Source organism: Diabrotica virgifera, chromosome 6 (genome assembly GCF_917563875.1).
Source record: "Diabrotica virgifera virgifera chromosome 6, PGI_DIABVI_V3a".
NCBI lineage: Eukaryota > Metazoa > Arthropoda > Insecta > Coleoptera > Chrysomelidae > Diabrotica > Diabrotica virgifera.
Genome location: NC_065448.1, coordinates 48995922 through 50083265, shown reverse-complemented (window position 1 = coordinate 50083265; position 1087344 = coordinate 48995922). Strand labels below are relative to the sequence as shown.

Genomic DNA, 1087344 nt, shown 5'->3' with positions numbered 1-1087344 from the left:
AGTTTAAGCTGTTAGGCGATATGTACAAAAAGTAAAAGTTTATATAAGATTGAAATTGTATTTGCGTAGTGATAAAAAATAGTGTTTGTCAGTTTGTCAAATGTAATATCTAAGGCTTAAAGAATACAATAAAACGAACTATATAGTCGTAAAAGTACCTACTCATTAATTTATTTTGAAAACATGAGGTTGGTCAAGAGCAATCAAACAATTATTACACATTAAAAAAATACCTCTAATACAAAGCATGATACTATAAATAACAAGATAATATATTGCACATCCGGATGTCGTGACGTAACTGGAGACCGGCAAGTTCGTAATGGTTCGTAATCATTCGTAATGTCCGATTACTTTGAATTGTTCGCGGTTGTATTTTATATTTTATCTTTGACAGTTATTTTTACTGGAATCTCGACACTAAATTCTTTTCGAATACATTGAAGTTTAATGTTATTTTGCTAATTGAATAATTTCATCACATAATGCATACAAATCCTATTTAACTTTAACAATAATTCAAATTTAACTTCCGGTCTCCAGTTACGTAATCAATGCGCGAACTCGGACGTATTTGAGCTACGGGAAAATACTATCTCTTTATTTATAGTATCATGATACAAAGTATAGAAATACTTGAATAAATGCTAATATACAGGCTGTTATAACAAAAAAAAATAAGCGATCGATAATGGCCGTTTACAGTAAATTAAAAGAAAATATGATTGATTTAAAAATTATGGCCTTCTATGGAAAGTTTTCGTTATCATTGGGTTTTAAAGTGTTTTTCACTCAATTACAACCTTGTAGAGCACCGGTTCAAGTTAAACGTTGTTATTTGTATTTTTTATAACTCTTTAGTAAGCTTTGTCCATCAAATTGTACAATTTTCCATGACAATAAAATATATTTCTATTATAAGTTGTCTATTTGTTAGACCCAAGTATTGATTATTAATACAAAAGATTAATATGATCAATATTAATCTCACAATCTTCTTTCTGCTGTGCCTATCCGTAACGAATGTTGGCGATCATCATGGTAATCTTCACTTTATCTGCAGCAATGCCAAAAAGCTGCACAGATGTTGTGTTCAATTGCATTCCTATCTTAACCGTACTGCAATCCCAGTGTGAATTTCATGTTAGACGTAACATAAGGTACTCGCCAGTCATAAGAAGCAGATTGGAAAGGCACTTAAATGGACAGGTTGGTGAATACCAGGGAGGATTCAAAAAAGGCAGATCCACCATAGATCAAATATTTGTATTGAAAATGATTCAGGGCAGTACTTTCGAGCAACAGTTAAACCTAAAGTTCTGAGGTTCTTTAACCAGGTTGTTCTTCTTCTTCTTATACCTCGCTTTCCAAATATTTTTCCTTGTAGAATGGCTTCTAGGAGGGCATATCTGGATCCATGGTGGTTAGTACCTCCCGGTTCTTACCCATTATTTTAAGGACCTCCTCAGTTGTGGCCCGATCAGTCCATGGGCTTTTAAGAATTCTCCGATATAGCCACATCTCAAATGCTTCCAATTTTTGGCACATATCTTCGTTCAAGGTCCATGATTCAACAATCGACCCATAGAAGTTGTCAAACAAATAAAATATCTGGGAATCATTATTGATAATTTATTAACATTAAAAACGGTTTATTGGTTACAGTTAATTTATTTAAACTTTATTACGGAAATTACCGTAATAATAATAATGTTTATTCATAATAAATATAACAATATACATAAAATAATAAATTATAAAATCTTAATGAGACTAAAAACATATCAAAGTGTATAGTTCATAAGAATATACATAGGAAGCCACAAGGAAATAAACCTGCATGTAGCTATAGCCCAAAGTAATTCCTTTTGTTTATCCAAATCTTCACTAGCCAAACCCCTTTGTGTTAAGTTTCAGCAGTTTCTCCTTTTCCTACATTTAAAATATCTGGTGTTAGTGGTGTTTGTTCCTAAAAATAAATACATCAATAAAAACTCTACATTGTGTACCATAAAAAATCATACAAGAATATTTTAATATTATTTAAGAACAGTTGCCATAATAAGACACAACAAAAAGGTATTAAGCAAAATAGAGCTGAAACAGGAAGTTGCTATGTTTGGTCTAATATATAAATTAATTTAAAACAAAATATATGGAGTGCACATAGTTGAATCAACATGACATTCTGAAGGTAGACAACAATACTGCCGTGCTAAGCCCAAAGGCGGTAACTGATTTTTTATCGAAAATGAGATTGTTGTATTTCTACGTAGGTTATAGGTATTTAGAATATTTTTACCAAGTCCTTAGAGTTGTATAACTATTATAATGGGTATCTAGAATATATTTACAAAGTCTTTGGAGTTGTAGAAGCATTATAATATAATGAAACCTACCTAGAAATACAAAAATGTCATTTTCGATACAAAATCAGTTACCGCCTTTGGGCTTAGCACCGCAGAATACCTACAAATATGCCTCCAATTTTCACTACCTAGGCTCAATAATAAATGCAGCAGTAATAAGTGTTTTTATGCATGTATGTATACACCGTTCTTAGGCGTCAACGCCCTTCGGTAGGGATCTATGGAGGAGTATCACCAAGCCGGAAGCCCTTATCCCTTCCCGTACCGCTCCTCCATAGGCCGATCAGACGCCAGTTTATTCCAGACCAAGCCGTAGACTCTATTGAGTTTTATACTACGGCGTTGGCCTTTTATAAATTTCATGACCTAGCTGAGGCTCGAACCAGCGACCGCAAATCGCAAATCCACTAAACTAGTCGATCGACTGAGCCCCAGCTAACTGGACCGTCAAGACCGACGGTCTTTTTTATGCATACAAAAACTTAATGAAAATTAAGTTACTGAATCGTGAGTCTAATACAAAACGGTAATTAGACCAGTGGTCACATATGGATGTGAAACTTGGACCCTCTCAAAGACTGATGAAAATCAACTGAGAATACATACTTGAGCGCAAAATACTAAGGAAGATATTTGGTCCAACACATTACAGCGATGGTTCATAGAGAATTAAAATGAAACACGAGCTGTATAACTAATGCAGAGTACATATATTGTTAGATTTGTAAAATCTCAAAGACTAAACTGGCTTGATCACTTAGAGAAAAAATGCCAGATAATCGAGCTATGAAAGTAATCCAAAGATGGAAGCCCCAAAGAAATAGGCCAAGAGGAGGCCCTATAAAAGATAGATAGATGACATAGAGGGAGATCTTAACACCATGCACATCAGATAGTGTCGAAGGAGTATCTGACAGGGTAGCACAAAACCACAAAAGGTTGTAGCGCTATTAGAAGAAGAAAATTTGAGGACAGTACATGGTCGAGAGAAGTCTCAGCATTATTTTCTTCACTTTTATTTCTTTTATCAGCTATTTCCTTGCGTTCTAGATCAACATTTATTTTTCTTGCCTGGCTTTGGTACACTATGTTTTGGTTTGGAATCCAATCTTCATTATTTAGATCCTCTAAAGTGGCTGGCTTTCCTAATAATTAGGTTTGAATTATTACATATTTATCATTATTTGAAGACATTTAAAAACCTTATTAATTAAATTACATTAAACTTACCACTTGTACAATATTCACTGCATACTCTTTCATATTTTAATTTTAGATCTGTTCTTCTTTTTTGGCTTTTATCCATCGTTCCCGTTCCCGACTTAGCCCCGTATTCATAGTCGGTACTCAAGTATGAGTCGATGCTTAAGGTCGACCTTGAAAAAATTTGTATACAAATTTGTATAAGAATTTGTTCAAGGTCGACCTTAAGCATCGACTCAGACTTGAGTACCGACTATGAATACGGGCCTTAGTTATTGTTGTTAGGATATATGATTTATGATTTGGATTTGATTTATTTCTTAGAATATATGAATATAAAATAGAAGCATAGAGTTATATATTAGCATAGAGAGAGTGTCATTCAGAGCGAAGTGACGACACCATCTTTTTTATTTGGATTAGTGCTGTTTCACTCTTACGCATAGTAAAGCTGCTACAGTTATCCTCCTCTTCCGTGCCTATATTCACACTGAATGTCATCATAGATTTTCGATACAATGTGTTAGAAAGAGATGCAGCAAACCAGTCCATGAGATCCTGTCGCCAGGAAGCGCGGAAGGTAGGCTCCCTCTATGTTAATATATACCTCTATGAATAGAAGGTGATGTTTATTTATATTTACGGACCGTGATAGTGTGACGTCAAAACGTCAAAAATTTTCCAAACACGCTGTGTCTAGGGTATACGCTAACGTGTACGCAAATAAAAAAGTTAGGTAGAATGGGTAGAATTAAAGGTCATAACAAATATTTTTCTATCAAACAAACACTAAACATATCAAAATAGCGTGTATCAAAATATACAGTCACTGCCCACGCTAAATAGTCACTAGCTTGATGAAGTTTAACTTCTTTATTTGCGTACATTTTAGCGTGTACCTAGACACAACGTGTTAGGAAAACTTTTTTTGACGTTTTGACGTCACGCACGACTATCGCGCTCTATTACTGTCAATTGTCAAATTGGTGTCAAAGTTCGAGATTTTAGCGACTTGGCAACGTTGGTTAAAGCTTCTCGTTTTTGAGTTTGTTGAAGTTTCGGTTTCGAGGTTTGAGATTGAGAAATGGTATGAGCTTTCGTAACGTTCGGTTGTGTGACAGTTCAGTGTGGAAGTGATAATTCAAAAAAAACGCAGGCGGCAAAAACAAAATAGGAACTACATAATAGAGGTAACTAACAAATTTCCTATCTGTTGAATTCCTAAATTTCCTGTACTTTCTTTGAATAAAATAAATTATACATTATCTAGTTAGGTAAAAAAGAGACAGCTTTGCATTACACGGTTAATTATGGGGGATACTACCGGGAAGGCTAACCCCCCCGGTGATGAGGAGATGTTAGATAATATAGAAAACACTGAAAAGAATAGTAGTTTAAATAATACACCATTACTTGATAGCAATGCTAATTCAATCACTAATAATAACAATGAAATAAAAAAAGGAAAAAAACATTTCTATTATCAGTACACTGATACCGGTCCCTTTGAGGTATTTATGGAGTCAAAAGGCGATAACGTCGGTAATTATAGTTTTTTGAAATTAGCAAAATACATAAATGACAAAAAAATCGAGAATGTACTTAAACTTAGCAAAAAAGGAAAAAACCGAATTAGCGTTGCTTTCAAGAAATGGGAGGATGCTAATAAATTTGTTTTAAATGACGTGGTCAGAAATGATGGATATGAATTGTTTATTCCGGCAAATAACGTAACATGTAGGGGAGTCGTTAATAATGTAGATACTAGTATATCGGATGCAGATCTAATCAAATTTTCGGGATTGGCTTCGGCCAACATTAAAGTACTAGAAATAAGACGATTTAAACGGAAGTCTAAATATGACACGGAGAAATATATTGATACAGAAACGGTCGCATTTACCTTTTCGGGAAAAGTAATCCCGAAGGAAGTGAATATATATGGGATCCCTTTTAGGGTAAAACCATACATGATACCAGTGGTTCAATGTTATCGGTGTTTTCTTTTTGGACACACAAAAAATCTTTGTAGAGGGGGAGAAAAATGCAAAAACTGCGCGGAAAAAATACATGAAGGGGATTGTTCGATGAAATGTTTACATTGTAATAGCAGCTTTCATATAAGTACCTATGAGGAGTGTCCAGAGTATGTGAGACAGCGGAATATTAAGGCTGTCATGTCTCTGGACAATCTTTCATACTACGAGGCATGCGAGAGATTTCCTTATGTTTCTACTAGAAAATCGCAAGAGAATAATATATTCAGAATGAGCCAGGAGGAATTCCCAACATTACATAAAACTCAAACAAATAATTTAGAGACAATTCCCATCAATATGCGATGGATAGAAAATGTAAAGAGTAACCCTGAACACCTGTTTAGTAGAAAAATTGAGAATAACTCAAACAAAAATAAAAGAAAGGCTAATGAAACAAATAAGACATACAATAAAGAAGTACACAATCAATATTTATTATCTCCAAATGGGAGAAGCGAAGAGAGAGCTCGTGCAGTAAACAATGAGACTCCTGGATGTTCCCGTACAGAGCAACTAGAGAGGGACACAGAAAAAACACTGAATGCGATATTAAAAAAACTAGATTGGAAACATAAGGAACATATAATCAATTACTTGAACCAGCTATTTATACATGAAAGCTCATCGAATCAAAAGTTGCTAGATTTAGATGGATATCAAGAATCCACTTATTATCCAATGGAACATAAAAAGTTTAAGCAGTAACTATAACAGTCTGAAATATTTCATAAGCGAACATAGACCCAAATTAATTCTATTAAATGAAACTTGGCTAAAAAATAATCATCACTTCTATCTAAGAGGATATGAAATACATAGGTTGGATCGAGGGGATGGTTATGGTGGCCTAGCTACTGTGGTTCATAATAGTCTGGATCACAAAATAGTATATAGGTATAATAATAATGTTAGTAAAATTCAAATTTTAGCAATAAAAATAATAGATTGGGACATTACAGTTATTAACATTTATATCCATCCTAGGGCAAAAATAAATTTAAATAGTTGGGTTGGACGCATAAATAAAATCAGGGGAAATAAAATTTTAATGGGGGATATGAATGCACATAATGCACTTTGGGGAAGTCAAGTGTCTGTTAATGTTAATGGAAGAATAATTGCTGAATCCTTAGAGGATTTGGATCTAGTTTGCTGCAATGATGGGAGACCCACGCGGATTACCCTACCTGGACAGAATGCCTCAGCGGTAGACCTAACACTAATTTCCTCGGAAATTGCAAATATATGCCAATGGGATGTGTTAGAGGATTCTGGAGGCAGTGATCATTTTCCAACTTCTTGCAAAATCGCAATTGTAAATGAAAATATAGTAACACAAAAAAGTCATAAAAGAAATACAAAGAATGTCAATTGGGAGAATTATGCTTCAAAAATGGAAGACTTGATGAAGAATGGGTGTGAAGACTATAATTCATTTACACAAATTATGGAAATGGTGAGTGATGAGGAAATACCTCTCTTGAAAACAGAAAAATCTATAAGAAAAAAGAAAAGCCCTCCCTGGTGGGATAAGGAATGCTCTAATTTAATAAAAACAAGAAAAGAAAAAATTAAAAAATATAAGGAAGAAGCAAGCAATGAAAATTATATTGAAATCAAAAAAATATTTGCATACAGTAAAAAAATATTTAAAACAAAAAAAAGAAATAGCTTCAAAAGCTTTTGCAATGGATTGACAAGGGACACTCCTCTATCTGAAATATGGCGAACAGTTAAGCTATTCTCCACATATCAAAATGCTGTAATCCCTGCTAAACTTCCCAACAAAAACATAGCTCAGAACATATTAAATAATTTGGCAATTGACATAACAGATCCTGAGTTCACGGTTACCCTAACTAACGAGGATGTGGAGGACATTTCAAGGCAAGAAATAATAAGTGCCATAAATAAAAAGGATAAGGCTACTGGCTTAGATCTTGTAACATATAGCATGATAAACAGACTTCCCCTGGTGGCGCTAGATGCATTGTCAAAAATATTTAATCAAATAGTTAAAAGAAACACAGGTTTTCCACAAGAATGGAAAAACACCCTTGTCATTCCCTTTTTAAAACCCAATAGAGACCCTTTATGTGAGGATAATTATAGAAACATAGCTCTAGAGTCATGTGTAGGCAAAATTTTGCAAAATATAATTAAATTAAGAATAGAACAAATAACGGAAAAAAAATCGATACAAGCCCTAAGCAGTTAGGTTTCAGAAGAAACAAAGGGTGCAACGATAACTTAGCTTTAACAATTAATTATATTAGAACTGGATTTAGTAAAAATTTAAATACAATTGGAATTTTTTTGGATATCAGTAGGGCATATGATACAGTCAATATATATTTGCTATATAAATACTTATTAAAGTATGACATCCCAATAACTTATGCAAACTTGATCTTGCAATTTTTGCTCAACAGAAATATCTACGTTAAAGACAAATCAAATAATATATTAGGCCCAATGCAAGCATCCACTGGATTGCCTCAAGGGTCTCCACTCAGTCCAATATTATTTAATCTCTATACTAGATCCCTACATGATTTAATAAACCATGAGATGGAGTGTTTTCAATATGCAGATGATTTTGTAATTCTGGTGCAAGGATCTGATATATACAAGCTAATTAATTCCTTAAATACCCATATAATAAATTTACAGGAGTGGTTTGAGAAACACAACTTTAAAATTTCAGCACACAAATCAAAAGCAATAATATTTAGAAAAAGAAGTCAGGCTTATAACTTCCCACATTTGATATATCAAAATATGGAAATTCCATGGAAAAATGAAATAAAGTATCTGGGATTTCATTTACAGTACAATTTGAATATGACAATTCAAATTAACGACATGATAACTAAAGCAAACAAAGGAATAAATGTCATGAGAGCAATTTGTGGTACAAAATGGGGAGCTGACCCGAACATTCTTTTGAGTTTATACAAAGGAATAGTTAGATCTCATTTAGATTACGCAGCCAATCTTTTAAACCCCTGCAGTAAAAGTTTGATGATGAGGTTGGAACAAGTACAGAATGTTGCCTTGAGAATCGTAACGGGTTGTCTACGTTCTACACCCATCTTAATATTGCAAGCAGAATGTTCAGTAACAACGTTACAAGTTAGAAGGGAGATACTAGCACATAAATATATACTCAAACAAATGCCGGAAAAAAACAATATCATAGTAAAGAGTCTAAATAAGCTAAACGAAGCAATAAATGCAAACAATAGATTCTGGAGGAACAAGGTCATACTAGATTACTCACTAGCATATACAAATATACTCAAAAAAACAAAAAACATAATTAGATATAAAATCAATCCGATATATGAGGTAGAAAGAAAAACTCTTCTATACCCCATTACAATTAAAAGTCTAGAATTTGAAAAATATGAAATTGAATCGAACGAAAGGTTCATAGCTAAATATGGTGGAATATATAATAATCATACCCACGTATATACAGATGGATCAATAGACCCACAAACAAATCAATCGGGATTTGGAATTTACATCCCAAGCATCAATTATAAATATTCGTCACGACTCCATAACTACACACAAATCTGCACAACTGAAATAATAGCGGTATACAAAGCCATGTCGGTATGTATTGAAAAGGAAATCATGAAAGCAGTGATCTTTGTAGATTCAAAAAGTGCCTTATCCAAAATATCTAGTCACAAATGGGACCAAATGGATTATGTAACTATAATGACCAAAAAACTACTGGTAGATGCAAATAATATGGGATTTTCAATAGGATTAGAATGGGTACCGGGACATCAGGGGATTAAAGGCAACGAGGTGGCAGATAGCTTGGCCAATATTGGGAGAGAATTAAGAGTACCATATGATGTAAAAAACATCAGCACAGATATCTTTTGTGTTACAAAAAAGAACATCTTGACTCAATTTTACAATAACTGGTATTCCCAAATTAAAGGTAAATATCCGGACTATTATGGACTGCAGGATAGTTTCCCTATAAAACCTTGGTATAACAAATGTGGATATTTGGGTAGGAACAATATTACTAACCTTAATCGTTTACGAAGTGGACATTGCAAAACTCCTTGTTATCTCCACAAAATAGGCAAAACGGAAACACCGATATGCGAATGCGGTACTATGGGAACATTGGTACACATCATCTTTGAGTGCCCCATAAATAAACATAAAGATATGGATTTGTATCTAGAACTAATAAAAGCTGGAATAGACAGTCCAATATCTTTACAGAGCATTTTATATAAACCCTCGAATAAAGTTATTAAGATAATCAATAAATTTATCAAATTTTTTCAAGTAGATCTATAGAATTTTCAAAAAATAATAATAATAACAATAACAATAAATAAATACTTCAGAAAATACAGGGAATCTCCTAAAATGTCAAAAATTATATTGGTATCCTTAAAATCCTTAATCCTAACCGAAGGTAGCCAGCCCTAAACCTATGTGAAAATGTTTGGAAGCTACCCCCAAACGAGAAAAGTCTTAAGTTAACCTTAAATGTTGTAACACTTTCTTCTTCTTCTTCTTCCTTTATTGGGTTATATCCCTCGGGATAATTCGCCCAGCTTACACCAGGGAAATACTCTTGTCTTGCTCTGGGCAGTCGAATATTTCCAAATATATATGTTAAAGCCTCAATTTTTTTTTTAAATATATATTAGCAGGAACATCTTCGTATAGGGCCAGACAGTCCCTACAGGAAAGGCAATATTATACCATAAGGGTTAAGACTTTTATCATTTGGAGGTCCAATATCTTTTTATATCTTTATCTTCTTAATTTTTTTAATTCAAATTTGGGAATTGATTAATTTATAAATTAAGTTTGGCTAAGTTAAGGAATTTAAGGATCAGATTAATCCTACGTGGATTAAGGTTGGACATAAGTAGGCAAATTTCAATGGGAGTAGGGATATTTGTCTTGGCTAATTCTTTATATAGGTCAAAATTGGGTGACATATTTATAGGGCACTCAAAAATCAGATGATTTAAGGACCCAACTCGGCCACAGTCACAATATGGGTCATCTTTTACTCCTATCCTGAATAGGTGAACTGGAGTAGCACAATGACCTGTCCTCATTCTAATAATGGTGGTTATATGTCTTCTGTCTTGGTATGCAAAATTGTGGTACCAGGGGAGTTATCTATCTGACCTACAATTTTAGAGTAAAATGAATTATTTCGATTTTTCCCCTGCCATTCTTGCTTTCACCGATTCCAGATGGAATGCTTGATGTCTGGTAGAAAGTTGGAATAGTGAAGAGTGATATCAGCAGCTACATTTAAGGTTCTACCTATATTAGCTAGTTTATCAGCCACCATGTTCCCTTTAATATTCGAGTGTCCTGGAATCCATGCCAGACTAATATTAACGTTATTTTCTTTCGCTTCAGTGATGCCTCTCTTGGTCATGAACGATGAATGTTCTGTTTCCATAGAATAGGTTGATCTGCCTATTTTCTGTAAGGCACTTTTAGAGTCCGAGCAGATGATTGCTTGTTTAATCCCATTTTTCAAAATAATTTGGAGGGCATGATTAATTGCGACAATCTCAGCCGTACATATTTGGGTATACTTAGGTAGTTTACTGGTATAAGAATAGTTGATCTCTCGGCTAAAGACACCAAAGCCTGCTGATCCTTCATCATCAACCGAGCCGTCCGTGAAGAATTTGGTGTGACTAGGTTTATTTAGAATTATTTTTTGGAGTTGAACTGAGGCAAGTTCATCTGAACGATTAGATTGGATATTTATGATTGGAATTGTTGATAATTGATGGTCTAGTTCAAAGTTATGGCATGGGTATAAGTCACTTAAATATAAGTTGGGATAAGTACTTTTAAATTTGTTTTTTAAAAGCACTAGAAATGGAATACTTCTGTTTTTCCAATGATTTTGGTTCCTTTGAATTGCCAAGTCTAACAGGTCGAGAGCGGAAATAATTGGGTTGCCAATTAACATTAAATTTTTTAATATAAATTTAGAGCTAAGCCATTCCCATCTAGATTTAAGCGAGATCTGACCACTTTCACTTAAGAGAGCATGAATAGGGGTAGATTTCATGCATCCAGTTATAATTCGGATACTTTTGTATTTTAGTTTCTCCAATCTTTTAATTAAGGAAGTTGGACAATCGAAAATTACCTGGCAGCCATAGTCCAGATGGCTCTGAATCAGACCATTGTGTACAATTTGTAAGGTTTTTGGATCACTTCCCCAATAAGTCCCACAAAGAGCTCTCATCACATTCAGGCCACGATTTACTTTTAGTTCTATTGAGTTTACATATGAATTCCACTTTAATTTTTTTTGAATATTTACCCCCAGGTATTTGACTGAATCCACCCAACCAATATTCTGGTTACAAAATATTACGTTAGGGGGAGAGATTTTCGTGTTTCCTTTTGTAAATAATATTGCAGAAGATTTGTTCTTAGACAGATTTAAATTGTGGTCTAGCAACCATGATTCCATCTGAATCAATAATTTATTTACATTAATTACCAATTCATTAATATCACTCCCTCTAATCAGAAGAACCAAATCGTCTGCATACTGAATTAGTTTGCATGAAGAGGGGATTAAATTATACAGGGAAAGACAATATAGGTTGAAGAGGATAGGGCTTAATGGGGAACCTTGGGGTAGTCCCAGACTTGATTTTCTTGGGCCATGGGTTTGTCCCAGTTTGTCTTTGACAAATAGCTCTCTATCATTTAGAAGGCAGAAAATCAAATTAGCCAGTTGGGTTGGAATGTTATACTTTAATAATTTGGAATACAAGAGTGATATATTGACATTATCATAAGCAGAAGAGATATCTAGAAATATGCCAACAGTGTATTGATTTTGAGCGAAGCCTATTTGAATTGTTGAGGTGAGGTATGTAAGGCATTCCGTACAACCTCTACCCCTTCTAAATCCTAGTTGTAGTGGATTAAAAATCTTATTATGTTCCACAATCCACTCTATTCTATTCTTTATAAGAGTTTCGAGCATTTTGCCTACACATGAAGAAAGAGCTATTGGTCTAAAGTTTAACGGATTATTACAATCTTTATCTATTTTGATTATAGGTAAAATTACTGATTGTTTCCACTGAACAGGAACTATACCCGTTCTAAGACTTTCATTGAAAAGTTGAATTAATAACAAAGATCCAACAACGGGAAGATTTTTTAACATTGAGTAGGAAATCTGATCCAAACCAGGAGCCGAGTCAGATTTAATTGAGAGGGAGTTCTGATACTCGTCGAGAGCAAATGGCGGTTCTAGGGCTTGAGGAGATCTAACCAATACTTTATTGACAGCAGAAAGGGGGGTTAAGCAACATAGAATTTCGTGGGATATAGGAGTAGAGGGCAATTGTGTATATATTGAAGGTTTCGAAGCCGATACCTTATTAATTTTCTCCCACACAACTTTTAGAGGAGTGTTTCTATTTAATTTACTGCAAAATAGTCTGAAACTATTTTTACGTTTTGATTTTAGGAATTTTCTTGATTTGGCTATATTCTTTTTAGCCTCGATATAGTTTTCCATTGAGGGGATATTTTTAAATTTTTTTAAGGCAGACACTCTCGCAGAGACGACTTCAGCACATGAGTCATCCCACCATGGAATGTGGTATTTGGAATTATTAGGAGGGTGAAGCCAAGGTATTGTTTCATCAGCTACCGATGATATGGAGTTAGTAAAAAATTCGTAATCTTCCCTGGGAGAAGCTAAGAAAATGCTGTTTAAATTGTTATGATAAGTAGACCAATCAGCTTTCTTTAGATTTCTTCTTTTACATGAATGCGGGGGAGATTGAGGACATACACCTATCTGACATATTATGGGGAAGTGGTCACTAGTTCCAGTATCTGAAATAGTGGACCACTTGCCCACACTGGCTGCCACATCGACTGATGCCATTGTTAGATCTACTACCGACTTACTGCCTCCTGGGGCCACCAGTCTAGTTGGGGACCCATCATTGAGAAATACTAGCTCAAGTTCCTCCAAAGAATCAAAAATAATCCTACCATTGTGACTGTCTCTAGAACTACCCCATGCCTTATGATTACAATTTAGATCACCCATGATTAAAAATGGCTTATTAAGTAATTTAACAAGGGAAAACCAGTTGGATTTGGAGATAGAGTTGTCTTGTGGACAGTATATATTAAGAATATTCAAATTAAAGTTAGGGAGAAATGTGAGTTGGAATTGGACATCATGATTGAAGCCTGGATTGGCAATTTGAATTTCCCTATAATCAATATTATTTTTGATAAGAGTAATTAATCCGCCATAGCCATCCTCTCGATCTTTTCTGATTATTTGATACCCTCTACATCTTATAACATGTTGGTTTGAGAGCCAAGATTCGCTAATAAGGATTATATCTGGGTTAAGGTTTTTTATAAGGATTTTTAGATTGTCAGAATTAGTGTTATACGAACGTATATTCCACTGAATAATAGTTATCGGAGTGTTAGGATTCATTATAAAGAGTATGTTTGCTAGACCAAGGAGTCAAAAGATCTCGAATCCTCAGGCTCGAGATCCTCTATTCCCCTCCGACCCTGGTTTACATTTGTATTGAAAGGTGATACACTTTTGTTTATGCTAGTCTTTAGATCTGCCATATTGTAAGGAATGGAGTATGATTTTGAGTTTATTAAGTCCCCAATGAAGGTCATGACGAGCTCCCTGTGAGATTGGTTCAGCATAGACATGGCCTGATTGAAATCCAAATGAAGTTGGGATAAAGATTGTGAGTTAGTGATTTGAGAATCAGAGTGAGCAGGATTGAATTTTGAAGTCGAAGGCTCATTTATTCTTCTACCTGATGGATTAATAAGTAGTCTTTGGTGGGAGATTTTATCATAACCTGTATTTTCTTGTATTGAAGGTCTTCTTCTTTTTGGTGGAGATTGAGTGACTTGACTAAAAGGTTTTGAATATTGAGCTGAGGCTGCAGACCTCCTCTCTTGTGGTAAGATGCCATTAGAATTATTCTGATCGCTATGTAAGGGGGGGGGGGGAAATCGTTTATGTTTAAAGATGAAATATTATGGATCCTAGGAACCTGCTGACTTGCCTCATAGAAAGATAGATTAGAAAAGGACATTAGATCCTTAATATCTTTTTGTCTGACTCTCTCTCTACAATTACGACTATTTGATTCATGGTCAGAAGATTTGCAGAAAATGCAATATTTTGTACACGTATTAGATGAAGAATCCTCATGAGAAGTTCCGCATCTAGCACATTTCTTTTTTCCTCTACATTGGTTCGTAGAATGGCCATAAAGTAAGCAATTTCCACATTGAAGAACAGGGCTGATGAATGGTGTGACCCTCATTGGTAGTTGATATATGGAAATTTCTTTAGGAATAGTTTTTCCTGAAAAAGTTATGCTAATAGTTCCCGTGGAGACAAATTCAACCTTTGAATCCACTTGTACTCTCCGGTTCATTCGCTTTACACTTAATATCTTACATAAAGCCAAGGTGGTTTCTGATGCCTCCTTTATTTCTTCCTCTGTGAATCTTTTATTAACTCCCCTTACTATACCCCTACAAGAAATCTGATGAAATGGAATGAACACGTCATACCCTAGGGCTTCCCAATCTTTCCTCACAACGAAATCGTTGGCTGCTTTTCTAGTGGCAAATAATACCCCTATCCTGTTTTTACCTTTTCTACTGATTTTCGTGATGTCTTTAATTTTTAAAACAGAAATAGATTTAGCTATACTTAACACGTGGTAATCTCCAATATTTTTATCCTGACCCTGGACAAATACTTCATAAGGACCTATGTCGGTCTCCGAAAATAGTATTTGTTTTTTTCCTTTAAGACTTTTCTGAATAATTGGAGGTTGAGATTGACATTCATGTTGGTTGATTTTATTAGGAGGGTCAGGTGGTGGAGGAGGATCGGGAGGAACTTCTTCCTCCATCTTATGCGGCAGATTGACGAATTTAAAATCTATGCCAGTCGATGCAAATTAGAAATTAACAGGGAAATATAGATAGTTTTGGCCCTTACCCTTTGGATGAGTCGTCCGTTCACCTCGAACGATAATCACAGATTTGTCTTTTTTAAGTTTTCTTCCAAAAAATCAAATGTCAAACACAACAAAATTCACAACAGATATTCACTGCGAAAAGAAGCCGAGGCTGTTCATCCCAGCGGACCTCGACTTCTTATCAACGATAAATAAAAAATTAACAAGAATTAACAACTGTTTTCACACTAAATTAGGTTTGATGAGGTTTTTTTAGCAAAAATTAAAAACTGTCAACTGTGACGTTTTCAAAAATCCTCATCTCTCGTTGTAACACTTTTCCCCCTCTATCTACAGAAAATGAAAAACAAGAAGAAGGACAAGGACCACATAGCTTAGACAATTAGGGAATCCAACGATCTGTCAAACTATTCCAATATGTCTGGCGATTGGCATGCAATACATTGAAGGCATATGATAGTATAGTGTTATTTTAGTATTTTAAAGTAATTTTCGTATTTTATGTCCATGTAAGTATTGCTAAATACTTCTGTGACATAGTAACAAATATTGCTTACGTCAATAAACTTTAATAAGTAGTTAAAAAGTTTTAACTAAGTAATTTGGAAGATTGAAGAAAGCTAGGTTAACAAATTTTATGTTTTATAAGTTTAATAAAAAATAATATTGAGCATCCCTAAAATAGATTTTAGGTAAAATCATCGGGGTAATATATATTTTATTATTTTAGGTACTTAGTAATACCACATTGTATCTTAAATTTGAAATTTTAATTTAAATAAAGTATCCAATAAAATCGCTTGTGTGCAGTGTTGCCAGAGAAATTTTTGTAAATGCACCGGAATGACTGGAATAGTGACACAAATTACTAAACCAACACATTTTGTACAAAAACTTAAAAAAACGTCGTTTAATATTATTTGAAGCAAATTTCTTATGTCACAAAATTTTAGGTTTTTACTTTAGGAGACTTTAGTATCAAAAGTTTGGTTGTTAATTGTATCAAATTGGTACAATTTTAACAACTCTGGCAACGCTGAATTGCCTGCCATACGTCCTGTCATTAAAAATCACGTGGTTTGGATTGCCTAATTGTCTAAGCCACATAGGACCAAAAAAAAAATAGATCTGAAGTTGACAGGACACCTGGTTGTGCATTGCCTTGAGCAAGACGCGCATAACCAATAACATGTACTGGGTAAATGATTAAAAAAAAATCGAAACCCAAAAAAAAAAGGAAGAAGAAGAAGAGATTGAGAAATGAACAAATTAACAAATGAACTTGGTTTGAGTTGAGTATATTGATTGAGTTGAAATTTAAATAGCAAAAGGTTAATGAAATGGAGGTAAAACAAGAAGTTGGTGAGGAGACGTATAAAATAGAAATAGATACTGACGTGAATAATGCCCTTCTGGATAGCTTTAAAATTGAAATAAAGGAAGAACCCAAAAGGGAAAGTATACATGATACATGTGATTCTGAAGACTTGAAGAAAATTCCCTTGAAGATTGAAATGAGCCAAGATGAACATAAACTTCTTTTATTGGAACAAAAACAAACAAATGAAAAAGGTAAGTAAACCATAATGGTACTTTTTTATAGCATAGCATCAGAGTCGGGGCTCTTCTTCTTTTGGTATCGTAACCCTGGATGGGTCGTTGCCTGTTTGGCTATGTCGCCCCATTCAGATCTTTCTTGTGCCCTTCTCCTCCATTGTCTTATATTCATTGTTTTCAGGTCATCATCCAACCATCTCGTTTTGGGCCTACTTTTCTTTCGCTTTCCTACCGACTTCCATTGTAATATTTTCTTTTTGTTGTTTTCGTATGATCTTGTCTCTGGACATTTCCCAGCCATATATCGACGCCGCCAAGCCAAAACGGCATAAACGCCAAAATGACCACTTTTTAGTTAGCTGCACTAAAAAATAGGATTTTAATTTTCGCACCAGACAGTCAACACGGAATAACCGCAGAAAAAGTGAAATAGGTGTAATATAGGTTTAAAATTTTTATAAACGCCAGTCTAGTCAGGCACGTGAACACCGACGTGAACACCGATTGACATAATCGCCAGTGCCCGTAAGATTATCATTGTGTACATTTCGGTCCAGTAATAATAGTAAAGGTATGTATTTTTACGATTTTTATGGATAAGTAACATGGTATTATCTACCTTTGCAATATTTTCAATTTGTATTGATATTTGAAGCGTAAACACACTGAATTTCTTTAAAAACTATGAAGCATTTATGCCAAAACCACATATTTACATCGTGGTTGACACAAATGCCATTCCTCAATGGTATTCTTATGCAGGTTTTTTATTTAAAAATTGCGCAAATAAAAAGTTTATTTTAAAATATTCTATTGTAACTTTGTACTAGTGTGATGAACAATTCATTTTGTATTACAGCATAGAGTTCAAATCAATTTTATATAGCTAAAAATGGCGATCGATTTTTGGCGTTTATGCCATTTTTTTGTTGCACATGAATAGCAGAAGTAAAAAAATAATGGCCTTACTAAATGAAAATAAAACATATACCGAATCAGTACAAAATGATATACTGACAATAATCCCCCTATATTTCCCTTAGAGGTTTATGACATTTATAATGCCAACATTGCAGAAGCTTTTAGCAATGACATTATCATCTTTGAGGAACCACCAGACGTTGCAGTAGAAGAAGAAATATTTAGTCACGATCTCACATCATGTTTCAACTTAGCAGCAGATAATGGTTTGGATGCCGGTATAAGTAGTGATCAAAATAAGGAAAATACAAGCAATCAAATCAATACGGATGTTGAACCAAATATTGACAGTGATTATGAATTAGAATCCACTACTTATTATTAGATATCCACTTTTAAGTATTTTATATTTACTTTTAAGTATTTCATCCTAGCACCAAAACATGTTTAAAGAATTTAAGGTTTTGTTTTTAACTTAGAATGTATTTTTGATTAATAAAAAATAAACCCTATCAAAAATCTTCGTAATTTCATCATTTTTCTTGTTGGCATAAACGACAATTTTTGATTTTCGTTTCTTTTTTCATTAATGGCATATATTCCTTTTAAGCGCCATATTGACTAACCTTACAATGATGCGATCGACACAAACGCCAGAGGTAAGTTTGGCATATTCACCAATGTTATATCGTGATTGGACATAAGCGCCATTTTATAGTTTTTAATTTATTTCAGACAGTATTTTCAGCCACATTAATGTTCACAATATATTAAAATTTGAAAAAAAAATCCCCAATTTTTTTGAATCACTGTGCAGATAACCAGAATTGGTAAAAATAAAAATAATCAGTTTTTTGTGTTTCCTGAAAAATCAAGTTAATGTCGTTTATGCCGTTTAGGCTTGACAGCGTCGATATGAATGGGTTAAAACAAAAGTGGTGTAAGTCATATTCTTGAAATGATGTATTTAATAGTGATGTTGATTATAGTTCTGTACCGTGGAGGTAAACAGTCATAACTCCACTTTTTGCTGAAATGGAGTTAATACCACGCTCTTGTTGTCAGATTTTCATAGCATATTGTGGCAAAAAATCGTACATCCGGCGTTATTAGTTGCCTAGATAAGGCGTTTAGAAACAATAGAAACTCCATTAGTCAGTTGAGGTAAACAGTAGTATATCCATAGCTACTGCATAAATACGTGCGTATATTAGATAGTATGCTTTCGTATGCGGTAGTGTTAAACAATCGTAGCTCCATTTTTATATTAAATGGTATTTTGAGGGTGTTAAAACGGGATAATGAAAAACAAGAGTTCTTTTTTGTTCCAAACATTGTGATTTCTTTTTTGCATTTTTAAATACGGAATATATTGTAATATCATGTATATATGATCATATTGTAATTTTTGTCTTAATTTATGTATATTAGGTTTTTGCTACTTCAAAATAAAGATCTATTATATCTATTATATACTATTTTTGTAATCACTTACGATTTTTATTTTGCATATTACCTGTTTAAAGACATAGAGGTAAAAAGTCGTAACTCCCATTATTATACATCAGGTAAATAATTTCTTAACAATACTAATACCCAGTAATAGATTTGCATTTACATATTATAATATACCAATAATGTTGAATTTGACGTAATGGAAATAATTTTTTTTTTATAGTTTATTGACTAGTCTGTATGTTTTGCGCTTTCTTGCAAATGTATACATTGTGGATATACGACTGTTTACCTCCACGGTATAGAGTTACTTTCAAGTATTGGTTACAAATCGTTACTTTTGTATAAAGTAATCAGTTACAGTATTCGTTACTTTGATTACTTTTGTATTTGAGTGCTGGTAATCATATCGAGAATCGCATTTCTTAGTACAGTGGAACCTCGATAAGTCGGCCCCCGATAACTCGGAAGTCCGGCTAACCCGGACCGATTTTTATCAGACAAACATTTCATCAATAAAATGTATGTAATATAATATTTGAGAGATAATGGGTATTTGTGTAATTTGAACTATATATACTATATACGATAGTAAAAATGACTCATGGCACACGATGTTCATTGTCGTGTTATCGGAAACAACAGGGACCTGTAGTAAAAAAGACTAAAAGACTATTAAAAAATTATTTTTTAAACAATGGTCTTAGTCTTCACTGCTATTAAATAACATAACATCGTTGCGATTGAGACCGTATTGTGTGTAGTACAGTCGTATTGTTCGCTTCTGTTCTGTAATCGTTTGTAAATATATTCAGATTTTTGTGTTTGCGTGTTGTTTGTTTACGTAATGGCAACAAAACGTAAAAATGTTGTAGTGGCAATGGAAAAGAAACTAGAAGCATTAGGTAGAATAATTGATAAAGGCGTAATTGATACGTAATTCAGATGTGTACTGTGCATATATATTTCATGTTATTTCAATTATAACGGAGTTTATCTGTAAGTATACCGTATTTTATTAATTTTTACCATCTTCTCCGGCCAACCCGGATTTTCGATAACCCGGATCGGCCGCGGTCCCGATTAATCCGAGTTAACGAGGTTCCACTGTACATATTTTGTATTACTTAGTATTAGTAATATAGTCTGATTACTATGATTACTTTTGTATTTGAGTACGGGTAATGGCGGTAATCATATCAAGAATCGCATTTCTCAGTACATATTTTGTATTTGTATTAGTAGGTATATAAGATTCGATATAACAACAACCTTCACCAATCTGTAAGGGATAAAAATGGTTTGATATGTAAAATATGAGATGGTTGAATGCTTGAATATATAAAATTTATTATGTTAATAAAAAAAAATGAAAAAATTTTTTTTAAAAGAAACGCTTTTCTTTAGTTAGGAGTGACTAAAATTAAAAATTATAATATATATAACAGCCCTACAGGCCTTAGAGGCCCTTGGCTTCAATAGTCTTGACTAATTTCTTCCACTTTTTGCGGTCCTGTACTTGTCCTCTCCAGTCTCTTGTACCCATTTCTTCTAGGTCAGTCCGGACGGCAGCAAACCACTTCCTTCGTGGTCTCCCTCTTCTTTTCTTCCCTTGTTCTCCTGCTGATAAAACTCTTAGGACGTTTCTTTCTTGTGGCATTCGTAAAACATGGCCCAACCATCTAACTCTCTGTGCCTTGATTTTCTGAGTTATTTTAGGTTTCTTATACATCTCCATTAGCTCCTGGTTTGTTCTTCTGCGCCATTCCCCGTTATTCTCCTTTATACCACCAAAAACTTTTCTCAATATTTTTCTCTCCCAAATCTCTAGCTTTTTTTCTACTTTCTGGTTCATTGTCCAAGTTTCACGTGCATACAGCACCGCTGGTCTCACTATTGCTTCATACGCTCGGATCTTGGCTGCCCTGGACACGTTTTTTGCCTTCAACAGTGCGTTTAATGAACCTACTGCTTTGCTACCTTTTAACAACCGTTTATCTATCTCTCTCTCTTCGTCTCCTCTATTTGTAACTGTGACTCCAAGGTACTCAAATTCAGTTACCTTCTCAAATTTATAATCTTTGTCATTTGTCCTTAGAGTAATCCACTTATTTTCTTCAGCATTTTCTCCTATCATTTCCATATACTTGGTTTTTCCTTGGTTTATAGTCAGGCCATAGTTTTTTGCTTCTTCTTCAAATTGCTTGAACATTTTTTGAAGTTCTATTCTTGAACGCGTCAGAAACACCAAGTCATCTGCAAAACCTATACACTGTTGTCTTCTGTTAAGAATCGTGCCGCTTGTCTGGATATTGGCTGGATATTAAAAATTATAATTAAAAAAATAATCAACAAAGATAATTATACAAAAATCAACTGAAAAGCAAAAAATAAAAAAAAATTAAAAAAATCATAACACATTCGTCAAAGAAAAGTGTGGCGCGTCTTCATCGAATAAACGGTTTTTGCCCCACGCTTTTCTTTAACAAATGTGTTAGATTTTTCAATTTTTTTTTATTTTTTGCTTTTCAGTTGATTTTTTTATAATTATCTTTTTTGATTATTTTTTTAATTATAATTTTTTAATTTTAGACACTCGTAACTAAAGAAAAGAGTTTCTTAAAAAAATTTTTCATATTTTTACTTTTTAGTCTTACACTTTTCAAACATTAGAATATATCGTCATGTTTATTAAAATATGTATAAAACATATATGATGTACTAACATGAACAGTAGTCGGAATCGGCAAAAAATTTGAAACTTTATTGTTTATTTATGAAGCCTAACGTAAACAATTAACGTAAAAAGTGAAATTATGTATAGTTCATATCATTAGCTACAATCGGTAAAAGTTTCAAGTTTCTACATTGTAAAAAACTAGAGAATTTAAGCATTTTCCATTAATCGTTTTTTATCTAAACAATTAATAAACATAAAAAAAAAATTTTTATTGACTATTCGTGTATTGTTCCCGTTAATGCATGTCTGCAAATTTTCACTTATTTGTATTGGAGAAAAGGCATTAACGTGTAAAGATTTGACGCAAAATATTGAACTAAATAAAAGCGTTTAAAAATGATAAAAAACAAAACATGACTTATTTATAAATTCTACTAAACTTTTTTCGGCCCGTGCAGATATCTATGTATGTATTAGGATTTTAGATCTAGATTTAGAAAAACATCATACCTAGGCCACATACTGAGAAACAATACGTACCAATATGTTCAACTATTAGTGAAAGGAAAGATCAAGAGAAAGAGAGGCATATGAAGGAGAAGACTATTGTGACTAAGAATCATCTGACAATGAACAGGGTTAAATTTTGAACAGCTAATGAGACAGACAACATTTGCAACATATTGTAGTAGCCAACATCCATTGAGGAGAAGGCACTTTAAGAGGAATAATATAATGAAACAATAAAATAAATAAAAACAATATCATGCATGTAAAATTAAAGGTTTTGATTAGGTACCTATAGTGTAGAAACATTATCATTTCCACATCTTTTCCAGCCTAAAGTGGTCGTTTTCTATTACAAAATCATATTGGTTTTGATCTTTTCATAAGCTTGATTATAGCAGAAAAAATTCTTTCGACATTGGCTGACGAATGCTGAATACAAAGCTGGTTAAACACAAAAGGTGTTAGTTAGTTTTGAACATTTGTATTCCATCTCCTAATTTTAAATTTTGAAGATCTATCGAAAACGGTACAGATTCATCTGAAAAGGATTTAATTTCTTCTGTACCCTTTAACCAAATTTGGATATAAAATTGTTATTTCGGATATTGAAGCAATTAATTTTGATAAAGAGAAAATTTTTTGATGTTCTTTAATTATCTCGAAACACTAAGATTTCAGTAAGTATAAAATAATGAAGTTAAAAAGAGCAAAATAAGTTACATTCTGCTGTTTTAAGATTTTTAAATATACCTAATTTTTATTTAGTTTGTAAGTAGTTCAGGTACATTAGTCCCAAAATCTTAAGGTCAGCATAAAATTTTCTGCTGAACATCTAGGGCAAGGGTGACTACTGTGTCCTCTGTATACCGATAACACTCATCGTCACTAGTGGAATACCGGTCCGATTCTGATATCAACCGTATGTAGATACAATACTCAAATAGGTACTCGCTCTGATACGATTGGTACGAAGTAATCAAAGTAACGGTTTGCCTCTTCGTTTAGTAATAGTTACTTTTGGTAGATAGAATTAATTCATCCACAAAGTTTACACAATTCTTACAAAAAAAAAATGTATAAATCTTATCGAACTAGTCAAAATTTTAGTACAATAGAGTACAATATATAGTAAAAGTACACATGATTAAAATAAAACAGTGATTACAATAAAATAAATAAGAAATAAAAGTTACAAATAAAAATTGAGAACTATTGTTGCAAAAATGTTAAAAATTTAAAAACCCATCATTACTGTAGAATGTGTTGTCCATTAAAAATGAATACACGGTTTGGCGAAAACCTTTATGTGACGAATTACTGAGAGTTAATATATTGACTATTTTATTGTAACATTTTATTCCAATATATTCAGGTGCATGTTGGGATACACCTAATCTAGAAAAAGGTTGTCGAAAATTTGATTTACCTCTAGTTATCATGTGAGTGAATGTCCTCATTTCTGTCAAACTTGAGCTTGTTTTCCTCAATGTGCAATATTAATTGGAAAATTAAAAGGCTAGGTAGTGTTAAAATATTCTTGAATATTCTTAAAATTACTTCTTAAATAGTGGCTTGCAACTATCCGAAAATGGAACGCCATACATACTTCTTAAAACTTTCTTTTGAGCTATAAATGCCCGTTCAAAATGAGATGAGCAACCCCAAAATATTAACGCAAAAAGTATTGATTTATTTTAATAACTTTATATAATAAATTGTTCTTACAATTTGTTCTATCGATTTATGCGGTTACTTTTAATAAAATTATTTTTTACCTCTGAAAAGGAGTGGCATCTACGTCCAGGCCACTCCAGGGTCTAAGCGCAAGTTGGCATCCAGTCACTTTTGTTTCTGAAAGCATCTTATAAGTACTCACCAATTTTCTTGAAAACCGATGTAGGTTCAAAGAAATCGGAGGTGAAACCCTTTAGTGACTACACTACATGCAATGTTTAACCCCTTAATGTACAAATTAATATTGAAATTTCTGTCAAGAAATGATCGAATTTTTTTAAAGTGAAAAGTTGTGTTTGTTTATCTATAATTAAACTGAAAAAAAGTATTTTCAGTGTTGTAGCACCTTTACTTTACCTGGGGATGAGGCGAGTGATAATTCATATTTTCTTCATATTATACAAATACATAATCTATATAAAATCTCTATATCTAAGGCATAAAATAGATCTAAGAATAAAAAAACACGATTCACTTCAGACTGCTTTAAATGTACTAACGCTTTGTATAAAAAACAAAATACTGAAAATTCTACAAAATTCAATTCGTGTCGATTGTCAATGGTTCGGACTGCAAGTTATTAGAAAATAAATCTCATTTTACAATGCCTTAACACTGGCTGGACAATAAAAAAAGGTATCTATGTAACGCTGTTTAGTACACTAACGCTTCGAATACAAACAGAATTTGAACAATTCAACTAAATTCAATGTATCAATATTGTAAATTAGTGCAGTCACTGAAGGTGGATATGAGCTATTACCTCCGATTTCGTTGAACCTCCATCGATTTGCATGAAAATTGGTGAGTGGTTAGAAGATATCTCAAGAAACAAAGGTGACATGGTGCCAACTTGCGCTTTTACCCTTGGGGTGGATGCCACCCCTCCTCGGGGTGAAATTATTTTATTAAAAATAACCCCACAATTGATAGAGGGACAAATTATAAGCAAAATTTGTTATATAAATTTATTAAAATAAATCAAAACTTTTTGAGTTATTAAAGATCAAAGATTTTAATTTTTCGTGAGAAAAATGTATGTTTTTAACCGATTTTTCATAAATAACTCAAAAACTATAAGTTTTTGCAAAAAAGTTATTATTAAAATTGAGGCTAATAAAAAATCAAATAAACTCCTTACTAGAAAAACCTTTCAATGTTAACTAAAAGTGAGTTATAGGTAATTGAATGTATATTTCTTTCGTCGAGTACCCAAATCTAAGTATTCAAGCTTAAATACCGGGAAAATGGTGCATTTTATAACATAAACTAATTAAACATTTGTCAAAGTTCATAGAAATATCTATCAAATAAGCCCTCGAACAAGTTGATAGCATTAAAATTTATGCACCAAAAATGTTTCAAAATGTATCTTAAAAATTTTTCCAAAAAATGTTATTGTTTTTTTGCAAATAACTCCGTTAATTTTTAAGATATAAGGTTCAACTAAAAACTAATTAAAAGTTTATTCCAAGAGCTATTAAAAAACGTCAAAATTAGTCTTTTAAACCTCTTACTTTTTTAAAATTACAAGGTTAAATGACCCCGGTTAGCATCTAAACATTCCGTATATGTATTTGGACCATAGGAGTTTTCTATTGGTTCGTTGCAGCACGCGGTAATATTTTAACCAATAGACGGCGAGGTTCCAGATGCATATACGGAATGTCAGTCGGGCCCAAATTCATATACGGAATGTTAAATATCGTACACCGAAAAAGATAAGTTTTTTTAGAGTCTTTTAAAAGGAGATTGATTTTAAAATACTTGTTACTGTATTATAAAATAAAAATAAAACAATTATAGTATTTCGAATGTTATTTGGTGCGAAATTCATATGCGGAATGTTAATTATTCGTAGACCAAAAAATGGGACTTTTTATTAATCAGTTAAAGGAGACTGATTTTAGAATACCTATTTTATTAATGTATTATTAAAGAAAAATAAAACAATGATTAGGTACCTATTTGGTGCGAAATTCATAAATGGGAGGGTATAGATTTGAGAGACATATTTCTTTATTTGACTAAGGTTTCGCTTTCTCAGAATTTTTAATGACTTGCACGTGTTTCATTCACAGTCATTTGTTTCGAGTTTCTGTCATGAGTCACATAATATAATATGTACGACATACGTTATTGGTATATACAATAATACAAAACAAAAACGTATGACGTAGATATATTAATATTATGTGACACATGACAGAAGCTCGAAACAAATGACAATCGATGAAAAGCCCTATATATCAATTATGATGTCACTACCTGTATCATAATGAACTTTATTATGATACAGATTTCCATTAAGATACAGATTTTTAACTAATAGGGCTTTTCATCGATTGTCATTTGTTTCGAGCTTCTGTCATATGTTTTATAATCTTTGTAATATAATAAATATACACGGATTATACGACATATGACAGAAGCTCGAAACAACTGACTGTGAATGAAAAGCCCTATAGAATCGCGATATGACATTCGCGATAAAGGTGGCACACGCGCAGTAACCAATGGCGAGTCAAATACATACGCTTTGACAGTTCTCAATATGTAAACAAACTGTCAGACTGACAAACTACTTAATTTGTTTGCGTTACAAAATTAATAAATTTGAATATATTTTTTTTGTGAATGATCATAGAACAAAAATCGTGTATACAACTTGCATTTAATTATCATTATGACGCTCGTACTCTATACGAAACTCGTTTCGTATCCTTTATACTCGCTTCATAATGACCATCATTAAATGCTCGTTGCATAATATACTATTAAAAACCAGTCTCATTTTAACTGGGTTTAATAAAAATCGTCTTTTTGTTCTACGGCTAAATATTCGTAGAACAAAAAGACGATTTTTATTAAACCCAGTTAAAATGAGACTGGTTTTTAATAGTATATTATGCAACGAGCATTTAATGATGGTCATTATGAAGCGAGTATAAAGGATACGAAACGAGTTTCGTATAGAGTACGAGCGTCATAATGATAATTAAATGCAAGTTGTATACACGATTTTTGTTCTATGATCATTCACAAAAAAAATATATTCAAATTTATTAATTTTGTAACGCAAACAAATTAAGTAGTTTGTCAGTCTGACAGTTTGTTTACATATTGAGAACTGTCAAAGCGTATGTATTTGACTCGCCATTGGTTACTGCGCGTGTGCCACCTTTATCGCGAATGTCATATCGCGATTCTATAGGGCTTTTCATTCACAGTCAGTTGTTTCGAGCTTCTGTCATATGTCGTATAATCCGTGTATATTTATTATATTACAAAGATTATAAAACATATGACAGAAGCTCGAAACAAATGACAATCGATGAAAAGCCCTATTAGTTAAAAATCTGTATCTTAATGGAAATCTATATCATAATAAAGTTCATTATGATACAGGTAGTGACATCATAATTGATATATAGGGCTTTTCATCGATTGTCATTTGTTTCGAGCTTCTGTCATGTGTCACATAATATTAATATATCTACGTCATACGTTTTTGTTTTGTATTATTGTATATACCAATAACGTATGTCGTACATATTAATATTATGTGACACATGACAGAAACTAGAAACAAATGACTGTGAATGAAACACGTGCAAGTCATTAAAAATTCTGAGAAAGCGAAACCTTAGTCAAATAAAGAAATATGTCTCTCAAATCTATACCCTCCCATTTATGAATTTCGCACCAAATAGGTACCTAATCATTGTTTTATTTTTCTTTAATAATACATTAATAAAATAGGTATTCTAAAATCAGTCTCCTTTAACTGATTAATAAAAAGTCCCATTTTTTGGTCTACGAATAATTAACATTCCGCATATGAATTTCGCACCAAATAACATTCGAAATACTATAATTGTTTTATTTTTATTTAATAATACAGTAACAAGTATTTTAAAATCAATCTCCTTTTAAAAGACTCTAAAAAAACTTATCTTTTTCGGTGTACGATATTTAACATTCCGTATATGAATTTACGGGGTTGAAGCATGGACACTGACAGAATCGCTTTTAAAAAACCTAGAAGCATTTGAAATGTGGGTCTACCGCCGTATTCTGAAGATCAGTTGGGTAGAAAGAGTCACAAACGAAAGGGTTTTGCAACGTTTGAATAAAAGTTGCGAAGTAGTGAACACGGTTAAAAGGCGCAAATTGGAATACTTTGGTCATATAATGCGTCACCCAGAAAAATATGACATACTTCACCTTGTCATGCAAGGTAAAATAATGGGAAAAAGAAGTGTGGGCCGCCGTACAACTTCTTGGCTTAAAAACCTACGCCAATGGTTTGGGAAAACTAGCACTGAACTATTTCGTGCGGCTGTAAATAAGACAATGATTGTTAATATGCTGCGCAACATGAGAGCCAACGATTGACAAGCGGTCTCGGCACCTTAAGAAGAAGATATGAATTTGGGACCGACTGACATTTCGTATATGCATCTGGAACCTCGCCGTCTATTGGTTAAAATATTACCGCGTGCTGCAACGAACCAATAGAAAACTCCTATGGTCCAAATACATATACGGAATGTTTAGATGCCCCCGGTTACATGGTTCTCGCAGCAAAATTGAAATATTAAACGTTTCTATCTCGGTTATTTTTTACTCTACGGAAATAGTAAAATGGATAAAGTATTTGGAACAGAAAAAACTAAAATTTAGTTATATATGATTTTTTACGTAGGTATATTGAGTATTTTTGGAGTTATTATCAAAAGAAAATGAAAAGTACGATAATTTAAAAAATTCTGATTTTTTTAAATTCTTTTTTTTTTCAAAAATATGCATTCTAAACCGGTCAAAATTGTTGAAATCATTAACTATGTTAACCTAAAGAAATTCTTGTGATCATTACTACAAATTTTAATTTTTGTGGAAACGGGGTATGTTTTATTTTTCACTTTTTCGTAAAAAAATCTAAAGGGTTCTCTTATTTTCCTCATAACTTGCTTAATAATGATGCTATTAACTTCTACTGGAGCTCATTTGATAGGTATTCCGAAGTACTTTGACAAGTACTTACCAAGTATATTATATAAAATGCATCGGTTTCCCGTTATGTAAGCTTGAATACTTAGATTTGAGTACTCGTCGAAAAAAATATACATTCAATTACAGTCGAACCCGCTTATTAGAATACCGGTAGTTTAGTTCTTTAAGTTGGGAGTGTATTAAATTTTTTATTATCTTTAATTTTGGTAATAATAGCTTTTTTACAAAAGGTTATAGTTTTTGAGTAATACGTGAAAAACAGCTTTAAAACAAGCATTTTTTTAAGAAAAAATAAAATCTTCGATATTTAATAACTCAAAAAGTATTGATTTATGTTAATAACTTTATATAAGAAATTTTGCTTAGAAATTGCCCCTCTATCGATATCTGGTATTATTTTTAATAAAAATAATTTCACCCCCGAGAAGGGGTGGCATCCACCCCCAGGGTAAAAGCGCAAGTTGGCATCATGTCACCTTTGTTCCTTGAAGTATCTTCTAACTACTCACCAATTTTCATGAAAATCTATTAAGGTTCAACGAAATCGGAGGTGAAAACCTTCAGTGACTCCACTAAATGGTTCTTACTGCAAGTTATTAGATAAATAAATATCATTTTACAATGACAACCGTCTTGACAATAAAAATGTATGTAAAAGTATGTAAAAGAAGAGAAAGAAATGTAGAAAAGATTTTACCACTATTTAGATATTTATAGGCTTTTATACAAATACCAACTTCGAAAGTGCTTGAAAAATTGAAAGATTAAAATTGAATGGTCGCTCGTGTCAGAGTCGAGCGCGTACATTAAGGGGTTAATGATAGGTAATTACTTATAATAGAAATTTTATTGTAGGGTTTCCACAGGAGGTGAACACATTGGAAATTATGAAAACGATACATGTACATTCAAACGATAAGAAACAACCTATGAGTAGACCAGCTGAAGAAAAAACATTAAAATGTGAAATTTGTGCTAAGCAATTTGCTAAAAAAGGGTATTTAAATGCGCATATGAAAATTCACTCTGGGGAAAAACCGTACCAGTGCGAAATTTGTTGTAAGAAGTTTGGTACGGCACAACATTTGAAACGTCATACAGCAACGCACACAGGGGATAAACCGTACAAGTGTGAAATCTGTTTAAAGCAATTTATTCAAGCAAGTAATTTGAAAACACATTTGATATCGCACACTCAAGAAAGGCCTTTTAAGTGCGAAATTTGTTATAAGAAGTTTGGTACGGCACAACATTTGAAACAGCATATAGCAAGGCACACTGGAGAAAAACCTCACAAGTGTGAAATTTGTTTAAAGCAGTTTATTTCAATAAGTCATTTGAAAGTACATTTGAGAGTGCACACTGGAGAAAAACCTCACAAGTGTGAAATTTGTTCTAATCAGTTTTCCCAGTCAAGATCTTTGAAACGACATATAAAATTGCATACTGGAGAAAAACCTCACAAGTGTGAAATTTGTTCTAATCAGTTTTCCCAGTCAAGATCTTTGAAACGACATATAAAATTGAATACTGGAGAAAAACCTCACAAGTGTGAAATTTGTTTAAAGCAGTTTATTTCAACAAGTCATTTGAAAGTACATTTGAGAGTGCACACTGGGGAAAAGCCTCATAAATGTGAAATTTGTTTTAAGCAATTTAGTATAGCTAATGATTTGAAAATACATTTGAGAGTTCACACTGGAGAAAAACCTCATCAGTGTGAAATTTGTTCTAAGCAGTTTTCCCAGTCAATTGCTTTGAAACGACATATAAAATTGCATACTGGAGAAAAACCTTACAAGTGCGAAATTTGTTTTAAGAAGTTTCGTACGGCACAACATTTGAAACTTCATATTATAGTTGTGCACACTGGAGAAAAACCGCACAAGTGTGAAATTTGTTTAAAGCAGTTTACTACAATAAGTCATTTGAAAGTACATTTGAGAGTACACACTGGAGACAAACCTTACAAGTGTGAAATTTGTCTTAAACAGTTTTCTCAACAAGGTCACATGAATCAACATATGACATTGCATACTGGAGAAAAACCGCACACGTGTGAAATTTGTTTAAAGCAGTTTACTACAACAGGTAATTTGAAAGTACATTTGAGAGTACACACTGGAGACAAACCTTACAAGTGTGAAATTTGTCTTAAACAGTTTTCTCAACAAGGTCACATGAATCAACATATGACATTGCATACTGGAGAAAAACCTCATAAGTGTGAAATTTGTTCTAAGCAGTTTTCCCAGTCAAGTGCTTTGAAACTACATATAAAATTGCATACTGGAGAAAAACCTTACAAGTGCGAAATTTGTTTTAAGCAGTTTTCACAAAAAGGTCAATTGAAAACACATTTGATGACACACTCGAAAAGCGCCTTAGCGTGAAATTTTTTTAAGCAGTTTAGTACGACATAATTTATTTGAAGTCATTTGAGAATGCACACTGGGATAAAATCCGTATCTTCGGTGAATCATTTTTCTCAAGCAGACATTCTGAAATAACGTAAGAAATTACATATTGAAGAAATATTTTAATGTGTGAAATTTGATTGGAAATGGAATGTAACTGGATATATGCAAGTTTACTCTGAAGAGAGGGATATAAACTAGTTCGCCTCTAAACATGCATTTAATATAGGATAATGTTGCTTCCGGAAAAAAGGAAAAGGGGCAGACCGAAAACTACCTGGATAACTGGAATCCCAAAAACAATGTCTGAGAGAGATTTACGACCAGGAGATTGGACAGATCGATGCGGCCGGAAAATAGGAACCAGAAGGCGCAGGACGTTACAAACCGGTGTTATCATCATCATCCAGCCTCAAAAGCCCGCTGCTAAACATAGGCCTTTTCTCATGTTTTCAACCCCGTCTATCTTGCGGTGTTAATTATTAATTTTGCTTCAACCTGTTTAAAAAATTGTTACAATATCATCATAAATAAAAAAGTTATTTAAAATCAAAAATATTGTCTTATTTTAGCTGTCTTGTATCCACGATTTTTTATCCATGGCCATTTACATTCTTTAGTTTCCCTCTATGCAGAATAGAAATTGCTAGATCAGTCTTTAATAGAATGCGCAAACTCTTTTGCAATCGTGATATCAGTATAAAGTTACGAATACGAATGCTGCGGTGTTATGTCTTTTTCACCCTGTTATATGGAGTTGAGGCTTGTACACGAAAACAGTCGACACACAACACGCAAGTACTCCAAACTTTAGGCAAAAGATGCGAAATTATAAATGAGACAAAAACTAGAAAGATGGAATACTTGGGGAGCATTATGAGGAGTGAAAAGTCCGAACTTTTAAGAAATATCACGCAGGGCAAAAGAAGTGTGGGAAGAAGACAAATATCGTGTCTTCGCAATCTACGCGAATGGTTCGGGTGTAGTTCGATTGAACTTTTTAGGCGCGCTGCTAACAAAGTCGCAGTGGCCATGATGATTTCCAATCTCCGCTAGGAGTGGCACGTGAAGAAGTTTCCCTCTCATCGACAGAAAAACTTGGTTGTGATCGGAGGATATGTCTGCTCCTGGTATTTGCAATTATAAGTTCCTCATTGATACAGAAATCAACTAGCCTATCGCAATGTCTTGTTCACGTGAACAAGGCGAACTCGTGGGGAAAACAAAAGCCTTAACTGGGTAAGGGAGCACTGCCCAGCGGGACGAAAAGAACTTCCCAACTCGTGGGACGGAAATGGAAACAGAAGAAACAATAAACAACCTAACGGACATATCTGACGACGCAAACTCCGAGGAAACGGCAATAGAAACGAGAACAGACGCAGAGAAAGTATTAGACGACCAAAGCGGTAATGAAGAAGCGGAGGTCTTAATATTATAGGTTACTCAAGAAGAAAATGATATGGAAAGTGAAGAATTAACGTTGATGAGAGAGAATGTGGAAGAAATGTATAAAATATCACAAACATTGCTAGACATGACGAAAGAATACGGAACTACAAAGGTGGAAATAAAGAAAATGATTCAGAAGATGTACAAGACAACAAAGCGAATGCATGGCACTATGCAGTCATATAAAGAAAAACCCAGTAATCAAGCACCAGTGAAGAAGACAGAAATGGGGACGCAAGCGAATGAATGGGACATCTAAAAAGATATGGACTTAAGAAGAAAGAGAATTGAGGGAGAAATTATTGCCACCCTAGAAAAAGGGATGACAAAGGATGAATTTATAAGATATGCTGGAGAAGAATGGCCTGAAACGGCATACAGAATAACCAAAATAGTAGAAAGAAGAGAAATAGCACCAACTGGGGACAAAGATATAATAATAACAGTAGACAAGGAGAAAGGTGACATAGACAACTACACCACGCAATGGGTTCAAGGCCATACCGGTCTGGACAGAATAATAAGGGAGTGCAAAAGCAGTACGGACTATGTCCTTAGTACATCTGAAGCAAGGAGAGGAAGAAGCAAGTTAAATACGAAGGTGGCATATGCGACATTGATCGAGGAGGGTGAGGCAGAGAGTTTTGACGCGGCAATAGATTTAGCTGAAGCCATAAAAGAAGTTAAAGCGATAGAGAACAAAAACCAAAATTTGTTCTGCATAATTGGACAAGGTATGGCATGGGAGAACTACAGAAAGGCCCTGGAATGTTCCCTAAAGGATATGGGGACGACCATTACGGACATCTTGGATATTAGTGCACCCTATGTAACGCACAGCTGAATCTTGTTTGTGCGTCACAGTGTTGCCATGCCATTTCTTTCATAATTTCAATCAATGTTAAATGTACCTACAAGAATAATAGAATAAGAACGTTTACTTCTCCGTCATTATACTAGGGACAATGACAAATGAGGTGTCAAATGAAAGCTTATACTCCAAGGATAGTACTAAAGGTCAGAAATTAGACCTAGATTGTCTGTCCCTCAAAAAATAAGCGTTATATTGGGGATTTCTAATGTCAACATTAAAAGTTGCACGATTTTTTTTTTCTATAAAACATTTTGATCTAAAACTTACCAGAAAACTTCTTTGTACTCTCTACTTTCAAATAAACGTGATTAAGAAGCTATATTTTAAACTTCGTCACACAACTTTTGCGATTAAACTTTGCAATGCACAAATCCGCACCTTTTTCTTTGAAAAATTCATAACCTTTATCATGATAAGAATAAAAACTTGAAGCAGGTACCTTTGTCTTCAGAAATGTTAGAGCTATATACTGTAAAAATTTCAGAAAAAAATATTAAAATGGAACAGAGTTGTAGCGAGGTAAACGCAAAAAACGTGATTTCATTTTTTTTTTATTTTTAGGTTAAAATTGCGATTTTGACAATGTTCCCCCACATACAATTCAAAATAAACCTCATTTTCGTTTTCAGCACCCTCGAAAATATAAAGTATGAATAAAATTAGCCATTCACCCCTCCGTGGTCAGTATCTCGAAAACTAAGCGCTTTTTTGAGGGTGTCCCGCTCGTGTATATCACAAAAAATTGTAACGTGATAGTATGAAAAAATAGAGGATACGGCAACGGTGTTACAAGTGATGGTCGGATCCAATGCCAAAATCTACACAGACATATTAGGGTGCACTAATATCCAAGATGTCCGACCATTAATATGGTGGTCCCATATCTAAAAGGAAAGACAGAATGGGGAAACATCTTAATAAAACGCGGTGACACAACATACGCACAACTTGTACAACAAGTAAGAAATAACGTTGATGTTACAAATTGCGGAGTAGAAATTAAAACTCTAAAGGAAACGGCGAAGGGAGATCTTAAATTGGAAATAAGAGGAGAAATAAATAAAATAAAAGACTTAACTAAAGAGATAGCACGCAAAACGGGACTAGAAGTTAATTCGAAACTCCCGGACAAAACGCTGATCATATACGACGTAGATAAAACTATGGATGACGAAGAGGTCATTGGAGCATTGAAGGATCACTTGGGGCAGAGAGAAGGAGATACAGTAACAATTCTGGAGAGAAAGGCGGGATATAGCGGGGGCAAACAGTAATAATTACGGCAAACGTAAAATTAGCCCAAACCCTAATAAATAAGAAGTGAGTCAGAATAGGGTTGGCCACAAGCAAAATTGAGGCGCCCAAATATAGGCCAAAGAGGTGTTATGCTTGCCTACATTTTGGACACACAAGAAGTACATGCAAAGAAAGAAAAGGGGGAGACAAGTGCCTAACTGCTGGAAAGAAGGTAACGATGCGAAAAACTGCCAATATACACCCACTGCGGAATATGTAACAGCGAAGGGAACGGACACAAACGACTGTCCTGAGCACAGGAAATTTTTTAACGAAGATAGAACAGCCACAGCACAAAGTGGGGGGGGGGGTAGTCAGCCAATAAATTCAATCCAACAATAGCATAAGCAAACCTGGGGAGATGTAGGTCGGCACATGGCATACTCACGTTAAGAGGGGAAGAAACGGGAGCGGATCTAGTAATAGTAATCGAGCCCAATAAAAGATTACAGCTAAAGGGAGATGGATTGTAGACAAGAAGCAAGATGTAGCAATCTATATTAGATACAGAGAAATAGGAATAAGAACATGCTTAAGGAAGGAGGGATTTGTGGTCCTGGACCTTGGAATGTTCGTCCTGGTGGCGACCTACATCTCTTCTAATATCATACTCATGGAATACAAGATAGTAGTTGACGACATAGCTAGTCATGCGATAGGGAAAAGAGACTGATTATTACGGGTGACATATATGCTAAATCTGTGGTATGGGGAGCACCACAAAATGATCACAGAGGCGACATGTGGAACGAGATAATACAAGCAATGAACCTCTCGGCCCTTAATAACGGCAAACCAACCTTTGTTAGAGGAGAAAGTCAGACTCACATAGATGTCACGCTAGCGACTGCGACGATGAGGAGGAAAACGGCTGAATTGGATGTTCTGGAAGGGGAAATATTTACCCACCATAGACACATTCTATTTAAGATGAGAGAGAACGTAAAGAAAACTAACGATGGCAGAAGAACGAAACACATCGATAAACAGAAGCTAAAGGAAGAAATCAGAGCAATGGAAGAATATCCCAACAATTATGAAGAGGGATACGAAAAAATAAAAGAGCTGGCCAGAAGGTGTTGCCCAGAGGGTGGAAGAATAAGCAGCCGCCCATATTGGTGGACAGACAACATAGAAGGAATAAGAAGGGGATATATCGAACTGAGAAGAAAAGTCACTAGAGATAAAAAGAAGAACCAACTGGTGGAGGAAGAGATAGAGCGATTGAAAATTTTAAAGAAAGAACTCTCAAAGGAAATCAACAATGAAACGAAAAGGTGCTGGAAATGTGCGATAACCTCGAGAATGACATCTGGGGTGATGCATATAAGATAGTGACAAAAAATCTAAAAGGAAGTAGTATCCACAAAATCGAAGAGAGATAGCAGAAGAGCTATTCCCACAGAGAGAGATTATAGAATTCACAAATTGGCATGTAGAAACGCCGGCAGAAGACTTCACTATGGAGGAGTTGATGGAGCCAGGGAAAGCACCTGGACCCGACAGAGTTCTATCAGAAATTGTTAAAATAATCATAGAGGAAAAAGCTCCATGGGTAAAAGATATCATGAATGACCTCCTCAGAAAGAAAAAATTCCCAGAGGCATGGAAAACGGTAAACCTCTTACTTATTCCCAAACCTGGGAAAGAACTTGGGGAACCGGGAGCTTTCAGACCGATATGCCAATTAAACACGATGGGCAAGGTCTTTGAGATACTTATTAAAGACGAGATTAGAAAAACAAGTAATGAAGAAAGGGGGATTGTCTGAACGCCAATATGGGTTTGGGAAAGGGAAGTCCACGCAATTAACTGCCACATGTAGGAGCAGGTGGTTGGTGGCCTTCTTTCTGGACATAAAAAATGCCTTCAACTGTGCAAGCTGGAGAGTAATAACTGGAATACTGGAGAATTTGGAAATATCCCCATACCTACAAAATATAGTGAAGGAATACTTCTCAAGTAGAAATATTAACATAGCGAGGGGAGATGTTATGCTGACATCGGCGGGGTGCCACAGGGCTCGGTATTAGGACCGTTGCTCTGGAACATCCTCTACAATGACATACTAGAAGAAGATCTAGGAGAAGGGACACAGGCTATAGCTTACGCGGATGGCCTGGTCGTTCTAGTAGAGCACAACGAAAACAGGCTCATAGTGAACACGGCGAATGCTGCACTGGAAAGGGTGAAAATGTGGCTGAATGATCGAGAGGTGACACTTGCTACGCACAAAACGGAAGCCTTGATATTAAAAGGACCTAGAGACAAAGAGCACATCTCCTTCACCCTCGAAGGTGAAAGAATAACGCCGACCGAAAAGGTTAGATACTTGGGAGTGATGCTGGACAGTAAGCAGATATTTGGCGAACGTGTCAAATATGCTGCACATAAGGCAGAACAGAGAGCAACAGCATTGGCAATAATCATGCCTAATATATAAGGCCCAGGTACGGGGAAAAGAGGGATCCTAATGGAAGTGGTACACTTCACAACCCTATGGCCCGGTACTTTATGTCTCGATTAACAGCCCGTTAGTTAACGGAGGTTTAATCGGGACCTCATTAGGGTCTCTTGCGTTATAATAAATGCAGTTATAATTATTATTATACTTATTTATAATTATAATAATACTTGTAATTTGTAATTGCATTTATTACAACGCAAGAGACCCTAATGAGGTCTCGATTAAACCTCCGTTAACTAACGGGCTGTTAATCGAGACATGAAGTACCGGGCCTATATGCGGCACCGGTGTGGCATCAAGTAATAAACAAAAAAAAGTACAAAAACATGTTAGAGAAAGCCCAAAGAAAAGCCCTATTAAGGGTCGTGTGCGCCTACAAAACGACCTCGACGGTGGCCCTACAAGTTATAGCTGGGGTATCACCAATACACCTGCAGGTAAAAGAGAGAGCCAAAACATACGGCAAGACTGACGAGGAGAAGACAGAAGAAAGGAAAGAAACCATTACAAAGTGGCAAGAAGAGTAGGAAAGCGAGCGGAGGGCTGCATGGACAAGGACTCTGATCCCTGACGTGGAGGAGTGGGTGAAGTGCAAATATAAAAGTACGAACTACTTCTTCATGCAATTCCTTACAGGACACGGATCGTTTAGAGCATACTTTGAGAGGATAAACAAGGCAATAGATGATAGTTGCGTAGATTGTGGAGTAAGCGACACAGCAGAACACTGCGTGTTTGAATGCAGAAAGTTTAATGACAAAAGAGCGGAGCTATATCCAAAAGTAGGCACTTAGGGCAAACAATTTTATGGCCATAGTGACAAGGGGGGAAAGGGAGTTGTAAAGAAGTGATAGAGGCTGTGACAAAAATCATTAAAAGAAAAGAGATTGTAGAAAGAGAGAGACAACAGGGGTAAACAAAAGCGATATAAGCAACAGATAGAAAAAGAAAAGAGTAGAAAAAGGGAGGCTGCGCGCGCGAGAGAACGGTCTGGAAAGACGTGCCACGCGCGTAAGCGGAGAGTGGGTTTAGTTGGTAGGCTTTGTAACACGGATGCATCCGGTGGCAAGGCCCCGGAGGGGAACTGCGTTCGGATGTACTCCGTTTACTCTGAATCCAACACACGCCAGGTACGATTCGCCTGGTACGGTCTTTAGAAGATTCCCACTCTCACACACAAAAAAAAGTCTATCGCAATGTTCATTCCTCTCCCTGAGTCCATATTGCTCCACACAATTCTTCACTTCTTGGCCCACTTTAGCGTTTAAATAGCTGATTATACTATTTATATCATGCCTTTTAATTAGCTTTAAGACATTGCAAAGGCTATAGCGGGATAAGATGGTCAAAATTGCACCAGGCTCGATTCAGTTTTGGGTTTAGCCATTTGAAAATATATAATTGAAAACTCACTCAGCCAAATTTTCAAGTCCCTAGGTGCACCGGGGGGTCCGCTATGGAAAAAAACGTGTTTTTTTGAAAACATTTTTTTCCAGACGCTATAGTGCTGCAAAAAATCTGAAAAAATTAATGAATACGTATCTTAATAACACAAAGCTGCTTGATTTTTTTCAGATTTTTATCTTCAAAATTGAGTGCAGGAAAAATTTTTGAAATTTTCAAAAAATTTTTAGGTTATGTTGTAAATTTTTCGCCAACTTTAAAATATTGTTATTTTATGTATTTTTTTTCCATTCTTTCGAATGGCATAGGCATCATTATCATTTTCGACGTGGAAAATACCTAAAAATCGAAAAAACTGTTTTTTTGGCATTTTCTGAAGTTTTTGACTCATAAACTCAACAACGTACAGCTAAATTAATCATCATTTACATTTTTATATGTATTGTTACATTTACAAAAAAATCAGCTATTAGAACTTATTTTTTTTTCCTACAGCATGCTCAAAAACCCCGTTTTCGGCGTTTTTACTAAATAGCATCAGAAATCAGTAAAAAAAAAATAATTCTTTTAACGTTTAAAGAATTAAAATTTTGTTGTTGTCGATGGAATGTAATACAATTATTACTTAAATAAATTATTTTTTTGTTTTGCACGATTGTTTGAATTTCATATATAATAATATCGTCCCATTAAGGGTACACTGCCATAGGCTTATAAAAAAAATCAATAAAATAAGTTTTTTAACGTTTTAACGTTTAAAAAATAAATTTTTTGTAGTATCCGATAGAAAATGTTGCCACTTTATAAAAATGCTTGTTGCGGTTGTGATTTTCAAAGCGCGCTAAGGTTAAGAAAGCTCGGCACTTTGGTGCCGTACGCAAGGAAGCGCTTCTAGCCACGTTTTTGGAAAAAACTCAGGATAAACCAGTCCTCAAGTACCCGCCGTCGAAGCCACTAACTACTTACGTAATAAAACTATTTTTAAAATAATAAAATAAGAAAATCTACGGTTTTGATTAAAAAATAAAAAAAATAAATGAAAAAAAAATTTATTAAACGTTAATGAGGAATTATTATTTAAATAAATAATTATTAAATTATTTGAATTACTTAATTGATTGAGTTTAAAGGGATTAATAAATTAATTATTAAAGTTACTACACAATCATGAAATTACAAAATTCAAATTAATATACAGCATGGTGCAAAGAAAGGAATAAAGTCGTTATTTCGTAAACTGGCAACTTTTGGAAAAATACCGAAACGGGTCGAGTGTGATACGAGTGACGTCATCCATCTGGGCGTGATGACGTAATCGATGATTTTTTTAAATGAGAATATGGGTCGTGTGGCAACTCATTTCAAAGGATATTCAGATATATTATTTATACAGGGTGACCAAAAAAAATTGAATTAAATTAATTGACATAAAAAGAAGAATTTAAGTAATGTATTTACTTCAAAATATATTTTACCTCTATTAGAACACAGAAGAAAATTTTTGAGATATAAACATTGCTTTTCACTTAAATTCAATGTTCAAGCCAGCTCCTGCTAGCCACCTGCCTCTTGGAAGTTTGAACATTTTATTTAAGCGAAAAGCAATGTTTATTTTTCGAATAAATATTTTTTTCCGTTTTCTGAAAGTAAAATATATTTTGAATTAAATAAATTACATACATTATTTTTTTTTGTAAATTAATTTATTTAAAAAAAATTTGGTCACTCTGTATATATAAATAATAAGGGTAATGTTTCCATTGTTTTCAATCAGGTGGGATGTAGAGTAATATTTTTGATGTTATTTTATGTGCTATTAGATTGAAAACTTAGTCCTTTCTAATAATGGTAATGTTTATACTACTGAATAGAGAATTGAAAAACCTTTCGAATAACCAAATTATAGTAAAGTCCCAGTGATTGGCTGTGTACCATAGTTAAAAAACTTACACAGAAATAAAAAACTTCGGTTTGTATAATGGTATAAAATTCTATTACAAAACTTTTAAAAAAGTCATCCAAGTAGATTATAGAAAAACATCAGAACATTTTCTATCTAGTCAGATCATCTTCAGTGACATTCTGTTTAGTTACTAAAACTATAGCCCGCTAGTTCATATATTATTATGTAGTCTTCAAAATTACATAATTATTTATTAAAACTTCCCATATAAATAGTTAATCATAAAAATGCCAAAGGAAATAGCTTCAGAACAACATTAAAATTATACTTTTGAAATGCGGCACAATGTCGATATTAATGGATTTTACTAAAGCTCAAAAGCAGCATGGCTTTCCTGCTCGAAAAACTGAAGGGGTACTTGTCACAACGAGTTCGAAGTCAAGACAGAATTCGGTCTGTGTGACTCGTCTTGACTTGTCATTCCAAAAGTATAATTTTAATAAAAAAATTTATTTTAATAAAATTATGTAATTTTAAAGACTATATATCAACTAGTGGGCTAGTTTCAATTACTACACAGAATGTCACTGAAGATGATTTGACTAGATCGAAAACATTCTGGATGTTCTTGGATGCTTTTTTTAAAAGTTTTTTAATAAAATTTTATACCATTATACAAACCAAAGTTCTTTGCTACTATGGTTTTTCATATAACCGTAATTCTCATTAAAAAAATTCATGGATTACGTCATCGCGCCCGGATGGATGACGTCATTACTAGTATCATATATATGCCAAAAAATCACAATTAAAAAATCGGCCTCTTTCGGGATTTTTCCTTAGAGTCGACAGTTTAATAAATAACGAATTTATTCCATTCCTTTGCATCATACTGTATATTAATTTGAATTTGAATTTTGTAATTTCATGAGTACTTAGTAACTTATTAATAATTAATTTATTAATCCCTTTAAACACTGCACTCTTTAGGTTGCACTATTTAAGCAATTAAATAATTCAAATACTTTAGTGATATATTTATATAATAATTCCTCATTAACGTTTAATAACACGATTTTTATTACGTAAGTAGTTAGTGACTTCGACGGCAGTACTTGAGGAGTGTTTTTTTTTGTATCGAACACCACAAACATTTTATTTTTTAAACGTTAAAAACATTAATTTATTGATTTTTTTATAAGCATATGGCAGGATACCCTTAATGGGACGATATTATTATATATGAAATTCAAATAATCGTGCAAATAAATCACTTATTTAAGTATTAATTGTATTACATTCTATCGATAACAACAAACTTTTAATTTTTTAAACGTTGAAAAAATTAATTTTTGACTGATTTTTGAGGCTATTTAGTAAAAAAAAATAAGTTTCATTAGATGATTTTGATGGTAAAGATAAAAATACATAAAAAAGGTAAATTATGATTAATGTAGCTGTATGTTGTTGAGGTTATGAGTCAAAAATTTCAGAAAAAACAGTTTTTTTCGATTTTTAGGTATTTTCCACGTCGAAAATGATAATGATGCCTAGGCCATTCGAAAGAAGGGAAAAAACTTCACAAAATAACAATATTTTAAAGTTGGCGAAAAATTTCCAATATAACCTAAGATTTTTTTGAAAATTTCAAAAAATTTTCCTGTGCTTAATTTTGAAGCTAAAAATCTGAAAAGAAATCAGGCTGCTTTGTATTGTTAAGATACGCCTTCATTAATTTTTTCAGATTTTTTGCAGTAATACTGCGTCTAAAAATAATTTTTTTCAAAAAAACACGTTTTTTTCCAAAGCACCTAGCTCCTGGGGATCCTGTTATTTTTTAATCAAAACGAAACCGTAGATTTTCTTATTTTATTATTTTAAAAATATTTTTATTACGTAAGTAGTTAGTGGCTTCGACGGTGGGTACTTCAGAACTGGTTTATCCTGAGTTTTATTCCAAAAACGTGGCTAGAAGCGCTTCCTTGCGTACGGCACCAAAGTGCCGAGCTTTTTTTAACCTTAGCGCGGTTTGAAAATCACAACCGCAACAAGCATTTTTATAAAGGGGCAACATTTTCTATCGAATACTACAAAAATTTTATTTTTTAAACGTTAAAACGTTAAAAAAATTAATCTATTGATTTTTTTATAAGCCTATGGCAGGGTACCCTTAATGGGACGATAGTATTATATATGAAATTCAAACAATCGTGCAAAACAAAAAAATAATTTATTTAAGTATTAGTTGTATTACATTCTATCGAGAACAACAAAATTTTAATTTTTTAAACGTTCAAAGAATTATTTTTTTTTACTGATTTCTGAGGCTATTTAGTAAAAACGCCGAAAAACGGGGTTTTTGAGCATGCTGTAGGAAAAAAATAAGTTCTAATAGCTGATTTTGATTGTAAATGTAACAGTACATATAAAAATGTAAATAATGATTAATGTAGCTGTATGTTGTTGAGTTTATGAGTCAAAAACTTCAGAAAATGCCAAAAAAACAGTTTTTTTTTCGATTTTTAGGTATTTTCCACGTCGAAAATGATAATGATGCCTATGCCATTCGAAAGAATGGAAAAAAATACATAAAATAACAATATTTTAAAGTTGGCGAAAAATTTACAACATAACCTAAAATTTTTTTGAAAATTTCAAAAAATTTTCCTGCGCTCAATTTTGAAGACAAAAATCTGAAAAAAATCAGGCAGCTTTGTGTTATTAAGATACGTATTCATAAATTTTTTCAGATTTTTTGCAGCAATACAGCGTCTGGAAAAAAAATGTTTTCGAAAAAACACATTTTTTTCCATAGCGGACCCCCCGGTGCACCTAGGGACTTGAAAATTTGGCTGAGTGAGTTTTCAATTATACATTTTCGAATGGCTGAACCCAAAACTGAATCGAGCCTGGTGCAATTTTGACCATCTTATCCCGCTATAGCCTTTGTTCATAGATGGCATCTATGGTATCTTGATCCTTGTCTTCATTGGGTGCATATACTTGATTTATATTTATTTTACGTTGTAAATATTAATTGAGAAACAAGTCGTTGTCTGTGGTCGTTTGCATTCAGCTCCTACGTAAGTAGTGCAGCCGATATGTGAAACAATTGTGCATTTAATGATAGAAGTATATAATTTGGACCACATATACTGCACATATAAAGGTTCAAATTTAGATATGAGGCCATCTCAGATTTTGCCTTTTACAAAAATGGCGGGGATTCAAAATGGCGACTAAACATATGTGACTAATAGCACGATAACTTTTGAACGAGACTTCAGATTTCAACCAAATTTGGCATATAGGTTATTTTACCAGAATTTGTGTTTTTACTGTTTTTTTTTTATATAAAAATATGTTGTTTTTTTTTCAATTCTTTCACCCTGTATATATAAATTTTTCAAAAAGGTAATATCGCCATTGAAAAGAGTAAATATATTTTTTAGGAAATATTTTGAACTTTTCAGTTGTGTTAATTACCATTTAATAAATGCATAACGTATGTTCACATGTACCCATGGGCGGCAGATTCATTTTGAATGCCCGCCATTTTTGTAAAAGACTAAATCTGAGATGGCCTCATATCTAAATTTGAATCTTTGTATGTGTAGTATGTGTGGTCCAAATTATAAGATTCTACCTTTAAATGCACAATAATTCTTATATTATTATTTGCACGAATCTGTCGCACATAGGTACCTACACGTGAAGATACGTTATGCATTTATTAAATGGTAATTAATGTAACTAAAGATTTAAAAATATTTTTACGCTCTTTTCAACGCCGGTATTACCTTTTTGAAAAATTAGCATATACAGGGTGAAAGAATTGAAAGAGAAACAGTATATTTTTACATAAAAAAAAAAAACAGTAAAAACACAAATTCTGGTAAACCGATTTATCCGGTTTAACACCTCGATATTATTCATCAAAAAAAGAACCCATATACCAATTTTGGTTGAAATCTGTTATCTCGTTCAAAAGTTATCGTGCTATTAGTTACGCCGGGCTCAAACGACTCGTGTACTTGGCGAATAATCGTTACTTGTGTTACTTACTATGTCTTTTGGGAGGGTTACTAGTACAATTCTTTGTCAATGAATAGTAGTAAATGTATTAACATTATTATTATTAGTGTTTGACAAATAGTACAATAATTGTACTAGTAACCTCCTCACAGCATTGACAGTATACACAAGTGACGATTATTCGCCAAGTACCTATACGAGTCGTTTGAGTCCGGCCTTGTAAAAGGAACAAAAACTGAGATGGGCTCGTATCTAAATTTGAACCTCTATATGTGTAGTATATGTGGTTAGGGCTTACAATACCGGAATGCCGGACGATTTTTGTCCGGTATTCGATACCGGTATTTATAATAAAAATACCGGTATTTCGGTATTAGCTTAATTTATAAAAAGTGAATTGATGCACAATAAGCTTTCTTCTAAAATATTTTTTTGTTATTACAAGAAATTATTTTTGAAGATGAACAACAATTATCATTGTAAAAAATATTTATTAAACACGTTTATTACACATACAAATCAAGTATAGCGTTTTCTAAAAGAGTGAATGTCGTTAATTTAAGGCGAAGGGTTATATCAGTTTCTACAACCAAATTATTATTAAATCTCGTCTATACAAATACAGAAAATGAGTTAATATAAAGATTCTTAAATTTTTAAAATAAGACTAGGTACTTTATTTTATAAATGAGCCGTAAGATTATCAATCAGAATTGTTTTTACATTTTTAGGTATACATATTTTCATTTTTTTGTGTATTGTGGTGTAGAAATTAGGCTCACTTATTTTCTGAATTATTTATAATAATTGAAAATATATTGTTGTGATCTTATTTATTTATATGTGATGATATTCTTATATGTAATTTAATTTAATTAATGCATTAATGATAATCTAATTAATCAACCAGATCACATACCAATATGTTTTCAATCTCAGGGCGAATTATAAAATTACTTACTTACTTTCGTGACTTCTAAGTATTTCTCAGTGGTTCCTAATCGGGATAGGTAAAAAAATAAAATAATACACACATATGGATTACAATTATAAATCAAAATTTTGTTTATTTTATATAAATGGCAATCACTGCTTAATATTTGTTAGATCTTATATTTATTTAACACAAACATTTAAAAATGGGAATCTTATTTCCTTTTGGTTTCCAATTTAAAATTTTTATTAATAATGAACTATTAGGATTTATTAGCAACAAATTGATTTAAGTTTGATGAAAATCTTCTGATATTATCGATTATGTTCTTCAATTTTTAATGTGGTATTTAATACAAAAACCCATACATTCATGTCCTGACAAATGAGACTGACCTTTATCTGGTGAGCTGCGAATGTCCTCACACAAGACCCGTTTCCTCCTACCCTTGGTTGCGATAAAAACTCGTCCTGGCCTCCAGTAATGTTCTCCTTTGAAATCTACCTCGTATAGCTCTCGTTCCTGCTTTTCTCGTGATGCCGTGTTCTACCTTTTTCGAACCACTTCAATCAGCTACCGGGACACTCTTTGCTCAAGGAGATTCTTTTCTCTCAACTCGGCCTACCTCTCGTTCCGATGGGTACTCAACACTCACGGAACTACACCGGCTTTTTCACTCCTCGTACACACCGTCTACCACTCGACTTCACCTGTCGACTCCTCAAAACATTCTCCTCTATCCTTCTCATTCATTCCCCTACTTTCTAAATATCCCTTCCAGATTCAAAAATCAACATTCCACCACAAATTTTAATTCGCCGTATTCCTCAATACCAACTTTTAATCTTTCTAAATATGTTTAATGGATTTCAAGAAAAAATAATCATTTCCCAATTTAAACTTACTTTCTACTTTTTACAAAACTTAATGACCTATTATCTATTTCACTGAGTCTTATTTAGCGCAGGCTAATGATCGAATCTTCCGCGAACTCTATAATGGTCCGCGTCACTCAAACTTGTTTATCTTAGGCGCATTGTTACCGAGTTTCGTACACTTCTTCGAATCACTTTCTTAAAAACTAAATATAATAATTTGTTGTATACAGGTTGTTCTAAATTTACATGCCCGTGGTTGAGAAAATTGAAGATCTTTTATATTAATTTGAATTTTGCTTATAATTATAAATTTTTAATTCTCCTATCAAATAGAAATATAACAATATATAGCAGTCTAAATACATCTACATTCTGTGACATATTAAATATGTCACAGAAGTTAATGGTAGGGGAGCCCAAGCGGGGATTTTTGCAGTTACTCGAGCGCGTCAGATAATCATATGGGGAGATACCTGGTACCCTGCAGATGTATCTCTACCATATATTGGCTCTTAACACAGAGAAGTTCGTTAAGGGGGTCCGAAAAAAAAATCTATCCTTAAAAAAACTAGAAATTGTCAGATTAAGGTAAGGTAAGTTAAGTACATGCAAAAGAGTGTATATTTCAAAAACTTGACGATTTGAGCCGGGCGTAAGGAAATGGGCGAGTCCCAAAGTTTCACAAGAAAAAAGCGAATATTTCGCGAAATTAACGACAGATCGAAAAACCAAAAAATTTGTGCTCAATATTTTTTAAAAATCTATCGAATGATACCAAATACGACTTCCCACGGAGAGCAGTGGGGTGTAAATTTAATATTTTAAATACGAATGCCGCGATATTTCGCGAAATGAACATCAGATCGTAAAACTGTAAAATACACTTATTTAATATTTTTGAAAATTCTATCGAATTGCACCAAACACAATCCCCCACGGAGGTGGGGTGGGGAGTTACTTTAAAATCTTAAATAGGAGCCCCCATTTTTTATTGCAGATTTGGATTCCATACGAAAAAATAAGTAACTTTTATTCGAAACGTTTTTTCGAATTATGCATAGATGGCGTTATAATCGGAAAAAACAATGTTAGAAATGGAAAATTAAATTAAAAAATGGTAAGCGCCCACTGAAATGGAAAACTTTACTTAACTTTTTTTGGTTTTAGGACCTACTCTTCACCACCCAATAGATTCCCATAACGCTCGAGTGACTGCACATTTAGCATACTTTGCTCCCCTACCATAATCTTTGTACCAATATATTTTAAAGTTAAATTAATTTACAAATAGCAAATTTCAGTTTCATAAAATCAAATATATAGTTTTTCTATTTCCACATTTTTTGTACCTATCTATCTATTCCTACTCTCTATGTAATATTATAAACAACATCTACTCATTTGAAAACAAAATTTAATAGGTTTCATAGTACATATTTAATGACAAGTCGATAAAAGAACTGAGGATAGTATAAATATAACGTGTATATTTTTTATTCCTAATACCGGTTTTAATACCGGCATCCCGGTATTTGAAATTTTAAATACCAAATACCGGTATTGAGATTTTGACTCGGTATTGTAAGCCCTATATGTGGTCCAAATTATATGCTTCTACCATTAAATGCACAATAATTCTTATAATATTTGCATGAATCTGCCGCATATAGGTACATGTGAAGATACGTTTTGCATTTATTAAATGGTAATTAACATAACTAAAAAGTTCAAAATATTTCCTAAAAAATATTTTTACGCTCTTTTTAATGGCCGTATTAACTTTTTGAAAAATTAATACATACAGGGTGAAAGAATTGAAAAAAAAAACAACATATTTTTACATAAAAACCAGGAAAAACACAACTTCTGGTAAACCTATTCTTCCGGTTCAAGACCTCGATCTTATACATCAATTTTTGAACCTTTATATGTGTAGTATATGTGGTCCAAATTATATGCTTCTATCATTAAATGCATAATTCTTATAATGTTGAATCTTGTACAGCCCAAAGTTCTGTGTGCAAGTTGCGACCTATAAATGGCTGAGTTCTTGCGAGAGACGTGAAATCGACAGCCACAGATTCTCCTTCACACTCTCACGGACAGCGGAAATGTTTGGTTGGTTGTTTACTCAATGAGTGGACACAAATCTATCAACCACACTGTGAATATCACTTGATATGGTGACCTTAAAATGGACGAAGCCAGAGGAGCGTTGCCCAAACGGAACACCTATTTTGATAAAAAAAATTTATCATTTGCTTGTCTAGAGACCTCGGGCACGTTAGGAAAATGGTGCCCCATCAACCGCTATATTGTTTGAATAGAAAAAGAATATAGATAGATATGCAAAGTTTCAGCTTTATTTTTATTCTTTTAGATTTCATAAATTTGGTTACATAATTTGAGGACCTCACCGTCTTGTTTATTGTTATTCTTATCTTATTGTTATTGTTATTAAATTTTTGTAGATCGTTTTTGAACACACCTATGATGTTGAAAGGAGGCTATAATTAGTTTACCTTAGCTTAGTACCATCTCTTTATTTCAGTACATAAATTACCTCTCAACAGCAATTGAACTAATTTTTCTTCGTTATTGATATTTTATGGACTTACGGTCTTTAAATATTTAATCTTATTGATATAGTAGTCATGTTGTGACTGGCTGATTGACATAGAGTCCATGCCATAAAAACAAAAACAAAAAAAAGATTACATAAATTCCATAAATTGTTTACATTAGATATTATGCATTATCAATGAATAATTAAAATAATACACAGAAAGTAATTAGCATCCACGATTAGTCTTTATAAGTACCTATCTATGCTGATTGAAGAGGCACCCTTCTAGATTTGAGTTGAGCAAAATCGTTAATCACATCTTCAAAATATTATATGTTTCAAGCATATCAAATTCTATCGACCTTACCGACAAACTGTTTAATCTCCCTTGAAGCATTGAACTTTTTAATTCATTTTTTATTCGTTTTACTTTGGAGAAGGAGCGTTCCCCACTGCAGTTTTTTACCATCAGGCTTAAAAAGATTCTCAGTGCCATTTCTATGTATGTTAGGGAAGATGTCTTCAATTTTGATCTCTTTTAAAATATGCTATATTTCTATATATAACACTATTAGTTCCTTCATTTTTACTTTGATTGAAAATAACCAATTGGGTTATCATGTAGTAATCGAGTAGAGACTAGGGGGCCCCAATCGATCGTGGTTCCCTGGGCACGTACCCAGTGGAGAAGTAGGGCTTGTTTGCATGTATTGTACGCTATGTCCATCCAAGAGGTTGTTGCAAAACCGACTGAATAAATATTAACTATCAAAGTCCGGAACACCCTGAATAACAGATTGTGAATAAGTCTTAAGGCGGGTTGACATTACTAGTGAATAACGAACGTGGCTCACGCTTACGTAGTTGGCCTGTGCTACACGACTAATATAAACAGATGTTCGTGCAGCACGATTGTCTCACGAATGGTCTACGCCTCGCCATGATAGATACATGTTAAATATTTCACGCCCTAAAGACAGTCGTAGAGAGTTTGTATTTGATTAAGCATAATGTGCTTTTACCCTCAAAAAGGAGCGTCTGAATGAACTGGAGACCGTTATATGTTAGATTTGTAGAATTGTACGAAAGTGATCCTGTACTTTGGAACGATTATGACGCACGAAACACAGCAGTAGAAAGAATTGTTGCTCAGCTTGAAATTGAAAATTTTATAGCAAAACGTACTAGAGAAATATGTACCTACTAGAGAAATAACAGCTATTATTTCGCAGGTTGTAATAGTAGCCTCTAATACAAATGATGATGCCATGTCCACTACTAACACATAAAACTCTCGTGCCCAATGTAAACACAAAAACGTTTCTCACGAAACGTTTTGCACAGAAGCGTAGATAACACTTGTTTTTAGTGTGAACCACGTTTGTTATTCACTAGTAATGTAAACCCGCCTTTACATATCTTTTTAAACCATTATATTTGCGATTTGACTCTCTGTGTATAAACTAGGAGAACCCTGGATGTCATCGAAATAAAAATTGACCATGCGATGTTTAATGATATATAATTGTTGATAATAGACATTTTATTTTAGGGTTTCCACAAGAGATGAACACATTGGAAATTATGAAAAGAGTCCATGTACATTCAAATGATAAGAAACAACCTATAAGTAGGCCAGCTGAAGAAAAAACATTAAAATGTGAAATTTGTGCTAAGCAATTTGCTAAAAAAAACTATTTAAATGCACATATGAAAATTCACACTGGGGAAAAACCATACAAGTGTGAAATTTGTTTTAAGCAATTTATTCAAGCAAGTACGTTGAAAAGACATTTGAGTGTTCACACTGGAGTAAAACCATACCCATGTGAAATTTGTTCCAAATCATTTTCTCATCTACATACTCTTAAAGCGCATATCAAAGTACACAGTGGGGAAAAACCATACCAATGTGAAGTTTGTTCGAAATCATTTTCACGTCTAAATAATTTTAAAGTACATAATAGAATACACACTGGAGAAAAACCATACCAATGTGACATTTGCTCTGTCTCTTTTACCATTAATAGTCTTTTGAAACGTCATATGAAAATACATACTGGAGAAAAACCTTACAAGTGTGAAATTTGTTTTAAACAGTTTTCTCAACAAGGTCACATGAATCAACATATGACATGGCATACTGGAGAAAAAGGTTACAAGTGTGAAATTTGTTTTAAGCTGTTTTCTCAGTCAAGTGCTTTGAAACTACATACAAGATTGCATACTGGAGAAAAACCTTACAAGTGTGAAATTTGTTTGAAGAAGTTTGCCCGAAAACGTCATTTAACTGAACACATGAAAGTTCACACTGGGGAAAAGCCTCATAAATGTGAAATTTGTTTTAAACAATTTAGTACAGCACGTGACTTAAAAAGACATTTGAAAGTACACACTGGAGAAAAACCTTACAGGTGTGAAATTTGTTTTAAGCAATTTTTTCAAGCAAGTGATTTGAAAAAACATTTGAGAGTGCACACTGGAGAAAAACCTTACAAGTGTGAAATTTGTTTTAAACAATTCAGCCATGCATATCATTTGAAAACACATGTGAGAGTGCACTCTGGGGAAAAACCTCATAAATGTGAAATTTGTTTTAAGCCGTTTAGTACAACATCCCTTTTGAAAATCCATTTGAGAGTACACACTGGAGAAAAACCGTACAAGTGTGAAATTTGTTTTAAACAGTTTTCTCAACAAGGTCACATGAATCAACATATGACATGGCATACTGGAGAAAAAGGTTACAAGTGTGAAATTTGTTTTAAGCTGTTTTCTCAGTCAAGTGCTTTGAAACTACATACAAGATTGCATACTGGAGAAAAACCTCACAAGTGTGAAATTTGTTTTAAGCAATTTTCACAAAAAGGTCAATTGAAAACACATTTGATGACACACTCGAAAAGCACCTTACAAGTGTGAAATTTGTTTTAAGCTGTTTTCTCATTCAAGTGCTTTGAAACTACATATAAGATTGCATACTGGGGAAAAACCTCACAAGTGTGAAACTTATTTCAAGCAGTTTTCACAAAAAGGTCAATTGAAGACATACTCGAAAAGCGTCTTACAAGTGTGAAATTTATTTTAAACAGTTTAGTACAGCAGTTTATTTGAAAAATAATTTGAGAAAAATGGAAAAAAACCGTATCTTAGGTGAAGCAGACATGCTGAAATAATGTAAGACATTACATATTGAGAGCATATTTTAATGTGTGAAATTTGATTGGAAATGGAATTTAACTGGATATATGCAAGTTTACACTGAAGAAAGGGTTAGAAACTATAATAATTATTGTTTTCTGTATAATGGATAAGTCGAATAAAAAAGCAATGTCTGAGAGAGATCTATGACCAGGAGATTCGACAGGTCGACGCGGCTGGAAAATAGGGACCGGAAGGAGCAGTACGCTAAAACCAGTGTTATCATCATCATCCAGTCTCAAAAGTCCACTGCTTCACATAGACCTTTTCCTCATGTTTTCATCCCCGTCTGTCTTGCGGTGTCAATTATTCATTTTGCTTCCACCTGTGGAAAAAATTGTTACAATAGGATCATCAATAAAACAGTTATTTAAAATAAAAAATATTGTCTTGTTTTAGCCACCTTGTATCCACGATTTTTTTTATCTGGGGCCATTTACATTCTTTAGTTTCCCTCTCATCGACAGAATAACTTGGTTGTGATCGGAGGATATTGCATTGATCACACATTGATTGCACAGAAATCAACTAGTCTTTTACGTATCTTTTTAAACCATTATAATATTTGATATTTTACTTTCTGTGTATAAACTAAGAGAACCCCTGATGTCGTTGAAATAAAAGTTTACCATGCGATGTTTAATGATATACAGTGTGTCCACGGATGAGGTGCCCAAGAGAAAAATATTTTTATTTTCAATTTTAGCGAAAAATGTCATTCTGGATAAAAAGTTTTGCTTGCTCTAAAATTCCATAAAACGAAATAAAATTATAAGTTTTTCAAGTCATGCTTAATTTTGTAGCCAATTTTACGTAAATCCCTATACATTTTTGCACTAAGTTCGACATCGTAACAATAATCTAGTGTTGCTGACCTACAATGTAGTTTAGTAACTGTCAACTCCGATATAGTTATTTTCCTATTTATTTAGCGTATGGCACCTGACACATTTACATATATTTTGTATAAGACAATACATAGGTTCACAAACGCACATCTAACTTATTTACATAGTCTATGGACTCTGGAGTCGCCATCAGGAAATCCTCTGACCTGCCATGATATAATCTTGTGGGACACTGTTCTGTGATGTGATAGATGGTTTGTGGTTGTCCACAGTCACAGAGTGGGGATGGTCGTTTACCCCATTTGTGCATCATGTAACCACATCTGCCGTATTGGGTTCTGATTCGGTTCAGCATAGACCATGTGTTGCGTGGTAAGTCAAAGCCTGGTGGTTTTTGTGTGATGCAGGGTAAGTTGCTATTTTGTTGTTCCATCCATTCTCGAGTCCATGTTGTCGTTAAATTGAACTCACCCTCCACAGTAACCTTTGCTGTTTTTATTGGTGGTCGTCTGGAGCGTAGACGGTTACCGCTGGCGGCATCTATATCTTGATGGATTGGCAGGTTCTCGTTATCTACTACCTTTCTGTACTCACTAGTGAGTGCGTGTATGCGTCATAGTTTGGGTGGTGGAATGTGGCTCAGTACTGGGAGCCATTGCGTAGGGGTAGATTTGATAACTCCAGCAATCATTCTCATTGTATTATTCAATTGGACATCTACTTTGTGTATATGTGGGCTGTTAAGCCATGCTGAAGAGCAGTATTCCGCATTTGAGAAGACTAGGCCCAAGGCAGATGATCGCAAGGTGGAAGCCGATGCTCCCCATGTTGTGCCGCACAGCTTCTGGATGATGTTGTTTCTGGATTTAAGTTTTTCCGCTGTTTTTGTCAGATGTTGCTTGAATGATAGGGTTCTGTCAAGAGTCACTCCAAGGTACTTTGGTGTTTTATTGTAGGCGAGTGTGGTGTTTTCAAACTGAATATTGAGTATTCTTCCTGCAAGCTTGTTATTTAGGTGGAAACTGGAAACCTCTGTTTTCGTAGCGTTTGGTTTTAGCCTCCATTTACGGAAATATTTTCCCACTATGTGTAAGTCCGCCATGAGGATTTCTTCTGTTTCTTCAAATGACTTGCACCTTGTTGCAAGGACCCAGTCATCGGCGTAACCAAACTTTCTTGATCTGGTTTCTGGTATAACAGAGATGTTATGCTAAAGAGAAGAGGAGCCAGGACAGATCCCTGAGGCAGTCCATTCTTCAATTTCCTTGGGGTGCTGATGTCAGATCCCATGACCACGTGAATCGTTCTGTCGGCTAGCATGCTGTTGATTATTCGAGCGGTGGATTTACAGGGGATTGTACGGAGGAGCTTGTATATCATGCCTTCTCTCCAGACTGTATCGTAGGCCGCTGTTAGGTCTATGAATGCGGCTGCAGTTTTAAGTTTTCGCTGGAACCCTGCCTCGATAAATGTGGTAAGTGAAAGAACCTGATCTGCGCAGCTTCTTTTGGGTCGGAAACCTGCCTGATCAACCGGTATTGTTTCAAGCAGCTTTGTGCTAATTCTATTGTAGATAAGGCGCTCTAGAAGCTTAAACGTAACCGATAGTAGGGCTATTGGTCTGTAATTCTTAGGGTTGTTATCATTTGGTTTCCCTGGTTTTAATATGGCAATGACCTTCGAGCGTTTGAGTTCCTGTGGTATGATACCGGTCTTCATAATGTCCGTGAAAAAGTGGGCTATCCATTCTCTCGCATATTTGCTGCAGTTAATTAAGAATTCGGGATGAATATTGTCAAAACCTGAGGCTTTACCTGGCTTTACATCCTTGAGAGCAATAGTGACTTCTTCGGAAGTGAAAGGGCGGGAGTATTCGGTGTCTGTATATTGGAATTTTAAAGTTTTGAGCTCTCGTTTTACCTTGGTTGTATGTGGCTTGTCTTTCGGTGCTCTAGATGTTGATACCAGATGTGAGGCAATAGTGTTTGGGTTAATTGTTCTTTTGTTCCTTGTTATAGGAGTTCCGCTTCCTAATTTTCTTAATAGTGTCAATGTTTGCCTGCTTGATGTTTGAAAATTAAGACTTTCTACAGTTTCGGTCCATTTTTGTTGTCTCGCCGCATCTAGGCTATGGAGCAGTTCATCTGCTATTTCTTGATCGCCACTTTCAAGGAAATTTTGGTACAGTTCACTATTATGGGACCAACCGGGAATGTATTCTTTTCGATAGCCTCTTGGTATATGCTTTTTGGCCGTGCTTATTACGGCTCCAGCGAATCTTTTGTAATTTCTGCCGGTAGGGGGTATCAATCCTAGAGTCTTGTCCAGTTCTGTAGAAAACCTACTCCACTTAGCTTTCTTCGGATTCCACCGTGGGCGAGGGATGGATGTGATTATAGGAATTTGGGTTCCTGCATCTATGATTACTGGGCGGTGTTGACTGTGTGGAAAGTCGTCCATTACTTTTCGTGAGACTGATAGAGGTTGCCCGCTCCTATTAGTAGAGACAAAACATAAATCAGGGTTGTACCCCTTTTTCCATGCTGCTGACATAAATGTAGGTCGGTCTTTAGCATCAAACTTAAGTAAGAGATGTTCGTCCTCCGCCCATTTTACTAGTGCGTTCCCATTATTATTGCATTGTTTATATTTCCACTGTTCATGGTGACTGTTGTAGTCCTCCACGTATATTGACGGGTGAGAATGACTTGAGCTGGCCAGGATATAGCTGGTGGTTTGTAGGTGTTAGTGACGGTGATGCTTCCAATTTTTACAACAATATTATGAATTTCATCCTTAGTACACGTGGAAACAAGGACGGCGTTTTCTACGTTTTGTTTAACGTACGTTGCTGTGCCATATGATCGATGGTACGTGGCACCCAGTAGTTCGAAGCCAGGTATTTTCCCCCTTTTTCGCAGTTGTTCTTCCGTTTCGCAGTGTGTTTCCTGTAAAGCGACCAGATCGATGTCGTTATCTTTTAAAAATTTTGATAAGTACTGGCTCTTTGAATAGCTTATGCCTTCTACATTTAAGTGACAAATTCGGATCATCGGTCCGAGTTTTCTAGTCGTTGGGTCCTGAGAAGGACCTTGTGTATTTTTGGTAATTTGCCTTTTGATAACGTTTATCGGCATTGTAATGTGTATCTGATCAGGAGATCCTAAGATTATCTGACCGCCAGTTATTTTCCTAACTAGTGCGGAAAGTGATACTTTCACGCACGAAACTGCCGTTGACCCGAATAACGCGATAGCGAAGTTCGGGCAAGCAGTCGAGTGCTGGGAAGACACTTTCCGCATGAGTTAGGAACAATATTTTTTCTAAGGCCATACGTTTGGAAAAAAGCCACAAAAAATAGAGATATCAATTTTTATTTAAAGTGAAAATACTCAAATTAATTCTTTGACAAGGTGGTCAAAACCAAACTTTCAATATAATGGGTTAGGAAGCGTTCAAGTATTACGTAACGCGATTTTTGACCCCCCTACGTAACGCACTCTTATGGGAGTTAATGTATTGCGTAACGCAATTTTTGAAGATTTTTGACCCCCCCCCCACCTGCGTTACGTAATACTTGAACGGTCCCTTACCACGACGACGATATTGGTTTCCATGACGACGATATTGGTTTCCATGACGACGATTCAAAACCATTGTAATTTTCTACTGATCTGACTTTTAAATATATGTAAAAATAATTTTATTTCGTCGAATTATCAGTAGTAATTGCACAAAAGCTCTGAAATTCTATATTAATTTCAGAGGTCGAGTGCAATTTGTTGCGATTATTTCATGAATAAAACTGTTCAAAACCAAAATTTTATTGTAATTTATTTATGTAAGTACCATTAAACACACAGTTTTTATAAATATTTGACGATTGAAAGTCATCACTTTTATAATTTTTAAAACATTAATTGTCATTAATGTGAATGTATTTTTTCGTAGCAACGAAGGGCATCTGACGTAATATACTTAACGACGGGAGATTATCAAAAATTATCGATTTAATTCAGATTTCTGTAGCTTTCTATTGGTCAGAATCTCCTATGAATGAAATAATCGCGCTAATTTCATTAAAACATGAACACAATAAGATAAATTTCAAATAAAGTAGTAAATAATATCTAAATATTAGTTTATTGCATGTATTATAATATATTGCCATATTACAAGGTATTTTACTTTACCGCACGCCGTGCGGGAAAATTTACTTTTACGCACGCCGTGCGGGAAAGTGCAACTTTCGGAAACGAAATGCGTGCGTGAAAGTGGCTCTTTTAGCACGGCCGTAGAAAAAATAATTTGCGAATTGTCATTTTTTTTTCGACATAATTTTTTATTTAATAAACTAGCTGACCCGGCGAACTTCGTACCGTTAGAAATAAATAAATAATTTGTCAAAGTTTAATAAATAAAAATTAACAGAAAAACAAAAAAGTATTTAAAAATATGTAATACAAAAGTATAAATTTAATTCATTCTAATCAACCTTTTTTGCGGTGCGTAAATATAAAACAATGGCAGTTTTTAAATGCGCGATTAATTTTCCATGTACGAGACATGGACACTCATAAGTTTATTCCGAAAACTCACAAAAACTTGCAATTATAAACGTTACTACTACGCTCGATATTTACATTAACAAAATAATGTTTATTGAACAAGGGTGCGTCCATAGTGCACGCTGGTTTCCGACAATGCCAAGTTTACCACTAGGCCACTGCAAGCAAAAGGGGGCCGCAGCGTTTTGTAAAAGAAGACTTTTGGTAAAAAAATTGAATTTTAATTTTTCCAAAATTAATTAATAATTACCGCTACTATAAATCGAGTACACTACTTTTGTATATAAACAATACAATCTAATTAAAATAAGCAAAATCCATATTAAAAATAAATATTAACGCTTGCCAGTCTATAGGAGGCTACAGATTGCAGGTGGAATGTGGAAAGTTCCAGGAATGTATCTGAAACTCATTCGTGAAAAACAGTTAAGTAACAACATTATTTCTGAATATGGACAAGGTTTTGGTCATTCTACTATGCATGATGACATTTAATGCATCTGGAGAAAGATCATTCAGCATGTTGACAAAAAAATTAAAAACTACTTTAGGAACTCAACTTCTGACAAAGATTCTAGATTGTCTAGTTTGGCTAGTTTTGTTTCAAATGCTGAGTTTTTTCAAGCCTTAGACTTTAAAAATTTGGTTAAAGATTTTGCAGCCAAAAAAGCTAGAAGAGTGAGTGTTTAAATATGAGATTTATTACCAGTATGGAGTGGAGTGAGTGTAAATGTTAATTACTAATCCAACTTTATCCAAATTAAGACATGACACTGACGTTTTTTCTCTCTCTCTCTCTTCTATGGCGCTACAGACCAAGTCGGGCCCTGCATCCGCCTATAAGTATCTCTGTCTCTGGCTGCTCTTCTCCAGTTATCCACCCTCAATATCTCTTTAACAATTACAGACCCATAAGCATTGTTTCTACATTCGGGAAAGTGATTGAAAAGGTGATCAAACAACAATTATATTCTTATTTTGAGTCTAAAAGTTATTTTAGCAACTCGCAATATGGATTCAGAAGTGCTCGTTCTACTACAAACGCGGTATATAATATTGTGAGCGAGGTGATTGAGGGGCTTGAGCGTGGCAATCGCATAGCAATTTCACATGACATTTTGCTCCACAAATTAAACTATTATGGAATCAGAGGTATCCCTCTTAAGCTTATCTCTTGTTACCTATGTGGTAGACACCAGGCTGTAGTGTCTAAAGGTTATCTCTCCGATTTTCGACCCGTAAAACATGGAGTCCCACAAGGTTCGGTCTTGGGACCTCTTTTATTCATTATATATGTCAACGATTTGCCTCATTTCATATCTCCGTACAAATCAGTACAATTTGCGGATGATACGACATACATAATATCAGGTAATAAAAATGAGGATTTAAAAATGGCTTACGAGGAAGTCTCTGATAAATCTAGCACATGGTTTGATGCGAACAAACTAAAACGCAGGACTTGATTATATCTGCAAGTGGTTTACATGACGATCCAGATGACAAAGACACTGCTAAACTATTAGGAATAACCATAGACAATCGATTGAACTGGTCGGCTCATATTTCACAAGTAAAGGGGAAGCTGTCTAGTAGGGTGCATCGAAAAAATAAAATTTGGAAATATTATATCTAATAGCGTGAAAAAGTTGCTAGTGTTATTTTTCAGCATATTAGTATTTTCTACCCCCTCCCCTCCCCCAACGACCTTGAATTTTACTAAATGTCTGATTTTTAAGGAAATTTCAATTTATATCATTTTGAATAAAATATGAGCTAAGTCGATCTAAGATCAATTAAAGAAAACTAAAAATGTTGTCAATTACAAATTTAAACGATATTTAAAGTTTTATTTGTTTTTTCAGTCTCCCGAGCCCCTTTGAAATGTCCCGCTTCGTGTGTCCGTGCGTGTGATTTTCGCTTATGTTTGGTGCGGTGCGTTACTTTGTTATTATTGTTGTTTGTAAATTAAAGATTTTTAAAATAGATAAACCAGGATCATGGGAAATAAAATCAAGATGTGCTGTGGACCGCCCCATTTTTTGGCAACCAATAAATATACCTGAAAATGTTTTACCGAAATACAAACAAGCGATGAAGTTTTGTGGTTGCAAGAGGATAAAAAACTTAGCAAGAAAGAGCCAGAATTTTCTGGTATTGCCGAACACGTTGCAATTAAATTGGATGAAATATGGAAAAAGGCTTTAATTCCAATAATTTAACATACTAGGGTGGTCCGATAAGTACTTAGCCTCTCCGCCATATGGCGCCATTGTCCCAAGAGAAATGTACCATCGTGTAATACATTCTTGTAGACGGCCTATGGAAAAATATCAGCCAAATCCGACTTGTAGTTTTGTTTTGACCGCGTGTATAAGCGGGCGTGTTTGGGGATTTTAGAAAAATGACAAAAGAGCAATATCAGTCGGTGATTCGACTCTTCTTTTTAGATGGGAAATCCCGCAGCCAAATCAAAAAGTGCTTGAATTCTGTAAACGGCAACTCTTCTCCTTATATGCAAACCATCAAAAATTGGTTTAACGAGTTTCAACGTGGTGTTTCGTCGGTTTTTGATAAGTCACTCCCAGTTGCCCCGAAAACGGCTACCACTGAGGATGACGTGAAAGAAGTCCACGATCTCGTATTGGTGTACCGCGAACTGAAGCTTCGTGAGATAGCTGAGACAATAGGCATCTCAAAAGATGTCGTTGATCATATCCTGCATAAAATTTTGGGCATAAAAAAGCTGTCGGCGCGATGGCTGCCGCATGAACAATAAACGCAACCATGAGACCACTTCAGAGCAGTGTCTTATGCTGTTTAAGCGTAATCCAAATGAGTTTCTATGTTGCTTCGTAACCGTCGACTAAAAATGGTTCCACTGATATACACCAGAGACCAAGGAACAGTCGTTACAGTGGACGTCACCCCGTGAACGTGCTCCGAGGAGGGCGAACACTGTCCAATCGGCCGGAAAATAGATGGCCACCATTTTCTGAGATTCACAATGTGTGATCTATATCCACTTCCTGGAAAAGGGCAAAATGATCTCAGGGCTTTACTATGCCGCACAATGGACCCGATACCACGCTGAATTTCAGAAGAAAACAGTCCCAATTGTGGAAGAAAAAAACTCTTCCACCAAGACAACGTCCGGCTCACACCTCCGCCATCGCCATCGATAAATTGGTCGAATTGGGCTACAAACTGCTGTTCCATCCAACATTTTCTCCAGATTTGGGCCTGTGCGACTTCTTTGTGTTTCCAAATTTAAAAAAGTCACTCGCCGGACAGAAATTTAAATCGAATAAGGAGTTCATCACCGCCACGGCAGCCTACTTTGCAGACCTCGAGAAAAGGTATTCTTCAGACGGGTTAAAGAAGGTGGAGCATCGCTGGTTCAAGTGTATGGAGCTAAAAGGAGACTACGTTCAGAAATCAATCGCCACTTTTCCAAAATTTCCGTTTTTCTTTTGAAGGCTAAGGACTTATCGGACCGCCCACGTACAAGAATTATTCAGCTTTTAAAAGCCTATCATGACAAATATAAATATGAAAGTTATGAAACCATTTAAGAACAAGCAAAACCCGCATAACAATTTCATGTTCTTAGTAGATTCATAGAACATACTTTTCAGAAAAAGTATATACTTAGAATATGCGTAATTACCATTGAGAATGTGCAGAGCATATACTGAGTATATACTACATTACAGTACTTAAACGTTCTATGTATATACTTAGAATGTACTACCGCACTTCTTTTCAGTATATACCAAGAACATACTTTTTAGAAAATTCTAAGGAGGTGCTATAAACCTTCTATTTATATACTTAGAATGTACTATCGCACATATTTTTAGTATATGGGAAGAATATTCCAAGGAAGTGCTATATACCTTCTAGTTATATACTTAGAATGTACTATCGCACATATTTTTAGTATATGGGAAGAATATTCCAAGGCAGTGCTATATACCTTCTATGTATATACTTAGAATGTACTATCGCACATATTTTTAGTATATGGGAAGAATATTCCAAAGATGGAAGTATTTCTCAGAAGGTATGTTTTCAACATCACCCAATCTCACGGAATGGGACGTTTCGGCGTCGCCGTTTCGGCGTGGCCATTTCGGCGTGGCCGTTTGGGCGTAGAGCCGTTTCGGCGTAGGCCGTTTCGGCGTAGGCCGTTTCGGCGTCGGCCATTTCGGCGCCTGCCGGTTCGGCGCCCGCCGATTCGGCGCCCGCCGATTCGGCGCCCGCCGATTCGGCGCCGGCTGATTCGGCGACAGATACTTTGGCAAAGTGAGAGAGAAAAAAAATAGTTGTTAATGTATGATAGTCTGAAATTTTCTTTAACAAAAAATGTAGAGTCAGGAGAACAATTTTCGACATTTTAATTTTAGAAGATGTAAAATAATACCCGAAAGTTAGGTTTGGACCGAAGGGTTAGGTCTTCCTCCTTTGAAAATTGTACTGTATAATATATAATATATATAATATATTAATTTTTTAATTAATTATGTGCAATTAAATAGCTTACATTTACAAAAGTTGGAAAAAATAACATTTAATATATTTTTTTAGTGTGGTATAGATATAAATCAAGAGCCTCTTAAATTTCTAAAAAAGTAACGTAGGTATAATCTAATGTCTTACTAATAGACTCCAATGTAGGTATTTAGTCAACTAAAATAAAATCTCTGACGCCGAAATGGCCGACGCCGAAACGGCCTACGCCGAAACGGCTCTACGCCCAAACGGCCACGCCGAAATGGCCACGCCGAAACGGCGACGCCGAAATGTCCTAGACCCCCCAATCTCATCCTGGGTTCTACTAATATTATTTACATATTCTAATTGCATATGAGAATGTAGTTATTACATTCTACAATATTACGTAAAAAGTAAGTATAAAATATATAAACTTTAGTTATGTTATATAGGTACCTATGTATAATAAATATTATATGGGTAAGTAGTCTATATATAAAATATAAGTAATATATTTAGTTATTATGTGCACATCAAAATAAAAATGCTGCTTATATAATTATATAATAGCCAAATATATATAATATGTATGTAAATTACTAAAATTTATAGGTATCTATATACATTATACATACTTTTACTTACTAGGTATTTAGGAAATATTGAAGTACCAATATGAAGTTATTATTTTCAAGCTGCTTTTTATGTTCTTAAAAATGTTTTAGTCCTTGTAGCTAGAAATATTTCGTCTTCGCTTCGTCCTAACAGCGTAACCATAAATGCCTACCTGTACTCGGAAACTATTTTCATATTTTGCCCTTTTGTTACCTACCCCCTTCCCTTGTGCAGGTATAAAATATGCAATGCAAGGGGTCAGAATGACAATGAATAGCCGTTTCCGGATTCCAGAAAATTATAGGTAAAAAAAAACTCAAATCAAAATGGTATTATATTCATTTCAATTGAAAACGAAACGAGAATTTCTCATTTTTCTTCAATAGAATTAAGTTTTAAACTTTTTTACCATACAATTAAAACGGTTAAAAAAAATGAATTAGATAGTTCAGTAGTACCTACCAAAATACCTAAAATTTATTAATTATTCTTAACGCGAAGTTGATAATCTATAGGCTAACATTATTCTTCTTCCTATAGGTACATACAGTATATTCTTTTTAAGATATTTTAAAAGTATATACAAGTATGTGTTAAGCATATACTTTTGCATATACTTACGCATATAATAAGAATATTCGATTAAGGTATATTCTAAGAATAAACTTTTACGAACATTCCGAGATACTACGTACACGAATGTGCTCAGTATATTCGGTGCAAGAATATTCTTCGAAGCACATGCAAAGAACATGAAATTTAGAATGTTTTTTATGGTACATGCTATGCTTGTACTACGCATATACTAAAAAGGATATACTTCGACGAATGTTGGTAGGATATGCTTAGAACGTGATGCGAACATCATTGTTATGTGGGAACAGTGAATTTTACAAAAATAAAATTCAATGCTTTAAGAACAAAAGTAAAACTACACGTTACGATCTTGCAGCATGCAAATGTGACACTGATTAATTGTCTTTGTAGCAAATCTCAAAAAGTGCCTCTGGATGAGCGAGAATTTCTATTAGATCAAAGAGGTGCCAGAAAAATGGTAATAAGCTCGATTGATAGGGAAAACAAAAACAAATATAATCAGAGAGAACAACGGTAAAAGAAGAAAGTTACCGACGCAAAGACAAAACTTTAGCTCAAGTAAAAAACAGTACCAAGTTTTATGGTCAATCGATCGTGGAAGAACACATAACATTTGTGCATGAGCCAGGGTGCAAATATTTCGGATATGGGTATCCGCTGTCTGGTATATCAGAAAGTATCAAATCCAGCTATTGCATGTGACGAAACAGACGTAAATACTGGCGTTAAGGGTGATATAATACGGCTGTTAGGAGAACATCTTTAAAAACCGCTTCAGTGGTTTGTATGTCTGCGACATTCAAATGATCTACCCCTTGGACATCAAAAGAAGTTTGCCAGTGACCAAATCAAAAAACGTGAGGGTCTTCAAACTTTCTCCTATAAAAATTTTGATTCAAACCACTACTTTGAGTTAATTAACTAACAAGAATATCACCTTACAGAACCACCTCTATTCATATTCTCTAGATTTTCGAGTGACAATCTGCAAGATTTTATTAAGAATCTCAACTTAGACCCTTTTAACATTGAGATTGAGAAATATCACTGCCACAAACAATAGAACGATGTGTCAAGCTTGTGACACAAGCTTCTCTATCAGTTTGTGGAGCGTATTCGAGAAAAATTGATTCCAGAAAAACTATGCCTCACTTTAATGCTAAATCGGAAAACATCTTCGAATAGAATGCTTTTACCATATTTTTTTGTAATATTTATATACCTAATTTTGTACTTTGCTTTATATTTATTTTAGTATTAAAAAACTTTAGTGACGTCAGAGAGACGGATAAGTTAGGCTAATTTGTTATAAAAAGAATGTTTTAGTATATTTTTCTTAAGTAAAATTTTTTTAATTGCCTTGTGAAACCAGAAAATATTTTCCAATTTAAACCGAATTTATTTATTCAAGTTCTATAAGGCATTACATTTCCCTCACAAAAGAAATTCTCATATTAATGTATTTTTTCTAATTTTTAGTTGCCGTGGGGGGCAGAAAATATTTTTTTGTTTCAACGCAATTTTACTAAAATACTAAATAGTGTGTTAGGCAACTTTTGTGAGCTATTAAATGTTCGTTTCGAAATAAAATTTTTTTTCGTCTGTTAACATTTTTTCAAAATTTTTAACTGTCTTGGGGGAGCGAGGGGGGCAGAAGATATTTTCCAATTTCGAAAAAATTTTATCAAAATACTTAACAGTTGATTGGGCAACTTTTGTGAGGTATTACTTTTCCATCGCAAAAAAAATTTTTTTCGTCTGGTAACATTTTTTCAAAATTTTTAACTGTCTTGGGGGGGCAGAAGATATTTTCCAATTTCGAAAAATTTTTACCAAAATACTTAACAGTTGATTGGGCAACTTTTGTGAGGTATTACTTTTCTATCGCAAAAAAAAAAATTTTTTCGGCTTTTTCGATGCACCCTACTGTCTAGTTCATTGTTTCCTATTCGTCAACTAGCAAGTAGCAAGGGTTGTCAACTTTGAGACATTGAAAGTGACATATTTTTCTTTATTTCACTCACACCTAAGCTATGGATTAATCTTATGGGGCAATTCAACAAATGCTCTTCAAATTTTCAGGATGCAAAAGAAAGCTATCCGGATTTTAGCAGGGGTTAGTTATCTGGAACATTGCCGACCTCTCTTCATCAAATTAAAAATTATGCCGCTACCTACTCTGTTGATATATCAAGTTCTGACTGAAATTCACAGAAAAAGGTCCCATTTAACAAAGCAGTCTGATGTTCACGTTCACAATACGCGAAACTCTCACTATTTACGAACAAATCGCTCTAGATTACGTGTTTCAGATAAAAATTGTCTTAATTATAACTACTACAATATTTTACCAAAAGATATTAAACAGCTAAGCTGTAACAGTTTTAAAAAAGTCATAAAAAGGTATCTGTTGAAACATTGCTTTTATTGCTCGGAAGAATATATGGCTCATTGCAGAACATCTACTGAAATGCTTACCGTGACACAAAATATTTTTTGTTAATCTATATTCTTGTCTTATATATAAAAATCAATTGCTGTGCGTTAGTCTCGCTAAAACTCGAGAATGGCTGGACCGATTTGGCTAATTTTGATGTTGAATTTTTTGTGGAAGTTCAGGGAAGGTTTATACGGTTTTATATTGTCATTTTAGTAGCCACCAAAATTTTTACAGCTATATGTATAAAATGCTATTTTACAGTGTTTGTTGCCATACTCCTCCGAAACGACTTTACCGATTTTTATGAATTTTTGCAAGTATACTCGACCGGACTGGGAATAGGTTATTATCTATATTTCATACCCGTGCGTCTTAAGGGGGGTTGCCCCCCTGATAGTTATTTCTATTTTTTCGGACAATCTCTTTTTTTTTAATTTTATATTATGTGGAACGTAAAGATACATACAACTCTAAATTTTCACTTTTCTATCACTAACTGTTATTTTTTAATGGCCATTTAAATATTTTACATCTATATAAACAAAAGAAAGTCGTGACAGTTACCAACACATAACTCGAGAACGACTGAATAGATTTTTATGAAATTTTCCACGTATATTCGACCGGACCGAGAATAGGTTGTTGTGTATTTTTCATATTCGTACGTCTTAACGGGGGCTGCCCCCCTAATATATTTTTTTATCTTTTTGGTCAAACTGTTTTTTCTTAATTTTGTGTGATGTGGAAGGCAAAGGTAAATACAACCCTAAATTTTCACTTTTCTATCTTCGACCGTTATTTTTTAATAGCCATCTAAAGTTTTGCATCTTCTTATATATAAAAATCAATTGCTGTGCGTTAGTCTCGCTAAAACTCGAGAATGGCTGGACCGATTTGGCTAATTTTGATGTTGAATTTTTTGTGGAAGTTCAGGGAAGGTTTATACGGTTTTATATTGTCATTTTAGTAGCCACCAAAATTTTTACAGCTATATGTATAAAATGCTCTTATTACAGTGTTTGTTGCCATACTCCTCCGAAATGACTTTACCGATTTTTATGAAGTTTGGTAGTTATGTTTGGTCTGACTGGGAGTAGGTTTATATCTATATTTCATACCTCTACGTCATAAGGGGGTTACGTATGACGTCATAACTCTCAGAATAATGATGTGAAAAACACGAAATTAAGTAAGTGTACTCCTTGCTATTCCGAACAGATCCGTACTAAAATTTTTTCTCTAGCGGAATCGGTGTCCAAAATACAATATCTTAAGCCGTAGAAATATTCTGAGGACAGAAGAAGAACGAGCAACAAATTTCATCGAAGAAAAGTCCAGCTGTTTAACTTTTGGACTTAAATTGGGCAAAATATGAATTTCTTAATTTTTCGAAACTTTCAAAAAATATCTCTACCGGACTTTTCTGACGAACGGCAAGCAGGAGAAAAGTTCTGAGCACACGAAAAGAACAAGCAGCAAATTATAAAATTTTATTTAATTTTAATTAATTTTGTTTCATTTTATTTAATTTTATTTAATTTAAGTATTTTATTTATTTTCGTTTATTTTATTTTATTTCATTTTATTAAATTTTAATTATTTTTATTAGATTCTGTTTATTCTTTTTTTAAATTTATTTATTATTTTTATTTAAGTTTATTCAGTTTTATTTATTTTTATTAACTTTTATTCAATTTTATGAAATTTTGTTTCATTTTATTTAATGATTTTTAATTTTATTTTATTTTGATTAATCAACACCTATATTGTTGGACAACCCCGAACCCAATTATAAATACAGGGTTGTTTTGAATGTAAATAAAATAAAGCTGTTATATTCATTATAAGATAAACAAATTTAAGGTTGCAACTGTTGCACTGCAAACTTTATTTTGTTACTTCTAACTAAACTTTATTACTTCAAACATCCTGTGTAATTCATTAAAAATAATAATAAAAACTCATTCACATCGAGCATGTTTTGTTTATTAATTACGAATTCCTTTTGTTTATTTTAAGTTTATTGTTTACAAAAGTTTGTTTTTATCTATTGAGGCAGAACGAAGTCTGCCGGGTCAGCTAGTTTGTGATACATATTTATAAGTTGTGTTTTTTATTTCTGTTTTATATACCTTGTGATTTTATATACCTTGTAAATTTTATATTCCTTGTAATTTTGACTTGCTACAAACAATTTTTTTGTAAAGTAGTTAAATAAATCTATCTATCTATCTATCTTCCTTGGTCTTCCTACTGGCCGACGTCGCACCATTTTTTTTTGTTTTATGGCATAGACTTGGGTGTCAATTAGCCAGTCACAACTTTTTTGTTTTCTATTCATACATAAAGAAGGCAATGAGGTCCTTAGAGTTCCATAGCAAACTCTTCCACAGCTCTCTACTCAGTTCAAAAGCTGCAGGTGGCCGCTATGGACTATCCAAGTTGCTCACCACATTTCTCCATTATACATCTTCTTCTTCTTTTTTCATATGTACATAATATATCAAATTAACGATTAATAAATTTAGAGGTTAATTTTAGTTTCACAGATAAATTTCATTAAACAATCATATATATTTTTGCTATTCAGAGACAATAGATAGGGTATATTAAAAGGTGGAAAAACATTACATTTTATTAAATCTTCGATTAAATTATAGGTGTATCGAATGTATTTTGTGCACTGAAAGAAAGAGGGATTCAAATCACCCACCTTCTGACATTCAGTACAAAGACTTGAATCAAAAACTTTAATTCTTGCTAGATGTAGAGGGAAACATGCATGTCCAAACTTCATTCTGATTAATGTTGTTATATATCTTAGAGGTGCTACATAATTGTTAAACCAACATATATTTGGAACAGAAGGTTGAATCAGTGAATACTGAGATTTGGATTGTTTACAAAGATCTCGCCATGATTGGCTCCATTGATTTTTAACTCGATGCTTAATAGTGTTATAGTCGGTTCGCTAAACTCAGACGCAACTTGCTAGATATTTTAGTCGGTAATTTTTTTGTTTTTTTGTCAATTTTGCAAAAATTGGCAAAATTACTGACTATTTAGTAATTATTAACTATTTAGTAATTATTTTTTGCCAATTTTACTAAAATTGGCAAAATTACCGACTAAAATATCTAGCCAGCTGCGTCTGAGTTTAGCGAACAGACTATAACTAAATCAGATGTGCAAAACATACGATCATTTGAAGTACCATACTCAATAGCTTTTTTAGCCAAACTATCAACATAAATAACAAAAAACAGATTTCAAATCCCTTAACATACATAATAAATTCATGTCTTAATTTAGGCATTTTTCCAGATATATTAAAAATTGGAACTATTAAACCACTATTCAAATCTGGCGAAGAAACATATTGTCAAAATTATAGGCCTATAACCCTAATCTCAAATATAGGCAAAATATTCGAAAAAATAATTAAAATAAGACTCACATTTTTTTTAAAAAATTTAATATACTATCTGAATGTCAATATGGGTTTCAAGAGGGAAAATCAACCGAAGATGCAATCTGTGCTCTAACAGCTAACATCTACAAAGCTCTTGATAATGCAAAACCATCTCTTTGTATATTTGTAGATTTAGCAAAGGCATTTGATACAGTTTCACATAAAATACTGCTAAATAAACTTCAAAAATATGGTATAAGAGGACTTGCATATAACATCCTAGAAAGTTATCTACTAAATAGACAACAACATGTTTCTATAGATGGAGAAATCAGTAAAGGAAGAATTATATCTTACGGAGTACCACAGGGAACAGTCTTGGGACCAATTCTCTTCAATATTTATATCAATGATCTATTCAGACTGAATGTAACAGGTAAAATCATAAGTTTTGCAGATGACACAGCTATTTTCTATGATGCAAATACATGGAATAATTTAAAACAAAAAGCTGAAACAGATTTTGCTACAATTCAGAAATGGTTTCAGTTTAATAAACTTACCTTAAATATAGAAAAAACAAAATATATACCATTTACATCATATGTTAATAACCTCCCAAATCTTGGCTCATTAAAAATTGATGCAAAAAATGAAATTCCACATACATACGAGATTAAATATCTAGGTATAATAATTGATAAACATTTACGATGGAACACCCAATCAAATAATATAGTAAATAAATTAAGAGGACTCTTATCAAGATTTAAATTTTTAAAACAATTTTTAGGAATAACTCATTTGCGAATTCTTTATTATGCACTTATACAATCTCAACTTACATATGGCCTTGTAGGATGGGGTGGAAAACGCAATAATTACTTACATTCTATAAATATTATTCAGAAATGGCTAATTAGAATTATATACGGGAAAAATTTAACATATTCTAGTGAGCTGTTATATAACGAAAGTAAATTTTTAAATGTACGTAAATTATTCTGTTATAAAGCCCTTATACATATACATGAAAAAAAGATAATATTAAATTTTAATAGTCATGCCCACCAAACTAGATATATAAAACATAATACAATTCTACCAAAATGTAATAAATCCATCCTTCAAAGATATGTTGGTTACATAGGGCCCAAATTGTACAATTTGCTACCGGATAATTTAAAACAATTTAAAAATTATAAAAAACATAGATATAAATATGAAATTAAACAATGGATTGGGAACAAATCAACAAAATTCTGCGAAGAAATTATCAATGGACAATAATTGTAATAAATAAACTTAAATAAGAAATAAAAAATTATATCGAAAATAAAAATTGTATCTAAATAGATTTTTATTATCAACTGCGACATTTCTTGAATTATTGATGGCCACATTTATATCACAAATTGTATTAAAATTATTATATTTTTATTTTTTCTTGATTAATATTAGAGTTTTTAGTATTTTTATAAATTTTCATATAACTGTATACATTTGTTAAATATTTTTTGTGTTTATTTATATTTGTAAATTAGTATATTATATTTTTAAGTCTCACGCACAAGGGGTGCTACTTTTGTATATATATTAGTAATATATATACAGGGTAGCTCAACTTCAGTGAGTTATTTAGGTAGTACTCATTATGCTTTTTATTTTTTTTTGTAATTCTTTATTGTTATTCCTAAATAAACATCATTATTATTATTATTATTCATTATGCGTTAGTCCTATATGAACCTTAACCCATAAAAAGTTCATTCTTCTTTTATTTTTATGAATTTAAAAAAGGATTTTCTTAATTAGTAGAATATAAATATTTGAATTGTTATTGGGAAAATCTATAGTTTGAATAGCAAGAAGAACAGAGATTGAATCGGAAATAATTGTTGCAGATATATCTTCAGATTCTTTAAAATATTGCAGGGCCTCATAAATTGCTATGGCTTCAGCACTGAAGATAGAAAAATCATGGCTTAAAAACATTTTTTCTGTTTTAGTAGCAGGTATGTAAAAGGCACATCCAGTGCCAACTAACGTCTTAGATGCATCTGTATATATATTTACAGAGTCTGGCCAATTATCTAATAATGTTCTTAAGATGTTAGAGCTAATATCACTGTTTTCATGGTAACTTGGTTTTACTAGTTTAACTGTATGTAAAAAATAATGAATATCTTCAAGTCCAAAGCTATCAATCACAGTCAAAATTTGACAGATCTCGAAAAGCCTCGCAAAGTGGAGGCGAGTTCTTTAGTTTCCAGTATTTATTAGTTAAATCCGCTACATTCAGCTTGTTAACATTTAGGTAAAGACCGATATTTAGGTAACGAATTTTCATTAAAAATTTCTGGCTAAGATATTTCCTTCTATAATTGAGTGGAATTTCTAAAGAAGCTTCTACATGTAAAGCTTTATTTGGAGTTGATTTCATAGCTCCCAAACAGATAGACGTCCCACCATAGTGCCGGTAAGTGTTTTACTAGGTATTCTGTCGTTATCCATTCTTATAAGTCCTGATCAGGCAATCTTTATATTTTTGCATAATTTGCTATAAAGCGTTCTTTGTAATATTGGTATGGTGTACCTCGTGGTTGAACCTTATTCTCCATATACCATTGCCGTAAATGAGTCCCAGTATCTTTCTTTCCAAAGTATTGTTGTATTCTTAATATTTTTATTTTTCAGTACCGTAGCCTATTACTGCTACAGTTCACGTTATTTTGCTTGTTCTTTTACTTATAATGTCTTCTTAATTCACCTTTTTTTTTGTTGTGACCTGTACTTTTCCCCCCGAATGAAACAATCTTATTTAATTTTAACAATTAACTGCAATATTAATTTATAATATAATAATTTTAGCAATATTAATAATTTTACAAATATAGGTACTGTTTGCTAACTTTTTGAATTATATATTTTCTATAATAGTATATTCTTTCACGGTTTTTGCTGTAAATTTTAAAGTACCGCTTGGATTGACATGACATTTGGCATACGCATAGCTAACATGTCAAATAAAAAAAGCGATATGGTGCCGATGTGTGCTTTTGCCCTGGGGGTGACTTTCACCCCATCTCGGGGGTGAAAAAATATATGTCCAAGATAAGTCCTGAAATGGATAAACTGACTAATTTTAAGTAACTTTTGTTCCATAGAGTTTTTTCGCCAAATCAATACTTTTCGAGTTATTTGCAAGTGAATATCTTCATTTTTCAACAAAATAACCACGTTTTTAGGCGGTTTTTCGCAAATAACTCAAAACGTAAGCATTTTGTCGAAAAAAATATTCTTAGCAAAACTATAGCCTATAAAAAATGAAAAAAATGGTGTGTATATTAGGTCTATATACCCTGCAAAAGCAGAGTTATAGCTAATGAAAAATAGGTTCATATTCGAAAAATTCCAAATAAAATAATTCTATGTGAAATATCCCAATAATGAAGCATTCTTGGGGAAAACACGTTACAACTTTTTTAAAGTGTTTAAAAAAAGCTTTATTTCTGTTTCTATAAAAAAATTTTCTAGCACCAAATGTAAGCAAGTTACGCTCAAAATAAAGTTGGTTCCTTTTGTTTTGGCAAAAAAAAATCAAGAATATCACTCCCAACTAGCAACTTAAATGAAATTAATCGTTACCGCTTCACAAGAATGTACCTATGTAATTTATTTAGATTAAAACTTATTTATATATTTATAAATCTATTTTAAATTAAATAAATTACATCATACATTCTTCTTTTTTTATCAAATAATTTAATTAAAATAACTTTTTTTGCCACCCATTACAACAATTATATTAATGTTTATATTACTGAATAGAGAATTGAATAACCTTTCAAATAAGCTAGCACATGACCCCTAGTCTCATTAAAAAAATCATTTATTACGTCATCACTCCCAGATGGATGACGTCACTAGTATGATATATGCCAAAAAATTACAATTTCAAAATAAAAATTGACCTGTTTCGGGATTTTTCCTTAAAGGCGGCAGCTTGTGAAATTACGAATTTATTCCTTTCATTTGCACCATACTGTATGTGTGAAATTAATTTTTTTATGTTGAACCCATCACCATCCCATGATAAAATTTTTATGTTATTAACAACTGTACTATGTATTTGAAGGAATATTAAGAAAATTTTAAATTATGTACTTTTTGGAAAAAAACTTAATCAAAATATTTTTTTTTTTGAGAAAAACTTTATTAAACACTTAAAATCTCTTAATAAAATCCAATAATCTCAGAGGTCTTGAAAACATGTCATTAACCGTCCAGCGAACAGGAGAAGTAAAATTACACAACACATGGGTGAGACCTATGAGGACCAAAATGAATAATTTCGAAAAAAAAAATAAAAATGAAATAAATTTTTCTAGACTACTTTTATGCATTGTATATTTCTATAATAGTAGCATAAAATAGCAATATTATAATTTACTATTCTAACTGGGAAACAAGCCATAATTTGTTGACTCTTAAAAGGGCCGCTATTGAAAACTTGTTATTCGGGATTTTGAATTGGCTCCTTGTTGAAACCAACCGAAAATTCGTGGCAATCAGTGGCGGCTCGTGGCTTTAGGGACAGGGTCGGCAAGGTTTTTTCTCCTCAGATAGGTATGCCATCTAATTAAAAGGCTTCCATTTCATAGAAGATTTTTGGTTTTTGTTTTTTTTTATTTTTTTTTTGTAAACCTGTTTATAAATTAACTCTAGTCTATGTTGTTTCGAAGTAGCAAAATGGGTTATAACGTCATTGTAAAATTTATTATTGTTTTGGAGAGGTTTTAAAAGTTTTTTTCTATTGACATTTGAGACAAGTTTGACATTCTCTCTTGTTTCATGGTGTTTCGACAATACGTTTTGACTTTTTTGAGACAAGAGAAATCCCGTTCATTTGAGGCAAAATTTGCCCACATTTGAGCACAATAATTTATTAAATTCGGGAACAGTTGGTTGTACCTAATGAATTGCAGTATATAAAATTAAACATATTTTGTAACTTATCCCACCTTCCGAAAATATTTAGATCAGCATATAAAACTGTTAATCCATTTTCTTATTTTATTTGAATAAAGAATGATGGATAATTTTTAATGAACTTGTCTAATAGATATTTTGAAAATTCCTTGTAAATAATAATTGAGTTATCCTTCCGCTCAAAAAGGTCCGAAACATTGTTTAAATAACGTCAATGCGTTTAAGTAATGTCAAAAAATTAAGAAAAACTTCGATTTTTTCTTCGTTTTTTGATTTTAACTTTCAAAGTATTCACTTCTGAGAAAAGTTACACTGACATAAAAGTTGGGTAACTAAATTTCCTACAATATAGGATTGGTTAAAAAATTTTAAAAAGTGTCATCCTTGTTGCAATACAGCAATAATTATTGCGAAAAAAACATAAAAAATAAGTACTCGCATTTTACGTTTTTCAACCATTTATGCTAACACTTACGACCTTCATATTTTAACCAGAAAACCTTTATGATATAATAAAACAATACTGTAAATTTCATTAAGATCGATTCAAAACATTTTGCAAAATAAATTTTGCAATCTAGCTTTTGCAAAAAAAAATTAATTTTTTCAAAATGTTGCAGTACTGACAATAAAGCAGATAGCAAGTTGAATTTTTTTACATATAGAAGAAAGGTACCTACAGTATTCTTCTATACGTAAAAATAAATTCAACTTGCTGTCTGCTTTATTTTCAGTTCTGCAACATTTCGAAAAAATTAATTTTTTTGCGAAAGCTGGATTGCAAAATCTATTGATAAAATTCACAGTATTTTTTTATTATATAATATAGTTTTTCTGGGTAAAATTATGAAGGTCTTAAGTGTAGCATAAACGGTTGAAAAACGTAAAATGCGAATACTTGTTTTTTATGATTTTTTCGCATTTATTGCTATTTTGCAACAAGGGTGACAATTTTTAAAAATTTTAGCTAATCCTTTATTGTAGAAAATTTAATTACGCAACTTTTATGTCAGTGCAACTTTTCTCGAAAATGAATACTTTTAAAGTTATAATCAAAAAATGAAGAAAACAATCGAATTTTTCCTTTATTTTTTAACATTTTGATTATTTAAACAATGTTCCGGACCTTTTTGAGTGGGAGGATAATTCAAATATTATTATATGAGTTATTTTCAAGCAATTTCTGCAAACAAATATGAGTCACCTCTCAACGTCCAAATTAAATCTCAACGTCCAAGTACGTGTTTTGTTGCCGTTTGCAGCTCACCGCTGTGCTCGGCAGATTGTTTTTCTGCCGTACTTGTCATTCAAATAAATACGGGGAATGTATAATTGGTTGCCTATCGGCTAATATTCCATAGCGTCTTATTACAAGCAAATGCTCAACTGTCAAATTCACACAATCGCAGTCGGGTGTATGGCTGGCTAGGATCCTTAATTTGAAAAGTCTCTTACGCACAGCGCACATGGATCACTTAATGTATCAGATCGTTCGAATTCTTTTAAAAACAACGAATAAAATTTAGTCTGTATTATCTCACAGATATTTTTTTATTTCACAGAAACGAATATCATCAACTCTGATTAACTTATATATTTAAAAAATCTATAATGTGTCCATAAATGTGTGGGTCGGCACTGCCGACCCTGACTAGCCGCCACTGGTGGCAATGGTGTTAATATTAATATGTTGTATTTTGATGGAAGTCAAAACGCCAATAAAATCATTTTTCAAGTTAAATTGTGGCTAGTTGAAGAGTAAATTACATAAATGCCACAAAGAAATAGCAGATACAATATCAGAACAGTAATAGCGATATAATTACAGTATTTAAGATTTCTAATTTTTTTAACTGATTTTTTTAAATCATATTTTTCTTTTTTTTTCAAAAATATGCATTACTTATGCTAAAATAAAGAAATTCTTATAATGATTACAATAAATTTTAATTTTTGTGTAAATGGCGTATATTGTATTTTTCACTTTTTCCTAAAAAAATCCAAAAGGCTCTCTTCTTTTATCATAAGTGCTTAATTTTGATGCTATCAACTTCTTCTGGAGCTTATTTGATAGGTATTCCCCAGTATCTTGACAAGTGTGTAGTAAGTATATTTTATAAAACACATGGTTTTTTCGTTATTTAAGCTGAATACTTAGATTTAAGTACTCGCCGAAAAAATATAGATTCAATTACTTATAATTCAGTCTAAATTAATAATAATAGGTTTTTCAAGTATATAGGTAAGGAGTTTATTCAATTTTTTGTTAGCTTCAATATCGGTAATGATATGTACCTAACTCTTTTGTGAAAACTTATTTTTTTTTGCGTTATTTGTGAAAAACAGCTTTATATTATGCTGTTTTTTCAAGAAAAATTAAAATCTTTGAGTTTTATTAACTCAAAAAGTATTGATTTATTTTAATAACTTTATATAATAAATTTTACTTACAAATTGTCCTTCTATCGATTTATGGGGTTACTTTTAGTAAAATAATTTTAACCTCCGAGAACGGGTGGCATCCACCTCCAGGGTAAAAGCGCAAGTTGGCATCCTGTCACTTTTGTTTCTTGAAGTATCTTCTAAGTACTCACCAATTTTCATGAAAACCGATGTAGGTTCAAAGAAATCTGAGGTGAAAACCTTCAGTGACTGCACTAAATGCGATGTTTAATGATAGGTACCTAATTACTTATAATAGAAATTTTATTGTAGGGTTTCCACAAGAAGTGAACACATTGGAAATTATGAAAACGATACATGTACATTCAAACGATAAGAAACAACCCATGAGTAGACCAGCTGAAGAAAAAACATTAAAATGTGAAATTTGTGCTAAGCAATTTGCTAAAAAAAGCTATTTAAATGCACATATGAAAATTCACTCTGGGGAAAAACCATACAAGTGTGAAATTTGTTCTAAGCAATTTAGTGAAGCAGGAAGGTTAAAAAGGCATTTGAGAGTACACACTGGAGAAAAGCCTTATAAGTGTGAAATTTGTTTTAAGCAGTTCACTGATGCAAGTAATTTGAAAAAACATTCGATGGTGCACACCGGAGAAAAACGTTATAAGTGCCAAATTTGTTTTAAGCGGTACAGTGAGGCAAGTAATTTGAAACTACATTTAAGAACGCACACTGGGGAAAAACCTCACAAGTGTGAAATTTGTTTGAAGCACTTTTCTCAGTCAAGTGCTTTGAAACTACATACAAGATTGCATACTGGAGAAAAACCTCACAAGTGTGAAATTTGTTTGAAACAGTTTTCTCAGTCAAGTGCTTTGATACTACATACAAGATTGCACACTGGAGAAAAGCCTTACAAGTGCGAAATTTGTTTTAAGCAGTTTTCACAAAAAGGTCAATTGAAAACACATTTGAAGACACACTCGAGAAACGTCTTACAAGTGTGAAATTTGTTTTAAGCAATTTAGTACAACAATTTATTTGAAAAGTCATGTGAGAATGCACTATGGAAAAAACTGTATCTTTTTTTTGAAAAACCGAGCAATTTTCTCAAGCAGGCATACTGAAAGAATGTAAGACAATACATATTGAAAAAATAACTTGATATATGCAAGTTTACACTGAAGCCCTGATATGCAAATATCAAGACCTTTTCATAAAAAATGGTCTGGTAGATTTACTTTCTTTTTGTTTTACATTTATTTTGCTCCAAATGTTTATTACTTGTGAATAAATATTTTTTTCTATAAGAGTTTTCTTACATTTTATTATATTTCGCAAACACTATTAGTAGTATTCATATTTAAACTAAAAAAGACCTATTAAGAAGTGGCAAAATTTTTAAATGGTAATCTTAGTGTCATTATTAAATTAGATCCTGAGTTAATTAGTACCCTGATGTAAGCACCAATAACATCTGTAGATTTAGAAAGGTCATTTTTTTTAAATATAAATACATATCTGACAAAAAACATAATTTTTTGGTAGACGATCTAGAAAAACATCTTGTTGTAAAGTATAACAATTAATATATGTACGTTATTGTTATTAATTTGACCTAGTCAAGTCAACTTATACGTTAAAATACGTATACTTAATATAGGTACGTTACAATACGTTAAAAAGTTCTATCATATCTATTAAATGTCATACTTGGGGTTCTTCTTCTTCTTCTTCTTAACTCAGGCGAGAATCGTTAGTCTCTGGCACTTGGTCATAAGACCTTTGTACCAAACCCTGTTCTTCTCCTTAAACTTTAATAAGTCCTGTGGCCTCAACGAAGGCCAACAGTTTTCTTATTGGTAGTTTTAAGATCTCTTCTGGTTCAAACCTCATTTGACCAGTGAAGTTCTGCCTTACATCATCTAGCACACTGCAATAGCATAGTATGTGTATGGCAGTTTCTTCTTCCATTTCGCACTTTCTGCACCATGGTTCATTCACCTTACCTAGTTTGTATAGGTGATTTCTTAAACGACAATGTCCAGTCACCATTTCAGTGACCGTTTTGATCTCTCGTTTATTGAGGTTCATCAAACTGTTCGAGAGTTTTTTATCAATATTCTTGATTATTTTTTTAGTCTGGATTTGCCCTTGAGTGGTTCTCCATTTATTTTGATGATTCTTTATCAGCCATTTCTGAACCTCGTTTTTCATAGCATCTTTAGTGATGCCACAGAAAGGTTCTGGGCCTTCAAAAGTTTTTTTCGAGCCTTGTTTCGCTAACATATCTGCTCGTTCGTTCCCATGCACCCCTTCATGACCCGGCACCCATATTAAAGACACTTTGTTGTCTTTTGCCAGGTTATTGAGGAGAGCTTTGCAGTTTCTCACCAGTTTTGATTTGGTGAGAGGGTTCTTTACAGCCAGAATAGCCGATTGGCTATCCGTGTAAATGTTGATTCTCTTAGCTTTAGGGTCCTCATCAATTATTTCATCAATGCAGGCCACCAAAGCAAAAACTTCAGCCTGGAACACCGTTGTATGTTGACCTAGGCTGTAAGATTTATTATAGTTACATGTTTGCCCAAAGACTCCTGATCCAGTACCATGGGCAGTTTTAGATCCATCAGTGAACCATATTAAGTCTCCATTAATGTTTGGGACTTTTTGTTCTCTAGATGGTATAATTGTGTTAATCTTCTCAGTGAAGATTAGTTCTGGTGTCATCATATCTAAGTTCATCATAAAGATGTATTCCTCAAGTATAGTCCCAGTAATGTTTGTGTGGCTATTCAATACATAATTTGGCCTCCAAGTATTGTTTGCTTTGAGCCTCAGGATGGTCATAAAGGCTACCGCCGAAATTTACAATTCCAGCGGAGGGAGACCTGTGATAGCCTCTAATGAAGCCGTTCCTGTACTATTCAAGGCTCCTGTTATATTTAGAAGCGCTTGTCTTTGTAGGGTGGTGAGAGTGGTCACACAAGATTGCAAAGCCGTCTTTCTCCACCAGAGTACTGACCCATAAGTAACTGTCGGTCGTATCACTGATGTGTACAACCAACATATCACCTTTGGTTTCAATCCCCAGGTTTTACCTACAACTCGTCTGCAGTTCCAGAAAAGTCGCTTAGCCCTATTGGTTATATTGGTAATATGAGTATTCCAATTGAGTTTCGAATCCAGGGTTACCCCTAGATACTTAACCTCATTGGTTCTTTCCAGTACCTCTCCAAATAATTTCAGCTCACTCAGTCCAGTAAGCTTCCTCTTATTTGTAAAGGCTACCAGTTTAGTTTTAGAAGGGTTCACGGAGAGGTTCTCTTTCAGACACCAGTTCTCTATGTAGTGAAGGGCATATCGCATCTGATACGCAACAGTGCTGGGAAATTTTCCCCTAGTTACTATCACGATATCATCTGCGAAACCCTGGACCCAGATTCCTTGGGCGCTTAGCCCATGAATCAGATCATCGACAACTATGTTCCATAATGACGGTGACAATACACCGCCTTGAGGGCATCCCTTAGTTGCCCTCAGATTTATGGTATCTTCATGCGTATCTGTGGATATTATTCTGCTCTGAAGCATCTGAATAATCCACTTGCATGTTGTGTTGTTGATTTTCTTCCTCACCAGTGCGCTTTGTATAGACTCGATTGAGGTATTATCAAATGCACCTTCTATATCTAAAAATGCAGCAAGGGCGACTTCTTTCTGATGCAGACTCCTTTCGAGTTCCGACACTAGATTGTGCAGGGCGGCTTCACCTGATTTCCCTGCCTGATACGCCCATTGCCGTTGGTGCAGTGGATTTTCATTTAAATTGTTTTTCTTGATGTGTTCGTTCAAGATTTTTTCCATGGTTTTTAACATGAATGAGGTCAGACTTATAGGCCTGTAGGATTTTGCTAAGGTGTAATCTGTTTTTCCTGGTTTGGGAATAAACGCCACCCTTGCCCTTCTCCAAGCTTTGGGAATGTATCCCAGAGCATGGCTAGCTCTAAATATTGTGATCAGGGGACCCATGATTATTTCCAGACCCTCCTGGAGAAGCTTAGGAAATATACCATCCGGTCCCGCAGTTTTATAAGGTTCAAAAGTTTCAATAGCCCATCTGACCTTGTGAGAACCAAAGATCTCGTCAGAGGTCAGCCAGTCCCTTTTGGTTGGGCTATTGTTTGCTTGATGATTGTTATTAGCAGTCAATTGCGTCGACCCTGGAAAGTGAACACTTAAAAGATGCTCTACAGCCTCCTTCTCTGTGTCCGTATACTTCCCATTGGGCAATTTCATTGACTTGGGTTTGTTAATGTTATCTCTTTTGAGGATTCTGTTAACCCTGGCGCTTTCAGGTACACTTTCAATGTTTTCACAGAATTCTCTCCAGGATCTTTCCTTAGCGGATTGGATTTTCTTATTATAGGTTTTCAGTTTAGCCTTATATGCTTCCCAATCACCTGATTTCTTCGCCCTATTGAAGAGCCGTCTTGTTTCTCTTTTGAGATCAGACAGCTCCTTATTCCACCAAGTTACTTGCCTGGGAGGGCGACTTTCTTTTAACGGGCAGTTTTCCTCATATGAGACGACTATTGCATGCTGCAACCAGTCTACTGCCATCTCAACCTCAACATTGTTTTTTGGCCTTTTAGGATAATTCCGTACCCTTGTTCCAAGATCCCTCTTAAAGGATTCCCAATCGGTCACCTTAGGGTCTCTATAGAACCTTGGTTCCGGTTTGACTGAGTTTATCTCAAAGCATATGTATGCATGATCCGATAAGGATAACGCATCCGACACATGCCAGTCAGATATTATGTTCCCAATCCCCATAGAGCATAGGCTTAGGTCGATTAGTGATTCTGCTCTTGATGTCCTGAAGGTGGGCTTATTACCCCTGTTCAGAAGATCAAGTTCAGTAGTGCAAAGGTACTCAAAAAGTAACTTACCTCTATTGTTTGTATCTCTGCTTCCCCAAATGATGTGGTGGGCGTTGGAGTCGACTCCAATGATAAGTTCTGTATGCTTATCATTGGTGTATTCTAGAAGGTTCTCTATGTTAGTCCCTGGAAGTTGTTCTTTACTGTCAATAGGAAGGTAAAGAGACGCAACAATCAACTCTGTAACCAACCCATTGCAATTCAGTTTAATTCTGGCAGCTGTCATGTCTCCCGTACAGAGCTCCATAACTGGTACCAGGTTAAGGTCAGATCTACAAAATATACAAGTTCTGATTTTATTGTCAGGTACTCCCAAAATTAGTTCCAATCCCTTAACATTTAATCCCCGTATCTTACCTTCATTTATCCACGGTTCTTGAATAAGCACCATATCAATGTTTTTCTCAGCTACTTCCTGGCACAAAAGTGCCGAAGCTGTTTTTTTGTGCTGCAAATTGATCTGTATGATCTTAATGTTGCAGTTTATTCATTTTTGGGGTCTCTAACAGGCCCTCTTGTAATTTCTTCCACCTGCATAGATTCCCCTTCGGCCTCCTGCAGTTCGGAAGTAATCGTTGCAGGTTTTGGTTCCCCAATGTTCCCAGCCTGTCTTGCTTTACCCTCTTCCAACGGTATAATACTTGCTCGCTGTAGAAGGTAATAAGGCTTCCATTGAAGCCTTTCGAGCTGTGCCTCTGACTCCTTATCAATTCGGAGACTCACATGCAGTCCTCCGTCAGTTGCTGGTTTGGAACTCAGAATTGCCCAACGACTGGTCCTTAGTTCAGGATTTTGTTTTTCAATTCGTGCCAGTGGCACTTTCAGATCCTCATTTTTAGTCTCTGGAAGGTACATCAGTACACGCTTCGATTTTGGGAGTTCCTCAGCCTTAACGACCTTCCACTCCGTATTTTCTTCCAAGAAATCCTTTGTGATCTTAAAGGACTCCTCGTCAGCACATATCAACCCATAGTATCCATCCATGAGCCGATTACCTTCGTAACGAGGTGCGCAAGGAACCTCATCGATAAGTTTAATTAGGGCCTCTTTTATTGCCCCAACGTCTTTTTCCGTTACAGATATGTCTGGGTATTCTTTGGGAATTATTGCCGTCTTTATTCCCGTAAGAGCTGCTTTGTAGTTGCTGCTGAGCTTTTTGAAAGAGGCAGCAGCAGTTCTGCTCTTTTTTATTAATTTCTCCTCAGGAGTGCTTCTATCAGACACAGTCCGCTTGACAGCTTGTGTGATTTCGGCATTTCCAGGAGTTTTATTTTGAGGTCTAGGAGGTAATTTGACCTTAGAAGTGTCAATTCCCTGTTCTCTCATTTTCCGAAGCTTTCTTCTCTGTGCCCCAGATATTTTTGGCCGAGAAACCTCATCCTCAGCATCTTTTAAATGAGTCCGCATTGCGTCCTCAGTATTTTTATTACCCGATGTGATGGGATTATTTTCTTCCAGATTCTGCCGAACAGTCTCAGTGGAAGTTTGATTGTTTGTTGGGTTCTCCTGCGAGACCCCTAGGGTTAAATCTTTTAAATTTTTCCATGGTTCCATATTGATCCCACGAGTATGGGAGAAATAAACTGTCCATACCAGCAGCGCTCCCTGTGCCGGTACAAGGCCTTAAATGAAAGGGGGTGTGGCCTGGTTCCCCCAGTCGACCGTTTGAGACAGTTCAATTTAGACACACAACTGCCATGCAGGCCTGGGCACGGTACAATTACACCTTTACCTTGTGTGTTGGGGGTGTAGGTTTAGTGGGAAAAAGGATGAAGGGGGGATAGCATTTTCTGGTTGTACTCGGAGTGTAGGATAGATACAGCTGGTAGATAATATCGGGTCGGTTGACTATATATTGGCGATGTGAACAGTGCCGTAGAATGGAGATGTGGCAGTGAAGACCAGAGGGTCTTCTACTTAAATTTACGCCAGGGGAGTGGTACAACCAGACATGGGTGGGTTAACTTAGGGCGGGCTACTTCTTGGTCGCTGAAGCAGTTCATACATTCCTAGTCTCTCGAGTACCTAGGAAAGATTCCCAAATACTCCAGAGAGCTAAGTCGTGACAGGAACCGGTCTGGCGAGGTTGTTTCACATCCTTTCATACTTACCATGCATTAGGCCTTGCCCGTTTATAGGGGATGCCTTCTTTCATCGGAGAGCTACTTATTAGGGAGATCCCATGCATTCGTACACACATACTTGATCCACTTTCTGCGCCAGACTACGGCCCTATCTGAACAGTCAGCTTAAGCCCCCGAACCAACGTCAAGGTCGTGAAGCCCCTATCGGGGGATACTTGGGGTTGTTTTAGTGATTGCCTTTAAATGAAAAACAAAAAAAATGAATCGTAATTAACTACTTATGTGTAAACAAGCGAAAGTTTGCTTTTTAAAATGAGGATGGCACAGTATTAAACATAAATATTGATTTTTCTCAAAAGTCTAATATTGCCAATTAGGACGTTTTTACTTAGCAGGGCAGTATTAGTTCTTTCATTTTTACTTTGATTAATTTAGATAACCAATTGGGTTATCATTTAGTAATCGAGTAGAGACTTCTTCTTGTAGTGTATATCCGTTTCGGATGTTGGCGACCATCATGGCAATCTGTACTTTGCACACTGCTGCTCTAAAAAGATTTGTGGTTGTTGTGTTGAATCATGTGCGTAGATTCTTCAGCCAGGAAATACTTCGCCTTCCTGGTCCGCGTTTTCCCTCCACTTTTCCTTGCAAGATTAGTTGCAATAGTCCATATCTTTCGCCGTTCCTCATGCTGTGACCGAGGTATTCGATTTTGGCTGCTTTTATTGTGGTTAACAGCTCTTTGTCTTTTTGCATTCTCAGCAAAACACCCTCATTAGTAACGTGGTCGGTATAAGATACCTTCAGGATTCGACGATAAAGCCACATCTCGAAAGCCTCAATTTTTTTGCAGGTGTCTTCTGTGAGAGTCCACGACTCAACTCCGTACAACAGTATAGGAAAGATATAACATCGTAGTAACCTGACTTTTATGGGCATTGATAAATCATGACATTTGAATAACTAGTCATTTTTTAAAATGCAGATCTTTCTTTCTCTATCCTACATTTAATTTCTACGGAATGGTCCCAGTTTTCATTGACGTTCGTACCAAGGTAGATGTATGTTTTTACTCGTTCTATTTGTTGACCGCTCACACTGATTTGTCCAAATTGCTGTTCCTTCTTAGAGATCATCACACAAGTTTGTTTTCTTAGTGTTTAGTGAAAGTCCGTATCTCTGGCTGACTTCTGTGATTCTGTTCATTAACTCCTGGAGAGCTTCAGAACTGTCAGCAAATACCACCGTGTCGTCTGCGTATCTTATGTTATTGAAACATTCTAGTAGAGACTAGGGGTCTCTAATCGATCGTGGGCCCCTGGGCACGTACCCAGTGGAGAAGAAGGGCTTATACCTACGCTATGTTCATCCAAGAGGTTGTTGCAAAACATACTGGATAAACATTAACTATCAAAGTTCGGAAGACCTTGAACAGATTGTAAATAAGTCTTTTACCTATCTTTTTAAACCATTATATTTGAGATTTGACTCTCTATGTATAAACTAGGAGAACCCTGGATGTCATCGAAATAAAAATTGACCATGCCGACACCCCCATCGAACAAGGTTGTAACTCATTTTTAGCGATTTTACAGGAGAGGCAAAAAACGAAAACATGAATTTTTAAAAATTTGTAGCGAAATGATTAGACTCTTTTACACTAATGTTATATGATATTTAGAACATAATAAGGAATTACTGTGAGATATATGTTTTGTAACAGGGGCGTCATTTGACTGAAAATGACTGAAATTTACAAAAAATACATCAATTTTCATCATTACATCACATATAATGTATTGTATATATATGCTTACCCCCCTCCCCAATCAAAATTTCAAATGACGCCCCTGTTTTGTAATTTTATTAACTATTGAAAATCTTGAGTTTGAAAATCTTGCATACTGGAGAAAAAAGTTACAAGTGTGAAATTTGTTTGAAGCAGTTTGCTCGAAAATTTTGTTTGACTGAACACATGAAAGTTCACACTGGGGAAAAGCCTCATAAATGTGAAATTTGTTTTAAGCAGTTTTCTCGGTCAAGTGCTTTGAAACTACATATAAAATTGCATACTGGAGAAAAATCTCACAAGTGTGAAATTTGTTTTAAGCGGTTTACTCGAAAAGGTCATTTAACTGAACACATGAAAGCTCACACTGGAGAAAAGCCTCATAAATGTGAAATTTGTTTTAAGCAGTTTTCTCAGTCAAGTGCTTTGAAACTACATATAACATTGCATACTGGAGAAAAACCTTACAAGTGTGAAATTTGTTTCAAGCAGTTTTCACAAAAAGGTCAATTGAAAAAACATTTGATAACACACTCGAAAAGCGTCTTACAAGTGTGAAATTTGTTTTGATCAGCCTAGTACAACAATTTATTTGAAGTCATTTGAGAATGCACCCTTAAAAGAACCGGATCTTGGATAAAGTAATTTTTTCAAACAGACATACTGAAATAATGTATGACATTACATACATATATATTGAAAAAATAATAACTGGATATATGCAAGTTTACACTGAAGCCCTGATATACAAATATCAAGCCCTCTTTTCATATAAAATGGCCTGCTAGATTTACTTTAATTTTTTTTAGTTTACATTTATTTTGCTCCAAATGTTTATTACTTGTGAATAAATATTTTTTCTACAAGACTTTTTTATATTTTTCATTATTTTGTGCAAATCCTTCAGATAGATCTTACTCTCGAGGTAGACCGCATACTGTTGGTAACGCCGTAAAATTTTAATTGCCATTCATATTTAAACTAAAAAAGCCCTATCTAAAAAATTAAAATGTATTTCTAAATAACTTTAACACCCATACCTCGCTATACGTCCGCTCTATATACGGCATTTCGCTACATATAACGCAATGTTCAATTTCGGCACGGTTTCGATTTACGGCATAAAATGTTTCGCTATAACGGCCCCATGTGATTCTCGAGCAAACGCAAACTCGGTGCACACTCTTTTCTGTTTCCACTTATGCATAATTTGAAAATAAAATAAGATGAGGCCGCGTCAAAGGAATATCTCAGCATTTTAAAGGGAATTATTGAAAAAGGTGGTTATAAACCTGAACAAGTGTTTAATGTTGACAAACAGGACTTTATTGGAAGCAAATGCTTGATCGCACGTACATTTCAAAAACCGAACAATCTGCGCCTGGTTATAAATGGTCTAAAGAACGATTAACTTTGCTACTTGGTGCAAATGCCACTGATGATTTTAAGCTAAAACCACTTCTAAAATATTTTTCCGAAAATTCAAGACCTATTACAGGACTAAATAAAAACCATTTACCCGTCGTTATAATATGGAGATCCAACAAGAAAGCTTGAAGTTTGTAGATTATTTTTGGTTTTTGGAACCTATTATTATTTTATATAGCAGTGTATGTGCTTTTTTTCGGTGCCGCCCAAAATCCCGACGGCCAACACACCGACACGCCAGAATCCCGACAGACCAAAATCCCGACATGCAACAATCTTCGCATAAGTAAAAATTCCGACCACTACATTTTGTTTAGTAACAAAAATTAAAAAACAGATGGCCATAAACAAAAAACAAGAACTATGTTAAAAAGAAACTTATCTGGCCTGTCGGGATTTTGGCCTGTCGGGATTCTAGCGTGTCGGGATTTTGGCCATCGGGATTTTGGGGTAGACCCGCTTTTTTGTATGTATTTTTGATTTAAATAAAATAAACAGATAAAATGCATTTTTAACGACAAACCATGTCACATATTTAACAAATTTGTATGAATTTGTATTGGAATAATTGATTCGTTATATGGAATTTCGCTTTGCGGCCATGTTTCGCAGAACTTATCTAGACAGTAAAGCGAGGTATGGGTGTACATTATTATTACTTAGTTAAAAATAAATATTAATCTATTAAACGGGTTGTAAATAAGTTTTTTACGTATATTTTTAAACCATTATATTTGCCATTTTACTTTCTGTGTATAAACTAAGAAAACCCTGGATGTCATTGAAATAAAAATTGACCATGCGATGTTTAATGATAGGTAATTGCTTATAATAGACATTTTATTTTAGGGCTTCCACAAGAGGTGAACACATTAGAAATTATGAAAAGGGTCCATGTACATTCAAATGATAAGAAACAACCTATGAGTAGGCCAGCTGAAGAAAAAACAATAAAATGTGAAATTTGTGCTAAAAAATTTGCTAAAAGAAACTATTTAAATGTACATAATATGAAAATTCACTCTGGGGAAAGACCACACAAGTGTGAAATTTGTTCTAAGCAATTTAGTGAAGCAGGAGGGTTAAAAAGGCATTTGAGAGTACACACTGGAGAAAAGCCTTACAAGTGTGAAATTTGTTTTAAGCAGTTTTCTCAACAAGGTCACGTGAATGAACATATGACGTTGCATACTCGAGAAAAAAGTTACAAGTGTGAAATTTGTTTGAAACAGTTTACTCGAAAATTTTGTTTAACTACACACATGAAAGTTCACACTGGGGAAAAGCCTCATAAATGTGAACTTTGTTTTAAGCAATTTGGTATAGCAAAGGATTTGAAAAGGCATTTGAGAGTACACACTGGAGAAAAGCCTTACAAGTGTGAAATTTGTCTTAAACAGTTTTCTCAACAAGGTCACATGAATGAACATATGACATTGCATACTGGAGAAAAAGTTTACAATTGTGAAATTTGTTTGAAACAGTTTGCTCGAAAATTTTGTTTAACTTCACACATGAAAGTTCACACTGGGGAAAAGCCTCATAAATGTGAAATTTGTTTCAAGCCATTTAATACGGCGTCCCTTTTGAAAATACATTTGAGAGTACACACTGGAGAAAAACCTTACAAGTGTGAAATTTGTTTTAAACAGTTTTCTCAACAAGGTCACATGAATCAACATATGATATTGCATACTGGAGAAAAAGGTTACAAGTGTGAAATTTGTTTTAAGCAGTTTACTCAAGCAGGTACTTTGAAAACACATTTGAGAGTGCACACTGGAGAAAAACCTTACAAGTGTGACATTTGTTTTAAGCAGTTTTCTCAGTCAAGTGCTTTGAAACTACATGTAAGATTGCATACTGGAGAAAAACTTTACAAATGCGAAATGTGTCTCAAGCAATTTTTACGAAAAGATCAGTTGAAGACACATTTGATGAAACACACTCAAGAAGCGCCTTAGTGTAAAATTTGTTTTAAGCACTTTAGTATAAGTTATTTTAAGTCATTTGAGAGTGCCATCTGAAAAAAACTTATTTTAGGTGAAGCAATTTTCACAAGCAGATCTGCTGAAATAATGTGAGATATTACATAGGTATTGAAAAAATATTTTAAGCTGTGAAATAGAAGTATGATTGGAATTTAATTGGGTATATGCAAGTTTACACTAAAGAAAGGGTTAGAAACTAGTTCGTCTATATAGGTAAATTGATCTATACAGGGTGAGTCATGAGGAACTGTACATACTCCTACCTCGTATAGAGGCTCCTATGGGGAATAACAAATGACCATTAAAAAGTGTCTGCTCCCATTGTTTAATAATATACAGGGCGAGTTTCGCATTTTGACAGAAATTTGTATTCGTCATAATTTTTGAACGGTCAGATCGATGTGTCTCTTATTTTGGCCAATCGTTACACTATTACCACCTAATCAACTAATTTATTCAAACAAAAAAAAAGCAGGTCCGGCTTTAAAAAAATTAGTTCGTTTGGCTCTTAGAAAAAATTTCACCCTGTATACGCTTTTTGAAAACTCTAATATGAATTTTACAAATTAGACAAATAGGCAATTAAAATGGCATATTTATTTTTTTCCGCACACGAATACTTAATTTTTTATAAAAAAAATCAAATTTCACTATGAATGAAAAGTTTCGTAAAGTGAACCATATATTTAAAAAAAAATAACTTTTATTACAAAAATTAATTTTTTTTGCACAAATAAGTAATTTATGTTACCATCCAATCAACTGATTTATTCAAACTAGAGAAAAATCAGGTCCGGATTAAAAAAATTAGTTCGTTTTGGTCTTAGAAAAAATTTCACCCTGTATACGCTTTTTGAAAACTCTAATATGAATTTTACAAATAAGACAAATAGGCAATTAAAATGGCATATTTATTTTTTCCCCACACGATAACTTAATTTTTTATTAAAAAATCAAATTTGTCAAAATCGGAATTTTAACCTAAAAATGAAAAAAAAAAAAATGAACTCACGGTTTAACTCGCTACAGCTCTGTTACATTTTAATATTTTTTTCTGAAATTTTTACAGCACATACATCTTACCATTGTGAAGACTATGAAAATTGTTGTAGACTTTCAGTCTTCTTCTTGTAAATGTTGCAAACTTGTAAATCGCAAAAATTAGGTGGAAAAATTTAAAATTTATCAATTTGATCACGTCTATGTTAAACTATAGAGTCCAAAAGAAGTGTTATGGGAAGTTTTAGATCTAGACGTGTTATAGAAAAAAAATGGTAAAACTTTTAATTGTAAGAAAAACGTTGTTTTTGTAAATTAATTTTTGTAAAAAAAGGTAATTTTTTTAAATCTATGCAAAAACTTTGCCAAACTTTTTATGCATAGTCAAATTTGATTTTTTAATAAAAAAATAAGTAATCGTGTGGGGAAAAAAGAAATATGCCATTTTAATGGCCTATTTGTCTTATTTGTAAAATTCATATTAGAGTTTTCAAAAAACGTGTACAAGGTGAAATTTTTTCAAAGACCCAAACAAACTAATTTTTTAAATCCGGGCCTGATTTTTTTCTAGTTTGAATAAATCAGTTGATTAGGTGATAACATAAATTAAATATTTGTTCAAAAAAAATTTTCATTTTTGTAATAAAAGTTATTTTTTTTAATCTATGGTTCACTTTACCAAACTTTTAATTATTCATAGTCAAATTTGATTTTTTTTTTTATAAAAAATTAAGTAATCTTGTGGAGAAAAAAATAAATATGCCATTTTAATTGCCTATTTGTCTAATTTGTAAAAATCATATTAGAGTTTTCAAAAAGCGTATACAGGGTGAAATTTTTTCTAAGACCAAAACGAACTTATTTTTTAAACCCGGACCTGATTTTTTTCTTGTTTGAATAAATCAGTTGATTGGTGGTAACATAAATTAAATATTTGTTAAAAAAAATTAATTTTGGTAATAAAAGTTAATTTTGTTAAATCTATGGTTCACTTTACCAAACTTTTAATTCATAATCAAATTTGATATTTTATAAAAAATTAAGCAATCGTGTGCGGAAAAAAATAAATATGTTATTTTAATTGCCTATTTGTTTAGTTTGTAAAATTCATATTATAGTTTTCAAAAAGCTTATACAGGGCGAAATTTTTTCTAAGACCCAAACGAACTAATTTTTTTAAAGCCGGACCTGATTTTTTTCTAGTTTGAATAAATCAGTTGATTAGGTGGCAATAGTGTAACGATTGACCAAAATAAGAGACACATCGATCTGACCGTTCAAAAATTATGACGAATACAATTTTCTGTCAAAATGCGAAACTCGCCCTGTATATTATTAAACAATGGGAGCAGACACTTTTTAATGGTCATTTGTTATTCCCCATAGGAGCCTCTATACGAGGTAGGAGTATGTACAGTTCCTCATGACTCACCCTGTATAAATAAAAATTAATGTTTGTATGTATGTATGTATGTATGTTCCTTATAGACTCGCAAACTATTAGTCTAAGATCCGATATAAGGTCGAACTGCACCGATCTGTTTAATGGAAAAAAATTATTTTATATGTAAATTAGTATGATAAACATTATAAAAAACAAGGGGTGCCTAATGTAATCCTGTTCTAACTATAATTAAATAATAATTAAAAAATGACTTTTTTCTATAAATTTGACAGACGTGTTTAACAAAAAAAATTAACACTATCGGAAGTGCAAAGCCTATGGGATATGTAAACATAGGGGTGCCTATTTTTATCCTGTTCAACGATTAGGTTACCAGGTCTAAACAGGTGTCTAGTGTCTAGTTCATAGGTATTTGCACCTACTTGTTTAATCCATCAACCAAACCTAAAAATAAGCACTCTTTAATTGCAAATACGATGATATAGGGTTGCCTGTAAAAAGCCTGTTCTAAATGAGGGTTGCCTAATTTTTAAAATTTTTCAGCGTCTACTTATGGATAATTGAACATATGTAAAACTTCGTTATTACTAATTTTACGAAAAAAAGTCATTCTTTATAAAAAGTTCTGCATGATGTAAATCTTATGATTCAACCATCAGATATCAAATTTTGTCAATCTTATATTATTTTTCTTATTTTTATGCCAAAAAATGTTAATTTCGGTTCGGTCAAGAGTGACTTTGGCCTTAATTTTTCACAAATCGAAAATTGTTATTATGAAAAGGTATTAATAATCAAAAAATATGTTTTAGTGTGCAAAAAATTTGCAAATTTTCCTGAAATTAGATTCCATACTTCATTTTCATTTTGCGAAAATTGTTCAATTGTTCATAAAGAGCTTTGAATTGTCTAAAACCTAAGATGCAGTTATCATAAATTTTATAAACTTTATACGAGGTATATCAAAAAATTATAAATTTCGCTCCGGAGACAAGTTATTCAGCATTAAAAATATGTTGCAATATAGAAGTATATCCTTATAATTGGAATATTCTGAAATATAAAGGTATAAAAAAAACTCTTAAGCGAAACTCATTGGCAAAATGGGCAAAATTGGCAAATAACGAAAATCACTGCCAAAAACTCGCAATATGTATATGTATATATAATTACAAGTACTATGAAATATCCAATAATTTGGAAATTTATTTATATTAGATTATTTTAAAAAACTGTAGGCATTAAATATTTAAATATATTATATATTATTCATTATAAATGCAGCATTTAAATGTCGTTATAAATTGCAATCAGAAAGCAACAAAAAGTTACTTGAAACTTTTATCTTTTTCAAGGATGTAAATAAAAATGAACAATGGGAGTTATCGAAAATTTCAAATTAAAAAATAAAAAATAATTACTAAAAATATTTTATTCAGTACAAGAATTTTATTATTCTAAACCTTAAGTTATGGACCATGGACGTTAAATGTGGAGACAATGAGAAGACTTAACGCCTTTGAAATGTGAACCTATAGATGAATTTATGAGGGTTTCCTGGGTAGATAGAGTTACGAACAATGAAGTACTGAGACGAATAGTAATCCGGTCAACTTAGACATCAAAATAGTTGGCAAATAACAAAAATTGCCGGAGAGCCAAATTTTGGTGGAGAATTAGAGTTTACCATAACAAATAAAATTTCAAATGTCCCCTTCGATCCCATGTGTGCAACAAAAGTTATTCGAGGTCAAAGGTCAAAATTTGACATTTTTTGGATTTTTCTCGAAAACCGTAAGTGTTATCAAAAAAAAAACATCAAACCAAAGTTGTAGATCTTAACATTCTCTACAAAAATAGTCCTTACAATTTTTTTCCCAAGAGTTACCATTCCTGAGATATCGCGATTTTAAAAGTTACTTTATACATTTTATGCACGTATAAGCCACGTATATGCATAATGTGGCACTTAAGACAAGTATAAATGCCTATTTGTGTCTCTTTTATATAATATATTACACTATTATGAAAATATTTCTTCAAAAGATAATCAGTCCCAACTGAATTTCCTCTATCCACGTGGCCTTGAAAAACATTTGGCTATACCATTGTTTAAAAAAAGAACAGATTGTCTATTGTAAACAATGGCTACAGTATTGTCCGTCTTGGTAGGTCTTGTTCATATTATTTGTTTCTTTTAGTGCTAAAGGTTCAGTTCAAGTGAATATAAGTGCTTATTACAAGCGTCTACCATTTAGCAGACTTTACGGGCTTACAGTGACAGTGGTATTTGACGGCTACAGCGACTCGACAAAGAATATTAAAGCTGCAGAACAACGTCGTCGAACTACAAAAACATTATCGGGTCCCGAGATTATCTTTGATGAAAATAAATAACAGTTTCAGCGAATCAACAACAATTATTCGCTAGCATTAATAATAAATCTCGTTTCATTTCCATGTTTACTGACAAATCAACAGCTGCGAATATTGAAGTGAAACAAGCTAAAAATGACGTAGATATCCTTACAATTGAGACAGCAATTGAAAAATTTATGGCAACAAACACAACAATTGTAGTTGGTGAAGATGTTGATTTGTTAGTACTGCTTACTGCAAGGACTTTATCGGCTTATCCCAAATGCCAAAAGTACATTTTATTTGTACATGCGATAACCGGCTGCGACACTACGTCAGCAATGTACAGAAGGGGCAAAATGTCAGTACTTAAATTATTCGAAAAAAAAAGATTTTACTGACTGCTGTAAAGTTTTTACAGAACTTGATTCCACACCTCAAACAATAATTACGGAAGGAATTCTCTTTCTTCTTGCGGTTTATGGAGCTCCAAAAAAATTAGTTGTCTTGATAAATACCGATACTTAACTTTTGTAAAAAATACGCGAAACAAGAAACAAGTACAACTAGCATGTCTTCCTCCAACATCAGCATCTGCTTTTCAACATTTGTATCGAGTATATTATCAAGTTCATGGCTGAACTGAATCCAGAAAACTGGGGTTGGAAATTAATAGATAATACTCTGGAACCGATTAAAACCTTACTCCCACCTGCTCCAGAAAAACTCCTTAACACTATTTTTTGCAATTGCAAAAAAGGTTGCATCGCCAAATGTGGATGTAAAAAAGTCGGGTTGCTGTGTTCTCTAGCGTGTAGGTACCAACTGCCAAGGTCAGTCTTGCTCAAATGTTCAGTTTAGTACAACAGAGGAAGACTCCTGTGATTTTAATGAAGAGACCAATGACCCAGTCATATTTGAACGATATTTGAACATCCAGCAAGAGGAAGAGGAAGAAGATGAAATCGCAGAAGACTTGACTGTTGAAGTAGACTTTCAAGAATATGAATCTGATTAAAATATCTAAAGAAATCAAAACAATAGTTAACCTAATAATCAATAGCAATATCAATGATCAATATCAATAATAAGGTAATATCTAGAACTTGACCGGTATTGTTTCCTTAAATTATCCTAAAATTGTCAAAACGGTTAGTGGAGTAGGCCTACAGGGGAAACCAAGGTAAAAAAAAACGCGCCGAGTACACTACCTCACAGGTGGTGTGAAAACGTGTGCATATCATGTATATTGTGACTCTTAGAATCGTGATATCTCAGGAATGGCAACTCTTAGGAAAAAAATAGTAAGGACTATTTTTGTAGAGAATTTAAAGATCTACAACTTTGGTTTTAGGTTCTTTTTTGATAAAACTTACCGTTTTCGAAAAAAAATTAAAAAATCTCAAATTTTGACCTTTGACCCCGAATAACTTTTGGTGCACACATGGGATCGATGGGGACTTTTAATACTTTATTTGTTATGGTATGCCCTAGCTCTGCACCAACATTTGGCTTTCCGGCAATTTTTGTTATTTCAAATATCTATATAGACCGGGTTATAGTTAAAGAGAAGGAAGTTGAACTTACAATTAAAGAAAGAAAGCTACAGTATCTCGGATATGTGATGCGGGGCGAGACGTAAGGCAATCTCCAACTCGTAAGGCAAGGAAAGATAGATGGCAGAAGAAGCATCGGTAGAAGACGAATTTAATGGCTGGAGAACCTGAGAGAATGGTTTGGATGCAACTCAAAACAACTAATTAGAGTTACTGCCTCAAAAATTAAAATAGCTGTGATGATTGCCAACCTCCGTAGCGGAGATGGCACCTGTAGGAGAAGAAACCATAAGTATAAAAAATATGCTTTAGTTTACACTACTAGGTGTAAACAAGTATATAGACAAGGCGGAAACGGAGGGTTCGTTGGAAAAAATATTCCCATGAGATTCTTTTGCATATTACATTCATGAGACACCCCATAATAAGGTTCACCCTTGCGAAAAGAGGTCCAAATTTTTTTTAATCTTTCAAAAATTAATATTTTTGAATATGCACACTGGGATAAAATCCGTATCTTCGGTGAATCATTTTTCTCAAGCAGACATTCTGAAACAACGTAAGAAATTACATAGTGAACAAATATTTTAATGTGTTAAATTTGATTGGAAATGGAATGTAACTGGATATATGCAAGTTTACTCTGAAGAGAGGGATATAAACTACTTCACCTCTATACATGTATTTAATATAGAATAATGTCGCTTGTGGAAAAAAGGAAAAGGGGCAGACCGAAAACTACCTGGATAACTGGAATCCCAAAAACAATGTCTGAGGGAGATTTACGACCAGGAGATTGGACAGATCGATGCGGCCGGAAAATAGGAACCAGAAGGCGCAGGACGTTACAAACCGTTGTTATCATCATCATTTAGCCTCAAAAGTCCACTGCTGAATATAGGCCTTTTCCTCATGTTTCCAACCCCGTCTATCTTGCGGTGTTAATTATTAATTCTGCTTCCACCTGTTCAAAAAATTGTTACAATAGGATCATAAATAAAAAAGTTGTTTAAAATAAAAAATATTGCCTTGTTTTAACCGCCTTGTATCTACGAGTTTTTTTATCTGGGGCCAGTTACATTTTTTAGTTTCACTCTCATCGACAGAGTAACTTGGTTGTGGTCGGAGGATATTGCATTGATACAGAAATTAACTAGTTTTTTACGTATTGTAACAAAAACGAGCGTTCGGGTATTTATTTACGACTTTATTATTTATTTATACAAGTTTACTTTACAAACTTTAGCTTAAGACTAAACTGTATTTACAAATATGCCCGTATTTATACCCAGTTGTTATTCTGGAACAATCGACGCCCATCTCTAGCTATCAGCGCGTTCCGCCTACCGGTCGTATGTTCGAGAAGTTCCTCCTCCTTTCCGCCGAGGCCTAGATCATTCGATGACGTCATTCTCGAGGTGTTTACTGTTATACGGCGGTCGGCCAAGATTTCTCTTTTGTTACACTGCTCCCCTCTTAAGATCTGAGCGTCCCGATCAGCAACTCTAGATGAAGGCCCAGGATGGCGGAATCTACCATAGGCGTAACCAGGATGATCCTAAGGGGGGGGGGTTACAACTACCTGAAAGGGGGGGGTTACAACTACTGGAAGGTCTCTGAGGGCTATGGTGTTAAGTGTATAGAGCTCAAAGTACATCCCAATGGGGGGGGTTATAACCCCCAAAACCCCCCCCTGGTTACGCCTATGGAATCTACACGACTCTCCAGCTCTGCATACACCCTTCAAGAAGAAATAGCAGTCTACTGTCTTTGAAGGGTATGAGATCTTCGGGTTCATGCAACACACAGTAATTCGTACGCCAGTTTCTCTGAAGATTACTTCAAGCATGCTTCTCACAATCTTCCAATCCAGATTTTCTACTGCATGGCCTATTTTTGGTATAGCCAAATCTTTGATGTCATAATTACACACGATTTTCTTCAAATTAGTTAGAGCACGCCATATGTTCTCGTAGCTTGGCGTGTCCGTATAAGACTTCCTGGTCACTATATACAGCAAAGATCGAGGACCATCTTCCAATCGCAATACTCTTCCAATTTTAGGTTGTTGATTCCTTAACTCGTCCAGGCGGCCGAACTTTCTATTGAATACGGACGAGATTCCTTTAGTCATCTCGAGGTCTTGGGCAACACAGTGGGCTAGAGAGACGTTTTCTGGAACACCAAACAGATCTTGCTGAACTTCTGTGGTCACGCCGAATCTAGCACTCTTTCTTTCTGCGTAATTTGACATAAATTCCTTAAAACTTGGCTGTGGTGCATCTTTTATCTCCTGTTGGAGGACTCGGGCTTCCTCTGCTTCATTTGAGCCAGCATATGGTGCAAGACGATTTATGTGAATAACTTTTGGTTTACCGTTTGGTAACTTCTTAATTCTGTATATTACGTCATTTATTTTGCAGTTTAGGACACAGGCCTCCTCATGATTCCCATTGTCTTTGCAGTTTAGGACACAGGCCTCGACGACGTTGTGGATTATAAAGCCAGACAAGATCACCTACTTCGAAGCTTTCATTCTTGCAGCGAGAATCATATTGATCTTTCATTCTGTCACTGGCTATCTGGATGTGTTGTCGGGCAAGTTCATGAATGTTGTTCATTCCTAACTTCAGGCGGTCTACGTATTCTTCGCCTGCAACATATTCCTCGGAAGGTCTGCAGCCAAACTCTAGGTCGCAGGGCAAACGAACTTCACGACCCAACATCAGGCAGGTTGGTGTTTGACCTGTAGTTTCATTCACGGTCGAGCGGTAGGCCATCAGGAATAAATGAATGTGTTGGTCCCAATCTCGCTGATGTTCAGATACAACTTTGGACAAGTGTTTACCCATCGTTCGGTTCATCCTCTCGACCATTCCATCTGATTGAGGATGCAGGGGTGTTGTTCTGGTCTTATTGGCACCAATCAATTTACAAACGTTTTGGAAAAGAGCTGACTCAAAGTTTCGCCCTTGGTCGGAGTGGATCTCCAAGGGAACACCAAATCGGCTGAAGAATTCTTTAACAAGTACCTCTGCAACGGTAGCAGCTTCTTGATTCGGTAATGCATAGGCCTCGGTCCATTTCGTAAAATAATCCATGGCTACCAGAATGTATTTATTTCCAGCATCGGTTTCTGGAAATGGACCTGCAATGTCGATTGCTACTCTTTCCATAGGACTTCCAACATTGTACTGTCTCATGGGTGCTCTCTTTTTACCAACTGGACCATTACCGGATGCACACAGTTCACATTTCCGGCACCATCTTCTTACATCATCTTTACAGTTCACCCAATAGAACCGTTCTCGAACCTTTTGCAGAGTCTTCGTAATACCAAAGTGTCCACCTGATGTACCGTCATGCAACTGACGCAATACTTCTGACACTTTACTTTTAGGTACAATCAACTGCAGCTTAGATTCTGTACCATCATCGTTCTCAAAGGTTCTGTACAGAAGATCATCTTTTAGTACCAGGCAATTCCATTGGCTCCAGTAGGCCTTGACTTCTGGACTACATGCACTAATGTTCTGCCAACTAGGTCTCTCACCTTGCTGCATCCAATCCAATACTCTTTTTATACATGGATCATCTTCTTGGGCGTGTTGTAGCTGTTGGGGCTGCCATTGTTCATTAACTACGGTAGTTCGTCTCACAGGGCAACGCTGTTCCTCTACTTTAAGCCGGTGATTACAACTTTCACCGCATGGCCGTATCGAGGAAGCATCTGTATTTGAACGAACTCTTCCAGCCCTCTTCACGCGTCTCTTCGGCATCGTGTCACGAATCACCCTCCGTACCATTTCCACCAAACGTTCATCTTTTCTCTTATCGCCTTTTTCCACGGCTATTACTCGATTGTTTCGTGAAGCTTGGCTAGCTGCTTCGTGTTCCAAGGCAATAGCAAGTGCTTCATCTAAAACTTTCGGCCTTGCTAGTCGTAAAGCTTTCTGTAGTTCATTATCTTTCAGCCCATTGACGAAGGTATCTACTGCAATTTCTTCCAAAACGCTGTCTGGCACCTCTGGATAAGCCAACCGCACCACACGAGCCACATCTGCTTCAAATTCTTGCAGATTCTCACTTGCTCGTTGACTTCTACTTCGCAGTTGTGCTTTGTATACTTGTTGTAGATGGGCATCTCCATAGCGTTTTTCTAGACGAGTGAACAAGGTCTGGTAACAATTTTCTTGACCCTTAGGAATTGATCTTAATATATCTGCAGCATCACCTCGCAAAGCAGCAGTCAAGGAAACAGCCTTTTCCTGTTCGGTCCAATGATTGGCGGTCGCAATAGCTTCAAATTGTCTAAGATATATGGACCAAGAGGACTTTCCATCGAATGGTGGTAATTTGAATCTCATATTATGCGACGTTTCGTCTCTCGGTAGTTCATCTTTCACTACAGGATCTAACGCTGCTGCATTAACTGATGGTTGTACTTTTGTATCGGTTATCATGCTCTCTAGTTGTTTGATGTTTTCTTCTACGGTCTCTACACTTTTCTGCATCTTATCGAATGTTCTAGAAACTTCTTCAAATTTCTCGTCATTCTGTCTACAAACGTCTTTAATTACTTGAGAAACACTTTCAAATTTCTCGTCGCTTTTTCTAGAAGTTTCATCGATCTTTTGAGAAACACTTTCAAATTTCTCGTTGTTCTGTCTACTAACTTCTTCAAGTTTCTCGTTGCTTCTTCTAGAAGTTTCATCGATCGTTTCAGAAACAGTTTTTAATTTCGATAAGATTACTTGTTCTGCTGACTGGAAGTGGAACGTCTTTGGGTCTTCTCCGTTCTTCGTGAGGACATCCTCGAGTCGTGCTTGTAGGACTATCTTGAGCCCACTGCTGTCCAGATCCCGTTCCTCTAGCTGTTCACGGAGCTGTTTTACTGTAAGTTCTTGTAGCAACATCTTTGGTCGGCACACACGTACTTTCCAAAATGTCTTTTAACAGTCTTTCCGAATACCGAACAATCAACGCACTTTAACTATTCCCGACGAATAAAGTCCAAAAGTCTTTTAAAGTCTTTCCGAATACCGAACAATTAACGCACTCCGGTTATTCCCGACGAATAAAATTCAAAAGTCTTTTAAAGTCTCTCTGTAATTCACTTATTTATATCGCACTAAGTTAACCGAACACCGACACCAACTGTAACAAAACTATTGTAATTACTTATAATTACAATAAAACTAGCGGTTCGTATTTATTTACGACTTTATTATTTATTTATACAAGTTTACTTTACAACTTTAGCTTAAGACTAAACTGTATTTACAAATATGCCCGTATTTATACCCAGTTGTTATTCTGGAACAATCGACGCCCATCTCTAGCTATCAGCGCGTTCCGCCTACCGGTCGTATGTTCGAGAAGTTCCTCCTCCTTTCCGCCGAGGCCTAGATCATTCGATGACGTCATTCTCGAGGTGTTTACTGTTATACGGCGGTCGGCCAAGATTTCTCTTTTGTTACAGTATCTTTTTAAACCATTATATTTGCCATTTGACTTTCATTGTATAAGCTAAGAGAATCCTGGATCTCCACATCCAGAGTAAAAGCGCAAGTTGGCATCCTCTTACTTTTGTTTCTTGAAATATCTTCTAAGTACTCACCATTTTTCATGAAAACCGATGGATGTTCAAAGAAATCGGAGGTGAAAACCTTCACTGACTGCACTACATGCGATGTTTAATGATAGGTAATTGCTTATAATAGACATTTTATTTTAGAATTTCCACAAGAGATTGGAAATTATGAAAACGATTCATGTACATTCAAATGATAAGAAGCAACCTATGTGTCAATTTGCTGAAGAAAAAACATTAAAATGTGAAATTTGTGCTAAAAAATTTGCTAAAAAAAACTATTTAAAGGTACATATGAAAATTCACTCTGGAGAAAAACCTCACAAGTGTGAAATTTATTTGAAGCAGTTTGCTCGAAAATTTTGTTTAACTGCACACATAAAAGTTCACACTGGGGAAAAGCCTCATAAATGTGAAATTTGTTGCAAGCTGTTTAGTACAGCATCCCTTTTGAAAATACATTTGAGAGTACACATTGGAGAAAAACCATACAAGTGTGAAATTTGTCTTAAACAGTTTTCCCAACAAGGTCACATGAATCAACATATGACATTGCATACTGGAAAAAAAGGTTACAAGTGTGAAATTTGTTTTAAGCAGTTTTCTCAGTCAAGTGCTTTGAAACTACATACAGGGTGAGTCATGAGGAACTGTACATACTCCTACCTCGTATAGAGGCTCCTATGGGGAATAACAAATGACCATTAAAAAGTGTCTGCTCCCATTGTTTAATAATATACAGGACGAGTTTCGCATTTTGACAGAAATTTGTATTCGTCACCATTTTTGAACGGTCAGATCGATGTGTCTCTTATTTTGGTCAATCGTTACACTATTACCACCTAATCAACTGATTTATTCAAACTAGAAAAAAATCAGGTCTGGCTTTAAAAAATTAGTTCTTAACTCAAATATGAATTTTAACTATTTAGAATGGGAAATAAGCCACAATATTATTAAAAAATGATTTTTATTAACGTTTCGACGCCCAAATCGGGTGCCGTTGTCAAAATACAAAATACTATTAATATAAACAAAAATGTTGTTGCTTAGTAAAAAAATTCTTCTAATAATTTATTTAATTTGACTCATTTATATCGGTAATTCAGATACCTACATATGATACATTTTAAAGTAGAAGACTTTAAAATGATATTGCCAATATTTATGAGTTGCAGTCCTGGGACGACTTTACTGAAAGATAGTTCATTCGATTACATGAAATCAACCCCAACTCAAGAATATCCGTCACAAAAAAAATTCATAGCATGTGATCTGCCTTTAAAAAGACAACCACATGCAACGGTGACATTAAAATTCTCGCGTTAGAGATCTCATAGTAAATCACGAGGGAAAACCAGGAAAAACCTCGTGATACTAAATACAGTAAAGTCGTCCCAGGAACGCAACTCATAAATATTGGCAATATCATTTTAAAGTCTTCTACTTTAAAATGTATCATATGTAGGTATCTGAATTACCGATATAAATGAGTCAAATTAAATAAATTATTAGAAGAATTTTTTTACTAAGCAACAACATTTTTGTTTATATTAATAGTATTTTGTATTTTGACAACGGCACCCGATTTGGGCGTCGAAACGTTAATAAAAATCATTTTTTAATAATATTGTGGCTTATTTCCCATTCTAAATAGTTAAAATTGTAAAAATGCCACAAGAAAATAGCTTCAGAACAACAAATATGAATTTTACAAATTAGACAAATAGGCAATTAAAATGGCATATTTATTTTTTCCCCACACGATTACTTAATTTTTTATAAAAAAATCAAATTTGACTATGAATAATTATTAAAAGTTTGGTAAAGTGAACCATAGATTTAAAAAAATTAACTTTTATTACAAAAATTAATTTTTTTTAACAAATATGTAATTTATGTTACCACCCAATCAACTGATTTATTCAAACTAGAAAAAAATCAGGCCCGGATTTAAAAAATTAGTTCGTTTTGGTCTTAGAGAAAATTTCACCCTGTATACGCTTTTTGAAAACTCTAATATGAATTTTACAAATTAGACAAATAAGCAATTAAAATGGCATATTTATTTTTTCCCCACACGATTACTTCATTTTTTATAAAAAGATCAAATTTGACTATGAATAATAATTAAAAGTTTGGTAAAGTGAACCATAGATTTAAAAAAAATAACTTTTATTACAAAAATCAATGTTTTTTTGAACAAATATTTAATTTATGTTACCACCCAATCAACTGATTTATTCAAACTAGAAAAAAATCAGCCCTTGATTAAAAAAAAATAGTTCGTTTTGGTCTTAGAAAAAATTTTACCCTGTATACGCTTTTTGAAAACTCTGATATGAATTTTACAAATTAGACAAATAGGCAATTAAAATGGCATATTTATTTTTATTCCCCACACGAATACTTAATTTTTTATTAAAAAATCAAATTTGTCAAAATCGGAATTTTAACCTAAAAATGAAAAAAAAATGAAATCACGGTTTAACTCACTACAACTCTGTTCCATTTTAATATTTTTTTTTGAAAGTTTTACAGCACATATCTCTTATCATTGTGAAGACTATGAAAACTGTTGTAGACTTTCAAGTCTTCTTCTCGTAAAAGTTATGAATTTTTAAAAATAAAAGGTGCAGATTCGTGAATTGCAAAGATAAATCGCAAAAATTAAGTGAAAAAATTTAAAATTTATCTATTTGATCACGTCTATGTTAAACTATAGAGTCCAAAGAGAAGTGTTATGAGGAGTTTTAGATCTAGACGTGTTAATAGAAAAAAAATGGTGAAACTTTAAATTTTAAGAAAAACGTTGTTTAATTTTTTTTTATTTTTATGGTTTTATTCACTATTTTTTTTATAACACGTCTAGATCTAAAACTCCCCAGAGCACTTCTCTTTGGACTCTATAGTTTAACATAGACCTGAACAAATAGATAAATTTTAAACTTTTTCACTTAATATTTGCGATTTAACTTTGCAATTCACGAATCTGCACCTTTTATTTTTAAAAATTCATAACTTTTACGAGAAGAAGACGGAACGTCTACAACAATTTTCATAGTCTTCACAATGGTAAGAGATATGTGCTGTAAAAATTTCAAAAAAAAAAAAATTAAATGGAACATAGTTGTAGCGAGTTAAACCGTGATTTAATTTTTTTTTTCATTTTTAGGTTAAAATTCCGATTTTGACAAATTTAATTTTTTAATAAAAAATTAAGTAATTGGGTGGGGAAAAAATAAATAAGCCATTTTAATTGCTCATTTGTCTAATTTGTAAAATTCATATTAGAGTATTCAAAAAGCGTATACAGGGTGAAATTTTTTTTAAGACCCAAACGAACTAATTTTTTAAAGCCGGGCCTGATTTTTTTCTAGTTTGAATAAATCAATTGATTGGGTGGTAACATAAATTAAATATTTGTTCAAAAAAAATTAATTTTTGTAATAAAAGTTAATTTTTTTAAATCTATGGTTCACTTTACCAAACTTTAAATTCATAGTCAAATTTGATTTTTTTATAAAAAATTAAGTAATCGTGTGCGGAAAAAAATAAATATGCCATTTTAATTGCCTATTTGTCTAATTTGTAAAATTCATATTAGAGTTTTCAAAAAGCGTATACAGGGTGAAATTTTTTCTAAGACCCAAACGAACTAATTTTTTAAAGACGGATCTGATTTTTTTCTTGTTTGAATAGATCAATTGATTAGGTGGTAAAAGTGTAACGATTGACCAAAATAAGAGACACATCGATCTGACCGTTCAAAAATTATGACGAATACAACTTTCTGTCAAAATGCGAAACTCGCTCTGTATATTATTAAACAATGGGAGCAGACACTTTTTAATGGTCATTTGTTATTCCCCATAGGCGACTCTATACGAGGTAGGAGTATGTACAGTTGCTCATGACTCACCCTGTATAAGATTGCATACTGGAGAAAAGCCTTACAAGTGCGAAATTTGTTTCAATCAGTTTTCACAAAAATGTCAATTGAAAACACATTTGATGACACACTCGAAAACGTCTTACAAGTGTGAAATTTAATACAACAATGTATATGAAAATTCATGTGAGAATGTACTCTGGAAGAAATAACGTAAGAAATTGCACATTGAAGAAATATTTTAAGGTGTGAAATTTGATTGGAAGTGGAATGTAACTGGATATATCACTGGCTTGGCTATAACAACTCACTAAGTGAAAATTTACATGTTATGAGATCTTTACATATTTTAATAAGGCCCGGTTTTTTCACCTGCGGATAACTAAATAACTAGTTATTGGGAAGTTTATCTGACAGATTAACATAAATATGTAAAGATCTCAAAACATGTAAATTTTGACTTGTGAGTTATTGCACCAAACCCACGATATGTATAAGTTTATTCTGGAGAAAGGGTTATAAGCTAGTTCGCCTCTATAGCTGAACCACAGAATAGAAAACAAGCAGAAGGCCCACTCTCGGATGCCGCCTTTGATGTTTGCGAGTACGCGCCCGCCATTTGTATTGAGGAAAAGCACAGGTTCGGATTGAGAAATTTGTGACAAGCTACGACAGAACCGTAATTTAAATATTCAGACCTTAATTTAGTAAATTTGAAATAATTTCATGTGTATTCTTCAAGTAAAAGTAGGACATGAAATATTGTATATTATTATGTCTATGGTTGCCGTAAACAAATTTAATTTGAATCAATTTTGGTTAATTTTTCTATTCCTGGATAAACATATAATTGAAATGTACTGAATTAAAATATAATAAATAATACAATAAAACATTTTGTTATCCCGTTAATAAACAACTGATAATTGAATTTATTAATTGAGTGGAAAATTAGTATAAATAAAAATGACAAATGACATTCATAAATTGTTTATTTTAATTTTAAATTTTCACATAATTAGGTAATAAATAAATACAAATAGCCCATTAAATGAACGGGAAATTCGGCGATACCGTGTAATTTTCAGGCGCAACTCCGAATTGCATGAAAATTTGGATTTAGGTTCTCTCCACTTCAAAGTTGAAATTGTGCCGTTGGTTGCTTTAACTTGGGGGGTGACAGTCACCCCTTCTAGGGGGTGAAAAAACATGTTCAAGATAAGACAGGAAATGGATAAATTGACTGATTTTAAGCAACTTTTGTGCTATAGAGTTTTTAATCACCAAAAAATTTAGCACTTTTCGGGAAAACCCCATTTAAACTTGTTTAAAAATGTTTATAAAAAGCTTTGTTTTAATTGTTAACAAAAGTTTTAGCATTAAAAATAAGCGAGTTACGCTCAAAATAAAGTTGGTCCTCTTTTTTTTTGTAAAAAATCATGAAAATCTCGCCGTGTTTAGCTCCCCAAATGAAATTATTCGCTACCGCTTTACAAACAATTTACTTACCTATCTATTTTTTATATGATCTGTCAGTCTCACCGGTTTAAAGTGTTTATTTTTGAAAGGGTTATAATTGAGAAAGCTGGAATGGGTCACTAATCACGAGTGTATGCAAATTTTGAACAGCCATATCTTAACCAATTTTTGTCTTACGGAGAAACAAAATGAAACTATCATATTTATAATAGCAAAACCTACATTTTTTTACTCTTTAAGATTTTTCTTATCACTAATACTTTTTAAGTTATTTTGAAAAAATGAAATTTTTCAAAAATTTTTAGAAATTTTTTTTAATATAAAACCAAATGTTTTCAAAAATAAGCACTTCAAACCAATCAAACTTACAGATCATATAAACAATACACACACAGTTAAAATAGATGGTAAAGCCAAACCATTAATTTCATTTAGGGTGCTAAATAGAGGGAGGTTTTCACGATTTTTTTACAAAAAAAAGGGGCCAACTTTTTTTTTTCAGTGTAACTCGTTTAGTTTTGATGCTGTTAACTTTTGTAAAAAACAAATAATAAGCTTTTTTTCGATACTTAAAAAATGTTAATAAGGTTTTCCCGAAAAACGCTTCTTTCTTCGGTGATTTCTCGTTGAATTATTCGATTTGAAATTAGACGAATAAGAACGTATTTTTCATGAGCTATAACTTTGCTCCTACTCAATTTGTAGACTTTACTGGTACACCATTTTTTTCGTTTTTTTATAGGCTACATTTTTGCTAAAAATATTTTTTTCGATATAATATTTACTTTTTGAGTTATTTGGGAAAAACGGTTTGAAAACGTAGTTTTTTTGTCGAAAAATCAACATTTTAAATCACGAATAACTCGAAAAGTATTGACTTACGTAAAAAATCTTTATAGAACGAAATGTGCTTAAAATAAGTCAATTTATCCATTTCCGGACTTATTTTAAACACGCGTTTTTCACTCCCCGAGAAGGGGTAAATGTCACCCCCTAAGTAAAAGCAACCAACGGTACAAATTCAACTTTGAAGTGAAGGGTAAGTAGAACCTAAATCCAAATTTTCATGCAATTCGGAGTTGCCCCTGGAAATTGCACTCCCAAGCGGTCATTTATTGGGCATACGACACTCGACAGAAGCTCGAAACAAATGAGAATCGTTGAAAAGCCCTATTGCAAGTTTTTTTACTATTTTAGAAGTAAAGTGAATATAAGTGGAAAAAAGGGGTGGACGCATATTATGTGCTGTTAAAAATTGTAAAAAGACCCGTTTGAAATGTAATGAAAGTTTTTTACTTTTTCTATGGATCCAGAAAGGTGAGAAAATTAACAATTATAATAAAATCACAATAAAAATGAACTAGAAATAAACAAACCAAGACACGTTGAATGTTACGAGGAGCACTCCCGAATCATTATTTGGGATTTACAATGTATGTACATTGTAAATCATGTTTTGGGAGTGCTCCTTGTAACATTCAATGTATTTTGGTTGGTTTATTTCTAGTGGATCTTTATTGTGATTTTAGTATATAGTATTCAGATCTTCGAAGTTGAAATATATATTTAAAACTTATAATTTATATAATATATCTTATAATTTAAGAATTACAGCAGTAAACTTCAATCTAATAATAATTATTTGATAATTCAACTTAAATTGCCATCTCCATTATATTCAGTATTCCTTGTCTTTCGGAAAACCGAAAAAAGACAAATTGCAATTATATGCTTTGCTGTCGCAATTTATTGCTGCACATACTAGATGTGACTTGCCCATTTTGCCTAAAATTAGATAAACAATTTATAATTATTATTAAAAATATAAATATTAATAATAATTATATTATATTATTAATAATATATGTACTTATATAATATATTTATTTATGTATAGCACACGATAACTCCACAATAACAACAAACACAAATTAATAACAGTGAATACGCAATACACGCTACCACTGAACTTTCCAATGCACACGAGGTGAAATTCCACTGAACAGCACTGCTTCCTCTCAACAAATGGCCGATTCCTCAGACGCAAACGAGTTGCGCGTACTTCTCCCGCCAAAGAGAGTGGGCCTTCTGCTTGTTCTTTATTCTGTGGCTGAACTAATATAGGATAATATAAAGGAAAAGATTCCTCTCATTGGCTGTATACCATAATAAAAACTTACTAATGAAGTAAAAACCTCACATGTAGGTAGGTGGTATATAATTTATTAAAATTTTTTTTCTAAAAATGATCCAAGATAGATAAAATCACAAACGTTTTCGGACCAATCAGTCCATCATCAGGTGGTAGAAACCTAAAATAAGCAAACCACTGTATTAAAAAAGCCAAGATGAAATTTGACTGTCTGAAAGTTAGGAAAATTACAACATGTGGTTACTTACTTCAGATCCAAAGTAGTTGGATTTATGTAGCTAGTTCCAACTACTTTGGATCTGAAGTAAGTAACCACATGTTGTAATTTTCCTAACTTTCAGACAGTCAAATTTCATCTTGGCTTTTTTAATACAGTGGTTTGCTTATTTTAGGTTTCTACCACCTGATGATGGACTGATTGGTCCGAAAACGTTTGTGATTTTATCCATCTTGGATCATTTTTAGAAAAAAATTTTTAATAAATTATATACCACCTACCTACATGTGAGGTTTTTACTTCATTAGTAAGTAATATAGGATAATGTTTCTTCTGGAAAGAAGGAAAAGAGGCAGACCGAAAACTACCTGGAATAACTGGAATCCCAAAAACAATGTCTGAGAGAGAGAGATCTACGACCAGGAGATTAAACAGATCGATGCGGCTGGAAAATAGGAACCGGAAGGCACAGGACGCTACAAACCGGTGTTATCATCATTATTCAAGGGCGGATCCAGGGAGAGGGCCATAGGGCCATGGCCCCCTCCTAGAATTTAAAAAAATATAAATTTAAATATTTGCAATTCAATAATGTTTTTAATTTTAAACACATATAATATGTACAAAACAGGGGATAAATATGTTTTCTGGACTAGTTTTATAAATCAAAATGGTAGATAATTTTACAAAGTTCTTATTGTTAGAACGACCTAGGCAGCAATCAAAATCGTATCAGTTTCCATATTCTATACACACAAAGAATAAAAAAAGAAATGAAGCGTTACTTGGATCACCAGAACTTAGAACAAAGGAGTTGATTGGTGTTTTCGCACAGTCAAAAGGGATTGTTTTACAAGTATTGCGTTTTATTTTTCTAATGAAAAATATGGTCAAAATAAAGGGATGACAGCCCAAAGCCTTGTCACAAAACGTTTAATATCTTTCGCCAAACTCATGGGCAAAGAGGAGCCATGCAAACCCATGAAAAAACATCATACCACAAGGAGTGCGTCGAGGTTGAGGTGGATTTTCTATAAAGTTATCGCAACCCACAAAAGTCAGTCATTAACCAGATAGACTCTCAAAGGTCTAAACAGATACAAGAAAATAAAGAAAGACTACGACCAATAATAGAGTCTATAGTGTTCTTAGGTCGACAAAATATTCGTCTAAGAGGCCATCGTGATGATGGCCTTCTGCTTCTGGACGAAGATGCTGGACAGAGCAATGAGGAGTCCAGGGGCAATTGTCAAGGTTTAAAATCGCATCAGGAGATAAGACTCTTAAAGGGACGATTCCGAACAAGACCGCAAACTGCAAACCTCAGCGACAGACCTACTGGTTCATATGGTTTCTTATGAGCTGTATGTCGAGTAGAGCGGTACTGTCGCCACCGCACGCAGAACGTCGCTACCGTAGACCGCAGTACTGCACCAGAACCAGTAGTGTCGCCGACCGCAGAGCGACAACACGTATTTTTGCTGTTTCCAAATTGACTGAAAAGTGAAACGAATTGAATTTCTTTTGAAAATGAGTATTTCAAATGAATAAGAAGAGCAATTAATTAATTGTTTAACAAGATATTCAGTTATTTACGGCGCAAGCTTCCTTCAAATTGTTTATTTTTAAATAGAGATTTAGTTGACTTCCTTTTTCTTTTATAATGCAAAAGTAAAAGATCGCCGTCATCTTCTTCTTCCATTAAAAGATATAACATTAATTCATCGTTGTTCATTGCGTCTGACATCCTACTTATACGATTTTTAATATTACTTATGCTATACTCTATTCCACGAATATACGACTGTGTTGGATTATTTCGACAACGAATATTTTATTGTGCAAAATATGAAGAACGAAAATAAATTGCAAATTACATTGCTGTTTATTGGAATAATTATTAGAGCCATTTACTTTCGTACTTCTTATGTTGCACACTGAAATATTGGTTGTCGCGATAATCCAAAACAGTCGTATGTTGGTGGAATGAACCATATTATAAATTCCCATCGTGCAATGCTGTTGTCGATATTATGTAGATGAAGTGCAGTTCTGCTCGGAATTGGTCTGACCGCAGACGACACTGTCGCTGCAGTCTGCGGTTTGCGGTCTGCAGTATGCAGCCACTTTCGGAATCGTACCTTAAACGATACGCTGTGTCTAGGTACACGCTAACGTGTACGCAAATAAAAAAGTTAGGTACACGCTTAAACGTCATCGAGTCAGTGACGTCATTATTTAGCGTGTACTATGACTGGGTTTTTTGGTACACGCTAATTTGAGCCGCGTGTATGCTGTGGTATTAATAAGTATAGATATCTGTAAGTATCGCGAGTGTCAGAGTGTGGTTAGAATTTGTCTAATCGCGTTATGTTTACATTTTAATATTGATTTGTAAAGAGTTTCCTTATTTTTTACTTGTTTAGTGTTTTTTTTTAATTAACTATATGGAGTGTGGACAATTATTTAGTTCTTTTAATGAGTTTAACAACATTCTAAAACAGTATGAAAAAGATAAGAGACAAAAATTCATGATTAACGGTAGCAGAAGTAATAAGATAAAATATACGGGGCGATTAATTAGTGTGATAAAGCTCAGTAGATCCGCTATATAGTAATAGATAGCAATAAAAGTTGGTATCAAAAATTTTAGCAAACTTTGAGCTTCATATTACAAAATTACTAAAATTAGTTAGAATGTTACAGGGCGTTCGATAATATACTGGCGGACCAAACTTATGTTTTTTAAATGGAACACCCTATATTTTATTTTATGTTCGAAATCTTCTTAACTTCCATATCACAAAATTATAAAGGTTTATTATATTAAAAAAAAAGACTAAGTTTTCACTCTAATGGCATATAACATATCCCACCAGAATGAAAACAATGGGAACCTTCTCTGGTTACACCTCCGAGGCTTCTACAATTTGCAAGCCATACGGATGCTGAGACTAAGGAAGATGAGGGAATTCTACAATTTACAATTCACGTCACATCTGCTCAGCGCGGTAAAGTTCCAACGAGACTGGTTCCCTTCATACTCCACACAGAGTAAATGTAAATCAAAAATGAATAACCATTTTCAATTTCGTTGCAAAACGAAAATACAGCCGAACCATATTCCAGTCCAATCAGAGAGTGCTGCAAGCACCTCTACCGGTTTCGAAACTTATTAGTCTCTCATCAGGAGGCACATATGCTGCTCTCCCTGATCCAACCAAAACAAACCCCAGCGTGCAGTCCCGAATCGCAACGAACGAAATGGCATAGATGCCCTAGCGGCAACTGCTAGCAAAAGACTAAGTTTTCACTCTAATGGCATATAACATATCCCACCAGAATGAAAACAATGGGAACCTTCTCTGGTTACACCTCCGAGGCTTCTACAATTTGCAAGCCATACGGATGCTGAGACTAAGGAAGATGAGGGAATTCTACAATTTACAATTCACGTCACATCTGCTCAGCGCGGTAAAGTTCCAACGAGACTGGTTCCCTTCATACTCCACGTATGAACTTTGCCGCGCTTCCAACTTCCAACTCGTTGGAACTTTACCGCGCTGAGCAGATGTGACGTGAATTGTAAATTGTAGAATTCCCTCATCTTCCTTAGTCTCAGCATCCGTATGGCTTGCAAATTGTAGAAGCCTCGGAGGTGTAACCAGAGAAGGTTCCCATTGTTTTCATTCTGGTGGGATATGTTATATGCCATTAGAGTGAAAACTTAGTCTTTTGCTAGCAGTTGCCGCTAGGGCATCTATGCCATTTCGTTCGTTGCGATTCGGGACTGCACGCTGGGGTTTGTTTTGGTTGGATCAGGGAGAGCAGCATATGTGCCTCCTGATGAGAGACTAATAAGTTTCGAAACCGGTAGAGGTGCTTGCAGCACTCTCTGATTGGACTGGAATATGGTTCGGCTGTATTTTCGTTTTGCAACGAAATTGAAAATGGTTATTCATTTTTGATTTACATTTACTCTGTGTGGAGTATGAAGGGAACCAGTCTCGTTGGAACTTTACCGCGCTGAGCAGATGTGACGTGAATTGTAAATTGTAGAATTCCCTCATCTTCCTTAGTCTCAGCATCCGTATGGCTTGCAAATTGTAGAAGCCTCGGAGGTGTAACCAGAGAAGGTTCCCATTGTTTTCATTCTGGTGGGATATGTTATATGCCATTAGAGTGAAAACTTAGTCTTTTGCTAGCAGTTGCCGCTAGGGCATCTATGCCATTTCGTTCGTTGCGATTCGGGACTGCACGCTGGGGTTTGTTTTGGTTGGATCAGGGAGAGCAGCATATGTGCCTCCTGATGAGAGACTAATAAGTTTCGAAACCGGTAGAGGTGCTTGCAGCACTCTCTGATTGGACTGGAATATGGTTCGGCTGTATTTTCGTTTTGCAACGAAATTGAAAATGGTTATTCATTTTTGATTTACATTTACTCTGTGTGGAGTATGAAGGGAACCAGTCTCGTTGGAACTTTACCGCGCTGAGCAGATGTGACGTGAATTGTAAATTGTAGAATTCCCTCATCTTCCTTAGTCTCAGCATCCGTATGGCTTGCAAATTGTAGAAGCCTCGGAGGTGTAACCAGAGAAGGTTCCCATTGTTTTCATTCTGGTGGGATATGTTATATGCCATTAGAGTGAAAACTTAGTCTTTTGCTAGCAGTTGCCGCTAGGGCATCTATGCCATTTCGTTCGTTGCGATTCGGGACTGCACGCTGGGGTTTGTTTTGGTTGGATCAGGGAGAGCAGCATATGTGCCTCCTGATGAGAGACTAATAAGTTTCGAAACCGGTAGAGGTGCTTGCAGCACTCTCTGATTGGACTGGAATATGGTTCGGCTGTATTTTCGTTTTGCAACGAAATTGAAAATGGTTATTCATTTTTGATTTACATTTACTCTGTGTGGAGTATGAAGGGAACCAGTCTCGTTGGAACTTTACCGCGCTGAGCAGATGTGACGTGAATTGTAAATTGTAGAATTCCCTCATCTTCCTTAGTCTCAGCATCCGTATGGCTTGCAAATTGTAGAAGCCTCGGAGGTGTAACCAGAGAAGGTTCCCATTGTTTTCATTCTGGTGGGATATGTTATATGCCATTAGAGTGAAAACTTAGTCTTTTGCTAGCAGTTGCCGCTAGGGCATCTATGCCATTTCGTTCGTTGCGATTCGGGACTGCACGCTGGGGTTTGTTTTGGTTGGATCAGGGAGAGCAGCATATGTGCCTCCTGATGAGAGACTAATAAGTTTCGAAACCGGTAGAGGTGCTTGCAGCACTCTCTGATTGGACTGGAATATGGTTCGGCTGTATTTTCGTTTTGCAACGAAATTGAAAATGGTTATTCATTTTTGATTTACATTTACTCTGTGTGGAGTATGAAGGGAACCAGTCTCGTTGGAACTTTACCGCGCTGAGCAGATGTGACGTGAATTGTAAATTGTAGAATTCCCTCATCTTCCTTAGTCTCAGCATCCGTATGGCTTGCAAATTGTAGAAGCCTCGGAGGTGTAACCAGAGAAGGTTCCCATTGTTTTCATTCTGGTGGGATATGTTATATGCCATTAGAGTGAAAACTTAGTCTTTTGCTAGCAGTTGCCGCTAGGGCATCTATGCCATTTCGTTCGTTGCGATTCGGGACTGCACGCTGGGGTTTGTTTTGGTTGGATCAGGGAGAGCAGCATATGTGCCTCCTGATGAGAGACTAATAAGTTTCGAAACCGGTAGAGGTGCTTGCAGCACTCTCTGATTGGACTGGAATATGGTTCGGCTGTATTTTCGTTTTGCAACGAAATTGAAAATGGTTATTCATTTTTGATTTACATTTACTCTGTGTGGAGTATGAAGGGAACCAGTCTCGTTGGAACTTTACCGCGCTGAGCAGATGTGACGTGAATTGTAAATTGTAGAATTCCCTCATCTTCCTTAGTCTCAGCATCCGTATGGCTTGCAAATTGTAGAAGCCTCGGAGGTGTAACCAGAGAAGGTTCCCATTGTTTTCATTCTGGTGGGATATGTTATATGCCATTAGAGTGAAAACTTAGTCTTTTGCTAGCAGTTGCCGCTAGGGCATCTATGCCATTTCGTTCGTTGCGATTCGGGACTGCACGCTGGGGTTTGTTTTGGTTGGATCAGGGAGAGCAGCATATGTGCCTCCTGATGAGAGACTAATAAGTTTCGAAACCGGTAGAGGTGCTTGCAGCACTCTCTGATTGGACTGGAATATGGTTCGGCTGTATTTTCGTTTTGCAACGAAATTGAAAATGGTTATTCATTTTTGATTTACATTTACTCTGTGTGGAGTATGAAGGGAACCAGTCTCGTTGGAACTTTACCGCGCTGAGCAGATGTGACGTGAATTGTAAATTGTAGAATTCCCTCATCTTCCTTAGTCTCAGCATCCGTATGGCTTGCAAATTGTAGAAGCCTCGGAGGTGTAACCAGAGAAGGTTCCCATTGTTTTCATTCTGGTGGGATATGTTATATGCCATTAGAGTGAAAACTTAGTCTTTTGCTAGCAGTTGCCGCTAGGGCATCTATGCCATTTCGTTCGTTGCGATTCGGGACTGCACGCTGGGGTTTGTTTTGGTTGGATCAGGGAGAGCAGCATATGTGCCTCCTGATGAGAGACTAATAAGTTTCGAAACCGGTAGAGGTGCTTGCAGCACTCTCTGATTGGACTGGAATATGGTTCGGCTGTATTTTCGTTTTGCAACGAAATTGAAAATGGTTATTCATTTTTGATTTACATTTACTCTGTGTGGAGTATGAAGGGAACCAGTCTCGTTGGAACTTTACCGCGCTGAGCAGATGTGACGTGAATTGTAAATTGTAGAATTCCCTCATCTTCCTTAGTCTCAGCATCCGTATGGCTTGCAAATTGTAGAAGCCTCGGAGGTGTAACCAGAGAAGGTTCCCATTGTTTTCATTCTGGTGGGATATGTTATATGCCATTAGAGTGAAAACTTAGTCTTTTGCTAGCAGTTGCCGCTAGGGCATCTATGCCATTTCGTTCGTTGCGATTCGGGACTGCACGCTGGGGTTTGTTTTGGTTGGATCAGGGAGAGCAGCATATGTGCCTCCTGATGAGAGACTAATAAGTTTCGAAACCGGTAGAGGTGCTTGCAGCACTCTCTGATTGGACTGGAATATGGTTCGGCTGTATTTTCGTTTTGCAACGAAATTGAAAATGGTTATTCATTTTTGATTTACATTTACTCTGTGTGGAGTATGAAGGGAACCAGTCTCGTTGGAACTTTACCGCGCTGAGCAGATGTGACGTGAATTGTAAATTGTAGAATTCCCTCATCTTCCTTAGTCTCAGCATCCGTATGGCTTGCAAATTGTAGAAGCCTCGGAGGTGTAACCAGAGAAGGTTCCCATTGTTTTCATTCTGGTGGGATATGTTATATGCCATTAGAGTGAAAACTTAGTCTTTTGCTAGCAGTTGCCGCTAGGGCATCTATGCCATTTCGTTCGTTGCGATTCGCGACTGCACGCTGGGGTTTGTTTTGGTTGGATCAGGGAGAGCAGCATATGTGCCTCCTGATGAGAGACTAATAAGTTTCGAAACCGGTAGAGGTGCTTGCAGCACTCTCTGATTGGACTGGAATATGGTTCGGCTGTATTTTCGTTTTGCAACGAAATTGAAAATGGTTATTCATTTTTGGTTTATTATATTATACAGGGTATTTACAAAGTTATAACAAATTTTCTATGAAAATCGTAACAAGTTCAACTCCCTGTATAAATCAAAATAAACACCAATGTAAACTGGTATAATTAACTTACGTACTATAAAAATTATTTTAGCAGTATTTTGTATACAGAGAGAGTCTGTAATTTGGAATAAATTCAATATCTCAAATACTAATTTTTTTTTTTTTTCGAAAAATGCTCAGACCCGTCGATTAGTATTTCAAATTGTCATAAATTTTTATTCCGTACCACTTACACGATAATAAAAAATATCAAATAATAATTGAATTTAATTATTTCAATTCAGCAAAAACTCATAATGTTGCCCTCAATTATTGTCAAATTGTCAATGGGCAACGTTATGAGCATTTGCTGAATTGAAATAATTAAATTCAATTATTATTTGATTCGCTGTGTCTAGGTACACGCTAACGTGTACGCAAATAAAAAAGTTAGGTACACGCTTAAACGTCATCGAGTCAGTGACGTCATTATTTAGCGTGTACTATGACTGGGTTTTTTGGTACACGCTAATTTGAGCCGCGTGTATGCTGTGGTATTAATAAGTATAGATATCTGTAAGTATCGCGAGTGTCAGAGTGTGGTTAGAATTTGTCTAATCGCGTTATGTTTACATTTTAATATTGATTTGTAAAGAGTTTCCTTATTTTTTACTTGTTTAGTGTTTTTTTTAATTAACTATATGGAGTGTGGACAATTATTTAGTTCTTTTAATGAGTTTAACAACATTCTAAAACAGTATGAAAAAGATAAGAGACAAAAATTCATGATTAACGGTAGCAGAAGTAATAAGATAAAATATACGGGGCGATTAATTAGTGTGATAAAGCTCAGTAGATCCGCTATATAGTAATAGATAGCAATAAAAGTTGGTATCAAAAATTTTAGCAAACTTTGAGCTTCATATTACAAAATTACTAAAATTAGTTAGAATGTTACAGGGCGTTCGATAATATACTGGCGGACCAAACTTATGTTTTTTAAATGGAACACCCTATATTTTATTTTATGTTCGAAATCTTCTTAACTTCCATATCACAAAATTATAAAGGTTTATTATATTATACAGGGTATTTACAAAGTTATAACAAATTTTCTATGAAAATCGTAACAAGTTCAACTCCCTGTATAAATAAAAATAAACACCAATGTAAACTGGTATAATTAACTTACGTACTATAAAAATTATTTTAGCAGTATTTTGTATACAGAGAGAGTCTGTAATTTGGAATAAATTCAATATCTCAAATACTAATTTTTTTTTTTCGAAAAATGCTCAGACCCGTCGATTAGTATTTCAAATTGTCATAAATTTTTATTCCGTACCACTTACACGATAATAAAAAATATCAAATAATAATTGAATTTAATTATTTCAATTCAGCAAAAACTCATAATGTTGCCCTCAATTATTGTCAAATTGTCAATGGGCAACGTTATGAGCATTTGCTGAATTGAAATAATTAAATTCAATTATTATTTGATTACTTGTTTTTCATAAGTTCGTTATTTTTTACTATCTTATAAATGGTAGGGAATAAAAATTTGAAATTTTGCAGTTGTGTATAACTTTACACACCCTATCAAAATAGCTATCAAAATGACAGTGTTGCCATTTAAGAAAATCAACGATGATGTCAAATCTCTAAATTGGGACACCCTGTATACATTATTATTGTATGTCAAAAATGACAATTTGAAATACTAATCGACGGGTCTGAGCATTTTTCAAAAAAATAATTAGTATTTGAGATATTGAATTTATTCCAAATTACAGACTCTCTCTGTCATGTTAACTAATATTTATTTTGCTAACCTGAATATTATATACTTTTATATGCATATTGTTTTATTACAATTAAGTTTGAAACATCTGAATAGTTTTGCTTCCCTTCCCTTCCCTTCCCTTAATAAAAATATTTTCTATCAAACAAACACTAAAAATATCAAAATAGCGTGTACCAAAATATACAGTCACCGCGCACGCTAAATAATGACGTCACTGGCTTGATGAAGTTTAATTCGCGTGTACCTAACTTTTTTATTTGCGTACACGTTAGCGTGTACCTAGACACAGCGTAAACGATACCTATCCGCAGCAACATACATTAGTAACACCAGTCAAAATAAATTGATAACATGTTGTGGTGAAGAAATAATTGAACAAATAATGAATCCGGTTCAAAGTGCAAATTATTACTCTGTGATATTTGACGAAACGCCGACATTTGAAATACATACACAATAGCAACATTCGTGAAAACTTTTGTCAAGTTCATTGACGCTAATGAGAACATAAAACCAAAAACCAATTAGTGAATATCAAGAAAGAGGGGAAGAACATGGCCTGACAGGATAAGCATTGGGAAAAATAGTATTAAACTTGTTGAAAGAACTGTACTTGGATCCGAAGAAATTGGTACTGACTTTAATAATACTTTAATAACGATAACTTTTGAATATCTTTATGGAACTCAAAAGTGTGTGAAAAATGCCATAAAACTCACCATTGTAACCCTAAATTTTAAAAATTTCCCCCCTCCCCAAAAAAGTTCATGGTCCCTCCCGAAGATCGGTTGTGGATCCGCCCTTGTCATTATTCAGCGTCAAAAGTCCACTGCTGAATATAGGCCTTTTCCTTATGTTTCCAACCCCCTCTATCTTGCGGTGTTAATTATTAATTTTGCTTCAACCTTTTTAAAAAATTGTTACAATAAGATCATAAATAAAAAAGTTATTCAAAATCAAAAACATTGTCTTGTTTGAGCCGCCTTGTACCCACGGTTTCTTTTATCTGGGGCCATTTACATTCTTTAGTTTCACTCTCATCGACAGAGTAACTTGATTGTGATCGGAGGATATTGCATTGATACAGAAATTAACTAGTTTTTTACGTATCTTTTTAAACCATTATACACTCACCGGCACAAAATTCCGCCACCCAAAATTTTTGATTAAGTTTGACAATTTATAACTTGATTATTTGTGCTCCGATTTTCAAGATTCTTGCACCATTTTGTAGGTACATGTATTGATATCGTTTGGTATGATTCCGGTAACAAAAAAAATTTACTTGAATACAGGGGTGAATGGAAACGTTGTATTTTCTCCTAACTTTAAAACATTCTGTGGAAAAATGGAAAAGCTGATTTTGTTTCATACTCCTGTCATATTATCTCGGAGGCATCACTAAAATTTTGTTTTTTGAATTATCCGAATATCTCTTTTTTGTAAGAGCTGTACCATTTTTTGTAAATAAAAACACTTATTGACTCATAAAATAGAGGTTGGATTGATAATATTAGAGTAGCCCGCATGCAGCCCAGACCTCAATCCTATTGAGTATTTATGGGATGAATTAAAAAAGCTATTCGCCGTCATCCTAGGCCTCCAGAAAATTTGGTACATTTATGGCCCTCGTAGAGAGATATCGGGCTATTCCCCAGGTAAGGATAACACATCTTTATTTGATGCCAAACAGATTGCGAACAGTCGTTGCTGCAAGAGGTGGACATACCCGCAATTGAATTTTTTTGTTGTTAATTTTGTTTTGTTAATTTTAGCGCGTTTGATATTTTTAATTAAAAAACCTTTAAAGCAGTGTTTTTATTTACAGCTCTTACAAGAAAATAGATATTCGGATAATTCAAAAAACAAAACCTTAGTGATACCTCCAGGATAGTACAAAGGAAGTATAAAACAAAATCAGCCCATCAGATGCAAGAATCTTGAAAATCGGAATACAAATAATAAAGTTATAGGTTGTCAAACTTAATCAAAAATTTTGGGTGGCGGATTTTGTGCCGGTGAGTGTATTTTTTGCGATTTGACTTTCTGTGTATAAACAAAGACAACCCTGGATGTCGATGAAATAAAAATTGATCATGCGAGATTTATTGATTATCATAGACATTTTATTATAGGGTTTCCACAAGAGATGAACACATTGGAAATGATGAAAACGATATATGTACCGGGTGTCCCAATAAGAATGGCTCTCGGCAATATCTCAGGAACCGTTTATAGTAGGTACAGCTTTGGGGAAAAAATTTTATAACAAAAGTTGCCACGGGAAGAGCCTGGAAATTATTTTCATAATTGTAAGTCCACCGCTAGAGGGCGTAACTGAATATAGAAAATTTAAAAATAAAATTTTTACAAAATTTGCCTTATGAATGGGCACTAAAAATTTGATCATCGTATTCTTCATAAAATTCTGCGCATATTTCATTTTACAAGTTTAAGTCTACCTTTGCAAATAAGAGGTGGGAGTGAGTGGGAACCTTGTTATGAAAAAATGGCTGTAAGTCCGGTTCTGCTAAATAGATTTTTGCAAACTTGGTCTCGTTGAAAACAGCTCTTTTTCGTTAATGTAATAGTTTTCAGAAATTTTTTTCAGAAATCTAGGTTTCTTTGCAAAATATTAAATACAAGTATGCATTTTTAATCCTGTATTACAAAATTAGACCAAATTAGCAACAGAATATCGAAAACCGCATGTCGATATGTTTTTTCTATCTCGAGATATTTTAAGAAACGTGTAAATTTTAAACATGACTGATGCTGTCACCAGTAAACGAAGTTCCGGAAATCAAAGTGGCAGCAAGTAGTGTGCTGTGGGAAAAAATAGAGCATAGCACTTGCGGAGTGCCGACAGAAGTGAATACTTCTTATAGATTCGATTATATTCGGTTCGATTCAATTCGATTACATTCGATTAGATTTAATTTTATTTAATATATGTCTTATGCCTACAATTTAATACATATACATAATATATACCTAATTTAATACATAATATATACTAGTGATTTGACATGTTAATTTTAGGATTAATACATATAAAGTTACATAAAGCTGTAAATTATTTTTCTTAATAAAGTAACCAATATTTTTTTCAATTTGGCGAAAAATTTAATTACTCATGACGTATAGTAAATACTTCGTGTAAATTTGAATCGTAAATAATGCATGGAAGAGTTCGTTTATTATTAAATAGGTACTCCCGTTAAAGGGGAGGGGTAGGGCCCTTATACAAAAGTAACCTTTTTAAAGTTGTTAATACATGTGTTTGTCAAACGTAGCAGAGTTTAAAAATCTCACAATCGCCATAAAACCTCATGTTGATTGTAAGATTTTCAAACTCTTTGCTACGTTTGATAAATCATACATATTGTGTATTAAATTGGGTATAGATTTTAAATTATAGGCATAATTGGTAAATTATAGGCATAATTGGTATACATATATATTCTTAAATAAAATTAAATCTAATTGAATGGAATCGAACCGAATATAATCGAATCCAGTGGCGACCGTGACTTTTTCTAAAGTGTTACCAAAACCAGATGTAAAAAAATCTTATTTAAAAAAATATTTTGAACCTCCCAAGTATAAGTTTTTGTTTTCAATCCTGTGGGATAAAATTAAACAAATCACTATTCCCAAATTATATGTATGATGTATGTAATTATGTCTATGTAACAGGTATAACAATAAACAAACTAAACATATTCTACCATAAAATTAACATAAAAAAATGAACAAGTAGAAAAAAGAACAGATGTTGAAAACTATTGTTTATATTTTAATTCTTCCATTTTCAATAATATCATTTTTTTCTTTAAAATAATATATAAAAAAATATACAAGTAGAATGACTTTTCAAGTAGTTGATCAATTACGCAATACGTAGCAACACTCTTCCATGTTTAAATGCACGCACACTGTAATCTGTAATAGGTACTAAACCAACGTTTTACTTTTACCAATTTTCAAAATGTAAAAAATACTGATATGCACCGCGTGCCCGCGCGCCGTCTCTAGACCCGTCGGTCCTTCAAAATTTTCAGAGCTAGTCCCGAGCGATAGAGGTTTCTCCTGCGTTACCGTTACCAGTGCCAGTATTGGTAACGGCATATGATAACATGTCATGGATTCACATATCTCGCCAATATTTTCGTGCGTCTAGTTGGGTATTTACTGAATTAGGTACTATTAACAAGTATTTCTGTTGGTAAAAAATATAAATGGAATTAAAAATGAATACCCATTTTCAATTTCGTTGCAAAACGAAAACACAGCCGAACCATATTCTAGTCCAATCAGAGAGTGCTGCAAGCACCCCTACCGGTTTCGAAACTTATTAGTCTCTCATCAGGAGGCACATATGCTGCTCTCCCTGATCCAACCAAAACAAACCCCAGCGTGCAGTCCCGGATTGCAACGAACGAAATGGCATAGATGCCCTAGCGGCAACTGCTAGCTATAAAACAACATATCTACATCCCACCAGAATGAAAACAATGGGAACCTTCTCTGGTTACACCTCCGAGGCTTCTACAATTTGCAAGCCATACGGATGCTGAGACTAAGGAAGATGAGGAAATTCTACAATTTACAATTCACGTCCCATCTGCTCAGCGCGGTAAAGTTCCAACGAGAATGGTTCCCTTCATACTCCACACAGAGTAAATGTAAATAAAAAATAAATACCCATTTTCAATTTCGTTGCAAAACGAAAACACAGCCGAACCATATTCTATGTTGTTTTATATGCCATTAGAGTGAAAACTTAGTCTTATAAATGGAATTATTTCGTAGTAGTCATAAAATATTTATTTGCAAGATTTGTAACTGTTACCAATGGTAACAGTGGTTACATGGACGCTTCGCCACTGATCGAATCTATAGGAAATATTCACTGCTGTCGGCACTCCGCAAGTGCTACGCTCTAATTTTTTTCCATAGCACCCTACTTGCCTCCATTTTGATTTCCTGAACTTCGTTTACCGGTAACAGTATCAGTTATGTTTCTACTTTATACGTTTCGTAAGATATCTCGAGATAGAAAAAAGGTATCGACATGCGGTTTTCGCTATGCTGTTGCTAATTTGGTCTAATTTTGTAATATAGGATTAAAAATGCATACTTGTATTTTTTAATATTTTCCAAAGAAAACTAGATTTCTGAAAAAAAAATAAATAGCGCCTCCTAGCTGGTATATTACTTTTACTAAGAATATAAGCTTATTATTATAAGCTTATTATAGTATTATATTCTTATTAGGCTGTTTCGAAATTATAACTCTTACATGGACAAAAAAGAGCTGTTTTCAACGAGACCAAGTTTGCAAAAATCGATTTAGCAGAACCGGACTTAAAGCCATTTTTTCATAAGAAGGTTCCCACTCACCCCCACCTCTTATTTGCAAAGGCAGACTTAAACTTGTGAAATCAAATATGCGCAGAATTTTATGAAGAATACGATGATCTAATTTCCAGTGCCCTTTCATTAGGCAAATTTTGTAAAATTTTAATTTTTAAATTTTTGTTATTTAGTTACGCCCTCTAGCGGTGGGCTTATTATGAAAATTATGAAAATAATTTCCAGGCTTTTCCGAGGCAACTTTTGTTATAAATTTTTTTTCCCAAAGCTGTAGTATAAACGGTTCCTGAGATATGGCCGAGAGCCATTCTTATTGGGACACCCGGTAGATTCAAACGATAAGAAACAAAGTATGAGTAGACCAGCTGAAGTACTCTAGTCGCAACATAGGGGTTAAGGGGGTCCCGTGGGCACTTTTAGATCGCCGCTATTTGATGGTGGTATTTTAGGTTTTTTGGGTCGCTAAATGCAATGGAAGTGGTCTGGAAGCCCAAATGTGGTGCGTTTAATTGTTATTAACAAATTATGGTAAAATTGGGTATTTTCAGGAATTATAAGAAGCCCTGTAAATAAATTGATAGTGTTACGGTCTTCTTTGGTGTATTTTTGGTCGCTGAATCGAATGCGACTAGTCGCGATTACTCAAAATATGTTTTGTTAATATTTTGTTCATATTTTGTTAATAACAAAATAATTGTTTATTCGCCGAAAAGCTCGAAATGCGTTATCTACAGCAAGTTTGTAGTCTTTTTCATAGTATTTTTATACGCTAAATCGATTGCCACTAGTCGTGGTAGCTTAAACCACGTTCCGACTTTGATATTAATAAATTATTGCAAAAATAACGGTTTAATAGTACGTTCACTCACGGTTTTTGCTCTAAATTTTAAAAAACCACTTGGATTGACATGAAATTTGGCATACACGTAGCTAATAACATGTCAAACAAAACAAGTGATATTGTGCCGATGTCTACTTTTACCCTGGGGGTGAGTTTCACCCCCTTTCGGGGGTGAAAAAAGAAACCTTTAAAATAATCCGATTATGATTATGAAACCGAGCTTTTTTTTATTTTTTAAAACAAGGACAGAAATAATTATTTTATTCCATAAGTGCCTTCCACCCTATATAACATTTATGGATCACGGTCGAAGGCCGACATAATCAACCAAAAAAGATGTCTTTATGGTTCTTTTCATGAGCATTTTTCAGTGCGTCACAAATGATAGAAAAAAGGTATAAGTCCGTGATAATACACATTTATGACATTTATTCTAACATGACATTATAGTTAAATCTAACAGTTGTCACATTTTATTTGCAATAAACGGCCGGAGTGTTACGTCACGGCGAACTGCGGCTATCTTCAGTGTTATGATCACTTTCCAAACAAATAATAGGTTTGTTCTAGCATCAGTTTCAAACGGTTTGAAACCATCAGAGGGGATAGCACTGATGACTGTATTATACGCTGTGAGCTCGTACGTAGAGGGGATATTTACAAATTCGCGAGCGCCAGTAGTGGCATGTCTGTAAACGTTTACCGGAAATTTGACATAAATGTCAAAGTGATTAATTTACAATTAAAATTAAAAACATTAATTATAAAAAATATTAGTTGGTCAAAGCTGTGGTATATATTTTTACCTTAAATATAATTACGTTTTAAATGCTGAATTTAAGTTTTTTTAATGTTGCGTAATATGTAATTATAAATTAATCTGCGCCATCTACACGATAATTGTGAAAGTATCCGAAGTAAGAAATTCATATTTTATCAATAGAACGTCAACATGATTAGCAAAATCTTAAAAAAATCGATTAGAATTTAATTACTTTTTTGCGTTGTAAATATTAAGCGATAACAATTAAATAATAAATTTAAAAATTACCGGTGAAAGTTGAATTAGTAATCCGCCAGGAGCGACACCAGCGAAGCTCAGAGCGCATATTCTCTCACTGACCAACTGTTTGCTTGATGGGTTTCTGAATAGTCTGACTGTTTGCTAGAACAAACCTATTGTAAACATGTTGAAAAGATAGGGTTTACCGAATCTCAAGACTTTTTAATTAGTATAAAGTTAAAATTTTACAATATTCGAAAAACTAACAACATTTTTTGTTGCCATAATCTAAAAATCAAATAAATTCTAAAGTTACTTTACCCACACATACCTACATTTTATTGCTATTTATATAAAACATCATGTTTTATTATTTACACAACCTTGTAAAATTGTTGTAGTAACTATAACAATACTTACAAATTGCAAAAAACGGAAATATTTTCTGTAAAAACTGAAAAAATAATAAAAAATACAAATTTGCCACACTAAACAACGTTTGTTTGATAAGGTTTTTAAAAAATCTGACATATAGGTCAATAAAAATTGACACTTCTACGTCATCACTCCGGCCGTCCATTTGGCATAAAAACAAATCAATTGTGTTTATTTCATTTATAAAATTATTTTCTTTGATTTGTATAGTCTTATAAATTGTACAGATTATATTCGTAATATTATCATATAATTACGATATAATTCTTTTTTTGATTGTGGCGCCATCTATCGAATAACTAAAATGAATGTTCTAAATGTCTGTAATCACAGACGTGCCTTTTTTCTGTCACATACAATTTAATGCGTAGAAAGAAATCGAAAAACTGTGACGCACTGAAAGATGCTCATTCTTGAAATGAATGTGGAAGGAAGGATTATCTGGGGTACCTACTTAGAAATGAGACACGCCATGTTCTGTTCAATATTAACGACTATTTTATTTCAATACGTCACATAGGCAACTTACAATACAATACAATATGTTTACATTGGTTATCAACCGATGGCGCTACATGTATTAAAATACTTATTTTTTAATACATCTCAACACCCCCACTTATCAAAAAATCTAAACCTTCAAACCTAAACCTTGCCTAAATTTAGAATTTTTAACATTCTTCAACCCTTTAGTAAGGATGTCAGCCAACATTTCATCAGTACATAAATACTTCAATTCAACAACATTGTTCTGTTAAGTAAGTAAAAGGGTTCTTGCACTTTCTCAGGTTTATTGAACTCAATACAATACAGTCAGTAGAAGAGATGAGATCTGCCATCGGCCATCCGCGTTGACGTATTAGTGCCTTACTTCACAACTTACAGGGTTGCCAGATTGTGCCGATAGTACATCTCCCTCTTTACAAAAACAAATTTTCATGAAATTAAATAATCTTTCAGATAAGCTGGCCGTCGAGATATCCTTTTCGGACGAGACGAATCCTGTTCCATATTAGAACAGTTATTTTCTGTATTTGGAACTGTTAGCACAATATTGTTATCATTACACAACTCACTGTTTCCCGCACAATCCTTCCGACTAGCACAATCTTCCCACCTACCTTCTTTACTATTAAAATTAGAATCAGAAGTGGGCAGAGGCAGTGCTGGAGTAAATTCAGGTTCAAAGTAGTATGGTGCTGGAATGAGGTCATGACGGTTTCGTCTGTAATTTCCAGACTTGGTTTTTACTATATAAGATCTTGGTTCGTTTAAAATGGATGAAATTTTTCCGTACAACCTCAAATCAATTACCCAAACACTGTCTCCTATAGATAAATCTGACAAAGTCCTGGCCCTATGTCTTTTATTAAACTGGAAGGCTGATTTTTCTTTCGCTCTATTCTCTCTTTCTACCACCGAATCAGTATTAACGGGATTATTTAACAATTCTGGAATTACGGGTAAGGGAGATCTCAATTTACGATTCATTAGTAGTTCGGAAGGCGAAAATCCACATTCAAGGGGTGTGGTACGATAAGCTAATAAAGCTAGACTAAGGTCTTCATTTTTCTTAAGGAGATTTTTTGCTATTTTAACTGCAGCCTCTATGCATCCATTGGATTGAGGGAAATAAGGGCTACTAGTAATATGTCTGAAATCATATTGAGAAGCAAATATTCTAAATTGAGTACTGAATTGAGGCCCATTATCTGAACGCACTATCTCTGGAATCCCATACCGACTAAAAAGTTCTTTAAGTTTGGATATTATTACCAATTCAGTCATAGTGGTTAATTTAAATATTTCAAAGAAACGGGAATAATAGTCAGTAACAATTAAGTACCAGCAGTTATGTTTAAAAAGGTCCAAAGAAACTTTCTGCCATGGGCGCTCAGGAAAAGGATCCCTTATAAGGGGCTCTACCGGATTTGTTCTATGTTCTATACATATAGGACAATTTCTAACTAAATTTTCGATCTGAGTGGATAGACCCAACCACCATATTGAAGCTTTTGCTCTCGCTCTACATTTTACAATCCCTAAATGACCTTGGTGGAGATATTCTAAACACCGAAATTGTAGACATCTAGGGATAAATAATCGGGAATTTCTCAATAATAGATTATCGCTAAAAGACAACTCCAACCTATAATTATAATAAGGCTTTAAGCATTCCTCTAATTTATTTTGTTCAGGCCAACCCGACGTACAATATTCTCTTAATTTTAAACAAATGGGATCTTTTCTCTGTTCTTCCTTAATTTCTTCAATAAAATACGGCTTTACTTGAACCGAACTAACTATAAGATGAACATGAGCTTCTACTTCGCTTGCTAATTCGTCTTCAATTGGGTCACTGCTATTCTCATCGAACCGACGTGAAAGAGCATCCGCTACAACCAGCTCTTTGCCTGGAGTATAATGAACCTCATAATCATATCTCATCAATCTAATTCTGAGTCTTTGCAAGCGAGGTGTGAGCTCATCGATCGGTTTTGATTTTAGTACTTGGACCAACGGTTTGTGGTCAGTCTCTAAAACAATCAGTATCCCAGTGATATATTCTTGAAACTTATCAGCAGCCCATGTCAGAGCTAGGGCTTCCCGCTCTATTTGGGCATATCTTTTTTCAGTGGAAGAAAGCAAACGAGAAGCATAGGCAACAATTTCCTTTTTACTCTCATTAAACTGAATCAAACATGCTCCCAATCCAAATGATGAGGCATCCGCTGAAACTGCTATCTGTTTGGTAGGGTCAAAGTAAGCTAAACATGGACTTTTTTGTAGTAATTCCTTAACTCTTACAAAGGCTTGTTTCTGCGGACTGTCCCAGATAAATGTGACACTCTTTTTCAGTAATGACGTAAGGGGCTCTAGGATTTCAGAGCGATTAGGTATAAATCTACATGAAAAATTTATCATACCTAAAAACTGTAGTAATTCTGTTTTATTAGTCGGTTCTGGAAAGTTAACAAATGCTGAAATCCTTTCAGGTGCAATTGACACTCCTTCATTTGAGATTTCGTGACCTAAATACTGGAGTTTTTGAACAGCAATCACACATTTATCTTTATTTAGAGCTATACCTTCAGCTTGTATTCTGGATAATACTTCATCCAGAATTTTGTTGTGTTCTTCTAGTGTTGGAGCATGGATTAAGATATCATCTATGTGACTAATTACACCGTCCAAACCAGCTAATATTTTGTTTAACAATATAGAAAAATATTCGGGGGCACAAGTGATACCGAAGGGAACTCGAGTGAATAGATACCTACCGAAGGGAGTTATGAATGTGGTAAGGGATTGAGACTCTGGGTCTAAACGAATCTGATAAAATCCAGAAGAAGTATCAAGTTTTGAGAAATATTTACTATCTTTTATTCTGGCTAAAATACTTTCAACTTTGTTTATAGGAAAATATGAACGAAGAACAGATTTGTTTAAATGGGTATAATCCATACAGAGTCGAACTTTTTGGCCTTTTTGGACCACAACAATGGGACTGACCCACTCTGTAGGATAATCAACAGGTTCAATTATTTTTAGATTTAATAATCTATCAATTTCTTCTTTTAACGGTTGGAGTAATGGAATAGGAACTGTTCTAGGGACTGATTGTACATAGGGTTTAATGTTGTCTTTTAATTTAATTTCCATTTCTGTTTTAAATGTACCTATATCATTAAATATTGTTGAAAATTTTCTGAAAACTGCCTCTGGATTAAATACATTATTTATATTTTCATGAAATTGTAGAAGTTTTAAGTCTATTATTGATTTCCTTCCTAAAATAGGTTTAGATAAATTTTGTATAACAAACATTTGAGTTTTTGAAATGTCATTATTATGACAGAGGGTAACAGGAAGAGTTCCTACTACCTCCAATTTAATGCCAGATGGACCAGTAACTTTTTGATAAGGCTTACATAAAGTTTTTAATATCTCTTTAGGCATCAGAGAACTAGGAATACATGAAACATCTGCTCCAGAGTCAATTAAAAATTCAAATTTTGTCTGCAGCTCAAACACAAGCACAGAAATCAGCCACTCTCGAGCCTCAATATTATTAATATAAACAGAGCCGACAAAATTCAAATTATTACCCTCTGAATTTATCATAAAATTATCAATTTCTACAGTACTAACCTTATTTTCCCTTTGACCTTTACCAGATAAACAAACTGATGCCCAGTGCCCAAACTTTTTGCACTTATTACACTGAGACCTTCTAGCAGGACCTACCTCCCTAGAGTGAGATTGCTGACCACAAAACATACACGTGTCTCCCTGGAAATTCTTTCTTCTGATGTTGTCTGCCTTCTGAAATGATCCAGTGACATTGCCTCGTTCTCTATTTTGGACACCCACTTTTGCTACTTCTTGAGTTGGATGATAACGGTTTTCATTACGCAATTCCCGAGTCTGATTTGCCTGCATTTCTGCTTGTTTTGCAGCAATAATACAATCTTTCAAAGTCAGAGTACCTTGTAGTTGCAAACGTTCGCTAGTTTTTGTATCTGACATTCCTACCACTATGCGATCCCTAATTAGCTCTTCCTTAAGGGTGCCGTAGTCACAATATTCTGCCAACGAATGTAAACTGGTAATAAAGTGTTCTATAGCTTCTCCTGGTTGTTGAATTCGGGAGTTAAACTTAAACCGTTCGAATATTACGTTGCGACGGGGAATAAAGTGATTTTCAAAACTCTGTAACATCTCCGAATACGTAGCTGGAATTTTCGGAAACTGTAGAACGATTTCTTCGGCCTCATCTCCCATTATATACATAAGAATGTCAATTTTGTCTTTCTCTGGCTTCTGATCTTGTCCCGACACGCTCATGAAACGCTGGAACCTCTTGCGCCACTGGGGCCACATATTTGGCTGTGAAAACGTAAATTTCTCCGGTGGATTTACCTGAACAGGCATGTTAATTGTCGTTGAGCCGCTACTAACGTCTAAATCTGTATTTGCCATTGCCATTTTGCTTTGTGTATGATTTCAACACAACGTACATAACCTAGACACTACACATGGAAAAGTTAAACTTCACTAATCATTTTTCTCTCTCTTCACTTGAAATATTAAGTTAATCTGGAAAAGTGCACCAGCTGCCACCATGTTCTGTTAAGTAAGTAAAAGGGTTCTTGCACTTTCTCAGGTTTATTGAACTCAATACAATACAGTCAGTAGTCAGTAGAAGAGATGAGATCTGCCATCGGCCATCCGCGTTGACGTATTAGCAGTGTTCCCAAACGAAAAAAAATAAAATCGGTAAAATGCTGTCAAAAATTCGTTAGATTGTGGAGCCAAATCGTTAGATTTGATTATTAGCTTTGTTCGCACAGTCCATGACTGGTTTTTGACTCATGCGCATGCGCAGTTCCGTTTTCAAGCGCTTGAAAACGGAACTGCGCATGCGCTTCAGTCAGAAACCAATCATGGACTGTCTCCACGAACAAAGCTAATAATAAGTGCGTTCGCGGGTGCCTGTCGGCGACAAATTAGCAGCAAAACGCATGCGCACTTTAAAATGATATAAATAATATCGTTAATAGATAAATATACAAGGTATATTTACCTATTATAATTTAATAATTAGTTATTAATATTAATTAAAAGTAAATATACCTTGTTTATTTATCTCTTAACGATATTATTTATATTAAATGAGGTTAGAAATTGTCGGCGACAATTTGTCAACTGTACCCGCGAACGCACCTAATATTTAATGATGCTGAAAATGAGAAGTTGGCATTGCTGGCTTGTTGACAACTTGACAAGTAACAGTAATGAAGTGGGAAAATACAAGATTACTCTGTTGCCAGATTTTCTTTTAGTGCATATTCGTTTTGTCATGTTCATTTCACGCTAGTAAAAATTGTTTGTGTCTTATTTCTTCTCAGATTTAGGAATAAGTAAAATTTTTTATCTGAATATAAAATTCGTTAGAATTTCAATCCATTTCGTTAGATCGGTAGAAAAGGGGCGAAATCGTTAGATCTAACGAATTTTCGTTAGGTTTGGGAACACTGCGTATTAGTGCCTTACTTCACAACTTACAGGGTTGCCAGATTGTGCCGATAGTACAAACATTATTTTGAACAGCCTCTCTGATAAAATGGTGACGGATGTCAATATGTTTTGTTTTTTCATGGAATACTGGATTCATACATAACTTCTGAGCCCCTTGATTGTCATTATACAAAACAACTGATTCCAGTGTTCCTTGAATTTCCGACAACAAATTTCTCAAATAAATGGCTTCCTTAGTAGCCTCCCCTAAAGCTACATACTCTGCTTCAGTGCTAGAAAGAGCCACTGATTTCTGTTTAACACTCTTCCAAGAAATTGCACCACCCGAAAGTTTAAAAGCAAAACCTGTGTAAGATATTCTATCTAACTTATTTGAGGCCCAATCAGCATCAACAAACCCTGTTAAATCTAAATCATCTCTTTTTTTGTACAAAAAATAGGAGTTCCAAGCTCTACAATAACAAAGTATTTATAAGTACGTTTTCAACAATATTTTGTTCTGAAGCTATTTCCTTGCGGCATTTTTATAATCAAATATTTTCAATGATTGAATACAAGAATTATTTTGTATTTTGATAACGACTCCCGACTTGGGTGCCGAAACGTTAATAAAATCATTTTTTGGTAAAATTGTGGCTTATTTCCCATTGAAAATAGTTGATTAGATAAAGTTTCATAGTTAACACCAAATTTTCAAGTACCTACCCATTTAAGTACATTCAAGTACATACACATTTATAAAAATATTTGTGAATTTAAAAATACTTACATTGATTCGTCTTTTGGAAAACGGAAAAAACTATAGCTGCAATTTAATACCGTGTTTTTACAGTTGATCGCTGCACAGATTGAATTCGAACTGCCTTTCTTCTTGTCCATATCCATAATTATTATTACACAATGCACAAAAACAAAATCACCGAACAGAACAACACAAAATCAAAGTAACCCCGAGACAAGCGTGATCTGACAACAACAATCACAAATTGATCGTGTCAGCAGCGGACCTGTGGACCGAAAAAATGGCCGCCGGCCGTGCGCAAACCAGATGCGCGAACTCCACAGATCACTTAACTCTCTTTAGATGTTTCACGCAGGTATCTCAAGGTCATACTAAACTAAATGTCATTTTTAGTAATGATACGTTTTTTGAGATGTCGCCATGCACCTGGAGTGAAGATTTCTTCTATATCACTGAGTCAGTGTCATTATAATTTGTCAATTGTCAGTATGCCTTTATGTTTATGTCAGTAAATTTTAATGTTTATCTGATTGTTAGCAATAATAAAAAATCCTGATTTAGATAAAATTGATTCAAATACAGTTTTTGAAACAAAACGAATGTGATTTGAAGATCCCTAGGAAGATCCAATTCCTAGCTTACATTTGCATGGTGAGTTCAACAAGTATTTGTTATTAGAGAACAAGTAACACAGTTAGTGGTGTAGGGAAGCAAATGAATGTAACACCAAGTAAGTAACCCCTACTGGAAATATATAATTAATAAACATTATTTTACGTGAAATGAATCATGGTTATTATCAAATAAATTGTAATAATTTTTTGTTTTAGTTGAAAGTCCTTCAACAAGTAGAGATGCACACATGTTTCAATCATTTGAGATACCCTTTTGTAGAAGTATTTGGAACTCAATTTGGAAGATAACTATTAATAATTTCATTTCTAAAGATACGATTTGTAAAAAAGTATATACGAAGTGGTTTTGCTGGTATTAAATAAATAAATAAAAATACGTTGTCATGTCTTATTTTTTCCCAAATGGTATTTTGTATATTTGAAATTAAAAATAATTTGCATATTTTAAAACAAAATTTTTTTTTTCAACTATACAAATATTTTAACCTAACATTTTCTTCAAACCAAAATTACATTTTGAAATTCCTGCTTGGAGTAGTTCCGATACAAGCGGCATGGAGCGCTGTTTTTCATAGTTAACCAAAGCGTTATCGTGGAACATCTAGAGGAGGTAGGTGATCTGTGGCGAACTCTTCCCGCGAGTCGACTGTGCCTTCGGGCCTTCGGGTTGTTCGGTGTCAATCTTAGAGTATGGAAAATTTTTTACCCTCTCCCTGGAGTGACCGCAACGAGAACGAAACTGAATCCAAAACCAAGTTAGAACCAAACACGAGTGCCAGTGGCGTATCGCGTAGGCCAGAAGAAACTATATAAAACTACATAATTAAATAATATTGCTCGTAGGTTTAGTTCAATTTTCTATTTTTATTAATTACACAATATTATGCATGGCTTACATAGAAAGATTGAAACAAATAACAGTATTTTAGTATGTTGAACTTTTATACCCACTCAAAATAAAACAGGATTAGGAATTAGGGGATGTGACGAAAGCAAACTTTTTGAATTATTGATTTATGATAGATATCTTTATTTCACATAGGTCGCAAAATTTCGGCTCCAATACTATATTTAAATAGGATTTATTTTTTCGAATTCCGAGAAAAAAGTTACAGGGGTGAAAAACTAAGAGACAATTTAGTGTGATTTTTATTTTCAAAGATCTCATTCAAAAGAAACTTTTTATTTATTTTGAGGGACTTTTAGCCCTCGGTAATAATTTAGTCTTTCATTCTGCGTTTAAATTTTTCAAAAGTATTACTTTTTTCAGTATAGGGCTTTTCATTCACAGTCATTTGTTTCGAGCTTCTGTCATGTGTTACATAATATTAATATATTTACGTCATACGTTATTGGTATATAACAATGATACAAACTAGAGACGTATGACGTAGATATATTAATATTATGTGACACATGACAGAAGCTCAAAACAAATGGCAATCGATGAAAAGCCCTATAGGGCTTTTCATTCACAGTCATTTGTTTCGAGCTTCTGTCGTGTGTTACATAATATTAATATATCTACGTCATACGTTATTGGTATATAACAATGATACAAACTAGAGACGTATGACGTAGATATATTAATATTATGTGACACATGACAGAAGCTCGAAACAAATGGCAATCGATGAAAAGCCCTATAGGGCTTTTTATTCACAGTCATTTGTTTCGAGCTTCTGTCATGTGTCACATAATATTAATAAATCTACGACATACTTTATTGGTATATAACAATAATACAAACCAAAGACGTATGACGTAGATATATTAATATTATGTGACACATGACAGAAGCTCGAAACAAATGACAATCTATGAGAAGCCCTATTGGAAAAAAATGAACACCATGTCAGTGGTAATATTTTCCAAATTGAATATTCGCTATCTTTGTCGTACAACGCACTCAGTCGAACAGAATGTGCTGACAAGACAGCGGCAATTTTAGATATTTGACACGGCTTTAGGAATAATAATAACGTTTGATCCAAAATTATTGTCACCATAGGTGGCTGTCAACGACAGAGATAGATATATACAGTGCATGTCTGTTCTTAATTCAGATATACTACTTTCCAGTTTACGTCAACTTTGCAGTGCACGTCAACTTAACAAGAAAAGTTAGGTTATGTAGAGATGTTGGTGGTGGACATATACAGCATCCTGTTTGATTTTATTTATTATTGTTACTTATAATTGTGTTAATTCTTTTTATTTTAGATTAAAGTTGTGTGTTAAAGGCTTTGACTGATTTTTTATGTTTTATAACGTTAATCAAAATTAATTGATAAAAATTCAGATTAAAACAAGACATACGTAATTTTTTGCATGGCTAGCTTTGATCCAATAATTGTGTATCGCTCGTTATCTTGAGTTGTTTATTAAATAATATTGATAGTGTATTGGCTAAATAATTTAAGACGTGACATTAATAAAAAGTTATTTATTGTTTATTATTTATGGAAGATCCCAAGCAGAGACTACACCAGGATATATATTGTGATATAAGCATTTTGTTGTTAAAGATATTCAAAATTTATCTAAGCGTTCCATAGTAACAATATATTAAAAAAATCACTTTTCCTCTTTTCTCGATTAAGTATTATCTTTTATGGCATAGTATATAAATTATTATAATCACTGAATACATAGTTAGTGAAAAATTATCATATTAATTAATTGAATTAATAATTAAAGCGATGATACAAGTAACAGTTATCCAAGAACATTCAAAAGTCATCTCAAGTTAATGGTGACAATGTCATTGTCAAGTAATGTTTATGTACGTATCCATACCAGTGAAAACTTTACTACATATAATTTGCCGTGTAAAAAAAGAAAAAGTAGAGATAGCCGTAAAATATTTGCGCCTGTGCTCTTAAATAATTTTTTTACATATAAACAAAATAAAATCAAGCAATAAAATGTTTAACAACAAAAAAAGTCAATAATATGTAATAACAATATATGCTATTAATTCCATTTTCGAAGTTGCCACAATATATTTTATAATTTCATTTATTTCGTACCGTTTCGTACCTACACCACTGGTAAAATGGTGATTTTTTAGGTTACTTTTAATTTTACACGTAAATTTTTCTCATTTTGTAACTTAACCATGTAATTTTAATTATGTAATAAGGTACATTGAAGTGTTAATTTTCAAATTATTAACCATTTAAGAGGCAATATCTAAGAATATAGGAGTATTTATTGAATTTTCATCTACGCACACATAACAGAAATATTTATTTACCTGTAAAATGTAATTCGCACTTATTTCCTGCTGCTGTCGCTTTTACAACCGTAAGCCGAACACATCACCACTATAAAGAGTTAAAAAAATTTCTAGTTTTCACTCAGAAATCGCACAAAAATCACTAATAAAACAAGTGATGTCAAATCTCAATGAGAACCAACCGTATTAAAATAAGGATTCACTTTCGTTCGAAAAACAGATTGCGTGTTAGATCTCCAGAGAGAGAAAAAATTTTCCATGCTCTAAGGTGTCAATTTAACGACTATTTTATTTCAATACGTCACATAGGCAACTTACAATACAATACAATATGTTTACATTGGTAATCAACCGATGGCGCTACATGTATTAAAATACTTATTTTTTGATACATCTCCACAGGGAGAAAGATTATTTGGTGATTTTTCTAGTGACTATCTTAGGTGTGAATCTGTCTTTTTAGTTTATTCCTTCTAGTTTAAAAACAAAGCATAAAAAGCATTCAACAAAAGTAGTGTTCGCGCAGTACAAATCGAGCATACCCAGAGTAAGTTCGGGATTAGTTTCCAATGCGCAGGCGTCAACGTAAACTTACATGCTCAGGATTTTTCGCTCCGCGAACAATTTTCGGATTCGCAATGTAATGACGGGTTGCATACATTAAGGTTAGAGAAGGAAGCCTTTTGTTGTCTCTTTCTTATTTCGAAATGTCAAAAAAATGCAAATGCAACAAATTTGTATTTCAACAAAGAGAAAGAGAATAAAGGCAACAGGCAAACGATTAACTTTCTATTCAATAATTCAATGCCTTTCTTAGAAGGTAGAAATTTGATTAGAGTCTTTCTTTATTATTTCCACAATATAATGTGGTTATTTCCACTCTGAAATCCAGCTTACATTCTTGTAGAGAGTAAAAGATTGTTGATATTTAGATATAAAAATTACCTTTAACTTCATGGGGGTTGAACATTATCTGAAGGAAGGAATAATTTAGTAAAACAATCATTTCCAATTTTGATATCTATGTATTGAATTTAATAGGTTGTGGCATTGTGTTGTGGTTTGTTACACCACAAAAATAATGAAATATAACAAGACACAAGAAATAGTTTCAGAATAAGTTTGATGTATTGTTTATGTTTCATTATATTCAATAAGAGACTAATTTAACTCATAAATTAAACTGAAAAATAAACCACAAGAATATGTAGATACTTATAAGCTCATTTAGATAGAAGAAATTAAGTAAAAACAGAGTACAATTTATTGTAATACATACTACCGTAATAGATAATTATCGAATATCGAATGAAAATAATACTAGAAAAGGTACCTACTTATTTATAAACATACGAAATGGAAAACATTGACAAAAACAACTAAAAAAGCTTTAATATAAAAAATATTAAAATTTGTTTGAAGAATATTTAAATGATACAACACTTCCAAAACTTTAAAAACCAGAATCTACATCTACAAGCTGTTTAACAAAACAATATTTTAGGTTAAGAATTGGAGGGAGTAAGAACAGAATGTCAAGAAATTCTTCCCAAATATTTTGTGCGCCTGTGCGAACTTAAAATCCGAAACAAAATCCTCGAACGTCGAGAGGGTATTCCGGACACGTTCAGGATCTTTTTCCTGTACTGCGCGAACACCGAATTAAAAATCCGGAGGGTGTTCAGAGGGAAAGATTTGGACTCCGCGAACGCCCAATTTTGTAATGCGCAGGCGTTCTCCCTCTGGGTATACCCAGGACGTACTGCGCGATCAAAGCTAAAGAAAAGACAAAAATGATTTTTGACAGTTCATTCAACAGTTGACACTTGACAGCTGACGACATGGCTTTTTGATAATCAAGTTGATTGAGTTTTGTCCAATAATAAATATTCAGAATTCATATTCGATATTGAACAGAATTATTTTATCACCCAGTAGACCGCACGAATTTATTTATTTTATATTCACGCACGTAGATTAATTAGTTTAGATACAAATTGGTCAATTATCAACAATATAATTTGGAAATGTCACGAAACTGCTGACAAAAGTAGAATTATTTACCTTAATTAGATATACAAATCACGGGGGACTAGCGTCACCTATGACCCAATTTAAGCTTCTATAAAACTAGGCTCTTGGGCCTAGAAAGAGAGTTCTCATTCAGTCTTCAGCTAATCGCGTATCATTTATCAGTTACAGTGTTCGGCGGTTCTCCCGGGATTGAAATATATCCTTGTGTTCGTCTATATCAATAAACGTATTTATCGCTACTCACGTCTTTTACATCCTACGTAATTACACAAGTTTTGAGTTTGAGACAGTAGATAGTTTGAGTTTAAGTTTAAAGTTGAAATTGAAATAGCGAAAGGTTAATGAAATGGAGGTAAAACAAGAAGTTGGTGAGGAGACGTATAAAATAGAAATAGATACTGAAGTGAATAATGCTCTTCTGGATAGCTGTAAAATTGAAATAAAGGAAGAACCCAAAAGGGAAAGTATACATGATACATGTGGTTATGAAGACTTGAAGAAAACTCCCATGAAGATTGAAATAGGACAAGATGAACATACACAAACAAATGAAAAAGGTAAGCAAACCATAATGGTACTTATTTTATAACATAATATCAGATTCGGTGCTTATCTTTTGGTATCATAACCCTGAATGGGTCTTTGTCTGTATGGCTATGTTCCTCCATTCAGATCTCTCTTGTGCCCTTCTCCTCCATTGTCTTATATTCATTGTTTTCAGGTCATCCAACCATCTCGTTCTGGGCCTTCTTTTCTTTCACCTTCCTACCGACTTCCATTGTAATATTTTCTTTTTGTTGTTTTCGTATCATCTTGTCTCTGGACATGTCCCAACCATAAATAAATGGGTTCAAACTAAAGGGGTGTACTTAAGTCATATTTTTCAAATGATGTAAGCCTTGATTTATAATCTTGATATCGCACCATTAATCCGATAATCCTGTCTTGTCATCATATTCTATTTGACTCAGTGCGTTGTATCACAAAGATAGTTAATGTTCAATCTGGAGCAGGGACATGGTGTCCATTTTTGTCAAATCTTGAAAAAACTAATAAATATTTTAAAAAAATTTAAACTCAGAATGAAAGACTAAATTATTATCGAGGGCAGAAAGTCCCTTATATGTATATATAATGTTCTTGAACTCCTAAGTGGAGCATAGAGCTTCAGTGAAAACGCACCATTGGGTTCTATTTTGCGCTAGGGCCTTCACCTCATTCCAAGACTTTCCTTGACTTCTTATCTCGTCCATGATGGATCTTCTCCAAGTTTGTGTGGGGCGACCTCTTTTTCTCTTTCCTTGGGGATTCCACTCTAGGGCAGTTTTTGCAATACTGGAACTATCTTTTCGGAGTGTGTGACCTATCCACCCCCACTTTCTGGATTTTATTTCATTTTCTACCCTCTTTTGTTGGGCCAGGTGTAGCAGATCTTTGTTTCTGATGGTGTTTGGCCAGAAAATACAGACAATTCTTCGTAGGTGGAAAGTCCCTTAGAATAAATAAAAAATTTCTTTTGAATGAAATATTTGAAATTAAAAATCACAATACATTTTCTCTTAGTTATTCACCCCTATAACTTATTTAAAATAAACATTACAGAAGTTTTCAGGGACTTTCGGCACTCGGTAAGAACGTAATCTTTCATTCTGCGTTTAAATTTTTCAAATATACTTATTAGTTTCCTCAGGATTTGAAAAAAATGAATCTTATTTAAATAGCGTTACAGCCGAAACTATGTACCTACCCATCCCCTTAACATCAATGTCCAATTTACATATACAATTACATGTACAATTTCCATTGTACTTGTTTGATTTTGAGGATGATAGCCCGACCAAAGAATACAAAACTTTACGAAAACCTCCAAAAAAATAAAGGAAGGATGAAAATTTGGGAGTATGTAGTTGAAACTGTTTATTATTAAATAAGAAAAAGTTTACAATTCTACATCCCCTCCATTTTACAAAAAATTTCCTTCCATTTTTGTAAAATGGAGGGGAATACCTCCTTCTCGGTGGTGAAAAGCAGAGTTGTAGCTAATGAAAAGTAGGTTCTTTTTTGTCAAATTCCAAATTGAATATTTCAACGTGAAAAAACCAAAAAAACTAAGCACTCTTCGGGGAAAACTCATTACAACTTTTTTAAAGCGTTTAAAAAAAGGTTTATTTTTGTTTTTTTTTAATTTCTAACATTAAAAGTAAGTGAGTTACGCTCAAAATATTGTTGGTCCTTTCTATTTTGTGAAAATCGCCCTTTAATTAGCATCCCAAATAAAATTAATCATTACCGCTTCACAAGTTACTTTGCTTATGTATTCTTTATATGATCTGTAAGTTTCATCGGTTCAAAGTGCTTCTTTTTGAAAAGGCTGTAGTTAAAATTTCTTGAATGGGTTACTATGGGCCATTCCACGAACATACGCCTGTTTTGGATTACTTGGACAACGAATATTTTACTGTGCAAAATAAGAAGAACGAAAGTAAATTGCAAATTACATTGTTGTTTATTGGAATTTAATTATTAGCGCCATTTACTTTTGTACTTCTTATGTTGCACAGTAAAATATTCGTTGTCGAAGTAATCCAAAACAGGCGTATGTTTTTTGAAAAACTTATTTTGAAAAAAATTTGTAATTTTTTTCAAAATTATAAAAAAAAATTATTTCAAAACCAATTTTTTTCTAAAAGGGGTACATACTTTGAACCGATGAAACTTATAGATCATATAAACAATATATATCTACGTAAAGTAACCTGTGAAGCGGTAATAATTAATTTTATGTGGATGCTAATTAGGGGGTGATTTTTGTGATTATTTTTACCAAAATATAAAAGGGACTAACAATATTTTGAGAATTTTGAGAACTCATTTACTTTTAATGGTAGAAGCTTTTTTAAGAAAACAAAAATGAACATTTTTTTAAACACTTTAAAAAAGTTTTAATGAGTTTTCACCGAAATATTCGATTATTATTTCACGTTATTTCACGTTGAAATATTTGATTTGAAATTTGACGAGGAAGAACTTACTTTTCATTAGTCCGGTTTTTGCTGAGTCTACAGACGTAGACTTCATGCATACACCATTTTTTTTCACTTTTTTATAAGCTATATTTGTGCTAAGAATATTTTTTCGATGAAATACTTACTTTTTGAGTTCATATTTTCGAAAAACCGTCCAAAAACATGTTTTTCTTTGTTAAAAATGAACATATTCACTCACAAATAACTCAAAAAGTATTTACTTAGTGAAAAAACTGTATAGAACAAAATTCGCATAGAATTAGTGATTTTGTCCAATTCAGGACTTATTTTGAATATATATTTTCACCCCCGAGAAGGGGGTATTCCCCTCCATTTTACAAAAATCTTGTATGTAGATGGGATAAGATATTACAGAATATGACAAAAATTCTGGGATGTAGAATTGTAAACTTTCTCTTATACAGGGTGTTTGGTAAAGAATGGGCCATAGCTTAACCTTAGATTCCTGAGCTTAAAATAGGTCGATTTAAGCTAACTTACCTTAGTATGTAAGTTGATAGTAACCGAAATACAGGGTGTCAAATTTATTTTATTTATACTTGAATATTTCCTGACAGGTATGGGATAATAACACGACATTTGGTAAGCGGGGGTTTTTTGGGACCCGAAATCTAAATTCGCCAGCAAAAATGATGTATTGTCCAGAGGGCCGCCACATACGCCTTTCAGCGCTCATTTAATAGGCTCAATTTTTTTTGTTACTCACTCTATATACTTTTTTAATGAGAACTTTTATTCCCTTGATATTTCTACTTAAAAAAAGGTATACTAGATTGATCTCGCTAAACTCAACCATTTTCGAGATAAACGCATTTTAAGTCTGCGAGGCACCATCATTTTTTGCATAATATCATTGTAGTTACACCCGAAAAATAACTTAAAACCTTAAAAGTTTCCAAAAATGTATCGCAAATTTCTTTAAATGGAATTTGCGATGCAATGACATAAATATGAGAACCACAATTATTATGGTTTTAAGTTATTTTTCGGGTGTAACTACAATGATATGCAGGAAATTATGGTGCCTCGCAGACTTAAAATCCGTTTATCTCGAAAACGGTTGAGTTTAGCGAGATCAATCTAGTATACCTTTTTTAAGTAAAAATATTAAGAGAATAAAATTTTTCATTCAAAAAGTATATAAAGTGAGTAACAAAAAACATTGAACCTATTAAATGAGCGTTGAAAGGCGTATGTGGCGCCTCCTGGACAATACATCATTTTTGGTGGCGAATTTAGATTTCTTGTCCCAAAAAACCCCCGCTTACCAAATTTCGTGTTATTATCCCATACCTGTCAGGAAATATTTAAAAATAAATAAAATAAAAGTTTAACTTTGACACCCTGTATTTCGGTTACTATCAACTTTCATACTAAGGTAAGTTAGCTTAAATCGACCTATTTTAAGCTCAGAAATCTAAGGTTAAGCTATGGCCCATTCTTTACCAAACACCCTGTATAAAAATAGACAATTTCAACTACCTATTCCCAAATTTTCATCCTTTCTTTATTTTTTTTTTTGGTCAGATTGTTCTTTGATCAGGCTATGAAGCTTGTATAGCAAAGGGGCATATTATGAGGTGGTTCTAACAAGGTTACAATATAAAAGTGGAACTGTATCTTACATGTTAAAATCTATTAATAAAATCCAACAATCTCAGAGGTCTTGAAAACATATCATTAACCGTCCAGGGAACAAGAGAAATAAAGTTACACAACACATGGCTGAGACATATGAGGACCAAAATGAAAAATTTCGAAAAAAAAAATGAAATAAACTCTCCTAAACTACTTATGAATTGTATATTTCTATAATAATCAATATAATTTACTATTCTAACTGGGAAATAAGTCGCAATTTACCTTGAAAAATGATTTTACTGACGTTGACTCTTAAAGGGTCGCTGTTGAAAACTATTGTTATGCGCGATATTGAATTGGCTCCTTGTTGAACCCAACCAATAATTAGTGCCAATGAACATGTTGATATTAATATTTTGATAACAATGCACGAAGTGGAAGTCAAAACGTCAATAATAGTATATTAAGTATGGAGAACGGTAAGGGTTTTATACCGATCGAAGACAATTGTTTGGAGGAGGAGCGGAGTGACGACTCCAATTATTGTCTGAGATCGGTTACCCTTAACGTTCGACATGCTTATAACGTTTTTTGCACGATTGATACCATTATAAATTATAAAATTAAACATTTTCGTCATATTGACTAGTTTCATTCATTTTATCAAGATAGATACTTTGGTTGTTAGGTAGTAACTAGGGTGCATAACAACAATGGAGAATTGAGTTTTTATTTAGTTGTCAATAATTTTAAGTACAATTTTGATTATTATAAATTAAAATATGAGCGAAAGTGAATTTGAAGAAATTGAACGGGTTTGGTAAGAAGGGTGTTCCGCAATTATTCCCGAAAAATCCAAAATCCGTTATCAAAATACCTACCAAAGTTTTAAAAAATGGTGCGAAGGCAAGAATTTAAGAATCGAAGAAAAGACTCTATTGGCATATTTCGTTCAAAGACATATGCAGTTGAAAGCTCCTGGAAGCCTCTGGGCAGAATATTCAATGATTAAATCCACCGTTTTTCTTTATGATGGCATTGATATTTCCAAGTGTTCAACTTTGATCGCGTATTTGAAGAGAAAAATTAACAAATTGTACCATAAGTTTCAATATTAATAAATAATTCGTTAGTTTTCTTTATTCTTTCAAAAAATAAATTAAAATTAAGAGTGAAACGAGTAAGCGATGGACTACCCAGCCAATTGAAATAATATTTGAAAATATTACCCCAACTAACCAAGATAGCCATCGTTACACCCTTAGCTTAGCTCAGTCACTCAGGTGTGTGTTCGTCTTGTCCTAACCTTAGATATGAACTATGAAAATTGGAATGGAAGCAAACAAAACAACAATATTTAACTAATCATGTTTATTGTTCATAAAGAAACAATGGCTTTTGGTATTCGGCTCGATGGTAACTTCTTGATGTCGTATGGTACTGCTGCTGGTTCTGCAACGGGCTCTGGGGTTCTAAAAGCTGTACTCCACCAGGCCTACAGGTGTTGGTCGTTGCAGTGTAGTTGTTGGGGTTGCAGTATGGATGCCATGTCCTCGTTGTTCTATCGCCGGCGATTTGAGGGTTGTTGAAACTCCCGGAGGGAGAACGGTGATCTTATTCCAAAAACTAGAAGAGTAAACACATATCAACGATCAAGAAGAAAACCAAATTGTACCTTTGCCAAATAGTATTCAGAAATAGTAATTGGCAATGGTAAATTAGATCGAATTTAGATGAGGAGAATAGTTAAAATTTTAATTACTAAACGTGCATATATGTAAATTAAAAAAAAATAATATTCAAAACTAAAATATCAGAACACATGGTCTGACATTGAAAGTTAGGTTAGATAAAAAAACATTAGAAAAACTGTAAGATGTAGAAATGTAATTAATATGATAAGAACTCACCCCAAGAGAAATGATATGGAAATAGATAGGGCCTTATGGGCTCATCTCTTTAAATAGATTTATTTTCCCCTTCCATTTGGATTTTGTGTCAGCGGGTAGGGATGACGGATGAAGTGACACTGTCATTGAAAACGACATTTGAAACGACGACCAAGTACTATGAAGTAGCAGGTATGTTCAGTATTGAAATACAGATATTTAGAGAGTATATACAGGGTGCGTTCAGTATGATGATTTAAATGAAAAGAGATATACTAAATAGAAGATAATAAAAGAGGGTATTAAAAAAGGATAATCAAAGAGAATAATCAAAGAGGATAATAAAAGAGGGCGCCAACCGATTTTTAAAGGGGGAAATGGGTAAACCAAATAGAAGAAGATAATTATTAATGAAATATTAAAGGAAATAAGGTAAAATAATTATTTAAAAATAAAATATCAAAGATGTGACGTTTGTAACGTTACAAGAGATTTTTTAACTCGACGGTAAGTGAATTACTTACCGTCGAGTTGCTAGTAAATGTCACCTACTGACGTAAAATCTGTCACGGTAAACAGTCAAAAATGATCAATCGTGCAAAAAATCATTTTTCAAGTTAAATTGTGGCTTATTATTTCCCAGTTAGAAGAGTAAATTACATAAATTCCACAAAGAAATATCTTCAGAACGGTAATAGCAATATAATTACAGTAGTTAAGATTTCTTAGAAATAAACTGATTTTTTTAAATAATATTTTTCTTCTTTTTTTTTTAAATATGCATTGTAAATAAAGAAAATCTTATAATGATTACAATAAATTTTAATTTTTGTGTAAATAGCGTATATTGTATTTTTCACTTTTTCCTAAAAAATTCCAAGTCTCCCTTATTTTCATTATAACTTTCTTAATTTTGATGCTATCAACTTCTTCTGGAGCTTATTTGATAGGTATTCCTCAGTACCTTGACAAGTGTGTAGTAGGTATATTTGATAAAATACATGGTTTTCCCGTTATGTAAGCTTGAATACTTAGATTTGAGTAGTCTCCAAAAAAATATACATTCAATAGGGAACTTGCATAAAATTTTAAATTCGAAAAAAATGTAATAAATCACAAAGAACATAATTTAAAACATGTATCAAAGATAAAAAAGTTATTTTTGTGTTCCATTTGGCCCCTAAAGACGATTATAAATTCAAATTAAAGCAGCTAGCACAAAACGCGTAGTGACGTCATATGATTATATTTACATTCTGCACCTACAAAGTAAACAAAGTATATAATTTTAAATTAGACATTATAAACGTCAGTAGAAAATACGTTTGATCGTTTGTACTATTTGAAAACCATAGAAAACTTGTACTTTTACAAAATGGCACTAAACAACACTTAGAGTGTTTTCTTTTATTTTCCATAGTAAACCTTCTTTCCTTTTCTTCAAAAACTGTATCAAACTCCAATCTCAACAAACTGGTATATATTATTACAGTGACATACGATAAATGTCATCAGAATATAAATTTTCCCTTATGAGCTGGCCAAATACCCAAGTAGGTGGAGGCCAATAAACTAAAGAAGAAGAAGAATATGCCTAAATATAACCATAAAGTTAAACTATGTGACGTCACAGGTCGTTTGAACTTTTTTTTAGAGAAGGTTTTAAATTTGTACTTCTAAGTCATCATGAGTTTTTAAAGCGTGATATTTTAGAAATCTCATTTTTAAACAAAGCTGAACATTATTATGTAATACAAAAAATGTACAAGTTCCCTATTACCTATAATTCACTTTGAATTAGTTATAATAGGTTTTTCAAGTAGGTAGGTAAGGAGTTTATTCAATGTTTTGTTAGCTTCAATATTGGTAATGCTAACTCTTTTGTGAAAACTAAATAGTTTTTGTGTAATTTATAAAAACCTCTTTTAATAATGCCTTTTTTTTTCAAGAAAAATTAAAATCTTTGATCTTTATTAACTCAAAAAGTATTGATCTATTTTAATAACTATATACACTCACCGGTACGAAAAACGGGCACCCCAAAAATGGGTCATCACCCCAAAAATGATGTCTCGTATCTCCTAAACCTGTTGTCCGATTTAAATAATTTTTTAACATGTTATAGCCTTGTTCTTTAACAATATCGCTGTAACAATATTGTTACTAGACAGGTAAATTTTCATTGTATACCAGGTGTACCAATCAAACTGGGTTTTTTTTCTCAATTTTTACAACACCCTGTGGAATATTCTAGCCTTTATAAAATATTGAAATTAAAACCCAACTGTAGCACCAGGCTTTCTTAACATTCTGTTTTTTTTATTTATTTGCTTATGTTGGATAATAAAAAAGTTAGTGACTTTAACAACTAGCCATGTTCTTTATCAATACAGGGTGTTTCTAAATGAGTGCGGCAAACTTTGAGGGGTAATTTTGCATAAAAAAATAATGACCGTTTGCTTGATAAACCTATGTCCTCAACTGCTTCGTTTCCGAGATACGGGATGTTGAATTTTTTCTTACAAACTAACGATTTATTTATTGCTCTAAAACCGGTTGAGATATGCAAATGAAATTTGATAGGTTTTACGAGGTTGCGCATTTTTTGACATACAATTAAAAATTTTATATTCACCATTTGCGTGCATATGGGTCATATTATCCGCATGCACGCCAATGGTAAATATAAAATTTTTAATTGTATGTCAAAAAAAAATATGAAAAAGGTTTTTAAGAAACGCTTTTCTTTAATTACGAGTGACTAAAATTAAAAATAATAAAAAAAATCAACCAAAAAGCAAAAAAATTAAAAAAATTTAAAAAGTCCACATTCGTTAAAGAAAAACGTGGGAGAAAACCGTTTATTCGATGAAGACGCGCCCCACGCTTTTCTTTAACGAATATGTTAGACTTTTTCAATTTTTTTTTATTTTTTTGCTTTTTGTTTGATTTTTTTTGTATATTATTTTTAATTTTAGTCACTCGTAATTAAAGGAAAGCGTTTCGTAAAATTTTTTTTTCATATTTTTTATTTTTCACTTTTTAGCCTTACATTTTTCAAATATTAAAATATATCGTCATGTTTAGTAAAACGCTGTGTCTACGTACACGCTAGCGTGTACGCAAATAAAAAAAGTTGGTACACGCGAATTAAACTTCATCAAGCCAGTGACGTCATTATTTAGCGTGCACAGTGACTTTATATTTTGGTGCACGCTATTTTGGTATGGTATGTTTTACATTTGTTAACAAAATAAATATTTAGTTGACATGTACAAAATATACTGTTAAAATAATTTTTATACGTAAGTTAATTATACCAGTTTATAAACCAATGCTGTTGTGTTTATTTCCATTTATACAGGGAGTTGAACTTATTACTATTTTCATAGAAAATTGGTTATAACTTTGTAAATACCCTATATTATAACATAATAAACCTTTATATTTTTTGATGAGAAAGTTAAGAAGATTTCGAACATAAAATATAGGATGTTCCATTAAAAAATATATAAGTTTGGTCTGCCACTATGTTATCGAACGCCCTGTAACATTCTAACTAATTTTGTAATATTATTAAGCTCAAAGTTTGTTACAATTTTTGTTACTAATTTTTATTGCTATATTTATATTACTATAGCGGATCTACTAAGCTTTATCAAACAAAGCAATCGCCCTGTATATTTTATCTTAATATTTCTACTACCCTTAATCACGAATTTTTGTCTCTTTATCTTTTTCATACTGTTTTAAAATAAAACTCATTAAAAGAACTAAATAATTGTCCACATTCCATAGTTAATTAAAAAAAAACACTAAACAAATAAAAAATAAGAAAACTCTTTATAGTAAAAACAACGCGATTAGACAAATTCTAATACTCTGACTCTCTGATACTCGTGGTATATACAAGTACTTATCAAGTTAGCGTGTATGCAAAAAACCAGTAACAGTGCACGCTAAATAGTGACGGCACTGACTTGATGACGTTTCGCGTGTACGTAACTTTTTTATTTGCGTACACGTTAGCGTGTACCTAGACACAGCGTTATTAAAATATGTATATGTATAAAACATAATATGTACATGTATTATGATGTACAAACATGAAAAGTAGTCGAAATCGGCAAAAAGGCAACACATTTTAATTGTTTATTTATGAAGCATAACGTAAACAATTAAGGTACTAGTACACTTTAGAAGACCAAAAATAATCATTTTTTTCAAGAATTTTTTTCTCATGACCTTTATTAAAAATGAACTTAAAACTTTTTACATATTAATACTCTCACTCTTAGAGAGTACAAAAAATATATCTTTTTTCATTTATGCACGTGCACTAATTTTATAGAGGGCGCAAAAGTCGAGGCCTCGAAAAATGATGGCGGACAGTTAATCTCGGGATTGGAATATCTGCAACAAAAAAATCGTACTGCATTTGAAAAAGAAAGGTTTCTTACGTGACAATTTACCACAATTTGACCAAAAAATAAAAAAATAAATATTTTTTTCTACGACCGTTTAATAGTATGCTCATTACTCACTGTTTTTGAATAGATAATAACACCCATTACTTTACCCGTGAGTAATAGTTCATTACTCACGGGCTGAAGTTACTCACGGGTTATTACTCACGGGATGAAGTTAGATTGAAGTGGTGCATGGCACTTTTAATATACCTACTTATTGTTAGCAAATAAAATTACTTAAATTTGTTTATATAAAATAATCATTGATATTTATATAAACAATTAACTTCGAAAAATGTTTAAAGGATTATTAACTATAACAATGGTTATAGTAGTATATTTTTTACGTTTAAATTTCAACATGTGACATTTAAAGATTGACGTTATATTAAAAGGTAAACAAAGTGTACTAATTCCGTAAAAGAGTGTACGCATATGAAATTTATATCAATGAATTCTGTTTTACTTACCGTTGATTGTAAAATAGATTTTCATTGGGAGCGAACGTTCTTTTTCATGTAATTGCCTTAAAATATGTCTTATTTTTAAAAGCCACCGACATTACGATGACACTAATGGCATTTCTATGATTCTAACAGTGTTGCCATAGTTATATAAAATATGTTTTCTTATGAAAAATAAAATCTTTGGATTTTAAATAATGTTAGTAGTTGATAATTATATTTTTCTACTAATCCAAATAAAAAGATCGTAGAAAAAGTATAGTATTCTACTCGCATGTAATGGCTATTACTCACTCTGATGAATTACGACACTCGCCTACGGCTCGTGTCGCGAACTTCATCATCGTGAGTAATAGCCATCATTACATGCTCGTTGAATAATATACTATTTAACCACGAAAAACTGAAGAAAAACGGACGATTTTTTCACAGAATTTTTTGAAATTTCCGTATAATCTTATTTTTTCGGAATTTTTCACTAACGGTGGTAAATTGTCACGTAAGAGACCTTCCTTTTTCAAATGACGTACGATTTTTTTGTTTCAGAGATCGTAATCCTGAGATTAACTGTTCGCCATCGGAACTACATTCGAGGCTTCGACTTTGGCGCCCTCTATAATATTAGTGTACGTGCATAAATGAAAAAAGATATTTATTTTGTATTCTCTAAGAGTTAGATATTAATATGTAGAAAGTTTTATGTTCATTTTTAATAAGAGTTCTGAGAAAAAAAATCTTGAAAAAAATGCTTATTTTTGGTCTTCTAAAGTGTACTAGTACCTTAACGTAAAAAGTGAAATTATGTATAATTAGCTACAATCTGTAAAAGTTTTAAGTTTCTTCATTGTAAAAAACAAGAGAATTTATGCATTTTCCATTAAAATCGTTTTTTTTATTTAAACAATTACTAAACATAAAAAAATGTTTGTTAACTATTCGTGTATTGTTCCCGAGAATGCATATGTCTGCAAATTTTCATTCATTTGCATTGAAGATAAGGCAGTCAAATTAACGTCTAAAGATTTGATACAAACTATTGAACTAAATAAAAGCGTTTAAAAATGCGCAATAACTACCTTTTAAAACCTACCAAATTTCATTTGCATATCTCAACTGGTTTTAGAGCAATAAATAAATCGTTAGTTTGTAAGAAAAAATTCAACATCCCGTTTCTCGGAAACGAAGCAGTTGCGGACATAGGTTTATCAAGCAAACGGTCATTATTTTTTCATGCAAAATTACCTATTACATGCAAAATTACTATTTCACGCATATTACCTATTTCATGCAAAATTACCCATCAAAGTTTGCCGCACTTATTTAGAAACACCCTGTATTGATAAAGAACATGGGCTAGTTGTTAAAATCCCCAACATAAGCGAATAAATAAAAAACAGAATGTTAAGAAAGCCTGGTGCTATAGTTGGGTTTTAATTTCAATATTTTATAAAGGCTAGAATATTCCACAGAGTGTTGTAAAAATTGAGAAAAAAACCCAGTTTGGTTGGTACACCCGATATAAAATGAAAATTTATCTGTCTAGCAACAATATTTTTATAGCGATATTTTTAAAGAATAAGGCTATAAAAATGTTGCAAAAATTACTTAAATCGGACAACAGGTTTAGGAGATAAGACATCAAAAGTGACTCATTTTTTGAGGTGTCCGTGTTTCGTGCCGGTGAGTGTATAATAAATTGTGCTTACAACTTGTCCTTCTATCGATTTAGGGGGTTACTTTTAATAAAATAATTTTTACCTCCGAGAAGGGGTGGCATCCACCTCCAGGGTAAACGCGCAAGTTGGCATCCTGTCACTTAAGGAGGTTCAAAGAAATCGGAGGTGAAAACTTTAAGTGACTGCACTACATGCGATGTTTAATGATAGGTAATTATTACTTATAGAAATTTTATTGTAGGATTTCCACAAGAGGTGAACACATTGGAAATTATAAAAACGATACATGTACATTCAAACGATAAGAAACAACCTATGAATAGACCAGCTGAAGGGAAAACATTAAAATGTGAAATTTGTGCTAAGCAATTTGCTAAAAAAGGGTATTTAAATGAACATATGAAAATTCACTCTGGGGAAAAACCTCACAACTGTGAAATTTGTTCTAAGCAATTTATTCAAGCAGGAAGGTTAAAAAGGCATTTGAGAATACACACTGGAGAAAAACCTTACAAGTGTAAAATTTGTTTTCAACAGTTCAGTGATACAAGTAATTTGAAAAAACATTCGATGGTGCACACCGGAGAAAAACGTTATAAGTGCCAAATTTGTTTTAAGCTGTTCAGTGAGGGAAGTACTTTGAAAAAACATTTAAGAGTGCACACTGGGGAAAAACCTCACAAGTGTGAAATTTGTTTGAAGCCCTTTTCTCAGTCATGTGCTTTGAAACTACATATAAGATTGCATACTGGAGAAAAACCTCACAAGTGTGAAATTTGTTTTAGGCAGTTTTCACAAAAAGGTCAATTGAAAACACATTTGAAGACACACTCTAGAAGCGTCCTAAGTACTCAAGTGTGAAATTTGTTTTAAGCAGTTTAGTACAACAATTTATTTGAAAAGTCATGTGAGAATGCACTCTGGAAAAAACTGTATCTTAGGTGGAGCAATTTGATCAAGCAGACATGCTGAAATAATGTAAGACAATACATATTAAAAAATAAAGATGAAGTAGTTTTCAATCCTAATAGCAAAATTAATAATATTGAAAATATTAAAAATATTACTAAAAGATTTTTAAATTGAAAACTTATTGGTACATTTCCCTGGTGACACCTCCAAGGCTTCTACAATTTGCAAGCCAAATGGATGCTGCAGTGAAGACAAAGGGAAGGAATTCTACACTATGCAATTCACATCCCCCGTCTGCAGCTTGGTAAAGTTCCAACGGAAAATGCACCTGGTTATTCTTCGGAATAATACGACTATAAAATAAAAATCTATACCATTTTTATTCAGTTGCAATGCGAAGGCAAAACAATCTTACTTTTCAATTAGAATACGGAGCGCAGTCCAGTCCTCTGAATCGCGATTTTCGGCTCTTATTGGAGCCTCATCGGAAAGAACGTAGGCACTGTTCTCCATACCCTAACTGACTAGCGCCGAGAGTTTTTCCCACCTATTGCAACCGAAATGAAGGTTTTAGGTGACTAGCGTCATCTGGCAATTGAAAGATGAAGTAGTTTTCAATCCTAATAGCAAAATTAATAATATTGAAAATATTAAAAATATTACTAAAAGATTTTTAAATTAAAAACTTATTGGTACATTTCCCTGGTGACACCTCCAAGGCTTCTACAATTTGCAAGCCTTCATTTCGGTTGCAATGGGTGGGAAAAACTCTCGGCGCTAGTCAGTTAGGGTATGGAGAACAGTGCCTACGTTCTTTCCGATGAGGCTCCAATAAGAGCCGAAAATCGCGATTCAGAGGACTGGACTGCGCTCCGTATTCTAATTGAAAAGTAAGATTGTTTTGCCTTCGCATTGCAACTGAATAAAAATGGTATAGATTTTTATTTTATAGTCGTATTATTCCGAAGAATAACCAGGTGCATTTTCCGTTGGAACTTTACCAAGCTGCAGACGGGGGATGTGAATTGCATAGTGTAGAATTCCTTCCCTTTGTCTTCACTGCAGCATCCATTTGGCTTGCAAATTGTAGAAGCCTTGGAGGTGTCACCAGGGAAATGTACCAATAAGTTTTCAATTTAAAAATCTTTTAGTAATATTTTTAATATTTTCAATATTATTAATTTTGCTATTAGGATTGAAAACTACTTCATCTTTCAATTGCCAGATGACGCTGGTCACCTAATACCTTCACTTCGGTTGCAATGGGTGGGAAAAACTCTCGGCGCTAGTCAGTTATGGTATGGAGAACAGTGCCTACGTTCTTTCCGATGAGGCTCCAATAAGAGCCGAAAATCGCGATTCAGAGGACTGGACTGCGCTCCGTATTCTAATTGAAAAGTAAAATTGTTTTGACTTCGCATTGCAACTGAATAAAAATGGTATACATTTTTATTAAAAAATAACTGGATGTATGCAAGTTTACACTGAAGCCCTGATATGCAAATATCAAGACCTCTTCTCATAAAAAATGGCCTGGTAGATTTACTTTCTTTTTATTTTACATTTATTTTACTCCAAATGTTTATTACTTCTGAATAAATATTTTTGTCTACAAGAGTTTTTTTACATTTTATTATAGTTCGCAAATACTATTAGTACATAATATTCATATTTAAACTAAAAAATACCTATTAAGAAGTGGCAAAAATTTTAAATGGTAATCTTAGTGTCATTATTAAATTAGATCCTGAGTTAATTAGTACCCTGATGTAAGCACCAATAACATCTGTAGATGTAGAAAGGTCATTTTTTTTAAATACAAATACATATCTGACAAAAAACATAATTTTTTGGTAGACGATCTAGAAAAACATCTTGTTGTAAAGTACAACAATTAATATATGTACGTTATTGTTATTAATTTGACCTAGTCAAGTCAACTTATACGTTACAATACGTTAAAATACGTATACTTTATATACGTTACAATACGTTAAAAAGTCCTATCATATCTATTAAATGTCATACTTGGGGTCGTTTTAGTGGGGCCTTTAAATGAAAAACGAAAAAAATTAATCGTAATTAACTACTTATGTGTAAAAAAGCGAAAGCTTGCTTTTTAAAATGAGGATGGCACAGTATTAAACATAAATATTGATTTTTCTCAAAAGTCTAATATTGCCAATTAGGACGTTTTTACTTAGCAGGGCAGTATTAGTTCTTTCTTTTTTACTTTGATTAATTTAGATAACCAATTGGGATATCATTTAGTAATCGAGTAGAGACTTCTTCTTGTAGTGCCTATCCGTTTCGGATGCTGGCGACCATCATGGCAATCTTTACTTTGCACACTGCTGCTCCAAAAAGATTTGTGGTTGTTGTGTTGAACCACGTACGTAGATTCTTCAGCCAGGAAATACTTCGCCTTCCTGGTCCGCGTTTTCTCTCCACTTTTCCTTGCAAAATGAGTTGCAGTAGTCCATATCTTTCGCTGTTTCTCATGATGTGACCGAGGTATTCGATTTTGGCTGCTTTTATTGTGGTTAACAGCTCTTTGTCTTTTTGCATTCTCAGCAAGACACCCTCATTAGTAACGTGGTCGGTATAAGATACCTTAAGAATTCGACGATAAAGCCACATCTCGAAAGCCTCAATTTTCTTGCAGGTGTCGTCTGTGAGAGTCCACGACTCAACTCCGTACAACAGTATAGGAAAGATATAACATCGTAGTAACCTGACTTTTATGGGCATTGATAAATCATGACATTTGAATAACTTATGCCCGGTTGCACCAACATATCTTAAGCTTAAGTCGAGAATATCATAAGAATTATTATAATATAGTTATAATATATTACAATAAGAATACCATAATATAATAATACATATAATTGATAATAAGGTAAGAATTTAAAATTATGGTGCAACGTAAGCGATACTCAAGGAGGCCCTATCTATAAGTAGAGCTTAGCTAAGCTGGAGCTTAAGATCTGTTGGTGCAACCAGGCATTAGTCATTTTTTAAAATGCAGATCTTTCTTTCTCTATCCTACATTTAATTTCTACGGAATGGTCCCAGTTTTCATTGACGTTCGTACCAAGGTAGATGTATGTTTTTACTCTTTCTATTTGTTGACCGCTCACACTGATTTGTCCAAATTGCTGTTCCTTCTTAGAGATCATCACACAAGTTTGTTTTCTTAGTGTTTAGTGAAAGTCCGTATCTCTGGCTGACTTCTGTGATTCTGTTCATTAACTCCTGGAGGGCTTAGAACTGTCAGCAAATACCACCGTGTCGTCTGCGTATCTTATGTTATTTATACTGTTACGCGATTGACCCTACTATTTTATTTATTTATATCTTTAGGCACTAAGTTTAATTTAAATAAAGGAAGACTTACTTATGTTATTTTATTTACATCACTTATTTATTTTAATAATTACAAATAACACCAACTAACACATCTAATTTATTTACAAACTCAAATTTATGATTTAATTAACTAAACATAATAATTACGATAACTAATAAATACATTTCACTAAATCCGATTCGAATACAATTATATCACGCGTCGCGGCTCGTTCATTGACTGACTGGCCTGTGCTCGAATTCCTGTTCTTAAATACTCTGACAGCGGTCGTCTCGAATCGCCGTGGAAGGTCTGGCCTTTACTCGTAACGCCGAGAAGATTCAAGAATAACTAGGCCGGGTTGTGAGGCGTCACATTGCCCCCTCCTTAAAAGATGGTTCCTCCTGGAACCTTGTCGGGACTGGAACTGGATGCTGGTATCTGCAACTGGACCCTCTTTTACAACTCCCAGTTGTATAAAAGTGACAGGGGACGGTCTTCTCTCCGCACCAGTAACTATGCGGATTGCAACAGACTAACACCTGAACCTCGGTGTCTTGGAAAATTTCTTCTACCATATTTCGGATAACTCGCCAGTCTAATTGGCTGCATTCTAACTTTGGCATGACTAACTTTTGCACGTCGGACTCCAACACGTGCTCTCTCAATTGAATTAATGCATCCCATACATCTTGGTAGGTAGGTTGGTCACGGACAGTGTCTTTTGTTACCAGATAGAATAGGTAACGTGATGCATCTTGGAGTTTCAATGCTTTGCCAGGAGCTGGCAGTTGGCATTGAAGTTCTGCAACTCGACCAAACTTCCTTCGGAAGGCGGATGCCAACCCTCGTGCGTCTTTGGTACTGGCCGGGATGGTATGGGCCAGCGAATAGTCATCGGGAAGTGCGAGAAGATCTCGCTTTTCTTCAGTGGTAACACTATGTCTTGCTTTACCGGTACCTCCGTAGGCACCCATGAACTCTTCAAAGGTAAGGTCAGGTATTCCTCGAATTTGGTTGACTTCCACTTCTTCATCTACGTCGTGGTCTCCCTCGTACGGCGCCAACCGGTTATGGTGGACTATCATCGGCTTTCCCCTAGGAATCTTGCTTATTCGGTAGATAACGTCATTGATTTTCTTGACAATGAGGTACGGACCTTCCCAGAACTGCTGCAACTTGGGAGAACAACCTGTTCGCTTCTTTGGATTATAAAGCCAGACTTTGTCGTGCTCCTTGAAACATCCCTTCTCGGCTTGGGTATCGTATCGTTTCTTCATTCGGTCGCTAGCGATCTGAAGATTAGAACGGACCAACTCATGTATATCGTCCATTCTTCTTCGTAATTCATTCACGTAATCCTCACCAGCAACATCTTCTCCAGGTCGACATCCAAACTCTAGATCACAGGGTAGACGCATCTCACGTCCAAAGAGGACTTTTGTTGGTGTTTGCCCAGTTGATTCATTAACAGCAGATCTATAGGCCATTGCGAAGAACGGAAGGTACTGGTCCCAGTCTCGTTGATGATTGGACACCATCTTTGTCAAATACTTGCCGACTGTCCTATTCATACGCTCCACCATTCCATCCGATTGCGGGTGCTAGGCCGTGGTCCTTGTCTTCTTCATGCCTAGTTTATCACAGATTCCTTGAAATAGATCGCTCTCAAAGTTCCTTCCTTGGTCACTATGGATCTCCAGAGGTACTCCAAATCGGCTGATGCAGTCTTTGATTAACACATCTGCAATAGTGGCGGCCTTCTGGTCTGGAATTGTGTAGATCTCCACCCACTTCGTGAAGTAATCCATTACCACCAACATGTATTTGCATCCATTGTCACTTTCTGGAAATGGCCCGGCAATATCCAAAGCTATTCTTTCAAACGGACTTCCAACATTGTACTGTCTCATAGGAGCCTTTCTTTTCTGGTAGGGCCCGTTACTCGTAGCACAGGTAGTACATTTCTTACACCAGTCCTTCACATCGTCGGAACTATTCATCCAATAAAATCGTTCCCGAATTCTCTGAAGGGTCTTCTTTACACCAAAATGCCCTCCTGATGGACTGTCGTGTAACTGACGAAGTACTTCGGCTACTCTGCTCTTTGTAATCACCAACTGTGTTCTCCTCACCGAACCATCATCATTTTCTATTACTCGTTTAAGCAAGCTGTCTTCCAAGATAAATGAGTCCCACTGGGCCCAATACGTCTTAACTACTGAGCCTAGGCTTGATATTTCTTGCCAAGATGGTCGACGATTTTCTTCTTTCCATTTTCGAATCTTCTGTAAAACTGGATCTTTTTCTTGTTCTTCCTTGATCTTGGTAGGCGTCCACTCGTCGTTGACCACTGTTGTTCTTAGTACTGCTGCTTCATTTGACTCTGTTTTGTTGCGATGGGAACATTCTGCTGGACACGGTCTTCTAGATAGAGAATCAGCGTTCCTGTGGCTAACTCCGGCCCGATGCTCGATCTTGAAATCATATTCTTGAAGTCGTTCAATCCATCTGGCTATCTGACCCTCTGGATTCTTAAACTGCATTAACCATTTAAGGGCGGCATGGTCGGTTCGGATTAGAAACTTCCTTCCGTAGAGGTATTGATAGAAGTGTTCCACTGATTTTACTACTGCTAGAAGTTCTCTTCTCGTGACGCAATAATTTCGTTCAGGTTTTGAAAGCACTTTACTAAAATATCCAAGGACTCGTTCCTGTCCTCCTTGGATCTGCGACAGCACTCCTCCAATTCCCACATTGCTTGCATCCGTATCTAAGATGAACTCTCCTTCTGGCAGTGGATACCCTAATATTGGCGCTGTAATTAAATGCCTCTTCAAAGTTTCAAAGGCCGTTTGGCAGTCTCCATCCCAGCAATAATCCCTTGCTTCCTCTGTAAGTCGCGTTAATGGCTTAGCGATATCTGCAAACTTCTTAATGAATCTCCGGTAGTAAGTACATAGTCCCAGAAAACTTCTCACTTGATGTTTATCAGTTGGTTCCGGCCATTCCTTAATGGAGTCGATTTTTCCTTTGTCCACGGCCACTCCTTCTTTGCTGACTATATGGCCTAGATAATTGACTTTACTTTGAAATAGCTGGCATTTCTTGGGGTTTAACATTAACTGGGCAGCTTTAAGTCGATTAAAAACGTCTTCTAAATTCTTCAGGTGGTCTTCAAACGTCTCTCCCAAAACGATTATGTCGTCTAAATACACCAGGCACGTTTTCCAAGATAACCCTCTCAACACATTTTCCATAAGCCTCTCAAATGTCGCAGGAGCGTTACAGAGTCCAAACGGCATAACGTTGAATTCCCATAATCCAGATCCTGTCGTAAAGGCCGTCTTCTCTTTGTCCACTGGATCCATTTCTACCTGCCAATATCCAGACTTCAAGTCCAACGTAGAAAACAATTTACTTCCAGCCAATGTGTCCAACGTGTCGTCGATCCGAGGCAGAGGATAACTATCTTTCTTGGTAACATTGTTCAACAAACGGTAGTCCACACAGAACCTCGTAGTTCCATCTTTCTTCTTGACCAGGACCACCGGAGAGACCCATGGGCTCGTAGAAGTTTCTATCACCCCGTGTTTCTTCATTTCTTGAACAATCCTTTCAGCTTCCTCTCTCTTCGCCTGTGGTAATCGTCGAGCTGTTTGACGAATTGGCCTAGCGGTACCAGTGTCAATTTTATGTTTGACAACTGTCGTTCTTCCTGTCTTTCCTCCTTCTGGTACGAATATGTCACGATATTGCCTAAGAAATTCCCTTAATTTCCTTTTTTCCATTTGATTTAGAGATTGGCCTGCAACTGCAACCATTTGGTCGAACTTGTCGTTGGAATTATCTGATGTTGTCGTCTGACGGATTATGGACGTCACGGGTACACAAGTTCCTACTTTTGTCTCCTTCTTGATGGTCACCGGGTAGTCATTGACATTAATCAATCTCACGGGAATTTCTTTAGCAGAATTAACCAATTCCTTTCCAATTATGATTCCTCGGCCAACCTCCTCGTCGTGGTTCCATGGCTCCATCATAACAGGTGTTCCTTCTTCTACAATTCCCTGTAGCCGCGCTACGATGATCGTTTCACTCCTCGCAGGCACAACTGTATCTTCTCTAATAGCTGCTAGCATAGTGCTGTCATCATGTGGATGAAGAAATACCTCCTCGTTGCCAACTTTTATTACCCTGTTCTTAAAATCCAATTGAAATCCACGCAAATTCATTACGTCCATTCCTAATATAACATCTTCTTCGATGTCTGCAACTATGACAGTATGGACGAACTTTTCTGCTCCAATCCCCAATTGTATCTGGATTTCTCCGTGGATGTTGGCATTTTCACCTGTGGCAGTCCGCAGTCGCAACCTCGTTGGTAAGAGTTTCTTACGACTGTTTATAACTGACGGTCGTATAATGGTCCTGGTCGCTCCGGTATCCACCAACAATGTATACTTTTTACCATTTATTTCTCCATCTACATATACATTATCTTCACGACATTTCAAAGAAGCTATTAGTATTAGATGGTCTTTAGAGGAGTTCTGAGTCGAGGCTGCCCCCCTAGGGTCTGTGCGTTCTCTTATTTCCTGCTGGCGAGTTTCTTGATTTGCGTTCTTCCTTAAACTCCGTGCGTACCCCTTTTCACCACAATTGCAGCAATTCATGGTCTTCGTTTTCTTCGATGTAAAACCTTTCACCATATTTACCAGCTGGTCAAGTTTGTCTTCATCCTCTTCTTCTTTCACAGTTCGAACTGCACTGTACTCACCAGAGGCCTGCGTAGCTGATTCGAACTCGAGGGCCGCGGACAATACATCGACCAGCGTCTTGTGACGAGCTAATCGCAGTGTTCTCTGCATTTCAACATCACGAAGACCATCCATAAATGTTTGAACAGCCAATATTTCCATCATGTCTTCGGGAGCTGTTGGATATGCATATCGTACCAACCTGGCAATATCTAGCTCATATTCTTGAAGAGCTTCATCTTTCTTTTGTCGTCGGTTTTTAAGCCGCGCCTGATAGACATACTCCAAATGTTCGTGCCCATAACGCATGTTTAGTCTCTTCATGAGTTGTTCAAAATCATTCGTCTCCTCTACAGCTATGGTCTGGAGTACATCCAAAGCCTCTCCTCGAAGAGAAATAACCAGATTTACAGCTTTGTCTTTTTCAGACCATCCGTTCGCTCTTGAAACTGTTTCAAACTGTTTCTTATAACTGTTCCATGACGACTTTCCGTCGAAATTTGGCACCTTAACACGAGCATGACCTACACTCCCTTTAACTATCGACCGTGGCTCCAATTTGTATTTGGTTTCATCATCTTTAATATCTGTTAAGATGGGTTCCATCCCTTTGTCTACTTTTTCCGTTTCCTCCATTTTCTTTTCTATTTCCTTGATCTTTTCTTCAAAAGTAGATTTTATGGACGATATCTTGTCGTCAAAATCCGAAGTGACCCTAGAGATCTCGTTAGCCATTTTGCTGTCAAGGGATGAAATATCACCCGAAACTTTCTTCTCTAACGATGCAATGTCTGTCGAAACTTTCAAAACATCCGAGGAAACTTGGGAAATTTCACTAGAAACCTTTTTCTCTAACGATGTAATGTCTGTCGAAACTTGGAAGATTTCACTAGAAACTTTGTTCTCTAACGATGTAATGTCTGTCGAAACTTTGTTCTCTAACGATGTAATGTCTGTCGATACTTGGGAGATTTCACTAGAAACTTTGTTCTCTAACGATGTAATGTCTGTCGAAACTTTGTTCTCTAGCGATGTAATGTCTGTCGAAACCTTCGAAATCGACGAGATCACAGCAGCATGCTTGTCTTCAAACAAATAGGTTTCTGGATCTTTACCCTCTTCCTGAAGAGCGTTCTTTAGACGTTCGACCAGATCAGCCTTTTTCCCAGTAGAACTCGGATCCCTTTCTTCCAATTCAAGTCTCAGGTTTGCAATTTTTAGCTTACACAAGGTAGACATGATCACACACTTTATTTATTACGATTTATATTTTATTTATTTTTTAAGTATCCCACTTCTGACACCATTTTGTTACGCGATTGACTCTACTATTTTATTTATTTATATCTTTAGGCACTAAGTTTAATTTAAATAAAGGAAAACTTACTTATATTATTTTATTTACATCACTTATTTATTTTAATAATTACAAATAACACCAACTAACATCTAATTTATTTACAAACTCAAATTTATGATTTAATTAACTAAACATAATAATTACGATAACTAATAAATACATTTCACTAAATCCGATTCGAATACAATTATATCACGCGTCGCGGCTCGTTCATTGACTGACTGGCCTGTGCTCGAATTTCTGTTCTTAAATACTCTGACAGCGGTCGTCTCGAATCGCCGTGAAAGGTCTGGCCTTTACTCGTAACGCCGAGAAGATTCAAGAATAACTAGGCCGGGTTGTGAGGCGTCACAATATATTCTAGTAGAGACTAGGGGTCTCTAATCGATCGTGGGTCCCTGGGCACGTACCCAGTGGAGAAGAAGGGCTTATACCTACGCTATGTCTATCCAAGAGGTTGTTGCAAAACATACTGAATAAATATTAACTATCAAAGTTCGGAAGACCTTGAACATATTGTAAATAAGTCTTTTACCTATCTTTTTAAACCATTATATTTGAGATTTGATTCTCTATGTATAAACTAGGAGAACCCTGGATGTCATCGAAATAAAAATTGACCATGCCGACACCCCCATCGAACAAGGTTGTAACTCATTTTTAGCGATTTTACAGGAGAGGCAAAAAACGAAAACATGAATTTTTAAAAATTTGTAGCGAAATGATTAGACTCTTTTACACTAATGTTATATGATATGTAGATCATAATAAGGAATTATTGTGAGATGTATGTTTTGTAACAGGGGCGTCATTTGACGGTCGGGGGGCATTTGCCCACCCCCTGACTCGGGGGGCATTTGCCCACCCCCTTACTCGGGGGGCATTTCATCATTACATCACATATGTATTGTATATACAGGGTGTCCCCGAAAATAGTGCGTTCGTTAAAGGTATAGGTAGAAGGAACAATGTAGAGCACAAAGTCTTATAACATTTTTTTTTCTAAATTCAGCCGTTTGACCAAAAAACGAAAATACATTTTGATATGAAAATTGAGTCTGGCAACAACGCACAATTTAAAAATCTGAAGGTAGAAAAATAGTATCTAGGTTTGTAGGTCAGTTAGTGGTATTCTCCTTTTCATGACCATTTTTCAGTGCGTCACAAATTATAGAAAAAAAGGTAAGTCCGTGATAATACACATTTATGACATTTATTCTAACATGACATTTTAGTTACATCTGACAGTTGTCACATTTTATTTTCAATTTGGAATAAAAACAAATCAATTGTGTCTATTGCATTTATAAAATGGTATTTTCTTTGATTTGTATAGTCTTATAAATTGTACAGATTATATTGATAATATTATTATTTTATTTAATAAATAATTCTTTTTGATTATGGCGCCATCTATCGACAACTAGAATAACTAGAATAAATGTTATAAATGTCTGTAATCAGCGACGTGCGTTTTTTTCTGTCACATACAATTTAATGCATTAGAGAGAAATCGAAAAACTGTTAAGCACTGAAAAATGGTCATGAAAAGGACTGTAGGTAAAATAATGTAAATATCAACCAAACCAATATCCATTTCCGCAGGGATGGTCGTCCCCTCACATCAAACAAACCAAAAATTTGACGTTGGCTATTTCGTGTAATTCATAGATAAGAGTTGCAGGTACGTACCTATATAGGTGTCAACAACCCCAAAAATCACACTAATTGTAAGTAAACAAGGGGTTGAATTAGGTTAAATTTCCAGTTATAAACAAGGTCTTCTTCGCCACGTTGCCAGGTCATTAAAATTTATGAAAATAAAAATTCCCTTATATGGCGAACAATGTAATTTTTTTCTTGGAAACGGTTAACTTTAGAAAAAAAATGTTATAGGACTTTTTTGTTCTAAATTGTGCATTATATCCATACCTTCAAGGAAGGCACTATTTTCGGGGACACCCTGTATAATGCTTGCCCCCCTCCCCAATCAAAATTTCAAATGACGCCCCTGTTTTGTAATTTTATTAACTATTGAAAATCTTGAGTTTGATTGAGATACAACTTTGAGATTAAACATGAGTATTCGTAGAAAAAGGTTGTAACTCGCCTAACAACCATTTTACACTCTCAGTGTTAATTATTTTTCCCGTTTATTCCCAACTATTAAAAGGTTGTATATTATATTGAGTTATTTTCAATATAGCTAGGATTACTTATTTTTTATATTTTATATAAGTAGATTTGCAATATACTTATGGTATATATAAACAAAATATCAACTCACAATTTACACAATTTTAATTTGAAATTATAAATTTTACAATAAGAATAATATTTCATCACTATGAAAAAAACATGGTATAAACTATCTCAATTTTTTCGCATTTTTATTGCGTATCTGTAAATATTTAATTTTAAACCATTTTACTTTATTACTTTACTCTTTTACTATTAATACCTACTTACTTCAGAATAATTAACATGTGTGTCCTTAAATAGGTTAAAATTTAGAATTTGCTTCAGATTTATTTCAGTTACGGATTTGGATTTGCCTGATGCTTTGACATATCGTATCCAGGGCCGCCGCTAAGGTATTGGCCACCCGTGTGCAACTTAATATTTGCCGCCCTCTTCCAATCATAGGCGCCCATACACACGGGCAGGGGGGGCCGTGCGGGCCGGGCTTTTCGGGAAAGAACAAACATTAAATTTATATTACATAAACGTATTTTTGTCAAAATTATTGGATAATTTTGAGAGATAAATCGGAAACAACATATTTATTAATAAAATAATTCACATATTGGGTAATTAATAGTTTAACAGAAAATATGTGTGTCTGCGACAGCGGTCTATATGGAATGTGCATAATACACATTTCGCACAGTCAGGGTATGCTATTAACAAGAACATTGAAAGAGATTAGAAACGTGGGAACATAATATATACTGTAACCGACACCCAAAATTACAAATTAAATGAATCATTTATAATACTGCAAAGAAAATCATATCAGCAAAAAATCCGATCTCTGACCGATAATCACTAATGAGCCATTCGTCTTTGAGAACTGGCACTAAAGATAAAGTGTAAAATCTGTGAATATATTTGTTTTCTATAATATTAAGTTTTGTGTACACCGAATAGAACCATCTTCATAAGCAGAAATAAATTCATATTGAAAAATAATTTTTTAAATTTATTGAACATAGTCAAATTTTAGTTTGCAAAAGTATTTTTTAGTAAGTAGATTATTTTTAAAGTGTACATTATGATGAACACAACAATTTTATTTAAATGAAAAACAGGTGATCTTTCATGACGAATGAGTGTTATATACAGGGTGTCCCAAAAGTAGCGAAAAGGTCGAATAATTCGCGAAATGAACATCGGATCGAAAAACTGAAAAATATGTGTTAAATATTTCTCAAAAATCTATGCGATGACACTAAACAAGTCCACCACTTCAACCTCTGGGTGTGGAGCGGGCGGTAACTTTAAAATCTTAAATGGAACCCCTAATTTTTGTTGCAGATTTGGATTTTCTTTGTAAAAATAAGCAAATTTTATTCGAGCCATTTTGCGAATTGTGGATAGATAGCGCTATAATCGAAAAAAAAACTATATATCGTGATACCATAGCAGAATTATAGAAACGGTGTAATATCTCGAGAAATATACTTCGAAATGAAAAACTAAAAAACATGCGTTTAATATTTTTCAAAAATCTATAGAATGACATCAAACAGGATTTTTCATTCCACACTCTGGAGGTGGGGTGAGAGTTAACTTTAAAATCTTAAATAGGAACCCCCGTTTTTTATTGCAGATTGAGTTTCCTCCTCAAAAAATAAGTAACATTTATTCGAAACTTTTTTTAGAATTGTTGACGGATGGCGCTATAATCGAAAAATGCGATTTATTTGCGCCATCTATCAACAATTCTAAAAATGTTTGGAATATATGTGATTTATTTTTCATAAGGATTCTAAATCTGCAAAAATAAAGTGGGCTCCTTTTTAAGATTTTAAAGTAAAAACTTGGTTCGACACATACTCATGGTTAGTCTACACGCCAAAGTTGAAGGTAGGGCTTTGCAAGCATTGTATTCTTTTCAAACGGGTTTTAAAGAGAGGCGCAACTTTTGTGGTACCCATGACATTTCCATTTAAAAACTTGGTCTAGTATTTAAATGTATGAATAGTTTCTCACAACAGGGTTCAAACTAGGTTTTTTAGGTGGTTTAAACTACAGTAGACTCCTTCTATAACGAGAACTGAAATGGTGGACTAATTATCTCGTTATAAGCGGATTTCGTTATATCAAACAACAATAATAATGAAATGTTTTGATGCCTCTTACGTAGTTTATTAGATGTCGATGGTCAACCTGAACAGTGAACAATGAGACTTCGCCGTCATAAATTGTAAATTTCCTATAATATTCAATATCGGTCGATAAACAGCCAGAAGTTTATTACAGGTGGCCGAGTTTATTACAGCACTGGCCTCGATATTAAGACAGATGTTGGGCATTTCTATGTACAGGCAGTTGGGGCATCTATTTATTTATGACCATTACAACGCTAAAAACAGGTAAAGACACGTATTCTTCGATTTCAATTTTCCTCGTTGTAACCAAATATGCCTCGTTATAAAGCGTTATAGTTCAATAGGAATTTCATGGGACACCTAATGTACCTCGTTATAAGCGAAACCTCGTTATACCCGTGTTCGTTATAGAGAGAGTCTACTGTATATATTGTCATCCGAAATATACAAAATGTAATGTGCAGCATCTTCACGTTTGGCCCCCCCCCTAAAAATTTTTATATGGGCGCCCTTGCTTCCAATTTCAACACTTTAGAAAAATGTACCTTATACTAGTATTTAAAGAAATGAGCAGAAGTAATGTGTTGAGTAAATGTTTTGTTACTTTGAAAAGTCGACTTCATTGTCTTTACAAAGATACGCTAATTGTATCTGAACGTATGCTGTCCTTCCGGTGAGTACCGATTCCACAAGGATATAAACTATCTTCACCTATTATTTTTAATAAATGAAATGTTTGTCTGTCTGTTCTCTTCTCCCTCTTTTTCTCTTCCTGTTCTCTTTATTTCTTCCTCCCTCTTGGTTTGCTGTTTCTCTCTTCCTTCCCTCTTTTTCCTCTTATCTTCTCTGTCTTTCCATTGCTTTTGATTGCACTGGTTCTAGATCCGATTTATTTCTTGTCTTCCACTTCTCGCCTCCAGCTTTTCTCCCCTCGAGTTTCGTCCCTTCCTCTTTTGTTTTCTCTTTCGCCGCCGCTGCTCTCTCTTCCGCCTTTATTGTTTTCTTTTTTTGTCCCATTTTTCTTCCCACGAGTTGGTGCTGATCGGTTCAGTGGGGCAGTGCGCCCTTGCCCCTCCAAGGCTATGTTCCACTCGGGTTCGTTATCTCCCTTAGGAATCGCTTGTAACCCACTATGTTACCCCTAGGCCATCACCCCTTCGGCATGATGGTGTTACACCTTGAGGTTGGGGTGGCGGTATATTAGGATGATACATAGCCGTCATCCCTATGCATATCCGTTTGTTTTAAGTGGTTTCCTCCACTGGTTTCAGATGTTTTCTCCTCGGGTATAGGTTTGGGTATCGGGACGTGTACCTATGATGGGTAGGGGTGGGTGTCGTATGATAGTTTGGAGTATTAACTATCACACTGGGACAGGTTAGGAGCTCGGCTAGAGGAGAGCGGACAGCTGCTCCAATTTGTTGCCTTTTACGATGAGCAGGGGAAGCTGTGGAGGTATTCTACTTGAGCGGCCCGCCTCCACACAGGGACGAGAAAATATCTAAAAGTCCGAAAGCCGCCAGCCGCTTTGAATGAAAAGTATTCCCGGAACTGCTTTATGACCATACTTGCAAAAGGGCAGTGTATACAATAAATAATATTTTCTGATAATTTTGTTTAGATTAGGATGAAAAAAAGAACTATAAAAAATGATAAATGAAACTCATTTTAGTATTATCAGGTAATAATAATAATAGTTTACAGAATTATCTGAATCATTACTATTTAATTATTTGAATTTATTTTTGTTTTAAAATAGCTATTTGTATAACAAGGGAGGAAAGTGTAACTTTTCCTCCCGAGAATGAAGTTTACTGCCCGACGCGTAGCGGAGGGCAGTAATCATTCAAGGGAGGAAAAGGCACTTTACTCCCATGTTATACATATGGTTTTTCCACCTTCCTCAAATAACAAGTAATTTTGTCATTTTTACTTAATTTATTTATGTAACTAACCAACAAAATTTATTAGAACTAAAACAACAAGTAGGTACAATATAACTGTCAGCTGTCAAATATAAGTCAAATTATTAATGTAAACATTGTTAAATCAAAATAACAATTTACTGTTTTTTACCATTCTGCAAAATATAGGATGTTTTATAAATAAACGTTAAAATGTATAGATACTCCGTAATAGAAAATAGATATTATACAGGGCGTCAGTAAGTTATATTTCATGAATGAAATATTATGACGTCACTTTTACTTTTCCTCCCTAGGGAGGAAAAATATTTTCCTCCCTAGGGAGGAAAAGTACAACTTTGCTCCCTACAATCAGGTCCGGAAAAGTATACTTTCGGTAGAGGTAGGTGGAAAAAGTATTATCATCAGTGGTCTGCTTTTGGCCGCCTCTATTGTTGTCCGCCCGTGTGCGATGCTTAGCACACATGGTAGCGGCGGCCATGATCGTATCATGGTTATCCATTGGTGTGGAGCATATTTATACGACTTATGCTTTTTTCCGTTTTTCTATAAGGGCATGCATTGAATTACTCTCCTTTTGTGAATGTGCTATTTCAAAAAATATATGTGTAATGTTAATATTACACTTTTTCACTACAGCATAAACAATTTTATATTTATTTTGTCCACCGCAACTATCAAAAAGTCCGTAAATCCTTTTTTACTTTTATTTCGATAAATTGACTTATGAGATGCATCATATGTTTGAATACTTTATAAATTGAACATACGTGCAACAAAGTTGTAACTCATTTAAAATTCTTGTTAATCGTCAAGTCTAAAGAAAGTAAATATTTAACATAGGGAGTATCTAGTGTTACTGCCCTTTCCACGCAAAAATGGCACACGTGAGTTAAAATACAACTTTTTTCAATGGAGTATTAGCCAAACTATTGAGAATTAAACTATGTCATTTACATTGGGTGTGCCCAATTTTTTGCTGAATTCGCCTGTGTTGAAATCTGAAAAAGGTCTAACTAAGTTACAACCTTGTTCGATAGGGGTGTCGATGCGATGTTTCGTGATATTATGTAATTATTGATAATAGACATTTTATTTTAGGGTTTCGACAAGAGATGAACACATTAGAAATTATGAAAACGATACACATAGATTCAAATGATAAGAAACAACCTATAAGTAGGCCAGCTGAAGAAAAAACATTAAAATGTGAAATTTGTTTTAAGCGGTTTACTAAAAAAGGTCATTTAACTGTACACATGAAAGTTCACACTGGAGAAAAGCCTCATAAATGTAAAATTTGTTTTAAACAGTTTAGTGCAGATAATTTGAAAAAACATTTGAGAGTACACACTGGAGAAAAACCTTACAAGTGTGAGATTTGTCTTAAACAGTTTTCTCAACAAGGTAACATGAATCAACATATGACATTGCATACTGGGGAAAAACCTCACAAGTGTGAAATTTGTTTGAAGCAGTTTGCTCTAAAAAGTTATTTAACTGAACACATGAAAGTTCACACTGGGGAAAAGCCTCATAAATGTGAAATTTGTTTCAAGCCGTTTAGTTCAGCATGCCTTTTGAAAATCCATTTGAGAGTACACACTGGAGAAAAACCTTACAAGTGTGAAATTTGTCTTAAACAGTTTTCTCAACAAGGTCACATGAATCAACATATGATATTGCACACTGGAGAAAAAGCTTATAAGTGTGAAATTTGTTTTAAGCGGTTTACTCGAAAAGGTCATTTAACTGAACACATAAAAGCTCACACTGGAGAAAACTCTCATAAATGTGAAATTTGTCTTAAGCAATTTAGTACAGCAGGTAATTTGAAAATACACTTGAGACTGCACACTATAGAAAAACCTTACAGGTGCGAAATTTGTTTTAAGCAGTTTGCTCGAAAATTTTGTTTAACTGTACACATGAAAGTTCACACTGGGGAAAAGCCTCATAAATGTGAAATTTGTTTCAAGCCGTTTAGTACAGCACATGACTTGAAAAGACATTTGAGAGTACACACTGGAGAAAAACCTTATAAGTGTGAAATTTGCTTTAAGCAGTTCACTGATGCAAGTAATTTGAAAAAACATTCGATGGTGCATACCGGAGAAAAACGTTATAAGTGCCAAATTTGTTTTAAGCGGTACGGTGGTGCAAGTTATTTGAAACTACATTTAGGAACGCACACTGGGGAAAAACCTCACAAGTGTGAAATTTGTTTGAAGCAGTTTGCTCTAAAAAGTTATTTAACTGAACACATGAAAGTTCACACTGGGGAAAAGCCTCATAAATGTGAAATTTGTTTCAAGCCGTTTAGTACAGCACATGACTTGAAAAGACATTTGAGAGTACACACTGGAGAAAAACCTTATAAGTGTGAAATTTGTTTTAAGCAGTTCACTGATGCAAGTAATTTGAAAAAACATTCGATGGTGCACATCGGAGAAAAACGTTATAAGTGCCAAATTTGTTTTAAGCGGTACAGTGAGGCAAGTTATTTGAAACTACATTTAGGAACGCACACTGGGGAAAAACCTCACAAGTGTGAAATTTGTTTAAGCCGTTTAGTAAAGCATTCCATTTGAAAGTCCATTTGAGAGTACACACTGGAGAAAAACTTTACAAGTGTGAAATTTGTCTTAAACAGTTTTCTCAACAAGGTCAATTGAAAACACATTTGAAGACACACTCGAAAAGCGTCTTACAAGTGTGAAATTTGTTTCAAGCAGTTTTCACAAAAAGGTCAATTGAAAACACATTTGAAGACACACTCGAGAAGCGTCTTACAAGTGTGAAATATGTTTTGAGCAGTTACAAAAATTTATTTGAAAAGTCACGTGAGAATGCACTCTGGAAACAAATCGTATTTTAAGTGAAGCAATTTTCTCAAGCGACATACTGAAATAATGTAAGAAATTACATAGGTATTGAAAAAATAACTGGATATATACAAGTTTACACTGAAGCTCTGATTTGCAAATATCAACCCCTCTTTTCATGTAAAATGGCCTGGTAGATTTACTTTTATTTTGTTTTACATTTATTTTGCTCCAAATGCTTATTACTTGTGAATAAATATTTTGTTCTACAAGAGTTTTCTTACGTTTCATTATCTTGTGCAAATCCTTCAGATAGATCTCACCCCCGAGGTAAACCGCATACTATTAGTAGCGCCGTAAAATTTTAATTGCCATTCATATTTAAACTAAAAAAGCCCTATCTGAAAAATTAATATTTCTAAATATCTTATACATTATCAATACTTAGTTAAAAAGTCCCATCTATTAAATGTCAAACTCGGAGTTGTTTTACTGATTGCCTGTAAGTGGCTGCGTTCACCAGAAATAATCGGTTTAAGTTTCAAGTAAACAGCTATGTTGCAGCGCTTCAAAACTACGTTTAGTCTGGTGAATGGTATTTTTCCGTTTGACACTTTCCTTTCATAGTTGGTTTTTTTTGTGTTCCCACGGGGGCCTGATTCTAATTCATTTCGACAGTCGCAATTTCATTTCGACACCGCCATGACAGCCGGAGAGTATAGCGATTCTTGGGGATATTAACCTTATCATGTTGAGACTGCTCAGAATTTGGGTTGGCGCTTCGGTTTCTTGGATTTTGTTGATAGTCTGGGAAAATTATCGAAAAAATACCATTTTTGGGAAAAATTATTTACCAGCTATTTTATTGCTAAAATCGAATCTTAAGATTGCATATATTAGTAATATGGGGTATGACAAGTCCGCAGAAAGTGTGTTATTTTATTTATAAACAAATTAGCACTCCTAAATCTTCTTTTTTTTTTCAATTAGTGGTCTGTAACTCCTATAATTTTTCCTTTGAGCCAAAAACACTCAAATAAAAATTCACCGTAATTTAGTTCTGCACAAAGTTATTTTTTTTCCGATTTCCTTCAACAAAAATTTTACTCAGAAAATCCGAGTTTTCCCAAAAAATCTGCCATTTTCAATTAAAATTTTAGGGAAGTACCTAATTATTTATCAATAATTAAATAATTGAAGACATGAAAGATTTATTATAGTAGATTATACAGAGGGGCTAAATTATGGAATAAATTCATTTCTTTAAAACGGACGATTTTGGAGCAAAATCCCGAAAGAGGTCGATTGTTATTTTTAAATTACAATTTTTTGGCATATATTTCATACTAGTGACGTCATCCATCTGAGCGTGATGACGTAATCGATAATTTTGTTAATGGGAATAGGGGTCGTGTGGTAGGTCATTTGAAAGGGCGTTTAATTCTCTATTCAGTAATATAAACATTAATATCATTAGGTATTTATACAGGGTTGCCAAAAAAAATTTTGAATTAAATTAATTGGCGCAACAAGAAGAATGTATGTAATTTATTTAACTCAAAATACATTGTACTGCTGTCAGAAAATAGAAAAAAAGGTTTATTTCACAAATAAACATTTCTTTTCGCTTAAATTAAATCACAAACAGCCTCCCTCCTACCTATTGGCAGTTTGAACTTTTAATTTAAGCTAAAAGCAATGTTTATTTGCAAAATAAACATTTTTTTCTATTTTCTGACAGCAATAGAATGTATTTTGAGTTAAATAAATTACATGCATTCTTCTTCTTGCGTCAATTAATTTAATTCAAAATTTTTTTTGGCCTCCCTGTATAAATAATGATATTAATGTTTATAATACTGAATAGAGCATTGAACGCCTTTGTAAATGAGCTACAACACGAACCCATATTCCTATTTAAAAAAATAATTACGTCATCACGCTCGGATGGATGACGTCACTAGTTTGAAATATATGCCAAGAAATTTAATTTAAAAATAAAAATCGACCTGTTTTGGGATTTTTCTCTAAAATCGTCCATTTTAGAGAAAATGAATTTATTCCATAATTTAGCCCCTCTCTGTATATCAGGAGACCGGCGACAATCTAACCAATAGTTTAACAATAATTAAAATGTTAATTAAAAAATTTCGGTCGAAATAATAACCAGAAAGATTATGATACACCAGAATAACTATGATTTTCATATAAAAAAGCACTATACCTATTCAACGTACCTTACAGGATTGAAATTGGACCATTTGAGCGGTCTCAGGAATGTTATAAAGAAACAATTTTTTGGCTTATAAACAAATAGAACCCCTCAGAAAATATTAGATTAAATTAAATTAAGTTAACGCTGTTGAAAAGAGCACGGCTTCTGTGTCCTTTTCGAAGAAAAACAAATTGAATTGCAAGGAGTGATTCCAGGTATAACCGGTCAAATTTGACCGGCATTTGCGACAGAGTTATAAACAACAGGATTTTAATCTTTGAACCATTAGATACCTTTTAATTCCGGTCCTCTTTGTACATACAAATTTTCATATCTTCAAGACACTCATAACAAAAAAGATTTATGTCACTGTCACCAAATTATTTAATTATTGATAAATAATTACTTCCCTCAAATTTTAGTTGAAAATTAAAGATTTTGTTTGGAAAACCCGAATTTTCCGAAGAATAAATTATCAATGTGCAGAATTAAATTACTGTCAATTTTTATGTGAGTGTTTTGGTTTAAAGTTAAAATTTTCGGAGTTATAGAGCAATAATAAAAAAATAGCTATTTGTATAACAAGGGAGGAAAGTGCTACTTTTCCTCCCGAGAATGAAGTTTACTGCCCGACGCGTAGCGGAGGGCAGTAATCATTCAAGGGAGGAAAAGGCACTTTACTCCCATGTTATACATATGGTTTTTCCACCTTCCTCAAATAACAAGTCATTCTTTTATTTTTACTTAATATATTTATGTAACTAACCAACAAAATTTATTAGAACTAAAACCAACAAGTAGGTACATTATAACTGTCAACTGTCAAATATAAGTCAAATTATTAATGTAAACATTGTTAAATCAGAATAACAATTTACTGTTTTTTACCATTCTGCAAAATACAGATGGGTGTTTTTAAACAAACTTTAAAATCTATATACTTACGTAATAGAAAATAGATATTGTACAGGGCGTCAATAAAGTTATATTTCATGAATGAAATACCATGACGTCACTTTTACTTTTCCTCCCTAGGGAGGAAAAATATTTTCCTCCCTAGGGAGGAAAAGTACAACTTTGCTCCCTACAATCAGGTCCGGAAAAGTATACTTTCGGTAGAGGTAGGTGGAAAAAAATATTTCGGAGTGCTAATTTGTTTATAAACAAAATAGCACACTTTCTGTGGACTTTGCACAGCTATATTACTAATATAGGAAATCTTAAGATTTGATTTCAGCATGTCCAGCAATAAAATAGCTGGTAATTAATTTTCCTTGTTTTTTACTAATTTTCCCAGATTATTACCTCACATCTTTCATCGAGTTATGATTCATGTTGTGGACATTCTCAATTATTATATTTCTAATTTAATACTATTCTATCTAATTCCTCAAAACAAGCAAATTTCAATTAAACCCAGCTATATTATAATACCTTTTGATTTAGTTTTCCTTGCAAGAAATAAACAAAACACATCTAAACTAAACCTAACCTCGCTTTTGGCCATTCATTCGTCTCCGTCATAGCCGTGTCAAATAATTTCGACAGTCGCCATATTGAAAGCGACTTGTTTTTGGTCGAAATTTGATTTAGAATCAGGGCCCAACCTAAAACGAGATTCGTTGTTTTTGTTGATTTATTAACTTATCGTTCAACGATAAATTAGACGTATCTTAAACAAATTTAATTCAAAAATAATTATTATACTACCTTTATTGATGTTTGATAATGAAATGAACAAGAAATAATTTTTGGTGCTGCTGGCTGTGCTGGACCTGGCAGAGCAGAACCATTGGATGACCCACCATAAATAAATAATAATTATCACGTTAATATGAATTATGTTGAAAATATTGTTCCTTAATACACAGATTTACAATTTCGTGAGCGTATACTCGAGAGCGTATCTCCTAAGTTTCAATTACTTTATAATTAAAACCATTGTAAAATAAATATTTTCAAATAATCGCGCCATTACAATATATTTCTTAAACACGTTGAATATTGAAGCGATACAAATACTACGTTCAATAAAATGGCGACCGCTTCGTCAACACGTTGAAGTTTAGCCTAAATTTGACATGACGTTCACCCGAAAAATCTTAAACAGTTTCAGAGCCCTGACGTAGCGCACTGGTCTGGTGAACGCACCCAATGAAGAAAAAATTAATCGTAATTAACTACTTTGCGTAAAAAAGCAAAACTCTGCTTTTTAAAATGAGGATGGCACAGTATTGAACACAAATATTGCTTTTTCTCAAAAGCCTAATATTGCTAGTTAGGACGTTTTTACTTAGCAAGTAATTACATTATACTATTAGTTCCCTAAGGGAACTAAACTAGACTAAGGGAGTAAACCCTAACAGAAAATCCTGGTCCTCCTGGTAGGGGGTTAGGGCGTAGGGCCTGCTCCTCTACACCTGTAAAAAACTAACTGCAAAAAATTCTAAAATCCAGCCTCGGAATACGGACGGAAAAAAACGAAGACGACGTAGCAAACGAACAAGGACTCTGAATATAAACACATGGAATATCCAAGGGTGGAGAACTAAGTCGGAAGAAGTCATGGCTGAAGTAAAGAAAAAAAAATCAGATATCACAGTTCTCACCGAAACAAAGAAAAAAGGCCAAGGAAGTGAAGATATAGGAGGTTTTATCCATATTTATAGTGGAGTAGAAAATGACAAGAGAGCACAAGCAGGGGTATCAATATTGATAAAAAAAGACTTACAAGGAAACCTGAAAAGCTGGGAACAGATCAATGAGAGAATTATTAGAGTATCTATTACGTGGAAAGGGCACGACCTCGAAATCATTGGAATATATGCTTCGTCAGAAAATGCATCAAAAACAGCTAAACAAATATTCTACGAGACCTTATCAGAACTTATAGAAAATATAAATAGCCGCAAAGAAATTGTGCTGTTGGGAGATTTTAATGCTTGGAGAGAAAAAAAATAAATGACAAAGTTGTGGGAAAATACGGTGATGCTAAAACAAATGAAAATGGGGAACATTTAATCGAATTCTGCGAACAGCACTCTCTGAAAATTCTAAACGGATTCTGCCAACATAAAAAAATACATAAGTATACCTGGGTCCAACCAACGAGAAATACCAAGTCAATTATAGATTATGTTATCACCAAACAAGAAACACACATACAAGTTGAAGACGTAAGAGTATTAAGAGGACCGGAGTGTGGAACTGACCACTATATGGTAAGATCAAAATGCTTTCTACAGTATCGACCGCGACTACTACATCAAAATGACAACCAGCCAGCTCAATCAAAATCACTCGAGACGGATCTACGTAAATACAATATTGATGCACTGCAAAACGACTCAACATCATTTTTATATAAGCTGCGGCTTAGCCAAAAATTGTCGAACCTGACCTACTCAGAATACCTATAACGAGATATTAAATAAAATCAATGAAGCAGCTTATGAAGCGCTCGGTACAGTGGAAAGGAACAAAAATAATACTCCATTGTGGTGGACAGATGACATTGCTAATGCAGTACATAACAAGAAATAAGCGTATCAAAAATGGCTGCAAACAAATGACCCAGATGATAGACGAACGTATGCAAGATCAAACAGAGAAGTAAAAAATCTAGTAACGAAACCAAAAAATAATTCCTGGGAAAGTAAGTGCGAAGAGCTCAACAAATATATAGGGTCAACAAGATCAAGAGAAGCATGGAAAATGATAAAAATCTGAGAACAAACAGAAAAGAATCAACTTTTGACTGAAACAAGACCGCAATTCACGAACATCAGTACAACAACATATGAAGTAGAATACGATGAAATAACAGTACAGGAAGTCAAGAGTGCAATACGAACTCTAAAAAAATCGAAAGTCATGCGGACCACAAGGAATACCGAACGAATTACTAAAACATAGCCCACAAGTATTACGATAATTACTTGCGTATGTTTTCATCTTATTCTATAAAGGTCATGATTTACCACATGAGTGGACAAAAGCACATATTAACAATATATACAAAAAAGGAGATAGAAAAAATTGTTCAAACTACAGGGGGCTTAGTGTCATAAACTCACTCTCAAGACTCTATGGAAAAATAATAAAAAATAAAATTTGATAAAGAGATGACAGATGTAGAAGAACAAAATGGCTTTCGTGCAGGCAGATCCTGTATGGACAGCATATTTTCTCTAAAGCAAGTTATTGAGAAAAGATTAGCCCACAACCTTTCCACCCATATAGTTTGTATTGATCTGACAAAGGCATACGACAGTATACCACTTTCAATGCTCTGGATAGCAATAGAAAAACAAGGAATAAGCAAAAGAAATATACAACAGCTTTACAAAAATATGACGGTAAACATTAAAACTGGAAACAAATTAACGAGATAAATTCCTATTAGTAAGGGCCTAAAGCAAGGCTGCTGCATAGCACCTACACTCTTTAAAATATATTTAAATGAGGCACTCTCACTGTGGAGAAGAAAGTGTTGCAATATGGGCATCCCAATTGATGACGATAGATTGTACACAATACACTTCGCTGACGACCAAGCCATTCTAGCTGAAGACGAGAGTGATATAGACTATATGCTCAGAAAACTGGAAGAGGAGTACACTAAGTGGGGCCTTACAATTAATATACAAAAAACCGAGTACTTAGTTGTAAGAGTACGAGTAAGGAGAAACACCAGAACGCCTACAAATTGAAATGGGAACTATAAATCCAACAGAAGTCTTCAAATACTCAGGAGTCCAAATATCTTCAAAAGCAGGGAGTAACGACGAAATACATTCCAGGATTGGCCAAGCAAGATCAGCCACCAGACAGCTACACGGACTTTTGTGGAGTAATAAAATAACAAAAGAAAATAAAAGAAGAATGTATAAAACAATAATAGAAAGTATTGGGTTGTACGGCGCTGAACTCTGGGAAATCAACCAAAGAAACAAGTCAAAAATCAAGGCGATGGAAATGAACTATTGGAGACGATGTTGCCGACTCACTAGACTTGATAGGGTGAGAAACGAAGATATTAGGAGACAAATGGAAATCGATCTAGATATAATAGACACAATCGAAGCCAAAAGACTTAACTGGTATGGACACCTTCAGAGAATGCCTGAAAATAGATGGCCGAAAAAAATAGAAAAATGGACTCCATCCACAAGAAGAAAACGAGGTAGACCAAGACGATCCTGGAGAGAAGATGTCGAAGATGCAATGACCGCCAGAGACTTAAAAACTGAAGATTGCTTCGACAGAAATCGCTGGAAATTAGGATGCGAGAAGCGGCGACAGCTGTAGAAGACTCGCTTATTATATATTATACTATTAGTTCCTTCTACAGTACAGTATATTAGTATATACTGTCGTGATTTGCCCAAATGTGTGTTTATAACATTTATTTTAAATTTCTCTCGTTAGAAATATTAGAGGAATTAAATAGGTCAAATAAATTATTAAATCTTTGAATGATCTGAGTAGTTCCAACAACTTCAAGAGGCCACATATTAAAACGAATGTAGAAGGTTAAAGCAGCAGTAACTGGGCTACTACGTCAGCTAGTCAAACGTTCAAGATTGAAAGTATGCAGAAGCGCTCTGAGTTCTGCGACTATTCGGTTGAAGTTGTCAGCGCAGAAAAACTGCGTGACTTCTTTAAGGTCGCAGAGTTTCATTACTAAGGGTACCGCCATCCAACATTTTACTGTCATCTCAAAAAACTCAACTTTCTACTATCAAAAATCCGTAAGTCATTCTAAGTAAAGACAAAATTAACATTTTCAATTTCTAAGGAAAAAAGGATAATTACAGTCGAGTCCCCGAGTCTTTACCCGTGCGTCATCATTTAAAGCATACGTAATAAGTCGGAAATTTACTAAACGCAACAGTAGTAAAAGTGGGTATTATTACGATCACGGGTTATAGTATAAAATTTGACGTTATCAAATAAATGGAATGTCAAATTTAAATTTTGCTTTAAAATTTTGGTGCATAATTACAGCTACATTTTTGAAGTAGCTTAATAAATTCTTTTATTATCATTGATTAATAAATAAATAAACAATTTTTGCAACAAGAATTCGAGTGTTAAAAGTTGGTGTGTACACAAGTTGATTTGCGCTCTGGTGAAAAAAGTTGTTTTAGTACGGAAGTAAACATTGGTTTTTGGTGAAATTTTCACAAAGTGTGTGGTGAATTCAACATTTCAACTGTAAGTCATCTTTTTGTTAATTTGATGCACGTAAGAGAGGAGATTTGCAATAATATTATACAGAACAATATTTTTTTAAGTTACAAATACAACAAACATTGAATATAACAAAAACGTGTATAATTAAACATTAATGAATATTTAATTACTGAAAGCCATAAATAAATTAGCAAACAGAAGTACGGCCAAATATTCAGCGACGTTGCCGGCGTGTGCAAAATATCTGAGACCTTACCAAAACGTAATTAAAAATAAGAAGATAATAATAATAATAATTACTATTAGACACAGGTTACATTTTCCTATTTTTTGTGTATATTATAAGCTTTAAGTGAACTAAAAATATATATTTCTCGCATTATATTGATAAAGATTTTCAGTCTAGAAAACAAACAACAAGACAAATAGATGAACAACGAAGAAAATAAAAAAGAAGGAAAAAGACACAAACCGGAGCACGACAGCTCGATTGAAGAAGACAAAGAAGAGCAACATAAAAGCAAAAAAGCTCCAGACACGCGCATAAAAAAAGTAAGTACAATATTAACGGACATGGAGGAGATTAAGATATTGCTGAGCCAGATGAGGCAAGAAATTAAAGAAGATATCCTGGAAAGCAAAACAGAGATTAAAGATGAAATCAAGGATATGAAAAACGAACTGGAAGATATTAAGCAGAAGCTTAAGCAAAACAAAGCAGAAACAGAAAATTTAAAAAGAGAAGTAGAAAAAAAAAGAACAAAAATGGGAGAAAGAAAACGAAGAACTCAAAAAAGCGTTAACACTCATGGAGAATAGATTAGAGAAGATCGATAAAGAAAAAATACGCAATAAATTAATCATAACAGGAATTCAGGTAGATCTGGAAGATGAAGTTAGACTAAGAGAAAACATACAAAAAATGATGGAAACAGAGCTGCAACTGAAAATAGAAGTTAAAAGTGCGTTTAAGATAGGATACAAGAAATGTATAATAGAAACGAAGAGCTGGGAAGACAAACAGAAAATACTGCAAGAAAAAGGTAAACAAATACACAGGAGACTAGAGAAATATACATAGATGCAGCGCTGACGTTCAAGGAAGCAAATATACAAAAAGAAATCAGAGACATAGCAAAACAACAGAGAAGCAAAGGAGCAAAAGTAAAAATCAGATACCAGAAATTAGAAATAAATGACAAAGTGCTAAAATGGAATGCAAGAGAAAATAAACTTATAGAAATTGAAAATGTCCCAAAAAACTAGACAAAAGAGAATGGATGGATGAAAAGGAAACAGACAATGCAAACGAAGAGGTAAATGAGTCACGGTATATTCAAAATAATAAGAAAAATACAAAAAAAAGGAAGAGAATTAAAAAAATGACAAAAAAAATTGGAACATGGAACGTCAGGACACTGCTAGAAGAAGGAAAAATGGAAGAGCTAGCGACACAGTTGAAACAATACAATATAGATATTGCAGGAATTCAAGAAACCAGGGGGAAGGGACATGGAAAAATCGAAAAAGAAAATTATACAGTATGGTATGCTGGAGAAGAAAAACAAGGATATGGAGGAACTGCTTTTATTGTGTTAGGGGAAATGAGGCATAAAGTTATGGAATTTAAACCCATAAGTCAAAGATTATCATACATAAGAGTAAACAGCAAACCGAACAAGTTGTCCATAGTAAATGTCTATGCACCCACAGAAAACAGTGATGACTTAATAAAACAACAGTTCTATGAAACACTAGAAGAAAATGTCGAAAAAATCCCGGGAGAAGATATACTAATTATTATAGGCGATTTCAACGCACAAATAGGTAAAGAAAAATGCTTTAGGGAGGTTGCAGGGGAAAACTCATTACATAGCACAACAAACAATAATGGAGAAAGATTATGTAATTTAGCAGCGGCATTAAACATGGACATAAGTAGCACGAGATATAAACACAAAAACATACACAAGATAACATGGATGAGACCAGGCAGTCTGGAGGGGAATCAAATAGACCATGTACTTATTAAAAAGTCACACAAACAGTCGATAAATGACGTGAGATCTCACAGAGGGGCAAACATCGATTCGGACCATATGCTAGTGATTGCAAAATGTAAAATAAAAACAACAAAGAATGAAAGACGAAAAGCACAGGGAAGATGGGACGTAGATAAATTGAAAGATAAAGGAGTAAAAAGAAGATTTGTAAAAGAAGTAAATGTAGAGATGCAGTTCAAGGAGGAACAAGAAATGGAGGAGCAGTGGAAAAAAATCAAACAAGGAATAAACACTGCAGCAGAGAAAGTAGTTGGAAAAATGCAAAAAGAAAGAAGAAACAATTGGTTTGACGAAGAGTGCAAACTAGCAGTGGACGAAAAGAATAAAACAAGATTGAAATGGCTAAGCACAGGTAAAGAAGAGGAACGAGAAAAACACCAAGATCAAAGGAAAAAGACAAAGAAATTGTTTAAATCAAAGAAAAATAAAAAAGTAGACGAAATTATGAACGAGATCGAAACAGAAAATAAGAGACACAATTCAAAACCACTGTACCAATACTTAAAGCTAGGTAGTAGAAAACGGACAGCTAATGTAGCCATAGAAGCAGAAACATGGCAGAAGTATTTCGAAGAAATGTATCAAGAAACGGATGTAGAAGAAGAAAGAGAAACAATAATGAACCCGGAACAAGGTGAAGAAGAAGAATTGACCTATACAGAAGTAAAAGATACAATATGCAAACTGAAAAACGGGAAAACAGCGGGAGACGACGGAATATGTGCAGAACTTATAAAATAGGGGGGTGAAGCACTATACAGAAAGATTTATGAACTAATACAGAATATATGGAATAAGGAAACAATGCCCGAAGAATGGAAGAAAGGAATTATTGTGACAATCCCAAAACAAGGAGACCACAGGATATGTAAAAACTACCGAGCAATTAATTTACTGAATGTAACATATAAAGTACTGACTGGTATAATTAGAGACAGACTAACAATATACACAGAACAAAGCATAGGAGACTACCAGTACGGTTTCAGAAAAGGAAGATCCACGATAGATGCTATCCATACACTAAAACAAGCGATAGAGAAAACATACGAGTACGACGGAGAAGCACATATACTTTTTCTAGACTTTAAACAGGCTTTTGACAAACTAAGTAGAAGAAAAATGATCCAAGACTTACAAGAGAGCAAAATACCAAATAAAATTATAAGAATGATAGAAATGACAATGCGAGATTCCCAAGCAACAATAGACACCGGAAGAGAGAGAACAGAAATAATAAAAATTAAAAATGGAGTAAGACAAGGAGATGCGCTCTCAACTGTACTATTTATTCTATCATTAGATAAGATAATAAAAAAGTTGTCAAACGCAGGAACTATAAATAAAAATACAGTACAAATAATTGGATATGCGGACGATATAACCATAGTAGCAACAGATAAAAAGGCATTATAGAAAACGAATCCAAACTAAGAGGACTGGAAATAAATGAAAATAAAACAAAATACATGAATGTAAGTAAAAAAAAGAAGACGCAACTGACAGAAATGACAATAGACGCACACAGCTTCGAAGAGGTTGAAACATTCAAATATTTGGGAGTATTAGTCAACAGAAGAAATGAAAGTGTAGATATGAAAAGAAGAATTCAAGCAGGAAACAAAGCATTCTACAGAAATAAAAAAATTTTCAAAGATAAGAAGATAAGCCGAAATACAAAAATGAAAATCTACAAAACGACCATAAGACCAATAGTGCTATATGCTTTGGAGACATTCACATTAACAGCAAGAGAAGAAGAGCAGCTGAAAGTTTTTGAGAGAAAAATTATGAGAAAAATTCTGGGACCAAAGAGGGAAAACGAAGAGGATGCAAGGCAATGGATGAACCACGAAATACAAGAATGGATGGGTCAAGAGAACATAGTAAGAGCAACAAAAGCACAGAGAATTAGATGGTATTGACACATAATGAGAAGAGAGAAGAACAATCCGTTAAGAGTTATAACCGAATGGATACCACCAGGTACAAGAACCAGAGGCAGGCCTAAACTCAGATGGAGACAACAAGTGGAAGAAGACTTAAGAAGTATGGAAATTAGAAATATAGGAAGCAAAATCAGAGAGAGAGAAGAATGGAGAAAGGTAGTGGAAACAGCGAAGTCACACCAACAATTGTAAAACCAAAGTCAGAATGGGATGATCCCCCACAAAAAGGATCTTCAAGTGAAAACAGCTTCAGCTTCCTCGGGAGCGTACAGCTTGTATATATATAATTTTTCTGTTCGTTTACTGTTCGTATACTATAAAAAAACTTCAAAATGCAAAAGTTTGACAAAATAGCAGCAAAAAATTCAACAAACTGACAGCCACAAAAGTAAACAAACCAAAACGTCAGAAATTGTACTTATGTGAAAACATCCCCAATCGTCTTTCTTTGTACCTATCTCTTTTCAATGCACTGAGTCTAGATCGATCATAAAAATAACATGTGTTTTTACTTAATAACAGGCGGCAGCTGGTTTGTCATTATTTTCATGCGTGGAAGAGAATGATGCTAGATAAAAAGTATGTGTTTTATCTCGCCAGGTATTAATGACGCACTGGTAAAGACTCGCGGACTAAACTGTACCTACTCTTATCTGATTTTAGTCTTTTTTAGTGGTACTCGGTACAATAGAAAGTTCCACGTCAAATTCTGTTTACAAAATTTACAAAAACTAGCCGGTAGAAAAACCAATATATTGTTTCCTTTTTTTCTGGGAATGTCCTTACCCGAACGCGATACACTAATTACAAAAAACACTTTCTATATCTAAGGCTTAATACACTGAGCGACACAAAAAATGGCCACCCCACAAAATGGGTAATTTTTGATGTTGTGCATTTTCTAAATCTGTTGTCCGATTTAAGTGATTTTTTTAACATTTTATAGCCTTATTCTTTAACAATGTCGTTGTAATAAAATTATTGCTAGACAGGTAAATGATCATTGTATACCGGGTGTACCAATCAAACTGTGTTTTATTCTCAAAGTTCACCACACCCTGTGTAATATTCTAGCATTTATAAAATATTGAAATAAAACCCAACTATAGCCGCAGGTTTTCTTAACATTCTGTTTTTTGATTCATTCGCTTACGTTGGATAATAAAAAAGTTAGGTACTTTAACAACTAGCCATGTTCTTCATTAATACAGGCTGTTTCTAAATAAGTGCGACAAACTTTAAGGGGCAAATTTGCATACAAAAATAATGGCCGTTTGCTTTATAAACACATGTCGGCAAATGCTTCGTTTCCGAGATACTGGATGTTGAATTATTTTCTTACAAACTGACGATTTATTTATTGCTCTAAAACCGGTTGAGATATGAAAATTAAATTTGGTAGGTTTTAAGATACAGTTATTGCACATTTTTTGACATGCAATTAAGGATTTTATATTCGCCATTGGTGCGCATACGGTTAATATGACGGGTAATATTACCCGCATGCACGCCAATGGTGAATATAAAATTCTTAGTTGTATGTCAAAAAATGTACAATAACTGTATCTTAAAACCTACCAAATTTAATTTTCATATCTCAACCGGTTTTAGAGCAATAAATAAATCGTCAGTTTGTAAGAAAATAATTCAACATTCATTATCTCGGAAACGAAGCATTTGCCGACATGTGTTTATAAAGCAAACTGCCATTATTTTTTTATGCAAATTTGCCCCTTAAAGTTTGTCGCACTTATTTAGAAACACCCTGTATTAATGAAGAACATGGCTAGTTGTTAAAGTATCTAACTTTTTTATTATCCAACATAAGCGAATGAATCAAAAAACAGAATGTTAAGAAAACCTGCGGCTATAGTTATGTTTTAATTTCAATATTTTATAAATGCTAGAATATTACACAGGGTGTGGTGAACTTTGTAAGACACAGTTTGATTGGTACACCCGGTATACAATGATCATTTACCTGTCTAGCAATAATTTTATTACAGCGACATTGTTAAAGAATAAGGCTATAACATGTTAAAAAAATCACTTAAATCGGACAACAGATTTAGAAAATTCACGACATCAAAAATTACACATTTTGTGGGGTGGCCATTTTTTGTGCCGCTCAGTGTAGTACAATATAAAGGGTTTTGCGATTTCTGTTGGTCGGTGAATTGATTTTTGACTTAAAGGTAGAGGGGAGCAAAGTATGCTAAATGTGCAGTCACTCGAGCGCTTTGGGGACCCATAGGCATAACCAGGATGATCCTAAGGGGGGGGGGGGTTACAGCTACTGGAAGGTCTCTGAGGGCTATGGTGTTAAGCGTATAGAGCTCAAAGTACATCCCAATGGGAGGGGTTATAACCCCCAAACCCCCCCCTGGTTACGCCTATGCTGGGGACCTATTGGGTTGTGAAGAGTAGGTCCTAAAACCAAAAAAAGTTAAGTTGAGTTTTCTATTTGAGTGGGGACTTGTCCATTTTTAATTTAATTTTCCATTTCCAACAATCTTTTTTTAGATTATAGCGCCATCTATCCATAATTCGAAAAAATATCTCGAATAAAAGTTACTTATTTTACGTAAGGAATCCAAATCTGCAATAAAAAATGGGGTCTTCCATTTGAGATTTTAAAGTAACCCCCTACCCCACCTCCGTGGGAGGCTGTTTGGTGCCATTCGATAGATTTTTCAAAAAAATTGAATAGGTGTATTTTTCAGTTTTTCGATCTGATGTTCATTTCGTGAAATATCGCGGGATTCGTATTTAAAATATTAAATTTACCCCCCACCCCTCACCGTGGGAAGTCGTGTTTGGTATCATTCGATAGATTTTGAAAAATATTAAGTACGTATTTTTTAGTTTTTTTGATCTGTCATTCATTTCGCGAAATATTCGCTTTTTTATTGTGAAACTTTGGGACTCATCCATTTCCTTACGCCCCGCTCAAATCGTTAGATTTTTTAAATATACACTGTTTTACCTGTACTTAAATTAACTTATCTTAATCTGACGATTTCGAGGTTTTCTAAGGATAGATTTTTTTTGCCCACCCCCCCTTAACGAACTCCCCTGCATTAAGAACCAATATATGGTAGAGGTACATTTTCAGGTTACAAGGTTTCTCCCCATGTAATAATCTGACGCGCTCGAGTAACTGCAAAAATCCCCGCTTGGGCTCCCCTACCATAATATTTTCTGTTTTATTTATGAGAAATATGAAACCTTAATAATACATACATATAACAGTATTAGTTCCTTCATTTTTACTTTGATTAATTTAGATAATCAATTGGATTATCATTTAGTAATCGAGTAGAGACTAGGGGTTCCCAATCGATCGTGGGTCCCTGGGCACGTACCCAGTGGAGAAAAAGGGCTTATACCTACGCTATGTCCATCCAATCCATCCAAGAGGTTGTTGCAAAACAGACTGAATAAATATTAACTATCAAAGTTCGGAAGACCTTGAACAGATTGTAAATAAGTCTTTTACGTGTCTTTTTAAACCATTATATTTGCGATTTGACTCTCTGTGTATAAACTAGGAGAACCCTGGATGTCATCGAAATAAAAATTGACCATGCAATGTTTAATGATATATAATAATTGTGATAATAGACTTTTTGTTTTAGGGTTTCCAAAAGAGATGAACACATTGGAAGTTATGAAAACGATACACATAGATTCAAATTATAAGAAACAACCTATAAGTAGACCAGCTGAAGAAAAAATATTAAAATGTGAAATTTGTGCTAAGCAATTTGCTAATAAAAGCTATTTAACTGTACATATGAAAATTCACTCTGCGGAAAAACCTCACAAGTGTGAAATTTGTTTGAAGCAGTTTGCTCGAAAATTTTATTTAACTGCACACATGAAAGTTCACACTGGGAAAAAGCCTCATAAATGTGAAATTTGTTTTAAGCAATTTGGTACAGCACATGATTTGAAAAGACATTTGAGAGTACACAATGAAGAAAAACCATACAAGTGTGAAATTTGTTTTAAGCAGTTTTGTGTGTCAAATGCTTTGAAACTACATATAAGATTGCATACTGGAGAAAAACCTCACGAGTGTGAAATTTGTTCGAAACAGTTTGCTCGAAAATTTTGTTTAACTGAACACATGAAAGTTCACACTGGGGAAAAGCCTCATAAATGTGAAATTTGTTTCAAGCCATTTAATACGGCGTCCCTTTTGAAAATACATTTGAGAGTACACACTGGAGAAAAACCTTACAAATGTGAAATTTGTTTTAAACAGTTTTCTCAACAAGGTCACATGAATCAACATATGATATTGCATACTGGAGAAAAAGGTTACAAGTGTGAAATTTGTTTTAAGCAGTTTACTCAAGCAGGTACTTTGAAAACACATTTGAGAGTGCACACTGGAGAAAAACCTTACAAGTGTGAAATTTGTTTTAAACAGTTTTCTCAACAAGGTCACATGAATCAACATATGATATTGCATACTGGAAAAAAAGGTTACAAGTGTGAAATTTGTTTTAAGCAGTTTACTCATAAAGGTAATTTAACTAAACACATGAAAGTTCACACTGGGGAAAAGCCTCATAAATGTGAAATTTGTTTTAAGCAGTTTTCTCAGTCAAGTGCTTTGAAACTACATATAAGATTGCATACTGGAGAAAAACCTTACAAGTGTGAAATTTGTTTTAAGCAGTTTTGTATGTCAAATGCTTTGAAACTACATATAAGATTGCATACTGGAGAAAAACCTCACGAGTGTGAAATTTGTTCGAAACAGTTTGCTCGAAAATTTTGTTTAACTGAACACATGAAAGTTCACACTGGGGAAAAGCCTCATAAATGTGAAATTTGTTTCAAGCCATTTAGTACGGCATCCCTTTTGAAAATACATTTGAGAGTACACACTGGAGAAAAACCTCACAAGTGTGAAATTTGTTTTAAGCAGTTTTCTCAGTCAAGTGCTTTGAAACTACATATAAGATTGCATGCTGGAGAAAAACCTCACAAGTGTGAAATTTGTTTCAAGCAGTTTTCACAAAAAGGTCATTTGAAAAAACATTTGATGACACACTCGAGAAGCACCTTACAAGTGTGAAATTTGTTTTAAGCAGTTTAGTAAAAGTTATTTGAAAAAACATTTTAGAGTGCACTCTGGAAAAAAACTCCGTATCTTAGGTGAAGCATTTTTCTGAAGCTGACATTCTGAAATAACCTGAGGAATTACATATTAAAGAAATATTTTAAGGTGTGAAATTTTATCGGAAATGGAATTTAACTGGATATATGCAACTTTACACTGACGAAAGGGTTAGAAACTATTTCGCTTCTTTACGTGAATTTAATATAGGACCATTTTGCTTCTACCTGTTAAAAAAATTGTTACAATAGTATCATAAATAATAAAAGTTATTTAAAATCAAAACTGGTTATTATTCCAATGCCGGCATTCGTTATGCACATTTTTGTATTGTAACATATAGGTATAGTCTAAGAGCTAGAGCCGAAAAATCATCGTCATAAGTAATACCTATGGAGTTTGGCATGTGAAATGTGTATTGTATATTGATAATTATGACCCCTTTCAGGCTGACACCTCAGTGGATACAGGAAGTAGCAATAAGGGATGAAAGGGGAAAGTTGGTGTAGTCCTTAAAGGTTTTCACCTCCTATTTTATTAAACCTCCATCGATTTCCATGAAAATTGGTGACTAGTTGGAGCATACCCCAAGAGATGAAAATGATTTGGTGCCATTTTGCACTTTTACCCTGGGGATGGATACCCCCCATTCTCGGGGGTAAAAACTATTTTATTAGAAGAACCCCACAAATCGATAGAGGGACAAATTATAAGTAAAATTTGTTATATCATGTTATTACAATAAGTCGATACTTTTTGAGTTATTACAGATCAAAGATTTGTCTGTGTAAGAGCACATGCGTGAAGTTACGGATGATAAAAAGAACATATTATTAATTGTATGTCACCGTTGATTGAAATATTGATACTCCAATACCTCAATCAACGATATGTTACTAAAATATTATTTTTATATTATTTCGATATTATAAATTAAGCAAAAGTGTATTCGAATGTGTCAAATGTACCCATTATTGGACACCCCCAGTTTCTGGACGTATTTAGTTTATATTGATAGAAAAAATTCAATTAAATATCGAAATAAACTGCTCGTCAAAAGTTAGGGATATAGAAAAATTTGCTGAATTTTTATAGTAGATTTTTTCGTGAACGGATTCCGCTAATTTTTTTTTTATTATTTTAGACTTTTCTTTAGTATTTACACAGTTATGCAAAGGTTTACCCAAACTTTTTTTTGTACTTATACCGGGTGGAAGAAAATAAATGTTTTTCTTATGTTAAGTTTGAGACGCCCTGTAGGGAGGAAGAGGTACAAACGGGAGTATATATCGAAATCGTATTGTAGTCTTATGTTTTGTGAACATTTTGTTTTTGAATGTCCCTGATATCTTTAGAAATAAAAAAAATAGACGGTTTTGTAATTTAACATGCGTTTTAACCGAAACAAAAGTTTGAGACACCTTGTAGGGAGAAAAAGGCACAAAGGTGAGTATACCTCGATATTTTGTTGTAGTCTCATATTTTGTGAATATTTTATTTTTTTAATTTCTCTGATGATATCTTTAATAACAAAGAAACTAGACGATATTACTCTTTAATATGTGTTTTAACTGACGACATGCGTCACATCACACATGTGAAACATAGAAAAACATATTGAGTAATACCATCTAGTTTCTTTGTTATTAAAGGTATCAGAGAAATTAAAAAAATAAAATATTCAAAATATATGAGACTACAACATAATATCGGGGTATACTCACCTTTGTCCCTTTTTCTCCCTACAAGGTGTCTCAAACTTTTGTTTCGGTTAAAACACATGTTAAATTACAAAACCGTCAATTTTTTTTGTTTCTAAAGATATCAGGGACATTTAACTACAGCATGTTCACAAAACATAAGACTACAATATTATTCTGATGTATACTCACATTTGTACCTCGTTCTCCCTACAGGGTGTCTCAAACTTAACACAACACAAACATATTTTTTTCTTCCACCCGGTATAAGTACAAAAAATAAGTTTGAGTAAACTTTTGCACAACTGTGTAAATACTAAGGAAAAGGCTAAAATAAAAAAATGGCGGAATCCGTCTGTTCGCGAAAAAATCAACTATGAAAATCAGCATAATTTTCTATATCCCTAACTTTTGACGAGCAGTTTAATATAAAAATAATCTTTTTCTATGGATGCTATACAATGTGCAACTTCTCTCACTACTTACATATATTCAAAACGAACAATTTCTCAGGATGTGAGAAAAGTCGGCCATTGCAGTGAGAAATATTTTTTCTCACGGGTTCCATACGTAGAATCGCGGTTTCCATGGTAACATGCACAATACAAACATAAATATGTTTGTCAAAAAAAATGTGTCAAATCAAAACTTACCAGGAATTACTTTTCAAAACTGTTCAAATATAACTGGTAACGATAATTTGAAATAAATAAAAGTTTATAAATATTAAGAATATTAAATGACTTGTTTGTGAGACCTGTTTGTAAACACACGTTTTATAATTTACGGTCGATTTAATGATTTAAACAAATTACCGCCAAATAAAAGCCTTTTAATAGCTAAGTTTTACTAGTGCAGTGACATAAAATACCAAGAACAGCAACTGTGAGTAAATTTTTAATATTAACTGCATCCAGACGATTTTTGTTAGGCTGATTGAGGTTAGATACCAAATCCACACGACTGAAAAGTAATTAGCTAGTAAAAACTCACCTAGAGAAATAACGAATTTTTAACAACAAAAGGCAGGGTCAGCCTGAGAAAAATGCTTTGGACAATAATTATATTTAACAAAATAACTTAGCAAATTTGAATATTTTAAATAAAATGTCACAACCAACATTTACAAATCAATCTTCATCCACCAACACTCACCCAGATAATAATTTAAATAATATGAATACAGTACAACCTGCCATATCCGGACCTTCCCATATCTGGACGGTTCTGCCGTCCGCATCTACCGAGAAGGCTGTTGGACAACGCACCCTCTCATCCCGACCCAAAAGAACTAAAAGATGGCGAAATAAAGTGTCTTTTTTGCCACCAAATGTGACATCCCTCTGTCAGCCTATGGATCAAAGTATTATAGAATCTATAAAAGGTGTCTATCGACGAAAGTTATTGACGGCGTTGATTACTGGAATGTATGAAGGAGAAAACGTTTCAAAGACTATAAAATAAGTGTTCTTGATATCCGGATTTTTTCATATCCGGATCGGTCTGTCGCCACATTGATCCGGATATGACAAGTTTTACTGTACCTCCAACGCATCTTATGCAAGCACTGTCTCAAAAAATATCTACCCTAACAAGGACCAGGCACTTATCTTCGGCTCCATTCAGGGAGCAAAACTTCAAGATTATCTTCTCCAATTGAGTCCTCTAATAAAACCAATAAACATCATTTTCTGTAGCAGAATTTCACACAACAGAATATGACATGTGTTTATCTAACCAATAAATCACTGGTTGATGAGTTTTTAACTAATCATGGTCAAATTGTTGTCAATAATGAAGTCATAAAAGCAAGACGTCTAATTTCACCAGCAGACAGACTAGTATTATCGAATGTAAGCCCAACGATCCCACACGAATCTCTTGTAACCTTACTGGAAAATATTGGGTTAAAATTGGTTTCTCCAATAAACTTTCTTAGAATAGGTGCATCAAATCCAGAATACCAACACATACTCAGCTTCAGAAGACAGGTGTATATCGCTCCTTCCCCAGATATTACCGTACCCGAATTCTTAGAAATAACACACGATAATCTATCATATCATATCTTTTTAGCTCTAGACAGTCAACGCTGCTTCACCTGCAAACTATACAATATTAACCCACATTCCAAACAATCATCACAACCCACACATAATGTTCCAATCTCGTCAATATCTCAACCTGAAGAGACATCTCCTAATGACTTAAATTCCCACACAATAAATAATATTCTACCCGAAAGTTCCTCAGTAGTAGAAAATTGTGCAAAAGTCGCCCATACTGCTTTAATCACATCCAATCTGGTAACAAATCCAGATCACACTGCTCAACTCAACAAAATATCTCAACCTTGGACAAAACTACTAATTCAACAACTTCATCCGCAACAAAACGAACAGTTGAAGCTATGTCTCCAGCCACTCCAGAAGAACAAATGCCACCCAATACTTCTACCTTCTCTCTTCTCCAAACAGTCGTTCAGAAAAAAAAACCCAAATCTAATACATCAGATCAAGAAATAGAACTTACTGAATCCATTATAAACTATATCGACTCCCATTCTCCTCCCTCCATAATCAACAGCCATCAGCTTAAACAGCTCCTAGAAAATACATACGGATCGAAGGATGTTCTTAGTATTGCTGAAGACTTCACAGAAGAGATTCCAAAACTAATAGATATGTTAGAAGAACTTCATCCCCACGCAAACACTAAGAAGCTAAAAACTCGTGTCACAAGGCTAAAAAACAAATTATTATGTCAGGGATGTTATATATTGGTTTTAAATAATTTTGTCTTTCTGCTTTCTGTTCTGTAAACTTTGCGTTAACAAGAGCGGCTTGTCCGTGGGTGTGTAATAATTAAAGTGAAATAAAACAAAGATTTGTTAGATATTGAGAATCTTTGGTATTAATTAGGTAATATTTTTTATTTTTACGTTACGTAAATTTCGGTAAGTAGGTATCCAAGTAATAAAAAATATAGTTCTGGTAGGAAACATAATAATAAATAGCATATTATATTGTGAGGAGGTAAACGACGAGAATTTTGAACATTTGAAGTGATTTTACAAAATTATTATTCTCGTCCGTATTCTCAAAAAAAAACGGCGCCTTGCAGGAAGAAAAAAGGAAAGATAGATTTTTGTATCACAAATTGAACGAGGAATTCCTAATTTATTTTTTATTTGAAATATCTCAGTTGCATACTTTTTTTTTAATTCAGACCATTGCCCGTATTCGCGCCAATGGTAGATAAAAAATTCTTAATTTTATGTAAAAAAATGGGCAATAATTATCTCTTAAAACCCATCAAATTTCATTTGCATATCTCAACCGGTAGTCTCAATCGTCAGTTTGTAAGACAAAATTTTAACAGCCTATATTTCGGAAATGAAATACTTTCATAGAAACTCAGTGCCGATTTAGGGTACTTGCGGCCCTAGGCCAAATTACCCCGAGCGGCCCCCGAGAACTTCACGATTATTTAATCAAAGCATAAAGCACATTTCATATTAATACAAAACGTTTATTTTAATTTTATTTTTTAAAAATGGTACAAACATACAAGGCATAACAAAAATGAATAAGAATGCCACTAACGTTCTATTTGAATACGGTACACAAATAGGTTGAAATGTATTCACTAATTAAATAATCTTGGTTTGCAAATTTGGCTGACTAAAACCCCAAAACAGATCTGACAACAATTTCTATACTTATAGAAATTTCTAAAAAGAAAATGTATAGAAAGATTTATACAGGGTGTCCCGAAAAGAATGGTCATAAATTATACCACACATTCTGGGGTCAAAAATAGTTCGGTTGAACCTAACTTACCTTAGTACAAATGCGCTCATAAAAAAAGTTACAGCCCTCCGAAGTTACAAAATGAAAATCGATTTTTTTCAATATATCGAAAACTCTCAGAGATTTTTTATTGAAAACGGGCATGTATCATTCTTATGGCAGGACCACCTTAAAACAAAATTATAGTGAAATTTGTCCACCCCATAAAAAATTTATGGGGATTTTGTTCCCTTAAACCCCCCCAAACTTTTGTGTACGTTCCAATTAATTCATTATTGTGGTACCATTAGTTGAACACAATGTTTTTAAAACTTTTTTACCTCTTAGTATTTTTTCAATAAGCCAGTTTTTATCGAGATGCGGCTTCTTTTTTACTATATTCACATAAAAAATTTATGGGGGTTTTGTTCCTTTAAACCCCCCAAATGTTTGTGTACGTTCCAATTAAGCTATTATTGTGGTACCATTAGTTAAACACAGTGTTTTTAAAACTTTTTTGCCTCTTATTCTTTTTTTGATAAGTCAACTTTTATCGAGATATAGCTTCTTTTTCAAAATATACCAAAAAATTTAGGTTATAAATAAATTTTCAGATTATTAACAGGTGTCTATAATCATACTTAACCATATACAAATATGTGGTGGATACGACAAATATTCAAAATATCTCGATAAACACTGGCTTATCAAAAAAGTACTAAGAGGCAAGAAAGTTTTAAAAATATTGTGTTTAACTAATGGTGCCACAATCATAATTTAATTGGAACGTACATAAAAGTTTGCTTAAGGGGGGGGGGGGGGTTAAGGGAACAAAACCCCCGTAAAATTTTTATGGGGTGCACAAATTTCACTATAATTTTTTTTAAGATGTTGTTGCCATAAAAATTCCTCGTGTCAATTTTCAATAAAAAACCTCTAGGAGTTTTCGATATATTAAAAAAAAATCGATTTTCATTTTGTAATTTCAAAGGGCTGTAACTTTTTTTGTGTGCACTATTGTATATAGGTAAGTGAGGTTCAATCAACCTATTTTTGACCCCAGAATCTGTGGTATAATTTATGACCAATCTTTTCGGGACACCCTGTATATTTATAGAAGCCTTTGAGATGTGGGTTTTTCGAAGGATGCCGAAGATCTCTTGGATAGAGCATGTGACCAACAACGAGGTCGAGGTGCTGAGAAGAATGGGACTGATAGAGAACTCCTAAATATTGTAAAAAACAGAAAAACGAGTTATCTAGGACATATTTACAGATGAGAAAGATATAACTTTTTACGATTCATAATGGAATGGAAAGTGGAAGGAAGAAGAGGTCCAGGAAGAAAAAAATGTTCCTGGCTGAAGAACGTAAGAGACTGGGCAGGCATGGAAATACATTCGATAATAAGAACCGCTCAAGATAGAGAGCAATTTGCTGTAGTTATAGCTAACCTTCAGTAATTGAGAAGCACCTTAAGAAGAAGATAGAAAATATTATTTAATTCAAAATGTTAGCTCTCTCTCTCTCCTGTCGTTTCCCCATTACTGAGGATCGTGATTTCTTCCAATATTCCTAACAATGTTTCTCCATGCTCTAAGAGCTTCGCAGAATGAGTCTCCAGCTGAATGCTTTATTTGGTCAGACCATCTAGTTGGTGATCGTCCTCTTGATCTTCTCCCCGGAACGTTTCCAGAAACAATTAATCTCTCCAAACCGTCGTCACCTCTGCGAACCACGTGACCAAAGAATTGCAGAATTCGTTGCAGACATATTGTGGACAGCCTTTTTTTTAATATTGAGTTGGTTTAGAATGGAAACGTTTGTCCTATGAGCTGTCCACACAGCAAATGTTAGCACACAGCAGTTATTTGTAAAATTATTAATATTGCCAAAATTATTATGTTTTAAATTAGTGTTGCAGTTAATTGTTAAAATTAAATATCATTTGTTTCATTCGGAGGGAAAAGTACAGATGACAACAAATTTTGTTACAAAAGACTAAAAAAAGCCGAGTTGAACAGACATTATAAGTATGAAAACAAGCAAAATAATGTGAACTGTACTAGTAATAGGCTACGGTCCTGAATAATAAAAATATTAAGAATACAACAAATAAACTTCTAGATCATTCAATTTTCACATTATTCTCTTATACTGAAAAAGGTCAATGTCATGTTATTAATTTGGATAAAGCTGGATTAGTGATTAACATTAACACTAACTCCACTCCATACCCATATTCATAATAAATCTCATATCTAATTTTAAACACTCACTTTTCTAGCTTTTTTAATCAAAATCTTTAATCAAATTGCTAAAGTCCCTGGCTTAAAATAGCTCAGCATTTGAAACAAAACTAGCCAAACTAGACAATCTAGAATCGAATAGTTTTTGATTCTTTTCAACATGTTGAATGATTTTTCTCCAGATGCATTAGATGTCATCATGCATAGTAGAATGAGCAAAACCATGAACCGTGTCCATATTCGGAAACAATGTTGTTAACTGTTTTTCATGAATGAGTTTCAGATACTCCAAAAGTGTATTCCTCGGAGGCTTTGTAATCTTGTTATCATGAGGTTCTCTTTCATCATCAAATTTACCTTCAACAAAGCCTTTGAACTGTACGCACTCTTCTCCAAAGTCACCATCTATGTCGATTCGATATTTTTTAGATGAAATAGAAACTTTTCCCCTGATTTCTTTATTAAGACTGAAATAAACTTCGGACCTTTCATTCAATTCTGAATAAAGCCTCTCAATTACAACACTGAATGTATTAATCTTTAAGTCTTTTTTGCTATTAAAGTGGGGTTCAGTGGGTTCATCTTTTTTTGTCTCCGCCAAGGAGAGCTTTTTTTTCGGGCGTCTTTTTATTTCAAGAATATAGGTTTCATTTTTAGACAACAATTTCCCTCTTTTTTAATAGGAATTAAAGTTGTGTCTCAGACTAAATGTGTCCTCCTAAAAAAGTTTTTTTACAAAACGCTGCGGCCCCCTTTCGCTTGCAGCCCTAGGCCGCGACCTAGTCGGCCTAGTGGTAAATCCGGCACTGTAGAAACTATCATTATTTTTTCATGTAGATCATAAATAATTTTGTAGTAATTATTTAGAAACACCCTGCATATTACTAAAGATTTAAGCAGTTTTCACTGTATTGTCTTAAATGGACTGCATATTCTATTATCCATTTTGAAAGCTACTTTGATATTCTTGTAGACTGCTTTTACTGCTCTTATTAATATTCGTGGAACTTCGACGTCTCCCACTGCTTCCCATAGTTTGGATCTAAGTATCGAATCATAGTCCTACTCATTGAAATAAGTAATAAAAAATTAATGAATGGTTTTTAATTTAATTTAGATGATTGTAAGCCAGTGGCTTTAACATGAATGAAAAAAATAAAGGTGTACCAGCTCGCGTTTGCAAAGAATATCGTCGATTTGGAGCTGCCGCTATATCTGGAGCACAATCAACATCTTTTTTGGTATTGTACATTATACACATTTTGTTCTGCTTGTTGACAATGTGAATATATCTTTATCTTTTATCTCGCTCTTTCGTCGTTTGAAATTCCTTATGTTTTGTCATATTTTGGATCAGTTATAAATAATAACTAGTGTATTATTTTTTAAATAAATATATTTTTACATAGTTCTTTATAGTGAAATTTTGATTTTTTTGCCTTTTCTGCTATTTTCTTATATTTGCAGTAAATTTCTAGATATATTCTTGTATGAGAGGGCGCCAAATTTTATTTTGCCCGGGGCGCTCAAAACTCTAGAACCGGCCCTGCCTGGAAGTATTTGAGTATGCAAAACCTGAGGACCGGTAACTATGTTAGGATCCTGTTACCTGAGACCTTGAACAATGAAAATCTGAATCTTGCCGGAAGGTGCGATGGTCTTGTTACCCCCTCCCTCCCCCATATGTTACGGGCCGATAAAAAGCGATTTTTCGCAAAGAAAAACATTTGTTGTATTTTTTGGGTCATTCTAAGCAAAAATGTTCTTACAAGTTTTTTCGTAAAATGCATAGTATGGTGGCTCCTAACTTCTGAGCCACCTTAGATAATTAAGGGTTGGTTACCCCCCGACCATAAGGGTTGATGTAGTAAATAACTCTCACAGTTAATACATTTATTTATACGTTGCAGTATTTAACGGTAAGTAGCTGGTGGTATAATATTTGATTAATGCGATGTTACCCGCTGGAATCTCAACTACCAATTGAATAATCTTTTCTCCGTGAAAGTATAATTAAAAGTCGATTGTCGTGTTTATTGTTTTGATATAAACAAAAGTGAGAGTGATATCAAAACTGCTGAATGTACTAGATTATAAATAACATATACTAATTATTATTGCAACCTGACCTTGTATCAAAACCGCATGCATTGATGTGGTAATTTAGGTCAATCTTATTTATTAAAAGCAAACATATTTGTTTTTACCAAGGGCATTTAATTATTAAAGAATTTGTCTTAATAAGATGTTTACTGAGATGCAGTGTATCCCAATACATCTTCCTTTCCTTCAAAAAATTTTCTGACTACGGAAAAGGAAGAAAAAAATAGTACCACCAATTGCTTACTGCGTTTTACTAAGTACAATATATACATTTTTTTCCTATAAATAATAATTAAATACAAAAAATAAAAGTGAAAATGTTCGTTATCAACATTGTTCCCGTTCCACTTGTCACTCACGGTGTTCTCGGATTGTAAGCATATAATCTATTCTTATGTATTTCCCTGATTTTATTGTTTTCCAATCTGATCTTACAATTAACATTATTTACCTCTGTTATTGTGAAGGGGCCTACATAAAGACTATCAAACTTACCATTCTCTTCCCTTTTTACCAGGACTAGGTCTCCTATTTTAAAGTGTTGTGGTGTTGCTTTGCGCTTGTTATTTTCTTGTCGCTCTTTTTTGTGTTTTAGTAAGAAGGTTCTAGCTCTCCCGTGTGCGCTTTGTAGTTTGTAGCGTAACTCATTGTAGTAAGCTTCTATATTGTAACATGGTTGAATTTCCTGTGTAAGGTCTTCTGGTAGGTTAACCTTCCTGCCATATAACAGTTCAAACGGTGTGTAACCATGATACGCGTTAGGGGTTGTATTGTAGCAGTATGTGAACATCCTGCAACACACATCCCAATTTTCTCTGTCTTCGTCTATGAATGCTCTTACGTACTCGTTTAATGTTCTGTGTAGTTTTTCGCAACTTCCAATGGACTGTGGATGGTATGCCGTTGAGAAGTTGTGCTCTATTTTTAGTAGCTTTGTTAGTTCCTGCATTACTTCATTTTTATATTCTGTGCCTTGGTCTGTTCTTATTTGCTTCATGAGTCCGTATGTTGGTATGAAATGATCAAAAATTCCTCGGGCTATTGTCTCTGCTTCTTTATTGCACACGGGTATACTGACCGCGTATTTCGTAAGCTCACATAACATTGTTATACAGTATCTATTACTTTCGTTATTTTTAGTGAATGGACCTATCGTATCTATGTATACTATGTCCCATGGTTTGGAAGAAGTGTCCGATATCACGAATTCCTCGACATGTGTTCTTTTTGGTTTGTTAATTTGACATTTATGACATTGTTTAACGTACCTATTTTCTTACGTCTTTTTCCAAATTTGTCCATCTAAATCTTGCTTTTAGCTTCTTTATGAGTCTGTTATTTCCTACGTGTCCTCCAAACATCGGATGATTATGATATTCTTCTATTAATCTGTGTTTTTCTTTGTCATCTTCTATTGTTTCTGGTACTTCACATATGTATATTTCTACATTCTTCAATATTTTGTTTCCTTGTTTAATAAATTCCTCAATTGTGCACACTTTAAAAATAATATCGTTTACGTATATTTTTACTTTACGTACTGCATTCTCTACCGCCAGCTTATCAAGCTGTGCCAACATTTGGTTTAAATCAAAATGATTGAATCCTGTGGCTATGCTCTTGCTGCACTTTATTTTGTTTTTGACCCTAATGCTCAGTCTTGGTGAGATTAGTTCTGCTCCAAAAGACAAAATTGGTAGTCTATGCGCCTATAAATCATTTAGTATCTTTCTTACTGTCTGTTTGGGAGCTTCTGGTTGTAGTGCGAGTTCACTTTCTGCCTTCGTTTGCCTTGCTTCCTTCTTCTTTTCTCTTGCTTGAGCTCGTGTTATAGCTAATATATGGGTATTGTCTATGTATAGGTTCTTTAGTTGATGTAATGTTATTCTTGAAAGGCTGTCTGCGTAGTTATTTTTCCCTGTTATATACTCTATTTCGAAATCGTATTCCTCCAAATCTAATCTGATTCTTGTAAGTTTCGAAGTTGGTTCTTTCATTGCGAATAAATGTGTTAGTGGCTTATGATCCGTTTTTACTAAAAATGTTGGTGCTTCATATAAATAACATTTGAAATGATTGATTCCCCAATGAATCGCTAGTAATTCCTTAACGATTATAGGTTTATTACATTCTCCTTTATTGAAACTTCTTGATGCGTATGCTATTGGTAGGTCTATTCCGTTATAATCCTGACTTAAAATTGCTGAACAACTCTCGTTGGATGCGTCTGTTGTTAGGATGAATTGTTTATTGAAATCCGGATATTTTAGGATCGGTGGCTTCATCAGAGATGATTTAAGCTTATTGAATGCTTTTTCACATTCTTCTGACCAAAAAAATTCTACTCCTTTTCTTGATAATCTGTTGAGTGGTCTGCATATTTCAGCAAAATTTTGAATAAAACGTCTATAATAGTTACAAAATGCTACGAATCTTTTTGTTTCTTCCGCTGTCTTAGGTGTCGGGTATTGTTCAATCGTTGCATATTTCGCTTTGTCTGGTGATACTCCTTCCTGAGAAAGATCATGTCCTAAATATGTTACTTCTCTTCTAAAAAATTGACATTTTCCTGGGTTAAGTTTCAAATTGAATTTTCGACATGTCTCGAATGTCTTTTTCAGGTTGTTTAGGTGATGTTTTTCGGATATTCCTATTACTACTATATCGTCCATGTAAAGAAATGCTTTGTCTGGTGTTAATCCCGAAAATGCTATTGACATCATCCTTGAAAAGCTATTTGGGCTTACATTTAATCCAAAAGGTAATCTGGTAAATTGAAATGCTCCATTTTCTGCGCTAAACGATGTGTATTTTCTCGATGATTTTTCTAATGGTATCTGGTGAAAACCTGACATTAAGTCTATAACTGAAAACCATTTTGCTCTTCCTAGTTGATCTAGTATCGAGTCCATCCTTGGTAAAGGAAATTTGTCTGTGACTATTTTCTTGTTCAGTTGTCTAAAATCTATGCATGATCTCCATGCTTTATTTCTATCTATCGCCTTTTTCGGTACCAGCACTACTGGGCTGTTGTATTCTGATGTAGACGGTTCTATTATTCCTTGGTCTCTCAGTTTTTGTACTTGTCGGTTTAATTCCTCTGTTTGTGCATGAGGTGTCCTATAGTTTTTAATGTATACCGGAGTTTGGTCTTTAACTCTCGTTTCTGCTCGTAGAAGTTGTTACATGTTAGCATGTCATGCCTTAGGGCGAATATATCTGAATATACTTCACATAAAGATACTAACTTATCGCGTATGTATTCTGGAATGTCTAACTTCAATGATTCCCGTAATTCATTTTTCCTATCCTTGCTGTCGTTGATCAGTCTATATATGTTGAATAATTTAATGTCTAATGTTTTGATTGCGTTTGTCTCTACTTTTACTGTTTCGTAGGTTGTGTTCAAAATTTTGATGTACGGATTATTACTTGAAATAATTGCTCTCGCTATGAATATTCCTGGTTGTATTTCATTCTTCGTTTGAAAAATTTTTACGACTCTGTAAATTTCACATCTCGGCGGTATTACTATCGTGTCATTATCTATATTATCAAAAATGTTTGTACTAATGTAACAATCGTTGTCCTCTTTAATGTGCATTTTAAGGTTAGCGTAGTCTAGTATGCATTGAAAGTTTGAAATAAAGTCTCTCCCAATGATTCCGTCGGTTGGAATAGGAAAGCTAGGTTCCACTAACTGAAAGATATGCTCAAATCGAGATCCTTTTACTTCTAGCGTTGTTTCAACTTCTCCCATTGTTTGTAATTCTCCTTTAGTTACTCCTTTTATTTTCGCTTTTGTGTTTGGTTTCACGTGTTCCTTCATAAAATCTTGTGAACATTTCAGTATTGAAATATCAGCTCCTGTGTCTATGATAAAGGTATTTGTGTTTTCTAGGATTCCTGTTTTCATTCGTACAAAATTCGTTAGGTTTAAATCGAAGTTGTAAATATTATATTCCACTTCTGACTGTGTACTTTCCTTGTTTCGTTCATTCAAAACCCCAACTGCTGGTTTTCTGGTTCCTCTTGGCTGTCCGCTAACTCAAGTAGCCTTACGTTTCTGTTACGTCCTCCTCTCTGGTTCCCTCTGTATGTTTGGTTGTTAAATTGTTAAACTGTTGCTTCTCCTTCGTTCCGTTGTCCGAAGTTATTTCTTCTTCCTCTATCTTATTTGTTATGGTATCCTCTTCGGTATTGCTGCTGTCCTCTCCTATTGTCATAGTTCGTCCTATAATTGAATACTCTTCCCTGTGTGTTGTCCTCTGTCGTATCAATCGATAGAAATTTGGATACTACTTCCTGCGGTGTTGTGAAATGACCTGCCTCCAGTACTAACTTAGCTCTATCCGTATTAACGTTTCGTTTCATTGTTGCTACGACTGTTTCCGTTGTGTATTTTTTCGCTAGCTCCAATGGCATTCCTTCCGCTATGTATGCTACCTTCAACTGTTCCGCTAATTCCTCTACTTCGGTTGCGTACACTGCTGAATCTTTGTTTCCTTGCCTTTTCTTTGCTAACTTGTCTATTATCATTATCGTTTTCGGATTGTCGCCTCTTAATTCCTTCTTCAGTGCCGCTGCTATAAGTGGGATCGTATCCTCTGTGGTTATCAGGTTTCTAGCCTTATTAGTCAATCTTGTTTTTATTAATGTTATCGCTGTTTCTTCATGTCCTTCTGCTATTTTTCCAAGTAACTCTAATACGTCCAAAAATGGTTGTAGTTTCCCTGCGCTTCCATCAAACTCGTTGGGCAATACCTTGCTTGCAATATTCAAAAATTCGTTGATTGTTAGAGCCATGTTTAATATTTTTATATCTTGTTTTATGTCGCTTTTTCCCTCTTTTATTTCCTCGTCAATTTTTTCCTCTATCTCCTCGTCACTTTTTTCCTCTTCTACTTATAATAATAATAATAATAATAAATTGCCTTTATTTAGTCTGTAAAAATTTACAAACACGAGATACATGAGGCGAAGTCTAGCTAGAGCTACTCCACTTAACCTCAAGTTTACAATGTTAGTTTGAAATAATTAGAATGTAAGGTAATTTATAATTCGACATAAAAATAATAATATAATACTGAAATGATAGAAATAGTCATGTGGCAACTAGAAAAATAATATAAATAAAATAATTTGTGATGTTATGTGATAAATGATAAGAATGATAAATAAAAACAAAAATAATGGTAACAATAACGACAACAATATACTATATAATAATAATAACGTTACTGCGATTGTAGTAAAAATTTCTTATAATGCTGCTTCATGAATTCAAGAGATTTACCTCTTAAATTTATTGTTAAACTGTTAAACACTAAAACAGCATTGTAAGTAAACGATCTCTGGAAAATAGCTAGTCTATATCTTGGCAGCATAAGACTATGAGGATATCTCAGATCCAGATTATGAGCCTCTCCACGAAATACTAATTTGTTCCTTAAATAGATAGGATTTGACGACGAAATAATTCGATATATCAAAGAGGCGAGGTGATATTTGTATAAATTATCTAAGGTTAACCATTTAAGTTCTTTTATTTTGCATGATACACGATCGTATTTTCTTATGCCAAAGACAAATCTGCAACAATTATTTTGAATTTTTTGCAACCTTAGTTTCGTAACTTGATCTAAGCAAGGATAAAATACCAAGAGCCCATAATTAAGAATTGACATTACCATAGTTTCACAAAGTAACTTACGCAATTTAAAGTTTAAAATACCTTTACTTCTATACAGTTGACGCATAACTAAATAGCACTTTTTTACTAAAAGGGTGACATGCTCTTGAAATCGTAGCGTACAGTCATATATGACTCCTAAGTTCCTGCAACTATTAACATGTTTTAGAGGTTCATTTTTTATAATTAGTTTTAAGTTATCCTGAACAGTGGCTTTATAATTTTTTGAACAATATAACAAAGAGTTACATTTTTTTGCATTTAGTTTAAGATTATGTCTAGTCGAATAAGTACAAATAGATTCCAAATCCTGATTTATTTTTTGTGACGCTTGATTAACAGAGTTAGGTTCAAAAGAGAAATAAAGTTGTGTGTCGTCTCCAAAAGAGTGCAACTTCAAATTATTTAAAGATTTATACAGGTCGGAAATATATATTGAAAAAAGAAGAGGACCAAGAACCGAACCTTGTGGCACCCCTGAAGTGACAGATGCAAATTCTGATGAATTATTATCGATTATGACCTTTTGATAACGATTTACCAAATAAAATTTGAAAAACTGTAAGGAGGTATCATCAAATCCAAAATATTTCAATTTAGCACACAGAAGAGCGTGATCAATAGTGTCAAAGGCTTTAGAAAAATCAAGCAAGATGACTGAGGTTGCTTTTCCTTCATCAAATGATCGAAGTATATTATCTGTTAAGTCAAGAAGCAGGGTCGTTGTACTAAACTCTTTTCTAAAGCCTGATTGTATACACGTAACTACATTATTTTTAAAAATATAATCGTATATCTGTTTATAAATAACCTTTTCTAAAATTTTTGACAGTCCCGGTAGAATGCTTATTGGGCGAAGATCATTAAGTGATTCAGGTTTATTTAATTTGGGTAGTGGTTTTACCAAAGCGTATTTCCAAATGTCTGGAAAATAACCTACCTCCAAACAACAGTTTATAATGTGCGTAATATAAGGAGCAGTAATGGAAAGGGAGAGTTGTAGCATTTTTGCAGAAATATTATCACATCCAACAGCGTCCGATTTTAACCCTAATATTAATGATTTAATTTCATCAATAGTGGCCATTTTAAACGAGAAAATAATATCTGGGTTGAAAATATTTGACTGATACCATTGGGTTGTCTCAGGACAACAATTTACAGGGCTAAAAACAGATGTAAAATAATTATTTATAGAGATAGGGTCTTTAAGTTCCTGAGGGATCTCTATAACTGGTTTATTCACAATTTTGAATATCCTCATCGTTTTCCAAAGATCTTTTTTATTCGAAGAAGAAGACCGATAATTTAAATAACCACTCTTCTCCAGACGGACTGCGTTAGTAACCGCGTTTCGAAGGTCTTTATAGTAACTATAGTCTAAGACGTTTCTAGTTTTCTTATATTTGGCTAAAGCAGCATTACGAGTTTTCATCATATTCTGTATTGTGGGTGTTAGCCACGGAGCAGGTGGTTTTGTAATTCTTGATTCAACATAGGGAGCATGTTTGTCAAACAGCGAAACTAACATGTCATTGAAAATTCGAACTTTATTATCTATAAAATTTTCGTACAGTATATTATCCCATGACATTTTTTCCAGATCTGCGTTAAAACAAGATATTGAAAAGTTTTTGTAATTTCTATATATCTTTAAAAAGTTCGTTTTGTAATTAATATCTAAATCAAATTCACAGTACACTGCTCTATGGTCAGATAGTTCATGATCTAAAACGCCTGAATGTCTAATGAGTTCACTTTTATTTGTATAAATAACATCAAGCAATGTTTGTGAACTGTTAGTTATGCGCGTAGGTTCCGCTACTAATTGAACAAAATTATAAGACTGAAAACAGTAATTTATTTGATTATCTACTAGCTGATCAACATTGATATCACCAGTTAAAATAATATTATTAAATTGAGGTACTATGTGAGAAAGGGTATCATCACAATACTGTATAAAATTTAGCATCCTGCACGCCTCAGTTCTATATATAACACCGACTAACAATGTTGTTTTCTGTATTTTCACAGAAATCCACATTTGTTCGATACCTAATGGACAAGGAAAGTCAGCAAGTTCAGACTTTGAAATTATTGAATCACGTACATAAACAGCGATTCCACCACCTCTTGAACCACGGTCTTTACGAATTATTTTAAAACCCGGAATGTATACACTCTGATCTGAGATATCCGAAGTCAACCAAGTTTCGGACAGGCAAACAATATCAAAGTTGTGATCATTTACTAGATCAAGGAAAACGTTAAATTTTGGAAACAAAGAACGTGTATTAAAATGAGCTAATTTTAGCTTTTTGTTAGACATACTGAATTCTAGTTTTAAGTTGCTCAATTTTACCTAGTAAATAACCACAAACTGAACTGTTTGCAACATGAGCTGTATCTAAATTAAGTTTGTATCTTAAGTTTAACGTTTTACAATTATTACAACACATAGTCTGACTGGTACAATCTTTCATTTAATGAGATTCAGAACATTTCGGGCATACTAAATTACTAAGACAATTTTTTTTCTGGTGACCGGCTTTACAACATTGAAAACATTTTACAATATTGACGTGTTCACTAACATAACATTTGAGCCAGCCTATATACAGAAAACCTCTTTCTATTACCGCTTTGTATAAAGCTGGTGAAACCTCCAACACGACGTTGAAACGGTCCTTAAACTTAACTTTTGTTACTATTTTTATATCATCTTCATTTACGTTGAGATCATTTAAAGTAATAAGGTCTTGCAAAAAACTTGTTGTTTCCAGAGAGGCTGCATTTACGCCACGAATCATTAATCTCGGATTTAATTTCTTTGGTTCAGTAACAGAATAAGTATTTCCTAATTGTTTGGTAAGGCACTCTTTTAATTTTTCTAAAGATGTTGCGTTGCTACAGTTAATCAAAACTCCATTTTTTACCAACTTAGTACTATCGACAGTAGCTTTTGTAGAAGAAAGGTTAATTTTCGATTTAATATCGCTATCTACCTGTACGTTAGTAATATTTTGGTTCGTTGACCTTACAAGCAAAACAGAATCACATCCAGTTTTGTTTATTTTCAAGGCACCCGAGTAACTTTTTGCTGGCCTATCACTAATTGGCAAAAATGAACTGGTAGAATTAGAAGGTTGTACTTGAAAATCGTCACTTACCGGCGTTTTTGATTTAAGCAGATTATTTGTGTATTCCAATTCAGAAACGTACTTATTTAAAACTTCCTTTTCTCGTGACAGACATTCAATCTCCTTCTCCAACACAATTTTTTCACATGATAACTTATCACACATTGGAGCAGAACCATGCCCTTTATTAACGGAACAATTACGACAATAGAACGAGTTTTTATCGACAAATACAACTTTCGAAATTGCATCAAAACACTTGACGTGCACAACAACATCACAGGTATTACCCAAACATTTAATGTCACTTGTTGAAGTAAATTTAGCACAAAATTTACATTTGTCAGGAGGTTCATTGCTCGAACCGCCTGCCATCGTGGTCGACGATCGAATCCTTCTTCGACGCTTTGTTCTTCCTCTATTTCCTTGTCGATTGGTTGGTGTATTGAACTTGGAACTACTGTTCTTAAGTTTACAGCTTGAAATGAGCGTATAACCTTGTCTCTGATTCTTCCAAAATATTTGTTGCACGCTTCTCTTTGTTTCTCTGATAGAGCTTCCCAATTTTTCTTCGTTAAGTGTGTGAATTTGTTATACAATTTAATTAACTGTGTCGTTACTTCTTCTTGTATATCCTTAGATTTAGGTACTTTCTTCTTCAAGACCCTTCTACTTTGTCTTACTACTTCTTGCGTAATCTCCTCAACTATTTTGACGAAGTCTTCCCAAGTAACTTTGTTGCTACTCATTTATTCATAATTTCCCTTATTTCTGTACCCGTAACGAACGCATAAATTTGACAGTCTTACGAGGTATAGTAATATATATATATATATATATATATATATATATATATATATATATATATATATATATATATATATATATATATATATATATATATTGTTATATTTCTATTTGATATAAAAATTAAAATTTGATAATTATAAACAAAATTCACTTTAATATAAAATATTTTTAATTTTCTCAACCTCGGGCATATAAATTTAGAACAACCTGTATACAACAAATTGTTATATTTAATTTTAAGAAGTGATTAGAATAAGCGTACGAAACTCGGAACAATGTGCTTAGATAAACAAAGTGAATGACGCGTACCATTATCGTTCTTCTCGGAAGGTCGATCATTAGCCTATGCTAAATAAAACTCAGTGAAATAGATGATAGTTCATTATCGTTTTTCGCGGAAGGTTTCGATCATTAGCCTATGCTAAATAAGACTCATTTGAAAGAGAGAATAGGTCATTAAAATTTGTAAATAGTTAGAAAGTATTTTAGAATGGGAATTAAATATTTTCTTTTGAAATCCATTAAGCATATTTAGAAAGATTAAAAATTGGTTTTGAGGAATATTACGAATGAGAGTTGGTGGTGGAAGATTGATTTGTGAATCTGGAAGGGATATTTAGAAAGTAGGGGAATGGATGAGAAAGTGAGATCAGAATGTTTTGAGCTGTCGAGAAGTGAAGTCGAGTAGTAGACGGTAGTGTACGGAGAGTGAGAAAGCCGGTAGTTCCGTGAGTGTGGAGTATCTATCGTGGAACGAGAAGTAGGCCAGGTCGAGAGTAAAAGAACCTCCTTGAGCCAAGAGTGTCCCGGTAGCTGATAGCAGTTTCGAAAAAGGTAGAACACAGCATCACGACAAAAGCAGGAACGAGAGCTATTCGAGCTAGTTTTTCGAAGGAGAACATTACTGGAAGCCAGGACGAGGTTTGATCGCAGCCAAGGATAGCAGGAAACGGGTCTTGTGTGAGGACATTTTCAGTTCACCAGGAAAAGGTCAGTCTCATTTGTTTGGACATGAATGTATGGGTTTTTCGTATTAAATTCCACATAAAAAATTGAATAACATAATCAATAATATCAGAAAAGCTTCATCAAAGTTAAATAGAGTTGTTCCTAATAACTCCTAATAGTTAAATGTTAATAAAAACTTTCAATTGAAAACCAAAAGGAAATAAGATTCCCATTTGTAAATGTTATGTTTAAGAATAATAAGAAATAGCAAATATTAAGCATTGATTGCCTTTTAAATAAAATAAAAAATATTTTGAGTATAATTGTAACCCATATGTGTATTTTTTTTACTCTTTTCTTTTCTATCCCGATTAGGAACCATTAAGAAATATTTGAAGCCACGAAAGTAAGTAATTAATTTATAATTCGCCCTGAGATTGAAAACATATTGATATGTGATCTGGTTAATTAATTAGATTAGTATTAATACATTGATTAAATTAAGTGACATATAAGAATATTATCTCATATCAATAATCAAGATCACATCAATATATATATATATATATGTGTGTATATAAAATATTATGTCAAAAATAGTAAAAATATAGTAAATTGTAATAAAAAAATCATTATATCAATCAATATAAATCACCGTAAAAATCAGTAGATAATCAAATTAATGGATAAAAAGTCAGTACGATAAAAATATGCTAGTAAATATATAAAAATCAAATAAAAATCAATATCAAATAAAAATGTATCATTACGTCCTATAAATAACCATAATATTTGTAAAAAAAAATTCCTTATAATACCAATAAGGTAATTAAAATAAACTAGGTAGATAAAAATAGGTAAAACTTAGATTATGTATCTTAAATTACGATTATATTACGTTATTGTATGGTTATACGAATCAGGAGTAATATCGTGGAAATACCATAAGTATAGCTAATATGGACTTACCACTTTTACACGTCTGTGTTCGTATCACCCAAAAGTCCTCGCTGCACGTTCCATAGCATTGTCCGTTTTCCATTGTCCACACGAAGTTCCATATGGTAGTTCCGTCTCCATACCATTCCATTCAGCTCCATGTCAGGCCTGATGTCTCCATCCTTTTCTGCATACCACACTGTTTCCTAGGGTGGTCGAGGTGCAAGATCCTCAGCCATAGACGCTTTTCTTTCCATTTCTCGTTCCAGGTTACCAGTCCTGTGTTCTTCCCTGGTCTTGGATCGCCATATGGTGGCTCCTAACTTCTGAGCCACCTTAGATAATTAAGGGTTGGTTACCCCCCGACCATAAGGGTTGATGTAGTAAATAACTCTCACAGTTAATACATTTATTTATACGTTGGAGTATTTAACGGTAAGTAGCTGGTGGTATAATATTTGATTAATGCGATGTTACCCGCTGGAATCTCAACTACCAATTGAATAATCTTTTCTCCGTGAAAGTATAATTAAAAGTCGATTGTCGTGTTTATTGTTTTGATATAAACAAAAGTGAGAGTGATATCAAAACTGCTGAATGGACCAGATTATAAATAACATATACTAATTATTATTGCAACATGACCTTGTATCAAAACCGCATGCATTGATGTGGTAATTTAGGTCAATCGTATTTATTAAAAACAAACATATTTGTTTTTACCAAGGGCATTTAATTATTATAGAATTTGTCTTAATAAGATGTTTACTGAGATCCAGTGTATCCCAATACAATAGTTTTCGATATAAACGCGGTTAAACTTTAAAAAAATCGAAAAATTGCAATTTTTGAACCCGAAAACTTTTGATTAAAAAATAAATAGTGCGGCAGATTCGTGCAAATATTATAAGAATTGCACATTTAATGATACAAGCTTATAATTTGGTCCACATATACTGCACATATAAAGGTTCAAATTTAGATATGAGGCCATCTCAGATTTTGCCTTTTACAAAAATGGCGGTCATTCAAAATTGGCGACTATACATATATGACTAATAGCACGATATCTTTTGAATGAAAAGTTCGATTTCAACCAAATTTGATACGTAGGTTAGTTTTGTGATTTACAATATCGATGTCGTGAACTGGAAGAATCGGTTTACCAGAAGTTGTGTTTTTCCTGGTTTTTTATGTAAAACTATTTTATATTATGTAAATAATTTATTTTCAATTTTTTCACCCTGTATATATTAATTTTTCAAAATGGTAATACCACCTTTGAAAAGAGCGTAATAATATGTTTTAGGAAATATTTTGAACTTTTTAGTTATGTTAATTATAATTACCATTTAATAAATGCATAACGTATCTTCACATGTACCTATGTGTGGCAGATTCGTGCAAATATTATAAGAATTACTATACATTTAATGGTAGAGTCATATAATTTGGACCACATATACTACACATACAAAAGTTCAAATTTAGATATGAGGCCATCTCAGATTTTGCCTTTTACAAAAATGGCGAGCATTCAAAATGGCGGCTATACATATGTGACTAATAGCACGATAACTTTTGAACGAAAAGTCCGAGTTCAGCCAAATTTGGTACCAAGTTTCTTTTTTTTATGAATAAGATCGAGGTTTTCAACTGGAAGAATCGGTTTACCAGAAGTTGTGTTTTTACTGTTTTTGTATGTAAAAATATTTTGTTGTGTATTCAATTCTTTCACGCTGTATATATTAATTTTTCAAAAAGGTAATACCGCCATTGAAAATAGTGTAAAAATATTTTTTAGGAAAGATTCTGAACTTCTAGTTATGTTAATTACCATTTAATAAATGCATAACGTATCTTCACATGTAACTATCTGCGGTAGATTCATTTTGAATGCCCGCCATTTTTGTAGAAGACGAAATCTTAGATGGCCTCACATCTAAATTTGAATCTTTGTATGTGTAGTGTGTCTGGTCCAAATTATATGCTTTTACCATTAAATGTACAATAATTCTTATATTATTTGCACGAATGTGCCGCACATAGTTTCATAGGTACATGTTAACAGTGGCGTAGCTGACATTCCCGCAGGGCCCGCAAGGCGGGGGCCCCGACGTTAGGAGGGGCCCCTTAAAGCCTTCAAGCTTAATACTTCTACTTACTTTCTAGATAAACTTAAAATAAATAAAATAAAATATAAATTCAAAAATAGATATTTACAATTATAATAATAATAATTCAATATAAAATAAATAAATAAAAATAATAATTCAATAAATAATTCATTAAATTAAAAAAAATACTACCAACTCTCTTCTGAAAATAGAGGGACTGTCTTTATAACTTAGAAGGGAGTTGATGGTACCAAAAATATTTTATGTTTATTTAAATTTGTTAAATGTAATTAATAGATTATGGCAAATTAGTTAATAAATTGTAAAAATAGATTTAGTAATTTAGTAAAAAATGTAAAAATATAAAAAATATCTGTAATACCATCAGGAAAAACGACCTGGATTAGTCACTAGAGGCCAGGTCATATGTAAAAACAATAAGTAAATAATAAAAAAATAAATACTTACTTTCTTTAAATTGGGAACCAAAACATATTTTGTTGTTTTTATTCAATAATTCTTGATACCACTCAAGATATTTCAATACACGATCAGCTGAGGTTTATTTTCCGGTATATAAAAATAAGTTGCGATGAAAATAATTTACCTTCCAAAGCAGAAGTTGTTGAAAGTGTTTTGGGATTTATTCACATATTAGACCAACTCGCAGAAAGTCTTGTAAATTAAATTTTAAAATTTATACAATCAAAGCACCTTTCCATACACAACTGCAGAGGAAAGAGTTATGATGGGACTATGGGACGTTATGAGTGGTGTATATTCAGGCATACAAAGGTGCACAACTGACATTGAAAAAACAGCTTCCTATGTTCATTGTGCATCCCATAATCTGAACCTAGTGTTGAATGATGCCTTTGATGGTGTACAGGAGTTGTTTTTTAGGATATACCTAATTAAACGATTATGTTTTTTAGCGCAAGTATTAAAAGATGGTATGTACTATGTACTATTATGACTTTGGATTCATCCCGTTTGCCAACACTTAAACGGTGAATCTCGGTGGTCATCCAGACATGATGCTGTTAGTCTGTTAGGGCTTTGCGTCGAACTTTCCGACAAGTAATGAAATCTTTAACGAAAATTTCATTGCTATCTAAAAAACGATGAAAAATTACAAGCTAATGCATTATTAGAGCATATGAATAATTTTGAATTTCTCGTTAATATTACTATTCAATTTAAAATACTTAACTTTATTAATCTAACATCAAGACTTTTGCAATCTGAAATGGCAGAGTTAACGGTCGCCCTTCAACTTTTTCAAAAACCTCGTGATAATCCTCGAGAAATGAGAAATCCGTTTTCCGAAACTTTAGCAAAAGCAGCAGGAATAGCAGAATAGTGTGGTATTACACCAAAATTTAAAAATAAACGAATAAAACGTATAAAAAATTTTACGATGAACTCAGCTGAGACGAAAAAATAACTTATAGCAAAAACAGTTTTGAAGTTAATGTTTTTAATGTACCCCCCCATCTTAACTTATTTATTTTTAGCACATAATCAAAACGGTCGGCCAGGTCGATTTTCAAAATAATCGTAGTATATTATAGCATCAATGTTTCGAACTTAACGCGATCCCTCTGCAGGTGACAGTCATAACCTTGATTTTTTGAAATGGGAAAGTAGGTACATCATGTGACACCTCTTTTAAAAGCTTTTCAAATACTGATTACAAAAATGTATAATACTTGCGCAAAATTTCCGTCCAATGCTTTTTAAATGCATTAATTTTTTTAATCCTGAGAAAACTAATAGGAATTTTTGAAAAATTTAAACGCAGAATAAAATATTACATTATTATCGAGGGCTGTAAGTCCCTAAAAACTATAATGTTTATTTTAATAAGTTACAGGGGTGAAAACGAAAGAAAATTTAGTATGATTTTTATTTCAAATCACTCAAAAGAAACTTTTTGTTTATTCTAAGGCAGCGGTTCCCAACCTGGGGTACGCGTACCCCTTGGGGTACGCAACGACCTGGTTGGGGGTACGCCGAAAATATTTGGTAATGGCGGACTTTATGTGTTTGTCGTACGTTACGTGATAAATCATTACGTGATTTTATGTTCAGTTTACTTTTTACTTGCTTATTGTGCGTGTTAGTTTTTGACTGATTTTTAAACGATTTAACTGTAATCAAGAAGATGGAAAAGTGGTTAAAAACTGGATCGTTTAAAACAAATCAGACTGATACGGCAAGTCAGGTGCTTAGCAAGCTTAGTACGTCCCGGGACTCACCAGCAGAACATTCTTCTTGTGTGAGTACCAGTGATAGTAAACCTCAGAAATCTAGTACTAGTACTGGAACTTCCTCAAAGAAACGAAAATATTCAAATGAGTACTTGAAATATGGCTTTTCGTTTACTGGAGAGGAGGAAAGTAAAAACCCACTATGTGTTGTTTGTGGAGAAGTTTTAGGTAATGGTAGCATGAAACCTTCCTTACTTTTGCGCCACCTTGAATCCAAACACGCCCAGCACAAAAATAAAGAAATTACCTATTTTGAACGACTTTCAAAAAATTATGGGAAAGATGGCGTGGTTTCTTCTTATTTCGCATCAGTTAATAGAGATAATGAAAATGCTGTGGAAACCTCTTTCAAAATTAGCTACCATATTGCAAAAAGTGGTAAAAACCACACAATAGGTGAGGATTTGATAGCCCCTTGTATAAAAGGTGCTGTTCAGTGTATGTTGGGTGAGGACTTTGGTCGTAAGGTGAACTCCATCCCGCTGTAAAACAACACAGTTTCACGACGAATTCAAGACATTTCTAAGTACATTGAAGAAAAAGTGGTTCAGCAATTAAAAGACAGTGATTTTTTTTCCATCCAAGTTGATGAAAGTACGGACATTGCTGCCCTAGCAATCTTACTTGTTAATGCAAGGTGTGTAAATCCCGACAAGGAGTTTGAAGAAAATATGTTGCTGTGCCATGCATTAACTGAGCGTACTACAGGGGAAGATGTGTTCAATGTGATTTATAACTACTTCTGTGAAAAAGAAATAGACTGGGGTAAATTGTGTGGTATATGCACTGACGGAGGAAAATCAATGTCTGGCATATATATATCGGTCTTCAAGGGCGCGTAAAAGAAGTGGCCCCCCACGTAGCATGGAGCCATTGTTGCATCCACAGACAGAGTCTTGCAGCCAAAAAGTTGCCGTCTTCTTTGAATGATGTTCTCAATGAAGCAGTCAAAGTAGTCAATTTTGTTAAAGCCAATGCAACAAACTCCAGACTGTTCAAAGTGCTTTGTGAAGGTATGGGTGGCATTCACTCCACGTTGCTTTTGCACAAGGAAGTAAGGTGGCTATCTCGCGGGAAGGTTCTTACAAGACTTTTTGAGCTCAGACATGAACTGCAAGTATTTTTTGAAGAGCATCCTTTTTATTTAGCCTCCAAGTTTCATGATAGTGACTGGCTTCAAAAGCTTGCTTATTTAGCTGACATTTTTTCTCAGATCAATAAACTCAACTTAGAGTTACAGAACAGCTCAATTAGAGTATTCAAAATTGCTGACAAAATTTAATTCATGCTGAAGAAAATTGATTTTTGGAAAACCTGTATTCAAAACAATCATGCTGAAGTTTTTGGTACGCTTCATGATTTCTTGAGTGACAATAATCTGCCCATATCTGACAAAGTGAAACATCAAATTGTGACACATTTGACAAACCTGAAGGACTCTTTTAGAAAGTATTTTCCTAAACGAGGTGACGGAGAGAACTGGATTGCAGATCCTTTCAATGAAGAAAACGTCAAGACTGCTACATTGACCGTTCATGAGATGGAAAAGCTCCTAGAACTTTTAAGTGACTCCTCCTTGAAATCCGAGTTCAAGAAGAAACCCCTTGGACAATTCTGGGTGAGCATTAGGGATGAATATGGACCCTTAGCCACAAAAGCCCTTCTGGTTTTACTTCCTTTTACAAACACAGAACTAGTTGAGAGATCGTTCTCTTCCTATGATTTCATTAAGAATAATTATAGGAATAAGCTAAATGCAAGTCCTGATTTAAGAGTGTATTTATCAACCTTTGATATTGATTTCAAAATATTATGTGCAACAAAACAGGCCCAAGGGTCACACTAAAACAGTTTTGACTTGTTTTAAGAATAATTTTGATTTCTTTTTTTTTTTCAATAAACTTATTTGCTAATTCTAGTAGATTTTTGTGATAAGAAATATTGTACTTACTTTGTTATTATTTTTTACAGTTGGTATTTAGAATTTACTAAGTTTACTAGAAACATATATAGGCCTAATTTTGGAACAATAACTTTATTGTCAAATAAAAGATAAAAAAAAAACTCTTGTGTAAATATTTACTTTCCATGATTAATGTTCTTGCAACTTTTTTTTCTGGGGGGTACAATTTTAAATAAATTTATCTCAAGGGGTACGGCAGTGAAAAAAGGTTGGGAACCGCTGTTCTAAGGGACTGTCGACACTCGGTAATAATGTAATCTTTCATTCTGCGTTTAAATTTTAAAAAAATACTCATTAGTTTTCTCAGTATTCGAAAAAAATGAATGTATTTAAACAGCATTTGACCGAAATTTTGGCCAAGTATTATACATTTTTGTAATCAGTATTTCAAAAGCTTTTAAATGAGGTGTCACATGATGTACTTTCCCATTAAAAAAAATCAAAGTTATGCCTGTCACTTGAAGAGGGATCGCGTAAAGTTCGAAACTTTGATGCTATAATATATTATGATTATTTTCAAAATCGACCTGTCCGAGCGTGTTTGTCGGATTAAGATACATGTATCGGTTTTCATGTCTATTCCCAAAAAATCTAAGTATTAATACTAACTGATGAAGGCCAAATATAGTCATTTACACATTTTAGTGTTATACTGATATTAGTTGTCGTTATGTTTATAATACGGCGACCCACAAAAATTTTCGCGGGGGGCCCCTCAATCTTCCGCTACGCCACTGCATGTTAAGATACGTTATGCATTTATTAATTGATAATAAGCATATTTAAAGAGTTCAAAATATTTCCTAACATATATTTTTACGCTCTTTTCAACGCCGGTATTAACTTTTTGAAAAGTTAATATATACAGGGTGAAAGAATTGGTAAAAGAACAACATGTTTTTATATAAAAATCAGGAAAAACACAACTTCTTGTAAATTGATTCTTCCGGTTCAAGACATGGGTCTTACACATAAAAAAATAATCTATATACCAAATTAGTTGAAATCGGGCTTTTCGTTCAAAAGTTATCGTGCTATGTCACATATGTATAGTCGCCATTTTGCATGCACGCCATTTTTGTAAAAGATAAAATCTGAGATAACGTTTTATTTAAAGGGCCTAGCCGAGTAAGATGGTGAAAAGTGCCCCCAACCCAATCTAAATTCCATATAGGCCACTTTTTAGCACATATAGAAGAACTCACTTTCTGAAATTTTTAGCCCCCTAGGTGGTCACATGACCCCCCTAGAGCCTAATTAGGCTTTTTATGTTTTTATTTTTTATCTCAGCCGCATTAAGAGCTAGCCAAAAACTTTATTTAAAAAAGTTGTAAGTTTTAAAAAGATCCATGTGAAAAAATTTATTTTTTTTTTTTTGGCGGGAAATTCGAATTTTTAGAACAATTTTAAACTTTTAAATAAATCTGAAAAAAAACTAAGACACCCGTTTTTACGAAAATTAATTATAATGTGTATTTTTGCACAATCTTTCACCCTGAATTTTTTCAGATTTTTAAAATTGGTGAAACGTACCTTTAAAAATAAAAAACCGCATTTTTTCGGTTTTTTTTTTCGTTTTTTTGATACAATTTTATACATAGTTTTCAAAAAATTTAACACCGTCACTAGAATAGGTAAAAAACTGAAAAATGATTGGGATTTGCTTCATAAAAATTTTTTGTAACGCCATCCATTTTCAAGATACAGGGCGTTGAAGAAAACAAAATTTTACATATTTTTTACGATTTTGCCGAAACTACTGGCAACATTGTAATAAAACTTGGCGGGTTTTAAGAGGTAGTTATTGTGCATGTTTTGACATACAACTAAGGATTTAATATTCATCATTGGCGCGCATAGGGGTAATAATCTGAACTTTTCAAAGAAAAAAAGATAGTACGCCACTGACATATTTCAAATTAACAATCATTTTTGAATTCCTCGTTCAATTTGCAATAAAAAATCGATCTTCTCATTTTTCATACGACGCGTTGTTTTGCTGCAAAAAATAAAATATCTTAACGCTTCCAAAGTATTCGAATTAATTTTGATAATGGATGTATGAGTTTATTATTGTATGTATGTAGATGTAGAAACTACTAAAGGTTCGAATACTTTATAAGGGTTAAGATCTTTTATTTTTTGAATAAAAATGGCGCGTCGTATAAAAAAATAAGAAGATACATTTTTTGTCACAAATTGAACGAGAAATTAAAAAACGATTGTTAATTTGAAATATGTCAGTGGCGTACTATCTTTATTCTTTAAAAAGTTCAGACCATTACCCCTATGCGAGCCAATGATGAATATCAAATCATTAATTATGTCAAAATATGCACAATAACCAGCTCTTAAATCCCGCTAAGTTTTATTACAATGTTGCCAGTAGTTTCAGCAAAATCGTAAAAAATGTGTAAAATTTTGTTTTCTTCAACGCCCTGTATTTTGAAAATGGATGGCTTTACAAAAAATTTTTATTAAGCAAACCCCAAATATTTTTCAGTTTTTTACCTATTCTAGTAACAGTGTTACCTTTTTTGAAAAATATGTATAAAATTGTTTCAAAACACGAAAAAAAAACTGAAAAAATGCGGTTTTTTATTTTTAAAGGTACGTTTCACCAATTTTAAAAATCTGAAAAAATTCAGGGTGAAATATTGTGCAAAAATACACATTATAATTAATTTTCGTAAAAACGAGTGTCTTAGTTTTTTTTTCAGAGTCATTTAAAAGTTTAAAATTGTTCTAAAAATTCGAATTTCCCGCCAAAAAATAAAAAAAAATTTTTTCTTATAGATCTTTTTGGAACTTACAACTTTTTTTAATAAAGTTTTTGGCTAGCTCTTGATGCGCCTGAGATAAAAAATAAAAACATAAAAAGCCTAATTAGGCTCTAGGGGGGTCACGTGACCACCTAGGGGGCTAAAAGTTTCAGAAAGTGAGTTCCTCTATATGTGCTAAAAATTGGCCTATATGGAATTTAAATCGAGCTGGGGGCACTTTTCACCATCTTACCCGGCTAGGCCCTTTGAACCTTGATGTGTGTAGTATATGTGGTCCAAATTATATGCTTCTACCATAAATGCACAATAATTCTTATAATGTTTGCACGAATTTGCCACAGATAGGTACATGTGAAGATACGTTATGCATTTATTAAATGGTAATTAACATAACTAAAAAGTTCAAAATATTTTCTACAAAATATTTTTACGCTCTTTTCAATTGCTGTATTACCTTTTTGAAAAATTAATATATATAGAGGGAAAAAATTGAAAAAAAAAAACATATTTTTACATAAACAACCAGTAAAAACATAGAAATCTGGTAAACCGATTCTTCCGGTTCACCACATCCCTCTTGTAAATCAAAAAATAAACCTATATACAAAATTTGGTTGATATCGGACGTTTCGTTTAAAAGTTATGGTACTATTAAACACATAAGTATAGCCGCCATTTTGAACGCCCGCCATTTTTGTAAAAGGCAAAATCTGAGATGGCCTAATATCTAAATTTGAACCTTTATATGTGTAGTATACCTATGTGGTTCAAATTATATGCTTGTATCATTAAATGTGCAATTGTTTGACATATCAGCCGCACTAAAAATAGTAATTCTGCTTGCAGCATTTGAAAGTTCAAGTCAAATTATACCGGTTTTGATTATTTGCATTGCTAAAAATTATTATTTTTATTTTTAAACAAAGCTATAAACAAACAGTGTTTGAGCGTTTTGTCGCATGTCCGCATCGCGCCAAGGAAGTCCTACCTGGTCGGTTCCGTTCGGTTTTAATCCTTGGTGCGGTGCGGACATGCGACAAAACGCTCAAACACTGTTTGTTCATAGCTTTGTTTACCCATAAAAAATTAATTTCTAGCAATGCAAATAATCAAAACCGGTATAATTTGACTTAAACGTTCAAATGCTGCAAGCAGAACTGCTATTTTATTTTTTAATCAAAAGTTTTTTTTATTTACATAAAGCCGCATGGGGTGTAGCGATGGATCGCCTCCACGTGATGCACCCTGGGTAACGCCAAATGATCCATCCTCCCAATCCTAAGGTGTAACACCATCGTGCCGACGGGATGCATGGTACAGGGAGTAAAGTGTATCTGAAGCGATTCCCTAGAGAGATGGCGAACTCTAGGGGAATATAGCCTTGGTGCGGTAAGGGCGCACTGCCGTACTCGACATTTATTTCGACCCTACTCGTGGGAACAATCGTGGAACCAAAGAGAAACATTAAACAAGCGGAGAGGGACTCAGAAATGGGCGACCTCTCCGAAGAAACAAGAATGGAAGCTGCGGGAGCAGCAGACCATATAGAACACACGGACAAGGGAGCTGTGGAAACAGCAGACCATGCCGAGGAGAGAGGTATGGAAGCTGACCAGCTAGAGACAAGACTCGAGAAACTAAGTCTCGGGGCAAAAAAGCTATCTGGGGCTCAAAGACGGAGGCTTAAGAAAGCCGAAAAAATAGCTGCTGAGACGTGGGTTAAAGAAAACCCACATAAGACCAAAGGCCAAAAGGGGAAAAGTGACCAGACCACGGGAGTGAAAACGACCCGGTCTGACAGCTCGAACCCAACAAAAAACCCCGAGGCCAAAAGACCGAAGGGAATTACGAAACAAGCAGCTAACAACGCGACCAGGAGCGGTAATACGCAGACTGGCACAGTTGCTAGCGCTGAAGAGGTAAGGGGCGGTAAAACGCAGACTGGCACTTACGGCGAAGTGACAGACAAACTGAGGATGGCGGTGGTAGACAGACGTCATCCTGAGGTAAAACTGAACCAGGAACAAGCAGAACTGGTTCGAACAAAACTGGAAGAGGCAGTGGATAAGGCACCCGGCGGGAGGGAGTTCCTAAGAACTACATTCAGCGCGGGGATTCTGTGGATCCACTGCGCGAATGAACCTACCAAATCTTGGCTGGAGGGGACGGTACGAGAGCTTCGGGATCTCTGGGAGTCGGCGGATTTGAAGTTGATCGAATCCAAGGATTTGAGGAGACCGATTGTGCTTGTGCACGTGCCTGAGACCGGCATAAGCGAAAAAGTGTTCAGGAGTCGCTTGGGCAAGCAGAATGCAGGGCTCAATACGACAGACTGGACACTGAAAAGCCAGAAGGTCGAGGGGCAAGGAGAAATCCTTGCGTACTCGATCGACAAGGTCTCCCTTAGGGCTTTGAAGCAGACCCAACTCAAGGCCTTTTATAGGATGGGAAGGGTAGCATTCAAGATCGTGCGGGAGACAGATGGAGATGACAAAGGTGAGAGTGATCCAAGCCAACCTTCAACACAGTAAGGCAGCTTCGGCAGAACTTGCTGTGGCGATGGAAAGTTTTGATGTTGCTCTCATCTAAGAACCCTGGGTAAACCAGGGTAAAATAAAAGGTCTCTCAGGGATAAGTGGAGAACTGATTTACAGTAGATCCGCTGAAGTACCAAGAACCTGAATAGCTACAAGCAACATTAAGGTACTGCCGTTAACTAATTTCTGTTCTAGGGATCTAACAGCAGTAAAACTAAAAGTTACAGAGGGAGGTAGAATGAAGGAGATAATACTCGGATCAGCCTATCTGCCCTATGATGATCCTAACCCACCACCACCAAGGGAATTGGAGGAACTGATGAGAGACTGCAGAGGCAAAGGATCACAGATAATCATTGGTTGTGACTCCAACTCGCATCACATCAGCTGGGGGAGCACCGGAAACAACGAAAGAGGTGAGCACTTACTACAATTTATTATGGAATATAATTTAGACATACTAAATGTAGGCAACAAACCTACCTTTGTGACTGCTAATAGGAAGGAGGTTATCGATATAACGATGGCGACTGCATTTGCAAGCAGCATCGTTAGGAACTGGCATGTGTCTGATGAGGCGAGTTTCTCAGACCACAGACACATATACTTTGAAATAACGGGCTATGAGCACGAAACAGAGACTTATCGAAACCCCAGGAAAACTGATTGGGAAGCGTATCAAGAAGACCTGACATATAGTTTTCGTGGGGCTATAAAGAGGATAAGGAACACAATAGAGCTAGATATGGCTACTGAACAATTTCAGGATATAGTCATAGAAGCATATAAAGATAACTGTCCCGTAACAGCGAGAAGCTCCAACAGGAAAGTGCCCTGGTGGAACAATGAACTTGCTAAAAGAAGGAGAGATGCGAGAAAAGAATTCAATTCTGCCAAGAGATCAGGCGAGTGGAGCGAATATCGCAAAGCTCTGACTGAATATAACAAGGCTCTAAGGAAAGCCAAAAGAGAATCATGGAGGAAGCACTGCGAGGAGATAGAACAGACTGCAGTAGTGGCTAGACTCCAAAAGGTTCTCTCGAAAGAACCTAAGAGCAATATCGCCACGCTCCAAATGGAGTCAGGCGATCACACACAGACCAGTGAAGAGACGCTAAGGGAACTCTTCAATTTTCACTTCCCTGGGTCAGTCACCAGAATGATGACACCAGAAGTTCTACAGCAAGAAGGACCAGTTACCATGAAATATGGAAATAGGGGAAGCTGGAAAGCTGCAAAAGAGATGGTGACACCAGACAAAATAAAATGGACAGTAAGTTCATTTAAACCATATAAATCACCGGGAACGGACGAGATTTATCCTATACTTTTGCAAAAAGGTACAGAAGCAATGTACAAGCAAATGTGTACAATACTTCGTGCAAGTATTGCGCTGGGGTATGTACCAGTTGCTTGGAGGTCGACAAGGGTAGCATTCATACCTAAGCCTGGTAAGGGTGGACGTATGACTGCAAAGTCCCTTAGACCAATAAGTCTGATGTCCTTTGTACTAAAGACATTGGAAAAACTGGTAGATAGACATATTAGGGATGGAATATTGGTTGAAAGACCAATAGAACAAGACCAATATGCATATAGGCCAGGTGTAGCAACAGAAACAGCACTGCACCATCTAGTACGGAGGGTGGAGTATGTTCTGGAAAACAAAGAGGTGATGTTGGGAGCCTTTCTCGACATAGAGGGAGCCTTCAACAACACCTCATTCGATGTAATCACAAAGGCCATCCGGCTGAAAGGAGTGGATGAAATAAGCTGCAGGTGGATAGAATGCATGCTTAAAAGCCGCGTGGTATATTCGACACTGATGGGCGAGACCATGTCAGCACGGGTTGCCAGAGGATGCCCACAGGAAGGTGTATTATCTCCGTTAGTGTGGAATCTGGTTATGGACGGACTGATTGGAACGCTCAATAGGAAAAAATATAATGTCCTCCTGGGCTATGCAGATAATTTTGTCATTCTGGCACAGGGTAAGTTCAATACAACTGTCAGGGATAACATGCAACAGGCCCTGAATGTAGTATCAAAATGGACAAGTGAGGTAGGATTGTCCGTAAGCCCTCACAAATCCAAAATAGTAGCCTTCACCAGAAGGACAAAATTAGAGGGAATAGGACCTGTGAATCTCATGGGGATCTACCTAAAGGTGGAGAGGGAGGTAAAATATCTCGGAGTCATAATAGACTTAAGGCTTACCTGGAATCAACACCTGGAACGAATAACTAAAAGAGCGATGGCCACTTTAATGGTGACCAGACGCACACATGCATACATGGCAGAACATGGGGACTTAACCGAACATGATATATTGGATATACAACATGGTGGTAAAGCCCACAATAACGTATGCAGCATTGGCCGGGTGGCCAAAGGTGCAACAGAGAAATGCTATAGAGAAGTTAGGCAAGATACAAAGGCTTGTCTGTCTCAGCATAACAGGAGCAATGAGAGGCACACCAACTGCAGCAATGGAAGCCTTACTAGACCTTCCTCCCTTACACATCACAGTGAAGGGCGAGGCAAGGATGGAGTTACATAGACTGCAGGGTAATCAAAGCAAAATTTCAGTGGGCAAAGGACACTGCAGCATCAAAGATATATGCGGGGATCCGATATGGGAGATCATAACAGACCATTGTATCCCAAAATATAAAATGGAAATACCTTTCCAGGTGGAAATACACTCGAAAGGTATGGGAAGATCCTGGCAGACATCTGAAGTATGAGGGCCACACCTGGTATACAGATGGGTCCAAGACAGAAGATGGTTCGGGATCAGGAGTATATAGTGAGGATAGGTACTATATCGGTTCCATCCCACTAGGAGAATATACCTCTGTATTTCAGGCGGAGGTATATGCAATCCTGCACTGTGCACGGATAAACAGATTGAGGACTTATACAGCGCCGCGCCAGCACGTTGTAGCGCCTGTGTGCAAAAAATTTAATGGCGCCCAAAATGAACAATTTATTTATTATTGTAACCAAAAAATAAATAAATAAAAATTGTTACATATGCAACAGGAAAATAATAAAAGTAAATTAAAATAATTAAGTAAAAATAATTCTTTGGCATAACAGCAGGAAAACATGAAATACTTAGCCTATGTATTTTATAAAAAATTAACGTTTCGCGTCTTTAATTCGAAAAATCTGTTTATAATATGGTATATATCAATTTGATTTAATACTGACGACTCTATAGAGATGGTAGATAAATTTATCCACCACCCTTGACTGATGGTCGATCTTAAATAATTTTTTAAGTTTCAGGTTTATAAAAAGATCACTCAGCAGTGGCGCAGTGGCATCAGATATGGGCAAAGTGAGCAGAATGCGAAGAACTATTGTTAAATTTGGCTAAACTGCAGTAAATTCGTTTAAAATATAAATTTAAAATTATAAAAACATTATTTAATTCTTTTAACAAAGGCTGAAGCTGTATAATTTCTTCAATTAAATCGTCTCCCCCTATATCTAGATAATCATTAAATCTCATTATATACAAACTACACAAAAGTTTTAATTGTGAGTGTTCTGTACTGTCGTTTAAATTATATATACATTTGAAAGAATCAACAGGATTTTCCAATATGGAAAATCTTTCTTCTTCTTCTTCTTCTTCTTCTTCTTGTAATAGGACTATGTCCTGTTTCTTCTGTTACAGTCTTTGCTGCGATCCGGAGCTCCAACTCTCGTACCATCGTTTTTTGGGTCTTCCTATGGGTCGCTTGGTGTTGGGCTTCTTTGTTTTCGCCCAATGCGCCATACGTTCAGGGTCCATCCGATCTACGTGGTCCCTCCACATGCGTCGTCGCGCTCTTGTCCATCTCACTACGTCCTGAACGCCTAGCTCTCTCAATGTGTCTTCGTTTCGTACTCTATCTCTGAGTGTGATACCTCTTATGGATCTTAGGGTTTTCATCTCTGTTGTTCTCATTATCTGTTTGGTCTTTGTTGTCTCGGCCCTTGTCTCAGCTGCGTATGTCAGTACGGGTCTAACACATGTCTTATAAATGCGGACTTTGCTTTCGGTGCTCATATATTTATTCCGCCAGATTATATCCCTCAGGAAACCAGATATTCTCGCTGCTTTCATTGCCTGCTGTTTTGATTCTTGCCGCAGATGCCTGTCGCTATATCTTTCTACCGAAATTAATGCTTGGTTGAGAACAGAGAACACAATAAAGAAATAAACTTTTTATGACATTTTAGGATGCAAAATCGGTTCGTCTTTATGTCGTAATCGAACTGTTTGCTTTTATTCCGACGTGTCGAACTGTGTGTCTTGTTGAAAACTGGTCTCCACATCCAGTTTCTCTGCAGTTTCATTTGCTGTAGTAATAACATCATTAAATTTGCGATCTATCCGAAAATAGAGCAAGAATTGTTTTAAGAGCGTAGGCGCAAAATTTCTCTTCAGTGTGTTTTAATGAATTAATTTTTTTCGAATTCTGAGAAAACTAATAAGAATTTTTATAATATTTAAACGCAGAATGCAAGATTACATAATTACCGAGTGCAGAAAGTTCCTTAGAATAACCAAAAAGTTTGAGATATTTAAAATTAAAAATCACACTAATTTTTTTTACCCCTGTAACCTAATAAAATAAATATTATAGAAGTTTTCAGGGACTTTCGGCCCTCGGTAATAATGCAATCTTTCATTCTAGGTTTAAATTTTTCAAAAACACCTATTAGTTTTCTCAGAATTTGAAAAAAAATAAATGAATTTAAAACACATTGGCGCGAAATTTTGCCCCTACGTCCTTAACTCTTGTAAATCATTTAAGGTAGGCTGCATATATTATTCATTATTTTTGATTGTAAAATTTTGCTAACGAAGTTAACTTTCATCAGAACTTCATACCACACCTATATGTGGACTGAGCATATGAATGTAAATGTTGATATTTTGTCTCCTAAATATCTAGCTTGGTATTTTGAATTAAGATCAAATTTATCCGAATGTGAATTATCACATAAAGCATCACACATTTCTATCAATCTTTTTTGCAATGGCTTTAAAGCATAAATTCTGCTGGACCGGTGGCTGCATGTCTTTACAGGATTTTCCTTGTTTATTCAGATTGTATAAATCAATACGTAATTTACCTACCTTTGCAGTTGAGATATGCAAGGTCGTTAAACGGGTAAGTGTTGTTTTGACCTGCGTAAAATTTTTTTAACAACTCTAGCGGCGCCCCTAATTGCTGGCGCCTATGTGCGCCGCACACATTGCACACATGGACGGCGCGGCCCTGGACTTATACTAATAAGAGAATCAATATCTGTTCAGACAGCCAAGCGGTCTTGAGGGCTTTAAAGAACCCAAGGATAACCTCAAGGCTTGTATGGGAATGCCGCGAAGAACTTGACACCCTGGCGGAACATAATGAGGTAAAACTCATTTGGGTGCCTGGACATCAAGGGATCGCTGGTAATGAAAAAGCTGACGAACTTGCTAGACGAGGATCGGCAACAAGATACTTAAGTCCAGAACCGGCACTGAGAGTGCCCAAAAGCACAATCAGAGACCGATTAAGAGGCTGGATACGAAGACAGCACAAAGAATACTGGGAAGAAATTCCCACGCAAAAGCATGCGAAGAGATTTATACCTCAAACATGCGCAAAAAGAGCTGAAGAACTGTTCAAAATGAACAGGAATCAGCTCAAAATCACTACAGGTTTCTTAACTGGACACTTTCCAGTAAAAGGACATCTACACACGATAGGACTATATAACGGAGATCTCAGCTGCAGACTATGCAATAGAGAGACCGAGACAGTCAGACATTTATTGTGCGATTGCGAGGCGCTGGATCGTAAGAGACAAGCAATATATGGAGACTGCAAACCAAGTCCGACAGTGTATGGCACTAACCCAATGGACCTTTACAGGCTAGTAAAGGGCACTGCTATATTGGATTGGGCGTCATGAGAACAAATGGAAGAAAGCACAATAAGCTGAAAAGCTGCAGTGCCACCGGGGTGCATGCACGGACGGCTTCCAGGGAAAAACAAGCCGCATCAACCATGGAAGGTTATTAGCGGATGTTGAACAATTACAATATAATTATTACATTGTATGAAATAAATTTATATCTTTAAGATAATTAATTGCACTGGATAAATTATAATTTGATATATTCTTCAGCTGACTTGGTTCGAGTAAAGTGGACATTCTGTAAGAATGTGCTGGACTGTTTTTTGAAGCGTCAGTGAAAATCTTAATATAGTCGTCATATTTTGTTAGAATTTCTTGATAGAAGTGATTAATGAGGATGGGACTTGTGTCGTTTTTTGGGTGGGAATTGGTATGGTAGGAGAAACATTCGAAATGATTAGTCTTGTGGCAGGACTAATTAAACGTCTTATTTCGACTACGGTATTGTTGATGGATAACGATGTGTGTGATTTTAGTAATGTATTGACGACTTCAGTATTTGCAAGATAGATACAAATTCTGTTGTTAGAGATGCGGGATGCAAATAATACATTTTTGGGTTGTACTAGATTTCCTATTGCAATAATATATTCGTGTATTTTGACTTCATTTAGAGCAGATAGAACAACGGCTTGGTTTTTTGTTGGGTATTTAAATGAGGTTACAGTATTGGAATATGAAATTGGTTGATTATTATTAGAATAATTAAGTCCAACAGAATCTTCATCCATTTTTATATATGTTACAGTTCAAGTTGATTATCCAGTTGGAGTTGATTATCCAGTTTTAGTAAAAGTTGATTCGAAATATAAAATGAAGATTTTTATTTAACATTTACTAGTAAAAGTAGACTACAACTAGTTATAGTATACTCTTCCCAATGCCATTTAGTAAAAGTTGATTCACACAAACAACCGATTCTAGAAATAAATATTACTGTATATTATGTCCAAATCGTGATATTTATAGTCCAGTCTGTATCGTCGCCCCCGTTAGGTAAATTATTCCAGTTCGATTCTTTTGCACAAACTTACTCAAAAAGAGGTCCTTATAACGACTCCACTGGGTGTCAGGTGGTACCGTAATCGAAAAATTGTTTAAACAATTTTTTTTAAACAAATTCACAAAAAAAAATTCACTTCGGACATTTTTTTTACATCATTTTTGTCATTTATAGCAAAAGAGGTCTTTTGTGATTTTTCTGTAAAATTTATTGTTCTCGAGTTATAGGCGATTTAAAATTTGAAAAATGCGAAAATAACCTTTTTGAAGGCTTAATAACTCAGTTAAAAATTATTATTATGAAAGTCAGAAAGCCACCAAATCAAATTTTAACGACCCCCTACAAGGTACTGAAGAAATATTTGTCATTATTGTATTACTAAGCTGTTATTTTTAATTATTAACAATGAGCGCTAGGAACGTATTGAGGCGGCTATCAATGTGAGTGTGACTGAGATGCACCATTGGACGGTCGGAATGGAGGATCTTACTCGCACTCACATTGACGGCCGCCTCAATAAGCTTTTCGCGCTCATTGTTGATAATTAAAAATAACAGCTTAGTAATAAAATAATGACAAACATTTTTTCAGGATCTTGTAGGGGGGCTTTAAATTTTGATTAGGTGAGTTTCTGACTTTCATAATAATAGTTTTTAATCGAGTTATTAAGCCTTAAAAATGGTCATTTCGCATTTTTCAAATTTTAAATCGCGTATAACTCGAAAACTATAAATTTTAGAGAAAAATCATAAGAGACCTTTTTTGCTCCAAATAACCAAAATAATCTAAAAAAATTTGTCCGGAGTGAAATACTTGGTTATTTATAAAACAGTTCGTGAAGTATTCGTGAAGATTATAAAAATCGGCCAAGCCGTTTCGGAGTAGTATGGTAACTAACACTGTTAGAGGATAATTTGATGTATATAGAAGTAACTGCCAATTAAATAATAAAAGTGGCTAACTTTGAACCTAATTAACATAGACAAAAAGTTTTTTCTGAAAATTCTTATAAAAATACCAGCTTTTGAAATCCTAAAGTAGATTTACTCTATAGTCAATATTAACAAAGTTATTCAAATTGTTTAGAAGCCAAAAATGACTTTATTTTACTAAACTTTTTTCGGAGTGATAAAACGACTTTTTAATGATTTTTTTCAATACTTTAAAAACATAACTATTATTCTTGCATGTGGTTTCCACAGAATTGCTATGTCATTATTATTTTCTGAACAATAACATTGCGAAAAAAAGCTCTTTGCGATAAACAAATTGAATAAAATTTAAACTAATTGACGAATCGTCTTAAAAATTTTTATGTATTGTATGGAATGTTTGACTCAACTTTTCGTGCAATATGAAAGTCTTAAGGCCATTTTCGCAAAAGTTATAGCACATTTTTTATTTTTGAAATTTTAGTCTTATTTTGCACTTTCTGAAACAAAAAATGATCGAACCAAAATTCAAAAGGTGCCATTTTAAACCTTGGCTCATCTACAAAAAGAAGAATATTATAAATAAGATATTTAATTACCCTATTTTTACCTGTAGCGATTTAAATGAAAGAACTGCCATTTTTGACCCTTATTTGTTAATAACTAAGTTTCTCGTCCGAACTGTGACGGGCATTTTTGTATTTATAATGTATTAGGTATATAGTACTCAAAAAATGCATTTGCAACCTGGCTGCTCAAGTGTCCCGACAAAAACCTTATTTCTTTGGACTAGTTGTCAAAACCAGAAAACTGGTTGCAATCAAACAGAAACAATTTACCTAAAAATCGTGCTGTTGCCAGGGGGGACAACGGCCTCCTTTATTTAGATGGATTTTTTTATGTATTTTGACCCGTAGAACACGAATTCTGTGAGTAACTGTTCGTCCGGATGTCGATAAGATTGTTATCGATTGTTATAAGATTGTAACAAAAAACTTGCAACATATTACAAAAAAGCGATATTTTGTAAAACAAAACATTTTTCCGCAAATCGCCAGGAAATTTTGACATTCCTGTCAAAATTTCTTGAAGAAAAAGTCAGGACTTCCTTACTGTAAGGAAATGTCATTTCCTTACTGTAAGGAAATGATATTTCCGTACAGTTGTTAGTGTTCTACATAAATGATAAAAAGTTTGACAATTCAACCTCAATACGTTTCCATAGTAACCCAAGTAATTTTATTAGGAATTTCAAAGCACCATTTATTTGGGAATAAAATTATCGCGTTTTTTTAAATCAATCAATATCTGTCGAATTTTAAACGATTTGCGGAAAAATAGTATGTTTACCTCGTAGGAAAAGCCACATTCCTGGACTCTGTGTTGCTAAGTCTCGGCTTGCGCCTCGACTTAGCAATCTTCACAGTCGTCCAGGAATGTTAAGCTTTTCCTACCCGGTAAACAATGTACTATTTCTGTATTTTTTTGATCATTCTAGGTAAAACATGTTATTAAATTTTTTTGGTAGGATGCATAGTTTTCGATATAAACGCGGTTGAACTTGAAAAAAAAAACGAAAAATTGCAAGTTTTGAACCCGAATAATATGACTTTTGATTAAAAAGTAAAATAGCAATTTTGCTTGCAGCATTTGAAAGTTCAAGTCAAATTATACCGATTTTGATTATTTACATTGCTAAAAATTAATTTCTTTATTGTTAAACAAAGCTATAAACACATAATGCATAGTGATACTTTAAAAACGAATTTTTTTTAACAACTGTGTTTGTGTTGAAAAATGTAGTTTTGAGAAAAACTCGTTTAAAGTTTTGACAACTTCGTTTAGTCTCCTTGTTTGTCTGTCAAATCGTAAAGTAATGACGACCGGAATATATTTTTGAATCGCGGAGTAATCTACAAAAGAGAAGGGGAACAGTTGTTCCTCACTACACTCAAGCTTCCTGGCGGGAAACCGCGGCAAAGCGAGTCGAAGGTAGGAATATTCAACATGCTGTATCTCTGGTAATTTTACACCGATCAATCTGAAAATTTCAGAGAGTATTCTTGAAGTTATGCAATTTCATTCACAATAATAAAAATAATTGATGGATTCGACCGTTACTTGATGAAAGTTCATTTTATCTAACAATAAAACACTGAAAACGTTTGTTTTCTATACTTCTACAAAATTTATTATAACTATGTGACTACAGCTGTTTCGGCAGAGTGCCTTTCTCAAGTGATATAGTTTATGTTTTATTCGTTCTCTGGATTAACTCTTTATAGAAGTTAAGACTAATTTTAATAGTTTTATTTTAATTAAAATACAAATGTATTGTTACAAACTTATCCGTCCTTCAAACGTAATAATATCTTATATAAGTCAATAGTCAAAAGGAACTCTTCTTCTTTTTTATAATCTTGTTTAGGGTAGGTAATACAACATCCCCCCTCAAGATGATACATCTTCAACATAACTACTGATTAATCTTCACGATAGCGTAAAGGTCTGACAACCGCTCTCCCAGAGCGCGTTGTATTCTTACTCTGCTCAATATTAAATGGTCCATCAGTTTTCGTTGGCGTTGGAAGTCGTACAGGCCTTTTGGGTTGAGTTGGGTGACTTTCCACTTCCTGACTACCTTTCTCAATGTTTGTTGGTCTTTGGGATGTTAGTTGTTGAGTAGTCGGTGTAGTTTCTGGAGTCGAATTTGTTTGTTGAATCCCTGGCAGTTGTTTCAATACTCCATCGGGGATACTGCTTAGATATGGAGCAGGGATCAGATGAAAACGGTTTCTCCTTATGGTGCTTATGGCGGTCTTAACTATGTATGATCTTGGATTAACTTCGTTAATAATTTCACCATGTCGTTTCAGGTCTGTGATCCATACAAAATCACCAATTTGAAGTCGACTCAAATTCTTCGGTCCATGTTTTCCATCATATAATTTTTTATATTTCGAGCGGTACTTCCTCTCCGCGCTTACTAGCTTCTTTGATGATTTAAATTCAGCTAATGCGATTGATGGTAGATTATCTCTCAATTTTCTTCCAAACATCATTTCGGATGGACTGAATCCGTTCTCTAGTGGTGTGTTTCGATAGGACAGAAGTGCCATCTCTATGTTGTTCTTATTCTTCTTTATTAAGGTTTTTGCGACTTTTACAGCAGCTTCTGCTGCGCCATTTGCTTGGTGGAATTGTGGGCTACTTCTCGATGTAGAGAACCCCCATTCTCTTGCAAACTGTTGGAACTCTGATGTTTCAACAGCATGAAATTGTGTTTCAGTGTCGGAACAAACCAACTGTGGTATACCATATCTTGCAAATATTGTTTTGCAGATGTTTATTACTTCCTGTGATCTCATGTTCTGAACAGGAAGTACTTCAAAAAATCTGGAATAGTTATCAGTTACGACGATAAACCATTTTCCTTCAGTTTTAAAAAGGTCCATTGATATCACTTGCCATGGATAATCTGGAAATTTAGCTGGCAATAAAGGTTCATGATGGTTTGTCGAGTTTTGAATACAGATAGGACAAGATCTTACTTTGGCTTCTATCTCTTGAGAAATTCCTGGCCACCACATCGTTCCCAGAGCACGACGACGAGTTTTAGTTATTCCAAAGTGGCCAGCGTGCAATTTTTCCAACATCATTGCCCTGAGCTCACATGGAATGATCATACGGTTTCCTCTAAGAAGGATACCATCCACAACTGATAGTTCATGACGTACTGGGTAGTATGGTTTAATATCACCTGATAATGCAGACTTGTGAGGCCAGTCTCCCATTATGTAGTTCTTCAGTTGATTACAGGTTTGATCATTGCTTTGTGAGTTAGCAACTCGTGTTACATCGTCAGATGTGTGAATACCTGCAAGAGTGACTCCATGAATGAAGGCATCGATTTCTTCTTCTAATTCTTTGTCATCTTCTGAAGGTATGGGTTTACGGGATAAAGTATCAGCAATATATAAATTTTTCCCTGGGGTATATACAATATTGTAGTCATAACGCATCATGCGCATTCTAAACCTTTGAAGTCTTGGGGACAGATCATCGAGATGCTTAGTTTTAAATATTTGTATAAGTGGCTTGTGATCGGTCTCTGTGGTATATTGTTTTCCTATCAGAAAACTCTTTAGTCGATGGCTTGCCCAGGTCAGAGCTAGTGCTTCTCTTTCTCTCGAGCAGTTCTCTTAGGCGGTCATCGTGTTCCTCTTTTGTGTTTCCCCAAACCAGCACATCATCCATATGAACTAGAGTATTTTTTGCTCCTTCAAGGACTCGTGACATTCTTTTCTGGAATTCCTCTGGTGACGATGTAATGCCGAAAGGTAATTTCTGGAATTTAAATCTTCCAAATGGGGTTAAAAAGGTTGTGTAGTCTCTTGATTCTTCGGCTAAATTAAGTTGCCAGAATCCATGATTTGCATCAAGTTTGCTAAAGTATTTAGCCCCTCTAATCTCTGCAAGTTGTAGCTCTACTACGGGAATTGGGTGAAACTGACGTTTGACACTTTTATTTAATCTTGACAGATCGACACAGATACGGACCCCTTTTCCTCCTTTCTTTATGTTTACTACCATTGGGGCACACCATTCGGTCGCATGATCTACAGGAACAATGACACCATTTCTCTGCATTTTTTCCAAAGCTTCCTTTACTTGGTCTCTCAATGGAACTGGAACAGTTCTTGGTACAGAAATAGCATATGGTTCAGCATTTTCCTTTATTTCAATTTTGTATTCACCCTCCATATTACCTAGTCCTTGGAATAATGAGGAGTATTCTACGACCCAATTGGTCTCAGTGCTTATAGAATAAATTCTTTTTACTAAATATAAGCCTTGGCATGCTTTCCTACTCAACAATGGGACATCAATCTCTTCAGAGATAAATACATTTTCTGTAATTTCCCTATTTTTATATTTTAGTTTTAATTTTACTGTACCTAGTATTTTGAATCTTTCTTGCTTTTTTGCACTAAATACTTTATTCGAAGATTCATTTAGAGGTAGTTCATTTATTACATTACTCAGCACTTGGACAGGTACCATTGTTACATCAGCAGCAGTATCCAGTTTGAATGTGATAGGTTCAAGCATTCTCTCTTTGCAGCTTACTTGTAGTTTTTGTGTCCACACATTCCTGTCATCACTCGCTTTAATTTCATGTACATAAGAGTTTTCGTCACTATCAGGCTCTGAATCTTGCTGAATGGCATGTACATTTTTATTTTTGGACTTTTTATTTTTATAACACATCTTGCTGTAGTGTCCTTCATTTTTGCATGTACCACATTTAGCATTTTTTGCAGGACAGTTTGCTAATTTATCATGCCAATCATATCCACATCTAGGGCATTTTTTCGTTTTCTCACCTTTACTTGACTGTTGGCAATTTTGGGGCTTCTGTGATTTTTTGTAAGTTGATTGTTCTCTTATAGCAGAAACATTTGGTTCATTTAGGTTTTGTTTTTGACGGATCAGCTCTTCATGTTGTCTTAGACAGGTTACAGCTTTTTCGAGAGTAAGTGCAGCATCAAGTTGCAGTTTGTCACTTATGCTTATATCTCTCATTCCGATAATCAACACTAATAAAACCATATCATTGTTTAAAGTCCCCCAATCACATGTTTTTGATAGACTATGTAAGTCAGTAATAAATTTCTCTGCAGTATCACTCCCTTGCTTATGATTTAGGAATTTGGCCCTTTCATAGATAATATTTCTACGGGGTATAAAATAATCTTCAAATTGTTTTAATGTCTCATCATATGTAGTTGGAACTGGTGAAAATGATGAGAATATTTCTTCAGCTCTTACCCCCATATTATAAATTAACACATCAATTTGTTTTCCATCAGATGCTTTATCAAGGTCACACCCTCGTCGAAATCGTTGAAAACGGTTTTTCCATTGTGCCCAATCACTTGGATGGAAATTAAATGATTCGGGAGGTGATAAAGTGAGGTTTATCGACGGTGATTCTTGAACTGGAGCGTTATCAGGCATTTTTTTTCCCAATTGATGCTTAACTGTGCTGTTTTCGTACTTTGTATTTTTGTACTAACCAACCTCTAAATTTTCCGAGTTTTCTCATCCGTATTTTTATAAATCAGCTGCCACCATGTTTTATTCGTTCTCTGGATTAACTCTTTATAGAAGTTAAGACTAATTTTAATAGTTTTATTTTAATTAAAATACAAATGTATTGTTACAAACTTATCCGTCCTTCAAACGTAATAATATTTTATATAAGTCAATAGTCAAAAGGAACTCTTCTTCTTTTTTATAATCTTGTTTAAGGTAGGTAATACAACAGTTTACAATGTGTTTGCCTTTTTAAGTCTTTAACTGAAGAGGTTGAGGAGTGGGGAGCTGTTTGTCTCGAGTTGGTCATTCAGAATTACATCTGTATTTTTCAGTTTATTAATTTTCATAGATTCTAAAAAAGATAGCTTAAGGCCTTTATTTTGAATATGCAGAATTTAAAACTCTTCGTTGAAAGAATGATTATGATCTAGAAGGTGAAGTGCGTATGTAGAAGTGTCTGTTTTTCTATTGTTGAAAGCCCTTTTGTGTTCTGCTATCCGTTTGTCAAAAGTTCTGCCAGTTTGACCGATGTACGTTTTCGGACAGTCACCACAAGTTAGTTTGTACACACCACTCTGTAGTTTCTTTCTCTTTCGGCTTTTATTGTTCTTAATATATTTGCTTAAGTTGTTGTTAGTTCTGAAAGCTGGTGTTATTCCTTTCTTTTTTATGTATCTGGCTATTTTTGTTGTTATCTTGCCAGTATATGTAAGAGAGCAGAAGGTACTGGGTTCTTTCTGTGGTGGTGGATACACTAATTTCAGGGCTTTCTTATGGAGTTTTTGGTTTAAAATTTTGTTAACTGTTTGTTCGTTATAGCCGTTGTTTACTGCTATTTGTTTAATGATGTTTAGTTCTATCTCGAAGTTATTTTTTGTCATGGGAATTTCTGTCAGTCTATGTATCATGCTATGGTAGGCTGCTAATTTGTGTTGTGTAGAATGGGATGATGAATTGTGTATAGTTGTGTCAGTATGGGTAGGTTTATGATATACGGAGAACTCACGTTTGTTGTGTAGTCTGGTATTATTACAGAATACACTAAATTTTCACCTAAATTCACAGTAAAAAATACACTAGAACTAGTTAATAAAATACAACATTTTCAATTGCCCAACAACTCCAGACTAATTTCATTTGACGTAAAAAATATTTTTCCTAGTGTTCCTCCAACAGAAACTTCTGTTTTAGTTAAAAATCTTTTAAACCATAATAGTACAAATCCGATCATTGCATCTGAAATTTTACACCTTCTTGAAATTTGCATAAATCAAGACTATTTTGAATTCAATAATCAAATATACACAAACAACAGTGCAGGGCTTATTATGGGTAATCCTCTATTGCTCTCAGATATATTTATGAACCAACTTGAATCAACAATTTCTAAACATCCCGTATTTAAACAATTCTTATATTGGTGGAGATACGTGGATGATATACTAGTATACTTTACAGGAACTAACAGATAACTTGACCAATTTCTATCATACATTAATTCATTCATAGTAATATTAAGTTTACAATAGAAACAGAACACAATAACTCCATAAACTTTCTAGATGTAACGATTACCAGACTACACAACAAACATGAGTTCTCCGTATATCATAAACCTACCCATACTGACACAACTATACACAATTCATCATCCCATCCTACACAACACAAATTAGCAGCCTACCATAGCATGAGACATAGACTGACAGAAATTCCCACGACAAAAAATAACTTCGAGATAGAACTAAACATCATTAAACAAATAGCAGTAAACAACGGCTATAACGAACAAACAGTTAACAAAATTTTAAACCAAAAACTCCATAAGAAAGCCCTGAAATTAGTGTATCCACCACAGAAAGAACCCAGTACCTTCTGCTCTCTTACATATACTGGCAAGATAACAACAAAAATAGCCAGATACATAAAAAAGAAAGGAAAAACACCAGCTTTCAGAACTAACAACAACTTAAGCAAATATATTAAGAACAATAAAAGCCGAAAGAGAAAGCAACTACAGAGTGGTGTGTACAAACTAACTTGTGGTGACTGTCCGAAAACGTACATCGGTCAAACTGGCAGAACTTTTGACAAACGGATAGCAGAACACAAAATGCTTCCAACAATAGAAAAACAGACACTTCTACATACGCACTTCACCTTCTAGATCATAATCATTCTTTCAACGAAGAGTTTCAAATTCTGCATATTCAAAATAAAGGCCTTAAGCTATCTTTTTTTAGAATCTATGGAAATTAATAAACTGAAAAATACAGATGTAATTCTGAATGACCAACTCGAGACAAACAGCTCCCCACTCCTCAACCTCTTCAGTTAAAGATTTAAAAAGGCAAACACATTGTAAACTATATCACTTGAGAAAGGCACTCTGCCGAAACAGCTGTAGTCACATAGTTGTAATAAATTTTGTGGAAGTATAGAAAACAAACGTTTTCAGTGTTTTATTGTTAGAATAATAAAAATATTGAACATTTCAAACCACACACCCCCCTTAAATAAACTCTGTATGCTTCTTAAAAATTTGTTCCTTTTTAAGTAAAATTATTTAAATTTTTGGTTTATAAATGCTTATAAACTTTCTGGGGACATTGTGAGGTATCTGGGGAGGTCCTGGGGAGGACATACCCTAGGACGGTCCTGGCTGATAGAGGAGAGTAGCGTATGTCTGTTTAACGTACAACGCACAAATGACTAAGAATAAGAAATCATGCCTGGAACGTCCAGGATATCCGTTTTCATACAATTTCAATTTTTCACGTTATATTTCTGAACTCTCGCTAAATATAAACTGCATAACGAGCAGAGCAAAAACACACATGTAAGAAATTAAACAGTGCCATAATTCTCGATGTTTATGTTTTTTTAATCTTTATATCATTTCCGTTTAACTGGTTAAAGTTGTAATATATGAAGCCGTCTAGACTTTCCGTATTTACTTGGTTTTGTTTTGCGAATGTTTATTTTTACTCTGTAAATAAGATTAGTCACGAAAGTTTTCAATGAAATGCAAAACGAGGATCTTTTGAAATGATAGAAAGTACATTCCATGTCAAATCACTCAGGCAAAATCTTTTGGATCCCCGATTTTTCTGAAACTTGATGTATCAAGTCTGTGGGACGTAAAAATAAGATATTTAAGGTCAAAAATCTTCTTCTTCTTCTTTTTTTTTCTCAAAATGTTACTTTATTCGATTTTACAGTGATTTGGTGTTTATTTAAACAAATTTGTATTTTCTGTCGTAAAGTATCAATACAAAACATAATATTTTAATAGAAGGGACTCAAAAATGTCATTATACGTCATTATAACAAGTTATTTTGATTCAAAACAAGTTTTTGATCAAATTTTATAGTGTAGAAAACGTTACAATACCGTTTTTTACATTATCCTCCATTCTCACAATACATAATAATCGATTTGACTGAAAATTTGCCCACAGATAGCCAAAATATAGGACTTTAAGTGGTTAGAAGGATTTGAATTATATTACAATACCAAAAAAGTTACACGCAATAATATAAGACTCAAAAGTATATTAGTCCAGTTGGGATAGCATTTGACCTTGCATGCCGAGCTGCCCAAGGTTTTATTTTTATAATCTTTAGGGGGGTCAATAGTAGTTTAAATTTAAAATCGCGAATGAATTCCACCGTTACGTTAGCCGCCATCTAGATTTTAAAGGAGAACCGTTTTTGCTCAATATCTCCGCCATCTTTAACTTTTCGACAAAACTGGTAGGAACTGAAATTGTTCCGAATAAATTGTATTTACAAATATTACAATTTGTTTTTAACAATTTTTGTCGTGAGGTAGGTATTTTCCAAGTTAATTGTACTTACAGTAGATGCTTATATTTTTGACTATTATATTGCATGTAACTTTTTTGGCATTGTAATATAATTCAAATCCTTCTAAACACTTACTTAAAGTACTATGTATTTTTACGTTTTCTACACTATAAAATTTGATCAAAATCTTGTTTTGAATCAAACTAACTTGTTATAATGCAGTATAATAACATTTTTGAGTCCCTTCTATTATGTTTTTTATTGATACTTTACGATAGAAAATGCAAAGGGTACCCCCCGTTAAGATAGGCAAAATGCCCTCACTCTCAGAATTCAATTTTTTTTAATTTTTTTACGTTCTATGCAATTAAAAATGAGATAACGCGGATTTTTAGCTCGCCACCCCCCTTACCCCTCCCCCACAGCCAAAAAAGTAGATTTTTAGATTTAATTTTTTTTAGTTGGGTTGCAATTGATTTAAAAATTTCAAAAAATTCATACATATATCTGAGACATCTACAAAACATGTCCATTTTTTTTGGACCTGTAGGTCGAGTGTACATATCCTCAAATTTTTTTTTAACTTTTTAAAGCTCATAATTTTTCTTGGAGGGGGCTGCAGGTCCAATTTTTTGCATTTTGTGTATTTTATCAAAAGCTATCTCCATGATTTTTTTTTAGATTTTTCCATCACCTGCGCCATCTTGAAAAATCCGGAAAACTGTTTATTTAGGGGGTTTTTGGGGATTTTCTCCATTTTATAGACTGCAATATAGATCAACTCAAAATTTTGTTAATAGATTCTGCATAAATTGAAATAACTGAGTATTTTAGGACTACCAAAAATTGGGCGAAACACTTTTAAACCCCCCAAAAACCATGTTTTTTTTAAGTTATATAAGGGTTTTTCGGGCTTAACGATATTTTTTGAGATCGATACAACCTAATATTTTTTTCATTTTTTTACGTTATATGTGATTAAAAATAAGACATTTTTAGCCCACCACTTCCTCTCCCTGCCCCCACAAAAACGTCAATTCTTTTATTTTTTTATTTAATTAAAGTTTTGTAAGGGTTTTTGCGGGTCTAATCATATTTTTTGAGGTCGATACAGCCTGAATATTTTTTTTTTATTTTTTTACGTTCTATGTGACTAAAAAAAATTAGGACCCACCGCAAGTTTAGCCCACTTCACCTATTACGCCTCCCCCACAGTCAAAAACGTAAATTTTTCGATTTTATTTTTTTTTAAGTTGGCTTTGCAAATAAATCGCAAATGTTGTTCTAAAGCTATTTCTTTGTGGGATTTTTGTAATTAACTATTCTAAATGGGAAATAAGCCTCATTTTAACTAAAAATGGTTTTATTTTCCATCTGTAATGCGTTAGAGAGAATTCGATAATCTGTGACGCACTAAAAAAAGGGTTTATAGCGATCTATATAAATAAGTCAGATTAAATTAAATTATTAGATATTTTTAAGATAAGATTTTTTACCAAGCAACATTTTTGTTGAATTTATTAATATTTGGTATTTTGACAAAGACGTCCGTGGTGGACGTCGAAACGTTAATAAAATCATTTTTTTAGTTAAATTGTGGCTTATTTCCCATTTAGAATAGTTAATAATTATTAAATTATAAATTTCAAAAGGTACATTTTAATATATCATACTTCTTGTAGTTTTGTGAATCAAAACATTTTGTTTTTTGTTCATTAGTTTCTATTTAGTAGGTACCCTAATATTACCTTACATTATACATATTCTAATTATTCAAACATGTGCGTGTACCATCTACATAACCTATATTATGTATCTCTGCCTACAATGTCATTTTGCTTCACGTTTACTGCCACATAAAACACCATAAAAAGAATGAGGAAAATATTACCAAAGAATATATAGCTCCGTATAAGTATATTCATACAGTATTCGGAGAGTTATATTCGTTGGTATTACACTTAACAGTTCTAAAGTCTTCATCGCTGTCTTCATCTATTACAGGTATAACATCTGTATTGTCAAAGAGTTTTGCAAGATATTCTGCTGGCTTGATGATTATTGTAGAATATCTTCCATGCCATAAATATTATATTATGGCAGCTACATGCGAACAACAGAACAGCCTATGGTTATGTTGCCGTTTGCGCAACTCGCATCCAAAAGATATATACAAGACATAGATATCTATCGTTTAATGTTTTCCAAACCATCTACATTTGGCTCATAATGCAAATAGTCCACGATGTATGCTTGTCCCCGTTAGGTAAATTATTCCGATTCGCTTTTTTCCACAAACTTACTTAAAAACAGGTCCTTTAAACAAATTCATAAGGTGCCGCTGTACCGCGGTCGGAAAATTGTTTAAACAATAATTTTTTAAACGAATTCAAAAAATCAATTTTTCCACTTCGGACAAATCTGTTTTAGATTCTCTGGATCAACCTGATCAAAAAAGGTCTCCTGTGATCTTGCTCTAAAATTGACTGTTGTCGAGTTACACGCGATTTAAAATTTGAAAAACACGAAAATGGTCATTTTCAAGGCTTAATAACTCGATTAAAAATTATTATTAGGAAAGTCAGAAAGTGACCAAATCAAAGTTTAAAGCCCCCCTACAAGAGCCTGAAGAAATTTTTGTCATTATTTTATTACTAACTATTAATTTTAATAATCAAAAATGAGTGCTAAGCGCGTATTGAGGCGACCGTCCGCGAGAGAGATGTACAATTCATTGGAAGTTTTAAAAAAATATCGATAAAACAAGTATCGATCGAAGTCAAAGCTACGTTTTAAAAAAATAAAAAAGGAATTTTGAGGTATTACGTGTACACTTGTCCTACGGGTCTATAAAAAATAGATATGTTTTGTAGAAACCTCATAAAATTTTTAAATTAATTGCAACTTAACTAAATAAAAAAAATAGAAGAATTGACGTTTTTTTGGAGGCAGGGAGAGAGGGTAGTGGGCTAAAAATGCGATGAGTCTTATTTTTTAATCACATATAAGCTAAAAAAATGAAAAAAAAATATTTAGGCTGTCTCGATCTCACAAAATATCATTAAGTCTACAAAAACCCTTATATAACTTAAACAAAACATGGTTTTTTGGGGGTTTAATCGTGTTTTGCCCAATTTTTGATAGTCCTAAAATACTCTTTTATTTCAAATTATACATAATCTATTAACAAAACCTTGAGTTGATCTATGTTGCAGTTTATAAAATGGAGAAAATCCCCAAAAACCCCCTAAAAAAAAAGTTTACCGGATTTTTCAAGATGGCGGAGGTGACGGAAAAATCTAAAAAAAATCATAGAGATATTTTTTGATAAAATACACGAAATTCAAAAAAATTGGACCTGCAGCCCCCTCCAAGAAAAAGTTATAAGCTTTAAAAAAGTTAAAAAAAAATTTGAGGTTATGTACACTCGACCTACAGGTCCATAAAAAATGGACATGTTTTGTAGATGTCTCAGATATATGTGTGAATTTTTTGAAATTTTTAAATCAATTGCAACCCAACTAAAAAAAATCTACTTTTTTGGCTGTGGGGAGGGGCAAGGGGGGGGGGTGGCGAGCTAAAAATCCGCGTTATCTCATTTTTTAATTGCATAGAACGTAAAAAAATTTAAAAAATTGAATTCTGGGAGTAAGGGCATTTTGCCTATCTTAACGGGTTTAAATAAATACACAATCTCTGTAAAATCGCTTAAAATAAAATTTTGAAAAAGAAAGAAGAAGAAGAAGACAATTCGACCTTAAATGTTGTATTTCTACATCCCGCAGATGCTCTTCTTCTTCTTCTTAGCCTTCTATCGTCCACGTTTGGACATAGGCCTCTCCCAACTCCTTCCATCGGTCTCTATCCTGAGCAACATATTTCCAATTCGTTCCGGCTACTCTTTTAATATCATCAACCCATCTCATCTGTGGTCTTCCTCTCGGTCGTTTACTTTGGTAAGGTCTCCAATGTTGTATCCAACGTTGCATTCCAACGTTGGTCTTTTTGTCTAGCAGTGTGGCCTGCGAAGCTCTTTTAAAGTTTGACAACTTTTGTTGTTATGTCCTCGACTTTTGTTTTTGATCTTACCCAGTCGTTCCTCTTTTTATCTGACAGTCGCAGACCTAACATTGCTCTTTCCATAGCTCTGCCTTTTGTGGCTAGTTTATTCATATTTGCCTTGGTTAGGGTCCAGGTTTGACATCCATATGTCATGATAGGAAGAATGCACTGGTTGAACACTTTGGTCCTCAAATATTGAGGTATTTTGCGGTTCTTATGTATCCAACCAAGTTTTCCAAATCCTGCCCATGCTAGTCTTGCTCTCGGTAGTCATTTGGCCTAGGTAGATATATTCCTGGACTTTTTCTATCTCACTGCCATTTATAGTTATACGTCTGGGGTCATCTGTGTTTGTCATTATTTTTGTTTTCTTCATGTTCATTTTCAGGCCGACGTATTGGGAGCTGCCTGCGAGTTCCTCCACCATAATTTGCAGTTCCTCGAATGAGGTCGTTATAATCACAATGTCGTCAGTGAATCTGTGGTGGTTTAGCTTCTTGCGCCATTAACGTTAATGCCATAGGTTGACCAATTTGTCGTTTTGAAGACGTCTTCTAGTGCTAATTTAAAAAGCTTTGGCGATATTACGTCTCCTTGTCTCACGCCTCTCTTAATAAGGATGGGATTTGTATTTTCGTCTAGTTGTACTATCATAGTTGCATTTTCATATATGTTATGTATGAGTTTTCTATATCTCGAATCTATTCTACAATTATTGATAGCTTGTTCTATGGACCACATCTCGATACTATCAAACGCCTTTTCATAGTCTACGAAGGCAAGAAATACGGGTAGTTGGTATTCATTTGCCTTCTCTACCAATGTTCTCATTGTCAGCAGATGGTCTGATGTACTATATCCTTTGCGGAAGCCAGCATGTTCCACTGGTTGGTAATTGTCCATTTTGTAGGTCAACCGGTTGTTAATAATTCTCATAAATAGTTTGTATACTTGACTGAGCAACGACATCGGTCTATAATTCTGTAGGTCACATTTGTCTCCTTTTTTGTGTAAAAGTATTACTAGACTTTCGTTCCAGTCTTTAGAGATCTTGCAGTTATGGAGACATTTATTAAATAGCTTTGTTAGTATAGGGATTGTTACTGTTTTGCTTGTTTTCAAGAGCTCGGCAATTATACAGTCCTGTCCTGGAGCTTTATTGTTTTTTAGTTCTTTTAAAGCTCTTTCTATTTCGAATCCCTTTATATTTAGTAGTACTTCTGATCCCACTTTTTTTATTTTCCTTGTGACGTTCCCCTTTGTTGATTCATTAGGCTGGCTTTGCGAGCTGTACAAGCTTTTGTAGAAGTCTTCGACTATTTTTGTTATTTTATATTTGTCCTTCTCTTCCTTACTATTGGCGTCTTTAATTTTGATGATTTTTTGAACACCCAGTGCGGGTCTTAAACATTTTAAGCCTCTGTTGTTTTCAATGACTCGCTCTATTAAGTTCTCGTTCCATTTTTGTAAGTCTCGTTTTAGTTCTTTTCTAATTGTTTTATTAAGGTCTATGTATTCTTGAGTATGGCGTTTGTTTTGCTTTAGTACTTGTCTTCTTTCCGTCATTGGTTGTTTAGTTTCGTTGCTTATTTTGTCTTCTTTCGTCCTTGTTTTCTTTGCGACCTGTAGTCCGGCTTCGAGAAGGTTCTTATTGATGTTTTTGTTAATTTCGTCAATTTCATCTTGATTATGTGAAGGATCATATTCGAACTTATCCGCTAAGACCTCTCGGAATTGCTCTTCAGTTGTTTTTACTTTAACGGCATCTATTCGTGTTGTTTTTTTAAATATTCTTTTTCTCTCTTCTTTCATGTTAATATTTATTTTTCTCTAACTATACGATGGTCACTACCCGTTGTTACGTTGTTGATTGTTGTTACGTCTTCAAATATTCTTTTGTTGTTAGAGAGAAAATAGTCTATTTCATTTTTGGTGGTTCCGTTAGCTGCAACCCATGTCCACTTTCTGTTAGGTTTCTTTTTGTAGAAGGTATTCATAACATACATGTTTTTTGAAGATATTCTTCTTTAGCGGCGAATCGATTGAGGGTAAAATTTGATTGATCCCCGCGCATGCGCACACCGACAGTATGGTATTAGTGGTTATACGGGCTCTGATTGGGTGTTGAAATTTTGAAATGATCTGTCAATAATTGTTCAATATGGAGGTTATCGGTAAACAAAAATATTGTATAATATTAGTTTTTATTGATGTGTGGACAGAAATAAAATCAAATTTATAATTATAGTGACTTTTTAAATAGTTTTGAAAAGCCGCAGGTACGTAATTCTAAATGTTTCAGTTGGAAATACCTAATACAGTCGAACCCGTTTATTAGAATACCGGTTAAAGGAATATTACGGTTTAAGGAATAGAAATTTGTGGTCCCAAAACGTTTATACTGGGTTTATATGATCGGTTATTAGAATATCCCTGTTATAGGAATACTTTTTCTTGGCACGTCGGCTATTCCAATAAGCGGGTTCGACTGTAGTTTCAATACCTATCTATTTGGAAAATGTAAACAAAATAATGTAGTTACCTATTAGTAGGCAATGCTTTAATTTACATAATCTGATTACGAACAAACATTTTCTTACTCTATATTTTGTTGTATTTTATTTCGACAAAAATCAAACTAATAATTTTATTAAATTCATATAAATTTATGGTGTAAACGTTTAGTTTGTGTATATTCCCACATGACGTACACGCGAATGTGGTCTAGTTTGAAATGCCGTCAGCTTTCGTACGGCGCGGTAGACGTGAAGTGGGTTCGAGCCCCAAGCAAGTTATTATTTTTTTATTTTTTTTTTATAGATTTTATGATTGTAAGTATATCATTATATAATTTTTGAAGATATTCTTCTTTTTTGAAAGTGGTAGATAAGAAAGTTAGTTTGATTTTTAAATAAAATAAGTACAAATAACCTTTTAAGTATATTGACTTCGTTTAAATTACCTATAATATAATAGAAGAATATCTTCTTACGTGCGTATAAAGTACACACACATTCTTTTTTGTTCCAGTAATTCCATAAGTTTTTCTCCCCTTGTGTTTCTTGTGCCGAATCCAAAGTTTCGAATCTGGTTTTCAGAGTCTTCAATCTTATTTCCAATGTTGGCGTTAAAATCTCCCATTATTATTATTTTGGATTCTCTGTTGGTGTCTATAGCTTTTTTAAGATCTTCGTAAAAAGTATTTATTTCTTCATCAGTTGCTTTTTCAGTTGGAGCATAAACTTGCACAATCTTTAATTTGGTTTTTGGATTTAGTTTTAAAATCATGTATGTAACCCTGTCTAAGATGCTGTCAATTATTTGAATTTGTGATTTTCTCTTCTTGTTGATTAAGAAACCTACTCCGCCGTATGTATAGTCTTCATTGCCTTTATAATAGAGTCTGTTGCCTGAATGTAAGTCCACATACCCTTCACCTCTTTTTTAACTTCTGATAGTCCCATTATATCCCAATTCATATTCCCCAATTCCTCTTCTAGTTCGTAGAGTTTTTCGTCTTTTGCCATGGAACGGATGTTGTACGTTGCTATATGGAGTTGTTTGTTGTTCTTCTTTTTCAATGTCGACTTGCCTCCCCCAGACTCCTCGAGGCAGACCGTTATTTCGGTGTGGGACTGTGGAATAAACTTCCTACCCACCTGGGGTATCTTCCGTATATCTGTTGAAACCGACATTTTTGATTTTTGGAGGTTTTGGCCATAACCCACCACGCTGATCAGACGGGTTGATGGGTGGGGGGGGGATATTAGGGAAGGAATTTGGGGTTTGGATAGGATAATACTGGGGTTGGGGCCTGGTTACCTCTAAGTAGGAAATGGAGGAAAAACCAGGAGCACGCGTGGGTAGGGGCGCTAAATCCCTGAAGTAAGTCTACTCTCTATCGGGATCATAGAGGGGTACCTACCCGCTACCGCAGATGCTATGTACCAATCTTCAGACAAATCGGAGATCCAAAAGTTTTTTTATCCAAAATTTTGAACTGGAATCACCTAAAAAGAGAACACAAATTCCGAGTAGCGATGGACGGGATGGATCAGATAGGTGTAGCTTAGAAGTTGGATGTTTTCGCAGTTAACTTAAATTTCAAAAATTTCTTATAACCCGATCAAAGAACAGTTTGACCCCAAAAAATAAAGGAAGGACGAAAATTGGGGAATAGGTAGTTGAAATTGTCTATTGTTATATAAGAAAAAGTTTACAATTTTACATCCCCTCCATTTTACAAAAATTGAGGGGAATACCTCCCTCTCGAAGGTGAAAAAAGTACATTCAAAATAAGACCGGAATTGGATAAAATGACTGATTATAAACAACTTTTATTCTATAGTTTTCGAGTTATTTGTGAGTGAATATGTTCATGTTTAACAAAATAAAACATGTTTTTGGACGGTTTTTCGGAGATAACTCAAAAAGTAAGTATTTTAGCGAAAAAAATATTCTTAATAATAATATAGCCAATAAAAAATTGAAAAAAGTTTTGTATACATGAGGTCTGCAGACCCCGTAGAAGCAGAGTTGTAGCTAATAAAAAGTAGGTTCTTCTTCGTCATATTCCAAATCGAATATTTCAATTTGAAATAACTCAAAAACGGAGCACTTTTCGGAGAAAATTAATTTTAACTTTCTTAAAGTGTTTAAAAAAAGGTTTATTCTTGTTTTCTAAAAAAACTTGTAACATTAAAAGTAAGTGAGTTACGCTCAAAATATTGTTGGTCCCTTTTATTTTTTTGGTAAAAAAATCGCGAAAATCACCCCCTAATTAGCATCACAAATGAATTTTATCATTACCACTTCACAAGTTACTTTGTCTATGTATTATTTATACGATATGTAAGTTTCATCTGTTCAAAGTACTTCTTTTTGAAGAAGCTGTAGTTAAAATGGCTTGAACGAGTAGCTAATCACGAGTTTAAGCAAATTTTGAACAGCCATAGCGTAACCAATTTTTGTCTAACAAGAAAACAAAAATTCAGAAATATTCACAAAAGCAAAACGTACATTTTATTACTCTTTGAGATTTTTAGTATTACTAATAATTTTTAAGTTAATTCCATAAACAATTCCGATTTTTGTCAAAATAAAAAAATGCTTTATTTTAAACCCAATTTTTTTCAAAACTGAGCACTTTGAAAGAATGAAACTTATAGATAATATAAACAATACATAAGTAAAGTAACTTGTGAAGCGGTAATGATTAATTTTATTTGAGAAGCTAATTAGGGGGTGATTTTCGCCATTTTTTTACCAAAAAATAAAAGCGACCAAAAATATTTTCAGTGTAACTAACTTACTTTTAATGTTAGAAGTTTTTTTAAAAAACAAAAATAAACCTTTTTTTAAACACTTTAAAAAAGTTGTAATGAATTTTCCTCGAAAAGTGCTCCGTTTTTTGAAAAACCGTCCAAAAACATGTTTTTTTTTGTTAAAAATGTACATATTCACTTGCCAATAACTCGAAAAGTATTGACTTAGTAAAAAAACTCTATAGAACAAAAGTTGCTTAGAATTAGTCATTTTATCCAATTCCGGACTTATTTTGAACGTATATTTTTTCACCCCCGAGAAAATATTTTTCACCCCGTATTTTCCAATTTTTGTAAAATGGAGGGGATGTAGAATTGTAAACTTTTTCTTATACAGGGTGTCCAGAAACTCTACCGACAAACGAAGACAGGAGATTTCTCAGGTAATTTTAAGTCAATTTAACCCAATTCACCTAGTCCGAAAATGATTCCTAAGGGAGCTAGAGCTCATGTAATTAGTTTTTCTTAAATATCCCCAGAACGCTTCTATTTAGAAAAACGAAAATTGGTATGCTTCTTTACTTTCATGAAATGTATCGATTCCATCTATTGCGAATTTCTAGTACCGGTCATAGGCGTCCGTTTTGGGTAGGGCAACGGTTATTTTATCGCCTAACTTTTTTGTCTTTAATTTTTAAGCATGTTTGACTCTGAATTATTAAATTGTGAGGTATTCTAGTACTAAAAAGTACTCCTACTTTAAGTCGATAGGATACACCGTTTTCTAGAAAAATCGATTTCAAAATTTTTCTTTCTTTGAATTTCAAAAAAAAGATTAAAAAAAAACTATTTAGAAAGATGAAAACTGGTACATTTATTTATATTCCAGAGATTAATCGATTTCATTAATGGTGAATTTCTAGTACCGGTCATAGGCGTCCGTTTTGGGTAGGTCAACAGTTATTTTATAGCATAACTTTATTGCCTTTAATTTTTAAGTATTTTTGACACTAGATTACTCAATTATGAGATATTCGAGTACTAAAAGTTAGTCTTGCTTTAAGTTGGTAAAGTACATCGTTTTTTTAAATTTTTTTCAATTTTTTTTTTTCAAATTCCCAAAACTAAAAACTTTTAAATCGATTTTTCTAGTAAACGGTGTGTCCTACCGACTTAAATTAAGAGCATCTTTTAGTACTAGAATACCTCACAATTTAATAATCCAGTATCAAAAATGCTTAAAAGTTGAAGACAAAAAGTTATGCGATAAAATAACCGTTGCCCTACCCGAAACGGACGCCTATGACCGGTACTAGAAATTCGCAATAGGTGGAATCGATTCATTTCTGGAAAGTCAATATGTATACCAATTTTCGTTTTTCTAAATAGAAGCGTTCTGGAGATATTTAAGAAAAACTAATTACATGGCGCCATCTTCAAAGAGCTCTAGCCACAGTATATAAAGGTTCCATGGAACCTCTATATACTGTGCTCTAGCTCCCTTAGGAAGCATTTTCGGACTAGGTGAATTGGGTTAAATTGTCTTAAAATTACCTGAAAAATCTCCTGTTTTCGTTTGTCTGTAGGGTTTCTGGACACCCCTGTATAATAATAGACAATTTCAACTACCTATTCCCAAATTTTCATCCTTCCTTTATTTTTTTGGAGGTTTTCGTAAAATTTTGTGTTCCCTGATCGGGCTATTAGGTATTAAGTATAATTTTTGTAAATTAACCACAGATGCATTTGGACTTATTTTATTTAGTGCAGCCGATATGTGAAACAATTGTGCATTTAATGATAGAAGCGTATAATTTGGACCACATATTCGACACATATAAAGGTTCAAATTTACATACGAGACCATCTCAGATTTTGTCTTTTACAAAAATGGCGCGCATTCAAAATGGCGACTATACATATGTGACTAATAATAGCACGATAACTTTTGAACGAAACGTCAGATTTCAACCAAATTTCGTATATAGGTTCTGTTTTTCTGTACAATATCTAGGTCTTAAACCGGAAGAATCGGTTTACCAGAAGATGTATTTTTCCTGATTTTTTATGTAAAAATATGTTGTTTTTTTTTTTCAATTCTTTCACCTTGTACATATTAATTTTTCAAAAAGGTAATACCGCCATTGAAAAGAGCGTAAAAATATTTTTTAGGAAATATTTTGAACTTTTTTGTTATGTTAATAATTATCGTTTAATAAATGCATAACGTATCTTCATATGTACCTATGTGTGGCAGATTCGTGCAAATATTATAATAATTATTGTGCATTTAATGGTAGAAGCATATAATTTGGACCACATATACTAAACATATAAAGGTTCAAATTTAGATATAAGACCATCTCAGATTTTGCCTTTTTCAAAAATTACGGGCTTTCAAAATGGCGACTATACATATGTGGCTAATAGCCCGATAACTTTCCGTTCAAAAGTTATCGTGCTATTAGTCACATATGTATCGTCGCCATTTTGAATACCCGCCATTTTTGTAAAAGGTAAAATTTAAGATGGCCTCATAACTAATTTTGAACCTTTGTATGTGTAGTATTATATGTGGTCCAAATTATATGCTTCTATCATTAAATGCACAATTCTTATAATATTTGCACGAATCTGCCGCACTAATTGACGTTTTAGCTTTGCCTGGCTGAGAAATCTATCTAAAAATAGATTTTCGGAAACAGTGTTTTCGGGAAATAAAACTGATTATTTTGTTTATTTGCACCATTTGATAGAAGCATTAAGGCCGGCGCCCGCTTATACGGAACGGACAGCGACGATCGGCATTTTATTATTTGCGTGTATTCAAATGGCTCAGCGCGATGTGCTACGATTCCGTAAAGGAGGCGCTGAGCCATTTGAATACACGAAAATATTAAAATGCCGATCGTCGCGGTCCGTTCCGTAGCGGGCTGTTCCGTATAAGTGGGCGCCGGTCTTTATTCAACTCGATTTTCTCTGCTCTACCGTCTCAGATCTCTTATCGTGGGCGCCCATACCCATGGGAAGGGGGGCCGTGGCCCGCCTAGCTTTTCAGGTGCTGTAAACTATATATGGTTATCCAAAGTATACAAAATATAATGTGCAACATGTTGACGTCTGCCCCCCCCCCTGAAAATTTTTATATGGGCGCCCGTGAAGAAGTAGGCCCGGACACTGCTGTTGTGGATCCTTCCATCACAATTAGCTGTTTAGCAGGGACTCAGATACCACCTCGTACATCGATTCATTAGTTTCCTTGTTTCCTCCACCAATTCCTTCTAAATCGACTCAACCAACGTTTTTCGTTTCTCCAAAACAACTAAATCCGTTCCCAACAGTTAAACTAAGATACTTTTTGGGTGTGAGAAATATTCTAGTCTCATCTGAGAACATTGATGGATCTCCATTGTTCCAACGTCCAGTTCAGATGATCCTGTGCGAAACGCACGCATGCTTGACGATGAGCTGCAGTAAGATTTTTAAGTTTTTAGTTTTTAACCAATTATAGATCCTCCAGGAGTCAGATTATTTTCCTCCAGTCTTCGTCTTTAATTAGTAGCGTAGAAGAACTGTAGTGTTTGTTCTGTCCCTATTTTGTAATATCTTGTGGAAACATATTCTGTAAATTATTTTATCTATCATATTATGTATAAGTTTTTAGTTTGTGAAAATTGTTATTATAGATAGCAGTAGATACGTGAAGGGTTTAAAGTGTGCGTAAAGTAACAAAGTATTGTTTTTACCCAATTTTGAAAAAATGTGAAAACTTTGAATTATCCACGTCCTTCTCTCCGTCCTGTCTGTCTGTCTGTCTGTGAACACAACTCCTCCGTCATTATACCAGGTAAAATGACAAATGAGGTGTCAAATGAAAGCTTATAATCTAAGGATGGTACTAAAAGTGAGAAATTGGACCTAGGCTGTCTGTCCGTCTGTCTATCCGACCGCGAATATAACTTCTCCGTCATTATATCAGGTAGAATGACAAATGAGGTATTAAATGAAAGCTTATAATGCAAGGATTGTATTAAAGGTCAGAAATTTGACCTAGGCTGTCTATCCGTCTGTCCGTCCGAATATAACTCATCCGTCATTATACCAGGTAGAATGGCAAATGAGGTGTCAAATAAAAGCTTATAATCCAAGGATGGTACTAAAGGTGGGAAATTTGACCTAGGCTGTCTGTCCGTCCGACCGCGAATATAACTCATCCGTCATTATACCAGTTAGAAAGACAAATGAGGTGTCGAAAGATAGATTTTCGGAAACAGTGTTTTCGGGAAATAAAACTGATTATTTTGTTTATTTGCACCATTTGATAGAAGCATTAAGGCCGGCGCCCGCTTATACGGAACGGACAGCGACGATCGGCATTTTATTATTTGCGTGTATTCAAATGGCTCAGCGCGATGTACTACGATTCCGGAAAGGAGGCGCTGAGCCATTTGAATACACGCAAATATTAAAATGCCGATCGTCGCGGTCCGTTCCGTAGCGGGCTGTTCCGTATAAGTGGGCGCCGGTCTTTATTCAACTCGATTTTCTCTGCTCTACCGTCTCAGATCTCTTATCGTGGGCGCCCATACCCATGGGAACGGGGGGCCGTGGCCCCCCTAGCTTTTCAGGTGCTGTAAACTATATATGGTTATCCAAAGTATACAAAATATAATGTGCAACATGTTGACGTCTGCCCCCCCCCCCTGAAAATTTTTATATGGGCGCCCGTGAAGAAGTAGGCCCGGACACTGCTGTTGTGGATCCTTCCATCACAATTAGCTGTTTAGCAGGGACTCAGATACCACCTCGTACATCGAGTCATTAGTTTCCTTGTTTCCTCCACCAATTCCTTCTAAATCGACTCAACCAACGTTTTTCGTTTCTCCAAAACAACTAAATCCGTTCCCAACAGTTAAACTAAGATACTTTTTGGGTGTGAGAAATATTCTAGTCTCATCTGAGAACATTGATGGATCTCCATTGTTCCAACGTCCAGTTCAGATGATCCTGTGCGAAACGCACGCATGCTTGACGATGAGCTGCAGTAAGATTTTTAAGTTTTTAGTTTTTAACCAATTATAGATACTCCAGGAGTCAGATTATTTTCCTCCAGTCTTCGTCTTTAATTAGTAGAGTAGAAGAACTGTAGTGTTTGTTCTGTCCCTATTTTGTAATATCTTGTGGAAACATATTCTGTAAATTATTTTATCTATCATATTATGTATAAGTTTTTAGTTTGTGAAAATTGTTATTATAGATAGCAGTAGGTACGTGAAGGGTTTAAAGTGTGCGTAAAGTAACAAAGTATTGTTTTTACCCAATTTTGAAAAAATGTGAAAACTTTGAATTATCCACGTCCTTCTCTCCGTCCGTCTGTCTGTCTGTCTGTCTGTCTGTCTGTCTGTCTGTGAACACAACTCCTCCGTCATTATACCAGGTAAAATGACAAATGAGGTGTCAAATGAAAGCTTATAATCTAAGGATGGTACTAAAAGTGAGAAATTGGACCTAGGCTGTCTGTCCGTCTGTCTATCCGACCGCGAATATAACTTCTCCGTCATTATATCAGGTAGAATGACAAATGAGGTATTAAATGAAAGCTTATAATGCAAGGATTGTATTAAAGGTCAGAAATTTGACCTAGGCTGTCTGTCCGTCTGTCCGTCCGAATATAACTCATCCGTCATTATACCAGGTAGAATGGCAAATGAGGTGTCAAATAAAAGCTTATAATCCAAGGATGGTACTAAAGGTGGGAAATTTGACCTAGGCTGTCTGTCCGTCCGACCGCGAATATAACTCATCCGTCATTATACCAGTTAGAAAGACAAATGAGGTGTCGAATGAAAGCCTATAATTTAAGGATGATACTAAATGTGAGAAATATCGACCTTCGGTCCTACGTTCGATTACTTTGGGTGAAAAGCTAGGACTTACCAAGTCCAATTGTTTTAAATGGGATTTACTTTTTCGCACTGTTTTTTGGCACACTTTCATATATAATCAAATATCCTTAACATTCGCGTTGTCATGGTGATTACATGTGAGCAATAAATTACAACAAAAGTTTTGACAGTTTTGCGGTTTGAAAGAAGTTTGAATTTTTAAATGCCAAATTTCTAAAAATTGTAGAATAGTATTCCATTGACGAAGAGTTGCAGTTTTTTATTTGTTTATCGTAGATAAAATATTGTATGAAACTGTGCGTGAAGTACTTTTTGCGAACTTACGCCATGTATAGGACTCGCTCTGCTCGTGCTCTAAACATCGCGTGCGTGTGCAAAAAGCATACTTCACGAACTGTTTCATAAATAACTATTATATGTTCTAAACTGTATTTTTGTAAATTACTGTAATTATTAATTTGTACTAACGAATAAAATTTCAATTTTATTCTATGGATATATTATTCGTCGAGGAGATCAAAATATGAAAACAATTTGTAACAAGCTTTATTGTTTACAAATTGAATATTACCCGTATATCTTTTCAATATGGAAACATTGCGAGCAACTCACATATTTCCTTTCTGTATTTTATTGAAAACCTTCGTGACGAATCTAATTTACTGAGGGAAATAAATATTTGCAAAACAAAACGTGTACGGAAACGGAAAGTCTAGACGGTTTTATACAGGGTGAGGCAGATAACAGGTCTATTAGAAATATCTCGAGAACCAAAGGCAACAGAATCATGAACATTTAAATGAAAGGGTTTTGAAGAGTGATCTATTTATTGAAAATATTTTCATCTATTTGCTACTTCCGGTTATACCGGAAGTTGCTTATAACTTCGTTTTTTAAATGGGACACCCTGTATATTTTTACACATTTGGATTCTCCTCGATGTCTTCTTTCTTAAAATATGAGATTTTTTAATGTTCTACATTCTACAGGGTATTTTAAAAGATAATTATTTTTTTTGTTAATATCGTAGCAACATTCACACCCTGTAGAATTGTAGTAGTTAGTAGTTTGACATTAAACACTCTACTTACGTTGAAATGATTTTTAATATACTCTACTATTGTTGAGAATTATTAGTAGGGGAGACTGTTGTACCTAGAGCCACTTTTTTTAAATTTTCGTCTAGAAAAAAAGTGGATATTTTTTTCAGGGATTTTACGTATTTGATAAATTCTATACATATTTGTCCAATATAGGAAGAGATTAGATAAAAAAATACAAAAAAATAAAGTGCATATTTAAACAAAAATGACAGGCTTACATGGCGGCCCAAGGTGCACGAGGTCATGTACCTTGAGACAAGCCTCCTGTACCTTGGGCCGCCAGTAAAAAAAGAGAACAAAACTGAAAGTTGTAACGGTTTGAGTTGGCCCCATATTTTCCATTTCACGATCGGTTACATATAGGAGCCCAAAAAATCTTGATCTGAAAATTTTTCGCTGTCTAAGGGATATATTCCAGAAGCTCTAAAGCCGCTAATAATATCGCTGGGGGTGAATGCTCCAGGATAAGCTTTTCCAATGACTTCGGCCACTGAGTAGATATCAAAGGTTTTTCCACCATTACTAAACAACCAAGAATCACCTCCTTGGCTATAAAAGGTTTTGAGGGGCCCATATACTGTCAAATCAAGTGGTTGAAGTTTGTTCGAAGTGTAAGGAGGAAAGGTAATCATTAAAGTTCCCGCATTGGATGCTTTTTCTACTGCTTCGATAGACAGGTGAGATTCGTGATTATCTAAAAATAATATCACTCGTTCGTCCTTTGAACACTTGACATGCTGGATGAAGTGGTCCAGAAATTTCAGAAACAGTTGATCATTTGACCACCCTGAGGCCGTTGCAACTCCGACGGTTCCTGGAGGAGCCCCAAAAATTATTCTATCTTTCAAAAACACCCTAGGAAAAATCAACATAGGTGGGATGTATTTTCCTGTAGCACTTATCGCTGCTACTCTCGGCCGATGTAGCACTACCAAGTTGTTTAATTCCTTTGAAAGCAACTATTTTTGACTGCGATTGAACAGTGCTTACACCGGTCTTATCTAAGTTCCAAATTCTGTTAGGAGGAATTACTCTAAATCGACTGTGGACGGTTTTGATGTTGTCAAAAATTTTTTTGACATTGACCCTGTTGAAAATGGTTGACCTACTGAGACTTGTTGCTTCGGGTTTTCGAATTGACAATACGTCCTTATGCCTTTTCAAAAAGCCTCTCATCCACTCTTGACCGGCAATTTTTTTGTGTGCCAAGAATCTGGAAATTTCTTATTATTGGCGACAGCATATTTGTAAGCTAGCTGTCTTACGCCTTTCTTAGATAAACCGTACTGCATTAAAGCAATCTTTTTTATATATTCAACTAAGCAAGTTTCCTCTGTCAGTAAACACTTGGCGTACAGCATAATTTACAGAATAGTGATATTCTCCTCCTTCTGGTTCTTGAAATTTTCTGGCCTCTCTAGCAAGTGTAGCACGGCTAATCTTAAAAACTTTGGAAGCCTGTCTACAGCTAATACGTTTTGTTGGATCCTCATGGAATATAGACTCCAAAGCCCCCTTTAACAATTCAGGATTAATCGCTTCTCGCTTTTTTCCAGTCTTGCTACGTGGCATAATAAGAGGTTATATCCTGCAAGTAAAAAAAAACGAAATAAATACCTAGCTATAATTTAAATTTTAAAAAACATTAATGTCCGACTGGTGTATTATTTAATAAATAATGACATGATTTGACGTGAGTTAAAAACGCAAGTTTCACCAAACTATTTAATTATCTATACGAAAACCAAAGGCTCGTGTACCTTCGGCCATGGGTCGTGTACCTTGGGCCATGGCCCAAGGTACAGGATGTGTTTCTGGCCCAAGGTACAAGAGGGTACACTTTTTTAGAAAAACAAATTTCTAACTTAGAGGTTATGTTTAAAACAAACAACAACAATAAATAAATACTTACCAGTAAACTGTTGATATAACTATACACTCAAATTATTAAAAACACAATCTTGTATTACAATACTGGCACTCAAATTTTTCAAAAATATTTACTTTTAAGTCTCAAAACTAACTTTTGTTGCGCAAAACCTCAGTTTGCCGCGGATTTACACCAGACTAAAATTTTGACGTAGCGGCAACCATAAGCAAATGATTTAGTTTGTTCTGGTGTTAGTACTTGGAGACACTGGTTTTAAATTTGAAGTGACCCAAGGTACAACGGCCTAAAGGTACAACAGTCTCCCCTATTGGCTCCGTGCGTCTCCCCTCTACTTACAGACACGCTGTCAGTTTTTGTAAGGACGTTTTAACATTGAGTCTTATGGGATTATTTTGTTAAACTTGAATATTTTATTTTGTAGTTATAATAACCGAATACAATTGTTAGAATTCATTAGTTATTAATTTATACTGTAATTTATAGTGCAACAAAAATATTTTCTTTTTCGTTAATAAAGATTTATAGATATAAACTGCGATAGTGAGGTTATGTATACAAAATCAAACTGATAATCAATATTGGAAAGTGAAGAATTTATATCAGGGTAAGTGCGTTTTTATTTTCTGTTTATATTAATACATAATATCACTAGCGTGACACGGCATTTTTTTAAATGTCTCATTTAAACATACACAAAGCGTCCTTATAAAATTTTGCTTTGACACTTTATTAACGCTCGGAGCGAATAGCTAAATTTTTAATTATTGTATACAGGGCTGGTCGAAACTCGGAATGACTATTTTCTGAGTTTTCTTAAATGGAATAACCTGTATTTTAGTATTGTAATGAAATGATATTTTATGGTACTTTTTTATTTCTTAAACATTGCCTATGCCTAACTGCTTCACTTTGTGCTTAATTGTTAATCGCACCAACCATCTTACGCCCGGTTTCATAATCAACTTAAAGTGAACATTAACTAAAGTTCACTTTAACGTTGACATTTACCCATATGAATTGCATTGACAAGGGTACCAACTTAAAACTTAAAGTCCACTTTAACTGATTATGAAACCGGGCGTTAACTACGTACGTATTTTGATGGCTCAACCATTATTGATAATTGTAAGGATTATTATATGTGATTATGATTGAATATTTTCACGGCCAACCGAATAAAATTTTACGTATTTTTTGTTGCAATAAATGTTTGGTTTGAATCACCAATAACTCACAAATTAAAGCAGTTAGATATAGGGAATGCTTAAGAAATAAAGAAGTACCATAAAATATCATTTCATTACAATACTAAAATACAGGATGTTCCATTTAAGAAAACTCATAAAATATTCATTCTGAGTTTCGACCAACCCTGTACCTATACTAAAATTTAAAATTTAGCTATAGTAATAATTCCTAACAATAGAATACTGTATTAAAAATCATTTGAACGTAAGTAGAGTTTTTGATACTCTTGATACTCTTTCTTGAGTTGCTACGAAATGAATAAAAAACGTAATTATCTCTTAAAATACCTGATATAACATTACAAAACCTCATATTTTAAGAAAGAAGACATCGAGGAGAATCAAAAAAATGTAAAAATATACAGGTTGTCCCATTAAGAAAAACGAAGTTATAAGCAACTTCCGGTAGACTTTTCCGATGTGTCTTCAGTGACTGCACTATATTAGACGTTTCCGGAACAAGTTAATTGTTGCATACATTTTATTCATCTTGTATATTTTTAGGATATTTTGGGTTATGAAAGTTTAAAGATTTAAGAAAGTTTAGCACATTTTAGATAAAAGTTCAGTCAATAACCTTTTGGACTTTGTACATTTACGTTGATTTATATATAATTCGATCAAGTTATAAAAAGGAACTCTCAATGTATAAGAAAGGCACTTTAATCAACTAACAAAAGAGGCAGAGTACTATTAATCTTGAAAGAAGCGTTAGTGATGTAATAAAGTCGCGATGATAATAACGATAGTAAAGAGCACGTCCTCTGACTTTTTGTCTATCATACACTTTCACTCACAAGTAGTGACTAGTAAGACTACAAAAAGTATGGAATAATAACTCATTAATTATTAACAGTTAGTACTTCTTCTTAGTTAGTAGTTCTTCTTCTTCTTCTTTTTGTATAGACATGACTCTGTCTTTTTTTTTTCAATGTTTCTCCAGTAAGTTGTCGTTCCATCGTTTTTGTGGTCTTCCCACTGATCCAGGCCCGGACTGGCCCGCCGGCCCACCGGCCCCCGGGCCGGTGCCTTTTGCCTTGGTTACTATCTATCCATTAGAAAAATTAAACACTGAAATTTTTTTTAACTGATACACAAATATGATGCAGCTACCATTCTCATAAAAAATGTTTCTACTTGCTTGTGATTTCGCCGTTTGGCATCAGAAACCTACATAATGAAGCCAGTGGGTACAACAAAATACCAGATATCAGATAAACGAATAACGTAGGCTATTTGGGCGCCTTTCGTGGGTATCAATATTCGCTCCGAGGACGCGCAGCGCCCTCGAAGACCATTTTTACGATTCGAGCGCCTTTCGTAGGTATCAATGTCCGCTGTTTCTGTTATAATAAATTGCTTAGATGCGACGCACGGCGCCCTCGAAGACCATTTTTACGATTCGGGCGCCTTTGTGGGTATCAATATCTGCTCCGAGGACGCGCGGTGCCCTCGAAGACAATTATTACGATTCGGGCGCCTTTCGTGGGTATCAATATCCGCTCCGAGGACGCGCGGCGCCTCGAAGACCATTTTTACGATTCGGGTGCCTTTCGTGGGTATCAACGTCCACTGTTTCTATTATAATAAATTGCTTAGATGCAACGCATGGCGCCCTCGAAGACTATTTCTACGATTTGAGCGCCTTTTGTGGGTATCAATTTCCGCTCCCAGTTCTCTTAGGGACGTCTCTCTGGTCCCCAGTATCTCCATGTCTTCCCTCAATTTAGAAATAATTGCTAGTAGTCTCTTGTTCCCGTCGATTTCCGTCACCATTTTCTCTACAGGACCATGAAAATAGTCTGACGGTTTTCCCGGTTCTCTTCCTTCTGACCCGTCCTTGTAATCGTGCTCATAGTACTAAGTTGGAGGTACTTCATCTTTTCTGGTCTGTATGTACCTCCTCCACATACTCCCAGTTCCTGTTTTTCCTTGTCAGGTAGTGGAACCTTTCACTCTCACCGAATCCATGACCACTACTAAGTCGCATGTAGGTTTATTCTATCTTCCCGGTTTGGCGACCGTATAGTGATCTTCTTCACATTCGACTTATTTTTTTAAAGCCTCTTTCTCCTGAGTAATTGAGGACCGTTTTTCACTAAGTTTTTCGGGGAAGAACTCTTCGAAGCCGATCTGTGTGGACACTCCTGCCGTTTCCTTAGTCGTTCCTTCCTCACCGGTTTTCTCTACTATTCTATTTCGTTTCTCAACGCTGTCGAGGGCGACTTGTCTGAAAGTGTTTTCCATGTCTTTGGTGACTATCTGTAAGTTTTTTACCTCATTCTTGATCTCGACCTTCGTGTTTGTATGGTCGGACATTAGTTTCATTAAATTATTTGTAACTCTAGTAAGTTTCTCCATTGTTCTTAGCATGACCGTTATGTCGGAGCTCTCCTCCTTCTCTCTAGGTCTTTTCTTCCCAAGTGAGGAGCTCCTTTGCATGGTTGTATTTTCTGGGAGATCTGTCTTGGTCAGGTCCCTACCACTGACCAGAGATCTTCGAGCAGATCCCCTTCTTCCGAAGATCATAGTCTCTTTCTTCCTCTTTCCCTGTTCGCTTAGAATGTTTCCTTTGTTCCCTTTACTAGAATGAACACCTTATCATCTCATTCATAGCTTGTTAAAGCTGCACCACCACCGGTGACACGCTCCATTCTCACTTCGTTTTGTTTTATTTTTTCCTAAGAGATTAAATACTTATCCATATAGTTCCCGCGATTAGGATATAATTATACTGTCCGGCAAGGCAGTGAGCTCTTGCCCTCGCTAAGGCTTGAATTACAAAGGACTTTCGCCAGTTCTCCGAGGGCTCCGTTTGCGAGCGACTGACATTAGGCCATTCACTGCTCAGGTACGGATCACCTGAAACTGTGTGATTACGGCTTTTTTTATCGAGGTTTTCTGTTGAACACCAATGATCATGATTTTTGATCAATGTTTTCGAACCAGTAGATTCTTCTGTAGAACCAGCTGAAAAATTACTCACACCTTTCGAAAATTTGTTTGGAGTCTTCAGAGAGTACCAAAGAGTCTAACGGAATAAAAAGGAAACTGGGAAACTGAAGCTATATTTTTGTGGCATCTTACTATAATTTACTATTGTCAATAAAAATGGTAAATTACTTTATGGTTTTAAATTAATATTAAACTTAAAAAAATTCACAAGTAATAGTAATTTACTTTACGTGTAGGCCTGAATCCCGCGTACCAAAAAAAGTTGACTAATAGCAAGCTGAAAATTTGTTAATAGGTTAACAGTGTCTAATTGGACAAACTTTGATGTACTTGTGTTTGGGAACCCTGGAACAGGGGAAGTTTTAATTATGCAACAGGTTAAAAATTTGGAACGTCAGACTACGAAAACGTCCCATGTATTTTGTCGAATAGAACTTCCAATTGATTTGTTGCCCTTTCATTAAACTCTCATGCAAAAATCAGACTGCTATTTATCACCAACATAATTTCTGTCATTTAACATGTTCTACGTGTCGGACTTATTAAAATGCCCAGTTGGTAATAAATATCAGTCTTATTTTTGCATGAGAGCTTAATGTGTGGGTAACAAATCAATTGGAAGTTCTATCCGACAAAATACATTTGACAGTTTTCGTAGTCTGACGTTTCAAATTTTTAACCTGTTCCACAATTAAAACTTCACCTATTCCAGTATTCCCATACATCAAAGTTTGTCCGACTAGACACCGTAAAACTATTAACAAATTTTCAGCTTGCTATTATACAACTTTTTTTGGTACGCGGGATCCAGGCCTAATGCACTAGGATTTCGAAAAAGTTTGATGCAAAAGCTTAGAAGGGGGGTCTGGCGCCTTTTTTAGAATTTGGGTTGGCGCCTTTTTTAGGAGCCAGTCCGGCCCTGCACTGATCGTCTTCCAATTGGGGAATCGTCTCTCACCATCCTTACTACTCTATTTGTTGTCATTCGGCTTATGTGGTCATTCCATTCTACTCTTCCGTTTCTTACCCAGTTATTAATGTTCTTCACCTTGCATCTCCGTCGTATATCTGTACTTCTAGCTCTGTCTCATATTGCCTTACCAACGATTTTTCGAAGTTTTCATCTCTCTACTTTGTCCTCTCTGCGTCAGGTCTTGTTTCTGCAGCGTATGATATTATTGGTCTGATGACTGTTTTGTAAATTCTGCCTCTCATTTCTATTCCGGTATTTTTATTTTTCCATAGTGTGTCATTCAGGTAACCTGCGGCTCTGTTTGCTCTAAGCACTTGATCTTCCACTTCTGATTCAAGCTTTCCGTAGTTAAATAGCCTAGCCAGTAGGTCGGGCCGAAAAAGGGCAAAAAAAATTTTTTTGTGAAATTTTAAACGGGCTAGTAAAATAAAGTTGTGTATGGTAGTCCTAATACTGTGTACCAAACATAGGCCGAATTATAATATTTTTGACCGGGCCCCCGGGGGCCTAAAAAAAATTATTTTTTTTGCTTTATTTTTGGGGCGGGCTAGTGTCCAAAATATTAATATCGATGCTACTATCTCATTAAGAAATTTTCATCATGATCATGAAAATTTAACCAGCCCCCAGGACTAAAAATATAAAAGAGGTGTAAACAATTCATATGTATTTACTATTTTTGCGCTGTGAACTGTGCTGCTCTTTGCTTGAATCAATATTCGGCACGAAAGGTTGTTACATTGAACTATTATGAACATATTTAACATTATTTTGTATATTATTATTTATTTAACCCAGAACTCATTACGATGAGGTAGCTGCATGGCGAGTTCCTCCTGCCCACTATGAGATGTACGTAATCTTCTGCATTTAATTGATTTAGGGATTTGGGATACTATGAAAACGCAATTTTTATACCAGCCTTCCTATATTTTAAAATTTTTTTGACAGCAACCTCTCTAATAAGTTAACGTGAATCTGTTAACATACAAATTTGAATGACTTCCGGGTGTGCAAATTAGGCATTGTCTTGAATAACTTTATTGATAGTTGATCAGACATTACTCGGAATATCTCTCGAGGCCTGTATTAATTTCCATAGATGCCTGGCACCATATTTTAATCTTGGCTAAGTTTTTATCTCAGACCTCATACGAGAATATACTTGTCTTGTAATACAAACTCAGCTAAAATCTTTAAGCTTTCACAAAGGATCAGTTGTAGCTACATAAACTCTAATGCGGTTCGCTGTTATGAACCAACGTGTTTGTGCCATCCTGGACTTCTCTCTGCCAAACTTTGAAAACATATTCCATCTCAAATTATTATTATTATAATAATTGGAGAAAACTATATATGTATAGTTTGAATAAATACTGTTGATCTGGACTTAGATCATTTTCGTTTACAAGAGGCAGGATAGCTTCTATGGGTTTAAATTTTAGTAACAGGCATTTTTTCGCAATTGGGAAGAGGCGATACAATCAGCTCAGAATATGAATAGGGACCTTTTGTGTGCGCATCTAGTTTTTGCAGAAAATATCGCAAGGCAAGTTCAGTAGCGTGCAACGGGCATACATTCCGCTGTAATGGTTTATGCACTCGCCTTTCTATAATTCCAATGATTCCACCTTCCAGCCGTATTGACATTTGTACCATAACATCCCATAACACTTAAACTGCTTATATCTATATTATGACTTTGTAAATAATAATAGATATTCCTTCGACAATATCTATGACACGAGAATGGCTAAGAGCTAAGTACCCAAAATATAAATTACCGGGTCCTTCGATTAAAGCTATATGGTCTTCAGTTTTCATAATTCGCCTCGCGTTTCCGAAGACCATGGTTTGATATTTTCTTTCATCACAGTATAGCCCTTTAATTGACTTGTTTAAATGTTGAATGGCTTGTTTAAATTTTTATTCTCGCGCTGGAGTTGCCGTCTGTTTTCCTTAACTCCTCTCCGAATTTTATTTTTGTCGATGACCAGCGTTGTATTATCTTTGAAAATTTTAGTTTAGATCTTCTAAAACGGCATTTAAAAGCTTAAGTATTTTTTCCTGTCGACTGTATTATCTTTCTTTCGCTTAACAGTATAATATGACAACAGAAGCTTTTTTAATGGCCCCTAGCATTTTTTTTAACAAAATAAAAATTCTTTAAGGTCCGGGGGGCCCGGTTAATTACTTTTTAAACCGGCCCAAATTTGGTATAGGATTATATAAATACTAGTCACAACTTTTGGCAACTAGCCGTATGGAAAAAGTAGAAAAAAAATTTTTCGGCCCGGCCTACTAGCCAGCTCTGCTTAGCCAGCTCTGCCTAGCCAGCTCCAATTTATATCTAACTGAATTTGCTGTTATAACCATACATTTTGTCTTTTTTGGGGAAATTAGCAAGTTAAATTTTCTGGCGGTTATATTAAATTGGTGCCGCATACGTTGTAAATCATCTTCACTTTGAGAAATTAGTATTGCATCGTCTGCATAGCAGATTATTTTTAGTTGTTTTTCACCCATTTGGTATCCTTTTTTAGTTCTTACTTTTTTATTATTTTATCCATGATCAGGTTGAATAATAAAGAACTCAGGGAATCTTCCTGTCTTATTCCATTGCCAGCTTCAATTGGGTCAGTTAGTTCATCTTCTAATTTTTCTTTTAGTGTGTTGTTCTGGTAGATATTTTCGATCGTTTTAATTATTGCTAGAGGTATCTCTTTTAACCCTTTGACGACTGTCGGTATGCTGAGATGACCACCTTTATAAACATTTCTTTTAAACTATCCAGCGGCTATACTGTCATACCAGCGTGTAAAATTGGTTGCCTATACTATATTCTAAGTATCTACCAGTTTAGAATCGATTTTATTGAATAACATTGACTGGATAACATAATTAGTCAAGCAAATATTTGAAGCGGACGTTCAGAGTTGACAGAGCGACATATTTTAATTGTTTATTTGTTTATTCGATTATAATTAATTAGAAAATATTGCGGGTAAGTGATATTTTTGAAGTCTGTTTCACACTAAGTACTGTTATTTGCATGAATACATTTCAATTTTCTTTGTAGGTCACTGTCTTTTACGTGGTATTCTGGCACGACCACAGGGCACTTGCTATATGAATTCTGAAAATATGCAAAACCAAAAGTGGAGCTTCAGACATTTGGAAAGTATGTCCCAAAACGAGGTTGACGCCTTATTAGATGAAATTCCAAGTGACCAGGAGTCAATTGTCTCTGGTATTGAAAGCGTTTTGGGAGATGAATTGGATATTGATGAATTTCAGCGACCAAATAATGAGGATGCCTTTGATATTGGAAATATGGACATAGTGTTTGAAGATCAAATTAACAATCAAGATGAAACAACCAATACTCCAAATAACCAAGAATCGGAATCGGATAGTGAAGACGATGTACCGCTAGCAGTACGGCTAGCAAAGCGAAATAACTCTATATTTTGGACCCAAAATGAAAGTTATGTAACACAAACAAATCAATTCACTGAAACTACAGGCCCAAACATTCCAAATTCTGCAGAGAGCCCCACAGATGTATTTTTGGAACTATTTCCTGAGGATCTAATTCATCTAATTGTTTTTCAAACCAATTTATATCACGTTCAAAAACACGGCGGAGGAAATGGATTTACACCTACCACAGAAGAAGAAGTCAAAACATTTCTTGGGGTAAATTTATTAATGGGTATAAAGAAAATGCCCAGTTACAGAGATTATTGGTCGTCACGTGATGAATTACGAGACCCTTTCATCAGTTCTGCTATGTCACGTAAGAGATTCGCTTGGTTACTAGGCAATTTACATCTGGTTGATAATACAGTGCAGCCAAAAAAACTGATCCCGGATTTGACAAACTTTACAAAGTGCGTCCTCTACTGGCAAAACTCCAGGAAAACGTTTCTTGCAGCACTGAATCCACATGAGTTTCAAGCGATTGATGAGTCTATGATACGATTCAAAGGTCGAAGCAGTATCCGACAGTACATGCCCAATAAATCTATAAAACGTGGCTACAAAGTATGGGTTAGAGCAGATTCAAGCGGATTCATGTGCGAGTTCCAGATATATACCGGTAAAGTGGGAAATTCCATCGAAAAAAACTTAGGACAACGAGTCGTACAGGATCTAACAAGGGTCTTAGTAAATAAACACCACCGAGTGTTCTTTGACAACTATTTCAACTCTATTGATCTTCAGAGATCTTTATTGTCGGACGGAATTTACGGGAGTGGAACCGTTCAAAAAAATAGAAAGGATTTACCAGAGTTCAAAACCGACAAACTAATGAATCGAGGAGATTCTGATTACCGTATTTCAACAGATGGACTATCTGCGTTGAAATGGATGGATCGCAGAAGTGTGATTCTTTTAGCAAATCACCAAAATCCAGCAACAAACGAAGTTGTAAAGAGAAGACAAAAAGACGCTACTCTGAATGAGGTTTCATGTCCACAAATGGTAGTGCTCTACAACTCACATATGGGATATGTTGACAAATTTGACATGCTGAAAAGTCTTTATGAGGTGAATCGTAAATCACACAAGTGGTGGCATAGAATATTTTTTTATTTTGTGGATACTTGCGTCGTAAACGCATTCATTCTATTTCAACTTAGAAGCCAATCCAAAAGTATGTCTTTGAAAGAATTCCGACTCTCTGTGATTAGAGGCCTCATTGGAGCTCCAGAACAACTTAAAAGAGGAAGACCATCAGCAGAAAAACCTGTGAGTAAATTTAAAAGGCATATTCCCTTGGAACTGCGCCATTCAAAGTCTGCTCATATGCCCCAAAGAACTACTTCTTTGAGATGTGCCAACTGCAGCACCACAGCAAATGTTAGCAGAACACAGTGGAAATGTTCATCTTGCAATGTTGGACTTTGTCTCAAACACGACAAAAATTGTTTTGCAACGTTCCATGCAAAACAATAGGAAGAAAGAAGTGCTACCTGGTTTTTATTTCTCATTAGTTTTTTGTTACGCTATGTTACTACTGGTATCATGAGAATACCACATCCTGCAGGATATACTTCAGGATCAGCATTGTTTATATTGACTGAATTTGTTTCAAGAATATACTAAAATAAATAAATTTCACAAAAATCTTGTTTTTTTTAACTTAATAAAAATTGGGCTTCAAAGGGTTAAGTATAACAAATGGATAAAGTATTTTAATTTGACCCTGTCAAATTCTTTCTTAAGGTCCACAAAACATAAATATGCCTGTTTTTTTTGTATTCTAATGATTTCTCTTGAACTTGCCTCATTATAAATATAGCGTCGGTGCATGATCTTCCCGACCTAAAACCTTGTTGTTCTTCTGCTAATGTTATAATTTCATTCAGTTTGTTTGTTATCACTTTGGTTGTTAATTTTAATGTTGTGTTTAATAAGTTACTTAATTCTTTTGTAATTCTCTGGGTTTCATTTGACTCATTTTTAAAGAGAAGTATTAGGATGCTGGACTTCCATTCTTGTGGTATTCTGTTTTATTCTATTATTTTTTTGTATTATCTTTAATAGTTGTTTAGTCAGATCTTGTCCTCCATACATTAAGAGTTCGTTCGATATTCATTCCTCTCCTGGAGATTTTCTATTTTTTAATTTTCTGAATGCTCCTTTACCTCTCCCTCCTCGATGTTTATTTTTTTGTTTGTCGTAACTTCAGGTGTTGGTTGTTCATAATCGTCGGAAATAGAGATCGGAAGTAGTCTGCCCATGTTTCCTTCTGAATATATTTCGTTTTTATTAAATCGTTCATCTCTTTTCTTTGTTCTCTGACCATTCTCCATACTTTTTTGTGTTCCGTAGAAGTCGTGTTCCATCTGTTTTGAGAAAATTTTCGTTTCCGATTAGTTTGTAGTAGTTTTATGCCTTTTGTTTTTTGTTCTGTATTGTAAAATGGCTTTCTTCTTTTCTTCGCACTTTATTTTCACTTCGTCTCTAAACCATGAGGTTTTCTTTTTTAATATGTTAGTATTCGTTACTTTCCTCTCTTCAAGTGATTCTGTTGTTGCGTTGATTATAGTATCTTTGAGTTTTAGCTAGCTTTCCTCGATGTTATCGCTTTCTAATATTTCATTCTTATCAAGATATTTTTTTCTATATAAGTATTCCGTTTATTCCGTATTTTGCCCTTCGACTATGATTCTTGTTAGTGTTGATTCTGCTCTCTTGGGTGTGAAGTATTTCATGATGATAAATTAATACAAGTTAGTACATGTTTGGAGATATTTTTATTTGTTTGCTTCTAGGTTATGCACCCATTTAGCCATTCAACAATATAAATTAACCCATTAAGGACGGATTTGTTTTCAAGAAACAAAGAGAACTTGAGTTGCAAAAAAGCAAAGCTAGTCCTCATGAGTAGTATCGCAATGTATTATAAACTAAACAAAATAAATCGAAAGGTCAAATAAACTTCATTACAAAGTAAAACTGTGGCTTAATCTCAACTAAAATAGTAAATTTCATTAAGATGCCACAAGAAAATAGCTTCAAAACAATATTAAGAAAGTACTTTTATTTTGGCGTGTCGATTTCCACTTCGGAAATCATCAACTGAAAATCGACACATAAAAATAAATGTATTTTAAACCGAAGTTGTGGTTAATTCCGATTAAAGATAGTAAATAAATCAAGTTATTTCAGTGAGTCGACTAGAAAAGTACAGTAGTTGGGAATATAAAAACACAGCTAAGGAATAGAGAGTTACACCTATAACCAGTAACAACTTTAGTACGTTCTTTAAAGGTAAAATATTGCAAAACCTCTAAATTTTAAAGAACCGCTTGGATTGACATGAAATTTGGCATACACGTAGCTAACAAGTCAAAAAAAAAAGTGATATTGTGCCGATGTGTGCTTTTGCCCTAGGGGTGAGTTTCACCCCCTTTTGAGGGTTTTTTCACCAAGTTAATACTTTTCGAGTTATTTGCGAGTGAATAATGTTAATTTTTCAACAAAATAACCACGTTTTCAGACGGTTTTTCGCAAATAACTCAAAAAGTAAGTATGTGGTCGAAAAAAATCCTTATCAAAAATATAGCACGTAAAAAAGTGAAAAACACGGTTTATACAGTGTGTCCACGGTTAGGGTGCCCAAGAGAAAAAACTTTTTTATTTTCAATTTTAGCGAAAAATGTCATTCTTGATAAAAAGTTTTGCTTGTTGTAAAACCCTATAAAACGAAAGAAAATTCAAGTTTTTCCAATCCTGCTTAATTTTGTAGCCAATTTTATGTAAATCCCTATAAATTTTTGCACTAAGTTCGAAATCGTAACAATAATCTAGTGTTTCCAAGCCACAATGTCTTAGTAACTGTCAACTCCGATAAATAATTTGCCAATTGTCATTTTTTTCGACATTGTTAAGCGTTCAATAAAGAATTTATCTTCTGATAAATTTCATTATTAAAATTATTGGATTAATAATTATTTAATTAATACATAAATTGATGATTCAAGGAGAGCGACAAAGTCTGGCTTCATAATCCAGAGAAGCAAAAGGGTTGTTCTCCCAAGTTATTTCGAACTTAGTGCAAAAATTTATGGGGATTTACATAAAATTGGCTATAAAATTAAGCAGGATTTGAAAAACTTGAATTTTATTTCATTTTATGGGGTTTTAGAACAAGCAAAACTTTTTATCAAGAATGACATTTTTCGCTAAAATTGAAAATAAAAAAGTTTTTCCTCTTGGGCACCCCATCCGTGGACACACTGTATATTAGGTCACTATACCTAGTAGAAGCAGAGTTATAGCTAATGAAAAATAGGTTCATATTCGTGACATTCCAAATCGAACTTTTTTAATGTGTTAGTATTCATTACTTTCCTGTCTTCAAGTGATTCTGTTGTTGCGTTGATTATGGTATCTTTGAGTTTTAGCCAGCTTTCCTCGATGTTATCGCTTTCTAATATATCATTCTCATCAAGATATTTTTTTCTATATAAGTATTCCGTTTATTCCGTATTTTGCCCTTCGACTATGATTTCTGTTACTGTTGATGCTGCTCTCTTGGGTGTGAAGTATTTCATGATGATAAATTAATACAAGTTAGTACATGTTTGGAGATATTTTTATTTGTTTGCTTCTAGGTTATGCACCCATTTAGCCATTCAACAATATACATTAACCCATTAAGGTCGGATTTGTTTTCACGAAACAAAGAGAACTTCGAGTTTCAAAAAAGCAAAGCTAGTCCTCATGAGTATTGCAATGTATTATAAACTAAACAAAATAAATCGAAAGCTCAAATAAACTTCATTACAAAGTAAAATTGTGGCTTAATCTCAACTAAAATAGTAAATTGCATTAAGATGCCACAAGAAAATAGCTTCAAAACAATATTAAGAAAGTACTTTTATTTTGGCGTGTCGATTTCCACTTCGGATATCATCAACTGAAAATCGACACATAAAAATAAATGTATTTTAAACCGAAGTTGTGATTAATTCCGATTAAAGATAGTAAATAAATTAAGTTATTTCAGTGAGTCAACTAGAAAAGTACAGTAGTTGGGAATATAAAAACACAGCTAAGGAATAGAGAGTTACACCTATAAAAACAGTAATGGTCCAAGAGCTGTGAGACATTTTTGAGTAGGTATTTTAGGCAACCTGAAAATTTTTCAGGTGACTCTTCCATGATAGCCTAATACAAAAATTCCGGTCTGGCTGGAGGGTAGCGGTTATTTTCCCCAAAAATCCCCCCCAAAATTAAACAAAAGGGTAAAAATTGTTATTACAAAAAATATCATTGAAGTGACTTTAAAGTAAAATTAAATATTCAAATATAAATAAAATAAACAGGCCAGGCGATTTGAGGGCGATTTTAACTCTGCAAGATACTTGCATGGGCGCCCCAGGATTATTTTCAGGGGATGCATCTGAACTTCAGAAGATTTCATCTGAATCTGTACATACTATTAACGAGTATAAAATATACAACTATACATGCATAGCTATGTACATTCCTTCCGGACAGGGAGGTGCAATTGTTATTTTGACAGGGTATTTTTTAATATTAAAAATAAATATTCTAAAAAAACAGGTTTTTTTTGGTGAAATTTTTCAACTGCCTGGTGATCAAACAAATTACGCGTGCATATAGATGAAAAGCGCTATAGGTAAGAAGCAGTGTGAGAAAGAGCGTATACCGATAGCTGTTTGCGTCCTCTGTTGTAGCTGAGCGAATCCGTCCGCTCGAGAAAAATCACGTGACCTGGCGATATCCATGTTGTTGTTCCTCGAAACATTAGAGTAATTATTATATATTATAGTTTTTTAAGTAGCTTTTTCTTAATTAAAGAAAAATAATACGTACTATACCATACATTTTGCAAATATGATAGAAAAAACAAATTTATTATTATAAATATATAGGTAGAAAAGTATAAAACTATAAACTAAATTAATTCTGTGTCCGAATCTTGTACTTCTTATTCAAACTCCTCATCTGAGCTTAAATATTCATTCTCTTCTTCTTCGTCACACTCCCCTCGAGACTCAGATTTAACAGTATTCGATAACTCCACATCTCAATAACGGCAAGTCTTTCTTCAGATGCGCCCGTGATTGTCCAGGCTCTGACTCCGTATAAAAGGACGAAGAATACGTAGCAACTCAACTAATTAATCACTAATTAATTTTCAATGAATTCTAAATACATATTACAACTATTTACAGATCATGTAGAAGAGGAATCTGAGTCTCGAGTGGAGTCTGACGAAGAAGAAGAAAATGAACATTTAAGCTCAGATGAGGAGTTTGAAGAAGAAGTACAAGATTCGGACACAGAATTAATTTAGTTTATAGTTTTATACTTTTCTACCTATATATTTATAATAATAAATTTGTCTTTTTCTATCATATTTGCAAAATCTATTGTATATTACGTATTATTTTTCTTTAATTAAGAAAAAGTTACTTAAAAAACTATAATATATAATAATTACTCTAACGTTTCGAGGAACAACAACATGGATATCGCCAGGTCACGTGATTTTTCTCGAGCGAACGGACTCGCTCAGCTACAACAGAGGACGCAAACAGCTATCGGTATACGCTCTTTCTCACACTGCTGCTTACCTATAGCGCTTTTTCATTTATATGCACGCATAATTTGTTTGATCAAATGGCAATTGGAAAATTTCACCAAAAAAACCTGTCTTTTTTAGAATATTTATTTTTAAAATTAAAAATACCCTGTCAAAATAACAATTGCACCTCCCTGTCCGGAAGGAATGTACATATCTATGCATGTATAGTTGTATATTTTATACTCGTTAATAGTATGTACAGATTCAAATGAAATCTTCTGAAGTTCAGATGCACCCCCTGAAAATATTCCTGGGGCGCCAATGCAAGTATCTTGCAGAGTTAAAATCGCCCTTAAATCGCCTGGGCTGTTTATATTCTTTATATTTGAATATTTAAATTTACTTTCAAGTCATATCAATGATATTTTTTGTAATAACAATTTTTACCCTTCTTTTAACTTTGGGGGGGATTTTTGGGGAAAATAACCGCTACCCTCCAGCCAGACCGGCATTTTTGTATTAGGCTATCATAGAAGAGTCACCTGAAAAATTTTCAGGTTGCCTAAAATACCTACTCAAAAATGTCTCACAGCTCTTATACTATAACAACTTTAGTACGTTCTTTAAAGGTAAAATATTGCAAAACCTCTAAATTTTAAATAACCGCTTGGATTGACATGAAATTTGACATACACATTATTACACATAGCTTATATAAGTCAAAGAAAAAAAGTGATAGTGTGCCGATGTGTGCTTTTGCCCTAGGGGTGAGTTTCACCCCCTTTTGGGGGTTTTTTCAACAAGTTAATACTTTTAGAGTTATTTGCAAGTGAATAATGTTAATTTTTCAACAAAATAATCACGTTTTCAGACGGTTTTTCGCAAATAACTCAAAAAGTAAGTATTTGGTCGAAAAAAATCCTTATCAAAAATATAGCACGTAAAAAAGTGAAAAACACGGTTTTTTTATATTAGGTCACTATACCTAGTAGAAGCAGAGTTATAGCTAATAAAAAATAGGTTCATATTCGTGAAATTCCAAATCGAACTTTTTTAATGTGTTAGTATTCATTACTTTCCTGTGTTCAAGTGATTCTGTTGTTGCGTTGATTATGGTATCTTTGAGTTTTAGCCAGCTTTCCTCGATGTTATCGCTTTCTAATATATCATTCTCATCAAGATATTTTTTTCTATATAAGTATTCCGTTTATTCCGTATTTTGCCCTTCGACTATGATTTCTGTTACTATTGATGCTGCTCTCTTGGGTGTGAAGTATTTCATGATGATAAATTAATACAAGTTAGTACATGTTTGGAGATATTTTTATTTGTTTGCTTCTAGGTTATGCACCCATTTAGCCATTCAACAATATACATTAACCCATTAAGGACGGATTTGTTTTCACGAAACAAAGAGAACTTGAGTTTCAAAAAAGCAAAGCTAGTCCTCATGAGTATTGCAATGTATTATAAACTAAACAAAATAAATCGAAAGCTCAAATAAACTTCATTACAAAGTAAAATTGTGGCTTAATCTCAACTAAAATAGTAAATTGCATTAAGAAGCCACAAGCAAATAGCTTCAAAACAATATTAAGAAAGTACTTTTATTTTGGCGTGTCGATTTCCACTTCGGAAATCATCAACTGAAAATCGACACATAAAAATAAATGTATTTTAAACCGAAGTTGTGATTAATTCCTATTAAAGATAGTAAATAAATTAAGTTATTTCAGTGAGTCGACTAGAAAAGTACAGTAGTTGGGAATATAAAAAAACACAGCTAAGGAATAGAGAGTTACACCTATAAACAGTAACAACTTTAGTACGTTCTTTAAAGGTAAAATATTGCAAAACCTCTAAATTTTAAAGAACCGCTTGGATTGACATGAAATTTGGCATACACATAGCTAATAAGTCAAAGAAAAAAAGTGATATTGTGCCGATGTGTGCTTTTGCCCTAGGGGTGAGTTTCACCCCCTTTTGGGGGTTTTTTCACCAAGTTAATTCTTTTCGAGTTATTTGCGAGTGAATATGTTAATTTTTCAACAAAATAACCACGTTTCCATACTGTTTTTCGCAAATAACTCAAAAAGTAAGTATTTGGTCGAAAAAAAATTCTTATCAAAAATATAGCACGTAAAAAAGTGAAAAACATGGTTTATATATTAGGTCACTATACCTAGTAGAAGCAGAGTTATAGCTAATGAAAAATAGGTTCATATTCGTCAAATTCCAAATCGAATATTTTAACGTGCCATAACCAAAAAACGAAGCACTTTTTTGTAGAAAACTCATTTTAACTTTTTTTAAAGTGTTTAAAGAATGCTTATTTTTCTTTTAAAAAAAATTGTAGCATCAGAAGTAAACAAGTTACGCTCAAAATAAAGTTGGTCCCTTTTTTTGGTAAGAAATCGTGAAAATCACCCCCTAATTAGCATTTCAAATGAACTTAATTGTTACCACTTCACAAGTTTTTTACTCGCGTATGTATTGATCATATGATCTGTAAGTTTCATCGGTTCAGAGTTCTTATTTTTGAAAGAGCTGTAGTTAAAAGGGCTTGAACGAGTCACTTATCACGAGTGTATGTAAATTTAGAAGCACCCAATCTTAACCAATTTTTGTCTTACAGAAAAACAAAAAAATACAAAATGTTCAGAAAAGTAAAGCCGACTGTTTTTATTGTTTAGAATTTTTGGTATCTCTAACAATTTTTAAGTTATTTTGAAAAAAGCATTTTTTTCAAAATTAAAATTTTTAAAAATTTTACTTTAAAACCAATTTTTTTTAAAATAAGCACTTTGAATCGATGAAACTTACAGATCATATAAACACAACATAAGTAAAGTAACTTGCGAAGCGGTAACGATTAATTTCATTTAAGTTGCTAATTGGTGGGTGATCTTCCTGATTTTTTTGCCAAAACAAAAGGGACCAACTTTATTTTGAGCGTAACTTGCTTACATTTGATGCTAGAAATTTTTTTATAAAAAGAGAAATAAAGCTTTTTTTAAACACTTTAAAAAAGTTGTAATGTGTTTTTTTCCCAAGGATGCTTCATTATTTGGATATTTCACATTGAATTATTCTATTTGGATTTTTTCGAATATGAACCTATTTTTCATTAGCTTTTTTTCGTTTAACCGTTTTTTCACTTTTTTATAGGCTATAGTTTTGCTAAGAATATTTTTTTTTTCGACTAAATGCTTACGTTTTGAGTTATTTGCGAAAAACCGTCTAAAAACATGGTTATGTTGTTGAAAAGTGAACATATTCACTTGCAAATAACTCGAAAAGTATTGATTTGGTGAACCTCTATAGAACAAAAGTTGCTTAAAATTAGTCAGTTTATCCATTTCGGGACTTATCTTGGACATATATTTTTTCACCCCCGAGATAAGGTGAAACTCACCCCCGGGGCAAAAGCACACATCGGCACCATATCACTTTTTTTCTTTGACATGTTAGCTATGCGTATGTCAAATTTCATATCAATCCAAGCGGTGCTTTAAAATTTACAGCAAAAACCGTGAAAGAATGTACTATGTAGCTTGAAAGGAAAGTTTACGTGAGTGTTAATTATAGACAGCGGCAGTTAACCTTCATGTTTTCCTTATAACGTCTGAAAATAAACGCACCATTTACCCTCTTATGATTTTGATGAAGAACCGTGCCGTTTGTACTAAGTTTTATTTATCTTACAGTTCTCCTTCCCTTCCCCTTCCTAAAGTTAACATTACTAACAATGTTTATCATCAATTTATTTATAAATAGATTTATACGACTTTCTACTCGTGGTTAATATTCATAAGTGTGTCGGTAACATTCCATTATGCTCCCTCTTCTATTTTGGGATGCGAACTTTTGATTGCGAGTGTATGCGTCTTGGTTGAGTTCTGATTGTAGTTGACCCGTATAGTCTAGGAGCAGGCTGGGTCATCGTGGCCTCTTCCATTCTGATGGGTCCTTCTTTTTCTTTTTCAGATGCAAATCTACTAATGGATGTTAGCGATCACATTTTCCATTAATTCACTGTTTCTTGCCATGTGTATGCAGAGGCGGCTTTACCTATTGCGCAGGATGTGCGGTGCACACGGGCGCCGGGATATTGGGGGCGCCGATCGCCAAAGAGCGGGTCCTTTACTTTGTTTCAACATAAAATATGCTTTAAAACGATTAATGAAAAATTACATTGGCACTGAAGCGCGATTTATAGATTGCCGCCCGCCCGACTGTCCGTCCAACGGACGAACGGCGATCTTTTGATTCGTTTGAAGACATACCGACAATTTCTCCGAAATCTGTTGTGGAACCTATATAAAGGTCAAATTGCTTGGGACTTGTCGGGCATTTTCAAAGGCGTTTGTACAGGTGTCGCGGGATAATTTTGCGAAATAAGCTTTGACGGAATGGGTTAAGTATTTTATTTAAGTTAACATGTAAATATAAAGTAAAGCATTTCATTAAAATTATTTAAAAGGAAAATTTTCTTTTATTACTACCACAATTTACCGAAAATGCGAAGAAAAATTTGCGCCCAATCAGTTTGGATTTGTGAACGCTGTTGGTAAGAGGGAGGCTTTATTTAGCGTGTAGGTGTTGTTTCAGAAATGTAGAGATGTCAGCTATGATGTTTTTGCATGCCAGATTGACTACAAGAAGGCTTTCGATAGAGTCAGGCATGAACAAATGATGGACGTGCTGAAGAGGAAAGGGATTGACGGAAGAGACCTGAAAATAATAGCTAACCTGTATTGGTCAATCAGCAGTGCTCCGAATAAATGGAGAATATACAGATCAGGTCAAAATCTTACGGGGAGTGAGACAGAGATGCATAATTTCACCGCTGATGTTCAATCTGTTCTCAAAGCACATTTTTGAAGAGTCTCTAAACTCTAAAAGATATTGATGAAGGCATCTCAATAAAAATGGAATCAAGCTCAGTAACCTGCGGTATACAGATGATACAATAGTGTTTTCCAATACCATAGAAGGGCTGCAAAACTTAATGAACAAAATAACGGAAACAAGTAGAACATATGGACTAGATATAAACACCAGCAAATCCAAGCTAATGATCATCACCAAGCAAAACATACCTGGAGAAAATCTGTATGTGAACCAAATGAGAATTGAACGTGTCCCACAATACAACTACTTGAGTCATGGGACAATACTCAAGAGATTAGATGTCGCATCGGAAAGGAAAGAAGTGCATTCTTGACTATGAGCTCTGTGTTCAAGAGCCATGACCTCACCCTAAAAACAAAAATAAGGCTCCTTAAATGTTACGTGTACTCAGTGCGTTTATACGGAGGCGTGTCTATTGAAAGTAGAACTCTATCGAAACTTCAGGCTTACAAGCTATGGTTGTACAGAAGGATCCTGAAGATACCATGGACAGACAAATTCACCAATGAAGAAGTACTACGGAGGATGAACACAACAACAGATTTAGTCAACATCATGAAAGCCCATAAGCTGCAGTACTTGGGACATATAATGAGAAATCGAGGCAGATACGAGCTACTCCAATGCATTTTACAGGGTAAAATTGAAGGGAAAAGGGCCCCAGGACGAAGAAGAATATCCTCTGGCTTGCTAACCTAAGAGCATGGTATAGAAAGACACAACTATTCCGTATAGCAACCAACAAAGTCATCATAGCCAGAATGATCGCCAACGTTCGGAACGGACAGGTACTCTAAGAAGAAGACTACCACAATTATTGCGACTTTCAGCGGAGTCAGAGCTCCTCAAAAATTTTCCATATTAACAATTTGTTGTTGGTTTTTTAAGTAATACTGAAAATACGTAATATGTATTTCATCATTTTATCAACCTCAACCAATTTTCAACCTTACCTCATAGATAAAAAGTTCATTTTTAATTAAATATTTTTAACATATTTGGGTAGGTTGTTCTGACATCGTGAATATCTATTGGCTCCCGACATCATTTAATATTGCACTATTTGCATCTGGATTTTTGTTTACATTATAAGAGTACCTAATACCCTCTGAACAAGTATACTACATAGGTAGGTTACCTATTCAACTATTCCATTTTGACTGAGCGTCTACCAAAGGGCGCCAGGGCATCGACTGCACACGGGCGCTACATGGGCTAGAGCCGCCTCTGTGTATCAGAGATTAGAAATATGCTTTATTGTCATGAACAATTGTACAATTTTATCGACAAAGCTTACAAAAAGTCAAGAAAACAAAACAATAACAATTCAATTTACTAAAATTACATAAATCGTCAGTATAATTAAAATAATAATAATAATAATAATAATGAAGAAGAGTAACAACCGAAAATCCGACAATGCCCTTTTTGAGACTGCTGAGAAAGCCTTCTATCGAAAACTCAATTCCACCGTAGAAAATCTCGATAAGTCTTACCCAAGCCAAGAAGAAATTCATGAGTTTTGGGGAAATCAACTTTCCACACCAACTGCTCTTAACAACAATGCTGGATGGATAGAAGATACGACACAGAACTGCCAACACTACACTACTACTCTCTACGAACCCTTCACCCCCAAAGAGCTTCATATCTGGAAATCTCCTGGACCAGACGGAGTTCAAAACTTCTGGCTTAAGAAGTTTTGGAGTGTTCATGATTGCTTATCAACACTAATTAATAATGTTATTTCTAATCCGCAGGAAACACCATTATTTCTAACTCAGGAAACCACTTATTTAATACCGAAGGATCAAAATAACACACAAGATCCAGCCAAATACCGCCCAATTACTTGTCTTCCAACTTTGTGTAAATTGGTCACATGTCACATTCTGTGTAGCCCGGCGTATCTACCAACATTGTGCTCTGAACAATATCATAGAGCCTCAACAGAAAGGATGCGCTAAGGGTTCCATGGGTTGCAAAGAACAACTCATCATCGACTCAGTCATTTCTAACCAGGCATATTCCAAAATGAGGAATCTTTTTACTGCCTTCATTGATTACAAGAAGGCCTTTGATTCAGTGCCGCATGAATGGCTTATAGATATATTGAGAATATATAAAGTCGATAATATAGTGACCTTTTTACAGCATATAATGACAGAGTGGAAGACTAGAATGCACCTTCAAATACCTGGTAAAAATAACATCGAAACTGAAAATATCGCAATCAGCCGGGGCCTGTTCTAAGGAGATTCCTTAAGTCCATTGTGGTTCTGTCTAGCTATGAACCCACTATCTCAGCTATTGAACTCCACTGACTCAGGTTTTAGCATCAAAAATAACAACAATGTGGTGGTAAAGCTTAATCATCTGTTGTATATAGATGATTTGAAATTAATGGCTTCCACTCGAAATCAACTAGATGCGATGCTAAGAACTTTCAAATGACATTAGTATGCACTTCGGACTAGACAAGTGCCGTGTTTTAAATATAATCAGAGGAAAAGTACAGCCCCGAGGATTCGATATGCAAAATGGCCAGAATATCGAGGTCATGGGTGAAATCGATATGTATAAATATCTTGGAGTAAAGCAAGCGCGGAAAATTGACCATAGGCAAATGAAAACTGAGATAACTGCGGAGTTTATACAAAGGGTAAAACAGCTTCTTCGTTCACACCTTAACAGTAGAAATTTGTTTAAGGCACTAAACACCTACGCATGTTCCGAGCTTAGCTATTCGTTTGGCATCGTTAAGTGGACAAAAACGGACATAGAGAATCTTCGCGAAAAGTAAGAACACACAACACACCTCACAAAGGCACAAAAACACCATCCTAAAAGTGCAGTAGAAAGAACGACATTACCACGGAATCTAAGAGGAAGGGGACTTATGCATATAGGTGAGCAATTAGATAAACAAATTGCTAATTTAAGAACTTATTTTCAGATGCAAGCGGAGACATCTACTCTATATCGCGCTATCTGCGCAGTAGATGACAAAACACCGATCAAACTGAGGGAACCAGAAATGCGCATAAACCACCTCACTAAAGACAAAAAAATGCGCACCTGGATGGGTAAACCTCTGCACGGGCGACATCCCAATGGGGTCAGCCAAGACTATGTCGACAATACAGCGTCGAACTATTGGTTGATATCAGGAAAGATGTTCCCTAAAACGGAGGGTTCATTACTGGCCATTCAGGATCAGGTTATACCAACCAGAAATTACCTGAAATATATCGTCAAGGACCCTCAGGTTCAAAACGACAGATGCCGATATGGACGTCAAGCCCAAGAAATCATCCAACATATTACAGGGGGCTGCCAGGCATTTGCTGCAACTGAATATAAGGAAAGGCATGACGCAGTGGGAAAAATCCTTCATCAGGAGATAGCTATCAAGCTGGGACTTCTCCAAACGGACCATCTCCCATATTATCAATATGTCCCTGAGAGTATGCTTGAGGATGGCAACTACAAGCTATACTGGGACCGCACTGTGCTCACAGATCAAACAGTGGCACATAATAGACCAGATCTCGTACTAGTTAATAAATTAACAAGACAAACAACACTAATTGATGTGGCGATACCTAACATACCTAATTTACTGAAAAGATCGTTAAGTACAGAGATCTGGAAATTCAAATACGAAGACAATGGAGAATGCAAAGTATCCAGACGATACCTATTATTATGTCCACTACTGGAGTCATACCGAAGAACCTCCTCGAAAGCATAAAAAGGCTGAGTCTAAATGAACATCTTTACAAGACCATGCAGAAAGCTGTACTTCTCGCAACGGCCAGATGTGTACGAGAATTTTTGGGAGATACACCTGCATACCAAGTCACCTAGGGCTCGATAACACGGAAAGAGTCCCACCAGAGCTCAATCCTTTTGATGCCGTAGGTTTCTAGGATGGGTCAATTTTCCCCTTAGAGGGAGTGTGAGCCGTATGGCTAAATCTGGATAAAGAACAGAAAGAATCAATTGCAAAATTTAAAAATTTAAAAATAAATTGCAAATTGCGTAGTCTACCTAGTAATTAAGTTTAAAAATTAAGCTGCTGCATATGACACCCAATATAGATAAAAAAAATAATAAAAATACTACTTGTGCAAAGAGTACTGTAATTTCTTTGTTATTGATTAAGAAAATCTTCTACTGCATAATATGGTCTTTCAGATAGGTAGGCTTTTGTCAGTTTACGGAATTTAGGGAAAGATGCTGCAGATTTAAGTTGTAGAGGGAGATGGTTGTAAAGTTTTTTGTGGAATATAATATATATTTCTTTACTAACTCAGTGGACGGGATCGGTAAATAGACGTCAAAGGTAGAATTTCTCATAAAGTAGTCATGATTAGGTCTTGGTGGAAAGACATGTAGATGTTTACGAATTAAGCAAACAGTTTTTAAAATATACAAAGATGGAAGGGTTAAAATTCCGTGATCTTTGAAGTAACTTCTGCAATGTGTTGTTCTTCTGAGGCCAAACAGATATCTTATTGCTCTTTTTTGTAATTTGAAAATAACATCGAAATGGACAGCTGTACCAGAACCCCAAAAAGGAAGACCATAACGAAGATATGACTCGAACAAAGAAAAATATGTTATTTTGGAAGATGCTAAATTAAGTTCATTCGAAACAGATCTTATAGCGTACGTAGCAAGCTGAAGATAGTTTCTTCCTTAACAAATCGATATGGAGGGACCATTTAAGTTTGCTGTCTAAAAAGGAATACCAATAAATTTTATAGAATCAACGGTACTAATCTGGCTGTTATTAAGAGGTAAGGGTTGAAGAGCTCCTTTTGTTTATGTCGTTAATCCCTGTCCATTGCCTTATATTTCGGAGCCAGGACATTTTCTTGCGTTCTATTCCCCTTTTGCCTTCAATTTTACCCTCGATTATAAGTTGAAGGAACTGGTATTTTTCGTTTCGCATGATGTGACTCGTCTTGATGGTTTCTAAGAGTTGGCGTTCTTGGTTGATTCTCCTACATTTGTGACTTTCGCCGTCCATGGTATCTTTAGGATATGGCGATAAAGCCCCATTTCGAAGGCTTCTAATATGTTTATATCCCTCTTTTTGAGTGTCCAGTCATCTACGCCATATAGCAACACCGACCATACGTAACACTTAGTAAACCTTAGTCTTAGTTGAAGATTGAACTCTGAACAGGTCATTACCTTCCTGAATTTTACGAAAGCTTGTCGAGCTTGCTCAATACGACATTTTACCTCCCTTCCGATGCTGAGTCTTCAAAAAGCCACGTTCCCAGGTATTTAAATTTGCTCACTCTTTCAATGAACTTGGTATTCAGTGTTATGGAGAAGTTTTCAGGTGCATCCGAGTTTCACCGATCAGTCCACCCAAGTTTTTTTATGCATTTTTAGCTGCTGATTATGAATTTCGGGGGTGGATTTCGATACGAGTGGTCAAATAATTTATCAAAAAATTTAATTGCATATAACGCTCTAACTCGTAAACTAAAAGAGATAAAAAAAATTTCCAAATAAAATTTGTTTACTAAAAAAAAACAAAGAAAATGGCGTTTACTAAACTTTATTTCAATAATTAGAACTCAAGATATTGTAAAATTAGTCCAAAATGGTCGCAAAATAAGATTTTCGAAGCCTTTTTGATCGGCTCTACGCATGTAAATAGCTATAGAAAGTCTCATTTTAAAGCTTAATTTATAGACTTTCAAACTTTGTTATATCGTTATTTGTATTAGTTATACCCGTTTGAAGCTTTAATTTTCTTTAAAAGGTTGTAAATAATAATAATAATTTGTTTCTAAGGGTTGTAAATTTGAGTAGTAAACATTTATACTTGAAATAAACCGTAGCCGTAGAATAACTTAAAGGAACATTTTGAGCTTGGGAAATGTTCGTATTTAAGTTTAATTTTGGTCAAGATATCTATATTTTAATAGCGCGCTCTGACGCACAAGATCTGCTCACAACGAAAAGGTGCGCGCGTTACTGTTAATTAAAGTATAAAGTATAAATATTTATTTCTCAAATTTGCTTAAAACCCTTAAATCCTTAAAAAAAATTGAATTTACATTTTTTTTAGGAACATTACAATTTCAAACGAGTATTTTAATAGAAATAAAGATCAAATAATTTAACATATTATTATAAGTAATAATTTTGGTTGAAAGTCCATAAATTAAGCTTTAAAATGAGACTTTGTAAAACTCATTTCCATGTAATGCGTAAAAGCTTAGTTACGATCGAAAAAGCTTCGAAATAGTTATTTTCCTAATTAGTGCGGAAAGTGATACTTTCACGCACGAGACTGCCGTTGACCCGAACGACGCGATAGCGGAGTTCGGGTAAGCAGTCGAGTGCGGGGAAGACACTTTCAGCATGAGTTAGGAACAATATTTTTTCTAGGGCAGTACGTTTGGAAAAAAGCCACCAAAAATATAGTTATATCAATTTTTATTTAGAAGTGAAAATACACAAATGAATTCTAACTATTTAAAATGGGAAATAAGCCACAATATTATTAAAAAACGAAACGTTAATAAAAATCATTTTTTAATAATATTGTGGCTTATTTCCCATTCTAAATAGTTAAAATTGTAAAAATGCCACAAGAAAATAGCTTCAGAACAACATTAACAAATGAATTCTTTGACAAGGTTGTCAAAACAAAACTTTCAATATAATGGGTTACCACGACGACGATATTGGTTTCCATGACGACAATTCAAAGCCATTGTAATTGTTTACTGATCTGACTTTTAAATATTATGTCAAAATAATTTTATTTCATCGAATTATCAGTAGTAATTGCACAAGAGCTCTAAAATTCTATATTAATTTTAGAGATCGAGTGCAATTTGTTGCGATTATTTCATGAATAAAACTGTTCAAAACCAAAATTTTATTGTAATTTATTTATGTAAGTACAAATTAGTACAATTAAACACACAGTTGTTATAAATATTTGACGGTTGAAAGTCATCACTTTCATAATTTTTAAAACATTAATTGTCATTAATGTGACTGAATGTATTTTTTCGTAGCAACGAAAGGCATCTGACGTAATATACTTGACGACGGGAGATTATCAAAAATTATCGGGTATAATATCACAAGAGAGTGAGAATAAATTGAAAATAATGCGACAGTTTCTCGAAAATTTGTTGTCTGGCAATAGACACGAGAGCCCGCAGGGCTCGAGTGGCTATTGCCCAATGACAACAAATTTGAGTAGAAAATGAAGCATTATTTTCTTATTTATTCTTACTGTCAACATTATTCTTACTGAAAACATCAAACATTACGAAAGAGAGAAATTCGACAAAAATTACCTACAAGCTACTAGTGTTACAATCGAGGATGAGCACGGTCATATATTAACAATGTCTGCCATATACTGCCCACCCAAACATAATAACAAACAGATACAGTTTGAAGGTTTTTTCAATACACTTGGAACCAGGTTCTTTGCAGGAGGTGACTATAACGCTAAATATGTCACTTGGGGCTCACAAATTACAACTACAAAAGGAAGAGAATTAGTCAAAACAATGAAGGCTAACAATCTACAACAAATATCTACAGGCGATCCAACATATTGGCCGTCAGATAGTAATAAAATTCCAGACGCCATAGACTTTTGTATCACGAAAGGTATTGATACTAAGAAATGTAAAGCAAAATCTTGTTTTGATTTATCATCCGATCACTCTTTAGTACTAATAAAGGTTAATTCTCAGATTAGAAATAAAGAAAAACAACCTTCTCTGTACAACAGTAGGACGAACTGGAACATATTCCGGGACAAACTAGATAATTTAATTTTCCTAGACTTACCGTTAAAAACTGTACTAGACATCGAAACAGCAGTCGAAAAACTAACAAAGAATATACAAGAAGCATCTTGGTTAGCCACTACAAACTATGAAACACCTCTAGGCAAAAGTGAAACATCCCCTACAATTAAAGAAAAAATTGCTGTCAAAAGACAATTACGGAAACAATGGCAACAGGCAAGGACTGGTGAAAACAAGAAGAAACTTAATAAAGTAACCAAAGAATTGAAACAACTAATTCAAGAAGAGCTAAACCAAGGCATTTAAGACTATCTAGAAAGTCTTACACCTACAGAAGCAACGGAATATTCATTATGGAAAGCAACAAGAAAACTCAAAACGCAACAACTTCCAAATCCACCAATCAAAAACTTCAACAATACATGGGCCAGAAGCAATAAAGAAAAAGCTGAAGTCTTCGCGGAGCACCTAAAAAATGTATTTAAACCATTTCCTTGCGAGGTATCCACCGGAGAAGAAAAAGAAATAATGGACTACCTAGATGCCCCATTTCAAATGGACTTGCCTCTACATAAATTTACTGTAAAAGAAGTAAAACACATTGTAAAGCATGAAATCAACATAAAAAAGGCACCTGGATTCGATCTAATTTCTGGAAAAATCCTACAAGAGTTACCTGAAAAATGTTACAAACTTATAACCTTCATATTCAACGCAATGCTACGGACGAGTTACTTCCCCTGCACCTGGAAGGTTGCACAAATCATCATGATCCCTAAGCCCGGAAAAAAACCAGAAGTCGTCTCCTCATATAGGCCAATAAGCCTGCTCCCAATGTTATCCAAAGTTTTCGAAAAGCTCTACGCCAGTAGGCTCGAAATAATAATAAATTCAAAAAAATTGATTCAAGATCATCAGTTTGGATTTCGAAAAAAGCACGGAACAATTGAGCAGGTGCACAGATTAGCTAACCAAATCTACAGGGATCTGAACGGTAAAAGATATTGCTCAGCAGCCTTCTTGGATATATCACAGGCATTTGACAAAGTGTGGCATAGTGGCTTACAATTTAAATTGAAAGAACTCTTACCCTATCCCCACTATCTACTACTAAAATCCTACCTTTCAGACAGGCATTTCTTCGTGAAACAAGGGAGTGAACTTACTGCATTACATCAAATATATTCTGGCGTTCCTCAAGGCAGCGTCTTGGGACCTATATTGTTTCTCCTTTATACAGCTGATCTGCCAAGAACAAGAACCACCACTGTAGCAACATTCGCTGATGACACAGCGGTCTTGGCATCCCACACCAATCCGGCCTCAGCCTCAAAGAACCTTCAGACAAACCTTGATAAAATCCAAAAGTGGCTAAAAAGATGGCGTATCAGAGTTAATGAAACGAAATCTACACAAGTGACATTCACTTTACGCAGAGAAACATGTCCACCAGTAAAAATAAACGACTGCTACCTCCCACAAGCTGACGATGCTAAATATCTTGGCATGCATTTGGACCGACGGATGACTTGGAAAAAACATATATTCACCAAAAGAAAACAGCTAGGCCTTAAATTTAGCAAAATGTATTGGCTGATTGGACGCAAATCTAAATTATCATTGGACAAGAAAATACTATTGTATAAGGCCATTCTCAAACCTGTGTGGACATATGGTATACAACTTTGGGGAACCGCCAGTAATTCCAACATTGACATCCTTCAAAGATTCAAAAACAAAGTGTTGCGAACCATCGTCGATGCACCTTTCTACATCCCCAACAGGGTCATTCTACACGACGTCAAGTTGGAATCCATCAAGGAAGTGATCTACCAGTTCAGTGTTCGTTACAGTGAAAGAGTGTCAGTGCATCCTAACGTGTTGGCCAACCGCCTAAACGTGCCCGATGTCAATGAAGTGCGTAGACTTGGACGCCTGCTGCCTGCCGACCTGTCTACAGGACTCAGATAAGTTTTAGCTTTTAAGGACATATTGACACCAATAAGTACTCTCATTGTCAAAAAAAAAACTAAATTTAAATTTAGCTAGTTCTTTAAAGGAGATCACTCACTGGAGTGATACTCTACATGTCAATCTCACATTTGTCAAAGCAAACGCTTATTGCCCTTCCGGCAGATTGCAGAATCCATTAGGGGTTATATAAAAAAAAAATTCTTACTGTCGTGTGATATTCGTAAAATTATTTTTTAATACGTATATTATGGATATTTTCTTAAATGTGACAGTTGTCAAAACTAGGAAATTGGTAAACAAAAAAATTCTATCGGGAATTTTCTACAGTAGATAATTCTCAGTATAATTTTAATCTGATTGGACAGAATTAAACACGTGATCAAATATCTTACTATACGATTGGAAGTTAAAATCATTAAAAAATAATCAGTTTAATTTTGATTTCTGTAGCTTTCTATTGGTCAGAATCTCCTATGAATGAAATAATCAGTAGTAATTGCACAAGAGCTCTAAAATTATTGAATTTTTCCCGAGTGACACTTTGACAGTTTTATGTGAAATTATGTCAAAGTGTCACGCGGCTGATCTTTTCAGATCAGCCGCGAACAAGGTACGCATAGCTGTGATGATAGCAAACCTCCGATAAGAGAAGGAACTACAAGAAGAATGTTCTGGGAAATGGCTAGCGCCTAGACTATATAGTTGACCCGTAGGCTCGAAGACCTTTTTAAGAATTTCCGCTGCATTGAAATTGAGCGTTCCGTCTCCCTTTTCACGTCGTGGCCAGTCATTCGAAGCGTTACGTCCTGTCCCTGTCTGACATAAGTACCTAATATGTGTATCGTGTCTATGTGTGAGAAAACACTTGCCTATAATTTAATACCCCCATGACGTCCATTGTAGTTTGTTTGCCTTGTCTTTTTGTTGTTCTCACAATTATTGTATCGGGATTTAAAATTAGACTAAAAATATATGAAGGCGTCAAATCTGTTTATTTTTGATTCGAAAGAAAGGATATATTTAAGTTGTGATAATCTAGCGTAGGTGTTTTTGTATGTGCTCTCTATATTATTAAATTGTCACAACCATTCTGATGCTGATGTAGCAATCTAAAATGATAGAACAACAATCGAAATGGCTATACTCTGTTTTTAAACCAGGAGGAGCAATTCAAATTTACCGCCCCGTAATGCTTCTTTGTAATTGGTCCAACGCAGGCAACTTTACTCCACTGTTATGAAATTTTGACACTAATGATATTTATGAAATTTTGACACTATTGGCATTTCATAGGTTCATTAAGTTTATATTGGCGATTTTTTGTCTTCTCTTCTTCTTCTTCTTCTTCTTCTCTTTTTATATAGACATTACTCTGTCTGTTTTTCAATGTGCCTCCAGTAAGTTGTCATTCCATCTTTTTCGTGGTCTTCCCACTGATCGTCTTCCTATTGGGGAACCGTATCTCGCCGTCCTTACTACTCTATTTGTTGTCATTCGGCTTATGTGGTCGTTCCATTCTACTCTTCTGCTTTTCATCCAGTTATTAATGTTGTCCACCTTGCATCTCCTTCGTATATCTGCACTTCTAGCTCTATCCCACAGCGTCTTACCCTCGATTCTTCGCAATGTTTTCATTTCTGCTGTTTCTAGCATTATTTTTGTCCTTTCTGTATCAGGTCGTGTTTCTGCCGCGTATGTAATAATTGGTCTGATGACTGTTTTGTAAATTCTGCTTTTCACTTCTTTTCCGATGTTTTTATTTCTCCATATTGTTTCATTCAGGCAACCTGCGGCTCTGTTTGCTTTATTCACCCGATCTTCCACTTCTGTTTCAAGCTTTCCGTAGCTGCATAGATATTTAATCTCCATGACTTGTTCTATTATTTGACCCTCCAGCTCTAATTTACACCTTATTAGATCTGCTGTTATAACCATGCATTTAGTCTTTTTTGGGGAAATTAACATGTTAAATTTTCTAGCGGGTATATTAAATTCGTGCAGCATACGTTGTAAATCATCTTCACTTTGAGAGATTAGTATTGCGTCGTCTGCATAGCACATTATTTTAAGTTGTTGTTCTCCCATTTGGTATCCTTTTTTTGTTCTTACTTTTTTTATTATTTCGTCCATGATCAGGTTGAACAACAGAGGACTCAGGGAATCTCCCTGTCTTATCCCATTGCCAGCTTCAATTGGATCACTTAGTTCTTCATCTACTTTTACTTTTATTGTGTTGTTCTGGTAGATATTTTCGATCGTTTTAATTATTCCTCGAGGTACCTCTCTTGCGTACAATAAATGGATAACGTCCTTTAATTTGACCCTGTCAAATGCCTTCCTAAGATCCACGAAACATAAGTATGCCGGTTTGTTGTATTCTAACGATTTTTCTTGAATCTGCCTCATTGTAAATATAGCGTCGGTGCATGATCTTCCCGACCTAAAACCTTGTTGTTCTTCTGCTAATGTTAAAATTTTATTCAGTTTGTTTGTTATCACTTTGGTGGTTAATTTTAGTGTTGTGTTTAATAAATTAATTCCTCTGTAATTCTCCGGGTCCGATTTTTCTCCCTTTTTGAAGAGAGGTATTAGGATGCTTGATCTTCATTCTTGTGGTATTCTGTTTTGTTCTATTATTTTCTGGATTAGTTTTAATAATTGTTTGGTCAGGTCTTGTCCTCCATACTTTAGGAATTCATTCAATATTCTGTCCTCTCCTGGTGATTTCAATTTTTTAATTTCCTTAATGCTTCCGCTACCTCTGCTTCTTTAATATTTATTTCTTCATTTGTTGTCACTTCAGGTGTTGATGGTTTGTTATCGTTATCTTTAGCAAACAGAGATCGAAAGTAGTCTGCCCAAGTTTTCTTCTGAATGTGTTTCGTTTTTATTAGTTCGTTCATCTCTTTTCTTTGTCCTCTGATCATTCTCCATATTTCCTTTTGTGTTCCGTAGAAGTCGTGTTCCATCTGTTTTGAGAAGCTCTCCCGGTGTTCTCTTTTTATTTGTCTGACTAAAGAGTTTGTTTCGTTTCTAATTCTTTTATATAAAAGAGTGAGCGGCCGTAGCGTAACGGCATAATTGCTGGCCTCATACGCCAGTGCACGTGGGTTCGAGCCATGCCAAAGACAAAGAATTTTTCATTTCTAAAAATGATACGAGCCGTATCACCGTGCCTCGGAGATCACGTTAAGCCGTCGGTCCCCCTGGGCTAGTGTACATCGACACTAGTTAGTTGAAACAGGGTTAAAGATGTAAATGGCGCCGGAACAATCCGAAAGGATCTCCCCGGCAAAAATGCCATAAGATATTATTATTATTATTGGTTGTATGCCTGTTGTGTTTGTTGTGTTCTGTATTGTAAAAAGGCTTTCTTCTTTTCTCCACATTTTATCTTCACTTTCTCTCGAAACCATGGGGTTTTCTTTTTTGATATATTGGTATTCGTTACTTTCCTCTCTCCAAGTGATTCTGTTGCTACGTTAATTATGTTACTTTTGACTTTTTCCCAGCTTTCCTCGATGTTATGGTTTTCTAGTATTTCATTATCAGCAATCTTCTCTGATATTCTTTTTCTATATAAGTACTCCGTGGATTCCATACTTAGTACTTCGACTTTGATTTTTGTTTGTGTTGGTGCCACTCTCTTAGGTGTGAAGCATTTCATGGTGATTCTAATTTTACATAATAATAGGCTGTGGTCACTACCTACGTCTGCTGAGTTGAGGCATCTTACGTCAATTATTTTTGATGGATGTATATGTATTATTGTGTTTTCAATTTATCAATCAAAAGCAAAATGAAAATTAAATTAAATTTTTTTTTAAATAACGCGGGCACATAAATTTGATACACCCTGTATATTGAGCTGTAGATATTTCTTAGAATGTAGTTTGGATGTAAGTAGATTTCTCTTTTAATGAGCTTTCCGATGAACCATTAAAGACTTTTGTGAATAATTAAAGTGAAAATAACGATGTATTTAGATTTAAAATGGAAAAAGATTGTTTAGGGTATAGGTAATTATAAATTTCTCGAAATTGATAATTGAAAAGGAAGTTGGAATTTTAATATCTTTATTTCAACACGAGTATATGTTGGAGAGTTTCTCCGAAAGTAATTGGGATTGTCGGAATAATTTTGAAAATTACTGTTTTGTTTGGAAGGGGAAAAGTAGTTAAAATGATTGAGAGAGTTTGAAAAGGAAGGCATTATGTTTTTGGCATCGCTAAGGAGCGGTTCGACGTGTTAGTGGATAGATAGCAGATACCAGTGGCTGTTTGATAGTGGAGAATAGTGTTGAAAAGTGGAACGAGAGACATGTCAAATTGAGACGAAATACCTCTTTGATTCTGTATTATTGTGAGAAGAAGAGCAGAGAAATTTTGGAGTTTTGTTTGAATCGAGTACGTGTCAAAAGAGACCCGGCTTGTTGGAGAATTGGTGCTGGTATGCTGATAGTTTTGAAGCTGGACAACGGAGAGAGGCTTTGATGAGTAGCCATTAACATAGTCAACGAGGGAGAGCTGTTTTGGGTCACGAGAAGACATCAGAGTGAGTGAAGCAAAAGGTCAGTCAATTTATGTGAAAGAGATTTTTATGTTCGGAAACTAAATTTTTGAGTAAAAAGCATATGAATTAAAATTCCAATATTTCAAAAAGTAAATAGTAAATATAGGTAATCTTGCGAATACATAAATTTGTTTTGTTTAGTTTGTTTTACCAAAGTCATCGGGAACAAACCGATAAATTGTTTTTTTTTTAACTATAATAAATTTAAGTGGTATAAATTTCATTCGGACATCTGTGTCCACAGGTTTTTAGATTCGATAGATTTCAGAGTATTGATTTTGATAAATAAAAGACAATTCTGTATTTTTATTTTAATATTTTGCTTTATTTCTTTTCCCTATTTTATCCCGATTAGGATCAACTCAGAGATACTGAACCCACGAGAGAAGATAAGTATAACGTGAGATAATTTGGATTTTTTTTAATAGTATAAAAAAGGCACCCTGAGATTTTTTATTCAATTTTTATGTATGATTTGCGACAATTAAATAATTAATCAAATAAATAATAATTAATATAAAATTAATAAGAAGCAGATCATAACAACATGGCGAGCCAACGTTAGGGCATTAAAGTATCTCTGGTTGTGAATTTGAAGGGAATAGGAAACGGAAAAATAGGTGAAGGAAAATTTATTTGCCCGTCGGAAAAAGTTGATATATTTAAAATTTTTGAAATATTTGTTTGACTTAATTTTTTATCTAGGTACAGTTTTTACATATTTATTTTATTTTTGATTGATTTGATATTTGAAATATTTAAAAATTTGTGGGATAAATTGATTATATTTGGGGAGAGAAAAATTATCGTCTCGACAGCATACAAGGTATTTTCGAATTTCATATTAGGCGGGGATAAATTTTAACTACATGTCGATAACAACCAGAAGCAAAAGCAAAGAAAACAAAAAACAAGAAGAACATTTGGAACAAGAAGAACTTATAGAACAAGAAGACATTTTCGAAACAACAATCATGGCATCAGAAAATCAGGAATTATCAGGAATAGATAAACTATTACAACTAATGCAACTCCAGTCACAAAAACTGGATGACAATCAAAGAGAAACAAAACAAGCAATGGATAAAAATCAGGAAGAAACATCAAAGAAAATGGATGAAACACAAAAAAAATGGATGATAATCAACAGGAAACAAAACAAGCAATAGAAGAGAACAATAAGAAAATAGAGGAACGCATAGAAAAGTATGAAAAGGAAATAAAAGGATGTTTGACAACAATGAAAAACGAGATAGAAGAACAAGAAATGAGAATGAAGGATCACATGAAAGAACAAGAAATGAAAATTCACAATAGAATGGAGGAGTTAACAAATTGCCAGAAAAAGGAACTAGAAAATTTGGAGAATAAGTTGGAAAACAAATTTGAAAATGCTTTACAAGAAGACAAGAAAGAAATAGAAGAAATATGCCGAAATAATGAAAAACTAATTGATGATATCAGAAAACAACAAAATTTCGGAGAAAGAAGGGAAACGATTATCCATAGTACAGAGGATGTAAAAATAAGATTTGGCGGGGATGTAAAAAAATTACACCCAGTAATTTTCATAAACAATTTAAAAAAGAAAATACGACACATCGGTAACTTCGAGACAGCCAAAGAAACGATAAGGAACCATCTTAAAGATGAGGCAAGTTTATGGTTTGATAGCAAAGAAGAAGAATTGGACAATTGGCATAAATTCGAACAAAAGTTCCTGAGTTTTTCTGGGGAAAAATACAACAGCTAGAAATAAACAAGGAATTGCAAAATGGGAGGTACCATGATAGAATGGGTATTTCAGAGATAACATATGCACTACAATTATATAATAATGCAAAACATCTACAGTACAATTATTCATCCGAACAGCTAGTAGAACTGATAGCCAGACATTTTGAAGATACCTTAGAAGATCACATAACTCTACAAAACTACAAAGATATCCGACAGTTTGTGCCAATTTTTGCAAATACGAGAAGCAAAAATGAGAGAAAGAGAAATAAGAAGATTGCAAGATAATTATAGACAACGCGAAAATCGAGACTATAGAGATAGAAGACAGAACTTTAGGAGAGATTATACAAGAAGAGAAAACGAAAATAGAGACAACGGAAGAGGAAACTATGAACAAAGAAATCGGCAATGGAACGAAGACAGATATCGAGAAAACCAGAATAGAAATAACAACCGCACAAATCAAGAAGACAGAAATGATAATAGAAGGAATGAACAGGAAAATCGTGGAAACCGATACGGGTCCGACAGACAAAGAGAAAACAGAAGAGCGGTAAACAACACGCAAATATATGAATATGAGGATGAGAGACAAAGCGACGGAAGAAGAAGCGAAGAAGAACAGCAAGCGTTTTTTCACGAAAGCGCTCACTAAAAACAAAAGAACAAACAGGAATTTTTTGTCACCCGAAGGAATTTATTAAATTAGCAGGAAATAATGATAAAGGCAGTGGATATAATTTAAAATTTGTAGATGGTTTTATAAATGAGAAACCGATTAAAATTATGATTGATACTGGTTCAGAAATTACTTTGATTAACAGGAAATTAATAGAAGAGGTTGATTTGACGAATTTAATTTACAAAATTCCTAGGGTAACTTTAGTGGGCGCAAATAAACGGACTTTGGCAACAATAAATGAAGGAATACGAATAAAGGTTCGATTGGGGAAGAAATTTTATGCACTACAATGTGTTATAATGCCAAACATGATGCATGATATGATCGTAGGAGTGGATGAATTGTCAGAAAAGCATGTGGTGATAGATTTCAAAAATAACACGATGAAAATCACAGATGGAAAAGAAGAAGAACCTAACATTCTGGAAATGGACAAGGAACATGAGAAACGGAAAAAGGATAATGCAGACAAAAAACAAACGGTGGAAATGAATTTGGCAATGAAGCAGGGACAGAGAAGAAAGAGGAGAAAGCAACAGAAGATAAATAAAAACAATGAAGCCTGGGATTCCTCGAAAAAGGAGATGAGCCCAGAAGAAGAAAAAGAAGAAAAAAGAGTGACAAAGGAAATTGACGATTGGAATTCCTCGAAAAAAGAGATAAGTCCAGAAGAAGAAAAAGAAGAAAGAAAATTGATAAAAGAAAATGAAGATTGGGATTCCTCGAAAAAAGAGATGAGCCCAGAAGAAGAAAAAGAAGAAAGAAGATGGATAAAAGAAAATGAAGATTGGGATTCCTCGAAAAAAGAGATGAGCCCAGAAGGAGAAAAAGAAGAAAAAAGATTGACACAGGAAAATGAAGCTTGGGATTCCTCAAAAGATGAGATGAGCCCAGAAGAAGAAGAGATCAGAATAGAAAAAGAAGGCGGAAAAGATACAATTGAGACTGCGGTATTTAAAGAGGAAGTATGCAAAATGGAGAAGACAGAATACACAATAAACATGTGTAGAGAATTGGAGGAAAAAGAAAGAAAATTTATATGTGGAGAAGAAAGGGAGAAGGAACTGCGTGTAATATTGAGGGAATGTGAAAATTTAATAAATGAAGAAAACAGAGTAGCCAAAAAGTATGAAAATTCATTTGAGACTAAAGACTTAGGAAATTTTCGATCGAAAACTTACCCTATCCCATCTAAGTACAGACACTGGGAAAAAGAAAGCAATTGTTTTTCAGGTGGGACTCAATATTTTGACACAATAGAAAAGTGTTGTTGTCGAGAGAAAATCATATTTTTGTGCACTTATTAATACTGATTTTATCTCAAAACAAGGCGGGGATGTTATTGTGTTTTCAATTTATCAATCAAAAGCAAAATGAAAATTAAATTAAATTTTTTTTTTAAATAACGCGGGCACATAAATTTGATACACCCTGTATATTGAGCTGTAGATATTTCTTAGAATGTAGTTTGGATGTAAGTAGATTTCTCTTTTAATGAGCTTTCCGATGAACCATTAAAGACTTTTGTGAATAATTAAAGTGAAAATAACGATGTATTTAGATTTAAAATGGAAAAAGATTGTTTAGGGTATAGGTAATTATAAATTTCTCGAAATTGATAATTGAAAAGGAAGTTGGAATTTTAATATCTTTATTTCAACACGAGTATATGTTGGAGAGTTTCTCCGAAAGTAATTGGGATTGTCGGAATAATTTTGAAAATTACTGTTTTGTTTGGAAGGGGAAAAGTAGTTAGAATGATTGAGAGAGTTTGAAAAGGAAGGCATTATGTTTTTGGCATCGCTAAGGAGCGGTTCGACGTGTTAGTGGATAGATAGCAGATACCAGTGGCTGTTTGATAGTGGAGAATAGTGTTGAAAAGTGGAACGAGAGACAGATCAAATTGAGACGAAATACCTCTTTGATTCTGTATTATTGTGAGAAGGAGAGCAGAGAAATTTTGGAGTTTTGTTTGAATCGAGTACGTGTCAAAAGAGACCCGGCTTGTTGGAGAATTGGTGCTGGTATGCTGATAGTTTTGAAGCTGGACAACGGAGAGAGGCTTTGATGAGTAGCCTTTAACATAGTCAACGAGGGAGAGCTGTTTTGGGTCACGAGAAGACATCAGAGTGAGTGAAGCAAAAGGTCAGTCAATTTATGTGAAAGAGATTTTTATGTTCGGAAACTAAATTTTTGAGTAAAAAGCATATGAATTAAAATTCCAATATTTCAAAAAGTAAATAGTAAATATAGGTAATCTTGCGAATACATAAATTTGTTTTGTTTAGTTTGTTTTACCAAAGTCATCGGGAACAAACCGATAAATTGTTTTTTTTTTTTTAACTATAATAAATTTAAGTGGTATAAATTTCATTCGGACATCTGTGTCCACAGGTTTTTAGATTCGATAGATTTCAGAGTATTGATTTTGATAAATAAAAGACAATTCTGTATTTTTATTTTAATATTTTGCTTTATTTCTTTTCCCTATTTTATCCCGATTAGGATCAACTCAGAGATAATTTGGAATATAACGTGAGATAATTTGGATTTTTTTAAATAGTATAAAAAAAGGCACCCTGAGATTTTTTATTCAATTTTTATGTATGATTTGCGACAATTAAATAATTAATCAAATAAATAATAATTAATATAAAATTAATAAGAAGCAGATCATAACAGTATATCTCTGTTAGTTACAACATAATCTATCATAGATCTTTGTCCACGGGTATTATTGAATGTATATTTGTGTTGGTCTTTGTGGTCAAAAAAGGTGTTGTTTATTCGAAGTTCGTTATTCGTGCAGAAGTTTATCATCAGTTGTCCATTTTCGTTTTTGACATTCTCATTATGTTTTTGTTTAATTCCAGAATTCCAGGTATTACTTGGTTGCCTATTCGAGCGTTAAAATCCCCCAGTATTATCAACTTTCCGCTAACTTGATCTACTACTTGTTGCAATTGATCATAGAATATTTCCCTTGTTGTTTGGGGCTTACTATTTTCTGGACCGTATACTCCGATGATGTTCATCATCGGACCTTCTTCATTCTAATTTTTGCTGCGACAATCCTTTCTGATACATATTGACACTCTTTTATGTTATTTTGGTGTCTTTGGTGTATTAGTAAGGCTACACCCTCTTTGGCCCTTATTTCTTTTGCTACTCCACTGTAGATTAGTATATATTCGCCTAATTTTGACTGGCCTTTTCCTTTCTTTTTGGTCTCCTGTAGAGCGCATATATCTATTTTTTTCTCTTTTAGCTCTTGGGTTATTGCTTGATCTCTACTGTTGAGCGAACTTATGTTCCAAGTGATTATTCTCATCTGGGTTTTGGAGATTTTTCTCGTGTCCTCATTTCTTGCCGTGGCCGTCTTCATATTATCAATCCGGTTCCGAGGCTTCAAATTGTTTGCTTGAGCAGTATTCGTTTTTACGATTGGTAGGTTGCTAACCTTGCCAATCACCCTCCACATTTTATCCGGGCTTGGGACCGGCTGTGGTCCCAGTAACCGCAGAGCTACTCGATCCACCCCGCAATTACCCCCAGTACTCCAGGCTGTGGGTGAAAAATAGGTCGATTTCAGGACATAATTCAGGAATTTTTGAAACCTATCAGGTGTTGTAAAGGACGATGCCAGGAATAACTTCTACTAAAATGTAACCAAAAATATTGTGAGCTTTTTTTTTATTGCGATTTTCATTTGTTAAATTTGCAATTTTTAAAGATTTTTAGTTTTGCAGCTTAGGATATTGATTCTAGAGAAAAACTTTTTAATAGATAGTTGTAGTAAATTAAAAAACCTACAATTTGAGCTATGATAAATTTAATTTCGTTTATTTGTTATTGCAAAACAAAACAGCCTGCGAAAGGTCCAAAATGGCTGTTTTTACAATTGCGTTATTTATTGTACAAATATTTTTTTTATTTTTTAAAGCTTTAAAATGAAGATCTTTCAATTCCAAACATAAAAAAAATTGTAAGGCCGGATTAACGAATTTGTTGCATAGATATTATAAATTGTTTATCCCAAGAGGTCAAATGTCGAAGGCTATAACTTTTTGAAAAAAAAAATCGTAGAGAGTTGGTGAAACATCCAATCTCCTTCTAAAGAGTTATATTTTCATATTCTGATGTAAATAAATGCGTAAAACATTTTTAAACCTCTAATTTTTGGGTTTGAAAATAAGGGGGCAATTTCGTTATAAACATTTAGAGCTGAAGCGGCCCTGTACATCCTATGAGTTTTTAACTTACAGATTATTGTTGCTCAAGACAAAGCGAAGATTTATAAAAAAATAAAAAATTTCTACGACCAACTGAAGCCGAGCTAAATGTTGGGTTTGAAAATAAGGGGGCAAATTTCGTTATAAACATTTAGAGCTGAAGCGGCCCTGTACGTCCTATGAGTTTCTAACTTACAGATTATTGTTGCTGAAGACGAAACGAAGATTTATAAAAAAATAAAAAAAATTTACAACCAACGGAAGCCGAGATAATTGTTTATTTTTTCTTAAATCGTAGTGCCTTTATTTATAACAATTAAGAAATTATTTTACAGTCCTTGACTAAAGAAAGACTTATTTTATCTTAAAATAAAAATTATTATAAAATATAGTTACATCTAATTATTAAAAATTATTTTTAAAATCGGTGCTTTTGCGAGCGGCCGAATTTTGCAAATCACCCGGCTCGCTTCAAATCCTCGCGCTCGGAAAATTTTTACGTAACTTGTATTAAATTTTGACAGAAAACAATTTAATAATATTACCATTATAATATACAGTCTATTTACCACTGTATTTGTTTTTCTTGATAAAATTTTATATGTGAAATCTCATTTCTGAAGAAATAATATTACAAAAATGATACATATATATGAAATATAAACTATATTTTTAATTTTTTCATTGTTATATAAATATAATAATAATGTTACTTCTTATTATACAATATAAAACTTTTTCTTCTTGTAGTGACTATCCGTTTTTGATGTTGGCGACCACCATGGCAATCTGTACTTGCACACTAAATCGGTACTGCTGCTCTAAAAAGATTTGTAGTTGTGTTGAACGACATACGTAAATTTTCTAGCAAGGTAATCCTTCGCCTTCCTGGTTCTCAGTTTCCAAATGGGGTTTGCCAAATTGCCATGATGGTCGCCAACATCCAAAACGGATAGTCACTACAAGAAGAAAAAGTTTTATATTGTATAATAAGAAGTAACATTATTATTATTATATTTATATAACAATGAAAAAATTAAAAATATGGTTATATATTTCATAATATTTTAAGATAATATAAGTCTTTCTTTAGTCAATGACTGTAAAATAATTTCTTAATTGTTATAAATAAAGGCACTACGATTTCAGAAAAAAGAAACAATTATCTCGGCTTCCGTTGGTTGTAAATTTTTTAAATTTTTTTATAAATGTTCGTTTCGTCTTCAGCAACAATAATCTGTAAGTTAGAAATTCATAGGATGTACAGAGCCGCTTCAGCTCTAAATGTTTATAACGAAATTTGCCCCCTTATTTTCAAACCCAAAAATTAGAGATTTAAAATGCTTTACGCATTTATTTACATCAGGATATGAAAACATAACTCTTTAGAAGGAGATTGGATGTTTCACCAACTCTCTACGATTTTTTTTAAAAAAAGTTATAGCCTTTGACATTTGACCTCTTGGGATAAATAATTTATAATATCTAAGCAACAAATTCGTTAATCCGGCCTTACAATTTTTTTTTTTTTGGAATTGAAAGATCTTCATTTTAAAGCTTTAAAAAATAAAAAAAAATTATTTGTACAATAAATAACGCAATTGTAAAAAACGGCTATTTTGGACCTTTCGCAGGCTGTTTTGCAATAACCAATAAACGAAATTAAACTTACCATATCTCAAATTGTAGATTTTTTAATTTACTACAACTTTCTAGTAAAAAGTTTTTCTCTAGAATCAATATCCTAAGCTGCAAAATTAAAAATCTTTAAAAATTGCAAATTTAACAAATGAAAATCGCAATAAAAAAAAAGCTCACAATATTTTTGGTCACATTTTAGTAGAAGTTATTCCTGGCATCGTCCTTTACAACACCTGATAGGTTTCAAAAATTCCTGAATTGTATCACGTTATTTCACCCACAGCCTGGGGTACAGGCAGTGTTGCGATTTTTTGTGTTTTCTTTAATTTTTAGATTTTTAGTGTACTTATATATAAAATAAACAGTTATTTTTAGAACTCTTTAGCGACGTATTATATAATATTTATGGATTACCATCGAAGGCCGACATGAACAACCAAAAAAGAAGATGTATTTGGTGATTTTTCTAGTGACTTTCTTGGGTGGGAATTTGTCCTTTTAGTTTACTCCTCCTGGTTTAAAAATAAAGCATAATAACTTAAAAGAACTTCTAATATGATATGTCGATTATTTCTAATAAAATATTTTATACAATCTTTTTTAAAATATTTTTTAATGCGTGTCCTGAAATCAAAGAAGATGTAGGTACTACAAGGACCTCAGGATTATATCGAATTTATACTATAAGCAGCGAGCAAAAGTACGTGTTAACAAAAAGCTGTCTCCCATTTTTTAGTGCAGATTTGGATTCCCTGCGTAAAAATAAGTAACTTTTATTCGAGACATTTTTTCGAATTATGGATAGATGGCGCTATAATCGTAAAAAAACGATTTTTGAAAATGGAAAATAAATTAAAAAATGGGAAATCCCCACTAAAATGGAAAACTAAACTTAACTTTTTTTGTTTTTATTACCTAATCTTCACAACCCAATAGGTCCCCATGATGCTTAATTAACTGCAATTTATCATCCAAGGCTCCCCTACTATTAGTTTTTAATTCTAAAGAACTTTTCATAATATCGACATTGTGGTACTTTGCTCTTGAGCGAAATTCATATTGTTTGACATACCTTGCATGAAATTAATAAAATTTCAAAATCTGATGGTTGTTGCATTTTAGGCTTTAGACCACGCCAAACTTTTATAAATAACTTTTTTCGTGAAGATAATAATAGAAAAATTCCGATATGTTACCAACTTTAGCCCAGCGTTGCCATACGGCAACGCGAATTGCGTGTCTATACAAATATTGTGGTGGGTGTAAAGTATATACAAAAAATGTTGGTGGGTGATATTTACATGGTTGGTTGATGTATCGATTATAAATGCTTGGATTTATCCATCGATCATCTATGGGAACAAAAATGTCACAACTGGACTTGTAACGTGAAATTGCAAATCTATCTCTATAATATGGAACTGCGCCACAAGGAAGTGGAAGACCAGTTACATCAAGAATAGTATTTCCTTGAACAGAATTAGTGGTGATTTGAGGTATGATGGAAGAGATCATCTTTTGATACCCACTTCAGAGACAGAAAAAAAGAAGAGATGTGCAAGTGAAGAATGTTCGTCAATTATTATTCGTACAATGTGTAAAAAATGTAATTTTATATTTCATCAAAAATGAATGAATTGTTAGAATTGCTGTCGGTTCAAGGTTCCAAGCTATTACTAGCATATGTAGATTCCATTGATCTCGTTGGAGACTCCATCCTATCCATAAAAGACATTTTCAACAAGGTGAGGGGAACAACAAGTGAAGTAGGGCGGAAGATTACTGAAGAGAAGACGAAATGTACGTGTATAAATAGAACGACACGAAGAGACAGGATAGGACAAAATGTGACGGTCAACACCTTTAATTTCGAAAGAAGTGTTTTTCTGGGGCCGTAATCACATCTGACAACGCTGTTACTGAAGAAATAAAAGAGAACCCAATCAGCAAATCGCCGTCTATTTGCCCTGGATAAAAAGTCAAAAAATCTTACAAGAAGATCAAAGATCAAAATCTATAAATCCACCGTCAGACCTGTACTGACATAACTTTTATTCTGTATAGAATGATGTGTGTTCGTTGGAGAATTAAGTAACGAAACTTTGAAGGAAATGCACAAGTTTATTGAGATGTTAACAGCTTAGGGTACAAAACGATACTAAATAATGAATACAAACTATTTCTTAAAATCCTTCACAGTCCTGAAACATATCACTGACACCTCGAAATTATCAGCGTGGGTGTTTATCATCTCCAATGTAGTCTAGATATTGAAATAAAAACACAGACAGTGGCGTGCTCGCCATAACACCTCCCTCCTGTAGACCAAAGCTGGGGTGTCCAAGAAGGGCTTCTTCTGCAGCTTCTAAGTTTTGGCTTGTAGTGTAGGGCCTCTCTGGACAATTGGACATGATCCGCACAGGGCAGGTAGGGCCACATGAAACAAAGAAACCAACCGGCAATAACTCATTCTACTTTTGTTGCTATGAGAAGGCCGTAGATGAAGTATAGGTACCACAAGGCAATCGAATTATATGTTGCAGTTATTGATTAAAATCACTTTATAATACGGATAATGAAACCTCATATCTACTACTTACCGTATTACACTTCAACTTCGTTCAGTTAATAGCATCGCAAAATATAATAGCATACGGTTAAAATAAAGCTTGCGCAAATTTCGTTGGATTATCTGCAGTTAGCATTTCCTATCAAAAAAGAAAAGGTCGACAGATATTAAAATTAATTAATAATAAAAGGCAGTGGTGTTGTTTAATTTTAACTATTTTCAAAATCTGAGTCACCAATACCAGGAGAACTATTATTTATAATAATTTCAAAATAATTTCTGTTATTCTCATTATAAAGATATAAAATATTTTTATTATTAATGTCTAGACTTACTCCTTAAAATATAAAAAAAATTATTTAAAACCAAGTTAAACCTGCTTTTTAAAATAAAAGGTAAAATTGGCAATTCTGGGTTAAATTCTGTACAAATCAAATAAACAGAAACTATAAAATAATGTAATTTTCATGAGGATCCACTAAAACATTTATAAGCTTAATAGCTTTCTCACAATTAATATAATTATTAAAAGTTCTGACTGAAATTATTGTTGGTGTAGTTGCTGTTACGTTACTAATTGCCATTGTATTAACCAAAAATAAATTAAACAGATAAAAAAATGCATACTAGATAAGATATCTTAAAAGTTTGAAAATAGAGAAACAGAGTAAATAAAAAAAATGAAAACAAATACAAAATGAATATAATTAGACTAACCTCAAGTACTTCCGTGAGAACGTGGCTTTACACTGGAACGGGTCGAAAACGTTGCAGCTTCCCAGGTCAAGTGGCTTTACACTGGAAAGGGCAGAGAACGGGTGTGAGCACGTTTTGTACCTTCCAGATCAAGTGGCTTTACACTGGAACTGGTCGAAATTCTAAACTGTATGTAGTCGGTATGGTAGCCGGGATGTTGTTGCTTCTTCTATGGAAATGCTTCACCGTCTCCGGGGTCGAAGCTTTCAGGGGTGGCTTTTCACTGAAGCTGGTTGAGAAGATTTCACGAAGTTGCTAGTTGCGCCTCCCAGAACTTCCGAATTACTTTGTGGCTTTACACAACAAGTGGCCTTATACTTGGAATTCTTCAAAGTTGCTTATGGGTTCCTTCAGTTTTCCTTCCTCGTGGCCTACACTCGGAACTCAACTACTAAGTCACTAGTTCTCCAATTTCCCAATTAACGATTAAAATCGATTAAAAAAAGGCTTTACTTTTTCTAATTAGAAATTCTACTGACTGCGCTACTTTTAATCTGTATAAAATGATGTGTGTTCGTTGGAGAATTAAGTAACGAAACTCTGAAGGAAATGCACAAGTTTATTGAGATGTTAACAGCTTAGGGTACAAAACGATACTAAATTAATGAATACAAACTATTTCTTAAAATCTTTCATAGTCCTGGAACATATCACTGACACATCGATATTATCAGCGTGGGTGTTTATCACCTCCGATGTAGTCTAGATATTGAAATAAAAACACACACAGTGGCGTGCTCGCCATAACACATATGGATGCGAAACGTGGACCATGACCAAAGCAAACGAAGAAAAGCTCAGACGTTTTGAACGAAAAATACTTGGAAAAATTTTCGGACCTTACCACGACATTGTCCAAGAAATTAAATCACAGCGACTGATGGGTATGGGTAAGCCTTGTGCACAGATTTCATAACGAGAGACTTGTAAGACTGGTGTGGGAGGACATTCCTACAGGCAAAAGACCACTCGGACGTACCAGAATGGGATGGAAAGATAACATCCAAGCAGATCTCCAGAAAATTGAACATTCCATTTGATCCTAGGTTGATGGAAGACCGAACAAATTGAAAAAAAGTTGTATAGTCAGCCAAGACCCGCCCAGGGTTGTAGCGCTGCATGTTGATGATGATGATTAAAATTGAGTAACAAACCTGAATAAATGTTGTTAACATGCATGTGTAGTAATTTTCTGAAATAGTCTGTGCGATCTCATAAAAACATAGCGTTACCTAGGCAACTTACCTACTTTGTTGAAAAAACTACAAAACTTTTTTTGAAAATAATAAATATTTTGGTTACATTTAATTCATTGGGGATTAAGTTGCAATTAATCGACAATTTTCGAAAAAAAAATTAATTCGAACTTGAGTTAAGGCATAATATATTAGTCGGAATGTTAAAAGTAATATTCGTTTAGACAGTCTGTATAATTTAATAGTACAACATAATATTAACCTCATTTTTTTGGTAAATTATGGAAAACCTAACCTAGAAACGTAATAAATATAGTTACTCCGAAGCTAATTTAATTATTCATCACTCATCAAAAATAGGTAAGGTAAATATAGGTTAACCAGGTATTAGTTTATCAAAATTAACATAAAATAAACACGCAATCAAGTTCATATAGAACTTAATGGTTTGTATGGAGAAAATAATTCAGGTGTGGATAAATAAATAAATACGAACATCGGAAAAGTCTAAGGATATTTTTAGAAAGAGACGTAATTTCTTCTAATTGTTTTGGATTAACAATAATCGATTTGTAGTGATTAATAGTATTTAATGTACAACAAGGATTGTTGAAATGCCAAAAATAATGAGAATGCCGTTAAGAAAAATTAAAAAATAAATTAGGTCATCACAAAATATACACGTCATACGTTTGGTGTCTACCTGGGTCCAGCCTGGTGGTTTACGGCTCTACATCTATCATTCATATAGACAAAATAAGATTCTTCTATCACAATGTTTCCCAAAGTGTGGTTCGCGACCCCCTGGGGGGTCGCAATGAGGTACTAGTGGGGTCGCCGGAAATTTCCAAAATAAGACAAAAACACTACTTTGTTAATTCATGTATTTTTATTTTAATAAAGCCGTAAATAAAAATTAACAATTAATTATCAAACGAAACATAAAACTAAATATTAAAAGTCCTTAAAAAGTCGTTAAAAGTAAAAGAAAAAAAATAAAGTCAAATATTACAATGTTAATGAGACCCATGCGTCTGTTTTTTTGAAACTAGTCTTTCAAATCTAGGCTGTGTATTTGAGACACACACAATTATATCGTTTTCAAGTACGAGACGATTTCTCACTTTTGTTTTAATGGCAGTCATAGACGAGAAACTTAACTCACATAAATATGATGTTACAAATGGAACCAAACATTTTACAGCTTCATTCGCCAACTGAGGGTATTCCTGCATCTTTTTGGTCCAAAATTCGTCCGGGTTCTGGGATAAAAATTGGAGCTTCAACATTCCATCACTTGATATTTCAATAAGTTGTTCTTTCATGTTTATTGGTATTTCAGCATGTTGAAAGGAATCGGCTAAAAACGGATTCAGTATTCATCTGCAACTGTCGTAACTGTTTTGAATTTCTTCGGGGAAATAATCACAGAGCTGTTGTTTTAAATTAAGCAAAGTAACTTGCATGCCTGCATAAACTTGTTCAAAATTTGTAGCACTGTAACATATATTTTCTATAATTTCCTGAACGCACTGGAATGAATCGAGCTGCTTTTTGCCAAGTGAAGTTGACCATAAATCGATTTTTCTTATAAACCCCTTAATTTTATCTGTGGCTGTAATTATATTAATGTCGCGACCTTGCAAATTACTGTTCAAAATATTTAATTGTTCGAATATATCAGCAAGGAAACCTAGTTTCAAAAGCCAAATAGGATCGGAAAATTGATTTTCATATGGGGACTTCTCATCTTTCAAATACATTAAAAGCTCTGCTCTTAAGTCAAATACTCTTTTTAAGACGTTGCCCCTTGAAAGCCACCTTACTTCGGTGTGGTAAAGAAGATTTTGAAATATAGCACCCATGTCTTCGCAGATATTTCGAAAAATACGGGTCTGTAAAGCTTTTCCTTTAATGGAATTTACAACTTTAATGATGGATTTCATAACACAGTCCATTTCAGGAGGTAAAGCTTTTGACGCCAGAGCTTCTCGATGTAAAAAACAATGTCTCCATGTGGCATTAGGCATTATTTCTTGTAATCTGACGACAAGACCAGATTGATGTCCTGTCATAGCTTTAGCGCCATCTGTGCATATAGCAATACATTTTCCCCAGTCAATAACATATTTACTTGTGCGTTTCACAAAACTGTAGAATAAACATTTTCCAGTGGTATTGGTCTCCAATGGGGAACAAAATAAAAGATCTTCTTGAATGCCATTATTTGTATCATATCTTACAAACGTAATAAATTGGGCACAGTTAGATATATCCGTGGATTCGTCTATTTGAAGAGAGAAGTACGTGCATTTATTAAGATTTTCCACAACTTGCGCTTGAATATCTTCTGCCATATCACTAATTCTTCTTTGGATAGTATTATTTGACAGAGGTATTGTTTTTAACTTTGCAGACTCTTTTTCACCAATCATTATATGTACCATTTCAACAGCTGCTGGCAAAATCAGATTTTCAGCAATTGTGTGCGAATTACTAGTTTTGGCAACGCGATAAGCAACTTTATAACTTGGTAATAATGCTTTTTCGTTAGTAGTGGTTGCCAATTGAAAAGTATCTTGCTGTTTGTGAAGGACGTTCAGCTTTCTTTCAAAGAATTCTACGGGTTTGTCTTTTTTATCTGGATGTTTGCTATTTAAATGTCGAAGTAACTTTGATGGCTTCGTGCTTTCGTTTGACAATACTTCTCCACAAATAACACATTGTGGTTTATTGGAAATAATGGTAAAACCATATTTAAGATATTCATCATTGTAAAGTCTGTTTTTCTTTTTATTACTGCCACTTTCAGACGTAGATGGTTCTGCACTTCTTTTTAAAAACTTATCCATAATTTGTAATTTATCGTAGACGTAAATACGTAAACGGAAATACGTAAGTCGCAAAATATTTACTCATTACTTAAAACCGCTGCATTCGCCACAACGTGCTGTTTCGAACTGAGGTCTCATTGCACATCGCCGCTTATATAAAGCCAAAACGAGGCTACGAGAACGTTCCAGAGTGCCATCTAGTAGCGAAGTAAGGAGTAGAGCCTTCGCGAATATCAAGTATTGCGATGTAGACACAAAGATGTCGCGGTGTACAATGTGCAGTCGACTTTTTATTATTTATTTTTATTGTAAATGCTAGTCTGGCAGAAGTACTACTAGAGTACTAGTGGGACAGATCGCAATTATTAAAATAATTGTTGAATTTTTTAAATGTATTTAGTTTGAATTTAAACAGTAAAGTAAAATAAAATTTGAGAAACCATCAGTTGTAAATTAGGCACGCTATTTTGGTCGCTATTTTGGTTTGTGTGATGAGTAGGGGGTCGTGAACAATTTTTTTAACAAAAAGGGGTCGCGCTTTAGATAAGCTTGGGAAACACTGTTCTATCAGATGCTCTCTGGAACGAAACTGCGTGTATGTTACCTATATGTGGAGTAGTTCTTCGTTGAAGTATGTCCCATACATACTCGATGGGATTCAGGTTGGGGTATTGTGCTATACCCAAGACAACACATCAATACCTTCGTTGGCAAACCAGTCTGTCATTAGACGTGTGACATGTGGACGACTATTTTGTATTATCATGCATGAGATGGAAGTTTTGACCAACAGCACTAGCAAACGGACTACGATAGGTTGAAGAATGGTGTAGGGGTACCGCTGAGCTGAAAGGAAGCAGGCTGTAAGAACAAGGTTCATTCTGCCACCGAGTATTATTCCACCCCACCCCACACCATTTTCATTTGTTTTCGAGATACGGGGTGTTAAAATTTTTATTACAAACTGACGATTTATTTATGGCTCTAAAACTGGTTGAGGTGTGCAAATGAAATTTGGTGGGTTTTAAGACATAGTTATTGCGCATGTTTTGACATACAATTAAGAGTTTAATATTCACCATTGGCGCGCGTACGGGTAATAGTCTGAAATTTTTTGAAGATAAAAATGGTACACCACTGAAATATTTCAAATTAAAAATATTTCTTGAATTCCTCGTTCGTTCAATTTATGACAAAAAATCTATCTTCCCTCTTTTTTATGCGACGGTTAGTTTCATGCAAAAAATAAAACATCTTAACGCTTACAAAGTTTTCGACGAAGTTCCTATATGAATCTGTAGAAACTTATTTCGAATACTTTGTAAGCGTTAAGATATTTTATTTTTTGCATGAAAAGGGAGCGTCGTAGTATGAACAAACATGAAGACAGATGGTTTGTCAGAAATTGAACAGAAAATTCAAAAATGATTTTTAATTTGAAATATCTCAGGAAAATTTCAGACCCTTATCCGTGCGCGCGCCAATGATGAATATAAAATTCTTAATTGTGTGTCAAAATATGCGCAATAACTATGTCTTAAAACCCACCAAATTTGATTTGCACACCTCAACCGGTTTTAGAGCAATAGATAAATCGTCAGTTTGTAAGAAAAATTTTAACACCCCTTATCTCGGAAACAAATGAAAATTGAATAACAACATCAGTTATTTTTGATTATTTTTACGTATATTTACAGCCTTAAAGTTTGGCGCGTTCCTCCCCACTCACTCTGTATATGTAAGCTTGCTGGACATGTTTTAAGCGTTCTACTTTATTACCAGAACATCTTCACACTCTCGAGGAGAATCTGGATGAAATCTAAATCTAGATTTATCAAAGAATAAAACTGCAGTCCAATCATTTGATTCTAGGTCAATTGCTCGAATTCAATTGCTCGAAATCAATTGCTCGAAAACGAATTGCTCGACATGAAAATTGCTCGAAATACGAATTGCTCGAATAAAGTAGAAAATTATATACTTATTTATCCAAGTATTTATTCACAATAACGCAAAATATATACCTATATGTCAAGTCCTTTGTACTTAAAGGACGTAAGTATTTGTAATGAAATAATACTCGATGTAAAATACTTTATTTTAAAGAATTATGCACATGGTTTCCATTTTCTATCGCAGTATTAAGTATCTGACAGCTGTCGTTCAGATGACAGTAGTACCAACCTACATTCATGGTTAAGGGAGTTTTACACGAACATAACACCTCCTCCCTTGACCATGAATTACAAAAGTTAACTAGAAGTAAAAGTACTTACAAATTCAGTCTGGTAACAGGTTTCCTTACTCTAGTGGAACGCCTTAAAATGGGTTCCTCAGTTTCAGTTTGAGCCCCAGGTACACTATTCGAACTCTCCATATTGTTTGAAATTTCGGATTCATCAGTAATCACTTCGGTAGGTGGTGGTGAGACACTGTGCTCTGGAATTGATGCCTCCCTCGGAATCAAATTGTGAGTAATGGTATCCGGAATGTAACATGTTGGATTATTTTGAGATGGAGTATATTCCCCAATTTGCCGTATTTGGTCTACATGACGTTTCCATGTTCTACCATCATCTAACTGAATTAAATAATGCAATAACCCTAATCTGAGTACAATAATGCCAAATTGCCATTTAGAATGAAAATAATCCCTCACGGAAACCCTAGTTCCTATATCAAAGTTTCTTAGACTCATATCAGTATAGGTAACTCTATCACTACATGAAGGTTTAAGTAAATCTAATCTATTCCTTATTTGTCTTCCTAACATAAGTTCTGAGGGACTTTTACCTGTAACTGTATGTGGGCTTCTGCGGTATTGCATAAGTAGCTTACATAATTCAAACTCCCTGTCATTTCCCTCACTTCGCATAGCCCTTAAACATTTTTTCAGTATTTGGACATATCTCTCTCCCTGTCCATTAGTTGCAGGATGGTAGGGTGCAGTAAATTTTTGTGTAATTCCATTATCTTTCATAAAAGTTCTAAACTCATGAGAGTCAAATTGTCTACCATTGTCTGTAACAAAAACTTTAGGAATACCAAAAGTTGTAAAAATTTTTCGGCAAATTTCAATAGTAGTTTTTGTAGTAGTATTTTTTGTAAAATGAATTTCAGGCCATTTACTGAAGGAATCTACCAATATAAAATAATAACCTCCATTGAAAGGTCCAGCGTAATCAGCATGCACTCGTTCAAAACAAAATTTTGGTGGCTCCCATATATGAGAATTATCTTTAATTGGGTTGTTCTTGTGCTTATTGCACTCTAAACAATTTTTACAAAGTGACTCAATATCCTGGTCTATGTGAGGCCACCAGCAATAACTACGAGCTAAAGATTTCATTCTAACTATTCCAAAATGTGCAGTATGTAATTCTGTCAAAATTTTATTTCTCAATTTAGTAGGTATAACTACTCTTTGTCCTCTCATAATAACATCAGATTGTAATGAAAATTCAGCTTGATTTATATTGAAGCTACATCGTTTATCAACAGGTTTTCCTGTTTTTAACCCAACAAGTAATTTTTTTAAGGTATGATCATTTTTTGTATGAAAAGCTAGATCTCTAATATTTGTAGGCAAAGTTTCAATTTGATTTATTTCAAAAATATCTGGCTCATCATGTGTGAAATTTTGTTCTGATTTTATAGGTAGACGTGAAAGTGCGTCAGCATTGAGATGAGAATCTGTATTTTTGTAACGAATGTCATAATTCAAACCTTGTAAGAAAATTGCATAATGTTGCATTCTTGTTGCACTTAAAACTGGTAGGCTTTTATCAGGTGCAAAAATTTGAACTAACGGTTTATGATCAGTGAGCAAAGTAAATTTCCTAGCACATAGATAATTGTAAAATTTTTTTACTCCAAAAATTATGCTGTAAGCTTCTTTGTCTATTTGTGAGTACCTTTGCTGTGTAGTAGTAAGAGTTTGAGAAGCAAACTGTAAGGGTCTCTCTGTACCATCTGGAAAGATATGTGAAAGTACTGCACCTACCCCATAGGGTGATGCATCAGTTGCTAGGACTAATGGTAAATTTGGGTCATAGTGACATAAAACATTTCTAGAACAAATGAGTTTTTTTGCTTTGTCAAACGCAGTTTGACAAGTATTCGACCATTTAAAATTGACATTCTTTTTAAGTAAATTATTTAATGGTTGTAAAATTGTAGAAGTATCTTTTAAAAAACGTCTGTAATAATTAATTAGGCCACAGAAACTCCGAACTTGAGTTCTGTTTGTAGGTATTGGAGCATTTGCAATTGCAGTTACCTTATCTGCACTAGTAGACACACCCGTTTTACTCATCTTATATCCACAGTAGTCAATCTCGTCTTTGAAAAATTCGCTTTTATCCAAATTTATATGTAAATTATGTTCAGATAATTTCTTTAAAACTTGTTCAAGTCTTTGTAAATGTAAGGTATTATTTGGAGCTGTAATTCTTATATCATCCTGAAATATTGAAATACCATCTATTCCTTGTAGCATTTGCTCCATTAAACGTTGCCATTTGGCAGGAGCACTAGCAATTCCAAACATTAATCGATTTGGTTGAAATAAACCTTTATGGGTGTTTAATGTAAGTAAATGTTTCATTTCATCTTTTATTGGCAAGTGTAAGTAAGCTTTCGTAATATCTATTTTTGTATATTTGTCCCCACCTGCTAATTGGGAAAGTAGGTCATCTGGTGTAGGTAAAGGGTATTCATCCACTTCAATGCAAGGGTTTAATGTGATTTTAAAATCACCACAAATGCGTATGTCCCCATTTTGTTTAACTACAGGAACAATAGGAGTTGCCCAGTCCGAAAATGCTACTTTCTTTAAGACTCCCTGATTTACTAAGGACTCTAATTCTGCCTCAACTTTAGGGCGTAATGCAAAAGCTACAGGACGGGCCTTACAAAATTTTGCTTTAGTACCAGGTTTTAGATAAATTTCAGCCTCTAACCCTTTTATTTCACCAACTGACTTTTCAAATAAATGTTTATATTTATCTAACAAAGTTGCAATTTCAAAATTTTCATGTAGAATTGTATTTACCTGATGTAAATTGATTTCCAGAGCATGTATCCACTCTCGACCAACCAGTGAGTAGCCATCACCATCCACCACATACAACTTTAGAGTGTGCTTTAATTCCTGGTGCTCAACCTCCACTGAAACTAAACCTAAAACATTCAAATTATTTTTGCAGTATGTAGTTAATTTAACATCCGATTTTTGTAATTGTAATGCAGGAAAATATTTTTCAAATATATTTTTATTTATGATTGTAACAGCAGCGCCAGAATCAATTTCAAAATTTAAAATATTACCATTCACTTTTAAATTTATAAAAAATTTATCTTTGCAATTTCCAGCATTTACTTCTAAGACCTCTTGAGCAGAGTTTACTGAATTTACTTGCCTGTGTGAATTTTGTTGTGCCTTTAAACAAACTTTTTGAATGTGTCCGACGTTTTTACAAAAGTTACAGATTAAATGCTTTTTATTACATTTATCGGCTAAATGCGAGGTGTCTCCGCATCTATAACAAGCCCTATTAGGGTTATTTGACATTGTAGAAGTATTATTAGGAGAGCTACTATGATTATTTACTGTATTATTATCATTAAATTTACTAGTGTTTGTATTTTTATGAGAACTTTTTGCTTTCGCATTTAAAACATTTATACTAGCCTGATTGTAATTATTGTTGTGAGAAAATTGATTACTATCCTTTTCTGAAGTTTCCATGCTTGCTGCAATTTCTACGGCTCGGTCCAAGTCCAATCCCTTTGTTTCTAATAGTCTGGCTTGAATCCTCTTTGACTGTAAACCAAAAACAAACTGATTTCGTATAGCACTTTTTAAATATGTGGAAAAGTTGCAGTTTATGGCAAGTTTCTGTAGAGAATGTAGGTATTCTTGTATACTTTCGCCTTCTGCTTGTCTTTTTGATTGAAACCTAAATATTTCAGCAATTTCAAGTGGTGCAGGGTTGTAAAAATTATCCATTAACTTAACTGTATCCTCATATGACTTGTCTTCAGGGACCTCTGGAGCTAGTTTATCACACAGTGTATCGTATGCTTCCGACCCCATGTAATGTAGTAAATAGGGCAATTTCATTTCCTCTGGAATTTTAAAAACTTTGTATGCTCCTTCCAGCCGTTTTACCCACCTGGACCATTTTGTAGCTGTCTGGTTAAAAGGTTCAACGGAAAACTGGAATGTAGAAACTTGTGTAGACATTACTGGAGCTGTAGCAGGTGCAACTATCGCAGTTGTAGTCGAGGAACTCGTGTTTGTACCGGCTGTAGTTGATGTAGTGTCTGTAATATTTGTATCCATTATCCTCGTCGCCAAATGTCAAGTCCTTTGTACTTAAAGGACGTAAGTATTTGTAATGAAATAATACTCGATGTAAAATACTTTATTTTAAAGAATTATGCACATGGTTTCCATTTTCTATCGCAGTATTAAGTATCTGACAGCTGTCGTTCAGATGACAGTAGTACCAACCTACATTCATGGTTAAGGGAGTTTTACACGAACATAACACTATAAATACATAAGAAAGATACTTTTAATATGACAAAATATGTAATATTCCATGTACATAATCACATAAATATTATTTTTTGTTGTTCATAATTGTTTATTAAACGCAATAACCTATCAGCACTTATTTGCATTTTAGAATCCGCGATGCCAATCTTCGATAAAATTAAGATAATGATTTTAATCCTTCCCTAATACCGGTAAATTATCATAATCCCTATATCATAATGAGACTAAATCAAAATTGATATTTTTCTTTTTATTTCCAAAGTTCAAACATATTTTAGATTTGTAATAAATATTTTTTCAGCATAAATTAATATACGATTATATACGTAGAATATCACATAATTTTTGTCCTATTTAAAATATCCTTCTTACCTATGTCTATACTTTGTATTATTATGAATAAACATTTAGATATATAATTTTCTTTTTTTCATCATTCTCTTTGCCTTATCCCTATGCGGGGTCAGCTTCCCTAATTGCATTTCCCCACACAATTCTATCTTGGGTCGTATCAATGTTAATCCCCTTTACCAACATGTCCTGCCTTATCGTCTCCCTCCAGGTCTTCTTTGGTCTTCCTCTCCTACTCCTTCCAGGAATCTGAACTTCAGCTACTCTTCGTATTGGGAGATTAACGTCTCGACGTTGAACATGACCAAACCATCTTAACCTATGCTCTCTCATTTTGGCATCAATTGGTGCCACACCTAGACTTCGCCTAATATACTCATTTCTAATTTTATCCTTCTTTGTCACTCCACTCATCCATCCAAGCATTCTTATTTCCACCACATGCATTCGTTGTTCCTATTTCTTTTTCACTGCCCAACATTCAGTTCCGTACATCATAGCCGGTCTTATGGCTGTTTTATAGAATTTTCCTTTCAGCTTCACTGGAATTTTTCTGTCACACAACACATCACTCGCTTCTTTCCACTTCATCCATCCAGTCCTAATTCTACTGCATGCATCTCCATATATTTCTCCATTACTCTGTACTACCGATCCTATGTACTTAAAACTATTGCTTTTCACAATCATTTCACCATCCAAAGATACCATTTTATTTGTAGTAACTCCATCTTTAAATGAACATTCCAAATACTCTGTCTTTGTCCTACTAAGTTTTAAACCTTTTTCCTCCAGAGCTTGTCTCCACTGTTCCAGTTTTTGTTCTAAGTCTCTTTCACTATTTCCTATTAACACTACATCATCAGCATACATTAGGCACCATGGAATGCTACCCTGTAGTTTCGCTGTTGTCTGGTCCAAAACTAATGAGAATAAATAAGGACTAAGCACCGAGCCTTGGTACAATCATACTTTCACCTGAAATTTATCAGACTCTCCAACACATGTCCTAACACTAGTCGTTACTCCCTCATACATATCTCTCACAATCTTTACTTATTCGCCAGGGACTCCTTTCTTATTGAGTGCCCGCCACAGAATCTCTCGAGGAATTCTATCATATGCTTTCTCAAGATCAATGAATACCATAAGCGTTGGTCTCTTTATTCCTGTATTTTTCCATCAATTGCCTTACAATAAAAATTGCATCTGTTGTTGATCTGCCCTGCATAAAGCCAAATTGATTATTGGATATTTTGGTTTCTTCACGTATCCGTCTATCAATTACTCTCTCACATATTTTCATGGTGTGGCTAAGTAGTTTTATAGCCCTGTAGTTTGTACATTGTTGTATGTCTCCCTTGTTTTTGTAGACAGGTACTAATATACTGCTTCTCTATTCGTCTGGCATTTGTCCAATTTCCATAATTCTATTAAATAGACCTGCTAGCCAACTTATTCCGGTCTCTACCAATGTTCTCCATACTTCCCCAGGAATATCATCTGGTCCTACCTCTTTTCCTTTCTTTATTTTTTGAAGCGCTTGAGCCACTTCCTCGTTTGTTATTCTAGTAACCATTGCTGTTACTGTCTCCATTAACTCCACAGGCTGTCTGTCAAATTCTTCATTTAATAAACAGTCAAAATACTTTCTCCATCTTTTTTTGACATCCTTTTCGTGAATTAGTATTTTATTATTTTCATCTCGGATACATCTAATCTGATTAAAATCTTTTGCTTTCTTTGCTCTCAGTTTGGCTATTTTATATATCTTTGGTATTCCCTGGCCTTCCCTGGTATCAAGTTGATCGTATAGGTTTGAATACGCTTCTGCTTTAGCTTTTGCTACTGATACTTTCGCTTCCTTTTTGGCGACCATATAGTTTTGAAGATCTATGTCCGATCTCGTTTCTTGCCACTTTTTATTTTTCCTTGTACTTCATTTGACCACCACCAAGTCTCTTTATCCTCAAACTTCTTTTCTGACGTTTTCCCAAATTCCCAAGTATTTCAATAGCCGTTCAATATTAGCCATTTTTCTCCAAATTGTGTTAGGGCTTCCTTTCATCTTCCAACATATTTTTTCTACTATTCTTTTCCTGAATAGACCTTCTTTCTCATCTTTTAGCATCCACCACTTGATTTTTTGTGGACCTCTCCGATATTTTTGTTTAGTTTCGCTTTTTTACTTCGATGTCGATGTCCAGAACAAGCAGCTTATATTGTTGGCTTACTGTCTCACTAACTATTACCTTGCAGTCCTTGCATTCACGTATGTCTTCTTTTCTTATCATGAAGTAGTTTATTTGGGATTGATGTTGTCCACTTTTGTAGGTAATAAGTTGAGTTTCTCTCTTTTTAAAGAATGTGTTAACAATCGCCATATCCAATACTGTTGCTAATTCAGTCATGTTATCTCCAGCTTCATTTCTAGTTCCAAAGCCTAATCCCCCATGTATTGTTTCATATCCTGTCTTGGCTTGGCCCACATGTGCATTGAAATCAACTCCTATTATAACGTTCTCCTCTGCTGGAATATCACTCAGTACGTCTCCTAATTGGTCATAGAAAGCTCTTCTTTCATTCTCTCCTAATTTATATATTATAATTTTCATATTTTATAATTCATTCATTCATTTCCTAATCTCATTATTTATAATTCTCATATAATTTTCTTTCTTTATTCAAGCAATTTGTATTTCGAGCAATTTTCATGTCGAACAATTCATTTTCGAGCAATTCGTTTCGAGCAATTGATTTCGAGCAATTGATTTCGAGCAATTCCATTCGAGCAACTGACCGGTTACCCAATCATTTGCATCCCAGTTTTGATATTCTTGATACAACTCTAATCTTGTAGTACTGTTTTTACAAAAACAACTCAGACAGTCAACGTCAGAGTGGATCTGGTCAACACTTAAAATTTATAATTAACTTTGAAATTTAATTTAACTTAAAGTACACCTATTGTTAACTAATAAAGTCCGCTGTACTACCTTAATAACTGTTTGTATCGTTATATACACTTTTCAGTTTCATTGTTATTTACACATAATATATGATCTTAGACTAAGTTTCTTGTGGGCCTGACGATGCAGTATAACTTGTAAACACCGAAACCGGTCGCCCCATCAAACTTTAAATGAAATATAACCAGTTTAAAGGATTGTGAGTTGAAGACCTTTTTTCTCTAACATACATAGATATTTGCTCACACCAGCAATCTTTTCATCAAATGATATAAATATTTTAGTGGACGACATTAATACATAAATGGGCATAGAAGAAGAAAAAAAAACAATTGGCAACCACTTCTTCAAAACATCAATCAAAACTGGGATTTTCTAATTAATTTTGCTAGCAGAAAAACGAAAAACCATGATTATTTAAAGCATGGATTATACCTGGTGGAGGAGTCGCCTACCAAACTGATTATGTATGTTGGACTTTAGATAATGTTGGACATAAGATACTTGTTAGATTAGACTTTATATTTTTTTGTAGATAAAATAAAGATCTACAACAATATGACAAATATGACAAACGTCCTAAAGAGAGAGAGAGAGAGAGAGAGAGAGAGAGAGAGAGAGAGAGAGAGAGAGAGAGAGAGAGAGAGAGAGAGAGAGAGAGAGAGAGATGTCAAACATAGGATGCTGATTGCAAAATATAATAATATGAGACTCTTGCATGTACCTACCTAATATAGGAATCTTAAACACTACTAGTTCAAAGAGCTATCCAAAGGTACTTACAATTTATCGAAGAGAGAGAAATATAAATAAAGCAAAACAAACTAGTAAATAATGAGAAACAAAATAATTATAAACAGATAGATCCAACAAACCAGATCATAAAGAAAAACAAAATTCTAACTACAACATTACTTACTACTTAAAGTCTTTCAAATGTCTATGTGCACTCTTGTCACTGTCACGCAGATCCTGTATGTCGGGATCTGGACATGATGTGGCAACCTTGAATGTAAAGGCTTCCAAAAGCCTTATGAACCTTCTGAACATGTTGGTACACAAAAAGGGGGCACTACACAACTTTTAATTAATTGTTTTTAACAAAAAATGGATAATCTTTGACAGATTGCAGAGCACTTGTAATTGTGCAGAATACAGTAAAATACTTAACGGGTTTTTTAGAAAGAGATGTTGAGTGTTCAACGTCTTAATTTGCTCTGAGGGTAGGTAAGGTGCTTGGTGTGCCTATTGGGCAGTCTTTTTTTGAAACATATGTATTTTAGATAGGCATAACACTAAACACTTTTGTCCTTTGTATATTTACTTTTATACCAGCTTAGGATTTAGTATATAGTAGGATGTATTTAGATTTAGGATGTAGTAATTTTGCTGCCTCCAGGTAAAATAAGTAATGTATTTTATAAATTGAAATTTTTTTAAACTTTTTCAGTGTTCAGCAATATCAGTGTATGGCGGATCCAGGACCGATTTTCGGGAGGGGCCATTAACTTTTTTTGAGTAGGGGTACCGGAGGGTTTGGGGGTAATTTTTAAAAATTAGTGTTACAGTGGCATTCAAAACTTATCGTTATTAAAGTATTATTTAAGTCAGTGCCGATTACTACACATTTTTTCGGATCCAAACGTCAATGAACGTGACAAAGTCTTCACGAATGTTGTGATTATGGATGGATCTCAAATTCATTCTCTTATTTTTACTTAAAAAGGGTATACTACACTCATCTCGCTAAACTCAACTGTTTTAGAGATAAACGCATTTTAAATCTACGTTACAACATAATTTTTTGCATAATATCATTGTAGTTAGACCCGAAAAATAAATTTGAAACCATAATAATTGTGCCAGTTCTCATATTTATGTCATTGCATCGCAAATTCCATTTGAAGAAATTTGCGATACATTTTTGTAAATTTTTATGGTTTTAAGTTATTTTTAGGGTGTAACTACAATGACATTATGCAAAAAATTATGTTGCCTCGCAGATTTAAAATGTCTCGAAATCTCGAAATCTCGAAAACGGTGATTTTAGCGAGACGAATGTAGTATACCTTTTTTACGTAAAAATATTAACAGAATAAAAGTTTTGATTCAAAAAGTATGTAGAGTGGGTAATAAAAAAAATGAACCTATTAAATGAGCGCTGAAAGGCATATGTGGCGCCCTCTGAGTAATACATGATTTTTGGTGACGAATTTAGATTTCTCGTCCCAAAAAACCCCGCTTACTAAATTTCGTGTTATTATCCCATGCCTGTTAGGAAATCTTCAAGAATAAAAATAAAAAAAAGTTTTCAGTTATTATCAACTTTCGTACTTAGGTAAGTTAGCTTAAATCGACCTATTTTAAGCTCAGGAATATAAGGTTAAGCTATGTCACATTCTTTACCAAACACCCTGTATTATATGTGATTGAAACTAAAAAAAAATTAAATACAAATATTTAAATTTATATTTTCTTAAATTCTCGGAGGGGGCCATGGCCCCCATGGCCCCCTCCCTGGATCCGCCCTTGAGTGTATGATCAGAGACGACCACGGGGACGGATGGGAGTGGGGTCAGTTACGTCACGGACAGATGTGGCCTGTGGCAGTCACAAGGTAGAGTCAATTTACCTGTTTACAGTCGTTCTGCTGTATGATCGTAGTCGGATCGGAAGGCTGCATGACATGTCTATCCATGCCTTTAGAGTTTAGAGAGTGGTGTGGGCTTGTTTCCTGAAGTAATTAGTTCAGGATGATGATAAGGATCTTTATATGGACTATTCAATTATGGTTTAGTCTAGATTATGCCTTGGTATATACCTAATTACTAGTGTGACCAACTAGCCCGAAAAATCCGGGACATGGCCCGAATTACGAAGTCATGTCCCGGCGTCCCGGACAAGGCTTCCGGGCCATCCGAATTTTCAACGTTTTGGTAAAATTCTATTTTGAAATATTGAATACGTTATTCTTCTAAGAATTCACATCAAATTGAATTGGTGGGACAAAAAAAAAGTCGACAATTTCTAGAGTGTAAGACTAATATACCACATCCAAAACGCATGCATTTTATATCATGGTATTGTAGTTCTACGAAAACTAAAACGGTGGACTTTTTTCGTTTCTGTATTTTAATTGTCTTCTGAAAAAAAATGGCCCGATTTTCATTGAAATGTCCCGGATTTTAGGTATTTTTTTCAGCCTTGTCCCGGATTCGACTCAATTGGAGTTGGTCACACTACTAATTACTGATATTAGAAATATAAGATAATAAAAAGGTACAAATAAAGATATAAACTGTTTTTATTTTAACCGAACCGAATTATTACAATAATACATACAAAGAAATTAAAAGAAGTTTCTTCTACAAAATATGTCTACAAACTGAATACCAAAACAAAAATATAACACACACAGTTCTCACATTCACATGTAACATGACACTTTTACGCAAGAGTTCAGTGTATCTGTTATAGTCAAAGCCCGAATTTCAGGCACTCCTAGGTTTGACTAGGCAATCCTCAGGTCTGACTGACGGTCTTAGTCAAAGCCCGAAATAAATTACAGTTTCGGCCTTTGACTAGTCAAACCTAGGAGAGAATAAGTTGTTCAGGCAAAGGTCGAAATTTAATTTTATGAAATCGAGGTTTGACTAGTCAAACCCCGATCAGCTATTAAAATGTCGTAATTTGTTAGATTAGGTTTAATAAAACGTTATTTTTTAATTTTAATGTTAATTATTTTTATATTGTCGTAATTAAAATAAAAAATTTATTGTTAATTCTCACATGTTGAGGCAGTAAAGGACATAATTTTGAAGAGCATTTCTTATTGCAGTAGCATTTTATAAAGCCTTGTCCTTCAAATTTAGTACCTTTTGTACAAATTTCTTTTTATAGAAACAGCTTAACATCTGGAACATCTTCGAACTATATAATATTCTCTTTGCATTCTCTTATTTGATTTCTTGAAAAACGTAATTTGGTTTGACCAAGTATATGAATTTTATTTTATCACAAACAAATGGAATGGGAATGCCATCGTCAACTGTGAAAGAAGATATTGCAATCGGAGAAAAAACTAAGGATCACCATAATACTAAGGAAGCCCCTGGACCGTCGTCACTAGGATAGGAAGAAAATTGTGAAACAATTCAGATTACTTCTTCAGAAGTGGTTTGTTATATTTGCCAAAAAGAGAGCTCTGACGCACATACGTGCATAATTTGTAATTAGGTGGTACATGTTGTGTGCGCTGACAGCACACTTGGTGTATACTATAAAGGTTTTGACAGAAAAGGTACATGCATGCGTTGTGCACAGACAGAAAAGATTAAAATAAATAAAGGAAAGGCGATTAAAGGTCTTCATGTCCAGGATAATGATATGAATCAATTAAGTGAAAAAAAAAATCCTTCAATTTCGATCAGAAAAACTGTAATAATACCTCTCCCCAGCTTTGATAGGGTCAAAGGAGATGCTCGAAATATTTTGGATATCATAGAAGATAAAACATTTGACGTTTTATATAGATTTGGTACGAAATTAGGATAAATACACACACTTTTTTCAAATCAAATATACAAAGAGAATTTCTTTAATTTCGAAGATGTTCCAGACGTTAAGCCGTCTCAAAAAGAAATTAGTACAAAAAATTCTAAATTTGCAGGACAAGGCTTTATAAAATGCAATAAAAAATGCTCTTCCAAATTATTTACGTGTACCTAAAAGGTCTAACGTATTGTGCAACTCTAAATGCCATAATGCCTCAACATGTGAGAATAAACACTATTTTTTTATTTTAATTGCGACATATAAAAATAAGAAACATTAAAATTATAACGTTTTTTAAACCTAATCTAACAAATTACGACATTTTGATAGCTGATCGGGGTTTGACTAGTCAAACCCCGATTCCATATAATTAAATTTCGGCCTTTGCCTGACCAACTTAGTCTCTCCTAGGTTTGACTAGTCAAAGGCCGAAACTGTAATTTATTTCGGGCTTTGACTAAGATCGTCAGTCAGACCTGAGGATTGCCTAGTCAAACCTAGGAGTGCCTGAAATTCGGGCTTTGACTACAACATATCGAATTACCTTTTGTGATTCTGAGAAGTCGGCGGCCCTTGAAGACTACGCGTATATTTATTTAAGCAACGTTAACAAAAATAATAATTATAGTTGAATATTAGATACCGACAACTGAATCATTAATACTTATTAATATTTTGAGGCCTAAAGTTTTATTAATATTGTTTCTGTAATTTCCAATATTTCAGCGGTTTAAATTTATGTAAATGCTGCAATTTTCATGCATATGTATTATGTTTCTCACTCCGTTTGCCTATTTTTAACAATAGTACGTTCTTTAAAGGTAAAATATTGCAAAACCTCTAAATTTTAAAGAACCGATTGGATTGACATGAAATTTGGCATACACGTAGCTAACAAGTCAAAGAAAAAAAGTGATATTGTGCCGATGTGTGCTTTTGCCCTAGGGGTGAGTTTCGCCCCCTTTTGGGGATGAAAAATATATGTTCAAAATAAGTCCGGAAATGGATAAAATGATTAATTCTAAGCAACTTTTGTTCTATAAAGTTTATTCAAAGTTAATACTTTTCGAATTATTTGCGAGTGAATATGTTAAATTTTCTACAAAATAACCAAGTTTTCAGACAGTTTTTCGCAAATAACTCAAAAAGTAAGTATTTGGTCGAAAAAAATTCTTAACAAAAATATAGCACGTAAAAAAGTAAAAAACATGGTGTATATGTTATAGTCAATGCCCGAATTTCAGGCACACCTAGGTTTGACTAGGCAATCCTCAGGTCTGACTGACGGTCTTAGTCAAAGCCCGAAATAAATTACAGTTTCGGCCTTTGACTAGTCAAACCTAGGAGAGACTAAGTTGGTCAGGCAAAGGTCGAAATTTAATTTTATGAAATCGGGGTTTGACTAGTCAAACCCCGATCAGCTATTAAAATGCCGTAATTTGTTAGATTAGGTTTAATAGAATGTAATTTTTTAATTGTAATATTTATTATTTTTGTATTGTCGTAATTAAAATAAAATAATTAGTTTTTATTTTCGCATGTTGAGGCATTATGGCATTTGGAGTTGCATACACCTTTACCTTTTACACTTACATGGTTTTGAAGAGCACTTCTTATTGCAGTGGTATTTTATAAATCCAAATCTAGAATCTTTTGTACTAATTTCTCTTAGAGGCAGCTTAACGTCTGGAATATCTTCGAAATTAGGAAAATTCTCTTTGCATTCTCTTATTTGATTTGTTGAAAAAGTATGTTTATTGTTCCGTATTCCATACCAACTCTATATAAACCGTCAATGATAATTATTGTTTTATCTTGTATGATACCCAAAATACTTCGAGCATCTCCTTGGCATGCGTTCGAGTATGCGTTTTGTACATACAGAAAAGATTAAAATAAATAAAGAAATGCGATTGAAGGTCTTCGTGCCCAGGCTAATGCTATGAAACAATTAAGTGAAAAAAAATGTCCTCCAATTTCGATCGGAAAAACTGTAACAATACCTATCCCCAGCTTTGATAGAGCCAAAAAGTATGCTCGAAATATATTGAGTAGCATACAAGAAAAAACAATTGACGGTTTATAGAGTTGGTACGAAATACGGAACAATAAACACACTTTTTTCAAGAAATCAAATAAGAGAATGCAAAGAGAAATTTACTAATTTCGAAGATGTTCCAGACGTTAAGCTGTCTTTGTCTCTAAAAGAAATCAGTACAAAAGATTCTAAATTTGGAGGACAAGGATTTATAAATAAATGCTACTGCAATAAGATATGCTCTTTCAAATTATGTAAGTGTCAAAGGTCTAACGTATTGTGCAACTCTAAATGCCATAATGCCTCAACATGTGAGAATAAACACTAATTTTTTTATTTTAATTACGACAATATAAAAATAATAAACATTAAAATTAAAAAATGACGTTTTATTAATTCTAATCTATCAAATTACGACATTTTAATAGCTGATCGGGGTTTGACTAGTCAAACCCCGATTTCATAAAATTAAATTTTGGCCTTTGCCTGACCAACTTAGTCTCTCCTAGGTTTGACTAGTCGAAGGCCGAAACTGTAATTTATTTCGGGCTTTGACTAAGACCGTCAGTCAGACCTGAGGATTGCCTAGTCAAACCTAGGAGTGCCTGAAATTCGGGCTTTGACTATAACATATATATTAGGTCACTATACCTAGTAGAAGCAGAGTTATAGCTAATGAAAAATAGGTTCATATTCGTCAAATTCCAAATCGAATATTTTAACGTGCCATAACCAAAAAACGAAGCACTTTTTTGGGGAAAACTCATTTGAACTTTTTTGAAGTGCTTAAAAAAATGCTTATTTTTGTTTTTTAAAAAAATTTTTGGCATCAAAAGTAAACAAGTTACGCTCAAAATAAAGTTGGTCCCTTTTTTTTGGTAAGAAATCGGGAAAATCACCCCCTAATTAGCATTTCAAATAAACTTCATTGTTACCACTTCACAAGTTTTTTACTCGCGTATGTATTTATCATACGATCTGTAAATTTTATCGGTTCAAAGTCCTTATTTTTGAAAGAGCTGTAGTTCAAAGGGCTTGAACGAGTCATTTATCATGAGTGTATGCAAATTTAGAAACACCGAATCTTAACCAATTTTTGTCTTACAGAAAAACAAAACATACAAAATATTCAGAAAAGTAAAGCCGACTTTTTTTATTGTTTAAGATTTTTGATATCTCTAAAAATTTTTAAGCTATTTTGAAAAAAAAACATTTTTTTCAAAATTAAAATTTTTATAAATTTTACTTTAAAACCAAATTTTTTCAAAAATAAGCACTTTGAATCTATGAAACTTACAGATCATATAAACACAACATAAGTTAAGTAACTTGTGAAGCGGTAACGATTAATTTCATTTAAGTTGCTAATTAGGGGGTGATCTTCCTGATTTTTTTTGCCAAAACAAAAGGGACCAACTTTATTTTGAGCGTAACTTGTTTACATTTGATGCTAGAAATTTTTTTTATAAAAACAGAAATAAAGCTTTTTTAAACACTTTAAGAAAGTTGTAATGTGTTTTCCCCAAGAATGCTTCATTATTTGGATATTTCACATTGAATTATTATATTTGCAATTTTTCGAATATGAACCTATTTTTCATTAGCTATAACCTACTTTTCATTAGCTATACTATGCTTTTTCTAGGTATAAAGACCTAATATATACACCAATTTTTTCACTTTTCTATAGGCTATAGTTTTGCTAATGCTAAGAATATTTTTTTCGACAAAATGCTTACGTTTTGAGTTATTTGCGAAAAACCGTCTAAAAACGTGGTTATTTTGTTGAAAAATGAACATACTCACTTGCAAATAACTCGAAAAATATTGATTTGGTGAAAAATCTCTATAGAAAAAAAGTTGCTTAAAATTAGTCAGTTTATCCATTTCGGGATTTATCTTGGACATATATTTTTTCACCCCCCGAGATGGGCAAAAGCACACATCGGCACCATATCACTTTTTTATTTGACATGTTAGCTATGCCTATGCCAAATTTCATGTCAATCCAAGCGGTTCTTTAATACTTAGAGCAAAAACCGTGAAAGAATGGACTACAAGTTTTATTATTATTATTAGATGTCCGCGCCTTAGTTTCAACTTGGATAAAGATTTCCTATGTAACTGGATTTTATTATCCATTTTACCTCCTGGAATTCAAAACTTTAGTGCCTCGAAATATTTGAGAGTAATATTCGTTTTATTGCTCGATGTTAATATTCTCGAGTAAATATTTTTGACTTCAAAGTTTACGGACTTTCATTTAATAGCCTTTTAAAAGAACGCAATGTGGACATAAAGTATGCTAATAACCATTTGCAACGGAAACGGAATTTTAAATTCCTGTGTAAGTGGCTGTTAGAATATAAAATTTTAATTATATACATTAATTATTATTGTAAACAAGATTTACAACTTTGCTATTGTTGTCAAAAAATTGATGGTCTGGAAAATATATATTTGATGAATTTTTAGACAACTTATACGAGAATCTGCAAAGTACTGTTTATAATTTCTTCTATACATTCTTTATCTTCACGATAATAATATCGTACTTTCATATTTTCCGGCGCCAATTGCATCTTTATTTAACCCTGTTTGAAGTTGAAGTAACTAGTGTCGATGTATCACTAGACCAGGGTAGTGTTGCCACGTTGCCAGGTCCGATTTTTTTTTAATCGGTACATAAGCAAAAACAAATCGGGATTTAGGGTTGTAGATCGGGACATATAAACAACAATAGCCAATAGCCCAGTAAATGACCGTTTTGGAGTGAAATTTTCACGGAGGTAGAAAACGCGCGTTTTAAGTAAGTCCCAAAATGGATCAACTGACTACTCTAAAAAACTTTTGTTGTATATAATTTTTAAACTAAGTCAATACTTTTCGAGTAACTTTATCGAAAAAAATATTCTTAGCAAAAATGTAGCTTTTAAAAAAGCAAAAAAAAATTGTATGTTCAGAAAGTCTGTAAAACCAGTAAAAGCAAAGTTGTAGCTAATCAAAAACACGTTCTTATTCGTCAAATTCCAAATCTAATTTTTTAACTTGAAATAACCAAAAAATTAAAACCTATGAAAATTTTCTAAAGTGTTTAAAAAAATCTTTAATTTTGTTTTATATAAAAAGTCTCCAGCTTTAAAACTAAACGAGTTACGCTCAAAATAAAGTTGGCTCCTTTTTTTGGTAAAAAAAAATCGGGAAAATCTCCCCCTAGTTAGCACGGTAAATAAAATTAATCGTTACCGCTTTACCATTTACTTTATATGTGTATTGTTTATACGATCTGTAAGGTTTACCGGTTGGGAGTGCTTAGTTTTGAAAAAAAAAAATAGTTTTATAGTAAAAAAAATCCTAAAATATTTGAAAATGCCCTTTTTTCAAAATAAATTAAAGAGTACGTATTATGGATACTGAAAATCTCAAGGAGTAAAAAGTAGGTAGGTTTTTCTTTTATGAATATGATAGATTCATTTTGTTTTTCTGTAAAACAAAAATTGGTTAAAATATGGCTGTTCATATTTTGCATACACTCGTGATTAGTGACTCGTTCAGGACCTGTCAATAATGTAAAAATTACATAAGTAAAGTAAATTATTTGTAAATCGGTAACGATTAATTTTATTTGGGGTGCTAAGTAGTATAATCAATTTAATTTTAAGCATAACTAGCTTAGTTTTGATGCTAGAAACTTTTTTAAAACATAAAAATAAAGTTTATTAAAAAAGTTTTAATTGTTTTTTCTCGAAAAGTGCTTCATTCCTTGGTTATTTCACGTTGAAATATTTGATTTGGAATTTGACGAATAAGAGACGTATTTTTCATGAGCTACAACTTTGCTTTTGCTGGGTCTATTATAGACTTTACGAGTTCACAATTTTTTTAAATTTTTTTATATTATGCTGCTGAGAATATTTTTTTCTATGAAATACATACTTTTTGAGTTATTTGTGAAAATTGACGGAAAACGTGATTTCTTGTCGAAAAATAAACATTTTCAATCGTAAATAACTCGAAAAGTATTAACTAAGTTAAAATTGTATCGAACTAAAATTGCTTAGAATTAGTCAATTTATTCATCTCCGGACTTATTTTAAACGCGCGGTTTTTCACCCCTAACTAGGGTTGACTGTCATCCCCCGAGTAAAAGCAACCAACGGCACAAATTTTCATGCAATTCGGAGTTGATCCTGAAAATTACACGGTATCGCCGTATTTCCCGTTCATTTACTGGACTACAAGATTTTTCTATAATCTGTATTATTTAATCCTACATAATAATAATAATCAGACGAAATTACAAAAAAAATCGAAGATTAAGTAAATTATTTATTTTTTATTAAAATTATATTTTTCATTCGATTTTGCCGCTTTTAGGAGTGCCTTGTTTTTATAAGATAGTTATAAAATTCACTGCAAGTCCTCCTGAAATTGGTTTTGGTTTTCGTGTGTGAAAATCGGGACATTTAGTGTCCCGATCAGGTACAAATCGGTACGCGTCCCCAGACCCCTGAAAATCAGGACGTTCCGTGCAAATCGGAACACCTGGTAACGCTAGACCAGGGGGACCTACGGCTTAAGCCCAATTTATCTTACGATGGGACGTAGACGGCACAGACGGCGCACGTTCCCGGTGTCACCCCGTTCCGTTGTACGATAAACTAGCCACTAGCCAATGTTTTTCATATCAGGCGATTCTTCAATGTGCCCCGTTAAGACAGCTGTGTCGTCCACCTCGTCGTAAGGTAAATTAGGCTTTAACGTACTCTCCGAAGCAGGGTGAATGGCTCGTATCATTTTTAAGAATGAAAATGTTTTTGTTGGTGCCGAGAATCGAACTCGTACTGGCTTATGAAGCCAGTACCTTTCCGCTGAGCTACGGCCGTTTACACGTGTAATATCAGAATTATCCGACGTTGGCGAATTGACGATCACCATTGCGAAGATTTCTCAATCTTCTGCAACATGGAATAATTGTTCTGTATATAATATCTGAGTCCATTCACTTATGTTTTTTAACCAAGAAACTTGTTTTCTTCCTACAAGTCTACGGTCCTCTATTTTGTAATTTCCCTAACACAAAACATTTCAGGAATGTACTATCAAAGTTCTATTAATGTTTGAATGTCCTGGACATTCAAGGAACATTCGGTGAACATCTGATTAAATTATTGGTGGAATGTTACCACAAGACATTCTACGAACATACTACCAATGTCCTATATTTTAAGAGAGTCCATTTACTATTCAATTTGCGTTCATTTTCAAATTTGCCGCGCTTATATCTATGTTAGGGTCGCGTGGGCATCACGTCATCACATCACATTTCATGATAACCTAAAAATTTCTGCTTGGAATTGGAAAATGCATGGATAAATAATATTGGGAAAATGGAAATTAGTGGCTTTTTTGCTGTTCTGCCTGTTAGTTTTGCTCTGGCTGGATCTCTTTTGTTTAAACAATTATGTAAGTGTTATAAAATCCGTTTTCAATTTTCCTTATTCTTTATGAAACGATTTATTTATGCATATTATTGCCTGTAAATAGTACCTATTTCTTTTGACTTTTCATTATAAAGAATAGAAAAATTACCATTCATTTTAATTTTTTTAGAATCAGCTGAAAGTCGTCTATAAAAAAACCAGGAAGGAAACGTATAGCCTTGTGGCTATGAAAGTCAAAAGAAAGATATAAAAAGTGTATTGCCTAGTTGGAAGAAACTCCACATTGTCGATGCATAATAAGTTATTACTTTATAAACAAATATTAAGACCTGTATGGACTTATGGATGCCCACTATGGGGGTGTAGGTACTAGAACAAGTAATATAAAAATTATACAAGGATTCCAGAACAAAACACTAAGAAATATTGTAGATGCTCCTTGGTATGTGACAAACAGTGAGGAATGGAACCTAGATATAACCATCAAGAAGATGGCAGGAAGTCACGAGCAACAACTTCATAAGTGAGAATATTGAGGAAATCCAGCTTCTCGACACTACTGGGCAAACTAGAAGATTGAAGAGGACAAAGCCTTTTGAACTAGTTTGAGTGATAGGTGATAGTGAAAAGCAGAGCATAGTGCTTGTGTGCCTGTGTATGTTAGAATAGTGCACTATCTTGTTAGATTAGATAAGAGACGCTATAGAGACGCTCGTCATTTTAAGGAACAGTAGTAATTTAGGTTAAATTAAAATTGCTCATTGGTCAGTTATGACCAGATTGTAATTGTAATGTACAATTCAATACAATGAATCATCATCGTAGTGATGATTATGGAAAAAAATATATGACAAGATTTTGTGCAATAAAAATGTTTATATTTATCAAGGATGTATCATTTGGTATGGCCACATAAAACCATTTTTAGGGTCATCTTCTGCTTTCACATGTAAATTTTGATATGTTTTGTAGTAAATAGATACTTAGTTGAATTTACTACAAAACATGTCAAAAAATATCATATGAACACAGGAGGTGATGTAAAAATATTTTTAGTCTCTCTTACAAAACTCGAAAAACAAATCGGAAGTATTATGTCACATCAGCGACTATATCCAGGGAATGTCTAAAAAATATACTGTGAATGTCCAAAGAACATTCGTAGACATTCATGGAATGTTACAATAAGGCATTCAGGGAATGTTTAAAATGCTGACAGAGGACTTTCCTGGCACATTCCGGGACTTTCTTGTGCTTTTGAGGACATTCCAGGAATGTTTTCAATGTCCTGTGTGTACATTCTAGGAACATACATGGAATGTTTGGTGTTATTAGGGTTAAGAATCAACTGTATCGATTTCTACTCACTATATGCCCTAGATCAAACATTTTCCGGTGTTTAACAGTCTTTAACAGTTCTCTATTTTTGTTGACCCTCCTTAGTACTTTCTCATTAGTTTTTCTTGCGGTTCAATGTATCTTCAGCATCCGTCTATGAATTCACTTTTCCAATAATTCAATTATGTTCATGGTCGATACTTTTAATGTCCACACTTCTGCACCATACAAAAGTAAGAGCCATTAACCATTTTTTGCCTTAGTTCTAATCTGAGATAATACTTTTTCCCGGCCAGCAACTGGTAAGGGTTGACGACTCATAGTTACCCATATTGGTAGTACAAATGGATTTCCCGTGGAGGGTTTACTTTTCTTTAAGTTAAAGAAAACCTGTGATTACCCGGACTATGAACGGAGATTCATTACGTTCATACCTAAACATTAAGTTATTGTAATGTGCAATGCAAATTATCACTCCAGATTAGTTGAAAGTTTACCAGAACCAACACGCAGTGGCAAACAACTGAAATAGCAACGTGTTTAATTTCTAAGGAACGAAAATTTGACGATACAATGACTACAATGACACTACAATTATAAATTTGCTTTTGTTTCTGTCCTCACAACAATAAAAACTAATATATACAACATTTGTTTACCCATTACCGACATATTGAACAATTATTGAGAGGTCATTGTAATTACACCCAATCAGAGCACGAATAACACTTCAGCTGCGCCCGGACCAAGACTTTTGATGAATTCGCGCACATATACATTTACTCCCAAACGCACCTAAAGAAGTATAACTTCAAAAAACATGAAAGGAAATATTTGCAGCAACCAAAGATACAGCGAGTTGAAAGTTGAAAAATCATCTAAATTTATTTTTCGCATTTTTGCATAAAATTTGATTTTTAACCATGTTCCACTAATTTTAGATAAAAATAATTAACGAATTACTGAGATATTGTGAAGCAGCAATGATAGAACAATTATCAAAATGAATTAACAAAATTTTAAGACACAATAAAATACCGGAAGAATGAAGAAAGAGCGAACTAATTTTACTATTCAAAAAATAAAAATAAGAAAAAGATCTAACCGCCAATGAACAAGCAGAATTGCTTATAAAGAGGAAGAAGAAGAAGAAGAAGAAGAAGAAGAAGAAAATATTATTTGATTTGTACTAACTCCATTTTCAAATAAACATTCCAAGTACTCCATGTTCTCTACTGTTCCAGTTTTTGTTCTAAAAGTCGCTTGCACAATTTCCTACTAACACTACTTCTACATCATTAGCATATATTAAGTACCAGGGAATGTTACCCTGTAGCTTTGCTGTTATCTGATCCAAAACTAATGAGAATAAATAAGGACTAAGCACCGAGCCTTGGTACAATCCTACTTTCACGGAAATTTATCAGTCTCTCCCACACCTGTCCTAACACTAGCACTAGTTGTTGCTCCGTCATACATATCTCACACAATCTTTACATATTCATCGGAGATTCCTTTCTTATTGATTGGCCACCACAGAATTTCTCGAGGAACTCTATCGTATGCTTTCTTTAGATCAATGAATACCATATGAGCGTTTGTTTTTGAAGTGAAAACTTCTTTAGGGACGTTGTGCACTTTTTGGACAGGGGAAAAAGCATTGAATTCGCGACCGTCATCGCGACCGTCATCGCTTATGATATATATTATTAGTCTGGGCTGATTATCGGAGAATAGGCCATTTTTGGGAAAAGTTATTTACCAGCAATTTTATTGCTGGAATCGAATCTTACGATTGTATATATTAATAATATAGGTATGCAAAGTCCGCAGATAGTGTGCTACTTTTTTTATAAACAAAATGGCGCCCGAAAATCGTGTTTTTTTCAATTTTTGCTCTATAACTCCAAAGATTTTAACTTTACACCAAAAACACCCAAATAAAAATTCACCGCAATTAAATTCTGCATAGATACGTGTTTTTCCCGATTCACTTCGACGAAAACTTTCCCCGGAAAAAGCGGGTTTTTCCAACAAAATCTTTAATTTTCAACTAAAACTTTAGATAAGTAATTGTTAATCAATAACTCGGTAATGTAAAAGCCCTTTTCGTAAAGATTATAATTCCAGAAGCCGATGGAAATTGAATAAATAGTTTAGCAACAATTGAATTGTTAATTAAAAATTTACGGTCGCTATAATAACGACAATAATTATGATGCATAAGAATAACTATGATTTTTTCATAAAGAGACACTATACCTATCTAATGTACTTTACAGAATTAAAATTGGACTATTTAAGCGGCCTCGGGAATATTTTAAAATTATAAACAATTTTTTGGCTTATAAACAAATAAAATATTTCGGGAAATATTAAACTAAATTAAATTATGAAAACGGTATTCGAAAAACAGCAGCAGGACGCTTAATTATGACGAGTAATTCCTGAGATACAACCGGTCAAAGTTGACCGGAATTTACGGCAAAGATATGAACAATAGGATCATAATTTTTAAACCATCACCTTTTTATTTTTGTCCTCTTTCTCCACACCAATTTTCATATCTTTGAAATACTCATAACATATATTATTATAATAAAAACTATCGATAATACGTGTGAAAATTGCCAAAAATAGCAAAATTCCAATCAAAAATTAGGTTGGAGAAAATGTAACCCTCAAAGTTCAAAATCGGTATACGTTAAAAAAATGCATTTTCTCGGCTTTTCATAGAGCAATTTCCTTCATTCTTTTTTTGTTCCCCAATAACTCGAGTAGAGCCATCGAACTAACGCATTATTAAATGTCAAACTTGCTTTTGTTTTGTTATAATAAATTAATTTATTTATTATAACACAAAATTTTAATTTGTTTAAATAAAAATTGTTTAAATAATTATACAGCTCTCAAATGAGAATATTTATGTTTTTAACTTTAAAACGTACACTTTTAGTAAGTTTATCTAAAAAAGCCTACAACTGGAAAAAATATGTAGTTTTCTGTTCTTATAAATAAATTAAACTATTATAACAAAACAAAAGTAAGTCTGACATTTAATAATACGTTAGTTTGATGGCTCTACTCGAGTTATTGGGGAACAAAAAAAGAATGAAGGAAATTGCTCCATGGAAAGCCGAGAAAATGCATTTTTTTAACGTATACCGATTTTGAACTTTGAGGGTTACATTTTCTCCAACCTAATTTTTGATTGGAATTTTGCTATCTTTGGCAATTTTCACACGTATTATCGATAGTTTTTATTATAATAATATATGTTATGAGTATTTCAAAGATATGTAAAATTGGTGTGGAGAAAGAGGACAAAAATAAAAAGGTGATGGTTTAAAAATTATGATCCTATTGTTCATATCTTTGCCGTAAATTCCGGTCAACTTTGACCGGTTGTATCTCAGGAATTACTCGTCATAATTAAGCGTCCTGCTGCTGTTTTTCGAATACCGTTTTCATAATTTAATTTAGTTTAATATTTCCCGAAATATTTTATTTGTTTATAAGCCAAAAAATTGTTTCTTCTTCTTAACGTGCCCTATTAAGTCCCCTTGACGTTGGCGATTAACATGGCGAAACTGTCTCTGTCTCGAGCTATTCTAAATAGGTGTTCTGCTTTCTTTATTCCTGTCCACTCCCGGATATTCTTCAACCAAGAGGCCTGCTTTCTACCAATTCCTCTGCGTCCTTCGATTTTACCCATCATAATAAGTTGAAGAATATTATACCGGTCTTACTACGTGTCCAAAATAGGCCATCTTTCTATATTTGATGTTATCAAGCAGCTCACGGGTAGCATTTGCTCTCTTAAGGACTGCCACATTTGTCAGCATAGCCGTCCATGGTATTTTTAGAATACGTCTGTGCAGCCACATTTCAAAGGCCTCCAAACGGTTAATGGTGGATATTTTTAATGTCCATGCTTCGACACCATACAAGAGGACTGACCAAATGTAGCATTTAATCATGCGCTTTCGAAGTTGAAGTTGCAAGGTATCATTACAGAAGAATGACCTCATTTTTAAAAATGTCGTGCGGGCTATCTCGATTCTACATTTTATCTCTTTATCTGGATCTAGTTGTTCAGTAATATGGCAACCAAGATATTTAAAACTGGGTACTCTTTGAATCATATGACCATCAACATATAACCGTGAATCTTGATGGGCCAAACGGCTAAATACCATGTACTTTGTTTTTGAACAGTTTATATTTAGGCCAAACTCTCTTCCCACTCTGTCAATGGCATTTAAAAGGTGTTGTAATCCATTCATATCATCACTTAAAATAACTGTATCGTCTGCATATCTGATTGTATTTATCAGAATTCCATTAACCTTCACACCCCATTCCAAATTATGCAGCGCTTCCTTAAATATTCTATCTGAATACAAATTGAACAACAGTGGGGACAGTATACAACCCTGTCTGACGCCTCTTTGTATTTTGCATATTTCTGTTGATTTTCCATTTATGCAAGCTGTCGCTGTTTGACGCCAGTATAATTTTTCTATGATTCGTACATCTTGACTATCAACTCCTTTATCCTTTAGTATTTTAATTAATTTGTGATGTTGTACTCGATCAAAGGCCTTCTCATAGTCAATAAATACAGCAAAGACGTCTTTCCTTTGATCTCGGCATTTCTGCAATAACACATTTAGTGCAAAGAGTGCGTCCCGGGTTCCCAGTCCATTTCTGTCCAATTGTTTATAATTTTAAAATATTCCCGAGGCCGCTTAAATAGTCCAATTTTAATTCTGTAAAGTACATTAGATAGGTATAGTGTCTCTTTATGAAAAAATCATAGTTACTCTTATGCATCATAATTATTGTCGTTATTATAGCGACCGTAAATTTTTAATTAACAATTCAATTGTTGCTAAACTATTTATTCAATTTCCATCGGCTTCTGGAATTATAATCTTTACGAAAAGGGCTTTTACATTACCGAGTTATTTAATTATTGATTAACAATTACTTATCTAAAATTTTAGTTGAAAATTAAAGATTTTGTTGGAGAACCCGCTTTTTCCGGGGAAAGTTTTCGTCGAAGTGAATCGGGAAAAACACGTATCTATGCAGAATTTAATTGCGGTGAATTTTTATTTGGGTGTTTTTGGTGTAAAGTTAAAATCTTTGGAGTTATAGAGCAAAAATTGAAAAAAACACGATTTTCGGGCGCCATTTTGTTTATAAAAAAAGTAGCACACTATCTGCGGACTTTGCATACCTATATTATTAATATATACAATCGTAAGATTCGATTCCAGCAATAAAATTGCTGGTAAATAACTTTTCCTTGTATTTTGCTAATTAGCCCAGAGTATATATGTGTATGTATATATTATAAATTGTGTAGAGGTATTCTAATTTAAAATAAATGTAAAACATATTTTAAGATGGGGAAAAAGGATTTATTTGGCGACCGTCATCGCGACCGTCATCTCTTCGGCGAAATAAATTTTGTACGTATGTATATTATGTGTATGTATACTGGGTTGGGATAAAGTATGGAACCAAGCAAATATCTTTGAAACGAAAAGAACAATATTTATGAAACTTTGCATGCAAGTACAGTGACACAAAAGGTATATGTTGCCATATTTTTTGTTACTATTCCACTTCCGGTTTCACCGGAAATACCCCTAACTTATTTAATTTAAATGGGACACCCTATATATTTTTGCGGATTTTAAAAGAACTTGTTATTTTTAATTCATACATACAAAATTTGGTAGAGAAAATTTGTTAAAAAGTGTCTGTAGATAATTTTTTGTATTAATACAACGTAATGGGAAATAAACGAGTATTACCATCTATACTGTAGACTAAAATTGTTGTTTAGATGCACTGCATGACTTATTTGAATTTAGTATAGTAGTTAAAACTGTTACTGAACTAATTGACAGAAATAAGTTGTATTAAAAATGGTTCATTTAAGTGGAAAAAATCGTATTGAAATATTAATGATAATAGGTTATGGTGAATTTTCATTTTTTGGAAGTAAATTTTCCAAATCCATGGATTGGATGTATAGAGGATTCATAGAGTGGCCCGCTCGTTCTCCGGACCTCAACCCGTTAGATTTTTTTCTTTGGGTTATCTAAAATTACGTGTTTACGTTAGGCGACCAACATGCTTGCAGGATTTGAGACAAATAATAATAATTGATGAATGTGAACTGATACGTGGAGAAATCTTGCAAAAAGTGACTCACGAATTTATTTATAGACTTGCACGTTGTCAGGAGGTGAACAGCAAACATTTTCAACATTTGAAATTATTTTTTTTTTACTTTTAATATCATTGGTCCAACGTAAATAAATTAACATATTTTTTAACTGTAAAGAGATTTATTTCTTATGTTAATAGTTTTTTCTTGCAAACTTGGTATGTATGAATTAAAAATAACAAGTTCTTTTAAAATCTGCAAAAATATACAGGGTGCCCCATTTAAAGTAAATAAGTTAAGGGTATTTCCGGTGAAACCGGAAGTGGTGTAGTAACAGAAAATATGGCATCAGATGACTTTTGCGTCACTGAACTTGCATGCAAAGTTTCATAAATATTGTTCTTTTCGTTTCAAAGATATTTGCTTGGTTCCATACTTTATCCCAACTCTGTATATAAATTGTATAGAAGTATTTAAATTTAAAATAAATATAAAACCTATTTTTGGATGGGGAAAATTTTCTTCGACGAAATAAATTTTGTACGTATATTTATTATCTGTATGTACAGGGTGATTGATTAGTGTGAGGAAGCTCAGTATATCTGTTATAGTAAAAATTACAAAACAAAGTTATTGACAAAAATTGTAGGCAGCTTTAAACTCCACATTTTAAAATTAGCTACAATCTTACAGGGTGTTCCATAAGATGGTGGCAGACCAAACTTATGTTTTTTTAAATGGAACACCCTGTATTTTATTTTAAATTTGAAATCTGCTTCATTTTCCCATCACAACAATGTAAAGTTTTATTATGTTATACCGGGTACTTAAAAAGTTATAGCCAATATTACCTGAAAATCGTATCAAGTTTAACTCCCTGTATAATTAAAAAGAAGTATAGGAACATTGATCTATTGCAGCCATAGTTTTTTAATAATTGTTAAAAATTATAAAACACATTCGTTTTCATAATATTCGTTAAATCAAATACAGGGTAAGTCAAAATGCAAGTACATTATTTCCTTGGTAATTTTAAATAGAACACCCTGTATTTTATATCACTATCGAAAGGTACTAATATCGTACTTCAAATTTTATAAAGTACTCCCTATACCTAAAGTTATCAGTTTTTTAGAAATTTTTATTTTTCTATCAAAGTATTAATTTGGTAGATATTTTAACGTTTACCAATAATTATTGTGAGTTGGCCATGATTGATTTGTCAGAAACTGACAGTTTGACATTATTGTTTATTAATTCAGTATAGGGCTTTTCATAGACTGTCATTTGTTTCGAGCTACTGTCATATGTTTTATAATCTGTGTATATTAATATTATACACGGATTATACGACATGCGACCGAAGCTCGAAACAAATTACTGTGAATGAAAAGCCCTATTGGCGTACACCGTAAATTAGCAATAATGAATTTTACTACTGATGAAATGGTAGATATGATCTGGATTTTGGGGGAATGCAATAAAAATTCATTACTATCAGCTAGAATTTATCAATAACGGTTTCCAGATAGGCGGCAACCGAGACAAGATACATTTGAAAAATTGAAAGATCGCTTTAACCGCACTGGTTCAGTGAATTATGAAAAACATGAACGAACAAAAACTAGTGTGACAGAGGAAAACGAAATTAGTGTGTTGATGGGAGTTACAGAAAACTCACACACAAGTATTAGGAGTATTTCCAATGAACAAGAACTTAGTTACTACTCCGTTCAAAACATTCTATCTAAAAACAAGATGCACCCTTATCACATTCAAAAGCACCAATAATTAAATAATGATGATTTTCAGAAACGAATAGTATTTTGTGAATGGGCCTTAGAAAAAATTAATGAGCAGAGAGATTTTTTTGATTATGTCTTATTTGGTGATGAAGCTACATTCCATCGAAACGGTTCTGTTAATAGGCATAACTTTCACTACTATTCAACAAGTAATCCATACCACATAGTAACACATAGTCAAACAAGATAGTCTCTAAATGTGTGGGGAGGTACCGTCGGTAACCATGTAGTAGGACCATATTTTTTTGAAGATAATTTAAATGGTGAGATATATTTAGATTTTATCGTAAATTAGTTACCGATATTATTAGAAGAGGTTCCACTTAATATACGTGAACAAATGTGGTTTCTGCATGACGGTGCTCCTGCGCACCACAACGAATTAGTACGTGGTGAACTTAATGATCAGTTTGGTGAAAGATGGATCGGAAGGGATGGACCGGTAAGGTGGCCCCCAAGGTCACCAGAGTTCAATAAAATGGACTCATTTTTTTGGGGTTACGTTAAGAACGAAGTATATAAAATACCTCCAACAACAAGAGATGATATGAAAAATAGAATCCGAATTGTATTTCAAAATATTTCTTTACAAATGCTTAGCAATGTAGGCAACTCTTTGAATGACCGCTTTCAAGTATGCATAGATGTTTTGGGAGGTCATTTTGAACACCTTACGTTAAAATTACTGTTGTTTTTTTATTTTTTTGTGTTGTTATTTTTTTTTTATTTTCCGTCGGTTATTTGTTATAAATTTTATTTAAAATAAATTGTTTTCTTTTCTGTGTCGGTATTTATTTACTGAATTAATAAATAATAATGTCAAACTGTCAGTTTCTGACAAATCAATAATGGCCAACTCACAATAATTATTGGTAAACGTTAAAATATCTACCAAATTAATACTTTGATGGAAAAATAAAAATATCTAGAAAACTGATAACTTTAGGTATAGGGAGTACTTTATAAAATTTGAAGTACGATATTAGTACTTTTCGATAGTGATATAAAATACAGGGTGTTCTATTTAAAATTACCAAGAAAATAATGTACTTGCATTTTGACTTACCCTGTATTTGATTTAACGAATATTATGAAAACGAATGTGTCTTATAATTTTTAACAATTATTAAAAAACTATGGTTGCAATAGATCAATGTTCCTATACTTCTTTTTAATTATACAGGGAGTTAAACTTGATACGATTTTCAGGTAATATTGGCTATAACTTTTTAAGTACCCGGTATAACATAATAAAACTTTACATTGTTGTGATCGGAAAGTGAAGCAGATTTCAAATTTAAAATAAAATACAGGGTGTTCCATTTAAAAAAACATAAGTTTGGTCTGCCACCATCTTATGGAACACCCTGTAAGATTGTAGCTAATTTTAAAATGTGGAGTTTAAAGCTGCCTACAATTTTTGTTAATAACTTTTTTTTGTAATTTTTACTATAACAGATCTAATGAGCTTCCTCACACTAATCAATCACCCTGTATATATAAATTGTTTAGAAGAATTTAAATTTAAAATCTATTTTATGATGGGGAGAAAGGATATAATGTACCTACGTATAATAATAGTACTATTATTGAAGTGAAAACTTCTTTAAGGGCGTTGTGCACTTTTCATACGGGAAAAAGCATTAAATTCGCGACCGTCATTGCAACCGTCATCGCTTCGGCGAAATAAATGTTGTACGTATATGTATATTATTATGTGTATGTATTTATTTATATAAATAGTGTAGAAGGCACGCAACGCGTATATAATACATACTGGTATAACACCTATTTTTGGATGGGGATAAAGAATTGATTTCTCGACCGTCATCGTTTAGTCGAAATACATTTTGTATGTATATATATTATCTTCTTCTTCAGCCTGTTAGCATCCACTCCTGGACAAGGCCTCCCCATGAGTTCTCAATTCTTCTCCGTTTTGTGCTAGTTGGTGCCAGTTTCTCCCCATTTTTGTCTTGATGTCGTCTAGTCATCGTTTTTGTGGTCTTCCTCTACTACGTTTGTGCTCGCGTGGTCTCCAATGTAAAATGGTTCTCGTCCATGTTTCGATGTTTTGTCGTGCCACGTGTCCTACCCAGGTCCGTTTCATTTGCATTTCAATTCTTCCAATTGCATATTCCACTTTCGTCCTGCTTCGCACGTCCTCATTTTGTATATATGTTCCCTCAGAGATACCCCTATCATAGCTCGTTTGATCGCCCTCTGTATCGTTCTCAATCTATGGGCTGATACCTCTGTAAGTGTCGTCGTCTCCATTCTATAATAATAATAATAATAATAATAATAATAATAAGGTATAAAGTTAGTAACAGCCGAAAATGTGACAATGCACTTTTTGAGAACTCTGAGAAGGCGTTCTACCGAAAACTCAATTCCACCGTAGAAAGTGTCGACAAGTCTTACCCAAGCCAAGAAGAAATTCATGAGTTTTGGGGACATCAACTTTCCACACCAGCTGCTTTTAACAACAATGCTGGCTGGATAGAAGATACGACGCACAACTGTCACCACTACGTCACTGCTAACTACGAACCATTCACGACTGAAGAAGTCTCAAATGTCATCAAAGAGCTTCATAACTGGAAATCTCCTGGACCAGACGGAGTTCAGAACTTCTGGCTTAAAAAGTTTTGGAGTATTCATGAGTGCTTATCAACATTAATTAATCATGTTATTTCTAATCCGCAGGAATTACCATCATTTCTAACTCAGGGAACTACTTATTTAATACCCAAGGATCAAAATAACACCCAAGATCCATCCAAGTACCGCCCAATTACTTGTCTTCCAACTTTGTATAAATTGGTCACATCCTGTGTAACCCGGCGTATCTACCAACACTGTGCTCTAAACAATATCATAGAGCCTCAACAGAAAGGATGCGCTAAGGGTTCCCTGGGTTGCAAAGAACAGCTTATCATCGACTCAGTCATTTCTAACCAGGCATTCATTAAAAAAAGAAACCTTTTTACTGCTTTTATTGACTATAAAAAGGCCTTTGATTCAGTACCGCATGAATGGCTAATAGATATATTGAAAATATACAAAGTAGATGATAACATAGTGACCTTTTTAAGGCATATAATGAGAGATTGGAAGACTAAAATTCACCTCCAAATACCTGGTGAAAACAATATCGAAACCGAAAATATCGCAATCAACCGGGGCCTATTTCAAGGAGACTCGTTGAGTCCATTGTGGTTCTGTTTAGCTTTGAACCCCCTTTCCCAACTATTAAACTCCACTGACTCAGGTTTTAGCATTAAAAGCAATAATACTGTGGTAGCGAAGCTCAATCATCTGTTGTATATGGATGATTTGAAATTAATGGCTTCCACTCGAGAACACCTAGAAGAGATGCTAAAAACTGTAGAAACATTTTCTAATGATATTAGTATGCAGTTCGGTCTAGACAAGTGCCGTGTTTTGAATATAGTCAGAGGAAAGGTACAGCCCGGTGGATTCGATATGCAAAATGGCCAGAACATCGAGGCCATGGGCGACAACGATATGTACAAATATCTTGGAGTAAAGCAGGCGCGGAAAATTGACCATAAGCAAATGAAAACTGAGATAACTACTGAGTTTATAAGAAGGGTAAAACAGCTGCTTCGTTCACAGCTTAACAGTAAAAATTTGTTTAAGGCACTAAACACCTACGCTTGTTCCGCGCTTAGCTATTCATTTGGTATTGTTAAGTGGACAAAAACGGATATAGAAAATCTTCAGCGAAAAGTACGAACACACCTCACAAAGGCACAAAAACACCACCCTAAAAGTGCAGTAGAACGAACGACATTACCCCGGTATTTAGGAGGAAGAGGACTTATGGATATAGGTGAGCAATTAGATAAACAAATTGCTAATTTAAGAACTTATTTTCAGATGCAGGCTGAGACATCTACTCTACATCGCGCTATCTGCGCAGTAGATGACACAACACCGATCAAACTGAGGGAAGCAGAACTACGCATAAACCACCTTACTAAGGACGAAAAAGTGCGCGCCTGGATGGGTAAACCTTTGCACGGGCGACATCCCAATGAGGTCAGCCAAGATTATGTCGACAATATAGCGTCGAACTACTGGTTGACATCAGGAAAGATGTTCCCTGAAACGGAGGGTTCATTACTGGCCATTCAGGATCAGGTTATACCAACCAGAAACTACCTGAAATATATCATCAAAGACCCTCAGGTTCAAAACGACAGATGCCGATATGGATGTCAAGCCCAAGAAACCATCCAACATCTTACAGGGGGCTGCCAGGCATTTGCTGCAACTGAATACAAGGAACGGCATGACGCAGTGGGAAAAATCCTTCATCAAGAGATAGCTATCAAGCTGGGACTTCTCCAAACGGACCATCTCCCGTATTATCAATACGTCCCTGAGAGTATGCTTGAGGATGGCAACTACAAGCTATACTGGGACCGCACTGTGCTCACAGACCAAACAGTGGCACATAATAGACCAGATCTCGTACTAGTTAATAAATTAACAAGACAAACAACACTAATTGATGTGGCGATACCTAACAACAATAATCTACGTAGTAAATTCACTGAAAAGATCGCCAAGTACAGAGATCTAGAAATTCAAATACGAAGGCAATGGAGAATGCAAAGTACCCAGACGATACCTATTGTTATATCTACTACTGGAGTCATTCCGAAGAACCTCCTCGAAAGCATAAAAAGGCTGGGTCTAAATGAACATATTTACAAGACCATGCAGAAAGCTGTACTACTCGCAACGGCCAGATGTGTACGAAAATTTTTGGGAGATACACCTGCATACCAAGTCACCTAGGGCTCGATAACACGGAAAGAGTCCCACCAGAGCTCAATCCTTTTGATACCGTAGGTATCTGGGATGAGTCAATTTTCCCCTTAGAGGGAGTGTGAGCCGTATGGCTAAATCTGGATAATAATAATTTATTCAACAATAATAGGTACAATCTTTTTAGATATTTACAGCTAAAGTGAATAAATTAACCCGAAAGTCTCCGAGAGGTGTGGATACACCTGTTTCGGTAAATATGATATAAAATAATAAATAATAACATATTAACGTAAATAACATAAATAACATAAATAGCATCATAATACAATATAATATAATACAATAAATAGATAGATACGTTTTTTTTAATTGTAAATACACAGTTATGTTTTAGTAAATATGATACGTAGAATAAATAATATAATGAAAACAATAAAATAAATACTTAGTTTAACAATAAAGCACGAATAATTAATTTTTTTTTAAACAATTATGTATGGCTCAATTAGTTAGTAATATTTTTGAAGAATGGTGTATATACGCATGTTTTATTAAATATGATAAAAATAATAAGCAAAATAAATCAGTTTAAAACAATATAAAATTTGAAATATAGGTATAAAAATTGGTAGTGACTCTAGAGTTTCATTAATTTTTTTTTTTGTTTTTTAATGTATGTAAATTTAAGCTACTATAATGATGTCACAAAAATTTCTTGTTTGTTCCATCAGAAATGATTTTAATTTCTTTTTAAATAGAAGACATTCTTAGTATTTTTGATATCATTGGAGATATGATTATATATTTTTGGGGCTAGAAATAGAAAACTTCTTTGACAGAAGGACTTTGTCATTTTCGTAATCATATAAAGGTGTTTGCCTCTTGTATCATGCTCATGTGATGGTAAATTGTTGTCTGTTTTCATGGTGTGATATTTTAAAGACACACAAAGAAAGTATAACTGTTTCAAGTCAAATATATTACTATCCTTATATAATCTATCTGTAGAGTAGGTGTATGGTTTAGACATAATAATTTTCAGAAATCTTCTTTGTATGATTTCCAGTGGGAGAATGTGTGTTTTTAGGGCGCTTCCCCAAGCCAGTATACCATAACGGAGATGACTTTCTACTAGTCCGTAATATAGTGTGCGAAGGTATATATTAGGTATGTGTTTTTTAAGATGTTTAAACTTATATAGGATAAACTGTAGCTTTTTAATGATATATTTAATGTGAAAGTCCCATTTTAGATGTGTATCTATAAAAACTTCTAGATATTTAACATTTGTTACGGGTTTAATATAAAAATTTTGTTTATTATGTGATATTTGAAGGGGTTTGAAAAGATCAGTGGTCAAGTTAGAGTTAAATATTGGTAGATAAACAGTTTTCATAAAATTTATTGTTAGTATTTTGTAGTCAAACCATTCTTTTATTAGTTGTAGATCACATTCTGCTTTTGTTTTTAATTCATACCAATTCTCAGCATCATAAATAATAGCTGTATCATCAGCAAACCCAATTATGTGCCCTGTACTCTGTAATGAAAACAATCCATTTATATATAGATTAAACAGGACAGGACCTAATACTGTTCCCTGTGGCACTCCATATGTTATACTTCTTTGTCCGCTTATTACTTCGGAGACCCTTACTACCTGTTGTCTCTCAGAGAGGTAACTTCTAAATAATTGTAAACAGTTGTCTCTTATACCAATTTTCTCTAAGGTTTGTAAGAGGTTATTGTGACTAACAGTGTCAAAAGCTTTGGCCAAATCAAGAAATACGCATAAGCAAACTTTATTTTTGTTAAGTGCTTCATATGCTTTAGATGTTAAATTCAAAATGGCATCTTGGGTGGAAGTATTTTGCTTAAAACCAAATTGGTGAGGGGAAATTAAATTATATTTTTATATATATATGCTGTAAGCCTATTTTTCAATAATAATTGCAGCAAGAGTTTTGTCTTCATTTTTGTATATTGGTATGACTACTGTTATTTTGAAGGCCATATTCCTTTTTCTATACATATATTGATAATGTGAACCAATGGCTCGAGTACGTATGGTGAAATTGTTTTCAAACATTCTGCATTAATGTCGTCAATACCAGTTGCCTTTTTACACTTTAGTTCATTTATTATTGTTTCTATTTTAAATGTATTTGTAGGTAATAAAATGATTGAGTTTGTTAAGACAGTATTTTCATATACTTGGCGGGGATTAGTACTAATTTTTTCAGCCAAACTTTTGCCATCTCTGAAAATGTCTTATTAAATTCATTTGCAATATCAGAGGGCTCAGTCAACATATCTCCCATTTGGTTTTTAAGACTCTCAATAGGTACTTTTCCTTTTTTTGGTCCACTTAAATCTTGTACTACACTCCATAATTCTTTATTTTTATTTTAACTTTCTAGGATCTTATTTTTATAAAAATTCCGTTTTGTTTTGTCGATAAGTGAATGCAGTTTATTTCTATATGTTTTATATTTTTGTAATAAATCGTGATCATTTGGATGAAGCCTTGTAAGTCGATATAGTCTGTCTTTTTCACTAGTGGATTTTACTAGAGCGTGTGTAATCCATGGTGTAATTTTTGTGTTTTTTCTATTTCTTGTTTTATAATAAGTACATTTGGCAATATTTTGTTGTATAATTGATATTAATTGATCTGTTGCTAAATCTGGATATATTCTATATTATTCTATAGGTCATAATCGGTAAAATACAACTGTTGCATACCCTTTTCTTTAGATTTATTGGTATCTTTTTGTTCTTCAACACACCACTGAGTCTTGCTACTGCTGCCCAAGTCATTCAGATTCTTCTAGTTATTTCTGCCGTTTGATTCTGTTTGCCTAGTTTGATCGTGTGACCTAGGTATATATACTTTTCGACACTTTCGATATCACTTCCATCTAAGCCGATTGTGATATATTGATTTGTCATCATTTTTGTTTTGTTTTTGTTCTCTGTCTAACTTCTCTCTCCGTTCTTATTCTGCTTGTTGTTAGACCTTCTGTGACATTTATTTGCATACTTGCATTGTCGTATATTATGTATTTGAGGAGTATCCTATATCTAGAATCAATCCTTGCGTTATTCATTCCTTCTGATACGGCCCAGAGTTCTATGGAATCGAATGCTTTATTGTAATCCACAAATGCCAAATGAAGAGGTTCATTGTATTCGTTGCACTTTTCGATAAGTGTCGTTATTGTTTGTAGGTGTTCTATGGTACTATGTCAACAGGCTTGTAACTATCGAATTTATTTGATAGCCTGTTAGTAATTATTTTGGCAAGCATTCTGTACGGACGTGATAACAGGCTTATTGGTTTGAAATTTTCGCGTGTGTGGTACCTACATATTACGTGTATGTATATAATAAATAGTATAGAATGCACGCAACGCCTGTATAATATAGGTATAGAACTTTTTTTGGTTCGAGAAAAAGCATTGAATTCGCAACCGTCATCGCTACGACGAGATATTAGCAATTTATATACTATAGGTTGAATTGCGTATGTATAAGTTCGAACGAAGTTATAATGGTTGGAGGAGGGATAGAGTGTGTGCCCGAAGAAGCTTGCGAAGCAAGCGCATAAGGGGTCACACGGTCCCTACTCCAATCATTATAAGTGATTAGTGTTTAAAGTATTTTTGAAGTGAAAACTTCTGTAGCGATTTTGTGCATTTTCTGGATGGGGAAAAAGCATTAAATTCTTGACCGTCGTCGCTTCGCCGAAATAAATTCTATACGTTTATGTATTATGTGTATGTATATACAGGGTGTCCCAAAAGTACTGGAACGGTCGAATATTTCGCGAACTAAACATCGGATCGAAAAACTGAAAAATATGTATTCAATCATTTTCAAAAATCTATCCAATGACACCAAACACCAACCCCCACTACACCCCCTGGAGGTGGGGTGGAGGGTAACTTTAAAATCTCAAATAGAAACCCCTAGTTTTTCTTGCAGATTTGGATTCGTTACGTAAAAGTAAGCAACTTTTATTCAATACATTTTTTCGAACTGTGGATAAACACTATAATTGAGAAAAACGATTTATCCTGATACCATAGGTAAATTATAGAAACGGTCTAATATCTCGAGAAATACACTTCCAAATGAGAAACCAAAAAAAGGTTTTTAATACCTTTCGGAAACCTATCGAATAACACTAAACATGACCCTCCAACCCACCCCCTGGAGGTGGGGTGGGGGGTAACTTTAAAATCTTAAATAGCAACCCCCACTTTTTATTACCGATTCGGATTCGTCATGAAAAATTAAGCAACATTTATTCGAAACATTTTTTAGAATTGTTGATAGATGGCGCTTTAATTGTAAAAATACGATTTATTGGCGCCATCTATCAGCAATTTTAAAAAATGTTTCGAATAAATGTTGCTTAATTTTTCATGACGAATTCGAATCTGCAATAAAAAGTGGGGGTTGCTATTTAAGATTTTAAATTTACCCCCCACCCCGTTTCCAGGGGGTGGGATGGAGGGTCATTTTTGGTGTTTATCGATAGGTTTTCGAAAAATATTAAAAACCTGTTTTTTGGTTTCTCATTTGAAGTGTATTTCTCGAGAAATTAGACCGTTTCTATAATTTACCTATGGTATCAGGATTAATCGTTTTTTCCAATTATAGCGCCGTCTATCCACAGTTCGAAAAAATGTCTTGAATAAAAGTTGCTTACTTTTACGTAACGAATCCAAATCTGCAAGAAAAACTAGGGGTTTCCATTTGAGATTTTAAAGTTACCCCCCACCCCATCTCCAGGGGGTGTAGTGGGGGTTGGTGTTCGGTGCCATTGGATAGATTTTTGAAAATGATTGAAAACGTATTTTTCAGTTTTTCGATCCGATATTTAGTTCGCGAAATATTCTACCGTTCCACTACTTTTGGGACACCCTATATAAATAGTATAGGATGCACCCAATGCGTATATAATGTAGTTATATCACTTCTCTTTGGATGGGGAAAAAGCATTGAACTCGCGATCGTTATCGACACGGCAGATATTAGTAATTTATATAGGTTAAATTGCGTATAATTTCGACCGAAGTTATACTGGTTGGAGGAGGGATAGAGTGTGTACCCGATGGGGCTTGCTTCGTAACAAGTTTTCACTTCTGTCGGCACTACCACGAGTGCCTTAATTTTTTTTTATTTTTGTTGTACTGTTGTTAATCTGCGCTGCATAATAAAGGGGAACCAATACGATATACGATGCCCGCAAAAGCCAGAGGATGACGGCAAGAAGAAGAACAATTGACTTATTTCTTATTAATGAAATTACATGTTTGGTTGATAATCCTCCAAACTATAAAACCAGAAATAGCGTGCGAACGAAGCAGTCTAGACCTTAATTTGTCAATAATGTAAACCAAGCTATACAAAGCAATAATTTCAAGAGACGGCACCCAAGAAGGGTGCCGTCGGCAAATGCTAGAAGGATATTCTGAACGTGAAAACTTGTAAAGTCTATCAGCTTAAATTTTTAAGTCGCGTTCTTAAAAGGGGAAAGCTGCCATAAATCAATGTCTCTTTCAATTTAAGGAATGTTAGAAAAAAGATTGAAGCTTTTTCAGAGTAGATTTGTACATATTCTGAACTGAAGGGTGAATTGGGTTGGAACAGGATGTTAAATCTTAAAAATTTTTACAAACAAAACATTTTAAAAATGATTTAACATATGTGTTCTAATAGTTATTTATGTTATAAGTGTTAAAAGTACACGTTTAAGGCACGCATGCGAAAGTTTGCAGAATGAGCGAAGCGAGTTCTGCAATTCACATGAGTGCCTTAAAAATGTACTTTTTAACACGCATATCATACAATATTTTTTCTACAAACGTAATTACAGGACAATATCTACAAAAACTTTTACTTGAACTTGACTGACATTCCATTTTTATATTTTTTTGACATTACATACATCAAAATTGCCTATACGCTGTGAGCTCGTACGTAGAGGGGATATTTACAAATTCGCGAGCGCCATTAGTGGCAAGTCTGTAAACGTTTACCGGAAACTTTACATAAATGTCAAAGTGATTAATTTAAAATTAAAATTAAAAACATTAATTATAAAAAATATTTGTTGGTCAAAGCTGTGGTATATATTTTTACCTTAAATATACTTACGTTTTAAATACTGAATTTAAGTTTTTTTAATGTTCCGTAATATGTAATTATAAATTAATCGGTTAATCTTAGCGCCATTTACACGATAAGTGTGAAAGTATCCGAAGTAAGAAATTCATATTTTATCAATAGAACGTCAAAATGATTAGTAAAATCTTAAAAAAATCCATTACAATTTAATTACTTTTTTGCGTTGTAAATATTAAGCGATAACAATTTAATAATAAATTTAAAAATTACCGGTAAAAGTTGAATTAGTAGTCCGCTAGGAGCGACACGCTCCTATGTATACGGTTAATACGAATTACAGTGCCATAAAAATTTTAAAGCACTAGTGCCTTAAAGTAGCATTTTTAACGCTCGTATGGAGTGCTAAAAATTGCATTTTTAACACGGTTGTAGAAAAAAACTATTAAGTTGAATTTTTAATAACAAAGTTGATTGCCTAATAAAAAACATCAGTTTAAACGCTCAGTAAGAATTAACAAAAGCACTTTGACAAAAAAAATTGGTTTGAAAGACCGTTGATGCATAGTATGCAATACGACATTATTATAGGTATTATATTTATCCAATTGTTCCCTACCTAAACTACTAAGAAAAACTAAGTCAGCTCAACAGTTAGAAATACTACCCAGGCAACCAAATAACGTTTACAAAACGTTGAAAAGACGTCATAATTATCACCAAACCACATCAGTTTGTCACGTTTTTTCGACGTCGAAAGTCATGTGAATCTGTCCCACCATAACTGACGTCATTTTTATCACATTTTAACCTACGTGGCTGGGACACACAGAAAGAGCTAACCCAGACTCTACGCTAAAGCGAATAACTGGCTGGAGACCAACAACAAAGAGACCAAAGGGAAGACCCAAAACAAGATGGAGAGATCAAGTCTTAGGAGACATAAAGAAGCTGAGAATCTACAATTGGAAGGAGCGTTGTAAGGACCGGAAAGAATGGAGGAAAGTTGTAGACAAAGCCAAGTCACACACGCTGCTATAATAATAATAAAAGACAACAGCGGACTGATTCTCCGCAACAAATGAATCAGAGAGCCCAAAAGGGCGGCAAACACTCCGCCAGGAGTGAATAAGCCATGATGATGATGAACCTACGTGATATTAAAAACGTAGTTTTTATGTGGCTTTTTAGATTATTTTTCATTTTATGGTTTTAAAAATACACAATAATTATTCGTATGGGCATTGTTGTTATTGCAATTTTTCATTTAACTGTTTTAAATTTAGCCCATAGGCTAAAAGTAAAACCAAACGGAAGACTCTCTAAATAGTCCGTTCTTTAACGGTAAAATATTGCAAAACCTCTAAATTTTAAACAACCGCTTGGATTGACATGAAATTTGGCATACACATAGCTAACAAGTCAAAGAAAACAAGTGATATTGTGCCGATATGTGCTTTTGCCCTGGGGGTGGTTTTCACCCCTTCTTGGGGGTGAAAAAATATTCGTCCAAAGAAAGTCAGGAAATGGATAAACTGGCTAATTTTAAGTAACTTTTGTTCTATAGAGTTTTTTCACTAAGTCAATACTTTTCGAGTTATTTGGCAGTGAATATGTTCATTTTTTCAACAAAATAACCACGCTTTTAGACGGTTTTTCGCAAATAACTCAAATAGTAAGTATTTTGTCGAAAAAACATTCTTAGCAAAAATATAGCCTGTAAAATATTTAAAAAAATGGTGTATATATTACGTCTCTACACCTAGTAGAAGCAGAGTTATAGCTAATGAAAAATAGGTTCGTATTCGTCAAATTCCAAATGGAATACTTTAACGTGACATAACCAAAAATGAAGCACATTTCGGGGAAAACTCATTACAAATTATTTAAAGTGTTTTAAAAAAGCTTCATTTTTGTTTTATAAAAAAAATTTCTAGCATCAAAATTAAACAAGTTACGCTCAAAATAAAGTTAGTCCCTTTTGGTTTTGGTAAAAAAATCGAGAAAATCACCCCCTAATTAGTATCTTAAATGAACTTCATCATTACGACTTCACAAGTTTCTTGACTCGTGTATATATTGTTTATATGATCTGTAAGTTTCATCGGTTCAAAGTCCTTATTATTGAAAGGGCTGTAGTTAAAAAGGGTTGAACGAGTCACTGATCGCGAATGTATGCAAATTTAGAAACACCAAATCTTAAGGTGATACAGTAGCGATCAGCAGGTAGCCAAAACGCGTTCCAAGATTGCGGCTGTAATTTTGAATATTTTTTCGAGATATTTGGCACACGTATTCGTAATATAATAAAGAATGGCGGTACAGAGCCGAATTTGAAAAATATATTAATATGTGGAAATTACTCTGTAATTAAATACAATATTAAAAAAACGAGCCTGTACCGCCATTAAGAAGAACAAAAAAATACACTTTCTTCAAATAAACTTTTTTATCCGATGCCTAGATTTTGTGTCATTTTGGAACTATTAATGAAATAAAAAATTTTAGTAGTTCCAAAATAACACAAAATCTAGGCATCGGATAAAAAAGTTTATTTGAAGAAAGTGTATTTTTTTGTTCTTCTTAATGGCGGTACAGGCTCGTTTTTTTAATATTGTATTTAATTACAGAGTAATTTCCACATATTAATATATTTTTCAAATTGGGCTCTGTAAGGCCATTCTTTATTATATTACGAATACGTGTGCCAAATATCTCGAAAAAATATTCAAAATTACAGCCGCAATCTTGGAACGCGTTTTCGCTACCTGTTGATCGCTACTGTTTCCTCTTAATCAATTTTTGTCTAACAGAAAAACAAAAAATACATGATATTCAGAAAAGCAAATCTGACTTTTTTTGTTTTTCGAGATTTTTGGTATCTCTAACAATTTTTAAGTTATTTTGAAGAAAAGCATATTTTTCAAAATTTAAATTTTTAAAAATTTTACTTTGAAACCAAATTTTGTTAAAAATAACCACTTTGAATCGATGAAACTTACAGATCATGTAAACACAACATAAGTAAAATAATTTGTGGAGCGGTAACTATTAATTTCATCTAAGTTGCTAATAATTAGGGGGTGGTCTTCCCGATTTTTTTTTTGCAAAAGCAAAAGGGGCCAACTTTATTTTAAGCGTAATTTGCTTAAATTTAATGCTAGAAACTGTTTGTAAAAACAGAAATAAAGCTTTTTTTAAACATTTTAAAAAAGTTATAATAGGTTTTCCCCAAAAAGTGCTTAATTTTTTGGATATTTCACGTCGAAATATTCTATTTGAAATTTGCTGAATATGAATCTATTTTTCATTGGCTATAACTCTGGTTCTACGAGATCCAGAGACCTAACGCGTACACCATTATTTTTACTTTTTATAGGCTATATTTTTGCTAAGAACGTTTTTTCGACAAAATACTTACTTTTTGAGTTATTTGCGAAAAACCGTCTAAAAATGTGGTTATTTTGTTGAAAAATTAACATATTCACTCGCAAATAACTCGAAAAGTGTTGACTTGGCGAAAAAGCTCTATAGAACAAAAGTTACTTAAAATTAGTCAGTTTAACCATTTCCGGACTTATTTTGGACATATATTTTTTCACCCCCAAGAGGGGGTGAAAGTCACCCCCAGGACAAAAGCACACATCTGTACAATATCACTTTTTTTCTTTGACATGTAAGCTATACGTATGCCAAATTTCATGTCAATTCAAGCGGTTCTTTAAAATTTAGAGCAAAAACCGTGAAAGAATGAACTAAAAATGTATATACATAATTACAATACCCTCAATGCAACATATAGAATTTTTACTTTTTATATATACTTACTGTGTCAAAACTGAAACAACATATAAACTAATAAATAATTTATTAACAAATTAATTTAATTAAACTCGATAACACATAATTAATTCATTAACTTAACAGAAAATAAATACCAAAACAAATTAAAGCATAACCTCAAACAGTTTTCAAGAAGAACTATTGACCATTCCAGGTCACGTGACTTTCTACACCGTTGCTGAGGGGCAAAAATTGTGTTTTTGGTGTTATTTTTGCTATTTGCTCGTTTTATTATAAAAAATCTGTGGTTTTAACTACAAAAATTTCAAATATTGGATATAGGACACCCTCGTAGGGGATGCAAAAACCCGGTATAATTAGAAAATCAGTTTTCTTGGCCCATATCGTCGTTCTGTTTACAGTGTATTGTGATTATAGTGATTTAAAACATTTCGGTCTTTAAATGCGGCTGGTATTATAAAAAAACTTACTTTATCTCTTTTACCTTTACTGGAACACTTTAAAACTGAACAAAACGCTGGTATTTTAATCATATTCTTAAATTAAACAATGGTTTTCTACACTTAACCTAGTTTGTTTACAATATTTTGTCCATCAGTCGCTGTCAAATGACGTCACCCTGGAATGGTCTATTGCATTAAACTAACTCACTTAGAAAAACGAATAAAAATATCTTAATTAACACGTTTCTTCAACTAAATATCTAAATGAGAAGTCTTATTTTATCACACAAAGCATGTAAACAATAAATGAAAAATTTCTTATGGAAATTGTTTGGAGTCATAAGCATTACCTAAGTCTTTAAGCTAATCCCAATTTTGTGACGTCAGACTTAGGCTATCTGGAATGAAAATGTGTTTTTAGACTTACGTTTAAGTATTTAAAATCTGACGAATGTCAGTAATCTTACCAAATCTTACGTATTTAAAATCACCTACAGAAGACGTTTCTACGAGGTAATGTTCAAACACGTGTATGTATTCAAAAACTGACGTTTCCTCCTGGGTAATCTTCTCAGTTCTCTCAATGTACCAAAATTGTTTGAAAAATTAATAGAGATGGCTATAAGCTGGATATAAAAAGGTAGTTACCGAAGGTCCTAGAAGTAGCCTAGATGGTAGCCTATATTTAGAAGGTAACCTCTCTCACTTCAATCCTGATCCCCCGAAGGCAGTGTACCTAGTGGTCGACGTGATGTCATGTGTCATGTATTGTCCGTCTCCAAAGATCTCTGTCTCTGGTCATTTCTTTTAACTCATTCATAGGTCTTTTGCATATTCCTGTAATTTGATCGATTCATCTTGTTGAGGATATTCCTTGTGATCTTAAGCCTTCCACTTTTCCTTGTATATCTAATGAGTCTTTCCATGTTTTCTGTGTTTGCTTCATATGTCTAAAGTATTTTAATTGTTGGAGATGGACTTTACGTGAGAGTCGTTGGCTAACCTTTAGCTATCTTAAAATGAATTGTTTGTCCTATGGCCGGTCCAAGAAATTCGTAACATTCGTCTTCAACAGAACATTTCACGTTCTGTTAGACGGTAATCTAAATGAATATAAATAAGGGCAAACATGAAAGAGCTATCAGCAGTTGGAATTGGAAACCCAAAAACAGGAGTACCCCAGCAGGCAGTGTTGTCACTAATACCGTGCACCATATAAACCTCTTCTTCTTGTGGTGATACCTCTTCTTCTTGTGGTGGTTAGTGGAGGTTAGCGACTACATTGGCAAATCTGTCTCTGTCCAATGCGACTCTAAACAAAGATGTTGAATCAAGGCCGGTCCAGTCTCTGATATTTTTAAGCCATGAAATCTGGCGCCCTCCGGGACCCCATTTTCCTTCAATCTTCCCCTGGATGATCAGTTGCGCGAGGCCGTACTTTTTGTTTTCATTATGTGTCCTATGTAGCTAACTTTTCTAACTTTGATGATCTTTAGCAGCTCCCTATCTGCATGGCCAACAAAAAGTCCTACAGCTTCTGTCTCATCCCCTATTTCGATTACCACATATTTTTGTCTCTCCAGGAATCTTCATTGATTGCCCGATCCCTAATTGTAGCCATAACTCCGTTAATCCATGTAGTTGGTGGTCTTCCTCGTTTCCTGCTATTTCAGGGAGTGTAGTCAAAAGATGTTCTTGGATATTGGTTAAAGAATATTCCGAACGTGAAAGCGTAAGTCTATCAGCTTAAATTTTTAAGTCGCGTTCTTAAAAGGGGAAAGCTGCCATAAATCATTGTCTCTTTCATTTTAAGGAATGTTAGAAAAAAGATTGAAGCTTTTTCAGAGTAGATTTGTACATATTCTGAATTGAAGGATGAATTTGGTTGGAACAGGATGTTAAATCTTAAAAACTTTTACAAACAACTTATTACCTAACAATAAAACATGGTCTAGATTGAAAACATATTTTATCTACTCTATGTCATATTATGTATAAGTTTTTAGTTTGTGAAAACTGTCATTATAGATAACAGTGCGTGAAGGATTTAAAGTGTGCGTGAAGTACGTGTGTATTTTAAATGGGATTTACTTTTTCGCACTGTTTTTTGGCACACTTTCATATAATCACATATCCTTAACTTTCGCGTGGTCATGGTGATGACATAATGAGCAATAAATTACAACAAATGTTTTGACAGTTTGTGGTTTGAAAGAAGTTAGAATTTTTAAATGTCAAAATTCTAAAAATTGTTAAATAGAAATGAATTCCAGTGACGAAGAGTTACAGTTTTTTTATTTGTTTATCGTAGATAGAATATTGTGTGAAACTGTGCGTGAAGTACTTTTTGCGAACTTACGCGATGTATAGCACTCGCTCCGCTGTCACTCGTGCTCTAAACACGCGTTCGTTCGCAAAAAGCATACTTCACGAACTGTTTCATAAATAATTATTAAACTTTTAAAAATTACATAAAAAGCTCAATTTAAACAAACAAATTTAAACAAAAACAACTCAAATCAAAGCACTACATGGTCGATTTGATTTACTGTATTTCCATCAGGGCTACGTTTTTATCTACTATGTGTAGTTTTTTCACAATATTGAAATTAATGAAAACAGTCACTTTTTTTGCTTAAATAATAAAAAAAATTGTTAACAAAAAAAACATGATGTAACAAAATAATTCGTAATAATTATTATACTGAAAATTATCCAAATTGACCAATTTAGCACAATTTTGTTAGGTTTCATCGACAAAAAGTAATCAATTTGATGTTTTCCGTTCAACTTAACCTCAAGCTTTATCAGTAATATGACCAGAGTATATCTGTTTACTTCATACTTCATGTCAACCTTATCGATCATTACCGTATTTCTTTGCATTCCTATGGGAAGGGGAGCAGCTTTTTCCGAAAGGCCCCTTGCTCTTGTGTCACAAGACAGGAAATTAAAGTAATATTGAGAATATACACCCCTAAATAGGGATTTGTGTGGGATTTGGAAGAAACGTGAATCATCGTTTATTTGCTGCATTACAATGTACACAGTAGTCCCATCAAGGGGAGAAACAAAGTGCATGTTTAGTGGAAATAAAAATGCTCATAAAAATTTGTTAAACCTGGGTAATTTATTTAATGATAAAAAGTGTCTGTGGCGCCAGAGCTTCATTAAAGGTATAATAAAATTTTATTGGGCAATTAGATGTACAATGATGGTTTTTTAGAATTTTTCCAATGTGATTAGATTAGATTTCCAGGAAAAGAAGCCAAAAAAAGTACTTGCAAAATAGAAAAATTAGTGGCCGCTATGTTTTAACTGGAATATATAGGCGAAGTCAATAGAAAAGGGGTACCATCTTGTTGGTATCGAAATTTTTAAGGCGTCATGGTTTTTTATGAACATTTAAGCAAAAAAACGACTTGTTTTATTTATTTTAATATTGGGAAAAAACTACCCACTAACCCATTGTAGATCAAAACGTTCACCAGATGACTTTCTTGAAAATGTTTGGTTACTAAAATGAGATTTTATAAATTAAAAAATGTTTAAAAACAAAAAAGTTATTGCAAATTAAACCCGAAGGTAAGAATTTTTTCAATTGTTTCCTAATAATTAAAAATATTTACAATAAAACAATAAAAATATTTAAAACATATTTCACGATGATATTTCAATATGAGCTTTTATGTATTTACTATACCTATGTGCAAAAGATGAGCCCGATCGGTGGAGTAGATTTGTTTATTCCATTTGCCAAAAAAATTAATTTTCCAATGACTGTAAAGGTGTTTTTAAATTAGAAGTTCTTGTTTGATCTCATTCTCTTCGCAAAGTCTTAAATTTTCATGTTTTTAAAAATGTATTCATTTAATTGTTTAATTACACATAATTAATGCAAAATGAAGTACCATTTTTCGCCTTATAAACAATTAAATTATCTGCGTCGTTTTAACCTTTAAAAAATAACAAAATACACCATCTGAAAAGTTATGAAAAATGACATCTTAAAAAACAGAAGTACGTACGACTCATAAAACCGGAGATATTTTTTTTTAGTTTAGAGGGCAATTGTTTCAGACGGGTTGCTTTTATTAAAAAAGCCAATTTTAAAAAAATGTTTTTTCGCTTCGAAATCACATTTTTGATAATTTGGATTATTTTAGGACGAACGCCATTCTTTTAACTTTTCGCAAAATGCCTACTTTAAGCGTAAAATGAAGATAAACAACTGGAAATGCCAAAAATCTAATTTTAGGGTTTTTTGAGGCCATTTTCAACAGGCCACATCTTAAGGGGATAGGCGGAAAATTTTTCACTAATGCTATTCAAATGAATTAATTTTTTTCGAATCCTGAGAAAACTAATAAGTATTTTTGAAAAATTTAACACATTAAACGCCACGTGAGTTGTATTTAACTCACGCCTTGTTTGGCACAGGCGCTCAGTGAGTTAAATATAATTTATATTAACTTTGAGATTCTGAACGTGGAGCCTGAAGGCAAAAACAAAAAATTTTAATGTAGCGGTTAATGTGTTAAACACAGAATGAAAGATTACATTATTACCGAGGGCCGAAAGTCCCTGAAAACTTCCATAATGTTTATTTTAATAAGTTACAGGGGTGAAAAAGAAGAGAAAATGAAGTGTGATTTTTAATCTCACACGTGAGTATCTCATTCAAAAGAAATTTTTGTTTATTCTAAGGGACTTTAGGCCCTCGTTAATGATGTAATCTTTCATTCTGCGCTTAAATTTTCAAAAAATATTTATTAGTTTTTCCAGGATTCGAAAAAAATGAACACCATGCCACACTCTTAGGTTGGAAATGAAATTTATTTGACGTTTCGACTTTCACTTCGGAAATCGTTATTAGTAGTAATAACCCGAGGATATTGATAATTGTGCGAAAAAAATTAATAACAGATTTCAAAAGCTTGAAGGAATAAGTAAATATAATTTTTTGGCCTCATCGTTTGCACATATCGTAACTACATACAAACTCACATTGTGAAATACGTTATAAATATATGTATATATTTTGATTGATGAAAAAAATTACTTTGGGTTTAATTTTCAATAACTTTTTTGGTTATAAACATTTTTAATTTAGAAAATCTTATTTTTAAAGAGCAAGTGTTTTCAAGAAAGTCGTCTGTTGAACGTTTCCATCTACAATGCATAGTTTTTTCACAATATTGAAATTGGGTAGATGTATATTATAATAGTCATTGATATTGCAGAAGGAAAGGAAAATCAACAAGAAAATGGACAAAAGAAAAAGGACATTGAAAAAACAGCTAGCACGATTGACGTGGAAATGAAACAAGGACAAGACGCAAAAACTAGAATAAACGAAAATAACAACTTGAAAATTGGTACATGGAATTTAACATCACTTAGAGGAAAGGAATGCGAATTAGTGCAAGAAATGGAAGAATTTAAAATGCAAATAATAGGTATAAGCGAAACAAAGAAATGTGGAAGAGGAAAAGAAAATATATCAGAAAATTACACGATGTATTACTCCGGGGTAGACAAAGAACTTAGAGCAAAAGAAGGAGTAGGCATAGTAGTCACAGAGACAATAGAAAAAAGAATATCAGATTTCAAACCGATATCGTCGAGAATAATGTACATAAAAATAGAAATGGAAGAGGAATGGTACATAGTGCAAATATATGCACCAACAGAAGGAACAGAAGAAGAAAAAATGGAAGCTTTTTACAATGAACTACAGAATACCCTAGATGAGATAAGAGAAAAATGTGAAAGAATAGTAATAATGGGTGATTGGAACGCAAGGATAGGGAAAGATGAAAACAAAGGACTTGGTTGCATGGGAAGACATGGTGAAGAGATACTAAACAGAAACGGAATTAAAATGATCAGATTCTGCCAGACAAACGACCTATAAATATTAAACTCATTTACACAGCAAGTACCACAAGATAAGTATACATTTGTAGCAGAAGGCAGAGATGCCAAAAGTATAATAGATTACGTAGTCTACACGCAAGAAATGAAACAAAATATAAAACAAGTCTGGACAGAACAGAGAGCAGAGATCGGAACTCATCACAGACTGGTAATGGCAGAGATGACATGGCGAAAACCGGTACACCAAGAACAGATAGAATACAGCAGAATAGCAATAAAAAAGCTAAAAGATGAACAAAAGAAAAGGAGATATCAAGAAGAAACTGATAAGGAGTTCAAAATGGAGGAGAGAAAGAAAATAGAAATGGATATGGAGGAAAAATGGAAAAAATTTAAAGAAGTAATAATGAAGAAGGCACAAGAGATATGCGGAAATCTAACAGTCAGAAAATTAAACAAAAAACGGAATGGTGGAATGCAGATATACAGGAAGAAGTGAGGAAAAAGAAAAAGGCATGGAAAAAATACAATAGCACAAGACAGGAACAAGATAAAAAAGAATACCAAAAACACAGAAACATAGTGAAAGAACTAGTAAGAAAAGGAAAAATAGAGAGTTGGAAGAAGTTCGGTGAATCACTAAACCAAAATTACAGAGATAACAACAGATGCTTCTGGAATAAAGTAAGGAGTCTAAGAGGAAAGAAAAGAAAACAACTCAGAGGTGTAAAAGACAAACACAACAAACTAAAGACAAATACAACAGAGATACTAGAGGTGTGGAGAGAGTATTATGAAGAGAAATATATGGGCGAGGATAGTGAAGAAATAGAGACAGAGGGAACCATAGAACAGACAGCAACAGACGAAAACCAAATGGAAGAAATAAGTACAAAAGAAATGGAAGAAGCGATAAGTAGAATAAAAATAGGAAAAGCGAGCGGAGCAGATAAAATTGATCCCGAAATGATAAAATGGATAGGGAAAGAAGTGGTTGCTGGAAATAATGAGAGAAGCATGGAGAACAAACCAAATGCCGAGAGAGTGGGAAGAAAACTTACTGATCCCAATTCACAAGAAAGGAGAAGAATCCGCCTGTGGAAACTATAGAGATATATGCCTCTCATCAGTAGTGTTCAAGCTCTATACGAGAATAATAGAAAGAAGATTAAGAACAGAGGTAGAAGAAAAACTGGAAGACGAACAAACAGCATTCAGAGCCGAAAGGCCAACAGTTGACAACATAAGCATATTACGAAATATAATAGAAAAAAATAATGATCGGGGAACAAACATATATATGACCTTCATAGACCTTAAAGCAGCGTTCGACTCAGTAGACCGGAAAGTATTGTGGAATACTGTAGAGGAGCTGGGAATACCGAGGAAACTATTAGAGAAAATTAAAAGTACGTACAGCAGAGTGGTGGGAAAAGTGCAAATGGGAGGTAGCAGATCACTAGAATTTAGGATGAACAAGGGGATAAAACAGGGAGATAGCCTAAGCCCACTCCTATTCGTCATAATTATGGACAAATTATTAAAAAATGTAAAAGGAAGAACAAACCACAAAAACAATAATAGGCTACACGCACCTAACACCAGTTATGATAGAAGGATTACTGTATGCTGACGACGTCGTTCTCCTAGCAGACAACCCGAGAAAGATGCAGCGATTAATTGATGTATGGACTGAGGAAATAGAGAAAATGAAATTAGAAATAAACATCAGCAAATGCAAGACGATGAAAATAGGTCAGCAGGAGCAGGAAATTGAAGGCGAAACAGGAGTGCTCTGTAAAGGACAAGAATTGGAGAGGGTGACGGCCTACGAGTACCTGGGCACGATAATATCGAATGACGGAAAGCTAGACCTAGAAATTGCAAATAGGACAAAGAAAGCTACGAAAATATACTATGCGATTAATAATACGATACTGGGAAAAGGGAAATCAGCCAGGAAACAAAAATGCATGTATATAATACAATCACAGTACCAACTCTTCTATATGCAAGCGAGACATGGGTCACAAATAAAAGACATGAAAGTGCCATAAATGCAGCAGAAATGAAGCAGCTGAGAAAAATAGCTGGAAAGACGAAGATGGACAGAGAAAGGAACGAAAACATCAGAAACGTGCTAAGGCAGGAACCAATAGAGAAAAAAATTGGAAAAACAAAACTGAATTGGTTTGGACATATAACTAGGATGAACGAGAACAGACTAGTAAAGGTGACAGATGCCAAAAGACAGGGGAAAAGAAGAAGGGGCAGACCTAGAAAGGGGTGGATGGAACAAATCGAGGAAATCGGGACCAACAGAGGGAAAACAGTGCAACAGATGAAGGAAATGGCAGGAGACCGGAAGGCGTGGAAGAAATGGGTAAAAGATGGATAGGTGATACCAAAGTCCGACGCTCTTATAGGGCATAAGGACAACGAGAAGAAGAAGAAGAAGAAAAAAATTACTTTGGGTTTAATTTGCAATAACTTTTTTGGTTATAAACATTTTTTAATTTAGAAAATCTTATTTTTAAAGAGCAAGTGTTTTCAAGAAAGTCGTCTGTTGAACGTTTCCATCTACAATGCATAGTTTTTTCACAATATTGAAATTGGGTAGATGTATATTAAATAGTCATTGATATTGCATTTTTATACCACACTGGACATGTGCAGTGAATAATATTTTTCGGGCGAGGTGATTTTTAAATTTTAATACGAAATATCTGAAGTCGTAGAGTAGGTAACTCCGAAGTAAGTATTTTGTTCCGAAGCCCTCCCACTATAATCCAACTTCCGCCTGGTTACTCGCCGCCTGACTGTCTAAAGAAAGTAGAAAAAATAATTTTCCGTGCCTCTCTCCCTATTTCCAGATTGATAACAGGTTGATCGATACAAGTGATGAAACCAGCAACAATTTTCACTGTTTCCTAGCAGATGTTTTCTTGCCCTTCACTTCCACTTCTAGTTCCAGACATGATTCACTTTCCCTTAATTGACTAATCCAATTTGATGGTGGTTACATGTGGGAAGGAGGGTACGGTCGAATTAAATTGAGGTTTTAGTGTAGGTTTCATTAGACTAGTTCACGAGTCAAATTTAGAGAATATGCAGTTAGTTGATACTATGATTTCTATTTCTATAAAAAAAATAAATCATAAATTTACATATATGAAAGAATAAAAATATGTATAGTACCTGTGAAGATATTTTAGAAAACCGTATCTTAATCCTATTACAATAGTTATTTTCCTAACAAGTTTTCGAGTTCGGCAAGCAGTCGAGTGCGGAAAAGAGACTTTCTGCAAGAGTTAGGAACAATATTTTTTCTAAGAGTCTTTAAAAAATGACCAAATCTTAATCAATTAATTTAATTAATATGAAAATACATACACAAATTAATTCTTTGACAAGGTTGTCAAAACCAAACTTTCAATATAATTAGTTAGCATGACGACGATCTTGGTTTCCATGACGATGATTCAAAACGACTGTTATTGTCTACCGATTTGACTTTCGAATATTATGTCAAAATAATTTTATTTCATCGAATAGGGAACTTGCATAAATTTTTAAATTCGAAAAAAATGCTATAAATCACAACAGAACATAATTTAAAACATGTATCAAAGATAAAAAAAGTTTTGTTTGTCTTTCGTTTGGCCCCTAAAGACGATTAAAAATTCAAATTAAAACAGGTGGTCCAAAACGCATAGTGACGTCATATAGTTGTGCATGTACATTCTGCACCAACAAAGTAAACAAAATTGTATATAATTTTAAATTAGACACTATAAACGTCAGTAGAAAATACAGTTATGTAACGTCACAAGCGTTTTTGATCGTTTGAACTATTTTACATTGGCTAAGGGTTCTTCCAGTGGCGTGCTGGCCATATAAATGAATCGGTGCAATCACCGAGAGGCTGCGGCCTCTTGAGGCCGGCCAAATAAGATTTTTTCCCAAAAAATTTTAGATGTAACAAACATTTTTTTTTAATTTCTAATCGAATGATATTAAGAAAATATATCAAAAACATTTTGTTTTTTTTTTTAATGTCACTTATATCTTTAGAAACAAGGAACATATACGGTTTCATTCTTTAACATGTGTTTTAACTTAAACAAAAATTTGAAACACCCTGTAGGAAGAAAAACGTACAAAGGTGGGTATACATCGAAGTCATGTTGTAGTCCCATTTTTTGTGAACATTTTATTTTTTTTAGTTTCTCTGATATCTTTAATAACAAAGAAACTAGACGGTTTTACTCTTTAATATGTGTTTTAACTGATGACATGCGATACGTGAGGGGGTTATGTCTTATCATACACTAAGATGAAATTATTTTCTATATATAGTGCGAAAGGAACAAAGTGTTCAAATAAAGAAAATCTGTGCAATGTACCTCTCGCTATTTAAAGAGCCTACACGTAGACACCAAATACCAAATCAGTACTCACTCTCAAGGAAAGTCCACCCCAAAACAGCACAGAGCCTCTATTAAACAATCTCGTCTCTCTTATTTTGCGCTGTGCTCACTTAGTCGACAAATAGATCTTAAGGTTTCGACCAGAATTGTTAACGTTATATGCCTCTCTGTTTTTAAAGGTTTGTTAGCTGTTATTTTTATTGTTAATTTAGTTTTGTTTCAGATAAAACATGTCATGTTAAAGAATTAAACCGTCCATTTTCTATGTTTCTAAAGATATCAGGGACATTCAAAAAACAAAATGTTCACAAAACATAAGACTACAAACAACAATACGATTTCTTATACCTTGTCCTTCCTACAGGGTGTATCAAACTTAACATCAAAAAAACATATCTTTTCTTCTACCCGGTATAAGTTAAAAAAATAAGTTTGAGTAAACCTTTGCCCAGCTGGGTAAATACCAAAGAAAAATCTAAAATAGTAAAAAAAATAGAGGAATCCGTTAATGTTCACGAAAAAATCAACTATGAAAATGAGCATAATTTTAGGTAATGCATAACTTTTGAAACTATGTATATTTTATTATGTGATATGTGATGAAAGGTGATAATATTTATTATTTGTAAAATTGCTTATTCCTAAATAAAAAATATAGCAAATTTAAAAAAATTTCATTGAATTCAGTCTTATGTTTGATTTAAAAATAATTTATATTTTTGTATTTTTGTTTTATAAATAACAAATAAAAAATCATGATAATAGAAGGTAAAATGAGGATGGGAGGGCGCTTTTCTATAAAATCACCGGGCCGCTCGAAAAGTTCCAGCACGCCACTGGGTTCTTCTAAACCAAGGCCAGAAAACAGAAAAAAATATATAGATTTTAAATTATCTTCTAAGTTATTATGAGGTTTTACCGCGTGAAAGTTTGGAAATATTATTTTTAAAGGAAACTGAATAATATTACGTAATAAAAAAATGTGTAAGTTCCCTTATAGGTTTGGCATTCGTTTTGACACTGACACTAAGTTTTATAAATATATTTGATAATTTCTATTTCTGATATATTTGAGTGTTTTTAAGATATATTTTTTAAAATGACCGAAGAGGGTTTTTGTAAAGGGCAGTCTGATAACTTACCTATAGTTGATATGTGTATTGTGGCTACATATTTTCAAAAGAGTGAAAATTTTTCCGTCGGAGAAGTTCGGGGAGTTAAAGACGATAAGTAAGTACATATGTTATGTATATTATACTCCCATTATACCTACTAATTTTATACTGTGATTTTATTCTGATTATTATTCTCATAAGTATTTAACGATAAAACTTAGTAGGTACACACTTCCTATTACGTATAGTGATCAAAAAATGTCATTACAATATAAATATTTTCCCATATTTCGCGACGATGCTGTGGCCAAATACCCAAGTAGGTGGAGGCCAATAAACTAAAGAAGAAGAAGAAGAATATACTTACATATAACCCTCCCACATCACTGATATAACCATATAAAAAACTAATGTAAAACTATGTGACGTCACGGGCCGTCTGAACTACTTTAAAATAAAGAAGACTTTAAATTTGTATTTCTAAGTTATTATGAGTTTTTGAAGCGGGAAATTTTGGAAATCTCATTTTTATACAAAACTGAACATTATTATGTAATAAAAAAAGAATGTGTGTGTACTTTGTACGCACGTAAGAAGTTATACTTCTATTATGATTTCAACGAAATAAATATACTTTCAACAGGTTATTTGTATTTAAAGATTAAACTAATTTTTACTTACTACTTTCCAAAAATTTTTACTAAAACAATGCTAAAAATAAAAAAAAAGTTAGATAACACACGGAATTGAACCAGGGACCTCTCGATCTCCGGCCGAACGCGCTACCACCGAGCTAAACCCCCTTTGCTTTGACAGCTTACAAGATTTCTCATACATAGTGACATAGTGAGGTAAAAAAATACTTTAAAATTTAAAGTAAATATATTTACTATTATTATAAAATATTTTATTCCCGAGGAAGACAAATCCAAAGACACAAAAATTATAATAAATAATACATTTACTAAAAACACTAATATATTCTTATAATGACTTATTTGCGCTGATACATACCTATATAATTTGAAAGATTAGCACGGAACTATATACTGTCTGTCTGCGCATGCGCCAGGTAAGTATAAAATTTTCACCCTCGATCGTAAAGAAGTATAACTTCAAAAATGTGCAAGTTACCCATTGTCGCGTTAATTTCATTAAAACAGGAACACCATAAGATATATTTGAAATAAATTAGTAAATAATATCTAAATATTAGTTTATTGCATGTATTATAATTACTTTAAGGCCATATTAACATATCTAAATTAACACGCGTGCGGAAAAGTAAAAACCGCGTGCGGAAAAGTAACACGCGTGCGGAAAAGTAACACGCGTGCAGAAAAGTAACACGCGTGCGGAAAAGTGAAACTTTCTAAACTAAAATGCGTGCGCGAAAGTAGACATTTTTGCACGCTCGTAGAAAAAGTCATTTGTATTTGAGTAATATCGTTAAATTTCGAAAGGTGCACATACTGAATAGCAGGTATAATAATTAAATGTTTAATTTAATTACGAATAAAATTTATTAATTTCTACCTGGACAGAAAACGATGATTCAAATACAAATGACTGTAATTGTAATAAGCTTACGATTAAGGTTTTCTAAAATATCTTTATAGGTACTATATAGATATGGGTCAAAACGGCAAACAGGTGTATGTTTTCAAAAAACTTTTGATAGTGTGTAAAATAGCTATTTGTATAACAAGGGAGGAAAGTGCTACTTTTCCTCCAGAGAATGAAGTTTACTGCCCGACGCGTAGCGGAGGGCAGTAATCATTCAAGGGAGGAAAAGGCACTTTACTCCCATGTTATACATATGGTTTTTCCACCTTCCTCAAATAACAAGTCATTTTTTCATTTTTACTTAGTTTATTTATGTAACTAACCAACAAAATTTATTCGAACTAAAACTAACAAGTACGTACAATATAACTGTCAACTGTCAAATATAAGTCAAATTAATAATGTAAACATTGTTAAATCAAAATAACAATTTACTGTTTTTTACCATTATGCAAAATACAGAGTGTTTTATAAATAAACGTTAAAATGTATAGAAACTTACGTAATAAAAAATAGATATTGTACAGGGCGTCAATAAGTTACATTTCATGAATGAAATACCACGACGTCACTTTTACTTTTCCTCCCTAGGGAGGAAAAATATTTTCCTCCCTAGGGAGGAAAAGTACAACTTTGCTCCCTACAAACAGGTCCGGAAAAGTATACTTTCGGTAGAGGTAGGTGGAAAAATATATTTTATATCAGCTAAGTACTTTCAACACATAACGTGCCATCATCAGAGCTTCCTAAAAGGACATATTAAGATAAAAAAATTTTTCTATAAAAAATGAGTGAAAAACTTACGTCCTCTTAAAATACCTTCATAGAAGAGCAATTGCCCAACAACACAACAAAAAACATGAATACTGGGCAAAAGCCACAGATATAGGGTAATAACCCTTTACAGTGAATAGAATCACATCTAAATTCTTTTATTAAATTATAAAGACCATTTTGAGCCCACGTGAACAGCAGATCAGCTGAGGAAGACTGTCATTTATTAAAATGGTAAAGAAGGAACTACAATCTTATGCGACCTCTATATTCATACCATTCTTTACCATTTTAATAAATTACCATTTTAATAAATGACAGTCTTCCTCAGCTGATCTGCTGTTCACGTGGGCTCAAAATGGTCTTTATAATTTAATAAAAGAATTTAGATGTGATTCTATTCACTGTAAAGGGTTATTACCCTATATCTGTGGCTTTTGCCCAGTATTCATGTTTTTTGTTGTGTTGTTGGGCAATTGCTCTTCTATGAAGGTATTTTAAGAGGACGTAAGTTTTTCACTCATTTTTTATAGAAAAAAATTTTTATCTTAATATGTCCTTTTAGGAAGCTCTGATGATGGCACGTTATGTGTTGAAAGTACTTAGCTGATATAAAATATATTTTTTACACACTATCAAAAGTTTTTTGAAAACATACACCTGTTTGCCGTTTTGACCTATTCAGAAGTGTGTACACGTCTTGCAGTCTTTTCCAATTCTATATAGATATGTCATTGATATAAAAACCGTTTATATGCGTTTAAGTGCCCTTATATTTATATCGTATACATAGGTTGTTTAGAAGTGATCATACATACCTATTCTTTTAGTGTTTTTACTGGACTATATCTATTTTTAAATAGTAAAATAAAAAAAAAGTGAGATTTTTATATTTAGTAGCTAAGGCGCCGGTTGGAGTTTTGTGTGTTAATTGATAAAAGAGGGATGTTAACAATTGTCGGTAATATTGAACCCGCATGGAAAAAATAAACCGAAAAAGTCAAGCCTGCATCAGGGGGTCCATATGTTCCCTTCAAATAAATGGTATGTATTGTACATGTTATAAAGGGAGACTATTATTATTTGTTATACAGTGAGAGGATAAAGAGTCACCCACCTCTCTGTGAACTCGTTCATTTAAAGATAAAACAAAATCGCTCAGACACGTCGATGTTTAAACTTATACTCCACTTCTAATGTAATCAAAGTTTCGGTATTTCGATCAACTTCTATTAGTCTGGGCTGATTATTATCGGAGAATAAACCATTTTTGGGAAAAGTTATTTACCAGCAATTTTATTGCTGGAATCGAAGTTTATGATTATATATATTAATAATATAGGTATGCAAAGTCCGCAGATAGTGTGCTACTTTTTTTACAAACAAAATGGCGCCCTAAAATCGTGTTTTTTTCAATTATTGCTCTATAACTCCGAAGATTTTACCTTTACAACAAAAACACTTAAATAAAAATTCACCGTCATTAAATTCTGCATAGAGATATGTTTTTTTCGATCTGCTCCGATGAGAATTTTCCTCGGAAAATCCGGGTTTTCCCAACAAAATCTTTAATTTTCAAATAAAGTTTTAGATAAGTAATTATTTACCAATAATTAAATAATTTGGTGATTTAAAAGCCTTCTTGGTTTGGATTATAGTTCCATAAGCTGGTGAAAATTGAACGAATATTTTAGCAACAATTCAATTGTTAATTAATAATTTACAGTCGCAATAACAACCAAAATAATCATGAGACATTGATCAAACTTTGAAATCTTATAAAGAGGAGATGCCTATTTAACATTTTGTCGACAAAACATAAATTTTTATTTTTTTGCATAATCTTTAAATGTTTAAAAAAAATAGTTATAAACAAATTAACGTTTGTCAGAAAGTTTTTATTATATTCTAATTTTAAAAAATAGTTAGAATGCGTATTTCAAATATCTTGAAAATGAATGTTTTAAAACTTTTTTACTACCATTGGCAAAAAAGTTATGAAACAGCAAAGTAAACATACGATTACTGCGTTGTTTATAATTTTTTTTAATTCTTTCAAAGCGTAAAAGTAAGTTTAAAGTACAAGCTAATTACTTACAAAAAATATCGATTATGAGTTTAATCGTTATATTTTAATTAAAGATTATAATTTTTTTTGTAATTTACACGCGCGAAAGTAGACTAATACAGTACCGTAGCTATGTATTACGTATTATACCCGTCCACATACACAACTCGCGCGAGTTTAAAGCGTGTCAGTCGCTTCGAGTGAACATCTCCGGCCCTGTATCTAGCCGTAGCTGTACTTTCGCGCTAAAAATTACAAAAAAAAAGTATTTTTAGTCTTTGATTAAAATAGAACCATTAAAATAATATTTGATATTCTTTGTGAGTAATTAGATTGTACCACAGACTCACTTTTAAGCTTTGAAACAATTAAAACAAATTATAAACAACGGAGAAATCGTATATTTACTTTGCTGTTTCATAACTTTTTTGCAAACGGTTGGAAAAATTTTTTGAAGCATTCATTTTTCAGACCTTTGAAATACGCATTTTAAGTATTTTTTAAAATTAGAACATAATAAACAATTTCTGAGAAATGTTAATTTGTTTATAACAATTTTTTTTTTAACATTTAAAGATTATGCAAAAAAATGAAAAATTTATATTTTGTCGACAAAATATTAAATAGGCATCACACCTTTATAATCTTTCTAAGTTTGATCAATGTCTCATGATTATTTTGGTTGTTATTGCGACTGTAAATTGTTAATTAACAATTGAATTGTTGCTAAAATATTCGTTTCATTTTCACCGGCTTCTGAATTTATAATCTATACCAAGAAAGCTTTTATTTCACTAAGCTATATAATTATTAATAAATAATTACTGGCCAAAAAAAATTATTTGAAAATTCGAGATTTTGTTGGGAAAACCCACATTTTTCGAGGAAAATTTTCGTCGGAGCAAATCGGGAAAAACATGCCTCTATGTAGAATTAAATTGGGGTGAATTTTTATTTGAGTGTTTTTGGTGTAAAGTTAAAATCTTAGGAGGTATAGACCAATATTTGAAAAAGACACGATTTGGGGGCGCCATTTTGTTAATAAAAAAATTAGCACACTATCTGTGGACTTTGCATACCTATATTATTAATATATAGGATCATAATATTCGATTCCAGCAATGAAATTGCTGGTAAATAACCTTTCTTTGTACTTTACTAATTAGACCAGCGTATTATAACTATTTTTTTTTTCAAAATTTAATAATTATGCAAAAAAAACGAAAACTTTATATTTTGTCGATAACATATTAAATAAGCATCTCATCTTAATAATCTTTATAAGTTTGATCAATGTATCATGATTATTTTGGTTATTATTGCGATCGTAAATTGTTAATTAACAATTGAATTGTTGCTAAAATATTCGTTTAATTTTCACCAGCTTCTGAAATTACAATCTATACCAAGAAAGCTTTGATGTCACTAAGTCATTTAATTATTGATTAATAATTACTTACCTAAAATTTTATTTGAAAATTAGAGTTTTTGTTGGGAAAACCCGCATTTTCCGATGAAAATTTTCGTCGGAGCAAATCGGGAAAAACATATTTCTATGCAGAATTTAATTGCGGTGAATTTTTATTTGGGTGTTTTTGTTGTGATGTTAAAATCTTTGAAGTTATAGAGCAATAATTGAAAAAAATACGATTTGTCGGCGCCATTTTGTTTATAAAAAAAGTAGCACACTATCTGCGGACTTTGCATACCTATATTATTAATATATAGGGTCTTATAATTCGATTCCAGCAATAAAATTACTGGTAAATAACTTTTAAATGAATTTTGCTAATTAGCCCAGAGTATATCTGGTGACAGCCACACCTTCAATTGTTGGATTGCTTTTTATTATACATCATCATCATCATCATCATCATCATCATCATCATCCAGCCTTCTGCGTCCAAAGTTGAACATAGGCCTCCCCTAATTTCTTCCAGCTTTGTCGGTCTTGGGCTTCCTGCAACCAATTCCCAGCAATCCTTTTGATGGCATATGTCCATCGTGTAGGTGGTCTACCATGGGTGCCCATACCCATGGGCAGGGGGGGGGGCGTGCCCCTCCCCCTAGCTTTTCGGGTGCTGTAAACTATATATGGTTATCCAAAGTATACAGAATATAATGTGCAACATCTTCAGGTCTGCCCCCTGCAAATTTTTGTATGGGCGCCGGTGTGGTCTACCCTTACTTCTTCTGTCTGCTCGTGGTCTCCACACTGTAATTTTTTGGGTCCACCTCCCGTCCTTCATTCTGGCTACATGGCCCGCTCAATTCCACTTCAGCCATGCTACTCGCTCTGTGACATCTGTGATGCCTGTTCTTCTGATTTCTTCGTTTCTGACCCTGTCTCGGAGAGTAAGTCCAAGTAGTGACCGTTCCATTCTTTTTTGGACCACTCTACGTTTGGTTGCCGTGGCCTGGGTTAACGATATTTTTTTAACTCCTTTATTCTGCAATCTATCAGTAATGACAATAAGCGTCTTTGTTGATAAATGATTATGACATGTACAGGATGCTCCATTAAGCATCCTGTTTTATAATGTAGCTATTGCTAACTTTGTGGCATTACCTCTAATATTTACAATATGTTATTATTTACAAAAATATGTATATTACTAATTACTTAAACCTATTAAGTCTCTTGGTTTGAATTTTTTAATCTTCTTTCTTCATGTTCATGTAAGTCTTCAGACAACCGCTTAGCTAACTCGTTAGGATGTTCAGACACTCTTTCGCGATATGTTGCACTATATTCACTTATCACCTCTTGCACTGTTGGAATTGCTAAGTCTCGTTGGATCACGCAGTTGGGTACGTAGTATGGAGCATCAAGAATCAGCCTTATCGTCTTGTTTTGGAACCTCTGTATTATATTTAGGTTGCTATTAGAAGCTGCTCCCTAGAGCTGGATACCGTAGGTCCAAATGGGCTTTATAATGGCTTTGTAGACCAGTAGTTTGTTTTCTAGAGACAACTTCGAGTTTCTGCCGATAATCCAATATAGACGGCTTAACTTTAGTCCTAACTGTTTGCGTTTAGTGAAAATATGTTTTCGCCATGTTAGTCTTCTGTCTAGGTGGATTCCCAAGTATTTTACATCTTCGGCTTGAGGTAAATTGTTGTTGTTTAGTTGTTGTACTGGTGGGCAAGTTTCTTTACGGAGTGTAAATGTTACATGTGTAGATTTTAGTTCGTTAGCTTTCATGCGCCATTTCGACAGCCATTTTTGTATCTTGTTAAGGTAGATTTGAAGGGGTTAACGATAATGTATCAGCGCCGTAAGTCATGACTGGAATCACACATTGGTTGAACGTCTTTTTTTTCAAATAATTTGGCATGTTGCTCTTCAAGATGTCTGATAGAGCTCCATATGCGGCCTATGCTAAGGTGATCCTTCTTTATAGTCCGGCAGTTTGCCAAGGACAATCAAACTGTCGAACAAACTACCGACTGCACCTTCATATATCCTGCATAAAAAAGTTTGCTATTACGGCTGACAGATATAAGAGGTGAATCCATCGGTGCTGCTTCAACTTGTTTGTAGCTATGGTCCTTATAGTCCGTTCTTTAACGGTAAAATATTGCAAAACCTCTAAATTTTAAGGAACCGCTTGGATTGACATGAAATTTGGCATACACATAGCTAACAAGTCAAAGAAAAAAAGTGATATTGTGCCGATATGTGCTTTTGCCCTGGGGGTGGTTTTCACCCCCTCTTGAGGGTGAAAAAATATTCGTCCAAAAAAAGTCAGGAAATGTATAAACTGGCTAATTCTAAGTAACTTTTGTTCTATAGAGTTTTTTCACTAAGTCAATACTTTTAGTAGAGTTATTTGGCAGTGAATATGTTCATTTTTTCAACAAAATATCCACGCTTTTAGACGGTTTCTCGCAAATAACTCAAATAGTAAGTATTTTGTCGAAAAAACATTCTTAGCAAAAATATAGCCTGTAAAAATTTTTAAAAAATGGTGTATATATCACGTCGCTACACCTAGTATAAGCAGAGTTATAGCTAATGAAAAATAGGTTCATATTCGTCAAATTCCAAATGGAATACTTTAACGTGAAATAACCAAAAATGAAGCAAATTTCGGGGAAAACTCATTACAACTTATTTAAAGTGTTTAAAAAAAGCTTCATTTTTGTTTTATAAAAAAAATTTCTAGCGTCAAAATTAAACAAGTTACGCTCAAAATAAAGTTAGTCCCTTTTGGTTTTGGTAAAAAACTCGAGAAAATCACCCCCTAATTAGTATCTTAAATGAACTTAATCGTTACGACACTTCACAAGTTTCTTGACTTGTGTATACTTTGTTTATATGATCTGTAAGTTTCATCGGTTCAAAGTCCTTATTATTGAAAGGGCTGTAGTTAAAAGGAGTTGAACGAGTCACTGATCACTAATGTATGCAAATTTAGAAACACCAAATCTTAATCAATTGTTGTTTAACAGAAAAACAAAAAAATACATGATATTCAGAAAAGCAAATCTGACTTTTTTTTGTTTTTCGATGTTTTTGGTATCTCTAACAATTTTTAAGTTATTTTGAAAAAAAGCATATTTTTCAAAATTTAAATTTTTAAAAATTTTACTTTGAAACCAAATTTTTTTAAAAATAAGCACTTTGAATCGATGAAACTTACAGATCATATAAACACAACATTAGTAAAATAATTTGTGGAGCGGTAACGATTAATTTAATTTAAGTTGCTCATTAGGGGGTGGTCTTCCCGATTTTTTTTTTGCAAAAACAAAAGAGACCAACTTTATTTTGAGCGTAACTTGCTTAAATTTAATGCTAGAAACTTTTTGTAAAAACAGAAATAAAGCTTTTTTTAAACACTTTAAAAAAGTTATAATAAGTTTTTTCCAAAAAGTGCTTAATTTTTTGGATATTTCACGTCGAAATATTCTATTTGAAATTTGGTGAATATGAATCTATTTTTCGTTGGCTATAACTCTGGTTCTACGAGATTCAGAGACCTAACGCGTACACCATTTTTTACTTTTTTATAGGCTATATTTTTGCTAAGAACGGTTTTTTCGACAAAATACTTAGTTTTTGAGTTATTTGCGAAAACCCGTCTAAAAATGTGGTTATTTTGTTGAAAAATGAACATATTCACTTGCAAATAACTCGGAAAGTGTTGACTTGGCGAAAAAGCTCTATAGAACAAAAGTTACTTAAAATTAGTCAGTTTAGCTATTTCCGTACTTAGTTTGGACATATATTTTTCATCCCCAAGAGGGGGTGAAAGTCACCCCCAGGCCAAAAGCACACATCGGCACAATATCACTTTTTTTCTTTGACATATAAACTATACGTATGCCAAATTTCATGTCAATCCAAGCGGTTCTTTAAAATTTAGAGCAAAAACCGTGAAAGAATGAACTATTATAGATGAAATATGTGCTATTCAAACACTGTCTCATCAGGTTCATTGTATTTTATGATATTTCCTGTATTTAATTTGCATCTTATTCTTGTCTTTTTGTTGAATTATCTCATTTTTGTAGATTTCGTACTTACCTTCCTTTTATCTATTTGTTTTGTTCTTACTCCTTCTCTTTTCATTCATTTTCTTCGATTCGAACAAGATATTTTATTTCAGAACTGTTCCAAGTTATTTATTTGGGTCATTTGGAATATTTTGGAAATTATTGTTTCCAAAACTATCATTTAGTTCTTCTGCAAATTCGTTGCAGTTATTTTCTTTAGCTTCTCTTATTAGTCTTTTCACGCTTTTTTGTTAATTTTATTTTTGTTTAACCAACGGGATTAAAAAAGACGAAAATAGATACTACGCCTTTATTGAATTATTGAATTAAAATTTCATAGTACATACCTATAAAACGTAGATATTATTTGTCAGTAAAGAGTACTTAATTTACTCTATATACTTATCTTCTAAAATAAAATTTATTGCTTTATCAATTAAATAATATCTGCAGTAAATTGTGTGTCGTCGGTAAATTAGATTACTTCGGAACGAAAGAGATTTATTTGCTCCATATGTTTGAGTAGTTCTATTAACAAAGAGCAGCGATGTACTATACGTACGTAGAATCTTTTTTATTTCTGTTTACTGTCAGAATGTTTCTTATCTTATGTTATAATTAGAGTTCGGATTTAAAAGCATAAAGAAATGCAAAAATGCGCTTAAAAAGCATAACGATTTTATGAAAAAAAGCATTTTATTATACAAAAAAGCATGAAAATAAGCATATAGATTTTGACAAACCATTTTTTTTTAAATATATATAATTATCTCTAGCAGGGGCGTCATTTGATAGGGTCAGGGGGCATTTGCCCCCCCTGACCCTGAAAATGACTGAAATTTACAAAAAATAGATCAATTTTGTATTATGTTTGCATATATAATGTATTGTATTATAATGTTTGCCCCCCCCCCTAGCAAAATTTTAAATGACGCTCCTGATCTCTAGGCTTAGCTTAAGAACTAGTAAATATCTATTATAAATTAAAAAATAAAATAGAATAAACAAACAAAAAATAGATAACTGAGACAAAAATGTTTTGACCTAATTTTTATCCACACGCTTTAGATGAAGGAAAATATATCATTTTTGTTTAAAGCATGAAATAACTAAATACTCATTTAAATGTTCCATCGTAAAGTTTCGGCGCCTGTAACTCAAAACATTTTTGTATATCGAAAAGCTTCTTTCAACGTCCACACTGGTTATCAATGCATACTTATACTTTGCCACTACATACTGCCGGATCCATATTTATATCTTCAACGTGTTCTCCATTTAAAACTGAAAATATTTTCTTCATCTTTTGAAATCCTTCGTTTTTTGTTAATACATCTTTTGACTTTTGTTAATACTATCTTATCAATTTTTCCAGGGATACCTTCCATCTTTTTTTCAAAACTGTTTATTTTTTGGATCGACTCAACTAATGGCATGTGCTGTTTCTCCAAATATTTTATTGTTTTACTCACAAAACAAAAGTTGCTTGTGATAAAAGCAACTGTTTTGTAATTCTGTTTCACCTAAAACATCCTGACAATCTTTTATCGATTTGCTAGCAGTATCTTTAAGTTCCAATACAAAGCTTTTAAAACTTTCGAAATAATCGGCGTAGTATAAAGCTGCATCTAACCATGTACCCCACCCCACAGAGTTAACACTGGTTCCGGTAGTAATGAAGTGTTAGGGAATCTGTATCTAAAAAGTTGCACCCTTAAAGGATCTTTAATAAAAAGTTTTTCACATTTTTTATTAACTCATTAACAAGTGGAAATTGCAGCCCTATAGTCTCAGCAACGCGATTCAGGCCATGTGCTAGACACGTAGGTACAGTGAATTAGATTTGGATAAAACACTTTAAGATTTGATGCTGTTTTGTTGGTGGGCACAGCCTCAGGAAGATAAAAATTTGTTAAAGATTCATTTGCGAATCTTGGAACTGCAGTGTTATCTTCCGCTTCTAGTTCTTTTGAGCACACTAAATAAGCCTTCGTCAAGATTTCTTCGTGAAGTATGCCTATGATTAAATTAGCGACGTACCTTCCACAAATATCCGTAGTTTCGTCCACAGCAAACCAGGTGTAATTATTGTTCAGCACTAGTGTTTTTACTTTTTTTCAGGTTTCCTTGTAAACACATTTAACATATTTTTTCGCAGAGCACTTTTATCCGGCACATGACTTTGATAGTACTTTTCCAAAAATAATTTAAAACCTTCATTTTGCAATTTATTTAATGGGAGATCAGAGTCCACAATTGCACTGCATAGATCAAAATTAAATATATGCTGTTCACAAATGCAAAAATAATAATAGTATACAGGGTGTCCCGAAAAGATTGGTCATAAATTATACCACAGATTCTGGGGTCAAAAATAGGTTGATTGAACCTCACTTACCTATATACAATAGTGCACACAAAAAAAGTTACAGCCCTTTGAAGTTACAAAATGAAAATCGATTTTTTTTCATATATCGAAAACTCTCAGAGATTTTTTATTGAAAATTGACATGTGGCATTTTTACGACAGCAATATCTTAAAAAAAAATTAAGTAAAATTTGTGCACCCCATACAAATTATATGGGGGTTTTGTTCCCTTAAACCCCCCCAAACTTTTGTGTACGTTCCAATTAAATTATTATTGTGGCACTATTAGTTAAACACATTATTTTTAAAACTTTTTTGCCTCTTAGTACTTTTTCGATAAGCCAGTGTTTATCGAGATATTTTGAATATTTGTCGAATCCACCACATATTTGTATATGGTTAAGTACGGTTATAGAGACATGTTAATAATCTGAAAATTTATTTATAATTTACATTTTTAGGTATATTTTGAAAAAGAAGCTACATCTCGATAAAAGGTGACTTATGAACAAAAGACTAAGAGACAAAAGTTTTAAAAACACTGTGTTTAACTAATGGTACCACAATAATAGTTTAATTGGAACGTACACAAACATTAGGGGGTTTAAAGGAACAAAACCCCCATAAAATTTTTACGTAAATATATTGAAAAAGAAGCCGCATCTCAATAAAAACTGGCTTATCGAAAAAATACTAAGAGGCAAAAAAGTTTTAAAAACATTGTGTTTAACTAATGGTACCACAATAATGAATTAATTGGAACGTACACAAAAGTTTGGGGGGGTTTAAGGGAACAAAATCCCCATAAATTTTTTATGGGGTGGACAAATTTCACTATAATTTTGTTTTAAGATGTTCCTGACATAAGAATTATACATGTCCATTTTCAATAAAAAATCTCTAATAGTTTTCGATATATTGAAAAAAAATCGATTTTAATTTTGTAACTTCAAAGGGCTGTAACTTTTTTTGTGAGCACATTTGTACTAAGGTAAGTTAGGTTCAATCGAACTATTTTTGACCCCAGAATGTGTGGTATAATTTATGACCATTCTTTTCGGGACACCCTGTATAAAAAAGCACCAAATAAGCATATAAATTCAAGAAAGGCATAAAAATTTTAAAAAAGCAAAAAAGGCATAAAAAAGTGATGTCAAAATGACTTTTTTTACATATTTCGTTCATATTTAAAAAGAAAATAGTCCTGCTTGTATTATTTACCATAAGCATTATGCTTAGAAATCCGGACTCTAGTTATAATATTTAATAGGATATAAAAATGAGTTAACCAATATAGATATACCCATGTTACAACACCATCTTCTCCACCAATGGTAGCCCAAGCGGGAATTTTTGCAGTTACTCGAGCTCGTCAGATTATTACATGGCGAGAATCCTTGTACCCTGAAAATGTACCTCTACCATATATTGGCTCTTAATGCAGGGGAGTTCGCTAAGGGGGGGGGGGCCGAAAAAAATCTATCCTTAGAAAAACTTAAATCGTCAGAATAAGATTTAAGTACATGCAAAACAGTGTATGTATTTCAAAAATCTGACGATTTGAGCGGAGCGTAAGGAAATGGGTGAGTTTCAAAGTTTCACAAGAAAAAAGCGAATATTTCGCGAAATGAATGACAGATCGAAAAAATAAAAATACGTGCTCAATATTTTTCAAAAATTTATCGAATGATACAAACCACGACTTCTCACGGAGAGGGGTGGAGGGTAAATTTAAAATTTTAAATACGAATCCAGCGATATGAAATCAGATCACCAGATCGAAAAACTGAAAAATATACTTATTCAATGTTTTTGAAAAATCTATGGAATGGCACCAAACACGACCCCCCACGGAGGTGGGGGTGGGTTACTTTAAAATCTTAAATGGGAGCCCCCATTTTTTATTGCAGATTTGGATTCCTTACGTAAAAATAAGTAACTTTTATTCGATACATTTTTTCGAATTATGGATAGGTGGCGCTATAATCTAAGAAAACGATTGCTGGAAATGGAAAATTCAATTAAAAATGGAAAGTCCCCACTAAAATGGAAAACTTTACTAAACTTTTTTTGGTTTTAGGACCTACTCTTCACAACCCTATAGGTCCCCATAACGCTCGGGTGACTGCACATTTAGCATACTTTGCTCCCCTGCCATAATGTTGGATCTGTTGCGTAATTTTGTCTTAATCTTTTAGTATGTGGAAATTTTTTAGAAAGCTTTTACCCTATCTGACATAACTTGTTATATTTGTATACATTTTTTAACCATTCACCATTCTCCTTAATTTCAGGTCACAATTATTTACTTAGGGGTATGCTATCGTGGACTTTTTTTAGATCTACAGGTATAAAAATATATTTCTAAAGGTCGGTACACATATGCGGCCGAACTATTCGCAAACCGTTTGCGAGCTGTCGTTCGTCACTCATCATAAACCACGGCCTGTCGGTTTTTGGGACGAACATAAAGGATATTCGCAGTTCAATTAGATCGGCGTTCGCATCGAGATTGTGTGACTTGTTTAACTTTAGTTTGATTGTTATAAACTTTGTATAATTATAAATAAAAGTAGTAAAATTATAATGTGTTAATGTACTTACACTCCAAGAATACACAACACGATTGCACTTCTACACAAACTAAACTGTTACTTCGCACAAGTTGGTTCGTAGTTGGTTCGTCGCTGTTTGCGACGCAGTTAGCGAACAGTTTGGCTTGTATATGTGTATCGACCTCAAGATTCTGTTTTTTCTAACATTTTCTAACAAATCCTTCTGCTTTTTGCTCCTCCTTTCCATAAGTTTGTTCGGACACCTGTAGGTCCAGAATATCGTTCATTTTTCATTGTCACTAAGATTTTATTTAGTTCAGTTGGTGTTATTGAATTTTTTCTATAAAAGATGTCTCTGGATGAAAGGCTTGGTCATTATCTTCAGTAGAATATTGTGAACAATATTTTCAATCTTTTAACGGTATTACGCTGATATGAACTTTTTTCTTTCTATACATTCTTAGGGATTTTATTGTTTTCCATGTTTCTCTTGCCCTGTTAAAGCCTATACTCTGGTCTATTTGTTTACATTTATTGTTCCATGTTTCATTTTTCCCCTTTATCACTGCAGTTTTGACATCTTTACACTTCTTGTGTAGTATTTTCGATATTTTGTGTCTTTTGTCATTAACCTATGTATGTTATGTATCCGTTTTTATATGCTACTTTTACTCTAAAATCTTCATACCATCATTCTTTTGTATTAGTTAGATCTAGTATTTGTTCTCCAAAGACTTCTATACCTGCTTCATTTATACGCCTAATATTATAATATACTCCCAAAGAATGCATTATATACGAAAAATTTTGGATTCTGTCAACCTGAATGAATTGAAAAATGGGCCAAATCCCGTTAAAGGTTACAAAAAGATTCGCCAATTTAATATGTCAACCATCCATTTTGGTCCAAGGGTGTGGGTTTTACAGCCCTCCCCACTTAGGGTCAGGTTTTCTGACTCGTCCCCAAAAATATCGAAAATTTAACTCGGGCTCTGCGGCTTCTGATAGTATTGGTCACTTACCTTTCCAACTCATGTCTAATTTTGAAAATCGGTTATACCATTCAAAAGTTACGGAGCTCAGAAATTTGACTCAATTTCTATTTAAAAAGGGAGAAATGTTTATAGGTATGTACATTGTTTGTATTGGAACGGTGTGGAAAACTAACACCGCACCGTCTAATTTTTAAAATCGGTTATACCATTCAAAAGTTACGAAGTTCAGAAATTTGACTCAATTTCTATTTAAAAATGGAGCAATGTTTGTAGGTATATTGTTTGTATTGGAACGGTGTGGAAAACTTACACCGATCTGAATTTTTTGTGTTACAAGAGGGGCTCGAGACCGATTCAGAACCGGTGTAGTTTGTAACTTTTGATCACCCATAAGCCAGCTATAGGACTGGGTAGATACAAGGAATATTTTTTAAGTGAATATATCTCAGCTTAAGTGAATATATAAAAAAACTGAAAAATTTAACCCTAAAAATTTTGGTTTTTCGGTTTTACTCAAAATTTCCACGTACGAATTGTGCCAATAACTAAGCGCGTGTGCCAATAACTAACTCTCCCACTGTAGGAGATGGGAGGACTAACGTCAGGAGGACTAACTGAGGAAAGAAGGACCAGGAGAGGCTCAAAGTGCAAACCTCATAAAAGGTACTCTTTTGTGGCGCGTTTTACTTCAAATTTAGCAAATATTATCAAAAAAAAATAGACTAAGTTTTCACTCTAATTGCATATAAAACAACATAATGCTATTCTACATCCCACCAGAATGAAAACAATGGGAACCTTCTCTGGTTACACCTCCGAGGCTTCTACAATTTGCAAGCCATACGGATGCTGAGACTGAGGAAGATGAGGGAATTCTACAATTTACAATTCACGTCCCATCTGCTCAGCGCGGTAAAGTTCCAACGAGAATGGTTCCCTTCATACTCCACACAGAGTAAATTTAAATCAAAAATGAATAACCATTTTCAATTTCGTTGCAAAACGAAAACACAGCCGAACCATATTCTAGTCCAATCAGAGAGTGCTGCAAGCACCCCTACCGGTCTCTCATCAGGAGGCACATATGCTGCTCTCCCTGATCCAACCAAAGCAAACCCCAGCGTGCAGTCCCGGATTGCAACGAACGAAATGGCATAGATGCCCTAGCGGCAACTGCTAGCAAAAAGACTAAGTTTTCACTCTAATGGCATATAAAACAAATTCTACATCCCACCAGAATGAACATTTCCGTATCTCTGATGCTAATCTTTCTATTCTGAAGAAAATGGCATTTTTACTTAACTACAAAAATTCGTTATTTGATTTTAACTCCAGTTTTTTTAAAATTAATCATTATAAGCCAGTCAAACTTCTAAAATCTATTAAAAATACATAAATAAAGAAGAATGAATAAGGCCAATGACGAAAACCACTGCTAACTTATCTGTAACTGCAACTAATTATTATGTTTCCAATTGGATTTCTCTCTTTTTTTTTTGAAAAAATATATTGATTTTTTAAACGTAACTTTTTTACTTTTTATCTTAGAAAGTTTGGTGATAAAGAATTTTATAGGTTTTTATGAGATCTATAAGGCCATTAATATTAAATCTTTTTAAAATCCTCAGTCGCAAAAAGAGGTGACTTTGAAAGGGTTGGTAAAGGTGGTTTTTGCATGTTACTACAAGTTTTAATTGTCAATAGCTCACTCAATTTTTGCCGTAGGAAAAATTTTTGCAAACCATGTTCTTGGGAATTAAATAAAATATAATTTCATATTAAACATTTTTTCGTATCTCTGACGTTAATCTTTCTATTCCGAAGAAAAAGGCATTTTTTGCCAAATTACAAAAATGAGTTATTCGCTTTTAACTCCATTTTATTAAAAACTAATCATTTTATAATAATACATAAATAAAGAAGACCAAATAAGGTCAATGACTAATTTTAATTAGGCTGGTGATTAGGGGGTGGTTTCCGATAAATTTTTTGCTGAAAAAAATAGGGACTGACATTCTTTTCATTATGAGTCACTTAATTTTTGAGCTAGAGACTTTTTTTATCTCTAAAGGTAGATTTTTTTAAATACTTTAAATTAGTTTTAACAAGTTATCCTAGAAAACTGCATAATTTTCCCGTCGTTTGACTTTGAATGTACAATATTTAGCATTTGACGAAGAAGACCTAACATATAAAAAAATATAGCTCGAATACTATTGGTTTTAAAAAAAATTTAAAAACCGGACATGTTTATTTTTTCAAAAGGTACATTTTTGTTAAGCAAAGTTCTTTTGATAAAACGAAAACTTTTTGAGTTATTAGCAGAAAACTGATTAAAACATTGATTTTTTCGATATAAAACTAACACTTTCGATAGCGTATAAATCGAGAAGTATTGATTTTATCAAAAAAATGTATAGAACGTTTTTGCTTAGAATAAATGTTTCTAACAACTTTTGCGTTCTAAATATAATAAAAGTTTCCACCCCCGAGATGGGGTGGCAACCACCCCCATGCTAAAAGCGCCCGTCGACATCATATAGATTTTGATCCTTGGACTATCCACTACTTATTCTCAAATTATCAAGCAAATCGATCCATTCTGTAAAAATTGCGAGGTTTTGTTCTATTGTAAGCTTCATTACTTGGACTATTTGGAGGGTTGGTGACTTTTAAAATATAAAAATTTAAATAAAGTCATGCTACTCATACAAACATGGTCAGGCCAGGCCGGAAAATATTTAAGTTGTACATTGGATTGTTAACTTTTAAATAATTGGGATACGAGTTTAAATGCTAATTTCTAAAATCATTCAAAAGGTGCGTATTAAATAAAATTGTGCTGTGTGCTCTCATTGTTACTGGTACCTATAATAGTCCATTGACTTACGTTTTTTTCTGAAAATTTTAAAGAACCGCTTGAATTGACATGAAATTTGACATACACATAAATAATAACATGTCAAAGAAAAAAAGTAAATTTTGCCGATTTGTGCTTTTGCCCTGGAGGTGAGTTTCACCCCTCCTCGGGTGTGAAAAAATAAGTTCAAAATAGGTCCGGAAATGGATAAACTGACGAATTCTAAGCAACTTTTGTTCTATAGCATTTTTTCACTAAGTTAATACTTATGTAGTGTTATTATTTTAGTTATTCATCATCATCAGTAGCTCGACAATCATTTTCGGTCCTGGCTTGTTCTAGGATTTTCCGCCATTCTGTTTTGTTCCTTGCTTTGTTTTTTCAGTTGGTAATCTTAAGTGTTTTCAGATCTTGTTCCACTTGTTCCATGTATCTAAGTTTGGGTCTTTCCTTTGACCTTCTCCCTACTGGTGTCTGCCTCATTATATGTTTTGGTGTTTCAGTCTTCAACATCCGTTCAACATGGCCCATCCAGTGCAGACGTCTGATCTTTATGGATGTTATGACGTCGGGTTCGTTGTATGCTGCGTAAGGGGGTTGTTTCTCTGGTATCCGTTTGATGCAGTATAATTCCATCATTTATAGTGGATCTCTGTTTTTTTTAACTTTTGTTTGAATAAGCCTGTTATTATTTCAGTTATTTGCAGTAAATTTGCGAGTAAATATGTTCATTTTTCAACAAACAAAACACGTTTTTAGACGGTTTTTTTGCAAATGACTAAAAAAGTAAGTATTTTATCGAAAAAACATTCTTATCAAAAATATAAGTGTAGCTTATGAATAAGTGAAAAAAATTGTGTATGTATGAATTCTAGAGAGCAAGTCCAGCTTTGCTGTCTCTAACTACAGTGGAGAGTGATCATTCTCAAAACTAAAGTTAATTAAAGATCGCCTTCGGTCTATGATGGGCCAAAAGCGTTTCATCTCTCTATAATGAGCATTAAACACGATGTCTTAAAGGACCTAAATAGATATGTCAGACATAATTAAGGAATTTTCAATTCAAATATCTAAAAAATACCCAGACTTAAACCATACATTTTACAATACTTATTTTTAATATTTTACGGTAACATGTTACACCTCTTGTATTTTTTATTATTTAAAAATATATTTATAAATGTAGATCAACATTTTTTTTAATTTTTAAAAGGGAAAACTCTATACTTGGCTGTATACCATAGTTATAACAACAATTTTTTCATTGTAGGAGGTAGGGTCCCAACCAATTCTGCCCAGGGGCCCCCACTGCCTTAAATCCGGCTCTGACACAACCAGATAAAAATTTTGTAAAAGAGAGCACAATAAGCACAAGGATTTAACACAAGGATGACACTCTTCTCGCCCAGGGGCCGATCAGGGCATTTTATTACACTTTTACGATTAACGATTACACGATTTTTTCCAACATTTTTAATTATCTACATCCTAGTGTCCTAGTCGATATCTTTCAAAAAAAAACCTGTAAATATTATTTATTACTTTCCTTGAATAAGTGTCAACGATTAATTAAAACAAGATTTCTAATAAATTAATCTTACTTTATCTTTCATCCTTTCTAAAGTTTGCAATCATTTTAATACAGCACATTCCCACCAAGCATTCACATTCACACCTGCTGCTATTTTTTAATAGTGAAAGTTTAGGCTTTATAAACAAACGACTAACGAATGTTTTATGAATGGGCAAATTAGAATATAATGCACAATTTAAACATCTCTCTGGACATGTGGGTAAATATTTGAAATGTTACTTAAGAATCTTTTACGAAAAGTCCGGGTCATGCAGTTCAGAGGGGAATAAACTTTCAAATTAAATATGGTTTTACTTTTAGTCTAAGAGTCTAGCTGTAAAATGACGATGAAAATTATTTTTTCTACGGCCGTGCTTAAACAGCCACTTTCTAGCACGCATTTCGTTTACGAAAGTTGCACTTTCCCGCACGGCGTGCGTGAAAGTAAATTTTCCCGCACCGCGTGCGGGAAAGTAGAATAATACATGCAATAAACTAATATTTGGATATTATTTACTAATTTATTTCCAATGTATCTTATTTTGTTCATGTTTTAATGAAATTAACTCAATAATTCGATGAAATAAAATTATACAATAGGGAACTTGCATAAAATTTTAAATTCGAAAAAAATGGTATACATCACAACAGAATATAATTTAGAACCTCAGGGCCTATTTTACCACTAGGCCCATGAGGCACCTGCCTCGGGCCCGCATTTTAATGGGGCCCGGAAAGATCACTAAAAAACGTGCGTGCGCAAAAAGCATACATCTCTTGATGTATGCTATGACCAAGAACTGTTTCATAAATAACTATTTTACCTATTTGTGATACTTTAATTACTCAACTATCTATACGAAAATATGCTTATAATTCTGTAAACGATATTTTTAACATCTTGTTCACAGATAAAAGTGAAACAGTAAACTTGATGACTATTACCGAATATTATGAGAACGATATCGATGTTGATGATTTAGTGGAAGAAGTGGCACATTCTAAAGAAGTTTGCAGCACATTAGCACATATAATATCTTCAACAAAATCAGCAAAGTATGATGACCTTTTTGATTGAAAATAACATCATAGCGACGTTTACAAATGTAGAAACGTTGCTTACAATTTATTTAACTATACCCATCAGCAATAGCAACGCTTCAGGTGAAAGATCTTTCCTGGTACTGAAAAGAGTAAAGTCGTATTTAAGAAATTCTCTAAATCAACAAAGTCTACCATCTTTGGCTATGTTAAAAAATGAAGAAAATGATATTTATGTATTACAAAAAATAGATACAAATAGCAGGAGAGACTTGGATGCTAAATTTGCAGTTACTAAAGCGTCATGGTACCTATTAGGTTGTGAAGATTAGGTTCTAAAATCTAAAACCAAAATAAGTTAAGTTAAGTTTTCCATTTTAGTGGGGATTTTCCATTTTTGAAGTTTTACTTCTTTAGGCGCGATTGGGACTGAATTTTTATTATTCTGCGCGCATGCGCACACAGACAGTATGGCGTTAGTTGCCAAATCTCTCAAGTTCTGTATAAATATATCAGTGCAAAAAAAGGTGTGAAAAGAATATGTTGGTGTTTTTAGTAAATATATTTATTATAATTTTGTGCCTTTGGATTTGTCTTCCTCGGGAGTAAGAGAATAGGTATTATTAAAACGTTTATATTTACTATACTTCACTTTGTCGGTTTGTTACCGTGAATTGTCATTATGTCCGAGACTATCTAAACAGAGACCTCGTAGTGTTGTTGGTACAGCATTCGGCTAGAGATCGAGAGGTCTTGGGTTCAAATCCGGACCATTCTTATTCTTTTTTTATATTTTTGGAAAGTGGTAAGCATTAAAATTAGTTTAATATTGAAATACAATAAAAATAAACTGTTTAAAGTATATTTATTTCGTTGAAATCATATAGAAGTATAGCTTCTTACGTGCGTACAAAGTACACACACATTTTTTTAATGTAGTTTTTCATTTCCAAAAATCGTTTTTTTCCGATTATAGCGCCATCTATCCATAATTCGAAAAAATGTCTCGAATAAAAGTTATTTAGGTAGGTACTTATTTTTACGTAAGGATTCCAAATCTGCAATAAAAAATGGGGATTCCTATTTCAGATTTTAAAGCAACTCCACGGGAGTTCCCGGGAGGGTCGTGTTTGGTGTCATTCGATAGATTTTTGAAAAATATTGAACACGCATTTTTTTTTCAGTTTTTCGATATAACGTTCATTTTGTCCATTTTGTTAATTTTGTTTCATTTCGTTTATATTTAGGGGCCCGATAATTGTGTAGTGTCTCAGGCCTGATTTGAAGTAAAATAGGCTCTGTAGAACCTGTATCAAAGATAAAAAAGTTTTGTTTGTTGGCCCCTCAAAAAACGCGTCGTGACGTCACGGGGTTGTATGTTTACATTCTACACCAATTGTATATATAATTTTAAATTAGACATTATAAACGTCAGTTATTTGACGTTAAAAGTGTTTTTGATCGTTTGAACTATTCATAGAAAATTTGTACTTTTACAAAATGGTTTTATTTTCAATAGTAAACCTTCTTTCCTTTCCTTCAAAAACTATATCAAACTCCAATCTCAACAAACTGGTATATATTATTACAACGACATACGATAAATGTCATTAGAATATAAATATTTTTCCTTTATTCCACGACGACGAGCTGGGCAAATAACCAAGTAGGTGGAGGCCAATAAACTAAAGAAGAAGAAGAATATACGTAAATATAACCATAAACGGAACCACATAGTTAAACTCTGTGACGTCACGGGTCGTTTGAACTATTTTAAAATAAAGAAGACTTTAAATTTGTACTTTTAAGTTATTATGTTTTTGAAGCGTGAAATTTTGGAAATCTCATTTTTATACAAAACTGAACATTATTATGTAATAAAAGAAAATGTGCAAGTTCCCTATTACAATGGTTTTAAATCGTCGCCATGAAAACCAATATTGTCGTAGTGGTAACCCATTATATTAAAAGTTTGGTTTTGACAACCTTGTCAAAGAATTAATTTGTGTATTTTCACTCCTAAATAAAAATTGATATGACTCTATTTTTTGTGGCTTTTTTCCAAACGTACGGCCCTAAAAAAATATTGTTCCTACCTCATGCGGAAAGTGTCTTCCCCGCACTCGACTGCTTGCCCGAACTCCGCTATCGCGTCGTTCGGGTCAACGGCAGTCTCGTGCGTGAAAGTATCACTTTCCGTATTAGTTAGGAAAATAACTATGTATGTATAGCGTTACAGGCCTTTAGGCTAATTTCAGGATGGATAATTTCCATCGTTTTCTGTTTTTAGTTTTCAGCTTTCAATCGTGAACGGCCGTAGCTCAACGGCATGATCACTGGCCTCATACGCCAGAGCACGCGGGTTCGAGCCCTGCCAACGACAACGACAATCAATTTTTCATTTCTAAAAATGATACGAGCCGTTTCACCGTGCCTCGGAGATCACGTTAAGCCGTCGGTCCCCTTGGGCCAGTGTACATCGACACTAGTAAACTTGCAATAGACACGAGAGCCCGCAGGGCTCGAGTGTCTATTGCCAGAAAACAAATTTTAGAAAAACTGTCGCATTATTTTCAATGTATTCTCACTCTCTTGTAATATTGTATCCTCGGAAACCTTTTTCTGGATGGTGCTAGAAAGGTCACCAATGGAGACACTGCGACGGCAGCCAAATGGTAGGTGGAGAGCGAGTTGTGGGTTCGAAACTAGCTTTTGGAACATGGAAGGGAGCCAATAGAAGAAATAGGTAAAGATAAGACAAGAGACGGTAGCTTAGAGAAGAGAGAGAAACAGATAAAAAGATAGATAGGTAAAGTTACCTAAGATAAGAGAAGAGATACAGGGCGCCACTTAACTTTTTGGGGTTGAAAGGGGAAAATTAAGAAACCTTAGAAACGAAAACAGGTAGGTAAGGAAAGATAATGAGGTTCTGAGACCAAATACAAGAAAAGATATAGACAGTTAATTAGTTAATATTTAGCGGTAATTTCTTTTATCAGGGAACTTATTAATAGTAGATAAATAAAACTAGTGAAATAAATAAAAAACAATATATTAACAAATGGCTCACCAGAAAGGTGAGTCCAAAAAAACACAAGAAATAAAGAGAAAACAATGTATATACACCCATCAAAACTGCACCAACAATTAATGTGTTGTGGTGTACAGTTAGAAATAAACAAAAATTATGATGGAATAAATACAAGTAACATACTATAACAAAAACATGCACAATTAAAAACACAGTAAAGAGAGCCTGGTTATGAATTAAAAAAAAAACAAATCAAGCATCTATAATGAGAAATCTCTCTTTACTGGGCTAGGGCTTATCTCGAGATAACGGATATGGTAACCTTAATGATTGATAGAAAATATAACGTACAAAGATATAATAAAATTGAATGCAAAGCATACAAAGTTAACAAATGTTTACTGTTCAAAAATCAAAAACCAGCCCGCACTTGGTTTTATAAACAAAAAGCCAATCGCACAGCTATTAAGGAATTAGTGAATGTTTGTACTTAGTTTTGACAATGAAAAGTTTTATTAATGAACAAAAAACTATTGAGAAAATCACTGATGAGATTCATCAGAGGTTAGTCTTAACCACAGATGAAGATATGTTGAGGTAGATAGCCCTTAGATTGCTCTATTTTTGGAAATAGTTTTAGGTAGGATTATTAAGACACTTACAGTTGCTCTGCCTCTTAATTTGCACTGACTCTATATTATCTACTTTACTTAGTAAGCAAACACTGAAGTTATTTGGTAATTGAATCTAAGCGGATGTTAGATCCAATTACAGATACGATACGAGAGTGAATATCACTCAGATAAGATATACGGTAGATCAGATATACGGTAGATCGGATATACGGTACTCTAGAGACACACGTCTGTTCTTCTAGCCATTCAGCCGCTAAGGCCCCCTTCGCAATCTTTGCGATCTTTTAAAAAAAAAAGTGGGAGTATATCCCCTCTCAAAAAAAATTGCATTTCTCAAAAGGAACCGACCTATTTGCGTTTTTAAGTAAAGTAACGTTATTTGAGTTGTAAAGTGTTAAAAAAAATAGATCCTTTGAAATAGGGTCGCGCTTCAAACAGACCGCAAGAGGAAGCAACGAACTAACGGGGGTTTTCGAAAGGGAAAGTTAATTGAAATATTACCGAAACGCAAAGTGGCAATAAAAACCTTGTAATGCCCATTCCCTCTTTGAATAGAGTGGAATACCTAACGGAATCTTAGTAGTAAACTTTGGGGAGGTTTCTTAACGGAACCTCTTATACTAACAGATAACAATAACACCATAAATAAGATGCTTTGCGTCTATTTCCAAAACATTGTGTATCGGCCAAAATGCAATAAAAAATGGTCCCGGTTATAATAATGGATTCAGTTATTTGCGTTGGTCATACCGACAACGAAATGTGCTAGTACCGCTAAGTTTCTGCCGTTATGGTAATAAAATTAGCCAGGGGTAGTTATTTACGGAAACGGCCATAGGCGTACCCGTAATGAGTACTAGTGGGTTAAAATTTAATCCAACGGGTAAATTAATTATTAACTAATCCTAGTATATAAAAAAATGTTACAATATTATACCCGATTATTTCATTCATAGGAGATTCTGACCAATAGAAAGCTACAGAAATCTAAATTAAATTGAAAATTCCACACCTGTAATTTTAAACCAATCAAAATACGTTATTTTGACAGATCACCATGGCAACGGAGGTATTTTATCGGAAATTTTTTGCTCGTGGGGTACCCAACAGCGAATTATAGTGGAAATTTTTTGACGTTTACAATAACAGAACATTTTTGACAGACTGGTTTTTATTTGTTTACATAATTTAGTTTTGATTCATTTTCTACCACTTGTAGTTACTCAAAACTTATGTAAAATTGAAGAATATACTATTTTCTATCTTGAAATGGTATTCCCATGCAACTACAATGAGTAGAAATTACGAATTTGAAAGCCTAAATAATTGCTGACAAAGCTATGGCGCGCTATTAATCTGTTCATGCAGCTTTGGATTTTCAAATGCAAATTTGGTGTGGAATTTTCTTACCGAATACCACGCGAAGTCAAATTAATATCCGGAAATTTTTTTTTTGATCATGAATATTTTTAGAAAATTTCCCTCGTCTGCGACTCGGGAAATTTTCAAAATATTCATGATCTCAAAAAAATTTCCGGAAATAATTTGACCTCTAGTGGTATTACTAGTGATAATTTTTGATAATTTCCCGTCGTCAAGTATATTACGTCAGATGCCCTTTGTTGCTAGGAAAAAATACATTCAGTGACATTAATGACAATTAATGTTTTAAAAGTTATAAAGGTGATGACTTTCAACCGTAAAATATTTATAACTGTGTGTTTAATTCTACTAATTTGTACTTACATAAATAAATTACAATAAAATTTTGGTTTTGAACAGTTTTATTCATGAAATAATCGCAACAAATTGCGCTCGATCTCTAAAATTAATATAGAATTTTAGAGCTCTTGTGCAATTACTACTGATTATTTCATTCATAGGAGATTCTGACCAATAGAAAGCTACAGAAATCTGAATTAAATCGATAGTTTTTGTGTTGGAATTCAACTTTATTATTTTTGTTAAGTGTTAGAATACACATGTGGGGTCTCTTTTCATGGGTGCGCCAATTCTCCGAATGCATTAGGGCGATAAACTTTTACCTAAAATTGCACATGTTACAAGGGATGTGAATGCCAGAACTGTATGTTAGTGTTAGTTCTGCGTTCGATACAGTAGTCTAGAAGAATATCTCGTTGTAGAAACACGTATCTTAATTTCTTTGTATATTGTAATATTACGGTTTTTCGGTTAAAATAAATAGTCTGTTTAGTATTATTTGTACCTTTTATTATCTACTATTTCTAATAGGTTCTGGGCTCAGTTACGTTGTTAGCTCACCTGTATTAAGATAATAATTAAAAGTGTACAGTCGCGAAATTTTCGTGTTAACCGAATACATAATGGCAGAGAGTGCGAAATATAACGTCAAAAAGTTGAACGGCAAGAACTATCAATCTTGGAGTTATTTAGTGAAAATGTTACTCATCAATGCTGATCTATGGGAAATAGTTTCGAGTGAGTTACCATTAGAAGCAGATCGAAGCAGTTCTTGGAAAAAACAAAATGATAAGGCTTTGTCAACTATAGCCTTACTTGTTGACGTTAATCAATTAGTGCATATCCGGAACAGGGAATTCGCGCGCGATGCGTGGATAGCGCTAAGGGAGTATCATCAGAAATCAAGTTTGTCTAGTATGGTGTTTTTGTTAAAGCAAATCTGTAGGCTATCGCTAGAGGAGAATGGTGATATGGAAGCACACATTAGTTTATTCCTAGAATCGTTGAATAAACTCGCCGCCTTAGGGGAAGAAATTAAGGACAGGTTCTCAACAGGAATTTTGCTGGAAAGTCTTCCAGATTCATACAGTTTTTTGATTACAGCGCTGGAAAGTAGGCCATCGAGTGAATTTACTCTAGAATTTGTTACGAATAAATTAATAGATGAGTACAGGAGACGTCAGGGAGCTTTGGGAAGAAATCAGGAGGAGTCGGTGATGAAGTCAGTATACGAGGGTAACAAAAATAATGGTACTGCAAGGGCAGAAGCAAGGCAGTGTTATTTTTGTAACCGGAAGGGCCATTTTAAACGAGATTGCTTTAAGTACAAAGCGTTTAAGAAGGAAAAGGCCAATAAAGTCACTGAAGGTACTGATGATGCATGTTTTATGGTCAATTATAGCTCAAGGGACGGAAAAAGGGATTCTGCTTCGTGGTATGTGGACTCAGGAGCTTCGAGCCACATGGTTAATTACAAAGGATTCTATACCCAATTTGACGGTAGCAGAAAAGGCGTTGTAAGTTTGGCGGAGAAAGGGCAATACTCCGAGGTTCAGGGTATAGGAACAGGACTTATTGAGTGCGTGACTGGATCGGGAGTGGAAAATTTAAAAATCGACGAAGTGTTGTATGTGCCGGGATTAGACTCAAATCTGCTTTCGGTGAAAAAGCTAACAAGTGCGGGACATAATGTGAAATTCGATAAAAACGAGTGTAAAATCGCTTTACACGGAAAAGTCGTCGCGAGTGCGGTGCCTTCACCGGACTTATACAAACTTTCAACTGTGGACCATGGATTGAGTGCTGTGGAGCACTCCAGCAACTGTCAACATGCATGGCATAGACGGTTTGGACACAGGGACATGGATGCAGTCAAACACTTAATGGAAAAGAAAATGGCAGTCGGGATTGATATGACAGACTGTAGGATTAGGGAAACTTGTGAATGCTGTATGAAAGGTAAAATTTTACGTAAGAGTTTTCCAAAATTTTCTCATAGCAATACATTTAATATTCTTGACTTATTACATTCGGATATTTGCGGGCCCATGAAGACTGTTACTCCAGGGGGTAAACGTTATATTTTGACTTTAATTGATGATTTTTCTAGATATACAACTATATATTTATTAAATCATAAAAATGAAGCGGTAAAATGTATAAAAGAGTTTATAGAATTTGCGAGTAATCAGTTAGGTAGGGTTCCAAAAGTAATTAGGTCGGATAGGGGTGGCGAGTACGTAAATAATAATTTAAGGGAATTTTTAAAGGGTAAAGGTATAAAAATTCAATATACAGCGGGGTACTCTCCAGAACAAAACGGGGTTGCAGAAAGAAAGAATCGATCTCTAGTTGAAATGGCTAGGTGCATGTTAATCGATGCGGGTTTAGCAAAGAAATTTTGGGGGGAAGCGATAGTGACAGCCAATTATTTGCAAAATCGATTACCTACTAAGTCGAAAGAAAAAACGCCCTATGAATTGTGGCATAAAGTAACACCGAATGTGTCGAATTTGCAAATATTTGGGTCTACGGTTTATAGCCACATTCCCAAAGAAAAAATGAAGGATAAATTTGATCCAAAAGGTGAGTCACTGATATTTGTAGGTTACTCTGATGAATCAAAAGGGTATAGATTGTTAAATGTAGATACAGAACGTATTACAATTAGCCGTAGTGTGGTGTTTTCCAAGAGAAATATATGCGTCGAGAAAAAGGAGGCAAAAAGTGAGGAAATATCCATTGGGTCCATGATGGAACGGGAAAAAATAGAGCCAAACGACGTAGAAGACAGAGAGGTTGCAAATTTTGAAAACACGGAGGAAATAGAAAATTCTACGGACACATCTAACACGTATGAGAGCTTAAGTTGGGAAGAATCCCATGACGATGACGGTGATTCTAACTATCAATTAGATACAGATCTCGATATAGAGAATTCAGGTGATCGTAGATCTAGCAGAATAAATAAAGGTATTCCACCTGAGCGCTACATAGCAAAGTTGACAGAACTCCAAGAAGAAGAACCAAGAAACTTTAAAGAAGCGCTTGAAAGAAGTGATAGTGAAAAATGGAAGCAAGCTATGCAAGAGAAAATCACGTCATTACGGAAAATTTTTTGTAAAAGCAATATTGATATATATTTATGTATCAAGGTAATAAATCATGAAAGGGTTTACGTACTTATATACGTGGATGACATTTTAATAGCAGCAAAGGATTCACAGGTAATAATTGATATATTTGAAGAGAAACTAAAATGTAATTTTTATATAAGGAGTTTGGGATTATTACAAGATTATTTAGGTAGCAAGATTGAAATGTGCGATAAAGGGATATGTAGTTTAAATCAGGCCAGTTGTATTGACAAATTGCTGAACAAGTTTATGATGAAAGATGGAAAAGAGTTCAATATACCGCTGGATGTTGGATACTATAAGCCTAGCAGAGAAAAGCCGGTGAAAAACAGTGAAATATATCAACAATTGATTGGTGGTTTATTATATATTGCGGTAAATACTAGACCGGATATATTGGCAAGCGTCACCATACTAAGCCAACAGAATAAAAATCCAAATGAAGTAGATTGGAACGAAGCAAAGAGGGCGTTAAGATATTTAAATAAAAGAAAATATAAAAAGCTTATTTTAGGACAAAAAGGAACAGATAGCGCATTATACGGCTATGCAGACGCTGACTGGGCAGAAGACAAAGGGAACAGAACATCAAATAGCGGGTATATAATTTTATTACGGGGTTCGCCTATAAATTGGGGATGTAGAAAACAGAATTGCGTGTCTCTATCATCAACTGAAGCAGAGTACATAGCATTGGCTGAAGGATGTCAGGAAGCAATTTGGTTAAAACAGGTTATAAAGGAATTTGTGGGTTTAGAGCCGGAATTAGTTATATAGAAAAAGGGGTTGTTAACTTTAGGTATTGTCCTACCGAGGATATGATAGCCGATATGTTGACTAAGCCGCTGTATAGGGTTAAGTTAGAGTACTTAAGTAGTAAAGGGGGTCTGTTTGACTAATTCAAAAATAATTTTAGTTGCGAGGGGATGTTGGAATTCAACTTTATTATTTTTGTTAAGTGTTAGAATACACATGTGGGGTCTCTTTTCATGGGTGCGCCAATTCTCCGAATGCATTAGGGCGATAAACTTTTACCTAAAATTGCACATGTTACAAGGGATGTGAATGCCAGAACTGTATGTTAGTGTTAGTTCTGCGTTCGATACAGTAGTCTAGAAGAATATCTCGTTGTAGAAACACGTATCTTAATTTCTTTGTATATTGTAATATTACGGTTTTTCGGTTAAAATAAATAGTCTGTTTAGTATTATTTGTACCTTTTATTATCTACTATTTCTAATATTTTGATAATCTCCCGTCGTTAAGTATATTACGTCAGATGCCCTTCGTTGCTACGAAAAAATACATTCAGTGACATTAATGACAATTAATGTTTTAAAAATTATAAAAGTGATGACTTTCAATCGTCAAATATTTATAAAAACTGTGTGTTTAATGGTACTTATATAAATAAATTACAATAAAATTTTGGTTTTGAAGTTTTATTCATGAAATAATCGCAACAAATTGCACTCGACCTCTGAAATTAATATAGAATTTTTGCTCTCGTGACACTTTGACATAATTTAAAACTGTCAAAGTGTCACTCGGGAAAAATTCAATAATTTCAGAGCTCTTGTGCAATTACTACCGATAATTTTTTCACTAACTATGTATTCAGTGATTGTAATAATTATTTATATGTACAACAAAAACTAATACTCAATCGAGAAAAGAGGAAAAGTGTTAAAGTGATTTTTTAATAATATATTGTTACTATGGAACACTTACCATTTTGAACATCTTTAACAACAAAATACTTGGATCACAGAATATATTATCCTGATGTATTCTCTGCTTGGATCTTCCACAAATAATACACAATAAATAACATTTTATTAAGTTCACGTCTTAAATCAATTATTTATCAAATATACTATATATCAATATTATTTAATCAACAACTCAAAATATTCCCGATGCCATGTCAAATATTTAAAATTGTCACTGATTTTCACTGTTTGACTGACAGATATAATCATGCGCATGACGGTGAAGTGGGCGTGTTTATATGGTGTGTTGTCTTTTATTTTGAATGTTTTCTTGTGTTTTAAGAGGTTTAAATAGTGTAATTGTGTGTTTTTAAAACTTTCGATTATCGAACTAGTATTTATTAGTGAAGTGTACCATTGAATTTTTGTAAGCGAAAGATACTCTTTTCGTTATTTAAAGATGAGGTGTTCAATAGCTCTATGCAATAGTGACAATCAAAGTAAAATGGTTCACAAAAACATTATGTTTTTTCGGTTTTCAAACGATCCAAAGATGGCAAAAATTTGGGTAGATGCATGTAAACGAAAGGACCAGTTTCTTCCTAAAAATGGAAGGATTTGTTCAAAACATTTTACTGCAGATAGTTTCACGAGGGATTTTCAATATGAACTTAATGGGAGTGTCTTCTAAAAATCGCCGTTCGGGGTGGGCCCAAATACATTAGATCATAAATTAAATTGATTAGGTATGTTGGTCAGTTGCAATCCGGGAGGAGCGTTTAGCAGTCTTTCTTCATCATTTGGATGACTTCTCAGTACATCAAAGTAGTTCTTTGTGATTCTTTGAATTTCTTCCTCTACCAAAGGTGTAGCTGAATCCTTGTCTAGGGTTTTATTGCTTACATACCAGGGCGCGTTGAATATATCATTCTCAATATTTTTGACTGGACTTTTTATTTTATCTTGATATTTGATGGCTTTGAACAACCCCAAAGAACACCATAGGTCCAAATTAGTTGTATCATAGATTTATGCAGATGCAGTTTATATTCAACGGCGAGTTTTGATTTTTGAGCCATTTGTTTTCTTCGCTTAAATATTCTTTAAAATTCAATTTTTCCAATTAATAATTTTGCATTTAAAAAACAGCCAAAAGTACTAAATACCTCATTTGTTTTGAAGCACGAAAACATATATTATTATAACAAGTGACCATATAATTATTGCAAAGACTTACAAAAAATGTGACAAGGTTTTTGTTACATAGGCTGATTATATGTATCATTATAATCAGTGTTTTTACCCCTCATATTTTTGTGAATTGTATGGACTTATTTTAATAACGTATGTAGGTACCATTTAAAAATATTACGATGTTTAATTTCTAATTTTAAATGTCAATAAAATGTAACATTTATGTACATGATACATAAATCCACTTTTATTTATTTGTATTATAATCGAAATAAAATCATGCTGTATCCGCTAATAAAAGAAGTTTTTAATAATCTCAGCAGACTTTTACATTAATTAGTTTTAAATACCAAAGCCTTGATTTAATATCACCAGTTCTGAATGAACGATGGGCTCCCTTGCTATTTAGTTTCCGGCCCCAAAAAATACTTAATCTGGCGTTTAATATCACATTCATCGCAAAAAAAATAATAAAAACATTTAAACTGACGAAATTAAAGCAGTCCTTCCTTGTATTTTAAGAACGCCACTCTCCACTGACGTCACTGCGCAGAACGGGCGAGACTTGGTCACGCTGTTGACCATATCTTCGTCCTCATTGTATCATGGACTGACAGTATGCTGACAATATTCTATTCGACTGAGTGCGTTGTATGACAAAAACCAATAAATATTTTTGAAAAATTTAAACGCAGAATGAAAGACTATATTATTACCGAGGGCCGAAAGTCCCTTAGAATAAATAAAAGTTTATTTTGAATGAGATATTTTAAATTAAATATCACACTAAATTTTCTCTTAGTTTCCACCCCTGTAACTTATTAAAATAAACATTATAGAAGTTCTCAGGGACTTTCGGCCCTCGCCAATAACGTAATCTTTCATTCTACGTTTAAATTTTTCAAAAATACTTATTAGTTTTCTCAGGATTCGAAAAAAATGAATCCCCATTTGAATAACTTTGCAGCCGAAAATACGTACCCATTCTCTTAAGTACGATTATTATATGTATATTATTATATTATAGAGACTCGGTAATAATATGAAAATTTATGTATGATTTACATTTTTAGGTATATTTTGAACCATATTAAAAAGAAGCCACATCTCGATAAAAGGTGCCTTCTCGAAAAAATACAAAGAGGCAAAAAAGTTTTAAAAACACTGTGTTTAACTAATGGCACCGCAGTAATATTTTAAATTGGAACGTACACAAACATTTGGGGGGGTTTAAAAGAACAAAACCCCCATAAAATTTTTATGTAAACATATTAAAAAATAAGCCTCAACTTGATAAAAACTACCTTATCGAAAAAATACTAAGAGGTAAAAAAGTTTTAAGAATATTGAATTTAACTAATGGTACCACAATAACAATTTAATTGAGACGTACACAAAAGTTTGGGGGGGTTTAAGGGAACAAAACCCCCATAAATTTTTTATGGGGTGCACAAATTTCACTATAATTTTTATTTAAGATGTTCCTGCTATAAGAAGGCCACACGTCCATTTTCAATAAAAAAATCTCTAATAGTTTTCGATATATTCGAAAAAATCTATTTTCATTTTGTAATTTCAAAGGGCTGTAACTTTTTTTATGTGCATATTTGTACTAAGGTAAGTTAGGTTCATTCGAACTATTTTTGGTCCCAGAATATGTGATTTAATTTATGACCTGTATTTTTGTTACACCCTGTATAGTCAACCCCTAATGCGTGATATATAGTTACTTATTTTAATTTTTGGGCATATAAAGAAAGTTCAGAATTTGTTCTAAAGTATAATAATTAATTCTAGTATAATAATTCTACACTTAAACTTTTATTTAAAAGAGGAATAACCTCACTAAACACGACAATATTGATTAAAACTAAAGCATAGTTGAAAAGGGTGTAAACGTTCTGCGACATAACAGGACTAAAATAACCGACCTAATAACACAATAAGGTCTAAAGTCAAAAACCGCCACTCCTAAAACCCAAATATTCGACAATTCTTGGTATCATCCCATTCTTCCCTCTTGTTTCCGCTCCCCTCATTCGACGTCGTAATCCAGGGGTCACCGGGTTAATGTTTGATCCCTAGCGGTTATATAGAACATGCAGGCGTCGTGAAATCTTTCCCAGTCCTTCGTTCTTATCCCAGAAACTAACTTACTTATAGATTTTCTGTTTAGATTCAATTTTATTTAGTATTTTATGACTTCTTAAAAATACATATTTTCTCTATTTTACATTGTATGTAATGTTGACATTTCAATTAAAATATTTACTTATAAATCTGAAGATAGAAACATATCTATACATGCATGGTGGTCTCTTACTAATACAAACATGTATACATGCATGGTGGTCTCTTACAAATAGAATAAATTATATATGTATTACGAATTGTGTATTCTTACTTAATGTTAATACACGCCCATTGAAAAAACCCGTATTTAGAGCAAGCCTTGGAATAAGCATCCCTTCTTTTGGATGATTGTTCATCATTATTATCATTCCTATTATTATATCAGGGCGTCCCCGATAATAGTGCGTTCCTTAAAGGTATACGTAGAAGGCACAATGTAGAACAAAAAAGTCTTATAACATTTTTTTCTAAATTCATCCGTTTGACCAAAAAAACGAAAATACATTTTGAAATGCAAATTGAAGTCTGGCAACAACGCGCAACTCAAAGATCTAAAGATTAAAAAAGCAGGTTAGTGTTTTAGGACTTTTTTGTTCTAAATTGTGTATTATATCCATACCTTAAAGGAACGCACTATTTTCGGGGACACCCTGTATACATAATTACAAAATAAATATTACATAATCTAACCTGTGCATACAATAATTATATAAATATCATTTAAAATCAGATGGGGTAGTTTAAAACTGTTTAAGCCTTTTGGTTACTTCTGTAACATATATAGGAGATTTATTTCATCATCATCAATATCTTTGCCTTTATCCCTATGCAGGGTCGGCTTCCGTAATATTCCCTATATTTTTCCATAAGTTTCTATCTTGTGTCATATCAACAACAATCCTCTTTACCGACATGTCCTCTCTAAGCGTCTCCTCCCAAGTCTTCTTTGGTCTTACTCTCTTACTCCTTCCAGGAATCCGCAGATCAGCACGTCTCGACGTTGAACATGACCAAATCACCTTAACCTATGCTTTCTTATTCGGCCACTTATGCTCTCTTTTTTGGTGCCACTCCTCCATTCACCCAATGGCACTACAGCCCAAACTGGGCCTTGGTCTCCTTCAGCAAGCTTCTCCAATATTTCGATTTATTGCTGTTCTTTTCCATTAACATGTTTTTAGGAGGATTTTGGTATCCTCATCTACTTCGTCTTCCCATCTTTCTTTTGGTCTTCCAATAGGTCTTGTTCCATGCATATTTGCATTCTTTATTCTTATGTGCCACTCCAACTTTCCATAATATACTCATGCTTAACTGTATCCCTTTTAGTCATAGATACCCCTCATCCATCCAAGCATTCTTATTTCCTCCACATACATTCGTTTTTCCTCTCTCTTTTAAATTACCAACATTCAGTTCCGTACATCATAGCTGATGGCCGTTTTATAGAATTTTCCCTTCAGTTTTATTAGAATTGTGCTGTCACACAACACGCCACTCCCTTCCTTCCACTTCATCCGTCAACCCTAATTCTACTGCTTTTATCTCCATCTATTTCTCCACTACTCTGTAGATAACCTATAATACCGATCCTAGGTTCTTAAAACTATTTCACAATCATTTCACCATCCAAAGATATCGCTTTATTTGTAGTAACTTATAAAAGGTGTTCATAGAAATTATTAGTTATGCAATACTCTAATTCCATGCCAAAATATCAGTGAAAATAAAATATTATAAAATTTGGTGTTAGCCCAACAAGGCCATTTTAAATTCTGTCCATCATGCCCGGTGAATTGTATAGCTTCCTAGAAGCCAGATTTTTTAGGTCATTTACCAACCTTGCCCAAAATAGAGGTGACAGGACTCCTTCTTGTGAAAAGCCTCCATCTGATCTTGCTTTGATGGTTACTTTATCGAATGTGGATATTACTATCTAGTTCTCCGGGGATATCCATCTGCTTCTTCTTCTTCTCCGGCACTACAGCCCAAATTGAGCCTTGGCCTCCTTTATTTTTTGCCTCCACCCTTGCTTGTCTGTGGCTGCACTTCTTCATACACTTACTCCTAAAAGGACTTGTGCGTCGCTGTTTACTGTGTCTTCCCAGCGCTTTCTTGGCTTTCCAACCGGTCTCTTTCCCTGCATTCTAGCATTTAGTGCTCTTTTTGGTAGCCTATCCTCTCCCATTCTTATCACATGTCCGGCCCATTGCAATCTTTGTATTCTAATGAAGTCTGACAGGGGTGCTTCCTTATAAAGTTGATAAAGTTCGTTGTTGTATCGACTTCTGAAGATTCCGTTTTCCCTCACAGGTCCTAGTATTCTCCTCAGTACTTTCCTTTTGAATGTGTCGAGTTTGTTTTTGGATGTTTCTTTCAGGACCCAGGCTTCACTGCCATAGCATGTTATTGATCGAATTAAAGTTTTATAGATTGTCATATTTGTATTTCGGTGGACACTTTTAGACCGAAATATATGAGAGAGGGCAAACTCTGTTTGCCTGCGTTATTCTCTTCCGTATTTCTCCATCTTCTGATCCGTCGGCATATATTTCTACTCCCAGATATGTAAACTTTCCAACCGTTTCAGTGTCATCTTCATGTATAATGTTTTGTGGGACTATATTTCTTCTCGTCTGAGTCATTATTTTTGTTTTTTCTGTGTTAATTTCCAGACCTAGCATTTTTGCTTGTGTTTTTAACTCTGCGTATGTTTCCTGTGCTCCTGTTGATGTTCTAGTCATAATATTAATATCATCGGCATAAGCGGCCAGTTGAACCGTTCGGTTGTTCAGTAGGTTTCCTCGTCCAGTTTGCAATTGCCTAACCGCATACTCCAGTGCCAGGTTAAACAATGTTAGGGCCAGCCCATTTCCCTGCTTTAGTCCCTGCGAAATTTTGAAAAAGTCTGTCCGGTGGTTTTGTATTCGTACACATGCCTGAGTTTCATCCATTGTGGCTTTAATGAGTCTTATTAGCTTGTGTGGTATTGCCAATTCAGCCAATATACAGTATAGTTTGTTCCTTTTGACTGAGTCGTATGTCTGTTTGAAGTCCACAAACAGGTTGTGAACATCAATATCGTGTTTCCATGATTTGTTCAAGATCTGTTTGACTGTAAATATTTGATCCAGTGTCGATCTTTCCCGTCGGAAGCCCGTCTGATACTCTCCAATAATATTTTCTGCTAGTGGTTGGAGCCGCTGGTTTATAATATACGTGAGGACTTTATATGCTGTACATAGTAGAGAGATTCCACGGTAGTTTTTGCACTGGAGTTTGTCTCCTTTTTTATAGATCGGGCATACTATACTTTTCTTCCAGTCGTCGGGTATTTTCTCTTCTTGCCATATGTCTTTGATGAGCGCGTGGATGTGACTTGCTAGGTGGTCGCCACCTACCTTATACAGTTCTGCTGGTATTTCGTCAACTCCCGGAGCTTTATTGTTTTTCTGGGCCTTAATAGCTTCGAGAACTTCCTCTATAGTTGGAGCTTCTACTCCATTGGAGCTTCTACTGGTCTACTCACTGCTTTTATCAAACAGTTAGTAGTAATATTATTAACTGCCTCTTCAATATCTAAAAAAGCGGCCATTACTATCTCTATGTCCATTGACTTTGAGAAAAGCCTATTTATATTATCCAACACTGAGTCCGTAGATTTACCAGGTTGGTATGCATATTGACGATTGCTTAGCTTAGGGGATTATCTTTTAGCACTTCGCTTCTTTCTAGCATTTTTAATAGAAAAGACAATACATACCTACGTTTACAGTCTGCATGATTTTGATATGAGGTCTAATACTTGAGGACTACTTGAGGTGTCCAAATTTTAGGCGTGTATGATTTCCTTGAGTAGCTTAAACATCCTACCTTAGGCAAATATACGACTTTAATATTTTGTCATATTTTCGGTACAACCGTCCATGCTAAGTTGGGGAGCTTGCATATGTGTGGTATCAATACCTCTAATACCATATGCAAAAGTATCGGATAGGTACCCTCTGTTCCTGGAGACTTATAAGGCTGAAATTTATTTATAGCGCACCTAATTCTGTTTGGACTTGTGATTTCTTTGGCTATTTCCCAATCTATAGAAGTTAGCCTAGTCTATGGCCTTTGGTCTATGTTGTTTCGCCTATCTACATCATTCAGAATTGTTGAGGCCGGAAACTGCGTGTTTATGAGTTCTCTAAGACTTTCAATTTTGGTCTCCAAATTTGCCATTAGCCTTCTTTAGGAAACCTACTTCTTTAACGGTAGCACCATCCTTTGCCAGAACTTTATGGATTCGAGAGCAAGCCACCAGTGGCGTACCGATAGATCAGCAGGCCCTGGTATCATTTGGGATGCGGGCCCGCCCGCCCAATAAATACACACATTGTATTGTTATGCTCTGTATTTCTCTCTTTTATGAGATTGATGAGCAAATTCTTAATTTAATTAATTACTCAATTATTTTAATTAATGCTTATGGAAAACAAAACCTTTAAATTAAATTTTCTAATAAACTTTATTCTCAGGGCTATTTTATTGTGATGCTTTACCTTTGGTTTGTGGCTTCTGGTATCTCTAGTTGCTTACTCCATCCAGGAAAAAAAAACAGGGAAATTAAACACACTTAATGTTATATAAATGTTAAAAATATTATTTATTTATCCAATATACCATAAAAATAGGATTTAAAAAATATGCTAAAATCTAAATTTGTTGCAACTATTTCTTATCTACTAAATTAAGCTTTAATTCTGATATCTCCTCTGTTTTAATAAAAAAAAATTATTTAAATAATTCGTTATTTATTCTTACAAATTTTAATAAAATTTAAGTTTCTCTTTTTTTATTGATTACTTATTTCTTCTTTAAAATTTGGAAAGACTAGAACTGTTCAATACAAAAATTACGCAAATATGGTGTGGATATAAACAAACTCTCTCCGTTTCACAAATGATTTGACTAACCTTTTTGTTTCTTCTCTACTTCTTTTCCCGGATTGCGTCGTCCTCGATTCTCCCACGCGTACTCTTGGATGTTGCGAAAGGTCCCTCTCGTAAAAACTGCTTCACACACAAACAAACAGGACTCGCTCGAATTCTCGACTCAGTTTTCTCTCTGCTCGATATTTTGTGCAAATAGATACCAATCGGCTACTCGTTCTAGACAGAAACAGGAATCTTCCTCGGACACAGGAAAATTAACTTCTCAAACCGGTCAACGATTTCGTTTCAACTTGATTCTGCTCGCAAAGGCCAACTTCACCACTTTACACTGACTTCTCACTTTTCAAAAACTGGACTGCTGTCTTTAGATATTAATTTCACAGTGCCTATTTTTTCTCTCGTCAAAATCAGACTCAACACTCTCATCCCTCATCTCATCCCAATCACAAAACATCCTTTCTACCCAATACACCCATATTATCATTTCTTAAGAAACGATTTAATTTGTATACAACTTTCCAATTTGTTAAATTCTGCGAGACATCAAATTACTCTCGTTGCTAAACAAAAAGCCTTACATTCTAAAATTAATAAATTTGTTTACCGCTTAACCTTCTTCGAATTTTTTTATAAAATGTCTTATTGTCCATTGCAAAGCGAAATAAAACTGTATTGTCTACTCTGACCGCACCATTGTTTTAGTCCGTTCAAAAACCCATTAAGAAAAACCACCTTCTTAACGATTTCACTATTCCGCGAAACACTGATTACTCACGAAATTATCCTATTACAATTTTTGGTCATATACAGGGCGATGAAAATCTATAATTTCGTGGTCTTTGATATAAATTTATTTACTACTTTTTTCCCACAAAAAAATTATACAACAGTGTATATAAGGTTTTTAATACACATTAAATATAAATCATCATGTCATAAAAGATAATATACCTATCATAAGTATATTTATAAAAACTCAAGTTAATTTTACTCACGGTTTTTGCTGAACCGCTTGGATTGACATGAAATTTTGCCTACACATAGCTAACATGTCAAAGAAAAAATGTAATATTGTGCCGATTTGTGCTTTTGCCGAGGGGGTGAGTGTCACCTAGTGGCGGCTGGTCCTATGAGGCAGGTGAGGCAGTGCCTCACCGGTATATCAATCGACTCTTTACGTTATTTCATCATCAATTCTTTAAATTAAATTTAACTTTTTGAAATTTGCTAAATAACTTAAATTTTATTATAAAACTTAATAATTTATTTTTATGATAAAAAATAAAAATAGGTACGGCCCTGACCCCTTATCTTTGTAGTTAAGTGTTCTTCATAAATACACCGGTACCTACTCTACGGGGGAGTATATATGCGTCTCATTCTCACTTTCTCAAATCATATAGCAGAGGCACCGTAGACGCGTGCCTCAGATGGGTCCTTGTCTAGCATACTACGAAGCCGACGGAGATCGGCCGGCAGCAATAAAATTTAAACAGAATAATTTTTGGATCCGGGATTAAGTATCCTTTCAGAGGCAGGCAAAAATATGCCTCTAGTGTGGTTTTGCAGTTTTAGGTAATTTGTTTAAACAGTTTGTTCTGGTTACGTGTACTTGGCCTTCTTACACTCTGGTTACTTACTATTAGTATAATAATTAATAGAATAATAATTATACTTACAGGAAAAATGAAAGAATACCCATGAACGAACATATAAAACACACTGTATTTTCCTGTTACCGTGTCAGACAAAAAATTGGCCAGCGCAAGTACATGTAATAATTATTGTTACATGTACTTGCACTGGACAATTTTCTTTGTGACACGGTGACAGGAAAATACAGCGTGTTTTATATGTTCGTTCATGGGTATTCTTTCATTTTTCCGACTGTATTAGATGTTTAGAATATGTTATCATGCTGTGACTAGCTGTATGCCATTTGCCAAATGTCAATTAAATAAATAAATTAATAAAAAAATTAGAAATTATGATTTCTTTCATAATAATTCATTTACTTTTAAGCACGCTGTTTATAAGAAAAATAAAAAGGAAAAAAAATAAAATTTAACCCTTAGGTTATTTAACATAAAAAATCAATCTTACAATATAACAGTAATTTGCATACTTGCTTGTTTTTATTTCCCTATATTCAATACATTTACAATATAAGATTGGTTCTAAAATGAAATTATCACGTGTTTGAAGGTATATTGTTTGCGTACAATAATTTTATTATAAGTGATTAATAATTAAAGAATCAGTCAACGGCGTAACCAGGATGATCCTAAGGGGGGCTACAATTGATGGGTATCTGGGGGTATGGAATTAAGGAGGATGTTAAGCGTATGGGGCGCTTATACCCCAAAAAACCTCTGGTTACGCCACTGGAATCAGTTGTCCGTTGTCGTCATGTAGTATAATGTAAATTTTGCTTAATATGACTGTACAAGGAAGGACAAAACATCTGTCATACTGTTTTGATATGGGGTATCATATTAATTATTTTTAGCTAAAAAACCAGCTATTACAAAGAGTATGATCCATGTTAGAGACTTTCGTGGCTATTCTTTTGCGAATAAAATTGTTATTTAATATAGCTTGCAAGCCTTAAAATAAATACGGTGCCGTTTTGTGACGTTATGACGTCACAAAATCGACCTTCCGGCTATTAAAGAAAAACTAACCATAATAATACAGTAAACTCCCTCTATAACGAGAACTGAAATGGCGAAATCAGACAACAATATTGTGCATACCACCACTATTGAAATGTTTTGATGCTTCCTACATAATTTATTAGGTGTCGATGATCGACTTCAACAATGAAACTAAGTTTTGGCCATCGCAAATTGTAAATTTCCTACGATATTCAATATCGGTCGACAGATAAATAGGAAGGAAGTTACAGGCGGTGGAATGTATTACAGCACTGGCCTCGGTAAGCACACAGATGTTGGGCATACCTCGTTATAAGCGAAACCTCGTAATACCCGTGTTCATTATAGAGAGAGTCTACTGTAATATTCCTCAAGTGTAGTGTGCCTCACCATCTTGTACTATCACGAGCCGCCCCTGGTGTCACCCCTTCTGGAGGGTGAAAAAAATTACGTTGAAAGTAAGTCTGGAAATGGATAAACTGACTAATTTTAAGCAAAAAAACGCTAAAATCCTTTATAAAAGGTATATTTGTTAAAATCCCTAAAAAGGGCTACATCACAACAGAACTAGTTTTCGATCGGATGACCGATCATCATCAGTGCTTACGTGATCTAACTTGCTAACCACCAAAATATAAAAATATGTGGATAAAAACACTTTAAAACTGATCCGTCATGGAAACATAGATAAAATATGTGAACTTAAACATGGATGTACAAAATATTCCATGTAATATGCTCCAGGTACCATTTGAGCCCAAAATTGACTTGTTCACATGTTGACTATATGGTGTCAAGTGACTTGCCACCATTGTCTATTGTCTTGGGATTATTTTTATGACCCACCGCATAAAACTTGCATTGAATATCTCATTTTACGAATTTCTGCAACTTTGTAGTTTACAATTTATTCATGGATCATGCCAATATAAAAATACAAGTGTTTGTGTTAGCACGTGTAGGCAGGCACCGGCGCGGCGGTTTTTCTTTAACCAAGTATTGAAATGTGGGCTTCGGTTTAGCAGGTAAAACGAGTAAGGAACCTTTAATAAATTTTGTTTTCAAATTTTTTGATGAATAGGTACTCATCGTTTTTATTTATAAATACCTACACAAAAATTAAAATTTAATAAGCAGTTACATTTCTTAGTGTGTACTTGTGTAGTTCAAAATGTCCCTATCAAATTAGCAACAAAAGAAGCAAAAAGGGCCCCTTGCGGGGCCCGGGCCCTGGTTCCGCGGAACCATGCTTAGTACGCTACTGCAAGCCACTATATTATATTTAATCTCGCAAAATTATGCATAAATTCCTTCTGGCTTTCCGAATTTCTTTATTGTCGTGTTGTAGATCAAGAAATAATGCCCTTGTTCTAGCTCTAACTCTTTGTTCATTTGCGGTTTAAAGTGGTTTTTAATAAATTGATTAAAGTATGAGAGCAGATTTTTTTTTCAAAATATCTAATATAGTCCTGTCGCCAGGGGGGGTACAACGGCCTCCTTAATTCAGATGGACTTACCCAAGTTTTTTATGTATTTTGACCCGTAGAACACGAATTTTTTGGGTAACAGTTGATCCGGATGTCGATAAGAGTGTTATAAATAAAGAACTTGAGGAATTACATAACAGCGATTTTTTTGCAAAACAAAACATTTTTTTGTATTTTTTGGGTGATTCTCAGCAAAAAATGATCTTACAAGTTTTTTCGTATGATGCATAGTTTTCGAGATAAACGCGGTTGAACTTTCAAAAAATCGAAAAAGTGCAATTTTTGAACCGGAATAATTCTGCTTACTGCATTTGAAAGTTCATGTCAAATTCTATGGGTTTTGATTATTTGCATTGCTAAAAATTAAGTTTTTATTTGTTAAACAAAGCCATAAACACATAGTGTTTCCCGCGCTCAATGCATGCGTTTTAATGTACGTAATCTACGTAGAAATTTCTGTATGCGCGCCTACTCGTTCGATTTCAAATGAGAAATGCATTGAAAACATCATTCAATCACATAGCATTGTTTAACAATAAAAAAATTAATTTTTAGCAATGAAAGTAATCAAAACCGATAGAATTTGACTTGAACTTTCAAATGCGGTAAGCAGAATTGCTATTTTATTCTTCAATCAAAAGTTATTCGGGTTCAAAAATTGCAATTTTTCGATTGTTTGAAAGTTTAAGCGCTTTTATGTCGAAAACTATGCATCCTACGAAAAAACTTGTAAAAACATTTTTTGCTTAGAATGACCCAAAAAATACAAAAAAATGTTTTGTTTTGCAAAAAGTCGCTGTTATGCGATTCCTCAAGTTCCTTGTTAATAACAATCTTATCGACATCCGGATCGACTGTTACCCAAAAAATTCGTGTTCTACGGGTCAAAATACATAAAAAAAACTTGGGTAAGTCCATCTGAATTAAGGAGGCCGTTGTACCCCCACTGGCGACAGGACTAATATTTTTGTTGCAATTTCTCGTTTTTTATATTTTCATTACTACATCTTCTTGAAATTTTTATGAAGTTTATTATAAATAAATCATTAAAATGTAGGATCTTTTTTTTAAATCTAATTCTGAGATATGCACATCCCAAACCAATAAGCTCACCTCGAAACCATCCTTCTGTTCAGAAATGCTAAAAGCCACACGGTCGGGGTCTAACATTTTGCTTCACGTGAGCATGAATACATACTAATTACTAGTGAAAATTTACCTTAATCCTTACAAATTGTAATTCTGGTCAAGCCCGAGTGGGTGAGAATTCTCTCAGGGTATGCAGGCGTTTTATATGAATACGAACAATGCGACAAATTAACAGAGATTAGGTTTCCGAATAATTTATAACTTCACTTTATATTAACAAAGATAAATAGTTTTTGAATGTTTTGATAATTACAAAATAATTGAAACTACATATATTTAGAAAATCGTATTGGCATCTATTATTTGCTAAATTTACAATTTCTTTAATTAAATTCTTTAACATATAAGATAAGTACCTACGCCCAAAAAAATTTCATTCGAAGCGATTCGGGAAATTGTTTTCTGTTTATGAGTTATTTGTAAAAACAATCTCCGGCCCACTTGGAAATTTTATTAAAAAATACATTTGAACTTTGAAAAATATATACAGGGTGTAACAAAAATACAGGTCATAAATTTAATCACATATTCTGGGACCAAAAGTAGTTCGATTGAACCTAACTTACCTTAGTACAAATGTGCACATAAAAAAAGTTACAGCCCTTTGAAGTTACAAAATAAAAATAGATTTTTTCCAATATATCGAAAACTATTTATGATATTTTATTGAAAATGGACATGTGGCATTCTTAGGGCAGTAGTATCTTAAGAAAAAATTATAGTGAATTTTAGATACACCATAAAAGTTTTATGGGGGTTTTGTTCCTTTTAACCCACCCAAACTTTTGTGTACGTTCCAATATAATTATTATTGTAGTACCATTAGTTAAACACAATGTTTTAAAAACTTTTTTGCCTCATTACTTTTTCGAAAAGTCGAGTTTTTATCGAGATATTTTGAATATTTGTCAAATCCAGCACATATTTGTATATGGTTAAGTACGATTATGGAGACTTAGTAATAATATGAAAATTTATTTATGATTTACATTTTTAGGTATATTTTGAACCATATTAAAAAAGAAGCCACATCTCGATAAAAGGTGCCTTATCGTAAAAATACAAAGAGGCAAAAAAGTTTTATAAACACTGTGTTTAGCTAATGGTATCTCAGTAATAGTTTAATTGGAACGTACACAAATATTTGGGGCGTTTAAAGGAACAAAACCCCCAAAAAATTTTTATGTAAACATATTAAAAAAGAAGCCGCAACTCGATAAAAACTGCCTGATCGAAAAAATACTAGGAGCCAAAAAAGTTTTAAAAATATTGAATTTAACTAATGGTACCACAATAATAATTTAATTGGAACGTACACAAAATTTTGGGGGGGTTTAAGGGAACAAAACCCCCACAAATGTGGGGTGCACAAATTTCACTATAATTTTTCTTTAAGATGTTCCTGACATAAGATTGCCACGTGTCCATTTTTGTTAAAAAATCTCTAATAGTTTTCGATATATTTGAAAAAATCGATTTTTATTTTGTAACTTCAAAGGGCTGTAACTTTTTTAATGTGCATATTAGTACTAAGGTAAGTTAGGTTCATTCGAACTATTTTTGTTCCCAGAATATGTGATTTAATTTATGACCTGTATTTTTGTTACACCCTGTATAATTGAACGCCTTCATTGTTATGTAAATTATTGAAGATTATTCAAAGACTCATATTTATTGTTCAAAATGTAATGTACATTTATGCATAATTAAGGGTAGAAATTGTTTTGTTAAATTTCATTCCAAATCTCAGTAAGTAATAAGTAGTTATTTGTATTTCACTAAATATTACGTTTTTCTAATAAATAATTTCAGTTTGTTTTTCTTAACTTTATGTTTCTAAGTAATTTTGTCGTTAGAAAAGGACATTGTCCAAAATCCAAAATATTGACTATATGGAAATGTGGGTCACTTAATATGACACAAATAAGGTAAATGATGTAAATTCAAACCTGGTTTCATTTTTTTTACAGTAATTATAAAGTGGTACTTCGTGACACCCAAATGGTTTGTCCCTTGGAAGGGACAAATATACTGAAAGGGTTTAAACGATTTTATTCACCTAAATATATTATTTTAACTTCGGCGAAGAGAATGTACCTAAATAAAGTTAATCAATAAGGAATGCACGTAATTTCCCTGTTGTTGCCATATTCTAAATTTGAAAAAATATATAGGGAATAACAAGATTTTTTTGACATGCCATTCCTATTACAGCGAGCATTTCATTGGCTAGAATTAGTGACGAGTTTATATGACGTCATTATTATATTTGGTGAGATTGTAAATGGTAACTGACGTCTGTCATAATATCGGAGGTTAAATATTATGTCAAATTATTGTTTTCAATTTATATTTTATTTATTTAAAATAAAAATGTATACCATTTTATTCAGTTGCAATGGGAAGGCAAAACAATCTTATTTTTCACTTAGAATAGGGAGCGCAGTCCAGCACCCTGAATCGACGATTTTCGACTCTTATTGGAGTCATCATCGGAGAGGCCTAGGCCTGCTGCTCTCTACTCGAAGTGACCAACCATGAAAGCTCATCCCCACATTGCAACTGACGTGTATGGATTAGGTGACTAGCGTCATCTGGCAATTGAAAGGTAAAGTTTTCAATACTAATAGCAACATTAATAATATTGAAAAATATTAAAAACATTACTAAAAGATTTTTAAATTGAAAACTTATTGGTCCATTTCCCTGGTGACACCTCCAAGGCTTCTAAAATTTGCAAGCCAAATGGATGCTGCAGTAAAGACAAAAGGAAGGAATTCTAAGCGTAATTTTTATTTTATAAACGTAAGAAATTTTTATTTTATATTAGTATTACCCCTTTAGAGTAACTAGGTCCATTTTCCGTTGGAACTTTACCAAGCTGCAGACGGGGGTTGTGAATTGCAACGTTTAGAATTCCTTCCCTTTTGTCTTCACTGCAGCATCCATTTGGCTTGCAAATTTTAGAAGCCTTGGAGGTGTCACCAGGGAAATGGACCAATAAGTTTTCAATTTAAAAATCTTTTAGTAATGTTTTTAATATTTTTCAATATTATTAATGTTGCTATTAGGATTGAAAACTTTACCTTACCTTTTTATTTATTTAGTTTGTATTTTAACGACAGTTTATTTTTTAACCAAGTTCACTTTCCCTTCCCTATCCTTGATTGGTCGATTAGGTTTGTAATAGTCTTGTATTGTAGGTTTAGTTTTTCGTTAATTTTAAGAAATGTTGCTGTCTAAAAGGGCACAGCTCCCAAAGGCCATAAAAGAGGAAGAAAAAAATAAACTAACAAAAATCTTATATAATCTTCTATTCGCTATGTGCAAGGTGCAAGTACTTGGAGGGGATACGAGAAACGATCGTGCGCGAATAGCGGAGAAATTGTATAACTTTCTTAGCATATTACTTAAATAATTCATATTGTCAATTGAAATTGTCATATTGACATATTTTATACTCACTGTCATTATGAAATCGGTCATTAATGTTGCTCCACAATATTGATAGATATGCAATCATTCAAGTGAATTTAATTAATTGTAGTATTTTACTTGTAATACTGCATTTTAATAATTAATTTTGTTTACTACATACAATTGTTTACCTTTTAATAACATAACCTTATTCTTACTTTTTCTTCTTATTCTTTTTTTTGGGCTATGGCCTTGACAATTATCCAGCAACCAGGACTAATTATTGACCAATATAAATAAAAGTGCTAAAAATGTTACTGAGCTATGAAACCAGGTGTCGCTCTTCCGAACTTGCACGGTCCCAATAGGGCTTTTCATCGATTGTCATTTGTTTCGAGCTTCTGTCGTGTGTCACATAATATTAATATACATACGTTATACGTCTTTGGTTTGTATCATTGGTATATATAATAACGTATGACGTGGATATATTAATATTATGTGACACATGACAGAAGCTCGAAACAAATGACTGTGAATGAAAAGCCCTATAGGACAATGTCAGTTTGACACTTATAGTACAGATAGTTATCTTTGTTTTACACTCTTAAAGGTAAAGGGAAACAGTGTAGCCGGTAGCTGCTTTGACATGTTTTTTATTTGGTAACAGTGCTTTCCTGTTAAACTTGACGGTAGCGAATAAACTAATATGAGGAAAAATTTGTTGAATTTGTTTGCCGTCAAGTTTGTACCAGTGGGTTATGATGTCATTAAATCTATGACGTACAGTCCTAATTGTTTGTCTTTTAGTTTATACCAATAACTCCGAAATTATGGCATTTAGGTGATATCAAAAGCTTCTAGTATAAAAGCTTCATATTTCTTCATATATCTCAATATAACTGTTTGGAATAATCTTTAGTAGTTTAAGATTTATCATCAATTGGATCAAGAGTTCCTAATTAAATTTTGTACCGGTAGTAGTAAATTTTCTACTCGAATAGAATTAAACTCTATTTTTAAGGGTCCGAATAAAATCAAATGATTACCCACCAATTAATCGGGAAATAAAATACTCCACCTGATTCATTCTTTCCTGCGAGAATCCAATTAGTTTCAAATTTATTACTGTAGCCTCCGCTGATAAAGTAAACTTGGTGAAAATAAATTTAGTGTCTCGTTCTGCGTAAAAAATATCCACGTCTCTTTAAAAATACAAAAAATATCTTTTTTCGTTTAATCTAACGCTCGACATCCATTTTATTCTTTTTTGTGAAAAAATAGACAAGCTTTTGGATATATAAATTGACTACAAATATTTATAGTTAATAAGGGCACAAAGAAGCAGCCCCAACGAAGATTGCAGTATCAACGAGACCACCGCAAAAAGTTGTAATCTGAGCAACGATTAATTAAGTAATCGACTAATTCTTCAATCACCAGTTCAACATGGTTTTGTCATATCGGCCCTTTTCAGGGTTAACTATTCTAACAATATCATTAAATATCTAAGATAAAGAAATTTTACTATCAGAAATATGTGCCAAGCACAAATGTCACGTGCTTCTACTGCAGAAAACACATAGAGGACTGAATTCTCTCAAACCGATGACATTCGGTATGAAGCTGATCGCTGAAACACCACATAATAAACATGGAAGTCGACCTATCTTTTCCTGACCCGGGTGAACATAACATCATCTGCAATCAGTGAACTTAACAACATAAAATTGTTACCATCTGCACACCAAGCTTCTCTGTAACCTCTGTAGGAAAGGCGCCTCTGGGGAGGATTTTGTTTTCACTGAACCTAACTACCATAACACTAACTTTATCCTTGGCAATTTTAACTGTCAAATTACTGCATGAAGATACAGAAGAATTGATGACAATGGTAGGCGGTTGGACCTATGGACGGATCAAGCTTAACTAAAACTGACATACGACGCCAAAGTTCCTTCCTCTTTTAGCAGTGCTAGGTGCAAGAGAGGATACAATTTGGACAACATTTTTGTATTCAGGAAAATAGCAGTTCAGTATAAAAAAAATATCGGAGATGGAATTTCTCACATCAACGCAAAACACTCATTTGTAGTTTACCAACACATTCATATTGTATATTCTGTGAAGAGATGTCAGCCTCTCCCACCTATTTCATTTCATTGATATTTGTAATGACTGTTATTTATTTTTAATATAATCATTGCATTTTTTCTTTATTTGTCGCAATCTTCGCTACCTAGTTGTGAACTGGAACCTTTAGTGTCAATTTCATACAGAAACGTGAATAATTAACAATAATATGTTACTTTTAACAATATTAATTTATAAATAAAAGTTGATTATTTAATTTCTATTGCGCTGCCTATGTTTTTCAGAAGGCGCCGACACTCGGTGTCGAATTTTGTGTTTATACTTATCCAATAGTCCAATTAACATCCTCAAAACTTTACCATTACCAGATTCAACACATCTATCTATAGATATTAGGTACTTGTGCTCTATTGGAGAAACCTTGCAGTGAACATAATCTCCTGCAGGTAACTGACACGGCCATTCAAACACCGCTTTTTTCTGGATGGACAAGATTTATGTGATAATAATAATATGTATAATATGTTACGGTAAAAGTAAATAATCTGGTAATTGTACACAATTACCAGTATCAACGGTAAATGTAGGAAATATTCTTTAAAACCCCTTTATTTCCTACTTTTACAGGTAATTGTATACATTTCCCAGGGGATCTTGGTAAAAGTAAGAAATTCAAATTATAACGATCGACACGCAAGCGGAATGCCACAATACATAACTGTAGAAATCATAACAGTCTATTTGGATCTGTGTGAAACTTGCCAGAAAAAATCTAAAGTTCCCAAAAAAGGTTCAGTAGTGAAACCTTCTTCTTCTTAACGTGCCCTATCAAGTCCCCTTAACGTTGGGGATTAATATGGCGAAACTGTCTCTGTCTCGAGCTATTCTAAATAGGTGCTCTGCTTTCTTTATTTCTGTCCACTCCCGGATATTCTTCAACCAAGAGGCCTGCTTTCTACCAATTCCTCTGCGTCCTTCGATTTTACCCATCATAATAAGTTGAAGACTATTATACCGGTCTCCCCTTACTACGTGTCCAAAATAGGCCATCTTTCTATATTTGATATTATCAAGCAGCTCGCGGGTAGCATTTGCTCTCTTAAGGACTGCCACATTTGTCAGCATAACCGTCCATGGTATTTTCAGTATACGTCTGTGCAGCCACATTTCAAAGGCCTCCAAACGGTTAATGGTGGATATTTTTAATGTCCATGCTTCGACACCATACAAGAGGACTGACCAAATGTAGCATTTAATTATGCGCTTTCGAAGTTGAAGTTGCAAGGTATTATTACAGAAGAATGACCTCATTTTTAAAAATGTCGTGCAGGCTATCTCGATTCTACATTTTATCTTTTATCTGGATCTAGTTGTTCAGTAATATGGCAACCAAGATATTTAAAACTGGGTACTCTTTGAATTATATGATCATCAACATATACCCGTGAATCTTGATGGGCCAAACGGCTAAATACCATGTATTTTGTTTTTGAACAGTTTATATTTAGGCCAAACTTTTTTCCCACTGTGTCAATCGCATTTAAAAGGTGTTGTAATCCATTTATATCATCACTTAAAATAACTGTATTGTCTGCATATCTGATTGTATTTATCAGAATTCCATTAACTTTCACACCCCATTCCAAATTATGCAGCGCTTCCTTAAATATTATATCTGAATATAAATTGAATAACAGTGGGACAGTATACAACCCTGTCTGACACCTCTTTGTATTTTGCATATTTCTGTTGATTTTCCATTTATGCAAGCTGTCGCTGTTTGACGCCAGTATAATTTTTCTATGATTTTTACATCTTGACTCTCATGACTATCAACTCCTTTATCCTTTAATATGTTAATTAATTTGTGATGTTGTACTCGATCAAAGGCCTTCTCATAGTCAATAAATACAGCAAAGACGTCTTTCCTTTGATCTCGGCATTTCTGCAATAACACATTTAGTGCAAATAGTGCGTCCCGGGTTCCCAGTCCATTTCTGAAGCCAAATTGTGTTTCATCCTGGTCTTCTTCACATTTATCTCTGATTCTACTGTGAATGATACGTAGAAAGATTTTCAAAGTGTGGCTCATGATGCTTATCATTCTATAATCGCTACAGTTTTTTGGACGTTGTTTTTTTGGTAGGGTTATGAATTCGGACTTTAACCAATCTTCAGGGATATCACCAGTCGAATAAACATCATTGAAAAGTTTGACTAGTATTCCAATGTTTTCCTCATTTATGAGCTTTAACATTTCTGTAGGTATGTTGTCGGGACCAACGGCTTTCTTGTTTGTTGCCAATTTTATAGCATGTAGTATTTCTGATTTCAGTATTTCTGGTCCTTCACCTTCATCTAAAGTCTTCAGTTCTTCGGGTCTATCATCATTATACAGTTCATTTATATAATTATACCAGGTAGTTCGAATTTCGTGTTCGTCTATTATCATTTTTCCCGACGAATCGGTTATAGTATGTGGAGTTTTCTTATGATAAAGACCAGCTACTTCTCTAACTTTTTTAAACATATTAAACGTATCATGTTTTTCATTCAACTTTTCTAATTCCTTGCATTTATCCTCCATCCATTTTTCTTTAGCTACCTTTATCTTTTGTTTAATTAGTTTCTGTTTTTCTTTGTATTCTGTTTTGTTATCTTTCAGTTTTCTTCTCTGCTCCATCAATTCCAGGATTTCATCAGTCATCCATTGTTGTTTTTTGTGCCTCTGCATCGTTGTTGCATATTTTTCCATTACTTTCCAGGTAAGATCTTTAAACGTGTGAAACCTAGTGAAACCTATGTATACTGTCAAAAAGAAATGAACTTGAATTCATTATCTGCTTTGGCTTGTACAATTATTGTAGATGTAAAATAGATGTAATAGATATGCAAGCCAAAGCAGGTAATGAATTCAAGTTCATTTTTGTCTACCAAGATCACTTAACAAAATTTGTACAATAATTACGGCCGTTGGAAACTAAACGTGCAGAAGAAGTTGCATTAGTTCTTCTTGACATATTTTGTGCCTTTGGAGCTCCTAGCATTTTTCAAAGTGACAATAGATGAGAATTCTCCAACATAATTATGGAAGAACTGTAATCCATGTGGAAAGATTTGAAGATAGCGCACGGTAAGCCAAGACACAGTCAGTCACAAGGATCTGTTGAACGTGTGAATAAAGATATTGAAAATATACTAAGTTCCTGGTTGAAAAGTAACCAAAAACCAAACAAACAAGTTGTCAGAGAGTATTCGATCTGCACAATTCGCCAAAAACCGAGCTAACCCTTCTGGCATCAAGTGCAGCTCATATGAAGCTATGTTTGGGGTACCTGCCAAAGTTGGTTTCAAAACTTCATCACCGCCAGAAGAGGCTCTAGAAAATATTTCGACTGAAGAAGATTTGGAAGTAGAAGAAACCCAGTTAGTCCTGATTCTGAAGAACGTGAAGAGGCAGAAGTTGATTAACCAAATTAGCTTCTAAGAGTTTGCCATGTCACAACAAACAGTAAGTAAGTAAAGTAATAGTATTAATTCAGACACAAAGCTCAATTCTGGTTAAACAAAATGTCTCTTGTTTTTAATTCAGTTCAATAAAATAAAAATCCCACTTGTTTAACAGCTTTTGGAATTTATTGTTTTTATTTCACCATTTTACTTACTTTTACCGCTGGTATTTGGTAATTGTATACAATTACCGGTAAAAGTGGATAATTGAAAATAATTTCCTACATTTACCATCGGCTCTGGTAATTATATACAATTACCGGTAATTGTATACAGTTACCAATTATCTGCTTTTACCGTATTATATATTTTTCTACGAGCGTGCAGAAATGTCTACTTTCGCGCACGCATTTTAGTTTGGAAAGTTTCACTTTTCCGCACGCGTGTTACTTTTCCGCACGCGGTTTTTACTTTTCCGCACGCGTGTTAATTTAGATATGTTAATATGGCCTTAAAGTAATTATAATACATGCAATAAACTAATATTTAGATATTATTTACTAATTTATTTCAAATATATCTTATTGTGTTCCTGTTTTAATTAAATTAACGCGACAATTCGATGAAATAAAATTATTATGACATAATATTCGAAAGTCAAATCGGTAGACAATAACAGTCGTTTTCAATCATCGTCATGGAAACCAAGATCGTCGTCATGCTAACTAATTATGTATATTGAAAGTTTGGTTTTGACAACCTTGTCAAAGAATTAATTTGTGTATGTATTTTCATATTAATTAAATTAATTGATTACGATTTGGTAATTTTTTAAAGACTCTTAGAAAAAATATTGTTCCTAACTCTTGCAGAAAGTCTCTTTTCCTCACTCGACTGCTTGCCGAACTCCCGCTTCGCGTCGTTCGGCAAACTGCAGTCGCGTGCAGAAAAGAATGACTTTCTGCACTTGTTAGGAAAATAACTATTATGTATAATAAAAATTAACCACAATCCTAAATTCCGAACTAGCGTATTTTACGTTTTGATTTCCGAGAGAAAAAAAATTCAAAATACAAACAATTTTCGGAACAGCAAAATGTCAAATAAAGCAGTCTAATAATTCTAATTGATTTCCACTATAAGTTAATTACAAGAACAAAAACTAATAAGAAAGTAGTTGCAGAATATTTAGAAACATTTACATATTCATGTAAATGTAAACTGGTGAGTCACTAGAAATAGTTAACAATTATAAATTATGTAAAACATGAACCTGATTCACAAATAGTATAAGTTACATCTATTTTTGAAAGATATTTATTTCTATTTTTTTTTTATTTTAAACCGCATTGATTACATACTAAGAATTATGAGCGAGTGATATATACCTACCTACAATAAGTTAATTAAAAATAGACAAGACGAAAACGGCGGGTTCGTTGGGAAAAATATTCCCATGAGATTTTTTGCATAATTACATTCGTGAGTCGATCGGATAGCTCAGTGCGACTAGCGGCTGACCCGCACTTCACTTCGCTGTGAGGTACGAGAGTTCAAGCCCAAACCAGGCCATCGGAAAAACAAAAAGGCTAACGCGTCAGTATAAAATTCTAAATATGAATCTGGCGCTTAGACTGGAATATGCGGGCATCTGATCGACCTATGAGGGAGCAGTACGGCAAGGGATAAGGGCTTGCGGCTTGGTGATACTCCCCCATAGATCCCTACCGAAGGGCGTTGACGCCTAAGAACGGTGTATATACATACATTCGTGAGACATCCCAGAATAAGGTTCAAGAAGTCGCCCACGTGAAAAGTGGGCCAAATTTTTTTAACAATTTTTTTTAACTAAATTGCAAAATCAATATTTTTGGCCCGGACAATTTTGTTTGTAGGTTATTCGGACCATTCTGAATAAAAAAGGTCTCTTATAATTTTTCTCTAGAGTTGATCGTTTTCGAGTTATAAGCAATTTAAAGTAGAAAAAATCGAAAAATGTCGATTTTCAAGGCTTAATAACTCGGTTAAAACTTATTATGAAAGTCAGAAAGTGACTAAATCAAAGTTTAATGTCCCCCCTACAAGATCCCGAAGAAATTTTTGTCATTATTTTATTACTAAGCTGTTATTTTTAAGTAAATATTGAGCGCCATGCACGTGGTAGACTGCCGTAAATGTGAGTGCAAGTAAGATCAACAATTGGACTGCCGGAGTGGCATCTCTCTCGCACTCAGCATTTACGTCCGGCTACCATGTGCATGGCGCTCAATATTATTACTTAAAAATAACAGCTTAGTAATAAAATAATGACAAAAATTTCTTCAGGATCTTGTAGGGAGAGCATTAAACTTTGATTTAGTCACTTTCTGACTTTTATAATAATAACTTTTAACCGAGTTATTAAGCGAAAATCGCCATTTTTCGTTTTTTTCAATTTTAAATTGCTTATAACTCGAAAACGATTAACTTTAGAGAAAAATTATAAGAGACCTTTTTTATCCAGAATGGTCCAAAAAAACTACAAAAAATTGTTCGGGCCAAAAATATTGATTTTTGCAATTTGATTAAAAAAAATTGTTAAAAAAAATTTGGCCCACTTTTCACGTGGGCGGCTTCTTGAACCTTATTCTGGGATGTCTCACGAATGTAATTATGCAAAAAAAATCTCATGGGAATATTTTTCCCAACGAACCCGCCGTTTTCGCCTTCTCTAAAATTGATATTACAGTGAGATCATATCCACTTAAAGTAAATTACAATTTACCTCATAGATTTAATATAATACAGATACGGAGAAAATTTATAATGTAGTTAGTATTACAAAATTAGAGAGATAACAGAGATACATACTAACATGTTTCCACTTAATAGACAAATCAAACTCATATTTACCATTAGTCTCCTCTCCAGATTGTGCATCAACGCCCGCAACGAAGCGGTATACCGAGCAATAAACCCGATTTTTCCCGATCAAATTTAACACTGTTAAAATAAGATCTCTCATTTATGTATGTGATAAATAGCTACTAATAAGTTTGACAATAAAAATTCAATATGCCGACTTTTTACACCACTTCAGAAAAAGTACAAATAATAAAATGGCACTTTGGAGGCCATTTTGTACAAGAAACTATTAAATTTATTTATTAAAATTGTGGTAGTACCCAAGTACCGGCAATCAAATTTTCTATTTGTCCTTCTTCTAGTGTATGTTAAGTATTTGTCATATGTTAATAAGTTGCCACAATTCAGACAAATGTTAATAACATTCGAGGATTTCCTTTTTTGACGAGATGCCCCTGAAGATGTTCTAGGAGCGAAAGTATACTTGGGCAAGATTTAATAAACTCAGTGTTCGATATCTGCCTTTTATTTCCGTAAAATTCATATATTCGAGCATTCAACCACTTCCTATTTTACTCATTAAAAGTTTTTGTTTGTTTTAAAGGTTTGGATGTACTAATGGCAAATGTAAAACTGCACTAAATAAATAGTTCCGGATGATCATTTTAAGCGGATCGAATTTTGCGAAATTATGACTTCGGATAATTATGATAATTTCATTCATAAGAGATTCTGAAGAAAATAGAAAGCTACAGAAATAAAAATAAAAGTGATTATTTTTTGATGATTTTAACTTCCAATCGTATAGTAAGATATTTGATCACGTGTTTAATTCTGTCCAATCAGATTAAAATTATACTGAGAATTATCTACTGTAGAAAATTACCGATAGAATTTTTTTAAGCAGATTGTTTCTGTTTAATGGCAACCAGTTTCCTAGCTTTGACAACTGTCACATTTAAGAAAATATCCATAATATACGTATTAAAAAATAATCTTACGAATATCACACGACAGTATATAAATAAGAAAATAATGCTTCATTTTTACTCAAATTTGTTGTCATTGGGCAATAGCCACTCGAGCCCTGCGGGCTCTCGTGTCTATTAGTGCAGTCACTGAAGGGTTTCACCTCCGATTTCGTTGAACCTCCATAGATTTTCATGAAAATTGGTGAGTAATTAGAGGATACCTCAAGGAACAAAGGTGACATGATGCAAACTTGCGCTTTTGCCCTGGGGGTGGATGCCACCCCTTCTCGGGAGTGAAAATTATTTTATTAAAAATAATACTATAAGTGGATAGAGGGACAAATTATAAGCAAAATTTGTTATATAAAGTTATTAAAATAAATCAACACTTTTTGAGTTATTAATGACCAAAGATTTTATTTTTTCGTAAAAAAATGCATGTTTTAAATCGGTTTATCACGTATAAATCAAAAACTATAAGCTTTTACAAAAAAGTTATTATTACTGAAATTAAAGATAATAAATAATTGAATACATTCCTCACGTAAATAACTAAACTAATGTTAGTTCAAAGTGAGTGTTTGACAATTGAATGTGTATTTTTTTTTCGACGAGTACTCAAATCTAAGTATTCAAGCTTAAATAACGGGAAAACGATACAATGTATAAAATTTTCCTACTAAATATTTGCCAAAGTACTTCGGAATACCTATCAAATGAGCTTCAGAACAAGGTAATAGCGTCAAAATTAAGCAAGTTGTAATGAAAATAAAAGAACCGTTTCGAATTTTTTAGAAAAAAGTGAAAAATAAAACATACGCCATTTCCACAAAAATTAAAATTTATAATAATCCTTACAAGAACTTCTTTATGTTAGCATAAGTAATGTTTTAGATAATTTTAACCGGTTGAGAATGCATATTTTTGAAAAAAAGATATAATTTTAAAAAATCATAATTTTTAAAATTATTGTAATTCTCATATTCTTTTGATAATAACTCCAAAAATACTTAATATACGTAAAACATTATATATAACCAAATTTTAGTTTTTTCTGTGCCAAATATTTTACCTGTACTATTTTTATTGGGTAAAAAATAACCGAGATAGAAACGTTTAAATCTTAAATTTTGCTGTGGGAACCATGCAACCGGGGTCATTTAACCTTTTATTTTTAAAAAAGTAATGAGTTTAAAAGATAAGGTTCAACTTTATTAAATAGCACTTGGAATTAACTTTCAAACAGTTTTTAGATGAACCTGATACTTATCTTAAACACGAACGGAGTTATTAAAAAAAAAACAATAACATTTTTTGAAAAAAATTTTAAAAGGTAAATTTTGAAAAAATTTTGGAACATAAATTTTAACGCTATCAACATGTTCGGGGGCTCATTTAATAGATATTTTTAAGTACTTTGCCAAATGTTTGATAAGTTTATGTTATAAAATGCATCAATTTCCCGTTATTTCAGCTTGAATACTTAGAGTTTTTTACTCGCCGAAAAAAATATACATTCAATTACCTATAACCCACTTTTAGTTTACATTAAAAGGTTTTCGTAGTAAGGAGTTTATTTCATTTTTTATTAGCTTCAATTTTGATAATAATAGCTTTTTTAAAAACTTACACTTTTTGAGTTATTGATGAAAAATTGGTTAAAAACATGCATTTTTCTCAAGAAAAATTAAAATCTTTGATCTTTAATAACTCAAAAAGATTTGATTTATTTTAATAACTTTATATAACAAATTTTGCTTGAAATTTGTCCCTCTATCGAATTATGGGGTTATTTTTAATAACATAATTTTCACCCCCGAGAAGGGGTGGCATCCGCCCCCAGGGTGAAAGCGCAAGTTGGCACCATGTCACCTTTGTTCCTTGAGATATCCTCTAACCACTCACCAATTTTCATGCAAATCGATGGAGGTTCAACGAGATCGGAGGTAATAGCTCATATCCACCTTCATTACTATATTGCCAGACAACAAATTTTCGAAAAACTGTCGCATTATTTTCAATTTATTCTTACTCTCTTGTGATATTATACCCGATTATTTCATTCATAGGAGATTCTGATCAATAGAAAGCTACAGAAATCTAGATTAAATTGATAATTTTTGATAATTTCCTGTCGTCAAGTATATTACGTCAGATGCCCTTCGTTGCTATGAAAAAAATATATTCAGTGACATTAATGACAATTAACGTTTTAAAAATTATAAAAGTGATGTCTTTCAGCCGTCAAATATTTATAACAACTGTGTGTTTAATTGTACTAATTTGTACTTACATAAATAAATTACAATAAAATTTTGGTTTTGAACAGTTTTATTCATGAAATAATCGCAACAAATTGCACTCGATCTCTAAAATTTATATAGAATTTTAGAGCTTTTGTGCAATTACTACTGATTATTTCATTCATAGGAGATTCTGACCAGTAGAAAGCTACAGAAATAAAAATTAAACTGATTATTTTTTAATGATTTAACTTCCAATCGTATAGTAAGATATTTGATCACGTGTTTAATTCTGTCCCATCAGATTAAAATTATACTGAGAATTATCTACTGTAGAAAATTACCGACAGAATTTTTTTAAGTAGATTGTTTCTGTTTAATGGCAACCAGTTCCTAGTTTTGACAACTGTCACATTTAAGAAAATATCCATAATATACGTATTAAAAAATAATCTTACGAATATCACACGACAGTAAGAATAAATAAGAAAATTATGCTTCATTTTTACTCAAATTTGTTGTCATTGGGCAATAGCCACTCGAGCCCTGCGGGCTCTCGTGTCTATTAGTGCAGTCACTGAAGGGTTTCACCTCCGATTTCGTTGAACCTCCATAGATTTTCATGAAAATTGGTGAGTAATTAGAGGATACCTCAAGGAACAAAGGTGACATGATGCCAACTTGCGCTTTTGCCCTGGGGAAACTACATTATTTTGCACTTTTTTGCCAATTATTGCTATTTTTTGCACCGTGAACCATTGTTTTGAGCTATAGGCGAAAAAATGGACGCAAAAAGCAAAAATTTTTGAATTGGAATTTGGGGAGATCACATTATTGGTTTTTCCTTCCTGCGACCCTTACGAAACCAAATTATTCCTGCACTTTAATATCTTCAAATCAACTTAAGCGAAATTAGGTTTCAACAAGACGACTGTCCTTCACATAATGCACAGGTCTTCAGAAACTATTTAGATTTATTCTTTCCTGAATACTTGATTAGTACGCAAGGTATAATAAAATGGCTCCCTTGGTCTCCAGACTTAACTTCGCTAGATTTTTATTTTTGGGGGATGCTGATGACCAATTTGTAAAGGCATGAATTCGAGCGAGCCACCAACTTGGAGCAACAGAGACAAAAAAAGTCGAACTTAGCCAAAACATATCAGCAAATTTAATGAACTCAAGGCAGTGAGGAAGCCGATGTATAATAATTTTTCGAAGGAATCATTAATTAGTAAGACGAAGATTTCCAACATATTTTCTGTGAGATTAGAGAAAATGTTTATAGATAGTCCATCAGTACTACAGGATGCTTTGCTTTTGATACTATTGATTGTTAGGATCAGTCGATAACTATGCTGGTCTTAAAAAGAATGAATTCGAGACCTTTCTTGAATTAGGGAGATAGGAAATGGGATCTTGTTGCGACAAAATAGTTGATGTTATATTTTTACTCACATTAACGAAGTAATCGTTTAGACCAGCGATACTCAACCTTTTTACTTTATCGTACTACATACGCAGTATGAGTATAATAGATAAAGTTATAGGATCGTGCAAAAAATTTTTTTTCAGATTTCACTTTTTTTCGACGATTTGAGTCCACCTGAGTCTAAAAAGCAAATAAAAAAAACATGTCGGAAGTATGTACGTACGTATGTACGTACGTATGTACGTACGTATGTCGCCACCGCCCAGCAAAAACTACTAGACCGATTTCGATGAAATTCGGTATGAGTAAGTTTAAGAGAATTTTGTCGAGAAACTAAGCTTTTGAAAAAAACCTCTCAAAGGGGGGCCAAAATAGGGGGGTTATTTGGGGCCCATTTTTGCAAATTTTGACCGAAACGAATGAAATTTAACTTAAAGTTAGCTCATCGACAGGTAAATAGAAATACGGAATTTCACATTTCTAAATCCAAAATGGCGGCCAGCATGGCGGACCGCCCACCCGATACATTTCCCTACCAATCTAAAAACTTGTTTAAGATAAATTTAATTTGAAAAAACATTTGTATAGCCTAAAGGTGGGGCTATAACAAGAATATTATCGTTTTTCAGAAAAGTTATGGGTTGCCTATATTTATGGGGTCAAAATTTGACATAAGTTTGAACTAGATTTTCTCAAAAATGGCTCCAAGGAATTCATTTATTTTTTGATATGTTTTTGATATCCTATCGGTAAATTCAATAACATTAGTCAGATTTCTTAACTCCTCATAGGAGGGGAGTTATCAATTTTTTATAAAAAAATATTCGAGTGCCCGTAACTTCCTCTGTAATAGAAACTAAAATTTGAAATTTGGCAGACATATATAGTACGTTATTATCTATTAGCACAATAAATTTTATCTACAATATAGCTTCCGGTTGAACCGGAAATGAAAAAAAAAATCTTAATATTTTAGATACGCCCTGTATATTTTTACATATTTTGAAATAATGTAAAATTACCTTTCCAATGACATAAAAATCGTTGCTGTAACTCAAAAACTCGAAAAGTTACAGAAAATTGAAATTTTGCTAGAATCTTGTGTGTGTCCCCTCTCACGCGATTATAGCAGAGCATTATTATAGGGCAGTCGATGAGGGTATTTGGCACCGAATTCCATCCTACTACATCCATGTACTTGATATTTTCACAGTAAGTAGGGAATAGCTCAAGAAACAAAATCTACCCTATATACTATGGCGCTTTTATCTTGGGGCAATTCCCACCCCTTCAAGTGGGTGGAAAATTTGTTGGTCAAAATAAGCATGGAAGTGGCTAGAGAACCTATTTTTAAGCAAAAACTGATCTATACTTTTTTTTGAGAACTCAATACTTTTTGAGTTATGCGTAGTTGAAAATTGGCCATTTTCATTCAAAAATGACACGTTTTCGGACGGTTTTTTGTGAATACCTTAAAAACTATGCATCAAACTAAAAACACTATATAAAAATTTTTTTGAAGTTATACTTCTTTATGGGCGTAATGACGGTGAAATTTTATATGGGAAAACCTAGCGACCGGGCGCATGCGCATTATAACTTTGTTCTGATTGGATGTTCAAATGACATGACAAAAATTATCCAATATGGCAGCTGTGGCACAGCTGTGGGACTGTGTTTGGTTATAATGTATGCTTGTTGCGCTTTAAAATTTGTAGGAAGAGAAACAACAAACAAAAAGTTAGTTAATGGTTATACTGCCTTTTTAAATAGTTTTCATATTATATTTTTGGACTTATTTACATAGAAGAGATGATTGTTGCATGCCAATGTGAAAGCTCATCAAACTGTGCCTAGTATGAGTGCCGCAGATCTCGCTTATTCAAAGCTAAAGAATCTTTCACTGGTAAGTGTTTTATAAATAGTTGATCGAATTTTGTTATGATATTTGAACATAGCCACTTTGCACGACGCAAGTGATTGCGAAATTTATTAGTCGTTATACGGGCTCCGATACCTACCTTGAACGTTGAACCTACCAAAATACATAAGTAGTATGTAATACTTTTTTTTACATAATTTGATTACCATCAAAATTTCTATCAATATTCACCTAATATATTGTCTTCTTACCCTATGTTTTGTTGTATTTTTTCAATTCTAAATCATTTCAATTCAAAATCAAAATAATTTGATTTACATAAGTTAAAAATGTCAAAAGGTTAATCTGTTTAGTTAGACGATCTTCGCACATAATGACAAGCTGTCTCTGTGGCGCAGTTTTAATGCAAGTGAATCCCAATACAACGCAAATACCAGCCGCGTGGTAAGTTGGTTCGAATCCCAATAGAAACTTTTATTTTTTTATTTTTTTTATACATTTTATGATTGTAAGTATATTTATTCTATAATTTTATTTTCAGAAAATACGTATTTAGTTAAAAAAATTTCCGACAATTAATGTTCAGAAATCATTTGTGGCATTTTTAATGTGTTTGTGTGTGTTTTATTATTTTAATTTTTGGCACTGTTTTAATAAAAATGTTTGAGAAGTATTAAGTATAAATTAATTTAATATTTAAATAAAATATAAATAAAAAGTATATTAATTTCGTTTATAATCATATAATCATATAATCATATAATAGAAGTATAACTTCTTACGTGCGTACAAAGTACACACACATTCTTTTTTTAGATTATAAATAAAAAAGAGATTCGTTCCTTCGTAAATTTTCTATTTATAATACAAAAAGAGATATGGTAGGTAAAAAGAGTTTGTTTTTTGGTGCATGCTCAAAGTGCTCATGCTTTTGTAGTGTTTGAAAAGGCCTTTAAAACGAGCACCGTTAAATGTCGGTTACATTTAAACTAAGCGAAATATGGTGCAAAAAAGATATGACTAATGTACTTTAAGGAAAAATGATAAGTACATACATTTAACCCCTCATTCACCAGAATTTAAATGCATTGTTTTTCTTTTGCAGTACCTCTTAATATAGTGTTATTTCTACTTTCAAAAAGTTGGACGGGTGAAAAAAATAAGATCAAATTATAGGGCGCATTTTTAAATTTTCTTAAAATTCTTTCTTTTGCTCCATGCAATTCGAAAATAAAAATGTTCTATCCCCGAGAAGTGGTGGGAACCGCCCCCATGATAAAAGCGCCATAGTATATAGTATAATATAGGATAGACTTTGAATTAGGAGATTTGGCTTTGGGCTACTGCCAAAATTTCATTAAAATCCATGCAGTAAAATGCAAATATTGTAAACTATTAATTTCTCAGAAAAATGAACTAATTTGAAATGAAAGTATGACTAATATTCTATTGATTTATGCAATAATCTATAGTGTGTCCCCCAACATTTTCTCAAATGCAGGAATTAATGATGCGTAGACCCATAAAATATTTTCAAGTATACAAGGTGTTTCTAAAATATCAAAATAACGAGTAACTTTGTTATTTTTATAGAATGCCAGTATCTAGTACGATAACGATAATAGATCGGTACGATAAAGTTCTCGGGCGGCCCTTCCGTCCAGCGTTTTTTCCCTGGGCCACATACTAGCTATTGCCACAGCTTGCGGGCCGCATAGGTGGAGTAGTATACAGGGTGTTTCATTAAGAAACGGAAATACTTAAATGGCGAATAGAGGTCACTGAGGCGGTTCTAGATATTCTACATTTATTGCCCCACCGATTTTTATAACCGAGTTACAGGGTGTTTTTATCGATTTTGCCCATTTTTGACTGGACCATAACTTTATAACCACCTTGTATATTTTTTAATATTTGATATAAGTATGTCTTATTTAGAACCCAAACCATAGAACTACTAATCAGAAGAAAAATACAAGTCCGGATTAAACAAATTATACAAATTCCTTGTGACCTTGAAACAACATCCTGTATGTATATTGAAATTTTCAAAACCCGTTTGCACATTTGAAAAGAGCACAAAGAACTGAGTTTATAGGTTCACTTTAATGTTTTTCGCAATTTAATCACTTTAATTTTGAAATGAAATATATTGAAATTTTTAAGAACAGAGATTACAAAGCAAGTCTTTAAAGCACTTTTAATAATTCTAATTCTCATTTTAACACTAATCAATACTTAGTTACTACATTGGAACGACCCACTTACTACTAATCACGACAAAAGTACAGGTCCAGATTAACAAAAAATATAAAGTGATTGTGACCTTGAAACAACACCCTGTATATTGAAATTTTCAAAACCCGTTTGCACATTTGAAAAGACCACAAAAAACTAAGTTTAATGGTTCACCTTCATTTTTTTCGCAGACAATTTAATGACTTCAATTAATTTTGAAATTATGTCGAAATTTTTAAGAACTTTGAGAACTCACCACAAAAATTTCGATATAACTTCGAAATTAATGTCATTCAATTATCTGCACAAAAAATTTAAGCGGTCAATTAAACTTTGTTTTTTGTACTCTTTTCAAACGTGCAAACGGATTTTGACAATTTTAATATACAGGGTGTTGTTTCAAGGTCACAATTATTTTATATTTTTTTGTTAATTCAAACCTGAGTTTTTCTTGTGATAAGTAAGTGTCATTCCAAAGTACATAGTATCTAATTATGGATTATTTTTAAGATGAATATTTATTAATTAAATTTAGTAATTTTTTATTCAAAGTGCTTTAAAGCCCTGCTTTTTTTAATCTTAGAGTTATTAAAAATTTCAATATATTTGATGTCAAAATTAAAGTCATTAAATTTCCTGTGTCCAAAATTAAAGCGAACCTGTAAACTCAGTTTTTGTGCTCTTTTCAAATGTGTAAATAAATCTTGAAAATTTAAATATACAAGGTGTTGTTTCAAGGCCACAATCACTTTATATTTTTTTGTTAATCCTGACTTGGATTTTTCTTGTGATTACTAAATGGGTTGTTCCAATGTATCTAGTAAATAAGTGTTGATTATTTTTAAAATGGGTATTTGTTCATTAACTTTAATAATTTATTATTATCTAAAAGTTAATAATACCTGCTTTTTAATCCCAGAGTTCTTAAAAATTTCAATATAATTTCACAATCACGCACAAACACAGCGGCACACTATCAAATAATTTGACAAACAAGTGAAATTTGACAAATAATTTAATCGTTTACAGGGCCTTTTAGTGAGCCTTCGGGCCGCATGAAAAACGCTGGAGGGCCGCATGTTGAGTATCACTGGTTTAGACTTTCAGGATTTGGAAGGGAAAATGATTGAGCTATGTGAGTTTTATTTCGAAGATTGTTTATTATAGACCAAGTTTTTTTTGCAACACTTTTATAGCTTCCCAGACGATTTTGATAATAGGCTTTTTTAGCTGATTTGACAAGTTTTAGATATGTTATCCTGTACTTCGTGATATATTCAGTGACAGAAACATTGGTAGTAAATTTCGTGATGTATAGTAGTGAACGCATATTCTTGGCATAAGGTTTTGCGACTGGCTCATATCGTTATTATTAATACAATACATCTTGAAGTGATTCTAGCAAAAAATAGACTCCTATGGAATTTTTCCAATTCGAAACTTATTTCGCCTGGACTAAAGACGATTTTGAATATTCCCAACTTGTCCAAATTATTAATTCCATTTTATTTGTTTACATCAAATGGTATTGATCTTTAGCAATTTATTTTTGCAAAGGTGTTCGCCGTTTTCATTATTTTATTTTTAGAATATTTTATTTAGGTTGTTTAAAGGTGTTGAATAATAATAATATGTATACTGCTAGTGGATTTGGTTACGATATACATCTATAGAGCGAATGGTGGTACCTGCATCACGTTTACATCGAATCGGTGCCGCCGGTACCACTCACACAACCATTTGCTGGCTCCTACCTATTTTTTATTAGGAAATTTAAAACGATTACGTAGTTGTGATAGATCCTGATATAATTTTCTTCTTATTATGAAATTAAAAGTATATTTGATTAATAATATAAAATGTTATATTTTTGAATTAATTAAATTTTATTTAAATTCACCGGTGCATATGCAGTTATACAGTGTGGAAACCACTTATGGAATAAAATGATCTCTTTCCTTGTTTAAAAAAAAATAAAAAACGCTGACTTTCGACTTTTATATATACAGCGTGCCTACTTAAGTTGGAAACATATTGGAAACTTTTTTATTATTAATTTTACGAAAAAACTTATTTTTCATAAAAAGTTCTGCATACTCTAGAACCTAAGATTCAATCATCAGATATCAATATTATACGAGGTATGTCAAAATATGTGAATTTCGTTCAAGAGTAAAGTACCTTTATTTCTCTCAATATTGAAAATTCTTATGAAAAGTTGTTTGGAATTAAAAACTAAGATCAAATATGCAATTACATGCTTCTAATTAAATAAAAAATCGTTTTTATTTATTACGCATATGATAACTCTTTTATTATTACTTTTACGAAAAAAAGGTATTTATTCTTTATAAAAAGCTCTGTACGTCCTAAAACGTAAGATACAATCATCAGATATCACATTTTATTAATTTTATACGAGGTATGTCAGAAAATATGAAAAGTTGATATATCATGGTTTTATCTTAGATTTTAGACCATGCTGAGCTTTTTATGAAGAATAACTTTTTTTTCGTAAAATGAATAATAAAAGAGTTCATATTTGTAATAAATAAAAACGATGCGTATTCATAAATTTGAGAAAAATTTGTAAAATATTTTTTTAATTATAAGCATGTAATTGCATATTTGGTCTTAGTTTTTAATCCCAAACAAGTTTTCATAATAAGAATTTTCGATATTCAGAGAAATAAAGGTACTTTATCCTTGAACGAAATTTTTGAGACAAAACTGACTCATTAATTTGCCACAAAGAAGAAAGGCACTTATTAATTGTTTCATTGTCAGCTTCAAGTAGATTTTGTGGTGGTAATATACGGTATCCGCTAAAATAAACAGTACCGAAATTAAGATATCAGTCTGATTTTTGCATGAGAGTTTAGTGAAAGAGTAACAAATCAATTGGATGTTCTGTCCGACAAAATACATGGGACGTTTTCGTAATTTGACGTTCCAAATTTTTAATCTGTTCCACAATTAAAACTTCCCTTGTTTCAGTGTTCCCGTACATCAAAGTTTGTCCGACTAAACACCGTTAAGCTATTAACAAATTTTCAGCTTGCTATTAATCAACTTTTTTTGGTACGCGGGATCAAGGTCTACTCCGTCTAATAGTGATTAAATAACAAATATAGGTAGTTGTTTTTTATGGTACTACCCACTGATAAACTTTACCAAATTACAAATTTTACTATCTTTTAATAAATTATTATTAAATATTATTAAAGTAACTTTACATAAATTTATAAGCATTGTATGTATATATGTATGTCCATTTTAATTAATATATTTAACAAAGCAGGGCTACTTAAATATATTTGATCATTTGTAAAAACCCCCCGAATAAGAGCCGCTTTTAGAAGCATGTCCAAAATATTATGTAAAATAACAGAGACTTAAAATTGGCATTAAGGATGCACATAGGCGTAACCAGGGGGGTTTGGAGGTTATAACCCCCCATTGGGGTGAACTTTAAGCTCTATACGCTTAACCCCATACCCTAGAGACTCTTCAGTAGTTGTAACCCCCCCCCCCCTTAGGATCATCCTGGTTACGCCGTTGAGGATGCGCCTACTTCGCGCTGCTACGTGTCCTCGATTTTACTGTATAGTGTCGACTCTTGGACTGTGAATAAAATCGATCTAAATCGCCTTCGGGCTTTCGAGATGTGGTGTTATAGAAGAATTTTAAGAGTTTCTTGGGTGGAAAAAAATTCGAAACTTCACAATACTAGTACGTCTCAGCAAGACTACTGAGATTATAAAAAGCATCAAGAGGAGAAAGCTGGAGTATATCGAACATGTAATGAGAGCAGTGGCGACGCGTTCTAAAGTGTTACCAAACCCAGATGTAAAAAAATTTCTTTAAAAGAACCTCGCAAATATAAGTTTTTGTTTATTTTATCTGGAAAAATGTTAATCACAGAATCGTAGAAAGAGGGTTCTGCCATTAATCCATTTAAAAAGCGTTACTCAATGAAAATTAAAGAAAATGACGACATTCGATCTTGCAATTGGGTACTTCTTTGGCATATTTTAATCCGTTTCATTGCTGAAAAACTTCTTTCAACGGATGCACTTGTAGCCGAAATTATTAAAAATAGGTTTGCCAATTTAAAGGGTTCCTGAAATGCATTATCAAGTTCTGAAGACGTTAAAATATTGATATAATTTTTGTACATTTTTTTAATTTAATCTGGATCGTTATAAAGAACTGGCAATTCTGTTTTTTAACTTTACTATGTCAAATTTTTGTCCACATAGCTGTACAGATTGATGAAAGGCCCTATCTGAAAATTTTTCGCTTTAAATTAGAATACCTATTATTAAGTTGGATAATCATAGTGTCAAAAATTTCAAAAAAAAAATCGTCAACGACACTCATCCATGTTTAATTGGACGCGCACTGTAATAGGTAAGTAACGATTGTAACCATTCCTAAATGTGGTAACAAGAGTACTAATATCCACAGCGCGCTTACGCCTTCGCCTTTCAAAATTTTCAGACACGAGCCGTTTCCGACCGTCCGACCGATAGCCGATGGACCTTCATTTGTATCCACATATAAATATGTGGTAACATTAACCTGCAACTGCAACCGAGTCGCATAAATTCGCCAATATTTTAGTGCGTCTAGTTCGCTTTTTAGTGAATTACATACTATTAACACTCATATTTCTATTGAAAAAAATAAATAAAATGGAATTATTTCACAGTAGTCATAAAATATTTATTTGCAAGCTTTTTAACTGTTACCAATGGTAACAGTGGTTACATGGACGCTTCACCAGTGAATGAGAGGTCCAAAATATAGGTTGCTACAAAATATTATGCAAGTGAAAATAGCAGGCAAACGCAGTCCAGGACGAAGAAGAACTTCATGGTTGATTTAGGGCGGCAGTGAATAAAATTAAAATAGCTATTATGGTAGCCAACGTTCTGAAAGAGCACGAAGAGGAAGAAAATAACAGCCCAACCAGAAAAAGAAACATGCGTACGCCAGTGTCGAGAAAATTTTTATTTCATTGTCCCCTCCTTGCAAGGTTGCTGGATCCGCCGTTGTGCAATATCAATAGTAAGTAGATAATATATTGAGAGAAGCAGCAAAAGTTCCCCGATACGTGTATTCAGAAACTAGCAGCAAATCAGAGTAACTAGAGCTAATGAATACAAACCCAAAACTGAAATCGCTGAACCCAAAGAGTGACAAAATAGGGTATGAGAATGTATCTCTCAACAATGAAAACACGGAAACCCAAACAACAACTGAATGAAATACTACAATAGCAGCGTAAGGAGCTCTGGTAAGTGCGTAAGTGCCTTGTCTAACTCCCATCTTCATAACTCCTAAAAAATATAAATACAAAAATAACAAAAAACCGACTAATATACAAGAGTGGTCCATCTGAGTGACATGACGGTGAAAACTGATAAGGTCAGGTGAGGATCCTATTATCCAAGACACACAGACGACTCGGACTTAAGAAATGACTGAAGTCTCCCTATGGTATTACGGTACGTGTAAGGAGTAGTGGAGTGTATAGGGAACATTAATACCTTGGCTGCGTTTAAAAAGAATTATAAACTTACGTTCAGTGCGTTACAAGGCATATTTTAGTTTAGGCGCCAAATAGAGGTCACCGTGTCCTTTTCATTTCTGATGGACAAACTCAACGGTTTCTTATGGATTTTTGACTGCTGATTACGAATTTCGAGTGTGGATTTCGATCCGAGTGGTCAAAAAATTGTTATAAACAATTTAATTGTTTATAATTTGTTTATAAGGCTCTGGCTCATAAACTAAAAGAGATAAAAAAAATGTTTCAAATAAAATTTGTTCCTTAATAAAAAACGAAGAAAAACCCGTTTACTAAACTTAAATCCAACAATTAGAACTCAAGATATTGTAAAATTAGTGCACAATGCAAATTGCAAATTGCAAAATAAGTATTTTTATAAGCTTTATCGATTGTAACTCGGCTTCTACGCATTCTAATGAGCCATAGAAGATCTTATTTTAAAGCTTAATTAATAGGCTTCCAAACAAAATTTATTAAATTACTTTATCTTCATTTGTTTTAAAGTTATTCCCTTTTGAAGTTATAATTCTCTTAAAAAAATTGTACATTAATTGGTTTATAAGGGTTTCAAGCAAATGTGAGCTATACACATTTATACTTTAATTAACAATAATGATAAAACAACTCAAAAGGAACAATTTGAGCTTACGAAAATGTTCGTAAGTTTATTTTGGGCAAAGATATCGATATTTAAATCGCTATGAGGCGCAACATTGGCTCACCCCGTAAAGTAAAGGTTCACGCGCTAACTTCTCGATGCAAATTATAATTTCTATGTATATAATATACGTTATCTTTATTTTTCATTTTTGAAGATCCTAATATAATTTTATCATATAATTCTTATAATTAAATCATCATATCGCCGGTCCGGAATAAGAAAAACGTATCTGCAAATTTTGCCAATTCCTGTTTATTGCGTAACTAACTTCTAAAATACTGTATACAGATGATACAAAAGCGACAAAACTGTAACTATGTGCTGAGCCACCACAGTGTACTTGCGTCGTTATTGAAACACGCACCATTTTAGACCTTGTTTTAGATGAAGAATGGCGCAAGAATACATGAAAGACATTCGTAATCAGCATCCAAAAATCCATAAGAAACCGTTGAGTTTGTCCATCAGAGTTGAAAAGGACACGGTGACTCCTCTGACGCCTAGACTATATGTCCCGAATACCCCATTTGACACCATCCTTTACGATAAAGTCGACGCAGCCAACCGTTAATCTAATACGCTAATACGAGGTATATTTTTTTCTCGTAACGCAGCCAAGGTGTTAAGCTGGGATCCAACGGAACTTGGCGTGGCACGCCTTAAGAAATAAAAAATGTTTAACTGAAAAAGATAAATACTGAAGACGGGAATCAACGCAACGTGAAATAGCGTTATTTTCCTCAGAATTTGTGATTTACGATCCTTGCGCTAAGACCGAATCCTCTATTTATGACCGGCGTGAATCGGCGCGAAGTCTACCATCCTTTGTCGGTAAATTAACACGGTTCAAAGGAAGTCAGAAGCTGATACAGACTAGTACTCCTCCCCCCTTCCTTCTCGGCTGGCGGCTCGTACGGTCAGTGCCGTGGTCTAACGACGTTGGGTTGTAATCTAACGACGTTGTGTGGGTTTCTTTTCATTGTATGAATTAACCAACTTACTAAAATTTCTACCGCCAACACTGGTGTACCCTCGATACTCGAGGTTGCTCGAGGGGACAAGCTCCATCGGAATGTTCCGACCGATTTGTCGGTGGTGCACCAACCGTGCTCTCTTTTCTTTTCAGTGGTCAGTCACACTCCATTTGAATCGCTTATTTATGAAAGGATATAAGTCACACTAATGAAGTTTTGAGGAAATTTAAAAAAAGTGTTTATATTTGAAACAAATAAAAAATTTGTGATTTTTCCTGGAATATGATTTATTTTATTATAAGTTTGATAACAATATTGCATGTATATTGATTTTTTTAATTAATAGATATTTTATTCAATATTTTATTCGTCTGACTTATATCTTTTCACGAATTAATTAAAAAAATGTCTAAACTATTATTTTTGGCCGTATTTGTCCAAATTAACAAAAAAAAACGTTTATTGGCCAACTTTATTACCAGTTATTAACACACGAAATATTTTGAAACTAAAAACATAAAAATTAAAAGCAGTTTTTTATACTCATACGTTCAGTACTTTCCACTTCAGTGGTTGGCCAACCAATTATTTCCTCGTAAAATTCTTGATAATTTTCAGGGAGATACCTAGTAATCGTTTGAATATCAATGATGTTTATGTTAATTGGAATTTTTTCCATAGGATGTTCCTTTGGAAGTTAAACATTTTCGTTGTTATGAATTTTTAGAACAAAAGAACTGGTTAGTGCTCCATGGATAAACTTCAATGCTTCAACAAGTCCTTTTTTGTATTGTGATTGTAGTGGAACTCCATAAATAACTGCTGGAAACGGCGAATTCCTCCTTTTGTGAATGTTGAATAGATGTAGCGGAAGTTTGAACAAAATGGCACATTTTGGCACATTTTGTATCTATGCATTGCATAAATACAAATATACTGCTCGAGTTTGAAAATAGATAATAAAATATCTAACAGTAGTACGGGCAAAATAGGTAAGCGTGAGCCACGTTCGTTATTCACTAGTAAGCCAACCGACTTTATGGAGTCAACGTCTAGCCGATTTCTTGACTTTGTTATTGTTAAAGCTGCTATTGAAAATAGCCTTTGCAGGTACAAATGTTGCTGGAGTTCTGAGAAAATCCTTGGCCATTTTCGATAATAACAGGTAGACATTCTCGTGTCTTCTCTACCAATCAAGTAGATTCTCAGCATCTTCTGACCTAGGCTCATTTAAGTATTTTTTGACTCTGGTATTAGATTCTGTACTTAGGTCATTCTGGGAGTTATTAGGCCATGTCAGCACGCATCGCAATAAAAAGGTCACCGGGGAATCACCGGACCAGGTAATCAAGAAATTTCAAGATCTTGAAATTTCTTGAGTCAAGATAAGATATAACATGTCAAGAAAACGTCAAGACAAGATTTTTTTAAATTTCTTGATTTTTTCTCAAGACAAGACAAGAAGTTGTTATCAAGACAAGAATTCTTGTCTTGTCGACCCCTAGTCTGATCGGCCTATAGAGGAGCGGTATGACAAGGAATAAGGGCTTGCGGCTTGGTGATACTCCTCCATAGATCCCTACCGGAGGGCGTTGACTCCTAATAACCGTGTATATAAGTATATACTTTAAATTGAAAATTAAGAGTTTTGTAATAACAAAACTACCGCACTAGAGTGACATCTTGCGGGTGTCAGACTCTACGATTTTGTTATTACAAAAGTCTTATTTTCAATTGAAAGTACTTATATTTAATTAATAAAGATTGTCGATCTCTTGTCCGACAAATTTACAACCGTGTTTCGTTAGTGTCGACAACGTAAATATGTTAATAACGCGGGACGCGGAAACGCGTCCAACCTGCACTCTGAAATTTTTCAGAAAGTGGTAGACTCGCTCAAACTAAGCAGTTAATACCATTTTTAAGACTTTTTTGTAATGATCTTCCAAAAACGACGATATACTGTGGACTATAAATAGTCAATGTTATTGTGCTTATTATTCCTGCACACCTTACGTAGGTGAAAATAATTCAAAAGTTCAACGACCAGTCCCATTTTATATAAAAACCGCTTTTATTTTTATTAAACGATTAATTCAGGAATACTAAATTTCCCAATATTTGAAGCTGAACATCCCACCACTATAAATAACGGCACTCAAAAGTGGCATTTACGTAGACTCATAAGAATGTTCAAGAAATTTACACAAAACGGTCTGGAAAAGAGATCTGCGCTTGACTTTGATGAATTAGCGTCTGAAAATCCTCTCAACTAGACAATGAACATTGTAGATTGTAGCCCTCTTATAAAGATTTGTATAATCTGTGCTAAAATTAGAGCAATACGAGGCAGTTGACGCGGCGGGAAAGCTACCCAACGAATAAACAGTTGTGGGAAGAAAGTGAACAAATGTAACAAAAGCGTACAATTTACAAAGCGTATAAAAAGTATATTTTATAAATTCTTTTTCTTCTTCTTATACTTACCTATTGTAGATCTGCCGAAATTGGCTTGGGCACCGAAATTTTTTTGTTAAGACAAGTTACATGTTTCTACTATTCATTAAAATATATTTCTATATGCTCTGGAAGGGGTTTTAACCACCAAACCCCCTCCTGGGTGCGCCACTGATTCTTTTTCTCCATATACCTCGGTTTCCGAATACTTTGCCATTGAAGGATTATTTTCAGTTATCTGTGTTTAGTGCCACTTCTCTTTCTTTCCCCATTCTTCGTAGTACGGTCACAGTACGGTTTCGTTGGTTATCTTGTCCCTCCATGATATCCTTAGGATTCGCCTGTATAGCCACATCTCGAAGGTTTCAAGTTTTTTCTCCATAGCTTCAGTGAGTGTCCAGTATTCAACTCCCTAGTACAATATTGAGAAAATATAACATCGTAGGAGACTTACTTATATCTCCAGATTAATGTTGTGGCTTTTAAAGAGTTTGTCCATGTTGCATGTTGAATGCACTCCTAGCCTTCTCTATTCTACTTCTACATACTTCTTGTAAGTGATCCCATTGTTTGTTTACTATTGTTCCAAGATAGGTATTCTGTTTTACTCGGTCCACTGGTGTATTCCTGGTAAGCAGTTGGACGTCTCTAATTTTATTTTTGCTGATGATCATAAATTTAGTTTTTGATATGTTTACTTGTACTTAGTCCAAATCTTTCACTTACTTCAATTACTTTGTTTATGAGCTGCTATAAACTGTTCAAGCTGTCTCCAAAAATAACGGTGTCGTCTGCATAGCGGATGTTGTTTAGGAGGTTCTCCATTTAGGAGTATTCCTTGTTCGCAATTTTCCAAGACCTCACTAAATATTTCCTCTGAATATAGGTTAAATAATATAGGTGAAAGGTGAAAGTATACATCCTTGTCTAACGCTTCGCAGAATCTGGGTCGCTTTCGTCGATTCATCTCCAAGATTTGTTCTTATTGTGGCTGATTGGTTCCAATATAAATTTTATATTATACGTCAGTCTTTATCATCATTTGTTCTTTTGTTAGAACATCCATCATTTTTCGGTGTTAAACTGTATCAAATGCTTTTTGGTAGTCTATAAAGCAGGTGTAAATATCGCAAGTAATATATCTGCATCGTTGGAATAATACCTGTAGACTTAATATTGCATCTCTCGTACCTAGGCCTTTCATGAATCCAAACTGTGTGTGTTGTATTCTGAGTCTGAGAGCGTATAGAAATTAACGAGCAAATAAAGAGATGGAACTGCATGAGTTTGTCAACTAGACTTGAGGACGGATTCTATAAGCCTGATAGACCTTCTCACTGGTCACTGCTCTCTGAGATATCATCTTAAAAAAAGGAGTAAATCAGAAAGTGAGAACTGTCGTTTCTAGGATAACGAAAAATATACTATGTAACTGCGCAGCGTCTGTAAACGACTAAAGAGGTCAGTCTAGCACCCTCTGATATAGGAAACAAGTCACCAAGTCATCTAGGAAGCTAATCACGTCATCAGAAGTATTGGCATCCTAGAGTTTAACTAGATTATGGTAAGCGCTCAAAAAAATTGGATGCAAAAGTGCGGTGAGGCTGCATGGCACGACCTCGCATAGTCTAATATCTAATCTAATATGCCTGATAATCAAATCAGATGAGTTTTCTTATTTTTGGAAAGGGTATTTATACCAGTTCTTCTTCTTATTTCAGGTGAAACACGTTAATCTCTGGCTTCTTCTTAAAGTTCCATCTCCTAGCGGAGGTTGGATATCATAATGGCTATGGTCACTTTGTTGGCTGCTGCTCTGAAAAGTTGTAATGAACTACAGTTAAACCATTCTCTAAGGTTCCTCAGCCAGGAGATGCGTCTTCTTCCTATGCTTCTTTTTCCTTGGATCCTTCCTTGCATAATAACTCTCAGCAGCTCATATTTCTCTCCTCTGGTAATGTGACCCAAATAATCTAGTTTTCTTGTTTTTATACTGTTCATAATTTCTAACTCCTTATTTAAACGCCGTAGCACTTCAACATTGGTAATCCTTTGAACCCACTGAATTTTCAACATTCTTCTGTAACACCACATTTCGAACGCTACTATTTTTCTTATATGTTGCCTTTTCAATGTCCAAGCTTCCATTCCGTATAGTAATATAGAAAATATGTAGCATCTTAGAGCCCTCAATCTGAGAGGCAACTGAAGGTCTTTGTTTGTAAGCAGTGTCTTCATTTTTATAAATGCTTGCCTTGCAGTTTCAATTCGGACTTTAATTTCTTTGCTTTGGTCATTTTTGTCATCAACCCAGGTTCCCAGATATTTGTATGTCTTTACTTTTTCTATTTGGGTTTGCTCTAGTATTAATCTCTGGCACTTGGTCATAAACCTTTTCTATTATAAACTCCAATAGATACTGTGGCTTAAACGAAGGCCAATAGTTTGCTCATTGGTAATTTTAGTATTTCTTCTGGTCCAAACATCAGTATATATATAAAGGGTTGTCTACAGCTAATGCCGTTTCCCTTCCGTCAGCCAGGACTTCCATTTTTTCGATCTTCCCAGTCTCTGTCTTCCAATCCTTTCTTAGACATGGCTTCGTCGACTTCATTTTTTCAAGATCCTCTTGGTCGTCCTCTCCTTCTTGTTCTTCTTGGGCTCCAATCTGCAACCTTGTTTATCCATGTGTTTTCTGCTCTGCGTACGTGGCCGTACCTTTTTAGTCTTCTCTCGCCTATATATTGCAGGGCATCGTTTTCCACTTGCATTCTTCTCCTTATCTCTTCATTTGTTATTCTGTCTTTTCTGGTGAGACCACAGCGTCTTCTCCAGTATTCCATTTCGGTTGCCAGAATGCTCTTTTGAGTTTTTTTTATGACCCAAATTTCTGCGGCATGTGTCATGATGCTTCATACTATTGTTTGGTATAACATTTTTTTTGTTTTTCCCTTGATGTTCTTATTCCATATTAAATTGTGGAGTTGTTTGATACAAGATCTTGTTTGTCGCAATCTATTTTTTATTTCTGCTTCTGTTGTGCTGTTTTTCGACATTATAAAATCCAAATATTTAAAATTCTTCTTTCCTTTTATTTCTACTTGTTTTTCTATTTTCAAATTTTTGACGTCGTCTTCCGATATTGCTAAGTATTTCGTTTTCTTCATATTTATTTCCAGGCCCACCTTTTTGTATTCCTCTTTTAGTTTTCTTACCATGTAACTGATATCCGCTTCATCTTGAGCCATCAGCACCAGTGGTGTCATGGTGTGGGAACGCGTGGGAACGCCGTTCCCACACTGGTTAAGAAAAGAAAAAAAAATAATAGAGAATTTAGGTTTTGTAAACAAAAATTAGCAATGCGTTCCGGCACTGCGTTCCCGCACTGCTAATTTTGCCATGACACCACTGATCAGCACCTGGTCGTCTGCGAAACACAATGTGTAGAAATAATCTTCCCTTATCGGTATTCCCATACCCCTACATTTTGACTTCCAAGTAGTTAGTGCGTGTTCTAAAAATATTTTAAATAGAGTTGGTGACGTTGGGCATCCCTGTAATAATCCTTTTGTTGTTTTGAAGTTAGCAACTACCTTGATTCCGATTTTTATATTTACTTCATTTCAACTGTATATGTTCTTGACTGCTTGTGTTAGGTTAGGTGGTATCCCTATTTTAGTCATTACTTTGTACAGTGTTTTCCTTGGCACGTTGTCGTATGCCTTCCTAAGGTCTACAAACGCCATGTGTACATTCTTCTCTATTGTTAGTTGTATTGTATGGATATGATCTAGACATGATTTCCCTGTTGTGAATCCTGCTTGCTCTTCTCCAATTTTACCTTCTATATTTTTCTCTATTTTGTTCCTGGGGATCCTGCCACACAGTCTTCCCATTGTAGCGATGACGCTTATCCCCTGTAATTTTCGCATTCATGTCTGTTTCCTTTTTTATATATCGATGTTATGTAGGCTTCCTGTCATTGTTTAGGGATATCCTCTCCAATTATTGCTCTTTCCAGGATTCGGCATATCATTCTTCTTAATTTCTCTGTTCCGTATTTGATTATTTCCGCCACAATTCCTCCTGATCTTCCAGCTTTATTATTATTCATGGAATTTATTGCTTGTTTCATCCAAGCTTTGTAGCCTTCACCAATCATCAGTTAACCATTAAATTCTTGCCTCATATCACTTAGCACATTTGAATTGCATAGGATTTGTATGGCAGTATCTTCTTCCATTTCGCATTTTCTGCACCTTGGTTCATTTACCTTATCTATTTTGTATAGGTGTTTTCTTTGAACTACAATGTTCAGTCACCATTTCGGTGACCTTTTTCCTCTCGTTTACTAAGATTCGTTAAATTGCCGAGAGTTGTTTGTCAATATTCTTGATTATTTTCTTAGTCTAGATTTGCCCTTGAGTGGCTCTCCATTTCGTTTGATGGCTCCTTATCAGCCACTTCTAAACCTCGCTCACAAGACACTATATTTCTGAATGTACCATACATTTCTACAGATCCACTGCTTCATCTACTTGATACTTTAATCAGTGGCTCCAAAAATATTTGGGAGGGAGGGTTATGGATCTTGAGGGTGATTTAATTACTCTTCTGAAGCAAGGTCATTTAGTCTTACCACCCCTAGGATAAGTGGGTTTTCAATTATTTTTTGGATGGTCCTAAATTTTTTTTGTTTGACGGCTCTTGGTTTTTCTTTTTTTAGGATTATTGAATTGATATTTATTTTCATCTAGGGAGGGGGGTCATGACCCCCGTGACATCCCCCTTGGATCCGCCACTGACTTTGATTAATCCCATGCAATAATTATACTGTCTCATCAATATTTCATTCATTTTATAAAAAATGGCTATTCATAAATAGACCAGTAAGGATCTGCGAAAAAACGTCTATTTTTGGATGTGAGAGGTGGCATTCGGATTTTTGCAGATAAAGTTAGGTGACACCTTCAGTAATAATAATTGACTTGTGCTCCTTCTCAAATATGCCCGGAACATTAATAAAAAAATTAAAATATTTAAAAATTTCGAAAAACATCGATTTTTTTCTGCTTTCTTTGCTTATAACTTTAAAACGATTCGTTTTGAAACAAAGCCGTAGAGAAATAAAATGAAGATACAGTGGAACCTCGATTATCCGTCAGGGCACCGGACCAAGGGTATGACGGATAATCGAAAAGACGGTTAACAGAACATTAAAAAAATAAAAATTCATAGTATTATGGTGGCACACAGATATTGAGTAATAATTATGTATTGTGCTGTGCGTTTTTATTTTCGGCTTGCGATTAAAAAATAGGACTCTAAAAGCACGGTATCATTTTTATCCTTACCTATTTAAATTGAAATTTAATCCAGAGCCCTGAATAAGAACAAAAATTATTTACATAAAAAATGCGGTGGTGGCATAACTGCACGTGTACATTTCAACAAATTTCGTTTGGCTTATCACAATGCTCAAACAAAATGAATTAATGACTAAATTTTTACTTATGTATACCATAAAACTTATGTATGGACCCTGACGGTTAACAGAGGTGACGGTTAATAGAGAGACGGATAATCGAGGTTCCACTGTAATTGAATTTTGTATGATATACGACTAGTAAAAAATGTCTTATGGAATTACCTTTTCTGCAATATAGCAATAAATACAAAATAAGGGGGCAAAATAAGTCTGCTGTTATTCAATATTTTTTAACCACTTTGGTGGCATTTACAATAGAACCTTAGTAATTCATTTAGGAAATTCTTTGTAACATACTTAAATCGTGTACCAAATTTCATTAAAATCGACCTAATAAATTTTGCATAATAAATTTGCAATCTAAATGTTTTTAAAAAAGTTCAAATTTTTTAAAATCTTTCTGAACAAAAAGTAGACCATTTAGAAGTTGGCTAATTTTTTACATATAAAGAGGTGCTCTACCTATCTAATACACTTTACAGAATTGAAATCGGATTATTTAAGGGGCCCCAGCAATGTTTTCAATTTATAAACAATGTTTTGGTTTATAAACAAATAGCTTTGTTTACTAATAAAACAATTAATTTTTAGCAATGCAAATAATTAAAACCGATATAATTTGACTTAAACTTTCAAATGCTGTCAACAGAATTGTTATTTTATTTTTTAATCAAACGTTATTCGCGTTCAAAAATTGCAATTTCTCGATTTTTTGAAAGTTCCACCGCGTTTATCTCGAAAACTATGCATCCTACGAAAAAACTTGTAAGAACGTTTTTTGCTTAGAATTACCCAAGAAATACAAAAAAATGTTGTATTTTGCGAAAAATCGATTTTATGTAATTCCTCAAGTTCTTTGTTTATAACAATCTTATCGACATCCGGATCAACTGTTACCCAAAAAATTCGTGTTCTACGGGCCAAAATACATAAAAAAACTTGGGTAAGTCCATCTAAATAAAGGAGCCCGTAGCACACCCTCCTGGCCACAGCACTAATTTGTTTATAAGCCAAAAAATTGTTTATAAATTTAAAACATTGCTGAGGCTGCTTAAATAATCCGATTTCAATTCTGTAAAGTGCATTAGATAGGTGGAGTACTTCTTTATATCTAAAAAAATTGACAAATCTTTGTATGTCTAGTTTTTATTGTGCAAGATTTTAAAAACTTTTAATTTTTTAAAAAAAGTTTAGATTGCAAAATCATTATGCAAAATCTAGTAAGTCAATTTTAATGAAATTTGGTGTACGGTTTTAGCACATTACAAAAATTTTCTAAGCGAATTAGGAAGGTTCCAAGTGTAACCTAAGTGATGGAAAATCATTGAATAAGGACAGGCTTGTTTTGCCCCCTTATTTTATATTTATTGCTATTTTGAAGCAAGGGTGATAAATTAAGACATTTTTAAAATGAATAGTTTTGAAGTTATGAGCAAAAAAATTAGAAAAAAAAAACGAAATTTTTTGAAATTTTTAAATATTTTTTTTTTAATTATGTTCCGGTTCCGGGCATATTTGAGAAGGAGCATAAATTAATTATTATTAACGAAGTTATCACCTAACTTTATCCGCAAAAATCTGAATGCCACCTCTCACATTCACCTAAAAACAGATCCTTACTGGTCTAAAAGTTTAAATAAAATTTTGAGTGATTTTAATAAAGTGCATATGGCAACCGAAAATAGTCACATCAAACAAAGAAGATTAGCGAAATTTGACAGCAGATACCTATAAAGAATATATTTTTGCGTAAGCCACCTTTCTCGACGTCGTCGTCGAGCGACGGCTGGCGTTTAAAATTAGTATTGTGGTGAACATCTGCTCAAGAACTCCTCCCCTTCATCTAATCTTTATAACCTAGATGATAGATATGAAATGATTCAGCTGTGGTGACACAAACACAAATTTATTAGATGTTATTAGTTATTAGTCGACCACATGATTCCTTTTAAGGAATGAAATATCTAAAAATGACATAGCCGTAAGTATGGTGATCAATATTATTTTAATTAGAACCATTCTGAAGTATATTAAGTTACAAAATAATTACCTAAAGTAGTCAGTAAACTATTTTCATTTAAGTGCAAGCATTGTCAACGCATGTTTCGTTAAAGAACGTGTGAATAAGCTTTGACTTTTCTTTCAGAATCTTTCTGATAGAAAATTTTTAATCGATGAACACCTAAACACACCTTTTCATCTTAAAAGTTGTGAAAGAACTCATAAAGCGCCCATAACTTCCTCCTGATCCAGCGCCACCACCAGCATAACGAGGTCTTCCGCAAATAGAGAGATGATAAAAGACAATGTGTTGGACACCCTGGTTGACCAACTCAGCAAGAACGGTTTCTACACAATAGCCTATGCAGACGATATAACCGTCTTGCAAAGCGGTAAGTTTGAGAACACACTATGCGAGAGATTACAAGTTGCTCTCAGACCAATAGAAACATGCTGTAAGAAACACTCACTGTCTATAAATCCAAAAAAAGACAGAGATGATCCTCTTCACCAGAAAAAGAAGGATCACGGGCTTAATACCCCCTAGGATTCTAAACTGCAGTCTGAACTTCTCTGAAGAGGTGAAATACCTTGGTATTACCCTTGACACGAAGTTAACATGGAACGCTCACTTAGATAGTAGAGCTAAAAGAGCATATATTGCCTATGAACAGTGTCGGCGAACGGTCGGACGCACTTGGGGCCAATGCTTGGGTACCAAAAGTGCTACAAGCAACAGCGATAAACAAACTAAACCATATTCAACGGATGGCTTGTCTAAATATAACAGGTGCCATGAAAACAACACCAACTGCTGTAATGGAGTTGCTCATTGGCATTACCCCTTTAGACATATATGTCAGAGAGGTGGCGCTGATGACGATGATGACATTACGCTCAGCGGGTGCAAACCTTGATGTAGGAATGGGACAATTGAGATGTCGTTTCTGGCGGGGTGAGCTGGAGGCACTGCCCGAGCTACATGCGGGCCATGGATTCGACTCAATTAAACCTACGTTTGTCTTCGACAAACCCTACAAAATCGAAACAAGACAACATAGGGAGTCAAACGTGGCAAATGCATATTGCATCTACACCGATGGCTCCAAAACGGAAGAAGGCTCAGGATGCGGAATATACTCCAGATAACTGAACCTTAGTATAAAATGGGATATGGGAAAAAATGCCAGCGTAGTTCAGACTGAACTTTATTTATTTATTTATTTATTTATTTATTTATAGTACTATACAAATGACCTGGCCTCTTGTGACTAATCCAGGTCGTTTCCTGATGGGATTACAGTAGTTTATCTTTACATTATTATTATTTTAAAAATTTTCTATATTTGACTAATTAACAATAGCCCTAATCTACTACTAATTATGAAAACTACAAATTGTAAACAATTCTAATAAATAATTCTAATGAACAAATAATAACAAATAAACAAAAACTAATAAACAAAAGATAAATTATTAATTTTTTTTTGAACATATAATTTTTATTAAAGTGCTCCCATTTCTCATTCTCAGATGAGAAATGCCAGCACTCTTCATCTAAAAATAGTGACGAATAATTTTAAGTGCAGGTCTAATCGACTGTATGATATTTTTAATGGTATTTCGGTGAGCCTCAGACCATTGAGTTTTAAAATTTCAGGTTTTTAGTTTAATTTTTTTTTTTTGTTTGATTAATAATTTTTCGATTTTTGATTTATTTTATTTTATATTTGATATTAATTTTTTAATTTTTTATTATATAAATATTTATTTAATTATTCCAATATTTTATATTATATTTTTATAGGTAATTTTAATTTTTTTTTGTATAATTTCTTATTCAAATTCAAAGAGGTTGGATATTATTTACTTGATTTCTTCTTCGTCTAATATTATATAATAATTCTAATTGTTTCTTTGATATTATGTCCGCTAAATTGTTTAATGTATTAAATAATTCTTCATTTTGTATTATATTTTCTATATTTATGCCAACAAGATCTCTTCTCATTCTTTGTAGTTCTTGTGTATTTGTTTGTCTTTCGCAATTAAATACTATGTGTTCTGGTGTGCCTATTTCTCCACATTCACAATATTCATTGTCTTTTAAGTTAAATCTATGTAGGTATGTAGGGTACGGACCGTGCCCTGTAAGAAAATGTATTAATCCTTTTTTTGGGTTAAAATAATTTGGTATATTATTTAAATTTGGAATGAAATTATAGAGACGTCTTGCTTTAGGTGAATTATCCCATTCGTTTTGCCATTTTCTATTTAATATTTCTTCTAATTCTCTTTTTGTTCTGATTTCTATTCCCATTAATTCTATTATTTTTTCATAATTTTCTTTTCTTTGCCAATATCTACATGCACGTTTTTGTGCTTCCAAGTGCATGGGCATTACACCAGTCAAGACTGTTAAAGCTAATGTTGCTGTAGTACTGAAGGCTGCTGTCATTCTAACAAGGAAACATCTTTGTGCTTTATTCAGTTTTTCAATATTTGTATTATTTGTTAGTCTGTGTGCCCATACACTTGCACCGTACCCTACAATTGAGGCAAGTATCGTACTCAGGTATACGCGCATATGCTGGAACGGAATTCTATATTCCCTTTGTGCTAGGCTTGCAATGCAATGCATACCTTTCGCTGCCTTCTCACAGACGCTATTTATATGGTTTTTAAAGAGTCTTGGTTCATCGATTATGATACCAAGATATGTAGTTATTTTTGTTCTTTTTATTGCCTTCCCCATACGTCAAAATAATTGTCAAAGTTAATTTAAATTTGGAAATCTCTCCGAAAAATATTAATTTTTGGCGGATTATTTGATTTATACCGTTCTAATTTAGTTTGTTTAGTTTTGTTAAACTTTTCCTTATTTAGTTTACATTTTGAAAGTGTTCATAAGTTAAACGTTACTTGAAAACTCCTCTATGGAGTCATCTAGTGGAGGCGAACCGCCTGATATTGAGAATTCGATGGATAGTAGCTGTGATTTACAAGATTTAAATGGATTTCTACCCAACCAGCCTCAAAATAAGATAAGTAGTAGTATTAATCTTAACAATATTAATGAAAAACAAAATACTTTAGTAAACTCAGATCAACCAGAAAAAACCAGGCCTGTTTATTTATACGAAAAAATTGATTTAGGACCTTTTTACATTTTCATTGAAAACTCCAGTTTAAATTTTACAGGAAAATTAAACGCTGTTAAAATAGGCGAGATCCTATTTACGTTACATCCAGAAATTGACAATTATATAAAAAAAATTGACTCAATCGGACGCAACCGAGTTAGGGTCTCATTTAAAAATTATAGTAGCGCAAATGCTTTAGTTACTTCCAAATTCCTTATTCAAAAAAATCTGACCGCATACATTCCAAAATTTCAATTGTTTAAACTAGGTGTAGTAAGGGATATAGATTCAGATATATCGGAAGAATATCTTAAAAATAGAATAAAGGAATTTGATCACCATTGCAAATTCTCGGTTGAGTATGTGAAACGAATAACAAGAAAAATAGTAGCAGATGACAAAGTAATATTTAATCCAACAAAATCAGTTATTGTGTCTTTTAAATGCCAGAATATACCAAAGTATGTAGTAATTAATCATGTCTTACACACTGTTGAAAAATACCAGCAAAAGGTAATTATCTGTTACCACTGCTATAGGTATGGGCACATGAGTAAGCAGTGTAAAAGTAATCCTCGCTGTTTTAAGTGTCATGAATCTCACCTTTCCGATTCTTGTCCTTTATCATCGTTTAACAAAAAATGTCTATCCTGTGAAGGTGAACACTTCACTAATGAATGGGAGATATGCCCAGAATTTGATCGCCAAAAGAAAATAAAACATTATATGTCTGAAAACAGCTTATCTTTTAAGGAAACAATTAAACTCTTTCCTAAGATAACTTATGCATCTATAGCAGCCAATAATTCCTCAATAAATTCTCATCAAACTCCAAATATGAATGCACCATCCTCTTCATATTCCTTTACTCAATTGTCCACGTCTCAAACATCTTCCAATCAGTTCGCTCTACCTTCAGTTTCAAATAGATATACAATAATAAAACCACCAAAATACAAACGACCTATCTCTTCCTCACCAGACCAAGTAACAATGGAACATCAAAAAATAATAAAGTTAAACCCCATGTCCAACAGACCTGGTGGTATTATCACCTCTTCTTCGTATCAATCTACATTTAATCCAGAACAAGGATCTAAAATACATGAACCATCAAAAGAATTAACAGAATTAATATTAAATATAGTTACAAGTATTATCTCTAATATAAATCACAAAAAATTTGAAATTCCAGAAAAATCAGTTCTAGTAAATTCAATTCAATCAGTTTTAAGTTCTCTCTTATATAATAATGAATAGATTGGTAATTTGTCAATGGAATTGTAGATCGGCTAACTCTAATAGAGAAAACCTTATCCACCTATTAGAAGACCAGAAAGTTGATATCGCATTATTATCAGAAACTAGATTTAAACCAGAAAAGTATTATAACTTTCACGGGTACAATATTGTCAGAGACGACCGCTTTTCAGTAACTGTTGGCGGTGGCTCAGCAATTTTAATAAATTCAAACCTATATTACGAGGAAGTCACCATGAAAGTAGATTTAATAAACGTCAATAAAGTAGCAATAAAAATAAAGTTTAAGTCATATACTGTCACATTTATATCTATGTATGTTCCCCCAGGAACCAAGTTATTGTTACAACAATGGAACAATTTCATAGCATCTATAGAAAGACCATTTATAATAGGAGGTGACCTTAATGCTCACCACATTGCCTGGGGCCTAGACAACCAAACAGATATGAAAGGTAAAATCTTGATGGACTGTATAGACGATAATAATTTAATATTCAAAAATGATGGCTCTCCTACTTTCTTTAGGAACTTCTCGAAATCGGCAATAGACCTGACCATTTGTACTCCTGACTTAAACCACCTGATCACTTGGAAAACACTTCAAGACCTATTTGGTTCAGACCATACACCTATAAGAGTAGAGTTAGAGGATCAACCAACTCATACATATAATCCATATTCACAAAAGTGGAATTTAAAGAATGCCGACTGGAAATTATATGAACAATATTCGGAAGATGTATTCTCTCAATTTAAAGATATAAATTCTTATGAACAAATTTTGCACAATATAAATACAACTGCATCCTACTGCATCCCCAAATTTAAAATAAAAAAACCGACTTCCAGAGGAAAATACTGGTGGGATTTAGAATGTGAAGAAGCAGTCAGAAGAAGACAGGAAAGTTTTTGTATATTCAAAGAAAATCCAAACCATGAAAACCTACTTAAGTATAAAAAAGATGATGCACATGTCAAGAAGATCACTAAACAAACTAAAAGAAATAGCTGGAGAGATTATGTCGGATCCCTAAATAGGTCAGTCCCTATTAAAGATGTATGGTCAAAAGTTAACCGAATAAAAAATAGAAAAACAAAGAACAAAGTCCCTGTTATTCTGTCGGAAGCTTCGTGGATAGAAGAGTTCCATCAAAATATCACACCGCCGTCTGCAGAATTAGTAATTCCTGATTTACAACTAAATGCTCTGTACGACTATCCAGAACCAATCCGTTTCCTAGTCAAACCATTTTCTGCCACTGAACTAAACTTTGCGTTGAAGAAAAACTCAAATTCAGCACCAGGTGCCGATAATATCCATTACTCGATGCTATCAAATCTTTCAAGAATTGGTAAGGCTGCACTACTAAATATATATAATGAAATTTGGATGCGCCGCATAAAGATTCCTGACGATTGGCACGTTTACACTATTATCCCGGTTTTAAAACCAGGAAAATCATCAAAGAATTGGAATTCTTACCGTCCAATCGGTCTGGCTTCCTGTATACTAAAAACATATGAGAGACTTATTAAAAACCGTCTGGAATTTTGGCTAGAAAAGAACGACCTATTACCAAGAAGTCAGTTTGGTTTTAGAAAAGGTAAATCCACACAAGATAGCCTCTGCCACTTTTTAATAGACATTTATAGTTCCTTTACTTATAAGAAAGCAGTTAGTGCTTTGTTCTTAGATATAAAAGGGGCTTACGACAACGTTAATCTTCACATACTATACGCGAAAATGTTGGAAATAGGAATACCCGAGATAGTAACATGGAACATCATTAACTTATACATTAATCGAGCAGTTCACGTTAGATTAAATGGAGATCAATCTAACTCCCGATACACATCTTTGGGACTACCTCAGGGTAGCATCCTAAGTCCTATATTATATATACTGTATACTGCTGACTTAGAAACTAAACTTCCTCAACACATAAAAATCCTACAGTACGCTGATGATGTTGCGATATATGCAGAAAATAAGTCAATAGATAGATGTAATAACTACCTTAAATCGACATTGAATATTATAAAAAAATGGGCTACCGATAATAACTTAACAATATCAGAGAGTAAATCAACCATTGTTACCTTTACTAAAAAACGATATGTTCCTCAAAGCCATCTACAATTTGATAATACTAGTATTCCTTATAAAACTTCAATAAAATTTCTTGGCGTATTTTTAGACTCCAAATTAAATTGGAAAGAACACACAAATTACATATTACGAAGAATGGAAAATGCAATGAATATCATGAAGACTGTAAGTGTCAGTAACTGGGGAGCTGATCCAAACATATCAATATTACTATACAGAAATTTGATAAGATCAATCTTAGACTATGGATCTATTTTTTATGGCTCAGCATCAAACTCTGTACTCCAAAAAATCGAGAGGATCAAAAATAAGGCACTTAGGTTATGCACTGGTTATCTTCGTAGCACACCTATATTGGTCATGGAATGTGAGCTTAATGAACCTCCACTTTCATTACGCAGGGAATACCTAAGTGAGAAATTTATAGTTAAAACAGCGGTTAACGATAAACTGCTATTAAATAAAATTGTTCATTTAACCACCTCATACCTAACTCATTATTACTGGGAAAAAAAGAAACTGCTTTTAGTTGTGGAAAGCTTCCTCAACGTTTCTAATTCCATTGGCGACATACACCAAATTGAACAAAGCTCGTCTCGAAAGCTAAATTATGAAGATTATTTATCTCCAGTTAACTGTCATTTAAGTAATATTCGTGCGACAGACTTCCTTACTAAAATAGACCACCTTCAGTGTGTACAAAAAAACTGGGGGAGTTATCAGAAATTATATACGGATGGTTCAAAAATGGAAGGAAAAGTTGGATATGCTATATATTACCCACAAAAAAGTATAAAAATAAACAACAGATTACCTGATAAAATGACAATTTTCACAGCTGAACTCATTGCAATCAAAGAAGCATACAAAATATGTATTAATCAAAAAGAACTCAATTATGTTATATTTACAGACTGCCAAAGCATTGTAAAGACACTGAAATATAATGTACATAATTTTGCAGAAAATTATATCATCAGTGACATCATAGCAATGAACAGTGAAGCTTTGAAATCGGGCAAAAATATAATATTGTGTTGGATAAAAGCACACATTGGTATAAAAAACAACGAAATAGTAGATGATCTGGCTAAAAAAGCAACAACGAAGGAATCCACTCTGCATACTTATCAACTTCCTATGGGAGACATAATTTCTATTATGAGATCTATCAAACGGACGAAATGGCAGGAACAATACAATAATTCAGACAAAGGAAATTATTACAAAAAAATCCAGCCTACACTTCCCATCAAGACATGGTTTAATCAAGTTTCCAACAAAGGCTTTATCAAAACTATTTGTCGAATAAGAAGTAATCACTGTCTGACTCCAGTCTACAAAAGAGAAATAGGACTTGTAGATAATGATGAATGTTTATGTGGAGAGCTAGCTGATCTACAACATATGCTATTAGAATGTCCTTTACATTTTATTGAAATATCAAACTTTTTTGCCAATCTAGTTCAAGTTAATGTACAATTTCCTTTTAATCTTATATACCTTTTACAATCAAACAATCTAGATGTTTATAAAATTTTGTACAACCATGTTAATTGTTTAAAATTAAAGCTCTGAGAAAAAAAGAAAAAAAAAATAAAAAAAAAAATAAAAAAAAAAAAATAATTAAATAAAATAAAAAGATACTAAGATCTAAACCTCCGCAAGGTTGAATCGGGTTTAGGTCTTAGCGCGATAAAAAAATATACAAAAAAAAAAAAAAAAAAAAAAAAAAAAAATGTAATAAAAAAAAATGTTAAAAAATATAATAAAAAAAATAATAAAAAAACAGAGTAAAAAAAACAGTAGTACTAATAGTTTTAAATTTAGATACTAAGCATATATTTTGTAAAAGAGAGAATTCAAAACACATTGACTGGCCAGTTGGTTGCTTAAACCAGTGCCAATAAAACATAAACACACACACATTGCCTTCCCCCTTATTTGTATACTTGGATTTCTTTCAAGTCTTCCTTTTATAAGGCTATATGTTGTTTTTGTTTCTGATATAGTTAGTTTAACTTTTTTCATCCATTCATTTATGTTTTCAAGTACGCCATTTGATTTTATTTCTAGTTCTCTTCTTGAATTAGCATCTATGATAAGCAGCAAATCATCCGCATACGCTATGCTCCCTAGAACTTCAGGATCCACAGCTAACCGTTCCAGCAGTTCTTCTAACATTATGTCCCAAAAAATAGGTCCACACACTGAACCTTGTGGACAACCTTTAGTTATATGTCTCGTCTTTTTATCCATTGGACAACTTAAGCTGGCATATCGGTCTTGACAATAGTTTCTGAAACTCCCGTACAAGTTTCTGGGGCAATGCATCTGTCGAAGTCTTTCGAATAATGCCGGCCACCATAAATTGTCAAAAGCTCCAGAAACATCTATAAAGATCATCAAAACATACTTCTTTGTGCTCCCCTCAATTATATTAAAAACTTTATTAATAGCATCTTCTGTTGATTTTCCTTCCCTAAAGCCATATTGATTTGGATGAAGTCCAGTTTCGTGTCTTATTTGATTTAGTCTTTTACAAAGTAATTTTTCATTTAATTTCCCCATTGGGATTAGTAAGCATATTGGTCTATAAGATTTAGGTAAATTTGGATCTTTATCTTCTCCTTTACTTATAATTATAACTTCAGCTTTTTTAAAGTTGTTGGGAAACTTTTGTTGTCTTAGACATTCATTATATAAAGAAGTGAGTATTGGTATTAAGTACTCTGAAAGTGCCTGAAGAATTTCTACATTAATGGTATCTGGCCCAGGAGCCTTTTTTCTTTTCATGTTTTTCATACATTCATATATTTCTTCTTCGGTAAATTCTTCTAACTGTCTTTCTTCTGGTATCTCATACTCTTGTATCATCAGTGTTCTAATATTTTTTTGTTCTATTGTTTCATTTTCTAAGTCGTCAGGGGGTAGTAATACATATTATTATTATTCTATAATATCAGACTGAACTGGCTGATATCTCCATAGCCGCAAAAGAGATAATCGGGAAAGGTATAGCCGGCAAAACTATAATAATCTGCACAGACAGCAGACAAGCGCTACTAACCCTGAACAGACCACGTGTCATATCAGGGCTAGTAATGGAGTGTCATGAATCACTAGCCCAAGCTTCGGATGGTAACAACATCATCCTGAGGTGGGTTAAAGGACACAACGAAAATAAAGGCAACCGAATTGTTGACCAGCTAGCTAGGAAGGCAGCAGGCCTAAGACTCTTAGGACCTTGTGATCTTTTTGGCTGGTCAACTGCAACAATGGCGGAAATTGTCAAATGTCACTCCCACGCGCAAACCGTGAAAAGATGGGAAGAAGGGCCAGGATGTAGATTTGCCAAGGTAACACTAAGGAACCTTGGGAAGTCAGCATCAGAAAAGTACTTGAGAATGACCAGGAAAACCCTACACTTGACAGTTGGTTTTTTAACTGGCCATTGTCAACTAAGAAAACACCTCCACACACTGGGGCTAGTAGACACATCTCTATGCAGGAGGTGTGAACGAGATGACGAAACTGTCGAGCATGTCCTATGTGAATGTCCGGAGTTATCGTCAATACGAGAGTATGCGTTCGGCGAGCCTTGGGCTACACCTGCGGATATAGGGGAGATGTCACCAGGTGATTTGTATACCTTCCTAGAAATGGCAGGATGGATGATGAACTAAGGACGACAACCCCCTGGGAGGATGTACAATGGGTCAATTGTGGCCTAAGTGCTGTGGGACTCGACTCACACTCCCTACTCTACAGATACAGAAGACAATGTGTTAACCTAGGTCATAATCGTTATATCTAATTAGCTAAAACCATCCATGTTTAAGCATAATCCCCTCCTCTTTCTTCCATCGTTCTCTGTTCTGGACTATTTTACTTCATCTCGGTTCAGCATGTGCGCTTCAGAGCGGAAGGTTACTGCTACAGACTATGAGACTGGCAGGTGCTCATGGTACCATAGTTTCACTTGATATCGTACGAAGAAGATTAAACGAACAAAATGTAACATCTTATGTATCTGCTGCAAGTCTTTTATTGGACGCAGCTCATCGGAGACAACGCTTGAAATTTTCTCGTACTCTTATAGATTGGAATATGAAAGATTCGTAAAACGTTCCGTTTACAGACGAAACTTATATTATGAGATATTCACCTGATGGCTATGCTATCCCTTCTCTCCTAGAATACAGTTTGGTGGTGTAGGTAAAATAATGACATTATTCTTCTTCTTCAGCCTGTGTTCGTCCACTGTTGGACATAGGCCTCTTCCATTTGCTTCCATCGATTTCTACTATTGGCAATTCTCATCCACTGCTTGCCCGCGACTTGTTTGATATCATCTGCCCACCTCTTCTGCGGTCTGCCTACTCCTCGCCTGTTCTCTCTTGGTCTTCAGTTTGTTAGTCTCTGTTTCCATTTTTCGGGATTATCTCGGGCAACCTGTCCGACCCATTGCCACTTGAGCCTTGCTATACGTTCTTCGACATGGATGATGTTACTGATGTCGCAGAACGTATAATGACATTAATTGAGGCATTTCTTTTTCTTTGGAAGCGAGGCATTTCTTTGGAAGCTAATACAGATCTTGTTATGTTATGGGGAGGTAGCGTTAATGCTAATAGGAATAATACATTAGAGATGTCTGGAAGAATATGTGGTATTTTACATGCATTTTGTAGGTGATAATTATCTCCTTATGTAGGATAATGCTCAGTATTGCTCAGCCGCACATAGCTAGGATAACAATGCAATACTTTACAGATATTGACATTCGGGTAGTAGCCTATCCTCCTAGAAGTCCAGACCTGAACCCTACTGATCATTTGCGGGACAACTAGGGAAATGTGCATGCGCTGGTAAACTAGTGGAAACAAATACCGCAAAATGATTGCTGCGTTGATCTAGTGTGTGCCAGTAAAGATAAGAGCTCTGATTAGAGCTCCAGGAGGAGTCATTTCAGAAATATTTTACGATTTCGAGATGAAAAATATCATAATAAAACCCCAGAATAAAAAATTTTGTAAATTTTTATTTGTCGCTAAATTAAGCAATATTAACTTGCAATTATATGGTTTGTTTTTGAACAGACAATAAATAAATATTACAATTTAATGTTTTTTATGACTTTCCCAGAGAACGATACTATTCGTCAGTGGCGCACAGACCCCTATATGCGATACTATATTATTTTGGCGAATTTTTCAATTCTGGCAACCTGACCGAATTGAAAAAGGGCCAAATCCCATCTTAAAGTTTAGGAAAAGACCCGTCAATCCATATGTCCTCCATCCATTTTGGTCCAATGGTGTGGATTTTACGGCCTTCCCCATATGGGGTCTGTTTTTAGTTCTCGTCCCCAAAACTCCCAAAAATTTCGAATATTTAACTCAGATCTCTGCGGAGTCTGAGTATTGATCATTACCTTTCCAATGTATGCATAATTTTTAAAATCGGTTATACCAATCAAAAGTTACCAAGCTCAGAAATTTGACTCAATTTCTATTTAAAACGGTGAAAATGTTTGTGAGTATGTATGTATGTGTGTGAAAAGTTACATCGATCCGATTTTTTTTTATATGTCTCAAAAAGGGGTCAGGGTCGATTCAGAACCGGTGTAATTTGTGACTTTTGACCACCCATAAGCCAGCCGTAGGTCTGGGTAGGTACAACACGGCATATTTTTGGAGTATGTATCTAAGATTCAAAGAGAGACAGGAAAACCACAAATACACCAAATTAATAGCTTAGCTTTCAAATGGTGCCTATGTGGTCCGGATCAGACATACGCACGACTCAGCATAGCCGAAAAACTGAAAAACTGAATGAATATTTTGGTTTTTCGACAATTACTCAAAATTTGAATCTATGAATTGCGCCAATAACTGAGCGTTTGTAGGAGTACTCTAGACGCGTCTAACGGTGTATGCTTTAAGTCATATGCCTCATAAGTATGATCAAATCTATTTCCTATGGGAAAATCAGTTTATCAAGCTCACTAAATACTATAATACTTTCAGTTATCATACTTGACCTTGGATGTATCAGATACTACTGGTCAATACCTTTCAAACTCATGTTTAGTAATCAAAATCAGTTAAGCGGTTTAGAAGTTATGGAGCTCCAAAAGTATAATCAATTTAACCATTATCGCTGAAATGGTCTATCTAGTTGTAGTGGTTAGGGCGTTAAATTTGATCAGGCAATCCGAGTTCATTTGCCAGCCATCCCAATATTTTTTTCAATCTATTCCGAATAGAAAAAAATCTAGTGTACATTCGATGTGGACACAAATATTTTTTAAGAAAAAAAAATGATCATCATCAATTTGGATTTCTAAAAAAGCACGGAACAATTGGGCAGGTACACAGATTAGTTAACCAAATCTACAGGGATCTGAACGGTAAAAAAATTGCACAGCAGCCGTCTTGGATATATCACAGGCATTTGACACAATGTGGCATAGCGGCCTACAATTTAAATTGAAAGAACTCTTGCCCTGTCCCCATTATCTACTACTAAAATTCTACCTATCAGACAGACATTTCTTCGTGAAACAAGGGGGTGAACTTACTGCATTACGTCCAATATATTCTGGCGTTCCTTAAGGTAGCGTCTTGTGTAATGTTCTTCCTTGATACAGCTGATCCGCCAAGAACAAGAACCACCACTGTACCGACATTCGCTGATGACACGGCGGTCTTGGCATCTCACACCGATCCGACCTCAGCCTCAAGGAACCTTTAGACAAACCTTGATAAAATCTAAAAGTGGCTAAAAACATGGCTTATCAGAGTTATTGAAACGAAATCTACACAAGTGACATACACTTTACGTAGAGAAACATGTCCACCAATAAAAATCAACGATTGCCACCTCAATAAGTTGATGATGCTAAATATCTTGGCATGCATTTGAACCGACGGCCTTGGACTTGGAAGAAGCATATATTCACCAAAAGAAAACAGCTAGGTTTTAAATTTAGCAAAATGTATTGGCTAATTGGACGCAAATCTAAATTATCATTGGTCAACAAAATACTGTTGTATAAGGCCATTCTCAAACCTGTGTGGACCTATGATATACAACTTTGGGGAACCGCCAGTAACTCCAGCATTGACATCCTTCAAAGATTTCAAAACAAAGTGTTGCGAACCATCGTTGATGCACCATTCTACATCCCCAATAGGGTCATTTTACACGATGTAAATCTGGAATCCATCAAGGAAGTCATCTACCAGTTCAGCGTTCCTTACAGTGAAAGAGTGTCAGTGCACCCTAACATGTTGGCCAACTGTCTAAATGTGCCCGATGTAAACGAAGTGCGTAGACTTGAACGCCTGCTGCCTGCTGACCTGCCTACAGGATTCAGATAAGTTTTATCTTCTAAGAAAATATAAACACCAATAAGTATTCTCATTGTTAAAAAAGAATAAATTTAAATTGAGCTAGTTTTTAAAGGAGATCACTCACTTGGAGGGATACTCTACATGTCAGTCTCACATTGTCAAAGCAAACGCTTATTGCCCTTCTGGTAGATTTCAGAATCCATTAGGTGTTATAAAAAACGAATTGTTCTATTACTAGGTTGAATAAATTCGTTGATAGCGGATCTCCTTGTCTTAAACCTCTGTTCACTTTGAACTGTCGTGAAAGTTTTCTTCCATTGTTTCCTTATTTCTCGTGTTCCTAAGTTGTTCTTACTAGCCCCATAAGCTTTTCCGATATTTCCAATGTTCTCATGGCCTCATACAGGGCCGCCGCTACCATGTGTGCAAAGTGTGCATTGCACACGGACGGCCGATTATAGGGGCGGCCAAAAGCAGGCCACTGATGATAATACTTTTTTTAAAACGAAAATAAATTCAAAAAATTAAATAGTAATGATTCAGATATTTCTATAAATTCTAATATTCCAAACAATCTAAACAAAAATGCTAGAAAATGTTATTTATTATATGAACTGCCCTTTTGCAGCTGTAGTCATAAAGTAGTTCCGGGAATGCTTTTTAGTTCAAAGTGGCTGGCGGATTTCGGACTTGTAAGATATTTTTATCTACGTGGCCCATAGGCGATTTTTTCAAATTCTGAACATTTATGATTTGTTAAGAGAGTACGATACTACAATAGGATCCTTTCCGAGAATTTAGATAAGTGCTTGTTAAGTTGCTCTTATTGAGTAATAAAAAAGTCTTTTTTATTGCCAGATGGTTTAAAAAAATCTTTTTTATTACTCGACGGTTGCTGTTATGATATTGTTCCTTTATGCTTATGTATTGTTATGGATAGGGTTATAGTTCAGTCTAAGTTGAGAATTTGATGATTTTAGACACGCTTTTCTTTTGCACACTACCGTATTTCAAATAGGCCTGGGTTCCGCGTACAAAAAAAAAATGTATTAATAGCAAGCTGAAAACTTGTTAATAGCTTAACGGTGTCTAGTCGGGCAAACTTTGATGTATTGGAACACTAGAACAGGGGAAGTTTTAATTGTGGAACAGTTTAAAAATTTGGAACGTCAGATTACGAAAACGTCCCATGTATATTTGTCGAACAGAGCATCCAATTGATTTGTTACCCTTTCATTAAACTCTCATGCAAAAATCAGACTGATATTACTAACCAACATGATTCCTGTCATTTGACATGTTCTTCGTGTTCCACTCATTAAAATGCCCAGTTGGTGATAAACACCAGTCTGATTTCTGCATAAGAGTTTAATGAAATGGTAACAAATCAATTGGAAGTTATGTTCGACAAAATACATGGAACGTTTTCGTAATCGACGTTCCAAATTTTTAACCTGTTCCACAATTAAAACTTCCCCTGTTCCAGTGTTCCCATACATCAAAGTTTGTCCGAATAGACACCGTTAAGCTATTAACAATTTTTCAGCTTGCTATTAATCAACTTTTTTGGTACGCGGGATCCGGGCCTATATATTTAAATATAGTAACGTCGAGATCAGAGCAATTATTTTTCATATACGCGTTATGGTGTCCTGCATATTTCTTTAAATACTATGTAGTACCTACGTTGAAACGACTAAAGTGTTGGAAGGGGGCGGCAAATATTAAGTTGCACACGGGCGGCCAACACGTTAGTGGCGGCCCTAGCCTCATACAGCATAATATTTTGGTTTCTAGCTTGTTTCTAAATAAATAACATATATATGTAGTCCTAGGTTTTGTTCATACCTATTATTTTGAATTCATTTTAACATACGTATTTGGTCAGTACTTAGTTGTTGTTACTGTTCGAATCTCCCTGGTATCTCCGATAAGTTTAGTGGGTATTCAAACAATGAATGTGTTTTTACTTCTTTGGTTTTTACGATAACGAAATGTAAAACTAACAGTAGATTATAATTAAAAAGTTTTTTTTGTTGATTTACAAACTTGCACATCCACACATATCAAGAAACGCAAATATGTATAATCACATACTCGCTCACCTATTAATTTTCCATTCACCAAAGCCAATAATTTTCTAGATAAGCAATGAAAGACATATAAAAACACATCGCTTCGTGGGAAACGCTGTATCTAAGATAAACATTTTGCGAGATCGGATTTAATTGCACCTGTGAGACCAGCTGATGCTGATATTGCAGTTGCAAAGTAGAACAAGTTACACCTGTTTACAGGTGCATCTCCGATTAGTAAAATAAACTGCTTCGGAGCGGTTTGCATTTATTAGGGCGCAAGGAGGAATATTTTTTGTTCTATATTTAAGCAATTTTATTTAAAATGTTTATTAAGAAGTTTAGCTGTGAATTTTGTATAAACGAGATGAAAAAACGAAACATTTGAAGTAAATTAGTAGAACAAAGTACATACAAGAAGTAACTGAATACACTTAATTACAACATATTATGTGTAATTAAAACAAAATATACTTGGGACAAAATGACAAAGTAATAAAAATCAAACTAAGGGAATAAAAAGAAGTAGACAACTTGCTTGAGTAGCATTTGATAAATGTAGCAAAGATAGCGAAAACAAACGATCTATGGAAAGGCATATCAGTTGTATATTAAACTATCAGATAGGAATATAGTAAATCCAAATTTACTGGACATACTCTGAGACAGAAAGACGACATATGGAACAAAATAAGTATACACTGGAAACCATGGAACCACATACGACAAAGAAAAAGACTACAACTAAGATAGCTAGATGAGATAAATCAACATGATGGATCGAAATGGATGCAAATAGCCTACGATAAAGAATGATGGAGGAATGAAATGGAGGCATATGTTTAGGTAATAGCCAATAGCCAATAATCACGTACGATTAGAAACAAAATCCCAAACAATCCAAACAAAACCCATAAAAAAACAGAACAAAAAATATTGCAACTTAAACAAAACCTATATCCAAATTTACTGGACATACTCTGAGACAGAAAGACGACATAAATCTTCTTCTCCAGGTGCAATCTCAGCTACAGAGGTTGGCAATCATCATAGCAATTTTAATTTTTGAGGCAGTAGCTCTAAATAGTTCTTTGAGCTGCATCCAAACCATTCTCTCAGGTTCTTCAGCCATGAAATTCGTCTTCTTCCGATGGTTCTTCTGCCATCTATATTTCCCTGCATTATGAGTCGCAGGATGCCATACTTCTCGCCCAGCATCACATGTCCGAGATACTGTAGCTTTCTTTTTTTAATTGTAAGTTCAACTTCCTTCTCTTTACCTATTCTTCTCAGTACTTCATTGTTTTTAACTCTATCTACCCAGGAAACCCTCATAATTCTTCTATAGGTTCACATTTCAAACGCGTTAAGTCGTCTCATTGTATCTACATTTAACGTCCATGATTCCACTCCATAGTATGGTACACTGTATACGTAACATTTTGTTAGGCGTACTTTAAGATCTAATGTTAAATCTCTGCTACGTAGGACAACGGCGTAACTAGGATGATCCAAAGGGGGGGTTACTACTACTGGAGGGTCTCTGGTCTGGGGATATGGAATAGAAATTGTGTACAGAGAAATTGTGAATAATTGAATAGAATTGCGTACATAGCTTAAAGTACATCCCAATGGGGGGGTTATAACCCTAACCCCCCTCCTGGTTACTCCACTGACATAGAACCTTTTTCTTCATAAAATTAGAACGTACTTTTTCGATTCTGACTTTGATTTCTGCAGTGTAGTCATTATTTTCTATTATAAGTGTTCCTAGGTAAGTGTACTTTTTCACTCGTTCGATCTGCTTGCCCTCCACTATCAAGATTTCGTTAGTATTACGATTGTTTTTACTAATTTTCATAAACTTCGTCTTTTTGATATTGAGAGAGAGTCCGTACTCCCTACTACACCTTGATGAGTCTTTCCAGGTCTTGTAAACTATCGGCTATTATTACTGTATCATCTGCATATCTGATGTTGTTAACTAAGATTCCATTTACTCTTATGCCGACTGTTTTATCTTCCAGAGTTTCTCGCATTACTACCTCTTCAGAATAAGCGTTAAATAATAGAGGTGATAGTATGCAGCCTTGCCTGACTCTTCTCTTTATTTCCATTTCTTCAGATGTTTCTTTTTCAATTCTTACTATTGCTCGCTGATTGTAATAGAGGTGTGTTATTAGTTTTAAATCTCTTTCATCTAGGTTTTTATTTTTTAGAATTTCCATGAGTCGATCATGTTTCACTTTATTAAACGCTTTATTGTAGTCTATAAAACAGACGTAAAGAGGACGGTTAACATCCAAACATCTCTGTGTCAGCACGTTGAAGGAGAATAATGCCTCTCTGGTACCCATACCATTGCGGAACCCATATTGAGTGTCACTAATATCCAACTCCAGATAATTTTCAACAGAGTTTTCAAGGTATGTGACATTAAGCTTATGATTCGGTAGTCACTGCATTCTTTGGCATTTACATTCACTTTAATTGGCAAACACACAAATGCTGATGTTAACATTTCTCTAGGGATGTTAACTTTATTAGCTCGCATGGTAATTCATCTGGACCAGCAGATTTATTGGTTTTCATTGAGTTTAATGCCTGACTAACCTCTGATTTGGTAATGTCTGGGCCTACATCTCCCGTTTAGCTATCTACGGATGTACTAGTTTCTCTCTGGTTATGAAATAGTTCCTCGATGTACTCTTTCCATCGTCTTTTTGTTCTGTCTCCATTATAATATTTCCATTTTTGTCGAACAATATATTGGGGTTATTCTATTTCCTATTCCGGCTAGTTCTTTGACTTTTTATGTAGGTTGAAGTTGTCGTATCTGTTTTGCAGTTCTTCTATTTCTTTACATTTTTCAGAGAAGTAGGTTTCTTTAGCCTCCCGAATTTTTCTTCTTATTTGGTTTTGAAGCTTTTTATAGCGGGTCTTATTGATGGTTTTGTTTTTTCTTCTTTCATTCTCTAGACTCTAGAATTTCCTCCGTCGTCCATTCTTCTTTCTTACATTTGGTTGTTGTAAGTACTTTCTTACTTGGCTCTAACATAGAGGTTTTGAAGAATTGCCACTGCTGTTCTACGTTGCAATTATTTTCTGGGTTTCTGCCTAGATTTGTGTTGATTTCTTGTTTCAGATTTCCTTTGTTTCTTCTGACTTAAGTTTCTGTAAGACGACATATAAAACAAAATAATTATACACTGGAAATCATTGAACCACATACGATAAAGAAAAAGACTACAACTAAGATGGCTAGGTGCAGGCCCGTTCCGACCCGGGGGTGCAAGGGGTGCGGGGCACCAGGGCGGCAAGTTTAAGGGGGCGGCGCAAGCCGCCGTAAAAATAGGAAAAAACAAAAAAATTTAGACGGAAATTGTGAAAATTATAAAAACAAATATATTATAAGATAATATGATCATAGTTTTACTAGTAACGTAACAGAAAGGTGGAATTTAAGAAAAGAAATTGTAATTGTATTTAATTCCAATTTTTATATAGGAATACAAGTTCAGGTTGCAACTACATATTAGAAAATTAATCTTATATTTTGGTGTTTGGTGTTTTGATACGTTTTAGCCTATATTTCAAGCCGTGTCGGGGATTTCTTGAGATCTTTCGGGAAAATACTTGACTGTGATTAAAGAATATAAATGGATGTTACGGGATAACTGAAACTGATCATTTGTACTATTTTAATCTTGAACGTAATTTAATGTAGGTATAATAAGGTAAACGTAGAAAACTTATTATTCGTTAATTAACGAAATTAACAGGAACAACAAGACCAGAGTTATAATGTCAACAGGAGAAACAGAATGCATAGAACTAAAAGGAGGAATCCGCCAAGGACACTCGCTCAGCCCATTGTTATTCAATATGGTGATGAATCAAATAATTCACGAAGTAAGAAAACGACATGGATACCACATGGGAGCTCATAAAATCACGATACTATGCTATGTCGATGATGCAGTTCTAATTGCTGATAATGAGGATGACCTACAAAGGCAGAGGCACTTTCAATATCACAGCAAATAAACTTAATATGAAAATATCAGTAGAAAAAACTAAATGTATAGTGATAGGTAAAGAGCCGCGTAGAGGCAAGTTAGAAATAGACACAAGTAATGAAATTCAATTACCTAGGAGTAGAGATCACTAGTGACAGGAATATAAGAACTGAGACCACAACACAAGCAACAAAAGCGGCAAGAGTAAGTGGTTGCCTCCGAGAAAACATATCTTCTCTTCTTTAAGTGCCATCTCCGCGGCGGAGGTCCGCAATCATCATAAATATTATTCGTATTTTAGAGACGGCTACTCTGAAAAGTTCATTTGATGTACATCCATACCACTCTCTCAGGTTGCGCAGCCACGATATCCTGCGTCTCCCTATGCTTCTCTTTCCTTGAATCTTTCCCTGCATAATCCCTGCTTTGGAGCAAGCTATATCTCTGTATCTCTTTCTTTATTGTAGAAAACATATGGAGAAACAAATATCTGACCACGGAAAGCAAAATAAAAGTATACAAGACAACAGTGAGACCTATCCTAACATATGCAGCGGAGACAAGGACCGATACAAGAAAGACGAAACAACAAATCAACAATATCGAAATGAAAGTATTAATATCAATAACGGGCATATCATTAAGAGACAGACAAAGCAACAGAAGTATACGAGAACGATGCAAAATTCAAAATATTAACAGGTGGATAAAAACAAGAAAGAAAAACTGGAAGAACATGTAAACCGAATGGAACCAGATAGATTAGCGAACATCTGTAAAAACAACAAGCCGTATAGCAGAAGACCCGTTGGAAGGCCGCCGAAATGGTGGAAAGACAATGTACAGTCAATAACAACTGAAACAGAATAAGAGGCAGACAAACAGGAGTAATCCTAGTCGCACGAAGAAGAAGAAGAAGAAGAAGAAGAAGTATAAGAAGAAGAAGTAGAAAACTTGAAAAAAAATTGTGCATCGAGCCTTTGCACATTGGCGTGTTTTTAAGCTGCGTGCACGCTACGTGCGATCGCTAGCGGTTCAACAGTACATGAGTTGAATTTATTCACTGCACACTTGAGCTGAACCGCGGCGTGCAAGCTGCTTGCAAGTAACTTGCTAACCGCGTGGACCTAGAGCACGCCAGTTTCTGGCGTGCAGTCAAGTCAAAACAACTCAGGCGGTTTGGCAGTCTCTGCTGGGCAATCAGTCAGTACACGTTGACCGCGCGATCGATTCAAACGTAGATATAGAGCTGTTTATTTCTGGCGTGTACTGACGCCGAGAAACCACTCAAATGTTGACGGGAAACTTTGCTGGAAAACAAACAGCTTGCTCGCAGCGTGCACGGAACTTGAAAATACGCGCATGGAGCCTTAGGTTTGGGGGGCGACCAAATTACTCTCGCACCCGGGCGATAGATACCCCAGGAACGGCCATGGCTACATGAGATAGAACAACATGATGGATCGAAATGGATGCAAATAGCGTACGATAAAGAATGATGAAGGAAAGAAGGGGAGGCCTCTGTTTAGATAATAGTCAATAGCCAATAATGACGTATGATCCGAAACAAAATCCCAAACAACTCAAACAAAGACGCTATTGGAGACAGCAGATATTTCGAATACAAAGAATTAAAGGAAATATGCTGAGGGATCTAATAAGAAGTAAAAACCAAAAAGTAGAGAAAGTATATAGTAACAATATGTAACATTGCAAACGTCACATCTTTGATATTTTATTTTTAAATAATTATTTTATTCTATTTTCTTTAATATTTCATTAACAATAATTATCTTCTATTCGTTTTAACTTGCTTTTTCGTTAAAAACTTGTTTGGCGCCCTCTTTTATTATCCTCTATTTCCTATCTCTCTTTTCATCTAAAATCTAAATCATCATACGGAACGGAACGTGCTTCATATATTCTTACTCTGTAGATATATGTCTTTCAATACGGAACATGGTTGCCCATCTAATCATACTTTGCGCTGTCATGTCAATGAGAGTGACAATTAGTAATGGAAGGGCAAAATTAATCTATTTAAAGAGATGAACCCATAAGGCCCCATCTATTTCATCAGATCATATTCTGTTGAGGTAAGAATACATATTATCATATTTTAATTACATTTTTACATCTAACAGTTTTTCTAATATTTTTTATATCTAACCTAACCTCCAATGTCAAAGCATGTGTTCTGATATTTTAGTTTTAAGATGAAACAGTAGCGATCAACAGGTAGCAAAAACGCGTTCCAAGATTGCGGCTGTAATTTTGAATATTTTTTCGAGATATTTGGCACACTTATTCGTAATATAATAAAGAATGGCGGTACAGAGCCCAATTTGAAAAATATATTAATGTGTGGAAATTACTCTGTAATGAAATACAGTATTAAAAAAACGAGCCTGTACCGCCATTAAGAAGAACAAAAAAATACACTTTCTTCAAATAAACTTTTTTATCCGATGCCTAGATTTTGTGTCATTTTGGAACTACTAAAATTTTTTATTTCATTAGTAGTTCCAAAATGACACAAAATCTAGGCATCGGATAAAAAAGTTTATTTGAAGAAAGTGTATTTTTTTTTCTTCTTAATGGCGGTACAGGCTCGTTTTTTTAATATTGTACTTAATTACAGAGTAATTTCCACATATTAATCTATTTTTCAAATTGGGCTCTGTACCGCCATTTTTTATTATATTACGAATACGTGTGCCAAATATCTCGAAAAAATATTCAAAATTACAGCCGCAATCTTGGAACGCGTTTTCGCTACCTGTTGATCGCTACTGTTTCCTCTTAAATATATCTTTTTAATTTACATATTATGCACGTTTAGTAATCAAATTTTAACTACTAATATTTAATCTTAATTCCATTTAATTATTCCTTTGCCAATAACTACTTTTTACGATTGTTTGGCAAAGGCTCGTTTTTGGTTTTCCTTCTTGATGATTGATATCGTCGGCTTACTGCCAAAACCCACTAACTCCATTTTTAAAATTTTGAGAGATCTACTTTTTAAACTTTAATTTGAAATTGAAGATCGACTGAATTTAAAAAAATTATTTAAGAACTGAAAAATATTTTTGTCATATTTTTCAGTTCTTAAATAATTTTTTTAAATTCAGTCGATCTTCAATTTCAAATTAAAGTTTAAAAAGTAGATCTCTCAAAATTTTAAAAATGGAGTTAGTGGGTTTTGGCAGTAAGCCGACGATATGTGTCTTTATCTTATAGTTTTTGGGAATAGAATCAACCTTTCTCCTTCCGGGAGCCTCGAGCATCAAGTTATCCACATCGGTGATGGAACTAATGCCAACAAGAATGAAGACCATTGACTATGTCATCTAGACTACAGCACCCAACATCTTCAGCTGCAGGGGCCTAGGGCCGACCATCCGCCCAGGTCTATAAGAAGTCTACAGCAGTACCATTCGACATCAAGAAGTTACCAGCGAACCAGTTACCAAAAGTCATAAGTATAATCCAGAATTGTTAGTTTTTGTCAAGAATTTTATATTTGTTAATGCGCTTAATAAGTAACATTTTTATTATATTTTTATGAAAAATAAACGTGATTAGTTAAAAGTATTGTTTTGTTTGCTTTCATTCTAAATTTTCAGAGTTCGTATCTAAGATTGGGACAAGACGAACACACCTTGAGAGACTGAGCTAGGCTGGGGTGAACGATAGCTAGCTTGGTTAGTTGAGATATTATTTTCCAATGGTATTTCAATTAGCTGGGGTAGTCTATCGCCCTATTTTGTTGCAAATCTTTAACAGAGGCACAGTATATAGAGGTTCCACAGTAAAACCACTCATCTGTCGGCGCTTTGATCTCAAGAAGTTATACCGGCAGTACGCAATTGGTAATTCACCAGTGGTGGATGCGGGTTTTCCCTGTTAAAATCCGTACGTTTATATGAGACTAGCAATGCGAGAGTGGGGCAAAAGCGACTAAGAACATTGCGCGGTCGCCACGCGCGACTACAGATTTTACTTCCAATTTTTCGGAGAGTGGTTCTACTGTCTCTCTTTATACTGTCACAGAGGCGTCAATCACACAATAAACAGTACGATATATAGAGAGGAAGAAGGAAAAGAAAATTTTTATTGATTCCCAAATTATTCTCCTACAATTACAATTTGTCCATTTAATTAAGACATTCTAAACAGTGATTGGCCCAGTTTATCTGTTATAATAATAATTTTAACCAAAACAATCCCATCTTTATACAGGGTGTCCCGAAAAGATTGGTTATAAATTATACCATAGATTCTGGGGTCAAAAATATGTTGATTGAACCCAGTGGCGGCTCGTGGTAATTTAAAATGGGTGTTCAATTAAGGAATGTAATTATAGAAACGATGAATAATCAGGCGAAAAATTTTTGGGACCTCTCCCTTTTTTGTCTAAAGGACACCGCACACATCTTATGGAATATATAATGTCACTCAAATTCAATAAAACTTACATGAATAGATTCGTCTCAATTTAACGGTCATTTCGTATCATTTCGCCAACTCTTAATTTATGATTAATTACAAAATTTTACACAATCGATAAGACGGCATAAAATGTAACGATTTTTTTTAACTTGGTCGTTAAAGTCTTTAATTGATTTTCTATACCCAGAATCTAATAATTGGCGAACATCAATATTTCCAATATCTGAGAGTTACAATCCATTTTTTAAATGAATTTTTACCGAATGTGAATAGTGAATGCCGAACGCACGTTTCTGTCCACTCTGAAGAAATAGTTTCATTTTTCGAAAATACTAAACATGAAAAATAAAACAAAGAATGTAGTTTATTACACCCGCACAACCACGAAGTTTTTTTATATTGTTCAATTTTAAAGCAACGTTTAAACTTTTTGTTTTTTATAGCACATTCTTGTAAGTACCAAAGTTTATCTCCGGCCGAGGTGGACTAATCTTTTTATAAGAAGTCTATTTTCAAAACTACTTATTTGCATTTTCTCTTATAAAATCCACTGAATAAGGCTCCATCATAAAACTATTAATATTGTATTTAAAAGATTTAACCGTATTTAACTAGAACCCGAAGAATTCTTTTTCACCGATTTTAAGATTTCTCTTTCTAACTACAGAGGTAGGTTAATACCGGCTGGTTCAATTTGGATTCTGCATCAGAGCATAAGTATCTGCACTTGCCACGTGCATCCAGCAGTGTAGAGCAAATAAGTATGATTAATAAATAAAGTTATATTTTAATGATTCTATGAGATTAAAAATATATTATTGATATTTTGATATTTATGAGATTTAAAAAAGCTGTATTTTAATTAACTTTTATTAGGTGTTCACTGCACAAGTGAACCAATGGAGAAACCGCCCCTGATTGAACCTAACTTACTTTAGTACAAATGTGCACATAAAAAAAGTTATAGCCCTTTAAAGTTACAAAATGAAAATCAATTTTTTCCAATATTTCGAAAACTATCAGAGATTTTTTATTGAAAATAGGCATGTGGCATTCTTATGGCAGGAGCATCTTAACAAAGAATTATAGTGAAATTTGTGCACCCCATAAAAATTTTATTGGGTTTTGTTCCCTTAAACCCCTCCCAAACTTTTGTGTACCTACGTTCCAATTAAATTATTATTGTGGTACCAATAGTTAGACACATTATTTATAAAACTTTTTTGCCTCCTAGTCTTTTTTCGATAAACCAGTCTTTATCGAGATGCGGCTTCTTTTTTAATATGTTTACATAAAAATTGTATAGGGGTTTCGTTCCTTTAAACCCCCCAAATGTTTGTGTGCGTTCCAGTTAAACTTTTATTGCGGTACCATTAGTTAAACACAGTGTTTTTAAAACTTTTTTGCCTCTTAGTATATTTTCATATTATAAAAACGTAAATTATAGATTTTTCATATTATTACCAGGTCTCTATAAATCGACGTAACCATACAAATAGGTGGTGGATTTTATACATATTCAAGATATCTCGATAAAAACTGGCTTTTCAAGAAAGTACTAAAAGGCAAAAAAGTTTTAAAAACACTGTGTTTAACTAATAATACTTTAACAATAATTTAATACGAACATACACAAAAGTTAAGGAGGGTTTAAGGGAACAAAACCCCCATAAAATTTTTATGGGGCGCACAAATTTCACTATAATTTTTTGTTAAGATGTTACTGCCATAAGAATGCCACACGTCTATTTTCAATAAAAATTCTCTAACAGTTTTCGAAATATTGAAAAAAATTTGATTTTTGCACGATTGATCATTTTTGACTGTTTACCGTGACAGATTTTACGTCAGTAGGTGACATTTACTAGCAACTCGACGGTAAGTAATCCAACTCGACGGTAAGTACTCCAACTCGACGGTAAGTAATTCACTTACCGTCGAGTTAAAAAATCTCTTAATTAAACGCTTTTATTTAGTTCAATAGATTGCATCAAATCTTTGGATGTTAATTTGACTACCTTTTCTTCCATGCAAATGAATGAAAATTTGCAGACATATGCATTCGCGGTGACAATACACGAATAGACAACAAAAAATTTTTGTTTATGTTTATTAATTGTTTAAATAAAAAAAACGATTTTATTGGAAAAAGGCCTAAATTCTCTTGTTTTTTACAATGTAGAAACTTGAAACTTTTACGGATGATAGCTAATGATATAACCTATACATAATTTCACTTTTTACGTTAATTGTTTACGTTATGCGTCATAAATAAACAATAAAGTTTTAAATTTTGAACACTCATATATTTGTTTATACAGTACGATGCAAGTGAAAGGAATAAATTCGTTATTTCGTAAAAAGGCGACTTGAACCCTGGAATGCTATCTAGGGTACACTTGTACCCCAACCTTGTTTGTAAGTTACACCAACTTGCAGTAGTGGGTGTAGAAAATATGAAAATAAACTTGTGAATAATAATATAATAAAATATTTTTGTATACAAAATAAATTCTTAGCATGTCATCTTAAGATTGTTAAACGCTTTTATTTAGTTCAATAGATTGCGTCAAATTTTTGGATGTTAATTTGACTACCTTTTCTTCCATGCAAATGAATGAAAATTTGCAGACATATGCACTCGCGGGAACAATACACGAATAGACAACAAAAAATTTTTGTTTATGTTTATTAATTGTTTAAATAAAAAAACGATTTTAATGGAAAAAGGCCTAAATTCACTTGTTTTTTACAATGCAGAAACTTGAAACTTTTACGGATTGTAGCTAATGAGATAACCTATACATAATTTCAATTTTTACGTTAATTGTTTACGTTATGCGTCATAAATAAACAATAAAGTTTTAAATTTTGAACACTCATACATATATTTGTTTATACAGTACGATGCAAATGAAAGGAATAAATTCGTTTTTTCGTAAAAAGGCGACTTTAAGGAAAAATCCCGAAAGAGGTCGATTTTTATTTTTAAATTACGATATTTTGGCATATATGTCATACTAGTGACGTCATCCATCTGGGCGCGATGACGTAATCGATGATTTTTTTAAATGAGAATAGGGGATATGCGATAGCTCATTTGAAAGATCATTTCAATTCTTTATTCAGTAATATAAAAATTTATATAATTAGTTGTACAGGGTGTCCAAAAATAATTTTTTAATTAAATTATTTGACAAAAAAGAAGAATGTATATAATTTATTATTAAACACTTTTCTCTAGTTCAATCGTTTGTGTCAAATATTTAGACGTTAATTTGACTGCCTTTTCTTCAATGAAAATGAATGAAAATTTGCAGACATATGCATTCGCAGGAACAATACACGAATAGTCAATAAAAAAAAATTTATGTTTAAATAAAAAATTGTTTAAATAAAAAACACGATTTTAATGGAAAATGCTTAAATTCCCTTGTTTTTTACAATGAAGAAATTTGAAAGTTTTAGAGATTGTAGTAGTTATATGAACTATACATAATTTCGCTTTTTACGTTAATTGTTTACATTATGCTTCATAAATAAACAATAGAGATTAAATTTTTTTTGCCGATTCCGACTAATTTTCATGTTTGTTAATCATGTTATGTTTTATACATATATTTTAATAAACATGATATATTTTAATGTTTGAAAACTGTTAAGGCCGCGTCTCACCATCAAATAATTTGATCAAACAGTTTGAGCAAACTCGGGAAGTACGTCAAAGTGACGTCACAATTGCAGTTTTTTTGAAATTCTAAAAATCTGTGCTCTCACTATCAGTCTAGTTTGATCAAATTTTTTGTATTGAGTTGTCTAACTTGTTTGTAGTTTATTTAAAATTAAAATTTTTCATTATTATCCACAATGAACACTCAGGATGTGACGTCACTAACTGTCACTTTCAGTTTGCTCAAACCAGTTTGATCAAATTATTTGATGGTGGGATGCGGCCTTTAGACTAAAAAGTAAAAAATAAAAAAATATAAAAAAAAAATTTTTAGGAAACGCTTTTATTTAGTTACGAGTGACTAAAATTACAAATATTATAAAAAAAATCAACTAAAAAGCAAAAAATAAAAAAATTCAAACACATTCGTTAAAGAAAAGCGTGGGGCGCATCTTCATCGAATAAACAGTTTTCGCCCCACGCTTTTCTTTGACGAATGTGTTTGAATTTTTTTATTTTTTGCTTTTTAGTTGATTTTTTTTATAATATTTGTAATTTTAGTCACTCGTAACTAAATAAAAGCGTTTCCTAAAAATTTTTTTTTATATTTTTTTATTTTAATTTATTTTTTGAAAGAATAAAGAAAACTAACGAATTATTTATTAATATTGAAACTTATGGTACAATTTGTTAAATTATTTAATGAAATCCCACTTGTTTGGGCTGTGGTTTCACTTCTAACAGAAACTCCTGCAGAATCGCATACATTAGTAGTATTACTAGTATTGCACAATATTTTTTCGGCAAAATCTATTTTATTTTGAAGAGAATCTTCTACATAGCTTTCTGCTACTGTCGATGAACGCCAACCTCCATGACGCTTTAATCCGAGGACATCAACACCTTTATTAGCCAAAAGCGTTGCTGATGTCCTCCTGAACGAATGGCCAGTATAGTTCTCGGGATTAGGCAAATTTAAGAATTTGGCAATTTGAGAAGGCCAGCCCCCGATTGTCCCTTTCGCTATTACTTGAGCACAACATTTTCCTTTGGCGTATCTTAAGAACAAATGATTTGATTTTACTTGTAATGGACGAAGTTTTATATACTTTTGCAGAATTTCTAAATATGGAATTTTATCGTCTGGTTTATTAACGACTGTAAAAGTACGCTGGATGTTCGTTTTTGTATTGGGTACTTTTACAATCATTAAACCATCGGTTTGTTGGATGTCATTCATAGTAATATTATATAATTCTTCTCTTTTACAGGCACCAGATATTCCCAATATCATTGCGACCTACAAATTATGAAAAAATCTTTATTAGAATATTTCTTTTACCTAAACTAGCTTATATTACCTTGTGAACTAGAAATTCTTCATCCGGTGCTTCCATCAGAAATTTTTCAAATTGCTCCCGTGTAAAAATGCTCGCTTTCTTAGGCCTATAGCCAACATTTTTTCTCTTCAAATACGCGATCAAAGTTGAAAACTTGGAAATATCAAGTTTTCAACTTCAAGCCAGGAGCTTTCAACTGCATATGTCTTTGAAAGAAATATGCCAATAGAGTCTTTTCTTCGATTCTTAAATTCTTGTCTTCGCACCATTTTTTAAAACTTTGGTAGGTATTTTGATAACGGATTTTGGATTTTTCGGGAATAATTGCGGAACGCCCTTCTTACCAAGCCCGTTCAATTTCTTCAAATTCACTTTCGCTCATATTTTAATTTATAATAATCAAAATTGTACTTAAAATTATTGACAACTAAATAAAAACTCAATTCTCCATTGTTGTTATGCACCCTAGTTACTACCTAACAACCAAAGTATCTATCTTGATAAAATGAATGAAACTAGTCAATATGACGAAAATGTTTAATTTTATAATTTATAATGATATCAATCGTGCAAAAAACGTTATAAGCATGTCGAACGTTAAGGGTAACCGATCTCAGACAATAATCTCAAACAATTGTCTTCGATCGGTATAAAACCCTTACCGTTCTCCATACTTAATGTACTATTTCATTTTGTAACTTCAAAGGGCTATAACTTTTTTATGTGCACAATTGTACTAAGGTAAGTTAGGTTCAATCAACATATTTTTGACCCCAGAATCTGTGGTATAATTTATGACCAATCTTTTCGGGACACCCTGTATAATAATATGTACTTATAAACTTTCATAAACAAAAGATTTTCAAAAATGGAAATATGTATACTGTCTAGTTTAAATAATTATATTCATATAAAATGTATTTTATTTCGGATAAATCGTATTACACTGACAAATAAAGATGGTAGACGTTGACAAATTAACTTATGTGGATCTCCGCGTTAAGCTTCTAGAATTAGGATTTTCAGTTAAGCCCATAACTAGGAAAGTTGTGGCAAAGAAACTTGAACATACTCTGAGAACTTCGGTTTTAGAACGCCCCAAATAAACGATAATCTGATCCCACCGTAATATGATGATTACCGTGGAATATTTTAATCTTAAAAAAAAGTATGCTATAAATGTCTAAAGTAACATTTTTTTTTAATGGGAAATACTCCAGCGGTCAGAGACCTCTAAAAACCATACAAACACGCTGAATTTTACTGAGAATGTCAATTTTAGGGCACAAAAAGATGTAAAAAGTTTGCTCCTACTCCTCCTGGGCTTCCTCCTAAAACCCCCCTAGTAGGGGGAAACGAAAACATTGATTTACCTAGAATCTATACGCCGTAGAAAAAAATGTAGCTGAAATAGTTTTGAACAAAAATGTTTATTATGGGCTATTCCACGAATATACAACTGTCTTGGATTATCGCGACAACGAATGTTTTAGTGTGCAACATAAGAAGTGCGAAAGTAAATGGCTCTAATAATTGTTCCAATAAACAATAATGTATTTTGAAATTTACTTTCGTTCTACATAATTCGCACCGTAATATATTCGTTGTCGAGATAATCCACAACAGTCGTATGTTCGTGGAATAGGGTATAGCACTTTTTGTGTAGAATGATAGTCTGGGCAGATTATAATTATCGGAGAATAGGCCATTTTTGGGAAAAGTTATTTACCAGCAATTTTATTGCTGGAATCGAATCTTATGATCCTATATATTAATAATATAGGTATGCAAAGTCCGCAGATAGTGTGCTACTTTTTTTATAAACAAAATGGCGCCCGAAAATCGTGTTTTTTCAGTTTTTGCTCTGTAACTCCAAATATTTTAACTTTACACCAAAAACACCCAAATAAAAATTCACCGTAATTCAATTTTGCATAGAGACATGTTTTTGCCGATGTACTTTGACGAAAATTTTCCTCGGAAAATGCGGGTTTTCCCAACGAAATCTTTAATTTGCAACTAAAATTTTAGGTTAGTAATCATTTATCAATAATTAAATAACTTGCTGATTTAAAAGCTGTTTTGGTATAAATTATATTTCCAGAAGCCGATGGAAGTTAAATGAACAGTTTAGCAGCAATTAAATTGTTAATTAAAAATTTAGGGTCGTCATAATAACCACAATAATTATGATGCATAAGAATAACTATGATTTTTGTATAAAGTGGCACTATACCTATCTAATGTAATTTACAGAATTGAAATTGGACTATTTAAGCGGCCTCAGGAATATTTTAAAATTATAAACAATTTTTTGGCTTATAAATAAATAGAATATCTCGGGAAAAATTAAATCAAATTAAATTATAAAAACGGTTTTGGAAAGAACGCGATAGGACGCTTTTAAAAGAAAAAACGTTTAATTGCGATGAGTGGTTCCTGAGATACCACCGGTCAAAGTTGACGGAGAAAGATATAAATGTACGGACGCATGTACGGAGAAGATATAAATAATAAGATATTAATTTTTAAACCATCACCTTCTTATTTCGGTCCTCTTTCTCCACACAAATTTTCATATCTTCCGTATCTTTCATAAGACTCATAACATATCACGGTACCGGTTGAGCGACCGACGATTTTGAATGTCAGTTACGCTCGATATAATTTTTTTAAATAAAATTTTAATTAACTCGGCGGTAAGAATTCGATATCTTTTGATCAGAGTTATCCCATTGACAAAAATCAAAATGCGTTTTACCGGTTGTATTTTAAATAATTACCGGTTGTATGAAGCCTCTCTACCCCTACCCCTACCCCTCTAACCCTCTATTGTACCGTAGATGAGCCTCACAATATGTGGAGAAGTTCAGCCAAACTTTCGATGAAAGGCACCAATTATACGGGTTTGACGAACCGCCAGGAACCAGCCGACTTACTGTTCCCCGTACTGATTCCGAACTGTTCCCCCTACATCCAGAACGACCTAATGCAATGAACCTGGACTGGAGAACATGGCGGACACTCAAGCGCATACGTACAGGTGTTGCCCCTGTAAAACAGAACCTTATTAAATGGGGCATCAAGACAGATGACGACGCACTTTGCGAATGTTGGGAAATACAGAACGTGGAGCACCTGAGAGTATGCAGCCTTTGCCCATCACAGTGCACCCTCGCCCTCGATGATTTATGGCTCGCAAATTCAAAGGGTGTAGACGTAGCCCGATACTGGGCAGAAAAACTGTAGTCGGATCCAGACACGAAAAAGTAAAAGTAAGTAATCACTAAGTAATCGTAATACATATTACCACGTCATTCATAACATATTGAGTACCTAGGTAGAAAACAAACCTATTTACACGATAAACTTCACAGTATAAGTTTTAAAACACTTTTGGTCAAATAAATAAAATGAGGTTACACCGCGTCTTTCACTTTTTGTGTGTATACTTTACTTTCATTAGTTTTGTTCATATTGTTAAATCTACTGTGATAGTCATTAATAGTAATTAAAACACTGCTCGTGAATGCAACAATGCATGATGTTTTATTAATCTTGAAAAGTTTCTTGTAGCCTCTCCAATCATTGAAATTATTGTCGATAGCGTTATAACATGATGTATTTGTACATAAGTAGCAGAAAATACTGTTATAATTATTATTGTTACATTTATTAAGTTATAATTGACCTTTTAAGGTATCAGAACATAAAAAAATATGTCCCAAAATTCACGACAGATTTGAATTTGCCGCCATTTGTGCAGTAAAGTGTTCTTCTTCTCGCTGTACATATCTGTGACGAATGTTGGCGATCATCATGGCAATCTTTATTTTATCTGCGGCAGCGCGGAAAAGCTGCACAGATTTTCTTTTGAACCAAGTTCTTAGGTTCTTCAATCAAGATATTCTTCTTCTTCCTGGACCCCGCTTTCCAAATATCTTTCCTTGTAGGATCGCTTGTAGAAGGGCATATCTGGATTCATTTCGCATAACGATTCTAAAGTATTCTAACTTTCGAGATTTGATGGCGCTCAGTACCTTTCGGTTTTTCTTCATTCTTCTGAGGATCCCCTCATTTGTGACCCGGTCAGTCCACGGGATAAAAAGAATTCTTCGATATAGTAATAGGCTATTGATTGTGTTCAAAATAAGAGAGCTAAAAGGAACTACAACGTTAATGGTATTTTATTGTCTCATGTGGTGAATGGACCTCTAAATTTGAAAAAATCGCGGAGTGTTACCCTTTACATGGGTGCGTTTTTGAGAAAGGGGTGAATTAGTCACTAGGCACAGGGTGAATTAGGGTGAGTTCTATGCATTTTTGGCAAGTACAAACACATCTATAGGAAAATTGTTCCAGGTTAAATTTACTATCGAAATATCACATTTTAAAGTCAAAAATATTTTTTATATTTTTTTGTACAAAAATATATTCAACACAAAAGCAAGAGCAAGAAAAAACACAAAAGTATGCAATTTTGTTTTTTGCCCCAAAACTTTTTCCACGGGGATATAGGTATAGGCATTGCTTCAGCGAAAAATAACATCCATCTTTTCTCTTTAAAATGACGTTTAGTAGAAGTCTCTAGAATTTACAGTTTCCGAAATAGGATTTTTCAAAGTTCGCCGCTCACAGCATTTTGGGCCATTTTCCCCATTATATTTCGCAAACATTGTTCTGTAACTTTTTTCTACGCATTTCTATGTATATGCAATGGTACGTTTAATAGAAAAAGAAATCAATTACATTTGAAATGGTCTATCGTATAAGGTTGTATGACTATTTTAAGCAAGTTATGCTTTTTCAAGATTTTATACTTTTAATGATTTTTGATATTTTTTATGATTATTTTTTAAATTTCTCCTTATGACTTTTTGTCTTGTACATTTAGGTATATCATTGTGAAATAAAAAAATATTATTTTATTTACTTTAAAATAGTGTATTGCAAAAAATTCTAGGACTATTTTTAAACAAGATATGCGTGGGATATCCAAGGATTAAGGATATACGTAATTTGAGAAAAATTTAAAAAAATTTTATTTTTTTCAATTTAATTTAATTTAATATAATTGAATATTATAACGTAACTTTTAATTCCAAATAACTTTTTTTAATAACACTTTTCGATATTGTGAAATATAAAGGCAGTTTATTCTTGAGCGAAATTCATATTTTTTAACATACGTCGTACACATTTTATATCTGATGATTGCATCTTAGGTTTTAGACTATGCAGAGCATTTTATAAACAATAATTTTTTTTCATAAAGTTAATAATAAAATTTTTTCCATATGGTGCCAGTTTAGTGGGACCTATTGCATGTATATATGTCTCAATTTGAAAAAGCATATCTTATTTAAAAATAGTCCTAGAATTCTTTACAATACACCATTTTAAAGTAAATAAAATAAGCTTTTTTTATTGTAAGATGTATATACCTAAATAATATATAATAAAAAAAGTTATAATGAAAAATTTAAAAATAATCGTAAAATATATCAAAAGAAATTAAAACTATAAAATTTGACAAACCATATCTTGCCTTCTAGCTTCTACAATAAACCATTTTATAAACATAATTCACTTTTCTTCCTATTAAATGTAACATAGTATAAACCCAAAGCTGCGTAGACAAAAGTTACAGAATAATGTTTGCGGAGTAACAAGAAAAATGGCCCAAAATCGCTGTGAGCGGCCAACTTTGAAAAATCATATTCTAGAAACTGTAAACCATAGTGAGTTCTACCAAACGTCATTTTAAAGAGAAAGGATGAAAGATTTTTTTCTGTGAAGCAATGCCTATACCTATATCCCCGTGGAGTAAAGTTATGGGTCAAAAAACAAAATTGCTATCTTTCGTGTTTTTTCTTGCTTTTCTTTTGAACATATTATTGTAAAAAAAATATTTATGACTTTCAAATGTGATACTTCGATAATAAATTTAACCTGGAACAACTTTCCTGTAGACGTGTTTGTACCAAACGTGCATAGAACTCACCCTAATTCGATCTGTGCCTAGGAACTAATTCACCCATTTCTCAAAAACGCACCCCTTTAAATGGTAGCACTCCGCGGTTTTTTCATATTTAGAGGTCCATTGACTATATGAAACAATAAAACCCCGTTAACGTTGTAGTTCCTTTCTAAAATACATAATCAATAGCCTATAAGGTGTTAACAACAACAAAATAAAAACGCATTGACAGCTGACAGTTTAGGGTTAGTAAAAATGGAGGGTTGCATAAAAGAACAACGAGTTTTACTTTGTTATATTTTAAAAATAATGAACGTTTAAGGGTCACGTTTCAAAAAGTTCGTACAAAATCTGATGGAAATATTGATTTAGCTATGCAACTATGAAGAGAGTATGTAATTGAAAAATTCAGAGAAACTGGCTCAATTGGTGGCGCTAAACACACGGGTCCTCCAAAAACAATCCGCGGTATCGAAACAGTGCGTGAGGGTGTTAGTGAAAGTCCAGGCGCTCCATTCTCGAGTTCATTCGACATATATCGATTTTCTGCCCTTGCAATGAACATTGTCCAGACCGAAAAAATTAGATTTGTTTAAATAAATTATTACCACTTTTCGCAGGGCGACCTCCTAAACCTTATTCTGGGGTATCTCACGACTCACGAAAGTGATTATGCAAAAAATCTCATGGGAATACCAGTGGCGGGTCGTGATTTTTATAATAGGGGAGGTTATACCTAACTGTAAAATATCTAGACAAATTTGCACTAGCAAAAAATGCTCCAAAAAAAATGTAATTTAAGGCCCCATTGTTTTGATCATTTTTAGTTACATTTCATATCATCTAATTCATAAGTTCATATCATATCATTTTAAAAATAGTTAGTTTAATAATTGTAAAAGTAATACCAAATTGTAATACCAAAGTTTATGACGTTTATTTGTTAACAATTGCATCTTTGTAAGTAGATATGCATATCAAAATAAATACAGATTTGAAATTTTGCAGTCCATACAGGTTGAAGGTTCACATTTTTTAAGATACTTAACTAAAATTTTTTAATTCTAAACGCGGCCTACTGCGAATTTAAAAACACGGTAAATTACCGATATTTTGCTTTGCGTTACAGATATCGGAAAAAGTTATTTGAACAAGTTGTTTCAAATTTTATTCTAACCCCACATACCAAATTGCATAACAAAATTCGCACGTCTAATAAGCCTCCCTTGCCTCCTCTGACGAGCCGCCACTGGGGAATACGTTTCCGAAGGAACCCGAACTTTTCGCCTTGTCTAATAAGTATATTAGCAACGAATCAAATTAGCAACGAATCTATTAGATTCAGGCAGTGGCGGATCTACGGGGAGGGAAAAAGGCAGGGCCTATTTTATCACTATACCCGTGAGGCACCTGCCTCGGGCCCGTATTTTAATGGGACCCGGAAAGATCACCAAAAAAATTTGTATTGCAATAACAAAATAATTTTTCAAAATTCTTTCATTTTACGAACAGGAAATGATAACAATAAGAGTTATATTCATAAACCATAAACCGTTCTTATCTAGTTTTTAAAAGGACATGAAAATTTTAAAATAAATGGTTTTTTGCCTATTTGTGATACTTTAGTTGCACAACTATCTACACGAAGAGATGCTTATAATTCTGTAAAAACGATATTTTTAACATATTGTTCACAGACATAGTGAACGCTAGACTTAAAAACTATTACCGAATATGAGAACGATATCGATGTTGATGATTTAGTGGAAGAAGTGGCACATTTTAAAGAACTTTACAGCACATCTAATATCTAACAAAATCCGCAAAGTATGATGACATTTTTGAATGAAAATACCACATATCATATCGACGTTTACAAATGTAGAAACGTTGCTTAAAAAATTTATTTGACTATACCCATTAGCAACGCTTCAGGGGAAAGATCTTTCTTGGTACTCAAAAGAGTAAAGTCGTATTTTAGAAATTCTGTAAAGTAACAAAGTCTGTCGTCTTGGTCTTTGGCTATTTTAAATATAGAAAATGATATATTTGATGATATAAATCAATAATATTGATAAATTTAGTGAAATAAAAACAAGAAAAAAAGTTTAATTTAGACTATTTAATTTTTCATACTCTAAATTTACAATCAAGATGCAGTAGAAATAAACAAACCAAGACACGTTAAATGGTACTAGGAGCACTCACGAACGGTGGCGCCCAAAATCCCAACAGCCAAAATCCCAACAGCCAAAATCCCGACAGCCAAAATCCCTACGGCCAAAACACCGACACGCCAGAATCCCGACACGCCAGAATCACGACAGACCAAAATCCCGACATGCAACAATCCTCGCATAAGTAAAAATTGCGGCCACTACATTTTGAATATTTATTGTTTCCTTTTCAAATGCAATACCAAATCATATTATAGAGTATTGAAATTGAAAATTATTACTTACTAATAAGCACGGGTACTAATTATTATGTATTTTAAAAGAAAAAATTATTTAAACACTTCATTTTATAATATAAAAGCTATACTTACTGCAATGGAAGGTTGTAAGTGACATGATAATATCTATTATATAAAAGTGAACTTGAATTCAAGATTTGATTTTGCATATATTATTGGACTATATATTGGCAAAAAAAAATAATTTAATTCATATACCCATGTTAGAAATTTTATTTAGAAAATTAGTTCATATTAAATGGTAAATACTTTTGTTTAGTAACAAAAAATAAAAATCAGATGGCCATAAACAAAAAACAAGAAATAAATCTAATTATATGTTAAAAAGAAACTTATCAAACCTGTCGGAATTCTGGCCTGTCGGGATTTTGGCCGTCGGGATTGTGGCTGTCGGGATTTTGGCTGTCGGGATTTTGGGGTAGACCCACTCCCGAATTATAATTTACAATGTATAAACTTTGGAAATCATGATTTGGGATTTACAATGTATATACATTGTAAATTATTATTCGGGAATGCTCCTAGTAGTATTTAACATGACTTGGTTTGTTTATTTCTACTGCATCTTGATTGTAAATGTAGGATAAGTATTTATAGTACCTAGGTACCTACTTATTTTTTGTTCTTTTCTGTAGACAGTATTTTTTGTTTTATTATAATTATTATATTTTAGTTGTGGGTAATTTCTGTATAAATATATCTTTCCTTATATATTTTAGTTTAAATTTTTTTATTGGTATCTATACTGTACCAATACTGTTGTACTGTTAGACACCTATTCAATTTTTACTCCTGTTCAAAAATTTATTTTATTTATATTATTTAATTAATTTATTTATATTTATTAAACAGTTAAACAATGTTTAATTGTTTGAATATAATACAAATTTTTTTATTGCTAATAAAAATTTTATTTCTGGTGCAACTATATTTCTATTAAATAATTAATACGTTTAAAAAAGTTATTATTATTATAATTAATTATATGTAGGGGCCCGAAAATTGCGTAGTGCCTCGGACCTGATTTGAAGTAAAATAGGCTCTGGAAAAAGGGGAAATTTCCCCCCTTACAAGATCCAAAATTAAAGAACAGATTGTTGAAACATAAAAATATATTAGCCTTCATGAAACTTAAACCATAGACGGACAAATTCAACCCAATAAACACGCTAGTTAGGAAAATTAAGGAACTTCATGTATGTAAGTTATTATTCCTGTCTTTTATGTAGTTCGTGTTTATTTTTTTTTGCCTTTTGGGTGGTGTTTCATTGAAAGTTCCCCCTTAGCAGTGGCGGATCCAGATGGGGATCACGGGATCATGACCCCCCTCAGACGAAAACAAATAGATATCAAATCAATAATCCTAAAAAAAAGAAAAACCGAGAGCTGTGAAACAAAAAAATTTAGGCCCATTCAAAAAATAATTGAAAACCCACTTCTCCAAGGGGTGTTAAGACTAAGTGACCTTGCATCAGAGAAAAGTAATTAAATCACCCTCAAGATACATGACCCCCCCTCAATTCTGGATCCGCCACTGGCACTTTTCCCCTCCTAAGGCAAATTTCTAGATTCGCCACCGATATTAGGTACATTATTCCTTCGTAATAAAAATTTAAAAAAATAACTAAATAATTATTAATCATACAGAACAAGTAAAAACTTCGTTTGTACAATGATATAAAAAGTTTATTCAATAAGCTTTTTATACAAACGAAGTTTTTACTTGTTCTGTATGTTATTTAATTATGGTATACAGCCAGCGAGTGGCGTACTGATAGATCAGCGGTCCCTGGTTCCAGTTGGGATGCGGGCCCGCTTGCCCAATAAAAACACACATTGTATATCAAAAGTTTTTAATAAATATTAAATATAAGTCAGCATATATCATAAAATATATAGCTATCATAGGTATACATATTTATAAAAACTCAAATTAATTTATAGTCCATTTACTCAGGGCTTTTGCTATAATTTAAAAAAAAACCACTTGGATTGGCATGAGAGTAGGCGTACACGTGGCTAACATGTCAAAGAAAACAAGTCGATATTGTGCCGATGTGTTTTTTTGCCCTGGGGGTGAGTTTTGCCTCTTCTCGGGGGTGAAAAAACATATGTTCAAGATAAGTCCGGAATTAAATAAACTGACTAATTCTAAGTAACTTTAGTTATATAGTGTTTTTCACTAAGTCAATACTTTTTGACTTATTTGCGGGTGATTATGTTTATTTTTCAACAAAAAAAAAACACGTTTTTGGACTGTTTTTCTCAAATAACTCAAAAATGAACTACACAATGAGTAAGTATTTTATCGAAAAAAAATTTCTTAGTACAAATATAGGTTATAAAAAAGTGAAAAAATGGTGTAGGTATATACGAAGTCTGTAGACCCAGTAGGAGCAGAGTTGTGGGTAATAAAAAGTAGGTTCTTATTCGTCAAATTTCAAATCGAATATTTCAACTTGAAATAACCAAAAAATGAAGTACTTTTAGGGAAAAACTCTTTAAGTCTTTAAAAGAGCTTTATTTTTATTTTTTTTTAAGTTTCCAGCATCAAAATTAAGTATGTAACTTAACATATGTAACTTAAGTAATTAACTAAAAAAATATAGGCTTTACTATTGTGAATATTTTGAACTTTTTGTTTTCCTGAAGACAAAAATTGGTTAAAATATGGCTGTTCAAAATTTACTTACACTCGTGATTAGTGACTCGTTTAAGCCCATTTAACTACAGCCTTTTCAAAAATAAGCACTTTGAGCAAATGAATCTTACAGATGTTATAAACAATAAATAAGTAAAGTAATTTGTGACGCCGTAACGATTAATTTAATTTCGGATGCTAATTGGGAGTGATTTTCACGATTTTTTTACCAACAAAACAAAATGTACCAACATTCTTTTGATCGTAACTTACTTACTTTTGATGTTAGACACTTAAAAAAAAGCTTTTTTAAATACTTTAAAAAATTGGAGTTTTCCCCAAAAAGTGCTTGATTTTTTGGTCATTTCATGTTGAAATATTCGATTTGGAATTTGACTAGTAAGAACCCACTTTTCGTTAGCTACAACTCTGCTTCTACTGGGTCTACAGACTTTATACCTACATACAACATTTTTTCACTTTGTTATAAGCTATATTTTGCTAATATTTTTTTTGATAAAATACTTACTTTTTGAATTATTTGCGAAAAACTGCCTGCAGCGTGATTTGTTTGTGAAAAATAAACATTTTCACTCGCAAATAACTCGAAAAGTATTGACTTAGTAAAAAAACTGTATAGAAAAAAGTTGCTTAAAATTAGTTAGTTCATCCAATTCCGGACTTATGTAAGTCCCTGTGTTTCTTAATAAATTTTGTTTTTTAAAATTTTTAAATTTTTTGGTGAATGTGTAGGTATTCTTCGTTTTTATTTATAAGTATCTACACAGAAATTTAAATTTATTCAGTTAGATTTCCTAGTATGTACTTGTGTAGTTCAAAATGTCCCCTTCAAATTAGAACCAAAAGAAGCAAAAAGGCGTAGAGCGGGCCCCTGCGGGGCCCGGACCCTGGTTCCGCGGAACCATGCTCAGTACGCCACTGCAGCCAGCTACTGGGATTTTCCCATTGATTTTGTTTAAATAATTATTGTTTAGTCTAATTTCCTTATCTTTGGCAAAAAACTTAACAATCATGTTACACACCAAGGTCGTCTAAATTCAAAGTTCACCACCATTACCTACATACAACAACTACATAATGTGAATTGTTATTAATAGGTAAAAATTACTATGGTATGGTGTTTATTATTTAGAAAAAGTTCCAACTTTGATAATTACCATCTTTAAATATCTGTATATGGGAGGCATACTATCCTAAGTCCATTTTTTCAGAAAAATACATTATTGCATAACTGGGATCGGAATACCTTATATTATTCAGGGGAATACTATACTAAGTCCAAACTCTTTTAGAAACGAAATTAGACGAGAAACTATGTATACTATGTCCAGTTTGCTTTAGAGGTAAATAATCTTATCTGGACTTAAACTTATATTCCTCCAAATGAAATATTATGAACCGGATCCTAAGTCCATTATAGGATTATATGCCTCTCAAGGAAAATATATCAAGTATATAATATAATATACACACACGTGTGCATTTTCGTGGAACTTAATCTTTTTAAAACAAACTCAAGTTAAATGCATAGTATATTAAGTGCACATCAAGTGGTAAATGTATAGAATATTGGTTTAGTAATTTTATGGTTTACAGGCCGCGCTAATTTATTGTGTTTATGTCTTTTGGAGATTGGATTTAATTATTACTTAATTTATTAGGTTGTACTAAGCAGTATTTTAACGAAAAATCGTCATTAATGACAGACAGGCGCATTCTGAAAATAATATAATATTTAGTTTTTAACGTACCAACATAGCAAACAGATAACAGATTTAAAGTCGAAAGCGTGTTATTTTAGAGAAGGTATTTAGTGAGTCTTTTATTGCTTTAACAATGGCTTTTCGCAAAAGAAGTTTAAGGATATTAGATTTGTCGCTCTCCGACATACCTAAGTCTTTAAATACAGACCCCAGATTACAAAAAGGTAAGTTTTTATCACTAATTTACTATTTTTTTCAGTCAGTCGTGAAAAAATAAATGCAATATTTACTGCTTTTCTAAATGTTAATAAAAATATCTTTAATAATAATCATTTTATTTAAACTCTGCTTCAGTTGTAACGAAACTTTCTATTGTAGGTGAAGATAAAGAAACCCTACCACATCACGAACTTAGCGATATATGCGGCCAAGACGCAGCAATCAAATCGGCTAGTGTTGCAGAAGAAAATCACTCTAAACAAAGTTCTGTGGTAAGTGCCAACCTTTATTTAAGTGACAGCGATGACTCAATAAAGGATAAAGATTATCAACCAGATTCGGACACTGATTCAGATGAAAGTGGAGGTAGGTTTCCTGTACCTTTATCGGCATTTCCAGAAGGTGTGCCAAGTACATCTAATGCTATACCAGACTCTTTACCTAATACAGTTGAAAATAATAGAAATCCCAATCGTCTAGTGACCAAAAGAAAAGTCGTCAATAAAACAAAAATAAAGCAAACAGGAAAGAAACGAACACGACAGGTTCTTAACTGGAAAGCGAATGAGAGAAAAAGAAAATATGCTGGTGGAAGGGCCTATGTTAGTAAGAAGGGTAAGAATGTCCCTTGCAAAAACTTAAAAGTGTCATGCGGAACATCTTGCCGCATGAAATGTGGTTCAAAATTATCTGACGCTCAAAGGGAAGATATTTTCAAAAAATATTGGAATGATACAGCAGATTATAACATCAAAAGGCAATTTATATTATCTTGTGTCCAAACGAAACCTACAGAACGAAGTAGGTCGCGCTCAGGAGATGAATCTAAACTAAGATCAAATACTTTGGTTTACTCTTTTGTAATTAACGGTAATAGCACTGTAGTTTGTAGAACCATGTTCTTAAACACGTTAAGTATTTCACAACAAGTAGTGAAGACTGCTTTATCAAAGTGACAGGATGGCGGCATGGTTCAACGGGATCTTAGGGGCACTCATGAGCCAAGTAATAAGACAACAGAAACAATTATTCATTCTGTGGTATCACATATTTCATCTTTTCCCAAATACGAGCGTCACTACAATCGGGAAAGGTCCAAAAAGAATTATTTAGGGCCTGATTTAAATATTGAAAAAATGTATAAATTATACGAACAGGAAAAAACAGAGAATAAGGATGCTACTGAAGACATAGCAAAGCCCTGGCTATATCGCGATATATTTAATAAGCAATTTAATTTAACATTTAAACCCCCAGAGGTAGACACTTGTGACGACTGCTATATGTTTGCAGCTAAAATACGAGCAATTGATAATGATTCTGAGAAACAACTGATTGAAAACGAGAAAGATACGCACTTAAAAGAAGCAGAAGACATATATAAATTTAAATCTATTGATATGGCCGAAGCAAAAGTAAATATAAAGCACAAAGTACTGACTGGTGATCTACAAAAGTGCCTTCCAACGCCATATTTGACCAATTGGGTAATTTTTTATAAGCGAAAATTATGGACTTTGAATTACACTTTATACGATGGATATAATAGTGCTGCGTATTGTGTAATGTGGGATGAAACCAAAGCAAACAGAGGAGGAAATGAAATTGCTTCAGAAATTTTAAAGTGGGCTGATCTAAATATTCCTTCATCTGACGTCGAATGTGTAACCATATGGGCAGATAACTGTTGGGGCCAGACCAAAAACCTATGTGTAGTTATGTGTGCATTTTACCTCATTCAAAGATATCCCAAACTACAAGTAATAGATTGTAAATTTCTTCTAAAGGGGCACACGCGTATGAAATCCGATTCAGTACACGCTAATATAGAAAGGAAACGGAAAAAACTACCCACTCTAACTATATTAACACCCTGGGACTGGCAACAATTTATTCGTCAGTGCTCAAATAAATACGAAGCTGTCAACATGGAACTCAATGATTTTAAAAATTTTGAATGCTTATATTCTTCAACAAGTCCATTTATTAATCGGAAAATAAATACTGATAGAGGGGCATTTCAAATTTCAAAATCAGTGATCTTACGTGTTACCAAAGAAAATTTTGGAATGCTTCAATATAAAACATCATTCAACAGTGACACTTTTCAAATGGTTGACTTAAGACGAAATAAAAGAGGTGATATCATTTTGCCAGAAACTTTACCACAAATGAATATGCAATTGATTCCTATATCAACAAAAAAATATAGTGATCTTATGGACTTACTCTTATACTTGCCATCCTATTGCCACGATTTCTATAAAAATCTGCCACATTCAAACGAAGAATCCGAGTACCCTAATGATAATGATGACATGTAATTTGAAAACTGTATGTTAATTATAACTAAATAAAATAAATAAAGAAATATTGACGAGTTTTTTTACACACATAACCAATTTATGAGGACTTAGTATATGTGTATTATAAATATAAGGAGTCTTATAACTTAGTGGTAATATATCTTAAGTCCATTATTTTATTATCTTTAAACCCTTACTTTACTTTCAAAATACCACAGCAAACTATATATAATACTGTAACGAAAGAAAACTCTTGATCGGCGCCCGTAATAGTAAACAACAAGAGAATGACGTAATCTAATCTTCGCGGCGAGAATCCCGAGAATTCTAGAAGGTAAATCACGTGGGCGTGCTGGCAGACAAACGGATCGACTGGTATAGAGATGGGAGATATCGAGATGGGCGCGGATATTTCTGGAATGTTCCATTATAACTTTATCGCATATATAAATACGGCATATTTGTAAATAGAGTTTAGTCTTAAGCTAAAGTTTGTAAAGTAAACTTGTATAAATATAAATAAAGTCGTATATAAATACGAACCGCTAGTTTTATTGTAATTATAAGTAATTACAATAGTCACGTTACAGTTGGTGTCGGTGTTCGGTTAACTTAGTGCGATATAAATAAGTGAATTACAGAGAGACTTTAAAAGACTTTTGAACTTTATTCGTCGGGAATAACCGGAGTGCGTTAATTGTTCGGTATTCGGAAAGACTTTAAAAGACTTTTGGACTTTATTCGTCGGGAATAGTTAAAGTGCGTTGATTGTTCGGTATTCGGAAAGACTGTTAAAAGACATTTTGGAAAGTACGTGTGTGCCGACCAAAGATGTTGCTACAAGAACTTACAGTAAAACAGCTCCGTGAACAGCTAGAGGAACGGGATCTGGACAGCAGTGGGCTCAAGATAGTCCTACAAGCACGACTCGAGGAAGTCCTAACGAAGAACGGAGAAGACCCAAAGACGTTCCACTTCCAGTCAGCAGAACAAGCAATCTTATCAAAATTAAAAACTGTTTCTGAAACGATCGATGATACTTCTAAGATAAATAATGAGAAATTCGAAACCATTTCTCAAAAGATCGATGAAACTTCTAAAAAAAGCGACGATAAATTCGAAAACGTTGCTAAAAAATTTGACGAGACTTCTCAAGTAATTAAAGAAGTTTGTAGACAGAGCAACGAGAAATTTGAAAGTGTTTCTCAAGTAATTAAAGACGTTTGTAGACAGAACGACGAGAAATTTGAAGAGGTTTCTAGAACATTCGATAAGATACAGAAAAGCGTAGACGACAGTAAAGAAATGTTAGAAGAGAAGATCAAACAACTAGAGACTATGGTAACCAATACGAAAGTGCTACCTTCAGTTAATGCAGTAGTTTTGGCCGTAGAAGAGAAGATCAAAGAATTAGAGAGCATGATAACCGATACAAAAGTGCAACCGTCAGTTCATGCAGTAGCTTTAGATCCTGTAGTGAAAGATGAACTACCGAGAGACGAAATGTCGCACAATATCAGATTCAAATTACCACCATTTGATGGAAAGTCCTCTTGGTCCATATACCTTAGACAATTTGAAGCTATTGCGACCGCCAATCATTGGACCGAACAAGAAAAGGCTGTTTCCTTGACTGCTGCTTTACGAGGTGATGCTGCAGATATACTAAGGTCAATTCCTAAGGGTCAAGAAAAATGTTACCAGACCTTGTTCACTCGTCTAGAAAAACGCTATGGAGATGCTCATCTAAAACAAGTATACAAAGCACAACTGCGAAGCAGAAGTCAACGAGCAAGTGAGAATCTGCAAGAATTTGAAGCAGATGTGGCTCGTGTTGTGAGGTTGGCTTATCCAGAGGTGCCAGACAGCGTTTTAGAAGAAATTGCGGTAGATACCTTCGTCAATGGGCTGAAAGATAGTGAATTACAGAAAGCTTTACGACTAGCAAGACCCAAAGTTTTAGATGAAGCACTTGCTATTGCACTGGAACATGAAACGGCTAGTCAAACTTCACGAAGCCATAGAGTAAGAACCATTGACGAAAGTGACGAACACAACGACGAACGTCTGGAGGAAATGATACGGAGAGTATTAAGTAATCAGATGCCAAAGAGACGCGAGCCTAGATGTTGGAATTGCGGAGACGTAGGCCACATTCGTCGTAATTGTAAGAAGATCGTACGGCCGTCGGAAAACTAGAGCGGGTCGACACCAAGGGGCAACTGCCGACCTCGAGAACTAGAGCCCCCATAGTAACTGTCAACCTTACGTCCTCCGGTGGAATCCACAACTTATACATCGAAGGTCGTATCAATAATAGATGTAGATCATTTTTGGTGGATACAGGTGCAACGAGAACTATCGCACGTCCAGATGTAGTACGAGACCGTAATAAATTATCACCTGCAACAGTAAAGCTTAGAACAGCGACTGGTGAGCTAATTAATACATATGGCGAGGCTAATATGTCAGTATCCATTGGCCAGACCACAGTTGAACATCAAGTATTAATTGCCGAGATCTCCGACGAATTCATATTGGGGATGGACGTACTAAGAAAAGTGGGGGCAATATTGGATGTTCAAAATGGAGTTCTCAAGATCAATGGTGAAGAGTTGCCCTTTCACGACGACAAAGAAGATGTCATCCGCTTACTTACTACATGCGACGTAACCATACCCGGTAATAGTGAGAAAATTCTGATGACCATGCTTGATGGACACTGCCGAGAGGGAAGTTTAAGGATGGTCGAAGATGTGGATAATGTCGAGTTCCTAACGGCGAAAACTTTGGTAAAAGTTCGAGATGTCATCCCTGTAAGAGTTATGAATTTAAGGGAAACTGCTATCAAGTTAAGTAGAGGAGCTTTGATCGGACAGTGTGTTCCCGTGGCTTCAATTTGCTCTGTGAATACCAATGAGAAATCATCGAAGGCGAAGTATCCAAAGGAGCTTGTTGAGATGATCATTGAAAGATGCCAAGATCTTGATCATGAACGAACGGAAAAAGTGACGTCTATGCTGATAGAGTATCAAGATGTTTTTGCTATTGATAAGAAGGATAAGGGCAAAACAAGCATAGTAACGCATAAAATAAATACCGGAGACGCTCAGCCAATCAGACAACGGCCTAGACGTCTTCCATTTGCGAAAAGGGATGAGGCCGAAGAGATTATCAAGGATATGGACAAACAAGGGGTAATTGAACCATCGAACAGTCCATGGACATCACCAGTAGTTCTGGTAAAGAAGAAAGATGGTTCAACGCGTTTTTGTATCGACTACCGCCAGCTCAATGCGGTAACAAAAAAAGATAGTTATCCTTTGCCCAGAATAGACGATACATTGGATACTCTCTCCGGTTCTCGTTGGTTTTCCACACTCGATTTAAAAAGTGGATATTGGCAAGTAGACATGGAGCCAGCCGATCGGGAGAAAACCGCATTTTCGATAGGATCAGGGCTTTGGCAGTTTACGGCTATGCCGTTTGGTTTATGTAATGCCCCTGCCACATTTGAAAGATTAATGGAGGCAGTTTTAAGAGGTCTAACATGGAAAACATGCCTGGTTTACTTGGATGATGTAATTGTGGTTGGAAGGTCCTTTGATGAACATGCCAAGAATCTAATAGAAGTTTTTCAACGATTGAGGGCAGCGAACTTGAAGTTAAGTCCGAAGAAATGTCACATGTTTCGACGAGAAGTTAAGTATTTGGGACATATTGTATCGAGTAATGGTGTAACAGCTGATCCTGAAAAGATTGAAGCAATTAAAGATTGGCCAGTACCAAAAGATAAACATGAAATTAGAAGTTTCCTTGGCCTATGTACATATTACCGACGATTTGTCAAAGGATTTGCCAATATCTCCAAGCCCCTAACAAAGTTGACGGAGGAGGGCAAAGAATATACATGGAGTGAGGAGTGTCAAAAAGCTTTCGAACAACTACAAAGGGCTCTGATCAGTGCACCGATATTAAGCTACCCGGGACAGGCAGGAAAATTTGTTTTGGATACCGATGCTAGCAACAGTGCCATAGGAGCTGTTCTCTCACAAATCCAGGATGGACAGGAAAAAGTCATCGCTTATTTCAGCAAAGTCCTGTCGAAACCAGAAAGAAACTATTGCGTTACCAGAAGAGAACTGCTGGGTGTAGTGAAGGCTTGCGAACATTTCCATAAATACTTGTACGGCAGAAAGTTCCTTCTTCGAACAGATCACGCTGCTCTAAAATGGCTCATACAATTCCGTAATCCAGAGGGCCAGATGGCAAGATGGTTAGAACGACTGCAAGAATATGATTATGAGATAGAACACAGGGCCGGAAGAGTTCATTCAAATGCTGATGCCCTTTCGAGACGACCATGCAGTGCAAATTGTAATCACTGTGCCAAATTAGAGGAACGATTTTGCCCCGTGAGACGAACCACCGTAGTTAATGAGCAATGGCAGCCCCAACAGTTACAAAACGCCCAAGAAGATGATCCATGTATAAAAAGAGTATTGGATTGGATGCGGCAAGGTGAAAGACCTAGTTGGCAGAACATTAGTGCATGTAGTCCAGAAGTCAAGGCCTACTGGAGCCAATGGAATTGCCTGGTACTAAAAGATGATCTTCTGTACAGAACCTTTGAGAACGATGATGGTACAGAATCTAAGCTGCAGTTGATTGTACCTAAAAGTAAAGTGTCAGAAGTATTGCGTCAGTTGCATGACGGTACATCAGGTGGACACTTTGGTATTACGAAGACTCTGCAAAAGGTTCGAGAACGGTTCTATTGGGTGAACTGTAAAGATGATGTAAGAAGATGGTGCCGGAAATGTGAACTGTGTGCATCCGGTAATGGTCCAGTTGGTAAAAAGAGAGCACCCATGAGACAGTACAATGTTGGAAGTCCTATGGAAAGAGTAGCAATCGACATTGCAGGTCCATTTCCAGAAACCGATGCTGGAAATAAATACATTCTGGTAGCCATGGACTATTTTACGAAATGGACCGAGGCCTATGCATTACCGAATCAAGAAGCTGCTACCGTTGCAGAGGTACTTGTTAAAGAATTCTTCAGCCGATTTGGTGTTCCCTTGGAGATCCACTCCGACCAAGGGCGAAACTTTGAGTCAGCTCTTTTCCAAAACGTTTGTAAATTGATTGGTGCCAATAAGACCAGAACAACACCCCTGCATCCTCAATCAGATGGAATGGTCGAGAGGATGAACCGAACGATGGGTAAACACTTGTCCAAAGTTGTATCTGAACATCAGCGAGATTGGGACCAACACATTCATTTATTCCTGATGGCCTACCGCTCGGCCGGGAATGAAACTACAGGTCAAACACCAACCTGCCTGATGTTGGGTCGTGAAGTTCGTTTGCCCTGCGACCTAGAGTTTGGCTGCAGACCTTCCGAGGAATATGTTGCAGGCGAAGAATACGTAGACCGCCTGAAGTTACGAATGAACAACATTCATGAACTTGCCCGACAACACATCCAGATAGCCAGTGACAGAATGAAAGATCAATATGATTCTCGCTGTAAGAATGAAAGCTTCGAAGTAGGTGATCTTGTCTGGCTTTATAATCCACAACGTCGTCGAGGCCTGTGTCCTAAACTGCAAAGACAATGGGAAGGTCCGTATGAAGTTAAGAAGAAAATAAATGACGTAATATACAGAATTAAGAAGTTACCAAACGGTAAACCAAAAGTTATTCACATAAATCGTCTTGCACCATATGCTGGCTCAAATGAAACAGAAGAAGCCCGAGTCCTCCAACAGGAGATGAAAGACGCCGCACAGCCAAGTTTTAATCAATTTATGTCAAATTACGCAGCGAGAAAGAGTGCTAGATTCGGCGTGACCACAGAAGTTCAGCAAGATCTGTTTGGTGTTCCAGAAAACGTCTCTCTAGCCCACTGTGTTGCCCAAGACCTCGAGATGACTAAAGGAATCTCGTCCGTATTCAATAGAAAGTTCGGCCGCCTGGACGAGTTAAGAAATCAACAACCTAAAATTGGAAGAGTACTGCGATTGGAAGATGGTCCTCGATCCTTGCTGTATATGGTGACCAGGAAGTCTTATACGGACACGCCAAGCTACGAGAACATATGGCGTGCTCTAACTAATTTGAAGAAAATCGTGTGTAATTATGACATCAAAGATTTGGCTTTACCAAAAATAGGCCATGCAGTAGAAAATCTGGATTGGAAGATTGTGAGAAGCATGCTTGAAGTGGTCTTCAGAGAAACTGGCGTACAGATCACTGTGTGTTGCATGAACCCGAAGATGTCGTACCCTTCAAAGACAGTAGACTGTTATTTCTTCTTGAAGGGTGTATGCAGAGCTGGAGAGTCGTGTAGATTCCGCCATCCTGGGCCTTCATGTAGAGTTGCTGATCGGGACGCTCAGATCTTAAGAGGGGAGTAGTGTAACGAAAGAAAACTCTTGATCGGCGCCCGTAATAGTAAACAACAAGAGAATGACGTAATCTAATCTTCGCGGCGAGAATCCCGAGAATTCTAGAAGGTAAATCACGTGGGCGTGCTGGCAGACAAACGGATCGACTGGTATAGAGATGGGAGATATCGAGATGGGCGCGGATATTTCTGGAATGTTCCATTATAACTTTATCGCATATATAAATACGGCATATTTGTAAATAGAGTTTAGTCTTAAGCTAAAGTTTGTAAAGTAAACTTGTATAAATATAAATAAAGTCGTATATAAATACGAACCGCTAGTTTTATTGTAATTATAAGTAATTACAATAGTCACGTTACAATACTATGTTTAAATACCGACAATAGTTTTCACTACAATTATTAATTACTTATCATTTTTTGAACAAACATCAAATATAATGTTTAAGTGCTCCTCCTGTAAAATTATGAAAATGTGACTTAGGATAGTATGCTTCCTATGTACAGATATATAATCCGTTGGCTGGTTATTAAAACAAATGTTTCGTTTCAAACATTTTTACAGAGAAATCAAAATTGTTATTCCTTTGCATGCCATACAAGTTTAGCACCAAACGTCATAATATGCGACGATGCCAAACTGTCGTGTTTATAATTCCTTTGCGCATTACATTTAAAAACTATTTTAAAAACTTTCATCTTCAGATTTCATATTGCTATCTGTTCCATATATTAATATAAAAGATTAGATAAATGGTGATAAGATAAAATATATTATTATGTTTCAAAAGATTTAATCCTAAGTTAATTAAATGATTGGAATTTTTTTATTCCTCAAACACGTGGCTTTATATTCTTATTTTTATTTTGTTTGAATTTTACCCAATTAATATAGTTCAAACTGAGTCAAGTTTCGTTAATTTAAGAAATTCATTATAACCTTATCATAACGATGGTAGGGGAGCAAAATATGCTTATGCTACATGTACAGTCACTCGAGCCGCGAGCGTTGTGGGGACCTATTGGGTTGTGAAGAGTAGGTCCTAAAACCAAAACAAGTTAAGTAAAGTTTTCCATTTTAGTGGGGACTTTCCATTTTTAATTTAATTTTCCATTTCCAACAATCGTTTTTTTAGATTATAGCGCCATCTATCCATAATCCAAAACAATGTCTCGAATAAAAGTTACTTATTTTTACGTATGGAATCCAAATCTGCAATAAAAAATGGGGGCTCCCCTTTTAAGATTTTAAAGTATCCCCCACCCCACTTCCGTGGGAGGTCGTGTTTGGTGCCTTGGTGCCGTTCGATAGATTTTCCAAAAATATTGAATAAGTGTATTTTTCAGTTTTTCGATCTGATGTTCATTTCGCGAAATATCGCGGGATTCGTATTTTAAATTTACCCCCACCCTTTTCCGTGGGAAGTCGTGTTTGGTATCATTCGATAGATTTTTGAAAAATATTGAGCACGTATTTTTAAGTTTTTCGATCTGTCATTCAGATCTGTCATTTCGCGAAATATTCGCTTTTTTCTTGTGAAACTTTGGGACTCGCCCATTTCCTTACGCCCCGCTCAAATCGTCAGATTTTTTAAATATACACTGTTTTGCATGTACTTAACTTACCTTATCTTAATCTGACGATTTCGAGTTTATTTAAGCATAGATTTTTTTGTCGGCCCCCTCTTAACGAACTGCCCTGCATTAAGAGCCAATATGTGGTAGAGGTACATTTTCAGGGTACAAGGTTTCTCCTCATGTCATAATCTGACGCGTTCGAGTAACTGCAAAAATCCCCGCTTGGGCTCCCCTACCACGATGAGGTAGGTGTAGGTACTTCGACGTAGGAGTAAACAAAAGGAATTATTAAGCATGATCAAAGTGAAGAAAATACAATATTTGGGTCATGTACGGAGAGGTGAAAGATATGATTTACTCCAAATCATATTGGAAAGTAAACTACAGGGCAAAAGATCAGAGGACGCCATAACTCGTGGCTGAAAGACCTGAGGAGATGGTTTGGCCGCCCATCCATCGGCAGAAATCTTTCGTGTAGCAGTTTCCAGAGCTAAAATTGCCATTTAAATAGCCAACCTTCGAAAGGGGATGGCGCAATGAGAAGAGGAAGAAAAATTCGTTGTATGCGTTTATACACATACAGTGCTCAACAATTGATAAGGATCACCTTAAAAATTGGTCATTTTTAACGTCTCGAATTTCCTAAACCTGTTGTCCGATTTAAGTGATTTCTTTAACGTGTTATAGCATAATTATTTAACAACATCGCTGTAATAATATCGTTGCTAGACAGGTAAATTGTCATTGTATACAAGGTGTACCAATCAAACTGTAATCTTTTCTCAAAGTTCACCACACCCTGTGGAGTATTCTAATAGCATTTATAAAATACTGAAATTAAAACCCAACTGTAGCCTCATGTTTTCTTAACAATCTGTTTTTTGATTCATTCGCTAAAGTTAGGTACCTACTTTAACAACTAGCCTTGTTTTTCATCAATACGGTTTTAAATAAGTATGGCAAACTTTAAGGGGTAATTCTACATAAAAAAATAATGACAACTTGCTTGATAAACATATGTACGCGAATGCTTCGTTTCCGAGATAGGGGGTGTTGAAATTTTTCTTATAAACTGACGATTTATTTATTGGTCTTAAACTGGTTGAGATATGCAAATGAAATTTGGTGGGTTTTAAGAGGTAGTTATTGCACATTTTTGATATACAATTAGGAATTTAATATCTATTCACCATTGGTGCGCATACGGGTAATATGACCCTTATATGCGCCAATGGTGAACATAAAATTCGTAATTGTATGTAACAAATGCAGAATAACTTACAGTTCTTAAAACAGTTCTTAAAACCCACCAAATTTCATTTGCATATCTCAACTAGTTTAAGAGCAATAAATAAATCGTCAGTTGCGGAAATAAAGAAAGCATTTGCGGACATACGTTTATAAAGCAAACTGTCCTATATTAAAAGAGGAAAGCCATAGAAAGAAAATACCACTATAAGTAAGTCAATAACATATCGAGATTAATCATTATGTTCTAAAATAGCATACTTATCGAATCAGTGTTTGGTGTTAATTTTGAGAGTAAACTAAATGTAAGACCAAATACTTACCATATCGGGTATCAAGAAGTTTTTGAAGTTATACTTCTTTAGGCGCGTTGGGAGTAAATTTATATGTGCGCGAATTCATCAAAACTCTTGGTCCTGGGCGCAGCTTAAACGTTATACGTCCTCTGATTGGGTAATTACAATGACCTGTCAACAATTGTTTAATATGTCGGTTATTTTATTGTATGGTTATGGGTAAACAAATTGTGTGTATATTAGTTTTTATTGTTGTGAAGACAGAGACAAAAAGTAAGTTTATAATTGTAGTGACTTTTTAAATAGTTTTTAAAAGCAACAGGTACGTAATTATTGTAAATGTTTCAATATTGCAATAAAAAATTACATACCTATTTGGAAAGTACCTACCTAGCTAGTAGGTAATGCTTTGATTTACATAATTTGATTACCAAAAAAATGTCTACCAATCTTCATCTAATATATTGTTTAAGTCTATATTTTGTTGTACTTTAATATTTTAATTCAACAAGAATCAAAATTATTTGATTAAACTAAGAGAATAAGCAACTGTCAAAAAAATTTAAAACGTTAAGGGCCAGTTGTTCGAATGATAATCAAAAATGGAATCCACTGATCATTATCAAATATTTAATTACAATTATATTTGATTAAGCGTACTTCTGACAGATGTCACATTTTGAGGTTATGTTGACATTGTTGACTGATTTATTCTATTTTTTTTTGTTTTAATCTAAAATAAACCATAATTAAACTCTTTCTGATGTTAATTTCTTGTTTTTACTTACAAATCAATAATAATAATAATAAGCAATTTTTAATAATTTAACAGCTGCGGCTATATTTTAATTACTGCTTTACCTAGAATCAATGAATGATTAGTGTTTTACATGTATTTTTGATGTCTCGATTTGATTCCCATCAAGAGAATTGATTACAATAAACTGATTGATTATAATCAACTTCTTGATTAGCGTTCGAACAACCGGCCCTTAGTTGCTATATCTTCCCACATCATTCATATGTCTCGGTAGCTAAATTCTGTTTGCGGTGAGTTCAAAATCTAACAACCTGATAGACGCAGATCCCAATGCAAATTTTTATTTTTTTTTGTACATTTTACGATTGTAAGTATATTTTATTATATTTTTTTTCAGAAAATACGTATTTAGTTAAAATTTTTGTCAACAATTATTGATTTGATTAGAAATAATTTCTTTGTTTCATTTTTCAATGTTTGCGTGTGTTTTATTCTTTTATTTTTTTAATTTTTGGTATTGTTTAATAAAAATTTTTGAAAAGTAGTAAGTATTAAAATTAGTTTAATATTTAAATAAAATATAAATAAACTGTTTAAGGTATAGTTTCGATTCTACTTATTTTCTATATATTATGTAAGCATTTAAAATTAGACTTACCTTTATTTTTAATTATTATATAATAAATATTTTATTGGGCTAGCTCAAATTAATAAATTATCTCAGGTTTTTACGTCATCAAATCACAGAAATACTAAACCAATACTCAGAGAAAACTCATGGAAAAATAAAATTAAAAAGTAAAATATGACCGTATATTGACAAAAATTGATTATACCAAAGAATTAAACACAAATTTTTAATAATAGAATAAACTGTAAAACAAACAATCTATGAAATGATTATGCAAATAAATGTAAACAAATATGATAGAAACCGCAAATTATTTTAAAATAGAAAGTTACCCAGTTTAGATACAAAAATGAATTATAACTGGTAAACAAAAATCAATTTAAAAAATTAGGCAATTGTTTATGTAAAATTCTATGTCCAATTACACTGGAGTCTTTATGCAGTCGTCGATGAAACTCAAAGAAAAATATAAGTTTGAATACCTTGGTACAACTGCTACTACTGGTCACTGAATTTACTGTCAAATTAAAAAAAAACTTTTACTAAGTACTTTGTGTTTACGGGTGCCTATAAGGCTTTGATTAACGAAGACCGACACTTTTTTACTTCTCCTTCAACACTAACTTCCCTTTCAGCTATCGGAAATACCCTGCCTCCTTCTTTCCTTGCCAAAAAACTCTTGGCTCAAATTCCCCTTTCATCAATTACATCCCTCCAGTTCCATTGGTCCAATCAAATATCCTTACTACGTCATATACCAAACGCCTCCTTTCCCAGTCGTCATTACTTTTACCACTTTCTCGGACATCGCTAATCCCGACTTTTTCCAAATATTTCTCATAACTCCGAAAACAAAAAACGTCTTTCGTATACCTCATTCACCCGCGAGCACTGTTCTTAGAAGCACTTTCTATTGAATTTAACCGCACTGGTAACATGATAAAGATTTGTCAAAAATTCATAGAATTATTTTACCATTATTAAAAGAGAAACTTGTATCTAACAATACAATACTGGGTAATTTCAGTCGGTACCTATTTTACAGGGTGAATGAAAAAAATAAATATTTAAAAAATAAACTATATTAACTTAATACAAATTGATAAAATTTATGCATACAAATTATTATACAATTAAATAGTTAGATTTTCTTCTTCCTCTCTGCCTTTATTTATTTATGACAGTATATTGATTTCGTTGAAATCATATACTAGAAGTATAACTTCTTACGTGCGTAAAAAGTACACACATTATTTTTTCCTGGTTTTTTCCTCATGATTTATTTACTATGGGATCATAATCAGGAGAATTTTACTGTCAACATTGCATATGTGGTTGTCTATTTAAAGACTAAAGACAAATCACATGCTATGATTTTTTCTGACAGATAGGAATTCTAAAGTTAAAGTTGATTTCATGTAATCGAATGAACTATCTTCCAATAAAGTCGTCCCAGGAACGTAACTCATAAATATTAGCAATATTATTTTAAAGACTTCTACTTTAAAAATGTATAATATATTTCTGAATTAGGCATTCCAATGAAACGTCAAACATGGCCGGGTGTGGGCAAAATCTAACCTTACATAGACATTAATTTGTAAAGAAAATCCTGTTTGGTTGTTTTTTTTTATGTTAATTGTGTAGGGAAATCTGCGAAATTGTGATAACAATTTAAATATGAAGTGGTTTATCGCCTACAGAACTGAATTATCCCATATTAGTTACCAGTTTGTGTCAATAACTACTATGGGATAATTCAGTTCTGTAGGTGATAAACTAGTTTATATTTATTTGCTATCACAATTTCGGTGCACAATTAACAATAAAAAACAAAACCAAACAGGATATTATTTACAAAAACTGATGTAAACCCTATATTATTAAATTTTTGCCCACTGCCGGCCATATTATATCACGTGATTTGGAATGGTCAATTGCCAATATCAATGAGTCAGACAAAATTAAATGATTAGAAGAATTTTTTACCAAGCAACAAAAACAAAATTGGTTTAATTTATGAATGTTTTGTATTTTGAGAACAATTTCCGATGTGGAAGTCGAAACGTCGAATAAACTTAATTTTAAAGTATTTAAGATGTCACAAGAAAATAGCTTAGCTTAGCTTCAAAACAAATTACTCCTTCACTGGTTTTTATTTTTATTAAATCTAAGGATTTCTATCTATTTCTCTAAAAACGGCATCGTCGCATTTTAGTTCAAACCTCACATTCTCCCCTCTCTAGTTATGCATGCAGCAATGGCGGTGGCGCTCCAGTCGTGGTGATCGTGTCAGTTTGTGTTTGTCGTTCGTTTGGGTGTTGAAAAATAGTTAAAACAAAAACAAATAATCAAAATATTAGTGTCTGGTGTGTATAACAAAAATAAGTGCAAGCAGTGATATGCGGATTACTCTATCGTGAAACAACAAAAAGGACGTGCGTGTTTATCGAAGTAATATGTGGATTTGACAGCTAGATTACAACTTGTAGTCAGTCAACACAGTAGAAAGTAAGTGCATATGTGTGAAATGTGAATAACCAGATAAACCTAAATACCTCGACACAAGTTTCTATAGCTTCTTCTACGATTTCTAATCTAATTTTTTAATTATACTTTTTTTCTTATAAGAATGTGATTGGTTATGTTGGCACACCCTTTAAGAAAACCATAAATACCAGTGGTGTCATGGTGTGGGAACGCGTGGGAACGCCGTTCCCGCACTGGTTAAGAAAAGAAAAAAAAATAATATAGAATTTAGGTTTTGTAAACAAAAATTAGCAGTGCGTTCCGGCACTGCGTTCCCGCACTGCTAATTTTGCCATGACACCACTGATAAATACTGACATAAACAATAGCTTTCTGATGGTTTTCACACTCTGCCCATATTTATTTGATTATTATAACACATTTGGTGGATATTGTCTAGTTAACATAACAATTTTAGCAGAAGGTCACAGGGTTCAATTACTCTATAATTTTTATCTGCAATATGGGCAGTCAAATGTACATCTAAACAAAACAAAGACTGAACTAAAAATATATACCAAAATTGTGGAAACATGTTCTTGTTTCAAGATCAGCAGTCCAATGTTTATTTATAAAGTAAATTGTAATGTACTGCAGTTCATCATATATTGGGCAAACAAACCAATATCTACATGGAAGAGTTAATGAACATATACTGTACAAACAAATTTAACATTACAGGCTTAGCTGTCAGCTAAGCATTCTATAGAAAATATCCATGCCAGTGGCGACCCGTGACTTTTTCTAAAGTGTTACCAAAACCAGATGTAAAAAAATCCTATTTAAAAAAATATTTTGAACCTCCCAAGTATAAGTTTTTGTTTTCAATCCTGTGGGATAAAATTAAACAAATCACTATTCCCAAATTATATGTATGTAATTATGTATATGTAACAGGTATAACAATAAATAATAAACAAACTAAACATATTATTCTACCATAAAATTAACATAAAAAAATGAACAAGTAGGAAAAAGAACAGATGTTGAAAACTATTGTTTATATTTTAATTCTTCCATTTTCAATAATATCATTTTTTTCTTTAAAATAATATATAAAAAAATATACAAGTAGAATGACTTTTCAAGTAGTTGATCAATTACGGAATACGTAGCAACACTCTTCCATGTTTAAATGCACACACACTGTAATCTGTAATAGGTACTAAACATACTAAACCAACGTTTTACCAATCTTCAAAGTGGTAACAATACTGATATGCACTGCGTGCCCGCGCGCCGTCTCTAGACCCGTCGGTCCTTCAAAATTTTCAGAGCTAGTCCCGAGCGATGGCGAGGTTTCTCCTGCGTTACAGTTACCAGTGCCAGTATTGGTAACGGCATATGATAACGTGTCATGAATTCACATATCTCGCCAATATTTTCGTGCGTCTAGTTGGGTATTTACTGAATTAGGTACTATAACAAGTATTTCTGTTGGCAAAAAATATAAATGGAATTATTTCATAGTAGTCATAAAATATTTATTTGCAAGATTTGTAACTGTTACCAATGGTAACAGTGGTTACATGGACGCTTTGCCACTGATCCATGCTTTTGACTTTGAAAATATACAGATTTTAGAAAAAGAACAGAACTACGAGAATATATGTATATTGAAGCTCATTCTCATAAAGATGAATATTGTATCAATAACAACACTGATATGAAGTATCCAGGGCCGGCGATAACGGGCCTGCAAGGGATGCACTGCAGGCGGGCGCCCCTGTTTGGGGGGCGCCAAATTGAGCTTTTTTCTGCTGGTGCTATACAAAATACTAATTTAACAGAAACCGAAGGGCGCCTATGCTACTTTTGCAGGCGGGCACCTTATACCCTAGCGCTGGTACTGGAAGTATCTCTCCAATATATATCACAAATTGATAACTTGTCCATAAATACACCATTTGGCAGATATTTTAAATAAGACCCTGAACCAGTGTAGTTTTCAAGTAACTGCCATCTAGTTTTAGAGTAAAATTACTCTTTTGCGTTTCACCTCAAACTAGCAATTAGTGTATTGAAGTGGTGTAGGCACTAGTGTAGTGTAGACTAAGTACACTCAACTGGTGCAGTCTAAATTTCAGAGAAGTGTAGAATCCTGGGGGGTATTAAGCCCATGATCCTTCTTTTTCTGGTGAAGAGGACCATCTCTGTCTTCTTGGGATTTATAGACTGTGAGTGTTCCGTACACCATGTTCTCAAACTTGCTGCTTTGCAAGACAGCTATGTCGTCTGCATAGGTTATTGTGTAGAAACCGCTCCTGCTGAGTTGCTCAACCAGGGTGTCTAGAACTATGTTCGAGAGGAGTGGTGATAGCACCCCCTTTGTAGACATCACCTTGTAAACATACCTGTAACCAAAACATCTACATTGATGCTTATTGCTCTTTTGGAGAGCATACTGCATACTGATTATCCATTCGCTCACAGCCAGGGGGACATTAGTGACATTGAGCTGTTGGGTGATTGTTGGGAATGTGGTTTTATCAAAAGCTCCCTCAATGTCTGTGAATATACCTAGGGTGGATTCTATATTATCCAGCAAACTTTCATTTCTTCCCACTACTTGATGCAGTGCAGAATCAGTAGATCTTCCCGAAGTATGTGCATGTTGTTTTGGGTGAAGTTGGTTATTTAAGTAATGTTGTAAAATGACAAAGACAGCTGAAAAGTTCACTCAATACTAAGATAAACCTAAATACCTCGTCACAAGTTTCTATAGCTTCTTCTACGATTTCTAATCTAATTTTTTAATTGTACTTTTTTTCTTAGAAGAGTCTGATTGGATAAGTAGTTGGTACACCCTTTAAGAAGACCATAAATACTGATATAAACAATAGCTTTCTGAGGGTTTTCACACTTAGCATATATTTATTTAATTATTTTACCACACTTAATGGTTATTATCCATTTAACATAGTAATTTTAGCAGAAGTTCACAGGGTTCATATACTCTATAATCACTATCTGCAATTTTGGCAGTCAAATATACATCTAAACAAAACAAAGACAACTAAAAATATACACACCTATACCAAAACTATGGAGACATGTTCTTGTTTTAAAATCAAGGAGTTGGATGTTGTTATAAAGTAAATTGTAAATACAGTGTGTCCACGATTGGGGTGCCCTAGAGGAAAAACTATTTTATTTTCAATTTTAGCCAAAAATGTCATTCTTGATAAAAAGTTTTGCTTGTTCTAAAATCCCATAAAACGAAATAAAATTGAAGTTTTACAAATCCTGCTTAATTTTGTAGTCAATTTTATGTAACTCCCTATAAATTTTTGCATTAAGTTCGAAATCGTAACAATAATCTAGTGTTGTCAAGCCACAATGTAGCTTAGTAACTGTCAATTCCGATAAATAATTTGCGAATTGTCATTTTTTTCGACAATGTTAAGCGTTCAAAAAAAATTTATCTTGTGATCAATTTTGTTGTTAAAATTATTGGATTAATAATTATTTAATTATTAAATAATTGGATGTTTCAAGGAGAACGACAAAGTCTGGTTTCATAATCCAAAGAAGCGAAAGGGTTGTTCTCCCAAGTCATTATTGTTACAATTTCGAACTTAGTGCAAACATTTATAGGGATTTACATAAAATTGGCTACAAAATTAAGCATGGTTTGAAAAACTTGAATTTTATTTTGTTTTATGGGGTTTTAGAACAAGCAAAACTTTTTATCAAGAATGACATTTTTGGCTAAAATTGAAAATAAAATAGTTTTTCCTCTTGGGCACCCCAACCGTGGACACACTGTATGTACTTACTGCAATTGTTATATTGGGCAAACACACCAATGTCTACATTGAAGGGTTGATGCACATAAATATAGTATACAAGAGAAGAGTGTGTTTCGTTATGTTGGCACACCCTTTATGAAAACCATAAATACTCACATAAACAATAACTTTCTGATAGTTTTCACACATGGCATATATTTATTTATTATACCAAATTTGGTGGATATTATCCTGTTTACATAGTAACTTTAGCTGAAGGTCTCAGGGCTCAGCTACTCTATAATCACTATCAGGGCTGGCGATAACGGGCCTGCAAGGGATGCACTGCAGGCGGGCGCCCCTGTCTGGGGGCGCCAAAATGAGATTTTTTCCGCTGCTGCGATATAAAATATTAATTTAAAATAAACCGAAGGGCGCCTATGCTAGTTTTGCAGGCGGGGCCTCATACCCTAGCGCCGGTACTGATCACTATCTGCAATATGGGCAATCAAATGTACATCAAAGAAAAGAAAGACTGAATTAAAAATATATACCTACCAAAATTGCGGAGACATGTTCTTGTTTCAAGATCAGCAGTCCGATGTTGTTTATAAAGTAAATTGAAACTACTACATTTCATCATATATTGGGCAAACACATCAATATCTACATGGAAAGGTTGATGCACACAAACATAGTGTGCAGAAAAACAAATTTAACACTACAGCCATTCTATAAGAATAATCATGCTTTTGACTTTAAAAATGTACAGATTTTAGAAAAAGAACAGAAGAACCAGCTTCTAGATCCTGAACTGATCATTGGTGACTAGTAAAAACGTTTTAGGACCTCAAATTTCTATTCCTTAAGGATATTCCTATAACTGGTATGCTACTAAGCAGGTTCCACTGTACAACACTGAACCAGTCTTAGTTTTCAAGTATATGCCATCTGGTTTTAGGGTTCATTGCAAACTAGCAGATAGTGCAGACATAAGTAAATATAAAATCTATGTAAAATTTATAATAAAAGTGCTTATTGAAAATGGCGAAGGTAGCTGAAAACTTTAGGCAATAATAATATAAACACACTTTGATTCTGCGTTTAATTTCTTTATTGTTATTTTATCACACACACCATCATCATTTTTTGGTATTCATTGAATATTGAATGACCTACCCCCAAAGCTGTAATTTTCACTCCATTAGTTAATTAAATTAAACATTGATAAAGTAGCAGTGCTTTATTCCTCTTGGGGTTGGCAGTGTTTTTGTTGGTGTTCTAGTATTTTTTTTTGTTGTGTCATGCAATATTTATATAGAATGTATACAGGGTGAGTCATGAGGAACTGTACATACTCCTACCTCGTATAGAGGCCCCTATGGGGAATAACAAATGACCATTAAAAAGTGTCTGCTCCCATTGTTCAATAATATACAGGGCGAGTTTCGCATTTTGACAGAAATTTATATTCGTCATAATTTTTGAACGGTCAGATCGATGTGTCTCTTATTTTGGTCAATCGTTACACTATTACCACCTAATCAACTGATTTATTCAAACTAGAAAAAAATCAGGTCCGGCTTTAAAGAATTAGTTCGTTTGGGTCTTGAAAAAATTTTCACCCTGTATACGCTTTTTGAAAACTCTAATATTAATTTTACAAATTAGGTAAATAGGGAATTAAAATGACATTATTTATTTTTTTCCCCACACGATTACTTAATTTTTTATAAAAAAAATCAAATTTGATTATGAATTAAAAATTTGGTAAAGTGAAGCATATACAGGGTGGTGAATCGGAAAACGGGCCATAGGATACTCAATGTAAAATTCTAAACTGTTGAATTTCTGCTTCCCTAATTATGTTACATCAAAAATCATCGGAAGTTATTTGTAGAGGATTGAAATCTGTATTAGAAACAGAAGTTACAATTGTTCTACGATTTAAACACATTCCAAAATTTTGAAAAATATAATGTATTTACCGCAGTAGGTATGTGTGGGCATGTTAGGCCACACGTTATTATTTAACTGACAGTGAGCACATTATTGACTGAAGAAGATATCTTTATTATTAATACTTCTCCTTAACTAAAGGTATCTTATCAACTTTATTGTGTTTTAAACAGTAATTGATAAAATAAATAAAAAAATTGACAGTTCAAATTGTTAATATAATAAATTTATTGTCAACAAATGCAACCTTATACACATTATGGTATTGCGTGTGGCCTAACTTTGGCGTATTACTCTGAAAAATGTATTATATTTTTACAAAATTTTGAATAATTATTGTTCGTAGAACAATATTAACAGTTGTTTTCAATACAGATTTCAATTCTCTACAAATAGTTTCTTATGACTTTTGATGTAAAATAATTAGGGAAGCAGGAATTCAACAGTTTAGAATTTTACATTGAGTTTCCTATGGCCCGCTTTCCAATTCACCACCCGGTAGATTAAAAAAAAATTAACTTTTATTACAAAAATGAATTTTTTTAAGTTTTTTATTCTTACAAATATTTGATTTATGTTACCACCCAATCAACTGATTTATTCAAATTAGAAAAAAATCAGGTCCGGCTTTAAAAAATTAGTTCGTTTGGGTCTTAGAAAAAATTTCACCCTGTATACGCTTTTTGAAAACTCTAATATGAATTTTACAAATTAGACAAATAGGCAATTAAAATGGCATATTTATTTTTTCCCCACACGATTACTTAATTTTTTATTAAAAAATCAAATTTGTCAAAATGGCAATTTAACCATAAAAATAAAAAAAATTAAACGTTTTTCTTAAAATTAAAAGTTTCGCCATTTTTTCTATAACACGTCTAGATCTAAAACTCCCCATAACACTTCTCTTTGGACTCTATAGTTTAACATAGACGTGGTCAAATAGATAAAATTTAAATTTTTTCACTTAATTTTTGCGATTTAACTTTGCAATTCACGAATCTGCACCTTTTATTTTTTTAAATTCATAACTTTTACGAGAAGAAGACTGAAAGTCTACAACAATTGTCATAGTCTTCACAGTGGTAAGAGATATGAGCTGTAAAAATTTCAGAAAAAAAATTTAAAATGGAACGTTGTAGCGAGTTATACCGTGATTTCATCCTTTTTTTTTTTCATTTTTAGGTTAATTTGATTTTTTAATAAAAAATTAAGTAAGTAATCGTGTGGGGAAAAAATAAATATGCCATTTTAATTGCCTACTTGTCTAATTTGTAAATTTCATATTAAAGTTTTCAAAAAGCGTATACAGGGTGAAATTTTTTCTAAGACCAAAACGAAATAATTTTTTAAATCGGGGCCTGATTTTTTTCTAGTTTGAATAAATCAGTTGATTGGGTGGTAACATAAATTAAATATTTGTTCAAAAAAATGAATTTTTGTAATAAAAGTAAATTGTTTTAAATCTATGGTTCACTTTACCAAACTTTTAATTATTATTCATAGTCAAATTTGATTTTTTTATAAAAAATTAAGTACTCATGTGGGGAAAAAAATAAATATGCCATTTTAATTGCCTATTTATCTAATTTGTAAAATTCATATTGGAGTTTTCAAAAAGCGTATACAGGATGAAATTTTTTCTAAGACCCAAACGAACTAACTTTTTAAAGCCGGACCTGATTTTTTTCTAGTTTGAATAAATCAGTTGATTGGGTGGTAACATAAATCAAATATTTGTTAAAAAAAATTAATTTTTTTTAATAAAAGTTAACTTGTTTTAATCTATGGTTTACTTTACCAAACTTTTATTTCATAGTCAAATTTGATTATTTTTTATAAAAAAATAAGTAATCGTGTGGGGAAAAAAATAAATATGCCATTTTAATTGCCTGTTTGTCTAATTTGTAAAATTCATATTAGAGTTTTCAAAAAGCGTATACAGGGTGAAATTTTTTCTAAGACCGAAACGAACTAATTTTTTAAAGCCGGACCTGATTTTTTCCTAGTTTGAATAAATCAGTTGATTAGGTGGTAATAGTGTAACGATTGACCAAAATAAGAGACACATCGATCTGACCGCTCAAAAATTATGACGAATATAAATTTCTGTCAAAATGCGAAACTCGCCCTGTATATTATTAAACAAGGAGGGGAGCAGACACTTTTTAATGGTCATTTGTTATTCCCCATAGGAGCCTCTATACGAGATAGGAGTATGTACAGTTCCTCATGACTCACCCTGTATGATACGAAATAGATTGGAAGCACGAGAAGTTCTTTTTGATTAAATGTGTTAACACAATGATGCAGAGACATAAATGTAGATGCATATGCATGTTTTATTGATTATCGAAAAGCATTTGGCCTCATGAACCATCAAAAGATGATTGAAAATTCAAAGAATGACAGAAATTGATGAACAAGACTTGCGAATTATCTCAGAAGTACCTATATTGGCACTAAAGGCAACAATTGAAATAGAGCATAATATAACATGCGAAGATATACGAATCTGACGAGGAGTGCGACAGGGTTTGGTCTTATTACCACTTTTATTTAATCTATATTAGGAATCTATATTCAGAGAAGGATTAGACGAGGTCTGAGGTGAAGTCAAAATTAATGGAATCAGCATAGTTAACATCAGGTACTTACGCAATCACATAGTTCTTATCAATACCACCCCAAATATTTCTAATCACCTAGTTTGACTATGACTGTTAAATAAAGTAGGAATTGCTTGATGCATGGTAATAAAAATCATGCTGATTCACTGTTCTATCCTTGTAAAATGTAGCCTCATCTCCAAAAAGCACACAATAAAAAAGAATCAGTCACCATGCGTTTTCTGCTGAGACCATTGACAAAAAGCTAATCCCTGATGATAATCATCGACTGTCAATTCTTATGCAGTGTTAAACTGTATGCGAGAGCGATGCATTTTATGTTTAAGGAGGATTTTTGCCGCCAAAGTTTGACTAATGTATGAAACTTTAACGTGAAACAGGGCCGCCTCTACCCTGTGTGCAAAGTGTGCATCACACACGGGTGGCTGATTATAGGGGCGGCCAAAAGCAGTCCACTGACGATAATTTTTTTTTAAAGAAAATAAATTCAAGAAACAAATAGTAATGATTCAGATATTTCTATAAACTCTAATATTCCAAACAATCTAAACATAAATGCCAGAAAATGTTATTTATTATATAAACTGCCCTTTTGCAGCTGTAGTCATAAAGTAGTTCCGGGAATGCTTTTTAATTCAAAGTGGCTGGTGGTCTTCGGACTTTAAGGGTATTTTTATCTAGGTGGTCCATATGCGAATTTTTGCGAATTTTTCAAATTCTGAACATTTATGATTTGTTAAGAGAGTACCACACGACAATAGGATACTTTCCGAGAATTTAGATAAGTGCTTGATAAGTTGCTCTCATTGAATAATAAAAAAGTCTTTTTTATTACCCGATGGTTTAAAAAAATCGTTTTTATTACTAGATGGTTGCTCTGTTATAGTTGTTCCTTGATGCTTATGTATGAGTATGGTTATAGATGGGTTATAAGTATTTCAGTCTAAGTGGAGAAGTTGATAATTTTAGACTCGCTTTTGATAAACGATTTTGTTTGTAATAGATATATAGTAGTGTGCCCGTTTCTTTTGCACACTGCTGTATTTCAAATAGGCCTGGATCCCGCGTGCCAAGTCGATTAATAGCAAGCTTTTTAATTGTGGAACAGTTTAAAAATTTGGAACGTCAGGACAGAACATCCAGTTGATTTGTTACCCTTTCATTAAACTCTCATGCAAAAATCAGACTGCTATTACTAACCAACATGATTCCTGTCATTTGACATGTTCCTCGTGTTTCACTCATTAAAATGCCCTGTTGGTCATAGACACCAGTCTGATTTTTGCATGAGAGTTTAATGAGATGGTAACAAATCAATTGGAAGTTATGTCCGACAAAATACGTGGAACGTTTTCGTAGTCTGACGTTCCAAATTTTTACACTGTTCCACAATTAAAACTTCCCCTGTTCCAGTGTTCCCATATATCAAAGTTTGTCCGACTAGACACTGTTAAGCTATTAACAAATTTTCAGCTTGCTATTAATCAACTTTTTTTTGGTACGCGGGATCCAGGTCTAAAAGTAACGTCGGGATCAGAGCAATTATTTTTCATATACCCGTTACGGTTACGATGTATCTCCTGCACATTTCTTTAAATACTAGTACCTATGTTGAAGCGACTAAAGTGTTAAAAGGGGGGCGGCAAATATTAAGTTGCACACGGGCGGCCAACACTTTAGCGGCGGCCCTGACGTGAAATTCCACAAGTGTTAGGATCAAGGGATCTTATCCCTTTCCATGTGATGATGTGGGGATCCTCAGTACTGCTTAGAGTAGCTAACAATATTCAAAAAACTTTATAATGAAGTAAAAACTTTCAATGTAATTATTGATATTATATGTTTAATAAAACATTGAAATTTTAATCCAAACCATCAGATCATCATCAGTGATCTTCAGAGTACTTGCTAAATAACCCCATCACAAAACAGAGGAACACAATGGTCCCTACTCAAAACTACTGCATCTGGGTTGTCTCATTTGCTCTGTATTATCCAGTTGTAAGTAATTATTGAAGTATTTCAACTACTCTTCATTGATGTTAAGGTTTACTTTTTGTTTATTTTCTGTTTTTTAATGTTTAATGTTACTTCTTTCAATGTGTGCTTGGATCTTGTTAGGATTATGACATCGTCAAATTTGACTTAGTTCACCTTTTTTTATTACCCATTCCAGCATTATATTGAACAGAATTATAGCCAGGGGGTCCCCTAGGAACATATTAGTACGTTTTTTGTTCCAACAGTTGGAAAGTTGACCATTATACCTGATCTTCATCACAATGTTCCTTATTGTTACTTTTACCAGGTTTATTAATTATTTCTGTATTTCCAGGTTTTTCATCACTGAATTCAGGGTCCAAAATCATAAATTGTAATCCCTTTATTACTGGCAAATGGATCGCTTTTGTGCAGAATGACACAAAAACTATAAAAATCATTATACCTTTTTGTTACCATTGTTATTTGTTATCATTTCTAAAGGTGTCAATATGTTACTATGATCATTGGAATGCAGAATTTATGGCTTGTTTAATCATTTATTCATCAACATTCAATAACTTTCTGTGGTATTGCATTTTTTTATATGTATAAAATAAGCGGAAAACAAATATGTTGCTTTGTGGTTGGGGTATGTGCATTGTTTGTTTGGTATTGTAATTTGTTTATACAATACTGGTTTGTACATTTTGTTTATTAAAAAAGACAATATGAATTATGTTCTAATGGATTGGTTGGATTTATTTTATGTAAATAATTTCATATAGGTACACTCATGGAAAAAAATATGAAATATTTTAAAATTATCATGTGAATTGAAATTTTTTGGGCTGCAATCCTTAGCCCTCACACTGTTATAGGAATAGGATTGTTTTCGGAATGCGATGTTTTAAAATGTATATATAAATGCTCAATCGAATTTAAATATGTTACGCCGGCCGTATTTAAATTAAAATCGAATTTAAACCGTCGATCAAATCAATTTTTCAGTACTGCAGTATAGAATACAGTTTCTCTGTGGTAAAATTGTAACGATTTCGTTGGATGCACGGTCACACACGATCAAAATTTTTGTCAGTTAGTCGAATTTGACAAAATTGAACGACGCCGCAGTGTCGTGAGTGACCGGCTTTATGGACTATATGGTGGCCATATAATCTTTTAACTTGAATGTCATCAAGGGAAGTAGGTATCCACTATTCGAGGTACATGAGGACGTGCCTTATTATGCATTAGCACGAATCTGTCATATCCAATATGACTGGCAAATAGCAAAACATGATCTTCCAAAATGTTTTCAATGCACCGGTTTTGGGTTTACCCCAAAATCCCGACAGCCAAAATCCCGACAGCCAAGATCCCGACGGCCAAAATCCCGACACGCCAGAATCCCGACACGCCAAAATCCCGAAAGGCTAGAATCCCGACAAATTAAAAATCCTGTCAGATTTTCAAAACTATGGTATTCATCTATTTTTGTTACGTTACAGCATTATTTTAAACATGAAATTTATTTATATTATATATATTTATATTTAGCTAATTATACTAACATCACCTACATACTTGGAAATAAATTAAAACTGATTAATTCGCGAAGGATTTTTCCATTATTGTTTTCACTAATTTTGAAAAAATGTGAAAACTTTGAATTATCCACGTCCGTCTGTCTGTCTGTCCGCAAACACAACTTCTCCATCATTATACCAGGTAGAATGACATTTGAGGTGTCAAATGAAAGCTTATAATCCAAGGATGATACTAAAGGTGAGGATTTTTATTTGTCGGGATTCTGGTCTGTCGGGATTTTAGCGTGTCGGGATTTTGGCCGTCGGGATTTTGGCTGTGGGGATTTTGGGGGGCACCGGTTTTCAATGTACATGTCAGCCGTCAATCGCCCAATCACCTCCACAAGTTCAGTACGTCCTTTCAAAGCAATACCGCTCCATAGTACTATGTCGAAACCACCAAAACTAACGCTCTGTATGAGGTTACAACTGGAATACCGTTCGCCAATTCTTCCGTAGATGGAGTTTCATCAATCTGGCTTCCATGTAGCGAACGGTACGATGTCAGTTGTAACCTCATACAGAGCGTTAGTTTTGGTGGTGTTATAGTGCTATGGAGCAGTATAAAGAAAAGGAAAGGACATTCCGAACTTGTGAAGGTGATTAGGCGAATGACAGCTGACATGTACATTGAATTTAGAAAATCGTGTTTTGCAATTTACCAGCCATATTGGATATGACAGAATCGTGCCAAGGTACGATAATGCACGATAACGCACATCCTCATGTCGATAGAATAGTGATTACTTACCTTGATGAGATTCAATTTAAAAGATTATATTGGTAATCATATAGCCCATATCAGATTTAATCCGATTGAGCATTTATATGACACTTTAAAACATCGCATTCGGAAAAGAAATCCTATTCCTAAGAGATTGGGAGGGCTAACGCTAAATACATACACATCGATTTTTAATGGGCGATTTTTATCGCCCGTCCAAATTCCGATAGTGAACCTCATGCGAGAATGGGACATTTCACACTCGCCGACCGCTTAATCGGTGACGATAAATATCGTTCAGCAGCCGGCCACTGCCACGGTATTCGCCGGCACTGATTGTTTCAACGGTAAATATCGATTTGTCTGCAAGCACATGCTTGCTGTACCAGTCAAATATCGGGCGATAAAAATCGCCGGTTAAAAATCGACGTATATGTAATCGACGTTAGCTATGCAATATAAAAAATATCACTTTACACGATAATTTCAATATCTTCGATATTTTTGTTCATGAGTGTATAAATAGTTGGGTAAAGTGAAGTTTTGCGGAAATTTTGAATGAATAATATTTTTATAATATGACTAATCCTTATTTATTTGATAACAGAATTTAAACTGATAAATATAATTAAGCACTTAATGTGTTTTCTGGTTCGGCGTAAGTAATATACATATTTTTCAGTGTTTGGGTATTTTCTTTGAGTGTTTCAAAGACACACTTGAAATCCTTCAAATTTTTCCAATTTTGAAGGTAAATACAATGATTGCACCGCCGAAATTTTACAAAGAGGAGTCTAAAGATAAGACTAAACAAGCAATTGGATTTCTAGGATGAAGTCTATATTTAATTTATACAAGTATATATTTGTTCTCTTATTCCTAAGGTGCGTCGAATAATATATCGCTTGTACTATTTCAGTGACTAATAGAGTACTTCCGATTGCGCCTCTGGAATCGGAAGTACGAGGTAAAAATCCTTACCTTTGATACCATCTTTCAGTTATAAACTCTCATTCGACATCTCATTTGTCATTCTAGTTGTTCTAATATCGGAGTTGTTTTTACGGACGGACAGACAGACATGAATAATTCAAGGTGTTCACATTTTACTGTTAGAAAATGGATGAAAACAAAAATTGTTTGGCCGATTATTAGGATTACTTGGGCATATTGTTTAACGATCGAATAAATTCAAGTGTTTGACGATATGCCTGACGTATAACCATATGCATAGGCGTATGGTCATTATGACGAATTTTATAGTCCGCCTACATCATATATACCTCGTCCAATTTACTTACCGTTGCACGTCATCCGCGCCGTAGCCTGTGACACGTTACCAACACGAAATATCTAGGCGGTAGGTGTGTTCCCCTTTAGAATCATTTTGATTCTAAAAAAGAACACACTCACCGCCTAAATATTTCGTGTTGGTATCGTGTCACAGGCTATGGCGCAGATGACGTGCAACGGTAAGTAAATTGGACGAGGTATAGGTAGATATTGATTATGTCCTCAAAACTGGAAATCAGTAGTGTACAACTTTGTTAGTAATTTCATTATAAATCTTTGGGTCAATCAGGAAAATATTCTATGCCAGGGGTAACCAATTATGTTCCCTGAATCCTGAAGGTCCGTTTCGAAAACCTATGACATTTCCGAGGTCCGAATTTAATGCTACCTGTGTCTGGTTGTTCTGATTCGGTTTCTTTGCGGATTCTTGTTAAAAAATATCCCCTATTATAAACAAATCAGAAGGATGCCGGGCGAAATTTTTTGCCGAAATTGTTTCAACAATTTTTTTAACAAATTCAAAACATCACCTTTTTGACCCCGAAAATATGTTTTTAGCTTTTTGGGTTATCTTAAACAAAAGATCTTCTGTCATTTTTCTCAAAAGTTGATAGATTTTGAGTTTTAAACCATTTAAAATCTGAAAAATGCGAAAATAAGCATCTTTGAGGCTTGAAAACTCATGTGTAAATTATTATTTTTTAGGTTGTCAAGTGCCTAAATTAAAGTGTAAACATTCAGTTTCAAGATTCTGATAAGTAATCGGGGCTCTGTTTTCAATTTAGACGTTGTTTTATTTGTTAATTTTGCGCGTCCACTCTACCCTCAGAGCGACGAATAAAGATTAAAAAACAACGGTATCTATTGCAATAGGTCCCGATTGCTCGTTAGCATCTTGAAATTGAAGGTTTATACTTCATTTTAGGCACTTGACAACTTCAAAAATAATAATTTACACATGAGTTTTCAAGCCTCGAAAATGCTTATGCGTATTTTCGCATTTTTCAGATTTTAAATCGCTTATAACTCGAAAACTATCAACTTTTGAGAAAAATGATAAGAGACCTTTTTTGGTTTAACCGTCGTAAGGCGGTGCTTAGATTCTTACGTAAACAACGGTGCGGGGTGCATTTGCACCCCATCCGTATATCCATTTTTTTTATATACAGAGTGAGTTTTATAATGGAAACACTCAGTTATCTCGAAAACAACTTGCACGATTTTTATAGATTTTGGTAGGTAGGGGTTTTCTAATTCCGCGGATATTATAATGCTAGTTACATTGTTGTCAGTTTTTCCGTTTTTCTGTAAATCTAATAAACTTCCTTATTTCAAATGGAATACCGGATATATTTTTTACGTTTTGAAGTCCCTAACAAATACTGATTATTTTTCATGTTATAAGCCCTATACCGAAATGTCACAGTTTCGGAGTTATTGCTACATTTATTAAAAAAAAAATTAAAACAAATTATAAAAATCTATTTTTTTTGCCCGGGTAAACATTATTTTAGGTTGTTTGGATCATTGGGAACAAAAAAGATCTTTTTTAATTTTTCTCTAAAATTAATTTTTTCCGAGTTATAAACAATTTAAAACTGGAAAAAATCGAATAATGTCGATTTTAAGGTTCAAAAAAACAAATTAAAAATATTATTTTTGAAACGGGGAAGTACCCAAATTCAAGTTCAAGCCTTATTTTATTATATAAGGATAAGTAATTTGAGCTTGTTTCATTTTAAAACATTGTTTTTTAGTTGTTATTGCAGCCCGATCGCCCGTCCTCTCATATGCACTTAATTAACAATTAAAAAGCAATGTTTTTGAATAAAACGAGCCAAAAAATCTTATGGCAATTATTAGACGAAGAGTTGAGCTTCAATTAAGGTACTTCGTAATTTCAAAAATTATATTTTTTACTTGTGTTTTTGAACCTTGAAGATCGTCATTATTGGTTTTTGTTTAGTTTTGAATTGTTTATTACTCGGAAACAATTAATTTTAGGGAAAAATTCAAAAAGACCTTTTTTGTTCCCAATGATTGAAAGAACGTAAAATAATGTCTACCTGGGCCAAAAAAATTATTTTTATAATTTGTTTAAAACTTTTTTTTTAATAAATGTAGCAATAACTAGAATATAATATGAAAAAGAATCAGTATTTCTTAAGAACTTTAAAACGCAAAAAATATACAGGGTATTCCATTTGAAATAAGAAAGTTCATTAGATTTCCAGAAAAACGGAAGATCTGACAACAATGTAATTAGCACTGTAACGTTGGCCGTATAAGAAAACCCCTACCTACCAAAATCTATAAGTGATTTTCGAGCTAATTGAGTGTTTCCATAAATAAAACTCACTCTGTATGTATGTGAACGTTGGGGGAATTGATTTGAAAGATAATTAGGACTTGTTTTTCATAATATTATGTAACATAATTTTACAAACAAAGTACTCATTTCTTCTTAAAAAAAAACAATATTATCGCTCCGAGACAAACACATGAAATTTTTCACATTGTGAGCAACACAAAGTTTTTATACACAATACAGTTATGCCGGGACTTTCGGTCTTTTTTCTCTGACATAAATAACACTGACATTGTCCCATAGCTCTGTTAGTTCCAGGTGGAACGGCAGAGACGTCTAATTCAGGATGAAATTTTCATCATTTGCACCTTACAATCAGTTTTCAAAAAAAAAACACGTAAACGCAAATAGTTTTAAATGCTGTAATGGGTGAAATGCGTTTAGAATTGAATTTAATGCGAATAAAAAAATGGACAAAAATCAAAAAGATGGGTGAGAAAAACGAGGTCTGGGGTGCAGCGGCACTCCGCACCGCCTTACGAGGGTTAAAATTACCCAAAAAAACTAAAAATACATTTTTCGAAAAAAAGGTAATTTTTAATTTGTTTAAAAAAATTGTTTCCTATTTAAAAAAGAATGTGTGTGTACTTTGTACGCACGTAAGAAGTTATACTTCTATTATATGATTTAAACGAAATTAATATACTTTTTATTTATATTTTGTTTAAATATTAAACTAATTTATACTTACTACTTCTCAAACATTTTTATTAGAACAGTGCCAAAAATTAAAATAATAAAAGAATAAAACACACACAAACACATTAAACAAGCCACAAATGATGTCTGAACATTAATTGTCGAAAATTTTTTTAACTAAATACGTATTTTCTGAAAATACAATTATATAATAAATATACTTACAATCATAAAATTTATTAAAAAAAACAAAAAAGAAAGTTTCTATTGGGACTCGAACCAGCGCTGATAAGAGCGGTTGGTATTGGAATTCATTCGCCTTTTTCGCTTAGCCACGGACACTATGTGTCATTATTTACGAAGATCGACTAACTAAACGGATTAAACTTGTGATATTTTGATATTTTGAAAATTGATCAAATTATTTTAATTTTGAATTGAAATGATTTAGAATTGAAAAAATACAACAAAACATAGAGTAAAAAAACAATATATTAGGTGAATATTGATAGAAATTTTGATGGTAATCAAATTATATAAATAAAAGTATTACATACTATGTATTTTGGCAGATCAAATAGGTAGGTTTATACCTCGGTTTATACCCATGATACATTAACAATTATTACGTACCTGTTGCTTTTAAAAACTATTTAAAAGTCACTACAATATTATAAACTTTTTTGTTTCTGTCCTCACAACAATAAAACTAATATATTATACATTTGTTTACCTTTACCTTTACCTCCAAACCACAGCTGTCCTACAGCTGCCATATCGGATAATTTTTGACATGTCATTTGAACATCCAATCAGAACAAAGTTATAATGCGCATGCGCCGGGCTGATAGGTTTTAACATATAAAAATTCACCCTCTATCGCCGGTAAAGAAGTATAACTTCAAAAAATATACAGTAGAACCCCGATTATCTGGGTGCGGATTATCCGTACTGCGGATTATCCGTGCTAAGTTGCGTTTTTGAGGTTTTATAAAAATAGCGTCATCGTAAATCACTTGACGGAAACTCTATATGACGAAAGAGAGACTCATAATGAAAGATTTATTTTTTTCTGTTATTTTTTATGGTAGGTACATATGTATGTGTATACATATGTATTATACATAAGAAATACATGTTCGGATTATCCGTGCCACCCTTCGGTCCCGAGGAGCACGGATAATCGGGGTTCTACTGTACTTATGTACAACCTGTCTGAAGTTTTGAATGAGTTTAGTGCAACTGATTCTCATTAGGGAGTTGAGATTCATCTGTTAGCTGAGATCTGTACCGATTTAAATAAATAAAGTTCATTCCTGAAAAGCGGCTTCGAACACAAAAGTTGAGCCAAACATAGTACACAATTTCAGAGCCAAACGTTTTCAAAATTGCAAAACACTATAATATTCTGAATTTAATCGCGATCCGCACAGAACTGGTCTACGGTCTGCGGTCCGCCAATTGGTGACCCCTGATTCTATACTCTCTCGATATACCTAGTATGTAATTATTAATATTTCATTTTTCTCACAGTATCAACAGTAAATTATATTTAAAACATTTATTATAGTTAAAGTTCGTATATAGGTTCATTGGAATTTTTGGAAACTTCTAATACATATTTATGAATATTTTTATTGACCTATATTTATTATTTCATACACGCTTACCTAATTGATTGTAGTGAAAATTACATTTTAACTGCTGTTTAACATTTCGATCTTCGAAAAGACAAAGTTTTCAACCTTTTAAAAAATTTTAAAAATATTTTTAAAAGATATTTAATTGAAAACGTATTGAACCATTTTCCTGGTAACACCTCCATGGCTTCTAAAAATTGCAAGCCAGATGGATGCTGAAGCGAAGAAGACAAGAGGGAATTCTAGAACTTGCAATTCACGACCCCGTCTGTTCAGTGTGGTAAGTTCCAACGGAAAATGGACCTATGTTATTCAAAGGAGTAATACTAATATAAAATAAAAATGTATACCAATTTTATTCAGTTGCAATTCGAAGCCAAAACTGTCTCAACTTTTACTTAGTTCAACAGATGTAATACCTAACCTTAAGATTATTTCTTTTTGAAAACTATTTCCGCAGTGGAAATCGAAACGTCAAAAAACAAATAAAATGTAATTTATGTTACAATCATGTTGCTTTATTCTATATACATATTTAACTTGTTAAGCCATGCTAAAGAATACAGTTTCAGAAAATTTGCATATCTGAAATCCATCAATTTTACATTTATTCTAATATTTCATGACCTTGAGGTTTCCTCGAATAAATATTGTCTCATTTAAGTACGTACCACACATTTTAAAACTACAGTTTTTTTTCTTCCTTCCGCTTTGCTAAATAATATATTTTTCCGCAAATCGCCAGGAAATTTTGACATTCCTGTCAAAATTTCTTGAAGAAAAAGTCAGGACTTCCTTACTGTAAGGAAATGTCATTTCCTTACTGTAAGGAAATGATATTTCCGTACAGTTGTTAGTGTTCTACATAAATGATAATTCAACCTCAATACGTTTCCATAGTAACCCAAGTAATTTTATTAGGAATTTCAAAGCACCATTTATTTGGAAATAAAATTATCGCGTTTTTTTTAAATCAATCAATATCTGTCGAATTTTAAACGATTTGCGGAAAAATAGTATATTTACCTCGTAGGAAAAGCCACATTCCTGGACTCTGTGTTGCTAAGTCTCGGCTTGCGCCTCGACTTAGCAATCTTCACAGTCGTCCAGGAATGTTAAGATTTTCCTACCCGGTAAACAATGTACTATTTCCGCAAATCGCCAGGAAATTTTGACATTCCTGTCAAAATTTCTTGAAGAAAAAGTCAGGACTTCCTTACTGTAAGGAAATGTCATTTCCTTACTGTAAGGAAATGATATTTCCGTACAGTTGTTAGTGTTCTACATAAATGATAGAAAACACATTGCTATTAAAACCTTGTAAATTACCTTAATCATTAAATTTTCTTTATCTGGAGCTTCCTGGATAAATTTTTCAATTTCTTCCTTCGTTAAAATCTTAGATTTCTTTGCCCTATAACCTTGAGCTTGCCGTTTCAATAAAGAACGAAGTTTTGAGTATGTAGATATATCTACATTGTGTTTAAGTGCAAGGGTTGACTTCAGCATTGAATAATTGGCCCATAATGTTGAAGATTTCATCTTTAAACAAAGGTCTAGGAAGTATGCCATTACAACATTTTCTGAGAAAGAACTCGTATTTTTACTCATGCGATAATCCATAAAACGTCTGTATGCATTTTCGTACTTTTCTCTTGATTTCTTTGGCAATAATTCTAATGAAGCAGTATTCACTGCCTCAACCAGCTCTGGAGGAGTCCCAGGAATGGAAATTTCATCATCACTTATCATTTTACTTTCGAGAACACCAGCAATTAAATTTATAAGCGTCAAGTTTGACAATTCAACCTCAATACGTTTCCATAGTAACCCAAGTAATTTTATTAGGAATTTCAAAGCACCATTTATTTGGGAATAAAATTATCGCGTTTTTTTTTAAATCAATCAATATCTGTCGAATTTTAAACGATTTGCGGAAAAATATTATGTTTACCTCGTAGGAAAAGCCACATTCCTGGACTCTGTGTTGCTAAGTCTCGGCTTGCGCCTCGACTTAGCAATCTTCACAGTCGTCCAGGAATGTTAAGCTTTTCCTACCCGGTAAACAATGTACTATTACTTTTCTTTTCTGTTTACTCGATATTCACATCTGAAGGTGTACAAAAAGTGTTTGTTGGTGTACCTACATTTTATCAACATAATATGCCAATACTGGCTACACAAATAATTGAGGGGATTAGTTGTTACGGGGTACAAGTGACAAAATATTGTAAACTGAGTTAAGTGCACAAAATAATAATAGATATGTACTACTAAAAATTTAGTGGCAAAGAGATACAGTTGAATTAAACTACTGGTGGGGACATATCGCAGGTTCTAATTTGACTACTTACGAAATATTTAAAAGCAGTTTGCGGTAAACAGGTATAACTTCACTTGTATCCCTTTGCTTGTAAGATGTTGCATTAGGTGAGATGAATCGTTTAGTATCTTTGCAAATCAAGCCCTTAAAAGAGTATTCAAAATAAATGACATAATAACACAAAATATACCAAGTAATTTTTCATAAATAAAAACGTTTAATTTTTACGTAATTTTTCTTTTATTTTAGTTTACGAATTTAAGAAATTCGTAAGGTACTTAAGTGGCAAAGAGAAACAAGTGCAAAATTTGAAGCTGAGTGCGAACGTTTTTTCCAAATTTCAAATATTTTGAATGAAAATAAACACTAACTTTACAAAAGCTTTTACAATTAGATAAATAAAAAGTATAAAATTAATTCAAAATAAGTCCATGAAAATGATTAATTCGCTGTAGAATTTACTATGTAAATTTAACTTTGAATTCGTTTTTCTCAATTAAACCAATTTATCACTTGTACTCCTTAGCATACAGTCCCCTCAATTCTAATATGGATTCAAGACATGAAACGTTTGAAATTGTCAATTCGATGTTTAAAAAGACACAAAACATTGAGGAGAAAATCAAGTTTTGTCAGCGAAGTCTATTATTATCCACTTGCGGCCTTGCTGGTGTATTCTTTTAATAGTGTGTATATATACTGTTATGATCTGCTTTCTATTACTTTTATATTAATTATTATTTATTTGATCAATTATTTAATTAACGCAAATCATACATAAAAATATTAAGAAAAAATCTCAGGGTGCCTTTTGTCAAAAAAAATTTAATTAAATTCTCTTAGGTTATACTTATCCTTTCTCGTGGTTTCAGTATCTCTTAGTTGATCCGTTTCGGGATAAAATAGGAAAAGGAAATAAATAGAAAAATCATAAATAAACACATAAATACCTTTATTATCAAAAGCAATGCTCTATAAATTTATCAATTAAATCCTGTGGGCATAACTGTCCAAAAGAAACTTTTACCATATAAATTAATCTAATTCAAACAAATATTTATCGCTTTGTTCTTGATACCCTTAATAAAAAACAAGCTAAACAAACAAATTTGGTATTCGCAAAATTACTTATACTTCCTATTAAATTTTTGAAATATTGGAATCTTAAATTCATACGCTTTTACGTAAAAAAAATTAACTTCTGATTATAAAAAAATCTATCACATAGGTTATTGACTGACCTTTTTGATTCACACACAATGATGTCTCCTCTTGACCCAAACAGCTCCTCCTTGTTGATTATGTTAGGCTACCAATCAAAGCCCTCTCCGTTCTCAGCAAACAATCCAGCAGGATACCAGCAACTATTTCTCCAAAACACAAGCCAGTACTCGTTCAATAAACTCCAAAACTCTCTCCTCTCTTTCTCTCCACAATAATCTCCTGAGACCCAAGTATCTTTTTTACTTGGTGTCACAAATAATTTTAATAATGATAATTCTTGTAACTTACTCTCTTGGACTTTACAGAATCAAAGAGGTATTTCTTCTCGATTTGATTTGTCTCTCGTTCCACTTTTCAGCTACTCTCACTATCAAAACACTAGTACTTGCTTCTGAACTACTCACGAAAACTTTTGACTGCTCCTCTCGGCTGCCGGTAACACAATGATCTTTTCTTTTCCAAACTGTCTCAACATTCAAACAAAACTTTCCCCATTCCAAATTGCCAAGCCAATCAGAAACAATTCTCTCTCCCCATCCTTTTTTGCATTCGAGAACCCACTCATTGTTTCAAAATTATTCCTACCATCATAATAATTACTTTCGGGAAATTCTACAAATTTTACTCGGGGTTAAACAAAAAGAGATTAAAATTCCAAACTTTCTTTACCTTAATTTTCTAAGAACTAATTACCTATGACTTCTACCTTTCCCGTAATAAACAATCGGTTTAAAATAATAATCCTAAATAACTTTCACTTCACTTTTATTTACAAATGTTTTTAATATTCTTCATGGAAAAATTCATTAAGGAGAAACCACCTTGCGTGAAAGTTAACTTCTAATAAATATTTACAAATCAATATACAGGGTGTATCAAATTTATGTGCCCGCGTTATATTAAAAAAATAAAAAATTTTATTCTATCTTTGATTGATAAATTGAAACACAATAATACACTATTAAAAGAATACACAAGCAAGGCCGCAGAATTATTAATAGATTACATAAAAAACAATGTAAAATTCTACAAAAATCAAAACAAGCAAAACTTCAGAATACTACAACCGAGACTACAACAAACATTACAGTGAACATTATAAAAATACATTGATTTAACAGGTTAACTATATTGTTAATTGAACTAAATATATACACCCTGTATATACAAAAGTGTGAAGTATGAATACATTCCTTTATTTATACCCATTCATTCCTATACATCGAATAGCACCACGTAAAGGATGTGAAGAACCATCAAGACGAATGCATGTCATTTTACTTTTGGTTGGACAAAACGTGAAAAGAATAATTTTGTTGGCTGGCAGCTGGTGGAAAGGTCGAAAGGTCGTATAATTGGTATTAGTATTTGTATAGTTTTATATACAGTTCTGGTCAAAAATTCCGGACATTTGCATATTGTATGTTTTTTTTTAATTCTGATTGTTTATTGGCCGGTTTCACCAACGACAAATAGTAGTTTATTCTATGAATAACTGACATTTCTCCATTTTACTAACGTCAAATAAGACTTATTGTACCTTTAAAAATACTTACTTTTCGTATAAATTGGCAAGTTAATCTCACTATAAATGTTTATAAGAAAGTAAATTTGTCAGTTTAACTTTTACGCCAGTCAATGGGAGCAGGAATAGGATATTACCTCCTAATTCTATCCTACTGCATGGATTTTAATGAAATTTTGGGCCTAGCCTCTACTTATCTCCTAATTCAAAGTCTACCCTATGCCGATGTGTGCTTTTATCTTGGGGGGTGGTTCCCACCCCTCATTAGGGGTGGAAAATTTTTTGGTTAAAATTATCACGGAATTCGCTGGAGAACCTAATTCTAAGCAAAAATTGTTCTATAATTTTTTTTAAAACTGAATACTTTTTGAGTTATTCGTGGTTGAAAATTGGCCATTTTCATTGAATCATAATACCTTTTCGAACGGTTTTTTGCGAATACCATAAAAACTACGCATCTAACTAAAAAAACGATATTTAACATTTTTGTAAGTTATAAAAAAAAAAAGAGACGCTTTCCTCCATAACTCTTCTAGTTATAATACAAAAAGAGATATGGTAGGTGAAAATAGTTTGTTTTTTGGTTCATTCTCAAATTGGTGTATTCAACTTGAAATGACAGAGAAACGGTCGATTTTAGGTGTATAATGCTACCAATACCTTTTGTAGTGCGTGAAATGACCTTTAAAATGAGCTATATTAAGGGTCCATTACATTAAAACTAAGCGAGATATGCGGCAAACAAAATTGATAACTAATGTGTTTTCAGAAAAAATGCGAAGTAATTTTAACCCCCATCCACCAAAATGTAAATGTATCGTTTTCCTTCTACAATACCTTTTACTATAGTGTTATTTCTATGTTTAGAAATTAAGACGGGTTTAAAATGAATGGTTTTTGAAAAAAAAAAGATCAAATTATAGAGAGCATTTTTAAATTTTCTTAAAAATCTTCCTTTTTCTCCATGTAACTTGAAAATGATAAGAGATACAGTAATGAAAAATAAAAAGGAAATTTTTATCTGAAAAACCCTACATTTTTGTGTGATATCTTTTTTTCGTATCTCTTATCATTTTCGAGTTACATGGAGAAAAAGGTAGATTTTTAAGAAAATTTAAAAACGCGCTCTATAATTTATCTTATTTTTTTTTTCAAAAACCATTCATTTTAAACCAGTCCAACTTTTTGAACATATAAATAACATTATAATAAAAAGTATTGTAGAAGGAAAACGATATATTTAAATTCTGGTGGATGAGGGGTTAAATACGGTATATTGTGATTGCGCGCAGCGGTCAAATACCTCCTGGGGGGCGGAGGTAAATTCCTCACCAACCAGTAGAACCATATAATCCGACAGGTATTTTCCTCACCAAGTTTAAGGGTTCGTATTAATCCGGTAGGTATTTTCCTCACCAACTCACTCAGGTAATAAAATAAAAAATATAGATGTAATTTAAGAATGATTATTATGAAAGCATCCGAAATCCGAATAAAAGACATTCATTTCCTTACGTTGTAATAATAGTTTATAATATAGATAATGTGCAAAACGTATAACTTATTATTTATTATTTACTATAATAAGAAACACACTTTACAAAATCCATTATAGTCATTTGATTAGACTGATAACTTATTATAGTTATTAAGGTACCAAGGATATTATAAGGATAATAACGCTTGAGGTCAATAGTGTATAGACCGAGGGCCTTCGGCCCGAGGTATATACGTTGACCGAAAGCGTTATTATTTTATTATTATAATACCCGTGATGCCTTCAACGTTTAATGTCCGACTAAATTATTCTTTATATGCAAAAAAATTGAATAAATTTTGAATTAATTAGTTTTCGAATAAGTACATTTACCAGAAATAGTCGTAACGTAATTGTGGTAACCATAGTTTTACTTAGAGTTTTATTTGTCAACTTGACAGTATTTAACTCGTTATTTAAATTTAATAGGCGATAGGGCGTTATTTTTCTATAACACCCCCTTGGGCGTTATATCGTACTTAATAGACTTCGAAATAATGTCATTATTTGTAAAATAATAGACTAGTCGTACGTAAATGTTCTACATTTTTCTCAGCTTACTTGCAGACTGCAGTAATAAAAAAAATTCATTTTATAGTTTGCATGACATTAAATCAAACACAAAACAATCTGATACGTCTTCCGGTTTTATATAATGTAAGGCCAAAAGTATGTTTGAGCCTACTTCAGAATCATTTGTATATTCTGATGTTAAATCAAGAGACTGAATTTTCTATACCAAGTTTGGTGTACTTAGGTGAAATCTTCAATCATGTATTTCAGTGTTTGGACACATTTGAATGATTGCATTATGTATAAATATAGCCTTTTCAAAATCTACAAAGACTTTACTAGGATTAAACTCAATTTCGAGAGCTTTAAAAATTTCTGATTTTAACAAATAGAAAAGATTGTTTTAAGTTTCTGTTTTTTTTTTGTTTGACAGTAAACAGTAGGTATAATAAAGAAATATAATGCCCATTAATTGGCCCATGAATAGTGAATAATTGCAAATAATATGTGGTACGGTAATTGTGCCATACATATAATATACGAGAGGGGCAAAATTATGGAATAAATTAATTTTCTCTAAAACGGACGATTTTGGAGAAAAACCCCGAAACAGGTCGATTTTTATTTTTAAATTACAATTTTTTGGCCTATATTTTAATAGTAGTAACGTCATCTAACTGTGCGTGATCACGTAATCAATGATTTTTTTAAATGGGAATAGGGGTCGTGTGGTAGCTTATTTGAAAGGGTGTTAAATTCTCTATTCAGTAATATAAACATTAATGTAATTATTGATTGATTGATTGATTGATGACGTCACTAATATGAAATATAGATATGCCAAAAAATTGTGATTTAAAAATAAAAATCGATGTGGTTCGGGATTTTTTGTCCAAAATCGTCCATTTTAGAGAAAATGAATATATTCCATAATTTTGCCCCTCTCTGTATAAAATTCAATGTTGCTAAAAATCTTATATTTGTTTCACATTCACAACTAAATACAGTTATCTTACTTTTGACACAGTTTATAAAGAGAAAATTTTCTTCCTTGGTTGTTTTTTGAGCACAGCTCTTCACAAATTCTTGAACCTCATCAATATTGGAAGGAAGTCGACCAGGCATCATTTTCGTCGATAATTATATATATTTTTTCTTATGTAACAGACATCAATCGTAGTAATTGTTTCAGGCAAATTAGCTGCAAGCTCTTGGCGAATGATTTTTGGCGGTTTTTCAGTATATTCTCTTCGGCTCTACGTTTACAATAGTTAGAAACAATTTTTCGATCTATCTTCTGCAGATCTGGTTCATGATTATGTTGTAGGCTACTTCTAGTTATTGTAAAATTTGCCCCAATAGTATTCAGTTTCGCACCAAAATTTATTTTATTGCCTCCAGAACACTTCTTCACTTTCTAAAACTTTCACCTTATAAAAAATAAAATTTTCAAATACCGAGATTACTTTCTATTAAACATGCCATTTTTGTCAAAATTCCAATTACATGACTAAAAATAAAATACTATAAAATTAATTAATTTATTTATTATAGGTACCTACTGTAATTTTATAGTAGATAAATAATTTCCTTGAATGGCTTTTAGTAAAATCTACCTGAAACAACCATTTCAGTTTTGGTGAGGAAAATACCTGTCGGATTATGACATACCCTTCCAAACTCAGGTATAAGATTATTTTGGTGAGGAAATTACACCCGCCGCTCCTGGGGTACTCTACACTCTAATACCCAAAAGTTAGGTTTGGACCGAAGAGTTAGGTCTTCCTCCTTTGAAAATTGTACTGTATAATATATAATATATTAATTTTTTAATTAATTAATTTTTTAAAATTAGCAAAATTTCCGTTCAAAACGAATAAGAAGTAAATAAAACTTAGACACCCTGTTGAGAACCCTGACCGCTGCGCGCAATTGCAATCTGCCCGTTAAATATACTTCTTTCTCATTTCTTCTTAAAATACATTAGTCATCAACTTTTTTGCAGAATATCTCGCTTAGTTTGAATGTAATCAACATTTAGTATTGCTCATTTTAAAGGTCTTTTCAAGCACTATAAAAGTTGTAAGTATCATTATACACCTAAAATCGATCGTTTCTCTGTTATTTCAAGTTGAATAAACCGATTTGAACATGAAAAGATGTCATTTTTCAATGAAAATGGCCAATTTTCAACCACGAATAACTCAAAAAGTATTGAGTTTTCAAAAAATAATTATAGAACAGTGTTTGCTTAAAATTAAGTTCTCTAGCCTCTTCCGTGACTATTTTAACCATACCATTTTTCATTCCCGAGAAGGGGTGGGAACCGCCCCCAAGACAAAAGCACACATCGGCATAGGGTAGACTTTGTTTCTTGAGCTATTCCCTACTTACTGTGAAAATATCAAGTAAATCGATGTAGTAGGATGGAATTCGGAGCCAAATACCCTCATTGACTGCCCCATTTAGATTATCAGTAGTAATTGCACAAGAGCTCTAAAATTATATATTAATTTTAGAGTTCGAGTGCAATTTGTTGCGATTATTTCATGAATAAAACTGTTCAAAACCAAGATTTTATTGTAATTTATTTATGTAAGTACAAATTAGTACAATTAAACACAAAGGTTTTATAAATATTTGACGATTGAAAGTCATCACTTTTATAATTTTTAAAACATTAATTGTCATTAATGTCACTGAATGTATTTTTTCGTAGCAACGAAGGGCATCTGACGTAATATACTTAACGACGGGCAATTATCAAAAATTATCGATTTAATTCAGATTTCTGTAGCTTTCTATTGGTCAGAATCTCCTATGAATGAAATAATCAGTAGTAATTTCACAAGAGCTCTAAAATTATTGAATTTTTCCCGAGTGACACTTTGACAGTTTTAATTTCACGAGCCGAAGGCGAGTGAAATTATGTCAAAATGTCACTAGGACAAAAATTCTATATTAATTTTAGAGATCGAGTGCAATTTGTTGCGATTATTTCATGAATAAACTGTTCAAAACCAAAATTTTACTGGTATTTATTTATGTAAGTACAAATTAATACTGTTAAACACACAGTTAATATAAAATATTTTACGGTTGAAAGTCATCACTTTTATAACTTTTAAAACATTAATCGTCATTAATGTCACTGAATGTATTTTTTCGTAGCAACGAAGGGCATCTGACGTAATATACTTGACGACGGGATATTATCAAAAATTATCACCTTAATTTGCATTTCTGTAGCTTTCTATTGGTCAGAATCTCCTATGAATGAAATAATCAAAATTATATTGAAAGAAAATATAAATATAAAAGTCTAATAAATTTTATTCGACGAATATTGATTTACTTTTTCTTGAAAACGGTCCTTAAGTGGTTTAAATGGGGAGGAAGTAAACGTTAATAGAAGTAAAAACATTAAAAAAGTAATAATAGGAAAAATAAAAACTTTAACCCAAAAAAGTAATAAGTACCTAAACCAAAAAATTAACATTGTTTGAAAAGTTAAGCGAAAAAAAAATTTTAATTATTGTCCACAGTTGGGTGTTCTTTAGGTTCATAAAAATAGTAAGATGACATAAAAATAATGACAGCATTTGGTTGCCCAATGTAGCTTATGCTTTACGGAATGTCATTATGTCACATTAGTTGTCAGTTTTTTTAATTTAAGCTTAGAGTTATTGTTCCCTTCTATAGTTACTAAAATTTCCATGACCTACAAAAACTTGGAATATATAAAATTACTAAGTCGAATTTTTGTTCATTCCAGCTCAAAACCATTTCAACGTAGCCAACAAACCATCAATGTGCGTCCAAAAAAAGATCCGTCTCTAAAATGAGGAGGTAGAGATAAAGGTAACGATGAATGGAGTGTCTCCCGCCGGGGGGCTGGTGCAACCGCAGCCCCAGCCCAACGTAACGACGCATTTGAAACGCCAGAAATTGACCAGCTGTAGGGATAGTGTTCCGTCGGTTCATGGTAGGCCTAACAGTTCGCTCAACATCAAAACGAGATTGAGCAACCATCAGAGAAATTTGAGCCTCGACTTTAGGTAAGTTTGTACAATATTCCTTATTTTACACATAACCAAACTTATATGGAATCATCTAATATTACTTATTATCTACTTCAAGCGAATTTAAAAAAACCAACATAACTACGAAGTCAAACAATATTTATTTTAAAACAATTTAGTCATCAAAACATGAGCAGTAAAGAAAACAACAAAGTATGAACATAACGAATGGCAACTGCATATGTATTAATTTGTTTTAAACTCATTAGCATACAAATTTCAATGTAAAACGAATAATGTGGAAATTGTTATTTCCAAATATGGGCACACTACTAATCAAATTGTCAACATTTTGTTGTGGTAGGTTGTTCCATTCTTCAAGAGCAGCTTATACTAGTGGTACGGTGTTTTGCGGATTATTTCGGTGAGCTGTAATTTTTCTTTTAAGCATATCCCACAAACGCTCTACTCGCGGTGTGCAAGTACTTGGAAGGGGAAACGAGAAACGACCGTGCGCGAGTCGCGGAGAAATATTGCAACTATCTTAAATAATTCATATTGTCAATTGAAATTGTCAAATTGACGTATATTTCATACCTTCTGTCATTGAAGCAGAAAAATTATATATTGCTCCACAATATTGATATGATATGCAATTATTATATAAAGGTAAATTTAATTAATTGTATTTTGCTTGCAGTACGGCATTTTAATAACTAATTTTATTTACTACATACAATTGTTTTCGTTTCAATGAACTCTCAACACTGACAATGAACTGTCAACACTTTCAGTGTTGACAGTTCGTTGTTTCGTTTGCATAACATAACCTACATCTTATTTTTTCTTCTTATTATTTTTTTGGACTATGGCCTTGACAATTATCCAATAACCAGGACTAATATAATTGGCCAATATAATTAACAGTGCGAATAAAAGTACAGAGCGTAGAAATAGGGGTCGCTTTGCCGAACTTGCACGGTCCCAATAGGCGGAATGGGACGTTTCGATGCCGCCGGTTCATCGCCGGCCGTTTCGATGCCGCCGGTTCATCGCCAGTCTATTTCATCGCCGTCATATCTCGCATTTCCTAGAATTCCTAATTAATACTAAAAATAACTAATAATTGTAACTGTCGAAAATTCGGAAATATATCAGATAGCGATTAATTGACTGGCGATGAATCGGCCGGCATCGGCATCGAACTGGCGGCATCGAAACGGCGGCGATGAAACGTCCTAGACCCCCAATAGGGTTAGGGTAGGGTGAGAGTGAGCAAGCAGGACACTCCATCTTCTGCTTCAAGGAAGTCTGTAGTCACTCTGCTTGTATGTGGAGGTACATTATCATGCATTTATCATGCATGAAAATTAAAATTTCTCCCATTGCACCTCTCTAGAGCCTAACTAGATCTAGGTTCTAGAACCAAATCAACATACTGAGTTTTGATGTTGAATATTTGTAAAAAACTTTTGATTATGGTCTCAAAGTTCGATTGATAAAATATTACTAGCAGATTGAGTAGGTATAAACGTTTTTTTCTTTTGAGTCAAAATATTTCTCTGTCTTCTCTACCACTATTTACTATTCTTCCTGATTTATATTCCTTTAGAACTTTAGACCTTCAAAATTGTGTAGGGCAGTTTTAATAAATAGAATGCATTTCTGTCTTGTTTGTTAACCTTTAGGAAAATTTATTTCTTTCATCATAACATCAAAACGAGATTATAAACTAGTTACAACATTAATAATTGGAAAACATAAAAACGGAAAAACAAATTAGCTACACAAAGTATTTAGATAGCAGTTTGGATGTAAAATTTGGGAAATCATTTACGATTTCAAAAGCTTCGTCGTTAAAAACTCAATACTTAACAATCGATATAATTTGGATATACAGGGTGAGTTTTTAGTGCAGGATCGGTCGATAATTCATAATGGTATAGAATATCAAAAAAAGTTATTAAGAAAAAATGTAGGCAATGATATTCTCCAGGCTTGGAAAATACATATGTCCATTTCTATTGGGTGATCAATAACTGCGTGGTATATCAAACATATATTTTTTTAAAGGGGACACCCTATATATTTTTTCATATTTATATTTCTCTCATAATTATTGTTCATATAATATATGGTTTTGCATTACTATTCAGAGTATTTAACAAGTTATGACCATTTTTATTTCGAAATCCCTATGAGATTAACACCATGTATATAAAGAAGTAATTCATAAATAATAATTTGTTTTATATAATGAGATAAACAATATACTGTAGTTTTTAAATTGAGCTTAATTGAAATCATTGACGAATATTTGTATACAGGGTGAACTGCAAAACCAAATTACGATTTTCTCAATTTTTTTAAATGGATATTTAGTTTTTAGTAACACAATCCTAATTGCAGATTGTGGCGCGCAGTTATTAATAATATAATTCTCATACTATTTTTCATTACTATGAATCAAGAAATCCCTACTTGGTTAACACTCATAGTCAAACTAGGTGATTTATAAATGTTTAAGATGTTATTGTTGGCGATTATGTTATTGGCCCACATTTTTTTTACGATTGAGGTTTTTACACGACGACGGTGCTCCAGTTCTTCCAAAATTGAGTTTTTCATCTGGGGCTATATAAAAAACCTTGTATAACAGAAGCATCCAACAACGCCTGATGACATGAAAAAAAGAATAGGTGGAGCTTTTAATAATATTGACTTACAAAAATGATAAGAAATGTGGATCGGCCATTTGAATATCGGTTACAAAATTGCATAGACGTTGAAGGTGGGCATTTTCAACATTTACTTTAGACTTATATCTTTAACATCACATTAATTGGTACATTCATTAAACATTGTTATGGTTTATATATTTTGTTAGTTATTTATTGAATGCAAATATTTGTTATTTTGTTACACAATACTTATTTGTTAAATTATTTCTACTTATAAAAATTGCATGTATTCCCGGCAAATAAAGAAAACTAAAAATATCTCAGAAACTAATAAGTTTGGGTATAGGAGATGCTATATAAACATGAAAGAGTATCATAAATACAACATTCCTAACAAATAAAATATAGGCTAATCTATGTAAAAAGAAATGAGAAAATCGTAATTTTTTGGAAGTTTAAAAGTGCTTATAAAATTGAATGTTTCACTAAACACTTCTTGGCTTAGAATACTGTTGATATAAAAATCTAAAAACTGTTACATCAGTTGTATATTGTTTTGATTTATATTTTGTGTAAGTTATTTATTGAATAAAAATAATCTCGTTATATTATTATATACAAAATAAATTTTTATTTGTATGAATTTATCGATTCTTGTATATTAGGGAAATATGATAATTTCTTAATATCAAATTTATTGGTACATTTACTGCATATTGTTATGGTTTATATTTTGTGTTAGTTATTTATTTAATAAAAATAATTTTGTTTAATTATCGCTCAATACTAACTTATTTCTACTAGAAAAATTGAATGTATTCCCGATATTTGAAGAAAACTAAAAATATCTCGAAAAGTAATGAGTTTAAGTATAGGGAATGCTATATAAAAATGAAAGAGTATCATAAATATATTGTTTTTAAAAAATAAAATATAGGGTGATCCATTTAAAAAAATTGAGAAAATCGTAATTTGGTTTTGTAGTTCACCCTGTATACAAATATTCGTCAATTATTTCAATTAAACTTAATTTAAAAACTACAGTATATTGTTTATCTCATTATATAAAACAAATTATTATTTATAAATTACTTCTTTATATACATGGTGTTAATCTCATAGGGATTTCGAAATAAAAATGGTCATAACTTGTTAAATACCCTGTATAGTAATGCAAAACCCTATATTATATGAACAAGAATTATGAGAGAAATATAAATATGAAAAAATATATAGGGTGTCCCATTCAAACTATATGTTTGATATACCACGCAGTTATTGATCACCCTGTAGAAATGAACATATTTTCCAAGCCTGGAGAATATCATTGCCTACATTTTTTCTTAATAACTTTTTTCGATATTCTATATTCTATACCATTATGGAATTATCGACCGATCCCGCACTAAAAACTCACCCTGTATGTATTTGTGTTAAAAAATAAAAATCAGATAGCTCTAAATATGCGTTGACTATGATTTCACTCATCGGACAAAATTGGTGAAATAAAATATATAGACGACCCACGCAGAATCGCTTTGCTCTTTTTCTTCATGTAGGTACCCATGTCCATTTAGAACATTGGTTACCATCATAGCTATCTTAATTATTTTATTCACTGCCTTCCTAAATGGATGCTTATATCAATACCATACCAATCTCGCAAATTCTTCAACCATGAAGTCTTTGAACTGGTATGGGAGGAGATTCCTACAAGCGAAAGACCACTCGGACGTCCCAGAATGCGATGGAGAGATAACATCCAATCAGATCTCCGAAAAATTTTGTGCCTACCTATATTTGGGATCTCTCATTACATGTCCAAAGTAGGTACTCCAGCTATCTCATAATCTCAGTAGACTGGTGAGACGTTGTAGTATTGTGGAGTTTCGAATCTTCTCTACCCAAGAAATTTAAAATTGTTCTACAGCTCCACATTTTGAAGGCCTTAAGGCGAATTAGATGACTTTTATTCACAGTCCAAGATTCGACACGATAAAATAAGACCGAGAACACGTAGCAGCGAAGTAGGCGGAGCCGCAATGCCAATTTTAGGTCCTGTTACATAATACCCTAGACATCCTTCATACTAGGGGCCCTGGCCTGCCTATTTCTGGATCTAATTTCACCATGGCTCTCTGAGTTACAATTTAACTAATATCCAAGGTAAACAGTTTGATCAACTTGCTTAAGTTTGTAGTCCTGTCGCCAGTGGGGGTACAACGGCCTCCTTAATTCAGATGGACTGACCCAAGTTTTTTTTATGTATTTTGACCCGTAGAACAACAAATAAAAACTTAATTTTTAGCAATGCAAATAATCAAAACCGATAGAATTTGACTTGAACTTTCAAATGCGGTAAGCAGGATTGCTACTTTATTTTTTAATCAAAAGTTGTTTGGGTTAAAAAATTGCAGTTTTTCGATTTTTGGAAAGTTCAACCGCATTTATCTCGAAAACTATGCATCCTACGAAAAAACTTGTACGACCATTTTTTGCTGAGAATCACCCAAAAAATACAAAAAAATGTTTTGTTTTGCGAAAAATCGCTATTATGTAATTCATCAAGTTCTTTGTTTATAACAATCTTATCGACATCCGGATCAACTGTTACCCAAAAAATTCGTGTTCTACGGGTCAAAATACATAAAAAAAACTTGGGTGGTAAGTCCATCTGAATTAAGGAGGCCGTTGTACCCCCCCTGTCGACAGGACTTTTGGTACTATTTACATATATTGGCAGTTTTATATTTTGTTGTTTATTTATTAGAAGCATTTTGGTTTTCCGTATGTTCAGATCCAGACCTGCTTCCTTGCAGCTCTCAACGACATTGTCAAGTAGTGTTTGCAAATTTTCTTGAGTAGAAACTAGGAGTACGCTTTGCTTTGCTCGTTCGTCCCAGAAGCTCCATTTGTTTAGAAAATTTTGTTTTTATAAAATCTGAAAACCAAACATCTCACACTTATTTTAGAACAAAACTTCAAAACTCGAATTGTTTCACGTTGAACATATATGTTACAGTTCAAGTTGATTATCCAGTTGGAGTTGACTTTTACTAGTTCGAGTCAACTCTAACGGCTGGTTTCAGTAAAATTTGATTATAAATATAAAATGAAGATTTTTATTCAACATTTACTAGTAAAAGTAGACTCCAACCAGGAAAAGTATACTCTTCCCAATTAGTCCTGTCGCCAGGGGGGGTACAACGGCCTCCTTAATTCAGATGGACTTACCCAAGTTTTCTTTATGTATTTTGACCCGTAGAACACGAATTTTTTGGGTAACAGTTGATCCGGATGTCGATAAGATTGTTATAGACAAAGAACTTGAGGAATTATATAACAGCGATTTCTCGCAAAACAAAACATCTTTTTGTATTTTTTGGGTCATTTTAAGCAAAAAATATTCCTACACGTTTTTTCGTAGAATGCATAGTTTTCGAGATAACCGCGGTTGAACTTTCAAAAAATCGAAAAATTGCAATTTTTGAACCCGAATAACTTTTGATTAAAAAATAAAGTAGCAATTCTGTTTATTCTTGTTCTCATGATCATTTTTCAGTGCGTCATTAATTATGACGTCATATACTGTATTGGGTGTGTCGAGACTTATTTCATGTAATTATTGACAAATCTGACAGATGCTAGAATCGTACTTAGCCATAGGTGAAAAGCTGGTGGAATTAAACTAATTAGTAATTTAGTATATTTGATTTTTACACAATATGTTAACATGTAGGTATTTTTTATAAAGGGGAATAAAATTAAAAAGTAAACAATATTGTTAATTAAATTTATAAATATGGAAACATTAAAAAATGACACAAAACTATCCATTAATTGTGTTTTTATCTCCTTCTCTAGGTGCTGTCTCCGCTTCAAAAGTTGGCAGTCATCAGAGCGATCTTTATTTCTGAAACCGCGGCTCTAAATAATTCATTGTTATTACATCCAAACCAGTTCCTAAGGTTCTTCAGCCATGAGTTACGTCTCCTTACTATAGATCTTTTTCTTGCATAATGACCTGGAGTATTAGATATACATCTCTCATCACATGTCCCATATATCTCAGTTTTCTTCTTATTTGTTAGTTCTTCTCGTTCCTTATGCGTAAGTCTCATTACCTCCACGTTGGCTATTCTATCTACTCATGAGATATTTAGCACTCTTCGGTACATCTCAAATGTCTCTAGTCTCCTCACGCCAATGACTAACTTTTAACGAACTAAATTCTAAACCAAAACACAAAAAAATGCACAAAGACGTTGTGAAACACAAGGGAAGTCGAATTCGAAATTTCAAAATGACAGGTACACAAAATACTGACCTGAATAATAACCGTCACTTGACTCTTTGACACTTCTAAAAAATGGACAAAATGAACGAAGTTTTCGTCAAATGTTCGTAATACGTGTATTTGATTGGCTAGAAAAAACGCGCACTCTAAATATCAACGAATCAAACGTAGGTTAGGAATAGACATCTTATGTATATAACCATTGTAATGCTGCATTATTTTTGTGTTTAATCACGGAGCTACCGCTTTTTCCGTCTCATCTAACTTAATGCATTAGAGAGAAATCGAAAAACTGTGACGCACTGAAAAATGATCATGAGAACAAGAATACCGCATTTGAAAGTTTAAGGCTATGGGTACATAATTCGCAAATATTTTACGTGTATCCCTACTTTTTCTGTCTTTACACGGCAAATTACGTGTAGTAAAATTCACACTGGTGTGGATATGTAATCATTACTAGAATGTCATTCTACTTGAAAATGTCATAATTAATTTAAAGAGATGGCTTTTGAATGTTCTTGGATAACTGTTATTTTTATAATTGGAAATTATTAATTCAGTTAATAAATGTGATAATTTTTTCACTAACTATGTTTTCAGTGATTGTAATAATTTATTTGTACAACAAAAACTAATAATCAATCGAGAAAAGAGGAAAAGTGTTAAAGTGATTTTTTAATAATATGTTGTTATTTTGGAACGCTTACAATTTTGAACATCTCTAACAACAAAATACTTGGATCACAGGATATATCTGATGTATTCTCTGCTTGGATCTTCCACAAATAATACACAATAAATAACTTTTTATTAAGTTCACGTCTTAAATCAATTATTTATCAAATACACTATATATCAATAATATTTAATCAATTTCTCAAAATATTCCCGATGCAATGTCAAATATTTAAAATTGTCACTGATTGTCAGTGTCTGACTGACAACATATGCTGACAATATTATATTCGGTTGAGTGCGTTGTAAGACAAAGACAGATTTGGAAAATATTACCACGGCATTGTGTTCATTTTTTTCAAATCCTGAAAAAACCAATAAATATTTTTGAAAAATTTAAACGCAGAATGAAAGACTAATTTATTACCGAGGGCCGAAAGTCCCTTAGAATAAATAAAAAGTTTATTTTGAATGAGATATTTGAAATTAAATATCACACTAAATTTTCTCTTAGTTTTTTCACCCCTGTAACTTATTAAAATAAACATTATAGAAGTTCTCAGGGACTTTCGGCCCTCGCTAATAACGTAATATTTCATTCTGCGTTTAAATTTTTCAAAAATACTTATTAGTTTTCTCAGGATTTGAAAAAAATGAATCCCCATTTGAATAGCATTGCAGCCGAAAATACGTACCGATCCTCTTAAGTCAAATTATACCGGTTTTAATTATTTGCATTGTTAAAAATTAATTTTTTTATTGTTAAACTAATGTATAAACACATAGTGTTTCCCGTGCCTAATACATGCGTTTTAACGCATGCTACGTAGAAATTGCCTCGCTTGCACTTATAGCTACTCTACCTACTCGTTCGATTTTAAATGAGAAATCATTGAAAACATCACTCACATACTAGGTGTTTATAGCTTTGTTTAACAATAAAATAATAAATTTTTAGCAATGCAAATAATCAAAACCGATATAATTTGACTTAAACTTTCAAATGCGGTAAGCAGAATTGCTACTTTATTTTTTAATCAAAAGTTATTCGGGTTCAAAAATTACAGTTTTTCGATTTTTTGAAAGTTCAACCGCGGTTATCTCGAAAACTATGCATTCTACGAAAAAACTTGTAGGAATATTTTTTTGCTTAAAATAGCCCAAAAAATACAAAAAGATGTTTTGTTTTGCGAGAAATGGCTGTTATGTAATTCCTCAAGTTCTTTGTCTATAACAATCTTATCGACATCCGGATCAACTGTTACCCAAAAAATTCGTATTCTGCGGGTCAAAATATATAAAAAAAACTTGGGTAAGTCCATCTGAATTAAGGAGGCCGTTGTACCCCCCCTGGCGACAGGACTAAATGCCATTTAGTAAGAGTTGATTCACACAAACAACCGATTCTAGAAATTAAATGTTACTGAATATGTTCAAATCAGTCGAGATGGTATCGTCGCCCCCGTTAGGTAAATTACTCCGAATCGATTTTTTTGCACAAACTTACTCAAAAAGAGGTCCTTATAACAAATCTACTGGGTGCCAGGCAGTACCTTGATCGATAAATTGTTTAAACAATTTTTTTTAGATAAATTCACAAAAATAATTTTTTCACTTCGAATAATTTTTTTTAGATCATTTGGGTTATTCTGAGCAAAAAAAGGTATTTTGTGATTTTTCTCTAAAATTGATTGTTGTCGAGTTATACGCGATTTAAAATTTGAAAAATGCGAAAATAGCCATTTTCAAGGCTTAATAACATTTTCAAGGCTTATTATGAAAGTCAGAAAGTGACCTCACCACATTTTTTATAATATATTCTGTTCTGTATGATACCCAAGAAAAGCTTCAGAAAATAGACTTATAAGGCGGAAGTCCTGGCATAATTTGGCGTTCTTCTTTTTAGGCAGTGGTATGAAGACTGATTCAAGCCATATTTTAGGTATAGTCCCTGTATTGTAAACATTATTAAATAGTCCAAGAAGAAGGTCTAAGTTTTCCTCGTTGATTAACTTCAATAGCTCAGCTGGTATTTCATCTTTTCCTACAGATTTGTTGTTTTTTAGTTGACGTAGAGCATATTCCAGTTCGGACTTCAGTATTGGAAGACCTTCGTCATTTTCGGTCTTTAATGTAGGAGGTTCTCTGATGTCATAGAAGAGTTCCTTTATTTATTTGTTCTTCAGGGCTTGAAATCAGTTTGCCTTCTGCGTTGATTAGATTATTTGGTCCTTGTGAGTATGTCGTGCCTGTGAATTTCTGAGTTTCTTATACAGATGGAAGTCATCATGTTTTTTATATAAGTTTTCGATTTCTTCACATTGTTCTGTTATCCATTTTTCTTTTGCAATTTTTATTTTTTGTTTAATGGTTCTATTTAATACTTTGTACATTGCTTTGTGCTGTTTGCATTTTCTTCTTTCATCCATTAAATCCAATATTTCCTCTGTCATCCATCTTTGCTTCCGTGGTCGCTGTTTTGTGAGCATTTCAGTTGCCGTTGCAAGGGCGTGTCTGATTTCCTCCCGAAGGCGAAAGTTAAGGATGCTTAATTATATGAAATTGTGCTAAAAAATAGTGCGAAAAAGTAAAACCCGTTTAAAATACATTGTTACTGCAGACACACTTTAAACCCTTCATGTACTGCTATCTATATTTACAATTTTCACACAATAAAATCTTTACATTACATAATATGAGATAGAGTAGATAAAAATTATTTTTGTGAATTTGGTTAACAAAAATTTGTTAAACAATTTTTCGACCGCGGTACCGCGTGACACCCTGTGTATTTGTTATAAGGATTGTTATACGGATGTATTTCTTTGAGTAAGTTTGTGCAAAAAATCGAATCAGAATAATTTACCTAACAGGGGCGACGTTACAGACTGTACTAATAAGTAGTTGAAACGGTCAAAACAAAGAAACGCACACTCATCAAAAATGCACTTGAGATTCTCGTATAATCAACATTTACTGAATCGATCCAGGAAGAGTCAACTCCAACTAGTAAAAGTTGATTTAAATTTTTAAAATCAACTTTTACTGCTCGTTTCGGTTGGAGTTGACTCCAACTAGTTGGAGTCAACTCTAACTGAGAATCAACTTGAACTGTAACATATACATGGTGTTTGGTAAAGAATGGGCCATAGCTTAACCTTAGATTCCTGAGGTTAAAATAGGACGATTTAAGCTAACTTACCTTAGTACAAAAGTTGATAATAACCTAAGTACAGGGTGTCAAAGTTAAACTTTTATTTTATTTATTTTTGAATATTTCCTGACAGGCATGGGACAACAACACGAAATTTGGCAAGTGGTTCTGGTATTGTACAATCCAGTGAATTATGTTAAACAAACGTTTCTGGCTACTACCAGAGGCGTACGACGCGACGAGGGAACATGAATGGTTGACTCTTCCCAAATTCTACGTCACTGGCGGAATTGCTATTTTAGTGCGATTTTTTGATTCTCCAATACTTTTTATGTAAAAAACATACTCTTCATTCGTAACGATAAAGCCGTTAGTTTTCGAGATATTTGAAGCTAAAAACGAAGGAGCATAATAAATTAATCAAAATAAGTGTGCCTTTTCATTTTTAACTTCAAATATCTCGAAAACTTATGACTTTATCGTTACGAATGAAGAGTATATTATTTGAATAGAAAGTATTGGAGAATCTAAAAATTATGCTAAAATAGCAGTTTCATCAGAGGCGTAGAATTTGGGAAGAGTCAACTATTCACTTTCCCCTGTCGTACTCCTCTGGTAGTAGCCAGTACACTTTCTGCCAAGTATGACACGGATATGTCAAATTATTTTAAAGTATTCTTTTTTTTAATAATTGATTCTTTATTTAAGACTTTAAGGAACTATGTGTGCCCGGTACTATAAAACTATTTGACATATCCATATGGTACTTAGCAGAAAGTGTAGGTACTGTACACCCTACTAAATTATGTTAAATAATCGTTTATGGTTAATACCAGAGGCGTACGACAGGGGAAAGTGAATGGTTGACCCTTCCCAAATTCTACGCCACTTATGAAACTGCTATTTTAGAATAATTTTTAGATTCTCTAGTTTTCGAGATATTTAAAGTTAAAAATGAAAAGGAACACTTATTTTGATTAATGTATTATGCTCCTTCGTTTTTAGCTTCAAATATCTCGAAAACTAATGGCTTTATCGTTACTAATGAAGAGTATGTTTTTTACATAGAAAGTATTGGAGAATCAAAAAATTGCACTAAAATAGCAATTCCGCCAGTGGCGTAGAATTTGGGAGGGGTCAACCATTCTCCCCCCATTGTTCCCCCATCGTACGCCTCTGGTAGTAGCCAGAAACGTTTAACATAATTTAGTAGGGTGTACAGTACCAGCACCACTTACCAAATTTCGTGTTGTTATCCCGTGCCTGTCAGGAAATATTCAAAAATAAATAAAATAAAAGTTTAACTTTGACACCCTGTATTTAGGCTATTATTAACTTTTGTATTAAGGTAAGTTAGCTTAAATCGACCTATTTTATCCTCAGGAATCTACGGTTAAGCTATGGCCCATTCTTTACCAAATACCCTGTATATAGCGAAGAATTAATTTAAAAACCAATTTTGTTTACTGTTGTTACAAATTAAACTATTTGATAAGCATTCAGAAAGTCGCCCGCTGTACTATCTAAGCACCCAACCATCAGTAACTATCAATTAAAAGTAAAACTACAAAGAATTGTATAAAAACGTTACCAATAGTAGGTCACGAAGAACATCCATCCATCTTACCTTATTTCATTGGACTTTAAATATAATGGAATCACACTAGTGTAACTCGTAATTGAGAAATAGGTAGATAGTGATTATTCCACTTAGGTGGATTTGGATTAATTGCTTTGATTATTCTACTGTTATTAACTATTATTAGCCTGGTAAAGTTCCAAATAAAATGAAAGTTGACAATCTTCAGCAAAGTGTGATGCTAATGAATCAATTGTTGATTAGAAAACGGCAGATGTTTTTTGTTTTTTATAATGTCAATTAGTGATAATAAAAAAATCCCCTTATCTTTATAATTCAATAACCAATGCGCGAGATAGAAGTAACCATAAAAATATATCCCTCGTACACTGCGCGCCAGATAAGAGAAAACGGGCCACTTTCAAGTTTTGACAAAATTTAGGGATATTTTTTTATATACACTCCTGGCCAAAAAAATCCGGACACCTTAAAAATGGGTCATTTTTGATGTCTCGAATATCCGAAACCTGTTGTCCGATTTTAGTGATTTTTTTAATATGTTATAGCCTTATTCTCCAAGAATATCGATGTAGTAACAGTGTTGCTGTAGAGGTAAATGTCATTGTATACCGGGTGTAACAATAATACTGTGTTTTTTCCACAAAGTTCGGAACACCCTGTGAAATATTCTAGCATTTAAAAAATATTGAAATTAAGACTCAATTGTAGTAGCCTTAGCCTTTCTTAACATTCCGCTTTGTGACTCATTAACTTATGTTGGATAATGAAAAAGTTAGGTACTTTGACAACTAGCCATGTACTTCATCAATACAGCTTGTTTCTAAATAAGCGCGACAAACGTTAAGGGGTAATTCTGCATGAAAAAATAATGACAGTTTGATTTATGAACATATGTCTGCAAATGCTTCGTTTCCGAGATACGGGATGTTGAATTTTTTCTTACACACTGACGATTTATTTATTACTCTAAAACCGGTTGAGATATGCAAATGAAATTTGGTGGGTTTTAAGAGGTAGTTATTGCGCATTTTTTGACGTATAATTATGTATTTTATATTCGCCATTGGCGTGCATACGGGTCATATAACCCGGTCATATACCCTGTATGCACGCCAATGGTAAATATAAAATTTTTTGTTGTATGTCAAAAAATAAATAATAAATAAATAACTACCTCTTAAAACCTACCAAATTTCATTTGCATACCTCTACCGTTTTTAGAGCAATAAATAAATCGTCAGTTTGTAAGAAAAATTCAACATGCCGTATTTCGAAAACGAAGCATTTACTGACATATGTTTATAAAGCAAACTGTCATTATTTTTTCATGTAGCTTAAAGTTTGTCGCAATTATTTAGAAACACCGTGTATTGATGAAAAACATGGCTAATTGTTAAAGTACCTAACTTTTTTATTATCCAACATAAGTGAATGAGTCAAAAAACATAATGTTAAGAAAGCCTAAGGCTACAATTGAGTTTCAATTTCAATATTTTTTAAATGCTAAATTATTCCGCAGTATTATTTTTACAACATTATTTCAGCAACAATATTACTACATCGAGATTCTTAAAGAATAAGGCTATAATGCTCACTTAATGGTATGGACTTAAATGCAAACAAATGCCATGCTATAACTTTTACTCGACTAAGAAACTTTGAGAATAACTCTTACTATATTATACGGGACACAATATAAAATTATTTTATTAGTAGTTCCAAAATGACCCAAAATCTAGGCATCGGATAAAAAAGTTTATTTGAAGAAAGTGTATTTTTTTGTTCTTCTTAATGGCGGTACAGGCTCGTTTTTTTAATATTGTATTTAATTACAGAGTAATTTCCACATATTAATATATTTTTCAAATTGGGCTCTGTACCGCCATTCTTTATTATATTACGAATACGTGTGCCAAATATCTCGAAAAATATTCAAAATTACAGCCGCAATCTTGGAACGCGTTTTGGCTACCTGTTGATCGCTACTCTATCACCTTAATAAATTACTGTTTTAAAGTGTAACTTTCCTCGTTACGACGGATTTGCTTGATAATCTGGATTCAGGTTCTACTTACCCTCCACTTCAAAGTTGGACTTGTGCCGTTGGTTGCTTTTACTTGAGGAGTGAAAGCCACCCCTTCTGATGGGTGAGAAAACATGCATTTGAAATAAGTCCAGAAATGGATAAATTGACTAATTCTAAGGAACTTTTATTCTTTTTTTTAGAAGAGTTTTTTTAACCGAGTTAATAATTTTCGAGTTATTTGCGAGTAAAAAATGTAAGTATTTTGTTGGAAAAAGAATATGCTTAGCAAACATACAGCTTGTTTAATTTCACTGTGTATCAACTTCAATGGTTTTTCAGACAAATCGTCCGTTGCCTTCCGCTTAACACCATTACTGAATTTTTGCCGGTTTAACGCTGATTTTAATAAACTGTCATGGGTGTGGTTTTCACTATAATCAACTATACTGTTACAAATATATTATAAAGTTTTAACAAATGCTTTGCAACTTCTTTCTACACACTGCCAACGTTATTAGCAAGCATTTTATGGTAGTTATACTTGTAATTTGTCAATAAATAACATAGACTTGCCCTTTTCGCTTAACATTTCCTGACTCTATCATGATCTAGACATTCAAACCGTAGGTAACTAAAGTAATAATGTTGAGATTTGCACCACCCCTGTTGTATCTTATCATAAAATTTCAGGTGACTACTAATTACCAATCTTTTCAAAGGAATATATCCCTTGCAATATCTTATAGGAAAAAACCCAACCAAATATTGAACCAGGAAATATGAGCTCTAACATCATACTACTTTAGTGATAGATACAGTCGGAAAAATGAAAGAATACCCATGAACGATCACATCAATCACTTATTTTGTATTTGCTGTCTTTTTCTATAAATAACAAACGTTTGTTATCAGAAAACCAAAAATTAATATAAGTAAAGAACCGTTTATAGCGACGCGCGACGCGACGTTTAACTTACTCTCTTCGGCATTAAATTTGTTTTGGCAGAATACTGTGTTTATTATGATTACTGATTGCTGTAATGTTGAACACCGAACCAGTTAATAAATTTTCTCTCTCAAGTGATTGTTAACTTAAGATAATCGATAAGACAAGACAAGAAAGGAAAACTTTTACTGTCTTCAAAACAAGTCGACGAGTCAAATAATCTTAAAATAAACTGCTTTCGAACAAAAACAATCTCCAAAAGTAATATTTTAAAGTTGATATTTTGTATTCGGTTATAATTTTCATAATCTCTTTTACGTGCTTACGAAAAATACTGGAACACGAGGAAAATTTCAAGTAAGTTTAAATTTGGGTGCCAAAAACACTTGAAAAAGGCCGTTGTAATAATAATTGTGAATTACGAGTTTTGCACAGATTAAAGATACCGACTATTTCCAACACGAAACAAAGTATTGTGCCAAATATTGTTTTCGTACTCTGCCAAAAATTATACAGAAGTTATTAGGGTGGAAACCGATGCATACACATTTATGAAAAATGTTTAATTAGTTTTTCGGATGATTAAATTGACCGGAATGTTTTCCCGGATGTTATCTCTGCTGCATAAGATAAAAAAGTATTTTTTACAACAAAACAAACATGTCATTTTGTGTCATATTTTTCATTTTAGTTAAAGGAAACATGCGATTTAATAGTTATTTATGATATAAGTGTTAAAAGTACACATTTAAGGCTCGCATGTGAAAGTTTGCAGAATGAGCGAAGCGAGTTCTGCAATTCACATGAGTGCCTTAAAAATGTACTTTTTAACACGAATATCATACAATATTTTTTCTACAAACGTAATTACAGGACAATATCTACAAAAACTTTTACTTGAACTTGACTGACATTCCATTTTTATATTTTTTTGACATTACATCAAAATTGTCTATACGGTCAATACGAATTGGAGTGCCATAAAAATTTTAAAGCACTAGTGCCTTAAAGTAGCATTTTTAACGCTCGTATGGAGTGCTAAAAATTGCATTTTAAACACGGTTGTAGAAAAAACAATTTAAAAAACAGTATCGACAGAATTGATTATTGATGATTATTGCCTATAATAAAGCTTTCGATAAAGCACGACATGAACAATTAATCTAATTTATACTATAAGCAGCGAGCAAAAGTACGTATTAACGAACAGCTCTCAGAGGAAATTGAAATTAGCCGTTGGGTGAGACAGGGATGCGAATTGTCGCCAGTTCTCTTTAATGCCTACTCGGAAGAGATCCTCTTGAGGGTGAAACAGCTGGAATAAAGATGAACAGAGTTCCCGTAACAACATTAGATATGCAGATGACACTGTCGTCTTAGCCGAAAATATTGAAGATCTTCAGAGACTGGTTAACAGAATAGCGATATATAGTCAAGAATACGGTCTAACAATGAACATCAAAAAGACAACATTTATGAGAATATCTAAAACTCAAAGACATAACAAGAATCTCCTCATAAACGGAACCAATGTCGAACGAGTAGACCAAAATGTATATCTTGGTACATAGGTCTGGATCCCGCGTATGAAAAAAAAATTGATTAATAGCAAGCTGAAAATTTGTTAATAGCTTAAGGGTGTCTAGTCGGCTAAACTTTGATATATGGGAACACTGTAACTGGGGCAGTTTTAATTGTGGAACAGGTTAAAAATTTGGAACGGTCCGATAACGGCACATTTATTTTGTCCGACAGAACAGACTTAAACTCTGCAAACAGAGATTAAACTCTCATGCCAAAGTCAGACTGCTATTTATCACCTGTCATAATTCCTGTCATTTGTCATATTCTACATCTTTCACTCATTAAAACGCCCATTTGGTGATAAATAGCAGTCTGATTTTTGCATGAGAGTTTAATCTCTGTTTGGAGAGTTTAAGTCTGTTCTGTCGGACAAAAAACATGTGCCGTTTTCGTGGTCTGACCGTTCCAAATTTTTAACCTGTTCCACAATTAAAACTTCCCCTGTTCCAGTGTTCCCATATATCAAAGTTTGTCCGACTAGACACCCTTAAGCTATTAACAAATTTCCAGCTTGCTATTAATCAACTTTTTTTTCATACGCGGGATCCAGACCTAACAATGATCAACTCCACAACTGGTTACTTCCACGGGATTAAAATTAGAATAGAAAAGGCTAGAACGAATTTTAACAAAATGAGAAAAGTGCTCTGCACAATAGATCTAAAGTTAGAGCTAAGAGTAAGGCTGGCTAGGTGCTACGTTTTCTCGACTCTGTTTTACGGAATGGAAGCTTGGACCTTGAATGCGGCATCAATGAAAAAACTGGAATCATTCGAGTTGTGGGTATATAGAAGAATTATGAAAATATCATGGACAGAACGCGTCACAAACAAAGAGGTTCTGAGAAATATGAATAAAGAAATGGAAGTTTTAAATACAATCAAAACCAGAAAATTGGAATATCTCGGACATAGTATTTGACTTATGTAAATACTTTGACTTATGTAAATACTCTGTATATTGACATCAATAAACTGAATTGAAATTGAAAGTACACGTGGAGAGAGATACAACTTGCTCCAACTCATTATGCAGGGAAAGATTCAAGGAAAACGGAGTATAGGGAGACGCAGAATATCGTGGCTGCGCAACCTAAGAGAATGGTACGGATGTACATGAAATGAACTTTTCAGAGCAGCCGTCTCCAAAGTCGGAATAGCTATGATGATTACCGACCTCAAAACTACCGAAAACAAAATTCATCATATCCACTACAAGGATTTCGGAACAGTCAAAGATGAAATTGTATACAGGGTGAGGCAAATAAAGGGCCTATTAGAAATATCTCGAGAACTAAAGGCAGCAGAATCATGAAAATTTGAATTAAGGTGTTTTGAAGAGTCTATCTGTTTAATGAAAATATTTTCATCTATTTGCTACTTTCGGTTATACCGGAAGTTGCTTATAACTTCGTTTTTTTTTAAATGGGACACCCTGTATATTTTTACATTTTTGGATTCTCTTCGATGTCTTCTTTCTTAAAATATGAGGTTTTGTAATTTTGTTTTTTATTAATTTCGTGGCAATATTCACACCCTGTAGAATTGTAGTAGTTTGACATCTAAAACTCTACTTATGTTCAAATGATTTTTAATATAGTCTACTATTGTTAAGAATCATTAGTATAGCTAAATTTTTAATTTTAGTATACAGGGTTGGTCGAAACTCGGAATGAGTATTTTCTGAGTTTTCTTAAATGGAACACCCTGTATTTTAGTATTGTAATGAAATGATATTTTATGGTACTCTTTTATTTCTTAAGCATTCCCTATACCTAACTGCTTTAATAGGTATTTTGATAGCTAAACCATTATTGGTAATTTTAAGGATCAGTCTGGATTAATATGTATTTATTTCTGAAAAATTATTTGTGATTGAATTTTTTCACGGCCAACCTAATAAATTTTTACGTATTTTTTGCTGCAATTAATGTTTAGCTTGAATCACCAATAACTCACAAATTAAAGCAATTAGGTATAGGGAATACTTATAAAATAAAAAAGTACCACGAAATATCATTTCATTACAATACTAAAATACGGGGTGTACCATTTAAGAAAACTCAGAAAATATTCATTCCGAGTTCCGACCAACCCTGTATACTAAAATTTCAAAATTAGCTATACTAACAATTCTTAACAATAGTAGACTATATTAAAAATCACTTGAACGTAAGCAGAGTTTTTAATATCAAACTATTACAATTCTTGGGTGTGAATGTTGCTACGAAATTAATAAAAAACGTAAATATCTTTTAAAATACCCTGTATAATATTACAAAACCTCATATTTTAAGAAAGAAGATATTGAGGATAATCCAAAAATGTAAAAATATACAGGGTGTCCCATTTAAAAAAACGAAGTTATAAGCAACTTCCGGTATAATTGGAAGTTGCAAAGAGATGAAAATATTTTCATTTAATAGATCATCCTTCAAAACCCCTTCATTCCAATTTTCATGATTCTGTTGCCTTTAGTTTTCGAGATATTTCTAATGGGCCAGTTATCTGCCTCACCCTATATAGTAGTAAAGAAAAAACGAGTCTTTCTTATACATTAATTTAGGATTTCCGATGATGACGAAAATAAACGAAAATATTACGTAGGAGATACCAAACTATTTTGGAAGATTCGGAAGAAAAAAAAACAAAATAAACACCATAATATACGGGTAAATACACAAAAAATTATAATTAATGTTGTGAAAAACAATTATTTACAAGCTTAAAACTTATTTAGAATGCTTAATAGTTCTGAACGAGCTTAAAAGACTGTAGGCCTGAATCTGACGTACCGAAAAAAAGTTTATTAATAGCAAGCTGAAAATTTGTTAATAGCTTAATGGTATCTAGTCGGACAAACTTTGATGTACGGGAACACTGGAACAGGGGAAGTTTTAATTGTGGAACAGGTTACAAGTTTCGAACGTCAGACTACGAAAACTTCCCATGTATTTTGTCGGACAGAACTTCCAATGGATTTGTTACCCTTTAATTAAACTCTCATGCAAAAATCAGACTGCTATGTATCACTAATATAATTCATGTCATTTAACATGTTCTACGTGTCGGACTTATTAAAATGCCCAACGTATTTGTCGGACAAACATTTTGTCATAATATTATATTATAAGGTTTGTTATTGAATATATGTATTTAAAAACAACCTGCTAGTTTTCACAATCATAAACTTGTCAGGATGACACGTTCCACAATTAAAACTTGCCCTGTTCCAGTGTTCCCAAGAGATTTTCAGCTTGCTATTAGTCAACTTTTTTTGGTACGCGGGATCCAGGCCTATTATGATTAGGGCTCTGGAAGAAAAATGATATTAGATGGAAAAATATAATACATATATGTAAATAATGTGAAGACCAACAATGACATATGCTATAGAAACTATCAGAAATACAGCAGAAAAAAAATACTTAAAACGTCAGAAATATAAGCCCTGAGATATCAAATAACCAAATAAGAACTCTCTGTAGAAGCCAGGACATTATACAATGAGGAAGACAGGGATAGTGAGAGAATTGTCAGACATTGTAATGTGATCACACTGCCCAAAAGACAATAGAGTTTTTTTAGCTTCAAAACATCGAATTGTTAAACCATCCACCGTATAACCCCGACCTATGTGCCAACGACTTCTTCACGTTCCCAAAAATCAAGAATTCAATGCGTAGGCAGCGATTCCAGTTGCCAGAAGAAGCCATCAATGCCTTTAAAACAGCGATTTTGCAGATGTCAACTGAAGATTGGAATAACTGTTTTACCAATTTGGTTTGCACTCATGCAAAAATATATCGATCTTGGTGGGACATATTTTGAAAAACAATAAAGTACTTTAAAATTAATAAAGTCTATATATTTTTTTCTTTATGGCTATGTGCAAAACTAAAAAGAAAACCCTCGTATTTGAAATAAAGGCTGTTTTGTCTTGAGAAAAATAGACTTAAATTCTTTACTAGTGTGGGGATTAATATTCTATGGCCGTTTTATATGGGACATTATGAGATATAACGCTTTAGACTCTGAGAAATACCGCCAGGAAACATTACTTATGTAGTGTATCTCTAAGCTGCATATAACTTCAATATAGAAATGTCAAATTATTTTGCAAGATAAAAGCATGTCAAGTGAAATTTAAGTGCTTTTAGTGGTCCTTTAACATTTTTCAGACAACAATACATTACTACAATGCCATCGTTTTTTTTTTCACGAAAATGATGCCGTTTGAACGTTAGTAAAATGGGGCTATTTAGTCCAGGCTGTATGCTTGCCCTCGTTAGATAAATTATTATTCAGATTCATTTTTTTTTGCACAAACTTACTCAAAAAGAGGACCTTATAACAAATCCACAGGGTGCCGGGTGCGGTACCGCAGTCGGAAAATTGTTTAAACAATTTTTTTTAAACAAATTATACAATCAATTTTTTCACTTCGAAAAAAAATTTTTTAATTCTTTGGGTCGTTCTGAGCAAAAAAGGTCTGTTGTGATTTTTCTCTAAAATCGATTGCTGTTGAGTTATAGGCGATTTAAAATTACAAAAGCGCGAAAATGGCCATAAAGTTGATAGTTTTTGACATATACAAGCGATTAAAAATTGGAAAATTGCGAAATATCGGCCATTTTTAACCCTCAAAAACTATGTGAAAAACTGAAAATTTGAATGTTGCCAAGGTAGGTAGATATTATTTAAACATCGATTGATGAAATCCCGAAGAATTTTTTGCAATACAATATTTAAACCTCCTTTGTTTTTTAATTGCTAATCAAGCGTGCGCGACACTATTTTCCGCCGACAGTATGGTGCAAATAAAAGGAATAAATTCGTTATTTCGTAAACCGGTGACTTTAAGGAAAAATCCCGAAACAGGTCGATTTTTATTTTTAAGTTATAATATTGTGGCATATATGGTATACTAGTGACGTCATCCATCTGGGTGTGATCACGTAATCGATGATTTTTTTAAATGAGTATAGGGGTCGTGTGCTAGCTCATTTAAAAGGTGCTTCAATTCTCCATTCAGTAATATAAACATTTATATAATTATTTATATAGGAAGTCCTTCTACTTCTTTTTGTTGTCAAATAATTTAATTTAATAAAAAATTTTTGGACACCTGTATAAATAATTATGTAGATGTTTACATTACTGAATAGAGAATTGAAGAACCTTTCAAATGATCTACCACACGACCCCTATTCTCATTTAAAAAAATCATCGTTTACGTCATCCCGCCCAGACGGATGACGTCACTAGTATACAATATATGCCACAATATCATAACTTAAAAATAAAAATCGACCTGTTTCGGGTTTTTTCCTTAAAGTCGCCGGTTTACGAAATAACGAATTTATTCCTTTCATTTTGCACCATACTGTCGCATGTCGGTGGAAAATCATCGTTTACGTCATCCCGCCCAGACGGATGACGTCACTAGTATACCATATATGCCACAATATCATAACTTAAAAATAAAAATCGACCTGTTTCGGGTTTTTTCCTTAAAGTCGCCGGTTTACGAAATAACGAATTTATTCCTTTCATTTGCACCATACTGTCGCATGTCGGTGGAAAATAGTGTCGCGCACGCTTGATTAGCAATTAAAAAACAAAGGAGTTTTGAATATTGTATTGCAAAAAACTGTTCGGGATTTCATCAATCGATGTTTAAAGAATATCTCTAACCTACCTTGGCAATATTCAAATTTTCAGTTTTTCACATAGTTTTTGAGGGATAAAAATGGCCGATTTCGCAATTTTTCAATTTTTAATCGCTTATATGTCAAAAACTATCAACTTTAGAGAAATGTCACTAAAGACCTTTTCTGTTTGGAATGATCCAAAAAACCTAAAAAACTTTGTTCCATGCAAAAAAAATAATTTTAGGAAAAAAAAACAAAAAAAAAAACGTTTAAAAAATTTTTGACCCACTTTTGGTCCTGGCAACATGCACATTTGTTAAAAGGGGTCCTTTTTGAGTAAGATTGTGTAAAAAATCCGAATCGGAATATTTTTCCTAGCGGATGCGCAGTGGCTTTCTGGACTATGTTAAAGAATATTAATATAAAAGTCAGAAAGTGACCACCAAATCAAAGTTCAAAGCTCCCCTCTCCCCCCACAAGGTCATGAAAAAATTGTTCTCATTATTTTATTACGAAGCTGTTATGTTTGCTCTTTTACTCACCAAAGGATGGTGAGTGCGAGAGAGATGCACCATTGGACGGCCGGAATGGTACATCTCTCTCGCACTCACAATTGACGGCCGCCTCAATACGCGCTTAGCGCTCATTGTTAATAATTAAAATTAACAGCTTTGCAATAAAATAATGACAAAAATTTCTTCAGGATCTTGTAGGGAGGGGGGGCTTTGAACTTTAATTTGATCACTTTCTGACTTTCATAATAATAATTTGTTAAACAAGTTATTAAGTCTTGAAAATTACCATTTTCGCCTTTTTCAAATGTTAAATCGCGCATAACTCGACAATAATCAATTTTAGAGAAAAATCACATAATCACATAGGAATCACATTCACCCAAGGAATATAAAAAAAATTGTCCGAAGTGAAAAATTTTTTTGAATTTGTTTTAAAAAATTGTTATTTTCCAACCGCGGTACCTCCTGGCACCATGTGGATTTGTTATAAGGACCTCTTTTTGAGTAAGTTTGTTGAAAAAAAAACGAATCGGAATAATTTACCTAACGGGGGCGAGTCTACAGCCTGGACTAATCGTCTTTTTCACGAAAATGATGCCGTTTTAACGTTAATAAAACGGAGCTATTTATATTATTGTGAATAAAGGAAACTGCTATAAATCAAAACTCGCCACAATCTTCTATTATTCATGTCCAAACAGGAAATGGAAGTTTGTAGTGGGTGAATAATTACTATTATGAATTGTGAAACGTATAATTGTATAAAGACTACTGGCTTTACAAAATAAACCAAAAAAAAGCCACGGTTATGTGCATGCTATATATGTATAAATAAATATTAGCTCTTTAAATAGAAGATGGAATACAAAACTCGAAGTTTAACATCTTAATGGCTCTGAGCATGAATAAATGCGTATAAAGAAAATTATACATGCATATCGTTCATTTGGAAGAAGAGGGTTACGTCTCAAAATCTCAAAATGTTAAAGTTTTTTTTATTGCATCAATACCTTCCAAATAATGACTTCTACTATGGAAAAAATAGCTACATGTCTAAGTACGCTAGTTTCCGAGAGATGGCAGATGTAACTCTTTGGTTTTCCCCTAACTTTCTCTACAAAAACGTTATTCGCTTTGGAGAATACAGTTACATATTGGAATATAATAGACAAAAATAAGATAATTTAATTAAAAGGGTGATTTATTTTTGGGATATAGAATTATAAGTAAAGATATAACCATTTTTCTTCAAAATTATGACACTAAAAGTGAACAGTATGTTCTGATAGAAGGATACTTTCTTAGTTGTAACTTTTTTTTGGATAATTCATAATAAAAAAGAAGCAATATTATGTGCGTAAAAAGTAGTTTTGTGAAATGTAACCTTATTCTTCAAAGTTATTTTGTTATAGGTTTGTGAATTATCTCTTTTTTTGCATTGGGTAAATTATTATAATTATTTAAGGATTAATTTAATTTAACAACAAATGCTTGTTGTCTTTAATAGAGAAACGCAATGTTTTCCTGAATAATATTTAAGTTTTCACAAAAATTTGTTAGGAAAAACAATTAGGTATTACTATTATTGCTTTATGTTTCATTTTGTGTTGTGTAAGGGATGCGAACTATTTCAATCATAATTGATATAATGGCATTTTTAATAATACTTTATTAACAAAATTCCTACAATGTAACTTTATTAGCAAACATAGTGCTTTGAAAAGATAATATTTCTTTATTCAAGAAGGTTATATCTAAGTTTTTTTTCTAAACCTGATATCTTAAAAAATAAAATTCTTGTCAGAGCAATAAAAAGAGAAGAAATCTATCATATTCAATCATTAAATCCTATAATATCAATAAACACTGCACAAAATAAATGAAATAAACTAATATGAATCTTAAATCCTTTCTACTGAAAAAGTGAAAATTCTTAGTTATAACCCTATTCTTCCAAATGAACGATATAAAACAAATTGCATTGCATAGACTCAATAAAGAATTCAGTATTTTAAAATTGGATTAAAAATAAACTGGAATAACTAAAAATAAATATTGAACATCTTAAAAATACATCAATATACAGAAGAAATGAGTCGACAAAAGTTCGACGAAAATTAAAACTGTCAAAGTGTCACTGAGGATACTAATCGGTAATTTTAGAGCTCTTGTGTAATTATACTTAAGTGAAAATCTTTAGTGAAAAAAACATTTTGGTGGCTCAGGCATGCAAATTTTGGCTTTTAAACACTGATGATGGATTCCTTAATCCGAAAACGTTTTGTATTGTGATCCTTATTTAGGGTATTTTAATATATACCTTTTACAAGAAACTTGGTATTTTTTTGAAAATCTTTGTTTTTAGATTTATTTCTACGTAGATACTCAAATGCTAACTTCCAAAATATAGATAGTCTGCCGCATATATCCTGCTGTACTTTTTTGTTTTTCTATTGGTTATACATAATAAATGCCGAAGTCTGCTTCGCCAACAAGCAACACATCTTTAAAATTGCCGAGTATACAGGGTGCGCCAAAACTCTGGTCTTCTTTGATTACGGCTAAACTATGAGATATACAAAAAAATGTTTATAACAAAACTAATGTGTATCAAAGAGGTCTATAATTTAAAATTATTTTCAATTATACAGGGTGAGTCAGAACGACGGTATGAACCAAAGTTGTATTTTTTTAAATGGAACACCCTGTATATTAAATCATTTTTGAATATATTATTTAAAAATATGAAAAATTTGTATAAGGTGTTATAGGCCTAAAGTTAATAATTTTCGAAATATTTACATTTTTATTGAGAAAAATGGTAATATTTATAGGGTTGTGGATTATGTTTCCAAGGAAATAAAAATTTAGGTGATAGGTCAAAGTTTTTAAAATATAGTGTTATTTTTAAATAATTTAATATTTTTTACTTTTAGCCATAAAATATACAGTGTGATCACTATTTGCAAATACAAAATTTTCTCATTTTTTTTAAATGGGACACCCTGTATATTAGTTTTGCGTTTTGTAGTAAATATTACAACCTTTCTTTTGGTATAAGGTTGTATGTACCTAGCATGTTTCGTTTTGTAGATATTTTAAAAAAACTATAGATTTTACGTGTTTGCGGATTTTTTATTTAAATTTTTTTTTGCAAAAAAAAAATAATTATAATCTGGTTTTAGAAACATACACTAAAATATAAAATATGAAAATAAAAACGTAATTAAAGATTAAAATAAATCGTATGCTAGTACAACTCAATTGAATTTAATAACTTTAAATTATTTTACAAAAAATATTTTACCATATTAATGAATGCATAAATTAGTTACTAAATTAAATAAACAACCAAATTTTAAATCGACCGTAGTAATTTTTCTACTACAGCAACTTTCCTGTACCAAATTAATTGTTAGTTAAATTGTATTTAGTTAAACTTTTAATTTACCTTTTGAATTTACTTACATACATCTTGAGAATATAAAAATTATTATAAAGTATGCTTTGAAACAAATAAATGTTAAATGTATCATCCAAATTATTTATTAACATAAATAGTATTTACTGGTGTCACAAAAACTGGTAATACTTTTGTAGTTGAAATTTTTGTAACAATTTTTTATATTTTAAATTTTAATTTTTTAACCGAAAAATTTTTGGATATGACATTTGTTTTGGGCGAAACCATTAGAAATTATTACCAGCTTTTGTGACACGAGTAGGTACATAGATACTATTTACTTCTTAATATACTTCCATAACGTTCATTTGTTTCAAAGCATACTTTATACGTTCTCAAGATGTAGGTAAATTAAAAAGTTATTAACTGACCTTACTCGTAAATACAATATAACTAACAATTAATTTGGTACAGGAAAGTTGCTGCGGTAGAAGAATTACTACGATTGATTTAAAATTTGGTTGTTTATTTAATTTAGTAACTAATTTATGTATTCATTAATAAGGTAAAATATTTTTTGTAAAATAATTTAAAGTTATTAAATTCAATTGAATTGTACTAGCATACGATTTATTTTAATCTTTAATTACGTTTTTATTTTCATATTTTATATTTTAGTGTATGTTTCTAAAACCAGATTATAATTATTTTTTTTGCAAAAAAATTTTTAAATAAAAAATCCGCAAAAACGTAAAATCTATAGTTTTTTTAAAATATCTACAAAACTAAACATGCTAGGTACATACAACCTTATACCAAAAGAAAGGTTATAATATTTACTACCAAACGCAAAACTAATATACAGGGTGTCCCATTTAAAAAAAATGAGAAAATTTTGTATTTGCAAATAGTGATCACACTGTATATTTTATGGCTAAAAGTAAAAAATATTAAATTATTTAAAAATAACACTATATTTTAAAAACTTTGACCTATCACCTAAATTTTTATTTCCTTGGAAACATAATCCACAACCCTATAAATATTACCATTTTTCTCAATAAAAATGTAAATATTTTGAAAATTATTAACTTTAGGCCTATAAGACCTTATACAAATTTTTCATATTTTTAAATAATATATCCAAAAATGATTTAATATACAGGGTGTTCCATTTAAAAAAATACAACTTTGGTTCATACCGTCGTTCTGACTCACCCTGTATAATTGAAAATAATTTTAAATTATAGACCTCTTTGATACACATTAGTTTTGTTATAAACATTTTTTTGTATATCTCATAGTTTAGCCGTAATCAAAGAAGACCAGAGGTTTGGCGCACCCTGTATATTTCCATTTTCCCCGATCTCTTTTTTTTTTACTTTATCAAGTTTTGCCTCGAGGTCTCGGCTTTATTTATGATACGCGGATCTCTCAGGAACTAGCTTTCATCACTTGCGTCAAAACGGCGGCGAAAAAAGTTAAATTGTGTTTACGCATACATATGCCCGATATAGGTTTCTCTTTAAGTACAGCGAAATCGCAAAAAGTTGTTTTTCGTTGCCTGGAGGAGCAGAGATGTGGAAGCTCTTTTTGCAAAACTTATTAGATTTTATCTGTAACCGTCTAATGAACAAGCTTATTAACAGCACGATGAAAGTAAAGTAATACTTTTTCGTATCGTAAAAACTATAAATACTTAATATACATTAGAACTTTTAATACAGTACGAATATTTTTGAAGAAAATATGCGTTTTCTATTAAACTACTACCAAAATAGTAATTCAGTCAAACAGACGATCAGTTGTTTACCGCGAATGTAGGGCACACGCATCGTGATAACACGGTGACTTCTGCCAAGTAAGCAGTAAACATATTATTATATCATACCTAAACTTATGACATAGAAATGAAGGTAAAAATGTATACAAACATATCGATCTAATAAGTAAATGAGACGCTAATAGATTTGGAGATTCAGCTGGATTTGGGGTAGCCTGATATGGGCCGCCTAGCGTAATATATGTTGTGCCGTCATCAGCTGGGTACGATCCAATGTATTAATAAACTCTATTTGGCGTCAAATAAAGTACTGATGGTTCAATAAGTGTATACCTGCTAACCAACCCCATACAAGGGCAAAAACCCCTTATCCAGCATAGTATTCTGTTTTTGTCTTCTAAACTTTGGGATAGTCGTTTGCGTTTGTTTCCGACGATCTCTTTTAATTTCTTGTGCAGATGAAATGTATCGTGTTTCTTTTCATAGCGTTCAATTTCATTGCATTCTTTACTATGAAATTGTATTTTCCCCTGTCTTATCTTCTGCCTGATTATTGCTTGGATCCTCGTGTATTTGTTTTTATCTTTATTTCTGACTTCTCTTCTTTGGTCCATGGGACCCAATATTGCTTCTGTCATTTACCCATGTAGATGTTTCATTCTCGTCCAGTTTTCCTCAGTACTTTCCTCTTTGCTTGATGTCAACTTTATTTTTTGTTCTAATATACTGGTTATTTCTTGAATTATGGTATCATTTGACATCTTTTAGTCCTATTTTTCCTTCTAACATATTGTGATGTTAGTACATCTGCACTTGCATATGTTTTGACTGGTGATTCTGAATTTCTGTATCTTCTATTTATACTTATGAAGTATATTTGGTTAGATTTAAATTATTATAATTAGATCAATAACTAAATTGCCAAATACATTCATATCTATATTTATAGGACCTCTCACGCAAAAAATAAGCTTGTCTAAGGAGTGATCTTCCATAGGACCTGTTCGTAACTTTATAAATTAATTATTAAAGTATATAAATAACTGAACGACTCATCCAAGATACGTCCAATATTGACTTGTATTCTAACTCTCGATATTGTTACAGCCTGTCCGTACTGATTTGATTTCGAGAAAAACTTTTTTAAAGAAGAACATTTTATTTGGTTCGGATATTTTCGTGTTTATTAGAAAGATTCTCTTTCGTCCCTTCAAAAAAAACATCTTTAGCGGTATATATTCGAAATTGAATCGATCTTCGACATGCTCTGCGGCCGTAAAACACTAGGGAACTAAACTTTTATCCCCCAATGCCTAAAAAATACCCTCTCTTGAATTTTTTACATAGTGTACCGTTATTTGAATAAATTTCGGGTTATCTGTTACATTTCGACGCAGCGTGTCGAAATTTATGTCTACATTTTATCAGCGGCAGAGAGGAAGCGACCCTGTTTTTGCTAAAGGTTACCTTTCTAAATTAGATTATGCACGACCATAAGGGGTAATTTATGAGTGACTACAGACAATTAGATTATCGAACTAAAATGTAAAAGTCCCTTCCTCGAAAGATTTACGTAAATGACTAAACGTATCTCCTTTTTACTACTGACAAACCATATATTCATGAAAATTTTATTTTCTGTCTTTATGTCTTTTCCTGTCATCAATTTGTGACGTTTACTTGTATAATTCCTTCACTTTTGCTCGGATGCCAATTTGTAACGAGTAGTTACAAATTGGTAACTTTGTAGCATGCCTATGGATAGCAAAGGCAAAAAAATAATATGTAACTCGACAAATTAAACAAACATAAAAATACACTTGGTGCTACGTAACTTTACGGAGTGCCTCGGTAGCTCTAAGTCTTCAGAGACCTAGGGGGTGGATTCTTAATAGATTTTAAATATAATAGAAACTCAAATGCTCGGGGGGCGCCATAATTAAAAGAAAATGAAGGGCGAAACATACTTAAAACTTCAAAAAAAATATAACTGATGTAAAAAGTTAATAAAAATATATAGTTATCATAAGATACATACACATTACATTTACATAAATATAAATATAACATGACTTACCATAGTGTTCTCAGTTGATTATCGTTGAGGACCAAGAGAAAAGGATCAGATAACAACATTATCAATCAAAAACATTGCAAAAGGAATAAATTTTTATTAAAATAAAAATAAAAAAGAAAAATGATGGATCTTTTGTAGATGTACAATATTAAAGATACTGTTTACAAAAGCGATAAAAAAGTTTACAAACAATACCTTGTTATATAGTCCTGTCCTTATTCTGCACGTTGTTAATGTCCAAAGCACTACTTTTCACCGAATTTACATAAAAAGTACAAAAATGGTTATTTCCATGAAAAGTTTCAGCAAAGATAAATAAACTTCCAAATGATCGTTCAAAAATAAATAAACTTTTAAATGATTGTTCAAAAATAAATAAACTTCCAAATGTGTCTGCTCATATTGACTCTTTAAAATATTTAAATAACTTCTAATTAACTTCTTTAAATATTTATTATTATTATTGACACTTAATTCATGACTTTATTCATGACTGCTTAAAAAAAACTTGGATAGTGTATTACACACCAAAACTAACCAGCTTCTTGCCTGAACGCGGCAACGCCATGATTTTTTCATATAAAAACTTCAAAATCCGCTACATTCTCACTTGAGTTCTCAACCAAATCTTCCACTTAAAACTCAAACTAAAATTTCAACTTAACTCTTCAGAAACCGCCATAAGCGGTCTCCTCCCGAGGCTACAACCAACCTCTGACTTCAACTTCCAAAACTTGAATCCTTTTTCCAAACCAAACGTCTCCTAATCTCCTCAAACCAAAACGCTTCCTTCCAAAGCCCACTCCATTTCTCTCATTCTACCCTACTCATCCAATTAACCAATAAGAAAAAAGTTTAATCCTTCCTTCTTTCATCATTGACTAATAAAAAAATAACTAAGCTTCCTACACTTATTATCAACCAATAGGGAAAAACAAAATATATTCTAAGCCCAACCTACTTGGTAGGGAATCATCAAAAAATTATTTCGCAAAGTCTCTCCATTCTAACATTCTTAAGAAAAATATTGCTGTGTCCACGATCCTACACTTGCGCTCTCTGTTACCAAAGTAGCACGTTTGTGTATCTAACTTCCAAGATTCGTGGAGCCAGTCGATCATTAACTACAATGTAACTCTTTTTTACCTCATAAACTGAACATTAAAAGTTCAAATCTCGAGCGATAATAAAAACACAGGGAACCGAATGTAGATATGTCTGCAAAATAATATAACGTCTTTTTTAACAAAACTGATCAATTCCATATTGAATTATTCTCACGTTTTTTTTTCGGGACAGAAATAAATTCCTTGCATTCGTTCTTATGTCTACAGGGTGAGACAAAAATATGTTACAATACATTTATGATTTTTGCTTTCTGGATAAGGCAAAATAATTGCGTTCTTTCAAATATTTGCACCGTTTCAACTTGTAATGCCCTTGGTAGTTCTTTTTTTTTGACAACAGACTTAGTAAAACACAGGTTCAAAATAAATAAATATAATATGATTATTTATATACAGAGTAAAATAATAAAATAAATTAATATTCTGACTTCGCTCCGCCCCCGAAGAGAGTCCCCTTGGCGGACGTTTGTAAAAGAGAACTAAATTGTATTTAGTATTATCAAAAACGTAATAATATTAGTAAAATACAGGAAGAAATCACGTTATACGGAATCAATATATAAATAACTACAAACATACTCGCAGTCCCCATTATACCTCAATCCGGTATAATCACACATACTCTCGAAATCAAAAAATTAACAACTATATACACAGCTACCTATACAACAACTCCGGATCGTAGATGGCAGCAACCACTCATTGCGGTACACAGTTACTGGCGACGCATCTCTTCAATATAGAGTTCCTTCGCCCTGGCAGGTTCTGATTCAATCCATCGAATCACTGCCGCTTGCTCCTAACTCAGTCCGTTGGGAACTGGGTTGAGTTCCTTTTCAGTTTATTACACTAAGTGGAACGTGATTTCATTACATGTTCCTATGCTTTCTTTTTAAATACACTCTCGGTGGCCCATCACTCCTTGGATCCATCAGAGTGGGGACCTTAGTGGGGTTGTGTTGGTATCGATGCGCGTTCGGTCCTTTGCTGACGAGTTGCTAAATGCCGGGCGGAAGGCAAATCGATACAAATGAACAGAATAAGAAATTCAGATATAAGGAACAAATTGAAAATACAATACAACCCATCGACAATTGCTTCGTGAACACTGACACGAAACTGAAGAGAAGGAAGAAATTTGCGAATAAGTAAATTACACCTTACACCATTATAATATGGTAGAAAGGTTTTTGAATGTATGAATTTTTCTGTACCTTTTATTATATTATCTAAAATTAAGAAACATGAAACTATTGTGGCAGCATGAGTGGCTGATCTAAAACCGCATAATTGAATTAATAGGTAAAACTCAGCGCATGATCGTTAATTATAATTTTAACTAGAGCGAGAAATCTGTTAATTTTTCATTGAAATTATTACAAAGTAAAAAGAAAAGTGATTAACGTCATTATGACGGTCAGCACTTAATTATTTCTTTATGTGCCTCCGTAATTAATCAATTAAAGCATTAGCATCAGAGTATAAATTACTGAAACCTTTTAAACAGCGATAATTCATTTAGGTTTAGTTAAATGAGACGGAGGGAAATAACTCGTAGGTCGTTAACATCGCCGTAAAATTGGAAAACCGAATATACGTCCGTTTACGATTTTATTGTTTCGAATTCTACGGGGTTATGTCTAAAAATAGACTGACTTCCTTTATTAAAATAAATTTGCAGAACGATTCTGAGATGTGTATTCGTATGAGAAATTCCTTTCAAAAACGTTCACCTAGTAAATCTTAATAATTTGTAGCAATATGGTTGGTTATTTTGTACGTTTATTCAACTTTTCGTCGGTTTCATTTAACATTAATAATATACATATATCTAAAATGAATTAAATATGTTATTGAACTGACTACTCAAATAGATTTCTTGAAAAAATCAAAAGCAATGATTCTTAAACGGAATAGCAATAATTCTGTAAATTGTAGAGGAACAAAGTATGCTAAATTTGCAGTCACTCGAGCGTTATGGGGACCTATTGGGTTGTGATTATTAGGTCCTAAAATTAAAAAAAGTTAAGTAAAATTTTCCATTTTAGTGGGCGCTTTCCATTTTTTAATTTAATTTTCCATTTCCAACAATCGTTTTTTCCGATTATAGCGCCATCTATCTATAATTCGAAAAAATGTCTCGAATAAAAGTTGCTTATTTTTACGTAAAGAATACAAATGTGCAATAAAAATTTGGGAGTCCCATTTAAGATTTTAAAGTAACCCCCCACCCCGTCTCCGTGGGGGTCGTGTTTGGTACCATTCGATAGATTTTTCAAAAACATTTTGAAAGTGTATTTTGCAGTTTTTCGATCTGATGTTCATTTTGCGAAATATAGCGGGGTTTCTATTTAAAATTTTAAATTTACCCCCACTCCTCTCCGTGGGGGGTCATGTTTAGTACCATTCGATAGATTTTTGAAAAATATTGAAGGCGTATTTTTTAGTTTTTCGATCTAACCTTCATTTCGTGAAATATTCGCTTTTTTGTGAAACTTTTTGACTCACCCACTTCCTTACGCCCCGCTCAAATCGTCAGATTTTTGAAATATACACTCTTTTGCATGTACTGAACTTACCATATCTTAATCTGACAATTTCGAGTGTTTTTAAGAATAGATTTTTTTTCGGGCCCCCCTTAACGAACTCTCATGTGTTAAGAGCCAATATATGGTAGAGGTACATCTGCAGGGTACCAGCTTTCTCCCCATATTATTATCTGACGCGCTCCAGTAACTGCAAAAATCCCCGCTTGGGCTCCCCTACCATAAGCAATAATCTAGTACTACCCCAGTCTATTTATGAAAAAATCAACGATTTTACCTAAAAATCTTATACGGTATTTTAAAGGTTTAAACAGGTACTTACAGGAAGGATAGCTGATGACAAATCCTTGAAGACGTACTGCGGCTTTTGTTGTTTTTTAAACAATCATAAATAGTGAAAAATCATTTGTTGTCTATAAAATGTTTCTTATAACTTTTAGAGAAAAATGGTACAAATAAAAGTTGTAAGTCTTAAAAAGTTCTTTAATTTGCGAGTATAGAGTTCTAATAATTAATTTCACTTCCTGGTCTAGTCAGTTGGCTGGTATCAGGCATCGGACGAACTGTCCACTTTTGGAGCAGGGACAGACATGTACGTTCGTTAAAGCGAATACATACTTTGACATCAACCTCATGTCATCATAATTTTATATTTTATTACAATTATCATGTAATTTAAAGGTTTTCATACCCAAAAATTGGCTATTTTTAACTACTATCAAGATGTTTTTCTGATGATGGTCCAACTGGATCCAAAACGTTTTGAATATTTATAATGCATTTGGATAAAAATATACCATTACATATACATAAGAAGTTTTTTACTTCATTGTAAGTTTGTATAACGTTTGATAGACGAAACAAGACAACATAGGGAATCAAACGTGGCAAATGCATATTGCATCTACACAGATGACTCCAAAATGGAAGGAAGCTCAAAATGCGGGATATATTCCATGTCACTGAACCTTGTCATAAAATGGCCTATAGGCAAAAATGCCAGCGTAGTTCAGAGTGAACTGGCTGGTATCTCCATAACGGCAAAAGAGATAACACAGAAAAGGTATAACCGGTAAAACCATAATAATCTGCACAGACAGCAGACAAGCGCTACTAACCCTGAATAGACCAAGTGCCATAGCTAGTAATGGAGTGTCATGAGTCACTAGCCCAAGAATCGGATGGTAACATCATCCTGAGGTGGGTTAAAGGACGCAATGGGAATAAAGGCAACCGGTTTTCTGATCAGGTAGCTAGAAAGGCAGCAGGCCTAAGACTCTTAGAACTTTTTGGCTGGTCAACTACAACAATTGCGAAAATTGCCAAATGTCACTCCCACACACAAACCGTGAAAATATGGGAACAGGATATAGACTTGCCAAAGTAACACTAAGGAACCTTAGGAAGTTAACATCAGAAAAGTACTTGGGAATGACCAGGAAAAACCTACGTTTGACAGCTGGTTTTTTAACTGGCAATTGTCAACTAAGCAAACATCTCCACACACTGGGGCTAGTGGACACACCTCTGTGCAGGAAGTGTGAAGGAGATGACGGAACTATTGTGCATGTCCTATGTGAATGTCCGGAGTTATTGTCAATATAGACGGAGAGCTAGAGCCGAAAAATCATCGTCATAAGTAATATGGAGTTTTTCGTGTGAAATGTGTCCATTTAGTCCATGTGGTGAGACCGCTTCCGTCTGGAAAAATTTCTGATTCGGTTTCTTTGTGGATTCCTATTTAAAAATGTCCCATTTAAATAAATCTGAAAGGTGCCAGTCGGAATTTTTAGCAGAAATTGTTTAAACAATTTTTTTAAACAAATACAAAAGATCGCCTTTTTTTGCCTTGGAACATATATTTTTGAATTTGGTGGGTCATTCTGAACAAGAAAGGTATCTTGTAAATTTTTTCAGAAATTGATAGTTTTCGAGTTATAGGCGATTTAAATTCTGAAAAATGCGAAAATACGCATTTGCGACGCTTAAAATCTCATATTCAAATTAGTATTTTTGAGGTTGCCAGATACTTAAGTTGAAGACTAAATATTCAGTTTCAAGATTCTGAAGTGTGATCGTGTCTAACTTTAATTTCTACCGTTGTTTTTTAATTGTTAAATATGCGTGTGTATCCGATTTTTTTGCCGGTGCGGCGCGCTCCGTTTCAAAAATCTCCTATTTTCCTCCGAAAAATATTTTTCTAGATGTTTTGGGGCATTCTAAATAAAATAAGTTTCTTGACATTTTTCTCAAAAGTTAATAGTTTTTAAGTTATAAGCGATTTAAAATCCGAAAAATGATAAAAAAACGCATTTTCGGAATTTAAATCGCTTATAACTTAAAAACTATTAGCTTTTGAGAAAAATGGCAAGACACTTATTTTATTTAAAATATCACAAAGAATCTAGAAAAAATATTTTTCGTAGGAAAATAGGAGATTTTTGAAATGGAGCGCGCCGCACCGGAAAAAAATGGCATAAACACGCATATTTAACAATTAAAAAACAACGGTATAAATTAAAGTTACACACGATCACTCTTCAGAATCTTGAAGCTGAATGTTAAGTCTTCAATCTAAGTATCTGGGAACCTCAAAAATACTAAGGGCCGGTTGTTCGAACGCTAATCAACATTGATCACTATCAAATATTTAATTACTGTCACAACTGTCAATGTCAACTTTGGTTGGGTTGCTGAAAACATAGTTAATTAAAATTATGAGATTAGTTAGTCAATTAACATAACAGTTATTAACATAATTGATTAACTAATTTCATAATTGTCATCAATAATTATGTTTTCGGCAACCCAACCAAAGTTGACATTGACAGTTGTGACAGTAATTAAGTATTTGATAGTGATCAATGTTGATTAGCGTTCGAACAACCGGCCCTAATTTAAATATGGGTTTTTAAGCCTCGAAAATGCGTATTTTCGCATTTTTCAGATTTTAACTCACCTATAACTCCAAAACTATCAATTTCTGAGAAAAATTACAACATACCGTTCTTGTTTAGATTGACCCAAAAAATCTAAAAGTATATGTTCCAGAGCAAAAAGACATGATCTTTTGTATTTGTTTAAAAAATTTCTGCCCAAAAATTCTGCCCGGCACCCTTCAGATTTGTTTAAAGGGGACATTTCTTAATAGGAATCTACAAAGAAACCGAATCAGATTTTTTTTTTCAGACGGGAGCTGTGTCACCACATGGACTAATTGTATATTGACAATTATGACCCCTTTCAGGCTGACACCTCAGTGGATACAGGAAGTAGCAATAAGGGATGAAAAGGGAAAGTTAGTGCAGTCATTAGAGGTTTTCACCTCCTATTTTGTTAAACCTCTATCGATTTGCATGAAAATTGGTGACTAGTTAGAGCATACCTCAAGAAACAAAGCTGATTTAGTGCCAACTTGCACTTTTACCCTGGTGGTGGATACCACCCCTTCCCGCGGATGAAAACTATTTTATTAAAAATATCCCCACAAATCGATAGAGGGACAAATTTTAAGTAAAATTTGTTATATCATGTTATTAAAATAAATCAATACTTTTTGAGTTATTAAAGATCAAAGATTTGTCTATTTAAGAGCATATGCGTGAAGTTACGGATGATACAAAGAACATATTAATTAATTGTATGTTAGGAAAATATTATTTTTATATTATTTCGATATTCAATTGAATTTTTTCTATCAATATAAACTGAATATGTCCAGAAACTGGGGGTGTCCAATAATGGGTACATTTGACATATTCGAATACACTTTTGCTAAATTTGTAATATCGAAATAATATAAAAATAATATTTTAGTAACATACAATTAATTAATATGTTCTTTTTATCATCCGTAACTTTACGCATGTGCTCTTAAACAGACTAATCTTTAATAACTCAAAAAGTATTGGATTTATTTTAATGACATGATATAACAAATTTTACTTATAAATTGTGCCTCTATCGATTTGTGGGGTTATTTTTAATAAAATAGTTTTCACCCCCCGAGAAGGGGTGGTATCTACCCCCAGAGTAAAAGTGCAAGTTGGCACCAAATCAATTTCTTGAGGTATGCTCTAACTAGTCACCAATTTTCATGCAAATCGATGGAGGGTTAACAAAATAGGAGGTGAAAACCTTTAAAAACTACACTAACTTTCCCCTTTCATCCCTTATTGCTACTTCCTGTATCCACTGAGGTGTCAGCCTGAAAGGGGCCATAATTATCAATATACAATAGACACATTTCACATGACAAACTCCATATTAATTAGGACGATGATTTTTCGGCTCTAGCTCTTAGACTAATACGAGAGTATGTGTTCGGCGAGCCTTGGCCTACATCTCTCGACATAGTGGAGATGTCATCTGGTGATTTGTCCACCTTCCTGGAAATGGCAGGATGGACAGTGAGCTAAGGACGACAACCCCTGGGAGGAAGCACCATGGGTCAATTGTGGCCTAAGTGTTGTGGGACGTGACTCGCTCTCTGTACTCTACAGATACAGCGAACGTTTTGTAGACAAAAAATATTTTTTCACATTTTAAATTGTTTAAAAAATAAAGCAAAATCACTGTACCTACGTCTTCAAGGATTTGTCATCAGCTCTTCGTGATATACCTTATAGAACCTTCAAAAACCTCTATGAAATTGTTTCAGCTGTTTCTTTTTCTATACTATACTGGCCTATACATCATAAATAAAATTAATAATTGTTCGTTTTCGTTCTGTTGTTTGAGAATGGTCCTATGCAATTTCATTCATCAAAGCATCAATTTTATGTTAACTCGTTTGCAAAAGCAATTTAGTTTTAGTATATTTTGTTTTGTGTGTTAGCATTATCTTTATTTCACGATTAAGTACATCAATTTGCATTTTATTATGAGCTTCATGCAAACTGTAATAATAAATCTTTAAATATACATATTTATAGTGGATAAGGATCTTGTTATATTTGATTTTATGAGCCGTTCATGATATAGCATCCCTGATCACTTTTGTTAATTGGCTCGGCTCATTTGTTTTAATAGCGCTCCTAACAAGAATTTCTGCTTTAGACATCATTTATGATATTAAGAATACTAACTAAATCATCTGCATAGAGGCGATCTTTGAGAGGTTTAGGTAATTTATTTAATGTGTTGTTTAGGGCAACTATGTGAGTGGCCGTGGAGTAATGGCAATACCGCTGGCCTCATACGCCAGTGCACGTGGGTTCGAGCCCTGCCAAAGACAAACCATTTTCATTTCCAATAATGACACGAGCCGTCTCACCGTGCCTCGGAGCTGGGCTAGTGTACATCGACACTAGTTACTTGAAACAGGGTTAAAGATGTAAATGGCGCCGGAACAGTCCGAAAGGATCTCCCCGGCAAAAATGCCATAAGATATTATTATTATTATTAGGGCAACTATAGAGTAGCAGTAGAGTAGTACTGAATTATTAAATTATAAGGTATTCAAGTACTAAAAGGTACCTACTCTTGCTTAAGTCGGTAGAATACATTGTTTTCTAGAAAATTCGATTTAAAAGTTTTTCGTTTTTTAATTTGAAAAATTTTAAAAAGAAAACGGTCTATTTTACCGATTGACAGCAAGAGTTACCTTTATTACCAGAATTCCTCAAAATTTAAAAATTTAGTGTCTTAAAAATTAAAGACAGAAATGCGGTAAAATAACTATTGACCTACCCAAAACGGACCCATATGACCGGTACTAGAAATTCGAAATTGATGACTCGATTCGTCTTTGAAAGATAAATAAATGTTCCAGTTTTCGTTTTTCTAAATAGAAGCGTTCTGGAAGTATTATAAAAAAACTATTACATAATGACAAACACCATCTTCAAACAGTTCTAGCTCCCTTAGGAAGCATTTTTGAACTAAGTGAATTAGGTTAAATTGTCTTAAAATTATCAGTAGTAATTGCACGAGAGCTCTAAAATTATCGATTTATTTCCCGAGTGACACTTTGACAGTTTTAATTTCACGACCCGAGGAGGAGTGAAATTATGTCTAAAGTGTCTCGAGGGCAACAAGTCGATAATAATTTTAGTGGTCGAGTGTAATTCGATGAGATTATTTCATGAATAAAACTGTCTTTTTAAATCATTTTAACTAATATTTTATTGATACCTTCACCTGAATATTTGATAAACCTGTTTCTTGGTGTTCTCTGTGACAAGTTGTAAAACATTAATTGTCATTAATGTCACTGAATATTCATTTTTGCGTAGTAACGAAGGGCATCTGACGTAATGCTTGACGACGGGATATTATCAAAATTTATCAGCATTAATATCACAAGAGAGTGAGAATAAATTGACAATAATGCGACAATTTTTCGAAAACTTGTTGTCTGGCAATAGACACGAGAGCCCGCAGTGCTCGAGTGGCTATTGCCCAATGAAAACAAGTTTTGAGAAACAGTGGAGGAAACATTATTTTCTTATTTATTCTTACTATCGTGTGATATTCGTATTATTATTTACTTACATTTAATTATTTATCCAGATTTAGCCACACGGCTCACACTCCCTCTTAGGGGAAAACTGACTCATCCCAAATACCTACGGTATCAAAATTATTGAGCTCTGGTTGGACTCTTTCCGTGTTATCGAGCCCTAGGTGACTTGTCATGCAGGTGTATCTCCCAAAAATTTTCGTACACTTCTGGCCGTCGCGAGTGGTACAGCTTTCTGCATGGTCTTATAAAGATGTTCATTCAGACCCAGTTTTTTTATGCTTTCAAGGAGGGTCTTCGGAATGACTCCAGTAGTAGACATAATAATCGGTGTCGTCTGGGTACTTTGCATTCTCCATTGCCTTCGTATTTGAATTTCCAGATCTCTGTACTTGGTGATCTTTTCAGTAAATTTACTACGTAGATTATTGTTGTTAGGTATCGCCACATCAATTAGTGTTGTTTGTCTTGTTAATTTATTAACTAGTACGAGATCTGGTCTATTATGTGCCACTGTTTGGTCTGTGAGTACAGTGCGGTACCAGTATAGCTTGTAGTTGCCATCCTCAAGCATACTCTCAGGGACGTATTGATAATACGGGAGATGGTCCATTTGGAGAAGTCCCAGCTTGATAGCTATCTCTGGATGAAGGATTTTTCCCACTGCGTCATGCCGTTCCTTGTATTCAGTTGCAGCAAATGCCTGGAAGCCCCCTGTAAGATGTTGGATGGTTTCTTGGGCTTGACATCCATATCGGCATCTGTCGTTTTGAACCTGAGGGTCTTTGATGATATATTTCAGGTAATTTCTGGTTGGTATAACCTGATCCTGAATGGCCAGTATTGAACCCTCCGTTTCAGGGAACATCTTTCCTGATGTCAACCAATAGTTCGACGCTGCATTGTCGACATAGTCTTGGCTGACCTCATTGGGATGTCGCCCGTATAGAGGTTTACCCATCCAGGTGCGCATTTTTTCGTCTTTAGTGAGGTGGTTTATGCGCATTTCTGGTTCCCTCAGTTTGATCGGTGTTGTGTCATCTACTGCGCAAATAATGCGATGTAGAGTAGATGTCTCAGCTTGCATCTGAAAATAAGATCTTAAATTAGCAATTTGTTTATCTGATTGCTCACCTAATTATTTATTATTACATATATTTATTATTACGTATATTATTATTTTTTAATACTTACATATAAAATTCAAGTCTTTATATAAAAACATTCAGTGACATTGATCCCAATTAATGTGACACACATTTTTCAACTTGTAAAAGTGAACAGCACAGTTTATGCAAATATTTAGCAAAGAATTTAATAAAGTGTTAGTTAAAATTATTTATAAATACAGTTTTATTCATGAAATAATCTTACCGAAGCAAACTCGAGCGCTTTAAATTGCCGATTTGTGTTCTCCTCGTGACACTTTGACATTAGATGCAAAACTAAAAGTTTATTATGGATATTTTCTTAAATGTGACAGTTGTCAAAATTAGGAAACTGGTTGCAATTAAACATAAACAATCTACTTAAAAAAATTCCCACTGTAATTTTGTAGAGTAGAAAATTACCGATGAAATAATAATCTGATTGGACAGAATTAAACACGTAATGAAAAATCTTACTATACGATTGGAAGTTCAAATCATTAAAAAATAATTGGGTATAATATCACAAGAGAGTGAGAATAAATTGAAAATAATGCGACAGTTTTTCGAAAATTTGTTGTCTGGCAATAGACACGAGAGCCCGCAGGGCTCTAGTGGCTATTGCCCAATGACAACCAAATTTGAGTAAAAATGAAGCATTATTTTCTTATTTATTCTTACTGTCGTGTGATATTCGTAAGATCATATTTTTTAATACGTATATTATGGATATTTTCTTAAATGTGACAGTTGTCAAAACTAGGAAACTGGTTGCCATTAAACAGAAACAATCTACTTAAAAAAAATTCTATCGGGAATTTTCGACAGTAGATAATTCTCAGTATAATTTTAATCTGATTGGACAGAATTAAACACGTGATCAAATATCTTACTATAAGATTGGAAGTTAAAATCATCAAAAAATAATCAGTAGTAATTGCACAAGAGCTCTGAAATTATTGAATTTTTCCCGAGTGACACTTTGACAGTTTTAATTTCACGAGCCGAAGGCGAGTGAAATTATGTCAAAGTGTCACGAGAGCAAAAATTCTATATTAATTTCAGAGGTTTAGTGCAATTTGTTGCGATTATTTCATGAATAAAACTGTTCAAAACCAAAATTTTATTGTAATTTATTTATGTAAGTACCATTACACAGTTTTTATAAATATTTGACGATTGAAAGTCATCACTTTTGTAATTTTTAAAACATTAATTGTCATTATGTCACTGAATGTATTTTTTCGTAGCAACGAAGGGCATCTGACGTAATATACTTAACGACGGGAGATTATCAAAAATTATCGATTTAATTCATATTTCTGTAGCTTTCTATTGGTCAGAATCTCCTATGAATGAAATAATCGCTGTAATTTTTATTTATGTAGTTATTGAGTCCAGAATCACCTATGAATGAAATAATCTGAGGAATATCCGGTCTTGTCGGAAAAGTTTCTGGACACCCTATAGAAGAATTTTCCTATAAATCGTTGTTCCTATAAATCGTTGTTCCTATAAATCGTTGTTCCTATAGTATTTTCGTGTTCGTTTTTGTCTGTTTAAAATATTTATATGTTTCTTTAAAGAAATTTCCTACTCATTTCTTTAAAGCTAAATTTTATAAATATGTAAGTGTAAGTAATGATTTGTACGGATATAGCCCAATATTGGAGAGGTGCTATTCAAACGCGTAAAACCGGCTCAAAACTTTTCAACTTAAGCGAACTTGTACATCACCTTATAGTGTACTTTAAAGTCGATACTCTTAATTAGAGGGTAGTTTAAGTGCGAAGTTCTAGAACTTTCAACTTTTGGAAGAGCTTATACAAGTGTGGTGTCTCATTTTAATTCGGTTTAGCAATACTTTACAAAGTGCCGAGTCGTACTAGAAAAGGGGGTAAAACTCCAAACTTTTGTAACTGCCACTTACTTTACAAACTAAACTTAAGTAAATCGTGAAATAATTTATTGTTTAACGTAATCCGGAAAAATCTTCCTAATATAGAGTACACCTTTTAAAAGTATCCTTTTTAGAAATTGATATTTTTATTTACAAGTTTACAAAATTACAAAGTGTATATTTTTGGATCCACAAATATTTTTAAGCTTAGTCACAATAATCCACAATTAAATATTTAGTAAAGAGTCATGCTTATTACAGTCTTTATAAATAAATGTGGGGAAGTCACAAAAGCTTTCTAGATACTGTTTTGTGAGAGAGTCAGTCCCCTTTGTTATATTATCTTTTTAATGATCTTTATCGTTTTTCCTCTCTCTAGTTTTTACCTTCCATCTTCCATTATCTTATCCTGTGACTCCTGTGTTTTGTAAGTACTCTTCAACTTCTTGCAGCCACTTTGATCTTGGTCTTCCTCTTTTCTTTCTTTCGGTGCTTTCTTAATCTCTGCATGTGGTCTGCTTCTATATTTATTTTGATCTCTTTTGATTGGTCCCAGTAGGGTTCTCATGATATTTCGTTCCAGTATAATCCAGTTCTGCTGTGTATATTGGTCTAATTATTGTGCTATATATGTTCATCTCAGTTTTCTTAGCCAATATTTTGCTTTTTAAGTCTATCTGTAAGTTATTTTTTATTTGAAAAATAAATTTTATCCCCTACCAATATTTTTTCCTTTAATGCTGTTTTCCCTAATCGTAATATTTTTCTCTTTTCTTGATTTAATCTGTCCCATTGTCTCTCCTTTCTCTTTTATTTCTTTTAGCATTTTATCATTATAATGTTTTTCTTTCCAATAATGACAATATCGTTTGCATAAGCAATTATTTTCCCACCGTATGTTCTTAGTTTTTCTTAGTAAAATTATGTTACTAACACATTTTTAAATAATTTTTAAACAAATGTAAATCCCACTTTCTCCCACACTGTACTTATGCACATAATTTTTTTCTTTGTAACATAACTATAAAATAGCTTTAACGTTCTTCTTTCATTTCCAATTTGTAAAATTTAAATTGATCAATTCATTAAAAAGTTATGTTAACTTTAGCAATAGCGCGCTCGGCCGAACACTGCCATACAGTGCACCAAAGTATTTTAAAAAACAACTATCAAAGTTCTGAAACTGTTTTCCTTGTGACATGTTGAGTTTATTATTATATTTATATGGAATTGAGCCACAATAATATCTAATTGTTGGTGTAATGCAAACCTAATTTTGCAGATAATTTGCTTAACAATAAATTAATCACCCACTTTTGGAGCACAACTTTTTGATATGTTGTTTATTATACTTTTTCATAATGAAATTATAAAAAGTTCTATCTTGTTTCCGTAATTAAAAACTATCCATTCCTCTAAATGTTTTAAAATAAAATAAGTTCAGAATTTTATCGGGGGCTATAGAAGAAGCTTTGAACTTGATTTTACAGTTGAGTCCAGGGTTCCTTACCCGTGCGTCATCATTTAAAGCATACGAAATAAGTCGGAAATTTACTAAACGCAACAGCAAGTGACAGTAAGTAGGTACTGATCCGATCAAGGGTTAAAATTTGACGTTATCAAATAAATAAAATGTCAAATGTAAGTTTTGCTTACACAATAAAATACACTTACCATAAAATTTCAAATTCCAATATAAAATTAGTTGTGAAAAAACTGTTTGTATAATATAAAAAACTGCAAAATGCAAAAATTCGACAAAAAAAAACAGCAAACAATTCAACAGACTGACAGCCACAAAAGTAAACAAACCAGAAACGTCACGAATTGTACTTGAAATCTGAAAACATTCCTAAGGCTAAGGCTCCACGGGCGACAAATTTACGCTAGCAGTAGCCGTAAAACAAACTTAAGGTTCCGCGGAACGGAATAGGAATAGCCGAACTGAACCTTCCTCGGCTATTCCTATTCCGTTCCGCGGAACCTTAAGTTCGTTTTACGGCTACTGCTGGCGTAAAATTTTCGCCCGTGGAGCCTTAGCCTAAGCGTCTTTTTTTGTTATACCTATCTCTTTTTAATATACTGAGACTAGAGCGTTCATAAAAATAACATGTGTTTTTACTTAGTAACAGGCGGTAGCTGGTTTGTCTTTAGTTTTATGCGTGGAAGAGAATGATGCTAGATAAAAAGTATGTGTTTTATCTCGCCAGGTATTAATGACGCACGGGTGAAGAATCCTGGACTCAAGTGTAGGCACGTGATGATTTCAAAAATAATATTTTTTATTTACTAGTGTTGTTGAGTCTGGAAAATTGTCATTTTTAGTTTTTTCAGTTTGAAATTGTTTATAACTTGAAAAAGATCAAGTTTAGTGAAACATTACAAGACTAATGTCACATATATTCTAAATGATCCAAAAAACATGTCTGGCGACCTCTTGAACCTTATTCTGGGGTATCTCATGACAGTCTATAACAGGGGTGGGCAAACTTCCTTTAGTAAGGGCCACAAAATATTTTTGGTCTACTACCAAGGGCCGCAATATTTGTTAACTTAACATGTTCGAATTTTTAACTTTTTACTAATTTTGTTTTAGGGGGGGGGGAGGGCATGGTTTGAAATCAACATTTCAAGCACCTTTTCTTGAATTTTGTTTGAAATTATGGTAAAATTATTTTATTTTTAAATTAAATAAACATATTCAGTACAATTAAAAGATTATTCAAAAAAAAAATCAAGACCAAATATTGACAAATAAGCCAACGGTGGCAAATTTTTACAGGCAGCTCAAAAAAAATGGATTTTACAATAGAACTCGTCAATGGATCATATGAAACACAAAATTCAAAAATATTTTATTAGTATGAGTTTCTCGAGGTAACGCTGTTGAGTTTTTTTAGTTTTAACGATTTTTAGTTTTTGATATCACTTAAAATACAAGTCAAAATAACGAAATTTTTGTAAAAAAGGGTGAAAATCAACATATTTATTATTGTTAACCAAAACATATCTCGAGAGAATTACCTCACGCAATGTCTAAAGAAAATCTATGAAAAATTTCAGGTGGATCTGTCAAGTAGGTAGTTTTTGAGTTACAATGTCCACTGCCTTTGAAAAAAGCAGTTTTGAGAAAAACGCGTTTGGTTTGACAACTTTTATTTCAATTTGTTTTTTGTCTGTCAAATCGTAAAGTGATGCACGCCGGAATATGTTTTTGAATCGCATAGTAATTCACAAAAGAGACGAGAACAGCTGTTGAACGTATCTCACTACGCTCAAGCTACTGCAAACTGCAAAGCGAGTCGAAGGTAGGGATATTAAATATGCTTTACTTCCGGTAATTTTACTCTGGTATTCACTTATTTATGTACTTTCATTTAATATAATAAAAAAATCAAAAATTTCAAATTTTTCAAACCATACCCGTCCCCCCTAAAGAGCATTCGCACTTAATTAAGCATGGTATTTCCCTTAAATATATGTGTATCTATATATTTATTTATTTTTATTTTATCTATGAACCTATTTCTTTTTTCCCTAATATTTTTCTGAAGCTATTTCCTTTTGACATCTTATGCAATTTACTATTTTATTTGGGAATAAGCCACAATTTAAGTTTGAAATTAAATTTATTTGACCTTTCGATTTCCACTTCGGAGATCGTTATCAAAATACAAAACATTAATAAATTAAGCATTTAATAATAACATAATATATTAAGCAATTAAATAATATAAAAATATGCACGATGATTTAATCCTATTGAACGAATAATTATTAACAATATTAGTTATAATTGAAATGACGTTTTCGTTGACTACTTCCAAAACATTTTTGCACAATACCTGCTCATCGATTAAGCAGTGAAAAATAATAACTGATGTTCTGGAAATTGTTCATGGACGTAATCTTTAAGTTTTCTCAACATTACAATATTTGCTCCTCTTAAATTTGGTGCTCCGTCAGTTGTTACACTTACTAGGTGGTTACAGCGTTAATTTAAAATTTTCCAAATAGTTCCGGACTACTTCAAAAATATCGTTTCCATTTGTTGAAATTTCGTGGATTTCATTCAGGGGGCCGACAAAACTCTGCCGGAAACCCAAATAATTGCCCGCGTTATGTTGAAAATTTGCGGAAAAATTCATTATCTATATTTATTTAGTAATATTAGCAATTATTAAAAAAATCTTTAAATGAAAATAATTCACTTCTTTTCCGCGGGCCGCAAAAAAATGTATAAAGGGCCGCATGCGGCCCGAGGGCCGCACTTTGCCCACCCCTGGTCTATAATATGCAAAAAAAATCTCATGGGAATATTTTTCTGAACGAACCCGAGCTTTTTAGCTGGTCTACATTGATTTAAAATACATTTACTTAAAAAGCATTTGTCAACGTCCTCCACATATAATTTTTAAATCTACCAACTGAAAAGACGGCATATTTTCTAGTTACTTTTTGTGTGCGTGTTTTCGTCTTTCAGTTTTTGTGAAAGGAAACCCTTCAAATTCAAGACTCCTTCAGCGCACCATTAGTATAGAGATAGCAGAAGCTGGAGAAATTTTGCGTCATTCGTCGGTTGGGAGATACAATAGGAATAAAGAATCCCAACAATAACTGTTTATGTCAAAGTTTTGAAACATTGGTAGGAATTTATTTCAAGAAATCCGTATACACTTCATGCAAAACAAAACAGTTCTTCCAACAATTCCATTGTTTGTGGCGTAGTGGCGTTCATATTCATAAAACATAAAAATTGGAGGCATAAATTTAGCAATAATTATTGTTTGTTTTATGTTTATCCTTATGTAATATTGCCTCCCTGTGAAATTTTATTAGGTAAATTTTACAGGGAGGTAATAAGAATAAAATTATATAAAAATTTATGTTGAAAAAATTAAAAAACAAATAAAAAAAATGTACTTATACAAAAATAAATATTAAAAAACAAAACAGTAAAAATCAAATTAAAAAAGCATTTATATACCGGGTGTCCACTTCTATTTTCCCTCATTTTAACTGCCTATAACTTCTAAACGGCTCAAGATAGAAATATGCGGTTTTCGCTGAATTGTTTTATTTAAGTAAAAGTTTTGTCTGAATGGATTGAATTTTTTATATCGCTTTCAAATACGAAAAGAAAAATGGCGGATTTTTGAAAAAAACGTTGTTGACTTTTTTTTTAATGGAACACCCAGTATATTTTTTGTAAATTGAAAGAAAGATCATTCACCTATACAGCGATATAAGGTTTTTCAAAATCGGTTGTCAAATCACTGAGTAATTAATTTTTAAAATGAGAGGTGCAACGTGGATATCACATACCTAAATAACATAACTAAGCAAATTGATATTATGTATGTGATTTCCACATTGCATCTCTCATTTTAAAAATTAATTGCTCAGTCATTTGACAACCGATTTTAAAAAAATTTATATCGTTGGATAGGTAAATGACCGTTTTTTCAAGTTTTTGGGTAAATGGCCATTTTTTATATTACTTTTAAATAAAAATGGTGGATTTTTGAATAAAAAAACGTTGTTGACTTTTTTTATTGAAACACCCAGTATATTTTTTTGTAGCTTGAAAAAACGGTCATTTACCTATCCAGCGAAATAACATTTTTAAAAATCGGTTGTCAAATGACTGCAATGTGGAAATCACATAAAATAATATTATTTTGCTTAGTTATGTTATTTAGGTATGTGATATCCACGTTGCACCGCTCATCTTAAAAATTAATTACTCAGTGATTTGCCAACCGAAAAACTTTATATCGCTGGATAGGTGAATGACCTTTCTTTCAATTTACAGAAAAATATACTGGGTGTTCCATTAAAAAAAAGTCAACAACGTTTTTTCAAAAATACGCCATTTTTCTTTTCGTTGTTCTGAAGCTATTTCCTTGTGGCATTTTTATAATTACGTATTTTTTATGGGAAATAAGCCACAATTTTACTAAAAAATGAATTTATTAACAATAGTATTTTGTATTTTGACAACGAAACCCGATTTGGGCTTCGAAACGTTAATAAATTCATTTTTTAGTAAAATTGTGGCTTATTTCCCATAAAAAATACGTAATTTTTCTTTTCGTATTTGAAAGCGATATAAAAAATTCAATCTATTCAGACAAAACTTTTACTAACATGAAACATTTCAGCGAAAACCGCATATTTCTATCTTTAACCGTTTAGAAGTTATAGGCAGTTAAAATGGGGGAAAATATAAGTGGACACCCGGTATATAAAAAAAATTAAAAACACAAAGAAGCTCTAAACCTCCGAGGTGTTGAACCGGGTTGAAGCCTTAGCGCTGTGTAATATTTATTTGTATTTAGTATTAGCATTTAGTATTTTTGTCAATTTCATTATTTGTAAAATATTTAAGTTGGTTAGGCCCATGAATGAAGAGTATACCTGCTGGTCAATTTAATGTTTCCACCTCCTCTTTTGTATTTTTTTGCTTTTTATTTATTTAAGTATCTTCCTATGTATGTATGTGCGTGCATAAGTATTATATGTGCGCACATCTACGTAATGTTATTATATTTGGAATATTGTACTAAACAGTAATTTATTATCTATCGTGGCTGAATGGATCAAGCAATCCAAAGCCAATAAGGGAAAAAATTGAAGTACGGGAAAGGTTTAATTAAAATTTCAAATAAAATATTGAGTTCTTATAATACACATACATAGACATATATGGCATCAAGTAAAAAAGCATACCTTCATCAAAGGTTCGTGTATAAGAGCTTTCGAGTCTTTGAAACCCATTTGTTCGTACGAGTGGTTAAGTTAATTAATGCGTTCCACCCAGTCCAATATTGTTCTTTTGGTTGTGCTTCTTGCTATACCAATTGAAGTTTCTGTGCCTATTAATGTGTGTTGTTTCCCTCCCCTTGGCAAGTAGGTCCGCGTTATCGTTCCTTTCAAGCACCCAGAGTTAAACTTACTTTTTTTCGATCCAGATCATATTCTGAAGGAGACAGCTCAAAACTAACTTGTAGTTAATCCCATTCGATTCCAGTACCTTTAATGCTGCCTGGTTGTCAGATGTAATTTTTATAAATCGGTTCCTGCAGTTCCTCTTTATTGGTTCCTGCAAGTACAACTCTATTGTATAAATTTCCGCTTGGAAGATAGTAGAGTGATCAACTAGACTTTCACTAAGGCTTAGCCTTGGTAACCCTCCGTATACTCCAGCTCCAATGATCTCACCAGATTTGATCCCCGTATCCTTTTGCCCTGCTGTCTGGCGTCTTATTCGCCATCTGTATGCCCCTACCTTCGCCTTCTTCTTCATCCGTATAAATAAAGGGAGGTCAAGCATGACTTCCATGGAGGCGGTTGGGTTAATCGACATAGCTCCTGACTAAGCATGCTTGTCGTTGAAGCTTATTCATCTTCTCTTTGGTGGTCTTTTGTTTTCATTTAGAACATTGTATTAGTGCGCCATACGTAATCTGACTACAGTCATATGAAGCCAGTACATGTGTTTGGGTTTCATATTCATATCCCATATTTTCCCCCATATCCTTCGACAGGTCTTACATATATTCAAAAATTAGGGCTTAACCAAGAATCGGCACTGGTCCAAATTAGCTGTTCATAGATGTTTAGTTTGATACTGCTTACTCATATTCACTTATACGAGGGTGGATTGATATAAAACTAGCCTTTGATAGAAAAAACAAGTTTTTTGGAATTAAATCGATTTATTTCTCAACATAGTCCCCTTTTAGCTTGATACACTTAGTAAGACAATGTTCCAATTTTTTTATCCCATCCGAATAGTACTTTTGCTCAAGCTCTTCAAAATAGGCCGAAGTTTCAGCGACGACTTCATCATTTGTTACGAAACGGCGTCCTCCGAGCCATTTTTTTGGTTTGGAAACAGGAAAAAATCGCTGGCGGTAAGATCTGGGGAATACGGTGGGTGTTCAACCAATTCGTGTAATTTTGCCATGGCGACGGCAGATCGGTGAGCCGGTGCATTGTCTTGGCGAAAGAGCGTTTTTCCGTTCCAAACCGGGGCGTTTTCGACGCAATTCGGCATCGAATCGATCCAGTAATGTTGCGTAGTACTCACCATTGATTGTTTTTCCTTTTTCCAAGCAGTCGATGTGGATGATGCCCTTCACATCCCAGAAAACAGTCGCCATCACTTTGCCGGCCGAATGTGCACTCTTTGCCTTCTTCGGCGGGCCTTCGCCGCGTTTGCGCCACTGTTTCGACTGTTCTTTGGTTTCCGGTGTGTAATAATGCACCCAGGTTTCATCGCCAAAAGCGTCTCCGAAGTGGTCACACGTTTTCGCATTTGATCGATTGTCAGAAAACCCGGCACCCATCGCGCGGATTGCTTTTTCATGTTCAAATGATGGTGAATGATGTTGTGTACGCGTTCGTAGGAAATGTTTAGGACCTCTTTTAACTCGCGGAGCTTAATTCGACGATCTGCCGTAATCATGTCATGGACTTTGTTGATCATTTCCGGCGTGGTGACTTCATTTGGCCTCCCGGGACGCTCATCAAAAACACTCATACGACCACGAACAAATTCAGCTTTCCAAAATTTTACTGTTGATAACAAAGGTGCAACCTCACCATAAACTTCGTGCAGGTCGGCTTTGATTTGCACATTCGTTTTACCCTTTTTGTGGACGAACTTAATCACCGAACGATACTCGACTTTTTCCATTTCTCCGAAAACACAAAATATGCTTGCTTTTGACGGCTGTAAAAACCAAACTAATTGTTTTTAAAACTTAAAATTTTGACAGACGTCATGTTATGAATGGCAAATGTCAACACCGAAAGCAATTCGGTATCAAGTAGCGCCATCTATCAAAGGCTAGTTTAATATCGAATCTCTCCTCGTATTAACATTGTATTAAAAAATTCCTTCAGGTATTCAAACATTCCTTAAGATTATCAAACCTAATCAAACAGTTTGTGCGAATTTAGATATACTGTTTGGGAAAGTATGCCGTGCATTTCAATATTTTTCTTTATTAGTGTTTTATATTTGCTCTATGACTAGTTAATTATGTAATACGATTAATTTCTTTTAAAACCTATAATCTTATTTGATATTTACCCTATATTTTGTATTTTCTAACACCGCCCTGTAAAATGACTGGCCATATCATATTTTGAGCAGATATTCAGAGAAAACGCACTTTTACTTTTAACACAAAGGCATCTTTGACACTAATGCCTTTCAAAGCACCACATGTGTCAATAATTTATGACCCAAGCTAAGGGCTGTTACCTCGGCCCTGCAAAAGACGACAAAAAAATTTTAGTACGAATTTACCAGTTGAACGAACTACATCACCTTAGCTTATAAAAGGGACGGCCGTCCACGTCGCGGAGATGGTGCCCACTAATGAAGACGCTGTCCAACCACATTCATTTTAAAGGTAGGTGCGGTATTTTCTCTAACATTGATACAATTTATGAACATATAGCCAGGTCAACTTTTTCACATTTGCGTACAAACACACACATTTATTCATTTTTGCTATACTAAATGCACATATAAATCTTATCTCTACAAATCTAAACAGTCCATTGTCTCTACTACCTAACTAATTAAACCCAGCGACCATTACTCATCAATCAGAAGACATTAGACGCTTCATATACATATCTCATTATTTTGCCCGTAATAATGCTCCTTAAAGACAATAATCCATCCTTGATTAGTATTAAAAAATTATTGGACGAAATAATCCCAAACACGTATAATAAAAGAAGATATTGATATTTTTTTTACGTTACACGTAACATGAGATTTGCGAAAAACATTTCGCGAAAACATTTTAAATATCTAAGCAAATAAACAATGTAGTCATTGTCATACTTACCAAGCAACAATAAAAATAAACATGATATCAGTGCAGTTCTGTCGATACTCGATACCATTGTTTTACAAAACTGTAAAGTAGTCGCCATTTTGTTTCATTTTAGATGTTTAGGGAACATCCATAAACTACGTCGTAAAAATTTTGGAGTTTTTAATACCCTCCCCCCTTCCGTCGTAAAGCGTCATTTAAAGTCCCTCCCCCTTCATGCCGACGTCGCAATTGCAACTCATGACACCTCCCTTTTAGTGATTTTTTTAAATTCCATGTTATTTCTCGATTTTTTAAAGTTAACTCTCAAAAGTTTATTTACGAATGTATCCAACCAAATCAGTATTATTACCTATGTTGTTCATTAATATCCGCGTACTTTTTTCTCTCAATTCATTGCACAACTAATAATTAGCTTTATTTGGACAAAAGACAACACTTTTATCGGAGTTCTCATGCTTTATTAAATTTAGATATTATATCAAACGACGTCGGACGTGCACTCATGGCCCCCACTCCCCTGTCGTATACCGTCGTAATAAGCAAAGTCCCCCATCCCCTTTTTCAACGACGTAGTTTATGGATGTTCCCTTATTATATCCTGCAGAACATTAATATCTTCGTACTCACAATACCGTTACGTTTTTGTTTCAAAGAATCAGCTATTGTGTCTTCTTCCACTTCAGCAACATTTCTTACTTGATGGACTTTATGTTGATGGCGGAACACATTCTTCACGACTTTATACTTAAAGGCTGCGACAATGGTATCCTTCAATATTTGGTACCGTCTTCTCCCTAATACATAGTTGTGGTATGTCTGCTGGATGTCTACATCGCGCAGGCCATCAAGGAAGCATCGGATGGTAAATTGATGCAGAAATTCTTGCGGGGCTTCGGGCCAAGCGAGTCATGACAATTGTTCTACTTACGCTTCGTAGATATTCATGCTCAGATTCGTTGGAGCCTTGGATACGCACTTTCAGTTGATTCTGGTAGACTTGTTTCAAATATGGGATGCCGTATCTTAGTTGTAGCGCCAATACGATGGTCGTAAAGCTATTTTGTATGTACTCTTTTGGACTTTCTCATTCTCCCTTTTGTGACTTTCAGAGAGATTGTGGTCTTTACGGCATCGAGTGCACCTTGATTTTAGGATCATATTGAAAAATCCATTTTTTGTCACAAGTTATAACCATTGAAAGGAAGTCTGAGTCCCTTTCGATGCGTCCCAGTGTGTCGAGAACAAATATGTTTTTACGATTCATCTTCTGTTCTACTCGAAGAAGTTTGGTCGCAAGCTTAGCATGTATTTCTTCATGTTTAGTTTCTTGTGCAAAATGTGTCTCAAAGTTTCTTTATATGTCGAGAAGTTCTGCAATTTCCCTAATTCATCTTCTCGGATGTAGAGATATTACGTGATAAGTAAAGTGTGCAGCAATTCAAAAAGATTATAGGATTGAATGGAGAGTATAATTCAGGTGGTATGGTGGCTAAAACTAAATAAATAATACCTGAATTATGCTCTGCATTCTATCCTATATAGTCCAGGGCGCATCTGTTTTGACATGGACGTTGAGAGGTGACTCAATTTTTTTTGCAGAAATTGCTTGAAAATAAATCAAATAATAATATTTGAGTTATCCTCTCTCTCAAAAAGGTCCGGAACATTGTTTAAATAATCAAAATGGCAAAAAATGAAGGAAAAATTCGATGTTATTCTTCGATTTTGGATTATAACTTTAAAAGTATTCATTTCCGAGAAAAGTTGTACTAACATAAAAGTTGCGTAATTAAATTTCCTACAATATAGAATTGGTTAAAAATTTAAAAAATAGTCACCCTAGTTGCAAAATAGCAATAATTGCGAAAAAAACATACAAAATCAAGTATTGGCATTTTACGTTTTTCAACCATTTATGCTACACTTAGGACCTTCATATTTCACCCAGAAAAACTTTATGATACATTAAAACGATAATGTAAATTTCATTAAGATCGGTTCAATAGATTTTGGAAAATAAATTTCGCAATCCAACTTTCGCAAAAAAATTCATTTTTTCAAAATGTTACAGGACCGAAAATAAAGCAGATAGCAAGTTGCAACTTTTTTTGCTTATAAAAGTGTACTCTACCTTTCATTTGCAATTTGCAAAATTAAAATGTATTAATTACCACGGCGTCAGGAAATTTTTTAAATAAACATTAATTTTTGGTGCTACGCGCAGGACAGCGGTGTTCAATTCACACAAGTTGATTTCCACCAAAATTTCTTCCCATCTTTATCTAATATATTATTTTCTTACTCTATATTTTGTTGTATTTTAATATTTTAATTCCACAAAAATCAAACTAATTTTATTATTGTTTGTGAAATATTGTTTAAACAATTGCATATATTTAAAAATAATAAACTTTTATTCTCTAAGTTAAAATATATGAACAAAAAAAGTTTTTCCTAATAAAAGTGTTATTTCAAAGGATAGAGTATGTGTTCTTATTTTGCAATAAACAAATTTATTTATTTACATCGAAATGTAATAAAAATTAAAATGTATCAATCATTATCAAAGGTCATTGGAATGACCAATCAGAGCAAACTATCCGCTGTCCTGCGCGTAGCACCAATAATTATTGTTTATTTAAAAAAATTCCTGACGCCGTGGTGTTAATCGATTTTAATTCTGCAAAATTGCAAATGAAAGGTACAGTACATTTCTATAAGCAAAAAAAATTCAACTTACTATCTGCTTTATTTGCAGCCCTGTAACATTTTGAAAAAATGAATTTTTTTTGCGAAAGCTGGATTGCGAAACTTATTTTGCAAAATCTATTGAACCGATCTTAATGAAATTTACCGTGTTATTTAACTGTATCATAAAGTTTTTCTGGGTGAAATATGAAGGTCCTAAGTGTAGCATAAATGGTTTAAAAACGTAAAATGCGAATACTTGTTTTTGTATGGTTTTTTCGCAATCATTGCTATTTTGTAACAAGGGTGACTATTTTTTAAATTTTTAACCAATTCTATATTGTAGGAAATTTATATACGCAACTTTTATGTCAGTACAACTTTTCTCGGAAATGAATACTTTTAAAGTTATAATCAAAAAACCAAGAAAAAAATCGAATTTTTCCTTAATTTTTTGACATTTTGATTATTTAAACAATGTTCCGGACCTTTTTGAGAGGGAGGATAACTCAAGTATTATTATTTGATTTATTTTCAAGCAATTTCTGCAAAAAAATTTGGGTCACCTCTCAACGTCAAAATGTACTATTTTTACAGATGCGCCCTGGTCTAATAATCTTTTTGAATTGCTGCACACTTTACTTTACGTATTTTTAGCTATACAGTAATGGAATCAACCATACAGTAATGGAACCCTACCAAAAAAAGTCGACTCTTGGAAAAAATACAAAGGATTAGAAAGAAAGACAGATATACTAATAGTATTTTTTTAATGGAATTTAAAATGTAAATCTATCTTAATGTTAAATCTTCATTGTAAAGTATTTTTAATTTAGCCACTTAAGATAAACATGCTTTGAAAATTCGGACATCTTGAATATTAAAACACCCTATGTAACGCACAGCTGAATGTGGCTGAATTTTTATGTTTGTGGGTCGCAGTGTTGCCATGCTGTTTTCTATACATATATTTCTTTCATAATTTCAATCAATGTTAAATGTACCTACAAGAATAATAGAATAATAACGTTTACTTCTCCGTCATTATACTAGGTAAAATGACAAATGAGGTATCAAATGAAAGCTTATAATCCAAGGATAGTACTAAATGTGAGAAATTAGACCTCAAAAAATAAGCGTTATATTGGGGATTTCTAATGTTGACATTAAAAGTTGCACTATTTTTTTTTTCTATAAAACATTTTGATCTAAAACTTACCAGAAAACTTCTTTGTACTCTTTACTTTAAAATAAACGTGATTGAGAAGCTAAATTTTAAACTTCGTTACACAACTTTTGCGATTAAACTTTGCAATGCACAAATCCGCACCTTTTTCTTTGAAAAATTCATAACCTTTATCATGATAAGAATAAAAACTTAAGGCAGATACCTTTGTCTTCAGAAATGTTACAGCTATATAGTGTAAAAATTTCAGAAAACAATATTAAAATGAAACAGAGTTGTAGCGAGGTAAACGCAAAAAAACGTGATTTCTTTTTTTTTTCATTTTTAGGTTAAAATTGCGATTTTGACAATGTTCCCCCACATAAAATTCAAAATAAACTTCATTTTCGTTTTCAGCACCCTCGAAAATATAAAGTATGAATAAAATTAGCCATTCATCCCTCTGTGGTCAGTATCTCGAAAACTAAGCGCTTTTTTGAGGGTGTCACGCTCGTGTATAATATCACAAAAATTGTAACGTGATAATATGAAAAAATAGAGGATGGATACGGCAACGATGTCACAAGTGATGGTCGGATCGAACGCCAAAATCTACACAGACATATTAGGGTGCTTTAATATCCAAGATGTCCGAAAATTCGTAGATAATTTTATGGTGATTAAAGTAGACAATTAAGTTTGGGAAATTGTCCAAACCCGAATGAAATGGAAATTGTTCATTCTTTCTAGATGACTCAGTTTGTAGTAGTAGGTTTTTAAAATGACATCAATTAGTCCTCTCCAAATTGTTTCATTGCTTGTTCTATAATAATCATAATCAGCGAATAATATGTGAAAGAATGTCTTGTCTACGCCAGACATGAATGAAGTCTCGGCCTGATATTCGATATCTTACCGGAACCTCCCACTGGTCCATGATAAAAAGCTTTCAACCAAACAAAAACAGTGACGTCTCCATAAAATTGAACGGGACAGTGGGGTTTTTATGGTTGTTTTATGCCAATGGCGTTGACAGTATGTAGTTTGTAAAAAGATGAAAGGAATAATATTGTTTGCTATTTGGAAGCAAATATTCATAAAAGGGCATTTAGTTTTGCTTCTTACAAAATTTTACTGATAATTTTGACATATAAATATTTTTTATACAGTTATAAATATTCATATTACAAAAAGAAAACATATACAAATAACATAAGAAGAGAATAACATCAATAACGTTCCATAGGCTTCTGTTTTTTCATGTTCTTTCCCTTCACGTTTTTGTATTTTATGCATCTTTTGAATAATTTTAAAACATTCTAATTTTTTTAATATAGTCCAAGTAACGAAGCTTAAAATAGGACAAAACCTCGCAATTTTTACAGAATGGATCGATTTGCTGGAAAATTTGAGAATAAGTAGTGGATAGTCCAAGGATCAAAATCTATATCATGCCGAAAGGCGCTTTTACCATGGGGGTGGTTGCCACCCCATCTCGGGGGTGGAAATTGGTTCTTATATTTTAATCGCAAAAGTTGGTAAAAACGTTTATTGTAAGTAAAAAACGTTCTATACATTTTTTTGATAAAATTGATAGTTTTCGATTTATTCGCTGTCTAAAGTATTAGTTTTATATCGAAAAAATCAATGTTTTTAATAAGTTTTCTGCTAATAACTCCAAAAGTTTTCGTTTTATCAAAACAACTTAAAATGTACCTTTTGCAAAAATAAACAAAACGTTTTTTTTTAATTTTCTTTAAGACCAATAGTAATCGAGCTATACTTTATTATATGATGGCTCTTCTTCGTCAAATGCTAAATATTGTAGTTTCAAAGTCAAAAGACGGGAAAACTATGCATTTTTCGAGAATAACTTGTTCAAACTAATTTAAAGTACTTAAAAATATATATATATATATATATATATATATATATATATATATATATATATGGATTCCGACTTTAGGAAGCCAAAAACGCTATATCGCACCGGTCATACGAAGCCCGACACCTCCTTACGAAGCCCGGATTCGGGCTTCGTAATTCTTTAATGTTATTTCCCCAAAAAACGTACTTTACACCATCTCTCGATATTTTAACCAAGCTCAGAACATGTGAATACGCTTGGGCTTCATATATATTCGGACAAATTTTAGAAATGTACCATAGGTAGCTCTGAAATCATGATTAACAATACGAAGCCCGGGCTGCTTATGCCTGGAATTATTATCAAAACATACACTCGTAGTTCATGGTATCTACCACCAGTTTGCGCTGCGAAAAGAAGTATATACTCTGTAGAAGTTCAGCAGCGTTAGGAAGCCCACATTGAGCTACCGATTATAAGAAGCCCTGAAGTTTGGCAACGTTTTTGCATATTCCTCAAAGTACTATTAGCTTGTAAACATTTTTATTATTACCTGGCAATGCACATTTTTTGTATTTTTGGGTCGTTCATCGTCATTAATCTTGTGTACTAAGACTCCCGAGAACAGATTATGGTAATTCTTAGCATTACCTGTACACAGTAAGATACCGACAGAAAAAAGATTTAAAAATTAAATCGCAAAAGAATTATTTATTTTAATTGATACAATTAATACAAATTAATACTTTGTATTACTAATTTACTATTTTAGTTTGTAATAAGCCACAAAATTTGCTACCAAATAGGAAATTAATATGACAATTTAAATTATTGTTTTTTTTTATTTAAAAAAGGTTAATGCCTCGACAACTAATGGCCATTGGCATGGTAGGTGCGGTAATTTTTAACAGTTAGGTACCTAGTGTAATGTGAAGTGTGTGTGTGTGTTGAGTAAGTGTCTTGTTACTTTGCAAAGTTGACGTCATTGTCTTTGCAAAGAGACGCTAACTGTATCCGAACGTCTGCGGTTCCTCCGGTGAGTACCGATCCCACAAGGACAGAAACTATTTTCATTTATTAATTTATAATAAATGAAACATTTCTGACCCTGGTGAGATTCGAACTCACAACCATTCGGATTTTTCGATCCAAAGGTAGGCGCTCTTACCACTCAGTCAAGGACGGAGTTAAAGTTATTATTATTAAATATTACTTTATAAAATTAAAAATAGGCATTCTTATGAATTATCCGTATTATTCTGATTCTGATACGATGAACACTTGTTTGATGGGTCTGAGCCACACAATTGAGGGTTAGGCCACTGTTTCATTCGTATTTTTAGTATTTGTCAAGGCAACAATACATTATGTAGTGCCATATTGCCAAATATAGAGCTAGATTGTGTAGACCACTGTTGAACCATATATCCAATTTTTCTGCTTTTATTGATGTATTAATCTAAAAATGCTCAATTTGTGGACTGTGCCACTGTTGCTCTGAGCGCCTCATTTAATACAAATACAAAATATTTAATACAATAATTCATATAGATTTTCCCTTCGGAAAAAATCAAACAATATAGATGTTTTTTAATTTCATTAAGGGAATGGGCACGTAGTTTCTGCTGAAATGCTACTCAAATGGAATTCATTTTTTTTTTCGAATTCTGAGAAAACTAATAATTATTTTTGAAAATTTTAAACTCAGAATAAGAGATTACGTTATTAGCGAGGGCCGAAAGTCCATGAGAACTTCTATAATGTTTATTTTAATAAGTTACAGGGCTAAAAACTAAAAGAAAATTTAGTGTGACTTTTAATTTCAAAATATCTCATTCAAAATAAACTTTTTATTTATTGTAAGAGACTTTCGGCCCTCGGTAATAATTTAGTCTTTCATTTTGCGTTTAAATTTTTCAAAAATATTTATTGTTTTTTTTTTCAGGATTTGAAAAAAAATGAACACAATGTCCGTGGTAATATTTTCCAAATCTTTGTCAGTAGTAAATAGAATATTGCCAGCATATTGTCAGTCAGACAGTGACAATTTTAAATATTTGACCTGGCATTGGGAATATTTTCAGTTGTTGATTAAATAATATTGATAATGTGTTTAATAAATAATTGATTTAAGACGTGAACTTAATAAAAAGTTATTTATTGTTTATTATTTATGGAAGATCCAAAGCAGAGAATACACCAGGATATATTCAGTGATCCACGTATTGTGTTGTTACAGATGTTCAAAATTGTAAGCGTTTCATAGTAACAATATATTATTAAAAAATCACTTTATCACTTTTCCTCTTTTCTCGATTGATTATTAGCTTTTGTTGCACAGTAGATAAATTATTACTGAATACATAGGTAGTGAAAAAATTATCAGTAGTAATTGCACAAGAGCTCTGAAATTATCGAATTTTTCCCGAGTGACACTTTGACAGTATTAATTTCACGACCCGAAGGGGAGTGAAATTACGTCAAGTGGCAAGAGGGAAACAATTCGATAATAATTTCAGAGATCGAGCTGCAATTTGCTGCGATTATTTCATGAATAAAACTGTTTAAAACCAAAATTTTATTGTAATTTATTTATGTAAGTACAAATTAGTACAATTAAACACACAGTTGTTATAAATATTTGACGATTGAAAGTCATCACTTTTATAAGTTTTAAAACAGTAATTGTCATTAATGTCACTGAATGTATTTTTTCACAGCAACGAAGGGCATCTGACGTAATATACTTGACGATGGGATATTATCAAAAATGATGAATTTAATTTGTATTTCTGTAGCTTTCTATTGGTCGGAAATATGAAATAATCATATTAATTAACTGAATTAACAATTAAGGCAATTAACTATACTAGTAAAAGTTATCCAAGAACATTCAAAAGCCATCTTTACAGTTAATGATGAAGTTGTCAAGTAAAGTTTACATATCCATACCAGTGACAATTTTACTACACGTAATTTGCCGTGTAAAGACAGAAAGAGTGGGGATAGCCTTAAAATATTTGCGAATTATGTACCGATGGCCCTAAGAAATGTTTAATAAACAACATATTAAAAAGTTCTACTCTAGAAGTGGGCACTTAATTTTTTATTAAACAAATGAACTGCGAAATTAGATGTTTCTTTAAATAACCCCGAAAATATAAATTTTAGAAAAAAACTGACTTGACTTGAAAAATTCAGACTATTGAAAAAAACCTAAATATAAGATTAAAATTTTTATAAAATTAAATCTGTAGCTTCTATAATTTTTTATTTATAACGCTAAAGTCACCCTTCTCACAAACATTGGCGCCCTGTAAACTAGCGAAGTGCACGGCTGAGTTATTTCAGTGTATTTCTCTAATTAATGGATCAAATAAAATTTTACAAATTGGACAAGAAAGAAGGAAATTAAGAGAAGGAACAAGAAAGAATAGCTTAATTGGAAAGAAGAACAATTAAGCTATCTTATGGTTATAATAAAAAGAAATAAAATGTATGGGCATAAGTACGGTGTGGGCTGAATTTTGTTTAAACATTATTTAAAAATGTGTAACTAATAAAATTTTTCTTATAAAGCTCTCAAATTTGCACAACTTACCTTTCAAACATCTTACTAAACAATGTTTCATTCAAAAAAATGCCAAAAATTTAATTCAAATGATATGACGCAAAAATGCAATTTTTGAAAACTTTTACGTAAGTTTTAAGGAAAAACGTAGTTTACAGAATTACCAGCACTTTAAAACGGTATTACTCAAGTTTGAAAAGATTTTTTACAATTTTATAGGTGATTTTTTAAAGCATTTGATGTATTTTTAAAATTTACTCAATAATTTTATTTTAGAAATGAAACTATGAAACTATGAATGAAACTATTCCTTTTTGACAAAAATTAAGAAAGATAACAAAAATGTACCTAATACAAAAACCGAAAATTACCAACTAAAAAATTGTGTATAAAAAGTGATCAAAAATGTTTTCTCTAAAACTTACCTAAAATAAATTTAATAATAAGCTTGAACAATAATAAATTTTCAACAAAAAAATATTTTTAGCTCTTAAACATTATGTCTGCGTAACTTCGAACCTATTAATAACTTTTTTATTACCAGTTTTACGAAAAAAGTTATTCTTTATAAAATACCCTGCATCGTATATGATCTCAGATGCAACCATCAAATATCAAATTTTATTAATTTTACATACGAGGTTTTACATACGATTTTACATTTTGACATACGAGGTATGTAAAAAAATATGAATTTCACTCAAGAGTAAAGTACCTTTAGATTTCACAATATCGAAAATTGTTATTAAAAAAGTTGGTTGGAATTACAAAATATGTTTCACTGTTTAATTACATTCTTCTAAATGAGATATTGTGAACTATAAAGGTATGGTATGTTTAACAGTAAATGGTCGAGTTCAATTAGTTACCACTATAAACATCCTGGAATAACCGATAATAGTATAAAAGGTCCGGTTTCAGGTAAAATTTAAATATGTTTTCTGGTACAATTTCTTTGCTTTATTATGGGATTACCGTCTAGTCAGTGTTAATTGTCAAAAGACCAACTCTGTCTACCTCGGTTGCTTATCGCTCCGGGTGGGTCTTAACAATGGGCCAGGTCAGATAAATTTAATAATATTTACGACCGCACTAATTGAACTCAACCATTTACTGTTGAACAAACCATACTGAACTGTTAAGCAAAAGTCATATTTGTTTGATATCTGATGGTTGTTTTTTAGACTTTAGACCAGAATAGAGTATTTTATGAAGAATAACTTTTTTTCGTAAAATTAATAATAAAATAGTTGAAATAATTGAAATAAAATAATGATGATGGGTATCCGTAATTTGAGAAAACATTGAATTTTTTTTTCAATTATAATGATGTAATTATAATAAAACATAGTTTTTAATTCCCAACAACTTTTTATAATACCCATATTTTGATATTCTGGAATATAAAAGTACTTTACTCTTTAACAAAATTCGTATTTTTGACATACCTCGTATAAAATTGATAAAACTTGATATCTGATGATTGGGTTTTAGATTTTAGACTATGCAGAGCAATTTATGAAGAATAAACTTTTTTTCGTAAAATTTGTAATAAAAATGTTTCAAATATGGTTCCTTGCTACGCAGACATAGTGTAGAAGAGCTTCTTTATAAGCATTTTCAAATTGTAATGCCATATTCGGATTCAGCATAATCAAAAACAAAATAGAAACAAAATTCAACGATATTTTTAAAATTATTTTAAATTATATAATTTAACATGATTGTTTGGAATTAAGAACTATATTCTGATATGCAATTTCATCCTTCTAATGGAAAAAAAAATTTTGAAAATTTTTCTAATCAACATTATTTTTAGTTGTTTATTTCAATTATGATACATATATATATTTGTATAACAAGGGAGGAAAGTGCTTCTTTTCCTCCCGAGAATGAAGTTTACTGCCCGACGCGTAGCGGAGGGCAGTAATCATTCAAGGGAGGAAAAGGCACTTTACTCCCATGTTATACATATGGTTTTTCCACCTTCCTCAAATAACAAGTCATTTTTTCATTTTTACTTAATTTATTTGTGTAACTAACCAACAAAATTTATTAGAACTAAAACTAATAAGTACGTACAATATAACTGTCAACTGTCAAATATAAGTCAAAATAAAAATGTAAACATTGTTAAATCAAAATAACAATTTACAGTTTTTTACCATTCTGTGAAATACAGAGTGTTTTATAAATAAACGTTAAAATGTATACAAACTTACGTAATAGAAAATAGATATTGTACAGGGCGTCAATAAGTTATATTTTTATGAATGAAATACCATGATGTCACTTTTACTTTTCTTCCCTAGGGAGGAAAAGTACAACTTTGCTCCCTACAATCAGGTCCGGAAAAGTATACTTTCGGTAGAGGTAATGTTGTTCTGAAGCTATTTTCTTGTGGCATTTTTACAATTTTAACTATTTAGAATGGGAAATAAGCCACAATATTATTAAAAAATGATTTTTATTAACGTTTCGACGCCCAAATCGGGTGCCGTTGTCAAAATACAAAATACTATTGTATTTTGTATTTTGACAACGGCACCCGATTTGGGCGTCGAAACGTTAATAAAAATCATTTTTTAATAATATTGTGGCTTATTTCCCATTCTAAATAGTTAAAACGGTAGAGGTAGGTGGAAAACTCTTTTATTATTCATTTTACGAAAAACAGTTATTCTTTATAAAATGTTCTACAGGGTCTAAAACCTAAAATACAACCGTCTAATACGTTGTTCGGTAGAATTCAAATCGATCGGACGTATAAATTATCGTGTTAATAGCATATAAACTTTTTACTACTTGTTTTGTTGTTTTGCGATAAACAAACAATTTTGGTTAAACTAGAGGTGTTTTTTTTATAAAGATGAGTGAATTAGTTTCAGGGGGCAAAGAGCCCCCTGACATTGACATTGATCCTGGCCCTTTTCCTTCTAATAAAGATGAAAATCAGGTTGGTAATATGATGGAATGTACAAATATGGATATAATTTCACAAAAACAAGAAAACCAGAATGTAAGTACTAATTTAATTTCTAATTCTCTTGGAAAAAACGGAAATGCTTCTAACAATAATGAGAAGGTAATTAGACAAGTATATTTATATACAAATAAAGACACAGGGCCGTACCATGTCTATATAGAAAATTGCTCGCAATCTTTCAACGGTAAGTTAAATGCCTTAAAAGTAGGTGACATTATTCTTTCTGCCTTTCCCGAACTGGATTCAAAAATTACTAATATTGACTCTATAGGACGCAACAGAATTAGAATTAAATTAACTGATTATAAAAATGCTAATTATTTAATAAATCAAAAGAATTCTACAGTGTTTGTCAAAAATAATTTAGAATTATATATTCCTAAGTTTATTTTGTTTAGACAGGGGGTAATCAGGGATATTGATATAGAGTTTTCCGAAGAATATATAAAATCAAAAATTAGACAATATGATAGTCATTGTAACTTTGACATTGTAAACGTTCGGCGAATTAAACGCAAAGAGGAAACAGTTGAAAATGATTCAAAAAAAATAAATTATGTTCCCACAAAATCGTGTATTGTTTCTTTTAAATGTCAGGTATTGCCGCGTTATATATCAATAAATAAAGTCATTAAAGAGGTTGAACACTACACACAAAAAGTTTTATTATGTTTTAATTGTCTCAGATTTGGGCATTTGGGTGGCCAGTGTAAGGGTCATCCTAGATGCGGGAAATGTCAAGAGTCACATAATACAAAAGAATGCCAAAAAATTGACTATATCCCAAAATGTTTTAGTTGCCAGGGAAATCACTATACAACCAATTTATCAGTATGCCCAGAGTTCAAGAGGCAAAAATTAATTAAGGAAGCTATGAGTTTTTCCAACATAAGTTTTTTTGATGCCAATAAGCAGGTTCCCAAAACTTCCTATGCAGATATTTTAAATAAAAGAAATACGAGCCATCCAATTGACTCACTTGTTCAACCTACTTCTTCTACCTATTTACAACCTACTTCTTTCTCTGCTACAGTCCAGAATATTTCAAAAGTCAACTCCTCTAGACAACAATTTGCTTCCCATTTGCTATATAACAATACCTCAAACGAAATAAAAGGTAAACCTAATAAAAGGCAAAGGCCAAATACTCCTGATCCATCTGAACAGATCAGGAAAGAGATTATTTCTCAGGTTAATGTCCCCAGTACTTCGGGAGGAATATTAAGTAGCCCTTATTATAGAAAAACAAATATCACAGATCGACAGTCAGAGGACCTAGATCCTAGTATAATTAATGTAATTTTAGAATTGGTTATGAAAATTGTAAATTCTCTACAACAAACAAATAATTTAAATGTTTCTGAATCAGAAATCATCCAACTGATTAGTAAACATGTAAATCCAGATGTGTTATCAAATTCGCAGACCTAAACACAAAATTAAATGTTTTGCAATGGAACTGTCGTTCGGCAGTGTCAAATAAAGTAAATTTAGAATTTTTACTCCATGAAAATCAAATTCACATTGCCTTATTATCAGAGACATGGTTTAAGCCTGGATTGTATTATAACTTTAAAAACTTTAATTGCTTTAGAACAGATCGTTTAGATAGATATGGTGGCTCAGCTATTTTATTGAAAACAAACATTAAATGTCAAGAAATTAGATTTAATATAAATATCCCTATTACATACACATGTATTTCCTTTAAACTACCATCAACAAATAAAACTATACATCTTGTATCCCTCTATAATGAACCGAAAAACAAAACTTCAACACAGCAATGGCTATCTTTTTTTAAAATTATACCAAAACCCTTTATTTTGGGAGGTGACTTTAACGCGCACAATGTCGCATGGGGCTGTGAAGTTGATGACACATCTGGTAAATCATTGTTGGATGCTATTGAACAGTGTAACTTAGTATTTCTAAATGACGGTTCACCCACTCTTGTTCCATCAACCATTCATTCACGAGCATCTGCAATAGACCTCACAATATGTACTCAAGATGTTGTGGCGCTGTTGAATTGGAATGTTCTACAAGATCCTCATGGATCGAACCATCTACCAATTGTCTTCTCAATTCAGCACCCAAGGGAAGAAGAAACCAAGAGAACACATAAAATCTGGAATTTCAACAAAGCAGATTGGAATTTGTACTCATCGCTCTTTACATCTCTAAACCCACCCAGGACGTATGATGGTCTAATTGAAAACTTCTACTTCTCAGCCAATGCAGCAATACCACAGTACACAAATACTACCAACAAACACCACATTCCAAAACCTTGGTGGGACAAAACGTGCCAGGAATCAGCCCGACGCAGAAAATTAACTTATGTTAAATATAAGCAGAACCCTACAATAAGTAACTTAATAGAGTATAAAAAGTCGGATGCATTAGCGAAGAAAACCTTTAAGGAGAAAAAAAAGAAAAACTGGAGGGAGTATTGTGAAAGTTTAAATCAAAATACTCCCGTTAAGGAGGTATGGAGGAAAGTAAATTGCTTCAAAAATCGTAAACAATCCAATAATTTACCTATAGATCCGAACGAACCATGGATAACAGAGTTTTACCAAAAAATTTCACCAGATTGGGTTCCGAATAATTTTACCAACGACACAGCTACTGTTTCTAGAGATAACCTTAACTTAGATCGTCCGTTCTATCTATGGGAACTAAGAAGGGTCCTCAAACAAAATAATAATACTGCTCCTGGTAAAGACAACATCTCATATTCTATGATCTCCTACCTGACAAACGAACATAAAATCCATCTACTTAATATTCTAAATAATATTTGGCAGAAACAAGCACCAATTCCTGAAAGCTGGAAGGAGTATATTATAATACCTATAAGGAAACCTGGCAAACGTGATGACGATCACAATTCATATCGTCCTATATCTCTAGCATCTTGTCTCCTTAAAACCCTGGAAAGACTTATTAAAAATAGATTAGAACACTGGTTAGAATTTAATGACATTCTTCCACACTCTCAATTTGGATTTCGCAAATTTAAATCTACTCAAGATGCTATAACAGCTCTCGTAACAACAGTTCAAGTCAACTTCACGGAAAACGCATCCACTGCAGCTGCATTTCTGGATGTATCATCTGCTTTTGACAACATAAATTTGGATATCCTTGAACAAAAGTTATTGTCAGTCGGGATACCTATAGTTATAACATCTTTTTTGAAAACTTTGTACTCAGAGAGATTGATTTTCTTAAAAATCAATGAAAAAATTTTTCCTCCTCGACTGTCCAATATAGGCCTGCCGCAAGGAAGCATATTAAGCCCACTTTTATATATTTTATATAACATAGATTTAGAAGACATTGTTCCAATTAACACCAAAATACTACAATTTGCAGATGATGTTGTACTGTTTTCATCAAACAAATCAATTGATCTTTCAAAAAATAATTTAACAACAGCCATCTCATCAGTACATGCATATTATGAATCAAATGGATTAACGTTATCAGAATCCAAGACAGAAATCTGCTTCTTTTCTAGAAAACATAGAATTCCAGAAGGATATATAAATTGTGGTCAATTCAAATTTCCAATTAAAAACTGTGTCAGATATCTGGGAACTTATTTAGACAGAAAACTTTTGTGGAAAGATCATATACAACATATCATCAAAAAAACCGAAAAAGCTATGAATATCCTAAGGGCTTTCTGTAAAACCAACTGGGGTGCAGATCCCAACATTAGTTTAATGTTTTATCGATCTATGATACGACCACTTTTCGATTATAGCTGTCACTTGTATGGAAACGCTTCGAACACACATTTAACAAAAATTGAAGTACAGAAAAATAAGTGCCTACGCCTGTGCCTTGGGTATCTTAAATCTACACCAATTAATGTAATGGAAATTGAAGCTGTTGAACCTCCACTGAATTTGCGGCGGCAGTATCTTACCGACAAATATATAGCCCGTACCATTAGCAGAGACCAAGTATTTCTCAAAGATATACATAATCTGGCTGTTTTAGATCTGACTAAAAGTTATTGGTTTAAGAAAAAATCTCCACTTGTGGCGGAAAGCTACAGAAATCTTTCGAAATTCCAAAAGGTGCTTTATAAGGGTCACATTCCACCAGTTTATACTGAAAAGCCCCAGGTATTATTCTCAACAAAGATCAAGACAGAATTTCTTAGTGATGTCCAAGGTCCCATGTTTAATGTAGAAGTTCAGAAGAGATGGCCTAATTATTATTATTTGTTTACCGACGTTTCAAAAAAAGGAAATAACACAGCATGCGCCGTATACCAACAGTATTCTGGACAACAGTATAAATATAAGATACCTGATGAAGCTACCATCTACACAGCCGAAACGCTGGCTTTAAAGTTTGCTCTTTCTCACGTTTTGACAAAGAAATTGAAGAACTGTGTAATATTTACAGACAGTAAAAGTGCAGTAGAAAGATTATGTTTAACTAATAAATCCAAGCAAATAACTCATCTTGACATAGAGATTTTAAAATTGTACTACGAGGTTTCAAAACTCGGAGGGGAAGTTATTATCGCTTGGATCAAAGGCCATTCAGGGATAAAGGGAAATATAATAGCAGATGCCTTGGCAAAAGAAGCATTATCAAGTGGAGAAAACATAGACCTCAACATTCTACCGGTATCAGATATAGATGTATGTAGTAAACATTGGCTCAAATTAAAATGGCAAGCCAATTATACGGAATCAGAAAGAGGGTCATCCTTTAAACATTGGCAACCCACACTTCTTCACAAAAGGTGGTTTTCTTCAGAGTCCAACCGAAATTTTATTAAAACTATTAATAGACTAAGGTCAAATCATGTCCTATCACCTGCAAGAATGCACAAAATGAATCTTTCAGACACTCCAAACTGTACTTGTGGTAAATATGGAGATTTAACACATATCTTATTAGAATGTGAAAACCAACAGGGAAATATTGCATATTTTTATGAAGACTTACGAAAACTAAATGTCTGTTTTCCATTTCACTTAAACGAACTAATTTTCTCTGGAAACGTAGAAATATTCAATTGTATTTATCGGTTAATTAAAAAATGTAAATATAAACTTTAAACAATATAATGTACTAACCATAGAATTAAGATGAAACTTGTAAGCAATCTGCAAACACACCAATAATGTAATAAGCCTTATAAAACGAAAAAAAAAGAAACAAAAAAAAAGAAACAAAAAAAAGAAACAAAAAAAAAGAAAAAAAAAAAGAACCGAAAAAAAATAAATAAAAAAAATTAACATAAAAAAGAAAAAAACAAAATAATAATTTAAAATTTATATACACATTATATACCATATCAAAAATAAAGTAATATAATGAAATAAAAAAAAAAAAAAAAAAAAAAAAAAAAAAAAAAAAAAAAAAAAAAACGACTAAATATAAAAAAGAAAAAAAAAAGTTAAAAAAACAGTAACAGTCAAGACAAGTCAAACCTTTTTAATTTAATTTACTACTAACTCGAACTCTGATTGTGGATCTGTGAATACAAATTCCAAAATAGTCTGGTCAATTGGCTATGCCAAGGCCATAAAAAAAAAAAAAAAAAAAAAAAAAAAAAAAAAAAAAAAAAAAAACCGTCTAATATCAAATTTTGTCAATTTTATACGAGGTATATAAAAAAAATATGAATTTTCCCAAGAGTACTTAAATAATATACCCTTATTTTTCACAATATTGAAAACTGTGCTTATGTAAAGTTGTTTAGAACTAAAAACCATAATTAACCCGCCAGTGGTCGCTATATGAGATTTTCTCTCACGGTTTCAGAAAATTGCACAGAATTTTTTTTCTGGGAAATTATAAGATCTGTAGTTCCTTCTAGTCTCCTAACTATCCTCCCTCGACAATCTAATAGAATCGTCCGCTTAGATAGTGACTCAGTTGACCTAATATCACCCAATTGTTGAGTCAGCGCGCTTCAAGTGAGACATTCTCTCATCAAGCGACCACCCGCGTTACGAACTGTACATAAAAATTAATTTTATTTTGCCACTTAAAACCTAAAATAATGTAAAAAAAATTGTAATTGTCATCAATCAATTTTTCCAGAGCATTCTTGTTATATTTGTGTGCGGTGCCGTAAATTATCAAGATACGGAGATTGATTAATATTGGTTTAATTCCGATTATTTCTTTTTATTTTATTATATTATTATCTATATTATGTTACATTTTTTTTTCTTATTATTAGTTAATAAAAAAAGTTTAAAAACTGTTTTAAAAACTTTATTTTGTAAAAAAAGGTAAAATTTTGATATGTGAGAGAAAATCTCACGCGCGACCACTCGCGTAACAATCTACCTAGCGACCAATGCCGGGTCGCTAGGTTGGGAATCTATCTTTGGTTGGGAAATAAGCCACAATTAAATTGAAAAAATAATTTTATTCGCGTTTGGACGCCCAAATCGGATGTCGTTGTCAAAATATAAAATATTACTAATATTTACTCGGTAATATTTTGTATTTTGACAATGACATACGATTTGGGCGTCGAAACGTTAATAAAATTATTTTTTCAATTTAATTGTGGCTTATTTCCCAATCAAAATAATTATAAAAATGCCACAAGAAAATAGCTTCAGAACAACACTAAAAACCATCTTCCAATATTCCATCCTTCTCATTGAAATATTCTGAACTATAAAGGTACTTTATTCTTGATCGAAATTTATCTTTTTTGACATACCTCGTATAAAATTAATCAAAATTGATATAAGATGGTTGTATTTAAGGTCTTTGGCCATGCAGAACTTTTTACAAAGGATAACTTTTTTTTCGTATAATTAATAATAGACCAGTAAGGATCTGTTTTTAGATGGATGTGAGAGGTGGCATTCAGATTTTTGCGGATAAAGTTAGGTGATAACTTCGTTATTAATAATTGATTAATGCTCCGTCTCAAATATGCCCGGAACATTAATAAAAAAAATAAAATATTTAAAAATTTCAAAAAATTTCGTTTTTTTTTTCTAATTTTTTTGCTTATAACTTTAAAACGATTCATTCTGGAACAAAGTCGTATAGGAATAAAACAAAGGTAATTAAATTTTCTATCAGATGCGATTGGTTAAAAGTCTCTTAATTAATCACCCTTGCTGCAAAATAGCAATAAATATAAAATAAGGGGGCAAAACAAGCCTGTTATTATTCAATTATTTTCCATCACTTAGGTTACACTTGGAACCTTCCTAATTCGCTTAGAAAATTTTTGTAATGTGCTAAAACCGTACACCAAATTTCATTAAAATTGACTTACTAGATTTTGAATAATAATTTTGCAATCTAAACTTTTTTTAAAAAATTAAAATTTTTTAAAATCTTGCACAACAAAAACTAGTGTATACAAAGATTTGTCAATTTTTTTACATATAAAGAAGCACTCCACCTATCTAATGCACTTTACAGAATTAAAATCGGATTGTTTAAGCAGCCTCAGCAATGTTTTAAAGTTATAAACAATTTTTTGGCTTATAAACAAATTAGTCCTGTGGCCAGGAGGGGGTGCTGCGGGCTCCTTTATTTAGATGCACTTACCCAAGATTTTTATGTATTTTTTGACCCGTGGAACACGATTTTTTTGGGTAACAGTTGATCCGGATATCAATAAAATTGTTATAAACAAACAACTTGAGGAATTACATAACATCGATTTTTCGCAAAATAAAACACTTTTTTATATTTCTTGGGTAAGTCTAAGCAAAAAATGTTCTTACAAGTTTTTTCGTAGGATGCATAGTTTTCGAGATAAACGCAGTGGAACTTTCAAAAAATCGAAAAAGTGCAATTTTTGAACGCGAATAACTTTTGATTAAAAAATAAAATAGCAATTCTGCTGACAGAATTTGAAAGTATAAATCAAATTATACCGGTTTTATTTATTTGCATTGCTAAAAATTAATTTTTTATTATTAAACAAAGCTATTTGTTTATAAGCCAAAAAATTATTTATAAGTTTAAAACATTGCTGAGGCCCCTTAAATATTCCGATTTTAATTCTGTAAAGTGTATTAGATAGGTAAAGCACCTCTTTATATGTAAAAAAATTAGACAACTTCTAAATGGTCTACTTTTTGTTCAGAAAGATTTTAAAAAATTTGAACTTTTTTAAAAACATTTAAATTGCAAATTTATTATGCAAAATCTATTAGGTCGATTTTAATGAAATTTGGTACACAGTTTAAGTATGTTACAAAGAATTTCCTAAGCGAATTACTAAGGTTCTAAGTACCACCGAAGTGGTTAAAAACATTGAATAACAACAGGCATATTTTGCCCCCTTATTTTGTATTTATTGCTATATTGCAGAAAAGATAATAAGTTAAGACATTTTTGACCAGTCGGATATCATACAAAATTCAATTATCTTTATTTTATTTCTCTACGACTTTGTTCCAAAACGAATCGTTTTAAAGTTATAAGCAAAGAAACAGAAAAAAATCGACGTTTTTCGAATTTTTAAATATTTTATTTTTTTTTATTAATGTTCCGGCCATATTTGAGAAGGAGCATAAGTAAATTATTATTAACGAAGTTATCACCTTACTTTATCTGCAAAAATTCGAATGCCACCTTTCACATCCAAAAATAGACGTTTTTTCACAGATCCTTACTGGTCTATAATAAAATAGTTATCATAATTGAAATAACTGAAAATAATGTTGTATATCCATAATTAAAAAAAATTCAACTTTTTTTAATTAGAAAGATGAAGTGGAATATTAGAATATAGTTCTTAATTCCAAACAACTTTTCATTACAACAATTTTTAATATTTTGAATAATAAAGCTACTTTACTCTTGAGTAAAATTCATATTTTTTGACATAATATCTCGTATACGGCTTAAAAAAAATGAACTGATGGTTCTATTTTTAATTTAGACCATGCACAACTTTTCACGTTGACGAACAGAACGTCTATAGTCGTCTAATTTCCATTGATGTAATGTGACACAACGTCTATATACGTTGAATTTTTCCCTATTCTACTTTGCAAAATACATATAGTGTCACAACACTTGCTTATACATTTGACGCAGTGTCCGACAACGTGTTAATTGGACACACTGTACAAAACAATTATTGTTATTGTTTAAACAAATAATAATCAATTAGCGGCAAAATCTGTGAATAGAACTTTTTTACTTTAACATGTATATAAACTAACAAGTTTTAGAAAAAGATAATCTTGTTTGAATTGCTCCGAAACAATGCATCTTTTCGTTCTATCTTGACTCTTCTAAAATGCTTCGTATAGATTGCTGAATAGAATTGGGCTTCTTATAACAGGCAATATGACGACTTATATACACATATAAGGATCTCGTAGAACAGTCGTATTATTTAAACGTAAATTAAAACATGGCAACATCGTCGGGCTTCGTATAATGCGTAATCCATATACACTGTGAACGCGTTTATACGAGTGGGCTTCGTAAGACTGTAGGAATAAGACAGTGCTACAATCCCCTTATCCCGTAAACCGCGGGCTTCCATTCATCGGCAGGTTGTAGCGGGCTTCCTATCATTTGTGAGCCATATATATATATATATATATATATATATATATATATATATATATATATATATATATATATATATGTGCATTTGTATCCTTTTTGCCTCCGCACATACAACAGACGTCCATCGCTCCACCAAAACTAAAGGTAGTATGTGCACATATAAGGCATCATTAACCTTATTTTGATGTATAATATAAAGGCAAAGAAAGAGGGGTAAACATTTATTAACCTAATTTTATACAGTTATTTTATTTGTGTAGTTCGTGTTTCATACACTGAACGTACTCTATGGCCTCATTTGCATATTTTATATGATGTTGCAAGTGCGGGTCCACCTCTGTAGATGTTGCCAAATTTATCGTTTAATTGTCGTGATTGCTACATATGATTCATACTTATACTTAACTTTTTCGTATTTCTAGTTTGGAATTTATTTGCACCCTCTCTTTTAGTCTTTCCGCCTTTTTATTAGGTACTGTACAGTTCTTCGGTTTCTCTTTATAATCTTCGCAACTTTTTGTTGTATTTTACCTTCCCTGTTATTTTTATATGGTATTGGTATTGATAAAGATTATTAATGCGTTATTGCTTTCGCCCGGTGGTTTCCCGAGTTGTACGACCTTTTTTCGGTGATTAGCAAGCTAATCGAGTAACTAAAATTAAAAATCTTATAAAAAAAAATCAACTAAAAAGCAAAAAATAAACAAAAATTGAAAAAATCTTAACACATTCCTTAAAGATAAGCGTTGGGCGAAAACTGTTTATTCGATGAACACGCTCCACGCTTTTCTTTGACGAATGTGTTAGATTTTTTTTCAATATTTGTTTATTTTTTGCTTTTTAGTTGATTGTTTTATAGGATTTTTAATGTTAGTCACTCGTAACTAAAGAAAAGCGTTACTTAAAAAATTTTCTTTTTATATTTTTTTATTTTTTAACTTATATATTATTGTTCAACTTATACAGTGGCTCACGGTAAATATGGTCATTCGTTTGAAATATGTTTATTGCAAAAAATATTACATTATTATATACAGTGCGCTGGAATAAGTGTTACCCCCTGGAATTACTTTTTGTTTAAGGCCCAACCATTTAAGGCCGATGACACATTATGCGTTTTGACCGGATGCGTTTCCGCCGCATCCGGTGAAAACGCATAGTGTGACAGATCGATCCGGTTGCGTTGGAAACGGATGCGTTTTGAGTCATCGGTACGCGCTTACAAAATGCACCAGACTAAACGCATAGTGTGACAGGTGGGTCCGGTTGCGTTGGAAACGGATGCGTTTTCACCGCATCCGGTCAAAACGCATAATGTGGCATCGGCCTAAAACGTAACGGTAACAATGAGTTGCCTATCCCTATTTCAAAAATTTCTTTCTGCACATAAACCAAATCTGTTAAAATCTCAGGTCAAAAATGCTACTAGAGGCGATTAGTGAAGCGACAGACCCCTGGAGTAACAATACAATGATAAACTTGTTGTCATTCTTCTCTTCAATAAGATTATGGTTACTTAGAATAACAGACTTTCATAAAATTGTAAATTATAGTATTTAGAATCATGCAAAGTGATGTTTTCGAGAACAATAATAATTAAGATTTAAAATTTTTAAATAGAACAAAATTAACAAACTAATGTAAATATAGAGAGATATTTTGAGGTCACGGTATTACTGAATTACTTTTTTTTTTGTAATGTATATTTTCTTTTGTTTTTTGTCACTTTTTACGGACAATTTAGCAGTGATGTTGTCTTTAGCAATTAAGTGGACGATCTTCTATTCAGTGGAATCATGGGGTAATTAGAATAACAGACCTTAGAAGTAAAATTTATTTAACTTTAATAATTTATTTACAACTAATCAAAGGTACATAGAGGTATCAAATCATCCTTCTTCAAAAAACATCATATAAAAAAATTAAAAGAAGGTTAGTTAATTTTCAAGTAATGATCTAAATGACAATACAGCTCCCGGAGCGAACCATGGTCGTTGAGAGAAATCCTGTCTGTGTAGACTTGTAGAGTTTAAGTGGGCGTACGATCGTCGACAGCGTTTCACATCGGCCATGGTTCGTTCCGGGAGCTGTACTTTGATTGATTATTATTAAAAAGTTTTAAATCATAAATAAATGGCTGACACAGACTGAGGGCCGGTTGTTCGAACGCTAATCAACAATGATCATTATCAAATATTTAATTACTGTCACCAAAACTGTCAATGTCAACTTTGTTTGGGTTGCTGAAAACATAATTAATTACAATTATGAGATTTATTATTAATTATGTTAATAATTATTGTTATATTAATTGATTATAGACTCCACAGACTTTTTAACAACCCAAACAAAGTTGACATTGACAGTAATTAATTATTTGATAATGATCATTGTTGATTAGCGTTCGAACAACCGGCCCTAAATGTAACTATGGGTAAAGCGTATATGGGTATATAAGAAATTGAGAAAATCAATGGTAACAAAAAATAAGTAAGTTGTTTTTCTTAAAAAAAGCAAATTAGTGAGTCTGGAATATTAGTGATACATATTTAATTATGTTCAAAATTTAATGCAAACTTAAAAAGTGTGTGATTATCAATTTCAGAACGATCTCAAGGAAAGCAGGTTAGGGTTGTTTTTTTTTTTCTGTGTTAATATTTTTGGATCACGAAAATTCATAATGTGGTTATTTTGAATAAAGTGTATGATATAAAACAAAGTATAACCCCAATTCTGGAGCTGTAGCCATTATTGGTTACAGAACACAAAAGATTAAGTTTTAGGAACAAATACTGTTCCTACTGTAAATTATACGGAGAAGGTAAGAATGAATACGTATGTTACAAAAATTGGACAAAAGCTTCGACTGCAATGGAAAGTCAAATAATTCTAGATGGATTAAAATGTAGTACACGCATGGCATTACGTACAAACTTTTAATAGCCGATGGAGATAATAGTGTTCATCAAAAATGTTAGAAAATACGTATGTGAATAATTTTGTTGAGAAAAATTGTATGTCGTAACCATCTTCTAAGAAAGTATTGTAAGTACAATTTTAAAAGTTTATCAACAAAACGATATAGCTACGATGGAAAACTAAACTTCTTTATAAGTTGTTTCAAATAAAAATTATAATAAAAATCTTGCAATTTTGGTAGCATATTTTCCCACAGTTCTATATCTTTATAAATCTTTTCGTATAAAATTCCTTTTGGGGTCCATACTGCAAAGTAACAGTATTCGCTGTTCGAAATAAATAACTGTCCTTGTACTTGGTAGTAATAGGAATCAGTTCTTTTCAAATGCAATTGACCGTCAATTAATTGGCAAAATTGAAGTTTTTTTTGTTCAATAGCTTCTTCAGGCGTAAGTTCTCTAGCTTTATATGGACATTTAATTTCGACTACGCCTGAGTCACCTATTAAGCCATCAGGACTAGCTGCAAGAAAGGGATATTCATCATGTATGAAAAGTCCTGATAGTTCAATATTTATATTTAAAATTGTTTCTAACATTTCTTTTGCTTTCGGTTCGTTCGCAATTCCATATTCCGTAAATCTATTTCAACAAAACGTTCGATTCAATATTGCTTCAATAGTTTTAGTTCTGTCTGTTTTCTCTCGCAATTTGCATATTTTTCCGAAATTGCTGGACGTTAACCGTTGTTGACGTTCTACATACCAAGCAGCACTATTACCTTGAGCAGTGGTATTATTAAAAATCTCTGTTCTTTCTGAGATATTTTTTACCAGATTTTTTAAAAATTCCTGTTTTTTTGCTTCGAATTCTTCATCCGACAACTGAACTGACTCTTCTGCATTTAGACCATAGTCTTTATCAGGTTTATTATTACTTTGTTTTTTAAAATATTTTTTTTTTGTTTTTTTCTTGTATCCATTTTTTAATTTTTCTTTGAGAAAATAAATTTTGGTAATGACCAGTTGCATTTTTGCTTATATTTTGCAATATATTATTTAAATAATTTCCACGGGAATTATATGACACTGCTGCCGCCAAACACCTTAACTGATAGCCACCTTTCTTGGTTTTTACACTCGATTTTCTCAATAAAAAAGTTATTGCCGTACGGTTTGGCTTCACATATTTTTTTGTACGTGCTGCTGTCGCCATCAGCAATAAAATATTTATATTTCAAGTTGTGCATTTGTATGCTCTGTTTAAAACCTTCTACAACAATTGCACTTTCCATTGCAGTCGAAGTACCGTTATAATTTTTGTAACATACGTATGGAGTGATATAATTTTTTGACGCACACACGACAATACTTGTTTTTTACACCTAAATACAATAGTTTGCCAGTTCTTTTTCCTATGATAGAAGCCACACCCGAATTGGCCGAAAATATAGATTTATTAGATCTTCTTGCCCATGCACCATCAGCTATTACACTAATGACAGCTTTGTCATCTTCTGGATCAACTTCACCCCATTCTTGTGCTAGACTTTCTTCCTCTTTTCCAGCAGCTAGCATCAATTCCGTGGCTGTATTATAGAAATTGTCCACAGCTTTCCTTCTATTTTCTTGTAGATTTTTGACATCACTGGCATATTTAGGGTAGAACACCATTCTTTTAAATTGGCATATCCCAATCCAATCGATATCACTCCAGTTACAGCAGCAGTATTGACTGGAGTCTGCTTCGAATATGGATCATCAGTGGAAACTTCCACAGTTGACTTACAGGTGTTACACTGGAATAGAAAAGTCGATTCCAATCCCTTCCTAGTTTCTTTCAACAACTCTACTGTGCTACCATCACAAGAAAATAGACCACAGTGTGGAAAACTTAGCAGAGCTTTGGAAAAATGACGTCTACAATTGTTCTTCCACAAATTTTGGAAGGTGACCTGAAAATAAAGTGTTTATGGTCCAACTCTCTGAGAAATATATTTTACTTACAAAGTTTCCATTTGCCCTGATTTTTCAAGAATCTGAAACTCTTTAGAAACGCCCTCTGTTCGAATTCCAGTATCTACTTGGCCATATCTAAAAAACGCAATTTTGTTATTGCAAATTATTACTAGATAATGAGAAAAAATGGTTCACTTACGCACTCGTTGAAGGACGAACTTCACTTTCAGGTGCCGTATTCGGAATTTCATCCACACAGTAAGCTTTGCTTTCCTAAAAAATTAAAGTTCTATTACTTTCTGATGATTTTTTTAACTATATTTTCATATTCATGTATATACAGAAAATAAAATGATGCTGCGAAATCCAATTTTTTACGAGTTTTTTTAATCTAGATTATAAATAAAGATGAAATTTTTTTCAATAAATGACCAGTCACTCAACCACCCCTTCAATTAGATTAGAAAATGGAAATTGGGCAAGAAATAGTCAGGCAAATTCAGAGAGGTTTCAAATTACTTAGCACAAAATTTTGAACAAATGAACAAAATATAGTAGACCTAGCAGAGATGGAAACAATTCAAGTTAGCTCAGAAATTACTCCCGTTACATTAAAAAAGAAATACGAGAAAACATAAATCCCAAGAAAACTCCAGGATCTGATCTTACATTGATTTTACTGCAAAATATATGCTCTAAGCTCATGTAAAGAAGAAAAGAAAAGAATTTTGATTGAAATACAAAAAAATATACTGGCTGCAATCTACAATTATTATTATTATATAAGTAAAACGGAACCATAGTGTTGTTATAAAAACAGTTAGTATAAAAATTTAGAAGGAAAATGCCAAAAATCAACAGAAAATACTTCTATTCAAACAAAATTAAATTAAATAATCGGTACTTACTGATGGCTTGCATAAAATTTCCTCAATCGACGTCGACATTTGCGTGGCGCATATAAACGTCTTCGAGAACTACCCATTGTAAAAACTATCACACTGGTTTGTTAAAAGTCTGAATAAAGAGGCTATTACATCTTCCTAATTTCAGGACCGATATTCAGGATACGATTTAGGACACTAAATTCAGTCACTGTAGCTCGCTATTACACCATCCTAAATTTAGGGTGCTAAATAGCACAAAGACAGGGTCTGAAAACCAAGAAGTGTTAAAACCACAGGGGTTCGGTTTAGGGCAGTCATTGAGAGCAAGATTATGTTATTATCTCCGAATTCTATCCTACTGCATGGATTTTAATCAAATTTTAGGAATAGGCTCAACTTATCTCCTTTTTCAAAGTCTACCCTATGCCGATGTGTGCTTTTGTCTTGGGGGCGGTTCCCACCCCTTCTCGGGGGTGGGAAACTTTTGCTTAAATAACTACGGAAGTTGCTAGAGAACCTAATTCTAAGCAAAAACTGGTTTATAATTTTTTTTTTTCGAAAACTCGATACTTTTTGAGTTATTCGTGGTTGAAAATTGGCTATTTTCATTGAAACATAACACCTTTTCAAACGATTTTTTGCGAATACCTTAAAAACAATGCATCTAACTAAAAAAACTATATAAAACTTTTTTGTAGCCTATAAAAAAACAAAGAGATTCGTTTCTTCATAAATCTTCTAGTTATAACACAAAAAGAGATATGATACGTAAGAGAATTTGTTTTTTGGTGCAATTTCAAATCAGTGTATTCAACTTGAAATAACAAAGAAACGGTCGATTTTAGGTGTATAGTGCTACCAATACCTTTTGTTGTGATTGAAACGTTCTTTCAAATAAGCAATATTAAATGTCGATTACATTCAAACTAAGCGAGATATGCTGCAAAAAATTGATTACTAACGAATTTTAAGAAAAAAATGAGAGAAGTATATTTAACCCCTCATCCACAAGAATTTAAATGCATCGTTTTCCTTCTACAATACATTTTATTATAGTATTATTTATATATTCAAAAAGTTGAGCGGCTTTAAAATGAATGGTTTTTGAAAAAAATCAAATCAAATTATAGAGCGCATATTTAAATTTTCTTAAAAATCTTCTTTTTTCTCCATGTAACTTGAAAATGATAAGAGATACGGTTATGAAAAATAAAATTAAAATGTTTATCTAAATGAAACCTACATTTTTGTATGGCATTTAAGTTACATGTTACATGCAGGAACAGGAAGATTTTTAAGAAAATTTAAAAATGCGCTCAATAATTTGATCTTATTTTTTTCAAAAACCACTCATGTTAAACCCGCCCAACTATTTGAACATAAAAATAACACTATAGTAAGATGTATTGTAGAAGGAAAACGATGCATTTAACTTCTCGTGGATGAGGGGTTAAATATTCTTCTCTTTTTTTTTTTTTGTTAAAATACGTAAGTCATCAAATTTTTTGCAGTTTATCTCGCTTAGTTTGAATGTAATCGACATTTAATATTGCTTATTTTAAAGGTCTTTTCAAGCACAACAAAAATTATTGGTCGACACCTAAAATCGACCGTTTCTCTGTTATTTCAAGTTGAATACACTGATTTGAGCATGCATTAAGAAAACAAACTCTTTTCACTTACTATATATCTTTTTGTATTATAACTAGAAGATTCATAAAGGAAACAATCTCTGTTATTTTATAAGCTACAAAAATATTTTATATAGTTTTTTTAGTTAGATGCATAGTTTTTAAGGTATTCGCAAAAAACCGTTTGAAAAGGTGTTATGTTTCAATGAAAATAACCAATTTTCAACCACGAATAACTCAAAAACTATTGAGTTTTCGAAAAAAAAATATAGAACAGTTTTTGCTTAGAATTGGGTTTTCTAGCAACTTCCGTAGTTATTTAACCAAAAAATTTTCCACCCCCGAGAAGAGGTGGGAACCGCCCCCAAGACAAAAGCACACATCGGCATAGGGTAGACTTTGTTTCTTGAGCTGTTCCCTACTTATTGTGAAAATATAAGTAAATCGATATAGTAGGAGAGAATTCGGAGTCCCATACCCTCATTGACTGCCCTAATTTAACCAGGTTAAACTTTTAAAAGCAGGTAAACCACGTACGCTCTTCGAAGGGCTCGAAAGTTAATTATGATTGATTACCTTTCAGTCAGCATCGTGACATGTTTATCGTTTTGGGTACATCCAGTGACATTTTTATTATTTTGGGTGCATAGAAAATGGTACAGGATTGTACACATGTACATCCATCCGATTTACTAGAGATGGCATGGTGGAACTGGAGCAGGTACCTCTTATAACACACAACTTTGGAGAGATTAGAACTATGTATGCTTACTGCGTTAGATGCCGCCTGTAAGAAAGTTTGTTTAAACATAAATTTTGGAAAGACACAAAACATGACAAACCTGGTAATACCAAGCGAAAATCCAAAAGCCGACTTCAATGAAATAGCATTTGGTCCATAAATATAAATATTTAGGGATGAACTCCAAATTGCCAGACAACCAAACTGCCGAGCTACAAAGAAGGATCACCTCAGCATGGGTCGCATACGGAGCTCTATCAGACATCTTTAAGAGGAACATGCCAAATTATCTCAAAAAGAAGACGTCCGACTAATGTGCGCTTCCAAACATGACTTACGGCGCCAAAACATTGTCGTTAACCCAGACCACAACAACCAAACTTGAGTGCCCCAAAGAAGAATGAAACGGTCTAGAGACGGCATTATGGAACTGGAGCAGGTACCTCGGAATAGGTCCCAATCGTCTATTCCACGCACCAGTGACCAAAAAGTCGACGGTATCGGTTTCGATTTCAACGGCGCCGCATCGACCGCAATCCGCAATTTACAATAAACTCGGAACTGGATTCTCGCTCGGAATAGGTTTTAGCACAGTCACATCGAAAGAGCCACCATAGGGTTAGTAGGGAACACATCGGCGACGTTCGTTTCGATTAGGGATGGCACGCTGGCACTGGAGCGGGTACGTCGGAATATGTTTCAATCGACTATTCCACGTATTACACGTGACAAAACTTTGACGGCATCGGTTTCGATTCCAGCGCCGGTCGTACACTTTTCGGAACGACCGGGCAAGAGATTTGAAATGAAATAGGTACGGAATAGGTACCATAGAGAAACGCATCGGCGGCGTCTGTTTCGATTCCAACATCTCACATCTGTTTAATGTGATGGGTTCAAAAGAATTTCAGGTCGATACGGCTGTAACAGATTTCTAATTTATGGCAGATATAGTTGTCATTTAAAACTGTTAAAATTTTGCCTCTTTCGCATTTTGTTTTTATTTATATGACTATAATCTAATCGATCCTATCTTCTATAATAACTTAGTGTCTTCATTTTCTATTTGTCTCGACTTTAGGTAATTTAAAAACCCATAATAATTACATGTAAGAAAAATTTGTTTAGTTGTGATATAGATTTACGAATTGGAGGAAAAACATGGTAAGAAATATAAATATAAATATATTTAAAAACCAAATTAAATACATGTCATTCTCTAGGTCACGGGTTCCCAACCTTTTAGTAACTGCGTACCACCTGAAATATTTTGAAGATTTTGGGGTACCACCAAGCATTTGGGGGTAGGGGGTCATGGAATGGAAGAATGCCCCCCGATCATATTGTTTTTAGAAACATGTTTACTATCAGAAATATGTCCATTGGCTTGTTTTATAGACACAATTGTGGTGTCTAATTTTAATTTTAAAATATATACCATAGTCCAGTACTTAAAACCAGTCTTACACGAGCAATTAGTGACAAATGGCATCAAAAACAGCATAGCTTGTCAGAAGAGCATTGGATACTAGGATTTTAACTCAATCCAGAAGTCAACTAAGGATTTCTCTTTAAAGCTGTGTTTCACAGAACTATTTTCTATTAGATCGATGAACGTTTCCTGCAATTACAACTCATTTGGTGAGATTCCTGCAAAAGGATTTCTGATCCAGTCAAGTTTGGAATAATCTTCAGAGAAATATTTATTAAAACTTTCTTGAAGAGATTCCAAGTGAAGAATTATGAATTATGTCAACCACTACATCTGGTATTTGAGATATTTCGAGGAATACTGTATTCTGCCACATCCGCAGACAGAGGCCCAGCGCAACAGCTTGTTTCACCCACGCGACGCGTACCACCTGAAATCGTCCCACGTACCACCAGTGGTACGCGTACAACTGGTTGAGAACCTCTGCTCTAGATTAAAAATACAAAATTATTGGTACCTACCAACTAGGTTGATCGTTTGAATGTGATGCATAGGGCTAAAACATTAACTTGTAACTGGCTGAATCACTAATGTGTATGCCAATAACAAAAAAAATATTACCGAAAAATACTATTGTGTTCCATCTCTACGATTTAGCCACTTAGGAAGTCGAAAAACCTTCCTAATTAGGATGCTAACTGACTAAATGCGATTACACTATCCTGAATTCAGAACGTTCTAAATATCGGACACTAAATTTAGGAAGATGTAATAGGCTCTTAAGCCTTTTCAAAATATTTATGACTCTACCCCAAAGCGAGAGGGCGTACCTATATCGTTGTCGATATCTACCTGTCGGCTAGATATCGACAAGGAGAGCCTGTGCCGGATCTACAGAGACAATTTTTACCAGCACTTTGGATTTTTTAAAAAGTTTAAACAAAGTAGCTGTTTTGTGTTACACTTTATTTAAAAAATAAAAACAGATTCGGAAAGTGCGAAAAATTCTATAGCGCCATATTTATTTTACTATTTTTTATGTTAATTTTAAACAAAAATATTTTTAAAAAGTGTATTGTTTAAACAATTTCATAATTCATACACAAATAGTGCGCTAGAATTTTTTAGGACCTTTCATATAAAAAAAGAATTATCTCAATATCTGCCATAGTTTTTGCGTCATTTTGTTTAAACTTTAACATTGGAATTTCCTATGCCCAGAATCGCGAGGAACGGCCTTAATTCCTTTTCATATTATTTACATTAAAAGCTGTGTTTCAGTATCGAGTTTGATTAACATCAAAATAAAGGAATAAGAATAAGGACAGTGTTAATAAAACATAAAACAATTGTATGGTACGTTTAGTACAAGAAAAGTATGACTCATATTAATTACATCACTATTAAGTGCTATTACTATTGAAAGCCATGTACGCAAAAAGAAAGTTAAATTTTGTCCTTTTAGACTTTCTAATTTAAATCACGGGCCCTATTTTATAAATAGATAAAGATAGATACCTACTTAGGATCTGATAAATTTAAGATTACCCCGAGATTATACGAATTTAGTCAAATGCAAACTTGCATAAAATTTTCTATTACGGTGAGAAAATACAAATATTAGCGTTGCAGTGTCTTATATCTAGCTATTCATAATCATTGTGTATCAGGTTCCGACTACATTATGCGCTTAAATGATTGCGATGTTGCCACTACTAAGAGGCGAAGTGAACCGGTGGACATAGCGTATATATCGGAGGCGCCCACTACCTTCGGCTAACGACAGAATATACGCGTGTAACAAGCTGCGCCTCTGACGCCAGATACGGCGAACTAAAATGTATATCGATAGACGTTAATGACTCGATTTTACCTCTACTTAAAAAATTGGCAAACGCCTTATACAGACGAGTTAGCAAATAAATGCACAAGAAACATGACTGTACGTGTTCGCCTCCGATTTCGGAGGCGAACTCGTAAAATCGGAGGCACACTCGAACTAAGGATGTAGCAATCGGAGGTGTATGGGTAGCAAATGCATATATATATATATATATATATATATATATATATATTCAGAAATAAAAAAAGTCTAGCTTGAAAATTAAGTGACTTATAATGAAAAGAATGTCAGTCCCTATTGTTTTCAGCGAAAAAGTGATCGCAAGCAACCCCCTAATCACCACCCTAATTAAAATTAGTCATTAAATTTATTAGGTCTTTTTCATTTATATATTATTAATAGGTTCTAGAAGTTTGACTGACTTAGAATGATTAGTTTTAAAAAAACTGGATTTAAAAGTGAATGAAGAATTTTTGTAGTTTGGAAAAAATGGCCTTTTCTTCAGTTCTTCAGAATAGCAAGATTAGCATCAGAGATACGAAAAAATGTTTAAATATGAAATTGTAGCTTATTTAATTCCCAAGAACATGGTTTGCAAAAAATTTTTCTGCGGTAAAAATTGAGTGAGCTATTAACAATTAAAACCTGTAATAACATGCAAAAACCACCTTTACCAACCCTTTCAAAGTCATCTCTTTTTGCGACTGAGGATATTAAAAAGATTTAATATTAATAGTCTTATAGACCTTGTAAAAACCTGTCAAATTTTGTTTACCAAGTTTTCTAAGATAAAAAATAAAAAAGTTACGGTTAAAAAATAAATATATTTTTTTGAAAAAAAAAAGGAGAAATCCAATTGGAAGCATAATAATGTAAGTTGGCGGTGTTTTTAGTCATTGGCCTTATTCATTCTTATTTATTTATGTATTATTAATAGATTCTAGAAGTTTGACTGGTCTAGAATGATTAGTTTTAAAAAAAACTGGAGTAAAAAGCGAATAACGAATTTTTGTAGTTTGGTAAAAAATGCCATTTTCTTCAGAATAGAAAGATTAGCATCAAGGAAAAAATGTTTCAATATAAAATAATTGTAGGTTATTTAATTCCCAAGAACTTGCTTTGAAAAAAAAATTTCTATGGTAAAAATTGAGTGAATCGTAAATGAGTAAGTATATCGAAAAACATTGATTTTTTTCTATACAAAACTAACACTTTCGATAGCGAATAAATCGAAAACTATTAATTTTATCAAAAAAATGTATTGAACATTTTTTGCTTAGAATTAATGATTTTATCAACTTTTGCGGTCAAAATATAATAAAAAATTTCCACCCCCGAGATGGGGTGGCAACCACCCCCATGGTAAAAGCGCCTTTCGGCATCATATAGATTTTGATCGTTGGACTATCCACTACTTATTCTCAAATTTTCAAGAAAATCGATCCATTCTGTAAAAATTGCGATTTGAAAAGCTTCGGTTCCTGGCCTAATATTCTAATGCAATCTGCTGCTCTATATATAGTCTAAGAGCTAGTGAACCCTCCGACTAACGGTCGTCCTGTAAGGCTAGAAATTTGTCTAGTGATAATTCATAGCACACCAAGGCTAAAAACCATGACCTGGCAGGCATCAGCGGTGCACGTGTATCTACCAGGTGAATCGAAAAGTGCAAATTTAGGGGGTAAAATAAACTTTCTCCTGTAAGGTTTAAATTTAAGTATGTGTTTGAGTAAGTCATTTAGAGGAAATGTGTACAATGACAGGCGATTCTGAAGAGCATAAGACCTTGCCAGGCGAGGGGAAAGATTAGGGGTTTTTCCTAAAATTATTTTTTTTGCATCGACCAATTTTTTTTAGGTTTTTTTAATCATTCCAAACAGAAAAGGTCTTTAGTGATTTTTCTCTTAAGTTAATAGTTTTTGTTATATAAGCGATTGAAATTTTGGAAAATTGCGAAATCGGCCATTTTTAACCCTAAATCGGACATTTATCTAAAAATTTCAAAGTTGCCAAGGTAGTATAAGTTTTAAGATAATAAGATTTTTCCATAATAATTTGAAGTAAACGCGCTACAAAAGAGTTTCAAAATTCAAACTGTATCAAAGTTACTCTTTTGTGGCGCGTGTTACTTCAAATTTAGCAAATATTTAGCAAAAATATTTTAAAATAAAACTAGAATTTTGTTTTGCATCAAAATGAAAATACACTTTCGCGCCACGTAATATTCATATCAGATCTTTTGTAGCTGGAATATTGTATGCGCCACTCATTTTTACGGCGTTTTTCGGTTTTTTATTCTTGTATATTATACTAGTATTACTAGGGCCCTTCGTATCTGCTTTGTTCCGCCAATGAAAAGATAATATAATATTCCCACAGTATTTTTAGAATATAGACGTATCTATCTAAGTTGTAAGCTATTTATAGAGTAGTACATTATTATTTAAAAGTCGGTTAGTGGTTTGAAGAGAAAATCAATTGGGTGATAGCGAACTGTAACATTTGGAAGCAATGCATATTTTTTATAATCAGAAAAATCGTTAAAAATGACTGTGGGAGATGTGTTTACATCTTAACGACTGGCATAATATATTATAGTCATAATCCAAAATAACAGTATACTACACTTAAAAAGTGTCTAGATTGTTTACTAGAAGGTATATCCTTTGGCGTGATATGTGAAATTTTTTATCTACGGATTAACGAGCATATTATTTGTAACATATTTACATGAAAGAATCTGAAAGACAATAAAATCCAGTGACTAAAGAAGTTATCAAATAATTGTTGATTTTTGATTCATGTTTTTCTGAATTGTCTAGTTTTTGTCTGTTATCGTATTGTGAATATTTCCATTTTTACATCTTTGTGTCCTAATATTGTTGTATTAATTTCGTAATTATAATCGTGTAGACTTATTTTCTCTATTTGTTGTTTTCGCCTCTATTTTTTGGTCATCATCAGTTACAACGCTGTCCATATATTCGTACGTTGTTATTTTTTCTAATATTGTTCCATTATATTTAATTTCCTTAAATGAAGCAAGAACTAAATAAATTGAATTGTTCACCTTCTGTGATATCTCATTCTTGACACTTAATAATTTTACAGATAATGTTTCGGTTTTCAAATCAGTTTGTTTTCAAATACAATTTAAAAAAATGTATTTATCTCATTAATTATATTAGAAATAATCTAATCATCTAATCATATCTAACAGATTTGGTCTTTTTTTTACTTATTTTGAAGTTAATAATCACTTCAAATAGGATTTCGATCAAAATAATAGCTAAATATATACCGTTTTGGTGTTGCTGAACCTCTCAAATGGAGTGGTACTACCTATATCAATCAAATATGGTTATGCTCTTCATGGAATTTTGGTCGTAATCACCCAACAGGGCCCCTTGAGTCTCTGTGCTGCTACTCTATTTTTGTTTCTTTTCATGTCAGTAAAGATTACTGTATGTATTCACCAGTTTTCAGCATGTATTTATTATTTCTGGATCTTATAATATAAATCATTAGGTATATAGTGTATATAGCACTTGTAGCTACGGTTGAATACCTTTATGGGACTCTTGAATAGATATTCCATTGATGTGGATAAGGGGATACATCTTGGTCCTTCTATTAGAAGGTTGATAACTAATTACGTGATGTTCGCTGTATCAACCGCTTCACGGAAAACTGATTCATGTTAACTCCATACTCGTGACGTAAACTATTTAGCCACAATGTTTTTCTTTTATCTCAACCACACTTATCTCAATTTTGCGTTCACTTACTCTTTACCATAAATGTCATACTTTTGCTCATAACACAACCGAATTATTTATCTTTTCTTGCGGGTTATAAAAACTTCAATTCTTTTATCCATATTACCACCTACTAATACAGTTAGCACCTGATTTTTTGTGCATTTCCTAGTGTGCATTCAAACAGCAACCGAGATACTTGTAATCTACAACTCTCTCAAAGTATCAGTTTGAAGAAGTTGAAGTGGCTATCACAACAACCTAACCTAGAAGAGGAAGAAGAACCTTGAACCTTGGACAAGAACCAAATTAAGCCAAACACAACTAAGACCCAAGTATGTGCTTTTTATGGGAAATAAGCCACAATTTTACTAAAAAATGAATTTATTAACGTTTCGAAGCCCAAATTGGGTTTCGTTGTCAAAATACAAAATACTATTAACATAAAACAAACATGTTGTTGCTAAGTAAAAAAATTCTTCTAATAATTTATTTAATCTGACTCATTTATATTGGCAATTCAGACGTATATTATACATTTTACAGTAGAAGACTTTAAAATGATATCGCCAATATTTATGAGTTGCGTTCCTGGGACGACTTTACTAAAAGATAGTTCATTCGATTACATGAAATCAATCCCAACTCAAGAATATCCGTCGCAAAAAAATCATAGCATGTGATCTGTGCTATGATTTTTTTGCGACGGATATTCTTGAGTTGGGATTGATTTCATGTAATCGAATGAACTATCTTTTAGTAAAGTCGTCCCAGGAACGCAACTCATAAATATTGGCGATATCATTTTAAAGTCTTCTACTGTAAAATGTATAATATACGTCTGAATTGCCAATATAAATGAGTCAGATTAAATAAATTATTAGAAGATTTTTTTTTTTACCTATCAACAACATGTTTGTTTTATTTTAATAGTATTTTGTATTTTGACAACGAAACCCGATTTGGGCTTCGAAACGTTAATAAATTCATTTTTTAGTAAAATTGTGGCTTATTTCCCATAAAAAATACGTAATTATAAAAATGCCACAAGGAAATAGCTTCAGAACAACACCAAGTATGTGCATTCCACCTCAGCAACAAGCGTGCTTCCAGAAGACTACTTATTACCTCTAGAGGAATGCTGCTGGAACACTGCCACTATCCTAAATACTTGTATACTTGTGTGTGTTATCTTGGATAAAACATTGACGTCTACATAAACAACACTCTACCAACACCAAAATCAAAGTCTCTAATAGAAATAATTACAGACCGTAATTATTTTTTTACTGTGTATAGTAATAATTTACAGTCCGTAAAATTACAGACTCGAACTAGGGTTCCACACCACAAGTACTGTGGATAACGACATTGGCAGTAATTTTTTCTGCGACGGATATGCTCTTTTAGTCTAGTTTAAGTACCTATGTCATACGAGTACATAGATGTAGCACTTAATGAAAGGTCTGTGCTCATTACAGCGTGCCTAAAATGAACATAATCCATTAACTACCACATCTATAGCTAATTCTTGTATATTTAACTAAAAATAAATTCGGAGTGTACATTGAATAGCAATACGACGGTTAAACTGCAAAATCTCGTAAGTCGATTTTTGGTCCATTATTACTTTTACACTTTGTTGGTTTTATACTTTTACATATCTTTTAAACTACGAAAGCTTGTAAGTCAATATTTAAATTTAATGGTAGGTACTAGCGACCAAGACCTATCTATCAAATGTATCTACAAAAACCTCATAAGTAAGATTTTAAGTTACAAAACCTCGTTAGTTGCATTTTTATGAGGCAAAACCTCGTAAGTCGCTCTTTGACAAAAAAAAAACAATATTACTGAATTTTACTTAAAGGTAATGGAATCGGTACCTAAAAAGAACCCTACTCACACAAAACGAATATCTTGAATCTCCTCTAAAGTTACATAAAACTGACTTACGAGGTTTTGCAGTTTAACCGTCGAATAGCAAAAGTACCAAACTGTGTTCCACCTCTATTAAAATGTATTTCCCCATACATTTCATGTAACCTGATTTTAAAACAAGTTAGAAGTAATACCTATACAAAATGTGTATTTATATTACATAATTATGTAAGAAAAACAGCGGGAGGAATCTCACAACCATCAATTGAGGTGGGTGGGAATAATGTGCAACCAATATTATAAAATCCTCGTTCTCAGAGTCACCGAGGTACAGATGAGGCGGTACAATGGCGAAGTAGAATTTGAATAGGTATATGTAAATCAACCGTATGGATCCTTACCTTGACCGTTTCAAATAATCTTCGATATTATGACCATATTATAATTTTCCACTATTTGCACAAATTTAATAATAAATGCTGGATTATTTTGCATGACGATGTACGAGTATTGGGACCGTGCAAGTTCGGCAAAGTCAATTTCAATTGACAATATGAATTATTTAAGAAAGTTGCAATATTTCTCCGCTATTCGCGCACGATCGTTTCTCAATTCCCTTCCAAGTACTTGCACACCGCAAATACTCTCAGAGCTGTCGTAGACAACTGACGCTTAAAATTAACGCATACACTATCGTATATTTGTAGCAGAAATGTTCTGATCTGTCCGCAACATGTTCGCTTGGTTAACGAATCATCAGGCTTTGTACACATGTGGGCGCTTTGCTAGCGCTAACGCCGCGTTTTAGCTGCTTTCCTTGGTAACTTGAAAGACGTCTTTAGGGTTAGATCAGGTAAAACGCAACGTTAGCGCTGGCAACGTGCCCTCATGTGGACAAAGCCTTTTAAAAATCCGTGTTTAATTTGGAGCGACATGTCTGTTGCACTTTAGTAACTTTATATAAATATAAATTAAATATTCAACGGGAAGTATTTATAATTTGTACCTAGCCACCCCATCATCACCCCACTTATATTTCCGGTATGCACTCATCCGGAGATGATCTATCCACAATCTCAACTTATCCCTTTTGTTCCTGGTCTGCCGAAGAAGACAGTCGTGTCTTCGCTACGGGGTAGTACCCCGGACGATCATCATCATCCCACGTGGAGAAACACAATTTGATTAGTTTGCAGGCAATGATAATTACCTGCAAACTAGTGTGATCTAGACTGAACGTATTTATTGAGACACCCTTTCTCATATCGTATCCAAATAATATCGCAAGCACGCGACTGGTCTATGTAATTTGAGAATAGGTATTATTTATGCGGCAATTAGACCACTCACCAGCGGTAAAAAACTGTAAAACCGTGGAATTTTGATAATCAACACCGATAATTTGGGTTTAAGCTGCCGAACCGGGCTTTTGCAGTGGGGGTGAAAACAACCCTATCTAGGGATAAAAAATTTTTCAATCAAAATAACTATGGAAATCGATATAGTGACCAATTCGGAGTAAATTTAGTTATTAGCGTTTGAAACTGCATTTTTCATTGAAAAACTAACGTTTTATAACCGTTTTTCATGAATAACTTGAAAAATTTTAAGTTTATAGCAAAAATCAATAATAACAAAATTGTGGCTAATAAAAAACAAAGAGACTCGCGTCGGAAAGATCTAAACCCAAATATGACTGAGTTATTCTCTTTAAAGGATGGTTATTTTCGAAGAACCTCGAAATGCAGAACCTTCAATCTCAATTAACTCGAATGTGGTGCAATTTTTTGGGAAAACTTAACAGACATCTTTTAAAGTTCATTAAAAAACCTTTCAAATAAGACACAGAACCTGGCAAAAGTTTTTTGCATAAGAACTAACTGACTTATCACGAAAATAAAGTCACTCTGTTTTTTTCTTTTTGAAATTTAACAATTAAACCCTCGTCAATACAATCCTAATAGAAATGAATAGCTTCCCACTTGAAATTAACTTTATTTAGATATAATTGATACGACCCATGTGATTTGACCGGTTTGGAATGCTTAGTTTAGAAAAAAATAGTTGATTAAATCGAAAATGACATTTTATAATTAAAAAAATGTGCATTTTTCTTAAATAAACCTAAAAGTATTCATGATACAAAAACAAAAAAAATAAAAATTTTCAGCAAAAAATCCTCCAATTAATATTTAAAACATGTTTCCATATTATGAATAGTTTTAGATTTATTTTAGAAATATGAATGTAGGTTTTCTTTAAAGACGATCGTAATAAAAGTCCGTTTGATGTTTAATAGTTTTAATTAATAAAATAGATAACTAAATTATTGTTACTATTAAATTATCGAAATGTAAAAGTGCTTGTGTAATTTGCGACCAAAATTCTTACGTGTTCTTACTCTTACAAAAGGGAAATGTATTTATAGATAATTTGCGTCTAATCAATATAATATCCCTAACCTAAGAACAGATCTGTCGCGTTTAAGATGTTAGAATCGACTGACTATACTACCCCTACGATAAAACAATCCCTCTTAGGCTAATCTCCTTTTTTCTGTGAAACAACCCAATTAAAATTGGTTCAAAGCATATACCGACATCTTCCAATAACATAAAAATTCAAAATTAGTCAAGCTAGCTACTTCGCTACTTGTTGATCTTTACCGATCGAAAATAAACACAACGATTAGATACGCCCACATAGCTGCCCTAAGGGACGGCCGTTCGTTTCGTATTTCTACTAATAATCAAGGAAAAATGATATACAGGGAAATTTAAAATATGAGGTAAACTATTTACAATTCTACATGAACTTTTTTTAAAAATTATAAAAGTGTCATTTTTGATTTAATCAATTATTGTTTTTTCTAAACTAAGCATTCCAAACCGGTCAAATCGCATGGATCGTATCAATAATAATAATAAAGTTAATTTCAACTGAGAAGCTATATTAGGATTGTAATGATGAGGGTAGACTTTTTACATTTCAAAAAGAAAAAAGTAGAGAGCAATTTTATTTTCGTCATAAGTCAGTCAGTTCTTATGAAAAAAACTTTTATACGAGCTTATTTGAAAAGTTTTGTAATGAACTTTAAAAGATATCCCTTAAGTTTTCCCAAAAAATTGCACCACATTCGAGTTATTTGAGATTAAAGGTTCTCCATTTCGAGGTTCTTCGAAAATAACCATCCTTTAAAGAGCCAATAACTCAGTCGTATTTGGGTTTACATAGATCTTTGTATCATTATTAGCCACAATTTTGTTCTTATTGATTTTTTCTATAAAATTAATTTTTACATAAAAAACGGTTATAAAACGTTCAGTTTTTTCAATGAAAAACGCATAGTTTCAATCGCTAATAACTTGAAAAGTATCAACTTTCTTATAGAAAAATCTTATAGAATAAAATTTACTCAGAATTGGTCAGTCTATCGACTTCCATAGTTATTTTGATTGAAAAAATGTTTATCCCTTAGATGGGGTTGTTTTCACCCCCAGGGCAAAAGTCCGATTCGGCGTAGGCTGGATTTTGACAAAGGATGTAATTAGTATGTACCTACATCCAAAATTTCAAGGAAATCAACCTTGATTCTCAAAATTCTACGAGAACATGGCTGTTGATTAGACTAAACACATTGTTAAAATGTACATACATTCGAAATGCCTATAGCCTATAACATTCAACTTTTATGACTAGTTTTGTGGCGTTTTGGATTTAAAATTTACCACTTCTATTTAGCTTATCCAAACAAGAGTTTTAATTACCGTATCTTTAACGAAATAGCTCTTTAATTAGCTAACGACTTAGTTTAGTGTGTTACAAATTACAAAAGAATTTAATGTCTGTATTCGTTTTTAACATATCAACATCTGTAGAAGTAATTAATCCACTGGGAGATACTACTGTAAACATCGTAAATTAGAAAATCAACAGAAACACTATTTGCTATTCAATCCAAACCGTTGTCAAAGTTTTTATGTTTTCACGAAATACTTTGAACACATAATTCTAAATGAAAATATACTAAAGTCAGACCTTGAAATTTTATAGTAGTGTTTTCCTTTAATTGCCAACAAACGGGTAAAAAGTCATAACATTTTTATGGGGTATCAGAAAACGACTATTTTCTAGTATTAAACATAATTTCAAAATAAAATTCAATGTTCTATTTTCTATAATAATTATTTAAAAAGCTTAGCAAGCCTTGAAGGCCTAGTGCTAAAAATACAATTATAATACTTATATATTACAAAACTTGTATCAAGTAGGGTCGCCTTTTGTCCAATCATGCTCCTTGCCTACTAAATTGACATACGATTCTCCTCAATTCATCTCTATTTGTTGCGCTTTATTTCCAACCAATAATTCCCTCATTTCAGAGATCCATCCTGTACGCTGTCAGACCTCTTTGGGAGCGTTCAAGTATTACGTAACGCAATTTTTGAAGATTTTTGACCCCCCCTCCCCCTACCTAAACGTTACGTAACACCCAAGTCACCATTTGAACCTAAATGGAAAACTAGGTTGCGAAAATTACCGGAATTATTACTTTAATCGCATTTGAGGTAATAATAAAAACTTACAATCATCATCCAGCCTCAAAAGTCCACTGCTGAACATAGGCTTCCTCCCCTCATTTCCAACCACGTCTATCCTGCGCCGCTCTCATCCATTTTTTATTTAGCTTTCTTACGTGGTCTGTCCATCTTGTAGGCGGTCAACCGGCGCTTCTCTTGTCTTCTCTTGGCCTCCATTCCAATAACCTTTTTGTCCATCGCCCATGTGTCATTCTCGCTATGTGTCCTGCCCATCTCCACTTCAAGTTAGCTATCCTTTTGATGACGTCAGTCACCTTTGTTCTTCTCCTGATTTCTTCGTTTCTGATTTTGTCTCGCAGAGTTATTCCTAACATTGACCGCTCCATTCTTCTCTGCGTTACTCTTAGTTTGGTAGCCGAGGCTTTAGGTAAGGTAAGTGTTTCTGATCCGTACGTCAAGACTGGGAGGACGCACTGATCAAATACCTTTCTCTTTAGGCATATCAGCAACTCACTCTTAAAAGTTTCTTTCAGTTTTACAAATGCTGCCCACCCAAGAACGATTCTTCTTTTTAGTTCATGTGTCTGGTTATCCCTGCCAATCGTAATTTCATGTCCCATGACATGAAATATGTCCAAAACTTAGAATAATAATCCAACGTAGAATGAAGTAAACACTTCTGTTGTATATAGGTATATTATAAATTTATTAAAAAATTTTTAAAATTCATCCACAAGGGAGTGGTTGTACAAAACGTTTTCGGTCAAACTGACCATCCTCAGTGTAAACGTCCAGTGTACAAGTAATTGAAACTAGCCACTTGAATAGGTGTAAAACCTCAAAATAACATTATTGCTACATTATGAGCTGTATAGTAATCGACAATAAGTCGATGTCTTAAGATTAAAAATGTATCACATGTGGATGTATGTCATCCTTGCTCGGAATTAGCACAAGGTTGTGATCAGGTGAGAGGTTAACAACCAACTCGTTAAGTTGGTTGTTAACCTCTCACCTGATCACAACCTTGTGCTAATTCCGAGCAAGGATGACATACATCCACATGTGATACATTTTTAATCTTAAGACATCGACTTATTGTCGATTACTATACAGCTCATAATGTAGCAATAATGTTATTTTGAGGTTTTACACCTATTCAAGTGGCTAGTTTCAATTACTTGTACACTGGACGTTTACACTGAGGATGGTCAGTTTGACCGAAAACGTTTTGTACAACCACTCCCTTGTGGATGAATTTTAAAAATTTTTTAATAAATTTATAATATACCTATATACAACAGAAGTGTTTACTTCATTCTACGTTGTCTTAACAAAGGTATACAGCCAACTACAGGGTTTACCCTTTTAATGTTTTAGAATAATAATCTTTTATTACTAATTTTACATTTACATTTACATTTTCCTTGCTTGGCCCTATCCTTACATACATTTTTGGCTTCATCCTTTATTGTTCTTCTCATGCATTCTTCTATGTGATCTTCTTTAATAAAAACTTAAAATAAAATAACATACCTATTTATTATTTCAATATTTTATTTTGCTTAGTAAAAATTTTTGTATAACAAATAATATACGATGTTGCCAGTAGTTTCGGAAAAATAGTGAAAAAAATGTGTAAAACTTTTTGTTTTTCAACGCCCTATATCGTGAAAACGCATGCCGTTACAAAAATTTTATACTAAGCAAACCCCAATTATTTTTCAGTTTTTCACCTATCTTAGAGATCGTGTTACCTTTTTCTGAAACACTCTGTATATGTAAGAAGGCACTTATGGAATAAAATTATTTCTGTCCTTGTTTTAATCAATTTTTAAACGCTGAGACCCGTAGATTTTAATATATAAAAATGTGTGCTTTTTAAACATAAATTTAAATGTACAGGGTGATGTATGCAAGACTACCGTAGTCCATAAGCTTTATTTTTTAACACCCTGTATATTTTTATATGTTTAAAAGCTGCTTAACAATCTGAATTTATGGTCTTTATGAATAATACAGGGTGATCATTTAAAATTATAATGTATGGAAACCACTTATGGAATAAAATTGTTTTTGTCATGTGTCATTATTTTAGAAAATTATAAAAACGCTAGGATACGTCAACTTTTAAATTCAACTATGGACTATTTAAACATAAATTTGAATATACAGGTTGATTCACTCAAGTCTAGCATAGTCCATTATCTTTAATTTTAATTAAACACCCTGTATATTTTTGTTTTTAGAAGCTGCTTAACAACCTCATCTCAAAAATGTGTATTATGTAGGGTCTATTATGAATAATGCAAGGTGAAATTTTGAAATTCACTTGAAATTTTTGAAATTTTGAAATCACACTTTAAATAAGGGTACTATTTTTTTAAATATCTATCAATTTTCTAAACTAAGCATCAATATAGTGGGTTTTGTATTTAATGCTTTTTATTTAAAGACATTTTTAAATAATTTGAAAATTTGCGTATTTAAAACATTAATGAATACCTACTGCAGAAAACGATTTCAGAAAACATACAAGATTTATGAACATTTAGTTCCCTTCTGCAACCTCTTAAATAACATCTGTATCTTTTAATCTTTTGTTGTGGAGACAGGTCCATCTAATTATTGGAAACAAATGTTACTGTGCTTCATCTGTGTTACAAATTTTAAGATTCTTTCACTTAAAAACGTACTATTATCAGGGTTGCCAATTTAGTAGATTTTCTACTAGATTTAGTAGAATTTCTTGTGATTTAGTGGGAAAATTTTAAATCTAGTAGATTTTAGAATCTGGTAGAAAATATAGTAGATTTTAGTAGGTTTTGGTTGTAAGAAAGGAATCTTTTATTTTGACAAATGACAATGACATTAAATATTTTTATTTTTGTAAAAAATTATAAAAATAACCTCTAAAATGTGCTAAAATTCTATTTTTGTTACCTGTAATATATATAAAAAGTAAAAAGATCATGAAAAAGAGTAAAACGTTGAATTTAATTAGTATTTTGTCATTTAAAGAGCAATATAACCCATAATACTCATCCTACAATATTATGGAAGTGCATTTAGAAAAAATACTCTATTTTAGGAGTTGTCAAATACTTTTGCATATTATGGATTATGGGCACATAAAATGGGGAATTTATGGACAATGTATTGTTGGGGAATATCCAGTTCTCAACTACCTATTAATGACACCATAGCAGAATCTTCGACAGCAGTTGAAGTGCTTTTTAATCAATCATAAATTGCTTCAATTGTTATTGAAAGAAGGTTTGGTATTTTAAAGAGATTTTTCGTATTAATATGTGAAATGAGATGCAATGCAACATACCTTTTGTTCCAATAATAGCAGCTTTACAAATATTGCAGTTGTTTAGAGAAAACATTGAAATATCGGCAACTGAGCCTGCGGTTATTAATTCGAACAAACTGTGGCAGTACCTTTATACATTTTTAACCAGGAGAAAGTCTAGTGCAACTTTTTGTGTAATGTGTGTTTGTTTGTTTTAAAATGTTGCCATTTAAGGCAAATACAGTAAAACCTCCGTTAACCGAAACCTTTTTAACCAAAACATCGTTTAACCGAAATGGCTGACAGTTTCAATAATTTTGTCAATATAAAGGAAATTAATCAAAAAGCAATAAAATCAAGGAAAATGAACATGTTTAGAGTGTTTTTTAAAGAATTCTTCTATTTTCTTTTGTGTTTCCCTTTGACAATGATGTTTTGTAGCTATATCTCTCCAATACTATGTAATTTGATAAAAGAAGAGTACAAAAACAATGTCATTTTTAACTGAAATTCTTGTTATCCAAAACAGCCTACCCCCAATTATTTTGGTTAACGGAGGTTTTACTGTAAATGGCTAATGTTGATAATATATTATTTTTCTTGGACTGCAGTTTGTTAATAAATTTATAAATACATAGGTACATGATATTGGTGTTTGATTTGAAGTATCATTTAAAGTATGTTATATCACATTCCGTTAAAAGAACTTCCACAGCTAGCAAAAATGTATGAATAAACAAATTGTTTTAAAGGACAAAAAAATAATAAGTAAAGGAATTGGATTTATGGATGGTGTTTTTTTTATAGCACATTTAAATAAACAAATGCTGATCGCATGCAAATGAAAGTGTCATACTTTTGGTCTTAGTTCAAAACTTTATAGATTCCAATGCATAAAGTATTAAAATTTAAAAAATAAATACTTAAACCTTTGTTTTATTGTATTAACCTGTTTATATTGTTAATACCATTTATGTTATATATCTGTTGTATTAAACTCCTACTTTTGAATCCAGCATTTTAACAAATTCTAAACTTTTCCACAATGTCTCGTCTCAAGAATGATATTTGTGCATTCAAATTAGTTTACATTGCATCTTAAATACCTTAGATTGCATATCAACCAAAGGATAACATGGAACAAACACCTCTAAATGAAATGCAGGCAGTTGGATCTCAAGTTCAGACAAATGTACTGGCTCCTTGGTAGGATATCCAAATTGTCATTAAATATCAAATTACTACTATACAAAGCCATGTTGAAATCAATTAGGATGTATGGTATCCATCTCTGGGATTGTGCTAAATTAACACACATCACAACCATACAGAGATTTCAATCAAAAGTCCTTAGACCAATTACTGGCGCACCCTGGTATGTCAGTAATCTCACAATGATCTGAATATTCCCTTCGAATACATGAAATACAGCGTAAAGTGACCAACCATGAAAGTCGAACAAGAAACCAAGACAACGAACTGATCAAACATATCTACCAATGGACGAATACACAGAAGACTCAAGCGAACGTGGCTACAAGATTTAATAAAACAGTGAAATAAACCTATAAGACGAAGCATCATTGGATGCTCCTCCTTCCTTGCTTAAAATTTCATTCAAACTTACTTAAAACTTTTAAGAAATTGATTGTAAATAAAAGTTCATAAGGAGAAAAAAATATATACAAATGTTATTTTAATTCCGATATACCTACCTTTAAAGACATTACAAAAGACAGCAAACATACCATTGTAGGTTTAGAATTAGAGGAAATTGAAAATATTTTAAGTAGTTGAGTAAATGTTGTTTAAGTAAATGAATTTTGTACAAAATATACGATTTGATATTTTTTTGCCTAGAACTTATAGTTGTCTTTTACATGTTTACATATGGATGCCTCAGAAGTCAAACGGTGTAAGTCACATTCTCCCTAAAAATGACTTATGGGATACAACACTTATAATATAATATTATTATTTCCTTGTTTGTATTTATGAATATGTTACCCATATTATAATAAATAGAGACACTTTATTTCATTTTTATAACTACTTATCCTTTCAGTTAAATACAACTTATTTTTACCTACATATTTCTTCTTAGAGAGGATATTTTTGTGATATGTGCAATCAGATGAAATTGCCAATGCTTGCAGACTTGCAACATTTTATCAGTAGGGGTTTATTGAGAGTTAGAAATGAACTCTAATGCACTATTTTTACTGGAAATAAGCTATAATTTTATATTAAAATCAGTTTACAATTCAAAACGTTAAACTAACTTAATTTTGAAGTAAAATTTTTGATAGTAAACTGTGTTAAGCACAAGAAAGTGACGTTAAAAAAATTAAATGTACAAAATGTATTAGAATTTAAAAAAAAAAGGGTAGTTCTTAATCAATGGTATTAGTTAAATCAACTTGTTTCTCTTGTTTTCACCACTTTCTCCTAGAGAGGATATACTTTTCTATAGAATAAATGTTTAACATTTTTTTAATTATTTTTTAGAAGTTTCAATTATGTTGTTTATGTGTGGTTTATGTAAATATAAAAATTATTATATTTTAAATAAACATGGTTTTTGTTGTTTTTAACATATAATAACCTGTCATCTGTCATTTCTTCTTCTTTTTTAGCTGTCATCTGTCATTTCTTCTTCTTTTTTGGGCTGTCATCTGTCATTTCTTCTTCTTTTTTGGCTGTCAAGTGTCATTTTGTGAGCAAATAATTTAGTAGAATTTTTGGTAGATTTTATCCTCCATCTAGTAGAATTTAGTAGATTTTATACCTAAATCTAGTAGAAAACGACGTTCGGTCGTTGGCAACCCTGACTATTATGTATTGTCCTCTTGTCGGAACATGAACGGAGCGTGAGAGTGCAACATAAAACAATTCAGGGGTCTATGTAAAAAAACTACGGAATTTCATTTAAGTTAAAAAAGAATCCACAAGGAAAAAGTTTTCCTGTAGTTGGCTGTATACCATGTAATACAAAAAATAGTAAATCCTTTATAAAAGGTATATATTTACCTTAAAATATATACCTTTTATAAAGGATTTACTAATTTTTAAAAAAATAATGTTACGTAACGCGCTGTTCGAACCCCCCTCCCCCCATGTAACGCGCCGTAACGTTTTACAAGACCCCCCTCCCCCCAAACTGCGTTACGTAATACTTGAACGCTCCCTTTATCTGTGTCTTCCTTTCCTTCTTTTCGTGATTGGGCCCCCTATTTGTTTTTTTTTGTTGTCTCTACTTCGCTAGCATGCGTCACTGTGGGTCTTATTACCGTTTTATATACCCTTAGCTTTGTTTTTCTCGATACATATTTTAATTTCCCATCCCATCCTTTTATTTCCCTTTGTCAATCTGGCATTCAGTTCCCATTCTTCCTGACCTTCTCGTCTATAATAACCCCCAGATATGTAAAATGGACCACTCTCTCGAAATGATATTCCCTTGATTCATTATACAGGGTGATTGATTAGTAGGGTAAAGCTCAATAGCTTCGCTACAGTAATAGATAGCAATAAAAGTTAATAACAAAAATTTTAGCCACCTTTGAGCTTTACAGGGTATTTACAAAGTTATAACCAATTTTATATAAAAATCGTAACAAGTTCAACTCCCTGTATAAATAAAAATAAGCAAAACAGCAATGGTTTATTAATGCCATATTTTTTAACGTATTGTCAAAATTTTCAGGAATGGTCGATATTGCTAATTTTCTTTATATCAAATACAGGGTGAGTCAAAACGCAAGTACATTATTTTCTCAGTAATTTTAAATGGAACACCCTGTATTTTATATCACTATTGAAAAGTACCATTACCGTACTTTAATTTTTAGATAACATTCCCTATGTCTAAATTTATTAGTTTTCGAGATATTTTCATTTTTCAATGGACCAGTAGTAGCGTGGCCACCCAAATCACCAGAATTTAATAAACTGGACTGATTTTTTTGGGGTTACGTTAATAAGGAATTTTATAAAATACCTCCAACAACAAGGGATGAGATGAAAAATAGAATACAAAGTGTATTTCGATGTGTTAATTTACAAATGCTCCGTAGAGTAAGTAGCACATTCAATGATCGTTTTTAGGCGCACATAAATGCGTTAGAAGATAATTTTGAACACCTTATGTAATTAAATATTAAAAATATTTTATTAAAAGTAGCTTCTAATTTTTTCAAACATGTTTTTTTTTTGCAAAATGTATTACTGATAAATTATGTTTTGTTCTTTTTGTTACATTGTTACATTTACATACAAAAGTAGTGTTTAATTGTCTTCACAAAATATTGTATTTTGCGTTTGTGTGTTTTTTTGTAAAATTTATTACTAATTTTCTTTGTTTATTTGTTGCATTTACATAAAAAGATAGTTTTTAATTGTTTCAAAAATGTTGCATGCAGTGGCTGTGTTTTTGTTTGTAAAATGTATTACTAATAAATTATTTTTATTTCTTTATTTGCTACAGTATTACATTGATTACCGGATTGATAATCGGTAATCTTCAATTGTCAATTCAGTCATGGCTTACATAAAATTTAGATAAATTTAAACACCTAAAATAATTTGCTCTGAAAAATGAAAATATCTCGAAAACTAATAAATTTGGGCATAGGGAATGTTATATAAAAATTAAAGTACGTGAATGTTACTTTTCAATAATGATATAAAATACAGGGTGTTCCATTTAACATTACTGAGAAAATAATGTACTTGCGTTTTGACTCACCCTGTATTTGATATAAAGAAAATTAGCAATATCAATAATTCTTAAAAATTTTGACAATAAATAAAAAAATATGGCATTAATAAACCATTGCTGTTGTGCTTATTTTTATTTATACAGGGAGTTGAACTTGTTACGATTTTCATACAAAATTGGCTATAACTTTGTAAATACCCTGTATAACATTACAAACCTTTATATTTTTGTGATGGAGAAGTTAACAGGATTTCGAATTTAAAATAAAATATAGGGTGTTCCATTTAAAAAACATAAGTTTGGTCTGCCACTGTGTTATCGAACACCCTGTAACATTCTAACTAATTTTGTAATGTGAAGCTCAAAGGTGGCTAAAATTTTTGTTATTAACTTTTATTGCTATCTATTACTATAGCGGAGCTATTGAGCTTTACCCTACTAATCAATCACCCTGTATATAAAAATAATCTGCCCCACTTCTTTTTGCTCTGTATTTCCGAGTATCATGTACTTTGAAAAATCCACAAGGAAAAAGTTTTCCTGTAGTTGGCTGTATAGGTACCATGTAATACAAAAAACAGTAAAATCCTTTATAACAGGTATATTTAAAATCCCTCAAAATGGCTACATCACAATCACATAACTAGTTTTCGACTGGTTTACCAGTCATCATCAGTGCTTACGTGCAATGTACATGCTAACCACCAAGATATTATTTAACAAAAATATGTGGGTCAAAGCCCTGTAAAAGTAGTTCGTCAAATATAAATAGTAGTTCAAATATACCTTTTATATACCTTTTCCTGGTTTACTAGGTCAAAATATTTTGCCTCCTTTTCAAATCTTTTCATACAATTTCTTGATCATTTTCTTGTTTTCGTTAGAACAGTAAGATCATCAGCGAAGGCCAGACATTGATGTTCATTGTGTGTGTGTGTGTGAGTGTGAAAAAATGGCTTGGATGCGGGTCCGTTAGCCACAGATTTTTATTTTATTTTTACCTCAATTTATTAGTTTTGTTATATTCCCACCTATCTGACTCAAATGACTATATTTGTTTCTTTCAAGTAGTTTATGAGTAATTTAAATATTTTCATTTTATGACAACTTAGTAGATATTCTATACTAATTGGAAAATGAACTTGTGTTTGTCGTAAATTGTAATACAATTGATTTATATATCTCTCGTTAATTTTGCATTCAAAGAAAATATGGTTCAAATCTCTAATCGAAACATTATCACAAAAACAGACTGATGAATTAACTATTCCTAATTTGTGCAGATTGATGTTCATTGTTGAATAATGAACATCAATCTGCACAAATTAGGAATAGTTAATTCATCAGTTGATGTTCATTAATTGATGTTCATTATTGAATATGGATCCGGTTGTTTTAACTCGATTATTTCTGATTATTGTTTCCAATATGTACTAAGTTAAAAAGCACCTCTCCTTGTCTAAGACCTCTGTTCACTTCAAATTCATCCAATAAAAATCCTCTCCATACTACATGATTTCGATTGATGATCTTATCCTATCATACGCTTATTTAAAATCTAGGAACAACGCATGAAGGGATACCTTATGTTCATAGCAGGTAGTCTGGATTTCTTTTAGTGTAAAAAATCTGATCTATTAACTCTAAAACCAACCTGATGTTCACCTAGTTTATCTTCAGCAAATCTTTTGAGTCTCTCTCTTAGCATCCTGGCTAATGCCTTGTAACAAGTATACAACATAGCAACACCTCTGCAATTTTCACATGTCCATCTATCTCCCTTTTCGTATATGAGGCATAATAGAGCTTTGGTCCAATCTTTGGGATATTTGCCGCTTCCCAAATTCTGTTGGTAAGGCTATACGTACATCTTTTTTGTATTTCTTCCCCTCCATACTCTCTTGTAGCTATACAATTTTGCCATCATCCTCTATAAGGAAATTTTTATTCTCATCTGTATTTTGCCCATTCAGTGGTTCACTAAAATGTCTCTTCCCTATACTTATCACTGATTCTTTCTCACTCGTGAGTTTTCCATCTGTACTGAACAAATTCAATGTTTTGGTTTATGGTTTATGACTGATTAGCTGACAAATAGATAACCAGTAGGCATTTTCCCTTGTTCCCATATTCGCTTAATATTCTCTCATGTTTCCTCCCTTTTTATCATTTATTTATACCATCATTTCCTGGTGCTTTGTGATCTTATCTCATTTTCCTTCTATACTTCTTGAAGTGTTGGCGTTGTGCTTGAGTTTGATATCAACTACGAGATCTGTGGTTTCATTCGCCTAATGATTCTTCTGGTAAAGAGATAAAATTAATTTTAGAAACAATATAAATAGGTATTTTCATTTTATATCTTCAGAACGTCAGTATTATAAGTCTTCCTTCCATCGCTCGACGATTTCTGTAAAAAAATGTTTTACTCAGAACGCTCCTGTCTCATATTTATCAAAGTTCATTAGATTTTGGGGAAAATGCTGAAACAAGTCGATTTTTATTCCAAAGGGGATTCATTACAATGTTGAAGACATCCCTCAGTTTTCAACCTCCTCTCCCAACCCACAGTTCAACAACCTCTTAATAATTTTAAACATAGACCAGGGCGCATCTGTAAAAATATTAGTACATTTGGACGTTGAGAGGTGACTCAAATTTTTTTGCAGAAATTGTTTGAAAATAACTCAAATAATAATATTTGAGTTATCCTCCCTCTCAAAAAGGTCCGGAACGTTGTTTAAATAATCAAAATATCAAAAAATGAAGGAAAAATTCAATTTTTTTCTTCGTTTTTTGATTATAACTTTAAAAGGATTAATTTTCGAGAAAAGTTGTACTGACATAAAAGTTGCGTAATTAAATTTCCTACAACATAGAATTGGTTAAAAATTTAAAAAATAGTCACCCTTGTTGCAAAATAGCAATAATTGCGAAAAAAAACCATACAAAAACAAGTATTCGCATTTTACGTTTTTCAACCATTTATGCTACACCTAGGACCTTCATATTTCACCCAGAAAAACTTTGATACAGTGAAACAATACTGTAAATTTCATTAAGGTCGGTTCAATAAATTTTGCAAAATAAATTTTGCAATCCAGCTTTCGCAAAAAAATTCATTTTTTCAAAATGTTACAGGACTGAAAATAAAGCAGATAGCAAGTTGAAATTTTTTTTGCTTATGTGTACTGTACCTTTCATTTGCAATTTGCAAAACTAAAATCGATTAACTACCACGGCGTCAGGAATTTTTTTAAATAAACATTAATTATTAGTGCTACGCGCAGGACAGTGGATAGTTTGCTCTGATTGGGCATTCCAATGACCTTTGATAATGATTGATACATTTTAATTTTTATTACATTTCGATATAAATAAATAAATTTGTTTATTGCAAAATAAAAACACATACTCTATCCTTTGAAATAACACTTTTTTTAGCAAAAACTTTCTTTGTTCATATATTTTAACTTAGAGAATAAAAGTTTATTATTTTTAATCATATGCAATTGTTTAAACAATATTTCACAAACAATAATAAAATTAGTTTGACTTTTGTGGAATTACAATATTAAAATACAACAAAATATAGAGTAAGAAAATAATATATTAGATAAAGATTGGCAGAAATTTTGGTGGAAATCAATTTGTGTGAATCGAACACCGCTGTCCTGCGCGTAGCACCAAAAATTAATGTTTATTTAAAAAATTTCCTGCCGCCGTGGTAATTAATCGATTTTAATTTTGCAAATTGCAAATGAAAAGTACAGTACACTTATATAAGCAAAAAAAATCCAACTTGCTATCTGCTCTATTTTCAGTTATGCAACATTTAAAAAAAATTAATTCTTTTTGCGGAAGCTGGATAGCAAAATTTATTTTGCAAAATCTATCAAACCGATCGTAATGAAATTTACAGTGTTGTTTTACTATATCATAAAATTTTTTTGGGTAAAATATGAAGGTCCTAAGTGTAGCATAAATGGTTGAAAAACGTAAAATGCGAATACTTGTTTTTGTATGTTTTTTTTTTCGCAATTATTGCTATTTTTAAACAAGGGTGACTATTTTTTAAATTTTTAACCAATTCTATATTGTAGAAAATTTAATTACGCAACTTTTATGTCAGTACAACTTTTCTCAGAAATGAACAGTTTTAAAGTTATAATCAAAAAACCAATAAAAAAATCGAATTTTTCCTTCATATTTTGACATTTTGATTATTTAAACAATGTTCCGGACCATTTTGAGTGGGAGGATAACTCAAATATTATTATTTGAGTTATTTTCAAGCAATTTCTGCAAAAAAATTTGAGTCACCTCTCAACGTCCATCTCAAAACAGATGCACCCTGGACTAACAGGGAATGAAGGAATAACATGTTTGCCAAAAATAATATATTATTGAAAGTGACATTAAAAAATATTAAATCAACAACCGTTGACTTTTATTGATAATATTATACCTACACAATATTCTAACTGCTTCTTTAATTGCGGTTCATAATATATGCATTGTAAAAGAGTCAAAGGTCTTACGAATATCTGCAACCTGATTTCCTGCAACCTCATTATCTAGTATGCATGCCAACAACAATTTATTAAAGTTTTACGATGAAGGTGTAATACTTTTGTGTTTTCAGTAGGGTGTGGATTTGTGGATTGAGTAAATGCCTTGTTTTATACAAAGTCAGCTTCGTTCTTTTTACAAATATGTAGTCTCTTACTATAAAGGGACGATTGCGTCATCTCGAAAGAATACTCACTGAAGGGGAAGTTCTTTTAAATCCCCGTTCTTTTGGCTATATGACCGAAGTAATTAAAGTATGCTCGATTTACTCTTTTTAATAGTCAATATTTTATATGAAGTTCTTCCAGAATTGATAGATTGACTGTTTACGATCATTATTTTTGTTTTTCTGGTGTTTATCTAAAAGTCCGAAATCTTTGTTTATCCGGCTTAGCCGGTGATGGTAATCATTTCGACTTCGTTAGCTGCTAGTATAAGTTTCTGACTCATATTCATATACAACAAGGAGATTCGCTGAGCCCATTAATATTTATTCTGATAATGGATGAAATCATAAAGAAAGTTAAAAAAAGGAGAGGATATAGAATGGGAGAAAAGGAAATAAAGATAATCTTACGCCGACGACGCCATAATAACAGCCGAAAATGAAGATGGCCTACAAAGTTTAATTATTAAAGAATTTGAAGACACGGCTCTCATATACAAAATGGTGATCTCAACAGAGAAAACTAAATCGATAGTGGTGTCAGCGGAACCGAGACGATGTAAATTGGTCGTAAATAACAAAATAATAGAACAAGTGATGGAAACAGAATACTTGGGAATAAAAGTGTCCAGCTACGGAAAAGTGGAAGAAGAAGTACAAAAACAAGCGAACATGGCGAACAGAGCAGCAGGATGCTGCCAACAACCCAATCTGGAGAAACAAGTACCTCACAATGGAAACGAAAACCAGGATATATAAGTCAACAATAAGACCGATAATGACGTATACAGCGGAAACAAGAGCAGATACGGCGAAAACACAAAGACTGCTGGAAACAGCAGACATGAAAGTCTTACGAAAAATAACAAACCAAACTCTTAGAGACAGAGTAAGAAGAGAGGAAATAAGAGCGAGATGCGGTATAGAAGAAATAAACATGTGGACCAAAAGAAGAAAAATAGAATGGAATCAACACATAGAAAGAATGACAGAAAATAGAATAGTGGATAGGTACGAATAGCAAGAGACATTAGACTAAGAGCCGCTATAGGTGAAATTTCTTAATCATTTTAGGCACGATGGTACCCTATAACTTAAATAGTAGAACCTAAAAGAAAAGGTTTGAACACTATGCCGTCACTTTTCAGTGGCACATGCGTCGACAGTGGCGCGGCGCACCAAACTTTCCACTTATGGACGGGATAAATAAATTAAAAGTTACCCTCCCTTACTAACAGAATTCAATTTTTTTTATTTTTTTAAGTTCTATATGATTAACACATAAGATTCAGCGTAATTTTAACCCACCACCCCCTTCCCCCTGCCCCCACCATCAAAAACTTCATTTTTCGTTTTTATTTTTTTTGCTGGGATGCAATCAATTTTAAAATTTCAAAAAATTCACACGCATAGCTGAGGCTTTTATAAAACATGTTTATTTTTTATAGACCCGTAGGTAGAGTATACATAACCTCAAAAAATTTAAAAAAAAATTTTTCAAAAAAGCTTATAACTTTTTTTGAGGAATAGCTGCAGGTCTAATTTTTTCTTAATCTTGTGTGTTTTATCAAACACTATATTTATAATTTTTTTCAGATTTTTCTGTAAGGCTCGCCACCTTCAAGAATCCCAAAAACTGTTTTTTGGGGGGTTTTCGGGGATTTTCCCTATTTTATAGACTACGTAATATATCGAATCAATTTCGATTTTATAGGTTATATGTAACTTAAAGTAACTGAGTCCTTTAGAATATTTAAAAATGGGAGAAACGCGTTCAAACCCCCCAAAACCCCCTTAAAAATCAGTTTTTTGGATTTTTGAAGGTGACCGGCGTTACAGAAAAATCTTAAAAAAATTAGAAATATAGTGTTTGATAAAATACACAAGCTTAAGAAAAAATTAGATCTGCAGCTATCCCCAAAAAAAAGTTATATACTTTTTTCCAAAAAAATTTTTTTTTTAATTTTTTGAGGTTATGTACACTCAACCTACAGGTCTATAAAAAATAGACGTGTTTTATAAAAGCCTTAACTACGCGTGTGGATTTTTTGAAATTTTAAAATTGATTGCATCCCACAAAAAAAAATCGAAAAATAAAGTTTTTGATGGTGGGGGCAGGGGGAAGGGGGTGGTTTGTTAAAATTACGCTGAATCTTATGTGTAATCACATAGAACTTAAAAAATAAAAAAAATTGAATTCTGTTAGTAGGGAGGGTAACTTTTAATTTATTTAAGAATAGAAGAAAAAGACCTTTTATAAATTTTAAAGATAAATACATATGTATATCAAAAACAGGTGAATTATAAATATGCTTTTCGTGTTATAAACAGAAAATTCGTATTACCGCTTAATATCTGTAAAAGTTTCAGATTTCCAGCAGTTAAGTAGAAAGCGTTTTCGAATAGTTAACGCCGCTCTAGAACCTTATCGGCCATTAATAATCTCGCCTATTCATCCAGCTTCCTCGTTTTGTGTTCGTTTTGTGTTCGAGCGATTTAACACAAATCTCCCGCACGCATAGTTGCCAGGTCAAAAAACTAAAAATCACCAGACAATTGCTTAAAAAGTTGCCAGATTTTGCTCAAAATCACCAGATTGTTATGAGTATGCGCAGTAACGAAAAATGTGTTGCTGCGCAGAATTTTGCGCATGCGCATACCCGTAACTATTCGAGAACGGTAATGTGAAGGGTTGGAACAAACCTAATAAAACAATAATTAAAAATTAAAATACAAATGAAACGATTTTTTTTTTGTAAAATATAATGTAAAATGTAGGTGTTCATTTTTATAAAAGGTACTGATAATCCCGACAATGTAGATTATTTAAAACTTAACGTTTTATGTCTTAAACTTGGCCTGACAGACGACCCTCGTCGAGCGGGATGTTATACAAAATTGTTTTGTTGGAAACCTAGTAATTTTGCTCATGCTAATAAATTTTTAATACAAATTAAAATTGAAAAAATAGTTCCTAAGAACCTTTGAGATTTTAGTTTAGATGACCAAACCAACACAAAACGTGACAAAACTACAAAATATGAAGAACAGTAATCACTTAAAACTCTACAGCTGACACAAGAAAGATAAAACTGATAAATTGAAAATTGATATGTTGATATTAACTGAACTGGTTTGTTTATAAAACCAAGACATAAATTATTCGAAGTGCATTAACACTTGTAAGAGTAGCGTAAATTTCGGTGGATCCCCAGTTGAGCACCACAGAGGCGGATCATTTTATATTACAAAATTAGACTTTTTGTATTATATGAATATTAGGCAATTCTTAATAACGAATAAAAAACATAAAATCGTACTTTTTAAATAAAAAAATATAATATAGATAAGGTCAAAAAATCACCAGATATTAAGCTTTTTAAAAAAGTTTTCACCATATCACCAAATGGGTTAGAAAATCACCAAATCTGGTGAATTTTCACCAGACCTGGCAACCTTGCCCGCACGGATTTCGGATACGGCAATAATAGAAATAAAATCCGTACAGCGGAAAAATATTCTAATAAAACATAGTTTATGGAATGGTAACGAAATATCGATACTGGTTTTATGCTGAAAACGTGTCAACTGAATACATGCGCACCTTATACGGTTTCGAGATAATATACATGCAAAGCAGCAGACTTTTGACTGCATAACGTGATAATACAATGGAATGTTTGTCATCGGTAATCACGAAAGCATGTCAGGAATGCTTTTCATTGAGAGAAATAAAAAATTGATATATGGGTCTCTTTCGGTCGGTAGATTCATTGAATTAACTGGCTTAAAATGTAGCGGTATTTGTATAGCGATACGCTTTAATTACTATTTTTGCTAATTTTAATTTTAATATTATTTTTTTCTCAAAAACGAAACAACGTTAGTAATTCGAAATGCACATTCAAATACAATAAGAGACATGGCTTTACCCTGTCACCATCTGTTTTCTCACCCACATAAATTAGTTACCATATCAGACGCTTGTGTCAACAACTAATGCATTCGAAATTCCTTTCTTAAAACTGCAAAAGTATACGCCAGACCTATTAGTGATTTATTGCTCATCTGGTCAGAGGAAAAGGAACACAAACATATTATCGTTTGTGGCTTTCTTCTTTAGTAATAGCTCAGCAGGCAAACACGTCGGACCACACCCAACGACCCTTCTTCCGAGTGTCTTAAGCGAAACACATTTTTGTACAACAATAAAATAAATATTTACCGTTCGTTTTATTATATTAATTTCAATTAAATTCCGCCATACACCAACCGGAATATTTGTCTTACATCCCCGTTAATGCCATAAATGTAAAAAATAGATGTAAATAATAAAAATATTTTTAAATACATTCCATACACAATAACTTGTTTTTTATTTAGCTAAAACGAAAACACATCCTATTTTTCTTCTATAGTCTATGTAAATAAGCTAAAAGAGTAAATAATGCAGAAGAATTCCAGATGAAATGGAAAAACACAAATATTAGAAGTCGTAAAGAAAACATGGAATGGAATAAAAAAAAAGAGCGTAGAACGATAAAGAATGAACATTGGATGTCACGGAAACCTTAGAAATAATGGAAAACATGCAATCAGAGAGGCAGAACCTATCGTTTTATGAGAAAAAGTATAAGGAGGCTGAAAATCAACAAAGAAACAAAAAAAAAACAGGGATTGATGGCATACCAGTGGAGACTGTAAAAGATGACTTGTGAATAACGAGTGGTGCAAATTAACCTTTATCTCTAAGTATCAATAAAAAAAAAAGATCACTAACCATATGCACCAATTATAGAATCATCGTCCTTATTTCTCACGAAAGCAAAATGTGGCTGGCCACTATCGCTCTTCTGGGATGGCACGTTTAATTTACATAAGAGTTTACGGCTAATAATCGGATACTAGTTTGTGGATCCACAGCGTAGAGCTGCAGAGTGGCCGTCTGTTTTTGCCCTAATAAATTGTTCTGAATGGCATACTAGATAACGAGGTTGCAGGAAATTAGGTTGCAGATATTCGAAGACCTTTGACTCTTTTACAATGCATATATTATGAATTTATGAACCGCGATTAAAGAAGCAATTATGAATATTGGTGTAATATTATCAGTAGTAATTGCACAAGAGATCTAAAATTATTGAATTTTTCCCGAGTGACACTTTGACAGTTTTAATTTCACGAGCCGAAGGCGAGTGAAATTATGTCAAAGTGGCACGAGGGCAAAAATTCGATATTAATTTTAGAGATCGAGTGCAATTTGTTGCGATTATTTCATGAATAAAACTGTTCAACACCAAAATTTTATTGTAATTTATTTATGTAAGTACAAATTAGTACAATTAAACACAGTTGTTATAAATGTTAATTTGACGGTTGAAAGTCATCACTTTTATAATTTTTAAAACATTGATTGTCATTAATGTTACTGAATGTATTTTTTCGTAGCAACGAAGGGCATCTGACGTAATATACTTGACGACGGGAAATTATCAAAAATTATCGATTTAATTTAGATTTATGTAGCTTTTGGTCAGAATCTGCTATGAATGAAATAATCAATAAAAATAAATTAACCGTTGTTGATTTAATTTGATAATTAATTTAACTTTCAATAAATTAATACTTTTTGTCAAAAATGTTATGTCTTCAATTACTGTTGAAAATTACGAAGTTGTCGAACTGTAGGTTAGGAGCCTAGGTTGAAACCTGAGGGATGTCCTCAACGTTACGTCAGACTACGAAAACGTCCCATGTATTCTGTCGGACAGAATCTTCCTGTCTTCCAATTGATTTGTTTCCCTTTCATTAAATTCTCATGCAAAAATCAGACTGGTAATTACCACTACCACCAATATAATTCCTGTCATTTGACATGTTCTACGTGTCGGGCGTATAAAAATACCCAACTGGTGATAAATACCAGGCTGATTTTTGGATGAGAGTTTAATGAAAGGGTGACAAATCAATTAGAAGTTCTGTCCGACAAAATACATGCGACATTTTCGTAGTTTGACGTTTCAAATTTTTAACCTATTCCACAATTAAAACTCCTCCTGTTCCAGTGTCCCTATACATCAAAGTTTGTCCAACGAGACACTGTTAAGCTATTAACAAATTTTCAGCTTGCTATTAATCAACATTTTTTTCTTACGCGGGATCCAGGCCTATACCGTCAAATTAATGTGATGCATAGTAACTTTCCGAAACAATTTGGGAGTTTCTAAAAGCAATTCCAATTCCAAACATTTTTCAGAAAAGGTCATTATTTAAAAATCGATAAATTTTAAAAATATAAAACTACCCATAACTGCGAACAGGCTGTTTTGACTTGTGTGTACTAAAAGGTACCTATGTATCATACATTATGGATTGACTATAATAGTTAATCCATATTTTCTGAATCCTATTTTATGTCATAAAATTTTTGTGTTGTGCAAAAAAAATGTGTTCTTTAATAGGATTAATTATTTGATGTTTGGAGATAATTCCCTTTTTTATTAAAATTGCTATACTAGTTTTTTTACAAATGTACCTATATTGGTCACAAAAATAAGAACAAAGAAGCCATAGTATAAAAACTAAAAAATACTGTCATTATTCAGTACATTATCGTTAAAAGGTACTTCGAAAATGCAAAAAAATCTAATAATTTTCTAAAATACTGACATACTCAAAAGAATACTACAAACTCATTTTAAACATATCTTCGACTTCTTTACAGGACTGAATCAACTCAAAATAATGCATTATTTTTCACAGACTGTATTGTCTTATTGTGCTTTATTATCTTATTGTGTTTTTTGAGAAAGGATATTATATCTCGAAATAGTACATTGATCTTTAAATAAAATATGATAATACTTATGTACTTGTTTTTTTTTAATACTGACATAACTCAGAAAGATGCAGTGTTCTACAAAAGAAGTACGTGCACTTCGCCTGGAAGCAACTCAAATATGACAATATTGTGAAAAAGGTCGAAAAAACTTTTCGAATAGCAATAACGACACTACTGCCATCTGACGGCCATAGACATAATCTAACTTTATGACGTTATCACTCAAAAAATATAGAATATTTGAAATTTATTTACTAACATAGTCCATTTTTTACTTTTTTTGAGATATGACTACGGTGACCATATCTTTTTAAAGAAAAATAAGTACAAAAAACAAAAATGTATTAAAAACGCAAAATGTATCTTGTTATTGGACAAATATAAATTTTTGCATAAAAAATAAATAAACTATGTAGCTAGACATAAAAAAATATATCAATTAACTAAACATAACACATTACATTAACTTTGAAAAAGTAACAAGCCTGTAATTACGAGTTTTTAGATGAGGGACCTGGAATAACCTCATCTTCTTCCGGTTTTTTGCATCATTCATATTTTTCTGAACTTAAAATTAATTTAAGAAGGTCCGGTTTCGACTGAAGTAAATAAAACATTTCATACAAGTCTCATCAAAATTTGCGTACACCATCATCGCTGCCTTGAGAGTGGATATGGACATTTGTGACTTTTCCGACGTCCAATAATAATTATTTATTACAGAAAATTAATGCTCGATAGCCGCACTAGTACCCGGAATACAAAAAATAAATTCGCATAATATTTGTAAGTTTTTCAGTTTGAATTGATCTACACACTTAAAAACTTTAAGCCATCGATCCTGAATATTTTTTTCTTCTCTGTTCCACTCAGCAATTTTTTCACTTGTAGCCACGTCTTTCAAAATTCCCAGTTCGTCAAAGAGTTGATCTTCGTTTAACATGGTTGCCTTGATAAACAATTTAAAAGCTTCGAGAGAATAACAAACATCGTTTCATGTTATTTCACTTCTTATGCGAGCTCCACACTCTCGCCGAAGTCGATCGAGGTTTAACGAGTACGAGAGTGTAGACGGCCACCTTGTGTAACTTTGCCTCACTTCGTTCTACTTCTATTGTCTGTTGGTCTTGTCAAAGGGATCTTTGTCGGTATCGCACCGCTCTTTGTCGGTATCGCACTTCCTCGCGAAGTAGAACGAGTGTGTAGAGAGGGTACTTCGAACTTCGGTCAACTTTGGCGAAGTAACTTCGCCGAGAATGTGGAGCCCGCTTTAGATCTATGCTTTTGAATAGTTTAAATACATGAAAATTTGTACTCCAGTTTTCTAGGTAGGTTACACATTTTGTGTAAAAATGTTTCACTTGCGCAGTGAAGTTTTGTGTGCGACCACCGCACTACCGCACCATAATCCTAATGTTTCACACACTTAAAATGTTTTTAAAGATCATTCATAAATGCATTTACCAAACACTTGATATGGATATTGAAGAAACCCACTTTGGATTTACACTACTAATCCAGAGATGCTTGGATGTGAACCAGGATATGTACGTCCGTTTCATAGATTACAACAAGGCTTTCGATAAAGTCCGCCACAAAGAGCTAATGGACGTCCTCAAAGCAAAACAATTACAATACTGTAGCGGAAGAGAAATCTTGGCCGATCCCCGTATAACAGTAAACACCTCGAGAATGACGTAATCGGATGTGCTAGGCCTCGCCGGATAATTCTGGAAGGTACGTCACGTAGGCGGAACAAGCCGATAGCTCGAGATGGGAGTCGATTGTTCCAGAATAACAACTGGGTATAAATACGGGCATATTTTGTGAATAAGTTTAGTGTATAAGATAAATTCGTCTGTAACTTATATAAATAAAGTCGTATATAAATTACGAACCGCTAGTTTTATTGTAATTAGAAGTAATTACACTAATCACGCTACAGTTGGTGTCGGTGTTCGGTTAAATTAGTGCGATATAAATAAGTGAATTACAGAGAGACTTTAAAAGACTTTTGAACTTTATTCGTCGGGAATAACCGGAGTGCGTTAATTGTTCGGTATTCGGAAAGACTTTAAAAGACTTTTGAACTTTATTCGTCGGGAATAACCGGAGTGCGTTAATTGTTCGGTATTCGGAAAGACTTTAAAAGACTTTTGGACTCTATTCGTCGGGAATAGTTAAAGTGCGTTGATTGTTCGGTATTCGGAAAGACTTTTAAAAGACTTTTGGAAAGTACGTGTGTGCCGACCAAAGATGTTGCTACAAGAACTTACAGTAAAACAGCTCCGTGAACAGCTAGAGGAACGGGACGTGGACAGCAGTGGGCTCAAGATAGTCCTACAATCACGACTCGAGGAAGTCCTCAAGAAGAATGGAGATGACCCAAAGACGTTCCACTTCCAATCAGCAGAACAAGCGATCTTATCGAAATTCGAAACCATTTCTCAAAAGATCGATGAAACTTCTATAAAGAACAACGAGAAACTTGAAGAAGTTAGTAGAAAAAGCGACGAGAAATTTGAAAGCGTTTCTCAAGTAATTAAAGACGTTTGTAGACAGAATGACGAGAAATTTGAAGAAGTTTCTAGAACATTCGATAAGATGCAGAAAAGTGTAGAGACCGTAGAAGAAAAGATCAAACAACTAGAGAGCATGATAACCGATACAAAAGTACAACCATCAGTTAATGCAGCAGCGTTAGATCCGGTAGTGAAAGATGAACTACCGAGAGACGAAATGTCGCATAATATGAGATTCAAATTACCACCATTCGATGGAAAGTCCTCTTGGTCCATATATCTTAGACAATTTGAAGCTATTGCGACCGCCAATCATTGGACCGAACAGGAAAAGGCTGTTTCCTTGACTGCTGCTTTGCGAGGTGATGCTGCAGATATATTAAGATCAATTCCTAAGGGTCAAGAAAATTGTTACCAGACCTTGTTCACTCGTCTAGAAAAACGCTATGGAGATGCCCATCTACAACAAGTATACAAAGCACAACTGCGAAGTAGAAGTCAACGAGCAAGTGAGAATCTGCAAGAATTTGAAGCAGATGTGGCTCGTGTGGTGCGGTTGGCTTATCCAGAGGTGCCAGACAGCGTTTTAGAAGAAATTGCAGTAGACACCTTCGTCAATGGGCTGAAAGATAGTGAACTACAGAAAGCTTTACGACTAGCAAGGCCGAAAGTTTTAGATGAAGCACTTGCTATTGCATTGGAACACGAAACGGCTAGTCAAACTTCACGAGGCCATAGAGTAAGAACCATTGAAGAAAGTGACGAACACAACGATGAACGTCTGGAGGAAATGATACGGAGAGTATTAAGTAATCAGATGCCAAAGAGACGCGAGCCTAGATGTTGGAATTGTGGAGACGTAGGCCACATTCGTCGTAATTGTAAGAAGATCGTACAGCCGTCGGAAAACTAGAGCGGGTCGACACCAAGGGGCAACTGCCGACCTCGAGAACTAGAGCCCCCATAGTAACTGTCAACCTTACGTCCTCCGGTGGAATCCACAACTTATACATCGAAGGTCGTATCAATAATAGATGTAGATCATTTTTGGTGGATACGGGTGCAACGAGAACTATCGCACGTCCAGATGTAGTACGAGACCACAATAAATTATCACCTGCAACAGTAAAGCTTAGAACAGCGACTGGTGAGCTAATTAATACATATGGCGAGGCTAATATGTCAGTATCCATTGGCCAGACCACAGTTGAACATCAAGTATTAATTGCCGAGATCTCCGACGAATTCATATTGGGGATGGACGTACTAAGGAAAGTGGGGGCAATATTGGATGTTCAAAATGGAGTTCTCAAGATCAATGGTGAAGAGTTGCCCTTTCACGACGACAAAGAAGATGTCATCCGCTTACTTACTACATGCGACGTAACCATACCCGGTAATAGTGAGAAAATTCTGATGACCATGCTTGATGGACACTGCCGAGAGGGAAGTTTAAGGATGGTCGAAGATGTGGATAATGTCGAGTTCCTAACGGCGAAAACTTTGGTAAAAGTTCGAGATGCGATCCCTGTAAGAGTTATGAATTTAAGGGAAACTGCTATCAAGTTAAGTAGAGGAGCTTTGATCGGGCAGTGTGTTCCCGTGGCTTCAATTTGCTCTGTGAATACCAATGAGAAATCATCGAAGGCGAAGTATCCAAAGGAGCTTGTTGAGATGATCATTGAAAGATGCCAAGATCTTGATCATGAACGAACGGAAAAAGTGACGTCTATGCTGATAGAGTATCAAGATGTTTTTGCTATTGATAAGAAGGATAAGGGCAAAACAAGCATAGTAATGCATAAAATAAATACCGGAGACGCTCAGCCAATCAGACAACGGCCTAGACGACTTCCATTTGCGAAAAGAGATGAAGCCGAAGAGATTATCAAGGATATGGACAAACAAGGGGTAATTGAACCATCGAACAGTCCATGGACATCACCAGTAGTTCTGGTAAAGAAGAAAGATGGTTCAACGCGTTTTTGTATCGACTACCGCCAGCTCAATGCGGTAACAAAAAAAGATAGTTATCCTTTGCCCAGAATATACGATACATTGGATACTCTCTCCGGTTCTCGTTGGTTTTCCACACTCGATTTAAAAAGTGGATATTGGCAAGTAGACATGGAGCCAGCCGATCGGGAGAAAACCGCATTTTCGATAGGATCAGGGCTTTGGCAGTTTACGGCTATGCCGTTTGGTTTATGTAATGCCCCTGCCACATTTGAAAGATTAATGGAGGCAGTTTTAAGAGGTCTAACATGGAAAACATGCCTGGTTTACTTGGATGATGTAATTGTGGTTGGAAGGTCCTTTGATGAACATGCCAAGAATCTAATAGAAGTCTTTCAACGATTGAGGGCAGCGAACTTGAAGTTAAGTCCGAAGAAATGTCACATGTTTCGACGAGAAGTTAAGTATTTGGGACATATTGTATCGAGTAATGGTGTAACAGCTGATCCTGAAAAGATTGAAGCAATTAAAGATTGGCCAGTACCAAAAGATAAACATGAAATTAGAAGTTTCCTTGGCCTATGTACATATTACCGACGATTTGTCAAAGGATTTGCCAATATCTCCAAGCCCCTAACAACGTTGACGGAGGAGGGCAAAGAATATACATGGAGTGAGGAGTGTCAAAAAGCTTTCGAACAACTACAAAGGGCTCTGATCAGTGCACCGATATTAAGCTACCCGGGACAGGCAGGAAAATTTGTTTTGGATACCGATGCTAGCAACAGTGCCATAGGAGCTGTTCTCTCACAAATCCAGGATGGACAGGAAAAAGTCATCGCTTATTTCAGCAAAGTCCTGTCGAAACCAGAAAGAAACTATTGCGTTACCAGAAGAGAACTGCTGGGTGTAGTGAAGGCTTGCGAACATTTCCATAAATACTTGTACGGCAGAAAGTTCCTTCTTCGAACAGATCACGCTGCTCTAAAATGGCTCATACAATTCCGTAATCCAGAGGGCCAGATGGCAAGATGGTTAGAACGACTGCAAGAATATGATTATGAGATAGAACACAGGGCCGGAAGAGTTCATTCAAATGCTGATGCCCTTTCGAGACGACCATGCAGTGCAAATTGTAATCACTGTGCCAAACTAGAGGAACGATTTTGCCCCGTGAGACGAACCACCGTAGTTAATGAGCAATGGCAGCCCCAACAGTTACAAAACGCCCAAGAAGATGATCCATGTATAAAAAGAGTATTGGATTGGATGCGGCAAGGTGAAAGACCTAGTTGGCAGAACATTAGTGCATGTAGTCCAGAAGTCAAGGCCTACTGGAGCCAATGGAATTGCCTGGTACTAAAAGATGATCTTCTGTACAGAACCTTTGAGAACGATGATGGTACAGAATCTAAGCTGCAGTTGATTGTACCTAAAAGTAAAGTGTCAGAAGTATTGCGTCAGTTGCATGACGGTACATCAGGTGGACACTTTGGTATTACGAAGACTCTGCAAAAGGTTCGAGAACGGTTCTATTGGGTGAACTGTAAAGATGATGTAAGAAGATGGTGCCGAAAATGTGAACTGTGTGCATCCGGTAATGGTCCGGTTGGTAAAAAGAGAGCACCCATGAGACAGTACAATGTTGGAAGTCCTATGGAAAGAGTAGCTATCGACATTGCAGGTCCATTTCCAGAAACCGATGCTGGAAATAAATACATCCTGGTAGCCATGGATTATTTTACAAAATGGACTGAGGCCTATGCATTACCAAATCAAGAAGCTGCTACCGTTGCAGAGGTACTTGTTAAAGAATTCTTTAGCCGATTTGGTGTTCCCTTGGAGATCCACTCCGACCAAGGGCGAAACTTTGAGTCAGCTCTTTTCCAAAACGTTTGTAAATTGATTGGTGCCAATAAGACCAGAACAACACCCCTGCATCCTCAATCAGATGGGATGGTCGAGAGGATGAACCGAACGATGGGTAAACACTTGTCCAAAGTTGTATCTGAACATCAGCGAGATTGGGACCAACACATTCATTTATTCCTGATGGCCTACCGCTCGGCCGTAAATGAAACTACAGGTCAAACACCAACCTGCCTGATGTTGGGTCGTGAAGTTCGGTTGCCCTGCGACCTAGAGTTTGGCTGCGGACCTTCCGAGGAATATGTTGCAGGCGAAGACTACGTTGACCGCCTGAAATTACGAATGAACAACATTCATGAACTTGCCCGACAACACATCCAGATAGCCAGTGACAGAATGAAAGATCAATATGATTCTCGATGCAAGAATGAAAGCTTCGAAGTAGGTGATCTTGTCTGGCTTTATAATCCGCAACGTCGTCGAGGCTTATGTCCTAAACTGCAAAGACAATGGGAAGGTCCATATGAAGTTAAAAAGAAAATAAATGACGTAATATATAGAATTAAGAAGTTGCCAAACGGTAAACCAAAAGTTATTCACATAAATCGTCTTGCACCATATGCTGGCTCAAATGAAACAGAAGAAGCACGAGTCCTCCAACAGGAGATGAAAGATGTCGCACAGCCAAGTTTTAATCAATTTATGTCAAATTACGCAGCGAGAAAGAGTGCTAGATTCGGCGTGACCACAGAAGTTCAGCAAGATCTGTTTGGTGTTCCAGAAAACGTCTCTCTGGCCCACTGTGTTGCCCAAGACCTCGAGATGACTAAAGGAATATCGTCCGTATTCAATAGAAAGTTCGGCCGCCTGGACGAGTTAAGAAATCAGCAGCCTAAAATTGGAAGAGTACTGCGATTGGAAGATGGTCCTCGATCTTTGCTGTATATGGTGACCAGAAAGTCTTATACGGACACGCCAAGCTACGAGAACATATGGCGTGCTCTAACTAATTTGAAGAAAATCGTGTGTAATTATGACATCAAAAATTTGGCTTTACCAAAAATAGGCCATGCAGTAGAAAATCTGGATTGGAAGATTGTGAGAAGCATGCTTGAAGTGGTCTTCAGAGGAACTGGTGTACAAATCACTGTGTGTTGCATGAACCCGAAGATGTCGTACCCTTCAAAGACAGTAGACTGTTATTTCTTCTTGAAGGGTGTATGCAGAGCTGGAGAGTCGTGTAGATTCCGTCATCCTGGGCCTTCATTTAGAGTTGCTGATCGAGACGCTCAGATCTTAAGAGGGGAGCAGTGTAGCGGAAGAGAAATCTTGGCCGATCCCCGTATAACAGTAAACACCTCGAGAATGACGTAATCGGATGTGCTAGGCCTCGCCGGAGAATTCTGGAAGGTACGTCACGTAGGCGGAACAAGCCGATAGCTCGAGATGGGAGTCGATTGTTCCAGAATAACAACTGGGTATAAATACGGGCATATTTTGTGAATAAGTTTAGTGTATAAGATAAATTCGTCTGTAACTTATATAAATAAAGTCGTATATAAATTACGAACCGCTAGTTTTATTGTAATTAGAAGTAATTACACTAATCACGCTACAATACAATGACCTTTGAATTATAACAAATCTATATTATAAACAGCAGGCACACATACGCATTAACGAACACACATCAGAAGAGTTCGAAATTAAAAGAGAAGTGCGACAGGGGTGTGTATTGTCACTACTACTATTAAATGCATACTCTGAAGAAATTATGAAAAAAGTTCTTGAGGGAGAAACAGCAGGAATAAAGGTACCTAAATGGAACGAAAATTAACAACATTAGATATGCGGACGACACTATCATAATTGCGGACAACCTCCACGACCTCCAAAAGCTAATGAACAAGATAGTTGAGTATGGAGAACAATATGGATTATCAGTAAATATCAAGAAAACTAAATTTATAAGGCTATCAAAAACCCAAAATAATGATAAAAGCCTGACAATTAAACGTAAAACTTTACAGCGAACATGTTGAAAACTACAACTATCTTGGTACAATAATTAATCACACAAAATATTACTCCAAAGAAATCAAAGTTCGAATAGAGAAGGCAAGAACAAGGCAAGAACCAACTTCAATAAAATGAGAAAGGTAGTTTGTGCAAGAGAACTGAAATAATTAAGACTTGAGAGTTAGGCTGGCAAGGTGTTATATTTTCTCGACTCTACTTTACGGGATAGAAGCATGGTCAATTAACGCGTCGACTACTAAAAAGTTGGACGCATTTGAACTGTGGGTGAAGGTACCTGAAGATAGCATGGACCGAGCCTGTAACAAACAACGAAGTCAGGAGAAGAGTCAACAAAAGGATGGAAATATTGGAAACCATCAAGACCCAAAAGCTGCAATACCTGGAACAGTATACAAAGAAATTTGTTTAAAAGTAGTAAAAGATAAAAATATTCATTTTTTAGAAAAAATAAGTACATTCGCGTGTCCTTAGAAAGGTTTTAAAGTACATTAGGACAATATTTAAAAATAAGTACTGTCCTACTTAAATAAGTACATATGGTCACCGTAGATATGACTGTCTTATTCAAAGGTAGCGATATTATTATTTTTAAATATTACAAGTGAACTTTTTTTGCGATAAAACAACTTTGATCTCCGTCGATATTGCTACCAAGTGACTTTTACAGCAAACTAATAAAAATAACTATAAAAAGGTGAAAGGCCGAACTATTGACACTTACCGCTTTCTGTAATGAACAATAATTATAATCTGGTCACATGTTTCAAAAGTAATTTGCACGTTGTACACGTGCATATTTTCATGCAGCAATGTGCATTGTGCACCTTACGTAGCAGTTTAAGAAATTGTTGTGTATGAGGATTTTTTTTTCATTTTAATTATCCTAAGATATAATAAAGAGTGGAACAAAAAGTCAATTGTTCAATGAACGTAGTTAACCCGCTGATTCATTTATACACACAAATTATAAAAAGTAATCAGATTGTTAAATGAAAATTATTGAAATATGTAGCAAAATAATCATTGTAGCTAAATATATGGTGGGTTTACATAAAAGAGAATCTATTCATAGTTAAAAATATTACCAGTCAACCTTGTTATCATCTTCGCAGAAGTAATCACAAGCTACTCATAAAAAAAATCAATGTGATAACATAAATAGACAAAATACTTACGTACATAGTGGTGTATACAAACTTACATGTGACTGCCCAAAAACTTACATCTGTCAAACTGGTAGAACCTTTAAAAAACGTATAGCAGCACACAAAAGGGCTTTCAATAATAGAAAAACAGAGTCGACGTACGCACTTCATCTTCTATTCTAGATCATCATTGTTTTAATGATCAATTTCAAACTCTCCATGAATTATTAGAATCTATGAAAATTAATAGACACTCATAGACAAACATCGAATATTTTGAAATTATCATGTGGAATGAAATTTTTTGAGCTGCAATCGCTGATTATATTGTGGCCAATATAATCTTTTAAATTGAATCTCATCAATGTAAGTAGGTATTCACTATTCTAATAGTGCGTTATCGTGCATTAGCTCGAATATGTATCATCCAATATGGTCGGCAAATGGTAAGACATGATCTTCCAAAATGTTTTAATGTACGTGTCAGCTGTCATTCATCCAATCACCTCCACAGGTTCGGTATGTCTTCTCCAAGAAATACCATTCCATGGCACTATGCCGCCACCACCAAAATTAACGCTGTGTATGAGATTACAACTAAGATACCCCATATGGAAACAAAATTGACAAAACTTCGTCAAAATCAAAGCGATAATATATCCAACTGAAATTTAAAAAAAAATGAGGTTACCTATCTCTTATTTTGATTTCATTTTTATTATAATGTGTAAATTTGCAAATGTACACATTTTGATGAATGTTATTGTTTCAAAATTATTTTATCATTGTATTTTGTACTATTATCATAATATTGATTAATTAAACAGTAAATTAATTCAGTATACTAACTGATAATGCAAATTATTCATTAATTTATACAATTTCATAAAATTATAGCTTTCTCTAAATACATTTTTATGATTTATTTTTAAAATGCCAGACAAATAGAGAAGCAGCATACATATTAGTAATTCCCTTTTTACAAAAACAAGGGAAATTTTCAACAATGCACAAACTACAGGGCCATAAGATTATTTAGTCATACCATGAAAATATGGGAGACAGCAGTAATTGATAGACGGATACGTGAAGAAACCGAAATATTCGATGTTCAGTTTGGTTTTATGCAAGACAGATGCAATTTTCGTTATAAGGCAGCTGATAGAAACATATATTAATAAAGAAACGGTCATATTGTATTCATTGATCTTGTGAATGCATATTATAGAGTTTCTCGGAAGATTCTGATGTGGGTGCTCAATGAGAAAGGAGTCTCCTTTGAAATGAGTGTGAAAATTATGAGAGATATATGTATGAGATAGTAACAACAAGTAGTGTTAGGATAAGTGTTGGAGAAACTGAAAAATTTTGTGTGAAAGTAGGATTTCATCAGGATCAGGACACAGTCCAATGCAAGCAGTAGAATTAGGATGAGATGAATGAAATTCAAGGAGAGATAGGTTGTGTGACAGATAGATACCAATGAAACTAGAGGGAAAATTCTATATCACTGGTAGAAGACTTGCTATGATGTACGGAACTACCTGTTCGGTAGCTAAAACGAAAGAGGAACAAGGAATACATCTGGCGGAAATGATAATGCTTAGATAAATGAGTGGAGTGACAAAAAAGGATAACATAGAGAACGAGTATATTAGGGAAAGTTTAGGGGTGACACCATTTATTGAAAAAAACAGAAATCCACCTGGTTTCTCTGACCTGACGTAGATGGTGTTTTATGTTGATTTAATGCCGCTAATAAATTATTTAAATATAAGTTAAAACCATTCGTTAGTTAGGATTAATAAACTGCATTTTTATATTATTTTAAGTATAGATTGCCATACTAATTTATTCTTTATTTTGTTACAGGTGAGTTTTAACAACAGTTTTAAATATATCGATGTTAAAATGAAACCAGGTAAATATGAACCATTTTACGTTTATAGAACTACAATCGTTTTAACCATTCTTGTATAAACAATATTGCAATATTGTATATACAGCGTATTTACTTATATTTGACGTGCTTGACCACATTGTGGCTTCTTCAGGTGTTAACTACAAATAAGATAAAATATAATTAGTATATCCCACAATGTCATCTAAGAAACGATGCATGAGCGAGACCAGGTGTTATCGGAAATACCCACACGTCACGAACAACAAATAATAACAAAAATAGTAGAGTGCAACTCCTGCTACATTGGTCAGACCAGCCGCTCTCTTCAATGTCGTCTAACTTCTCACAAAAGCGACATTAGGACTTCAAAACCCTCTTTTGCCCTTGCACAAGCCATTTAGTAAACATTAAATCGACTTCACAAACGTCAAAATACTGACAAAACAACAAAATTATCAAAATATTTTGAAATATCCCTAAATAACAGAACTGTCATCGATAATAATTAGCCAGATTTATCACTCTTCCCAGTGTCTTTTCGTTCTAGTTTGTGCCACGATCTACATAACAAAATAAAGCCATCGGTGAAATTTAAATCACCATGCAATAAAATTAATGAACATTAGTGCTTGGTGGTCGTTGAGTAGTTGTTTATTTTTCTTTAAGATATTTGTTCTAAATGTTGCGTAACTTTACAGTTTTTAGAACATAAAAAAAACTAGAGTAAGTATGTATCACACCATTGTAGTCGTTTATCTTTTTATACTTTATCAAATATTTGTAGCGACAGAACTGATGAAGGTTTTGAAATTTTAAAAAAGTGAAACTTATTCATTAAGTCAATGAAGTAGCTGATTTCCGTTTTTGTTCCAACTAAACTGATCTAATAAACATCTGCATTTTCCAATCCATTTCAATATCTGGAAATATAAAATGTAGAATATACGCTTTCTTTTCTGACTCCGTTGTCAAAAATATACACTATTTTTATTGTCTCATCATTGATTTTACGTGTCGATTATTTACAGTTGTCTAGTTTTCCAGTTAAATAAGCTTTTAGGTTCGCTGTATTTAAAAAGAAATCAATTGGGTCACAAACCTCATAATCCATACATACTAGTCGTCGTAGTAATAATGACCTCCCGTAACCTAAAACACATCGTCAAATGGTTTTCCTGGTGTAAATTGCGCCATTAATTCTCCATAAATATAATGGTAGGGGAGCCCAAGCGGGGATTTTTGCAGTAACTCGAGCGCGTTAGATTATCATATGGGGAGAACCCTGGTACCCTGTAGATGTCCTCTACCATATATTGGCTCTAAACACAGGAGAGTTCGTTAAGGGGGGGGGGGGGCGAAAAAAATCTATTTAGAAAAACTCGAAATTGTCAGATTAAGATAAGGTAAGTTAGGTACATGCAAAACAGTGTATATTTAAAAAATCTGACGAATTGGGCGGGGCGTAAGGAAATGGGTGAGTCACAAAGTTTCACAAGAAAAAAGCGAATATTTCGCGAAATGAACGACAGATCTAAAAACTAAAAAATACATGCTTAATATTTGTCAAAAATCTATCGAGTGATACCAAACACGACTGCCCACGGAGAGGGGTGGGGGGTAAATTTAAAATTTTAAGTACGAATCCCGCGATATTTCGCGAAATGAACATCAGATTGAAAAACTGAAAAATACACTTATTCAATATGTTTGAAAAATCTATCGAATGGGACCAAACACGACCCCCCACGGATGTGGGGTGAGGGGTTACTTTAAAATTTTAAATAGGAGCCCCATTTTTTATTGCAGATTCGGATTCCTTACATAAAAATAAGTAACTTTTATTTGAAATTATTTTTCGAATTAGGGATAGATGGCGCTATAATCGGAAAAAACGATTGTTGGAAATGGAAAATTAAATTAAAAATGGATAGTCCCCACTAAAATGGAAACCTTTACTTAACTTTTTTTGGTTTTATAACCTACTCTTCACAACCCAATAGGTCCCCAAAGGGCTCGAGTGACTGCACATTTAGCATACTTTCCTCCCCTACTATAATTCATCGCCTCTTGTGCCTTTGCACAACACGCCATTTCTACTAAACATCAAATTGACTTCACAAACGTCAAAATACTGACCAAACAACAAAATTATCATAAGAGATCCGTCCTTGAAATGTGCCATATCCTCAAATATCCATCTGCCCTTAATAAAAGAACTAACATCGATCATTTGAGCCAGATTTGTCACCGCTCATCATACACAATAAATAAGAATCATATCATACCCTCTGTTCCTAGTTATACGAATAGTCCTGATGAAGCTTTTGAAATTTTAAGAACGTGAAGTGTATTCACTAAATAAATGAAATAGCTGACTGGCCTTTTTTGACAACTAAATTGACCTAATACACTCTGCATTTTCCAATTTGTTTCGATATCTGGAAATAAAAAATGTAGAATATACGATTTCTATTCTGACTTCCTTGACAAAAATATACACTATTTTATTGTATCGTCATTGATTTTACGTGTCGATTATTTACAGTGTCTAGTTTTTCCAGCTAAATAGCCTTTTAGCTTCGCTATGTTTAAAAAGAAATCAATTGGGTCACAAACCTCATAATCCATACATTAATAGTCGCCGTAGTAAGAATGACCTCCCGTAACCTAAAACACATCGTCAAATGGTTTTCCTGGTGTGAATTGCGCCATTAATTCTCCATAAATATAATTAATAAACGTTGTGTAGCAACTATAGTATGTAACACCATTCGCAAACCTTATCACATATCTTAATTATACGGCTTAGCAATGATCACGTATTCTTGCGATGCTCCAGGAAAAAATAAATTTACTGGTTTGATGCAAGAATTTCATCGCATTAGATTAAACATGTCGCAACACCGCCTTTGCATTTTAATTACTATTATTGCGCATCTCAATCTCTAATTGAATTAGATGTTCAGTTTGAATACGTAATTTGGATAGATGGATGCACATGCACAGTCCTTGACAATGTATTAAATTGTAATCAATGAGAAGTGACGGGTTTATAAACACTATAATTTAAAACGCTTTGATGTTAAAAAATATATTATTATATCGGTTTTATAGCGTTCTACGCCTTTCCGTTCCTAATCGCCACTCTTTTTGATTGTGGCAGTCTCCACTCTTAAATTTCTTTCCGAAATCGCCTTTAGTCCAGGGCGCATCTGTTTTTAGATGGACGTTGAGAGGTGACTCAAATTTTTTTGCAGAAATTGCTTGAAAATATCTCAAATAATAATATTTGAGTTATCCTCCCACTCAAAATGGTCCGGAACGTTGTTTAAATAATCAAAGTATCAAAATATGAAGGAAAAATTCGATTTTTTTATTGGTTTTTGATTATAACTTTAAAACTATTCATTTCTGGTAAAAGTTTTACTGACATAAAAGTTGCGTAATTAAATTACCTACAATGCAGAATTGGTTAAAGATTTAAAAAATAGTCACCCTTGTTGTAAAATAGCAATAATTGCGAAAAAAAAAACATACAAAAACAAGTATTCGCATTTTACGTTTTTCAACCATTTACGCTACACTTAGGACCTTCATATTTTACCCAGAAAAACTTTATGATATAGTAAAACAACACTGTAAATTTCATTAAGATCGGTTTAATAGATTTTGCAAAATAAATTTTGCAATCCAGCTTTCGCAAAAAAAATTCATTTTTTATTAATGTTGCAGGACTGAAAATAAAGCAGATAGCAAGTTGATTTTTTTTGCTTATAGAAGTGTACTGTACCTTTCATTTGCAATTTGCAAAATTAAAATATATTAATTACCACGGCGTCAGGAAATTTTTTAAATAAACATTAATTTTTGGTGCTACGCGCAGGACAGCGGTGTTCGATTCACACAAATTGATTTCCACCAAAATTTCTTCCAATCTTTATCTAATATATTATTTTCTTAATCTATATTGTGTTGTATTTTAATATTTTAATCCCACAAAAATTAAACTAATTTTATTATTGTTTGGGAAGTATTGTTTAAACAATTGCATATGTTTAAAAATAATAAACTTTTATTCTCTAAGTTAAAATATATAATCAAAGAAAGTTTTTGCTAAAAAAAGTGTTATTTCAAAAGATAGAGTAGGTATATGTTTTTATTTTGCAATAAACAAATTTATTTATTTATATCGAAATGTAATAAAAATTAAAATGTATCAATCATTATCAAAGATCATTGGAATGCCCAATCAGAGCAAACTATCCGCTGTCCTGCGCATAGCACCAATAATTCATGTTTATTTAAAAAAAATCCTGACGCCGTGGTAGTTAATCGATTTTAATTTTGCAAATGGCAACTGAAAGGTACAGTACACTTCTATAAGCAAAAAAAAATTCAACTTGCTATTTGCTTTATTTTCAGTCCTGTAACATTTTGAAAAAATGAATTTTTTTTGCGAAAGCTGGATTGCAAAATTTATTTTGCAAAATCTATTGAACCGATCTTAATGAAATTTACAGTACTATTTTACTGTATCATAAAGTTTTTTTGGGTGAAATATGAAGGTCTTAAGTGTAGCATAAATGGTTAAAAAACGTAAAATGCGAATACTTGTTTTTGTATGGTTTTGTCGCAATTATTGCAATTTTGCAACAAGGTTGACTATTTTTTAAATTTTTAGCCAATTCTATATTGTAGGAAATTTAATTACGCAACTTTTATGTCAGTACAACTTTTCTCAGAAATGAATACTTTTAAAGTTATAATCAAAAAACGAAGAAAAAAATCGAATTTTTCCTTCATTTTTTGACATTTTGATTATTTAAACAATGTTCCGGACCTTTTTGAGAGGGAGGATAACTCAAGTATTATTATTTGAGTTATTTTCAAGCAATTTCTGCAAAAAAATTTGAGTCACCTCTCAACGTCCAAATGTACTAATATTTTTACAGATGCGCCCTGGTCTACTTTAAGATGCTCTTTATCCATGTACTCGCTGGTCTTCCTCGTTTTCGTTTTTCTGTGGGGGTCCATTCTAACACTTTTTTGGGGATTCTCCTTTCATCCATTCGTTTTACGCAGCGATACTCAACCTTTTTCTTTCCTGGGCCACATAGTAGCTATTGCCACAGCTTGCGGGCCGCAATCAAGATGAAGTAGTAAACAGGGTGTTTCATTGGGAAACGGAAATACTTGAATGGCGAATGGCGAGGTAAATGAGGCGGTTTTAGACATAATAAATTTATTGCTCCATCTACTTTATAACCGAGTTACAGGGTGTTTTGTCGATTTTGCCTATGTCTTTCTGAACCCATAACTTTAGAACCACCCTGTATATTTCTTTGATATTTGGTACACATATTTAGAACCCAAACCACCCAACTACTAATCACAAGAAAAATCCAGGTCCGGATTAAACAAAATTATAAATCCATTGTGACCTTGAACCAACATCGTGTATATTGAAATTTTCAAAACCCGTTTGCACATTTGAAAAGAGTTTTAATGGAGCTTCCTTTTTTGCGCAGACAATCCAATGACTTTAATTTTGAAATTATGTCGAAATTTTTAAGAACTTGAACTTTCAAAACAAAAATTTCAATATAATTTCAAAACTAATGTCATTAAATTGTCTGCGCAAAAAATTGTAGTGAGCAATTAAACTTAGTTTTTGTGTTCTTTTCAAATGTGCAGACGAATTTTGAAATTTTGAATATAAAGGGTGTTGTTTCAAGGTCACAAATATTCTAAAAAACTTTTTGTTAATCCAGACCTGAATTTTTCTTGTGATTAATAAATGGGTCGTTGCAATGTAGTAAATAAACATTGATTTTATTTTTAAAATGAAAGTGTGTTTATTAATTTTAATAATTTAGTATTAAAAGTTAATAATACCTTGCTTTTTAATCAGAGATCTTAAAAATAAATTGTCTGCCTCACTCCCAAACACTCCTCAAATACATCAGCACACTATCAAATAATTTGAAAATACATGTGAAAGACAAATAGTTTGAGCACAGGGCCCTTTAATTAGCCTTCGGGCCGCATAAGAAACGCTAGAGGGCCGCGCCCGCGGGCCGCAGGTTGAGTATCACTGGTTTTACGTGTCCGTACCATATTAGATGTTGTCTTTCGATGTCATCTATGATTGTTCTTTCTATTTCCATTTGTTGTCTAATGTCGTCGTTTCTTATGTGTTCTAGTCTTGATCTTCTTGCTGACCTCCAAAAATCCATCTCAGTGGCTAGTAATTTATCTTTGTACTTATTGGTTAATTGGCAGAGTTCAGCTCCATAGGTTAACACTGGTTTTAAAAAGTAACGTGTATATATGTAAACACTACAGAAACCTAACGTTTTCAAAGTGTAGTTATCCATTAATAAGAATGTAGATACGAAATTTGTAGTAGATATGGTAGGATCAAACACTGATTTCGGTCAGTGGTTGAAAAATATGGCCAAAACGCGTCCGGGTTCCAGCATATCACATTTATGTCTAAAATATTGAATTCCGAATTTCGGCTGTTTAATGTAGACCAGATCGTGTTATAGACCTTTGGGAATCACCAGATTGCGTACTAACGACAATATTCTGGCAAACAAAACGTCTATTCAAACAAAACGTCCAGAGCCCGACACGTAGTATAATTTTTTTTTATTGATGTAAGTTAAACAATTCAATTTTTTTTTAAATAACATCAGTTCTAAAAGAAACAGCAACAAAAACGTTTACATATACTCTTGCCTTAAGGGGAAAAGAGCAAAATGCAAAATTTTGACGCCTATCAAAATTTTCAATGTGTTTTAAATGTGTGTGTGTGTGTGTGTGTGTGTGTGGAAAGATAATGGCATGGAATCAAGTCCATTTGCCACAGAAAGTTGTAAAAGGAATTTTCTTATAGTATAACTACAGAGATGTGGGTTATGCCGTTTTAAATTTGTATTTTATTTTCTTTAATAAAATTTACTAAAAGTTCCAAGGTGTTTTTATTGGCAGCTAACAAAATGTGTGTGAGATTTAATGGAAGAAAATATTTCATTTCAATAAGTGTACGAATTAAATCATTGGATTTTTTTAAATGTTTTTTGCAGCCGAAAAATATATGATTTAGATCTCCGTAAGAGTTCTGATCACAACTACAGGCCGAGGACTGTATAATGCCCAGCTTAGCAAGGTGCGATGGAAATCGCCCATGATTTGTTTTAAATGTATTCATTTTTTTTCAAATCCTGAGAAAACTAATAAGTATTTTTGAAAAATTTAAACGCAGAATGAAAGATTACTCTATTACCGAGGGCCGAAAGTCCCTTAGAATAAATAAAAAGTTTCTTTTGAATAAGATATTTGAAATTAAAAATCACACTAAATTCTCTCTTAGTTTTTCACCCCTGTAACTTATTAAAATAAACATTATAGAAGTTTTCATAGACGTTCGGCCCTCGGTAATAACGTAATCTTTAATTTAGCGTTTAAATTTTTCAAAAATACTTATTAGTTTTCTCAGGATCCGAGAAAAATGAATCCCATTTAAATAGCATTGAAGCCGAAAGTTTGTACCGATCCCCTTAAGGGCATCGGTGTACCTACTGTTCAATTTTTCAATCCAAAATAGTTATTTATGAAACAGTTCATGAAGTATGCTTTTAGCGAACGCACGCGATGTTTAGAGCACGAGCGAGAGCGGACGAGTGCTATACATCGCGTAACTTCGCAAAAAGCATAATTCACGAACTGTTTCTTCTTAATAACAAATAATGCAAGTAATGGATGTGGTGATTTTATCAGAAAAACATGAGGCCTCAAGTTCAGAATCTATTTCTATCATTAGCTCATCCTGGTCATCTACATTCTGCATTTCAATGTACTGATGAGAAGTTGTGGGATTTTATTTTTCACGAGTCGTCAGCTCAGTCATGGATTGGTCTACGTCTAAAGGGGCATTTAGACAGGCTTGTTTCTGGCAACATTACAGCCATCTAATGAAAATTTTGCCGTTTGGCTGAGCCATATGGCCGAAATCTTACTAGTATTTGAACACCTTTGCAGTGCTTGATACGTTGCCGATAAAGTCGAACTGCTGTGGAAAATTTTGCATGTTGCTATGTATTTCCTCTTTATTTCCTGTACTCTGTTGAAATTTAATTTGGTTTTTTCAAAACATACAAAAAAAAAAGATGAATACATTGTAGTCAAATGAAATCACAATAAGGTTTATTAATGCAGTACATTTACGTCCAGAATTGTGGAACTTGGCATACTTCTGGAACTATGAGACAAATGGAAGAGTAGTGCACCCTAAATAAATACATTAAACTAAAACTGTTAGTGTATATAAATAACAATTGCTAATCTTGTTGAGATTGGCATTGCGTTCTCATGTTTGATCTTTCTTCTCTATTCTTGGCCCTATCATATTTATTAATCGAAATCACTGTTTGACATTCTTGTAAAATTCTTAAACAAATAATTGTCTAGCATTATTTCCATAGTTAAACTACTCATTGTTTCGTGTTTACTTAGAAAAGCCGTACCTATCCACATTTTCCGTTTTTCATTTTTCTTTTTATCTATCGTCTTAGCACGATTAAGACTCAACAACTCTCAAGACTCAAGAGAATATTGAGAATATTCTCTTCTTACATCACTAATGATTTCAATTTCAATAATTTTCATTCTAAATTTTAAACTATTCCTTAATCCAACCCTCACTAATAGCCTAGTACTTCACCCCACTCCCTACCTATGTACAGACATTATGCTTACACATTGGCTGCATACCAATGCAGACTGAACAACTCCATCAACGTGTAATCACTGTTCTCACTGTGTAATCATTTTATTGGCCCAACTCATTCGCCAACCGTGTACTAGGACCATTATACGAGAGATAGACTAGACAGCACGTCTGAACATGCCGATAAAAGTTTTTTAAAGACACCACAAATTCCTTCGGAACAATCTGAAAGTTATGCGACTTACTATGAAGACAACTATTCCCGATTGATTACTTCCTACTTATTGTCTTGATTTACCTTTAACCTCTCACGTTGTTTACGACCGTTCTAACCTGCTTAATTAAAATTTCGCCATAAAGTTCTCGGAAGTTCCTCGTTCAAAACTATATCGAAACTTCAAAACTATGTTAATAGGATTAGGTGAAGACGGAATTACCCGTCATGATTAAGTAAGTTGGTAAGTTGGAAAATTCGGTTCCGGTTCGAAGCTATATTAGGAAATATTTTAATCAAAAAACTCTCAGTGGCTACTCTATTTTCGCTCTTTCTTTTGAGTTATTTTTCTATTGATATTATTTTATTTATTTATGTACTTTACGCAATTCAATCGAATAAAATCTACAGAAAAGTAACTCTTGAAAAGTACGACTAAAAATAGTCCTCGAGAATGGAAAATTTTGGATACATATTGTTATGCTCTGTATTTTCTCTCTGTTATGAGATTGATCAGCATATTCTTAATTATACTCCTTACTTATACTCCAGACGAGTAGTTGGCTACTCGTCTGGAACGAGTAGCCAACCGGCTACCCGTTCCAGACAGAAACAGGAATCTCTTCAACAGGAAATAGGACACAAGGAGATTTAACTTCTCAACTCGATCAACGATTTCGTTTCAACACGATTCTGCCTACACGGCCGCCAACTTCACCACTTTACACAGACTTCTTACTTTTCAAAAACTGAACTGCTCTCCTCAGATCTTCATTACACAGTCAAACTTTTGTCCTCCTCAAACTCAGACTCAAACACTCTATTCTCCCTCCATCCGTCTCTCTCGCCAATCACAAAACATCGTCTCTACACATTACATCCCTACTTTCATTTCTTAAGAACAAATTATTTTTGTATACAACTTTTCCGTTTTGTCAAATTCCAGGAAATACCAAAATTACTTTTGTGTTTCTACATGCTATAAAAAACCGATATTCTAAAAGTCAACAATTATTGTGTTTACTGTCTTTCCTTCTAAGAAACATTTGTAAACGTCCTATTGTTCACTTCAAAGCGAATACATGTATTTTGTATTTTGAATACATATATGTATTTTCTAATCCGACCGAATTAATTGTATATGTCCGTTCATAGAATCATTAATACTGCACGATTTTCACTTTCCACGAAACACTGCTTATGACTAACTAATACTATTTACAATTTTTGGCCATATACAGGGCGATGAAAATCTATGATCTCGTGGTCTTTGACATAAATTAATTTTCTAAATTTTTCCCATAATAATTATATAACAATATATAGTGTTCAAATATCGGGACAGCCAGCGGTCTGCGACTTGAAATTAAACTAGTTTTATTCCAGAATTCAATATTTCATTTAAGGTTTATTTTTTCAAAAGTCGTCGTCTTTTATTTCCATCCAATTTCCGAGGCTTGATTCTGGATACCTGAGTCAAACCATTTTTTTAGGGATGATGAGGTGCTGACCCATCGCCCCAACCCAAAACCTGGAGGACCAGAATATGATTTCTGGGTTTACTCCCATAGCGTAAAGGTACCAGTTTTAGGGCGCCGGCAACTCGCCTTTCACTCCCCTTCGTTAGCTACATAACGTGCACCCATTGCACGCCATGCATTGCCCAGTGGTCACGACGGGGACGTGGAGGTAGGATTTGTCGGAACGTCTTGGATTGACTGTGGTCATTTCTCAGGGTTTTAGTGAAAACATAACTTAGGCAGCCATGTTCTCCCCCAAGATCCAAAACCAACCATTTGACCACCTATTAAGAATGTCTGAAGAACGTTGGCCTAAACAAATATTTCAGTGGACACCACCAGTAAGAAGAAAACGAGGTAGACCGCCAAGGTTGTGGAATGAGAGCGACAGGAGATCGATGTGTGACCGCAATTTACAAGAAGACGATGCCTTGGACAGAGAAGTTCGGCAAGATGCTGTTAACAATGGAATAATTATTGTAACATAATTGTACCTGTAAATAGATAGATACATAGTTTATTTTTTCAACTTCATCAGGAATTTACTACAAAATTAAGTTACAATTAGATACAAACATAACATACATAATATTTACACTCACAAGATGTAGTTATTTTGTGAAACTAATTTTATCAGCGGCAACACACATGATGTTCTTACAGCACTAGCCACGAGGCAAGACTAAGTCCATTTCGGTTTTTTATCTTTCCATATGTGCTTTTAGACTCAACTAGTTTTATTATCGGACCAAATGTTCTAAGTTTCTTAGAATTTTATAATATTGCTTTTCAACTAGATTTCATGAGAAGCTAGGTGCTAGACCTAGTTCAACTAGATGCTCTAGATTTCACTTAACTTGCTTGTATCTGTCTTATAATTGATTCCATTTTTGTTTTTATTGATGTGGTACATTTCGAGAAATAATCTTTTTTATAATTATTTTCTATCTCCAAGATCTTGACATCTGATAAATCAAATGCGTGGCCTGTTGTGTTAGAATGGTGTGCTACTACACAGGAAATTTTTTCTGTTTTGCAGTCACTCGTGCTTCGTAACCTTTATTTTAACCACTGCGATGTTTGCCCTATATACTATCGTCGATCGAGAAATTCGGACATAGTAGGGTATTCGAGATTATATTGAAATTATATTCTAATTTATACACAGTATAATTAACCGTATAAAATTTAAATTTAAATCATGTTTTAATACAGATTTTTAGGGATCCCATTTTTAAACTCCGAGTACTGTACTGCACTCAACAGACAGTTTGCTGTTAGCTGACAGTAGTTTAAGATAAATATTTCATTTGTATAATTAGGTTTTCATGAACTTTAAAATTAGTTTACCTTATCTCCATGTTCAACAACATATTTAAAATCCATTTACATGCCATTAGTAGATTCTTATTGAATGTTTACCTGTTTAATTTTCCAAACATTTTAACTATGGAGGATAATGCCTTTATCATGTTGAATGTTGAAAATGTTTACGGTTACTAATTGATACACTTCACCAGAGAATGTAGGTTAAAAATTAATAGTCTGAAATATTCAAGTGACAGGAGAATCTTTTTTATATATTTATAATAAGTGATATCTTCTTAATTTTTTCTTTTCTCCGATGAGTACAAATTGTAGCGAATTATTCACAACAGCATTTTTTCTTTCCTTTTTCGTATTGTGACGAAAACACGTTTAATCCAAAGAAAAATATATTCAAAATAAATAACAAAATAAAAATAACTTCTATAGGTCCTTGGGCTAAACTAAATTAAAAAAATATAAACTTTTTCATGAGACTTTCTTTATTCAGTTATTCATGTCAATTCCGATGGAACAACGGAGACAATATAAGAACAAAGATGACAATAAATACAGGGAGATTAACCACGAGATAAGGAAGATGGTAAAGCAGGCAAAAGAAAAACACTTTGAGGAGAAATGTAAAGAGATCGAGGACCTCCAAAAAAGATACGATCTATTTAACCTACATAAGAAAGTCAAAGAAATGGCTGGACTAAGAAAACAAAATCTCACTGGTGCACTTCTAGATAGACACGGGGTTGCTATAACAGAGACCGATGAGAAAGTACAACGTTGGGCAGAATACATCGATGAACTGTTCGATGATGAAAGAGGGTACCTGGAACACATAGAACTTACTTCAGGAGAAATAGGTCCAGATATTACAAAGGAAGAAATAATACATGCGTTAAAAACAATGTACAGGCAAAAACACAAAAAAACAGGTTAAAAACAGGCACATTACTCAAAGAATGGTTGACGTCGATCTTTATTTGCCTCCCTAAAAAGAAAAACGGCGACTACCGCACCATTAGTTTGATGTCCTATGTGCTTAAGTTGCTACTGAAAGTAATCCATAACCGAATATATCATAAACTGGACATAGACATTAACGATACGCAATTTGGGCCTGGGAACTCGTGAAGTTCTTTTTTTACTTAACATACTTATACAAAGGTGCCTGGACGTCAATCAAGATATATATGCGTGTTTTATTGACTATAATAAAGCATTCGACAAAGTACGACATGAACAATTAATGCTTGTCCTGGAATCAAATAAGCTGGACTACAATGACCTCAGGATTATATCGAATTTATACTATAATCAACGAGCAAAAGTACGTGTTAACGACCAGCTGTAAGAGGAAATTGAAATCAGACGTGGAGTTAGACAGGGATGCGTGTTGTCGCCAATTCTTTGTAATGCCTACTTGGAAGAGATCTTGAAAAAAGCTCTCGAGGGCGAAACAGCTGGAATAAAGGTAAATGGAGTTCCCATTAACAACATTAGATATGCGGATGGCACTGTCATCTTAGCTGAAAATATTGGGGATCTTCAGAGGCTGGTGACCAGAATAGCAGAGTTTGGACAAGAATACGGGCTAACAATGAATGTCAAGAAGACAAAGTTTATGAGAATATCGAAAACTCAAAGAAATAACGAAAATCTCTTCATAAACGGATCCAATATCGAACGAGTCGACCAATATGCATACCTTGGAACAATGATCAACTCCACAGGAGATCAAACAGGAAATCAGAATACATACAGGAAATACATCAGAAATCATACAGGAAATCAAAATCAGAATAGAAAAGGCTAGAGCAAATTTTAACAAAATGAGAAAAGTGCTCTGCACAAGAGATTTGAAGTTGGAGCTAAGAGTTAGGTTGGCTAGGTGCTACGTTTTCTCGACTTTGTTTTATGGAATGGAAGCTTGGACCTTGAATGCTGCATCAATGAAAAAACTAGAATCATTCGAGCTGTGGGTGTACAGAAGAATTATTATGAAAATATCGTGGACAGAACACGTCACAAACAAAGAGGTTCTGAGAAAGATGAATAAAGAAATGGAAATGCTAAATACCATCGAAAACAAGAAAATTGGAATATCTCGGACATATTACACGTGGAGAGAGATACAGCTTGCTCCAATTGATTATGCAGGGAAAGATTCAAGGAAAGAGAAGCATAGGGAGACGCAGAATATCGTGGCTGCGCAACCTGAGAGAGTGGTACTGATGTACATCAAATGAACTTTTCAGAGCAGCCGTCTCTAAAATACGAATAGCTATGATGATTGCCGACCTCCGCCTCGGAGATGGCACTTAAGAAGAAGATGTCAATTTGGACAACTTTTTTCGGGAGGGGGGCGTTTCGTAAATATAGAGGTTTCTAAGCTTTGGTGTGTCCAACAACTGGAGTACAAATAAAAATTTGTCCAGTGCGTCCCCCTATAGGGGGGGCGCACGCATCATAAAGAGTCATAAAAATTATACCCTCACAGTTGATTTTTGCAGGATTGTTTGATAAAAATATTTACAATTAACTGGTAAGTGCTATGTACTAAGAGTATAAGTCATAAAAAAGATTTTTCGGGATTCTTCTATATTTTGAATTATATAATTAATAAGGTATTACCAAAGTAGAAAGTAAAATAGTTAATTACTAATTTATTAATCATATTTCGTCACCATTTTCATATTTAGTGGTAATAGTTATTTCATCAGTGGTAAAAAAGACTTTGAAAAGTCCTAATAAAAAATTTTCATTTTTGACTTATACTCTTAATACATAGCACTCTAGAAATATTTAAGGGTACTCCAGTTGTCGGACGCACCAAAGTTTAGAAACCTCTATATTTACGAAACGCCGCCCTCCCGAAAATTTTCCGAAATAGAAAAGTTGTCCGACTCGACATGAATAACTGAATAAAAAAATTTAATGACGGAGGCAATATTTTTTTTAAATGGTGGACCCCAGAACTATTTATATACTATGTACAATAAAATAAAAATACGCATCCTAGTGAATAAAATCGACTGCACTACGGTCCGCTGTTAATGCCTGCGAAACATCAATTTTGGTGACACTGAAATGGTTGAAGCAAAGAACCATGTATTGGTTAATACCAAAACACCGGGGAAGACTAATCAATACATAGTCGGTTAGAGGTGGCCGATTGATCACTACTCAGTACGGGTACTTGATCAATACATACTGAAAGACCCGGGTTAGGAGCGCTTACCAGATCAGTAGTCCAGCATGAACTTCTTGGACGGTTGGCCTTTGATGAATACTCAAAGCCACGGGATTGGAGTTTTTTACCAGATCAGTTCTCAGTTAGTACCAACGCGCATCGATAGTAGTGGTAGCTTGTCTGTAGGAGTGCGTGCGTACAGAGAGTGCATCCATCGTTACAGTATTATATACTATAAAACTAGAAAATCCTAGAATTTTAACTCACATATTTTACTATTCGTACTAAATAGTAACTTCTTTGTTTATTTCTGGACCTTTTTCATTTATGGATGTTTTATAAACTATATTTAACTTATCTGAGGCCAAAACTTTTTATTTTATAAAAAAATTACCATTTACCGTTGTACAATGCGTCTTTTAGAGCTGATGTGTACATTTTTTTTTATTCAAAACAAAGCCGCATCCTCCCGAAGGATATTAGCGACATAACCGTTGTAATTTACAATGTATACAAATATAACAATGGTAATACCTAGTACTTACATGATTAATTTTGTACAACATATTGATACAAGATATATTTATAACCTATTAGTTTTCTGTAAACAAAGTTCTTTCCCAGTAACGTTTGCAAGCTGTTCGAGATGCTATATAGACGTCTTTCAATAGTATATTTAGGACAATCAATTAAGAAATGATCTGTACTGTCTGCTATATAACAAACGGAACATTTTGGAGCTTCGCTGTTTGTAAATAGGTGTGCGTGTGTATACCTACTATGACCTAGTCTCAGACGTGTTGAGATTATTTGGGATTTTCTGCTTATTGCTGTCGGTTGCCGGTTGACGTAATCTTTTGTGTAGTCTTGAATGATACTCAAGGGATCAGCAGAACCGGTAATGTTAGTTAGAAGCATATCCAGTTGGTTGTAATCAAGAACGAAAGATGGAGAGTGATTTTCAATAAACGTTTTTGCGGGTTCTAGTAGCAGTGATACAGAGTTACTACTACTTTCCGTTGAAACAGTTTTAGTTTTAAATATTGAATGGATTGCATATGTGAGTCCATATTAAATGTAGTAATGAAACACAGACTTACTGAGTAAGTCTGTGTTTCATTACTACATTTAGTTTTAGTTTTCTTGACTTTTTGCCGAATTTTAGGCTCACGGAACAACTTACATTCTGCTGAAGAAGACTCGACTTCAGGTGAAGTTATATCATCAACGGTGCGCTTATGAGGGTTGGATTCTTGAGCAATATTTGTTATCGAGGTTGTTGTGTTTGAATCGTGGGATGTCGTGTTGACATCGGTTCTTCTAAAAGTTGATGTACATGTTGGGAATCTGCATTTCTGGGAACGTGGGAGATTAACATTGCTTCGAATAGTGTATGTGTTTGTTGAGAAACTGCATTATCTAGGCTGAGTAAAGATTTTTCATTATTTGAATGTTGAGTTGATCTTCTAGCACTGTTGATTCGGAACACTGAGATGCTTTGTGGCCAGGCTTCTTGCAATTGTAGCATACCAAACTATCTTGTGATATGAAAATCCTATGAAAGGTATTATCAAACTTAAGTAGAAATTATTCCGGAAGTGTTAAAGTGTGGGGACTGATGTATATTTGTCTCCTAAAGCTGAGAATATGGTTGTATTCAGGTAAGGTGGCACTAATTTTAAGGAATGTCATAGTCATAGGTGAAGCCGGTACTAAACCAATATTTTGTAATTCGTTGATTAGTATTTCATGAGTATGGAGGGGCATACGTTGGAGAGGACAATTCTCTCTGCTGGTGTTATTAATTTCCTAGCTCGAACAATTTCGCCTTGAATTTCAATGTATCCTCTGTTGGTCATGAAATCTTCTACCAGTTGTTTGCTAGATATGTACATACAGATGCGATTGTTAGACAGTCGAGATCAGAATATAATATTTTTGGATTGGATTATATTTCCCAAGGGGATAAAGTATTCTTGGAGTTTGGTATTGTCTAGTGCTAGTGCATTAAAAATGATCGCGTTCTCTTTAGAAGGAAACTGAACTTTTGAAGTTGCTAAAGAATATGTTTGTGAGACATTTTGTTGATATTGGATATTGGATTGCATTGTGGTAACATTATTTTCCATTGTTAATTAATTTCATTAAACACTATTTGTCAATAAAATGGATCCGACCCTGACCACCTGCAAAAACAGGTATATGGGTCTGTATCAAGACAGGTGTAATTAACGTGAAACCACTGATAACGAGCAATTGTTTATAATAGAAATATCAAACTGTCCCAATATATTAAATTCATAACGTTTTTACAAAGAAATTAATTAAATCTTGTACACTGAGGGCCGGTTGTTCGAACGCTAATCAACAATGATCACTATCAAATATTTAATTACTGTCACAACTGTCAATGTCAACTTTGGTTGGGTTGCTGAAAACATAATTGATTATAATTATGAGATTAGTTATCAATTAACATAACAATTATTAACTAATTTCATAATTGTAATCAATAATTGTTTTCAGCAACTAAATCAAAGTTGACATTGACAGTTGTGACAGTAATTAAATATTTGATAATGATCATTTTTGATTAGCGTTCGAACAACCGGCCCTTACAGTTATCGACTATAATTAGGCACAAATTCACAATTTATAACTTTGTTTTACCGCTTAAAAATAACAATTTTACGGAGCCGTGTTAGGAACAACATTACTTATCTCCATGTAGTGCCGAACTCTCCTGAGGTGTACATTATTGGGTGTCTCAACATGGGTTTAATGAGACAAAATAGACCTAATTTCAAATTCGTTAGACTTTTAGTTCTGTTGTGTTTGTGACGATTTAAGCTATTCAATAGTTTTTATAACCGTCAGATATTTTCACATTTTTCAAGAAATGTTTTAAATTAACAACAATCTTTCTAATATTCTTTTTCTCATGAGCATCTTTCAGTGCGTCACAGTTTTTCGATTTCTTTCTAACGCATTAAATTGTATGTGACAGAAAAAAAGGCACGTCGGTGATTAGAGACATTTATAACATTTATTCTAGTTGATAGATAGCGCTATAATCGAAAAAAAAAATTATATTCGAATTATATAATACATCTACGAATATAATCTGTACAATTTATAAGACTAATGGCCGGTTTCACCAACGACAAGAAGTAGTAGTTTATTCTATGATTAAAGTTATTCGACCATTAAACTGACATTTCTCCATTTTACTAACGTCAAATAAGACTTATTTTATTAATTTATCAAAAAAATACTAACTCTTCGAGTAAATTAGCAAGTTAATCTCGCTGTAAATATTTAGAAGAAAGTAACTTCGCTAGTTTAACTTTAAATTATCAAAGTTATATTGAAACAAAATATAAACGTAAACGTCTAATAAATTTTATTCGACGAATAGCTTTCATTGATTTATTTGTTGTTGGTGAAACCGAACCTATACAAATCAAAGAAAATACCATTTTATAAATGCAATAAACACAATTGATTTGTTTTTATGCCAAATTGCAAATAAAATCTGACAACTACTGTCAGACTTAACTAAAATGTCATGTTAGAATAAATAATATAAATGTGTATTATCACGGACTTACCTTTTTTTTATCATTTGTGACGCACTGAAAACTGCTCATGAAAAGGACTTTACCACTTGCAATCCTAAAAGCAAAAAATTAAGTCTTCCTACGTCTCACTTTACAAAAATTAAAATGTTTTTATTTATTACTTTTTAACATCCCTTTTTGGCCTATTTTCTTTTCGGATGTCGAATTTCGGATCACTTTTGATTTACAACACCTGTGGTTTGTTAATAATTTATGTACTTACATCTTCCGAGCTTTCTTTATTTTACGAGTAACATTTCTAAAATCCCCTTTTCTTTTTTATGGTTTTGTTATCACTATCATAAATATTTTTTAGATGCGGTTTCCTGACTCTCCCAAAAATCTTTCTAACCACACACACGCACAAACACACACACGCACAAACACACACATACATACTCCTAAAAGTCACACTGCTGTTTTTAAATAGGTACCTATATACTTAAAAATAAAGAAGAAATATAAATATATTACTTTAATTTCATTTAAACGAAAGGTGCTGTACGAGCTAAATGAATCATAAATTTGATAAAGGTTTATGGGTGGCCTAAGAGATGGCTCTATTATAAAAACATGGAGAAAGACACGGTTTTTATTTCTAAAGATTTACTGGATTTTATTATTCTTTGATATTAAATAAAATTATTTATCTCCTATCATGTTTTTAATGAAATCACCCCTACACACTTATGTTAACCGAATCGCGAACTCCTCTATATACACACTTTAAGGGGGTAGTCGCAAAATCTTGGTCTAATGCTATTTAAATGCATTAATTTTTTTCAAATCCTGAGAAAACTAAAAATATTTTTGAAAAATTTAAACGCAGAATGTAAGATTAAATTATTACCGAGGGCCGAAAGTCTCTTAGAATAAACAAAAAGTTTCTTTTGAATGAAATATTTGAAATTAAAAATCACACTAAATTTTCTCTTTTTTTTTGTTCACCCCTGTAATAATATGTAAGCACTATGAGCCTCGTAGGTTCATGGTTTGATGTATACTATTCTTTTCCATTCCCTTTTGCCAGTCGCTTTTCTTTCGCAGTACCTTGCGTTATGTCTTCTCATATCTTCTTAATATGTTAAGATCTTGATAGAGCTCAGTTAGTTCCTTATTTGTTCTTCTTATCCATTAATTGTCCATTTAAGTTTTTCCCACCGAAGATTCCTAAAGATTTTCCTAAACTAATAACAACTCTTGGTGTTTTTTTGTTGTGACTCATGTTTTAGAAGCATATGTTACTATCGGCCTTATTACGGTCTTGTAGGTTCTTAGTTTTGTGATATATTTTTGCTTCTTAACAACCCATTGGGAGCATATATAGCGCGTTTGCCCGACATAATTCTTTTTTGTATTTCTTCTTCACAGTTAGGACCTCTTGTTATGACAGTTCCTAAGTACTCAAATCTTTTACGAATTGCTTATTTGTCCATTCCATATACTTTGTTTTTACTTCATTTATATACAATCCTTTGGTTTCTGTCCTCTCTTCGAGTTTCATGACTGTTTCCATCAGTTCCATTTTGCTCCTAGCCAAGATTATTAAATCGTCCGCGAATGCTTCTTAGCACTGATGTTTTTTGTGGTAGATCAGCCAAGTTCTATTAATGTTTGCTTCCTGTATAACCTTTTCTAGTATTATGCTAAACATTATAGACGATAACGGATCACCCTGCCGCACTCCTTGTTTGACCTCAAAGCTTTCTGTTATACTATTTTTTATCTTGACCTTATTCACTGTTCTTTGGAGAGTTAATTTTATTTTTAAGTTACCCCTGTAACTTATTAAAATAAACATTATAGAAATTTTCAGGGACTTTCGGCGCTCGGTAATAGTGTAATATTTCATTCTACGTTTAAATTTTTCAAAAATACTTATTAGTTTTCTCAGGATTAGAAAAAAAATAATGCATTTAAAAAGCATTGGATCAAGTTTTTGAGCCTACCCCCTTAAGATAAACAGGAGCAGGGTGCTGGCGACGTAGAGAAGAAACCTCTATAAAAATCTCCGGCCCCAATCCAAAACCTAGCTGGTATTAATTCCACTTCCAACCGGATTAAATCCCTTATCAAGACGATATTTTGAGAACGAGTATCCCCATAATATGATTATGTTGCGCTGATTGAGGTGTATTGGTTTGAGAGTGGTCCACTGAGAGTTTGACCACTCTCAAACCAATACACCTCAATCAGCGCAACATAACTGCTTCTCAAATTAATCATACAGAATACATCTAGCTAAGGCCGCATCTACATTGGATCCGTATCTCTCCGATCGGATCCGACGTCGGATTAAAAAAATAAACCCATAGTATTAAATGGGGGTGCCTACATTGGATCCGTTTTTCTCCGATCCGACGTCACCCTACGTCGGATTAAAAAATAAACCCATAGTATTAAATGGGGGTGCCTACATTGGATCCGTTTTTCTCCGATTCGATCCGATATCGACCGACGCGACGTCGAACTGCTTCTCTGCTGTAGCTTCTCGCCCGATATCGGGCGATTGATCGGATCGGAGAAAAACGGATCCAATGTAGGCACCCCCATTTAATACTATGGGTTTATTTTTTAATCCGACGTAGGGCGACGTCGGATCGGATAAAAACGGATCCAATGTAGGCACCCCATTTTTTAATCCGACGTCGGATCGGATCGGAGAAAAACGGATACAATGTAGGTGCGGCCTAACTATCCACATCAGTTGAAATAGATTTCCATTCCTTAAAGAAGCAGGAGAAAGGTTTCTCCACGAAAGAATCCAACATCTTCTTTTTGTGTAGACATGACTCAGTAAGTTGTCGTTCCATGTCGAAATGTTCGAAAAGTTTCTAGACTACTCGGCACCTCAGAACATCATAGATTTTTATCGAAAGCCGTTAGAATCGTAGATCAGTGGCGTAACAAGGGCTTGTGGTAACAATATTCTTTATGTTCATAATTTTAAAATAATGTCGGCGATAAAGACATCACCGACATTTTGGGCATATATGGTTTTAAAACTATTTTTTTGTGGAATTTCTATTTTGTCTACTGTATTTAATGGAAACAAATTACAATGTTAGTGATCACAATGTGAGAAATTGTCGTTTAGTCCCAATAGGGAAAATATTGACAGGCAGTATTTTTAATACTTCTTCTTTGTTGGAATTTTCTTTCTCTTCTGTGCTACCACCAACACTAGTTTCATTTACATTACATCAATAGACCTATAAATCTATGAAGTACCTACCTAGAATAAAGAAAAACTACTAATATTGTATAAAACTCCACCAGATAGCACAAAATGAAAGAGGGAAAGGTAAAAGTTTCTAAAGAAAATATAGAATTTAAATTTATGTAAAATGATGGTGTATTTGGGTTCGCGAATCATTGTAACCACTTAATTATGTACGCAGATTTAATTATTAGCTGTTGCTGGTATGAACACCTCAACTCGTTCGAATGCACCGGAAACATATTTCATGCTACAAATAATTAGACAAGCTGCATAAAATGGACGCAGTATATTTTACTCATAGATAATGTTATTGCATAATTTTGAATTTTCTGGTCGTGGAATTTCCTATTATAAAATTAGTCAAACGATAACGTTGACCAGCTACTGAATAATCTAATTTTTGTGGTATTTATTGAATTTTATGTAATAGAGATTGTTGCTCCAAGTACAGATGTACTAAAGAACTAACAATATAACGAGACACAGAGGTGTATAAAATACCGATCAGAAAAACTACACAGAATGTTCTCACGAACTCATTCCTGTAGATATTTTCTGAGTTGCAAATTTTTCATTTTCTATGCACTTTGGAAGTGCATTTTCCTTATATACAAAATGTAATTTTCATTTTGCTACCCTGAATTTTGTTCACAAATATTCCTGACACTTTTCCGAATCGAATGAAAAAAGTTGCATAGCGATTCATCTTGCTACTACGGAAAATTGGTAGGTTTAATGCTTTTTACGTAGTGCTTTATTGCCTTGCCTATACGGAACTATTGCTGTTAAAATTAATGCCATTAAAATATATGAGGAGCAGATTTTCTAAATGCATTTTGTCCACTTTTTGTAATTTTGGCAAATAGAGAAAAACTGCTACTGCGTTTGGCAAGAAATTAAACGAAAAACTGATATACCTAAAAAATGGATAAAAAATCATTCAAATATTATACCTATATGCCAAAAATCTAGTATTAATAATATACCAAAAAACTTGAAAAAACTGTTGGACAAACTGCATTTAGATTGTCATCCTTGGACAAAACGCATTTTGATTGTCTACACAAGCGGTATGACTGACTTTTGGTAGTAACGATGTAATAAAGCTGAAGTAACTTCATACAAATAGTATTTTATTTTTAAATACAAAATATTGTTTAAAAATGAATGGAACAATAATGGTATTTTACATGTCATAAAGGTCCCCATTGTCATCATCATTGTAATCACAGCACTCAGCTCTTTCGATAATATCATCATCCTCAGTTTCACCAAGGATAGCTTGATTCCCATTTTGCTCACCAGTGTTGAATTGGTTGTAACCATGTTAGCTCAGGATCGTTGACCCAATTCGTCCCTGATAGTTCCACTAAAAGTTTCGAGAGGTTCTGGAGTTTTTTTGGTTTAATTTGGTTTTGAAGTTCTACAGTACGTAAGTTTAAAGTCGAAAGCTTCTTTCCACGTTTCAATAATGTTTGGATGGATCATCATTTCTGTAGAACAGTTCGGTCTTAAGCAAAATATCGTTGTTGTTTTGTGATCTCTTAATAATAATTCGTTTGGCTGCACTGATTCCTTCAATTTTTTTAAAGTGGTTAACGCACTTTTTATATCATAAACTGTCCAGTCTCTACCAAGTTGTTTAACTTCTCCCTTCTTGGAGTAAATGTCATAATATTATGTAGGGGTTTTTATTGTACTGTAGACTGTAGGATCGTGTAACTTTTTCAATTTGTCCGAAAACACGGTCCGCTGGCAAATATGAATGTCCGCGTACCGGAAAAATAAGTACCACAGATTTAATATTTTGTGGGGCATCTCTGTACAGCCATAACACGAGCATATGCATCATGTGTGCATTTTTATTCTGAAGCGCACAACCATCTGCCAATAGTCTTAACTGTTTTATATCTGATCCACATTCAGATTTATTAAGAAAATCACGTAGATCAGGACTTGTTTCTGCAGATCCCTTTTTGCTTGATGTTCCATCTAGGTGTAGAAAACTGGCTTTTTAATATCCACGTCCGTTACACAAAAACAATAAAAAAACAACTGCTGGGCGTAAAATTCATCTTGAATAGGCACTTTCGGTAAGACTTGAACCTGCTGAAGGTCAAAACAGTCTGTAGGAAACAGTGTGTTCCGGTTTTTCATTCATTAGGTTAAAAAATGTTTGGCCCTTATTTTATGTAGGTACATGTCGAGAAGTTCTTAGTTTCTCTATTTCAGTTTTGTCTTTGCAAAGGCTAATAGAAGTTTGGGTCCTGACACAAAAGCCACATACGTCAGTAACAGGGCTTCCAAATGCAATATTAAAATGAGTATAGATCCTACTAGAAATACTTGTAATTTACTTTCAAATTCTCAGCAGTACTCTCATTGTACAGATTCCATAAGTAATACCTATTATTTTCAGATGATAAATAAATGCGCCGAGATTTAGCACGCCCGTAATGACTTTCATGTCCTTACAAATTGGCTTTAAATTTTTTAACAGTTTCAAATTTTTCAACATTCTTGAAAGACCGTTTGTCCCCTCCGCGCTTCTCAACAATACCACTGCCAGATTGCATTTTTCTTTTTATCAGTTTATTTCTACCAGTTAGATGTCTTCTTCTTTTTCTGCTACCACGGTCCGTATCACCAACTACATGATCCCCTGTCACAACTACATCCATTATTTTATATTGTTTTGTTGAAAATTGGAAAAACAAACGCACATAAAAAAAACTTAACAGTACAGACACCAAGTATACAACGACAATGACTGCCAATGACAAACAAATCGCAATTAGTCCATAGCGCACGGACAAACTTCGGTTAGTTTCTCTATCGTCAATGGACATACAGCACATAGAAAGTCCAAGGTACTTTGTTTATTTAATTTTCAGACAACAGAATGCATTTAGAACCTATTTGGTGACACAAAATGGTGGCTCTGTACATATAGTTTGCGATGCCATCTTTAGTTGAAAATTTGAAAAAATGGACAAAATGCATATAGAGAGTCTGCTCCTCATATGTATATTTACAATGCTTACTTACTTACTCCGTGGCGTTACAACCCTTCATGGGTTTTAGCCGACTCGACAACATGCCTCCACTGTTTTCTGTCTTGAGCAACCTCCATCCAATTATCCACGCCCATAGTGCTTAGGTCTCCTGCTATATTATCTCGCCATCGGAGTCGAGGGCGTCCGCGTGGTCTTATTTCAGTTGGGACTTCCCCCACACCAGCCTCACTGTTCTTTGGTCAGAATGTCTTCTGAGGTGTCCTGCCTATTGGAGTCTTCTGGACTTTATTTCTTTTATGATGTTGGCGTCTGGGTAAAGTTCTTCGAGCTCTTTGTTAGTTCTTATCCTATATTGTCCTGATGCTTCATCCAGCACAGGACCAAAGATCTTCCTTAGGATTTTTCTTTCCCAAACACATAGTCTCTCTTCGTTTGCCTTTGTTATCGTCCACGTTTCGCTTCCATACATCACAACGGGTCGTATGATTGTTTTATAGACCTGTATCTTCGTACGTCTTGTTAGTTGTTTCGATTTTATAAGGTTTTGGAGGGCAAAAAGACATATGTTGCCGGCCTGAATCCTGTTGTTTATTTCTTGTGATCCGTTATTGTCTTCAGTTATTGTTGTTCCAAGATACTTGAATTCTCTAACGCGCTCAAAGCTAAAATCATCGATGGTGATGTTCTGACCGATTCTGTCTCTGCTTTGGTTATTGCGGCTCATATACATATATTTCGTCTTGTTTTCGTTGATTTGGAGCCCCATCTTCTCTGCTTCCTTCTCGAACCTCACGAAAGTCTCCTTCATCCTTAATCGTGTGTTTCCTATTAGATCGATATCGTCTGCAAATGCCAGTAGTAAGTTTGGTCCTTCTCGATGAAATACTGTATTAGGTTTTTCGATTCTTGCACTTCTGATTATGTGCTCCAGAGCTAAGTTGAAGAGTTGTGGTGAAAGTGCATCTCCCTGTTTTAGTCCATTGTTTATTTCAAATGTCTCCGAGTATTGTTGTCCAACTCTCACCTTACATCGTAACCGTTCCATACACATCCGTATCAACCTGACTAGTTTTTTTGGAAAGCCGAGTTCCTGCATCGCTGTCCACAGTCTAGCCCTGCATACTCTATCAAATGCTTGTTTAAAATCTCTGAACATCTGATGAAGCTCACGATCAAACTCCCAGCATTTTTCCATTATCTGTTTTATTGTGAATATCTGGTCAACAGTAGAGCGGCCCGGTCTAAATCTTCATTCATAATCTCCAACGATTTCTTCTGTGTATGTTTTGGTTCTTTCTAGCAGGATGTTTGCAAGGATTTTGTAGGTGGTGTTATTCCCCGGTAGTTAATACATTGCTTTTTGTTTCCTTTTTTGTGTATTGGTACAATAACCCCTTCTTTCCATTCATCTGGCATCGTTTCTTCTCGCCAAATGTCTTGAATTAGCTTGTATATAGAACTGTACAACGCTTCTCCTCCATGTTTTAAGCACTCTGCGGGTATACCATCGCTACCTGGTGTTTTATTATTTTTAAGTTTTTTAATTGCCTGTATTACTTCTTCGTATGTCGGGTATTGGTCTTCTATTTCAGCTGTATGTACCTCTATGTTTGATGTATTTCTGTTAGATTGGTCGTTCAATAGTTGATAGAAGTATTCCTTCCAGGTTTTTAGGATTTCCTTGTCATCAGTGATAAGCTGCCCGCTGTCGTTTTGCAGGAAGTTTCCTGTTCTTGCTTGGTATCCGGTCTTGATATCTGAAACTCCTTGGAAGAACTGTCTCGCTTGTTTGTTCTTTCTTTTTTCTTCTATATCTTTGATTATTTGTTCCTGATACTCCCTCTTCTTCCTTTTCATTGGTTTTCTTGTCTCTGTTCTTCTTTGTCTATACATTTCATTGTTGTTGTGCGAGGGGTTTTGTAGCATGTTCCTTCTAGCCATATTTCTTGCTGTTATGGAGTTCAGGCAATCATCATCGAACCATTTTTTTGTTGTTTTCTTTTTGTGTCCTAGTATTTCATCTGATACGCTTGTCAGGGCTAATTTGATATTTTTCCAAGCTGAGTATATGTTGTTATAGTCTTCTGTCTGTATTAGAGCGATTTTTATAGCCTGTTGAAATTTCTGTTCTGTCTCCTTATTACGTAGAACGTCGGTATTCCATAATTGTGTTGGTATATTCTTGTGTGTTTTTTTGGACGCTATTCTTGTCCTTATCTTCGCTTTTACTAGAAAGTGATCCGTGTCTCCATCCGCTCCTCTTAGGCTTCTTACGTCTAGACAGTTACTACCCCTCCTGGCATCTACTATAACATGATCGATCTGATTTCTTGTGACGCCGTCGTTGGAGACCCATGTTTGTTTGTGTATTTTCTTGTTTTCGAACATTGTCGATTTTATTAGTAGGTTGTGGGACGCTGCAAAGTCTATTAACCTTGTTCCATTATCGTTGCTGACATCGTGAAGACTATGGTTACCTATTGTTGGTTTGTACGCTGCTTCCTTCCCAATCTTTGCATTGAAATCCCCTAAGATAATATGCATGTCCTGTTTGGGTAGATTATTTATCAGTTCCTCTAGTTTCTCATAGAAGTTATCTTTTACATGCTCTTCCTTTTCCTCTGTCGGTGCATGGGCAGCAACTAGGGAATAGTTATGTAGTTGTCCTTTGAGTCTGATATAAGAAAGTCTTTCATTAACGGGTTTGAAAGTTAAGACTGACCCCACAAGACTTTCCCTGACTATAAAGCCAGTGCCGAATTGATGTTCCCGTTCGCTTCCGCTGAAAAATACTACTGATTTATTAGTTTTTAGTGTGCCTTCTCCAGTCCATCTAATCTCTTGTAAGGCAGTTATGTCCATGTTTCTGAATTCAAGTTCTTTGACCACCTGAGTTAGGGCTCCAGGCCGATATAGACTTAGTAGGTTCCAGGTTCCAATGTTCATCGTCCTTTGTCGTCGCTTTTGTCGTCTTAAAAGATCCGTCCTTATCCGAGGCATGTGCTTCGTTTTCATAACTATGTTTTTTTACAAGAAGGAATAGTAACTATTTTTTAAAACCGAAACAAAAACGAAAAATGGCGATTTTGAAAGCTCAAAAACACAAGTAAAAAATATTATTTTGGAAATCATCAAGTGCCTAAATTCAAGTTCAAACCTTCTACTATCACCTCCTGCTAAGAATTTTGGCTTACTTTATTCTCAAATATTGTTATTTGTTAATGAAGCGCTTATGACAGAACGGGTGCTCGGACTGTTTCGTGTATAAGAGAGAAAAACAAGATTTATGCCACAAATGTTTCCTAGTTTGAGTTGCCATTGTACAAATGAGCGCACGCCCTGACGGAAAACATCGATTTACCAAGTATCTTTATGCCTTAGAAAAAATGTGTCAAACAAGAAATGTAGAAGAGATAATTTTGAACAAAGATGTTATTAGCATTTTTTGTATGGAATGAAGCGTTCTCTCAGATAACATCACTTGAGCGACCGGCGATTTTTAATGTCAGTTACGCGCGCGAAATCAATTTTTTAAATAAAATTTATATCAAATCGACGGTAGAATTCGATATCTTTTGATCAAATTGCGTTGTAAATGTGAAAAGTGCAACTTTCATAAATATGCAATTTTTGTTCCTTGGCGCAAATGAAGACATATTCTATAAAGCTGTTAAATAGATAAAGGTTGCGCGATGTTCGTCATTTTTTACGATTCTCTCTACGATTCAGGCTATCGTTAGGGCTACAGGAGAAAATATAAAGCGTTATTATCTTAACATTATTATTATGTTTTTAAAATTAACTAACGTTGCCTTCCAATTTAACGCTTTAACCAAAAAAGTGATTTTATTAACTCCTCCTGGAATTTGGTTGGATAGTCCTATCCCAAGTCAATATTTTCCTGTTATAACTTAATTGCACCATACCGTTGACGACCAATGAGTCAAGTACGTACGTATTTACGGTTGCCTGTCTATACCATTTTGTTTTTTATTCCTGCTGCCGATACTCTTTATCATAGTTTATTACTATTTACTGGCATTAATCTTTTCTTTTTATACACCCATTTACTAAATGAATCGCAATTTGTATACTCGTATATCCAATGCTATTTTAAATTATTATCAAATAACGTAGAAAAATAAATTCATTCAATATTCCAAGGTAAAGACCTTACGAGTTGTAACCCGTTGTCCTAGGTGAACGACAAACGCGACAACGCGACACGACGCGACGCGACGCGAAAATATCAAGTAATGGTTGTATTTGTGTATGGCCTACGTTTTCGGGTTAATCAGTCTACGACAAGACGCGACGAAGTGCGAACTTGATTTGTTCGCGACGAGACACGACACAGTGTGACGCCCCATTGCTTTTTTCAATTCAATTTATGCTACGCAATAGTTTATTAAATAAATAGAAACTAATAATAACTATATAGTACCAGTGTTTTTTCATGAACATACCTTAAAGTCAGTAACAGCCTCTCCTCAATAGAATTTGGTTTTTGAAAATTATTTATTGATAGTTATTGATAGCTCAGTTATTAATACTGAGTTTAACAGCTGCAATGATATAATCGAAAGTGAATAAGGCACAATACTCTTTAAACCAACATGGATTATTTTATTAATTTCGGATATAAATGATTAAACTCTCCAAATTAACTCGTTCTAAATATATGACATTTGTTGTCTTTCTTTTCGTTTATCGAATTTTTTAGCTAAGTATTTAAAATATGAATTTTCTAGTAACACTGCCGTATACTTCCCCACACTTAAGAATAGGAATGAATAATTGACATCGTCACGTTTGTCCTGGTTTGAGTGATGGAAAGCGACGCAATGCGACGCTACATAAGCCACACGTCGCGTGAATTACTTGTCGCATCGCATCGCAACGCATTGCATCGCGTCGCGTCGTTTTCCGTCGCTCACCTAGGACAACGGGTAAAATGTATGTAGATAAAAATAACCATTGGAAAATTGTTTAGAAAATGGAACATTACGAGGAAATAATAGTATCGTAAGCATTGTAAATAACTCCGCCGTTGCCTGGTCCCAAGTCCAGGATGAGAAATGAGGGGGGTTAAGCAAGGGACTAACTGTTAGTTTTCAACGTGAACTGGCCAAGAGCGCCGTTCCACGTTCCGTGAGATCCCGGCTTTATTATTTTTTCTTTATCCTTTTTTTTGTTTAAATATATAAAGGTTGATATTATGAATTGTCATATCTGTATGGAATGCACCTATTCATTATATTGAACTTTTACTTAACTGCTTAACTAGAATGTAGTCCACGTATCCGTACCAATAAAGGAAATTTTTTGTGTGACTACGTAGATTAGGTAATTCTGTATTTTACATGGGTATGAAATTAGGCCTACGTATTTAATCGTCTACGGTTAAATTAATGATGTATTTGCCTAGTAATTGCCACCGTATTCCATGCTAATTACACGGAAGATAAATGTTTTAAGTGAAAAACGTGTTGTTTTTTAATATCCGGGTGCCAATATAATTATTCGTGTTTTAAATAAAGTCGATTGGTAAATAGACAAGCAAACTTGGTATATCTACATCGATTACTTAATCAAAATCTGTCTATAATTACGGATATATGGATTACGGTGATGCAAAAACAAATTCTTCATATCAAATTAGCAAATCTGAAAATAAATAATACCTTCTGAAATAAATCCATATTTAAGTTACGTAGTGGATTATGGTACGGACAAAAATATTACATATTTTGAAATTATCATCTGAAGTGAAATGTTTTGTGCTGCAATCCGTATAGACGGAGAGCTAGAGCCGAAAAATCATCGTCATAAGTAATATGGAGTTTGGCATGTGAAATGTGTCCATTGTATATTGATGATTATGACCCCTTTCAGGCTGACACCTCAGTGGATACAGGAAGTAGCAATAAGGGATGAAATGGGAAAGTTAGTGCAGTCATTAAAGGTTTTCACTTCCTATTTTGTTAAACCTTCATCGATTTGAATGAAAATTGGTGACTAGTTAGAGCATGCCTCAAGAAACAAAACTGATTTGGTGCCTACTTGCACTATTACCCTGGTGGTGGATACCACCCCTTCTAGGGGGTGAAAACTATTTTATTAAAAATAACCCCACAAATCGATAGAGGGACAAATTTTAAGTAAAATTTGTTATATCATGTTATTAAAATAAATATATACTTTTTGAGTTATTAAAGATCAAAGATTTGTCTATTTAAGAGCACATGCGTGAAGTTACTGATGATAAAAAGAACATATGTATTAATTAATTGTATGTTAGTAAAATATTATTTTTATATTATTACGATATTTAATTGAATTGTCCAGAAAACATTTCTTCGTTCTTTGGCATTTCGAGCTCATATCAATATTTGTCAGGGTTTTAACATTAATTATGATCTGGTTAATCAAACATTTAAATTGGATAGCTTGGAAGTAAGAAGGGCTAAATCAGATTTAACAATCATTTATAAAATATTAAATGGTCTATATCATTGCCCAACTATCTTACAAGCTATAAGCCTCAATACTGTCCAAAGACGGGTTTCCCCAATTTTTCGCATACCTTATCATAATACGAACTATTGCTTTTACTCCCCATTGTCACGCACCTTGCGTCTAATTAATCATAATCAAAACAGTCTTGATCCATTTGTGGACAGTCTTCGTGTATTTAAAAGAAGCATACATAATTCAGTAACTGAAGTAAAGTACTAGTTCCTATAATTTATTAATTATTTATTATTGTTACTAATTTAATTTTGTTGGTTTTTATTGTTGTCATTGTTGTCATTTTTATTATCTTTTGTTATTTGTTATATTAGGTTAAAATTGGTTATCTTTACTGTTTACCATAATATTTCATTTTTTTTATACATTTTTTTGTAAATTGGCTCTGCCGTTTATTGAATAAAATAAAATGAATTTTTTCTATCAATATAAACTGAATATGTCCAGAAACTGGGGGTGTCCAATAATGGGTACATTTGACATTCGAATACATTTTTGCTAAATTTATAATATCGAAATAATATAAAAATAATATTTTACTAACATACAATTAATTAATATGTTCTTTTTATCATCCGTAACTTCACGCATGTGCTCTTAAATAGAGAAATCTTTGATCTTTAATAACTCAAAAAGTATTGATTTATTTTAATAACATAATATAACAAATTTTACTTAAAATTTTTATAAGTAAAATTTTACTTAAAATTTGTCCCTCTATCGATTTGTGGGGTTATTTTTAATAAAATACTTTTCACCAACGCGAAGGGGTGGTATCCGCCCCCAGGGTAAAAGTGCAAGTTGGCACCAAATCAGTTTTATTTCTTGAGGTATGCTCTAACTAGTCACCACTTTTCATGCAAATCGATGGAGGTTTAACAAAATAGGAGGTGAAAACCTTTATTGCTACTTTTTGTATCCACTGCGGTGTCCCTGAAAGGGATCATAATTATCAATATATAATACAATATAATATTTTACAATAGACACATTTCACATGCCAAACTCCATATTACTTATGACGATGATTTTTCGGCTCTAGCTCTTAGACTAGTAGCCCTCACCACTCGTCAGCATATAACAACAGGTTTAGGATTCATTGTATGAATACGATGTTTTAAATTTTAAAGTGTAGTATAAATGTTCGATCGGATTTAAATCTGATATGGGCTATATGGTAGCCAATTTAATTATTTAATTATTAATTTGAATCTTATCAAGGTAAGTATTCACTATACTAGCGACATGAAGACGTGCGTTAATCTGTCATCATATCCAATATGACTGGAAAATGGCAAAACATGATCTTCTAAAATCTAAAATGTTTTTAATGTACATCTCGGCCGTCATTCACCCAATCATCTCCACAAGTTAGGTATGTCATTTCCAAGAAATACCATTCCATAGCACTATGTCGCCCCTACCATAATTAACATTCTGTATGAGGTTACAACTGGCATTACGTTCGCTAACTCTTCTGTAGACGAAGTTTTGTCAATCATGCTTCCATATGGTGAACGGTATGCCAGTTGTAACCTCATTCAGAGCGTTCATTTTTGTGGTGACGGCATGGTACTATGGAGTGATATTTCTTGGAAAGGACATACCAAAGGTGTGGAGGTGATTGGGTGAATGACAACTGACATCTACATTAAAAACATTTTAGAAGATGTTTTGCCATTTGCCAGCCTTATTGGATATAACAGATTCGTGTTAATGCACGATGCGCACGTCTTCATGTCGCTAGAATAGTGAATAGTTACCTTGATGAGATTCAATTTAAAAATTACATTGGACTCTATATAGCTCATATCAGATTTCAATCTGATCGAGCAATCATATGACACATTAAAACATCGCATTCGGAAAAGAAATCCTATTCCTATAACGCTGGATGCTGGGGGCTAAGGATTACAGCACAAAAAATTTCACTTCACATGATAATTTCAAAATATGCAATATTCTTGTCGGTGAGTATATTTTAGGAATATTATTTTTTTAATAGAAATTATGAAGCCAATGAAAACAATTTCCGAATAAAAATTATAATGTTGATAAAAAGATTACAACGATTGCTTAGCTGTTTTAACATTATACGACAACATACACAACCTTAATTATTTAGGACAGTGCTCAATTAAAAATGAAAATAGTTTTGTATTCCACCAACTAAATAATATATGACTACATAATTTGAATTGACAGAATGAAATAATAATGAAAAGAATTTTAGTAGGATCAAATAAAAATATTTAGTTAATATGTAATATATTTTTGTATTTCGTAATAAATAATATAAAATTGTTTTTTAAACTATGCTAATTCTAATTATTATTGCTATTTTAAATTAATTACATGGAGAATTACAACAAATAACAATTGTACAGCTGTAAAGTCGAATCCAATATAGTATAATTCATCCATTAATAATGATTTTAATTTGCCACGTAACAATAGAATATAAATAATGGATTAGTTGCATTTAGAGAGCAAAAAAACGCGATGAGTATTGTTAAGAAATGTAATGCAATATTAAGAATGTTAACCACCATACATTTTCTAAAATATCGTGTTTTCTGGTTAATATTATCTGTTATGTAATTAGCTGCTATTACATTAATTATGATTCCATTTCAGAATTATTCACAATTTTCCAAAACTGCTTAATTAGAATAGGCTACATTTTTATCCGCTAAATGATAGAATTCAGATAGATCTGAATGGAAGTTCTTCGAGGAAGCCTATGTTCAGCAGTGGACGACTATGGGCTGATGATGACATTTTTATCCTGCCGTATGTTTCTAATTGTTTAACATATAATTCCATCAACAAAGTAAACGTCAAAAAATGAATTACCAAATCCCTATATGATAGAGCCCCAAGTGCCTGCTCCAATGAAAATGGATTTCAGGAAGAAAAATCCAGCTAACAAAGGTTTTAACTAAAGATGATTGCCCGTTGCTATTTTTATAAACAAGAAATTCCACAAGATCCAAGAAAAGAAACAACGAAACACCACAAGCATTCTAGATATAATCACAAGAAGGGACTCAAAGATAACAATGCCATAAAAGGACTTATCAGAAACATGGAAAAGGATAGGAAACAAGTATAACATCAGAACAGCATTCAAAACAACCAACACTGAGATTTATCCTGACCAAAACCAAACACAACAACACACAAGAACAATCCAAAAACTGCATCTATAAAATACCATGTGAATGCAAAAATTTCTATGTGGGAGAAACTGCAAGACCACTTTAAGTGTCAGAGTAAACGAGCATGAATCATACATCAAGAACAAAGACTTCGAGAAATGCCAGATATGCAAAGATACCCGTGATAACGAGCACAGTGTACAATGGAAAGGTGCATCAATAATAATGCAAGAAACACGACATGAAAAAGAGACCATTGAACAGAACTCCATTGACAACATATTTGAATACATTGTCATAACTATAACATAAAGTTTATTTTATTTTAATTGATTATTTATCACAGTGGAGTGATTGTCGTTGCTGTTCTTAATTTAACAAGCCTTACACCAGAGTCTTCAAAACCAACAAATTAAAAAACTTACAACTTCCTGTGGAACTGTCACTTCTGTCATGTCATCGTTCAGGTGTCCCTCTATCATTGCCACTTGCTACCATACAGTCAACATGTGAACAAGTCAATTCTGAGCTCAAATGATATCCGCATATTACATGAAATGTTTTGAACATCCATGTTTAAGTTCACATATTTTTTCATCTGTGTTTCCATGACGGATCAATTTTTAAGGGTTTTTACCCATATATTCGTATAATATTGTATTTTGGTGGTTAGCATGTTAGATCACGTGAGTAAACTCTTCTTAAAACAACTTCTTACAACTTTTCTTAAAACCGTAGTCAAAATTTAAAAACTTTGCATTATCTTTTTAAACTAGTTCTGTGATGTAGCCCCTTTTACGGATTTTTAAAATATACCTTTTATAATAGTCCTGTCGCCAGTAGGGGTACAACGGCCTCCTTAATTCAGATGGACTTACCCAAGTTTTCTTTATGTATTTTGACCCGTAGAACACGAATTTTTTGGGTAACAGTCGATCCGGATGTCGATAAGATTGTTATAAACAAAGAACTTGAGGAATCACATAACAGCGATTTTTCGCAAAACAAAACATGTTTTTGTATTCTTTGGGTCATTCTAAGCAAAAAATTATTTTACAAGTTTTTTGGTAGGATGCATAGTTTTCGGCATAAACGGGGTTGAACTTTCAAAAAATCGAAAAATTGCAATTTTTGAACACGAATAACTTTCGATTGAAAAATAAAATAGCAATTCTGCTTACCGCATTTGAAAGTTTAAGTAAAATTCTATCGGTTTTGATTATTTTCATTGCTAGAAAATAATTTTTTTATTGTTAAACAAAGCTATCAACACATAGTGATTGAATGATGTTTTCAATGCATTTCTAATTTGAAATCGAACGAGTAGGCGCGCATACAGAATTTCTACGTACATTACGTCCATTAAAACGCATGCATTGGGCCCGGGAAACACTATGTGTTTATACCTTTATTTAACAAATAAAAACTTATTTTTTAGCAATGCAAACAATCAAAACCGATAGAATTTGACTTGAACTTTCAAATGGAGTAATCAGAATTGCTGTTTTATTTTTTAATCAAAAGTTATTCCGGTTCAAAAATTGCACTTTTTCGATTTTTTGAAAGTTTAACCGCGTATATCTCGAAAACTACGCGTCCTACGAAAAAACTTGTAAGACCATTTTTTGCTGAGAATCACCCAAAAAATACAAAAAAATATCTTGTTTTGCGAAAAATCGCTGGTATGTAATTCCTCAAGTTCTTTGTTTATAACAATCTTATCGACATCCGGATCAACTGTTACCCAAAAAATTCGTGTTCTACGGGTCAAAATACATAAAAAAAACTTGGGTAAGTCCATCTGAATTAAGGAGGCCGTTGTACCCCCCCTGGCGACAGGACTATAAAGGATTTTAGTCGTTTCTTGAAAAAGAGAAAAGTCAAAAAGCAGCTTTTATCCTACTTAACGAAAGAAAAATGTGTAACAAACCCATCAGCAGAATGCAGCATGTTTTGTTTGCCAATACTAAAAGAAGAAGTCAACAACAAGAACATACCAACAATAGCGGAGTAAAGAAAGTCGAAGATCATATCATCGATAATCTCATACTCAATACATATATAATGCAGCACACAATACAAGAACACACATCTATGTACAAAAAATAAAAACATTTAATTTTTTTTTGTGAATTTGATGGCCTTGGCCGAGCCAATTAGCCAGACATTTTGTTATTTTAAAAACAAACAAATTTGATTTTTCAATCAATATTATCTAAATAATACTCTGTTTTGGTTGTTCATTTTTTTTGTAAATTTTTATTTTTTCTTTGTATTTTTTGTTGTATTTTTTTTATATTGTTAATTTGTTTTTTTTTATTATTTTTTTTATTGCTATTTTTTATAAATTGTTTTTTTTTACTACGCTAAGGCGTAAACCCGATTCAACCTCGCGGAGGTTTACATCTTCTTAGTTTTTTCTGTTTTTTTTTTTCTTTTTTTGCTTTTCTTTTTCTCTTTTTTTGTTCTTTTCTTTTTTCACTTATAATATACAATAATTACTTAAATCTACAGGGTTTAAAAAAATAACAAAACAAACATGTTTGTTTTGTTTTAACAAACATGCCTGCTTTGTTTTAACAAAATTTCTTAAATACAGGTTAAATTTTATTGCTACAATCTATATTTACAATTTTTGATATGTTCGTAAATTGTTTTTAATATATTAATATCTTCAGAAAATATCAAATTGTTCAGATTATTATTAAATTCAGATAATTAAATTTAGACAATCATATATCTATGATACAATTACACAAAGTAATTAACATAAAATAACACACAAAACCAGTCAGAATTTGATATCCCTCAAACATTTTTTTTTCAACTTCACACTTGCTGTGACCTATAACATCTAGCCCTATTATGTAAATTTTTGAAAATTTTTGAAATAGGTATACAATATTCCCAGAATTATTAGAATAATCTTTCGACCAGACCCTTAACAACGTCAAACATTAGTTCAGTTAAATAGTATATTGTGCAACAAGTGCAGAAAGGTACTAATTTCTCACGAGTTTGAAAAGTTGCGGTACGAGCGTAAGCGAGTGCCGCAATTCAAACGAGTGAGAAATTACCTTTTTGCACGTGTTACACACCATACTTTTTCTACAAGCACAGTTTTTCCTAAAAATAAAAATCACAATTTCCAAACGAAGACAAATTATAATAATATGTGATAAATTTTAAACTGTATGTAATTAATACTAATCACATTAAATTCCTTATACCCAAACAAATTGCACAGAAATCAGTTAAAAAATTAATGCACTGCCTTAATTTGTTTAAGGGTCATTCCATTTCAAATCACTCAATTTGGGAGCAAAAAAAATTTTGGACCTCCGATTTGTTTGAAAATTGGTATATAGCTTCTGCGGGACGTAAAAATAAAATATTTAAGGTCAAAAAATCTTCTTCTTTTTTTCTCAAAATGTTATTTTATGCGATTTTACAGTGATTTGGTGTTTATTTATACAAATTTGCATTTTCTATCGTAAAGAATCAATGGAAAACATAATATTTTAATAGAAGGGACTCAAAAATGTCATTATATGGCATTATAACAAGTTACTTTGATTCAAAACAAGCTTTTGATCAAATTTTATAGTGTAGAAAACGTTAAAATACATTTTTCTCCATTCCCAAAATACATCATAATCGATTTGGCTGAAAATTTGCCCACAGATAGACAGAACATAGGACTTCAAGTGGTGAGAAGGATTTGAATTATATTACAATACCAAAAAAGTTACATGCAATATTATAGTCAAAAATATAGGCGTCTACTGTAAGTACAATTAACTCGAAAATATCGACCTCACGACAAAAATTGTTAAAAAGAAATTGTAATAATTGTAAATACGATTTATTTGGAACAATTTCAGTTCCTACCATTTTTGTCGAAAAGTTAAAAATGGCGGAGATATTGAGCAAAGGTTCTCCTTTAAAATCAAGATGGCAGCTAACGTAACGGAGGAATTCATTCGTGATTTTAAATTTAGGCTACTATTGACTCCCCTAAAGATCAGAAAAATAAAATTTTGGGCAGCTCGGCATTCAAGGTCAAATGCTATCCCGATTGGACTAATATATACTTTTGAGTCTGATATTACTGCATGTAACTTTTTTGGTATTGTAATATAATTCAAATCCTTCTAACCACTTAAAGTCCTATCTATTGGCTATCTGTGGGCAAATTTTCAGCCAAATCGATGATGATGTATTTTGGGAATGGAGGAAAATGTAAAAAACGCTATTTTAACGTTTTTTACACTATAAAATTTGATCAAAAACTTGTTTTGATTCAAAATAACTTGTTACAATGCCATATAATGATATTTGTGAGTCCTTTCTATTAAAATATTATTTTTTTCATTGATACTTTACGACAGAAAATGCAAATTTGTTTAAATAAACACCAAATCACTGTAAAATCGCATAAAATAACATTTTAAGAAAAAAAGAAGAAGATTTTTTGACCTTAAATATCTTATTTTTACGTCCCGCAGAGGCTATATACCAATTTTCAGACAAATCGGAGATCCAAAATTTTTTGCCTGAGTGATTTGACATGGAATGTACCTTAAATTTAAACTATTTTTTCTACAACCGTGTTAAAAATTCAATTTTTAGCACTCCATACGAGCGTTAAAAATGCTACTTTAAGGCACTAGTGCTTTAAAATATTTTTAAGGCACTGCAGTTCGTATTGACCGTATAGACAATTTTGATGTAATGTCAAAAAAATATAAAAATGGAATGTCAGTCAAGTTCAAGTAAAAGTTTTTGTATATATTGTCCTGTAATTACGTTTGTAGAAAAAATATTGTATGATATGCGTGTTAAAAAGTACATTTTTAAAGCACTGAAAGTGAATTGCAGAACTCTCTACCGCTCATTCTTCAAACTTTCACATGCGTGCCTTAAACGTGTACTTTTAAGACTTATATCATAAATAACTATTAAAAAATTATTACACAATAGTGTCACATTCGACGTTATATTTATGCAGTCACGGATTTACACAAAACCTACTTCATTCGACGTATCTTGCAGAGGTTGCTAAATCCTTATTGGTTATTTGATAATTATAAAATGTTTAATAAGAATAAAATTGTAAAATAAAACAGTTGCAACATCCATAATTTAATTTCCATTCTATAGTTAAATATAATAATTGTATTATAGGTTATATTTTATCTAAACTTTAACCACGGATGTAAACAGAATATAACGTTACTCAGAATGAGGTAGTCAACTGTGCAGAAAAGAACTTTCCGGCACAGAAACGTCACTTTTCTGCACACTAATGTCAAATATCTTATACTGTGAGAAAATATCAAGTTTGCTAACATAAAACTGTGCAGAAAAGTGCATTTTGAATAGTGGTTGTAGAAATATGTAATTTTCATTAGGTACACCAATATTGTGACTCAGTCCCATATAAACATAATATCTACTTAAATTGGATATTTATGCCACAAGAAAACAGTTTCAGAACCTTGATATAATTCCATCTTTCGATTAAGACCTTCGGTTATATTTTTCCCTCCTAAAGTTTAACACAATTGAAGTATTTATGTATTTATACTGGGAATAAGCCACCATTTTACTTTGAAATGAGTTTATTATTTATTACAAGCTTCAGAACAATACCTAAAGTTTAACTATCGTCGAATTTTCCAAAGTCTATCTCTTCTGATTTCGGGATTATCTTCTTTCAAAATATCCAAAACTTTATTTAAAGTTGATATAATAGGCCTTGGGCCCGCATATACAATTATTATTTATGACCACACCGTTGAAACTTTTTGTACTTGTTATTTTTGTGGAGTCGGACAAATTTTGAGCTTGGCGCATTATGGTAGTGGGGCGTTTGTCTGTCAAGCGGTGACGAAGTTGTCAATTTTATGCAAGAAAAAAATTTATTACCACATTGGTCATTCTATTTTAATCAATGGATTTTATCATATAAACAACGAAAACAATTTTGTCGGACAAAAATATTGGGGCATATGACGCGTCGGACACGCTAAATATGTCAAATTTATGAAAATAATAAATTTATTACCACATGGATAATTTTAACGGTATCTACCATAAAACATTTTTACAATAATGTGGTAACCTTGTCGGACAATTTTCACGGGGCATATGCGCAGTCGGACGCGCCGAAGATGTCAATTTCCTGAAATTTTTTTATTTACAACCATTTTTCCGACAACATTAGTAGGTTATAAGTAATTATATTCTTAATCAAAAAATCAAAGTGTCGGACAAAAATATTGGGGCAACTCGACAGTCGGACAAAAAATTTAATTTTTATTAGTAAAGTATACTTTCAAATTATGCTGGGTTCGTGCATCCCTTATCTTTACAACCATTTTTCCGACAAAAGTAGTAGGTTACAAGTAATTATATTCTTAAACAAAAAATGTAATTGTCTGACAAAAATGTTGGGGCAAACGAACAGAAAACTTAATTCTTTTAGGCTATCGACGAGGAGGTATTATCAAAAAAAAAAAATTAAAACAGTGTTTCTCGGTTACTTTTGAATCGATTTAGCTGAACATTGGTACACACACTAAGTAAAGCATTTAAAAGGGTATGACGTAGATCGGAACCTAAAATTTTCTTAAAAAATTTTCCGACAAGAGGGAAAATTTTAGAAAAATTGTGATCTGATAATTTGTGTATATACTCCTTGAACAACGACAAACATCGTTCTGTATTTTTTCTCGAATTAAAAAAAATTTTTCAGCACATGTATCAGGTTATAAGTAGTTATATTCCAAATCAAAAAATCTAAGTGCCCGACATAAATAGTGGGGCACCTCCAAAGTCGGACAAAAAATTTAATTTTTATTAATAAACTATACTTTTAAATTATTCTGGGTTCGTGCATCCCTTATCTTTACAACCATTTTTCCGACAAAAGTAGTAGGATACAAGTAATTATACTCTTAAACAAAAAATGTAATTGTCTGACAAAAATGTTGGGGCAAACGAACAGGAAACTTAATTCTTTTAGGCTATGGACGAGGGGGTATTATCCAAAAATATTTTAAAACAGATTTTCTCGGTTATTTTTGAATCGATTTAGCTGAATATTGGTACACACACTAAGTAAAACATTTAAAAGGGTATGACGTAGAGCTGTACCCAAAATTTTTCCAAAAAAATTTCGGACAAGAGGGAAAATTTTAGAAAAATTGTGATCTGATATTTACGTACATACTCCTTGAACAACGACAAACATCGTTCTGTAGTTTTTTTTTCCAACTAAAAAAAATTTCCGACACAAGTATCAGGTTATAAGTAGTTATATTCTAAATCAAAAAATCTAAGTGTCCGACAAAAATATTGGGTCAAATCCAAAGTCGGACAAAAAATTTAATTTTTATTAATAAACTGTTTTTTAAAAAATACTGGGTTCGTGCAACCCTTACCTTTAAAACCATTTTTCCGACAACATTAGTAGGTTATAAGTAATTATATTCTTAATCAAAAAATCAAAGTGTCGGACAAAAATATTGGGGCAACTCGACAGTCGGACAAAAAATTTAATTTTTATTAGTAAAGTATACTTTCAAATTATGCTGGGTTCGTGCATCCCTTATCTTTACAACCATTTTTCCGACAAAAGTAGTAGGTTACAAGTAATTATATTCTTAAACAAAAAATGTAATTGTCTGACAAAAATGTTGGGGCAAACGAACAGAAAACTTAATTCTTTTAGGCTATCAACGAGGAGGTATTATCAAAAAAAAAATTTAAAACAGTGTTTCTCTGTTACTTTTGAATCGATTTAGCTGAAAATTGGTTCACACGCTAAGTAAAGCATTTAAAAGGGTATGACGTAGATCGGAACCCAAAATTTTCTTAAAAAATTTTCCGACAAGAGGGAAAATTTTAGGAAAATTGTGATCTGATAATTTGTGTACATACTCCTTGAACAACGACAAACATCGTTCTGTATTTTTTTCTCGAATTAAAAAAAAAATTTTCAGCACATGTATCAGGTTATGAGTAGAGGAAAGGATGCAAATATGGGCTACCCATTTTGTTTTTCTTTGTAAAAAAAGAATAAAAATTCTATTTTATTTACAAAGGTACGTAAGAATACATACATTTAGTTACTTATAACCTGCCCAATTTCCAAATTGATTAAAAAATATACAACTGTTTTAAATGTACAAATAATGAAAAATTGTACTTTTGCGCCGTTTGAATAATGATCCTAAATATGGGCTACCCCGAAAAATGTGTCTTAAATTTGTGTGAAGTGAGATAAATTCGTGACAAATATATTTTAATATCTAAAATACAAAAAGTCCATTAAATAACTCATAGGCTAAAACTATTTGCAAAAGTCACACACATAGGTATTCTTCTTTTTCAGCCCCAGCGCACTCGTTATGTGCCCAAAAATGACACATGAAGCACTTGACCGATATTTCACCAAGATTATCCTCTGAAAAAAGTGCTTCGCAAAACATACACGTTACGTCAGCTGCGTCTTGTGGAGGCTGTGTAGAAGGAAACTCATTGTAATCGCTCTCATCATCTGCAGGCACATATTCCTCCTCATCCTCGCTACTAGAACCCGATTTCTTTTTTTGGTCCTTTGTGACTTTGGTAACCTGCTTACGTTTTCCTTTTTTTATTTCTTTTCCTTTCCTTTTTTCTTTGCCTTTTCCTACTTCGTATTGCCTACATTGCTACATTGTTCTAAATATGGGCCACTAGCCCATATTGTAAACACGCTTGCTTTCCACAACAAAAGAAGTTATATCTAAAAGCAGACAATTTGAAGAAAACTCATTAGCATATATCAAAGACTAATAATAGAGCTTCAACGTGACACAGATGTTTTTTTAAAATTCGTGTTTATTTTTAAATACTGGAATTTATCAACTTACCCGAAAAAGTTTTGACACTCACACCAACCGACAAACAATTATTATAAACTGGGAAATATCTACCACAGTGGCGCCATCGCTACGGTGATAGTTTAACTTCGTCAAATACCGTTTGCAATAGTCAAAATGTAGAGATCTGCAACGAATAGCTGTGAAACCCACCCAGCCCATATTACAAGACCAGCCCATATTTGCGGCCTTTCCTCTATTTATATTCCAAATCAAAAAATCTAAGTGTCCGACAAAAAGATTGGGGCAAATCCAAAGTCAGACAAAAAATTTCATTTTTATTGATAAACTATACTTTTAAATTATGCTGGGTTCGTGTATCCCTTATTTTTACAACCATTTTTCCGACAAAGGTAGTAAGCTACAAGTAATTATATTCTTAAGAGGCTACAGTAGCGAGCAACAGGTAGCAGCAAACGCGTTCCAATATTGCGGCTCTAATTTTGAATATTTTGTCGAGATATTTGGCACACATATTCGTAATATAATAAAGAATGGCGGTACAGAGCCCAATTTTAGAAATATGTTAGTACGTGGAAATTACTCTATAACTAAATAAAATATTGAAAAAAGGAGCCTGTACCGCCATTAAGAAGAAAAAAATAATAAACTTTCTTCAAATAAACTTTTTTATCTCATGCCTAGATTTTGTGTAATCTTGGAACTACTAAAATTTTTTATTTCTAACAAGAAATCGAACATATTATAACTAAATAACTAATTAGGCAACATAGAGAAATTATCAGTGTCATTTTGACAAACCTGCGTCAGATTTTCTCTAATTTGTTCTGTCATCTTTATTGATATCAGTCCAGTGCAGTAGTGTGTTAATTTAAGAATTCGTTATAGTTGTTTCATAGGAAAATAATGTTTATTGATAGTTATTTATTATATTTTTGTTGTTGTTGTATAAGTTGTTGGCCTGTTTGAAATAATAGATTGTTGTTAATTGTGTTTTAGTTCAGTTCTATGTAGGTAGGTAAGTATATTTTACGTAAAAACATTTCGAATTCTAATGCGAGTATAAAGATTTAGGAGGATATTTTATTTTTAACATATTATCAATAGTTTAACGAAATGGGAAAAGTTAATCAAACGACAAATAAAGCGAATAATTCCAAGAAAAAGTCCATTAAAAGCCGTGCCAAAATTATGAGAACATCGAAATTGGAGCCACCACAAATTTTAACAATGTAAGTACCTATGAGAAGTAATCTACTGTTGTCATACATAAAAAAAGTGTGAAAAGTTGTTTCCCATGAAAATGAAATTCGTAATAAATCTATGTTTAGGTACAGAAATCCTGACTACAGTACAAATGCCAATTTTTTTTAGGTAGATATTCATAGTCCTGTCGCCAAGGGGGTACAACGGCCTCCTTTATTCAGATGGTCTTACCCAAGATTTTTTTATGTATCTTGACCCGTAGAACACGAATTTGTTGGGTAACAGTTGATCCGGATGTCGATAAGATTGTTATAAACAAAGAACTTGAGGAATTACATAACAGCGATTTCTCGCAAAACAAAACATTTTTTTTGTATTTTTTGGGTCATTCTAAGCAAAAACTGTTCTGACAAGTTTTTTCGTAGGATGCATGGTTTTCGAGATAAACGCGGTTGAACATAAAATCGAAAAATTGCAATTTTTGAACCCGAAAAAATTTATTTTTGCTAAAGGTGATACAGTAGCGATCAACAGGTAGCAAAAACGCGTTCCAAGATTGCGGCTGTAATTTTGAATATTTTTTCGAGATATTTGGCACACGTATTCGTAATAAAATAAAGAATGGCGGTACAGGGCCCAATTTGAAAAATATATTAATATGTGGAAATTACTCTGTAATTAAATACAATATTAAAAAAACAAGCCTGTACCGCCATTAAGAAGAACAAAAAAATACAATTTCTTCAAATAAACTTTTTTATCCGATACCTAGATTTTGTGTAATTTTGGAACTACTAAAATTTTTTATTTCATTAGTAGTTCCAAAATGACACAAAATCTAGGCATCGGATAAAAAAATTGAAGAAAGTGTATTTTTATAAAAAGTGCAGGAGCTAACAATGCCGAGGAAGATCTATCAGGCTGCATCTCACTTCCCGCCTGTCCAGCACGGTAAAATTCGAACAAAGCTTAGTTCCGAATACTCAGATTACGAGTAGAACTAATCAAAGTAATAAATAAGCATTCCATGAAGTACGACTTAACCTGGTAGATTTCCCTCGGCCTTCTTAGCTCCGGCAATTCGTTGGCTTGCAAATTTTAGAAGCCACAAACCACGATTGGTTTAACCAGAAGACTAGTTCTAAGTTTTATTTTATTTTTGATATTGTTAATATTAGAAGTAAAACTTTCGTTCGTCTTTAGCAGATACCGCCACGGCATTCATGCCATCATTTCGTTGTGAACCGATAACGGTAGCCCGAATTTTAGTAGTTCAAAGAGAATGAAATATGCACCTCTGATGGGACCCTAAGAAGGGTTAAAGGGTGTTCTAGAGTGCCTTTGGCGCTCTATGAACTAAATAAAATAAGACTGCTCTCGTTTCGCTTCACAATGAAATTATTATTTATTATTATTTTTTCGTACAAATACCTATGTTAACATAAAATTTTCACCCATTTGGGTTTATTTTTATAAATATTTATTTACTAATAACAAAATTGTTTTCGGTTACTTCCATTTAGCGCGCCTATGAGTTAAATTGTCAATAATATTAATCTTACATAATGTCAAAGATTACCAATGTTGCCAAAGTTTATGATACTATCTCCCGAAGTTATATTTTATTGCTACCTGTTGATCGCTACTGTTTACTCTTAAACAAAAAATGTAATTGTTTGACAAAAATCTTGGGGCAAACGAACAGAAAACTTAATTCTTTTAGGCTATCGACGAGAAAGTAATATCAAAAAATTTTAAAAGAGTTATCTCGGTTATTTTTGAATCGATTTAGCTCAAAATTGGTACACACACTAAGTAAAATATTTAAAAGGGTATGACGTAGAGCTGTACCCAAAATTTTCTTAAAAAATTTCCCGACAAGAGGGAAAATTTTAGAAAAATTGTGATCTGATATTTGCTTACATACTCCTTGAACAACGACAAACATCGTTCTGTAGTTTTTTTTTCAATTAAAAAAAATTGCCGACACAAGTATCAGGTTATAAGTAGTTATATTCCAAATCAAAAAATCTAAGTGTCCGACAAAAATATTGGGTCAAATCCAAAGTCGGACAAAAAATTTAATTTTTATTAATAAACTGTCTTTTAAATAATACTGGGTTCGTGCAACCCTTACCTTTAGAACCATTTTTCCGACAACATTAGTAGGTTATAAGTAATTATATTCTTAATCAAAAAATCAAAGTGTCGGACAAAAATATTGGGGCAACTCGACAGTCGGACAAAAAATTTAATTTTTATTAGTAAAGTATACTTTCAAATTATGCTGGGTTCGTGCATCCCTTATCTTTACAACCATTTTTCCGACAAAAGTAGTAGATTACAAGTAATTATATTCTTAAACAAAAAATGTAATTGTCTGACAAAAATGTTGGGGCAAACGAACAGAAAACTTAATTCTTTTAGGCTATCAACGAGGAGGTATTATCAAAAAAAAAATTTAAAACAGTGTTTCTCGGTTACTTTTGAATCGATTTAGCTGAAAATTGGTACACACGCTAAGTAAAGCATTTAAAAGGGTATGACGTAGATCGGAACCCAAAATTTTCTTAAAAAATTTTCCGACAAGAGGGAAAATTTTAGAAAAATTGTGATCTGATAATTTGTGTACATACTCCTTGAACAACGACAAACATCGTTCTGTATTTTTTCCTCGAATTAAAAAAAAATTTTCAGCACATGTATCAGGTTATGAGTAGTTATATTCCAAATCAAAAAATCTAAGTGTCCGACAAAAATATTGGGGCAAATCCAAAGTCAGACAAAAAATTTAATTTTTATTGATAAACTATACTTTTAAATTATGCTGGGTTCGTGTATCCCTTATTTTTACAACCATTTTTCCGACAAAGGTAGTAGGTTATAAGTAATTATATTCTTAAACAAAAAATGTAATTGTTTGACAAAAATCTTGGGGCAAACGAACAGAAAACTTAATTCTTTTAGGCTATCGACGAGAAAGTAATATCAAAAAATTTTAAAAGAGTTATCTCGGTTATTTTTGAATCGATTTAGCTCAAAATTGGTACACACACTAAGTAAAATATTTAAAAGGGTATGACGTAGAGCTGTACCCAAAATTTTCTTAAAAAATTTTCCGACAAGAGGGAAAATTTTAGAAAAATTGTGATCTGATATTTGCTTACATACTCCTTGAACAACGACAAACATCGTTCTGTAGGTTTTTTTTCAATTAAAAAAAATTGCCGACACAAGTATCAGGTTATAAGTAGTTATATTCCAAATCAAAAAATCTAAGTGTCCGACAAAAATATTGGGTCAAATCCAAAGTCGGACAAAAAATTTAATTTTTATTAATAAACTGTCTTTTAAACAATACTGGGTTCGTGCAACCCTTACTTTTAAAACCATTTTTCCGACAACATTAGTAGGTTATAAGTAATTATATTCTTAATCAAAAAATCAAAGTGTCGGACAAAAATATTGGGGCAACTCGACAGTCGGACAAAAAATTTAATTTTTATTAGTAAAGTATACTTTCAAATTATGCTGGGTTCGTGCATCCCTTATCTTTACAACCATTTTTCCGACAAAAGTAGTAGGTTACAAGTAATTATATTCTTAAACAAAAAATGTAATTGTCTGACAAAAATGTTGGGGCATACGAACAGAAAACTTATTTCTTTTAGGCTATCGACGAGGAGGTATTATCAAAAAAAAAATTTAAAACAGTGTTTCTCGGTTACTTTTGAATCGATTTAGCTGAAAATTAGTACACACGCTAAGTAAAGCATTTAAAAGGGTATGACGTAGATCGGAACCCAAAATTTTCTTAAAAAATTTTCCGACAAGAGGGATAATTTTAGAAAAATTGTGATCTGATAATTTGTGTACATACTCCTTGAACAACGACAAACATCGTTCTGTATTTTTTTCTCGAATTAAAAAAAAATGTCAGCACATGTATCAGGTTATAAGTAGTTATATTCCAAATCAAAAAATCTAAGTGCCCGACATAAATAGTGGGGCACATCCAAAGTCGGACAAAAAATTTAATTTTTATTAATAAACTATACTTTTAAATTATTCTGGGTTCGTGCATCCCTTATCTTTACAACCATTTTTCCGACAAAAGTAGTAGGATACAAGTAATTATACTCTTAAACAAAAAATTTAATTGTCTGACGAAAATGTTGGGGCAAACGAACAGGAAACTTAATTCTTTTAGGCTATGGACGAGGAGGTATTATCCAAAAATATTTTAAAACAGTTTTTCTCGGTTATTTTTGAATAGATTTAGCTGAAAATTGGTATACACACTAAGTAAAACATTTAAAAGGGTATGCCGTAGAGCTGTACCCAAAATTTTCCCAAAAAAATTTCGGACAAGAGGGAAAATTTTAGAAAAATTGTGATTTGATATTTGCGTACATACTCCTTGAACAACGACAAATATCTTTCTGTAGTTTTTTTTCTCGAAATAAAAAAAAATGTCCGACACAAGTATCAGGTTATAAGTAGTTATATTCCAAATCAAAAAATCTTAGTGTCCGACAAAAATATTGGGGCAAATCCAAAGTCAGACAAAAAATTTAATTTTTATTGATAAACTATACTTTTAAATTATGCTGGGTAAGTGTATCCCTTATCTTTACAACCATTTTTCCGACAAAGGTAGTAAGTTACAAGTAATTATATTCTTAAACAAAAAATGTAATTGGTTGACAAAAATCTTGGGGCAAACGAACAGAAAACTTACTAACTTACTACTTTGTAACTTACTACTTTGTCGGAAAAATGGTTGTAAATATAAGCGATGCACGAACCCAGCATGATTTAAAAGTATAGTTTATTAAATGTAGTAATGAAACACAGACTTACTCACAATCATTTATTATAGTTATTAATATTTATTATAGTTTATTAATAAACATTAAATTTTTTATCCGACTTTGGATTTGCCCCAATATTTTTGTCGGACACTTAGATTTTTTGATTTGGAATATAACTACTTATAACCTGATACTTGTGTCGGAAATTTTTTTTTTCAGGAAAAAAAACTACAGAACGATGTTTGTCGTTGTTCAAGGAGTCTGTAAGCAAATATCAGATCACAATTTTTCTAAAATTTTCCCTCTTGTCGGAAAATTTTTTAAGAAAATTTTGGGTACAACTCTACGTCATACCCTTTTAAATGTTTTACTTAATGTGTGTACCAATTTTGAGCTAAATCGATTCAAAAATAACCGAGAAAACTCTTTTAAAATTTTTTGATATTACTTTCTCGTCGATAGCCTAAAATAATTAAGTTTTCTGTTCGTTTGCCCCAAGATTTTTGTCAAACAATTACATTTTTTGTTTAAGAATATAATTACTTGTAACTTACAACCTTTGTCGGAAAAATGGTTGTAAAGGTAAGGGATACACGAACCCAGCATAATTTAAAAGTATGGTTTATCAATAAAAATTAAATTTTTTATCCGACTTTGGATTTGCCCCAATATTTTTGTGGGACACTTAGGTTTTTTGATTTGGAATATAACTACTTATAACCTGATACTTGTGTCGGAAATTTTTTTTATTTCGAGAAAAAAAACTACAGAACGATATTTGTCGTTGTTCAAGGAGTATGTACGCAAATATCAGATCACAATTTTTCTGAAATTTTCCCTCTTGTCCGAAATTTGTTTGCGAAAATTTTGGGTACAACTCTACGTCATACCCTTTTAAATGTTTTACTTAGTGTGTGTACCAATTTTCAGCTAAATCGATTCAAAAATAACCGAGAAAACTGTTTTAAAATGTTTTTGGAAAATACCTCCTCGTCCATAGCCTAAAAGAATTAAGTTTCCTGTTCGTTTGCCCCAACATTTTTGTCAGACAATTAAATTTTTTGTTTAAGAGTATAATTACTTGTATCCTACTACTTTTGTCGGAAAAATGGTTGTAAAGATAAGGGATGCACGAACCCTGAATATTTTAAAAGTATATTAATAAAAATTAAATTTTTTGTCCGACTTTGGATGTGCCCCACTATTTAGGTCGGGCACTTACATTTTTTGATTTGGAATATAACTACTTATAACCTGATACATGTGCTGAAATTTTTTTTTTAATTCGAGAACAAAATACAGAACGATGTTTGTCGTTGTTCAAGGAGTATGTACAAAAATTATCAGATCACAATTTTTCTAAAATTTTCCTTCTTGTCGGAAAATTTTTTAAGACAATTTTGGGTTCCGATCTACGTCATACCCTTTTAAATGCTTTACTTAGCGTGTGTACCAATTTTCAGCTAAATCGATTCAAAAGTAACCGAGAAACACTGTTTTAAATTTTTTTTTGATAATACCTCCTCGTCGATAGCCTAAAAGAATTAAGTTTTCTGTTCGTTTGCCCCAACATTTTTGTCAGACAATTACATTTTTTGTTTAAGAATATAATTACTTGTAACCTACTACATTTGTCGGAAAAATGGTTGTAAAGATAAGGGATGCACGAACCCAGCATAATTTGAAAGTATACTTTACTAATAAAAATTAAATTTTTTGTCCGACTGTCGAGTTGCCCCAATATTTTTGTCCGACACTTTGATTTTTTGATTAAGAATATAATTACTTATAACCTACTAATGTTGTCGGAAAAATGGTTTTAAAGGTAAGGGTTGCACGAACCCAGTATTTTTTAAAAGACAGTTTATTAATAAAAATTAAATTTTTTGTCCGACTTTGGATTTGGCCCAATATTTTTGTCGGACACTTAGATTTTTTGATTTAGAATATAACTACTTATAACCTGATACTTGTGTCGGAAATTTTTTTTAATTGGAAAAAAAACTACAGAACGATGTTTGTCGTTGTTCAAGGAGTATGTAAGCAAATATCAGATCACAATTTTGCAAAAAATTATATTGCCACGCAGACTTAAAATGCGTTTATCTCGAAAACGGTTGAGTTTAACGAGATGAATATAGTAACCTTTTTTAAGTATAAATGTTAAGAGAATAAAAGTCTTGATTCAAAAGGTATGTAGAGTGAGAAATAAAACAATTGATCCTATTAAATGAGTGCTGAAAGGCGTATGTGGCGCCCTCTGGATAATATATCATTTTTGGTGGCAAATTTAGATTTATTGTCCCGAAAAACCCCTGCTTACCGAATTTCGTGTTATTATCCCATGCCTGTTAGGAACTATTCAAGAATAAATAAAATAAAAGTTTAACTTTATCACCTTGTATTTCGGTTATTATCAACTTTCGTACTAAGGTAAGTTAGCTTATATCGACCTATTTTAACCTCAGGAATCTAAGGTTAAGCTATGACCCATTCTTTACCAAACACCCTGTATATGTACACTCTGGACCAAAATTAATCAACCACCTTAAAAATGGGTTATTTTTGATGGTTTGTATTTTATAAACCTCTTGTCCGATTTAAGTGATTTTTTCGTAACATTAGCGCCTTATTCTTTAGCAATATCCCTGTAGTAATATTGTCGGTACACACATAATTTTTATTGCAAACCTAGTGTATGAATCAAACTGTGTTTTTTCTCAAAGTTCGCATCACCCCGTGGAATATTCTAGCATCTATAAAATACTAAAATTAAAACCTAACTATAGCCTCATTCCTTCTCAACATTCAGTTTTTTCATTCATTCGTTTATGTTGTTATATAAAAAAGTTAAGGACTTTAAAAACTAGCCATGTTTTTCATAGACAAAGTGTGTTTTTAAATAAGTATGGCAATAAGGAGTAATTGTGCATGACAAAATAAAGTCAGTTTGCTTTACGAGAAAAACGTATGTCCACAAATGCATCGTTTCCGAGATAGGGGGTGTTGAAGTTTTTCTGACAAACTGACGATTTATTTATTGCTTTAAAACCAGTTGAGATATGCAAATGAAATTTGGTGGGTTTTAAGAGGTAGTTATTGCACATTTTTTAACTACAGTTAAGAATTTAATATTCACCATTGGCGCGCATACGGGTAATATGAGCCGAAAAATACGTAATTTAATATGAGGTCAAAAATGTATAAAAATTAATTTTTTTTAAATTGTACCAAAACGCCCCATTATTTTTGTCTGACAAGTGGGTCCAATATGCATTACACATGTAAAAAAACAGTACAAAATAAAAATAACATCTGTGGTAATAAATAAAAAATTTTCAGGAAATTGACATCTTCGGCGCGTCCGACTGCGCATATGCCCCGTGAAAATTGTCCGACAAGGTTACCAAATTATTGTAAAAAGGTTTTATGGTAGATACCGTTAAAATTATCCATGTGGTAATAAATTTATTATTTTCATAAATTTTAAGTTATTTTTTGGGTGTAACTACAATGATATTATGCTAAAAATGATGGTGTATCGCATATTTAAAATGCGTTTATCTCGAAAACGGTTGAGTTTAGGAAGATGAAAGAAGTAAACCTTTTTTAAGTAAAACTAATAGGAAAATAAAAATGTTAATGTCAAAATTATACAGAGTGAGGGATAAAAAAAATTGAACGTAATAAATGAGTGCTGAAAGGCATATGTGGCGCCCTCTGGGCAATGCATAATTTTTGGTAAGGAATTTAGATTTCTCGACTCAAGAAACCCCCAGATATAAAATTTCATGTTGTTATCTCATACCTATCAGGAAATATTCAATAATAAATAAAAAAAAAGTTTGATTTTGACACCCTGTATCTCGGCTATTATAAACTTTGTACTAAGGTAAGTTAGCTTAAATCGGCCTATTTTAACCTCAGGAACCTGAGGTTAAGCTATGGCCCATTCTTTACCAAACACCCTGTATGCATAAAAATTACTTTTTCTTTTAATTGTACCAAAACGCCCCATTATTTTTGTCCGACAAGTGATCCAATATGCGTTACACATGTAAAAGAACAGTACAAAACAAAAATGACATCTGTGGTAATAAATAAAAAATTTTCAGGAAATTGACATATTCGGCGCGTCCGACTGCGCATATGCCCCGTGAAAATTGTCCGACAAGGTTACCACATTATTGTAAAAAGGTTTTATGATAGATACCGTTAAAATTATCGATGTGGTAATAAATTTATTATTTTCATAAATTTGACATATTTAGCGTGTCCGACGCGTCATATGCCCCAATATTTTTGTCCGACAAAATTGTTTTCGTTGTTTATATGATAAAATCCATTGATTAAAATAGAATGACCAATGTGGTAATAAATTTTTTTCTTGCATAAAATTGACAACTTCGTCACCGCTTGACAGACAAACGCCCCACTACCATAATGCGCCAAGCTCAAAATTTGTCCGACTCCACCCAAATAACAAGTACAAAAAGTTTCAACGGTGTGGTCATAAATAATAATTGTATATGCGGGCCCAAGGCCTATAAGTAATCTGCTGTTCTCACATGTTTCCCGTTTTCGTTGATAGAATTTATAAACTTTCCTGGGGATGGAATTCGTTGCCTCACGGCATCACCCTTTCCGAAGGACATGGCCCGATAGACGGTCCAATTTCCAATTGCGGTTATCTTTGAATATATTGCGAGCGCGTCATATTTCGATATTACTGTAATATTTCGATGTTAAAGTGTTTTAACGGGTGGGTTGTGATTGCGCGCAGCGGTCAAATACCTCCTGGGGTACTGAAATTTACCTTTAAGAGGGTTGCTGTGATTGCGCGCAACGGAAGGATTAAGGCAGGTAAACAAAACGGTATATGTATTGTGATTGCGCGCAGCGGTCAAATACCTCCTGGGGTACTCTACACTCTAATACCCGAAAGTTAGGTTTGGACCGAAGGGTTAGGTCTTCCTCCTTTGAAAATTGTACTGTATAATATATAATTTATATAATATATTAATTTTTTAATTAATTAATCAATATTATAATAGGGTATCCTCGTCTAATAAAGATTTCATAGATATACCTATGTTATTTTATTCATTCTTTCAAGTACCTAAACCTAATACATTTACATTACATTGGTTATTTTTGTATCACAAATAAAATAAATATTTATCAAATAAACGACAAATCTGACAAAAACACGGACTAAAAAATTAAAAATATTAATTATGAAAGAACATTAAAATATGTAACAAATTTGATAGAGAAATTTAAAAATAAAGAAATATCCAGAATAGAATTTGTTAAAACTATACGTTATAAGGCATGTTCAAATTAAATGTCTACATATGTACATTATTTAATACAATAAATATTAATTATAAAAGAACGACTTTGCGCGCAATCACAGCATACCTTTTTAAAGACGTGCGCGCAATTGCACCATTGGCTTAGACACCCTGTTGAGAACTTAAATACGTACAACGTACCAGAATAATTTTTTCGTTTATAGGGAAGGTCATATTTAACTGGAACGAGTCTCAAAAAACTTAAATTTACCACTACACAAATAACTTTATAGACGTTTATTATTTACTGACACTTCGACTGGAAAATAATATTGGCTGTTTCAGAAAATGTTTCCAAAAGCTTCGAGAGTTAACTGCTTGGCAGAGTCATTAGATAATTATGACTTGACGATATATCACGTATTAGCGTTGAAAACATCATCCACGTCGAGATTTGTTTTGAATGAAAGCTCTGCTGTCTAGTAATAATTTCAAATAATGAATAATTACTGTTTCCGATTGGATAGTTTAATAATATGATGATTTGTGTTTTATTGACTATAATAAAGCCTTTGATAAAGTTCGCCATGGTCATCTAATACGATTGTTAAAAAAACCTAGATACAAAAGATACCAATATTATTTCCTATCTCGTTACGGTTAAAGAGCTGCAGAACTGGAAAGAAAACCAAAATATAGAAATATAAAGTGGTTGGTCAGCATTTTGTGCGCCAATCTAACATTATAGTCGGGAAGATATTTTGAACAAGCCTTGGATGGTCAAAATTATGACATTAAATGAACGGAAGCCCAAGTAACAATCTTACATACATAGACGACATAGAACTGGTAGCCGAATCTAGTAAATCTAAGTAGTAGAAAGTACTCTAAAGCTAGTAAAAAGAGTATGAACTTGAAAAGGCCCGGAATGAATTTATGAAAATGAAACAAGTATTCTTTAGACGAGATATAAGTCTAGAATTTAAGATACTGCTTATAAGATGCTATGTATACAATCAGTGCTGTACTACGTCATGAAATCGTGGACAATCAAGTAGAATAACATTAAAAAAATAGCAAAATAGTTTATTTCGGCATTTCATCCTGAAATAATCAGTTTATTATTTCGTTCCCTAATTAGGCATTCGTCCACCACTGTTGTTTCTACTTTCATTCGAGGTCTTACTTCCTCATTACTTCTTTCCACGCCAGAAATCCACACTTTCCAAAATGCCACTTTGCCTGGTTCTACCATTGCGCTATCCACTGTTCTCTTTGAGATACTTATCCACTGTTCTCATTATCATTTGAGATACTTTTATCGAACTAGAATGGATTAGGGCTTTCTAACATTTTCCTACTTTGTTGAACACAGTCTACTTGTGTTTGGTTGCTTTTTCTCCATATCCGTTCTTATCAAAATATTATCCAAGTTAGTTAAATTATTGATTTATATTTACGTCATGGTTAACCAGCAATCGAAATCTAGCATGGCTGTTTACTATCAGGGAAATACATAATATTATAATAGGTACATCATAATCATCTTTGGCTCGATAATCCTTTGTGCGTCCTGACTTTCTCAAAGATTCGTCGCCATTCTGTTCGGTTTCTCGTGACCTATTGCTATCTGCTGATTTTTAATACCCTTTCTTCTTGGTTGGCAATCATCATTGCTATTCTCACTTTTGACACGACAGCCCGAAAGAGTTCAGTTGAGCTGCATCCAAACCATTCTCTGGTATTTCTCAGCTAGGACATTATTCTCCTACCTATGATGCGCCTTCCTTGAATCTTTCCCTGCATAATTAATTTTAGGAGTTCATATCTGTCACCACGTGTTATATGACCCAAGTATTAAAGTTTTCTTATTTTGATGGAATCCAGTATCTCCCTGCTGTTCTGTATTCTCCTTAGTACTTCCTCATTGGTTATTCTGTCTGTCCAGGAGATTCTCAGCATTCTTCGATACGTCCACATCTCAAATACTTCCAATCTATTGAGGCATTGTTTATTAAGAGTCCATGTCTCCACACCATACAAAAGAACAGAAAATACATAACATTTTAGTACTCGCTTTCTAAGATTTAGGCTGAGGTCTCTACTACATAATATTTGTTTCATATTAGTGAATGCACTTCTAGCCTTTTCTATTCTAATTCGTATTTCTTTGGTATAATCGTTTGCTTCACTAATGTTTGTCCCTAAATAATTATAATTCTGAACTCGTTCTATCGTCTTATTATTTACGTGTAGATTGATGTTTCTAATATTTTTCTTTGATATAACCATGAATTTTGTTTTCTTTATGTTTAGTGACAGACCAAATTCTTCACTCGTTGCAACAACCTTATCTAAAATTCTTTGTAGGTCTGTAATAGATTCTGCTATTAGTATTGTGTCATCGGCGTATCTAATTTCACATATGGGTAGGCCATTTATTTTTATGCCTGCTACTTCATCTTCCAATGCTTTTTTGAACCCTTTAATGGATCTCAACTCCATTCAACAGCCTAATTCCTAGTCGATCTCTGCTTCTTCTTTCTACAAGTGTTCCTGTGATTAGATTTTTAGCGATTGTATTGTCTGGCATTCGTATTAGTCCTGTCGCCAGTAGGGGTACAACGGCCTCCTTAATTCAGATGGACTTTCCCAAGTTTTCTTTATGTATTTTGACCCGTAGGACACGAATTTTTTAGGTAACTGTCGATCCGGATGTCGATAAGATTGTTATAAACAAAGAACTTGAGGAATCACACAACAGCGATTTTTCGCAAAATAAAACATTTTTTTGTATTTTTTGGGTGATTCTCAGCAAAAAATGTTTTTACAAGTTTTTTCGTAGGATGCATAGTTTTCGACATAAACGCGGTTGAACTTTCAAAAAATCGAAAAATTGCAATTTTTGAACCCGAATAACTTTTGATTGAAAAATAAAATAGAAATTCTGCTTACCGCATTTGAAAGTTCAAGTCAAATTCTATCGGTTTTGATTATTTTCATTGCTAAAAATTAATTTTTTATTGTTAAACAAAGCTATAAACACATAGAATTATGTTTTCAATGCATTTCTAATTTGAAATCCAACGAGTAGGCGCGCATACAGAATTTCTACGTATATTACGTACATTAAAACGCATGCATTGGGCACGGGAAACACTATGTGTTTATAGCTTTATTTAACAAATAAAAACTTAATTTTTAGCAATGCAAAATCAAAACCGATAGAATTTGACTTGAACTTTCAAATGCAGTAAGCAGAATTGCTATTTTATTTTTTAATCGAAAGTTATTCCGGTTCAAAAATTGCACTTTTTCGATTTTTTGAAAACTCGAAAACTATGCATCCTACGAAAAAACTTGTAAAAACATTTTTTGCTGAGAATCACCCAAAAAATACAAAAAAATGTTTTGTTTTGCGAAAAATCGCTGTTATGTGATTCCTCAAGTTCTTTGTTTATAACAATCTTATCGACATCCGGATCGACTGTTACCCAAAAAATTCGTGTTCTACGGGTCAAAATACATAAAGAAAACTTGGGTAAGACCATCTGAATTAAGGAGGCCGTTGTACCTCCCCTGGCGACAGGACTATGTTATGTATCCAGACTGTAAAGCCCATCTGAGTAGCTAACGTTACAGGCAGCGTCTGATTCATTATAGAGTTGGTATAATTAATAAGAGTTATCTTTTGCGCCACGTGTTCCTTTATAATCCCAAATATTTTACGGAGTATTTTACGCTCGAATATTCTCAAAATTCTTTCATCCTTATGCGTTAGGATTCATGTTTCGGCCCCATTTGCCATGAGAAGCGGCCTCAGCAGTCTTTTCTATATAATTTTACCTTCTTGTTTAATTTTTTATATTCATCTGTATTCCTTTCATCATGAATTTTAAATCCTATGAGTCCTGGCTTAGATAACAAGTTTTACCTATATTTGTGTAAACTTTTCACTTTTGTCTCCTATATATCATTCTATTAACTCTGCAAACCTAGTAACTTTCACGATGGGTATTATATTGATATGTTTTTTAACGTTTATGAATGTAGAATCGATACCAATAATCTACCTGTATCAATTAGACTGACTTCTTCTATTTTCTATTATTAATCAGTTAATCGTTTTCTGATAATCTATTATCATATACGTATGCTTTTTCTCATGAGCATTTTTCAGTGCGTCACAGTTTTTCGATTTCTTTCTAACGCATTAAATTGTATATGACAGAAAAAAAGGCACGTCGGTGATTACTTTGGTAATTATTCTAGTTCGGTGATTATTCTAGTTGTCGATAGATGGCGCTATAATAGAAAAAAATTTATTTACTAATTATATAATATATCTACGAATATAATCTGTACAATTTATAAGACTATACAAATCAAAGGAAATACCATTTTATAAATGCAATAAAGACAATTGATTTGTTTTTATGCCCAATTGCAAATAAAATTTGGACAACTGTCAGATTTAACTAAAATGTCATGTTAGAATAAATGTTATAAATGTATATTATCACGGACTTACCTTTTTTTCTATCATTTGTGACGCACTGAAAAATCCTCATGAAAAGAACCATACTTCATAATTTTTGCAGAATTCGACTTCTAACGCCATATTTGCATTCTGCCTAAAGTGACGTAAATTTCCGTATCGAAATTTGGTTAGCTTGTCATTTGTCACTTATACCGACCGTAACGTTAAAAGGGTTGAAGCCCTTTCGCCCGTGTTGTTTACCTATCGCATTTTATGATTAACTTACAACACTGCCCTCCATAGTGAGATTAAGTCGATTGGAAGGAAATTTAGTAATTAACTCATAATCAATACGTACACGGATCCAGCATTAAGCCAACCACCAGACTATACAATACAATACCCACATCCACATGCCTTTATGCATTGTTCTAAAACTAAATGTGATTATAATTACCAGGTTTAGTTCAGAAACGTTGGTCTGAGAGGAAAATCATTAATATTTATCTTAAAGGTAATTTACAGCTTATGGTATTCATAATTACATGTAAAGAATTATATTATACATAAATATATAGGGTGAGTCGCCGAAAACTTTCCACTTAGGGTTTTTTATTGATTCAAACAACAAAACAAAAATGCTCGGAATATAATTATTCTCAAATTTCAACCCTTAATAGGGGGTGGCCTTCGAAAGGAGTATCGTATGATATATAATTTTAAAGATAATTTATATTTTCAACGGTACTCTTTATTTTTATATTAGATGGCTAGTCCTGGAGAAATTAATTCTTAATATGTGATATTTAACCCTTTCCTTCACGAATTAAATTTCTTTAAGCTAAAAATCTGAAATTTGCAACACAGCGAAAAAGATTTTTTTGTGAATTTTTGATATTAGTTTTATATTTTCAAAATGCACAGTTTGGTCACTACAAATTGTCCTCATTTGAGGACATCGTGAGCCAATGGCGAAAAAATATTAGATATTTTTTTAAAATACCGGAAATAAAACAAAAACTAAAGTATTTTGTTAAATAAGTAATGTATGGTATCTTACAAATCAATTTTTTTCTTTACTTATACAGAGATGAACATGGCATTTGTCGTATATGATCTCAATGTGGTGTCATTCTTCTGCACAATAATGCTCAGCCTCTTGTTACCAAAATCTCTCTCTTATCTCTCTTGTTGTTTCCCTATTACTGAAGATTGTAATATCCTTAACAAATCTACAACGAAAGAAGTGGAGGATATTTGAACATCCAGCCTATATAGTCCTTGTTTAATCGCTTTTCGATTTTCGCATCTTTGGGTCTCTGAAAAAGGCGTTAACAGGTACCTAATCTTTTTCAGTTGGATGAAGAAGTAGAAGGCAAGCAGAATAATTTTTCTGGAGCAAGGTGAATTTCAATTAAAAGCCTCGTAATTAGACAAGCAAAGATGCAGAAAGCTATTAACTGGCAAACATGTGGATAAATCAGCAAATACATATTTCAAATTTTGTTTTTTTTTTTTTAGTTACAGCCAAGTCATTTTTTAGAAAGCTTGTATTAAATCGTCTTCCAAGTATTCAATTTTTGTAACTTATACTTGTACCTAATTACATATTTATCTCTATTATCATCAAGTTAGAAATGAAATCATCTAAAAAATTAAATGGCACTTGCAAAATGCTAATGATCTCTAAATAATTCTAACTATTGTTACGCTAGGTTAAGGATCTTCACACAAATTAAACATATATTGTAAAATTAAGTTGATTTTAAGTACTTCTATTGCATCACAACTTTGTATTGTTTTGTTGTGATTTGTCATTTAAAAATATTCGGTTATTAACTGTAGAAGACTACATATAAATATACTGTTATTCTTTGCAATTGTATGAATTATTATTGCAATATGAAGAAAGCCGTTGTAGATAGATCAATGCAATTGCGTCGGTTGATTAGGAGTTTACTACCTCGATTAATCGACCATTGTGTTGTGGCGAGCTTGGAATTTACTATGCAACTCCCAAGTTCAATTAGGGCTATTCCAATGATTATTAAATCATTGTTATGTGACTGGCATGACTCTAGAATGATTTTGTATCACATATTGTTGAAAAGATTGATTTCTAGGACGTCTAGGTAATTTTTTAATTCTTATTTTTTGAGTTGTTGCTCTAAACTTTGAGTAAATGTTATGAGATAGTAGTTTTTCATTGCATATATTTGGAACCACTGTATTTTATATATTATGTAATGTTAGAAGCTTGAGCAGATAATCTCAAGAGGATTTAACTTGCGAGCATCACTGATTTTAAGGAGTGATTAAGAGGGCCTCCGTCGCCCCCCCCCCCTCGCAAAATTGGAAATGGGGCCCCCTTTAAGAAGTTACTAAATACGACTTGTGTAACAAAAACGTATGTGTGTTTATAGCCTAGTACGTGAACGTGAAATACGGAGATACTGTGTAATTTTCAGTGTCACCACAGAAGTGGTCAAGACAATACTTTTCAAGTTATTTGCGAATGAAAATGTTTATTGTTCAACAAGAAAACGACGTTTTCAGGCGGTTTTTCGCAAATAACTCAAAAATAAAGTATTTGATCGAAAAAATATTCTTAGCAAAAATGTAGCTCATAAAAAAATGATGTCTATCGACCCAGTAAAAGAAAAGTTGTAGCTAATGAAAAATTCTTCTTACTCGCCAAATTCCAAATCGAATATTTCAACGTGAAATAACCAAAAAATGAAGCATTTTCGGGAAAAACTCATTATAACTTATTTAAAGTGTTTAAAAAAAGTTTTATTTTTATTTTTTGTAGCATCAAAACTAAGCGAGTTACCCTCAAAATAAAGTTAACCCCTTGTTTTGGTAAAAAAAAATCGTGAAAATCTCCCCCTATTTAGCACCCCAAATGAAACTAATCATTACCGCTTTTACAAATTACTTAACTTTTTTTTATATGACCTGTAAGTTTCACTGGTTCAAAGTGCTTATATTATGGCCCCCGCAAGCTTCAAGACTCAAACATGTAATCCATCTTCTGTATAATAGAGAAGTTACTGTAGAATTGATGGACAACTTACAGAACCTATAGAGATAGGCAACGGAATAAGGCAGGGGACTCATTGAGCCCAATTCTCTTCAATTTAATCATGAATGAAATCGCCAACAACATCTAGAAAGGCAGAAGAGACAGAGTGGGAAACAAAGAAGTAAAAATACTCTGTTATGCAGACGGCGCAATATTGATAGCCCATACTGCGGGGGCCTCTGTTACGCCTCTGTAAACTACTGCCGATAATATTGTATCGAAATACTAAATGTAAAGAGAAGACCCATTTTTAGATTTAGAAATATTGTTCTAATATTCGGCAAATTGCAAATCTTTCAATGGTCACGTACAAAGCATTACCTATAGTTTATTGTCGTCAGCATAAAAGTTGAGAAAACCGGAAAGGATTAAGTTTATAGATATGGGATGATTCACTTGCCGAACATGCCTCTATAGAGAAATTTATGTTCTTAAATTTAAACACACAACGTAAACAGATTAATAACAGATAATAACAGATTTTTACATAATATCAGACGAAAAGATGGGGCCCCCGATCGATTGGGACCCTCCCGCAAGCTTCATGCTGCGGGGGTCTCTGTTACGCCCCTTTCATCTAAACTACGAACATGTCCACAAAAGTACGAAACGCTAAATTGCACCCGAAAAGAGTAAGAGTTACGTTGATTACCCGCTTCATTATTTCCTTCCAAATTCCCTATTTTGATGCTTATTAGGAAAATATGTTTTGGTCCCCAATTTAAAGAAAGTAGAAGTATTAAGCCCGAAGGCTTTAAGGGGCCCCTCCTAACGTCGGGGCCCCCGCCTTGCGGGCCCTGCGGGCCTGTCAGCTACGCCATTGCCCCCACTCTGGTTTCCGCCCATTGAGGAAAGTCATTTACACAACTATTAGTTCAACATATCCCCGTATAGTTTGTCCATATTTCTTATCACGAGCAAAATCCGCTTCTATCTCTCCGACTATTAGTGATTGGTTTGTTTTTAGGATGAGTAATTCAAACTTTCATTTCGCTGTTATCAAATTTTGACACTAATGACATTGTTGTAATTGAATCTTCATATTTTTTTAAATGATGTTGAATATCCATTTATCCTAAAGTTATTTTCTTATTATGTTTATTGCTCGTGCTTTATTTTTAGTAGCCTTTCGGTTAAAAGCGGATCGGTATGTAAACCAAAGCTATATTTTTTGAAGAGAAATATATTTTTAGGAACTTTCTTTGTTTTTCTAAAACATCATTAATTTTTTTCGATTTTATTTGACATATATCATTATTTACTTTTTCCTCTCGGATCGAATTTATATCTACTGAACTGTTGGATAACAACACAGATCAATAAAGAGTAATATCACTTACTTTTTATGTGCTGTTTGTGGATCCCATCGCTACCAAATTCTTTTATTTGCAGTTAATTGTCAAAGTTTTTTTAGTACCGTCCTATTTTTAGTTATGACAGCTTTTATTGGGATGAATAACGTACAGAAAGGAATAAACGTTGAATATGCCCACATTATTCAATTACTTTTAGGAACTTTTAAATGAAAAATGAATAAAAAATTATACCAAGATGAAACAATGAATTGTATATTTAACTTGGGGTTTTCATTCATAGGATTGGCCACCCCAATTTTATTAACTTGCCTTCTCGTTTTAATATCTAAAAAAAACTATGTTAGCAGATAGTTCAGAAAAATAAGCTACTATTCCTGTGACTTTGATCCGTCCAGATATCTGACAACTTTTTCAGTTTTATGGACTCGATAATAATGTGAAACAATTGTGCATTTAATGATAGAAGTATATAATTTGGACCACATATCGCACCCTCAGTGCAAGACTGTTGTAAGTCAAAATAAGTAAGTTTCGAGATAAAGACGATTTTGTTTATTTTCGGGCTATTATCGATGTGCTAATGTCGGTGTGATAGTTGTGATATTTAGGCGATTGAGCATTTGAACGTTACTAAAATTTTACACGGGATAGATATCTATTCATGTTTACAAGCGAATGCCATGATTACTTCCATTTTCATACAAATTTTGACTTACAACAGTTTTGCACTGAGGGTGCGATATACTACACATATAAAGGTTCAGATTTAGATATGAGGCCATCTCAGATTTTGCCTTTTACAAAAATGGCGGGGATTCAAAATGGCGACTATACATATGTGACTAATAGCACGATAACTTTTGAACGAGACGTCAGATTTCAACCAAATTTGGTATATAGGTTATTTTTTGATGTATAAGATCGAAGTCTTGAACCGGAAGAATCGGTTTACCAGAAGTTGTGTTTTTCCTGGTTTTTATGTAAAAATAATTTTTTCATTTTAATTGTGGCTTATTTCCCATATAAATAATTAATCATAAAAATGCCACAAGGAAATAGCTTCAGAACAACTGTAAAAATAATGTTGTTTTTTATTTTCAATTCACCCTGTATGTATTATTTTTTCAAAAAGTTAATACCGCCATTGAAAAGAGCGTAAAAATAACTTTTTAGTTATGTTAATTACCATTTAATAAATGCATAACGTATCTTCACATGTACCTATGTACGGCAGATTCGTGCAAAGATTATAAGAATTATTGTGCATTTAATGGTAGAACCATATAATTTGGACCACATATACTACACATGTAAAGGTTCAAATTTAGATATGAGGCCATCTCAGTTTTTGTTTCTTTTACCAAAATGGCGGGCATTCAAAATGGCGACTATACATATGTGACTAATAGCACGATAATTTTTGAACCAGACGTCAGATTTCAACCAAATTTGGTATATAGGTTCTTTTTTTGATGAGTAATATCGAGGTATTGAACCGGAAGAATCGGTTTATCATAAGTTGTGTTTTTACTGTTTTTTTATGTAAAAATATGTTGTTCCTTTTTCAATTCTTTAACCCTGTATATATAAATTTTTCAAAAATGTAATACCGCCATTGCAAAGAGTGTAAAAATATTTTTTAGGAAATATTTTGAACTTTTTAGTTATGTTAATTACCATTTAATAAATGTATAACGTATGTTCGCATGTACCTATGGGCGGCAGATTTATTTTGAATGCCCTCCATTTTTTTAAAAGACAAAATCTGAGATGGCCTTATATTTAAATTTGAATCTTTGTATGTGTGGTATGTGTGGTCCAAATTATATGCTTCTACCGAAAACCGGACTTTTCGTTCAAAAATTATCGTGCTATTAGTCACATATGTATAGTCACCATTTTGAATGCCCTCCTTTTTTGTAAAAGGCAAAATCTGATATGGCCTCATATCTAAATTTGAACCTTTGTATGTGTAGTATATGTGGTCCAAATTATATGCTTCTACCATTAAATGCATAATAATTCTTATATTTGCACGAATCTGCCGCACATAGGTACATGTGAAGATAAGTTATGCATTTATTAAATGGTAATTAACATAACTAAAAATTTCAAAATACTTCCTAAAAAATATTTTTACGCTCTTGTCAATGCCGGTATTAACTTTTTGAAAAATTAATATATACAAGGTGAAAGAATTGAAAAAAAAAAACAACATATTTTTACATAAAAAATCAGGAAAACCCCAACTTCTGGTAAACCGATTCTTCCGGTTCAGGAGTTCAATCTTATACATCAAAAAAAGAACCCATATACCAAATTTGGTTGAAGTCGGACTTTTCGTTTAAAAGTTATCGTGCTATTAGTCACATATGTATCGTCGCCATTTTGAATGCCCGCCATTTTTGTAAAAGGTAAAATCTGAGATGGCCTCATGTCTAATTTTGAACCTTTATATGTGTAGTATATTTGGTCCAAATTATATGCTTCTATGTATTATATGAAGATGTATTATTTGATGACTTTTCTAGTGACTTTCTTGGGTGTGAATCTGTCTTTTTAGTTTACTCCTCCTGGTTAAAAAATAAACCATATCATTAAATGCACGAATTCTTATAATATTTGCACGAATCTGCCGCACTATAACTCAAACCTCAAGTTGCACCTCGGTGAACATTTTAAATTATTATTAACAACTTAAGGATAAAAATTTTAAGAACTATAGTATACCAGTAAAAAGTAAAACATTTTACATGAAGTTGGAGATAATTATTTGGTAAAACATGTTTAAAACTTCAAAATGGCAATTTATGAATGTTGATTTACTAATTTGTTGCTTAGAAAACTGTAAAAAACTATGCTTTCTCAAGCAAATATTCAAAGATATTCACGTATCTGATAAACTAATTGTACATTATTGTGTTTAATTCCTTCAGATAATCGTCCCAGCTACACAACTTTTTATGAAAGTTAAACCAAAATCATAAGAAATATAATTACGAAGCACTCAACTACGTCGGTAATATTTTATTACGTATAATATTTATGTAAGGATTTAAGGGCATGGGCGCAAAATCTCGGGTCCAATGCTTTTCAAATGCATTATTTTTTTTCGAATCCTGAGAAAAGATATAAATATTTAAAAAAAAATTAAACGCAAAATAAAAGATTAGATTATTACCGAGGGCCGAAAGTCCCTTAGTTTAAACAACAAGTTTCTTTTGAATGAGATATTTGAAATTAAAAATCACACTATATTTTCTCTTCTTATTCGCCCCTGTAACTTATTAAAATAAACATTATAAAATTTTTCAGAGACTTTCGGCCCTCAGTAATAACGCAATCTTTCATTCTGCGTTTAAATTTTTTTAGTATTTGTTAGTTTTCTCAGTTCTCAGGACTCGAAAAAAATGAATGCATTTAAAAATCATTGGAGCCAAGATTTTGCATCTATGCACTATAAAATAGATAAATTTTTGTGCATTCTGATCGAAATACGTTGCCGAGTATAACGAATTAAATGGTTTTGCTATTTAATAATAATCAAATAATAAAAGCTACAATGGTTCGTACACATGACACGTATGATTACTAATAGGCGAATCAAACAAAGGGCATCCCCCGTTAAGATAGGCAAAATTCCCTCACTCGCAGAATAATTTTTTTTCATGTTTTTACCTTATATGTGATTAAAAATTAAACTCACCGTAATCTTAACTCTCCACCCGTTCTCCCCCACCCCCTATCATCAAAAACGCCATTTTTTGTCTTTTTTTAGGTGGAATGCAATCAATTTAAAAATTTCAAAAAATTCACACGCATAGTTGTTAGGTCTGGATCCCGCGTATGAAAAAAAAGTTGATTAATAGCAAGCTGAAAATTTGTTAATAGCTTAAGGGTGTCTAGTCCAGTGGTGTCATGGCAAAATTAGCAGTGCGGGAACGCAGTGCCGGAACGCACTGCTAATTTTTGTTTACAAAACCTAAATTCTCTATTATTTTTTTTCTTTTCTTAACCAGTGCGGGAACGGCGTTCCCACGCGTTCCCACACCATGACACCACTGGTCTAGTCGGATAAACTTTGATATATGGTAACACTGCAACAGGGGCAGTTTTAATTGTGGAACAGGTTAAAAATTTGGAACGGTCATAACACGAAAATTGCACATTTATTTTGTCCGACAGAACAGACATAAACTCTCCGAACAGAGATTAAACTCTCATGCAAAAATCAGACTGCTATTTATCACCTGTCATAATTCCTGTCATTTGACATATTCTACATGTTCCACTCATTAAAACGCCCATTTGGTGATAAATAGCAGTCTGATTTTTGCATGAGAGTTTAATCTCTGTTCGAAGAGTTTAAGTCTGTTCTGTCGGACAAAATACATGTGCCGTTTTCGTGGTCTGACCGTTCCAAATTTTTAACCTGTTCCACAGTTAAAACTTCCCCTGTTCCAGTGTTCCCATGTATCAATGTTTGTCCGACTAGACACCCTTAAGCTAATAACAAATTTTCAGCTTGCTATTAATCAACTTTTTTTTCATACGCGGGATCCAGACCTATGTAGGCTATTGATTTTGTTCAAAATAAGGGAGCTAAAGGGAACTACAACTTTAATGGAATTTTTTCTCTCATACAGTCAATGGACCTCTATATTTGAAAAAACCGCGGAGTGCTACCATTTAAATAGGTGCGTTTTTGAGAAAGGGGAGAATTAGTCCCTAGGCTCAGGATGAATTAGGGTGAGTTCTATGCTCTTTTGGTACAAACACGTCTACAGGAAAATTATTCCAGGATAAATTTATTATCGAAATATCACATTTTAGAGTCAAAAATATTTTTATTACAAAAATATGTTGAAAAGAAAAGCAAGAAAAAAAACACCAAAGAAAGCAATTTTGTTTTTTGCCCCATGACTTTTTTCCTCAGGTACATAGGTATAGGTAGATACTGCTTCAGCGAAAAATAACTTCAGTCCTTTCTCTTTAAAATGACGTTTAATAGATGTCACTAAGATTTGTATTTTCCGAAATAATATTTTTCAAAGTTCACCGCTCACAGCATTTTTAGGGCCATTTTCCCCATTATTTCGCAAACATTGTTCTGTAACTTTTTTCTACGTATTTTTAGGTATGTAATGGTACATATAGTAGAAATAGAACAATTACCTTTAAAATGGTCTATTGTATAAGGTTGTGCGACTATTTTTAAGCAAGTTAAATTTTTTTCAAGGTTTTATACTTTTAATGATTTTTGATACTTTTTATGATTATTGTTTAAATTTCTTATTATGACTTTTTTCTTGTACATTTATGTTTATACATTGTGCAATAAAAAGCTTATTTTCTTAACTTTAAAATGGTGTATTGCAAAAAATTCTAGGACTATTTTTAAACAAGATATCCGTAGGATATCCAAGAGTATCCGTAATTTGAGAAAAATTTTAAAATTTTTTATTTTTTTTTCAATTAGAAGAATATAGTTGCATATTATAACATAATTTTTAATTCCCAATAACTTTTCTAAATAACACTTTTCGATATTGTGAAATAAAAAGGTACTTCACTCTTGAGCGAAATTCATATTTTTTAACATATCTTGTACACTATTGATAAAATTTTATATCTGATGATTGCATCTCAGGTTTTAGATTATGCAGAGCATTTTATAAAGAATAATATTTTTTCATGAAGTTAATAAAAAAGTTTCCATATGGTTCCAGCTTAGTGGGACCTGTGGCATGTGTATATGTCACATGTTGAGAACGCATATCTTGTTTAAAAATAGTCCTAGAATTTTTTACAATACACCATTTTAAAGTAAAGAAAATAGGCTTTCTTTTTTGCACAATTCTTTTTCATGCACAATGAATATACCTAAATATACAATAAAAAAAGTTATAATGAGAAATTTAAAAATAATCGAAAAATATATCAAAAATCATTAAAAGTATATAATTTTCAAAAACCATATCTTTCTTAAAAATAGTCATACAGCCTTCTACAATAGACCATTTTAAAGGTAATTGTCATTTATTCCTACTAAATGTACCATTGCATATACCTAAAGCTGCGTAGAAAAAAGTTACAAAACAATGTTTGCGAAGTAACAAGGAAAATGGGTCAAAATCGCTGTGAGTAGCGAAGTTTGAAAAATCATATTTTGGAAACTGTATATTATAGAGACTTCTACCAAACACTATTTTAAAGAGGAAGGATGGAAGTTTTTTTTCTCTGACGCAATGGCTATAACTATATCCCCATGGGAAAAAGTTATGGGGCAAAAAACATAATTGATATCTTTCGTGTTATTTCTTACTTTTCTTTTGAATATATTTTTGCAAAACAAAATATTTTTCACTTTGAAATGTGATATTTCAATAGTAAATTTAACCTGGAAAAACTTTTTTTCAAAATGGCTGCAGGTCAATTTTTTTATTTTGTATGTTTTATCTGAAAATATATTATATCTGATTTATTTCAGTAAGGTGCGCCACCTTCAAAAACCCGAAAGACTGGTTTTTTTACGAGTTTTTGAGATTGTCCCATTTTATAGACTCCAAAATAATTCAAATCGAGGTTTTTTATAGGTTATATTTTATAATAATTTGAACTAACTGAGTCCTATAAGACAGTGGTTTTCAATGTTTTTGAGTCATGTACCACCAAATTCTTTTAAAATTATTCTTGGTACCTCCTTGAAAATAGCTGTCGAGCTAGGTAGTTTAATTAACTACAAATTAATATGCCAGATTTTGGCTGCGTTTTTGTGTTTTGTGTACCACCCCACATAGTGATATGTACCACCAGTGGTACATGTACCACAGATTGAGAACCCCTGCTATAAGACATTAAAAAATTAAGCGAAACACGGGTTCCCGTTTTTCGCGGTAATTTTGCTCCAACGTTGTTGGGGGGCTTGCACGTGTGTTTCCCATTTTTGAATATTCTAGAGGACTTAGTTACTTACATAACCTATAAAAAAAACTTGATTTGATGTATTTTGAAGTTTATAAAATGGGGAAAATCACAAAAAACCCTAAAAACCAGTTTTTGGGTCTTTGAACGTAGCGAACATTACGGATAAATCGAAAAAAAAACAGAAATATAGTTTTTGATAAAATACACAAAATAAAAGAATTAGACCTGCAGTCATTCCAAAAAAAATTTATACGCTTTATTCGAAAAAAAAAATGCATTTTGAGAGGGGAGTGGGTACCGTTTAGAAAATTGACCTTAAACGGTACAGTGCCAGTTTAAGTTTATTAAAGTTGGCCAATATACCCAAGAGGTTCTTGTCCAACATTGTATTAATTTAAATTAAGTTCGATATTTTTCATTTCTCCAGTTTAAGAATTTACTTTAATAGATACAATATATCAAAATTAAGATCTTTCTGCATAATTGGGCTATTTATATTAAACTCCTTTATCTCCAGTGATCTCACTCTTAGATCATTCCTTTCTAAAATTTGATATTGACGTTTAACGTTTAAGCCGAATATATCTGTTTAATGATTAAAGAGAAATACCACTTCAAGGCTTCAAGGTAATAATCTCAATACAAGGTATAAAAAACAATCGACGGACGCCTGCATTTTAATCCATTGTCTGGAATTAGCTTCGTTTTACCAGCAATTACACGTTTGGATTTAAAAAAATATCCATTAAATTGGTCCATTAAAGCAAAAAAAAACGCAATGAAAACCTGTTCTCGAACTCGTATTTAAGATAAATTCATTTAAAATTAGACAGTCATCATGATAAGATTCCGTCATTCGGAAAAGTACTTAAAATAGAACAAAAATAACTAAAAATTAAAGAAATCACGATATTTTGAGCTAGTATTCGAAACATCATTCTGTTTTAAAATGTTTTTTAACAATATTACAAAGAAATAAGAATTTTGTAGTACATATATTATAATGTTTTTGGTATAAAATTTGTATTGTTTCAGTATTCTGCGGACAATAGTGCGCGAAAAATCGGATTCTTGAGCTATTTTTTAGTATAATTTACAATCAAGATGCAGTAGATATAAACAAACCAAGACACGGGAGCACTCCTGAAGCATGCTACTAGGAGCACTCCCGAATCATAATTTACAATGTATAAACTTTGGAAGTCAGTCGGCGCACACAGTGGAGGCGGTTTCCGCTAGCGGGCAACGCTAGCGGGACCCGCTTTTAAACGTTTTCAAAAAGAATGCACGTCTTTAAATGTACACGAACATAGTCAAAGCAGGCCCGCGCGGTCCAACCGCCTCAACCCGCCTGACCGCTTTTGCTAGAATGAGAATTTAGTTTTTTCCGCGCGGTTTTAATGTTTACTGCAATGATAATTTAGTTTATTCGCTCTTTTATAATAACAATTAATAGTTCTCCATGGATTAATTTTATAAATAATTGTACATTATAATAAACAAAAGCAATAAAGTCAATCTTATTGAAACCGTAATTTTGTGTGACTAATGCCCGGTTGCACCAACAGTTCTTAAGCTTAAGTCGAGAATATCATAAGAATTAATATAATATAATTATAATATATTACAATAAGAATACCATAATATAATAATATATATAATAGATAATAAGGTAAGAATCTAAAATTATGGTGCAACTTAAGTGATACTCAAGGAGGCAATATTTATAAGTAGAGCTTAGATAAGCTGGAGCTTAAGATTTGTTGGTGCAACCAGGCATTAGGTATTTCTAAAACCATTCCAGTATTAACTATTAACTAAATCAGTAATTGAAAAATAAATTTACAACAAAACTACTTACCTCAATGTTATAACAAGCCTTTCTTCCGGAAGGATAGCCTGCTTATGTAAATTACACCAGTTTTTAATTAAACGATACTCCTTCTTCTTCTTAAAGTGCCTGTCCGTTCCGGATGTTGGCGATCATCATGGCTATCTTGACTTTGTCTACCGCAGCGCGGAACAGTTCAGTGGTAGTGGTATTATACTACTTTTGTAAATTTTGAAGCCAGGAAATGCGTCTTCTTCCCGGTCCTCTTTTACCATTTACATACCTTCCCTTGGAGAATCAGTTGGAGAAGGCCGTAACGTTCTTGATTTCTCATTACATATCCTAGATATTCTAATTTTTTTGTTTTGATGGTTATGAGAAATTCACACTCTTTCCCCATTCTACGCAGGAATTCCACGTTAGTAATTCGGTCAACGCAGGATATACGTAAGATGCTCCTATAACACCACATTTCGAAAGCTTCGAGCCGATTCATAGATGTAACAGTTAGTGTCCAAGCTTCCATTCCGTAGAGCAGAACTGTGAATATATAGCATGTCAAGAGACGGTATTTTGTTTTTAATGATATGTCTCGACTGTTGAAAATGGGTCTCATTCTAAAGTATGCTGCTTTCGCTTTTATTATTCGCTGTTTAATTTCTGAGTAGTCCAATTCGCTATTTAAATTCGTACCCAGATATGTATATTCTCAACTCTTTCGATATTCTGTTGGTTGACTGTAAGTTGAGCGTTTAATATTGTTTTTAACGATACTCCACTTTCTCCAAAATATATTTAAAAGTCTCTTGAGTCATTCTCATATACTGGAAGAATCGTTCATTATCTTTTAATTTTTGAAATAGATGATGATATTCTCCATAAATTAATCTTTCTCGATTAATAGGATGTACATCAACTCTCTTTCTTTTCAGTTTAGTCAAAACAGAATCTAAAGCAATTATATCATCATCGGAAGACGACATTTTGCTACAAGTAGTAGACGCAACTGCCAGATTTGAACGATCTCTCTCGCTTTTACCCGTCTTCACTGTGTTACCATACCCGCGCGCGAGAACCGCGCGGTTTGCCCGCTAGCGGAAACCGCTTTCACTATGTGTGCCGCCTCACGGTACACACTGCCGCCTCATGTTTTGGGATTTACAATGTACACACACCGGCAAAATTAGCCGAACACGTTAAAAATGGGACATGTTTGATGTCTCGTATTTCATAAACCAGTGGTCCGATTTGAGTGATTCTTTTAGAATGTTATAGCCTTATTATTTAAGAATTTCGGTGTAATAATATTGTTGCTAGACAGGTAAATGTCATTTTATACCGGGTGTAACAAGCATACTGTGTTTTTTTCTTAAAGTTCGGAACACCCTGTGGAATATTCCAGCGTATATAAAATATTAAAATTAAAACTCGATTGTAGAATTATGCTTTCTTAACATTTTCTTTTTTGATTCATTTGCTTATGTTGGAAAATAAAAAAGTTATGTGCTTTAACAACTAACCATGTTTTTTATCAATAAATCCTCATAGTAGGGGAGAAAAGTATGGTAAATTTGCAATTACTCGAGCGTTCTTGGGACCTGGAGTGGATTGTGAAGAGTGGGTACTACAACCAAAAAAGTTAAGTTAAGTTTTCCATAAAGTGTGGGACTCTCCATTTTTCAATTTAATTTTCCATTTCCACCAATCGTTTTTTCCGATTATAGCGCCATTTATCCATAATAGGAAAAAACGATGCGAATAAAACTTGCTTATTTTTACGTCAAGGATCCAAATCTGCAATAAAAATTGGGGGCTCCTATTTAATATTTTAATGTAACCCCCCACCCCACCTCCGTGGGGGGTTGTGTTTGGTGCCATTCGGTAGATTTTTGAAAAATATTGAATAGGTATATTTTGCAGTTTTACGATCTGATGTTTATTTCGCAAAATATCGCGGGGTCGTATTTATAATTTTTAATTTACCCCTCTCCGTGGGGTGTCACGAGCCCCCACGGAGGTGGGGTGGGGGATTTAATTTAAAATATTAAATAGGAGCCCCCAATTTTTATTGCAGATTTAGATTCTTTACGTAAAAATAAGCAACTTTTATTCGACATATTTTTTCGAATTATGGAAGACAGCTATAATCGGAGAAAAATGATTGTTTCAAATGGAACATTAAATTAAAAAATGAAAAGTCTCCCACTTTGTGGAAAACTTAACTTAACCTTTTTCTGATTTTAGCACATACTCTTCACAATCCAATAGGTCCCCATAACGCTCGAGTAACTGCAAATTTAGTATACTTTCCTCCCCTACTATGAGGATTTATTGATGAAAAACATGGATAGCTGTTAACGTACATAACTTTTTTATTATCTCACATAAGTAAATGAATCGAAAAGGAAAATGATAAGCAAGCCTAAGTCTACAATCGAGTATTAATTCTAATATTTTACATAATATGCTAGAATATTCCACAGGGTGTTCCAAACTTTACGAAAAAAACACAGTATGATTGGTACACCCAGTATAAAATGGTATTTACCTGTCTAGTAACAATATTATTACAACGATATTCTTAAATAATAAGGCTATAACATACTGAAAGAATCACTCAAATCGGACCACTGGTTTATGAAATACGAGACATCAAACATGTCCCATTTTTAACGTGTTCGGCTAATTTTGCCGGTGTGTGTATATACATTGTAAATTATGATTTGGGAGTGCTGCTAGTAGCATTTAACATGTCTTGGTTTGTTTATTTCTACTGCATCTTGATTGTAAATTAAGTATAGGTAATATGAAAAAAAAAATCAAGGATGCCTGAATTCTTCAGCAGAACCACACGCATTATCTATTCACTCTTTAAAATTAAGGGTTTATGGTCATATACAGGGTGTCCCGAAAAGAATGGTCATAAATTATACCACACATTCTGGGGTCAAAAATAGTTCGGTTGAACCTAACTTACCTTAGTACAAATGTGCTCACAAAAAAAGTTACAGCCCTTTGAAGTTACAAAATGAAAATCGATTTTTTTCAATATATCGAAAACTCTCAGAGATTTTTTAGTGAAAACGGGCATGTATTATTCTTATGGCAGGACAACCTTAAAACAAAATTATAGTGAAATTTGTCCACCCCATAAAAAATTTATGGGGATTTTGTTCCCTTAAACCCCCCCAAACTTTTGTGTACGTTCCAATTAATTCATTATTGTAGTACCATAAGTTGAACACAACATTTTTAAAACTTTTTTGCCTCTTAGTATTTTTTCGATAAGCCAGTTTTTATCGAGATGCGGCTTCTTTTTTACTATATTTACATAAAAAATTTACGGGGGTTTTGTTCCTTTAAACCCCCCAAATGTTTGTGTACGTTCCAATTAAACTATTATTGTGGTACCATTAGTTAAACACAGTGTTTTTAAAACTTTTTTGCCTCTTAGTCTTTTTTTGATAAGTCAACTTTTATCGAGATGTGGCTTCTTTTTCAAAATGTACCAAAAAGTTTAAGTTACAATAAATTTTCAGATTATTAACAGGTGTCTATAATCATACTTAACCACATACAAATATGTGGTAGATTCGACAAATATTCAAAATATCTCGATAAACACTGGCTTTTCAAAAAAGTACTAAGAGGCAAAAAAGTTTTAGAAATATTGTGTTTAACTAATGGTGCCACAATAATAATTTAATTGGAACGTACATAAAAGTTTGGGGGGTTTAAGGGAACAAAACTCCCATAAAATTTTTATGGGGTGTACAAATTTCACTATAATTTTTTTTTAAGATGTTGCTGCGATAAAAATTCCTCAGGTCCATTTTCAATAAAAAACCTCTAGGTGTTTTCGATAATTAAAAAAAATCGATTTTTATTTTGTAACTTCAAAGGGCTGTAACTTTTTTTTGTGCACTATTCTATATAGGTAAGTGAGGTTCCATCAACCTATTTTTGACCCCAGAATCTGTGGTATAATTTATGACCAATCTTTTCGGGACACCCTGTATATAATACTAATAGATTAGGCAAAGTATGGGCCGCTCTGTGCATCGAGGTGTAACGCCAATATCAAGGACGTCATTGGCCAATATTCACTTTGAGTGGTCTAGCCATCTTTGTCTGTCATATGCGCGGAATCGCTTTGTAAAAAGAGATAGATAGACCACCGATCGACGGCCCGCGGGTTACGCTATGTTGCTCAGTATGCCTTGTCTATCATTAGTAGTGTGACCAACTCCAATTTAGTCGAATTCGGGACAAGACTGGAAAAACTACCTAAAATCCGGGACTTTTTAATGAAAATCGGGCCATTTTATTTAAATTTAAAAATTTAATATCATCATTTTATTGATAATTTAACATTTTTATGTTGACAAAATTTTTTTTGATGGAATGGGTTGTAATGATAATTACATTTTTGTTTTTTGACTTTTTTTGTTTTTGACGTTTCGCCTTTCAAGCCGGAAATCGTTCTCAAAAAACGAAAAATTAGAAAAGCAACTAATGTTGGATTTCCATGTAAATTGAACCTTGGGTTAAAATATAATTATCATTATTTGATATTCATGTTTTTAAATCGTCTTTTCAGAAGACAATAATTAAAATACAGAATCCGGAAAAAGTCCAGAGTTAGAGTTTTCGTAGAACTATAATACGACGATATAAAATGCTTGCGTTTTGGATGTGGTACATATTAGTATAACAGTCTACAAATTGTCGACTTTTTTTGTCCCACCAATTCAATTTTATGTGAATTCTTAGAAAAATAATGTATTAAAAATTTCAATATAGAAATTTTACCAAAACGTTGAAAATTCGGATGGCCCGGAAGCCTTGTCCGGGACGCCGGGACACGACTTCATAATTCGGGCCATGTCTCGGATTTTTCGGGCTAGTTGGTCACACTAATCATTAGTATTATGTCTACGTTTATGGTACTGAAAGAAAGGGGGCTGATAAAATGACAGATGGCTCAAAATGGCATCTTTGTAATAAAAATTCACCTGTTTCAGCATTTTCGCAAAATCCAATGAATATTACTGAATATTAGGGTAAACTCTTTACTCTCTAGAGTTGGTCACTCTCTCTAGAGTGACCAACCCTGTATAATAAAAATATCATGCACATATTCATGTCTACTATTTTCAACTGTTAAAACTCTTGGATGTTTAGAATTTTTTTGAACACCAACATTCTGATATATTTAAGATATAAATTGTACTTGAGTGTTCTGCTGTCTCTCGGGATCTGGATTTAATCTTCTTTGGTATTTCCGCTTCATTACAGAGGGATAGTAAATCTTGTTTTTATTTTGTTTTATATAACTAGATTTGGTACACAGTGTGGAAGGCACTGGTAGAATAATAGCTATTTTTATAACAAGGGAGGAAAGTGCTACTTTTCCTCCCGAGAATGAAGTTTATTGTTATACCTCCCATGTTATACAGATGGTTTTTCCACCTTCCTCAAACAACAAGTCATTTTTTCATTTGTACTTAATTTATTTATGTAACTAACCAACAAAATTTATTAGAACTAAAACTAACAAGTAGATACAATATAACTGTCAACTGTCAAATATAAGTCAAATTATTAATTAACATTGGAGTAAACGTTGTTAAATCAAAATAACAATTTACTGTTTTTTACCATTCTGCAAAATACAGGGTGTTTTATAAATAAACGTTAAAATGTATAGATACTTACGTCATAGAAAATAGATATTGTACAGGGCGTCAATAAGTTATATTTCATGAATGAAATACTATGACGTCATAATACTGAGTATTATTTTGTATTTTGACAACGGCACCCGATTTGGGCGTCGAAACGTTAATAAAAATCATTTTTTAATAATTGTGGCTTATTTCCCATTATAAATAGTTAAAATTGTAAAAATGCCACAAGAAAATAGCTTCAGAACAACATTAGCTCTCAAAGTTTATTTACGAATGTATCCAAATCAGTATTACTATGTAGCTCATTAATATCCGCGTACTCTCTCAATTCACTGTACTACAACTAATAATTAGCTTTATAGGGACAAAAGACAACACTTTTATCGGAGTTCCTATGCTTTCTTAACTGCATCATATAAATATTGATCCTTATTTTGTTTTGATTTCAGTGCCCTTTATTTTATTAAGTATAAATAGATACAATGTACTAACTAATAAATAGAATAGAATATTTTATTTCTATTCATTCTTTTAGAATTTTTTCACGTAGAGTATTCAGTAAATAAGTGAACAGTTTATTATTTATTGCTTCCAGACGTTGTTCTGAAAAGAAGCGTTTGTTTAAAGACATTGGACAATATTTTATTGTTTGTTATTCTGTATAAAACTGCTAGCAATATTATTAAAGCTAAGTGATAAAAACGAAGTGAAAAGTATGCGATAAAACTAATATACAAATTCTTTTTCATTCTAAAATAGGGTATATTTTTTATATTCGTGAACTTCAAACGACGTCGGATGTGCACTTATGCCCCCCCCCCTGTCGTATACCGTCGTAATAAGCAAAGTTCCCCTCCCCCTTTTCAACGACGTAGTTTATGGATGCTCCCTATACATTTCAACGTTTATTTATAGAACGCTCTGTATTTTGCAGAATGGTAAAAAACAGTAAATTGTTATTTTGATTTAACAATGTTTACATTAATAATTTGACTTATATTTGACAGTTGACAGTTATAATGTAGCTAATTGTTAGTTTTAGTTCTCTAATAAATTTTGTTAGTTACATAAAAACATTATTTAAAAATGAAAAAATGACTTCTTATTTGAGGAAGGTGGAAAAATCATGTATAACATGGGAGTAAAGTGCCTTTCCTCCCTTGAATGATTACTGCCCTCCGCTACGCGTCGATTAGTCAACTTCATTCTCGGGAGGAAAAGTAGCACTTTCCTCCCTTGTTATACAAATAGCTATTATTCCAGCAGTGCCTTCCACTTTATGTAATTATTGTAAAAATTTTACTTACGTAAAAATGTTTTTAGTATATTTTGACTTCTGTTAGGGTTTAACAACAGCCATATCGTTTAATCTAAGGGTAGATATAATATAGAAATAAATAATTCGGAAAACGTAGAATTATCGATCCTTGTTACCAAGAACAAGCATTCGTAAGCTTTTACTTGTTACTAATAGGATGATTATACCTTTCAATACGGAATTCTGTAAAACTTAATACATTGTAATCTTCATTTCTACAAACATTCACATTCATGTAAATGGCTGAAATTCCTTCCTTATCGGATAGTTAAGCGGTGCTCTTTAAACTATGTTAGTCATTGATTTTCTTCAAATATTGTTATCACAAACATTAACCACAGTCATTGATAATGTAAAATATAATACCACGACCGAGTTTCAAGCGAGTTATCAATACCAGACAATTAGTTGGTCTTCTATTCCTAACCAATTTCTTTATTTACTAAATAATTATTACAGATTAAGTCAGTGAGATAATTGCGTTGGGATATAAATGTAATGGGATCAAAGTTCACATTCCATATATAGATAAATACAAGAAGAAAAATGATCTGTCGCAAGACATATTGTAAGTTCATTGAAGTATTGTGTTGCTTCTTCTTTTGGAGATGAGTGGTTCTTTGTTCTACTGATTCATTATGTATATAAAAGAAGATTGTCTCTATTAATATTCAATCAATCACAGCTAATCTTATTAAAGAATGTTTATGGATACCTATACATAATTCTTTTTGTTTAGCCTACAATAGAACAATTTTTCCCATTGGCTACATTTTGTTTACCATTTTTTTGTTCGTACATATTTTCTTCCACTTTATAAACACATAATATTATGCTTTGGCTGATTGATGTTCCTATGGAAAACTATAACACCACCTTTTGCACCGTTTGCAAGGTCGGTCGATACTTCTACCGTTTGGTAATATGTCTCTTTTTATCTTGACCATTCTGGCCTCCTCCATTCTAGTTATGTCATTATTTCAATTATTTTCTATTCAGTGACAACTCGATTATTCTCTGCACCGTAGATTTTTTCTTACCTCTTCATTTCTTATTAGATTTTCCAGCGTATTTCCTATAATTATTTTCAGTATTCTTATCCTAGCCGTCTCTAATAGCATGTATGTGCTTTAGCTGTTTACAGTCGTGGTTTTTATGCATAAATAGTGTGACCAACTCCAATTCAGTCGAACTCGGGACAAAGCTGAAAAGAATACCTGCAATCCGGGACTTTTTAATAAAAATCGGGCCATTTTTTTTAAACATAGAACTGTAATATCATTTTATTGATTATTTAACATTTTTATGTTGACAATGATTTTTTTGTTGGGACTAAGCGACAATTGGTTGTAACGATAACTACATTTTTCTTAGTTTTTGACGTTACGACTCCCAATCCGGAAATCGTTCTCAAAAAAGGAAATTTTTGATGTGGTACTAGTATTACAAAGAGCACTAAACGCCAGAATGCTGGGAAAAAGACCGGTTGGAAAGGCAAGAAAACGCTGGGAAGACACAGTAAACAGTGACACATAAGCACTTTTAGGGAGTCCGTGTATGGAGAAGAGCAGCCACGGAAAAACAAGGGTGGAGTCAAAAAATAAACGAGATAAACGAGGTCAAGGCTCAATTTGGGCCGTAGTGCTGTAGAAGAAAAAAAAATTAGTATTACATTCTAGAAATTGTCGACTTTTTTGGGTCCCACCAATTCAATTTGATGTGAATTCTTAAAAGAATAGCGTATTCAAAATTTCAAAATAAAATTTTACCAAAACGTTGAAAATTCGGATGGCCCGGAAGCCTTCTCCGGGATGCCAGGACACTACTTCGTAATTCGGGCCATGTCCCGGATTTTTCGGGCTAGTTGGTCACACTACATAAATCATTGTTATATTAACTTTATAACAATATACAATGATGACCGCACTAATAACCGGCAAAATAACGGGAAAGATGGAAAACATATTATTATTAAGTTGTGAGATAAAAAGTAATGAAACCAGTAGAGTTGGGAAATTTGGCGATAAAAACGTATAAAGTAACCCTATATTCATTGTTTCCCACCTTTAGACGTATTAGAGGAGTATGTCAACTAATACTGTCACTGTCACACTGGCAGTTGCCAAACTCGTCCCATACGCCTAAAGGTGGGAAACTATAAATGCAAATTTATAGGTTTTATCGCTAAACTTCCCACCTCTACTAGTTTCATTTCTTTTTATCTCACAACTTAATATGTTTTCCATCTTTTTCGTTATTTTGCCGGCTATTAGCGCCCTCATCACTGTATTTGCCTTGTGTACTTGATCTCTCACTTCTCTCTCCAGGTCTCCAGAGTTGGACTATGTTGACCATATCAGTTCTGACCATTCTCATCTAGGGTTATCAATATTGGATCTTCTGCTTAATACAGTATTTTAATAATTGCTTTCCTATCACCTTCAACCGCATGGAATGGTAGAGCGAATAAAATAAATAGGAAATCAAGTATTTATTAAAGTAAACATTATAGAAGTTTTCAGGGACTTTCGGCCCTCAGTAATAATGTAGTCTTTCATTCTGCATTTCTTCATAGAAATTTTTCAAAAATATTTATTAGTTTTCTCATGATTCGAAAAAAATGAATACATTTAAAACACATTGAACATTTTGACAGGCGACATTTTGCGCCCATGCACTTAATCATCCAGCGTTAACTCTATTATAAATTTCCACCTACTTGCAACTGTCAACTCTGTATTTGAAATATTCGTATGCATATTGCAGTTACTTCCCATCTCAACTCAACAAAAATGATTTCATTGAAGAATAAAACGATGGAATGTTAATTAGTTTTAAGTAGGAGCGGAACGCAACATTCTAATTCTTTCAATTAAGGCCATGACCAGAATAGTATTGTAACTATTAGCAGATAGCCTAACTTCTAGGAATGGAACTTGTTTCTCTGTTTGAAGTATTTTTTTAAATATATACAGAATAGTTTTAAGAGGATCGGTCCGTTTTTTCTACTGCAACGCTATTCAAATGGGGATTCATTTTTTTCGAATCCTGAGAAAACTAATAAGTATTTTTTAAAAATTTAAATGCAGAAAGAAACATTGCGTTATTAGCAAGGGCCGAAAGTCCCTGAGAAGTTCTATAATGTTTATTTTAATAAGTTACAGGGGTGAAAAACTAAAAGAAAATTTAGTGTTATTTTTAATTTAAAATATCTCATTCAAAATAAACTTTTTATTTATTCTAAGGGACTTTCGGCCCTCGGTAATAATTTAGTCTTTCATTCTGCGTTTAGATTTTTCAAAAATATTTATTGGTTTTTCCAGGATTCGAAAAAAATGAACACAATGTCCGTGGTAATTTTCCAAATCTATCTTTGTCATACAACGCACTCAGTCGAATAGAATATTGTCAGTCAGACACTGACAATCAGTGACAATTTTAAATAATTATTTGACATGAATCGGGAATATTTTTAGTTCTTGATTAAATAATATTGATATATAGTGTATTTGATAAATAATTGATTTAAAAGGTGAACTTTATAAAAAGTTATTTATTGTGTATTATTTATGGAAGATAGAAGCAGATAATACATCAAGATATATTCTGTGATCCAAGTATTTTGTTGTTAAAGATGTTCAAAATTGTAAGCGTTCCATAGTCCATAGTAACAATATATTATTAAAAAATCACTTTACGACTTTTCCTCTTTTCTCGATTGAGTATTAGTTTTTGTTGTAGGTACATATAAATTATTACAATCACTGAATACATAGCTAGTGAAAAAATTATCACATGTATTAACTGAATTAATAATTTTCAGTTATACAAAAAATAACAGTTATCCAAGAACATTCAAAAGCCATCTCTTTAAGCTAGTTATGACATTGTCAAGTAGAATGACATTCTATTAATATGTACATATCCATACCAGTGTGAATTTTACTACACGTAATTTGCCATGTAAAGACAGAAAAGGTAGGGATAGCCGTAAAATATATGCGAATTATGTACCCATGGCCTTAATCTAATCCACTCATTACCATATTTATCTATGTTTACGATCATTAGATAAAAATATTTGTATAAAATATTACAAAAAATTAACTTAATCCTACTAAAATCATGTACATTTATTTTAAATACAGAGAAAGTTAAGTTTTATAATGTATTTATATATAAATCCTTTTTTTATTCTCCACCATTTTTCTCATTATATCGACTGTCTCACTAACTACTAGCTTTGACTCTTTCATTCACGTGTATCTTCTATTCTAGTTATTAAATAATAGTCTATTTGAGAATGATTTTGTCAATTTTTTCTATCTATCACCGCCTTGATATCCAATATTGAATATAGCCTCTCCTTCGTTGCTCCATCTTTCTCTCTCTCTCTCTCTCAAGCTAGATGTATTAACATTTTTTTTATTTATTATTAGAGCTTCTTTGCCACATTCTGTCTCATACAATCTAACTCACCTATTCGCCTCTCATCAAAACTTAGTCCCTCTACCTTCTACTTACAATATATTTCCCTCTCGCCCCTATCGTTGGTACAGCTGTTTTTCCTCCTCTTCTTTCTTCTTGATCACTACACGGATATAGTTGTGTATACTAGTCCAACCAGATTTATTTTCAGTCACTCTCTCAATCATTTCTCGCACTGTCACAAAATTCACACCTGTCTCTCTTTCCATTCTGTTCCTTTCTATTATCCATCTGTTGCACTCTAGCATCGTATGTGTAACGGTGTCCGGGTGTCCGCAGTATAGACATTCATCAGTGTCAGCCTTTCCAAACCTAGAGAGGTAGGCTCTAAAACACCCGTGTGCTGTGAGCATCTGCGTCAGGAAATAATCCAGTCGTCTGTGACCACAGTCCATCCAATCTTTCAAGTTATTGTTCCAAGTGTTGTTCCATTCTTCTTGCCATCTTTCAATTGACCTTTCTCTTTCCTGTCTTCTCTCGGCCATAGTGAGCTCAAGGTCTCTTCTTCTCATATAGTTATTTTCTTTCTACTATTAACACATGCAGCGGAACACATCCAGTGATGGCCCACAAGGCTGCGGCAGACACAGTCCTGTACGCGCATGCCCCTCGCAGCAGATTTGTTCTATCCACTCGTGCAATGAGCCCCCTGTAGGCCTGTATCTCTACCGCCTCACTCCAGACTGGTGCCGCGTAGAGGATGATCGACTGCACAACACCGTGCAAGGCCCTCCTTCTTTCGGATTTGGGTCCTCCAATGTTGGGCATCACCCTCCCCAACGCAGCCGCACTGTTTGCAGCCCTCCGGGTCACCACCCGCACGTGCTCCCCCACTTTCCATTCTGGTGCAACGTCACTCCCAGGTACTTTACGTGTTTCTTGGGTATTAGACACGCCTCTGCACATTGTAGTTCCACACTTTGTCTGTACCTTATCCCCTTCAGAATGATGGCTTCGGTTTTCTCTGCTGCGAGTTTTAGTCCGTGCTGTGTCATCCATTTCTTCACGACGCCGCCTGCGTTCCGTACCCGGTAGTTAAGATCTGACTCATCCCGCGCCACTACCAACACAGCGAGATCATCTGCAAACGCGTAAGGAGTCGTACCCTCTCCATATTCCCGTCATATGCCAGGTTCCCAAACGTCGAGTCCAAGACAGATCCCTGGAGAACACCTGCCGTCACATCCACAATCGTGCCTTTCTCCACCATAATTCTTCTCTCAGACAGATATTCCGCTACCACGTTCATCAGGTATCCAGGACATTCCCTCTCCTCCATTGCTTTCATTACCTCCTTCCACTGCAGCGTATTGAATGCATTCCTAACATCGAACAACAACAGGGCCGTCCAACGGTGTTCATCCCCTCTATTGCGCAATGCGTCGAATACACTCACGATTGCGTCAATTGTGCTTCTCCCTTTACAAAAACCAAATTGTCTCGGGGATAAGCCTCCCGACCTCTTAATCATGCCATCGATACGTCCACGTAGTATTCTTTCACACAGCTTACCTACGCACGGAAGAAGGCAGATGGGTCGATACTTTTCCCCAGCTTTGGGAAGCAGTACCAACTTCGATGTCCTCCAAGGTTCGGGAGAGGTCTGTGCTTCCAGCAGTGCATTTATGTGATCCAGAAGCAACGCGGGCTCCGCCCGTCCCAGACACCTCACCGCCTCAGGTGATATCTGATGCAGACCGGGGGACCTGCGCGTCTTGAGTGCGCCCAATCCAAGATGTATTAACCTGGAACCAGTATGATATTTCAGGTCATCCACCCATCCCATCTGTGGTCTCCTTGGTTTTCTTTTAATGTCCAGGGTCTCCAATCGGTAAAAATCTTAATGCTCCTCCCTCCTCATTTCTGCGCCTCTTCGCAGGGTGTGATACGACTCTAAATATTATTAGACTACTGTCTCAATTACTGCTTCATGTAGGAATTTTCCCACCAGAGTCTTCATGGTTTGCCCATCGTGTTAAATATCTTAGTCTCGGTCTTCGACCGTCTAAATTTCCTTTTACTACCTATAGTTCCCGTTTCTATGGCTATATCGCTGAAGTAGTTTAGGTACCTTCTTCTTAGACCCACATTAGGTAGGTTATTTCGAAGGCTTTGACCATACTTTTATCGATTTTTTGATACTCCATGTTTCAGCTGCTTATGTAGCAATACAAAAAATAAGTTCATTGACCAACCGGAGCTTAGTATTAGTACTCCTTATTACTGTTGTCTTTCCATATTTTAATTAATTTAGCATTTGCGCTTCGGGCCATTGCTAGTCTACGCTTGATTCCTAAGAAGCCATTAATTATTGTTGGTTATGAAGTATTATAGCAAAAGTATATACATGTATACTGTATACGATCATTATTTTTGTTTTTGCGGTGTTGATCGGAAGTCTGATTTCTTTGCTTATTCGGTTTAGCCGTTACAGCTAACTTCTCTTCCCACAGAACTTATTTTCTAACTATCCCACTGTTTTTAACCATTTCGACTGTAATACCATCTCTCACTGGTGATTTCCCATTCTTCAGTTCTATGACTGCTTTTTTTTATGTGTGATTTACTAATCTCTGGTTATAGCCCACCGTTTATATTTCCCCAATAAAACCAACTCCTTTCCTAGTGTTACTTGTTTGTACATACACAATTTGTATCTTAACTCTTTTGCACTATGACTAGGTCATTTCCATCTAATTTCTTGAATGCAAGCAATTGGTAGGTACTCTCCGTCTTTTCTCTGGTGGTCAGTATGCTTACCGGCCACTGTAGACTTAGGCGGCACCTTCATCTGCTTGGATTGGCGGATGATCCACGGTGCCGTCTATGTGATGAGTAGGAGGAAACCGTCTCACATGTCCTCTGAAAATGCCCGGCACTGGCCTACCAAAGATGGTAGTTCCTGGCTTCGGCCTTATGTAGGGAGTTATCCCTAAAGAGACTTGTGACGTATCTGTTAGGTCATCAGGACCTAGTTGATATAATAGGGACATACAATGGACCTGCCTTAGGTGGTCTAAGTGTCTGAAGGTCCAAATGTGGGCCCTGCCGCGATCCACCGTAACCATAACGCTCCTTCTTTTAAGCGCATCCGCAAATCCGTATTTTTACCTGTAATACTTCCAAGATTCTGTATTCTGCATCACTTATCCAACATTTATACTAATTACACTGAAGGCTTTCCTCGTAATAGCTTTTGTGCAGGACGCTTCACCAGTTGTTAAATGGATCTGGTGAATATCTCTTGTCCTTCACACAAGACGGGAACCAGCTTCTATAATGTTTGATAAGGTCTTAAGGATAGAGTCTTATAATCTTTGTCGAGTCGAGGCAAGGTGTAAATCGGTGTTGAAATGAGTAATAAAACGTGTGAGTTAATGATTTTATTTTGTAACACAAACACTATGAGTGATAATAAGAGAGGGATGAATAATTCGCGTGAATAACCGTGTAGTAGTAATGAGAAATGTGAGCCGTGAATTAAGAATGTAAGTCATTCGAGAGACTACATTCTGAGTTGAGCTAAAACGCAGCCGACTAGCTCTGAGGCTGGCTAATAACTAACTGAGAAACTGAACTGACTGAGAGCATAAGAGTTCTTCTTTCTTTCAGCTTTTGCAACAAGAAGGGAGATCAATTTATCAAACTCCTATGCGTCTCAAATTTTAGAGTAAGCGAACGGCTCCACGGGCGAGAAATTGACGCTAGCCGTAAAGCGAACTTAAGGTTCCACGGAACGGAATAGGAATAGCCGAACTGAACCGACTACGCACAAGTCCTGTAGTCGGTACAGTTCGGCTATTCCTATTCCGTTCCGCGGAACCTTAAGTTAGTTTTACGGCTACGGCTATCGTCAATCTCTCGCCCGTGGAGTCGTTCGCTAAACAAAAACTTCTAATGCGTTCCGGTACCACAAAGAGCTTTTAGTAATTTTGGAGAACATAAAAATGCAACAGCGAGACAATTTCACTTTCCAATTCCAGCAGTAGCGGTCCACACATGATGAAATTAGGATATAAAACTTTTTATGTCGGCTGAAACTGTGAGAAATAAGATATATATTAGAATGGATTGTTTTTATAGCACAGCAATCCTTGAATCGAACATTCCGAAAGGGCCAACGGAAAAGCGGTATTTTCTCGTATTCTAGTTACTTGGAATCTACGTGTGTTCATTTTGAAATGGTCAAAGATGCGATAAATTATATATTGAGATCGTATAAGCAGAAATTATAATAATTATCGATATGTTATAAGGTTCTAACAGCTTTCATTTTTCTAGGCCAGGACCCCTACTGAAAAAAAGATGATATTAAGAGGAAAAGGTAGCGATCAACAGGTAGCAAAAACGCGTTCCAAGATTGCGGCTGTATTTTTGAATATTTTTTCGAGATATTTGGCACACTTATAAGTAATATAATAAAGAAGAGCCCAATTTGAAAAATATATTAATATGTGGAAATTACTCTGTAATTAAATATAATATTAAAAAAACGAGCCTGTACCGCCATTAAGAAGATAAAAAAAAACACTTTCTTCAAATAAACTTTTTTATCCGATGCCTAGATTTTGTGTCATTTTGGAACTACTAAAATTTTTTATTTCATTAGTAGTTCCAAAATGACACAAAATCTAGGCATCGAATAAAAAAGTTTATTTGAAGAAAGTGTATTTTTTTGTTCTTCTTAATGACGGTACAGGCTCGTTTTTTTAATATTGTATTTAATTACAGAGTAATTTCCACTTATTAGTATATTTTTCAAATTGGGCTCTGTACCGCCATTCTTTATTATATTACGAATACGTGTGCCAAATATCTCGAAATAATATTCAAAATTACAGCCGCAATCTTGGAACGCGTTTTCGCTACCTGTTGATCGCTACTGTTTTCTCTTAAGCTCAATATTACACGAAACAAAAATACGCCTATTTTTAGAGTACAACGACACCCGCCCAAATCGGGTGTCGTTGTCAAAATACAAAAAATATTAATGAATTAAACAAAAATGTTGTTGTTTAGTAAAAAAATTCTTCTAATAATTTATTTAATCTGACTCATTTATATCGGCAATTCAGACATATATTATACATTTTAAAGTAGAAGACTTTAAAATGATATTGCCAATATTTATGAGTTTCGTTCCTGGGACGACTTTATTGAAAGATAGTTCATTCGATTACATGAAATCAACCCCAACTCAAGAATATCTGTCACAAAAAAATCATAACATGTGATCTGTTTTTAAAAAGACAACCACATGCAATGGTGACAGTAACATTATCGTGCTAGAGATTCCATAGTAAATTACTAGGGAAAATCAGGAAAAAACCTCGTGGTACTATCCCGACATCGTAAGTATTAGGTCTTACTTTAGTTTACTCTCAAAACTAATACCAAATTCTGACCTTAATATGTATGTACATATATGTTATTTTCAATTATAAATAATATTAATAATACATAGATATATAAACAATACTAAAATATAAAATATGAACTCGATATATTATTGACTTACTAATCCTGGTATTTTCTTTCTATTGACTTCCTCTTTTAGTATGGGTAACCACATCCTACTGCATTCTACTGAGGAATTTGCGACATAATTGGTTTCATTTAGCATAATTAAAGACGCTTCTTTGATTTTTCTCTTTTTACCATCTGTTTTTTTCAGGACTATACTTGAATCTCTCCACTGAACTCTATGTTCATTATCCCATGCGTGTTGACATATTTGAGATCTATCAAATTCTCTATTTTTAATATAAGACTGATGTTCACTTATTCTAACGTTTAATGGTCTTGATGTTTCACCTAAATAAAATTGTTCGCATTCACAAGGTATTTTATAAATACAATTCTTTGTTCTTTCTTGTTCACTGTTAGGTTTAGTTTTAGATATAATAGATCTCAACGTGTTTAAAAAACGTGTAAAAGAATGAATTTTTGTTAGAACAAGTAATTTTGGCTCTATCGTATAAGTATTTAATGATTCCCTTTTTAACGTTGATGATGTGATTTGATTTGTAATTGAGATATCTGTCCTGTCACCATTGCATGTGGTTGTCTTTTTAAAGACAGATCATGTTATAATTTTTTGTGACGGATATTCTTGAGTTGGGGTTGATTTCATGTAATCGAATGAACTATCTTTCAATAAAGTCGTTCCAGAAACGCAACTCATAAATATTGGCAATATCATCTTACAATAAAGTCGTCCCAGGAACGCAACTCATAAATATTGGCAATATCATTTTAAAGTCTTCTACTTTAAAATATATAATATATGTCTGAATTGCTGATATAAATGAGTTAGATTAAATAAATTATTAGAAGAATTTATTTTTACTAAACAACAACATTTTTGTTTAATTCATTAATATTTTTTGTATTTTGACAACGTAACCCGATTTGGGCGTCGAAACGTTAATAAACTCATTTTTTAGTAAAATTGTGGCTTATTTCCCATCAAAACTAGTTAATTGCAAAAATGCCACAAGAAAATAGCTTCAGAACAACATAGTTTAAATCATTAGGAAAGAACTCGTTACTCCTACATCCTTCTTGAAATATCACCTTACCATTATTGATTTAAGTGATTTCTTTTCATTGCAGAACTAACGGATAATTACCTACTTATGCAAATAAGTTTAAAATGTAGTCATTTACCTTGATGAACAATACGGGAAGTTACGTATCCAACACGAAACATATGCCTTCGTGTCCGTGTCGAATTTACGTGTCGCGCGGAGATCTCGAGATATTTTAAGGAAGGTCAACGAAGGAAAACCTCGAGGTTAATATACGTAAAACCACTGTAGGTAGGTTCCATCCATGTGAAGTTAAGTAGGCATAGGTCCAAATACTTTTCTTCTTGAATGATTATACCTAACTGTAAACGTGCATATTCAACGTACCTACTCGACGGACTGGTTTTTCGTAATGCTAAGCATTTTCATTTTTACGCATATCTAATATAATGATGTTCACTGGCCGTATGCGGGACATTTGTGGAATTTATAATTTATTTAATTAGGAAATAAAACGTACAATTAACTATTCAGTGACGTTGATTGGGTAATATTAAAAATTTGTGAAATGCAGTAAAAAATTGACATAAAATAATTTTTAATATTTCTTCTAAGTGTATTCGCTCCGTGCATGACTGACGCAACACCTACCGTAGTCGCCTGACATTTTTGGCGACCACAATTTGACGTTAAACATATGATACACATATGACGTATTTGACGTTAATATTGTGCGATTAAGAAGCTCGCTGTAGCGAACTCGGCTGGTTCAGTGTTCGGTTTTCGCACACAGGTTTTGGGAATTCTTCTTTTTCTTTTTTCGAAGGACCAGCTGGGAATCCAGCACCTGTAATGATTACTCTTTAAAAGGGATAGGGAATGGTTGGTAGGTAATAACACACAATGTTGTTTACAGAACAACAAAAAATATGTATATTGACGAGTTAAATGAATAGAAGGATACGTGAGAGATAGAAGATATTATATGTTTAAATTATAAGTTTAATTGTATGCTGTTCAAATTATAAGTTTTATTGTGAGACAGCTTATACCGCGTAGAGTTTAACTTGTTGGAACAGCAAACCGTTTAGATGCAATGGTAACACCGCGACTTTGATGAAAGGTGATTAAATAAGATGTACGTTGTACATATTATCTTTTTTCTCTTAAAATGCGGTGTGCTCTTGGCAAAGGTTGGTAACAGACTCTCTTAGTCTCTTAGTTTGTAGTTGGGCAACTTTTAGCTTTGTTGTTTGGCGGGAAAGATAGTTGGCGGGTATATGGGTAACAAACTAGTTTTGAAGGGACAGGTACAAGGTTCTAATGTGTTGAAATATTGAAAATATTTGTACGCTGTAAAAATTTATGGGAAATTTATACAAATATGTAATTGTGTAAATAATAATAATAGTAAAATTGTGGCTTATTTCCCATCAAAAATAGTTAAATTTAATATTTATTTACCATTTTTGATAAAATTTGTTATACTAACAATAAGTTCGAGTGTCAAATAAACGTCAAATTAAAAAGCAGATATTTGGAAGTTCCCTAAAGAAAATATCAATTTTAAGGGTTTTTCTTCACTTTTTCGTTATATTTTAGTTGTCGGTGTTAACATTAATTAAGTGTACATCGAAAGCAATTAGGCAGTGTGAATTATTAGTAACAGATTTTAACATTAGCTGGGTCTATTGAACTATTAATTTTGTGTGCGTGTGTGTAACACAAAATGGAAACACATGATGATAGGGATATACCACCAGTATAGGGGAAGGAAAGAAAGTCAGTATGAAAATATAAATAATAAAAATCAAAACGGCAAATCAAAATCAAAAGCAGACATGTTTATTAAAACAAAACAAACATGTTTTGTTGTTTTTTTTTAAAACCCTGTAGATTTAAGTAATTATTGTATATTATAATTGAAAAAAGAAAAGAAAAAAAAGAAAAGCAAAAAAAAAGAAAAAAAATGAAAAAAAAACTAAGATGTAAACCTCCGAGAAGTTGAATCGGGTTTATGTCTTATCGTAGTAAAAAAACAATTAATAAAAAATAATAAAAAAAATTAAAAAAAATTATAAAAAAATACAAAAAAATAAAAATTTACAAAAAAAAATATTTACAACCAAAACAGTGTATTATTTAGATAATAATTGTAATATGTTAGTTTGTTATGTATTTAGAGTTAGAAATACAGAAAAAATTCCTCTGATTGAAAAAACAAATTTGTTTGTTTTTAAAATAACAAAATATCTGGCTAATTGGCTCGGCCAAGGCCATCAAATTCACAAAAAAATAAATAAATAAAAAAAAAACAGGCAATAATAAGGTAAGCGAAATATCTATTAAAAAAATTATTTTTCAATCATTATTCGCCAATATTGTCATATTTCGCCGCTACGGACGCTGGCATAGTTTCGTGTATCCCCAACATGGTCACGCACGGAGCGAATAGACAGAGTGGGCCAAAGAAAACCGATCGAGTCCAGTATTTATTAGATTTTAAGGAAATGACGAAACAGGTCGATTTTTGATCTTAAGGGGACACATTTTTACGGTACATACATTTGTCATTCCTCCCTTCCTCTTCCCCACCTCTTATTTTTGAATAGGGAATAGGTGTCGTGTTCTAGCTCATTTAAAAGGTTATTCAATTCTCTATTCAGTAATATAAACATTAACATAATTATTTATACCAGAAGAAAATATTTTAATTAAATTAATTGACACAAAAAGAAGAATGTATGTAATTTATTTAATTCAAAATACATTCTACTGCTGTCACAAAACGGAAAAAAATGTTTTTTAAAAAAATAAACATTGCTAATGTAAATAGTTTAGGAGAAATAACATCTCCCTGTCGTACTCATCTGTTAATTGGTATAGGTTTTGTGGTTTCTTTCAATTGTACCGTCATTGTTGATATACCAGTGATCAACTGCTTAATATTCCCAATCTCCAATACTGACGGATGTAAATATTGAACCCTAAGACAAGCGAAAAGAAGAAAGACAGACGCCACTGAAATGTCATCTTGAAGAAGAATATTAGGAATTTCATGGACTGACCACAAGGCAAATAATTTATAGCGACACGTTTCATTTATTATTTTTTTAATTGCTAATTTTAAATATTAACTTTCTTTTCTAAACTAAAATAATATGGGTCATTTATAATTCACATGTGTTTCGCTCCTAAAATACAAAATCAGATTGTATAAAATTAATGTTTTTTTCTGGGAAACATGTTCCCCATTAAATAGTTACCTTATGTCAATTATGTCAATAAATCACTTTTTAAATGCATTCGAAGACGCTTCTTAAAACTACAGAAGTATTTTTTAGCTTTTAAAACACCAGATAAACGGCCAGCCTCTTTATGTCGATAAATTAGTCTTCAACGTAAAACCAGACATGTGTTTTTAGTTCAGCCACATCAGTCGATACACAACCCCATCAGGCATCGGTCGGTCATACAACCCTCGCTGGGCCCAAACAATAACAAACCCTCTTACGAGATATACGCACGCCCTTTTTTAACCAAAAATAAATAAATATATTACTGTTCGTTGTTTTACACTTATTTTAATTTAAGTTAATTGTTTCCGTTAACCACCAACGGAACAAATTTAATCTTAATGAGCTAAAGGTCAGCAAACGGCTCTCCGGCAAAATCCATTTCCAACAATTAAAATACTTTGGACATGCTATGAGAGCAGACACAGAAAACATGGAAAGACTTACTAATGGTAGAAGGCCGAAGATGACCCGGAGGATCGCCAACAAGATGGACCGACCAAATTACAGGAATCTGTAAAAGGTATATGCATTAGTTAAAAGAAATTGGCAGACAGAGAAATTTGGAGACGGACAATACACATCACGATAACCACTATACTCCCTCCTGGGGGCCAGGATTGAAGAGAGAGGGATCCTACTAGTTCAGAGAAATAAGGAAAAAAAATATCCTGTTGGTGACACAACCCCCTCCACGCCTAAACCAAATTTTTTGAGTAGTATGGACATCTATAATAATAACCTATATATTTCCTGCAGCCGATTTTGATGATATACATATGTAGTTATAAACAAATAAAAATCAAAAAACGGTAAATTTTCCCTTTTTTCGTCTATTACCAAAAAGTTAAGCATTTTAAACAAATTTGAGAGTAAGAAACTCATAAATCGTATAAAAAACTTCAAGATGGCGTTCGCTGAATATGTCTATCCTTATTGGTGTCTTAGAAAATTGCAAAATAAATCATAAATTATGAGTTTTTATAAATATTCATAACTTATGTAAAAATTAACTTGGAACCTTCTTATTACACGGAATGCTGAGACTTCCGAATATTGCAAAATTATTTTGCAAGAACATGTGAACTAAAAAGGGGGTGGGGCTAACTTCGTCCCTAATTGTCCTAGGACAATTGTTTTTCTATCTAAATGTGTATAAAAATTCAGTCGTTCAAATATGAAAAAATAATTTTTTTACGGGTAACGGTTAAAAGTTGTAAGCAAAAAATCGACATGTATTTGCAAAATAATTTTACACTATTTAAAATTACTTTTTGTCATTTTTTTTTAATTAAGTTAATAGTATAAATGTCCTTCTTTCATAAACTGTCTGAAGTGTCGTCTTATAATTTTCTGACTATAGTGTTGCAAAAAAAATGAATTTGGGATAAACAAATTAAATAACTTTTAAACTATTTGACCAATTGCTTTGAAATTTAAAATATAATTTAAGCACAAGAAGTCTCAGCATTCCGTGTAATAATAAGAAGATTCTAACTTAATTTTTACATAAGTTATGAACATTTATAAAATCTCAAAATTTATGACTTATTTTGCAATTTTCTAAGCAACAAATAAGGATACATATTCAGCGAATGCCATATTGAAGCTTTTTATATGATTTATGAGTTTTTTATTCTCAAATTTGTTTAGAATGCTTAACTTTTTAGCAATACACGAAAAAAGCGAAAATTTACCGTTTTTTGATCTTCATTTGTTTATAACTATGTATATCATCAAAATCGGCTGCAGGAAACATAGAGGTTATTAATATAGATGTCCACACTACTCAAAAAATTTAGTTTCGGCCTGGAGGGGGCTGTGTCAGGAGAAAAATATTATTTCTCTGGACTATACAGCGACTTAGAAAATGGATATAAAAATAATCATTTATTGTACCAATTAATTGCATGATTAAAATCTTTATTAATCTCGTATTTTGCCGATACAATTATTATTATCAACCATATTATTTGCATTGTAATTCTAAGTAATTCGATAGTTGATATATTATTTTTATTCTGAATTGCTACGTAAGGCGACCTTGATAATCTGTACTAATGCAAATTATTATTTTTCCTATTTCGCATAATTTTTCTAAATATTTTTAATATTAGTTATTTATTTAATCTGAGTTCTAATATTTTTAAGTACTATTTGTTATTGTTATTTTTATCCACTGATCTAATATCTGTATCAGTAAAGCCTATGTTTTTTTTTTGTAAATATCGGTTGATTGTTACAAAACAATGGATAAATGATTTATCTTCTGTTGATATACTTAAATTAGAACTAATTTTTTTAATCTGTGAGTGTACTTATAATCGTTCGAGTGATTTAGTGTTCATTTATTTTATGAAAACATGTTCGTAATGAATTTATTTACTTGGTAAAGATAGTGTCGTAGATATCGTAGCACGTATGTACCAGAAAATCATTATCATTACTTGTTCAGAGAATTATCATTAGGTACTAAGGCTGGCAGTTGATAGATACTTCATCTTTGATGGTGCTATCTCTCTGAGGTGTTTAACAATCATTACAGCTATTCTTATCTTTGATGCTGCCATCTGGAGTAGCTCAATGGAGGTGTAGCCAAACCATTCAGGGATTATCCTTAACCTGAGCTGAGTTTCTTCGTCTTTCTCTAGATCTCTTTCACTATAGTTTACGCTGCATTATCAGCTGGAGTGGGGTATATCTATCTCATCGCATGACATGACCAAAATATTCTAATTCTCTGCCGGATGGTGAGAGATACACAATGGAAACAAAAGGTGATAAATAGAGATATAGAACTAGATCCTGTTGGTAGTTATAGTAAACCCATGTGTACTTAGACTGAATAGCAGTAGCTTAAAATAATAGTTTACTATTTAAACTTCAGCACTCTCTAGATCATGAACATATTTAAACGATATACGTTGAAATACAATAGGTGATATCGAACGACAAAAATAAATCTGGGCTCCTTGATGGACCCATTGGTCAGAGGAGAAGAGGAATACACAGAACAAGGTTCCTTGATAACATCGATGAAGATGTGAAAAATGTAGGAATACGTGCTTGGCGGAGGAAGGCGATGGATGACGATTGGAGAGACTTTTTTGAGAAGGCTAGAACCAACTCTCTCTATCTTGTTGTTTCCCCATTACTGAGGATCGTGATTTCTTCCAATATTCCTACTAACAATGTTTCTCCATTGGTCTCTATCTCCAGCTGCTCTAAGAGCTGCGCAGAATGAGTTTCCAGCTGAATTCTTTATTTGATCGGACGTTCGGACCATCTAGTTGGTGATCGTCCTCTTGATCTTCTCCCTATTCTAAACCCAAATTTAGGCCGGTTTGTTGTATTGTATAGGTTTCTCAACTATTTGTCTGATTCCAAAGACTGCATCGTTACAAAAGTTTTTACTCCTGATTCCTTGTTGTTCATCGTTCATGTTATACATTAAGGTTTTCCCGCTTTGCTGCCATTTCTTCATTTTGCTGATAGTCCGTTCTTTAACGGTAAAATATTGCAAAGTCTCTAAATTTTTAAGAACCGCTTAGATTGACATTAAATTTGGCATACACATAGCTAACAAGTCAAAGAAAAAAAGTGATATTGTGCCGATATGTGCTTTTGCCCTGGGGGTGGTTTTCACCCCCAAAATATTCGTCCAAAGATCAGTCCAAAGTCAGGAAATGGATAAACTGGCTAATTTTAAGTAACTTTTGTTCTATAGAGTTTTTTCACTAAGTCAATATTTTTCGAGTTATTTTGCAGTGAATATGTTCATTTTTTCAACAAAATAAACACGCTTTTAGACGGTTTTTCGCAAATAACTCAAATAGTAAGTATTTTGTCGAAAAAACATTCTTAGCAAAAATATAGCCCGTAAAAAATTTAAAAAAATGGTGTATATATCACGTCTCTACACCTAGTAGAAGCAGAGTTATAGCTAATGAAAAATAGGTTCATATTCGTCAAATTCCAAATGGAATACTTTAACGTGAAATTAACCAAAAATGAAGCACATTTCGGGGAAAACTCATTACAACTTATTTAAAGTGTTTAAAAAAAGCTTCATTTTTGTTTTATAAAAAAAATTCTAGCATCAAAATTAAACAAGTTACGCTCAAAATAAAGTTAGTCCCTTTTGGTTTTGGTAAAAAAATCTTAAATGAACTTAATCGTTACGACTTCACAAGTTTCTTGACTCGTGTATATATTGTTTATATGATCTGTAAGTTTTATCGGTTTAAAGTGCTTATTATTTAAAGGGCTGTAGTTAAAAGGGGTTGAACGAGTCACTGATCACGAATGTATGCAAATTTAGAAAAACCAAATTTCAATCAATTTTTGTCTCAGAAAAACAAAAAAATACATGATATTCAGAAAAGCAAATCTGACTTTTAGTTTTTCGAGATTTTTGGTATCATTCACAATTTTTAAGTTATTTTGAAAAAAAGCATATTTTTCAAAATTTAAATTTTTAAAAATTTTATTTTGAAACCAAATTTTTTCAAAATTAAGCACTTTAAATCGATGAAACTTACAGATCATATAAACACAACGTAAGTAAAATAATTTGTGGAACGGTAACGATTAATTTCATTTAAGTTGCTAATTAGGGGGTGGTCTTCCCGATTTTTTTTTGCAAAAACAAAAGGGACCAACTTTATTTTGAGCGTAACTTGCTTAAATTTAATGCTAGACACTTTTTGTAAAAACAGAAATAAAGCTTTTTTTAAACATTTAAAAAAGTTATAATGGGTTTTCCCCAAAAAGTGCTTAATTTTTTGGATATTTCACGTCGATATATTCTATTTGAAACTTGGTGAATATGAATCTATTTTTCATTGGCTATAACTCTGGTTCTACGAGATCCAGAGACCAAACGCGTACACCATTTTTTTACTTTTTTATAGGCTATATTTTTTCTAAGAACGTTTTTTCCACAAAATACTTACTTTTTGAGTTATTTACGAAAAACCGTCTAAAAATGTGGTTTTGTTCTGAAGCTATTTTCTTGTGGCATTTTTATAATCAAGTATATTCAAATGGGAAATAAGCCACAATTTTACCTAAAAATGATTTTATTAACGTTTCGACGCCCAAGTCGGGTGTCGTTGTCAAAATACAAAATAATACTAATTAAACAAAAATGGTGTTGCTTAGTAAAAAATTCTTCTAATAATTTATTTAATCTGACTCATTTATATCGGCAATTCAGACACGTATTATACATTTTAAAGTAGACGACTTTAAAATGATATTGCCAATATTGATGAGTTGCGTTCCTGGGACGACTTTACTAAAAGATAGTTCATTCGATTACATGAAATCAATCCCAACTCAAGAATAACCGCCACAAAAAATCATAGCATGTGATCTGTCTTTAAAAAGACAACCAAATGCAACGGTGGCACTGAAATTCTCGCGTTAGAGATTCCATAGTAAATCACGAGGGAAAACCAGGAAAAACCTCGTGATACTATCCCGACATCGTAAGTATTTGGGTTTACATTTAGTTTATTCTCAAAAATAATACCAAATTCTGACTTGATATTTTAAATTTTAAATAATACTAAAATACTAAATATGTACTAACTCGATATGTTACTGATTTACTAATTGTGGTATTTTCTTTCTATTGACTTCCTCCTTTATTTATAAATTTATAAATCGTGATTTACTATGGAATCTCTAACGCGAGAATTTCAGTGCCACCGTTGCATTTGGTTGTCTTTTTAAAGACAGATCACATGCTATGATTTTTTGTGGCGGATATTCTTGAGTTGGGATTGATTTCATGTAATCGAATGAACTATCTTTTAGTAAAGTCGTCCCAGGAACGCAACTCATCAATATTGGCAATATCATTTTAAAGTCGTCTACTTTAAAATGTATAATACGTGTCTGAATTGCCGATATAAATGAGTCAGATTAAATAAATTATTAGAAGAATTTTTTACTAAGCAACACCATTTTTGTTTATTTAGTATTATTTTGTATTTTGACAACGACACCCGACTTGGGCGTCGAAACGTTAATAAAATCATTTTTAGGTAAAATTGTGGCTTATTTCCCATTTGAATATACTTGATTATAAAAATGTGGTTATTTTGTTGAAAAATGAACATATTCACTCGCAAATAACTCGAAAAGTGTTGACTTGGCGAAAAAGCTCTATAGAACAAAAGTTACTTAAAATTAGTCAGTTTACCCATTTCCGGACTTATTTTGGACATATATTTTTTTACCCCCAAGAGGGGGTGAAAGTCACCCCCAGGGCAAAAGCACACATCGGCACAATATCACTTTTTTTCTTTGACATGTAAGCTATACGTATGCCAAATTTCATGTCAATCCAAGCGGTTCTTTAAAATTTAGAGCAAAAACCGTGAAAGAATGGACGATGAGTAGTTTTCAAACTGACACCCACATTTAAATTGAATACAAGCTGTAACAAACATTTTAAATATTAACATGTCATCGTTCCTTATTCCTTATAAGAACAACCATATATCAAATTTTGATCCTCACGAGTTTCTTACTATCAAATTCATTTATATTTAACAATACTACATATTTCAAAATACAATATCGTTGATTGATAAATACGGAAAGATACGAAAGACTATGCATTATTTTGTTGTCTTTAAAACCTCCCCGTATAGTGGCGCGCCTAGCTTAAATTTGTTGGAACTAGCCTTTGAGGGAAGTGTAAAATTCTCCCTACTCAAGGAGCTAGCCAAGAACACGCGGTCATTTTACGTGGCCCGTATTCAAAATTTTAACGCAGCAGTCACTATCATATTATAATATGTATTATTTTTTTTGTTTTTGTTTCTGCAAAAATGTTGAAAATATAAATTGACTATAGAGTTTTTTTTTTCACTAGTCTTGACCTCACAAGTAAAACTAGTAACTTTTCGAGTTATTTGCGAGTGAATATATTCATTTCTCAAAAAATAGTACGTTTTTAGACGGATTTTCGCAAATAACTTAAAAAGGAAGTATTTCACCAAAAAAACATTCATAGCAAAAATACAGCTTATCAAAAAGTGAAAAAAATGTTTTATATTAATATGACATATGGTCGTAGATCCAGTAAAAGCAGAGTTGTAGCTAATTAAAAGTAGGTTCTTATTATTTGTCAATTCAAAATTGAATATTTCTACATGAAATAACCAAAAAATTAAGAACTTTTCGGGGAAAACTCATCATAACTTTTTTAAAAAGTTTAAAAACAGTTTTTTGAGTTTCTAGTATCAGAAGTAAACAAGTTGCGCACAAAATAAAGTTGATCCCTTTTTTTTTTGTAAAAAAAATTTAAAAATCACCTCCTAATTAGCATCTCAAATGAAATAATCAGTAGCGCTTCATAAGTTACTTTGCTTATGTATGCTTATAGAGGATATGTAAGTTTCATCGGTTCAGAATGCTTATTTTTGAAAGGCTGTAGTTAAAAGGGCTTCAATGAGTCACTAATCACGAGTATGCAAATTCGGAACAGCCATATCTTAACCAATTTTTGTATTACAGAAAACAAAATATTTAGAAAAGCAAAACCTTTACACTTTGGGATATTTCGTATCACTGATAATTAGAAAGTTATTTAAAAAAAGGTATTTTTTTTAATAAAAAAATACTGTAAAACTAAATTTACGATAAAACTTACAGATCATATTATAAACAATACATAAGTAAAGTCACTTGTGAAGCGGTAATAATAATTTGATTTTATTCGTCTTGAGGGGCCAAACGAAAAACACAAACAACTTTTTTTCTTTTTAAATCGTGTTCTGTTGTGATTTATACCAAATTTATAGCATCATTTTCGAAATAAAAATTTTATGCTTTTATGAATTTAAGTTCCCTTTTAGAGGGTGATTTTCACGCCTTTTTAAAACTATCTTTTACAAAAAAGGACCAACTTTATTTTCAGCGTAATGTGCTTACTTTAATGCTAGAAACTTTTTTAAAAACAAAAACAAAGCTTTTTTAAACACTTTAAAAAAGTTGCGATGAGTTTTCCCAGAAATGTGATTCATTTTTTGGTTATTTCACATTAAAATATTCGATTTGGAATTTGACGAATAAGAACTTACTTTTCATTAGCTACAACTCTGCTTCTACTGAGTATAAAAACTTTATACAGACATTTGTTTTAAATTTTTTATAAACTATATTTTTATTGAATACTTCTTTCGATAAAATACTTACGTATTGTGTTATTTGCGTAAAACCGTCTAAAAACGTGTTTTTTTTTTTGTTAAAAAACGAACATATTCACTCGCAAATAACTCGAAAAGTATTAGCTTAGTGAAAAAACTCAATAGAACAAAACTTGCTACAATTAGTCAGTTTATCCACTTGATAGATACTAGGTAGTATTACACTTATTGATATTATAGCTACCTAGCCTTATACAAAGTGGATATTGAATCTGTAATTCATGGGTCATTTGGATGTGATCAAGTATGTTTGGCTTATGGCTATCTTTTATTATATTTTATAACGCGTGCTATTTGGGGATTAGATATAAGAATTCTATTAAGTTGGTCAATTCCAGGAAATATAAAATTTATTAGTAATTTCCTATATAGACGAAACTTATTCGAATAGACAACGTTCTTTTAGACTGAAAAATCCAATTAAACGACATTCCTCAATGGTCTACTCGTTGCAATTTTCCTTATTGCCATCAATGACATCGCTAAATCACTTAACCCACTAGTCATTTAGAAATTAAAGAATTGGTCAAACACTACTGACCTAGAATTTTCTCCCACCAAAACGGAAACAATAATCTTCAGTAAAACTCCACAGAAGCACATTATACTACCAAAAATCTACCTAAAGAATTTCTTCTTCTACTTTTTCTTTTATATAGGCAGTATTGCCTGTTTTTCTTCAACGGTGCCTTTCATTATGTCCCTAAATTGTCATTCCCCCTCTTTTCCTTGGGCGTCCTATACTTCTTCGGCCTAACGGTGACTTGTCCCTGGCTATTCTTACTATCCTTGATTCAGACATCCTGCTTATATTCCACTCTTCTTTTCCATTCTTTACCCAGGTATTTATATTGTCTACATCACATATGCATCTGATTTCCTCACTTCTTACCCTGTCATGTAGTCCTTTTCCAGCAATCCTTCTTAAGACCTTCATTTCGTTGTTCTCCAGACGTCTTTGTATTTTGCTTGCATCTGGTCCTGTTTCGGCAGTGTAAGTCATAACTGGTCTAATAACTTCAGTTAAATGACTTATATATTCGGTCCTTTGTTTCCACTCTAAGGTGTTTGTTTTTCCAAATTGTGTCGTTTAGGCATCCGGCCGTTCTACTGGCTTTAATTATTAGTCTTTAACCTCTTCTTCGATATTATTGTCGGCTGATGGATTAATTCTCAGGTATTTACTTTTATTGTCTAAGTCCAATTTGCATCTTATTGGTTCTTTGGATATTACTAAGCTTTTTGTTTTTTGGGCTATTTTCATATTCATTTCTTTTGCGTTAATGTTGAATTCGTGCAGTAATCTTTGTAGGTCGTATTCGCACTCTGCTACTAACACGGTGTCATCAGCGTAACAGAGTATTTTTATCTCTTTATCGCCCATTTTTTACCCTCTTTTTTTCTTCACTTGTTTTATTATTGCATCCAGCGTTATGTTAAACAGTAGAGGGCTTAGTGAATCTCCTTGCTTAATTCCTGTGTTTGCTTCTATATGGGTTCTGTTATTATTCCATTGACTTTCATTTCTATTTTATTTCGTACATAAATGTTTTCTATCAGTTTTATAATATCCAGTGGTAAATTTTTGTCATATAGTAGGTGTATCATATTTTTTAATTGTATTCTATCAAACGCTTTCTCTAGGTATATAAAACAGAAAAACCCTCGCTTGTTATATTCTAATGATTTCTCTGCTATTTGTCTTATCACAAAAACTGCATCGTTATGATCTTCCGCTTCTAAATCCTTGTTGTTCAACCGATATATTTACGCTCGTCATTATTTTCTTTATCAGTATTTTTATTGTGAGTTTCAGTATAAATAGTGCTCCGTAAATTTATCCCTCTATAAACTGGGGTCTGCCCTATCACTTTTCTTAAATAACGCTAAGATCTGAGTGGTACTCCATTCTTCTGGAATTCTTCCTGTATTTATTATTTTACTTATCAGGATATTCAGTTCTTTGTGAAGCCTCTCTCCTCCATATTTTAAAAGTTCATTAGCTATTCCATCTTTCCCTGGTGCGTTTCGATTTTTCATCTGTTTTAAGGCGTTCGTTATATCTTCCTCTTTAATTCCTGTTTGCTCATCCGATTCTAATCCTGGTTTTCCAGTTCTTCATGATTAGCTGTTTGATACAGGTTTTCTAGGTAAGTCGTCCATGTATTTGTATCAATATGTTTTACTTCTATCAATTCCTTTATCTCTGCTGTTTGACCTCTTTTTCCACATTTCTTTTTGCATCCCGTATAAGTCGTGCTCCATCTCTTTTGAAAATGCTTACCAATGTTCTGCTTTCATATGTTTGTCTCGTTCTTTTGAATTTGTATTCTACCTAGATTTTCTTTTTTTCTTGGCATTTTATTTTTATTTCTTCACAGATCCATGGTGTTCTCCTTTTCTTTCGTATATGTTTTCTTATCTTACGTTCTCCAAGTGCGTCCGTTGCTGCCATTTTGATATTATCTCTAATCTTCCTCAACCTTTCTTCTATGTCTTCATCTAGTGTTATGTAGTTTTCGTTCAGTACTTTTTGCAGTCTTCTCTGGTATAGATCTCGTGTTGACAAGTCTTGTAGCTGTTCTACCTTTATTCTTGTCTCACATTAAATAGGGTCTTTTTTCCTGTTTCTTTTTTGTAGATGTGTTCCGATTTTTCCAAGTACTAGGTTGTGATCACTTTCGATATTAGCTGCACTTAAACATCTATGTCTGGTACTTGAGAATGATGGATGTTTCTGTTTGTCAATATATAATCAATATCGGATCTGTGTGCTCTTGTATTTTTGAATGTATATTTTTGTTGATCTTTATGTCTGAAGAACGTATTGTTTATTCGAAATTCGTTCTGAGAGCAAAAGTTAATAAGTAGTTCCTAAAGGGTTAAAATAAATTATTCAGAATTGATTAGCTTCTTGGGAATAAAACTGGATAATCGTCTATCTTGGTAAGACAATATACACTCACTCCGACTGTCAGCTCAAACGGGCTCAACTTAATGAAAAATATTTCTCATAAACAATGGGATGTCGACTTCCAAACTCTTATGACTGTACACTGAAATTTGGGCTTCAACCTGAGATACAATACGCTAAAGTGTTACGTTTGGCTTGTTCTCTTGTATGGAATGAAAGCATGGATAATAAAGGCCAGCTCCACTAACAAACTTGAAGTATTTGAAATGAGGTACCTGCACCGAATGCTTAAAATATCATGGACATACTAGGGACATATTGCGAGGAGAACGATATACTTGTCGGCAACTGGAACTCGAAGGAAACATAGAGGGTAAGAGAGGTCTAGAAAAAGATGTCATGGCTGGGTAATATTCGCCAAATGATATTAATGAAATTACTCTTAATAGAATAATGTAATCGTGAATGTATCTAATATCTCACCTGACAGTACAATGCACGGTGGACGCCTACGCAGAAATACACGGCACCAATACCCCAGAAGTAAAGTTAATAATAAATAATTCAATAATTATACTTAGTCACTATTTTCCCCCTAACTCGGAAAATATCGACCGCACGAAAAAACTTTGAAGAAATTGTAGGAAATCGCGATTGCAACAATTTACGAGTCCTTACCATTTTTCTCTCGAAGAGTTTAAAGTGGCCGAGCGGGTAACTAAGTCAATTTTATTTAAGTAAATACGGTTGCAATATCTCCAAACAAAATATACAATCATCATAAGAGACTGTAATTAACGAAAATAACTACCTAATTTTTTATCGAGATTATGAGGCAAATAAGAAATGTACAATACCTAAAATCACCCAGTGAGTATTTTTCTCGTTAAATAATTTTTTTATTAAATAAATTATATTATTATATATATTATATAAAATTATTAAATAAACTTTAGAATATTCAATGATTTGTTTCAAGAATTCAAATTAAAAGACAAATTACAACTACAATTATTCTTGCTAATTTAAAAACGAGTTTAGAAAGTAATACATAGGTACACTCCAATAATTATTTTAAAGATTGCCATTGTTATCGTTGAATAAGAACTCAAATTTAAATGCATCAAAAGAAATAAATAATTTTTATTATAATCCGATCGACCCGACCGACCCCAAATTCCGATAACCAAAGCTACCTGAATACGTCTCATCGTTGTCTCAGGTAAATTCAATCTCGTACCTAGAAAGCTGCTAACGCCATCTATTTCTAAAACCACTGGTGTCGTACATAAACGCTCATTTAGTTTCGTATCTTCCAGTATAATTTATCAGTCAACGACAATATGATTTAAAATTTATTCTTGCATGTGCCATGCAACGAAAGCTTACCTTTGTTTCATTGTAAATATTTTACTGTTAAATAAATTTAAAATCATTTAATAGAAATATTGTTTCACACGCACGATGCATGTTGTTTATCGCTTTATTTTGCTATGGAATCTTGAATATTTCATCAATGTTTGACCCATTTTTATTTTTGGCATTCGACTGATGGCGAATCTTATCAGTAGAACGATAAAAGTTATGTATGACAAAAAACCCAATGCTTGTTTTAGTGGAATTTTCTATGTTTCAAAATAATTGGACCAATTTAATCTCAATATAAAGAGGACAGAAGGGGTGATTACTGATATTATCTTTCTAATTCGATGTCAGTCTTTACATCCGTTGACGTTATCAAGTCTGGACTAAACTATCAACAAATAAAATGTTGGCTTAGGTTTGCATTACAAGACACGATCATTTGTTTAACTATTAGGTATTACATATTATATATACAGGGGGTGATCAAAATATTAGATTCATCCCGTATAAGAGTACCCCCTGTTAAGATAGGCAAAATGCCCTCACTGCCAGAATTAATTTTTTTTATGTTTTATATGATTAAAAATAAGCCTCGGTAGAATTTTAGCCCCCACCCCTCCCTCTATCCCCTAAAACTGAAATTTAATTTTTTTTTTAAATTGACCCTAGTTGTTACAATACAATAATTTATATAATACAGACCCCCCTGTAAACTGCTTTATTTACAGAACTAGAAAAAAATGTATAATACAAAAGTTATTGGATTTTTAAATTATGATATTTTGACATATATATCATACTAGTGACGTCATCCATCTGGGCGTGATGAAGTAATCGACTATTTTTTTTTAAATAGGAATAGGGGTCGTGTGCTAGCTCATTTGAAAGGTTATTAAATTCTCTATTCAGTAATATAAACATTAAGATAATTATTTATACAGAGAGTCCAAAAAATTTTTTTTAATTAAATTAATTGACAGAAAAAGAAGAATGTATGTAATTTATTTAATTCAAAATACATTCTACTGCTGTCGGAAAACAGAAATAAAGGTTTATTGGACAAATAAACATTACTTTTCACTTAAATTCAATGTTCAAGCTGCCACCCATCTGCCTCTTGGCAGTTTGAACATTGAATTTAAGCAAAAAGCTATGTTTATTTGTGCAGTAAACTTTTATTTCTGTTTTCTAACAGCAGTAGAAGATATTTTGAATTAAATAAATTACATACATTCTTCTTTTTGTGTCAATTAATTTAATTCAAAAAAAAAATTTGAACACCCTGTATAAATAATAATTATATTAATGGTAAAGTTTTAATTATTTTTATAATTATCTTAATGTTTATTTTACTGAATAGAGAATTGAATAACCTTTTAAATGAGCTAGCACACGACCCCTATTCTTATTTAAAAAAAAAATAGTCGATTACGTCATCACACCCAGATGGATGATGTCACTAAGTAGTATGATCTATATGTCAAAAAATCATAATTTAAAAATCGAATAACTTTTGTATTTTACATTTTTTTTTCAAATTCTGTAAATAAAGCAGTGGAAGTACTGGGGGGTCAAAATATAGTGAATAACCCTGTACATAACCTAAAAATGCATTTTTTTAAAGCATATATTTTTAAAGCATAATTAGCTATTTCACTATACTGTATGTGGTGCTTTTCTATCGCCCTAGACCCTCGTAATTCAAACAGTAATTTGCTCTTTTTCATTACAAGCCATCTTGTAGAGACTTTAAAAACACATAAAACAACTGTCAGCTTTAGTTATTATATTAACACAATTTATTTTACAAAACTTTTTAGTAAACGTCAAGCTATTTGTGGTTTTAAGATTTTATTTCACAGCATTCTATATTTACCAAATTACCTACTTCAAAACTATTTGGTACTGAGAAGTTTTATTTGTATAGTGTTTAGTTACTGAAATTGTTGTTGAAATAGTATTGAGGTGAGGATTTCGATAATAATGTGTTGTATTTAAAGAAAGTGACTAATGATAAGTATCAGATAAATGATAAATTAAGCAACATTGCAAGCATCAAATTTGAAATCTCCATATTGCAGAATAGGCGTATCGCGGTGTTTGTGCAATTCGGACCATCCATTTAAGAGATAATTAAGAGTTTCCAGAATTTTGGTCCACTTTGTATATATTACAGCATATATAAAATGCTATTTAAAATGCTTAGTAATCACAAAAATGAGATCCGCATAAATCTAATAACATATTTATTTTGTGTTGCAGGTCTATGGGAATTCTTTTGCCTCCTGTCACTCAAGTCACCACTTCGACGACCAACCACTTAACTCACCACCACCGCAACCGGAGTCTCGATTCCGCGCTCCAACGCATCCCAGAGGTAGACGTCACACCGAGTCCAGAATGCGAAACCGTCAACGCCATCTTATGTTCCACCGTCTCCAACACCAGCGAACCTCATCCCAAATCGTCTTCCAAGCAACGAAACGATGAACTAGCCAGCCTGGGTTCTGACGATTCTGGTATCCTGTGCGGTTCCGATGCCGGCTCGTCGTCCGAATCTAACGCCACTCGAGAATCTAGTGTCGAATACATCGATAATATCGCGGCCGAACGCAAGACCGAATCGAAAGAAGAAGTCGATTGCGAGGAAGATAACGACGATGACTCGGAACGGACTAAAACCAGCTCGAGTTCGTGTTCGAGCTCCGATGCACCGAAGAGTTCCGGTATGTTGCGATTGCTCGAGAGCAAAGTGTTCGACGTTTCGATGGCAATGCATTACCTCTTCAATAGCAAAGAACCGGGAGTGTTGTGTTATATTGTTAACAAGATGTTTAGTTTTGATAATCACGAGGTGGACTTTTATTTACCTCAGTTGGTGTGTATGTACATACAGATGCACGACGTAGCCGAAGTTATACATAGGTATCTCATTCATAGGTGAGTAATGATTAGATTATATTTTATATATAAATATATCGTGAATATTCTTATATCACTCCATATCTTATAGGTAGAGACCGAACATATATGCACTAAATACATAAAGTACATTGATAATAATGCACGTCTATTCTTCGGCATCTCAGAATTTCTAAGTCATAAACATTGTAATCTGTTATTTATTTCCTTACAATAAGGTAATACCACTTAAATGCTTACCTATTGTTCAGCGATACTCAACCTTTTTCTTTCCTGGGCCACATAGTAGCTATTGCCACAGCTTGCGGGCCGCAATCAAGATGAAGTAGTATACAGGGTGTTTCATTGGGAAACGGAAATACTTGAATGGTGAATAGAGGTAAATGAGGCGGTTCTAGACATACTAAATCTATTGCTCCACCGACTTTATAACTGAGTTACAGGGTGTTTTATCGATTTTGCCCATTTCTTTCTGGACCCATAACTTTAGAACCACCTTGTATATTTTTTTGATATTTGGTACACATATATCACATTTAAAACCCAATCCACCCAACTACTAATCACAAGAAAAATCCAGGTCCAGATTAAACAAAATTATAAATCCATTGTGACCTTGAAACAACATCCTGTATATTGAAATTTTCAAAACCCGTTTGCACATTTGAAAAGAGCTTTAATGGAGCTTCCATTTTTTGCGCAGACAATTCAATGACTTTCATTTTGAAATTATGTCGAAATTTTTAAAAACTCGTAGGTACTTTCAAAACAAAAATTTTGATATAATTTCAAAATTAATGTCATTAAATTGTCTGTGCCTAAAATTGAAGCGAGCATTTAAACTAAGTGTTTTGTGCTCTTTTCAAATGTAATATAGAGGGTGTTTCAAGATCACAATTATTTTAAATTTTTTTTGTTAATCCGTACCTGAATTTTTCTTGTGATTACTAAATGGGACGTTTCAATGTAGTAAATAAGTATTGATTATTTTTAAAATTAGAATTTGTTCATTAACTTTAATAATTTATTATTAAAAGTTAATAATACTTTGCTTTTTAATAAGAGTTCTTAAAAATTTCAATATAATTTAAAATTGAAGTCATTAAATTGTCTGCCTCACTCCCAAACACACCTCAAACACATTGGCACATCAAATAATTTAAAAAACACGTGAAATTTGACAAATAATTTGATCACAGGGCCCTTTAGTTAGCCTTCGGGCCGCATAAAAAACGCTAGAGGGCCGCATGCGGCCCGCGGGCCGCAGGTTGAGTATCACTGGGTCCGGTTGGGACGATTTGTCAGTATTCTGAATTAGGTACATACTAAACTATTAAAATTTATTTACTTTTCCGAATAATTTTATTTTGGAAATCAGATTTTGTAGAAAATATGCTACTATGTCAAATATTGCAAATATGCAGAAACATTAAAAAATCAATTATACGCAAAATATGCAACAAATATGCAATTGTCATCAAGTCCGGTCTCTACTTAATATTGAAATTAATTAAACTCTAAATAACCAACTAATTCAGACTTGGTGTAGTCTCCTATAACTAACGATTACTTCTTCCCCAATTTGGCATCCGATTAGTGCCATTGTTACGTCAAAACATCTTTCCTGTTAGAGACTAAAACCTCAAATTATCAGCCACCGATAAAAATCTTCCCAACCTTTTGACATCCAAGAGTAAACCATTTTCTTGCTTTGGCGTCGACTATGGCTGTCCTTTTCTGATACGAGCCAATAAGCTTAGACATTCTAAACGAATCAAAGCATATATTTGCCTCTTCGTACAATTTGCCACTAAGGTTTTGCAGTTAGAATTGCTATCTGAGTTTAGTAGGAAAGATAGGTGCAAAATCTTGTAAGGGCGTGTAGCGCGCTTTATGTGCATTATGTTTAAAAGAAATTATTTCTGCCGGCACAGGAGCTGAGGTTGGAAATATTAAAGAGGAGCTGAAAGGGTTAACACTTGAGATAAAGAAATATTATCAATACATATAACTCTTATAAACTTACGTGCATAGAAATCGGCCCACTTAAAAATTTGGTCATTTTTGATGCCTCATATTTCCTAAACCTGTTGGTCGATTTAAGTGATTTTTTGAAAATGTTATAGCTAGATTAAATAAAGAAAATCAGACCGAAGAAATAAAGAGAAGAATAAGATTGGCCTGGGCATCATTCGGAAAACTGTCTTATATTCTAAAGAACAGAAAATACCCTCAATATCTAAAAACAAGAGTCTTCAATCAATGTATACTCCCTGTTCTAATATATGGCTCTCAGACATGGACGTTTACAAAAGAAAATATGGAAAAAATAGCAAAGAACAGAAAGATCCATGGAAAGACAAATGCTTAACAGTAAACTATCAGACAGGAAAAGAAACGAATGGATCCGTAACAAAACAAAAGTGAAAGATGTCTCAACCCAAGTAGCAAAGCTTAAATGGAAGTTCGCCGGACACACCCTACGGCAGAAGGATGAAAGATGTACTAAGACGATTATACATTGGAGACCGTGGAACCACAAACGAAAAAGGGGAAGGCCACAAATGCGATGGTCAGATGACCTGAAGAAGCACACTGGGTCAAAATGGATGCAAATTGCCCAAGGTAGAGAGGCATGGAAGAAGGAAGGGGAGGCCTATATCCAAGGATGGCTGATTAGATAGATAGATAGTTATAGCTTGATTATTTAACAATACCACTGTAATAATATTGTTGCTAAACAGGTAAATTTTCATTGTATACCGGGTGTACCAATCAAACTGTGTTTTTTTCTCAAATTTCGCATCACCCTGTGGAATATTCTAGCATTTATAAAATATTAAAATTACAACCCAACTATAGCCTCGGGCTTTCTTAACATTTTGTTTTTTGATTCATTCGTTTATGTTGGATAATAAAAAAGTTAGGTACTTTAACAACTAGACATGTTCTTCATCAATACACGGTGTTTCTAAATAAGTGCGACAAACTTTAAGGGGTAATTCTGCATGAAAAATAATGACAGTTGGCTTTATAAACGTATGTCCGCAAATGTTTCGTTTCCCAGATACGGGATGTTGATTTTTTTCTTACAAACTGACGATTTATTTTATTGAACTGACTTTAAATCCGGTTGAGATATGCTAATGAAATTTGGTGGGTTTTAAGACGTAGTTATTGCACATTTTTTGACATACAATTTTGAATTTAATATTCACCATTAACGCGCATACGTGTAATATGACCGATCATATTACCCGTATGCACGCTAATGGTGAATATAAAATTCTTAATTTTATGTCAAAAAATCCGCAATAACTATCTCTTAAAAACTACCAAATTTCAGTTGCATATCTCAACTGGTTTTAAAGCAATAAATAAATCGTCAGTTTGTAAGAAAATATTCAACATACCGTATCTCGGAAACGAAACATTTGCTGACATACGTTTATAAAGCCAACTGTCATTATTTTTTCATGTAGAATTACCCCTTAAAGTTTGTCGCACTTATTTAGAAACACCGAGTATTGATGAAGAACATGTCTGTCTAGTTGTTAAAGTACCTAACTTTTTTAATATCCAACATAAACGAATGAATCAAAAAACAGAATGTTAAGAAAGCCTGAGGCTATACTTAGTTGGGTTTTAATTTCAGTATTTTATAAATGCTTGAATATTCCACAGGGTGATGCGAACTTTGAAAAAAAAACACAGTTTGATTGGTACACCCGGAATACAATGAAAATTTACCTGTTTAGCAATAATATTATTACAGTGGTATTGTTAAAGAATCAGGCTATAAAATGTTCAAAAAATCACTTAAATCGGCCAACAGGTTTAGGAAATATGAGACATAAAAATGACCAAATTTTTAAGTAGGCCGATTTCTATGCAAGAGTTTAGTTAATATATTTATGGATTGTTGTCCTTCGAGCCGGATAGTGGTTCTTACAATCCTCCCTAAGTATGTTAGGGCGGTTCTACAGGACAGTATTAGTTGCTTGACGTAGACACACACAGACACATACGTTAATTAAACTAAATATGAAAAGAAATAATTAATAAAATACTCAAAAAAAATAATATCAAAAAATATGTGTGGAGGGACGGAGCAGCCATATATAAAACATGCTCTGCCACATCCAACATTTTATAAAGAACCAAAGATTTATTTTTAATTTGCTGCTGGGCCTACTTAGACTTTAATTCGTATGTATGATAAATACATATTGTATAATTGCAATATTTATTAGATACATATATACTTACTCCAGACTTAATGTTTTCAGTTCAAATATTCATTAGAATGAAATCTTGTTTGTATTAATAAAGAGTAGACCTTATTTAATACCTCTAGGGAGATCGGAGCGTTATAACGAAAAGGGTCTTACTTTATTTTATTCGAATTTACGCTTCAACCGGGTCTTATGCAATATTTATTTTATTCAGCCGAAGACAAGTTAGATCCTATTTGAAGTATTTTTAGCGGAATTGAACACAGGATCTTAAAACATTCTAGCGTAAGTTCACTTAGACAACTGTCAAAAATATTTAGAATGATTATTTAATACCACCAATATTCTTCTTCTTCCTTTATAAAAGTAATTTTGCTTGTTCATAGGCGGGTAGTTGCCCCTATGGAAGATTGTCGCTCTATTTTTTGCGTGGTCTGCAGAGATTTCTTCCATTTGGTGATTTGTCACTTACTATTTTAACAACTACATATTGTATCCGCCATTCTCGTGATGTCAGTATTCCATTCTTTTTTCTGTATAGTGTTGCTTGGTTTATACGCTTGGTATATACAATTTTGTTCTGATCTCGTCACTCCTTATTCGGTCTTTCAGCGTGTTTACTGTAGTTCTTCTGAGTATTCTCATTTCTGTTATTTCCAGTATCTTCTGTGATTTGAATGTATTAGCTGTTATGAGTCTTATACTGACCTTATATTATATTCTTGATTTCATCGTTAATGTGTCGGTTACGCCATTTGGTGTTATTCTCTTCTTACTTCTTTTTCAACGTTTCCATAGCTGGACAGTGTAATTCTTAGATATTTTATTTCCATAACTTGTTCAATGCCAACTCCATCGACTTCCTATTTACATAATATTATTGATTCCTTACTGATTACTTATAGGTCTGGATCCCGCGTATGAAAAAAAAGTTGATTAATAGCAAGCTGAAAATGTGTTAATAGCTTAATGTTGTCTAGTCGGACAAACTTTGATATATGGGAACACTGGAACAGGGGAAGTTTTAATTGTGGAACAGGTTAAAAATTTGGAACGGTCAGACCACGAAAACGGCACATGCATTTTGTCCGACAGAACAGACTTAAACTCTCCAAACAGAGAGCATGCAAAAATCAGACTGCTATTTATCACCAAATGGGCGTTTTAATGAGTGGAACATGTAGAATATGTCAAATGACAGGAATTATGACAGGTGATAAATAGCAGTCTGATTTTTGCATGAGAGTTTAATCTCTGTTCGGAGAGTTTAAGTCTATTCTGTCGGACAAAATAAATGTGCCGTTTTCGTGGTCTGACCGTTCCAAATTTTTAACCTGTTCCACAATTAAAACTGCCCCTGTTCCAGTGTTCCCATATATCAAAGTTTATCCGACTAGACACCCTTAAGCTATTAACAAATTTTCAGCTTGCTATTAATCAACTTTTTTTTTCATACGCGGGATCCAGACCTACTACTATTGTTATAATTTTCTGAGTTAATAATAATATCGTCGTGATACATTCTTTTACTCTTGTGTGAAATTCATGATCTACTCTTTTAAGGCTATCTTAATTTTTGGCTATCAATATTGCATCGTCTTCCTAACAGAATTGAAATTTCATTGTTCTCCATTCTGCATTTTCTTTCTTTGTTGGCGCTCTTTATGACTTCATCCAGGATTAGATTGAATAGCATAGAGCCTATAGAGACACCAATATACGGTATAGAATAGAATAAAGACGACAAGAGATAGGATGTTTGAATTCTATCTCTAAAATAAACAAACTCAGTTCACTACTTCATTCATTTAAGAGTGTCCACTGTCCACTTATTGAAACAAGACATCAAATACTTAAAAACACATTTTGAAAAGCGTTTTTGTGTTGACCAAATCCCAGATTTGTTGAATATTGTATAGTCTCAGACTATTTCAGAAAAATATTCTCAATAAGAAACTTTTCTCTCTCGATAACCCAAAATAAGCTGGTATTTTCCCTATTTCCGCTTCAGGCTTTCATTGTGACATAACAGTTGTTTGTTTTACTTTGAGTTTCAATCGGACTCATACGTCTGAAGTTGTATTGACTTTTTCAGATTCTCAGGATACGATCAGAGATTGAATTGCAATATCAGAACTTTTCTGTGGTTTTGAAATCCGTAAAAAGCTATTTTTCTCCCTAACGTTTCGTTTGTACGTTCAGTGAAATATATTGCAATTGCGTAGAAGTTTCGATTGCAAAAAAAACAAGGGCTATAAAAAAGTAATAAAAAAAATAGTTAGTGTACTTATAACAAGTATTTTGAATTTTTTTAAAAGGATAATTTTCATGTCACCTTAAAAGTCCTGCCTTATATTTCGTCCCCACTTCTTCTGTTATAACTATTTTTTTTTCGATTACTTTTTTATACCCGTTGTATTTTTGCAATCGAAATTTCTACGCAATTTCAATATATTTCCACAGAACGTACAAACGAAACGTTAGGGAGAAAAATAACTTTTTACGGATTTCAAAACCACAGAAAAGTTCTGATATTACATTTCAATCTCTGATCATATCCTCAGAAAAAGTCAATACAACTTCAGACGTATGAGTAGATATTATCCGATTGAAACTCAAAGTAAAACAAACAATTGTTATATCACAATGAAAGCCTGAAGCGGAAATAGGGAAAATACCAGCTTATTTTGGGTTATCGAGGGAGAAAAGTTTCTTATTGAGAATATTTTTCTGAAATAGTCTTGAGATTATACAATATTCAACAAATCTGGGATTTGGTCAACACAAAAACGCTTTTCAAATGTGTTTTAGAGTATTTGACAATCGAAACTATGTGAAATAAACAATTTAAAAGAAATGTGTAAAAAATGGAAAACCAATAATTAAACCAATCAAATATTTATCAATTTATTAATTTCTATATTTTTTATTTATCAATTTCTATATTGGTTATTTTTTATTAGAATTTTTGATTAACAAAAACAAAGTAAAAGTAACTTTCATTGGTATACTAAAAACTATAATAATTTTGTTTTGTTTTCTATCGATTTGTCAGGGCCAAGGTTACTATTAATGCCGGACAATAGAGGAAAAAAATTAATATGCCCACAACGCTTTTTTCTACACTCGTAGAATTAAAACAAAATAAGGACATATATGAGGAAGACATGAGGAATATATACAACGGTATGAAAACTAATTCGAACTGACATTGAAACCAGTATAAAGAAAATATGTAACTTACTCTACTTTGATACACGATTTTTCCAAACGTCCTCAGTCTACGACAATTACAATAAGTAACGAAACACATCATGCTTGAAACACATGTCAGATGCAGTTATTCGTCATAAAGCAAATTATCGAGAACTATATGTCTGATCGACTAGAAAAAAGCATTTGACGGAGTGAAACTCACAGACGAAGCTCACCTTTTGTAGGTATAAAATAGAAATTCTAAACTATTTATAAACCTTTGCCAAAATAACAGACTCAACCATTGCTGATCTCCCATCCCTGATGCCAATCTGCATCTACCTCTCCAGCAAAGAAGTTGTTAACAATTTTTTAACAGACCACGGAGGAATAAAAATAGGAGACAATGTTATTAGAGCGAGAAGATTAGTCACTCCTGCTAATAGGTTAATGTTGTCTAATGTCTGTCCGACTATTCCTCATCACATCGTCGAAAAATATCTTGCTGGGAAGACCCTCAATATAGTCACGTATTAAGCTTCCGTAGACAGGTGTACTATACACCTGTCGACAATCTTGTCATTCCTGAATCAATTCACATTGACTTCGATAATACGTCTTACCGAATATTTCTTTCTGATGGACTCACCTGCTATCTCTGTCATCAATCTGGTCATATAGCCTCAACATGTACCAATACGGCCATACAGCCAAACCCGTCCATACCTACATCCCAAACTGACCAAGACTCTATTCCTTCCTTTAATGCAATAGCAGAAAGCAAAAATCACTCTGTTCAGAATCAAATGGAAAACACTTGTGAAGTAATGGAGTCCCAAGAACTCCATACAGAAATTACTAGACCGAAACGTTCTCATTCTGAAATATCGACTCCACTTAGTACACCACCGGTAGAAAACACAGAAGTAGTTTTTACGAAACCAAAAGCAATATCAACAAAAAAGCCAAAAGCCACTAAATCTGATACAAAAACAGGAGAAACAGTTTCTACAGAATCAGTTATCCAACCTGCAAAGGAATTTATTGATGAAGCTTCAACCCAGTTTGATTTAAACTATGCAGAGATAGTCAGATTTCTGGGTGATGCACATGGTTCCTCCTATCCATTAAATATCGCACAAGAATACACGGAAAACATATCAGGGATATTAACAATACTAACAGAAATCTACCCCAAACTCGAAGACAGACGCATTAAATCTAGAATTACACGAATAAAGAAGAAAATACGTCGTCAACTAAATCTAGAAAAAATTGAAAATGATGACAACTCCGAAGATACAGATGTTGAAGGAAATCCCAAAAAAAATCAATAAAATAAATATTAACAATAAATGGATATTATTCATTGGAATATACAAGGATTATTTACACACATCGAAACACTTCAACTTCTAATAAAAGAAATAAACCCAGAAAGTATATATCTACAAGAAACAAACTTTAAAAACGACAAAAGATATAACTTAAAACATTTTGATTCCTGCCACAAATTTTGATTGTTATAGACTGTCCACTATATCAACTGGAAAAACGAGCTACTGGACTACCAAGTGATATTAAGTGTGCATTAGACTGTGATTGTGACAAAATCATTCGGTTTTTAAAATAAACTAAAGTCTATAACCAAATATGAGTGCTAACGTTAAGAACAATTATAAATTAAAATCAACTTCGTAAAAACTATAGTTTGTATATTATATTAATTAAATATGTATTGCACCACCGCTAATAACCTTTTATGGTTAATGCGGGTTATTTCTAATAAAAAAAAATCAGAAGCTGATACCTGATAAAGGTCACTGATACCTGATAAAGGTCACTGGTATCAGCTGATACCTAAAAAAATCATTAGTTGATACCTAACTCGGCTAGGGACTGGTATGGTCAATGCCGTGGTAATTTCACGATGGAGTGGTCTAAAGACGTTGTGCTGGAATGTTTATCAATTAATTAACCAACTTACTAAAAAATCTACCGCCAACATTGGTAGTGTACCCTCGATAATCGAGTAGACACGTTCCATAGAAATGGTCCGACCGAATTTATCAAAAAGTAAATATTTATTTCATAGATAATTTCACAGTAACGTAGGACGCCAACTGTGTTCTCTTTTCTTTTCACTATTATCTATTTTCAATTTCTCTTTGCCGACGTTAAATGGCGAAGCGTACCACGTCACGTTCCATGGGATCCCGTCTTTATGTTCCCTATTACAATTTATCACATTTCAAACCACAAACGACCCCCCAATTAATGCTTTTGAGAGTTCGGTTCTTTCACGAGAGAGCAATAACCAGATGCATATCTTATCCCCCGTTGCTCCGAGTGTTCGGAATCGGTTTTGATTCATAAATTTCCCAAGATATTAGTCATCTCTTAGTTCTGTTTGGCTGGGTAGGAAATTCTCTCCGATTTTATCTCCGGAAGTTTAAGGAAAAATGGATCTAAAATGGGAATGTTTGGGTTGAAGATTTTCGTTAGTTTGCTGGGATATAAAAGTTTTTAAGATATGTAACACTTTCAATAAACTGCTACTTTTTCACAAGAATAAGTTAATATGTTAAAGTCTAGCAACAATCCAACAGCCAAGTGAGCAAATTAAACCAGTAACAAAAAGAGATGTAAAAAATACTATTCAATATAGATTAAAAACCAAAAAATCTCCTGGCTATGACCTTATAACAGGAACTATCTTAAAAGAGTTACCAGATATAGGTGTAGTTATGATAACACAACTATTCAACGCCGCAATAAGGCTCAAAATTGTACCAACGCAATGGAAAATTGCTGATATAATAATGATCCATAAACATGGTAAACCACCTCACGAACATACCTCTTATCGTCCTTTTAGTCTTTTACCGGTACTAGCTAAATATTTGAGAAGCTATTAGCAACCAGGCTAATGAAGATAATAACTGATCATAATCTTTTTCCGGATCACCAGTTTGGTTTCAGAGAGAAGCATTCAACAATAGAACAAGTTCATAGAGTCGTTGATATAGTAAATAAAACTTTTGAAGAAAAAAAGTACTGTTCTGCACTTTTTCTTGACGTCAGTCAGGCTTTTGATAAAGTCTGGCATGAAGAGTTGCTCTTCAAAATAAAAATGAACGTTCCTGATTCAATGTTTACTATACTAAAATCATATTTAGAAGAAAGGTACTACCTTTAGGTACTACATTTAGGTGTCAAGCATGAAGCAGATACATCAAAAATCTACCCTATACGATCTGGAGTCCCTCAAGGTAGCGTTCTGGGTCCTACATTATATCTAATATTTACACATGACATACCAACAAACGAAAATGTAACGACTACAACATTCGCAGATGACACAGCTATGTTAGTCACAGATGAAAATCCCGCAACAGCTACCGAATCTCTTCAAAGGCATATTAGGAACATTGAAAAGTGGACAAAGAAATGGCGAATAAAGATCAATGAATCAAAATCACAACATATCATATTTACAAAATGTCGTAAAATATCGCCTAATATAGAAATAAATAACAAAGCAATTCCACAAGCCGAAAGCGTTAAATACCTTGGTATGCACCTGGACAAAACTTTGACATGGAACACATATATGGAAAAAGCGCCAACAGTTAAATTTAAAATTTCGTAAACATTATTGGATACTGGGCAGAACATCGAAGTTGTCTATACGTAACAAACTGTTGGTATACAATACAATACTCAAACCGGTCTGGACCTATGGGATCCAGCTATGGGGTACAGCAGCAAAATCCAACATATTCATAATGGAAAGATTACAATCCAAAGTGTTACGCTCTATAATGTCTATAACAGACGCCCCATGGTTCGTGTCAAACAAAGACATTTATTGTGATCTAGAAGTACCTACGATCAGTGAAATGATAGTTCAGTGCAGTGATAGTTCAGTGCAGTGTTCGGTACATAAAACGCCTAGAAAGCCATCTAAATGCCCTGGCAATAAACGTGCTTGATAATAGTCAACAAACTCACAGACTAAAACGTAAAAATCCACTGGACCTTATTTATAAATAAGTTTTATACCTCACCGTAATTGTGTTTATATTTTAGATATATGTATTGTTTGTAAGTGTAAAATGTATGTTTGTATAGCATATTATCGGAATGTCATGTTTGTTCCATACTAGAGGTCCAGTCATTGGACTGACCTCTCTAACGTCAATTTTTTTTTACTTCAAACCCCAGAGACGCTTATTGTTAGAATTTTTATAACTAACCGATTGCTGAATAAACATTTAAAAAAAAAAGTTCGGCGACTTTTAAACAGTACAACCGAAAGTCGGAGATCAAATTTCTCACATTTAATACCATCCTTGAGTTATGAGCTCTCAATCGACAACTCATTTGTCATTCTATCTGTTTTAGTAACTGGTGAGTTATATTCGCGGACAGACAGACGGGCGGACAGACAGGCTTGAAACCGGAAGTATATATTTGTGCTCGTCTTGCTAATGCGCGTCGAATTATATATCGCTTGTACTATTTCAGCGACTTTAAAACAGTACTTTAGGTTTCAACCCTAAAACCGGAAGTCCTAGGTCAAATTGTTCACCTTTAATACCATCCAGTGGACCGAGTAAAACAGTATAACTATCTTGGAGCAATAGTAAACGAACAATGGGATCACTCACAAGAAATAAAATGTAGAATAGAGAAGGCTAGGAGTGCATTCAGTAACATAACCAAACTCTTTAAAAGCCACAACCTTAATCTGGAGATAAAAATAAGGCTCCTACGATGTTGTATTACCTAATATCTTCTCAATATTGTATTATCGAGTTGAATCCTGGACACTCACTGAAGCAATGGAGAAAAAACTTGAAGCCTTTGAGATGTGGCTATACAGGCGAATCCTAAGGATATCATGGACGGACAAGATAACCAACGAGACCGTATTACGAAGAATGGGCAAAGAAAGAGAGGTGATGTATACCATTAAAAGTAGAAAGTTCGGATATCTCGGACACATAATGAGAAACGGCACTAAATACAGATTACTGAAGGTAATCCTTCAAGGTAAAGTATTCGGAAAGCGAGGAATTGCGAGAAGAAGAATATCATGGTTAAAGAACATGAGGAAATGGTTCTCCACAACAACAACTAATCTATTTAAAGCATTAGTTAATAAAATAATTATAGCCAGAATGATCGCCAATATTCGAAACGAATAAAAGAAGAAGAAGAATACCATCCTTGGGATGATAAGCTTTTATTCGATACCTCATTTGTCCTTCTATGTGGTCAAATGATGGAGCAGTTGTGTTTACAAAGTCTATGGGACAGACTGACATGGTTAATTGGATGGGATTCTGCAGAAAGGAACCAAACCACAAATATGTATTTTTCCTATTAACAGTCCCATAGGTTGTAAAATACCCCGTAGAACCTTGTGCAGAAAAGAACCAAGCCACAAACGATATATACCGTCCTCTATGAGCGAAAGAACCAACCAACATTATCGTTGTAACATGACAGCGTTCTGCAGAAAAGATCCATGTGGGTTGGTTCCTTTATGCAAATTCACTTAAGTTATTTTGCAGAAGGGAACCAAGCTACAAAAGTGGATTTTTTTAAAACAACTGTTTTCTTGAATTCACGGGACTTCCAGAACAAATTATTAAATCCCAGTAATTTCATATTAACATTTTTTAGATTATACGCCTGATTATGTAACTTAATATTGGAACATAGATGTTTGTTAACTTTGAATTCACTTAAGTTGTTTTGCAGAAGGGAACGAAGCCACAAAAGTCGATTTTTTTTAAACAACTGTTTTCTTGAATTCACGGGACTTCTAGATTTTGAAATCGAACAAATTATTAAATCCCAGTAATTTCATATCAACATTTTTTTATATTATTGAGAATGGAACATAAATGTTTGTTAACTTTGAATTCACTTAAGTTGTTGTGCAGAAGGGAACCAAGCCACAAAAGTGGATTTCTTTTTTAAAACAACTGTTTTCTTGAATCAAACAGTATGTGTTAAATCAAATCTAATGCATATATTGACGATTTTAATGCTAAACCATGATTATTTTTAATAGAGAATTTAAAATTTTATCGTAAATTTTTTGGCTGATATCTCAGTTTTAACAAAGTGTGGTTTGGATTCTTTCTGCAGAATCCCGTCCAATTCACGGTTTTCACATTTTTCCAAAATGGGTGGAAACAACACATTTTTTCAAAATGAGTGAAAACAAAATTAAAGATTTGTGTTACTGGAAGGGAGAGGGTTGACACACGACAGATATCAGTTTTACCATTTTTACAAAAAAATGAACATTGTTCAAATATCATGGAGTATAGAGACTTTTTTGAGTGGACAACCCTATACAGTGATGAGCGCGCTAATGACCGGCAAAATAATGCAAAAGGTGGAAAACATAATACATTGTGAAGTAAAAAGAGATGAAACTAGTATAGATGGAAATTATCGACATAAACGTATAGATTAACATTAAATTACATAGTTTCCCACCTTTAGAAGTATCAAAGGAGTATGGCAACTGTCCCTGTGACAGGGAAATTTTATAAAATACTCCTGTTACAGACGTCTAAAGGTTGGAAACTATGTAATGTAATGTTAATTTAGACTTTAGACGTTTATATCGATAATTCCCCCTCTACTAGTTTCATCTCTGTTTATCTCATAACTTAATGTTTTCCATCGTTTGCGTTATTTTGCCGGTTATTAGCGCACTTATCATTGTATACATACATGGAATATATGGGGTGTCCCAAAAGTAGTTGAACGGTCGAATATTTCGCGAACTAAACATCGGATCGAAAAACTGAAAAATACGTGTTCAATCATTTTCAAAAATCTATCCAATGACACTAAACACCAACCCCCACTACACCCCCTGGAGGTGGGGTGGGGGTAACTTTAAAATCTCAAATGGAAACCCCTAGTTTTTCTTGCAGATTTGGATTCGTTGCGTAAAAGTAAGAAACTTTTATTCAAGACATTTTTTCGAACTGTGGATAGATGGCGCTATAATTGGGAAAAACGATTTGTCCTGATACCATAGGTAAATTATAGAAACGGTCTAATATCTCGAGAAATACGCTTCCAAATAAGAAACCAAAAAACAGGTTTTTAATATTTCTTGAAAACCTATCGATAAACACCAAAAATGACCCTCCAACCCACCCTCTGGAGACGGGGGGGGGGGTAAATTTAAAATCTTAAATAGCAACCCCCACTTTTTATTGCAGATTCGAATTCGTCATGAAAAATTAAGCAACATTTATTCGAAACATTTTTTAAAATTGCTGATAGACGGCGCTAATAAATCATATTTTTCCAATTAAAGCGCCATCTATCAAAATTCTAAAAAATGTTTCGAATAAATGTTGCTTAATTTTTCATGACGAATCTGAATCTGTAATAAAAAGTGGGGGTTGCTATTTAAGATTTTAAAGTTACCCCCCACCCCACCTCCAGGGGGTGGGTTGGAGGGTCATGTTTAGTGTTATTCGATAGGTTTTCGAAAAGTATTAAAAACCTTTTTTTGGTTTCTCATTTGGAAGTGTATTTCTCGAGATATTAGACCGTTTCTATAATTTACCTATGGTATCAGGATAAATCGTTTTTCTCAATTATAGCGCCATCTATCCACAGTTCGAAAAAATGTCTTGAATAAAAGTTGCTTACTTTCACGTAACGAATCCAAATCTGCAAGAAAAACTAGGGGTTTCCATTTGAGATTTTAAAGTTACCCTCCACCCCACCTCCAGGGGGTGTAGTGGGGGTTGGTGTTTGGTGTCGTTGGATAGATTTTTGAAAATGATTGAACACGTATTTTTCAGTTTTTCGATCCGATGTTTAGTTCGCGAATTATTCGACCGTTCCACTACTTTTGGGACACCCTGTATAATAGGAATTAACCAAAATTGGTAAACTGGAACTACTTTATTTGACATTTCAGCCTCCAGTTAGAAGCCTTTGTCTATTCCTATCACTATTCCTCATCCCGGCTGGCCTATCTCTCTTTTATTTTCGTCCACTGCTACTTCCATACTTGTTTCGCGTTTATCGTGTCTCCCACTCTTTCATTTTCTGGTGTGTCACAAGAATTAAATATGATCTATGTAAAAAAAAATCACAATTCAATTCACTTTTCTAGTGTGTTTCAAGCGATAAATATTTATAAATACACAAATGAAAGTGTTCTTGTAAATGTAAACGAGAAAGTTTTTTTAATAAACACCGAAGAATATGCCGATTAAGTACTATTCCAATTTTAATTATATTAAAATGCAAGTAGAAAGTAAATAGGAAGAGAAAATACCTATGATGCAGTCATATTTTTAGGAAATGATAAAGCATCAAATAATTAATCTGTTATCTAATATTATAAGAATGGTTGTTGCTACGTAATAATGGATTACTGATGGTATCAACCAATCCAAACTGATTTGATGCTAGTTCATTTTATAAATTAAACACTGTAAACTATTTTTTATTTTCACATCAGATACGTTGATATAAACGCATGTTTTTGAAGTTAGGTATTTGTAGTTCAACAAAATAATTGGTATTAAAGGAAAAATCAAACAATAAGGAATACCTTAATTTTCCCCTTGTTGCCATATTCCAAATTTGAAAAATATATAGAGAATAATCAGATTTTTTGACATGCCAAACTGGGAAAAATTTGTGGCATAAATTTTGTTCCTCTCTCTTAGGCAAGCCGCACACCAAAGAAACATGAAACGAAAAACATGAAACATGAAACGAAAAACATGTTTCATGAAAAGAAAACACTGCTAAACAAATCTCAAAGTCCGCCTACCAATGAAACGAGTGTGATTCATGCTCATGACATATTTTTATTTTCGGAGAGTTTCATAAATGGCCGGACGTATATTTGTTTAGCAGTGGTTTATTTCCATGAAACGTAATTTACGTTTCATGTTTCTTTGATGTGCCGCCTGGCCTGCCTTAGGGCTTGTTTATATGCAGGCGGTTTGCCAACGTCGACGTCGCGGTTTATCTGTTTTTTCCCTGTTTTACTTGGTATTAGGGTGAAACTTCAAAGGCGGCACAACGTCTTGCCTGAGAGCATGCCTGCTGCTTGCAGAGACTCGTTTATGCAGGCAAGAGCGTGTGTATGGACGGCAAGACTGTATCGCGCGCAGGCCTTCAAGCGCGTACTGTACTCTCGTCTACATGCTGAAGATTTTACCTGTGCAGTTTTAGGTTCTACAGTTTTACTTGAACGTGTGGCCGGCAGTTCAGTCCGTTCTTCAGTTCTGCAAAAGTTTTCGAGGTGGATAGACCAAGATCAGACGAAATGAGCGGTATCAGAAGTGTTTCAAGACAATTCTTAACTGAATTTATAGACTTATACAAATCTGCCGGCGTTATGGAAAGTGAAGAGTAGAGAATATTCCGACAGGAATAAGAAAAATTAAGCATACGCTTTTATTTAATACGTAATATTTTATTTTTTTTATTTTTAATTGATTCTAAAATAGGGAATTCTTTAAAATCATATATTTTTTTACCGTTTTTGAAAGATTAACTATAATTTTTTTTCCAATATTGGTATACTACCATTGAAAAAAGTTTATATACATACTTATACAGTACGTAAATCGTTCAGCTGGACATAGGGAACATACATTGTATATTTAGATACATAAATACCTACATTGTATTAAATTGAGATAATTGTGGCAACTGAGCTCTCTTTTGATGACAATATGGGTGTTAGCATTAAGGGGCATTAACCTCAAAAATTTCGACTGACATAAATAAACGTCAAAATATGACAATGTAGTAGCTAAATATTTTTGGCCTAAGGTGTGTGTGTGTGTGTGTTCACAAAGAGGGGATGGCATTAGATGAACTTTTTGCCACAGATATTTGGCCTAAGGGAATGGGAAAACTGTTTAGTTTTGAAATTAGTTTTTAAATAAAAAATATTTTAAAAATTAAAGTAGAATTAATCATAAACTTTGTTTTTGATTTATTTATGGACAGCCTTGCTTCAAAACTTACTCATTATATCATTATATTCGCTCTAACAGCTCTATTGCAAGAAAAATTCGTACTCGAACAGAAGCTTCAACTAACACAGGTTAGCGCAGTTGCCACAATTCTCTCAATGGATGTTCCCAATGTCCAGCTGAATGATTTACGTACTGTATAATATAATGAAACTGTTTTCTTGTGACATGTTTAATGTTGTATTATCATTGTTTAACTGTCTAGTTATACAATGGTATTATGTTTGTATGGGATTGAGCCATAATAATTGTAGGTGTAATGAAAATTACATTTCTTAATTAACTACTGTTTGACGTTTCGATTTCCACTCTGGAAATCGTCCTCAGAAAAAATTAAAAGAAAATTAAATATGACAAATTTTCCTAGAATTTTCAAACCTAATTTTCTTTTAATTTTTTCTGCGGACGATTTCCAGAGTGCAAATCGACACGTCAAACAGTAGTACTTCTACAGCGTCGTTGGTTGTTTTTTTGTTGCTTTTTTATTAATAAACAATACAATAACGCTTCCATTAAAAAAAAAACCTCTTCCGTGCTGCTCATCGTGTTGAGTTCTCGAAAGACTGAAGTTTGCGCAGTCCAGTTTTTACGTAGTCTGCACGTGTGGACAACGTACGGTGTACCGTCTTTTTGTTCCGTCATGCCTGCACAGTTTTGGACTGCACAGGCAAGACGTTGTGTGTAGCCGGCCCATAATAGTCCATTCTTTCACGGTTTTTGCTCTGAATTTTAAAGAACCGCTTGGATTGACATGAAATTTGGCACACGTATAGCTTACACGTCAAAGAAAAAAAGTGATATTGTGCCGATGTGTGCTTTTGCCCTGGAGGTGACTTTCACCCCCGCTTGGGGGTGAAAAAATATATGTCCAAAATAAGTCCGGAAATGGGTAAACTGACTAATTTTAAGTAACTTTTGTTCTATAGAGCTTTTTCGCCAAGTCAATACTCGAGTTATTTGCGAGTGAATATGTTCATTTTTCAACAAAATAACCACATTTTTAGACGGTTTTTCGCAAATAACTCAAAAAGTAAGTATTTTGTCGAAAAAAACGTTCTTAGGAAAAATATAGCTTATAAAAAAGTAAAAAAAAAATGGTGTACGTGTTAGGTCTCTGGATCTTGTAGAACCAGAGTTATAGCCAATGAAAAATAGATTCATATTCACCAAATTTCAAATAGAATATTTCGACGTAAAATATCCAAAAAATTAAGCACTTTTGGGGAAAACCCATTATAACTTTTTTAAAGTGTTTAAAAAAAGCTTTATTTCTGTTTTTACAAAAAGTTTCTAGCATTAAATTTAAGCAAGTTACGCTCAAAATAAAGTTGGTCCCATTTGTTTTTGCAAAAAAAAATCGGGAACACCACCCCCTAATTAGCAACTTAAATGAAATTAGTCGTTACCGCTCCACAAATTATTTTACTTATGTTGTGTTTATATGATCTGTATGTTTCATCGATTCAAAATGCTCATTTTTGAAAAAATTTGGTTTCAAAGTAAAGTTTTTAAAAATTTAAATTTTGAAAAATATGCTTTTTTCAAAATAACTTAAAAATTGTTAGAGATACCAAAAATCTCGAAAAACAGAAAAAAGTCAGATTTGCTTTTCTGAATATCATGTATTTTTTTGTTTTTCTGTTAGACAAAAATTGATTAAGATTTGGTGTTTCTAAATTTGCATACATTCGTGATCAGTGACTCGTTCAACCCCTTTTAACTACAGCCCTTTCAATAATAAGGACTTTGAACCGATGAAACTTACAGATCATATAAACAATATATACACGAGACAAGAAACTTTTGAAGTCGTAACGATTAAGTTCATTTAAGATACTAATTAGGGGGTGATTTTCTCGATTTTTTTACCAAAACCAAAAGGGACAAACTTTATTTTGAGCGTAACTTGTTTAATTTTGATGCTAGAAATTTTTTTTACAAAACAAAAATAAACTTTTTTTAAACACTTTAAATAAGTTGGACCGCGTTACGTAATAGCGGATTAAGCGCCAAAATGTAGTTTTGAGATAAATCGGTTTAAAGATTTTAAATTTGTTTTTGGTACTATTTCTAAAATATAGTACTGACATGTTTCATATTTAATATATTAATGCAAATGTAAATAGACTTTTACATGTGTTTAAAATTTTTTAAAAATAATTTATATTTTAAAAGTTATTCGATCAAATGTCGCTTAATTCGTTAATGATTTTTTAAGATACGCATGAGTTAAGATCCGAATACCGGATTAAGAGACATATTTGGCGCTTAATCTGATGTTACCTTACAAAGGATGTCTTTTAATTCGATATCTTTAACGTTAGTAAATCTGTTATGTTTTGTAATAAAGAATTAACCGACTATTCGTGGCGCTTGATTCGTTATTACACTTACAAAGATGCGGATTTTTGTTTATGACAATGGATTATGTACCATTATTGGCGTTTAGTTCGATATTACAAATCCTAGTGTGGGATTTTTTTTAAGAAAATAAAAAATGTCGCTTAATACAGGCATTTAAAAACAGCTTTTTTTTAAATTTTTTTACAAAAAACATATTTTTATACATAGATTTGCACTCTAGCTGCAAGATGGCACTATTATCTCGATTTTGGACTTTTGGCGGTTAATCCGTTATTACATAACGCGGTCCATAATGAATTTTCCAAAAATGTGCTTCATTTTTGGTTATTTCACGTTAAAGTGTTCCATTTGGAATTTGACGAATATGAACCTATTTTTCATTAGCTATAACTCTGCTTCTACTAGGTGTAGAGACCTGATATATACGCCATTTTCTAAAATTTTTTACAGGTTATATTTTTGCCAAGAATGTTTTTTTCGACAAAATACTTACTATTTGAGTTATTTTCGAAAAACCGTCTAAAAGCGTGGTTATTTTGTTGAAAAAATGAACATATTCACTGCCAAATAACTCGAAAAGTATTGACTTAGTGAAAAAACTCTATAGAACAAAAGTTACTTAAAATTAGCCAGTTTATCCATTTCCTGACTTTCTTTGGACGAATATTTTTTCACCCCCAAAAGGGGGTGAAAACCACCCCCAGGGCAAAAGCACATATCGGCACAATATCACTTTTTTTCTTTGACTTGTTAGCTATGTGTATGCCAAATTTCATGTCAATCCAAGCGGTTCTTTAAAATTTAGAGATTTTGCAATATTTTACCGTTAACGAACGGACTATAAGGTACGTATCCATACAAGGGTGAACCCCGCTCTTAGATTCAACAGGTTTGGGTTTATATGTAGGGGAGCTCATACCGTATCTCATACGTACCTTGATGATACACGGGGCAATCCGAGCGTCCGTCCTGTCATAACATCTTGGCCATCCTGTTTTTAATAACAATTAAAAAACAATGTTCAAGAATAAAACAAGAACAAAAATTCTTATCGGGAGCGGGAGCTGATAGAAGGTTGACCAGCGGTAAAGAGATTCTTTGGTCTGAACCGAATTCATATTGATATCGATTACACATAAAATACTAGTTATTCCAGGCAACATGTATTTCTAAACTGAATGAAAACGAATAGTATTTAATTAAATATCTGTGCAATACGTATTTGCAGACGGAAATGAAGAAACTGCACTATACAACACATGCGTGACGACATTTTTTATAACCGTTTAGTTTCGACATTATCCTTGCGGCACACGTCGCAAACTGTACGCATACATGTATCTACAAAAATTACTTGATGCTCTAATTCTCCAATATAGTTACTATTTAGTTAATTTATTTATTTATCTTGGATTACACTAGATGCTCTCTTGTTCCGTGTAATCCTAACATTTGCTATTTATTATTATAAATTATAAATATTATTGTTTTATGTTAGTCAACAATAACATTAATCAAATCAAGTAACATTAGTCATATATGCTTAGATGCTTGGTACTAAATATTATGTTTTATACATGGCAATAAATCACAATAAATAATTGTAAAAAATTTATATTCTTTATTTTCTTTTCTTTTCGATTATTATTTACTCCATTCTTTCACGGTTTTTGCTCTAAATTTTAAAGAACCGCTTGGATTGACATGAAATTTGGCATACGTATAGCTTACATGTCAAAGAAAAAAAGTGATATTGTGCCGATGTGTGCTTTTGCCCTGGGGGTGACTTTCACCCCCTCTTGGGGGTGAAAAAATATATGTCCAAAATAAGTCTGGAAATGGGTAAACTGACTAATTTTAAGTAACTTTTGTTCTATAGAGGTTTTTCGCCAAGTCAACACTTTTCGAGTTATTTGCGAGTGAATATGTTCATTTTTCAACAAAATAACCACATTTTTATACAGTTTTTCGCAAATAACTCAAAAAGTAAGTATTTTGTCGAAAAAAACGCTCTTAGGAAAAATATAGCTTATACAAAAGTAAAAAAAATGGTGTACGCGTTAGGTCTCTGCATCTAGTAGAACCAGAGTTATAGCCAATGAAAAATAGATTCATATTCACCAAATTTCAAATAGAATATTTCGAAGTGAAATATCCAAAAAATTAAGCACTTTTTGGGGAAAACCCATTATAACTTTGTTAAAGTGTTTAAAAAAAGCTTTATTTCTGTTTTTACAAAAAGTTTCTAACATTAAATGTAAGCAAGTTACGCTCAAAATAAGTTGGTCCCTTTTGTTTTGGCAAAAAAGAAATCGGGAAGACCACCCCGTAATTAGCAACTTAAATGAAATTATTCGTTACCGCTCCACAAATTATTTTACTTATGTTGTGTTTATATGATCTGTAAGTTTCATCGATTCAAAGTGCTTATTTTTGAAAAAATTTGGTTTCAAAATAAAATTTTTAAAAATTTAAATTTTGAAAAATATGCTTTTTTTCAAAATAACTTAAAAATTGTTAGAGATACCAAAAATCTCGAAAAACAAAAAAAGTCAGATTTGCTTTTCTGAATATCATGTATTTTTTTGTTTTTCGGTTAGACAAAAATTGATTAAGATTTGGTGTTTCTAAATTTGCATACATTCGTGATCAGTGACTCGTTCAACCCCTTTTAACTACAGCCCTTTCAATAATAAGGACTTTGAAGCGATGAAACTTACAGATCATATAAACAATATATATACACGAGTCAAGAAACTTGTGAAGTCGTAACGATTAAGTTCATTTAAGATACTAATTAGGGGGTGATTTTCTCGATTTTTTTAACAAAACCAAAAGGGACTAACTTTATTTTGAGCGTAACTTGTTTAATTTTGATGCTAGATATATTTTTTTATAAAACAAAAATGAAGCTTTTTTTAAACACTTTAAATAAGTTGTAATGAGTTTTCCCCGAAATGTGCTTCATTTTTGGTTATTTCACGTTAAAGTATTCCATTTGGAATTTGACGAATATGAACCTATTTTTCATTAGCTATAACTCTGCTTCTACTAGGTGTAGAGACGTGATAATATATATACACCATTTTTTAAAATTTTATACAGGCTATATTTTTACTAAGAATGTTTTTTCCACAAAATACTTAGGTACTATTTGAGTTATTTGCGAAAAACCGTCTAAAAGCGTAGTTATTTGGTTGAAAAAATGAACATATTCACTGCCAAATAACTCGAAAAGTATTGATTTAGTGAAAAAACTCTATAGAACAAAAGTTACTTAAAATTAGAAAGTTTATCCATTTCCTGACTTTCTTTGGACGAATACTTTTTCAGCCCCAAGAGGAGGTGAAAAGCACCCCAGGGCAAAAGCACATATCGGCACAATATCACTTTTTTTTGACTTGTTAGCTATGTGTATGTCAAATTTCATGTCAATCCAAGCGGTTCTTTAAAATTTAGAGATTTTGCAATATTTTACCGTTAAAGAACGGACTAATTCTTCATTTCGATTTCCAGCGCGGAAATCCTTTAAGAAAATCTAAAATAAAATTAAACCTATAAATGTTATTTTCAATTGGCGATGAAAGGAAAGAAATCTTAACAATCTTACTTAGCCTCTGTTTTAGAGACATCAGCCACATATGCCTTTTTGGGTGAGGGGGGCATTAAACATCGATACAAATTCTTACGCTCTAGAAAAAAAACGCGCATCGCTTATTTTGATATTTATTAATAGTCCGGTCGGCAGGTTGTGGAAAAGGGGCGTCACGACGAAAAATTCCGAAGTTAATGAAATTTTAGGATGTTGTTTGTACATGTTTACTGATGTCAAATCCAAGTTTTCGACCTCGAGGAGGTTGTGGAAAATTTTTGACGGCCGAAAAACCTCGAAATTTTCAGACTTGTTTCAGTTTGTCGCTCTTAACTCTAAAACGGTCGATCCTACGTGAAAAGCTATCATATAGTAATTTAAAGACGGCACAATTTCCCGTCGATCAAAAAAAAAAGTCCGCAATCGGTCCAATAGATAAACTTTTACGGGCGATCAAAAAATGACAATTTTTTCTAATTTTGTTAAAATCTGGCATAACCTCATTTTCAAAGTGCTGTAGCTTTACAGCATCACTCCCAATTGCCTACCCCCCTCCCTAAAAGTTGTAGAGCATCAACAAGAGAGTTCAAAAACCACAAAAATTTTAAAATTGGCCTAATTTTTGAAATTTTAGAACCTGTTTTTTTTAAATTGGCGTTTCTCGAAAGTAGCTCCCACCTGGTTTTATGCTCTTTCCTGGGGCTTATTCAACCCTATAACCCACAATCGTCTCTGATACCATTCCGTATCGACCTAGGGACGTAATAAGGATTTACCTATGTATGTAGGATTATTGAAGATATATGTATTTAAATCTACCGTATCCATATTATCAGGATATTTCATCGGTCAGGATTTATTATCCTTTAGTAGAAAATATCTGTAGGTATAGGCCAGTGCAAATAGCGTAAAAAAATGGGTCAACTAAGAAATAATCCCGTTGTTCCAATTTTTAATATGTTTTTTGAACTGGTTCCCTAATGTAAAATCTTTTATTCTATCAAAGTTACGGTAAAAGATAGAAGGTTATGAATATGCAACATATCTTGCTTTGAGCGAAAAATGCGCCTCTAAAGCTGAAAGAAGGCTGAAAATTTCTTAAATACTTTTTCTTCAATTCTTAATGAAACAAAAACGAATGTATTGATATATAAATAAAAACTGATTGAACATATTTAAGTTGAATTTGTATTTGATACACAAAGTGATTAAAAAAATATGGTTGCACCTACATTTTGCGGTTTATTGATAGAATTGATAATATATACAAATATAAATACACGTAAATATTATACCGCAGAGTTAACACATTCAGTGCAGGACCCTAAAACCCGATTCATATTTTCAAGTTAATTTAAAACTTCAAACTCCTTACTTTTATTGCATTTATTTAATAAATTCATGTATATTTTATAACGGTTGTCAATATTATTTAATAAATACTACTAAAATCTGACTGATGTTATGACGAAAAGCAAAATAAAATTAAAATAAAATAGTTGTAAAAGTTAGTGTTGTTTTGAATAAGAGGAAAAATATCCAAAATGTATATGTGAAAAAAAAACTAATTTGATTGGAAATTTTCATTTTATTTGCCAGAAAATAAAAACACTTGAATCAATGGCTATTGTTTATAAAAATTGAACACATTTTAAAGGAATTCCCTGACTAAAAGTTCACTTATCTTTTACAGGTATAAGTTGAAACTGTTTTCTATGCAACAATAGGTTAATCCTTTCAGTAGGCAAATGACCTTTTACTGAATAGTTTTAAGGTGAAAGCAATAAAAGCTAACGCGAAATACGTCATGTATTTACACATTATGCATTAGTTTTTCATGTATTTTCATTTTTGTACTTTTCATTTTAATTACTAATATAATCTTTTTGAGCGAAATGAAGTGTTTTGAAGTTATTACATTTTTTACCATTTGGGTATGACCTAGTTCTCCGCATATACGAGTACACCTACATGCAAAGGTAAATCCTTATTACAGCCTTAGGTCTTTACGTAACGGTTGCGGAATGGTATCAGAAACGAATTTGGGTTATAGGAGTGAATAGGCCCCAGGAAAGAGCATAAAACCAAGTGGGAGCTACTTTCGAGAAATGCCAATTTTAGGAAAACAGTATCTAAAATTTGAAAAATTAATCCAATTTTAAAATTTTTGTTGTTTTTGAACTCTCCTGTTGATGCTCTACAACGTTTAGGAGGGGGGTAGGCAATTGGGAGTGATGTTGTAAAGCTACAGCACTTTGAAAATGAGGATATGCCAGATTTTAACAAAATTAGAAAAAATTGTCATTTTTTGATCGCCCGTAAAAGTTTATCTATTGGACCGATTCCGGACTTTTTTTTTGACCGACGGGAAATTGTGCCTTCTTTAAATTACTATATAATAGCTTTTCACGTAGGATTGACCGTTTTAGAGTTATGAGCAACAAACTGAAACAAGTCCGAAAATTTCGAGGTTTTTCGGCCGCCAAAAATTTTCCACAACCTCCTCGAGGTCGAAAACTTGGATTTGACATCACTAAACATGTACAAACAACACCCTAAAATTTCATTAACTTCGGAATTTTTCGTCGCTAAAAGTGCTTGTCGACTGGACTATAAGTAAAAGATATATAGAAACTGACTTCATTTACGGCAATATGCAAAAATTGCATACGAAAGGGAGGTTCACTTTTAAAAAGCATTTTGATTTATTAGGGGAGTGCATATAGATTTTCACTTCGGAAAAAATCAAATAAGATAGAACTTTTTGTAATTTCATTAAGAAATGTTTAATAAACAACATATCAAAAAGTTCTACTCGAGAAGGGGGTGCTTCATTTTTTATTACACAAATGAACTACGAAATTCGATGTTTTTTTAGATAACTCCGAAAATATAAATTTTAGAAAAAAACTGACTTGATCATTGAAAAATTCAGAAAATTTTACAAAAAAAACCTTATATAAAGAATTTTCTAAAATTAAATCTGTATCTTCTATAATTTTTTATTTATAACGCTTAACGACGTTCTACACCTTCGTTGCGGGGTATGTCTCTCAGAGGAAAGGGGGGAAACTTATATGCAAGCGAAAGTTGGTAACAATGCATTTATAGCAGAATACTCAAATCATATGTTTCAGTATTGAATACTTTATAAAAATAAATTATCATAAATTACGGAAATTACGGAATAAATTACGGAATTAATTATAATAAATAAATTAAAAATAAATGGTACGGTAAACAATCCTCATTTTTTAATATGTTATTCCTTACAAAAAAACCTTTAATTTAAGCACAAATAATTTAAAATCGTAAATTTGGGTCAAAAGTTATTAACTTTTTAAGAATTCCCATAAGAGCCCTTGTTAAAATTTAACTATGTCTTTTAATAGTAATTAAACGGCACGGTTAAACAATTTTTAAAAAATCAAATCTTAGTTTTTTGAAGTAAACTATAACATACTAAAATTTCATGCAAATCCTTAATTCTTTGCCGAAGGTGTAGAACGTCGTTAAGTCACCCTTCTCACAAACATTGGCGCAATGTAAACTAACGTACGGCGAAGTGCACGGTTGAGTTATTTTAATGTAATTCTTTATGAAACAAATGAAATTTTACAAATTGAACGTGAAAGAAAAATAATTAAGCTATCTTATGGATATAATATAAAGAAATAAAATGTATGGGCATAAGTACGGTGTGGGTGGAAAGTGAGCCTTACATGAATTTTGTTTAAAAATGATTTAAAAATGTGTAACTAATACAATTTTTCTTCTAAAACTCTCAATTTTGCACAACTTACCTTTCAAGCATCTTACTAAATGATGTTTAATTCCAAAAAAATCTCAAAAATTTAATTCAAATGATATGATCTCAAAAAATGTAATTTTTAAAATCTTCGTAGTTTTATAGAATTATCACCACTTTAAGACGGTATTACTCAAATTTGAACAGATCTATTACAGTTTTATAAGTGCTTTTTTAAAGCTTAGGATATAATCTTTAAAATGTACTAAATTATTTTACTTTAGAAATGAAATAAACTATTTTTTTTAAGAAAATTAAGAAAGATAACAAAAATGTAATACAAAAACCGAAAATTACCAGCTAAAAAAATGTTTATACAAAGTGATCAAAACTTTTTTCTGTTAAACTTACCTAAAATACATTTAATAATAAGCTTCAACAATAATAAATGTTCAGCAAAAAAATGTTTAACTCTTATACAGTATGTCTGCGTAACTTGGAACCTATTGATAACTTTTTTATTATCAGTTTTACGAAAAAAAAAGTTATTCTTTATAAAATACTTTGCATCGTATATAATGTAAGATGCAATCATCAAATATCAAATTTAATTAATGTTATACGAGGTATGTCAAAAAATATGAATTTCACTCAAGAGTAAAGTACCTTTACATTTCACAATGTCGAAAAATGTTTGGAATTAAAAAAATTGTTTAAGTGTTCAATTACATCCTTCTAATTAAAATATTGTGAATAATAAAGGCACTTAACTCTTAAAAAAAATTCATATTTTTTACATACCTCGTATAAAATTAAAAAAGTTCGATATCTGATGGTTGTATCTTAGATTTTAGACCAGGGAGAGCATTTTATGAAGAATATCTTTTTTTAATAAAAGTGATAATAAAATAGTTATCATAATTGTAATAAAATGATGATGAGTATCCGTAATTTGAGAAAAAATTGAAATTTTTTTTTTCGATTAGAATGATATAATTGTATATTTAGACATAGCTTCTAATTTCAAACAACTTTTAATAATAGCATTTTTTGATATTCTGGAATATAAAAGTACTTTAACGAAATTCATATTTTTGACATAACTCGTATAAAATTTATAGATTAAATTAGATTTTTGACTATCCAGAGCATTTTATTAAGAACAACTTTTTTTCGTAAAATTGATAATAAAAAAGTTTTCCATGTGGTTCCTAGCTACGCAGACACACTGTATAAGAGCTTCTGTATAAGAATTTTCAAATGGCAATGCCATATTCGGATCCAGCATAATCAAAAACAAAATAGAAACATATTTGATCAAAGTAAAATGATGAATTTAACGATATTTTTAAAATATTTATACAAAACAATTGTTATTGTTTAAACAATTAATAAACAATTAGCGGCCAAATCTGCGAGTAGAACTTTTTACTTTAACATGTATATAAACTAACAAAAAAAGTTTTAGAAAAATATAAGCTTTTTTGAATTTTTCCGAAACAATGCATGTTTTCATTCTAATTGCACTCCCCTATATATCGATAGGACACTTTAATCAAAATATGTCGAATTTTTACCGTCGAATTAATACAAGTTTTATTTACAAAAAAATATATCGTGCGCGTAAACTGATATTCAAAATGATCGGTCGTTTTAAACGTTGTTTCTGAGAGAACGTTTCATTCTACACAAAAACTACAAAAAGTGCTAATCTCCCTTCCCCCTACGAGGAACGTTTTAGGGGGAAACCCAGGGGTAGAGGGGTAGGAGTGGCAATCTTTATTTTTTTTCTCGATCCCAAAATTGACATTTCAGGAAAATTCAGCTTGTTTGTTTCGTTTTTAGAGTTCAAAATATATGTGACGACTGGACTATATATATTATTATGAATATATGAATTGTTTGCTTCACTTGTCAGTTAACCGATTAGAAAAAAAAAAGAATGTGTGTCTACTTTGTACGCACGTAAGAAATTATACTTCTATTATATGATTTCAACGAAATTAATATACTTTAGACAGTTTATTTATATTTTATTTAAATATTAAACTAATTTTAATACTTACTACTTCTCAAAAAATTTTATTAAAACAGTGCCAAAAATTAAAATAATAAAATAATAAAACACACACAAACAAACACATTGAAAAATGCCACAAATGATTTCTGAACAATGTAGGAAAAAATTTTAACTAAATACGTATTTTCTGAAAAAAAAAATTATATAATAAATAAACTTACAATCATAAAATGTATAAAAAAAAAATAAAAAAATAAAAGTTTCCATTGGGGTTCGAACCTGCTTATCAGCGCAGTTAGTATTGAAATTCAGTCACCTTAAACTTTTACCCACGGAGACCATGTGTCATCATGTGCGAAGATCAACTAACTAAACGGATTAAACTTTTGACGGTTCTAAATTTAACCAAATTATTTTGATTTTGAATTGAAATTATTTAGAATTGAAAGAAATATTAAAATACAACAAAACATATAACAACAATATATTAGATGAATATTGATAGAAATTTTGATGGTAATCAAATTATGTAAATCAAAGCATTACATAATATTTTGGTAGGTTCTTTTTAAATTTTCCAAATAGGTAGGTACCTATGAAATTTTTTATTAGGATACTGAAACATTTACAATTATTACGTACCTGTCGCTTTTAAAAACTATTTAAAAAGTCACTACAATATTATAAACTTGCTTTTTTCTCTGCCATCACAACAATAAAAACTAATATACACAACATTAATAATTTGTTTATCCAAAATCTCCATATTGAACAATTATTGACAGATGATTTTAACACCCAATCAGATCCCGTATAACGTTTATACCATACTGTCGGTGTGCGCATGCGCCCAGTAAAATGAAAAATTTGCCCTCGTGCCTAAAAAAGTATAACTTCAAAAACTATCCAAAATTTTTCATAATGTCTTCTATTTTTATTTTTGCATTCATTCCAAACCGTGCACCCGTGTGTAGAGGTCGGCCAAAGTCGATTGTAATTCCACGAAAACCTCGATATCGTCCGCAATAGGTCTCATTTCCCTACTTCCTTATTATATTTCCCTGAGTTATTGCCTAACTGCTGTAAATGTGAACAGCGTTCAGGAAATGCTTATTAAGCGATTTTTTTTACCTCGACTAACTGTAGAAGTCTTTAAAAGTCACGTTTCTTTAGTTACGTTAAAATATTTACCAAACTCATTTTGGTATGTATTTATTTACACATAACAAAGAAAATGACAATGTATGGATATTTTAAAATATACCCAAATAGCACAATAAAAACATTTTAGTTTTATAGAGGTATATTTTAGGAGATATATTTTAGGTTTATAGAGGTTTTATTGCGGTAAATAAGAAGATAATGGTTTTAAAGTTACCTTGTAGATATACTGCCAGAACTTTAAAACTGTTAAGCATTTGTCACAAGTTTTAAAGTATCTAATAAGAGTATCAAATAAGACTAATTAATCTTAATAGATAAGTTGTCTTATTGTAGTTTTAAAATGATTTATTCTCAGTTCACTTTAAAACTAATCAGTTTTATGAAGAACTTCTGGACTGTTTGGTTTTATTAGATTCTAGTTTGTTACCTTTTAGTTTTATTGCAGTTTTAAAGATTCTCCTAATATGACTAATAAAACCTATTATTAAAACTACTTGATCTCAAGACTGTTGTCAGTAAAACATATGCCTTAAAACTATTTTTTTTTAGTTTTCTTTAAAGTTGCTTTCTTAAAAGCAACTAGAAGGCTATATTAAAATCAAACGCTCTTAACTGAATCAATTTGGTTATCGTAAAGACTAAACTATGCTTCTTGTTAGAAACAATAAAACTATCACTCATCCCATCTTCTTTAATGTCCAAAATGGTCGGCCATTTGTTTTAGAGCGAAACAGTAGTGTAGTGTGTTGTAAAAAGTGGAAGTACAGTTAGTATGGAAGAAATAAGTCTTAAAATATAAACGAACTGGTCATTTTAAAAGAAAAATACAACACACACAACACTATAACGCCTCAATTTTAGGTTAGATTTACATTAAAACCGAGTGGCATTATTGACAGCAGCATTAATTAAAACTAAACGGTTTTAAAAATGAATAACCATTTTCAATTTTTTTGTTTCAGTTTTTTTTAAACGGTTTTAATTCCAAGGCAACCTTGCTTTTATGTAGGATATATTATGCTCTTGGAAAGGTATAAAATAAAACCATTTGATCTTAACAATTCTCTGTCGATAGACCAAATAGTTTTATTTGGATTTCGGCCATATTGCTTTCTGGAAATACTGAAAGCCATGAAAGATTACAATATAAGGCTTACATAAAAATTATAAATAAGCGACTTAAAGACATAAATTCGATTTATTTTAACATTAAAACATTAAAATTGTAGATAAAATTATTTTTCTTTCAAATTAATATTTTTCGGATTTAAATTTTTTTATTATTTTTATTTTTTAATCGCCAAAAGTCAGAAATTTTAGGACGCGTGAGTTATTTAGACCTATTTTTGTTAACATTATCAATAAAGTTGGGTGCTCAAGTGTTTTTCTACCTAGACAGTCCGAAATAACCAAATACTTTTTATTATTTTATGGTTACAAATACGTATCTACCTATCATAACACATATAAAAATTTGTTGGCCTATATGGAGTATATGGGTTTAAAGAATCATTTAATACGGTAAATTGTCTTTAAAAGTCTCCATTTAAGAAACCTTTTTAAGTTAGCTATAAAACTGCCTGCACTTAAACTGTCTTTTAACATGGTTTTAAAAGCACCTTCCCAGCAGCTTTAAAACCAGTTGCTTAAGAAAACAAAGTTTTAAGAAGGTTTTTATTTTTGGTTTTATTGATCTCTTTTAGAGTGGGCCCTTTTATGCTGAAAGCGGTTTTATTGCAACCTTAAGGTTTACTTAAAAACCAAATGGTTGTAATTTTAGTTTTATTCTACAGTTTTAAAGCATCCTTAAAAGACTTAATAAACCCGTTCGGTGCTACTTGGGTAATACCTACATTATTTTCAATTATTATTATTTTTGTGTCATTTTGAGATTTTTTTTATTTATTGTTTATTTATTATTATCATATTATTTTTCGTTGTGGTAATTTGTGATTTTAATGAGGTTTTGAGTGACATCATCATGATGAAGGGTGGGTTTCTATAATTATATTTCTTCACCAAGTTTCCATCTTGCACCGGACCAATATTAATTCCTCTCATAGACACATTTTTAACTATTTCCCAACAAGTCTATATTGATGATTTGTATTAGATTACTATGATTACGGCGCGGCGTTGAATTGGCCTATCCATCTTAACCTATGCCCTCTAATATTGAGATTAATTGGTACTTTTATTCATTCTTCTAAATATTCCATGCTGCATATCAAAACTAGTCTGATAAACTTTTCCTGGTAGTTTCATTGCAGTTTTTCTCTCTTACAAAACACTAGCTGCGTCCTTCCATATCATCCATTCCACTTAAACCACATTATTATCGTTTTTGTAGCAGCAACTTTTTCTTCAATGGATATTCATAATAAAATAATAGAAAACTGAACAAGAGGAAAAATTTAAGTTCATTCAAACGAAGTACATGATTGCGACAAGAAGATCCACTGTTCTCAATAACAATTTAGTTTATGATGGAAAACACCTATGTCCATCCAGCTTCAAATAGTTTTACAGCTAATAGAGTCGAGGACAAAACATGGCCTAACCTAATATTTTTAAATCTATTCATGGCGATAAACTCATTCCTAAAAAAATTTAATAACCCGACCTTCATTCACTACAACAAAAGAAGTAAATTCTTCTTCTTTTTGTTCCATCGTTTTCGTGGTCTTTCCACTGATCGTCTTTTATGATCGCTCCATTCTACCCTTCTTTTTCTTACTCATTCCTTGATGAGCTCCATTTTGCATCTCCGTTGCGTAATTGTGGGATGGATCGAGTAGCTCTGCGATTACAACAGCCGGTCCCAAAGGGGATAAAAGATGTAGGGTAATTGGCAAAGTTAGCAACCCACCAATCGCAAAAATGACACTGGTCAAAGAACTAAGTGAAGCCTTGGAACTTAAAAATGTAAATTGATAATAAATACGCATGTAATTTTTTTTCATCTTCAATAACTTCTTTCAGATTTCCAAAGAATAACACACATCTTCAATACAACAGCCAAGAAATACAATATGATAATATCAGCAGAAAAAACCAAATGTATGACAACATCTAAATACCCACCACGATGTAAAATCGAAATTGATGGGAAAATAATAAAGCAGGAAGCAAGGTTTAGATATCTGGGAATAGATATAACCAGTTACGGAGATGTTGAAGAGGAAGTACGACAACAAAGCTTAAAAGCAAGTAAATCGGCGGGATCTCTTAATGACACAATCTGGAAGAACAAACACCTCAGACCAGACACAAAAGCAAGGATCTATAAAGCAGCAATTAGACCCATATTGACATACACGGCAGAGACAAGACCTGACACATCTAAAACGAGACGACTACTAGAAACAACAGAGATGAAAATACTCCGACGAATATCAGTGAAAAGTCTGTTGGATCGGGAGAGAAGCGAAAACATAAGAAGATCATGCAATGTAGAAGACATAAATGGATGGGTGACAAAACGTAAACAGGAGTGGAACGAACACATTAGTAGAATGGCAGAGGTATGATAGTACGAATAGCAAGAGATAAGTCACCAAATGGACGAAGAAGTATTGGCATACCAAGAAAAAGATGGTACGATAATTTATGATGCTAATATTGAAGAAGAAACAGGCTTTAAAGCCAACATACAAGAAGGAATAAGAAAGAAGAAGTATTTTTTTTTTCGTAGAAAATTATCATAATCGTAGTTTAAAAACGACATATTATACCGTAAAAGAGAGATTTTGAAACACTTGTGACTAACCGCGATGGATTTAAACGTCCGAGGTGTTGAACCGGGTTGACTACGTAGTGAAAAAAAAAAACAAACAAAAAAAATATACAAAAAAGAACGCAATTATTGTATTTATTAATTAACATTAATATTTGTATTTGTAAAATATATACACTATGTGGTCTTCATGAGCAGAAAGTATATATAGGTATAGTATTTATTAACATAGTATGTACATACATTACTGTAATAAGTAGGTAGAATAAGTATCAAATTGTAATATTATTATAATAACCATGTTTCACTAATTGATAAATTCTTTAATATATGGCTGGTACCTATGATTAATGTGATTCCTAATACATTTCCAGTGAAAATAATAACTCATTGATAAGTGTTGGCAATAAATTTTTTTTTATATGCGTGTCCTTGAAGATAATAACTCCCAAAATATTTATAACGAAAAGATTTAGTTCATAAAAGATGCCGACGAAAACAATTATTTCTGAGAACTTTTTAGTATGTATTTATAATTCTCGTGAACCCACAAACAGAAATGATGTTTTTTGCTGATACTCCTCAAAAAATAAATTGTTTCGCTAACACTTTATTAGGGATTATAATTTTCACAATCATATAATCGAAAATAATATTTTTCGCGGCGTTCATTGAAAGTTCTACTCTTAACGGCATTTTTCAAAGTTATACTTTTCGTAGGCGGCGCGCGGCGGCGATATATGTACCTACTGTTGATTGAGACTGGCTGAACGACTATAGTCCAAGCCAAAAATAAATTTAAAAAAAACTGCGATGGAAACACTGCCTTTAACAAAAAAAAACAATAATTCTAAAACAAATGTGTCTGTACAAACTAAAACAACACACGTGCACAATATAAGTTTGAACAGAAAACGCAAATGTTACGAGCAAATTACCTTGTATCTTTTATCTCAGCGTCCTTAATCCCTGTCCGTGTTCGTATTTTATTAGAAAGAGGGTTGCTTGCACACACACATACGCCACTAAGCAGTTAATTTACGAACTGACTTTACGAGAAAAATCTACAGATTATCTGGGCTTCTCTCAGGCAACCCTTTTTTGTTCTAATTATAGACCTGTTAAATCTCAATTAATTTCCTACCCCATTGTATACATATACCTTCCAAGCTAGTAGATCTAGGAGAACGTGAATCTGTTCGTCTATGAACTTAATTGCTGAACATGAACATCTCTAATTTTTCTAATTAATCATGCGAAACAATATACAAACGTCAGGAAAATCGAAATAAAAGAAATCCTGGTGCTATTCTTCGCTACGCCCGTGCCTTAATAAAATCAGCTAATAATATAAGGCCTCGTCCATATGAGAGCGGTTTGCCAACGTCGACGTCGCGGTTTACCTGAAAAACCCAGCCGTGTTATTTCCCCTCATTTGAAAGGTTGTTTAATTCTCTATTCAGTAATATAAACATTAATATCATTATTAGTACATGGTGACCAAATAAATAATTTTTGAATTAAATTAATTATTGACACAAAAAGAAGAATGCATGTAATTTATTTAACTCAAAATACATTGTACTGCTGTCAAAAAAATAGAAAAAAAATGTTTATTTCACAAATAAACCTTTATTTTCGCTTAAATTAAATCACAAACAGCCTCCCACCTACCTCTTGGCAGTTTGAACATTTAATTTAAGCGAAAAGCAATGTTTATTTGCCAAATAATTTTTTTTCCATTTTCTGATAGCAATAGAATGTATTTCGAGTTAAATAAATTACATACATTCTTCTTTTTGCGTGAATTAATGTAATTAAAAAAAATTTTTTTTGTCACCCTGTATAAATAATGATACTAATGTTTATATTACTGGATAGATAATTGAACGCCCCTTTCAAATGAGCTACCACACGACCCCTATTCCTGTTAAAAAAAAGAATGTGTGTGTACTTTGTACGCACGTAAGAAGTTATACTTCTATTATATGATTTCAACGAAATAAATATACTTTCAACAGGTTATTTGTATTTAAAGATTATTTTTACTTACTACTTTCCAAAAATTTTTACTAAAACAATACTAAAAATAAAAAAGGTAGATAACACACGGAATTGAACCAGGGACCTCTCGATCTCCGGTAGAACGCTCTCCGCTCTACCACCGAGCTAAACTTCCTTTGCTTTGACAGCTTACAAGATTTCTCATGCATATTGACAAATTTAATAAAGTGAGGTATAAAAATACTTTAAAATTTAAAGTAAATATACTTACTATTGTTATAAAATATTTTATTCCCGAGGAAGACAAATCCAAAGACACACAAATTATGATAAATAATACATTTACTAAAAACACTAATATATTCTTTTAATGACTTATTTGCGCTGATACCTATGTACATAATTTGAAAGATTAGCAACGAACTACATACTGTCTGTCTGCGCATGCGCCAGGCAAGTATAAAAGTTCACCCTCAATCGAAAAGAAGTATAACTTCAAAAATCATCGATTACGTCATCACGCTCAGATGGATGACGTCACTAGTATGAAATATACGCCAAAAAATTGTAATTTAAAAATAAAAATCGACCTGTTTCGGGATTTTTCTCCAAAGTCGTCCATTTTAGAGAAAATGAGATTATTCCATAATTTAGCCCCTCTCTGTATGTATGTAGGTATACAGGATAAAATATTTGCAGCTGGAAGGAACTTTTTTTTCACTATTGTGGCAGTCAGTACATATGTTCCACGAGTGTGTTCAGACCAACAATATTTTGAAATGTCCAGTGTATTTTAAATCTAACAATAAAAAACTGAAAACGTTTGTTTTCTATACTTCCACAAAATTTATTATATCTAAGTGACTACAGCTGTGAAAGATCTCAAGTGAGAAAGGCACTCCGCCGAAACAGCTGTAGTCACTTAGATATAATAAATTTTGTGGAAGTATAGAAAACAAACGTTTTCAGTTTTTTATTGTTAGATAAAATGAACTTCCATCAAGTAACGGTCGAATCCATCAATGTATTTTAAATGTTTTGCATGGAAAATCTCAAAGTAGCTATATGCATATTAATCATTAAACAAAATTATTACTGTGTGAGTGTGAATCAGTGGTTTATTTTTTGATTCGACGCAGAAACGTTGTCACAGTGTATTTACATCACTACACACACCTACGAAAATGTCGGATTGCGATAACAAAAGATATGAGAAGCGGCAGTGAAATAACGGGACGTAAATCAATTATCTCTAAATTTATCATGACATTAATGCTTATTAATGCTTATTATTATCATGAAGTAAGATGTTTTCCTATCGCATTATCACATCTCGTATCCGTCTCCCAAAAGGACGAGTTATTATGTGTTCAAAATATTTGTTAATTTAAACTAATGCAATCCATTATTGTAGATCAAATGGGCGATGTATTGCATAACGACCGGTTCTATTTTGTCAAGGACAATTTATAAAAGTTAATTAATTCATTTGTTTCCAGAATTGAGCTATTTATAATGTATTGGAATAAACAATGAAGATATTGTTCCAAGTTGTTTGTTTATCTCCGCCATCGGACATTTACGATGTATTTGGGGAATAATACCACACAATTAGGAAAAACACAATTTTGTATTTTCTGTTTTAATTACTATCTTTTACCTGCTGGACTGCTATTATACAAAAATAGAATCAAATATTCCAAATATAAATATGTAGATTAAGAGACCACATTAGCGCGTCATCAATATTACTTCGGGAGATAGTATCCTACCCTCTTTCGAAAGTTCTGCGAAACTTTACAACAGTGGCAATATTTGACATTATCTAAGATCAATATTGTGACAATATACTCATAGGCGCGCTAAATGGAGTAATAAAAGTAATAGAAAACAATTTTATTATTAGTAAATAAATATTTAGAAAAATAAACCAAAATAAAATAAACCGAGCTCTACTTATAAGTTTTACTATAAATGTATAATATATCAAATAGTTTAGTCGTAAGAAATGAACGACAGATTGAAGGAAGTTCGAAAATATTGTCGCCATAGTACATTCTTTCACGGTTTTTGCTATAAATTTTAAAGAACCGCTTGAATTGACATGAAATTTGGCATACGTATAGCTTACATGCCAAAGAAAAAAAGTGATATTGCGCCGATGTGTGCTTTTGCCCTGGGGGTGACTTTCACCCCCTGTTGGGGGTAAAAAATATATGTCCAAAATAAGTCCGAAAATGGGTAAACTGACTAATTTTCAGTAACTTTTGTTCTATAGAGCTTTTTCGCCAAGTCAACACTTTTCGAGTTATTTTCGAGGTGAATATGTTAATTTTTCAACAAAATAACATTTTTAGACGGTTTTTCGCAAATAACTCAAAAAGTAAGTATTTTGCTGAAAAAAAAAACGTTCTTAGCAAAAATATAGCCTGTAAAAAAACGGTGTATGCGTGAGGTCTCTGGACCTCGTATAATCAGAGTTATAGCCAATGAAAAATAGGTTCATACTCGCCAAATTTCAAATAGAATATTTCGACGTGAAATATCCAAAAAATTAAGCACTTTTTGGGGAAAATCCATTATAACTTTTTTAAAGTGTTTAAAAGAAGCTTTATTTCTGTTTTTATAAAAAGTTTCTAGCATCACATTTAAGTAAGTTACGTTCAAAATAAAGTTGGTCCCTTTTGTTTTGGCAAAAAAAATCGGGAAGACCACCCCCTAATTAGCGACTTAAATGATCTGTAAGTTTGATCGATTCAAAGTGCTTATTTTTGAAAAAATTTGGTTTCAAAGTAAAATTTTCAAAAATTTTAATTTTGAAAAATATGCTTTTTTTCAAAATTGTTAGATACCAAAAATTTCAAAAAAACAAAAAACGTTAGCATTGCTTTTATGAATATCCTGTATTCTTTTGTTTTTCTGTAAGACAAAAATTGATTAAGATTTGGTGTTTCTAAATTTGCATACATTCGTGGTCAGTGACTCGTTTGAGTGACTTTGAACCGATGAAACTTACAGATCATATAAACAATACATACACGAGTCAAGAAACTTGTGAAGTCGTGACGATTAAGTTCATTTGAGATACTAATTAGGAGGTGATTTTCCCGATTTTTTTTTTTACCAAAAAAAGGGACTAACTTTATTTTGAGCGTAACTTGTTTACTTTTGATGCTAAAAACTTTTTTTGTAAATAAAAAATGAAGCTTTTTTTAAACACTTTAAATAAGTTGTAATGAGTTTTCCCCGAAATGTGCTTCATTTTTGGTTATTTCACGTTAAAGTATTCCGTTTGGATTTGACGAATATCAACCTATTTTTCATTAGCTATAACCTACTACGTATAGAAACGTGTTATATACACCATTTTTTTTTATTTTTTACAGGCTATATTTTTACTAAGAATGTTTTTTTCGACAAAATACTTACTTTTTGAGTTATTTGCGAAAAACTGTCTAAAAGCGTGGTTATTTTGTTGGAAAAATGAACAGATTCACTGGCAAATAACTCGAAGAATATTGACCCTATAGAACAAAAATGAAAAAACTCTATAGAACAAAAGTTACTTACAATTAGTCAGTTTATCCATTTCCGGACTTACTTTGGTCGTATAATTTTTCACCCCCAACGGGGGGTGAAAATCACCCCCAGGGCAAAAGCACACATCGGCACAATATCACTTTTTTTCTTTGACTTGTTAGCTATGTGTATACCAAATTTCATGTCAATACATGCGGTTCTTTAAAATTTAGTGGTTTTGCAATATTTTACCGTTAAAGAACGTACACACCTAGCTGAAAAAATTGGCATAATTTGTACTGTAGTCAGGATTTCTGTAACTAAATATAGATTTATTACGAATTTCATTTTCATGGGAAACAACTTTTCACACTTTTTTTATTTATGACAACAGGAGACTACTTCTTATAGATATGTACTTATAAAAATTTATGATGGCTTTAATTTCGATTTTCGCGTAATTTTGACACGGTTTTTAATGGACTTTTCCTTGGAAGGTTTCACTTTATTTTGCGTCTGATGAACTTTTCCCATTTTTTTGATAGTATTTTTATAATAAAAAATACTCCCTAAAAAGTTTTTTGAGTTAAATAAATTACATATTTATATTCTTTTTTTTTGCGGCAATTAATTTAATCCAAAAATTATTTTTTTGGCCACCCGGTATAAATAATGATGATAATGTTTATATTACTGAATAGATAATTGAGTCACCTTTGAAATGAGCTACCACATGACCCCTATTCCCATTTAAAAAAATCATCGATGACGTCATCACGCCCAAATCGATGACGTCATTATTATGGGATATACGTCAAAAAATAATAATTTAAAAATAAAAATCGACAACTCTGAAAATAATTAAGTCATGAGGTAATAGACCGTTTCCACACTTTATGAATGCAATGTATAAAACAACAATAAGACCTTATAACATATGCGGCAGAAACAAGACCAGACACAAATAGAACGTTACAAATGATGAGAACAGTTGAAATGAGAACACTAAGAAGTATACAAGGCAAGCAATACTCTACGTGACAGAATAAGAGGTGAAGACATCAGACAAAACTGTGGAATACAGGACATAGGAAGGTGGGTCAGACAGAGATGAAAATATTGGAACAAACATATTAAAGAGAATGGAGGACAGCAGACTCATTAAAAGCGCAAAAACGAATAACCCAGGATATAAAAGACCACAATGTAGACCACTAAAACGATGGCGAGAATGCTTAACCTCATCGTCCGCGGAAGACTTGATGGCAATGAACAGGCAGAAGCCTACTAGCATGATCGATCATGCTAGAAAGAAGAAGAAGATAATTCCCTTTTTGATATTTACGTTGTGGTATGCGTGGTAATTTAAATTTAAATATATTATATTGGTGTGGATTAATTTTCTGTAAACTTTGGTTGCATATCCTGCATCCTCTTTTGTGATTAATATATCTAGCAAAGGAAGTGAATATTTGTGGTTTTTAAATTAGTATTAGTCTATCGGATTTATTTATTATTTTGTATAAATTGAGGGGTTCAAGCGAAAACCCGATAACTAACAAAACCATTGTTTAGAGATAATCGCGATTAAAGATTTCAGGAAGTTTGAAGAAGATTTAAAATCGGCATAGGAAGTTTTATCAAATATTTGTTATAGACAAATGGCAGAGAATTTAATATTTAGTTAGAATAATTTATTTTAAGTTTAATTTATACAAACGTACATACAAAAATATTTATCGGGTTTTACCTCGTTGAATGAGTATAACATTTGAGTTTATTGGTTTTTATTTTGAATTTTTGAAGTTATACTTGCGCGATTGAGGGTGATTATTTATTATTAATCTGCGCGTATGCGCACACCGACAGTATGGTAATAGTCGTTATACGGGCTCTGATTGGGTGTTGAAATGATCTGTCAATAATAATTGTTCAATATGGAGGTAAACAAATGTATAATATATTAGTTTTATTGTTGTGAGGACAGAAACAAAAAAAGTTTATAATTGTAGTGACTTTTTAAATAGTGTTTAAAAGCAACAGGTACGTAATAATAATTGTAAATGTTTCAGTATCGCAATAAAAAATTACATAACCTATTTGACAAATGTAAAATAAACCTACCTACCTAACCAACAAAATTTCTAAAAATATTCATCTAATATTGTTTTCTTGCTCTGTTTTGTTGTGTTGTAATATTTGAATTCCGTAGACATCAAACTAATGTGGTTAAATTCGGAAGTGTTCAATTGCTCTATCTTCCAGTATAATGCATATGTCCCCGCAGCCGATATCCAAAGGTGCTGGAACTTGAACACAATGCACGTGGGTTCAATCCCCAATACAAACTTTTATTTTTTTTTTATACATTTTATGATTGTAAGTATATTATTATATAATTTTTTTTTTAAGAAAATACGTATTTAATTAAAATTTTTCCAACAATTATTGTTCAGAAATCATTTGTGGCATTTTTCAATGTGTTTGTGCGTGTTTTATTCTGTTATAAGTATAACTTCTTACGTGCGTACAAAGTACACACACATTCTTTTTTAATTATAAAATAAAAGTTAATTGTATATTATTCCAACAAAAATAAATTAATCTGCATTCTTTTTAGAAAATTAAAAGTTAAAATGTGTCTTCTTCCGATTCTTCTCACAGCATTACGTCTGGAATTCGATCTACGATATAATTACCTGTTTTTAAATTTGTTATTCAAGCATGCGCCTTTTCTGGAAAATATTTTCTTGGCACATCTTTATCAAATCCGTTTTTTGCTTCACTTATTGAAAAGGTACTTTTATATAACTTTGGTAAATTGCCCAGAGTTGGTAAATCTATGGTTGCTTTTTGGGATGAAATTTGTTTTAGCCTTTTAGGGCGTAGAGTAAGAGTTTTTTTTTTTTTAATTCAAACCAATATCTTCTGATATTTTTATTAACTGGTTACCGTTTTCCGCTATTGTCTTCTTTAGAATATCATCCAGTAGAATCACTGTTAGCTATAGCATTTATTATATTATCATCTGAGAATATACACAGCGTTTTTTAAATAACTTTTGACACACTGGAATTCATTCATGGTAAGCTAATGGAAAGAAACATTTCTTACTAAATGTTCGTTCCTTTCTTTGGGAAGTTTTAGGGACAAGTCTAGTCCTAATTAGTTTGACAGTTATATTGTGCAAAATAAAAATTTTTCTAGACTAGACTCCAATAATTTCTACAGAGTTTCAATAGTCTTCAGACAACTTTTCAGTACACTTAAATTTAAATTTACTACAATTGATTTGTTGTGGTACCCTGGAAGCTCTGAGTTTGTTTTTCATTATAAATATGGGCCCCATTCTAACCGCTTTTTTTGTTGTCGTAACAATTGTCAATTTACGCTATCTTTTACTGGGTTTTCGCAGGAAAAAAGTGTGCTGAAATTTAATAAACTATCATAGTCTAAAATTCTTTATCGGATTTTCTCATGAATATATTTTGTCAAAATGAACAATTTTGTAGTCTTCATCTCCGATAAAATTAATTATCAGTTTTTAACTTAGAAATATTTCTAATAAAATTAGTAACTTTACACAGGAAAAGAAGATAAATGATTCTACCGGATTCTCATATTATAAATATGTTTACAACAAAGTATTTTTATCTGTAAAGTTATATATCGGGTTGGTGTTATTTAAAATTTTATTTAACGGTTTTTACCATGTTTGGTTTCTATTAGTTATTGTGCTTAAAAATGTTAATATCAAATAATAACATTTACCAGTGGTAGGAGGCGTGTTTTTACTACAGCAGAAATAAAAATACCGCATTTCATAATTTTGGCATTTATCGGGTTTTCGCTCGAACCCCTCGAAATATTCGTACCTATTTATACCAATAATGTATTACTTAAAAGAAAGCGTTTCTTCGTACCGCGAGTCTACAGAGAGTCTACACTCCCATCAGAAAGGTAGTGATAATGACTGCAGTGCTATACGTCGACCCTACTATACGTTTAACCAATTTGATTTAGGCATCACGTATTTTTAACTTTTTTAATTTTTGCTTTAATTCTTCATTCTGTCCTATATTTTCTTTGTCAGGTATTAGCTCTTCTCCGTATGTTTCTCGTATTCGTATCTTTTTCTCTTATAAATGGCTTGTTATATCAATGCTAATTTACTGAACCTGTAACATTTTACATTAAGGAAGTAAAAAGTTTTATTCTAAAGTATAATTCAATAAGCGATGCAGGGCGATGTAAATATTACCACGTGTAGGCCTCAACAGGGCCGCATTTAGGATTATCTTTTTGTTTAGTCAGAATATATATTATCATATAAAATACGAAATTTATATTTTAATTTTGCAAAAGTGCTCGACAAAGAACCTGATTGCTTTAGTTGATATCCGATAATAGGAACCATTTATATAGGGCGAAAAACCCAAGAATTTATTTTTTTGCCAACAATTTTATGTACAGAGTGCCTACAAAAAATATAAGTTTTATTTTTAATTTTTGATATACTTAGTTGTGTGTACAATTCCAAAAAGTTTCATAAAAATAATAACAAAAAAATACTCATTACTCAATTATGTTGAAATAATATACAAGGTGTCCCAAAAGTAGCGGAACGGTCGAATATTTCGCGAACTAAACATCGGATCGAAAAACTGAAAAATACGTGTTCAATCATTTTCAAAAATCTATACAATGACATTAAACCCCCATTACACCCCCTGGAGGTGGGGTGGGGAGTAACTTTAAAATCTCAAATGGAAACCTCTAGTTTTTTTTGCAGATTTGGATTCGTTACGTAAAAGTAAGCAACTTTTATTCAAGAGATTTTTTCGAACTGTGGATAGATGGCGCTATATTTGAGAAAAACGATTTATCCTGATACCATAGGTAAATTATAGAAACGGTCTAATATCTCGAGAAATACACTTCCAAATGAGAAAACAAACAAAAAAGGTTTTTAATACTTTTCGAAAACCTATCGAATAACACCAAACATGACCCTCCAACTTACCCCCTGGAGGTGGGGTGGGGGTTAACTTTAAAATCTTAAATAGCAACCCCCACTTTTTATTACAGATTCGGATTCGTCATGAAAAATTAAGCAACATATTATTCGTAACATTTTTAGAATTGTTGATAGATGGCGCTTTAATTGGAAAAATACCATTTATTAGCGCCATCTATGCTATTTTAAAAAATGTTTTGAATAAATGTTGCTCAATTTTTCATGACGAATGCGAATCTGCAATAAAAAGTGGGGGTTGCTATTTAAGATTTTAAAGTAACCCCCCACCCCACATCCAGCCCCCCACCCCACATCCAGGGGGCGGGTTGAAGGGTCATGTTTGGTGTTTATCGATAAGTTTTAGAAAAATATTAAAAACCTGTTTTTCGGATTCTCATTTGGAAGTGTATTTCTCGAGATATTAGACCGTTTCTATAATTTACCTATGGTATCAGGATAAATCGGTTTTCCCAATTATAGCGCCATCTATCCACAGTTCGAAAAAATGTTTTGAATAAAAGTTGCTTACTTTTACGTAACGAATCCAAATCTGCAATAAAAACTGGGGGTTTCTCTTTGAGATTTTAAAGTTACCCCTTACCCCACCTCCAGGGGGTGCAGTGGGGGTTGGTGTTTGATGGCATTTGATGGATTTTTGAAAATTATTGAATACGTATTTTTCAGTTTTCGATCCGGTGTTTATTTCGCAAAATATTCGACCGTTCCGCTAGTTTTGGGACACCCTATATATTATATATTCATAATTAATTATTAATATGTCGTGACTCGTGACTGTTAACTTATCTAAATTTGAAAATTTTGGGGAATGCATATTACTGTAAATGTCATCAGAACTAAACGTAAAGTCAAGCAATGAGGCATGCAAGTCATAGGATAGGTTTAATTCCTTGTTTAGATAGGGCGGTTTGCCAACGTAAACGTCGCGATTAACCTATTTAAACGCTGGTAAACCGCGTAAAACTCGAGGTTGCATATGTACGATTTTGAGCGGTTGCATTTGTTTCTATGTTAACTTGAACCACGGCGGTTGGGTTTTTCAGGTAAACCGCGACGTCGACGTTGGCAAACCGCCTGCATATAAACAAGCCCTAAGGTTCAGCGAATTGATGATTCGTTTTGTATTCCTTGATCAGCGTAAACACTTCTATCACAAACTTCAACTTTATTGGCCACTTTTTTCACAATACATATCTTCAACCACTATCCCGGGATTTTCTTGTCTTTCACATTTAAAAACATTTAAAATTAATTCTTTAACTTCAACGCTAAGAGGGCTTCTTTTACTGTGTTTTCGAGGAGGATTCCATGTATTTTCAACCAATTCATCAGCAGAATCAGTGGATGGATGACATTTTTGGTTTCAATATCTGTTATCTGTTATTGAAATAATACGTGGTTACTACTGTTACGGTAATCACAATCACGTACAGATAGGGTCGTTATACAAATAAATAGCTATTTGTATAACAAGGGAGGAAAGTGTAAATTTTCCTCCCGAGAATGAAGTTTACTGCCCGACGCGTAGCGGAGGGCAGTAATCATTCAAGGGAGGAAAAGGCACTTTACTCCCATGTTATACATATGGGTTTTCCACCTTCCTCAAATAACAAGTAATTTTTTCATTTTTACTTAATTTATTTATGTAACTAACCAACAAAATTTATTAGAACTAAAACAACAAGTAGGTACAATATAACTGTCAACTGTCAAATATAAGTCAAATTATTAATGTAAACATTGTTAAATCAAAATAACAATTTACTGTTTTTTACCATTCTGCAAAATACAGGATGTTTTATAAATAAACGTTAAAATGTATAGATACTTCGTAATAGAAAATAGATACTATACAGGGCGTCAATAAGTTATATTTCATGAATGAAATACCATGACGTCATTTTTACTTTTCCTCCCTAGGGAGGAAAAATATTTTCCTCCCTAGGGAGGAAAAGTACAACTTTGCTCCCTACAATCAGGTCCGGAAAAGTATACTTTCGGTAGAGGTAGGTGGAAAAATATATACTTATTGTAGTCATCCAAAATACTCGTAGCCTGAGTATTGTTTGGAATATGAAGAAACGTCTTAATAAATATTTCATACAAAGTTTCACTCTAGTTGCAGTTTTTGCTCCGAATTGCTACATGCCACCAGATCAACAGAGAGTGATGTAAATACGAAATATAACATTAAGGAATTTATTTCAAACAACAGATTATTTCCAATCTTTCAAAAATCTTTTTCAGTTCTTTGCTGACAGCTTCAAATGATGTATTGTGAAAGATTACAAAATATGTAACATTCTATTACATACATAAATATATACGACATCATAATGTAATACCTTTCTGGATGCTTTTAATAAAATCATCAATTTATCAGCACTCATATCTGTGTTCATGGTGCATCATAAAAATCTGATGCACTCTAAAATTGCAATTATTAATTTAACGACTTCATTATTACTAGTCCTGTCGCCAGGGGGGGTACAACGGCCTCCTTTATTCAGATGGACTTACCCAAGTTTTTTTCATGTATTTTGACCCGTAGAATACGAATTTTTTGGGTGACAGTTGATCCGGATGTCGATAAGATTGTTATTGACCAAGAACTTGAGGAATTACATAACAGAGATTTCTCGCAAAACAAAACATTTTTTGGTATTTTTTGGGTCATTCTAAGCAAAAAATGTTTCCACAATTTTTTTCGTAGGATGCCTAGTTTTCGAGATAACCGCGGTTGAACATTCAAAAAATCCAAAAATTGCAATTTTTGAACCCGAATAACTTTTGATTAAAAAATAAAATAGCAAGTCTGCTTACCGCATTTGAAAGTTTAAGTCACATTATACCGGTTTTGATTATTTGCATTGCTAAAAATTTATTTTTTTATTGTTAAACAAAGCTATAAACACATACTGTTTCCCGTGCCTTTACATGCGTTTTAACGCATGCTACGTAGAAATAGCCTCGATTGCACTAGTACCTATTCTACCTACTCGTTCGATTTTAAATGAGAAATCATTGAAAACATCACTCACGCACTAGGTGTTTGTAGCTTTGTTTAACAATAAGAAAATAAATTTTTAGCAATGCAAATAATCAAAACCGATATAATTTGACTTGAACTTTCAAAGGCGGTAAGCAGAATTGCTATTTTATTTTTTAATCAAAAGTTATTCGGGTTTAAAAATTGCAGTTTTTCGTATTTTTGAAAGTTCAACCGCGTTTATCTCGAAAACTGTGCATCCTACGGGAAAACTTGTTAGAACATTTTTTGCTTAGAATGACACAAAATTTTCAAAAAAATGTTTTGTTTTGCGAGAAATCTCTGTTATGTAACTCCTCAAGTTCTTGGTCAATAACAATCTTATCGACATCCGGATCAACTGTTACCCAAAAAATTCGTATTCTACGGGTGAAAATACATGAAAAAAACTTGGGTAAGTCCATCTGAATAAAGGAGGCCGTTGTACCCCCCCTGGCGACAGGACTATACTTCCGTCAATAATGTAATAAAAATCTATTTTTATAGCTACTCCACTGATTCAAGATTTCTTAAAGAATACATGGTTCCACCCACCTTTTTACTGGATAATTTTAACATGTGTAAGAAATAGACACCATAAACTCAGTACTTGTACCTAGATGTAGAAAACATAATTCTAATATTTTTATAATACATTGGTTCCAAAATGATAGCATCCAAACATTTTACAATAAATGCAGATATGTACATACTTCCAAAATCATATATTATGTAGGTGAGGGTAATCAAACAATATCGATTTCTATTGGAATACATGTATGTATTGTCATTATTTTTCAAATAATCAGTAGTCTATCGAGTACATTTTAATAATACAGACCCAATATTATACCGGGTGTCCACTTATATTTTCCCCCATTTTAACTGCCTATAACTTCTAAACGGCTCAAGATAGAAATATGTGGTTTTCGCTGAAATATTTTATTTTAGTAAAAGTTTTGTCTGAATGGATTGAATTTTTTATATCGCTTTCAAATACGAAAAAAAAAATGGCGGATTATTGAAAAAACTTTGTTGACTTTTTTTTAATGGAACACCCAGTATATTTTTTTACAAAATTGAAAGAATGGTCATTTACCTATCCAGCGTTATAAAATTTTTCAAAATCGGTTGTCAAATCACTGAGTAATTAATTTTTAAAATGAGAGGTGCATCGTGGATATCACATACCTAAATAACATAACTAATAGGTCTGGATCCCGCGTATGAAAAAAAAGTTGATTAATAGCAAGCTGAAAATTTGTTAATAGCTTCAGGGTGTCTAGTCGGATAAACTTTGATATATGGAAACACTGAAACAGGGGCAGTTTTAATTGTGGAACAGGTTAAAAATTTGGAACGGTCAGACCACGAAAACGGCACATTTATTTTGTCCGACAGAATAGACTTAAACTCTCCGAACAGAGATTAAACTCTCATGCAAAAATCAGACTGCTATTTATCACCTGTCATAATTCCTATCATTTGACATATTCTGCATGTTCCACTCATTAAAACGCCCATTTAGTGATAAATAGCAGTCTGATTTTTGTATGAGAGTTTATTCTCTGTTCGGAGAGTTTAAGTCTGTTCTGTCGGACAAAATAAATGTGCCGTTTTCGTGGTCTGACCGTTCTAAATTTTTAACCTGTTCCACAATTAAAACTGCCCCTGTTCCTGTGTTCCCATATATCAAAGTTTGTCCGACTAGATACCCTTAAGCTATTAACAAATTTTTAGCTTGCTATTGATCAACTTTTTTTCATACGCCATACGCGGGATCCAGACCTATAAGCAAAATGATATTATAAATTATGTTAAGTGATTTCCACATTGCATCTCTCATTTTAAAAATTAATTGCTCAGTCATTTCACAACCGATTTTAAAAAGTTTTATATCGCTGGATAGGTAAATGACCGTTTTTTCAAGTTACAAAAAAATATACTGGATGTTTTAATAAAAAAAGTCAACAACGTTTTTTTTTCAAAAATCCGCCATTTTTTATTTAAAAGCGATATGGAAAATAGACATTTACCTAAAAACTTGAAAAAACGGTCATTTACCTAACCAGCGATATAAAAATTTTTAAAATCGGTTGTCAAATGACTGAGAAATAAATTTTTAAAATGAGAGATGCAATGTGAAAATCACATAACATAATATCAATTTGCTTAGTTATTAATGTTATTTAGGTACAGTCGGAAAAATGAAAGTAGTATTTTGAAAGTAGTAGTAATGAAATGACAGTATTTTCCTGTCACCGTGTCACAAAGAAAATTGTCCAGTGCAAGTACATGTAACAATAATTATTACATGTACTTGCGCTGGCCAGTTTTTTGTGTGACACGGTGACAGGAAAATACAGCGTGTTTTATATGTTCGGTCGTGGGTATTCTTTCATTTTTCCTACTGTACATGATATCCACGTTGCACCTCTCATTTTAAAAATTAATTACTCAGTGATTTGACAACCGATTTTGAAAAACTTTATATCGCTGGATAGGTGAATGATCTTTCTTTCAACTTACAAAAAAATATACTGGGTGTTCCATTAAAAAAAGTCAACGTTTTTTTAAAAAATCCGCCATTTTTTTTTTCGTATTTGAAAGTGATATAAAAAATTTAATCCATTCAGACAAAACTTTTACTAAAATAAAACATTTCAGCGAAAACCGCATATTTCTATCTTTAGCCGTTTAGAAGTTATGGGCAGTTAACCCGCCATTACACGCGCTATGAGGGAATCCCTCACCATATTTGTTTATAAGCAATGAAATTGTGTAAACTAATACGATAACCTTAAGCACCCAGGAATGCCTTTAGTATGGTTCATGAGAGGGTATGAAAAAGTTATAGAATATTTCAGGCGGTCAGTGTGCTGTGTGATAGTTGAAAGAAGAGACATCCCTCTTCAAGTGAGGGAATTCCTCACTGCGCGTGCAGTCACGGTGAAATCACGTTTCTGTTATCTCAAAGAAACTTTTAGGTTTCTATTTAATATTTAGGTAGGTTTAATTAAAATATTATTGTTTGGATTAGGTTAGGAACAGTGGCACACCGAGGGGGGGTTTGGGGGTTAAAATCCCACCCAGAGCATATAGAAATATATATAAAGGAAGGTAGGAAAATGTAACTTGTCTTTCACAAATAATACAAAAAACTTTCGGTGCCCAAGCAAACCCCCTCCCCCCAGAGGAAAATTCTAGGTGCGCCACTGGTTAAGAACCCATTTTTAAATTTACCTATTCTAATTGGGAAATAAGCCACAATTTAACTTGAAAAATTGATTTTATTGACGTTTCGAATTCCACCTCGGACGTCGTTATCAAAATACAAAATATTAATAGTTAATTACATAAATTCCACAAAGAAATAGCTTCAGAATAGTTGTTAATTTTAATTTGTATTTTTAGTAAAATGAATTCGCGTAAAGAATGTTAATTTCTTCAGTGGCTTGCTGAAATTGAAAATTAAGAAAACTTGCTTTTGATCTATATTATTTTTACTTTTGTTTTGTTAAATTAATAAAAAAAATTGGTTTACGAGACTTTCTATATTATGTGAGTACAATCCATTTTATATTTATACATGTTGACATTCATTCTTTCTCGAAATAAGTCGAATTTATGTAGGTGAGGGCGACGCTCATACGCGTGCAACCACGTCACAATAGAAGACGCGTGTAACGGCGGGTTAAAATGGGGGAAAATATAAGTGGACACCGGGTACAATAGAAGATGCTCGGAAATAATGAATCAGTGTCGGAACATCGAGAGGTCAAGAATAAAACTCCTTTTTTTAATTATAGACGGAGATGTGTGATAGGAACAGGTACATCAAAAGCATCTCTATTTAAATCAGATTCATCTGCGGTTCGATACCATGAGCTAACAGACTTTTTGAATATTGTCATCAACAGTCCACAATTTCCCTTCTTTTTTGTGGTTTACAACATTGGTTCAATTCTTTGCCGTCACGTTTTTTGAAGCATTTAAAGTGATCGGACATTATGTAATTTAAAATAATTTGTAGTTTGTCTTGCTACTTCATCTTTTACCTGAGCTCATATTAACTCATTTATTTTAATTGACAGTGAAAAAGTGGTAAATGTAAAACCGTTGGTCCTTTTCGTTGTGTATTTCGTCAAGTTATGTATTTTTAGAATTCGTTTTGGGTTATTTAACAATTTTGAGCAATTCAAGTTTAAGTATAGTGTCGTCTTTTGTTTCAGCTATTTAATAATTTCATGTTTTTTCCATGAAGCTGTCGGTAACCTTTTACTAATTTTTATTAAGTATCTGAAGTTTCAGAACAATCAATATAGAGAAATCGTGACAAAACATCGGAATTTATGTCTTTAGTGTTAATCTTTAATGGATTTCTTCACTGTATTTTTTTATGTTTCGGACGCCATCTGTTATGAACTGGTTGTACTTCGTTCAATTGGCCTATGGCCTATTGTATATACACACACCGGCAAAATTAGCCGAACACGTTAAAAATTGGACATGTTTGATGTCTCGTATTTCATAAACCAGTGGTCTGATTTGAGTGATTCTTTTAGTATGTTATAGCCTTAATATTTAATAATATCGTTGTAATAATATTGTTGCTAGACAGGTAAATACCATTTTATACCGGGTGTACCAATCATACTGTGTTTTTTTCTTAAAGTTTGGAACACCCTGTGGAATATTCTAGCATATGTAAAATATTAGAATTAATACTCGATTGTAGACTTGGCTTGCTTAACATTTTCCTTTTCGATTCATTTACTTATGTGAGATAATAAAAAAGTTATGTGCGTTAACAACTATCCATGTTTTTCATCAATAAATCCTCATAGTAGGGGAGGAAAGTATACTAAATTTGCAGTTATTCGAGCGTTATGGGCACCTATTGGATTGTGAAGAGTATGTGCTAAAATCAGAAAAAGGTTAAGTGAAGTTTTCCATAAAGTGGGGAACTTTTCATTTTTTAATTTAATTTTCCATTTGAAACAATCATTTTTCTCCGATTATAGCGCTATCTATCCATAATTCGAAAAAATATGTCGAATAAAAGTTGCTTATTTTTAAGTAAAGAATCCAAATCTGCAATAAAAATTGGGGGCTCCTATTTAAGATTTTAAATTAAATCCCCCACCCCACCTCCGTGGGGGCTCGTGACACCCCACGGAGAGGGGTGGGGGTAAATTAAAAATTATAAATATGAACCCTGCGATATTTTGCGAAATGTACATCAGATCGTAAAACTGCAAAATACACATTATCAATATTTTTCAAAAATCTACCGAATGGCACCAAACATAACCCCCGCGGAGGTGGGGTGGGGGTTACATTAAAATATTAAATAGGAGCCCCCAATTTTTATTGCAGATTTGGATCCTTGACGTAAAAATAAGCAACTTTTATTCACAACATTTTTCCTATTATGGATAAATGGCGCTATAATCGGAAAAAACGATTGGTGGAAATGGAAAATTAAATTGAAAGATTGAGAATCCCACACTTTATGGAAAACTTAACTTAACTTTTTTTGGTTGTAGCACCCACTCTTCACAATCCACTCCAGGTCCCAAGAACGCTCGAGTAATTGCAAATTTAGCATACTTTTCTCCCCTACTATGAGGATTTATTGATAAAAATCATGGTTAGTTGTTAAAGCACATAACTTTTTTATTTTCCAACATAAGCAAATGAATCAAAAAAGAAAATGTTAAGAAAGCATAATTCTACAATCGAGTTATAATTTTAATATTTTATATATGCTGGAATATTCCACAGGGTGTTCCGAAATTTAAGAAAAAACACAGTATGCTTGTTACACCCGGTATAAAATGACATTTACCTGTCTAGCAACAATATTATTACAACGATATTCTTAAATAATAAGGCTATAACATACTAAAAGAATCACTCAAATCGGACCACTGGTTTATGAAATACGAGACATCAAACATGTCCCATTTTTAACGTGTTCGGCTAATTTTGCCGGTGTGTGTATATTTCATTTATTCATAATACATTTTCTTTTTATGGTTGTTACTATATCTGTTTCTCCTCAAGAAAACTCTAACATTTGTCTAAATGCAGTAAAGCCAATGACCATCAAACACCTGTCAACCATAACAGAGTATGTTTCCATGAAAATATAAAAACATTCCTTATATCGGTATCACTGTATACATATAGTCAGCAAAACATTAAATAGAGTATTCAAAGAAATCGATAATAAAACGGAAAGCACAGAAGAGAAGATAGAATCCCTTAATAAAACGATATACGATATTAAAGACAATTTTATGAAGAACGAAGAAGGTAAGAATAAAACATGGATGACGACAGGGATTCTGCAACTAATCGAAGAAAGTAGGAAAAACAAGAACGACAACTCCATGTATAAAACATTACAACGAGAGATACAGAGAAAGATCAGAGAAGCCAAACAAAAAAACTGGAGAAAAAATGCCAAGAAATCAAAATTTTACAAAGTAAATAAGACAACGTCAACTTGCATAAGAAGGTAAGAGAAATTACAGAACAGAAGAATAAGTAAACTTGTTAATGACAATGATAATACCAGTGGTAATGACAATGATAATGAGAACCAGTCCCCAATATCTACGGAAACAGGACCACGTATACTAGTCGCAGCAATAAGAGCAGCCATAATATCACTAAAAGAAGGGAGAGCTATCTGTGACACAGGCAATATCCCAAAAGATTGTCTAAGCTTTTTCTCATGAGGATCTTTCAGTGCGTCACAGTTTTTCGATTTCTTTCTAACGCATTAAATTGTATGTGACAGAAAAAAACGCACGTCGGTGATTACATTTCGTCGGTGATATTTATAACATTTATTGTAGTTGTCAATAGATGGCGCTATAATCGAAAAAAAAATTTACTAATTATATAATATATCTACGAATATAATCTGTACAATTTATAAGACTATACAAATCAAAGAAAATACCATTTTATAAATGCAATAAACACAATTGATTTGTTTTTATGCCAAATTGCAAATATAATGTGACAACTGTCAGATTTAACTAAGTCATGTTAGAATAAATGTCATAAATGTGTATTATCACGGACTTACCTTTTTTTCTATCATTTGTGACGCACTGAAAAATTCTCATGAAAAGAAGCATAGTTTCAGAATTTATTACGTTACCAAAGAAACAGGGAGCAAAAAAGTGCGGAGAATATAGGCTAATAAGTTTAATCAGCATTACATTAAATCTTTTTCTTAAAATTATACATCGTAGATTATACGTACAACCTATGCGAAGAGAGAATACAAGACACACAGTTTGGATTCATGAAAGGCGTAGGTACAAGAGATGCACTGTTTAGTCTACAGGTATTATTTCAAAGATGCAGAGATATGACTTGCGATATTTACACCTGCTTTGTGGACTACCAAAAAGCATTTGATACAGTTCAGCACCGAAAAATGATGGATGTTCTAACAAAAGCCCAAATGGATGATAAAGACCGGCGTATAATACAAAACTTATACTGGAACCAATCAGCCACAATAAGAACAAATCTTGGAGATGAACCAACGGAAGCGATCCATTTTCTACGAGGCATTAGACAAGGATTATACTTTCACCTATATTATTTAACCTATATTCAGAGGAAATATTTAGTGACGCCTTGGAAAATTGCGAACATGGAATACTTCTAAATGGAGAACGCCTACACAACATCCGCTATGCAGACGACACCGTTATTTTTGCAGACAGTTTGAACAGTTTACAGCAATTAATAAACAAACTAAATGAAGTAAGTGAAAGATTTGGACTACAAGTAAATCTATCAAAAACTAAATTTATGGTCATCAGCAAAAATAAAATTAGAGACGCCCAACTGCTTATCAAAAATACACCAATAGACCGAGTAAAACAGTATACCTATCTTAGAACAATAGTAAACGAACAATGGGATCACTCACACTCACAGGAAATCAAATGTAGAATAGAGAAGGCTAGGAGTGCATTCAATAACATGGCTAAACTCTTTAAAAGCCACAACCTTAATCTGGAGATAAAAGTAAGGCTCCTACGATGTTATATCTTCTCAATATTATACTACGGAGTTGAATCATGGACACTCACTGAAGCTATATAGAAAAAACTTGAAGCCTTCGTATGGCTATACAGACGAATCCTAATGATATCATGGACGGACAAGATAACCAACCAGACCGTATTACGAAGAATAGGGAGAGAAAGAGAGGTGACGTATACCATTAAAAGGAGAAAGTTAGAATATCTCGGACACATAATGAGAAACGCCATTAAATACAGATTACTGAAGGTAATATTTCAAGGCAACGTATTCGGAAAGCGAGGAATTGAGAGAAGAAGAATATCATGGTTAAAGAACCTGAGGAAATGGTTCTCCACAACAACAAATGATCTATTTAAAGCATCAGTTAATAAAATAATTATAGCCAGAATGATCTCCAATATTCGAAACGAATAGGCACCAAAAGAAGAAAAAGATATCGGCATCGTTTAGTTGCCCTACCGGAGACCTGAAGATTGAAGATACAGTAGAACCCCGCAAATCCGAACTAATTGGGAGACAGCCTGTTCGGATTCCGAAAAGTTTGGTTTATCCGAAAGTTAGCCAAAGGCAGAGTCTAGACACAGCAATAAATCGCAGCAATTTATCGATATCAATCGAATTGCTTCAATTTATCGTTGTGTGTAAACGGTACATCGCAGCGATTTATCGGAATTGGAATTGGATTGCACAATATATCGAATTTATCGCCACAATAAATTGCTGCGATTTATCGCGGCGCTAAACGCCACCTAACTAACAATTCAAAGCTTTCGTTGTTGATTTTGAGTCGCTGCACCTGTCTTACTATCACCCTCTCACACTCATCTCAAATTGATGTCACTGCGCCAGTGTCTTTTGGATGGATTAATAGTCCAGTTTTTAAGGAATGGTTTGAAAAACAATTTGTTCCATCCGTTTATAAATTCAATAAGGAAGTGGGGCCCCCCAACAGAACCCTACTTTTCTTAGAGAATGCTATATCACGCCCTGAAGTAAAGGAACATATCTATGTGATGAAATGCTGTTTTCCTACCACCAAATGTGACCCCATCATTAAGCGCAAGGACCAGGGTGTTCTGCAGTTTATAAAACTGTACTATAGAAAAAATTTGGTACGGACTGTATTAGAAGGCGAGAAAAGTTCTATTACTGACAACCTGAAAAAAGCATCCTCGTAAAAGATGTCATTTATCAGATGGCTGAGGCCTGGACCACTGCCTTGAGACTTTAATTAGAAAATCATAGAAGAAGTTGTTGGCAGATATACACTTTGAAGAAACTCCATTTTTCCAAACTCCATAAGGTACAAAATAACCTCCTAGAAGTCATATATCAACTTGCAGGATGTGAAAACGAAGAAGAAAGTGCAATTGCTGAATGGATTGAAGCTTATGACAATGGACACCAAGGATTTACGAACCCATTGCAGACTTGGTTCAACCTCAAGGCAACTCTAATGAAAATGAAGAAAGCGAGGAAGAAGTTTCCCTGCCAAATCGAGTGTCACACGCAGATGTCACTGAAGCTCCGGATGTGGCTCTACGTTATTTGGAGCAGAACTCTGCTGCGTTACTGGTCGATGTAATGTTTATGAGTAAATGGTTCAACATCGCTGCATCAAGTCGGTACGCCTCAATGCGGTAGAAGAAAGTGGCCGACTTCCTTAAGAATGCGTCTTAAGAAGAAGGGCTGCAAACGTTCTCACAAGAGTGTGGACAATATTTTTGGACTGAAGTTGACTACAAGAGAACCGACCTAAGTTTATATTTAACCTTTATAAACACTACGTATAAAGAACGTATTCATTTTAAAGAAATTTTAAATGTCAAAGTCCTATCAATCATACATTGTTCAATTTTCTGGTTTTGCTCTGTATAAACATGTTTTTAAGTTTTTGCATAGATTTTTTTTTATTTTTGTCACTTTCCGTTGGTTCGGATTTGCCGATCGTTCGGATTAGCGGGGTTCGGATTTGCGGGGTTCTACTGTATATGTATTGCAAATTGTAGTGTGCGAAACTGGTCGTCTTAGCTAATATTATAGACCAGGGCATTTAGCACTAAAAACACCCAAATAAATAAATTTTTAAATACAGCACCTGGAGACCTGCAGTTTTTTGCATTATGTTCAGAATGACGTCAGGAAAAAAGTCTACTATTCAAAAATGGGTGGAAATGCATAATTGCACTGTAAAGTGCATAAAATGCATCAAAAATTGCATAAATATAAAAATAAAGTCAAAATCAGTATACTAAGGAACAAAATTTATTATTTGGGGGGTTTTTGGAGTAACTGAATACGATTTCGCCATCAAAACTGACCCACGGATCACCTGGTGCCCAAGGTCACGGCAAGAGACGTCATCTTCTGGGTTTCGATGGTTTTCGCCATTAAATCGATGCAAACGGATTACTCACGGGTTTTAGGGGTCGCTAAATACGAATATGCCATCAGAATTGACCTTCGGAGTACCTGGTGCACAGGGTCGCTACTAAGGCACGTCATCTTCTGGAGTTTCGAGGTATTTCGGCACTAAATCGATGTATCTGGACTACTCGGGGGTTTTTGAGGTAGTTAAACATATACCTTATAGGATCACCTGGTGCCCAAGGCCAATGTAAGGGACGTCGTCTTCTGGAGTTTCGGGGGCTTTCGGCATCAAGATCAAATTGATGCAAATGAATTACTTAGGGGTTTTTGAGGTCGCTAAACATGAATATGCCATCAAAACCGACTCCCTGTGCACATGGAGCCCAAGCTCACTGCAAGGCGTATTCTTCTGAAGTTTGAGAGATTTCGGCATTAAATTGATGAAAATGGATTACTCGGGGATTTTTGAGTCATTAAACACGAATATGCCATCAGAACAGACCACCGGATTACCTGGTGTCCAAGGTCACTGCAAGGGACGTCATCTTCTGGAGTTTCGAGGGCTTTCGGTATTAAATTGATTCAAACGGATTACTTGCGGGTTTTTGGGGTCGCTAATCACGAATATGTCATCAGAATTTAATTCCGGAGCACCTGTTGCCCAGGATCGCTACTAAGGCACGTCATCTTCTAGAGTTTCGAGGGTTTTCGGCATAAAATGGATGCAAATGGATTACTCGGGGGGTTTTTGAGGTCACCAAACACGAATAGGTCATTAGAACAGACCCACGGAGTACCTGGTGACCATGGTCACTGCAAGGGACGTCACTGTGCTATTCAAATGTCTTGCTTATGTATATGTTACAGTTCAAGTTGATTATCCAGTTGGAGTTGACTCCAACTAGTTGGAGTCGACTCTAACGGCTGGTTTCAGTAAAAGTTGATTATAAATATAAAATGAAGATTTATATTCAACATTTACTAGTAAAAGTAGACTCCAACTAGTTAAAGTATACTCTTCCCAATGCCATTTAGTAAAAGTTGATTCTGATTCACACAAACAGCCGATTCTAGAAACTAAATGTTACTGAATATGTTCAAATTAGTCTAGCTGTATCGTCGCCCCCGTTAGGTAAATTACTCCGATTCGAATTTTTTGCACAAACTTACTCAAAAAGAGGTCCTTATAACAAATCTACTGGGTGCCAGGCCTTGATCGATAAATTGTTTAAACAATTTTTTTAGACAAATTCACAAAAATAATTTTTTCACTTCTGAGCAAAAAAAAGTATTTTGTGATTTTTCTCTAAAATTGATTGTTGTCGAGTTATAAGCGATTTAAAATTTGAAAAATGCGAAAATAGCCATTTTCAATGCTTAATAACTCGGTTAAAATTCATTATTATTAAAGTCAGAAAGTGACCAAATAAAAGTTTATAGCCCCCTCTACAAGATCCACCAGAAATTTTTGTCACTACATATTTTATTACTAAGCTTTATCTTTAATTATTAACAATGAGCGCTAAGTGCGTATTAGGCGGCCGTCAATGGTGAGTGCTAAAGAGATGCACCATTCCGGCCGTCCAATGGTGAATCTCACTCGCACTCACATTGACGGCCGCCTCAATACACGCTTAGCGCTCATTTTTGATAATTAAAAATAATATCTTTGAAATAATGACAAAAATTTCTTCAGGATCTTATAGAGGTAGCTTTAATTTTTGATTTTTTTTAGTTCCTGACTTTCATAATATATAATATCGTATGGCATTTTTGCCTTTCGGACCTGTTGGCCTGTTTCAAGTAACTAGTGTCGATGTACACTAGCCCAGGGGGACCGACGGCTTAACGTGCTCTCCGAGGCACGGTGAGACGGCTCGTGTCATTATTGGAAATGAAAATGGTTTGTCTTTGGCAGGACCGCAAATAATGATATGTACCACTAGTGGTACATGTACCACAGATTGAGAACCGCTGCTTTACATAATATGAGATAGAGTAGATAAAAATTATTTTTGTGAATTTGGTTAACAAAAATTGGTTAAACAATTTTTTGACCGAGGTACCGCGTGACACCCTGTGTATTTGTTATAAGGATTGTTATACGGATGTATTTCTTTGAGTAAGTTTGTGCAAAATATCGAATCAGAATAATTTACCTAACGGGGGCGACGTTACAGGCTATACTAATAAGTAGTTGAAACGGTCAAAACAAAAAAACGCACACTCATCAAAAATGCACTTGAGATTCTCGTATAATCAACATTTACTGAATCGATCCAGGAAGAGTCAACTCCAACTAGTAAAAGTTGATTTAAATTTTTAAAATCAACTTTTACTGCTCGTTTCAGTTGGAGTTGACTCCAACTAGTTGGAGTCAACTCTAACTGAGAATCAACTTGAACTGTAACATATGTATAAAATTTATACTAAATAAAATATAATATAATATAATATAATACTATAAATTTATATATTTCCAGATCGATTTACTATATTCTAATAGGACAATGTTTTTATGCGTTGGAGTTATTATTGATCATCGTAATCACTAGGTACTTCAGAATCCTTCATCTAAGTCATACTCGTGTTCAACAATCCCAAAAACCCAAAAGTAATTTGTTTGCATTAATTTGGTACCGAAAACTCACGCAACCTCAGAAGATAACGTGCCCTAAGCACCAGGTGCTAAAGTGTGTGTTCTAACGGCGTATTCGTATTTAGCAACCCCAAAAGCCATGAGTAATCCGTTTGAATCAATTTAGTGCCGAAAATTTTCGAAACTCCAGAAGATGGCGTGCCCTAGGCACCAGCTGGTCCGGTGTCTGTTCTGATGACATATTCGTATTCAGCAACCCCAAAAACCCATAAGTAATCGGTTTGCGTCAATATATTACCGAAAAACCTCGCCCAGAGGATGACGCCCCTTGCAGTGACCACGGACACTAGGTGCAACGATGGTCTGTTTTGATCGCATGTTCGTGTTTAACGACTTTAAAAACCCCCGAGTAATTTACTTTCATCAATTTAATGAAGAAATCCCTTAAAACTTCAGAAGATGACCTGTCTTGCAGTTACCTTGGGCACCAGGTGCACAGGGTGTCGGTTCTGATGTCATATTCGTATTTAGCGACCTCAAAAACCCTCCAGTAATCCATTTGCATCAATTAAATGCCGAAAACCCTCGAAACCCCAGAAGATGACGTGCCCTAGTAGCGACCCTGGGCACCAGGTACTCCGGAGTTTAGTTCTGATGGCATATTCGTGTTTACCGACCCCAAAAAAGCCGTAAGTAATCCGTTTGCATCAATTTAATATCGAAAGCACTCGAAACTCCAGAAGATGACGTCCCTTGCAGTGACCTTGGCACCAGGTAATCCGGTGGTCTATTCTGATGGCATATTCGTGTTTGGAGACCTCAAAAACCCCCGAGTAATCCGATTGCACCAATTTAAAACCCAAACCCCTTGAAAGTCCAGAAGATGACGTCCATTGCAGTGACCTTGGGCACCAGGTGATCCAGAGGTCTGTCCTGATGGCATATAGTCGAATGGTCCAGTAGTCGAATAGTCGATGGCGAATAGTCCAGTTGCATCAATTTAGTGCCGAAATCCCTCGAAACTCCAGAAGATGACGTGCCTTAGTAGCGATCCTGGGCACCAGGTACTCCGGAGGTCAATTCTGATGGCATATAAGTACTTAGTGACCCCTAAAACCCCCGAGTAATCCGTTTGTATCGATTTAATGCCGAAAACCATCAAAACTCCAGAAGATGACGTCTCTTGCACTGACCTTGGAACCAGGTGATCCGGGGGCCAGTTCTGATGGCGTAATCGTATTCAGTGACCCCAAGAACCCATAAAGTAATAAATTTTGTTCCTTAGTATACTGATTTTGACTTTATTTTTATATTTATGCAATTTTGGATGCATTTTATGCAGTTTACAGTGCAATTATGCATTTCCACCCATTTTTGAATAGTAGACTTTTTTCCTGACGTCATCCTGAACATAATGCAAAAAACTGCAAGTCTCTAGGTGCTGTATTTAAAAAATTATTTATTTTGTGCTAAATGCCCTCGTCTATTAAACTGATTGTTAATACCTAGTATCTGGTCTAAGTCTACTTTTATTTCTATTACCTAAATTGAAATAAACTCACACGTGCAACCCATTCAACATTTTTAATCCAATACTCTTAATAAATAGTAATACTATTTACTAGCATTACTCAGTACATGTATGTAAGTGATTTTTAAACATTTCAAGATGACTAGCTTTCTCAAGAGCCATCAAAAAATCTACGTCTAATTTCTAAAATTACACTCACATTATTTCATAGATCGATTCATGTTTACAGACGATGATAATTCCGTTCAATGCTCATGTTGTACTTTCGGGTTTTCCGAAATTAGCCCGATCAAAAAACAAAACTTTACGAAAACCTCAAAAAAAAATAAAGGAAGGATAAAAATTTGGGAATAGGTAGTTGAGATTGTGTATTATTATATAAGAAAAAGTTTACAATTCTACATCCCCTCCATTTTACAAAAAAGGAGAATACCCCCGGGAGAATTCTCGGGGGTGGAAAATATACATTCAAAATAAATCCGGAATTGAATAAAATGACTAATTCTAAACAACTTTTTTTTCTTTAGAGTTTTTTCACTAAGTCGATACTTTTTGAGTTATTTACGAGTGAATATGTTCATTTTTAATAAAAAAAAAACATGTTTTTGGACGGTTTTTCACAAATAACTCGAAAAGTATTTTATCGAAAAAAATATTCTTAGCAAAAATATATCTTATTAAAGAGTAAAAAAAATGGTGTATGCATGAATTCTGTAGACCCAGTAGAAGCAGAGTTGTAGTTAATGTAAAGTAGATTCTTCTTCGTCAAATTCCAAATCGAATATTTCAACGTGAAATAACCACAAAACGGAGCACTTTTCGGGGAAAACTCATTACAACTTTTTTAAAGTGTTTAAAAAAAGGTTTATTTTTTTAAACTTCTAACATTAAAAGTAAGTGAGTTACGCTCAAAATATTGCTGGCCCCTTTTACTTTTTGGTAAAAAGAATCGCGAAAATCACCCCCTAATTAGCATCTTAAATAAAATTAATAGTTACCTCTTCACAAGTTATGTATGTACTTTGCTTATAATATTCTTTATATGATCTGTAAGTTTCATTGGTTCAAAGTGCTTATTTTTGACAAGGTTATAGTTGTAATGGCTTTAACGAGTCACTAATCGGGAGGTAAATTTTAAACAGCCATAGCATAACTAATTTTTGTTAAACAGGAAAACAAAAAATCCAAAATATTCAGAAAATCAAAACGTACATTTTATTACTGAGATTTTTGGTGGTATTACTAATGCTAATAACTTTTAAGATATTTTGGAAAAAAAATGGAACTTTTTTCAATATTAAAAAAAATTACTTTAAAACTTTTGTAAAATGGAGGGGATGTAGACTTGTAAACTTTTTCTTATATACAATACAATTTCAACTACCCATCCTATTCCCAAATTTTCATCCTTCCCTTATTTTTTTGGGGTCATATTGTTTTTTGATCGGGCTAAATGAAAATTCGGTCCACGTTAAAAGCAGTGATTGGATTTGTTATTCACGGATACGCCACTTGAGAATAACACATTTCTAATGGTGCGAATACACTTAAAACTTTTCAAAATCGCTGTTGAATTTAAAACTTGCCAAAAGTTCGAAAATAACACGTGCGATTTGATTTTCCGTTACGGTTCATTGTTGGGACGCAAATATTAGTAAAATACGTGATTTCTTTGAAAAAGTTAAAGCACGGCAGTGCGAATAATCAGCGCGAATGAAATTGTAGGAGTTTTATTATGATCTGAAACATGTGAAAAATATCGAGTTTATTACCAAGCATAAAATAAGAAAATAATAGGTTAAATATTATATTTATATGAGATTAAGCCACCATTAATTAGAATGAAAATTAATATAATCGTTATTTGACGTTTCGATTTCCACTATGGAAATATCAAAAAAAAAAATAATATTTTTAAAATAGGGAACTGTTAAATGTTATTTTTGTATGGGATTAGCCACAGTTAGGTTGTTGTTGTTATGGCAATCACGTATTATATCTAAAAATACCTTAAGGGTAAGAACAGAACAAGTGGGTCGAGGTGGAGGTGTAGGTCGCGGTGGATGCTACTAGTTAAGTCGCGGTCGATGTCGACAGCACATAGCAAGGAGGTCACCTGCGCTGTCAGTCGAGCTAGAACCACTATCAAGTGAAGTAGATGACAAAAAGACTGTGCTTTTGCGATGTTGTGTCAGTCAAGTGATGATAGTGATGAAATGTCAGCTATAAATAGCGTAACCAGGTGTCCCGATTTGCGCGGGATGTCCCGATTTTCAGGGGTCTAGGGACGCGTACCGATTTGTACCTGATCGGGACACTAAATTTCCCGATTTCACCCACAAAACCAATTTCAGGAGGACTTTCAGTGAATTTTATAACTATGTTATAAAAACAAGGCACTCCTGAAAGCGGCAAAATCGAATAAAAAATATGATTTTAATAAAAGATAAATAATTTACTTAATCCACGATATTTTTTGTAATTTCGTCTGATTATTATTATTATGTAGGATTAAATACAGATTATAGAAACACCTTGTGGTCCAGTAACTTAACGGTAAATACGGTGATTCCGTGTAATTTTCAGGATCAACTCCGAATTGCATGAAAATTTGGAAGGCTTGTGCCGTTGGATGCTTTTACTCGGGAAGTGACAGTCACCCCTAGTAGGGGGTGAAAAACCGCGCGTTTAAAATAAGTCCGGAGATGGATAAATTGACTAATTCTAAGCAATTTTAGTTCTATAAAATTTTAATTTAGTTAATACTTTTTCAGTTATTTACGATTGAAAATGTTTATTTTTCGACAAAAAATCACGTTTTCAGACGATTTTCACAAATAACTCAAAAAGTATTTGACCGAAAAAAATATTCTTAGCAAAAATGTGTAATAATATAAAAAAAATGAAAAAAATTGTGAACTCGTAAAGGCTATAGACCCAGCAAAAGCAGTAGTTCATGAAAAATGCGCTCTTATTCGTCAAATTTCAAATCAAATATTTCAACGTGAAATACCAAGAAATGAAGCACTTTTCGGGAAAACCAATTAAAACTTTTTTAATAAAGCTTTATTTTTATGTTTTAAAAAAGTTTCTAGGATCAAGACTAAGCGAGTTATGCTCAAAATCAAGGTGACTCCTTTTTTTGGTAAAAAAATCATGAAAATCTCCCCCTACTTAGCACCCCAAATTAAATTAATCGTTACCGCTTTACAAACAATTTACTTTATTTATGTATTTTTTACATGACCAAAACGGCCTGAACGAATCACTAATCACGAGTGTATGCAAAATATGAACATGAACAGCCATATTTTAACTAATTTTTATCTTACAGAAAAACAAAATGAATGTATTATATTTATAAAAGCAAAACCTACCTACTTTTTACTCCTCGAGATTTTTATTATCTCTAATACTTTTTAAGTTATTTTGAAAAAAGGACATTTTTCAATATTTTAGGAAAAATTTTTTTTACTATAAAACCAATTTTTTTCCAAACTAAGTACTCCCAACCGGTAAACCTTATAGATCGTGTAAATAATACAATATAAAGTAAATGGTAAAGCGGTAACGATTAATTTTATTTACGGTGCTAAATAGGGGGAGATTTTCACGATTTGTTTCTACCAAAAAAAGGGGCCAAGTTTATTTTGAGCGTAACTCGCTTAGTTTTAATGCTAGAGACTTTTATATAAAACAAAATTAAAGATTTTTTTAAACCCTTAAAATTTTAATAGATTTTAATATATCTAATAAATTTTAATTTTGCCCGAAAATTGCTTAATTTTTTGGTTATTTCAAATTGAAAAATTCGATTTGGAATTTGACGAATAAGAACGTGTTTTTCATGAGCTACAACTTTGCTTTTACTGGATTTATAGACTTTCTGAACATACAATTTTTTTTGCTTTTTTAAAAGCTACATTTTTGCTAAGAATATTTTTTTCGATAGAATTACTCGAAAAGTATTGACTTAGTTTAAAAATTATGTGAAACAAAAGTTTTTTAGAGTTATTCAGTTGATCCATTTTGAGACTTACTTTAAACGCGCATTTTTTACCCCCGAGAAGGGGTAACTGTAACTGTCACCCCCCAAGTAAAAGCAACCAACGGTACAAGTTCAACTTTGAAGTAGACAGTAAGTGGAACCTAAAACCAGATTTTCATGCAATTATGAGTTGACTCTGAAAATTACACTCCAAAACGGTAATTTACTGGGCTATTGTTGTTTATTTGTCCCGATCTACAACCCTAAATCCCGATTTGTTTTTGCTTATGTACCGATTAAAAACAAATCGGAGCTGGCAACACTAGCTATAAATAATCAGATCCTCCTTCATATTTCAAAAATTTACTGTATTTAATTACTTTAGAAATTCAAAAATAAACTGAATACAAAAGAGGGATTATATAAAAAGTATCAACTCAGATATCGCAGGTAATGACAACTTGGCTTCGAACGGACCAATCACAGGGAAGCATCCTTGTAGGCCGCGCAGTAGACATCTATGTAAAATAAACTCATTTTATTTTCAAAAGCATCGATGTAAACCTCCTGGATGGCATCGCGCTAAACCTCCACCGCGACTTACCTGCTCTGTTCTCCTCCATTCACTACAATGTGTTTCGTTTTACATGGATATCGACATCGACCGCGACCTCCACCTCCACCGCGACCCACTTGTTCTGTTCTTACCCTTACGTTTCGAATTCCACTCCGGAAATCGTTCGCAAATTAATGAAAGAATATGTTAAAACGAGAGAACGATTTCCAGAGTGGAAATCGAAATAAAGGGCCCTATTCACATGCGTATTTGTCCGGCGAATATGTACGGCGGACAGATACTCCGGACAGATCCGCATGTGTGTATCCGTGCGTACGCCGTATGTGTCTTGCTCGCCGTCTGTGGTTCAAGACGACGACCACAGACAGCGAGCCAGACATATACGCATGTGTGTGAACGTTTCAAGGATTTGTTCGCCGGATGAGTTAAATTTGTATCAATGTTCATTCTAACCACGGTAGTAGGCGTGATTTATATTACATTAAAATGGCATTTTCGGATAATAAAGTTTTGGGAAAGTTTTATTTCGTTATATAAGTTGAAGCCATTTTTGTGGAATGTAAAAAGTAAAGAATATTGTAACATGCAACTGCGAAAAACGCATATGAAGCATTAGTGGAAAAGTGCCAAGAAATTTGTCCAGATGCAGATATAAAGTACGTAAGAAAGAAAATATATTCCTTGCGTGCTGGATTTCGACGTGAATTAAGAGAAATGAGGAAGAGTAAGAGAACCATAATGAGAAATGAGGAAGAGCTTTGACCATAGTCTTTTCTTTTTTCTATCATCAAATAAAACCATATATCCTCCAATTACTGCTAGTTGTTTTTTATTATTCATAGCACAGTGGAAAACAGATACACACAACGCGGGAACAAGTAGGTACAACTGAGAGATTTGTCCGTGAATGTGTGTAGCACCAACGAATTCGTCTGGAGACACATCTGCCTGTATATAGCTAACAACGGATCTGTCCGCCGTACATATCCGCCGGACAAATACGCATGTGAATAGGGCCCTTAAGTATTTTGAGGTAAAATACAGATTGATGAGTTTTATGTAGGGAAACCCTCAGTTATCTCGGAAACGACTTGGACGATTTTTATAGATTTTGGTGGGTAAGGGTCTTCTAATGTGGCCGATATTATAGTCGTAATTACATTGTTGTCAGATCTTCCGTTTTTCTGGAAATCTAATGAACTTTTTTATTTCAAATGGAACACCGTGTATATTTTTTGCGTTTTGAAGTCCTTAAGAAATATTGATTATTTTTTACATAATATTCCCTATACCTAAATGCCGTAATTTCGGAGTTATTACTAGGTACATTTGTTAACAAATTATAAAAATAATTTTTTTTTCGGCCCTGGCAGACATTATTTTAGATTCTTTGGATCATTGGGAACAAAAAAGGTCTTTTGTAATTTTTCTCTGAAGTTATCCGTTTTCGAGTTATAAACAATTTAAAACTGAAAAAAAAACGAAAAATGATGATATTCAAGATTTAAAAACACAAGTAAAAAATATAATTTTTGCAATTAAGAAGTGTCTGTATTCAAGTTCAGTCATTCTTCTATCAGCTTCCTATAAGAATTTTTGGCATGCTTTATTCTAAAACATTGTTTTTTAATTGTTAATGAAACGCTTATGAGAAGACGGGCGATCGGGCTGCATTATCAACTAAAAAATAATATTTTAAAATGAAATAAGCCCAAATTACTTATCGGAATCTGATAAAATTAGGTTTGAACTTGAATTTAGGTACTTCGTGATTTCAAAAATAATATTTTTTACTTGTGTTCTTGACCCTTGAAAATCGACATTTTTCGATTTTTTTCAGTTTTCAATTGTTTATAACTCGGAAACGATTAACTTTAGAGAAAAATTACAAAATAAGTTTTTTGTTCCCAATGATCCAATGAACCTAAAAGAATGTCTGCCCGGGCCGAAAAAAATAATTTTTATAATTTGTTTATAAAATATTTTAAAAAGAAATGTAGCAATAAATCCAAAATTACGGCATTTAGGTATTCGCGGTGTGCAAGTACTTGGAAGGGAAACGAGAAACGACCGTGCGCGAGTCGCGGAGAAATATTGCAACTATCTTAAATAATTCATATTGTCAATTGAAATTGTCAAATTGACGTATATTTCATACCTTCTGTCGTTGAAGCAGAAAAATTATATATTGTTCCACAATATTGATATGATATTCAATTATTATATAAAGGTAAATTTAATTAATTGTATTTTGAGTGCAGTACTACATTTTAATAACTAATTTTATTTACTACATACAATTGTTTACGTTTTCATAACATAACCTGAATCTTATTTTTTCTTCTTTCTATTTTTTTGGACTATGGCCTTGACAATTATCCAGTAACCAGGACTAATATAATTGGCCAATATAATTAAAAGTGAGAATAAAAGTACAGAGCGAAGAAATAGGGGTCGCTTTGCCGAACTTGCACGGTCCCAATAGGGAATAAAAAATAATCAGTATTTCTTAAGGACTTTAAAACGCAAAGAATATACAGGGGGTTCCATTTGAAATAAGAAATTTCATTAGATTTCCAGAAAAACGGAAGATCTGACAACAATGTAATTACGACTATAATATCGGCCGCATTCGAAGACCCTTACCCACCAAAATCTATAAAAATCGTCCAAGCCGTTTCCGAGATAATTGAGGGTTTCCGTACATAAAACTCACTCTGTATATAATTGTCATTACGACCTAACTGTGACTACTCCCATATAAACTTAACATTTAACTTAAATATGCCGCAAGTCAACACTTTTTTTGAACCCTATTAGTGAACTGTTATTATAACCTAGTTATTGCTATTGGCCGTCATTGTTTGCCAAATTGACGAGTTTACTTGAATATTCCTCTTCTTCCAACTTGGCTCTACAACTCTAAGTGAGTCTTGGCCGCGTTTACTATGTTCTGTTCTCCCACTCTTGCAGATCTTGTGCTATAATGTCCCATTGTTGCACCCCCCATATTACGTAGATCATTCGTTACTGCATCCTTCCCTCTTTTTCTTGGACGAACAACTGATCTTCTGCCATCGGACCTCTCCGAGAAGGTTGTATCTAGTGGTCTTTCATCATTCATCATAAAAACACACATTCTCCCACTGGAAATCATACAAAGAAGATTTCGGAAAATTATTATGTCTAAACCATACACCTACTCTACAGATAGATTATATAAGGATAGTAATATATTTGACTTGAAACAGTTATACTTTCTTTGTGTGTCTTTAAAATATCACACCATGAAAACAGACAACAATTTACCATCACATGAGCATGATACAAGAGGCAAACACCTTTATATGATTCCGAAAATGACAAAGTCCTTCTGTCAAAGAAGTTTTCTATTTCTAGCCCCAAAAATATATAATCATATCCCCAATGATATAAAAAATACTAAGAATGTTCTTCTATTTAAAAAGAAATTAAAATCATTTCTGATGGAACAAACAAGAAATTTTTGTGACATCATTATAGTAGCTTAAATTTACATACATTAAAAAACAAAAAAAAAATAAATGAAACTCTAGAGTCACTACCAATTTTTATACCTATATTTCAAATTTTATATTGTTTTAAACTGATTTATTTTGCTTATTATTTTTATTATATTTAATAAAACATGCGTATATACACCATTCTTCAAAAATATTACTAACTAATTGAGCCATACATAATTGTTTAAAAAAAAACTAATTATTCGTGCTTTATTGTTAAACTAAGTATTTATTTTATTGTTTTCATTATATTATTTATTCTACGTATCATATTTAGTAAAACATAACTGTGTATTTACAATTAAAAAAACCTACCTATCTATTTATTGTATTATATTATATTGTATTATGTTGCTATTTATGTTATTTATGTTATTTACGTTAATATGTTATTATTTATTATTTTATATCATATTTACCGAAACAGGTGTATCCACACCTCTCGGAGACCTTCGGGTTAATTTATTCACTTTAGCTGTAAATATCTAAAAAGATTGTACCTATTATTGTTGAATAAATTATTATTATTATTATTCATTCTCAGCACATGGCATGCCCATCTTATATGATTTGACTTGATATATCGTATATGTTTTCGTGTCCATAGAGTTATTGGAGTTTCTGATCGTTTGTTCGTTTCCACACGTTTCGAATTTTACTTTTCCATAGTTTCATTTTTTCCCCTGTGCTTTCGTTACAGTCCAAGTCGTACTTGCATATATTATAACACCGTTGATCTCAGCACTGTCTTATAGATATGTAATTTTGCTTTGCTTGAAACGCGGTTATATTAAATCGGTGAAGCGTATGTTGTAAATAGAGTTTCACGATATTCGATAAAAATATCGATATTGTATTGATATCGTATCGAAAACCAATACGATAGCGATACAATACATACCTTAGCAATATTAATGTCGATACGATACTTATTATCAGAAATCAATACAATGCTCTTGTATTGTCAATACGCTTGCCTTGATATTATTGAAAATATCGATGTCGAGAAAAAAAAATAAAACGCCACAGTTGTTTGATTATATTTTGTGGAATAGGTATTTAGATCATAATTATTTATTACATAAAAGTATAAGTGATCTGCAACCCAAGCATCAGCTGTCATAATATTTTACACTTGAGTGCATGAACTTGAAATTATTGAGAGTGAGTAAATGTCTGTTATGATTACACTGTTTATATCATGTGGCATTTGTGGCAATATTATGGAAGTAAGTAATATGACTCAAAAAATAATTTTTAACAAATACTGAATTGCGATTTATTTCGAATCTCCGGGGATTTCCCTATATTTTCAAAAGTAGTTTTTAAACAATACAGAATTAGTAAGTAGTAAGTATTTGTCGACTTTCAAAGAAGCATTAAGTCATATTCAATCTTTATAAGATGTACATATAAGTTATAAGCAATATTCGTAATATTTTTAGAATAATGTCCATTGGCCAAGCATGCAAAAGTGGGCATAAAGGGCCTACACAGCTCAGATGTAACATCTTTTTTATGTCGATATTTCATCGACTATTGTATCGATATCATATCGAAATCAATATCAATACGATATTTTTATAAGAAAGTATTGCCGATATCGATCCTCGATACGATACTTCATTGGCATAACCAATACAATACTCAATACTTAAAAAGTATCGATATTGTATCGTATCGTGAAGCTCTAGTCGTAAATCATCTTGACTTTGAGATATTACTATAGCGTCGTCTGCATAGCAGATTAGCATAAATTATTTTTTCTCCCATTTGGTATCCTTTTTTCGTTCCTACTGAATATATCATTTATGATTAGTTTGAACAATAAAAGTCTCAGAGAATTCCTTTTTCTTATCCCATTCTTCTTCTTTAAGTGCCCTGTCTGCTGCGAACAGATCAGTCATAATTATGAACTATATTTGGAAGATGTCAACCCAGTCAAACCTTGCATTTTTGGCGCAGAAATATCTATTATGTATTTGTATCTACGTATTTATAATTCAATTTAAATTGATTAATTTTAATTTAGAAAATATATTTTTCTACGCCACTGTTAATTTGATTGACGGTTTCATCTTACTAATAATAAACCCATTTACATACATGTCTTCCCTAACTGTTTCCTACCGGGTTTTCTTTGATCTGACTCTCCTACTTTTACCAGTAACTTAATACTAGGCCGTCCCCCATATTTAGTGATTATTAATTCGTTGTTGAACGTGCCCTAATGTCTCAACTTAATGGGTGGCACACCCAGATTTCCCTTATAAAATTCATTACAAGGGAAATAAATTATATATTATGTAGATGATAAAACAGTGGTATCTTACGTGACGTGAAACGACGAACTATTAACTTTTTTATTTGTGATTGTGCTGAAAGCTCCGGTTTATTTTTTCTTAAAGTCACCAATATGAATTGTGCTAGATTGGATTTGGAACACACATCAAGTCTTTTACCTAGATAACAAGGGAATAAGGACTGTTGCTGGATAAATGGACGAAGTTTTGAGATAAACTCGATCTTTACATTCGTATTTCCAGTATATTTGGTGGTAACAAGAAATGATGTAGCCAAATATAGAGGTACGTTATATAGGCCTCTGTTAATCCGAAGATCTAATGTTGCTGCTTTTATGGATATATTAATCTAAAAATGCTCAATGTGTGGCTTGGCCACTGTGGCTTTGAGGGTCTCAAATATGAAGATGGTATCTTATTAACGGATTTTATATAATCAAACTTTCAGTTCGCCTTCCTGTATTTTGACAATACCGTTCTTCACGTATGTAATTCTATCAGCAATCAATACAGTTCAAAAACTGTAATATCTAACCACATATGATAAAAAAATCTGTATTCTAAAAAAAAAAAAACGGATTCACCTTATTGAGTTCATTAAAGATTACGATCAGGATGGAGTGATCGGTTTCATGTCAATGTCAGTGAATAAACCAAGGCCTTTAGAATGCATAATTTATAAAGTCATAATTGGTCTGGTCCTTTGCCGTGAAAGTTTTCTATTTTAAGATTAGAATGTAACAATAAAAATTCAAATCAAACTGGTTCTTTAGAAATCAATTCCTGTTTTGACATTTGTTACGAAACTTTAAACAACCTATTTTAGTGTTGTTGAGAGACTAATAAACGGATTTGAATAAACTTTGGTCCAACAAGTGTCATTTAAAAACATAAAAGGAAATAAAAAGCTTGAAATGTATACTAACAATAATTTGTAAAATCTATTCGATAGTTCGTTTACAGGGTTTAAACAAACCGCTCTTAAAACAGAATAAAAAATATAACAAATAGAGAATGAGAAGCAAAGAGAAAGATAATCAAATATAGCAGGTATTACAGTCATCATTGTTGATGAATTTTATATCATTGTCATTTTTCAATGAGTTTCCTCAGGTTCAGAATTTGCTCACTTGTACTTGTACCTTTTCCCTTTACAAACCATGTTTGTACTTGTGGTATTTTAGAATGTAGGTAAGATTTTAATCTTTTCTGATGATATTCAACAAGACTTTACTGAGATGTGTTATTAGTGAAAATGTACGGTAGTTTTCACATTTGGTAGTGGCCCCATTTTTGTGTAGTTTTTTTCCATAGTTATTGGCACTGGCAAAGCCAAAAGGCCAGTCATGTTTTCTTATAATTTTATCAACCACTGCTTACATTATAATATAATACATGGTACATTGGGATGGAATATAAATTGAGATACACCAACTGGCAATAGCAATGGCAATGCAATGGCAATGGCAATTTTCCCTAATTCCAAACAGCGACAGCTATAATGGACGATATGTAATCTTTTATTATCTAGTGACTGCTGAATTTCTCCTGATATTGTGTAAATACCTGGGGATTTGACACAATGTTTTACTGTTGATGGCCGAGGATTTCGTAGTATCCATCTTAGTGCCATCGATCAAATGCCTTTTCTTCCATTATGTCTATAATATTATCCATTATAATAACATCTCGAGTAACTCTTCTTGACAATTTATGAATTTGGACAATGGATGGTGAACACGGAATTACGCCAGAACATCTTTAGGGAGAAGCAAGATCTTTAATCTTTGCTAACAATATGAGATAAATGAGTTAAATAATCAGATACTTCGGAATAGTAGCGTAGCTATTACAACCACTTTAAAAATTAAATATCAGTTGTATATTCAATAGTACAAAATGAATTGTAAATCTAGAACAACACCTTATTAAATAATCATCAAGTTTGGCTTTACGTAGTTAAGATTAGATGTCAAGGTAAAGGACAACCGAGAGTATTTTTCCATTCTCGTTCACGGGTGACTGTATTGCTTTTACCGAGAGAGATTGAAGAGAACATTATTTATTTCTTGAGACTTGCTGCCCCCCTTTTGGAAATACCTTTGTACAACGAATACAGAGTGCAAAATTTTGGAATAACTCCTTCAGACTAGACAAGCTTCAAGTTCTAACTACAGAAATACAGAAACAAAGGATTATATGGTATTCATTGATTTTGAGAAAGCATATGATATAGTTTCTCTCGAGCAGTTGCCAGGCCTGAGTGTCATAGTTAATCGAAAGCCTTCTGGATATTGAGGAAGATGCCGATTGCATGTCTGTGTTGATAGTTGCTTGATTGTGAAATGAAGCTTCCTGCTTCAATCAATGCGTTATTTATGGACTGACCAGCTCTGAATGCACAATTGAAATTGGGGATTATGTGGCTTTCTTCTAGGAACTCTATGAGTCTTTTCTTAATAATCCTCTCGTAGATCTTACCTAGAGTATTTAGAAGAGACATAATGTTTTTTTTTGTCATTATATCTTTATATTGTTTTTCTAATGTATATGTGTATGTATGTAATCTATGTTCGTTGTATTCGACAACTAATTATTATATTGTATTTTTTTTAAATAACAAGTTCTAATTAATAATTGTTTCCAACACGACGAAAGCATTCATTGTATTTTATTAACCCAAATCAACAAAAAATAAAAACGTCTCTATAATAAAATCCTATTCCTTTATAAATATTTAAGTATTGTAATAAAACCTTCACTTTGGATCAATGAAATTTTGGGTCGAGGTAAAAAAAATTTACTTTATTAGATTATATTATACTTTTAGTATGATAAGATTGATCCAAAAGATGGCATAACCCAGACATCCAAAGTGAAAGTTCTCCTCCAACACCAAATTGTTCTATATGGTCCACATATTGTTCAGAAAAAAGTCACACCATTTTGAGCGTCGGGTTTGGGGGGGAGAGGGGGGAGAAATCGGTAAATTCGTAGTTTTTTAGGTTTTTCGTAAATATTTCTAAAACTATACGATTTAGCATAAACAATCTTCTATACAAAAATGTTCTACATTAAATTTGAAATAAAAAAGGCCCTATGCATAATCCTAAAATGAACGGTTTCAAAGTTACGGTGGTAGTATAGTATAATTGGTCCAAAAAATGGCCTAACCCAGACATCAAAAATAAAAGTTTTCCTCCAACACCAAATTGTTCTATATGGTCCACATATGGTTCAGTAAAAAGTTACACCATTTTGAGCGTCCGGTTTGGGGGGGGGGAGATGGGGGAGAAGTCGGTAAATTAGTAGTTTTTTTAAGTTTTTAGTCAATATTTTTAAAACTATGCTTTAGCTTAAACAATATTCTATACTAAAATGTTCTACATACAATTTAAAACAAAAAAGGTCCTATACATAATTGTTATAAAATCAACGGTTCCAGAGTTACGGAGGGTGAAAAGTGGAGGTTTTCGATACTTTTTATATTTTTCGGGAAATTGATGATGATTTTGGGTGGTGAGGTTGACGTTTCTTTAACCCTTAAACGCCCAACCTTTTTTAGGTTCCATGTACGCCCAAGGGTGGGTAAAAAATGTCCACCTCGAAAATAGCTAATATATTTATTGAGAGTTGTTGGAAATGGATTAAACTTAATAATCTTATGCTTAATAAACACAGCATCTTCTAAAATATTAATATAAACAATTTACAAACCTTACAACAAAATTACAATGTACATCAAAATTAACATACCAGTAAAAGCTAATATTCAGATTTGTCCATTTTCTCCACATTTTTCTTTTCAGCCTCCTCATTGTCGGATAATTATGTCGATTATGTAATTATACGTTGATAATTATATGGAGTATGTTCCTACCAACCAGAAATTATATAGAAACCTTTAGTAATAAGTTTTACCAAGGGTGTACTTTGTATGCACACCCATATTTTACTCAAGATATTACTTTTATTTTCAAAAATATCGGTAGAATCTAATTAACATTCGATAGATGGCTGTCTTTTTAACAATAAATAATTTTTGGAAAATTTTTAAAAACGTAATAAATATGTTACAGGGGAATACGCATTAGGTGGACATTTTTTACCCACCCTTGGGCGTTTAAGGGTTAAGGGCTTATCACTAACATACCATCGGCCACTGAAATAGCAAATTTGATTTATAAAACCCAATCCTGTTAAAGAAAATCAGTAGAAAATTGCCCAAAAAATACAAAAAGTACGAAAACCTCCACTTTTCACCCTCCGTAACTGTGGAACCGTTGATTTTATAACAATTATGTATACATTTTTTGTTTTAATTTTTATGTAGAACATTTTTGTATAGAAAATCGTTTACGCTAAAGCATAGTTTTAGAAATATTGACGAAAAACGTAAAAAAACTACTAATTTACCGACTTCTCCCCCGTCTCCCCCCCCCCCAAACCGAACGCTCAAAATGGTGTAACTTTTTACTTAACAATATGTGGACCATATAGAACAATTTGGTGTTGGAGGAAAACTTTTACTTTGGATGTTTAGGTTAGGCCTTTTTTTTGGACCAATTATACCATACTACCTCCGTAACTTTGAAACCGTTCATTTTAGAAGGATTTTGCGTAGGGCCTTTTTTATTTCAAATTTAATGTGTAACATTTTTGTATAGAAGATTGTTTATCCTAAATCGTATAGTTTTAGAAATATTTACGAAAAACGTAAAAAACTACGAATTTACCGATTTCTCCCCCTCTCCTCCCCAAACCCGACGCTCAAATTGGTGTGACTTTTTTCTGAACATTATGTGGACCATAATATAGAACATTTTGGTGTTGGAGGATAACTTTCACTTTGGATGTCTGGGTTTGGGTCTAGTTATACCATACTATTTATAGACTTTATGAATAACAAAAAAATAAAATGTGATAATTTTAATACATTGTATAATGATTTTACTCATGGCTGCTAGTTAAAGAAGGCAAAATGATAATAAAGCTCTAATGCTTTAGAGCGAGCTTGAGCTATATCAAAATAAAATTATAATGATAGAAGATCTAAATAAAACATTCTCATTTTTCTATAAAGACAAAAATTGTGAGTGAAAAAACCGCCGTTCAATCTAATAAAAACGTTGGCTTGCAGATCTCCAGTTTTTGGGAAGTCCAGAAAGCCACTGCGCATCCGCTAGGAAAAAGATTCCGATTCGGATTTTTTGCACAATCTTACTCAAAAAGGAACCCTTTTCAAATTTGCATGTTGCCAGGTCCAAAAGTTTGACATATAAGCGATTAAAATTTAAAAAATTGCGAAATCGGCCGTTTTTAACTCTTAAAAACTATGAAAAACTGAAAATTTCAATGTTCCCAAGGTAGGTAGATATTATCTAAACATCGATTGATGAAATGCCAGAGTTTTTTGCAATACAATATCGAAAATCCGTTTGTTTTTTAATTGCTAATCAAGCGACCGCTACACTATTTTCAACCGTTGCGTTGCATCTATACAACATTGTATGTAATATGCGTAAATATATGCCCGGAAAAATATTCTGATTCAATTTTATTCACCATCTTTTGCTTGAAAAGGTTCCCTATTAATAAAGCATGTTGTCTGGGTCAAAAATGTGTCAAAAATTTTAACAATTTTTTTTAAACTTAAAATGTTTTCCGATTACATATAGGTACATGCAAAAAAGGGGTTTTCGATATTGTATTGCAAATAGAGCTTCACGATACGATACAATATCGATACGTTTTAAGTATTGAGTATTCTATCGGTTATGCCAATGAAGTATCGTATCGAGTATCGATATCGGCAATACTTTCTTATAAAAATATCGTATTGATATTGATTTCGATACGATATCGATACAATAGTCGATAAAATATCGACATAAAAAGGATTATACATCTGAGCTGTGTAGGCCCTTTATGCCCACTTTTGCATTCTTGGCAAATGGACATTATTCTAAAAATATTACGAATATTGCTTTTAACTTATATGTATATTCTTATAAAGATTGAATATGGCTGAATGTTTCTTTGAAAGTCGACAAATACTTACTAATTCTGTATTGTTTAAAAACTATTTTTGAAAATATAGGGAAATCCCCGGAGATTCGGAATAAATCGCAATTCAGTATTTGTTAAAAATTATTTTTGAGTCATCATCACTTACTTCCATAATATTGCCACAAATGCCACACGATATAAACAGTGTAATCATAACAGACATTTACTCACTCTCAAGAATTTCAAGTTCATGCACTAAAGTGTAAAATATTATAACAGCTGATGCTTGGGTTGCAGATCACTTATACTTTTATGTAATAAATTTTTATGATCTAAATACCTATTCCACAAAATATAATCAAACAACTGTGGCGTTTTATTTTTTTTTCTCGATATCGATATTTTCAATAATATCGAGGCAAGCGTATCGGCAATACAAGAGTATTGTATTGATTTCAGATAATGAGTATCGTATCGACATTAATATTGCTAAGGTATGTATTGTATCGGTATCGTATTGGTTTTTGATACGATATCAATACAATATCGATATTTTATCGAATATCGTGAAACTCTAATTGCAAAAAGTTCTTCGGGATTTCATCAACTGATGTTCATAGAATATCTACGTACCTTGGTAACATTGAAATATTCGGTTTTTCACATATAGACAAGGCGAAAACGGCGGGTTCTTTGGAGAAAATATTCCCATGAGATTTTTTTGCATAATCACATTCATGAGATAATTTAGAATAAGATTCAAGAAGTCGCCCACGCGAAAAGTGGTCCAAATTTTTTTTAACAATTTTTTTTAATCAAATTGCAAAAATCAATATTTTGGCCGGAACAATTTTTTTTAGGTTTCTTGGACCATTCTGGATAAAAAAGGTCTCTTATAATTTTTCTCTAAAGTTAATCGTTTTCGAGGTAAAAGCATTTTAAAATTGAAAAAAACGAAAAATTGGCGATTTTCAAGGCTTAATAACTGGGTTAAAAGTTATTACTATGAAAGTCAGAAAGTGACTAAATCAAAGTTTAAAGCCCCCTACAAGATCCTGAAGAAATTTTTGTTATTATTTGATTAGTAAGCTGTTATTTTTAAGTAAAAATAATGAGCGCCATGCACGTATTAGGCGGCCGTCCATGATGAGTGCGAAAGAGATGCCATTCAGGCAGTCCAATAGCGCATCACACTCGCACTCACATTTACAGCCGCGTCAATACGATCTTACCACTCATTATTAATAATTAAAAATAACAGCTTAGTAATAAATTAATGACACAAATTTCTTCAGGATCATGAAGGGGGGGGGCTTTAAATTTGATTTAGTCACTTTCTGACTTTTATAATAATCATTTTTAACCGAGTTATTAAGTCTTAAAAATGGCCATTTTCGCGTTTTTCAAATTTTAAATTGATTATAACTCGAACACGATCAACTTTAGAGAAAAATTACAAGAGACCTTTTCGGTCCGAAAAATCTAAAAAAAATTGTCCGGGCCGAAAACATTGATTTTTGCAATTTGATTAAAAAAAAATTGTTAAAAAAAATTGGACCACTTTTCGCCTGGGCGACTTCTTGAACCTTATTCTGGATTGTCTCACGAATGTGATTATGCAAAAAAATCTCATGGGAATATTTTTTCCAACGAACCCGCCGTTTTCGCGTTGTCTAATAGTCTTTGAGAGTTAAAAAGATGATCCAAAAAACCTAAAACAAGTTGTCCAATGCAAAAAAAATTAATTTTAGGAAAACCAAAAAAAACATTTAAAACATTTTTTGACTGCTTTTTGATCCTGGCAACATGCAAATTTGTTAAAAGGAGACCTGTTCAAGCAAGATGGTGAAAAAAACTGAACCATATTATTTTTCCACACATATAGGTATTTACGCATATTACATAATATATATGTAACGGTTGAAAATAGTGTCGCGCCCGCTTGATTAGCAATTAAAAAACAAAGAGGTTGTCGATATTATATTGCAAAAAGCTCTTCAAAATTACATCAATCGATGTTTAAAGAATATCTACCTACCTTGGCAACATTGAAATTTTCAGTTTTTCACATAGTTTTTGAGGGTTAAAAATGGCCGATTTCGCAATTTTTAAATTTTTAATCGCTTATATGTCAAAAACTTTAGAGAAAAGTCACTAAAGACCTTTTCTGTTTGGAATGATCCAAAAAACCTAAAAAAACTTCGTTCGGTTCAAAAAAATTGTTTTAGGAAAAACAAAAAAAAAACGTTTAAAAACCTTTTGACCCACTTTTGGACCTGCAACATGCAAATTTGTTAAAAGGGATTTTTATAGTAAGATTTTGCAAAAAATCCGAATCAGAATATTTTTCCTAGCGGATGCGCAGTGGCTTTCTGGACTGACTAAGTGTGAAACCATACCCCTCAGAAAGGGGTATGGTTTGAAAATTTTAAAATTTTGATTTTTTTTTATTATTATAACTGAAACTATACTCATATATGTATAAGCTTCTTAAAAATATAAAAGCTTTCAATCGATAGGTTACTTGATGTACAAATAAAATAAAACTTTTTGAAGCATTACATTATTGTTCTACACTTCAATTGTTACGAATACTACCAACCTAAAGTTTTTTGTTGTGGCATTTTTATAATGAACTATTTTAAATGGGAAATAAGCCACAATTTTACCAAAAAATGAATTTATTAACGTTTCGACGCCCAAGTCGGGTGTCGTTGTCAAAATACAAAATAATACTAAATAAACAAAAATGTTGTTGCTTAGTAAAAAATTCTTCTAATAATTTATTTAATCTGACTCATTTATATCGGCAATTCAGCCATGTATTATACAATATACAATATACGCAACTCATCAATATTGGCAATATTATTTTAAAGTCTTCTACTTTAAAATGTATAATACATGCCTGAATTGCCGATATAAATGAGTCAGATTAAATAAATTATTAGAAGAATTTTTTACTAAGCAAACAACATTTTTGTTTATTTAGTATTATTTTGTATTTTGACAACGACACCCGACTTGGGCGTCGAATCGTTAATAAATTCATTTTTTGGTAAAATTGTGACTTATTTCCCATTTAAAATAGTTCATTATTGAAATTTAAAAAACGAAAATGTAGCTACTGCGGCTCAGAATAACGGGTAAGATCGAAAGGTAGACAATGAAAAGAATTTGCTAATATTGTCGTCGGAATTTGAGAGGAAAATACACTCAAAGAATGGAGCTATTTGAGTTATTTCCAATCGGATTTAGCAAAAGTCTCAACTACACAATATAAAACCAAAGTGCGATTCCTCGTCAGAATGCAATAACACTTCTTATTATATTGGCTTATTGGCAATTATTAGGGATAGAAAATGTAGCAATTTTCAAGTATTGTTCGTTTCTAAAGGACTATTACACTTCTATCGATTATTGTTAGGTATATTGAGAGCAATTTGCATCGTCCTGTACCATTTGAAGATAATGTACACTACACAAAATCCATTATCCTTACGAGTTAAGTTTAGTTCTCCAACCGTGCTCCTCAAAGTTTTGATCCTCATTCCCATACTGATATTCTATTAAAGTTTGTGTAATTTGCATCCCATTATATACTAGATATAGCCTATCAAACTAACAACTTAATTTGCTCAAACGGGAACCCTGTGTAAATCCTTTTTAGTATAAAAATAAACTTGACCCCAAAAGTTTTGTACCACCAAAAATTATGCTCATTTTAAAAGTTGATTTTCTCGTGAACTGATTAACAAATTCCACTATTTTTTTTATTACTTTAGATTTTTCTTTAGATTTTACACTGTTGGACAAAAGTTTACTCAAACTTTTTTTTTGGGCTTATACCGGGTGGCAGAAAAGAAATCTTTTTCTTATGTTAAGTTTGAGACTCCCTGTAGGGAGGACAAGGTACAAGGGCGGGTATACATCGAAATTATGTTGTACTTTGTCTTAGTCTATGTTTTGTGAACATTTTGTTTTTTAAATATCCCTGATATCTTTAAAAACATAGGAAATAGACGGTTTTGCTATTTAACATTTTATGTTTTAACTGAAGCAATACTAAAATTAACAATAAAAAATAACAGCTAACGAAACTTCAAAAACGTAAACAGTTCTGATCGACACTTATAAGGGTTATTGGTCGACCAGGTGAGTGGTATGCACAGCGCAACATAAGAGAGACGAGATTGTTTAATGGAGGCTCTAAGATGGTTTGGGGTGGAATTTCCTTGACAGCAAGAAGGATTTATTGTCTTTACGTGATGGTTCTTTAAAAACCGAAAGGCACATTACAGTTATATTCTTTCCTTGAACACCTTGTTCCTGTCGCATAATGTCCTTATATAGTAAATAATTTTTCCACCTACCTCTACCGAGAGTATACTTTTCCGGACCTGATCGTAGGGAACAAAGTTGCACTTTTCCTCCCTAGGGAGGAAAAGTAAAAGTGTCGTCATGGTATTTCATTCATGAAATATAACTTATTGACGCCCTGTACAATATCTATTTTCTATTACCTAAGTTCCTATACATTTTAACGCTTATTTATAAAACACCGTGTATTTTGCAGAATGGTAAAAAACAGTAAATTGTTATTTTGATTTAACAATGTTTACATTATTAATTTGACTTTGACAGTTGACAGTTGACAGTTACCTATATTGTACCTACTTGTTAGTTTTAGTTCCAATAAATTTTGTTGGTTAGTTACCTAAATAAATTACGTAAAAATGAAAAAATGACTGGTTATTTGAGGAAGGTGGAAAAACCATATGTATAACATGGGAGTAATGTGCCTTTTCCTCCCTTGAATGATTACTGCCCTCCGCCAAGTGTCGGGCAGTAAACTTCATTCTCGGGAGGAAAAGTAGCACTTTCCTCCCTTGTTATACAAATAGCTATTATCTTAATGCATGATAGGCGAGTTCTCCTCACTTATCACGTGTCGTTACTCAATATTTAAGTGAGGTAAATATTCAGATATTGAATTGGTCGCCTCACAGTCCCGACATGAATCCTATTGATCACTTATGGGATATTGTCTTCCTCCTATTGACTTCGTCCGCTCCTTCCTGTTTCCCTGTAAGATATAGAAACTACTGTTACTGCTATCTGAAACTCTATAGACCAAAATCAAATAGCGTGGTTAATATCAAGAATGTTAATATCTAGAATTAGAGGGAGAACACGCGATATTAGTTTACGTTATGTTTCTTTCTGTTTTTAAAGTTTTTGTTAACTGTTCATCGTCATCAATATCATTGGCGTTACAATTCTTCGTGAGTCTTTGCCGCGTTTACTATTGCCTTTCATGTTAATCGGTCCTGTGGCACTATTTCCCATTGTCTCACTCTCATTTTCTCCAGATCTTCCTGACTGTATCTTTCCACCTTTTTCTAGGCCCTCCTACAAACTTTCTCCCAGCTGGCCTTTCCCAAAACACATTGTTTATAAGGCGATTGTCATTACTGCGTACCACATTTGTTAACTGTTGTTATATTTTATTGTTAATTTGGTATTGCTTCAGTTAAAACACACGGTGTTCAATTTTTCAAATGCAAAAAATAATGTTTTATTTTTTACCGTATTAAACCCATAATTACAATCCTTTATTTTAAATAATTCTTAGGCCAGCCCTGACTAACAGTTAGTACCTAGTTATCAAACGGACGTTCTCCCTCTCCTGTGTCGATCTCTGCTGGCGACAATTCTCTTCACACCCTTCTCTTAAAGGCAAATAAGCAAAACTTTCTCTGAGTTTAATCTCAGTACGAAAACGAACATTCTCTCTCCACTGTTGAACAACAAAGGCAACAGAAGTGCAAGTATATCTCTTAGGGGAGTGCATATAGATTTTCACTTCGGAAAAAATCAAACAAGATAGAACTTCTTGTAATTTCATTAAGAAATGTTTAATAAACAACATATCAAAAAGTTCTACTCAAGAAGTGGATGCTTCATTTTTTATTAAACAAATAAACTACGAAATTAGATGTTTTTTTAAATAACTCCTAAAAATATAAATTTTAGAAAAAAACTGATGTTTGAAAAATTCAGAAAATTTTACAAAAAAAACCTTATATAAAAATTTTCTAAAATTAAATCTGTATCTTCTATAATTTTTTATTTATAACGCTAAAGTCACCCTTCTCACAAACATTGGCGCACTGTAAACTAACGTACGACGAAGTGCACGGTTGAGTTATTTTAATGTAATTCTTTAACTAATTGATCAAATAAAATTTTACAAATTGAACATGAAAGAAGAATAATTAAGCTATCTTATGGTTATAATAGAAAAAAATAAAATGTATGGTCATAAGTACGGTGTGGGCGGAAAGTGAGCCTTACATGAATTTTGTTTAAAAATGATTTAAAAATGTGTAACTAATACAATTTTTCTTATAAAACTCTCAATTTTGCACAACTTACCTCTAAAGCATCTTACTAAATGATGTTTCATTAAAAAAAAATCTCAAAAATTTAATTCAAATGATATGACGTCTCAAAAATTGTAATTTTTGAAATCTTCATAGTTTTATAGAATTACCACCACTTCAAGACGGTACTACTCAAGTTTGAACAGATTTATTACAGTTTTATAAGTGCTTTTTTAAAGCTTAGGATGTAGTCTTTAAAATGCACTAAATTATTTTACTTTATAAATGAAATAAACTATTTCTTTTTAAGAAAATTAAGAAAGGTAACAAAAATGTAATACAAAAACCGAAAATTACCTGCTAAAAAAATGTTTATACGAAGTGATCAAAACTTTTTTTCTGTAAAACTTATCTAAAATACATTTAATAATAAGCTTCAACAATAATAAATGTTCAGCAAAAAAATTTTTTTAGCTCTTATACAGTATGTCTGCGTAACTTGGAACCTATTGATAACTTTTTTATTATCAGTTTTACGAAAAAAAGTTATTCTTTATAAAATACTCTGCATCGTATATAATCTAAGATGCAATCATCAAATATCAAATTTAATGAATTTTATACGAGGCATGTCAAAAAATATGAATTTCACTCAAGAGTAATAGGTCTGGATCCCGCGTATGAAAAAAAAGTTGATTAATAGCAAGCTGAAAATTTGTTAATAGCTTAAGGGTGTCTAGTCCAATAAACTTTGATATATGGGAACACTGAAACAGGGGTAGTTTTAATTGTGGAACAGGTTAAAAATTTGGAACGGTCACAGCACGTAAACGGCACATTTATTTTGTCCGACAGAACAGACTTAAACTCTCCGAACAGAGATTAAACTCTCATGAAAAAATCAGACTGCTATTTTTCGCCGTCATAATTCCTGTCATTTGACATATTCTACATGTTCCACTCATTAAAACGCCCATTTGGTGATAAATAGCAGTCTGATTTTTGCATGAGAGTTTAATCTCTGTTCGAAGAGTTTAAGTCTGTTCTGTCGGACAAAATAAATGTGCCGTTTTCGTGCTGTGACCGTTCCAAATTTTTAACCTGTTCCACAATTAAAACTGCCCCTGTTCCAGTGTTCACACATATCAAAGTTTATTCGACTAGACACCCTTAAGCTACTAACAAATTTTCAGCTTGCTATGAATCAACTTTTTTTTCATACGCGGGATCCAGACCTATAAAGTATCGTTAAATTTCACAATATCGAAAATTGTTATTAAGAAAAGTTGTTTGGAATTAAAAAAATTTGTTTTAGTGTTCAATTACATCCTTCTAATTAAAATATTGTGAATAATAAAGGCACTTTACTCTTAAGAAAAATTCATATTTTTACATACCTCGTATAAAATTTAAAAAGTTTAATATCTGATGATTGTATCTTAGATTTTAGACCAGGGAGATCATTTTATGAAGAATAACTTTTTTTCGTAAAAGTGATAATAAAATAGTTGTCATTGTAATAAAATGATGATAAGCATCCGTAATTTGAGAAAAAATTGAATTTTTTTTTTCGATTAGAATGATGTAGTTGTATATTTAGACATAGTTTCTAATTTCAAACAACTTTTCATAATAGCATTTTTTGGTATTCTTTAATATACAGGTACTTTACTCTTTAACTAAATTCATATTTTTGACATAACTCGTATAAAATTGATAAAATTTGATATCTGATGGTTGAGTTTTAGATTTTTGACTATCCAGAGCATTTTATTAAGAATAACTTTTTTTCGTAAAATTGATAATAAAAAAGTTTTCCATGTGGTTCCTAGCTACGTAGACACACTGTATAAGAGCTTCTGTATAAGAGTTTTCAAATTGCAATGTTTTCAAGTTCAGCATAATCAAAAACAAAATAGAAACATATTTGATCAAAGTAAAATAATGAATCTATCGATATTTTTAAAATTATTTATACGAAACAATTATTGTTGTTTAAACAATTAATAAACAATTAGCGGCCAAATCTGCGAGTAGAACTTTTTACTTTAACATGTATATAAACTAACATAAAAAGTTTTAGAAAAATATAAGCTTGTTTGAATTTTTCCGAAACAATGCATGTTTTCGTTCTAATTGCACTCCTCTATCTCTTATGTTAGCTTTTTTGGTAACACATCTATCTCAGTATGTGAACCGTTCTCTAGATTCAATTATCGCTAAGCAAACGATTTTCTCTCTACGCAATAGTATAAGACGCTAATCCGATATAGACAAACCGATAATCCGTTAAAAACAATTAAACCTCGTACGAGAAGCAACCGCGTGTGAAACCGGCATATGTGTTTGATCGAGAGGCGGGTGAACAGTGACCAAACAGTGCTTGGGTAAGGGTTTTTATAAACTTATAATATTATCTGTATTTCATAATTCTTCTCCAATCTACCTTAATCCAACAACCTAAAAACATACAGTCCACACAACTCTGAAATTATATTAATAATTTCTTTGTTTTTAAAGATATATCTTTCTAGAAAATACCAAAGAAAAATCATAAAATAATTGTTTAGAACGCTTCACCAGTTGTTGGTAAATTGACTTGATCTCTTGTTCTTCACATAAGACGGGAACCAGCTCTGTAGTGGTTGATTACGGAGACTCCTGATTATCTTTGTCTAGTCGAAGTAAGGTGTAAATCGGTATTAAAATGAATAATAAATGGAGATAAATGTTTTGTTTTATAACACAAACACTATACAATAATAACAATTACGAATTTTAATACACAACTTTGCTATGTATTAGCGAACCGTGAGTAAACTAGGACCGTGTTCCGACGTTCCGAGTGTAAAGCTTAATCGTGATAGTAAGCGAATCGAGAATATTCGCGTAATAAACGTGAGATTGTCCAAACTATGGACGTACGAGAGTAACAAGAGAATTGTAAATTGAGACTGCTCGACAATCGGGAGACTATATTGGTAGTTGTGCTAAATGCGACTGACTAACTCTGCGATTGGTGACTAACTGAGCAGCTTATGAAATCGGCTTCTTTAGACTTTTACAACGAGGGGAAAATCAATTAATTTTTGTGCGTGTCTAATTTAAATTCTAGAGTAAATAAAACCTTTTAGGGCGGTTTGGTACCACAAAGAGCTTTTTTAGGGGTTTTGAGAGCATAAAGCAATAATAATGAACTGAACTTGAGCTTTTAATCCGAGCTATATTAATTCATATGTGGATTCAGACCAATAAATTGTTTTGTGAAGGTTGAAAACGCGTGAAAGAAGAATAAACTGGGGGTCAAGATTATAAATTCGTGCGTGACCGTCAAGTCAAAGATTGGCGACAGTCAACGGAAATATCGTATTAATTTAACCTTTAACTACCCGCGCATCAAGTTATAACATAACTACACGCGTGGCGTACTTTGTACGCCACAAGAAAATACACTTAAAAACAGCGGATTTGTTTAATTTTTTTTTTAAATACACTTAGTTGTTTGTTATAAACCTTATTCGGCATCAATGAATACTTGGAGTTCCTTTTCAGTAAGCCAATTGGGATTTATAACTGGAATCATGGAATAACTGGATTCCATGATAAATAAAATTACTAATAAAAAATTTTTTTAAATGTGATTTTTTACAGGAGAAAAAGTATTGTTTATAAGGAAAAATATATTTTTTGCCATAATGACTAAAAAACAATTAAAATATGTACTTATATTACGACTTATAGTAATATAATCCTGCTGGGGTATATTGTCCACCACCGGAAACAACAAATAATAAAATGTAAATTACGATCTTTCCAGAACGCCGATTATAACGAAACTAAAACCAAATTGTAAAGCACATTCCAGTGATAGGTTAGAAAAATAAGCAAGGTCAAAAATTAAAGTTTTAAATATATTTCCAGTAGAATTCTTATATCTGCCGTACAAAGTACGCCAGCGCGTGTAGTTAAAGGTTAATGACTTTTTTCATATTCGAGATAATTGGAAGCTGCAAAAGGACAGATGGCTGAAGATGTGTATAAAGTAGTAGAAGATGCCATAAATTATATTAAGATCGTATAAACAAAGAAATATTCTCTTCGATATGTTACAAAATGTAACGATAATAAAAAATTAGGGGAATCCGTTAATCCGTTCACGAGAAAACTATGAAAATGAGCATACTTTTTGGGGCGTAAAACTTTTATACGTACATGTGAGAACATGTTTATATAGAACACGTAATTGTATAATATGATGTCGGATGTTGAATTTGTACGGTTTTACTTCCCTTCTAAAAGTATATAAATCCTAATCCTCTTCGTGATCCCATTAAATGAGTTTCAGCTCTGGATCGTTGAAGATAATCGTTTCTCAAAGTTTAATTTAGTTTAAGGCTTATTATGTTTGTTTCGCTCCCACTTTGTTATACAGATAAAAGAAAAAAAGTAAGGCAATGGAAAATTCCGTTTAATATTTAGCTGAAGCGTATTTGATACTTTAAACTTTTTGTACAAAAGAAAATAAAACGATCTTAATATATTATAAGATTATATTGATTCTGTATAAGAACATTTTGAAAGGTAAAGTTAAGGTAAAGCTGATCGGAGAAAACGGAAAAATAAAGTTTTTTTCGCGTCTTTTTTTTTTCTTTTGATCGTTTTCTTATATCAGCTGTTTTTTACTATTATCCGTAAAAATAATTGTTGCTTCCATCCAGTAAAAAATTAATATACTGAATATTTTATGTAATAATTTCTTATATTGTAATTTTTGATAATTTTAACAAAATATAATGATGTTCTTCATTGTGACCTGGAGATTCGGAATGTACGCAGTATAAATACTTACATGAAAACTTACTTTACATCAACACTAAGATTTCTGTAAACAATTACAGTTCGGCGCTAATAGTCCTGTCGCCAGGGGGGGTACAACGGCCTTCTTAATTCAGATGGACTTACCCAAGTTTTTTTTTATGTATTTTGGCCCGTAGAACACGAATTTTTTGGGTAACAGTTGATCCGGATGTCGATAAGATTGTTATAAACAAAGAAGTTGGGGAATTACATAACAGCGATTTCTCGCAAAACAAAACATTTTTTTGTATTTTTTGGGTCATTCTAACCAAAAAATGTTCCTACAAGTTTTTTCGTAGGATGCATAGTTTTCGAGATAAACGCGGTTGAACTTTCAAAAAATCGAAAAATTGCAATTTTTGAACCCGAATAACCTTTGAATAAAAAATAAAATAGCAATTCTGCTTACCGCCTTTAAAAGTTCGAGTCAAATTATATCTGTTTTGAATATTTGCATTGCTAAAAATTTATTTTTTGATTGTTAAAAAAAGCTATAAACACATAGTGTTTCCCGTGCCTAATACATGCGTTTTAATGCATGCTACGTAGAAATAGCCCCGCTTGCACTTTTACCTCTTCTACCTACTCGTTCGATTTTAAATGAGAAATCATTGAAAACATCACTCACGCACTAGGTGTTTATAGCTTTTTTTAACAATAAAATAATAAATTTTTAGCAATACAAATAATTAAATCCGATATAATTTGACTTGAACTTTCAAATGCGGTAAGCAGAATTGCTATTTTGTTTTTTAATCAAAAGTTATTCGGGTTCAAAAATTGCAATTTTTCGATTTTTTGAAAGTTCAACCGCGTTTATCTCGAAAACTATGCATCCTACGAAAAAATTTGTAGGAACATTTTTTGGTTAGGATGGCCCAAAAAATACAAAAAAATGTTTTGTTTCGCGAGAAATCGGTGTTATGTGATTCCTCAACTTCTTGGTTTATAACAATCTTATCGACATCCGGATCAACTGTTACCCAAAAAATTCGTGTTCTACAGGTCAAAATACATAAAAAAACTTGGGTAAGTCCATCTGAATACAGGAGGCCGTTGTACCCCCCCTGGCGACAGGACTATAAAGCCTAACTAATCCTTTTCTTCTTCTTAAGGAGATAGATCCTTAGCTACTATTTGCCATCTTCTGACTTCCAGCTTCATCTGATCTTCCTCAAAATCATCGAACTAGCTAAATAGGATCTTTCTCAATGTGTTTTGCCATCTGAAGTTCCTCGGTAGAGTTTCATTACTGATGGTTTTTGTGTCTTTTTTTCTAACTATGGCTATAACTAACGATTTTTCTTAAGCAGATCGATCATCTTCTGACTCCCAGCTTGATCTGATCTTCCTTAACATCATCGAACTAGAGGATCTTTCTCTGTGTATTTTGTGCTCGGTGGTTCCTCGGTAGAGTTTCTTCGGTAGACGGTTCTTGTGGCTTTCTTCCTAAAACGGTCTACACACGTAAGGATTTATCGTACTGCATGCAGTAGAACATTTGTCCAAACTGCTGCAGTAACGATAAATCGTTATGCCTTATCGTGCCATTTGTTCATAGGCAAATTGGATGCTTCGCAGTACGCAGTAGTTAAATCGTTCGCACTACAGAGCTTCTATAAAATATCGTATCAGCAGTCTTGTTTGAACTACTGCTAATTGTATCTCTTTTAGTAATTTTATTATAAAGTAAAGCCAGTAAGGAAGTATATGCATCAGAATCAATCCTTAAGTAATTTTTAAAGTCTTTTTAGGCTCTTTTACGTAATTTTACGAGCTTGAGTATATTTTACGTAATTTTTAAATTAATAATTCTGAGTATTTGCTTGTGAATATATATATTTCCTTATATATTTTACAATGGATATTTTAGAACAGAAGTCACAGATCATAGAAAAATATGTGGCTTCATTATTATTTGGATGATTTAACATTAAACCAGAATCGGCTCCTTAAAAAATTACTTATGGAAATAATTAAGAGTTTCCCTAGTAGTCACTAATATTTAATATATGAAACAGCCATGTAGAGCTTATACTGGTTTCAAATCTGTCTAAAACCCATTTTGTTCGATCTTCCTCCCGTGGTCGCAATTGCGTTGCATTTTGTTGGCACGTTATTATCCGAACATTTGGGAAACATTTTAGGATAAAATATTACAAAATTGGTCAAATTATACGGAAATAATAAGATTGATCAAAAAATCTTATTTAAATTATTTCACTTTTAGTCCTGTCGCCAGAGGGGGTACAACGGCCTCCTTAATTCAGATGGACTTACCCAAGTTTTTTTTATGTATTTTGACCCGTAGAACACGAATTTTTTGGGTAACAGTTGATCCGGATGTCGATAAGTTTGCTATAAACAAAGAACTTGAGGAATTACATAACAGTGATTTTTCGCAAAACAAAACATTTTTTGTATTTTTTGGGTGATTCTCAGCAAAAAATGATCTTACAAGTTTTTTCGTAGGATGCATAGTTTTAGAGATACACGCGGTTGAACTTTCAAAAAATCGAAAAAGTGCAATTTTTGAACACGAATAACTTTTGATTAAAAAATAAAATAGCAATTCTGCTTACTGCATTTGAAAGTTCAAGTCCAATTTGAATCGGTTTTGATTATTTGCATTGCTAAAAATTAAGTTTTTATTTGTTAAACAAAGCCATAAACACATAGTGTTTCCCGTGCCCTATGCGTGCGTTTTAATGTACGTAATCTACGTAGAAATTGTCTGTATGCGCGCCTACCCGTTCGATTTCAAATGGGAAATGCATTGAAAACATCATTCAATCACTATGTGTTTATAGCTTTGTTTAACAATAAAATAATTAATTTTTAGCAATGAAAGTAATCAAAACCGTTAGAATTTGACTTGAACTTTCAAATGCGGTAAGCAGAATTGCTATTTTATTTTTCAATCAAAAATAGAATGACCCAAAAAATACAAAACAATGTTTTGTTTTGCGAAAAATCGCTGTTATGTAATTAGTCAAGTTCTTTGTTTATAACAATCTTATCGACATCCGGATCGACTGTTACCCAAAAAATTCGTGTTCTACGGGTCAAAATAAATAAAAAAAACTTGGTTAAGTCCATCTGAATTAAGGAGACCGTTGTACCCCCACTGGCGACAGGACTATTTCACTAGTATAAAAAATTTAAGATTTTATTTTGATTTCGCCACATGAACGTTGTGGTAGGGGAGCAAAGTATGCTAAATGTGCAGTCACTCGAGCGCTTTGGAGACCTATTAGTCTAAGAGCTAGTGAACCTTTTGACTAACGGTCGTCCTGTAAGGCTAGAAATTTGTAGAGTGATAATTCATAGCACACCAAAGCTAAAAACCATGACCTGGCAGGCCTCAGCGGTGCACGTGTATCTACCAGGTGAATCGAAAAGTGCAAATTTAGGGGGTAAAATAAACTTTCTCCTGTAAGGTTTAAATTTAAGTATGTGTTTGAGTAAGTCATTTAGAAGAAATGTGTACAATGACAGGCGATTCTCAAGAGCATAAGACCTTGCCAGGCGAGGGGAAAGATTAGGGGTTTTTCCTAAAATTATTCTTTTTGCATCGAACAAATTTTTTTTAGGCTTTTTGAATCATTCCAAACAGAAAAGGTCCCTAGTAATTTTTCTCTTAAGTTAATAGTTTTTGTTATATAAGCGATTGAAAATTTTGAAAATTGCGAAATCGGCCATTTTTAACCCTAAATCGGACATTTATTTAAAAATTTCAATATTGGCAAGGTACGCAGATATTCCTTAAACATTGATTGATGAAATCTCGAAGAGTTTTTTGCAATAAAATATCGAAAACCGCTTTGTTTTTTTAATTGCTAATCAAGCGGGCGCTACACTGTAGTATAATTGAGGACGTTTGAGCTTGCATAAATTCATTATCTCGAGAATGGGCAAATTTGAAGAGAAATCCTCAGACAGGTCGATTTTTATTTTTGAATTAGGACTTTTTGGTATATATATAATACTAGTGACGTCATCCATCTGGGCGTGATGACGTAATCGATTGTTTTTTTAAATAAGAGTAGGGGTTGTGTGATAGCTCATTTGAAAGGTTATTTAATTCTCTATTCAGCAATATAAACATTAACATAATTATTTATACAGGGTGTACAAAAAAATTTTTTTCTTCTATTTGTCAAATTTAATCAAAGTTAATTTAATAAAAAAATTTTTTCTGTACACCCTGTATAAATAATTATGTTGTTGTTTATATTAGTGAATAGAGAATTAAATAACCTTTCAAATGAGCTATAACACAACCCCTACTCTCATTTAAAAAAATCATCGATTACGTCATCACGCTCAGATGGATGACGTCACTAGTATTATATATATGCCAAAAAGTCCTAATTTAAAAATAAAAATCGACCTGTCTGAGGATTGCTCTTGAAATTTGCTCATTCTCGAGATAATGAATTTATGCCAACTCAAACGTCCTCACTTATACTACAGTGAAGCGTCCGCTTGATTAGCAATTAAAAAACAAAGTGGTTTCCGATATTGTATTGCAAAAAACTCTTTGGGATTTCATCAATCAATGTTTATAGAATATCTATCTACCTTGGCAACTTTGAAATTTTTAGATAAATATCCGATTTGGGGTTAAAAATGGTCGATTTCGCAATTTTCAAAATTTTCAATCGCTTATATAACAAAAACTATTAACTTAAGAGAAAAATCACCAAAGACCTTTTCTGTTTGGAATGATTAAAAAAACTTAAAAAAAATTTGTTCGATGCAAAAAAAATAAATTTAGGAAAAACCCCCAATCTTTCCCCTCGCCTGGCAAGGTCTTATGCTCTTCAGAATCGCCTGTCATTTTACACATTTCTTTTAAATGACTTACTCAAACACATACTTAAATTTAAACCTTACAGGAGAAAGTTTATTTTACCCCCTAAATTTGCACTTTTCGATTCACCTGGTAGATACACGTGCACCGCTGAGGCCTGCCAGGTCATGGTTTTTAGCTTTGGTGTGCTATGAATTATCACTCTACAAATTTCTAGCCTTACAGGACGACCGTTAGTCAAAAGGTTCACTAGCTCTTAGACTATATTGGGTTGTGAAGAGTAGGTCCTAAAACCAAAAAAAGTTAAGTAACATTTTCCATTTTAGTGGGCGCTTGCCATTTTTTAATTTAATTTTCCATTTCCAACAATCGTTTTTTCCGATTATAACGCCATCTATGAATAATTCGAAAAAATGTTTCGAATAAAAGTTACTTATTTTTTTCGTAAGGAATTTAAATCTGCAATAAAAAATGGTGGCACCTATTTAAGATTTTAAAGTAACCCCCCACTCCACCTCCGTGGGGGGTCGTGTGTGGTGCCATTCGATACCTAGATTGTTTAAAAATATTAAATAAGTGTATTTTACAGTTTTTCGATCTGATGTTCATTTCGCGAAATATCGCGGGATTCGTATTTAAAATACTAAATTTACCCCCACCCCTCTCCGTGGGAAGTCGTGTTTGGTATCATTCGATAGATTTTAAAAAAATATTGAGCACATATTTTTTAGTTTTTCGATCTTGTCATTCATTTCGCGAAATATTCGCTTTTTTCTTGTGAAATTTTGGGACTCGCCCATTTCCTTACGCCCGGCTCAAATCGTCAGATTTTTGAAATATACACTCTTTTGCATGTACTCAACTTACCTTATCTTAATCTGACAATTTCGACTTTTTTTAAGGATAGATTTTTTTTTTCGGGCCCCCCTTAACGAACTCCCCTGTGTTAAGAGCCAATATATGGTAGAGGTACATATGCAGGGTACCAGGTTTCTCCCCATATGATAATCTGACGCGCTCGAGTAACTGCAAAAATCCCCGCTTGGGCTCCCCTACCATTGTATTATAACCCAACTGATCCAAAACCAGTTGTCCCGTGGACGGAGACAGGTTTTATTTAAGCCAGAGGTTCTCAATCTGTGGTACATTTACCACTGGTGGTACATATCATTATTGGCGGTGGTACACAAAACACAGAAAAAATTAAAATAGTAGTACTTTGTAAGTATTGATAATACAATTTAAGAATATAGGTGGACCAAAAATAATAAAAATAACTGTAGGTGGTACATCACTCAAAAAGGTCCTGAGAGAGCGGCTGAGAACCGCTGATTTAAGCTGTACACCTGTTGAAGATGACTCTGGTTTTCAACTGTTGTTAAGACAGTTGCGTCGTCGTCGCAGGACCTTAGGAACAAAGTCCGCGATCAGTTGTGTAGATTTATATTAGGATATTATTATTGTACAGACGTGTCTCTACTTGTAACAAATATTTATTAAAATATCCACAAGGAAAAAGTTTTCCTGTAGTTGGCTGTATACCATGTGATACAAAAAACAATAAATCCTGTATAAAAGGTATATTTAAAAAACCCTCAAAAGGGTCACATCAAATTCACATAACTAGTTTTCGACTGGTTTACCAGTCATCATCAGTGCTTACCTAAAATGAATATAACCTGATAAAAAACGCAAAGATGTTGAAATTTTGACTAGGGTTAAAGAAATATTAGGTTATACTCACGTGCAATGTACATGCTTAACCACCAAGATAGTATTACACAATAATATGTGGGTCAAAGCCCAGTAAAAGTAGTCCGTCAAGGATACATAGGTATAAAATGCTACCTTAAGCCTGTATGTTTAAAATATTATCTAATTTGCCCTAGGTAACATCTGAGATCTAGGTATGACTTGTTCACATGTTGGAAGTGAGACGGCAAGTGAAAATGAAATGGTTGGGAACCTCGGAACGATGACAAGACAAACGACAGTTCCACAGGTAGTTTAAAATAACCTGTCATATTTAAGAGTAAGGTATGCAGATTGTTAAAATTAGAAATGATGTAACAACACACCCAATGTGAAAATTATCATTTAAAATTCATTAAACTAGTTGTTATTGTAAAATGGATTCTCGTTAACTGTAAGTGGAACTAGTTAGGCAAACCACATTACACAGGAGTTTAGTGTTCGACAACTAAATACCGTAATAAAATCTTATTATCAAGAGATCGAATATTTAAAAAAGCAATTTTGTGGTGATTTAGAGTTATCGAATTTATTTAACTTATTAGTAGCTGTTGGAATTTGTGTAAGTGTGTAAGAAATCACAATGGGGGTGTCTAAGGTGTAAAAATGTCTTAAATAATCTAGGGGATGTATCATTATGAAAGCACAAACTCAGACTAAATATTTATTGTTCTGAACTGTGGTTTCACCATTATTATGACTGAGGCACTATCAATTGGGTGATAGAAAAAAATTAACTGACACTTAAACCACTGTAACTTGACAACTAATGGTCCAGTTGAGCTCAACTGCTGACAGTTTATGTTTAAAGGTTGATACTTTCTAAATCGTATGGATTTGTTATTATTGGGCCTTCCTTATTTTAAGTCTAGAATTTATCGACGGGCATAGTAAAATAATTTGAGATTGTTTGGTTCAAGTCAAAAGAATAAGATATCTAGTAGTCCAAGTAATGAAGCTTAAAATAGGACAAAACCTCGCAATTTTTACAGAATGGATTGATTTGCTTGAAAATTTAAGAATAAGTAGTGGATAGTCCAATGATCAAAATCTATATAATGCTGAAAGGCGCTTTTACCATGGGGGTGGTTGTCATCCCATCTCGGGGGTGGAAATTTTTTATTATATTTTGACCGCAAACGTTAGTAAAAACATTCATTCTAAGCAAAAAACGTTCTATACACCTTTTTGATAAAATTAATAGTTTTCGATTTATTCGCTATCGAAAGTATTAGTTTTATATCGAAAAAATCAATGTTGTTAATAAGTGTTCGGCTAATAACTCCAGAAGTTTTCGTTTTATCAAAACAACTTTACTTAACAAAAATGTACCTTTTGAAACAATAAACAAAACAGTTTCTTTTAGTTTTTTTAAGACCAATAGTAATCGAGCTATACATTATTAAATGTAAGCTCTTCTTCGTCAAATGCTAAATACTGTAGTTTCAAAGTCAAAAGACGGGTAAACTATGCATTTTTCGAGGATAACTTGTTGAAACTAATTTAAAGCATTTTAAAATATATATATCTCCAGAAATAAAAACAAAGTCTTTAGCTCAAAAATTAAGTGACGTATATTGAAAATAATGTTAGTCCCTACTTTTTTCAGCGAAAAAGTGATCCGAAGCAACCTCCTAATTACCACCCTAATTAAAATTAGTCATTAACCTTATTTGGTCTTCTTTATTTTTATATTATTAATAGGTTCTAGAAGTTTGATCGGCTTAAAATGATTAGTTTTTAAAAAAATGGAGTTAGAAGCGAATAACGAATTTTTGTAGTTTGGAAAAAAATGGCTTTTTCTTCAGAATAGAAAGATCAGCATCAGAGATGCGAAAAAATGTTTAAATATGAAATTGTAGCTTATTTAATTCTCAATAAACTGGTTTGCAAAAATTTTTACTACAGCAAAAATTTAGTGAGCTATTGATAATTCAAACTTGTAATAACATGCAAAAACCACCTTTACCAACCCTTTCAAAGTCAGCTCTTTTTGCGACTGAGGATTTTAAAAAGAATTAATATTAATAGGCTTATAGACCTTATAAAAACCTACAAAATTCTTATTTGCCAAACTTTCTAAGATAAAAAATAGAAAAGTTACGGTTAGAAAATCAATATATATTTTTTTAAAAAAAGATAAGAAATCCAATTGGAAGCATAATAATGTAAGTTAGCGATGTTTTTAGTCATTGGGCTTATTCATTATTCTTTATTTGTATATTAATAATAGATTCTAGAAGTTCAACTGGCTTAGAAAGATTAGTTTTTAAAAAACTGGAGTTAAAAGCGAATAACGGATTTTTGTAGTTTGGTAAAAATGTCGATTTCTTCAGAATAGAAAGGTTAGTATCAGAGATACGAAAAAATGTTTAAATATGAAATTGTAGGTTATTTAATTCCCAAGAAATTGGTTTAAGAAAATTTTTTCTACGGCAAAAATTGAGTGAATCGTAAATTAGTATATTATTGGCTAACACTTTCGATAGCGAATAAATCGAAAATTATTCATTTTTTCAAAAAATATATAATATAGAACATTTTTTGCTCAGAATGAATGTTTTTATCGACTTTTGCGGTCAAAATATAATAAAAAATTTCCACCCCCGGGATGGGGTGGCAACCACCCCCATGGTAAAAGCGCCTTTCGATATCATATAGATTTTAATCCTTGGACTATCCACTACTTGTTCTCAAATTTTCAAGCAAGTCGATCCATTCTGTAAAAATTGCGAGGTGAACAGCTTCAGTTCCTGGACTATATTATCTATTCGCCTGAAGGATTAAATTTGTGATAAAAATCTAACATCTAACAATTAAACCGTATCTTCTTCCTTATTATTTAGCATTAAGTAACAACTTTTTTACTCATTTAGTCAGTGGAAGACAGGTATTGTAAAATGAAGGAAGTATCAAGCAAATCTAACTACATATACTTATTCCTACGTACAGGTCATCCACCTCTGCGAATGCGCCGTCAATAATAACAAACTTATTTGTTTTTATCTCATTACTCAATACTCCTTCGGCCGGTTCTGAAATTGCTCGGTCTCAGTACGCAAAGCTTTTTCATTGTAGTCCTGCGATCCTGCGAATGTTATTATCGCTTCGTCTTGGGCTTCGGTGTCGTCGTCACGGATAATTGATCAATATTCTCTTCAATTAGAATGACATCTCAACTACTGCCGCTGCCGCTCTTGTTTTTTTAATAAATAAATTTGATTATAATTTGCGGAATTTGTATCTATTACAGCCGAGAACAATAAATTGGCGACCTTGGATGTGATTCTTTCTTTTATATAATATAATATAAAAGTATTGTAATACCTGTATTATTATAGCCCTCGTTTATTTTTGTATTGGTCATTAGTGAAGTTTTAGAAATAAACTTAAGGGGATGGGTACGTAGTTTCTGCTCCTATCTTATGCTATTCAAATGGGATTCATTTTTTTTGAATCCTGAGAAAACAATAAGTATTTTTGAAAAATTTAAACGCAGAATGAAAGATTACGTTATTAGCGAGGACCGAAAGTCTCTGAGAACTATAATGTTTATTTTAATAAGTTACAGGGGTGAAAAACTAAGAGAAAATTTAGTGTGATTTTTAATTTCAAATATCTCATTCAAAATTAACTTTTTATTTATTCTAAGGCCCTCGGTAATAATTTAGTCTTTCATTCTACGTTTAAATTTTTCAAAAATATTTATTGTTTTTTTCAGGATTCGAAAAAAATGAACAGAATGTCAATGGTAATATTTTGCAATTCTTTGTCATACAACGCACTCAGTCGAATAGAATATTGTCAGCATATTGTCAGTCAGACAGTGACAATCAGTGACAATTTTAATATTTGACATGGCATCGGGAATATTTTGAATTGTTGATTAAATAATATTGATAGTGTATTTGATTAATAAATGATTTAAGACGTGAATTTAATAAAAAGGTATTTATTGTTTATTATTTATGGAAGATCCAAAGCAGAGAATACACCAGGATATATTCAGTGATCCAAGTATTTTGTTGTTAAAGATGTTCAAAATTGTAAGCGTTTCATAGTAACAATATATTATTAAAAAATCACTATCACTTTTCTTTTTTCTCGATTGATTATTAGTTTTTGTTGTACAGTAGATAAATTATTACAATCACTGAATACGTAGTTATCCAAGAACATTCAAAAGCCATCTTTAAAGTTAATGATGACATTGTCAAGTAAACTTTACATATCCATACCAGTGAGAATTTTACTACAGGTAATTTGCCGTGTAAAGACGGAAAAAGTAGGGATAGTCGTAAAATATTTGCGAATTATGTACCGATGGCCTTAATAGAGCTTTACGAAAAGCGATTGGGTTGTGTGAAATAATCTTTATTATGATACTAATAAAGAACGCATTTATTTGGTTTACATTGTCATTACTAATAAAAGTAGTGTTATTACTCCTATTATATTTGACATATATCAAGCTTTGTCAAGCTTATTTCTTTCTTTTTCACAAATCACATCAAAGGTTTTTTATTTTGTGTTATATGTAACCCAAAATGCTGCAGAAAGTGGTGTTTGGTTTGTTACAGAATACTGTTGGGGTGCTTTTACAATGGACACAATTTTCAACAATTTTCGTCTATTTCTTTCTTATTCAAAAATCACATCTACTTATTTTTCAATATATGGAGAAAAAACTACAACAATAAATCTTGCAATAGAACTTAAATAAATGAAGAGAGATAAATAATTAAAGAATAATAATTCAACAGAATATTTAGTTGATAAATAGGTTGAGCGCCAACTTTGTTTAGAAGAAATTAGTAAGATCAAACAGAAACAAAAGAATACAATCAAAAGAAATTGGAATTAAATAATTATTATTTGAAGAAATATGACCAACATGTAACGTTTATAACAACCTGAAGACTTTAAAAATCTTCTAATACAGATAATATTAGATAAAATTAAGTAAATAATTAATAACATAATATAAAAGCAATCATAAATCAATACATTATATATATATATATATATATATATATATATATATATATATATATATATATATATATAATTACTAAAGGTGTTTATTCAGTTTAACAGCCAAAAATTGTAGGTTTTGTTCAGTAAGTATAAAATATATTTAATAATAAAAGAATATCCGAAAACCGTATATTTCACGGAAAAGGCAATTTCTCGAGGAAACGACGTTTAAATTGAATCAAGGGAAATCTCCAGAGCAATGATATTTGCTGTAACATCTTGTGTCACATTTATATTCTGAAATTTTATGACACTTTGAGCATGAAACAGGTGCTGTAATTCATAATATTAAAAAATAAAGTAAATCCGTTATTAAAGTAATTATACATGTTTGTATGTGAAAATAACATTGTTTTTTACCATTTTCCTCACAATGTCGTCATATATTCTCACCTTTTAAATCTTCCTTGGACTTCTACAAATTTTTTAACATCAAAATTAGCCAAATCGATCCTGCCGTTCCCGTTTTGTTAAAATAATAAAGAAAATGATGTTTTTCAAACATCCAAATGGTCTGTGTCCATTGAACTGGCAAGAACCACAAGTTTTTATCGAGCAGGGAACCATGTTGCCCTTTGAGCACTCCTAACACATTTAGTCTTTTAACATTGACTTGGAGTCGCTATAAATATTATAAAGTTATCATGTAAACCATATTTCTCGATGTTAACAATTTCATAAGGTTGCTAGTTTCTTGTACTAAGCAGAACGCACTGAAGATGATCTAATCTAGATCGAAAACGTTTTGCGAATCCTTTTGGATGACTTTTAATGGTTTTTAATAAACTTTTTTATACCATTGTACAAATGAAGTTTTTTACTTCTATATGATTTTTTAATTATGGTATAGTCTGTTCGCTAAACTCAGACGCAACCAAATAAAGCATATTAATAAACAGAATCAGCTGTAAGTAGAAAACTTTATTATAATATAATTAATTTTATTATAAACAGATAACCAGGGCCGGATTTTGATTTTGATTTTACCTAGGAATAAAAGTGCTGGAAAATTAGTAACGGCTAGCGCGGGTGCGGGTGGGAATTTGAACTGTGAGTAGAGTTCTCCACGAAACTTCACCCGTGACGCATTGACTAATAACTCTAGCACGAAAAATAACTAGGAATTAAGAACAATGAGTTCAGATAGCGAATTAGATGATGAAATGAAAAGGAGAAGGGAAGAGGAGGAACATCCCAGCAAAAAATCAAAAATAACAGCTAGAACATCACAAAAAACAGATGAAGATAACATAAGTGGAATGGAACAAATGATGAAAATGATGAGGGAATTAGCAATGGATATAAAAGACATAAAAAAAGAACAATATAGATCTGGAGACGAAATCACACAACTAAAGAATGAAATTAAAGAACTGAAAGATCAACAAAGCGGCTACAAAGATGAAATAAAAAAGCTGCGAGAAACAAACGAAAAAGCTATAAATCAAATAGGCCAATTAGAAAAAGAAATTAGTATAGCAAATGAAAAAATAGAGAAATTGGAAAGAGAAAGAAAGAGAAAAAATGTAATAATACAAGGAATAAAAATTGATACAAATGATCAGAAAGTTTTACGAGGGGCTATGGAGAATTTTATGGAAAAAGAGCTACAAGTTTCAGTAGATGTAAATGGAGCAAGGAAAATAGGAGAAAATACTGTCATAGTGGAACTCAACAGCGTGAAAAACAAAATAGAAGTAATGAAAAATAAAAGTAAATTAAAAACCAAAAAGGACGAAAGAATCTATATTAATGATGATATGTCAAAAGAAGAAAGAATTATTCAGAAAGAAATTAGAAGCAAGGCTATGGTAGAGAGGCATAATGGAAAAAATGTAAAAATAGGATACCAGAAGCTAATCATTAATGGTGAAATATGGACATGGAATAACAGCCAACAACAACTCATAAAAGAGAAAAATATACAACCAAAAAACTAGCAATACAACGAAAGCAGACTGAAATAACGGAGACGACATGGCAAAGTACAGGTACACGAAATAGACAAAATGTACAGATTATTAATGAAAAGCAGCCCATAAAAGAACATATATTAGTAGGAACATGGAATGTAAGAGGAACATACGAAGAAGGAAAACTGAAACACCTAGTAGATGAATGTAAAAAATATAAATTCGAAATAGTAGCACTACAAGAAACGAAACAACTAGGCCAAAACTCAATGGAAATAAATGACTATTTAATTTTCAATAGCGGAGGCGAAAATAGAATGTTAGGCACAGGATTTGTAGTAAACAAAAAGCTGAAAGATCTAATCGTTGACTTTAAACCAATTTCAGAGAGAATATGCATACTAAGAATAAGAGGAAAATACCAAAAAATAACATTTATAAACATACATGCACCGACTGAAGAGAAAAACATAGAGATAAAGGAAGACTTCTACAGTCAAATAGATACAGTATTCGAAAATATTCCCAAATACGATATAAAAATAGTACTAGGTGATGCTAATGCCAAAATAGGAAAAGAAGAAATATACACACCCACCATAGGAAAATATAGTCTGCATGAAACAACGAATGAAAATGGTCACCTCTTAATAGATTTTGCAAAAGAAAAAAACATGATCGTTATGAGCACGTACTTTCAACACAAAAGAATATATCAAGGAACATGGAGATCACCAGATGGAAAAACCATAAATCAAATAGATCATGTGCTCATCGAAAAAGACATGGAAAAATGTATAAAGAACATAAGAACATATAGAGGACCGGATGCAGACACAGATCACTTTATAGTCGGAATACAACTTAAACAGGTTATACCAGTTCTTAGAAATCAACAGAAAAAAAGGTACAAAGTAATTAAACCTATTAGACTACTGTCAGAAGAAGAACAAAGTAAATATGAAAGACTAGTCACTAGAGAACTGGAAAATATTGCAAAAAATGAAAACATCGAACAAAAATGGACGCAAATAAAAGTATGTATGACCAAAGCAGCGCAAGTCAGTAATAGAAATATAAAAGATGGATTCAAAGAATGGTTTGATGAAGAATGTAAAATAGAACTGGATGAAAGAAATAAGTTAAGACTCAAAATGATGCAAGTGAAAACACCAGAGATGGAGATACAATACAACGAACAAAGAAAACGAACTAAAAGAATCATAAGAGCAAAGAAAAGAAAGTACAACGAAGATAAATTGAAATGCATAGAAGAAAACTATAAAAATGGAGAAGTCAGGAACTTATATCAAGGAGTAAAAAATGAGAAAAAGGGGTTCCAAAGAAAACCTGTACACTACAAAAGCAAAAATGGAAGGAATTTAGTAAGCGACGAAGAAATACTGAGCAGATGGAGAGAATACTTCGAAGAGCTTCTAAATGAAATTCCCACAACAGAATATGCAGAAGAAGAAGAAGAAGGACCGAATGAAAATATTGATCAAGAAGAAATACAGGAAAGACCGCCTAATGAAAAAGAAATAAAAGAAATAATAGAAAAACTAAAGAAAAACAAGAGCCCAGGTAAGGATGAAATAACAGCTGAAATGTTTAAATATGGAGGACCAGTACTAATTAAGCATTTGGAAAAGCTGATAAAAGAAATTTGGGAACAAGAACACATACCAAAAGAATGGACTGAAGCCACACTGTGTCCAATTCACAAAAAAGGCGACAAAAGTTTATGCCATAATTACAGGGGAGTAGCCCTACTAAACGTTGCATATAAAATACTTGCAGTACATATAAAAGACAAGATAACACAAAAGATAGATAATGACATAGGAGAATATCAATGTGGATTCAGAAGAGGACGCAGCACGGTGGATCAAATTTTCCTGCTGCGTGAGATACAAGCGGAAAGCTACGAATACGGAAAATCTACAATGGCCCTATTCATTGACTTTAAACAAGCTTTTGACAGAGTTAAACGAAAAGAAATATACAAAGCACTATGTGAAATTGGAATTAGTAAAAAATTAATAAAGATGGTAAAAGTTACACTCAGAGAAACAGAGAACAGGGTTAAAATAAATGGAAAGGAAACAGATAAGTTTAGGGTCGGTGAAGGGGTACGACAAGGAGACCCACTGTCATCACTGTTGTTTAGTATCCTTCTTGAAATAGTCATCAGAGAAGCCGAAATTAACAGGACAGGACTTGTATACCAACGAAAACACCAATGCTTGGCATTCGCTGATGACATAGTAATGATAGCCAGAAGCAAACAAGAATTAAAAGAAATACTAAAAAGACTAGAGGCGATAGGAAGAAAGAAAGGGATATACATAAACGAAGAAAAGACTAAATATATGGAATGGACAGAACGAGAATACACACAAGGACAATACCTGACAATAAACACAGAGGCAAAAATATATAAATTCGAGGAAGTAGAGAGATTCCAATATCTAGGAGCGACATTCACTAGGAGACCAAATATAAAAGAAGAAATCCAAGCGAGAATTATGGCTGGCAATCGTTGTATCTTTGCTCTAAACAACTTATTGAGAAATAAGAACATATCTAGAGGGGCTAAGATAAGAATATACAAGACAGTGATAAGACCTATAGTCTTGTATGCCAGTGAAACATGGACGATGAACAAATCCGAGCAAGTCATGCTTAAAGTATGGGAAAGAAAAGTCCTAAGAAAAATATTTGGCGGAAAGATATGGAATGGAATGTGGATAAGAAGACCAAATGTGGAATTGGAGAGGATGTATGGTGAACCAAACATAGTAGGGATCGTAAAATCACAAAGGCTGAGATGGTTGGGACATATCCAAAGGATGCCAAACACGAGACTTCCCAAAAAAATACTAACGGGAGGAATAGGAGGAAAGAAGAAGAAAGGTAGACCGAAAACCAGATGGAAGAAAGATGTTGAAAAAGACATAGAAGAACTGAAAATCACAAATTGGAAAAATAAAGCAGCAAATAGGAGAGATTGGAAAGGAATAGTAAACCAAGCCATGGGCCTTCTAGGCCTGGAGAGCTAAACTATATATATATATGTATGTGAAAATAACATTGTTTTTTACCATTTTCCTCACAATGTCGTCATATATTCTCACCTTTTAAATCTTCCTTGGACTTCTACAAATTTTTTAACATCAAAATTAGCCAAATCGATCCTGCCGTTCCCGTTTTGTTAAAATAATAAAGAAAATGATGTTTTTCAAACATCCAAATGGTCTGTGTCCATTGAACTGGCAAGAACCACAAGTTTTTATCGAGCAGGGAACCATGTTGCCCTTTGAGCACTCCTAACACATTTAGTCTTTTAACATTGACTTGGAGTCGCTATAAATATTATAAAGTTATCATGTAAACCATATTTCTCGATGTTAACAATTTCATAAGGTTGCTAGTTTCTTGTACTAAGCAGAACGCACTGAAGATGATCTAATCTAGATCGAAAACGTTTTGCGAATCCTTTTGGATGACTTTTAATGGTTTTTAATAAACTTTTTTATACCATTGTACAAATGAAGTTTTTTACTTCTATATGATTTTTTAATTATGGTATAGTCTGTTCGCTAAACTCAGACGCAACTTTCTAGATATTTTAGTCGGTAATTTTTAAAATAATTACTAAATAGTTAATAATCACTAAATAGTTAATAATTTTGACAAGTAATTTTTAAAATAATTACTAAATAGTTAATAATCACTAAATAGTTAATAATTTTGCCAATTTTTGCAAAATTGGCAGAAAACAAAAAAATTATCGACTAAAATATCTAGCCAGTTGCGTCTGAGTTTAGCGAACCGACTATATACAGCCAGCTACTGGGTATTTTCCCATTGATTTTGTATTAATATATGATTACAATCCTTTATCAAACGAGAGATATAGTCCTGTCGCCAGGGGGGGTACAACGATCTCCTTTATTCAGATGGACTTACCCAAGTTTTTTTTTGTATTTTGATCCATAGAACACGAATTTTTTGGGTAACAGTTGATCCGGATGCCGATAAGATTGTTATAAACAAAGAACTTGAGGAATTCGCAAACTTGCAATTTTCAAACCCGAATAACTTTTGATTAAAAAATAAAATAGCATTTCTGCTTACCGCAGTTGAAAATTCAAGTCAAATTATAACGGTTTTGATTATTTGCATTACTAAAAGATATTTTTTTTATTGTCAAACAAAGCTATAAACACATAGTGCTTGAGTGATGTTTTCAATGCATTTCTCATTAAAATCGAACGAGTAGACACACCTACACACTAGTGATGTTGATTATACATAGTTACTTTCGAGTATTCGTTACAAATCGTTACAAATAGTTACTTTTGTATAAAGTAATCATTTACAGTATTCGTTACTTTGATTACTTTTGTATTTGAGTACCGGTAATCATATCGAAACTCGTATTTCTCAGGATAGGTATTCCGATATAACAAGTAATCATTTACAGTATTCGTTACTTTGATTACTATAATTACTTTTGTATTTGAGTACCGGTAATCATATCGCAAATCGTATTTCTCAGTAGGTAGGTTGTAGATACAATAGTCGGTACTCGCTCTGATACGATTGGTACGAAGTAATCAGAGTAATCAAAGTAGATACAATAGTCGTTACTCGCTCTGATACGATTGGTACGAAGTAATCAGAGTAATCAAAGTAGATACAATAGTCGTTACTCGCTCTGATACGATTGGTACGAAGTAATCAGAGTAATCAAAGTAACGATTTGCCTCTCTGTATAGTAATCGTTACTTTCGGTATTCGTAAGTAACGAGTACTTTGTAACGAATAGTTACTTTTTCAACATCACTACTACACACTAGCTATTTCTACGTAGCATGCATTAAAACGCATGCATTATAGCTTTATTTGGCAATAAAAAACTTAATTTTTAGCAATCCAAATAATCAAAATTGGTATAATTTGACTTGAGCTTTCAAATGTAGTAGGTGCAAATAGTAGGTAGAATTGCTAAAAAATTCGTGTTTACGGGTCAGAATACATAAAAAAAACTTGGGTAAGTCCATCTGAATAAAGGAGGCCGTTGTACCCCCTGGCGACGACAGGACTAATACATACAGTGCAGAGATTCTAAACGTCCCGGTGGGGGATGGCGTCTATGCGCTGTATTATAGTCAGTGTATGAGAGAGAAAGTATTCGAAATAATAAAATAATTAATTTTATATTATTTGTTATGTCATTATTTCGAATACTTTCATACATTGACTATAGCGCTTAGACGCCATTTCCACTACGTCCGATTTTACGTCCACTGTAAAAAGAAGTAAAAAATATTTTATACTTTGTACCGTCCCAAGTATACTGCGAAAATAATCTCGTTAAATTTTCAAAAGGCCGTGACCTTAGGTATTACGTCGCCACGAGTGAGTTCATCTATTTGAAATAATGTCCCTTTTTCATCAAGTTCAAACCTTTCGGAATTTAAAATGGATATTTTAAACATTAGTCCGAAAATATATTCAGTTCCCCACGCTAAGAATGACGTGACTGTTTAATTTGCTTAAAGAGTTAACTGGCGTCCCCCATTCGATTAATTTGCAAAGGGCATAAAAATCAAACGCAGAACCGTATTTATTATTTAATACGTTTTTGGTTGACCTTAATCAGTATAAATTGCGTAAAACGTTATTGTGGATCAATTCTGGAGTGTCCTACGAATTTCCTATCTAATTCTATTTTTCTTTTGATAATAAGTAACACCATTGGAAAATATCAAGAGGTGTATTATCTGAAGATATTAGGGGCCACCCTATTGTTCTTCGTGTAAACAGAATTATCAAGAATAAAAACATAGCAACGGCGTACACCAGTTTGAAATAAAACTTCTGTAGACATTAATATGTTCATATTTAAAAGATAAAATAAAGAATTTAAGCATCTGGTTCCTTTTTTAACAATTTATTTACTAAATAATATACAGGGTGTAACAAAAATACAGGTCATAAATTAAATCACATATTCTGGGACCAAAAATAGTTCGATTGAATCTAACTTACCTTAGTACAAATATGCACACAAAAAAAGTTACAGTCCTTTGAAATTACAAAATGAAAATCGATTTTTTCCGATAGGTATATCGAAAACTATTAGAGATTTTTTAATGAAAATGGACATGTGGCATTCTTATGGCATGAACATCCTAAATAGAAATTATAGTAAAATTTGTGCAGCCCATAAAAATTTTATGGGAGTTTAGTTCCCTTAAACCCGCCCAAACTTTTATGTACGTTTCAATTAAATTATTATTGTAGTACCATTAGTTAAACACAATGTTTTTAAAACTTTTTTGCCTCTTAGTACTTTTTGGATAAACCAGTTTTAATCGAGATGCGGCTTCTTTTTTAATATGTTTACATAAAAATTTTATGGGGGTTTGTGCCTTTAAACCCCCAAATGTTTGTGTACGTTCCAATTAAACTATTATTGCTGTACCATTAGTTAACCACAGTGTTTTTAAAACTTTTTTGCCTCTTAGCTTTTTTCAGATAAGGCACCTTTTATCGAGATGTGGCTTCTTTTTTAATATGGTTCAAAGCATACCTCGAAACTGTAATTTGTAAATAAATTTTCATATTATTACCAAGTCTCTAAAATCGTACTTAACAGTACACAAATATGTGGTGGATTTGACAAAATATTTAAAATATCTCAAAAAAAAACTAACTTTTCGCAAAAGTAGTAACAGGCAAAAAAGTTTTAAAAACATTGTGTTTAACTAATTGTGTCACAATGATAATTTAATTGGAACGTACACAAAAGTTTGGGGGGGTTAAGTGAACAAAACCCATAAAATTTTTATGGGGTGCACAAATTTCACTATAATTTTTTTTAAGATGTTCCTATCATAAGAATGTCACATATCCGTTTTCAATAAGAAACCTCAAACAGTTTTCGATATATTTAAAAAAGTCGATTTTTATTTTGTAACTTCAAAGGGCTGTAACTTTTTTAGGTGCACATTTGTACTAAGGTAAGTTAGGTTTAATCGAACTATTTTTTGTCCCAGAATATGTGATTTAATTTATGACCTGTATTTTTGTTACACCCTGTATATTCACAGGTTCATTTGAATTACACATTTCTTTATTATTAATCAATAAAAATTTTTGCCATCTTAATTTAATTTGCAGATTATTATGATAATATGGATTACTTTTATCAAATAAAAAAATTGTTTTATATCAAATTTATCTCTGTATGCCTGATAAGTTATCACCGGTAATTAACAGTTTATTTAGAGGATCAATGACATTTTACAATGGACTGTTAGAATTGTTTAAATAATTTATATATCCTTAGTTACTACAGTCTGCATTTAGATTCCTAATCGTAAATTCATATGTATAGAATTTTTACTGAAACCTCGAATGTGTATTATAATTAAAGAATTCTACTAATTTTTCAAATTTTCTCTCATTTTTTGTCTACACCAACATTACATTATCTACAACATTATCATTATTTTAGTAACAAATGTAGTGCAGTCACTGAAGGTGGATATGAGCTGTTACCTCCGATTTCGTTGAACCTTTATCGATTTGCTGGAAAATTGGTGAGTGGTTAGAGGATATCTCAAGGAACAAAGGTGACATTATGCCAACTTGCGCTTTTACCCTGAGGGTGGGTGCCACCCCTTCTCGAGGGTGAAAATTATTTTATTAAAAATAATCCCATAATTCGATAGAGGGACAAATTCTAAGCAAAATTTGTTATATAAAGTTATTAAAATAAATCAAAACTTTTTGAGTTATTAAATACCAAAGATTTTAAATTTTCGTGAGAAAAATGCATGTTTTTAACCGATTTTTCATAAATAACTCAAAAACTATAAGTTTTTGTAAAAAAGTTATTATTACCAAAATTGAAGATAATAAAAAATGAAATAAACCTCTTACTAAGAAAACCTTTGAATGTTAACTGAAAGTGAGTTATAGGTAATTGAATGTATATTTTGCAAACATTTGGCAAAGTACTTAGAAATATCTATCAAATGAGTCCTCGATCAAGTTGATAGCATTAAAATTTATGCTCCAAACATGTTTCAAAATTTATCTTTTAAATTTTTTTCCAAAAAAACGTTATTGTTCTTTTTTAAATAACTCCGTTAATTTTTAGTACATCAGATTCACCTACAAACCATTTGAAAGTTAATTCCAAGGGCATTTAAACGAAGTTGAATTTAATCTTTTAAACCACTTACTTTTTTTAAAATAAAAGGTTAAATGGCCCAGGTTACATGGTTCTCGCAGCAAAATTTAAGCTTTAAACGTTTTTATCTCGGTTATTTTTTACTCTACAGAAATAATAAAAAGGTAAAATATTTGACACAGAAAAAACTAAAATTTGGTTATATATCATTTTTTACGTATATTTAGTATTGTTGGAGTTATTATCAAAAGAAAATGAAAATTACGATCATTTTAAAAATTCTGATATTTTTAAAATATACCTTTTTTTCAAAAATTTTCATTCTAAACCGGTCAAAATTGTTGAAATCATTACATATGCTAATATAAAGAAATTGTTGTAAGGATTACTATGAATTTTAATTTTTGTGGAAATGACGTATGTTTAATTTTTCACTTTTTCGTAAAAAATTCGAAAGATCTCTCTTATTTTCATCATAACTTGCTTAATTTTAATGCTATTGACTTCTTCTGAAGCTCAATTGATAGGTAATCCGAAGTAATTTGACAAGTGTTTAACAGGTATATTTTATAAAATGCATCGTTTTCCCGTTTTTTAAGCTTGAACACTTAGATTTGAGTACTCGTCGAAAAAAATATACATTCAATTAACCATAACTCACTTTGAATTAACATTAGTTTAGTTTTTTAAGTAATAAGTGTATTCAGTTTTTTATTATCTTCAATTTTGGTAATTATAACTTTTTTGTAGAAGCTTACAGTTTTTGAGTTATACGTGAAAAACCGCTTTAAAGCATGCATTTTTTTACGAAAAAGTAAAATCTTTGATCCTCAATAACTCAAAAAGCATTGATTTATGTTAACAACTTTATATAACAAATTTTACTTAGAATTTGTCCTTATATCGATTTATGGTATTATTTTTAATAAAGGGGTGGCTTCCACCCCTCGAGAAGGGGTGGCTTCCACCCCCAAGGTAAAAGCGCTAGTTTACATCATATCACCTTTGTTGCTTGAGGTATCCTCTAACTACTCACCAATTTTCATGAAATCGATGGAGGTTCAACGAAATCAGAGGTGAAAACCTTCAGTGACTCCACTAATGGAAAACAAGGAAAAAATTGAAAAAATAATTAACGTATTGAAAATTTCGATGTACCAGTTACAGTTATAACAATAATTGAATTATAGAGTCAAGAACTATAGAGTTGTTGAAGCAGGTATACGACGTCTTACATGCCCTATGAGAATGCTTCATCTATGCTCAACAGAATTAAGGTATGGACTTTGAGAAGGCCAGTCCATTTTTTAAATACCAACATCTTCAAGAAACTGTGTCACAATCTTTGCCGTGTGTGGTCTCGCATTATCTTGCATTAGCAAAAAACCATTGCGAATAAATCCAGCATATATTAAGGCATCACATAATGTTGCAGGATCTTCGGTATGAATATGTGTGTTGCTAATGCGTCCCTCTAAATCAAGACGAGATCCGTGTGTGCCTCAAAAGAAATCTCTGCCCAAAACATGAACGAACCACCACAAAAAGCAACCCAGTATGATTGAATGCCGGCAGTATAACGTTGTCCAGCCCTTCTGTAGACCTTTTTCGACCATCTTTACCACAAATTGATATTCTACACTTATTCGTAAAAAATACTTTTTTCAATCGCATATTGTCCAATTGACGTGTTCACGGGCAACTCTGGTCTTTTGTGAGTTGGATTGCAAGCTTTGTTCTATTAACCTTCGTCGAAAAGTATAAACGCTGATTACTGGTCCTTGGGCTTGCTGAATATACTTTTGGAGTATTCTTAAGACCGCTTTACAACTTGCAAGAAAACTTGCTGCAATTTCTTGCATGCAAGACTTTCATGCAAGTCTATTCCACTGGCTCTCCAAAGCGAAATTTTTAAACATCACGACGTGTTCTGAGGGACTAGAAACCTCAAATTATTTTAGTGATGACAACTTTGGCATGGTTCTGATTAATATTCGTTCTATAAGAAATAAAACTGATTAATTATTTTTGTTTCTGGAGGAATTAGGATTTCCCCCGATAGTTGCGGTTACAGAGCACTGGCTTGAAGTCAACGAGCCTTTTTTTGTAGAAAAATATACCACAATTGCCAGGTATGATCGCCCAAGTTCGGCTCATGGAGGCACCCTAATTCTCTCTAGAAATAATGATTTTTCTCCGGTAACAAAATACGACTTTTTGTTAAGTGAATCCGTCTTTGAGTTTTCCTTAGTTTATAATAAAAATCTTAATCTTTACATTATTTGCATTTATAGATCACCTGACTCTGCCGTGGAACTATTTTTTCAGAACCTGCTAAATTTGTTAGATGACCTGCCTCATAAAAGCAGAAAAATTCTATGCGGTGACTTTAACATTAATTATGCTGCTGCTTGTGCTACCCAAGTATCCCTGGTCAACATATTTGAATCGTATGGTCTCTCAATGCACGTTAATTCTCCTACAAGGATTACAAAAACTACATCTACCATAATCGATTATATTGTCTCAGATTTCTCACCCCTTGATGTCTGCTCTACAGTTATTAATGCGGGACTATCTGATCATGAAGCAGTGTATACGAAGTTTAACATCTTCAGCAAACCCTCCTCAGAACCCAGACGTTTAGGTAGGATTTTTTCCGCCCAGAATTTTCGTAAATTCCAAAATTTATGCTTGACTTCTGAGTGGCAGTTTCCTTCTATGGACGTGGACTATAATTTCAGTGTTTTTCTAGATAAGCTTATCCGCATCTTCAATAAACCTTTTCCTTTAATTCCTATTAAGCCAAAACATCGAAAACCTTGGGTTACGAAAGGTATCCGCATGTCAGCCAAGAATATGCGTTCACTTCTATACATCAAGAAATTTACTACCAATGTTTCTGTCACTGAATATATCACGAAGTACAGGACAACATATCTAAAACTTGTCAAATCAGCTAAAAAAGCCTATTATCAAAATCGTCTGAGAAGCTCTAAAAGTGTTGCAAAAGAAACCTGGTCTATAATAAACGATCTTCGAAATAAAACTCACACAGCTCAATCATTTTCCCTTCCAAATCCTGAGAGTCTAAACGATTACTTCGTTAATGTCAGTAAAAATATAACATCAACTATTTTGCCGCAAAAAGATCCCATTTCCTATCTCCCTAATTCAAGAAAGGTCTCGAATTCATTCTTTTTAAAACCAGTCGATAACTCTGAACTGACCCAAACAATCAATAGTCTCAAAAGCAAATCATCCTGTAGTACTGATGGACTCTATAAAAATTTTCTCTAATCTCACAGAAAATGTGTTGGAAATCCTCGTCTCACTAATTAATGATTCCTTCGAAAAAGGTCAATTTCCAGAGTGCCTAAAGACAGCCATTATTATTCCTCTTCATAAGGGTGGCGAAAAATCTAATGCCTGCAACTATAGACCTATTGCCTTACTACCGGTACTCTCCAAAATTATTGAGAGACTCATTAAAACTCGACTTATGTCTTTTATCGTTGATAACAACATTTTATCTCAAAATCAATTCGGCTTTTTAACTAATAAATGTACCACTGATGCCATGTTTTCTGTACTACATGAGGTTTATCAAGCACTAAACAATAATTTTTATACTGCCACTGTTTTCTGTGACTATGCCAAAGCTTTTGATTGTGTAAATCACGACATCTTGATTAAAAAACTAAATTTCTATGGAATTAGAGCTATTTCTTTGAATTGGTTCCAATCCTACTTGAATAATAGGAAACAACTAGTTAGAGCAAATGATACTGACTCTAGTCTCAAAAACATTGTATGTGGAGTACCGCAAGGTTCAGTATTGGGTCCTCTTCTGTTCCTTATCTTTATAAATGACATCACTAATTTAAAAATCGATGGAAAAATTTTTCTTTTTGCTGATGATACCAGTATCACTTGGAGCAACTCAACTATAGCATCTCTTCATGAAACTATAACTTCGGATCTACTGACGATAAAGACCTGGTCTGACTCTAATTTACTCTCTTTTAATGTAGATAAAACAGTAGCATTATCCTATAAAGGAGCTCTTCAACCTTTGCCTCTTAATAACAGTCAGATCAGTACCGTTGATTCTGTAAAATTTCTTGGTATTTTTTTAGACAGCAACCTCAAATGGTCCCTTCATATCGATTCGTTAAGTAAGAAACTCGCCTCTGCTTGCTTTTCAATAAGATCTGTCTCAAGGGAACTCAATTTAGCATCTTCTAAAATAACATATTTTTCATTATTCGAGTCTCTTCTTCGATATGGTCTTCCTTTTTGGGGTTCTAGTACAGCTGCTCAGTTTGAGGTTATTTTTAAATTGCAAAAAAGAGCAATAAGGTATCTGTTTGGCCTCAGAAGATCTACACATTGCAGAGGTTCCTTCAGGAATCACGGAATTTTAACACTTCCATCTTTATATATTCTAGAAACGGTTTGTTTAATTCGTAAACACCTTCATGCCTTTCCAGCAAGGCCCAATCATCTTTACTCTACCAGAAATTCAATCTTTGATATTTATTTATCGATCCCATGCGCTGAGTTAGTAAAGAAATCTATATTATATTTCGCAAAAAAACTTTACAACCATCTGCCTTTACAACTTAAATCTGCAACATCTTTCCCAAAATTCCGTAAACTGACAAAAGCCTATCTATCTGAAAGACCATATTATTCAATAGAAGAATTTCTTAATGAATAACTAAGAAAATTGGGTTTCATACGCAGTAGCTTAAACTGTCAATTCCTAATGTTGTATTTTAGTTGTTGTAAGTATGTTCAACTTTCAATTTGCAATGTATATAAATTTTGCAATTAATTGTTTTTGTCTTTGGTTTTATATCTTATTTACTGTATATTGACGATTTATCTAATTTTATTGAATTGTAGTTGTTATTTGTTATTTCTTGTTGATATTATTTTTCTTTTGACTGTATGTAAGCTTTGTCCATAAAATTGTAAAAATTTTCAGTGACAATAAAGCATATTTCTATTGCATGGTATATATGTGCGATTTTACAGCTTGCAACCCGGCTTGCATGCAATTAATGTTGAAAGTTTGAAAGTTTTACCCCTAACCTAACTTATAAACTTTTAGTTTTTTTTTTAATTATTTTATTGCCAAAATAGTAAAAGGAAAAGGCAGTAGCAGCAACCTTAAGTATTATTATTGCTGCAGCCAGCCTTTTAGTTACTAATTTAGAACGCGGAGATGGTGGGTAAGACCTTGGTTGAACAAGAAGAGGGGTAATATATCTCTAACAGAAGAATTTATCCAAGTAGATGATGAAAAATACTCTAATTTTCTACGAATGAATGAAGGTACAGGTACATAGCTACAGGAGAGAGCTTTTTTGCAAGACATTGTTGTTTTAAGTAAATTATAAGAAAAACCGGATAATGATAATCAACAAATCAAGCGCGGCCGCTTGGAAAACAATGTTGATATTTCACAAACAGAAAACAGCTGATCGGCATGTATCCGTGAATCCGTGTCAATCAGTGATTATGACATTTGACATTGTGGAAAAATCAAACTTCCTACAAATTCCCCTAGACTTGCATGAAAACTTGCAGACAAAATGGCACCAAACCGATTATCGCGCAATTGCAAGAAGTTGCAGGCAATAATCAACTGACGACATACTGCGCATGCCTTTAGGCAACCTTCTTGCATCTTGCAGGTATAATTGCAAGCTGTAAAGCGGTCTTAACAGTTTGCTTCCGGTCTCGTAATGCAGCAATAGTGAGAAAGCGATCTTCTCTGACTGTTGTCTTTGGAGAAATGGAGAAATATACAGTGCGTCCATAAAGTGACGCATAAATTCATTATTTCGTAAACCACAGGCGACTTTGAGGAAAAATCCCGAAACAGATCGATTTTTATTTTTAATTTACGATTTTTTGGGATATATATCATAATACTAGTGACGTCATCCATCTGGGCTTGATCCAGATAATCACGTAATCAATGATTTTTTAAAATGAGAATAGGGGTCATATGACAGCGCATTTAAAAGGGTATTCAATTCTCTATTCACTAATATAAACATTGACATAATTATTTGTACAGGGTGTTCAAAAAATTTTTTAATTAAATTAATTGAAACAAGAAAAAGAATGTATGTAATTTATTTAATTCAAAATACGTTTTACTGTTGTTAGAAAACAGGAAAAAAAAGGTTTATTTGACAAATAAATATTGCTTTTCGCTTAATTTCAATGTTAAGCTGCCACCCACCTGCCTGTTGGCAATTTTAACATTTCGTTTAAGCAAAAATCAATGGTTATTTGTTAAATAAACATTTTTTTTTCTGTTTCCTGACAACAGTAAAACGTATTTTGAGTTAAATAAATTACATACAGTCTTCTTTTTGTCTCAATTAATTTAATTAAAATATTTTTTGAACACCCTTTATAAATAATTATGTTAATGTTTATACTAGTGAATAGAGAATTGAATACCCTTTCAAATGAGCTATTACATGACCCCTAATCTTGTTTAAAAAAATCATCGATTACGTCATCAAGCCTAGCATGGATGACGTCAGTAGTATCATTTACAAGGCAGAAAATCGTAAATTAAAAATAAAAATCGACCTGTTTCGGGATTTTTCCTTATAATCGCCGGTTTACGAAATAATGAATTTATGCGTTACTTTATGGACGCACTGTATAGAAAAATATAAAATTTCCTCAATTTTGTAGGTGACCCGTTTTCTCTGACGCTCAGTGCATATTATTTCATAAAATTTAACAGGGCACTAGAGACTATAATATAATGGTCGCAAATTGTAAGTAAGATTTTAAACACATTACACGTGTATATCTGGTTTAGATAGACATAAGTTTTTTTTTTAATCGAGCCATGCTATATTATGTCCATGTGGAAATGCATTTTCATCAAGTAAAGGTTTCATGTTTTAATATTATTTTGTGGTTTTGTACTCCGTGAGTGTAACAAATTATTATTGTTGGCGCACGGAAACTTCAGTGTAAAGTTAATTAAAATAAAGTATGCAAACGTGAAGTTATCTTCCTCGTTGTTACCGGTTTCACCTTGGCACGTCAATATAACAAACATTTGACGTACGTGTCTCATGTTATTGCTGATAATGAATATTCCAATACTACGAAAATAACTACACTGTAAATGACAAGACCAATAGTAGTTCAACTCTACAGTTGATTTCAATATTTGGTATTTTTAAAAAGAATAAGTTTTCACTCTAATGGCATATAAAACAACATAATGCTATTCTACATCCCACCAGAATGAAAACAATGGGAACCTTCTCTGGTTACACCTCCGAGGCTTCTACAATATGCAAGCCATACGGATGCTGAGACTAAGGAAGATAAGGGAATTCTACAATTTACAATTCACGTCCCATCTGCTCAGCGCGGTAAAGTTCCAACGAGAATGGTTCCCTTCATACTCCACACAGAGTAAATGAAATTGAGAATGGTTATTCATTTTTGGTATTTTTGTTTATTAAAAGATTTTAAAATTTTGCAATTATAGACGTATAGAATATACAGGGTGTAACGAAAATACAGGTCATAAATTTAATCACATATTCTGGGACCAAAAATAATTCGATTGAACCTTACTTACCTTAGTACAAATGTGCACATAAAAAAGTTACAGCCCTTTTAAAATACAAAATGAAAATCGATTTTTTCGAATGTATCGAAAACTATTGGAGATTTTTTATTGAAAATGGACATGTGGCATTCTTATGGCAGTAGCATCTTAAGAAAAAATTATAGTGAAATTTGGACACCCCATAAAAATTTTATGGGGGTTTTGTTCCTTTAAACCCCCCCAAACTTTTGTGTACCTTCCAATTAAATTATCATTGTCGTACCATTAGTTAAACACAATGTTTTTAAAACTTTTTTGCCTCTTAGTACTTTTTCGAAAAGTCAGTTTTTATCGAGATATTTCGAATATTTGTCAAATCCACCACATATTTGTATATGGTTAAGTACGATTATGGAGACTTTGTAATAATATGAACATTTATTTATGATTTACATTTTTAGGGATATTTTGAACCATATTAAAAAAGAAGTCACATCTCGATAAAAGGTGCCTTTTCGAAAAAATACAAAGAGGCAAAAAAGTTTTAAAAACACTGTGTTTAACTAATGGTACTGCAGTAATATTTTAATTGGAACGTACACAAACATTTGGGGGGTTTAAAAGAACAAAACCCCCATAAAATTTTTATGTAAACATATTGAAAAATAAGCCTCAACTCGATAAAAACTGCCTTATCTAAAAAATACTAAGAGGCAAAAAAGTTTTAATAATATTGAATTTAACTAATGGTACCACAATAATAATTTAATTGAGACGTACACAAAAGTTTGGGGGGTTTAAGAGAACAAAATCCCCATACAATTTTTATGGGGTGCACAAATTTCACTATAATTTTTCTTTAAGATGTTCCTGCCATAAGAATGCCACATGTCCATTTTCAATACAAAATCTCCAATAGTTTTCAATATATTCGAAAAAATCGATTTTCATTTTGTAACTTCAAAGGGCTGTCTGTAACTTTTTTTATGTGCATATTTGTACTATTTTTAGGTAAGGTAAGTTAGGTTCATTCGAACTATTTTTGGTCCCAGAATATGTGATTTAATTTATGACCTGTATTTTTGTTACACCCTGTATTTTTGTTACACCCTGTATTTGAGTTATAAAATATACCATACAATTGCCAAAACATTAGGAATGAAAAACGCTATGATACACTACAACAAGCTCCAGGAGTGGCCGTTTCTCAGCAGTATTTGGACATTATGAAGCGCAATCCGTCGGACTTTTGTCGCGATTGGTAATATGTAGTTGATAAAACCTGGATCCATTACTATTGTACACACCAGATAACAGAATGCACGCACGGCAGTGGACTTAAGCCGGGAAAAATTGCTCCGAACCAGCCGAGAGTGACTCATTGGGTCGGAAAGGATATATGCTCACTGTATTTTGGGATTGCAAAAGTATAATTTTAGTTGTCTATCTTGAGAAAGATAAAACTATCAAGAGCCAGTATTATTGTGCATTACTGAAATATTGAAAAGAGCACTCAGTGAGAAACGGTCCCATACATAGAAGAAAAAATATTTTTTTCTATGGATGCTATACAATGTGCAACTTCTGTCACTACTGACATACATTCGAAACGAACAATTTCTCACGCAGTGAAAAAAATCGGCCATTGCAGTGAGAAATATTTTTTCTCACGGGTTCTCGTACGGTTTTCCATATACGATCGCCGTTTCCATGGTAACATGCACAATACAAACACAATAATTATTGTTGTTAAACAAAATGTGTTGAAGCAAAACTTACCAGGAATTACCCTTCAGAACTGTTCAAATATAACTGTTAATTATAATTTAAAATAAATAAAGTATATAAATATTAAGAATATTAAATACCTACATGTGTGTATATGTATTTTATTTCAATTTAGGCATATAATACACCTAAAAGCCCCTAAATTATTTAATTTCAAAGTTTGAACTCTTGACAAAAACGCATCCATAGAAAAAGTACAGTGTACAACACGTGAAAAAATTACATATTTCTCCCTCGTTTAATATGCGGCACACGTCTCGTGCTTCGGCTCGTGCCAACAAACTTCTGCGCTCGTGAGAAATATGTCTTTTTTCTCACTTGTTGTACAATATACTATTTTTTTAAAACAATGACAGTGGTAAACATTTATGAGTTAGGCTTCGAATTGCTTTCTCATCCGGCTCATTTTACTGATTTGGTTTCCTCCGATTATTATGTATTTACAAATCTGAAGGGATTGCTTGTAAATAAAAATTCACTCGAACGAAAAGATAATGACGAAACAAACGCCTTTTTTGCAGATTTCAAAATCGTATTATTTGGACGGCATAAAGGAGTTGGAAAATAGGAGACTTTAGGTCCGGCAAATAGTAGTTTATTCTTGAATAAAGTTATTCAACCAATAAACTGACATTTCTCCATTTTACTAACGTCACATAAGACTTATTTTAGTTATTTATCAAATAAATACTTACTCTTCGAATAAATTGGCAAGATAATCTCGCTATAAATATTTTTAAGAAAGAAAATTCGCCAGTTTTATTTTAAATTATCAAAATTATATTGAAACAAAATACAAAAAATATAAACGTCTAATAAATTTTATTCGACGAATAACTAACTATTCATTGATTTATTTGTTGTTGGTGAAACCGGACCTATATCGAATAAAATGAAAGAATGTTGTGATCAAACAAGTTTTTTATTTCAAGGGAGGCTACTTATTAGATTGTTTAGTGTGATGAGTGCGCTAATAACCGGCAAAATAACGCAAAAGATGGAAAACTTATACATTGTTAAATAAAAAGAGATAAAACTAGTAGAGGTGCAAATTATTGATATAAACGTATAAATTAACGTTACATTACATAGTTTCCCACCTTCAGACGTCTGTGACAGGAATATTTTATAAAGTGCTCCTGTCACAGTGACAGTTGTCATACTCCTCCGATACGTCTAAAGATGGGAAACTATGTAATGTTAATGTATACGTTTATATCGATACTTTCCACCTCTACTATAGTCCGTCCCACCTTGACTTTACAGTATAGGGAGTATATGGTCTAAGAGCTAGCAACGTTTTCGAGCAACTATTTTAAGACGGCTGATTCTTTAACATAATATTCCCTATGCATCCTAGAACACCTTACCGGCCATCTGGCTACTGAGACAGGTTGCGTTCATTACTGCGCAGCGCACATGTGCAGGTAAATATATCGAATTTAAAATTATTTTAAGACGAAAAATTTCTTTGCCATTACTTTTTAAACATTATTAGAAATATGAATTATAATTGCCAGACATTTCTGTGGTTGCTAAATACGTGCCAGACGCTATAGTCTAAATGGCTCTCAACGTTTTCGAGAAAGTATTTTAAGACAGCTGATTCTTTAATATATTATTCCCTATGAATCCTCGAACACCTTCACGGCCATCTGGCTACTGAGACAGGTTGCGTTCATTACTGCGCAGCGCACCTGTACAGGTAAATATATCGAATTTAAAATTATTTTAAGACAAAAAATTTTTTTGCCCTTACTTTTTAAACATTATTAGAAATATAAATTATAACTGCCAGGCATTTCTGTGGTTGCTAAATATGCGCCAGACGCTATTTTTTATAAATAATAATTGAAAAATTTAAATCATTTTAGTATGTCTGAAATTTTAATATTATGTTATTTACACATAAATAAATGCAAAATTAGTTTGCCAGACATTAAGTCGGTTGCAGTAATCAGCCAGATGGATTTAAAATCATTTAAAATGATATATATTTTCATCAAAACGTACGCTGGCTGTGTTAAGAAATAAGACAAACAAAAGATTCAGGTAAATATATTTGAAATTAGTTTAAGACAAAAAATTTTTTTGTCATTACTTCTCAAACAATATTAGAAACATGAATTATAATTGCCAGACATTTCTGTGGTTGCTAAATGTGCGCCAGACGCTATTTATTATAAATAATAATAGAAAAATGTAAATCATTTTAGTATGTCTGTAATTTTAATATTATATTATTAACACATAAATAAATGCAAAATTAATTTGCCAGACATTAACTCGGTTGCAGTAATTAGCCAGATGGATTTAAAATCGTTTAAAATGATATATATTTTCATCAAAACGTACGCTGGCTGTGTTAAGAAATAAGACAAACAAAAGATTCAGGTAAATATATTTGAAATTAGTTTAAGACAAAAAATTTTTTTGTCATTACTTCTCAAACATTATTAGAAACATGAATTATAATTGCCAGACATTTCTGTGGTTGCTAAATGCGCGCCAGACGCTATTTATTATAAATAATAATAGAAAAATGTAAATAATTTTAGTATGTCTGTAATTTTAATATTATATTATTAACACATAAATAAATGCAAAATTAATTTGCCAGACATTAACTCGGTTGCAGTAATCAGCCAGATGGATTTAAAATCATTTAAAATGATATATATTTTCATCAAAACGTACGCAACTTTATCGATAAGATCATTTTCTTCAAGTGTCACAATATCTTCATCTTCCAATAAATGACTATTTTTATGCCTAATAATTTTTTTCTTCTTTTTTGTTACAATCTTAATTTGCTTAAAATGTTTTAATATTTTTTCTTCAAGCTGATTATTTGTAATTACATGGACATCTGCATCAGAGTGTTAACTCTTCTTGTAATTCGTCGTTGTACGTGTCACAAAGAGAAGCTAATCATACCTATTCTGTAACTCATTTCGATGATAGAAGTCAGTAAAATCGAATAGAAGTGACCAAGTCGAATAGAAATAGTCCAAATCCGTATTCCATAACTACTTCGGAATCTCTACAATCGTAATGTGAATAGAAATCACTTCGACAGCATTTACCCTGTCGAGATGAGATTCCGATTATCGGAATTGTGGTTGACGCAAGCGCATTTTGTTTTGTTTTGACGTTTATATTTTATATATAAAAATAATTAATTACATACTACTTATTTATAATTATTTATAGTATTTGTACCTTTTTTTAGCTGCTTAATTTTTAGTCTGTGGTGTTATTTGTTTAGAGAACTATATATATTTCATTTAGACATGTTGTACGAGTATGAATAATTGGACCTAACCTTATTTATTTGCTACTTGGCGTCTGAATGTTTCCCATTCACATTGTTGCCATATTTTGTTCGTATATTTCTTGTACAATTGCAATCAATGGTATAATGCACAAGAATAGCTTGATAAATAAATATTATACCAGTATACTTGTATATTTATCAGTCAACGCTCATAGCCTGAACAAATTATAGAAAAGATGCCATTTTTGGGAAAAGTTGTTTAGCAGTTATTTCAACTGAAATCGAATCTTAAAGATTGCATATTATTAGTAATATCAATTTTAAATAATTTATTAATAATAATGAATTAATAACATCAATTTAAATATCTTTGATTTAAAAGCATTTATACTTCTTATCTTCACTTATCTTTTTTATTTATCAGTTTATCTTCTTTTTTATATCAATTTTAATTAACTTTAATTTAAAACCATTTATCCTCTTTTAAGCTTTTTGCATCCAGTATTTACACGAATATTTTATTTACTTCTCAAAACTTTGAGGATAGTATGAAGAAAGTATGAAAACATTGAGGAAATGGCAACGGTGTCATATCTCAAGTAACAAAATAGGTCACAGAACACAATTTCGCTGGTTACTGCGCGGCTGCCACCTCCTCAGAACCGCGTGAAATAGAAGTCAGAGATTCCGATTACGATATGAGTTACAGAATACCGATCCAAACACAAAAATGACGCGATAGATATCAAACATTCCGATTTTGGGTAATTACGATTCGACTTGGTCATTTCTATTCGATTTGTTAAAAGTTACAGAATAGGGCTGAATAACAGATATTTATTTTTTGCTACTACTGTTTCTTCAATTATGGACACAATTTTTTTAAAAATATTCATGTGAATATCTCTCACATTGTACCAGGAGGTACGTGTAGTATCAGAAATAATTTTTTTATATTTATTTAAATATTCCAATTCACATGAATGATGATAAAAAATTAAACTATTTAAAGCTCTACTATCATTAATTTTTTTAATAACTCCTGATTTTGTAATTTTGTTACCCACTCTGTTATTTTATCATATATCTTAACATCATTACAGGAATGTGGAATTTGTTTCTTACACTTCAATTGTTTTCTATCTTTTCCACAATAAAAACATATTCTTTTATTACCTGTGTCTGTTGACCGATGATCATCAATCGGCGGGATTTCAGGACAAAAGTTTGTTTCTTGGAAATTTGAACTGGTACATAAACTTGAAGAAGCCTCGTCATATGCCACTGTTTCACTTATACTAATTGAAGTTTTTGGTAATAATGTCTTAGAACTAGATGTATCAGAAAAACCGGTCGACGATAAATTGGAAAATTCATCACTATCTAAAACAGTGTCACTCACACTTGACAGCGAAGAACTTGATGTATGACGAAGATTTGACAAAACTGAATTAATGTCAGATATGTTACGATACTTAGCCATTAAGGCTGCTAAAGAATTGTAACATTTTTTATGGTATCCATCAGTGGTATTCACTTGGTCCGGTAACTGTACCTTATTATATTTTAAATTGTATTTCATACCCGCACTCAAAACTTCTTTACACTTTAACAGTTTTTCATCCACAAAAGTTATTATATTCTCGTTTTTTTTCTTGCAAAACACACACTGTATTTTATTTGCCATTATATTGTATCACAATTACTTTTCACTAAATAGAAACTCGACAAGAATCGTTAACAAACTGTGAATTTATTGCGACTGTGACTGGCCATCTTAATAACATGTGCGGACAACATTCACCCCCGAAATTGTCGTATCTTTTGTTTGTCTAGTTTCTACAAACAGCGATCGTTTTGCTGAAAATACACATTATTTTTATGATTTTAAATCCATCTGGCTGATGAATGCAACCGAATTAATGCCTGGCAAATTAATTTTGCATTTATTTATGTGTAAATAATATAATATTAAAATTTCAGACATACTAAAATGACTTAAATTTTTCAATTATTATTTATAAAAAATAGCGTCTGGCGCATATTTAGCAACCACAGAAATGCCTGGCAATTATAATTCATATTTCTAATAATGTTTAAAAAGTAATGGCAAACAAATTTTTCGTCTTAAAATAATTTTAAATTCGATATATTTACCTATACAGGTGTGCTGCGCAGTAATGAACGCAACATGTCTCAGTAGCCACATGGGCGGTAAGGTGTTCAAGGAAGCACAGGGAATAATATATTAAAAAACCAAGTGTCTTAAAATCACTGTTTTCCCGACGTTGCTAGCTCTTGGTCCAATAGGCAATGCAGTTCTTATGAGAGTTTTTAGCGCTTTGATGCCGATTTTATCAAAAAGAATTTGTAATCGAACATTAGAGAGAGTGAATTAAAACTGTTTTAGAAAGACAATTTACAATTTTAGGATTCGTATGAGTTTATTTGATATACTATAGTTGTTACGTATATGAATCATAAAATTGTAGATTGCCTTTATAAAACAGTTTTAATTTAATATCTCTAATGTTCGAATACAAATTCTTTTTGATAAAATCTGCATCACCTCTCTAAAAACTCATAAGGACTGCATTGCTATGTTCCGTATACTGTAAAGTCAAGGTGGGACGGAATATAGTTTCATCTCTTTTTACTTCACAATGTATTATGTTTTCCATCATTTACGTTATTTTGGTGGTTATTAGCGCGCTTATCACTGTATAGTATTTATTAGATAAAATATACTCTTTAGCAGTGATGTGCATATAAGTGGCGACATGTGATAAAAAAATAAAATGTCTAAGCTTAAAATGCTACTGACAACTCGTTAACTAATGTGTAATTCATGTCCCCTGTCTCCATTTCCATTTGTACATATACTTATTTTTGTTTAGAAATTGTTTTACAATATACTTAAACAATGTTATTTCTCTTGCAGATGTAGAAAATCCATAGATTTTTCGCTGAAGTGTGCCTGGTTATTGGATGCCTTTAGTTCAGACGCATCCGTACCAACTAAAAAGAAGCCTCACGGCATCAAACTGCGCAACCTCATCCTTTCTGATGAACTCAGGCCGAAAGACCACAAGATAATGACGACGTCTCTGAATAGCGCGTCCGGTGATAAACTGACCGTCCCACAGCACATCAAAAAAACCCACCAGAGGTCGCACAGTGACGCTTCCGCTCTATTTCCAGGTCTGAAGAAGAGCGCTCCCAACGCGACGAAACTCAGTCTGGGCGATTTGAGTTCAGGCAGAGCCTTCGACAACGGCTGTGTATGTTTTGACAGTTGTCAGAGCGTAGTCAACGATCTTAGGGGAGAAAAGACTGAATGCATTTGTTCGGTAAGTTTTCACAACTTTATTTTACAATATTTTTACACATCAATTTGAGCTTCTTAGATTAATAATAATGCTGTAATCCTGTAATAATGATAATAAGGTTAACATTATACAGGTGAGCAAAAAAAATCAGATTACTTATTTAAGAACAGGCCTGGTGTAACATAAAAGAAAACTTCTGTTGGAGTGAAAGTAAAGAGAATGATAAACAGAAGTAGAAATAGAAAAACAAAACTAGATATAGCTAATATAAGCTGTGACAAAAATGAAAATAGTAGCTTCTCGTTGGAGAAGGTGATGTAAGAAAATACTACTTTTACAGTAATATTAAGTAGTAGAGGGTAAATCAAAAGATGATGAAGAAGTGAGATAAACTAATACAGAAGTATGAATAGACATATGCAATTATGCAAACTGAATGGAGTTAGGCTAGCGATATATGCAAGAGAACGACCATTTGACACTCAAGGATGGATACGGCCAATTTGCATGCCTGTCAAAGACGGTAGCTCAAAGTAGATAGTGATGATGACTAAGAATGGAAATATTAAGATAAGAATACTGTACTGAAACCGAGGCTTAGGTACGAAGACAACATAGAAACTGATTTCAAATCTATTGGAATTAATTCATGGAGAAGAGTTGCCAGAGACAGGGGCGAATGGCGGATTGTTCTGAAGAAGGCTTTGGCTCATAAAGAGCTGTAACGCCACTGATGATGATGATGATACTGTACTGAAAATGAATAAAGATGAATAATTGCTAATGAAGAACAAATTGAATAAAAACAAACAAATCATGGACGCCAGGAAATAATCTTTGACCACTTTCCCAGGTATCTTACACTGCTGTAAAATATATTAAATCAGTAAATGTAAATATGTAGGACGAATAATAAATGATATGCAAACTAAATAAATATTTATTAAATATAACTACGAGATTTTCGATAATCTCTGAGCTAACAAAATTAATAGTATGTAACTGTAACATGACAAAAGTTGTAGTTTAACATTATACAATATAACAACAGTAATATTATATGTTACAAAATTAAATACCTCTTACTTACATATAGGCAGAGCCGTGCGGTACATATTTTCAATATGATGCAAGTCTTTAAAATGCCGCCCCTCATACAGGGTGTTTTTAAATAAGTATGACAAACTTTAATGGGCAATTCTACATATAAAAATAATGACAATTTGCTCGATAAACATAGTATGTACGCAAATGCTTCGTTTCCGAGATACGAGGTGTTGAAATTGTGATTACAAGCTGACGATTTATTTATTAGAGGTATAGTTATTGTGCATAAGGTAGTTATTGAGGTATATAAGAGGTAGTTATTGTGCATTTTTTGACATATATTTAAGAATTTTATACGCACCATTGGCGCGCATATTGGTAATGGCCTGAATTTTTTTATAGAAAAAAAAATAGTATGCCACTGAGATATTTCAAATTAAAAAAAAATTGAATTCCTTGTTTAATTTGTGACAAAGATATATCTTCCCCTTTTTTCATACGACGCGCGACGCACCGTTTTTATGCAAAAAATATCTTAACGCTTACAAAGTTATGAGTTTCTAGAAGCGAAAATCGATCAATCAAAGAATTAAGAGCATAGGCGCAAATTTGCTTGCAATGCTTTTTAAATGCATTCATTTTTTTTTCGAATCCTGAAAAAGCTATTAAATATTTTTAAAAAATTTAAACGCAGATTGAATGACTGAAAGAAAGAAACCGAGAGCCGAAAGTCCCTTAGAATAAACAAAAGTTACTTTTGAATAAGATATTTGAAATTAAAAAGTAGACTCAATTTTCTCTTTTTTTTTTCACCCCTGTAACTTGTTCAAATAAACATTATAGAGGTTTTCATGGATTTTCGGCCCTCGGTAATAATGCAATCTTTTATTCTGCGTTTAAATTTTTCAAAAATACTAATTAGTTTTCCCAGGATTCGAAAAAGATGATTGCATTTAAATTGCATTACATAGAAGCAAATTTTGCGCCTACCCACTTAACGGCAATGCATAAAGCCAGCCACTAACGATACTGCGGCGTCGATCAATTTGGTCGAATTCGACCTAATCGGCAAACATTTGGATCGTGTGCATCCAACGAAATCGTACAATTTTACCGCAAACAGATAGTCTATCTGCTTCAGTACTGCAGAATTGATATCATTGACGATTTTGTCGAACGACACCGCAGTACCGTGAGCGGCCGGAGTAAAATATAGATGAACAAATTCATTTTAAATTTAGCTCCATCTGTTAAGAGCCCGTCCACAGATTTTTCGTAATCAAATAAACGCTTTTTATCCTGGCTCGAATTTTCTTTATCAGCTGAAAATTCGGAACATATCAAAATTTTCTGCAATTTTATTAAATTTTCATTTGTCATTAGTGATATTGTCTCTCTAACTTTTCAGTTTTTCTATAGTTTCTGACAACATTTTTACACAATCTTACACTTTAATTTTTGATTTTACTAATTATGCCGCCCCCCTTGTAATGCCGCCTGATGCGACTGCCTCGCCGCATCATAGCACGACACGGCCCTGCATATAGGGCACAACTCACATGAGACTACCTTTACCAAATGATCATAGTACGCTTGCTACGTACAATTAAATTAAATACAAAATATGAACAATAATACCAAGATATAATGAACTCTAAATGAGTTAAGCAGGCACCAGCCTGACTAAGTGAAATACAACAAAATGAATTAAGCAAAATGAACGTTAAATAAATTGAAGTGAAAATAAATATACTAAACGACTTGAATTGACTGAACGATTGAAGAAAAGCCAACGAAAACAAAATATCTGGGAAACAAGCAACTAATATTACAAAGTAAATTTACACAAATAACCTAAACCAATCAAATCAATAATAAAGTACAAGAACCTATTTTTCTGGGCGTATTACCTTGTCCACAGGTAACTTACCGTTTACAAAAGTTTGGGAACTTGAATACACTAATATATAAATATGTTATATTAGTCCAGAAAGCCACTGCGCATCCGCTAGGGAAAATATTCTAATTCGGATTTTTTGCACAATCTTACTCAAAAAGGACTCCTTTTAACAAATTTGCATGTTGCCAGGACCAAAAGGTGGTCAAAAAATTTTTAAACGTTTTTTTTTGCTTTTTTCCTAAAATTATTTTTTTTGCATGGAAAAAAGTTTTTTTAGGTTTTTTCTATCATTCCAAACAGAAAAGGTCTTTGGTGACTTTTCTCTAAAAATGATAGTTTTTGACATATAAGCGATTAAAAATTGAAAAATTGCGAATTCGGCCATTTTTAACCCTCAAAAACTATGTGAAAAACTGAAAATTTGAATGTTGCCAAGGTAGGTAGATATTCTTTAAATATCGATTGATGAAATCTCGAAGAGTTTTTTGCAATACAATATTCAAAACTCCTTTGTTTTTTAATTGCTAATCAAGCGTGCGCGACACAATATTTTCCACCGACAGTATGCTGCAAATGAAAGGAATAAATTCGTTATTTCGTAAACCGGCGACTTTAAGGAAAAATCCAGGTCGATTTTTATTTTTAAGTTATGATATTGTGCATATATGGTATACTGTATACTAGTGACGTCATCCATCTGGATGTGATGACGTAATCGATGATTTTTTTAAATGAGAATAGGGGTCGTGTGGTAGCTCATTTGAAAGGTTCTTCAATTCTCTATTCAGTAATATAAACATTTATATAATTATAAACATAATTATTTATACAGGGTGTCCAAAAAATGTTTATTAAATTAAATTTTTTGACTAAAAATTAGTAGAAGGACACCCTGTATAAATAATTATGTAAATGTTTACATTATTGAATAGAAAATTGACGAACCTTTCAAATGAGCTACCACACGACCCCTATTCTCATTTAAAAAAATCATCGATTACGTCATCACGCCCAGACGGATAACGTTACTAGTATACGATATACGCCACAATATCATAACTTAAAAATAAAAATCGACCTGTTTCGGGATTTTTCCTTAAAGTCGCCGGTTTACGAAATAACGAATTTATTCCTTTCATTTGCACCATACTGTCGGTGGAAAATAGTGTCGCGCACGCTTGATTACCAATTAAAAAACAAAGGAGTTTTGAATATTGTATTGAAAAAAACTCTTCGGGATTTCATCAATCGATGTTTAAAGAATATCTACCTACCTTGGCAACATTCAAATTTTCAGTTTTTCACATAGTTCTTGAGGGTTAAAAATGGCCGATTTCGCAATTTTTCAATTTTTAATCGCTTATATGTCAAAAACTATCGTTTTTAGAGAAAAGTCACTAAAGGCCTTTTCTGTTAGGAATGATCCAAAAAACCTAAAAAAAACTTTTTTGCATGCAAAAAAAATAATTTTAGGAAAAAAACAAAAAAAAAACGTTTAAAAAATTTTTGACCACCTTTTGGTCCTGGCAACATGCAAATTTGTTAAAAGGAGTCCTTTTTGAGTAAGATTGTGCAAGAAATCCGAATTAGAATATTTTCCCTAGCGGATGCGCAGTGGCTTTCTGGACTATATAAAAAAACAAAGGTATGCTAAATCTTAAACAAAAGTAATTAATAAACATAGTGCAACAACCAAAATGTCTGTGATATCAAACGCAATAGTTACTAAAATCACCAAACTGATTGTTCCCAAACAAACCTATTCCTTCTACGACTAACCAAAAGGTTCCCAGAAAATGACCACCAGGATGGTGCCAAACCATGCTTGCTGCAAGCACATTTGAAGAAGATAGACAATGGAGCTGGAACGCCCCATATCTTGTTTCCCAAAGGATTGACTGTAGCCGGACTCAGGTGGGTGAGGGTCTATGACTTCTTATGTTCGTTTTATATTACTTTCCCAAAAGGCTAAAACAAATATTTTCCCAGTCTTAGTTTCAATGTAAAAGTGTACTAAAAAAGTCGAAGGAGAAAAAGAGAAACTAGAGAAGTGTTTTTAGGAAAAACAATAATGTAAAAAGGGTCATTAATTACACAAAAAAAATCTCTCATTATTGAATAGTCTTGACAAAATTTGACCTTGACAGACAATTTCAAATTACAGAATAGATATGACTTCTTTAAAATAATTATAGGATACTTATTAATGATGTTGGAAGACTTCAAAAGATATTTTTGACTTAATTATATCCAACAATGAAGACTATTAGAATTTTCTCTGAATGAATTATCTATAGATATTGGATGTGCAAATTGGATTATTTCCAACATTAATTTAGAAATTCATATGTTTGGTTATGTTAAAAAAATATTAGAAAAAGAATATAGAATTTTCCTGGACGGAATCTTAAATAAACCTCGATTAATCTACATAAAATCCAAATAGAAATTGATTTGAATCCAGCAATGAGAATCCAATATCTTTATAAGCGGTCAAATAAAAAACCTGACTATGCTTCTTTTCATCAGCATTTTTCAGTGCGTCACGAATGATAGGAAAAAAGGTAGTAAGTCCGTGATAATATCGTCGCCTTACTGCCAAAACCAACCAACTCCATTTTAAAAGTTTTGGGAAATCTACCTTTTAAACTTTAATTTGAAATTGAAAATCGACTGAATTTAAAAAAATTATTTAATAACTGAAAAATATTTTTGTCATATTTTTCAATTATTAAATCATTATTTAAATTCAGACGATTTTTCATTTCAAATAATGTTTAAAAGGTAGATTTCTCAAAACTTTTAAAAATGGAGTTGGTTGGTTTTGGCAGTAAGCCGACGATATACATTTTAGTGACATGACATTTTAGTTAAATCTGACAGTTGTCACTTTTATTTGCAATTTGTATTTTCTTTGATTTGTATAGTCTTGTATAGTTTGTATAAATTGTACAGATTATATTCGTAGATACATTATATAATTCGTAAATATTTTTTTTTCAATTATAGCGCCATCTATTGACAACTAGAATAAATGTTATAAATGCCACCGACGAAATGTAATCACCGACGTGCGTTTTTTCTGTCACATACAATTTAATGCGTTAGAAAGAAATCGAAAAACTGTGACGCACTGAAAGATGCTCATGAGAAAAAGTATATATAAAAAGTGAATAATTACCGGGAATAAACTCCTAGTGGACTGCCATTTTCCCTGGTTCAAGACACAGCTGGGTACTATAATATTATTTTTAAGGAGAAACTGTAGACAAAATACTTAATAATTAATTTCTGGAGATATTCTCCGCCATTTTGGGTACTGGTACTAAACTATTCCGGCTCACAAGTCAAGTGACAAGCGAAATGCGCTTCTCCGACAAGGTAAACGCAGTGGCGGCTCGTGGCCTTAGCGACAGGGTCGGCAAGATTTTTTTGTCTCCTCATATACCATCTAATTAAAAGGCTTAAATCATCATAGGAGATTTTTTTGTTTTTTTTTTGTTTGGTTTACTTGACATTCTCTCTTGTGTCATATGTTTTGACAATACGTTTTGATTATTTTGAGACAAGAGAAAAATCCCGTTTATTTGAGGCAGAAGTTAGTGGTAATAAGAGAATTTATGAACAGTTTGTTGTAGTGAATTGCAGCACTTACTATATAAAATTATACATATTTGTAACTTATCCCACTTTCCGAAAATATTTGGATCAGCATCATTTTTAAGTAACTTGTAACTAAATATATTGGAAATTTTTTGGCGAAGGTAACTTTTAAATTTTGAATTATCAAAGAGGTCAAAAATTTACAAATCTTCAAAATTCAAAAAACGAGTATCTATTTGCATAATAGCAGGTATCCAAAATTTCAAAATATACTCGTTATTCGAGATATGTATCAGGCCTTTGTCTTTTTTGGGGTGGTTCGAAAAAAATATCAAGCGAATTAAAAACGTCACTGCGTATATATTGGAAACTTCTATCATTACGAAAATCTCTGAGATTTTGCACCAGCTTTCTTATTTTATTTTTGGAATAAATAATGACAATTTGATTTTTGAACAATGATTTTGAACAACAATGAATATCAAATGGGTTTGGGCAAACACTTTTAAAAATATTTAAAAGAATATTAAAAGAGTAATCATTTAATAAAGTTCTCAAACCGATTGCTTCACGGATCGAGATATCACCGCTTTCAAAATCTTTGCCTTCGATAATAAAATAAAAAACTTCCAAAAAGCTGTTCACGAAAATCTGCTACAGTGAAAACTAACCGAGATTTAAAATTTCATCGCGTCTGACAAACTGCGTTTGCATTTTTTTCGAAACAAATTGTTCTAAAACAGTAGTCCGTTTAGGCGAGCTAAAATGGCAAGAAAAGACGATATTCTTGAATTTTTTTACACCTATCCTGCAAAACTATATTCATTATATGCGCATGACAGTGAGTAAATAAATCTTGTGGTGCAATAGTTTTAACTTTTGCCTGGAGACCATTCAATTCACCGGACATCACGGCAGCGCCGTCGTAAATTTGCCTTACCAATTTATTTTTGATATCCAAAAATTTTAATCTGTCCTTTAAAACACCAAAAATATATTCTGTCTTATTGCTTTTACTGACGTCTGTAAAATCTAAAAACCTCTCATATTACCACGTAACGCCTATCGAACAACAATAATTGATAGTTGTGAATGACATGATAATCAGAAGTTTCATCTACTTCTAGCGAAAAGCAAATGGTTTTCAGAATCTCAGATTCAATAACGTTATTCAAAATGTAACTAATTGATTATATTAGTTCATTGTGTAGTGCTTTAGACACGCCGCTAAATATCTTCGAATCAGAAAAAAAATTGGAAAATTTCAAATCGTATTTTTCCTAAACAATTTTATTAGTTCTCTATAATTACTTTGATTTAACGAATGCTCCGATTCATCATGTCCCGTAAATGATCATTCCTGACAACTTAAATAAATTACAATATCAATTAAACGACGTAAAACGGCGTGATTATTTTCACAATTTCTGTCGATGCTTCTAAATGAAACATCGGCAGATTTAAATGTGCCGTACCTGTCGCTTAATGCATACGGAGAGAAATATACGTTTGGTTGCTCTTCGATTCGACTCGTATTTCGTTGAGTTTGACGTGTAAATCGTCAAGCTCGAGATGAGCTGGGGTCGGCTTGCCGAAAACAGTCAGATGAATGGCTCGAATCATTCATTTTTTTGAAAAGTCTCTTATGCGAGAGATCACTTAACGCTCCGATTGGCCGAATCCTTTTAAAAACCATGAATAAAATTCAGTCTGTATTATCTGACCGATTTTTTTTATTTCACAGATACAAATGATATCAACTCTGATTAAATTAAATATTAAAAAATATATATCTATAAATGTGTGGGTCGGCCCTGCCGACCCTGACCGGCCCTGCCGACCCTGACCGGCCGCCACTGGGTAAACGTCAAATTCTAACAGAACACGAAATAATGTTTCTTACTAGGTGGCACTATAGTACGTTCCGTACACTGAAGTGTGACGTCACTTAAATAGTTAATTACGAGAAAATTAGAGAATTTAAGAGATTAGGTGACTAGTCTTGAGCTGGTAATGATGATCGCTACTGCCCTTCACCCGGGAGGGATAGGAAATAGGTAACTACTAGATATGGAGCATGATTTCCCTCAGTAAAGAATTTAGAATAAATCATGGCTCACGTGGGCAGAGTCGCTTCCCAGAAGTAGGCCTATTCTCTACCGGGATTGTAGAAAAGTGGTCATCCTTGATCCTCAAGTCATACTTACGTAATAACTATTTTATTAATAATTTTATAATTAAAATAATTAGAAAATATCCCCGGATTTTTCTTCCTTGTGAGAATACAAAGGTCTCTATTGCTATCCTAACGAAGTTTAAAATACGTATTTAATGTTTTTAACGACAAGATACATTTTATAGCTTTTATATTAAAGGAGAAAAATGAAAAATAAGCTAATGAGCCATGGCAAAAGTTACGGTTTAAAGGAGTAACTCACATTTGCTTTGTTCCGAAGAGATACTAATATAAGAGCGAAAAGGAAATGAAGCTTAAAGACGCTCTCAAAAGGCTTAATGGAGGAGTACAGTGTATTAATAACAGTTGAAAAGCTTTTTGAGTAGGTACTCTACGAAACGGTATATTTACTGATATTAAAAGATTTCATTACTTTGTTTACGCTGACGCTTTCGCGTCTTAAGTATTTTAAATATATAAAAGTTTTCTAAACACTCACTGAGACAAATACTTTTTATAGAAATAGTAATGATTTACCAACTTGACATTTGGTAAGATGACATGTTACGAAACAGCTAAATAATACATTGGTGGAGATACGTGGATATACTAAGTATGGTATACAGGAACTATCAGGCAACTTGAACAATTTTTATCATACATTAATTCACTCCATAGTAATATTGAATTTACAACAGTTTTCTAGTTGTAAAAATTACCAGACTTCAAAATAAACATGAGTTCTCCATATTTCATAAACCTACCCATACTGACACAACTATATACAATTCATCATCCCATCCTACACAACATAAATTAGCAAATTTCAAACTCAAACATAGAGATATTGGAACGCTTCCAGTAGAAGGTACTACGGACCATAACAAATGCACCTTGGTTTATACCTAACAGAGAAATCAAAGAAGATCTTCAAGTAGCCACAGTAAAGGAGACAGTGAGTGAATACAGCAGCCGCTATTTGGTAAAATTAGAAAACCACCCTAATAATCTTGCACTAAACCTGCTGGATAATAGTGAGCTAACATGCTTATAATTTTTTTGTTTATTGATTGCATGTAGTGAATAACCTATAATAAAAAAAAATAATAAATTAGCAGCCTACCATAGCATGCTACATAGATTGATAGAAATGAAATTACCATGTCAAAAAATAACTTCGAGATAGAACTGAACATCATTAAGCAAATAGCAGTAAACAATGGGTACAACGAACAAACAATTAACAAAATTTTAAAGCAAAAACTCCATAAGAAATCACTGAAATTGGTCCCCCACCACCACAGAAAAAAAAACAGAAAAAAAGTACATTCTATTCTATCACATTATCAGGCAAGATATCAACCAAAATAGCCAAACACATAAAAAAGAAAGGCTTTCACATAAAAAGGAAAATACCAGCTTTCAGAATCTACAATTTAAGCAAACACATTAAGAACAATAAGAGCCAAAAGACAACAAGGTTTTAGGTCGGGAAGATCATGCACCGAAGCTATATTTATAATGAGGCTGGTTCAAGAAAAATCATTAGTAGAATACAAAAAACCGGCATACTTATGTTTCGTGGACATTAAGAAGGCATTTGACAGGGTCCAATTAAAGGACGTTATCCATTTATTGTTCGCAAGAGAGGTACCTCTATAAATAATTAAAACGATCGAAAATATCTACCAGAACAACACAATAAAAGTAAAAGTAGATGAAGAACTAACTAACCCAATTGAAGCTGGCAATGGCATAAGACAGGGAGATTCCCTGAGTCCTCTATTGTTCAACCTGATCATGGAAGAAATAATAAAAAAAGTAAGAACAAAAAAAGGATACAAAATGAGAGAAAAACAACTTAAAATAATCTGCTATGCAGACGACGCAACACTGATCTCTCAAAGTGAAGATGATTTACAGCGTATGCTGCACGAATTTAATATAACCGCTAGAAAATTTAACATGTTAATTTCCCCAAAAAAGACAAAATGCATGGTTATAACAGCAGATCCAATAAGATGTAAATTGGAGCTGGAGGCTCAAATAATAGAACAAGTCATGGAGTTTAAATATCTAGGCATCACACTATCTAGCTACGGAAAGCTCGAAACAGAAGTGGAAGAACAGGTGAATAAAGCAAACAGAGCCGCAGGTTGCCTGAATGAAATATGGAGAAATAAAAACATCGGAAAGGAAGTGAAAGGCAGAATTTACAAAACAGCCATCAGACCAATAATGACATACTCTGCAGAAACACGACCTAATACAGAAAGGACAAAAAGAATGCTAGAAACAGCAGAGATGAAAACACTGCGAAAAATCGGTGGTAAGACACTCTGTGTGGGATAGAGCTAGAAGTGCAGATATACGACGGAGATGCAAGGTGGACAACATTAATAACTGGGTGAAAAACAGAAGAGTAGAATGAAACGACCACATAAGCCGAATGACAACAAATAGAGTAGTAAGGACGTCGAGAGACGGTTCCCCAATAGGAAGACGATCAGTGGGAAGACCACGAAAAAGATGGAATGACAACTTACTGGAGGCACATTGAAAAACAGAGTCATGTATACATAAAAAAAGAAGAAGAAGAGCCAAATGAAAAGCAATTACAGAGTGATGTTTACAAACAGACATGTGGTGACTGTCCTAAAACTTAGATCGGTCAAACTGACAGAGCCTTTGACAAACGGATAGCAGAACACAAAAGGGCTTTCAACAATAGAGAAACAGATTCTACATACGCACTTCACCTTCTAAATCATAATCATTCTTTAAATGAACAGTTTCAAATTCTTCATATTCAAAATAAAGGCCTTAAGCTATTTTTATTAGAATCTATGGAAATTAGTAAATTATAAAATACAGATATAATTTATTCTGAATGGCCAACTCGAGACAAACAGCTCCCCACTCCTCAACCTGTTCAGTAATAGTAAAATAAATCACTTAAGAAGGACACTCTTCCGAAACAGCTGTTGTAGTGACATTAAGTTATAATAAATTTTGTGGAATTATTGAAAATAAAAGATCTCAGTGTTTTATTGTTAGATAAATAATATGTAGATACTATCAGTTCAATTAAGAGCTTTCAAATACCAAACCAACCAACGAAGAGGAAGTTCAGTAGAAAATATTAGAAACAATTGTATAAATATACGAATTCCGCCAAAAGTTGAATGATTCCAATATTCAACGAATCCTTTGACAGAAAGAAACTTAAACAATAAAAACATTACTTCTTCTTCGTATGCAATCCAGTAATGAATGTTCGCGATAAGCGATCACGTTTGACCATTTTTCTCTATCCCTTGCAGTGTGCAGTAGGTCTCCTTTGTTTCTTAGCCCTGTCCATTGTTTGACATTACGGAGCCATGTCTTTTCTTTTTGCCCCCTCCACTTCTTCCTTCGATATTTCCTTCAATTAAGGTAAAAACATTACATTGGGGGGATTAACTACTGCTGAGTCGTAAAACTGTATCATCAATAATTTTCAGAGTATAAATTACTTTCACCTTTTTTTACTTTATTTTAATTGTATTAATATTATTAAGATTTATTAATTATTCAGGAATACGCTCGAACACTTAACCCGATTACTCACTTTCCATAGAAATCCTAAACCAATCTCAGAAATTAATTTCTCGAACACTTTGAAGCCTGACACTGTGAGTAAATATTAGCCTGACCTAATTTACTGTCTTTGATTATTGGATACGCTTCTTCGGCTATTCACGAGAACGGGACAAATCTACGTAAAGAGGTAATAAAAAACCATTCATAGTTGGAAATGGTAGCAGTCAGGGGTGGGCAAAAGCCGGCCCGCGGGCCGGATCCGGCCTTTTGCTTACTTTATCCGGCCCATTGAGAAATCTCGCAAGCGATTTTTTTAAGAGCGTAATGCATTCATTTTTTTCGAATCCTGAGAAAACTAATAAGTATTTTTAAAAAATTTAAACGCAGAATGAAATATTACATTATTACCGAGGGCCGAAAGTCCCTGAAAACTTCTATTGGGACCATGCAAATTCGGCAAAGCGACCCCTATTTCTACGCTCTGTACTTTTATTCACACTTTTAATTATATTGGCCAATTATATTAGTCCTGGTTACTGGATAATTGTCAAGGCCATAGTCCAAAAAAATAATAAGAAAAAATAAGATGCAGGTTATGTTATGCAAACGTAAACAATTGTATGTAGTAAATAAAATTAGTTATTAAAATGCAGTACTGCAAGCAAAATACAATTAATTAAATTTACCTTTATATAATAATTGCATATCATATCAATATTGTGGAGCAATATATAATTTTTCTGCTTCAATGACAGAAGGTATGAAATGTACGTCAATTTGACAATTTCAATTGAAATATGAATTATTTAAGATAGTTGCAATATTTCTCCGCTACTCGCGCACGGTCGTTTCTCGTTTCCCCTTCCACGTACTTGCACACCGCGAATAATGTTTATCTCAGACGGGAAAAAAAAAAGAGAAAATTTAGTGCGATTTTTAATTTCAAATTATGTCTTTCTTCTTTTAATGGTGGTCAAAAACTCTGTTCCTTTTCCATTCTGTGCAACACCATTTCGTTCGTAATATGATCGGTCCATGGTATTTTCATAATTCCCCTAAAAAGCCACATCTGAAAAGCTTGCAGCTTTTTCATTAAGTCAGCATTAACAATCCAATAAAGAAGAAGAGAGTGGACATAACATTTTTATTATTATCCCGGTTTTTTATAGCGTTCTCCGTCTTCCGGTTGCCAGTTTCCAGTTTCGTCCGTCGTTGCATTCGTCAGGGTGAAGGTTCCTTTCCGACATTGTCTTCTGAATACCGCCTAGCCAGGATTGTTTCGGCGTTCCTCTCTTCCTTCTTTCCCTTGGCGTCCATTTTAAAATTTGTTTTGGCAGCCTGTCGTCGTCCATTGACGTCGTACATGATCATACCAGACCAGATCAGTTGTCTCCATGATGGTTGACTTGACATAACATTTTACCATCCGATATTAGATTTGCACATTGAATCTTTGGTTACTCAGAAATTTCCTCATCTTCAAAAAGGCTGCTCTTGATTACTCTATTCTTGATCGAATTTCTGAAGTTCATTTTTTATCTGGATCCTTGTTATGGCTTAATACAGTGCGCTGGAATAAGTGTTACCCCTCCCTATTAACTTATTTATTTTTAGCACATAAGCAAAACGCTCGGACAGGTCGATTTTTAAAACAGTCTAGTATATTCTGGCATCAATGTTTCGAACTTTACGTGATCCTTCTTCAGGTGACATCTTTGATTTTTTTAAATGGGAAAGTACATCATGTGACACCTCATTTAAAAGCTTTTGAGATACTGATTACAAAAATGTATAATACTTAAATCCTTTTTGAGAGCGTAGGCGCAAAATTTCAGGTCGAATTATTTTTAAATGCATTCATTTTTTGCGGATCCTGAGAAAACTTATAAGTATTTTTGAAAAATTTAAACGCAATATGAAATATTACGGTATTACCGAGGGTTTTAAGTCCCTGGGAACTTCTTTGATGATGATTTTAATAAGTTACAGGGATGAAAAAAATAGACAATTAAGAGTGATTTTTAACTTAAAATATATAATTCTTCTTTTACTTAACTTTTTCTTTATTTTAAGGGACTTTCAGCCCTCAGTAATAATGTAATCTTTAATTCTGCGTTTAAATGTTTCAAAAATACTTATTAGTTTTCTCAGGATCCGCAAAAAATAATTCGACCGAAATTTTACGCTTGCTCTCTTAAGAAAGATTTAAGTATTATACATTTTTGTAATCAGTATCTCGAAGTCTTTTAAATGAGGTGTCACATGATGTACTTTCCCATTTAAAAAAATCAAAGTTGTGCCTGTCACCTGAAGAGGGTTCACGTAAAGTTTGAAACATTAATGCCAGAATATACTACGATTGTTTTAAAAATCGACCTGTCCGAGCGTTTTGCTTATGTGCTAAAAATAAATAAGTTAATAGGGAGGGGTAACACTTATTCCAGCGTACTGTATAATGGACCATATTAAAAATTTCGTAATTTTACTAGGAACAAATTGTTCGCATGTACACACCAGAAAGACAATTTATTATTATTAACAGTCAAATGTCTTTCTCCAAATGCTTTAAAATGCTACTTTAGTATCTTTGTCAAAAAAATTTCTTGGGCAGAGAAAAATCTCCACCAAAAACATTAGGGTACATACTGGGTATAGTCTTCCGGCCCGGGAGACATTTTTAAAATTTCATTTTGGCCCGCGCTTAAAAGTATTTGCCCACCCCTGTGTGGCAGATAATATAATAAAACCGAAATATAATTTAGAAAAACCGTCATCTTTCGAAAACTGACGAATGGAAGTCGAATAAAACGAATTTCTTAAACCAAGGTTAAAACTTAGTGAAATCCTAGGTAATCACTCTATTCTCTTTCAAGCAGAAATTTATGCTGTAGAGATGTGCCTCCAGGAACTTTTACCCCAGAAACAAACGAACCACTCTGCAGCACTACTCTGCAAAGTAGCTTCCGATGATTGGCCGTAATAGGGCAGTCAATGAGGGTATTTGGCTCCGCATTCCATTCTACTACATCGATTTACTTGATATTTTCACAGTAAGTAGGGAATAGCCCAAGAAACAAAGTCTACCCTATATACTATGGCTCTTTATATTGGAGGCGGTTCCCACCCCGTCGAGAGGGTGGAAAATTTTTTAGTCAAAATAACCAAGGAAGTGATTAGAGAACATAATTCTAAGCAAAAATTGTTCTTCTTCTTCTTAACGTGCCCTATCAAGTCCCCTTGACGTTGGCGATTAACATGGCGAAACTGTCTCTGTCTCGAGCTGTTCTAAATAGGTGTTCTGCTTTCTTTATTCCTGTCCACTCCCGGATATTCTTCAACCAAGAGGCCTGCTTTCTACCAATTCCTCTGCGTCCTTCGATTTTACCCATCATAATAAGTTGAAGAATATTATACCGGTCTCCCCTTACTACGTGTCCAAAATAGGCCATCTTTCTATATTTGATGTTATCAAGCAGCTCGCGGGTAGCATTTGCTCTCTTAAGGACTGCCACATTTGTCAGCATAGCCGTCCATGGTATTTTCAGAATACGTCTGTGCAGCCACATTTCAAAGGCCTCCAAACGGTTAATGGTGGATATTTTTAATGTCCATGCTTCGACACCATACAACAGAACTGACCAAATGTAGCATTTAATCATGCGCTTTCGAAGTTGAAGTTGCAAGGTATCATTACAGAAGAATGACCTCATTTTTAAAAATGTCGTGCGGGCTATCTCGATTCTACATTTTATCTCTTTATCTGGATCTAGTTGTTCAGTAATATGGCAACCAAGATATTTAAAACTGGGTACTCTTTGAATTATATGACCATCAACATATAAACGTGAATCTTGATGGGAAAAATTGTTCTATAATTTTTTTTTGAAAACTCAATACTTTTTGAGTTATTCGTGGTCGAAAATTGACCATTTTCATGAAAAATGACACCTTTTCGGACGGTTTTTTCCGATATCTTAAAAACTGTTTATCTAACCATAAAAACCATATAAAACATTTTTGTAGCTTATAAAAAAACAAAGAGATTCGTTCCTTCATAAATCTTCTAGTTATATTACAAACAGAGATATGGTAGGTGAAAAGAGTTTGTATTTTTGGTGCATGCTCAAATCGGTGTATTCAACTTGAAATAACAGAGAAACGGTCAATTTTAGGTGTATAACGCTACCAACACCTTTTGTAGTGCTTGACAAGATCTTAAAATGAGCAATATTAAATGTCGATTGTCGACAAAAATTGATGTCTAATGTATTTTAAGAAAAGATGAGAAGTATATTTAACCCCTCATCCACCAGAATTTAAATGCATCGTTTTTCTTCTACAATAACTTTTATTATAGTGTTACTGTTATGTTCAAAAATATGGACGGGTTTTAAATGAATGGTTTAAAAAAATAAGATCAAATTATAGAGCGCATTTTAAAATTTTCTTCTCTTTTCTTCATGTAACTCGAAAATGATAAGAGATACGAAAAAAAGATACTGTACAAAAATGTAGGGTTTTTTTAGATAAAAATTTTATTTTTTTTTAATTACAGTAGGTATCTCTTATCATTTTCAAGTTACATGGAGAAAAAGAAAGATTTTTAAGAAAATTTAAAAATACGCTCTATAATTTGATCTTATTTTTTTTTCAAAAACCATTCATTTTAAATCTGTCCAACTTTTTGAACATAGAAATAACACTACAATAAAAGTTATTGTAGAAGGAAAACAATGCATTTAAATTATTATTATTTAAATTTTTTTGCAGCATATCTCGCTTAGTTTGAATGTAATCGACATTTAATATTGCTCATTTTAAAGGTCCTTTCAAGCGGTACAAGCGCTAGTTTTTTTAGTTAGATGCATAGTTTTTAAGGTATTCGCAAAAAACCGTTCGAAAAGGTGTAATGTTTCAATAAAAATTGGCAATTTTCAACCACGAATAACTCAAAAAGTATTGAGTTTTCAAAAAAATATATAGAAAAGTTTTTGCTTATAATTAGGTTCTCTAGCCACTTCCGTGGTTATTTTAACCAAAAAATTTTCCACCCCCGAGAGGGGTGGGAACCGCCCCCAAAATAATAACACCGAGCACGGAGCACGACGTATGGATACTGACCTTAATATAAACCAAATTATACTGAATTCTCTCAGCCGAGATTCATTTTGACACATTCGCAATAGGAAACATACAACAGAAAAATTCCTACCTCGCACTATTAAGTGCTCAAATCAACTTAATCTTTCGTTAAAAAAAGGAGAATAATTATTATTATTGTAAATAGCGGGAGTGTATAGGTACTAAACTTATAAAATTTTGTGGAATTTATTTCTGCAATATATTTTTATTTTGTACAATAAATAATTTTCTCATTTGTTTCCAATACATTATAATCGTGTAAAAATAAATTATTTATTGAAATAATGAATGACCATTTTCAATTTCGTTGCAAAACGAAAATACAGCCGCATCATATTCTAGTCCAATCAGAGAGTGCAGCAAGCACCTCTACCGGTTTCTAAATAATTATTGATTGGCGTAAGGTTTATGTTATTTATGTCTGTTTACTTTTAATAATATTGGCTATAAGCAGGTATGTTTGGTTGTGTAGTAATTTCCTCAGATTAGCGAATCAACTTTATTCGATTTTTATACATCGGAAAATTTGAAAATTCTGTAATTCGGTCCTGACTTAATTCTTTTAGATTAAAAAAAAAAAGATTAAAAAAACGTATATTTCCAAATGACTTCACGGAAATTTTTATCTTACCGCCATTCCAAATTTGCCCCAAAGTAAATACCTAACTTCAGTTAAATCTATTTGCATACAATTAAGGATGATATTTTCCTGGGGGAAAATTCATTTTTTATTGATTACCACAAAGTAGAAATTCCAAAGATTCGTATTATCGTATACAGGGTGTTATAAATTAATAAGAGCGACAAACTTTTGTAATTCTGCATGGAAAAATAATGACAGATAAACGTGTTTTCGAAAATGTTTAGTTTCCGTGATACGGGGTGTTGAAATTTTTCTTACAAACTGACTATTTATTGCTCTGAAATCGTTTGAGACATGCAATTGAAATTTGGTGGGTTTTAAGAGGTAGTTAGGTATTGCGCATTTTTATTTATTTATTTAGTTATTTACTAACACCCTTTTTATACTATACATACAGCTTTATTTTATTTAGTATCAATATTTTTTTTCAAGAACCTTCTATAGTTGCATTAACATGCAACTTAGCGAAGTATATTCTATACACTTATCTTTACTTCCAGTAGAGATTTTTGTTTTGTTTTTCAGTTTCTAGTTCTTTAAATTAATATAATTTGATATTCGTCTTGTTCCATATTTCCCTGTATTTTTTTCTCTCGCAGGCGCTACAGCCCAAATAGAGCCTTAGAGGTCTCCTCCAAACTGTGCTTCCAACCTTGTCACTCCCGCGTCGATCTTCTACAGGTTCTCACGTCTAGCAAATTTTGCGCGTCAGCTGCCACTTCATCTTCCCTCACCTTTTCTATGGCCTTCCTTTTGGTCTTGCGCCTTGTATTTTACTACCTTGGGCTCTTTTCGACAATCTTTCGGCCTCCATTCTCACTACATGACCAGACCATTGTAGTCTCTGCAGTTTAACGAATTCTGAGACCGCGAAGTCTCTTGGAACAGTTGGTAGAGAAAAAATACCTAGATCTTCATACTCCGTTTTCGTTAATAGGTCCAAATATTTTCTTTAGGATTTTGCTTTCAAAGACTTCTTTTTGTAATTTCTGTAATCACCCATGTCCCGCATCCATAACATACTATTGGTCTGATAATTTTGGTGAAAATTTTGGGTTTATTCAAATCGAGAAGCAGGACGTACAAAAAAATTTCTACAATTTTATGGAAAGCTGAGAATAAGATTTTTGTATAGTTTCATAATTCTCCATGGAAAATGGCTCCAAAATTTACATTATATTTATTACATGACTTACAAAAACCAAAATTCACTCTAATATAGTACCTTTCTGGTTTCCTTTGTGAATATTTATCAATTTTTATTCTTGACCTGTTTCGTATACCTTTTAAAAACCGTAGAAACATATTTGAAAACACTTTTTACTCATATTCGATACTTCAGATGCTTTAATACAATTTCCACGCATTTGATTTTCCACGGCTAAAAATTTCTTTAGTAGCAATCGATTGATTTGTATTCTATAAATACATTTGAAGTTCATGAAATCAAGTTTATTGTGATTCATTCGGAATTTCAATTTAAATTGTACACAAACAGATTTATACGCAAAATATACTTGAGGCTGTTAAATTTCTAATGAGTGATACAAAAAACTTTTAATCTTGTAATAAAAACTTGATAAAAGAAAACCTTTTAAATTAATAATCTGTAATTGAAGATTGATTTCTGAACATGTTTATTTCTGGAACTTGAAAATTAGTTCTACGAATAGCTTATGTAGACTTTAAGAGGCTACAGTAGCGCGTCATCAAAACGAAAAACGCGTTCCAAGATTGCGGCTTCAATTTTGAATATTTTTTCGAGATATTTGGCACACATATTCGTAATATAGTAATTATTTTCTTTTTGTAGTAAAGAATGGCGGTACAAAGCCCAATTTGAGAAATATGTTAGTATGTATATGGAAATTACACTATAACTAAATAAAATGTTAAAAAACGAGCCTGTACCGCCGTTAAGAAGAACAAAAAATACACTTTCTTCAATAAACTTTTTTATCTCATGCCTAGATTTTATGTCATATTGGAACTAAGATTACAAAAATTTTTTATCTTTAACACGAAATCGAGCATATAACTAATAAACTGATTAGTCAACATAGAGAAATAGTCACTGTCATTTTGACAAACTTGCGTCAGATTTCTAAGTGTAATACCAATAGCACGATTCTCTTATCTGTTCTGTTATCTGTACTGATATCTGTTCAGTGCAGTAGTGTATTATTTTAAGGATTCGTTAGTGTTGATCCATAGGGAAGTAGTGTTTATTTTATAATTAATTCATTATATTTTTGTGTAATAGAACTAAGTTGTTGGACCACTTGAAAAAATAGGTTATTGTTAATTGTTAGTTTTACTTATAGGTAAGCATATTTACGTAAATATATTTCGAATGCGAGTATATAAAGTTTTAGGAGGTTTTTTTTATTCTAAAAATATTATCAATAGTTTAAAAAAATGGGAAGAGTTCTATTTTAAAAAAGGGTTGAAACTAGTTAGAGTGCTTTTGGCGCTCTATGAACTAAATTAAATAAGGCTCTTATTTCGCTTGACAACGAAATGTCTATTTATTATTGTTTTATTATGATTTCGTGCAAATACCTATGTTAACAAAAAATTTTCACCCATTTTGGTTTATTTTTATAAATATTTATTAACTAATAATAAAATTGTTTTTTATTACTTCCATTTAGCGCGCCTATGAGTATTATGTCAAAATATTGATCTTAGATAATGTCAAATATTGCCATCGTTGCCAAAGTTTCGCAGAACTTTCGAAAAAGGGTATGATAGGTACTATCTACCGTAGGCTGTTAATTAATGTAAAGTTATTTTTAATTTGTTAGTCTTATAATAATTATTTTTAACACATTAACACTAATATTAGTTACAAATTAAATGTATTTGACATTTCGACTTCCACTTCGGAAATAAATAAATAATAAACGTCAATCTAACTAATATTGTGGCTAATTCCCAATTAAGATAGTAAATTTACTTTTACACTAACACTAAAAACAACAATTTTTATACCAGTCATACCAGTCGGACATTAAAAAATGATTAATCCTCATTTATTATTCTTGGTGATAGAGGACATTTACAGATGTTCTAAAATTAATATCACGTGAAGTAATGGGGCTGCAACATTGTTGTTATGTCTGGAGCATATCTCCAAATGTCAACTAATAATATTATAAAGAAGTCAAAAATTAAAGTCTTATCAAAAATTATGTCCAAGAATAATAACATGAAAAATACTGTATACGTTTCATAATCGATATTTATAAATTATATTAACCGCTGAATTATGAGAGATTTATACAAATTTGATAATTATTGGTTTTATTTATAAAACTAAAAAGTTATCTTTTGACCCTACACAGAAGCTGCATTTATCAATCATACACTTAATTTAAGCTTCTAAGAATCGGAGAAATTTAGAATTTAGACTTTGATTCAGCATGAGTCAAAAGTTTTTATAAAATGGTAATGAGATAAATAAAAACAGCTGATTGGCTGTTTATTAGTAAACTATCATTAATCATCCTAAAGAACTATTTAAGCAATAAACAACGCTACAAATAGTTAATAAATTATTGTTTGTAGTTTCGATAAAAAATATTTAAAAAGTTATACTATTCAATTTATGCAGTTTTAATATAAATTTGATTACAAAGTTTATAGAATCTGTAACAATAGTCCTGTCGCCAGGAGGGGTACAACGGCTTCCTTTATTCAGATGGACTTACCCAAGTTTTTTTATGTATTTTGACCCGTAGAACACGAATATTTTGGGTAACAGTTGATCCGGATGTCGATAAGATTGTTATAAACAAAGAACGTGAGGAATTAGATAACAGCGATTTCTCGCAAAACAAAACATTTTTTTTGTATTTTTTAGGTCATTCTAAGCAAAAAATGTTCCTACAAGTTTTTTCGTACAAGTAGGATGCATAGTTATCGAGATAAACGCGGTCAAACTTTCATAAAATCGAAAAATTGCAATTTTTGAACCCGAATATCTTTTGATTAAAAAATAAAATAGCAATTCTGCTTACCGCATTTGAAAGTTTAAGTCAGATTATATCGGTTTTGATTATTTGCGTTGCTAAAAATTTATTTATTTTTTTTATTGTTAAACAAAGCTATAAACACATAGTGTTTCCCGTGCCTAATACATGCGTTTACATGCATGCTACGTAGAAATTGTCTCGCTTGCACTAGCACCTACTCTACCTACTCGTTCGATTTTAAATGATAGATCATTGAAAACATCACTCAAGCAATAGGTGTTTATAGCTTTGTTTAACAATAAAAAAATAAATTTTTAGCAATGAAAATAATTAAAACCGATATAATTTGACTTGAACTTTCAAAGTAGCAGAATTGCTATTTTATTTTTTAATCAAAAGTTATTCGGGTTCAAAAATTGCAATTTTTCGATTTTTTGAAAGTTGAACCGCGTTTATCTAGAAAACTATGCAGCCTACGAAAAAACTTGTTAAAACATTTTTTGCTTAAAATGACCCAAAAAATACAAAACAATGTTTTATTTTGCGAGAAATAGCTGTTATGTAATTCCTCAAGTTCTTTGTTTATAACAATCTTATCGACATCCGGATCAACTGTTACCCAAAAAATTCGTATTCTACGGGTCAAAATACGTAAAAAAACTTGGGTAAGTCCATCTGAATAAAAGAGGCCGTTGTACCCCCCCTGGCGGCAGGACTACAAGTCTCATTAAAAATGTTTTATTTTATAACCTCTATTTGACTTTTTTCTTCATCGCGCGAGTAATACTATTAGCGTTACAAATCCTGTATGATTTTTTCTTCTTCTTCTTAAAGTGCCTATCCGTCCTAAAGATTGTCATAAATTTGGTTTTCTTATAATATATTTAATATCTGTAAATCGGCAAAAACTATGATGTCATCTGTATATCTAATGTTGTTCAACCATTCACCGTTTATTAATCTGTATACCTTGGTTTCCAAATTATTAGCTACCTTCTCCCATACCTTCCAGTTTCTTTTTTTTTTCTTTCAAATTTCTCACTTCAATGTCTTTCAAATCTGAAGTAGGGTACCTACCTTCTACTCTTTCTCCGCATTTCTCCTTGTTTAGCATTTTTCTTCTTTTCTGGCATTCTTATATCTCCCAGTCATCTATCTCTTTGGGTTCGTATTTTGGATATAATCTTTGGTTTACCATACATCTTCATTATATCCTTCCCTGTTCTTTGAATCACAGTTTCCCAGATCTCTATCATCTTCTCTTTCTACTGGTTCAGGATCTAGATTTTATAACAGATTTAGTCGTATTTCAGTTTCAGAGGTAAAGTTTTGCGGTCTTTGTGAATATTGTATTTAGTGATCCCACCGCTCTACTTCCTTTCCATACTCTTTTATCTATTTCGTTTTCTTAGCTTTCACTATTTATTTCACTACTGCTAGGTACCCGAAATCCCTACTTTTTCAAATTTCAGATCAGTCTATTCTCATATCGTTGTTATATTATATTTTCTTTCCTTATATCTCTTCCCATTTCCATACATTGTTCTCTCGTGTGATTTATTTCTAATCCATATGGTTTTGCTCTTCTTTCAAAATTTTGGAAGATAATTTCAATTTTTTTTTATTCTCGATAGCATCATTACATTACCAACAGCATAGCGATGCAGTTTCGTCATTGAATAATATCATCCCACCAGTGTTAATGCTTTTTCTTGTGACGATTTCTTTCAGTACTGAATTAAATAAATCAGTTCATCTGTTCTTCGGGTCTCTCTATTTTAAGCTTCTATTAAGTGTGGACGGTTTTGAGAAACTTTCTTCCATTATAATTCTGTTTTTTTTTATTATGGAGCATAATTCTCACTAGCTTAATTGAATCAGTCATTTTAAAAAGGGGTCATCTCCACTTTTTTAAATTTTACAGGAGAGGTAAAAAACTTTTTATCTTTAAGACTATTGGGAAAATAATTGTCTTATGTATTTTTTGGTTTTAATATTCACTATACAAGCTGATGAATAATTTAAAAATGTTTTTTTAGAGTTTAAAAGACCTAGAAACTGCAATTTTTTAAAAAGATGTGACCCGTTTTCAAAATGAACAGGTATTAAAAGAAAAAAATAGTCATTATAATGTGAATATTGTTTATTTATTACACACATTAAACGGCTAAATACAAGCTGATGAATAGTTTAAAAAGTTTTTAAATTTTAAAACCTCAATTTTTTTAAAAAGAGATGACCCGTTTTCAAAATGAACAGATTATGTTGTAGAATGGGTATCTCTAGCAGGATGACCCCTTTTCAAACTGAACTGGTTTGCGGGGTATGCTGTGCTTATGGTAATTATATTGAAAGTTGACCCGTTTTCATGTAGAATAGACGTCTCTATGTGTATTAAATACAAATTCAACAAAAAGTGGAAATATGAAAAAAGTGGAGATGACCCCTTTTGAAAATGACCGATTCAATTATATTTTCAGTTTGTTTCTTCTTAAAATAGGAAGTCTTTAGTTCTACAGTAGCTTATTCTATTCCAGGGGTGGCCAATCCCATTGATAGTCCGAGCCATTTTTCAAAATTTGAAATTTTTAGAGAGCCACAACTAAACGATTATTTAAAAAGTGTAAAAAAGGGTATCAAATTTTTCTAAATTAAATTTTATTTAAAGTGAAATAAAATGTAATTATGTTTGTATACAAATCGTTGTTTCAAATATGCAAATAATTCTACAAGCAGCATTTACTAAATAAGAATACCTCGATTCTTCACCATCCTTCCATCTTTTTCTGGGACGGCCTACTGATCTACCGTCTCTCAAAAAACACTGTCTTCCTCTGATTTTACTACATGACCTGTTCGTCTTATCTTAGCTTTTATGTCTGACGATGTTTTCAGTATCATACAAAGTCACCAATTCAGTTTTGCGGCGTCTTCTTCACTCTCCTGTCAATTTACCCCTTTGAGGGCAAAATATCATTCTGAGAGCTTTCCTTTCAAACACCAGCAGCTCATTTATTTCCCACTGATCTATAGTCCATGTTTCACTTCCATAATATATGTAAGAATTGGTCGAATAATTGGCATGTACAGTCTTAATTTAGATTGTCTTTTTAACAGCTTAGATCTTAATAATGATGATAGGAAGTAAAAGTCTCTATTCCACGCAGCTATCCTTGCTGAGACCTATTTTTATGTCATCTGTGATTACCACCCCCTAGATTTTTAAACTCTTTTTCTACTTCGAAGTTGTGGTCAGTAATATTTTTCTGCCTAACTCTTGATCTTGGATTTTTGGTTACTAGCATGTATTTCGTCTTCTCTTCATGTATTCGAAGACTACCTATTTCTTCCTTGAGTTGTAAAAACACATCTTTCACGTCTCTTGTAGAATAAGCGACTGCACCTATGTAGATCATCAGCAAAGGCCAAAAATTGTTTTAATCCTCGATTTGCAAATTCCCCTGTCAACTCAGATGATATTTTACTTATTATATTTGAATAGCAACGGTGAAGGGGTCTCCTTGTCTAAGTCCTGATGTTACACTTAGTCATTTATATTTGTTGTCAGTAAGTTAATACATTTTGAAACACAAAAATTAAAAGTAATTCAGGACATTACTTATTGAGAGCCACAAATAATCCTGCAAAGAGCCACATGTGGCTCGCGAGCCACAATTTGGCCGCCCCTGTTCTATTCTTTTGGTTTTTCGTTGTATTTTTTTGCTTGTTGGTAAAATGTTGTATTTTTTGTTTATGTCTGTTGTTTTGCTTCTCTGGTGGTTCCCTTTTTTATCTGAACATTTCTTTTGCTTCTCTTCTTGTAGTTTTATAATTTTCTATTGTATCCTCCCATGTAATATTTTAGCGCAACAGGTTCTAATGTTGCTGACGGTAGCCATATTTAACCTTGCTCGCGAAAATATTTCAAGGTTAACTAGATACGATTTTCCCATACTCTATGTTATCTATGATGCTTGATGCTATATAAAATTATAAAAACTGAAACACAAATAATACCATAAAACATTTATCTACAATATTTTAATCTATTGCGCAGTTATATATTTTTAGAAAAGGTAAATAACTTCAATCTACATGATCGTAAAAAAATTAAAACCTATTTACACTAAGTAAATATTTAAATATAAAGTGAGAATAGGCCAAAATACATATAGATTCGATTCTGAAAATTTATAAAGCTCAATGATGTAATGTCATAACTATCAACAGGCAAATTCCACATTTTGTTTATTTGAAATTTCTGAAAAATAATTATTTTCTATTTATTTATTGCAATTTATTGGTGACTATACTGTTAGAAGAAGAACTTGTAGCAGGTAGTATCCATTATAGTCTCTCTGTAAATTTATTTGGTCTTCTGGTCGTATTTTTCAAGTCTTCTTACCACTGGTTGATTGAAGAGTTCTATTATTACTTCTTATCGCTTATTAGGTAGTTTCTAGCAAGTTTGACTCTATCAAAGGCCTTCTGAAAGTCAATAAAAACATATAAACCCGATGGCAGACATCTCTGCATCTGTTTTATAACTTGAATACTAAATAGTGCTTCTGTGGTTCCATGGCGTGACCAGACATCTCGTAACGCGACAGTTCGTAACCGGACAACTGGTAACGGACAATTCGTAACAGCGACAGTTCGTAACGGCGACAGTTCGTAACTATACAAATTCGTAACGGACAATTCGTAACGTCAAAATTGAATTATTCTGTTTATTTTTGTTAACGTGGAAACTAAATGTTATTACAATTATAAATGTTTATCAATTTAACGAACCAGTATCAGGATAAACATTTTTAAGGCATTTCATATTTCGTGTTTCAAAATATAATAAAAGTATTTAAACCAAGTATTAAAGTATTAAAAGCCATCCCTCGCAGTGGCGTGCTGGAACTTTTTAAGCAGCCCGGTGATTTTATATAAAAGCGGCCTCCCATCCTCATTTTACCTTCTATTATCAACATGTTTTATTCAATATTTATAAAATCAAAAAAACAAAAATATAAATTATTTTTAAATCATACATACTTTGAATTCAATGATTTTTTTTTAAATTGTTATATTTGTTTATTTAAAAATAAGCAATCTTAAAAATAATAAATGACATGTACGACAATATTGTATGCAGTAAGGCAGAAACCATAATCTCCTGAATAAAAAATATAATATGAATTTGATGTAATTAAGATAAAAAAAATTTTGAGAATTTTTCAATTAGGTATATATTAAGTTGAATTTTAGTAAATCAATTATACAAGAGAGTACAAATGAGGGGTATATATGCAAGACCCGCCAAGTCACATTTTTTGTAAAATTTTCGTTTGACACGGGAATTTGTTCTTTGTGTGTATATACATAAGTTCAAACATAATTTAGGTGCAAATCCCACCTTAAATCGGAGTAATTTAAAGGATAAAATACGCTTAAACTGCAAAACCTGCCTTGTCCAAACAAATTTAGTTGCAAAGACCGCCAAGTCCGGTCTGACCAATGGCATGACGTTTGGACTGACACGTGATTTACCCTTTCCCGCAAAATTGTTATGAGTTTATGTTATTTTCAATTTTATAACAATAATTATAAATATTAACAAATAAATGTGTTTTAAGTAATAAGAGTCTAATTTTTAAAATAATTTATTAGGTGAAGTTTAAAAAAACACGTTGTTTCGAATTTTTTGGGAATTTCAAATCCAAAGTTTCTAAATTTTGTTGCAAATCTCGCCATGTCCATAAATAAAACTAATTTTGTACTGAAACTGCCGATCAAATATTTTTTATTTTGTATTTTTGTAATAAAATATAATACTGGAATACAAGTAAATCAAACAGAAAGTATCGCAGGAGTCCTCTGTAATCGTTTTTCACGTCTCCTAAAAATTTTGATAAGTGTGACTTGGCGGATTTTGCTTCTATACCCCCCAAATACAAGTACAGTGCAAATACTTAAATTTAACAATACATATTTAAAATATTAATACAACGCAATAATCTAAATATTATTTTGCAATATTATTTTATAAAATAATTACTAACTCTCGATTAATAATATCCGCATTGAAGTAGATTTTTGAGCACGATCATATTTCATCATTTTTAAGCTCACACAAAGCTTCTTTTTCTATAGCCATTAGCATAAATGTTTCCAAGTGATCTTGTGTTAAAGTTCTTCGTTCTTCGTAACTGATTTTTTATGTATTTTAAGAGATACTTGTGTCACTGAAAGAGTTAATAAATGCTTATACACATTTATATAAGTTGTACTTATGCAAAACAGCGTAACAGAGCTATACAATCTTTACACTTTTTAGTACCACACGGAGGAAGTTTTCACGATATCAACAACACTGTCATTTGTTACTTCATGTTCAATATCACTTAGATTATTAATATATCCTTCATATTTTCTGTAGACTGAACATATTCATCATTAACTCGATCTTCTATAATTTCAGTATTTTGCAAAATCCTATTTTTTAATACAATCCATTTATCAGCAAAATCCACGAGTTCTCTAATTGCAGTCGCAGATATGGTAGGATAAAATTTTTTTCAGTAAATGATTTAAATGCCGTTAAAGGTATACCATTTTTTATTGTATCAAAATTTCTAGGATGTAAAGTGCTTATATCATCATAAAACGATTTGTCTTGATCACATCGTTTTTCGATTCTTCCAATAATTCGGTCAAAAATGTGCAAGACGTTTTTCCATTTTTTATTCTGCAGGGTACATACATGTTTTAAGGAAATTGGAAAACCATAAATATACTTTTGTATGTATGAAAATAAATATCTGTAGTAATTCTATTTATGTATACAGGGTCATATTTATTTACTTAAACTGCAGGTATTTTACAATAATTAAAAAAATAAATTATTGTGGTATGTTTTATTAATATTATTAGCAAAATTAACATTCGATTAGAAATTAAAAAAATATTTTTTTGGTTACATCTAACATTTTTTGTGAAAAAGACCTATTTGACCGGCCTCAAGAGACCGCGGCCTCTCGGTGATTGCACCGATTCATTTATATGGCCAGCACGCCACTGATCCCTCGTATCAACTTAAGGTTGATTCATTTAGAGGTACTTTTTTAAAATAGAAAAAACAATGAAAAAAATGAATTTTATTTGAAAATCTTTATTGTCTTAGAAAAGAACCATTCTTTACAATTACTTCTTAAAGATAATTTCTTTCAAATGTTGACCATGACTGCGGTTAAGACGGTCCATTCTGAATGTCTAATTCTCGATGACGCGTTCGAACTTTTCGATTGGTATTTGACCAGTGACTCGAGTAATACTGGCCTCCAATGCCTCAATCGTAGCCGGTTTATTCACGTAGACTTTGGACTTGAGGTAGCCCCAGAGGAAAACGACTAGACATGTGATGTCACAGGATATAGGCGGCCAAGTCACTGGTCCGAAGCGTGAAATAAATTGCTCACTGAACCGTTTTCTCAGTAAAGCCATGCTTTCACGAGATGTATGGCAGTTGGCGCCATATTTTTGGAACCAAATGTCACTTAAACTATGAATTTTAATTTCTGGTACCAAATAATCCATTATGATGGCGCGATAATGGTCTCCATTCACAGTAACATTCTGGCCGGTCCAAGGACCATGGACCGACGATGACACCGGCCCATAAACCACACCAAACAATGGTTTTTACTGAATGTATTGGCAACTCTTGAACCTCTTTGGGTTGCTCATCAACCCAAATACGGGCATTTTGTTTATTCACATCCTCATTAAGCCAAAAACGGGCCTCATCGGAAAACATTTTTTTTTGCTCTAAGCGCACGAAACACATTCCTCATTGAACGCCTATTTTCGTAATACAGCTAAATAATTTCTAGGCGTTGTGCCGAGTTAAGTCTTTCTAGGATGAAATTTCAAACAATATTGAGTAAAAATGCAACGTCAGGTGATACGGTTCATGCACGATCTCCCAACAAATCCTCACCAAAAAAAGTACCTCCAAATGAATCACCCTTTATAACAGTAGATTGAATCCCCCCACGCTATAACCACAAGGTTTATAATAACAGGTAATTATAATCTTTCCTTTACAAAATGTTTACTAGAAAATTGGGAATGTCTAAAGACGGTTGTTGGCTTAAATATTTCACGAATTACTTCATTATTCCTTTGTCTAGGTATATGCAAATTTAAGGAACAATAAAAGGGATACACTTTTAAAAATATTGTTAAAAGTTTGTATGTATTTAAATATTTGTTTGTGTTTAAAGACTTTTAATATATTCTGAAACACGAAACATAAAATGCGTTAAACATGTTTCTCCCGGTACTGATTCGTTAAATTAATAAACATAAATTTAATTATAACTGTAATAACAGTTAGTTTCCACGTTAACAAACATAAACAGAATAATTCAATTTTGACATTACGAATTGTCCGTTACGAATTTGTATAGTTACGAACTGTCGCTGTTACGAATTGTCCGTTACCAGTTGTCCGGTTACGAACTGTCGCGTTACGAGATATCATGGAACCGGTTCCATGGATATTGCGGAACTCAAACTGTGTGTCGCTACATTGTTCTTCTATTTTTTGGTACATCGTTGAGTGCAAAATTCAAAGAAACATGTTTTTAAAACATGACTCATCAAGTTGGTCACAGTCATAGTAGGTATACACAGTCATCATATTATGGTCATAGTCACTATAACTTTTCGAATTTGCTTTTTTTGGTTATCGTCACAAAATTTGGAGGCAAACAGTCTTTGAGGGGTAGAATACACTTCACAAAAAGCACGTCTTATGGCTCAAAAAAGAATATTTAGGGCAGTCAATGAGAGCAAGAAGAGGTTATTACCTCCGAATTCTATCCTACTGCATGGATTTTAATGAAATTTTAGGAATAGCCTGAAAATATCTCCTTATTCAAAGTCTACCCTATGCCGATGTGTGCTTTTGTCTTGGGGCGGTTCCCACCCCTTCTCGGGGGTGGAAAATTTTTTGGTTAAACAACTACGGAAGTTGCTAGAGAACCTAATTCTACGCAAAAACTGTTCTATAATTTTCTTTTCGAAAACTCAATACTTTTTGAGTTATTCGTGGTTGAAAATTGGCCATTTTCATTGAAATATAACACCTTTTCAAACGGTTTTTTGCTAATACCTTAAAACCATGCATCTAACTAAAAAAATTATATAAAACATTTTTGTAGCTCATAAAAAAACAAAGAGATTCGTTCCTTCTTCAATGTTCTAGTTATAACACAAAAAGAGATATGGTAGGTAAAAAGAGTTTGTTTTTTTGGTGCATGCTCAAATCAGTGTATTCAACTTAAAATAACAGAGAAACGGTCGATTTTAGGTGTATAATGCTGCCATACCTTTAATTGTGCTTGAAAAGTCCTTTCAAATAAGCAATATTAAAAATGTCGATTACATTCAAACTAAGCGAGATATGCTGCAAAAAATTGATGACTAACGAATTTTAAGAAAAAAATTGAGAAGTATATTTAACCCCTAATCTACAAGAATTTAAATGCATCGTTTTCCTTCTACAATACATTTTACTACAGTGTTATTTTTATGTTCAAAAAGTTGAGCTGGTTTAAAATGAATGGTTTTTGAAAAAAATAGGATCAAATTATAGAGCGCATATTTAAATTTTCTTAAAAAGCTTCCTTTTTCTCAATGTAACTTGAAAATGATAAGAGATACTGTTATAAAAAATAAAATCAAAATGTTTATCTAGAAGAAACCTACATTTTTGTATGGCATCTTTTTTTGTCATCTCTTATCATTTTCGAGTTACATGGAGAAATAGGAATATTTTTAAGAAAATTTAAAAATGCGCTCAATAATTTGATCTTATTTTTTTCAAAAACCATTCATTTTAAACCCGCCCAACTTTTTGAACATAAAAAGAACACTATAGTAAAATGTATTGTAGAAGGAAAACGATGCATTTAAATTCTTGTGGATGATGGGTTAAATATACTTCTCATTTTTTTCTTAAAATACGTTAGTCGTCAAATTTTTTACAGTTTATCTCGCATAGTTTGAATGTAATCGACATTTAATACTGCTTATTTTAAAGGTCTTTTCTAGCACAACAAAAGTTATTGGTAGCATTATACACCTAAAATCGACCGTTTCTCTGTTATTTCAAGTTAAATACACTGATTTGAGCATGCACCAAGAAAACAAGTTTTTTTCACTTACCATATCTCTTTTTGTGTTATAACTTATAACTAGAAGATTCATAAAGGAAAGATTCATAAATCCATTGCGACGCTAAACTGGAAATTGGAAGCTAAAAGTGGAAAAAGCTAGTTAAAATTTGAAACAAAAAAAATCTTTTCAAATCGAAACAAGTCACAAAAATGAGATTGTGGAAATAATAGCGTAGGGATTTAGATTAAAATATAAAATATGGATTCTAAGATTTATTCGATATCATTTAAAAGAAGTAGACAACAAGAAGGGCATAGAGAAGATCGTAACAATGCAGAAGTCATTCATTTTTTATTGAACAAAGAACGTAACACAGATTAAGAAGTAAAACCAATGATAAAGTAGACTGTGAAAAGTACCGGGCAGGAGTCGGAATTTTAGCCATCTCCTTAACGAGCAGCATGTACAAAACTTTAACTTGGAAATCTTTAACTGCTTTATGTAAAATTTCTAAGTTTCAAACTTAATTAAAAATTAACACACAGCAGAACGTTAAACTTATCGACTGTTACTTCTAAACAGGGATGAAACTAAATGGCAAAGAACGTTTTCGAAGTAACATTTGAATTCCTAATGCATTCCTCATTTTCGTTAAAGTATTTAATTTGGTTATATACTTAAATGAACATTTTCAACAACACGCACCCCTAATAATAAAGTGGCACAACTCAAAAAATTCGATTTTGCAGAAAACACAAAAAACGTTTCTATAATTAGGGTTATCTCTTTTGTATCGTTGTTAGTGCCGAACCTATAATACTTCTGAGACAATATATTTCACTGAAAGGAACCTTGTAGTTTTCAGTGTAATCTGTGCAAATTTCGTGTAATGTAATACTTTTGTTATAAATGAAATTTTGATATTTTTAGTAAAAAAAAACTTGTGTCACTTTAGTACTAAAAACTTTTTTAATATGAAAGTATTATTAACAAATGTGTCAATTTATGATTTAAAGTAAAGCTACAACATAAGGACGGTTTCGAAATACTGCTGTTTATTATTTTAATTTAAAATTATCTATTGTTATAAAATATAATGTGTCAGTTTACTACTACATCAATGCACTAAAATTAATGTTAGGTTTTTAGTACCTACAAAAATTAATAAAGATTTTATCATACGTGCATGAAATAAAAGACGAAAAGGTTAGACAAACAAAAATTATTTATTTCTGTAGACTAAATAAACATCGGGCATCCACGAAAGAAGTGTGTACAAAAAATTGGCAACAGTAAAAAAATTGATTTAAGCATAAGTTTGTAAAATTCTGCATAATAATTTGGAATCAGATTCTTGGAAATTAACTCTTGGAGATCTTTTTTCTTATTTTCACCTAATTCTATTTTTTCTCATATGCGCGTATTGGAATTATATCCATCAAAAGAGGCATTTTCTTTCTTTTGTTTCGTACGTTAATTTCAAGAAAAGTATCCTGTTTATACGACGTTTTATAAAAATTGGCTAAATGGATTTCCTTTTTTAACCAACAGGACTTTAATATCGTTCCACACTACGGTATTTCCTTGAGTATTAATATTGTAGTTGTATCCCCATTCTTCTTGAAGCTTTTTTAGATCCATAAATGACTCAAAAGTAAGCTCATGAACTGTTAATGGAGGACTTAATTTTTTTTGCAGTTTTAATTATAGACACGTACTGATGGGGCGAATATATGGGGCCAGATTTTAGATTCCTTTTAATCTATTTTTCAATTAGACTGTGCACATTGTCTATGACCCTTAATCAAAAACTTATGTGCTATAACTTTAATATTTTAGAGTTACTGCATATAAATATAAGGTGGCAATAATTTTATTTTTATTTTGTCCACAGCAGTTGTCCGAGAAAAAGGTTACTTCCGGTTCTCTCTCTGAAAAGTTGGCATTTTTGGATAATATTTCAAAATACTTCATTATAGTATAGAAGAAGAACCGATTTCACTGCAACCACGTTTTGCATCTGTTTCGTTCCAATAGAAACAATGAACATCACTATAGGCTTGCTTATTTTTCATTATTTGGATCTATTTTATTTAGTTCAACCAAAGTAAAATTATATGCATTAAGTTTCGACTTGTAATAAAACGCAGATATATCACCCCTTGGACACGGAAGCACTACCTACAAGTCATAAATAACAACTTTTTTTATTGTCTTCTATATGAAGGCGATCAATATATTTTTCTTTCCTACACAACTCTTTTTCTTCAAGATGTGTTTCGTATTGTTTAAGTATGTTTTGTCTTGCTTCCTCATTTGTATTATTATAAGAAAGACACAGATCACACTGATCTTTCTTGGGCTTAAAAAACCCTATATTAAAATGAGTCGTAAAAACCTTAATGTACAGTATTTGCCAAATGATCTATTTTTCTGTATTTGACTCTCCTTAAAGTCTGAAAAGGTCTGCTACACTTTTCCCCCATCGATATACGCACGTGAAGTATTAGTTCTGAGATAGTGGGATTCGATACATGGTATCGAATTAATGTGATCTTTTATATCTTGTACAAGTTCTCCACTAATTTCGGTATGACTGCCATGCGTTCCTCGGTTATCATCTTTTATGAAGCCATGTTGGTCTACTTTTTTAAAAGTTGTTCGTACCATAAGATCCGTAATGCTCAAAGTATTTAAAAAAAAGTTTACATACTTTTCTTTGTTCGTCATCAATAGTAAAGAAAAATGCCTTATTGTTAATTCTTGGATTTGCAGCATTTGTATATTTGTACCTTGGTATGAGATCTTTAGTATTAGAATTAATAAATAATCTCTGTTTATTACCTAATATCTGCCAGCTCCCAAAATTTGTTAAAAATTATATTTCTTGCATCCTCACTGATTTTCTTCCTGCACTTTAGCCGACATTTCTCAAGGCAAGGTGGTTTAACCCTTACGCTCCATACACTCACAATTGTGAGCGTCTTATTTATAAGTGATATTAGGTTTAAAATATTATTTTGCACCAGTTGCTGCTCTACGACACGACAGTGGGTGCACGTGTCTATCATATTTTCGCGAGAGATTACCGAAAATTTGCTTAGATCCGTATGATATTGTTCAGTGAATGGTAACAACTTTTTGTCAAGTGTGTTAATATGACTTTTAGACGTAAGTGCACATTTTTATTTGTTTTAAAATATTTATTTTGGTGGATAGTCGTCACAAATTGTGTATGTTTACTTATTTAGACAAAATCGTTCAATACTAATTTGAGGTTACAAATCCACAAACGTGTTTTGAAGAACAACACGTTTGTGAGGGCTAGGAGTGAGCGGTGTCAATGTAAGTTTTGAAGTGTTTCACGTTTATGTAGGCCGGGAGTAAATGGTGTAACAATGCAAAAAAAAGAAATAATGATTCAGTGAACAAAACTGGTAACAAGGGTTTCTTTTTCAGGAACAACTAGAAAAGTTGACATGGCGAGACTGGCTGCTCATCCAGATGAAATCTACGAACTGCTGGATGAAATTGATTCCGATTTGGAAATTGAACTCGGAGAATTTGTCTGTACAAGATGATGAGATTGAAGAAAGTGATAAATCTGATGAAAGTGGAGACGAAAATGTTTCAGCAATTCCCAGTTCTGTACAAAATCTCCAAAAATCATCAATGCTAAATTGGGGTAGAACTAATCCATTTAAAAATGAAAATATAACCGAAACAATACTTCCAGATCCCACTGAAGTTTTAACACCATAGTGTTACTTTGAAAAGTATTTAGGAAACTCATTTTTTCAACTGTGTGCAGAACGTACTGCACAATTTTATTTACAAAAACACGGAAGGGAACTTAAACCCAAAGTAACTCCTGAAGAAATAAAAATTTTTTTTGGAATCCATGCAGTGATGGGTTGTTTAAAATTCCCTCGAATTCATTTATATTGGAGCAGTCGCTTTAAACTTCCTGTAATTGCGGATGCAATTCCAAGAGATAGGTTGTACCTCTTGAGAGTCAATCTTCATATTGTGGATGTATGCACGGTAACAGAAGAAATTTAAAAAAATAATCGTCTGTGGAGAGTTCAGCCAATGATCGATTTAGTCAGAAGCCGATGTCGGGAATTAAAGAGAGAATCTGAAGCTGCATTCTCAATAGACGAACAGCTGATTCCGTTTCTTGGTCGATGTGCTTTTCGGCAATATGTAAAAAATAAACCAAGACCTGTGGGTTTAAAAAATTTCGTTTTATCAAAAAGTGATGGTACTGTCCTAGATTTTGAAATATATCAAGGAACAAGTACCAATTTAAGAAATAAAGAACTGGGACTCGGACCGTCAGTCATCCTTAGGCTAGTGGAAACGTTACCGGTTAATAGCTTTGTATTCTTCGACAGATATTTTTCGAAGATACCTTTGTTGCTCAAATTATCTGAGCTACAAATACATGGCACAGGAACTATTATGAACAATCGTTTTAAAGGATTTACATTTAAAACAGATAACCAGATGAAAAGAGGCGATTCTGAGCAGGTTGTTAGCAGTGATCAGAAGATATGTATCACTAAATGGAAAGATAATAAATCCGTTTTAATGGCATCTACGGCTTTTGGCCAAGAACCCACACATTTAGTCAAACGATGGGATAAAGCTAGTGCTAGTCGTGTAGAGGTTCCATGTTCAAACGTAATTAAAATTTACAACGAAAAGATGGGTGGAGTTGATATCTGCGATCAGATGATGGAGTGTTATAGAACTTTCTTCAAAACTTGCAAATGCACATTAAAGGTAATCCTACATCTATTTGATTTAGCTCTTGTTAACAGTTGGATGGAATACCGTCGCGACTGCCGAAGTAACCAATGCAAATCAAAAGATATTAAAGATTTATTATCCTTTCGCTTAGAACTAGCAGATTATTTGTTATGTGGAACGAAAAGTCCAAATACAGAAAACGTGGACACAGAAGATGAACATGAAGACCCTCGTACAAAGAAAATGAGACTGTCACCTTTACCTTTAACATTTGTAATAAATGACAATATTATGTGTACTTAATATTACTAATAAATGTTGTAAAATGTTGTAATTTATTTGTTTTGTTTTCTAGGGGGAGTAGTCATACACTCCCAGTACTCACAAATGTGTCAGTCACACAATTGTGCATGTCATGCATATACTCCTGGGAAACACAATCGTGAGTATCAATAAAATCTGTCAAAGTGACATAGCAAAATTCTGAAAAAAATTAGTATATCTCTTTGTTCCCATATAAATTGAAAAATAGACTGAACAACTTTATATGTCAACTTACATTTTTTCGGGAGTGTAAGGGTTAATACTTCGAGCCTCAACAACTCTTTTAGATTTAGACATTGAAACATTAGACTTACCAGAATTGCTTAATCTTTTTGCTGTATTCTGTTTCCATTTACTTGGTTGGCGAATGCGCTTTTTACTCTTTATGCTAAATATTTGATAATAAACTGACATAATTGGTAGAAGTTCTACCATATTTAAAGGATTTTGAGCAATAAACTGATACAACTACGAATATCACTGTTTATGATTAAAATAAAAAAAATTACGTACCTTAAGTTTAAGTAATAAACTGACACAATTCTGAATATTTCAGCGATCGACGATGTTCTTCCTTTCGCTGCTGAAGTAACTCTAAAACAGATCAGTTTATGACTGAACCGCCAAAGTGGAACAGTGCGGTACTAAACTGACCCAAGCAGAAATATACCTACAGGGGTGTCCGATTTTAACATGTGTTAGCATTAGATCAATAGAGGGCACTATGTTCGGTCGTTTTATGACTAAAACTCAAAATTTAAGAATTTTGAGTTGTGCCACTTTATTATTAAAGGTGCGAACAGTTGTACGCATTGGAAAGACAATTAGACCAGGGTATTTAGCACAAATTCGACTTTTAAATAAAGCTCCTAGAACTTGTTGCATTGTGTTAGAGATGATGTCAGGAAAAAAGTCAACTATAGAGAAATGGGTGGAAATGCATAGTTGCATAAGTGTATAAAATGCATCCAAAAATGTATAAACATATCAAAATAAGTGTATAAAGGTCCATAATTTGTTAATGGGGGGTTTTTGTGATCGCTGAAGACAAATATATGCCATAAGAACCGACCAACAGTGCACCTGGTGCCTCGGTTCACAGCTAAGACTTTTTACCTGAAGTTTCGAAGGTTTTTGGCACTCAATTGATGCAGACAGATTACTCAGGAGTTTTTGGGGTCGCTGAACAAGAATACGCCATTGAGCCGACCCCCGGTGCACCAGGTGCCCAAAAACCCTCCTCTAGAAGATAACATGCCTTAGCAGGAGCCTTGGGCACCAGGTGGTGGTCCGGGGGTTGGTTCTGACGGCATATTCCGTATTCAGTGACTCCAAAAACCTCCAAGTAATCTGTTGCTTGCATTAATTTAGTGTCGATAACCCTTGAACCTCCAGATGACGTGTCTTAGCAGTGACCCTGGGCACCAGGTGCTCCGCAGATCGGTTTTGATGGCATAGTCATGTTTAGCGACCCCAAAAACACCCGAGTAACCAAAACTGGCCCTTAATATGCTTATTTTGACATGTTTATGCACTTTAAAATGCAATTATGCATTTCCACCTATTTTTCTATAGTAGACTTTTTTCCTGACATGATCCAGCTGAACACAATGCAAAAGTTGCAAGTCTCTAGATGCTGTATTTAAAAATCGATTTATTCTGCTGTTTTTAGTGCTAAATGCCCTAGTATAAATGAACAAATGTGTGAATTTATTCAATTCAAAATACATTTTACTGCCCTCAGCAGTCAGAAGAAAATGATTATTAAACGTAGTATGGTATAACTAGACCCAAACCCAGACATTCAAAGTGAAAGTTATCCTCCAACACCAAATTGTTCTATATGGTCCACATAATGTTCAGAAAAAAGTTACACCATTTTGAGCGTCGGGTTTGGGGCGGAGAGGGGGAGAAATTGGTAAATTCGTAGTTTTTTAGGTTTTTCGTCAATATTTCAAAAACTATGCTGTTTAGCATGAACAACCTTCTACACAAAAATGTTCTACATTAAATTTGAAATAAAAAAGGCCCTATACATTAGGGTTGAAAAAAAACATGTTTTTTTTATTTTATACAAAACAAACGTTTTTTTGTTTTAAACGGTTTTTTTTTGTTTTAAACATGTTTTATTTTTCGTTTTTATATTACGTGTTTTAAACAAATAAAACATAGAAACAAACATTGTTTAAATCATATTTCTTAAAATGAGAAGGATCTGTTTGAGGAATTAGGCAGCACAGATACATATCGCACCTACGGTACTATAACGTCACTTATGCATCTGCCGTAATTTACGCGTTTAAAAATTCAACAAAAATTCCAAATGATAATATTTAAACTACAACTTTAAACTTTATTTTACAATAAAATCAAAAATCTCACTACTATTATTATGAAAATATAAACGTTTAAAAATTACTACCCTCGTAGAAGTGACGTTATGGCTCTAGATAATAATTTATCGGTCAATTATGGCATAAAACATAAAACACGAAATCATTGTGGCAGACATCTTCTTACTGCGTAAACTTGAACAGACGTCCCAATTTCAGGTTAACCAGGGAAGTAACATTGTAGATCCAGGAGACGGCACACGTGTCCTTATTGCTCCAAAAACATAAAAATAAATTGTCACAATTGCCTTAGTAACGTTGTAGCTCCAGAAGACTGCTTCTCGTTCTATGGTCATACAACATAAAAAAACTCTTCTCATCATACGCTTTAGTCAATTCCAAACTATGTAACCGGCTAGGCAATGTCAAAGCTGCTAAGTTGGTTTCAATTTTTAAAGAGCTTAATTCTATAAGTGATCAAGTGGCTGATAAAATTGATGACTTAGATTATAAGATTACTATGAGACTAAAACAATTTGAGAAAATTATTAACTCTTGTATGCAAAATGTTTTTTCCAATTTTTCTTGTGTTCCCATTATTAATAAATAAAAATATATTTGTTACAAAGTCTGTATAATAATATATATAAGATTTTTTTTCATATTTATGTATTATTCACAAAAAAAAATGAAAAAAACGCTTGTTTAATTTAAGTATTTTAAACATGTTTAAAACAGTTGTTTAAAACAAAATGTTTAAAACAAAACAACCCTGCTATACATAATCCTTTTAAAATGAACGGTTCCAAAGTTACGGAGGTAGTATAGATAATTATTGGTCCATAAAAAGGCCTAACCCAAACATGCAAAATAAAAGTTTTCCTCCAACACCAAATTGTTCTGTATGGTCCACATATTGTTTAGTAAAAAACACCATTTTGAGCGTCCGGTTTGGGGGGAAGATGGGGGGAGAAGTCGGTAAATTAGTAGTTTTTTTACGTTTTTCGTCAATATTTCTAAAACTATGCTTTAGCGTAAACAATGTTCTATACAAAAATGTTCTACATAAACTTTAAAATAAAAAAGGTCCTATACATAATTGTTATAAAATCAACGATTCCAGAGTTACGGAGGGTGTAAAGTGGAGGTTTTCGATACTTTTTATACTTATTGGGCAATTTATAATATTATTAATGATGAATGACATTTTCTTTAACAGGATTGTGTTTTGAAAATAAAATTTGCTATTTCAGTGGCAGATGGTATGTTAGTGATAAGCCCTTGAAGAAACGTCAACCTCACCACCCAAAATCATCATCAATTATAACAATTATGTATACGACCTTTTTTGTTTTAAATTTTATGTAGAACATTTTTGTATAGAACATTGTTTACGCTAAAGCATATTTTTAGAAATATTGACGGAAAACGTAAAAAAACTACTAATTTACCGAATATTCCCCCATCTCCTCCCCAATCCGAACGCTCAAAATGGTGTAACTTTTACTGAACAATATGTGGACCATATAGAACAGTTCGAAAACTTTTACTTTGGATGTTTGGTTTAGGCCTTTTTTGGACCAATTATACTATACTACCTCCGTAACTCTGGAACCGTTCATTTTAGAAGGATTATGCATAGGGCCTTTTTTATTTCAAATTTAATGTAGAACATTTTTGTTTAGAAGGTTGTTCATGCTAAACCGCATAGTTTTAGAAATATTGACAAAAAACGTAAAAAAACTACGAATTTACCGATTTCTCCCCCCTCTCCCCCCCCCCCCCCAACCCGACGTTCAAAATGGTGTGACTTCTTTCTGAACATTATGTGGACCATATAGAACAACTTGGTGTTAAAGGATAACTTTCACTTTGGATGTCTGGGTTATGCCATCTTTTGGATCAATTGTATTACTATTCACAAATAATAAACATTACTTTTCGCATATTATATTAAATGTCCAAACTACCAGTGCCAAGAGAAGGTAGGTGGCATCTTGAACATTGCATTTAAGCGAAAAGCAATGTTTATTTTTCTCAAATAATCATTTTTTCTATTTTCTGACAGCAGTAAAATGCATTTTGAATTAAATAAATTATACACATTCTTATTTTGTGTCAATTAATTTAATTCAAAAAAAAATTAGGGCCACCCTGTATAAATTATTATGTTAGTGTTTATATTACTGAATAGAGAATTGAATAACCTTTCAAATGAGCTAGCATAAATAATTATGTTATTGTTTATACTAGTGAGTAGAGAACTGAATTAACTTTCAAATGGGCTATCACACGACCCCTATTCTCGTTTAAAAAAATCATCGATTACGTCATCACGCCTAGATGGATAACGTCACTAGTATGATATATATGCCAAAAAAATCATACATTAAAAATAAAAATCGACCTATTTCGGGATTTTTCCTTCATGGGGTAGACGCAAAATCTTGGTCCAATGCTATTTAAATGCATTCATTTTTTCGAATCGTGATAAAACTAGATAATAAGTACATATTTTTGAAAAATTTAAGCGCAGAATGAAATATTACATTATTATCGAGGACCGAAAATCCCTGAAAACTTCTGATGTTTATTTTAAAAAGTTACAGGGGTGAAAAAAAAAAGAAAAAATTTAAAAATTTCAATTTCAAATATTTTATTCAAAAGGGACTTTTTGTTTACGTATTCTAAGGAACTTTCAGCCCTCGGTAGTAATGCAATTTTTTCTTTCCCGTTTAAATTTTTCAAAAATATTAATTAGTTTTCACAGGATTCACAAAAAAAAAATGAATGAATAAGTACAGCATTGTACCAAGATTTTGCGCCTACCCCCTAAAGTCGTCGGTTTACGAAATAATGAATTTATTCCATTTGGCTTTGCTACACTGTATAATATAATTTTGATAGTAAATAAATTAGGTAAGTCTAAACAGTATTTGTTTTCATTTTTTTGCCTTATTTCGAGATTGGAGACATTTTGAAAAAATGACTAAAATACACACCCGAAACATTAAAATGTGGCAGCCTATTCTACGTAGTTCGATTTTTTCTCGATCGTTTATAAAAGACAGTGGTAGCCATAAAGAAAAGCCTAATGAGACTTGTAAATTACCGATTAATGCTAAAATATCGATGAACGTGTAGGTTTTATGTATAAAATACGATAATCGTTACACGGTTGATAAATTTTACTGCGAAACTTGTCAAACATAAAAATAACTTTGAGAAGTATGTGATTAAATCGTGCTTCCTGTACTACTACAGCTATCAAGATTTATGTCAGGCGAAGGGATTATAATTAATGTCTTACAAGTTCAATCACCCTTTTCCGATTCGGTGTATTTTAGACCTAAATCGATTTTCTCCCAGATGTCGTAAGCGATTTAACCTCTCGGCCTTTTTTTTCTCGTATTTTTCGAAGAACGCGACTATTAACTATATTTGTAACGCTATTAAAAATCAATCCATACGTGTTACGTTTTATAAATGATATAATAAATCTGGATTTGAAGAGGTGATTAATCTCCTGTTAAATGTTTTACCAGAGAACAACGAACACAATGTGCGAGATTCCATAGTAAATCACGAGGGAAAACCAGGAAAAAACCTCGTGATACTATCCCGACATCGTAAGTATTTGGTCTTACATTTAATTTACTTTCAAAAAACTAATACCAAATTCTGACTTTAATATGTTTAAATTATAAATAATATTAATAATACATAGATATACAATAAGTAATACTAAAATATAAAATTTGTACTAACTCGATATGTTATTGACTTACTAATCGTGGTATTTTCTTTCTATTGACTTCCTCTTTCAGTATGGGTAACCACATCCTACTGCATTCTACCGAGGAATTTGCGACACAATTGGTTTCATTTAGCATAATTAGAGCCGCTTCTTTGATTTTTCTCTTTTCAGGACTATACTTGAATCTCTCCATTGAACTCTATGTTCATTATCCCATGCGTGTTGACATATTTGAGATCTATCAATTCTCTATTTTTAATATAAGAGTGATGTTCACTTATTCTAACGTTTAATGGTCTTGATGTTTCACCTAAATAAAATTGTTCGCATTGACAAGGTATTTTATAAATGCAATTCTTTGTTCTTTCTTGTTCATTGTTAGGTTTAGTTTTAGATAGAATAGATCTCAATGTGTTTGTTGTTTTGAATGTTGTTGAAATGTTGAATTTATTTCCTATTGTTTTAAGTGTCTCGGATAGTCCTTTTATATATGGTATTGATATTTTCCTCGTATTATTTCTTGTGAATGTTGTAGGATCCCGTTCTAAGTTGTTCTGTTCCATTCGATCCAATCTTGACAATTCCTTATTTATAAACGATAAAGGATAATCATTTTTTAATAAAACAGATGTTAACAATATGTTTTTCTTCTAAAAATGAATTTTCGTTAGAACAAGTAATTTTGGCTCTATCATATAAGGATTTAATGATTCCCTTTTTAACGTTGATGTTGTGATTTGATTTGTAATTGAGATATCTGCTGGTGTGTGTTGGTTTTCTATACACTTGAGTCTCATATCCAGTATCCTTCTTTGAGACTAAAACATCTTATTTTTAAATTCTTTGGTATTTATGGATTTTTTTTGGTATATATTATATCATACTAGTGACGTGATCCATCTGGGCGTGATAACGTAATCGATGATTGTTTTAAATGAGAATAGGGGCCGTGTAATAGCTCATTCGAAAGGTAGAACGCTCATGTACGTACTACAGTTCACCAAATATAGCTGAAAGTATGACAACGCGTGACGATCATGATGCGCATTCGTCAAACGACGGACCTCGCACTCGCACTGACGGTCCAGACCGTTTGTACAGATGTGCGTTCTCACTTCATTGTTAGCGCAGGCAATGGGAATTTCACACTTTCAGCTATATTTGGTGAACTGTGCAGCTGAATAATTTCTAGACGCTGAGCCAGGCTAAATTTTTCCGTGATGAAGTGTCAAAGAAATAGTGAACCAAAACGTAACATCTGGTGACACGATTCATGCACGATCTTCCATCAAATCCCCACCAAAAAAAGTACCTCTAAATGAATCACATATACTACAAACATCGCCCTAAAATTGGATTCGTGGTTACTAATTTATTAGTGCTTTAATGGGCATTTGTTTAGTCCTGACGATAAATCCCGAAACAGGTCGATTTTTATTTTTAAATTCTGATTTTTTTGGTATATATACATACTAGTGACGTGATCCATCTGGGCGTGATAACGTAATCGACGATTATTTTTAAATGAGAATAGGGGCCGTGTGATAGCTCATTCGAAAGGTAGAACGCCCATGTACGTATTACAGTTCACCAAATATAGCTGAAAGTGTGAAAACGCCTGATGATCAATGATGCGCATTCGTCAAACGACGGACCTCGCACTCGCACTGACGGTCCAGACCGTTTGTACAGATGTGCGTTCTCTAGTCCTCTTAAGTTTTTATCATTTTCTCTTAATCCCGGTTAAAAATTTTCTCCATGAATGAAGAATACATATCTACTCTCGCCCCATTTATATACACATAGACGCTACCAAGACGAACAAGTATTGGCAACCTGTTTAGCATTTATGGAACGATTGCTTAAGAGAGATTTTAGCTTTAGTTTAGAAAAGACCAAAATAAAAGCAGATTTGGTACAAAACGTCCTTTGGTGTCAGCTTCCGCTACAGCTAACTTAACCGATTGTCCGATTCTCCATGTTGAACTTTTAAAAGAATATAAGTCCTGTCACATTCTTTAATTGATAACTTAACAAATACAGTTTGACTCAGGTCGGGTCGAACATATATCATAAAACCAAGAGCCACTTAAATAATAATAATAATAATAATTTATTCAACAATAATAGTTACAATCTTTTTAGATATTTACAGCTAAAGTGAATAAATTAACCCGAAGGTCTCCGAGAGGTGTGGATACACCTGTTTCGGTAAATATGATATAAAATAATAAATAATAACATATTAACGTAAATAACATAAATAGCAACATAATACAACGTAATATAATACAATAAATAGATAGGTACGTATTTTTTAAATTGTAAATACACAGTTATGTTTTAGTAAATATGATACGTAGAATAAATAATATAATGAAAACAATAAAATAAATACTTAGTTTAACAATAAAGCACGAATAATTATTTTTTTTTATTTTAAACAATTATGTATAGCTCAATTAGTTAGTAATATTTTTGAAAAATGGTGTATATACGCATGTTTTATTAAATATGATAAAAATAATAAGCAAAATAAATCAGTTTAAAACAATATAAAATTTGAAATATAGGTATAAAAATTGGTAGTGACTCTAGAGTTTCATTTATTTTTTTTTGTTTTTTAATATATGTAAATTTAAGCTACTCTAATGATGTCACAAAAATTTCTTGTTTGTTCCATCAGAAATGATTTTAATTTCTTTTTAAATAGAAGAACATTCTTAGTATTTTTGATATCATTGGGGATATGATTATATATTTTTGGGGCTAGAAATAGAAAACTTCTTTGACAGAAGGACTTTGTCATTTTCGGAATCATATAAAGGTGTTTGCCTCTTGTATCATGCTCATGTGATGGTAAATTGTTGTATGTTTTCATGGTGTGATATTTTAAAGACACACAAAGAAAGTATAACTGTTTCAAGTCAAATATATTACTATCCTTATATAATCTATCTGTAGAGTAGGTGTATGGTTTAGACATAATAATTTTCAGAAATCTTCTTTGTATGATTTCCAGTGGGAGAATGTGTGTTTTTAGGGCGCTTCCCCAAGCCAGTATACCATAACGGAGATGACTTTCTACTAGTCCGTAATATAGTGTGCGAAGGTATATATTAGGTATGTGTTTTTTAAGATGTTTAAACTTATATAGGATAAACTGTAGCTTTTTAATGATATATTTAATGTGAAAGTCCCATTTTAGATGTGTATCTATAAAAACTCCTAGATATTTAACATTTGTTACGGGTTTAATATAAAAATTTTGTTTATTATGTGATATTTGAAGGGGTTTGAAAAGATCAGTGGTCTTTTTATAAATATATAAATCTATAAAATACATCATTTACGCTGATTTTACAAGTCCGCGTATTCTTTTTCTACTGTAAACTCTGCTGTATAGCTTACCAAAATGTTTTATTATACTTTACGTATTTGACATTGTTCAACCTAATCATAGATGAAATAATAACGAAATTAAGAACAAAAAAAAAAGGATACCAAATGGGAGAAAGCAACTTAGCAATAATCGGCTATGCCATGCAGACGATGCAATACTAATCTCTCAAAGTGAAGACGGTTTACAACGTGCGCTGCACCAATTTAATATAACCGCCAGAAAATGTATCAACAAAAGACAAAATGCACGGTTATAACAGCAAATTTACTAATTAAATTAGATTAAATTTACTAAGTAAATTAGAGCCAGAGGGTCAGATAATAGAACAAGTGATGGAGTTTAAATATCTAGACATCACACTATCTAGCTACGCAAAACTGAAAACGGGAGTGGAAGATCAAGTGAATAGAGAAAACAGAGCCGCAGGTTGCCTGAATGAAGAATTAAAAGAAATAAAAATATGGAAATAGAAATAAAAGGCAGAATTTACAAAACGGTTATCAGACCAATAATGACATATGCGACAGAAACACGACCTGATACAGAAATATCAAAAAGAATGCTAGAAACAGCAGAGATGAAAACTTTTCAAAAAATCGATGGTAAGACACTATGGGGCAGGGCTAGAAATGCAGATATGCGACGAAGATGCTAGGTGATCAACATTAATAACTGAGTGAGAAACAGAAGAGTAGAATGGAAGACCACAAATAGAGTAGTAAGGATGGCGATAGACGGTTCTCCAATAGGAATACGATCAGTGGTAACACCATGAAAACGATGGAACGACAACTTGCTGGAGGCACATTGAAAAAACAGACGGAGTCATGTCTAAACAAAAAGAAGAAGTATTTGATATTGAACTAAATCACAAGTTATTTTCAAGTATCACAAGTTATTTTCAAGTTTCTATTTTAATAATTAAGTTTTCAAATATTATTTAAATGTTAATAATCTAACAGAACAAGCTAATTCTTCCTCGGCTTCAATTATAATAACACATTTTGTAATTCCAATGACTTCATTCTAACAGTTTAGTTAATATCCTTTCTCGATAATATAACTATTAATGTACATTTTTTTGTTTCAGGCGCCTAGACTAAGGCCTGAATTGGAATTCATGCAAGCACTGATCCTCATCGGCAAACTACTTAGTTCCATACCGACTAAAGAAGCTAAAACCACAAGACTTGTAGCTGAGTTGACTACGCTCAATCTCAATCTGCCGGCCAGAGTATGGTTGCCGTTGAATAGTCAATATCCCCACTTTATCGTTAGGATACCTCCTCAAGTGGCAGCTGTACTCAACTCCAAAGATAAGGTAAGTTGTATGGTTAAAAACTGAACAATATATGTAAATATGTCAACATTGATTTTAAATACTGATCCGGCTCGAAGGACCACTAACGTTCTGTAATATAGTCCCAAGGTCAATGTCTAAATAATGGTGTCAAACTTTATTTATAACTGTAGTTTACTAACGTATACAATAATAATTTAGATAAATGGTATGGGTTTCGGTCAGTACCTTGGAAGTCGATGTTCTACGGCCATAACCAAGAACATGAACTTGTGCGTGGTACGGGTGCTTATCTTTTTTATCGCTACGTATGCTGCAAAAAGTTGGACGATCAAAAAGTCGAACTCACGACGTATAATGGCTTTGAAATGAGGGTATATTAGTCCAGGGTAATAAGGTTTTTCCCATGACACTCGAGCAGCCAGGGTACTGAAGCGTTTTTTCGACAGGTAATAAATACCTATAAGAGCAAATTGTAACTATTTCCTGCGTAGGATCTGGCGGCCATTTTATTTATAAACAATTAAGTGTCAAAAAATGGCATTTTTCCCTTTTTTTCAAATCAATGGAAAACAGTGAAACTTATGGTTTTTTTAGTACAAATATCTTTAAGATTATGGAAAAAGCTTTAAAATGACATATTACAAAGTTTGATATACTCATTTATTGTTCATATAATTGCGAAAAAAGGTCGGAATTGCAAAAAAAAATTAATTTCGCAATATCTATTGTAAAACTTAGTGTACAGCTTTGAAATTTTTGTCATATAAGGGTTCTTGGGTGCTTAATATGTGATAAAAATTTCAAAGCGATTTATTCAATTGTTTAAATTTTATTCAAATTGTTTATCCCAGAGAGGATTTTTTTTTTGCAATAACATAAGTCAGAAAAAAATGACCTTAGAACCATTTCACAGCTGTCAAATGAAAGAGCATGAGCTATATTTTCAACTTGGTTTAAAAAAAACGAATAAAAAATGCATTTATTAGTAATAAATAATTATGCAAAAGTATCGTAAATCTTTCCTTATAAACTTTTTATTTTGTTATATAAGAAATTATATATATTTATTACAATTTTTTATCAATTATGATATAAATAACATTACTTGGTAGTTGTGCACTTAAAACAGGGTAAAAAAGTTAATTTTTTTGGAAAAAGTTATCCAAAATGCATTTTTATTCACTTTTTTTAAACCAAGTTGAAAATATAGTTCATGCTCTTCCATTTGACACCTGTGGAATGGTTCTAACGTCATTTTTTTCTGACTTATGTTATTGCAAAAAAAATGCTCTCTGGGATAAACAATTCGAGTAAAATTTAAACAATTGAATGAATCGCTTTGAAATTTTTATAACATATTAAGCACCAAAGAACCCTCATTTGACAAAAATTTCAAAAATGTACACTAATTTTTACAACAGTTATTATTTACAACAATAAATGAGTATATCAAACTTTATGTCATTTTAAAGCTTTTTCCATAATCTCAAAGATATTTGTACTAAACAAATCATAAGTTTCACTGTTTGCCATTGATTTGAAAAAAAGGGAAAAATAACATTTTTTGACAGTTAATTGTTTATAAATAGAAATGGCCGCTAGATCCTACGCAGGAAATAGTTACAATTTGTTCCTATAGGTATTACCTGTCGAAAAAACGCTTCAGTATCTTGGCTGCTGAAGTGTCACGAACAGGGTATATTTTTGTCTTATTACCCTGGCCTATATCGTAAAATGACACGCGTACCTTGGACAGAACACCCCACAAATGTCTCAATAAATTGTCATCATTATATCATTAACTAAGTATCTTGGACACTTTTTCTCCTTCTTAAAGTGCCCTCTACTCAATGGAGGTTGGATACTACAATTTCAAACTCTTATATGTATGTTTTCAGCTGTTCTTATTAGCTGTTCAATTAGCCCTGTCCATGGTCGGATATTTCTTAGCCACGATAGTATTTTCCTTCGATCTTCCCTTTCACTATTAGTTGCGCATATTGGTACTTATTGTTTCTCAGTATGTGGCCTAGGTATGATGTTTTTAACCTTCCCTGTGTTGAAAAGTTCTCGTTCTTTGCCTTTTCTATGCTCGTTTGAGGTATGGCGATGTCCATGAAATTTAGAGGATTCTTCGGCAGCTCCACATTTAAAAGACCTCCAATTTATTTATGGTTGAAGTTTTAAGGGTACTCGTTTCAACTACATAGAGAAGAGTCGACCAGACGTAGAATTTTGATAAACGCAGTCGAATTTCGAGTTTACTCGAGAATCACATAGCAGACTTTTAATTTTTTCGAAAAATTTTCTGACTTGTTCTATTCTCGTTCTTATTTCTAGATCAGGATATAGGCTGATATCGATCCAACACGCCAGGTACTTAAATTTATTGACTTGTTCTAAAATGTGCCCGTTTATTGTGCAAGGTTGAGGTACATTCTGGTTTTTTCGGATTGGCATCTCTTTGGTTTTTATTAATGTTTATTTTCATGTCGAATTGCTCGCAGACTGAGTTAGTCCTGTCGATGAGTCGTTGTAGACCCAAGTCGGAATCCGCAATCAACACCGTATCATCGGCGTCTCTGATACTGTTATTGATCTTTACGCCATTCACCTTGACTCCATCCTTAGAATCCTCTAGTGCCTCTTTAAATAGAAACGCGGAATAAAGATTAAATAGCAGGGATGACAAAACACATCCTCGTCTAACTTCCCTCCTAATTTCTACTTCTGCGGATGTGGAACCTTTGATTCTAATTCTTGCGTTTTGGTTCCAGCATAAATTTTATAGTAGTTTGATGTTTTCCCATCTAAACCGACTTCTTGCAATCGTTCTAATAGTAGATCGTGTCTTACTCTATCAAATGCTTTTTCGAAGTCTATGAAGCGTAAAAATATATCTTTCTGGGTGGTAGCATCTTTGGGCCAGAACTAGTAAACTGAACAGGTCTTATCTCGTTCCCATGCCGGTTCTGAATCCAAACTGATCGTCTCCGATGATTGTTTCGCACTTTTTATAGATTCGGTTATGTACGACTTTTAATAGGACTTTTACTGCGTGACTCATAAGGCTATCAGACGGAACTCGTGGCAGTGTTGTGGGTTTGGCCTTTTTCTTGGACACAACCAGAAGAAAGGAATGTATGGAGAGATTAATGGAAGGCAAGGTGGATGAAAAAGAACTGCAGGTAGATCACCACTCCGATTGTCAGACCAAATAAAATAGTACTTACCACCAGTTACTCTCTGTCAATGGATATCAACCATCTGTCGAAAACCATAACATCACAACATCCTTGCCGAAGGATAAAGAGTAGATGAGGAGGAACGCTGTAAAACCCATTTATTAGACACATAAAATTATGAGAATAGATAACAATTTTCATTTGAGCATAACTTAAACTGGTAAAAATTTAGATGACCTTTCCAATCATTTTGATTGATAAGTTTTCTTCGAATTGTCATAATAATGGAATTGATTTGTAAATATCCAGACAGTGAAATAATTTATTTTCGATCGTTCGTAAGTTTCCATTAACTTTCCAATTACAAATATTTACTAACTTATTAATAGAACCAATTAGAAAAATTCTCAACAATCAATTATATTGTTTGTTCCATTGATTTATAGGGCTGGATCCCGCGTACCAAAAAAAGTTGATTAATAGCAAGCTGAAAATTTGTTAATATCTTAACGGTGTCTAGCCGTACAAATTTTGATGTACGGGAACACTGGAACAGGGGAAGTTTTAATTGTGGAACAGGTTAAAAATTTGGAACGGTCAGACCACGAAAACGGCACATGTATTTTGTCCGACAGAACTTCCAATTGATTTGTTTCCCTTTCATTAAACTCTCATGCAAAAATCAGGCTGCTATTTACCATTAACATAATTCCTGTCATTTGATATGTTCTACGTGTCGGACTTATTAAAATGCCCAACATATTTGTCGGACAAACATTTTTTCATATATTATATAAAGTTTGCTATTGAATAAACTTAAAACCAACCCGCTAGTTTCCACAATTAAAACTTCCCCTATTCCAGTGTTCCCATACATCAAAGTTTGTCCGACTAGACACGGTTACGCTATTAACAAATTTTCAGCTTGCTATTAATAAACTTTTTTTGGTACGCGGGATCCAGCCCTATTAGTGAGTCAATTATTTTCCGATTTATACGTTGCAAAGTCTATTTTACAACTATGTAAACATTTGTACAACAATTATATTTTCAAAAGTCATGGAATTAAAGTCATTGTGACAACATATACTTCGATTATATTTTATGTCGCCTATATTGCAGCACAGCATTGTTGCCAAATCACTTCAATGAATTACTTTGTTATTTTTAATTATTTGTCTCATTTCGTTAATATTCTTATTCTTCCTCTTTATAATCAATTCTGCTGGTTCATTGGTGGATCGATATCGATACCTCTATGGAAGATTGTCATTCCATTGTTATCTCATTCTTCATTCCATATGGGGGAGACATGATCATAGTATCTTATCTTATCAAGTTGATCGATACCAGGGAAGGCGAAACGAAGATATATAAAATAGCCAAACAGAGAGCAAAGAAAGCAAAAGATTTTAATCAGATTAGATGTATCCGAGATAAAAATAATAAAATACTAGTTCACGAAAAGGATGTCAAAAAGAGATGGAGAAAGTACTTTGACAGCTTATTAAATGAAGAATTTGATAGACAGCCTGTGGAGTCAACATAGGCAGTCGCAGCAATGGTCACCAAAAATAACAAACGAGGAAGTGGCTCAAGCGCTTCAAAAAATAAAGAAAGGAAAAGCTGTAGGACCAGATGATATTCCTGGGGAAGTATGGAGAGCATTGGGAGAGACAGGAACAAGGTGGCTAGTAGGTTTATTTAATAGAATTATGGAAGTTGGGCAAATGCCAGACGAATGGAGAAGCAGTATACTACTTACCTGTCTACAAAAACAAGGGAGATATACAACAATGTACAAACTACAGGGCTATAAAACTGCTTAGCCACACCATGAAAATATGGGAAAGAGTAATTGATAGACGGATACGTGAAGAGACCGAAATATCCGAGAATCAATTTGGCTTTATGCAGGGCAGATCAACAACAGATGCAATTTTCATTATAAGGCAGTTGATGGAAAAATACAGGAGTAAAGAAACAAACGCTCATATGGTATTCATTGATCTTGAGAAAGCATATGGTAGAGTTCCTCGAGAGATTCTGTGGTGGGCACTCAATAAGAAAGGAGTCCCTGGTGAATATGTAAAGATTGTGAGGGATATGTATGAGGGAGTAACGGTTAGTGTTAGGACAGGTGTGGGAGAGACTGATAAATTTCATGTGAAAGTAGGATTGCACCAAGGCTCGGTGCTTAGTCCGTATTTATTCTCATTAGTTTTGGACCAGATAACAGCGAAACTACAGGGTAACATTCCATGGTGCTTAATGTATGCTGATGATGTCGTGTTAGTAGGAAATAGTGAAAGAGACTTAGAACAAAAACTGGAACAGTGGAGACAAGCTCTCGTGGAAAAAGGTTAAAAACTTAGTAGGACAAAGACAGAGTATTTGGAATGCTCATTTAAAGATGGAGTTACTACAAATAAAATGGTATCTTTAGATGGTGAACTGATTGTAAAAAGCAATAGTTTCAAGTACCTGGGATCGGTATTACAGAGTAATGGAGAAATAGATGGAGGTGCATGCAGTAGAATTAGGGCTGGATGGATGAAGTGGAAGGAAGCGAGTGGTGTGCTGTGTGACAGGAAAATTCCAATGAAGTTGAAGGGAAAATTCTATAAATCAGCCATAAGGCCGGCTATGATGTACGGAACTGAATGTTGCGCAGTGAAAAAGAAAGCGGAACAACGAATGCATGTGGCAGAAATGAGAATGCGTAGATGGATGAGTGGAGTGACAAAAAAGGATAAAATTAAAAATGAGTATATTAGGGGAAGTCTAGGTGTGGCACCAATGGATGCCAAAATGAGAGAGAATAGGTTGAGATGGTTTGGTCATGTTCAACGTTGAGACGTTCATCACCCAATACGAAGAATTGCTGAAGTGCAGATTCCTGGAAGGAGTAGGAGAGGAAGACCAAAGAAGACGTCGGGGGAGACGATTAGGCAGGACATGTTGGTAAAGGGGATTAATATTGATATGACCCAAGATAGAATTGTGTGGAGAAATGCAATTAAGAAAGCCGCCCCCTCATAGGGATAAGGCAAAGAGAATGATGATGAATGATGATGATGACATTGTCAAGTAAAGTTTACATATCCATACCAGTGAGAATTTTACTACACGGAATTTGCCGTGTAAAGACAGAAAAAGTAGGGATAACCGTAAAATGTTTGCGATTTATGTACCGATGGCCTTAAGTGCTACAGTTTCTAATATTGGTACTATAATTCATTATCTATTTCGTTTCAGGCACCCTACATAATCTACGTCGAGGTAGTTGAAGTTGAAGACTTGGAGAGCTCTCCTGTGCCACCAAAGATCATGCCAACCTTGAGGCATACCAAATCTGAAGAAAATCTGAAACACGAAAGCGTCTCTCTTTCCGCGTTCAGTATGTGCGGAGGTTGCTACGATGACTTAGATCCCGATTGGAGTCAAGAAGACGATGAAATCTCACAACAGGTAAGTTTTAACACTTCTTCTTCTTAAGGTTCCATCTTCTATCAGAGGTTGGATATCAACATGGCAATTCTTATTTTACTTACAGCAGCTCTAAATAGTTAATTAGAGCTCTGAGCCAATTAGCTCAGACTAAATCATTCCCTTAGATTTCGTAACCAGGAGGTTCGTCTTCCTACATCTCTTTTACCTTTTATTTTGCCCTCTATAATCAAACGCAGGAGACTATAATGAGGACCTCTTAATATATGACCGAAATATTCAAGCTTTATTATTATTTGTAAAAAAAAAAAAATATTAAAAAAAATAAAAAAAAATAATAAAAAAATGAAACAAAAAAAAATTCAAAAAAAATGACTAAATTAAAAAAATCTACTAACTAAAATAATCTAATAACTAAAAAAAATACAAAAAAAATTTAAAAAAAATTAAAGAAAAAAATAACTTAGAGGATTTAAACCTCCGAGGGGTTGAACCGGGTTGACATCTTATCGTAGTGACAAAAAAAACAAAACAATAAAGAATGCATTTATTTTAAATAATTAACATTAATATTTTTATTTGTAAAATGTATACACTAGTGTTCTTGATAAACATTAAGTATAATATATTTATAATATTTATTAACATAGTACGTACATTAGCTGTAATGAGTAGGTAAAATAAGAAGTAAAATATTGTAATATTATTATAATAACCATGTTTCACTAATTGGCAATATCTTTAATACATTTACTTTTGATTGAGACTGGCTGAATGACTATAGTCCAAGCAAAAAAAATTGCCTCTTTAACACATTGTATTAACGTAGTTTATCATAAAGTTTCTTTGAGGGAAAATGTACGGAAATGTATTAATACTTCTTGATATGTCTATCCGCGACGAATGTTGGCGATCATCATGGCAATCTTTATCTGCAGTACAGATATTGTATTGAACGAGCTTCTGAGGTTATTCAACTACGGTAGTTCTTCTTCCTGGACCTCGCTTTCCAAATATTTTTCTTTTCGGGTTGGCTTGTTGGAGGGCATATCTGGATTCATTTCGCACAGTGTATCCGAAGTATTGTAACTTTCGAGATCTGATGGTGGTCAGTACCTCTCGATTCTTCTTCATTTTTCTGAGGACCTCCTCATTTGTGACTCGCTCAGTCCATAGGATTTTAGTTATTCACCGATATAGCCACATCTGAAATGCTTCCAATTTTCGGCACATATCTTCGTTCCAGGTCCATGATTGAACACCATAGAAAAGGACAGAGAAGATGTAGCATCTCAGCATTCTTACTTTTATACCAAGAGAAAGGTTGTGGCTCTTGAAAAAGGTCCCCATACGGTTGAAGATTGATCTAGCTTTTCCGATGCGGGCTCTTATCGCTTATTGGTTGTTGGTTCATTCTTCATTTATTAGAGAGATTTTGCACCTCTTAAAATAACCGCTGATTTTGGCTCCGCTATGGTTAACTTTATTAAGCATAATGATTACGGCAACGTTAAAAAGCAGAGTTTTTGCAGCCTGTCAAGTAGGTTTTTCGTGTCATCGTTATCGTTATTTAAACATAACCTCACTTCACAACGTTATTGTAATTTTAAGCATATACTTGAACAGTTTTTGATATTTTAGACAAAATTAGAATCTATGTAAATGTAATTTTACTGATTTTTTTACATTCTGGCAACAAAGCAATTTAACCATTACTATAATGATAACGATAAGCACTACTTTAAACCTCCGTAAATTACGGAATCCCTTATGTTTAATAACGATAACGGATCATATATTCGCTACTGCGCAGATGTAGTATAACGATAACCATAACGGAATTGCAAAATAAGAGGTGCAAAATCTCTCTATTATAGTGCCTAGGTAGTTGTAGTACTTACGTCACTCTTTCTACAGGGGTTTGGTTGACGTAGAGTTGACCTTCTGTTATCTTTTTCTTGCTCATGATCATAAGCTTTGTCTTCTTTACGTTTATATTATGTCCATATATACATGATTTGTTCACATAAGAACTTGCAGGTCTTCTAGGTTCTCCGCACATACTATGGTGTCATCTGCATATCTTATGTTGTTTAGCCGGTACTCGTTTAGTAGAACACCTTTTTCAATTTCGTGCAAAGCTTCGATAAATATTCTTTCAGGGTAAAGATTGAAGACTAGTAAGAAGAGAGAAAATACAGCTTTGCCTCACACCACGCATGATTTTCACTTATTCGGTGTGTTCACCTTTAACTCTGAGATCTGCGGTCTGATTCCAGTAAAGGTTTCTATTATTTTCAGATCTTGATTGTTAATTCCTACTTCTTTAAGTATTTGCATCATCTTGGCAAGCTGTACTCAATCAAATGATTTCTCGTAATCAACCAGACATGCGTTTTTCCTATTTTTGTAATTTATTTATACTTACTTACTTACTAGCCAACGCCCACCCTTGGCATGTTAGCTATTTGGCGGCGCGCTGACCAGTATAGACGAGCCGTTTCTCGTAGGCGATCTTCATCCTCCTCGGGTGGGTCTGTTATCAGGGCTGGGCACTCTGGGAGGTGAGCAGCATCCATCTGGGGCTGATTACATAGTGGACAGTTGTCATTTTCACGGACGCCGATGCGATGTAGATGGGAGGCCAGGTAGTCATGCCCCGTAGTTGTTCTGAACGCGGCTACACTGATGGATCTCGGCAAGTTGTGAGGGATTGGTGACTCTATTAGGTGGGCCCAAGATTTTCCAGCACCGGCTTGTATTTGCTGGTCTTTTATCTTCGCTTTGATTCCTCTTTTAATGGTGGACTTTGCTGATGTGTACGATTGGAAGCTAGGGGGCTGTGGAAGAGTAGTGCCTTCTTTTGCAAGTTCATCCGCCGCTTCATTCCCTTCAACACCGACATGACTAGGGATCCATTGTAAAGTAATCAGCCACCCTTTTTCCAGCAAGTTCGATAGTTGGACGCGGCAAGATATTGTTTGGGCACAGTCGGTATATCGATTTGTCGACAGGGCGAGGATTGCGGCTTGGCAGTCGATGAAGAAGGCAACTTTTTGGGGGTGTTGGAGATTCTCGAGACTTTTAGCGGCTTCGTGTATAGCAGCAATTTCGCCATCATAGTTGGTGAGAGGGGCACCCACAGCTATGGAGCCTTTGGAGAACGTTGAGACATATCCTGCTCCTGTTCTTCCCGAGTCCGGCATCGAGGAGCCATCGCAGTAGATGTGGAGCCACTCATGCGCTGGGTAATTGGTGTGTATCGTCTCTAGGGCGGCTTTCCTTAGGACAATGTCTGACGATAAGTGCTTCGGGTCGTTATGGTTTTCAAGACGCAATTCTGTGTTTGGTAGACAGCGGGCGAGTGTAGTTTGCGCTGGGAAGGGGGCGGCTTTCGACAGGTCAATGTGGTATTTTTGCATGATTTGATTTGCTACTGTAAGCGGAGTGGTTTGTTTTAAGACGTGAGGCTGCTTGTCTATATTCGTCCCATTTTTGTGGAAGTATTCGTCTTTGCCTTTCCCAGAAGGTTAACGCGTGTTGCTCTCTGCGGCATTGTATTGGTTCAATACCGGTCTGGGCTTCCATTGATGTAATCGGTGTTGATTTTGGAGCACCGGTGATGACGCGAAGGGCAGTGTTCTGGGCGACTTCAAGCTTGGAGGTGGTGTTTGTACTCGCAGTTATTGTAGCTTCACTCCCATATTCTAGTATCGGCCGGACATAGGGTTTGTATGTTGCTACCAAGACATCTTGCGTGGCGCCCCGTTTTGTTGCTGTGAGACGTTTGAGCAGTCGACATCTCTTTGTGGCTTTCTCTGCAATGTCGTCGATTTGAGGTTTCCACGTCATTTTCTTATCTATGTACACCCCCAGGTATTTTGTTACATCCTCTCTTTCCAGGTCGACTCCTTTGTATGTCAGCTTGACAGCAGTCTGCTTTGTTGAAACGGTAAGTACTTGATATACGCTGTGAGCTCGTACGTAGAGGGGATATTTACAAATTCACGAGCGCCAGTAGTGGCAAGTCTGTAAACGTTTACCGGAAATTTGACATAAATATCAAAGTGATTAATTTAAAATTAAAATTAAAAACATTAATTATAAAAAATATTAGTTGGTCAAAGCTGTGGTATATATTTTTACCTTAAATATACTTACGTTTTAAATACTGAATTTAAGTTTTTTTAATGTTCCGTAATATAATTATATTAATCTTAGCGCCATCTACACGATAATTGTGAAAGTATCCGAAGTAAGAAATTCATATTTTATCAATAGAACGTCAAAATGATTAGCAAAATCTTAAAAAAATCGATTACAATTTAATTACTTTTTGCGTTGTAAATATTAAGCGATAGCAATTAAATAATAAATTTAAAGTAATCCGCCAGGAGCGACACCAGCGAAGCTCAGAGCAAATACGGTTTTGGTTGTACTGACAGTTAGGCAGTTTTTATCCGCCCATTTTTCTAGATTTTTGAGAGCCTGGTTCATTACTCCCTCGAGTGCTTTCAGACTGCTACTTGATGCCCATATTAGGAGGTCATCGGCATACAGGAGGGCTTCAACACCAGGTGTCTTTCTACTCATTGCGAGCACATCGTTTATCATTAGGTTGAACAATTGACAGCTGATGACAGCTCCTTGTGGCAGCCCTTGTCTTTGTAGTCTGAATTTGGAACAATGGTTGTGAAATTTGACTCTGATACCTTTCCCCGAGAAAAGATTTTATCCAATTGAACAGTTTACAGTCAATTCCAGACTTCGCTATCTTGTGTAACAGCAAACCTCTCCATACTGTGTCGTATGCAGCTTTGAGGTCTACTAGCACTGCAACTGTTGACATCTTACGGTGGAAAGCATCCTTGACTTTTTGAGCAAACTCGACTACATGGTCCATGGTGTTCCTGTGTTTCCTGAAGCCAGCTTGTGCGTCGTCAATCAGTTCAAGATGGGTTATGGCTCGGTTCAGTCTGTACAGAACCATTTTTTCGGCTACTTTGCATAAGGAGCTTGTGAGCGATATTGGCCGGTTGCTATCAGTCAGGCTCGGGTCTTTTTGTTTCTTTAGGGTGGGTATGACCTCGCTCTTCCTCCATTGACTTGGGACTCTTGAATTCCATGTTAGGTTAATCAAGTTCAGAATGGTGTTTTTGGCTGCTGCTCCCAGATATTTAAGCATTTCCGGGTACAACTCGTCAATCCCTGCTGCCTTTTTCGTTTGTAATTTATTTATAGATTTGTTCAAAAAATGTTTTTATTACGCTAGGTTAATAGTAAAATTTTAACTATTAGTAATTTTTTTATAATCTGTACAACATTGCTTTACTTTTTCCAGAAATTTTAAATTTTCTTTGCTGGCGTTTTTATACTATACGGTAAATATCCATTCAAATTGCGCCATTGCGATAGTCATTTTTTAAGAATTCGTTCTGGGAATTAGGCAATAAATACATCGAGAATAATGGAATAAAATTTTCATTATTTTTCTTTCTCCTTCGCTTTTCCAGACATTTTATAATTGAATTATCTCAAATTGTTCGTGATGAATATTTATTTTAAATGTAGAATATTTCTAAGCCACGTTTTAACAGCTGTAATAAAAATAATATTCAGAAAACATTTTTTAATATGACCATCTAAGATACTTAAAATAAATTAAAACATAAGGTATTTATTTTATTACAATTAACCAAATGAAATGATAATTTGTGCAAACACGAAATAATTGAAGTCGGCTAAATAAACATTTCTTTAACTCATGTATAAATATGAATTTTACAGGTGATAATGACGAAGGTTAAAATTTATCTACACATGACATACAACAGTTTATTTTAAACAACTCTTCGTCATCCTTCAAAATGTTATATTAGTTATTTTTTCTTAAATGTTTGCCCTCATCTTGGTCTCATATCTTGTCTATATGTGCCTTCTTGTAATAATATTTACATACCTAGTAAATCCAAGCAAGCTCCATTTTTTTAATTGATTTATCAATTATTATCCTTTCCATTACAGTACACCTAAATACACTATCTGAGTTATAAAAGGTCCAACGCCGTGCTTGCATAGTCTGCAAAAACACTTTTTACCTACATACTGCAACCAGATCTCTGCAAAATAGCTTGCCGGCAAATATTTGATTACCTCGTCACAGTGTCACAGTATAAAGAGGGACAGTAGAACTATTCTCCGAAAAATTGGAAGTAAAATCTTTCAACGCGCATGGCGACCGCGCAAGGTTCCCAGTCGCTAGACCCCCACTTTGGCATTGCTAGTGTAGAAACGTACGGGTTTTAACAGGGAAAACCCGCATCCGCCACTGGTGAATTACCAATTGCGTACTGCCGGTATTACTTCTTGAGATCAAAGTGCCGACATAGAAGAGGTTTTACTGTCCCTCTTTATACTGTGGTTTCGTACTATGTCATTGACTACATACTATTAACAAACAACACTACTGCCAAATATACTTTTGATCTCAAAAAAATGCTCAAACAGCGCCTGCACATCGTCTTTACCGGCGAAAAGCTGATACCGCTTCACGTAGCGGACCGATCTATCCCCTCTAGATGCAATTCGGAAATGAAATCCAAAAAAATTCGTTTTCGCGATCTGGACTCACACAACCTTGGGTCTCGAACCGCACGCCGCGCTTATTATTCTTACTTAGCGAGCGATTGGTGGCATTCTGATCAGGAATCTGTCAAATGCTTACAAGTACTTTTAATCCGCTTACCGAGAGTTTTCAATGCAAACAAATGATTCGATTTTGTTTATCCAATCGACGCTTTAAGACGTGGTTCAAAGATCAACTATATTAGTTTGTGTAGACAAACAAGTAAATGTTTATTCAAACTGAAACAAACTGAATGAAAATGAACTGAAACAAAATGTTTATTCTAATCCAGATCAAGAGAAGTAAAATGTTTTCATAGTCTGCAAAAACACTTTTTACCTGCATACTGCAACTAGATCTCTGCAAAATAACTTGCCGGCAAATATTTGATTACCTCGTACTATGTCATTGACTGCATACTATTACCAAACAACACTACTGCCAAAGATACTTCTAATCTCAAAAAAATGCTCAAACAGCGCCTGTACATCGCATTTACCGGCGAAAAGCTGATACCGCATCACGTAGCGGATCGATCTATCCTCTCTAGATGCAATTTGGAAATCAAATTAAAAAAATTCGTTTTCGCGATCTGATTCACACAACCCTGGGTCTCAGACCTCACCCCGCGGTCATTATTCTTACCTAGCGAGCGATTGGTGGAATTCTGATAGAGGAATCTGTCAAATGCTTACAAGTACTTTTAATCCTCTTACCGAGAGTTTTCAAGGCAAACAAATGATTCGATTTTGTTTATCCAATCGACGCTTTAAGACATGGTTCAAAGATCAACTATATTAGTTTGTGTAGACAAACAAGTAAATGTTTATTCTTTATTCTAATCCAGATCAAGAGAACTAAAATGTTTTCTTCGGATATTTTTTAAACACAAATTATAACCTTATAGGTACAGGGTCGCATAAAAGTTAAGTACTGCTTTATGAATTAAATGAATTAAAAAAAAATAAAACTTTTTAGGATCATTACTGTGTCACTATCCATCAAATCTGCTTTCAGTTATTAACAGTAGCATCAATTAACCCCAACTAGATTTACACTATGAACGAAATGAATAATTGTTTTAACCCCTTGAGTCCTTATTTATTTAATTTTTTTAACACATTGAGCCGGCTCTAGGGGTTGGCGAACCGGCGGTTGCTCAGTGAGGGAGGGGGGCATGGTCACCGATATTGCCCAGGGCGGCAAAATCCCTAGGGCCGGACGTGCCACTATCACTCGTACTATTCGTTTCCCAAATCACTGCATAAACTATATGTTTTATTTCCGCCATTTTGGGGTATTATACATTGTATATTGTTATTGGCAACGCATGCGCATTCGCACAGGCCCAACGCATGTGCACATTACTACAAGCAGAACACCCCGCATATGTTCAATTCCAATGACTAGTCAGACTCGTCATCTGTAACTTTGTTTTATTTTTTATTTCTCTTTGTTACTAATTTTATTATTGTGATTCCTAAGGTAAAATATTTTTTCCATTTCAGTACAACCAAATGAGAAAGCCAGTAGACAGGGATACTATTTCGCAAATGAGTCAAGAATCTAGCGATTCCAGAGAACCACCAATGTCAATACCAGCCAGTGAGATAAGAAGGCGACTGTCTGATTTTTTTCACGAAGAGAAAAATAAGCAGTTCACCCACGACCCAGAAGACCCTTCTGCAGCTGTCCTGAAAGAGCCTTGGCAGGTAAAAACGGAATTTTCTTATTTCAGATACAGGGTGGGGCATTAGTGTGACAAAGTCCAATTACTCGTTTGTCGTAAGAGATACGAAAAAAAGTTATTTGGGTAAAAGTTGGGGCACACATAGTACCATAATTTAAAAATATTTTCAAATATACAGGGGCGTCCGTGTTGACAGGGTGACACAAACTTATGTTTTTTTAAATAGAACACCCTGTATATTTTTACATTTTTTGATTCTCCTCAATGTTTCCTTTCTTAAAATGTATGGTTTTGTAATATTATACGAGGTAGTTTAAAAGTTAATTACGTTTTTTTGTTAATTTCGTAGCAACATCTACACCCTGTAGAATTGTAGTGATTTGACATCAAATTTTCTATTTATATTCAAACGATTTTTAATATAGTCTACTACTGTTAATCATTAACAGTATAGCGAAATGTTTAATTTTAGTATACAGGGTGGGTCGAAACTCGGAATGAGTATTTTCTGAGTTTTCTTAAATGGAACTCTCTGTATTTTAGTATTGTAATGAAATGATATTTTATGGTACTTTTTTATTTCTTATAATATATTATTTATCATTCCCTATACCTAAGTGCTTTAATTTTTAAGTTATTCGTGATTCTTTAAGCCAAACATTAATTGCAACAAAAATTACGTGAAATTTTATTAGGAGGTCGTGAAAATATCCAATCAAAAATAATGTTTCAAAGAAATACATAATAATCTAGTCTGATCCTTAATTTATTACTGTTGGATGAGATATCCAAATACATTCGTAGTTAAGGTTGTTGGTGCTTAAAATATTAATCAAACATACAAAATTCTCCCTAGTTGGCTATGACACAAAATTTGCTTAAACATTTGACATTATACTTAGTTCCAGTTGATTTGTTACCATTACTAATATTAATTTTTCTAATGAGGAACTGATTAAAATGGCTTTGTGCTAGGAGAGTATAACAAAAATGAGCTACTTGCAATAAAAATTTATCATCAGCAATTCCCTTATAGACGACAACCAAAAAGAGAATCTTTTGAAAGTATACTAAAACGGTTTCAACAGACTAGATACTTAGATTGTAAGCAGGGCCGTCTTAACCATACACGGCGCCGGGGTGCAAGACTCGTCTTTGCGCCCCTTTTTGTCAGAAGATTATATAGGTTATGGGTACGCTAAAATTAAAACTAATTATGTTTGCTTTCTTTATTTTTATATTAAAAAACTTGGTGTTAGTATTAAAAAACATCAATCTTATAACACTATACCTACCATACTTTTTAAAGTATATCAAAGTCAACTTTTCTAGCTTTTTAGTTGGCAAAAAATTTTATTGCTTCGGTGACATCTATTTTTACTTGCTTTTCTCTACTTATTAAAGCCAGGTTTGTTAATCTGTCTTGGTCCATTGTTGAGCGCAGATAATTTTTGATCAATTTAAGTTTAGAAAAAGACCTTTATCCTGCAGCTATTGTTACTGGAAGTGTTAAATAGAAAGATTTGGGAAAACGGAGAGTAAATTATTAGAATATAATATTATATAACTTAAAATATCGAGTGGAGTTGTGTCTATATTATTAAAAAATATTGGTAACAATTCTAACTCATGGAATAGATCTTCACCATCTATATTAGATATATTTCCATGCGCTAGTTTTTTTGGTAAATTTAAACACCGTGTTTTTTAAGTTTTCTTCAGAGTTGCTCCAACTCGATATATTTTCCACGAAAGATAAATTTTAATTAGTTCCCTCAACATTTCAAATCTTTCATTTAATTTTGTAACGGCAACGTCCAATACATAATAATAGAATTTAACTTTAAAATTTTGTTTTGGGTCTTAAAAGGCTAATCTGCAGCCTCGTTATTGAAATGTCTTTTTCGGGGACGTGGACGAAGAGTTTAAGAAAATTTAGTTTCTAGCGCAATCTAGCGATAAAGGCCAATATGTTTTATCTCATATTTGCCCAATTATTATACCCTTGGCCTCGTAAATCATCTAAATCAATATTCAATAATTTCAAAAATTCTAACAAATAATTTGCTAATCCTTGTCCGGTAGTATCAGTAACCGGTAAAAACCTAGAAAATGCTGTCTAACTTCCGCAAGCTTTGTTGACGAATTGAGATAAACGAACCTAACAACAATAGTACATAAGTTGTTCCTTGTGTGAAATATCAAGTGTGCAATCTAAAAAGAATAGAATAATATTTAGATTGTTTTAAAAGATCAACAATAATTGTGCATTTAATTTTTTCACCAATTACACTTATCAATTAATTTTGAATATTATGTCCAAGATAATATTCTCGTGATACGAGGTATTAATATAATACGAGGCCTGAACACTTTGAATTCGTGCAATGTGTTCTGATAGCGTATTATCAAAATTGGAAATACATTCTATTAATTTTAAAAAGTTACCGTTATCCGATTCACACAACCTTTGACTGGTTCCTCTTAAGGACATAGACGCAACATGTCCCCTGTCAAAATGTTCAATGTGTTTTAAATGTATTAATTTTTTTCGAATCCTGAGAAACTAATAAATATTTTTGAAAAATTTAAACGCAGAATGAAAGATTGCATACTGAGGGCAGAAATTCCCTCAACACTTCTATAATGTTTATTTTAATAAGTTATAGAGGTGAAAATAAAAGAGAAAATTTAGTGTTATTTTTAATTGCAAATATTTCATTGAAAAGAAACATTTTATTTATTCTAAGGGACTTTTGACCCTCGGTAATATCGTAATCTTTCATTTTTTCAAATGTTTCAAATTTTTTAAAAATACTTATCACTTTTCTCAGGATTCGAAAAAATGAATACATACATTTAAAACACATTGAACATTTAGACAGGCGACATTTTGCGCCTTTCCCCTTAACGGTAAATTTTGTCGTGCTAAAAATGTTATTATTTCGATAATTCTTTCTAAATCCGCCGTTTACCTTTTTCTTCCGCGTTAAACTGCTGCTGAATTGGCAGAGTCTACTGTATGACTTTCTAGTAGGTCTTTTTTTAGATTTTTTAAAAATACTTATCACTTTTCTCAGGATTTGAAAAAATGAATACATACATTTAAAATACATTGAACTTTTAGGCAGGCGACATTTTGCGCCTTTCCCCTTAACGGTAAATTTTGTCGTGCTAAAAATGTTATTTCGATAATTCTTTCTAAATCCGCCGTTTACCTTTTTCTTTCGCGTTCAACTGCTGCTGAATTGGCAGAGTCTACTGTATGACTTTCTAGTAAGTCTTTTTTAGATCTAAGTACATATTCTTTTACAGAAATTAAAAGTGACTACAACTTTTCTCGTGTCTTTGTAAAAACGTAATGAACGTCTTTCTTGTCGCAAACGTAATGAAGAAAATTAGGTTTTTGAAAATCAGCATTTATATTTTCCTATTATAAAAGATTATACCGTCATACGACATTCAATATTAGTCAAAATAGCGTATTATACGTGTCACCTTTTTGAAATTATTATCGGAATAATCTAAATGGGTTTCATTTCTATATCGTAGCATTAATAGCCTTTTTAAAAAATACCGAAAGTGCACTTGTATGTTCTTGTTATTTGTAGTTTTTTTAAGGACAAAAAGAGCAAGTTTGAGCTTAGCAAGTGTTCGGCTTGCGCCCCTTGGACTTGGCGCCTGGGTGCCTCGCACCCCTTGCACCCCCGGGTTAAGACGGCCCTGATTGTAAGAACGGTTGTGCGTACTAATATGCAGATCCTCAGTGACACTAAGGATTACATTTAATTCCTGTTTTCTTCACTTACAATAGTTTTTGTTCGATCAGATTTATCATAATCTAAGTGTCCAGTCCGTTGAAACCGTTCTAGTATATTTTTAAACCTTTCTTTTCTTAGTTGTCGTCTATCAGGGAATTTCTGATGAAAAATTCTTATTGCTAGTAGCACATTTTTGTTATACTCCACTAGCACAAAAATCTTATTAATCAGTTCCTCGTTAGAAAAATTCATATTAGTAATGGTAACAAAGCAACTGGAACTATAAAAATAGTATAATATCAAATTTTTAAGGAAATTTAGTGTCATAGCCGACTAGGTAGAATATTGTATGTTTTTATTAATATTTTGCTCACCAACAATCTTAACTACGAATTTATTTGGATATCTCATCCAATATTAATAAATTAAGGATCAGGCCAGATTATGATGTATTTTTTTTCGAAAAATTATTTTTGATTGAATATTTTCACGGCCACCTAATTAAATTTCCACCTAATAATTTTTCTTGCAATTAATGTTTGGCTTAAAGAATCACGAATAACTTACAAATTAAAGCACTTAGGTATAGGGAATGCTTAAGAAAATAAAAAAGTACCATACAATATCATTTCATTACAATACTAAAATACAGGGTGTTCCATTTAAGAAAACTAAGAAAATACTCATTCCGAGTTTCGACCAACCCTGTATACTAAAATTTAACATTTCGCTACACTGTTAATGTTTAACAATAGTAGACTATATTAAAAATCGTTTGAACGTAAAATAAAAATTTGATGTCAAATCACTACAATTCTACCGGGTGTAAATGTTGCTACGAAATTAACAAAAAAACGTAATCATCTTTTAAACTACCTCGTATAATATTACAAAACCATATATTTTAAGAATGGAAACATTGAGGATAATCCAAAAATGTAAAAATATACACGGTGTTCTATTTAAAAAAACATAAGTTTGTGTCACCCTGTTAATACGCACGCCTATGTATATTTGAAAATATTTTTAAATTATGGTCCTATCAGTGCCCCAACTTTTACCTAAATAACTTTTTTTCGTATCTCTTACGACAAACGAGTAATTGGACTTTGTCATACTAATGCCCCACCCTGTATTAAATATTAATATTGACAGAAAATTATTTCCTCCATGAGCTCTTAATATGGTTCTGAAGCTGCTAACATTTTTAGGAAATCTTTCTCAAAAAAGAATATTTTATAAATTCGGGGAAGATTTTATAAAAAAAATTTTTTTTGTTATGTATTTCTTTTTTCCAACAATTACATACTTGACCTAGATCTTATTATAACCATAGATGCATGGTTAAAAAAATTGTTTGAAGGTGATATTGTTTTCCAAGGGTTTCAAAAAGAGATTTACAAAAGAAGACAGTGTTTGTTTTACACAAACATATCTGGGATTTCTCGATCAATTTTTGAAAAGAAATAGATAACCTAATAAAACCAGGTTACAAAATCATCCCAAAATTTTTTAGAATATTCTTTTTTGAGATTGATTAAAGTCTGTCTGTCTTAAATTTAAGTACTATTTAATTCTTTTACTCTAGTCTATAGTATTTTTCTCGTGCTCCATTTTATTATGTGTGTTTTTTTAGGTATTTTTTGTAAATACAGCCGTAGTATTTCTTTTTACTCTCCAATTATTAACAGTATGATTTGGATTTTCTTTTCATTTTTTGATTGCACATCGAACCCCCAATGTTCAAATTTCCAGTTCATCATCGTGCTGCTTTAACTCCACTGCAAATAATTTCCCAATTGTACTCTGTTATACTAACTAGGATTCCTTTTTTATATCCATTTTAGCGCCTAATTTTATCATCCTGTTTAAATAGCAATTCTAAAAAAGGATTCTACAGATTCTAGCTCCCATACATTAAGTTTTTGAAACTATACAGTAATGAGCACAAACCATACATACTCATAGACGTTTCACGACCATGTTAATCTTTCGGATCGAATTAACGCTATCTCTTGATTGGAATGGGAACTAAATTGACAAATTTTAGTTACGTGGGAATTTCAAATTATAAATTTTGGGGGATTTTTGATGAAATTTCGAAGGAAATTAAAACAACAGAAAGACAATTCAATGTTTTATTCAATATTTTCCTGAAAACTTCAAATATTCCAATTTGTTTTCAAAATGCTAAACACTACTGCCATGTGTCACGTGAAAGCACTGATGTGTAATATTGAGTTGAATGAAAATTTTTGAAAGAATATTGTAGGATGATTGTTTAGATAAATATTACCTTAATAAATATTATCTTTTACAAACTTCCAAAAATATATAGGCCCGAAATGTTGATGACACACTTGTCGATTAAAATAAACTGTTTCAGGATCTATTATATTGTTTTTTTAAATGTGGAGAAACACAACACGGGATGATCAATGTAAACTAAAAATTCTACTCATTAAAACGGAGAGGAGGTTAATACAATTGATTATTGATTAAAATTGTTATTAAATCTAATTAAAAACGTAACACCACTATAATAAAATAATTAAGCCACAAACTGTAAAATTAAAAGTAAATACCAAATTAATTTAATTGTCAACTGTCAGTTGTTAAATATGACAAGAGAATTGACTGACAGCGACATCTATTGATTGGAATGGTAACTAATTTGCTGTCTTGACCTTGACAATTTACGTGAAACGTCTATGAGTATGTATGGTTTGTGGTAATAATGAGCGCGCTAATAACCCGCAAAATAAGGCAAAAGATGGAAAACATAATACATTGTGAAATAAAAAGAGATGAAACTAGCAGAGGTGGAAATTATCGATATAAACGTATAAATTAACACTACATTACATAGATTTCCACCTTTAGACGTCTGTGACAGGAGTATTTGATAAAATTCTCCTGTCGCAGTGACAGTTGTCATACTCCTCCGATACGTCTAAAGGTGGGAAACTATGTAATGCAATGTTAATTTATACGTTTATATCGATAATTTCCACCTGTACTAGTTTCATCTCTTTTTACTCCACAATGTATTATGTTTTCTATCTTTTGCGTTATTTTGCCGGTTTTAACGCGCTCATCTCTATATGATAAATAGAGGATTCGATGTAAGAACAACCTTCACTGATCTGTTTAATCGATAAAAATTATTTGATATGTAATTTAGTGTGTTAACAATTATAAAAAACAGGGGGTGTCCGACATAATTTCGTCGAGACTATAATTAATTAAGTAATATCTAAAAATGACTTTTTTTATAAATTCTACTAAAATTTGAAAATGCCCGCGACCCGGGCAGATGTTATAATTTTAGATTTTTTGGGTCATTCCAAACAAAAAGGTCTTGTGTAATTTTTCTTATAAGTTGATCGTTTTCAAGTTATAAACAATTTAAAACTGAAAAAAGAACGAAAAATTATTATTTTCAAGACTCAAAAAAAATTTTTTTTTTGTAATCATCAAGTACCTACCTAAATTCAAGTGCCTTCTTCTATCAGGTCCCGATAAGAATTTTTGCAATGTTTTATTCTAAAATATATTTTTTTAAAAAGCTTCCTTGTGGGAAGACGGCATTAACAACTAAAAAACATTGTTTTAAAATTAAATAAGCCCAGAATACTTATCAAGAACTGATATAATAATGTTTAAACTTGAATTTAGATACTTCGTAATTTCAAAAATGATACTTATGTTTTTGATCCTTGAAAATCGTTATTTTTCGTTTTTTTTTGTTAGTTTTAAATTGTTTATAACTCGAAACGAGCTAATAAAACGAGGCGGAGAAGAACTACAACGGAAAATATACGAGCTAATACTAAGGATTTGGGAAGAAGAAAGAATGCCCGAAGAATGGAAAACTGGATGGATATTTCCGATTCTAAAGAAAGGGGACACTACAAAATGCAACAACTATAGAGGAGTAACACTGTTAAACAGCTGCTACAAGATATTGACAGCACTAATCAGACAAAAGCTCTCAAAATACATTGAAACTAAAATAGGAGACTACCAGCACGGATTTAGAGAGGGAAGGTCAACAATAGACGCAGTTCATATAATCACACAGTCAGTTGAGAAATGCTACGAACATGATACTTACACATCCTTTTCATATATTTCAAGCAAGCCTTTGACAGCTTAACAAGACCCGACCTAATAGAAGACATGAAAAACCTAGATATACCAATGAAACTTATAAAACTTACGAAAATGACAATGGAAGGATCGACTGCAGCAATAATTAGAGATAACGGTATCACCAAAAATATAGAAATAGTAAGTGGAGTACGACAAGGTGACTCTCTATCAACGTCATTATTTAATGTCGCAGAAGGAACAATAAGAGCTACAGAAATAAAAGGTACAATTATAACATCGATATCGCAACTTGTGGCGTATGCTGACGACATAGCATTAATTAGCAGAAACCTGAACAGTTTAAAGGAAGAATTTACGAAGTTATGCAAGGAAGCATCCAAAAGGGGTTTAGAAATAAATCAAGACAAAACAAAATACCTAATATGCTCAAGAAAAAATCCAGATAATGTGTCAAGTTTAAATATTGATGAATATAAGTTTGAAAAGGTAGAACACTTTAAATATCTTGGAGTCTAATGTTATTAATGGAACTAACGATAGAAGCATCGTAATCAGTGAAAGAATCCAGGCAGGAAACAGAGCCTACTGGAAATACAATAACTTCCTAAAAGATAAGAAGCTTACTCAGAATACTAAACTGAAGATTTACAAAGCAGCAATTAGACCAGTAATCACATATGGTGCTAAGGTAATGTGTTTGACCCATAAAGAGGAAGAAAGATTGAGGATCCTAGAGAGGAAAATAATTCGGAGGATAGCAGGCCCACTAGATTTAGGTAATAATGAATTTAGAAAACTCATGAACCACGAAGTAAGAGGACTTCTGAAAGGAGAAGACATCATCAGATTTATCAAGGCACAGATACTCAGATGGATGGGACATATAGAAAGGAGAAATCCAGAAGCGTCATCAAGAAAATTTCCAAATGGAGACCCGTATCAAAGCAGACCACGAGGAAGACCCAAAACTAGATGGGAGAACCAGATAGTCGAGGACCTTAAGAAGATGGGAGTCAGAGAATGGGCAACCATAAGCAAAAGCAGGAACGAATTGAGACAAATTGTAGAAGATGCCAAGTCACACAACCAATTGTAAAACCAAAATGTTGATGCGGATTGATTCACCGCGACAAACGAATCGGAAGAGCCCAAAGAGGGCGGCAATCACTCCGCTAGGAGTGTGGATGCCATGATGATGATAACTCGAAAAGATTAACTTAGGAGAAAAATTACAACATAATTTTTTTGTTTAAAATGGTCCAAAGAATCTAAAAAAAAAAGAATGTGTGTACTTTGTATACGTAAGAAGTTATACTTCTATTATATGATTTCAACGAAATCAATATACTTTAAACAGTTTATTTATATTTAATTTAAATATTAAACTAATTTTAATACTTACTACTTTCCAAAAATTCGTATTAAAACAATACCAAAAATTAAAAAAAATAAAAGAATAAAACACACACAAACACATTGAAAATACCACAAAGAAATGATTTCTGAACAATAATTGTTGCCAAAAATTTTAACTAAATACGTATTTTCTGAAAAAAATTATATAATAATATATTTACAATCATAAAATTTATAAAAAAAAAATAAAAAAATAGTAACTTGCATTGGGAATCGAACCACTTCCCGTCGATCGAAAATCAAAGCGCTTTCCCACTGCGCCAAATTCGCGTATATGTCATGTGGGAATATACACCAACTGAACGTTTACACCATAAACTTTTTGACAGTTGTTTATTACTTATATGAATTTAATCAAATTAGTGTGAGTTTTGTGGAATTAAAGGAATATTTTGTGAAATAACAATATATTAGGTCAGAGTTTCTCAATCTGTGTTACATGTACCACTGGTGGTACATATCATTATTGGCGGTGGTACACAAAACACAGAAAAAATTAAAATAGTAGTACTTAGTAAGTATTGATATTACAATTTAAAAATATAGGTGGTACCAAAAATAATAAAAATAACTGTAGGTGGTACATCACTCAAAAAGGTTGAGAAACGCTGTATTAGGTGAATATTGGTAGAAATTTTGATGGTAATCAAAGTATGTAAAATCAAAGCATTACATATACTATTTTGGTAGGTTCATTTTAAATTTTCCAAATAGGTAGGTACCTATGTAATTTTTTATTAGGATACTGAAACATTTACAATAATTATTATTACGTACCTGTCGCTTTTAAAAACTATTTAAAAAGTCACTACAATTATAAACTTGCTTTTTTCTCTGCCATCACAACAATAAAAACTAATATACACAACGTTTTTGTTTATCTATAATCTCCATATTGAACAATTATTGACACATGATTTTAACACCCAATCAGATCCCGTATAACGTTTGAGCGACTAATACCATTTAATACCATACTGTCGGTGTGCGCATGCGCCAGGGAATGTAAAAATTCACCCTCGTGCCTAAAGAAGTATAACTTCAAAAAGGTAGTATTTATTAAGGTGATACAGAGGCGATCAACAGGTAGCGAAAACGCGTTCCAAGATTGCGGCTGTAATTTTGAATATTTTTTCGAGATATTTGGCACACGTATTCGTAATATAATAAAGAATGTCGGTACAGAGCCCAAGTTGACAAATATATTAATATGTGGAAATTACTCTGTCATTAAATACAATATTAAAAAAACGAGCCTGTACCGCCATTAAGGAGAACAAAAAAATACACTTTCTTCAAGTAAAGTTTTTTATCGATTTTGTGTCATTTTGGAACTACTAATGAAATAAAAAAATTTAGTAGTTCCAAAATGACACAAAATCTAGGCATCGGATAAAAAAGTTTATTTGAAGAAAGTGTATTTTTTTGTTCTTCCTAATGGCGGTACAGGCTCGTTTTTTTAATATTGTATTTAATTACAGAGTAATTTCCACATATTAATATATTTTTCAAATTGGGCTCTGTACCGCCATTCTTTATTATATTACGAATACGTGTGCCAAATATCTCGAAAAAATATTCAAAATTACAGCCGCAATCTTGGAACGCGTTTTCGCTACCTGTTGATCGCTACTGTTTCCTCTTAATTAATTAATTAATTAATTATATCAGGACAAAATTATATCGGAGACCCCATGTTTTTTATAATTTTTAACATACTAAATTACATATCAAATAATTTTTATCCATTAGACAGATTGGTGAAGGTCGTTCTTATACCGGATCTTAGACTAATAACAAAGAGTTGGAAATACGTCTTGAAATACGTTTTCTTTTTAGGATAAAGAACAAAGAATTCGGGAAAGTTCACCATATGGCTATCTATCATCGTGGAAGCTGCTCTCAGTTATCGTCAAATGCGGAGATGACCTACGACAAGAGTTAATGGCTTCACAGATATTGGAGACTTTCCAAAAAATTTGGGAACTCGAACATGTTCCGCTCTGGTTGCATCCGTACAGGTGGGTGTTTGTCATAGCATTAATTATATTAATTAAACGCAGTAATACAAGCGAGAAATAATACACTCATGTACAAAAATATGGAATATTTTGAAATTATCGTACATACTTAAGTTCAATATGATGGGTTAATATTGCCAAAGCACTTTAAAAAGAATTAATTAACACGTTTGAAGTCAATACTAAAAAAATGACCCATTTTAAGTGAATAATTTAATAAAAAATTAAACATGAAATTTTTGGAATGAAAACAAAAAATAGCATAAAAAATTACAATAGTTATATTTTCTAAGTTCAAGTAGCGTTTGTTTCAATTTTCCTTCTTGTAGTTTCCTCTTAAATTTCACCTTGTCGTTTTAGGGGAGTGCATTTAGATTTTCACTTCGGAAAAAATCAAAGAAGATAAAACTTTTTGTAATTTCATTAAGAAATGTTTAATAAACAACATATCAAAAAGTTCTACTCGAGAAGTCGGTGCTTCATTTTTTATTAAACAAATGAACAGCGAAGTTAGATGTTTTTTTAAATAACTCCGAAAATATAATTTTTAAAAAATTGAAAAATTCAGAAAATTTTACAAAAAAAAACCTTATATAAAGATTTTTCTTAAATCTCTAGCTCCTGTAATTTTTTATTTATAACGCTAAAGTCACCCTTCTCACACACATTGGCGCACTGTAAACTATCGTTGGAAGAAGTGCACGGTTGAGTTTTTTTAATGTAATTGTTTAACTAATGGATCAAAAGAAATTTTACAAATTGGACATGAAAGAAGATGAAATAAGCTGTCTTATGGTTGTAATAAAAAAATAAAATGTGTGGACATAAGTACGGTGTGGCCGGAAAGTGAGCCTTACATAATTTTGTTTAAAAATGATTTAAAAATGTGTAACTAATACAATTTTACTTATAAAACTCTCAAATTTTCACAACTTAACTCTCAATCATCTTACTAAACGATGTTTTATTAAAAAAAAAAAATCTCAAAAATTTATTTCAAGTAATACGATGTCTCAAAAAATGTAATTTTTGAAAACTTCGTAGTTTTACAGAATTTCCACCACTTTAAGACGGTATTACTCAAGTTTGAATAAATCTAATACAATTTTTTTTGCTATTTTTTTAAAGCTTGGGATGTAATCTTTAAAAAACACTGAATTATTTTAGTTTAAAAATTAAATAAACAATTTATTTTTGAGAAAACTAAGAAAGATAACAAAAATGTAATACAAAAATTGAAAATTACCAGCTGAAAAAATGTATATACAGAGTGATCAAAACTTTTTTCTGTAAAACTTACCTAAAATACATTTAATAATAAGCTTCAACAATAATAAATGTTCAACAAAAAAATTTTTTTTAGCTCTTATACAGTATGTCTGCGTAACTTGGAACCTATTGACAACTTTTTTAATATCAGTTTTACGAAAAAAAGTTATTCTTTATAAAATACTCTTCATCGTATATAACATAAGATGCAACCATCAAATATCAAATTTTGTTAATTTTGTACGAGGTATGTCAAAAAATATGAATTTCAATCAAGAGTAAAGTACCTTTATATTTCACAATATCGAAAATTTTTATGATAAAAAGTTGTTTGGAATTAAAAACTATGTTCCAATATGTAATTATATGCTTCTAATCGAAAATTTGTTTTTTTTAATATTCTTTTTAATACATTTTAATTTTTAATATTATTTTGAAAATTATTTGTTTTATCTTTTTTTCCATATGTGTGAAATTACATATTTGTTTGATTGGATTCTACTGGTTTTTCATTTAAATATCCGCCATTTTTAATCAGCCATTTTGAAATTTAAATTTTTAATCTTTAATTCAGATTCAACAACGTGTAAAAAATAAAGACAATAAATGTTTTAGAAAAATGTTCTTTTTATGTTCTTTTACGAAAAACCGCATTTTGGATCCACCATTTTATACACTCCTGGCCAAAAAAACCTGGACACCTTGAAAATAGGTCATTTTTGATGTCACGTATCTTCTAAACCTGTTGTCCGATTTTAGTGATTTTTTTAATATATTATAGCCTTATTCTTCAACAATATCGCTGTGATAATATTGTTGCTAGACCGGTAAATTGTCATTGTATACCGGGTGTATCAATCAAACTGTGTTTTTTTCTCAAAGTTCGCCACACCCTGTAGAATATTCTAGCAATTATAAAATACTAAAATTAAAACCCAACTATAGCCTCATGTTTTCTTAACATTTTGTTGTTTGATTCATTCTCTTATGTTGGATAATAAAAAAGTTAGGTACTTTAACAACTAGCCATATTTTCATCAATGCAGGAAGATTTAAAATAAGTATAACAAACTTTAAGGGGTAATTTGCATGAAAAAATAATGACAGTTTGCTTTATAAACGTATGTTCGCAAATGCTTTGTTTCTGAGATACAGGGTGTTGAAACTTTTCTTACAAACTGACGGTTTATGTATTGCTCTAAAACCGGTTGAGGTATGCAAATGGAATTTGGTAGGTTTTAAGAGAAAGTTATTGCGCATTTTTGACGTACAATTAAAAATTTTATATTCACCATTGGCGTGCATACGAGTAACAAGACCGGGTAGTATGACCCGTATGCACGCCAATGGTGAATATACAATTTTTAATTGTACGTCAAAAATGCGCAATAACTTTCTCTTAAAACCTACCTAATTTCATTTGCATACCTCAACCGGTTTTAGAGCAATAAATAAATCATCAATTTGTAACAAGCAATTCAACATCCCGTATCTTGGAAACGAAGCATTTGCGAACATACGTTTATAAAGCAAACTGTCATTATTTTTTCATTCAAATTACCCCTTAAAGTTTGTTATACTTATTTAAAATCTCCCTGTATTGATGAAAAACATGGCTAGTTGTTAAAGTACCTAACTTTTTTATTATACAACATAGGAGAATGAATCAAAAAACAGAATGTTAAGAAAACATGAGGCTATAGCTGGATTTAATTTTAGTATTTTATAAATGCTAGAATATTCTACAGGGTGTGGCGAACTTTGAGAAAAAAACACAGTTTAATTGATACACCCGGTATACAATGACAATTTACCTGTCTAGCAACAATATTATCACAGCGATATTGTTAAAGAATAAGGCTATAACATATTAAAAAAATCACTAAAATCGGACCACAGGTTTAGGAGATACGTGACATCAAAAATGACCTATTTTTAAGGTGTCCAGGTTTTTTTGGCCAGGAGTGTAGTTTATAATGTTAACATTTAAGTTAGGTTTATAAAAGCACTCAAAAATAAATATATGTAGAAATAAATACATTTTGTAAAGAAATTATGATTTTACAACTATTTTTTAAGTTATCCGCCATTTTGGATTTGTCATTTTATAATTTAAATTATCAAAATTTGATTCAGGTTCAGCAACCTCTCAAAAATATCACATATATGCAAACAAAAACGTTTTATAAAAAAAATTCAGATTTTACAACTACTTTTTAAGGATTTTTAGAAAAAAATCCGCCATTTTGAATCCGCCATTTTGAATTTGCAAATTGTAATGTCAGATTCGGGTTCAGCATAATCAAAACTAAAATAAAAACATTTTTTATCAAAATAAAATGTTGAATTCACCTATATTCTTAACATTATTTATACAAAACAATTGTTATTGTTTAAACAATTAATAAACAATTAGCGGCGAAATTTGTGAGTAGAACTTTTTACTTTAACATATTTATAAAAACAAAAAAAGTTTTAGAAAAATATAACCTTGTTTGATTTTTTCCGAAACATTGTATCTTTTCGTTCTAATTGCACTCCCCTATTTGTATTACTTCATTTGATTTTATTGTTTTCTTTTTTATTTCGTCTTTTCCTCGTGTGTCCTTTTTCTTTGCCTTGTCGTCTTTGTAATATTGTCCTGTACGTTATAGTTTACTACTTTTTTTAGCTGGTATAGTTTAATTTTTCCAGCTTTTTTCTTTCGCCGTTCCATTTCCATTATTCATTGTAAACAATTAACTTTTGATATTCTACCTTCGCAATTTTCCCTTCTTTTCTTCTTCTTTAACAGTTGTTCTAATTTTGGATTGTATTTCTCCTTCAAGTTTTGTTAGGTCATCATTTGTGTATATGAGGTTCGGCAGTCCCTTTATTTTATTTTTGTTTTCATTGTTTTCAACTTTTTGTATTTGCTATCTAGTTCGATTAAGCATATTTTATATATCCATTTTTCTTGCTCCATTTATTTTTATTTGTATACCTACCCAACTTGTTAACGATGAAATTTTCTACTGCTTGTTTCGTTTGGGATTCCGGGATTCCCCTCTGATATCTTTCTTTTATATTCGCTTCAACATACTCATCATTTATTTGTTAGATCTGGTTGTCTTCTTCGTCATATATTTGGAGATCTGATTGTTTTTCTATATTGTTTAAAAACATGTTCGGCTTTTCTTTTTCCCCTCTTGATCATCTGTAGAATCATTACGAGTCAAATATTTTGCTTACACCGCGATAAGAACTGGCATTCAGGTCAACCATTCTTCCAGTGCAGCAATTTCTTTAAATTCTTGAAATTATTTCGTTTCTTAGGGTAGTTCTTTTGGAACCGTTGAATATATTCGTTCCCACCTCTATTATTTACAAATTTTAAGCTCCCATTGCTATATTTTTGTTGCCACTACTGCTAAACATATTAACATTTTCTACTAATTTTACCAAAATCTGAACTAATAGTTTCAAGATCAAACTACTCCAACAGACAAAAACCAGGATGTTGAAGTAAAAAATCCTTTATTGATTATAATACAAAAAGTAAATAAACTATATAATTTACATATATCATTTAATGAAAGAAATGTTTTCGGTGGAAAAGTTTTTTATACTGATTTGGTTTTATATTTTTAGAATATTGTGTTTGTCAGACGACAGCGGCCTGATTGAACCCATATTGAACACAGTTTCTCTTCATCAAGTGAAGAAACATTGTCAGTTATCGCTACTCCAATATTTTATCAATGAATATGGACCGATGACTTCAGAAGGCTTCCTTACAGCTCAGAAGAATTTCGTACAAAGTTGTGCCGCTTATTGCCTTATCTGTTACTTGATTCAGGTTAAAGATAGGTAAGATTAATACTGATTTTATGTCTACTAATTTATAATGAATTTGTGATGAATTTATAATGAGAGCAGCATGTGCCTCCTGATGAGAGACTAATAAGTTTCGAAACCGGTAGAGGTGCTTGCTGCACTCTCTGATTGGACTAGAATATGATGCGGCTGTATTTTTGTTTTGCAACGAAATTGAAAATGGTTATTCATTTTTGATTTAATGTTTACTCTGACTAGGAGTACGAAGGGAACCATTCTCGTTGGAACTTTACCGCGCTGAGCAGATGGGACGTGAATTATAAATTGTAAAATTCCCTCACCTTCTTTAGTCTCAGCATCCGTATGGCTTGCAAATTGTAGAAGCCTCGAAGGTGTAACCAGAGAAGGTTCCCATTGTTTTCAGTCTGGTGGGATGTAGAGTAACATTACGTTGTTTTATATGCCATTAGAGTGAAAACTTAGTCTCTTTCAATAATAAGTTTTTTTATTAGCAACATTTGTAGTTTCCGGATAACTATCTTCACTAGTGCCGTCACTGGATTGATCAAAATTGGAATCGTCCAACGCATTTTCCGACTCACTGTCATTTAAAAAAAATCACTCTCCTATAGAATTCGTCTTCATCTTCACTTAACTTTTTTTTTATTTTTCCACGATTTACTCATTTTACGCAGTACAATAATCTTTACTTTGCAAGCCAACAGCACGTGTGTAAATGATACAATGGTAGGCAAAATAGCAGAACCTGTATTTACTCAGAAAATGGTGAAAATATCGAACCATCGTCCACAGGCATTCTAGAGAACCCGTAGGGCACGCCTTTTAATGCAAATCGTCTATATCTGCGGTTAGGACAGGTCATGGGGACAGGTACACACCGAAATGAACAAGGATAAGTTTTGTGCCCATCAGTGGGACACATGGTTGAACGGAAAACTTACTGTGCCCACGGGTGGTGCACATGGGAGCTAAATTGTTAACATCCCTAAAAATGGTTTTATCTATCACAACAGAACTTTTTTGGAATCAATATTCCATCATCAGTGGTCACATTACATGTTTTAAGCCACCAAGATATACACGGGTAAAAACCCTTAAGTTGTTTTAAAATTGTGAAGTTTACATTGTATTATAAAATTTTAAGGGATGTAATTCCCAGATTAACTCCCGGCATCACATGACATTAACAATATTGGTTGTAATATTTATACCAATACGCTTGATGTCATGTGGTGCCGGTAGTTACAAGGTAGATACCTTTTACAAGATTTTTTTTAATACAATAAATAATTTTATAGGATGTATAACTTTTACACTTTTGTAGGCATAACGGAAATATTCTCCTAAAAAGCGATGGTCACCTGATCCATATCGATTTTGGTTTTATTTTATCAACGTCACCTAAGAATCTTGGTTTCGAAAAATCGCCTTTCAAACTAACTCCTGAATTTGTAGAAATAATGGGAGGTGAAAATTCAGACATGTTTGAGTATTTCAAAATTTTGATATTGCAAGGGTTGATTGCTGCCAGGAAACACCATGCAATGATAGTTACCTTGGTGGAGATTATGCGATCAGGTAAGTACATGTTTTGAATAATTAATCACGTAATCTACTACCCCAAGAAACGAAGTGATGTTATTTTATAAAAATTTTGAAAACATGCCTTTTAATGATGTAGAGATTTAAAAAAGTTGGGTAATCGAGAAAAAACCACCGAATAACCCTTGAAAACCTGGCTTGTTTTATTGTATTGATTCAGGTTTCACAAAAACTCTTCACAAAATCTTGAAAAAAAAATATGGTTTTTGGGGGTTCGGAGGTGTTTCTCCCAATTTTTGAATGTCTTAAAGAACTCAGTTAAAATTATATATAACCTATAAAAAAACCTTGATTTGATCAATTTTTAAATCTATAAAATGGAGAAAATTCCCAATAACCCTTAAAATCAGTTTTTCATGATTTTGAAGATGGCACAGCTTACGGAAAAATGTGGAAAAAATGAGAAATATATTTTTTGATAAAAGACACAAACCAAAAAATTAAACCTGGCGTCATCTCCAAATAAAAGTTACACTCGTTTTTAGAAAAAATGCAGTTTCAGGTTATGCACACTTAACCTACTAGGCCTGGATCCCGCGTACCAAATAAAAGATTATTAATAGCAAGCTGAACATACTTTGATGTACGAGAATACTGGAACAGGGAATCTTTATTTGTGGAACGTGATAAACGTGTCATCCTGACATAAACGAAGTTTGTGAAAAATAGCAGGGCTGTTTTTAAGTTTATTCAATAGTCAACGTTTTATTATAATATACGAAAAAATATTTGTCCGACAAAAATGTTGGGTATTTTAACCAGTCTGACACGTAGAACATGTCAAATGACAGGAATTATGTTGGTGATAAATAGCAATCTGATTTTTGCAAGAGAGTTTAATGAAAGGGTAAAAAATCAATTGGAAGTTCTGTCCGACAAAATTCATCTACGGTTTTCGTAGTCCGACGTTCGAAACTGTCTATATATTACAGGTTTCAAACGTCGGACTACGAAAACTACCCATGATTTTTGTCGGACAGAACTTCTAATTGATTTTTTACCCTTGCATTAAACTCTCATGCAAAAATCAGACTGCTATATTTATCACCAACATAATTCTTGCCATTTGACATGTTCTACTTGTCTGACTGGTTAAAATTCCCAACATTTTTGTCGGACAAATATTTTTTCGTATATTATATAACGTTGGCTATTGAATAAACTTAAAAACAACCTGCTCGTTTTCACAATCATAAACTTGTCAGGATGACAGGTTCCACAATTAAAATCACGTTCCACAATTAAAACTTCCCCTGTTCCAGTGTTCCCATACATCATAGTTTGTCCGACTAGACACCGTTAAGCTATTAACAAATTTTAATTGTGGAACGTGTCATCCTGACAAGTTTATGATTGTGAAAAAGAACAGGTTGTTTTTAAGTTTATTCAATATATAACGTTATATAATATATGTCAACATGTTTGTCCGACAAATATGTTGGGCATTTTAATAAGTCCGACACGTAGAACATGTCAAATGACAGGAATTACGTTGGTGAGTTGGCATGAGAGTTTAATGAAAGGGTAACAAATCATTTGGAAGTTCTGTCCGACAAAATACATGGGACGTTTTCGTAGTCTGACGTTCCAAATTTTTAAACTGTTCCACAATTAAAACTTCCCCTGTTCCAGTGCTCTCATACATCAAAGTTTGTCCGACTCGACACTGTTAAGCTATGAATAAATTTTCAGCTTACTGTTAATAATCTCTTATTTGTTACGCGGGATTCAGGACTATACATCAGGTCTATAAAAAATATATCAGTTTTGTAAAAGCCCCAACTATGTGTCTAAATTTTTTGAAATTTTTGAATTGATTGCTACCCACCGAAAAAAAAAATAAAAACAAAAAATAATGTTTTTGTATGTAGGGAGGGGGGCGACGGGCTAAAATTACGCAGTCTTATTTTTTATTCGCATAGAACGTAAAAAATGGATAAAATTTAATTCTGGGAAGGTATTTTGCCTATCTTATCGGGGGTAGTAATTGTACTGCACGACTACTTTTAAAAACTAAAAACATTAAATGGCTGTGTTTGGTACAGTTTTCTTAGTTTTTTGTTATTTATGAAGAATCCACAGACTTTTTTCGCAATGTCTGCGAAAAAACTGAAAAAACTTTCCGTTACTGTAATACTTTTGAAAGATCTTGTTTTCTATACTTCCACAAAATGTATTACAACTATGTGACTACAGCTGTTTCGGCAGAGTGCCTTTCTCAAGTGATTTAGATTAGTATGGGTTTGCTTTTTTAAAGTCTTTAACTGAAGAGGTTGAGGAGTGTGGAGCTGTTTGTCTCGAGTTGGTCATTCAGAATTATATCTGTATTTTTCAATTTATTAATTTCCATAGATTCTAATAAAAATAGCTTAAGGCCTTTATTTTGAATATGCAGAATTTGTTCATTTAAAGAATGATTATGATCTAGAAGGTGAAGTGCGTATGTAGAAGTGTCTGTTTTTCTATTGTTGAAAGCCCTTTTGTGTTCTGCTATCCGTTTGTCAAAGGTTCTGCCAGTTTGACCGATGTAAGTTTTCGGACAGTCACCACAAGTTAGTTTGTAAACACCACTCTGTAGTTGTTTTCTCTTTCGGCTCTTATTGTTCTTAATATATTTGCTTAAGTTGTTGGTTCTGAAAGCTGGTGTTATTCCTTTCTTTTTTATGTACCTGGCTATTTTTGTTGTTATCTTGCCAGTATATGTGATAGAACAGTAGGTACTGGGTTCTTTCTGTGGTGGTGGATAGACTAATTCCAGGGCTTTCTTATGGAGTTTTTTCTGATATAATTCTGAATGACCAACTCGAGACAAACAGCTCCCCACTCCTCAACCTCTTCAGTTAAAGACTTTAAAAAGGCAAACCCATAGTAATCTAAATCACTTGAGAAAGGCACTCTGCCGAAACAGCTGTTGTCCACATAGTTGTAATAAATCTTGTGGAAGTATAGAAAACAAACGTTTTCAGTGTTTTATTGTTAGATAAAATGAACTTCCATCAAGTAACGGTCGAATCCATCAATTACTTTTGAAAGAATCTTTAATTTGCTCCAAACTAAAACGTTCGATAACTAATCATATTTTAACTTACAGGATCCCAGTTACCCTGCTTTAAATCGGGAGCTTCAACGGTGCAAAATCTCAAGAACCGCTTCCACATGAGCATGACGGAGGAACAACTCAGACTCGAAGTAAATCGTATGGTAGAGGGCAGCATCCACTCCCTCTCTACAAAATTATACGACGGCTTCCAATATTTCACCAACGGCATCCTATAACTGTGTCACTGTTCCTCAACTCTAGGTGGTAATTTGTTACTAGATATATGATTGTACAGAGTGTCGTATTGTTTTTATAGTTCGGTCTGCACGAGTAAGAATAGATTTAAAATGGAATCGAGAGGCTTTATTTTATTGTATATATAAAGATTTATTTAAAAGCTAAATCGGAAGACTTACCGGAAGTTGGCTGTATACCATTTAGTTAAAGAAATTTAACATTGAAGTAAGACCTTCGGTTGTAATCGGTATAAATATTTAATTAAAAATTCGAATGGATTACAATAGTTGATTGTAATCCATCAGAACGAACGTTTTCGAACTTATCAGTCCATCTTCAGTGGATTTTGAAGTACTGCGATAATAATCGCAAAACCAAACAGTGATTGGGTTTAAATTGAAGACTTCTTCTTCTTAAAGTATCCTCTCCTCAATTGAGGTTGGCTACTAATTGCAAACTCTTCTCCGTCTTCAGCTGTCCATTGTCGGATGTTTCTTAGCCACGATAGTCCTTTTCTTTCCTAGTCCTTTTACTATTAGTTGAGCATACTGTTACTTATTATTTCTCAATATGTGGCCAAGGTATGATGATTTTTCTAACTTTCACTGTATTGCAAAGTTCTCGTTCCTTGCCTATTATATGCAGCACTTCTTCATTTCAGGTGTGCGATCACAGATTTTTCCGGTAGACCCACATTTCAAAGGCCTTCAATTTATTTACGGTTGATATTGTAAGGGTCCATGTCTCAACTGCATAGAGTTGAGCAGACGTAGCATTTTGATATACGTAGTCGAATTTCGAGTTTTATTCGAGAATCACATAGCAGTCTTTTGATTTTTAAGATTTTCTGGCCTGTTCCATTTTCTAAATCATGATAATTCGATCTATCGATCGAACATCGGCGAGACCGTATCATCGGCGTATCTGATGCTGTTGATATTTACGCCATTCTCCTTTGACATCATCCTTGGAATCCTCCAGTGTCGTTACAATGTACACATTTCATAACACAGGTTTCGTTTGGTTCATGTATTTTAGTATATTTAATGCATTTATTATTTTTTGTTTTGCACAGATTTTTGGTGTGCCCGTAATTTAGGCAGTTAAAATACTGTATAACTGGCATTGTGTATGGCAAGATTATATGTTCTATACCGCAAATTAATACTCCCCTCGGTAAAGTAGTACCTGTAAAGGTATAGCAAACAGTTCCAGTTGGGAAAAGTGTTATCACCTCTTCACTTTGGCTGCCTTGTTGAGATATCTCATCTGTTTTATAGCTTAATTCTTCTATTAAATAAATAGAAACTAGAAGTAAAGATTAAATACCAGGAGTGACAGAACACATCCCTGTCTAATACCTCTCCTGATTTCTACTTCTGCGGACATGTAATTTTGATCCTAACTGTGGCGTTTTGGTTGCAGTACAAGTTTTTTAGTAGTTTGATGTCTTTCCCATGTAAACCGACTTCTTACAAACGTTCTAATAGTAAGTCGTGTCTAACTCTATCAAGTGCTTTTTCAAAGTCTATGAAGCATATAAATATATCTTTCTGTTGGTCGTAGCAATTTTGGGCCTGAACTAGTAAACTGAAGAGGGCTTCTCTTGTTCTTATGCCAGCCCTGAATCCAAACTGATCGTCTCCAATGATTGTTTGGCACTTTTTATAGATATTGAAGACTACATATGTACTTAAAAGTATTAAATTAAACGAGATAAAGTCGATAAAAATGGATATCACTATCCGAGAACAGTATGTGTCCGTAGTCGAAATAGCAATTACTACTATCTTAGTCTGCAATAGCCTGTCAACTCTTTTAGTTATTGCAGACCAAGAGAGATGTAATTGCTATCTCGAGTAGGGACATATACTGTTTCCGGGTAGTTATATCCATTTGCGTGGCTTAATAGTCCAGAGAAATAAGGTTTTTGTCGGGACACTTGAGCAGCCAGTTTGCAAATGAGTTTTTTGGGTACTATATACCTAATACATTATAAATACAAAAATACCCGTCACATTTCGGACGAGAATTTTAGTTATTAACAAAAAAATTGCCATTTTTGACACTTATTTGTTAATAACTAAAATTCTCGTCCGAACTGTGACGGGCATTTTTGTATTTATAATGTATTAGGTATATAGTACCCAAAAACCCATTTGCAACCTGGCTGCTCAAGTGTCCCGAACATGGTGTATTTTTACCTTATTTCCCTGGTGTATAATGACGTTTAATTGAATAGTTTTAAGTAACCACTGTTTGGTGTTGCAGTTATTACTTCAAAGTTCACTAAGGATGGAAGATGGAAAAGGTTGGTTCTGAACAATCAACTACTGTAATCAATATGAATTGTTAATTTTGAATTTTTGATTAAATATTTACACCAATTACAACCGAGGTTTTAACTTCGATGTTAGTTATTTATTTAAAACTCGTTTAAGAAATTATAGAACATTGACGCGCATTTTTCAATACGTACTATATTATTATGTCACCAAATTTTTGTCTTTTTTAACGTACTATTTTTTTATCATGTTTATTGATCAACAGGCAGCCAATTACTGTATTAGTTTGTCTTCATGTTGAGAACAGGAAAAGAGAAAATAAGTTCAAAATTGAAGATTTAATTTTTCGCTGTAAGGATTTCTGGTTGTTCTTTTGTTCAAGTATTATTGTGAGATATTTTGTAAAACGATAAGTTCTGGTGTAGAAGTAAATATATTTAACAAACTTGACTTTTTTATCTTAAGGTGATACAGTAGCGATCAACAGGTAGCCAAAACGCGTTCCAAGATTGCGGCTGTAATTTTGAATATTTTTTCGAGATATTTGGCACACGTATTCGTAATATAATAAAGAATGGCGGTACAGAGCCCAATTTGAAAAATATATTAATATGTGGAAATTACTCTGTAATTAAATACAATATTAAAAAAACGAGCCTGTACCGCCATTAAGAAGAACAAAAAAATACACTTTCTTCAAATAAACTTTTTATCCGATGCCTAGATTTTGTGTCATTTTGGAACTACTAATGAAATAAAAAAATTTAGTTGTTCCAAAATGACACAAAATCTAGGCATAGGATAAAAAAGTTTATTTGAAGAAAGTGTATTTTTTTGTTCTTCTTAATGGCGGTACAGGCTCGTTTTTTTTAATATTGTATTTAATTACAGAGTAATTTCCACATATTAATATATTTTTCAAATTGGGCTCTGTACCGCCATTCTTTATTATATTACGAATACGTGTGCCAAATATCTCGAAAAAATATTCAAAATTACAGCCGCAATCTTGGAACGCGTTTTCGCTACCTGTTGATCGCTACTGTTTCCTCTTAAACATGGTTTTTGTGCTTTGGGATGACCCTTATATTTATTTATTTAAAATATTTTATTATTAAATCCTACAATTACTACTTTTACGACATGATAAGAAAGTTAAATACTCTTTATATCGACAATAAAGCAAAGCCGAATCAAGTACACTCTATAATTTATAATCTATTTTTAAAGGATGTTAATCTTATAATCTTATTTATGCGGACGAGGTTTATAGGTGCGGGAAAGAGAAAAATCAATGAACTTTCGAAGTTCACATTGAATTGTAAAATTAGTTTATTTAAGGACAAAAAACCGCCCTGAATTATTTTATTGTTGTTAAAATGCTCAAAGTTTAGAATACCGTTCGTAATAGAAGCGAAACTGAACGAAAAAGTGAACTGTTTACGGATCGTAGTGGCGTTTTTAAATAATATATTAGTGTTAAGAGGGGCTATTCGCACTGAAAACGGACTACTGAAGTCTGATATCATACGAGTAGTTGTGAACTATGAAGCTTTCCAAACAATTTTTAAGAACATGCAAAGAGACATATCTCTTCCAAATTGTTTCTTTTCCTTTTTGAATTTTTTGTAAATGACAGCTTGGCGTCTATTTTTTACTTAGTGGTGATGATACCTACTCGTATCCACTATATTTGCTAAATTACATAATAAAATAATAATGAATATCTAGAGATAAGATCATTTTTAAAATAGATACGTTTTCTACATGGTTTTTGTACATGCCCGTACCACTGCAGGACTGTTTGCAACTTTTTTGTAATTGAGCGTTCTACTTCCATTCTGTTCCATATTTCCTCTGTTCTTATTTTATCTACTCTTTCTCTCCTCATCAAACTAGCTATCAAAAATAACTACCTCCTTCAAGGAAGTTAATTTTGATAGCTAGTTACTACCTCGTTCAATTTCATTTCTCTAAGGTGTTTGAAAATATTCTTCACATACTCTTTATCTGTGTGTGGTGAACAATGGATTGTTTTTGGTTTACTTTCAATAAACTTATTTGCTTTTTTAGTACCGTCTCTTCCTTTATTTACTCGTTTTCTTGGTTTGCCATCAAAGGATCATTTTTGCTACTTATCTGGGTCAACAATGGGAAGTTTTTTGTTTACTTTCAAGCTTTTATTGAATCTTCGTTGGATTCCAAAACACTGTTCTAGTGTAGCTGTGTTTACAGTAAATAGGTTCTATAATTTTAGACTCTCTTTTGTCGACTCCGATGTCGTTCAATCTTTCTATCAAGCTCCTGGGCTGTACTCGGTCGAACGCTTTTTCAAAATCTATAAAACAGAAAAAAAGGTCTGCTTGTTGATCTTTGCACCTTTGTGCCAGAGTTTGAAGACAAAATATTGCTTCTCGTGTCCTCATACCTTTCCCGAAGCCAAATAATTGTTCTTGACCGGTGACTTGTCACATCTCTATATATTCTGTTCTGTATGATTCACAAGAAAAGCTTCTGAATGTTATTTTGTAGACTTACAAGGCAAAAGTCCTGGCATAATTTGGCGATCTTCTTTTTTGGCAGTGGTATGAAGACGGATTCAAACCATCTTCAAAGTACAATATAATAAATGTTTTATTTTCAGTTTTTTTAGTTACTTATAATAATACTACAATCTATGTCGCTACAAATAAAAAGTTGAAATTAGATATATTATGCACTTTTATGTGTTGTTGAAGTTTGTTTGGGAAATATGTCAGTTCGACTTGTTCAATTGAAGTCCCAGCTTTAGTAGTCCATTTAAATCTACCTTCTCTACGTGCTGCGTGTACATAAATTTTAATATAGCGTGTATATTTTTTAAAGTTAAGTGCAGAATAAAAAATACTCAAGTCAATTTTTCATACTAAATAACAAGATACTTTCGAGGCCAAATATGTAAAAAAGTGACGTTTTTTATGTATTTTATTTTGTTAAATATAATTTTAAAATTAACAAATATATTTATTTCTATGTTTAATTTTAAAATAGTGTGTAGATTAATGCAGTGGTTATTATATATATGAGATTTATTGATATTAAAAAAATGTATAATATAAAACATTCCAAAAAAAAAGGAAATGTAACTTGTTATTATTTATAGTCCTGGGGTGTATCTTTATTACTAGGAATATGGAAGAGTAACCAAGAGGCATGTTTGCTTTCATTCGTGATGGATGATGATAAAACATTAAAAAAAAACAAGGTATTGCAAGTGTTTGTAATGTTGAAACGAGCTGAATATTGCCAGAGTATACTTCACAAATACAACAATCACTTAGTAGATGCTGCTATAACCATGCATTTATATTTATATTTGCTGTTGTAATCATGAATTTAGTCTATTTCATTCTCAGTCATCTTCTCCGATATTTGTATAAGTATAGGCGTGTTCCATCTGTTACCCAAAGAGATCAATAATAAATTGTGCTGACAAATAGGAAAAAGCACTTTTATAGTCTTAAAATAGAGCAAATATTTTAAAGACCAGTTATCCACGAATACTGTATACTATTTTTTTATTGGCACACTTCTAAATCATGTATTAGTACTACAAAAATTGAAATAAGAGCTAATAATGTAAAAATTTGTGGTGTACATCAGTAGTATACCTTTCGTTGTTATAGAAATGAGAAAAACGAAAATTAATTTGCAATTTGTCACAAAAATTAATTATTATTACTGGTCGTAATGGAAGTACAACCTCATTGGCTTCCGAAAATGTCGGTAGCATTAATTTGAACAACATTTCCTTCGATTTAAAAAACGAAAGTATAAAATATTTCAAGCAATACCAACTGTACTTTCACATTCATTTAAAAGATTAAGATTTTCAAATATTTGAATAAATCTTTTGAAACATTTGTTAGTAATATTTTATTCATATTTTATTTATTTGACGTTACAAGGTATGTATTCCTGTCACGTCAGATCAATATTTAAAACTGTTGATGTTGCCATGGTAACTTTAAAAGACGCGCTGAGGCGTACTTTAAATAAGAAAAATGGGGTACCAATAAAAAAATATTATTTTATTTCTGTTTTAAATCTCTTGCAGGTTAACATGTCCGTTTAGTTGTATGTCTGGTCTTAGCTACATTACAAACATATGTAGTACATGTTTTTAAATAAAAATGTTACCGAATCATCTTAGAGCGGTTATTCTCAATGTTTCTAAGTGAACGGAATGCAACCTTAGAAAATCAAAGAGTTTTAATATGTAACTATCTCTGATTGTTGAATTATGCAAAACAAGAACAATGAGATATGCCAGTTTGCCTTGTAAGTTATGTCCTTGTAATTATTGTTCTGACGTTTCTGCTAAACGTCATATTTCAATCATATCTTCACCCAGTAAAAGCTATTTGCTGCTATATTTTATCATTATTTAACACATACGCATATGCTACAGTTTAAGCTCAATCATTAACTTGAAAAGTATTGCAGCTTAAACATTGGCGTGTTAAACTGGTCTACATAGAAAAATTTACTTTAAAAATCTTATCAATAATTTAGTAATATATGGTACACAATAACACAATTATACATTCACCCCTGTGATGTATCAAACATAAATAACGTGCATGTTATCCTGCATTTACGTTAAATTCTACAAATTGATGTGATGTATGACAAATAACGTTTCTCAAAAACGTTATCTGGTAACATAACAGGTTCATTTTAACGGGGCGTATTTAACCTCTTGTTATAAAATAACGTATAGTATAAAGAATAAATAAATATAAAAAATGGACAATTTAGTCCAGAATTTTGTCAGATTGTAAATGTCGGGCTATTAAAATAATTAGATGATACTATTTTAGGTTTGTAAAGTTATTTTTTAGAAATAGTGTATTATTTTTTGAGGTTATGTTATTTGTAAACAAAAACATTTTATTCATATAAATATTATAAATGAAGAAAACATACAGACTATACTGACTATAGAGACCAGTTTGGCCAGATTGGGTAAATCCATTTGAATGTTCGTTTTGTAGTTTATTTCAATCCTTGTTGAGCCATTTTATAACATAACAACAGGACAAGCAAAAATTAAATAAAATTCACAATAGAAAGAACACCTCACGGACCGAGGGCCGGGAATTTCAAATAACATCTTGGTTTTGAGTTTTGGTGCTAGTGCCAGATGTTCGAGTGGGATGAACAAGATGCGTACTTCGCTGCACGCTGCATGTTTATGTCTGTCTTCCTCTAACGTATTCAATTTCTGTATACTGTTATTCTTGTCGCGCAAGACGATACTTTAACGTTTTGAAAATAACATGCTGGATAACGCGCACGTTAAAAACATGATACATCACATCTAATTTTTGGCAACACGTTATACAGGCTGTTATAATCAAACGTTATGTTAACATAACGTGTACACGTTATTTATAACAGGTTTGTTACATCACAGGGCTTATTATTCTACTGTTTATCGCAAGGGGAAAAATTAAATAAAGGAGTAAACTGTTCCTTTTTGTGACAGTTACATAGACAAAAACAATCAGACTACCCCATCTCTATATAGCAGTTAGAACAAAAACAGGATGATCAGCTATAAATGTATCAAAGACATGAAAATTTCCAATTGTACAAATGTAGATCCACTACTTGTATTTAGATATTGTCAAGTCTTTAATTAAAGTAAAAACTTTACATCAGTGCATTTACTAATGATACGAGGGTCATTTGAAAAAAATGTTTCCTATGTCGCTGAGAAAGAGTGCGACGTGCTGGGAGAAATCTGGCAACACTGCCTTACACATCAACTCCTCTCTCGCCTCGCTGCATTGCTCAGTGTCAGCCTAGCAGCCTTCGAAGATGGAGGTCACGGTCGCTGTTACCGCCAATGTGAAGTTGATGTTGTGATACGTTTTTTTTTAATGCAAAATGTATTTCACCTATTGAAATTTATCGGCAGTTAACCGAAGTTTATAGGTTAAAATACATATCTGTTCAACATGTTCACAACGAACCGAAATTCACGATGAAGATTGAAGCGGAAGGCCTGCAGATTCATCGTGAATTTCCATTTGGACTTGACTGAATTCTCTACACCATTTGTGAACATGTTGAACAGATATGCACTTTTACCCATAAACTTCGATTAACTGACGATAAATGTAAATAGGTGAAATCCATTAAAACACGTATCACAGCATGAATTTCACATTGACTGTAACAGCGATCGTGACCACCATCTTCGAAGGCTGCTAAGCCGACACTGAGCAATGCAGCGAGGCGAAAGTGGTGGGATGAGGGAGAGAGAGGGGGAGGTAAAGTTTATGTGTAAGGCAGTGTTGCCAGATTTCTCCCAGCACATCACACTCTTTCTCAGTGGCATAGAGAACCTTTCTTTACGAATGATATAAATTGTCATATTGAATATTGTCTTAATGGAAGCAGGAAATACTGTTGTATTAGAAGTGCACTTTAATGGTATTTCGTCTAAGTGTTGATGGCAACGGTTGTACGCTGTAAGCAAACTTGCGTATCTTATGTGTGCAGGGTAAGCTTTTAAACGCATGCTAGGTAACAAGTTATTTAACATTATGGTTCGTTTTTACTTCCTACATTTGTTGTTTTGAGTCAAATAAGCATAATGAAAAAAAAAAAGAATTGTATAGTTTTTAATTTCTGCAAATCTTCAGTTTAAAATAGTCCGTTCTAAAATGTTTCTGTCTGGTATGTCCACGAGTATTCGAGAATCAATGCAGTATGCAGAGTATTAACACTTTTTTGTGTTTTTTGTAAGAACATTTCAGAAACATTTTTTGTAAGTATAGTAGATAAATAAATATGGAAGTTAAAGCAAACGCCAATGATGAGTTTCGCTACGAAGCTTTAATTAGTCCATTCTGACCAGTTTGTATGAGTTGTTGCGATTGGATATACAAGGAAAAGTGGAAGGTAAAAGAGAACCGGGGAGAGGACGCATGTCCTGGTTGAAAAATTTAAGGCGGTGGTCTGGAAAAACAACTATGACACTCTTCAGAACTTGTGAAGAGAGAATAAACTGGACCATGATGATTGCCATTTTATTAAAAGGATGAGGTACATGAAGAAGAAGAAGAACCAATCTGTTAATAGGCATTTTAAGCTACTAAGACGGATATCATGGGAATAACGGTACTGTAATGTAACGGAATAATATATAAGGTCCTATTCCTGCTCCTTCCGGTTCCCACTCTACATTCTATTCTATCGGCTCAATGTCCTGATCTAGATCTTTATCTGCCATTGCCGTTTGGACTCCATCAAGCCATGTTGTTTTTATCTTCTAACGATTATCTGTACATGTCCGTACCAAATAAGCGAATTTTGCCGTATATCTTTTATGATGGTGGTTGTTCTGTCCACGATTCATTTTATTATTTCGTTTCTATGTGCATCATTCGGAATACTTGCTGATCTGCGCTAAACCACAAATCAATTTTTAAATCATTTTCTTCTTGGCTGCCTTTACAACTTGAGGTGAGTCTTCGCAGCATCCACTATAGCACTCCATCTACAATCTTGCGCTTCCATGTCCCATTGTTTTACCCCAATCCTAGGTAAATCGACTTTAACATCATCCTTACATCTTTTTCTGGGACGGTCTACTGACCTTCTACCATCTGGTCTCTAAAAAATACTAACTTTAACACTCTATCTTTCTCTAATCTTATCACATGACTTGCCCATCTTATCCGGTTAGCTTTTATGTACACTGCGCGTCACAGAAAACGGGCTCCCCAAAAAAATGGGTAATTTTTGATGACTCGTATCTCCTAAACCTGTTGTCCGATTTAAGTAATTTGTTTAATAACTTTTAGCTTTATTCTTTAAGAATATCACTGTAATAATATTTTTGCTAAACAGGTAAATTTTCATTGTATACCGGGTGTACCAATCAAACTGTGTTTTTTTCTCAAAGTTTGCAACACCCTGTGGAATATTCTAGCTTTTATAAAATACTGAAATTAAAACCCAACTATAGCCTCAGGTTTTCTTAACATTTTGTTTTCTGATTCATTCGCTTATGTTGGATAATACAAAAGTTAGGTACTTTAACAACTAGCCATGTTCTTCATCAGTACAAGGTGTTTCTAAATAAGTGCGACAAACCTTAAGGGGTAATTCTGCATTAAAAAATAATGACAAGTTTGCTCTATAATCGTATGTCCGCAAATGCTTCGTTTCCGAGATACGGGTGGTTGAATTTTTTCTTACAAACTGACGATTTATTTATGGCTCTAAAACCGGTTGAGATATGCAAATACCATCTGGTAGGTTTTAAGAGCAAGTTATTACGCATATTTTGACATGCAATTGAGAATTGTATATTCTCCACTGGCGCGTATACGGGTAATATGACCGATCATATTACACGTATGCACGGCAATGGTGAATATAAAATTCTTAATTGTACGTCAAAAAATGTGCAATAACTACGTCTTAAAAACCACCAAATTTCATTTGCATATCTCAACCGGTTTTAAAGCAATAAATAAATCGTCAGTTTGTAAGAAAAAATTCAACATCCCGTATCTCGGAAACGAAGCATTTGCAGACATACGATTATAGAGCAAACTGTCATTATTTTTTAATGCAAAATTACCCCTTAAGAGGAAATAGCGTAGCGATCAAAGGTAGCGAAAACGCGTTCCACGATTGCGGCTGTAATTTTGAATATTTTTTCGAGATATTTGGCACACGTATTCGTAAAATAATAAAGAATGGCGGTACAGAGCCCAATTTGAAAAACATATTAATATGTGGAAATTACTCTGTAATTAAATACAATATTAAAAAAACGAGCCTGTACTGCCATTATAGTCCTGTCGCCAGTGGGGGTACAACGGCCTCGTTAATTCAGATGGACTTACTCAAGTTTTTTTTATGTATTTTGACCCGTAGAACACGAATTTTTTGGGTAACAGTTGATCCGAATGTCGATAAGATTGTTATAGACCAAGAACTTGAGGAATCAAATAACAGCGATTTTTGGCAAAACAAAACAATATTTTGTATTTTTTGGGCCATTTTAAGTAAAAAATATTTCTACAAGTTTTTTCGTAGGATGCACAGTTTTCGAGATAAACGCGGTTGAACTTTAAAAAAATCGAAAAATTGCAATTTTTGAACCCGAATAACTTTTGATTAAAAAATAAAATAGCAAGTCTGCTTACCGCATTTGAAAGTTTAAGTCAAATTATATCGGTTTTGATTATTTGCATTGGTAAAAATTTATTTTTTATTGTTTAACAAAGCTATAAACACGTAGGGTTTCCCGTGCTTTTACATGCGTTTTAACGCATGTAACGTAGAAATAGTCTTGATTGCACTAGTACCTATTCTACCTACTCGTTCGATTTTAAATGAGAAATCATAGAAACATCACTCACGCACTAGTTGTTTGTAGCTTTGTTTAACAATAACACAATAAATTTTTAGCAATGTAAATAATCAAAACCGACATAATTTGACTTGAACTTTCAAAGGCGCTAAGCAGAATTGCTATTTTATTTTTTAATCAAAAGTTATTCGGGTTTAAAAATTGCAGTTTTTCGATTTTTTCAAAGTTCAACCGCGTTTATCTCGAAAACTGTGCATCCTACTAAAAAACTTGTAGAAATATTTTTTGCTTAAAATGACCCAAAAAATACAAAATATTGTTTTGTTTTGCCAAAAATCGCTGTTATTTGATTCCTCAAGTTCTTGGTCTATAACAATCTTATCGACATCCGGATCAACTGTTACCCAAAAAATTCGTGTTCTACGGGTCAAAATACATAAAAAAAACTTGGGTAAGTCCATCTGAATTAACGAGGCCGTTGTACCCCCCCTGGCGACAGGACTATTAAGAAGAACAAAAAAATACACTTTCTTCAAATAAACTTTTTTATCCGATGCCTAAATTTTGTGTCATTTTGGAACTACTAATGAAATAAAAAAATTTAGTAGTTCCAAAATGACACAAAATCTAGGCATCAGATAAAAAAGTTTATTTGAAGAAAGTGTATTTTTTTGTTCTTCTTAATGGCGGTACAGGCTCGTTTTTTTAATATTGTATTTAATTACAAAGTAATTTCCACATATTAATATATTTTTCAAATTGGGCTCTGTACCGCCATTCTTTATTATATTACGAATACGTGTGCCAAATATCTCGAAAAAATATTTAAAATTACAGCCGCAATCTTGGAACGCGTTTTTGCTACCTGTTGATTGCTACTGTATCACCTTAAGGTTTGTCGCACTTATTTAGAAACACCCTGTACTGATGAAGAACATGGCTATTTGTTAAAGTACCTAACTTTTGTATTATCCAACATAAGCGAATGAATCAAAAAACAAAATTTTAAGAAAACCTGAGGCTATAGGCTTTAATTTAAGTATTTTATAAATGCTAGAATATTCCACAGGGTGTTGCAAACTTTGAAAAAAACACAGTTTGATTCGTACACCCGGTATACAATGAAAATTTACCTGTTTGGCAACAATATTATTACAGCGATATTCTCAAAGAATAAAGCTATAAGTTATTAAAAAAATTATTTAAATCCGACAACAGGTTTAGGAGATACCGAGTCATCAAAAATTACCCATTTTTTGGGGTGCCCGTTTTCTGTGACGCGCAATGTATTTGACGATGTTTTCAGTACCATGCAGCATTACGGCGTATTCTCCACTCTCCTGTCATTTCACCCATTTGAGGGCCAAATATCATTCTGAGAACCTTCCTTTGAGTAGAGTCTTCAGATGTAGAGTCAAATGTTTCGCTTCCATATGTAACAACTGGTCGAATAATTAACATGTACCGTCTTAATTTAGATTTTCTTTCTAGAAGCTTAGAGCTTAATAATGGTGATAGGGAGTTTAATGTTCTATTCCCCGCAGTTATTCTTGCTGAGACCTCTTTTTCTATGTGGTTGTCGTCTGTGATTTAGAAATCATAGGTTTAAAATATTTTGGACGCGTTTTGGCCCATCACGAGCCATCATCAGCAACAACAAACCGAACAGGAAGGCGAAAGAATCGGTTGTCTCAGTTTAGTTAAAATACACCACAAACATTTTTTTTTTAATTATACTACTTCACATGTTGTGGTTCAAAAGATATTTGATGGAAAATCATTTAACGAAGTATGTAGTACTCTTGTGGAGAATCCAGAATCCATTCTGTTAAAGAAACGACTTCTCATCTGGATGGATAAGAAATCATGTCTGTTTCCACATTTTTACTTTATTAATCGATTTAATTTTTGCATTCTTAAGATTTGAATAATTTACTTTTTATAACGATTTTTAGGCTAATCTTTTTTGAATAATTGATCGATAATATAAAACTTTTATTATTCTGAATTGACTTAAAACAAATGTACTATCCTACTACTTTTAAATCTAATATATTAAGGAATGTGCGAGAAATAAAGTTACAGTTATTGTACAGACATTTTATCATTATTGAATAAAAAAAATAGATTAAAACTGTAAATATTCATGTAACCAATCAAATCATTAGCAAAATTCTTAGGTATATAAAAGTGTTATCCATCCATTTTTTAATAAAATGAGTGTTACTGTTACATCAAATGATTAGAGCAGGAATAGACAATAAGTGAGAATTCCTATTATCAAAATTATATGGTGATTAAAATGTGAAAATTTGATTATAACTATAAATTGGACCCTAAAAAGAGTCCGTGAGCTAAGAAACGGAAAAGTAACTTTTCTGAGAGAATCACACAGAGAATTTTATATGAAAATGCACCAAAGAATGCAGTAAATAGTTTGTAATTGGTTTTTTCTCTAGCAATTATTCTATTTCTGTACATTTATTGATTTAATATGCTTCTTTGGATGAAGTAATTAACAAAAATTATGCAGTTATAAAAAATGTTTTAACACAAATTATATTTATGTGGCAACCATTTCGCCCACTGACGTAGGACGATGTGTCAACGGCTGTCACTATTGATTCGACGTCCAACGTTTAGCCATGAGACTGCTAGTTATATTATAGTTTATTGTATTGTTATTTGTCGGTAGTTACATATAGCGCTCACAGTGATGTGCTTTCTTATTTTATTTCAACCTAGAGTTGCAGTTAATTTAGTGTAGTTGAAGAGCGAAACACAGAAATAAACTCTTATCGTATATCGTGTACTCACACCCCAAGAACACTTATAATAAGAAGATCATTTTTAGCTGAAAAAATGATTATTAAACCACTAAAGAAAAATTCACCATTCATTAGTAGCATATACAAGTTAAACGAATACGACTTAACTAAGCCTTTTTGGATACATAAGAACTCTCCTCCTATTTGTGAAGCATTAAGAAACGTGACCCTACAACCACAAACAAAGGTAGAGATCGATTACTTTGTTCACTTTGTTGTATGTGATGTGAATATACCCCATTAATCTGAATTAGCATCATTTAATAACATAGTTATTAATCAAATTTTAGACCAATATCCAAACTATTACACAATATACACTGATGGATCAAAAAACACTGACGGCACAGGTTGTGCCTTCGTAATACCTAAACGTATACAAAAACACTATAAGCTACATAATAACACATCTATCTTCACAGCTGAGGCAATAGCAATTCTAAAAGCACTAGAATATGTACAACAGGAAGAGGAACAGAATGCCATTATCTTTTCCGATTCACTTTCAGTTCTTAAAATTTTAAAATCCAACTCAAACAAAACACATGATATTAGCTTTAACATCCAAACAATTATTAAAACATTACAAGATCAAAATAAATTTATAAAATTCTTCTGGGTTAAAGCACACGTAGGAATAACAAAAAATGAAATTGCAGATAAAGTTGCCAAAGAAAGCATAGAAATGGGGGAACAGATAAATTGTGAATTAACTACGGATGAACAAATAAACATATCAAAACATAAAATGATGATACAATGGTCCTACTTGTGGCAAGAATACACCTTTACAAATCCAACACGATACACCAGACTAGAAACCAAATTGAGGAAAAAACCTTGGTACAATAAGTACAATTACAATCGCAAAAGCATAACCACTATTAGTCGAATGAAGTTTGGTCACACATGTTATCCAGCACACTTACATAAAATCAAAATACTTGAGAGTGATCTTTGTGAAGTTTGTAATAAAATCGGTGATCTGGACCACATCTTTTTTGATTGCCAAAAATATAGGGCTTAATCCAATGCGTGTTCAGAAAACTTCTACAATTGAACATTGAAAGCCCATATAACATAATGCATCTTCTTGCTTTAAACAGAAAAGAAATTTACGATTGTTTGTTATATTCCGTCAGAATAACAAAAATACAAATTTAACAATACCTTTTGCTGCTACCTTATGTCTTTCCTTAATGTATATATACCTTATCTATCAGAGGCCTACCGTTGATCGTTTATAAAATGCCCTGATCGGCCCCTGGGCGAGAAGAGTGTAATCCTTGTGTTAAATCCTTGTACTCTCTTTTACAAAATTTGTATCTGGCTGTGTGGGTTTTACCTTAAAGCCAAAAAAGAAAAAACAATTTTAATTTGGCGGGCCCACGTTGGGCGCCACATTAAGAGATGTTAGGGGTGTGAGTACACGATATTGGATTAAGGTTTATTTCTGTGTTTCGTATTTCAACTACACTGTAAATTAAATGCAAATCTAGGTTGAAATAAAATAAACAAAGCACATCACTGTGAGCGGTATATGTAATCACCGAAAAAGAACAACACAATAAACCATATCTTAACTAGCAGTCTCATTGCCAAAGTCTGAATGACGAATGTAAGTGACATCCGTTGACACATCATCCTACGTCAGTGGGCGACAGGGTTGACACATAAATATAATTTGTGTTACAATGTGAATCTGCTGTGAGCGACACGCATTTTGAATTCTGTGGAATTTCGGAACCAGAGAAGCCTTATTTAGTAGTCAGGTCCAAGTTCAACGCTATAGCGATATTTCAGTGTCAATGTACGCTTGTTTTATAAATTATGAAAAGGTTTTCGATTGTGTCCAACACGTAAAAATTTTGGATAATATTAAAGAGAAATATTCTTAAAGAGTTTAACTTGGATAATCGTCATTTAAAGTGAATTGCCAAATTGTACTGCAACCAGACTTCCCAAATAAGTCAATCACGTGTTATCTGAAGAGGTATTCGCCTGGGTTGCATACTATATCCGCTGTTATTCAACGTTTACAGCAACAAAATAATAGAGCAAACGACTCTCTTTAGAAACGCTGTTGACAAAGTCCAGATGGCGCTGATGATAGTCAACATTCGTCGTGAGCATGGTACTTTAAGAAGATGCAGTTCTGAATTTAAAAAAATGTGCTGTTTTTTCTTTTTTGTCAATATTAAAACTTTGTACATATTGCCATCTAAAAACAAGTAAAAACAATTATTGGTCAAATCAATAGATATGCCATGAAAGGAACCCTGATGATGGACGACATATCTTATACAGGCATATTATGCATTGATTCACTATTTCCATTTAAACGATATAATATACTGTATATTAAAGTTTCCATGAAAATGTTACCAAATAAAAGTTTATGAGATAGTTACCTGCTCTAATCATTCAGTGTAACTTTCATCTTAGGTTTAGTAGCTGTAATTTTTACTCTAAATAAATTAATATGACTGAATTTTATCGGGTTTTCCATCAATATGTGAAACCTAAATGCTAGAAATTTTACTCTTTTCAACAATTCACGTAACCTCTAAGAATACCTGTTTTAACGACGCCGACGTAATGGATCAAGCTCTTATATAATTACTTTATTACATTATGTTGAGTGTAGTCAGTCAAGGGATGATATTGTTTTAGATAATAATTCTTAGTAAAATATGTTGATATGTGGTTCGAGATCTAACTTCTCACAAGGAAAAAAATACAAAGAAATACATTTATCATTAGTTATTGAAGAATTGGAACTGGAATAATTAGGGCGAGTTCATATGACAGGCGCTTAACGCGCGTTTACAAGTACATACATTTTCTTCATGCCATACACATGTTAAACGCGCGTTAAGAGTGCAGTCTCTTGTCCAGAGCATTCTTCTCATTTTGGTTAAATTTGCTCTAGCCTTTTCTATTCCGATTTTGATTTCCTGGAAGTAATCATTTGTGGAGTTGATTATTGTTCCAATATATGCATATTGGTCTACTCGTTCGACTTTGGTTCCGTTTATGAAAAGATTCTTGTTATTTCTTTGAGCTTTCGATATTCTCGAGCTATTGTTAGGCCTTATTCTTGTCCATACTCCGCTATTCTGGTCACCAGCCTCTGAAAATCCTCAATATTTTTGGCTAAGATGACAGTGTCATCCGCATATACATTGTTGTTAATGGGAACTCCATTTACCTTTATTCCAGCTGTTTCACCCTCGAGAGCTTCTTTCAGGATATCTTCAGAGGAGGCATTAAAAGGAATTGGCGACAACACGCATCCCTTTGTCACTTCTCGTCTGATTTCAATTTCATAGATAGACAGATATGACTTTAAAAATCTAAAGGATCATTTTGTTTCAATTTTTTGAAGATGATTTGTGTTTTTTTTATTAAGCGCAACAGGCCTTGTAGACCTAGGGCTAAAATGTTTACATTTCTGATTACATAAATAATAAATAACTTTATATAACTTACATAACTTATAAATTTTATTTAATTACACTTCAGTCTATTTATACACTCCTTCGCCACCTCCCTCCATCTCCTTCTGTCCAATGCTAGTTCTTTCCTTTTCTCAATGTTATTTTTCTTCAAGTCTTCATACACACTGTCCTTCCATCTTTTCCTTGGTGTGCCTTTCCTTCTCTTTTTTATTGGTCTCCATGTGAGTACCATTTTTGGCATTCGTTTACTTCCCATTCTCTCGATGTGTCCCAAATACCGTATTTTCTGTGCTTTGATCGTCGTCGTGATCGTTGGCTCTTGATATAATTCTTCCAATTCTTTATTGGTTCTTCTTCTCCACTGACCTTCTATTTTCACACCTCCATATATTGCTCTTTGCATCTTTCTCTCCCATCTTTCTAAAAGGTCTGTTTCTGACTTTTTGAGCACCCATGTTTCGCATGCGTATGTTACTGTAGGTCTGATAACAGTCTTATAAATTCTTATTTTTGTTTTTCTTGATACGTATTTGGATTTCAATAAGAGGATGATTTGTGTAGACTTTGGTTATCAAGCTGCTTTCAGTTCACGAACTTTATCACTTACCATGCTAAACTTTATTAAAAGATGCAGGTATTCTAGTTTGGCAAGCAAACCATTTAATTATTTTTTTATACCATAAATAGATTTTCAATTTGTTCCTGGTTTTGGTTTTGAATTTTTATGAATTATTTTAAGAAATAATTTTAGAATGTGACATATAAGACTACAATTTACTGATGATTACTTCAGGCTATTCCTAACTCAGATACGTCAGATCTCGAACTATTTATTTTCAAATTAGATTTAATATAAAATACGAAATATATCTAAATTCTTCATACTACTAGTTTATAAACATTCAACTGGAGAACTAAAACTTTCTATATGATCTTCAGAGAGTGTAATGGATTACCCTGTAAATTGAAAATGCAAAAAGACTGATGTCACAGTAGACTTTTTGCAGCTTTAGTTCGTGATGAATTTTTCTCTGTTGTAATGACTGGCATGTAATGAAAGTTGTTTTGCGGCTTTTTTAATAACATATGTTGCGTACATTTTCAGTATAAAGTCTACATTTTATTGAAAGAGTTTTTTAATATACACGTGTATTTTATTATACATATAAATTGTATTTAACAGTAATATACAAATAATTAATATTTTGGTTTTTTTTTTCTGTTTTACCTAATACTGTATTCGCTCCGTGCATGATTGACGTGACACTGTACCGAGCAGTTCATTCGGACAACAGACTCGGTAAAACACAGATTTAATTAAAATAAAAATATACGCTTATTATCCCAGTGGTAAAATAAAATCAAAAATAACAAAATAAAAATATTCTAGTCTTCGGAGAAAGCCCCCTTGGCGATTATCTGCAAAAGAAAAACAAAATTGTATTTACCACTATCAAATCGCGATAACATCATCATTCTCTTTGCCTTATCCCTATGCGGGGTCGGCTTCCCTAATTGCATTTCTCCACACAATTCTGTCTTGGGTCATATCAATGTTAATCCCCTTTACCAACATGTCCTGCCTTATCGCCTCCCCCCAGGTCTTCTTTGGTCTTCCTCTCCTACTCCTTCCAGGAATCTGCACTTCAGCTATTCTTCGTATTGGGTGATTAACGTCTCGACGTTGAACATGACCGAACCATCTTAACCTATGCTCTCTCATTTTGGCATCAATTGGTGCCACACCTAGACTTCCCCTAATATACTCATTTCTAATTTTATCCTTCTTTGTCACTCCACTCATCCATCTAAGCATTCTCATTTCCGCCACATGCATTCGTTGTTCCTCTTTCTTTTTCACTGCCCAACATTCAGTTCCGTACATCATAGCCGGTCTTATGGCTGTTTTATAGAATTTTCCCTTCAGCTTCATTGGAATTTTTCTGTCACACAACACACCACTCGCTTCTTTCCACTTCATCCATCCAGCCCTAATTCTACTGCATGCATCTCCATCTATTTCTCCATTACTCTGTAATACCGATCCTAGGTACTTAAAACTATTGCTTTTCACAATCATTTCACCATCCAAAGATACCATTTTATTTGTAGTAGCTCCATCTTTAAATGAACATTCCAAATACTCTGTTTTTGTCCTACTAAGTTTTAAACCTTTTTCCTCCAGAGCTTGTCTCCACTGTTCCAGTTTTTGTTCTAAGTCTCTTTCACTATTTCCTACTAACACGACATCATCAGCATACATTAAGCACCATGGAATGTTACCCTGTAGTTTCGCTGTTATCTGGTCCAAAACTAATGAGAATAAATACGGACTAAGCACAGAGCCTTGGTGCAATCCTACTTTCACATGAAATTTATCAGTCTCTCCCACACCTGTCCTAACACTAGTCGTTACTCCCTCATACATATCCCTCACAATCTTTACATATTCACCAGGGACTCCTTTCTTATTGAGTGCCCACCACAGAATCTCTCGAGGAACTCTATCATATGCTTTCTCAAGATCAATGAATACCATATGAGCGTTTGTTTCTTTACTCCTGTATTTTTCCATCAGCTGCCTTATAATGAAAATTGCGTCTGTTGTTGATCTACCCTGCATAAAGCCAAATTGATTCTCGGATATTTCGGTCTCTTCACGTATCCGTCTGTCAATTACTCTTTCCCATATTTTCATGGTGTGGCTAAGCAGTTTTATAGCCCTGTAGTTTGTACATTGTTGTATATCTCCCTTGTTTTTGTAAACAGGTACCAGTATACTGCTTCTCCATTCGTCTGGCATTTGTCCGACTTCCATAATTCTATTAAATAGACCTGCTAGCCACCTTGTTCCTGTCTCTCCCAATGCTCTCCATACTTCCCCAGGAATATCATCTGGTCCTACCGCTTTTCCTTTCTTTATTTTTTGAAGCGCTTGAGCCACTTCTTCGTTGGTTATTTTGGTGACCATTGCTGCTACTGTCTCCGTTGACTCTACAGGCTGTCTGTCAAATTCTTCATTTAATAAGCTGTCAAAGTACTTTCTCCATCTCTTTTTGACTTCCCTTTCGTGAACTAGTATTTTATTATTTTCATCTCGGATACATCTAATCTGATTAAAATCTTTTGCTTTCCTTGCTCTCTGTTTGGCTATTTTATATATCTTCGTTTCGCCTTCCCTGGTATCAAGTTGATCATATAGGTTTGAATACGCTTCTGCTTTGGCTTTTGCTACTGCTACTTTCGCTTCCTTTTTCGCCACCATATAGTTTTGAAGATCTGTGTCGGATCTGGTTTCTTGCCACTTTTTATATAATTTTCTCTTCTCTTTTATTTTTCCTTGTACTTCGTTTGACCACCACCAAGTCTCTTTATCCTCAAACTTTTTTCCTGACGTTTTCCCAAGTATTTCAATAGCAGTCTCTCTAATGCTACTGGCCATTTTTCTCCAAATTGTATTAGGGCTTCCTTTCATGTTCCAACATATTTTTTCTACTATTCTTCTCCTGAATAGACCTTCTTTCTCATCTTTCAGCAGCCACCATTTGATTTTTTGTGGTCCTCTCCGATATTTTTGTTTAGTTTCGCTTTTTACTTCGATGTCCAGAACAAGCAGCTTATGTTGTTGGCTTACTGTCTCACTCACTATTACCTTGCAGTCCTTGCATTCACGTATGTCTTCTTTCCTAATCATGAAGTAGTCTATTTGGGATTGATGTTGTCCACTTTTGTAGGTAATAAGTTGAGTTTCTCTCTTTTTAAAGAATGTGTTAACAATCGCCATATCCAATGCTGTTGCTAATTCAAGCATGTCATCTCCAGCTTCATTTCTAGTTCCAAAGCCTAATCCCCCATGTATTGTTTCATATCCTGTCTTGGTTTGGCCCACATGTGCATTGAAATCACCTCCTATTATAACTTTCTCCTCTGCTGGAATATCACTCAGTACGTCTCCTAATTGATCATAGAAAGCTCTTCTTTCATTCTCACCCAGACCTGTTTGGGGAGCATACACACAAACAACATTCAATACCTCTTTATCAATTACACATTTCACTGACATCATTCTATCACTCGTTCTTACAACTTCTACTACGTTACCTTTCATTTCACTATCAGCAATTATACCAACTCCATTTCTAGTGTTACTACTCCCTACATACCACAATTTGTATCCTTCACCTAGTTCTTTCGCCCTTTGTCCTTTCCACCTAGTTTCTTGAATACAAGCAATTTGAACTCTTCTTCGTTTGAGCGCATCCACTAACTCCAGACTCTTACCTGTAAGACTACCAAGATTCCAAGACCCTATCCTGATTTTTCTAACCTGCAATGGTGTTCCCCCTGAGATAGTCCTCACCCGGAGATCCGAACGGAGGCTCATTTTACTTCCGGAACATTTTACCTCAGGAGATGTCATCATTTCAGTATAAGTTTTTACTGCGTTTGGAGAAGGTCTTTTCATTATTATGGCCTGAAAAGATTTTTGGATATTTGATGCCTGAATGCCTTTTCTATCAGCACCATACCCTGCCCTGCACGTTTAGCCAATACACCACCAATGCAACCAAAGTGCAGTATTACCCCACACCCGCCTGCAGTATTACCCCAAATCGCGATAACAATGTTAGTATAATACAAGAAGTAATCAAGTGATCCCTCAATACGGAATCAACTTATTAATATCTACACATACAACGACTCAACCCTCCCTAGACCGGCAATCGCTCAATACGTGATTACCAACGGAGTAATTCCTCAATACAGAATTGCTCCGCGGCAGGTTTCGACACGCTATGTCTCACATCAATTGTAATACCGGGTGTCCACTTATATTTTCCCCCATTTTAACTGGCTATAACTTCTAAACGGCTCAAGATAGAAATATGCGGTTTTCACTGAAATGTTTTATTTTAGTAAAAGTTTTGTCTGAATGGATGGAATTTTTTATATCGCTTTCAAATACGAAATAAAAAATGGCGGATTTTTGAAAAGAACTTTGTTGACTTTTTTTAATGGAACACCCAGTATCTTCTTTTGCAAATTGAAAGAAAGGTCATTCACCTATCTAGCGATATACAGTTTTTCAAAATCCGTTGTCAAATCACAGTAATTAATTTTTAAAATGAGAGGTGCAACGTGGACATCACATACCTAAATAACATAACTAAGGAAGTTATGTGATTTCCACATTGCATCTTTCATTTTAAAAATTAATTGCTGTCATTTGACAACCCATTTTAAAAATTTTTATATCGCTGGATAGATAAATGACCGTTTTTTCAAGTTTTTTGGTAAATGGCCATTTTTTATATCGCTTTTAAATAAAAAATGGCGGATTTTTGAAAAAAAACGTTGTTGACTTTTTTTATTAAAACACCCAGTATATTTTTTTTGTCTTGAAAAAACGGTCATTTACCTATCCAGCGATATAAAATTTTTTAAAATCGGTTGCCAAATGACTGAGCAATTAATTTTTAAAATGAGAGATGCAATGTGGATATCACATAATATAATATCATTTTGCTCAGTTATGTTATTTAGGTATGTGATATCCACGTTGCACCCCTCATTTTAAAAATTATTTACTCAGTGATTTGACAACCGATTTTGAAAAACTATCGCTGGATAGGTGAATGACCTTTCTTTCAATTTACAAAAAAAAATATACTGGGTTTTCCATAAAAAAAAGCCAACAAAGTTTTTTTTTAAAAATCCGCCATTTTTTACTTTGCATTTGAAAGCGATATAAAAAATTCAATCCATTCAGACAAAACTTTTACTAAAATAAAACATTTCAGTTAAAACCGCATATTTCTATCTTTAACCGTTTAGAAGTAATAGGCAGTTAAAATGGGGGAAAATATAAGTGGACACCCGGTATTTCAATCAACGGCTCAATTAGTTTCACCCTCTCACTACGCCAGCTTAACCAGGGAGGGAGTCTATTAGCTCAGTACGCAGCAAGACTCCGGTTTTTTCCCACTCATTTAATTGGAAACCGGGTGGTTACCGGCTGGTGGCACGCGAGTTCCTTTTAGCTCAGAAAAATAAGTTTGGAACTTATTTTTCTGTTGCTCCGCTCTCTATAAAATGCAATTTTGGCGTGGTGGAACCCTGGTGGGACGGCTTGGGTATCGGTGCGCACTTGGTACCTTCTGGCTGATCTAAAAGTCCAATCGATACAACACCTACCGCCTTCATCTGGCATTTTTGGATCTCCCAATTTGAGGTAAAACCTAATTCTAGCTATATTTCTTAGATATAAATAACGATACTATTGATGATGCCATGCAACTTGCCTTATAGGTCTGGATCCCGCGTATGAAAAAAAAGTTGATTAATAGCAAGCTGAAAATTTGTTAATAGCTTAAGGGTGTCTAGTCGAATAAACTTTGATATGTGTGAACACTGGAACAGGGGCAGTTTTAATTGTGGAACAGGTTAAAAATTTGGAACGGTCACAGCACGAAAACGGCACATTTATTTTGTCCGACAGAACAGACTTAAACTCTTCGAACAGAGATTAAACTCTCATGCAAAAATCAGACTGCTATTTATCACCAAATGGGCGTTTTAATGAGTGGAACATGTAGAATATGTCAAATGACAGGAATTATGACAGGCGAAAAATAGCAGTCTGATTTTTTAATGAGAGTTTAATTTCTGTTCGGAGAGTTTAAGTCTGTTCTGTCGGACAAAATAAATGTGCCGTTTACGTGCTGTGACCGTTCCAAATTTTTAACCTGTTCCACAATTAAAACTACCCCTGTTTCAGTGTTCCCATATATCAAAGTTTATTGGACTAGACACCCTTAAGCTATTAACAAATTTTCAGCTTGCTATTAATCAACTTTTTTTTCATACGCAGGATCCAGACCTATTACCTACTGCTCGAAACAAAGACTCTCAGTAAATCATAATAAAATGGCACTTGTTTCTTTCAGCTATAGGCGCAAACCTTCGACAGTGAATGATAAAATTATCACTCTCGGAGGAGATTTGGTGTTATCCTTGATAGAAAACTTACGTTACGTTGCATATATGTCACCTGTAAAGTAGCAATGACACTCTGGACCAATTGTAGATTTTCTGAAAAACATTTGGTACCTGAAACCAAAAAATGAGTCATATTTAACGGTTGTAGGACCCATAATTAATGGTATACATAAATAGAATGTATCTACAGTCCCTGGCCATATTATTATGGCCACCTATGAATTTTTACAAAAATCAACTATTCCACTAGCTACGTTTTGTTTAAAATATGATTTTTAAATTAAATTTTGTAATGTAATGTTAATGTTATACATTAACTATATTATATTTAATAATAAACACCAATAAAACATTTGAAAATATTACATATTTATATACTTTTTAATATTTTGTTGAACTTCTGACCTTAATCAGATGGAAAATATTTGGGAGCTTTGAAAACGAGTATTTTCCGATGCAAAGGTCACCAACGGAATTGTTTTGATTAAAGAACTAATATATCATTGAAACCACAATAACAAATTAAAGCAAAAAAATGAGCTGCATTCAGAGTATGTCAAGACGGATACAAGCGCTAATCAAAGTTAAATGGGGCTTAACAAAATATTGAAAAAATAAAAATATGTGATATTTTTAAATGTTTTATTGTTGTTTATTATCAAATATAATACATTTAATTATAAACAGCAATAAACCATTTGAAAATATCACATATTTGCATTTTTTAAATATTTTGCAGAGCCCCCTCTAACTTTGATTACCGCTAGTACCCGTCTTGGCATATGTACTTTGAATGCAGTTAAATTTTTTTTGCTTTAATTTGTCATTGTGGTTTCAATGATATATTAGTTTTTTAATCAAAACAATTTCGCTAGTGACCTTTTCATCGGAAATTTCTCGTTTTAAAAGCTCCCAAATATTTTCCATCTGATTAAGGTCAGAAGTTCAACAAAATATTAAAAAAATATAAATATGTAATATTTTCAAATATTTTATTGTTGTTTATTATTAAATATATTATAGTTAATGCATAACATTAACATTGCATAACAAAACTAAATTTAAAAATATTATTTTAAACAAAACTTACCTAGTGGAATAGTTGATTTTTGTAAAAATTCATAGGTGGTCATAATAATATGGCCAGGGACTGTATTCTAGAAAGTGCTGTTATGGTAGGGGAGCAAAGTATGCTAAATGTGCAGTCACTCGAGCGCTTTGGGGACCTATTGGGTTGTGAAGAGTAGGTCCTAAAACCAAAAAAAGTTAAGTAAAGTTTTCCATTTCAGTGGGGACTTCTCCATTTTTAATTTAATTTTCCATTTCCATTAATCGTTTTTTAGATTATAGCGCCATTTATCCATAATTCGAAAAAATGTCTCGAATAAAAATTACTTATTTTTATGTAAGGAATCCTAATCTGCAATAAAAAATGGGGGCTCTCATTTAAGATTTTAAAGTAACCCCCACCCCACCTCCGTGGGGGATTGTGTTTAGTGCCATTCGATAGATTTTTGAATAACATTGAATAAGTGTATTTTTCAGTTTTTCGATCTGATGTTCATTTCGCGAAATATCGCGGAATTCGTATTTAAAATATTAAATTTACCCACCACCCCTCTCCGTGGGAAGTCGTGAATGGTATCATTCGATAGATTTTTGAAAAATATTAAGTATTTATTTTTTAGTTTTTCGATCTGTCATTCATTTCGCGAAATATTCGCTTTTTTCTTGTGAAACTTTGGGACTCACCCATTTCCTTACGCCCCGCTGAAATCGTCAGATTTTTGAAATATACACTGTTTTGCATGTACCTTACCTTATCTTAATCTGACGATTTCGAGTTTTTCTAAGGATAAATTTTTTTTTCGGCCCCCCTTAACAAACTCCCCTGCATTCAGAGCCAATATATGGTAGAGGTAGGTACATTTTCAGGGTACAAGGTTTCTCCCCATGTAATAATCCGACGCGCTCGAGTAACTACAAAAATCCCCGCTTGGGCTCCCCAACCATAGGAGATGCCTGGATATTTTAAGGGTTGGAATAACGCAATCCATGAAGATTTCTATAGACATTATGGCTGAAAAATCATTAAGTGTCATCATAAGTGAAAATAAGTGAATTTATTTCAAATTCGAAGAGCCCGTATACTGACGAGTTAAAAATACGCGAAAGATTAGGAATAGGAGTTAATAGGGTCCCAACACTAAACATTCAATAGCACTCAGAAACACTTCTTACTCTCGCAGCACTACAAAAATCCGAAGTGGTTGTTGGCTGACTGCACAACTCGCTTCCATCTCCAACGGTCGTCCATGATAGTTGGTTCAGTGGGTAGCCCCGTTGTTCTTAGATCTGACGATATATTGTCTCTCCATCGCATTCGTGGGTGTTCTAAGGGCCTCTTTCCTGTGAGGGCTTCCTCCCGGGTTAACTTATCAAGGCGGTTATTAGGGAGTCTATGTCATAGATATCAGGGCCCCCGTAACCGGGCGTGCAACGCGTGCGGCGCACGCGGGCGTTACCCCGAAGGGGCGTCAAACCGTAGGTTTGGTAAATAAGAAATACCTATTTATTTTAAATGAGATAATCATTTTTTATATACAATTTTAATTATTTCATGAACAGCTAGAGAAATCTCAAAAATCAAATATTGTGTTATTACTGAAAAAATTATTATTCCCTTCCTGAAATGTTAAACTTACTCGGTCAAAAATATATTACATTTTGTTGTTCCTTCCTAATTTTTTTCTTTGAACTAGATTGAATTACGCTTGGCATACCATCCAGTCGATTTTATGTTGTAAATTAAAGCGACACTCAAAATAGTCAAATAATCATCAAATCACACTCCTTGACGAGTAGAAACATAAATTAACACCCATAAACGCAACTTAGCAGTTTTTCTCCAACAAAGACACAACTTGCTGGATCAAGCAGTTTTACTCATATAAAGTGAATCTTTTACTCGAATTTATAATAATTACCCTTTAGTAAACAAATACTCTATGAATTATGATTACGTATTTGACTTGAGTATCTTTTCCCTTCTCGTCTATGCGTTTATTATGCACAAACATTATTTACTGTTACTGGTGAACGGATGGTTTCCTGCAGTGAAAGGTTTAAAATTTTATTTTATATTGGCGTTAATAATTATTACCTACGACTAGGTATTATTGCAATATCCGTTGGGTTTGTTATGCCTTGATTTTAAACTTTTGTTTTCATGTAAAACATATTGGACAATCTTTTTTATTTGTTGTTATTTTAAGTGGTGTGGAAATTAAATTAATTTTGAAAATGGTAAGTATCATAATCACTGCATAGAATAATAATAATTCAGTTTAAATTGTTATTATCGGGTTACCTCTAATAAAATCCACAATTTACAATTTGTTAAAAAAAAAAGAAAATAATTAAGACATTGTGTCTGCGTAACTTGGAACCATATGGGAAACTTTTTTATTATTAATTTTACAGAAAAAAATTATTCTTCATAAAATGCTTTGCTAAAAACTAAAATGGGACCAAATATAAAATTGAGTCAATCTTGAGTATCAAAAATATGAATTTCGATCAGGAATACCTTATATTTCACAATATCGAAAATTATTATTATGAAAAGTTGTTTGGAATTAATTAAAAACTAGGTTTTAATATGCAATTACATCCTTTTAATTGAATTTTTTTTCTCAAATTACAAATACCTAACGCCCTTTTTATTTAGTACGAATAATGCGACTGTTTTATAATAAACTCTTTTATTGTTATTGATTTATTAATTAATAATAAAAGAGTTATTAGATTATTTGTAATAACTGAAAAGGGCTAATTATTAATAATAAAAGACATATCCCATTATTTCTAATAAATGAAAAGGGCGATGTTGAAAAGTACAATTTTAACGTACGATAAAAATTTCTTTCTAAAAAGCTTTGCATGCTCTAAAATCTAAGATGCAACCATCAAATCCTATCAAATTTTTTCAATTTTATACAGGGTGTCCCGAAAAGATTGGTCATAAATTATACCACACATTCTGGGGTCAAAAATAGTTCGATTTAACCTAACTTACCTTAGTACAAATGTGCTCATAAAAAAGTTACAGCCCTTTGAAGTTACAAAATGAAAATAGATTTTTTTCAATATATCGAAAACTATTAGAGATTTTTATTGAAAATGGAAATGGGGCTTTCTTATGGCAGGAACATTTTAAAACAAAATTATAGTAAAATTTGTCCACCCCATAAAAATTTTATGGGGGTTTTGTTCCCTTAAATCCCCCAAACTTTTGTGTACGTTCCAATTAATTCATTATTGTGGTACCTATAGTTAAACACAACATTTCTAAAACTTTTGTGTCTCTTAGTATTTTTTAGATAAACCAGTTTTTATCGGGATGCGGCTTCTTTTTTAATATGTTTACATAAAAATTTTATGGGGGTTTTGTTCCTTTAAACCCCCCAAATGTTTGTGTACGTCCAATTAAACTATGATTGTGGTACCATTAGGTAAACACAGTGTTTTTAAAATTTTTTGCCTCTTAGTCTTTTTTTGATAAGTCACCTCTTATCGAGATGTTGCTACTTTTTCAAAATATACCTAATAATGAAAATTATAAATAAATTTTAAGATTATTAACAGCCCTCTACAGTATAATCATACTTAACCCTATACAAATATGTGGTGGATTCGACAAATATTCAAAATATCTCGATAAACACTGGCTTATCAAAAAAGTACTAAGAGGCAGAAAAGTTTTAAAAATATTGTGATTACCTAATAGTGCCACAATAATAATTTAATTGGAACGTACACAAAAGTTTGGGGGTTTTAAGGGAACAAAACCCCCATAAAATTTTTATGGGGTGCACAAATTTCACTTTAATTTTTTTTAAGATGTTGCTACTATAGGAATGCCACATGTCCATTTTCAATAAAAAATCTCTAAGAGGTTTCGATATATGAAAAAAATCGATTTTCAGTTTGTAACTTCAAAGGGCTATAACTTTTTTTGTGTGCACTATTGTATATAGGTAAGTGAGGTTCAATCAACCTATTTTTGACCCCAGAATCTGTGGTATAATTTATGACCAATCTTTTCGGGACACCCTGTATAAGATATATGTATAAAATGAGTTTCGACCAAAAGTAAAGTGCTTTTCTAGATCACAATATTTCAGGCCTTTAGAACACAAGGGGTATAAGTGACAAGTTTTGAGAAAAAAATGTTCAAAGTTCTAGACAAATTTAAAAAATCTAGGTAGGAAATACTTAGCATGTTTTCAATGACGTGTCATTTTTGATCATTTTATTGTTAGTTTATGTAGAAAGTTTGAAGCCCCCATGTTTTATACCTAAGTATTTGGGAGTTCATTTTTGTATTTACAATCTGATTTTCTAAAATTGTCATTTATACCCCTTGTGATCTAAGGGCCTCATTTCAATTAGAAGGATGTAATTTAAACAACTTTTCAATATTGTGAAAACTAAACGTACTTTGTTCTTGACCGAAATTCATATTTTTTGACATGCCTCGTATAAGATTCATAAAATTTGATATTTGATGGTTGCATTCTGAGTTCTAGACAATGCCGAACTTTTTATGAAGAATAACTTTTTCTCGTAAAATTAATAATAAAACAGTTTCTTATATATGGTTCCTAGTTTCCTAGTTATGTAGACACCCTGTATAAAATTTGTTTGAAAACTTTGAAATGACAAAATATTATTGTTTATTTACTTAAATTCTATATTTTAAATTAAGTATATACTTAAATTGTATATTTTTAATTTAATATGTAGGGTGCTTCATTAATGTTGCAAAAAAATTTAAGAGAAAAGGCGCAAAATGTCGCCTGTCAAAATTTTCAATGTGTTTTAAATGTATTCATTTTTTTCGAATCCTGAGAAAACTAATAAGTATTTTTTAAAAATTTAAACGCAGAATGAAAGATAACGTTATTGCCGACGGCCGACAGTTCCTTAAAATAAATAAAAAGTTTCTTTTGAATTAAATATTTGCAATTATTAAAAATCACACTAAATTACCTCTTTTATTTTCACCCCTGTAACTTATTAAAATAAACATTATAGAAGTTTTCAGGGACTTTCGGCCTCAGTAATAATGTAGTCTTTCATTCTGCGTTTAAATTTTTCAAAAATATTTATTAGTTTTATATAGTAGATTTAAAGGGCGCTAAAATATGTCCCGCACGCGGGCGCCAATCAGCCTTGCGGGGGCCCTGATAGATATAATAACAAGTAGATTAGGCAAGGTCCGAAAAATAGCGTAACGCGAAGCATTTCGGGTCGGTGGTCTATCTGTCTCTCTCTACCGGCGCTTAGCTTTCTCTCTCTAGCATATGATGGCCGCCTCCTCTGTGTTTGTGTCGTTCCATTACTCCCACCTGTCCTCTTGGTAGATACACTCGCACGACAGACAAAGATAGCTAGACCACCGTACTTGATATTGGCGTTACACCCCGATGCATTGAGCGGCATATAACTAGCGTGGTCTATTGTTAACATGTCTCTGGTCTATGTTCATGGCCAGGCTATTACAATATATCAAGTAGAATTACTTGAAAAGCTTATTGTGCTCAAGAGTACCTGAAAAAACAGCAAAGTATTTATTGCATTAGACAGCTAAGTGCACTGAAGTATAAGGCTCTGAAGTCTACACGACTGCAATTAATAGGTCGGTAACAATTAGAAGAAGTACTCTTTAAGCAACTGATGAAGCTCAATAAAGTAACTTTGTTATAGGTCTTCTTCTTCAGGTAACCTGATCGCCGCGAAAGTTTGCTATTAACATTGTAATCTTGCTTAGGGCATTTCTGAATAGTTCGTCTGATTTAATTTTGAATGTTGGAGCCTTTGGATTTTTGGAGCCACGATTATTATCTCCTGCCTGGCCCCGTCTGTTGCCTTTTTTCCATGGAGAATCAATTGTTGTAGGGAGTACCTATCGTGCTTCAATACGTAGTCTAGATATTTAAGTTTTCTTTGTTTAATTGTGCTAATGATTTCTTTTTCTTTTCTGATTCTGTGGATTACATCCATGCTGATGATATGCTCGGCCTATAATGTATGAATAATGCGTCGGTACACTCATATTTTGAATGCTTTTTTTTCATGACCGTTTCTATCAGCTTCCAAGGTTCAAGCCTACGCCATACAGTAAGACCAGAAAAATTTAGCATTTAACTATAGTTTATTTTTTAACCAGGAGGAGTAAATTAAAAAGACAGTTTCACACCCAAGAAAGTCACTAGAATAATAACCAAATACATCTTCTTTTTTGGTTGATCTAGTCGGCCCTCAACAGTAATCCATAAATATTATATTAAATTAATACGTCGCTAAACAGTTCCAAAAACAACTGCTTTTTATATAAAGCAGACTATAATAATCTAAAAATTAAAGGAATAACACAGAAAACACAAAAATCGCCGATATAACTTAAGGTTATCGGTACATAATTTGCAAATATTTTACGGCTATCCCTACTTGTTCTGTCTTTACACGGCAAATTACGTGTAGTAAAATTCACACTGGTAAACTAGAATGTCATTCTACTTGAAAATGTCATCATTAACTTAAAGAGATGGCTTTTAAATGTTCTTGGATATCTGTTATTTGTATAATTGCAAATTATTAATTCAGTTAATAAATGTGATAATTTTTTCACTAACTATGTAGTCAGTGATTGTAATAAGTTATATGTACAACAAAAACTTATTAAACACAACATTAAAATTAACAACAAAAATGATAACAAACAAATTGAATGAAATTATAACATTAGCAGAAGAACAACAAGGTTTTAGGTCGGGAAGGTCATGCACTGACGCTATATTTATAATGAGGCAAGTTCAAGAGAAATCGTTCGAATACAACAAACCGGCATATTTATGTTTCGTGGACCTTAAGAAAGCATTGGACAGGGTCACATTAAAGGACGTTATCCACTTGTTATACTCGAGAGAGGTACCTCTGGGAATAATTAAAAGGATAGAAAACATCTACCAGAACAACACAATAAAAGTAAAAGTGGAAGATGAACTAACTGACCCAATTGAAGCTGGCAATGGGATAAGACAGTGGGATTCCTTGAGTCCTTTATTGTTCAACCTGATTATGGACGAAATAATAAAAAAAGTGAGAACTAAAAAAGGATACCAAATGGGAGAAAAACAACTTAAAATAATCTGCTATGCGGACGATGCAATACTAATCTCTCAAAGTGAAGATGATTTACAACGTATGCTGCACCAATTCAACATAATCGCCAGAAAATTTAACATGTTAATTTCCTCAACAATGACAAAATGCATGGTTATAACAGCAGATCCAATAAGATGTAAATTGGAGCTGGAAGGCCAGATAATAGAACAAGTGATGGAGTTTAAATACCTAGGCATCACACTATCTAGGTACGGAAGGCTCGAAACAGAAGTGGAAGATCAAGTGAATAGAGCAAACAGAGCCGTAGGTTTCCTGAATGACACAATATGGAGAAATAAAAATATCAGAAAAGAAATGAAAGGCAGAATTTACAAAACAGTCATCAGACCAATAAAGACATACGCGGCAGAAACACGACCCGACACAGAGAGGACAAAACAGGGGCGTCATTTTATAGGGACAGGGGGCATTTACCCTCCCCTGGCCCTGAAAATGACTGAAATTTACAAAAAATACATCAATTTTCATCATTACATAATATATAATGTATTGTATATAATGCTTGCCCCCCCCCAATCAAAATTTCAAATGACGCTCCTGGGACAAAAAGATTGCTCGAAACAGCGGAGATGAAAACCCTTCGAAAAATCGATGGTAAGACTCTATGGGACAGAGCTATTAATACAGATATACGACGGAGATGCAAGGTGGATAACATTAATAACTGGGTAAGAAACAGAAGAATAGAATGGAATGACCACATAAGCCGAATGACAACAAATAGGGTAGTCAGGACAGCGAGAGACGGTCAGTGGCGGATCCAGAAATATTTTTTGGGGGGAGTCATGGGTCTTGAGGGTGATTTAATTACCTTTCTCTGAGGCAAGGTCACTTAGTCTTACCAACCCTAGTATACGTGGGTTTACAATTATGGGGGGGTCATGACCCCCGTGACACCCCCTGGATCCGCCAGTGGACACGGTTCCCCAATAGGAAGACGATCAGTGGGAGGACCACGAAAACGATGGAACGACAACTTACTAGAGGCATATTGAAAAAACAGACAGAGTCATGTCTATACAAAAAGAAGAAGAAGAACAAAAACTAATACTCAATCGAGAAAAGAGGAAAAGTGATTTTTTAATAATATATTATTACTATGGAACGCTTACAATTTTGAACATCTTTAACAACAAAATACTTGGATCACAGAATATATTATCCTGATGTATTCTCTGCTTGGATCTTCCACAAATAATACACAATAAATAACTTTTTATTAAGTTCACGTCTCAAATCAATTATTTATCAAATACACTATATATCAATATTATTTAAACAACAACTCAAAATATTCCCGATGCCATGTCAAATATTTAAAATTGTCACTGATTGTCACTGTCTGACTGACAATATGCTGACAATATTCTATTCGACTGAGTGCGCTGTTAGACAAAGATAGATTTGGAAAATATTACCACGGACATTGTGTTCATTTTTTTCGAATCCTGAAAAAACCAATAAATATTTTTGAAAAATTTAAACGCAGAATAAAAGACTAAATTATTACCGAGGGCCGAAAGTCCATTAGAATAAATAAAAAGTTTATTTTGAATGAGATATTTGAAATTAAAAATCACACTAAATTTTCTCTTAGTTTTTCACCCCTGTAACTTATTAAAATAAACATAATAGAAGTTCTCAGAGACTTTCGGCCCTCGCTAATATTCATTCTGCGTTTAAATTTTTCCAAAATACTTATTAGTTTTAGTTTTCTCAGGATTAGAAAAAAATGAATCCCCATTTGAATAGCATTGCAGCCGAAAAGACGTACCCATCCCCAACAGTGGAGTAAACTTGCCTGCGGTTAGACCAATTACAAACAAGCAATACAGCGCGGTAAATTTGAATCACTCCTTAAAAAACAAACCATAGTATAGTAGCATGTAGAAGAAGAGACAAATAATCCTTTCTTCTGAGGAGCTTTTCATATTGTTAAATGCTGCTCTAGGTCGTTCTATTCTCTAGGTCTAGTGCCTTAATTTCTGTGGTATGTTCCCATTTTGCATTTACGATGGTTCCAAGTCCAAGGTATACGTAATAGTCCGTTCTTTAACGGTAAAATATTGCAAAATCTCTAAATTTTAAAGAACCGCTTGGATTGACATGAAATTTGGCATACACATAGCTAACAAGTCAAAGAAAAAAAGTGATATTGTGCCGATATGTGCTTTTGCCCTGGGGGTGGTTTTCACCCCCTTTTGGGGGTGAAAAAATATTCGTCCAAAGAAAGTCAGGAAATGGATAAACTGGCTAATTTTAAGTAACTTTTGTTCTATAGAGTTTTTTAACTAAGTCAATACTGTTCGAGTTATTTGGCAGTGAATATGTTCATTTTTTCAACAAAATAACCACGCTTTTAGACGGTTTTTCGCAAATAACTCAAATAGAAAGTATTTTGTCGAAAAAACATTCTTAGCAAAAATATAGTCTGTAAAATTTTTAAAAAATGGTGTATATATCACTTCTCTACACCTCTTAGAAGCAGAGTTATAGCTATAATGAAAAATAGGTTCATATTCGTCAAATTTCAAATGGAATACTTTAACGTGAAATAACCAAAAATGAAGCACATTTCGGGGAAAACTCATTACAACTTATTTAAAGTGTTTAAAAAAAGCTTTATTTTTGTTTTATAAAAAAAATTTCTAGCATCAAAATTAAACAAGTTACGCTCAAAATAAAGTTAGTCCCTTTTGGTTTTGGTAAAAAAATCGAGAAAATCACCCCCTAATTAGTATCTTAAATGAACTTAATCGTTACGACTTCACAAGTTTCTTGACTCGTGTATATATTGTTTATATGATCTGTAAGTTTCATCGGTTCAAAGTCCTTATTATTGAAAGGGCTGTAGTTAAAAGGGGTTGAACGAGTCACTGATCACGAATGTATGCAAATTTCGAAACACCAAATCTTAATCAATTTTTGTCTAACAAAAAAACAAAAAAATACATGATGTTTAGAAAAGCAAATCTGACTTTTTTTTGTTTTTCGAGATTTTTGGTATCTCTAACAATTTTTAAGTTATTTTGAAAAAAATCATATTTTTCAAAATTTAAATTTTTAAAAATTTTGCTTTGAAACCAAATTTTTCAAAAATAAGCACTTTGAATCAATGAAACTTACAGATCATATAAACACAACATAAGTAAAATAATTTGTGGAGCGGTAACGATTAATTTCATTTAAGTTGCTAATTAGAGGGTGGTCTTCCCGATTTTTTTTTGAAAAAACAAAAGGGACCAACTTTATTTTGAGCGTAACTTGCTTAACTTTAATGCTAGAAACTTTTTGTAAACACAAAAATAAAGCTTTTTTAAACACTATAAAAAAGTTATAATGGGTTTTCCCCAAAAAGTGCTTAATTTTTTGGATATTTCACGTCGAAATATTCTATTTGAATTCTACACCATTTTTTTACTTTTTTATAAGCTATATTTTTACTAAGAACGTTTTTTTCGACAAAATACTTAATTTTTGAGTTATTTGCGAAAAAGCGTCTAAAAATGACAAGAATCTACAGGTCGAGCAAGTCTCGTAAATTTCACGATTGCGAGCCACGCTTCACGCAACCGTGTTTGCGTACTTGTGTTTCGAGTTGCGTGGTCGTGCGGAGTTGTCAAAATTAAATCAATATGTCAATTGTCAATATGGCTACTGGGTGTAAAAGATACATCTTATTCTATCTGTTCTTAATGAGTTTTAGATAATTTTAGTTGTATTTCTTTGTAATTTTGTGTTGTACAAAGATTAATTTAACATTTTCTCTGGAAGTATTAATTTAGAAAGATAATATGCTTCATTGGTGTTGTGTTTTGAAGTGTGAAATGCAAAGTAATTGTGATAAAGTTCACTTTTAAACTGAACTAAATAAGGTATCTGAGAGACAACAATGGTTAAATGCAATACAATGTACAGGTTTTACTAGCGAAATGAAAATTTTCCTGTCCTGTCTGCTGTAATCATTTTATATCTGGTAAGTTACAATTACAACAGTAACGATTTTTGAAGATGTTAACATTTTAATCTTATAGGAAAACCAGCCGACTTAATCGATAATAACAATCTCCAGATTGGGTTCCTTCAATAAATATGGGCTATAAACACAATGAAATAAGTTCCCCAAAATCTAAAATGGAGTGGTATCAAAGGAGAATTAAAGGAAAAAATATTCATATTGAAATTATTTATAAGGCACTGGACTGTCTTAAATTCTACAGTAATACTAGGTGGGTAAATGATTTTAGACATTTTTCATTAAGAGTAGATTTTCATTCAGTAGATTTAAGACTTGTTTACACGGGTAGAGTAATGATGCAAGTACTTTATAGAGTAGAGTAACTCTACCTGTAAAAATGCTCAGCACAGTAGAATAGCTGGTAGAGTGTATAGTTGGAGTTAAAGTAGAGTGACTAGCAACCCATGGCAAAGTAACTACTCTATGACCACCACTACTGCCAAAATGTCTACTCGGCTACATACTCTACCCATGGAACACGCTCAATTACGGCAGAATAGAGTAGGTAGGAGAGTACATGGGGGCGCTGTCATTCTGGCTGGAATTGTGTTTTGTGTAAATAGTGAAAATGAAGTTCACCGAAGATGAAACTTTAAAACTTGTAGAGCTATAATACGGCGAATACCAGTGTTTATGGAATTTAGGTAGTGTATACTACAGAAATAAAAGTTTGCAGCAAGCTGCGGAGGATGAAATCGTCGAAAGAATGGCAAAGGGGGCTTTGGAGTAAACGAGCTTAAGCAAAAAATTAAGAATTTAAGGTGCACTTATAATCAAGAGTGTTTAAAAATACAAAAATCGGTTTCACTATACTAGCATCAGTACTATACTTGTACTCTCCTCATGTGAATGGTATCAAGCCATTTTTGGTAGAGTACTACCGCTACTCTACTCTCCTCAAAACTCTACCCATGTAAACAAGTCTTTAGAAACAGTGGAAAATGAGGTAGCTAGTAGAGTAGTAGTAGAGTAAAATATACTGGTTTAGCAAATTACAATGTTTTAAGGTAATACAGTAGCGATAAACAGGTAGCCAAAACGTGTTCCAAGATTGTCACTGTAATTTTGAATATTTTTTCGAGGCATTTGGCACACGTATTCGTAAAATAATAAAGAATGGCGGTACAGAGCCCAATTTGAAAAATATATTAATATGTGGAAATTACTCTGTAATTATACAATATTTAAAAAACGAGCCTGTACCGCCATTAAGAAGAACAAAAAAATACACTTTCTTCAAATAAACTTTTTTATCTGATGCCTAGATTTTGTGTAATTTTGGAACTACTAATGAAATAAAAAATTTTAGTAGTTCCAAAATAACACAAAATCGGATAAAAAAGTTGTATTTGAAGAAAGTGTATTTTTTTGTTCTTCTTAATGGCGGTACAAGCTCATTTTTTTATATTGTATTTAATTAGAGAGTAATTTCCACATATTAATATATTTTTCAAATTGGGCTCTGTACCGCCATTCTTTATTATATTACGAATATGTGTGCCAAATATCTCGAAAAAATATTCAAAATTACAGCCGCAATCTTGGAACACATTTTCGCTACCTGTTGATCGATACTGTTTCCTCTTAAGATAGTTTTAATAGTTATTTATGATATAAGTATTAAAAGTACAATTTTAAGACCCGCATGTGAAAGTTAACTTGAAAAAATAATTTTATTAATGTTTTGACTTCCTTATCAGATGTCATTGTCAAAATACAAAATATTCATTATTATTAGGTTTGTTCTAGCAAACAGTCAAACTAGTCAAAAACCATCAGCAAACAGTTGGTCAGTAAAAGAACATAATACAGTCACCAGTGCGATCCCCTCTACTCGCGCTGGTCCACTATTCGCTGATGGTTTCAAACTGATGCTAGAACAAACCTATTATTATTATGCATATCATTATCTGTAAATAATATTTCTTCTGATTGTTAATTGTAAAGGATAGAAAAATTACCATTTATTTTATTTTTTTTAGAATCAGCTGAGAGAAGTGGTCTACAAAAAACCAGGAAGGAAACGGAATATGTGGCTACGAAAGGCAAAAGAAAGGTTTACAAAGCAAATGTGACACATTTTTTTGAAATATTTAGGAATATCAGTAAATTGCATTAAAAAAATGTATGAAAAGATTTTGTTCAATAAAAATGTTTATATTTATCAAGGATGTATTATTTGGTATGGCCACATATCGTCAGTGATGTAATAATACATCCTATCTGTTTTTTCATGAGTTTTGTAAGAGAGACTAAAAACTTGTCTTAGGGTCGCCTCCTGTTTTCATATGATATTTTTTGACCTGTTTTGTAGTAAATTAAACTATCTATGAACTACAAAACAAGTCAAAACTTACATATGAACACAGGAGGTGACCTTAAAACATGTTTTTCCATCTCTCATACAAAACTCATGAAAAAACAGATAGGAGGTATTGTCACATCAGCAAGGATGTACAGTCATGAGTGCCCTAATAACCGGCAAAATATGGGCAACATATTTAGTTGTGAGATAAAAAGAAATGAAACTAGTCGAGCTGGGAAATTTAGCGAAATTAACCTTTAAATTTACGTTATATTGATCCCACCTTTACACATATCGGAGTATGTCAACTAAAACTGTCACTGTGACAGTGGTAGTTTCCAAACTCGTCTGATACGTCTGAAGGTGGTACACAATCAATACAATCTAAATGTATAAGTTAATAACGCTAAATTTCCCAGCTCGACTAGTTTCATGTCTTTTTATCTCACTACTTAATACATCTTTTGTGCTATTTTGCCGGTTATTAGAGCGCTCATCACTGTATTTCTGGTATATCCAGGGAATGTCTACAAAATATATTTTGAATGTCCAGAGAACATTCGTGGACATTCATGGAATGTTCCAATAAGACATTCAGGTAATGTTTAAAATGCTGACACAGGATTTTCCTGGGATGTTCAGGGAACATGTTTTCGGGGATATTCCAGGAATTTTTCAATGTCTGTGTACCTTCTATGGACCTATATGGAATATTTTGGTGTTATTACTGCCGCACTCCACTTGCGATTTGTAATCAGGAAGATTGAACACATTGTTTCAAATACAAGTCAATCCATTTGTGACTAAATAATCATGGATTGACTTCTATTTGAAAGAATGTGTTCAATCTTCACAACTACAAATCGCAAGTGGAGTCCGGCGCTTAGGGCTACTTCCTCTTCGGTATTATGTATTATACTACAGAAATCAGGAACTTTCCTTCTAAATATATGTATGCATCTTGGCCATCAAACATATTCTTCCAAACATTTTTTTAAGGGGTTACATAGGTCTTGTGGGTAAAAAAAGTGACTTTTTAAAAAAATTATATCTCGAAAACTAAAATTTATTTTTATTTATAATTGGAACATGTAAAAGTATAGTACTTAAGGTAGTCTCAAAAAAAGTTTCAGCCAAAAATATTCATTTTTGTAGAGTTGTAAGTTTTTTTGCATTGGCAGCATAACTAAGTCCAGTCTCATCTGAAATCAAAAAGTTTCTTGTAGTTTATACCTCTGGCTAGAATATGAACGAAGGAATTAAAAAAAAATGAAATTTGAAGATTTTACATAAGTTTAAACACATTTTTGACCCCAATTTTTCTCATTTTTAAAGTAGTTTTTTTTATAAAACAAAAATGACCTCATCTAATAAAAAATCCTTTGTTCATTCACTAGCCAGAGGTATAAACTACAAGAAACTTTGATTTCAGATGAGACTGGACTTGTTATGCTGCTCACTGCAAAAAAGGGCTGTTGTCGAAAAATTGCAGTCAACTCTACAAAAATGAATATTTTTGGCTGAAATTTTTTTGAGAGTACTATACTTTTACATGTTTCAATTATAAATAAAAATAATTTTTAGTTTCCAAGATATAATTTTTTTAAAAAGTCACTTTTTTTACCTGCAAGACAACAACTTAACAAATTGTTGATTTCAAATTGTAACAGTTGTTTTGCAAAGTATGCTGCCCTCTTGTATTTTCTGTGTTATCTTCAAAAAACACAAAACAAAAAAAAATAAAACAAAAGTTTAACCACCTTCACACTACAGAATCAAGCAATCAAGTTACACAAATTTTCAAACACCTCACCTGACACAGCGTCTCAAGTACGATTGCGCGAATTGGTAAATATAACTCCGCACGACACGACCACGCAACTCGAAACACAAGTACGCAAACACGGTTGCGTGAAGCGTGGCTCGCAATCGTGAAATTTACGAGACTTGCTCGACCTGTAGATTCTTGTCTAAAAATGTGGTTATTTTGTTGAAAAATGAACATATTCACTCGCAAATAACTCGAAAAGTGTTGACTTGGCGAAAAAGCTCTATAGAACAAAAATTACTTAAAATTAGTCAGTTTACCCATTTCCGGACTTATTTTGGACATATATTTTTTCACCACCAACAGGGGGTGAAAGTCACCCCAGGACAAAAGCACACATCGGCACAATATCACTTTTTTTCTTTGACATGTAAGCTATCGGTATGCCAAATTTCATGTCAATCCAAGCGGTTCTTTAAAATTTAGAGCAAAAACCGTGAAAGAATGGACTATAAGATTTTACACGGTAAATTAGTAAGTTGTTTAGTAAAAATCTCCCAAAGTGGGAAAAGAAACTTATGCGTCTTACTGAGAAAATTTATAGGTTATTTCAAGGTGAACAAAAATGTATTACAATCTTCTAGAAACTGCAATGAATGAAACCGTAGGTTTTGGAGTCAATATCACAACCACATACATATTTATTATAAACTACGTAAAAAAACCCTTAGAGGTTAAGAATACTGAAAACGTAGATCTTTTAGACTCTCATAGTACCGGATAAATACGTGTTGAATCTACCTTACGGTGCCTATCCGTTCCGGATGTTGGCGATCAGCATGGCTATCCTAACTGTGCTTGCTGCTATTCTGAATAGTCCGGTTATCGATGTATTGAACCACTTTCTCAGGTTTTGAAGCCAAGATATTCTTCTCCAGGTCCTACTCTTTTCAAATATCAATAGATGAGTCTATAGATGATTCAAATCACCAGTAGTCTAAAATGTAAGTATTTTTCAAGATTTCTAATAATTTTAATGAAACTATTATCAAAACTGGCCATAATTTGTTATTTTGAGTTAAACTCTCTATACAGAATCTAAAATAATCGATTGATATACTATTTCACTAATGTTTAATATTTATTTAAATTTTTGTCAAGCTTTCGTTCTAACTTTTTAACCGAAAATGAATCAAAACCGGAACTAAATATTGGAGCTCGACTTTTCAGTACGCGATGATTGATATATCACATGTAGGTACTATTTTTGCGACAATAATGTGCACTTCCGATTACACCTTTTATACATTTATTCTCGTCGTGCTAAGGCGCATCGAGTAATATATCGCTTGTACTATTTCCGCGACTTTAAAACAGTACTTTCAGAAAACAGTTCTTTCAGTTGCAACTCTGCAACCGGAAGTCCGAGGTTCAATTTCTCACTTCCTATTTGACTTATAATTTCTATTCGACGTCTCATTTGTCATTCTATTAGTTCTAATAACGTAAGAGCTATATTCGCGGACAGACAGACGGACGGGCAGACAGGTATGAAACAGAAAGTATATATTTGTTCTCGCGTGCTAAGGCGGAACCGGAAGTCTTCTTCTTCTTCTTTCTGTATAGACATGACTGCCTGTTTTTTCAATGTGCATCTCCCACTGATCGTCTTCCAATTGCGGAACCGTCTCTCGCTGTCCTTACTACTCTATTTGTTGTCATTCGGCTTATGTGGTCATTCCATTCTGTTCTTAAAGAATTCCGGAAGTCTAAGGTTAAATTTCTCACCTCTATATAGCCAAATTATATGGTAGGTATTAGATATATCTAATACCATATAATTTGGTTTATAAGCTCTCATTCGACACTTCATTTGTCATTCTATTTGCTGGTCTGGCATCTAATGCCGGAGGGGTTGTGTTTATATAAAGTCTCTGGGACACACAGACAGACAATTTAAAGGTTTTCACATTGAACATAATATAAATATGAAGCTTCGCGCAGGGCCGTAAGTACGATGTTGGGGGCCCACGTGATCTGGGGCCCCCTGCCGGGGGCTCTCGGAGGTTTACCCCCAGCGGAACGGGGGTTAACCCCCTATCTCTCATCTGGAATCATCTGGCAAACGTATTACGAAGTTGATTGCTTCGTTTTGAAGGTCTTGTTTGTTTGCATTCAAAATATAATCAGGTTGAACAATTCGGTACGTATCTAACACTGCTTTCATTCCTTGAAAGCGAGTGTCTAGCTGATGGCATAATGTGTCGATCATTGAGTAAAACATCGTTACTGTAAAGCATGACTTGGGATCTTGAAGGCTTTCATCTTCGCACAGTTCATCGAAATGTTTTTTCGTCTTCTGCATTATTTTTGGAGCGAACTCCACTGGTATTTTCCAACGTTGACACATATTTGAAGCCTTTTCAAAGAAGGTTTCAAATTGTCCTCTCATTTCAGTTAGTTTTAAGAGGCTCTCTTCAAGTAAACAGTAAGCTGTTAAAAAGTCCAAAGATTTTGATTGCAGTGTTTTCGAGACTATGTTGAGGATTTCAAGGATTTTATTTTGCACAACTAGTAACAAAACAAATTTGAATGGTTCTCGTGTCTTTTTTTTTCAGTTCTTTTGCTTCATCTCTTTCATTTCTTTTGTTACTTGTCAGAACTAGACTTGAAAGGCACTCCAAAACATCGCAAAATCTGTGTTTCAATGCATCAAATCTTCCAGTCCAACGTTTTGGATTGAGAGGTTTTAGAGTCACTTTCGAGGAACATCTTTCAGATTGGTATGAGGACTTCAGTGCCTCCCAACGAGCGATAGGTACTGTTCGTTGGGAGTTGGAAAAATATGTAGATATGAAGGTTTATTTAGAGAAAATGCAGGAAGAGGTAAACCAGATTGCTGAGAAGATACAGAAAATTGAAAAGGTGGAAGAAAAATTCGAGAATGCGTTAAAATTCGATATGGAAAAAGTAGAAAAAAAACATCTAAAAGACGGAAATGCTTTGTGGTTTGAAAGCAAAGAAAATGAGGCGACTTCATGGAGAGACAAAATTTATTATTCGAAACAGGTTAAAATCTACCATTGAAGTTGTTAGAATTAATATTGCCGTGTAATATCTACTTATAACAATCGGACAACTCGAAGTAAAACTTGACTGAAAGTACTTTAAAATGTATTTGACTTTGTTACAATCTATGCACGGCCAACCAAACGGGGCCCCTGCGGGGGCTCTCTTGGCCGGGGGCCCCGGGGCACTGCCTCGGTTGCCCTACGGCACGGCCCTGGCTTCGTGCCAGTCTACACTACCGCGCCTACCATGATACTTATAACAAAGTTTGTTACAGTATCATGACCGCCTACTGTACCACTTTTTTTGTATTACCAAGTAACAAAACAATATTATTCATTTAATTTGTATTTTGAGAAAGATTTTCTCAGTGAAAAGCTAAACGTCAAAAATAAATGTATTTTAAACTGAAATTGTGATGAATTGTTATTTATAGTATCATGGAATTCCAAAGAAAATAACTACGTTTTCAACTTCACCTAGCCTAGCTGAATATCAGCTACAGAACAGACCGGAATTTCACTGACACTCATGTGACGTTTAAGTTGACATTTAAGCTGCCGCCTGCCGCCGCCAACAGAAACAAAAGTCCACTAGTCTTGACAGTTGTATTTTATTGAATAGATTATTGTTATGTGATTGTTCTTTCTGTAATTAAATAAACATTTCAAAACAGTTCGAAAAAATTGATAACGGAAACATATTGTTTGCTATGTAGTAATACGCTTTCATAACTTGAGGTCGCTTTATTCGCTTTCGTTGGTAGTATACAGAATAAATACACAAGAATTCAAGAATGTTTTTTCTAATTTGTTAAAAACGGCAGCAAACCAAGCATGTCGAAAATAAAAACAAAATGAAAACGAATTTATCTTCATCAAATATTGCAGCATACGATAAACAGTCAATTAGCAGTGAAAACAGGTAAGGGCTTTTAATTTTAAATCAATAATGTACTGAATCTCAAACTTTAGGTCTATCAGTCCATCTTCGAGTCCTAGAAGTAGCCCTAGGCCTTCTCCCAGGCCACAAACTAAGAGAGATCATTCTAAGTCAGATACTTACCTCAGTGTTTCCTACAAAGAACAAACATCTAAACATGATGGATCTCCTTCCCCTTCTGTAAGTACTATTTTATTTTCTACATATTTATGGATTTACTATCAACACATATATCTATAATCTATAACATGGCACAAAGTTAATAATTGAGGGATGTATACAAAAATAGCAGCCTAATATGCTATTATCTAGGGCCCAAATAGCTCAGGCAATAGCATGTCTGACTTCCACGCAAGTACCCCGGTGTTAGAAACCTAGCACCGGCGAGAACATCTAGACATTATTAAATGTCTATAGGCCCCAGGTCGACTCAGCCTGAATAAAATTGAGTACCTTTGGTAAAACCAGGGGTAATAATAGGCGGTTGAAGTGTAGCACTGGCCCTGTTACCTTCCTTGTATACTGTAGGCCCTAGAGATAGCAGGCTACCCTGCTATAATCCCAAAGCTGAGTTAGCGGTATAAAACAGGAGATTATTATTATTATATATGCTATTATCTGGTATTATCTACAATCTACCTGTTACAGTTGAATAGAAATTTTACAAACTTTGGCGATATACTTTACAAGTTTTTTTGTGCACTGATAGTTACATCAGTACATACCTGTGTAAATGATTTATTTTATTAATGTAGCTCCCTATTTTTCATCACATATTAATGCAGATCAGATCAGTAGTAGGTACTTTGACTTTGTCATATTCACAAACCTCTAAAACCAATGATTTTACTCTCTGTAGTAACATCCATTTTACATGCCTAACATATTTTTAATACAGTAGAGCGTCGATAATCCGAACTAATTGGTACAGGGGTAGTTCGGATTATCAAATTGTTCGGATTATCAAACATATGTTCAAAATACATACAAAGCTTATAAACATAGTACTTATATGTACATACGTTATAGTTACAAGGAATAAAACACCTGCATAATAAACAAATATAGGTATTGTATGTATTTCTGCATAAACAAAACAAAAATCCGCGGTCATATTTTGCCCATATTGTCATATTAAATCCAAAAATTCGGTCCGTGATCATATTTTTTAATTTTTTAATTTTTTTTGCGTTCGGATTAGCGATCGTTCGGATTACCAGGGTTCGGATTATCGACGCTCTACTGTATGTGTAATATTTTAATATAATATTATGTGTTTTCCCATTTAATCTATCTTTTTGTAAAATAACTCATTTTCAATAATAGTGTAGTAAAAAAATGGAAAAGGTATTTTGAAATGAAGTACATTGTCTGTCTTATAACAAAAATATTGTATTCTCATTAAAATATTAATAGTGCAGTTCACTGAAGGTGAATATAAGCTATTGATTTTGAACCTCCATTGATTTTCATGAAAATTGGTGAATGGTTGGTTAGAGGATACCTCAAGGAGCAAAAGTGGCATGGTGCCAACTTGCGCTTTTATCCTGGGGGAGGATGCCACCCCTTCTTGAAGATGAAAATTATTTTATTAAAAATAACCCCAGATAGAGGGACAACTTCTAAGCAAAATTTGTTACATCAAGTTATTAAAATAAATGAATAAGTACTTTTTGGGTACTTCTAGTCCAGGAACTGAAGCTTTTCACCTTGCAATTTTTACAGAATGGATCGATTTGCTTGAAAATTTGAAAATAAGTAGTGGATGATCCAAGGATCAAAATCTATATGATGCCAAAAGGCGCTTTTACCATATGGGTGGTTGTCACCACATCTAGGGGGTGAAAATTTTGTATTACAGTTTGACCGCAAAACTTGACAAAAACATTCATTTTAAGCAAAAAATGTTGTATACATTTTTTTGATAGAATTAATAGTTTTAGATTTATTCGCTATCGAAAGTGTTAGTTTTATATCGAAAAAATTAATGTTTTTCGATATTATACTCATTTACGATTCACTCAATTTTTGTCGTAGAAAAAAGTTTTTAAAACCAAATTCTCAAGAATTAAATAACCTACAATTTCATATTTAAACATTTTTTCGGATCTCTGATGCTAATCTTTCTATACTGTCGAAAATTGCGTTTTTTACAAAACTACAAAAATTCGTTATTCGTTTTTAACTCCAGTTTTTTTAAAACTAATCATTGTAAGCCAGTCAAACTTCTGGAATCTATTAATAATGCATAAATAAAGAAGAATAGATAAGGCCAATGGCCAAACACATCGCTAACTTACATTATTATGCTTCCAATTGGAATTCTCTTTTTTTTTTCAAAAAAATATATTGATTTTTTAACCGTAGCATTTTTATTTTTTATTCTAGAAAGTTTGTTAAATAAGAATTTTGTAGGTTTTTTTAAGGTCTCTAAGGATATTAATATTAAATCCTTTTAAAATCCTCAGTCGCAAAAAGACGTGACTTTGAAAGGGTTGGTAAAGGTGGTTTTTGCATGTTATTATAAGTTTTAATTGTCAATAGCTCACTCAATTTTTACCGTATAAAAATTTTTTTACACCGTTTTCTTGAAAATTAAATAATCTACAATTTTGTATTAATATATTTTTTCGAATCTTTGATGATAATCTTTCTATTATGAAGAAACGGGCATTTTTTGCCAAACTACAAAAATTCGTTATTTGTTTTAACTCCATTTATAGCCTAATAAAATAAAAAAAAGTCAAAATGTAAATTCGTACAGGTTAAAACAAATTTTATATCAAAGTTTAGGTGGGTACAACTGATATTTTCAAGAAAGTATCCAAATCATACAAGGGGATCATTGTTTAAATAATTAAAAGGGATCATTTTTGCAAAAAAAAATACTTTTTAAACTGCTGAGGTAAGTCACTTATTAATGAAGGTCTACGGGAATTTTTCTTGCAAAGTTTAAGGGTAAATCTTTCACATAAGACTTACTGATTTAAACTTGACCCCCTATTTATTTAAATAATTGTATATAAATCTTTATGAACAAATTTGCAGAAAATTATTTTTAGCGTTTTAAATAAGCACTATAAAATATCTTATTTTACAGACTAAGTTACGCTATGTTACCAGTATTAAGTAAAAAAAAATTGGTCAAAAAATATTTAACATTTTTTGAGATATTGAATTTGTTTATTAAATGTTACTTTATTTTCAATTGCAAAAATGCGGTTGTTGCCAAAGAAATATTCACCTGCTTAAGATCTCATTATTTTTATTTCTATGTATGTTTTCGATAAATGTATTGATAAATTCAAATTTGAATTAAACTCCCCCCTAAAATGGTATTTAAAAATTATTCAAATTTGTTTATAATTTGTTTTTTTAATAACGTCGCGGGGATTAAGTATTTTGAAATGCCGTTTCGATAATTGCGTTCCTGGGAATTTTTTACTAATTAATAAAATTTTTTTGTCGTTTTTTTCTTCTTCTTTTTTTTCGGAGTTATATTACTACGGGCCCTTTTAGGGTTAAATTTTATTTAGAATGTCGAATCTCAGAGTTGTAGAATCTAGACCTAAAAATATTAAGATTTATCTAAAATCTCTCAAATAAAATGTGGCTACTTACTGAGTTACAGGGTGTTTTATTTAAAAATTTAAAAATTATTGTTACCAAGTACTTTAAAACTATTTGACGTATCCTTATCATACTTGGCAGAAAGTGTGGCTATTATACACCCTACTAAATTGTGATTAATAAACGTTTCTAGCTAGTGTCAGAGGCGTACGAGAGGGGATAGTGAATGATTGACCATTCCCAAATTCTACGCCACTGAGTAAATTACTATTTTAGCGAAATTTTTCGATTCTCCAATACTTTGTATGTAAATAACCTTATTGGTATCGATAAAATAATCAGTTTGAGATATATTGGAAGTAAAATGAATGAATGAATAAATCAAAATAACTATGCCATTTCATTTTTAACGTCCAATATTTCGAAAGTATTGGAGAATCGAAAAATTTCGCTAAAATAGTAATTCCCTCAGTGGCGTAGAATGTGGGAAGGGTCAATCATTCACTATCCCCTGTCGTACGCCTCTGGTAGTAGCTAGAAACTTTTATTTATCACAATTTAGTAGACTGTATAGTACCCACACTTTCTGCCAAGTATGATAAGGATACGTTAAATAGTTTTAAAGTACTTGGTAACAATAATTTTTAAATTTTTAAATGAAACACTCTGTAACTCAGTAAGTAGCCACATTTTATTTAAGAGATTTTAGTTAAATCTTAATATTTTTAGGTCTAGAATCTACAACTTAGAGAGTCGACATTCTTAATGAAACTTAACCCTAAAAGGGCCCGTAGTAATATAACTCCAAGAAAAAAAAAGAAGAGGAAAAAAATACAAAAAAATTTGTTAATTAGTGAAAAATACCCAGAAATCCAATTATCGAAACGGCATTTCAAAATATTTAATCCCCGCGACGTTATTAAAAAAGCAAATTATAAACAAATTTGAATAATTTTCAAATGCCATTTTAGGGGGAAGTTTAATTGAAATTTTAATTTATCAATACATTTATCGAAAACATACATAAAAATAAAAATAATAAGATTTAATACAGGTAAATAAGTCTTTTTTAACCAATATTAAATATTTTTTAACCAATTTTTTTTTGCTTAATACTGGTAACATAGCGCAACTTAGTCTATAAAATAAAATATTTTATAGTGCTTATTTAAAACGCTAAAAATAATATTTTGCAAATTTGTTTTTAAAGTTTTATGTATAATTATTTAAATAAATAGGGGGTCAAATTTAATTTAGTAAGTCTTATGTGAAAGATTTACTCTTCAGCTTTGTAGAAAATAATCCTATAGACCTTCATTAGTAATTGAATGACCTCAGCAGTTAAAAAAGTAATTTTTTTGCAAAAATGACCCCTTTTTAATTATTTAAACAATGATCCCCTTGTATGATTTGGATACTTTCTTCAAAATATCTTTTGTACCCACCTAAACTTTGATATAAAATTTGTTTCAACCTGTACGAATTTACATTTTTATTTACATGTAGTGTAATTTTATTTTACTAGACTATTATTTAAAAACTAATTATTATAAGCCGGTCAAACCTCTAGAACCTATTAACAATACATAAATAAAGAAGACCAAATAAGGTCAATGACTAATTTTAATTAGGGTGGTGAGTAGGGTGAAGTTTCCGATCACTTTTTCGCTGAAAAAAATAGGGACTGACTTTCTTTTTATTATAAGTCACTTAATTTTTGAGCTAGAGACTACTTTTTTATTTCAGGAGATAGATATTTTTAAATACTTTAAATTAGTTTCAACAAGTTATCCCCGAAAAATGCATAGTTTTCTCGTCTTTTGACTTTGAAAATACAATATTTAGCATTTGACGAAGAAAAGCTAACATATGATAAAGTATAGCTCGATTACTATTGGTCTTAAAGAAAATTAAAAAAAACCGTTTTGTTTATTTTTTTTAAAGGTACATTTTTGTTAAGCAAAGTTCTTTTGATAAAACGAAAACTTTTTGAGTTATTAGCAGAAAACTGATTAAAAACATTGATTTTTTCGCTATAAAACTAAGACTTTCGATACCGAATAAGTCGAAAACTATTAATTTTATCACAAAAATGTATAGAACGTTTATTGCTTAGAATGAATGTTTTTAACAACTTTGGCGGTCAAAATAAAATAAAAACTTTCCACTCCCGACACGGGGTGGCAACCACCCCCATGGTTAAAGCGCCATTCGGTCTCATATAGATTTTGATCCTTGGACTATCCACTACTTATTCTCAAATTTTCAAGCAAATCGATCCATTCTGTAAAAATTGCGAGGTTTTGTCCTATTTTAAGTTTCATTACTTGGACTATTCAAAGATTTTAATTTTTCGTGAAAGCAATTTTTCATAAATAACTCAACACAACAACTAAAAGTTTTTACAAAAAAAGTTATTTTTACCTACTAAAGTTGAAGATAATAAAAAAATTGAACAAAAAATTAAAAATCTTTTTAATTTTAATTCAAAGTGAGTTATAGATAATTTAATGTATATTTTTTTCAATGTGTAGGTACTCATATCTATTCAAGCTTAAATAACAGGAAACCGATGCATTTTATAACATATAGTTACTAAACACTTGTCAAAGTACTCAGCAATATCTATTAAATGAGCTCCCGAAGAAGTTGATAAAATTATGCTCCAAAATTTTTTCAAAATTTATGCTTCAAAAATATTTCAAAATTTATGCTCCAAAAATTTTTCCAAAAATATGTTATTGTTTTTATGATATCCAATTATACAGTAACTGTCACTGTACTAGACACATGGCTAAGTACCTAATTGCTATGCTTATGGGCTAATCCGGTCCGTTCTCAGATGTGATTTTCATCCCTGTCATGCTACTGTCAAGAAACTATTGAAAATAATTGTTTTTCGATACAAAAAATACATTAGTTAATAGTATTATTATCCTGTTTTAAAATAATTTTATTTAAACACTAAGAATGTTACAATACTTTAAAACTTTTACAACTTTAACAAAATGACAACTATAAACGTCAAAATTAGATCAGCTGTATTTAATAAAGCTGATCTATTATTTGTCAACTTTCTATGGTAATATTCAGTTTCTATACATTTTCTGACGTTCTAAACGTCACTAGACATAAAAATAAACATTGCAACAAGTGAAGGGTCCAGGACTGTAATAGCTCAATGTTCCTATGTGTCTAGTATGGTGGCGCTCACTGTATATTAATATATATTATATTAGTTTTTATGCTATCAAGTTAACCAAAAAACCATTTGAAAGGTAATTTCAAGGGCTCTAAAATCGTATTAAATGAAATCTTTTAAATCACTTATTTTTTAAAGATAAAAGGTTAAAGGGCCCCGATTACATGGTTCTCGCAGTAAAATTTTAAATGTTTCTATCTTGGTTATTTTTTTATCCTACTAAAATAATAAAAAAAGTAAAATCTTTATTAAAAAAAACTTAAATTTGGTCCACAATAATTTTCTACGTATATCGAGTATCTTTTTAGTTATTATGAAAAGAAAATAAAAACTGCGAAAATTTGAAAAATTCTGATTTTATTAAATCATGTTTTTTTTTTCAAAAATATCCATTCTAAACCAGTCAAAATTTTTCAGATCATTACTTATGCTGAAACAAAGAAAGGCTTAAAATTTTAATTTTTGTATAAATGGCGTATGATTTATTTTTCACTTTTTCCTAAAAAATTCGAAAGGGTCCTCTTATTTTCATCATAACTTGCTTAATAGTGGTGCTATTAACTTCTTCCGGAGTTCATTTGATAGGTATTCCTGAGTACTTGGACAAGTGAATATTAAGTATATTTTTTTATAAAATGCATCGTTTTCCCATTATTTAAGCTTGAATACTTAGATTTGAGTACTTGCTGAAAAAAAATATACAATTCATTTTGAATTAATAGTAAAAGTTTTTCATGTAAGGAATTTATTCGATATTTTATTAGCTTCAATTTTGGTAAGGTTAAGTTTTTTGTAAAAACTTTCAGTTTTTGAGTTATTTATGAAAAACCGCTTTAAAACATGCATTTTTTCTCGAGAATTAAAATCTTTGATAACTGACAAAGTATTGATAGACAAGGCGAAAACGGCGGGTTCGTTGGAAAAAATATTCCCATGAAATTTTTTTGCATAATTACATTCGTGAGACACCCCAGAATAAGGTTAAAGAAATCGCCCACGCGAAAAGTGGTCCAAATTTTTTTTAACAATTTTTTTAATCAAATTGCAAAAATCAATGCTTTCGGCCCAGACAATTTTTTTTTAGATTTTTCGGACCATTCCGGAAAAAAAAGCTCCCTTGTAATTTTTCTCTAAAGTTGATTGTGTTCGAGTTATAAGCAATTTAAAATTTGGAAAACGCGAAAATGGTCATTTTTAAGACTTAATAACTCGGTTAAAAATTATTATTTAGAAAGTCAGAAAGTGACTAAATCAAATTTAAAGCCACCCCTACATGATCCTGAATAAATTTGTGTCATTAATTTATTACTAAGCTGTTATTTTTAATTATTAATAATGAGCGATAAGATCATATTGACGCGGCTGAAAATGTGAGTGCGTGTGAGATTCGCCATTGGACTGCCTGAATGGCATCTCTTTCGCACTCATCATGGACGGCCGCCTAATACGTGCATGGCGCTCATTATTATAACTTAAAAATAACAACTTAGTAATCAAATAGTGACAAAAATTTCTTCAGGATCTGGGGGGGGGGGATTTAAAACTTTGATTTAGTCGCTTTCTGACTTTCATAGTAATAACTTTTAACTGAGGTATTAAGCCTTGAAAATCGCTATTTTTCGTTTTTATCAATTTTAAAATGCTTTTACCTCGTTAACGATCAACTTTAGGGAAAAATTATAAGAGACCTTTTTTATCCAGAATGGTCCAAAAAACCTAAAAAAAATTTGTCCGGGCCGAAAATAATAATTTTTGCAATTTAATTAAAATTTGGACCACTTTTCGCGTGGGCGACTTCTTGAATCTTATTCTGGAATGTCTCACGAATGTGATTATGCAAAAAAATCTCATGGGAATATTTTCTCCAAAGAACCCGCCGTTTTCGCCTTGTCTATTATTTATTTTAGCAACTTTATATAACAAATTTTTTTTGGAATTTGTCCCTCTACCGATTTGTGGGGTTATTTTTAATAAAATAATTTTCACCCACGCGAAGGGGTGGCATCCAGCGCAAGTTCCATGTCACTTTTGTTTCTTGAGGTATACTCTAACTACTCACCAATTTTCGTGAAAATCGGTGGTTCACCGATATCGAAGGTAATACCTAGTTGATTTTACTATACAAAAGAAATTGAAATTAAATAATTGAAATGCGCGTATTTTGTGAGCTCAAAAATTAGTAAACAATATATAGTCGCAAACTAATTAATTTTATTCATTATAAGTACAATTCTCCCTTAATCCGGGAAGGTGAGGACTGAGGAGGGCTTCTTGCCAAGGGGTTGTAAACTCAATAATCGAAATGCGCGAATATTAAGAGTTTATTTTTAGAATTTATATGCTATACGAATTATATCCGCGATACGGTATATTATTTTAATTTTTTTCAATATTTTTCTTTTGAGTTGAATCAATTAAAGGGTTATTTGGAGATTAAGGGGACGAGCTCAAAAATCAAAACTACATCACTTCCAAAGCTCATAAATTGTTTGGAATTCTGTCACAAAGATCGATTGAATATCTCTATTTCTTAGTAGTTGATGGAGGGGGGAGGGGGGTTGGAGCTGACTAAACCTCACACAAAAAATATAATTAATTCCTGCCCAGTGTAACGAGTTCAAACTTATTAATCTGCGCGAAACGAAAGCTCATAAATAGTTCGTAATTTAGCGCTATTTGTTTTTTAATTCCTGCAACGTGGGGTGGGGGCAGCTCAACAATGGTTAAAATTATACAGCTAAAAAAAATCAAGCTTCATAAAGTTTCTACATTCTACAAAACATTCCTGCAAATAATCAAAATATTAAATCATATGTTAATTTTATTCCTGCTATTAACCTAACAACTTGTTTAATTATAATAATTAACTTAAATAAATTATATTGAATTGTAATCAGTTATAATAGTATAAATTAATGTTAATATTGTTTTTGTGGTTTAAGTTATAAAAATAAGATATTTTTGCCTCAATAAAATTATTTTTATAAATACCTAACAGTCATGGACAAAGTATTTATTTATTTATAAAGCTCGACAGGTCTTGAAAGTCTAAGGCTGATAAGTTTACGTTTTCCATTACAATTACTATTTACATTTTGTTTTGCAGACAAAGTATAGTAAGTATGCCATGCGAGGGCAAATTTAATAATGTAAGATAATTTGTTTAAAATCTAAATAATAAATAAATAATAAAATTCCTTTATTCAACTTTAAAAATATTACGTTAATTTAACGTACCTATATAATTTGTTTAAATTGTAAATAATCAATAAATAATAAAATTATCCGGGTTTATTGTTCCGGACAAACAGCGTTTTCTCTTGACGTGTCGGCCTAGGCTTTTATACGATTATTAGATAGTGATGAATACATTGACTGAACTTGAACTGGTCGCGGTCAAATTTAATGAAACTTTGGTCAATGATAGTCCTCAGTAAGTAGATTAAAAAAGTCCATGGCACCTAGGTCTGAAAAACTACTATTCTCGAGCTACAGCCTTCTGAAGTTCTTAAATTCAGGTACTCGGTTTACGTTAAGTGCACTAATTCACGGACAAGTGAATGAAAATGCCTATTACTGAAAGAAGACAGACTCATTTTCTTCATGCATATTTGCGTGTTGCATATGAATTCGTGGTCAAAAATAGATGCATCATATTTTAGTCTTCAGAAAACCTCCTAAAAGTCCTCAGAAAACTGAAGAAGTGCGATAGAAAATGTGCTGCTAGAGTGACATAACAATTATCATGTTTTCATGAATGCTTCACACTTTTTAAATACCAGCATAGCTGCAGTTCCACCTTTTCTTTAGAAAACTACTTAACAGTGGCGGATTTAGGGGGGAATAGGGGAATTTCCCCTGTAACACGGTCCAGAATTAAAGAAAAAAATGGTTGAAACATAATTACAGTCGGAAAAATGAAAGAATATCCATGAACGAACATATAAAACACGCTGTATTTTCCTGTCACCGTGTCACAAAGAAAATTGTCCAGTGCAAGTACATATAACAATAATTATTACATGTACTTTCGCTGGCCAATTTTTTGTGTGACACGGTGACAGGAAAATACAGCGTGTTTTATATGTTCGTTCATGGGTATTCTTTCATTTTTCCTACTGTATAACACATTGAAATATGTTAGCTTACATAAAACTTACTACAGACAGACAAATTCAACCCAATCAACTCGACAGTTAGAGAAATAAAGGGAATTTATTGCACATGTTATTACTTTATTACCTATGCCTTTTATGTAGTTTGGGTTTATCTATTTTATATATTTTTGGGTTGGTGATTTATTGGAAGTCGCTCCCCTCCCCCAAGGCAAATGTTCCGCCATTGCTACTGAAATATCCTGATAGGTCATTAGTTAGCACGACATATGATGCATCTATACGAAATTAGCAAAATCTTAAGGTACAGATAGTCGAAGATGAAATAAACCCGATTTTTCCATAGAAGATTGTAATTAATATTTTGCGTTTACTTACTACCATGTATGTACTTTGTTTTTTCTTTTCTACAAGCTTTACTAAGTTATTTGCAAAAACTACTGCTTCGTAGGCATATCTAATGATTTTTAGAGGCACTCTATTCTACATGCGTGAAAACGTGAGATGTCTTGTTCTGCTCTAGCAGCACTTATTGTGGTTGTTCCTCAATTTTCTCAAGGCGCTTCAGTAGCAGTGGCGAAACATTTGCCTTGCGAGAGGGCGACTTCCAATAAACCACCAACCCCTAAATACATAAAATAGATAAACGCAAACTACAAGACATAGATAATAACATGTGCAATAAGTTCCCTTACTTTTCCTAACTATCGAGTAAATTGGGTTGAATTTGTCTGTCTGTCGTAAATTTCATGTCAGCTAATATATTTTTTATGTTTAAACAATTTTTTCTTTAAATCTGGACCGTGTTACGAGGGGAATTACCCTATATACCCTAGATCCGCCGTTGTTCAGTAGTTTTCTAAAGATAAGGCGGAACTGCAGCTATGTTGGTATTGGATAAGTCTAAACCATTCATGAAAACATGACAATTCTTATGTCGCTGTAGCAACACATTATATATCGCACTTCTTCAGTTTTCTGAGTACCTACTTTTCGGAGGTTTTCTGAAGACTAAAATACGAGGCACCTATTTTTAACCTCTAATTCATATGCAACACGCAAATATGCATGAAGAAAATGAGTATCTCTTCTTTCAATAATAGATATTTTCATTCACTTTACCGTGAATTAGTGCACTTAACGTAAACTGAGTACTTTCGTTAAATTTGACCGGGACCACTTTTCCATAAGGAGTGTTGCGGGGTCCTTTTCTCATTTTCAATTTTTTGGATTTTCATAATATGACTAATGTCTCAGCGTAGAAATAAGCGGGGCTGCAAATATTTTCTATAATGAGTTACACTTTTTTAATCACAGTATTTATGCCTTCAAGGTCTTGGTGACTGATAGGTCAAGTTTAATACAGTAAACAATACACAACAAGGTGGTATTGGTTGGTTTGGTGCATTTTGTTAAACATTATTGTATTGTTTGATTGAAAACCTGTTGTAATAATTCATGTTTTTAAATTTGTTATTGCATGTGCGTTCTTTTATTTGTAAATCAAAACCACTTTTGTTAGAAGTGGGAAACAGTTAAAGCGTTTATTTATTTATAATCAAGAAAACTGAGATCGGTATACCCAGGTAAAAAAAGGAAAGGTAGAGGAAAGGGATGATATTTATCTAATATAAAATTCATAATCTTAAAATATCAAAAAGCTTTCTTATCGGTACCGCTACATAAATAATATACATCAGTATGTCTGTGAAATATGAGAGACAGCTGATGAAAAATCCGTGAAAATGTACAGCTGATTTTACTTTGTTTTTTTTTTAAACAATATTAAAAAGTGAAAAAATGTTTTCTTCCTGTAAAGAGTTTTTTATACATTTTAGAGAAATAGTTTCTTATACCTTTATTTAAAACAACTGGGGGAGTATGTACAAAACAACTGGGGGAGTTATCAGAAATTATATACAGATGGTTCAAAAATGGAATGAAAAGTTGGATACAAAAAAGTATTATAAAAATAAACAACAGATTACCTGACAAAATGACAATTTTCACAGCTGAACTCATAGCAATCAAAGAAGCATATAAAATATGTATTAATCAAAAAGAACTAAATTATGTTATATTTACAGACTGCAAAAGCGTTGTCAAGAAGTTGAAAAATAATGTACATAATTTTGCAGAAAATTATATCATCAGTGACATTATAGCAATGAACAGTGAAGCTTTGAAATTGGGCAAAAATATAATATTGTGCTGGATAAAAGCACACATTGATATAAAAACAACGAAATAGTAGATGATCGGGCTAAAAAACCAACAATGAAGGAATCCGCTCTGCAAACCTATCAACTTCCTATGGGAGATTTAATATCTATTATCAGGTCTACCAAACAGACGAAATGGCAGGAACAATACAACAATTCAGACAAAGGAAAGTATTACAAAACAATCCAGAAAATTGGACAAAGACATGGTTTAATCAAGTTTCCAACAGAGGCTTTATCAAAACTATTTGTCGAATAAGAAGCAATTACTGTCTGACTCCAGTCTACAAAAGAAAAATAGGACTTGTAGATAGTGATGAATGTTTATGTGGGGATCTAGTTGATCTACAACATATGCTGTTAGAACAGGAGTGGCCAAACTTTCTTAACAGTGTGCCACTATCTGTTTATGAAAAGTTAGTCGTGCCACCAAAAATTTTCTAACAAAAAATTCAATAGGTAGGTGGAATTTGTATGAAAGAACAAAAAATATATGTAGCTACAATAGTATATTATTCCACGAGCATGTAATGATGGCTATTACTCACGATGATGAAGTTTGCGACACGAACGAAAGCGTGATCAGAGTGAGTAATAGCCATTACATGCGAGTAGAATACTATACTTTTTCTACGACCTTTTTTTATTTTAAATAGTAAAAAAATATGTTTGGAAGTGGTGTGATGAGTAAATAAGAATTGTTCTTCCCACTCAGTTTTAAATTCACGAATCGCGATATCGTCCTCATATTTACGTTTTGAAGTTGATGGCTTACTCGTGGTCATTTCGAAAACAATTGTTTTAAAAGGAAATACACTGTAAAAACACTATCTCACAAGGCAAACAGACTTGAAGCGTCTCGCACAAAAGTTGAGAATCAACTGAAACTGAGTAGAGAATAACGTGAACGTGTCTAGCGCGAGGCAGTGGCGTACAATAAAAGAGTGGCGTAGAATAAAAGACGAATTTTTAATTTTTTACTAAGTTAATTTTTTTTATTTTTTTTTTATTTTTCCAAAAAGTCCTCGCGTGCCACTTCTAAGACACCGCCGTGCCACACCGTGGCACGCGTGCCGTGGTTTGGCCACCCCTGTGTTAGAATGTCCTTTACATTTTATTGAAATATCAAATTTCTATACCAATCTAGTTCAAGTAATGTTCAGTTATCTTTTAATCTTACGTATCTTTGACAGACAAACAATCTAGATGTATATAAAGTTTTATACAGCCATGTTAATTGTTTAAAATTAAAACTCTGATAAAAGAAAAAGTAAATAAAATAAAAAGTTAGTTACTAAAGAAGATCTAAACCTCCGAGGTGTTGAATCGAGTTTAGGTCTTAGCGTAGTAAAAAAAATACATAAAAACAAACAAAACAAAAAAAAAACTAAAAAAAATAATAATAAAAAATAATAATAAGAAAAACATAAAAAAATAATTGTAAAAAAATATAATAAAAAAAAACAGTAAAAAATTTAGTAGTAGTAAGTTTTTAATGTAGATACTAAGTGGCAATAAAACCAGTGGCAATAAAACACAAACACACACACAAAGAGGTTCAAAGAAAGTTGTAAACTTACTAATCACAAAGTTGTAAACGTACTAAATTAAAATACATGATTGACCGAGATAATTGCAAAAACCCCTTATTTTTGCAGTAATTTAAGTCAATAACTTTGCTTTTTGCCTAATGGCAACAACTACTGGCAATAACTACTCAAAATTGTCAGTTAATGAGTTATTATGTTCAATGTGTTTTAAATGAATTTTTTCGAATCCTGAGAAAACTAATAAATACATATTTATGAAAAATTTAAACGCAGAATGAAAGACTAAATTATTACCGAGGGCAGAAAGTCCCTTAGAGTAAATAAAAAGTTTCTTTTAAATGAGATATTTGAAATTAAAAATCACACTAAATTTGGTCTTTTTTTCACCCCTGTAACTTATTAAAATAAACATAGAAGTTTTCAGGGACTTTCGGCCCTCGGTAATAACGTAATCTTTCATTTTGCGGTTAAATTTTTCAAAAATACTTATTAGTTTTCTCAGGATTCGAAAAAAATGAATACATTTAAAACACATTGAACATTTTGACTGGCGACATTTTGCGTCTATGCCCTTAGTCCTGTCGCCAGGGGGGGTACAACGGCCTCGTTAATTCAGATGGACTTACTCAAGTTTTTTTTATGTATTTTGACCCGTAGAACACGAATTTTTTGGGTAACAGTTGATCCGGATGTCGATAAGATTGTTATAGACCAAGAACTTGAGGAATCAAATAACAGCGACTTTTGGCAAAACAAAACAATATTTTGTATTTTTTGGGCCATTTTAAGTAAAAAATATTTCTACAAGTTTTTTCGTAGGATGCACAGTTTTCGAGATAAACGCGGTTGAACTTTAAAAAAATCGAAAAATTGCAATTTTTGAACCCGAATAACTTTTGATTAAAAAATAAAATAGCAAGTCTGCTTACCGCATTTGAAAGTTTAAGTCAAATTATATCGGTTTTGATTATTTGCATTGGTAAAAATTTATTTTTTTATTGTTTAACAAAGCTATAAACACGTAGGGTTTCCCGTGCTTTTACATGCGTTTTAACGCATGTAACGTAGAAATAGTCTTGATTGCACTAGTACCTATTCTACCTACTCGTTCGATTTTAAATGAGAAATCATAGAAACATCACTCACGCACTAGTTGTTTGTAGCTTTGTTTAACAATAACACAATAAATTTTTAGCAATGCAAATAATCAAAACCGACATAATTTGACTTGAACTTTCAAAGGCGCTAAGCAGAATTGCTATTTTATTTTTTAATCAAAAGTTATTCGGGTTTAAAAATTGCAGTTTTTCGATTTTTTGAAAGTTCAACCGCGTTTATCTCGAAAACTGTGCATCCTACTAAAAAACTTGTAGAAATATTTTTTGCTTAAAATGACCCAAAAAATACAAAAAACATGTTTTGTTTTGCGAGAAATCTCTGTTATGTAATTCCTCAAGTTCTTGGTCAATAACAATCTTATCGACATCCGGATCAACTGTTACCCAAAAAATTCGTGTTCTACGGGTCAAAATACATAAAAAAAACTTGGGTAAGTCCATCTGAATTAACGAGGCCGTTGTACCCCCCCTGGCGACAGGACTACCTTAAGTGTGCTAAATTTCAAACATATCGAGCAAATACATAGTTTATAAGCTATTCAGTTTTTTTTTTATTCCGGAAAGCGATTATTTAAACAACTGTACTTGCCCAAATAGTCACTCTAGAGGTATTTTTTTAAATCGCAATTGATGCTCTGAAGCTGAATTTTTAAGGTAGATACAAAAAAAACTTCTTTAATTAAACTTTTTATTAAAAACAGTTTGAAAAAGGGCTGACGTTTTAGCTCATAAACATTTATTATAATAAATTTGACAATCTTTATAGTACACGTCTGTAAGTAGGCTCAATGAAAAGCTGGTAAAAAAATACACTTTCCGAAAAACAACAGATCCTTCTATGAAACAAAATAGCATTTTTTTAAATCATATTTTCAACGAAAACTTTTCGTTTATAAATTTGCAAAGTCTGTGTGTTATTGCGTTGCCGCTCCTGCAATACTTAGAGCAGATTTATCGATGGATTCCTATGTAGTTTTGTCTTCTGAATCCAAATCTGAAAACGGCATTTCGATATCTCTAACCGTCTTCGAGATAATCGACCTCAAAGTATAAAATGTGACGTCACAATCCTTTTATTTTCTGCCGAAACACTAACGTCAGCTGAAATCGTTGCTAGTAAGTAGGCTAGTTTCTTATTCTGAATTTGTTAAGCAAAGCATATGTTATTTACATTTGAGTTTGACACTTCGTGAATGTCAAACTAAATTTTAAAGTAAGTATGTATTAATAAAATATCAATGACATAATTTGATAGTGAATTTAATTATTATATAAAATAAATAATATGTTCAAAAATACAACTTGAGTATATTTTGAAAGCAATAATTTATTAATAACTTTAAAAAGGTTTATACGAGTATAAGGCCTCCCCTTTAATGGGAGTACCTAATGATAAATGGACTGTTCCATTTGTTATGAAATGAAAATTGTTATTATAGTCGGTTCGCTAAACTCAGACACAACTGACTAGTGACGTTAGTAGGTATTTTTTTTTGTTTTTTGCCAATTTTGGCAATTGGCAAAATTACTGACTAAAATCACTAGCCAGTTGTGTCTGAGTTTAGCGAATCGACTATATGAAATGTTGTTTGGCATAAAAATATATGGTCTGATATGTGCAATTACATCCTTATAACGGAAAAAATATTTGAAGATTTTTCTCAAATTATGGACACCAACAATATTTTCATTTATAACTCTTTTATTTTTAATTTGACGAAGAAAAGTTATTCTTCATAAAAAGCTCTTAATGGTCTAAGATTTACGATGCAACCATCATATATCAAATTTTATTAATTTTATACGAGGTATATAAAAAATATGAATTTCGATCAAGAGTAAAGTACATTTATAGTTCACAACATTTAAATTAGAATGATATAATTGCACATTAAAACATAATTTTTAATTCTAAACAACTTTTCATAATAGCAATTTTCCATATTATGAATTAAAATACCTAAATAAACAAAATTTTTCAGCTTGTTATTGTTTATTAACATTAAGAGCTGAAAAATGAACGGACTCTTAATGAAGACCTCCTATTGTTCATGAAGGTTTTGTTGTTTTTTGAAACATTTATTATTTCACCATACTTTTCATTGAGCCTACTTACAGGCATGTGGATAAAGATTGTTAAATATATTATGTTTGTAAGCTAAAAAGTCGGCCCTTTTTCAAACTGTTTTTTAATAACAAATTTAATAAAATGTTGAAGTTTTTCGGAGTACATACTGCGTAGTGCGATCAATCAAAATTTGCACTCCACAATGAGTATAGTCTGCATCTCTGAGATTATTCACTAGTGTTCCGTTAACTGATATGCCTTCATTGATGTCTTCTACTACCTCTTTAAACAGTTTCTAGTTTTTTCTGAGCACATATTAAAAAGTAGAGGGAATCTTAAATCACATGTTTCTGTTAGTTTGGATTCCTGTTAGTGCCGGCGCAAATTGATCCTAAGCCAGACACAACCTGGCACCGGCGAGGTGCGTAGAGAGTTCTGTGCATCCTAATATCAGTGAATACATTGCCAGGTCTACACATGCGAACGTTTGTCATCGAAACACAGTTTTCTGGTGTCGTGGGACGCGTGACTCAATTCTCAGATGTGGTTTTGGTTTCGAGATGGACGTAGAGAAGCTAATAGAACTCGTTCGGAATTATCCCTGTGTATATGATACCAGTCACAAGGATTATAATATGAGGACGAAACTTAAAGACGAAGTATGGGAGAAAATCGGAAATGAACTTAATACGAATGGTAAGTACAATTTACTGTGATAAATAAATATTAGTACAATATAATCAAAACCCAACACCGCTTTGTCATTAAAATTCTAATAACTTTATTAGGTACCTACTCGTAGACAAAATAAACGGCGATAACAGATATGCCTTTACAAGAATACATTATTAGAAAAAAAGGTTACTTAAAACGAATAGGCCCGGATCCCGCGTAACAAAAAAAGTTGATTAATAGCAAGCTGAAAATATGTTAATAGCGTAACGATGTCTAGTCGGACAAACTTTAATGTATGGGAACACTGGAACAGGGGTAGTTTTAATTGTGGAACAGGTTAAAGATTTGGAACGTTAGACTACAAAAACTTCCCATGTATTTTATCGGACAGAACTTCCAATTGATTTCTTACCCTTTCATTAAACTCTCATGCTAAAATTAGACTGCTATTTATCACCTGTCATAATTCCTGTCATTTGACATGTTCTCTTGTCGGATTTATTAAAATGCCCAGTTGGTGATAAATACCAGTCTGATTTTTGCATGAGAGTTTAATGAAAGGGTAACAAATCAATTGGAAGTTCTGTCCGACAAAATACATGGGACGTTTTCGTAGTATGACGTTCCAAATTTTTAACCTGTTTCACAATTAAAACTTCCCCTGTTTCAGTTTCAGTGTTCCCGTACATCAAAGTTTGTCTGACGAGACACCGTTAAGCTATTAACAAATTTTCAGCTTGCTATTAATCAACTTTTTGTTGGTACGCGGGATCCAGGCCTAGAAATACAATGTCACAAATGATGGCGTAATCCCTTTTCTATAGGTATAAAAATTTTGTAAATATCATTCATTTCTTAAATCTACACAACATTATCATTAAAAATGATTCATTATTAAAAACCGTTAAGCATATCTGTGAATATTGCATTACCCTTAAATAAAATGTGTCATCATACCGGGCTTGTTCATGCTTAAAAACAAAATATGTAGACGAGATATAAATATATGTAATAGGTAAGCAGTTTTTGCAACGACAATCCAATCACAATCAGTGTTGTTTATAATAATAGTATCGGCATCAGCTGATAAAATAATTAGTTTTTAGCAAAGTTCGCACCTTTGTGGACACTGAGGTACATACAAGCAAATTTGTTAATTGTTGAGAAAACGTAGGCATTTAAAGTTTTAAAAGGTACTTAAAGCCAAAAATGAGACGCAAATTACAAGAGGAAGTAGAAATCTATTGTCCACAGTCCTAGTTATTAGGATTTTAGGATTAGAATTTTTCTTAAACAACACCTCAAAGCCGCGTGCCTGAAAGGGAAGGAAATTAGCAAATATCTCATTGTATTGTTTCTCAAAAAATTAGAAAATAACTATTTCATTGTTCCCCGAAAAATTCCATAATTTTACCATTGCATACTAATGTTGTGTCACGCACAACTGACAATCTGACATTCTTTGATATACACAGGTACACTTGATCTAGCGAAATGGAGAATAGTTATAATTCTTTGTTTTTTTGTTTCTTCAGACAAATACGAATATTAGGAATATCGTAGTGTTGATTAAATAAATTTTTGTGAAAAATTTGCAATTACGTCAGTGTTTCCCCAAAGGTGCGAGTTATTACAGTAAACTGGTTTTGACTATATTATAGTACATATTTGCTATTAGTCGGATATCTCGTTTATCTAAATTCTTTTCTGCCAGGAGTCTGATTAGATGATCATGCCGCACTTTATCAAAGGCCTTGTTATAATCTATGAAACACATCAGATACAGATACATCAGTATTTTGTAATCAGTATTTGTACTCAGTATCTACCACTGAGACCCGGTATCAAAAGTAACCGTTACACGTCCGCACTGATTTTGCCCGTCCCTCTATTCGTTGCAGAGACAGCCAACGGTTGGGTTTTGTTGTGAACAATATGCGGTGCGCTAGAAAAATAACTACACAGGTCACCCGTCCCGCCGGTGCCAGGTTGTGCTCGCTTAGGTTCAATATGCGCCGGGGCTTATGCTATCGTCTAGTTTTTTGTAGACACGTTCATGGATCACTCGCAAAGAAACTTTTAAAACAATAATCGATACAAATAATAAACATCACATATATCACATACAGATACTATAGTTCATAAGCAATTCCTGTATCCATATAAACAAAAAAATGGCCATATATAACAATATGATACACAGGTTGATAATAATTGTTTCTATGTGACAAGATAATTATACTCTGTTCACTGAACCAAGCCTTAACAGTCTAATAAATTTAGTAATTAATTTTTTGCTACAATGTTACAATATTCATTGTAACAAGGTAACAAATTATTTATGTGCTGTTCATCATCAAAATAAAGGCGAATTTACACTTATTCACTTTAGATGTACACTGCGGATGATAGATGAATAGTGAAAGTGTAGATTGAAAAGCTCAGCAATTTACATTTTCACTGACGGAATTTAATAAGTAACGGAGTTAATAAGTAAAGCATTACTAGAAGAATGTTGAAAATTAGAAAAAAATCGGGGAGTTTGCCCCTTTCAACCACAATAAACGAGGAGTATAAACATCAGCTCTTCCTACTCCACTGTTTTCTGACTTTTCAATTTTTGCTAACTCAACAATAATAACGAGTGTGAATAGTTTTTCCCGGTATGCATTTTCACAAAAAAATTATTTTATTGTAGTCCTCAGATTTTATTCCACGATTACTCATGATTACGATATAATTCTAGAAATATAATATAGGTATGTATATGTTCATCTTTCCACTGAAATGTCATTTTACGTAGATATCAAAATATAAATTTATGACGAAAATACCGAAAAAAACAAGTTTACACTTTACACTAGTGGTTCAGTGTGCAAGAATCATCCACCCATTTCATCAAAAGTAGGAACACCTTCTACTTTGTTCCCTGTTTACTTTGGATGTGCATCTTGGATGAAATGTAGATGACGAGTATGTTTATACCTTTCATTGCAGATGAATCCTCCACAGTGTACATCTAAAGTGAATAGTCTAAATTTGCCTTAATGACTGTATCAATAATTATTGATACAAAGGTTTAAATGTTTATCTTTGAAATTTTCAGTTGTTTATTGATGGATATTTACAAATAGAAAATTATTAGTCAAACTTTATACGTTTAATGGTTTATTGCGGATAACGACTAAGGGCTCTATTAGTCTAGGTAACTGGTGGCGCAACTAGTGGGCCCACCAAATTGTGAGCACGGGCAACTGGTGGCCGAGAATAGCCACCAGCAAAAATAATAAAATGAATTGGAATTGGAAAAATAATCAAATGCAATTGGAAAATTGTTTGTTATCAATTTTACGAAAAAAAGTTATTCTTCATAAAATGCTCTTAATAGTATAAAATATAAGATGCAACCATCAGATTCAAATTTTGTGAATTTTATACGAGGTATGTCAAAAAAGATAAATTTCGCTCAAGAGTAAAGTATCCTTATATGAAACAATATCGAAAAATGTTTTATAAAAAGTTGTTCGGAATTAAAAGCTATGTTTGAATATGCAATTACATTCTTCTAATTGAAATATTGTGAACTGTAAAGGTACTTTACTCTTGGACGAAATTCATATTTTTTAACATACCTCGTATAGAATTGATAAAAGTTTATATATTATGATTGCATCTTAGATTTTAGACCATATAAAGCTTTTTGTAAAAAATAACTTTTTTCGTAAAATTAATAATAAAATACTTATAGATATTTGTAATAAAATGATATTGGGTATCCGTAATTAAAAAAAAATAATGCATTTTTTTTTTCAATTAGAATGATGTAATAAAATTAATGCGCCCCAAAACATAGTTTTTACTTCTTAACAACTTTTCATAATTTAATTCTTAACATAATTTTCGATGTTGTGAAATCTTAAGGTACTTTACATACAAATTTTTTGACATACCTCGTATAACATAGACTATGCAGAGCATTTTATAAAGAATATTTTTTTTTATAAAATTGATAAGAAAAAAGTTTCCCATATGGTTCCAAGTTACGCAGACATACTGTACCTATATATAAAAGCTCAATTTTTTAAAATTATCCAATTAACGTCACATTCGGATTCAGCATAATTAAAAACAAAATAGAAACATTATTGATCAAGGTAAAGTGATGAATTCACCGATATTTCTAAAATATAAAAAGTGCTTTTATTGTTTAAACAATGAATAAACAATCAACGGCTAAATCTGCGAGAAGAACTTTTTAATATAGCATATTTTTATTAATCAACAAAATAGGTTTTAGAAAAATATACGCTTGTTAATAGAAAATATAGAAGTTAATAGAAAAGAAATACGAAGCACTCGATTACAATACAAATGAACTAGTGGTGGCCGACACCAGTTGCTCAGTCTAATAGGGTCCATATAACATAATGCCCCGGCTTGGTGGCGCCACCAGACCCGGTTATTAACCCGGCTGGTGGACTGGTTCGGCCACCAGATCGACAACAATTTCTGGTGGCGCAACCAGTTGTTGTAGTCTAATAGGTCTCATTTACTTAAATGCCCCGTGACGTCATGAGTCACTGGTTGAGCAACTTGGTGGCGTCACCAGTTGCCTAATATAATAGCGGCCTAAGAAAACAAGAGAAAATATTTGTAAACATTTTGAAATGCATATAGGAAGGGGTTAATAAATACAAATACCGGGGAACCTGGATTTCAGGAAATAATGATCAAACAATAGAAATAAAGACCAGAGAATTTTGCAATAGCAAGGAATTTTGTAAAAATGAAAACAATTTTCTGCAATAAAGGCCTTATATTCTGAGATAAGAGATCTGAGATGCTACGTGCTTTGGATACTGCAATATTATGGACTTGAAAGTTGGACATTGAAGCAAGAACACATAAATACGCCATAGTCATTTGAAATGTGGTGTTACAGAAGTTTGGTTAGAATAGCATGGACACAGAAGAAAACAAATACGGAAGTAGTACGTGAAATGGGCAAAAGATACGAAATAATAAACACAATAAAAATAAGTAAGTTAAAATAATATCTGCGACACTTAAAGTCCAAATAATGAAGCTTAAAATAGGACAAAACCTCGCAATTTTTACAGAATGGATAGATTTGCTTGAAAATTTGAGAATAAGTAGTGGATAGTCCAAGGATCAAAATCTATATGATGCCGAAAGCGCGCTTTTACCATGGGGGTGGTTGCCACCCTATCTCGGGGGTGGAAATGTTTTATTATATTTTGACCGCAAAGTTGGTAAAAGCATTCATTCTAAGCAAAAAACGTTCTATACATTTTTTTTGATAAAATTAATAGTTTTCGATTTATTCGCTATCGACAGTGTTAGTTTTATATCGAAAAAATCAACGTTTTTAATAAGTTTTCTGCTAATTACCCCAAAAGTTTTCGTTTTATCAAAGCAACTTTACTTAACAAAAATGTACCTTTTGAAAAAATAAACAAAACCGTTTTTTAATTTTCTTTGAGACCGACAGTAATCGAGCTATACTTTATATGTTAGCTCTTCCTCGTCAAATGTTAAATATTGTAGTTTCAAAGTCAAAAGACGGGAAAACTATGCATTTTTCGAGGATATCTTCATCATCATCATCATTCTCTTTGCCTTATCCCTATGCGGGGTCGGCTTCCCTAATTGCATTTCTCCACACAATTATATCTTGGGTCATATCAATGTTAATCCCCTTTACCAACATGTCCTGCCTTATCGTCTCCCCCCAGGTCTTCTTTGGTCTTCCTCTCCTACTCCTTCCAGAAATCTGCAATTCAGCTATTCTTCGTATTGGGTGATTAACGTCTCGACGTTGAACATGACCAAACCATCTTAACCTATGCTCTCGAGGATAACTTGTTCAGACTAATTTAAAGTATTTAGAAATATCTATCTCCAGAAATAAAAAAAGTCTTTAGCTCAAAACTTAAGTGACTTATAATAAAAAGAATGTCAGTCCCTATTTTTTTAAGTTATACTTCTTTAGGCACGAGGGTGAATTTGTACATTCCCTGGCGCATGCGCACACCGACAGTATGGTATTAGTCGCTACATCTTTTAAGTTATGTAGCGCAAATAAGGTGTGCGTGAAAAGAATATATTGTTTGTGTTTTTAGTAAATATACTTATTATAATTTTTATGTCTGTGGATTTGTCAAAGCAAAACATTCTCCAACCTCCTCTCGTTTTAAAAAAGATAGCCCAAAAAGACACCTCAGCCACTTTCCACTTTCACTTTTTCCATCTTGATATTCTTTAACCCTAATTACCTACCTTAATCTACCTACCTACCTATTTCTCGTACGGTCCGTAATTCGGTGCACTTATTTTGGCTGTTCAGGTAGCGGTCCTCAATTCGAGAACACCGTATATAAACTTTGTAAATCAACATTTGGGAGTATTGGGAGTTCTCCTCGAACATTCAATGTGTCTTGGTTTGTTTATTTCTAGTGCATCTTATTGTGAGAGTAGTATAGATACCTACTCACTGGCCGTCATTAACGATAACTTAAGATGTTTTGACACTAGAGAAATGTTTATTATGAATTTGTTTGGCTGAAATATACGCCTATTAAAAATATTTAGAATTTATTTGATTATCAAAAAACTTGTAGTTCCAAATAAATATGTATATTGAAAAATATATTAAATACCCATTTCTGTTCTTTCAAGTACTTAATACTTCATTTGGTTAAGTAGCAATGGCACTTTAGGAAAATACAAGATAAACGTGTAAACGGAAAATTTTCGTTAGTCATCTTTGGATTTCTTATTAGATATTCGAAAAAATTAAACCACAATCTTTTGTTATCGTTGTTTCGTTTATTGTGGTAATATTGAATCAAACATTTTAAAATATTGATGCAGTGTCGAACACAAAGTTGTAATCTGATTTACTTTTCTAGGAAAATAGTTCAAAATATGTATTTTACTTATAGAACATTAAATATTTACATATTTAGAACGATATACTAAATGTAACCCATAATTTTTAATCAAATATTAAAATTATATACCATGACAGTGAAAAGGGTATATGGAAAATCTTTAGATTAACGTAACGTTTCTTTAATCCACGGAAATTCCTCTTTAACCGGTTTTAGTGTGTATAAAAATAATAATCGATATAAAAATTTATTGGAAATAATGATTAAAAAATCATGCACCATCAGCATATAGTATCTATGTAGACATTTAGAACAAAAACACCTGAATAAATTGATTTTTAAATACAGCACCTCTTGACTTGCAATTTTTTACATTGTGTTCAAGATGACGTCAGGAAAAAGTCTATAAAAAATTGTAGCACAATTATTTTTATGAAACAGCCCCACGCATGGAAGCCATTTTATGAAACACGACAAAGAATGGAAGTCATATGGGGCCATTTTAATGTAAGACAAAAGATAGCCCCTGTTGTTTTATGAAACATGACTAATTAAGAATTGGACAAAATTCGTGCTACATAATTTATTAAGTACCTCGGTTGCTACTGTCTCAGAGATTTTAGGGAGTGGATTCTTTAAAAGATGTTATGATATACTCTTATTAGCTTAGAAAAATTAGAAAGATAGAAAAATCGGAATAAGGATGTGAAATAAAAAGATAAAAAAAATACAAAAAATAAAATATTGGGCGCCATTGGTTACCTAAGGGAAACCAAACTTTATACAAAAAAAAAAATAGAAATAAAACAAAGAAAGATAAATTAAAATAAAACAAAGAAACATAGTCAAATAAAATGATATACATAATATACAAAATGTTATAATGTAACTTACCTCCTTTACTTTACACTCAAAATTATATACTCAGTCAATGTTTTATCGTTCTTACGATTCAAGAGAGAAGGAAAGAAAATAAATTATATGTTGAAAATCAAACATTATTTATTAAAAACAAAAAAATTAATCTCTGATCTCTCTGTTATAATTAGAGACCAGATTACCAATTAATTAAAGATGAAACGAACAGTTTTACAAATATAAAAATTATACCTTAACAATTAGTGTCCTGGCTTCTTCCTCGTAGCTTGATTCGAAAGTCCAAGGCGCTATTGCACTCGCGAAACACTTACTTCACTGTCGTTAATTACAGCAAACAGCAAACAGTACATTGTTTATAAACAAACATTATTATAGAAAAATTCAGCTTTCACTTGAAGATAAATAGTTTAAAAGTTCGTTAAACTGGATCAAATTTTACTTTTACTCGAATAAAATTATTTAGTTAGACTCGAACGTGATTATTGAAAGTTCATTAACTTTGACCAAAATAAAGTATGTGAGCATACTACATGTTTTAACTGCACTGTTAAACATAGTAATGAGAAAATTGAACTCTTCTCTCCTACTTCTGGTTCTGACTGCTTAAGAGAAATTAATGGATACCAAAATTGGTATAAAATGATAACGACGATTTGCTTAGAAACAGCGGGAAAATCGCCGGGGTTCACGATACACCATCACATTCACCGGGCTAGAATCAGCCCAATGGAACTCAACTCCATGACGATGGCCCTAAGGGAACCAAAACTCAACTTAACTCGATGGTGGCCCTGGTGGAACTCATCACTCAACTTCACTTGATGGTGGCCCTGGTGGAACTCAACTGAACATGATGACGGCTTCTACTGAACTCCCTCTAGGATCGCTAACTCGATCCTTCTCAAACTTGGGTTTCTTCTCCCAAAAAAAGTGACTTCCTACTTAGACCAATAGGAATCATACCAGATATTTCTCTACCAATCAAATGGTCAGAAAAACTCTCAAGACATCCCTCGAACGCCATGATGGTTTTACTTTCAACCAATAAGGACTCGTTATCTCTCAATAACAAGATCCCTCAGTTTTCACGAAATGCGATGACTCAATATATTACAGTTAGTTTTGAGAACCAATATTACTAAAGACATCGGCTTATTTTAGGTTGAGCCTTCCGGTTGCAATACACCCTCAATAAATTTGTGTCTGAGAAAGTCATAAAAATCTTTCATCTTCTAGACTGCAACAGCCTAACAGCATAGGAGGGGTCCTTCCTCTAGCTATTTGGATACACCGACGAACATATAACCGACAAACCAAAACTGTAAATATCATAAAAACCTTTTATGCTCTGAGTCTCTACTTAACGTGGAATCTCTTTGAAAAATATTCCGTTTACTAAATGCGTATTATTTCAAGGAACGGATAAAGAAATAAAATTCGTAATGTTGTGGGAACGAACAAAATAACAAACTCACATCAATGCGGAAAAGCGATTTGAAACTGCGTTTCTCCGACTCAATATACAGGGTGTAGCGAAAGTGTACAACTGTAAACTGGGTCGAAATTTCAAATATTTAAACGGAGGACTTTCAGCGTGTTTCAAAATGGGTGGGGGAAAAACCGAGCAACGGAGCACCTGGTGCTCAGGATCATCTGGGGTTTTGAGGGTTTTCGGCACTAAATTGATGTAAACAGATTACTGGGGGGCTCTTGCTATTTTTTACACCCCCGAGTACTCTGTGTGCATCAATTTGTGTCGGAGAACCTCGAAATTGCAGAACATGACGTGTATAGCAGTCACCTTGGGTACCAGGTGCTCCGGGGATCGGTTCTGATGAAGTATACTTGTTTAATTTTCCCAAAAGTGTTCGAGTAATCTGTTTGTATCAATTTAGTGCCGAAAACCCTTTTAACTACAGGTGACGTGTCTTAGCAGTAATCCTAGGCACCAGGTGCTCCGGGGGTCGGTTACGATGGCGTATTCATGTTCAGTGACCCCAAAAACCCCGAGTAAAAAAATCTGCCCTTAATATACTGATTTTGAGATGTTTATGTACTTTTAGGTGCATTTTATGCACTGTAAATGTAATAATTATGCATTTCCACCCATTGTTCTATTGTAGCAAGTAGATAGGTACTGTATTTCAAAATCGATTTATTTTTTCCTAAATTAGTCCAGTCGGGTTAGACGAATGACAAGCCTAACCTTGCATTAGGAGCTGCCCCAAATTTTATTTTTCTGATATGTAGAGGGGGTCAATAGTAGTGTAAATTTAAAATCTCGACTGAATTCCGCCGTTGCGTTAGCCGCCATCTTGATTTTAAACGAGAACCGCTTTTGCTCAATATCTCCGCCATTTTCAACTTCTCAACAAAAAGTATACCAACCAAAATTGTTAAAAATGTTATTTTCTATAATTTCTATTATTACAATTTTTTCGTGCGGTCGATATTTTCCGATTCATGGCGGAAAATAGTGACAGTTGGAGCATAATTATTAAATTATCTCGTTTATTATTAGTTTTACGACAAAAATGTACCTATACAAAAATAGGGAGAATTAAATTCTACACAATTTTGATCGCTTTAATTTTTTTCCTAAAATTAATATTTAAGGTAATACGTATGCGGTAATTGCGCGAGCGTAAGACCTGATTGAGCAATTGACGAATGACACCTGATGAATTTATAGCAAATGTTTTTGTTCAATATCTACGCCATTTTCAACTAAAATTGTTCCAAATATGATTTCCTACAATTTCTTTTTAACAATTTTTTTCATGCGGTTGATATTTTCCGAGATAAGTGGGAAAATAGTAAAAAGTGGTGGGGGGAGCATAATTATTGAATTGAATCTTGTTTCCGAGCTGCCCCAAATTTTATAATTCTATCCATTAGGGGGATCAATAGTAGCGTAAATTAAAAATCGCGACTGAATTCCGCGGTTGCATTAGCCGCCATATTGATTTTAAAGGAGAACCGTTATTGCTTAATATCTCCGCCATTTTCAACTTTTTGACAAAAATGGTAGGAAATAAAATTTCTGGAAAAGCAATGTCCTACATATTCTATTGCACAATTTTTTTATCCGATCAATATTTTCCGAGTTACGGGGGAAAATAGTGGAAGCGGAGGGGAAGCATTGTTATTGAATTGTCTCATTTATTATTAAATTTACGACATAATTGTACATAAACAAAAATAAAGAGATTAATATTTTATACAATTTTTGAAACTTACAATGAAACACCAACCAAACTAAGTACATAAAAGACATAAATAATATCTTATATTATGCATTAAGTTCACTTCATTTTATTAACTAGCGGGTTTTATTGGTTGAATTTGTCTGTCGATATTTTAAGTTTCATGTAAGCTAATATATAAATTATTTTTATATTCCATTTTTTTTTATTTTGGACCCTGTTGGGGCAGAATTTCTCCATCCCCCTCGTAGACCCGCCACTGGTTTTCTCAAAAAATTGTAGTAAATCGTAATTGCAACTATTTCAGTCCTTACACTTTTTGTCGAAAAGTTGAAGCTGGCGGAGATATTGAACAAAAACAATTGCTATAAAATCAATCAGGTCTTACCCTCGCACCTTTACCGCGTACGTACTACCTAAAATATTGATTTTATCAAAAAAATTAAAGAAATTTAAATTGTACAAAATTTTATTCTCTTCGTTTTTGTACACGTACATGTTTGTTGTAAAACTAATAATAAACTAGATAATTCAATAATTCAATAATTATGCTCTAACTGTCAGTATTTTCCCCCCATAACTCGGAAAATATCGACCCCACGAAAAAAATTATACAGCGTGTCTACTTAAGTTGGAAACATATGGGAAACTTTTTTATTATTAATTTTACGAAAAAAAGTTATTCTTTATAAAAAGTTCTGCATGCCCCAAAACCTAAGATTCAATCATCAGATATAAAATTTTCTCAATATTATACGAGGTATGTCAAAAAATATGAATTTCGGTCAAGGGTAAAGTACCTTTATTTCTCTCAATATCGAAAATTCTTATGATAAAAAGTTGTTTGAAATTGAAAACAAATATCAAATATGCAATTACATGCTTCTAATTGAAAAAAAAATTTTTCTCAAATTTATGGATACCCAACCTCGTTTTTAATTATTACAAATATGATGACTCGTTTATTATTCATTTTACGAAAAAAAGTTATTCTTCATAAAAAGCTTTGCATGGTCTAAAATCTAAGATACAACCATGATATATCAACTTTTAATAATTTTATACGAGGTGTGTCAAAAAATATGAAATTCGCTCAAGATTATAGTACCTTTATATTTCACAATATTTCAATTAGAAGGATGTTATTGCATATTGAAATATAGTTTTTAATTCTAAACAACTTTTTTAATAACCGTTTTCAATATTGTGAAAAATAAAGGTACTTTACTCTTGAGTGAAATTGATATTTTTTGACATACCTGGTATAAAATTAATAAAATGTGATATCTGATGGTTGCATCTTCGGTCTTAGGACATACAGAGCTTTTTATAAAGAATACCTTTTTTTCGTAAAAGTAATAATAAAAGAGTTATCGTATGTGAAATAAATAAAAACGAAGTTAGTATCAATAAATTTGAGAAAAATTTGGAAAATATTTTTTTCCAATTAGAAGCATGTAATTGCATATTTGATCTTAGTTTATATTTCCAAACAACTTTTCATAATAAGAATTTTCAATATTGAGAGAAATAAAAGTACTTTACTCTTGAACGAAGTTCATATTTTTTGACATACCTCGTATAATATTTAAAAAATTTGATATCTGATGATTGAATCTTAGGTTTTAAAGCATGCAGAACTTTTTATAAAGAATAACTTTTTTTCGAAAAATGCATAACAAAAAAGTTTCCCATATGTTTCCAACTTAAGTAGACACGCTGTATAAAACGAAATTATAGAAAGTCGTATTTTTAACAATTTCAGTATCTACACTTTTTATTGAAAAGTCGAAAATGACGGAGATATTGAGCAAAAACGGTTCTCGTTTAAAATCAAGATGGCGGCTAACGCAACGGTGGAATTCAGTCGAGATTTTAAATTTACACTACTATTGACCTCCTCTAAAGATTGACAAAATAAAATTTGGGGCAGCTCCTAATGCAAGGTCAAATGCTATCCCGACTGGGCTAAATGCTCTGGTCTAATATAGCCGTCCAGGCGTCCATAGTAATACCGTTATTTTATGGTGTTAGGTATACGAGTATTGAATCATTTGAAGTATTCCCAATAAAACGGTACAACAATTTCATTGTAAATATTTCCTTTTCAGACATTGATTTTCTCCATAATTTTTATATCTTCTTCTACGGCACTACAGCCCAAATTGAGCCTTGGCCTCCTTTATTTTTTGCCTCCACCCTTGCCTGTCTGTGGCTGCTCTTCTCCATACACGGACTCCTAAAAGGGCTTGTGCGTCGCTGTTTACTGTGTCTTCCCAGCGCTTTCGTGGCTTCCCAACCGGTCTCTTTCCTTGCATTCTAGCATTCAGTGCTCGTTTTGGTAGCCTATCCTCTCCCATTCTTATGACATGTCCGGCCCATTGCAATCTTTGTAATCTAATGAAGTTTGACAGGGGCGTTTCCTTATAAAGTTGATAAAGCTCGTTGTTGTATCGACTTCTGAAGATTCCGTTTTCCCTCACAGGTCCTAGTATTCTCCTAAGTACTTTCCTTTCGAATGTGTCGAGTTTGTTTTTGGATGTTTCTTTCAGCACCCAGGCTTCACTGCCATAGCATGTTATTGGTCGAATTAAGGTTTTATAGATTCTCATCTTTGTATTTCGGTGGACACTTTTAGACCGAAATATATGGGAGAGGGCAAAATAAGCTCTGTTTGCCTGCGTTATTCTCTTCCGTATTTCTCCATCTTCTGATCCGTCGGCATATATTTCTACTCCCAGGTATGTAAACTTTTCAACCGTTTCAATGTCATCTTCATGTATAATGTTTTCTGGGACTATATTTCTTCTCGGCTGAGTCATTATTTTTGTTTTTTCTGTGTTAATTTCAAGACCTAGTATTTTTGTTTGTGTTTTTAACTCTGCATATGTTTCCTGTGCTCCTGTTGATGTTCTACTCATAATATTAATATCATCAGCATAAGCGGCCAGTTGAACCGTTCGGTTGGTCAGTAGATTTCCTCGTCCAGTTTGCATTTGCCTAACCGCATATTCCAGTGCCAGGTTAAACAATGTTGGGGCCAGCCCATCTCCCTGTTTTAGTCCCTGCGAAATGTTAAAAAAGTCTGTCCGGTGGTTTTGTATTCGTACACATGCCTGAGTTTCATCCATTGTGGCTTTAATGAGTCTTATTAACTTGTGTGGTATTGCCAATTCAGCCAATATATAGTATAGTTTGTTCCTTTTGACTGAGTCGTATGCCTGTTTGAAGTCTACAAACACGTTGTGAACATCAACATCGTGTTCCCATGCTTTGCTCAAGATCTGTTTCACTGTGAATATTTGATCCAGTGTCGATCTTCCCCGTCGGAAGCCCGTCTGATACTCTCCAATAATATTTTCTCCTAGTGGTTGGAGCCGCCGGTTTATAATATACGTGAGGACTTTATATGCTGTACATAGTAGAGAGATTCCACGGTAGTTTTTGCACTGGAGTTTGTCTCCTTTTTTATAGATCGGGCATACTATACTTTTCTTCCAGTCGTCGGGTATTTTCTCTTCTTGCCATACGTCTTTGATGAGCGCGTGGATGTGACTTGCTAGGTGGTCGCCACCTACCTTATATAGTTCTGCTGGTATTTCATCAACTCCCGGAGCTTTATTGTTTTTCTGGGCCTTAATGGCTTCGAAAACTTCCTCTATGGTTGGAGCTTCTACTCCATTCTCTTCTAATCTTAATTTTTATATGGGTCTAGTCTAACTCATCCAACGAATCCAGTATCCCATCGGTATTTGGCCAGCATTCATGTTTTATCTACCAATATTCGCCTTTAACGATTAAGAGATTGGTGCTTATTTTTTATGTTATTTATTTATGTATTGAAAAAGACTGTATGATTTGTGTTCCTCCTCCTAAGTGCCTTCTCTATTGAGGTTGGCGATCAATGATCAATATGGCAAATTTCTCTCTGTTCTGGGCTTGATGAATTAACTCATTTCTTGTTAAGTATGTGGGTCCAATCTCTGATGTTTCGTAGCAAAGATAATTTCTTTCTTCTTATACTCCTTTTACCTTCGATCTTGCCTTCTAATATTACCTGGAGCTGATCAAATTCCGTATGGAGCATTATGTGTCCTAAATATGACGTCTTTCTAACTTTGAGAGTACAGTAAAATCTACGGATTAATTGGGGGACGGCCTTTTTAAATACTTTAAAAACGTTGTGGGTTTTGCTTTTTATAAGCTATACGTTTGTTACGTATGTTTTTTTCGATAAAATACTTAGTTTTTGAGTTATTTGCAATAAACCATCTAAAACCGTGGTTTTTTGTTGAAAAATAAACATATTCACTTATAACTCGAAAAGTATTGACTTATTGAAAACACTCTATGGAACAAAAGTTGCTTAGAATTAGTCATTTATTCAATTTATTTTTACTATCCAGTATATTTTTTCACCCCCGAGAAGGGGTGAAACTCACCCCAAAGCAAAAGCTCACATCGGCACAGTATCACTTTTTTTCTTTGACATGTTAGCTATGTGTATGCCAAATTTCATGTTAATCCAAGCGTTTCTTTAAAATTCAGAGGTTTTGCAATATTTTACCGTGAGTGAATGGACTATTGCCATAAAACATAAAAATTGTTAAAATGTTTGCATGTTTTCTTTAAATTATTTTATTAAGGCCATCGGTACATAATTCGCAAATATTTTACGGGTATCCCTAATTTTTCTGTCTTTACACGGCAAATTACGTGTAGTAAAATTCTCACTGGTATGGATATGTAAACATTACTACTTGACAATGTCATCATTAACTTTAAAGAGATGGCTTTTGAATGTTCTTGGATAACTGTTATTTGTATATGTAATTGCAAATTATTAATTCAGTTAATAAATATGATAATATACATACAGTGAGCACGTAAAGGTTGGAATAAATTCATTTTCGCGAGAATGGACGATTTTGGAAAAAAATCCCGAAACAGGTCAATTTTTATTTTTAAATTACGAGTTTTTGGTATATATATCATACTAGTGACGTCACCCATCTGGGCGTGATGACGTCATCGATGATTTTTTTAAATAGGAATAGGGATCGTGTGATAGCTCATTTGAAAGGCAATTTATTTCTCTATTCAGCAGTATAAACTTTTACATAATTATTTATACAGCGTGTCCAAAAAAATTATTTAGAATTAAATTTATTGACATAAAAAGAAGAATGAATGTAATTTATTTAGTTCAAAATACATTTTGCTGCTCTCAGATAACAGAAACAAATGTTTATTTGAAAAATAATCATTGCTTTTCGCTTAAATTAAATGTTCAAACTGTCAAGAGGAAGGTGGGTGGCGGTTTAATATTGAATTTATGCAGAAAGTAATATTTTTTGTCAAATAAACATCATTTCCTGTTTTCTGATAGCAGTAAAATGTGTTTTGAGTTAATTAAATTACACACATTCTTCTTTTTATGTCAATAAATTGAATTCAAAAAATATTCTTTTGGACACCCTGTATATATAATTATGTTAATGTTTATATTACTGAATAGAGAATTGAATTACCTTTCAAATGAGCTATCACAAGACCCTATTCCCATTAAAAAAAATTATAGATTACGTCATCACGTCCAGATGGGTGACGTATCTAGTGTGATACATATGCCAAAAAGTCGCAATTTGAAAATAAAAATTGACCTGTTTCGGGATTTTTTTCCAAGTCATCCATTCTCGAGAAAATTAATTTATTCCAACATTTACGTGCTCACTGTATATTGTTACTATGGAACGCTTACAATTTTGAACATCTTTAACAACACATACTTGGATCACAAAATATATCCTGATGTATTCTCTGCTTGGATCTCCCATAAATCTTCTTCTTCTTCAGGTGCCGTCCTCGTTCCGAAGTTTGGCTATCATCAAGGCTATGCGTATTTTTGATACCGTAGATCTAAATAATTGGCAGCTGCTGCACTTGTACCAATCTCTTAAATTCTTCAACCATGAATGTTTTCTTCTGCCAATGGATCTTTTACCTATTATTTTTCCCTGAATAATTAATTGTAGTAGCTGGTACTTTTGTCCCCTCATTATATGTCCCGAGTATTGCAGTTTGCGCTTTTTAATAGTAAGCGCAAGTTCTTTTTCTTTCTGCATCCTTCGCAACACTTCCATGTTTGTCACTCTATCTGTCCACGATATTCTCAGTATCCTGCGGTACATCCACATCTCGAATGCTTCTATTTTCCTTTTATCGATCTTTTTCAGTGTCCAAGCTTCCATTCCATAGAAAAGAACTGACAGCATGTAACATCTCATCAGGCGAATTTTAAGATTTAAACTTAGCTCTCTTCCGCATAAAACTGTTTTCATTTTGGTAAAAGTAGCTCTAGCTTTTTCTATTCTGATCTTGATTTCTTCAGAGTTGTCGTTGTTTTCATTAATCACAGTTCCCAGGTAATTATATTTTCTAACACGCTCAATTCTTTGATCATGTACGGTTATGTCAGAAAAATTTTGTGGAGATTTCGACACCATCATTATTTTTGTTTTTTTGATGTTAAGTGATAAACCGAACTTTTCGCTGCACTCTACTATTCTGTTTATCAGTGTTTGGAGATCTTCCGGGGTTTCTGCTATTAATACTGTGTCATCAGCGTATCTCAAATTGTTTATTAAAGTGCCATTTATTTTAACTCCTATATCTTGGTCAGCAAGGGCTCTGTTTATAATATCTTCTGAATATAAGTTAAACAAGGTTGGTGAAAGTATGCATCCCTGCCTTACGCCTTTTTTGATCTCGAGTTCCTCGGTTGTTTCCCGTTCTACTCTAATATTCGCCTTCTGGTTATAGTAAATATTGAAAATAATTCTGAGGTCCCTTTTATCCAAGTTTTTCTCTACCAACAGTCTCATCAGGTGTTCGTGGCGAACTTTATCGAACGCCTTGTTGCAGTCAATAAAGCACATATATATATCCTGGTTAACATCCAGGCATCTTTGGCACATGATATTAAGTGCAAATAGTGCTTCCCTTGTTCCAAGCCCGTTTCGAAACCCGAACTGAGTATCACTGATGTCAGCGTCTAGTTTTTTGTGAATTCTTGTATGTATCACTTTAAGAAATACTTTTAGTGTGTGTCCCATTAAGCTTATTGTGCGATGGTCAGTGCACAGTTTTGCGTTTGTTTTCTTTGGAATAGTCACAAAAGTTGACAGAAGCCATTCCTTAGGTATTTCTCCCGTTTTATAAACAATATTCTCCCATAAATAATAAACAATAAATAACTTTTTATCAAGTTCACGTCTTAAATCAATTATTTATCAAATACACTATCAATATTATTTAAGGCCATCGGTACATAATTCGCAAATATTTTACGGGTATCCCTAATTTTTCTGTCTTTACACGGCAAATTACGTGTAGTAAAATTCACACTGGTATGGATATGCAAACATTACTAGAATGGCATTCTACTTGAAAATGTCATCATTAATTTAAAGAGATGGCTTTTGAATGTTCTTGGATAACTGTTATTTTTATAATTGCAAATTATTAATTCAGTTAATAAATGTGATAATTTTTTCACTAACTATATGTATTCAGTGATTGTAATAATTTATATGTACAACAAAAACTAATACATACTCAATCGAGAAAAGAGGAAAAGTGTTAAAGTGATTTTTTAATAATATATTGTTACTATGGAACGCTTACAATTTTGAACATTTTTAACAACAAAATACTTGGATCACATAATATATTATCCTGATGTATTCTCTGCTTGGATCTTCCACAAATAATACACAATAAATAACTTTTTATTAAGTTCACGTCTTAAATCAATTATTTATCAAATACACTATAATATGTATATCAATATTATTTAATCAACAACTCAAAATATTTCCGATGCCATGTCAAATATTTAAAATTGTCGCTGATTGTCACTGTCTGACTGACACTATGCTGACAATATTCTATTCGACTGAGTGCGTTGTATGACAGAGATAGATTTGGAAATATTACCATGGACATTGTGTTCATTTTTTTCGAATCCTGAAAAAACCAATAAATATTTTTGAAAAATTTAAACGCAGAATGAAAGACTATATTATTACCGAGGGCCGAAAGTCCCTTAGAATAAATAAAAAGTTTATTTTGAATGAGATATTTTAAATTAAATATCACACTAAATTTTCTCTTAGTTTTTCACCCCTGTAACTTATTAAAATAAACATTATAGAAGTTCTCAGGGACTTTCGGCCCTCGCCAATAACGTAATCTTTCATTCTGCGTTTAAATTTTTCAAAAATACTTGTTAGTTTTCTCAGGATTCGAAAAAAATGAATCCCCATTTGAATAGCATTGCAGCCGAAAATACGTACCCATCCTCTTAATCAACAACTCAAAATATTCCCGATGCCATGTAAAATATTTAAAAATGTCACTGTCTTGTCATCATATTATTCTATTTGACTCAGTGCGTTGTATGACAAAGATAGCGAATGTTCAATTTGGTAAATATCACCACGGACATGATTATTTATTTATTTATTTATTTATAGTACTATACAATTGACCTGGCCTCTTGTGACTAATCCAGGTCGTTTCTTGATGGAATTACAGTAGTTTATCTTTACATTATTATTACTTTAAGAATTTTCCATATTTGACTAATTAACAATAGCCCTAATCTACTACTAATTATGAAAACTACAAATTGTAAACAATTCTAATAAACAATCCTAATGAACAAATAATAACAAATAAACAAAAACTAATAAACAAAAGATAAATTATTAATTTTTTTTTGAACATATAATTTTTATGAAAGTGCTCCCATTTCTCATTCTCAGATGAGAAATGCCAGCACTCTTCATCTAAAAATAGTCACGAATAATTTTAAGTGCAGGTCTAATCAACTTTATGATATTCTTAATGGTATTTCGGTGAGCCTCAGACCATTGAGTTTTAAAATTTCAGGTTTTTAGTTTAATTTTTTTTTGTTTGATTAATAATTTTTTGATTTTTGATTTATTTTATTTTATATTTGATATTAATTTTTAATTTTTTATTATATAAATATTTATTTAATTATTCCAATATTTTATTTTATATTTTTATATGTAATTTTAATTTTTTTTGTATAATTTCTTATTCAAATTCATAGAGATTGGATATTATTTACTTGATTTCTTCTTCGTCTAATATTATATAATTCTAATTGTTTCTTTGATATTATGTCCGCTAAATTGTTTAGTGCAGCGGTTCTCAACGTTTTTGAGTGATGTACGACCTACAGTTATTTTTATTATTTTTGGTACCACCTATATTTTTAAATTGTATTATCAATACTTACTAAGTACTACTATTTTAATTTTTTTCTGTGTTTTGTGTACCACCGCCAATAATGATATGTACCACCAGTGGTACATGTACCACAGATTGAGAACCTCTGGTTTAGTGTATTAAATAATTCTTCATTTTGTATTATATTTTCTATATTTATGCCAACAAGGTCTCTTCTCATTATTTGTAGTTCTTGTGTATTTGTTTGTCTTTCGCAATTAAATACTATGTGTTCTGGTGTGCCTATTTCTCCACATTCACAATATTCATTGTCTTTTAAGTTAAAACTATGTAGGTATGTAGGGTACGGACCGTGCCCTGTAAGAAAATGTATTAATCCTTTTTTTGGGTTAAAATAATTTGGTATATTATTTTAATTTGGAATGAAATTATAGAGACGTCTTGCTTTAGGGGAATTATCCCATTCGTTTTGCCATTTTCTATTTAATATTTCTTCTAATTCTCTTTTTGTTCTGATTTCTATTCCCATTAATTGTATTATTTTTTCATAATTTTCTTTTCTTTGCCAATATCTACATGCACGTTTTTGTGCTTCCAAGTGCATGGGCATTACACCAGTCAAGACTGTTAAAGCCGATGTTGCTGTAGTACTGAAGGCTCCTGTCATTCTAACAAGGAAACCTCTCTGTGCTTTATTCAGTTTTTCAATATTTGTATTATTTGTTAGTTTGTGTGCCCATACACTTGCACCGTACTCTACAATTGAGGCAAGTATCGTACTCAGGTATACGCATATGCTGGAACGGAATTCTATATTCCCTTTGTGCTAGGCTTGCAATGCAATGCATGACTTTCGCTGCCTTCTCACAGACGCTAATTATATGGTTTGTAAAGAGTCTTGGTTCATCGATTATGATACCAAGATATCTAGTTATTTTTGTTCTTTTTATTGCCTTCCCCCTTATTTGTATACTTGGATTTCTTTCAAGTCTTCCTTTTATAAGGCTATATGTTGTTTTTGTTTCTGATATAGTTAGTTTAACTTTTTTCATCCATTCATTTATATTTTCAAGTACATACTCCATTTGATTTTATTTCTAGTTCTCTTCTTGAATTAGCATCTATGATAAGCAGAAAATCATCCGCATACGCTATGCTCCCTAGAACTTCAGGATCCACAGCTAACCGTTCCAGCAGTTCTTCTAACATTATGTCCCAAAAAATTGGTCCACACACTGAACTTTGTGGACAACCTTTAGTTATATGTCTCGTCTTTTTATCCATTGGACAACTTAAGCTGGCATATCGGTCTTGACAATAGTTTCTGAAACTTCCGTACAAGTTTCTGGGGCAATGCATCTGTCGAAGTCTTTCGAATAATGCCGGCCACCATAAATTGTCAAAAGCTCCAGAAACATCTATAAAGATCATCAAAACATACTTCTTTGTGCTCCCCCAATTATATTAAAAACTTTATTAATAGCATCTTCTGTTGATTTTCCTTCCCTAAAGCCATATTGATTTGGATGAAGTCCAGTTTCGTATCTTATTTGATTTAGTCTTTTACAAAGTAATTTTTCATGTAATTTCCCCATTGTGTTTAGTAAGCATATTGGTCTATAAGATTTAGGTAAAGTTGGATCTTTATCTTCTCCTTTACTTATAATTATAACTTCAGCTTGTTTAAAGTTATTAGGAAACTTTTGTTGTCTTAGACATTCATTATATAAAGAAGTGAGTATTGGTATTAAGTACTCTGAAAGTGCCTGAAGAATTTCTACATGAATGTTATTTCAAATATTTGAAAATATTTCAAACCATGTCCATTTTTTTCAAATCCTGAAAAAACTAATAAATATTTTAAAAAAATTTAAACGCAGATAGAAAGACTAAATTATTATCGAAGGCCGAAAGTCCCTTAGAATAAATAAAAAGTTTCTTTTGAATGAGATATTTGAAATTAAAATTACACTACATTTTCTCTTAGTTTTTCACCCCTCTAACTTATTAAAATGAACATTATAGAAGTTTTCAGGGACTTTCGGTCCTCGGTAAGAATGTAATCTTTCATTCTACGTTTAAATTTTTCAAAAAGACTTATTAGTTTTCTCAGGATTCGAAAAAAATGAATCCCATTAAAATAGCATTTGGGCCGAAACTTTGTACCCATCCCCTTAATATTTGTTTTTTATATCTTCTCATCATGCTCAAATTAATAATTTATTCGCCATCCATTTATACTGTTTTACATTATTATATTTACGTCACAGAGTTTTGAGAAACCCGCAATTATACAAAATATATTTCTTTGTTGCACATTTTGGATTTATTATTCTAAAAAAAATATGGCCATTTACAAAAATTAAACATTAAGTTTCACTTGTGGGAAATAATAAACAGGAAGAGGAAAAATAACTGTCAAATTAAACAACAATTTAGTGAACAATTATTTTTATTTAATGCTGCTAATATCTAAATAATTAAACATTAAAACCAAGTACAAAATTTACAATTGTATTGATGTCTGGTTATTACAGTGTGTTAGGATGGTTTTCTTCCTTTTTCCATTTCTAATTCCAAACAGCAAGGAGAATATAAGGTAAAGCTTTAATTTTGTAGTTTGTTGAAGTTAATTGTGAGGACTATCTTCTCAATATCTCAATTCTTTCCTGTTTATTTTATTTATTTCATTACTTTCCATAAATATTTATAACAGGAAACATTTTCATTAACATAATATAAAAATTCAAAACTCATTCTATATCTTTTTTACTTACCTATGTACGTAGATTTGTCCCATTCAAAAGATTTATTCTAGAGCGCCTTGACGGGCATTTCTATATACAGAGTTGGGATAAAGTATGGAACCAAGCAAATATCTTTGAAACGAAAAGAACAATATTTATGAAACTTTGCATGCAAGTACAGTGACGCAAAAGGCATCTGATGCCATATTTTTTGTTACTACTCCACTTCCGGTTTCACCGGAAATACCCTTAACTTATTTATTTTAAATGAGACACCCTGTATATTTTTGCAGATTTTAAAAGAACTTGTTATTTTTAATTCATACATACGAAGTTTGGAAGAAAAACCTATTAAAACAAGAAATAAATCTCTTTACAGTTAAAAAATAGTAATTTATTTACGTTAGACCAATGATATTAAAAATAAAAAAATAATTTAAAATGTTGAAAATGTTTGCTGTTCACCACCAGACAACGTGCAAGGCTATAAATAAATTCGTGAGTCACCTTTTGCAAGATTTCTCCACGTATTAGTTCACATTCATCAATTATTCTTTGTCTCAAATCCTGCAAGCATGTTGGTCGCCTAACGTAAACACGTGATTTTAGATAACCGCAAAGAAAAAAAATCTAACGGATTGAGGTCCGGAGAACGAGCGGGCCACTCTATGAATCCTCTACGTCAAATCCATCGATTTGGAAAATTCACTTCAAAAAAATTAAAATTCACCATAACCGATTATCATTAATATTTCAATACGATCTTTTTCACTTAAATGAACCATTTTAATACAACTTATTTCTGTCAATTATGCCTGGTTGCACCAACAGATCTTAAGCTCCAGCTTAGCTAAGCTCTACTTATAGATAGGGCCTCCTTGAGTATCACTTACGTTGCACCATAATTTTAGATTCTTACCTTATTATCAATTATATCTATTATTATATTATGGTATTCTTATTGTAATATATTATAATTATATTATATTAATTATTATGATATTCTCGACTTAAGCTTAAGATCTGTTGGTGCAACCGGGCATTAGTTCAGTAACAGTTTTACCTACTATACTAAATTCAAATAAGTCATGCAATGCATGTAAACAACAATTTTAGTCTACAGTATAAAGTATAGATGGTATTACTCGTTTATTTCCTACTCTACTACGTTGTATTAATACAAAAAATTCTACAGACACTTTTTAACAATTTTTTTTACCAAATTTGGTGTGTATAAATTAAAAATAACAAGTTCTTTTAAAATCCGCAAAAATATACAGGGTGTCCCATTTAAATTAAATAAGTTAAGGGCCATTATAAAGACGATCAGTGGGAAGACCACGAAAACGATGGAACGACAACTTACTGGAGGCACATTGAAAAAACAGACAGAGTGGTGTCTATACAAAAAGAAGAAGCAGAAGACGTTTAATGTTTAAAATACTGTGCTATAGGTATACAGGTGTCCCAGACTAATTTAGCCACGCTATATCTCTTAAACGAATAGAGATTTTCGAATGGGACAAAAAGTGATCTATTCTACTTGTAATACACTTTAATATGGCTTAGAAAAGAATCATCCCCTAAATATTCATCCCTTAGTTACAACCCCTAACTTTAATTTTTTTAATAGCACCCTGTATATTTTTTTATAGTTTTGGATGTGGTCTTCTATCGTCTATTCAACAGATTTATTAAAAATTTTATTTCTAAAAAATCTGTTGAATAGACGATATAAGACCCCAACCAAAACTATAAAATATGTACAGGGTGCTATTAAAAAAATTTAAGTTAGAGGTTGTAACTAAGGGATGAATATTTAGGGGATGCTTTTTCCTTTGCCAAATTAAAGTGTATTACAAATCGAATAGACCAGTTTTTGTCACTTTAAAAAATCTCTATTTTGATAAGAAATATAGCCTGGATAAATTAGTCTGGGACACTTAATTAACAAAAATAAAAAATAAATTGATTTCTTGACTATTTACAAACCGATTTTATTTTTAATAAATCTGTTAAATAGACGATAGAAGACCACATCCAAAACTATAAAAAATATACAGGGTGCTATTAAAAAAATTAAAGTTAGGGGTTGTAACTAAGGAATGACTATTTAGGGGATGATTTTTTCTACGCCATATTAAAGTGTATTACAAGTAGAATAGATCACTTTTTGTCCCATTCGAAAATCTATTCGTTTAAGAGATATAGCGTGGCTAAATTAGTCTGGGACACCCTGTAAATTAAGGAAAAAAGTCGTCAAATTGAAATATCTTGAACCACCTTAAATTTTGTGTATTTACCTTTAGTCTATGTCGAAATTTACTTGTTTTACGACAATATTCAATCATTTAGAGGTTTTTCGTTGGTGCTAATCCATTATGTTACGGTTTGTGTTACTGATCTGATAGTTTCCGTCGTTCGAATTGTTTGGTCTGGAAATTTTTGGCCACACTCCAGATAACAAAAATTCAATACGCAGCGATTTTTAGAAAGAAACTTACAAAATCTTTATGAGTGCGGGTGCTGTTGTTTGTTGTAAATATGTTATTATTTTGGGCTAGTCCACATCTCGCAAGGTTCTTAAATACTTCCTACTGTAAGGTAAAGTTTTCAATCCTAATAGCAACATTAATAATATTGAAAAATATTTTTTACTAAAAGATTTTTAAATTGAAAACTTATTGGTCCATTTCCCTGGTGACACCTCCAAGGCTTCTAAAATTTGCAAGCCAAATGGATGCTGCAGTAAAGACAAAAGGAAGGAATTCTAAACGTTGCAATTCACAACCCCCGTCTGCAGCTTGGTAAAGTTTCAACGGAAAATAGACCTAGTTACTCTAAAGAAGTAATACTAATATAAAATAAAAATGTATACAATTTTTATTCAGTTGCAATGCGAATGCAAAACAATCTTATTTTTCACTTAGTTGCAATGTGGGGATAATCTTTCATCGTTGGTCACTTCGAGTAGAGAGCAGCAGGCCTACGCCTCTCCGATGATGACTCCAATAAGAGTCGAAAATCGTCGATTCAGAGTGCTGGACCGCGCTCCCTATTCTAAGTGAAAAATAAGATTGTTTTGCCTTTGCATTGCAACTGAATAAAAATGGTATCCATTTTTATTTTATATTAGTATTACTCCTTTAGAGTAACTAGGTCTATTTTCCGTTGGAACTTTACCAAGCTGCAGACGGGGGTTGTGAATTGCAACGTTTAGAATTCCTTAATTTTGTCTTTACTGCAGCATCCATTTTGCTTGCAAATTTTAGAAGCGTTGGAGGTGTCACCAGTGAAATGGACCAATAAGTTTTCAATTTAAAAATCTTTTAGTAATGTTTTTAATATTTTTCAATATTATTAATGTTGCTATTATGATTGAAAACTTTACCTTTCAATTGCCAGATGACGCTAGTCACCTAATTCATACACGTCAGTTGTAATGTGGGGATAAGCTTTCATGGTTGGTCACTTCGAGTAGAGAGCAGCAGGCCTAGGCCTCTCCGATGATGACTCCAATAAGAGTCGAAAATCGTCGATTCAGAGTGCTGGACTGCGCTCCGTATTCTAATTGAAAAATAAGATTGTTTTGCCTTCGCATTGCAACTGAATAAAAATGGTATACATTTTTACTTCCTACTGTATCTATCCGTTCTTTATCTTTACTGCGTATTGTATAATTCCGTTTTATCGAATCTAATACAAACATCTTCAAAATAATTTTATATTTGGTTTTTATTACCTTATTTTCACGTTATATTTGCTCCTGCTATCATTAGTGTACGAGTGAATAATGTGTTAAAGGTTTTAATCTAATTTCGTCTTTGCGTACCTTTTTATTAAATTAGTTTTTCGACATGTTAGGATATGGTAGCTAGTGACAGGGTGTTTGCATAGCTTTTTTGCCACCATCGAAAGCATCGGCATGACCCTTTCCTAAACCTTCATTGTTAATAGAAAACTATGTAAATAAACTTCCTAAGCCAAGCCGCACACCAAAGAAACATGAAACGAAAAACATGAAACATGAAACGAAAAACATGTTTCATAAAAATAAAACACTGCTAAACAAATCTCAAAGTCCGCCTACCAATGAAACGAGTGTGATTCATGCTCATGACACATTTTTATTTTCGGAGAGTTTCATAAATGGCCGGACATATATTTGTTTAGCAGTGGTTTATTTCCATGAAACGTAATTTACGTTTCATGTTTCTTTGATGTGCGGCCTGCCTTAGAACACATCAAAGAAACATGAAACGTAAACCACGTTTCGTGGAAATAAAACACTGCTAAACAAATAAACGTCTGGCCATTTATGAAACTTTCCGAAAATAAAAATGTGTTATGAGCATGAATCACACTCGTTTCATTAGTAGGCGGACTTCAAGATTTGTTTAGCCGTGTTTAATTTTCATGAAACGTGTTGTACGTTTCATGTTTTTCGTTTCATGTTTCGTTGGTGTGCGGCTTGCCTTATAAATAAAAAAATAAATTTTTAATGTACCTACTAAGCTACTTTGATAGTATTAAAATCAGTCTAATAGTCTGATTTTTTACTTATTATAATAGTCTACAAATCGACCATTATACACACACCGGCAAAATTAGCCGAACACCTTAAAAATGGGACATGTTTGATGTGTCAAATTTCCTAAACCTGTTGTCCGATTTGAGTGATTCTTTTAGTATGTTATAGCCTTATTAGTTAAGAATATCGGTGTAATAATATTGTTGCTAGACAGGTAAATGTCATTTTATACCGGGTGTTACAATCATACTGTGTTTTTTTCTTAAAGTTCGGAACACCCTGTGGAATATTCTAGCATATGTAAAAAATTAAAATTAATACTCGATTGTAGACTTAGGCTTTCTTAACATTTTCTTTTTTGGTTCATTTGCTTATGTAGGAAAATAAAAAAGTTATGTGCTTTAACAACTAACCATGTTTTTTATCAATAAATCCTCATAGTAGGGGAGGAAAGTATGCTAAATTTGCAGTTACTCGAGCGTTATGGGGACCTATTGGATTGTGTAAGAGTAGGTCCTAAAACCAAAAAAAAAGTTAAGTTAAGTTTTCCATAAAGTGTGGGACTCTCCATTTTTTAATTTAATTTTCCATTTTCACCAATCGTTTTTTCCGATTATAGCGACGATGTATATCCATAATTGGAAAAAATGTTGCGAATAAAAGTTGCTTATTTTTACGTCAAGGATCCAAATCTGCAATAAAAATTGGGGGCTCCTATTTAAGATTTTAACCCTACCTCCGTGGGGGTCTTCTGTGGTGCCATTCGGTAGATTTTTGAAAAATATTGAATAGGTGTTTTTTTTTCAGTTTTACGATCTGATGTCCATTTCGTGAAATATCGCAGGGTTCGTATTTAAAATTTTTAATTTACCCCCCACCCCTCTCCGTGGGGTGGGGGATTTAATTTAAAATCTTAAATAGGAGCCCCCAATTTTTATTGCAGATTTGGATTCTTTACGTAAAAATAAGCAACTTTTATTCGAGACATTTTTTCGAATTATGGATAGAGAGCGCTATATTCGGAGAAAAATGATTGTTTCAAATGGAAAATTAAATTAAAAAATGAAAAGTCCCCCACTTTATGGAAAACTTAACGTAACCTTTTTCTGATTTTAGCACATACTCTTCACAATCCAATAGGTCCCCATAACGCTCGAGTAACTGCAAATTTAGTATACTTTCCTCCCCTACTATGAGGATTTATTAATGAAAAACATGGATAGTTGTTAACGCACATAACTTTTTTATTATCTCACATAAGTAAATGAATCAAAAAGAAAAATGTTAAAGAAAGCCTCAATCTACAATCGAGTATTAATTTTAATATTTTACATATGCTAGAATATTCCACAGGGTGTTCCAAACTTTCAGAAAAAAACACAGTATGATTGGTACACCCGGTATAAAATAATATTTACCTGTCTAGCAACATTATTATTACTACGATATTCTTAAATAATAAGGCTATAACATACTAAAAGAATCACTCAAATCGGACTAGTGGTTTAGGAAATTCGAGACATCAAACATGTCCCATTTTTAAGGTGTTCGGCTAATTTTGCCGGTGTGTGTATTATCCTCTACTTCAAAGTGAACCTTGAGCGGCTTTTTCCCAGGGGTAGATACCATCCCTTCTTAGAGGTACATAATATATTAACCAATTTTAAGCAACTTTTTTCCTATGCATTTTTTTCTGAAAGTCAATACTTTTCGACATATTTAAAAAAAAATTTAACAAAAAAATCATTTCAAATGATTTTTTTGCGAATTACATACTTAAAAAGTATGTATTTTATTTAAAAAAAAATCATTCTTATAAACAATGTAGTTTATAAATAATAATTTCATCTACAATTTTTAAGTTCTAAATACTGCTGTAACCTTAGAACGCGATTCTAAATATTAATAATAATTATTCTAAATATTAATTAATAAACGCGAAAAATATTAATATTTTTTGTATTTTGACAACGACACCCGATTTGGGCGTCGAAACGTTAATAAAATTCATTTTTTAGTAAAATTGTTATCGAGCAACCCTTGTTTTTTGTAGGTAATTGTTAACATGCTAGATTACATATCCAATAATTTTTATCCATTAAACAGATCGGTGCAAATCGACCTTATAGGTCTGGATCCCGCGTATGAAAAAAAAGTTGAAAATTTGTTATTAGCTTAAGGGTGTCTAGTCGGACAAACATTGATATATGGGAACACTGGAACAGGGGAAGTTTTAACTGTGGAACAGGTTAACAATTTGGAACGGTCAGACCACGAAAACGGCACATGTATTTTGTCCGACAGAACAGACTTAAACTCTCCGAACAGAGACTAAATTCTGATGCAAAAATCAGACTGCTATTTATCACCAACTTGGCGTTTTAATGAGTGGAACATGTAGAATATGTCAAATGACAGGAATTGTGACAGGTGATAAATAGCAGTCTGATTTTTGCATGAGAGTTTAATTTCTGTTCAGAGAGTTTATGTCTGTTCTGTCGGACAAAATAAATGTGCCATTTTCGTGTTCTGACCGTTCCAAATTTTTAACCTGTTCCACAATTAAAACTGCCCCTGTTACAGTGTTCCCATATATCAAAGTTTATCCGACTAGACACCCTTAAGCTATTAACAAATTTTCAGCTTGCTATTAATCAACTTTTTTTTCATACGCGGGATCCAGACCTATTATATCGGATCCTGTACTAATAAAAATATTAAATAATCATTTCGTTGTGAATCGAAACAAGAGCCGTCTTATTTTAGTTAGTTCAGAGAGCACATATTTGATTCTCTCTGAACCAATAATCTCTTGTGGATCGAGGCTGACGGCCAGAATTTTATTGGTTCAGAGAGAATCAAATACATACGTGCTTTTTGAAGAGACTCTAACAAGAGTCGAAACTAGTTAGAGCACTTTTGGCGCTCTGTGAGCTAACTAAAATAAGACGGTTCTTGTTTCGATTCACAACGAAATGATTATTTATTATTTTTATTAGTTCTACTCCTATTCGGAGTATTGGGAACTAATCTTTGTTTAGTGCAGTCATTAAGCTTTTTAGCTCAGAAATTTTTTACTATGAACCGATTTACATGAAATTTTAGAATTAGGTTTATCCTACCCTTCAAAAGTGACATTGACCCGAACTCCGTTTTCACCCTGGGGGTGGTTGCCACCCCTTTTCGGTGGTGGAATTTTTTTTAAATAACCTCGGATATCGATAGAAGACCTAATTTTAAGGAAAAAATGTTGTATAAAGTTATTTCAAAAACCCAATACTTTTCAAGTTATTGGCAATTGAAAATTCGGAATTTTCTCACGATTTTCAACAGTTTTTTGCAAATACATATCTCCAAAAATATGCATTTTAACGATAATATTATAATGAATAAAATTGTAGCAGGTAAAAACATAAACAAATTAGTTATTTCAGATCAAAGCCGTTTTTTATTTTGTGTGAAATTTAATCGATGTATTCAATGCCATCTAGCGGAGAGCGAATAAATTTTATGCATGCCAATGAGGAAGAATTTTATAGTGCTTAAAATAAGCTTTAAAACGTGTACTGTTAAAAGTATTTTGTACGTATAATGAGCTGTAATGAAAAAAAAGAGGAACGTCTAATGTTTTTTTTTAAATCAATGGATTTCAAAAGTGCCATTTCCACCAAAATTAAAATCGATCGTATTCCGTCTAGAATCAACTTTAATATAAAGAGTTTGATGGATTTTAGCAGTTTTGCTGCTTTGAAACACATATTTTTTGAAAAAATCACGATTTAAAGAAAAAAAACCCTTTTTTTCATAATATCTCAAAAATAATGAAAGATACGTAGAAAAGTGTAATAATAAAAAACGCTGGACCGAAGGCCCGCCCGAGAACTTTATCGTACCGATCTATTATCCTTATCGTACTAGATACTGGCATTCTATAAAAATAACAAAGTTACTCGTTATTTTGATATTTTAGAAACACCTTGTATACTTGAAAACATTTTATGGTTCTACTCATCATTAATTCCCGCATTTGAGAAAATGTTCGGGGACACACTATAGATTATTGCATAAATCAATAGAATATTAGTCATACTTTCATTTCAAATTAGTCCATTTTTCTGAGAAATTAATAGTTTACAATATTTGCATTTTACTGCATGGATTGTAATGAAATTTTGGGAGTAGCCCAAAGCCCAATCTCCTAATTCAAAGTCTATCCTATATATACTATGGCGCTTTTATTATGGGGGCGGTTCTCACCACTTCTCGGGGATAGAACATTCTTATTTTCGAATTGCATGGAGCAAAAGGAAGAATTTTAAGAAAATTTAAAAATGCGCTCTATAATTTGATCTTATTTTTTTCACCCGTCCAACTTTTTGAAAGTAGAAATAACACTATATTAAGAGGTATTGCAAAAGAAAAACAATGCATTTAAATTCTGGTGAATGAGGGGTTAAATGTATGTACTTCTCATTTTTCCTTAAAGTACATTAGTCATATATTTTTTTGCACCATATCTCGCTTAGTTTGAATGTAACCGACATTTAACGGTGCTCGTTTTAAAGGCCTTTTCAAACACTACAAAAGCATGAGCACTTTGAGCATGCACCAAAAACAAACTCTTTTTACCTACCATATCTCTTTTTGTATTATAAATAGAAAATTTACGAAGGAACGAATCTCTTTGTTATTTATAATTAAAAAAAATTTTTATATAGTGTTTTTAGTTTGATGCATAGTTTTTAAGGTATTCACAAAAAACCGTCCGAAAACGTGTCATTTTTAAATGAAAATGGCCAATTTTCAACTACGCATAACTCAAAAAGTATTGAGTTCTCAAAAAAAAGTATAGATCAGTTTTTGCTTAAAAATAGGTTCTCTAGCCACTTCCATGCTTATTTTGACCAATAAATTTTCCACCCCCTTGAAGGGGTGGGAATTGCCCCAAGATAAAAACGCCATAGTATATAGGGTAGATTTTGTTTCTTGAGCTATTCCCTACTTACTGTGAAAATATCAAGTACATCGATGTAGTAGGATGGAATTCGGAGCCAAATACCCTCATTGACTACCCTATAATAATGCTCTGCTATGATCGCGTGAGAGGGGACACACACAAGATTCTAGCAAAATTTCAATTTTCTGTAACTTTTCGAGTTTTTGAGTTACAGCAACGAGTTTTAGGTCATTGGAAAAATAATTTTACACTCTTTCAAAATATGTAAAAATGTATGTAAAAAATTAAGATTTTTTTTTTCATTTCCGGTTAAACCGGAAGCCATATTGTGGGTAAAATTTATTGTGCTAATAGATAACAAAGTACTATATATGTCTGCCAAATTTCAAATTTTAGTTTATATTACAGAGGTAGTTACGGGCACTCGAATATTTTTTTATAAAAAATTCATAACTCCCCTCCTATGAGGAGTTAAGAAATCTGACCAATGTTATTCAATTTACTGACAGGAAATCAAAAATATATCAAAAAATAAACAAATTCCTTGGAGTCATTTTTGAGAAAATTTAGTTCAAATTTATGTCAAATTTTGACCCCTTAAATATAGGCAACCCATAACTTTTTCTGAAAAACGATAATATTCTTGTTATAGCCCAATCTTTAGGCTATATAAATGTTTTTTCAAATTAAATATATCTTAAACAAGGTTTTAGATTGGTAGGGAAATGTATCGGGTGGGCGGTCGGCCATGCTGGCCGCCATTTTGGATTTGGAAATGTCAAATTCCGTATTTCTATTTACCTATCGATGAGCTAACTTTAAGTTAAATTTCATTCGTTTCGGTCAAAATTTGCAAAAATGGGCCCCAAATAACCCCCCTATTTCGGCCCCCCTTTGAGAGGTTTTTTTCAAAAGATTAGTTTCTCGACAAAATTCTCTTAAACTTACTCATACCGAATTTCATCGAAATCGGTCCAGTAGTTTTTGCTGGGCGGTGGCGACATACGTACGTACATACGTACATACTTCCGACATGTTTTTTTTATTTGCTTTTTAGACTCAGGGGGACTCAAAACGTGGAAAAAAAGTGAAATCTGAAAAATTTTTTTTTGCACGATCCTATAACTTTATCTATTATACTCATACTGCGTATGTAGTACGATAAAGTAAAAATAGGTTTTTTTGACAACAATTTTGGTTTGTTTGTTTTTCCTATCACACAAAAATTGACGAAGATATGATTGATTAAAGAGCGCACGGTAGCGCAACCACAGTCTCTCTCGAGCCCTTTGACCCTTCACCGTTTCAAAATAAAAGGTTTTTCACTACATATTATACTGAAAAAAGGTTTAGCTCTTTTAATTACCTTCAAAATGGTTTTTTATAAGTTGTAATAGCTTCAAAATTGAAGTAGTTATGGCCCAAAAACTAAATCATATATATTCAATGTTTTAATTTAGGGGTAATTTTAAGGGTTAAAGAACTTAAGCATATTATGATTTTCCAGCATAGCTTTTTCGAGAACGTGGAAAGATATTTAAATCCTTTTTAGTTTATCAAAAGACATATTTTATACAATTCTTAATCGAGGGGTTGATTTTAAGGGTTGAAAGGGGTTAACAATTAAATAATTAAGATAGAGAACATAAAATATTATTTTCTCTATATTTAAGTCTTCTTGTCAAACCAAATTAATTTTTTGTAAATTTTTTCTATTTAGGGGCTGTTTTTAAGGGTTAAAAGGGGATTAACAATATGATAATTAAGATGAGAACGTAAAATATCATTTACTCTATGTTTAAATCTTTTTATGTCATACTAAATTAATTTTTTGTAAATTTTTTCAATTTAGGGGTTGTTTGCAATGGTTGTACGGTTTTCAAGGGGATGAAAATGAGTTTATCATGAGGTTATTGTGTTAGAAAACACCTCACAATGTCACTCTTTATTATTAAACACGTTTTCTGGCGATAAAATGGCTCAATGTCAATTTTTCCATTAAGGGGTTGTTTTCACCTCTTAAAAATAAAAAACGGAGTTCGGATCAATATCACTTTTAAAGTTAAGGGTAAGATAAGCCTAATTCCAAAATGTCATGTAAATCGGTTCATAGTAAAAAATTTCGGAGGTAAAAACCTATTTTACGCTTCAATGACTGCACTAGTTGGAATTTTACCGTGCTGAACAGGCGGGTAGTGAGATGCAACTTGATAGATCTCCCTCGGCCTTCTTTGCTCCGGTGATTCGTTGGCATACAAATTTTAGAAGCCACGAATGGTGTAACCAGAAGATTAGTTCTGATAAAGTTTTATTTTTAATATTGTTAGGATTAAAAGTAAAACTTCCGTTCGTAATAATTTTATTTTTTAAATTGGATAAATAACACTTTGAATTTTGTTTATTTCGTTTAAAAAGTAAGATGTACTAAGTCGGAGAGATAGAAGCGGATTTTGTGCGTGATAAGTAATATGGAAAAACTATACGGGGATATGTTGAATTAGTTGTGTACATGACTTTCACCAACGGCCGGAAACCAGAGTTGGGGCCGAGGGTAGTTATAAGGGGTCAAAGTCGCGGATTTTATTATTTTTTTTATGACGCTCATGATCGAGATAGTGCACCAAAATTTGGGAATAAGTAGGTCATGACGTAACTAAGTAAAATCTCAGGGGCGGAACGCTGCATGGCCGACAAAGGGGTGGGGGTAGGGGTGAATATAAAAAATATAAAGGGTTTTTTGCGACGTTCGTGATTGAGATAGTGGACCAAAGTTTGGTAATAAGTAGATCATGACATTACTAAGTAAAATCCCCAGAGCCGGAAACCAGAGTTGGGGATGAGGGTAGTTATAAGGGGTCAAAATCGACGTTTTTTTTATTATTTTTTTTGTGACGCTCATGATCGAGAGAGTGCACCAAAATTTGGAAATAAGTAGGTCATGACGTAACTAAGTAAAATCTCCAGGGGTGGCACGCTGCGTGGCCGACAAAGGGGTGGGGCAGGGGTGAATACAAAAAATATAAGGGATTTTTTGCGACGTTCGTGATTGAGAGAGTGCACCAAAATTTGGGAATAAGTAGACCATGACATAACTAAGTAAAATCCTCAGAGCCGGAAACCAGAGTTGGGCATGAGGGTAGTTATAAAGGGTCAAAATCGCCGTTTTTATTATTTTATTGTGACGCTCATGATCGAGATAGTGCACTAAAATTTAGGAATAAGTAGGTCATGAGGTAACTAAGTACAATCTCCAGGGGTGGAACGCTGCGTGGCCGATAAAGGGTTGGAGGTAGGTGTGAATATAAAAAATATAAGGGATTTTCTGCGACGTCCTAGATTGAGATAGTGCACCAAAATATGGGAATAAGTAGACCATGACTTAGCTAAGTAAAATCCCCAGAGCCGGAAACCAGAGTTGGGGATGAGGGTAGTTTTAAGGGGTCAAAGTCGCAGTGTGTATTATTTTTTTTGTGACCCGGCACAACATTTGTCCCCCACGCAGCGTTCCGCCCCTGGAGATTTTACTTAGTAATGTCATGATCTACTTATTCCCAAATTTTGGTGCACTATCTCGATCACGGACAGCAAAAAAAACCCCATATATTTTTATACTCACCCCTGCCTACCACCCCTTTGTACCCCAAGCTGCGTTCCGCCCCTGAAGAGTTTACTTAGTTACGTCATGACCTACTTACTCCCAAATTTTGGTGCACTATCTCCATCATGAGCGCCACAAAAAAAAATAATAAAAACCGCGACTTTTACCCCTTATAACTACCCTCGTCCGCCCTTCTGGTTTCCGCCTCTGGGGATATTACTTAGTTATGTCATGGTCTACTTATTCCCAAATTTTGGTGCACTATCTCAATCACGAACATCGCAAAAAACCCCTTACATTTTTTTATATTCACCCCTGCCCCACCCCTTTGTCGGCCACGCAGCGTTCCACTCCTGGATATTTTACTTAGTTACGTCATGACCTACTTATTCCCAAATTTTGGCGCGCTATCTCGATCATGAGCGTCACAAAAAAAAATAATAAAAAACGGAACTTTGACCCCTTATAACGACCTTCCTTCCCAACTCTGGTTTCCGGCTCTGGGGATTTTAATTATTTATGTCATGGTCTACTTATACCCAAATTTTGGTGCACTATCTCAATCACAAACGTCGCAAAAAACCCCTTATATTTTTTATATTCACCCCTACCCCCACCCCTTTGTCGGCCACGCAGCGTTGAGCCCCTAGAGATTTTACTTAGGTCCTAAATCTTGGTGAACTATCTCGATCATGAGCGTCATAAAAAAAATAATAAAAACCACGACTTTGACCCCTTATAACTACCCTCGGCCCCAACTCTGGTTTCCGGCCGTTGGTGAAAGTCATGTACACAACTAATTCAACATATCCCCGTATAGTTTTTCCATATTACTTATCACGCACAAAATCCGCTCCCAGCTCTTAGACTATACGCAAACTTTAATTGATTCTGTAAAATAATAACAAATGGAGTCATGAAATTAATTGCACTCCTCGAATAAAATCTAATTACCGGCGAATTTTATAGTGACAGGTAACTAACTACGAATCATTTTTGAGTCAAGGTAAAAACATGAAAAATTAAATATATTTATTTATGAGTACAACGGTGATTTGAACAGTAGTAATATCGTGTAAATTGGTGCATAATGCTTATTTATATTTATGTTATGGTGCTACCTATCGGAAGTGATATTGTTAAGACTGTTGTTACATCGAGGAAGTCAAAACCGAAATCGAGATCAA

General features: G+C 33.2%; 5 protein-coding genes and 1 long non-coding RNA gene across 13 annotated transcripts in view; 5 read left to right on the top strand and 1 right to left on the bottom strand.

Moving 5' to 3' along the window:
* The first annotated feature begins 16066 nt into the window (after nt 1-16066).
* Nucleotides 16067-90036, top strand: LOC126886952 (zinc finger protein 501-like). 3 transcript variants are annotated; one of them, XM_050654140.1, is made up of 2 exons: nt 16067-17241; nt 88438-90036. In XM_050654140.1, the coding sequence occupies exons 1-2, from the start codon at nt 17010-17012 to the stop codon at nt 89550-89552; spliced, it is 1347 nt and encodes a 448-aa protein (XP_050510097.1). In that variant the 5' UTR covers nt 16067-17009; the 3' UTR covers nt 89553-90036. The 3 variants fall into 3 exon arrangements, with proteins under 3 accessions (XP_050510097.1, XP_050510096.1, XP_050510095.1); XM_050654139.1 differs by lacking the exon at nt 88438-90036 and adding an exon at nt 51321-53352; XM_050654138.1 differs by lacking the exon at nt 88438-90036 and adding an exon at nt 30398-32506.
* Nucleotides 90037-109706: 19670 nt separating this feature from the next.
* Nucleotides 109707-131386, bottom strand: LOC126886065 (uncharacterized). Its single transcript, XM_050652908.1, has 2 exons — nt 130507-131386; nt 109707-109777 (listed from the first exon to the last, which is right to left on the bottom strand). Exons 1-2 carry the CDS (start codon nt 131384-131386, stop codon nt 109707-109709), a joined length of 951 nt encoding a protein of 316 aa, XP_050508865.1.
* An 8005-nt stretch (nt 131387-139391) lies between these two features.
* On the top strand, nt 139392-153434 carry LOC126886953 (zinc finger protein 429-like). Its single transcript, XM_050654141.1, has 2 exons — nt 139392-139648; nt 152459-153434. Exons 1-2 carry the CDS (start codon nt 139438-139440, stop codon nt 153076-153078), a joined length of 831 nt encoding a protein of 276 aa, XP_050510098.1. The 5' UTR covers nt 139392-139437; the 3' UTR covers nt 153079-153434.
* A 353717-nt stretch (nt 153435-507151) lies between these two features.
* On the top strand, nt 507152-995617 carry LOC114335571 (phosphatidylinositol 4-kinase beta). The gene is made up of 11 exons (XM_050654137.1): nt 507152-507417; nt 536886-537168; nt 773503-774180; nt 901456-901864; nt 949752-949982; nt 956408-956620; nt 964733-964936; nt 976047-976228; nt 981128-981346; nt 982659-982912; nt 986028-995617. Exons 2-11 carry the CDS (start codon nt 536978-536980, stop codon nt 986210-986212), a joined length of 2766 nt encoding a protein of 921 aa, XP_050510094.1. The 5' UTR covers nt 507152-507417; nt 536886-536977; the 3' UTR covers nt 986213-995617.
* A 27318-nt stretch (nt 995618-1022935) lies between these two features.
* On the top strand, nt 1022936-1025603 carry LOC126886951 (uncharacterized). Its single transcript, XR_007698840.1, has 3 exons — nt 1022936-1023397; nt 1023456-1023650; nt 1025422-1025603. It is a non-coding gene; the product is annotated as an uncharacterized LOC126886951 (long non-coding RNA).
* Nucleotides 1025604-1030989: 5386 nt separating this feature from the next.
* LOC114335572 (protein Aster-B) overlaps nt 1030990-1087344 on the top strand; it is a 184857-nt gene continuing 128502 nt past the window's right edge. For 2 of the 6 annotated variants that reach the window (XR_007698519.1, XM_028285821.2), the window contains exons 1-2: nt 1030990-1031505; nt 1031556-1031703. Coding sequence is in view for 2 of the 6 variants with exons in the window: in XM_028285821.2 (XP_028141622.1) it covers nt 1031438-1031505; nt 1031556-1031703 (216 nt within the window). In the remaining 4 variants the exon portion in view is untranslated. Of the gene's footprint in view, nt 1031506-1031555; nt 1031704-1087253 lie in introns of those variants that run through there. The other 4 variants (XM_050652810.1, XR_007698515.1, XR_007698516.1 and 1 more) reach the window with 4 other exon arrangements.

Excerpts from the sequence above, each read along its gene's own strand:
- LOC126886952 (XM_050654138.1), top strand. The coding sequence starts at position 17,010 with ATGGAGGTAAAACAAGAAGTTGGTGAGGAGACGTATAAAATAGAAATA. Across the intron at positions 17,242-30,397 it reads AAAACAAACAAATGAAAAAG|GGTTTCCACAGGAGGTGAAC; the intron begins GTAAGTAAACCA and ends ATTTTATTGTAG.
- LOC126886065 (XM_050652908.1), bottom strand. The coding sequence starts at position 131,386 with ATGGCAATGGCAAATACAGATTTAGACGTTAGTAGCGGCTCAACGACA. Across the intron at positions 109,778-130,506 it reads TTTTATGATAAATTCAGAGG|GAGGGGGCCATGGCCCTATG; the intron begins GTAATAATTTGA and ends TTTAAATTCTAG.
- LOC126886953 (XM_050654141.1), top strand. The coding sequence starts at position 139,438 with ATGGAGGTAAAACAAGAAGTTGGTGAGGAGACGTATAAAATAGAAATA. Across the intron at positions 139,649-152,458 it reads TACACAAACAAATGAAAAAG|GATTTCCACAAGAGGTGAAC; the intron begins GTAAGCAAACCA and ends ATTTTATTGTAG.
- LOC114335571 (XM_050654137.1), top strand. The coding sequence starts at position 536,978 with ATGAATGGAGTGTCTCCCGCCGGGGGGCTGGTGCAACCGCAGCCCCAG. Across the intron at positions 537,169-773,502 it reads AATTTGAGCCTCGACTTTAG|GTCTATGGGAATTCTTTTGC; the intron begins GTAAGTTTGTAC and ends TTTGTGTTGCAG. Across the intron at positions 956,621-964,732 it reads ACGATGAAATCTCACAACAG|TACAACCAAATGAGAAAGCC; the intron begins GTAAGTTTTAAC and ends TTTCCATTTCAG.